This window comes from Triturus cristatus, chromosome 8, assembly GCF_964204655.1.
Source record: "Triturus cristatus chromosome 8, aTriCri1.1, whole genome shotgun sequence".
Classification (NCBI taxonomy): domain Eukaryota; kingdom Metazoa; phylum Chordata; class Amphibia; order Caudata; family Salamandridae; genus Triturus; species Triturus cristatus.
In genome coordinates, this window is record NC_140591.1 from 1,521,563,828 (window position 1) to 1,522,717,260 (window position 1,153,433).

The 1,153,433-nt window shown below is 46.4% G+C and overlaps 1 protein-coding gene across 1 annotated transcript; it reads left to right on the forward strand.

The window, feature by feature from the left end:
* Nucleotides 1–261,847: 261,847 nt before the first annotated feature.
* PGM2L1 (phosphoglucomutase 2 like 1) lies at nt 261,848–932,330 on the forward strand. Its single transcript, XM_085623364.1, has 14 exons — nt 261,848–262,292; nt 436,589–436,756; nt 439,679–439,785; nt 482,041–482,125; nt 515,129–515,212; nt 551,378–551,571; nt 587,790–587,979; nt 624,486–624,583; nt 674,494–674,674; nt 710,214–710,307; nt 793,854–793,983; nt 884,888–885,077; nt 919,547–919,680; nt 929,824–932,330. Exons 1-14 carry the CDS (start codon nt 262,188–262,190, stop codon nt 929,924–929,926), a joined length of 1,863 nt encoding a protein of 620 aa, XP_085479490.1. The 5' UTR covers nt 261,848–262,187; the 3' UTR covers nt 929,927–932,330.
* Nucleotides 932,331–1,153,433: the final 221,103 nt, after the last annotated feature.

Consider the following 1,153,433-nt stretch of genomic DNA (forward strand, 5'->3'; position numbering starts at 1 on the left):
TCCAGATCACCACAGGAGGCCCACAATGTCATCAAGCATGCAACCCCCAGGTGGGTAGGTTGGGGCTTTTACAAGGGCAAAAAATTAAAAATGACGGGGTGACAGTGGTCTGCCCAAGCATCAGGTCTGTCCCAATCTCATAATGGCCCTAGTAGCCTTTCTGCACCCACTAGAGGCGGAGAAGCAGCAGCGGTTCCTCCATTTGAGCTGAGAAGCCACGCTCTCTGCTGCAAAATCAACAGAGGTGAAAAATAAAATGATAATACAGTGATTTTTTTTTACCATTTTATTTTTCACAGCTGATCTCAGCCCGAGCCAAGAGTCAGGAAGGGGGTGGGCCACTGCTGCTGATTTAAAGCAGGGCAGGAGTGGTACCTACTCCTGTTAAAAGTGCGCATGTCACTTTGGCTGACTGTCTTGGGGCGGGCAGCCTGACATGAGCACTTTAAACCTCTCCAACCAAGCTGTCTTATACAGCTGGGTGGAGAAAAGGCACAGGTCCCCTGTGCCTAAAAGAGTCCGAGTCAGCCGGCTCGGGCCAATCCTGGCGCAGCTCTCATGCTGCTTAACATTATCAGCAGCATGGAAGCAGCGTCTGGAGTGGTAGAGAGGAGTTGGCCAATGCTCACACTGGGACTTCTGATGAGGAGAACACAGAGGACGCGTGGGTAAGTAAATATTGTATCGTTATTTACTTTTTTAAACCACTGACAAACATTGTGAGAAACTAGCACTGCCTTCTGCCTCAAGTTCAGAGCTCTCAATCAGGGACCATTATATATATATAACACCCTTAACGAGCCATGATTGAGAGCTTTGGCATCAAGACTAAAGGCACTTATTACAGTGCCTGTCAGTGGGTTAAAACATCCACTTTGCTCTAGCGCCCCTCCACATCTATACATCACCACCCACCACTGCGAATAGGGTTGTTTCCCTCATCAGCCTCTGGGTTTGGGTGGGGGGGGGAAGCAGAAACGTCATTAAATACGAAGGCTTTTTTTTAAAACAAAGAAGTGCCCCAGAATGAGCTCACAGTCTTTCTGCCCACGTGGGGCAGTTTGGGGAATTTACTCACAATCTGCCTAGAGGGGCAGAAAACCAACTGGATGCTAGGGATAGTAGCAAGACAAAACAGAGTTGGGGCCACCCCTTCCTGACTGCCCCTCTGCCCCTAAAGCCCGTCATTCTGCAATCCTTGGGGCCTAGACCAGGGCCGGACTGGGAACCAAAACCGGCCCTGGCAAATTGCTCGGCAGGCCCCCACCCCTGAGGGGGGGGTTTGGGGTTGCTGCCGAGCACTTTGCCAGGGCCGGTTTTCGGCCGATTTTGTTACAGGGCCGAATTTGCAGCTATGCTGCAAAAACTGCCCGGTAACAAAAACGTCCCCCTGGGGCCCAAAACCGGCCCCCACCCATGCGGCGCACCGGGGGATTGCCCGGCGCCTGCTACGGCCAGCCCGGCCCTGGCCTAGACCGTCCCCATCCCCCATCCCTATGGGAAGGAAGTGGAAATTTAGAATCTTTTGGCTGTTGTTTTGACATTTGGGCCAGCAGAGAGATTTGAGTCACAATTTATTCTCATTTGCCATGGTGAATAGCCACACTATTCAGGCTATCAGGGACCCCTACAAACAAAGAGGATTTCTGAAACCTAGAGACCCAAGCGAATTCAAAATTGTGTGTTTTGCATTGATCCTGCCATTTTCCTTAATCAGAATGCCTTGCAAATGTCAAACTTTGGCTACAATCACACATTTTCCTCACACTTCTATGAGGGAAAGTTCCAGAATCTGTGGGGATTCACAAAATTCCTACCATCCAGCATTGCCACACTTCTCCCATAAAAAAGGGTACACACCTATGTACCTTGATGATAGAATAGTGGATCTAGACTTACCTAGATATATTCTTACGTTTATGGCAGTTGATATTTTGACTACAATATTTTACCTTGTCGATATTAAGATCTTCGTATTGTGGTAGATCACCGATAGGCAGTTCTCATGCCAGTTACTAGAGCATGCCTGATCCAACCGGGGACTGTGCATGTCACCTGTACTCCTTCCCCCGGCCATGGAAATGTAACTTTTTAAGTTCTTACTCAGAAAGTTGTTAATGATATTAGAAGATCACCTCAAGCTTCATGCGTATGTCCAATCTCCACCTCCATTGAAGACCTAGCTGCCCATGAGGTCACCACAAAGCGAGGGCCTGAAGTAGAGCTGCAGTCTGCCCAGGATATTAAGAGAAGGCTGTGAATCTGTTGGTCAGAGTGAGAGCTAACTGCAGCACATGCAGCTCAGTCTCCAGCAGCGTAAGCAGAACCCCATACTCTTCAAAGACCTGTCCTGAACTAGCTAGAACTGAAACTCCTTTTCATTGTGGAACAGCATCCAAAGCTCGGCTGGCCTACCCAAAGGTGGAGGCCAAAAAGAAAGTCTGCGAGATCCTGGTGGGGATGTACTATACAAGCACATCAGTTCCTGTAAACAGTGCAACCCTTATGTCAGAATACACTATACAAAATTGTCTAATCAGTGATGTTGACTCAAAGCCATGTGCATAAAAAAAAAAATGTAAGATAAATTCTAGGATACCTTCTTTAAATTAGAAAACTCCTGAGTCTTATGTCCTTATCTCTACAACATTTTCTTCATGTTTCCAAACTGGTATTTAAATACGGTGAACAAGTTTGACCTTCCTCTGAATGTACTGAATGTCAAGATTTCTCAGATTAATATATATCGGAAAGGATAAAACTAACTTTTGCTTGCATCTCTTTAATGTGCTCAGGTGATACCCTGAAACCCGTCCCTGAGTGTTTGTTTCTGGTCCAGGGAGGACCTGGCGTGGCAGTTCAGGCTGGACTGTTCCCATGAGGAACAGGGTCAAGACTGATTTGCCAATGGCTGGGTTTAACCTGGAATGGCGTAGGCGGCAACAAAACAATGGATTCAATCCAGATCTATGACTGGGGGTAAAGGTTTGATTTATTCGGCATTCCGTCCATCATCTGTTCTTTTTGCATTTGTGCCCAAAACCTGTGCCTGTTAAATCCCATTTTTAGCCTTTCCTGCTGAGCAGCTCATTGGATAAGTGAAATATTTGTGTTCGCTGATTGCTCTCTCTTTACTGCATTTCTGATGTGATTTACAGCTGTGCATGAAAAGGTTAACTCTGCACATGAGTCAGTTCAGTTCAAAAGCTTTATTCGGTATGTAAAAATACAACCATATAAGCAGAACAACACACATAAATACATAGCGACCAAAAATATCTTGTACACTTAACATGACAGAAGACAATATGTAAAAGCATTGTTAAAGTGCATAGTGCTTCCTTGAGTAATTCAGAATTAAACTTAGTTTACCAACAGAGCATCTACATTATATTTTTAACAAAGTGCACGTTCCATGTAAAGTGTCTGATATGTGCAGATGTACAAAAGGTGCTAAGTATAAAATAAAACCAAAAATACATTATTCATCCAGAATTCACTCAAACTACAAAGTGCATATAAAAGTCTGAGCGCTACCTAAATGTGCAAAGTACATAACAAAATATAACTAATCAACACAGACTATGGACTTCCTTATATTCATGCATTTTAGCACATAGGATGCCACAAAGAAACAGGTATCAGGACTTTCCAGAGTTGTTAAAAACTTCATTGCTGATTTAGTAGAACGTATCTTATGTTTTAAAAGGATAGGTTTTAGATAACATTTCCTAAAATGACAATAAAATTTACAAAACAATAAAAAGTGACAGCAGCTTTGTTTTGAAATGTTATCACAAGGACACGGTATGCTAGATTTGATTTTCATATCCGGGAATGAGACTAAATGATGCACAATCCCTAGTCTTAGGCGGGTTAGGACGAATCTGTGGGAGTTATGAGTCACAATCGCAAGATATGTCTGGAAACCTCTCCTTAAATTCAGATCAAGGTAAGAAGCAACAGTTATTAAGTTACTGGACTGATTCTCTCTAGCCGCATTCTTATGTGCTAGAAACCTCAATTTTATATCTTTCTTTGGTATCAGTGCAGCTGCTTCAGGGTTCAGACGAATATTACAATCAAACAGAAAATTAAACCAGTGGTAAATATAGCTCAGCCATGGTATACGAGACGAGTTATCAAGGTTCAAACAATCCTTAATGATTGTTTGTGTAAATGCTGTCTCAGTTTTGGACCAGATGGAGCGCCAAAGTAACAAAGGGCGTAGTGCAGCTAGGTCCATGATAAAATCGATACCGGCTTCCATATGAGTTAAAATATTGGGAACTGAGGAGGGGGCACATAGCAGTTTCTTCAAAAACTTATTTTCATCATTCTGTAAGCTATTAACAGGATGGTGTCCCCATACTCCAGCCCCATATAAGGCGGATGAAATACACCTAGCTTTGTAAATAGCCAACATATCTTTCATTCTCCTTTGCCCTAATTTGGCCGCGAATCTAAAAATACTACTGGTATTTCTATTCATCTTTAACCTCACATTCTCATCCTCGTTAGTCCATTTCCCATCCCTAGAAAATGTTATCCCCAAATAACAGAAACTGTTGACCGATTGTATCTTAACTTTATCAATAAAGAAGGAAGAGTTAGATTTCATCCTCTTTCCACAGGTCATAACAAAAGTCTTAGTCTTATTGATTATCAGTTTCCTATTTTTGGTAAATAACACAAATCTATCTATTAGGCATTGTAGGCCATTCTGTGTTCGTGATAAAAGAACCGCATCATCTGCGTATAGTAAAATAGGAATAACGCTTCCATCTATCACAGGGGCGTCTGAGGGCAATTTACTTAAAATCAAATCAATTTCATTTATAAATACTGAAAATAAAAAAGGAGCCAAGACGCACCCCTGGCGAATTCCTCTTACAACTTTAAAAAAGGGTGTGCACATGAGTCAACATAGTGTCTGCTCCCTAAATCTACTTAGGGGCATATTTATCAAACTTTTACTCAACGCAGTAAGCCACCTTGCTGCGCTGCGTGAAAGGGCAGAAATGCGCCATATTTAACATCATACAGGTCATTCATTTTGGCTGCCTAGCATCAGCACAGGCACCCATTGCACCATGGTGCAAGGGAACCTGCACTGTAAGCAGAATTGTTCTTGTGCAGAAAGGGACACCTTCCTGCATAGAAACAATCCTGAGAGGCATTTTCCTTTTTCTATGTGTGCTCTAGGCAAGACCCAAAAGGATAAACTATCACTCATGGTTTCTAGTGTCCATCACATGACCAAATGCTCACCTAGAATGCAAGAAAGCGCCTGAGCACATGAGATCAGTCGGTGGCATTCAGAGATTAGTAGATGGCCTTCATGAGTAGCACAAATGGGAACAGTTTCAATTGAGCAAGCAGGTTGGCAAATTTCATTTTTCAGGTGCCAAGGTGCAACAGATCTGGAGATGGGCACATTCAGCAGGCAAAGTTATCACGAGCAGAGAAACATTGCGTCTGTAGATAACAGTACGCTAAAATAAAGCAGCGAGTTTTAATTTCACAATGCCTCCCACTTGCGCTATTTTATTTTGCAGTCTAATAACTCATAAAAACAGTTGAACGGTTTGTTGAAAAACTTCCTGTTCTTCTCCATCTTTTTCCATCTTACGCTATCATCATCAAACCTATCATCGTCGCCATCATACGCGTTTAAGAGGCAGGTTGGTGAAGTATCCTTGCCTCTTTTATACAGGCCATGAAGACACAGGCGAGAAAGTAAAACAGCAGGCAAGGCATGCCAGTGATTACAAAACCTTTAAATATTTTCCTAACCACACATCCAAGTATACTTCCCAGCCCGGTCCTGCCATTCAAATTTATTGTCAAAAGTATCTAAGTCCTTAATACTTTATTGTCTATTATTGATCTGTTCATGAATCCCTACAGAGATGTTGAGGATATAAGCACAACACTAAACCCCAACATTGGTGAAACTAGCCCTAAAAGCAAGCCTTATTCTGTGAAATTACAGCCAGAGTGCAACTAATTTGACAATAGCAACTTGTGGGATCTCTTTAATACATAGGTCCATTCCACACCTTTGAATTAAGATGGCATAGAAGCACACAGTCCCTGGAATGTGTCTGACTGCCTTGCGTTACTCTGCCCCAGGGAGGCGCTCCTTAGGTAGAGCACAGGTGTTCCCGCACATGGTTTTTGGTGCCTTCCCAGATTTACCATGAGTGGTAGATCTGAGAATGGGTCAAACTGCTGCGCCTCTCCAGGGGAGGTGTAATGAGGAGAAACATGTTTATTTCACCTTGTATTTCTTCTTTCTATGTCTGCTACATTCCACAGCACATGTAGAAAGAGGAAAAAGCCTCAGGGGATTGTTTTTGTGCAGACAGGTGTCCCATTCTGCACAAAAACAATCCTGCCTGCATAGGCGCTAGGCAGCACATAGTGTGGCAGCGCTTCGAGAGGACAGGAATGCGCCATATAATGTTAGATTTGGTGCACTCCTGCCCTCTCCCTGTCACACAATGCAGAGCAGTGCAGCCTGCAAAGGGGACTTACATTACAGTGTTGCATTACATTTGCAGAAATCTGCCCCTCAAAGGAATTTTTGTTGTGAAGGAAGGTGTACCTTCCTGCACAAAAACAATCCTGCCTACAACATGGTGCAAGGGTGCCTGCGTTGGCACTAGGCAGCATATAGTGCTGGCGAGGACAGGAATGCGCCGTATAATGTTAGATTTGGTGCACTCCTGCCCTCTCCCTGTCACTCAACTGCCAAGCAAGATGTCTTGCCGGTCTGGGCTGTGATAAATCTGCTGATGAATATTTAACAGCGCTTGAGCCTAGCTGTCCTAGCGTTCTCAATGAACGATGTTACAATTATTCAGTGAATTAAAGGTTATTGGCACAGTCAATATGCTGACACCACTTGGCAAACAGCCTAGCATCTGTAGGTACACACTGTACTAAGGCGCCTGAACTCTAAATCCGTAATTACATTCCCAGGAAGGCCACACAATTCTACTTCTAGTTTGCACCTGCCTCAAGGAAGCATACTTTTCGGCACAAACCCCTCTTTACAAATGTTGATATATATAGGACTTTCCATTGAAATTCATGGGTGGTAGCATGGGAACACCTATGAGACGCCCCCTTGGTGCAACGTAACACAAAGCCACAAATAGGGCTTTTTGAATAACTTTTAGGCAACTTTAAGGTGCAAATAAAGTATTTCTCTGGAAAGTAAATAACAAAATCATCACTTTGTGCTGGTTTGCATCACTTTTGGTGAATTTACACTGGTGCAAAGTGTTGATATATTTGGCCCCCCTTGCCTATGTTTTTTCTCTTGTCCCATTCCTCTTCCTGTCCCCTGGGTCCCCTGCTAACCATCATTGGGAATGAATGGCCATGGTTATGTGAAGTGAGAAACTGTTTGTCAATCCAATTCAATCTGAACTCAGGTTAGTTAATTCAGCTGTTTGCCCAGATTGTGGGTGCCCTGATGTTCATTTAGTCAGTTCCACCTCCAGTGGCCCAATTAACCACAATTGCACGGGGAGGCGTTACCGGATGGAGCAGACTCTCCCCTTACCTGCCCTTGCACCTCATGGCCTTCCAACTTCTTCATGCCCTCAGTGCTCTACTCTGCCCTTTCCTCAAACCATTTGCTGGAAAGATTGTGTCTGTTCAGACATTCCTGTGGATTCTTTCTTCCGTTCTTGAACAGCAACACAATGATTTACCACACAGACAATTTCCAGGAAAATGTCTTTTTTGTGAACCAACACATATTGTCCTCACTTGTTCTTGCACCTATGGTAACAACCTTTGGACAAAAACCTTCCCACTGCCTCTTTTGTGGTGTCAGCAGCATGCATAATATCAAAAGGATGTCTAAAAACATCTTTCAATTGATCCTAGAAATCCGTGGGAGATGTACTCTTATTTTGTGCACACTTTTAAATGTTCTCCAGTCAGTTTTCTTAGGACTGGCTTCTGTAATTGTGGTCAACAAGCATGTCTAGCATTGACTAATGCATAATTATCCTTCTGGATTTTGAGGATGACCAAGCAGTTTCACATTTCTCCGGGCCTAATGACACAGAACTATTGCATCAAATAATCCCAATAAGGATTATAGCATTCAGAACCAGCTGTAATTGTTCCCTAACCACTGGGGGTTATCTTGTATTTTGGGATCCTGCCTAGTCATGTTTAAAAAATATGGTGGAGACCACGGGACATGTATGGTGACCACAACCCTTTCTTCACTGCCTTTCTTCGAGGCCAAGATAGTTTCTTAAGAGATCCTTCTCTCAATCTTCTTGCATGCTGTTAGTGATTTGGGCTAAATGGTATGGGGAAGGCAGTGCGAAGGGGGCAAACTCAGATAATATCCCTCGTGTGACTAATTTGATAGTTCCCTTTTTATTGGGTGTTTTAAAATCCCTTACTTGAAATTCCTCCCTCAATTTCCCCTGCATGGAAGCCTCTGTCTTACTTTCATGTCTGGGGTTGTGGAGTTGAAGCCTGGTCCAGCTGAGGTCGCCCCTGCTGGTTAAATTATTGCGATTCCCAGCCAGCGCAACAAGTTCTTGCAAAGAATGCTCCAGCTTGAGGGCCTAATTACGAGTTTGGCGGTGTGGTAGCGGGCCGCCACGACACCTCTCTGCTCCCACACCGCCAAACTTGACTGCAGCCCGCCAGATTCCGAGTGAATTTGTGGTCTGGTGGGCGGCATGGCAGTCCTGCGGAGGTGCAGTTTAAAGGTTCATAAGTGAGCATTAGAACTGCACCGCCACGGGATCGCCAATGCACGTTACTGCACAGCATGGACTGAGTAGTCCATGTCATGCAGGAACAGGGGTTCATGCCCACGGGGGAGCACAACATGTGCCCCCCACCATGCACCCCTTTGCAGAGGCAACATAGGGCCCTGTAGGCTCTCCTTTGTTTCCACACCACCAGCAGTTTCATGGCATGAAAACTGCCATGTGACTGCTGGCGGTGAGGAAACTCGTAATATGCTTGGCGGTGCTGCAGAAGCACCAACAAGCATATTGCAGCATCAAGACCGCGGTGCCAATGCCAGGGATTGCGACTCCCTGGCGGTTGCGGCGGTCCCATGGAGGTCCGACTGCCGTTCTCGTAATACAGCGGTCCGACCGCTGATGCAGCAGTCTCCAACCTCCACCGCATGTTCGGTAGTCCTATTAACTGCCAAACCCGTAATTAGACCCTAAGTCTTTATTACAAGAAGAGAGTCACAGAGTTACAAAGAAGGGGATCGCCTCACATTGGTAATGGAGGCAAGCGCCCAGAGAGAATGCAAAAACCAAATAAATACACTTTACACATTGTTTCTTTGATCACAAAACCATATTCTTGGCATAGGCATTCATAGATAACTTTCAAGAGTAACAAAAATGTAAACAACTTTAGCTGAGCAACTGGTTTCCAAATTTAATGTCGAGCGTACCAAGGCTCAATGTGTCTTATCTCGGAGGCGGGCTCATCCGTTAGGCAAAGTTAGCATGAACAGGAAAACATGGCTGTTGTTGGTTACAGTTAAAATACACTAAAATAAAGGAACAGTGGCGGCCGGCACAGGTAAGAGCGGTGAGGTGATGGGACAGGGCATGGTAAGGCAGTTTGGGGGTTGGGGAAGTCGAAATACGACGGGATAAGTTACATTAATTAATAAATAAATAAACCACTTACCTTGCGCTCGCCGCATCGGCGAGCACAAAGTAAGTGGTTTTATTTTTTTATTCAATTTAACTTATCCGGTCGTGTGAGGACTTCCCCCAACCCCCACCCAGCCTCTCCCCCACCCCGTCCCATCACCCCACTACTCTTACCTGTGCCGGCTGCCACTGTAAAGGAATTTTTTTACATTTTACATCATTTTCTTAAGGAAAGAGTAAAACCGTTACATTTTTCGCCGCCAAAATATCTGCAGTTATCACAAAAAGTATTAATTGAAATCCATTTCCCTGAAAGTTTGAGTGAATATTGCATGCAAGGGTATAACTCACATGCAACTGGCTCAAGATGCTTGAAGCGCACTGGTTCGCGCCAGTTTCAGAGTTTCCACTCGACATTTTCTACTCAACCAGTTCCCCACAGCTGAAAATTACTCGAAAATGCATCACTGGGGAAGGGGGAAAAATATGTGTCAATATGCATAATGATCACCCAATTGATCCATAGGTAATGGATCATGAGAAACTAGCATAAGTCAACAGACAGTGGGTTCACCAAATTGGTGAGCCTCAACAATTTAGAAAAGAAAAATGCTTTTCTAGAGTCCCCTCACTCACCCAGGGTTGCCCCTTGGTGACATGCTTCATCATTGGGGCCATCCCAAGCATCTACTGCTTGGGGCGTGCTGCGACTTGCAAGATTTACGTAGGAGCACTTTTTTGTGTGAAACTATGTGTTGTGCAGTGTTGGGGGAGTGGTGTTTGTGTTATTTAAAAATACCTAACTAGTGAGTTAACAATGTATTCCTACTCCTAGCTGGTAAAATAAAAAGGGGTTAATAACAGGAAAAATATAACTTTTATGTGGTTATATTGCCTATTATTTTGTCAACATGTTTCGAGGTATCCCCTAACCTCTTCTTCAGGACAGCATGGGATCCAGCCCCACGTGTACCACTCCGTGCAGAAACCTAAATTAAGGTGAAAAATTAGACTAATAACGTGCGCCTATTGAGTGCACTTGGGGAAAACAAGGAGAAGGCACTCAAGAAACTGGGGAAAAAGCAAGGAGAAAGCAGTGAGATTGAGGAAAAGGAAGGAGAAAGCAGTGAAAAATGACGGAATAGCAGGGAGAAAGCAATCAGAAAATGAGGAAGAAGCAAGGGGAAAGACTGGAGCAAGAGCGATGCAGCAACACGGTGAGAGCTGGGCCTGGGATCTGGGCCCAGAGATTTGGAAATTCGTCCTCCCTCATGCCAAGACTAGGGCTGGGAACTAGGGGGCATATTTATCAAATATTCGTGCAACGTAGCAAGCCACCTTGCTGCGCTGCATGAAAGGAAGAGGAGAGGAATTCTCCATCTTCAACATGATATGGTGCATTCCTGCAGACTGCCTGCGCTGGCGTACAAATGGCTGCAAAGGTCCAATGCAGGCACCCTTGCAACATGGTGTAAGAGTGCCTGTGTTATAGGCAGGATTATTTTTGTGCCGGAATGGACACTTTCCTGCACAAAAAATAATCTTTTGAGGCTTTTGGGGAGGCAAAGCATTTTAACACATTGCCTTGCCCACCTCTACTGGCAAATCTGGATATGTGCCAAAATCCATGGGTGGGTGTGTGGGAACACCTTCCCAGAGCAGAGTAACGCAAGACAGCAACTCGCACTCTTGTGTTACTCCATGTTTACCAAGCCATGCAGGGCCTCGCAAGTCTTGGTAAATGTCATTCTAGGTTCTGCGTCGCCCTTGCACCCACTTGTGTGGCATAAGGGCGACGCCAAACCACGATAAATATGTCCTTAGATATGCCCTGTTTCTGCCTGCTGCCAGAAATACATGCAACTGGATAGCCTATAACAGATACTGCAGGGCAAGCACGTCTGGCTTACTGAGACTTCAGGGAATACCACTTGTTAGCCTAAATAGGAGCCAATATAATCTGCTGCCCAGCTGGCTATGACGTGGGTCCCTTGATCGCTATGCCACTGGATTCAAGCTAGCCTGGCTGATGGGAGGTGTTACTCAGAAACCGGTCCCAGGATGCTTGTTTCCTGTCCAGGGAGGACCCGGCTTGGCAGTCCTGGCTGGACTGTTCCCATGAGGAGCAGGGTCAATACTGATTTCCATGTGGCTGGGTTCAAACTGGGGTGGTGTAGTGAGCACAAGAATGATGGATTTAACCCAGATCTCTTGACAAGGGGGTGATCCATCATTTGTTGCCGCAGCGCCTTAAACCATCTCAGCATACCCAAGTCCACCCATTCCTGAATCTTAAAAAACCCTCACCAATCCTAAACACCAGCCTTCCACCCATAAGAATTCCTCATCCCCCTAAACTACTCACCCCTGAACTCTAAAACCCTTTTCTACATCTTAAACTCCACCCATCTCTGAATCCTTAAAACCCTCACCTCCCTAAACTTCACCCCATCCTGAACCCTAAAAACTCTCCAACACCTCATGCGCTACTCATAATTGAACCTTCAAAACCCCAACAGCCCTAAACTCTGCCCATCCGTGTACCCTTAAACCCCTCAACAACCCTTACACTCCTCCCATCCCTGAAACATAAAAACACCTCACACACCTAAACACCACTTATCCGTGAACCATAAAAATCCCTCACCCCCCTACACTCCACCCATCTCTGAACCCTAAAAATACCTTTCTATGCCCAAACACCTATTATTCCTGACCCCTGAAAACCCCTCATCACCCTAAGCATCACCCATCCCTGAACCCAAAAAACCCACAGAAGTCCTAAACTCCACCCATGTTAAATGTAATTTTGCAATTTTCCTCAAAATTACCTATCCTTTAGTTTCCAAAGATTTTATTGATTTACCTTTCCTTTAAAATGTTTCCTTTAATTTACAATTTTTTTGTATTTCCTTAAAATTGTCTTTCATTAAAATTGTTTTTCCATGATTTGCTTTCCTCCAATGCGGTTTTTCAGTTTTCATTTTCCATTAATTCACACACAACTCTGGGAGCGGGCAGTGGCCATCGACTCCTGCCCTGTAGGGTCAGACCAGGATGTGTTGATGGTCTGCCGCAGGACAATGCTACGCCACATGCGTCCTTGTGACTTTCTCTGACACTTGCTCCTGACTGTTTTGCCACTTCTTGGTGTCCCTGACAGTGCGCCTCTCCAGCGCCATGGCTGTGACAGTGAGTGACGTGATTCCATGTGGCCTCCTAGTTGGCTGCACAGAGGCTGAGAGTGAGTAGCCCACTACATAGATAACTGCAATGTTCCCCTTCCTGAAATGACTCCATCTCTTGAGTGTCTCTGCTTCCCTGGAGGTGGTGGTGAAGATGTTGGATTCACTGCAGCTGAAGATATCCTGTCCTATCTGGGGTGAATCCTTCTCTTCCCATCCTGCTAGTTGAGCTGCTACTGCTGCTGGCTGGAGTAAATGGCGGGCTATTTCCAGGGTGGAAGGGGTTGGAGAGGAGCTTGGGAATGCCCATAATGTACATGTTTGTGGCTGCTTACAAACATCCAAGGCACACTATGCCCTGGAATTCATACTTCCAAGCCACTGAGTGGGTTTTACTACTGTAGATTTCTCCACACTCAGAGCAGAGAAATGTGTTGTGGTGATTACATTCACGTCCACGAGAAAATCCCCTTGTGAATTTCTGGCAGGTGTAAAAGAGTTATTTTCTGCTGGTAATTTACGTTTACAAATAAAAATACCTTTGGGAATATGGCCCTTGTGTTTTTGTTTTGAATGCTAGGTGTTGGTGGTTGAGTTAGTGTGTCTAAAAGCCGGCCCCACTCTGCGGGTTTTCCACCGTGCTGCTCTTGCTACAGAAGACCTGCGTGGACTTTCAGCAGGAGTAATTCGGCAGGTACACACTGAGCATATGTGTAAGTCGGATTTTACCTGCTCAAAGTAGAGACCCATTTAGAAACATAAACCAGTGGTCATATCCATGTGGAAAATCCCAGCGGAAGTGTATGCTTACACATGACCCGATTACTTTTTTGCACAAAATATGGTTCTCTGGCCTTGTAACTCAATGTTTATGAATACAATACATTCTGAAAGGTCACGTGGGGGGAACATGGCGGCCAGCTAGCTAGCCGGTCGCGAGTCGTCTGCCCTCTAGCCTCCGCTATGGGCTCCTGGAGCTGAATATCTCGGAGTTTTCCCGAGTTTGTGCATACCTTCTTTTACCATCATTGTTGACCGTTAGCTGAGGACGGGACCATTGTTTGCGCTCCGCGCTCCTCTCTCGGCCCCAGTGTGGGCGTATCCAGTATTTCCCTGTTCTCCTGTGCGGTGTGAGGTGGAGCCAGGAGGAGCCAGGAGCTGACGCAGTTTCGCGGTTTCACTTCACAGGCAGTGTGTGGTGCCTCTGGCTCTCTGTAGCTTGGGGAGGCGAGGCACCTTGGCAGTGGAGACGCGAAACCAGAGACAAGGCTGGAGAGCTGTTGCTCTGGTGTGGTGCGGTAAGGGGGAGGGGGGTAACAATTTGGTTTATTATTTGCTGGGTCCTGGATGTGCGGTGGCCCAGTATTTGCGCTATATAGGGCAGCTGGGGCACTTGCGGAGTGTCGTCGTGCCCGGTGCTTCTCCTACGACCAGTTCTCTGTTCACTCTCTATGAGCACCCAGGTACAATCTGTGGTAGGCACTTGCTTTGCTTTGCTCAGGATGTTACGGAATTTTCTTCCCCTGCTTTCTCAACCCCATAGAAGGACAGTGGTACAGGCTTTGATCCTGTCTCGACTTGATTATGTCAATGTCCTTTATCTGGGTATTCCAGAATTTCTTCTTAACCGCCTTCAGGTGGCTCAAAACGCTGCTGCACGAGCGATCTTTCTTGCTGATCGACGCACACACACCTCCCCTCTTCTGAGAACACTCCATTGGCTGCCTATCCGCAAAAGAATTCACTTTAAGGCTTTGGTTCTTGCCTTTAAGGCCTTTCATAATATCGGTGCACCCTATCTAAGAGCCCGCTGTCTTCACTACGTGCCTTCACGTTCGCTACGGTCTTCCTCTGCACACTTGCTCCGTACGCCTAGGTGTCACTTTTCACGACAGGGCGGCCGCTCTTTTCAGGTTTTGGCTTCGTCTTTATGGAATAAACTCCCTGTTAATCTGCGCCAGGAAAAAGATCTTTTATGCTTTCGCCGCAAACTGAAGACTTTGCTGTTTTAACATCTTCTGGGGCTTTTTTTTCAGCTAGCTTTCTGGCTTGTGTTACAGGTCTTGTGGTCAGCGCCGGGACACTCCTGGGAGTAGCCGCGCGCTTAACAAATACCCAGTAACATAACATAACACTGGTCGGACTTCTATAGGGGTAGTCTCCGCGGTACACCCTATCCAGAAATAAAGTCCCTCACTACCTTTAGGTACCATTTAGAGACAAATACAGAGCTGGGCACCGAGTCAAAAGTTGTCTCAGAGATAAGCTATTCAGCGGTCAGCCTTGTTACATTTAGTGATCAGCTAACTACTATAACTACAATAACTAAATTAAGGTATGAGAACGCCCCTTACCCCATGGAGTTAGTTACGCAGCAATCTGGGCAATTTGAGGAAAAAGGGAATCAGCCTACCGAGGGGGTCTGCCAAAGCCAAATAAATCTGTACTTGGTGCCCCCACCACAGAGGTACCACTAGGCAAAAGATGCAAATTAAGATCACGTACCTTTTTGGGAGGAGAACCTTTTGCGCAAAAACCTAAACAACCTTGTCAAGCCACAGATACTTCAGTAAATAATCACAAGCATAGGAAGCCTCTCAATAAATCTGGGAAATCTACTCCTGTGAAGGGCAGGAAGAAAAATAAGAACCAAGTCCCCACTAAAGTGACTCCCTCTCTTAGGTCGTACTTCATGGCTAACACCCAGGGTAATACGAGATCCGTAAAACAGGCTGCGTCAGCGCCAGGCGAATCCCAGGAGTTAAATCCTGCCATTTCTCTTTCTAATCGATTTTCTCCGTTAAGTTAAGCGGCCACTATGGCCTCCGTGGCAGGGGCTGGTTGTCAAGATGAACGAGATGAGTCAGGGGATACGTCCTCGGTGCTAGCAGCACAGAGCCCGGACACATTACATGGGATGTTAAGGCAGCTATCGGTGGAGATTGGATTTCACTTCTCCACCTCTGAAATAAATCAGAAGAAGATTCAAGATACTTGCATCAGCTTAGAGGAAAATCTGTCAGTACTGACGCATCGGATGGAGGCCCTTGAGAATAAAGTGGGGGAACTGGGTTTGGAGGTTAACGACAACACTCAGGAAGTGCTTAGACTGAAAGAAAGAGAGCAGGACTTGACGGAGAGATTGGAGAGGCTCGAAAATATCTCGAGAAGGAACAACATCAAGATTTTAGACTTGAAAGAAGGGCTGGAACTTAAACTTAAAAGCTTATGTTATAGACATTTTGACTAAAGCCTTTCCCCAGGTCTCTGCAGCCCATGTTTGGGAAACTGAGATCCGGCGAGTCCATAGAGACCCCTTTAAGTTTAATTCCGCCTGGGAAAAGCCTTGGAAAATCCTAGTATATATCCAATCCTATCTTCTAAAGGAGCAACTGTTGGGGGTGGCCCCTTAAACTTAAGACTGTTGAGGTTCAGGATGCCTCCTTCAGAATTCGGTCTGATATCTCTCGGGTTACAGAAGATAGGAGATGGGAACTGGGTAAGCGGATGGATGCAATAAGGGACCAGGGGGCTCAAGTTCAGCTGCGATCTCCTGCCTTTCTAAAAGTTGTATGGGCTAACAAGATGTATCGTTTTTAGGTCCCCAGGAGGAAGAAGATAGCTTCTTGGCACAACCTAAATCCATCTTATAGTTTATAGATTAAGGGAATTCAGCATCTATCTTATTTTGGTTTTTCTATGTATGTTGGAGGCTGGAGGGCTTCGGCTCGAAAGGCAATAGTTTATTGCCAATGGATAGTCAGGGAGGGTTCCCGTGGGTGGGTTGGGGGGTTTCGGGGGTAGTGGGGTTTTTCACTATGTTGGTGGGGAGCATTGGGAAAAAATAAAAAATAAATAGAAGCCGTAACAACAATCTCATGTGACATAATAACCTCCAGTAGTTACAGCAGAGGGTGGAGTCAGGACAATGGTGGGGGATAGATCAGTTCGGGGAGGGAATCGGCATCTTGAATTCTTAAGTTGGAATGTTAAAGGTTTAAGGGTTAAAGGAAGACAGCGCCTGATTCTTCAGTATTTAAAAAATAGTTCAGATAGGATCCTTATGATCCAGGAGACCCATCTTTTACAATCAGAATGTAAGGCATTATTTGGAAAACAAAGATGGGTTGAAAAGATCATAGCCTCGGACCAGCAATGTTGCTCGAAGGGGGTTGCTGTTATACTGAAAGTGAATTCAGGAGTTGAACTTATCAAGTCCCAGGTAGACGATAGAGGACGTTGGGTTATCATGGAAATTAAATGTCAGGAGTCAAGATACACGTTAGCTAGCTATTATGGGCCTAATGAGGACAACATTACGCCTCTGATATTGGGAGGAGATTTCAACGTGCTTTTAAATAACAAACTAGACAGGTCTTCTCCTCGAACGCAGGTAGCAGTTCCGCGCGTTAAAGCCCATCTTTTGACTATACTAAAAAATGTAAACCTCTGCGATGTATGGCGGAAAAAAATGGGAGAGAGTAGGGAGTACTCCTTTTATAGTAAGAAGAATTCTCACTACTCCAGAATTGATTATATATTTATGGAGCACTCAGACCTCGATAAAGTTAGTTTAATCTCATATCTGCCTATACACCTATCTGATCATGGTGCCATGGATCTTAATCTGGAACTTCCTCTAGAGCTCACTCTGAGGAGATGGACTCTAAATAGGAGATTTCTTCTGAAATCTTGAACTCCAGGTTTTTTGAAGTTTGAAACAGCTAGCTTCTTTCAAGACAACTTGGGGTCGGCCCCTTTGTACATTGTCTGGGATACCTTTAAGGCCTGGCTGAGAGGGATCCTAAAAGGGGCTGTTGTGGGCTGGGCTAGAGCCGAGAGGAAAGAACTGTCCGACTTAGAACTACAGATAGCAGGGGCAGAAGCAGATTTAAAGGCAAGCTGCCCTCTCGGAACGGAGAATGATAACTTAATAAAGAGAGTTGAAGAGTTGCAGCTGAAGTTTAGACTTAAGTCTCAAGAGATTTTACTTCAAAAATGGGAGACAAGTAAAATGAGGGACTTTGAGCAAGGAGAGAACTGTGGCAAGCTTCTTGCCATGAAGAGTAGGGTCGATAGATCTAACAACTATATTAGTAAGATTAAAGTTGGTACACAAATCACAGAGGACAAAGCGAATATAGAACAGGCTTTTGCGCAATTCTTCCAGGAGTTATATCGAGAAGACCTTCAGGTTGTAGAGGAACACACTGATAGGTGGCTTAAAGAGAAACAGCTTTCAAAAATAACCGAGGCTAGTCAAAAAATTCTTACACTAAAAATAACAGGGAGTGAGATATTAACTGTTTTAGACACAGCTAAGAAAGGGAAAGCGGCAGGCCCTGATGCGACCCCGATTGAGGTTTATTCTGTATTGAGGGAGGAGGTTATCCCGGTCTGGCTGAAACTGTAAAATGAGATTTTGGATGGTACATCCCCTCTGCCTGACTCCTGGAGCGATGCAGTTATTACATTGATTCTGAAGCCCGGTAAGGATTCAACCCAGTGCCAGTTATACCAGCCAATTTCATTACTAAATGCCGACTATAAGGTCTTTGCGGGGATTTTGAATAACCGGCTTTGTAAGATCATAGGGCCAATAATTCATGAGGATCAAAAGGGTTTTCTCCCGGGCAGGCGGATGTCAGAACTGGTACACACTGTAATTGGGGCAGTTGATCTGGCATTGTCACAGGGTCTCCCTCTTTCAATTATTACTGTTGACGCTGCCGAAGCCTTCGACCGTGTGAACTGGCATTTCCTAGATAGGACCTTGAAGGTCTTTGGCTTTACCGACGGTTTTAGGGAAGTCCTTAAAAAAATATATAAATCCCACCGGGCTCAGATTCTGGTCAATGGTAGCCTTTCTCTTGTTGTTAAAATAGGGCGTGGCACTAGGCAGGGTTGCCCATTGTCCCCCATTCTGTTCGATTCATATATAGAACCTTTAGCCCAGAGTTTAAGACTAAATAAGAAGATCGCTCCTTTCGAAGTAAATGGGTTTGTGAGGAAACTAGCGCTATATGCAGATGATTTTATTTTATTATCCACCAACGTCAACACTACACTTTCAGAGCTTTTTGTTGAAGCCCAGATGTTTGGGAAATTCTCTGGCTATGAAATTAACAACAACAAAACTAAGATTATGGCATGGAACATCATTTATCAGGAGAGGATCTTCGCCAGGGAGCTCAGATATCTTGGAGTTATAATAACTCAGGACCTTAGAGAAATTCCAAAAACTAATTTAGATAGAGTTTCGAAAGAGGTTGATGTTCTATTAAAAAGATGGCAGAATATCCCACTCTTTCATTACAGATGGGTTAACCTGATTAAGATGAGTGTCCTTCCGAAATATACCTATCTGTTTAATAATATCTCCTTAGAATTTGCAAAAGCTGATATTCTTAAAATTCAGGGCAAGATATCTTCCTTTATTTGGGCAGGTAAAGGGATCAGGCTGTCCTGGAAAAAACGTAAGCGCAAATTAACGCGAGGGGGCATGGGTTTACCTGATCTCCAGCTGTATTGTTGGGCCTACCAATTAAAAAACTGTAGGATGTTACTGCTTACTCCAGATGACTCACTGATTGGTAGCATGTTTAAAGCTATGATAGTGGGCATAGTGGAGCTAGGATTCATGTATAAATTTGGCTTCCCTACATTTAAAAAAAAAGTCTGTTTGAAGATGTTGCGTACGGCTATGGTCGGACTGTCGAGATTGCTTGGGACTTTCCTATTATATCGATTGGGCCCCAGTGTGGGGTTGTCCTGGAACACCGGATTGTCTTTTGGACGCTCTAGCTCAGCCATTAAAAGAGGCCGGAGTCTCACACTGGAAGGACGTCGTAGTGGGTAATAAATGTAATCCTTGGGACTTTTGGAGCCATATTACGAGTGGAGCTCTGTCTAGGTTTAAGTTTTATCAGCTTTCACCTTGGTGCAAGAGTCAACGCTGGTCCCTCCAGGAAGATAATCCCATGGAAAATGAACTACAAGATTTGGCCCGAGGAAGAAAGAAGTGGCTCATTGGTATAATCATCTCCTGGCTGCAGTAGATAGAAAGATGGAAAAGCCATACCGGGTCTGGGAGAACTACTTGCCGAGTGAGGAGCTGAAAGATTTCTGGCAAGTGTGTCTAGACATTCTATACCCACTGATTAAATCTGCCGCACTCACAAGAAACCACTTTTTCACACTCCACAGGATATACTGGTCCCCTTTTCAGAATGCAGATGATATCCACGTGTTGGCCTCCTGCCCCAAGATGCAAGAATTTTGGAGAAGCGAGGATAAGACTATCTCCAGAGTCCTGGGTACCGTTGTGGAGGTAAGCCCATCTCTTATTTTATTTGGCAGTGTATCTACGCCGGGGTGGGGGGTGCTAGGCCCGATAGATAAATTGGTGTTTTATATGATCCTGTTGGTCAGGAGAGAGATTTGTAAATTGTGGCGTCAGATGGTACCCTCCACTTGGAATGCCTGGTGGAATTCTGTAAGATATTTTAGAGCTTTAGATCAGAGGGTAAATGAATATAGAGATAGGCCAGATACTGGGTTATTTTTAACTCATTGGACGATTCATCTTTAGATTAGACCAGATTAGATCAAGGTATAGGATAAATTCCAATGATTAAAACCTCTGGGTCAGCTCAGGTTCTGTGCAAAGGGCGGTCCCCGTAAAGATCACCAGCATAGATTGGAACCACCAAGTTATATGCACCAGAGGTGGACCAGGTCAAGAGGTTGCTATAGCTGCGGAGGTCATATGAGGAAAAAAAAAAGAAATGTACACAAAGCTTTAGCACTTTTAGTGTGTGTGGGCGCGCCTGTGTGCGTGTGTGTATATGTGTATGCGTGTGTGCGCGTGTGTGTGTATATATGTGTGCATGAGTGTGTGCATGTGGGCGTGTGTGATGAGTGAGATTACATGAATACGGTAATAGTTTATTATTAATAATAACATTGTTTCTTGTAGCTATGATGTTGTTTTGCTGTCATTAATACCATATAGTACGGTTCCTATAAACAATAGCAATGAATAATGCCATTTTAGTTATAATTACAAATACTATTAAAATGTTAATGTTGATGATTTATAATTAGGGTTTACGGTTTTATGGTATTTATTTTATTGACATTTCTGTCTGTATTTATCCGTATTTATTTTTTTGCTAATTTCATATGTATTTATCCATTTTTATTTCTGATTTTGTGTAAACAAATGAAGCAAAAATTTTAAAATTCCACATTTATTTAAATGATAAATGTAAACTCTTATCTGAATGTATGACAGATTTCAATAATATGAATACTCACAGATGATAAATGAATACACGTATTTGAAAACATGAACATTTTCAGTATCAGCCTTTTGCAAATCTACCTAGAGTTTAAACATAATTACTATGATTTTATTTTTATTTTTTAACCGCTTACCTGTCGATCAACACAGCTATTGGCCTATCATGACCAACAGTATTTAGAATCACTCACAATATAGACTGATTTCCGTTTTATCGAAATTTAAATATAAATGCAGATAGAAAAACGAATGGTTTCTGTCTGTATTTATCTGTAAAAAGCAGCAAAACAGAAAACGGGGAGCGTTATTTATAATAAGACAAATTATAAGTGATTATAAAAATAAAACCAATACACGTACTAGTCATAAAATGTGCATAATATGCACATACTGAACACTTTCCAGGGCTCAAAGAGGGCCTTTAAAAATAATAATATTTAACCATGTGAACTTTTATTGTTTTTGCATCTTTTATATAGCGCGAACTCGACCCGAAGGTATTGGAGCGCTGTACAAGAGCACCGTATTTACATTACATATTCAGGCACGGGGAGATTAAGTGATTTGCCCAGAATCACAGGATGTGGACGCGACCTCGAGGCTCGAACCCTGGTTTCCAGCACCAAAATCGGCAGTTTAAACCGACGGACCACATCCTCTCCCCTGTTTCACCGGTTGTGTTTTTACGGTCGTTAGTGCAGCGATGGTAGAGTGCTCGAATGCAGAGCGCTAAACGTAGTTAATCTTTTGAATACTGAGAAAAATATCCCAATTATTGATTTGTCGATGCTAATCCCAATCTGCTTCGATGCTGGCATGGTTGTATATTAGAGAAAATCGCTGTGCGAGTGTTGTTTGACGCTCTCGTGGCTCCACCTGCCGGACTGACTGCGTAAAGTCATCTCAGTTTCAATGAACGGACTTCTGTATATATGCTAACTGTGGCTCTTCTCATCAATGGTGGTGCTCTGATTGGACTGGTGGCCTTCCTGACTTGGAGGTGCTCGCTTCAGGTGCAAGAGGTTAATGCCTGAGACGCAGTCTTAAGTGAGCGGAGTCTGACTCCACTTTGTAGACTCACAGAGCAGGGCTGGTCCAGAGCGTCATACTTTCTGTAGTGCAAAGATAAAGAAGTGTGATTGGTTAATTGAATGTGCCTATTGTATGTTGTCGATGAAAAGACAATGATCAGTATCTAAGTCTGATCTCATTCAATACACCCGCCAGTGATACAAGTACTGATGAACCAAGAGACAATTCATGTCGTGTGTGCAAAACACAATTTCAGTTTTATTCCAAGTGGGACATGGGATGATCACGCCGTTTCTTCTCGGAGTGCATTTGAGTGAACTAAATAATAATGATAATATTTGCTATTGTTCGGTTAACCCCTTCGCCGCGGGGGTAATTCCCCCAAGGCGAGGGTGGGGTGCGCGCGGCGCCGCGGTGCTCGTGACGAGCTTAGCTAATACAAAAGCGGCAGCAGTGAGACGGGAGTGCTGCTTCCAACTAGCACCACCCCTCCTCCGGGGATGGCCGAGCTGTTTGCCAGGGCCAGTTTTGGTACATTGTCTGGGATACCTTTAAGGCCTGGCTGAGAGGGATCCTAAAAGGGGCTGTTGTGGGCTGGGCTAGAGCCGAGAGGAAAGAACTGTCCGACTTAGAACTACAGATAGCAGGGGCAGAAGCAGATTTAAAGGCAAGCTGCCCTCTCGGAACGGAGAATGATAACTTAATAAAGAGAGTTGAAGAGTTGCAGCTGAAGTTTAGACTTAAGTCTCAAGAGATTTTACTTCAAAAATGGGAGACAAGTAAAATGAGGGACTTTGAGCAAGGAGAGAACTGTGGCAAGCTTCTTGCCATGAAGAGTAGGGTCGATAGATCTAACAACTATATTAGTAAGATTAAAGTTGGTACACAAATCACAGAGGACAAAGCGAAAATAGAACAGGCTTTTGCACAATTCTTACAGGAGTTATATCGAGAAGACCTTCAGGTTGTAGAGGAACACACTGATAGGTGGCTTAAAGAGAAACAGCTTTCAAAAATAACCGAGGCTAGTCAAAAAATTCTTACACTAAAAATAACAGGGAGTGAGATATTAACTGTTTTAGACACAGCTAAGAAAGGGAAAGCGGCAGGCCCTGATGCGACCCCGATTGAGGTTTATTCTGTATTGAGGGAGGAGGTTATCCCGGTCTGGCTGAAACTGTAAAATGAGATTTTGGATGGTACATCCCCTCTGCCTGACTCCTGGAGCGATGCAGTTATTACATTGATTCTGAAGCCCGGTAAGGATTCAACCCAGTGCCAGTTATACCAGCCAATTTCATTACTAAATGCCGACTATAAGGTCTTTGCGGGGATTTTGAATAACCGGCTTTGTAAGATCATAGGGCCAATAATTCATGAGGATCAAAAGGGTTTTCTCCCGGGCAGGCGGATGTCAGAACTGGTACACACTGTAATTGGGGCAGTTGATCTGGCATTGTCACAGGGTCTCCCTCTTTCAATTATTACTGTTGACGCTGCCGAAGCCTTCGACCGTGTGAACTGGCATTTCCTAGATAGGACCTTGAAGGTCTTTGGCTTTACCGACGGTTTTAGGGAAGTCCTTAAAAAAATATATAAATCCCACCGGGCTCAGATTCTGGTCAATGGTAGCCTTTCTCCTGTTGTTAAAATAGGGCGTGGCACTAGGCAGGGTTGCCCATTGTCCCCCATTCTGTTCGATTCATATATAGAACCTTTAGCCCAGAGTTTAAGACTAAATAAGAAGATCGCTCCTTTCGAAGTAAATGGGTTTGTGAGGAAACTAGCGCTATATGCAGATGATTTTATTTTATTATCCACCAACGTCAACACTACACTTTCAGAGCTTTTTGTTGAAGCCCAGATGTTTGGGAAATTCTCTGGCTATGAAATTAACAACAACAAAACTAAGATTATGGCATGGAACATCATTTATCAGGAGAGGATCTTCGCCAGGGAGCTCAGATATCTTGGAGTTATAATAACTCAGGACCTTAGAGAAATTCCAAAAACTAATTTAGATAGAGTTTCGAAAGAGGTTGATGTTCTATTAAAAAGATGGCAGAATATCCCACTCTTTCATTACAGATGGGTTAACCTGATTAAGATGAGTGTCCTTCCGAAATATACCTATCTGTTTAATAATATCTCCTTAGAATTTGCAAAAGCTGATATTCTTTTTTTTTTTTTTTTTTTTTTTTTTAAAAAAACCTTTATTCGTGCATCTTAAAAGAACAAATACGGGCCTACAACCGTCAGGCCGGCCACGATACAGTAAAGCACTGATACCCACATTACAGCCCCCGTGCATCAACGGTCAGGATTAACAACAGGTTATGAGTCACATACTGGAGATATCTTTGAAACCCGGGGAAGGAGAGGTGAAGGTTAATTTTAAGTTTTTTGATAATTTTATCAGAGAAAAAAGTCAATGAAGGATAAGAGCAAAGTAGATTCGAGTCCGCAAGATAGCTTCACCACACGGGCGAGCAGCAACATCAGTAAGAACAACAATGGGAGTAAAATCTCAATCAGTGAGGCGGTGCAGAGATATATCAGGATAGTCACATGAGCAAGTACGCGCCCCTCCAGAGCCGCCCCCACTCGATCCACCCCACACCCGGACCCCGAATCGAAGAAAGTAGAGCACAGAGACATAAAAGAAGAAAGGCCCATAGAACTAATTGAGAACAGAGTATTACCCCCCCACCCTACACCAATGCGGAGGCTACGGCCTACCCCCCCCCCAGCATAGTGCCTGTCGCCCAATGAACCCGAAATATAGAGAAGAGAGAAAGTAGGAACAGAGTAAAGAAGAGAAGAAAACAGAAAAGAAGGTGGGGAGGAGCCCACTGGACACCAGAGCGCCCCGAACCATCAGCCAGTTATGGCCCCCACACACTGAGAGCCCTCGACGCCAAAAAACGGCATGCAAAGATACCATGGCACCACAGTTTAAGCAAGGGATACAAGTCGCGACGAGTGCGCGCAAAACATACATACAGTCCCAGTCCCAGGCCAGCCCGTCCATAAACCATAGCGATAGAAGTCAGTCTAGCCCTGGCCCGATCGCGGGCTTGGGATTAAACCAGCTCCTGCGTGAAGGCCCCGTGTCCCGAGCAGACAAAGACAAGATGGCCGCCTGTGAGAGGATGGTGAAGTAGGATCACGAAATGGCCGCCGACCATCGATTGAGGTCCCTCGTTGCACCACATAAAATCCAAACCTGGCAAGTAAGGTACAGGAGTTCCACAAAAAGGCAGCAGTGGGCCACCGCGGACGGTCCCTCGAAGCCGTTAGGTATCGCTCAGCAGGATAGCCTCGCGGACGCGGTGAGGCAGGGAACAATGAAGCAGGCAGCCATGACCAGGGGGACAAAGTATCCGCAGTTGAGGTGGAGAGCGGTGGACCCTGGGCGCCGGGAGCGCTAGATGAAGGCACCAGTGTAGCACAATCATACACCGCCGCTGCGTCCCCGCAAGAGGACAAGAGCACCGGAGGACCCACGCCCTGTGGATGACAAACAGTGCGCTCACGGCCCGCAGCCGACAGTATGGGGTCAAACCTCTCACTCAGCGCCTGCAGGCCAGCGCACATCTGTAGTTGAAAGTCCCGCAGGACAGCCAGAACGGAGCCGCATGTCAGCGGAAGCTGGGCCCCAACATCGGCAGCAATCCGGGACGGCACTGTGGAGCTGGTGTCCGGAAGAGGGAGGGCGAAGTGGGCAGCGGGCGAGACCGGAGTATCACCCCCCCGCCGCGAGCAGGCACTCAACGCCATGTTTTGCCGCTATACGGTGCAATGGCCAGGGGGGGGGGTCGTGGCAAGGGGTCAATTCTCCTCAGGTCTACGCCGCAACAGGAAAGGCCGACAGTCGCTTATCTTCTCGCCGGTCCCCCTCGCCGCTGGCTAGGCAATAGGCAAAGGGGGCAGCAGCCCCCCACAGCTCGGTCCTCAGAGCGGGGCAGGAGACTCACCGCACCGGGGCCCACCCCACAGCTCCAGCCCGTCAGGCACAGGGTGCAGAAGGTGTCCGGCCGTCTCTCCCCGGGCTCATCCGGCAACGATCCATGGTGCGAGGCGAGATCGGGACCGCGGGGCTCAGGTTAGCGCTAGCTGGTCCGGTAACTGCGGAGCTTCCAGGAGGCCGGCAAAGGCCGTAAGGGCGCAGGGTTTCAGTGCCGAGGACAAAAGCACCCAGAACTCGGGCATCCGGGCGGGTTGAGACTCCGGGAAAGCAGCAGCGCGGTCAGCGCGTCTTCGCACACGGTGCACCTCGAGAATCGGCGAGGATGGGCATCAGGATAGTAGTCCGAGGCCACGGACCGACGGAGCCGGGCGCTCAAGCGTCTGCTCCGGTCGCCATCTTGGCTCCTCCTCCAAAAGCTGATATTCTTAAAATTCAGGGCAAGATATCTTCCTTTATTTGGGCAGGTAAAGGGATCAGGCTGTCCTGGAAAAAACGTAAGCGCAAATTAACGCGAGGGGGCATGGGTTTACCTGATCTCCAGCTGTATTGTTGGGCCTACCAATTAAAAAACTGTAGGATGTTACTGCTTACTCCAGATGACTCACTGATTGGTAGCATGTTTAAAGCTATGATAGTGGGCATAGTGGAGCTAGGATTCATGTATAAATTTGGCTTCCCTACATTAAAAAAAAAAAGTCTGTTTGAAGATGTTGCGTACGGCTATGGTCGGACTGTCGAGATTGCTTGGGACTTTCCTATTATATCGATTGGGCCCCAGTGTGGGGTTGTCCTGGAACACCGGATTGTCTTTTGGACGCTCTAGCTCAGCCATTAAAAGAGGCCGGAGTCTCACACTGGAAGGACGTCGTAGTGGGTAATAAATGTAATCCTTGGGACTTTTGGAGCCATATTACGAGTGGAGCTCTGTCTAGGTTTAAGTTTTATCAGCTTTCACCTTGGTGCAAGAGTCAACGCTGGTCCCTCCAGGAAGATAATCCCATGGAAAATGAACTACAAGATTTGGCCCGAGGAAGGAAGAAGTGGCTCATTGGTATAATCATCTCCTGGCTGCAGTAGATAGAAAGATGGAAAAGCCATACCGGGTCTGGGAGAACTACTTGCCGAGTGAGGAGCTGAAAGATTTCTGGCAAGTGTGTCTAGACATTCTATACCCACTGATTAAATCTGCCGCACTCACAAGAAACCACTTTTTCACACTCCACAGGATATACTGGTCCCCTTTTCAGAATGCAGATGATATCCACGTGTTGGCCTCCTGCCCCAAGATGCAAGAATTTTGGAGAAGCGAGGATAAGACTATCTCCAGAGTCCTGGGTACCGTTGTGGAGGTAAGCCCATCTCTTATTTTATTTGGCAGTGTATCTACGCCGGGGTGGGGGGTGCTAGGCCCGATAGGGTTGCTACATAAATTGGTGTTTTATATGATCCTGTTGGTCAGGAGAGAGATTTGTAAATTGTGGCGTCAGATGGTACCCCCCACTTGGAATGCCTGGTGGAATTCTGTAAGATATTTTAGAGCTTTAGATCAGAGGGTAAATGAATATAGAGATAGGCCAGATACTGGGTTATTTTTAACTCATTGGACGATTCATCTTTAGATTAGACCAGATTAGATCAAGGTATAGGATAAATTCCAATGATTAAAACCTCTGGGTCAGCTCAGGTTCTGTGCAAAGGGCGGTCCCCGTAAAGATCACCAGCATAGATTGGAACCACCAAGTTATATGCACCAGAGGTGGACCAGGTCAAGAGGTTGCTATAGCTGCGGAGGTCATATGAGGAAAAAAAAAAGAAATGTACACAAAGCTTTAGCACTTTTAGTGTGTATGGGCGCGCCTGTGTGCGTGTGTGTATATGTGTATGCGTGTGTGCGCGTGTGTGTGTGTGTGTATATATGTGTGCATGAGTGTGTGCATGTGGGCGTGTGTGATGAGTGAGATTACATGAATACGGTAATAGTTTATTATTAATAATAACATTGTTTCTTGTAGCTATGATGTTGTTTTGCTGTCATTAATACCATATAGTACGGTTCCTATAAACAATAGCAATGAATAATGCCATTTTAGTTATAATTACAAATACTATTAAAATGTTAATGTTGATGATTTATAATTAGGGCTTACGGTTTTATGGTATTTATTTTATTGACATTTCTGTCTGTATTTATCCGTATTTATTTTTTTGCTAATTTCATATGTATTTATCCATTTTTATTTCTGATTTTGTGTAAACAAATGAAGCAAAAATTTTAAAATTCCACATTTATTTAAATGATAAATGTAAACTCTTATCTGAATGTATGACAGATTTCAATAATATGAATACTCACAGATGATAAATGAATACACGTATTTGAAAACATGAACATTTTCAGTATCAGCCTTTTGCAAATCTACCTAGAGTTTAAACATAATTACTATGATTTTATTTTTATTTTTTAACCGCTTACCTGTCGATCAACACAGCTATTGGCCTATCATGACCAACAGTATTTAGAATCACTCACAATATAGACTGATTTCCGTTTTATCGAAATTTAAATATAAATGCAGATAGAAAAACGAATGGTTTCTGTCTGTATTTATCTGTAAAAAGCAGCAAAACAGAAAACGGGGAGCGTTATTTATAATAAGACAAATTATAAGTGATTATAAAAATAAAACCAATACACGTACTAGTCATAAAATGTGCACAATATGCACATACTGAACACTTTCCAGGGCTCAAAGAGGGCCTTTAAAAATAATAATATTTAACCATGTGAACTTTTATTGTTTTTGCATCTATTATATAGCGCGAACTCGACCCGAAGGTATTGGAGCGCTGTACAAGAGCACCGTATTTACATTACATATTCAGGCACGGGGAGATCAAGTGATTTGCCCAGAATCACAGGATGTGGACGCGACCTCGAGGCTCGAACCCTGGTTTCCAGCACCAAAATCGGCAGTTTAAACCGACGGACCACATCCTCTCCCCTGTTTCACCGGTTGTGTTTTTACGGTCGTTAGTGCAGCGATGGTAGAGTGCTCGAATGCAGAGCGCTAAACGTAGTTAATCTTTTGAATACTGAGAAAAATATCCCAATTATTGATTTGTCGATGCTAATCCCAATCTGCTTCGATGCTGGCATGGTTGTATATTAGAGAAAATCGCTGTGCGAGTGTTGTTTGACGCTCTCGTGGCTCCACCTGCCGGACTGACTGCGTAAAGTCATCTCAGTTTCAATGAACGGACTTCTGTATATATGCTAACTGTGGCTCTTCTCATCAATGGTGGTGCTCTGATTGGACTGGTGGCCTTCCTGACTTGGAGGTGCTCGCTTCAGGTGCAAGAGGTTAATGCCTGAGACGCAGTCTTAAGTGAGCGGAGTCTGACTCCACTTTGTAGACTCACAGAGCAGGGCTGGTCCAGAGCGTCATACTTTCTGTAGTGCAAAGATAAAGAAGTGTGATTGGTTAATTGAATGTGCCTATTGTATGTTGTCGATGAAAAGACAATGATCAGTATCTAAGTCTGATCTCATTCAATACACCCGCCAGTGATACAAGTACTGATGAACCAAGAGACAATTCATGTCGTGTGTGCAAAACACAATTTCAGTTTTATTCCAAGTGGGACATGGGATGATCACGCCGTTTCTTCTCGGAGTGCATTTGAGTGAACTAAATAATAATGATAATATTTGCTATTGTTCGGTTAACCCCTTCGCCGCGGGGGTAATTCCCCCAAGGCGAGGGTGGGGTGCGCGCGGCGCCGCGGTGCTCGTGACGAGCTTAGCTAATACAAAAGCGGCAGCAGTGAGACGGGAGTGCTGCTTCCAACTAGCACCACCCCTCCTCCGGGGATGGCCGAGCTGTTTGCCAGGGCCAGTTTTGGTTCCCAGTCTGGCCGTGTCGGTAATTCAGTCAATCAATCCATCAATCAGTAGATCTGTAGACTGCTTCTTGTCATCCGTGAGGGTATCCAGGCGCTGGCAGGGTCTAGCTGATTAGCCGAATAGCCAGGTCTTCAGGGACCTTTGAAATTCTGGAAGAGATGGGGAGGTCCGTAGATGAAAGGGTAGCTCGTTCCAGGACTTCGCTGCTAGGTATGAGAAGGACCGAACTCCGCATCTGCTACAGCAGATGGGGGGATGAGGGTTAGAGAAAGGTACGCGGAGCGGATGTGTTTGGTTGGCTGATGGAAGTTCAGGCAGTGGTTCAAGTAGGTGAGCCTGTAGTTGTGTAGGGCCTTGTATGCATGGATCAGGAGCTTGTAATGGCATCTTTTCTGTACAGGGAGCCAGTGGATTTCCCTGAGATAAGGGGTTATATGCATTTGTCTAGGGAGATCCAGGACGAGTCTGACTTCTGCGTTCTGTATGGTCTGTTGTCATTGGAGGAGGTGAGCTGTGATTCCTCCTTAGGGAGCGTTGATGTGGTCCCGTCGGCTGAGGATGAGGGCCTGGTTATTGATGCATCTTGAGCTTTGGGGTAGCCATTTAAATATCGTACGAAGCATGCAGAGGATGAAGAAGCAGGAGAAGGAGATGGTGTTGACCTCAGTCATCATGGTTAGCTTGTTGTCCAGACTGATACCAAGGTTCCTAGCGTGGTCAGTGGGGATAGGAGTAAGTCTGAGTTCTGAAGGCCAAAAAGATGCGTCTCATGGGGAGTTTTTGTTGTAAAAAATCAGTACCCCTGTCTTGTTCGTGTGGATATTCAGCCAGTTGTCCTTTATTTAGTTGGTGACATTTGTCATGCAGTTCTGGAAATTGGTCTTGGTGTTGGTGGTGTCTTCAGAGAGGGAGAGGATGAGTTGTGTGTCATCGGCGTAGGATATGATGATGAGTCTGTGGGTTTTGGCAATGCTGGCCAGAGGTGTCATATAAGTAACGGGGGAAGGTGGACTTATTGCGTTCTTACGGTGAGGCAAGATGTGATCCATCTGAGAGTGGCTCCTTGGATGACTATGTTGTGCAGCCTTGTGATGAGTGTGTAGTGGGGGACCATATCGAAGGCTGCCTAGGAGGATCAGAGCCGTAGTCTCTCCTCAGCCGAGTAGGGCTTCTATGTCATCAGTAACCACAATAAGGACTGTCTCAGTGCTGTGGTTTCTGCGGAATCCAGATTGGGAGTAGTCGAGTAGGAAGTTACATTCCAGACGTGAGGAGAGTTGTTGGCTGATGGCTTTTTCTAATACTTTGCCCAGAAAAGGGAGCAGGGAGATCGGTTGGTAGTTGTTGAGTTTGATGAGGTCTGCCAATAGTTTGTTTTAGTAGAGCATTGACTCCTGCATGCTTCCAGCCCTCTGGGAAATGGGTTGTGGCAATTAAGGTGCTGAACAAGGTGGTGAGTACATGGCTGATTCTTGCTTCGCCTAGGTTGAAGATGTGGTGAGGGAACTGGTCGGTTGGGGCCCCTGAGTGGAATGAGTTCATGATGGAGGCGTTGTCCTGTGGGGCGAGCTGGCACCATTCGGTTAGTCAAATGTCTGTAGTGGTAGCGGGGTCGTTGTGTTGCTTGAAGAAGTCAGTGGCCTTGGGCTGGGGTTTGATGTTTCTGTTGATGTTGCCAATCTTGTCCACACAGTTTGAACATCTAACTCTGAATTTGCAGGGACACATACAAAAATGTGATCTTTTCCATGAGGAATAAGATTATTCTCTGCTATTTCGTGTACCCACACATCTCGTTATTGGCTGCAAAGTGCTAGATCTTGGCTATAATTTTGGTTCATAGGTTCACTCTGTTGCCACAAATGATTTTGTTAGTATGGCACAGCTTTGTGCCTGACTGGCACAGTGCAAGAATCATATGCTTTACTCTCTGCATTTTGTTAATGCAAAAAGTGTTACAGAAGGATTAAGCTGGTATGTTTGTAGAAAGCATTACTTAAATTCAATATACAAACATGTCAGGATTCTCAACACAGTGTGCATCACTTGAGGCCATGATAGAAGAGGATCCATTAAGGGGACCAATTAAAGTAGATGGGGACGTCAGGGCACTTTTGGCCATAAAATCTTGGAATAATTATTGTCTTTTTACATGTAGGTCCTGAGTTAGAAAGAGGTTCCATCACAAACGTGACACATATCCTGTCTGCCTTATTATAGGTGCAATATGATATAATGCACTTATAATAAGGTAGATGATATATCTATCATGTTTGTGACATAATAACCTGTCTGCCATACTCTAAATCCAGCTGTTAACCTTTTAAGAACTTCTATATCTTGGTTATTGAATTCCCACATTCACTATCCAATGCAAATTTGGCAACATTTTATACTTTCAAGATGGAAGCTCAAATTATATACGTCTGGTATATTTTCCCAAACCAACATTTACAATCTAAACGAGAACAAACATGAACTGAATGTGTCTGCATTTTTTAACAATACTATACCAAGGTATTTACTGTGAAGATCCTTACTTCCTAACGGCCGTGTTTCTTCTGCTTACATCTCACTCAGTTTGAAGCTCAATTTAGTTTGCAATCATCATTGGAAAGTTTTCTTCATTGGAATAGTTGAAATCTCTTCAGTGGACCAGATTGTTTATATAAAGACACCATAAGTGTTTGTATGGATTTTGGAATTTCTTCATAGGTGGTTTTGTCTTTATGACTGATTCTATTGAAGTAAACTCATCATCTTCAAAATACTTTATTCTGCCCTCAATGGCTATACAAGTGCAATAAAAGGCATTTCATAGATATAACAGCTTTAAAAACTTATTTCACATCAAATAGACATCCTTATCCATAAAGATACATTAAGAGAATAGATCTCTTCATAAAAAAGACAATATTAAACTATTGCACATCTTGAGTCAAAGATTAAAAAGCAATATAAAAACACCATCTAAAATCCTCAAAGTGAGTCTGGGTTTAGAAACTACACACCTTAAAAGATCCTATTAAAACAATGAAGGAAAACATACAGAACCGTATCTGTTGCTGACCCCCAGTGCATGACATACAAAATGTCCCACTGCGACTCAGATCTCTGTATTCTCCAGCTTTTGCAAACATTCAAAAGCCTCCTCGTGCAAAGAACGTTTCCCAGCATGAGAATACAGGCTACAAAATACAATAGAGTGCTTAGTGCTTTGCGGGACAATGTTGTTGCACGGACACCGCGGCGATGGTAGTCCCCAGGCTACATTCCTAGGAAAGACAACCAGGTAGTGCAATAAGTTGAATGGTAATCTAGTAAAAAAAAACGGACATTTTCCTTATGAAACCAGGAGGGATGAGATTCACACCCAAATGACAAATTGATTAAGTTATAGTTAACACTTGCAGTCAATTGATCAAAAGCCGCCTGGTGGAGTCTACCCTGTCTGATCTTGGAAGCCTTCTTTACTTTGGGTATAGCCTTGGAATCAATACTTGCCAGGTTCATGGCCAATTCCGACAAACCCAGCTCTGTGAATTATTTCCTTATATAGCTAAACCAAGGTATGGCATACACATTGTCTAGAGCACGGGTACTCATAGTACGGCCCGGCAAGCCTTTCTTGGCGGCCCGCGGACCTTGAAGACATCGTACCGGTATTTTTTTGTTTTTTTTACAGTGTCAGCAAACACAGACTCTGCTCTGTGGTGTCCGGGCGATTCAAATGATAGTCCGAGTGGAGCTGCAGGGGCGCTAAGAAGAGGTGAAATACAACAAAGCCTCGTTATCATGCAAATGGTCTCTTAAAGACCTGTGAAGTACTCAGGTGGGGCTATGTGTGTGCCCGGGAAGGGAAGCTGCCTCAGCTGCCTCACAAGCGGGGGTGAGGTGACAAAGAATGACAGAGGACAGCAGGGTGTGAGAGTCGGGTGAGGTGACAGAGGGTGACAGAGGGCAGTAGGGAGAGACAGAAACAGACAGAGACAGATAGATAGAGATAGAAACAGACAGAGACAGGGACAGACTGAGAGATAGAGACAGAAACAGATAGAGACAGAGCCAGATAGAGACAGAGCCAGATAGAGGCCTTCGTCCACTGAGCCACTGGACCCGGCATACACATATCTCTGTCTCCCTCTCTCTCTGTCTCCCTCTCTCTCTGTCCCCCTCTCTCTCTATCTCCTTCTCTGTCTCCCTCCCTCTGCCTCCCTCCCTCTGTCTCCCTCTGTCTGTCTCCCTCTCCCTCCCTCTGTCTCCCCCTGACTCCCTCCCTCTGCCTCCCCTTGACTCCCTCCCTCTGTCTCCCTCCCTCTGTTTCCCTCTGTCTGTCGCCCTCCTCTCTCTGCCTGTCGGCCTCCTCCCTCTGTCTGTCTCCCTCTGTCTCTCTCTGTCTCCCTCCCTTTGTCTGTCGCCCTCCCTCTGTCTCCCTCCCTGTCTCCTGCCCTGTCTCCCTCCCTCTGTCTCTCCCTCTGTCTCCCTCCCTCTGTCTCCCTCTGTCTGTCTCTGTCTGTCTCTCTCTGTCTCCCTCCCTCTCTGTCTCCCTCTCTCTGTCTCTCTCTGTCTCCCTCCATCTGTCTCTCCCTCTGTCTCCTTCTCTCTGTCTCTCTCTGTCTTCCTCTCTCTGTCTCCCTCCCTCTGTCTCCCTCCCTGTCTCCCTCCCTCTCGGTCTTCCTCCCTCTCTGTCTCCCTCTCTCTCCGTCTCCCTCTCTCTCCTTCTCCCTTTCTCTCTGTCTCCTCTCTCTCTGTCTCCCCCTCTGCCTCCCTCCCTCTGTCTGTCTCCCTCTCCCTCCCTCTGTCTCCCCCTGTCAGGCCCAGCTCCGCAGGATTCAGTCACAGCTGAAATAAGAGGTCCACCTCCGGATCTTTCCAACACCCAGATAGAGAATATGCACCGGGTGTTCGAATGATCGGGCGAGGGAAAGGGAAAGGGAAGGGACAGCGTGGGAAAAGAACCTGCAACAAGAAAGGCAAACAATTAATACCGTAAAACAGTCTACTCTCAATAATTCTCACTAAGGGTATTCTTTCTGCGTACCATAATCTTGCTACTGCTGAGAACACTTTTTTGGAACGTGGCGAAGCTCTTTTTTCTGTACTCTCGGTATGTCGCTAGAGAAACGGAAGAAAAGCACAAGCGTTACATTCAACCACCGCTTGCAGGCAAAACACCTCCTTCATTAATGCTCACTCATACATACCCCACAGTTCGTGCTTGCTATCTGCTAGTGGTCTCTATAGCCATTTACAAGGTTCCCACACAATGAAACGTAAATCCGGGATCTGGGTTCCCCTCTCCTTTTAAAGCAAAGTTTGAGCGACAGAATCTCTTTGATCTCCCCCGAGGTTGTCTTCACCTCGTACAACAAATACGTTCCAGGATCGTGACCACTTGGAATGTTCAACACTAGAACTTATAGTCTTAGATATGCAACAGAAAGAAACGTTTCCAAAATAGCGGCATATCCTCACCACCTTTGGTATTTGCCCATAACTTAGAACGTGGTTCTTTGAATCCTTACAGCGATACGTGGTTGAACGCCACCACAGTATTCCGCTGGTTTCAATAAAGCATTTTTACGGTTCTCAAAATATGCTCTCACGGTATCATGCGGTACACCCAACCGCTATACCCCTTTGTGGAGCTGGTGTCAGTCCTCGAAGCTCTTGCTCCCGCTCACGGAAGTACGCGGCACTCTACCGCCGTACTCTGCTGCGTTCCTCCCACTACGGTAGCGCGAATGCCACCAGGCGCACTGTGGCCCCTGAAGGAACGGCAATACGCGGCTTTGCCTACCGCCGTATTCTGCTCCCCCGATGTTCTCCAAACAAAGACGGTCGTCGGTACTCACGAGATCCGTGGGTGCTACTCCGGTCATCAAACACTACGGGATTTCCTTCCTCCAAGGACAGAGCACTCCACGACGCTGACCTCTCCCGTTCTCCAGCCGAGAGCACGAAGACGTCCATGAAACAAAATAATGCGCAACTTCCTGAGCGCCGCCGGCCCCTATATCCGCTTCTTCCGCCAAGCCTTCTGGGAAGTGTAGTTTGTATCGGCATGGCAGGCGCGGCACGAACGAAACCTGACACCCCTGACCCCCGACTCCCTCCCTCTGTCTCCCTCTGCCTCCCTCCCTCTGTCACCCTCTCTCTGTCTCCCTCTCTCTCCCTCCCTCTGTCTCCCTCTCTCTGTGTACCTCCCTCTCTGTCTCCCTCCCTCTCCCTCCCTCTGTCACCCTCCCTCCCTCTCCCTCCCACTCCCTGTCTCCCTCTGTCTCCCTCTGCCTCCCTCTCTGTCTCCCTCACCATCTCTCTGTCTCTCTGTCTGTCTCTGCCTCTATCTGTCTGTCCCTGTCTCTGCCTCTATCTGTCTCTGTCTGTCCCCGTCTCTGTTTGTCCCTGTCTCTGTCTCCCTCCCTCTGTCTCCCTTTCCATCTCTGCCTGTCTCTGTCTCTATCTGTCTCTGCCTCTATCTGTCTGTCTGTCCCTTTCTGTCTCTGTCTCTATCTTTGTCTGTCTCTATCTCTGTCTGTTTCTGCCTCTATCTGTCTCTGTCTGTCCCTGTCTCTTCCTCTATCTAGCTCTGTCTGCCCCTGTCTCTATCTGTCTCCCTCCCTCTGTCTCCCTTTCCGTCTCTGTCTGTCTCTGTCTGTCTCTCTCTCTATCTGTCTGCCCCGTCCCTGTCTCTGCCTCTATCTGTCTGTCTGTCCCTGTCTGTCTCTGTCTCTATCTTTGTCTGTCTCTATCTCTGTCTGTTTCTGCCTCTATCTGTCCCTGTCTCTTCCTCTATCTAGCTCTGTCTGCCCCTGTCTCTATCTGTCTCCCTCCCTCTGTCTCCCTTTCCGTCTCTGTCTGTCTCTCTCTCTCTATCTGTCTGCCCCGTCCCTGTCTCTGCCTCTATCTGTTTCTGCCTCTATCTGTCTGTTTCTGCCTCTATCTGTCTCTGCCTCTATCTGTCTCTGCCTCTATATGTCCCTGCCTCTATCTTTGTCTCTATCTCTCTCTCTCTCTCTGTCTCTATCGCTGTCTGTCTCTGTCTGTCTCTACCTCTATCCGTCTCTGCCTCTGTCTCCGTCAGTCTGTCCCTGTCTCTGCCTCTATCTAGCTCTGTCTGCCCTTGTCTCTATCTGTCTCTGCCTCTATCTGGCTCTGTCTCTATCTGTCTCTGCCTCTATCTGTTTCTGTCTCTATCTCCCAGTCTGTCCCTGTCTCTCTCTATCTCTATCTATCTGTCTCTGTCTGTTTCTGTCTCTCCCTACTGCCCTCTGTCACCCTCTGTCACCTCACCCGACTCTCACACCCTGCTGTCCTCTGTCATTCTTTGTCAGCTCACCCCCGCTTGTGTGGCAGCTGAGGCAGCTTCCCTTCCCGGGCACACACACAGCCCCACCCGAGTACTTCACAGGTCTTTAAGAGACCATTTGCATGATAACGAGGCTTTGTTGTATTTCACCTCTTCTTAGCGCCCCTGCAGCTCCACTCGGACTATCACTTGAATCGCCCGGACCCCACAGAGCAGAGTCTGTGTTCCACCTCATGGTCACAGGTTTTTTTTGATGCTCTATCCCTGCCCCCTCCCCCAATGACCCCGCCCCCACGGTGCGGCTCTCGGCCACAAACCACACTGTAAATTTGGTCCCCAAGAGAAAGTTTGTGAGTACCCATGATCTAGAGAAAGACAATCCTCCATTGCATCTTTTGTTAATTGAGCTTCTGGGTTCCCCCAGACCTTGAGCCATAGTAATAGGGGTTCCAGCTTTATCTTAACCTCCTGGGGGGGCAAGCCCAACTCTGAGAGGCACATAAAGGCAGGAATTAATTGAGGAAGAGCCAACAATCTGCACACAAACGTATTTTCTGCCTGCTGTATTGGCCCAGGACCTTTACACCCGGCACTCCTGCTCCATAAGTCACTACAGAAACACATTTACTCTGATGGATCTCGGTCATTTCTCTAATCAGCTTTTGCCCCAATCTTCTGGCAAAAGAAAAGTCCGACTCCACAGCTCATTGTGTTTGGGTGGCCCGAGAGTGGTGCAAACTTTGTCAGGATAAAAGTTGGTCAAAAGGAAGCCCCAGGTTTGTTAAAGTCTTCACTCTTGAAATTTCTGCTCGCCCCCACCCCCTAAAGAAAATAACCTGGGTTTCACATTTCTTGGGCCAATACTCTTTTTAAATGATATTTGTAGTTTGAAGATCCAGACCCTCCATAAAATTATAAAATCTATCTAAAAGAATCTGTGAAACATTAGTAGTTTTTGCCATTAAAACTGCATTGTCTGTGTTCAACAAGACTGGGAGAGCTCAAAACTTAATTTAGGGCAGATTTCTTCTTACTTTGGTCAGCTGTGATTCTAATTCATTAATATAGATAAGAAACAAAAGAGGGGCCATAACACACCCTTGTCTGACTACTAGGTGTGACCGAATACTCTGAGAAAGTTCCCCATCTTTGCCATAACTGACCCTTATGGTAGTATCCCAATGCATTCTTTATAGGAGCCCTATTAAGCCCTGGTCAATTCCCATCCTGGCTGTGCCCTTCCACAGCTTCCCCCCATTTACCATATCAAATGCACAGGAGAGGTCCATAAACGCAAGGTGAATGGAACCTCTCCCAGGCTATACATATTTTCTAATGGTCAGCTGTAGATTAAGGCACTGCTCTACAGTACCAACCCCTGGACGGAATCCATACTGGACTTTTGACAACCATTGGTTATTCAGCAGTCAAACTTCCAGTTTGGATGCAAGGACCCTCCCCAAAATATTTCGAGAACTATCCAGTGGGGAAATGGGGCGATAACATGCCGGCAGGTTCTGATTTCCCTTTATAAAAATTAGCACAACAATAGCTTCAGACCAGGTAGAGAAGAGACCCCATTTTATTGATGATTTTAAAAACATTGGTTAAGATGGGGGCCCAAAGCTAAACATTTTCTTTAAGGAGGTCCAATGTGACCCCATCTAGTCCCAGGAGCCTTTCCCGCAGGACTGCGACTAATAGCAGTAATGACATCCTTTATTTCAATAGAGTAGCTCAAAGTCTCGCACAGCCCTACATTATGGTTAGTGACATGACTAAATTTGCTAACACCCACATCTTTCTCAGAATTAAAAGTATTGATAATGTTATCAACCCATACTTCAGATGAAATTACTGTGTCTAATATCGGTCTATCATATCCAGTAAAAAAAATGGTTTTCTAACCACCTTCCAAAAAGAGGCACTATCCCTCAGTCTGGCGGCTTTACAAAGTTGTTTCCAGGCAGCCCTCCTCAACTCTGATTTCCTGGCCTCCAAGATAGCTTTGTAAGAACGCCATGGTTCCAGGATTCCATCTCTGAGGCAAGGAGTTTTAGATACAACTAATTTCAACGTCTTATGAGCCGCAGTGCCCACATGATTACACCAACTAAGAGGGGCTGATGGTTTGGCTGCTCTATTACTCCTCAATCCTTAATCAAGTGTCATACAAAGGGAACTAAAAGCGTCTATAATCGACTTTTGGGATTCCTCCACCGAGGTCAGTACTGAGAAAGAATTCAAAGTTCCCTTGACCAGATTGGTCATTAAGAGCACCTTATTTTTTGTCTCCGAATTGATTCTTAGACATCTGTTGAGTGAATTGAATATTGGTAAGGTCTCCCGTCTCCCTTCCTTACTCCCCAAGTGGAATTCAATATCCAGTAACAAAGGGTTGTGATCACTAATACAGGATGCCTTAACCTCATAACCCATTATGAGTGCAGAGGATTCAAAGAAAGAATAACGAAGTTGATCTCACTTCCTTTAGAGGCTCCCGTATAGTTGAGGAATAACGGGTACCCATTCACCCTAAATTCTTTTGCGAAGACCAGGTTCATAGATACCATAATCCTATTCATAAGGCCCCCAATTGTTGAATGTTGAAAATGTGGAGTTCCCATTGTTTGACTTGGCCCTTTTTGCAGGGTCATCCCTGAACTTTTTGCCTTCCTCCTATATTTTTTCTGACCTGTTGTTGGCTGTTTTATGACTCTGGACACTTTACCACTGCTGATCAGTGCTAAAGTGCATATGCTCTCCCTATTGTAAATTGATGTATGGATTAGTGATTCCATGATTGACTGATTTGGTTTACTTGTCAGACCCTAGTACAGTGCACCAGGAGTGCCCAGGGCTGGTAATCCAAATGCTGCTAGTGGGCTTGCAGCACTGGTTGTGCCACCCACAGAAGCAGCCTGTAAAAGTGTGTCTAAGGTTTGCCATTGCAGAGCCTGTGTGCAGTCTAGTACTGCCATGCTGATTGGGCAAGTGCACCCACTTGCCAGACCCTAAACCTTCCCTTTTCTTCATATCAGACACCCCTATGGTAGGCCTAAGAACAGGGTGCATTGTAAGTATAAGGTAGGACATGCCCTGGTGGGTGTGGCATGTACTAATAGTGAATTACAGCCATTTTCGTTATTCACTATTGCAACGCTACCTGTTCCCCATAGGCCAGAATGGGCAGTTTGATTATTACATATTATAATCCTAACTGACTCAGGGAACATGGTAGAAATTCGATTTTAGTATGCCTGAACTCAGAATGATAAAATACATCTTTTTGTGAAGTTGGTTTTAACATTCTGTGTTTGAAAATATCACTTTTAGAAAGTAGGTATTTTCTTGTCTAACCATCCAAACCTGCCTCTGCTATGCTGTGTATTCCTTGTCTGGGGTTTGAGTGACAGGGGCTGGGGGATTCCAGGAGACAGGGTGAGTCAGCACAGGGCTGAATAGAGAGATCTGCATGTAGATGGGTGGGAGGAGTTGCACCTGAGACCTGAATAGGGCTGGGCCTTCCCTCCACAATGCTGGCTCCACCTCCTGTGGTGTGTCTGATGCCTCTGCCCTGCTCTCTGAAAGGAAAGAAGGAGTCATGTCAACAAAGTGCTCCAGGACTGACCAGAACTGGTTTGGACTAGGCAAAGGCCTCTCTGCCTTCAGAGAGGGCAAAGAGAAACTTAGTATAAATATTGGTACCGAAACCCAAGAACTTTAGATCACTTTGGGAAACAAGAAGAAACCTTTGCTGAGGAGTGGAACCAGAGAGACTGAGGGTAGACTATCCCTAAGCTTGAGGGATTGGCCTGCAGTGGTTGCCTTACTGCCAAAGAGAGGAGAAAAGGAACTTTGTGTACTTTATTCAACTTGTGAAGGTTCTCCAAGGGCTTGAGGAAAGAGCTTGCCTCCTGCTGAAGTCTCAGGGACAACAGACTTCACCCACCAGCTCCCCACGAGTTCTTTGGAAGTGCCTGCTGTTTTGCAAGTCTTTCTGAGGGACTGCGTGTCACAAGGAGCTGGAAGCGCGACTCACGAGCAAGAAGTGTGTTGCCGCACTGCCGCTGTCGCTTCACAATGAGAAAGCACCTTGCATCACCGCAGAAGAGGATCGACATCGCATCAGACGCCGCCACATCACCGGGAAGCGTGTCGCAGGGCTTATGTGCCAAGAAGGCTTAGATACAGAATACAGAATCACGAATCATAACAGAAGCTCTAGTTAGTGAATCTAGATTCTAAGGGCCCTATTTACGAGAAACTAACACAGCTTGGTGCCACAAGTCATTTTCTGCACTGCGTTAGTTTCAAGGCACAGGGATGCAACATATTTACAACAATATGTCACATCTCTGTGCTTTTCCTTGCGCTGGCACACAAACTGCTGCCATGCGCCGGCGCAGGCACCCTTGCACCATGGCGCAAGGATGCCTGCGTCGTGAGGAGATTGTTTTTGTGCAGGAAGTGGCACCTTCCTGAGCAAATCAATTGAGGTGATTTCCTGTTCCAATGCGTGCTGTAGAATGCAGCACGCATTGAAAGAGGAAAAAAGTGGAGAAATGAAAAGATTTCTCCTCATTGAGCCTCGCTACCCCACCCCTGGGGATGGCGTAGCATTCTGATGCATTTCCATGTTTACGATTGCTCGTAAATGTTGAAACACCCACAGCAACACCCATGTCACACCCCTAACATGCAAAGTGTTGCTTGAAAAGGGGCTATATTTACAAGCACACGTAAAGCCACGCAACGTGACGCACCGGCGTCAAGGGGCTTGTAAATAAGCCTCTAAGTGTCAATCTTATAAGGAGTACTAACAGCGTCTCAAGTAAAGTAAAACCAAAAGTAATCAGACAGCGTTTCAGAAGGAAAATGGAAAGTCGTCCCCGATCTGTTAAAACCAGGGTTTGTTTTTTATACCCTGTTTATGCATATTAATTAATAAAACGCTCTGGAGGAAAAGCTTTCACCCACGTGGCCCCTATCCTCTGGAACGCACTCCCAGTTCTCCTGCACCACTGTTTGGATCACTTATAGTTTAGAAAACTCCTTGAAACCCTACTGTTCTAATCCGTTTCTATCTACGGCTGGTAGCAAGCAATCCGACAGCGTGGAGATACTCCTTGGGGGGGTGAATCAGGCGCTCTATAAGAAAATAAATCAAATCAATCAAAACAGCAAACTCAGCATGGCACAGTCATGGTTAGGTAGCATTGGCAAATTAAAAACATCTTCGGAAATTCGAAAGGCTCTTAATACTAACCCATTTCTTAAGGTAAGAGAAAGCTTCCACCTGCTCCCTCAGCAACTGAACTATGGAGATGTAAAACTCAATATGAAACATTATCTTAACAAAAGCTCATAGAATTATATTCTTCTACACGCCTACTTTGGAACTAGCAGAGGACATTTTTAGGTACAGGATGAAAGTTACATTCAAAGTACATTGTTTCCAACACCATAGTACATTGACGTCATTGCTCCTCGTGTTCCGCGGAAACTGTAGGGAGAGAGGAATTGCAGTGGTTAACTGACTGGAAGGAGGAAGTGAGCAGGAGCAGGATGAGCAAAACACCACAAACTGCATCCATGTTAAATAATATCGGTTTCTCACATTAAAATGTGGCACAAATATATTACGTTATTAATCACGCTTCTACTGGGATCAGAGGTCAGCATACCCCTGCACGAAGGTGATGAATGGTTATCCTAGGTACAATATTTGGAGCACACCGGTGGAAGGGGATAGGGGGTAGGGGGAGGGAGGGGTAGGAACACATAGGGGGCACTAAGGTTAAGAGTACGGAGTTGTTCAGCAGTAGTCGAAGGTAAACATTGATGTTTAAGGCCCCGGGAACAGAGGGAGAGGGAAACTCGTTAGGAGATTGATGTATGAGGAGGAAAGTGTTCACTTGGGCAACAATATAAAGTATGGCAATGTAAAGAAGGACAGGCATTCAACTGAAGATGTGCCCTATATGTGGGGGGGGTAATTGTGTTGAAAAGAAAACTTAATAAAAATATATATATTTTTTTAATTAATCACGCTTCTATATGAGACAATCATTTCGTTTTAAGCACACAATCATTCATTCATCAGTTATGGCTATATGCATCATTAAAATTACTAACTCATACAAATAATTTGTCACTCAAAATTGCACATCAGAAAAAAACTTTACCATGTGCTTCAAAGGAGTTTCTTTAAATATTCACAAAAACCATGCCGTTGTCTCCTCCACTGCCTGGGACTAATTAGCAGGGTTATAGTTTCAGTGGGGGGTGTTTGGGCTGTGACAACCCCCCAAATGAATGCATTTTCTGCTGAATGATTAGGTACAGGTGCTTTCAGTTGGGTATAATGAGGTTTCTGTCGGATTTCACCTGGGATTTTTGCATGCACACAGTGACAAAAACGCACACACACTCTCTTTCTCATCCCTGTATTGAATTTCCTAATTTATTTTACAAAATATTTTGTTTCTTTCACATTGTGCTCCTACCAATCCGCATTCCTCTGCCTCTTAAACCTCTCTCATGTGCCCTGCTTGTCGTATAATGTATTTTAACATTATTTGCCAGCGTGATAGTCGGGAAATCTGAAGCTCAAATCCCCCCCAATTTTACTGACCAAGCTACGCCCCTGCCGATTAATATGTGACAACTGGGGTTCATCGGCTGATTAGACCGAACCAAGTGGAGGGTCTTCTTATACTCTAAGGGCCACATTTGTGAGTTTTGTGACGCAGGGCAGAGCAGCAAGTCACCTTGTTGCGCTGCCCTGCGTCACAGGGAAAGGGCAGGAATGCGCTGTATTTATCCAATACAGCGCATTCCTGTCCTTTTCCCATGCTGCAATACCATTTTGACAGCCTAGCGCCAATGCAGGCACCCTGGCACCCTGGTGCAAGGGTGCCTGTGTTGTAGGCAGGATTGTTTTTGTTCAGGAATGGCACCTTCCTGCCAAAACACAATCCTGAGGGGTGTTTTCCTCTTTTTATGTGTGCTGTAGGATGCAGCACACATAGAAAGAGGGTAAATGAAGGGAAATAAAGAGATTGCTCCTAGTTACGTATCTTTTTAGCGCATTCCCAGCTTTACATGGTCTTGTTAATCTGGAAATGCGTCAAAAACCATAAGAGTTGGCCATGGAACAACTACCCAGGGCAGAGTAAAGCAACGCAGCGATTTGTGCTGTTCCTCCATATTTTTGGAGCCACGTAAAGTGCCTTTGCTTCACTTCAAAAATATGACTTGCGGTTTGCGTCACTCTTGCACCACGTTGCGTGGATCCCGAGTGACACAAACAGGTCATAAATATGGCCCTAAATGCCCTCAGAACTTTCATGCCAAAACCCTTACCTTGAAACAACTTTTGGAGCAACTGAAAATATTAAACAAACCTCTTGGCAATAGTCACGCGAGGAGCCACTATGAGGCGATTAAGATCCCCAATGATCTCCCTCATGATTGCCACTTTCTTCATTCAGTAGAATTCAGAGACATCTTATTACAAATAATTCTGATAAAAAAATCCTTACTGGGCTAATTCTTTCCCTCACTATCCATCTGTAAGAGGGATGTATTATGCTCGATATGCCTCGTGGAAATCAGCGTTTTAAACATTCCCTTTTAAAAATGCCATTCATTTATCGGCAGCAATGTTGTTCCGTCACTAGGTGGCGCCCTAACCTCGTGTTATGGAGCAAGCACAGCTGAAATTGTCAAACTCACTGCCTATGGCCGGAATGTTTGTTTTATAAATACTCTGAATTATAACCACCAATAGGCATCGTGTTTTGTGCCTGGCCAGCTATTTGGTGGAAGCAGTGCACTACAACGGTAAGTACAAAAGATTTAGCATGAGCCCCCTGCAAATGTTCTCTATTTCACGACATGGAGTCTTACCACCTCCTTGGCCAGGACAACCAGCTCAGGATACATAAATCCAGTGGCAGCTCCTCCTCTAAGGCGGAGGAGCTTTGCCCTACTGCTCTGTGAGCAGTAGTTAAACAAAACTAAAATGATAATAACTAGCGTTATTATTATCATTTCAGTTTTCCTTTCCTTGTGCGGGGTGGGGCGGAGCGGGGCTGGTCTGCCAGAGCAGGGCAGGGGAGGAGTGGTTTGCCCACTCCAAAGTGAGCAATGACGCTTTGACCGGCCCTCTCGGGCCGCCCAAACCAGTCACGCACTTTGCATGTTCTGCACCCACCACTGCATAAGTCTGTACTTCCTTTAAACATTGGCTTCCATCAGTGCTTAATTTGATTTGGTGGCTTCCAGTGCTCTGCACCAGCACTTAATTGACAGCACCAGCACTTATGACAGCTATCATATGGTGGTGCTGTTTCTATAATTTAGAGATGAGCAGAACAACAGTGCTGTATTAATTCATTATACATTAAAAACAACTTATAGCGATTCTTAAAGCATTGGGGACCTCAAGCAGTCTGAATAGTCTCATGTGTAGCAGTGTGATGGTTAGTAGTTGTGTAGGTGCTGTCATTAGCAACACTGGCAATGGCAATTGGCGATGCAAGCTGCCAGGGCCCTGGCACTTATTCATTTGTACAAATTAAGCACTTTCCTCCATGATGGAAGAGTTTGGCAGGTTTCTGCTTTAGTTGAGTGTGTGATGCCAGAGGATGGCAATATATTCTGTTTGTCTTGTTTCAAGGTGTTTTGTCCACACAAAATGAGCACCTGCCCACTCCCACACAGGAAGGAGTCATTGATGTACTTCGAGGTGGCCTGAGGTGTCTCTGTAGGTTTCTCTGGCTAATTCTCTAGGAATTAATATTCTGACTTTCCTTGCTATGCTCACTGTTTTATGTCTCCCTCCCCTACCATGTGCCATTTGTTCATAACAAGGATGTTTAGTGAGATAGGAAAGTTGAGGGATATGCATGTTGCTGTATCATTGGTTGGTTTCCTAAGAATATAGCATATGCCATGTGGATCTGATTCACAAAGACTGGTGTGTAATACTCCTGTCTTACTCATTCATTTTAGAAGTAAACCAGAACTACTCCTGGAAGTCAAGTGTGCTACAAGTCACAGCATAATATTTTACTAAATGAGGATGCCATGTATGTGAGAAAGTGGCTCTCATTATACTGTTACCAAATAGGTACAGTGTGTACAGAGTCCACAGTCCCCAGAGGTTTGGCAGAGGCTTCCCCCTGCCCATCCTGGGGGAGGAGACCTAGCACCTCGCCCAGGATGTGCATTGTTGCAGGCCCAGGAGAGCGGGGGCTCTCCATCCAGGGGTCCAGCAACATATCTGCTGTGTGGCAGCCTAGGCAGCCTCTCAGACAAGACGTGGATTGTAGGTTAGGTTTCAGGGGGCATCTCTAAGATGTCCTCTGTAGTGCTTTGTATATTAAATCCCACACTGGCATCAGTGTGGGTTTAATGTGCTGAGAAGTTTGATACCAAACTTCTCAGTCTTCAGTGCTGCCATTATGGTGCTGTGGAGTTCGTGTTTGACGAGCACCCAGCACCATATACTCTTAAATGGCAGCACTGCACTTACAGTGCCCAGGAATGGACCTGGGTACTGTAGGGGCACAGGGCTCATGCTCCTGTGCCGACACCACTTGTATAGGGCACCCAGCTAGAGGGGTGGCTGATGTATGCCAGGGCAGTGTAGGCTGTGGGCATGGTACACAGGGATGTGTGCCATGTCGACTTTGTGTTTTGTCTTGTACCCAGACACTCAGCCGGCAATTGCAGTGTGTTTGTGTTAGGGTACAGGGCCTCTAAGGGTGGCACAATAAGTGCTGCACCCCTTAGAGGCCTTCCCTGGTCACAAGGCCCTGGGTACCTAGGGTACCATTTACCAGGGGCTGACATGTGGCCAGGGTTTGCCAATTTGGGTTTTGGGTGTTAGGGAAGGAACATAGACCCTGGGCATCTGATTGGCAGGAGCCCAGGGCACACTCAGTCAAAGTACAGTCAGCAATTCAGCAAAAAGTGGGGGCATACCATGCAAGAAAGATGGCACTTTCTCACAACGTAACACACAGGAAGGTAACACCGTAAAGAATGCATCACACACCAACCATGGTAATGTATTTCACAAAGAAAAGTTTAAAGGTATGGGTGCAGTTTTAGGACTCCGCCTGTAAGCACTTTTACTAATTTTTACAAATTCATACAAAGGGAGTAATAGTATGCCTGAAATCCACACCAGGCACTGATTTCTGTGTGGACTATTACAGTACTAAGGGCCAGATGTACGATGCTGGCATTTTGCGACTCACAAATTGCATCACGTTACCACTCGCAATTTGCGACTCACAAAATGCGATGTACAAGTGTCTCAGACACTGTTTGTGATTCCTAATGGGGTTGCAAATTGCATTCCTCATCAATATTCATGAGGCAAGCACAATTTGCAACCCCATTGGCAATGGCTAGCATTCCCAGGGATGGTGGCCTGCTGGGGACAGCAGACCACCATGTCTGGGACTGCTTTTTCAATAAAGCAGTGTTTTTTTTTTTTAAATGCAGCCCGTTTTCCTTAAAGTCCCTGGGACCACTGCCTGCTCTTAAAAAATATAAATAAAAATATTTTCCCCTTCCCGTTTGCGAGTGGTTTACCACCTACTTGAAATAGGTGGTAAACTGCGAGTGTTTTGCGGCCAAAAAATTTGGTCGCAAAACAATAGTTCATGGCAGTGAGTCTCGCTATTAGGAAGGGATGCCCTAATAGTGAGAGTCGCAAACGCTATTGACTCGCAAAACAGCGTTTGTACATGCCTTGACCGTTTTTTGCGGTTGCAAACGGGCTGTTCTCCCATTTGCGAGCGCACAAAAGGGTCATACATCTGGCCCTAAATGTACTAAAAGTCCTTTTGCAGTAAAACTTTTTTGAGTTTTCTTAGACCCCTGTTTCCCTTCATGGTGTTGTACAAATTACACAATTCCGCAAAGTGGGAAGGTCAAACCCATTGTTCAAAAACCCATTTTTCTTTTCTGTTTTTTTTCCTCTCCGGGGAAAACATTTTTCCCCATGGAGAAGACATTTCCTGTAAGCTCCCGTCAAATAGGAGAGTCATACATTCTCCTTACCCTGCTGGTAGAGGAGTCTCCCCTAGAATACATTTCTAACCATTTCTAGACGGGAAAGGGGTCAGATGTCAGTTTGTGAATACCCACGTTGTATATGTGTTTGGGGGTGTTGAGAAACTTGCAAATCACTTGCCTTCTTCTTCCCACCCCTTCTACTGGATTAACCAGTGTGGATGTTTGTGCATTTGTGACGATGAATTCCGCAGTAGTGGCATTGAAGCCTTCTGTGAATTCATGACATGGGAAAATAAAGGCATTCTTGACTCTAAGAGCCGCTTCGCCTGCCAGAAGCTGAGGATTTTTGCGGACTACAGATCCCAGGGGGCCTGCTGCCATCGCCCGCACCTGGTTACACTTTACCTTCCTGCCGGCGCCGATAAAGCGCCTCGCCGCTCCCGCTGCCGCGGGAGCCGCTTCGCCTGCCAGAAGCTGAGGATTTTTGCGGACTACAGATCCCAGGGGGCCTGCTGCCATCGCCCGCACCTGGTTACACTTTACCTTCCTGCCGGCGCCGATAAAGCGCCTCGCCGCCCACGCGCAGCGGACGCGCGCGGACGCTGCCGGACGAAGCCCGGACAAAGGGCGGACAGTCTGTGACAGTCCGGGACTGTCCGAGGCTGGGCTGGGCCATACTCTTTACATCGAGCTTAGGATTCCCAGAACGTTGAAGACATCTATTCTGGTAATTCGTCAAATGGTTGACTGCACAGTCGAACTACCAATTAAGTTTAAAACCTACTGTTATTGACATCTGTCATCCTGTTTTGCCTTTAACATGCCTATAAGCCAAAGAGAACCAGGTTTATCGGGGTCAGGCCCTCTTGACAATTACTTAGTAAAAAAGGTCAATAAAATTAACAGTGACCGAAGGGCTTCTTTGGGGATGGATAGCCTCCAGGAGAATCCTCAAAACCCTTTAAATGCTGAGAGAGTCCCACTGGACAAAGGTATTTGTGACTCCCCTTCTCATCTACAAGCCAACGCTACTGTTATGGCCACAGCTCAGGTTTACATGGACCCTCTAGATGCGGATTTAAACTCTGCGAGTGAAGTGAAAGACGAGGTTACACCTGTTCCCAGACCGGTTAGGAACTGCAGAAAGCAACAAAGTAAAAAGGGGGGGGCTCCCACAAAGGGAAATAGAAGGGTCGACACTGCGGAAAAAGCTCACATCGATCCAGACGAGCCTTTAAACAGCAGTTTTGGTGCAATAACCCCATTATTCCCTGACCATTTCTCCCAATTACTTAGCTCCTTTGAGGTTTTACTTGATACAAAATTAGATCTACTCATGCAACCTCTGGTACTGAAACTTGATATGGTCGCTGATGAGGTTAAAAGGTTGGGAGGATTATTAACAAAACATTTAAATTGGGTAGACAGCAACAAAAAGAAGGGGCAGTGTGCAGCTGGGCAAGATAGCCTAGTTAGAGTAGAACACCTACAGATCCCATCTCAACCCCTTAGTAATAATGCTATAGTCACGCCAACTCCTCCTGTGATTACTTTAGCCTCAAACTCAGCTAGCCCAGTAGTAAAGGAGCCGGTCCCCGCGCATAAAGAAGAGGTGGTAACGAAAGGCAGAATTATAAACTTACCCCCGGCATGCTCCCCTTACGTTGTGATTTTAACCAACGTCCCACCCCAGGTCAGGCACGCAGTTCCCGTGCACACGGAATCGCACGACTCCCTCAAGCAAAAGACAGTTTCGTGGTTACATAGGAAGTGTGGGTTCCCTCTTAACATGGCTAATGACATCTTAAGTACTCGAAGAGTAAATTGGATTGGGCCCTCCAAAAAATCATCTACTGGCGATTGTGCCATAGCCAATTTTAGACACACACACTACCGTCTTACTGAGGGCAGCATCCTTGGCACAAGATGCAAATAGTATCCAGGCGCGTCCCCTTGGTTTCTTTTACACCCACCTCCCCCCTAGAGATCGCTTCCACCTGACAAGGCAGAGAAATCTCATTCCAGCGACGGAATTGATGCCTTTTCCCCACCAGGGTGTAGGTGTTGACCATCAGTTTATGGGTGGGCCTAATATACCCACATGTAATCGTTTTGAGGCACTCTCTCTGTTGGATATGTGCGATTGACGGGAGGCTGGTTTTCATGGGGGGGACGAGTCATCTCTGGTTCAGGTCCTTCATGAAGAAAATCAGCCTCCCGTATCTCCCGCATGTATTGATGTTAGTCATCCGACTGCCGATAACTGTAAGGGGGGTTCATTCAAAAAGTTAAATTAAAATGTTAACGTGGAATATTGCGGGCTTACGTGCCAAGAGAGATAATCCATCCTGGTTAAGTTTCTTGAAGGATTATGACATTCTGGCACTTCAAGAGACCTGGGAAACTGAATGTAATTTTTGGTTAGATGGTTATACATCTCATTTTGTTCCAGCATCAAAATCAGTTTCTGGAAGGGCTACAGGAGGTTTAGTGGTTCTGCTTTCGGTGAAACTAAAAGGAACTGTTAGCAGGATAACTTGTTCATGTAATAATTTTCTTATAGTGGAATTTAAACTCTCCAATAATATAAAATTATTACTGGTAAATTGCTATAATTCTCAGCAAGAGGACTCGCCGAACGCTCACCTGTTATGGTTGGCGGATTTTTTAAATACTTATTCTTTGAAGCAAACCACTTTCTGTCATTATATTTTGTTAGGTGATTTTAATGTACACTTATGTAGTCATAATTGTTGCTTATATGATATTGATGGACCAGATCTGACATCCCCTCAGCATTTTGAGCACTCAAGTAAGGGGGAAGCTCTGGAAAAACTTCTTTCCGAAAATCAGTTGTATGATCCAGGCTTTTATGAACAAAACTCACGGGTGCCCACCTTTATTGGAAGGGATAGTAACACCATTATTGACTACATATTTCTTTCTTCTGGTATTTTAAAATATGTATGTTTTTATAATGCGATTCCCTCTATTTTTAGTGACCATAACCCAGTGGTAATTGAAATGTTAGATGGTCTTTCCCTTTTAAATACCTTAACCTCACATATGATGGACACTGAAGTTTGGGCAAAGGATCAGGGAAGAAGGCTAAACTGGTCTAAGGTAGTTCCGGAGGAGTTTTTTTAATTCAATTAAGTTAGAGGCGGCCCTGGACCTGGAAATCTGTGGAGACCAACATTCTACGGGGAAGGAAGTAATTTCCTCGTTTGAAACCATATGCTCCTTAGTGGCAAAGGACCTAACTAGTAAAAGTAGACCAGCACCTAAGAATGTAGTTTCCGGCTGGTTTGATCACAACTGCACCAAAGCTCATAATAATCTTAAAAATGCGCTTCAGGCCAGTCCGAGGAACAAAATTCTGGTGTCGCAGTTAAGAAGCGACTATAAAAAAGCATTGATGGTCCGGAAAAAAGAAATTAAACACAATGCCTGGGCCGATCTTATGGATAAGGCAACCTTAAAAGACAGTGCAAAATTATGGTCTATTATCAATACTCCTCTTTTTTCCGACGTTAAAAACGGAGTGTTGGAAACTAATATAGCAGAGGAGGACTGGTTGAGTCATTTTAAAAACATATATGGTAGCCACCTAGATTTAGAATCCTTAAACGGGCAAGTCTCAGCTTCTACCTTAACACCAGTTAGATTTCATATAGGAGAAATCACTAAAGCAATTGAAGACTCTGCAGGAAAGAAGGCTCCTGGCCCGGACGGTGTCCCCACCGATCTGTACAAGGCAAACCCGGTGTTTTGGGCCAATATACTGACTAATGTATTTAACACCTCGGCTACTGTGGGTTTTCCTAAATCCTGGTCTCGTTCTATCATAATACCGGTGTTCAAGAAAGGCCAAAGGGCTGACCCTAGATGCTATAGGCCCATATCCTTGATAGACTCCTCTATAAAAATCTTGGGGAAAGTCATACTTGCTAGGATAACAAAGTGGGCCTTGGATAATAACATCTTGTCAGATGCACAGTATGGCTTTAGAGCCGGCCGGAGCACGGAGGATCAATGTCTGAACCTCCTCCTAATAATAGATAAATACACTAAGGCGGCCGGGGGCTCCATTTATCTGGGATTTATGGATTTGTCCACGGCCTTTGATCTCGTAAATAGGTCAAAGCTGTGGACAATGCTCCTGGAGATGGGACTTGACCCACCCCTTGTGTATTTTCTTTCAGAGCTCCACCAAGATCTGAATGCCTCGATAAGGATGACGACTGATGGGAAGTGTACGTCCAGCTTTAAGTCTAGCAGAGGGGTACGACAGGGATGCATTCTAGCTCCCATGTTGTTCACCCTATACATAAATTCCTTGGAGCAAAACCTGCTGGCTGCTACGCAGGACATCCCGCGTATGGGGGGTACCCCGATTCCGGTCCTCCTATACGCGGATGACGCTGTCCTGCTGGCCAGGACCCCCCTGGCGCTACAAAGATTGCTGGACTCGTTCGGGGACTTCATGCATAGCCTGGACCTGGTGGTTAACAACGGCAAATCTCATGCTATGTCGTTAGGTCACGCGAAAAATAAGGTAAAGCCTTTTTTCTGTAGGGGAGCTGAAATCTCAAGAGTGAAGGTTTTCACTTACTTGGGAGTAGTCTTTGATGACAAAGGCTCATGGTCCCCTCAGCTTTCTATAAAGGTAAACTCCACAAGAAGCTCATCTGCGGCTGTACTTGGTTTTGCAAAAAGGTTGGGAGGAAAGCCGACAGAGGCAATATTAACAATCTACAAAGCCAAAACTGTTTCCATTGTAAGGTATGGGGCGTCAATCTGGGGTTACATTAAACACGACGCGATCCAAACGGAGGAAAACTAATTTTTGCGCTCCCTCCTTGGCCTCCCACAATCAACCGCTTCTTATTCAGTCCATTTGGAACTCGGGATAGGTTACATAGCAGATATGATTAAATTAGCCCCTCTGCTGCTATGGATCAAAATATGGCTAAACCCGAATCTTACTTTAAATCATAAAATCCTAAAGGACTGTACTCGACTTGACAACATGAATAAAATTCAATGGCTGTCAAATATCGAGAAGTTATCTGCCTACATTGGGAGACCTGAAATCTTTTTTAACCCTGAAATTCTTTGTAAGGCAGATCTTGAGTGGGTAAAATCTAATTTTATGAAGCTAAGGGAGGCCGAGCGGGAAGAAGACGAACTTCGTAAACCCTCTGTCAGGGGACATGTCCTGGTATCCCAGCTTTCAGGGTTGTCTTTATATCTTACAGTGGTAACCAACCCTTTTCACAAATGGCTGTTGACTAAATTCCGGTTCAACCAAGTACACATAGTTCTTTGGGATGTGGCTGGCTGGAATAGGCTAGAAGATGTTGCCCCTTGCAAGTGCGATGATATTTCTCCACAAGACACCACGCACTTTATGCTCTTTTGCACTTTTTTCAAATATGCCAGGAAGAAGTTTATTATTCCTTTGTTAAAAAGTAGGAACTTTACACAGTACAAGCCAGCTCTATTGTTCCTAAGCATGCTTGAATGTCCATTAATTATGTTCTGTGTTGCTAGCTTCTTGGTGGCAGCTGTCAGAGAAAGGAGGGTCAGACTAAAACTAATACAAGATGTGGATCCTATCTGATATACGGAATTCGAACCTGTACTAAGAATTCACGCTGATTATGGTCTATTATGAAATTTTAATAGGAATTGTTTTTAATTGTAGATCTGTGAATTGCAAGATTTTATATATTTAATTGTCTAGTATACTTTTATGATTTTAATTAATCGAATAAAGTGGTTTTGACTTGACTTGACTTGACTTGACTTGACTCTAAGCATAAATTCAGAGCCAAAATGCCTTTGTGAATCAGGTCGTGTGTAAACTTTACCCGGTTGTTCCAACTGTACTCAACAGTGACACACCCATTTGATGACATGCCCTGCCATTATGGACAGCAATCAGAAACAGGCTAGTGCTGCCTCAAAAAGGGAAAGCCAAACAGTGAACTGAGCAAACGTCACAGCAGGGTCAGCATAGAAAGAAAGCGGGCGTGATTCACAAAAGGAAATATATGGGTGGGAATGTTCGCACACAGAGTTCTGGCTACGCCTGCTCGTGTAGCTCCACCTTGTTGCAACTCAGCAACTCTGGGCCAAGAGTTATACCTAGCTGCAGAAGCACATGTCCCCAGCCCCTTGCAAGAGTGGGTGAGAAGCAAATGCTTCAAAACACACACGTAATGTCACTGATAGTAACTTTACGGGAGTATTTAAATTGTACACGGATAAGGGTAGTTGAGCATGGCACAGACAGATATCTCCGCCTATGCTACATAGAACTAAAAATTAAAAGGAATAAGAAACCAACCCCAAGCTGTGACAAATCATGCATGCCTGAGGAACAATGACACTGGCTGAGCATGAATAAAGCTCACGTCCTCGTGTGCTGCAAGACAGTGTGGAGCCACACTCCAACCAAGAGGCACCATGGTCCAGGCCGCCAAAGTCAAGAGGAAGAGCAACTTCACTTAGGTGGACTGATGACTGAATATACTAATCTTGACACCTTCTATCTTTGTCTGCTGTATTACAGGTTGTGGCTACAGAACCAACAACACCTCCACGGCAGGACAGCAATCCAAACTAGCATCACAAAAACTCTGACACTTCCTAACTCGTGAAGAGGCACAAACCGACTTTGGCCTGGGGCCAGGCCAATGTGTACAATGTGGTAAAATATTGAGTGTCGCGAGCGAGCTCTGGCATAATTTCCAAGAGGAGCCGCCTGTCACTGATGTCCTCAGAATGATGATAGAGATGGTACAGGGTGGGCGACTCGTTTCCCATCTGTACAGAGCATTGAGAGAGGATCTCCCGAGAGAGCCACTGGGTCTTCAGCAGAAATGGGATGCGATCTTGGAAGAACCTCTGATGGAGGCGGAATGGCGAAAGGTACATGTTGGGGTACACAAAGTAAGTGCGACTGTTCGTTTCAAATTACTTCATTATTCAAATTCAACGTTATACATCAGATGTACTTAACCCTGCGCACATTACATATAATATACCCCGATCGAGAGAATTGTTGCCCTCGGTGCTATTGATGCAATAAATATGTATGAGAATTGTAATACAAGTTTGTCCCACCATCAGCTTTAATGGGTGAAGTTTTAGGTCTGATGTCTGTGCCCTTAGTGTACAACATACAGCTTTCTTTTTATTATTTCATTGGTAAGTATATGGACACTTCTCCTGTGACCCAGGGTGGGAGACTGACTCCATGACTGGACCATACACAATGCATGACCTTTAGACTGATATTTGGTTTAGCCAAGGCCAGTAGCCAATAGTGGATCAGAGTTGACCCTAACATGCAGTACCAGTCACTTACAATGATGTTACAGTTCTTGATTTGTTTTTTAATGCACAAGGCAGGAGAAAATATCTTGAGAGAAAAAATCCCTGTCACCCTGGTCAGCCTGTATGAATAGGGCACTCACTCTAACAGCTCGATTTCCTATGAGAACCCTCAACATTCTTGGCTAATGTTAAATTGCTACCAAAAACACAGGTCAAAAAACTGTGATGAATTAGTGACGTGGAAGCTGTTGGGAGAAAAACTGGTCTTGGCAGATACTTTGAGAGTAGGCAAGCAAACAGCCCCGTTATCAAAGGCAGCAGGCATCAGTGTATGCGCCTACACGTTTGATCATTCTCATCAATGGAATTTGGATCTGCATGGCCTTCGCTTAATGGTTGTGATAAAAAAAAGTGCTGTTTATCTGGATAGATTATGAGCCACTGTCCCACATCAAATGCAGCTATCCTTCATCATTAGAGAATCCCTGAAGCTGTCTAGAAAAACGTGTGCAGCGAGCCTGGGAAGCTTTTGGGTATGGACACCCCAGAGTGTTCGCCTTTTTCTGGTCCCTACTCTTGCTGGTTAACTTGGTTAAATTGGCTTATAATTAATTGGCATATTTAATTTGCATAAACGTCCCTAATATATGGTATAGAAAATGCACACTGGGTGCAGAAATTAAATGCCACCTGTGGACTGCAGCACCTTTTTTTTTGCCAGGATTGGCCTGTCAAACATGGCTTCAAGACTATCCAGGCGAGCTGATTTTCTCCCCTTGCAGGCAGGACAGTTGGGGTGTAACCAGGAACTTCATCGATTTGTAAAGCAGCAAGGTGACGCCTGCCTGTTCATAATTAAATGTAAACTGAAACCTGAGGTAAGGCCCAACCTTTGTCCATCAGGCCCACAACAGCCAGTGGGAGCAAAGCTGCTCCAAAACCAGTTGCAGGGTAGGGGACTGCTAGTTTCCCTGGCCACACTTTTGTCTGGGTGGATACAAAGGCTCTGCACAAGGGAGGAAGGGTTCACCCATCTTGGATTTTAGGAGTAAGGTTCACTGTGGGATTGTCTGCAGTCGGGCAAACAGGAACTTCTAAAAAAAAGTGAGTAAGGTAAACGCCGGGAACCTTTACACAGTTGATTAGAGAGGAGCCATGACCCACTAGTAAGTGCCAACCATTAATGTGTATCCCCAAGGCACCTTCTCTAGGACACTTTCTGCACCTGCAAAAGATAAGAAGACTGGGCCTGCTTGCTGTAACCTGAAAGGAGCCATGGATTTGATCTGCTCCTGCTTGTACCCAGGACAAAGAAGAGGTCTGAAGTGATCAGTGGACTGACCTCCTGTGTGGCTACAGAATGCTACAAGCTGATAAGACACTTGGATAGCCCGTTGTCCAGTCACAACTGGAGCAGCACTGAACCCTGCACAAAGCCTTTATTGAATCAAGTCCTGAAGTCCTAAGACTCCTCCTCAATCTGGGAGTCTCAGGTAAAGAGGTGAGCAAAAAAACACTGCAAAATTGTGGAACTTAGAAAAAGTCTGACTTCCAGCTGATAAAGGATGGATACCAACCACTAGACCCGATCCAGTGGAGGGATGACTTTCTAGGGCTGAAAAAACAGGTTCATCCCAATTGGAGCTTCTCAGCAACAGCAAATCCATTTCAGAGGGACCTCGGTGAGAAGGTACCTGACCCTTTGAAGCTCTCTCTGAGTAGAGACCTGGTGAATACTCTGAAAGTGTCCAACCAATGTGACAATGGCCCTGGGCACCACATTTTACTTTTCCTGCTCAAATCAACGGCTTCAGCTGGACATCACTCAATGCCTATCCCACCTTAGTGAGATCTTACTGATACGCTCTGCTGCCTTGGCCCTCTGAAAAGTACTGTCTTCCATTTTGCAGACTGAGAGCCTGATCTAGAGTTTACATTTACAATGTATTTTAAAATTTACAAATTGCACATTTAGCTTCTTTATTTATATTTAGGTACACTGTATTAATCTGTTCATATTATTTAATTTTGTAAGTAGTCAGGAAACCCCTGAGGAGGCTTCACGCACCCACCGGAGTCCTCAACCACATGTTGGGAGCCGCTGTGATAAAATAAGTTGGCACTTCGAACCAAAGTGATGATGCCTGTTTAAATGGGGCCACAGGGTTCATGAATGAAACGCATTCCGAGGTGATGGATCAACAACTGATATGATGTAGTACCGTGATTTGTTGACATCATGCAACATAACTGAAGTTGGCATCAGTTTTTACAGAGAAAGTAAAGTACCTGAAAGCAGCAGTGGCTGGTGCAGGTAAGCGCGGTGGGGTGGGGTGGGGTGGGTGGGGTGGGTGGGGGATGTCGACAGACGTCAGGATAGGGAAAATTAGATAAATAAATACATCTTGTTCCGTCATCTGTAGACAACCCACCCCCCCCCTCCCCACCCCACCGCACTTACCTGCGCCGCCGTTGCTTCCTAAAGTCCTAAAGTTTTGAAATTGCCGCTGATTAGGGCAGCATCTAGCATAAGGGCTCGACAGACTCTTCCCTTGCCTGCCACCTCAGCATTGATGGTTTGGGGTTACTGCCCTGCCCATATGTGACATGACTTTTCTAAGGATGGGTAAAACATAATTGAAAGAATTTCTTGATTGGGAAACAAGGAAACCCTACCCACAAGGAGCCTGGGTATTACGTGCTATAAGGAGACAATGGCTCATGCGGATTAATACTTATCAATATAGTATATAATCTCAAAATAATAATCAAAAAAAGAAATGGGGAATATAAAAGATGTCAGAAGAAAAGGCAAGACCATACACGCTGGTTCTTATTTTGTGAAGAATGATCTTCGTTTATATTACTAGAATTTCGACACAAGAGGTGTACATAGATATACAATACAATTTTGACATTAGACAAACAAATTACAAAATTAGTGTCCCAATAAAGAAAACCTAAACAAACAATTAACATACCATATAACATACAAACAAGGTTTTGATTTCACTTTACAAAGGCAATCACATATAATTGAAAGAATAGCAGCTGAGTCTATGCCAGTGCTGGCCTGAGGAGTCTCACAGACTTTCTCACGGATCTTCTCACTGCTGTAACACACTTTATGACCCTCAGAAACTCCTATGTTGCATCTAAGGGTTGTCACCAAACAGGCCTTACAGGAGAGCCTTCCTTCCACAGAACAGCAGTATACAGGAGGTTTGCTCTGGAGGCTCTGGTACCCAGATCCTCTCTGCTCGGGTGATCTTGATGAGTCTGGGTGTGCGCGTGGGTCTAAGAAGCACAGAAGATGCAGTATCTGCCGCCCAAGAGGAGGTAGCCTGGAAGATGGAACAGAAATGATTTTAATTGAGACACTGAACCCACTCATGTGATGAATGTAAGTGTGGATTCACATGGGACATGCCTGAACAAGAGGTCCATTAAAGTTCACAATATCCTTTCCAAAGCTTCCCTTGAGGGCAGCGCAATGTCGCAATAGCCCATATTATCAAGTGTAACCAAACAATAGGCTTTGTCAGAAAGTGCTAGAGTAGAGCAGCTGAAGAAAACTCCTCTGATTGGAGTAGAGGCCAAAATATAATAAGAATGTCAAGAAGAAAAGGAATTCTTTGAAGCACAAAATGAAACAGAGGCCACCCACAAATCTGGGAATCCTGGCTCCTTGGTTGAATCAGTATATAACCGGTTTTTAGAATGTCCTTTGCTGATCCATAACTATAAATCTGTAAGTGTGTCTGTCACAATGAGTTTATGTGCTAATAAGTTCCTTATTCCATTGAACGTCAAGATCTATCGTTGGCGTACAGATGTGTAAGACATTCTTAGTACAATGTACACATACTTATGAACCTGCTGCGGGAGGTGGCTACAGTAGGAACAAATATATCTTTTTTAATGGATAAGGCTTACTTCTGCTCTAAGAGGAATCTATATGGTTTTAATAGTTTCTTGTTTCATTTTCCAATTTTTTATAGGGTAAAACCGGTTGTAACGGAGTCCTGGTAAACATGTCAAATGTGTTGCTCGGTGTTCGGATTGTTGTGTTGAATGACTCCCTCGTTCATGATATGTAACACACACATCTGGCCTTGCCTCATTTTAAGATAAACTTCTAATGTAAATACTCAGCCTTTGAAATGTTAATTGTGCTTTGTATAATAGTGACATCCCTGAACAATAAACATGGCTGTTTTGACTGCTCCGTTGACATAGCTAGATAGAGTTTAGTGGCGTCATAGCTCATCCTGTCAATGATAGCGGATGCTCCCAGTTACACTGTGTACTTTCTTTAACATCAATAATGATTACAGTCAACATTAATGATCGGTTTGCCTATTTAACAGGGCAGTCATTCCCCCGTGGCTCAAATAAGCATGGCCACACATTTAATGGCTAATATAATGCGCTCACTAAGTAGCCATTCTGAGAAAACTGAAGCTACATTTAATTTAATGTCATCGGCTGTAATAAATGGTAATAATCACAATTCATTTGTACCAAACTCTACCTGTATTTGAGCAATGGCATAGCTGGCAAACAGATAATAAAGTGACTTAGAAATAAAGAGAGAAAATAAGGCATTATGGAACCATGCTGGTGTCATCTATGGTTAGAAAACACTGCAAATGTCACCACCATCCCGTCTGCATTGAAATGGTAACAACGTTTTGCTACCAGATGCACCGGGGTAATGACAGATGCAACTGAACTGAGACTCAGCTCTTTTCACTTTCTACAGCTGCAGACATGCACGTGTGTGTGTGTGTGTGTGTGTGTGCGTGTGTGTGTTCATATACAACCCCTGCTGCGAGGACCGTAAGAGTCCTCATAGTGTGGGTGAACCCCGACAGAATCAGAAACACTATCTTTGTGAGGACCGGTCCCCATAGAGAAGGAGGGAGGGAGTGACAGAGAGAGAGAGAGAGAGTGAGTGTGTGCGTGTGTGTGCGCGCGTGTGTGCGTGTGTGTGCGTGAGTGCACGTGTGTGTGTTTGTGTGCATGTGTGTGTGTTCATATACAACCCCTGCAGCGAGGACCATATGAGTCCTCATAGTGTGGGTAAACCCTGACAGAATCAGAAACACTATCTTTGTGAGGACCGGTCCCCATAGAGAAGGAGGGAAGGAGGGAGGGAGAGAGAGAGAGAGAGAGAGAGAGAGAGAGTGTGTGAGTGTGTGTGCGCGCGTGTGTGCGTGTGTGTGCGTGAGTGTACGTGTGTGTTTGTGTGCGTGTGTTCATATACAACCCCTGCTGCGAGGACCGTATGAGTCCTCATAGTGTGGGTGAACCCCGACAGAATCAGAAACACTATCTTTGTGAGGACCGGTCCCCATAGAGAAGGAGGGAGGGAGTGACAGAGAGAGAGAGTGAGTGTGTGCGTGTGTGTGCGCGCGTGTGTGCGTGTGTGTGCGTGAGTGCACGTGTGTGTGTTTGTGTGCATGTGTGTGTGTTCATATACAACCCCTGCAGCGAGGACCATATGAGTCCTCATAGTGTGGGTAAACCCTGACAGAATCAGAAACACTATCTTTGTGAGGACCGGTCCCCATAGAGAAGGAGGGAGGGAGGGACAAAGAGAGAGAGAGAGAGTGAGTGTGTGAGTGTGTGTGCGCGCGTGTGTGCGTGTGTGTGCGTGAGTGCACGTGTGTGTGTGTTTGTGTGCATGTGCGTGTGTTCATATACAACCCCTGCAGCGAGGACCGTATGAGTCCTCATAGTGTGGGTAAACCCTGACAGAATCAGAAACACTATCTTTGTGAGGACCGGTCCCCATAGAGAAGGAGGGAAGGAGGGAGGGAGGGAGAGAGAGAGAGAGAGAGAGAGAGAGAGAGAGAGAGTGTGTGAGTGTGTGTGCACGCGTGTGTGCGTGTGTGTGTGTGAGTGCACGTGTGTGTGTTTGTGTGCGTGTGTTCATATACAACCCCTGCTGCGAGGACCGTATGAGTCCTCATAGTGTGGGTGAACCCCGACAGAATCAGAAACACTATCTTTGTGAGGACCGGTCCCCATAGAGAAGGAGGGAGGGAGTGACAGAGAGAGAGAGAGAGAGTGAGTGTGTGCGTGTGTGTGCGCGCGTGTGTGCGTGTGTGTGCACGTGTGTGTGTTTGTGTGCATGTGTGTGTGTTCATATACAACCCCTGCAGCGAGGACCATATGAGTCCTCATAGTGTGGGTAAACCCTGACAGAATCAGAAACACTATCTTTGTGAGGACCGGTCCCCATAGAGAAGGAGGGAGGGAGGGACAAAGAGAGAGAGAGAGAGTGAGTGTGTGAGTGTGTGTGCGCGCGTGTGTGCGTGTGTGTGCGTGAGTGCACGTGTGTGTGTGTTTGTGTGCATGTGCGTGTGTTCATATACAACCCCTGCAGCGAGGACCGTATGAGTCCTCATAGTGTGGGTAAACCCTGACAGAATCAGAAACACTATCTTTGTGAGGACCGGTCCCCATAGAGAAGGAGGGAAGGAGGGAGGGAGGGAGAGAGAGAGAGAGAGAGAGAGTGTGTGAGTGTGTGTGCACGCGTGTGTGCGTGTGTGTGTGTGAGTGCACGTGTGTGTGTTTGTGTGCGTGTGTTCATATACAACCCCTGCTGCGAGGACCGTATGAGTCCTCATAGTGTGGGTAAACCCCGACAGAATCAGAAGCACCTGAGGAGGCTTTGTGGACCTCTAGGGGTCCCTGGACCAGAGTTTGGGAATCACTGGTGTAGAAGATGGCACAACTCTGCAATCCTCCGTCACACGAGGTACTTCTCCATACGTGTCTTCTTAATAGCTGTGTCAGGTTAACATTTGCATTTTAAGTGTTCCATTGAATAGCGAGTTGTATGACACCAGAGTCATAAAAGTTAACCCCTTCGGTGCCCGCCCCTTTCCCCGCCCTGTGCCGGCCGTTGCATTAGCGGGCGGGGTTTGTGACGAGCTGGACTCGTCATGGGCACAGCGCCACCGCGGCCCATGACGAGTCCAGCTCGTCACGGGCATTGAAGAGGTTAATAAACAGAAAAACAATATAAATGGTATATTAATTTGTCAAGTGACTTATTAGTTCCTTCAATAGGAGACACAGTGCAGAGCCCCTGCAGGCACCTGACACTGCTCCACAACACTGAAGGAACTGACCACCACGACACAGTCCTAGGGTTCACAAGCTCCCTAAGGGGTGCAACTGGGAAGAAGTTCATGATGCTATCCTCTAGAAGGGAGAGAATTGCACTTTCTAATTCTCGGATGACACCTTGTTATTCTCTGAAACTGTGATGATCTGTTGTATGTTTTCTCTGATTTCTGTGAGAAGTGAGGGCTGATAATTAATGCAGGAAGTATTATGCTAATGTTTTAAACACCCCTCCCACCACCACCACCCCCCGAAAATAATTTAAGCGTACCTTTTACTTAGAAAATACAATTCTAAAACATGTATATGAATTTGACTACCTGGGTATAAATGTCATTGTAAATGGTACTTGGCCGTGTAATATTTAAAAATTCGTCATCTCACTAAATGATAAAGAAAAGGCCACTCTAGGTTGTACCAAAAGGCGAGGCTCACATGTTGTTTTCCAGCGTTTGATGTCTAAAAAAGTCAAACCCAGTTAGTCGCCCTGAATGGCTTGGGCCTCTGGAGACAGTGGGCCCAATTCACAAATGTAAATGTAAACCTAAAGTCTAAGTTTACAACTTTCGGTATCCATAAAAGCAAATTTAGACCAAAAGTCTATGTTTACGACTTTCGGTATTCACAAATGTAAGTTACGAGTAGTATCTTTACATCCGCAGTGAGGCCAGAATCTCCGCACCGAGTGAGGAGATTTCACTCCACACTTGGGGTAGATCAACTGGAGATCGACAACTGCCCCAACGATGGCCGAATGTTCACTGCACCCTAAAGTATTCAATTTCTATAACCGGTGTATAAATGATTGAAAAACTGCTTTGCATTTCCATTTCACACTTTAACTAACCTTTATGACCTGTCAGGTCATTTAGTAAACAAGTCAGGATTTTTAACTGCTGTGTTTATAATATGGTTATAAATGTTTTTATTGATATGTGGAAGATCCCTTTTAATAAACTGCATATGCTTTATGGGTAATGTACCTGTATTAAACAATGATTGATTAACAAGCTCAGGGAAACCCACAGAACCCAACGACTCAGCCACCATTTAAGGAGTTGTGACATTATATATCTTTATTTATTTTTATTCTTTTTAATATTTTAGGCAGACCTATTCACTTCTTAAAAACAACTGATCACTTTACAACTAAGGGCCCGATTCCGATCTCGGTCGGAAGGGCTCCCAACACGATCCAGCCGTAAAAAGTACGAGCAGAACGCGTGTTTAGGGACCGACCCATACAGCTATACGAGCGAGCAAGTACGATGCGGAAAACGCGAAATCACCGACCGAATCGTTTACAGCTCCGAACCGGTCCGTACGTCTCGTCCGTAAGCAAACCGCGCCGTGCAATGGAGGCAATTTCCAACCGAGTAAGTACGATGCACGAATCAGATGGCCAGATCGCGTTGTAGCGTCTGACATGGAAAAGCTCTGGGAAGCAGACCTCAGGGGGCCGTAGGGGGCCCCCCCTTCACCAGTAGCCGTACGAGTCTGTCACAGGTGGGGACCCAAGGGTCCCTCCTACTCATGCATGTACAGTGCGGATGGCACCAACGCATCCCCACGACAGGGGGTGCCCTTTACCGCAACCTACATTTTCGCCAATGGCAGCCTATGTACGTGTCGTACAACAGGCTCCCATTGACTTCAATGGGGCTCTGAATGAGCCGTGTCCATCAGCGCTTGTTCGCATCGTACTCGGGCCCTCGGAGCCCCAGGGCACAAGTCGGCCAGTAAACCCTCCGGATCTGAGTCGGACTGAGGCTTTTCCAACCAGAATCGGAATTGGGCCCTAAGAGTTACTGCGGGAAAAATGTATGTAACAGAAAATGGAGAGCATGGATGCAAGCTTCCAAACCAGCCTTAAAGAGATGAAATTGCACAGAGTTACACCGACAATGACTGCCCTAGATTCTTTATTAATTGCAAGTGCAAGAAGAAAAATTAGGAGGAACCACCTATTAAAGAAGCTACGGTGGGAGAGGCAGCCAATGAAGATGTCTGAGAAGAGAATAGATCCAATCAGATGTTCTAGCACCAAATGTCAGGACGGCAGCAGACTAGGATGTAGCTATCAATAGGTACAGGGAGGACAAATGCGTCTCCAGCAGTGGGGCATTACCACCATCAAACTGGCAATTACTCAGGCGGCATTCCAATCATCGTCTGTTGCCCTCATTGCCCCTCTCGGCAGACCCTTATCCAAATCAGCCCTGCTCCAATTGGAAGAGTCTAGCCCGAGCTGCAGACCAGGTCCATTCCAGAAGGAAACTTAACCAACCCAGGAGGTTTGGCTTATTTAGACCTTGGCACAGTGGAATAGCGTGAGTCATGAGGGACAGTTAGCACAGTACCAACATCTGGGCCTACCAGTTGTACTCAGGGCATCTATGTCAGGAGTAAGGGAGGATAGTTTGGTTGAAAAATTGGGCCCACTGAGATTCAAACTTGCCCATCCATTTCAACTGAAATACAGTTCAAGAACATATCTAGTTTATTGCTTTACATTACTGTCTTTGCTACTCCCATCCACCCTTCACTGTGTGCCCCTTTGCACCCTTCGCAGCTCTCTCGTGCTCCTACTCCTCACCCTTGCATCATATGCTACTCCTCTTACACGCTGTAGTGCTCTATAGCACTCCATGCTGCTTCTTTATTGACATATGCTCTGCTCCCACGGGCCTCGTGCTTCACCCACTGAAATCTTGTGCTGCTTCTCGTTTGCACCCTGCGCTGCTCTGCCCTCCACTCTGTACTGATTGTACCTTGTACCCTGCACTGCTGTCCATTGCACCATGTGCCACTTCCTACTGGGACCTACACAGCACTCCCCTTCACACTACTCTTGTCTCTGCAGTCCCTGTGGTGCAGCGGTAGCCCAACCCTTTAGAGGGCCCCACACCCTTCAAGGGACCTCAATAAGCCCAAGACCAATGAATATATGTGCAATCTGGGAAACTCTGGGACCCCACGTCATGTCTGCAGAGGGGGGGCTTATGCCACTGTCTGCACCATGCACTGATTCTACTTGCGCTGCTCTCCATTGCACCCTTTGCTGCTCCCTACTAAGCCCTGTCCCGTTCCCTTCTGAGCCCTGCACTGCTCCCTACAAAGCCATGTCCTACCCCTCCTGAACCCTGCACTTCTCCCTCCTGAGTTTAGCCCTTCTCATTCTTAAGCCCTGCACCCTTCTGAGCCTTGAGCAGCTCCCTTCAAGCCCTGTGATGCTACCTCCTGAGCCGTGCGCTGCTCCCCACTGAGCTCTGCACTGCTCCCTCCTGAGACCAGCACTTCTCCCTCCTGAGCCCTGCACTGCTCCCTCCTGAGCCCTGTGCCACTCTCTCCTGAGCATTGCTCCCTACTGAGCCCTGCACTACTCCCTCCTGAGCCCTGTGACGCTCCCTCCTGAGCCCTGTGCTGCTCTCTCCTGAGCCTTGTACTGCTCCTTACTAAGACCTGAACCACCCACTCCTGAGCTGTGTACTGCTCTCTATTGAGCCCTGCTCTGCTCCCTACTGAGCCCTGTCCCTTCCTGTGCCGGTCCCTATCAAGCCCTATGTTGCTCCCTCCTGAGCTCTGCACTGCTCCCTACTGAGCGCTGCCCCTTCCTGTCCCACTCCCTCCTGAGCCCTGCGCTGCTCCCTACTGAGCCCTGTCCCTTCCTGTGCCGCTCCCTCCCAAACCCTACGTTGCTCCCTCCTGAGCCTGCACTGCTCCCTCCTGAGCCCTGTGCTGCTCCCTCCTGAGCCCTGTGCTGCTCCCTCCTGAGCCCTGTGCTGCTCCCTCCTGAGCCCTGCTCTGCCTCTCCTGAGCCCTGTGCTGCTCCCTCCTGAGCCCTGTGCTGCTCCCTCCTGAGCCTGTGCTGCTCCCTCCTGAGCCTGCACTGCTCCCTCCTGAGCCCTGTGCTGCTCCCTCCTGAGCCCTGTGCTGCTCCCTCCTGAGCCCTGCGCTGCTCCCTACTGAGCCCTGTGCTGCTCCCTCCTGAGCCCTGCTCTGCCTCTCCTGAGCCCTGTGCTGCTCCCTCCTGAGCCCTGTGCTGCTCCCTCCTGAGCCCTGTGCTGCTCCCTCCTGAGCCCTGTGCTGCTCCCTCCTGAGCCCTGTGCTGCTCCCTCCTGAGCCCTGCGCTGCTCCCTACTGAGCCCTGCACCCCTCCCTCCTGAGCCCTGTGCTGCTCCCTCCTGAGCCCTGTGCTGCTCCCTACTGACATTTGTATTTTGTATTTGTATTTTTGGTGCTTGCAAAGCGCATCAATCATCCCGAGGGACATCACGGCGCTAGGAAAGAATGCAGATGCTAGACGGATTACTCTTGGCCTAAATAATTGGTAGTTTCAGTAGACATGTGCCGCTCCCTCCTGAGCCTTGCTCTGTCCTCATCTTTCACCTTGTGCTGCGCCTCCTCGCTCCCTATGTTGCTCTGCCCTTGCACTCTGCCTCCGCGATCCATACTCCCTAATAACTGAACCATTTGTTTCTGTTCTGTGGAGTGCAATGCAGTTCACCAACCTTCATGAACATACAAAACCGGCACTGGATGGGCATCAGCAACGCAGAAAAGCACAATGACCAGTCCTAAAATAAGCTGCTGCAGCGTGTGCCTACACATGCCCGCATGCACACACCAGGCACAGCTTGTGCAAGGGCGGTGCAAGAGTCCTTGTGTGACGGGAAATAGACATCGCTTGCTGCTAGCCACGCGCTGCCGGGTCTGGGCACTGCTAAACTCGCAAACGTCATTTCAATCGGAAAGCATTGCTTGCCCCTGCCTGGCGTACGGCTATTAGTGGCTGGCTGTGTCTAGGCTGCCTAGAACCTGTCCTCCCTCATGAATGGCTGAGAAAAAATACATTAGAGCCTTTTGACTCGCTTCCCTGATATAATTCACCCACAAGCTGTGCATAAAGAGAGCGATGTGCAACGACTAGTGTGTGAAATACACACACAATGCGGGGTGATTCCAGAAGATTTATTCATGGAGCAGAAAGACAGCTTAACATCCAACAAGGTGGCACTGACTCTCCAATCCACCAACTGTCCCCACCAGAATCCTCACCCCCCCCCCCCACATTCTTCGAATGCTTCTCCGTCATGATCCTTCCTCCCAAACCTGCCGACATTCCACTAACAGTAAACACTACACATCTTCCCCTTTAATGATAAAAAATGAAGTAAATCAAAACAAAATAATCCTAAAACATAAGTAATTATGAAAACAGCATAAAGGTAGTCAAAATAATACATAGTACAATGAACATATTGGAGAAAGAAATATGCAGAACACAATAACACATAAGCATTAAATAGCATTAGTACTGAACAAAATCTTTGAATTTCATGGAAATGTTCTTTACTCGTGTACTCCTTCGGCTTCAACATTTTGCCCTTCATTTATTACATTGTCATTGGGATGCTCAGAAACATCCCCTAAATTTGTTACACTTGTGCTAGGAATCATATTGCTTGAACTTGCAGACTCACCACATACATCACCAAGTTCACCATCACTTCTATTAGAACCCGTACCACTGGGACCTGCTACTTCCTCACCTACATCACCGGACTTACCTGACCTATTCTCCCATCCTAATATTTTTCTGTCACCCTCTATATTGGCAGAGTTATCCTTCCCACCAAAATAAGAGCCTCCATCCACACCATCTGTAAATCCACGTCTTATCATCAATACCCCTGTGCACACAGAAATACTTCTGAAATTCCATATTTTACCACCCTCCACTCTCGCTGCTTTACTAAAAATGTCCACAAATTCCACCAGATCCGACCATCTGGCCACCTTCCAATTAGATACGCCACCCATTTTCACCCTTACTATATGACCAACCTTCAACTTAGACCCCACAGATGATGCCTTGGGACCTCTTTCATGCATCTTCATCTGATATCTCTCCACATGCTCCCTAATCTTAACAAAGTCAATCTCAACATCATATGCATTTTTCCCTTTCAAACACCACGGAATCAACTTCGACCCCGGCTTCCTACCTTGTAACATTTCAAACAGGGACAACATTGGGTGACATCCTGTATGTCAATAAGGTAGCCCTTAAAGCTTTCCTCCACGGTAAACCACTTTTTATGGCCAATTGAACCAATTCCTTAACTACCCTGTTAAAGCGTTCTACTTGACCATTGTCCCAAGGGTGATAATTTGATACTCTTTTGTGTAAAACTTCACACCTCTTCAAAAATGATCCATTTCTTTGCTTACATATTGAGGTCCATTATCTGATATAAGGTCCTCAGGTATCCCATCATAACAGAAAATGTCATCCAGAAATTCAATGACCTGATTGGAGGTAACCTTCTCCACCATTTTCAGCTTCTGCCATTTGGTAAAATAGTCCACTACCACAATGGCATAAACATCCTCGCACATAACATCCCAGATGCTCCTAATATATCGACTCCCAGCTTCCGTCAAGGCCCCTGAGCATATTCAATAGTATTCACATCAACTGGCAACGCTTTTGCTGACTTGTCGCTATTTGAAAATGGTTTGCATTCTCTCACCCAATTATAACCTTATTATCAACTCCTGGCCACCAATAAAATTCACGTATTCTCGTTTTCATGGGCGATATTCCCATGTGACCTTCGGGAGCCAGATGAAAATAGATTTCCTGAGAGGATACACTTTGGTTGCATAATCCTGCACACATTTCCCATAAAATTCTGTTAACCCCAAAAAAGACAGTATCTGGTCTTTAGAAGTAGGTGCAGGAGCATTTAAAATGCTTCCACATGGCTGTGTTTAGGTTTAATAACTTTATTTGAAATTTCATGCCCAAATGCTCAACTTTATCTTGCCTAAATTTGCACTTTGTATGTCAGACCTTAGTCTTGTAAAAAAATTTAACAAATCCAGTAAAACGTTATCATGTTCCTCATGAGTTTTACTAACAATCTAAATATTGTCTTGGAAAGCAATGGCTCCCACAATCCCTTCTACTACATTCTTAATTAGAGATTGAAACACGGAGGCCGCAGTTGCTAATCTGAAAGGTATTTGTAAGCATTGAAACATACCCTCTGGTGTCACAAATGCCCTAAGATGTTCGGGAGCGTGGTCTTGCCGAGCAGCACGATGGCCGCTCTGTTAATGTGCTCTGTCGGCCGAGGTAAAATCCGTCTACAATCCGTACATCAGTGAGGCAAACGGTGCCAGGAAACATAAGCCTTGTGTCCCTGGTGACACGGAGCACACATTGGCACTGTCTTTGAGGGCCAGATGACTCCGGGTGATCCCTGGGCTGTCAGCGAGGTGCAGCTCTACCGTGACGCCTGCCGGACCGCAAGGCCTGTTGGGCGCCCCCCCTGACATGGGGCGCTGGGGGCCCGTGGCTCAGGTACGGGCGGTGCGGGGCCCTGCTGGCGGTCCAGGTGATTCCATTTGAACACGGCGTGCCGGAGACTTTGACCACCCCTGGGGCAGGAACCCAAGAAGCTCGAAAACGTCAGAACACAGAAGAACGAGTGCCCGGCGACACCTGTGAGGCGACTCCCGTGCTGATGCTGGGGAGCTCTGGAGAGGACCCGGAAGATGTTGTGCTGCAGCTGGGTCTATCCTGACAGCGCTACCCGGAGCACATGCGGAGGTGAGGAGTCAGGCTGGAGAGGCAGACTGCTGGGGCCCTCGCCTACAGCATCGGAGCTGTGGCGGCCTGCTCCCCTGACCTCCGGTATATAGGAGATTGGGGAGCTTCATAAATAACACGCCCGACCCTGACTGGCATCGCTGCGCCTGGGCCTTTGTCAGATACTGGGATGAGGAGTGCTTAGACTTACAGCGGAGAGCATACCGGACGACTTACCATCTTGCAGTCTAGAAACTCCATCGGGAACAGTGCTGCAAACCCGTACGACCAGGCCGTTGTGGCCTCACCAGGGCCTATCCTGTGGCATTAGCTGACGGTCCCAGACCGCCATTGGAGCTGGACAGCGTGAAGCACGAACACGCCATAGAGGACGCTGAAGGTGGTTCTCCTTGAACTCCCGTCTTACACATACCGCGAGGCTGGGAGGGAACATTGTAGCAGACTTCCTGCGACAGACACATCGTGGCTCAGCTGGGGGCCTAGTCTGGGTTTTCGTGGCATCACACAGCCATTGCTAGGATTGGGGGGATGCGCTGTGGAAGGTGCACAGAGAGATCCATGCGTTGATAGCCTAGAGAAGCACCAGGAGGCCACGCTGAGAACATTGAGCTATGTACAGTAACTCATCACTGGGGGAGGAGATGGAACTACCCTTGATGCACGGCTGGGACTACAGTGGATGCCCCCAGTGCTGAGCGAGAAGATCCAGGCAAGCTTCTGCCTACTGGGGCCCCTGAGCCTATATAGGTCCCATGGCCTAGCTGCTAATACTAGCGCTGCTGACCCCTGGGGTGCGGACACCCGTGATTGGCGACTGGAACACTAGATGCACTTTGCACTCCGCTGGGGTTGAGCGGGTTGCCTCAATTTCTGATTACACCTACGGACCTCATTGTGACATGAACATGGGCAAGCACGACGCCAAACAGTCAAAGTTGTCCTTTGAAAATAAGAGGCTGAGAAGGCAAATGGACTCGGGAACAGAAGGAAAGGGAGACAATCCTGCCGTAACCAACACTGACAGTCAGGGGGAGGCTCTTCATGCGCTTCTGCTGGAGATGAGATCAAGCCTTGAGACCATAGACACCAAACTCGATGTTCTCACCTCTCAGCTGGACCAGGTCCGAAAGCACGTAGACATGCACGAGAACAGATTGGATCAGCTCGAGAACCGCACTTCCGATGCACATGGCTTCCAGGTCGAGACTAAAGAGCAGGTGTTACAGATGGACAGAGTCCTAACTTTGATCAGAGCTAAGAATGATGACCTGGAGTCTCGGTCCAGGCGCAACAATATTTGCATCACGGGGATGCCTGAAACAACAGAAATCTACAAAATGGAGGCATTTGTGGAGGAACTCCTATGTGAGTTGTTCGGAGCAGACCTATCACCTGTCTTCATTTTTGAAAGGGCACATCGCACGCTGGGACCGAAGCCACCGGTAGGTTCCACCCCCTCTCCGATCCTGGCCCGGCTGTTGAATTATCGGGATCCTGATGTTGTGTTGCGTCTGGCCAGGGAATGTGAGAGTATCCAACATAAAGGTTACACCATCTCCTTTTTCCCTGATTTTACCCCTACGGTACAGGCAGCGCGCCAAGAGTTTGTGCCAGTAAAGCGTCTTCTCCTGCAGGCGGAGGTACCTTGTTCACTACTCTACCCTGCTAAATTAAGGGTCTCTCATGATGGCACGGCTCACTTCTTCACTGGTGCAAAATCCGCCATGAAGTTTGCTAAACACATATGTAGGCAGCGACGAGCTGCGAAACCTACAAATACTCTGAACTCTGGCGAGAGCCTCAGCGATAATGACTGAACATTGTTTTTGATTGGTGGCAAGTGCTTGTTACATATTGTGGAGTCATTGAACAGATTTTATCTCGGGTTCCTGGGGGAATTATTGCATTGCCCTATATCTACTTTGCAGACATAGATTCGGTAGGAGCTCAAAAACGTAACTCATTTGCTGCTGGTCCCTTTTCTTATTCTCGGCCACCCCGCCTTCTGGAAGGGCTTTTTGCCGGTTAACCCACACCTCCCGTGAGGGCTCCCAAGTTCTGCTACCAGGTGTTGATCCGGAGCACGCTGTTTCTCAAAGGTGGGATGTAATACAAAACCTAATTGAGGGGTTGGTGTGGGTGGGGGGAGGGTTGGAGTTGACACGTTGGGAAAGTTTGTCAGGATAGCATTAAATGCAGAGCTAAACACTGCAATTACTTGCAATTTTCAGAGCAGATTTGAACGGGACCTACGGGCCTTCGCCAGTTTAAAGATAGTGACACATGGAGGGCAATGAACACCTGTTACATTTGATCTCGCGATTACTAGTAATTACCTATACACACTTCAGACGGGAATGACGGAATACAAGTTTTTAATCTGGAATATCCGGGGGCTAAATGATTGCAGGAAGGCCAGACTAGTCCACTCTTACTTAAACAGACATCATATTCATATATGCCTGATACAAGAGACCCATCTGAACAAAACATCTCACCTTAAACTACACAACAAAGATTGGGGCCATACCGTCTCCTCCATGTATTCCAATTATGCGAGAGGAGTGACAGTAGTGATTCGGCAGGAGTTAGACTGGACAACTATAAATTCGCAAGTAGACCCTGAGGGACGTTTTGTGAGCCTTAGTGGGATTTTAGGAGGAGTGAAGATAATAACTGCAGCAGTCTATGGACCACACACTGATAGTCCTGATTTTTCTGTATTGTATGGGCCAAAATGCAAATCACCGGATGCAATACCAAAATATGGGGGGTTGGGGGGATTTCAATGTGGTGCTGAATGATACTTTGGATAGAAATGTAAGCTCTCCTCCACCACATCCCAACTCTAGGGAAGTCCTAAATACTATAGCAGAAGAGGGCAGCCCGATAGACGTTTGGAGGCAGAGACACCCGGGTGTGGCGGAGGGCACGTGTATCTCAGCTCATCATGGAGCCTGGTCTAGGCTGGATTATTGGCTGGTTTCTCATGACATTGCGGCATAGTCCATAGATATTACGCACCTCCCCAGAACGCTGTCTGATCACGCCCCCTGCCTATTACGGCTGACCGTCCCAAACACACCACATAAGATGTTTAGTTGGAGACTTACCCCTAACGCCCTGCTAGATTCCGCCTTTAAGGAGGAAATATACAGGGACATCGAGGAGTACTTTGCCACAAATGCTGGGTCTGTCTCTACGCAGGCAACCCTTTGGGAGGCATTTAAAGTGGTAATAAGGGGGAAATGCATCTCGCGACAAGCTGGGGTGCTTAAGGCTATTAGAGGCACACTGGCTTCTTTAGAAGCCCGCAATAGGGAGTTAGAAACCTTGTATTATCCAGCACTTTTACTGTCCATTAATACACTACTCATTGAATTCGAAGAAGAAGCCCGCAGAGAGGTACAATTCCTGGGCAAACACACCCAGGCTAGGTGCTACGGTGAGGGGACAGACCTGGCAAAACCCTTGCGAACATGCTCAAGAAGCCACACACAGTCACTTACATATCTAAGATAGTGGGAGAGGATTCTACTGTAGTAAGAGGACCTCAGGTGGTCATGGACTGATTTACCAAAACTGTACACTGCCACTCATTAATCAGCCATATCTGCCAGTCATACCGCAGGCTGCGAGACGGCATCGACACTGTTGAGACACTATGCTGGGCCTGGGATAAACTACGCACCAGAACTCACATGCAGATATTGCACGCCCCCTCTATCCCACTTGAGCGGAACCTGATGATCCTGGCATTGGCAGATAGCGGGAATGTCTCTCTGGCAAATTCCATGGGTTTTTGGACTTTTGCAGACCTTATCCTGATGACGTCTTCTGCGACCTGCCAGGTATTACAGAGGAGGGCACAAGGAACTTTTACAAACTGTTTTTATATTACAAAATCAGAGCGACATGCAGACAACTTCACAACAGCTTTCCGAGCCCTCCCACTTCACTGCCTGCACTTGAGCAGATGATCATAAACCCATCTCCCTGCAGGTTAATCACACGATTATACCACTCCATAAAACTACAGCACCACTAACTGCACCTAGGGTTAAGCACAGTTGGAATTTAGACTTAGATGGCCAAATAACAAATGATGTCTGGGCTTCCTGCTGTGGCCAATTTCAAATGCTCTCACCAAACTATAAATTGAGGCTAATTCATTTTAAGTATCTGCACAGGTTCTACAGAACCCCTTATCAACTGTATCATACAGGGATCCGACCTGATGAGAATTGCTGGAGGTGTGGCCATACCCCCGCTACCTTCCTGCACATGTCCTGGCTCTGCCCACCCATTTCAGCCTTCTGGGGAGACATATTTGTTAAAATACAGGAGATGCTAGGGACTTCAAGCAAGCCTCGTCCGCTCAGCGGTCTATTAGGTTATGTTGAAGCCACCAAGGCAGAAAATCGTAAATTACATGCCATGCTTCTGTTGCTAGCTAAACGAAGAATATCTATACATTGGGGGGATAGGCGCTTCCCCACGGGCAAGGCGTGGGTACAAGACTTCACTTTCGGCCATACCCAACTAACCCCCTTTTGGGAGTTAATGCCAATGGCCTCGCAACCCAAAAACATATGGGGTCCCTTCATAGACTGGCTAAAGACATTACAGGATGGCAATGCCCCCTCCACAAGTCCGGCCGATACTTAAAGATTCTGCTAACCGAGCCTACACAGGTGTGAATGAGGGTACCAGGCTGCCATGTCGGCAGACCATGCTACCTAGATACTTGGGCGCTTATACCAGTGTTCCCTACACAAAAATGTCACATGTGCTGCATCGTCACGATAAAACTGAGAATCAGGCCTTATCAAAGATGATACTTGACATTGAATTAGACTGTATTGCTTCCTGACTGTTCTGTTTTGTTTTCCGAGTTTGAGCATTTGCATGATATTTTTGCCTAATCATATTGACAGTAGAGTAATGTGGACTGCTACCTGTTGTTTTTCTTGTTTGGAGAATCAATAAACACCCTAGGATGTTTGATGCACTTGTCAAATCCACCACAGCCCGTGTTTATATTAACTCATGGATATTTGCCAGAGGGTATTTGTCTACCCAAATTTCTTCATTCAGACTGCGCAAATACACACAGCAACGGAGATCACCAGAACGGCACATTCTTAACTTAGTGCCTCACAGGTATCGCCTCTTCATTCAGTATGAACTTGTGCTTAAAATCGACATACTTCCCCAATCTTTCTTGAGAAAGACCTGGGAACAAAGTCAGTATATTAGAGACATACTCATTTCTAAGAGATGTAAGTACATACACTGGCGGACATGTAATGAGATCTCATCTTATGCCCATCTCTTGTTGATGGGGGCAACCTAGTATGGCATCACCTTTGGTTGCCGCATACACTCTGCCTCTTGTCCTCCTCCCTCCAAATTCTGGATCTGCTCTGCTCAAAAGTATCCTTGCAAGTCAATTTTGTGACCTGAATGACCCCCTGGTTGAATGTCAGGTGTTGTTGCCCCATATGTCATTGGATAATGTTTTGCAATGATGCTGCATCAGGCAAAAGAATAAACCATCATCATTATCGGTTTCCCGTCAACAGTTAGCGTGTTAGGTAAACCTCTGCATTTCGTGTCACACACACATAAAATGGAATTAAAATCTACAAAAGCCTAATGTTCCTCATCATATGTAATGCAATTAACCCTTTAACATGATCTACACACCCTTCGAAAGTGTCCCTTTTTTTGCATTTGATACACACTTTGTCCCATGTTGGCCATTCCTTAAAATTTCTAACATGGAACAAACTCCCCCACCTGGAACAACTGATACTATTTTTTACCCCCAAACTTTCCAAGTTCAGAATCTCTCTTGTATTTGGGAGTCATCTGGCTTTTCACTATCGAAACTTCAGAATTAGTAACCTGGATTTTGACATTCTGGCTTCTGATCTCATTTACAAACTTCTCAGACTGTTCAATTCCCTTCGCAATATTCATAACTGCACTTAAAGAGGGTTCTGTACCAGCCAATGGTCTTTTCTGGATTTTCTTGCTTTTGGTATTCATCATCATTTGCTCCCTTAACACCTGTTCAGTATGTATGATGCAGTCTAGTTGTCACACACAAGCTTAGATTAATATGAATACTTGATATTATTGTGAACAATTGCACTACATCTCACTGATGTATCACTTTATTAGTTATCCTTTTCCCTAAATGCACTCTATCAAAACTATGATGCATCTTACAGAGATTGTTCTTGAGGAAATATGTGCCAGCAAACCTGTAATCTTTTACTTCTTTGAGCTTTAATGCAATCCTCACGTTGCACTTTGCTGTGCCTTAACACACCGGGCACAGCGGGTGCTGATCTGCTGCTGCGCACACTTTAGGCTTGTGCTCAGGCTTGTACTGCAGCCCCTCACGCCTGTGTGAGTAATCAATCACAGCGGGTGCTGAGCTGTGTACACTTTGGGCGTGTGCTCAGGCTTGCACTGCAGCCCCTCACGCCTGTGTGAGTAATCAATCACAGCGGGTGCTAAGCTGTGTACACTTTAGGCGTGTGCTCAGGCTTGCACTGCAGCCCCTCACGCCTGTGTGAGTAATCAATCACAGCGGGTGCTAAGCTGTGTACACTTTAGGCGTGTGCTCAGGCTTGCACTGCAGCCCCTCACGCCTGTGTGAGTAATCAATCACAGCGGGTGCTAATCTGCTGCTGCACACACTTTAGGCTTGTGCTCAGGCTTGCACTGCACCCCCTCACGCCTGTGTGAGTAATCAATCACAGCGGGTGCTAATCTGCTGCTGCACACACTTTAGGCTTGTGCTCAGGCTTGCACTGCAGCCCCTCACGCCTGTGTGAGTAATCAATCACAGCGGGTGCTAATCTGCTGCTGCACACACTTTAGGCTTGTGCTCAGGCTTGCACTGCAGCCCCTCACGCCTGTGTGAGTAATCAATCACAGCGGGTGCTAATCTGCTGCTGCACACACTTTAGGCTTGTGCTCAGGCTTGCACTGCAGCCCCTCACGCCTGTGTGAGTAATCAGTCACAGCGGGTGCTAATCTGCTGCTGCACACACTTTAGGCGTGTGCTCAGGCTTGCACTGCAGCCCCTCACGCCTGTGTGAGTAATCAATCACAGCGGGTGCTAATCTGCTGCTGCACACACTTTAGGCTTGTGCTCAGGCTTGCACTGCAGCCCCTCACGCCTGTGTGAGTAATCAATCACAGCGGGTGCTAATCTGCTGCTGCACACACTTTAGGCTTGTGCTCAGGCTTGCACTGCAGCCCCTCACGCCTGTGTGAGTAATCAATCACAGCGGGTGCTAATCTGCTGCTGCACACACTTTAGGCTTGTGCTCAGGCTTGCACTGCAGCCCCTCACGCCTGTGTGAGTAATCAATCACAGCGGGTGCTAATCTGCTGCTGCGCACACTTTAGGCTTGTGCTCAGGCTTGCACTGCAGCCCCTCACGCCTGTGTGAGTAATCAATCACAGCCGGTGCTAATCTGCTGCTGCGCACACTTTAGGCTTGTGCTCAGGCTTGCACTGCACCCCCTCACGCCTGTGTGAGTAATCAGTCACAGCGGGTGCTAATCTGCTGCTGCACACACTTTAGGCGTATGCTCAGGCTTGCACTGCAGCCCCTCACGCCTGTGTGAGTAATCAATCACAGCGGGTGCTAATCTGCTGCTGCACACACTTTAGACTTGTGCTCAGGCTTGCACTGCAGCCCCTCACGCCTGTGTGAGTAATCAATCACAGCGGGTGCTAATCTGCTGCTGCACACAATTTAGGCTTGTGCTCAGGCTTGCACTGCAGCCCCTCACGCCTGTGTGAGTAATCAATCACAGCGGGTGCTAATCTGCTGCTGCACACACTTTAGGCTTGTGCTGAGGCTTGCACTGCACCCCCTCACGCCTGTGTGAGTAATCAGTCACAGCGGGTGCTAATCTGCTGCTGCACACACTTTAGGCTTGTGCTCAGGCTTGCACTGCAGCCCCTCACGCCTGTGTGAGTAATCAATCACAGCGGGTGCTAATCTGCTGCTGCACACACTTTAGGCTTGTGCTCAGGCTTGCACTGCAGCCCCTCACGCCTGTGTGAGTAATCAATCACAGCGGGTGCTAATCTGCTGCTGCACACACTTTAGGCTTGTGCTCAGGCTTGTACTGCAGCCCCTCACGCCTGTGTGAGTAATCAATCACAGCGGGTGCTAATCTGCTGCTGCACACACTTTAGGCGTGTGCTCAGGCTTGCACTGCAGCCCCTCACGCCTGTGTGAGTAATCAATCACAGCCGGTGCTAATCTGCTGCTGCGCACACTTTAGGCTTGTGCTCAGGCTTGCACTGCACCCCCTCACGCCTGTGTGAGTAATCAGTCACAGCGGGTGCTAATCTGCTGCTGCACACACTTTAGGCGTGTGCTCAGGCTTGCACTGCAGCCCCTCACGCCTGTGTGAGTAATCAATCACAGCGGGTGCTAATCTGCTGCTGCACACACTTTAGGCTTGTGCTCAGGCTTGTACTGCAGCCCCTCACGCCTGTGTGAGTAATCAATCACAGCGGGTGCTAATCTGCTGCTGCACACACTTTAGGCTTGTGCTCAGGCTTGTACTGCAGCCCCTCACGCCTGTGTGAGTAATCAATCACAGCGGGTGCTAATCTGCTGCTGCACACACTTTAGGCTTGTGCTCAGGCTTGCACTGCAGCCCCTCACGCCTGTGTGAGTAATCAATCACAGCGGGTGCTAATCTGCTGCTGCACACACTTTAGGCTTGTGCTCAGGCTTGTACTGCAGCCCCTCACGCCTGTGTGAGTAATCAATCACAGCGGGTGCTAATCTGCTGCTGCACACACTTTAGGCTTGTGCTCAGGCTTGCACTGCACCCCCTCACGCCTGTGTGAGTAATCAGTCACAGCGGGTGCTAATCTGCTGCTGCACACACTTTAGGCGTGTGCTCAGGCTTGCACTGCAGCCCCTCACGCCTGTGTGAGTAATCAATCACAGCGGGTGCTAATCTGCTGCTGCACACACTTTAGGCTTGTGCTCAGGCTTGTACTGCAGCCCCTCACGCCTGTGTGAGTAATCAATCACAGCGGGTGCTAATCTGCTGCTGCACACACTTTAGGCTTGTGCTCAGGCTTGCACTGCAGCCCCTCACGCCTGTGAGAGTAATCAATCACAGCGGGTGCTAATCTGCTGCTGCACACACTTTAGGCTTGTGCTCAGGCTTGCACTGCAGCCCCTCACGCCTGTGTGAGTAATCAATCACAGCGGGTGCTAATCTGCTGCTGCACACACTTTAGGCTTGTGCTCAGGCTTGCACTGCAGCCCCTCACGCCTGTGTGAGTAATCAATCACAGCGGGTGCTAATCTGCTGCTGCACACACTTTAGGCTTGTGCTCAGGCTTGTACTGCAGCCCCTCACGCCTGTGTGAGTAATCAATCACAGCGGGTGCTAATCTGCTGCTGCACACACTTTAGGCGTGTGCTCAGGCTTGTACTGCAGCCCCTCACGCCTGTGTGAGTAATCAATCACAGCGGGTGCTAATCTGCTGCTGCACACACTTTAGGCTTGTGCTCAGGCTTGCACTGCAGCCCCTCACGCCTGTGTGAGTAATCAATCACAGCGGGTGCTAATCTGCTGCTGCACACACTTTAGGCTTGTGCTCAGGCTTGCACTGCAGCCCCTCACTCCTGTGTGAGTAATCAATCACAGCGGGTGCTAATCTGCTGCTGCACACACTTTAGGCGTGTGCTCAGGCTTGCACTGCAGCCCCTCACCCCTGTGTGAGTAATGAATCACAGCGGGTGCTGAGCTGTGTACACTTTAGGCATGTGCTCAGGTGCGCACTGCACCCCCTCGTGCTTGTAGGAGAGTTCTAATGGTGTTGCGCTGCCCTGTGAGGATGTGCTGAGGATAATCACACTACGAGCATGCAGGAGGGCATTACCACTCAGGTGGATAAGCGCGACGTGCATGCAGATCCAGCGTTCTCGAGCATTCCACAGGCCGACTGCCAGTGTCCACGAGCCCCGACTGCATGTGATACTCTGAGGCAGCACCAAAACACCCGGGGAAAATTAACTCCTTACTGCTCAAGTTCAAAGCTGATCGAGCACCATGTACCCTGGTGCGAACAGGCCGCATGTCGCTCCAAGCAGTCACTTCAACCGAGAAGGGCAACACAGCCCACTGAACACCAGGAAAAGTTAAGGAGAACGCTGCCTTTTTTCCCACTCGCCACCATTTTGTGTGGGAAATGCACACACAACACAGGGTGATTCCAGAAGACTCATTCATGGAGTAGAAAGACAGGTTAACATCCACCAAGTTGGGACTAAATCCCATCCACCAACCATCCCCACCAGAATCCTCACACCCTCACATTTCTAGAATCCTTTTCCGTCACATTCCTATCTCCCAACCTGCCAACATTCCACTAACAGTAAACACTACAACTAGTCTGCTGCAAAAATTCCTCAACTATCCGCAAAGGTTAAAATTCTTTGACGACCACAGTGTTTGGATTCAATTGGCATTGTAATGATGCCTGGTTTTAATGTGTAATGCATGCAAACAATATTTATGGAGCCAATCTTTATGGCTGCGGCCACATTGTGGGCTGAGGAGCAGCTGGCGGTAGCAGTCTAAGAATTTGTAGATAATTGGGGCATGCGATCCGCCTCAACTCTTATGAGAGCAATTTTAGAAAGGGGGTCGATAGCTTAGCATATGATTCTCCCTTGTGGTCAACCACCAAGGAAAAACACTCTATATCCAGCACCAGCTATCGCTTCTGAAGCCAAGCACTAAAATCAGGTATAACCGGCATCCCCCAGTGTGCCAGAAGCACTTGTCTTGCTGCTAATAGAGCTAACGCAATCTGTCTGCCCCTTAGCGATCGGAGGGAAAAAGTCAGAGGGTTTGATAGCCACAGAATGGTGTAGGCTGGAAATCTGGGAAGGGAAGTATCAAAAGCCTCATCTATGTTATCTAAAACCTCCCTCCAATAGCAATGTAATTTGGGACAGTGCCATAATAGGTGCACTAGCGATCCAGTCATCCCACAGCCCCTCCAGCATAGTTCAGATTTGCTTATATCCCAGCTGTGAATTCAAGCTGGCGTATAGAACCAGTACAATATCACTTTGTATGCGGACTCAGTACCTGCGTATAGTGTATGTCAGCCCATTCTTTGTCGGAGAGTGTCCTTTCCAATTCTACCTCCCACCGTAATTGCCCTTTTGTTCATTTCCCTGTGTGACATACAGAAAGCATTGAGTATAAATCAGATATGAGGTGCTCATCATCCTTCTTACATTTCAACCATTTCTCAAATGCCGTAAGCAGCCGAGACGCCCCACTGTGACAGGAGTGCGATGTAACCCAGTGACGCAGTTGGCGATAAGGGTACTCATCAGATGTAAAGATGTCATATTCACAACACAGCTGTTCGAATGGGATCAAACCGTTTGTATCAAACAGGGATCCAACCCTCTTGCAGCCTCCCTCCCTCCATCTCTGGAACAATGCTGAGTCATGTTCCAGGGAGAATCCGGGTTGTCCACTATCGGGGACATTGGAGATGGAAAAGTGGTCCAGCCACGCTTGCTCGCCACAGCATCCTATACCTTCATAGTTGAAGATTTAACTGGGGAGGAGTACAGTCCTTATACCCTGTGTTTGCGATGTAGCCAGATCTCTCGCCATATGTTTATCCCTGCCACCGATTAGTCCATAAAGTTCCAATGTTTTTCAGAGAGGGGTCAGTTCCATTCTACAATGTACCGTAGGCACGATGCATGGAAGTATCAATGAACCATAGGGAGCCCCGCTCCCCCTCCTTCCTAGGAAGCGTCATTTGGGCTACTGCTAAACGCATTTTCTTTCCCTCCCCAAACAAATGTATTAATTAGTGACTGCAGTTGAACCAGTGCTTTTGGTGGCGATGCCATGGAGATAGTTTGAAAAATGTAAAGAATGCGAGGTAGGATCGTCATTTACAGCGCTTTTGTAGTTTGGTCAAGCAAGGACACTTAATTTAGGGCCATGGTTCGTGGAATGGTCGGGCCCAATCGGATACCCAAGTACGGGATGTCTTGTTGTGTCCATTGAAATGGAAATTGGTGCTGTATGCGTTCTACTACAGCTCACGGGATCAATAGATTTAGTATCTGTGATTTATTTAGATTGACTTTAGAGCTTGCGGAGTCACCAAACTTGTTCAATTCGGCGATTAATGTTGACAGGGTGGTCTGAGGGTTAGTTGGTGTTGGAAGGGGCGTTCTCCGGGGGGCTTCGGAATACGTTCCTGACCACCCGTTGACCCACCTCTCCCAGAGTTAGGCCGAACACTGGCGGGGAGGCCCTTCCAGGAAGGGTCTCGTTCCTAGGATCGTACACGCTGAACTTACACTCTCTGACAGAGGGACACCACACAGCAGTTCTTAGTATACTTTATCGAATAGGTCAAGGGATCTTTATGATCCGTGATACAGCCGTTGGATCAATGCTGCAAGCGATGGGGGTATTGGGGTAGCGGGACAGTCTTTAAGTTCAGTGTCTCTGCAGAGTACCCTACGCACAGCTCTCAATCCTCGAGCTGGGGGATTTGGGTTCACTCGGCAACCTCCGCCGATCTTTCTGGATAGGAGCGCCGCGAGTCTCTCAGCAGGCGTAGGTGGTTTCGGGTTTTTGGGAGCCGCGACGTCGTCAGCAGGGCTCAGATGGTTCAGAGTTCGGGGAGCCGCGACACCGTCAGCAGGGCTCAGATGGTTCAGAGTTCGGGGAGCCGCGACAGCGTCAGCAGGGCTCAGATGGTTCAGAGTTCTGGGAGCCGCGACAGCGTCAGCAGGGCTCAGATAGTTCAGCGTTTGGGGAGCCGCGACAGCGTCAGCAGGGCTCAGATGGTTTCAGAGGTCGGGGAGCCGCGACACCGTCAGCAGGGCTCAGATGGTTCAGAGTTCGGGGAGCCGCGACAGCGTCAGCAGGGCTCAGATGGTTCAGAGTTCTGGGAGCCGCGACAGCGTCAGCAGGGCTCAGATGGTTCAGAGTTCGGGGAGCCGCGACAGCGTCAGCAGGGCTCATGTAGGTCCAGGTCTTCTCCGCTCCCGTCCCTTCAGCACCCCTTGTTATACTCCCCCTCCTCTTTGAAGTCCGGAGTCCTCGCGGAGAGGGGTCTTGGTGCTTGGGGGCGGTGTGTCGGGATTTCCGGCTGCTCGGCCCTTTGATCTATTCAGGTTAGTCTGGGAGGGACCCCAGACGCCCAGCATGCGAGGCGCCCGCTCACCGGGGGCCTGGTGGCCGATCGAAACCCTCCTTGGGGAGGAGATCAGAGGTGTGACTGAGACGGCGTCTCCTGGTCTTGCTTGGGGGTTTCCCGCTCCCTCGGCCGGGCATGCGTGGTAGTGTTGTGAGTTCGGCCGGCCATCGGGGCCGGGTCATGGTCGCCGGAAGTCTGTGACATCGGGGATCAGGCGCGGTTGCAGAGTTGCTTGCTGGTCGTGAGGGCCCACGCCACGAGGCCGGTCTCACACGTGCCCCCCCCAGCTGAAAGGCGGGGAGAACTACCCATCCACTTGGGGGTTTTCCCCGCTGAAGCGGAAGAATCGGGACAGGCCGTCAGCGTTGGCGTGGTCCGTCCCGGGGCGATGCTCCACAGTGAAGTCCATCCCCTGGAGGGAGATGGACCATCGTAGCAGCTTGGGGTTTGCTCCTCTCATTTGCATCAGCCACCGTAGGGGTCGATGATCCGTCTGAACTCGGAAGTGGGTTCCGAACAAGTAGGGCTGCAGCTTTTTGAGGGCCCAGACTACTGCGAAGGTCTCTCTTTCAATGGTGCTCCACCGTTGTTCCCGAGGTAGTAACCTTCGGCTGATGAAGGCTATGGGCTGATCTATGCCTTTGTCGTTGAACTGTGAGAGGACTGCCCCGATGCCGTGTTCCGAAGCGTCCGTCTGGACCACAAACTGCTGAGAGTAGTCGGGGGCTTTGTGTACCGGAGCAGTACATATAGCGGCTTTCAAGGCGTCGAACGCTTTTTGGCACGGGGGAGTCCACTGTATTTTCTTCGGGTGCTTTTTGGAGGTTAACTCTGTGAGGGGGCCTGCGAGGCTGCCATAGTTCTTAATAAACCTCCGGTAGTAACCGGTGAGGCCCAGGAAGGCCCGGACTTCCGTTTGGGTCGTGGGGGGTTCCCAGGACAAGATGGCGTCGATCTTCGGCTGGAGGGGGGCGACCTGCCCGCTCCCCACCTGGTGCCCCAGATAGATCACTGAGCCTTGTCCAATTTGACATTTGCTAGATTTGATGGTTAGGCCGGCCTGACGCAGGGCCAGCAGTACTTGTCGGAGGTGCTGGAGGTGTTTGGTCCATTGGGAGCTGAATACTGCTATGTCGTCTAGGTACGCTGCGCTGAACCCCTCTAGTCCGGCTAGGACCCTGTTCACCAGTCGCTGGAAGGTGGCCGGGGCATTTTTCATTCCAAACGGCATAACCCTGAAGCGGTAGTGCCCATCCGGGGTGGAGAAGGCGGAGCGCTCCTTGGCTCCCTCAGTGAGCGCAATCTGCCAGTATCTGCAGGTTAGGTCGAAGGTGCTGAGGTAGCGAGCGGCCCCGAGGCGGTCGATGAGCTCGTCTGCGCGGGGGATCGGGTGAGCGTCCGCTCGGGTGACCGCATTGAGTCCCCGGTAGTCCACACAGAATCTCAGCTCGGGGCGACACCAGGGGCGGCTGCTTTCGGGACCAGGACTACCGGGCTGGCCCAGGGGCTGTCGGAGGGTTCAATCACCCCTAGGGCCAACATCTTGGTTACTTCGGTCTGGATGCAGGTCCGGACCCGGTCAGGGACTCGGTAGGCTCAGTGTCACACCGGCGGGCTGTCGCCGGTGTCTACGTCGTGGACACACCAGTCAGTGACCCTAGGGGTGAGGGAGAAGAGGTCTGTGAATTGTCTCAATAGCTGGCGGCAGTCGTCGGACTGTTGGGGGGTGAGGGTGGATGACAGTCTCACCCCCTCTACGGAGCCATCTTTCTCTTTAGCACACAGGGGGTCCGGAAGGGGCTCTGTGTCTTCTTCCGTCCCATCGTCGGTGGCCAGAAGCAAACTCAACTCCGTCCTCATGAAGTGGGGTTTGAGGCGGTTTACGTGGAGGACCCGGAGGGGGTTCCGAGGAGACTGAACATCAACCAGATACGTGACTTGACTCTTCCGCTCGACCACCTTGAAGGGTCCAGTCCATCTGTCTTGGAGGGCGCAGGGTTTCACCGGGGCCATTACCCAGACCTGTTGGCCCGGCTGAAACTCGACCAGCATGGCATTCTGGTCATACCAGCGCTTCATCTCTTCTTGGCTAGCCTCGAAGTTTGCCTCGGCAAGCTCCCGGAACTTCCGGGTCTGGTTGCGGAGCATCAGGATATAACGGAATACATCGGGAGAGGTTCCTCGGGGAGCCGTTTCCCAGCCCTCTTTGACCAGGCTCAGGGGTCCCCGGACGGGGTGTCCGTAGAGTAATTCGAACGGGCTGAACCCCAGAGATTTTTGGGGAACCTCCCGGTAGGCGAACAGGAGGCAAGGGAGGAGGACGTCCCATCTCCGGCAAAGGGGTTCTTCGAGGCCCATGATCATCCCTTTCAGGGTCCGGTTAAATCGTTCGACTAAGCCATTGCCTTGGGGGTGGTAGGGGGTGGTGAATTTGTACGACACCCCGCATTGTTGCCATAGGGACCTCATGTACTTGGCGATAAAGTTCGTGCCACGATCACTCACAACTTCGCGAGGGAACCCCACGCGGGAGAAGATCCCCATCAAGGCCCGGCCCACCACGGGGGCCGTCACGGTGCGGAGGGGAATGGCCTCTGGGTAGCGGGTGGCATGGTCCACCAGGACGAGGATGAACTGGTGGCCCTGGGCGATCCTGGGATCCAGGGGTCCCACGATGTCAATCCCCACCCGCTCAAAAGGGGTACTAACAACGGGGAAGCGTTGTAGCGGAGCCTTGCGCTTCCCACCACTTTTTCCGCTGGCCTGGCACGTGAGACATGACTTGCAGTGGGCCTCTACATTCGCTCGCATCTTGGGCCAATAGAAGTGGGTCACCAAGCGATGATAGGTTTTGTCTTGGCCAAAGTGTCCTGTCAGGTGTACATCATGGGCTAGGCCTAGGAGGAAACTTCGGAAGAGCAGGGGTACCACCAGTACCCGGGCCGATCCCAGCTCGGCCGACTTCTGTTCGCTGTACAGGAGGCCGTTTTCCCAATATACCCAGTGGGTTCCAGACTGGTCGCCTGCTGCCTGGGCTTCGGCCTGCTGTCGGGTTCCAATGAGGGAAGGGCAGGTGGTTTGTTCCCTGCAGAATTCTTCTCGGGAGGGACCTCCCTCGCAGTGCCAGTGAGCCATCTCGGGTAGGTCCCCGAGCTCGGTTGGTTGTTCGGGGTCTGGATGCACTGACCCGTTATTGGGAACGGGTTCTTCTTCCGGAAGAGGGTCGTCAGGCTCGGGTAGCGCGTCCCGGTCCTCGGGGACGGCGACTGGTTTCAGGGGTAAGGCTTCAACCCCCTCGGGGGACGGCGAGCGGGCAGCCATGGAGCGCGTGGTGGCGCATACCCACTCGGGTAGGCCCATCATTTCCAGATGGGCTCTTCGTTCCACTTGTCCCCACAGGGAGCTCTCAAGGTCGTTGCCCAGGAGGCAGTCTACTGGTTGGGAGGTTCAGACTGCCACTCTTAATTTACCGGTGACTCCCCCCCCATTCGAAGGGTACCAGGGCCATTCGGCAGAGGCTCTTGGAGTTGTCCGAAGATATGACTGGACAGAAGGCGTCGGGCAGGATCTGGTCTTCGGATACCAGGTGGCAGTGGACCGCTGTGACACTCGCCCCGGTGTCGCGGAGGGCCTCGACTCGGTGGCCATTGACCGTCACCTGTTGTCGGTATTTTTCCGTGTTGGCGGGTAGGGGTGTTCCGGGAACCATCTCTCGGTCGCCGAGGGAGACCAGGGCCATGGCCGCCGGTTCCCACTCTTCGGAGTCTTCCATCTCTTCTCCTAGGGCTACGGAGGCCATTGTCGTGCTGGAGGGGCCGTCGCTGCGGGTCGTTGGTACATGGGACACTTGGGGTCACTGGCATAGTGTCCGGTCTGTTGGCAGCGGAAACAGGTGATCTTGACTCGGGGTCCCTGCCTCCCCGGGGGCCCTGTGCTGGCCGGAGGCGGGGCTGGAAAGTTCGGGGGTTGGCCTCTGGGGGGACTATGCTGGGAACCCGTCTGGAATTCCCTCGATCGGCCTTGGTTCCCTCCGCCCCTCTGGCGGGGGGGTCCCTGGCTGTGGCGACCGTAGTCCCCCACGGGACCCCGGGAGGCCCGGGTGTTCACCCATCAGTCAGCTTCGACCGCCAGTTTCCGAGGGTCAGTGAGTTTGCTGTCCAGGAGGTGCTGGCGTAACTCCACAAAGCAATTTGCGGACAAGTGTTCCCATGCTATTAGGTCGAACAGTACCTCAAAGGTGGAGACCTTGCTGCCCTTCATCCACCCGTCCAAGGCCCTGCTGTAAAAGTTCACGTACTCCACCCACGTAGTACCGGGTATCTTTTTGCAGTCTCGAAACCGTTGCCGGTACATCTCGGGGGTGAGTCCATATCTGGCTAGTAGGGCCTCTTTCATGTGGCTGTAGGAATTCAGCACCGTGGAAGGTAGGTCCAGCAGGGTATCTCTTCCCTCGCTCAGGAACCGACCCCACAAGCCAGCCCCCCAATCCTTCTGCGGAACTCGGTGGGAGGTCATGGCGACTTCGTAGGCCTTGAAACACTGCTGGATGTTGTCGTTTTTGTAGTATTCCTTCACCACATCCTTGGGGATGTGGACCTTTGGTTCCACGGCGGAGGAGGTCGGTTGGTTTCCCGTGGTTCTGGACTCCTCACTTTTGGCCTTGAGTTCGATTTCTTTTAGGCTGCGTTCGTGTTCTAGTTGAAGTTACCTTTCTCCGTATTCTCGCTGGCGTTTCTTTTCCTCGAGTTCCCCTTGTAAGCGTAATTGTTCTACGGCTAACTTCTTTTCGGCCAATTTTAGCTCTCCCTCTATTTTTAGTTTGGCTAGTTCTAGTTCGTGGTTGCGGCCCCTCTCTCGGTCCGCTAGCTCTTCCGGGGATAGGCCCCCCTCTGGGGCGTGGCTCCTTACCGGGATGCTTCGTGGTTCGGTTGGTGGTTCTTTTTCTTGGCCGTCCCCTTCGGTCTGGGGCAGGGAAGCTCCTGCCTCGACCCAGGTTTTCAATGCTTCCTGGAAATCCTCTTTCGTGCTTAATCCGGTGGTAGCGATTCCAAGGTCTTTGCAGAACTGTTTTAGTTCTCGATGCGTATAATATTCCAACCGGTCCTCTCGGAACGTTGGGCTTGTGTTGGTTCCTGCGGTACTCATGGTGATTTCTCCTTCCATCTCCTTTCGGTAGTGCGTCAGCCGTTTACTGTACGATCTCTAGGAGGTATCGGCTCGGATCCCGTCGCCTGCCACCAAATGTTGGAAGGGGCGTTCTCCGGGGGGCTTCGGAATACGTTCCTGACCACCCGTTGACCCACCTCTCCCAGAGTTAGGCCGAGCACTGGCGGGGAGGCCCTTCCGGGAAGGGTCTCGTTCCTAGGATCGTACACGCTAAACTTACACTCTCTGACAGAGGGACACCACACAGTAGTTCTTAGTATACTTTATCGAATAGGTCAAGGGATCTTTATGATCCGTGATACAGCCGTTGGATCAATGCTGCAAGCGATGGGGGTATTGGGGTAGCGGGACAGTCTTTAAGTTCAGTGTCTCTGCAGAGTATCCTACGCACAGCTCTCACTCCTCGAGCTGGGGGATTTGGGTTCACTCGGCAACCTCCGCCGATCTTTCTGGATAGGAGCGCCGCGAGTCTCTCAGCAGGCGTAGGTGGTTTCGGGTTTTTGGGAGCCGCGACGTCGTCAGCAGGGCTCAGATGGTTCAGAGTTCGGGGAGCAGCGACAGCCTCAGCAGGGTTCAGATGGTTCAGCGTTCGGGGAGCCGCGACAGCGTCAGCAGGGCTCAGATGGTTTCAGAGGTCGGGGAGCCGCGACAGCGTCAGCAGGGCTCAGATGGTTCAGAGTTCGGGGAGCCGCGACAGCGTCAGCAGGGCTCAGATGGTTCAGGGTTCGGGGAGCCGCGACCACGTCAGCAGGGCTCAGATGATTCAGAGTTCGGGGAGCTGCAACAGCGTCAGCAGGGCTCATGTAGGTCCAGGTCTTCTCCGCTCCCGTCCCTTCAGCACCCCTTGTTATACTCCCCCTCCTCTTTGAAGTCCGGAGTCCTCGCGGAGAGGGTCTTGGTGCCTGGGGGCGGTGTGTCGGGATTTCCGGCTGCTCAGCCCTTTGATCTATTCAGGTTAGTCTGGGAGGGACCCCAGACACCCAGCATGCGAGGCGCCCGCTCACCGGGGGCCTGGTGGCCGATCGAAACCCTCCTTGGGGAGGAGATCAGAGGTGTGACCGAGACGGCGTCTCCTGGTCTTGCTTGGGGGTTTCCCGCTCCCTCGGCCGGGCATGCGTGGTAGTGTTGTGAGTTCGGCCGGCCATCGGGTTTGTTTGGTCATGGTGGCCGGAAGTCTGTGACATCGGGGATCAGGCGCGGTTGCAGGGTTGCTTGCTGGTCGGGAGGGCCCATGCCACGAGGCCGGTCTCACAGTTGGCGGTAGTATACATCGTCAGCATATAAACTGACCTTAAGGATGTCTTTCCCTCTATCTGGGGATTTCCCTCTGGCGTTGCGTGAAAGGCTCCATATACAGAGCAAATAAAAGGGGGAACAGAGGGCATCCCTGCCTTGTGCCCCGGGTGATCGGGAATGTAGCTTAAGACGCCCCATTCACTTGGACAAAGGCCCTAAGAGACCAATATATGCAGTTGATCCATTTTATATACTTTTTGCCAAACCCGAAGAACCTCAGTGTCAAATAGATAGGACCAGCTCACCCTGTCAAGTGACTTCTCAGCATCTACAGATAAAGACAGTGCTTGCTTATGTGACCTCTGAACACTGTCCATAAGGTGGAAAAGGCGTTTCGTATTATCCTCCCCTGTCTGATAGGAATAAAGCGGCCTGAGTGGAATCAACCAGGCCTGCCATCAATGGGTTTAGAAGGGGCTGCCAAGATACTAGCAAATATTTTTGCATCAAGGTTTAATAAAGAAATGGGTCTATATGACCCAGAGTCAGCTGGATCTTTAGATGTTTTTAAGATTATCAAAATAGCAGCTTCTGACATGGAGTCCATTACTGATCCTGTCTCTAGGAATGAGTTGAATAGTTTAGTAAGGAATGGCGCCAGCTCCTGGCAGAAAGCCTTGTAGAATAAGGACGAGAAGCAATCAGGGCCAGGAGCCTTCCCCAGTTTTAGGCGGGAAATTGCAGAGATTACTTCTTCCATCCGTATTAGTTGATCTAGCTGCTCTGCTGTAGAGTGCGGCAGGCTAGGGAGTAAGCAGTTCTCCAAATAGGAACGAGGATCTGCCCCAGGGGGATCCTGTCCTGTATAGAGAGTATGATAAAAAAAGATCTGAAAGCATCTACTATTTGCTGGTCAGCACAGACCTTCTCACCTGAGGGTCTTTTAATCGTCATTATCGACGGTGCCATAGTTTTAGCCTGGAGCCTTTGTGCCAATAATTTGCCACATTTGTCAGCGCTGAGATCAAATTAATGTCATAGTCTTAAAAGTACATATTCTGCCCTATCTAGGTCCAGGCGTTTCAATAATAGCCTCTTTTTCACTAGTTCTCTCCATACTCTCAGGACCCGGGTCTTTTATGTATGGATACCATCTCCACTACCTCACGTTCTAGCTCTTGTCTTCTTCCCCGGCGGCCCTTATTCTCTGAGGCCGAGGTTGCAATGAATTCTCCTCTCCAATTTAAAGGCTTCCCAGACAGCCACCTAGGACACAGTTCCCACATCATTGATCTGCAGGTTTTCTATCAGCTTGGTTTTCACCGCAGCCACCACTACCGGAGACAGCAAGAGGCTCTCCCGCAAGCGCCATCTAAGGGGGTTTCTTTGGCCATAGTTTGCACAAATTTTGACCAAGATTAAAGCATGCTCAGAGAGAGATCTAGGCTCTATAGAGGAGTCTGCTATTCGGTGTACCAGTGACTTAAAGACGAGAAAATTATACAGTCGCGCGTACGATTGGTAGGCCGCTGAATAAACAGTGTAATCTTTTACTCCAGGATGGTGAGTGCGCCAAACATCTTGAAGACCATTGCTTGCAAGCCACTCCAACCCTCCTGAGGAGAAGGGCCCCGCCTGGATTGACCCCTGACCCGACCAATCCATCGTTGTGTCCATCACCAGATTTAGGTCACCTCCCACTAGGATAGCCGCATCAGGAGAATCCAGCACCTGCGATAAGGCCTTAAGAGTGAACAATTCCTACTGTGTGTTGGGGGGATATAAAGGGGCTATCGTGATGTATGTGTTCTCCCATTGAATTCTAATTGCTAATAGACACCCGTGTATCTCAGGTAATGTAGCCACCACCTTATCAGGGAAATGTGCTCTAATCAGGATTGCCACCCCATTTTTCTTGGCTGGGCCAGAGGACCAGATTTGTTGTGGAAAGTGGCGCGTTCGCATGTGTATAGTATATCTTGAGAGGAAGTGTGTTTCCTGTAATAGGCAGATATCTCCACCCGAGTTCTCTAATAGGGAGAGGAGAAGAGGATTGTGGACCTTTTAACTGGAGTGTTCAATTCTCTAACATTGAGGCTGACATCTTTTAAAACTTTACCTATACTTTGGTATCGGGGTTAGTGTGCAACGTGATGCACAATTCTCCCTCCCTGACCCCCTCAGCCCATGTTGGACTGGCACTAACGTTGGTGAGCAAGTGTAGGGGCTTGTAGTGACTGGTGCGGACAAACAAAACAAAAAAAAAAGATAAACAACAACACCCAAAAACAGAATAACCCCACGTGACCATCAACAAATAGAACATGGAATGACAAAAGTTCAGGGAGACCCATAGGGGTCGTGACACGATGGAGGATACTTACGTCGTAGCTCTCCGCCTCCGCCATTCGGCGAGGTATTGTCCATTTTTGGGTGCCTCAAGCCGTTTCAGTGGGCGCTTCCAGCTCCACTTGGAGTGAGCCATCCCGGTTCTTGCTATTTGATTATTTCAGGGGAAGGTCGGAAGGTCTGGTGACCTGGACAGTGAAGTAATCACCGTCTCCCTTTTTTGGGCAATCGTTGCTGAGTCAGGCTTAAGCTTGAAGGTTGGCTTTCCCAACTGTTGCCATCGTGGAAGCCTATGTGAGAATTTCTCTTGTGGTCTGCCGTCTTGCTCATCTAAAGCAGTGTCTGTCAGTCCCAATACCTCTTGTGCCTCCTTCAGGGAGCGAAGTTGCCTGAGCTGCCCTTGATATTTGAATATGATTCAAAAGGGATGACCCCAGGAGTATGAGATTCCTTGTTCTCGGAGGTGAGTGGTTATGACTCGAACTTCTTGTCTCTTGACCAAGGAAGATGCTGCTAGGTCCTGAAAGAATGTGGGAGCATGACTGTGGAAGTGGATAGGCTGGATCTCTTGTGCCTTATGGATAATCTTCTCCTTTAGCTGGAAATCATGGACACACACAAGAATGTCTGGTGGGTGGAGCCTTATTCCCTCTTGGTAGTCCCACCCGGAATACTAGATCCATCTGTATGTTCATGTCAGTATCGCCGCCAAGGACATGTTGAAAGAGGGCGAGGACATATGCCCTAAGATCCTCTCCCTCGGGCTGCCAAGGAACACCCCTAATCCTTACATAATTTCGTCGGGAGCGGTTCTCCAGGTCCTCGGCATGTGCCTGCAAGTCTATGTGTGCTTGAGCCGAATCAACTCCTGTTGCATCATAGCAATCACTTCGTCCCTGCTATTGTCATGTTCCTCTAAGTTAGCCACACGCTCCCCCACTTCTTCTATATCACGTCTGATCTCTTTCAGGTCTGTAGAGAGCTGGCTTTTCATTTCCTGGATGTCCTCTTTGAGGGACGAGAACAGCTCCGTCATAAATGCTTTGGTTGCCAGGCCATCTGCTCCTTCAGCCACCTCCAATTGGGCCTCTTCGCTGTGCGTGCCGCCCACTGGGCCACTCACCCCAGTTTGCTTCATCAGCATCTCTTTTACACTCCTGTCCTTCTTTGTACGCGCTGTGGCCATGTTAATAAGTGGCCCATGGTGATGCTTCTTCACGCGCCTGCTTATGCGTGCTCTTTTGCTTTATCTTATTGCTCCAACCTCTCTTTTGAGTGTCTCCCAGGTTCTGCACTGGTCCCTCAGGTCAAACTCCAGGGAGCTCTTCTGACTGTATCAGGGTAGGGCGTTCTGTTCGTGGCTGATCTTCTATCTTGCACTGCCTATCCATGCTGTGTTCTGAACTCTAAGCTTGGGTAGTGGGATGTCTCTTATCATAATGTAATAGTCCCTTAAGTGTGCAATTCCATGCCTCCGTTTATCACCCCACCCTTTTGAAGCCTGATATCTCTGGCTTCGCTTTTCTCATTCTACAGTGCCAAATGAGAATCACCACAGCCTTGCCACCGTAGGGGTGCAGGGTATTGTGGCGGCGCAATTTCCACCCAAGGGGAAATGCATGAAGTTCGGGGGACCGTCTGGTACTTTGCAGTCACTTCTAGATCATGTGGGAGCCCAGTCAATGACTGCTTATAAGTCCCTTCGGCGTCTCCACGACGCGCACAGCTCTGACGCGGCCGTTATGTTGAGTCCGTTGCCTGCCTGGTTTCCCCCTGCCGCAGATCCTGTTCCGTTTGTAGTATCTAGTCCTCCACCGCTTGCCCCAAGCGAATGTCTGCTAGATCCTGGCTCCCTTCAACCAGTAATTTCAATGCAGTAGTTGAGCTCGTCTAGTGCCATGACTCTATAGGCTACACAGTGAACAAGTACACTTGTGGCCCAGTGCGATTAAATTAATTCACCTGCTATTGCTGTGCCCCCTGGGTGTCATATATCTTCTGCAGTTTAGCTCATGAGTTCCACCAGTCCAGCAGCAAAGGGCACAAGGCACTTGTATAGGCCCGCGGCAAGGGGGATCCGATGGTTTCAAAGCGATGGAGAGAGCTGGGGCCCCCCCACCACACCAGCACAAGGTTGTCGTTTGGTATCCGCCAGGCCCACCAAGGTCACAGTCAATGCAGTGGCCGGGTACACCTGCGGCCCTGGGAGTATGCAGCGCCCAGGATCTTGGTTTCGCCTGTAGTTGCTGTACCCTCGGGAAGCCACACACTCATCTGCGGGCCAGCGCACGAGCCCCACCAGACTGGCTGTATTGGGCTCCAGGTGTCTATAGAGGCCCACGGCGATGGAGGTCTGGCGAATCCAAAGTGCTATGGGAAGCTGCGTATAAGGGCGTTGTCCGATGACCGTCAAGGCCGCCAGGGACTCATGCACTCACCCAGCGGGCCGCGGCAGGCCCAAAGCACTTCCACCGGTCCTCTGGTCGCAAGATGGCGGACGCTGAACTCCGTCCCTCGCCTCCAGGCCCCAGCGTCACTTTCTCTTCCGCTATCTGCTCCGGCGAGAGAGGGCCGTTCCGGAGGGTCAAAGTTCCCTTGCATCGGCCAGCATTCGATGTGGGGATAAGCTGTGCCTCCTGTTAGTTAGCCTTGATCCGCCGTTGCAGATGCCAAGATGACAGGCACCGCTTCTTCTCCGTCCCTGCGTCTTCTCGAAGATCCGGGTTCTTTCGGCCCTTGCAGCTCTCCGCCGCCCGTTTAGTTGTACAGGTCCCATGGACCAGCGCAGCCACCCAGACACTGTGGCACCTCACCATCTCTCCAGCCCGCTATTGACTTTGCTCCAGGCACCCTCGCCACACCACTGCGCTGGAGCCTCGCCCAATTTCCTCCTCTGCCTCTCTTGTCCCGGTGTTCGGAAGCACTGCAACTCTGCTTCAGTCTCGTGCCGTCTCTGCTCTGTAATCTCGCCTGTCTCTTTTGTTAAGAATTAAGACCAGGAATGGGCAATTAAACAAAGCTTCAGTGTGACGGAGCCGGAGGAAGGGGATTGTGCATCCTATCCAGCTGCCATCTTGGCCACACCCCCCTGCAAACAGCATTTAGACATGACTGTGTTTGGAAGAGTCAGCATATGTCAGCCAAACCCACTAGTTTGCTTAGCACTCTGACTCCCCCCGCCCCCCGCAAGCCACGTAACATGCTCTTTAGGAGAAGTTTGCTGAGCTTCACTTTAAAAGCTAACTCATTTATTGAGACTTACGTCTGAAGTCACAGGATGCATCGCCTGACTCACATCCCACTCAGGCTCACCCTAGGATGATCTGCAGTGCTGTTGGAATAAGAAACATTCCACTCCCCTTCGAAGTATGTAAATTAGATTTAAAGCAGTGCTTTAACTGGGCAGGTGCTGTCTGGTTTTGAGTACCTGCACTTCTTCAATTTTGGAATGGGGATATCTGCACTTCTCAGCACTCCTGCAATAAATTATTTGAGAGAGTACTGGCACTCTTCAGGATCAAACCACCTACTCTGGATAATAAGTACCAGCACTGCTATATTTCTATTTAATGCACTGATTTAAAGCATAACTAAAAATTCAAAAAAGCATTTAACAATATGCTAATTTTCAATGGTGTAATGAAGTCAGTAGTCAAGTAGTTGGGGCGGGCGGACCGAGCTGGGAGGAAGGGAAGAGGAGGAGTCAGGACAGGAAGAGGGCAGTTAGTGTAGGGACTGGCCTGAGGTTGGAAGCAAGAAATAAAGCTCCAGTTAAAGAAGCAAGCCGTTTCTGTGATTATTAGTAGCGCGATGCTACAACTGGCGACGAAGGTGGGATGACCAAGCCCCACTGATCACAGACCCCCAGAGACCGTGAGGGAGCTGAGAGTGGCCGCGAGAACAAGCGCTGACTCGCTTGAAGAGATCTAAGCCGATCGCGCTGAAGCGCGACTCACGCCAGAAGCGTGTGCCTCGAGTGAAGCTGGGAAGTGCAGACGTCGGGAGCCCACCCCGACCCTGCCTCGCACCCGAGAGTGAAGGAGAAGTGCCCCAGTGTCGAGGACGCCGTCCCTGCAGACCCACTGGTGAGCGCTGTCGAGCGCCGTGAAGTCCGGGCCTGAGCGCCCGTAGATGTCGGAAGACCTCACGCCCGATGCGTGAGCATTGGCACGGTGGCGCGAGGAAAACGCGGGAAGCTGCAGGATAAGGCGGGAGCCCACCCCAACCTCACCTGGTAGTAGCCGCCGTTGGGGGGAAGCAGGTCCTGGTGTATGCTACCCTCTGAAGCTGCCCGCCGGTGAGTCCAGAGTGAAAGAGGACCGAGTGAGCCATAAGAGAAAGCCTCGTGTGCATGCAGTGACAGCGGCCATCTTAAAGTCAGGCACTTTTCAAGACAGACCCCTTGATTGTTGCAGAGCGGCCATTTTGAAGTCAGGCATCCAGCAAATAAACAAGCATTGTCAAGCGCAAATAAACAAGCATTGTCAAGCGCAAATAAACAAGCATTGTCAAGCACAAATAAACAAGCATTGTCAAGTGCAAATAAACAAGCATTGTCAAGTACAAACAAACAAGCATTGGCGAGAAGAAGTAAACAAGCATTGTCAAGTGCAAATAAACAAGCATTGTCAAGTACAAATAAACAAGCACTGGCGAGAAGAAGTAAACAAGCATTGTCAAGAGCAAGTAAACAAGCATCGTCAAGTACAAATAAACAAGCACTGGCGAGAACAGACAAAGAAACAGGCACCAACAAGAGGGTGAGAAGAAACAAATGAGACGATGGTGACTCCCCCCGTCTCACCACAGCGGAAGCCCCTGGTCGTGGGAGGATCACACCTGCGAGCTCCGGAACCTCTGACTGTGACCACAGGAGGGAGTATGGGCCCCAAGTGGCAAGAATGGTTAGAAGATTTCGAGGACTATATCGAGGGATCCAAAGTGACGGAAGACAAAGAGAAGTTAATAGCCCTCCGCAACCTAGCCGGCCGGGAAGTAAGCAAAATCATCAAGGATCTTTCGCCGGCAGATACGGGAACGTATGACAAAGTGCGTGAGGCACTGAATAAGAAGTTTCTTCACAAACAAAACGTGGATTATGAGCGCCACGCATTCCACCAAGCACGTCAAGGGAAGGAGGAAGCAATGCGTGCATTCAACACCCGGTTACGACGGCTGTCGAGACACTGTGAGTTTGAAACCTTCTCGCCTGACGCTGCCATTAAATCACAAATCATAACCGGCTGTCACTCAGAAATGCTCCGGAGACGGCTACTGAGGAAACCTCACGAATTGGAGGAGATTGAAGAAATGACTCGTATATACGACCAAGCGGAGGAACACGCCGCCACCATTGAAACAGGACACAACGTCAGTCATGAGCAAGCACACCGCGTTCAAGAACAACATCATAGCGGAAGGAAGCATTCACAGGAGAACAAATGGAGAACTAGCACGTCATCTCGCCAACGACGTCCGGAGTATAGAAGAAGAGAACAAGGGCGAAGGGATCGCAAACCAGAAAGGACTAGACGATGCTATCGGTGTGGATATGACTATCCTCATGTAGACACCTGTCCGGCCACGGGTCAGCGATGCAGGAAATGTGGGCGATCCAACCACTTCGAAGCGATGTGCGGGGACTATCACAAAGAAAGGCGAGGTGAAACAACGAGATCGTCCCGCTCAGAGGCACGGAAACATCACATACGAGCTGTTCAAGGAGAGTTCATGCGGTCCCCTGGCTCATCACATTCCAGCCGGGAGTCACGCAGGTCACATTGGGAACGCAGATCTCCGTCTCGGGACTCGAGGACGTCTTCCTCCAGAGACTCGACCTACACCGTGGAATACTTGAACATGATTGCGGACCCTGATCAACTAAAAAAAATATCCCCGCCTAGACATTAGAGTGGGGAACCACGACACCAAATTTGTCATGGACAGCGGAGCCTCGCTGAATTATATTCCGGTTACGGAACATGAGAAAATGGTCCCGAAACCCCCATTAACGTTTGCACCGGTCCGCGTCTTCACGTGGATGGCCAACAAACCACTCCCCTGCCTGGGCAAATTCCACACCACACTCACCCATGGCGACATCACCATACAGGCGGTCATACACGTCATCAAAGGGCCTAAAGCCGACTGCCTTCTTAGCCTCCCCACGGCGGAGCGCCTTCGTCTGGTGGAAATTTTATTCAAAGTCAACAACACTCAGGACTGGGTCAGCAAGTTTCCTGAATTATTTCAAGGCTTAGGCAAGCTGAAAGGGTGTCCAATTCGGCTGCACATTAACGAACAGATCAAACCTGTTGCGCAGCCCCCACGACGTGTTCCATATCATCTCCAAAGTGCTGTCGAGGAGGAACTTCTATCCGCTGACATCATCGAGCGCACGGATGGCCCGACCCCTTGGGTGTCGCCGGTGGTCATCGTACTGAAAAAAGGGACTCCCACCAAGGTGAGACTGTGTGTTGACATGCGCCTCCCCAACACCGCAATTGAAAGGGAGCGACACCCTGGACCGCATCTAAGCGATATGATTGCTGCTCTGAATGGCGCAAGGGTCTTCTCGAAGCTAGACCTCAACAAAGGTTATCACCAGCTAGAGTTAGACATCAAATCTCGTTACATCACCACGTTCGCGACTCACCTAGGACTTTTTAGGTACAAGCGGCTGAGCTTTGGTGTTTCGTCTGCCGCAGAAAGTTTTCAGGAGGCTATCCGTCAAATCATTCAGCACATCCCCAACACCTTGAATTACAGCGACGACATCCTGGTCTATGGGTCGGATGTTCGTGAGCACAACATCGCTCTTGATCGCGTTTGCCATGCCCTGTTAGATGCGAATTTGACGCTGAACAAGGAGAAATGTGAGTTTCACAAGGCCACTGTAAAATTCTTTGGTCACATTTTCTCAGATGAGGGCATGAAGCCTGACCCGGACAAGGTCGCGACCTTGAATGATACCAGAAGCCCGCAGGATGTCAGCGACTTGAGGTCCTTCTTGGGAATGGCCAGCTACTGTGCCCACTACATCCGGGACTACACGACCATCAGTCACCCACTCCGGGTCCTTAACAAGCTTGGTCAACCGTTTGACTGGACCTCTGAGTGCGAGCGGGCATTCAAGGACATCAAGCGCGCTGTGGAGTCGGCCAACAGTCTCTCTTACTTCAATCCTCGACGGAAGACGGAGATCACCGTTGATGCCAGCCCTGTTGGATTGGGGGCCATCTTGGCCCAATATGACAATGACTCTGACCAGAGGCGGATCGTTGCTTATGCCAGCCGCAGCCTGTCTGATCCCGAGAAGAGGTACTCACAGCCGGAAAAGGAAAGTCTTGCTGTAGTCTGGGCGTGCAAACACTTCCATGTTTTTATATATGGCAAGCACTTTACCCTGATCACTGATCATCAGGCGCTGGTCACCATCTACGGCAATCCTAAATCCAAGATACCTCAGAGAATTGAGAGATGGGGTCTTCGGCTTCAGGAGTACACTTTCACTATTGTTCACAAACCGGGGAAGGCGGAGAACCCGGCCGACTACATGTCCCGTCACCCCCAGCCATCTTCAGAATCCAAACCATCGATTGCTGAGGAATATATCCATTTCGTGGCTGACCAAGCATTGCCACCTGCCATTCCCATGGACATCATTCGGGAGGTCACCGCCCAAGACACTATCCTGCAAATGGTACTCAAACGGATTCAGACTAATAGATGGAGATATGACCCGCTCGAAGAAGACACGGACTCTACAATCCGGAAGGAGATACAAGCATTCCGGCACGTCTGCGATGAACTGTCGGTCACCACTGATGGAGTCATCCTAAGAGGTCAACGACTTGTCATCCCCAGTCAACTACGGCAAGGGGTTATCGATCTGGCCCATGAAGGCTACAGAGGAGTAGTGTCCACGAAACGGGCTCTACGGGAACGCGTCTGGTTCCCCTTTCTGGACCAGATGGTGGAGTCTACACTAAAGGATTGCCACCCCTGTCAGCTGACCAGCAAAAGCAATCCACCGGCACCACTACAAATGACCACCCTACCCAGTGGAGTTTGGCAAGAAATTGCCATGGACTTTTATGGACCGCTGCAGTCTGGAAAATATGTGGTTGCCATAATTGACGAATATTCACGATTCCCCATCGCACAAATAATATCGTCTACAAGCGCCTCCTGCACTCTCAAGGTGCTAGATGAAGTATTTGCAGTATGGGGTGTCCCTAGAGTAATCAAAATGGACAATGGACCCCCATTCAATGGACACGAATTCAGTGCCTTTGCGAAACACATGGACTTTAAGCACAGAAAAGTCACACCACTCTGGCCCCAAGCAAATGGCACCATTGAAAGATTCATGGCCACGATCAAAAAGACATTTCAGCAAGCTACTGCTGAGAAGAAAGAACTGCAGGCAGCTCTGACTGAAGTTCTCAGAGCTTACAGGACAACCCCCCACTCAACCACCGGACAATGCCCCGCGACCCTCATGCTAGGGCGGCCAATGAGAAATCGCATCCCGACATGGGAAGGTGCCCTGCAAGCGATATCACCAAATCGCATCCATCAAGAAATGGCTGTGACTGACAAGCACAACAAGGACCGGATGAAATCGTATGCCGATGCCAAGAGGAGAGCGAGGTCTCCATCTTTGCATGAAGGAGATCATGTCTTCATCAAACAAGAGCAGCATAGAAAGACTGATTCCCGATTCCGTGACGAGCCATTGTTAGTTACCCAACAGAAGGGCACTATGCTGACGGCGGAATCTGAACAACGCAGAGTCACCAGGAACGTCTCCCACTTCAAGAGGTGTCCGCAAGACATGCAAGGACCTGGGATGAATCCGACTGGCATGCCCGCGCTTGAAGGATCCGACCTTGGTGACACAGAAGGCAGAGGTCAGCGGAGTGAGCCCGTGCCAAGTGTGCACACTTGGGGCATGTCATTGCGGCCATGTCGTGATATTCAGCCACCAAAGAGACTCATTGTAGAGATGGACTGAAGCGCTGTTTGTTTGTTTATTTTATTAAGAAAGGGGGAGATGTAATGAAGTCAGTAGTCTAGTAGTTGGGGCGGGCGGACCGAGCTGGGAGGAAGGGAAGAGGAGGAGTCAGGACTGGAAGAGGGCAGTTAGTGTAGGGACTGGCCTGAGGTTGGAAGCAAGAAATAAAGCTCCAGTTAAAGAAGCAAGCCGTGTCTGTGATTATTAGTAGCGCGATGCTACAAATGGTATGCAAAACAGCTCTGAAAGGTCGCAGACACATTACACGCACACATGTTCAAGCTCTCCACAGATCCAGAGGTGTCGTCGTGAGCGGTCCTGAAGCAGAGCTCATTCGAATGTAGGGTAAGTGCACATGCCACAGTCAGTCCCATATACTGGCCGAGTCAAGGCCACAGCTAATCACGCGTGTCCAGCAGTGTGGTGAAAACCAGTCAGGAAAAGGTTTTATCCTCACCACCACCTCATTCGTATGCTAATTCAGGCTAATGGTGCAGCGCAAAGTTGCCCATTCTTTACACGTCACAGATCATGACAGAAAACATCAATAGATAGCTGATTTAAACGTGCACTTTGCACGTGTCTTCCATGACACAATGATGAATGACACAATACACTCGATATTGCTATGAAGGAGTGCCTTTATTTTAGAACGTGTGAATTTGCTCATATAGTGTTTAACCATGTTAATTGATATACTAATTTAGAAGCTTAATTAATAGACTGCATTTAAAATGATTGATTTAAAAAATAATAATTTGATGAAATGAAAATTGTTGATCCTTCACGTTATTGTGCCTCATGATTAACACATGGCTTTTGAATTCTTAACGTGTGCAAAATTGTCTGTGCAACCTTTAGTATCGTAATTATTCGTTCTTAAGAATTATCACATGTGTAACTTGCAATCTTAATAAAAACAAAATTTAGTTATGCAATGTATGCATTTATGTTACACGTGAGTACTTTCCAGATGTAGCTCTTAGTCATATTTACAATTAAGAAATTTAATTATTCATTTTATGCTAATGCTATATGAACTAAAATACAAAAGAAAGTTTAATTGTTTATGTTTAAATGTGCACACGTGTATTAATCATGCAACCTTTGATTTAATAGCTTAAATTGTCAGGATTCTGTAGCCCTGTACTTTAACATGCTGCATATGAAAAGTTCATTGTCTTCTGTTTCTGCTGATCCAACAAATTCTTGCAGGTGTTCTCATGCATTGCTAGTTTAGAATAGATACATTAATGTATTAGCGATAGATACATGCACACAGGAACTGTAATGTCGATGAATACACAATGGATCCCCAACCTGGGGATGGGAAGTAGATGCTGTTCCCATGTCTAGAGTGGAACTTTTGACAACTGTTGCAGCCTGCAACATGCAAACCTTGGACAATTGATTCCTCAGAATGTTACAACTATAGGGGTGCTGCTTGCAGTTTTATGGACTATTACCTACCATTTGCCTGGAAAGAGGGGGAGCAGACTTACTTTCCCCTGAACAACAGCAGAACTCTTGCCCCAAATTTTTGTGGAGTTCTTTGCTGAACACTTCTGCAGACCTGGTGCTTAGATCCCCTTGACCCCCTTTTTGCAGACCCCTTTTCAATGATTCATAACTGCCACTTGAATGGGCTCTGAGAGGTTTAGACCTCAAGGACTCTGATGGACTATACTTTAAGCATGGCTTAGGCTGACACTCTTCCTGTTTCCTTGAAGACTCTTGACAGAGCTTCAGTGTTAGACCTGGCACCATTGTCATGAGTCTCCCTTCCATTTTTCGCTGTGTCTCCTCTGTTTTTGCTGGTTATAGATGCTCTGGGCACTGTGCCACTGCCATTCAGTGCCACAGCGCGAATGCTCCCTTTGTAAAGATGACATGTGAATTGGTACATCCATGATTGGCTTATTTGGTTTACCTGTTAGTCCCTAGTAGCGTGGCCTGTGTGTGCCCAGGGCTAGTAACCCGAATGCTGCTGGTGGGCCTGCAGCACTGGTTTGTGCCACCCACAGAAGCAGCTTGTAAAGTGTGTCTCAGACCTGCCACTGCAGTGTCTGTGTGCAGTCCAGAACTGCCATCTTGGCTGTGAAGTGCACCCACTTCCCAGCCCCTGAACCTTCCCTTGGCATCCTGTAAGCCACCCTTATGCTAGGGTCCATTGTATGTTTAAGGTAGGACATGCTCTGATGTGTGTAGCATGTCCTAGTAGTGAATTACACCCAATTTAGTTTTTCACTACTGTAAGGCAACCTGTTCTCCATAGGCCAGAATGGGAGGTCTGGGCTATTACATCCTATAGTCCTAACTGACCCACAGAACATGGTAGAAAAACAAATTTAGTATGCCTGAGCTCAGAATATTAAAATACATCTTTTAGTGAAGGTTATTTTTATATTCTGTGTTTGAAACTTCCACTTTTAGAGTATAGGTACTTTCTTGCCTAAGCCTTCCAGTATGCTCTGCTATTTTGTGTATTGGCTGTCTAGTTTTGGAGGGACAGGGCAGGCTGAGTCAGACCTGGGTTGACTAGAGAGATCTGCCTTGGAGTGAGGGGAGAGGTAGCTCCTGCACTTGAATAGGGCTGTGCCTGGCAAGGTGAATGCTGGCTCCACCTCTCACTGTGCGTCTGAAGGCAGACCCCCTCTTTCTGAAAGGAAGGATGCAGCCTGGTAAACAAAGTACTCCAGGGCTCGGCAGAACTGGTTCTGGCTGGGTTCAGAGACTTGAGACCCCTAAGAACAACAGTAGTAGACCTTATGTTCTCTCAAAGTAATGATAAAAGTAGGTACAGTCTATCCAGACGGCAGATGTGCCCCAAGAAAAGAGTCCTCATACATTGGAAATAAACCCATGTTGAAAGAGGCTGACCTTAATGGGCAGCAGCAAAGACACTTGGGAGAAGATATCTTGTTTTTCGTTAGGCCTAAAAATAAAGCACACAACACCAGACACACTGATAAGATAGCACAAGCTGAAGCTCAGCAACTTGCCAGCTTCCAGAGAGCAGAACAAACACCAGTATGAAAGCTGGCACCAAACTTTCTAAAGATGTTTTACAGAAAAGGTCAGAGCAGGCTCTCTGGATAGCACTGTGTTTGAATAATTCAGGAAGAAAAATGAATTGCACCTTACATCATGTAGTTCTAAAAATAAAACATTGCAGCAGTATTTCCAGAAGAGTTTGAGCCAAGGATTACTTTGACTTTTGCTGAATTTATAGTTTCCCAAACAAATGCTATTGATCGTTGAATCTGTTGACATATTTATTGAGCAACTCTGGGCATTGCGATAGGTCCTGGACCCAATTCGATTCAATTCAATTTAAATGTCTTTATTCGGTTATAAAACAAATAACCATGAAAGCAAAAAAATTAAATTAATTCATTTCTTTGCTACTTAAATACATAGTAGTTACAAATAAGAAAAACACAGTATAATCCATAAAATGAGAGATCTCAGTGGTATTTGAATTCATATACACAATTTACAATAGTAATGTTTTCCGTAAATGAAACACATTTTTTTTAAAAGCAATGACTGATGCAATGACATATTCATTCTCTAGGTATTGTATTGCTAAAAATGCAGGGCGACACTGTTTCAGCCCCAATTTCTTTAAGATGGGAATGATCCATCTCCTTCTTGGTCTATCATAATACCTACAGAATATCAAAATGTGAATGGTAGATTGTACAGAAATGTCATCACATGGGCACTTGCACAAAACTCTTGCCCAATAATTTGCCTTAGGGAGACTTAGGAATCTATGTAAAATATTTACCCTAAAACGTGTCAACAAAAGACGATCAAAGTCACCAACTATTAATAATAAATATGGCTGTATCATTGGGTATAACAAAGTTAGCTGGTGGGCTTGTACCGTAGATTTCCTCATTTCAGTAGTTGCTCTACATTCACCCAGAAAACTCATACTACTATCCTTCAGAGATTTTCTTGAAACACTGCACATTAAATGTGGCTTAGTGAAATATTCCAGATGTCCTAACTTTGAGAGGAATGTTTTCACATATTCTAGCCATCTCATTTGTTTAGCACCATCCATCCCCAACACATTTGTTAATATATCCCAATTAAAACCTGTTTCATCCGATGTCCAAATTTTATGCCAAAGGAGGACCGGTTGGATTTTAATCGTGTCCTCCAAATATGGCATTCCCAATTCCTGGTGGCAGATGTAATTTGAGGTACTATCGGGAAGGGAGAGGAGAAATTTAAAGAATGTGTTTTCCGCAATTTGCAGTGTATGTACCTCTGCGTAGCCCCATATAGCCGCTCCATAAGTGGCTATTGCCACACATTTGGCCCTATAGATGTGTAGTAATTCCCCCGTAGGGCATCTGCCCAGTTTACGGCTAAACTTTGATAATGCCATTAGTGACTTAACAAACAGTAGGCGTCTAATCTTCACTACCTCCGACCAAGAACCAGACCCATAAAATACAATACCCAGATAAGAAAATGTTTTTGTACATTCTATAAGCCTAGAATCAATAGTAATAGGTTTAATCCTCTTATTTGCCCCTGCCCCACAATTAATAGTGAATGTTTTAGAGCATGGGTACTCACAAACTTTCTCTCGGGGGCCAAATTTACAGTGTGGTTTGCGGCCGAGGGCCGCACCGGTGGGGGCAGGGTCAGAGGGGGAGGGGAGGGCTAAAGCAAAAATAAATTGTGACCATGAGGTTGAACACAGGTCCCTGCAACAGACGCCTTCGTCCACTGAGCCACCAGACCCAGCATACACAGATCTCTCTCTCTCTCCCTCTCCCCCTCCCTCCCCCCTTCCTCCCCTCTCCCTCCCTCTCTCGGCCTCCCTCCCTCTTCCTCTCTCCCCATCCCTCCCTCCCTCCCTCTCTTTCCCTGTCTCTCTCCCCTTCTCTCTCCCACTGTCTCTCTCCCCCTGTCTCTCTCCCTGTCTCTCTCCCTGTCTCCCTCCCTCTGTCGCCCTCCCTCTGTCGCCCTCCCTCCGTCTCCCTCCTCCTTCTGTCTCCCTCCTCCCTATGTCTCCCTCCTCCCTCTGTCTCCCTCCTCCCTCTGTCTCCCTCCTCCCTCTGTCTCCCTCCTCCCCCTCTGTCGCCCTCCCTCTGTTGCCCTCCTCCCTCTGTCTCCCTCTCTGTCTCCCCCTCTGTCTCTCTCCCTCTGTCTCCTTCCCTCAGTCTCCCTCCCTCTGTCTCCCTCTCCCTCCCTCTCCCTCCGTCTCCCTCTCTCCCTCCGTCTCCCTCCCTCCCTCCGTCTCCCTGTCTCCCTCCGTCTCCCTCCCTCCCTCTGTCTCCCTCCCTCCCTCTCTTTCCCTCCGTCTCCCTCCCTCCCTCTGTCTCCCTCCCTCCCGGTCTCCCTCCGTCTCCCTCCCTCTGTCTCCCTCCATCTCCCTCCCTCCCTCTGTCTCCCTCCATCTCCCTCCCTCCGTCTCCCTCCGTTTCCCTCCCTCTCCCTCTGTCTCTCTCCTTCTGTCTCTCTCCCTCTATCTCCCTCCCTCTGTCTCCCTCCCTCTCTCTGTGACCCTCCATCTCCCTCCCTGTCTCCCTCCTTCTCCCTCTGTCTCTCTCCCTCTGTCTCTCTCCCTCCGTCTCCCTCCCTCCGTCTCCCTCCCTCCGTCTCCCTCCGCCTCCTTCTGTCTCCCTCCGTCCCCCTCCGTCTCTCGCCGTCTCCCTCCCTCCCTCTGTCTCCCTCCTTCCCTCTGTCTCCCTCCCTGTCTCCCTCCCTCCCTCTCCCTTCCTCTCCCTCCCTCTGTCTCCCTCCATCTCCCTCCCTCCGTCTCCCTCCCTCTCCCTCTGTCTCTCTCCCTCTGTCTCTCTCCCTGTCTCCCTCCCTCCGTCACCCTCCGTCTCCCTTCCTGTCTCCCTCCCTGTCTCCCTCCCTCTCCCTCTGTCTCTCTCCCTCTGTCAACCTCTGTCTCCCTCCCTCTCCCTCTCTCCGTCACCCTCTGTCATCTCACCCCCTGTGTATGTCAGCCCTCAGCCCGGGCTGAGACAGCTTCCCAGCACGCGCACACACAGCCGCACTGAGACAGCTTCCCAGCACTCACACACAGCCCGCACCCGAGTACTTCACAGGTCTTTAAAAGACCATTTACATGTTAATAAAGCTTTGTTGTATTTCACCTCTTAGGCCCCTGCATCTCCATTTTGACAATCACTGGAATCCCCCGGCCCCCACAGAGCAGAGTCTCAGAGTCCGGGCTGCTAACACTATTTAATTTTTTTTTTAAAACACATGTAGGATGTCTGCAAGGTCCGCGAGCCGCCGAGGAAGGCTTGCCGGGCCGCTGGCGGCCCGCGGGCCGTACTATAAGTAACCCTGTTTTAGAGCAATTAATCGAGAGCCCAAGTTGCGTCATAAAATTATAAAACAAGTTCACGACCCTTTGGAGTGCAAGAGGAGTACGGGCCATTAAAACTGCGTCATCTGCATATAAGAGGGCAGGGATTGGACGCTTCGCTATCATCGGTAAATCACTGCACTCTTTAACTAAAATAGTTTCCAGATTGTTTATATACAGAGTAAAACGGAAAGGGGCAAGGACGCAGCCTTGCCTCACACCTTTTCTTACATTAAAGTGACTAGTGCATTCTCCACCAAGCCCATAGCGGATTTTAGCCTTTGCCCCTACATAGAGCTGCTTTAAAAAAGTAATTACTAAAACATTGACCCCCAGACTTTCTAAAATTGACCACAGTTTATCATGAATGACGCAGTCAAAAGCTGCCGTCAGGTCAACAAAAATCATGAAGAATCTTTCCTTTTTAGCCCTGGTGTATTTATCCAATACAATATGTAAATTAAGACCCTGTTCAACAGTGCCCAAGCCCTTCCGGAACCCGTATTGAAGATCACTTATCAGGTTTTTTCCTCTGCCCATATTTGCATTCTAAAATCCGCCCAATGATCTTAACTGTTGAATCCAACAGTGAGATCGGGCGACAGCAGGCCGGGTTTGCCCTATCTCCCTTTTTAAAAATTGGCACGATAATATATTTGTACCATGTAGGTAAAAAACCACATGCACTACATGCATTTAAAACCTGTGTTAAAATTGGTCCCCATAAAACTATATTCGATTTAAAAAGGTCTACAGGTATGCCATCAGGCCCTGGAGCCTTGCCACCCAGGCTTGAGTTAATTGCAGTTGTAACTTCACCTAGTGTGAAGACCATTGAGAGTACTTGTTCCCGGGTTTCTATATTAGATACAGTCTCATGTTGGTCTGTTACAGAATTACTATACAGAGTCGTAAAATGCTGTATCCACTCAGGCTCAGAAATAGCAATCTCTATGGAGGCCTTATCTTGCTCAGCTAAAAAAGGCGCATTCACCGCCTTCCAAAAGGCAGATGAATCCCGTAACTCAGAGGCATCTCGCAAAGCGCGCCATGCCTCCTCCTGTAATGCGGTCTTTCTGAGTTTTAAAACTTTTCTATAGTTTCTTCTTGCCTCTCCTATATCTTCCCTGTTTTTCACTTTCGTGTGGAGGGAGTGTTTTAGTTTAGTATAAGCCTTTGTGCACTCTGTGTCGAACCATCCTTGTTTCTTAGCATGCCTCCTTTTTATTTCGACAGTAAGTGCTTTTTTCTCATAATTAGAGATACCCACGAAGTTTTCAATAATTTCGTCTCTGGGGGACTTTTCATCTAGACACTTTAAGGACATACTTTTACAGCTTAACACAACTTTGGTAATAAATTCCTCAGGGTCCACCATGGCCCATTTAAGTACAAATCCATTTTGCCTGATCAGAGCGATATTGTCTACAATGTCAGCAGAATCCGATCTAACATTAATGCACCGGCTATGCATCTTTACGTTCATACTCAGGGGGAAGTGGTCACTTAGAGCAATTCCATGTGTCTTAAAATTACTCACTCGAGACGAATATCTACAAGAAAATAGTATATAGTCGATGGTAGAAAAAATGTCTCGCCCGTTAAAGGTGGGACTAAACGGCACCGTCGGTGAACACTGGTTATTAGCATACCCCAAATCAAACATGCACATAATTTCATTTAGTGCGTCACCGTACATTGTATGTGGAAAATGTACAAGATTATTATCTTTTTCAAGTACCAGGCCACAAACATCATTATCAATATATTTACATAGAAATGAATTAAAGTCCCCACCCCATATCACGGACATTTCCTTCTTTAAACAAGTATGCAGGTTTTGTAAATGGTGACTCATAGATTTCAATACTTCTCTAATCATGTCTGTGGTAACATTATTATAGAAGTTCAATATCAACAGACAGGATGTACCGTCAATATACAGATTAATGATTTGATATTGAGTTTCAGCTGCAATTAAATTAATTTTCCCTATGTTTAGGTAGTTTGATATATATATACACAACTCCCCTTTAGCTCGGCCATGTGTGGAAGAAATAGCTGGAGAATGGAAGGTCTTGTAACCACTTCTATGAATAGGGTCTATCGCCCATGTTTCTTGGAGGCTGATAATGTTAAAATATTTCACAAACTCAAGCCATATGGCGTTAGTAACTTTGGATTTTAAGCCTGCAATGTTCCAGAACAAGAGCTGACAGTTATCTTCCTGACCCTTACCACAGTAAAGACCCCGCTCGGTAGTTGGTGTAATAGAAGTAAAATTAACTGATTGAGGGGAATAAGAAATACAGTTGTTTAAAATATTTCTCAACGGTTCAATTGCTGTACATACGCTTGCTGTCAGTGTGGCTCCATGTTGAGGGATTATATTATTACTATTCACCTATGCCAGTGTGCCCCCTCTATCTGACAGTTCAAAACTGCTTGGTTTTACACTTTTGCAGTGTTCCCCCGATAGTGGTCAATCAACCAAATGAAGGTTACTAAATGTCTCAAAGCGGTTAAAAGTGGGCACATTAAACTGGAGGTTCGGGCCTACATGGTAGGGATCCCTAGGTTTAAGGGCATTATTACTCGATGGTTGATAGAAAAAACCTAATGGTACCAAATTGACTCAGTGACTTGTTATTATTTTACTTCCTATTCTCCTCAAAATTAACTGTACCAATTGTGGTGTTTTAAATGTCAACACTACGCAATCCCAATCAGATTTTTTCGGCCTCTACCTACCCACGGTACTCTCCTCGCCATCTTAAATTCCTCAAAGAGTCTCTCGTCAGACCTGGTCTTGTACCTAACCAATGCAATGCTCTATTTCGTAAAAGCTCCAAAGGTTCTAACGCCCCAATCGGTATTTTCGGGACATTTGCTAATACCACCACATAAGGTGTAGCAGCTGGTGGTAAATCCAGGTGGATTTTTTGCCACTCGTCTCTTGTCTCGTGCTGGGCGCTTATGTTATTACGACTATGATTTGAAGTTTGAATGGCAATAGGTGGATCCTCCGATAAAATGGTAGTGCGCTCCCCTAGATTAGCTGTACGTGATGGTGCGCACACAGAATCCCTATTAATGTCAAGAGTAATATGGGAATTAGGACGTCTCATTGTTACTTTGTTGAACATGAGTGTTTTCATGAACGTCTAAAATTTCCTGTACTGGGTCCTGGATAATGAATGGATATTTGGAAAGTACTTTTTCCATTTTATCAATTCTTCCCAATATTTTATCTAGTGTGCCTCTGAGAACGGCATCAAGAGAGTCCAATTTCTCTTTAAGCAAAACTACCTCATTCTTAGCGCTTATAGTGGGGCTATCTGTGAATTTTTCCTTACTCCTTGAGTTTTGACCTGCTAGGGGTATACCCTTTTTAGGAACTTTTTTTCGGGGTTTAAAGGAGTTACCTTAGCCGTAGAACCTTTCACCCCGACTTTATTGGGCGATTTTTCGAGATTTCTCGCCCTCTTAGGGGGTGGTTGACTATCATGTCTATTGTGTTCCTGATCACATTCTGATATGTGCCCCAGGTATCTAAAATACATCCATTCAAGCTTTGCTGACATATTTCTAATGTTTCTGATACTTCTGTAAGTGCGACCGCCCGTCTTTGAGTCATATCAACTGTAGGTATGCCCCTGCCTGGGATAGTATTACTCGTACCCGAGCTCAATATCTCCTCTACCGTCATTATTTGCTGTTCTATAGCGCCCATAGCTCCCGTTAGGCAATTAAGTAGAGTCTGACGGGTGCGCACCTCTATAGGGGGCTGACTTATGTTCTTAGTACTTGGGGTTTTTCTCTTACCCATTTCAAATTGTTAGTATAGTATAGCAGGGCATCCACCTTTAAGACCTTACAAGTGGCTCAGAACTATGCTGCCAGGATTTTGACGAGAACTAGTCGGTATATATCGGCGAAGCCAGCTCTAAGATCGCTTCATTGGCTCCCGGTGAGGGAACGGGTGCGATTTAAATCCCTATGCATCACATATAAGATCATGCATGGAGAAGGCCCTTCCATTTTGGAAAATATGATAAGTCCCTACAGGCCCCAACTTAATCTCCGCTCGAGTGAACACAACCTGGCAATCATTCCCAGGATAAAACGAGCCCGCTCGGGCGGTCGGCTCTTTTCTCTGCAAGCAGCAAGAGAATGGAATGCCCTCCCATGTAATCTGAGGCAGGAACAGACCTTCCTTCAGTTCAGGAAGAAACTTAAAACCTTCTTATTCCCCAGAAATTAGCTCGTAGTAGTAATGCAGATCGGACCAGCCCAGGGTCACCGTTTGCCAAGAGCGCTGGGATGCCTACGGGTAGCCATGCGCTATATAAGTGATTTTACAATTACAATTTTTTACAATTACAACTCACGGGTTCAAGAATACACACAGAGCCAAGCTAAGTGTAAACAAAATCTCTTGTAAAATCTTAGACCAAGGAGGGCAAACTAATAAAACAATATTTTACATAATACTATACTACCAATTATGGTGTCTGCAGGACAGATTATATCCAAGCATGAAGTCAATATCACAGTACCTTTTGGATGCGGACCAAGGGCCGTGGCCCAGCCCAGTCTATTTCAGTCTATGACGGGCTAAGACGGGCCCGTCTTGTCCCGGTCTTCGCCCGGGCTCTGTCCGCTCACGTCCCGCGTTGCGTGACAGGATTCGACTTAAATACGGTGCTACTGGGGCCGGGCAGAAAGTGCGGCGTGCTGGTAGCCCAGGCAGGGGCTCTCACTAAAGTGCAGGTTACGGAGCGGTCTTCGACCTCCAGGGACCGGCTCCGGTTCAAATACGGTGCTACAGGGGCCGGGCAGAAAGTGCGGCGTGCTGGTAGCCCAGGCAGGGGCTCTCACTAAAGTGCAGGTTACGGAGCGGTCTTCGACCTCCAGGGACCGACTCCGGTTCAAATACGGTGCTGCAGGGGCCGGGCAGAAAGTGCGGCGTGCTGGTAGCCCAGGCAGGGGCTCTCACTAAAGTGCAGGTTACGGAGCGGTCCTGGACCCAAATCCAGTGCGAAGAACAGCGCTCCCAGAAAAACACAGTTTTGCCTCCTGCTCCACTACCCCATAAACTGGCATAGAGCAATTTTCTGGCCTTTTGCAATGATTCATACCACCACTAGAGGTCAACGTAAGGCTGCAGCCTACCCTGAAGGAAGCACCAGCCTTAAAGGCACCACAAACATCAGAGTGTGGCAGGCAATTGTTAATGTTACTACGCAATGAAGCTATTTGCAGCCACCAAACAGTTACTACAAAACACTAATGAATATATTGATACATGCAGACACAAAGAAGGCTCCACGGGCCACACTGTTATTGGGAACACACATGGATCACCACTGTGACAGCGAATTTGCTGGCACGGTAGAGACAGAGTTTGAAGAAGGCAATCTTGCTTAGGAGAAGTTGCTGAAAGTCAAGGAGTGTGGGGTCTAGTGAGAAGATTCCAAGGAGCTGGAGGAAACAGCCATAGCAGAATCAAGAACCCAGAAGCCAGGAGCCAGGCTGAGGTAGCAGGGGTGTGCCATTCCTTTCAGGGCACAAGCAAACCAGGAAACACTGAGAAGAAACCTTCAACAAAGAACAGTGGGTGATAAAATAAGAGGGTATTAGAAAGGCATGATGCGTGGATGCAGTGTCATGTCACGGGGCTGCATAGTCCTACAGAGTAACACAGAATAGCCAGAGAGAGGGGGCAGAGCAGTGAAGGCTCCCGGGGAGGGGGGGGGGGGGGGAGGAGGCTAGTGGGGGGCTCAGTCCACTGACCAGAAGTGGATAGACAGAAAAGAATATCAGAGGAGATGGAGGCGGAGGTCTCGCCTGACCACAGGCCGGAAGTCAAGAAGAGTTTATGATCTGATGAAAGAGGGGCTGCCTGAGGAGAAAGCAGGACAGCCCACTAAATGACCCCAGAGGGGGGAAGGAGACACAAATGAACGGACAATACCACTGCTCGATTTAAAAGGTAGAAGTTGGGCATGTGAATGGAATGAACCAAGATGAAAGGCAGTTTTTCAGAAGCACTGAATACCAAGACTGATGAACTGGTGACAGGAGACAGAAGGCGCTGCTGTCGACACCCAGAAGAACAGAGCACGCAGCGTACCACTTCCGTAAGGGTTAGCAACAAATTAAATGAGAATAATTGCGGTTTAAAGTATTATACCTTCCCCCACCACTCCATTCCATTGCTCTGGACAATGATGACACATAGCCTGGAGGGAGGAGTCAGGGACGTCACACGCAATCACGTCACCCTAGATTTGCCAATGAAATCCTATACAATTGACACTCCCAGCAGTGTAACCAGTTCCAATATTTGAACATAAACATCGGGATGACCAGTGGAAACACCTGGCACAACAGTGACAGTGAGCCCGCCCGTGTGCCGAAGACAACCTCAGACTCCGAGACATAAACTGAGGTTTAGGAATCACAAAACGAGCACTTCATAATGCAAATGTGTTCGGCCTTGTTTGTTAGGAGCTTTGTGGGGGAGTGCCCTAAAGTGGCAAATAAACGCCTGTTTTACACTTTTTAATGGTACGTCGGCTAAATGAAAATTTTAAATGTAGACAAATATTGAAAATATGCATTTATCAGATGTGTATGTGGACTGTGAAATCAGCTGTGATGACCTTTATCACGAGCAGCAATATTTATATGGCAATACATATTTACTGATAGAAATCTTTAGCCCAGAAGCCACACTTGAATGCTGCACTGATAAAAGAGCAATAAACGAATCTGTCTGGATGTAAAGTCTGCACCAAGGCGTGGATGTGTCATTAGTTCAAGGTCAGTGGGTGTTAGCCTTCACAGATATGCTAGAGTGGGATAGATTGTATGGGCACTAGTGCAGATGGGCCAAGGTCCAGCATTTTGCTGATGCTGCAGGCTGAGTGGCACCCAGCCCAAGGCCACCGCAGGGGCTATCACTAAAGCTGAAGCAGCACAACCCTAGACAGCATGGCACAGAGCAAGCACACTCTCCAGATAACAGTCATCTCTTCCAGGGCACAGTGATGACTTGAGTGCTGGGAGTGAAGCCACCTAAACCCACAGATAACTCTAATCACACGTCCAGTACTGTAGGAATATACGCCTAACTGATCCATGGGGATTGTACGTTTCGCAGGATCACCACTAGCGTGTGGAATTCCACCTGCAGATTTAGCCTGCTGCAAGCAGGTGATGTCTCCCGGTGGAGTACCGGGGAAAACAGGTGAGACCGACACAGTAAGTCCAATTCCTGCAGTTTATTCTGCAGAACCATATGATCCACATTATTTAACCCTCTGTAATCACCAGGACAACTGGTAACTGTAATTCCACGGGAGGACAATTCCACTAATTATAATTAGCCATGCCTAATGAGGCCCAGGGCTGGTAAATTCACTTAACACAGACACATTCCTGACCCTACCGACAGCACAAACCTATTCAGATCCCGTCTGTGATGGAACCCTCAGATCTATCTGGAAAGTCTTCCTTGGCCTACCAAATGCAGTGTAATGCAGCAACGATGCCCAGTTGGATGCTATATCTGAACTTGCCAAACTTTATTCAGAGTTGGTTCCTCTCTTTTGCAGGCCAATCAGAAGATTTGTGAGGGAAGGGTCATAAATGTCATGCAGGCCCCTCTCTGGTTGGTTCTCTGGTAGCATTTCCAGGCAGTTCCAGTGGAAGGCGCCACTTAGTGGAGGCCGAGTTACCAATCTCGTCATGGTCATATCACAAAAGGATTCTGTGCCAGTTTTTGTGATATATAAATGCATTTAACAGAGGCATTGTTGGGAGCTGAACAGAGCAACGCCTGATACAACATCCCCAGGTGCTCCCACCTTGTGATGGTCCTACTGCTAGGCAAGGTCACCACAAACCCTAAGACCATGATGAGATCTCAGGGATGATTGCTTATTGCACTTCAAGGAACTCAACAGCCTCCTATTTGCTGCTAAGCAGCTAAGGAAAGGACAAGGGGTGGAAGGACTCAAAAGCAACTAAGGCTCTTGAAAGCTCACTTGAAATAGGGGTGTGCAAGAGCAGTGCCACTAATTCCACGTAGTAGTACACCTGGGGTCCCTAATTGAAATCCATTGCTCTTCTATTACGTGTTGAGTTTGTCTTCCACCATGGTGCCCAACGCTGCCCAGATTTCACTTCTTCTCAGGTGTGTGGGTGAGTAGCCCCACCAGAGGCCCCAGAGCAGTAACACACATTGAAACTGCAGCACTGCCTCCGACATGTTTGAGGAGGGAGGTATCGATTCCAGTATTACAGGCCTCATGGTGACGCTGGCACCTGGGTCCATATTACACAAAATGACCTGAGGCACAATGGGCACCCACTTTCTGAGGACCCGGAACACTTTGGTATTACAGAAGGGGCCACAGATGCCTGCACAGCCCCTTGATACAGTTCACACCAGACTTACGTATGCGCCAGAGTGATCTCTAAAGGGCATTATCTCATGGCATGGGCTTGTGGCCATATGCAGATGTCGGCACACTTTGCCTCTTCACCTGCCCACCATTATAGACATGAGTCCAGAGGCACAGTTATTATCAAGGCGTGCACTGACTTTGCATCACAAAGAGGTGGTGCACAGTCAGTGTGCATCCTGAGGGCAAGCCTTGAAAAGTTGAGAACGTGTTACCATGGACACCCCTAGAGATTCCCCTGTAGGCTAGTGCATTCACTCACTGCACCTGCCTGCAGGAGTATCTCTGCCCCCCTATGTAAGGCAGACTGCGTTTCCTTCTGCAAAGTGAAAGACGGACATACTTCTTCAAACAGGTGGTCTGCCATTCACTAATGTGCTGTCCACAGGGCAAGCACAAGCACAATGCTGCCCTGGGGGCAGCACTTTTTCTGTTATAGGGCGCACTAACAAGCCTGCGCCCAGCGCACCCAGTTAAAGATGGACCATGGGGCAGACCAGGGCAGTGCACCCTTTACATAATCCTGTCAGCTTGTTTGAGTGTGCGCCTGCTGGAGGTAGCGGTAAAGGTCAAAATTAGGAGCAAAGGAGCAGAATGTGGCAGCAAGCTGGCACTAGTAGGATTGGGAAACAGGTAAGATATTTTGAGACGGTGTGGAGGATAGAATGGGAAGAGTGCACACATGCACCTGTGTGTCACTGAGTGTGTCACTTCTGGACCTTTGGTGGCCACCCTTAGGTTTTCAGGCCTCAACATTGGGTAGCAACCAGCCCATGACTAATGTTTGCAGCCCCCTCAGGCGTCATGGGGCAACCATCCCCCTCTGTTGACCAACATTCGGGGGCGACCAATCTCCCTCAAGTAGACTCCCCTGCCAACATGTGGCCTCTATTCATAATTAGGAGTGGGCGTAACTCGCATAATTCCATGTAGCGTAATCACGAGGAACTACCTAAGAATTCCGCGAGATTTCACGTAATTATTAGAGAGGAGTAATTCTGCATTTAGTGCTGTACCTTAGTGCAAAAATGCCCCCTTGTGTCCATTTTGGATGTGAGGGGCCATTGTTGCACTAAGAAATAGTGATAAATGCAACATAACCCATTTAGAATGTGCAAGCAGGCACTCCCTCGTGCTTGCTAAATGTGCGTTTGGGGTAGGATTTCCCCCAACTCATTCTTGGCATTTAGAACTATTTTCTTGGCGCAAAATTCACCCTTGTGTCTAAAAGGGATGCGAGGATGCATCTTGCGCTAAGAAATAGCGCTAAATGCAGAGGAACACAAATACCGAGTGTCCTCTCGAGCTCACTAAATGCGCTCCCACACTAGGATTTTTTCCCTCAAATGAATAACTATCAGTAATTTTGCATTTTACACTAATGCAGAACTATAAAAATTACTCCAATTACTTTGGCGTAATTGAAATTATGCCTGGAACTTTTCATAATGTGAGAAGTTGGCCTGGTATATGCTGTCCACTAATTAAAGTGCGCACCTTGTACCAGTCCAAACAACCCCTTATGGTGATAGGTTAAAGTCAACCTTTATTAACCCCTTCAGTGCCCATGACGAGCTGGACTCGTCATGGGCTGCGGTGGCGCTGTGCCCATGACGAGTCCAGCTCGTCATGAACTCCGCCCGCTAATGGAAGGCGCGGCACTGGGCAGGGAAAGGGGCGGGCATGCAAGGGGTTAAAAGCTATCCTAGTGGTAGCTAAGGAGAGCAGCCTTCAGGCTAAGTCTTGAAGGTATGTGTACTGCTCGATTTTCCCGGCCCTATTGTGTTGACGGGTGATTAGGGTGACTTCAGTCTCTTACCATTCAAGCCTAAGGGTTAGAGTAGTGAATGAAGCCTATTTACTAGGCACTTCGACATGATCCTGTGTTCTTCCCCATAGATTAGGGCTTGCACACATATCCTAGGGGATAGATTCGTTAGTATTAGGGATAACCTGCCCTGTAGTGAGGGTATTTCATGGAGCCGTGCTGAATTCAGGCCTGGTAGGCCTCAAACGGGAGAGACTCCATCTTTCTTTCTGCTCCGGCAGCTTGAGATGCTTCTAGGTTAAGGGGGATGTTTTAGTTATGAGGTGTTATTCGCTTGGAGAGAACCGGTTCAGACCGGCCCTTATCGAAGGATTGTATTTTTCTTCATGCCGAAGACACTACATCAGGCCGGCCGGCTGGGAAAGTGTCCTTGGTACGGGGAGGTACAAGAATTTGGTGGGCGGCAGGTTACGGGCCGGAATTTTCCATGAGGAAATGCACCTCTATATTAGTGAAAGTCTGAGGCAGTTATGAGGTACTTACTTCAGTCCGTAGGCGGCATCTAGCCGTTAGCAGTAAAGCTACTACTTATTCCAGGGAAGACAGATGACAAACTTGAAGGCGGAGAAAAACCGAGAGACAGATACTCTTCTAGCAGAATTGCCAGAGAGGAGAGAGAGTAGCCGATGAGGAAGAGGTCCCAGTGACTCGGAGAAGGGAGAAGGGAACAGATCCGTGACTGCGGAGGTGTGACCTCCAGGCGCGCCGAGGCACAGACGAGAAGGGAACCTAGATGACCATTGAGTGCAGGCTACACACGACTAAGGTGATGTCAACCCCTTTCTTATTAGAGTGTACAACCTAATCTTTCACTTTTCTTTGCAGGTTATGTGTTACACAGTAATGTTATGTAATTGCGTATATAATGAATAATAAAGTATCCAGTTTGTAGTGAATCAACATGTGCTGCGTGTTCTTGTATAAGAGGGTAGCCTATTCTTCTAGTCAGCTGTGACTTGACATGAACGGATGTTAACCCTGATCAGGTAAGTGGTAACTGAATAAGGGAGAGAGGAGCCCCTCGAACCAGAGAACAGGTTGTGCTCAAACTGGCAGTTCTTGTGTGATCTGATAAATAGTAAAACTAATTCCCTTGTTGTATGTTATGGTAATCATAGGATGAACTTGTGCTGAGGCTGCCGTCTGGGTAGGAAGTCCTGGGTCCGTCTGGGACCGCGAGGCTGAGGCTGCCGTCTGGGTAGGAAGTCCTGGGTCCGTCTGGGACCGCGAGGCTGAGGCTGCCGTCTGGGTAGGAAGTCCTGGGTCCGTCTGGGACCGCGAGGCTGAGGCTGCCGTCTGGGTAGGAAGTCCTGGGTCCGTCTGGGACCGCGAGGCTGAGGCTGCCGTCTGGGTAGGAAGTCCTGGGTCCGTCTGGGACCGCGAGGCTGAGACTGCCGTCTGGGTAGGAAGTCCTGGGTCCATCTGGGACCGCGAGGCTGAGGCTGCCGTCTGGGTAGGAAGTCCTGGGTCCGTCTGGGACCGCGAGGCTGAGACTGCCGTCTGGGTAGGAAGTCCTGGGTCCGTCTGGGACCGCGAGGCTGAGGCTGCCGTCTGGGTAGGAAGTCCTGGGTCCGTCTGGGACCGCGAGGCTGAGGCTGCCGTCTGGGTAGGAAGTCCTGGGTCCATCTGGGACCGCGAGGCTGAGGCTGCCGTCTGGGTAGGAAGTCCTGGGTCCGTCTGGGACCGCGAGGCTGAGGCTGCCGTCTGGGTAGGAAGTCCTGGGTCCGTCTGGGATCGCGAGGCCGCCACTTGTATTATAAGAGGTCTAGATATATATATATATATATATATATATATATATATATATATATATATATATATATATATAGTAGGAATTCCCTGTCCTTAGGTGGTATATATCGTGGTTACTTGTTGTGAATAGGCCCTAGGGAGAGGGTAACGTTCTGGCTGGGTTAGAGAGGCTCTGATGAGCGGGTTCTATCTGATCCGAAAACCCAAGCAGAACAGTATGTAAAGCAGCTTGTTTTACCAGTCTATAATCTCTTGAATGACCAAATTAAAGGACAACCACACCAGGTACATATGGTACATATTCAAAATATATGTATTTAAGATAAAACATACCCCTCTAGTCTCTTTATGAGGCTGGAGTTCGAAGTACTTAAGTTACAAGTCAGTATTTAACAGTAAAAGCACAAATACACTTTTGGGCCCTAGGGGCGTACCAAACCATATACCAATAAAGTGGTATAAGAACCACGACTGAACTTGACACAAGGCCTAGAACCTTTACAAGTGCTTGGGCCCAAGGAACCACCCAAGGTAGTGACGTAGGGGACCCACGGGGGACGCGTGCAGTGTTAGAACACAGGCGTGAATCGCCATTAACTTCTATGGGAAAAGTCGCGGTTGGAAAATTACAATTTATGGACACTTAGAGGATGACTATAAGCAAACCCTTTTGGACTTAGAGGTGTCTAGGGCCAACACCCACGGGAGCACCGGAGTACCCGAGTTACCTCACCCAGGGAAGCCGGGTGCATAGGTGTCTTTTGGTGTCGGGTCGCGGCGTTGTTTTCAATGGAAGCTGGCAAAGAAGTGCTGCTGCCGTGAAGAGAAGAAGTGTCCGAAGAGATCCAAGCCTGGATCAAGGATGGAAGGAACCTGAAAGCAGAGGGGACAGAGTCTGGGTCACTTACCAGTGACCAGGGTCACGATAGTCCAATGCCCACAGATGTCGGGTGCTTCAGGTGAGTTGACGGGTGTCTTGACTCTTCAGCCACGAGGTCCAGGGAGCGTCAACGACAACCAGGAGCTGGATTCGAGCTGTCCCACAAAGTCTGTCGAGTGCTGCGGTATCGGCGACCAGAATGGACCCATCAAGCCTCGGCAAGTCAAGTGGAAATAGAAGAAAGACGTTGGTGCAGACCAGCAAGGTCTGGGGGACTCACCCAGCGAGGGTAAGTCAGGGCACGTCTGGAGCAACCAGGAAAGCCCAATCAGAAAAGGAGTTGCCTTCGTGGGGACCCACTAGCCAACGGGCTAGCGATCGCGAAGGAGCCTCAAGCAGTCGCACTGGAAACTGGCCCACGGGTCACTCATGGAGAGGAGGCCAGAGATCTTCGGTGCAGTAGGTGCCCAAGGCTGGGGCTACTCGGAGCCCAAAGCACAACTTCGAGGAAGACCAGGAAGATGATGTACCGGCAAAAGTTCACGGTGTCCAGGGGTCACGGTTCCACGTCACCCACGATAGCCACGGGCCTCAGCTTTGCTGTGAACTCAGGGTAGCCTCAGGGAAGTCTGGAAATCCACCTCTGGTGATGCAAAGACTTTGGCGTCCGGCAGGAGCTTCAGAGTTGCAGACCGGACAGTTGCTTCTTTGGTGCCTGCCAAGCAGGGGAGTCACTCCTTGACCCCAAGGGAGATTTCTTCTGTCTTCTAGTTGAAATAGAAAGTCGAAGGTCCAGGATATATGGTGCAGAGTTTCGTCCAGGGTAATCTAAAGTCTCAAGGACTGGGTTCCTATACTTATACTAGGATAGGGGGTTGGACATACTCTTGGGACCCACCTATGGGAGGGTTTGGAAAGAGGGGTGGTTACACCCATTTCCTTTGTCCAGTTTCGCGCCAGAGCAGGGGCAGGTAGCCCCTGCAACCGGTTTGAACTGGACTATGCACAGGGACACCAAGTGTGCCCCCAGTGCAGGACTTCAAAGCACCAGACAGTGCTCCCGCCCAGCCCCAATACATATCTGCCTGTCTGGGGAGGTGGTTACACCTCTCTGTGATAGGAAACCTATTGTCCAGGCCTCCCCTGCCAGAGTTTTGGTCAGCAACAGGAGGCCAGACCCGTGTCTGTGGCAGTGGCATCCATTTTGTGATGCCAGGGCTCTAGAAAGTCTTTACCGCTTAGACCAGTGGGTACATGTCTCTCCCTCTAGAAGGGTGGAATGCTACCCCCGCCACCAGAACTGGCGGGGGGTAGTATTCCAAAGTGTTTGACACCAAACACGACATGTTCCCGTGCAGCCAGTCCAAAGTTAGCATTTACAGCGAGGTTTAATGCACTTAAGAGTATATGGTCAGACTGCACCACAAACAGCATCAGTGGAGGTACTCCGAACGCTGCAGAGGGGCTCTGCTCATGCAGGGACACCCGCTCACATAAAAACCAAGCACTCTGCCTTCAAGATTGTTAAGGCCTGCCATAGGAGTGACTTATAGGTTTTATATGTGTGTGCAATGGTAGTGATATAGGTAGCCTATACCACAGTAAGGGGTGCATGCACCTACTTACCCAGGCTGCAGTAGCATGTGGTGTCATTTTGGAGGGCTTTCCAGGGGTGGCATAATACATGCTGCAGCCCCTGGTAGGTCCTCTGAGGTACCTATGCCCTGGGTACATAGTATACCATATACTAGGGACTTATAAGGCACGCCAGAATCCAATTAGAGATGTACCTAATGTACATGGAAACCATTTTAGAGAGGAAGTAGCTAGGCTGGGATCCTGATTAGCAGGGCCACAGCCAGACTAAGGTAAAAAAAACAGTGAAACACTAGCAAAAAGTGGGGGTACCCATGTGAAGCAGATCCTACTCTCCTACACATAATGTGGGCATTCCGGGCATTGTGCAGTCCTACAGTAAGATGGCTGTCATTTGCGTATTGTGTTCATTTCAGGCATGTTGATGGCCAGTAATGACAGTGTTGTTGGCACACATGGCTCACTTATTGTTGCCATCGTTTTCCTTGGTAACATTTAAGCTCTGCTATAGGATGAACATCTACAGCTTCTAAACGGCACCTGGACATAATCCAGTGGAAACCATTATTTTGGCAGTGGAGTACTGGAGCATATGGTAGTTAATAATGCCAAAGTAGGTATAAACAGTATCTGCTTTAATGGAACGTCCACACCCAGGTAACACCAAGTACAACTGAAACAGAAATGCATATAAGAACAAGGAATGCTAAGCATGAATATCCAGCAAATGACCAATGATAACAGAGGTAAGTACCTAGCAGGTTAGGAGAGCTGAGGAATATACAGTAGGTGAAAGCAACCTTAACAGCAGCTAAATCAGCACCTGGTGTGCAAAATAAATGTGCACTGCAAAGTGCACAAGGTGCATGCAACATATCAATGGCGCAGAGAAACCAATTTGTATCCAAAATGAGTGATCCATCTCGAACTACCGAGTTGTTTTATCTATGCACATTGTGTCCGTTTAGAAACTGCCCAGTCCCCAGCCTTTAGGGACATATATAAAATCAAGGGTCTGATTTAGAGTTTGGCAGGGAGGTTACTCTGCGGCGAATGTGATTAGTACCCTGCCCGGCAACCAGTTGGTCCACCAGCCTCATGCAGAGATGGGCGGCCGATAAGTGCCACCGGAGCCCCCTCTGGCTCCTTTGATGGAATGCTTCCTCTGATGGCTCAATGGACCAAGGGCAATAGAAGAAAGGATATCATGCTGCCCACCCTATTTAGGGTGGACGTGTCTAATCTCTTTTTTTCCTGGACATCACCGCCAGGAACAACCTGGCAGTGAGCCACTGGAAAAACATCTATAATGACCCTCACATCCTGGGAGAACTCCACCAGGGTGTGGGGGTCATTAGATTTTTGTTTTCTGAAAAACAAACTACTGCTTTGGGAGTTTTGTTCTGAAAAATTAAAAATAGTAGAAAGTTTAAGGGGAGGCCCTGAAAACCAATGGCAGCCGTCCACCAAACCTTTAGTGCACTGAAAGGAACTGCATTGGAGATGGTTCCCTTCAATCTACAAAGATACAGGCTGGTCTGGCGGTCATCTCTTAAATCTGGGGGGGCAATAGTCCATCAGGATGTCACAGGTAATGTCCTTCACCACCCTGAAGCACTGTAGTTCACCTGCTAAACTCTAAGTCAGGCCCTCAGTTCTTTAAGTTTGGATAAGAGCAATTATACATTGTCATACTGTGCCACATAAACTAGCGGAAAGCAGACATGAATGAACTCTCTGTGTGGCCAGCTGTTGCAACACAGGTCAGTATCGGAAGTTAAATCGGCTGCTGGCAGGCTTTACCTTGCCCAATGGATTGGCACAGAGGTCCTCACCTCTAATTACAAGTTCAGTCTGTCTGTGTAATACTGCAGACTCACCTCCAGCCCACATGAATGCCACGTGCTCACTGAGTCAGCAGAGAGGCTCAATTCCTCACCTCCCCTGGCCTTCCACTGGTGTTACTCGAGTTTAATGCCTCCGGGTTGGGTACCGTCCCATGCTGGCACTTGTATGCTGTTTTCAAGGCCAGGTAAAATATCTATGAAACAAACTCACCCAGCAACAGCCTGCAGGCCCTGGTCAGGTGCCTTATTCTTTGACAAGTGCCTCCCTCTGTTAGGCATGAAACCAGCTTATCCTGTGTACCAAAATGTGAGTGACACCCCATCCAGGAAATGCCTCAAAGGGGACTCAGTCAGTCAGTCAGTACTCACCCAAACAAGCCAGTTGCTGATGAGGACTAACCTCGTCCCACCTCTGTAAAGGTGTATCTTTGCTCATGTGCATTTTGTGTGATGTATATTGTGTGTTGTATGGGGTGTCTTTCTATACGCTGAAGCTGTCTGTTCCCATTCCTAAAAAGTGGATAACCTCCCCTTTTCAGCGCTGCAAAATGAGAAGCTGGGGAATGTGCAGTGTTCTGAGTGGCTCCCCACAGCCTCGTAATGTATTGTTGTAGTAGGTTGGTGTGGCACCAAAGAAAAAAGGTAAAAAATGTTCTTGTTATTCTAAGGAAATTGGCATATATCTTTGGCACACAATACATGGTGACGTGCACACCTTAGATACATTTTTGGCATAAAAAGTTGACGCGCATTGCCAATGCTCCAAAATTGAAGCACATATTTACATGCTATATGTGGTTTTTGCTACTACAAATGTAATATTTGGTGACTTGTATGTCATTATCTACTACTTCCCTACTCATCCTTGACTAACAGTTTTCTATTCTGTTTAGGCAATTACTCCTATTTTTCTGTTTCACACACCATGCAGTCAGTTAACCCTCCACCATTATTTTTACACCCTCCTGGCGAACCACCCATTCCCTGGAGGGAGTGGTTTGATGCTTTCGAAATGTACTTAGGGGCCATCGCAGCATCAAGATTTAGACTGGACTTAAACAAATTCTTGTTGCTTCACACTTTAGGTTATGAAGGAAGATCAATGTTTCGACAACTTCCAGGCTTGGTGTTACTGGAGGGTGAAGAGTTGGACGTGTTCCAAGAAGCAATTAAGAAACTGGTGAATAGATTTGATGTCCAGCCCAGTTTGGTTGTCTCTAGGCACACATTCTTTAAGAGAACCTAAAGACCTATTTAGGACGTGGATACATATATCTCAGCTCTACTTAAACTAGTGGCTGAGTGTCAATTTGAAAACTTCAGTGACCAAATTATTTGCAACCAATTTATTAGCCATTGCACAGATAGAGGTATATGCCAAAAACATATTTCATTGGGTAATCCCTCATTGGAGAAAACCACCAGAATAGCTCAAAGTATTGAGACATCTCTGAATTCTCCTAAAGAATTGGATGACAAGGTGACTGAGCATATTAACGCCATTCGTTGTAAGGAGGATAACAGTAAAGGGAGAAGGCCTAATCTACCTAATTCAATCAACCAACCTAGTGTTTTATTTAAGCAGACTAATGTGGGGTTCAGATGTGGGAATCAAACTGAAACGAAAGGTGGTAGACCTTGCCCAGCCAGAAATGTATGTTGTAGGCTGTGCAATAAATTGGGTAATTTTGCAAGGGTGTGCCAAGGCACCAAACCTGGGAGCAGGAAGGTGGCAACTCAACAAAGTCAGGCAGGTCTCCCAGGGGGCAATGTCCCCCTGGGTAGGCTCCAAGGCAGTCTCCTCAGGCATCCTTTCAACCCAGTCCGCGGGAGTTTCAGGGGCAGGTTGCCTGCACCCCTTGCCCTTCCTCTTCTTGCCAGTGAACTGGGCCATTGTTACAGGCTTCCTTGACACCCCTGATAGGCAGCCACGGACTGCATGGTCAGGCAATCCTAATGTCTCCAGGTGTGACCTGAGCTCCACTTCCTTTCAGACAGCGTCCTCTAGGTCATTGCCCAACTGAAAATCGACAGGCATGGCAGGGCAAACAGCTATTTTTAAAGAACCTGCACACTCCCCCCACCCCCACTCAAAAGGAACCAGAGCCACTGGGTAGTGACTCTCACGATTGTCTGCAACAATGATTTGGTGGACTGTATCAGGATGACCTACACTGAGGATGTCAGATTACACCTCACAGTAGTCATACTGACTCCTCTGCCTCTCAGAGCCTCCACCATTTGCCCATTCATGGTTGTAGGAGAGTAGGGTCTGCTTTCTATGTTCACTCCCACTTTTTGCTTTTGCTTTACTGGTTTTCGACTTAGATGTGGCTGTGGGCCTGCTAATCAGGCCCACAGCCCTGCCGTTCTCTCTCTAAATTGATACTATGTACTTTAGGTGCATAACCCATTTGGATAGGATCACCTTATTGGCCCCTGTACAGTGTACCTTAGGTACCCAGGGCATAGGTGTACCCTAGGCCTGCCAGGGGCTGCAGCATGTATTATGCCACCCCTGGCCTGGCCTTCCATTATGACACAACTGGCTGGTCACTCAGCTGGGGCAAGGTCGTGTAATCACTCCTTGCTTAGGTGTAGCATTCCTATACCTAACTTACATATAGACACATGTGTACCTATCAGCCACTCCTATGGCAGGCCTTAACAATCCTGGAGGCAGAGTGCTTGGTAACATGTGAGATGGTGCTCTAGCATGCGCTGAGCCTGTCTGCAGCTTTCGGAACCATGTCCTTATAGCTGTTCTATGATATAGCCTACCATATACTCTTAAAGTGCCTTATAATCTTAAACGGTTATGGTAACTGTGGTTTGGCTTTATCAAAACATGTCGTGTAAGGTGTCCAACACTGTGGAATAATACCCCCATCCCATTTCTGGGGATGAGGATATTATCCCTCCCTTCTAGAGGGAGAAGACATGTTGTAACCTACTTACCCGGTTAAAGTTAACCAGAGCCCCAGCATCACAAAATGGATGCTGCTGCCACAGACACGAGTCTGACCTCCTGCTGCTGGGAGTGATCCCGGCAAGGGAGGCTTGGACAATAGGTTTCCTGCCTTGGGGGGTGCGAGCACCACCCCAGACAGGCCTTAGTGTATTAGGGCAGGGAGGGATGAAAAGAATGAGACATGCCTGGGGCACACAAGGTGTCCCGTGCATAGTCCATTTCAAACCGGTGCTGGGGCACTCCAGCCCCAGTCCTGGCGCGAAACTGGACAAAGGGAAGGGGGTGTAACCACCCCCCTCCCAGGTCCCACCCATAAGGCGTGACCTAGCAGGTAACCCAGCCCCCCAGCATAGTATAAGAGTGGTAGCTGGGCCCCAGGAGATTAGATTATCCTGAACCTGCAACTTGAACAGAAACTCTGGACCTTCGACATTCGACGAAAGAAGAAGACTGAAGAATCTCCCTTGTGGCCAAGGAGTGGCTACCCTGTGCAAACAGGCACCATCAAGAGACTACCCTTTGCTTTGCTGAAGTTCTACGAGGGACCAACTGCAGAGCCCGACCAGAGCCTTGACTTCCAGACTTCTCCGACCCTGATCCACATCCACAGCCGAGCTGAGATCCGTGAGGCGACGAGAGACGTGGGACCGGCTACCTGGGAAAAGTGGCTAGTATCTTCCAGCGCAGCTTCTGAGGCACCCTCGAAGTTGTGCACCGGGGATTGAGAAGCCCCAACCCCAAGCACCATCTGCACCGAAGATCAGCCCCCCACACTCCACGAGTCCTGCGTGGGGCCCTTCTGCATTTTCCTGCTTGCCGCGCCTGTCCGGTTGCTTGCCCGTTGGCTAGTGGCCTCTGTGACGATGCATCCTGAAATCTTCACTGCTGGTTTGGCTCATTCAGACTGGCTCCCGCTTCCCTGCAAAAGAGAAGCACCCCAGACCTTCCTGGTCTGCACCAGAAGCAAGTCCTCTGTTCTTCGTGGGTTCCGCTTGCCAAGGCTTGGTGAGTCCTAGTTCAACTTCGACACCGCCGACAGCAAGAGCCTTTGTGGGACAGCTCGCCTCCTGGTCCTGGTCGTCCTCGACGTCTCCTGGTCCTCGTGGCTGCAGCGACAAGCTTCACCTTCACCTGCAATCTTCACGACATCGCCTGGTTGCTTCCTGGTTCCACGTGGTCACTGGCTAGTGACCTTGACTCTGTCCCTTCTGCTTGCAGGTCTCCTCTCTTCTTGATCCCAGCCTTGGGATCCACCGGACACTCTTCACTGACTGCCTGTCAGCAACTTTCCTTCAGGCATCCATAGAAGTCCACGACGAAACCCAACGCAAGTTCACACCTATGCACCCGCAGCCCGTGGGCTAGGTAACTTGGGTACTTCGGTGCTCACAAGGGTAGTGACTATCCTAGGGTCTAGTTTCCGAGTCTCGACTCTCTAGCTACTTCAGAAGTGTCCTTAAACTGTTAATTTCTAACTGCTAGTAATTCTATCGACTTTTACGCATTACGCGTGAGTGTTTCCACTCTGCACCTGAATCCCGTGGCCCTCCCACTTCCTAACTGCTGCTAGTGTAGTGTAGCCCCAGCGATTCCCTAGGCCTAGGCCTATCCTATTTCCGTGACAGTGGTCCTTATACCACTTCTTTAGTATATGGTTTGCGTGGCCCCAGGGCCTAACTGTATTACTTACCTGTGTGACTTAATGTATGCTTAAATAAGACTGTGTTGTACTTACCTCTAATCTCATAAAGAGTGCTGAGGGTTTGTCTAGATTAAATACACTTTATTTTATATATATATCTGTTGTGGTGTCCTTTCATTTGGTATTCAAGGGATTATATATGGTATCACAGCTGGCTTCACATGCCATTCAGAGTTTAGCCTAAGACTGCTCTTGTCCATGCTACCACTAGGATAGCTGGTCTATAAGGTTGACTTTACAACCAATCACCATAAGGGTTGTTTGGACTGATATAAGGTGTACACTAGAACTAGTGACATCATACATCAGGCCAACTTCTCACATTGGTGAGCAGCGGTTGGGATCTGAGCTTGCTGTTGTAATACCATTGTAATCTTGAGATACTAAATTGAAAGATCACACAGATATTGTTTAGGTACATATAACACAGATTATAATACTTAAGTCCTACTGGACTTAGTGGTTGTAGGTTGAAGGGAGTAACACACCCTGACTACAACTACCAGAGAGGTTTAGTAGAAACAACTAGTGTAGGTAGGTGCACACACCACACCCTCACTAAATCATGTCTCTGGGAGGAGATCAAGTAGATGCTCTCTCAGGAGGGGTAGGTCTGAAGAAGACCCCCTCTAGATATGATACCCTAACTTTTCAGGAGATGAGACAATTGTGTACCTCCAGAAAGTTAAAACAGGGTGCAAACCCTACCCTCCTTCAGCTAGTACAACTCCTAGAGGAGTATGATACTCTTAGGGCCTCACAGGCCAGTACCCTAGGTACAAAGGAGGGTCTGCCCATCACAGATGAGTCAGATGGGACTTCAGATGAAGAGGTAGACAGCCAGGGCCAAGTAGGAAGACTTAGCCAGGCTAACCTAAGCTTACATGGGAGTTTGCATGGGGTCCCCCCATACAGACCCCCAAGTGGGCTTACACAGAGAAGCAGGAGGGATAGATCCCCTTCAAGGGAATCCATCCACTCCCATGTCTCTAGCATCTCTAATGCTTCCTCTCACAGGGGAATGACTTCCCCTGAGAGAAAGGAGCATGAAGCCAGAATGAGGGCAGCTAATCTGAGGATTCAGAGGGAAGAACTCGCCCTTGCCAAGGAGAAGCTTGCTCTGGCTAGAGAGCAAACATTAAGTGGGTCAGAACCCACTGGTGGCAGCAATATCCCCAAGGATAGAGACAGGCACTATGATAATAGAAACCTGAGCAAGATTGTCCCTCCCTACAAGTGTGGGGATGACATCCACAAATGGATAACTGCTTTGGAGAGAGCTTGCAAAGTACAGCAGGTACCCCAAAGTCAGTGGGCAGCTATCTTGTGGCTCTCCTTCTCTGAGAAAGGTAGAGACAAGCTCCTCACAGTTAGTGATGAGGATGCAGACAATTACACTGTCCTGAAGAGTGCTCTAATTGATGGGTTTGGCCTAACCACCGAACAATACAGGTTGTTGTTCAGGGATACCCAGAAGACAGAGACTCAGGACTGGACTGACTGTGTAGATTGTGCCACTAAGGCTCTGGAAGGCTGGCTAGTGGGAAGTAAGGTTAAGGACTATACAGGATTGTATAATTTGATCATGAGAGAACAAATCCTTAACAACTGTCAAAACCAGCTACTGAATCAACACCTGATTGATTCTGATCTGACTTCTCCCCAAGAATTGGGAAAGAAGGCAGATAGATGGGTCAGGACTAGAGTTAAGCAGAAAAACCAGAACCAGGGCGGTGATCAGAAAAAGGCAGACCAGAAGGGTAATGATCAGAAACAAAAAGACCAGAAGTCTTCACCAGGCCCCCAAAAGGCTCAGGGGGAGGGTGGTCCCAAAAAGGATAAAAAGAAAGATGGCCAAAAGAAACCATGGTGCAACTATTGTAAGTCCAACTCACATTGGTTTAGTGAGTGCACCAAAAAGGATAAGCCCCCAGCCACCATTGCCCCTAAGGCAACTGTACCCCCTAGTCCAGCTGTAAGTGGTGGTTCCCAGCAAAAGGGTGTAGTAGGGTTAACCCTGGGAACTGAGGAGGATTCTGGCCTAGTCAGAATACCTACTCAGGCTGTTCTGATCTGTGATGGGGACTTAGCTTTGTCCTCTACTGTAGGCCCCAGTAACCTGGGCAAGTACAGACAGACTCCTTTTATCAACCAAAGAATGGCTCAGGCCTACAGGGACACTGGGGCTAGTGTCACAATGGTGACACCTGCCTTTGTGGACCCTAGACAGATCATACTAGGTGAGAATTACCTAGTGACCAACGCTAGCAATGCCACTACCTCCCATAGTGTGGCTATTGTTAACTTCTCCTGGGGAGGGGTAACTGACCTCAAGAAAGTTGTTGTTAGTTCAGACCTTCCTGTAGAGTGTTTACTGGGCAATGATCTTGAAACTTCAGTTTGGTCTGAAGTGGAGTATAGGACCCATGCAGAAATGCTGGGGATAGATGCACATGTCCTTGCTGTGACCAGGTCACAGGCCAAAAAGTGCACCACTGAACAAGTGCTGGATCCTGAAACTATGGACCAGTCACAACCCAAGAGAAAGAGCAGTAGGGTTAAGGCTGTGCCTTCCCCCCTGCCTCAGGTGGTGGATCAGCCCTCCCAGGAGGATGATTCTGAGAGCCCTGAAGGAACTGTCCTAGAAGAACTTGAACCTGATCAGGTTGAGTTTCTTGGGACAGGGGGACCTTCAAGGGCAGATCTGAGGCAGGCTCAATTAGACTGCCCCTCTCTTGAACCCCTCAGACAGCAGGCTGCTGCTGAGGCTGCAGGGAATGCTCAAGGTACCCATAGAGTGTATTGGGATGAAGGGCTACTGTATTCAGAGGCTAGAGACCCCAAGCCTGGTGCATCCAGGAGGTTGGTCATACCACCGAAGTTCAGAGGCTTCCTTCTTACCTTGGCCCATGATATTCCCCTTGCAGGACACTTAGGCCAGAACAAGACTTGGGACAGGCTTGTCCCTCACTTTCACTGGCCCCATATGTCAGAAGATACCAAGGAGTTTTGTCGCTCCTGTGTCACCTGCCAAGCCAGTGGCAAATCAGGTAGCACCACAAAGGCCCCCCTCATACCACTACCTGTGGTGGGGGTTCCCTTTGAAAGAGTGGGCATAGATATTGTAGGACCAATGGACCCACAAACAGCATCTGGGCACAGATTCATACTGGTGATAGTGGACCACGCCACCAGGTATCCAGAAGCTATTCCCCTGAGGACCACAACAGCTCCTGTTGTGGCAAGGGCCCTGCTTGGAGTATTCTCCAGAGTGGGCTTTCCAAAAGAGGTCATTTCTGACAGAGGTGCCAACTTCATGTCAGGATACTTGACTGCAATGTGGAAGGAGTGTGGTGTGAACTACAAGTTCACCACACCCTATCACCCACAGTGCAATGGGCTTGTTGAGAGATTCAACAAGACCCTAAAGGGAATGGTAAAAGGTTTACCAGACAAGCTTAGGCGAAGATGGGACATCCTTTTACCCTGCCTTCTGTTTGCTTACAGAGAGGTCCCACAAAAGGGGGTTGGCTACAGCCCTTTTGAGCTTTTGTTTGGGCATCCTGTAAGAGGACCCCTATGTTTGGTAAGGGAAGGATGGGAGAGACCTCTCAGACAACCCAAACTTGATATAGTGGATTATGTACTTGGTCTCCTCTCCAGGATGGCAGAGTATATGAAGAAGGCTTCTAAAAACATTGAGGCAAGCCAAGAACTCCAAAAAGCTTGGCATGACCAAAAGGCTGTGCTGACTGTTTACCAGCCAGGGCAGAAAGTGTGGGTGTTGGAGCCAGTGGCCCCTGCAGCACTCCAAGACAAATGGTCTGGACCCCACACTATTGTTGAGAAAAAGGGAGAAGCCACCTACTTGGTGGACCTTGGGACTCCCAGAAGCCCCCACAGGGTGCTTCATGTCAACAGATTGAAGGCATATGTTGACAGGGCAGACATGGGCTTACTCATGGCTACAGATGAGGGGCAGGAGGAAGAGAGTGACCCTCTCCCAGACCCGTTGACTCAGAACCCTGATGATGGCTCAGTTGATGGTGTGGTCTTTTCTGACAGCCTCACTGTCCATCAGCAACAGGACTGCAGACAGGTTCTGCAGTCCTACAGACATATGTTCTCTCTGACCCCAAGTCAGACAAACAGGTGCACCCATGAGGTGGACACTGGTGACAGTCTGCCTGTGAAGAGTAAAATCTACAGGCAACCTGACCATGTCAGGGACTGCATAAAAGTTGAGGTACAAAAGATGTTGGAGCTGGGAGTCATTGAACCTTCAGAGAGCCCTTGGGCTAGTCCTGTAGGCCTTGTGCCAAAGCCTCACACCCAAGATGGTAAGAGAGAGATGAGGTTTTGCGTGGATTACAGAGGTCTCAATGCTGTCACTAGGACAGATGCCCATCCAATACCTAGGGCAGATGAGCTCACTGACAGACTGGCAGCTGCTAGGTTTTTGAGCACATTTGACCTGACAGCAGGCTACTGGCAAATCAGACTAGCTGAGAATGCAAAGGCCAAAACTGCTTTCTCGACCCCAGGAGGACATTATCAATTTGTGGTAATGCCCTTTGGTTTGAAGAATGCACCTGCCACTTTCCAAAGGTTGGTGAATCAAGTCCTTACTGGGTTGGATGATTATTGTGCAGCTTATCTTGATGATATTGCTGTCTTTAGCTCCACCTGGGAGGATCACCTGGTCCACCTGAGGAATGTTTTAGAGGCCCTGCAAAAGGCAGGCCTCACTATCAAGGCCACTAAGTGCCAGATAGGGCAGAGCAAGGTTGTATACCTGGGCCACCTAGTTGGTGGGGGTCAGGTTCAACCACTGGAGAGCAAGATCCAGACCATAAACGACTGGACTCCTCCAACTACCCAGACTCAGGTCAGCGCTTTCTTGGGCCTGACTGGGTACTACAGAAAGTTTGTTAAGAACTATGGGTCCATTGTGACACCACTTAATGACTTGACCTCCAAGAAAATGCCAAAGAAAGTTCAGTGGACAGTAAGCTGTCAAAAAGCATTTGATGACCTGAAGCAGGCCATGTGCAGTGCACCTATTCTGAAAAGTCCAGACTACTCCAAAGAGTTCATTGTCCAGACAGATGCTTCTGAGTTAGGTGTGGGAGCTGTTCTTTCACAACTGAATGTAGATGGTCAAGACCAGCCCATTGCTTTTATAAGTAGAAGGCTGACCCCTAGAGAGAAACGTTGGTCAGCTATTGAGAGGGAGGCCTTTGCTGTGGTTTGGGCCCTGAAGAAGCTGAGTCCATACTTGTTTGGCACTCACTAAAAGATTCAGACAGACCATAAGCCCCTCTTGTGGCTAAATCAGATGAAGGGTGAAAATCCCAAACTTCTTAGGTGGTCCATTTCCCTACAGGGGATGGACTTCACAGTGGAACATAGACCTGGGACTGACCATGCCAATGCAGATGGACTCTCCAGATATTTCCACTTAGAACATGAAGACTCAACTGGTCAAGGTTAGTTTAATGTCCCTAAGTTTGGGGGGGGTTGTGTAGGAGAGTAGGGTCTGCTTTCTATGTTCACCCCCACTTTTTGCTTTTGCTTTACTGGTTTTCGACTTAGATGTGGCTGTGGGCCTGCTAATCAGACCCACAGCCCTGCCGTTCTCTCTCTAAATTGATACTATGTACTTTAGGTGCATAACCCATTTGGATAGGATCACCTTATTGGCCCCTGTACAGTGTATCTTAGGTACCCAGGGCATAGGTGTACCCTAGGCCTGCCAGGGGGTGAAGCATGTATTATGCCACCCCTGGCCTGGCCTTCCATTATGACACAACTGGCTGGTCACTCAGCTGGGGCAAGGTCGTGTAATCACTCCTTGCTTAGGTGTAGTATTCCTATACCTAACTTACATATAGACACATGTGTACCTATCAGCCACTCCTATGGCAGGCCTTAACAATCCTGGAGGCAGAGTGCTTGGGAACATGTGAGATGGTGCTCTAGCATGAGCTGAGCTTGTCTGCAGCTTTCGGAAACATGTCCTTATAGCTGTTCTATGATATAGCCTACCATATACTCTTAAAGTGCCTTATAATCTTAAACAGTTATGGTAACTGTGGTTTGGCTTTATCAAAACATGTCGTGTAAGGTGTCTAACACTTTGGAATAATACCCCCATCCCATTTCTGGGGATGAGGATATTATCCCTCCCTTCTAGAGGGAGAAGACATGTTGTAACCTACTTACCCGGTTAAAGTTAACCAGAGCCCCAGCATCACAAAATGGATGCTGCTGCCAGACATGAGTCTGACCTCCTGCTGCTGGGAGTGATCCCGGCAAGGGAGGCTTGGACAATAGGTTTCCTGCCTTGGGGGGTGCGAGCACCACCCCAGACAGGCCTTAGTGTATTGGGGCAGGGAGGGATGAAAAGAATGAGACATGCCTGGGGCACACAAGGTGTCCCGTGCATAGTCCAGTTCAAACCGGTGCTGGGGCACTCCAGCCCCAGTCCTGGCGCGAAACTGGACAAAGGGAAGGGGTTGTAACAACCACCCTCCCAGGTCCCACCCATAAGGCGTGACCTAGCAGGTAACCCAGCCCCCCAGATTAGTATAAGAGTGGTAGCTGGGCCCCAGAAGATTAGATTATCCTGAACCTGCAACTTGAACAGAAACTCTGGACCTTCGACACTCGACGAAAGAAGAAGACTGAAGAATCTCCCTTGTGGCCAAGGAGTGGCTACCCTGTGCAAACAGGCACCATCAAGAGACTACCCTTTGCTTTGCTGAAGTTCTACGAGGGACCGACTGCAGAGCCCGACCAGAGCCTTGACTTCCAGACTTCTCTGACCCTGATCCACAGCCGAGCTGAGATCCGTGGAGGCGACGAGAGACGTGGGACCGGCTACCTGGGAAAAGTGGCTAGTATCTTCCAGCGCAGCTTCTGAGGCACCCTCGAAGTTGTGCACCGGGGATTGAGAAGCCCCAACCCCAAGCACCATCTGCACCGAACATCAGCCCCCCACACTCCACGAGTCCTGCGTGGGGCCCTTCTGCATTTTCCTGCTTGCCGCGCCTGTCCGGTTGCTTGCCCGTTGGCTAGTGGCCTCTGTGACGACGCATCCTGAAATCTTCACTGCTGGTTTGGCTCCTCCAGACTGGCTCCCGCTTCCCTGCAAAAGAGAAGCACCCCAGACCTTCCTGGTCTGCACCAGAAGCAAGTCCTCCGTTCTTCGTGGGTTCCGCTTGCCAAGGCTTGGTGAGTCCTAGTTCAACTTCGACACCGCCGACAGCAAGAGCCTTCGTGGGACAGCTCGCCTCCTGGTCCTGGTCGTCCTCGACGTCTCCTGGTCCCCGTGGCTGCAGCGACAAGCTTCACCTTCACCTGCAATCTTCACGACATCGCCTGGTTCCTTCCTGGTTCCACGTGGTCACTGGCTAGTGACCTTGACTCTGTCCCTTCTGCTTGCAGGTCTCCTCTCTTCTTGATCCCAGCCTTGGGATCCACCGGACACTCTTCACTGACTGCCTGTCAGCAACTTTCCTTCAGGCATCCATAGAAGTCCACGACGAAACCCGACGCAAGTTCACACCTATGCACCCGCAGCCCGTGGGCTAGGTAACTTGGGTACTTCGGTGCTCACAAGGGTAGTGACTATCCTAGGGTCTAGTTTTCGAGTCTCGACTCTCTAGCTGCTTCAGAAGTGTCCTTAAACTGTTAATTTCTAACTGCTAGTAATTCTATCGACTTTTACGCATTACGCGTGAGTGTTTCCACTCTGCACCTGAATCCCGTGGGCCTCCCACTTCCTAACTGTTGCTAGTGTAGTGTAGCCCCAGCGATTCCCTAGGCCTAGGCCTATCCTATTTCCGTGACAGTGGTCCTTATACCACTTCTTTAGTATATGGTTTGCGTGGCCCCTAGGGCCTAACTGTATTACTTACCTGTGTGACTTAATGTATGCTTAAATAAGACTGTGTTGTACTTACCTCTAATCTCATAAAGAGTGCTGAGGGTTTGTCTAGAATAAATACACTTTATTTTATATATATATCTGTTGTGGTGTCCTTTCATTTGGTATTCAAGGGATTATATATGGTATCACAGCTGACTTCACATGCCATTCAGAGTTTAGCCTAAGACTGCTCTTGTCCATGCTACCACTAGGATAGCTGGTCTATAGGGTTGACTTTACAACCAATCACCATAAGGGTTGTTTGGACTGATATAAGGTGTACACTAGAACTAGTGACATCATACATCAGGCCAACTTCCCACAATGGTGACCCACTGCATATACTTAGAAATATTAAAAAGCATGTGGGCTTTTTGCACAATCTCTCCATCCCCCAGAGACACTAGGGTAACCTCTGGTTTCTCTTCCCCAAGTTAATTGGGACCACTTCCTCCCCAAGCACTACACTCGCCAACCCTGGTTTCTGCCCACCATTTTGTGGCTGCGCCCTCTTGAAGCATCAATCAATCAATGAATCAATCAGTCATTAACAGAGCGCGGCAAATCACCCATGAGGGTCTCAAGATGCTGTGGTTGCTAGCTGCTTTGTTGAACAGCCAGGTCTTGAGTCCTTTCCTGAATCCTGGAGCAATGAGGCAGTTCTGATGTGCAGGGGAAGGTTGTTCCAAGCTTTAGCCACCAGGTATGAGAAAGAGGATACTCTGCTATTGCCTCTGCAGCTCTGGGGGTTGTCTGCGAGGAAGAGGGAGGCAGACAGTAGATGTCTAGTCGGTTAGTGTAAGGTCATGCATTTGCTAATGTATGATGGCCCTTCGTTGTGCAGGGCTTCGTATGCGTGGGTCAGCATCTTGAACTGGCATCTCTTCTGGATCGAGAGCCAATGTAGCTGCTTGAAGTGTGGTGTGATGTGGGTTTGTCTGGGGAGGTCGAGGATGAATCTTGCAGATTTGTATTGTCTGTAGTCTCTTCAGGAAGCATGCGGTTATTCCTATTTAGAGTGTGTTCCCATAGTCCAGTCTGCTGGTGACTAAGGCTGGCGTGACAGTCCTTTTGGTGTTGATCAGAGCCACCTGAAGATCTTGCAGAGCATGCCTAGGGTGTGGAAGCAGGCAGATGAGACTACATTGACCTTTTTCTTCATAGATAGCTTGCTGTCAGGATGCCAAGATTGCTGCCATGGTTGGGTAGGGGAAGGGCTGAGTTCAGCTGCCACCATGCATTGTTCCATGGACAGGTATTGTTCCCAAAGATAAGGACCTCCGTTTTGTCTGAGTTGAGCTTGAGACAGTTGTCCTTCAACCAGTCGGTGACGTTCCTCATACAACTGTGGAAGTTGGCTCTGGTGGTGGAGGGGTCTTCTGACGGCGAGAGGATGAGCTTGGTGTTGTTGGCACAGGATATGATGTTGAGCCTTTGCAATCTGATGGTGTTGGCCAGTGGGGGGTCATGTACGTATTGAAGCAGGTCGGACTAAGGGACGACCCCGGTGAGACTCTGAAGATGATCTTCTTGGGTCCCGAGGTGAATGGTGGGAGACAGATTCTCTGGGTTCTTCAAGTAAGGTATGAGGTGATCCATTTGAGAGCATCACCCTGAATTTTGATATTTTAGAGTCTGTTGATCAAGATGTGATGTGAGATGGTGTTGAAGGTGGCTGACAGCTCCAAGAGGATGAGGGCTGTCATTTTGCCGCAGTCTTTGTGGGCCCTGACGCCATCAGTGGCTGCGATCGGGGCTGTCTCTGTGCTGTGATTGGCTTCGAATCCTGACTGAGAGGGGTCCAGGAAGTTGTTATGTTCCAGGTGTTCGGTGAGTTGCTGGTTGATTGCCATCTCGAGAACCTTCACTGGTTCACAGTAGTTCTTTGGTTCTGCTGGATCGGCAGTTGATTTCTTCAGGAGTGGTCTCACTTCAGTGTGTTTCCAGTCCTCAGGGAAGGAGGCTGAGGTGATGGATGTGTTCAGGACTTTTTTGAGCTCGTCACCCATCATCTTTCTCTACGCATTTGGGTTGGATTTTTGCTTGCTTCCCCACACGCAGTACTCACCCGAATTAGAGGACTTCTGAGTACTGTAGTCCATATCGCTCTGCAGTGTGTACACGGTCACGTGATTTGGGGCAAGGTGCACTCCGATCAATAGGAGTGGAGTAGGCTTCACAAAGGAACGGGTGGAGCAGCATCCTGTTGTATAGCGGCATCCAACGAAGGCTGTAAACTTTCCATTAAAGGTTTTTCTTGGATTCCCCTGAGTGGCCTCATACTTTTCTTTACCGGAGGAGTCTGTGGTGATATATATATTAGAAGCTTTCTGGGAATAAGGGACAGAGATAGGGGAATTTTGGCTGCAACTTTGAAGATGCCTGCGAACACAGGATTTTTTAATAGATAAAGACAAGGCACTCTTTTTGAAAAACGTGACTTCCCCAAGTTGACTAAAGACCAGCTCAGTGAGACAGATGCCCCTATACAATTAGATCAAATTTAAAATGGTATCACATATCTGCAGCTTGGAAAATCCCTGATCAAATGTTTTTACCATAGATGCAGATATGTTCAGATATTTTGTCAGAACTGTTATGTACCGTTGTGTAAAAATTGGTGAGAAGAGATTTTGAACCAATTATTGCACTAAGTGCTATGTGGGAAAAGTTTTTGATTGGGTCATTTGGACGTACCTGGATTTTGTACTGACAAAAATAGATTTTGGAGAACATTTTAGAGGTGTAGTTGAATCACTATATGGTAACCCAAAATCAGCATTAGTTGATAATGAATATTATTTGGATACTTTACATCCATAAAGAGGTATATATCAGGACTATCTACTCTCACCTCAGTTATTTTTAATAGAAACACTAGCTTTGTCCGCACAAAAATATTATGACATTCTGAACAAATGCCTCAAGGTATAGAGGAGTCAAACTATTATTATATGATGATGACACCTTGTTAATTGTAATTGTAAATGGCCGAACAAAACTACTTAATGTTGTTAATGTTGAATTGTCACTTTATTGCATGAGTACAGGAGAATGTCTGCACATAAGGTCGATAGGGACACAATTAACATTCTTCCACTTATGAAATCTTGTCATGAATATTACTTTTCTTATAGGCAAATTTGATGGGCCAAAGAGTCTGTGAAATATTTGGGGATTAAACTAAAATAATAAATGCACATTTTGAAATTATTAAAACACTAATTGGAACAGGATTAAAATCAGTGGGAATCTCTTGAGCTAATGCTAGGAGCTAAGAGGAGTCAATCAAACAATCAATCAAGGACACTTATAAAGCGCGCTACCTACCCGTAGGGTCTCAAGGCGCTGGGGGGGGGGGGGGTGCCGCTACTGCTCGAACAGCCAGGTCTTCAGCTTCTTCCTGAAGGAGAGGTGGTCTTGGGTCAGGCGCAGGTTGGTCGGGAGGGAGTTCCAGGTCTTGGCGGCCAGGTAGGAGAAGGACCTTCCTCCTGTAGTCGCGATGCGGGGGACGGCGGCGAGGGCGTCGTTGGCTGATCGGAGGTGGCGTTTGGGAGCGTAGAAGTTGACTCGGCTGTTGAGGTAGCTCGGGCCTTGGTCGTGTAGGGCTTTGTGTGCGTGGGTGAGGAGGCGGAAGGTGATTCTTTTGTTGACGGGAAGCCAGTGAAGGTCTCTCAGATGTCCGGAGATGTGGCTGGTTCGTGGGATGTCGAGGATGAGTCTGGCTGAGGCGTTCTGGATCCGCTGGAGTCTCTTCTGGAGCTTGGCGGTGGTACCGGCGTAGAGGGCGTTGCCGTAGTCCAGTCGGCTGGTGACGAGGGCCTGGGTGACGGTCTTCCTGGTCTCGGTGGGGATCCACCAGAAGATCTTCCGTAGCATGCGTAGGATGTTGAAGCACGCCGAGGAGACGTTGTTGACTTGCCTGGTCATGGAGAGGAAGGAGTCCAGGATGAAGCCCAGGTTGCGTGCATGGTCTGTCGGTTTGGGTGCGGTGCCCAGGGCGGGAGGCCACCAGGAGTCGTCCCAGGCGGAGGGTGAGGAGCCCAGGATGAGGACCTCCGTCTTGTCCGAGTTCAGTTTCAAGCGGCTGGTCGTCATCCACTCGGCTACCTCTTTCATCCCTTCGTGCAGGTTGGCTCTGGCGGCGGCGGGGTCTTTGGTCAGGGAGAGGATCAGCTGGGTGTCGTCGGCGTAGGAGATTATGCTGAGGTTGTGTTTGCGTACGATGGCCGCGAGGGGGCTCATGTAGACGTTGAAGAGGGTGGGGCTCAGAGATGATCCTTGAGGGACGCCGCAGATGACTTCGGAGGCCTCTGACTTGTACGGTGGTAGGCGGACTCTCTGTGTTCTTCCGTCGAGGAAGGAGATGATCCATTCCAGCGCCTTGTCCTGGATTCCGATGTTGCTGAGGCGCCGTACTAGGGTGCGGTGGCAGACCGTGTCGAATGCCGCGGAGAGGTCTAGGAGGATGAGGGCCGCTGTTTCTCCGTTGTCCATCAGGGCTCGGATGTCATCGGTGGCGGCGATGAGGGCTGTCTCGGTGCTGTGATTGGCTCGGTAGCCGGACTGTGAGGGGTCGAGGGATCCGTTCGTCTCGAGGAAGGCGGCCATCTGCTTGTTGACGGTCTTCTCGATGACTTTGGCTGGAAACGGGAGGAGCGAGATGGGGCGGTAGTTCTTGAGGTCGGTGGGGTCCGCTGTTGGTTTCTTGAGTAGAGCGTTGAGTTCGGCGTGTTTCCAGCTCTCAGGGAAGATGGTGGTGTCGAAGGATGTGTTGATGATGTCTCGCAAGTGGGGTGCGATGACAGCGTCGGCCTTGTTGAAGACGTGGTGAGGGCAGGGGTCGGTCGGTGATCCGGAGTGGATGGAGTTCATCGTGCGGATGGTGTCTTCGGTGCTGATCGGGGTCCAGGCGTGGAGGGTGGTGGTGGGGGGTGGTTGTTCGGTCATGGTGTGCGTTGGTTGGTTGTTGAAGCTGTTGTGTATGTCCGCGATCTTGTTGTGGAAGTATGAAGCGAGGGAGTTGCAGAGGTCTTGCGATGGGGTGATGTCGTTGTTTCCTGCGCTGGGGTTGGAAAGCTCTTTCACGATGTTGAAGAGTTCCTTGCAGTTGTGTGCGTTGTTGTCCAGCCGGTCCTTGAATGCTGTTTTCTTGGCGGCGCGGATCAGCTGGTGGTGTTTCCGGGTGGCAAGTTTGAAGGAGGTCCTGTTGTCCGGTGTCGGTTCCCTTCTCCAGACTTTCTCGAGGGCTCGGCAGTTCTTCTTGGAGCTCTTGAGTTCGTCGGTGAACCATGGGGCCTTCTTGCTGCCGGGTCTGCTAGGCGGGGTCCTCAGTGGGGCGAGTTCGTCTGCGCAGTTGCTGATCCACTTCGTGAGGTTGTCGGCGGCCTGGCTGGGGTTAGCTGAGCTGGCAGGAGGGTGCTGGCTCAGGGAGGTGGCGAGCTGGTCTGCTGTGATCTTGTTCCAGCTTCTGCGGGCGGCCTGTTGCTGGTGTTGGTGGGTCGTCGTTCTCTTGAAGGTGAAGTGGACGCAGCTGTGGTCCGTCCATTGAAGCTCTGTGGCGTGGCTGAAGTCGATGTCTGTGCTGGAAGAGAAGACTGCGTTTCGCGTGTGTCCGGCGAGGTGGGTGGGGGTGGACACCAGTTGCTTGAGTCAAAGGTTGGCGAGGTTGTCGAGCAGGGTGCTGGTGTTGCGGTCGTTGTTGTTCTCCAGATGGAAGTTGAGGTCTCCCAGGAGGATGTAGTCAGCGGAGGGGAGGGAATGCCGGCTGACGAAGTCGGCGATGTCCTCGCTGAATTGTGTGCGTGGTCCAGGGGGTCGGTAGATCAGGGTGCCTCTGAGGGTGGTGTTCGGGTTGGTGTGGATCTGGAAATGCAGGTGTTCGGCGCTGGTCAGGGTGTTGTCGGTGCTGGTCGTGAGACGGATGGTGTTCCTGTGGATGATGGCGATGCCTCCTCCCGTCTGGTTGGCGTTTCGGTCCCTCCGGACGATCTTGTAGCCCTCTGGGATAGCGATGGCGATGTCGGGAGCTGAAGAGGCGTTCATCCAGGTCTCCGTGAGGAAGGCAACGTCAGGGGCTGTGGCGTCTAGAAGGTTCCAGAGTTCGATGGCGTGTCTGTGGACGGAGCGGGTGTTGAGCAGGATGCACTTGAGGTGGGTGCTGCTGGTGTTCGACTTGGCGGGTGCTTGTACGAGGCTGGTACGGATGCAGGAGAGCTTGCAGGCGTGGCAGCTGAAAGGTCCGTGGGTACTTCGTGGAGTGGCTTGATGGCATTCTGGGAGTCGGCCGGTGTTGAGTGCGGTGAGGGTGGCGGCGAAGTACGTCAGGCGGGTCGGTCGGGGTCCTCGTCGTGGGCCAGGGGTCCTGGCACTGGGCGCGGTCCAGGCGCGGACGGGCGCAGACGGGCTTACCTTTGGCGCGCCTTCGGCGCACAATCGGCGCGCCCGCTGCGCGTGGGCGCTGCGCGTTCGCACGGTCGCCATTTAAGGCGAAGTGCGCGGGTGGGCGGAGCAGCTGGGAGGCGGGAGCTGGGAGGGTACAGAATAGAAAAAGGGGCGGGGAAAAGCGGCGGTGGCGGGAAGGGAGAGCGGAGGGCGGCGAGGTAGGCGGACAACAAGGAAGGAAAACCAAAACAAAGGCACACCGAAATAAATGAAAACAGGCACAAATTACAGTGAAAACAGTGACAACAAGGCAAAAACAACTACAGCGGAGGCAGCCGGCAGCCGGCAACGAGGCAGGCAGCGAGGCAGAGGGCAGGCGAGGGGCACACGCAGCAGCTGGTGGCCGTGCGGCGCGGGGGTGTCCCACAAGTGGGTCACACTCACCTGCGTCGCACGGTCGCCATTTAAGGCCAAGTGCGCGGGTGGGCGGAGCAGCTGGGAGGCGGGAGCGGGGAGGGTACAGAATAGAAAAAGGGGCGGGGAAAAGCGGCGGTGGCGGGAAGGGAGAGCGGAGGGCGGCGAGGTAGGCGGACAACAAGGAAGGAAAACCAAAACAAAGGCACACCGAAATAAATGAAAACAGGCACAAATTACAGTGAAAACAGTGACAACAAGGCAAAAACAACTACAGCGGAGGCAGCCGGCAGCCGGCAACGAGGCAGGCAGGCGAGGGGCACACGCAGCAGCTGGTGGCCGTGCGGCGCGGGGGTGTCCCACAAGGAGTGCAAAAATTAGTGTATTATCAACAGTGTTACAATTGCTGTTTTGTGCCTTTAGTGTTCTGAATTCCTTATCAAAAAAGCTATTGCTTTCTTTGTCCCTTAATTTATTTTAATATTTCCTTTGAATATCTTAGTGCCAATAGATGCGGCTTAATAGCGGCTGATGATGTCCATATGTTTTTCACCTGTTCCAAATTGGCCCAATTCATTCAAGAAGTTCAAACATTTATCACTGTTAGCCTTAAAATCCCCTTGGTTTTATCAGCTGAATTAGTTATCATGGGTTGTGAAACTGATACATCAATAAATAAAACGAGTCATGTCATTTCTTTTATATATATTGTAATGTCTCAAATCAGATTATGTATCACATCAGAATGGAAAAATTCTGCCGCCCCAACCTTTATGATTTGGAAAGCAAGGATCTTAGCCCTCCACAGGTTGGAGTCAGCTGTTTTTTCACGGGGGGGGGCAGAAGAAGACGGGAAAGGGGCACATTAATATGGGCCCCATTCACACATTGGTTGGAAGGCTAAGTGAAATCTAACTGGCCCATGTAATGTCAATTTGATTTTAGTCTATTCTTGGTAATACTGCCAATGTTAAAAAAATGAAATGTATTGTTTGTCTTTTTTGCTATTTAAGTACTGTTAAATAATGCCGGACTGCTTGACCCTAATATCTGTAATAGATTCTAATGTTATCTAATAAGATTATATTCATTCTCTGTGTTTTCAAGCGAATAATAAAAAAAAAAAAAAAAAAAAAATGAATATCTTAGTGGTATCCGCATTTGTCATCCTATCTCCAGTGCCCTCATAATGAAGTGTCAGATCTCTGCCCGACTCCAGGGTTTCTGTCCAGTGGCCTCTCTTTTTCAATACAAATCTTGAAGAATTATTTGCCAAATAGCCCCATCTTAAATTCAGCATGTTGGTGGAAAATATGAATTTGCACTCAGTCACATACATCTTCCTTTTCTCCTCACTTTGACTTCCTCCCACTTCTATTGCTGTCACACTTGGTGTGTATTCCTTAATCATACTTCTTTTACTTCTTCCTTGAGGAAAATCATAGGTTATATATTGTATAAGCCAGGCTGCTAATGTTCCTTAAATACACCCTAAACCCACACACCAGGGCTACATAGGTGATAACAGGCGTGGGAGCAAAGGGTACCCCAAAATTGAGAAAACCCTTAATTTACCTTAGTCAGATTGCCCACACTTTACTGGATTGGACACTGTGTTACACCTCAATTTCATGAGGCAATGTGCCCCCATGTCAAGGCACCTCCCAAACATGAAAAATAAGAAATACAATCAATTAATTGAATGAGATTTGATTAAGTGGACCAACTGAATAACTGAGTTCTAGATCAATGAAGATAAAGGTTTTTATTACAGAATTAAAAAACATAAGCGGTACAGAGTCAATGCCATGAAGGCTCTCAGAGTATGCAGAGTATGGAACATCAGAAAATGTCTAAGTCCCATTTGGGCAGCCAAATCAGGAAAGAATCAGACAGCATTCCTTGCATAATATTAAAGTTTTCTGGCTCACTCCCAAAATCAGGGGTTTTTATACATAATTCTTGCATATGAAATCAACATTTCTAAAGATTCAAGATTGTGTGAGTGAATGTATAATTTCTTCATCAAATCAGAGAATATGAAAAATAAAAGTAATTTTACCTTAACACCTAAGAACTAACACACTATTTGAATAATTATTCAGCGCCCTTTATGCTAATATCATCTGGTGGTGCTTGAACAGAACAAGATACATTAACAATAATGTGTTATGTCAATGAATAGGTCTCAGTAAACAAGCGGAAGTCCTTGGAACATGTTACAAGTTACAGCTGAAATGAAGAAGGTTCATCGTGAGGAGAACAACAATAAGAGTAAAATAAACCATTTCATTTCAGTTTGACTGGGGGTTCAGGAGCTTGTGGGGAGCGGCTGTGTGGGTGGGCACAGGATGAGTGACAAAGGTGACTTCCATCTTGGGCAAGATGCCTTTTTGCACAACAATGTGGCCTAGTTAACATACATTAGAAAACACACACTTTTTCACGTCATTTAAAACCTGTCTCAAAAGCAATTACACTACATCAGTCTGTACAGGTGGAATTAAGCATGAAATTGCTTTTTGATCATTGTTAACAATGCAAAAAAATATAAATCCTTAAAAATGTCTTACACAGACACTTACCTTAGGGCTACACCCATGAAGGCCTTAACATTAGTGTTGATTCACCAATTCGAAAGAGGTAGCCCACTTGACCTGAGTGTTAACAGCTCCTGTTTTCTGATGTATGGCTGGAAAAACGTCCATGAGTAGAAGTGACATAAAAGTAGACATGGCTCTAAAAGCCCTCCTAACTGACATTACTGCTGCCACTTCAAAAATTCAGAAGACAGTGCCAGAAGAACAAGTTACTTACCTTCAGTTACGCTTTTTCTGGTGGATACAGTATCTGCCTGTGGATTCCTCATCTTTTGAATTACCCCAATGCGCAGCATTCCACAGAAACTTTTCTCCTCAGCTCTCCCACGTTGACGTCATAATGGAACCGCTCCGCAAGAAACTCAGTGCGACATCATCGAAGCCATAAGGAGACTTCGTCGGCCTGCTGAAGTCAGTTCCATCCATTTTTTCTGTTCCTTTGAGACGAACCGGTGAACCAACAACATTTTTACAAGTATACCCAGTATACAAACGCAACCAAACCTGGACATTCTTCATCATAGACATTTCCTAGTGGCAAATATCACATGATTTCAACAATAAATCACATAGGATATACATTGATTATTTTCCAGTATAAGCAGACAGGCAAGGGGGAGGTGGGTGGGCCACTGAGAAATCCACAGGCAGATACTGTATCCACCAGAAAAAGCATTACCGAAGGTAAGTAACTTGTTCTTCTGATGGATACATCTGCCTGTGTATTCCTCACCTTTTGAATTGAATCCTCAAGCAGTCCCGCTCCCGGGGGCAGGGTGCCTGCCTGCCTATACCAAAATATCCTGCAGCACTGAACGAGCAAAATGGCCGGCCCCCCTCACCTTAAAATCCAAGCAATAGTGCTTCGCCAAAGTGTGGAGGGAGGCCCAAGTTGCCGCCTTGCAGATGTCTACCACAGGGACACCTCTAGCCAAAGCCGAAGAAGACAACTTAGCTCTGGTAGAATGAGCGTGAATACCTTCAGGAGGCTCCTTCTTGGCCAAGGAGTAGCAGATTTTGATACACAGGATGACCCACATGGACAGCGTTCTTTTGTGGACAACCTTGTCCTTCATCTTGCCCACATAACCAATAAAGAGTTGATCGTCCAACCAGAAGTCCTTGGTTCTGTCCAAGTAGAAGCTGCAGCCTCTTGGGGTCCTGGCGATGAAGTCTCTCCTCCTCCTTAGAAAGCTGAGGGGGAGGGTAGAAAGTGACTAAGTTGATGGACTTCCCCAAGTGGAAAGGAGTGACCAGCTTTTTTTAAAAAAAGGTTTATTTTTTGTTTTTTTAACAGACAATGCAGCAGTCGTTTATATGCAAGCATCTTCTGCACAGCATCTGGTGTCCTGAGGCCAACATTCTCTCAAATACAATATTTCAAGTGACAATGAGGCATGGTAAAAAAAGCAATACAATCGGTACATGTAGGCAAGGGTGGGGGGGGCGCACATCTGCTCTGTACACACCCACTACTCTCCCAGTCCATTATATTCTCCATCTGTTCCACTCTCGTGGATCTCAGTGTCGTGTTGATTATTCTCAGGATTATCAGAATTGAGGGCAGAATTGCAGAGTTCCCGTTATCAGTTAGGTCTAACTACAGCTTATCATCGTTACGATGTAATTTCATATGGACTTCTTCCGCTAAGGCCCACTCCCTCACATCTCTAAGCAATGCTGTTATGTCTGTGCTTCTTTGTCCCATCCAGGTTATAGCAATTCTACACCTAGCCAGGACCGTCATCAGCTGCAGCAGTCTGTACACCATTTTCCGCTTTTTGGGTTTTCGTATATGGCCCAACAGGCATTGTATTGGTTCCTCTAGTAAGGGGAGACCTGTGCTTGCATGCACCCTTGCCACAACTCAATGCCAAAACTGCTGCAACCCAGGACATGCCCAAGCCAAATGCAGGAAGTCTGCCCCCTCCGATCCACATCTGGGGCATGTGTCAGTGTGGCTCTGCGAGACATGCCGTAGTTTCAGTTGTGTAAGGTAGGTGCGGTGTAAAAGGTTATAGTGGATCAGCTTGAACCTCGTGTTACAAGAAACTGTGTGTGTAAACGTGCATATGGCTGTCCAAGTCTTGTCATCTATTCATTCATTTAGATCCCCCTCCCATGCTGCTCTTGCCCGCGGGGCCGGGCCAGTTGAATCTAGCCTCATGGCTTTGTATAGGAGCGATATCAACCTGCGCCCGGATCCACATGTGAGCAACAAGTCCAGTGTGTAGTTCAAACCCTCCCCGAGGTGGAGTAAGCCTAGGCTGTTTGGTCTCCAGGATATGGTAGGAGGGTGATAACTTTCTCTCCCCACTCTACCGCTACCCACCAAAGAAGCCTTACTCCACCTCGGGGAGGGTTTGAACTAGAGTACACGCATAATACGTGTCTCAAAACCATACCGGGTTTACACAACCTCAACGCAAGGTTTTTTTGCAATATAGGGTGGCTTTCCCTGATTCTACCATTCTCTCACTATTATTTAAGGTCCTGATGAAGCGCTTTGGGATCCATTAGGGACCCATTAATAGCGCGAAACATGTCGACCACTCTTCACTTTTAATTACCACAAGAACACTGCCATACAGGTTGAGAGTAGAGGGATCATATCAGCTCTATCCACTCTCAATTAGCATAAAGTGCATCTCCATCCCCGTTTTGTTTTTAACCTAACCCAGAGGACTCACCAATAAACCTATCAGGGTACCAACGGGTTATTTTAACAACATTCACTATCACCACTTGGCCCACACACCCTCACGCACAACTGCGGCCCACACACCCGCACGCGCTACTGCGGCAACTCCTAAAAAGATCTCCGACAGAGAGCCCTCTTGTAGGGCCCGTGAGAGACTGCAGCGCCACCCCCACGAGGAGTAGAGCCCAATGATGATGCTCTACACCTGAAAGGGTGTGAGGGCACAACACAAACAGGAGTACCACTCTCCATTCCCACACACGCATTCCTGATTTGGAGACACCTAACCCCCCCCTTTTTCTCTGCAACCATAATAGGCTGCTGTACCTTTATCTCCCTTTAAGAACTGGTACCATTTGTAGTATTTTACATTTGTCTTTAGGAGCATTGGTCCAGGACCTCATTCCAAACAGCTCCTTACCCCCCCCCTCCTTTTAATTGTGATTACATTGTCTAGTGCTACCTGGACGACAAGGTACCGGAAATTTGCACGTTCCCACCTAATTTTCAGGTCTGGGAGACTTTCTAAGGGCTATGTGGTCATGCACACCAGGGAGAAAATCAGGGATTTAGGATGGTTAAGTCACAGTCCAGAGACCTCGCGAAATTGCTCCAAGTGCTGCAGGAACCTGGGTAGGGCCACCCGGGGGATGCTACATTAAAAAGGGCATCGGCTGCATACAGGGAGATCACATGAGTCGTGTCTCTCACCTGAATACCCCATTGCCTCATCTTCTCTCGCATCCGTGCAAGGGGCTCAATAGCCACGGCAAAGAGGAGGGGCGAGAGCGGGCATTCCTGGCGCATGCCTCACCCCAAGTCCCACTTCTCCGAATGAGCTTTTCCCACCCACACTTGTGCTCGTTGCTCTGTGTACAGTATTTTAGCCCATCAGCGGAAATGGGGTTAAAACCCCACTGCCTTAAGGACCTAAAGCAAGTAACCCCAGTCAACTGTATCGAATGTGGGTTGTTCATGCCACTGTGGCGTCCAGGAATGAAGTCACATTGGTCTTCATGTATAAAGTGTGGCATATGTGGGCCGAGGCGAGAGGCAAGGAGTTTGCACAATATTTTTGTGCCTGTGTTGATCATGGTAATTGGGCGAAAGAAGGAAGGTTCACAGTTGTCCCCGTCCAGTTTTAGCACCATACAGATTTCGCCTTGTCTCATGGTGGTGGGTAGGATTCCTTGATCAAAGGCCTCCTCATAAACCTGCAGCAGTGCCTGAGTCACAGTGTCCGAATATGCTCGGTAGAGCTCAGGCGGGAACCCATCTCCCCCTGGGGCCTTAGCCCCTGGGAGCATTAATAATGCTCTCTTATTTCCTCAAGAGTCAGCAGGGCCTCAAGCTCCTCAGAGGCCTAAATAGGGAGGTGTTGGACTTGGCCCTTTTGGCAGGTTCACCCCGAAACTTTTTGCATTCTCCTAGCCTTTTTCTGTAACCTGGTGTTGGTGATTTTAGGCCTCTGAGCACTTTAGCACTGTGGTGCAGTGTAAAGTGCGTGCGCTCTCTGTGTTACAAGGTAAGGTTGGCCTGCCCTCCCATAGGAGTGCATTGGGGATGAGTGTGTCCGTTGTAATTCCTAATATGAGAGGAGCGGCAGGGGCGAGTTTAGTATGTATGAACTTGTGAGAATAAATGATGCGCAATGGTGTGCGCAGATTTATGATGCCTGGTGGAGAAATGCCACTTTTAGAAGTTGGCATTTCTGTGTGCTATGTGTCTGCCTGCCTGATGTGAATTGCATATCTGGTTTGTGAGTGACAGGAGCTGAGAGGTGTGTGACTCCAGGAGGGGCAGGATGAGTCAGCGCTAGGCTGAATGGGACACCTGGGCTAAGAGTAGTGGGAGGGGTAATCCCCTGACTCTGAATAGGATGGTGCCTGCCCTAGTGAATGCTTGCTCCGCCCCCCTGTGGTGTGTCTGATGACGAGCCCCCACCTGACAAAGAGGGAAGAGGAGCTTGGAAAACAAAGTGCTCCAAATCCCCCCTGAGCCAGTTGTATCTGGTTCCCCCATGCCCTGCACTTTAGACAAAGAGAAAGGGTGTATAAAAAAAAGGGTCTGTGACCCCATGAGGTTGTTCAGTTCTGGTGTGCTGTTCCTGACTTGCTGGGGGCTGGCTGCTGCTGGGGCCCAGGAGGAACCGCCATGGGGGCTACTCCCCTGCTGGAGGGTCCTATGTGCTGGCTTCCCTGGGCCCAGCTATGCCCCCTGAACCTGGAGAAACTTATTTTTTTCGCTTGGACTCTCTGAGACTAGCGCTTTGTGAGCGCTGTGCTTAATTCCTTAAATGCCCAAAGAAAAGGAGCACGAGGGCTCCGCAGCGCTGAGCTGCAATCTGTCAAGAGGGAATCCCAGCGTGGGGATTCACCCTAAATTGGGATTCCCTCTAATGGATGCTAGAGAAGCGGGAGCCTACCCCGCTTTTGGCCGGTTTAGCGGGAGCCTACCCCACCTCATGAGTATTTTAAATGGCGGGTGCCCACCCCGCCAATATCTGTGTCTAAAACGGGAGCCTACTCCGTATTGCCTGAGCGAGATCACCGCCGCGGCCCGAGTGGACACACAAGACCAGAAGGCAGGCAGCCGGACTGGTTGTGGGCGGGATGAAGTACCGCAGCCACCAATCATAGTGCGGCTGGAGCAGAAGAGGCAGCAGGTCCGACCGGAAGCCTGCATCCGGCCAGAGCGGGGCTCCCGTGAGCTGTTGGGAGCCTCGCTGCCAGAAGGTGAAGCAGAGGCCGGCCGGAAAGGCTGAGAGGCGCTGCGGTGGACCAGCGGGGCTCCCGTGGTGAGGAGAGAGCCCCGCGCACCGCCGATGCCACCGAGAGCCCAGGAGAGTGTCCCCAAGTGAGGAGAAGGAGTCCTGTGTAGCCGTCTCCCCGGTATCTGCAGGAAGGAGTCCTGAAGCAGAGGAGATGAGCCTTCCCTGAAGAGCCCGGTGAGTGGGGCTCAGAGAGGGTCGTGTCTTCTCCCCCCCCAGTGGGGCTGGCTGGGGAGCGGGACCCTGTTGGGGTACATTGTCGGTGCCCATGTCCCTAGTGCACGGTGCGCAGCAGTGCCCAGTTGGTTTTTCAGCTGCCCCGCCTGGCAGTGGGCGGCTGCAACGAGTGGGGCGCATATCAGGAAGAAGTCCCAATGGGGCTTCAGTGGCACAGTTAGTGCCAGTGTCATTCTTCCTTTTTGGGGGCATTTGTTTTGCGAAGTCCCGGAGTGGGGCTTCACAAGAGCACAGTGGTGCCGATCGGGGCACATTGTCGGTACCCATTGGGCTACAGTTATTGGGAGAGCCCCAGAGCAGGGCCCCAGAGCCCAGCGCCGTTTTCCCAGTGTCCACATTTTGTTGCCTGCACAGCTGCCCAGCAAGTAGTGGACAGCTGCTACGTTTAGGCTTGCGCAACTGCACACTGTGGACTGCTGCATTGGCAGCTTAGCCCTGACTTTGCTGGACATAGGGCATTGGGGCCCTATAGGAAGTTAGTTGGCCTGGAGTCATAGGTAGGATGGTGAAAGGGCGCAAGGACCTCAGGTGATGTATGCACCTGGTAGTGGTGTTACTGCGGTGCATTGCTGAGATGTATTATGTGCCAAATGTGATGTATGCACCCTGGTTTATGCCTCTAAGGATGTTTATGTTCATGAGGTTCAGGCATAATGAGTTTATGTTGGTGAGGCCTAATGCGTAATGTGTTTATGCTTAGAAGGGTGTCTATGCTAATGTGATTTATGCCTCATGTCATTTGGCCTGGAGGTCATTTCAGTGTTTAGGCAAAGGTTAAAGTTTTATGTTTAGGCTGTAATGCATAATGTGTTTATGCTGATGATTTATGCCTAAGGTGATGCCTACAATGATTTCTGCACCGTGATTAGTGCGTAAGGTGTTTATGCTAGAGAGATTTGGGCCTAATGTGTTTTATGCCTGACGTAATAATGCTGAGAACATTATTGTACCAGTAGTTACTGGTTGTGTTATATTTGCATTCTGATGGTTCTGACCATGGCCCGATTGGCCTGGTCCTGTATATAATCCCCTGTGAATATTACCTAGTGCCAGGTGGCACCGCGTAAATGTGTTATTATGTTTCTAATGTGTTTATGAGAATACAAAGGCATTTTTTTTTATATAACCGTGTGTGGAGTTTCTTTTGTGGTGTGCCTAGTGTGTGTGTGTTGCGCAAACGCTTTACACATTGCCTCTGAGATAAGCCTGACTGCTCGTGCCAAGCTACCAAGGGGGTGAGCAGGGGTTATCATCAGTTTGTAACTCCCTTGCCCTGACTAGAGTGGTGGTTTCTGCCTGGCTTGTGCGCAAGCCTTGGCCAACCAGAAATCCCATTTCTAACAGGAGGCGTGTCAGGTTCAAGGCTCGTAAGTATAAAGACGTATTGATCCTTTTTAACTGCCGGGTCCGAAGCATACACTGTATGGAGATGTCGCTGTATCACTGGCAGGATTGCAGCTCTGGTGTGTACTACTTCGCCTGTCGGTGTGTGAAGTGCAGTAATCGGAAAAGGGGTTTGCGCTCTGTGAAGAGTCCAAGCCAGGAGTCATCCCGACTTGTCACCGTCTCTATACAAGCGCTGTTGGTACTGACTTAGTGCATACTTGTCTAGTCTGTCCCATATGTCGCTTATGCACACTTGTATATCCCATTCTCGGACAGCAACGGTCGGATCAGCCTGGTCCAGGGCCTGCGCCTCTGCCAATGCGGATTCCTCCGCCTCATATATCAGACCTATACAGGCCCTTCGTATCATGGCTTTCAACGCTTCCCATTTCATAGCTCTAGAGGTGTTTGCCCCCTACCAGTTAACTGTCATATAGTCAGTCAAGATAAAAGTTATATTCTTCCTTCCAACCAGGTCTTCCAGAATGTCTGACGGCATCCGCCACGTTCTAGGGAGGTGTGCGGGGGAGCCCCAGTGGACCATGCAGCTAATTGGGGAGTGGTCAGAGAGAAAACGGGCCAGATGGGTCACCTCAACGCTAAGGTCAGTTTCTGCTCGAGAGACCAAAACCCTGTCCAGCCTGTGGCTGTGTGTTATGCGTAGAAGAATAGCAAATGTACAACTTCTGAGTCAGTGTCTATCCCTCCATATATCTTATACTCCTGGGTTTCCCATTATCTCCCGGAGCCTTTCAGTCATTTGTGGCTTGGTGCCTTTTCAAGGGTGGTGCCCGTCTAGGTCAGTGTCTAATATACAGTTGAAGTCCTCCACCCAGAGAATCGGGGCATCTACGTCCGAGGTTAGTACGTCTTGTATGGACTGGTAAAAGTCTGGGTCATCTACATTCGGAGCATATATGTTCAGGATAACCATATTTTGTCCATTAGTTTAGCCTTAAGCAGTATGTATCGACTGTTGATGTCAGTTTCCATGTACCTCAATACAAAAGGCTTACCCGTGGCTACCCATAGCAGCACCGCCCTGTGCATAAGTAGAATAGGACAAATTAAATATCTGGCCCCTCCCTTTTTTTCGCTAATTTAATGGCCCCCATGTCGTCAGGATTGTTACGATTCCGTCCCCCAGTCCAACTCTCCTCAGGATTCTGGTGATGCAATAGGGGTTCCACCTCTTGACATCCCCAACTCCTGCACTAATGGCACGGAAGGTTAAAGCGATCAAGCGAGGGAAGGGAAGGAAGGGTACACCGGGGAGTAGAACCTGTAAAAGAAAAAACATACGAACACAAACAAACACATAGGCATGTAAGGCTACTCTCTTAAATTCTCACTAGAAATGAGGACACCTTCTGTTGGTTATCAAACTGGTACTCCTTATACTATCTTTGTTAGCACCAATATCAACTCATATTCATACCGACAAATAACCCAGAGCCAAGCCCCCGCACCGAACATTCATACGTGTCACGCTAACAGCTGAGGACAAATAACACCCCCTTCCCTTCTTTGTTATCCTGGAAGGGAATTGTGGGGTGTTAGGGTCAGCAGGAACCCTGCTGTACTAGTCCCGCAAAGGTAATGACTGAATAGTCTCGACAAGACATGAGAGGACAGGCAACTAGGCACTAGGACATTGAATTATCGCTACGTTCATTGGCCTCACGCAGTATTCTGAATGGTTCAGAGAATCCCCTTGTTATGCCGGGCTGTAACCCTAAGAGGCTTCACACCACGGTTGCTTCACCGCCAGTGGAATGCGCATACAAATGAAAGGAACCCAGTGGGACCCCCCCCAGCTCCCCTTAATAGCGTCTCAGAAGGGAGATAGGTAAGATCCGGTTCTCCAACAAAGGAACATTAACAAAAGCACAGCGCTTTCAGCGTCGGAGTCCGCTGGGCAACGCCGTGCGAGAGGGCGTCTCAAGAAAGGAAAGTAACTTGACAGACGTCCCGTCTGATGTGGAAACACAGGACACTTATCTGGCAATAACAGACGCTGTGTCCTGTTGCAGCGTCGGTGATACTTCTCAAGCAGCAGACCGGCTGCTTCTAAGGTGCCCAGGAAGGGAGGCAGAGTCCGCTATGAGCTCGTCATCTCGAGGTCTCCCTCAGCGGTGGAGAAACGGTTCACGGCACTTCCTTCTCCGAACGGGGTCTGGGACTGACTCGCACTCTGGAATTATGCACGACGTCCTGTGCGCGTTGCGTTTCTTTTGTGCGCGCGGCTCCTCCCCCTCCCGGTCCTCGGGCATTCTGGAGATAGTAGGCCAGGCAGGCGCGCGATACCCGATCCCTGACAAGGATGGGTTTCTTGTAGACAAGCCACAGATACGTGGTGTCTCCGGACAAAAGGAGAGTACCCTATAGCATTTTTTACATGTTTGCAGACCCCTTACATTCCAGCTGATGAACAAAGTCCCCATTGTTATGGTAATACTCTGCATACTTGCTCTCAGGTTCCTCGTTGTGTAATCTAACCATACTCAACATATGCTGCTCAAAACAACTAATAACGAATAGTGGAAACTGCCCCACAAACCCCCCTCCCACAGACAAATGGCATGCAACAGTGTATACCACTATGCCGACATGCACAGCCTTGTGGCCAAACCAGGGCCATTGAACTTCCCAGTGAATCCGGCCATCTGGCCTAGTTCAACCATTGCAACGATTTAAACTAGTCCATCAAGGAGCCCTGAACGTGATGGCTATACTCATCAGAATTACAAAGTTCTCAGTTTCGCTTCTTAGTTCAACGAATCCTTGTTTCTCTAGTTGGGTGCCCCAGGCACCATCCCCCAGCCCGCAGGCGCTCCCCCTCACCCCTCTCCCAAGCCCCCCAATGACAACTAGGTGTCTCACTAGCGCAGTGGTCTGTAGTTAGTATGTATGAGAAGGTACCCAATAGTAGATCAGTGTCCGCACAAGCTTCTTGTTATTATCCGGCATCCTCTGTGAGTAGGGCTGAATCCAGGATAGTTTCAGGAACCACTTCGGTCGTCAAAATGAGCGTTTTAGGGACATTCTCCGGGTCAGTTCTAGATTCTGCCGTCGGAGGGGAGGGGGCACCCAGGTCTACGGATTCTACTTGCATGGTGCCGTCCTCACACACCGTGATCCTCTGTTGACTCGGTGGGTCTCCATCAGTGGGCCGGTCCCAGTGTCTGTTGTTTGGAGACCCTCGGTCTGGTCAGGATCCCAAACCCCTCCAACTACCGTGCCGCTCCCGGGGTGGGAAGGGCGTCACCTCGGATTTCCAGCCACTCCCAGACCTCCTCGCGGGTTTCAAAGAAGTGGGCCCTCCCTTGTGCGATCACCTTCAGCTTGACAGGGTAAAGCAACATGTACTGCAGGTGCCTGTCGCGGAGCTTCTGTTTCACCCCAAAAATGATTTTCTTTGCTCCTGAACCAGTCTGATGTAGTCAGGGTCTATGGCCACTTTATTATTCTCATAGCACAGGTTCAGTGTTTCTCTTCCTGCTCGCAGGATACAGTCTCTGTCTTGGTAGTTTAAGATTTTGTTGATTAATACCGGGACCAAGCCTCTGTGCGATCTTTCCACTGCGAATATGTCAGAGAGGCCCTTTGGGCATAGCTTGGTGCGTATCTAATGATCCAGGAAGGTTTCGGCCCTGCCCTCCTTGGTGCGCTCAGGGATCCTGAGGACTCTAATACTGCTACATCGAACAAGGCCCTCTGCATCCTGAGCCCTACACTCAAGGGCCTTCGTGACCGCGGTCATCTGGGTCACTTGTTGCTTGAGTGAGGCCCCCTCTCTTTGTAGATTCAGTATGTCCCCCTCGGCTGTGGTCACTTTGTCTGCCACTTTATGTAGGCCGGCTCTCAGTAGGTTAACATCTATAGACACTGTCTTGATTTGCTTCTCCAGAGCATTCCTGGAGCCCTGGATGGCGGCAAGGATCTCTGTGGGAGACTGTTCGCGGCTTCCGCCATCGTCGCCCTCCCCGCCAGTGCCAGTTTGTCTTGTGATGCGCTGTGGGGGGAGCCGTGGGGTGGTATATTGTGTTACTGTTTTGGAGCCGGTGGAGCCAGCTGTCTTGTCCTTCCCCATCTCCAGGTTGTTGTATTTTCCTTCGCAGGGCAGTAGTGGGATGCACCGGGTAGCCTGAGTCTGCGATCCCCTGTAGGCACCCCCCCATTGCAACTAGTCCGTCAGCACCACCAGCAGACGTGCCCAACGCGTCTGACTGAGCCATTTTGGCTATCCACAACAAGAAGGGGGACAGTCCGTGCACAGAAAGGCCGCACCTATGGTTCCTCCAGTGCAATTCAGACATGTGCACCAGTCCTCCTATGTGACCCCCAGGGGTCAATCCATCACAGCTCCGGAGGTCTTATCTCGCGTCTACAGGTCAAGAGGGTGGAACTGGTTCAGGGGAGCGTAAACATTAGCGTTCACACAGGTTGCACCCCCTACAGGCCTGCGTGGGCATCTCTCTCAGCTGTAAATCCCCAGGCAAATTGGGGGGGAGGCGACCCAATGTAGCCAGAAGGAGACAGTCTGTTCTGTTTTATCCCCCCTCGTTCAGCTCCGTCACCTTAACACCACTGCCGCAGGTGTGTCCTTTCTTTAGCCCCAAGGGCTTCAGCGCAGTTCCGGGGGCTCCCTGCAGACGTGCAGGATGCGCGCTCACCGGGCCCACCCCAGGGGCCGGAGTTGCAATGCAGCACCACCGAGGTAGATTCTCCAGGGGCGGTGCCCCAGCATGCTGGGTCCGGCAGGGGCCAGCTCCTCTTCTCCACACCACCCCACCCCACCATCACAGGCCGCAGTAATTTATGCAGGTCCGGACAGGCCCTGAAGGGCTCCCGTGGCTCCTGGGAGCAGCTCGCCCCAGGTGGGCCCAGGAATCCAGGATCCACCCCCGATCGAAGGCGGAGGAGACCTCTTAGTCGAGGAAAGGGGGTCCCCAATCTCAATTTTCCCTCTCCCCCCAGCGGGGGGATCCGGGGCCTCCTCAGCGAGGGGCTGTCCGACCACTCGACCGCAGCCCATGAAAGGTATCCGATGCAGACAGGGCTATTCCTCCAACAGTTAGGCTCAGTTCAGGACCAAGCAGAACGGACGAGAAGCACTAGGGACTCGGATTCTCCAGCAGGGAGCTTGGGTAGCAGGGGTTGGTGAATAGGATGGACTGGAGAGATATGGTATTATGTTTGGAGATGATTGCATCTAGTGTAGAGCCCTTGTTGTGGGTTTGCCTTTTGCAGTGTTGAGTGATATATTTTGATTCAAAGAGGTCAGTTAAGGCTTGTACTGTTGTACGATTGTATAGAAGGGTTTCAGGCAGAGATCGCTTTTGTGTATGATAGCTAATCCACCACCGACACGGTTTTTGTGGTCATGACGCAGGATTGAATAGCCTGGAAGGGTGACGAGATCAAAAATGGGGGATGAGTGGTTGTTTAGCCAGATTTTGGTCAGAAAGCAGATGTCAGTTTTATGTAGTAGAATGGTTACCGCTGATTCGTTGGCAGCTTTGACTGTTGATCGACAGTTTAATAGCAAGCAGGTTAATGTGGGTAATGGTCTTGGCTCAGATTGATGGGGCTGGATGGTAGTGAGTTGGGCAGGTGGGCTAGGGGGTAATTAGTGGGGGGATTCTACTAGTGCCAAGGATAACAGGGATCTTGTTTTAGCTGGGAAGGATAGGAGCGTTGTTGTATGTGTTGCTCAGTCTCAGCTTCATGCTCCGACATTTCCGTAGTGGTGAGTCTAAGTTTGCGGTGGTAGTTAATGAGGGTAGTAGGCCAGGGGGTAGGGCGTGGGATGTCGGGTTGTATTTTTGTGATCAGATTGGTGTGCGCCATAGGTGTGTGATTGGGAGGTGAGTTGAGGCAAATCTTTGAGTCTTTATGTGATGAGAATATTTCATTAAAATAATAGAATTTTTTTCTTTTTCTTTTGCAGATATTTTAAAAATGGAAAACACAAGAGAAGCCAGTTACATTAAATCAAAACGTGGCAATAGACTATTAAAATATGGTGGCTATATTTATTGTAAGGAGAGATTAACTGAGCCCAGGAGTCATTGGACGTGTGTTGAATACTTTTTATCCCACTGCAAAAGCAGAGTGGTTACTCTTGGTGACACAGTGGGAAGAACCACAGAGCATAACCACTCTGCAATGGAGATTGAAATAAGAGAGAACATTCAACAAGTAAAAACACTTGCAGCCACCTCCAATGAACCCTGTGGCACAGTTTTAAGGGAGGTAGCCCAGAACATCCCCATGAATGTTGCCAGTAGTATGCCCACAATCTCAAATTTAAGAAGAATGTTTAAATGACAAAAACAGGTGAGTAATCCCCAAAGAGTAACTCCTCAATCCTACTCTGACATTAACATCCCCCGAATTTACTGTTTCTTTCGCTAACAAACCTTTTTCCACGTGATAATGAAAACCCTTTAAAATGAATACTAATCTTTAGTACAGTGCATAACACAGTAACCCTGGGGAATTGTGAAATTTGGATGCTGGATGGGACTTTTAAATCAACTCCCCATCCATTCAACAACATTTATACTATGCATGCAAACATTAATACCACTAACAATCCATTTGTTTATGGGTTACTTCCTGACAAACAATCCTCAACTTACACTGAATTTTTATCAGTTACCAAATCTAAAACAGTAAATAAAAGTCCTAGGAAAATAACCATTGACTTTGAATTGCAAATGAATAATACAATTACTAAAATGTACCCTAACCCACAAATTCAATGATGTTTTTATAAATTTTCCTAGGCATGCTGACAAAAAATTAAAAAAAACATCCTTAGTTGAGGATTATAAGCCAAATAGTAAACTTCAATATGAACTAAAAAAGCTAACTGCATTGTGTTTTGTCCCACCTGAATGTGTCGATGACTTCTACATTTCAATTATACAATAAGAATATTTTCAACAAAACAAGGAAAAATTGGCTCCACTTCTAAATGTCTTCGAAGACACGTGAATTGGCCATCTAAGCAGGTCGGGTCACAGAAGGAAACCAAGGTTTCCTAATGAATGGTGGAACTGTCACGCAACCTGCTTAGCAGGAGGTGCAAAACCCAATAATTCTATAGAGGGTTGGCATAATTCTTTCAACAACTCTATAGGAAAAACTCACCCCAACTTGTATTATATTGTATTATTTCCTGGATATTTTGAGGAAAGAACAAAGGGGCTCATTACAATGGCGGGCAGACCTGAGTCTGCCCGCCATCATTGCGGTGTTTGGGACGCCCGCCAGACATGCAGCGGTCCCACAACTGCAATTAGGATGAGGACGGGCGCATCCAGGGCATTTAACATTGTGGATGGTGCTGATGGCCGCAGCACCGTACGCAATGTTAATATGGCATGCACCGCATTTCCCTGCACTACGTGGTAGGCACCACACGGTGGGGAGAGGAGTTGGCCTAACGGCTAGGGCAGTAGACCTCGAATCTGGGGAACTGGGTTCGAGTCTCTGCAATGACGCTGAACATCCTGTGATTCTGGTCAAATCATTTAATCTCCCAGTGCCTAACAAAAATTAACGTGTCCTCATGTAACACAAAAGGTACTATGTAAAGCGCTCTGATACCCGATACCGGGTCAAGTTCGCGCTATATAAAAAACTCAGTAAAAAAAAAAAAATGCAGCCCAGTGCACCACCCCCCAAAACAGAGGGGGCCCGCAACGGACCCCCGAATCCAGTCTCCACCAGCCTTACCATGGCGGTACCACTGCCATGGAAAGGCTGGCTGACGCCAGCATTGTAATCTGGCAGGCGGTGCCTGCTAGGCACCGCCGCCATTTCATGCCCCCTTGTCCATCTGCCAAGAAATCAGACTGATTGCTTCTGGTGGACCAGTGGCAGACGGACTTTCCATCCGCCGCGGACTGACTGAGATTCCCACCGCCATCCTAATTCGGTGGTGGGAATATCGCTGTGTGATGGCGGAAAAACCGCCACCGCCGGCTCGGCGGTGGTGGTCCTTCCGCCATCCTAATCGGCTCCAAAGTTTCCAGCAAATGAGAATGGCGCAATTATTGTCAGGTAGTCTAAATGCTCATACATCCATAGCAAAGTAAAGCAATGACAGTGAGACTATTGGCAAAGATTCATCAATTACCATTGATGGTAGCTTCAGACTGCCTGGACAATATTGCATACATCTTACACTACTAACACCACCTAACACCTTTTAAAATTATTCACCTGTTTTGACTGTATAAACAAATTAATGTGGCATTTTACATTATTTTTCAAACTTTTAACAAAAATGTGAATCACTATCTTTAGTGATTTTCTTTTTACAACTATTGGTGATTTTTAAAGAACCTTTTTACCAAGCGTCTCAGATAATCAAACATTCCAAAGAGTTCAGCACAGAATTTAAAAAATCAATAAAAAAAAAAGTCAAATCCATTTTTCAAGTTCCACTCTTCGACAATCCATGAATAAAGCAATCCAATAACCAAAATACACCAAAAATGTTTCAATGTAAAAACGTATGCATTTCCCAAAACAGAATGAAAAGAGAAGCGAAAAACAAAATCCAATAATCCAGAATAGTTTCTTCAAAACTTGGTCTTCTTCCAAAATGAAAAAATGATAAAAAACATGATGCAAAAAAATTTAAATGCTGCTTCTAATTCAAATAGGTTTAAAAAAAGTTGCTGCCATGATTATTCCCCCCTTTTTAAACCTATGTTGAAAAGAAAACAACCGTCCTAATATGCGCATACAAAAACACACTGCATGGGGTTATACAACTGGTTAAAACTTAAATAGCATGCATTTTTAAAAATAAATAACATCTATCTCCCTCCCTCCATCTCTTCTTACATATCTTTTGTCACCAATATGTCTAAAATAGTAAAGTGAATTGTTCCTACATGACCACAGTTCCTCTTTGCTTCCAATCTTAACTGCAACACTCCACCGACTGTAGAAACAGGTACAGACAGAACCGTGTAAGTAAATCTGAAAAAATAAACAAATGAAAATTGACTTTTTCCTCCATTGAAGTCAATGGGAAACTATAGAAACATGTTTTCATGTTGTAAACCTATATTGCTTTATGTCAAAATATGTCATTTTTAAAAATTAATTCTATTTTATTATATTTAAAAAATATTTTTTTTTTAAATATTTATATAATATCTTTTTTTGCAAATATACTTAGAATGTTTATATATTTTGTAGTAAAGGGATTACAAATTTTACTTTCTTTTTTCTAAAAAATTGATTTTTTTTTAAATTATTAATCTTCTTGTAGTTGTGTTTACATTTTGTACCTTAAATATATATTTATAATTTTATAATAATTGTTCAAATGAATACTCATGTATCACCATTGATACCTGAGTATCAATGCACTTCCCTACTCATTATCCCTATATTTGCATCCTGCTCCTAAAACTTTACTTTTATATTTTTTAATTAAATTACATAAATTAATTTTAAAATATTAAAATGTTTATTAGTTGATACCTGAGTATTAATACACTTGTCCTCCCATTACTCCTATAGTCATTGAATCCCATTCCTAAAGCCTTATATTACAATTTTAAATAAATTTGAATAAATTATTTTGAAAATATTTAAAGTATCCTTAAAAGAATTACAAATGTAATACTCAGGTATCACATTTGATACCTGAATACTATTAGACTTCCCCACCTATTACCCCTATATCCCTTGAATCATACTCATAAATCTTTATTTTTTTTATTAATTTACATAAATGTTTTAAAAAATATTAAAATATTTATTAATTGAATTACAAATGTAATACTCAGGTATCACAGTTGATACCCAAGTACTAATAAACTCCCCCACCTATTACCCATATATCTCTTGCATCCCGCTCCTACAACTTCATTATTATAATTTTTATTTAATTCACAAATTATTTTAAAAATATGTTCATTATTATTAAATGAATTACAAATGTGTTACTCAGGTATCACAGTTGATACCCAAGTATTAATACACTTCCCTGCCCATTACCCATATCACCCTTGCGTCCCAACCCTAAACCTTTATTATGATATTTTGAAATGAATTTGCATAAATTATTTTTATAATATTTAAATCATTCTTAAAAGTCAATCTTTATTTATTTTATTAATTTACATAAATGTTTTTAAAAATATTAAAATATTTATTGATTGAATTACAAATGTAATACTCAGGTATCACAGTTGATACCCAAGTACTAATAAACTCCCCCACCCATTACCCATATATCTCTTGCATCCCGCTCCTACAACTCCATTATTATATTTTTTATTAATTTACATAAATTATTTTGAAAATATGTTAATTATTATTTAATGAATTAAAAATGTATTTCTCAGGTATCACAGTTGATGCCTGAGTATTAATACACTACCCCGCCCATTACCCCTACACCTTTGCATCCCAACCCTAAACCTTTATTATGATATTTTGAAATGAATTTGCATAAATGTTTATAATATTTAAATCATTCTTAAAAGAGTTACACGTTTCATACTCCGGTATCACAGATGATACCCGAGTATGATTACACTTCACTATCCATTACCACCATGTCCCTTGCATCCCACTCCTACAACTTTATTATGATATTTTAAAATTAATTTGCACAAATTATTTTAAAAATATTTAAATTATTCTTAAAACAATAACACATGTAATGCTCAGGTTTCACAGTTGATACCTGAGTATTATCACGCTTCCCCACTCATTAACCCTCCCTTGCATCTGGTTCCAAAATCTAAATTATGACATATTTAAATTAATTTGCATTTAAATCTGTATATATGCATACATATGCATATTGAAAACATAAAGGGGCTGATTCCGATCCAGGTTGGAAAGCACTCCGACCGAGTCGGATCCAGAGTGTTTTCTGACCGAGCCGGACCCCTACAGTCTGACCGAGCGAGTATGATGCGCACGTATGCTGTCGGACTCGGTTCGGTCGGACTCCCAAAAGAAGTCAATGGGAGCCGGTCGTACGACGCGTACATGGGCTTCCATTGACTGAATGGGTAGGTCTCGAACAAGTGCGCCCCCTACAGTGGTTACGCGTCGGTGCCACCCGCACCATACATGCCTGTGTTGGGGAGACCCATAGGTCTCCCCCTGTGTCTGAGTTGTAGGGCTGCGGGTGTCAGGGGGTCCAACGTGGACCCCCAAAGTCCGACTCCGGGAGCTTTTGCGAGTCGGACACTCCGGCTCACACAGGCTGTCCGACGCGTGCATCGTACTGGCTTGGTTGTAAATCGCATCCATTGCATGCCACGGTTAGCTTCCGACCGGGACTTACGGAGCGGTTTGGACCCGGAAACGACTTGGTCGGTGAATTTCATGTAGCTCGCATCGTACTTGCTCGCTCGTACAGCTGTACGAGTCGGCCGGAAAACACGCTCGTTGTTTTTCCGGCCGAACCCGATCCGGTGCCCTTCCGACCAAGATCGGAATCGGCCCCAAAATGTAAAAAACGCTTATCCATACTTACATATACTTACCAACATACTTACCAAATGTGTGTGGGAAAGGCATACATGATAAAGGAATTTGTACTGCAGAGATGCGTGGTAAAGGCATGTGTTTTAAAGGCATACGTGAGGTAAAGACTGCGTGGTAATTATACTGCATGGTAAACACCACATGGTAAAGGTTGTTTCCCCATTGCAAGCAGTGTTTGTGATGAGGTTTGTTTGCTGGTTAATAACCCAAACTCGACCCAAAGGTATTGGGGTGCTTTACGTGAACACCATTTACTTTACACTGGGACACATTCATTTTTTAATTCCCCAGGACCACAGGATGTTGAACCAAGACTCGAACCAGGTTCCCCATTTCTGCTGGTGGCACATCTGGCTGGAATGCCACATCCTCTTTAAAAAACATTAACACAGCCAAATAGCATTGAGCTATTTGACTTTGTTAACGTTTTTAAAGGGGTTCCACAGTGGCACAGGCTGCTGTGCAACATGACTTAAGGTAAAAAAAAAGTATTATGACGCGGTCAATGCTGGCCGCCCATAGCACTTTGTTTTTATTTATTTTGAGTCATGTTGCACAGCCGCTTCTGGGGCTGTGCTACTTTTAAAAAAAAACATTGACAGCACCAATAGTTCTCACATGGGCGAAACCTATTGGCTTTGCCAATGCTTATTTGCACCAGCATGGCCTCTCTGTAATACACCCTCTGCTGACAAAGAAGAGAACATGTGCACAGACCTTTGAAAGCCCTTCCCTTCCAATATATATATATTTTATCCTTTTGGCAACGGGTGTGGACCTGGCGCAGGGACCACCGCGAGCGACTCTAGGAATTTGGGGAGAACAGAGCGTACCCAAGTAGACACTACTACTATGCAATGTTGCTCTTATGGTGGCCGGGAAATACATTGTTAGTCTGTGGGGCAGCCCAGAGATTCTGAATGTAGAACTATGGGCGGCAAACATGGACTGGTGCATGCAGGCAGAAATATTTGTATATAAGGCAAGAAGCTACCCACAAAAATGTGAAAGATTATGAGGCAAAGGAAGCAATCCAGAGACATGGCCTGAGCTTATTGAAGTGACATGAACAGCAGGAGTGAGTACATTGTACGCAGTGTCTGTGCTTGGCGATGGTTACTCAGATGAGGGGGTGGGGAATTCACTGCATATACAAATCCAATAACTCCAGGGTGTCTGTCACACCCATCTATTTTTTATTCTTTGCCGGATTTACCACTACTAAGGCTGCAAGATGATCTGCTCCCCCAGGGTGAATCAACAACATTCTCTACAGAGCTGAGCTTCCTCCTGCTGAAATTCTGATGTATTTTCATTTTATGTGGGTGTGACTTGATTTTCTGATGCATATGTGCATATATCGTGTTGTCTTATTTTTCTCAAGGATTGATGTTCCATGATGAAGGCAGCAATGCCCAGTGCAGTCTATAAATATCTACTCATTAGAATAAACACAGAGGAATAGCTGCTTTCCACAGCAGGACTGTGAAATGATTCATGAGTCAGATCACTTACAAGGTAACAGGATTACGGTTTTAACTCTTACCAGAGGCCTCGAAAGCTAATCACCAGCTGTAAAGCCACCCCTGTCACTGCCAGTGACTGTGAACCCATGTCTGGGCTGCTTAGAGGACACGTCTCCTCACATAGGCGAACAGGCACGAGTTTAGGGCCACAGTACGTTTATTTTTTCTCCTCCTTAGTAACTTAGCACAGGCAAACCCTTTTGAATATTAGCTAATGGGAGCAAAATGTTTAACCTCAAACGGATCATTCAGGGCTCTCTAGCAAGACTAGTGGGCAGTCAGAGGTAAGGTGGTTTCCTCCAAATGCCATAGACTAGAGCGGACAATTGTGCAACCTGAGGCCAGAGGCTGGTCCCGGATTATAGAAGTGCCCCGGGAGTGCAGCGGTCACTCTAGACCGCTTTTTGTGCTCTCTGGGGTCTTCCATATGTCTGAGGGTGTCACAGACACTTGTGCAGCCCCTTCTGTAATACCTAGCTCTTGGTCACAAACTTTTCTTGAAAGGCTTTCCCTCAGTTGCAAAGGGAGACTCTCCCATGCAAATGAGACCAAGCTTTTGCACAAGTGACATCACACACATGAACAAAGAGGATCTCGGGAGGTGCATTAGGAATGGTGCACAGTTAGTGTGCTTCTAAAAACCATCTTCTGGCCGAGGGACTGAGCGACCCAAAAACCATTCCCCATTGGCCCATTATCATCTTCTACACACCATCTGCTATCTGAACACAAAGGTGTAAATTAAGTCCCTCGCATGGATGATCCCACCACTAGCCCTCACTTAGGACTTCTCCTCAAGGTGACGTTCTCTGACCCGGGCTACTGAGTACTGGTAGCTAAGTCAGGGAAACAGTTGTGCTATTGACATGATGAGCTACCCGTGTCCTCTGTCCCTTTCCCCATCTGGTCTCGGTCATCCATACAAAGGCAATATCCTAGAACAGAACAGTCAATCCACCCACCCACCTCTTGTATTTCCAGTTACCACTTTGACCCTAAAGGAGTGATGGGCTACAGGCCCTAAAATGGTGGCCAGAGGCAGAACATAGACACAATAATGTGGCTGAGATTGAAATAGGTAGACTCAAGTAGAACCTGGTCTGGTCAAGCAGCTCCTTGCTCTCAGCAACTTTGCAAACGGCTGGCACTACAAATGTCTTCTATGCATGACATTGAGCCACTACAGCACAAACACAAATGAATATGGAAATCCCCATAAATAATGTCCAGGTGGCCAAGTAGCAAGCATCCACACAAGTATAAACGAACCATCCCACACTGTCAAGAATTCCTGTCATGCGAGGGGAGGAAAACGGTAACCAGCGAAAACGGACTACATCTCCCAGGATGCTTAGCGGTTGAGAGGTTATGTAAACAGGAGAGCTGTTACATAACTCAAGGAAAACACGCCCTTATGTAAACAGGAGAGCTGTTACATAACTCAAGGAAAACACGCCCTTATGTAAACAGGAGAGCTGTTACATAACTCAAGGAAAACACGCCCTATAAAGGGAGGAACCGGGAGGTACAACGCTGTCGGATATTGTGTTTACACCGACGTACCTGCTTCGTGAAGAGCAGTGTTCCGGAGTGGTGCTCCAGTAAGGCAAGAACGGAGGTAGGTCGAGTCGTTACTCCCTGGGCCGTGTCTTGCCCCATCTTCACCTGTGAAGGACCCGGAAGCTCTACCGGTCAACCATTGAGCTTCGCTTTTTGACTCGGCTGAGTCAAAGCGCAGTGGCGCTTTTGCTGGTTGGAGTCGTAACTCCCAGCCCGACCAGAGATACAGGGACTGCCAGCTGTAACGCACACCAGGAGGTGTTTGCCGCGTTACAGACTCGGAAGTCCACAGGATCGATCGAGCGGCTGCTCTCGGTTCAGACTTCTTGCTTTTGATTGGGGTATCGGTGACGCATCACCAGGAGGTGACTCCGCGTCCCGGTGCAGTCTGAGGAAGAGGTTGAGCGGCTGCTCCCTTCAGGTAGAGACCCCGGCTGGGTGTTTCCCTGACTCCTCGATTCTCCCCAACACTCTTCGTGCCCCTCACAGCCTACCGATTGGCATTGTCGGCCATTTCATTTCTGCCCTCTGTTGGCATACGCCGGGATCGGCGTATATGCAGAGGACGGTTAGAACCATCCGTGCTGTGGGCTGGTAACGTACTTAGCCTGGAGGATTCCAGTGACTATAACTTTTGTTTATTCTTTGTATTATTTTTGCCTTCATTAAAATAACTAACCCTTCACAAGTGGTTGCGTCCTCATTATCGTGTCTGTTAAACGATCCTGAGACGTTCAGGGCGTTACACACACATATAAGAATACAGTCTTAAGTTTTTTAATTGTTTTCTTGGATAGGTGAACTATGTCTGTAAGTAGAGAAGGTTATCTCAGTTCAGTAAGAACTGGGATGAGGAAGACGGACAAGGAGATAGTGGGTACATCACGAGTTGTCAGGTGCCTGTTTTCCTTCACATCTCTGTACTTTTCTTCCACAGGGCCACCGAACATCAGAGCCACCCCAGTATGCGTGTGCTGAGGCTGGTCATGTTTACAAGACAAGTACTGAGAACAATTGACTTGCCCTCTCGTGCTATCTCAGGGTAGGTATCGCACATCTTTTTGATCTTATGTTGGGCCAGGAAGTACCCATCCTCTGTCTCATACATAATATTGACAAAGACCCCTGCTGTACCATCAATAACCTTCAGAATTACTTGAGTCAGTCATTGATATCTGGAGGGAAACCTGAGATTTTACTTCCTTTGAATGCAACCTCTCTACGACAGTACGAGTTTTGGTAGAGTAACTTGTGCGATCCTGCTATCCCAAAATGAAGGATGAATTTACTATATCTGCACAAGTTTCTTCTTCTTCCCTAAAACGATACTGATTCTAAATGACTTCATGTCCTACAAACAAATTACTATAATATGGTGCATCTTAGACATTGTATGCAGCTAGAGTACATCAAGCAGCATCTTTACAAGATTACCTCAAGCAGATGCGAAAATATTTTTTAAGAGCAGGCAGTGGTCCCACGGACCACTGCCTGCCCTTTAGGAAAACAGGCTGCATTTGGAAACAAACATTTGCAATGCAATAGGTCTCGCATTTACGCAAGGTTAAGCTATTGGCATTGTAAATGACAATGCATTTTTATTTATGTCTTAAAAACGAATACAAAAATAAAAGGCATTGTTATTTGCAATGTCAATATCTCAAACTCGCAAAAATGCGAGACCTATTGCATTACAAATACTTGTTTAGGTAAAAGTGCCTGCCTTTCACCACAACAAAACCAAGCCTCACTCTAGCCCCGCCTTTACCCCTCACACAGAAGAAAACAGCAAATTAATTAAATAACCAAGCGCGGCCGAAAAAGTGAAAGGGCCCGCGCTGCAAATTAATTAAATAAACAAGCGCGGCCGAAAAAGTGAAAGGGCCCGCGCTGCAAATTAATTAAATAAACAAGCGCGGCCGAAAAAGTGAAAGGGCCCGCGCTGCAAATTAATTAAATAAACAAGCAGGCCGCTAAAGTGAAAGCGGAACACGCTGCAAATAAAAAAAATAGTGCTCTTAGCCATGATAAAGCAGACCCTGCAGCATGACTAGTAAAAGGTCCAGTCCTTATGGGCGGTAACAAAAGGAGACAAGGTGGTACCAAGGAGGGACTAAAAAGCATATTTACCAATCTGAAGCCAGCATTTAAGAAGGACAATGGCACAAAGCCAATGACAAATATGGGCGGAGAGTGGACGAGGCTTCCACAGCATACCCTGGGGAACAACCTTTACAACGCAACTTTTACAACGCACTACCTTTACAACGCATTTTTTACAACGCATAATCCATTACAACGCATGACATTACAACGCATACCATTACAACGCATTTTTAAAAACTACCTTTACAACGCATTCCATTACAACGCATACTACCATTACAACGCATACCATTACAACGCATAATATTACACTACACTATCCAACACTTACCCTACTGTTGCACCCCCTGGAGTTAGAATAGTAATTTTTACCCCTATACTATCCAACACTTACCCTACTGATGCACCCCCTGGAGTTAGAATAGTAATTTTTACCCCTATACTATCCAACACTTACCCTACTGTTGCACCCCCTGGAGTTAGAATAGTAATTTTTACCCCTATACTATCCAACACTTACCCTACTGATGCACCCCCTGGAGTTAGAATAGTAATTTTTACCCCTATACTATCCAACACTTACCCTACTGATGCACCCCCTGGAGTTAGAATAGTAATTTTTACCCCTATACTATCCAACACTTACCCTACTGATGCACCCCCTGGAGTTAGAATAGTAATTTTTACCCCTATACTATCCAACACTTACCCTACTGATGCACCCCCTGGAGATAGAATAGTAATTTTTACCCCTATACTATCCAACACTTACCCTACTGATGCACCCCCTGGAGTTAGAATAGTAATTTTTACCCCTATACTATCCAACACTTACCCTACTGTTGCACCCCCTGGAGTTAGAATAGTAATTTTTACCCCTATACTATCCAACACTTACCCTACTGTTGCACCCCCTGGAGTTTGAATAGTAATTTTTACCCCTATACTATCCAACACTTACCCTACTGATGCACCCCCTGGAGTTAGAATAGTAATTTTTACCCCTATACTATCCAACACTTACCCTACTGTTGCACCCCCTGGAGTTAGAATAGTAATTTTTACCCCTATACTATCCAACACTTACCCTACTGTTGCACCCCCTGGAGTTTGAATAGTAATTTTTACCCCTATACTATTCAACACTTACCCTAGTGATGCACCCCCTGGAGTTAGAATAGTAATTTTTACCCCTGTACTATCCAACACTTACCCTACTGTTGCACCCCCTGGAGTTAGAATAGTAATTGTTACCCCTATACTATCTAATACTTACCTTAAATGTAATTTAATATAATGCGTTGTAATGGTATGCGTTGTAAAGGTAGTATGCGTTGTAATGGCAATGCGTTGTAAAGGTATTTTTAAAAAATGCGTTGTAGTGTCATGCGTTGTAATGGATTATGCGTTGTAAAAAATGCGTTGTAAGTGCATGCGTTGTAAAAGTGTGCGTTGTAACGTCATACATCCCATACCCTACTACAGCATGCCTCGCAGAGCGAGCAGTGCATGCGTGCTGCCGCTAGGCTTGACCTAAAAATCGTTGGTTTATTTAAAAAGCAAACACAGACATGGTGGTCTGCTGACCCCAGCAGGCCAGCATCTCTGTGATATGTGAGATTCCTAAGGGGTCGCAAATCGCAACCTACCTCATTAATGTTAATGAGGTAGGTCTTTAGTGACCCCATTAGGAATCGCAGTGTCTGAGACACTGTTGTACATTCCATTTTGCGGGTTGCAAATTGCGATTTGCAAAATGGAAGGGTCATACATCTGGCCCTTAATGCACAACACAAGAAAATGCGGTCACAGCTGGTAGTTCCTTTGAACAGGGACTAGGAGAGGACAAGCTAAAATGGACAGTACATGCAAGATCAGCGTATGGAAAACATAGTGGGAAGCCCGTTCACCCGTGAACTAGCCAGTGACCTGTGCAAACTAAAGAAGTGCACTAGAAGCCTCAGAGCCTCTGGATTTCATCCACTGAATAAATGTTTCAACAGAAGCGAGCAAAAGAACTATTTTGGCTTTAAAAAATAATTTGGAAGTTTATAAATGTTTCATCCAGAAAATAATAGTTTTTCTTTTATTCTCAGCTTTCAGGCTCTTCATCGGGTATCTCGCCTTGTCTTCCCCAGATTGCCGTTTTGTCTACTGAGTCCTCCACGATAGCTCAGGAACTCTGACAAATTGTAGCTTATCCATTTTATCCACAATCCCACTGTCCGCGCATTGCCTGAGCCGTGTTAATGATTCGCCGCCTCCTATCTCAGTGATTGACTCCATCTTTCTCAGCCTGCCAGTCTCCTGCAGTCTGCAGGTCAGGGTCCCCTGGCTTGTCTCAGCCTGGCTGTGCTGACTTCCGGTTCCAGTCGCTTGTTTGGTTGGCCCAAAGGCTTGAATGGGCGTCCTATCTCCCTGAGAATGTCTCCAACACTCACAGTGCTTAAAACATGTTTACAAAATCCCTTGCTGGGCCTGACCTTCACTTCTGTATTGTGCATTTATTTTTACTTGCTTGAGTTTCATGTCGTTTTCAATTGTTTTCGTATAATTTTCTAACCTTGTGTAACTGTAGCAGTGATTTGGAGTGTAATATGAATTTTAATAACGACATAAATTAAATTACAAAATAAGAACTTTCGTAACTACATTTAGATTTGGCAGTATGTTTATTTTTTGCATTGTTATAAAGCGCAGCTCAGGAGGTGCCGCTGCGCTGTTCACAGAACAATAAGAGAGATGGAATATATTGTTACTATGAATTCATGAAAACAAAGTATAGAAACATATAATTATTGGAGACAGTACATATTAGTCAGTTTCAAATGGCTACAAAACAAAAGGAATGCCCTTCAAAAAGTGAAATAAGACATGGAGCCGAACACGAGATAAACAGTTTTCTGTCAGCTGTTCCCTGCTGGAATTTGTCAGCAAATATTTTTGATTTACCTCTTGCAGCAAAGAAAAATGCATTAGATTGTTCCGTCCTCGAGTACTGTGCCATATTCTTGGGCTGTATTGAAATATCCTGATATATTTTTACTGGTGACAATTTCAAATACCACTGATACAAATCTGTTTATGATCTGGTCAGTACCAGCAAGAAGTTGCCATACCTCACAAAACTGGTTCACTCAGACCCTCTGTCTTTGCATGCTGGAATGTTATATCAAACAACAAAGGTAACCCTACTCAAAAAGAACCAGGGTTTTTAAACATTATTAAAAAAACAACGTTCCTATTTACAATGCATGTATAGCTTATAAATTGAGGCAGAATGGCAAAGTGTAACTTTAGTCAGACGCTAATAGAGATAGCCAGCGTAAGAAAGAAAGGAGACTGTTTTGGCAAATTAATATATATTCTGTATTCAAACATATAAATGCAGACAGTGCAAGATATATATATGATGTAATTTCAGATGTTGCAATCATTTTAACAATTATATCATAGAAGTCATCAGTGATGTAATATCTGAGGTATTTAGCAGTGCAAGGCGAGGGAGTGAGTTGTAGTTACTGTAGGACACGAGCTTGAGATAACTAGAACTGGTGTGTTTCAGTGGCTTTGTTAATTTAAAATGGTACATTTTAGCAAACATTTTCACCTAACTATAACATCCCTTTAACCACTAGCTTTTAAAGTGGATTTCAAAGGTGGTTTTTTTTAATGTAATGTAAGATATTATTACAATTTCTAACTATAACTTCACTTTAACCTTTGGTTTATCCATGAATTTCTATGTTTTTTAAATGTTACGGACCAATATAGGCATGTACGACTTAAATAATAAATGCAACACGTTTGCTCTGCAAGTAAATTCAACCATGCCCAGATTAAAAGTGCCGGGACTAATGTACTGACCGCTACCAGAGACGTTGGCAAGGATCACTCAAATGCTGAACCCATAGAACCTGTTTGTTGTTCTAAATGTTTGAGGGGAACAGTGTTGGCTACTGGTCCAGACAGCTCCAAGATGTAATACAATCAAGGCATACCTTTGTTCCAGGTATATCAGCTACTCTAGCCAATCAACATTACAGCCATGTTGGCACTTCATTATGGACACAACCCAATAGATAATCAGCTACTCGGCGTTTCCCCCGCAGGCAAGAAACACACTTTCTGATTGGCTGTAGGATCAGCCAATCGACCCAAGCTAGACAAAAGACCGTGGAAGGAAATAAAGTACACTCCTTGCCTCACACAGCAGAAATAGCTGAGCTGGAAGGCTTAATGTAGACGCACCAATATGGTGGCCAATTTACCAGATAAAGCACATGGTGCAAGCGGTCTGGAGCTATGCCTGAGTCTCAAAAGGTCGAGCTTTCGATGTCTGCTTGGATAGGAAGGAATGTGTCTAATGACTAACTTGTTAACTGCGAAATAAGGAGACTGAAATTGTAAGAATAGCTGCTTCACTTGGCAAAACTGTGTTATTCTGGTTAAAAAGGTTATCTCCGTGTGCTTCTATTTCCATATCTGTCTAAATTGGGAGTGCCTGGAAATTGGTTAAATATTAGTAATGAGCACTAAATAAAAAATAGAACATTTACATGTATACCAATGCAAGCCAATGCCCTTGAAGAGAGGTGTCTAACAGCAAATCACAGTCTTGGCAGCAGGAATACAGCAGGCGGCCAGCAGCAACTTGGCAACCGGACCCCTCCCCTCCCTTGGTTGAAGAGTTGCTCACTCATAAAAATATGTGTGAGTACATTTTTACAAGCATAAATCCACATTTTGAGAATCCCACACATTTACACGCACAGAAATAGCAATTTGCATATTTGCATTGAACATACAGGCACAAATGGCTCTATGAATTTTAGCCATTATATAGAGTTATAAGAACTTCAAGTGAAGTTTGTGTGCATTTACTTATGGTTCCCTTCAGACACATGCCATCAGAATGGTGCTTCTGCCACATGCGTGGCTCAAAATTCTGCTTTGAAAAGGTAAAACACCCTTTGTTGGGACAAAAAAGGTGCCCTGCATGGCTTGTAAGTGAATGAAGTTGTGCATCGCATGAATGGCAATTTACATTTGAATCAGATGGGATTTCTAACGTTGCAAAAACGTTTTATTTCTATATGGTTCTGAAACTGTCTTTTTCTCTGAACCAACAGTCCAGTGAAAGAACCTTCATCTGACTGCCGACTGTTGGTTTTCATTCCATGTCCAGGTTGTTTTTATCTCCACTGTAGAATTGTCATCATCCAGCAGGATAGTTGCCCTCATAGAGAACACAGGTAATAAGAGTGAAAGAAACCAACACAAGAAAAAAACTACAATCCACAGTCTGTGATTACATATTGCTTTGATTTAGATCAGCCCTGGGGTGCAGAGGGCTTTGTGTTGGTTTGTGTGGTGGGCGTGTGTGTTGGACCATCGGAAGGTTCTCTGGTTGGAGCAAATGGGGCTCAGCCTCGCTTAGCCAAGTCTGACCGCCCCACCTTCTCGGACTGGAGGCAAGGCACCAGCACACTGCTGCAGAGCCCAGACACAGCAGCATAATCGACTGGGCCGGGGCAGAGTCAGCCAGTGGTACATGCATGGCTGCTCGCCAACAGGATACAGCGCAGCCTGGTTCCTAGCAGGCAGAAGTGGGTTATTCCCCGGTGGAATTAAATATAGGCACGATGCAAGGAGGGCACATGGTGGGGAGAATACTTGACTTTGCTACATATTTTGTTATCCCAACAATCTTTCCATATTAGCCTTTGGGTCCATGTCTGTGTGCCTTAAGGGGAACTGGAACAACACAAAAGGGTGACCTAACCTCGCCTGTATTGACTGCAGCATTAGAGATACCCTCACCCAAGGGAGCGGCACAGACCAAGCCGGCCTGACTCCCCCGTGCAGTGATTGGTCTCACGGTGTAGCAATGTGCATTGTTGCTGCCTGTCACCTTTACGTATAGTATTGAGTTACAATAGTGAGCAAAGTACTTGTTTCTTGACCATCTTGACAATGCTTTAACTGTGTTTCCATGTTTTGTTGAGTTCTCCGCTCCCACCACATTCAGAAGTTAAACTTGGGACTTCTCACTCTGAGTATCGGGTGCTAAAGGGGTGTCCCTCGTGCTCACCTTTGAGATCAAGGGATCAGAGGTAAAAGGATCTCAGAGTTACAACTGGAGCTACATGGCCCCTGCTTGCCCTGCTATTGCAAACAACTTCCCTCTCTTTCAGCTCTGCTTAAGCTCCTCAATCAATAAAGACCCTCTTTGGCATCCTGTCCCATGACAAATTGGGGTGTGTATGACAAAACCACACCATGCATGTGTATCACTAGTGATTCGACACCTTTAAAACATTACCCAAAACATGGTTACGCAGACAGTGCAAGGCACACAGTGACACGCACGTCATGCCACTGAATAGCATGTGTAATCCTGCAGGTAGCATGGGTCACAGCAGCAGGATACATGCCACATGTTACAACAGGAACACAGACCGTAATGTCAAAGAACCTTTGGTGTCCTGACCTGACCTTTCCACGCCTAACTTCTTTTTGTGTTCTTCCTCTTTCTTTTGACTTGAACTTTGTTTCTCATTTCCCTTTGTTTGCTTCTAAAAATGAAATATTTAAGCAGTGGAAACGGGAGGAAGAAGAGTAGACAAGAGGCAGCACGAATGGTAATCACATGGAGTATAAATGAGAGGAGGAAAATGGGCATGCAAAGTGAACATAAAGTAAAGGAGACAGAGGCTATGAAAAAAAGTACCACAGTTAAGATTGAGACATGGGTGAATAAGAGCAGCAAAGGATAAATATAGGAAGTAGAATGGCACAGTGGAAGCAAAGTAATAGAACCTACAAAACCTATGGAACAATATTTTCAGTGAGGTACAATGGGTCCTGCTCTTTGATAACAGACTTTGTGCTTTGCTGAAACCTATCAGGACACTTTCAGGATGAGAACTTCCTGTATTCAGAGAACGGTGGACAACTAGAGGAGTGGGCCTCATGGTGTAACGTGAAATGATGGGCACCCTGCAGAATGTGACGAGGGGCCCCTGAGTCAATTACATCTCAGAGATGCTCATTGGACCTGGGCACACTGGGCCATCCTCGTTTTCTCACAAATTAGAATTTAGAGGCAGTCGAGAGAGTTGAAGGATTTAACCACAGTCTGAACCAGTTGATATTTATGTATGTGATGTTATGAAATGTGAATGTTGCACAAAGATAGCATATCCATGAAACATAGCATCACTCTCAAAGGCACGTTGCGTGGGGGCAGAGTACAGGACAGGGTGCAAACCGTTCCTGGGTGATAGGAGGCCTTCCCTGAGGAAATGATGTCATCGCCACAGCCTCCATCATGCTGAGTTATCAGATTTCCAGAAGGAGGGAGAGCATTCAGGGTGGCTCTGTAGAATGCTAAGGCTCAAACATTAGCTCCTTCTGGTGAAATTGGGAAGCAAAAGGTATATATTTAATACGGTTGCAGATTTATCCAACCAGACTTAATTTGTAATCAGTGGCGGCTGGCATGGATTAGTGGTAGCAGGGCAGAAAGTGGGGGTGGGGGATAAGAAAAAATAAATGAAACTTACCTCCTTGCCGCATTTTGTTTCTCCTCCATCGTCTCTCGGAGTCGTCCCTCCGCTCAGCAGGAACAGGAAGCACCCAGGCTCCCCTTACCAATCATAATGCTGCAATGCAGCGTTGTGATTGGTCTGACCACCGTGATTCTGTGCTCAGCCAGGGAATGGGAGCCTGGACATGTTCTCCACCCAGGCTGTAATGCAGCCTGGGTGGAAAACATGCAAAGTGTTCAAATTAAGCACTGGTAATACCGCCAGCAACCATTCAGGTGAGCACGACCAGCTCTTGGGTAGCTGTGTGCTAGAAAGGCAGTGAATGAGGTGGCAGCGGGCAGAGTTACAGGCCGGGTTAAGTTTGTAATACTGAGGCAGCTTCAGTAAGAGGTTTGCTCGCCGGACCAATCACATTTACATATGTCACTGCGATGCCTTTTCTTCTGCCTCCTGTCAGCAAGAGGAACCGGGAACTCCCCGCTGACAGAAGGTTGAGATGTGTAACAAACATATTTGGAATGTGTACTCTCCCAGAGACCAGAGCCAAAGAACAATTGGTGAGGAGTGTCCCCAGCCAATCCCAAGCCATGGTACAGTCTCTGATAGCCAGCATCCAAAGAACAACGAGAAGCTCCATAGCTAATCTGTTAATATTAAGAATCTCAACAACCATTCCAAACTCATTACATTTTCTCACCAACAACCAAATCTTATACAATTGGTTGTGAGTGCCCAAAGTCTGGCTTTGTTTGACAGAACTATTGCACAGAAGAAGCTCAAAAAATTGAATCTCCAAAGGAATTCACTAGCTCTACAAAATAAAAGAAAAAAGCATTGGCAAGGCCAATAGGTCGCACCTATGCAAAATCTATTGGCTTTATCGTCATTTTTTTTTTAGACATGTTGCACAGCAGCACGGGCTGTTGTACAAGATGACTTAAAGTAAAGGAAAAATGGCGCCACGACATGGCCACCATAGACCATGACATAGCGCTTTTTAGGTCTTGCCTACGCAGCGCGCATGCGCTGCATAGGAAAGAGACCTTTAGTAATGGGCACAGCTTTCCCGTCAAAAACGTGCACGCGTTGCATTGCTTCCAATGGCAACGCTTGCATGTCTGGCGATTCACTTGTGGGAGCGAGCGGCTGGCGCCATATGTTATCAATTATCGCGGCACCAGCCGCTCGCTCCCGCAAGTGAATCGCGCAGGGCCCCTCCTCTCTCCCCTCCCCCTGCTGCCGCGCGCTTGTGGTCTCTAGGCTGCACGTAGACCTCGGTATCGCAAAAGTCAGATGCCGGACGACCTGTAAAAAATTTCATTCTGTTGCTCTCTGGCAAAAGCCTTTTCTAGTTGTCGATGGCATGGTGGCCCAGCATCTCTCAGGAGTGGCAGGGGAGACTTTAGACAAATCTGTGCTTCTGAGGTCGGTGCTTCATGTGCGTGCAGCCTGCCAGCGTTTACAGCGAGGAGAGATGTATTCTTTCTCATGGGGTTGATGGCTGGAAAAGTTTAGGAGACCGCATAGAAGCTTGCTTTGCAGACAGCGTCGCTACAAACCATGAAGCTTGCGAGTGATAAAGCAGAGGTGCAAAGTCCGCAAGGGTTTTTTTTTTGCCACTTTGTCATGAGTACATCCAGCGACTGTACGCCGTATTACCGCCAGCTGCAGTTGTTTCTACGACTGCTTCTGTCATGTTGTGTGTAGAAAGCAGCCAGGGTTGCAAAAATACCCCAGCCAGAGTCGTGCAGTGGGCCTTGGGTGTTTTATTTAGAATGACATGAGCTGGTGTCTGTGGGACCCTCGCTGCCCTGACATCCGAGTGGTTTCTCCTCTGGCTGAGGAATTTCAGACCCCGTTGGAACCAGTCTGGCTGCATATTTATAGCGTATATGTGTGCCAAACGCGCTGGGGTGATGGGCTACTTATTACAGAAGACCGGGAGAGAGAAACACTGGCATCTACGTGTATGGGGGGCAAGTTGTATGTGTCTGCCAGTGTCCGTTCTCGTCTACTTTGTAAAAAGTGACCCCGTCAGTAATTTACCAAGAAACGTACAGACTTGCGTAACTGGAGGGTGCTCTATTTTTATTTGTGTCCCTCCTCCCCCGGCCCTCCGTGGAATTCCTCCCCGGATGGGTTTCTCCACAACACCCACTGGTTCTGTCAGCTGATCGTTTGCATAGTGGTGACGCTGTAGCCGCCCCGGGTGATGGCTTGTCATGATGAGGAAGGCAGCAGACAAGTGGAACTCTGTCCTATCATTAGAAGCCGTGCTTTGCATTGTCTCTAAGGCGACAAGTGTTTTTCACCATACAATCTTGTGTTCCGTCTATGAACCCCTGTAAACCCTTTGAGCATTCAAACAAATATTTATAGAGAACGGTGATCGTGAGCTTTAAAAGCCTTCTATTTTCCCCCAGAAAAGTAGTCTAAATTTCATGTTGAATTTTGTTTTCCGCCGTTAAAATGTTTTGTCTGTCTTACTCATATCCCACAGCTATTACAAACTGTTTTATTGTCTTTTCAGAACACCTATTGATTTCTAACTTGTTTTGCTCCCATTTGAAACATTATAGCTGTTTGAGACATAGCTACATTATTTCAAAGTATATTTTCAGCATCAGAAAACTCTCAGAGGGAATTTCTAATCTCAAAAAACCTCATGAACGAAAGCGCACCAAAGCCACGGTTTCAAGTTTGCTGGCTTTGTGGGAGCATAACCATGGGCACTGGAATTATGCAATTCTGCTGCCATGGCATTTTCCGCACAATGATGTATTTAATTTGTGGTAAAGAATGTTTCCCCTTTCAATTGCTTATTGCTGTATTTGGGTGTTAAATTGATAGTAATAAGGTGAAACATGCTCTCAGTGTTAACATATGTACAGATGACAAAATAATGAAGTGCTAAGAATGCAAAAGATACCGCAAAAAGGAGTCAAACATGTTCTTGGGCCTGGATTGATTAAACTGCTTCAGCTTCAGGGCATACACCCAATGCGTAGTGCATGCAGAAAGCATGCAGTGTAACCCAAATGGCCGCTTTGCATATCTCCTTAATGTGAATGTGTCTTTGAAAGCCACCTGATGCTGCCTGGCCCAAACACTATGAGTATGCCAGAGACAGAGTACATCAGTGTCCAGTGGAGGGTGATGCTTTAGAGGGCTCTATCACCAAAACGGGGCAACCAAAAGTTAATGATCTTCCTTTGAGCTAGAAGAAGGAGTTCACAGAGTGGAAAACCCAGGCTCTCTGTAGCCACTACTTCACTCTCGGACATGGTATGGGTCAGCACCATCCCACGTCTTCGTAACCAGCAGCACCCAACAGGTACCCTTGCAGTACCCACCTCTGGTGGCAATGGCATCTCCCCTAACTTCTAATTAGCCTCACTTTTCAATCCATTGTACAACTTAAGCGTAATCAGTGCATAAAAGAGGAAATCAGGGTGACCACATGAAACAAGCATTGGCACCTTTTAGGGACCTTATAAGTATTTAGTTATGCAGTACAGTATCCTTGGTGCAACAACATCAACTGTTGCATGGCTAAACACATATAAGGTTCCCAAGGCGAGACCTATTGGCTATGCCAATGCTTGTTTCTTTAAGCCATGTTGCACAGCAGCCCAAGCTGTGCAATATGTCTAAAAGAACATTAAAGCGAGCCAAATTGCACTCGCATTCAAGAGAGTTATTTGGCTTTGTTTAATGCTTTTTGTGGCAGATGGGAAGATTGGTGGGGGCAGGAGGAACGGTGGGGGTAGCAACACAAACCACATAGGAAGGAGGATGGTAGGCAAGCAACACAATTGGGGTGCGAGAGTGGAGGGAGGTGGAAGCAACACAGAAGAGGTTTGGGAAAGGAGGGATGGAGCAGCAACACAATGGAGAGGAGGAAGAAGGGGGGGTTTGGAGCAAGAGCACGGACAGTGAGAGGAGGGAGGGGCTGAAGGCACATGGTAGTGTGTTATATAGTATATCAAAAACCCTAAGGTGACTCCTTTAAATTTGACACTCACACAAAGAAAACTACATCTTTCAACAGCAGCTCGCTGCTAGCTTGAGATCTTCTCAATAGCAGCTACTCACTCACCATTTGAGGTACATAGCCATCTTGTCATGGTATCAGCACACATGATGACACTAGGAGGTGGGGGTCCAACAGGGGCCGAGCCAGAACCAGCTTTTACGCACCCTTGTAAAAAACTTTCTCACTGGTTCCAGCTGCACTGATGGTCCACAAATCGAGGTCTGAGGATCCTAAGGGGAGAGGATTTGGCCTAACGGCTATGGCGGTTAACCTTGAATCTGGGCAACTGGGTCTCAAGTCTCTGCAATGACGCGCAACATCCTGTGATTCTGGGCAAATCACTTAATCTCCCCGTGCCTAACAAAAATGAATGTGTCCTCGTTTAACGCAACTGGTGCTATGTGAAGCGCTCTGATACCCGATACCTTTGGGTCAAGTTTGCGCTATATATAACTCAGTTAAAAAATAAAATAAAAAAAATAACCACAACTCTCTAGTTCTAATACTACTGTTGTTTCATTTTTTGTCTGCTTTATCAGACAATTTACTGTACTACACATGGCATTGCAAACATTAGGACTGGTACTTGAATGGATTAACTTTTAAGAATGTACATATGCCACACAACTGATTTTTTATCTCTGCCTTCGCAGAGCGGTGTGCACACCAGGGGTATTCCCAATTTTGAAGAGATTAGTGTTTCACGACGTTGGGCAAAAATTCTTCATCACAAATAGAATCCCTGAGGAAGAATTCGTTGGACATTTCAAGTACTTCAACAAGAGGACAGTAAGAATATAATTTTCGTAACGCCTCAGTTTGAAATAATTTACTTTATTTCTAAAACTGTTTTAGCTTGCCTATGAACTACTCAACTGGACATTTCCAAGAACTTTAATTGAGAAGAATTTCAGAACCCGAGCTTAGTCCTCACTTCTGGTTATGTGTTCCAAGGAGTTCAAATGTCGATCGGAATTAGCAAAATGTAAGAAAAGGTTTCTTCAAGGACACCCTACAGAGAGGGGCTAGCCTACCAGCAACTCAGGTTAGATGAGAGAGATTGAAGGGAATGAATCCAAGAATGAGAATGGTGGAATGATTATAATAATTATTTTGAAGTTAACACTCCTCTCATCCATCTGCAGGTTCCACCATAACACTTCCTTGAACTAGGCACATGCGCTTTCTGAGCACCAATAAGAAGCTCTCAAACAAGTACTGGGAGGCTTGGCCGGTTCCTGAATCTGGAAGCGGTCTCCCTTTCGTTTTCGCTTTCTCCCTGTGGGTGTTAGAGTGCAGACTTTAATCAGTCTGTACTGGCAACTGCAGCTGGGACTAGGGAGTTAATCCTCTGCTCCTGAGGAAGTCTGGCACTTAGGTAAGAATCTTGACAACCATGAAAGTAAAGTCGCGGCCGAGGGCAGCTGGTCTTTCAGGCATCCAGTGCCAGGCCTGGGCTGTGAGAGTAGGAGGCTGTTCGTGGGCTTGTCAGTCTGCAGGACAGGAGTCTGTTCAGGGAAGCGTGGAGGGGAGAGTGGCGTAACGAAACTTGAGAGGGCCCCCTTGCACAGTACACTGAGGAGCCCACCTCCCTGGCCTCCGTGGATCTAGCTCCTCCGTCATTGCGGTGGGTGCTTGGGCTTATGTTACGCCACTCATGCTGCTCAGGAAAATGTGAGGCTGTGGGAGACACTTTTCCTGCCTCCCCATCACGACTACGAGGTTTGAGTCCAGTCATGTGCGTAGAGGACTTTGCAAAGATCCCTCAAGGACTGTGCAGGAAATTTGGGCATCCAGATCTTGGCAGCTATTCTGAGTCGGAATAAGTGAAATATTCTAAAACGTGTCTAGAGATATACAGCACTGGCTGCACCAACAATGGTGAATACTAAAGACTTTCAACTAAAGTGAGTGTTATCATGCACTACATTCCCCACAATACACTTGGGCAAATCTTATACTGGTATGTGAGACAGTATGCTCCCTTCCCCTTTAAAAAAAATGTCAATACATATTCCCAATCATGCACTTGTTTAAATATCAATAAACACCTTCCAAATCCTGAAGCTCTGGTTTATAGCAACACTGATCTCAATGTCAAGAATAGCAATTAGTAGACCTCATAGGAAAATGTGAATTGAGGAAACAAGTTCACCATTCAACTGAAGATATAAGAACATGGATGAACAGTGTGCTGAGAAAACACATGGCATGGTATATGCTGGAAAGAGCTGGGGGGAGTGTGTTTAGTAGCACTTGCAGGCAGAGTACAGTTTGCATTAGGAGGAACTGTACTTAAGAGTTTACTAGCTTCTACTTAACTAGCGGCTTCTAATTTGTTTACTTTACATCTGAAGTGCTGAGCTCAAACAAACTATTCAAAAGACAATATTGGAAAGGTGTTCCTTAGCAACGGGGAGCGATAACATGAACTAAGCAGGGCAACCATGAAAAGCAGGCAGCCTTCGCATGAAGGAGAGGGATATTCGCTTTCAAAGGTTTTTCTTTTTAGTTTTATCATTGAGCCTGATCAAAAAGTAGATAAGGACGCTAATGGCACATGAGCAGGTAAAATGCCAGGCGCTACAATACATAGAACAAATTGAAAGGCTTTGAAAATCTACTTGATAAACTGGACAGACTGCATGTCTGCATAAAGGGCAGTGACATACAGGCCAGCCAGGCATGTAGCTGAATAGTGAGTGGTTAATTAATTTTATGTGGTGTAGGAAATCTAATTCTATGTCAGGACCGGAGGCTCCGATTATGCTTCTCAATTTTCTTTACTGAAAATTCTCAGCAGCCAATCATATAACGTAAAACAAAATAATAAACTACAATACCCATAAACACCAGTGGGTATCACGTGAGGATCATAGAGAGGTCCTCTATATAAGGCATAACAGAGAATACCATATCCTCTTTCTTTGCTGCTCCGCAGCCAGTTAAGTGCATTACTTGCTTATTTCTGTCATTGCACTCTATTGTATTGTATTTGTATGCGCATGTTTTCAGGTTGTTGGTGTTCGCTTCCTTGTATACGCGCTACACGCGCTATTTCTTTCTAGGGCGGTCACCCATTCGTTTACTCGCACTCGGTGCATTGTCCCTGACGCGCATTTTCTCGCTCATTATTGTCACCATTGGAAGCGCGTTTCGCCTTCCGGACAGGGCGCTCTGTGCCCGAGTTCTCTCATTGTGGAGCGGGAGACGGAGGGGAGGACGCGCGTCCTTTGGACGCGTAGTCCTCTTTCTGGTGCAATTCTCGGGCCGTTCCGCGCATGCGCGGTGGCCATTTTGAATCCGAAAACTGCGATTTTTGCCGTTTTTTCCCTCATAAGCCTCTTGGATTCATTTTGAGCGCAGGGGCAGCGCTTTTAGTGCCCTATACCCACCAATTGTTGCCAGACCTCCACTGACGCTCAGGCTTGTTGGGTTGCCTTGGGCTGTAAACTTGTGCATAGGCTCTGCCTAGAGTGGGTTATCAGGCAAGCCCTCCCTCCACATTCAATTTATTATTGTACAGTGTTTCACACATTATTGTACTTCTGTGGCTTGCTTGGGGTTACCACTCCCCCTTATTTATTCACTGTCTGCGCCTTGTTGTTTCAAGCTCCGCAGTTTTGCGCAAGACAGTGATTGTTGCTCCTTCTTTTTCCTCCGGTGGGTTTATCTGTCGCTTCTCCAGTGACAATGTCTGATTATTATTATGAGGAGGAATATTATGAGGACGACCCTTCGGGGTCATTGGAGCATGAGCTCGTAGAAGCTCTTGATGCGGAAGTCCAGCACTCCGTCAATAAGGCCATGGTAAAGGCTATTGAGCCATTAAAGCGCCATTTGTGCAATTATGCCCTAAAACAAGGATGGCTACCTGGTTCTTCATCTCTACCAGCAAACCCTCAAAGAATCCACATTCTTCGGACTTTGCCAAATTGGCTAAAAATCTTGCCACTGACCATTCCTATGGTTCTTCGAAAGACGCTTCTGCTAGTTCGCCCTTCAGAGACGATGGCAATTCCTCCTCTGATTTTCCCTCTGAGCCGGAGGCTTCTCCTCCACCAGCTAAAAAGACACGCAAAGAGCATTTTGTGGATGCTCCCACCCATCCACAGTTACTTACCTTTGAGCCCACGGCTATTATTCATCCCAACTCCTCGTCTTGGCTTCCCTCTACGGAAGTTGCTGAATATGTGCAGTCCCATCTGCGTCAAGCTTTTCCACAGGAGGTCCGTGCACGCTTGCGTTCCGAATGTCCCAGACCTGATTTAGCGGACAAGGTCGCAGACACTCCGGAAGTGGATCCCTCTATGCTCACCTATTTAAAGAAATATACTAAGGATCCCAAAAAGGGAATCGACCGGGCTTGGCGCTCATGTCAAGACAAACTTCTTGATTTAACTGGTCCTCTTACCAAAATTTTAGATTTAGGATTTAAATCTAAAGCTTCTGGGCAAATTATTGATCCTGACGATCTGATCGGCTGGGCTCAACGAGCCATTTGTCAGTTGGGCAATGCTAATTGTGCCATGTCCTGCGAGCGTCGTCGCTCTATTTTATTGAAACTTGACCCAAAGCTGGCGGAATTGTTTACCTCTGAGGCTGGCCCTTTAGCGCAAGGTCTTCTTTTTGGGCAACCTTTTCTGAAAGAACTGACGAAGTTCGTCGCTACATTTAGCGGCCTGGATAAAGCACAGGGTTCACTAAGGCGGGCTTTTCGCCCGGTTTTTGGCCGGGCCGGACGACATCGGGGGCGGTCGTTCGGCCGCGGTTATCATCAAGGCGCCCAGTGGGGGAATAATAACGCCCGTGGAAAACTCCAAGACTCCTCAAATTTCTACCCCACGCGTGGTTCCAGAAATAACAACAGGAAAGGTCGTTATGGAGGCAACCAAGGAGGCCAGCGTGACGCCTCCTCCTCAGGTGAGCTTAATTCCTTTTTCAACTGTTCAATTGGGGGGCAGAATTCAATTTTTTCTCCACAATTGGCAAAAAATCTCGCAGGATGCGTGGATCCTGGAATCAGTGCAGGGTTACAAGATAGAGTTCTTCCATCCCCCCTCTCAATCCCGCCCTCCTCGTCCACTGATTTTTTCCCTTCAAGATCACGATTTCATTTCCAGCGAAATCGAGTCTCTTCTTCACAAAGGGGCTATAGAGCGGACGGCCCGTCATCCTCACGGTTTTGTCAGCAACGTCTTCCTCGTTCAGAAGAAGGGGGATGGATCCAGGCTTGTTTTAAATCTCAAGGATTTCAATGGAGGGGTTGTAGATCGTCATTTCAAGATGGAGGGAATCCATCTTCTCCGCGATCTTCTTCAGGACGGGGACTGGATGGTTCGTCTGGATCTAAAAGATGCCTATCTGTCAGTGCCCATTTACAGTCCTCGTCGTCGATTTCTGCAATTCCAATGGCAGGGAACTTGGTACGAGTACAAGGTCCTTCCTTTCGGCCTCTCGTCAGCACCCTGGTGCTTCACGAAACTTCTGAGGCCTGTAGTAGAGTTTCTTCGAGCCCGCGGGGTTCGCCTCATCATATATTTGGACGATATTCTCATTTTGGGTCAGACTCCTCCCCTAGTCATGGAACATCTGGCTTGGACGGTGGATCTATTGCAGAATCTGGGCTTCTTGGTCAATCCTCAAAAATCGATGTTGATTCCGTCTCAGTCTGTCGAGTTCCTCGGTTTTCTGGTAGACTCCCTTACTTGTCAACTCCTCTTGCCCCATCAGAAGATCAGATCAATCAAGAGAGAGTTGAGGTTGATTTTGCACAAGCAGATTGTGTCCTTGAGATCAATTGCCCGGATCGTCGGCTTGTTAGCTTCCTCTATCCAAGCGATCTTCCCGGGTCCCCTTCATTACCGAGCGCTCCAACGACTCAAGATCCGTCATCTCCAGAAAGGCCTCAAGTATTCCGATCAGATTCCTCTCACGGAGGAAGCGAGGTGGGAGATGGTTTGGTGGCTAGAACACATGGAGTCTTGGAACGGTCGAGCCCTATTCGGAACAACTCCGGAAGTGGTGATCGAATCCGATGCCAGTCGGTGGGGTTGGGGAGCCCGTTGCGGCCCGGTGTCAACGGGTGGTCGGTGGTCTCCGGAGGAATTACATCTCCACATCAATTGTCTGGAACTCCTGGCGGGTTCCTTTGCGATTCGCTGTCTTTCCCCTCGCCAGACGAATTGTTGCATTCTTCTCCGCATGGACAATGTGTCAGCGGTTCGTTATGTGAACAAGTTGGGCGGGACTCGGTCACGCCTGCTGGCGGAGATTGCCAAGGATTTTTGGCACTTTTGCCTTCAACACAAATTGTTTGTAGTGGCGGAGTATCTTCCCGGGTGCAGCAACCAAGTTGCCGATTGGAATTCCCGACATCTGAGGGATTTCAGCGATTGGAGGCTTCATCCTCGAGTCTTTCGGTTGTTGATACGCACATGGGGTCCTTGTCAGATCGATCTTTTTGCCTCCCGACTCAACACGCAACTTCCAGCATTCTTCAGTTGGCGTCCCGATCCGGAAGCTCTGGCGACGGATGCTTTTCTTCAGGTGTGGCCTCAGTCTCTATGTTATGCGTTTCCTCCGTTTGTCATGATTCCCAGGGTTTTGGCCCGAACCAAGTGTTATCAGTCGGAGTTGATTCTTGTCACTCCCCTTTGGCGGGCTCAGCCGTGGTTACCAGTTCTTCTGGAAATGTTGTGCGCGGTTCCCCTCCTTCTTCCCCATCGGTGGAATCTGTTGTTGGACCCCCTTCAGTCCCCTCATCCTCTGATAACATCCGGCCAGCTCTTGCTGGTCGCATGGTGAATTTCGGGGATCGCTGGCAAGTCCCAGGCCTTTCACGAGACGCTTCCCGATTTATCAATGAAGCTTGGTCATCCAGCACACACAAGCGTTATGCTTCCGCCTGGAAACGATGGTGTGATTGGTGCTCTCAACGGGAGGTGGATCCCGCTCTCGCGGATGTCTCCCTTGTAGTGAATTTTCTGGCTTCCCTTTCTGCTTCCGGCCTCGCCTATCGCACAGTCAATAATTTCCGCTCTGCCATTTCTGCGGGCCATGTACCGGTTGATGGCAAACCGATTGGTGAATACCCTTTGGTGGGTAAGTTACTCAGGGGTATTCGTTTAGTGAAACCACCTTCCTCTAAATATTCAGAGCTTTGGGATGTTTCCACTGTCTTACGTTTTTTGAATGCCTGGCCAGATAATCAGTTTCTCTCTCGCAAACAACTTTCTGCTAAGTTAACAATGTTACTTTGTCTAGTGTCCTGTAAGCGAGTGTCCGATGTCCGCGCGCTTGACCTCGCGGGTGGTAGTTTTTCTCCGGAGGGTGTTACTTTCTCCATCACCAGACGCACTAAATGTAACACCTCTTCTGTCACCTATCCCAGTTTTCCTGCTAATCCTAAACTTTGTGTGGTACAATGTATCCGGGATTATGAAGTAAGTACTGCAGGTTTTCGTTCTGATGTTGGGGGTCAATTGTGGATAGCTTTACAGAAACCTTTTCTTCCTGTGACCTCGGCTACCCTTGCAAGATGGGTGCGTTGGCTGATGGGTGAAGCTGGTATTGACGTTTCCAAGTTTGGTGCTCATTCGGCTCGTGGTGCTATGGCATCTAAAGCTTTTTCTGTGGGTGTCAGTCTGCTGGACATTATGAAGGCAGCAGATTGGTCATCTGATTCTACATTTAAGACTTTTTATTATAAACCAATTGTAAATATTGCTTCTGTGGTGGTGGCTCAGCTTTGAACAAGCATAATCGGAGCCTCCGGTCCTGACATAGAATTAAAAATTTGCGAACTTACGTGACAAGAATTTTCAATTTTATTAAGGACACGGAGGCGAGGATTATCCCACCCTTTGACTGTACTGTATTATATTACTATGTACTGTATTATATTACATTTCTGTTTTTAATGTATATATTGCATTCTATGCTCCTATTGTTTTTTGATACCCTTCCCTTTGTTATTATATCCCTCTTACTGGGAGTGTGGTATTACGGCTTATTTTTTCCTTTCAGGTTCTGATCCCAAATGAGTTCCTTTCTTCCTCGTTATTGGATTTGTTTGCGCCTCTTCAGGAGAAGCTGTCCATTCACGCTGCTTTCTAGTCCCGTTCCTGCCCGTTGGCTGCTGGATTTCTTTCCATATCTGGTTCTGCTTTTTATACTGTTTCCGGACTTCAACATGTGTTTTGATTATTCTTGGACTTAACTGTTATTTTTTCATACAAAGAAAGAGGATATGGTATTCTCTGTTATGCCTTATATAGAGGACCTCTCTATGATCATCACGTAATACCCACTGGTGTTTATGGGTATTGTAGTTTATTATTTTGTTTTACGTTATATGATTGGCTGCTGAGAATTTTCAGTAAAGAAAATTGAGAAGCATAATCCTCGCCTCCGTGTCCTTAATAGAATTGAAAATTCTTGTCACGTATGTTCGCAAATTTTTAATTGCATTGTGTTAAGTGGCCAGTTTTTTTTTTGCTTTCACCCAGTGGTGTAGCATGGTCCGGTAGTACCCGGTGCGGAAAATGGCAAAATGGCAAATGTATGTGTTTAAAACACATAGTTTTGCCATTTTGTCACATCCCTCCAGTGATGACACTTGTCACCCGCGGCTTGACAAAATGGCTAAAATATGCGTTTAAAAAATACACATATTTTTGCCATTTTGTCAGCCCCCTCAGTGATGACACCCGGGGCGGCTTGCACCCACCGGACCCCCCTTCCTACGCCACTGCTTTCACCGAGCCCCCTTTTTTCAGCTCAGCTCGCCCTGTCTCTATTATAGAAGATATATTTTCCATCAGCAAAAATGGGAATTTCTTCCCCACCCAATTTCTCCTCTCGCACATAACTTATACCACTAATTTGACACCCAATATCAACAGATGTTGTTGCCTGCAAGTGCTGTGCAGGATGCTGTATCTCTTTCAGTGGCGGCTGGTGGCATTTAAAAGTGGTAAGGCGTAAAACAATTGTGCTGTACTGCGGCAAGCAAGCGAGCAAGCCTGAAGCACCTGGTTCCCCCCTCCCCCTGAGAGCATTTGGAAAAAAGAGTGGGCAAATGGTGCATTTTCAAGCAAATTTGAGAAAGAGATGACAACCAAGAGACAATGCCCATGATGGTGTGGGGCTCAGATGTATGATGCAACCATGTGCCTTGTGAATCTCTCGCACCATCTCATTTCCTTTCTCGCCCACTTTCCTTTCTACCCCTATTTGTCACCGTCTCCTTCTTTACCTTCCTAGCTCCTTTTTGGGTTACCACTCTCTACTCTCTATCTCTCAAACTCGTGCCCTGCTGTGCTTAGAAGTGCTTCCTTTCTTTTGGATTGAGCCATCTGCTTTCCACTTGCACGCTCGCTTCCTCTGTTCTTTTCAAAGCTTTATTGTCCTGTCCCATTCAGTGTATATACCCCTGTAATACTGCTGTACCCTGGCTGCACACATTAGTGTGTATCTGTGTAATACTGCTGTACCCTGGCTGCACACATTAGTTTATACCCATGTAATACTGCTGTACCCTGGCTGCACACATTAGTGTATATCTGTGTAATACTGCTGTACCCTGGCTGCACACATTAGTTTATACCCATGTAATACTGCTGTACCCTGGCTGCACACATTAGTTTATACCCATGTAATACTGCTGTACCCTGGCTGCACACATTAGTGTGTATCTGTGTAATACTGCTGTACCCTGGCTGCACACAGTGTGTATCTGTGTAATACTGCTGTACCCTGGCTGCACACATTAGTTTATACCCATGTAATACTGCTGTACCCTGGCTGCACACATTAGTTTATACCCGTGTAATACTGCTGTACCCTGGCTGCACACATTAGTTTATACCCATGTAATACTGCTGTACCCTGGCTGCACACATTAGTTTATACCCATGTAATACTGCTGTACCCTGGCTGCACACATTAGTTTATACCCATGTAATACTGCTGTACCCTGGCTGCACACATTAGTGTGTATCTGTGTAATACTGCTGTACTCTGGCTGCACACATTAGTGTGTATCTGTGTAAAACTGCTCTACCCTGGCTGCACACATTAGTTTATACCCATGTAATACTGCTGTACCCTGGCTGCACACATTAGTTTATACCCATGTAATACTGCTGTACCCTGGCTGCACACATTAGTTTATACCCATGTAATACTGCTGTACCCTGGCTGCACACATTAGTTTATACCCATGTAATACTGCTGTACCCTGGCTGCAAACATTAGTTTATACCCATGTAATACTGCTGTACCCTGGCTGCACACATTAGTTTATACCCATGTAATACTGCTGTACCCTGGCTGCACACATTAGTTTATACCCATGTAATACTGCTGTACCCTGGCTGCACACATTAGTTTATACCCATGTAATACTGCTGTACCCTGGCTGCACACATTAGTTTATACCCATGTAATACTGATGTACCCTGGCTGCACACATTAGTTTATACCCATGTAATACTGCTGTACCCTGGCTGCACACATTAGTTTATACCCATGTAATACTGCTGTACCCTGGCTGCAAACATTAGTTTATACCCATGTAATACTGCTGTACCCTGGCTGCACACATTAGTTTATACCCATGTAATACTGCTGTACCCTGGCTGCACACATTAGTTTATACCCATGTAATACTGCTGTACCCTGGCTGCACACATTAGTGTGTATCTGTGTAATACTGCTGTACCCTGGCTGCACACATTAGTGTGTATCTGTGTAATACTGCTGTACCCTGGCTGCACACATTAGTTTATACCCGTGTAATACTGCTGTACCCTGGCTGCACACATTAGTTTATACCCGTGTAATACTGCTGTACCCTGGCTGCACACATTAGTTTATACCCGTGTAATACTGCTGTACCCTGGCTGCACACATTAGTGTGTATCTGTGTAATACTGCTGTACCCTGGCTGCACACATTAGTGTGTATCTGTGTAATACTGCTGTACCCTGGCCCTGTCCACTCATTAGTGCCCTCTAATAGTGAACTCCCCCACCACGATGAGCTTCCCGCCATGCTGGCTCCATCAGGGCCCCTCGGGGGCTCTGGGCCCGCAAGGCCTGCTAGAAAGGAGGCCGAGTGCTCAGAGTGCTGTGAAGGCGCTTCTTCCATTAAAAGGACCCTGTCTGCAGGGGATTGATTCCAGCCCAGACCAGCTTTGAAGTCTTTTCTGAGGGTTGTTTATGTAAGTGGGTCTCTCTCCTGATGGGGAGTCAGTATCCGTCTTTCAGCCTGCCCCATCCCTCTTACCCCGGCCGGAAGATTCACTTGTGTGTACATTATGGGCTAAAAGCCGGAATACAATCAGTTTAATCCCTTATTATTCACAACTGGGCCGTCGCTCAGACACACAGTGCTCAAGGCAAGGACAGCCAGGATTTATATGGCAAGCTTGTATGCGCATATGACTGGCAGATGATCAATAACATCTGCAGCGCTAAATCAGACTCGCCACGTTTGATCATAAAGTTAACAAATATATGTAATTGTTTGGAAAGTGCAACGAGTGAAGGAATCTATAATTCTGGCAAACAGACGGTCTGCGTGCCCAAGTGCTAGCCAGGTGAAAATATGTGAAGGGTGGCGCTCCTCTTGTGTGAGGGGGTGGGGGTTCCTTGTAAGAGTAGGGGGGCAGAAAGGCGGACGCTGCAAGAAACATCATAGAGAAGAAATGCGGGAGGCATGACTGTTGGGTGGGGGTCATCGCAGGGGGGGTTGCGCCTGGTGGGGGTAGGGGGCGTGGTGGGATGCTGCAATATTATGAGGGTCTGGCTATATGGCTTAACTGGATGAATTCGACTAAACGAGAAACATTAATCCTCCCACCCAAGACAATGGAGGGCATTTGGCACGGGAACCTGATAACGTGCACTAGTTTTGTTGAACACACCAGGGCTGGACTGGCCGTAGTGGGCACCGGGCAATCCCCCGGTGGGCCGCATGGGTGGGGGCTGGTTTTGGCCCCCTGGGGGCCGTTTTTGTTACAGGGCCGTTTTTGCAGCATAGCTGCAAAATCGGCCCTGTAACAAAATCGGCCGAAAACCGGCCCTGGCAAAGAGCTCGGCTGCACCCCCAACCCCCCAGGGGGGGCCAGCTGAGCACTTTGCCAGGACCGGTTTTGGTTCCCAGTCCGGCCCTGGAACACACTCCTATTCGTCTGCATCAGCGTGTGCCAATTTGCTGAATTTGCCTGGACTAAAGTTACTATGGTACATGTGAGCAAGGAATGTACCACCTACTTATGGACAGTGGCGCACCTCCTGGCAACCAAAGAATGAAGTATTACATACATCTGAATCACCCTCACAATGGTAAGATGCTCGTATTTACGCATGCCTCACTAACATAACACTATGAAGTCACCATACGATGGCATAGTATTGCAGCATATATTTCTGATACTTATGAATAAATCAAACTACGAATATATAAATAAGCCAATATAATCAAACAAAACATGATTGCAGAACTATAGCAGCTTTTGGTATTAGTTACAAAAATAAAAGTAACATCTAAAGAGCCCTCTCAAGTTACCCAGGTTTGTGCGCGTGAGTAGTTCATCCCGGTCTATTTTTAACTTTGCAGGAGGAGAGATTTGTAATCATGTTTAACTCTTTATAAACCCAGAACTACACGACCCACAAATCAAAGATATTTTTTCCGGCTGGCTGAACTACCCAGGAATGGGTCAGGGAAAGTCGAGGTCTCTGCTTAACAGGTTTGAAACAACTCATTGAAAGTCTAGTATGACTTGCTGTCATAAAGCGACACTGTTCGTCGACATTTAGATTCAGTCACAAGTTACAACACTTGGTAATTCGAGTCAAACCTGTGCATCGATTCGGGCGCTTAAATAAGGGCAACATGCATAGTGACCACACCGTCATCCGCTCCACTCAACACGCATGCACAGACGTCACCCATAGATTACACTGACACTTTCATTGTGGGTGAAGAACTGCTGCAGGTTTATTTCATACAACATAAGTATGACGATAAGTGGGTTATCTTACGGGCGATCCAGGGCAAGCAGCCCCTCGCTGCTCCGCCCGCCTGTCGAGCCAGCACGCACGGTGGGTCGATGCCCTGCAGTGCGGCACATATTTTCAGATCATCCTTTGGATCACGTGATCTGTCGCATACTCCCGCCCCTTTTGACGGGGGCGGAGCGTGTTGTGGCACACCCCCGGTTGGTCAGGCCCCCCAACCGCCCGAAGGACTAACGGGGCGCCGTCGCATGTCTTCGCAGAACCTCCTTTGGCTCCCAGACCTTGGCTCGGGCACCCTTACTGTGCCGGACAGGGGTACCCTTACTGTACCGCCTGTCGCAGAGGTACCCTTACTGTACCCTTCTGCCTCCAGATCGCCCTGTAACTCCGCCTGCAACGCAAGAAAAAAACCCAAAAAAAACCATTAAAACATTCCAATAGCGCGCTACCTCCGCTGCGCAGGGTAAGCGGAAAGGGTGGGAATGCGCGTGGCCAGGAGGAGCGCGCCGGAAGCAGAGGAAGATCAGAGGGGGTGAGGCGCCTAAAAAGGGGGGGCTAGCCTCGACCACCCTAGTGGCACGCCTCCCCCGGACAATCCCATTGGGGGCCTCCCCTCCCCAAGGTGCGGCCTCACGCGAGGCGGAGCAAGGGGGGAGGCTCCGACTGGCGGCCACTAGAAGGCTGCCCTGCTGATGTCCCCCTGCGCAGGACGCGGGCAGCGGCATAGTGACCACACCGTCATCCGCTCCACTCAACACGCATGCACAGACGTCACCCATAGATTACACTGACACTTTCATTGTGGGTGAAGAACTGCTGCAGGTTTATTTCATACAACATAAGTATGACGATAAGTGGGTTATCTTACGGGCGATCCAGGGCAAGCAGCCCCTCGCTGCTCCGCCCGCCTGTCGAGCCAGCACGCACGGTGGGTCGATGCCCTGCAGTGCGGCACATATTTTCAGATCATCCTTTGGATCACGTGATCTGTCGCATACTCCCGCCCCTTTTGACGGGGGCGGAGCGTGTTGTGGCACACCCCCGGCTGGTCAGGCCCCCCAACCGCCCGAAGGACTAACGGGGCGCCGTCGCAGTCTTCGCAGAACCTCCTTTGGCTCCCGGACCTTGGCTCGGGCACCCTTACTGTGCCGGACAGGGGTACCCTTACTGTACCGCCTGTCGCAGAGGTACCCTTACTGTACCCTTCTGCCTCCAGATCGCCCTGTAACTCCGCCACAGCTCTGGGGAGGCTTTCGTCGCTGCCAGAGCCCCCCTTCCTCCCTTCGCTGTTATAGGTGCCCTGCCCCTGCGAGCCAGCTTTTAGTGGGCTAAATTATGGGTCCTGTTCTGTAACCCGTAAATGATGGCATTAATTTGCAACATTACTCAGAAGCCCAGGGCAGACTAACAAAGGATGTCTTTTGGCCCCACTGCCGTTCAGCTTAGACGTTACTGGTGTTCCTAACTTTCTTAGCGATGCCACTGCAGATCTTCCTAACATAATTATGGGAAGATCTAGCACCTACATATGGAGCCAGAACTGAACCATAGCTGAATTCGTCAATCCATCGATTCCCTTCATATCCTAGCACGAAGAAGGTTTTAATTTCCACTTTGTCTACAAAGGTGATGTATAGATAGCGTCATGGTTCCTGAATGGCTGCTGCTGCTGCGAGGGGTGCATGATTTCTCAGCAGGACAAAACATTTTAACGTAACTGCTAAATGGCCGGCTTTTATCATGACTCCGGATAAAGCCAATATGACTGACTGAGCTGCCGACGAATACATCTCTCAGCTCGAGGACCAAATTTGTGAACGTCTCCCACCTCCCTGGCTCCAAGGAGAGGCTGAGCGAGAAGAGCAACACCTAAATCTGTTTCTCAGGCTGGAAAATATGGCATGGGTAACAAGGCATTGATTAAATGGGCGCTTATGGACCTGCAATCCTATTAAGATTTTTCAATTGGCCAAATTAGGTGCCTTCCTGGCTTGGAATTGTGTTCCCAACAGCTACAGCACAATAAGCAGGGTGAAGGTAACGTGTGGGTTAACCACTTTACCTACGTATCTAAACACAAGCTGACATCACGGGTATCTCAATTTTCTTCCTTTCACATCGTATTATCCTATTGTTTACTACAAACTGCCCATATCGTAGCAACATCTCCTTGTTTTAGCCTTTCTACTTGCAAATTAAGTTACATTAAATTCGACGATAGAGTCTTATACTAGTCCCGCTGTTTATCCCAATCTTTCCTTACTCTCCACTGGGACAGCGTAACCAATTTCCTTGCTTGTTGACTAGAAGCTAGCTTTTGGACTTTATTGCTGCTGAAAGGAGTTAATAGGTTTGCCTACAGTCCTTGTTATCCCGGTGTTGCTGTGCTATAGGTAATTCGTTGCACCGACATCGTGGCTTGAAAATGAAACTTCTTATTTTATCAAATAATATGTTGTGAGCCCCAGTGATGATTTCGTTCATATCTTCATAGTTGGCAGTGTCTCTATCTTGCCAATACCTGGGTCACGTCCGCCTTAAATGACGACAATACATCTGGCTTTTCCGCTAGCCTTGCCCATTAACCTGTCAAATGTCTGTGGAGAGCAGCACATCCCTGGTCATGCTCATTTCAGAAGGTGTTAAGCCCTTTCCATTACTAGAAAGTTTAAGTGCAAAATTCAAGAGGTATGGTCGCTCTCTGCTCTCTCAATTATTACCATGTAAATGAGGGCATGCCATTCACGGGTGTCTGGTTGAAGTATGCACAGGTAATTGACACACATTCTGGGGTGTCTGGTTGAAGTATGCACAGGTCATTGACACTCTCCCACGTGCAGTGCTGTGAACCGTTTGAAGTAGTTCATCAGATTCAGCCAGCCACCCCCTAGGTGGAGGCTTGCACTCCCAAACTTCTGCTAGTGTAAAACCCGGCCACACCTCCAGTTCAGTGAAATTTAGTAATTCACGACACTGACAACCCCAGGGGCCAAATACTGGGCTGTGTAAATGCGGCCCAATACCACCATTAACAATTAGCTTGGAGTGGATGGGTGTTAACCTAGGCTGGCTGAAGGCAAAACCTTTGACAATCACTCCTGGCAAGATGTGCCAACGCAGGTAGGATAAGGAGTTATCAAGCCCGCCTTACTTCCTGTCCCAGTTTGACACAGGTCGAAGAAGGTGCCCCTTCCAGAAAGGTCATGGCCTATCCCTGAAGCCTATCCATACAGCATTCTACCGGAAATCTACAGCATTGCTTTGTAACGCTTTTTCTGGTTCCACAATTAATTATGGTCGATATGCTCTCCCTCAGTTTGAACAAAATCTTAGCTAATCGTACGCCTGCCTAATTCCCTGGGCTAACTGGTTTAATGCTTTACGCCTGGAATTGCCCCACCAAATGTGGCCTAGCACTGAAACTTAACTGGGTTGTCTCAACTTTCCTTTTAGAGCTAGAAACGCCCCCCGTGCTCCTTGTGCTTACTAAACGGACCCGCTCCTTAGTTTTCAGCACACAATGCACTTAAATGTCATCTGGCCCTGGTGCCTATCAAACCACCGTGACAGCCTCTGTCCCCTTCATACAATACATAAACAAACCTCACAAGGTCGCAGAAGCGGCAAGCCAGGCTAAATCTCGGTAAACCATGTCACCCTGTGCTTTCCATGGCCTCCCTGTGGAACAGGGAATAACCTTAAAAGAGGTTATGTATGGCACACAAACCCAGGCCTTCCGCTTGTCTCCCAACAGCTCAGGCTGACGACTTTCCTGTATAAACTAGCTGGCACTATGACTGAGTTGCAGAAAACATTACACCAGCTGTTTCAGAATAGCAAGGCTAAAGATGAAAGGCGGCAGCATCTCTTGACTTAAGCGTGGAACTCACAGTAATAAATACCTTCAAGATGTTCTGAATGCCCCACAAACCCAGGCCTTCAGCTTGTCTCAAAACAGCGCAGGCTGCTGACTTTCTGTATAGACTGATCTGCCACTATGACTGATTTGAAAGAAACATTACACCAGCTGTTTTCAAACTGCAAGGCAAAGGAATGACTTACACAAGAGGCTGGTAAAGCAGTGGATACTGCTAGATGTTGCACTTGGCCACACAAGAACTCACACACTAGGTCAGCCTGCCTGTCCCAACGCAGGCAATACCGAGAAATCACACCTCCTTCCCGGCCAAGAGCCATTGACGGATCTCTAATGGTGTGGGAGAACTGAAGATTGTCCGTGGATAAGGGTGAAACCCATCAAGTTTAACAATGTATATGTAGACTCTATGAGTCACACACTGCACAAAAGGTCAACAAATTGTGACACCTAACAAACTTCACCGCACTTTACACTAAGTAAACCATGGCCACCAGAAGCGGCTTCCGTGAGATGGCCTTCTCAGTAGAGGGCGTGGCGCAAGCACCTCCACAGCAAGGTGCACCACCCTTCGCGCAAAAAACAGGCCCGAGAATCTCGCAGAGCATCTTCCAGATAGGCAAATCATGCTGCGTGAAAATGCAGGATTCGGCAGCATATTCATTTACTCCTTTGTGCCCCTGCCACAAACTTCCCTGTGCAAGAGTGCCAGCACCATCAGAAACCAGCGAGAGGAAAAGGGGGGTGCACCTGGGTGGAAGCATCTGCATACTGAAAAGAAAGGCCAAAGGCCTGAAAAACAACAAGCACCTTTGCCAGGTGTAACACCCACTCTGATCTACGCGCATTGCCGCCAAATAGACAAGAGCAGTGTAATACCTATAAAATCTGTTTCCAAAATAGCATCATCCTGGTGTTCCCCTTTGGGCCTCCCATCCAAGTACTAACCAGGCCTGACCCTGCGTAACTTTCAGGATGACCCATGAACGTGCAAATTCCAGAGAAGCCGGCTGCGTGCGAGGTTGCCTGACTACAGCCTAATCACAATCCACAGCAAGCGCAAAGGGCCCAAAGAGCAACACTAACAAGCCTCGCAGATTTCCCTGAGCCCACGCGTAACATCGTCCCCCCCCAATGGTCGATGAGGGGTAATTACATTAGAAATTGAAGGAGGGAACTCAATAGAAGCCTGAGTCATTTGAGGAGTTATAAACGGGCCCCCGCTGACACTTTCCAGCAGTCTATTTAGTCTGAAGACTACAACCCGACACTGCCTTAGATATACTTCACTGAGGATGCAATTACAAGGGAGTTCATGTTACAGGCTTATATAAATAGCGCAAGCACCGAGCGCTTTACAAGGGCACTAGTTACATTACACAGGATATATTCCTTTGAATAAAACGAACATCGGCTCAAACAGGGCATCTCAGATTGAAAGGTCGGCTGCCCTAGCCTTACGCCGCCCACTAAACAAGCTACTGTTTCAGTTGCCTGCTGCAACGGACGTGTCCCAAACAGACTACCGGGTGCGCCTGATGTAAATAGGTCAGTAGGTCACTGTAGTGAAATGTTTCCTGGTTAAATCCCCCTTACACTGTATCCCCGCTACGATTTCGTACCTGTCAGAAAAACAAGCACTCGTCAATTCAAGTGAAAGGCCTCCGTACATAGCAACGTCCAGCCTCCTCTACAATCCGAATGAATCTCACCCCCGAGCCAGTCTGCCGCCGGCTCTCGGCAGTGTGTGCTGGCCGCGAGGGCCGAATCCGTCTATGGGGGCCGGTATACACGACCGGGGGGCCTGATGAGCGGTGTCCCCCCCCCCGTTCTAATTGGAAGACTCCGAGGTAAACCTCCATGCACTGTGAGAGCTGGGGGGACCGGAAGCTCCAGGCAGTGCGCGTGGGCTGAACATTCGGGTACATAGCGCCCCCCTCCCAGCCCCACCTGATCGTCCCACCCCACCCCACTGCTTTGGGGTTTGTGACGGGGGACCTGCTGACATTTTATCCCCAATTTAAATATCACTTTCTCTCAAATTGACCTTTTTCTATTTTGTAAATAAATGTCAATTATTTTCTGAACACTTTGCCATACACAATGCCTGGGTTTAGAAATGGATTCCCTGTGTGTCTCGTGCAGACCCATCTGAGAGAGTTACTTAAAGTAATTAAAGGACTCCCTGTGTACCTTGTGCAGGCCCATTCCGCGAGAGTTATTAAAAGTGCGTGAGAGATAAGTTGTCTCATAAATTGTGACTTGATACGTAACTGGCAAAGCCGAAAACTTTGCAAATCTTATAAAGTTACAAAGTTTACATAGAACTTTGCGAGGTTTCCAAGAGTAGCTTTGCAGTGGGCACCACAGCTCACTGAGGACATGGTTCCACCCACTGAGCTGTCTTTGATGGTCATTAATACCAACATGGCTGTGGAAAGAGTTGCGCATGCGCCGTCCGTCCCAGAGAGGGGCCCGTCCCAGGGCAGAGCTCTCTTGATTTACACTGCTTTTTTAGCCCCTCACACTCTCCTCCGTGGCCTCATCAGATCGGATTTATGGAGGTTCGTACCCCCGACGGCATATTTATTGTCACCCCCAGTCGTTACCAGCTCCCCAGCAAGGAGAGTAGAGACTTCAAATAATCGTAAGTCAAGGCAAACGTGGAGCTGCTTAGCTAGAGGAAGACAGAACTATCCTCGCTGGGTATCCATAATAGGGCCTATGCTCGCCAACTCAGGCCAGCATCTACTCGCCAAGCAATCTGGTACCAACCTGCACCGGTCCCCGCACCGGTTTCCCAATGCGGCCCCCCCACGCTTATCAGGCTACTACCCCTGACCATGCTGGCGAGACTGTAGTTTGTTTGCAGCACCCCTCCTAGCGCCATGCCGCCGATCGCGCTCCGGTACTGCTACGGCCACCACCCGCCAGCGGCGCTGTTGACCGGCCGGAAATCCCGCGCGGCCAGCGTACAGGAAGCCCCGGCACACTCCAGCGCTCCCGCCCCACAACGTACAAGTGGTGAAAGGTGACCAAAGCGAACACTCCTTTCCCGCGCGATATTTAAATCAATCGCGCGCTGGGCAGCCGCTGGGACCATCGGCGTGAAGGGGCACCTTATCCAGTCCTCCCTACCCACCACAAACAATCCAAGGCTTCCCCCGCGACTGCCCTGCACCCGACCGAAAACAACCCCGTACTGTTTACCTCCAAACGGGAGGGAAGCGGGACACGCTGTACCAATAACACGCTAAACCAATATCAGACGGGATGACCCCGCCGAACGCGCTAACGTCCAAAACAGTGCTACTGCTCGGACCCGCTCATCTAACGGATACCAGCATAGCCCGGGCCTGAACCATTAAACCCTGCAAGTGTTTACGCGCTGACACCGCTCCCCTGCCCACACAGTTCCCTGGGATAAAAATTTTTTGCGAAAGATAGCGCTGTGCCACCGCTAACAACCACTCGGCTCCCACGCTTATCGTGCCCTAAACCGCACACCGCCTACGAGCCCCAGATCCCAGAGGGAGGCGTCGAATCGACAACGATTACCCGGAACCAACACACTAACACAGAGGAGACACCGTGCAGCCACCGGAACCCAGCGGGGCCAAAGGTCCTTAGTCCACTCACTTACAGTGCCCCAAAGGCCGCTCAGCGCTCCCCCAGCCCCGACACCTCACCTCTGGGTCCGCGATGCCCAAGACGCTTCTACTATAGCCCGCTACCACACCGCCACTACTTCGCAAGACTCCTCTGCCGACCGCAATTCCGGGTTCCACGACGATCGATTAGCCCCAGAAACCGCAAGACACCGCCGCCGACCGCGATTCAAAAGGGGCGACAGAGAGATCAATGCGCGTGGCCAGGAGGAGCGCGCCGGAAGCAGAGGAAGATCAGAGGGGGTGAGGCGCCTAAAAAGGGGGGGCTAGCCTCGCCCACCCTAGTGGCACGCCTCCCCCGGACAATCCCATTGGGGGCCTCCCCTCCCCGAGGTGCGGCCTCACGCGAGGCGGAGCAAGGGGGGAGGCTCCGACAGGCGGCCTCTAGAAGGCTGCCCTGCTGATGTCCCCCTGCGCGGGACACGGGCAGCGGCATTCGTATCACAAACTTTGAAAGGGTCCATCCAGAGACAGATGGCCTCACTTTTGCACATGTGGGATTAAGTTGGCTTGCTTCAGTGTGCTTTATGACAAGGAGTTATCCCTTTTCAGATCCACGGGTTGAAAAAATAAAATCAAACTTACTGTCCCGCGTTTTCCTTCTGCGCCAGCTCTCTGACTTTTCAGAAAGTCACCACCCACAGGCAGCCTCCCTCCCTCCCTCCCCTCCGCCAATCACAACGGGAGAGGCGCATCGGAGCGCATTTTCTCTATGTAGGCTGCTGCATGCAGCTACACATAGAGAAAAGGGGAGAGTGGGCGGTCCTGCACGAGGGCAGGGGGGAGTGGCTTGCCCGCTGTTGTGAGTATTGTATGTTTGGTCGGCCCCAGGGCCAACCAAACAGTCTGTACCCACAACAGTGGGCAAGCCACTCCCCCCTGCCCTCGAGCAGGACCGCCCACCCCCAACCAGGCACCTCTGCTCTCTCGCAGTGCGAGAAGCAGAAACATAAAATGGTAGTTATTACCATTTATGTTTCTGCCTTCTAGCACTGCGAGAAAGTAGTAGGGCGACGCCCCCACACCCCAATGGGGGAGCCGCCACTGATTCTCTTTCTTTTAGTGTACTGGAAAAACGTGATGGAAGGAATGCTTGATTTAAACCCAGCCACTGGCAATCGCTCTGGGCCACATTACAATCTATCATTTTTAGCCCACTCAGCCATTCTAGAAAGAGAAGCACCTTTTGCAAATCAGTCTTGGTCCTGCTCCAATAGGAACAGTTCAGTCGGAACTGCCAGACCAGGTTCACTCCAGATGGAAACATAAGCAACCCAAGATAAAATCCGACCTACTCTGGTTTCATCAGTGAGATATAACTTGAGTCTTGTGACACAGTGAGCACAGGACCCACTTCTGGGCATACCTGCCACGCTTAGGGTGCCTACTGCAAGAACAACAAGGGGATGGAAAGGAAGCTTGAATGAATCTCAGCCATGGGTAGTCGCTCTTGGCCGCATTCCAGACCATTGTATTTCGGCCACTCTGCCTTTCTAGATACAGACCCGCCTTGTGCAAATCAGTCTTAGTCCATCCAATAGGAACAGTCCAGCTTGAACTGCCAGACCTGGGGTGGCATTGGGGGCAATAAAAACAACAGACTGGGATGCGGCCCGAGTTATTACAGACTAGGCCTGGGAGAATGTATTTTTACGCTGGACTAATTGAAGTAATTTCAGTATTTGCACATTAATCTTATGATGCTAAATACCACAATTAGACTATTACACCAGCTTGAGTAATTAAGAGTAATTTGGGGCAAAATCCTACCGCGGGAGCAAAGGAACAAGAGAGAGCAGGTGGCTTCTGGCTACTGCTGTTTGCGTCCTGGAGTATTTAGTGCTAATTTCCTAGCGCAAAATGCATCCTTGGCCCATTTTGGATGCAAGGGTGCATTTTCCACTAAGAAAATAGAGCTGAATGCTGGATTGCGCTTCTCACACAATTACGCATAAGTATGAGTAATTTTGCTTTAATTACGAGTAATTACATTAGACAGAATTACGCCAGTTACGCCCACCCCCTAGTTGTTACCAGTGGCCGAGATTAATTCAAGCATTCCTCTCATCACTCTTTTGCTTTCTTCAGTGCGATGCCCTAAATACGATGGTTCTGCCCGGACGTGGGTCCCGTGCTCATTTTGCCATTGGAAACAAGCTGCCCCCACCTGAAGAGCCCCAACTTGCGCAAAACCAGCCTTGGGTTGCTTGTGTTCAGAGAGGAGCTGGCTTTGCAGTTCGGACTGGACAGTTCCTATTGGAGAAGGGTCAAGGCTGATTTGCATATGAACGGGGCTAATCTGAGTTGGCAGTGTGGGCCTAAAAATGATGGACATGGATGTGGCCCCAAATTATTACCAGTGTCTGAGATTATTTCAAGTATCCCTCCCTTCACTTTTTTGTTTATCTCATTAAGCCAGCAGATATCTCCTTACCATTTGCATGAATGAAGCTTCTGTTGCACCATTTAGCATCTCTCAGCACCCCTGCTTAAGGTGCGCTTGTTCTTGTTGACTAACCAAATAATATAACTACATATTTTTTTGTCATTTAAAAGATCTGACTCAAATTCTATCTAACCCAATTTTTTTCTACATGTGTTTTTTGTAAATATTCATCATGGATATCCTAAACACCTGAATGGGTTTTACTATTGGGCAGGTAAAGTTTGAAGCAGGCTGCTCTCCTTGTGGCACCTTACTTTTGAGTTCAAATGCACATCAATGACCCTATTGACATAAGTAAATTCAATTGTAAACATGATAACATTTATAACGTTTATGCCTGCCAGAATTAACAAACGTATTCCTAGCAAATGTAATCTGATTTACGAGGGCAGAGATCCAGGGGCGGCTCCTCCGCTAAGGCGGAGAAGCATCGCCCCACTGCTTTAAGAGTAGTGCAGAGGAAAAATAAAACGATAATAACGCAACGTTATAATCATTTAACTTTTCCATTGCTAGGTGTGGGGAGGAGTGGGGCTGGCCAGAGCAGGGGCCAGGGGGAGGGGTGTTAAGCACACTCTAATTGCACATGACTGTTTGGCCGACCGTCTTGGCCCGGCCAAATAGTCATGTGCACTTTGCATGTTCTTCATCCAGGCTGCATTACAGCCTGGGTGGGGAACATGCACAGGCTCCTTGTCCCTGTCTGAGCGCTGAACTACGTCGCTCAGACAAATCACAACGCTGCATTGCAGCGTTGTGATTGGCATAGGGGAGCCCGGATGCTTTCTGCCACAGAAGAGAGGCGGCGGCTGGCGACGCAAACAACCAGTAAGTTTTCTTTCTTTTTTTTCTTCTTTTCTACCCCGCCACCGTTTCCTACCAGCCACCACTGCGGAGAATGCCACCACAAGTACAGACCTCTCCACACTTCTAAATCTTACAGTATGAACATTCCAAGTCTTGGTTTGCCTTGAAAGTTTGGGAATATCCACAAACATGTACAAGGGTGAGAAGTGGAGTGCATTACCTCTAGATCTGCTGGGGCTGTATGGAGCCAGGTATTTTCCACACGAAGAAAAAACATTGCTTGCAGAGGGGATCTTATTCCCCCTGATGTAGAGCACTCCACACCGTGGTAACACGATAACGCTTGAAATGTCACATGTCCTGCATACGCCTAGAAATCTATCCTTGGTGCAACTTCCCATGCGTACTCATTAGAAAAGGATGTCCAAGCAGAGATGGACAGCTCCACCCATAATATACTGACTTTATTTGTGGATCGGACCTCCTGTTTTCTGGGAACTTGCCGAAAAAGAGATATACTGGAGTATTCTTTCTTTAAAGAACAAATTTTATTCTGCCAACAGCCAAATAAAATTTGGATCGACCAAGAGTGTGGGACGATCCCGGTACATTATGCCATAAATCTATAATGTTGACATCTAATTTAGCAACACAATATAGGAAAAATACATGGTGACATATATCATAAACATTTCGAAATACAACCAAATGTGCTGCATCTGTTCTGTTATCTCTCGTGTTTGTATCCCTTAGCCCCTGTGTCTTGGGTATTGATGAGTCACATATCGCTACCGTTGTCCGTCTTCCTGTTGTCCCAATAATTATATATGGATTCTTATCGGGTGATGGGCTCTATATAAAGGCATCGGTATTCCGCCCATCGTTTCCAGATTTTTGGGTGCTTCTACGGACATCCCCTAGCCTTGAATATAGGCAGCTCCATATCCATGCAGTGGTCCATCCCCTTCTTCCATACTGGAGAATTCTTTTTGTATGTGTATTTGCCTCCCAATTTTTCATGGATTTAGAATTAGTATTTTCAACATTGTGAACAACTGGGGCACTTTATTTGACTTATTAGTAGCTACTATGCTCCTAATGCACATTCAATTGGATTGAACGGATTAGGGCACAGGAATTGCTGGCAGTGATTTAGAGAACATGCTCAGTACCTTTGCCATAGACTAGGCCAGACTAAACGTATCCTAATAACTTGGCTATGGGCAACTACACTGCCAGCTGGAGAACCCCTGCTGGGTGGCTCATTGGTAGGTCTGTGCGAGGACAGCAAGGCCACTCGGCTCTGACTGTCTCTGTTTTTCCCAAGAAATGTTAAAATATACACCAGGAATTGTGCAGACTATGAGGGAAATCACAAGAGCGTACACACAGATGATAAACGCAAGAGATGGACACTGACCATTGACTTTCAGTCAGAGAGATGTAGTGTGCCTTTTCAATACTAGGACAGAGTAATTTCTCAAAACATGCTCTGCACGCTTGCGTTTACATTCCATTGCCATGAATTGATTAGAAATATGTAGTGCCGACTCTAAACATGGTGAAATGTCCAAGAAGGCTTTATTTAACCTAAAGCATACAGCAGGGGTGGAAGCAAGCTCCCAGTTCAGATGCCGGCTCCAACTGCCCTAACACATTCTTTGCTAGGCATTCTAGCATTCAGAATCCATTACAAATACAAACAACCCACGAGACTCTACATGCGCAAGGAACACATGCATGAGCCACAACACATCCCCCCTCTTCAAACTTTGAAACAAGGATTACTAATAATAAAGATAATTTAAAATATATGTACAACCAAATGCAAAATGAAAATTGCACATGAAAATAGAACCTTCAATCCTCCCTGAAACAAAAAAATCCCCCCAAAAATCCACACACTGTAATAAAATATTCCAACCAATTGGGAGGACGCCTGGTCCTTTTATGCTCCGCCATATCCTATTTAAGGCCATCTGTTTCTTTGTGTATCTCACCATTGGTACCCTTAGAAAGTGAATCATCAATTCCAGGTGATACCTCAGGAGAAGACAAACTTGATTCATCGCTTCTATTCGCACCGTCTGAATTAACCTCAACCTCATCAAGGGCAGGGTTATTATCCACACCTCCTGCATCATTTTGCACAACACACCTTTCAGCAATTACATCTTCATGTCCCAAATCCCCAACACTCCTGCTCCTGTTTAAATCTTCATCATGCCACGCATCCATAATGCATAATGCCATGCGTTTGAGATTCCACACTTTACCATTACTTACCCGGACTGCATTTTGTAGAACTTCCACCACTTCCTCTGGCTCATAGACTTACTTTCTCCTTTACGCACAAACCCTGGTTTCCTAATGCAAACCCAATCCCCTGCATTGATGTGTACAAGTTTGGTACGGTTTTTAGTATCGTAATACTCTTTACTCTTTAAATAACTTCTACTCATGGTGTCTCTAACAGTTTCAACTGACCAAAGTACTATGCATCCACCAAACAACCAACCAGGGTTGTTCTTCGTTCTGGGATTCCGCCCTCTCATTATCATTAATGGAGACAACCCGGTAGCTTCATGCTTGGTCACCCTGTAGACCCATAAAGCTTTTATGACTTGGACCACCCAATCTTTGTGGCACGCACATGCAAACTAGATGACCCCCTTTATAACGCAGTTAAACGTCTCAACAGTGCCATTACCGCTAGGATTATGAAGAGAAGTGGTTCTTAATTTCTTGCCAATTCTGCCACAATACTGCTTGAAAGCAACAGACTGAAACTGTACACCATTGTCACATAAAACAGTGGCAGGTATTCTTTCAATGCTTAGCACATGATCTAAAAACAATAGGATTGACTCAGTGTCAGCTTTCTGCACAACTTTTATAAAAGGCCACTTTGAAAACAAATCTTGAATTACAATAATGCACATCTGTAATGACCCTACAGGACCTACAATGTCAATAGCAATAGACTCCCAAGGGTACTTTGGATGATAACTCTCACTCATGGGGGATCTAAATGTCTGCAAAGATTTGTCAGACCTGGAACATTCTAAGCGTTCTCTAAGTGTTCAACCTGTGAATCAAGCCCAGGCCACCAAAACAACTTCTTCACAACCAATTTGGTACGGCCAGTGCCAAAATGTACCTCGTGGCACAACTGCAAAATGCACTTATGCAAATTTCAGGGGGAACAATTCTCTGCCCTCTAGAAATCATGCCACGATCCGTGGATTACTCCATTCCTACCTCCCAAAATGGTTTAACCTTATCAAACAACTTACTTTTCACAGGTCATCTGGAACTTATAAACTTGGCTACCAATTGTAAATCGTCATCATTCACACATTCTATTATTTCTCCCAAACTTCTTTTTTTAACCGCAGGATATCAATCATCATGTACCAAAGCCACTCTGCCATTGTTCCATTTCATATCTTCACCCTCCTCAAGGGGAACAGGTAATCGAGACAACAATCATCTAACACTTTGTCCTTTCCACGCCTATTCACAATTTTGTAAATAAAATCTTGCATCCTCGTCGAGGTACAAGCATCCCTGGCAAACGCAGTAGCTGTACCCTCTGTGGTGAAAAATTTCACTAACAGCCTGTGGTCAAAACGTATCACAGTTGGTGTGCCCCAAACAAAAGCTCAAAAGTGTTGAAGGGCCCATGCACATGTCAATGCTTCCTTCTCAATAGTGGGATATTCTTCCTCAGAAGGCGAGAGCGACCTAGAAGCAAATGCTATAATATTTTCACTGCCCTTTTTATCAATTTGCGAAAGGACTGCACCTAGACCTTTATCACAAGAATTCGTTGAAATGATGCACTCAGAAGTAGGATCGAAACTGTACTATTTAGTTGCATTTAAAATGGCACTCTTTATGTTTGCAAAATCACGCTCACACTCTTGAGACCACACAAACTTACAACCTTTCTTTAAAAAGTTGTCAGATGTTGAAATACTTTTCAGCAAATCTCGTAATAACTTTTGCGCAATATTCCACAAGTCCAAGAAAACAGCGTACATCCTCCCTTGAAGCTGGTGTTACAGCCTTTGTAATACCTTGCACTAAGGATGGTTTGGGTTTGACTCCAGACTCCTCGATAACATGGCCTTGCTAAATTCAACCTTTAGACCCTTGTCAGCCAAAATAGACTATGCATTGGACAATTTAGCAAAAACAACAGTTGATGGACAGAATGCAGAACAATGTCATACATTCACCCCAGTACAGAGATCCGGGCGTAAATCCTTCGTTTATTTGCTCACCATGCCATTCCAGTTTGAACCCAGCCATATGCAAATCAGTCTTGACCCTGTGCCTCATGGGAACAGTCCAGCCCAAACTGCCAAGCCAGGTCCTCCCTGGACTGGAACCAAGCATCCTAGGACCGGTTTCAGTGTTTCACCCCTCTTCAGCCAGGATAGCTTGATTCCAGTGGCATGGAGAGCACGGGACTCACGTCTGAGCATACCCGTCCCACTCTGGGTGACAAATGCAAAAACAACTTTGATGGACAGAATGCAGAACAATGTCATACATTCACCCTAGTACAGAGAACTGGGCCTAAATCCATGGTTTCTTTGCTCACCATGCCATTCCAGTTTAAACCCAGCCATATGCAAATCAGTCTTGACCCTGTGCCTCATGGGAACAGTCCAGCCCGAACTGCCAAGCCAGGTCCTCCCTGGACTGAAACCGAGCATCCTAGGACCGGTTTTGGGGTTTCACCCCTCTTCAGCCAGGATAGCTTGATTCCAGTGGCATGGAGAGCATGGGACTCACGTCTGAGCATACCCGTCCCACTCGCGGTGACAAATGCAAAAACAACAGTTGATGGACAGAATGCAGAACAATGTCATACATTCACCACAGTACAGAGATCTGGGCCTAAATCCGTAGTTTTTTTGCTCACCATGCCATTCCAGTTTGAACCCAGCCATATGCAAATCAGTCTTGACACTGTGCCTCATGGGAACAGTCCAACCCGAACTGCCAAGCCAGGTCCTCCCTGGACTGGAACCAAGCATCCTAGGACCAGTTTCGGGGTTTCACCCCTCTTCAGCCAGGATTGCTTGATTCCAGTGGCATGGAGAGCACGGGACTCACGTCTGAGCATACCCGTCCCATTCGGGGTTTGCTGTAACCCTTTTCGTCCTAAGTGGGATAGGTATGCCCAGACGTGGGTCCCTTGCTCACTGTGCCACTGGATTCAAGCTAGCCTGGCTGAAGAAGGGTGACATACTCTGAAACCGGTCCCGGGATGCTTGTTTCCGGTCCAGGGAGGACCTGGCCTTGCTGTTCGGTCTGGACTGTTCCCATGAGGCACAGGGTCAAGACTGATTTGCATATGGCTGGGTCCAAACTGGGGTGGCGTAGCGGGCAAAATAATGATGGATTTAACCCGGATCTTTTGACTGGGGCAGAATGTTTGCATTGTCAGCATTCCGTCCATCATTTGTTTGCTGTAACCCTTTTCGCCCTAAGTGGGATGGGTATGCCCAGACGTGGGTCCCTTGCTCACTGTGCCACTGGATTCAAGCTAGCCTGGCTGAAGAATGCTTGTTTCCGGTCCAGGGAGGACCTGGCCTGGCTGTTCGGTCTGGACTGTTCCCATGAGGCACAGGGTCAAGACTGATTTGCATATGGCTGGGTCCAAACTGGGGTGGCATAGCGGGCAAAAGAACAATGGATTTGACTCAGATTTTTTGACTGGGGGAGAATGTTTGTATTGTCAGCATTCCGTCCATCATTTGTTTGCTGTAACCCTTTTCGCCCTAAGTGGGATGGGTATGCCCAGACGTGGGTCCCTTGCTCACTGTGCCACTGGATTCAATCTAGCCTGGCTGAAGAAGGGTGGCATACACTGAAACTGGTCCTGGGATGCTTGTTTCCGGTCCATAGAGTACCTGGCCTTTCTGTTCGGTCTGGACTGTTCCCATGAGGCACAGGGCCAAGACTGAGTTGCATATGGCTGGGTCCAAACTGGGGTGGCGTAGCGGGCAAAAGAACGATGGATTTAACCCAGATCTTTTGACTGGGGGAGAATGTTTGCATTGTCAGCATTCCGTCCATCATTTGTTTTCTATAACCCTTTTCTCCCTAGGTGGGATGGGTATGCCCAGACGTGGGTCCCTTGCTCACTGTGCCACTGGATTCAAGTTAGCCTGGCTGAAGAAGGGTGACATACCCTGAAACCGGTCCCGGGATACTTGTTTCCGGTCCAGGGAGGACCTGGCCTTGCTGTTCGGTCTGGACTGTTCCCATGAGGCACAGCGTCAAGACTGATTTGCATATGGCTGGGTCTAAACTGGGGTGGCGTAGCGGGCAAAGGAACGATGGATTTAACCCAGATCTTTTGACTGGGGGAGAATGTTTGCATTGTCAGCATTCCGTCCATCATTTGTTTGCTGTAACCTTTTTCGCCCTAAGTGGGATGGGTATGCCCAGGCGTTGGTCCCTTGCTCATTGTCCCACTGGATTCAAGCTAGCCTGGCTGAAGAAGGGTGGCATACCCTGAAACCGGTCCCGGGATGCTTGTTTCCGGTCCAGGGAGGACCTGGCCTTGCTGTTCGGTCTGGAGTGTTCCCATGAGGCACAGGGTCAAGACTGATTTGCATACGGCTGGTTCCAAACTGGGGTGGCGTAGCGGTCAAAAGAACGATGGATTTAACCCAGATCTTTTGACTGGGGAGAATGTTTGCATTGTCAGCATTCCGTCCATCATTTGTTTGCTGTAACCCTTTTCGCCCTAGGGGGGATAGGTATGCACAGACGTGGGTCCCTTGCTCACTGTGCCACTGGATTCAAGCTAGCCTGGCAGAAGAAGGGTGGCATACCCTGAAACTGGTCCCGGGATGCCTGTTTCCAGTCCAGGGAGGACCTGGCCTTGCTGTTCAGTCTGGACTGTTCCCATGAGGCACAGGGTCAAGACTGATTTGCATATGGCTGGGTCCAAACTGGGGTGGTGTAGCGGGCAAAAGAATGATGCATTTAACCCGGATCTTTTGACTGGGGGAGAATGTTTGCATTGTCAGCATTCCATCCATCATTTGTTTGCTGTAACCCTTTTCGCCCTAAGTGGGATGGGTATGCCCAGACGTGGGTCCCTTGTTCACTGTGCCACTGGATTCAAGCTAGCCTGGCTGAAGAAGGGTGACATACTCTGAAACCGGTCCCGGGATGCTGGTTTCTGGTCCAGGGAGGACCTGGCCTTGCTGTTCGGTCTGGACTGTTCCCATGAGGCACAGGGTCAAGACTGATTTGCATATGGCTGGGTCCAAACTGGGGTGGCGTAGCGGGCAAAAGAACAATGGATTTGTTTTAGGTTTTTTGACTTGGGGAGAATGTTTGCATTGTCAGCATTCCGTCCATCATTCGTTTGCTGTAACCCTTTTCGCCCTAAGTGGGATGGGTATGGCAAGACGTGGGTCCCTTGTTCACTGTGCCACTGGATTCAAGCTAGCCTGGCTGAAGAAGGGTGACATACTCTGAAACCGGTCCCGGGATGCTTGTTTCTGGTCCAGGGAGGACCTGGCCTTGCTGTTCGGTCTGGACTGTTCCCATGAGGCACAGGGTCAAGACTGATTTGCATATGGCTGGGTCCAAACTGGTGTGGCGTAGCGGGCAAAAGAACAATGGATTTGACTCAGATTTTTTGACTGGGGGAGAATGTTTGCATTGTCAGCATTCCGTCCATCATTTGTTTGCTGTAACCCTTTTCGCCCTAAGTGGGATGGGTATGCCCAGGCGTGGGTCCCTTGCTCACTGTGCCACTGGATTCAAGCTAGCCTGGCTGAAGAAGGGTGACATACCCTGAAACCGGTCCCGGGATGCTTGTTTCCGGTCGAGGGAGGACCTGGCCTTGCTGTTCGGTCTGGACTGTTCCCATGAGGCACAGGGTCAAGAGTGATTAGCATATGGCTGGGTCCAAACTGGGGTGGCGTAGCGGGCAAAAGAACGATGGATTCAACCCAGATCTTTTGACTGGGGGAGAATGTTTGCATTGTCAGCATTCCGTCCATCATTTATTTGCTGTAACCCTTGGACAATTTAGCATCATGCTCTGTACTACTCTTGCCAAAAATGTAAATATTGACCTGGAAGAACATTATCCCATTCTCTTTTGCGAACAGTCTAAACATCCACCACTGAAAAACAGCAGCGGCAGATGCCAATCCAGACGGCATATGTTTATATTGGAAACACCCATCTGGCGTAATGAAAGCTGTATACTTTCTAGAATCTGGAGTTAATGAAACTTAGTGGTAAGCAGAGGAAAGATAAATGGTTGAAAACATCAGGCATCTTTAAGCATAGTAACCATCTTGTGAATTTTTGGAAGGGGAAACGTATCAATTATTATGTTGTTGTTAAGATAGCGCAAGTCCACACACAACCTAATTTTCCCATTATTGTGCACCCGCGACGGTCACTGGAGCAATCAAATCAGCAGCTTCTACTGGTTCTATAACCATCAACGTAACTAACTTCTCTAGTTCCTTAGATAACTCTTCCCTAATGGATATAGGCACATTCCTCACTCTATGTACCCTAGGAACAAGATCCTTTGCCACCAAAATGTTGTGTTCACCCCTTTCAAATTCACCAAATTTGTGAACACAGTGGGAAAGGTATTCTGCATCTCGCAGCCCACAGTAGTGCCTTTATCCATAATCAATACTTGTTCCCAACTATTTGGATCCTGAATGATATGAAAATCTTTCTGACCACGCCACCCTAAAACAGTTGGACCCTCTCTTGACACATACAGTTTACCATGTGAATTCCTGTGTTTAAACCTGAAAGGATAGCCAACATAACCCTAAAATCTAAATTGTTTCACCACCAAATACTTCTAGGTTAGTGTGCGACCAACACCATTAAGGACTTCCCAACATTCCCCATGAACTTTTCCTTCCAGATCCCTTCATTCACAATCGTGTATGGAGATCCTGAATCTGCATACATTGTGACACCGACACCAGCAATTGTCATCCAACACTCAGGCTTGCCTTTGCAGCCTGACTCATCGACATTCAGGATCAATTTCTCTTTGACATTCAATACTATGTTAGAAGAATCATGTTCCTTGCTCTGAATCATCTTCATCACTCTGCCTGGAACTTTCAGGCACACATTTGACAATTTTCTTTTCACACACTTTTGCATAGTGCCCCTTAATGTCACAGTTGCTGCATTTCTGGTTTAAGGCTGGGACATTCTTACTAAAAGCTAAATGCTCCTTACTGACACATCTGTAACATCACCCTTTCTCCAATTTTTACCTCTAAAATGATCTTTAAGCTGCGAGCCGCTACTGGCCTTTGTGCTATAACTCTTAAAAACTCTATTGACTGACAGGGATTCCTTTTCTTTATCCCAAAATACTGGCTGCCGAAGCTACGATGGTATCAACCCTCCAGGGCAGTGCGCTCTAGTGATTATGCTCTGCTTACCCCCCTTAAAATTCACACTGCCAGGCAGGGGGGCCGTGCGTTTTCCTTCCTGGCCCCATCATCTTGGAACAAAATTCCTTACTACCTCCGCAACATGCCAGACCACAGCTGTTTTCGCAAAAAGCTTAAGACCTGGCTTTTTGGAAACTAGTTTTTGGTTCCGTTTCACTTTCAGAGCTGTCTGCAAGCGCCATGAGACTTGTAAGAGTGATTTGTGCGTGATATAAATGCCCCTGACTTGACTATCCTTTAAAGCTGTGGAACTCTTCTATGATATTTCTGCTTTTCTAACCAAGGACAAGATAGTGTCTAAAGGATTATCCCCGTTAACCCACAATTGTTCCTGTATGGATGGATTGCTGGCCTGCATTACAACTTGATCTCTACTAAGATCTTGCTAGAGCACCCCAAACTTGCAATTACCCGCCGGTTTTTGTAAATCAGCCACATCCTCACTGTAGAATGTAATAGAATGAGTTTCTTTTGAGCAGGAGACTTCTCTTCAGCATCATCAATAGCAACAATGTAATGGGAAAAGTACTCTTTCCACTCCATCCCTTTCAATTGGGGGTCAGAACCTGTGATCAAAATGGTTGAAGGGGGCTGGAAGTAAACTTCTGGTGACTCATTTTGTGATGGACTAGTTCAGTGGTATTCCCTGTAAAAGTATCTTCTTCCACTGCCCTTACCTCACCATCCAACATGAAGAATAAAAATAATGCTGTGGCAAAGATGCCAAAGTGTTTCACACAATTGCCAAAATGCCCTAATGACACGAAGAATATAAACAAAATTCACTTACTGAAGGAAAAACGAGTTGTTTTTCAGACAAAAAAACCTCAATATCCAATACCCACAATGCTGAGTGCAGCTCCGTATACACGGTCGTTCTGGCACACGAACAACCGACAGAACTCTCTACAAAAGATGGCGCCCACTTGTGGTCATACATTTTAACCTCTACAGACGCAGCTTGGAGAATCCGGAGTCATGCACACTGCTATGCAACTTCAAGAATCCTGCGCTAGTGAGCAGAGATGAAATCCGAGCCTAAAATGGTGGCGCAATTTTACCAGGTGGCGTGCATAAATGTGCGCATGCACTAGGAGGCGGAATCAGCCGCGCAACCGCTGCTAGGCAACGCTCAGTGGATGCACGAAGAGGTGAAATCGGATCGCGGAATTACATTTATTAACACCCCACCGGAAATGAAATCAGCGACTCGACATCTCTTTGAACAATCCTTCGCTGAATAATCCCTCGAGTCTAGTGTTTCAAACTCCGAAATGAGCCGCCAAATCTGCAGGTTCCCCAGAACAGTAAGAGAGAGATCTGCAGGTAGAAGGGTCCGAGTACGCTTTAGGCAGACCTCGTTGAAAAATGTAGTACCGACGCTCCACACTGTGAAATGTCCAAGAAGGCTTTATTTAATCTAAAGCATACAGCAGGGGTGGAAGCAACCTCCCAGTTCAGACGCCGGATCAAACTGCTCTATCACATTTTTTGTTAGGCATTCTAGCATTCAGAGCCCATTACAAATACAAACAACCCACAAGACTCTACATGCGCAAGGAATGCATACATGAGCCACAGCAAAGGTTATGGTAACAAGTTCTCAGCTGTTCAGGAGGTAAGAACACCCCAAACTAGTGATTTAGCTAGAAAAAGGGGATGAAAGAACACATGATGATAGGCAATAACTATGCACAAAGCAAGAGAATCAGTGAATTGAACAAAACAGGAGACAGACCCACTGGAGTTCCCCAATCGATGCACACTGAAATGCCTCATTATTTCATAGTGTTCCACATTTTCCATTGTGTTCTGGTGTAAACTCTATGTCTTTTGTACAAGTTGCTATGACAGTAGCTCACTCTGCTAACTTAAGGACAAGAACAGCAAGAGTAGACATCCAGAAAATTAGAGAAACCAATGTTCTGTGTTTACTGTGCAGGACTCTTTCTGCATGCGTAGACACTTTGTGCACATAGAGACATCAGAAGACATTTGATGGAAAGCTGGAGGCTATGAGTCAAAGAGAGCCTTTTCTGGGTTTCCTTCTATTAATCTATCACATAGGAAAAAAACATCCTGAAAGATGTAACTCGGCTTGATATTGAGCTTACCACATGCGTTTACTTTGTCATAGTGCATTTACATTTATATTCCTTTACCACAGCCTGCAGGTAGCCTCGACAGCTCGCTATTGACATTTTTGAGAGGCAGGTTTACCAAATAAATGACTCTGGTATCATAAAGTAAAGTATTATTCTTAAGTGCTGCAACACCATTGGCAAATATCAGTACCCACCACAGATACTGCTCAGTAACTATGTACTGTCACAGGACCCAAAGAGAAGACCTTAGAATCTGCTGTGCATTTTTTTCATTATATGAAAATATGGGGTGAGCTTGGAAATAGACTAATTACTGATAGTAAGTGCTATAAATAGACCTTGACTGGACCCTTACCAAAATGGGCAAGTTACTGAGGTGGGAAGACAAGAGAACAAGATGTGCTCAATCGGGTATGTTTTAGTCATAGAATTAGGAAGCTGACATCCAATATCAACTCTACAACACCATCTAAATATGTTGGAAATAAGCACTGTGTTCTAAATCTGGCCAGAGCGCACAACACAGATACGTTGCACCTTGGCGTAACTATCTGAATAATCGCTACCCCAGTTGCTGTCTATTGATACAAATGGAAAATGTAACCAGAAGACTGTTTTAATCCCAACTTCCGTATTTGGCCAAATTGTGTGCTCTTTGACAACCACTTTTTGAACGTTTTCCTTTGCTCTCTTTTTGGCCATAGTGGGAATATTTAGAGTTAATCTAAAAGCTGCTAGTAAGTATATAGTAAAAACCTGGTCATTAACTGGGGAGGATTAACACCCCCCCTAAACGTATCATGGTATATTCACCAAAATAATAGCCTTTGGAGCAAGTAGCATAGTGTGGCAGTCTTGAGTCTCCTACTAATAAGACAGACGCAAAAGAACAAAAGAACTTTCAGTGCAAACAAAACGAAAGATAAGACAGAAACACAAGAACAAAAGAACTTACAGAACATACAGGACGAATGATAAGACAAGCAAAAGAACAAAAGAGCTTTCAGTGCAAACAAAACGAAAGAGAAGACAGAAACACAAGAACAAAAGAACTTACAGTGCCCACAACAAGAGCACTTTGGACAGTGCAGACAAGAACTTTAAAGACCGTACAAAGAGGAGAACTACTAACAGTAAGACCTGGAGTACTAAACATCCAACAAACTGGAGCACTAAAGAGACTGCATCCTGGAGTACGAAGGCTCTATGGACTGAGATGCTAAAGTTACTATACACTGGAGTAAATAGGACACCCTGGATCATAGTAACATGAGACCAGGGACTTTGGGGGATAAACAGAGTAAGGAAGAGAATACAGGAAAAAGGAAAACAAAAAAACGGAATCAATATAAGCCTGTTGAGTGATTTACTTTGTATTTTATTTACTGTGAGCTGACTACATATTTTATATTATTATTTATTGGGTTTGCTAATGTTTGCTTGGCGCTTTGAAGCTGTTTTTATGGTACTGTTTACCGTTCAACAAATAACCAAATATAAAATGCAACAGCAAGCTCTCTCTGTAGGCTTCTTAAAGGGAAGGAAGTAAAGACAACGTCACATGAAGCAGAGGCAGGGGTACTGAAAGCAGAGAGAGGCTGCAGGCAAGCAGTGCACAATGGCATGCAAAAGAAACACTGAAGGAAGGGAACTGCAACAGGCTCCATAACACAAGAAGGGCCAGGTGTCTCTTGAGAGAGAAACAAAAGATACAGGGGCATCACGAAGTGGCGGGGTTGTAAATCATAGGAAACATTTCAACCAACAAATGATGCTATGTAGTTAGCAGTGGTGGATGCAAGCCCCTGTGCCCTGTGGTCCCACAGCGGTCCTGATGCTGCAAAAGGAGCAAAGTCAGCTTCAATAGGATGCCCACGCTCTCCGAGTACTTAACGCCTTTGGAACAAGGTTACTTAAAGCAGAGAAGAATACCAGTGGGATTCAGGCACTGGTATGCCCCACCGCTGCCTAAATGCATATGGTCAATCTTTACAGGCAATCATGACAATCCCAAAACAATCAAGCATTGGCAAAGCCAATGGGCATAGTGTTAGTCGCCAGACTTTTGACTTTGGCAACTCTTGTATTGTTCTGTCACGTTTTTTGCAATTAATTGCAAAACCTTAATATGAGGGAAGCTGCATGCACTCGTCAATGTAAACAAAAAGATACTGGCTAAGGGCAAGAGTAGTTTTTGGTCTCAAAAAAGCACATATTACCACAGTAGTCCTGGCGCTGAAGGGACGTACTTTGTGTGTGGATATGCTCTTAGTGAAAAGACAGCATGCCGTAGATCACAGTGCAGTCAGCCAAGGGCTGAAGTCTGCTGACCTATTTCCCCATGATGCATGCTGGAGTGGGCGGAAGAAAAATGTGAATGACAACAACAGACTAATGGATGAAGTCTAGCTGGAAACCACTATAAGTAACTGTATTATACACACCATTTTAGTAACATCAAAAGGTCCTTGCTAATACCAAACCTCGAAAAGTCAATCAGCCTAGCATTGGCTCCAAGCCTCCTGTCTTTGCTAGTGCTGTTTCGTAATGTTTTTGAAAATCTTTATTATCAATAGATAGGGTTGGAAAAAAGGTATGCAAAGACAGAGGGAGAGAGTTGTATAGATAGATACCGTTTGCATAGAATGATAGACAGCTAGATAGATTGGTATAGATAGGCAGATAGACAGTAGCATAAATAGAGATGGTTACATTTAGATAGAGGGTTGACTAGATAAACATATTGTGTTGCAAAGAACCACGTACCCCAAAGTCCTTAAAATGTTTTCTATCTGACATTCAGGGACCATTCAATTTTACTCTTAAACAAAAAACGTCCCATTTCCCTGCTGCCATTTCCTGTTAAACTTTGGAGGCTCAAGTGGTGCAGATACTCTGTCTCATCTGGAAGCCTCCTAAATCTTAAATCTGCATCAGCCTGCCTTTTGCCCGACACATGTTGCCTGTATTAGATGACATGCGCAGTAACTGCGATAAAGGTCAGGTATCTCATTGAGTTTTATTAGATCTATTGGCAGCCTTTGACATGGTTGCCCATAAACTGTTTGTGGACCCTGGGGAGGCTGTCGGCTTATGTTATGTTGCTCTTAAAAGGACTAGATCTTACTTGGAGGATCGCACAGGGTCTGTCCATCTCGTCCCTTTAAAGACCCCGCTCTACAGTTGGAGTGTGAGGTTCCCCAGGGCTCTTCCTTTTCATCCCATCGAGTTAATATTTATATCCGACCACTCATCCAGGCATTAGCGGAGATGAATTTTTGAATTTATATTTACGCTGACAACTCAATTATTAATCAGATTTGATGATTCTTCTGTCTCTCAGGATAATTTTCAAACAGTTATGCATTTTATTTGGGAATGGATGGGTAGTAATTATTTCAAACTAAATGCAGAAAAAACTGAAATTGTGATTCTGCATAATAAACTTGACCTATGGAATCCTTCTTACTGGCCATTAGAAATGGGTGTGGCTCCCACCCAAAAAAACCCAAGCAAAAATCTTGGGTGTAATAATAAATAGCGAGATTTCTTTGTTACCAGAAATAGGATCCAGAGATTCCTACAGATATTTTGACACTTAGGAATTTCTAAAAGATATCTAGATTCCTTACGCAAGATGCTGCCATCACAACAGTCTTGGCCATAATAACGTTGCTGCTCGACTGTGCCAACTCGCTTTATATTGGCCTTCCAAGAACTCAATTATATAGATTACAGATCACTCAAAATTGCAGCCTAGAAATTGTCATGTTAGTCCCTTGCTAAAGAATCCCCATTGGCTCCCGAATGATCAAATAATTACATTTAAAGTCTGCTGTACCATCTTTGAAGCTCTTTTCAGCAGAGGCCTCCAATTTCTAAAACCAAGAATTAAGAGCTGCATTTCTGCTCAGGAGCTTCGCTCTTCATTCTTAAACTTATTGATCATTCCAAAATATAGTCGGAAAAGGATGGGCGGTTGCAGTTTTTCTTTCGCTCCCCAATAACCTGGAATTCTCTGCCTCCTACCTTACGTCATCACACTGATTTTTTGAGTTTTAGAAAAAAATTCAAGACTTGCTATTTAAGCAAGCTTATCGATTTCAGTAATACTTGTGCAAAGTATACAGCAATACCTTTTAATTCTATTTTTAGCGAACATGAAACCTTAAGGTGTACATGCACCTAATAAGTTATATTTAACATAACATAACAATAGAGCAACAGATAGATAGATAGATAGATAGAGCCACAAAGATATAGATAGATAGATAGATAGATAGATAGATAGATAGATAGATAGATAGATGAGGAAATTGGAATAAATGGCACGGCTATAATTAGTAATCTATCAAGCCACCTGGCGTGGCCCTGAGTGGCTTGATAAATCCAGAGAAACGTAACACAGCGCAAATCGCTGCATTGCATTACTCTGCCACAGGGAGGCGTTCCAAGGTTGGTAAGTGAGGGTTCCTATGCAACATCCATGGATTTTGGCGCATCCCCAGATGCACCATAAGTGGTAGACCTGGGAATGCATCAAAACTGCTACGCATCCCCAGGGGAGGCGTAACAAGGTGAAATATCTTTATTGCTCCTCATTGTTTCCTCTTTCTAAGTGTGCTGAATTCTGCAGCACCTCAGAGAGAGGGAAATGCCTCAGGGGATTCTTTTTGTGCAGGAAGGTGTACTTCCGGCACATAAACAGTCCTGCTTACAACGCAGGCACCCTTGCACCATAGTGCAAGGGTGCCTGAGTTGGCACTAGGCAACAGCACATTGTGCACCAGTGCTGGGAAAAGACAGGAATGAGCTGCAGTGTGTTAAATATGGCACATTCAATCAATCAATCAATCAATCAGGGGTTGGTAAAGCGCGCTACTCACCCGTGAGGGTCTCAAGGCGCTGAGAGGAAAGGTAGGGCAGCTCCGGTCAGTCGAAGAGCCAGGTCTTGAGAGCCCGTCTGAAGGAGTGCAGGGTTGATGAGCGTCTTAGCTCTACTGGGAGAGTGTTCCATGCTGTGGCTGCGGTGTAGGAGAATGCTCTCCCTCCGGATCTGCTTCGGCGGACGCTGGGGATCTCTGCCAGGGTGAGGTCGGCTGAACGGAGGTTCCTATTGGGTCCGTGGAAGCTCATTCTGCTGTTGAGGTACTTGGGTCTGATGTTGTTGAGAGATTTTTAGGCGTGCGTGAGTAGCTTGTAGGTGACTCTTCTCGACGGGGAGCCAGTGGAGTTCTCGCAAGTGAGGGGTCATGTGTTTGTGGCGAGGTATCCCTAAGATGAGCATGGCGGCCGCGTTTTGAATGGTTTAGAGTTTGCGAAGTAGGGATTTGTGGATTCCTGCGTAGAGGGCGTTGCCATAGTTGAGCCTGCTGGTGATGACATAAACAAAAAAACAACCTGACAGTGGAACCTTCTACTTACAGCACCTAACCTGTTTTGACACTCCTCACGTAATAACCCATCTATTCCCAATGGGCTTAGTGTGCACACTGAATCGTACCCACCATCACAGTACTTGTTCCCGAAGGAACTTAGACAATTAAAACCCAAGCACAGGTGCACCACTTATGAACATTTTATATAAAAAAGTAAAGGACAAATTTTATACATCCAAATTCATCAAAGAAAGCTCTTAAGTTTGTTCTTATTTTTCTTTATCTCTTTTATTATTTCACTTTCGTTTCGCGTTGATGACACATGGCGTTTATCACACAGAACAGCCGACGCGTTTCGTCCCCTTGCAGGACTTCTTCAGGGATGATGGCAAATAATGGCGCCGTCAAAGTCACAGTAACGGTCACTCAAATGCTGGAGACAGAGAATCCCACTTTAGTAATATCACGCTCTATCTCTATGTGTGATTTTCAGGTGAGGTATAAGACCTATCCAAGATATTCAGAGACCGGTGTATATCATCTTGTCTCTAATGATTCTAAACCAAGCAGACGTCCAATTGCAATCATGATAAGCAAAACACCCCAATAAGGCAGGAAGAGTGACAACCTCGATAAGGCTGTGACTGCTGGCGTGTATTCAGTATTGCGAGTCAACAAGTAAACCGGTTTACTTGTTGACTCGCAATACTGAATAAACGCCAGCAGTTGGGGTGTTTTGCTTATCATGATTGCAATTGGACGTCTGCTTGGTTTAGAATCATTAGAGACAAGATGATATACACCGGTCTCTGAATATCTTGGATAGGTCTTATACCTCACCTGAAAATCACACATAGAGATAGAGCGTGATATTACTAAAGTGGGATTCTCTGTCTCCAGCATTTGAGTGACCGTTACTGTGACTTTGACGGCGCCATTATTTGCCATCATCCCTGAAGAAGTCCTGCAAGGGGACAAAACGCGTCGGCTGTTCTGTGTGTGAAACGCCGTGTGTCATCAACGCGAAACGAAAGAGAAATAATAAAAGAGATAAAGAAAAATAAGAACAAACTTAAGAGCTTTCTTTGATGAATTTGGATGTATAAAATTTGTCCTTTACTTTTTGATATAAGATGTTCATAAGTGGTGCACATGTGCTTGGGTTTTAACCTGCTGGTGAAGAGTGCATGTGTGACGGCCTTTCTGCAGTCAGGGGGGATCCACTTGAACGTCTTACGCAGGATACGGAGGCAGTTGAAACAGGTGGATGAGATAGCATTGATTTGGCGGTTCATGGAGAGGGAGGAGTCCAAGATTATGCCGAGGTTTGGGGCGTGGTCCGTAGGGGTGGGTGGTGGTTCGAGGGCGGGAGGCCACCATGAGTTGCTCCATGAGGAGGGGCGGGGTCCAAAAATGAGAACCTCGGTCTTTTCGGAGTTGAGTTTGAGGCAGCTGTCCTTCATCCAGCTGGCCACGTTCCTCATTCCTTCCTGAAAGTTGAGTCTGGTGTATTCTGTGTTACTGGTGAGGGAGAGGATGAGTTGGTTGTCGTCAGCGTAGGACACGATGCTGAATCTGTGCTGTCTGACGATGGTGGCCATGTAGATGTTGAACAGGGTAGGGCTCAGAGAGGAACCTTGGGGAACTCCGCAGATGATGTTGGTGGGTTCGGAGAGAAAGGGGGAGAGCTTGACTCTCTGTGTTCGGTGGGAGAGGAAGGAGCGGATCCAGTTGAGGGCATTTCCCTGGATCCCTGCCAGATTGGGATGCGTCCAGGATGCCGTTGTCCTCATTGACGAGCCTTTCAGTTACTTTGGCAGCGAAGGGGAGGAGGGAGATGGGTTTGTAGTTCTTTAGGTCAGTAGGGTCGGTCGAGGGTTGTTTGAGAAGGGGCTTCACTTCTGTGCGGTTCCAGTCCATGGGGCAGGTGTCCGATACCAGGGAGGAGTTGACGGTGAGGGCTAGCTCTGGAGCGATGGCGGGAGAGGCTCTGTGGAAGATGTGCGGGGGGCAGGGGTCCGTGGGGGCTCCTGAGTGAGTGTTCTTCATAGTGGTAGTAATGAGTTTGACGGAGGCGGGGGCCCATGTGGTGATGGTTGGCATGGTGGAGGTAGTGGTCGTAAGGGTGAAGGCACTCGTTGGTTCGTTGAAATTGTCGTAAAGGGTCATGATCTTCTGGTGGAAGAAGGTGCTGAGCTTGTCGCAGAGATCTTGGGAGGGTGTGATGTCAGAGGCTTCGCAGGGGGGTTTGGTGAAATGCTTGATGATCTTGAAGAGTTCGCTGCTGTTGGCTGCGTTAGCGTTGATTTTTTCCCTGATGAATGTCTTTTTGGTGTCTCTTATCAGCTGGTGGTAATTCTTCATGGTGCTCCTATGGTAGGTGTGGGCTTCCGAGGTCTTCTGGTTCCTCCACGTTTTCTCGAGGCGTCTGCAGGTGCGTCTGGCCTCTAGGAGTTCTGTGGTGAACCAGGCTGCTTTTGGCAGATGTTTGGTGGTGGGCTGCCGCAAAGGGGCTAGTTTATCGGCGCAGCTGGTGATCCATCGGTGGAGTTCAAGTGCAGCGTCGTCAGTGTCGGTGGTGGCTAAAGGGGGGTCGTGGAGGAGGGTGGAGTTGAGAAGTTCCTCAGTGATCCTACTCCAGTTTCGTCGAGGTGGGCGTGGGGCTTGTTTGGGTGCGGTGCTGGAAGTGAAAGTGAAATGAATGCAGTGGTGGTCTGTCCAAGAGTGCTGGGAGGTGTGGGTGACAAGGATGTTTGACCCTACAGTGAAGATGGGGTCCAGAGTGTGCCCTGCAGTGTGGGTGGGTGAGTTTACCAGTTGATTGAGTCCCAGGTTGGAGAGATTCTCAAGTAGCGTGTTTTAGTCGGGGTCCTGGTGGTTGTCAAGGTGGAAGTTTAGGTCTCCGAGCAGAATGTAGTCCGTGGAGGCGATGGCGTGGGATACGGTGAGTTCTGTGATGGCGGTCGTGGCTTGGGCGCAAGGTCCTGGTGGTCTGTAGATGATAGTGCCTCGTAGCGTAGTCCTGGGGTTGGTGTGGATCTAAAAGTGGAGGTGTTCTAAGTTGGGAAGAGTGATGTTAGTGCTGGGCGTGGAGAGTTGGACGGATGATTTGTGTCCGATGGCGAGGCCACCACCCGGGCGGTTGGGGCGATCTAACCTCCTTAGTTTGTAGCCATCTGGTATAGCCGTGGAGATGTCAGGACCGGAGCTTGCGTTGGTCCAGGTCTCGGTGAAAAAGGCGACGTCAGGGGCGAGAGTGTCGAGTAGGTCCCAAATCTCAGTGGCGTGCCGGTGAAGGGATTGCACGTTGAGAAGGATGCACTTGATGGTGTTGGAGGATATCGCAGCAGGTGGTGCTTTGGTAGCTGAGGCAGTGGCGTCCATGGAGTTGCATTGGCAGTGAGCTCAGGAGAAAGCTCCTTGAGTGTTGTAGGGCGCTGCTCGTACGCAGTACTCGAGGTGGCTGGGTTTGAGTGCGCGGAGGCTGGCGACTGTGTAGAGGAGGAGTCCGTAGAGCCAGGGTTCCTGGCGCTGGACGCGGTCCAGGCGCGGACGGGCGCAGACGGGCTTGCCTTAGGCGCGCCTTCGCACATTCCTGCCCTTTCCCTGTCACACAGCACAGCAATGTGAATTTCACAAATATTTAAGGCCCTGTATAAAATGCAAAAACCAAGCCCCGATGGCCTTAAACAAATAGAGAGGTGGAACATTTCATGCAGTGGCGTTGTCAGCCCCTCGCTTCAACAGCTTATGCGGGGGTGATGTTGACACATAATTATTTATGAGCCTGTTCTGTCTGCAGCTCTTCAGACAAATGGTTTTTTAAAAATAAAGAAAGGAAAATCATAACTGATGCAAGCCAGTCACTGTGAAAGAGGCCCAAAAGTTGAGAGAAACAAAGAGTGTGCAGGAGCGTAGATTCAATTGGTGCCGCAGGAGCAGTGGCACCAGGGCCAAGGGGCCTAAGGGGCCCACTGAACCCTGTTTATTACTGTATTTTATCATTCAAAAAACAGCTAGGGGCCCACTTTCTTTCTTGGACTAGGACCCACAATGCACTGGCTACTGAGAGTGTGTGAGATAGGGTTGGAAGGAAGGGTGAAACGTGGAACATATGAAAAGAACAAAGCAACTGTGACAAGAAGGAAAGGCCAAAAGCATGAAAAGATTTATGCAAGGGTGAAAGGATTAATGGATGAAATGTAAAACAACATTGGATGGGTGAGTTGAAGAAAGAATGGCTGGAATGATGAAAGGCTGGATTAATGTGTGGATGGATGGAAGTTTGGATGAATGGATGAACTGATAAAAGTGAAATAATGCATGGATGAAAAAGACGGCTGTATGAATGGGAAAAGGATGGACAAATGGCTATAAGTTTGAATGGAAGGATAGAAGGATGGATGAAAGAGTGATGATAAAATGGTGGATAGACAGAATGGTAAAGGATGAATGAATGGAAGCATGAAGAGATGGATAGATGGATGCATGAAAGGTTTAAAGGACGAAGAGATAGATGGATGGAAGGTGGGAGAAAGGGACGTCATTTAAAGTGCTTAGGGCACTCGTAGTATGGATCAAAGTGGGGGGTATTTTGGTTTCCTGGCTACTCCTTTGATTTCATGAGAATGATAAAAAATATAATCCTAGGTGCAAAATAACAAATGGAGACACAATAAGCTATTTTTATTATATCCTAATTGTGTGGCATCAGATTGCAGCAAGCAAACCGGATGCCCTCCCCTCTACAACTAGGAGATGTAGAGCAAACAAGGCATAAGAGTGATGAAAAAGGAGCTGGGACTTGAGACTTGAAAATACAAGCAAGTGGCCAGGTTCTGACTCAAGGCCAATATCAAGAGAGAAGAGACAATCTCCCCTTCACAGTAACAGAAAATAAAGACACCATGGAGATTGCTGTCCAATTAGAATAAAAAGGCACCATGGAGATTGCTTTCCAATTAGAGACCATTGTACCGCACAAAACATTCTTATTCAAGACGTTTAGGGAAAGAAACAGGTTGCACAGGACAATGTCTGAATTCTCACAAGACATGTACAAAGATGCAGGTTCATGAAAGAATGAGGGAAGGAGCACAAAAGTTACCAGAGAGTGAGCAGTGTTTTCAGCTGAACATTTATGTCATGTTTCATTCTTTGTTTTATGTAGGGTTTACATTTTAGGCCGCCTTATGAGTACAGTGGTCCTCAGGACTGCCGGACTCGCGGTGGAGCTCCTAGCACCGCCACCATTGTAGGTCCGCCTGCAGTATTCTTTTTTTTTTTTTGACCTCATTTCACCATTAGCATCTGCAAAGTTAACAATAAAAACCCATTCCAACCTGGGCGCCCAGGGCCTATGTTATTGCATTTGCTTTAGGCCAACCAGGTCAGCTTCTTTTGTACGAGGCTTGGTGTAATCATTGGACCTTTGAGGCCTTAAACCAGCCTCATTTCCGTGCCCCAAGAGATCAATGGTGACCAAATGTTATTATCCTCATTGTCTACCAAGCCCTGATCCAATCACGCTGTGCCCAATGCCTCACCCAACCAGATCTCATAAGGCAGGGGTCTAGAATCTGTCCACAATTTACAGATCTCCCTGCGGGCGATCAAAACCAAGCAGAAAATTAAACCCACTTGCACCGCAGAGAGCTGCCTTATAAGATCATTATCTAAACCAAAAATGACTCGGGCTAGGTTCAAATGCAGCTTAAGTTTAAAAATGCATTCCATAGCGCGCTCCACGTTGTACCAAAAGTCTCTTAAATGAATACAATCTAAATAAATATGCATATCATCCGCCTCAACCAAATCGCATCTAGGACACTTAGGAGGTGGACAAGAAACAAATTTTGCAATTTTTTTAGGCGTATAGTACAGCCTATTAACAACATAAAAGTGGTTCTTTTTAAGAGAAGCCGGTTTAACAAACTTATATAGGGTTTGAAGAGATAGAGCATATAGGCTAACGGATGCATCTCCCAATACGGTTGAAGTCCATACAAGATGAGAAGGGGGAAGCTCTACATCCTCGGCATCTAATAAGCTCCTATACCAGAATCCGACCTCCTTTTTTCTTGGGTTTACATTCTGAAGTGTATTCTCAATCTCCCAATTTCCACCTATATGCTCCTTCTCTGCTGAAAACCAGGAGCACAATTGTAAATATTTGAATCTAGAGAGGGAGTCGCCTATTTTTGATCTTAAAACCTCCCAAGGAAGAACTCCGTCAGACGATATAAGGTTGGACCAGATCATGATTCCTGCCTTCCTGATGGGGGACGCCAAACTGTCTTCCAAACACGCAGGCAGTCCCGTGGAATCCCAAATTGGGGCGAAGTCTGAATAATATCTTATCCCCCATCTCGCCTTAACTTTATACCACACATTAAGTGCTGATTTTAAAACCTTTAAGCGAACCTTCTTAAAGAACCTTGGCGCCCCGAACTTGTACAGAAATCCGATACCCCCTCCCTCAAAATTAGCCATGACCCTCAGACTCCTCTCCCAATTAGTATCATCAGGACTTGAGAGTAGACAGCGTATATTTTTAAACTGGAAGGCAAAAGAATACCAAAGCACGTCTGGAAGGGCTAGTCCGCCCTTTAAAAGTCTTTGTTTTAACTTCTTCCAGGATAGCCTGGTGTTTTTATTAGTCCATATAAAGCTGCCTATTTTGCTATGAATTTTACCCAAGAGATTACCTGGGAAATCAAGGGGAATAGTGCTAAATAAATACGTCAATTTAGGGAGGAGCCTAGCGCTTGACCAAGATGGCCGCGTGAGCTTAGAGCTCCCGAGACCCTCGCGCCCTCCGTCGACTATCCTGTCTCTAATCCTGACGGTATGCATGGCACCGTGTTGCTGAGTTGTCAGGGAGGCGATTGATACTATCCGCGGTCGGATCGCCCATCGGGAACCGGACTTATGACGGGCGAAAGATTGCGGCCTAACTCCCGGAGATGCCAGGGGCTAGAGTTGGCAGGATGCCCGACTCCTAGTTGATCAACAACGGCCTGGTGAGGTGTGAACTGTCGGACGGAGGCCCTCGCTCTTTCACTTTCGGTTTCGTTCCCTTTGTCTGCCCGGACACTGTAGAGCTCTGGGTGGCTTTATAACCCCAGGGACGCTCGGCAGGCTACTCTGGCAGCACAAGGCGGACCTGCTCACTCCTTATTCCTCTCTCTGAGAGGGAGCGGTCTTCACTGCATTGGACTGCCTGGAGTCCATTATGTCGGGCAAAGCAGAAGGGGATCGGTTGAAGACTAAGTCCACCAGGCGGGGAACGTACTCCCAAGTCAATAGTATGGACCGCTACGCCCTCCTGAAAACATCGCCGAGTGGACCGAGCCAGGCGCCGGATGCCCAGAAGGAGGACCCGCCTGGGACACCGGAGCTATCCCTGCAGGATGTCATGGGCGCGCTTGACGGGATGCAGACCTCGATGGGGAGGCAATTCGAGGCCCTGGTGCATAAGGTGGATGCCATCCTGGTGGATGTCAATTTGATCCGCTCGGACCTGGGCAAGACAAACGAACGAGTTAAGAACCTGGACCACAAGACCACGGGCCTCGCTGATGATGTCGCAGATTTGCAGAACGAGGTCCGGAAGCTGAGGGCCGAGAGTGACCTCGCCGCCCGCCGGCTGGAGGACTTCGAGAGCCGGTCCAGGCGCAATAACGTGCGCGTCATCGGGGTCCCGGAGTCCTCGGATGAGGCTTCGACGGACCTGCTTGTGGAAGATTTGGTCCTCAATCATCTTAAGCCTAAGGGCCTTGGAAAGTTTTTTGCGGTGGAAAGGGCCCATAGGGTGCCGGGCGGGCGGCCCAAGGCGGGTGCCCCGCCGCGGCCGATTGTCGCCCGGCTCTTTCACTTTCGAGATCGGGACGCTATCCTGCAAGCTTCGAGGGTGACGGGCCCAGTCCCCTTCCAGAATGCGTCGGTGAATTTTTATCCGGACTTCACCCAGCATGTGCAGAGACAGAGGCAGAGCTTCCTGGGGGTGAAGCGGAGACTTCGGGAACTGGACCTGAAGTATGCCATGCTTTTCCCCGCCAGACTACGGGTGGTGCATGAAGATCGGACATTCTTTTTTGACTCTCCTGTTATGGCCGACGAATGGCTGGACGCTTTGCCCCGGCGACGGACCGGGGACGACACAGCCGAGCATGGAGACAGTGGCCGGAATGGACAGGGCTGATATCTCAAAGCCGACCTGACTTGATTTAACCATACTTGAAGATTTGAACAGAGTGCAGTAACTGTGGAGGGTTGCGGGAGGACGAGGGGTGCTCTTTTCCTCCCTTAGGGTACTTTTTGTAGATTTTTGTTTTTGTAGGGCGACAGGCACACTGCAAGTTGGGGGGGCTTTTTAAGCTGCAGCAGGGGTGCAGGGTGGGGGGGGGGGGGTTTGGGATTTTGAGTTTGTTGTTGGGGGGTTTATTTCTGCAAGGCATGATGATTATCCTCAGGGTTGTTCCATGGTGGCGCCTAGGGTGCGGGGTGGGCCTCTTTCCGTTTGAGGATGGGGGGTAGAGGCTTAAGTGTTATAAGCTGGAATGTTAATGGTTTGGGGGATCGCATCAAGAGGGGGATTGTGTTGCAATTTTTGAAACGCTCAATGCCGGACGTTGTCCTGTTGCAGGAGACGCATCTCATAGGCAATACGTGCTATGCCCTGAATAGGAAGGGGTATAAATTCATAGCACACTCGGGATTCTCTTCTGGGTCCAGGGGTGTGGGCATCCTCGTTAGAGCATCGCTGACTTTTGAGGTGGACTCCACCATTGTTGACGATAGGGGGAGGTTTGTGGCGGTGGCGGGGCGGTGGGAAGGAAGGACTTTGGTTTTGGTTTCAGTTTACGTCCCGCCGGCCCTGCAGGCCTCCACATTTGCTGAACTGGGCAGGGCTTTGCTGACTCTCCCGGGGGAAATGCTGGTAGTGGGAGGGGATTTCAACGCTGTGGGTTCCGGACTGTTGGATAGATACCCGCCCAGGGACACAGGGGGGGCTCAGAAATGGCTTCCAGACTTCCTGGATACATTTGGTCTGATAGATTGCTGGAGGCTCCGGCACCCCACACAGAGTCAATACACGTTTCACTCCGGGGCGCATGGTAGCCTCTCCAGGATTGACTACCTGCTCACTCTGGCCGCACATGCCTCGTTGATATCCGAGGCGAGGCACATGGCACGCGGTATCTCTGATCACTCACCAGTGTGGATCCGGCTGGATCTAGGTCGGGAGGGAGGAGGGAGGGTGGCCCCCATCAACCCATGGTATTTCCGAGACCCCAAGATGCGCAGCGCCCTGGTAAAGAAGGTAGATAATTACTTTAAGGACAATCTGGGAACCGTGGACTCGGCGGTGTCGCTGTGGGAAGCTTTTAAGACCGTGCTTCGGGGGGAAGCCCTTTCCCTTGTGGTGGCTGCCAAGAATCGGAGGGATGGCGAGGTGCGGCAGGTGGAGGAGGAGATTGCGGCCCTTGAGGGGGATATGGAGGAGGAGGTTACAGAGTCCTCATTGCATGAGCTTTGCCTGAAGCAGGCGGAGTATGGGGACCTGGTGACGAACGCCGCTAAGACCCTCAGCAGGGAACAACAGGGCCGCCTGTACGACGTGGGGGATAAGGCAGGGAAACTCCTGGCGTGGCTGGACAGGAAAGAACGGGTCAATAGAGTGGTGCCAGAGTTGATTGGAGAGGGGGGAGAGGCGATCGTGGAACCTGAGGGGATTGTGAAGTGTTTCGCGGCATATTTTCATAGGGTTTATTCCTCTGTGTCGGACAGGCCGCCCGAGGACTCGTCTGATCTCCTCCGAGATATCGAGTTGCCCTGCCTCTCTGACATAGATAGGGACGATTTGGATGGTGACATCACGGTTGACGAGGTGGCGGGGGCGATTCGCGCGCTGAACTCGGGTAAGGCCTCTGGACCGAATGGACTGCCGATCGACCTGTACAAACTGTTCCCGGATAGGGTCGCCCCTCATCTGCGCGCCATGTTTTTGGAGGCGCGGGGGGATGGGATCCTTCCGTTGGACCAGCGGCTGGCGTCGATCGTGGCCATACATAAAGAGGGTAAACCCCGAGATAGATGCTCCTCCTATCGGCCCATTTCACTCCTCAACGCTGAGCCGAAAATTCTGGCCAAACTCTTGGCTACCCGTTTGATTAGGGTACTTGGCGATTTGGTCCACCCGGATCAATCTGGCTTTATCCCGCACAGAAATACAGCATTGAACCTTAGGCGTCTTCATGGCGTCATCGCCAGGGCGGGCACGCTGCGTGAACCGGCTGTTGTGGCATCTCTTGATGCCACGATGGCCTTTGACACGGTGGAGTGGGCATATTTATGGGCCGTGCTGGCCAAGTTTGGTTTCGGTCGCGGTTTTGTGAGTTGGGTTCGGTTGCTGTACGAGGGGCCACTAGCGAATGTGGTGGTGAATGGACGGGCATCTACTCCGTTTCAGCTTGGTAGGGGTACCCGGCAGGGCGGCCCCCTGTCGCCTCTGTTGTTTGCCCTCGCCCTTGAACCGTTGGCTGCGTGGATACGTTGGCACCCGGATATACGGGGCCTTCGGTGGTCATCTGATCATGAGGACCGTATTTCGCTCTATGCCGATGATATCCTGCTGTATCTTGCCTCACCTAAGAAGTCACTTATAGTGGTCTGTGACGTACTCGCATCGTTCGGTAGGAACTCGGGGCTTGTGATTAATTGGGGCAAATCGTACTTGTACGTTCTTAGTGGCGAGGTCCCACCGATCCCTAGAACATGTTCGATACAGGTTGCCCAGCAGGGTTTTGTGTATTTGGGGATTTTTATATCCTTGGATCCTGCTGTGCGCTATGAGAGGAATCTGCTCCCCCCCCTTGGCACGCTTGAGGCGAGATGTGGAAGGTTGGCGGAGGCTGCCGCTCTCCCTCGTTGGGCATGCGGCCCTGTTTAAAATGATGTCTCTTCCCCGCTTCCTCTACGCTCTCCAGAACACCCTGGACTGGGTACCGGCCAAATACTTTCGGGAGGTCGAAGGCCTCCAAAGGACGTTGCTGTGGGATGGGCGGCCGCGAATAGCTATTTCAAAGTTGACGCTCCCATGGTACGATGGGGGCATCGCGCTCCCAGACATCCGACGGTACTATTGGGCCACGCAGCTGAGCGCGATCAACCATGGGTTTTATGGCCCTGCCCTCAGCCCTGGGTATGCCATGGATAGGTGGCTGCTGCGCGGCGGCAACTACTACAGGGCGTTGTATTCGCGGTCCTTAGACTCGTCCCTCACGGGGCCCACAGGTGTGGCGGTGCGCGTATGGAAGATGGCGACTGACTCGTTGGGCTGGAAGGATAGGCTAACCCTCGCTACCCCATTGTTTGAATCGGAAAGATTGGGAAGACTCTGGCACACGAAGGGCTTTGATAAGTGGGATCTGATAGGTATATCCAAGGTGGGAGATGTACTGCATAAGGGGAGGGTGAAGTCTTTCGAGGAGTTGCAGACTGAGTTTGAGCTAGGGCCCTCAGAGTATTTCAGGTATATCCAGCTGCGTCACGCCCTCCGATCAGTCCTTGTTGAGGGTGAGAAGGTGCCGGAGTCCTCTCCCCTTGAGGACCGAGTCCTTGATGGTCATATGCCCGAGAGCACGATCTCGCTCATATATAAGAAGTTGATAAACGTCCGGGCAGACTTGCTATTGGGGCTGAGAGAACAGTGGACCAGGGATGGTCTTGAGTTGGATAATGAGGACTGGCAGTCAGCGGTTTCTTCGCCTAAGGAGGTTGCGATCCCGTCGCGTCTGAGGCTGGTGCAGCTTAAAATACTGCACCGGGTGTATGTGACGGGGCCAAGGCTGGTCCGCATGGGATTCTCGGAGGACGGCCTGTGCAGACGGGGATGTGGTATGGTGGGCACTTTCCTGCACATCATTTGGGAGTGTGGTGTCATTGTGGAGTTCTGGAGGAGAGTCCATGCAGTTATGGGGGAGGTGACGGGCATTGTGGTACAGCCGGAGGCGCGGTGCTGCCTCCTGAACGTCTGGGGGCCCACTGACCTCGATAAGGCGCAGACCCAATGGGTGACTCTGGGTAACATGGTAGCAAAACGAGATATCGCGCGGCTATGGGGCTCCTCGGGACCCCCTACACTGACCGCGTGGAAGGAAAACATGGACTGGAGCATGTTTAGGGAGAAGACGGTCTACTGCTCTAGAGGTCGCCCCCGGAAGTGGCATGCCATCTGGGGGCGGTGGAACCAATACAGGGGGGGGAATATGTCTTGCCCCGGACCTGGAACCTCCCGAGGAACAGCTTTCCCCCTGACCTACTTTCCAGCACAGCTTGGTTTTAGTAACTGTTCTGGGCCTCTGCTGTTCCCCTTCTTCCTCCGTACACAGTCTTTTACTTAGTAGACGAGTGGGGTCCGGTCTCCCCTGGGGGCCTCCGCCATGGGCTTACAATGTCCTTGCCTTGCTGGGGTTTGTTGTTAGTTTTTTTTGTGTTTATTTAAAAATTGAACCTTTTGCAATATTCTTTGAACTGCATTGGGGACACATCACTGTATCTACCTTGTAATGCTGCCGAACCTTCGGGCTGTCGGCTGAATAGCTGTGTCCTGAATTTTGAAATAAAGGTTTTCAAAAAAAAAAAAAAAAAAAAAAAAAAAATACGTCAATTTAGGAAGAATAACCATCTTGACTAGGTTTACACGGCCATAGATGGTGAGGGGTAGATTCTGCCATCTAGAAAAAAGATGGTCATTTTCCTTAGCTACTTTACTCAAGTTAATCAGTGGGATGTTACTTAAATCCTGTACTATAGTTATCCCCAAGTACTTAAGCTCCTTACTCCAGCTTCCAGACCAGTTATCAACACCCCAACACATTACCTCAGTCTTGGAGGAGTTAACCAAGTACCCAGAGTACAGACCAAATTCCTTCAGGGTAGTTTCTACCCTAGGGAGCACCTCCGCTGGGTTGTTGGTATAAACCAACAGATCGTCCGCATATAGGGCTAATTTGCACCTGTATTCTGAAGCTTGGAAGGGAGTGATTTGTTCATCCAGTCTCAATGCTTGCGCAAGGGGTTCGATTTAAATATCGAACAGTAGGGGCGAGATAGGGCACCCCTGTCGTGTTCCCCTTTTTATGCTAAAACTTGATGTCAGTAAACCATTCAAGAGGATAACTGCAGAGGCGCCCTCGTAGCATCTAATGAGGGTTTGTATAAATATTAAACCAAATCCCATCATTTTTAGAGTCTCCCATAGGAAGGCCCAATTGACGCGGTCAAACGCCTTGGCTGCATCATATGCAGCCACAGCCAAGGGTTCCGACAATGCCAATGCCAGATCAATACTGCCTATTAGCTGTAAAGTTTGCTCCTGGATAAACCTTCCCAGGATAAAACCCTTTTGATCAACATTGATCAACCGTGGAACTATCTTGAGCAACCTCCCTGCCAAAATGCTGGTAAAGGTCTTATAATCCGCATTGAGCAGGGAGATTGGTCTATAAGAGTGCGCTTTAAGAGGGTCCTTTCCTGGCTTCAAGATAAGCACTATTGTTGCCTCCTTCCATGACGGGGGGACCCTCCCTTCTGAGCTGTAAATATAATTAACAAGTTCACATAAACTAGGAACTATCACCTCCTGAAGGGCCTTATAAACTTCACCCAGGAGAGCATCCGTCCCTGCAGCTTTGTTGTTCTTGATCTTCTTTAGATGAAGTTTAATTTCCTCTTCCGTGATGGGACCATATAGCATATTTCGACCCTCACCTGTCAATGTTGGTAAGGCCTTATTTTTTAGCCATTCCCGGATACTGTCGGGACTTGAAGATATCTCCTCTCCATAAAGATTAGAAAACATAGAAAGAAGGCACCTTTGCATATCCTCTTGATAACAAGAGGTTGCCCCCGTCTCATTTATGATTAATTTATTGATATTATTTTTTACTCGGTCCGCCTTTACCTTCCATGCCAGAATAGCTCCTGCTTTTTCTCCATATTCGTAGCTTTTCATGTTGTGGGCCAACCATTGTGCCTTTACTTTTTGATCTAGCTTTCCCCCTATACTCTAATCGCAGATGCTCCAGGTCGCTAAGAATTTGTGTCAAGTTGTCAGGTTGACAACTCAGCCTAACTCTTTCCAATTTAGATATCTCTCTTTACAATTTTTGGAATACTAGCGCCTCTTCCCTGTTCTTAGCACATATCAGGCTATGTAATGCGAATATGGGCCTTAAATGCGTCCCAGACATAATCTAGTGATGTTGAACCCATATTTTCTGGGAAATAATCGATAGTAGATGTTTTGATAGCACAAATTATTTCCTGGTTAGATAGCATTGCCCTTTTTAGTGTCCACCTAGGGGTGGAATTAATCTTAGACTTACTTCCTGAATATGAAAAAGTGATAGGGGCATGGTCAGATAAAATGATTGGGAGAGTGGCGATATCCTCTAGATTCTCCAAACCCAATCTATCCGTAAGGATATAATCGATTCTAGAGGAGTGTCCGTGCTTTTTGCTAAAAAAAGTGAAGCCTGGTTCTACGCCCTTCTTAGCCCTCCAAGTATCTACCAGTCTGAGCTCGTGGATCATATTGATCATTGCCCGACGCATACGGGGGACCGCAGCATGATGGCTATAATTTGACCTATCTTGGAGGGGATTGAGAAGGACATTGAAATCACCACCAATTACAACTGGAGTAGTGACGTCTACTAATTTGGGCTGTACTGTGAGTAGACAGGCAGGATCATCAACATCAGGGCTGTAGTTGGATACCATAGCAAGCTCGGTCCCCCTGATGGCTGCCTGCACCATAATCCATCTGCCAGATTAATCTGTTAGCATGGACTTTATAGAGCCACCAGCTCCTAATCTAATTAGGACCGCTACTCCCTTATTATATACTGTCTGTCCATAACAGCAAAACAGTTCAACCCATCTATATTTTCCGAAGACAGTCTTACACTCGAGGTAGCTCAAGTGGGTCTCTTGTAAGAGGCACACTTGGGCTGAAGATTGTTCCAAAAATTTCATAATCAGCCTTTGTCTTCGTGGGCATCGAAGCCCATTAACATTCCACGAGATAAACCTTATCCTAGCAGTCGTCATATTTTACAAATTCTTCTTACCTACCTCCCTTTAGCTAAACACCCCAAGAGGAACTTACTCATTAAGAGAAAAAAAAAATGGAGAAAGAGGACATATTTTTATGTTTTCTCCCACTGCTACCCTGCCCGTGCACCACCTCCCCTCCTCCCATCCTCCCCCCACAGTGACCCCATCAATCCCTCACAACCCTGGGGAACCCTCCCTTCTCCTCTGAGCATACCCCTTTGGTCGGGAGCCCCCCTGCTGTGTGTGGCTAAGTAATGATTACACAATTAAAAAGAAATATGTACTGATCCAGCCAATACGGCAGCGGCATTCTACTAAACTATACATTTGCCCTCCATTTTTAATATATTTTCCCTTTGCTCATTTATTCATTTAGAAGCCTAATATCAAACAGACCCTTAATAATTATATCCCGCTCTCACTTCCACTTCCACTCCCACTTCCTTTTCTGATCTTATCTATTAAAATATCAACTTCCTCTGTTTGGCACAGATTGTACATGTGGTTATTCCACATGATCCGAAGGGATGCAGGGAATCTTAACTGTGTCTTAGCTCCTAACAAATTCAAAATTGCCATCCTCTTGCCCAATTCCCACTGCTTTGTGGTGGTAATATGGGAAACATCAGAACGAATGAAGAATGAGAACGGGCTGGAGAGGGAAGTGCACTTCACATGGCCAGCTTTCAAGGCCAAAGACAAGATTTTCTCCTTGATAGCATACGTGAAGAAGTTCACCAGGATTTTCCTTGGGCGCTCTTTTCCAGGTTTTCTCCTATACGGATCGCGATGAACCCTTTGAATATCAGCCATCAAGTCCAAATCCTCCTCCGACGAGTCTTTTAAGATTGTTGCTTTTAAGAGGGAGACTACGAAATTCTTAATGTCACCCCCTTCAAGATCTTCAGGGACATTTAAGATCTTCACATTATTTTTTCTAGAATGATTTTCGAGACGCTCGATATCGTCTTTCAATTCCCTGTTTTGTTGAACCAGCTTGTCCATCATTGCGGAAGAAGAGCATAAAGCCTCCTTGATCTTGAGGATCTCTGCCTCGAGGGCATCCGTTCTCTGTGAGACCTCTTCAACTTTTTGTGCCAGTGATTCACAAGAGGCCTGGATGGCTACCTGATTGGCTTCTGAGATTGTAAATCTCCTGCCGATGTCCTCTTTCAGACCTAACAGGATGTCAGCCAATGTCCCGGGCACAGTTGATATCAAAGGGGAGGTTGAGCACTGTCAACCTCCTGAGGCGGAAGCCGGGAGAAACGCTGTGGTTTTTAACTATTTGCTGCTACATTTTTAAACTATTTGCTGCTATAATTGTGTGTTTTTAAAACTTACCTGCCATTCTCCCCGTGCACCCTCGCGCAGCGGACCTTCGCGCTGACGAGGGAAACTGTTTACTTGTGCCGCCATTACCGGGGTACACTGAGGCCACGCCCACCACCCTCAGGCCACGCCCCCCGCATCCAGCTCTTAAGGCGCGCTGACTACGAGCGCGATTAGAGCACTGTCAATCTCCTGAGGCGGAAGCCGGGAGAAACGCTGTGGTTTTTAACTATTTGCTGCTACAATTTTAAACTATTTGCTGCTATAATTGTGTGTTTTTAAAACTTACCTGCCATTCTCCCCGTGCACCCTCGCGCAGCGGACCTTCGCGCTGACGAGGGAAACTGTTTACTTTTGCCGCCATTACCGGGGAACACTGAGGCCACGCCCACCACCCTCAGGCCACACCCCCTCACAATATAAAAAATGTACATTTTCCGGACGCGCAGCGGACGAGCGCAGCGGGCGCGCCGTTTGCGCGCCTAAGGCAAGCCCGTCTGCGCCCGTCCGCGACTAGTCCGCGGCCAGCGCCAGCTACGCTGCCGGTGAGCTCTTAGATACTAAGAGGATAGTCTGGTCCAAGTCGGAACTAATGGCGCTGAACACAGCTAAACCCTGTCAGGCGACCAGGTTTGACCTGACCAATTCTGACTTACCGCCATCTTGCTTGCTCTGCTGCAAAACACTCAGTGATGGCTCGTCCCTAAATAATGTTTTCTTAAACACTAAAAGTAGCCGCACGGCGAAATCCTCTGCTACTCTTTTTAGAGCTGGACTACTGAATTGCAGATCCCTCCCTAGGCATGCTTATGATATCTGGCTGCTAATGGCGGATTCTGAGTGGGACGCCTTATTCCTCACTGAAACATGGCTTAAGGAAGACAATCTGGCCTCCATTACTCTGGCTATCCCGCCGGGCTTCAAAATTAGCTTTTCGAACAGAGAGGAGGATAGAAGGGGCGGCGGAGTGGCTATTATCTTCAAGGATAAACACATATTGGCGTCCTCTACACCTACCACTATCTTTGGCATAGAGGGGTTACACTTCTGCCTTCAAATAAACCCCCAACTGTCTCTAGCCGGCCTGATTATCTACAGACCCCCGGATTGCTCCTCGACAAATACGTGTGAACTTATGGACGTCATAGTCCAAAGTTCTCTTGCCCACCCACACTATATTATAGTAGGTGATTTCAATGTCCATGCGGATAGACCTGACTGCCCCCAGGCCACTCAACTTATTAATACGTTGCAAGCTGCTAACCTCACTCAAATCATTTCTGACCTACACATCGGTCAGGCCATACGCTGGATTTAATTTTTTCCAACATATTGGATACGACAACTAAGACTCCGCAACCACTGCTATGGACGGATCACTTTTTAATTCCCTTTTTAATCTCTTTTCCATCCCACTGCCAGACAAGGGGAAAACGCTCTTATGTGTGTAGAAATTGGGATAATATATCAGCCAACACCCTATGCCCTGCCCTCACTGTTGCCCCCTTAGCCCTGACGAAAGACGTCAACTCTGATGCTGTGGCATTGAATCACTGGATAGGCAATACAGTGGAATACATCGCTCCTGCAAAAACTGCCACATCACGCAGAGAATCCCCTTCCGCCCCCTGGTTCTCCAAAGAGCTAATGGCTGAAAAAATCAACTGTAAAAGGCTGGAGCGCCTTTGGCGAGGAAATTATTGTGATTCAGCAAAAACTTGCTATAAAAAAGCTCTACACGGTCTCCATCAATCCATAAAAAAAGCTAAAAAACTATTCATTGTGAACTCCATTCATCTAGCGGAGCAATCAAGTAAAGAAGTCTTTAAGATTGTTCAATCTTTTTTTAAACCTAGGGCTATTGAGACTGAAGTTATCCCGTCGGCGAGACTCTGCGAAGACATCTCGGACTTCTTTGACAAAAAAATTATGAAAGTGTATAACACCTTCACGAGCCCTGAGCCCACAGTTATGGCAGACATGACAAAGAATGAGCTGCCCTCCCTTTCCTTATCTCAATTTCATCCTATCCCCCTCCCTGAAGCATTGAAGGAAATACAAAAATGCAAATCAGGGGCCCCTGATGACCCCTGCCCACCTAAGCTCTGGAAAATGATGTCGGACGCTATTGTAGTACCACTCCTACATATATGGAATACATCCATTGAAACAGGTACGTTTCCTGAGTGCTGGAAACATGCCACACTTCTCCCTCTGAAAAAGAAGCCCAATGGTGCTCCCGATGATCTAAGTAATCTCCGCCCAATCTCCTTATTAGCAGCCCCAGGTAAAATGCTCGAAAAGCTGATACAACGACAATTGAACAGCTTTATTGAGGATAAAGGGATTCTTCATGAAACACAGTCAGGTTTCAGGTCCGGTTTCAGCACCGAGACCGCCCTTATTGAGGTAGCCGAATCGATCAGGTGGTCCTTAGATTCAGGAGCATCAGCTATGCTGGTGCTCCTGGATCTATCAGCCGCTTTTGATACGGTGGATCACGGCAGAATGCTGCTACGTCAGAAGGACATAGGTCTGGAAGATAAGGCACTGAGCTGGCTCCACTCCTATCTCACAGATCGTTCTCAGAAAGTGGCATTGGGCACCTTCTCCTCTAAGCCAAAACATCTTTGGTGCGGCGTCCCTCAGGGGTCGGCACTCAGCCCTCTTCTTTTTAATGTTTATCTAGACCCACTTTTCACTCTGATTGCCAATTGGGGGTTAAGGCAATTTCGTATGCAGATGATACGCAATTAGTCTTCCCCTATTTGGATGTGTCGGAGGCAGCTTTTAGCAAAATGAGGGGCTGCCTTCGAGATGTGGCCAGCTGGATGAATGCAAACAAATTAAAATTGAATGCTAGCAAAACGGAGGTAATATTCTTTGGTAAAAACACTCATCCTCCTTCGGACCTATGGTGGCCTCCTGAAATGGGCCCACCACCATCCCCTGGAACCAATGCGAAGAATCTGGGAGTAAAATGGGATGAGAATCTCTCTTTTTCCTCTCACATACAACAGGTTTCTACTGGATGTCTCCACAAACTCAGAAACCTTCGTAGGTTCCTTTCTTTTCCACCAGAAGAGTGTCGCAAAACGGTAGTTCATGCGACAGTTACTTCCAGATTAGACTACGCAAATGGCCTTTATCTTAGCTTGCCTAAATATCTGGTGCAACGCCTTCAGATCGTACAGAATGCGGCTGCGAGACTGATAAAGCACATTCCTTTCAGACAGCATGTCTCTCCGCATCTGCGCGAGCTGCATTGGCTCCCAGTGGCAAGTAGAATAAAATTCAAAGTTCTTACCCTAGCGTTTAGAGCACTAAAAGGGACCTGCCCCAATTACTTAAAAATCAGACTCCCCGCTACCATCAGGAGAGGCACTTGCGTTCTAACTCCCAGCTTCAGCTACTCGTCCCACGAGCAAAAAAAGCCAGACTTGGGGGCAGGTCTTTCTCTGCAGGCACGGCGAAACTTTGGAACGCCCTGCCTTCTGCCATCCAATCTGCCACGACAGAATCTAGCTTTAAGAGGCTTTTAAAGACCTGGCTCTTTATGCAGAAAACCTGAGCATTCCTCCCTGCCTCCTGCTTCTCTGATTTCTGCTCACTCAGCGCCGGGACACCTCCTCGTGAGGTAGCTGTTCGCGCTCTACAAATATCAGTATTATTATTATTATTATTATTAAGGTCCGGCCAATTGAGGCCTAGATACGGTAGATGTAAGAGCCTCTTCTCTCTTCTCCAGTGGAGTTTTACAATCATCTGCCTGGTCTTCTTCCTGGGCCACACCATGATTTTCTAATACCGAAAAACTATTTGATAGCTCCACTGAAGAATGTACAATTTTGGTCTTGTAATGCCCTCCCCCCCCCCTATTACATTACTAAAAGAGCTCAAAGAGGGCTGAACAATGATGCCAGGAAGGACAGCGGTAGGAGCAGTAGAGACAGTGGAGACGGTGGCCATAATGGTGTTTTTGTCTCGTCCCCGGTCAGAGGTGGTAGTAGAGAGAACCTTGTAATAGGATTTCAATGATGGCGTAATCCTGACACAAGGCCCTCCTCTAGTCTTTTTCCTGCCACTTCCTTTACCCGGGGGTGTACTCTCCACAATATGACTTCCTTTTCTGGAGACAGCCTTAATTTCTATTATTGGGGGTGAAATTGCAAGAGGTTTGGGTACAACTGAGACAGTATTCGGAGCCCTATTACGTAGGGTGTATCGACCGACCACAGGGTCAGATGTAGATATCGCAGTGTCGCAGTTCAGATCACCGCTAGTAACACCGCTAACTCGCTTCTCCATGCGGCTCACCCGCTCTTGGCTTAAATCAGTCCCGGTCCCTGCTGCTTCAGCTAGTAACTTTAAAGAGACTCCGGCCCCATCTCCTACGCCTCCGACCCATTTCTGAGCCACTTCAACCCCACCACGGACACCCGAAGGGGAAGGAGGCAAGATGGAATCCGAGCTCTCAAAGCCCCCCCTCGAGCCCCACAAGACCCCCTCAGGGAGCCTCCAGACCTCACCTCGACCTCCAGCCGTACCGATTTCTTCGTTAGCAAAACGACGGGGTTCACCCTCTGCCCGGACTCTCTCCACAGTGCTCGCTCGACCAAGTACTAATCCAGTGGTGTCTTTAAAGTGATAGAAGACAGGCTCCCCTAGAGAAGACTGCCGAAACTGCCGCCTGGAATTTCTCCGCCTCCATTCCCTAGCAGCTCCCAAAACACGGAACCACGAAGGCTCCAACACCACTCCTCCCACGGCGTCACTCACCATCGAGTCCGCGCCTCACTAGAACGCTCCAGAGAGCAGCAAAAAACACTGCAGAGCGTATTTTCACAAAACAAAGGTGAATAATTATTCTTTAGAGTATTTTTGGAAAGACACATTTCAAAAAAAGCATTATTAGGGGGAAAAGGAAAAAGCCTCACAAACCGCTAGCCACTATTGACGGTTCAGACGCCACACATCAGGGAGCTCCGCCACGGCCGTCAGCTTCCGTCCGCCATGTCCCCCCCCCCCCCGTCTGCAGTATTCTGAGTGTGGGGGTCAGACTGTGACAGGACCGCCACCTCTGCTGGGATTCAGGATCCCACAGCTGTGGTGGTGCGTACAGGGTAAGAAATATGCTGGCGATGCCCATGCAGTTAACGTCAAGCATATTATGAGTTGTCCATCAACCACCCTTTTCATGGTGGGAAGCTCACCATGAAAAGGGTGGCGGAGATGGAGGTAAGGGGTGCCTGAAACAGCCCCAGGCCACTTCTGGACATGGGTGGGCTTGCAGGGGGCACATGTTTTAGGCCAAGTCCCACATCCCTCCGATCCCTCCCACAACCATCCTGACCCCTTAGGTCTCAGTATCATTGCATTCTTTAGGTCTTGAAGGTGACAGGAGCCAGGTTGGGCAGCCAAGCATTCTCGGTGATGGCAGCTACACACTGGAACCAGCTCCCACTAGCTTTACATAAAGAGGCCAACTTGAAATAGTTTCGGAAAGCATTAAAGACTCTGCTTTATCCCTCTAAAGAGTTGCGTCATCTGTACCACCAGATTTCTGCCTTCTTGGCACAGTGGGTCATACGGGGCGGTACCGCCTTTTATTAATATGAAATTCAGAATTTGTAATGTCAAGAGGCATGCCCTGATTCAGCTAGGGGCACACAAGCACCAAGCAAAGAATATTTATTGCATGAGTGGCACTGTCTAGGTGACCAATTAACGACAAAGCTTAGTGGTTTATAAAATGTCTGTCATCTTGAGACACCCGTAATACAGCACCTACATAAACTGTTTGGGTTTATAGAGCAGGCACTTGCTCCCTGCTGAGGAATCTACGTATTTTGCAATAGCCCTGTGGTTACAGCAGTATCAAGCCTGCTTACATTTCTCTGGACTATGGGTGTAGAGTCAGCAGATAAATCCATATCACCGGGACACCACTTTTCCATTTCTGGATTTTGCATGGTCATAGTTATCAGGTGTGTTTGGTCCAATTGGCTCATTTAAAATGATTTAAAGATTTCAACACCCATGAGTCACTGATATGCTAGATACAAAACCCAGAAGTTGAACAGTTGTGTCCTGGTCACCCTTTTTGGGTGCCTTATGCTGTTACCATTGGTTATTAGCAATGCTCTACAGCCTCCACGATGCTGTGCACCATGGCTAAAGAATAATGCAAAACAACCTATATTGGAGCCGCCTAGGCCATTTTGTATGTGTGTGTGCACCATGCAAGCACGCACCTGCTAAATGACTAGGGTGCTTTTTTTTCTTTTTATTTACCGACCCGTGTTGTTCAGTAAATAAAAAGAAAAAAATATGTGAACGTTTTTTTCTTAAAGCAGGTGGGGGGGACAGCCTTTACCAGGCAGCATATGTACCACACAACCTTTACAATGCAAGTACGTACTTATTATAGGTTTTAACCTTTACCACGCATCCTTTACCAGGCTGTACTTTTTTTTATATAACATAATTTTTATGTTCTTTTTTAAAACAAGGGGTTAAAGGGAGGTTACGGTGATTTTATGGTTTACAGGTGGGTAGAGGTAAAGGGAGGTAAGAGGGGAATTTTAAAGTTTAGGAGTGGGTAGAGTTAAAGGGAGATCAGGGTAACTACAGTGTTCAGGGTGGGTATAGGGAAAGGGAGCTAAGGGTAATTTTAGTGTTTAGGGGTGGGTGAAGGTAAAGGGAGGTAAGGGTGATTTTAGGATTATGGGGTCGGAAGCGGTAAAGGGAGATAAGGGTAATTTTAGGGTTCAGACGACGGAAGCAGTAAGGGGAGGTTAGGAGTAAAACATTGTGGTTTGGTGGAGCACCCCTATCCCCCAAAAAATTATATATTACAAATGTGGTTTTTGTGGATTTCCCCCCAAACAAATTTAAATGTGAGTGTGTGTGTGCGCGTACAATATGGACAAGGAAACCATTAAATAAAGAGCAAGAAAAGGAGAGTGACAGTAAAGCCAACCAATAGCAGGCAATGGGTGGGCTACAAGCCCTTTGATGTTCTTGGTAAGCTGACAATATGCCTTGCCCGTCTAGTAGGCTTGACCTAACCAGGGCTAGACATTAGTGCAGCATAAGAGCCCATGGAAGGGTGACGATGGGGTGAAGTGATTTTCTTTTTATAATCACAGAACAGATTTGGGTTTAGATGGCACACATGTTGCCCAGGGGGTCTCTCCTGCACTGATGCTGTCACAGATTAGAGAATAAAACAGCAGCAGCTGTGGGGACAACACTCTTACAGTGTCAGCCTGGGACTCTCCTTGTTCTTCCCCAATTTGGGGTGCAGCAACAGAATGAAACACAGTTTCCTGGTAATAGTAGGTACATATATTCAGTCTGTGGCTCATATATGAGTTTTTTCTGAAATGAATGTCAATTCACAGATTGGACTGCTCTTTCCTCATGATAAAGCATTGCTTAAATTATCACAAATAAGACTCTGAAATGTCACAGAGATCCTTTTGTTACTAGCAGTTCATAAGTTACAATTGAAATATAGCACAGTCAGCTATGACCTGTCATCAAAGAGCTGCATGCAAACTGCATCGTACAGGTTAGGAAGTTGTGTTGTTTCCCAGTCTTTCATTGTCCTAATTTTGCTTGGGTAGAAATACATTCTTATTAGTAAAACTAACTCCAACCACTGTGGTATGTTTTAAATCCTGAGATTCTGACTTTCCAGACCAAGCACTCTTAAACAATGCCTATCAGTATGGATGACATGTGAATACTACACATTATAGTACCCTTTTGTCTTATGTATCATTTTCTATCCACTGAATTAAACATGTATGAGTCATTGTCTATGTATGTGTGTGTGAAGTAAACTGCTCCGACACCCAACACTGGAATGGGAGGTGCTATAAACCAAATTAAATACATGTCAGAGAGGGGCTAGGGAGAGATGAGGAGCACTGTTGGAGGCTGATAGTGAGGGAACCATTGAAGGGCCCAAACAAAAATGATTGCACTGTCAGCCATCTGAACTAAAGCCGACCCAGACCTCCCTCAGCAAGCTTGATGCCTTGCCTTCCAGATCAGACCTCAGATGCTCTGGGGGTTATACATGGCCATCCTGAAGGACTAAATAGGCATTTCAGGCTTTCCTTTAATCACCTAACCATTCATTTATTGAGTGATTTATGTATTTTAAATTAAAGCAATACAAATTCTAGTGTGATTAGAGGATGACATGATCAACAAAACTTGTCTTCCTTAGTAATAAATCAAGACATAAATTTCTTTTTGAAATACCTGCAGTGTTTTTTTTTTTTTTACAATGATAGCATGACTCATTGAAAGGGAGTCTTAACTGCACTTTGATGTTTTATATGCAGACTGTCTAACTGGACCTATAACCCGCGGTTCCGCTGTGGACCCGCGGGATGGACGCACTCAGAGTTGAGTTTCTGTCAGGGCACAATTAAGGCTCCATGACTCCTCCACCCGTTCCAGGTTAATGAGGCAATATCCTCACGTACACATAAACATCCATACATACGACTAGGTATTGTATATAAATGCATCATTTACTGCATTTTCACTTTTAATTATAGTCATGTGAATAAGCGCATGCTTTCTATTCTGGAGGGATCTTTTTCCTGTCCTGACGAAGATGCTTCGCATCGAAACATGTTGACTCACTAGGAGTAACCACACATCACGTAGGCAAACTCCGCATCACTTTTTTAGTAGTACCAGCCTCCCTGGACATATTAAAGTTTTTCTGTCTCAAGGGGCCAGGTGCTTTTTAATATACACATACTTACTATTACCCCAGACCCTCCCTTTGCATCACACATAGCACTTTATCATTAGTGCTCCCGCGTAGTTGTAGGTCGTAGCACGCCCCGTCCCGCAGCGGGCGGGAAGACCCTATGATGAAGCATGACACCATGGGCCATTCTTGGTGTGTGAGGGGTATTTAAACAACACTGTGTGTGCCCAACCATATTGGGACACGCACCCGTCCTTTTCCCAGTATACCATACCCAGCTTTCCTGTACCTCTTTCTCCAGAGGTGGATCCTTATGTTAAATAACTTCATCAACAACTGCCTGAGGCAAATCCTCCAAATCCACTGGCCAAAGACAATTAGCAGCAATGACCTAGGCTGGATAGATCACGCACTCCGCGAGCCCGCATCACACATCACCAGGCAAGCCTTGACCTGGAACACAAAATGGAAAAAGAAAAGAGGAAGGCCAAGAAACAACTGGCACTGAGCCCTCAAGGCTGACTGCACGGAGATGGAGTACACCTGGAGTCAAATTGAAAGAAATGCACAGGACGGAGGTGGCTGTAGATTCCTTGCTGATGGCCAATACCCCCAGGAGGGGAGGAAGGGTACTAGGCATAAGCAAGTAAGTAAGTTCAGTCAAGTTCCCAGAAAATTCTGCATCACAAAAGCTAACATCCATGATTGGTGGTGCATTTACAGATGTGTACAGTGCCTCACTCACAGTACAAAAAAACATTTTTGTTGAACAGCTTTAAAAAATTACTGTAAAAATTACTGAATGTTGTTGGCTCTTAAAATTGTGCCTTCACATTGCGCAAAAGCACGGTTCTGAAGCAGGCACCGTAATGGGCAACATCTTCAACCACTTTTCCATTATGGACTTCATAATATCAGATCTTACATTGCAGACTTTGAAGGGGGCCCAGAGAAGCCCACAGTCCTTGAGAGCAACCCGGAGAGTGTGCGAGGGTGCGAGTAAAGAAAACAACAAGGGAGTAGCCAGAAAATGTAAATACCCCCCACTTGGAACCTCTAATGACAGAGCAAGTGAAGAAAGTAAGCATGGCCCTTACTGTAATATTTTCCTTAACCCTTGCATCCACTCATCTGTCGATCCATCCTGCCACCCATCCATTATCCTTTCACCTTTCCATTTATCCTGTCATTATTCCAACCAGCTACTGAAATTCCATCCATCCATCCATCCACATATTGAGCAATCCTTTTACTCATTCAGACACCTTTTGACCTTTCCATCTATCCAATGACCCTTCACTTAGTACGTAGATCTATCATCCTCTCACTCTTCCAGCCATTTATACTTTCACTCTTCTGTCCATCTTTCTATCCACTTATCCATCTCTCCATCAATCATTTCTTCCACCCTTTCACCAAATGATCCTTTCACTCTTCTATCCATCCATTCATCCTTTCAACCGTCCATTGTTGCACTCACTCTTCCTTTTTTCTTTTCAACCTCAATTTCTTTCACTTTGCTATTTCCTTCCTTCTTTGTACCTTTCATTGTTATGCTGTGTTATGTTATAGACATTTATAAAGTGCACGTTCACCGAACGGTCTCATGACGCTAAGGTGACTGGACTGACAATGCGGTATTTCCCTCATTCACATCGGTTATCAGCAAACACGAAATACCATTTCTAGACGTGTTAGTAATCAATAACAAGGGTACCTTACAAACCAGCATTTACAGTAAATCCACAGACAGAAACAATCTTTTACATTTTCAAAGCTTTCACCAACCATCCCTCAAAACTCATTTACCGTTTTCACAATTTCTTCGAATCAAGAGAATTGCGTCCACGGAAGAAATATATGATCAACAAAAAGCTCTCACCTTTCAAAAATTCAAAACAAGAGGATATCCTGAAACCACTTTAATGGATGCTACAAAAAGAGTCCAAACATTGGAACGAAATAAACTACTAACACCTAAACTTACGAGTGAAGAACAGAGAACAGTCTTCGTGTCCAAGTATTCGAGTAGGAGTCACAAAATCAAAAAGTCTATACTCAAACATTGGTCCTTACTAACATCTGAGGATGACTTTAGAGGGATTTTTTCACTTAACCCCAGATTTGCATACCAACGTACCAGAAATATTAAAGAACTACTAAAAACAAAAGAAGACACATTTACATCCAGAAAAACGAATAGGGGAACATTTCCATGTCATAACTGCAGCAACTGCAACGCAATAATCAAAGGTAACGAGATATCACACCCCACAAAAGGAACCACCATCAAACTCAAAGTAACAGGAACATGTGACAGCAACAATCTTGTTTACATGTTAAAATGCCCTTGCGGCATCGCATACGTGGGACAAACAACAAGAAAACTTAAAACAAGAATAATCGAACACAAAAGCAACATCCGGTTAAACAACATCAAATCAACGGTTGCAGTACATTTTAATCAGTTTCATCATAACCCAAGTCAGTTACGCTTCTGTATTCTAGAACAGGTCCCGATATTGCCAGGAAGAGACAATCAACAACACCTTTTACGCAGAGAAATTTTCTGGATAAATCACTTATGCACACTGCAACCAAAGGGAATGAATGAACGTTTGGACTTAGGATGCTTCCTTTAAATATATCTGATTACAAACAAAAAAATTACTTTCACTGGTTAACCTATTATATTTCACTATAATTCACACATCTTCTATGTATCATAGTTACAAATGATGTAACTGTTAACCTGAATTTTTACACATCATCATACCACTGAACAAATATTGTTATATCAGAATTGCGACCATATTTGTTACTTCAAATTGTCACATTAAAATTTTTTTATATATACACTTTCCTTATATATTTTTCAGACAGAGAATCACACACTTTTCCTACATAACCTTTGTGTAATAGATATTATATATTTTTCTTATATAATTTTTCAATAACACGTTTTTTATCTGTATCAACATGTTACCCGCGCTATCATACATTTATTTAGCGCGTTCGTAGCAAGTACAATTCTCGCTAACAGTAGCACAACCGTTCCACACCATAGTATTTCTTCCATATCCATGAACACGTGACCGCAACGTCCGTGCTCATAACAATTTCAGGAACGTCGGTAGGATTACGCTCCCGCCTTTACTTTCGTCAAACGCACACGCGAGCAAAATTTAAGGTAAGAGACTGGCAGCTTACTATAGTGAGTCACGCTTTTAAGTTCACCGTCACCATTATCGTCATCTCATTTATACCTTGGTTTGTCCGTAGGATAAAAACTTTAACCAATTGAGAAATTATCTTGACGAATTAGGATCTTCTCTGCATTTAAAGAAGAAGGGCCATCAGCCAGGTACCCTTATGTTACTCTTCTCATTTATGAGAACATTTTTCAATTTATCCTTGAAATCATTTCACGATCGTTTTTTACTTTTAATTCGACAACACAAAGCTTTCAAACTATTCTCTAGCCACGTTCTTATTTCTTCTACTTAAACGAGAACCCTGAATCAGATGCCAGTAAACCGTCAACTAACATGGCGTTGTTCACAAACTCCAAGCGCGCATTCTGCAAATATTCACTCGTTGCATAGCGCCTGTGTAATCAACAGGCAACATGAAAATTTTCATTGGCAATTCATGTACACACAGAAGCGATATTAACAATGGTAATAGCAATCCAAAACAGATTACTTGTCAACGTTTACTCAAATGCATTGGGCACACTCCAATACTATGAAATGAATAGTATGACATGGATTTAACCTAATGTAAAGTCTGCACATGAGAATATCACTATGAAAATTAACAAATAAATGAGACTATGAATACATTGAACGACTTTGAAGAAAACTTTATTGAAATTCTTCAGTGAGTGCAAGGTTAGGGACGTTATTCCTTAGGGAAATACCGCATTGTCAGTTAATTCATTCCCTTGAGTTCAGAAGGGTTACCAACCCTGCACCAATTACTTCATTACATTTTCAAAATTGTTATCAAACAGGAGTGCGACATTCCACAATCCAATTGGCTAAGGTGACTGGAACATAGCACACAACTGACCATTACATATATGCTTGCCTGAAAAGCCAGGTCTTTACGAGCTTTCTAAACACAGAGTAGTGGGGGTTAGATGCAATTTCATGTGGGAGGGTGTTCCAGATGTGGGGGGGGAAGTATTGAGAATCTGGAGCCGCCAAGTGTCTTTTTCCTAAAAGTAGGAATGGTAAGAAGATTTGAGTACACAGACCTCAGGTTGCGAGAGGGGATGTATTTTTGTATGCGAGCAGAGATAAAAACAGGACTACCAGTCTGAAGAGACTTAAAAATAAGGCAACCGGCCTAAAAAATGGAGCATTGTTCTACAAGCAACCAGTGCAATTTCCTCAAAAGGGGGAATTGATGTGACAGTTCCGCGGTTGTTAGTACAGTAATCTGGATGCCTGATTTTGAACCAGTGGGAGTCTTCAGGTCAGACACTTAGGAAGGCTCAAGTAAAGGGAATTAGCATAGTCCAATCTAAAGGTGACCAAAGCAATGATGGCCTGAGGAAGGGCATAGAAGGAAATTAATTTACTGATATTTCAAATGTTTCAGAGCTGTAAAAAGCAGCCCCTAAATGAGGTTTCATAGAGAATTTGGCATCAATCAGTACTAATCAGAGGCTCTTAACTGAGTTCTTGGGCATGGGAGGGGGAATCATGGTGACAGACCAGAGTGTAGACCTCTACAGGTCATGTTGATTTCTGGTAATGACAATCTCTGTCTTGTGGGAATTCAATTTAATTTGGTTGTCATTCATCCAATCGCGGATGAATAACATCATATTTTAAAATGAGAGTTCGCATTCCGGGGAGTTGTCTATAGTGAAGATCAATTGCAAATCATCTGTATAACTATACACTTTGACCTTCATTTGGTTCAGAGAACGCACAAGGGGACAATTATATAGGTTAAAAGGTGGGGAGACAAGAGAAGGACCCTGAGGGAGGCCACAGGGCAACCTAACATTAGGGGAATGTAAGGCAGAAATCCTAACTGCCTGGGACCGATCTATCAAAACAGAGATGATTCAGTCCTGTGCAGAGCCCTCAAGGCCTGCAGCATCGACATGGTCCACCAGGATGTCATGGTCGACCATGTCAAATGCTGCCAAAAGGCACCAGAGCCTGAGTGGTGTCCCTGTCGGCTGCCTTGCGTAGATCGTCTACCACTAAGAGAATAACCATCTCAGAGGAATGGGCTGGCCGAAAGCCCGCTTGGTGGGGATCAAGGCAGTTAGTTTCTTCCACAAAGAGAAGATGCAGTCAGCCACATAAGCCTTGAGTACCTTTGCCAGGTATGGAAGAAGAGAAATAAGTTCACTACTTTCACCTTCTGCTTTTTCCTGTTCCTCCTCTCCAGATTCTAGTTTCCAAATAACACAATTCCTACATTTCTCACATTTATTTTCCTTACTGGCCTTTCTGAAACATTATTTTCTTCTCTCTTTGTAACTTTTTTTGCTGCATTTAGTTTCTTCTCTTTTGTTGAACGTGTCTCATACAGCAGCACCCAACACCCACTTTTAAGCCCTGCCCTGGTTTTTGTCGGCAGCCCTGCAGAGGCCCATGTAAAATTATTTAACTTTTAGTAGTTACCTCCACTTAAGCTGCTAAAGTGGGGGGCTAACTATGCCATTGTACAAGGGAGACATCTGAAAAACACATGCAATCTCATGGGGTGTGTTGTGAAGAACACGCGTTATACACCATATAGATGTATATAAACAAAGCTTTAATGAAGAACGCAACCTGGTGTCTATCTTCTCCAATGAGGCACAGTCAACTGTCCCCCTTAGATTCTCACACACCTCACAATCTAGAACACATAACCACTTACATGATAACACATCCCCTTCTCTAAATTACACACAACTACACCAAATTAAAATGCAAATCTACAACTTGCCAAAAGACAAAAACAAGAGAAACACTAACCCCACAACAACACTCCATTTCACAAAATGCTGAGCCCAAAGGAAAAAAAGACAAAGAAAACAAACATAATGCACCAAATATACAGAAAGAACAAGAAAAAGTAAAGCAAGATACGAGACCTCCCATCTCATAGCCATGACTTAAGACATCACATAATCCTGCAAGTTCGAAGGCAATTTACGAACTCTTGCCTCTCTCAATTGCCTTTCATCTCCAACTCTTCCCTCACCTACAGAGACATCATCACCATTCTCCCCACCTGTCTTTTCTCCATCCCTACTTAACACACATGAACATCGTACCTGAACATCCCTCATCTTCTTCTCTCACACATTCACCACCTCTCTTATACAATGATATCCTTCTGAAATTCCATCTATCACCTTCCTTCACCACCACAAAATCTTACCCACTTTCACCACACAAAAAGGCGCTCTGAATTTGAAAATAGCAGCTTTCACTCTCCCTGACTTTGTCTTGACTCAATTGCCAACTTTAATATTGCTATCAATATTATCCACAGGACCAACCGCCCTCTTTCCTCCTGAAACAATCCACTCTTTCAACCAAGATAGTACTAACTTGGACCCTGGTAAACGCCCCTACATCTGTTGAAAAGGAGAGCTTTGTAATCCCTCATGTGTGGGAGTGTGATACGCCCATAGCATGTCCTTGACAGTCTGCTGTACATTACAACTATTAGCCACTGCTAACTGAATGGTACCTTTCACAAGTCTATTAGCGCTTAGAGCCATACCATTTCCTTGGGGATTATATAAAGATGTACGCGAATGTTTAATACCATCTTGCTCCAAAAAGTTGACCGTTACACAGAACGTCAGTTGTGTGCCCTTATCTATCTGTAATGAGAATAGAAAGTATCCCTTCCTCCTCAAAAATATCCTTCAACACAACAATAGTACTCTTTGTAGTGATAGCTTTCATGAACCTGACCACCAAACATTTGGACGTCACGTCCACCAATGCAGCTGCAAATCTCAACTGATCTGACAACTCAGAAAACGGACCAATAACATCTAAGCACCCTGTGTGCCAAGGTCTACAAGAATCTACAATGTGACCCCTTCCCTTCTGCATCCCACTCTTAACCTCTTCTCGCACTCCTTACAAACACTACAAGCTTCTACCCATCGCTTGATCTGATCATCCAGACCAGGCCACCAAAACTCACTCTTAATCCATCTGATTGTCATGCCATGGCCTAAATGACCTTGGTGAGCCAAATTATAAAGTTAAGCCTCAAACCACAAGGAGGAACATAACAATCACCTCTCATGACAACACGAGCACTACACGCCGACAACTCACTCAACACTTTCAAAAATGGCTGCACCGAGATTGACACAACATTCTCTCTCACAGCCCCCTTGCGAATCATTTTGATCACCTCCCTTAGAAACACATCAGACTTCATATCCTCTTCCCATTCCACACGAGTAAACGCCCCCATTCCACTGTGAACCACATCTTGCACAGATGCAACTGCACCTTCCGCATCAAAATCCTTTACTACTGGACCATCCACAACCTCCCAATCCAAAGACATACTTGACAAGCTGCCAGCCTGAACATTCCTCCACCCCTGCCCAAACTCCACCATATAAAGATATTCCTGCAATCTGGAAGCCAACTTAGCTTATCTTGCAGAACCTTTCTCCGCACAACCTGAGGTCAAAATTTTCAATAATGGTTTATGATCAATTTGCATAACAAACCGCATACACAATAAAATACTCCGCACCCCATGCGGCCTCCAATGCTTCTTGTTCGATAGCAGAATTGTTAGTTTCAGCAGGAGTGAGATTGTGTGAAGCAAACCCCACAGTTCTTTCTCTCTTCCCATGCACTTGAGATAACACAGCACCTAATCCAGTTGCACTCGCATCCACCATTAATACAGATTTTAACTTACTATCAAATGCAGCAAGAATGCCAGCCTCACAAATCTCCGTTTTGATGTAATCAAAACATTTTTGTTGGTCACCCTCCCATACAAATTTGTTTCCATGGCGCAACAACACCGTCAAGCATTCCGTCTCGCCATCAAAACCTTCCACAAACTTAGAATAATATTCAACAAAGCCTAAAAATGACCTCAAGTGATCCTTACCAGAAGGAGACTGGCCGTTCTTATGGCTTCCAACAAAGATTGTTTAGGGTTAATATCCCCATCAGATATAGTATATCCCAAATATTTAATCTCTTCTCACAAAAAGGTACATTTATCTCGATTCAACGTCAACCCAAACTCCCCAAATTTCCTAAGAACCACTCTCAGAACGGCATTGTGTTGTTCCACCGTTTCACCAAAACATCATCCTGAAAATAGACAACATTACTCACTCCTTCCAGCATTGTAGTCATTACCCGCTGAAACCCACTTGCCGCTGACGTTAAGTTAATCAGCATGCACGTAAATTGAAAAATACCCTCACCTGTTATAAAAGAGGTCAAAGCCTTGGAGTCCTTATGCAATCTGACTGGATGGTAAACAGTCCTCAAGTTCAATTTTGAGAAGTAATTACCACCCTTCACTATGGACAACAGTTCATTAATATTGGGCAAAGGGAACGTATCAGCCACAATATCCTGATTTAATGACCTTAAGTCAACACAAAATCTCAGTCGGCCATCCGCTTTCTGTATGACAACCACTGGAGAAACCCAAGGAGAGGCTTCCGCAGGCTCTGTAACCCTATCCTTTAGCATATCTCCCAACAAACTTTTAACTTCATCTCTCACAGATAGCGGAATCTTCCCGAGTTTGTGTTGCTTAGGTACAGCATCCTCCTCAAGATAATCCTGATGGATATAATCCTTAATACACCCTAAGGTTTTGTAAAAAACCCTTAGAGCACCCTCCAAAATATTACTCACAAGTTCCTCTCCCACCACCATAACCTGATTGGGAGCTCTAGGGTTAATCATGATATTTGAATCAAATTGGTGCATCCACCCAAGGATAGGGGAACCGTTGGCTGACATGTACAACTTACCCTCAGTACACCGTGCCCCATATTGTATACACCCCTTCATGTAACCTAAGATCTCAATAGTCTCTCCCTGATTATCACCAGGAATAATATCTTTAGGTAGCAACTCCACCCCTTCCAATGTGCTCTGAACAACCTTCCTGGAATTATAGTGTAACGATCCAGAATCAATGAGGATGACATCATGCCCACACACACTGAAAACTGCCTTGGGTCTTAACAATCATCCTCTGCCACTTGCATCATCATTCTTGTCCCGTTCATCTTCTTAACAAGTATCAATCACTATTACCCTATCCCTGGACATAGTGTCATCCGTGACATCCACCACACTCACTGTGTACTTGTGATCTTTACTCATCTTACCATCTTTACACATATGCGCATAGTGGCCTTTGCGTCCACACTTTATGCACTCATTGTTGACTGCAAAGAATCACTTAGAGTCTACCAAGTGAAATATAATTATGCAACAAGTACATTCTCTGTCACTACCCTTAACAATGGTTGATGAGACCCCTCTTGTATTTTTTCTAAAATCAACAATTTTTTTCTTTGAAATAAAATCAACATCACCTGCATTCTTATGTCCACCATAACCCACAATAGATACCTCACCACTTTTCTCTCTTCTACCCAACTCCCTCATACATCGTTGAGACTCCTCAATAACTTTAGCTATGCAAATGGCCTCCTCATGAGTAGATTTTTTGCTGCCCATAACCTCTCCTGTGTTTTTTTCTCTGCAATATGCAATCAGTAGATCCCAAATCAATTCAGCAGTCATAATTCCAAAACAGCACTTGACAGAAAGTTCCCTTTGACAAGCTACAAACTCATCTATTGACTCATTTTCAGCTTGAGGACGTCGCAGCCTGGATGAAAGATAGCTGCCTGAAGCTCAACTCGGAGAAGACTGAGGTCCTCATCCTCGGACCCTTCACCTCCGCCTGGGACAACACATGGTGGCCCTCTGTCCTCGGAAGCCCACCCACCCCTACAGACCACGCACGAAACCTCTGCATCATCCTCGACTCCTCCCTCACCGTGACCCGCCAGATCAACTCCGTCACCTACACCAGTTTCAACTGCCTTTGCATTCTCCATAAGACCTTCAAATAGATACCCCCCGAATGCAGGAGGACCGGCACCCACGTACTCATAACCAGCAGACTGGACTACGGCAACGCCCTCTACACCGGAATAAACAGAACTCTTCTACACAAGCTCAAAGCAATCCAGAACGCAGCAGCCAGACTCGTCCTCGGGACTCCACGGCATGAACACAAGACCCAACACCTACGAGACCTCCACTGGCTCCCCGTCGAGAAGAGAGTCACCTTCAAACTCCTCACCCATGCCTACAAATCCTTCCACAACATGGGACCCAAATACCTCAACGAGAATGTCTCCTTCCACGTACCCAAGAGGAAACTCCGCTCCGCCGTCCTCGCCCTGGCAGAGACCCCACGCATCCGCAGAAGCCAGGCAGGCGGCAGAGCCTTCTCCTACATAACAGCCAAGACCTGGAACGAGCTCCCGGTGAACACCAGACGCTCCCCTAGCCTGCACACGTTCAGGAAGAACCTCAAGACCTGGCTCTTCGACTGAACTGGAGCTGCACCCCCCACCCCTAGCGCCTTGAAACCCTCACGGCTGAGTAGAGCGCTTTATAAACCCCTGATTGATTGATTGACAGAACTGAAACCTGATTGGAGCATGGGAGAGTAGTTAACGGCGTAACACAGGCCCATGCTGTGGTACGCTCCTTTAAAAAGCACACACTTCACAGCTCAGCTAGTAACTCCTTTCCAATACCACTCCCAAAAAAATCTTTGTCATCAGGAAGGGTCAAGTGATTCCATTTATCAAAGAAAATACCAGCTTCCAAGCTCCCTTTACATTTGCAGATTGACCTATTGTGCACATTTACATTTCTTTCAAGCAGCAGGCACCCTGGCAAGAATGCTTGTTTAGCTGTCTGCCCGCCTTCGTATTCACAGCATAGGAGACTCCCTGCCTTACACGGTAGCTGAAGCATTTCAGCATTAGGAATTAACCGGCCTGGGACAGTTATCTTTTCAAAGAAGGTAGGGGAACTGTTTTCCTTAAATTAAAAAAAAGTATGGGCGTGTCGTGCACCTCTGATTCCGCCAACTTTGACCACTGGCCTCAACTCACCGCATCCTGACTCAGCCACAGAACACTCATCTCCCAAGACATACATTTGGATTTTGTGTGTGCTGTGAGATATGGCAGGCATCAGCTCTTATGTCATATGTGCAGGGACTACATTTTTTGCAGTATGATATAGATCAGATTTGGCCAAAGGGCATCTTAGAGCTTTACATGACAATCAAAAGTTGCACAGTAAAGCATACTTCTTCAAACTCAAATGGTTAATTGAGTTGCATGGAACAGGATGATGAGCCGATGCCGGGAACCTGGTTCCCCCACTTCCACTGTCAGCAGCTCTGCCCACATGTCCTCTTTCCCACTGCGGATGCCAATTAAAACACAAGCTACAGCAGCAACTCAGCGTGGGAGTACACTGGCTATTTCCTGCCAGAGCGGCACAGAGACTTACTCCATCATAAAGGCTCATTTTCAGCAGCTTTTGAGCTGCAAGAGCCGATACTTCAGCGCCTGAGTCCTACTGCCACTAGGAGTACTGGTCAGGCGCGCAAGGCCACCAGGGCTGAAAGGGCTTCAGCCCCCTCCCCCCCACCCAGTTGTGTGTCTCAGCCCGGCCGCTGCAGCTCATGCTGCTGTGGCCTCAGCTGGGCAGTGTCTGGAGTCTTTTCTCCGGCACGCCCGAGTTTTTCACAGGTCTTTGAAAGACCATTTGCATATTTACATACCTTTGTAAACTGTTTAACAAGGCTTTGTTTTTTCCTGGTTTCAGTACCCCCTGGGCCCCCACTCAGCCTATTCCTTACATTTGGATTTTACTTTTACTGCCGTAGTGTGAGAATGCATTTCATGAAAAGAAATATAAAGTAGGGTTGCCAAAAGAAAAATACCAGCCATGTGTTGTTTAAAGAGCCTGCAAAGGCCTCTTCTTGACACTAACTAGGGTTAAAATCATATTTATTCATTTATAATGTGACTTTTCTGTCTTTGTGCCCTTTAATTATCATTCGTGGATCATTTAGGCAGCCCTAGAACACAATTAAAAATGCTTTCTATTTATATTTTCTGTCCCAGGTATGCACAGATAAGTGCTGAAAATAAGCTTTAGGTGACTGCTTATTTTTGTAATGCCTGTGACATCAATATAATGAGCTGGCAACCCTAATAACAAGATCGGAAGTTTGTTGAAGGATGAGCTCAGTATGTATTTCATCCACCCTCGATCCCTGAACAGGGCCAAACTGGGAACGCAAACCGGCCTTGGAAATTGAGTCTGACCGGCCACGAGGAGAGAGTGGGGCCTTGGTGGGGTGGGGGTCAGGGGGGAACACGGAAAACACTGAAGCTGCTTTTGGTACAGGGGGCCGAAATTGCAGCACTGCTGCAAAAACGGCCCCCTGCACCAAAACCGCCCCCCAATCAGCCCCCACCCTTCCGGCCCACCAAGAAAACACATGGTGCCCGCTACGGCCAGTCCGGCCCTGTCCCAGAATAATGCAAAAGTAACAATAGTTTAACTATCTGAAACCCTACGTCAGCCCTCAAAACCATGCTGAGTTACTTCAGACAACTCACTCCTTATTATCGCCCTTCACTTTCACACTCACCCTGCACTCACAGCGATCACAATGCACACACACTATTCACCCTCCACTCACAATGACCACACAGCACTAATGCCACTCGTCATGAACTCACACCGTTCTCCCTCCACTTATCCTGTGGTCACATGAGCACACCGCTCACTCTGCACTCACAGTGATCACTCTGCACTCACAATGCACTTGCGCTATTCACCCTGCAGTCGCATGAGCACACTACTCACCCTGCACTCATGGGACACTTCACTCACCTGTCCCCCTCAGTGCTCACTCTGCAATCTCACTCAAACTCATCACTAACCATACATTCATTTGTCCCACTCTGCACTTACATTTGTATACAAATTCATGTGGTCACCTCACTCACCCTGCAGTCACTCCTCTCACCCTACTCTCACATTGTTGCATCGCTCACAGTGCACTCACATGGGCACTCCTGTCACCCACACAGCGCAGAGGGTTAATGTGCCTGCTACAAAGAATGTGTACCAAGCAGATCACAGAACTGAGTGTGAGTAAACTACGAGTAGCCCTAGAAAAAAAATGTAATGTTGGTCAGAAAGGGGCTATAGAGAGATTAGGTGCATTGTCAGTGAGTGGTAGTGAGGGAATTCATGGAGAAGAAGGAAATGGGGAAAGGGCGCCAAAAAAGACTGTTGCACCGTGCGCGACCAGTGCTAGAGCCAGCCATGGCTGGGACTCTTAGCACCCTTCTCCCGCCCCGAAGTTTGGGTCTAGTTGCTTCCCTGGTACCGGTACTCTCCTAGCCCAAGTAGAACTTGAGAAGTGGAGGTACTCAGTAACGGCTCATTAAAAGCACTGATTTCTAGGTAAGCTTCAACATGTCCGCAGTAGGTCTCTGAAGACAAACAACCGTGCTGTATGGTAGGCTTCGACCTAACAACTGGCCCCCATATCACCCTATTACAATTATAAGCAAACATAATTGGGGTGCAGTGGGGTTCTCTTGGACACCCCAATTATGGCTCCCTGGGGCGTAGCTTGGTTTGTAACATGGGGGGGTTTGAGCTTCAGATTTTCCTACAATCACGTTGGCCTTTAATGTTAAAATACATTAAAATACATAATACATGGGCAGGGCACGTGATAGGTGCTTAAGTGGCAGCGGAAAGGGAAAGGAATACAGATTGGCTGAGGCGCTCAGGGAAAACACATTTTTTATAAGCGTGACAACATTTTTGAAGACATTCACATTCGGCAGCTTTTTGAGTAATCTCAATGAAGCCTCGAAGAAAGGAGTCTTCAAACCTAAAACCACATTTCCCATGATAGCACGACAGCGGTTAACGCATGCGCGAAATGTACTCCCTCGCCGGCCAAGAGCATGACCGAATTCGCTTCTTCTTTTTCTGTCCTCGCGCCGCCTCCAGCGGCTGTCAATAGGGTAACGGGAGTGAGCGCGCGCAGGTGTTGGAAAAGGCAGCCCGTGCACGCAACTGTCAGTGTGGGGTTGCGCGCGGCGGTGTGAGGGCCGTTATTTACGTTTAATACAGAGGGGTGGGCTCTTTCCTGCCCCTCTCCTCCGCAGCGTTCCTTCTGGAACGAACGGTGCCCAAGGGAGAGAGAGCGAGAGGCTGTTGGAAGCTGCGTGGGACGCCCAGCTCGGAGACACCAACGCCCAGCGCTCCATCACCCGAGCTTCCATGGCGCAGCTTTCGTAGCCCGAGCTTTTAGCTAACGCCGTGCAAAAGAGGTGCTGCGACCGGGCTGCTGCCACCACCATGGGAGACCGCGGCGAGGATGTCAACTCAAACCAGCTACTGCCCAGGTGCACCGGGGACTCGCAACTGGACGTCGCCGCCTGCCTCTGGATGCGCTGGGACCAGGTGGGTACTTGCGCCAGCCTGTCACCGCGGACCGGTGCTCGTGCTGTAGGCTTGTTTGCATGCCTAGCATGCGCCACGAACCTTCTCATTGGTCCGTGCACGCGTGTTCCATGAGCTGGTGTCCAATAGGGCGGCAGCTTTAGCATTGTTTGATGACATGACCATGTGCTCTGTCTAGCTGGAAGTCTGGGTATCAACACCTATAGTAACGCTAGTCTTATCTGGGCAAAGGGAGAAGCTCGAAACTGAAGAGAGAAGCTTTAAACCTCAAAATGTACCCCCTAATTTGAAGTGTCATAGATGCTGACTATTTTTTATTTGTATTATGTTGTATTTACGTTTTCTGCTCGTTAGCTATAGTATTAGTATTAAGTGAACAATGTTGTCTTGTAGTATAACCTGTGACTGGTCGAGATATTCAGACGCTGTTTTTCTATAACACATCAGATTAACACTTAAAATCCCATTTTAGACAACTTTACTGTATTATATGTATTTAAGGAGAGCCTCGGCAGGACCAATATGTTTTGTTGTTTGTTCATTTATGCTCCATCAAAAATACCAACGAGGCAACGACAGTTTTTGAGCCAAATGATGTCAACAAAACGTTTTGAGTTTATTGATATATCTTTACAAATTAAATTTACTGAGGAAATACAAGTTATTGTGATTTGTTGGACTGGACAAAACGTGCAGACTGTGCCAGGCTTCCTGTCTCCTCACGATACCTGGCCTCAATTATAAACATGCATAACCATAAAATAATTTCACTGTCTTAATTGTAGTAACCTCGTCAGAGGAATGTCTTAATGTGTGGTACCTTTATCTTCAACTAAACACAGCCAGCTTAAATAAAATAATGGCAAATATATTGTAGGAAAACTGGCCACACGATACAACAGCAATGAAAGAAAGCATAACAAGCATTGGCATAGCCAATTGGTCTCGCCTTTGGGACCTTGTAAGTGTTTAGCCATGCAACAGTTGCATAACTAAATACTTATAAGGTCCCAAAAGCGAGACCTATTGGCTATGCAAAGCGGCCGTGAAAGTGATCGTGATCACGATCAAACATCAAAGCGGCCGCAAGTGAAAGTAATCGTGGTAAAGCGCGGCGCGCGTGCCCACGCACATGCACTGTACCTCTAGGCTGGCCTGGTAGCACTTTTTGGAGCCCTCTCAATAAGTCTCGCCAGACCAGCGCATGCGCTGGGTCAGGCGAGACCTAAAAATGAATACAAAAGCACAAAGCAATGTCTCCTGTGAGCAAGCTATTGATAGTGTTCACGTCACACTATGCATCCTTGTTCTAGTAGGCCAAATTAACCCCTTCCATGCTCATGACGGAACGGTTCCGTCATGAGCATCGGTTGAGCTGTGCTCATGACGGAACCGTTCCGTCATGGCCCCGCCCGCGCTCGAACCCTTCAGCACCGCGGAGGAATCCGCGCAGCGCTGAAGGGGTTAAGCGACAATAGCACCTTTGGTCTCATGCCCCAAGTAAATAAATGAAATGCAACCAGCCAAGCAGCCTCCTGACGTGCAGTTAGTGCGCATATGTACTACGTGCCTCGGCACTAAGACATCAGCTAAACAACATGTTGTATCCTGCAGCAGATGACACAAGTAGTATTTCCAAGTCTTCTTTATTGGTTCCAAAACAATTAACATCATTTCTTAGCCCAGCTAGCTCTGGTCAAGTACCAGCCCCACCAGGAGCAGCCTGCCTAGCTGCTTAGCCCATCTGTAACTGCCAACACTCATCCTCTCAGACACCGAGGCATTCCACGCATCACAGTCACACCAACATTCCGTAACCAACTCACACTCCGGCTGAGCAGCTAGGAGGACCTAGGCTGGTTTACATGTAGATGCAATATAGAGGGTTGTTAGAACTGCGGGTGTCTAGTTGGCAGTGGTTTGCACCTTTGTCAAAATAGGGACCCTTGCTTCTAGTCAGGGTAAGGGGCCTACACTCCTAAAATAACCCCTGCTCAACCCTGTGGTAGCTTGGCACGAGCAGTAAGGCTTCTCTCAGAGGCAGTCTGTAAAGCATTTTTTAACACGTACAGTAATACAGTGAAACACTACAGATGGACACAACACAGGTTTTATAAAAATAACGTATTCTTTATATAGACTTAACACAAGACCCAAACGACGACAATCCACAATACAGTATTAAGAAAATGACTTTTAAATGGTAGAAATAACTTGGTTCACTTTAGATGGTAAATGCGACATGTTTCTCACAAAGTACCTTTGGATGCGTAACGCAAGATAAACAAAAGGTTCGCAGGGAGAACGATACGTAGGTTCCTTGCTTCCGGGAGGTGATGAGTCTGTTCCTCAGTGCTTGCGCAAAGTAGGCGATGCGTCTGTTCCTTACCAGAGAGGAGGTGATGCGTCGATCTCTGGTTGCGTTCCGGTTGCGATGCGACAAGATGGCGCCTCGATGAGATGCTACGATCCGATGCGATAAGATGGCGTTTTTGATGCAACGATGTGAAGACAATGCGTGCACACCCGATGGCCGTGCGGCGACTCTGGAACTTCTGAGCCGTGACAGGCCCTGCGACACGCTTCTCCGGTGATGCGATAGAGACCCTTGCGGTGGCGACGTGCTTCTCCGGTGCTGCGACTTCAAACAGCTGCGACGGAGACACGCTTCTCCGGTGATGCGATGGCGACCCTTGCAGTGGCAACACGTTTCTCCGATGATGCGACGGCAACAGCTGCGGATGCGACACGCTTCTTCTCGTTGACTCGCGCTTCCAGCTCCCAACAAAATGCAGGATTCTGAGCACAGAATTCCCAGCTAGGAAATTCAGGGGGGTAGCTGGGGTTGAAGTCTTGTATCCCTGAGACTTCAGCAGGAGGCAAGCACAGTTCAAGCCCTTGGAGATTCTTCTTCAAGATGATGAAAGTTCAATAAAAGTTCCTTCTCCTTTCTTGGCAAATTAGCAATCACTGCAGGCCAACCCTGGAAAATAGCACACTGGCACCGGGGCAGTCAACTCCTTCAGCTTCTTATGGTTCCTCTCCTTGGCAAAGGTTCGTCTTGATTCCCAGAAGTGATCTAAAGCCTTGGGGTCTGGGCCCCAATATTTATACTATTAGTTTCTTTGTTCTCTGAAGGCAGAGAGTGTCTGTACCTGGCCAAAACTAGTTCTGTCCACACAGGTGCAGCTTCCTGGCAGGAGGTGGAGACAGCATTGCTGAAAGCAGACCTGGCCCAGGTAGCTGAAAGGAAATCTCTTCCCCTTACTCTCTATTCTATGAGGGCTCAGGGGAGTGAAAGGAAATCTCCGCCCCCCCACTCTCTAGTCAGCCAAGGTCCTATTCAGCCCAGCCCTGACTCATCAGACTGCTGGAGCCCAAGCCCTCCTGTCACTCACAAACCAGACATGCAGTACACAACCTAGCAGAGGCAGGCTGAATGGTTAGGTAAGAAAATACCTACTTGTGTTATTTTCAAATGCAGAATGTAAAAATCACCTTCACTAAAAGATGTATTTTAACATTCCGAGTTCATGCATACTAAATTTGTTTTTCTACCATGTTCCCTGGATCAGTTAGGATTGTAAGATGTTATAATCAAACTGCCCATTCTGGTCTGTGGGGACTGGTAGCCTTTGCAATAGTGGAAAACGAAATTGGCTGTAATTCACTATCAGGACATGCCACACATACCAGGGCATGTCCTACCTTTCACTTAAAATGCACCCTGCCCTTGGGCCTACCTTAGGGGTGGCTAACATGTAGAAAATGGAAGGTTTAGGGACTGGCAAGTCGGTGCACTTACCAAGTTGACATGGCAGTACTAGACTGCACACAGGCTCTGCAATGGCAGGCCCGAGACACACTTTACAAGCTGCTTCTGTGAGTGGCACAATCAGTGCTGCAAGTCCACTAGCAGCATTTGATCTACAGGCCCTGGGCACTGTACTAGGGTCTGAAAAATAAATCAAATACGCCAATCATGGTGTCACTAATCCATGGTGTCTTGTGGAGAGGTGTGGCTCACTGGTTAGAGGAAGCAGACCCAGAAGCAGAGGACGGCCCGGGACCAGGGTTCAATCCCCGACGCGGCAGGGTCGTGGACCAGGGCCAGCGGACTCGATAATTCTCGCTTCGGTGCCTACTCTAACCAGGGATCACACTCGGCGACTCTGGGCATTAGCTTGCCTCATCTCCACAACGGCCCCCACATTCGCCGGGGATGCCTGGTTTCACCTTGGAGATACCCTGGAGGGACCATCTCACAGGAGTAGCCAGGACGGGTTCCCCAGCGGTCTACAGCGCCAGGACGCCTCAGGGCAGCAGTGCGCTTTACAAGACACATAAATTTACATTTTACATTACAACAATTTACAATAGGAAGCACTTGCACTGTGGCACTGAATAGCAGTGGCACAGTGCCCAAAGCATGTAACCAGCAAAAACATAAAAAAACAGAGGAGACAACAGCGAAAAATGGAAGGGAGACTCTCGCCAATGGTACCAGGTCTAACAAGGATGTAACATTATCCCTTTCACCGCTTCAGTGCCCATGACGAGATGGTCTCGTCATGGAGCGCGGTTGCGCTGTGCCCATGACGAGACTATCTCGTCATGAACCCCGCCCGCTAATGCAACGGCCGGCACAGGGCGGGGAAGGGGCGTGGCACTGAAGGGGTTAAATAAAAACAAAAATAACAAAACTTCAAGAGAAGAACTATGCACAATAAAGCAGTATTGTTCCATCCTCATCTCCAAAATATTGTTGTATCCTGCAGCAGATGACGCAAGTAGCCAAGTAGTATTTCCAAGTCTTCTTGGTTCCAAGACAGTTAACATAATTTCTTAGTCCAGCCAGCTCTGGCCAAGTACCAGCCACACCAGGAGTAGCTTGCACAGCTGCTCAGTCCATCTGTAACTGCCAACACTCATCCACTCAGGCACCGAGGCATTCGACGCATCACAGTCACACCAGCATTCTGTAACCAACTCACACGCTGGCTGAGCAGCTAGGAAGACCTAGGCTGGTTTACATGTAAATGCAATATAGAGGATATAACGCAACATTTACTCAGCAGAGCAGTTCACACTGCGCTTTCTGGTTTATTTAACCCTCCATTTCCAGAGATAGGCTAAATGGGGGCCCGGGTTTCTATGTACGTTACGTGACGTGTAACCAATGATCATGTGACCTCAGGTCACTGTTGGAACTGAAGAAACACATAATAAACACACTCGACACAGGTGTGATTCCTCAAGGGAATGGTAGCATCACAGAAGCCTCAAATTCGTCGAAGCTCTTTGTATCTCCTCGCTCCATGTCTTTAGGTCAGCAGGCTGGACTTACTTTGGCTTTGTTCCGGCACTAGTGAAACACAAACTGCCGCACAGCGGTGCGTGCTATTTAAGATCCAGTGAAGCACAAGGCAGCTTTGTTGGAGCACCAGCGCAGAGTACTGTACCAGCAGTAGGTCATCCTTGGGAGATATTGCTCTATGCTGGGTTTTCCCCTTGCACAATCATCTGTTAGGGTAAAACTGTGCAGTGTATTTAATTAATTACCCAAATGATCTATACTAAATCCAGTAGAGCTGGAATTTCCACACTACAAAGGGTACACAAAATTTTCAGTCGGCATTGTTGCCAACTTAGGGCACAAATAACATTTGTGATACTGACTGCTAGCTTTTTTTGTGGTTTGTTCGCAGTTTGCTGAAATACGGGGCACAGTGGACACAGACAATTCGCCAACTATTTTGGACATGTTGTTTCTGACGAATATTGTAAATATGGTTGGCCTAGAAGTCGTGATCTGTCATAAATGCTCTAGCTTGGCACATAAGGGAAGTTAGAGGCTGTTTTAGGTGACTAAAGTTGAGCTAGAATTTATAGGGTGGCCAAAGCCACAGTTAACTAGGCTCCAGACAGGAGACGGACACAAAGGCACATAATCATGTAGGCGGAGAGACACAGGAAAGGAGGCTTTGAACCAACCCATCAACTGTTCCATACACAAGTTTTATTAATGATGACCTGACCAAAACAACCATTCTGAACGTTACCTAACCTTCCCTCGATTCTCCTCTCTGTCACCACTAAACACTCGCTGAGACTCCAGGGCTGCCTGTCTTTATCCAGTTCCACATCCATATAATATACACAATGGAAAATTATTACATTTTTACACAATAATTTGAGTCACCTACTTTTGCTCAGGGTTAATTGGCGCTGGCTGTTACTGACCCAAGTCCACTGACAGTTCACTCAACTTCGGAGTTAGATGTTTGTGGTGGCGATCAGTCACACACAAGGCTCTACTCGAGCCTGCCTGGCCAAAGCAGCTGTAAGGAGGTATGTTCTTGGTCTGACTCCGTTCTGCTCGCTCTCCGAAAGAGGGGAGAGGGAGAGATGGGCATTGGCCGAGCAGCGGCCCAGCAGCGACAGAAATGGCCAAATTACTGCATGGCTTGACAATAAGCCATTACAGTGATTGGTCATTGTTCCGTGGGCAGAACCTCCCACCCCGCTGCACCATGTGCACAAACTGAGCACCAGAGAGGCCTAGACTAGGCCCCAGCAACCGCGTTTCTCAGCCAATCCTGACGTTGATCTCTTGTTGTTACACAGCAAGAGAGCAGCGCCAGGATTGGCTTGAGCGGGCGAACTCGCCGCTCATTGGGAGACTGAGGGTCTGCGGCTTTGAGCAATCCCCACTCACTAATGTGGAGAGTGGAGATGTCTGTAGTGTGCATAACCCCGTCCAGGCGGCGAGCACTCCCTCCCCGCTCCGCCCTGGTTGTTGCCATCGCTGCGCGCTTTTCCCTTAATTAGCACTTGACCACTTCTTGGTGCCTGAAAAGGTCGCAGTTTTATTTTTACAACAAACATTTTTGTAACATGAAATCTTCATATTTCAAATTTCAACATTCATGGTCTTGCTATAGTCCTTCAACGACCATGTTTCACTTTTATCTATTGTTCATTATTTTCTCTATTCCCATTCTGGACCCAGCCGCCCCAATTGCCTGGGAGAGGAGGGAGGGGCCCCAATCCCTGTGTTTCGATTCACGGGTCTAGGCTTCAACTTGCTACCGATTTGGAGGGTGTCCCTTTCTGGGCATGCCCGGGCTGCAAGTGCCGTCCCGCTCGTCCTGTATCCTTTCGGGGCCCTCCCTTCTCCCAGGGGTCTCTGCCGTTTGGCATCCCAAGGACCTTACTTGAGCATCTACTCTATTTTCTTGCGGCTGGGTCCTTGTCATCTTCTCCGTCTGTACCCCTGCCGTAAGGCATCCCCGGGGTCCTGCAGGAGTGTCATCTCTGTTCTTTCTCTGGCGGCACGCCGCCCAATGGCTCCCCCAGTGCCCCTGGCGTGAGGCATCCAAGGACACTGTGTGAGCCTTTCATCTATCTCCTAGTACTTTCGTTCTCTACTAGGTTCCTCGTGTCAGCTCCGCTACCCTTCCCCCCCCCCCCCTACGGCTGCGACGCCCGTATCCATAGGTGTGGGTGGGTGGGCTTTTCTTCTTCTTCTTACGCGAGGGGGAGCCTTGAAATTTCCGTTGGCCCCTTTTAACCTCCCCCTTGCCTACCTCTCTCGCCCCCTGATTGGGGGGGGAGCTTCCTTTGTTTGTGGGCCTATTATGCCCTCCCCGGCCTAGCTGGGTTTTCCTAGTTGCGGGGGCGTGGCGTGGAGGGGTCCCGCCGCCGGCCGGCGTTTTACCCTAGGCCTCTATCGGGTCCGGCTTTGCCTTCCCCGGCCTGGGTCCTGACTGGCTGGCTGGAGAAAGTCAGCCATCCAACCCAACATGCGCACTTGTGGCCAAGGTGCCGTCTGCTCGCTGCCTGTGTGTCTGCCTACCAAATTAATTGAAGCCCCACCACCTTCAGAGCCGCTGCCATGCCTGCCGCTGAATGCTGACTCGCAAGTTTCACTTTTTGAATTTGTTTCAAATTAATCTAAGTGTACCTTACTGTGTATATTCATTTGCCTGTACTGGTGGCCAAATATCAGTGGGGCAACACCCCAACGCCCTAAAGCAGAAACCGCCCTTTGTGTTAACAACCACTGTTCAGGTATATATAAACAACAGTTTGTGCCACTTGATGTTGGAATATGAATTCCCCCCCCCCCCCCACTCCCCGATTTACTTTGGAATGTTGACCACTTAATTTGTGTAAGTTATTTTTTGTGAAGTACTAGCCAAGTCAGAACCCTAGCTGAACTTCACACTGCCTGAGTGCCATCTCGCACACGGATACCTGCTCTGACATAAATAATAACTGAAAAAGTAAAACCACAGGTTTTAAAATGCAATGAAATGTGTGGTTAATCCCTTGAGCTGAAATGTCCTCATGTCAGATAAAGAAGCTTAAGCTGTGTAGGTCTAAAGGCTGCTGTGACATTCAACATGACATTATGAGGCATATTGAGTTTGTTGTGGCGACTAGGAAAGTACAGTGAAATGACTCTTCCTGTCAAGGTCACTGGGACAGTGGAAGTGCTGGTCATGTTTTCTCCCTTTAATCAGGCCAGGGTTCGGCCCGCTTTACTCTGTGTGTTTGTTCAGGTGTGTTGTTGAAAAGTGCCTTCTATCTTAGCACTGAAGGTTATGCTAAAATATTTTATTTTTATGGAATGCGTCACAGTGAAATTTCCATGCGTTTACTTATTACTTCTACTCGCCTTTCCCAGCAGGGCGTACACGTTTCTTTTAGAGAGCATCTTCACCTTTCACGAACAGTAGACGTGCACGGGAGACGATTTCCAATTCCGCTAAAATGCAGATCTGTGCTGTCCAGTTTTGCTGGTGCTGATCGGCAAGGCTGATAGGCTGCCGTTTAGTGGCCTGTCTTTAAAGACGTCAGCAAAATGCAGGCCCTTGCTCCGAACCAAAAGTCTTTCTGGAATCTTTTTTAATGTGAATCCGCTGCCACACCTATTGAGCAAGTTTGTTGAATGTGACCAGTCACCTCAGAGGGCAAGGTATTTCAGGGAAGGGCATGTAAGCAGTTATGAGTGAATTTCATGACTCGCTGAATTGTTCTTATATACTGCGACTCGTTTCGATAGTTCGAAAGGACGATTTTCATTCAGTTTATTGAATTTTTTCTTATTCCATTCCCATTTCGCGTGTAGCTCTTTTCGTTCAGGTTATGTCGCAATTTTAGAAAAGATCTATGTAAAAAAAGAATTAAATTATATCAAATGCTACATACTCCGATACCCTCCCCCCTTTCGCTGAGACTATTTTGCGTCAATAAATACATTTGTGTGCCCATCATAAATATGTGTTCTGTAAAAAAAAAAAAACTGGATCCGTAGCAGACGGTTGTTTATTACATGGGAAGGGGAAGAATAGTACAATTATATCTTATGACTCACTAGACATAAGTCCCTTAACAAAGTCGAGTCCCAGAAGAAATAATAGCTTATTTAAAAATACTGCGCTAGTAGATTTATTGCAGTTTCCACCAGTGGCGGTTCCTCCGCTGAGTCAGAGGAGCGTCGCTCCACTGCTATTGCAGCTGTGAAAAACAGAACATTATAATAGCAAGACGCTATTATCATTTTCTTTTTCTTTCGGTAGTCGGGGAGGGGCTGGCTCCCTGACGCCAGAGCAGGGGAGGAGTGCAAAAGTGCACATGACACTTTGGCCGAGCCTCTAGGGCTGACCAAACCGTCATGCACACTTGGCATGTTCTCAATTGGGCTGTGTCGCAGAGTCCCGTAGAGAACATGCCCAGCCTTCCCAGGCACTACCTGAGCGTCCAAAAAGGACGCTCAAGCAATCACAACGCAGCGTCATGATTGGCTGGGAGAGCCCGGAAGCCTGAGTGCTTCCGGTGCTTCCAGCAGAGGAGAGAGGCTTGCGGCGGCGGGAGAGGCATGTGGCAGATAGTGTACGTTTTTTAACTTTTGTTTAAACCCCCTCTGCCCAACCACCCCGTTCCGAGCGAGGCGCCACTGCAATTTACATCCCAATAATATTGATTTGCCCGAAACCAAAATCCTTGTGGAACTGCTGGAGTGCTAGTAGCATCCCTAAGAGTCCAGCCAGTCCATACATGTTTTGGGTGTAGGGCACTGGCAGTTGCATCAGGCCATCGCACAATTATGTCAGTTCTGCTGCTTATGCTAGTGGTGTTGGTGTTCGTTTAAGTCAGTAACGCTGCAGCTCTATTAATCATGTGCTGCTGTAGCTTAGTTACTGGATGCCTAGGTGCTGATGCTCAGTTCTCACGTGACGCTGTAGCTAAGTTACTCATGTGGATATGCTGCTGCTTTGTTATGACCGTGGTGCCGCTGTTCAGTCTTACCCGAGTTCCTGTTGCTCAGATATGCCTTGGGATTTCTCAAATATTCAGTAATGCCAGAACTAGTGGCCAAATATACCAGAGGTGCTTCAACACAATTATATAATTGGCAATCATGTCATGCCAAGCATCTGGGGTTACTCGGTGATCACTGTGGCACTCCTTCATTATGTTTGTGACTTTGCAGCTGTTGCCTGCTTCTGACTTCTGTTCATTTAGGTTGATAGAGATCAGGGTGTATATAATATTCCCACTACCACGGATAGAGTAATCTCACAGTTACACGCACATGCATACATCATACGCTAGGGCCCATTTCACTAACATACGCTCAAATACTCTACCAGCAATAAACCTGTGGAAAGAAAACACTCCTAAACACCCTGCATCTATATCGAGGCCGATAAGACCTGGTTTTTGTGACTGTCCCTAAGCATAGTCTATACAATATATACAACAATAATCAATAACGCAAACCCAATAATTGACAGAAATGAATATCTAACACCATGTTTAAAATTATATTGCTTTATCTAAAATTAGTCAAAGAAATTCAATCAGAGTAAATCATTTCTCATAGTTACCTATTCTAGCTAAATGTCAGAACGGGTCAGGACAAGTCTCTCAGTAAATGTCTCTCAAGACGACGAAGTCCCTTCAGCATCAATCCTCAGCAACGCAGGTTCAATACGCAGCAAAGGCAAAATGGCAAGTGGCAAATGGGGTGGGGAGAACCCTCTCTAAGCTAACAGTTTTTATAATAAATTGAACAAAAGAAAGATACATTGGAACATAGGAAAAATCATAATGTCCGCCGGACTTGCTGAGCAGAGCGAGAAGGAAAGGATGTAACATTGCTACATTTGTGAATCTCCGCTCAGGAAAAATACACATAGCGAAAACTACGGAACAGGAACCAAGAAAATAAAACATGTATCACATTAATCCGGCTTCTCCTCGGCTATCGAGCCACAGTTCAGAGTTTCCCTCTAAGGCTCCTTTGTTTTTCAAGACTGCCAAGGACACTTTCACTTCTCTTGGAGAACTCCCAAAAACTGCTGCTGTCCTCATGGAAAGTTTCTCGACAAGGACCATGGTCAGTTAGCTTCAAAACCATTTCCAGCAGGGGTCTCCCTCGTCTCAGTTTTCACATATTCATTCGAGGCCAGGCTCACAAAATCAGCCATCATGGACTAGGCCTCCATAGGCCACAATAGACCATCTCAATTAAAAGAAATAAAAACAACGTTACTACAGCATAATGATTAAACAGTGTTAACCCCACTAATACCCTTATGTGTATGCATTTATCTAGCACTTGCAACATGGAAAGCATTAATTCAAAAGCGTTTTGTGCTAAAAAATAAACAGCACATAGCAACGTTTAAACATGAAAACGCATTTAACACACGCGTTATTATCAGTCAGCACATTTAAGCACATTCACATGTAACTCTTTCTTGTTAAAACAAACGGATTGATTAATATAAACGCACTTGCACAAGACAAATAATTAATTATTAATTATTAATAAATTAATACCACGAATAGACATGCCAGAGCTTCAAAAGCCCCAGAATTTTCAAACTGAAAACTCTGCTCCAGCAATCCCCCCTTTGGTGATTTTATCACCAAACAAACCCAAAAAAAAAAAAAAAATTTGTGAAAATTTAGTCCCTATTTTAGGAGAAATCAGAAATGTCTTTTCCCCTTTACACAACATTAAACACCAGTCACTCTTTCATCATCCCTTTTTGTCTCGAAGTAAACACTCTCCCTCAATTCTTCTAGTTCAATTTCTTGAGGTTCTCTCTTCAACCTCTTATTTTTCTTTTCCTTATTCAATTTCTTCCTCCCTCCCCTGTTTTTACAACACACACACACCAATCTTATTATTAATAAAGCCACAATTATACAAGACAAGGGAAACAATATTCTACCTATAATAGTACTACCTATCTTTGCAATAAAATCCTTAACAGCTATCATTTTATTAGCTATTTTAGTCCACAAACTCTCAGCTTCAAGTGGAACTAATTCTTCATGCAAATCAGTAATATTTTTGATATAGACCTTTAGGTCTCTGCTTTCGTCTGGAATGTAAGTGCAACAATGTTGAACTTTCAGCATTCCACAGACTCCACCCTCCCTGGCCAATAGAATATCAAGGGCAAGTCGATTTTGCATAGACATGGCACGTACGGCACTTAATTCCGTATTTACCAAAAGAAACCCTCCAGCGGTATTTGTCGATAAGCGATCAACCACTGTGGACAGTTTCCGAATTCCATAAGCATTCAAAGAAATTCCCACTGCTGGAATCAAAACCCCAAAAATATCACCCACTATTTCAGACCAAGTTTCTCTCTTAAAACGCATTAGTAAGTTAATATGTTCTACATCTGTTACTTTATCTATATGAAAAATCTTTGGAAAAACTAGGCCCACATAACACGTGCCATACCAATGGTCAGGCAACTTGTAATAAGCCTTATTCCCACAAACATAATATACTCCTGGAAAAATCGTATCTTCTCCACCTCTGAAACCCCAACCTGTTGCAATGAAGTATGTATCATGGCACTCACTAGTCCCGACAAAATATGTATCATATTGGGATTTCCTTCTTGTAATACAAAGTTTACCCTTCTGTGGTGCATCTAGAGCTAAAGTTGGACTAGCCCCATTCTTCAACTCTTTTCCCATCTCAATGTCCCAAATTGTCTCACTCACTTTATATTTTCCTGCTTTCTCGTGCATGTTCAATCTCCTTTCTTCTACCATATCCAGGAAAGCTTTCTCCTCTCCTTTCAAACTGCAAGTTAAATTATTCTTAAAAATGTAATCTAATGTTAATCCTTTTTCTTCAATAAAAATCTCACCAAAAGTGTTAGCTTCTTTAGCTGGATTCAGCTCTTTGTTCATTGGCAAGTGCCCAAAAATACTATCTCTGTTAGACATCTCATAATCTACTTTCCCTAACAAATAAAAAACACTACTTAAAATACTACAAGAAATACCATATGTAGCTGGTAAATGATGATAAGTAACACCCTCTGAAACGGATGCAGGTAATTGCATACAGACGTAGCAATCCCTTACTTCCATTGTCTTCACATATTCATATAACATTTTCGAAAAAACATTACTAGAAAAGTTATTAATTGACCTATCTTTGTGTGCGTAAGCATTATTAATTCTAATTGGAACTACTTTTTGTGAATTCTTCCCTACATTTGTCACATTCTCTGTATGCATCTCAAACTCTACTTTAAAAGTAACTAATAAAACTAAAACACCCCATAGAAGCATTAATAATCCAGTACAACAGCAGCACATCCTACACCACCTCTTAAAGAAGGCACATCTATTTCTATTATCCTCTATGTTAGCCATTTTAGTTTAGCCTCTACTACTCCACTACTGTTTGAACTTCTTCAATCCTTCAGTAATTCTTCAGCTTTCAATTTATCCAAATGATCTCTTCGTTCACTTGATCCAAGTGAATCCTTCTTTCACTCAGTTTGGATACTTGTCATTCTTCACTTCAATTTCTTCAACATCAAATTGTATCAGATCTCCAACATCAAAATCCTCAGTACTCGACTCTTCTCCAATGTCAGTCAAGAGTACTTTCAGAATTTCACCAGTATCTTCCTCAACCACTTCTCTCAAGATCTCTTCCGGATTATCTCGAGTCACTGCCTCTTCTTTTCCTCCTTCAGACAGTGCCACATAAGACCATTCCGGTGATCTGTACTTTTGGTTGGGTCTTCTTACTCTTTTTATTTCCACTGGTTCGTTTGGCTCCCTTGATTCTTCTTCTTCAGCTTTTGAACTTTGACTCGAAACTTCATTCACTTGTTCAGCTTTCGATGTATTTGCTCTTATTATTTTGTATCTCAGCCTCTTAACTCTGTTGTTAGGCCAACGGTCTCCTCTTAACACCTTTTTCGGCTTTATTTCTTTATTACTTCTTTCTCCAATCCAAGTTCTCTTTCTCAGAACTCGACCCTCTGTTTGTTCATCCTCATCATCTGTTTCAAGTGCCTCTTGTTTCCGTTTTCCAGCAGCTCTCTTCTTCTCCACAGATTTTTTCACCACTGTTTGAGACTTCCCTACTCCTGTCCCTCCTCGGGTCTCCGACACGCAATCTTCTTGCTGTCTACTTGTCCCTTCACCTGGCTCATCAAGAATGTTCCCTACACCTCCTCGGGGGTCTTCCGCAACCTGTCCCTCTCTATCTTTTTCTGACCCTACTTCTTCAAGTATAATCTCAAGTGGTTCTTCAATCTCCTCCTCTTCTGATTCAGGAGTAGTCTCTGTGTGATTTCTCTTTTCTTTTCTTTTTCCTTCACTGCTGTTTGAAACTTCAGGCTCTCTTACAGAATTTGATCTCCTCTCTGATACTCGCAGTGGTTCATTCGAAGCTCTTCCTACTTCTTTCCCCACTGATTCTGTATCTTCATCATCGCTGGAATCTGACTCTTCAAAATACTCTTTACCAGTCCCTTCTTTTGGGTTTGGAACTCTCAGAGTATGACTTGCATGTACCCAGTGCTTCACTCCAGCACACTTTACTGCAGTCGTCGTAGTCAGAATAACTTGTCTTGGCCTTCCACACCTTGGAATCAAGCAATTTCTTCTTCTGTGAACTTTTATCCTCACCCAGTCTCCTGGACTCAGATCATGGGCTTGCTTCTTCTCAAGTGTGGTAGCTTCTTCTCCAACCTGGTGAAACACAGAATGAACTGCGTCAGCCTGGCCTTTACAGTAATCCAAAATCATGTCATCAGTTATTGTCACCAACTTATTGACAGGCACGAATGCATGGCGCATAGCACGTCCCATGATTATCTCGTGCGGACTCAAACCAGTAGTTCTATCTGGAGTAGATCTCATTGTCATCAGAACTAGAGGCAAAACATCTGACCATTTCATGCCAGTGGCTAAGCACATTTTTCCAATCCTATTCTTGATTGTGCCATTAATCTGTTCAACCACACCAGAAGCCTCTGGTCGGTATGCACAATGTAGCTTCTGCTGTATTTTCAATGCTTCACAAATCAAACCCATGAGCTCATTTTGAAAATGTCTACCTCTATCAGACTCAACTGTTACTGGAAACCCGTACCTAGGAATCAACTCCCTTAACAGTAACTTTGCCACTGTTAATCCATCATTTCTTCTAGTCGGGTAAGCTTCCACCCACCTTGAAAACAAACAGACTACCACTAGAACATACCTCAGTCTGTTTACTTGGGGCATTTCAATGAAATCAATCTGCATTCTTGTAAAAGGACCTCCTTCTCTGCCTATTGTTCCCAGACTCACCACTGTCTTTTTCCCAGTGTTAAATTGCTGACAAACCAAACACCTTTGACAGATGCTTTCTGCAATTGTCCTGAACTTTGCATTGTACCAGGTCTGCTTGAACGACCTAACCATCGCGTCCCTCCCCAAATGTCCCTGGCCATGATACATCCTTGCCATTGACGACAAGATGGAGTTGGGCATCACTGGTCTGCCATCTCTGTAGACCCAAACATGGTCTGTTTCTCTTGGAGCACATCCTGCCTTAATCCAATCTTTTTTCTCTTCCTCTCCTGCCTCATCTTGCAACTGTTTCACTTCATCCCAGGTCTCTAGGACATTAGTAAACATCACAGATAGAAAAGACATTTCTCTTTCTCTGTCCCTGTTAATGGACTGATTCGTCTTGGCACAGTATTGCGCAACATCGTTGGCATATCTGTTTCCAACCGTTATAAAATCCTCCCCTGGACCATGGGCAGCACATTTTACAACTGCTAACTCCTTAGGCAGCTGTATCGCCTCAAGCAATTTACCAATCATTTCAGCATTCTTTATTGGAGTTCCACTCGATGTCAAGAAACCTCTTTGTAGCCAAAGTTGGACAAAGTCATGCACCACTCCAAATCCATACTGACTATCAGTCAACACAGTCGTCCTCAAATCTTTCCCGATTTCGCAAGCTTTTGTCAATGCTATCAATTCAGCAACTTGCGCAGATTTCACCCCTTTCAATGGTGATGCTTCCATGACCTCTGAAACTTTGCATACCGCATATGCTGCACATAGCACACCATCATCATTTCTCAGGCATGATCCATCCACAAACAACACATGATCACTCTCATTCAAGGGTAAATCCCTTATGTCTGGTCTTGGTTTTGTACAGTACTCAAGCACATCCAAACAATCATGATCATCTTCCATTTTCACACCCACATTTTCAATGTCTGGCAAAAGCGTCGCTGGATTCACATTCACACATCTCTCAAGTGTCACATTTGATGCTCCCAGAATCACTTTTTCGTACTTAGTCAATCGACTATGTGACATGTACTGAGTTCTGCTTCTTGTCAAAAGAATTGCCACATTGTGAGGTACGAATACCCTTACAGGATATCCCATTATGATTCCCTCACTTTGTTCCAGACTCCTGCATGTTGCAGCCACAGATTTCAGACAACCTGGTAAACCCACAGCTACAGGGTCAAGTGTCGATGAGAAGTACGCAATAGGCCTTCTCAGTAATCCATGTTTCTGAATTAACACTGAAAGTGCACATCCATTTCTTTCACTGCAGTACAGCTCAAATTCTTTCTCATAGTCAGGCATACCCAAAGCTGGAGCCTCACACATTTTACTTTTGAGCTCTTCAAATGCTGCCATTTGTTCTGCATCTAGATCCAATGGATCAGTCATCTCACTTTTTGTCAGTTTAATCAGTGGCTTTGCTATCAGGGAAAAATTAATTATCCATTGACGACAATAACCCACCATACCCAGGAACATTCTCACTTCTCTCTGGGTTTTTGGAGCTTTCATTTCTCTGATTATTCTGATCCTGTCAGTAGTCACTTTTCTCAGACCCTTTTCAATATTGTGTCCAAGATAATGCACCTCTTTCTTGCAAAATTGCAATTTGGCTGGAGATACCTTTAACCCTCCATCTGCCAGATGATTCAGTAAAGCTATGGTATCTACTTCACAAGCTTCACGTGTCTTTGATGCCATCAGTAGGTCATCAATGTACTGCACTAGCACTGAACTTTCAGGCATAATCAAACTCTCCAACGATTTCTTCAATAACTGATTGAATATCGAAGGACTCTCCGTATACCCCTGTGGGATTCGACACCATGCTAAGATACGCTGGCCAAACCTAAATGCAAAAATCGGCTGGCTATCATGATGCAATGGAATTGAAAAGAACGCATGACATAAATCAATCACTGTATACCACTCAGCATCATGTGGAATTTGATACAGGATCACTGATGGATTTGGCACAATAGGACAACATGCCACCACAATTTGATTAACTTTTCTCAAATCCTGTACGATCCTAAATTTCCCATTGGGCTTTTTTAGTCCCATTATCGGTGAATTACACGGACTACTCAGTAGTTCTCTCAGGACTCCTTGCTGAATCATTTTCTCAATTATAGGAGTTATCCCTTCAATTATTTCTGGTGTCATTTTGTATTGAGGAATGTTAGGATATGTGATTCCCTCCTTTACTGCAATTTTCACTGGATCTACATTATTCATCAATCCCACATCCTCTCCAGTAAAATCCCAAACTGTCCTTTTCACTGTGTCTCTCAGCTCTTGAGGCAAATCCTCCGGATTAAACACAGCAAATGCACCAATTAACTCACTCTCTCTATTTTCTAGAGTCACTCGGTACAAAGCATCTTCATCTGGTGTCTCAAAGGCTATTCCATCCGGTGTACAAAAAATTGTGCAGTTCATCTTGCACAACAAGTCCCTACCCAGTAGGTTCACTGGACTCGTGTCACAGACAATGAATCTATGCATGTCTGAAAATTTCCCTATCTGTACTCTTACAGGTTCAGTAAGACGTGTTTTGATTTGTGTATTGGCTACACCAACTACTTGGATTGCTTCATCCGAGAGAGGAAGATTTCTAACATCTGTTGACCTGACAGTTGATCTTGTCGCACCTGTGTCTACCAAAAAAGTAACACTCTCCTCATTTATTTTCCCATCCACAAATGGTCCTGCCTGGTCTATTTCTAGAGTTGCACCAAGTATGCACTCTTCTTCCTCTCCTCGGCACCGTCAATAATCACCCTCAGACTCACTCCCTTCACTCTTTAACAAGTACTGCTGTACTTTGTTAGAACGTCTTGGTTTGTTTACCTGCTCATTATTGTAGAATCCCGAATCCTGATTATACTTTTGTAACCCTCTATTCTGCGGCAAGGGCGGTTTTGGCTCTTGACTCTGCTGTCTCACAACTTTCTGTTGTTGCTGTTGTTGATTATTTCCTTCGTTCTGGTTCTGCACCTGTTGATTTAAAGGTTTACTCTCATTACTCACTAATGGTGGATTAGGACACTCTGATCTCCAATGCCCTAATTGGCCACAGTTGTGACAAGGGAACTTTTTCTTCGCTTCCTCAAGACTTCCTTTTCCTTTTCCTGCATATCTTGGTCTATTTCCTGCATTATTTCCTGGATTATTCGCCTGTTCCACTAACTGTGCTTCCTGTCTCTCTGCAACTTTCACTTGTGCCCACATTGCTTTCTCTTTCAGCTTTCTTTGTTTTGCTTCAATTTCATCACTGAAGTATTTTGCATGTCTCAGGATCTCATCTACTTTCTTACTCTGCCAATCCACTGTGTGCTCACGAATTCTCTCACCAATTTCAGGTCTAAGGCCATATACAAATCTGTATACAAAGTGACTCAAATCTTTGTCACCCAGGTGTTCATCTCCACTGAATTGTTTAAATGCCAGTATCAGCCTCTCGTAAAAAGCATGAACTGATTCTTTCGCTTCCTGTTGTGTTCGATCTATCTTTACCCAGTCTGTCTCTTTTGCAGGTACTTTACTCTTCAGGTATACCATCACCTGATCATACTTTCTCATTACTTCTGGATCTGGTGCCCCTGTTCTTGAGTCTCTTGGATATTCCTCAGTAGGCCAACTCACAACTATTTTACACTCAGTCCACAAGTCTGCTGGAACAATTATATCCAACAGACTATTCAGGTCAACCCACAGCACTTTTGACAATTTCACAAACCTATCTACCTGCCTATACCACTCGACTGGCTTTTCTCTCAATCGAGGGAAATCATTCGTAAATGATAAAATATCCTGTCTGGTCCATGGAACATGTACATATCCTCCTCCAGGTATTTCTCTCATAGGATAATTATCCACTGGTTTCTCCTTTTCTCTCACTGGAAATGCTGAGTAAGTTGTTCTATCTTCAGTCTCATCTCTTTTCTTATACCACCTATCCTTCCACTTTTCAACATCACCCCATCTTCGCAGTAATGCTACCATTTCCTTAATCTGTCCTGTTCTACCAGTAGCATTCAAATTTTCAATGTCCTTCTCTGTAAAATCCATCCTGTAAGTTCTCTGTAAAGCTTTCACTTTATCAATGTCAACTCCTTGTTCATTTGCTATTGCTCTTAGCCTGTCATGTGTATTCCTTGCTCTCCAGGTAACACTCTTGCACATAAACATTAGTTCACCATCATGATGACTCTTCAGAATCTCTGTTGTAACTGTTCCTGTGACAAGCTCTTCTAGTTCTACACGTAACTTAGCTACATCAATTACTTGTGAATCTTTATCCTTTTTCTGTAGAACCTTCATCCAATCATTCAAATCATCAACTGTTATTTCAGCAGTTTTTCTCACTGGAACCACTCTTTTGCGGTTCTAAAATCGGCATCCCTGAACAACTAGCTTCACTAGCATCCAATATTTCACTACATGTGTCATGTCTTGATTGTCTCAGGTCATTTCTTTCTGCTCTTTTGCCTGAATCTCCTGAAGGACCAACTGAATTTGTCAGATTATTCCCAACATATGGAATCACCAGTCCATTCTCACCTGCTTTTTGTTTGTCAAACACAGGCATAACTGGACCTATTGTTACAGGCACCGTAACAACTTCTAGATTCTTCGTTAACTCCCTAATCTTCTCAGTCAACTCTGTTGTAGTTCTGGCTAATTGTCTGGCATTCTTATCAAGGTAATGATCACTCCTTACCTCAGGTGTCTCATTTTCTGTCTCACTAACACAAACTGTATCTCTTATCGGAGAAACAACTGGTGTACTTTTGTCCGGTTCTGGTCTATATGGAGGTGGTCTTTTGTAAATCATGTCATTCAAGACCTCATCCTCGTACTCATTAACTCCATATTTTCTTATTTCTGACTCGGGAACCCTTTCTGCTCCTCCTTCAACTGTTCTCATCGGATATAATCCCTCTGACATACTAACATCTCGCCACCTTTTCATTCGATCATGATGAGTTTCACGATCATGTCTCCTCCCAAACATGTACCTATAATACCCTCCTGATCTTTGTTTCTCTCTCTCATGTACTTCTTCTTCCCATTCCACTAAAGCCTCGAACTGTGTAGGTCTCGGCTTCGGGTCAAGACATAACATCTTTTCCCGTAAGTTTCTCAACACGGCCATATTAAATGAACCATGTTCTGGAAATGCTAGAACACCATCTTCTTTAGTATACCTAACCCAATTCTCCAACCATATACAGGTATGAAACCCATGTCTCGCAGCCATGAAGGATGCAGGTGTTTTCGGTGGAGGTAACAACTCACCCTCTCTTGTTTTAACATCTTTATCCTTACTAAACCACTTTTTAACTCTACCAAAAAATGTTTTTTTCTTCTTCTCTTCTTGATAATACATTTTATCGTTTACAAAGAACTCTCTACTCTTTCCGTATTATAAATATACAATACGAATTTTCAACCAATTGCAGCGCGACTCACACTAACGCACCAATCCTGGAACGTCTACGTCACTAAATAGTTCTTCCAATCCTTGTGCGGCTCACACTAACGCACCAATCCTAGCGCGAGCACTATTCTGATCTACCATCCAATCAGAGCGCGGTCTTTCTGACGTCAACAGTCGCTGCAGTTTGTCTCTGTCTTCTGTCACTCGTCTACCCCTCCTTTACAAAATCTTTTCAGTAGACTTCGTGTCAAAAGTTCTACAAAATCTATTAGTTACAACATAAAAACATCTCCATTGTCTGCTTCGCTAACCCCAGAATAGTAAAGAGTCTATTTCATAAGAAACCTTTCATTGACACAGTAGCACTTCTTCTACTCTGCCCTACTCACATACATTCATTAACTGTTTCCTCTAGGACTTGTCCAAAGAGTCTTACAATCAACTAAATGTACAAACATTCACGCTCATTCATACAAAGGAAATATAGTACATACGCACAGAATCCTGCTTCCCGAGAACAGACAATCTGCTCCACTACAGAATTATAACACACATTAACTAAACAGCTTTCTTTTTGCCCAGTTCTTCAAATAAGCTCAGAGAATACCTATTACTCCTCCCGCGATAAGCTTTAACGGAAATCCTTACGGATCCCTGGGACTTAAGACCAGAGTTTCACAGATAACCTTCACTATCATTCACACTCCTTATATACCAGAAATATCTAATAGTAACATACGACGATGTCACTGATTCCGAACCCAGACAATGTGACGCGCAACTTCAATTGTCACACGTTATTCCTTACAATTCCGTCTTTCCCGAGAGCAGCATATACTTCCCTCTGCCCTACTACGGAACTGCTACAGCTTCCAAGTTCCAGAAGCACTACATATAACTCAACATTACGACTCCAACATATAGTATTAGTACATATACCAACCTGAACCAATAATCAATAATCAATAAAACAATCTTATCTAATCAAGACAATCATCAAAAACCATCAATCTCTGCTACCAGGAAATTGATAGAGATCAGGGTGTATATAATATTCCCACTACCACGGATAGAGTAATCTCACAGTTACACGCACATGCATACATCATACGCTAGGGCCCATTTCACTAACATACGCTCAAATACTCTACCAGCAATAAACCTGTGGAAAGAAAACACTCCTAAACACCCTGCATCTATATCGAGGCCGATAAGACCTGGTTTTTGTGACTGTCCCTAAGCATAGTCTATACAATATATACAACAATAATCAATAACGCAAACCCAATAATTGACAAAAATGAATATCTAACACCATGTTTAAAATTATATTGCTTTATCTAAAATTAGTCAAAGAAATTCAATCAGAGTAAATCATTTCTCATAGTTACCTATTCTAGCTAAATGTCAGAACGGGTCAGGACAAGTCTCTCAGTAAATGTCTCTCAAGACGACTAAGTCCCTTCAGCATCAATCCTCAGCAACGCAGGTTCAATACGCAGCAAAGGCAAAATGGCAAGTGGCAAATGGGGTGGGGAGAACCCTCTCTAAGCTAACAGTTTTTATAATAAATTGAACAAAAGAAAGATACATTGGAACATAGGAAAAATCATAATGTCCGCCGGACTTGCAGAGCGAGAAGGAAAGAATGTAACATTGCTACATTTGTGAATCTCCGCTCAGGAAAAATACACATAGCGAAAACTACGGAACAGGAACCAAGAAAATAAAACGTGTATCACATTAATCCGGCTTCTCCTCGGCTATCGAGCCACAGTTCAGAGTTTCCCTCTAAGGCTCCTTTGTTTTTCAAGACTGCCAAGGACACTTTCACTTCTCTTGGAGAACTCCCAAAAACTGCTGCTGTCCTCATGGAAAGTTTCTCGACAAGGACCATGGTCAGTTAGCTTCAAAACCATTTCCAGCAGGGGTCTCCCTCGTCTCAGTTTTCACATATTCATTCAAGGCCATGCTCACAAAATCAGCCATCATGGACTAGGCCTCCATAGGCCACAATAGACCATCTCAATTAAAAGAAATAAAAACGTTACTACAGCATAATGATTAAACAGTGTTAACCCCACTAATACCCTTATGTGTATGCATTTATCTAGCACTTGCAACATGGAAAGCATTAATTCAAAAGCGTTTTGTGCTCAAAAATAAACAGCACATAGCAATGTTTAAACATGAAAACGCATTTAACACACGCGTTATTATCAGTCAGCACATTTAAGCACATTCACATGTAACTCTTTCTTGTTAAAACAAACGGATTGATTAATATAAACGCACTTGCACAAGACAAATAATTAATTATTAATTATTAATAAATTAATACCACGAATAGACATGCCAGAGCTTCAAAAGCCCCAGAATTTTCAAACTGAAAACTCTGCTCCAGCAAGGTCATGCGCTATTGGGCGTAAACCATCCTTCAATGCAAGTATTATTGGGGTAGTAGGTAAGGGGGTTGAAGAGGGCAGGGTGTATAGAAGCCATGGTCTCTCCTTAAGCTCCAAAGAAAGCCAATAGTAGATGGCTCAGGGTTTGAAGTAAGGCAACAGTCCAGGTAGCCTCATAGATTACACACAGTGTTCTTAAGAAGCCTGTTTGTTTAAAGTCAATCTCAATGGTCAGTCGTCCCATCATCTGGCAAACAATGTCTGTGTTGTGGCTTAGTATCTGTGAGAACAACTTTAATGGCAGTTGCTCTCAGAACACGTTTGGTGGCCACTGGACAGACGGGGGCTACTGGTACCCAAACATGGTGGCTGAAGGTTTCACTGGCATCTATCCTACAATGGTGCTGCAAATTGGGGAAGTGTATATCGTTTCTGGACTGTCGGAGTAGTGAGGTCAAGCAGTCAAAGGATACCAAGGGAGGTCGTTTGGGGGAGGGGAGTGGGAGCATATAACGCAACAGTGAACCAACAAACTCAACAGCATATTGTTCATCCTAGTCCTTAGTTAGGTAAAAAAGTACTTTGATTACACAGACTAATGAGACAAACTGATTAAGCACAGGTGCAGTACACTCCAAATACACCCCCCCAAACATAGATACACACAGCTGTTCAGTTTGCTTTCACCACTTCATGTTCACCCAGTAAAGTCTTAAGTTCTTATTACAGAACTCAGTCTGCTTCCTCAGTCTCTTCTTCCATGCACAGTTTAGGTCCTGTGGTTACCTGCGTTCTGTCATTGCAGTTCTGGTGATGCAAAACAGGCAGGCGCATGTAGCAGTCGAATGTCTGCAGCGGAATGCAGGGTCTGCAGCTGTGGCCCTACTTGGAACTTGATGTTTGGGAAAGATCAGTGCAACAGCTAACATGATGGCACTCTTCTTTAGCAGTAGTGGGCCCTCTAGGCTGGGTGCAGATGTGGACATCTACATTTGCAGCCTTCTAGCCCATCAGAGCTTTGAACTGAGTGGCGACAGTAAATTCATACGTTGACATCGGTAGCACCAGTCTCTCAGTCACACAGCGAGATGCGGTCACATACATTACTTGGCAAATTCAAGTCTTGGTGCAGTTTATGGCAATAACTGCTCAGGGAGACCAGAGGACCCCTCTGCACGCAGGTGACTTGACTTTTCTCCTGCCTAGTCGCTTGCTTTCTCTGGTTGTTCTGTTATGATAATGTAGGGTGAACCCGATAACCCTCAGAATCTTGGCTTGTAGTTAGCGTATTTCCTAACGATTCGGCCTTCTCTGGTTGTTTACCACGCCGTGAGCATGCATGGCTTCTCCTCAAGAACAGTCTGTTGTAAGACCCGGGACACTACCCCACTCTCTCAGCAGTCAGGCAGGATTCTTAATGTACTCTCAGATCCTTCTGCAGGAAATGCGAACTTCAAGTGATGTGACCTCACTTCTAAGAGACTCTGTCATGCAAACACCAGCTTGGGTCACACATCAATTCTTCAGGCACTTTGCAGAGCACTCCCTTCCTTGGTCATGACGAACTTGGAACAGGAACAAAGTGGTGTGGTTTGGATCTTAAGTTGATCTACATTTTCCAGACAAGGCATGTGGATCCACTGTCAAAGATGTGAGTAGAGGTGTAGCTTGAATTTCTTTCAAATCTAATTTTCTGGCTCTTCAGCAAACAGCCTTTGTGCAAGTAGGTAGCAACGGTGATGGCTCTAAGCAGAAGTGTACAAACAAAGGTACAATGAAGTGTGAGATCTCTGCACTTTGTTGTCATCAGCTTTCTTGAAGCAGTACTCCATGACTGACAATAACGCAGGCCCTGCTTATAAACTTCTTCACCTTGTACACAGAAACGGCAGTACTGCCCTTGATTCCTAGTATCCATTAAGTGCCAGTGCTGAGGGAGAACTAATCAGCAGCCTTTGCTAACAAGGACCTCATTGAAATTCTGAGGGTAGTTCTGTATTCACCCTCCTTAACTTCAGTGTCTTGTTCTCCACCCTCCAGCAACACAAATACATTCAATACACTTCCACTGTCTGTCGAAGCTGTTTCCACCATTCATCTTGTGTCATGCCATCTGAAACTGATCCGACTGGTCCCAATACTCAGATTCTCACTATGCACAGAGACCTACTATTGTACAAGTGCCACACTTACTGCACATACATGCAACTGACACACACTGTATGGCAGTGCAAGGATCTGGGGAACTTTACGCGGTGGTTCAATAGATAACACTCTCCTTGACACACAAAAAATGATCTCGTTACACTAGTGGTTAACTAAGTCCTAATAGGTGCTAACACCACTTTATGTGGGCAGTAGCCCTATGACACCTATGAGGGCACTCTTGATGTTCCTTGCTATGTCACAGAACACGTTGTGGACCTCACGTTATCGGGGACAGGCCTATTCCTCTGCACACATGCTAGATTAACACAACGTTGCGGCCACAAAGATGATACCAGTTTCACATGCAATCGGGTTCTCAGCGCAGGGCTATATGACTGTTCACCATGCAGGGAACGTTCCCTTCCCAACTGACACTTACAAAATCCAAGGCCTTGTTTACACCATTTTGTTTAGAGAAAGTCACAGACGAGAAGTGTTGTAGATTAGAAACAAATGCTTTTCCTAACTGGCTCTTGTACTTCTTTTATTGTGTCCTGGACCTCTGAAGCCACAAGCTGTTTTTTTACGTGATATATGCATTTTTATAAAAGTGGGTCTTTAAATTACCTTTACCTTCTTTTCCTGAACAAAGACTTGTTTAGGAAAACATAGGGGTAGGAGAACGTGGAGTGCATATGGAATTTTGAGGAAGAGAAGCTAAATATGAGCAGCTGATCTGAACAGCAACTCTGTTTTTTCATCAAACCCTCTGCTTTACAGGGGAGCGCCTAGCACTGCTCACATTGGTGCAAACGGCTATTTAATTAAACAACTCAAAAAAAGTTTCACATTCCTTTCTCCCTGTAGAAAAGCAGCATATGTAATTTGTAATGTTCAACAGGGATTTTAACGGACATTGCTGTTAGACATTACTGAGTCTCCATGAGAAGATCCTCCTTGGTATATTAAAAATAGGACTTCAGGATGGATCTCCATTCGTGATGACTCCTATTTTATTCTCAGTAGAGTTCACCATCTCTGTTGGGCTTTTATGTTGCATGTTGAGAAATATCATTACCCTCTGATCCAACAAGTGGTTGCTAATACATCTCAAAGTGGTTCCCTAGTTCTGTTGACACCTTTCAGGGCTTTCCATTAATAACCAGAACCCCTAAACTCCTCAGGTTTGCAGCTTGTGGGTTTTTTCTCCAGAATCTCCACATTCCCTTCTAGCAGGTAGATATTTTTGGGTGTGCAGCCTTAAATATGTTTTGGAATTAATGTTTGCTTTAGCTTCAGTGCAGGGACTCGTCTTTCTGTCTTACCCACACTAGCAGACCTGTTCTTCATTTTAGCCTCCATAAGTACCCACCTGGACTCCTCTACACGTCTTCCTATGGAAGCTTTCAAGCAATGGGTATTTCTTCCTCTGGCTTTTTTGTGCTTTTACCTGAATCCTGCCCCTACTGAGTTTGTCTGAATGCATAATATTTGTGATTAATCTATTACAATAGTACTGTCAACCCTGCTGTCTATACAGTTAATCATATCCTTGTTCAGTTGCCTTTGGGAAAGAGTTGTTTTAAATGTTTTTTGCCCTCCAGTCAGAGGTGTAGGGGGAGCAATAATTGAGTGTATTCTGTTCCCTCCTGCACGTCTCAAGCGGGTAGGTTGGTCTCTTCCTCCTTTCTTAATAAGTGACACTTTCTAGCTGTCAGGACGCCTCGCCCCATGGCTCAGTTACACCACTGGTACTCCTAGGCGCCCTGCTCCTGGTTGCAGCTCTGTCCTCATACACTACATTCACTGAACCATTAATTAGCAGGTTGGTAGCCGTCAATCTCTCACACGGCAGTCCTGTCCAGCAAGACATCGTCACTATTAGTAGTTGGCTTCTCCTTGGGAAATCAATGTAGTCTGCAGCTGCAGTACTCACCCGTCCCTTTGGAAAGCGCTCCGGTCAACCTGGATCCCACTTGATGAGACTACCACTGAGCCTCAAGAGAGAGCAGCCATCTGGCTCCACCTCTCATGGAAACACTTTGTTACTGTCTAATATCTACTAGTATTGTTAGTATGGAATAATGCTTCTGGCAGTTTGTTAACTGGGGGCACTATGTTAAGGTGCAATATCTACTAGTATTGTTAAGGAATAATGTTTCTGGTAGGTAATGTACAATATTATTATTGTTATTATGGAATAATATTTCTGGTAGTTTGTTCATTCACAATATCTACTAGTATTGTTATGGAGTAGTGTTTCTGTCAGTCTTTATAGGGTGGTTTCATTTACCACCCAAACATTCTCGTATGATAGCATCCTTTTTTTTTTTTAAAAAAACTCTTTTTATTATACATAAAAACATAACAAGGTCACATACGAAGACTTGGGTCATAAAGAGAGCAGGCTTGTTGCAGCACCGGCCATACAGACGACAGTGTAGTACTAGACAAATTAACTATGATAGCATCCTTAATTTACAAGTATTGGAGCACTTTGTGGAATATTTGTATTGTAGGTGTCGCGTACCATTTTATTTTAAGAAATGAAAGCAAATATCAAAACTTTCTAGCTTGAAGAGCATACGCCTGCCTCTTATCGCAGTCTTGGCGAAGGAGTGGCTTGGGGGAAGAAGGGTTCAGATACAAATGCCTTGTGTGATGACTTCAGACTCAATGTGGAGAGCGATAAGATGTGCAGAATCGGCAGCAGTTGCACATAGTGTAACATTGTGACAGTATACTCCGTCATGAGCTCATGATAACTTGAGAATGTGAAAATGAATTCAGCCTCAAAATAATAAAATGTGCCGAGGGAAACAAATTCCGCAGACCGCATTCTCTCTACGTATCCCACACAGTCCACCGTTCTTATAACGAAGGTGGGTAGCCCGTAATGAGACAAAGGACACATGAGGAGTCTGCTGACGTGAGGGAATTGAAAAGAACAAGAATAAGACCGACTGTTTGCAAGAATACTAGAAATGACAGTCCAGAAAAAGCCAAATGGAGAAGGGCAAAGAAGAATCCACATCTTCTTTAATGCTTCTTTCAGAACATCCCGACCATTACCACCAGGGATTCACAGTTACCTTGTTGGAGGAGACCGATCCCTCCTTAAGGTTACAAGTGGAAGAATTTTGTACTAGGATGGGGGATTTAGTGGCCCACATTTTAACGAGTTAAAAGTCCATGCTGCTGTACTAGAATTCAGACTGAACCAGTATTCCGCATGGATAGATACGTTTTGGGGAAAGGAGGGGTCATGAGGGCTCTATATAACAAGACCCGCAGGACAGACATCTTGGGACCCACTTGCACACGGTCCTCAGAAAACTGGGCTGGTATAACACGACAACGCAATTTACCCCACTCTGGGAGACTGGGAAATTGTGTAGACTGAGCAGCTGTAAAGGGTTCAAACAGTGGGATTTAATAGGAATCTGAAGGGTGTGGGATCTCTGGGTCAAGGGGAAAGTTATCCCATTCACGCAACTTCAAGAAAAGTATGACCTGGCACCCACGGAACTGTTCCGCTACCTCCAGATTAGACATGCACTAATGGCGACCATTCTACCAGACACTGCCCTCCCAGAGGCTTCGCGACTGGAGGATAGGTTGCTTATGGAACGTATCGATTGGAGGGCCATCTCCCTAACTTATCAGAAATTAATTAACAATCAAACAGACCCCACATTGAGTCTCCGTGAGAAATGGCAGGCTGACATTGTGGAATTAGACGACACTGAATGGCAAGAAGCAATAGACTCCCCACGGGAAGTGGCAATACCCTCTAGACTGCAACTGGTGCAGTTCAAGGTGCGCCACAGGATATACTAATCTAGGGCAACAGCAGCTAAAATGGGGATAGCAGACACCCAGCTTTGCTTGCGACACTGTGGGGCCACAGGTACATTCTTCCATACGATATGGGAGTGCCCTAGCATCCAATTATACAGGGAAGCAATCATGAACACCATAACATGGGTCAGTGGGGCTCTGGTACCACCAGAACCCAAACGATGCCTCCTTAACATATGGGAAGCCACAGATCGCAATCGTACAGCCTGCGATTGGGCGACACTGGGCATGACGATAGCGAAACGCAATATGGCCAAACACTGGGGAGTGCAAAATGCGCCAACATATGCAGAATGGTGCAGTGACATCGATTGGGTCATGGTGGCCGAAAAGGCAGTATATGTGAATAGAGGATGCCCTAAAAAGTGGGAGCTGGTATGGGGAGGGTGAAACAAATTCAGAGGGAATGTTTGTACGTTACCGCCAAGGGGATTCTTGCCGGAAGATAGCTGAATGATGCACTGTACTGAATATTGGAGAAATTAACAATTGCAGTTTCCTCGAAGATGTACACCTATTCTAGAAAAATTTGTTGTGTTGAATTATTGTACACCTGTACCTAAATGTATGTTGGATGATGTTTCCAAGTCGTATATTCAATAAAGAGTTAAAAAAAAAAAAAAAAAAAAACCCCATCTTTTCCTAATTGTGTTTCCCAGTGTTGTAATAAAACATCGCAGTTCCTGGTTTGATCTCTACACCAGCAAGAATGCCACCTAGATACCCAACTTGAATGTTCTTTACCCCTGAAAAGCAAAGGACCAAGAGGATATATCCTCCGTCAAGTAGGAGCTATGCATGTCTATGCAGTGGAATAGCAAAGGATAGAATAGCTGAGCCTACCAAGAAGTGCCAAACAGACCTGGACGTTTATCTGCTTCTCAAACCCCTGTAGGCTACTCGTAAGCCCTCTCCCTTACTCCACCCCCAGCACACATCACAGGTCCACTGGTGGTTTTTCCTTGGCCAAGCCTGTTTCCGTGATTATCCAGCCTTGTTCTCGGAGTATAGCCAAATGAGGGCCTTCTGCTTCGAGGCATATGAGGCACACTTAGCACTTCATGACATTGAGTTTCACTCATAACATGTGCTTCTCGTGCCAATTTGGTGACACAGTGATCTGCCAGATAATGGTGATGTTGTGCAAAGTAGAATGTTGGAACTTCATTCCTTTCTCATGATCCAGCTCTGTTTTCTGTGCTAAATGACCTAATTTTAGCCATACAATTCTGATGATCACATTATTTTAATCTCCTTTACCTGGTGCAGATGAGTGGCTGACTGATGCTCTGAATTCTAAATGACCGTCTGGTAGTAGTGGAAGGGCACTGCCGGGTATGCTAAATGGTAAATGAGCTGTGTCTGGAAGGGGAGGGAGTTAAGGGCTGCCTGGTGCTATGACTTGTAAGACTGGTGCTACAAAATGGCGTCTTGCCAACAATCAATTTATGTATTGCTGTGTCTTGCCAACTTCAAACAAGCAAATAGTCCCTGTCGCACTGCACCTCATGAATTGCATTATGACAGTGCGAGAGAGAAATATTCTTCTGTGCTGACTTATGAGGCTTTCCGACGAGATAGTCGGTTTCACTTTCGACCGCCTAATTACAATTTAGGTGGTCGGAAGTGAAAGCGGCCGGTCATTCCGGCTGTATTCTGACAGGCTCAAGAAGCCCGATGGCCAGTCGGAGACCTGCCCGTTATCCAGATGGACAGTGTTTTACGCCGTCTGGATTACGATTCTCTGTTTCCGGCAGGCTTTCCATGCCAGGCTTTCAAACATGGAAAGCGAGTTTGGAGGCCCCTAGCAGGTCCCCCTTCTGTTTGCAGCCTCTGGTTGGGTGCCGAGGAAGCATCTGTGGTGCCCTCTTGTTGATCCCTGCACCGTTCGGCAGGCACCTTGAGGTTCTTGCCACGCGGTGCAGGGATGAACACAACCTCCCATTTCCCTATGGGAGCTTGTGCTACGGCCGGTTTAAGGCCATAGCACATGCGCCCATAGGAAAATGTGAGTATGCGACCGCACCATGTGCAGTCGCATCGTAATTAGTCGGTCGGTACCGCTGACCGAAGGTCGGTCGGACCCATATCCTCGACTGTGTCGGCCAGACTCAAGTCTGCCTGACATCATATTAAGCCCCTTAGTGATTTCAGGGAGTTCACACAAAGCCCAATTTATGTGCATTCTCATCATTAGGTCTTGCTGCCTTGTTAACCATGAGCTAAAGGCGGCTTCTGCAAAACTCCACCATTCAGCCAAGGGTGTTATTAAAATTGAAACCAATGCCCGAGTTTGGAGCTCTACTGAAAACATTTCTTAATATGCAAGTAGTAGGTGTGTGTGGTGAAAAAGTCCCTCTTTGCAATCCTTGAATGGGACATCCTTCCACTCCACCTGAAGTTCAAGCAATGACACTCCCTATTGAATACATAACTGCACCAACAAACTTTGCAAACAGTCAGTTACTTAAAGTCAGATTTGAGTTACTCATTTTAGACTCAAAATTCTTGTCTGTATCCAAATGGGACCGCAAAGGTCTAATGCATGCTTCATTTTGCAAGATTTAACATCAGATTATGTTTAAACATGTATTCCTTGGTTGGCAATGATGCTATTTGGCATCCAAAAAGATTTTAATTATAAAATGTTTTTTTACCAGCTGCGTGTAATCGCTGAAAAACCACCCAGCCATTCTATGACCTTTGAGAGCTTGAGTCTGTAGGAGGAGTTCTCTGATGTCTTGGGATCAGCTACATTCAATATACATTGGTGAACATGGTTGCTAATCAAACTTGCGATCATGTGCCAGTGCCAGTATTCTAATATCCCTGGAATCCATGGATGCTGTCTTGGTATTTCTTCTTTGCAGGGCAGTTAACATAGCTATTTCAGCGCGTGAACATTTCATAACATTGTTTAATCACTTTTGCACTTTGAGCGCTGCGTTTGCTTTCCAAACCATTGCGATTATTTCTTTTTGCAACTATCAACTAGCCAAATCTACAAGTTTACAATTTTGACGTGATAAACACTGTAAAGGATGCAATGGAATCTCTAAATCTGAAACCTCTTTTATATCTCCAGTCCCTCCACCCAGAGTGACTTCAGAGCTTGCCAGCATCAGATGTTTACCATACAGCACACCCTCCAACATGGCATACCCTCCGTGTCTATGTGGAGACAACGCTTTACTTATGGGATCTCGTGGGGTATCCATATCAGCTTCCCTCTTGAGAGAGCTAAATAGGTGTGGCCAGGCAATCACTTCTCCATTTCTTCCTGTTTCTTCCATTCAACTTTTATTAGATGAGTCTCCTGGAGACTTACTGTTAGACACGAGGTAGCGTGGTGCAGAGCGGGTGGGCCAAACTCAGGAGTAAGTGTGTAAAGCATCCACGCAGCACACACAGAGGCGACACACGAGGCACACAACAAAAAGAGACCACACCAGTTTAGGTGAAAAAAACTGCATATGTATTATGCAGAACTCGTTGTAGAACCATCACAGGTGCATATACATTGTGCCAACCGGCACTGGGTAGTACTTTACATAGGGATTATTTACAGGGGAGCGCCAATCGGGCCGCTGCCAGTCATCACAAGCACAGGTAGAATAAATGCGAGTCTCCGTAATAAACGTAAAGCAGCCAGTACCGCCTGGCCAGATCAGGCACTTAACCACAGTGCAACTAGCCTTAGGCATAAACATAAAGCATCACATGAGACATCGTCATGAGCATAAATGCATGATGCATGAGTCCTAGGCCCAGTATGCATAAAACCAGCAGTGCAGGCCTTGGGGAAAGAAAAGCATTATCACTCGGCATAAACCTGTGGGCATAAACATGTGAGCATTAGGCCTACCAGCAGTGTAAGGCATCAGGCATAGTCATATTAAAATGAGGCTTGACGCACGAGGCATTATCAATAAGCATCAACACATTTGCATAAACACCATCAGCAGTGGGCATGCCAAAAACCTCATTAGCATCAATGCATTGGGAGAAATACATTAGGCATCAACCTTATGGGCATAATTGCATTAGGCCTAAACAGGTTAGCATTGGCAACATTATTATGCAATAAATCATATGGGGCAATAGGCCTAGCCAGCATAAACACAGTTCGCCCCAATCGGGGGCACAACACTCTGAAACTGGCCCCAGGCCAACTGGCCTCCCTCTGGGGCTCAAATGCCCTATTTCCCGCAAAGTCAGGGCTGGCTGCAAAAACAGCAAAAGCAAAGTGCGCAAAGCGCTGAGGCAGGGCAGGAGTGTCTCTCACTCCTCTCTCTCTCTCTTCTCCTGAGGAGTACAATGCCCCCCAATACGTTGCAGCTGCCTGCGCACTCGCAGGGCAGCTGGGAGTCAGGCCCAAAAACAAGCACTGGCACCACTGCCCAGTTGGGAGCCCAACTCCGGAACCCCCTGAAATTCACAGTGCTCCCCAAGGTTGCAACTGCCCGCTGTCATGCGGGGCTGCTGTAAGGTCAGCATGGACACCATGGTGCCCTCAGAGCGGCACCGGGGGGAGGCGAGCACCGACAATGTGCCCCGACACCACCCCCACCAAGCTGGGACTGAGCCCTACTCACCGGGCCCTGTGGAGTCCTTGCGCAATCTCTGGGCACCGGCACTGTGCCCTGATAGGCCCCTTCTGCTGGCAGGCGATGGGGGCAGCCGAAATGGAGCACGCACTGCTCCCGCTTCTTCGGTGGCTGCAGGGCTCTCTCTGGCAATAACGTGGGACAGGCCTTCTTCTTGGGGGGTGGGGGGGGAGTAGCGCCCACGCTCCTCACCACCTCCTGGGGCACAGCTGTAGCGCTCACAAGGCGCTAGAGTCCTCCCAAGTCCAGGGTCCCCCAGAATAAAGTAGCGCTCTGGCAGCACAGTGCTGCAGGCTTCAGCTCCTCACCTCCTGGAAGTACAGGCCACCAAATATAGCGCTTTGACAGCACAGCGCTGCAGGTGTCACTCCTCCTGGCAACCAAGAGAAAAGTGCCTTCAAGGCGCTAGGGAGCTGGTGAGGATCCCAAGTCCCACACAAGACAGTAGTGCCCACGAGGCGCTAGGTCCCAGGAATGCCGTCAGGGTCTCACAGAATCAAGCTGCAGCAAAAATGCGGGGAATTGGATATATAGTGCTTTAGCAGCACAGCGCTGTATTGAAAGCTCTCCCTGGCAGCATGCGCAGCAGGTCCCACGCACCTTCTTCTCTTGGGCAGGTGCTGGAGGCAGCGCTCACCAGGCGCTAGAGAGGCCCAACAGCTCCAGAGACAACAGACAGTGCTCCTCTTCTCTGGCAATGTAGACAATAGTGCCGGCGAGGCGCAAAGAAGCAGGAGAGTCCTTGGGGGCTGGGATAGCGCTGCAGCCCTCACAAGGCGCTAGATAGCAGGAGGAGCCCAGTCACTTGAAATGTAGCCCTCACGAGGCGCTAGGGGCCAGGAGACAGTTAATGCAGGGCAAGATCAGCAAGCAGCAGGGCAGCTCACCCAAAAATGAAGCAGCAGTTCCTGGGAACAGTCATCCTCCGTTATGATGGCAATCCCGCTAGCACAGCAGTCTCCACTCCAGCAGAGTCTTTCAGTGGCCCTGTGGACAGCAGAGGGGTACAGATGGGCACAGGGGCCAGCACACAGGCCCTTGCGGTGGTACTTCTTGGCAGAGTGACCCCTCTCAATCAAGTCCACCCTCAGTCTGAGCATATGGCATCTCTACTGCTCTACATATACACCCCTCCTCCCACCTACCAGAAAGGGCTAGAAGCTTCTAGAAGGTCCCTGGCAGTTCCAGCCTCAACTGTCATTGTGGGGGGAGTGTAGAGCACCTTGTCACTTCAAACACTAGACCGCCAACCCACCTGAGGCAGGCGGCACAAGCAGACAGAAATGACATCCATTTTAAAAGTGACATTTTACAAAGGTGCATTTCTACAATAGTGGAAATAAAGGTGCGTACACCATTGCACAACATTGATTATTTTCAGTTCAGACACATCATGTCAATAAAAAGGCTAGGGGGAAAAACGAAAACTTTTAGGACAATAAGGGCCAAGTCTAACACATACGATTCGCATCTTCATGCGTTTTAACGTATAATCTGACACTATAAAGCTTTGCAGGTGTACCCAGCCCCCTCAAGTTCCAAGTAACGCAATTTATTGATCTTCTCAATACCAACTCCGTTCTCAGACAAGCCTACCGGTCCATACTCCATCTCCTGTGTACATTCATATCTGGGGAGTACCTGTCGCTGAGTGCCCATGCCTGAGGATATACTCCTACATGAGTTGTATGGCTATGTGGCCTCATCCCTGTATTAATAAATGCTTTGGTTTAAGATGTTGTTAGACCTGATGCCATTGGCGTGGGTCTCCCTTCCATTTTTTGCTGTTATCTCCTCTGTTTCTGCTGTTGTTAGATGCTCAGGGCGCTGTGCCACTGCCATTCAGTGCCACAGCGCGAATGCGCCCTGTGTAAAGATGACATGTGAATTGGTATATCCATGATTGGCTTATTTGGTTTACCTGTTAGTCCCTAGTAGCGTGGCCTGTGTGTGCCCAGGGCTGGTAAACCAAATGCTGCTGGTGGGCCTGCAGTGCTGGTTTGCGCCACCCACAGAAGCAGCTTGTAAAGTGTCTCAGACCTGCCAATGCAGTGTCTGTGTGCAGTCTAGAACTGCCATCTTGGCTGTGAAGTGCACCCACTTCCCAGCCCCTGAACCTTCCCTTGGCATCATTAAGCCACCCCTATGGTAGGGTGCATTGTAAGTGTAAGGTAGGACATGCTATGATGTGTGTAGCATGTCCTGGTAGTGAATTACACCCAATTTCGTTTTTCATTACTGTAAGGCTACCTGTTCTCCATAGGCCAGAATGGGAGGTTTTACTATTACATTCTATAGTCCTAACTGACCCAAAGAACATGGTAGAAAAACGAATTTAGTATGCCTGAGCTCAGAATATTAAAATACATCTTTTAGTGAAGTTTATTTTTATATTCTGTGTTTGAAAATACCACTTTTAGAAAGCAAGTATTTTCTTGCCTAAGCGTTCCAGTGTGCTCTGCTGTTATGTGTATTGGCTGTCTGGTTTTGGAGGGACAGGGCAGGCTGAGTCAGACCTGGGTTGAATAGAGAGATCCACATTGGAGTTTGGGGAGGGGTAGCTCCTTGACTTGAGTAGGGCTGTGCCTGGCATGGTGAATGCTGGCTCCACCTCCCACTGTGCGTCTGATGGCAGATCCCCTCTTTCTGAAAGAAAGGATACAGCCTGGTAAACAAAGTGCTCCAGGACTGGACAGAACTGGTTCTGGCTGGGTTCAGTGACTTGTGACTCTTTAGAACAAAGACTTTTGGGGTATAAATATCTGTGCTGAAACCCCTACACTTTGTATTGCTCCTGGACAATAAGAAGAACCTCTGTCCCTGTAACTGAAGGAATCTGCATGAGAGGACTGTCCTTGTGCTTGTGTGCTGTTTCTTGGACTGGCCTGCAGTGGTTACTACTGGACTTGGAAGAAGAGGAAAAGGACTTTGAAGGAACTTTTATTTTTGCTACAGCAATCACCCAAGGGCTAGAAGAGAGCTAGCCTCCTGCTGGAGTCTCAGGCACATCAGACTCCACCACCAGCCTCCTGTTTCCTCCCAGCGAGGATTTCTATCTGCAGGTGAGGCTCCAGTGAGTTCCAGGGCCTCTAGTTCTACTGTGGAGAAGAGTGCTGAAAATCGCCTCTAACTCCCGTTTGTGAGCCGCCGCAGCTGAAGAGCGTAAGGAAAATCATTGCGCTGCTGCCGCTGAGTGCTCGCTACCGGAGATCATCGCATCACCTGTTTGCGGGCTGCCAATGGCTCGCTAACCAGAGATCATCGCATCGAGTTCACCGCTTCACGACATCGCAGCGCGGATGTCGAGCGTCCGCCATTTTTATCGCATCAGGATCATCGCTCCCTCGCGGAGCGCCATTTCTTTTCATCACAACAAGATCGCACGCGCAACAGGTTCGGCGCATCAGCCTCCCTTCGCGGCAAGGATTTCAACGCATCGCCGGCTTAGCGTAGAGAAGTTTGTCGCTTTGTCCTGCACACAGATCAGCGCATCATCCTCCCTTGCGGCAAGGATTCAACGCATCGCTGGTCACGCGTGAGGAAAATCATCGCTACAACTCCTTAGCGACTTTTTGATTTCTTTGCTACAGAATCCAGGTATTTTGTGAGTAAAAGGGTTGCAGAGACCACTGCCTTGAACTGAACTCCTCTTTGCACACTTTGAACTATTTGTGCAGCATTTCAAGAGTAACCCTATCTTCTAGTATTGTGGATTTTTACTGTAATTGGTCTTGTGTTAAGTCTCTAAAGATACTTATTTTTTATAACTACTTGTGTGGTGTCCCTTTGTAGTGTTCTTCACTGTTACTGTGTATGGTCATAAATGCTTCACACACTGCCTGAGATAAGCCTAGCTGCTCGTGCTACGTTACCACAGGGTTGAGCAGGGGTTATCAAAGGGTGTAGCCTGCTTACTCTGACTTAGGAAGAAGGGTCCCTACTTGGACATTGGCCAGCCATTGCCAACTAGAGACCCCCATTTCTAACAGATGTGGATAGACTACCATGCATGCGATAGGCAAAAATGTGAATTCCCCTTCAACTCCACAGCTGAGATTGTATACCAACCTCGCATCCTCCCTTTCAACCAAGAAACTCAAGTTAAAATTCTCCGTTTGAGTCATCAACTGTGTGTTTATTAAAGGAGAAAAACCACTATCATTCTGTTTGTTCCAACTCGGTTTACAGAAAATACAGCCAAAACCTTAAAACCTGTGCTCTTCACCTGCGATATGAAGTGCATGATCCCTTCCTCAGGGAGACCAAGTGGCTCCATTGTGGCTCTTGTTCTCTTCTGGGGGTGCTGAATCCTAAACGTCACACTGATCATGAAATAAGCTCAGCAGCCATAGGGGTGCACTCGGCTCCTCGAACAAGAATTTCTGAATTTGAAGCATCTTCTGAGTTTGCTCCTTCACCCAAGATACCATGATCTGAGAGCTTTGAGTACCGTGTTATTGGTGATGAGTCGTCTTCAATCCAATGAGCATGCTCTCAAGTGGCTTGTTAATTGATGGGGCATTCTCGTAATATTTCTCTAGGTCTTTCTGTCGGGTGCCTGGAATTTCTCCATTGACACACACCCTCTTATGCATCAGTTTGTTCCAGTCCTGCATTCTCAAGCCACATCCATGCACCTTTGGGGGATTCACAGAACTGAGTTTTACCATCAGCTACCACTCTGCCTTGCCGGTTACAACAGGGCAAATTGGACACTATGCTTACGTAGTCATTGACCTACAAGAAGCCATGTAGTCAGGGATGATGTCAACCTTAGAATTTTCAAGATCCCTGGGGCCATGTTTCCGTGCTGTTTCCTGTCTCTGTAGTTAAGTTGAGCAGTATTCAGCCCAGGTGACTCCTCCAGCATCAATCTTCCTTCAGGTGCCCTTTCCTTCACAAAGACCCTCAGCAGTTTTCCATCGAAAACCTGCTGCAACAACTATTTTTCTAGATACTCTTCAGTGTTTCTCTGGACCACCAACCACCTATGCGCTGCTCTTCTGTGATCACCCTTCAGCATCTTCCGCTCTGTGCTTCAGGGTCTCCACTGCCCTAGATAAGTCTTTCACTTGAACTTGTGGTTCTCTCACTAAGGGGTGTAATTATAACGTGCACTCATTTTCTGTAACTCTGGCAGCTTTTTGCTGATTTGCTCTGAGCAGTGTAATATCAGGCGTTACTGCATCAATCTTAGTCTCAAGTGCCACTTTGGTGTCCAGAATGGCTTGCAGATTAGCGTCAGATTTTTCACGGTGTACTGCCACTGTCACTTCCACTATTTTGAGATTGATTTCTGCGTCAGCATCCGCATTGGCATGTGTACCTGGCCCTTTATCCCTTTGTTGGGGCTTTCCCATCTTGGGTTTCACCACAATAAATTTCATTGTTTGCTAGTGGTACATGCCGGATTCCTACAGTCTCTGATTCTAATGGTTGCCATTTTATGAGGCACCCTTCTCCTTCTGCTGAAGCACAATTCCTTGTTATTGCCTAGCGCCCTTTTTTCATTTTTAAACGTTAGGCATGTTTACTTTTCTACGCTTTCATTTCTTGTAACGTTTTGCTCTTAAGACTGTTTCCCTCACTTGTGTGAATTAAGTAAAATAATTAAATCACCTGGTAAGCAGTAACACATTTCTTTTCTTTGTCTTCCTAGATGCATAGCACGGATATTTACTTCCTGTGATGTTGTATTTGCACTCACATAAAAGCTCAGAGTGATTTGTTCTGCTAGAAAAGCATTCTACCTTTGTAACTTTGTTCAGTAGATGATTTGGCTGTACACTGCTTCTGCTGGGGCCATGAAACCTTACTGACCCTATTCTTCAGAAGGGTTTGCTGCATGCTCATGTAGTGTGATTTCAACATTGTGTTGGGAGGGGAATGTCCCTACACTGCCCACCCCCACCTTGAGTGCTCAGCTGCAAGTATCCGATTTCCAATTTGTTTGTATTTTTGACACCTGCCGCACACTAATCTACTGTGTGTGTGTGGAGGCTGAGGTCTATCCTTTGAAATGAGCGTGGTACTGAATAACCCTGGGCGGACAACTACGCTACGCTCGTGTAGTTTGCGTAGTTTGTGCTACTTCGCGCTACGCGAATTGCACGTAGCACAGTGCAAAAACGCGTAGCGTAGTTGGCATTTTTTGCTCGCTCGCGGTCCTCAACATCAAGTTGGCGACCACGAGCGAGCAAAAAGACATCCCAGCGAGATTCTCAACGCGGGGAGGTTAGGTTTCTCATTGTGAGTGGTCGTGTATGATCGCGACCGCTCGCGATGAGAAACTACCAGTCCGCGTTGAGAAAGCTGCAGCTCGAGTAAAAATCTACTTGAGCGGCAGGAAACAGCTCGCACTGTGCGAGATGCCGTTTTCAGTGATTGCACGGATGCTTGTCCGCACTGTGCAATCATCCCGAACAGCGCACTACGCAGTTCGCGTAGCTTTGCGCGTATCTCACGAAGTACACTTCACGTAGCTACGCGTAGCGCTACTATGCAAACTACGCCCAGGGTTAGTACTGAACCTGTCCTGGACTCTGAGGCATGCCCTAAGTGGAGTATTGTCCCTGTCACAGGTTGTGCATGTAAAGCAGCATACAATGTTTTTGTGATCCTGTAGTGGTGACCAGCTCTTTTTATCTATGCTAGTATTGGTGGCCTACCAGCTCCTGCATGTAAAGTTATGCTACTATGTATTAACCAAGATCCTAATAACATTCCTGCCCCTGTGTGCATCTATGTATATGTGTGGCGTGTGTGATGCATACATAGAACGTATCTAAGTGAAGTAGCATGAAGGATCCTTGTGGGTTCCATTTTAGAACCGCCTGGTCGGTTCATGTGCACAGGATGAAGATTAGGTTGTTTCTACCAGACGGAGGAAGTGTATTGTTGACATTCCCAAGACTGGAGGGAGGGAACCTAGACACTAAAGTGGGAAAGGAGGTGACAGGCTTCCCATTAGATATCCGATTAGGTCATTTTGTTTCAACAAGCTGCTGTTTAGTCTTCTTGAGCAATGCTACCTAGTAGATGATTGGGATGAAGTGTGGGACTGCAGTCTGCAATTCAGAGACTGCAGCCTCAAGTCAGTGACTCCAGTCTCTGTCATTAGGCCAAGTTAGTCATGAGAGTAAAAAACACTACAAATGGCCAGCTTGGGAGTCAAACAAAATATTAAAATCCCCCTGGATATTCACCTGGAAATAGTAGCCATTAAAAAGCTAACTGCTTCTTCAAGCTTTCCCAGAAATGTGGCATGAGCATTTGGGACTAAATTGTCCATTATTAGGTCTCACATATAGCTTAACCTGTCTGGTGGTGCAAGACTTATTGTGGGCTTACCAGGAACGTACAGTGTATTTACATTGTTTACCATTGGTTGACGTTATTGCCATTCTCATATTCTTGCTTATTATTCTTTGAATTGCCTTCCTCTTCCTGTGCTTGTCCCTCCCCTGGAGCATAGCCTATTTACCATCACTTTGAGTGGCTGGCTTGTATCCATCCACTGCTAACGTTTAGATAACTGCACTTTTTGGGGGGGATAAGGAATTATTACAAGAGAGCATGTGTTTCCCATCTCTCTTCCTCATGTGCTTTCCCACACATGCTCCTTGTTGCTCTCTCCATGTGTTTTTGTCTGTTTCATGTCCTACTTCCCTGCGCTCCATTTTGCTCTCTCACTTGTGTGCTTCTCCCCTCGCTGTGTATTGCTCTCTCGGTCAAGTGCTGCTTTTCCCCTCACTGCCCCACCTAGCGTTATTTATATTTTACCACACTCCCACCCAGCTCCATGCTCTTTTTAAAAAATTTGAATACATTGCTGCCAGTCCCTCTGACTTGAAAAAAAAAAAAAAGGAAAAAAAAAGGCTTTCAGGTTGGCTGAATGCACTGCTTCCGTCAAGGGCAGGTGATTACACACACTGTACAACCCGTGCTCACCCTTGGGTAGCTTGGCACTGAGCAGTTAGGTATCCATCAGAAGCAAAGTGTAAAGCAAGAGCACAGCACTTGAAGACAATAAATATTCAGCACAACACGAGAGACTTCACGCTTGAGAAATGTAGTCAATATTCAGCAAATGTTAAACAATGCAACATGAATACTATACTATTAGAAATGGGGGTCTCTTGTTGGCAGTGGTTTGAACCCTGTCCAAGGGACCCACACTTTAGTCGGGCTAAGGGGATTACACAGCTAAGATCAACCCTGCTCACCCCCTTGGTAGCTTGGCATGAGCAGTCCGGCTTATCTAAGAGGCAATGTGTAAAACATTTGTACATACACATAGTAACACAGTGAAAACACAACAAAAGGACACCACACCAGTGTAGAAAAATAGCTAATATTTATCTGAATGAAACTAGACCAAAACGACAAAATCCAACATACACAAAAATAATATATTACTTTTCAAAGATTAAATAAGTTCAGTCCATAGAAATGTATGAACGCGTTTCTTTTAGCACAAAGTACTTTGGATACGTCAAAATTCAAAGACGAAATGTGTTGGTTCCTTACTCCCAGTGGAGGTGATGCGTTGGTTCCTTACTGATGGGCAGGGGAGGTGATGCTTTGGTTTCTTACTGCAGTGAGAGGTGATATGTCGATCTCCGGACTCGTGGCCCCTGTTCCTTACTGCGTGCTGACGTCGATGCAGAGACTGCAAAAATCTAGACGCGCTGCGTTGATGCGACGGCAGCGATGCAGGTGCTGTGTTGATTTTACAGCAGCAAAGCAGGGACTGCATCATAGTCTGATTGGGTGCAATGGACGTCGGTGACACAGCGCTCGGGACTCGGGCTGTGTTGATTTTTTTTTTTGATTTTTTTTTTTCAGCCGCAAAATAGGTGGTGCATTGAGAAAACAGGCACTGAGAGTCGATGTATGGATTTTCTTACCAGGTTACACTTCTAAGGGCCCAGAACTGCATTTGGCAACACTCTCCACAGAAGAGCCCAGGCACTGATAGGGCAAGTATTTGGCCCTGAGACATCTTTACAGGAGGCAAGCATGCACAAGCCCTTGCAGAACCTTAGAAGCAGGATACAAAAAGTCCAGTCCTTTCCCTCCCAGGACAGAAGCAGCAGGCCAGCCCAACAAAGCAACAGGCAGAGTGGCAGTCCGTCCTACATCATCCAGCGCTTCTTCCTGGCAGAATTTCCTAAGTCCAGAAGTGTTCTGATTTTGGGGTGTCACAGGTCTAATACTAATACCCCTTTCTGCCTTCGAAGTAGGCAAGCTTCAAAGGAAAGTCTCTGTAGTGCACAAGACCATGCTTTTCCCTGATCTAGCTCCAGACACACTACAGAGGGGTGGAGACAGCTTTGTGTGAGGAGAAGCAAAGCCCTATTCAGGTGTCAGTGACAACTCCTCCCACCACTCTAGGTCAGGAAGGTCCATCAGGGTGGTGATGGGCCATCAGAATATACAGGGCACACCTTAGCTCCCTTTGTGTGACTGTCTTGGGTGAATGCAAAAACAGCCCAACTGTTATCCTTCATCAGACGTGAATTCTAGGGACAGGCAAAGCCCAGAATGGTAAAGCAAGAAAACGCCCACTTTCTAAAAGTGGCAGTTTCAAACACGGAATTTAAACACCAACTCCACCAAAAGATGTACTTGTGAGCTCATAGACCCCAGACTCCAAATCTCTATTTGTTCACAATTGGAAGATACACTTGTAAATGTTAAACAGCAGCTCCAATGATAGCCTATGGCTGAGATAGTCCTTGCAATAGTGAAAAACGAAACTAGAAGTGTTTCGCAATTTGGACATATAAAATATACCAGTACATGTCCTACCTTTTAAATACACTGCACCCTGCCAATGGGGCTACCTTAGGCTTACCCTAGGGGTGCCTCACATGTCGTAAAAGGGAAATGTTTAGGCCTGGCAAATAGATGCACTTGCAAGGTCGACATGACAGTTTAAAACTGCACACACAAATACTGCAGTGGCAGAGATATGTTTGCAGGGCTACTCTTGTGGGCGGCACAATCGGTGTTGTAGGCCCACTAGTAGCATTAGATTTACAGGCCCTGGGCACACACAGTGCACTGTACTAGGGACTTACTTATAAATCAAATATGCCAATTATGGATAAACCAATTACAGATGTAATTTACACAGGGATCACTTGCAAGATAGCAGTGGTAAAGTGCCCAGAGTCCTAAAATCAGCAAAAACGAAATACAGCACACAGTTAAAAACAGGAGGTCAGAGGCAAAAAGACTGGGGAAATTGCACCAAAATATGCCTGATCTAACGGATATCATGGAGTTCTGGGCATAACTCACCCTTGGCAATATTACTTTCAGTACTAGACCCCATTCATGTTGATCTGTTCTCGATAATATGCACACATGGGAAAAGTCATATTCTAATCCCCACACAGCCCCCTTATGTGGTGTAACATGTCAGCCCCAGACTCTCCCCCACAATCCTAATAATGCAATTTCACACGGCTATAGGGTGCACCCTGGGCTACAGCGATATCCGTAATATGTACATACACGGAATTATAACACTTTAAGAATCTCTGCTGGACGAGGCCACGCAGCTAACCCACAGTTGAGAGGTAAAGTGCTTTTGGCAATAGAACAACACAGAAACCAACACAGTCGACCAGTGTTATGAAGCACAGGCGGTCTCTCACACTCACTTTTCACCGCTACACAGTGCCACAGGTAGCAGTGCTGTCCGTTTCGGCAGTTCCGCACACATCTGCACCTGACCCCCTAATGCGTTGCCACTGATACCAAACACGTCAATAGATAACTCTGCAGACCGTGTGGCTGCAAGCCTCCCACCACCCTCCCATTCACCCCCAGTGTCCCAGACACCCCGGATGCAAGTTCACCAGCCCCTCCCTCTGGATACAAGGCTGCTCATGGCTGAGGTCACACCTCGTCTGGGACCCGGAAAGCAGGTGAGGATAGACAGTATGCATAAACATGAGGTAGACGTAAACAAAGGGGGTCTTGGCACCATTTAGGAAGTTCACAATCATCTGCAAAGCAGAAACAGGCCACAAGCAAGAATGTGTTACAAATGGGGGTCCACTATGGCCTTCTGGAACCAGCCTGGTTCTGCTCTTGACCTGCTCCGAACTTTCTCGGGCGCATCCTTGCTGCCTAGTCAATTCCTCTCACTCCTACCTGGCACCACCAAATCTTCGGAAGGGCCAGATGGGGGAGCGGACAGTTGGTCCACCATGATGGGGCCAAAAAGGGAACAAGCAGTAAATGGGAAACAACACACAGGGAAGCCTCTTGGCTTGAGGAGGCACCCCATCTTGTACACGTTGATCCATATGGTGCCCCAACAATCCAGGCACGGTTTGGCACCCGATGAGATGATTCCCACCTGACACTTCAGGTTACACGAAGAAGAGTTGCAATTCCGTACCTCCCTGGACATGAGGCACTATATCCGGCACACCTTGATGTCGGTTGCATCAGACGATTCTGGACACATACACAGGCGCAAGTTCAGCACTGCCTCGTGAGGTAGAATAAGACTACAATGGGTGTGACTCACCACCCGTGAATCGGACACCGCACGCAATGAGCATGCCGTGCCGTGGCACATAAGAGAAATGTGGCACGGTTGATGAAGTGGGCCACTTTGGACCCTGCAACCGGTGAGTCAGCTCACCACCAACAGGACGCTTATGGGTGCTGGGGTCCCTGCAGTACAGGAACCACTTCTCTGTAGATGCGGGCAACGTCTTGAGCTTGACATTAGGCGCTCTGGTCTCCAGGCACGATTCTGGAGTTCCAAGCTCACACCGTGCTGTCCAGCTTTTAGCAGGCGATGTGGGCACTTAGCAGGCACCTCTATCCAGATGTCATCAGTAGATAATGTGGGGCCCTCATAGATCTTTGATATCCATGGGACCGCAGAGAGAACAGGAGACCATCCGACTGGTTCTTAGGAGCCCACTTCAGGCTGCCACACGTCAGCAGGTCGTTGGCCCAGGCCAGCCTACATTCAGGAAGGTGTGCCGTCATTTCCTCAGGCAGTTATCCTCCATGTGCACAACAGAGTCCTCTGACAATGTGCACCACGCAGTCCAGGTTGTCCTGTTCTGAGACCCCCCCCCCCACCACCATGCTAACTCAAGGGAAGAGCAAGCCTCCTCAGTAGGGGAATCCTTTTGGGTCTTCCTTCCTACTTAGACAGCGAACACCCATGTGTGCCTGCCTAGCCCTTCACCTTCAATTAGAGTGGAGGTGAAAGGCCCCCCTCTGGATGGGCCATGTTTGTTACAGACCACCTGGAGTATGCGTGCAAGGGGCGTTCTCAGAGACTTGCTGTGGCAGGTCAGACACATGTTTAAATGCACAGTCCATCCAAATACGCACCCAATGGCCTGTGTCTTCAGGACACCCATGGTGTCCGTGCACTATCCGGCCAACAATGGCGGTCTGGATTCATGCGAAGCACTTCCTTGGTGCCAATGCGCACACTTGACCATCTTAGTAGGCTGATGGCGGGGGGCCTAGAAACATCACCAGCGTAAGGGCTCAGGCTGCTTGAAATAGCAAGGCACCCCCCTAGAAGAATGAACTTAACAGGGGGAAAAAACAACACCAAACAAAAACTACAAAGGTAGTGTTCCCTCAAGACCTATATTTCTTTAAATAATGGCTTCTCAAAGCTCAAGCATGGGGCATAGAAAACATTCTTCTCCACACAGAATAGTTATTTGTTATTACATCTTTTATTTAATTTTTTTCTTTCTTTTATAAAACTTTTTGTCTTTTATATCCGATTTAAAAAAAAAAATAAGTTTTGGTATATGTATATTTTTCAATTACAACAGTTACTGTCATCATTTGTCAAAAAATGCTGTATATGAAATACACAGTATTATAACATATATTTATAACCACATTTAGTGAGATAAACAACAAGAAAATACTTCAACACATCCCCACACACAAACACACCTCTCACAACTCTACAGTCATATCTCTTACGCTCAATACATTCACTCTTAACACCCCAGATCAACACTGCATGCACAGATGGCAAAGCTGGGTCATGAAATCAGCCCTCGGTTGCTGTGCTAGGAGCTGGGGTGCCGCACTCTCTCACTGGTCGACATACGTTTCAATGGTATAATAATTTCAAAACCATCTTCCTCCAGGACCTATTACTTTCATTACTTTGTAATGGGTGGAAGGTGGGGGAAGAAAATACTGTAAAAAAATAAAGGAGAGAAAATATATATATATGAACAGTGTTTAACTAGTTAATTAAGGCCCTAGGAGATGTCTTACATTTCTCCAATAACAAACCAATATAACAAGCAAATGTGCCCCTGCAAAGCATTTATCATAGGTGGAGCCTTGTCCTCCACTACCTAAGGTTAATAGTGAGAAAAGGAGAATTCAAGTGAATTTTAGAAGAAAGTTGTGTTTCAGAAAGAGAAAGGAAGAGATACAATATGATCAATAATTCTCTTTTCGCAAGCAATTTCCAAAATTAGCAAAAATATCACAAGAACATACAAGCCCAGAGCGTGCAATGTAATTTGAGGTGAAATGCTAAGGCTCAGACCCCTAGATACCATTATAATGAATCATAATATAGTCATAGGACTGGTAGTTACCTGTCTCTGATGTCCGTATCGTAATCTGTACAGATACTTGTGGGCTCAGGTGGACAAATGGTAGAAACAAAGCAAAGATTGGGCCTCGCTTCTAAACCTGCAGTCTTTAGAGCATCTATAGTGGGTATGCAATGAAGGTACCATGTTGTCAGTCGTTTTTGCAAAAATACTCATCACATGCTATTGGTAACTTATTTGTTGAGACTATATACATTACTTGGCATATAATTACCTTATGTTTTTGTGTCCTGCTATGTATTGGGGGTCCTGGTGTGAAACTGTACCACACTCTATTGTGTGGCACAGGGGTTGCTCTGCAGGGTGATTTGGGCAATCCTCTCCCCAGTGACCTAGATATCATGACAGAAACGTGCACCATGTAAGGTCTGTGACTCTGCTACTCCTCACTGTGAATGCAGTTCACTTGTCACTCATGCAAGCGTGATTTGCTGCTGAGTGGGAGTCGCTTACCTTTATGTAGGTCACTCTTTGTCTTGCTTAGTGTGCCTTAAGCTTTGAGAAGCCGTTATTTAAAGAAATATAGTTCTTGAGGGAACACTACCTTGGTAGATTTTGTTTAGTAAGGGCTCAGGCTGACCATCACTAGCAGGCCAGAATCAGGCCCAGCACAACCTTGGTGCTAGCGCACCCACCTCTTGTCATGACAGACAGACGATCAGTTTCAACCCCTCAGCTAAGCGCCACTTCCTCAAAGAGGTAGGAAGGGTACATAACTTCCACACAGCACCAACCTTGGAAGGGTCTCCAGCCCTGTGGCCGCAAAGGGGCCTAAGCAACCTCGGGAGGTTTCCCTGGAGAGAAACTGACCTCCGAGGTAGGGTGACTCCACCTAGGGGCTCTCCCCTTTTAAGACAGTGCCCCGCTGGGACCACCACCTGGATACTCGCCTACCCTAAGCTTCACCCTTCGGGACGTACCCTAGGATCGCTCCGGCTGTAGGGGAGGCCTCCTCTGGGTTGGCTCACCCTTGGACATGTCCTCCGGAGGAGGAAACATAATGGACAGGCGTGTCCCGCAGGGCATGATCAGTGCCACATCCCCCTACTCGCCAATGCCATACCTGTCCTAGGTATCCGGTGTACCTTTTCACAGGGAACTCCTGCGGACGACATTTAACCCAATTGTGCGAGCACCCTGCTCCTATGCTGTGTAGGGAGGGTGTTCATACCTTCCCACTGCATTACAGTAGGAACATGCCCTGAGTTCTGGGGTCACAAACCGAGAACAGGTGAAGACTAGGCGGTCAAAAAAGCAAAAAGGTTCATGAATGTTCCCCCAAAGAAGACATCCAATACTACTCAAATTTAATTTTGTTTTTTACAGAGCCATTTCGGATCGGAAAATAAAATAAAATGATGGCAACAAGATTTAGTGGTGATACATGCGTGCAGCCTACAAAATACCACAGTCTCCAGCTGTACTGCAACGTAAACAAGCATTCGCAAAGCCAATATAATATGTCCTAGGTTTGCTAATGCTTGTTAGTAATTCACCTTTGCTGAGAAGTGTTGGGAAGGTATGTCAGTAATGTTGATATGCGAACCCCGAATGGAGTGAACACAATGTGCTGATGAAGCATACTTTTTACAGAGACAGCCTATTACCTTTCTGTCATAACTTTCTGTGTTATGTATAGCTTTTATTGTAAGTCATTAGCCTGAATATCAAATTTCATATTGGTTATTCACTAATCTTGCTTCAAAGCAATGAAAGATAAAATTATTTCACTGCTGTGATGTTACATAGAGTAGTGTATATTTACCTGGGTTTTACCCTCTCGTGAGAATCCAGAGACTCATTCGAAGAAGAGGAATGATTGATTGATGGCTGCCCATCACTCTGTGTTTATTGCATTAGGTTGGCAGTCAAAAGCATGCATAGAATGTAGTAGGGTGGGTGGCAACACAGCAGCATGTTAATTTTTATTATGTGAGTACTACTGGAGAGAGACTTTGGCTCCGCCCACATGTTGGGAGCCAGGAGTATGTATTTTGATTGAGCAGAAGTTGTATGCTTCCACAGAAAAAGTGCTTTCCCCCCTTAAGTTTCGGAGGCACACACATGACATTGTAATGCTGTAAAAGTGTCTTAGATCATTAGATAATTTATGGTATTTCTTTCTCTAGCAGCTGCTCAGACAAGCGAAGGCCAGTCATTAGCCTGCACGGACTTTCAGGCTGGCTTGACCGCGCAGCTGTCACCTGGCCTTTTAACCCGCACAAATATTATTTTACGGTTCCTTTCTTCCCGACAAATGCATATGCTTTTTACTTCTAGTGCTTAACATTACCACACAACATTCCTTTAAAACCAGACCTGTTGGCATTGTTAATGCTTGTTTATATTTGGGTGGGAAGGGGTGGTGGTCTTACAACCCCATATATATTTATTTTTAATATTTGGGTGTGGGAGGGAAGGGCCATGCCAAGTGTGGTGGGATGGATGAGGAAGGAAATAAAGGTGGTGGTGTGCGAGCCTGGCAGGATACGGATATTGTTTTTTTCTTTGGTGAAAGAATGGAAGAGCTGGCTAGAGGGAAATTGGAGTGGGTGTCAGGACACAAGGTATCATTTTTCTTAATGCACATACAGCATGGTGTAGGGGGAAAAAAAGGGGTCAGATGCTTAAAATGGTTCCCCTACGACTCCTCTGATGCTGCATTGCTGATCTGTGCAGGGAAAGAACACTCAAAGTGGTAATACATACTATATAATTGTAGTTGGGTGATTTTCAATTAGAGTAGTACCGTTCACCCAGGGCCTCTGAGTGACAGCCTAGTCAACTGGAGATTCTCTCTACTCGTCTATATGCTACTCAGAACCCCTCTGTGAAAATCATCCCCAGTATTGGTAATTATCAATCTATAATTCTATGTTGGGTATAGTAAGAAATGGTGTTTTTTATTGAGGGGCGGGGGGGAACCCTTTTCAAGCCCCAACCGCAGTCCTTGTCAGGGTGACCCGCAAAATTCACTAAATTAACCTGTGCTTTACCCTCTGGTATTGGCAAAAAAGCGGTCCAGCTTCACTTAGAGGCAGTGGTTAAGTATTTATGCACGAGACAAACCTTATTAAAGGTATCCGATTTGTGCTAGTCTGGGACAAAGTCAAAAGTTGAGGCTTACTGTGGTGGAGTGGTGGCCTGAAACAGGGACCAGGTTTGTCTCACTGAAAAAGTTACCTTCTCAAAGTCTGGTGTGCAGAGTTCAAAACTTCAGGATTTCACATGAGGAGCTCAGCTGATTATGGCAGGCAAGGGTCCAGGATATGGGGATGCTACTCTTCTAGATCAGGAGCTCACTCCAGCAGAGCCCAGTAGCACTCAGGCAGGTCCACTTGCAGACCAGGCATGGTCAATTTCAGCAGGTCAGCTGGGCAGTTGCAGGGAGATCTCTGGCGCTTTTTGTGGCCCTGTAGCTCCGAACAGGTGATCAGCCAACTGACCCTCGTAGTCACTCTTGTAGTCCTGGGATCAAGCAGCAAGGCAGGCTTCAAGCAGCAGGACAATTACCAAGTCTCCTGAAGACATATAATGTCGGACCCTTGCAAAATGAAATCGTTCCAAAAAGGGGTATTCAACTTCGCACTGAGACCGGCTATATTCCAGGTCGTGATGGTAAGCCCTGCCTCTGGTAATATAGCATTCTTAAATATAATTTGACTAGTTGTCGAATTGACAATACCTACCTCAGGAATGTCTTGTTCTACTGCTAATATCCTCAGGGGTATTTCAGTGGCCTCTGCCCCTGGATGTTTTGTTCTACATGGGGTTTTCTAAGAATTGCACTCATTCTAACCCCTAATAGTGCTTCGCTGTTAGTGGTAAAACTATTATGGTCGCCAATTGCCCTTGATAAAATAGATGTATTATCAGATATACAGCAACCTAGGGAGGGCAGGGAGCTACTTAATTCCCCTTCTCTGTCCCCAAGTCCATCGACGGCCTCTAAACTGCTAAACCGGTTTTGCGTAAAAATAGGGTCTAGGTGAGGAGGGGGTCTAGACCAACACCCTTGTGGCAGTCCCCTCCCATTCCTATGGACAGTTGTCCATCCATCCTGATTTATAGCAAAGTGGCCAGGGGGATAGAAATAGGTCAAGGGAAGGGCATAAATAGATGCACCTGAGTTAGGATGACTCCAATTGCAAATGTAATCCACTATTTTGGGGTCATCAAAGTTGATTAAAATACAATCCCCCCTTATATTTTTCGCCAAATGTCCAACCCATGGCACCCTCCTAACAATGAGTATCTTGCAGGTTTTGTGCAATGGGAGTGGTCTGTTTTTGTTGAGCCAGTGTACAACCCTGTTTCTTAAAGTTATGGGGGATTCAACTTCGTGTTTACCCAATTCAGGGACCCCTGTTAGGATTACAACAAGTGAGGAAACTTCAGGAGGCAAATTTGGAATGTTTTCTCCCCTTGGAGCCTGGGATGTATGAGGCCTAGCATCCTGTTTGGTCTGGGTTGTATTCGACTGAGCAGGTTGTATATGGTCCGGCACTACTGAGGGTTTATTGGTTGCAATTAACACCTGGTTATTTGAAGACAGTGCTGGCTGGTCATGAGGAGCAGCCGGGGCATTTTCTGCTCTAGTATTATCCAATAGTTTAGAGGCCCCGAGTTGGTCAGTGTTATATTCAGAATCAATATGACCCCGAAGCCCTTGTTCAATCCTAAGTAGGTGAAGTTCGATCATATGTATTCTTTCTTCTATAGGGTGGAGGAGAGACCTGATTGCATCGTAAATAATAGATAGGTCAGGGATCCTTCCCTCGTCCCCGTCTATTACATTAGACCCCCCACTAGCTTCTTGGCGCACCGTTCTAACAGGTGATGAATAAACTAGGGGTGCGTCTTAGTTTGCTAGTGCGATCAAAGAGAGCTGCTCCGAAGGAGCGGAGGGCATTCTGGGATTTCTCGGATGGCTCACAGGTTTTTGCTTTTTTTCCTTATCTTGCCCTTCCCGCCATTCATGGGGATACACCCTTGCTTATTTTTAGGGACAGCCCCAGGATGCCTCTCACGCAATTGCCTGGTGCTTGGCTCCGGCATTGTGCTATGAGCAGACGGCAATGGACAAGGGGAAGTCAATAATGAGTCATAGACCGTTGATTGTTCTTCCATAGTAACAGCAACTGTCCCGCTGGGAAGCAAATCCAGAGTCGGAGAATCAATGTCAGAGCGTAGAGTATCAAGACCTTTAGGAGCTTGTTGTACAGGGGAGCATACATTGGCAATATGGCCCATAGAGGACCTTCTAGCTGCCGCAAGGTCCTGTGAGACACGGCGTTCTAACAACGTAATTTCTTGGTCGATCACACAGTTAACCTTAGTAATAAATTGGTCCATAGTTCCAGAGCGGTGGATGTTTGGCACTCCACCCTTGTTATCTTTAGCTGGCATAATGAAGGCAACGGATCACAATAACAAGATTAGGCACAGTGGACTTCACAAGTCAGGCAGCAAGTGAGCAGGACAATTGAGACCAATAAACCAATTAACTCCACAAAATATCTTTTGCAAAGCTCTCATACAAGGGGAGAGATAGCTACGGTACCTTAAGCTATATGCAGGAGATGCAGCGTTAGGGGGGTCGCCCAGTCCAGTCCGCTCCTGTCAGTGACGGGCAAGGACGGGCCCACCCTTGGCCTGGGCTTTGCCCGCGCACGTCCCGCGCTGCGGGTTCGGTGACCGCCTTTTGACCCCCCCGGGCGCTGCCTGATGATGCAGATGGCAAGCGCCCGTAGCAGGGGATTCTGGGTGATGATGTTTTCGTGCACTGTTCCCCTCACGGCTATGCGAATCAAATGGCAGCCCTCCGGCCGGGAAAACACTTCAGAAACGCCGTTCCCCTCACGGCAGGATAGCAGCCTCAAAGCAGTGGTGTCAGGCAAAAGGTAAGCGCGTCCCGTGCTGTGGGTTCGGTGACCGCCTTTTGACCCCCCGGGCGCTGCCTGATGATGCAGATGGCAAGCGCCCGTAGCAGGGGATTCCGGGTGATGATGTTTTCGTGCACCGTTCCCCTCACGGCTATGCGAATCAAATGGCAGCCCTCCGGCCGGGAAAACACTTCAGAAACGCCGTTCCCCTCACGGCAGGATAGCAGCCTCAAAGCAGTGGTGTCAGGCAAAAGGTAAGCGCGTCCCTCTATAGGTCATTGAAAGAAGCCTATGAAGCTCTCTTGCCTCAGGTGATCACCAGGGTGAATATAGCATTTTTTTTGTTTAAGTAATGGCGGTGGTCACAATGTTTAGCAAGGTTTGAAGTTTTTGGCGGCCACTGCCTAACATGCCCAAACTGGTTTGATCCAGCGTGGTTAACAACATGCTTCCATCCATACTGCACTAAGACTTGTTTTGGGTGTTATTTGTGTGAAGGGTGAAAAGGTTGAGTAGAAGGGCAACCTAGAATAATAAACACACGACACAGACGAATTACAAAACTACACAAGTAATGTGGGGGTAGAGTGTATATTTCCCAGGGGGCAATTAAAAATTAATTGAGTGGATGCATTAATACCTCTTGAATGCAGTGAGTCACAGGTACTGAATAAAAGAAAGCACAGGAGTGTGCTGAAGAAGGAGATGAGAGCGAGTGAACACGAACTAGATTTTAGGTTATTTAAGATAAAAAAACAAAAAAAACATATTTATCAATTGATGGGGGGGGTGACCTAAGGATTTAAAATGAATCTAGCATTTTTAACTATCCTAAAAAGATGACCGTTTTTGGGACGGAGAAGGAATGCTCATTGGACCCGTGCGGTTTCCCAGTTAAGTGACATGGAGCGTGGGGCATGGCCATTTAACCAGAAAACAGACGATATACATATACCTCCTCCACCCTTTTATTGGTCATTTGGTCGCACAAGCATGTTTACGGCGTGCCTACGGGATATGGCGTTGCTTGCCACACAGAAAGCTGCACCGGTTCATCTCACACACAGCATCGAAAGGGGGGGCGCAGAAGTTTAGCAATAACGTACAATACCCTCCACCACACAAAAATGCACTCTTCACTAAATAGAGATTAACGCAGTTGCCTAAAACGATTACAGCGCTAGTGAGGTACCTTTAATGAAGTCAACATGTGCCACTATAGCCTGGTTTTAGTCCCCCTGAAACAGCCAACTGAAAAGCGCCGAACACCGCCACCAAAGCCCCGCCAAAACAAGATCGTTTTTTTTTTTTTAAATTTAGTTAATGCGATTTTTATGTAGCGTGAACTTTACTCGAAGGTATTTTCTTTTATTAAGTATGCAGGGATGGCATTTTTTCCCTACCGGTTCTCGAATGGCTCTAAAAGTAAGGTAAGTCATGAGGGAATGAAAAGATATTAACAAGGCGGCTGCTATAAGGTAAATTTAAAGCGCATCCACTTTAGCTAGAACGGGCCTTTATAGTGCAAAAATTGTAAGATATTCATTAGGATTGGGGAGAAAAGGACGAGAGGCTGCGGGGGCGGGAGGAGGGAGGCATGGTCAGAGAGGAGAGGTGGGGAGTGAAAACAAGGAAGTTAACCGCTGGGCCAAAGTGAAAGTGATCGCGGGGGAAAAATGCTACCGCCGGCCACAGCTTGCAGTGCAGGTGCGCGAGTGGTGCGCTCGCAGCAGTAATCACGCCATATGGCACCTCTGCTCAAGCGCGCGCCCGCACACATGCACTGCAAGCTGTGGCCGGCGGTAGCATTTTTTGAAGCCCTTACTTAAAGGCTTGCCAGACCAGCGTAAGCGCTGGGTCAGGCGAGACCTAAAAATGTCATCTGGTGTCATCGGGTTAACCTATGGCGGACCTAATGGCATTACCAATGTATTTTAAACCTTTTTTTGTAGCCCATAGAGTGATAAACGGTTCCGGTCCTGCTGGTCTCATGAGCTATGTTACCAAATAGACGCTTGTACATGTTTTGTGATATAATGTTTTTTAACAAATCACTCCTTGTTTTTCAAACCTGACTAAAACTTGAAAATGGCTGCCCCTAATGCTGGTAGTAGTCCAGTGTTGCACCTGTTTACACGATGCCCAATACATATGGGCCTAATGAACAATCATCAATGACATTCCAAATATGTTCAGTGAAAGCAAATCCTTACTCACTGCAATGTTTATTTTGGCGTTGTAGTGGTATTTTAATTCATAGTCATTAAAAAATGGAGTGGCATAGTGAACAGAAGAACGATGGATTTAATCCAGATCTTTTGACTGGGGTGAATGTGTGATTTATTCTGCATTCTGTCCATCATTTGTTTGCGTATCACATTGCGGATGAAAATCCACACGCTGATACCCTGAATCGGTTTTGACAACCGCCGAAAACAGGCTGTTGGATATCACCAGGCAGTTGTTAAAACAACATCCAAAAAGCACTTTCTCGAGATTAGTGTTTTGTTTAAAAAATTTCAACAGTGAGCACCAGTATCAAAAGATGCAGATTAAAAGAAGGGACATTCTTCAAACTGAAAGATTTTAAGGATATGTTTTTTGAGAAACCAATGTTTGCATATAAAAATTTCCAAAAATCTTAAAGAAATTCTACTGGGTTCTCACAAAACAAGTATGACTACTGGAAACAGCACGAGGAAGTGCAATAATTGCATACACTGCAACAACATCAAGGGATCCTATGACAGAGCAACCTATTGTTTTGAAACACTTGGCCACTTGTGATACAAAGAACTGCATATATTCACTGAAATATCAATGAGGGATGTTGTGTATATAGGGAAAACGGCGAGGAAGATCAGAATGTGTTTATCAGAGCATAAAAGCAACATTTGAAATAAGAATATGAATTTCAGTGTGTTTGCACACTTCCATGAGTTTAATCATCAATAACATCAGCCAACTTTGTTTCAAAGTGTTAGAAACCATAGAAAAGTCACCTGAAATTAACAATAGCAAATATTTGCTACAACGTAAATTTTATGTGTATAAAAAGATTAAACACCCTCCAACCAAGAGGGATAACTGACAGGATCAAATTAGCTTCTGTTTTGTAATGTTTATTATCCTTCATCGAAGTCATATAGACTTTCAGTAGATAGTGGTTGTCTGTAATATTTTTATTTTATTCGAGCATAATGATTCGTTTCAGCACACTTTTTTTTATTGAAGTTAGGCTGGCAGAGTAGATTATCTATAATATACTTTGATCAGATTTGATTATACTTGCGGTAAGATTCATCTTTGAGTGGTGATAACATGCTGTATGTTTAATAGATGTGTTTCCTTTTGAACTTTTCTTGTTGATTTCTACAATAGCAGTTTATGTTGAATCAGGACCCATAATTTTAAGCTTGGACATAGGTGTAAGCACAAAACTAACCACGTTAAGATAGCAGCCACAATTGCATGTTAATGTGCTCTGTTGTGTTAGTCAACAGCGGTCACACGCGTCTGTTTTTAGGTTTCGCCTGCACAGCGCTTGCGCTGTGCTTGTGAAACCTATTGTATTCAATACATCTTAAAAGGGACTTGCATCTTGCCTGCATTTCTTATTGCTGTGTGTGCTAACCACTTTACCTTTCCTCAGTTTCTATTGATTGTAGCCTCTTCTCCCTTCTGTGTTTCTCAGATCAGTTTCTCGTAGCCAAATTACACATTTCCATCCACTATGGTGGGTGGAACTGTGGAAATGTGTAATATTTTACTTAGCATAAGCGACAGCCATTTTGGCTGTGGTGTCCATTTAGTTTCCTTCGTAATTCTTCCGTCCTCTGCTGCTCGTCTTTTCACTCTGCTTGTGTTAACTATTTTAGTTGACTTCCTGACTCAGCTAAAGCAATGTACGTGCTGGGGGTTTGTAGCTGCCAGTGCACCTGGTTTCAGATTTACTGCTGCCATAAGCATTCCTGCTCCCCCTCACACTTTGCTGACCAAGTGGTTCTTCATCTGCCCTTGTTTGCTGATAGCTATTTCTAAAATTGTTCTTTCTATTTCTGTTCACATGCTTACACTGCAACAAAATGGTATAAAAGGGGCGATGGTTTGTGAATTCAGTGTACTACCTCCTGCAGCACTTGAGAGTGTTGTGTGGACGTGGTCCCACTCATGATTGATTAATAAACTTGTTATTTATTCCAACTCCAGTGCCGATCTCTATTTTGTTGGTGTTTGGACCCGTGGGCAAGTGGGTGACCCTGCACCAGTGTGCCCACTTTTAGGCACAATTCCACAGAACTTTCATTCGTTTGGTTAAGACTGCAGAGCATTTACTATTTAAATTTTGTTATCTTTTCTTGCTGCATGCATTTAGAGAGTGCTTGCTTTGTTTTGTTTGTCTTGTCCTGTCTGCACCCATTTCTAATCAGCTTGTTTAATCTTCTCTTTCTTTCTAAGATGCATGTTTACCATGCATTTTATGTATGTTTGTTGGCTGTCGGTTTTTGCTCGGTCCTTTATTTAATGTATGATTTGGTTGCATGTATTTTTTAGTAAACTGATTGATGTTTGGTATTATATTTGTATTTATGGATGCTGATTATTGTGCTAACACGCTTTTGCTTTGTTGCCTTTTGAACTCTGGCACGTCGCAAATGGTTATTCATGGATTTTTCATGTACATTTAGTTGTTTCTCCAGCACATTCTTTACTTAATCTATTCGTTTCAGCACGCACTTTAAGCAAGCTTGTAAACTGCATGCGTTATTTGTTGTCAGACGTCATTCTGGAAATATACTTGAGTCTGCACACGTTTCAAGCATGCTTAAAAGCTCTGTTTATTTTGAATTCTTTGATTCATTTTATATTCTTTTACATCCTTTTGTGAAGACCGCGGAGAGGAAAGCAGTCTCTGGACCTGTTTTGCTTACCTAATGACACGTTTGTTTCTAGACCAAATTCCAGAGCTCTGCTCTGTACTTGACATCAGCATTCTTAGTGGCGTAAGGGCTAGAGTGGCGGCCTTAGCTGATGAACCTGGTTTGAATCTCTGCGTTGGCTCAGCATCCTGTGATTCTGGTAAAATCACTTGTGTGATAGGTGCGTTTTTTTGTTGTTTTTTGCTTGGTGCATACATGGTTTTGTCATTGTTTTTAGAGACCTGTTTCACAGCAGTGCTTGCTTCTGTACAACACGGCTTAAACTTTCAAATAAAAAAAAAACGCTGTGAGCCGATCAAGGCTAGCCGCGTCCAAGCGCTTTTTTAAAAGAAAACTTAAAGCCATGCTGCTGTGTAACATGTCTAAAAACACATTGACAAAACCAGTAGATTTCGCAGAGGCGAAAACTTTTGGTTTTGCTAATGTTTATTTAATGAGATCAGCACTAATGGGGAGCGTTAGAGCGGGTGAATATGCAGGTGCAACCAACAGGTAAGTAAATATATATATGCCCAATCTGGGATTATGTTCAGTGGTTTATACTTTGTTTCACTATATTGATGAGTTTGTTTAGAATTTAAGTTCACATGTGTTGAAAACAGCACATGAAAGTCAATTACTTGTTGGATATGTGGCGATGAATCATCATTAATTTGGTTTGGGAGATCGTAGTCACATGGTGTTAAGATATTTTTAAATGTAATTTATTTTTGAAATTTTATATAGTGTGGACATGGCCCGAAGGCATTGGAGCGCTTTACAGCAATAGCATGATACAGAGCGCTTTACAGCAATAGCATGGTACAAGGGTACAGCAAGTTCCAGTTATAATAATTATGTTCAGGCATATTTCATAGGTTGAGGCGACCAGGACAAATGCAGCTGTTGGACAAGGGGTGTCGTACACAGTTCAAGCATTGATGAAGATGGTGGAGACACACAATGAAGGCAGTATGTTTCCTGGATAGAGTACTTGGGTATGGTTGAGGGTGATTAACCCAGGAGTCTGTCAAATAGGAGGAACATGGTCCTTTTTAAAAGTGGCTATGCAGTTTGTTAGGCTAAGGGAGCCTAAGGAGTTCCAGATTCTTGTGGCACCACCAGAGAATGACTGGCTCATGTACCGTTCTCGACTGAAGGTGGGGGGGTTCCAGGAGCAGAGATTGAGCATTTCTGGAACTCCTATTTGCTCCAGAGATTTTTGCAGCGCTCGGTGGGTAATGCAAGCGGTTTTGAATTGGCTCGAACTTAAATGGGAACCCATTGGAGGGTTACCAGGGCTGGTGAAATTTGGTCACATTTCTTGTGACCTAACACTAAGCACGCTGCTGCATGTAGAGTTGCTCTCAGTGGGCTTGGATGAACTTTGGGAATTCTGTAATCCAGTCTGGAGAGGATGAGAGACCGCACCACTGTTTTGAGGTCATGATCCAGGATCAGTTGTCTAACGCCCCACAGCTGCCTGAGTTTGTGTTGTGTGTTTTTGGCCATGGTCGTGATGCGGCTGTGGAGGTTTAGATGATTGTCAAGGGTGATGTCAAGGTTGATACCAAGGTATCAAGCACAGTCATTGGCGCACTGGGTTTTTACAAGGTATCAGATGTTTGTTATGCATGGATATTGCTCTATCAATTTGTGGCTGCACTTGGTGGTGATTAGTTGAATGGTATTTGTTTTTTGCCGAGCTTCTTAATTGTATGGTGACGGAGGTGTTTTCATTGTATAGGTAATCCCGCTGAAGAGGGGCCAGGAGGTCCGAAATGCCTTGGGTTGAAAAATAATTGTTCAGTTGGATGAGCAGTTCGGTTGAGACACTTAATGTGAATGATTCAATGGGCCAAACTAAAATTTTAAAATGAAGTGTTGATTTTCATCTGCATTGGCTTTATGAATTAAAATACCACAACACTGAAATAAAAATTACAATGAATAAAGATTTGTTTTTACTGAAAATTCTCCGAATGTCATTGTTAATTAAGCCCATATATATTGGGCATCGGGTAAACAGGTGCAACATATTATTATGGGGGCAGCCATGGAGGACAGTGCGGTTATTTCCCATTTCAAAATAGCCTCTCTAGGAGGAAAATATTTTTCAGTTCACGCTTCTAAGGGGTCGAGCCAGTTATCAAGTGCCCTTCGAACAATTGTGGATTACGTAGAAATGAAAAACCTGTCTGTTTGCTTAAATATTCGGACAATTGTGACCTACCTGTTAAGATTAGTTCTTGTCTGTAAGACACTGCTATTATGTTGCTGCTCCTTTTCTTCTTTCACCTTGTACAAAGATGCCTCCATAGTGTATGTTGGTGCTTAATAGGTGTTTCATGTATTCATTCAACAATAAAAGCACATTACCACTGCTGGGATAGTGCTAGCCAGTATTGCCCATATGGCAAAGGAATTAATGCTGAAATTGCATTCATCTGGAATCTGCTCTGTGCCAGCACTGCATATATTACCTATTTGAAGGGAATATCATTTTGGATGTGAATCGCCCTGAAATAATTCGTAAGGTGAAGGAGCGAGTGTGGGAAAGTATTAGGGGAAGGGGTTGAAACTTGAAGAAGGCGGTATAATTGCTTGTACATTCTTTTATCCAGACTAAAGCTCTTATTTTCTGATTCCAAAATCGTAGATGTCCTATGTGTTTGTGGGTGGCAGTGTGTGTGTGTGGAGGGGGAGAGACACAGCTGGTAGAGAGGGTGATTTAAAACGGCCTCTTCTCAAAAGCAGTGGCAGAGTTCTGCATCGTACCTTTACACGGTATGACTGATCCTGCAGTTTCCTTACTGTCCTCGGCAAAATGACATAACAAACGTACACCCAAGCGTAGCGTTGGCTCGGCAAGTGTTGTCGCCATGGTCTTTGTTGGGCTTGGCTGAAAAGATCGGATATCGTTCTCCTATAACAACGAAGGGCACTCGGTGTAACGTGAGCTGGCTAGTCAGTCGGAGTGTTGTGGTTGTTGTAATGTCGGGCCCTAGGCCCTCATGCTATGGTGAATGAGTGACACTGCACACGTAGTTGGGTAGTGGGTTAATGGCCACGAGCACGTGCGCTCGGCCCTTTTATTATCCTAGTCACCTGACCCAGTGACTTAGGTGGTGGGTGGGTGTAGAGTGTATTATACACACACACACGAACACTAGAACGTGTCCATGCTAGGACACTACATTCCTCCCAATTTTTAATAACAAAACCCAGAGTCAAAGTCCAACCTAGGGGAGAAAGAAGTATACACATAGATGTAATACAGTGACCAAACTTCTGCAGAGTCGCTCACGCTTCAGCTGCTTGGAGTCACAGACGATGTTCTTCCTGTCGCGGACGATGTTCTTCCTGTCGCGTAGACCACCAGTTCACTGTGGCACCAGCCTGGTTGCTCGATGGATCCAGTCTGTTGACGACTCTGCTTTGAAGTTGTACTCAGTCTTTTCTTCACTTTATTTCCATGGCGACAAACGCAGTTGAAGTTCTTGTGGTTCACCGCTAGATGTTGCCGTTCATCTTTTAGTCCAGTCCTATTCTTCATTGGTGGCGTGTATTCTGTTTTAGCAAAAGACGGGTTGTTTGCAAGACACCCCTCTCACCAGGATGCCCCTCTCGCAGGTGTTCCCCTGCCACGGGATATCCCCGAGGCCCTCCTTATCAGATCTGGCCTGGGTTGAGTGGCCTGTATCGTGTTACTCCCATGCCGATAAGTGCGGGTGCGGAGGAGACGACAGGTCTCACCTCAGATTCCGCAGTCAGACCTGGAGGGTAGCTGTTGGCTCCTGTCTTTCACGTGCGATGTCTTCATCCTCCTGGGACCTTTGCTGAAGGGCGGCTGATGACCATCTCTCGTCGCGGGGACACTCTCTCTCACTGGCATCCCTGAGGCCTTTGCCCCTGAGTCACCACGGCTGGCATTGACCAGTGTCCGTGTAACCCCAAAGGTGGATGGTCCGGCCTGCTCACCTCTGCAGATCCCAGGTGTGCCGAAAGCATCGTCAAACAGATGGTCTTCTCTCCGTGCCACGGGTGTTCACAGGACTTGCTCTCCATGTTCTGGCACTTGTCGCCTTCCTTATCTTCAGGGTGTGAGTAGTCTTGCCACACTCCTCTCTCTTTCCTCGATTCTTTTCTCCGTGAGGGTGTCGAGTCACTCTGACTTCTTCTCCTTCTTCTTGCAGTGGCAACCGTGCCACTCAGATCTCTTTCTTTCCCCTTTTCCTTTTAGTGGCAGACGTGCCACTCTGATGTCCTCTTCCTTCTTTTCTTGTGGTGGCAAACGTGCCACTCCGAAATCTTCTTTCTTCGTAGTGGCGGACTTGCCACTCTGGTATCTTCATCTCTTCGCTTCACGACCTACTCTGGACCGTTTCTGTTCTCCTCTTATCTGGCCAGGCTTCTCCATGCAGCGCGCGCACTCTGCACGTGTTCCCCCTGGTCTTGTCCTCGTCCGAGGGCACTCTCTCCATCTTCCTCAGCATTCCGAGTTAGGGTCGTGAGCTCCTCTTCATCTCCTCCTTTTCACCAGTTACTTTGGTTGTTGAAGTTCGTGGGGCCATACTCTTGGTCCTCTTCGTTCTTCTTGAGCTTCTTGGACCACTTGACGGTCCGGGCTGCCGATCACTGTCAGGATACCTTCGGTCTTGTCGTCAGACCTCTTGTTCTGTAGCTTCACTGACCCGTACGTCGGTTACCTCCTTTTGCAACCCCTGGCGGGTCGGCTTCTGTGGTGCGACCATTTGGCAGGTCGGCTTGGCCTTTGTGGTGCGACCGTTTGGCTGGTCGGCTTGACCTTTGTGGTGCGACCGTTTGGCTGGTCGGCTTGACCTTTGTGGTGCGACCGTTTGGCAGGTTGGCTTGGCCTTTGTGGTGCGACCATTTGGCTGGTCGGCTTCACGAGGCGTGTCACGTCGTGTGACTACCTGTGTTCACGAGGTGTGTCACGTCGTGTGACTACCTGTGTCCGCTGCCTTGTCAGGCGCTGGTGCGTGCTACTCTTCGTACCGTCGTGGTACATCTTCAGTGTAGCGTTGCTCCTTGTACCATGATCTCTCGATGTGGTGGCTCCTTGGCGCCACTGGGTGTTGCTCTGCATCCTTGCCCGCCAGTGTCGGATACTTGCTGCGCCCATCCTCTTCAGTGGGTTCCTCTCCTGTAGGCGCTGCAGTGTACCTTCCGCGTCCAGGGTACATCTGCGCTGAGTCCTTTAGTTCGCTCGAGGGTTCGCTCGACTTGATGCGGCGACAGCGCAGTCCTTGCTGGGGTGGATGTGGCTTGACACCATTTCCTTTTCTTCCTCCTTGTCGCTGCGGGATGGCGCTGCATCCCTGTGGCACACTGTCTCTTCCTCCTTGCGCTTCTGTCGCGTTCCGGCGCATTCCTGTGCGCCTCCGTCGCGTTCCCGTGCGCTCACCATTGCGCATCAGTCTGCCCTTGCGGTACATGCCTTGCTGCCTCTTCTTCCTTGCGCTGCGATCCGTCGGTCTCCTGTGGCTGCTGGATTCCCTTGGCTTGCTGCATGCTTGTTTGTTTCTCTGTTGCTGCAGTACCACCAGTGGCCACTAGATGGCAGTGTTGCTTTCCTCCATGCAGCAGCACCCTTCTTGGCTGCCAGAGCTTTTCTCCATGTTCTCTTTCCTTTGCAGGCTTCTCCGGCTGTGTAGGAGAGCTGGAGCCAGGCAGACCAGTGGAATCCAGATGGGGCCGGAGCTGCAGCAGATCAGTAGAGTGCAGGACAGCAGGTAAGTCTCTTACTTTAGTTTATTGAGAGGCAGGGGGCACAGGCTCATGGGCTGCTCAGAGGGAGAGGCATCACTCTGCAGGGCACAATGGCAGTCAGTGCTATTTCGCGCACAGCTTTGGTTTCCTTTTGGCACTGCTGGCCACTTGCCTCTCTTGGCGGCACTGCTGGGGGTCCTGCGAGGGGGGGCATGTCCCTGCATGGCCGGCGGAGGCCGTTGTTTAATTTGGAGATTGCCCTCCCTGCACGCGGCAGCTTCCTTCAGTCTTCGCGCGGCAGGGAGGGGGCGGGGTGCACTCAGTGGGCTCCTCACAGCTTCGCATTCATTTATTTGTTACCGGAGCGGCGCTGGCCGCATATAGTTCCCTGGTCCTCTCCCTCCCTCCCGCGGCAGCCTCGCACACTTCTCCTGCAGCGCGGGCGAGGGGGGGGGGGGGGGGAGAGAGTAGAACCAGCGTGTTGTGCTGCGGGTGGGATCCGCTTTCGGTGCTCACGCCGCAGCTTTGGCAGGACGGTGGCAGTGATCCACTTCTCCGCGCCTGTGTAGGTAGGGGGCGGGGACCTTCGCTCGTCCGTCCGCTTCTTGGGGCACTCTGCGTTCGCCTCTATCCGACCACCAACCAGACGCTGATTCTATCAACGCGGCTTCACACTGCAAACGCTGCGTGGGGGACGAGGAGAGATCAGCGCGGCTCCCGGGAACTGCTGCCTTCGCTTCTGGGCCGCGTTCAATCTTCCTCGCGGGGAGGTGGACGGCTGCCACTCTCTTCCCCCTCTCACGCTAGGCTCCCTTGTCGCGGCATACAGGGCTCACCTTCAGCCCGGCTGGGCTTCTCCTTTCCGCGGGTGGGCACTGCGTGGTTCACGCTTCTTGCGAGGGCCGCGGCCGATGCGGGTGGGCTCCGCTCGGCTTGCCTTTCCTTCCGGGCACAGCGGTAGGGTCGGGGTGGGCACCCGGCCTCCGCCTGCAGAATGACGGCGTCGCGGCCGATGCGGGTGGGCTCCGATCGGTCCGCTTGTCTTCGGGGCGCTTCCTCCCCTACCAGGGTCACAGCGGCAGGCGCCTGAGGCGCAGGGTGGGCTCCCGGTCGCCTCGGGGCATGCTGCGGGCTCCGCCTCGCCCTGCCGGCTTCTCGGCGCGTCGCGCCTTCATGCAGAGGGGGGGTGTCCTCACCGGGCAGTCCTCTCTCCCTCTTTGTTTTCGATGGTGGGCCGATCGGGGGCTGCACACGCGGGTGGAATACCCGCCTCGTCGCCAGTGTAATGTCGGGCCCTAGGCCCTCATGCTATGGTGAATGAGTGACACTGCACACGTAGTTGGGTAGTGGGTTAATGGCCACGAGCACGTGCGCTCGGCCCTTTTATTATCCTAGTCACCTGACCCAGTGACGTAGGTGGTGGGTGGGTGTAGAGTGTATTACACACACACACACACACGAACACTAGAACGTGTCCATGCTAGGACACTACATTTGTGTCGGGTCACTCAGTGAAGGTTTTACTGCTTGCAGTCAGTGGGCCTCTTGAAAGCGGCGCTTTGTTGACAGGTTAAACGGACTGGTTACATCAGGCGCCTGCTGGCTCTGAGTACTACAGGGGATAGAGAAGGAGCGCTCGCCTGCGCCCGGTGTCTGACAGTGCTCTCTTCAGGGCCCGGTGCTATGGAAAGGAGCGCTCGGCAAGTTGAACCACTCCCGCCCACCGGGAGGGCGCACCATCTGCACTGCACGTTACCCCCTTGCTTAGGAACAGAAATACAACCTTCAGGGGCGCAGAGGGGCCAATGCCCCCTCTGTCATGCCCTGGGGAAGCACAAGACGAGTTTCACTTTACGTAGTATTCGTAAATAAACGCACTTGTAGCTATTAACAGCGACGGTATGCATTTATTCTCACGCACATTCCCGTTATGGTAGGTTGTTTTGTTGATGACTGAGGGCAAAGGGGGTCTGTTAATCTTGTGTATGTTAAGTTTGTAAACACAAGTTATTACTTTTGAGCTATGAGCGTATTTTGAGTTTAGCAGTCGACACTAAAATTAGCTGCATTATTAAAAATATCACTGTTCAAAAATACTTCCACAATGTTTGTTCTCATCTCGGCCATCCCCCATTCTCAAACCTCAGTCTGCTCATGCTTTGCTGTTGATTTCCAGTTTTGAAGTGCTTTGTATGGGAACGTAGGTTAATCGCTAAATCTGCGACCCTCAGTCGTTGCTGGTATGTTCCTGCAAGCTATACAGGGGCGCGCACTTGCAGTTCCTGGTTTCAGAGGATTGGCCTGGATCTCAGTGGTGCACTCAAATTCCGATCTCGCCGATTTGTAGGCCAGATATGAAACTATGTACGTGTTTCCTTCAGAGTAAACACGTCGAGTGTGCCAGCCTCAACGTGCTTAAGTATAGTTAGTCCACATAACAGGCAATGCGCAGCAGGTATTGGCTTTTAGAAGTCGATGTTATGCCTTTTTGGATAAATTGCAGAATAAAAATGTGACCTTATCCTAGTTTTAATTATTTATCGAAATTGGAGCCCTTAAGCCAATCTTGGTGTCATTCTTCCTTTAATACCTGTCTGATTGTATTATACGTAGGCTTCTGACGTTATTCTATGCTTCACATATTCTTGTATGTGCTTTCTAGTTCTTGACCTTTTTAGATCGAGCATACCGTTCACCTTAAGCTGCCTGGCTGTATAACACTTATTGTGGGCTAACAAAACTTAAAAGGGTTTACATCCACGCCCCATTGCCTGCCATTGATTGGCGTTGTCATTCCCATTTGCTTCTTATTCGATGGCTTTGCTTGTCCATCTTGTGTTTGTCCCTCACCTAGAGCATAGCCTCTTTACCATCTCTTTGATTGGCTGGCTTCTGTGCTTCCACTACTCCCTTTTGGAAATATATATTTTTATTTTTTGCTTAAGCACTCCCTGAGAGTGCATGTGTTTTCCATCTGTCTCCCTAGTGTGCCTTCCTCCTCCACTAAATATCTGCACCTGCGCTCCACATTGCTGTCTCTAATTTTGCAACACTCTTGTGTTGTGTGCAACATTCCCCTGCCAAACGTCCTGCCCCTGCTCCATGTGCTTGTCCCTTTGCACTCCTTCATATGTTGCTTTTCTCCTCCCCAGTCTGTTGCATCTCCCCACCTCTCCTCCATTGCTCCTTATAACCACCTTCTTCCTTAAAAAAAAAAAAAAATTGAATTCTTTTTTTGGGCCTTAGGACCAGGCATCACATTGCTGTAGGACTGACTGTTCACCTTAAAAAAATAAACACAAAACTCTTTCGTGTTACTATTTTTTTCTTTTACAAATCCATGTCCTATTGGAAAATACCGAAAAAATGGAACTCGCGTCTTTCTGTGAGCACAATGAGACTGGTGCATATACATGTTATTATACATGCATGCACATAGAAAATAAAAATAAAACTTTTGCCCATGCTGCACAGCATCTTGCCTATGCTGTACAGCATTGCCAACAGGCATTAGCAAAACCAATATGTCCAAGAGGCAAGGCTTTACCAATACTTGTTTCACAACTCAAAGCAGTTGATGTACATTTTCCTTTTCTGTAGTATGGAGCTCTGAGGGTCTAATTTATTTGTCACCATTCCGTGCCTGTGGCCCGGGTCGGATCTGTCTGTGACTGCCTCACCAGTCCTTTGTCTTATCTGCATGTGCTATCCTCCTTAGTCTAATGTTTTTGCTACCTAGCATTGCAGATGCTGTTGCCCGGATTTGCGAATTAAACCACAAGCTTTCTTTTGTTTCTTTCGTTTGTTGCTTCGTTAGGTCTTCTGCATGTACTGTTTTGGTATCAAGGTATAAGCGCTTAGTAAATGGAACATAAAGAAGTAGAGTGCTACCGCCTGCCCATCATCAAACTGTTTTGAATGATCACCTGCTACATTAACAACAAGAGAGACAAGCATTGATAAATGCTTTAGGTTTTGCCTTTGTGATTATTTTTTTGGGGGGTTTGAATTTAGCTTGGTGAGCAGTTGTGCAATGTAAGTTACTGAAACTGCATAAAAGTGTTATTGAGAAAGATCTCCTCACGTGGACAGCCAACACAAGGTGGGTGTATAATTGGAGAGAAATTGTACTGACTAATGGGGCAGTGCACTAGAAAATCAAGACTTAATATGGGTATAATGAATAGTACAGAAGTAGCAAGATAATGGCTATGAAATGAGAAACTAACCATAATCGAATGAAAATGGCTTGAAAACCTGCTCATGAAATCCAGTTATGGCACATACATAGTCAGAGGAATGATGAGAGGGGCCTACGATGATAAAAAGTGGTCCCACCCAGGTGAAGAACCTGTGAACAATGAACAAGAATTGATAAGGGGGGTGGGGGGGTGGCGGATGAGCCAGAAAGAGGCTCAGCATGCAGCAATGTGAACAAGCGTTTCTGGTTGCTGGGAGGTATTATGCCCAACACAGGTAATGATAGTGGAATGGGGATACCATCAGTAATTGCACAGGTCACGCTCTGCAAGATAACGTGGTTGGGGAAAGAAAGGGGGAAAGAATCAGTGAGAATAGAAACCGGATGATTGGATCGAGCACGTGGGAAGCAAACGAGAAGGCACTCACTGGGGAGCTGCAGCAAGCGGTCAAGGTTCAATGCGTGTATCCAGTCCGTTCAGGCATTATCTTTACCAAGAGTCATACTGAAAGTGTTTTTTATAATTCGTTAATTGAAATTATGATTCTTCAAAGTGGGTTCTCATTCATAGAAGTATACTTCATTTCCACAATGTATACACACGTCTGTATATATACATGCATCTGTTTCTGCCGACATGAAGTGAGACACTGACAACTGAGCAGAGGAATAAAAGCGAAACTGGATGGGTGCGCACGTTTATTAAGAATCGGAGCACAGGGCATATGAAGCGTGCAGACAGCAAAAACCGAGAAGAAAGCGGCCGCCATATTGGAGAGGGACCGAAATGGACCTGAAATGCCCAAAGGGGATAAGGGTGTAATGAAAAACTTGGTGTCCTAAAGAAAAAGGGCTCAACGTATAGGGCACAGTTAAGGGAAATAAGGAAATGTATGAGGACGAAAGGAGGCGCATATACTCCGTGCAGTCTGCACATGCGCGCTACCGACAGGAACACAGTGATCATAATGATGACTCTGCATGCACAATCGAGAAAAGTCGGCCATACAGAGAAAAAAAGTAATTCACAATGGCGAGGGAAGACTGGCGGGCATACATAAGGTAGAAACTATTGATAAGAAAGCTGGGCACACAGTGAGATCAATGAAAAACCACAAACAGTTATGCCATGTAAAGCGCAATGAGTGCAGGCCAGTGACCGAAAATAGTCCCACAAAGCGGATGAAAACAGTACTTGGGCCACGGGAGACTGATAAGAGCAAACACACGTGGAACAACAGGAAATAGTGTGTGACAGCCAATAGAAACGGAGGAAAAGTAAGTGGCTAGCTCACAAACGAATAAAAAGCAAGGGTGTGATGTTAAGCCCTTTTTAAGATTTATATTAAACACTATAGATTTCACAAGCACAGCGTAAGGGAAACCTAAAAAGGACAGATTGAGACAGTTGGTCTGAGGTTTAGCAGGAGCTCAAAGGTCTCCCAACACGAGGAACCTTGGCTGCGTGGGGTTAATGATTTTAAGAATGGAGGACTTTTTTTCATCTGAGAGTTTAACCAAATTAACAAACTCCAACTAATTCAAACCCTTCATTAGCCAAATCAGTTGCAGATGAGAATATTCAGAATTAAAAAAAAAAAAATTGTGCAATTTCAAAGTTTGATAGAAATCTCCTCACATCTAAATCAGCTTCTTGTAATTTAACATCTATGCCTGTTCTCGGCATAGTGATTTTATATATATATATGTTGATACGAAAGTTCCACACATGCTCGGGCAATTCATTTCAAGATATTACTAGTCTGGATGACACATTGTATCCTGCCGCAGTCACACCAACAGTGTGAAAGGTACTTTCGAATTGCTTCGCAACAATGGGAAATTTAGTACATGCTTCCTATACTCGTGAGAATGCCCATTCTGTGGCGGGATACAATGTGTCATCCAGACTTGTAATATCTTGAAATGAATTGCCCGAGTATGTGTGGAACTTTCGTATCAACGTGTACTACAAAAGAACTGACCAATCTTTTCCCTTGGTTGCGCCAGTGTCCAATGAGAATCCATCTCTGTATTCAAAAGCACCCTTACGCTGTGTTGACTGCTTTGAAATACGAGCTGGAAGAAGGCAGACACGCCGAAACGCGTCCTCGTAATAAATCGAATGAATGTAAACCCCATGAGTGCAGTGTGTTTTTACGAACACGTGAGCCTTGTTATGTTAAATGGACCCACCACCATCTAACTGCACCCGTCCTGAAGAGTGCAGCATGCGTCTTTTGGTGGACTTGGAGTTGTATATATGTGTGTGTGTATGTATGTGTATATATATATATATATATATATATATATATATATATATATGCTTTTATCACTTAATGTTCCATCTGGTGAAATTCACTGTTCATCTTACATTCTAGTTCTGTACTTCGTCGTTCACCACTCTTTAGCGATCATTTAGAAGGACACAAAATGTTAGAGTAGAGGATTGGTGTAAAGCACTGATGCACAACACATTCATTCTAGCCTGAAAACCTATTCAGTTTTCATGCTTACCATTGAATATGGAAAGGCTTCCGATTTCGATCCTATGTATGAATATTTAAAATATATATATATTTATTTATTGAACAATTCTATAGTTTTACTCAACATGTCATTGACGGTAATAACAATTGTAGCCAGGTGTAGATAGCATACATTAATCACTTTATATCAATAAGCATCTAGTTCCCTGTAACTTCTCATTTCGAATGTCATCCAGCGGATTGACATTAAAATGGTATCACCTGGTTATCAGGTGCGGTCTAGTATACAACCAACAGTTCCCTCATGCAACTGCAACAAAGGGCCTTATTCACAAAGGTAAATTTTACACTTTTGGTGTAAGTTTACTATTTCTTTGTTATTCACAAACTAAGACTGTAGTTTTACGTGTATTATCTTTTTATGTGCAGAGTTTTCTGCAGTTGTAAAGGTATTACACGTAAAACTACTCAGGTTGTGAATTAAAAAAAATTATAAACTTACTCAAAGTGTAGATTTACCTTTGTGAATCGGGCCCATAAAATTCTGATGTAAAGGGGGTACGGTTGGAGGAAGAAGGGAGTGAGAGAAAGAGCAGAATATGCCCTGCGAGCACTGGCCTTCCGCTTTTGACTACCACCACCCCCATCCCTAGGCTTCATTCCCCTCACACAACAAGCTAAGTGCTTCCCGGTCTGTACTAAATACATTATCTTAAGTACTATATTAGGGCACCCTTTCACCCGACTTTGCTTCCAGTTTTTCTAAATAGACATCCCAGTGTGAATATCCCGCAACCCCTGCCTTCCATGTGTGTGTGTTCGGATAACCTATCTATTTCGCCGTGCACCCATTTGTGCAAGTGTCGGAGCAGTCCATCAATGGGGGCACAGCAGGGGACTTTCACAACATAGCAATGCGCCTTTTCGTAAGCGCCAGTGCTAAAACAATAAATGTATACATATGTTTTTCTTCATGCGCGTCATTACGCCTAGCAGTCAAAAGTGAGGCCTATATTGCAAATGTCCTTCTGGCCAGATCCATACATACAAATAGAAATCGTCATCCCAAAAACGACCCAGTCCGAGACACTGCCACACCATGTGAGAAAACCCAGCATCTTCCTCTGCACACCTAGGACAATCACTCAAGGCCCTGGGTACTTGTTTTTTTTTTTTTAGATTGGGGGCAAATAAGTATGCTGAATAAAATTGAACTGGGTGAATTTTAGTCAGATTTTTCCTGGAGTTCCCCTTTACATTGCCAAAGCATCGGATCCAATCCGCTGCTAACTCCTGATTCAAATGAAGCACCCATCATTAGTCGCCCTTTGCTGTAGCTGTCCGACAGCCATAATTGATTGTGCGCCCCTCAGCGGCAGGGTGGATCTATCTCCATATTCAGGACACAGTTGAAATCCCTGCACCATATGCATGGGGAGTGTGTGTTTCTAATTAGGGATGGCATGATAATGGTTAAAAAATGCAACCTGTTTAGCGTTTGGGAGAGTATATTGTAATCTGCTCCAGCGGTCATCCATTCAGATCCCCTCTTATCACCACGTATATGCCCTCCTTGTCGATTTGTAGACTTTTTAAGAACAAATGGTAACCCGGGGTCCTCCAAATCAGCCCTCCTCTGGCAAACCCTGTTTATGTGGCCCCTACTACTGTACCCCTCCTGCACTACTTACATTGTTTTTTTAAATGCCTGTAAACTGCTCTAAAAATATATAGGAAATTATAAATACATTTCTTTACCTATTAACACTTTAATAAACTGGTAATATGTAGGTAACAGCAATGAAACCTACTATGTACCTATATCTAAGACCCTAACCCAGAAAGCAGCGAAATTCAGAACGCAGCCAAAGTGTGCTGTAAACAAAATGGCTTCTTTTTACGTTTGGTAAACACAGCCATTAGCCAGTCACTTACTGCCTTATCATGCATATGCACCTCGGTATTCTATGAACTTAAGGTGGTATACTGTGGCACAATATATAAATAAGTATTTTACAATCTAAAACTTTAACACTGTTCAATTCTGTACCCCAATGTATGCCCCTCAACCGCAGTGCACTTTACTCCATGACACCCCACTTCACTATACTGTACAAGAGCCCACTCCAGTTTATAACGATTTACTCAACTCTATTCTACACCGCTCCACTCTTGTGCATTCCACTCCACTGTACTATACAACATACCACTTCATTAGATAACCATTTACTCCACTGTACGCTACACCTCTCCACTCTACTTCATGATACTTAGACTATTGTGGAATTCAGTGTTGAACGCAGCACTGAGGTCAAGCATAAGAATGACCGCAGTATTACCCTCATCTATAATATGCCTTGCAAATTCGAGGGCAGGAACATGGCTGACTCATTACAATGGGAGGGACAGAAGCCTGATTGGGTGCCATGTAGGAGCTTAGTGTCCTTCAAGAAATTGGAAAGCTGCCTGTTTGTGTTTTTCCGCTAGCTTGCCAAAAAGAAGCAGTAGTGATATGGGCTGATGATTCTCAGGGCTCGATGGATCCAGTAAGGTTTTGTTTGGGGTACATAGCCAGAGGACAGGGAGAAATTAATTACTTCACAGACAGCAGGTTGGATAATCGCGCAGACGTGTTCCAGAATGGCGGTAGAATTTAGATCTGTTGGGAGATCCAGATTTAACAATGAAGCAGATGGACGTCAGTTCAGTAATAGAAATTGAACAGAATTGCTGTAGTTTAACACTAGTGGCTGACTGATCAAACCACCTCTCCAGCTGCGGGTGACACCTAGCTTCTATAGGGAAGTAGGTATAGATTTTTTAAGATAGTGACTTTCACAATTTGGAAAGATTTTGCCCGAAAAGTTATTAGCAACTGAGATCTTTTGTGAACAGTGCGCTTGCCGGGTCTGAGAAATAAGCTGATGATATTCTTTTAACGCCATCTTACACTTCACCTTACAACAGTGGTCATAATTTTTCCGCCAGGGGTGCTTACAATCCTTAACAGCAAAAAGTTAATCATTTAACCACCCTCCTAAGGGCTTTTGTCTCTGAGCGACTTATTTGATGAGGGGGCAATCTGGTCAGAGGCTTCTCTTAGCCAGCTATCCAATTGAATACTGGGGTTGATTACAGTGTGATCTAGGCTCAAACCATTACTTTTTAGAGCATGATTGATGAGACCTTGTAACCCACTAAGGAGCCCAAGAGGTCACAGAATAGGTTTACAGGAATGGCTAGGTGGTCTGACCATATCAGTGAAATAGGTGTGTAAATTTCAATTTTAGCCAAATTAGTAAATATGGGGTCGAGAATATGACCCAATGTGTGTGTGGGGGTAGATACTAGCTATCCGAACTGTATGCTCTCTAGGTCACCAGTAAAGGTTTTTGCTATCGGTTAGTTAACATCAAAATGAACATTGAAATCACCCAACAACAAAAAATTTGAATAGCGCAGAGCTAGCAGGCACAGTATATCTGTTGATGAGGTGGAAAAACTAGACATCGGCCCAATGGGACAGTAAATTAGACCTCCCAACATAACGTTTTTTGAGAGGGTCAGAGAGGAAAGGGACGTTTCACAGCCATCAATGAGGAGATCAAAGAGGGAACATTCGAGGTCTCCCATGACGATTATAGCAATTTCCTACCCTCTCTGTAATGGCCTATCTTGACTGACAATTAAGTAACCTTGCGAAATGACCTGAAGTATTTCTCTGGAAGGAGTCCTCATTAAGCCATGTTTCGGTTAAAAAGACCGCAGCTAGCCTGTGTTTTTCAATGAAGTCACACATTTCAATACTTGACCGGCGACCTAGAATTAAAAGAAAAGAATTTAAAAGGGTGGTGAACTGGAACCGCATAATTGGTTCTGGTTATCATTGTTGTGGGATTAGGGAGTGAAAAGCCGCAGTGGCGGCACGTGGAGTCCAAGTTTCCAAGTTCAAACACCCACTGCAGGCAAAGCGGGACGCAGGCTAATGAGATCTTGGTGTAAGCAATAGGTACTCACCTAAAAGGACATGGGGTCCTGCCCCTGGTGCCGTCCAGGTGCAGACTAGCTTGCTTTTGGCGTTCCTACAGTGGCCTGGAAGTACCCTCTTTTATGGCAAGCTTCCATAAAGACTGAAACGCTGACCAAAATGGAAGCTTAAAACCTCCTGGTCGCGTGGCTTAACACACACCACTGCTGACCTGAATCCCACTTCCAGCAAGCCTCCGCTCTCCAAACGAATGCCCCCAAACCGTTGGTAAGCCCTCACAAAGTAGAAAAGCGAGGTTACAAAACCTGTTTAGGCGATCTTACGAACTGTAATTTTTTTTTTTTTTAAAACAGCATTTTCTGCTACATATTGCACGTATAACTGTTCTTTCCCTGCTTCTGAAAGGTTGGAAGGGCTGGGGATCGGGCACTCTAATATCTGCTGAGCTTCTCTAGTATTGTATCTTTTAGAGATTCACATGCTTGAATCTTCCCCGTCATCATGGTGGGAGTCCCACGGTAACAGTAAAATAGCAGTATTAAAGCTCAACATTCAAATGCCCATAGGAATTCACTAGCCTTTAGCAACCTATTACCATTGTTTTAAAACATCCAAACTCCAGCCATTCAGACCGTAGACCATAGTCTCCTCTCCCTGCAGGGCCACCATACCTCAGATTTCTTACCACACATTGTGTGTTACGGAGTCTCCCTGAGCTCTGCTCAGACACAGCTTTTCTACTGTTGGGCTTTTGAACTTCCAGCTATCAGTTTATTTCTTCCCTTCATACCTTCTGATGTATAGTCCAGGAGAGTGAGTACCTTTTTTTTTTTTCTTCATTATGGCGGAGCCGATTGTAGACTACTTATGGCAAGAGGGTCTAAAGTTGATGAAGACCCCAGCTTCTATTCCAGCGGTGGTACTGAAATTAGACAAAAAATACAGGGCACCCGAGGACTCTCCTGCATGTCTGATCAGTCACCCTCTGCCTGATTCTGTCAATATAAAGGCTTCTCTGTGTTCGGCTCCACCTGACAAGGAAGGGCGCCGACTAGACCACATCGGCAAAAGGTTTTCCGCTTTGGCAGCCACTGCCATCAGGGCCTCCAAAGCCATGGCTATCTTCGGGAGATATGACCGCCAGATGTGGTCCGACATCTCTGCATTGCTGGATTTTTTTCCCTAGGACAAGGAAGCAAAGGAGGTACTATCAGAAGGAGAAAGTGCTTCTTCCGAAATGATTGATGTGGCTCTTGATATTTCATCGACGCCTTCAGGCAGATGGTGGGAGCGGCGGTGTTTATAAAGCAGGGGTGGCTAAGAGCTACAATATTCCGCCCTGAGGTTCAGGCCAAGGTATTGGATATGCTGTTCAGCGAATTCTTCTTTGGCGAGCATGTAGATGAAGTGCTGCAGTCGATCAAATCTGATACAGCTAAATCGTTGACGAATCTACAGCAGAAAAAAATGTGCTTCCTTTCGAGGAAAAGACGGAGGTCAATATCTCTCTCAACCCTAGCCCCAGCAACGTTTTCAACCCTATTATCAGAAGGGGCTTCGTTCTCCATTCACTTCACAGCCCTTTTGGCAAACCTCAACACTAGCCTACCCTGGAGCAACAGCACGTCGAAGCCCACCCTGCTACCATAGTCACACTTCAATTCGGTCTCGCTTGCTCCAAATTCTTCAACCAATGAAAGCTCGTATCTTCCGACAAATGGGTGTTAGACGTGTCCCACCGCGGTCACACCCTGGAATTTGTTCAACAGCCCTGAAAAATGCTTCAGCAAAGAACTTCCCATCGTCATCTGCAAGTCCTCAAGAAGGAAGTCAGATTGTTGCTCTCCAAGCAGGCAATCGAAGAGGTGCTGCGCGATCAGCGCAATCTGGGTTTCTATTCTCACTTCTTAATAAAGAAAAAGACTGGAAAATGGAGGCACATAATGGACCTCAGGTCGTTGAACAAGTTCATCAAATCTCAACCCTTCAGGACCTTGTCGCGCCAGGAAATCTTGCTTCTCATGGATGCGGGGATTATATGTCGTCCTTAGATCTAGCGGACGTGTATTTTCATGTTCCCATACATTCAAAATATCATCGTTTTCTCCTGTTCGAGGTGGCAGGGTGCCATTATCCATTCAAGGGGCTACCCTTTGGGTTAAATTCTGCTCCAAGAGTCTTCACCAAATGCTTGGCCCCAGTGGCTTATCTGCGGCGAGCCGATCACCTGGTATTCCCTTACCTGGACAACTGGTTAGTCAAGGCTCCATCACTCTAGGCTGCCAGAAGATCAACAGACACCTGTGTTCTCTCTTTCGCTCCCTGGGTCTCAGAATCAACCTGGAGAAGTCCTCTCTGGCTCCTACCAGGTCGATAGTAATCCTAGGAGCAACTCTGGATAACATGCTTTCAAAAGCCTTCCCAACAAAAGAAAGGATCTTTCGCCTCCAGAAAACGGTACAATGCCTGTCTGCAAAAAAGTGTTTTCGGTAAGGACCTACAAATCAATGGTAGGGATGATGTCGTCTAAGAATGAGGCCTCTTCAGGAGCAGCTTGATACTCCATGGACTCAATCTCGAGTCTTGTTTGTAGACATAATTTCAGTCACATCGGTGATGACCTCAGCAATGTCCTGGTGGGCAGTCAGAGACCACCTTTCCCAAGGTCTTTTCTTCCTCACGACAAAACCAAAGTTTGTAATGATGTCAGACGCTTCCATGGATGGGTGGGGTGCCCACCTGCAGGAATTACAGATACACTGGAGGTGGTCATCCCAGGAAGTGCAGTGCCATATAATGCTCTTGGAACTGAAAGCAGTTTTTCTGGGCCTCCAAGCATTCCTGCCAAGGATCAAAAAAATCATTGATCCTAATTCGCATGTACAACACCACGTTCTATCTACTGAAACAAGGTGGAACAAGATTTCATGCCCTCTCAATCCTGGCTCAGCAGATGTGGGAATGGCCGATAGCCCACGAGATATCCATACAAGTTCAACATGTGCCAGGAGTCCAAAATGATTGGGCCGATTCTCTCAGCAGGTATGCCAAGCAGTGTCACGAGTGGAAGCTTAACGAGAATCAGCTACACAGGGTTTTGTGCCATTAGGGGGTTTCCAACCCTGGATCTGTTCGCTACGTCTCAACAAAAAATGCAGGTTCTACGCCAGCAGATTTCCTCAGCCAGGCTCTCTAGGAATCACCTTCCACTTCTCTTGGGAGGGAACGTTTTACGCATTCCCTCCATTTGATCTTCTGCAGAACCTTTGGAATGAGGGGAAAGAGGAGCCTTGCCGCATTATCTTAATCGTCCCGGCATGGGTGCCACAGTACTGGTTCACAGAGCTGTATCGCCTATTAGGGTCTTCTCCAATCCTGTTCCAGCCGAGAGAGAATCTCCTCTCCATGAACCAGGGCCAAGTGGTTCAACTTCAAATTCACACACTGCACTTGTCGGCTTGGCTCCTCATCACATAGAATTCGTATAGCTAGCGAGTTCTGATGAATGTCCAGCAATACTGCAGAAAGCCCGAGCTACTTCTACGATCCAATACGACTTGGACAAGTGGAAAAGATTTTGCTCATGGTGTGCCTCGCGCTGTTGTGATCCTCTCATCACTTCCTGAGGACTTTTTGCCCTATCTTTTGTCTCTCGCCAAAGCTGGTCTGGCGCATACGTCCATCAAGGTGCACTTGGCGGCTGTATCCAGATACAGGTGATGCTCTGGTTGCTTGTCTTTGTGGTCTAACACACTGGTAAAGGAGTTCTTGAAGTGATTTTTCAAAGCCTACCCTCCGATAAGACCTCCAGTGGTGTGGCAATTGAACATTGTTCTGTCACAGCTTATGAAGCCACACTTTGAACCAATTTACAAGTGCGATTTAAAGTACCTCTCCTTGAAGGTGGCTTTCCTGTTGGCCATCACGTCAGCTAGATGCATTAGTGAAATTGAGGCCTCTACAACAACGGAACCTTACCTGCGGTTTCGTCAGGGTAGAGCAATTCTTCGTACCAATCCTTACTTTATTCCTAAAGTACCTTCTACTTTTCGTCTAAATCAGCCAGTGGTTTTGCCCTCCTCCTTTTCTGCCCCATCTTCGCCAGCCGAGGGAGCACTCCATTCACTGGACATTAAACTATGTTTAAAGTTCTACTTGCAAAGGTTCAGTCTTTCTGAAAATCTACTCAGTTGCTCATCACCTGACGAGGTCGTCAATTGCTCGCAGTTTCTCATCGATTATTCTCTTCTGTCATGAGAGGGCTGGCCGCCCTCTGGTTTCCAAAGTCTCAGCTCATTCAACATGCAAGTTGGCAGCTTCCTCTCCCCTATTTGCCAGTCTATCCTTGTCTTACACATCTTCAGGGCGGCGACATGGACGAACGTCCATACCTTCACAAAGCATTACTGCGTGAATGCTTGGCAGAAAGTGGATGTAGCAGTTGGACAAGCTGCTCTTCTTCATGTCGGTTTCTTCATATGCTATTGTTTTATGATCAGTCATTAATATGTTTAGAGTATTTCCTAATTTAAGTTTGTGTGTATATATGTATGTATATGTATGTGTATATATATATATATATATTCACTTAAAAAAACCATAGGTTTCACACATGTTATAGTTGGGTGGATATTTCACTCGTAAAAAACCAATGAAATTCCACCGTTATAGTTAGTTCAGATAACTATAACTCGCGCGCCCGCAATCCTCTGCTCATGACGTCACATATTACATCACTCATGACATGGTCAGTGGCATCACTCTTGACATCACTGATGATATCATCCTTGTGATAGAGTGGCGGTCGCGCGAGTTATAGTTATCTGAACTAGCTATAATGGTGGAATTTCATTGGTGGTCAGGCTAGGGGGTCAGGAACTCTCTACACTGCCCCCTTTTCACGTTCGCCACCTTCCTTTTCCACTCTCGCACTAAAAACAAACAAAATGGCGGCCAACACTTCCTGATTTCGACCGATTCGAACGTTGACTGACATGTAACAGCCAATCAGAATTACGCTCGCGCACGTCATGGTGTGCGCACGGTGCGCGGCTATAGTTATGTATGTGTTTTTAACTGCAATTTTCTCAGGAACTACTGAACAGATTGACTCCATATATGCAAAAGGCACATCCCTGACCTGAGGACTACCTCTCTGCCAAATTTCAAGTAATTCTGTTCAGCCGTTCGGGCTGGACCTTCGACTAAAGGTCCTATGGGAAAATGCATGGGGAAAACGCGTTTTGGGACCCCCCTTTTTTCTCGGCCCCCGCTTGACGAATCCCCCCCGAGACTTTCAGGGTAGTAGCTGAGCGGAGCGCCCCATTAGTTTTGAAAATTTCGCGAAGATTCGTCAACCGGCGCTAATGTTATTCAAAATAGAATTTTGAGATTTCCTATGGAAACACGGTCCTAACTATAACTATCTACTTGCGACTGCCAGTAGATAGTTTATGTATGTATGTATGTATGTATGTGTATTATAAACAGTATTCGATCTCCCAACTTCCTTCCGGTGATGAGAGAGATCCGGACTCCAAAATTACGTGGCAAAATAGGTTTTATTTAGCAAACAAAGCCGTTATGACGCATTTGGAGCACCTCCGTGCCCTTGATCACATGCAGAAACGCAGTCCGCTATCACTTTTTATATTTTTCAATATCACCTCCCCATTATCACATGTTAGCATAGACCTAAACAAAATCGTGTTCATGTACCAAAAAAGTCTGTTTTCCTATAACCGATAGATAGGAAATTCAAGCGTTTTTGCATATGGATATTTTGTTTAAAAAAATATATAAATAAATACATAAATATATTCCAATTTACAAGTTGTTAATAAATTATCAAGAAATAATTTATAAAAGACTCCGAAATTAATAATTTGTTACAGTTATTAAAATCACATACTTATACTAAATCTGATTTTTTTTTTTTTAACGTGGGGTTAAAATTGTGGATACATTTGGCTGCCTGGAGCCTTACAACAGTGTGTGAAGGGATATGCTACTGATAGCATACGTATCTAATTTCTTTGCTTGTTTTAGTCCCTTCTCCCTATTTTTTACTCTGTATTTCTGCCAAGGCACTAGGTAGGCTTTTCTGGAAAGTTGCAGTGAAGTTACTATAGAATCATGGTGAGATAGGTAAAATTTGATAATACATTTTATAGAAAGTTATGGAGATCTTCTGTGTTATTTAGCCCGTTAGGAGCTTTGCTATCGAGTTCAAGGACTCCAGCTGGCGTAGCAATTTCTCCCTGTTACCTCCTTTTCGCATGGGTGGCACTGCTGAAATCACAAAATATTTAAGACAGCTTAAGTTGTTATTATGAAATGTCTTAACATGTCTGGCAACAGGGTATGCTGTGTCATTGTTTACTATCGCTCTAGGTTGTAGTAGTATTCTGACATGCACCTGCAGCTTGGTACTTCCCACATAACGTAGGCCACAGGTGCATGTCGGAACACACACAGCGTATTCTGTTCTACAATTGTAGGTGCCTCTGATAGAAATTTCAGTTTCTTGAAAAGGGGTGTTGTACTTGGTTGTATTCTCTCCAAATCTACATGCCCTACAAGTAGAACATTTGAAAAACCCATTTCTGGGCTGCAGCCGCATCTTTTTCATGTGAGTTTCTGGGCTGCTCCTATCTATTTGGGCTCGCATGGACAATCCTTTTCTGAATGTAATGGTGGGATCTCTCATCACCATAGGTGCTAATACTGCATCTGTGCGTATTATCGGCCAGTTTCGTTTAATGATAGATCTTATCTTTCTCTACTGCCGATTTATATGTCGTGATCAGTCAGTTTTTTTTTTTTGTGGCTCTCTTCAATTTTGGGTTTCAGCAGCGATTCCCTCGATCTAGCAGTTACTTTAGCTACTGCTTCTGTAAGTATAGTTTCGCTATAGCCTCTATTTCTGAACCTTATTACTGCTTCTTTTATGCACACAGTCAAATCCTCTTGGGTACTGCATATCCTTTTAAGGCGAAGGAGTTCCCCATAGGGGATACTCCTTATTAGGTTTTTAGGATGTGCGCTGTCTGCATGAAGCGTAGAGTTTCCTGCCAACTCTTTCCTGTGTAAGGTGGTTGCTATAACCCCATCCTTAATGTAAATTTTTACATCCAGGAACTCTATGCTTTTTTTGTCTATATGGGACGTAAATTTGAGGTTCACACTGTTGGCATTCATGTTGTTAACAAAGGTGGTAGCACTATTCATATCCCCATGCCACACAAAAACCATCAATGTATCTAAAGAAATGTTTCACATGCTTGTCATACATATCTGAGTGAGCTGCCCTGAGAGCCCGCTCCTCTCCCAGCCAACTATCAAACAGGCGTAGCTGGGAGAGAAGCAGGCTCCCATGGCCACCCCCCTCAGCGGTCTATACACATGATTACCGTACATGAAAAAGTTGTTGTTCAAACACCATGATATGAAATCAATCAAACATGTTCGTAGCATACGAGTGGCCTAGTATCAAGGAAATGTTGGATTGCTGAGATTCCCAAGGGATGTTCAATGCATGTATACAGGGACTCTATGTCAAGAGTAATAAGCAACATATCATCCGACCACTTGATGTTACTCAATTTGTTTAGGAAATCTCATGTGTCCTTGACATATGTAGGACACATATTGGGATACATGCTCCCCCACGCTGTTGACAGCAGAGATTATTGGTCGGCCCGGGATGAGGTTTACATTTTTGTGAGTCTTGGGGATGAAGTATATGGATGGAACTTTCGGATATTCAACCCATAGATATTTAAATTCATCTCTCTTGTATTGATAGAATTTCCTTTGCCCCATTATATTCCTTCATGGTTGATTTGTCATAACAATTGGGATCAGATAATTGTCTTTTAGCCTCTTTGTTGTACTCCGTTTTAGGCCAAATCACAATATTGCCACCTTTGTTATGTTATTTGGGAACTTATATGAGCGTACGTACACCAACCGGTCTCTTGGCGCTAGTGGGACTAAGCCGAAAAGAACATAGAAAGAAGGGAACCTAATTATAAGCTAGGGAGAACAGCCAGGTTTTCAAAGCCTTCCTGAACCACATATAGTCAGTCTCCAGTCTAATAGAGTTGGGCAGTGAATTCCAAAACTGCGGACCCAGATAAGAGAGCCGGATCCCACCCATTTGTTTCCGTTTGATTCTGGGCACCTCCAAAAGATTCATATACCTTGATCGCAAATTGTGCTCCGGCCGGTGCTTTCCAATGCAAGAAATAATAAACCTAGGACCAGTTTCTAGAATAGCTTTGAAAAGTATGCAGCCAGTTTTACACAGCACCCGCTGCTCAACTGGGAGCCAATGGAGATCTTTAGGAAGCTGAGTAATGTGACATCTCCTATCCATAAGACAGATGATTCTAGCTGCCTGATTTTGAATCATCTGGAGCCGATGTCTAAGGTATAAAGGACATTTCCATAGTCTAACTTGGAAAGGATAAGAGCAATCACAATTTGAATGCAGGCCTCTCTACTGCAAAAGCGTCTAATCTTATGCAATTTACGGAGCTGAATAAAACCAGCTGAGGTTACTGCATTTATTTGGGTGCTCATGGACAGGTCGAAGTCTATATAGAGACCCAGACTCTTAACCAATGATTTAGGGGTAGGGGCCGCACCTAACTCAGATGGCCAATAAGAAGGTGCCCAATGGGTAATTTTATTGCACGGGATGATTATTTCAGTTTTTTCCAAATTCAATTTTAGTTGATTCTTATCCATCCAAGTTTTTATGTAATTTATAGAATTCCTGATGAAATCTTTGCATTCGGGGGAGTTCTCCAAGGTAAAAATCAGCTGCATATCGTCAGCATAATTAAAGATTCTTACCCCCCTCTACCGAAGGCTCAGGATAAGAGGACATATGTAAATATTGAAAAGAATCGGCGACAGGGAAGAGCCCTGTTGAACCCCGCAACTCATTTCAACAATATTGGATTTATAGGGCGACAGCCACACCGATTGTTTACGGTTTCCTAAAAAGGACCCAAATCAGTCCAGTGCCGACCCTCCAAGACCTGCCGCGGCAATACGATCCAACAACATTGTGGTTCACGGTGTCAAATGCCGCGGACCGGTCGAGGAGGATTAAAGCCTGATTATGATCCATGTCAGTCTGTCCTTTAAGATCATCCAGGACAGATATGATCACAGATTCTGTAGAGTGAGTGGGGCGGAAACCTGCCTGATAAATGTTCAGAAACTTTGAATCTTCCAAAAAGGAACTGAGACAGGATGCCACGTGAGTTTCCAGCAATTTTGCTGGAAACTGAAGCAATGAAATGGGTCGGTAGTTTTCCAGCTTATTAACATCCAAGCCTTGTTTTTTTTTTTTAAAGTGGAATAACTACCGCTTCCTCAAAGGCTGATGGTATGATTCTTTGCGACAGTGAGAGATTGAGTAGCTCAAGGAAGAGGTCAGGAAAAGCCTGAAATTGCTTTCTTTATATTAATAGAGCATTCCTCCTTAGGAGAGCCAGATTTAACGTTAGCAACCAATTCTAAAAAGTTTTTCCTATTTAACATGGGAAGGATATCAAGTGAGGAGAGATTGGGAGGAACCTTACTGTCTTCTATGACGTGCTTACTGCAGGCAATGGAGGTTTTGAATTTTATTTTATTTTTTCAATAAAAAAAAAAAGAGTTCAGATCATTACAGAGTTCCTGGGTGGCTTTGAGAGGGAGCCACGCGACTAGGATTGGAAAGTTATTTCACAATCTTGAAGATTTCCTTGGAGCTGTTCACAGATTCAAGTACTCTAGTAGTGAAGAAAGCTCTTTTAGCATCCACAGTCGCTATTTTGTGCTCTTTTAGTTTTGCTAAATACTTAGTTTTGACCTCTATGGAGTATGTTTTCCGCCATATACGTTCAGCCTGGTGTACTTAAAGTTTTAGGACTCCCAACTCTTTAGTAAACCATTTGGACGCTTCATGTTGCCTAAGGCGAGAGTGTTTAATCTGAGGAGGAGCATGGGTGTTAAACGCGTTCTTCTGCCATTCAGTAATCTCTCTTTCCCTACTATCTAGATCTCCATCAAGAGATGGTTGCTCAGAGGAAAGAGTATCCAAGAGCGCTTTCAAATCAACCCGGTTCCAGTTTCTAAGCATAGTTTTCGAAGAGGCTCTGATAGTAGCAAATTGTTTAATTTAAAACTAATAGTATAATGATCTGACCAAACACAAGGTTGAGTTATCAACTTGTGTACAGTGACATTGGTGAACCGCACTTGATCAAGGGTGTGGCCTCCTTTATGCGTGGGGGTGTAAACATGTTGAATAAAATTGAGGCTGGTAAGCAACTCCGTAAGTTCCTTTGACAAAGTTCCCTCATCTGCTTCATTAGTCTAATAGTTCAGATCACCTGCGACAAAAACTTTGCCATAGTCTGTCGACGGGGACGCGATATGATTAGCTAGAGCTTTGGGGAAATTAGGCATAGGTTTAGGGGGTCTATATAATATCACACACAAGAGGGTACTATTAAATATTTCCAATTTAATAACCAATGAGTCGAAAGATGGCAGATCAAGGTGAGGCATAGTGGATACATGTAGAACTTTCTTTATAACTGCCGCCACTCCACCTCCTGTTTTTCCTGGCAATCTGTCAGTGTGATAAAGCAGATAATCTTCCGGAAGGGCTGTAAGGATCTCTGGGGAGGATTCCTCCATAAGCCATGTTTCAGTCAATAACAGCAGATCAGGGGAGTCAGTAGTTAACATATGAAAAATTTCCAGTTGGTGCTTAACCATAGAGTGCGTGTTAAGGTACATCACATTGAGATCTTGGATTTGCTGTTTATTTTGACCAGTATTCATTACAGATGTAGGGAGAGCCATTGATCTTAAAATTTGTTCATCCGTAGTTACGGCAAGGACGTAAGGTCTGGGATTAGGATGTAATATCTCCAGCCTTTGCAATTTTTGTACTAAATCAGTTTCAAGTGATTGTACTATTTTAGGAGCCATGTTTTTAAGACTGGCCGCAGAATAACTATAATTTTAGGCAGAGTAACCTGCCCCATGCCCCGGTCTGGTGCGGACGGGCGCAGACGGGCTTGCCTTAGGCTCGCCTTCGGCGCGCCAGTGGCGTGCCCGCTGCACGCGTCCTCTGCAAGCTCGCGCCACAGGCATGAATTTAAAGCCTGTACCGGCATCAGGGCTCTGCCCCCTCCCAGCTGACGTCCTGCCCTCCTATTGGATGAGGTGCCAATGAGGGGAGTAATCTAGTTACAACCCCGGAAATGCTACTTTCAGCGCAACAAGTAAGAAGTCAATTTCAGTGTTCCATTCTTAAACAATTTCTTTTCCTAAATAATAACAGAATGTGCAAATTAAAAGCAAAATGAGCAGTGAGCAAGTGACAAAGTCTGCTTAGACCAGCGCTCGCGCCACAGGCACGAATTTAAAGCCTGTATCGGCGTCAGGGCTCCGGCCCCTCCCAGTTGACGTCCCGCCCTCCTATTGGATGAGGTGCCAATGAGGGGAGTAACCTAGTTGCATCACTACTATTTCTTGGTTGCTTTGTAGTTTTTTACATCAGTTTCGCATATTCTATTTCCTTATACTTTTTGTTTCGTTTTTTCCGTTTCATTTAGCGGTAAAGTTGTTTAATGTCATCTGTGACTCTCCAGTGAGAGAGGTCTATAGAGTCTTTAGGCATCATTGGGATAAATGTCGACTTGGCCTTGAAGGGATTACTTCCTGCCCCCTGTTGTGTAATGTCCATATCTCGAAGATTCTGTTGGGTTGAGACCATTGGTAACGGATTTTCATTGTCCTGACCTGTTTCATCATAGAGTTCATGTATTGTCCGTAAAGACGAAATATCTGACGCTTGCAGATTATTTTTTGCGCCTGGTCTATTTTGTTCAATTTTATTCGCCGCCAAACCATTTTTGATGGTGTAGAATTTTTGAAGTTTTAATTTTCTGATAAAACAAAACATGTCCACTCTTGTTTGTGCATAATTTAGATCTTCAGGTCGACAGTATGATAAACCCAACATCAATGTTTGTTTTTCTGCTTTCGTAAGTACTAATGACGATAATTTAATAATAGTATTGTCCTCCATGTTCTCTATTTGCGCCAATATTTTCTTTTGGGCTTTTAAAGTGAGCTCATGATGTATGCTCTTAATGAGTATTATTTTAATTTTATTTTCTGGGTCGCAAGGTGGAATGGTTCACCTTTCCCACCACCGCTGACCCTTTGATAACTGCTTTCTATTCGGATTCAAGCATGTGAATCTAAAAAAGATACAATACTGGAGAAAAAACCAAGTTACTTACCAGTACACTGTGATTCTCCAGTATTGATATCTTTTATAGATCGACATGCAACCCTCCCTCCTCCCCTTTCAGGTTCACTTTCCATACCTCTATTATTCCTCTAATTGTACTTGTGCTCGAAATCTGAGGTATGGTGACCCTGAAGGGAAAGGAGACTCTATGGTCTATGTTCTGATTGGCTGGAGTTACGATGTTTTAAAATAATGGTAATAGGTTGCTAAAGGCTAGTAAATTCATTTGGCCTTTTGAATGTTGAGTTTTAATGCTGTTGAGTTTTACTGTTACCGTGGGACTCCCACCATGACGACAGGGAAGATTCAAGCATGTGAATCTATATAATTTAATTCAATACTGGAGAACCACAGTGTACAGAGAAGTAACTTGTTTTTTCTGGCTTATTAGCCAATACCTCTTAACGTGCAGAAACTTTGGAGCCCATTCTTGGAATGGAATAATTCTCAGAAGGTAGACAGCTGATGGCTAGAAAGCCCAGACTGGGGGAAGGTCTCCTATGATATTTGGCAGATGAGCAGCGTTGCAATTGGTTGTCGGGTTCTTCTCTAAAGGACAAGCAGACTTGTGGCAGGGATTACCGCATTTCAACAATACCATAGAAGGCAAACATAAATGAAGCACAAAGTTTGTTTCCTATCCGGTTTAGGATAGAGCTAAAAACGAGGTACAGTATATCGGCCATGCCATGCATCATCTCTGTTTTCCCTTGGCAGGATTGCTTCTGAAATGTGGGTAGGCCTGTTAAATGGACAATCCCGTTACCGATAGGCCTTTTAAAGACTGCAGGGTTAGTTCTGAGTCGCATGCGAGATTCTCCTGTATCTCACTGACCAGCCCAGGACTACTAGAACAAACAGTGATACTGTGGGTCAAATTTCTCCAAGGATATATTGCCCTACCTACACTTGATCTCATATGGGTGTGGTAGTGTATCATTAAATGGAACCCAATATACATTGCCAGCGTGATGTATTATTTTAACAACGTCAGAACAGTATGTCAAAATCTAGTGCAGCCAGCGTAAAGGGGCTAAGCGCTTGAAACATACTTGCATATATACATCAGACAAACGCGAGATATCCACAAATCGTACTCAACAACATCAGCATCGTCTTGAGTTATGTGGCAAGGGTAAACCAGCAGGTTTGTCGACTTTTTTTACCGAATGAAATTAAACCAAGATTCTCATCAAGACTACACCGTCTAACTGGTGTCCTTAGTTGGAGGCAGCTCCAATGTTGCCAAAGTATGAAACAGCACGAAGTTGGCATAACCTAACCAAGGTAAGGCTCGTGTATGGGATATGAGCCACTGGCAGAAAATGACTCCATGTCCGGGAAACGCAGGAGATTTAGACCCAGTAGAAAACGTCTGAGCTATGAAGCCAGACCTAAACAGGTATTCAGATTTATAAAGAAAGTCTTAACAGAAGAAAATGCTTTTGCAGTAATCAGGGGACTGGTATTACCTTTACACAATGTAAACCACAATAACTGCATTGTCAGTATAACGGCGACGTGTAAACAAAACTTTAGTAACTGCATCTTTCACTAATTGGAACATACTTTAAGGAAACAATTAACGAGGCTTGTGTAGTAAAAAGTTAAACACACAAACAGATGGGTCAAAGGTAACTTTCATTTAGAGCAGAGGAAACAGAAAAGCAGAAATGCATGTCAGGAAAAAAAACATACAATGAACAACCCTTGCAAGACGGAGATTTGGAGCATTACAATCAGTGAACAGGCCAGTGAATGGCACCTGTGGACCCACATCTGTGTACATCACAAAGAAGAAAACGTTACCATCAATAACCAATCCATAACCCCATTTTAAATCACAGAAAAGCCGCACCCCGTGAACTAGAGGCATGAAGTCAGTGTGAGAGACGACATAATCATAATCTCAACCATTCAGTTCCACATGGCACACATACTTATGCCACGCTTTAAAAAAGGAGACCAGACATGGGTGGAGGAAGGGGGGAAGCTCAGACACGGGGAGCACATCAACAGGGATAGTATGAATCGATTTAGACTAAAAAAAAGCCAGTTGTAAATTACTCCTAATCACGACACACCTTACACCACACATATTACATACCAGAGCAAGGATTAGAAGAGCGTACAAGTCTTGCTTTAGTGTGCTGAAGCATATAAATATTGTTTGTGTGGGTCTGTGTTTGCAAGCTTCTGCACATTGTAACCATAAATGCTGGCTTTGCCAACGTTTACCATGGCTATCCCAGGTTCACCCCCTCTTCAACCCCAGAGTAGGTGCGTGCACATGAAGGGAGCAGATTACGGTGCCATAACCTTCTTCAATACAGAGCAGAGCTGACCCGAACAGTGTTTTGGTTAAAAGAAGCTCTTCTCTCCTCATTTTAGAACTACATTATAGCAGCCCAACAAACCAGCTAGTTATCTATGAAACGGAAGGAAGGCGGAAACAATCCTCTATATCTAAGTAGCAGTGGGCCATCGTAGTCTGACTCTAATCACTGTAATCCTCCCTTTGAATATTTTTTTTAAAAAATGAATCCATCAGTTTACTGGGAGGCCTGGGCCAAACAGGATAAGTAAAGTGCCACTCCAGTACTGTAGATGTAGTTTGAATCAGGTTGGGGTAAAACATCTGGAAGGACCGTGGTGGGGTTACAGTAAAACGCAGGACCGTAAAGCAGACCTATATTATTACCGATAGAGATCAGATAAGGGGTGTCCTCCTCTCTCCCCTCCAAAACACAGATTTAAAACAAGCATTTGCAATGCAGTAGGTCTCGCCTTTGGGACCTTATGTGTTTTGCTATGCAGCATAGTATTAACTTTTAAAGATATGAAAGTTAGTGTTAAAATATGACCACTGAAAGCACTTATATACCAACACTTTAATAACCTTGCGGGAATCGTAACACTGCGGGGGCCAACCATACCTTTAGGACCATCAGGGGTGTCGTTTTTTGTGCGTAGGAAGGAACCAAAATAAAACTAGCTAAAGAAAACAAAGGAGGTCGACCAGCTGCCATTGTTGACGATGAAGCGCTGTGTGTCGCGCTTTTCAAAAAAAAAAAAAAAAAAAAAAAAAACATTCATTATTTAACTAAATGTTTTGGTGAGCCGTGCATAAGAAAATAAATGTGTGCGGCCCCCATTGTTGAACTTGAAGGGTGGCGTGTCGCACTGCTATAATTTTTTTAAAATAATGTTAGTGAGTTTGGCAAGCCACCATAATGAGCAAACTAATGCATGCCACACAAGTGCATGTTAGAAAGCGTTTAAAACTGTGGCAAATGTGATGTTACCACATCTCACCCCACAAACAATTGCTTAATTTAGGATATGTTAGGCCTCCAATATGAATGGAAATTGAGGTAAACCGAATGAAGAACGTACAAGTATCCCAGTAGCTGCCTGTGAAGGAAGATCCTAAAAATAGAAGCCTTTTGAGTATCTGCCTTCAGCCCCTTTGACGTCATCAGGGCGCAGCAACTAGCAAAAGTGTACAGCTGTGATGTCTCAGCTCCTGTTTGCGACAGAACTCTTCTGGGTTCTGATTGCATAGTGCGTGTGGGCTTTGACCATGAAAAAGTGTTGGATACAGATGTTCTGTTACTGGAAAGTTTATGCGTGGTAGCATTTGGAACGCTAATAAAGTGACACAACCGATATGGATTTATAGCGTATGCTAGATGCACAAAGAAGCAAGCATTTTACTTCCCCATCCGCAGCGGGCCTCTTGATGATAAAGGTGCGGACTCCCTAATCAGGCAGTGGGTCTGAGAGGAGCACCGAAATAGGCAGCCATTTTTTGGGTGGTGTGAGGGAGGGCATCCCCACTTGGAGATGCAACGCCAAAGTTGCAAGTCCAAGATAAAGCATGTCACTTGCAAAACTGGTGTTGAGAGTTAACAAAACCTGTGTTGCTGTTGAAAAAAGTGTGGTGCCAATTTACAAGTTGAAACTGTGTGGCCTCTGTGATGCAGAACTAAAAAGTGGGAAAGTGGCAGGCAGTGGGCCCGGGAGGAGCGCTAAAATCGGCAGTCTTTTTCTCTGTGGTGGGAGGTAGGGCACCCCCACGGGGAGATGCAGCACTGAAGCTGCATGTCAAAGAAAAGGCACAGCTCTCGTAAAATGGACGCCGCCCTGAGCGTTACCACGAGCTGTGGTGGCGTTGAAAAAGTGTTGCCGCCATGTTACATGTTGAAACTCTGCAGCCGCGTTTTTCAGAAATAAAAAGTGAGAGAGCATGTTGTGCCTGCAACAGCAGTAGGAGAAAGTCATTAAGAAAGTAGTGCTGACAAACTGTAAACAAAATATACTAAGTAACAACACATGTAACAGGGGCAGTCCTCATGGGAGGTTACAACTGGAGAAAAGGAGGCACTAAGGGATTACTAAACAAATTAACCAATGAACATTTTTTTTTTTTTTACAAAAGACATTGAAAGGAGCCAATAAAATACATGGCCAAAGCTTAATGCTTATATCCTGAATACAGCAAAACCAAAGGGGATGATGGACGAAGTGTTGAACATTGCAAGCACTCACCCCCAGTCAACTGATCTGGGTTTAATTCATCATTCTTTAGCTCACTCCGCCACCCCAGTTCAGACATGACCATATGCAAATCAGTCTGACCCTGTGCCTCATGGGAACAGTCCAGCCTGAACTGCAAGCCATATCTTCCTTGGACCGGAAACAAGCATCCTGGGACCGGTTTCTGGCTAATCAGTCATCAGCCAGGCGAGCTTGAATCCAGTGGCAAAGTGAGCAAGGGACCCATGTCTGGGCATACCCTGCCAACTTAGGGCGAACAAAGCAAAAACCAAAGGAAATGATGGACGGAGTGTTGAACATTGCAAGCACTCACCCCCAGTCAACTGATCTGGGTTTAATCCATCATCATTCTTTAGTTCACTCCGCCACCCCAGTTCAGACATGGCCATATACAAATCAGTCTGACCCTGTGCCTCATGGGAACAGTCCCCTGCTCTCCATGCCACTGGAATCCAGCTATCCTGGCTGAAGAGGGGTGAAACTCCGAAACCAGTCCTAGGATGCTTGTTTCCAGTCCAGGGAGGACCTGGCTTGGCAGTCCGGGATGGACTGTTCCCATGAGGCACAGGGTCAAGACTGATTTGCATATGGCTGGGTTCAAACTGGAATGGCATGGTGAGCAAAAAACTATGGATTTAGGCCCAGATCTCTGTACGGGGGTGAATGTTTGACATTGTTGTGCATTCTGTCCATCAACTGTTTTTGCATTTGTCACCCTAGAGTGGGACGGGTATGCCCAGACATGGGTCCCGTGCTCTCCATGTCACTGGAATCAAGCTACCCTGGCTGAAGAGGGGTGAAACCCCAAAACCGGTCCTAGGATGTTTATTTCCAGTCCAGGGAGGACCTGGCTTGGCAGTTCAGGCTGGACTGTTCCCCATGAGGCACAGGGTCAAGACTGATTTGCATATGGCTGGGTTCAAACTGGAATGGCATGGTGAGCAAAAAAACGATGGATTTAGGCCCAGATCTCTGTACTGGGGTGAATGTATGACATTGTTGTGCATTCTGTCCATCAACTGTTGTTTTTGCATATAGCCTAAATACAGCATGTCTCGAAGGGACAGCGCAAGCGCTGCCTAGGCAAGACCTAAAAAATACAAAAATTGTGAGAAGGTGTATTTAAAGAAAGGAGCAGGCTGGTAGCAAACTGCAGCTCCCGAGCCCTCCTAAAAAATTCAAATTGAAATAAAAACAGGATGGGGAGCAAGCAGGGGTGTAAGAAGAACGTCAACAACATTAATAAGCAGGGAGTGGGATGGGCAGGGTGGGCAAAGCAACAAAAGGTCCCGAGTTAGGGGAGCAACATGGAGAGCACAGAGGGAGGAGATGTGACAGGGAACGTGTCACATATAGGTGACGGGGAGGAGAAGAAACCATATGTACCCCAATGAAGTACTGAGAGGAAAAATTGTTATCCAAGTGTAAGTAGTGGAAGAATACAATCAAAGGATGGTAAACAAACTATGCTCCAGGGGAGGGACAAACACTAAAAACGAGGAAGGAAAGCCATCAAATAAGAAGCTAGACTATGAGGCTGACAAGAAAGCTAAACAGTGATAATTATTGAACCGACCCAAAGCCCACTATAAGTATTGTTTTTTTACACAATAGGCAAAGCTCTTTGTAGGCAAGACATAGAAAAATCTCATACCACGAAGAAGACCAGTCTTAATTCAGATTAAGCCAAAACACTCTCGACAACCATTAAAATGGATAGCCAATAGGGCACATCATCAGATTGGATGAGGATATGAAGTGTTATATGTACTCACTGCTTCTAATGCTTGGCACAAACAGCGAGGCAGTAGGCAAACTGGATTAGATGATTTTCACATTTGTAATTTGCACATTGAGTTGAGGGAGGGATCTACTGCTTGTTATGTTACGTATATTTTTATAGATCACTATGACCCATGGGGAGATCCAGGCACTTCGCATGGGAGTGAGGCTAACCATGTGGGGACTTACTCAAAGAGCCACGTCTTGAGCTTCTTTGGAATTCAAGGCGGAGGCTCTGTTGTGGTGAGGGAGAACGTTACATTCTTTCGGAGCGATGTAAAAGAAGGCTGAACCTCCTGACCAGTTTTTGTGTATGTATAGTGTTGGAGAGTGGATTATTAGTAGTGGTAAATATATCACTGGCAATAAGGCCACTAACCTAGTCTAGGGCTCAGAATAGGTCTCAGAAAATTATTCCCATGCTCAACCCTTGGTAGCTTAGCTGCGAGGAGGCAGGCTTAACTTCGGAGACAGGCATGTAAAGCATTTAAAACACCAATTCAGAAAATAATTAAGACACAACACACAAAGGTCCAGCACCATTTTATAAAAATAGGAAAGATTTTCATCTTTAAAAGGACACCAAAACGAGAAAAATCAAATTTAGGGAACCGTAGATATGCATTTTTAAAGACTTAGCACTATATAGCACATAGAAACCTATAGCGCCTATTGGGACATCTGGTAGCACTAGACCTGGACAAAGTCAAAGTTTCAGGCTGACCGCAATGGAGTGCTGCGCGGCTACCCCTCACGGTAGGCCTCTGTCAAAGTTTTTACCTTCTGACTTAGAAACTTTTCTGGAGCTTTTTCTCCTTGGGTCCCTCGAAGCTCTCCACCAGTACGGATTTGGTGAGAGTTCGCCGGTTTGCCTTGCAATGAGTTCCAGGTCAAATGTATGGAAGTCAGACCTCCGGAGCTTTCCAGCGGGACGAACCAAGGATCCAGGCCGGTTCGCGGTTGAAGGTGGGCAGCTTGGCTCTCGCGGTTGGTCCCAATCACCCCTTCTACCTTCGGACTTAGAAACTTTTACAGAGCTTTTTCTCGTTGGATCCCTCGATGCTCTTCAACAGGCCGGATTCAGTGAGGGTTCGCCGACTTGGGTTTCCACCAGCTCCCAGTTAAACTCTGGAAGGTGGACCTCCAGAGCTTTTCACAGGGCTAACCTAGACGGCAGGCCGGGTCGTGGTTGAGGGTCGCTGGCTTGGCGGCCAGGTCGAGTCGGTCCACTTCTGGAGTTTTTTTTCAAAGTTGCTCCAAACGTCTCCAAACGTCTGGAACTTCTTCCTGAAGTACCTTAGAGGGTCCTAAATTGTCCAAAACATACTCCAAGGCTCTGGAACCTCCAAGATGGTCCTCGAAAGTTTGGGACTTCAATTTTCAAAATCCACTTGGACAAAACCCTTATAAATCCACTGAAAGCACTCCAGCTTGGGATTCTTGGTGGTGATGGTCCTGGTGAGCTCTGTTAACCTGTAGCTTGCAGGAGTCACCTCTTTAGTTCTTTTGAAAAAGGTTTGATCCACAGAGCTATAGTTCCAGACTGCAGCAAGCGCAGTCAGTCTGAGTGCAGGGCCTGTTTGGAGCAAGTCAAAATTCCAGCATGGACCCTTCTGTTTCAAGATGCAGATCTGAGAAGCTCTGCCCCTCTCAGATACTTATTCAGTGTTGTCTGGGGGCAAACATGAGGGCACCCCTGTCCAGTGAGGTGCAAGGCAACACCCCAGAGCATTACCATTTCCTCCAAAGTGTGACACAATTGTCTCCCACAAAGCACTCAAGCTCCAAAATTCAATATTGCTGAATTCTCTGCAGAGAGGCAAGAGCTGGCTAAACCAACTTTCATGATGGCTCATGTCCATAGTCTCCCTCCCCCTGGCATCTACACATTGAACCCGGCCTGATGGCAGGCTTAAGGAAGAAGAGGGGGTGGGCATAGATAAACCTGACTTTTTCTGCCTCTCCCCCTGTGCCTTTAAGGCTCATGGTTTACGACCCCTCCCCTTTGCTCTGGCATTCCTATGTAGCAGAGCCCTCTCCTCCCAGAATGGCTCTTCACCCCAGGTGCCACGAATCAAAGCAGCCTGGTAAATCCACTTCATATTACCCATGAGGGCAGATCACTGGAAGGCTGAATTTTGGCTTACAGTCTCATAACATCTTGTCTGTACATTTTGGGATAAATTCAACAGTAGATTGTTGGATTTATCAGTATCATTCTCCTGAGTCTTTGAATTATATTTTCTGCAAATCCTAGCGTTAAGTTATTAATTTAATAACTGAATGCCATGTTAATCAATAAGGCTGGGGATCTGCAGTGGTGAAATTGGACTGGGCAATTTCTCCAACACCAGGACTTTTAAAACCTCTTTTATAAGGACACTGCCTATATCTACAGGACCCCCACCCCTGGAACACCTAGGGAAGACCTTAGGGGTTCAAAATATGTAAAAATAGCGCAGATCCTCACTCCACAGTGCTCCTAGCCCAAAAGTCGCTTTTGGGAAGCATTTTGCTGAAATGGGGAAGTGAAGTGTGCAATTTCACTATCCCCAGGGTATATACATCCTATTTTAGAAGGGCCCGTCTTATAAGTACCTGACTCCTCACCCTTGGGACACCTGGGGATACTGAATATGCAAAATATTGTAGTTTATTAATTTTTAAGCGCCCCAAACACCAAAGTCGGGTTTGGGCACAATGTACATGTTATAAGCAGTCCTGCAACACAGGGCTGCTTTTAAACTGACCTTAAGCTTCAGCAGTGCGCACATGCAAGTGCAGAAAGGGCTGCTGGCCTCTAAACGGCCATGCTCTATTATATACTAGGGACTTAATGGTCGTTTTAATCGCCCATCCTGATTATGTACTAGGGCCTTATAGGAGAGGTCATGCCAGCCATAGGGGTACCCTAACCCATAGTGTACCCTAGTGTATGTAGTTGTTTTCACTGTGTTCTAAGTATATTTTCAGCAGAGGACTGGCCCTTGGCCTGGTTAGGCAGATCCCCGGACAGTCCATGCCAGTTATCACCAGTCAGCAAAAAATGGGGGTGCCCTGGGCACAAGGATGACTTTTCAACACATAGCAGTAAGAATCTAGCTGAGCAAAGGTGCCTGGAGGGTCAGTGGAAGTAAAAGCAGCTGTTCAGGTAGTCTAAGCCTGTGTTGTGCGGTGCTTTGTGTGAGTGAGGAGCTTTAACTTTGTGCGCTTATCTATGGGGAGTCAGTGGAGTTCCCTCAGATGGGAGGTTGCGAATGATTCTGGGTGTTCGTTCTAGGCAGTTTGTCTTTTTGTAGCCTTTTTGTGAGTTGCCTGGGATTTCTGCATAGAGCGATATCCTGTAGTCTAATCTGCTGGTAATAAGGGCTTGGGTGACTGTCACTCGTGCTGTTTGGTAGCCATGTGAATATTTTTCGCAATAACCTCGGAGTGTGGATACAGGATGTGGCGACTGAGTTTCCCTGGATGGAAATGTCCAGCTTATTTTTGATGATGATCCCAATGTTTCTCGCTTGTGAGCTGGGATTGGGATGGGGTGTGTCTGTAAGCCACCAGTCTGAGTATGACAGTGTGGCATCTTTTTCAAAAATTGCAACTTCGGTCATGTCAATGTTCAGCTTGAGGAAGTTGGACTTCATCCAGGTGGCCACTTTGGTCATGCAGGTGTTTAAGTTGTTTTGACGTATACATAAGTTGCTTTGATATGTACATACAAAGAAAATCTATATTTTTAAAAAAAATTGAAATTCACTCAGCTTGTTAGTCGCGTATGTATTTTATAGTGCTGGGGGGGAAGTAGGTGGAATAGTAGGCATGTTGAGACAGTGGGATGGAGGAAGCAGAAGGAAATGAGGTGACAAGTGAAAGACAAGAAACCGTTTGGTGCACTGGAATTCAAAGAAGGAACTTCACTACAGAAATGGATAAACTGAATTGTAACATGGATTGTTAATGGGCGGGAACGTTCTGAATGGTGAAGGAAGGGTGTGGGGAAGGAAAGGGCGTTTCATTAAGAAGGCACATTGTGCAGGTGTTCTCTGTCCAGGCAAGCTGGTTCATATTTGCCACCGAATTACACGAAACAAAGTCACCGTGTTTTTTGAGTGCACGGAGGATTGAACTGTTCGCGCGTGGAATAAAGCCTTGTCACTCAATCATGATCCTGTTCATATGTTACAAATTAATGTACAAACCTACTTTAGAAATCCCAGAAGTGCCGCACTCTCTCGCTCTTTCGTCCATCTTACTTTGTTGAACCATCGCTGCTCAGATTGGTTGGTTCAAACATGACCGCCTCTGATCGGGAACCCTACAGTTGAAAGGGCAGCACCTTTGAAATCTTAAGGAGAATGTTCGCCTTTTGCCGGACCTCTTCAATCACCAGCAACATTCCACCTGCATGAATAATTTCCCTTGCCTCCCACCCCAACTCTCTATCTTGAACATGCTACTCCATCGACCCAAACCGATTGGTACACGTCCAGTGACAACTCCATGAGAGGGCACCGTCCACGGATTCATAACTGCAGACAACGCTCAGGCAGCAGCAGATTACCTGGCCCGCTTGTCCTATACACAGATTATTCTGTGCCTGTGCACTTACCAGGAGTAGTGTAAGGAGGAGAGCCATCACCCAAGGAGGTTCTTGGTGCATGCAGGTGATGACACGGAAAGGCGTACAGGACATGACCAGCAGCTACTTGGCCTCTCTCCGTGATGTGGTGGGGACATGGTCCCGGTGACTGTAGAAAGGCGAAACCGAAAATAGTTCTGAAGTATTGTGGCAGCATGCTGACATATAATGGCATGTTTGGGGCAGCAGGTTTTTCTTATAGAGCTGCGTTTCTCATGGTTCCTAAGTCAGCATGGGTCCCCACCACTGGTAAATCCTCAGCCAGCAAAGACAGACACTGCCCTTTCTGCCCGGGAACAGTGATGTTTCAGTTTGCACTTCATGTTTTACTTACTCCTGTTTGCCATAAGAGTATTTCATTTTCCAGGATTTTGCGTTTCTGTTGATTTTTTTTTTTTCTTTTTTTTTCTCTCAACACATTACTCTTGTATAGCGCATACTATGGAGATTGCCTTTATTTATCTGAGTTAGTTCAGGTTGGGGATAAGTGTTTATAAGGGGCCACGATAAAGACCTCCAGAGGTCAGGCTGAAGGAAGTGCAAGTTTCTTAATGTGCCTGGCAGTGCATCATAAAGCTGAAAGAGTGCGGTGTGTGTGGGGGGGGGGGGGGGGGGGGTGGGGGGGGGTGGAAGTGAAAGGGATGTGAGGAAATACATGGCAGAGAGAGTAAAAAGAAGGTGCTGAAGAGAAGAGATGTGGGATGTGCATCTGAGTGTTTCAGAAAGTTATGAGGAGAAAAAGTGTAGCAGTATAACCGAGATACTGCAGAAGAGAGTGGTGTGAAGAGGAAAATGGGAGTGATTGAGACTCCGAAAATCTCTACTCCTTCCAGACCATAGTAGTGTTAAATTCAGTCTGCTTAAATCAGTTTGTGTGTGTATATATTACACATGTGCATCCAATCTTCGTGATTGCATGTTGTATGTAGGTGGCCCCACCAGTCCCCCTAACATTCAGTTCTCGAGACGCCTCTGCTCTTTCTTTGTGGACGTCTGTTCGTGCACAGATATAAGGGCCGGTGCCTTGAAACCCGCTGTTGAAGTGCCCATGTTCTTGGGCTAGTGAGGATCCCTATGACCCAGCCACGCTAGGGTGCATGCATCTCGTCCGTATATGTACCATTGTTTCGGAGTCGCTGTATTTGAAGATACTCACTCTACTGCTTTTCATTTGGAGAAGTCCGAATTCAAAACTTTTTACTAACCATACGTGATTTGTTAACGATGGGATTGCTTTAGAAGCTCTCATGAAGTTTCGTTAGTGTTATCAATCTGTAAGGTTGTGGCCTGCCAATCTGGAAAAGCATCATATATGTTGCAGACAAAATTAAAACCTCGGCAAGGATCTGTTGCTGATCAACTTTGCTGTGTTAATAAGAGGTTTCCTCCCTGCAATCAACTCTTTGGCTACGTTTTGCTTAAGAAGTCATTTTCGTAGCTGGGTAAGATCGAAATATGGCGCTTTGAAGTCTGATCAGATTGCCAGCCATTAGCAATGCTATATAACCCTAGCGATGGGTTCAGTGCAGGGTTGCTCGATGAAGAGCTCGAGGCTGTTGAATTATGTAATGCAATAGTGGGCCTGGGATTGGCTGACCTCGTTACAGTAAATGTCAATGCGTTTCAGCTTTCAGGTTTTCTAATTTCAGCAGTTGGTCGCCCCTGCAGTCCATAATCTTCAGAATGCTTTGAGACCTTCACTTGCACACATGTACTCACTCCTATACATATGTTTGCATTTATTTGTATGTATTTGTACACGTCTATATGCACATCTTTACGTGTATATGCTGTGCTCGACTACTCGTGAAAATGTGCTTTGGCACTGCATATGTTTGTCACTGAAAACACTAAAGGATAAAGTGACGTTATAGTTGGCTATGGTTATAACATCATTACATACATTTAAAAAAAACAAATTCACTGAAAAATATATAGGTGAAAGTGAATTTATAGTTATGTATTGAAAGGAGGTAAGAGCTGATGTTTAAAAACCACAAACAACATTGAGATTCGCCAGTTATAAGTTAATGAACTAACTATAACTTGCACCACATCATACACTGCTTATGACCTAATATTGCATCACTTATGGCATTTTAATGGACATTGAGATTTCATCAGTGATGTCATAAAATGACATCAAAGTTTTAATAAAAGAGCTTTCCATCTCCTTTGAAGCATTCCACAGACCACATTGCACTTTTGCATTTACCATTTGGAGAGACGAAGATCTGTCGTGTTTAAAGTGTTTTTTTGTATACTGAAGCCCATGTCCCGGGTGCAGCTAAGTAATGACTCCTTACTGAAAACATGACCTCAGTCCATGGACAGTGCACCAGCAAGCCTCTCACAGTGAAGCAGCCCGCACTTGAAACCAGTTTCAAGTGCAGTTCATTCATGTGGGCAATTGGAGCTATCAGAACTGAGAAATCTGTAATTTAGTATGTAAATGTAGTTGCGCACACCACTACTCTAAAATAAAAACTGTTCTGACGCAAACTTTACTCTTGTGTGTTCATCCCCTTACACAATAAACAACATAAACGAGTGACTCTTCACTCGATAACTGGTTGCACAGCTTATGTTTAACTTCTCACATATTCAAAATAATCCAATTAAACAATTTGATCTAAAACTTTTTTTTTTTTCTGTGTAAGCCTGTTTTTTTTGGTCAAAAATAAAAACCCTGCATTACAGCTATGCATCCAGGTCACAGTATAGAAGGAAATGCATTTCGGAATTGCGTTACACATCACCACACAGAATCATAATTTCAATAACCTACACCATCATTAATTGGAGTACGTGTTGCACCAAGGTCATAGTTCACATAAATAAATCGTTGGATTGTAAAGTTATAGACATTTACGTTACTCATCCCCATGTAAGCTCACATTTTCAACATCTGATATGTCTGTCATTCGGTGCCGTTCACGCCGCAGTTCGAGTGTCGGAGACATGCAGATGTCCCCTCTATTTATTCCACACCCCCACTTACGATCCCACTTTTTGGGACATCCGTTTTTGAAGACCTCTTTTTCAGCTATCATTGGTTTGTCCATGTCCGCTGCCCAACCACGCATGGAAGGGATCGCCCCCACCCCCCAATTTTGTGCAATATTTCCTTTAGCAATGGCCCATCTCAGTGAGGCCCATGTTTTCTCGGTTTGTGTGAGGTCAGTGGCTTCCCAGATATTCAATAGGCAGAGTTGCAGGGTGGCCTTCAGATTCTTACCTCCCTACCTTCCCATTTGCTTGGTGACTTCATCCCAGTATTTCCACACAACAGGACAGTCCCAAATGATATGGAAAAAAGTCCCCTTTTGATGACCGTGTCTAAGGCACAGCGGGTCGTCTCTCCTACCTATTTTGACTAAGATTTCTGCATCCAGGTACATGCGGTGGAGGAATTTCAGTTGAACCAGGTGTAGTCTCATAGGAATAGCCATCTCCCTGGGAGAGGCCAGAGCGACCCGCCAGTCGTCGTCATCAAGTTCGACTAGGTCCGACTCCCAATTTTGCTTGAGGTGTATCAAGGTGTCATGACGGTTATTCAGTAGTTTTTTGTATGTGAGTGATATTGCTTTTTTATTCATAGGGTCAAGTACCAATCTATCTTCCAATGGCGAGGCTTCCGGTATAGGGTCGTCTTTGGGAAGTGTTGCTTAAGAGGGTGGCTTATTTGTAGGTATCGAAATGTTTCGGTCTATGCAAGTTGGTGTTTTTGCTGGAGTTATGCGAATGTGGCCAACCTCCCAGAGATCAACATTTCACCCACTGTTGAGATACCGATAAGGTCCTGTTTATCAAACCCTGGGCAGTTGCCGAGGCGACCCAAGCGGACTGGCTCCCAAAGTGGTGTGGCTCGCATGAGTTTGTTGTGCCAGCCCATTTATTTGTTAACCCTGTGCCATGTCTCCACTGTGCGCGCAGTGGTCATTGTGAGGTTTAATTTCTGGGGATTCGTGTATAGTGCCTTCTGGTATCCCCCCCTGTCCCTTCAGCCACGGATCAGTGCGGAAATTTGGGTCATTATGGGCCCTGTGGGCCCATTTGTTAACTGCGACCAACTGGGATGCCTGGTAGTAGAGTTTAATATTGGGTAGGGCGATGCCTCTGTCGTACCAACCCGCCGTTAATTGTTTAGTGGCTATTCGTGGGGCCTGGCCGTCCCATAGTAACGCGTGCACGGCACTTTCGATGTTAGTGAAATAAGTATCCGGGATCTTGGCTGGTGTATTTTGCAAGGCGTATAGGAAGTGCTGGAGTGCCAGCATCTTAAAAAGGACCGCATGTCCCAAGAGTGAGGGGGAGGGAGCGCCAGTGCTTCACGTCGGCTCGAAGACACGCCAGGGGTTCGAGCAGATTCATCTCCTAGAATAGGACCGGATCGTTTGTGATGTATATGCCTAGATAACGTGAAGCCCCGCGATGCCACTGGGATATCATAGCCTCTTCAGTTGCATGGTGGTGTCCCCCACAGCACTTAAAGCTGAGACTTGGTCCAGTTTATAGTGTATCTGTTATTCAGCGCCAAGATACCCGTAGTGGTGAACGTGCGCTTTACAAATACACGTGTTATGTTATGTTATGTTATCCTGAGTGAACGCCGAATATATGGAATATGTGTAGGACCTGCCAGAGAGATTGCGATGGTGCGGCCATATATAAATGGGTGTCATCTGCGTTTAAGAAAATACGGTCTTCATGGCTCTCCGTCCACTTCGGACCGCGGATAGGTGGGTCTCCCCTGATCCAGACTGCGAGTGGCTCCAACACTAGGGCAAAAAGCAATGGCGAAAGAGGGCACCACTGTCTGGTCCCTCTTTCTAATTGAAACGGCCTGGAAGTGTTCCACCTGTGTGGTCGGGCAGGCATACAATAGTTCGATCCATTTTATGAAGTTGGGTCCGAATTCCATCCTCGCCAGTACCGTGAAAAGGAAGTCCCATTCGATGGTGTTGAATGCCATCGTGGCGTCTAATGATAACAAGGTGGCGTCCTCTCTAATTGTACTGCGCCTAACTAGTACCCCGTGCAGCCTTCTTAAGTTCAGGGCTGTATTCTGCCCAGGCATAAAGCCTGATTGGTCTGGATGTATCAAATCGACAACGAGGGGGATAAGTCTATTAGCCAGCAGTTTAGCCAGAATTTTGGCCTCGACTGTTAGTAGTGAGGTGGGTCGGTAGGACTTGAAATCGTCCGGCGGTGTCTTGCTTCTGAATAACCGCTATGGAGGCCATTCGGATATCTGCGGGCAGCATACCTTTTTTGAAACCTTTCAGTATAAATTGGAAGTAAGTAGGGGGATAGTATGGACGCCATAGGTTTAAAAAATTCAATCGGGAGTCCGTTGGGTCCCATGGCTTTGCCCGAGCGGACATGTTGTATGTCTACTTGAACTTCTAGTTCAGTAAATTTGCTTTCCAGGGAGTCTCTATTTTCTGGGGATAAATGGGTGACCTTTATAGTTGAGCGTAATTCCACTGCTGCAAGTGGCGGGGTGGTACCCGTGAATGTATATACTGACGCGAAATGGGTGGCAAATGTATCCGCTATCAGCTGGGGATCTGTGATTGCCTTCCTGTTGGGCCGTTGTAGTAGATGTACCCATCTCGACAGTTGTTAATTCTTTTCTAGCCAGGCAAGTAGTTTGCCAGTTCTCTCTCCATGTTCGTATATCTTATGGCAGGTCGATTTGTACTTTGCTTTGGCAGCGTCTGTAAGGAGCTGTTGGTAGTCAAGACGCACCACCATGAGCAAGTAGTGCGACACCTGATCGGGGCGAGGGTAAGTGCCCTTTCCCTTACCAGGATATCTTTCTCGAGCTCTTTTATACCCTTAACTAGTTCTTCTATATGGCCGACCATCAAAGCTAGTGCTCTACCCTTCATTACTGCACCAAATGCACCCCATAGAATTTGTGCCAATGAGACTGATCCTACATTTTCATTGAACTACAAATTGGTTTCCCTGAGTAGTGTATTTTTGATATGTGGTATCCTAAGGGCCCAGGGGTTTATAGTGAGGGTCCTACGTTGCAAGGAGAAACCAATAGTCATCTTAGTGAGGATAGGTGTGTGGTCTGAGATGCAGCGTGCGAGACATCGGGACTCGGAGAACTCATGGATGTCTTGTGCGTGGGTGAACATGTGGTCGATCCACGATTGGCTGTTGTGTGCCCCTGAGTGGAATGTGAATTGTGCTGTGGTGGGATTGAGTTGCCGCCAGACATCAACAAGGCCCATAGTGTACAGGAACTTGGCAATCTGGGATCCCCTGGAGGGCGTCTCTGCGTGGCGGGAGGCGATCCCTGGCACCATCTATTGCAAGATTAAGGCCCCCCTCCCTAAAATCAAGGAGGAGTGTTATCTATAACTCTTTTTATTAAATCCTTACAGATTTATTACATAATCACAATGTAAATAAATTCATTGTGTACTTACTCGTCGCTCTTGCTAAAATATATACAACATGAACAAAACCATTGTCCAAATAATAAAACAATTAAACATCCGTAACATGAGTTGCCCAATGCATTTCGGGATCCAACAATCCCTTCTTCAGGGGCCTTGAATGTTCTTGCCAAATACGTGCTCACAACGGAGCACGCGGAAGAGTAGCTGAGACGTGGCATTCGATTGATCTCTTAAACAGTGTCTGATCAGACTTGTGCCGTCTAGTACCGGGGTGAAAGATTTTTCCAGGGAACCTGATATATTTGAGATTTAACTGAAATCCCAAATATATAGTGATTGAAGTTAGTTGCAGTCAAACTGTGAATATTCTTCAAAACTACGAAGAGGGTCTGGGTATATTGTGCTGCGTGATAGGCAGTTGTGGAAGAGAGATTTAAGATACAGTATGAGCGCTCTAGTGTGTGCGCGTGTTTGGCAGTCATTTATTCTAGGAAACTCCTGCACTTTTAAAAGCATGGGGAAGATGTTCAATGCAGTAGTCAAGTAGTATTTTAACATAAGTCATGTCAGTTCAATCCATTAAAACACTGCTCAGTGGTTGCTAAGTACAGTAGTAAAACTACTTATTCCAACCACTGTACTGTAGGCAAGCTTCAAGCAATGCTTCCTGCTGTAGTTTCCCAGCAGTGTATTTTGCATGAAAACTTCAAAGCCTTTGGTAGGTGCCCTTTTTTTCACTGGTCTTAATTGAGATTACCGAGGACACAGTTACTGTCCATGTTGAAAAGGGGGCCTGTACTGCAAGAGAAGCTTTTATTTATTGCGGAACGGCGACTGCCACACTTGAGCAATGAATATACAGGAGTGAGTGCAGAATCTGTTTCAAAATCACCTCTTGGTGAGTGAGCACCACCCTTGTTCTGAGGCCCTACATGGCTTGATCAGTAAGGGGTTGTGCTGGTGTGGGTGGTGGCATGTACCTCTCAGTGGAAAAGCTGAAAGCCGAGGGCCTTCATGCCTCATGGAACCAGACGAACAATTCACTCATAAGATTGTGAACGTATCATAGCAAACCAAAAAAACTTGGCACACTCTAAGATTGTTCAGTCTTTCTGCACAGTCCTCCCAATGAAAATCATAAGACCACTTGCCAAAACCCGTCCATTAATATCGCTGTATGTTGAAACTGGTATTGCTGCACAGCAAGTTCCAAAATCTTTAAAGGCACTCAGCGTGAGTATATAAGTCATGCCAAATCAGGAAAAAGATCAGATGTCCCCATACTGACAGGTACTTCGACACCAGGATTCCACTGTTGATGCTTTACCTTTAGAAGAATGATAAAAAGAGAGAGCCAGGAGATTCTGGTATAGGCATCAGTACCATCCAACACCTCTCCAGTACCTTCCCAGGCAGGTTCAGTTTACTGTAGCTTAATATTCAACCAACCCCTCCACACGCAAAGCCAACCTGTTACCATTATGCTGTCACACTCATTTTTTGTTTTATCCAAGCTAATAGTTGTAAATAAAGTCCAGTGGCCAGTAATGTTAGTTACAAGAAGGTGGTTTATAACGATTTAGTTACAGGTGATTAAGATCGTACGTTTCAGATAAGTAGCTACTAAGTAAATAACATATAGCCCAACCGGAAGCAGCATCCCTGCTCAGCCGTATCTTCAACTGGCACTCAATCCAACCCCAACACTCAACATTCGACATGACCCCACACACTGGCTGAGCAGCAGAGACTTGGAACGCTGGGGAGGATGCATTAAGTAACAACAATGGGCTAACTCACTGAAGGATAAAGAAAAGAATATGGCATACTTTGATTGGAAATTAAAATGACCGGTTGTAGAGTGTAACATTAGTTCTCCATGATTTGGAAACCAGTGGCAAACCTCTGTGTCTTGAAACCCAGCAATAATGAGTACTAGGTGCATATCAATCCAATAGAGAAAGCATACAAGAGATTTGAACAATTTCAGATCTGCGTTGAGGTTTATTGTCCATGCTGAAGTGAGGCTAAATAGGGTAATAAATATGAGTTGAGTGACCAAATCAAGTGCTGTAGGAATTCCCAAAATGCAAAAGGGTTAGCTTTGAAAAGTTAAATGAAAGCGTTTCCTACCTGAATAAAAGTTAAGCATACCATAACGCAGTGTAAGGAGAATGACATAACTGTTAACCACAGGATGAAATTTAAAGAAGAGTGCTAATAACACTTCAGGACCTGATTCGCAGTAATGATATTTTATGCGCAGCCTATACCTGAAAGAAGCCCGTACTGACTGGTCCGAGTCTTAATGTGCCCAGGTCTGTCCCCTGAGATGGCTCAAGAGAGAAAGGAGCTGTAGGCCCTCCATATAGAACTGGCAGATAGAGAGGTATGTGCCTCTGTTTGGCATCTGACCAAGCTCTGGATACTCTGAGATGGAAAGACCTTTGTTCTCACTGAAACTGAACATGCCTGAGAGTGATTTGGTATGATTTAGGCTATGCACACTCTGGAATGAACTGCTCTTATGACTATCCTATACCGTGGACAGGATTAATGCTATTCCCTAGGAATAGGAGTGAAGGCTTCCCAACCTTTATGTTGGCAGAGATTCCCTAGAACTATAGATGTCAGGTAGAGAATCCCAGTTTAGCTTGCTGTTAATAGAAGTAGAGGAGTAATTTCGATTTCTGTTTGTATGGAAATGGTAGACGCCTGCCCTCTTTGCTTTTTTATTACCCCACAAAATACTAAAGCCCAGTTTTTTGCAGAACTATGTTCTCTCTGTTCTTCAATGAGTCTCACAAAACATCTTACTCGTTTTGAGGGAGAATAGGGGTTCCTTTTGATTCGCTGCAAGGAGTTGTGATATTGTGTTTCCTCCCAACACCCTCCTTAGGTCTGAATTCAATTCAGTCATTGAATCCCCAGAGATTAAATCTGGACAAGAAAAGGGAAGATTGTTGCTGTACTAATGTTCTAATCTGAAATCCAGCTGTAACGGGAGTAATGTGTTTCCACACTTACCCTTATCCAGAGCCAACCATATGCAAAAATATGTAGCTCAGCAGTAGACTCAGGAAGAGGTGTGGGGAAGAGGTGGTCGAATGGGATAAGAGGGAGTAACAGACATCACCACTCTGACCCCTCACTCTGCAGGACGCGGATGTCTGCTATAATATGGTTCCGGTGGCTTAGTGGAGTAAGGCACGCAGGAATGTGTGTTTGATCTCATGGTAACTGGTTTGAATACCGGCTTGTCCATTTAGTCATTCATTCTTCTGAGGTTAATAAAATGAGCACCTTTGAGTTGGGTAACTTTAACATCTGTTATTTCAGCACCAAGCGACCCAAGGGTGCACTTATGCTTTACAAATGTATTTTATGTTATAAAGTATAAGCTTCCTCGTGGTTCAGAGCGTCCTTGCTAGACAATTAAAATACTTTGTTGATGCCTTGTTGTGAGATTTTGCAAAAACTTTAGAAAGTCCTTTCCTTTGGAAATTTCCTAAGGAATTTATAGTACTTTCAAAACAAACGTTAACACCTTAAATTACCATTTCAGAGATGAGCCTTCACGGAGTACAATCTGTAATTTTGTTGCACTTTCAATATTGCGTGGAACAGGCCCCACCATAAAGAATCAGTGTAGTTTGTGATAGTTATTTTGCCTGTTAATTATGTGTTATATCTGAATCTGTTATTTCGCATGGGTTGGAAAGCCACCATTCACCCCGGATGTAACCTGTCCCAAAGAAGCGCAATGAAAGCAAGACCAACTTGATCTTGCTGACATTTTCCTGTCGTTAGCTTTATTAAAAGTCAAATATTAAATGATTTTTTTTTTTACTTGAAATGTACTTTTTATATCACTATGTAAACAACTGATATCCCACAATTCGAAGCACAGTATGCATCACTTGAAATTTAATTATTTAGTTTTAAAAAACCATCTTATAATTTTTTTACTTTGTAACAGAAACATGGACGGCTGTGCCTTTAATTACACATGGGGACACATGGGTAACTTTGCCTAAAGTTCCTTCCTTCAAAAATGGGTAGTCAACATGGCCACTGCAATTATGCCATTCTATGGCTGCACCTTTTTTTGCATAATGATAATTTGCCGCATTTGCCACCCAATCCATCTGCTGCATAATCTGCAGATTTTAACAAAAAAATTGTGTTTCTATCTCAAACGGATCAAAAGTTACTAACACCTTGGTATGTTTGGAAGCTGTAGACGATCCTTCACAAAGGTTAACTGGTCATCTTTCAGTTGCTTATTTCTGCATTCAGTTGTTAAACTGGTTGTAATGACGTGAAATCTTTGCACAGACAGGATTTCCACGTGTAAAAATGACAGCAAAATGAAGTGATAGTTTAAAAAAATGTGGCCGATTATGCCACATAATTTGCCTTTTCTTGTCGCATAATCTGATTCGCCTGATGCCGTTGGCGTTGTTAGCATCGGTTATCACATCGGGGTCACCTGTATAGGCGCCACCCAGGCGCGCGGACATCAATTCTTTTCTTTCCGCGCCAGTTAAGTGCTGATCTGAGAAGAGCTACCCCTCTGTCAATTTTTGACAGTCCTTTTTCGACTTTTTGTTGACTTCAAAAGTTTTTCTACATCGTGAGCGAGGATTTCTTCGGGGAAGACCGGATTTAAATCGTGCGGTGCCCTTTACCGTATGATGTCAGTTACCAATCCCCACCTCGTCTGTCTCTGGTGTCTCGAGCGTGACCACAATTCGAAATAGTGCTCAGACTGTCCGCGTATGGCTCCGAAGGCCTTGCAGGAACGGACTCTGAAGTTCCTTGTGGCCCGGCAGTTGACACCACCCAGCGAGACTCCACGGAGGTCCCGATCGAAGAAAAGGAGGTTGTGGGACCCCTCCCGGGGCCCCAAGTCCTCTACGTCCCACTCGAGGTCATCGGGACACTCTGGGAAGAAGCACAAGAAGTAAAAGCGGACTTCAGCTTCGCCTCGACTGTTGTCCGTCGACAAACGATGTAAAAAGCACCGATGCTCTAGGCACGGTTCTGCGGAGCCAGAGCCAGGGCCGACTTCACTCCTCCCTTCCTTTACAGGAGCCAGAGCAACCCCAGCTCAGATGAAAGATTTTTATGAGGCCATGCACCACGTATTTGAGCAGGCCGACCGCTCTTGTGAGCCCTCGGGCCCGTGGGGTCAGAAGGGGCTTCAGGGGATCCGATCCTTGACAACGTTAGTCCTGAACTCTGTGCCGCCGGTGCCCACCGGCAGACTAGCCCCATCCTTACCCCCGATGACACTGAGTCGGAACGGCATCTCTCAACTCCGATTCGGACTTCGACAGAACCCAGGGGTTCTATGTTGTCACCTGAACATTTTGAGGATATTTTAGGCTCAGGAGAGCAATGGGAGGGGTCTATGGACCCTTTAGAACACCATGGTGTTTCTGCAGAGCAGATGGACTGGTATGGGGAACTTGGGGAGTCAAGTGGACTGGATACTTCCCCAGATTTTGGCATGCTTTCTCCGCCAACTGTGGCAACGGAGGAGGGGGCATCTTATGCCATGGTGCTTAAGAGGGCAGCTGAGGTCCTCTGACTAAAATTACCCTCTGTGCAATCTACTGACCGAAGTGCTTCAACCTGGGGATTCCATCTCCGAACCCCTTTTTGCCCTTCAATGAGGCTCTTACTGATGTCCTTCTAGACATGTGGTCCAAGCCTTGGGCTGGGGCTCCTGTGAATAGGACAATTGCACGCCGCCATAGCCCGGCTCCAGGCAATCCAAAGTTCCTCAACCAGCACCCCACCGCTGAAAGCTTGGTGGTGCAGGCTCCTACCTCTCAGGGCACGTTCCCTTCCACCCCTCCGGATAGGGAATCAAAGAGTCTGGAATCTCTTGGGAAGAGGTTTTCTTCCTCCAGCCTGACATTGCAGTTGGTGAATACTGCATCCTTATTGGGCCGTTTCTCCCACTCCCTTTGGGAGACGGTTGTGCAATTGCTGCCACAAGTCCCGGGGGAGGACCAGGCTGTGCTCGCTCAGGCGGATATGGACAGGAGATATGCAGCAAAATTGGCCATAAGGCATGGCCTTGACATGACTGATTTGCTGGGCAGAGCGATTTCATCAACAGTGGCCTTGCGACCGAATGCCTGCCTTAGGACCAATCACCGTCCTGCGCAGACTTCCTAAATTGTGCGGGGATGTTGACGCAGTCATTCTGACCAAGGAATGGAAGACAGAAGTCGTCGGCCACCCTGCCCATGGCAGCTGCAGCCTCTATGCACTCCTAGTCTGACTCTGCAAGGCCACACCACACCACGCCACTCCAGTTGGTGGGAGAATTCATCCTCATCTCCCCCGCTGGAGGTCCATTAGATTGGACAAGTGGGTCTTGCAGATCATTCAGGAGGGCTATTCTCTTCCTTTCCTTTCCTCCTCCCATTCTGCCAAGTAAAGAACAGCGGACGGAGGATCATTTAAAATTGCTCCAAGAGGAAGTTACAGCTCTCCTGTCCAAGGGAGCTATAGAGTCCCGGATTCAGAAGTAGTTATTTCAGCTACTTTCTGAATCTGAAGAAGAACAAAGGGTTGCAGTCCATTTTAGATCTTCGTAACCTCAATCTCTTCCTCAAGAAGGAGAGGTTAAAGATGCTTACTCTAGCTCAGGTCTTGTCTGCCCTAGACCAAGAAGACTGGATGATAGCATTGGAGCTGCAGGATGCATTTATTCACATCCACATCTGCCGGCCAACAGGCATTACCTGCTATTCAAGGTAGGCCGCAAACACTTTCAGTTTACTGTGCTCCCCTTAGACCTTACCTGTGCCCCTCGAGTGTTCACCAAGGTGATGGCGGTGGTTGCAGCTCATCAGCGCAGGTTTGGAGTGTCAGTCTTCGCCTACCTCAACGACTGGCTTTTGAAGGCGTTCTTGCCCCAGGCTGTCATCTCCCACCTTCAGACTATGGTGAACCTTGTGCATTTGCTGGGGTTCTTTATAAACATGCCAAAGTCCCACCTGACTCATTCTCAGACTCTCCCTTTCATCTGGGCCGTTATGAACGCAGTGCTGTTTCAACCTATCCTCCTGAGCAGTGATATTCAGGTTATGATTCAATGTTTCAGCCTCTATCCTGGATTTCTACGAGACTGACTCTGAGGCTGTTTGGCCTCAGGCTTCCTGCATCCTGTTGGTAAAGCATGCCAGGTGGGCTCTGCAGTAGGACCTGACGTTCCAGTGGGCACAGCATCAGGGAAAGTTTACAGATGCGGTCCAGATCTTGAACAAACTGTGAGAGGTCTGCAGTGGTGGTTGACGATCCACAATTGGATCGACGACAGACCCCCTCTCCCTTCCCCAACCAGATTTCACTGTCATGACTGATGTGTCACATCTGGGATGGGGCGGCCATCTGGGAGAGTTGGAGATCAGGGGACACTGGTCTCCAGCGGAGTTGGGGCTCCACATCAATTTGTTGGAGCTTAGAGCGATTTGATTGGCATTGAAGGCATTTCTTCCCTCCGTCAAGGGGAAGATAGTGCAGTTGTTCACAGACAACACCACCGCCATGTGGTACTGCAACAAGCAGGGCAGGGTGGGGTCCTGGACCCTTTAAATGCCAGCTGTCGATGCCTAAATGAATCACGAATGGCGTCTCCAGGTGGAGGTGGCGCAAGGTCTCTTTCAGCACTGGAGGCAAACTGATCTAACCAAGGATCTCTCCAAAGAGAATGCGCAGTATCTGCAATAAGCAATACTGTGCGCTGGAGTATCCAAGGTGGCTATTGCTCGGCAATGCCTTTCGTTGTGAGTGGAGCTCAGGCCTGCTGTACGCCTTTTTGCCCATACCACTCCTGTCCTGGGTTCTGAAGAGTATCCGGAGCGACCGGGCCCAAAGTTATTCTTGTGGTTCCGGACTGGGCGAGGAGAGTCTGGCATCCAGAGCTTCTGAAAATGAGCCCCGATCCTCCGATCAGGCTGCCCCTTTAGGAGGATCTTCTGTCGCAGCAGCAGGGGAGGGTCTTCCACCAAAACCGGTCAACTGTGCGCCTCCATATGTGGAGATTGAGCGGCGGTAGTTGATGTCTTTTGACCTTCCTCCCGAAGTATGCAACTTTATTTTGGTGGCTGTTCTGCTTCGCTTTCCACTGTTATTCAATTCATTCTAACCCTTGCCCAGCAGGGCTGTGCGTTGGGTGCTCTCAAGGGTTATCTTTCTGCTGTGCCCGCTTTTTTTTAACGGCTGCAAGACTAGGTCTCCAATTGTAAATAGGTTTTTGAAAGGGCTGGCTCACTTGTTTCTGCCCACGCCCTTTGTTATGACTCAGTCGGACCTTAATTTGATCCTCACTTTTCTTATGTGTGCTCCCTTTGAGCCTTTGCACAACTGTTCCCTCTGGGTGCTTACCATCAAGACAGCCTTTCTGGTGGCGATAACATCTGCCCGGAGGGTGAGTGAGTTGCAAGCGCCATCTTGTACACCTCCCTACATGATATCTTCCCCAGACAAAGTGGTGCTTTGCACCTGTGCTTCATTTTTGCCAAAGGTTGTGACCCCATTCAATTAGGGTCAGTCTATCACGCTGCCAACCTTCTTTGCTCCCCTGTTTCCGTCTAAGGAAGAGGAGTCTCCACCATCTGGACCCAAAAAGAGCATTGTCGTTCTACCTTGACCGCACAAGAGTTACGGGTGAGCCTCCAATTCTTTGTGAAGTACGTGAGTGCTAAGAAGGGGCGGACAATGCATTAAGATCTGCTATGCCCTGGCTAAGAAGGATAAAGGGCCTAACTACGGCCTTGGCTCGGGGTGTCCCAGTCCTGGATATCTGTCAGGTAGAAATGTGGGCATCCTTGCACATGTTTGCAAAGCACTAATGCCTGGACAGTCCGGTCCGCAGGGGCGGGCATTTTGCTTGTTCGGTCCTTCAGGACATCCAAGTGTAAGGTATTAGTCCGCAACCCACCGCCCAGATGATATCACTTGGTTATCTAGTTCAAAGGTGAGGAATCTGCAGCTAGAAGTCTCTATCAGATGAACAAGTTGCTTACCTTCGGTAACGCATTATCTGGTTGAGACTCTATCTGGCTACAGATTCCTTCCAGCCCCACCCATACCTCCCCACTTTGCGGATTGATTTTGTTAGGGCTAGGGTTACTCCCCTTTTCAGGACCCTAGTTTTGCACACGTGTTCATCAGTTGCTTCGTGGCTCTGCGCTTCTGGCGTGGATAAAACAAAAAGAATTGACGACCGCGCTCCTGGGTGGCGCCTATATAGGTGACCGCAACATAACCAAAGCCGAATGGGCCCCCCTGACGGTGCGTGCCATGGGTATTGCTCAAGCAAAAGTTTCCGGATCCAGCCTGATGCCTGGGAAATTCAAAGGTAATGAATCTGCAGCTAGATAGTCTCTACCACATAATGCATTACCGAAGGTAAGTTACATGTTCATTTAGTAAACCCTGCATCATAATTTGTTGCTCCCCTATCATTAATCATTCCAGTGGCCCTGGATAATCAGTTTGACTTCACTGTGTAAAGCTGCCTTACTGGGGTTAATTGCCCTGCGTTTTCACCACACCAGTTAACTCCAGATTTGATAGGATATTTGAGCACAGCATAAATGTTCCTGCACGAATCTTGTACCACAGGAAAACCAGTCTCTAAATAAGATTCTCCAGTTTGTAGACCTAATATGGTTGTAGGGTTCTTCAACACTTCAACAAACATACCTTTGTATTTCCTTCAATTAAAAAAAATTGCCTTTATCCAGAGTACGTTTTTAAGACTGAACCTTCTTTCATTTATGTAACTTTTATTAAAGTGAGAGCCCATAGGGATACATTTCTTTGGAATCAAAATAAACCCTATTTGTTTTGATACAATTCAAATATCAATTTGACTTACACCCACTTTGCTGTCATGTATTTTTGTTTAAGAACTTAATCGAGACTTCGCAAAGGAGCGTGCACTCATAGATCCTGTTAGAAATGGGGGTCTCTAGTTGGCAATGGTTTGCACCTTTGTCCAAATAGGGACCCTTACTTCTAGTCAGGACAAGGGAGTTACACTCCTGGATAACCCATGCTCACCCTGTGGTAACGTAGCATGAGCTTATCTCAGTGGCAGTGTGTAAAGCATTTGTGAACACACACAGTAACACAGTGAAAACACTACAGATAGACACCACACGGTTGCATAAATAAATAGGTATTTTTATATAGACCTAACACAAGACCAACGACAAATTCGACATACACAAATCTTCTTCTTTAGTAAAATATTTATGAAAACGACCTTGCAGGTTTCTGTATTCCTTGTGCACAATGAACAAATTTCCCAGACGTATGGGGCCAGTACTGTAAGCAACAATGATTGTATCCGGAATACGGCACTCCGTGAGTTAAAGTTATGCTTAAGATCGGTGGTGGTGAATTCGGGCCCCCAGGGGAGGAAGAAACAAAGTGCCAGTAACTGTACCATCACCAACGCTCGAGCCCAAGCCCTCAGAGACGGGCTATCGGTGTGTGGTGAATTCGGGTCTCAGGGAGGGAAGAAACCATATGCCTGCAACAGGGACGGGCCGTGGGGCTGGCTTTAATGGGGTGCTGACACGATCTGAGGCTAACCCACAATAAGAATAAAGCTGCCTGGCACTCACTGTGTATTCAAGCTCCCCTTTTTGTAGGCGCCCCAACTTCCAACCCGCTAAGGCAATGTGAGTGGAAGCTTGCTACCTGGGAGCGGCCCGCCGGGACGAGTGGCAGGCGGGATTCCTCCTTCCTTGACGGCGCCTCACGGAGGGATCGGGACAGCCGGTCACACCTCCCACGCAGCTTCTCTACCGGCTGGCGGCGTCCTGCTGTGTGGAGTGTCTCGCTGCTGGCGCTCCTTCGCAGAGGCGTCCTCAGTCACTAGGCAACGGCATGGCGTCCTGGTGACGCGGTCTCCCTCTTTCTGGAACTTGGGCGGGAGCGGCGATTGGCAATGAGTAATCCGGACAGCAAACAGCTGTGCGCCAACACGCGCACCGGACCAGATGGGGTAGTAATTAACCAGAACCCACATGCTGCAGACCTCACGGCAGCAACCAGCTGTGCGCCGACACACGCGCACCGGATCAAATGGCAATTAATAAGTAGAGCCCCCACGCTGCAGACCTCGCAGCAGCTAATCGGCTGTGCACCAATCCGCGCACCAGATCAGAGGGCAGGAATTACTCAGAGCCCACTCTGCAGCGGGGACGCACGCAGCGCTGTAGCCCACAGGCCTGTGGCGGTGAAACTCGATCAGCTGGCACTACAGACCTCACGGCAGCTAACAGCTATGCGCCGACACACGCACCGAACCGGAGGGCAGCAGTTAATCAGAGCACACACTCCGCAGTCGGGCTGGCTTCACAGCGGCTGGAAAGATGTTGCCAGGAAACTTTTATAGCCCTGAGTTTCCAATAACAGGAGGCCAGCTCTTTTCAGGCCCTTGGAGATTCTTCTTCAAGCGGTATGAAAGTGCACAAACAGTTCCTTTCCCCTCTCCTTCGCAATCAGTAACCACAGCAGGCCCACCCCATAAAATAGCACACCGGCTCAGGACAGTCAAGTTCCTTCAGCTTCTCTGGTTACTCTCCGCGACAGAGGTTCGTCTTGAAATTGCAGAAGTGATCTAATTTCTTGGGATCAGGGTCCCAATATTTATACCCCAAAATCCTTTGTCCTCTGAGGGCAGAGGGGCCTTTGCCCAGTCCAAACCAGTTCTGGAGCACTCTGTTTACATGACTCCTTCTTTCTTTTCACAGTGCAGGGCAGAAACATCAGACGCCCCACAGGGGGTGGAGCCAGCACTGTGGGGGGCAGGCACAATCCTATTCACAGCGCTGTGCTTGAGGAATCAATTGTTTTTAATAGAAACTTAAATGGGACTTAAATCCTACCTTCTCTCTTTCCTGGCTTCTCGTTGGTTTCTGTGTGTGCCACTTACCTTTCCTCCATTTCTATTGGCTGTAGCATATTTTGCATGCTTGTTTCTCTTATGCTTCTCTTATCGGTTTCCTGCCGTCGAAATACTGTTAACATCTGCTTTGGTGGAACTATATTTTTATAGAGGCTTGCCCTTTATTCTTGCAGCATATTTATATAACAATTTATCACACTGAGAGATTAAGTGATTTGCAAAGAATCACAGGATGTTGCACAGCTCCGCAGAGACTCGATCGAGATACCCAGTGCTTGAGATTGCAGCTCTGGCCACTGTGCCACATGCTCTCTACGCCTATGTTAACTGTCAGGGAGCTCTTTCCTTCTCCCAGATAATGATTGATGAAAACAGCTCTTTTTCATTACATAGGCGAAACCAGTGCATTACCAATGCATGTTTCTTTTAGTCTTCCCCTGCACAGTGCTTGCGCTGTGCTTGTGAAATCTCTTGTATTTAACACATCTTAAAGGGGGGCTCTTCTCCATTACCATGCCCGAATTACTGTGTTCATTTGCTTTTGTGTTGATCCTTTTTTTTTGTTAACTTCCCCTGGCTGCACGCATTTGCAAGACTTCTACTAAAGCAGTTCACACTGTTGAAGCCCCATTCACTGTCAAGATAAGATATCTTCCCACAGAAAAGGCAGACCACTTTTAACAGTAAGTAGAATGCTCGCTTTTTATGACTAAGTTGTGTAAAGCAGATGCTTTAGCCTTGGAACATTTGTGGCCTTTTCTATTCATTCCTCAGTACATTTCTTTGCACTTTGTAGGCATTTTTGGATTGATTACTTTTTTTTTTTTTTCCAACTTAATCTATTCGGTGATTATGATCAAATTTAATATATAAGAGCTATTTTACTACTAAACAGGCAGCCACAAGTGCAGTTACATCGCAGACAACAGGGTCATAATTTGAATAGTGCAGCAGGTGCAGCAGCACCGGGGCCAAGAGTTGTCAGAAGTCCTCTAAACACATAATATTGCTATTACATCAATTAATTCTATTATTTCCCTCTTACATTTTTCAAAATTATGCTTTTACTTACCAGCACTATACCACTAGTAACAGTAACAGCACAATATATTGCCTTTTTGTACATAAACAAGTCATAACACTTTAACAGACGTTGTGTAACTTGTATTGTACAAATACTCAGCCAGCTACAACTTACAACAAAAACAGCTTATTATTAATCACATAGGCAAAACCTGATGCACTTACCAATGCTTGTTACTCCTGCCCTCATCCAGCGAACATCTCTGTCCCACTTATTACAGATTGTTGAGATTATTTAAAAGCCAGTTGCAAAACCTAGTCACCCATCTCCATGGCGCATTGTACATTTTTAGACCGAAACCTGAAATTGAGACCTGCGGCAATCCAGTGTCCTTGCTACTCAGTCCTCCTCTTAATCCAAGGCTTGTCAGACCCTCAGGTCTGGCTGATATTCAAACAGCATCCTCTACAAGCTTCTCAAAAATATCCCAAAATAAAAAGGCTGCATTTTGTCCATTAACCCTTCCTCCTTAAGCCTTACTGGAGAGCCACTAATGCTGTGGCCATCTTTGAGTGAACATTTACTTTTCTATTTACAAAATAACCAGGTTTTTGTCTTCTTACTTTCTTGTCCTGCTTGCCTAATCCAGTCTCTTACAGGCCTACTATCACCCTTCTTTGTTCAAGGAGTCTTCGGCAGCTGTCTCTTTCTCTCTGAACTCCAGCTGCCCCATTGCTAGACTGCCGCAAGCCCATTAATTCCAGCCATTGTTAAATTCTGTCCCCAACATCTCAAACTGTAGCCACGAAACCATCAACTCTTAAGCCTGAGCTTTTGCTATATTTGATTCTGGCCTCCTAGATGAGGCGTGGCGCAAGTGTGCAATACTGTAAACCAACTTATCCCAACACCATTTTAGTGAAGGAAAGGCTGGCTCTGTGCACATAGTACTTAATCAGTAGATATGGAACCCAATGTAGCCCCATCTACGAGGAGGGAGGGGGAGACCTTTGAGTGATTTGGCCCAAAGGATAAACTCTCCCTAGTTTTACAATACTAAATCAAACATGACGTTTTCTTTGCCTGTTTGGAGAAAGTTCTATCCCAAGTGGAGGCCCAATCAATACTCCATAAAGAAAAAGCAATCTTTTTCTTTTAGTAAGACCCTCAACCACTCTGGTATTGGCATGCTTCATCATCATGTCTCATCCTGGCCCTTAGAAGCCAGGCTCGACTGCATTCCAGGGAGCACTTTTGATATTTCATCGACTGGGGTATCTAGAAAAGATAAATTATTGCAGACAGACATACATATCCCTTTAATAGTGGTCTGGGTGGGTATGTATTAAAACTTCTCTCGAAGGGGTTTTAGGAGGTAATGGTGCTATGACCGTCAGCATGTTTTAGCCTCTATTCTCTGGCCTCTCAGGTGCAGGGCTTTCATCAGGACTTTGCAGTGTTGTTTGCCCCAGTAGTACATATATTCAATTATATAATATAGCATGCAATGCTAAATTTCATGCAAGGTGAGTAATTTTACTTGTCTCGTTGTACGATCTCTATTCCTGAAAAAGAGAAGGCAATACACCATCAATATCACTGATCAATGTAATCTTTATGTGGGATCTATTACATAGAAAGCAACTTGAACACAACATTGTCTGCTTCCCAGGTCACATGTTTTGATGGTATTAATGACCACCAACTATGAAGTGCCAAGGGGGCACCAGAGAACCCAGCCGCAGCCTAGGGAGGCTCTGCTGACTGATGAATAAATCCATCAAACACCCGTGTTGTGGGGACAATTCGTCCTTCAAATCCAGCTGGCACCTGCTGTGGAGGACGGTATTGTCGGGACCTGTAGGGGTGTCCCCACATGTAACGCTAGCAGCCCAAGGACAGACACTCACACAGTGCTACTCGTAGTGGACCGGAACTCACGAGCGACCCCGGCCCGTTTATTTAAGCTCTCTGGCCACGCCTGACCAGAGAGTAATACATAGTGTGGGTATGCTTCCGGAGTGCGAGTCTAAGGGAGGGGGAGATACTCTGATCAACTAGACCTCTACATCCCTTTCCAAATCAGTTCTTTATCAAAGCAGACTTAACATAGATTAAAGTTCAAAAGGACAATGGTCTGGTGAGGTCAGAGATCCTCAAGTAGCAAGGCTACAGTTAGTGATTTGAGGAAAATTCAATTATATTTAGTGATATATTGAACACAATTAGATCAAAATAAGAAACGTATGCAAGGACACAGAAGAGTAAAGGAAGACGTCACATTTTATTAAACATCATAAAATGGAGTAGCTACCGTTTCTGTCATTTTTGTATTTCAAGAAGAATATACAGTGCTCACACATACACAAGTGAGGGTGCGTGAAGTGAAGTGCTTAGTGACAATAAAAACTTTTCATCGCATTGCAAACATGTCAAAGAGAACCCAAGTGGTTTAGACAATGTTAGGGAACTTTGAAATTGTAGTCAACGGCGTTTCGATCTTAGTGATTCAAGATCATCATCAGGACAATGTAAGTGCGAGCACGTAAAATTACGTGAATTTGTAGCAAACACATCTGAGGACGGCAGAGTTGGCCGAAGGTGCCAAAGTCCAGGAGGAGGCCCGTGCGGACAGCGGGACACGAGGGGGACTCAACCGTCCCAGGGGTATTGTAGAGAGAATTTTCAGGAGTGAGAGTATATCGCGGGAGGACAGCCGTTGGCAGTAGTCCGTATTCTGCGGCGTGTACCTAACCCAATGCTTGTAGTAAAACCGGGGGTTTTTGAACGGTGGATAATTCAGAGATGAATGAATCACAGCAAGAACGCGTGAGCGCGTTCTTGCTGTGATTCATTTATACTCTCACTCCTGAAAATTCTCTCTACAATACCACTGGGACGGTTGAGTCCCCCTCGTGTCCCGCTGTCCGCACGGGCCTCCTCCCGGACTTTGGGACCTTCGGCCAACTCTGCCGGCCTCAGATGTGTTTGCTACAAATTCACGTAATTTTACGTGCTCGCACTTGCATTGTCCTGATGATGATCTTGAATCACTAAGATCGAAACGCCGTCGACTACAATTTCAAAGTTCCCTAACATTGTCTAAACCACTTGGGTTCTCTTTGACATGTTTTCAATGCGATGAAAAGTTTTTATTGTCACTAAGCACTTCACTTCACGCACCCTCACTTGTGTATGTGTGAGCACTGTATATTCTTCTTGAAATGCAAAAATGACAGAAACGGAAGCTACTCCATTTTATGATGTTTAATAAAATGTGACGTCTTCCTTTACTCTTCTGTGTCCTTGCATACGTTTCTTATTTTGATCTAATTGTGTTCAATATATCACTAAATATAATTGAATTTTCCTCAAATCACTAACTGTAGCCTTGCTACTTGAGGATCTCTGACCTCACCAGACCATTGTCCTTTTGAACTAGTATCCACTTACCCCAGGTCACATTCGTGTGGGGTCCCCTTGTTTTTCATACATATATTAACATAGATTAACACACAAAATCAGCAAGTTTTTGGTTCGGTCTTGGGTTTGGCCCGAGGTTGTATCGATGTTGACGAACAGTCTGGTTCCCTTTTGGGCTGGCTGCTTCCCGTCCACCAATCGAGTCCCTGCAACGGATATCTGTAGCTGGTGCCACAGGACTTTGAGTTTAATCGCTAGCGAGGCTTGGGTCTATCACTTCGCCCGCGGCCCCTCCACTTGTTGATCGTTCCAAGTTCTGCCTTTTGACATCCGCCACAGGGATCCTCTTGAACCATGAAATATTCTGGATTATAATCTCTGTTGCGCTCAGCCGTGATAGCCGTTCCTCTGCCAGTCTGGACAGTCCATAACCCCGACTCATAGGGGGTACGGAATTTTCCTCCGCTCTGGCGGTTCCTTACCAGGACAGCACATCCTGGCACCAGCGCACGGGTCCGTGCTCTCCTCTTCTGACTGGCTTTCTCGTTGGTCAACAATCTTCTGGCTTGGGTGTCTGCTGGGTCATAAGGTTCTTGCTCCCAGTTGTCAGCCATGGGGAGAGTGTCACGTCGGGGTCCTGTCAGCATCAACGACCATGGGGACCTCTGTTTTGTGCATTGAGGGGTACTACGATACTCCCACAGGAACATCTGGAGGGTGACCTCCGGGTCCATTTGTTCGGCCACTGCTATGCGTAGAACTTTGTCTGAATGAATCGTTCTGCTTCACCGTTGGCCTGTGGCCATTGTGGAGTGGTGCGGTGATGCTTCATCCCTAGCCGGGTTAGGAAATGTTTGAACTCCCTGCCCTGGAACTGAGGACCGTTGTCCGTCTTGACTATGTGTGGTAGCCCGAAATGTGTAAATGTCTTTTTCAGAACCGGCTGCAGGTGGTTGAACGCGGTGAATGGCAGGACTTCTACAATGGGATATTTTGTGTGACTGTCGACCAAGACAGCCGTGACTCTCCCATCCGGGTAGCTCCCGAAATCGAGGCTCAACCAATACCAGGGCGACGGAGCAGGATCCTTGGTGATTAGAGGAGCGGGTGACTCTGGGTTCCCAGTAAGCTGACAGGCTCTACATTTTCTCACAAAGGTATCTATTGCTTCTTCCAGACCAGGAAACCACACTTTTTCCCTCATCCTGGACTTCATTCTTCCTGTTCCTTGGTGGCCTTCGTGTGCCAGGGCAGTCGCCCGCTCTTGGAGGCTTTGGGGAATGACACTTTCAGCTGCGCTTAGTTCGTCTAGGATTCTCCAGACTTTTCCCAGCCAGGCCCGGTCAGGCTCATTCCACCCATGGACATCGTGGAGAAAACCTTCCCATGATCCTTTTTGCAGAGCGTCTCACTTTTTTGTGGACCATGTCAGTGCGAGTGTGGGCCTCTATTTCTTCCACGGAGAGGGCTCGTGGACACCACCACTGGGAAATCATATTAACAAAGTCTTCCGTTCTCTTCTCTTGATCAGAGTTCTGCTCTGCGGAGTGTGCGGGATGGCGTGACAGGAAATTGGCTGGGTTCTTCGCACCAGGCCTGTATACCAGCTCCAGCTGATAGTGTTGAAGTTGGATCGCCCATCGCTCGATTCTGGGTGGCGGATGAGGCGCAGTGCCCATCAAAAGCGGAAGTAGTGGCTGATGATCTGTTACCACACAGAATGGATGCCCACTGATCTATAGATGCAAGTGATTACATGCCCACTTAATGGCAAGTGCTCCCCGTTCAATCTGGGAGTAACGGGTTTCGGTCGCAGTCAGTGCTTTGCTTGCAAAAGCCAGCGGAACCCATGTTCCTGGTTCAGTTTCCTGTGTCAGCAAGGCTCCCAGTCCCACCGGACTGGCGTCTACTATCAGTTCTGTCGGTTGTTCTGTGTTGAAATAGGCCATTGTCGTGCTCTCCAGCAGTGCCGACTTCACTTTGCAGAATGCTGCTGCTTCTTCCTGAGTCCATCGTCCGATGGTATCCTTCTTAGTTAGGTTCCGAAGTGGCTCTGCAATGGTGGCGAGGTTTGTAATAAATCTTCCGCAATATGTTGCCATGCCTGAGAAGCTTCTGACCTCTAGGGCGGGAGCGAGCTGGATCTCTTGTGATTTCCTAGGGTCTACCTTCACCCCTTCTTGACTGAAAACACAATGGTCTTTTTGAAGAACTTTTCCTTGTGGAGGGTCACTCCGTGGTCTGCGAGGCATTTGAGAGTGGCTCGGAGCTGACGGTGATGGTCTTCTATTGTCGCTGAATGTATTAGAATGTCAACACTGACGTTAATGACAACTTGAAGCCCCAACAGGACTTCCTTCACAGCATTCTGGAATATTTCCGCCGCTGACGATATTCCGAAGTTTAACCTCTTGTAGTGTCGAAGCCCCAGATGTGTCAAACGTGGTAATATACCTGCTTTCTTTCGCTAGTTTCAGCTGGTGGTAGCCAGCGTTTAGATCCAGTTTGGAAAACCACCGGGAGCCATTGAGGTCGGCCAGGATATCGTCGACTGTCGGTGTGAGGTGCCTCTCCCTTCTTATCGCTTGGTTGGGCATTCTCATATCGATGCAAATTCTGATCTTCCCCGGCTGTTTTGGTTTTTCGGCTATGGCCATGGAGGATACCCAGAGAGTCGGTCCTGTTACTTTCTCTATTACTCCCTGCTGCTCAAGCTTTTGTACCTCTTGTTCTACTAGCGGCTGTAGGGGAAATGGTATGCGCCGATGCTGCAGGGCGACAGGCTTCACCGGTGTGTCGATATGTAGCTTCACTGGTGGTCTCTTCATACTCCCCAGGCCTTCGAACAGCTGCGGGAACAGCTTAAGGAAGTCTCTCCGTCTGTAGTGTTTTCACCGCATTTGCAAATGTCACCGGGCTCAAATCCTCAGCGGTGTGACTTCCTACTAGTATGTCCGCTTCCCTGTCGACCACATGGAATGTTGTTGGTTCCTCGTGGTTTTCTGACTTCACATGAACTGACCTTTTCCCTTTTAAGGGGAGCGGCGTTTTACTTCCATACGTGAGGATTCTGACTTTGGACGGCGTGAGCACTGGTTACGGGTTAACCGCTTGTAGTGCTGGCATCCCATGATGTTCACGGATGCCCCGGTGTCAGTGAGGGCTGTGACGGGTGATACGGCGATCTCGATGGCACAGGTCGGCTGGGGATGCCGTCTTCGTTTTGAGGTCACTCGCGTAGGATATGAGGTGGCACTCTTCCTCCTCGTCCGTGGATGAGTCTTCAAGGCACTGTCTGCGGTGTGTCGACTTTCTCGAGTTTGCGGGCTCTTCCAGTGAGAGGTGTCTCACCGCTTTAGACGGCGGCCTCCGTCTGGGAGTTCCTTTATTCCGCAGCCCTCCTCGACATGCACTTGCAAAATGGTTGAGGATTCCACATTTTGCACAGGTCTTGCCCCTGGCCGGGCATTCATCTTGGGGATGTTCTTCCTTCCCTCCGTATCCGCACTGCGGGCGTCGCGAGTTTCTGTTGGGCCATCTTCCTCGCCCGCCACGAGTTGGAGTGCGAACGGCATCTACTCGCTCTGTCTTGACTGTTACCGCGTATTCAGCCCTTTGGTTGAGTGCGGCTTCCATGGCAGTTGCTCTGGCATCGGATAGTTCATGTGAGCGTGCTAGGATGAATATATTTTCTAGATAGATACGTGGCTGTCGAAGAATGAGGGTCCGCAGGGTCTTGTTGCGGCATCCCTGGATGGCCTGCGCTCTTATCTCTTTGGCTTGATCGTCTTTGGTACACGTGCTGGCTAACTCTCTTAGGTTTGTAAGAAACACGTCCATGGACTCTCCTTCTCTCTGACGGGCTTGTTGGAGTTTAAAACTTTCATAATCTGGATTGAGTTGGGGGTCAAAATGGGCGTTTAGGGCTCTGACTGCGGCATTATAGTCCGTGGGCGCTACTGTGTTCGGCAGGTGTGCGAACAATTTGTATTTTTGTCTCCTGCTAAATGTAACAACAGCGACCTCTTAACCGCACCATCCGTCTCCCTCGTGACTATGAAATAGATATCGAGTCGGCCAATCCATACATTCCATCTAGGTGACGCAGTGGCAGGATCGATTAATTCGCTGAACGGGGGAATTGCGTTGACCTGGGAGTGCAGGTGAGTTGGTGGTGCTGCAGGGGGTGCTGGTTGCGGGGCTGCTGCTGCCTGATCTGTCCTAGTTGTTTTCTGCCTCGTGGTCTTCTTCACATGTGGCCTTTTCTTGTGCCGCCTGGTGCTGCAATTGGTTTTGCCACTGCTTGTTATGTTGTGGCTTAGTTTGGCCAATGCTTGTTGATGCATTTTAACATTTATGATGCAGGTGGCCAGGTATGTAGTCTAGTGCATTTGCAGGGTGACAGCAGCGCTCTGCTGTGCTCTTTCCGAGCTTGCTGAGGTCAGGAGGCTACTGCGCATGTACGCACCTCACCCGCTAGCGTGAGTTTGACCGGGGCTTCGCCGGGAGTGCGAACGCGCTGTATCCCGCTGATGAGGCTCAATTAGGCTGCCGGACGCTGGGGCTTGTGCGCATACCTCTGATCACCGGCCGGTGACTTCCAGACGTCCTATTTGCTTGGCGGGCACAGGTCAGCACTTTTCTTCTTTGTGGCGCGCTGACACACGGGCTGCGCCTCGCGGCTCTGATGTTATCCGGGCAGGCTGACGGGCCAGGAACAGTTCGGTGTTCTATGGGGATGCTGGATCACACCCTCGTCGCCAGTGTCTGGACCTGTAGGGGTAACCCCACATGTAACACTAGCAGCCCAATGACAGACACACAGTGCTACTCGTAGTGGACCGGAAGTCACGAGCGACCCCGGCCCGTTTATTTAAGCTCTCTGGCCACGCCTGGCCAGATAATGATACATAGTGTGGGTATGCTTCCGGAGTGCGGGTCTAGGGGGGGTGTACTCTGATCAACTAGACCGCTAAAAGCATGAGGTGGCTGAGCTTCTCATTTTCCTCATTGGATGCCCCTGGGGGTGCTTTGCGGCTGTGCTTCGTGGGCCGCCCTGGGCCGGGCCTTCACCCTGAGGCCGGCATCGCTAACTAATGCCACGTGCTGTGACTCAGAGGCTAAGAGCCGTGCCCGGCGAAGGTGGTTTGACTGCGGTCTCCCTTGCGGACCCCAAAAGACTGATTGAGGGGTGCCCGCGGTGAATATAGCCCTAGGACGGACCCGTGAGAATGTACACCAGCGTGAGGGCGTGGCTGGGCCCGGCGGGTTTTTTGCAGTTGTTGCGACCTTGTGATCTAGTACGGCGGGCGACCAAAGTATATGCAGCGCTTGAGGAGTAGGTGCCTCCTCCCCAATCGTTAGACTGGCTGCCCATATTGCAACACCCGGAGCCTGTCTCCAGTGACAACACTCGCAGTGCGTCCTGCCCCGAGTCTGCTTGTCGCCCTCAATCCTCCTAGCTGAGGTGCTGAGGAAAGGCTGGACTTGAAGTATGGACGGTTGGTACCTGTCGGGCAGAGCGCAGTTGACCCACGTTTGCCTGCCACGCTACTCTTGCCACCTTGTGGGCTGTTTTGGTGGCCCTATATATGCATGGACTGCAGAGAACCCGTGCTCTGGCCTTTCTGCCCGACCTTGCCATCCAAGAATCTGTGAGATTCTGCTTGTTTTCCCCAGCCTCTGTGAAGATCCCTATGCTGGCCTGAGGCGGGACTCAATTAACAGCAGCACGCGTAGACCGCCTGCAATGGGTGAAGCAAGACCCTAAGCAATCTCAGCTGCTCTTGAAGGGCAAATAACAAACACGCAGGATGGATGAGGACCGGAGCTTCTGCACCACTATTATGAGAGTTGGTATGGCTCCTTTTTATCCATCTTGACTTTTATACATTACTTTTTACTGCATCAGATGCTTTATGGGAATCTTATAATTATTATTATGGCATTAACAGTAATGATTATCTGATTGTCTTTTCAAAACTGTGATTGTGTAGCCTAATGTATTTATATTTTGTTTGTGCCGTATTGTTTTGCATACTTTTATGGTTCTCAAAAACGGAATAAAGTATTGTATAGTGATAAATATCCATATGTACATTGAAGCAGCAGTATTTACATGGTGTGTTATCCACATTTATCATGTGGTACATTTTTATGCTTTAAAGTAACTGTAATTAACTTATATATGCATTATTATACACAACACTTACTGTAACTATTAATAACATGCGTAACCCTCTACATATGCACCCTTAAGTACATAGAAACAGCAACCCTGAGAGTCTGACATACACATGCACCCTGTGGTGTAATATACAATTTTCCCTAATATAAATGTATCTGCTTGTAACAGGAGACACAGTCCAAATTGCAATGACATATATTTGTATAGCGACAACTCTTTCCAACACCATGTGAAGTATAGTTTATCATGTCTGAGTATAACGTTTTCTAAAAACAAATAACACAATTTATTTGTTTTGTTTTCCCTGTAAGACCACTGTGTTTTCCTCCCTGTATTAGCCTAACTCCGAGGTCTTTAAACTTTTTCATGCTGAGACCCCCCCCCCCCCCCCGTCAAAATGTTTTAGGCGTAGGGACCCACCCTGACAAAAATGTCTAGAACTTGGTACTCCTCAACATTGACAACTATCGACAACCATAAACGCCCCCTATTCCCACAGCAAATCATGTTTACAGTGGGGAAAACTTATTAAACAGTGTTTATCAAATGAAAGATGTGGGGGCGTGGTCAAAGATGTGGCTAAAATCAAAAGGCTTCATTTATGAGGAATTGTTCTAGGGCAGCGCGCAAGTCTTCTTGCTGCGCTGCGCTGCCCTATGCCAATGTTAAAGGGCAGGAATGCTCCTTATTTATGAAATATGATGCATTCCTGCCCTTTCCCACTGCGTTGGCACACTAATTGCAGCCTAGCGCCAATTTAGGCAGGATTGTTTTTGTTCAGGAAGGTGTCCCGAAAGGGGATTTCCTCTTTCTATGTGAGCTGCAGAGTGCAGCACACATAGAAAGAGGTAAAAATACGAGGAGACCTGAAAACATTTCTCCTCATTACGCCTGCTGTGGGAAGGCATAAGGTTTTACCGCTGCTCCATGTTTACATGGTTTGGTAAATCTGGGGAAGTCTCAAAATCCAGGGGTGTTGCAGGGGAACACCCACCACAATGCCCATGGAAGCCTACTTGACAGACTAAGGCAAGGCAGCGACTTGCGCTGCTTTGTTTTACTCCATATGTATGAGGGCACTCATAGCCATGCAGGGTGACTTTCCGTCACCTCATAGATACGATTGCAACGCTTGTGCTGCCGGAGCTTAAAAAAAGAAAAATGACGCTCTGGCGGCTCTAGCCTCTCATAAACCAGCCCCAAAATATTTTGCTAGTTTTTTATTTTAGGTCTTTCACCATCAGGTAGCTACATAAATTAATGGGTAGCTTAAATGAAAAATACATTTTAAAAAGTTGTTACTCAGTAGGAAATGCACTGTAGTACATTAGGAAATCTCTATTCGTTAATGCACTGCAGAGGTCTGTGTCTGTAACCAGAGAGCAAAAACCAAAGGAAATGATGGACGGAGTGTTGAACATTGCAAGCACTCACCCCCAGTCAACTGATCTGGGTTTAATCCATCACCGTTCTTTAGCCCACTCTGCCACCCCAGTTCAGACATGGCCATATGCAAATCAGTCTGACCCTGTGCCTCATGGGAACAGTCCAGCCCGAACTGCCAAGCCATGGCTTCCCTGGACCGGAAACAAGCTTCCTAGGACCGGTTTCTGGCATTTCAGCCGTCTTCAGCCAGACTTGCTTGAATCCAGTGGCAAAGTGAGCAAGGGACTCACGTCTGAGCATACCCTGCCAACTTATGGCGAACAAAGCAAAAACCAAAGGAAATGATGGACGGAGTGTTGAACATTGCAAGCACTCACCCCCAGTCAACTGATCTGGGTTTAATCCATCACCGTTCTTTAGCCCACTCTGCCACCCCAGTTCAGACATGGCCATATGCAAATCAGTCTGACCCTGTGCCTCATGGGAACAGTCCAGCCCGAACTGCCAAGCCATGGCTTCCCTGGACCGGAAACAAGCTTCCTAGGACCGGTTTCTGGCATTTCAGCCGTCTTCAGCCAGGCTTGCTTGAATCCAGTGGCAAAGTGAGCAAGGGACTCACGTCTGAGCATACCCTGCCAACTTATGGCGAACAAAGCAAAAACCAAAGGAAATGATGGACGGAGTGTTGAACATTGCAAGCACTCACCCCCAGTCAACTGATCTGGGTTTAATCCATCACCGTTCTTTAGCCCACTCTGCCACCCCAGTTCAGACATGGCCGTATGCAAATCAGTCTGACCCTGTGCCTCATGGGAACAGTCCAGTACGAACTGCCAAGCCATGTCTTCCCTGGACCGGAAACAAGCTTCCTAGGACCGTTTTCTGGCATTTCAGCCGTCTTCAGCCAGGCTTGCTTGAATCCAGTGGCAAAGTGAGCAAGGGACTCACGTCCGAGCATACCCTGCCAACCAGAGAGCCACAGAATTTTGGGGCAGATTTACAAGCCCCTTGCGCCGCCATTGCGTCACTTTTTTGACACAATGGCGGCGCAAACAATTTGACCAATTTACAATGTGACGCATCTAGGGAGATTTGTCCCGTTGTAAAGCCCTGTGTCACATTATACCTGCACCATGTATAATGTATGCAGGCTAGGCATTCCCAACCAAAAAGCCATACAGAACTAATGCAGTGAAATTTACAACATTTCACTGCGTCACTCTACGCCTTCACTGCTTCAAAATCCCTACGCCTGCTCAGACCAGGCGTAAGGAATGACCAGGGCTTTTTGTGTGAGACTCACCTATCTGTTGTGACACATTGCTGGAGTTTCCTCACTTTCAGGAGCAATTCCAGCGATGTGTCACTTTTGTGCCAACAGATGCGTCCGTATCTGTGACGCAGCTGTTAATCCTTGAGCCATGGAGCACTGTATTGTAAATACAGGGCATCCATGGTGGCGCAAGGACATTTGGCACTGACGCAAGGAAACTGACGCATCTATGCAGATGCGCCCCTTCCTTGTAAATCTGCCCCTAAATTTGGTTGGTGCAGTGGGGCATACTGACTTGTGGATTTTTAGTGCTACAAGGTCACAGCCTGTGAGAGAAAGCAGTGTGAAAGTGTAAGTCATTATTTTATTCTTGTATTACTCACATTATAAGGTAGACTGCTACAAAATGTGCAAATAGTTTTAGGAAATAATGGAGCTTCCAAGGTGGAGATTTTAGTAATACCAGAACATAAGTAATGCATCTTTTTTTTGCATAACTGTCCCTTTAACACCTCATCAGAGGTACTAAGCAATTAAAAGCATGCACTTCACAGCCCAGTTGCTAAGTCTTCTAACTACCACAAAAAAAAATCATTGCCATCACAAAGCAATTAAAGCCAGAACCGCTCCCAAATACCAGTTACATTTGCAGATTACCTCAAAACACACATTTGCATTTCATTCAGGTAAGCAGGCACCCTGGCACGAAGGATTGTTTCAGGCCCAGCCCAACCTCTTCGTTTCACAGCACAGGAGACAATTAACTTCAGCTGCAGCATTTTAACATTCGCGTCCCGATTTTCAAAAGGAAAAGCACATGTTTTAAATTCCAGGCAGAAGTGAGGCCTGGAAATGCGCGACCCCTTCCCAGGACTCGACGGCCCCACTGGGGGTCGTGCCCCACAGATCGAAAACCTCTGGCCTAACTGTACGTAGCACATACAAGGAGATGATGGATGGAACGCTGAAACTTTTCAGACACTCACCCCCCAGTCACAGATCTGGATTGAATCCATCATCATTCTTTATCTCACTTTGCCACCTCAGTTCAGACCCAGCTATATGCAAGTCAGTCTTGACCCTGTGCCTGATGGGAACAGTCCAGCCCGAACTGCCAAGCCAGGTCTTCCCTGAACTGGAAACAAGCGTCCCGGGCCGGTTTCTGGGTAACACCCTTCATCAGCCAGGCTAGCTTGAATCCAGAGGCAAAGTGAGCAAGGGACCCACGTCTGGGCATACTTTGCCAACTTAGGGCAAACAAAGCAAACACAAGAAGATGATGGATGGCGCGCTGAAACGTTTCAGACACTCACCCCCGTCACAGATCTGGGTTGAATCCATCATCATTCTTTAGCTTTAGTCTTGACCCTGTGCCTTAATGGGAACAGTCCAGCCCAAACCTTAGGCCCAGATCTCTGTACTGGGGTGAATGTATGACATTGTTCTGCATTCTGACCATAAATTGTTCTTTTTTTCATTTATCACCCCGAGTGGGACAGGTATGCCCAGACGTGGGTCCCGTGCTCTCCATGCCACTGGAGTCAAGCTATCCTGGGTGATGAGGGGTGAAACCGGTCCTAGGATGCTTGTTTCCAGTCCAGGGAGGACCTGGCCTGGCAGTTCGGGCTAGTCGGTTTCCATTGGGCGCATGGTTTGCTCCAAACTGGAAAGGCATTGTGAGTAAAAAAACAATTAATTTATTTAGGACCAGATCTCTGTACTGGGGTGAATGCATGACATTGTTCTGCATTCTGTCCATCAGTTCCTTTTGTAACTGTACGTAGTAGGCCTTTTTTGCTTTGCACACGGTACAAAAGATCACGCTTGTTTTTGTGCTGCACAATTATTTTTTCAAGTAAGCTGCATATGTTTTATTATTCAGTTATTCTGCAGGGATTTATAAGGAACATCTCATACAAGGTAGAAAAACAGTGTGTTCTGTTTTCTCTGTGGTGTGCCACTAACACCTATACATTAATGGAGAACTCCAGCTGTTGTTTGAAGATGCAGTTCTTATCATATAAGCTGGGACTTGTCATTTTGAAAACCGAGAGGATACACTCCTGCAGAGCAAAAGTCCTGAGACGAGAGAGGGCTCCGCTGCCTGAGATGTAGTACAGCCACCTAGGCATGCTAGGCATGAGGTCCCCCACAAATCCCAGAGATCAACGATACATCACTGTTTTTCTATAGTGAGTGTAAGTTTAGGCAGATAAGCCATGCAGGATAACAGGACTTTTCGTGGTGTACAGTTTGCGAATTATGATCATCACATTTTTAATCTGCGTATGCCTTCTAACTGCAGTGCAGTTATTACTTAATAGAGCACAATAGTTTCAATAAATATTGTAAGCTTTCTTCATGTCTCTTTTCAGTTTATTACGGATATGTATGAGTGAGAGAATGAAAGGTGATGGCTTGCTATTGCGATCCCTGAGAGGGTCCAGAGTGTTGTGTTTCTGGGGTGCCAATTTACTTCCTGCTCTGTGAAGGTTAGGATGGCAAGTAAGGCACTATGAGCTAGTCTGGATTTGGGCCCATGGGTGTTGATGTGGTTTGATGACTCAGTTCCTACATACTGATGTTCTCTGGTCCCTGGCATAGTTCTGTTTCAAAGCCAAATCCCTGCAACAGTATTAAGACGAGAACAAAAGTAAAACAAGAATTGCTTTGCAATCAAACCCCGCCTCCCCAAATGCCTTTATCTGCAATTACGAGTAATCGGGGCGCCCGCTGTCTCATCCACCAGTGTAGAAGACAAACCATAATACTTCCACCATTTAATCCAAATTTTGTGGAATTGACGACTACAGCCCCAAGCAATCAATCAATCAGTACATTTGTAGAGTGCACTACAAACCCGTGAGGGTCTCAAGGCGCGGTGGGCTGGGGGGACAGGGGGGCTGCTTCTGCTCGAACAGCCAGGTCTTGAGAAGTCTCCTGAAGGCCAGCAGATCCTGGGTCTGTCGTAGGCGGATGGGGAGAGTGTTACAGGTTTTTGCGGCAAGGTGGGAGAAAGATCTGCCGCCGCGGTCTCTCGTCGGATGCGGTAGACTGAGGCGAGGGCGAGGTCGGCAGAGCGAAACTGGCGGTTCGGGTGTAGGAGAGTGGTTCGTTGCGCTGGTCCGGTGTTGTGGAGTGCTTTGTGAGCGTAGGTGAGGAGCTTGAAGGTGATCCTCTTGTTGACTGGGAGCCAGTGCAGGTGATGTGGCTGTGGCGGGGGATGTTGAGGACAAGGCGTGCAGAGGCGTTCTGTATACGTTTAAGTAGTTTTTGGAGTTTGGCTGAGGTTCCTGCGTAGAGAGCATTGCCGTAGTCCAGTCTGCTGCTGACGAGGGCCTGGGTGACCGTCCTTCTGGTTCCGGTGGGGATCCAGCTGTAGATCTTGCGGAGCATGCGGAGGGTATTGAAGCAGGAGGAGGAGACTGCAATTACTTGCTTGGTCATTGACAGCGCTGAGTCCAGGATGACCCCCAGGTTGCGTGCGTGATCAGTGGGCGACGGTGCAGCTCCCAGTGCGGTCGGCCACCATGAGTCGTCCCAGGCGGAGAGGGTGAATCCGATGATGAGGACCTCTGTCTTGTCCGAGTTCAGTTTCAGGCGGCTGTTCATCATCCATTCGGCGATGGCCTTCATTCCTTTGTGGAGGTTGGATTTGGTGGTGATGGGGGGCCTTGGTAAGGGAGAGGATCAGGTGTGTGTCGTCGGCGTTTGAGATGTTGAAGTCGTGCGATCGGACGATGTTGGCGAGCGGTTCCATGTAGATGTTGAAGAGTGTCGGGCTGAGGGACGATACTTGGGGTACGCCGCAGATGATCTTGGTGTCTTTAGAACGGAAAAGGGGAAGGCGGACACTCTGGGTTCTGCTAGTGAGGAAGAAGGTGTTCCAGTCCAGGGCTTTGTTGCGGATCCCTGTATTGTGGAGGCGTGTGCGGAGGGTGAGGTGGCAGACGGTGTCGAAGGCGGCCGAAAGGTCTAGGAGGATGAGGACCACGGTTTCTCCGTTGTCCAGCATGGCTTTGATGTCGTCGGTGGCGGCGATGAGTGCTGTTTCGGTGCTGTGGTTGTTGCGGAATCCAGATTGGGACGGGTCCAGGATGTTGTTCTCTCCGAGAAAGGAGGTCAGTTGCCTGTTGACTACCTTCTCTAACTTTTGTCGGGAACGGGAAAAGGGAGATGGTCCGGAAGTTCTTGAGGTCCTTGGGGTCTGCTTGAGTTTCTTGAGTAAGGCGTTGATCTCAGCGTGCTTCCAGCTCTCCGGGAAGGAGGCGGTTTTGAAGGAGCTGTTGATGATCTTGAGATGGGGTGCGATGGCGGCGCTTGCTTTGTTGGAGATGTGGTGCGGGCAGTGGTCAGATGGTGAGCCGGAGTGGATGGTGTTCATGATTTTGGTGTCTTCGTTGTTGACGTGGGTCCAGGAAAGCAGGGGGTTGATGTGGCTGAGGGCGGTGAGTCTGAGGTGTCTGTGTCTGTCGGGGGGGGGGGGGCCTGGTGGCTGAAGCTGTCATGGATGTCTGCGATCTTGCGGTGGAAGAAGGTGGCTAGGGAGTCGCAGAGGTCTTGTGGTGGCGGGATGTCGTTGGAGTTGGAGCTGAAATTGGAGAGTTCCTTCACGATGTTGAAGAGCTCTTTGCTGTTGTGTGCCTTGTGGTCAATGCGTTGTTTGAAGGAGGTCCTTTTGGCGGTATGGATGTGTTGGTGGTGTCTGCAGATGGCGCTCTTGTAGGCTGTGTTGCTGTCTGGGGTCTGTTCGTGGTGCCACTTCTTCTCGAGCCTACGGCAGGCCGGCTTGGATGCCTGGAGGTCGGCGGTGAAGCAGATGTATTTTCTGACGGTGCGTCTGTTCGAGGGTTTCTTGATTGAGGCGGGAGTGTTGGCGCAGTGGCGGGAGTGTTGGCGCAGTCGTCGATCCATTGCCTGAGGTTGCGGGCGTCGGTATCGGTAGTGTCCGTTGGAGGGTATTGGGCGAGGGTGGTGACTAGCTGGTCTTCGGTGACTTTGCTCCAGCTGCGGCGGGGGGCCTGTTGCGTGCGGTGGTGCGTGGTAGGCTTCTCGAAGGTGAAGTGGACGCAGCAGTCGTCGGTCCAGTGAAGTTAGGTGCTGTGGATGAAGGTGACGTGGTTGCTGCGGAGAAGATGGGGTCAAGCGTGTGTCCGGCGGAGTGGGTGGGAGTCGAAACGAGCTGTTTGAGTCCGAGGTTATCGAGCAGGGTGGTGGAGTTGTTGTCGTTGGTGTTCTCGAGGTGGAAGTTCAGGTCTCTGAGGAGGATGTAGTCTGTGGAGGCCAGGGCGTGCGCGCTGACTAAGTCGGCAATGGAGTTGCTGAACTGCAGCCGTTGGCTGGGGGGGGTCTGTAGATGAGGGTTCCTCTGAGGGTGGTGTTTGGGTTGGTGTGGATCTGGAAGTGCAGGTGTTCGGCAGCGATAAGCGTGTCGTTGGTGCTGGTCTATATTCTGAGGGTGTTTCTGTGGACGATGGCGATTCCTCCTCTTGTTCCGTTGGAGCGGTGCCTGCGGGTGATCTTTTAGCCGTCAGGGATGCCTATCGCGATGTCGGGTACCGAGGAGGGGTTCATCCAGGTCTCCTTCAGGAAGGTAACGTCTGGGGAGGAGGAGTTGAGTAGGTCCCAGAGTTCGATGGTGTGTTTGCGGGTGGAGTGGGTGTTGAGTAGAATGCATCGCAGGCTGTTGCATCCTGCTCCAGTGGGCGTGTTGGTGGTTTGGAGGCTGGTGTAGCTGCAGTTCCAGCAGGAGAAGGGTCCATAGGTGCGCTTTGGGGTGGGTCGGAAGAAATTGTGTGATAGGCCGGTGTTGAGTGCGTGGAGGGTGCTGGCGTCGTAGCGGCGTCGTGGTGTTCGCGGGGGGCAGAGGGTCGGGCGCAGTCCAGGTGCGGACGGGCACAGACGGTCTTGCCTTAGACATGCCTTTGGCGTGCCAGCGGTGCGCCCGCTGAGCGGCTGCGCAGCGGCCGCCACGAGAAGGGGAGGTGGGAGGGAGGAGTAGCTGGGAGGCGGGAGCGATTGGGCGAGCGAGGGGGGGGCGGTGGTCGCAGGGGACGCAGCAGCGGGAGGGGAGACGGCTAAAAACACAAGGAAGCGCTGAGGGGAAAACGAACACAGAACGAATACAGGGGCAGTAGAAAACAGACTACAGCGCAAATACAATACCAAATACAACACAGTACAATTACAGCTAACAGAAAAGGAAATAAAGACGTACAAACAAGGGACAGAGTGAGCAGACAGATACTTACGGCTCACCACTTGGCTGTAAGTAGATAGGTAGATCAGATCTCCCTGTTTAGTGCACCAATCCATACGGATCTCTAGAGTGCCAGGCTAGGTGGTTGTGGTAATTGCCAGTTTATTGCTATGTCTCCTTTAGCCACCAGCCTAGCCAGTCGCACCAGCGTTCTATTTCGCCGCACTCCCCCAAACTCTGTTAAAAGACGCAAGAGAGCTATCTTCGGCATCAACATGACAAGTTGAGGGTTCTATCTATGGGGCTGCAGTAGTGGGCAATCAAAGGGCACTGCCACGCCCCATGAAAGAGGTCTGCCTCAGGAGAGGAGCAATGGGTGCAGTTGGGTTCGGGGAGAAGGCCTGCATGCTAGAGCCTTAAAACGGTCATGCAAGTGAGTAAGTGTTGTACAAATAGTGTAACTACTCTGAGTTATGTTGAAATAGCAATGTCCTCCAGTTCCTCAGCTCAACCCTCCCACCTCTGCTGGGCTGGCTATGTGCCTCCGGGCCATTTCACATCAGGGAACTGTAGGGCAGAGAGATCAACCTACGACCCAGGCATCCCATCAGCAGTTTGGCCTCCCAGGGGCTGAATTCTGGTAAGTCTATCAAGTTATCCTGATAATGACCAAGTGCATGTCTCAATTGCAGATATTTAGGGTACTGCGTCTGGGAATTTTGAAGTGCGTCTGTAGATCCGCAAACGAGTGCATGCAGGAGCCCCACTGCACTAACCCCAGGACACTGACCCCAATCCGATCCCAGCATTGGGACCCCTTCGGTCGTGGGGCATGGTCCAGCCAGCCCCCCCTCCTGAAGGTTGTCTCTTGGGTCAGTTTCCTGTCCCAACCTAAGAGGCTCTTGGCCGCTTGCCATACCAGGAAAACCGTTTTGGTAACCTCCGGAGTATGGGTCGTGGTAGGTCTGCCGTAGAGATAGTGCATCACCCTGTCCAGACAAGATAGTTCGAGTTGGCATGCCGGGTCACTCTACCCACTGGTCAGCCAATCATTGACAACCAGGACACCCAGTAATACCAGGCGGAGACCAACTGTACACAGGACACCATCATACATGGATCAGCGACATTTACCAAGTGTGATGTGTGGGGGTCAACCTCTCCAAAGAAGGATCGCAGTCTAGCCACGGGTTCAATGAACCATCTGTTAGGGATAAGAAGTGGAAAGTTCTGTAGTGTATAAAAAAGCTAAAGGATGTAAATGGGCAGAGTGGGCCTGCTGGTGAGGCTAGTTTGAGTAGACCAGAACAGAGGGTCAAGGTTCAGATTGCGTGTAAGCTCAGGCACAGTGGATACATGGACCCCTAAGTATTTTGAGCCGAGGAGACGGACCCGTATACCAGTCATACACAGGATTGTCTCCACATAGAGGGACTAGGTGGCGAGGTACAGATCCAGAGGAAGGGAACCCGTACTCCTGGCCTCCTAATAGAGACGGAACAGACATGCAACGATAACCTTGCGGAGTTTGGAATAGTATTCAAGGGGAAAACCATCCGGGCCTGGGGTTCTACAGAGTCTAGCGTTGCCCATTGGGCCAGACTGAGGCAGGTGAGAGGCTGGGCAAGTTCAGAGGCAGGCCTTGACTGCCGGGCATAGAGTGCTTGGTAATAGTCTGCAAGAATGTTTGCTATTGCCTCTGGATCAGTGACTGTGGATCCAAAAACATCGGTAATATTGGGAATGAATCGAGGGCAAGTACCTCTGTTAGCCAATCTATATAAGGGCGTACTACTCTTAGTGCCATGCTCATACACACAGTGAATGGATGCTTGCCAACACTGGCGGGCTTTGCTGAAGGCAAATTGACGCAGGGAGGTCAGTTCATGGACTCAGTCGTCTTGGATGTCATTGATGCCTCCAACTAGAGAATGTGAGTGAGTTTCCTGTTCCGTCATACAACTGTGATGATCTCTGTCTGCATGTTTAAGGTAAGCCTTTGCCACGCCACAGAGTGCAGCCATTGTGACCGCCCACAGTGTACTCGCCTCTTGGACTGTTAGAGATACCATGGGGCAGCACCTGGCAGCGGAGGTCATTTCTGTGTCTGGAAGGAGTATGTGGTCAATACATGATAAAAAATGTTGTGGAGACGGAGTGTGTGGGTGTATGCTTGTTCCGGAGGATGCCATACCTGTCAAGTGTCACCCAGCCCCAGTGAGTCCATCCAAGAAACAAAGGCTTTGGGCAAATCCCTATGGTTGCGTGCGAGGGGCTTTATTTCAATGTCCGGGTCTGGGGTAGCATTAACGTCTTACCCGATAATCAGTACCTCGTATAGTAGTGCAGCAATGTTCTCAGTGAGTTTCTCAAAGATTTGGCTATGTAGGTGGGGAGGGATGTGTGCAATAAGGATATTGTATGGTTTCACCTCTAGAGTCACCACCATCCCCACATAATGGCCATTGGCATCATGTATGACTTGGGTGACCACCAAGGGAAGATGTTTGTGGAGTAGTATTGCTGCCCCCGGAACCCCTGCTAATGCTAGAGTGATGGGCACGGTTGTATTCGAACCTAAGCAGGAAAGGACACTGGGTGCCCATGAGGTGAGTCTCCTGTAACGACACAACTCCTGGTTGGTGACGTTTAAGGAATCTAAGGACTTCTGTATGCTTAGTATGGTCCATGAGGCCATTGATGTTAAATGAGAGAAGACTGAATTCAGCCATTGGGAATGTGTATGGGTCAAGAGAGGGTAAATGGGTTTGCTGCTCAGAATGCGGAAAAGTGTGAGGCATGCGTGGAAGCAATCCGAACTAAAGAGCCAAAAACGTGTGAAACAAAAACCCCAGAAACCCACCTCCCTGCAACAGCAACCTCCCACCCCCAAAATATCTGTCACCCAATTTCCCACAACAATGCATGTGAAACACATAACGGGGTATTTGAGGTGTAATCGAAGTGTGCCCTGGTGCCAAGGCTGTTAACAAAGGTGAGCTGTCTACAGTGTTACATCCGTCAGTCAGTGGGTGCTTCCACATCGGGGGTGACCTGACTAACGGACCGTAACTTTTAGTTTTGCATAAGGGGAGCGAGTCTGTCATGATGTGTTTGGCTCCAGCAAGGCTCTGTGTCTAAAGATTCAGGGAAGCATCCACGCTGCCCCCATTCTTCCCTGGGCTTATGGTACTGGCGGCTCTAGCAGCGGTCCGTATTCAGGGCTGTTGACCCCTGGCCCTTCTGGGCAACAGGACCCGGGAGCTCAGAGCATTGGACTTCTACTGAGACACCCATTCCTACGCATTCTCTGGGATATCGAAAAGTGGGAGCGAGGCCAATGAATGACCTTCAGCTGCACGGGTAAGAGCAGCATATATTGGAGAGACATTGTTCCTAGCTCATGCTTGACAGCATCGAAGGATTTGTTCCGTTTCTGGGTAGCTTTTGTGTATTCCGGGAAAATCATTGCATGAGCAGATTGGAAGTGGAGTTAACCATGAGCACGTGCTTGTCGAAAGACTCAGTCTTGAAAGTTCAGTATCTTGGTGATTAAAGGGCGAGTAGGCGTCCTTGGAGGGGGCTTCTGTGCCAATTCTCGGTGTGCCTGTTCGTCCATGAACCAGGGCTATGGAGTTCCCTCAGGAATCCAGGACTTGATCCAGTTTTCAACAAATGTTTCAGGGTGGGGTGCTTCAACCCCCTCGGGGAAGCCCAAAAACTGCAAGTTGCTGCTTTTGGATGGATTCTCGCATCCTCTGCCCTGGTTTCAATGGTGCAAACAGTAGGTAATAGTGTATTTACTTGTGCTTTGAGGTCCATCAAGTTGTCCTTGAGGGTGGACACATGGCCTTCCACCTCAGTAACTCTCCCAGCCACATTACAATGATCTTGGTGGAGGCGCACCATGTCAGGCCCAACTTTGCAAAGCCACGATTTGAGGCCCTCTCAGGATTTAGGCCATGTTCGCAGCAGCAGGGAGTTGTGGACCCGGGCCACAGGCTGTTTGTTGTTGGCTGAGTCATAAGAGTTTTTCGTGTATTTATCATTCTTTGATTGTGCCCCAAACAATGGGGCTCAGTTCTTTCCCATCGCTGTCGCAAATAGGAGGGCATTGGTCCACCATTCATTACAGGGCAGTGAAGGCGCAGGTCCACACAAGTTGTATCAGGGCAGGTGTAGCTGCCTGGGCATAGCTCCATGGAGGCACCAGATTGGTGCTCCAGAAGAGGAGTGACCAAGGATTCAGTTCTCGGCCCGCTTGCCCAGATATCTAGTGGGGAAGCATGAGCAGTTGAGGTACAAGTCTGCCAGCAAGGCGTGCCTCTGGTAGGGCTCCAGCAACAGAGCCTTAGGCAAGGGATACAAAGCCTCAGGGGCCACCACCCTGTGGTTGTCATCCGCAAAGTTTAAGGAGAGTGTTTAAAGGGTGTGCAAGAGTGTTCACCCGACCTGCTTTCCTCCCAGTCCCAAGGGAGGTAGCACAAGCAGCCTGGAGGGTTGGGGGCAAAGTATACAGCAATGTCCTGAGATGGCAGGCCAAGGCACCAGTGCGGCCAGAGGACCCTGAAAGCAAGGCCCTCATCTGAGATCTGCAAGTGTTTGTTAGTGAGGCCCAGGGGCAGGGCAAAGCCAAAGTTTCACCTGGTGCAATAAGTGTGGCATCCAGGAACTGCTCGCAGGCCCAAACACAAAAATGAGGTCATGGGGGGAACATCTAGACACGGGGAGCCCGGGCCCGTGTGAGCAACGTCACTCCGCTGACTCCCTCACTCAACCCCCGGGTCTCACCACAGGCGCAGACTCAATCTGGGTGAAGGGGGGGAAAGGCACAGCCACCATCTTGTAATTGGTACACGAGCCACGGGCAGGCGCTGTTGCCAGTTGAGGCTGGACTAGTATGGGACTCAGAAGGAAAGCTTCCAGCCCGTGAGAGCTCCGAGGGTTCCAGCGCCCCCTACCTTGTAGGAGGATCTCACCAACAGCTGGAGAGTCTCCAGCAATCTAGGGAGGAGGCGGCCCTGCTTCAGCGCTAGAGGGAAGGCGCCATCTTGGGAGGCATAATCCCAGGACTGCAAGACTCCGGCAGGGAGCCTGCAGTCTCCCTAGGAGTCGGGAATCAGCTCACAGCAGCGTGCAAGGGCCTGGGTCATCGGATGCAGTAGAATGGCGGAGAAGGTCCGAGGAGCATCGTTAAGATGCATCCGAAATCTGGGCTGCTCTGGCCACGCCCCCTCATGTTGTTGTGTGTAGATTTATATTCCGAATATATAGGTTTCCCGGTTTATGCCCTTATATAGGTACAATTCATATAGCCCTTATTTAGGCATAGAAAATCCAGCCCTTATTTAGGCATTGTTCATGCTACCCAAATACAGGCATGGTCTCCTACATCTGTCCATCCAACACAACGAGTTCTTGGAAAACCAGACTCTTAAGCCTTTAGGAATTTCCTTTGCTTGGATATAGATTTCTCCAAGAACTCATTTAGTATGCATAAACATCTATTCCTTAGGGGTTAATTCATGACGTTCCGATGCCCGACTTTTGCGTCAACACAGGCATTCCTAAACACCTTCAAGGTATAAATATACCTGCACTTGTCCTGGCAAACCACGGTTTCAGTACGGTCCAGTCCGACTGCCTACTTGCGGTTTACCACAACAAGTTTCTGAGGGAGATCGAGTTCCCGCCTGACGCACTGACCAGACACGGTCATCCTCCTCGCAGAGAACCCAGCTCCAGTGTTTCTGACTCCCCTTGCAGGGTGTTGGATATCGAGTCCCGGAAAGAGATTCCAACCTCGCACATTCTAAGGTATGGAACGGACTAGAACTTAGGGAAACTTTTGGCAACTCTTGGGAAAACTAAACTATAGCTAGCTATACTTTAAACAGCACCTACTTCTTACCTCGTACTACACTTAGGTTAGGTACACTGGGGTAGAACAATTTAGACACATCAGATGTGTATTCACATTTTAGCCTGTGTTATTTATGTATGTATTTATGTCATAGCTACAAACCATGCTATTGCAGTATTATTTTATTTTACTGCTAACTCTGTACGTATTGTACTTCGCAGCCTGTCTTACGATTGTAGCAGTTCATATCTCTTGCACAAGAAATAAGACTGTTCAAAAACCCTTTTTATTGAAACGCCAGTCTCTCTATTTCTATGCAACTCTGTAGAAACGAAGTATGCACGATTTGACTGAGTGAAACTTTTATCAATTGTTTCCACGATTCTGAGATTGTTCCGACTCTAAGGGAAACAAAGTTGTCATGTGTATGCGGTTGTCAGAAACTAATCCCTTCTTGTATAGTCGAGAAGTTTCTAGTGACCTCTGAGTTACCTGGCACACACAAGTAATTAAGTTTAGTGTACTTAATAGAGACATACTGACCTCAGTCCTATGTCAAATCTATAGTGTATATTATTCCAATGTGCAGAGCCTATCAGGGATATAGGAACTACACTACATGGTGCCCAATGCTTTGGTAAGGCACTAATTTAACGCTAGATACTGAAGTAACTCAGTCGTGCTTTTCTCAGAGACCCTCTACTCATAATACTCCATAAGACGTCTGGAGTGGGTAGGGGTAATATCCGCCATAGCTGAGTAGGAAAAAATCCTATGTATTAGCTGTTTGGTTTGTTCAACGTTGAAGGATACAGTGTTCCAAAAATATTTTGCACCTTATCTTTGTTCCCTTGAAACTTGCTCTGTAGCTTTCATTAAACAATGTCCGAAAACGGCACACACACCGATACTGGTGGAGCTGTAACCGGCGCAGTCACAGCAGTTTTTTATTATACAGGTTTTAATAAAACCGATGAAAATGCGAAAATCATCGCTCCAAATTTAAGGAGAGCTAACACTTTAAAACTTATAAAACATGGCCTAACACCAAGAGGTTGTAGAGCAGTTTTTGCGATAGAGGCAAATGAATCTCACCAGACAGAGGTATACTATTCATGGATAGTATTCCCAGAAACAAATCCAGTAACTAAAACGGTTCACTTCTACAAAGAAGATGAACCACCAGAGGAATCTATTCCTTTCGAGGATATTGAAATATCACTCACATACCAGGAGCATGATCTCTGGTTTAAAGGCGCCGTAAAACATTACAATCCCATTACCAGGATCGGTCCACTAGGTAGACCAGGAGCTACATGGCCGATTTTAGCTGGCTACACACGTGACCTTGACATTGAATCAATGTCTGACAAGGAATTACTTAACATACAAAAGTTAATAGAAATATACAGCTAAAACCACAACTGTCTGAAAGTCCTGATAAGGTCTTTTCCTAAAAACACTCCTACCTCCTTCTAAAAAGAAGTGGGAAAATAACAAACAGTATTCCAAAGAGAAGCGTTCTCATTCCCGAGGTAGGTCTCCTCAAAAGGAGCCCTCTGAAAGGAGATATAACCTCAAGAATAGGGATAATTTGAGAAAACCTGACCGGTATCAAGATACTGATACAAGTTCCTCTCGTACCTTTCAGATATCATCACAGACATATGAAAGAAGAGGACGGTCAGAGAACAAAGAAGAACGAGTGAAGTCCAAGGACGATCAACACGTTCAGAAAAAGAAACCAAATCCTCAATTCTCCAAAAAGAAGGTAGCAGGTCTGCAGATCAGACATGCCGAGGATACTGAGAACACAAATCAAGAACGGAGAATGGGCTCAGACAATGTTGGACTGTGCATCAGAAGTTACAGTAGCTTGCCAGAACCGGAAGCGGCTTCTGGAGACAGTGGACTTGAATGAGGACATTCAAGTTGAAACTGCAGACACCAGGGTTAGTTCTCCGCATAGGTTATATGAAATAACACTCCGGATGGAGGGAGACATACCAAAAAAAGTGAAAGCACTCTTTAGGGAGCGACTTTCTAAGGGTTATGATATACTTCTAGCAGAACAAGACTGGCCACCAGAATTTGTCAGAAAGTGCCCACATGGCGAATACATCATTATGCCAGCCTTCTCTAACCATGTTCCAGTACATTTAAAATACACTTATGCCAGGAAATGGGCAGTGGCCCAAGCCCCAGCATAATATAAGAATCATGTAGGATGGGATGAGGACTCGCCTCACCACAAGATACAGTTAAAAAATCAGCCAACTGCACAAAGGCAGTACCTAGTTAAGCAAGAAGCTAAAAAACAGGTCAGGGAGATTTTAGATCAACTTGAATACCAAGGGGTGATTGAAACATACACCTCATCAATGAACAATCCTTTGTTTCCTGTCTCCAAACCAGACAATACATATCGTCTAGTTTTGGATTACAGACACCTAAACTCTTGTTGCAAAACATTTGCAGTGCAAAATGCACACAGTACAGCATTAATGAATAACGTGCGTAAAAGGTACAAAACCACATTAGACATTTCAAATGGTTTCTTTTGTCAAAATATTGCACCTGAAAGTAGATATTTGACCGCTTTCTCAATAATGGGAACTCAGCGTCAATTTTGTTATTCTCAGCAAGAGTAACGGAGTTACTACAAATTTATGATGACGAGGCATTGTCATATGTCTATGATCTATATCTGACAGACGATGACCTGGACAGGCACTTGAACAGGGTGAGTACCATTATATTGGGCTTCGCCTCTGAGGGTTACAAATTCAACTTTAAAAAGTCTAGAATTGCCCATCTCAATGTCCTTTTTCTAGGAAATGAACTATCAAGTGAAGGCAAAAGCCTGGCAGCTAACCTTTTAGAAAAGTGTGCGCTGCTCCAACCTCCAAAAACGCTGAAAAACTTAGTTGATTCTCGGTTTCCTGAATTATGGAAGAACATGCATTTTAAACTACGCAGAGAGGGTTAAACCTCTCTACAAATTAATCAAACCTGATTTCAAAGCCACAACTTGGACACCAGAACTCACAGAAATTCTGCGTCCGCTTCAAACAGACATGTTAGCAACTAAACACTTGCAAACACGCGTAAATATACGCAACTTAGTGATCCAAATCATTCCGGGTCAATGCGGATTCCCCTACTTAACTTTTAACGAAGGCGAAAAAGTACCTATTGCATACAAATCACACTTGTATACACAAGCAGAAATGAAATTCACTTCTACAGAAAAGATTCTGACAGCAGTTCAAACCGCTGTAGCAAAAGAAAGAACCCTAGCACAGGGGAAACGCATTATGGTCATTACTCCTGTACCAGCCTTTGCGGCAGTTACTAAAGCTAGCATTCTGAATGCAAAAGCTTTACATCCAAGATGGATACAATGGGTTAATTCTCTTGCTACAACTGAAGTTGAATATGTTTTTGATCCTTACTTGAAAACACAGGCATTCCTGCAATACGAACACAAATGTAGTCTGCCTACTGAAATTCTCCCTCTTGATCAGTACGAATTCATAATTTATACTGACGGATCTGCACAACCCGCTACGGGGAGTAAACCAGCTTACAGTGCAGCATGAGTGATTGTTAAAGGTCGTCTGCGCGATGGCAAATTAAGACCAATGGTCACAAAAATGCAATCTCTAGGAGATTGTACAGCTCAACGAGGTGAAGTACAAGCATTTAAAATGGCACTTGAAAATACGGACCGCGAATTCCCCACACTCATAATGTGCGATTCTTTTTACTGTGTTCAATCTTACAATTAATATTTACAGAATTGGCTTCCAAATGGTTTCAAAGATGCAAAAGGTGGCACAATCAATCATAAAACGCTTTGAGAAAAAGTAGTTCAGTTGTGAAACGGCCTACAAAACACTCGCATGATACACAAGCTGAGTCATCAACGTGATGGTGTTCACGTTGAAGGGAATTCATTGGCTGATGAAGCCGCAAAAGGGGCTGTGCAAACGGCTTCCGTAGCTGCAATCACTCGTTCAAAAACGAAAATAGACAGTGAAAAAATGCTGCCTGTCAATGCTTCAAGCAAAGGCAGCGGTGCAGCGTTACCTAAAATATTTCCACTCATATATAATTAATGCGAACAGCGTTCCGTTTGCTCGAATCTCTGGAGTGGGGGATAAGGTAATACCAAACATGGGACGAAGAGCAGCTTTGATTTACGAAGCACATCTGGGAGAGGGTCTGATACATCAGGGGATCTCAAAAACAATCTTAGAGTTAAGAGATGTACTGGTGGCCAGGAATGAATACATTGATTCACACTTATCAATGAATGCATAGACTGCAATAGAGATCGCAGTACAGAACACCACCAGACACCTGACTACAACATAGCCAGCCCAGTTCAGACACCATTGTTAGACAGCATTAGACTATCTACGTGCAGGCGTTCTCTTGGACAAATGCAATCCCACAAACACTAAATCAAGGTTCCTATGGATGTGGCCTCAGCGCTCGGCTGACGCTCGAACTGTTATAAAAGATTTGCGAGTCTTTATCGGCACATATGCAATTGGCACACTACATTCGGACCAGGGTCCTGTGTTTAGCTCTCAAACTTACAAATAAGCCATGGCCAGTTTGGACGTAGCATTGCGGTATTCTTCTCCGTTCCATCCTGAGGGAAATTCTGTTGTGGAAAGAAAAAAACGGGACATAAAGCAGTCTATAACAGCTAGGGTATTAGGTTCGGGTGATGGGTGGGTCAAACACCTCTATGGGGTCCAGCAAGCACTTAACTTGCCAAGAAGTTCTCTAGGGGGTGTCACTCCATATGAAGATCTATTTGGAATTAAAATGTTGGTCCCGGACCTTGAAATGCAAGGCACAGTGATGGAAAATAAAAAGTTTGATATCCAAGATCGTTTGGCTGTTTTACAGGACTTAAATGAACTAAGAACAAAACAAAGCACGTGCTCCTGAAGCCAACCATCACTGGGGAAAAACCGGCCATCCCAGCAAGGCCTGTCTGGATCCCAAAGCTTGGTGATCTAGTCAGAGAAAAGATCGCGGGCAAGAAGGAATTTGGGCCTTCTTACAGAGAACCAGTACCTGTCCTAGCAATCCACGGATCAAGAACAGTACTTTTGCCGCCCCTTGCTGGTAAAAAGGAGAAAAGATTTGTGTCCATCGACCTGATCAAACCACACTATGTGGCCGATACTAAGCAGTAGGCCAAGTGGACTCCACCAATGTAGCAGATGCACTCCTCTAGCTACAATCCAAGAGGTTCAAACTGAAAGACTCATAACCTTTGAAGATTCTACAGTAAGAAATAAAGGACTAAGCAACAAAGCTATGGAACTTGTCCCTCTTGAGACCCAAATAACAATTTGTCTTGATACACATGTCTACAACGAAGTAACAAGTGATCAACTGGTTCCAGCGAATGCAACAAATACTGATGCAATTCCAACCATTGACCGAACTGCCTCTGGCTATTTCATGAACTTTGATACGTTTTCTGAGGATCCCAATGAACCTGAAACGACGCCAGCGCAAAGAATTTTCAAAGCACAAGCAACAGACTTTTTTCATCTCCTGGAAAACACTTATCTGGTTTCACCATGGATTGAACTATGGAATGTTTTGGGAATATTCTTCTTTCTACTTTGGTTAGCTTTGGTAATAACTCTGGGTATGCTGATAAACGGAAGATATATTCAAATGGACACGGCAAGTAAAAGAGTGAACCTACTTCTCCAGCCACACAAATCATCCCAACGTGAAGCAAGAGACTTGTCCGCAGTGAACATCACAGCCGTTCCTATACATGATGGAATATCATCAACAAATTATACGGTAGTAATGTCTAACAAAGCGCACCTCAGCAGAATTGATATAATCAGATTAGGTATTTGTGATATAGCTCCACAGGTCCCGAGACCCTTACTCACCCCGCCAGGATTATCACCCCTCCGATGTTCTCCCTTCCAGGGCGCGCAATCCGAAACAACCACAAAAGCGTCCGTGACAACGGGAACCCCGCCCCTCTCTCTGTTGCAGGATCCAATCCGGAGAGACGACGGACCGGAAAGACTACCCCTTGACCCTGGAAGTCCCCCCTCCTTGCTGAGGGCCGGACACAGAAAAGACGGAAGACGGAAGACGAGAGGCAGAAGAGGTCGGAGTATCGTGGCAGGAGATTTCGACTGGAGCTGCGGCGGAATGAGAGGACGGGAGTGGAGAAATCGAGGAGTGGTCCGAAGACTGGTGGAATCCCCCGGAAGTGGCTGAATAGCGGCCGTAACTCGGAGGAGAGTTACGGCGGAGCGCGTGAGTACCAGCTGCCTTCTTAAAAGCACGCTAGGTGCCCTGTGTAAACAGTACGGCCCCTGTGTAATTACTCCCTCTATCTTAGACACGCCACTTATAACGGTTAGACACCTTGTATATAGTATACAGCACCTTGCACTGTGTAAATACTGCCCCCACACGAACCTTTTCGAGCACCCCTCTTTCTTTGCCATTCCTTGTCCTTCCCCGCCCTTTTTCCTACTTTCTCACCCCTGGTTATGGTTACGGTACCTGGCCTCTAGCCCCAGTAGGACTAACGGCTCCTTCTCTTTCTCTTACTGCCCTCCGAGGAGCCTTCCCGACCCCCTACAGACGTCTGCCCCAAGACCGGGAAACCCACTGGACCCCCAACCCATCCGGCAGAGGCGGAAGAAGACTGCACAACCCTTTTTTTTTTTTTTAGCCACATCTTGGTTTCCTCTCTTGTTGTAAGAACTGCCTTGTGTGCAATAAAAGGACAATATTGCCCACTATATCCGGCCTCCTTGCCTGCTTTTCCAGCCCGCCGACCGCCCACGATCACAGCATTCAATAACACTTGTAATGTGATATTTCGAATAGAACAAAAACAACCATATTATTGTGGTGCCACTCGGGATAGAAATGCACCTTACTACCTAGATGCTAGACTACACAGATCATGCGATGCATTCACCGTGATAAACAATATTGGATACAAATATTCCGGCACTCAAACTTAAGTTATTATTCATATTGGTATTTAACCAAAAAGACAACCATAATATATTATCAATGTATCACTGGCTACAAAGCAAATTGAAGTCCTCACAAAAAACGTATCAAAATTATTTAATTTGGAAAGACTTTTTGCAAAAGAACATCACAATTCTAAAAATGACCGAGAGAAAATCAAAGTTCCCCATGTACATATACTTCTGGCGAACAATTCATAAAGTAGATATTTGTAATCTCAAGGTCTTGGTCCAAATAGGTATGTACATATACTTTTGGCGAACAGTTCATAGAGTAGATATTTGTAATCTCAAGGTCTTGCTCCAAATAGGTAACAGCCGCAACAGCCTACACGTGTTTCGTCACGTCTTGTGAAGATAATGGCATGATCTCATTTGGCTGAACATATGAATACACAGATAGCGTGTCCCAATTATTTGGGCGATCTTCTCAATAAAATAAGACTTGAGTATGTAAAAAAAGAAAAGAGGGTTAAATTGAAAAAAAGAAGAAAAGGGAACCGTGTAGGTGATAAAGAGGAGAAAAAGAAGGCAAAGAAACGAGAAAAAAGGAAAAGATGATTTTTCCTCTTTATTGAAAATGATAGCTTCCCAGTGTGGAGAAAATATATTCTTCTTTAATACAGAGTGCAAAAAAAAGGACCCATTGCCACACCGTGTGCCGAAATTTGTTTGCCAAAGGTTGATGACCAATATAGTCCAAATGTCCTATATATAGTGATGTCACTGACCTTTTTCAAATATTTAAGATTTCTATGTCTGATTCAGACGTTTGTATTTCCAATGATTTTGTTCTTTCCAACAAAGCACTAAGATTTCCAAAAGCGCTGCGAAAGAATGTATATAGATACGGAGTTAGATTTTATAAAATTCATAGTATTACCAAATCATTAGAATGTTAATCTAGTTGGTAGTAATTGGAAATAAGGATATACCGGCATTCGTTGTCCGCTTATTGTGGGCATATTCCTCCTATTTCGCAAGAACTGTTTGGATAAGGGTTCTATCAGCTTGGCTATATTGGAAAAATGTGTCTCCAATGAGTATTCTAATAAGACAAACACAGCAGAGGAGAGGGTGACCGGTATGTCGTTCAAGCCATCCCTCCATTGAAAAAGGGGCATATTTTTCATTGATCTACTGTACCTATATTAAAGCACAGATTAAACGTTTTCCCAACGTGTATGCGGCCCAAAGCAATAGTCTGTGATATCTTTGAAATTTTTTCCCCCGTTGTCAATCTTCATTTCATCTTCTAAATAGTTGTTTCTAAACAATAAACAATGATTACACAGCATGTTATCAATCAGTTGTTCTAGTCAAGTGGAAATTAGATGGTCTAATCTCGTAAAGCAGATTCGACCCTAAATAAAACCTTGTCCAAATTGTATGCACTACCTACTCATTGAGGTCTTTAATCCCACCATTATAAGTGAAAGTCACGACCGGCTATGATAAGCCCTACAAAAGTGTTTAGAAAGGCACACGTCAATAAATACAGTTTGTCTAAAAAAAACATTCAATTGTATTATTTTTGTGAGGAGGAAGGGGATATCTATTTAACATCGTGAATATAGCGTCCATACGAAGTGTAATAACAACATTATATCTGGTCTTTTTTATTATCGATCTTTAAAAAGGAATCTATGCCCATCAAGCGTTGAGCCGTATTTAATACCCAGGCAAGAGATCTCGTAAGAAAAACTCTATAGCTTCTATTATAATGCCCCTGTTTGTATAGTAACGTCCCGACAGGCTGTAGTTTAGTCTGTCCACAAATCTTCTGTAAATAATTTTTAGCTAGCTTGGCAATAATTGACAGTTTGACTTTCATTGTGGTTCCACGTTTTTTACCTCCTTAGATATTATTTGAGGTGGTTCTAGATTATCATGCCGGGTGCAGAGAGTCATATGTTTTTTCCAGTTGCCACTCATGAGTGTCTTGGTTTTCAAAGCATTCAATTTTAGGTTGCTCAATGTCATTCATTGGTCAACAGCCCGGAGGCAATCGAAGAGTTTTGATGTTTTAATGTTAGTAATTGGGTTACCGGTTGACTGGGGTGTGAGCCCTGGTCAAGCAGACCACAATCCTAGCCTGGGTAAGGTACAAGCAAACCCCAAATTATCTTGTGCTCAACCCCCTGGTAGCTTGGAACAGAGCAGTCAGTCTTAGCTTAGAGGCAATGTGTAAACTATTTGTGTAACATCTCAAACAGTAAAACAGTGGAAAAACCACTCAAAAAGATCCCACACCAGGTTAGAAAAGCAGATCAAAATGTAATAAATAAAACAAGACCAAAATGACAAATATCCAATCAGTAGAACCATAGTGAAGAATTTTTAAAGAATAAACTGTTAAATAGTGCATAACAGAAAGCGCCAACTGGGGCTATCTGGTTGCTCTAGACCGGGTCAAATTCAAAAGATTAGGCTGACCGCAATGGAGTGCAGGTCTGATATAGTCCCAGATTATTCGCATTGAAGTTTTACCTTCTCAAGTTTTGTGCCAAGTGTCCCGTTTGCATGGAGGAAGATCATCAAGGAGCAAGGAGGGCATCGCTGGCGGTGGTCTGCGTGGTGTGAGAAGCAGGCTGGGTATCGCGGACGGGCAGGCTGAAGCAGCGCATTGTAGTTTCATGCAGACATTCGATTTTTGCTGCACAAAGAGACGGACTTGAAGTGCCTCGCCCTGATTTTCGATGTGAGTGGTGCGGTTTCGGGGCGAACTGGCCCATTCGCAGTTGTGAAGAGCCCAAAAGCTTGAATTGAAGAGTGCCAGAGCTACAGGACCTGAGGGGCGCCTCTTGGGGGTCAGGAACTTGCTGAAGATGGATGCAGGAGTTGTTAGGTAGCCAGCTCAGATAAGGTGGCCAGCAGACTAACCCTTTGAGTCACTCTGGGGCCCTGGATTCTAGGTAGGTTGCAGGTCCTTTTTTCGTCCATAGGCAAGAGGGAAGCAGGCAGCAGGTTAGCACAGCGAGCAGCAGTACGGCAGAGTGTAGGTCATTAGAGCAGCACAGCAGTTCATCTTCCTGGTAGAGTATTCACAGGTCCAAAAGTATACTGAAGTGGGGGCATCTGAGGTTCTTCTTGTACACAGTTGAGTCTTTGAAGTGGAGTGAAGCTTCTATAGGCATGCCTTTGAAGTGCATCCTCTGTATCTGCCCTAAGGCGAACAATAAAGTTCTTTACCAACGTCCCTGTCCATTAAATAGATATTGCTCTGGTCCGCACATAGACTTTAAATACATACAGATAGGGACGCATGATGGTTCACAATCCACAATATCCCGTTCCGAGTGTGCTCGTTCTAACAATTTATCTTTTAAAAGCTTTTAATTGTCCCTTTTGCTGGACACACGGTCTTTGAAGAGAGTTGACTGCCCCAGCTCCTAACATGCCTTTTCAGACTTGCTTCCATTTTGTGGGTTTCTATATGGAAGAATCAGGGATTTGTGGATTGGAATGCCATCAACTGAAGAACAAGGGGGCAATGATTGGGACCACTGCCATACATGTTTGGCTGTCGAATGAGGGAGTTTACGAGCGACTGCGCCCCTTATGTCTGGCATGGCTGCTTGTGTACATAGTAATTATGATGAAATTACAGTGGTCTGTGAGACAATTTTGGTCCAGTGACCTAAACTTTGTCAGATATTGAGGGATAGGATGGTCCTTCCTCAAAGAGTGAATGGCTAAATGCATACTCTAAACAAGCCACAAGTATGATTGACACTGAGGAAGGGCGGAAAAGCCTGTTTCCCTCTTGTTCTCGTTGCCATCAGGTGGCACTGTTATAGACCAACTACATGTAGCGGGGTAGCATTTCTTTCCGTGGTAACAAGAAGGTTCCCTTTTAAAATGTAGAACAAGGCCTGATTGTGGTACTCGTAAACTGGATGCAAGGGCACTCATGCTGCCTGCACAAGGAGATAAGGTTCTAGTGTATCAGCCAGGAGAAGAGTTTGATGAGTCTGTGAGAACCTTGTAGGGGCTGACACTTAATACCACCCTTTGGGACATTCTTTGGGCCGTCAACAAAAGGGTTGTGGCCGGGGCAGGACACAGCGGCAGTCCAAGAGTTGTACAGTTGGGCACTATGTTCTCCTTGCTAAGTCATTGATGTATGAACCTCTGGTGCTATCTGTTGCCCTACCATTCTGATGGACTGCAGTAGTGTGGATCTAGTGACAGGGTTCAATCACATGCAAAAAGAACCATCTGTGGGTCCACAAACGAGCTATAGGTTCAGTGAAAACTATAGTTCTGATCCGAGCTACGTATTGCAGTGGAAACCTGCTTTCCAAAATAATCTAAAACTCAAATTTGCTTTAAAGTTAGAAAATCTATTACATCTTTGTGCTGCCTTAACAGGTTGAATGTGCCAAAAGTGCGCTTCCAGTGAATCTGTAAGTATTCCGATTTGTCTTGGAGTATTTCAAAATCTACTCAAACATACTAAAAGAAATTATGAATACTTAACAGATTAGTTTAAAACACGCTTTTGTCACATTCAAGTGATATTCAACTTTATAAACTGTGAAATCAACTCAAAGATTGAACACAATTTCCATTTTTAAAGGTTGATTTTTAAAATATTTTATAACTCAGACTTCGCCTATAATACGTAGTGCGGATCAGGGCTATAGTCTTCACTGGACCTATAGCTTGTTTGTGGATACATATTGGCCCCGGGACAGAGTACCAACTGAGCCAGCACAACTGAACTTCAAAAGAGTTATTAAAAAGTTCTGTAAGTGCCCATGAACAAGTAATCAGTGTATGTATCAAGGCCCCCCTGCTATTGCTAATCAGTTCCCAGGGCAGGGAAAAATCAATTCTACACAACAAATCCCTAGGCAACTGTGGTGCTATTTAACAATATCTGTAATAATTGCTAAATGATACTCAAAAAATAAAGCAATCGTCATGTCTGGTTCTCCACATCGACCTACCCACACTGGGTGTCCCAGCACCTAGGTAGTCCCCAAGGTTTCTCCAAGTTGAATGCTGTCCCATTATGGTACCAAAAAGCAGCCCCACGAATGTTGAAACCTGTAGTATAGTTTACACATTTTCAGGTGACTGCTATGTAACCAGTTGTCTCACTTCCAGAATAATATTTCGCACTGTATGTAAGAAAGATAATGTTAGAAATGGGATTTCTGGCTGGCTAAGGCGTGCGCCAAAGCCAGGCAGAAACCACCACTCTAGTCAGGGCAAGGAAGTTACACGCCAATGATAACCCCTGCTCACCCCCTTGGTAGCTTGGCACGAGCAGTCAGGCTTGGTAAATGTAGAATATAGCATAACATAGAACACAACCAGTACTACTGGTAATCACTGCACTTAGCATCAGCCTGTAACATCGACATTGGGCTCAGTATCACATCAGGCGCACATTACATTCTGCGCCAACCTCCCCATCATAAACACATGAGGCCATCTCACCAGTCTAAACTCATTAGACCCTAACCTCCTAAGTAACTACATTAGGGAATAACTCTCACTAGCATAAACCATGAAATGCGATCCAACCTCATAATCATAAAACACATTTAGAGGTATCAACACAGGTGCGTAAATCATTCTACAGGAATCACATTTCCTAGAACCCAGAATCACAGTAGGGCCTGGTGCCCTATAAATCTAAATCCCAACAGTCCCCCTGGCCAACTGGCCATCTCAAACAGGGGCTCAAATGCCCTGTGTCCCGAATGTCAGGGCGTGCTGCCTATGCAGCGAAACTCAAGGGTGCGCATTTTGCGCAGGCCTAAACATAGCAGCTGGCACTAAGTGCTGCGCAGCTGTGAAGATGTGGGGCCAAGGAGTGCATCTCACTCCTAACTTCCAAAGACATGCCCCCAAACCACTGTGCCCTAAATGATGCAGCTGCCCAATACTTGTTGGGCAGCTGTGAGGTAATAAGGCCTGGCACCACTGTGCCCTCCAAACAGATATGCGAGAACGTTGCAGCTGTGCCTCAGCCAACAAGAAAGCCAGTACTGGCACTACATGTGCCCCCCCCCCCCCATCCGTGACTCCTCAGAGTAATGGGGTAAAACGTAGCAGCTGCCTGCTATCAGGTGGGGCAGCTGGTTGCAAGAAGGAAACACTGGCCCTTACAAGAGGGCATGCTTGACAACATGGGCACTGACATCGCGCCTGGGGAATCAACATGGGGGTAGGCACCGATAGCGTGCCTCGACATACCCCCCTCCCCCCAGCTTCACTCACCGGACTCTGTGCGTCTCCCTCGCTGGGGAAGCTGCGTCCGATCCACAGATTCTCCTACACGCGGGGCAAGGGAAGGTTCCGTCTCCTTTTCTTTTGGTTACCGGGGCTCGCTACACTTCGGTCGCACTTCTGTTCATCCGGGCCCCCTCCTGGGACCCGGGACTTTCCTTTTCGGCGGCCGCCACCGCAGGGCTTTCCCTCGCTCATGGGAGCCCCGCATCATTACTGGCGCCGGAATCCTTTCTCGCGGGGCTTCCCTTTCGTCTCGGAAGCCCCGCCCACAAAGTCACAGCCTTGCCTGTTTTCCGGGTCGCGCTGGGCAGCGGCCCGGAAGAAATTCGATGTTCGGCTCGGGCCGCGGCCCTGATTTCTTACCAGTAACGCGGGGTAGGCTCCCGTTAAGTAAATATGCCAAAAGCGGGGTGGGCACCCGCGTTTTAAATAAAGAAATAAGTGGGGTGGGCACCCGCATTAAAAATAAAAGTATAAGCGGGGGGGGGGGGGGCTCCCGCCGAACAAGGCACACTGCGGGGAATCCCTACGCTGGGGGATTCCCTTGCTCTCTTCCTGAAGCACGTGCTGCAAACGCCAGCTCCTCTCTCTGGGCAACATAAAATTAAAGCGCTCCCAGGGCGCTTAGAAGCAAGAGTCCCGCTTGGAGAAGAGTAAGTCCTTGGGTATCAAGAAAAGCAAGAAGGGTCCAAAGAAGCAGTCCTCCAGGCATCCAGGGGCTGGGCAGGGCCCAGGGAGGCAAGCCTTCCCCTTGGCCCCAGCAGCAGCACGCCCCTGGTAGATTCAAGTCCACAAACAAGAACATTTTCATGGGGTCACAGCCCCTTCTTTTATACAGCCTTTTCCTTTGTTCTGTAACTGTAGGGCAAGGGGAGAACCAGATATAACTGGTTCAGGAGCACTTTGTTTTGCTCAGCTCCCCTCTCTATTCACAGGACAGGCCATGGACATCAGACACACCACAGGAGGTGGAGCCAGCATTGTGAAGGGAAGGCCCAGCCCCATTCAGGTCCCAGGTGCAACTCCTCCCTCCCATCTACATGCAGATCTCTCCATTCACCACCGGGCAGACTCACCCTGGCTCCTGGAATTCCCCAGCCCTCTCAGCTCCTGTCAATCACAAGCCAGACAGGCAATTCACATCACACAGCACACAGACATGCCAACTTCTAGAAGTGGCACTTTTCCACCAGTCACAAATCTGCACACACCATTGCGCAGCATTTATTCTCACGAGTTCGCACATACCAAACTCGCCCCTGCACTCCTCTCACATCAGGAACTACCATGGATACACATATCCCCCATGCATTCCTATGGGAGGGCAGGCCAGTCTCACTAAATGTAACACAGAGCGCACCCACTTTACACTGGGACACAGTGCTAAAGTGCCTAGAGGCCTAAAACTACTAACACTACATAGGGAAAAAGGCCAGGATAAATGTAAAAAGTTTAGGGGTGAACCTGCCAAAAGGGCCAGGTCCAACAGATAAAATGATACATTTATTAAAAATGAACATTGAAATCTGGTGAAAAATGTAATATTACAATTTAGTTTTATTTAAGTCCCTTCATAGTGCTACTCCACTCTTGGGGGTGTTAGAGCGCTTTACAAGGAACAAAACCAGACCTATGAAGGCTCAGGTTTACATATAGTGGTTTAGAAGAATTTTTTTTTGAAATTATAACTGAAATCATTTTGAACAGAACCTTGTAAGAAAGGATAAGATAGAGATGATACATATGAGATGAAAAGGGAGCAGGCGCAAGTTGTCATCGAAGGAGTGATTGATTTCTCATTGTTTATAGAAATCAATCAGTACGTTTGTAGAGCGCACTACTCACCTGAGGGTCTCCAGGTGCTGGTTGTTGGGGGGGGGGGGGGGGGGGGGGGGGGTTGCTGCTACTGCTCGAATAGCCAGGTCTTGAGAAGCCTCCTAAACGTTAGTTGGTCCTGGGTCTGCCGTAGGAGGATGGGGAGGGTGTTCCAGGTCTTGGTGGCGAGGTGGAGGAACGATCTGCTGCCGGTGGTCGCTCTCTGGATGTGGGGGACAGGGGCATCGTTGGCGAGCTGGCGGTTCGGGGTGTAGAAGGTGAGGCATATGTTTAGGTATGCTGATCCGGTGTTGTGGAGTGCCTTGTGTGCGTGGGTGAGGAGCTTGAAGGTGGTCCTCTTGTTGACCGGAAGCCAGTGCAGGTCTCAGGTGCGGTGTGATGTGGCTGTGGCGTGGGATGTTGAGGATCAGGTGAGCAGAGGTGTTGTGGACGTTACAGGAGTTTAGCCGAGGCTCCCGCGTAGAGGGCGTTTCCGTAGTCCAGCCTGCTGCTGACGAGGGTCTGGGTGACCGTTCTTCTTGTTTCGGTGGGGATCCACTTGTAGATCTTGCGGAGCATGCGGAGGGTGTTGAAGCAGGAGGATGAGACAGCGTTGACTTGCTTGGTCATGGAGAGTGTTGAGTCGATGATAAACCCCAGGTTGCGTGCATGGTCGGTGGTGTCGGTGCTGCTCCCAGAGCGGGCGGCCACCAGGAGTCGTCCCAGGCTGAGGGGGTGGAGCCGAGGATGAGGACCTCTGTCTTGTTCTTCTTCTTCTTTTTTTTTTTTTTTTTTTTTTTTTTTTTTTTTTTGAAACCGTTTATTACAAAACTCAAAAAATATACAAAGATGGGCCTACAACCGTCCGGCCGGCCGCTAGCAAACAAAAGGAGCATATGACACACATTGTAGAGCGCGTGTTGCGGCTGAGGAAGATGCACAGGAGTTAGCAGCGTTGATAGCCACACCATCCGGACCCCACTGTACGGTTTCATTTTAAACTGAAATAACAACCAAGAAAACAAAACCACAAGGCGATCTACAATCAGAAATAGCAGCATGTGCTCCCCTGAGAGGGGGACCCTACCAATCCATAGGAGTATCAAGAAGGGGAAGAGATCAAGATTAGGGCTGGGTAAACTCAGTGCCCGGAACAGGGAAGATGGGTCGGCTAGGGGGATGGGGCAGGTGACGGATCGGGCAATAACGGCGGAGTACAGACTCCCCCGCGGTAGGCGTTCCAGGGGCCCCAGACTTTCACCCATGTCCCAGGCTTACCTCTCGCCACATACACCACCTTTTCCCGAAACATGCACCAGTCCATATGTTCCTTCCAGGCCGAGACAGTCGGGGACCTCTGGGATCCCCACAGTTGAGCAATATCACGCTTGGCCACCATATATCCCAGAGTCACCCACCACGTCTGTGGTGCCGAATAGTCGGTAGGTTCCCACACATTCAACAGGCATCTCCTCGCTTCGGGTAGCAGCACCACATGTGTAACCTCACGCAGGACCTCATGCACACCACGCCAGAATCGCTCCACCTCCGGGCATTCCCACAGTATATGCAGAAAGGTCCCCAAAGCACCACACCCACGCTTACACAACCCGTCCACAGCATAGCCCATACGCAGGAGCCTTGGCCCCGTCATGTAGACTCTATGGAGTATCTTGAGCTGGACGAAACGAAGGCGGGCCGGTATGGCCACCTCTTTCGGGGAGGCCACCGCAGAGGTCCAGTCCTCGTCGTCCAGCTCCAGTCCATCGGCCACCCAAGCCTCACGAAGGGCAGTCAGCAATCCCGAGCGGTCATTGATCAGTTTTTTGTAGATCAGTGAGATCGTGCTGTCAGGAACGTGTCCATCCAGCACTCTATCCTCCAGGGGGGAATACTCCGGGATGGAGGCAACGTCAGGGAAGACGGAGCCCAGTGCATGACGGATCTGCAAATACCGAAAGTACTCCCTGTCATGCAACTGGAATTCCGTCTGCAGCATCTCGAACGTTTTAAATCCTCCCCTCGTCCAGAGATCCCCCACTGTACTGATGCCTATCATGTCCCACTTCTCGAAGCCCTTCGAGGTCCACAGGGAGCCCAACCGCTCGGACGCGTATAGTGGTGTTGCCCGTGTCAGACGATCCTTCCACCCCATCGCCACATTGGCCGCGTGCCACACACGCACCATGACGCGTGTGGGGCCGGTCAGCCGAGCGTCGGGCGCGCCGGAGTAGAGCGCTCGATTATAGTCCCCACCCGGGAGTAGCATCTTATCCATTTCGAATGCCGGGTTTAAAGCGGGCCCGTACAGGCCATGATTAATCGCAGCCAGCTGGGAGGCCCAATAGTATCGTTTGATATCCGGGAGGGCAATCCCTCCGTCATACCATGGGAGCGTCAGCTTCGCCAGGGCGATACGCGGCCTCCCGTCCCAGAACAGGCGGCGCTGCAAACTCTCCACCTCACGGAAGTAGCGCGCTGGGACGAGGTCCATAGTATTCTGCAAAGCGTAGAGGAAGCGCGGCAGAGACATCATCTTAAACAATGCCGCCTGGCCGAGCGGCGAGAGCGGCAAGCGCCGCCAGCGCGTGACATCCTCCTTCAGGCGCTGGAGAGGGGGAAGCAAGTTCCGATCATACCGGGCCTCCGGGTCCAGAGTAATGAAGACACCCAGGTACCGAAATCCCTGCGGGGCGATCTGGATCGGACAGCCCCGCGGGAGAATAGGCGCCTCCCCAGAGAGAACATACACGCACGATTTAGCCCAGTTGATGACAAGGCCGGAGTTACGACCAAATGAATGCAAAACATCAACCAGTACTATAAGTGATTTACGTGGGGAAGCTAGGTACAAGAGGATGTCATCAGCGTATAGGGATACGCGGTCCTCATACTCGGGGGTCCAACGGAGACCACGGATGGAAGGCTCCCACCGCAGCCACTCCGCCAGGGGCTCCAAGGCAAGCGCAAAAAGGAGCGGCGATAAGGGGCAGCCCTGCCGCGTGCCCCGGCCCAGCTCGAACGGAGCCGACACTCTACCGTTCACCACCACCTGCGCCAATGGGCCCGAATACAGCAATTTGACCCAGCTGATGAACCCTGCGCCAAAGCCAAACTTTGCAAGCATCGCCCAGATGTATGGCCATTCAAGCGTATCAAACGCCATGGTGGCGTCCAGGGACGCCAAAATGGCCGGCTCCCGTATGTACTGAACACGTGCGAGCACCCCATGCAAACGCCGCAAATTAAGAGCCGTGTTACGATGGGGAATAAAGCCGGACTGATCCTGGTGAACCAGTTCGCCCACCACGCCGACCAGCCGATTGGCCAGGACCTTGGCGAGAATTTTGGGCTCCGCGTTCAGTAGCGAAATGGGCCGATAGGATGTAACCCGGTCCCGAGGTCTCCCCTCCTTGTGGATAACCACGATTGTAGCCAGACGCTGGTCCAGCGGGAGGGAGCCCACCGAATGGGCCTCCAGGAACATCGATCGGAGATGCGGTGCCAGCGTATCCGGTCTCAATTTGTACAACTCGATGGGGAGACCATTAGGACCCATGGCCTTGCCGGAAGCGACCGAACGTATGGCGAGGGCGATTTCGTCGGAGGTTGGAACGGCGTCCAACGACACTCTGTCCTCCTCCGAAAGGGAAGGCAGCGCGATATCCCTGAGCAGGGTACGGGAATCCTCTTCAGAGCAGGAAGACACCGGGGAATACACCCCGCGGAAATAGTCCGCGAAGCAGGAGACAATTTCTTCCGGCGCAGTAACACACACACCGTCTGTTTTCTCAATCAGCGGGACTACACGACTCGCTCTCTCCTTTTTGTCCAGCCACGCAATCAATTTACCAGCCTTATCACCCACATCATACAGTCTCCCCTGTTGCTCTCTACTGAGGCCCCTGGCTGCCTCCGTGACAAGGGCCCTGTAGGCCGCTTGCTTGAGTTGGAGGACATGTAATACGGCATCCGTCACCCCACTTTCTAGATTACCCTCCAACTCGGCTATCTCAGCTTCCACCCAGGTCACCTCCTCCCGCTCGCGCCTCCGGGTGTGGGAAATGAGGGACAGGGCCTCTCCTCGTAGTACTGTCTTGAATGCCTCCCACAGTGAGACAGCCGAAGGCACGGACCCCACATTCTCGCCAAAGTAGCGCTGGAGGGATTTAATCAATTCAGCGCGAATAGTGGGGTCGCGCAAGTACCAGGGATTGATCGGGACCACCCTACCCTCACCCCTCGGGAAAAGGTCCAGGTGTAACAGGAGCGGGGAATGGTCCGAGATACCCCGTGCCAAATGGCGCACCTCTCCCACCCTCCCAACATAGGCCGCCGGAACCAGGACATAATCTAGTCGTGAGAGACTACCATGGGCCCCCGAATGGAAGGTATACTGTAACTGCGTGGGATGTTTTAAACGCCAGCAATCCACCAATCCCAAAGTGTCCAATAGACCAGATAGCCACGCTTGGGCCCGGGGGAGGTCCCTAGGGGGGTGACGATCCACAGTCCCGGAAACCACAGCATTGAAATCCCCCCCCCCACCACCAGAATCCCCCCCGGAAGGCCAAGGAGGAGACGCCCCAGGTCCACAAAGGTAGTCGACTGCAGCCCCGGTGGGACGTATACTGACACAAAAACAACCACTTTGCCCTCCATCCTTCCCACCAAGACCGCATAACGTCCCCCGTCGTCATGGAGCACCTCGTCAATCTCCAGCGGAAGCGAGTTCTTAACCATGATGCCCACACCCCTTGAACCGGACGTAAAGCCCGAATGGGCCACTAGGCGATAGCCACGCCGATTCATGGCGCAGAAGGAGTTACCAATGAGGTGTGTCTCCTGCAGAAAAACTACATCGGGCGAGATTCGCTTCAAGAACTGCAGGACCACTCCACGTTTAATCCTGTCCCCCAGTCCATTCACGTTCCAGGACAACAGAGTTAGTTCCCTACCCCCCATCATAGACAGAAGCCACCATTCGTCCCCCCGAGAGCACTATAGAGCTAGCACAATGATACTTTTGCCTTGTGGTAAAAACGAACAACACCCCCCCCCCATCCCTGCCCACCCACCCCAACAAAACTCCCCCCTCCCTGCACCCCTGCATGAGCCCGAACAGCCCCCCCAACGTGCAGTGTGCCTGTCGCCCCATATATATAGTAAAAACTAGCTAAACCCCCTAGAGGAGGAGGGAGAACCCCCAATAGACCCCACACAACCTCCATAGGAGGGGAAATTATACAGACAGACGCTTAATCGAGAGCGGCATCATTTTTGTCCAGAGTGAAGCCCAATATTACCCCCTCAGTCCCGATCCAGTGTGCCGTCTCCCCCCGCCGCCCCCCCCCCCCCCGCCCCCCAAATCACGATCCCCAGACAGAGTGTCCAGCCAGTCTCCGGCCGCTTCGGGCGATCACAAAAGTGCGTGCGACCCTCTACCTCCACTCGCAGCTTGGCTGGGAAGAGCATTGCGTATTTAAGGTTCAAGTCCCGAAGACGGCGCTTGACGCCTTGGAAGCTCAGTCTCTGCTTCTGGACCGCTGGGGTGAAATCCGGGTAAAAGTTCACCTCCACGTTGTCAAGTTTCACCGGCCCCAACAGTCTGGAGGCTTGCAGGATAGCGTCTCTGTCCCGAAAGTTGAAAATCCGGGCAATGAGGGGCCGCGGAGGGGCTCCGACCTTCGGCCTTCCCCCGGGAACCCTGTGGGCCCGCTCCACCGCGAAGAATTTGCTCAACCCCCGTGGCTGGAGATGGGTAGCGATCAGGTCCTCCACAAATAGGTCCGCCGCCGCTTCCTCCCGTCCCTCGGGTACTCCGATGATGCGGATGTTGTTTCTCCGGGCCCGACTCTCGGAGTCCTCCAGGCGCCGATCCATAAGCGCGCTCGCCTGACTAAGCCGGCGCACCTCTGTTTGTAGCGCCGCCACATCAGTAGTAAGGCCCGATGCGGTGTGGGCCAAAGAATCAACTCGGTCGTTGGTCTTGGAAAGATCGGCCCTCACCAGGCCAACATCCACGAGGACTGAGTCGATCTTCTGTGCCAGTGTGTCGAACCGCTGGCCTACCGAGGCCTTCATCTCGGCAATGGCGCCCATGACATCCCGCAGAGTCAGATCCGTGGGCAGGTCCGGGGCATCAGGAGGGTCCTCAGGGGGTTTGTGCGGTCCGCCGGGAGATCCCTTCTGGAGGGTATAGCGGTCCATACTGTTGGCCTGATGGGTGGTGCCACGCCGGGTCGGCTTGGTCTTTGCCCGGTCTCCATCTTGTTTGGTGGCCATGGCCACTAGTCTCCCGGTCGCACCAGTCACGTCGTGAAGGGCAGGCAATCAGGGCCACAAGCTCCGGGGGGGGCCACCCCAGATCGGCGGGGTGGGTCACAGCCGGCGGGCAGGCCGAGTCTCCCAGCGAGACCACACCAACACAAAGAGCCCCGCGACCCAACCCTGCAGTGACGGCAAGGGGGTGCGAAAGCGAAAGCGCGGGGTACGCGACTCGCCAGGCCCGGCCCGCCGCTGTTGTTCACTTTGTCACTGGGTCACCCCGCAGAGCAAATCCGGGGTCTGGTGAGGAGAAGGCCGCAGACTTCAATCGGTGCTCACTCCGGTGTCCGAGGTCCGATTTGACAACGGGAAACGGGTGCCACCTCAGCTCGGGCTCACCAACACATTCCCCTCATCCGAGACAGGATAAATTCAGGATAGTCGTGGGAGGTTGCGGAGGTCCTCGGGAGCCTCGCACCTACGCGGCCATCTTGGTTGCGCGCTAGGCTCCTCCCCCTCTGTCTTGTTCTTAATCCACTCAACGACGGCTTTCATTCCTTCTTGGAGGTTGGTTTTGGCGTTGAGGGGGTCCTTGGTGAGGGAGAGGATCAGCTGGGTGTCGTCGGCGTAGGAGATGAAGTTGAGGTTGTGTAGTCGGGCGACGTGGGGGACCGGTGCCATGTAGATGTTGAACAGTGTCGGGCTGAGGGATGATCCTTGGGGTACGCCGCAGATGATCTTGGAGGCTTCGGAACGGAAAGAGGGGAGGCAGATGCTCTGGGTTCTGCCGGAGAGGAAGGAGGTGGTCCATTCCAGAGCCTATTCTCGGATCCCTGCGTTGTGGAGGCGTGTGCGTAGGGTGCGGTGGCAGACAGTGTCGAAGGCGGCTGATAGGTCCAGGAGGATGAGGGCCGCGGTCTCGCCGTTGTCCAGCAGGGCCCTGATGTCATTGGTGGCGGCGATGAGGGCAGTGTCGGTACTGTGATTGCTGCGGAACCCAGACTGGGAATGGTCCAGGATGTTGTTCTTCTCAAGTTAGCGGGTCAGCTGCCTGTTGACGGTCTTCTCGATGACCTTTGCCGGGAGCAGGGAGACTGGCGGGAACTTCTTGAGGTACCTCGGATCCGCCTTGGGCTTCTTCAGTAGGGTGTTGGTCTTTGCATGCTTCCAGCTCTCCGGGTAGGTCGTGGTCTTGAAGGAGATGTTGATGGCCTTGCGGAGGTGGGGTGTGATGGTGGCGCTAGCTTTGTTGAAGATGTGGTGTGGGCACGGGTCTGACGGAGAGCCAAAATGGATGGTGTTCATGATTAGGATGGTGTTGTTGTGGTTTATGCTGGTCCAGGTGAGTAGGGGGTCGATGTGGGTGGAGGCCGTGGGTCTGAGGTGTCGGTGGTTGTTTGGGTGGTCGGGTTGTTGAAGCTGTTGTGGAGGTCTGCGATCTTGCGATGGAAGAAGGTGGTGAGGGAGTTGCACAGGTCTTGTGATGGTGGGATGTCGTTTGTGTTGGAGCTGGGTTTGGAGAGTTCCTTCACAATGTTGAAGAGCTCTTTGCTGTTGTGCGCGTTGTTGTAGAGTCTGTCCATGAAGGAGGCCCTTTTGGCGGATCTGATGAGGTGATGGTGTCTGCGGATGGCGTTCTTGTGGGCTGCGTAGCTTTCTGGGGTCTGTTCGCTGTGCCATTTCTTGTCTAGTGTTCGGCAGGTTTGCTTGGAGGCCTGGAGGTCTGCGGTGAACCAGCTGGCTTTCTTGTTAGTGTGTCTGTTGGAGGGTTTCTTCATCGCGGCGAGAGTGTTGGCGCAGTTGTCGATCCAGCGTCTGAGGTTGTGGGCGTCAGCGGGTGGGCTTCGGGCGAGGGTGTTGTTTAGCTGGTCTTCGGTGATTTTGCTCCAGCTGCGGCGGGGGAACTGTTGAGTGCGGTGGTGTGTGGTGGGTTTCTGGAAGGTGAAGTGGATGCAGCGATGGTCGTTGCAGTGGAGTTCGATGGTGTGGCTGAAGGTGACTTGGGGGCTTGCGGCGAAGATGGGATCGAGTGTGTGGCCGGCGGAGTGGGTGGGCGTTGTGACGAGCTGTCTGAGTCCGAGGTATCAATCAGGGTGGTGGAGTTGGTGTCATTGTTGTTCTCGAGGTGGAAGTTCAGGTCTCCGAGAAGGATGTAGTCCGTGGCGGCAAGGGCGTGTGTGCTGACTAAGTCAGTGATGGAGTCGCTGAACTGATGCCGGGGGAGGGTCTGTAGACGAGAGTTCCTCTGAGGGTGGTGTTGGGATCGGTTGGATCTGGAAGTGCGGGTGTTCGGCAGTGCTGAGGGTGTTGTCGGTGCTGGTCGATACCCTGAGGGTGTTCTTGTGGATGATGGCGATTCCACCTCCTACTCCGTTGATGCGGCCCCTGCGGGTGATCTTGTAGCTGTCCGGGATGGCTATGGCGATGTCTGGTGCCGAGAAGGCATTCATCCAGGTCTCTGTCAGGAAGGCCTCGTCCGGGGAGGATGTGTCGAGGAGGTCCCAGAGTTCGACAGCGTGTTTGCGTACGGAGCGGGTGTTCAGTAGTATGCATCTGAGGTGGTTGCGTCTTGTCACGGTGGGTGGTTTGGCGGCTCGGAGGCTGGTGAAGTTGCAGCTCCTGCAGGAGAAGGGTCCACTGGTGTACTGCCGGGCGGCCAGGAAGCAGGTGTGCGGTCGTTCGGTGTTGAGTGCGTGAAGGGTGGCGGCGTCGGGTGTCATGAGGATCGCGGGGGCCAGGGGATCCGGCGCTGGACGCGGTCCAGGCATAGACGGGCTTGCCTTAGGTGCGCCTGCTGTGTGCGTCTGCTGCGCAGCGGTCACCATATAAAGGGAAGTGGGAGGGTGGAGCAGCTGGGAGGCGGGAGTGAGGTGGCGAATGGGCGAGCAAGGGGCGGGGCCGCAGGGGACGCAGTGGTGGGAAACTGGTGAGGCAGGGATTACAGAAGGCAAAAACGGGGGGCACAGGGGAGAAAACGAGGGAGGCAATACACAGGACAGTAGGCAAAATAATGAGCAGTAACACCGTAATGCAAAAGAAGACGAGAATTCAGCAGTACCTGCCTACCGAGGCAGAGGAGCCTCGAACCTGCGGCAGCGGCGGTGAAAACAGCAGGGGCACACCGTCCCACTTTTGGAGCTGTGCGGTGAGGGGAAGCGACCTGCCTGAAGACAGGGACATGTTTTAGTCTTTTTTGGCCAAAGATGACTCCTCGACGGAGTTTTCTAAAGAATAGGAGCTGCACCAGAGAAGGGTTTGCGTTTTAAATTAAACCTAGCCTCTAGAGGGAGCCAGTGAGGTCCCTTGCACTGGGGGTAAAGTGATCATATTTCCAGGTGCTAGTTGTTAGACAAGCAGAGAAATGAAGCAGGGCTTGCAAAGGGGCCAGTATGGTTTTCATAGCTCCTGTGTTTAAAACATCGTTTCATAGCTCCTGTGTTTAAACACATTGCCATAAATATTTTTTGAGATGTCACTGGATGGGATTACAGAACAAAAGTCAGATTGAGTGAGAGCTAGTCTGAGTCATTTGACAGAATAGAGATGGTCCCACTCATTTCATGAACTGGTTGATACAAGAATTCACGGTGAGGTTACAGTCAATCCAGAAACCTAGAGATTTGAGTTCTTGAGTTAATTTGGAGTTAAACCAACAGCTTCAAGCTAACCAGTTGATGTTGATTTTAAGAGCTATGCTTCTGGCGGCGGGGCGTGCTGAAGCCCAAGATAGCTGCGGACCTGGCGAGCTCCTCACCAAGCCCTTGTTCTCCTGCCTCCCGCTTCCCTCCCAGGTGCCTATGTGCCTCCTTTTTTGATGAATTGATGTGAACTATTAGTGTGCCCCTTCAGGGCAGATACTTGGAGCCTGAACGAGAGAGGTGTGCCTGAAACACATTCCTTGGGAGGAGTTTCTGCACTTGCTGAGAAGCCCACTTAAGTGCTGGTGGTCGGATTGGCGGCCCTGATCCTGATTCCTCTCAAAGGTGCGGTGCAGGTGCTATGGTGGGGAGTGCTTTTCTTTCTGTGAACCCACAGAATACCCAGGACTGTGGCTGGTTCCGACAACGTTTAGTGGAGGGGAGGAGACTGCGAATGTAGCAGAGATCCCAGAGGCTAGAGGTTTGTGACTCCCCGGACACCAGAGTGGCAATTGTGCCAGAAGAGCCCCACAGGAAAACGTTGCCTTGGCCCGTCCCACTGCTGGGTGGAGACAGGGATCCGTGACTGTGAGCCCTGCCTTCCTGAGTTGCAGGGCTTCCTGACAGGGGCACACTTGAGCCTAATTTACATGTAGTTCCTGGTGCCAGAGTCAGGAGGAAAAGCAGGAGTGAGGACTTTTTTTGCATCCCTCAGTGCCTCTTCCAAACCTTAGGTAAGGACTGTAGCTTCTTCCTGAGATGACAAGCGAAGAGAGGACATTGTTGAGGTCCATACAGACCTATGAGAAAAGTCACGCAGAATTGAGACCACAGTTGGAAATTTCGAGGAGAAATATGAGAGTCTAAACAGCAGGATTTTGATGGTTGAACAGCGCAGGGTGACAGATAGTCTCTGCATAGACCAATTACAGACCTGAGTGACTGGGAATGCTGAGAGACTACATCACATGTTGACATTACGCATGTGTGTCACTTATGCTATGCTTACATTGGAAAACCGGTGCGAAATGATAGACAATACATGACAAAGCTCCCATATTAGAGAGCTACAAATACCTGCTTATGTTACGTCGAAAACCTTTTGATTGTGTATCTGGGGTCCGGACAGATTTGATCAGTTGCCAACAAGATGTGAATGAGGAAAGAATTGAAAGGGTCTACAGACTTGCCCCCAGGAAGGTGAAACCAGGTGATAATACTGGAAGTATGGTTCGCACGTCTGAAAAGCCTGACCTGATGCTGTGTCACAGTACGAAAGAAACCTCAGATGTTGGAGGTGAGCGGACTGCTGTTTTTCCCCGATCTAAGCCTATTTCAAGAGGACTCAAGATATCTGTGGGGTCCCGGGAAAGGAAAAGGATTGAGTTTATGGGCACAATTCATTTAGTCTCCCAGAACTAAGTCTGCAAAGCCCTTACTCAATAAATTAAATCGTGCTTGGTGATGAGTTTATTGGATCTTCTCTGTCTCCGCTGGAGTGATTAGTTATCCCTATAAAGTAAATCCCTGGAGAGTCTCTCTCCTTGGGAAGTAAAGGGATGTTGCTGCATTACTGGTGTTTGAAGAATTTTGTTCGCGCTCTGCTATCCTTTTCTCATCTACTAGATAGACCCTGAGACACATTTGGGTTTCACTTGCAGTGAAGAAACCTATCTAGTGCTCTTGTTGGATTTTCCTATTCCCAGTGGGCTTCTTAAGTGCTCTATTGGCTGCTCTACAGTTCTGAAATTTGCCTTTGAACTGGGTCAAGTATTTGGGGAGGGGTTTCTGTTTTTTCACTCTTGCTCATAGTGTTGTTGGAGGGTAACTTGTTTTATCTTGAATTAAAAATGGTATTGAAAAAAAGAGCTAGATCTCTGCTGAGTAGGATGCATTCTCTCCTCTGTGGATTTTGAGTACCAGCTGCGTATTAATGAATAAGCACTTCCGAGTCGTTCATCAGACCTCACACATTGGTGGAGGGACATATGGTCTATTTCGGTACTCCATATTGTACTGGGAGGATTTCGGAGCAATAGTCTTCAGTTTCCTCTCAAGGGTTAGAGGCAAACCCTCTTAATACTCCTTGAAACCCCTTTAAAGAATCATGGGTTTCTGCGAGCTTCAGGTAATCGACGCTAAGTCAATAAGTGTCAGCACACTTCCATTGTCCAACATGTGATGGATGTCATTTATGATCTTTATATTTTCTTTGGTGCGGCCTCTGCAGAAACCACACTGGTGGGTTGAGAATAGGTTTTCATGTTGTGTGAACACATTGAGTTGGTTTGCCACACGCTTTTAGTATTGCTTTTCCCAGTCACAGAAGGTCAGCCAATGTAACCTGTCTGTTAACTGGATAGGAAATTTGGATCTGCTGCTTTTTTTCAATAGCGGTGCGATACGCCCCTGTTTCAAAGTGTATCATAATTTGCCTTTAAACAGTGAAGAATGTATAATGGAGCACCACATTTTGGAGAAGACGATGGAGTCAATGAAATGAGTGAGGCTGGTAGATAATTGCCAGCATAAAACGTAGGCTTCAGCATCTTCGTCACATTTTCCACTTATACTTCATTTACTGTTGTTAACCGAGTTCTCTTGTTCTTCGCAAAGGGTCTGGGGTTCAGTTTCCATGTTAAGCAAACTGCACCCCAATCGCTAATCAGTGCACCCCAGTTGGTAAATACCTAAGCACTTGGTGGAACAAGCTAGGAATGCAGGCCCACTTTTATTGGAAAACTAAACCTATTAGGGCCAGAATGCAAATTGTTGGCTGGGAAGACAGTGTTGGATGTAGAGGTCTCACATGGTATGATTCACGTTGCAAAACCCACTGGTTGATTCGTAAAAGAATGAGTGCCCTTACCCAAAGCTCTGCTCTGAAGCCCTCAGCTAGCGCTAGTAAATATCAGTGCGCCGATTACCAAGGCAAGAAATCTTGAATCCACTCCAGGCCTCTTTAATCCACTGCTCGACACTACCTATCTTTCTCACTCTTGTGAGTTACTGCTTTCTCCCTTTGTGACGGTTTCTCCATATTTTTCTTCCTCCCTCGTTCCCCTGTGTGTGTTTTTCCCTCTTGCTTTCGGGAAATGTCTGAAGTGGAAATATAAATACTGGGCCTCAAAAATGAGTGCTGGTGACCATCATCGGCAACCGTTGTCTCAAATGAAGCACTTGCAAAACCGGATTATGAGTGGCCTGGTAAATTATGGTACCTGCGCAATCACTTATTTATGCAGGGATTATGAGTAGCGTGAATCGGATGCAATAAAGTCCACACACTTTTTTTAAATTTCGGGCTGCAGGAATATAAAGATTGAAAGAGTAGAAATTATTGGGGTATGCACATTTTGGTGCAACAGTCCCAAGCTTTTCATATTATACTTTATTTTCAGGACAAAAATTGGGAAAGACAATAATTATCATTTAATAAATTCCGAACACCTCCGAAATTGACTTTAGCAAATCCAATATTTGACCCATTCAATCGCGGGTATTCAAAATTGTGCCCTAAAAACTTACATTGAAATGTAGTTCTCTGTCTGGAGAGACATTAGATTGGGTTATCAGAGATACTAGATTTTTTTTACTACAATTCTTTCTCCGCTTTTCCTTCATATGCAGATCAGTATAGTTTGGCACAAGAGTAATTGTGCTATTGACATCGAAATGTTTTCTCCTATGAGATTAGATAACCCCCATGTGGACAAAGGGAGTAGTGCAAGTAAAGGCATCAACGATATGGGAGATGTTGGAGGAAGGGGCAAAATGGTAAGTGCCTGAAGTGATTGGTAACATTGATAGAGTCCTTGTTTTGAAAATGATTGACCATAAAAAGGTGCCTACTAATGTTTTTGATCTGGGACCTCCAAAAGCTTGTAAAAATGATAGAGCACTGGTCAGGTTATAATCTATCTTCATAGCTTTGTAAGGCTTTGTAATTACTAAATGTATCTCTCCTGCTTAAGGCCCGATTTATCTGTGTGTGTATAGACCCTGATGTTTAAGCGCTTCAATAGAGAAATTTGGGCCAGCTGTACGACTGTTTTTTGCAGTCGCAAACGGGAAATCGGGCCATTTGCGACCGCAAAAAGCAGTCTTAGTATCTACAAACGCTATTTTGCGAGTCAGTGACTCGCAAAATAGCATTTGCTAGTCGCTATTAGGAAGGGGCGTGCCAAGGGCGTCCCTTTCTTATAGCGAGTCAAAATGAGATGTACGATTGTTTTGCAACCACATTTGCGGTCGCAAAACACTTGCAATTTACAACCTACTTTAAGTAGGTGGTAAGCCATTTGCAGATGGGAAGGGGTCTCCAGGGGACCCATGCCCCATTGTGAATGTATGCAAAAATATTTTTTAAGAGCAGGCAGTGGTCCCACGGACTGCTGCCTACTATTAAAAAAAATTCTACAGAAACATTTCATTTTTCTTTTTTAAATGCATCCCGTTTTCCTTTAAAAAAAAAAATGCATGTGCTCTCCTCTTTAAGCATAGTAACATCAGCTTACACCCACATGGCACATTTAATTTACTTCTAGGTCCCTAGTAAAGAGGTACTGCATGTCACCAAGGCGTGTAAATTAAATGCTACTAGTGGGTCAGCACCACTCATTGTGCCACTCAATTACCTTTTTAAAATGTCTCAGTCCTGCCATTGCAGCCTACAGTGCCAAAATTGCGTGGCAAAATAAACCTTTTGCAAGGCCTTTTTAATACATATAAGCTACCTCAAGGGTAGACCCTAAATAGCCCACAGGGCAGGGTTCATTCTTTTTAAATGGTATGACGTGTTTTTAAGTTTTACTTGTCCTGGAAGTGAAAAACTCCTAAACTCGTTACTACCTACTTCTCCAATAAGATAGCATTAGGTTACCATATTACATTGAATTAGCGATAATGTATTTTGGGAATGGATAGAGATGTCATGTTTGGTTTGAGTAGAATAGAAACTTAAAATCCTCTTTAATTTTAATTTAAAATTGTAAATCCCATTTCAGAAGATGCTACTATTAGAAAGTTGGCATTTTCTTGTCCTGACCATTTGGTTCTTGTGTCCTAGGTCACATGACTGTGAGTAGCTGAAAGTGTCCTTTGTGTTTTCCTCTCAGAGAGTGAGACAAAAGGGGACTAGATGTTGGCAGGATGGACCACCCTTCTAGTATGGGTGAGACTGAGCTGTTGCCTACCCCACTTAAGTTTCAAAGGGCCGACTCAGTACACTCGCAAAGAAACTTGACTCCACTCTTTTGTCATCAAAACCCCTTGGGGCCTAGGCAGGGGACGGTAGTAACATTCCAGAACCAAATGTGGGGTTCCTAGAACTTTCACCGATTTTCAAAGGCTGGCGACCGGTATAACTATTGGACCCTCAGACCAGTTCTTTAGTACACTCCTGGATCTCCCAGAAGGACTGCCTTGTACTCCAGAGGACTGCCCTGCTGCTTGACGCCTGCTATGCTGCTTGAACCCAGGACTACCAGAGTGACTCTAAGGTATAGTTTGCTTGCCTCCTGTGTGAGGTATGGAGACATGACAAGCTCCAGGGACCTCCAACTCTGCACCTGGCCTTTGCTGAGGTGAGTCCTGATGCCCCAAGTGGTGCCCGTTCAGTCCTGGACCCTTGGGTGTGATGTAGAAGGTTTCTCTCCTGATGAACCCTAAAAGGTGGGACTTGAAAAACTTTTCACCATAAAGTAGCCTATGAACTAACAGATGACCGGGACCTACCTGCTTACTGATCTGCCCAGGGTGCATCGCGAGTTGGCCCGACTACAAAGCAGCTCCTGGTACGTTCTTCTCAGCAGCAAATCCTGTTCAGCGGGACCTCCGAGTGACAGCATCCGGCATGGTAGAGCCCTCATCGGCTACAGCCTGCAGCTTGTTCCCTCCAGAGATTTTCAACTTTCAAAAAAGTGACAGTCCAAACGTAGAACTTTATTCAGTGGCTACCTGATGATGACAATGCCTCAGTTTGGACACTGCTGACTGTCTTTTCCTGCTGAACTTTACCTTCTCAGTAACTTTTCTTCTAAATTTCTTCTAAATCGGAAGGTAATCCTAGTCTGGACCCAATCCACCTCGTGTAGCTAAACCATGCTCCATTGCTGTTGAACATTGCTTTCGACTTTGCTGCGGTCTTGCGTGACTAGATGCCTGTGGTTAGTGCTTTGATCTTTTAGGCACTAGTCTTCACTAAAAAGTTTAAAAATTCATAACTCCACTTCTACTGATTGGCATTAACTAATTTGTGTTATTTTATTTGTTAAATGTTACTCTATTTTTCTAAATTGGTGAGGGATTGTTCTTCTGTTTTCCTTGTATTACTGTTTGTGTGCTGCATGAATACGTAACACAGTGCCTATAAGTTAAGCTTCACTTCCTTTTGTGCCAGGCTACCAGAGGGTTAAGCACAGGTTAATGTAGTGACTTTTATGGTTCACCCGAATACAGATACTGATTGTTGCTTGAGAAGGGGTCCCCCCTCAATAACCCAATTTCTTACACATACTGTCCTAGCTTCATAAACAACTATGTATTCTTTCCATTTTCAGAAGCATGGGTTGACCTAAAGAGACAAAAAGATCTGAAGACGGCAACAGTTTCATGACGGTGTTGAAACAGCTATCATCAGACTTTTTCTTTAAAGGCATGGCCCTTTCTCTTAAAAGGTTGCAATTGTAATAGTTTGTTTTTGTTCTCTTCACTGACTGGCCAGGACCAGTGGATTTTTTCTGTTTGTTAATCTGTGGATGATACTTCCTGGAGAACTATTGTTAAAGGTAAGTAACCTTCTTATCTACTTGCTCTGTCAACAGATACCTACATTTCTGCGTCCCTTGATTATTTAATTATCTTCATGTCAGCATGCCTTTTCAGACATATCAGCCAAATACTCACCCATATGGCCGTTGTGGTGTGGTTCAAGACTAGTTACTGAAACTACCCTTGCTAACCCTAGCCTCTTCTAGCTCTTACTGGACACCATTACTTTTGAACAACTAACCTCTGGCATTGTTTCACATGTACCAGGTTTGATAAATGTACTACACTAAACGTCGAACACTAGTTGGTAATGTACCTATGCTGTATTCTGAAGAGTAGGGCAACAGTCAGGCTGGACAGCTAAATTAACTGAAGGGCATAAATGTAACACGTGTTTTGTTTGAAACATGAAAAATCAGTTTCATCATTTCTGATCCAGGCTTCAATTATGTTTTTCTTATTTTATTTTGAAAGAATCCTAGAACAAGAGCCCAGATTGAAAATCTGTTGCGTGATGGTAAAAACAAAGAGCTACGTGAACGCCTGTGTCGGAGGATGAGCTTTGGGACAGCAGGACTTCGCTCTGCTATGGGGGCAGGTTTCAGCTGCATCAATGATCTCACAGTGATCCAGACAACACAGGTACGTTGCTTTGCTTGCATGTTCGTCGATACATGGCAACATTTTAGCCTTCATGTAGTCAGAAAAGTTTGGTTACCAACATGTTCACTCCATTTTAGAATCCTCACTGATGTTCATAAACATGGAATAGTTACTCCTCTGTTAGGGATCCTGAAAAACTTTCACAAGACTTGTATCTTTCTGTGTTTCTTCAAATATACATGTAATCAGGAAGGGGGGACACGAGAGCTGGTTATTTAAAGAGGTCCTGTTCTAATGCTCCCAGGGGTCTACGTAGGAAAAGACAGGTAAGAGCAGTTCCTCTAAATGGCCAATTTGGAAAAAATAGTAGTGATTACTCTGATCTGAGAAGGGAAAGTTCAAATTCAGATCTTGTTGCCCTCACACACCTGTTAGGGTGTCATGCTTCATCATTGGGCGTGCTCCTCGTCGGACCGGCGCTGCAATGTCCGACGGGCCTGGTGGCATCTTTATCGGAGATCTTTTGATCTGAGTACGCCGTTTTGTGTGAAGACCATGTGAATGATTGTGGAGGGTAATGGCTCCTAAGAATGTGGGGATTCAAAAAAGATTAAAATAGGCCCTGGCCCCTCGGTAGTTTTAATAAGGTTAGGTAGGGCTGGGACTAGGTAAAACCAGGGAGGCTACTTAGGTGATTCAAGGTATCAGGGTAGCCTATAGTTGACAGGGGTCAACATGTTTCGTGTCACAGATGCTCAAGTTCGAGCGACACTTCTTCAGGACCGTGGGACCAATAATAAGTACGTATACCTCAGTTTCTTATAACGGGGTATTGCAGGTCAACCACATAAAAGCTGGACCTACGTATGGTACAGAATAAATGGCTCCGCCTCAGAATGAGGGGTTCAGAGCTTCATAGGTAAAGGAGTAGCAACCGGACCACTGGAACGGTCCCACCAAACGCTGGCGGGGGGCAGGCCAAAACAGGACGTGTCTGCTCCTCACCTGAATATTCTTCAAATATATGCAGCTCATATCTGAGGGCTATTGTGTTTGTGTCACCAGTGAGTGGTCTCTTAATTGCAATTCACCCTTCTGTATTTTCATGTCACTCTGTTTATTTCCTATTACAACACATTCATTGACTCATACCTTTATTTTACCATTGTAAATGTGTTCATGTACATATGGCTATCTGATACTTGCTATTTTTATGCTTTGTGGCTCATGGGACACACAACACTTAGCCCTCCAGTTCTCTCTCTGTCTGGCCTGTCAACGAGCAGACCAAAGAGCCAGCTAAGGCAGTCTTGCATGTTCTCCATCCCAGCACGACCTGTCTGAGCGGTGCCCAACTCTTTGCATTTGGTGAGGTTGGGAGCAGAGCGATTTTTCCTTATCCTTGTTTCCACGTGCTCTCTGCTCACTCATCGATGAAGTAGTGGGGAGAGCTACACCCCCATATGCATAAGGGGATACAAGAATTCATATATAACCTAATTCTACACAGTTGTGATCATAGTTGCAGACCAGTTGGAGTGATGTCCTGTTGTGAAATCAAATAGAACGACTTCCCCCTCTTGGAGCTCCTCCCCTCAGACTTTAAACCATTGGACCTGTGCCATGCAAGTGTCACACGGAGCTTTTCAATTACATGACCCATGAAGGAGTGGTTGTGCTTACAGTTAGATAAAGGGCCTTATTTAAATGAATCCGTGGACCTCACTGTAGTTTAAGATGATATTGCTGTAGAAGCCAAACTGAAGGCATTAATAGTGAGGTTGATGGTGTTCAAGAAAGCCCTTGGTTTGGTGGATGTGCTCCATGAAGCCTTGGAACAAAATAGGATGAAGGTATACTCGCCTCTAAAGGATGTAGGAACGTTTAAAAGTAGTATTGAGGAAAAGGCATGGAGGGTCCTGTAAAGGCATTTGGATGCAAAGTAACAGTCTTCTAGACTTCACTCATAATGTACTGCTGGAGCACCGCAGTAACGGGAAAATGCTTGGGGCGCTTCAGCACCACCTCAGTGCTAACTCTGACCTACATTGTCTCTAAAGCAGAAAGAAAAGGAGGAGTACGAATTATGTCATGGACAATAGACAGTCGATGTCAAACGATCACTGGCATGCTGACCATCATCATCATCATAGATCACAAACTCAACATCAAGAAAGTCAATGTTGGGAATCAGGTTGGCATGCGGTCAGACACTGGAACTTATGCAGTTTACAATTCACTAATAAGCTTTTTGATGCCAAAGCCAACAACGTCAAACGCTTTACTGTCCTGTTCATTTTGAATGAGCAGTCTTTTCCCCTTATTGTAGACATTTGAACCTACTACATCGTAAGAGAAAAATGGTCTTATCCATTTGTAAACTTATTCTGTTCTTGACTATCCTGCCCAGGCTTCAGAAATGTTTAGTATCTGTAAGAGGAGGGGAGAAGGAAGGGTTCAGGTTTAATGTATGGAAGTATATGGAGCTTACTTTGATGCTTCGAAACAGGATTGATGAGGTTATTCTGCTTGCGTGCTTCCAGTGCTGGGCTATTAAAAATGTGTGTATTATCTAACTTAGGAGTCTTGAACTTTGCTCATCTACTCCTAGACCCACGTTTACCAACTATTCATGTGTCCAGCAGACCCTGTAGGAGGTGAAGAAATTGATCATCTTCTTGGTGCAGGTTTGACAATGGAAGAAAGCATCCGTAAGGATACTTTCCATAGATCCTCCAGCTCCATCGCTGGCACTTATTTATTAACTCCTGCCCTGCGGAAGCCTTCTTGAAGATTGTGATTATTTACATAGCCACAGAGTCCGCAGCTAAGGTTAATTCAGCAAGAATGTTTTTCATTCTTTCTCTCATTTTTTGCATTATGCACGCTTGAAACACAGAATGGAAGCTTCACATAAGCATACAGACCATAACCATCCTCTTTGTTTCTCCATTGCCACAGGGGATGTACAGATACCTTACCCGATGTTTCCCTGACCTTAAGGAGAGAGGGCTTGTTATTGGCTATGACACTCGGAGTCAGTTGTCCAGCGGCTGCAGCAGCAAGAGGTAATGAGCTCGTGTATCTGGAAAAAATGCATTTAGCCTCTTCTTTCGGTTTCTCTTCAGAAAGCCGTACAGTTTTAACCAGACCATCAGTACTGATGTTATAATCTAGGGATCGATTCATCGAACAATTAAGGGTACGGTACGGATATCCTGTGGTTGTGCATCTAATATACACATTTCTAAATTAGGGACAGAATATGACTGAAATAAGGCTTAACACACTTAGTCTTCTGATCCATTAAATTGTAAGAAATCTATAGGTCTGTTACCTTGTCCCGAATGACTGCCAGAAGCCTACTTGTATTTAGCCCTTTGTTTTTTTTTTGTTTTTTGTGGGTTTTTTAGTACAACGTTTCCCTCACACAGCATCTTAGCAGTTGAGCAGATGTACTCAGTTAATTTTTTTATCCCTAGATGTGAATGCATGTAGATTTGTAGGTATGTTTTGAGGTTTCCACTGGTAAAAAAATATAGAACACATAGGTCAGGATTTAAGAGCTCAATGTATCATAATTGAACTCTTTCCTCCTGAAACCATAGAAAGTAAAAACAGTACTCTATCTATACAAAGCAAAAGTATATGTTTTAATTTTACACAACGCATAGAATCAATGGATATGTGGAAATTGAAGCCATTATTAGAAATGAGGATCTTCTGAAACTCACTAAAACTGTGTTTTTGTTATTTGAAAAAAACTCTACAAAGGCCCACTTTTCACAAAATGTGTATTATCTTTGGGTAGCTGACCTATGAATGGTAACCGACGACAACGTCTGATATCTCTTGAAACAGGTGTTGTTTGTAGGATGAAGCCCCCAATGCAATTCATATTTTTGCTTTTAAATCTTTTGTTAGTTTGTTGCCTGTAGTGTGTACTGTTTTTTTGTTTTGCAAAAGATGTTTTATGGTAGTTTTTAGTCAATGAACAATTATACATTTGATTTTGCAAAGTATATTGTGTTAATTGCTTGATATTTAATCAGTAGTAATAGTATACAGAAATTGTAGGATTAAACTATCCAGGTGTTGAAAACCATCTTTATTGAATGGATAGCTGGATATGTTATGTTATTCATTATAGCAGCTAGTGAGTGGATGAAACTAGGCCCTTTCAATTTACAACTCGTATTTCTAGTTCTTGTTAGTTTAAGGTGGTGGAGGTTATATTCCAGTTTAGCAACACATTCACAAGAATTTACCAATGGACTTAGAAAATAATTGGGGAATGAAATTTGTATTCCACATCGTAGGAATTCCTGTTGAAGTCGTAACCATTTGAGCAATTCCCTTCTGCGTGTGGGAACCCCAGAACACTTCATAATGTGCATATCTGTCCATACATCAGTGGAAAGGGTGAATCGCCTTTCATGTCCATCCATATATTGTGGCTCAACCTCTAAAAGTCGATTATAGCCATGCTTTTCAGAATGTTAGACTTTAATACCAAGAACCCTTTCTTCACCCTACATTGCAGCACCTATGATGCAACCTTCTACCTACATGTCAAAGAAATGAGCGAAAGTGCAGCCTGACAGGATTACACTAAAAGAGGTAAAAAAGACCTTCTGTCTCTAAGTCTCCAGAAACATCCACTGCTCATGATGCCTTGTACTGGCAGTTGCCTCACAGAGTAATTTTTTCCAGCTTTTGTGACTAGAATCATACCCATCTAGTCAGAGAAGTTTCTCTTGGAAACCTATTTTTTCTGGTTTTGCTTGGCATCTTTTACATCTAGCAAAAGTGTAAAACCTTTTTCTTTGCTTTCTGCAGATGTTTTCCTGTCTGAATATCATCCCTTTATTAGTAAGTGCCCCTCATGTCTGAGGAAGAAAGTTGCTTCATATCACACTGGGTATGTGTGGTGGGTCATGTTTGAAGACCTTGGGGCAATGGATAAAGATCTGAAAAACCCTCAATGGAACAGTACACCCGCTAGAGAGGAGCTACCGTCTCTAAAGAGCTCCAACAGATGAAGATCCAGACAGAGATCCGATAAATGTGAGAAATCTTAGAAACCGCATCAGTGGTATCATTCTAACCGTCGACTATGTCAAATACCATCAAAGACCACAGCCTTTGCATCGAGAGCATTTGCCCTGGTTCAGCCTCTGAAAGAAAACACTGTCACCATTCTACTAAGTCTTCAACATCAAGCAATGCACCCAACATCATCTTCCTTGCAACTGATGTCCAGCCATACCGGATGAATGGTGGCATTTTCTTCACAGTCAATTCAATATACACTTTCAACACCATTTCAATATTCTTTGCTGATGCTTCGGATGACAAGGCAGCTCTCGACATCAGCCAGATCGCGACCAAAGTTTTTGATGTTGACACTCCAGGAAATTTGACTTAAATGTTTTTAAACCCTCCTAACAATGTCAACCCTACATCAATGCCTTTTTTGAAAATTGCCATTTTCTGATGGATTCTTCCAACCACAGATTCCTGACCTTGTGAATATTTCCTGGTGCCAGGCTGTATTTGCAAACTCAAAAAGCAGTAATCCTGTGTGCCGAGAGGTGCAGGTATGTGGCTCCTTGCCAACATCATTCTGCTCAGGAAGTGAAGAATGTAGCTGTACATAAGCACCACCCGTGCACTAATGTTAGTTCCTTGCTTTCTTTCCTGCAAGCCCTCAATGAGAGCCTTTCTACCATGGTTAGATTTGAAACGGAGGGTGAGTGCACTTTGTCCCTGGAATTGAAGAGAGGGGTGCACCAGGGGTGTATTTTGGCCCCTTTTCTCTTCACTCTGTAAGTCAGTGGTTTGGAGGCGGCCTTGTTGGGAAAAGATCTAGACATCCCATTAGTAGGTGCTCGGTATTCACCAGTTCTTCTATATGTGTACGATGTTGTCCTCGTGTCTAGGACTGCCAACGGTTTGCAACAATTGATAGAGCTGTATGTAGGGTATGTGGAGTGCTTGCACCTTTCCACAAACCATCTCAAATCCCATCTGATGGTGGAGGGACCTAGGAATACCAGGTCAAAAAGCTTTGTGTCAAAGGGTCATCCCATCTCTAGGATGGAGCACTTTTACTACCTGGGGATTCTTTTAGACTCCAGGTCTTCTTGGCAACCACTAATGAAGAAAAACTTGCTAAAACTTAAATTGGACACTGCGGGGGGTTATGCTTTTAGCTAGACGCTTTGGCCAAACTATTGTAGAGGCAATGTTAAAGGTGTAGAAGGCTAAATGTGTGTCACTGGCCAGCTATGGTAGTGAGATTTGGGGATCTGTATCGTGTCCCCAGTTACAGGTGGTTGAAAACTCTTTTCTCAGGGGCCTCCTCAAAGGTCCTGCAAGCATCTCTACAGGAGTGTTGCATGAGGAAGTAGTCATTGGTGACGTAACCGACTGGATTGCCCTTTGTCCCTTGATCTTCTGGCTATCAGTCTGGTTGAAAGAAGATCTCTTGCTTAATAGGCTCATAATACACGATTGTATGGTGTTGAAAGGAGTGATGAGTATTTCTTGGCTACCCATTATCAAGCTTGCTTTTAAGTCTTTCGGACAACCTGAGCTGTTTTCTAATTCTGAAGGGATAGTCAAGAGGGACATCCCATGGGTAAAACAGGCCTTTTTTGAAAGGGAGACTTCAGAATAGGAAGACTCCTGACTTCATTTATGTTTACCCAGATGTATCAGCTTTTGTTACATAGAGGGGCTTGGTGTACAGTCTCGGATGTCCCTCCTTGTTCTTGAGATCATGTGTCCCTCCCTGATACTTTCCATCTTGTTATGATATGCCCTTGACTTAACCAACTTAGTCTGGCTTCTGCTGTTGAATCAGAATTTTATTCAAGTGTGGCCAGCTTTTTACTTTCTCCAGATGTTAAAAACACCCATTATTTGTTACTATTTAGCTCGTGTTTCATCAGGGGTTGTTAATAGGTGTTGAAAATGAATTATAGATGGCTGGTTTTAACAGCACTGTTCTTTTAATTGATGAGGTGATCTATTTTTATCCCATGCTTTTTTATATTTAAGTGGATTTTATGTTCATATTATATTGAATGTTTGGAAATTTGGGATACAGATTTTTATTTTTTTATATTGCATGATGTATTTTCAATGTACTTTAATGATTTGAAAGAAAATCGAATAATGTTATAACTGACAGTTCCTTTCTTTTCACATCTACGCAAGCAGACCTGGAGCTCTGCTTCTCTTTCTCTTCTCTCTGTTTTAATCATTAACTAGTACATTGGAAAGTTCAGCATCTGATGTCCCCAGCCGGGGAGCAGAACGATTAGGACTACTTAGTGTATGAAGAGGGATTTCATGCAGGTTAGAGAGGTGTGAGGGAACTACCTAGAAACTCCTGTGACCTACTATGGAGAAACAGCCACATGGTGTGACTTGATCAAATCAATGGAAACTTGTTGTTTCTGTTTCCAACCAGCAAGGGGTGGTGACAAAATCACAGTTCGAGTACCTTGGACATCAAGGACAGGCACTGGTGCATGGTAGAATGGGCCAAACATTTTTTAAAAACTTATTTTCTGCAGTAGTCTCTCAGACTAGATCCTCAACTTTACAAATCCAGCTCGAGACTGCTGGTTGCTCCTTTACTTTGTCAGTGGAAGAACATTTGGAATTCAAATTGGAGTGCTCATCTCAGAAGTCTTGTAATTCTTGTAAGACGATGAAACCTACATTGATGTCAAAGGGTGCGTCTGTAGCCTCTGTGTCGGAGTTATGAAGATCTGGAACAAACATTTGGACCCCAAAGAGTAGCTCATAGGGTGTCTGATCACCCATTGACATTCTAGATAGATAATTTAAGGCTCTCTGGGCATCATATAGGTGATGAATCCAGCTACTACCTGAACCTAATACTGTAGCTGTTAAGGACTGCTTTAAGCCCCAGTTCTTTCATTCCACTATCGAATTTCCCTTGGGATGATGGGGGCAGGATAATGCATAGCAGCAATCCCAAGGGTGCCCATAGTATTCCGGTAAGCCTTAGAGGTGAAAACACGCTGAAGTCAAACCCCTTCTCAAAAAACCATCCGCTGATTCCAGCGAACTCATAAACTTCCGTCCCATCTCTCTGCTTGCCTTCCCCACCAAGATCCTCGAATAAGCCTTCAGCTGCCAACTCACGGAACACCTGGAGACAAACAGTCTTCTTGACATCTACCAGTTTGGATTCTGCACCAACCATGGCACCAAAACCGCCCTTGTTGTTGCCACCGATGACATCAGACCCCACCTGGATCGAGGAGAAATGGCGGCCCTGATCATCCTACACCCCTCGGCTGCATCCAACACTATATCCCCCAACACCTTTATCATGAGGCTCCACCACATCAGAGTTGAAGGAGACCTCTTCAGATGAATTGTTTCTTTCCTCACCGGAAGAACTCTGAGAATCCGCCTTCCTTCTTTCACCTCTGAACACAAGAGTATCATCTAAGGCGTTCCTCAAGTCTCATACCTCAGCCCCAACCTGTCCAACATTTTCCTGACGCCCCATGTCAACATTGTCAGAACCTATGAACTGAGCATCATTTCCTACGCCGACGACACCCAGCTCATCCTCTCGCTAACAGAAGAGCTGTCACCACGAGGGCCAGCTTCCACAGGTGCATGGCGAGCATCCCCGACTGGATGAAAGACAACTACCTAAGAATTTAACACAGAACAGAAGTACTGATCTTCTGGAACAACACCACCCCGTGGAATGACTCCTGGGTGCCTTCCAAACTAGGACTCTCACCTTTGCCAACAGATCATGCCCATAACCTTGGCATCATCCTTGACCACAAGCTCACCATTAAAAAATCAGATCAACACAGTCTCCTCTACCTGCTTCGTCACTCTTTGCATGCTCCGGGAAGATCTTCAAGTGGCTTTCGATTAACGTCAGACAAACTGTCACCCAAGCCCTAGTCACCAGCCGGCTGGATTACGACAATGCACTCTATGCAGGAATTACCGCACACCTCCTGAAGAGACTACAGATCATACAGAACTCTGCAGCCAGTTTCATCCTCCACCTCCCCAAGCGGACTCTCATCACCCCCCACCTCAGGAAACACCACTGCCTCCCCATCCTGAATAGATGTCACTTCAAGATGCTGATCTTAACATACAAGGCCCTGCACAACCAAGGACCAATCTACATCATCCACTGTCTGAACTTCCTCTGACCCTCCAGACACCTATGCTCCACCTCCTGTCACCTAGCTCACACCCCTCACATACGTCAAAGCTACAGTGGTGGTTGTTCCTTCTCTTACCTTGTGGCCATGTTCTGGAACGACCTCCTCTCTACCTCTGGACTGACCGCACCCTCTCAGCTGGCATTTGGGAAAACACAAGTCCTGGCTGTTTGGCTGAGCCTCCGCAGCAAGATAATCAGCGTCTGGATACTCTCTCGGATGACTAGCCGCACTAGACAAGTCATGCTTGATTGATTTATTGAGTAGAATGCTGCTACTGCGTATGTGCTGATAAAGACTTGCAAATCTTTAATAACAGTTTGAATGTCAGCTGATCTCTGTGGCTACACCCATAGAAATGTAGCACACAAATCAACAGCCACTAAGATATATTTGGAGGCACCATCCAAATTGAATATTCCACAATTATCTAAATCAACGCATTGAAATGGCTTATTTGAAGCTAAAAGTGGTGTTTGTGGTAGGCGAGCAAAGATGACACTTTTAATTTGTTGACAAAGATCACAGCTAAGGACACTTTTTTTAGTCTGTTTATAGAGACCCCGCCACCAGTATAATTTCTGTAAAAAAGAAACTGTTGCCACCACACTAGCATGGGCAGATGCCAATCCCTCATGAGCAGCTATTATTAACTCTAACCTGCTGTCCTGTTTGGGTATCATTTGATCACCCATCCCAGGAATGCGGGCAAAGGGAATATTTTAAGGACTCAGTAGATAGTAGTTTTTTGCTGATTAGACTTTAGATAGCCACTAGCCGAAGCAGTGACCACAGCCACAATGTCAACTATCCTCGTATGTGACCGAGTAATCGCATCTACTAATACAGTCTGAACAGCCGCCTTGGTAGCTTCACCAGCCAATGAATTCCCTGCAACGTGTACACCAACACGTTGATGGTTCAATGTATGAATCGCATGAACCCGTGGCAAATCGTCTTTCAGTGCCTGCACCTTCTCCACAAAAGCCTATGCTTTATAGCCTTTTCTTAGAATCTATGAATCCATTCAAACGCCATTAAAGGCCTGTAAGTGTGAGAATCTGACTCTGTATTCTGAAAAACCAAAGCTTTCAATTCGGGCAGCTGAGCGGTACAGTCACCGAAAGGTTCTGTATATGTTTTTGTGCCTGAACTACACCATCTTTCATAACCCCCTTCACTGGAACACACTGCTGAGTATTTGTACTTTGTACCAACTGCATGCTGGACTGAATCAACGGCATATTCATCCAGAGGCAAAATTTCACTACACATTGAGTATTCCTGTTCATACTGAAGATATTCCTGTGTTTGAACAGTAGGGTAAAAAAAATAATATACATCAGTAGCTGTCAAGGAAGTGGCCCACTGGATCCATCTTAGATGTAAGACTTTTGTGTTGGGAACGCTGGCCTTGGTGACGGCCTCTAAGGCTGGGACAGGAGATATCACAATTATGCTTTTCCCTTGAGCCAATGGACCTTTAGTACAGCAGTCTGAACAGCAGTCAAATTGTTTTCAGTGGAAGCAAAACGCATTTCCGCATTGGAACACAAATGCAATTTATAAGCAATCAGCACTGTTTCTCCTTAATTGAGTAAAACATGTGTAACCACTGGTACCCGTAATTTTGCAGCTCACTAAGTTAACAGTGCTAACACGCGTATGCAAGTGTTTAGACTCAAGCATGTCTATCTGTACATTTAGAATAGAAGTTTGTTCAGTAGGTCAATGTTTATTAGAAAAATCAGGACAAATCAAACTGTACAATGGTTTAACCCGTTATGTTTAAGGTATGCATGTTCTACCAAAATTAAGAAAGCCCAAAAGAATTTGAAGTTTCTTGGTATTTGTTAGTTGTAAAAGAGCACACTTCTGTAAGAAAGTGATGCTAGGCTTTTGCCTTTATTTGATAATGTATGTCCTAAAAACAGGACACAGAGAGGCAATTTTAGCCATGGTGAGTGAATCCCAGAATAATACGATACACTCTGGCCACTTGTGTGCTTAAATTCTCATCGGTGGTATAAATGTCACCAACATAGGACAACGCCTTTTAGTCAATTTCTTGTAAAATTGATGTTACTCGGGCAGAAAACCAACCTGGACTATTCTTATACCCTTGTGGGAGCTTAAAAGAACCTTTGTTGGGCTCTAAGCGCTGGGAATAATGTTAAATTACAGCTTTCAGACACTATATTTTGGTATAAAAAAAAACAATGGAAATGGCTAATGTAGTTTTGAATTTTTTACAAACAATATTATTTATCAAGCCAGTGCTGTGGGGATTTTGTACAGCAAAAGTGTGTGTGTGACTATTTAGATTTCAATAGTTTAAGAATATATGATATGAATGATCTAGTTTAAGAAAAGGAAATAATGGATTATTCATACTGGAGACACAAGGCTCAATTACACCTTGATATTCTAATTGTGATCCAATCTCCTAAACTGGGCATTTAACTTCAGGCTTAATAGGGTTTTTACTTGCACCTGTGGGCTGGACCTTATAGGTATAACATAAGGTTCATATTTATCCCAACCTGCTTGATTGTGATATAATGCTGGGGTTTGTGCAAGAGCCCATTCTGCAGCTTATGCTGCTTTAACTTCCTCGGGAACAAGAACAAAAAGAAAGGTATGATTACATCCTCCCCTGTGGGACTTTTCTAACAAACTCTGGCGGCCAATCTACTTCTGACAAGAGAATTTTTTATTTATTAGTCAAATTCTATCAGAATAATATTTTTATAGTATACAGTATGTCACCCTCCATTTTTATTTCCAGATCATAATGTCTTTTAGGAGGGCTTAGCCTCTGATCTGGATTTTCAACTTGTACATAGTCATTAGTCGGTCTCACCACCAGAAACCTTTGAAGAGCCTGTTGAACTATTGTAACCTCTGCTGCGCTGTCAGAGTTCTTATCCACGTCTTGTTCCGAAGAAGAGTTCTAAGTATTTGCAGCATGTTTAGCAGAAATTCTGTCCACATTCTTCTTTTTAAATTACTCTTTTTGTTGATGCAGTTTCTCTTCCATGTTTATGATGACAGAATCAGTTTTCGTTTTAACATACTCCTCCTGTCTGCGATTACCTTGTCTACTTTTTTCTGATCGCTTGTCTGCAGAGTCTTGCAAAGAACGAGAAAGATCTGTATCATAATACTGATATGTATCAGACTGTTTAAGGATATCACTGTTACGTAAGTTGTAACTTTTTTTTGGAAGACTCAGATTCCAGCGATCCATTCCGTGTTTTAGCTTTGTTTTTATCCTTGTGCTTTTTAGAAGACTCTGGTGTCTGTTTGGTAGTATCTGCATCAGATTTGTCCATAAGTTGCTTAATAGGCCTGGTTGCCAAACTGTCGATCTATAGATATATAGGATTCAGAATTTACTTTAGGCTTGTGTTCCTGATCTGCAAGGTAAACTGAAACGAGGCACTGCCATATCGCCAAAGAAGTTGCCTCCCCTTTGATAGGATACAGTGCAAAATTGCCAGTGAGTTTCCTCCCCAAATCCAGGGCAGGTGCCGCTCCATGTTTAGCCTGAATCTATTTAAGGACTTCAGGTAAAACTGCAATTAAAGGAGTACCATGAGTAATGGTGTAAATGGCCTCCGGTACAGTACCCCATGTATTACACTCCTTAACAGGGGAAAAGAATACCAAGAGGAAAACATATAGTGAGAATTCTAAATTGTTCATGGGGTCCTGTATGGGGAAAAACATGTGCAAAGCACTATTAGAAACAATGCTAAGTTAAACAGGAAAGCTAAAATGGAGACTAAGTTGAATCGCAGTAACATGCAAGGGAACATGTCACTCCCTAAAACTACACGGTTGAAGCCTTGTAGGTACTATCTAAAACAGATATCTGTGACATCCCCATGAGGCGTGTGCTTTGGTTCGGCGCACATCTCCAAGGCCTGCAGCAACTGCACCTAAATGAATCTGAAGGCCATTAGTGAATGCAAAACGTTGTGGCAAAACCCCTTCAGGCTTTGCGCAGGTCCAGCTCCAAATCGAAGTCGAGAGTGTGGACCTGCTTCTAAAGTCATTCCAATGGCAGATCAGCATCGCAGTTGAAGGGTAAGCCCAAGAAAAAACATAAGTCCAAGGGGGGCTAAGTACCTGCCTCTCTCTTTGGTTTCAGTGTTCCCGAGCTTCTCGATTCATCAGAGACATTGCACCAGGTCGAAGCATTTCCAGAGGCCATGCTGTGCGTCTTTGACAGGTTTCTGGCTCACTCTGGCGCACCTCTGGCTCCAAGAATCCACATGGGCCTCCAGTTGGATCCCCACTGGTGAGCCCGCACCTAAATCCTACTGTGGCTCAGTCAATATTTAATCCTTCCAACTCTGACAATATTCCTTTTCTGTTGCCTGTGCATAGACCATACACCATTGTTTTGACTGTGTCGAGTACCAAACACCTGAACTCTGGTTTCCACAGGAGCAGATTAACTTTTCCTCAATCCCCAACCCCACTAGCCTTGAACTTGAATTGCTCACTTGCAGCAAAGCGGGGTAAAGGGGATTGGAGTGAAAAGAGAGACCGCCACTGCTGCACCTCTTGGTAACTGGATTTGCGTAACAACTCTTGAGGGCACCTGCAACAAAGAACACCATGAAACTTCTAATATATGTGTGTATGTATATATATATATATATATATATTTTTCAACAATTTAGTCCTTGAAGGGGGGAACACTATATAGTTGGTGCCCGTGGCGAGAATAGGACTAATCCTCGCTGTAAATCTCTCAACAATGAATGAATTCACGGCACACACCTCGATTTTCAGCTCTTTATTAGGTCAGGGAGCTCTCCTCCTCCTACGCATTTCGATCTTCACGATCCTGGAGTTCTCATCAACCCGCTGAAGTAAAACTTGACACCTTTGCAGAGGCTCCCTTTCATTGAAGCCAACCTGGATACAGTGCATCCCACAATTCACTGTGGTGCCTGGAAGAGGTGGAGCTCAGAGGACTCTGGTCTCTGACAGATTCCCACCTCCACATAAATCTGTAGGTGATTTGCTTGGCATCAAAGGCCTTACTGCAGACTGTCAAGGGCATACAGTTCAGGTTCTCAGAGACCACACCATCTCCATATGGTACTGCAGCAAGCAGGGCGGGGTCGGGTTTTGGGAGGCTCTGCTTCTTTAGAACTGGCCGAGCCATCTGAGCATTTACCTGGTCACACACCACCTGGCGGTATCTTTAATTAGCAGGGAGGAAGATCTCAGCTGCCAATGTCTAGCATATCACAAACAGTGGTTACACCCTGAGGTGGCACAGGGTGTCTTCTAGCAACGGAAGACACCCTGCCTCAATCTGTTCACCATTGCTGTGTTAACTATCTGATAGACACTTCTAGCTGCAGATTTCTTACCTTTGAATTCCCCAGGCATCAGGCAGGAACTTTTATTCGAGCAATATCCCTTGTGTATCTGTTGGGTGACTCCATTCGGCTCTGCGTGACCTCGTTGGCATCTTTAGCGTCTGTTATGACGTCACAATCGCCTATATAGGCGCCAACCAGGCGCATGGATGTCAGTTTTTTTCTTTCTGCGCCAGTTAAGCACCGATCCAGAGAAGAGCTACCCCTCTATCGCTTTTTGACAGGCCTTTTTGCGACTTTTGTTGACTTCGTACATTTTTTCTCGTATGCAAGGATGTCTTTGAGGAACACCGGGTTTAAACCATGTGGTGGCTGTCACCACATGATGTCGGTGACTGACCCCCACCATGTCTGTCTCTGGTGTCTCAAGCGCAACCACAACTCAGTCATGCTCGGACTGTCAGGTTATGGCTCCGAAGGCCTTGCGGGAGCAGGGTAGGAAGCTCCTTGTGGCCCAGCAGTCGACACCATCCAGCGAGACTCCGCGTAGGTCCCGGTCTCATTTGAAAAAGAGGTTGCTACAATGTTCCCAGAGCCCAAAGTACTTTGTCCCACCCGAGGTCAGTGGGTCATTCAGGGAAGAGGCATAAGAAAAAAGTCCAAGCGGACTTCGACTTTGCCTCTGCTGTCGTCCGTCGACGGACGAGGTAAGGAGCACCGATGCTCTGCGGAGCCAGAGTCGACCTTGCACCTCCCTCCCTTTCCGGGAGCCGGAGCAACCCCCACTCAAATGAAAGAATTTTATGAGGCCATGCCCCCCGTGTTATAGCAGGGAGACCTATTTGGCCCAGGGGGGTCAGAAGGGGCCCCATCAGATTTGACGCCGCTGGCTCCGGCGCTCGTAGGGCTTCAGGAATCTGATCCGGGATGATGCCGGTCATGCCATCACAACCTTCCCCGGCTTCAGACCCGAAGTCGGTGCCTTTGGGGCTGCCGGTGCCCACCTACGGTTCCACCCCCATCCTTATCCCCGAAGACACTGAGTCAGAACTGCGTCGCTAGACGCCGATCACAGGTCAATAGAACCCAGGGGTTCTATGCTATCGTCTGAGCATTTTGATGATGTTTTAGGCACAGGAGAGGATTGGAGGGTCTACAGACCCTTTAGAACACCAAGATGTTCTGCAGAGCAGATGGACTGGTATGAGGAACTTGGGGAGGCTAGTGGACTTGACACTTTCCCGGATACTGGCATGCTCTCTCCGCCAACTGTGGCTATGGAGGATGGGGTATGCCATGGTGATCAACAGAGCAGGCTGAGGTCCTCGGACTGGGGTTGCCCTCTGTGCCGGTCAGGACTAATCTCCTGACCAAAGCGCTTCAGCCAGCGGCTTCCACCTCTAAATCCCTTTTTCACTTCAATGAGGCACTTACTGATATTCTTCTAGGCACATTGTCCAAGCCTAGTACAGGGGCTCCTGTGAATAGGACAATTGCATGCCACCATCGCCCAGCTCCGGGCGACCCAAAGTTCCCTCAGCCAACACCTCACTCCTGAAAGCTTGGTGGTGCAGACTAACTCCCAGGGTGCGTTCTCTTCCGCCCCTCCGGATAGGGAATCCAAGAGGCTGGAAGCACTTGGGAAGAAGAGGTTTTCTTCCTCCTACCTGGCACTGCAGTCTGTGAATATTGCATGCTTATTGGGCCGTTTCTCCCACTCCCTTTGTGAGATGGGTGCAGAAGTGCTGCCACAGGTTCCGGAGGAGGCCTGGGCTGTGCTCTCTCAGGCAGTTAAGGATGGGAGGGATGCAGCAAAATTCACCATAAGTTGTGCCTTGATACGATGGATTAACTGGTTTAACTGGTTTCTTGGCTTGGGCGAAGTCCAGGCAAAATTGATGGACATGCCTTTTGATGGATACTTTTCTTTTGGGGCGAAGGCAGACTAGGCCCTAGGTGCAGTTCAAGGACTCTCGAGCTACGGCCAGATCCTTGGGCCTCTTCTACACCTCGTGGCCAGTCTAGCTTTTGCCCTTTCATGGCAATGGAAGGGGGGTTCTAGCTGCAACAGCCGTATCCCAGCCACCGTCCTGTACAGACTTCCCAAGTTGTGTGGGGATGTGGTAGCGGTTCATTCCGTCCAAGGAATGGAAACCAGAAGTCGTCGGCTACCCTGCCCTCGGGAGCCGCAGCCTCCAAGCACTTCCTAGTCTGACTCTGCAAGACCACACCACTCCAGTTGGTGGATAATCCATCATCTCCCCCTCTGGAGGTCTATAACATTGGACAAGTGAATCTTAAAGATCATTCAGGAGTGCTGTCTCTGCTTTTCCTCTCTTTTTCCTCCTCCCATTCTCCCAAATCAAGATCGGCTGGCAGAGGATCATTTAAAATTGCTCCAAGAGAAAGTTGCAGCTCTCCTGGCCAAAGGAGCTATAGAGAGGCTCCTGGATTCAGAAGTAGGCAGTGGCTGTTATTCCCTCTGCTTTCTGATTCCGAAAAAGAACAATGGGTTGCGACCCATTTTAGATCTTTGAACCGTCAATCTCTTCCTCAAGGAGAAGTTCAAAATGCTTACTGTTGCTCAGGTCTTGTCTACCCTAGACCAAGAAGACTGGAACTGCAGAATGCATATTTGCACATCCCCATCCTGCCGGGCCGCAGGCGTAACCTGCGGTTCAAGGTAGGCCACAAGCACTTTCAGTTTACAGTGCTCCTCTTTGACCTTACCAGTGCCCCTTGTGTGTTCACCAAGGTGATGGCGGTGGTTGCAGCTCATCCTCACAGGTTAGGGGTGTCAGTCTTCCCCTACCTCGATGACTTGCTGTTGAAGGCATCTTCGCCCCAGGCTGCCGCGAACCACCTGCATTCTCTGGGGTTCTCTATAAACGTTCCGAAGTCATACCCAACTCCTTCTCAGACACACCTTTCCATCGGGGCTCTTCTGGACACAGTGCAGTTTTTGGCCTATCCTCCAGAGCAGCTAGTCCAGGATATTCAGGTTATGATTCCAATGTTTCAGCCTCTATCCTGGATTTTGGTGAGACTGACTCTGAGGCTGTGGGCCACATGGCCTCCTGAATCCTGTTGGTAAAGCATGCCAGGTGGCGTATGGGGGCTCTGCAGTGCGACCTGAAGTTCCAGTGGGCGCAGCATTGGGGAAATCTCACTAATGTGGTCCAGATCTCGAAAATAACTGTGAGAGAGCTGCAGTGGTGGTTGACGAACCGCAATTGGGTCACTGGCAGACCCCTCTTTCTTCCCCAACCAGATCTGTCGTGACAGATGCATCACTACTGGGATGGGGTGGCCATCTAGGAGAGGAAGAGGTGGAGATCAGGGGACACTGGTCACCAGTGTAGTCGGGCTCCACATCAGTTTGTTGGAACTTGTAGCGATTCGGTTGGTATTAAAGGCATTTCTTCTCTGTCAAGGGTAAGTTAGTGCAGGTGTTCACGGACAACACCACCTCCATGTGGTACTGCAACAAGCAGGGTGGGGAGGGGTCGTGGACCCTTTGTCGAGAGGTCCTGCATCTTTGGACACGGCTGGAACGACAGGGCATAACCCTGGTGGTTCCAACAGCTGGCTGGTTCTCTGAACGCCAGGGCGGACAAACTCAGCCGTTCACGAATGACATCTCCAGTCGGAGGTGGTGCAAGGTCTCTTTCAGCTCTGAGGAGATCCTTGGTTAGATTTGTTCGCATCTGAAGAGAAAGCGCAGTGTCAGTAATACTGTGTGCTGTAGTTTCCAAGGCGGCTATCGCTCGGCGATGCCTTTTTTTCGCGAGTGCAGCTCAGGCCTGCTGTATTCCTTTCCACCCATACCTCTCCAGCCCAGGGTTCTAAAGAAGATCAGGAACGACCAGGCCAAAGTCATTCTTGACTGGGCAAGGAGAGTCTGGTATCCAGCGATCCTGAAAATGAGTATCGATCCTCCGATTAGTAACCCCTTTGGGAGGATCTCCTGTCGCAGCAGCAGGGGAGGGTCCTCCACCTGAACCTGTCAACTCTTCGCCTCCATGTGTGGAGATTGAGCAGCAGCGGTTGACGGCTTTTGACTTTCCTCCTGAAGTATGCAATGTTATTTTGACAGCCAGGCAGGCCTCCACTAAGACTGTATATGCCTGCTGATGACAGACGTTTGTTTTGTACTGTACAGAAAGGTCTGTTGCCCCGCTTTCTGCTTCTCCTTCCACTGTTCTTATATTCATTCTATCCCTTGCCCAGCAGGGCTCTGCTTTGGGGACTCTTAAGGGTTATCTCTCTGCTTTATCTGCTTTTTTGCATCTGCTAGACCACCCCTCTCTTTAGATCTCCAATTGTAAATAGATCTCCAATTGTAAATAGATTTTTAAAGGGGCTGGCTCACTTGTTTCCACCCACACCCTTTGTTATGCTGCAGTGGGACCTTAATTTGGTCCTCACTTTTCATATGTGTGCTGCCTTCAAGCCTTTACACAATTGCTTACCATCAAGACAGCCTTTCTAGTGGCGAGAACATCTGCCCGGAGGGTGAGTGAGTTGCGGGCTCAATCTTGTACGCCTCCCTAGATGTCTTTTCCAGATAAAGTTGGTACTTTGCACCCATGCTTCATTCGTACCAAAGGTGCTGACCCCATTCCATCTGGGTCAGTCTATCACGCCGCCCACCTATTTTGCTCCCCAAGCATACCTCTAAGGGAGAGGAGCGTCTCCACCGTCTGGATAAAAAAAAAAGCGTTGTTGTTCTACTTTGACCGCACAAAAGAGTTCTGGGTGGACACCAACTCTTTGTTGGGTACTTAAGAGCTCAGGCGGGGCGGGCGGTGCAGAAAAAGGACCATTTCTCGCGGGGTCGTTCTCTACATTAAGATCTGCTATGCCGTGACTAAGAAGCAGCCCCCTGAGAGATTAAGGTCTCATTCCACCAGGAGAAAGGCTGCGACTTCCGCCTTGGCTCGGGGTGTCCCAGTCCTGGACATCTGTCATGCAGCAACGTGGGCATCTTTGCACACGTTTGTAAGCACTACTGCCTGGACAGTCCAGTCTGCAGGGACGGGCATTTTGCTTGTTCAGTCCTGCAGGACTTCTTAGTGAGAGGAATTGGTCCGTAACCCACTGCTGGGAGAGTATGGTTTGGGTATCTGATTCAAAGGTAAGGAATCTGCAGTTGGAAGCCTCTATCAGATGAACAAGTTACTTACATTCAGTAACCCATTATCTGGTAGAGACTCTATGTAGCTGCAGATTACTTACAGGCCCACCCATGCCTCCCCGCTTTGCGGACTGATTTTGTTAGTTCTAGGGTTACTCCCTTTTTCAGGGCCCTACGTTTGCATATGTTTATGTCAGGTACTTCATGGCTCCGCACTTTTGGCATGGAAACAACTAAAAGTACTGACATCTGCGCACCTGGTTGGTGCCTATATAAGTGACCGCGACGTCATAACCGACGCCGTCATGCGGAGCCGAATGGAGCAACCCGACTGCGTGCGCTAGGGATATTGCTCGAGCAAAAGTTTCCAGATCCAGCCTGACGCCTGGGGAATCCAAAGGTAAGGAATCTGCAGCTAAATAGTCTCTACCAGATAATGCATTATAGAAGGTAAGTAACTTGTTTTTTTTGCATGCTGGAGTTCCCAAGAAGGCTGTCCTTTGGAGACTCATTCCACATGCAGAGTTGCACAGGACTCCTGTACGCCTTCCCGACGGTACCTTTTCTGTCCAGAGTTCTGAAGATCAGGACCAAAGTCATCCTAGTTGATCCAGATCGGGCCAAGAGAGTGTGTTACCCAGAACTTCTGGGCCTCAGCATATCTCTTCTGATCAGGCTGCTGCTTCAGGAGGATATTCTGTTGCAGCAACAGGGCTGGGTCATGCACTCAGGCCTGTGCAACCTGCACCTCCATGCGTGGTGATAGAAAGGCAGCAGTTGATCTCCTTCAATCTTCTTTTCAATGTCATTGATGTAATCCTGGCAGGCACGCGTCAATCCACAAAATCACTGTATGCTTGGCACTCCGATATGTTTGTGGCTTGGTGCAGCGTCCACCAGACACATACTTTGCAGGCCACAATGTTGGATGTATTGTTTGTTCTAGCTTAGGCCTAGCAAGGTCTTGCTCTGGGCACTGTTCAAGGTCACTTGTCTGCTCTTTCTGCTTTTTTTACATTTACTGGGACAGCTGTTCTGGTTCAAATCATCAAGGATTATGCTTTTTCTAAAAGGTTTGCACCATATATTTCCATCCCAGCCCTTTGATGCCACAGTAGGACTTGAATTTGGTCCTCACTTTTCTCAAGTGTACCTCTTGTAAGCCAATGTACAGTTGTTCATTCTGCTTCCTCACTCTGAACAAAATTCTTTCTGGTCAGCATAACATCCCCATGCAATGTGGGTGATCTTCAGGCTCCCTCGTTCTAGCCTCATTACATCTTTTTTTGTCCGGACAACTGGTGTTACGGACACCAGTAGCATTCTTGCCAAAGGTGGTGACTCCTTCTCATGTCAAGCAAGGTATCAACATTCATTGGCCTAGTACCTCAAAAGAGGAAATGAGACTCCATAGTCTGGATCCCAAGAGAGCACTTAGATTTTTATATAGATCATACCAAGGACCAGCATGTGGACGATTATCTCTTTGTGGGATTCTCTGGGTAATAAAAGGCAATGCAATACCAAAACAGACCCATCTCTCGATGGATTGTTCGCTATCTCAAGATATGCTATGCATTGGCAAAAAAGTAGCAAAGAGAAAGCTTGCAGGCTCATTCCACAAGAGCCAAGGCTGCTAACCTTGCTCTGGTATACAGAGTGCTTGTCCAGAATATCTTCCAGGATGCTATGTGGACATCAGTTCACAAAGCACTACTGCCTTGAGAGTCTGGTGCATCAGCAGAGTTTGCCCACTTGGTCCTGTAGGGCTTCGGGTCTGAGCCAGTTCAGACTCCCCATCTGGGGATGTACTATTATAAAATCTATTCACAAAGCAAGGAATCTGCAGTTAGAAGCATCTATCAGAAGAAGTTACTAACCTTCGGTAACGCACTTTTTAGTGGATACTCTAAGCACAGATTTCTCATGGCGTATCCCTCCTCTCCATTCTGGGAACTGGACTTTTTCCATCTAAAAAATCGCTCTTTAGAGATCTGCACACTGGTCACTCCAATCTGCCAATAGGTTCTGTGTCTGAGGGCGTGGACAGCCTAGGAAGCAACTGAGGTCAGCATGCATGGATGACTCTTATCTGACTCCGCTCGCCTCTTCGGAGTGGAACAACAATGGAATGAAGCCTCGCAACTCCACTTGCTGACAAGCAGGAGCACTGCTTTAAAGTTTCTGGAACCAGTATGACTCATGGGGAATATTCACTCTGTGAGGAATGTGTGGTTAGTTAGAGTATCCACGATAGTGAGCTCTACCTATAGTAAGTAACTTGTTCTACTGATGATTTCCTCACCTTTAGAATCTGCCCATATGCCATTAGGGATCTGGATGATGTAAACAGGATTGCTCCTGCACACTGGTAAGTGGCTCAATCTGGCTTTGTTTTGACTCGTTCTTACCTGAAGTTATGATGGACCTTCATCAAAGTGCCACCCCTGAATGTCAATGCCTGTTTCTTTCTGTGCCTTCATGCATGGAAGGGAGGAGTTCCCCAAGGCACAGAAGGAGTGCCCAACCTTGGAGGGCATGAGACACAGGCCAGGTAGCAGGTGATGCCTCTGGAAATCACCACATTTACTGGGAGGACATCCTCCTTTATAGTGAGCTTAAGGCACCGCAACAAGGGCCCAGGTGGTCCTCCTTATGTTACAGGGCTAAATCTTGGACAGAAAGTATGGGTGATGGAACCCGTGGAGCCCAGGGCCCTCTAAGACCGTTGGACTGGGCCCTATGAGATTGTTGAGAGGAAGGGGGAGGTCACTTACCTGGTGGACCTCAAGACCCCCATATACCCTCAGAGGGTGCTTTATATCCACTGTCTCAAACCACACTTTGAGAGATCTGAGGTCCTCATACTGCTGGTGACAGATAGATGGCTGGAACAGGAGAGTGAACCTCTCCCTGACCTCTTAGCCTCCAAGGAGAAGGATGTGTCAGTGGAAGGTGTAAACCTCTCCTCTACCCTGACATCAGAACTGCAGAGGGACTGTCGCCAGTTGCTGGGTCAGTTCTTCTCTCTGTTTTCCCTCCTACCTGGGACTACCCACCTGTGTACCCGTGATGTGTACAGAGGAGACCGCCTCCCCGCCGAGAATAAAACTTACAGGCTTACAGGGCGAGGGCCAGCTTCAAAGATGAGGTTTCTAATATGCTGGAGTTGGGGGCGATTGAACCTCCAGTAGCCCCTGGTCCAGCCTCCTGGTGCCGGAACCAAAAGCTGCCCCTCTGGGCACTACACCGAACTAATGTTCTGTGTAGATTATAGGGAGATTAATGCAGTCAGCAAGACTGATGCTCATCCCATCCCCCTGGCTGATGAGCAGAATGATCGATAAGTTCCGGAGTACTTTTGATTTTACTTCAGGGTACTGGCAGGTTGCCCTATTGGATGGAGCCAAGGAGAAGTCAGCCTACTCCACTTCAGAGGGCCACTATCAATTCCTGTTAATTGCCTTTGGCTTAAAGAATGCCCCTGCCACCTTCCAGAGGCTGGTGAACCAGGCTTTAGCTGGTATGGAGGCTTTCAGTGCTGCTTACTTAGATGACATAGCTGTCTTCAGGAGCAGCTGGAAGGACCACCTTTTTCACCTGTCAGAAGTGCTTCAGGCCCTGCAACAGGCAAATGCAAGATGTGGCAGTGCTATGGTGTGATTAAGGTGTCTGGTGGGCAGGGGCAAGGTGCAAGGTGCAGTCTCTTTAGGCCAGGATAGAAACCATCATAGCCTGGGAGCCCCCCAAAACAAAACTGAGGTGAGGTCCTATTTAGACCTCACTCGAGGAGGTTTGCCAAGGGATATGGCACCATTGTTGCCATCTTGTCAAAGCTCACTTCAAGGAAGCAGCCCAGAAATGTGATTTGGACAGACATGCCAAAAAGCATTTGACTTCTTAAAGCATGCCATGTGCACAGCTCCTGTGCTCAAGGCCCCTGACTTTTCCAGGGAATTCATTGTACAAACAGATGCCTCAGAACATGGCATAGGGACAGTTTTAGCACATCTAAATGATGAGGGCCTAGACCACGCTGTAGCCTTCATCTCTAAGAGGTTATTTCCCAGGGAACAAAGGTGGAGTGCTATTGAAAGGGAAGCCTTTGCTATGGTCTGGGCACTGAAAAGTTGAGACCATACCTGTTTGAAATTCACTTCCTGATTCAGACAGACCACAACCCCTTCAGGTGGCTAATGCAAATGAGGGGTGAGAATCCAAAATTGTTGAGGTGGTTCAACTCTCAACAGGGAATGGACTTTACGGTGGAACACGGCCTTGGGGTAGACCATGCCATTCCTGATGGTCCTTCGAGGTTCTTCCGCCTTAGTGAAGAGAACTCACAAGAAGTTGGGTAGCTCTCCCCCTTTCAGCTACGGGTGACACATGTTAGACCTGATAGCCTTAGGTTCATCTTCCCCAAACCTTTTGCCTGCTTGCTGCATATTTCTGCTTATTCATTAAGTCGGCCTTAGGACTCTCAGCACTTTACAACTGCTAGTAAGTGCGCTTCTCCCCTAAACCATGGTTTGATTGACTTATCTACAATTGGCCCATTTTATTTACCTGTAAGTCCCTAGTACAGAGTACTACATGTGCCTATGGCCAGTAAATTAAATGCTGCTCGTGGGACTGCATCACTGCATGTGCTACCCACTAAGTAGCCCTTAAACACGTCTCGGGCCTGCCACCGCTTAGCCTGTGTGCTGTAAACACTGCCATGCCGACTTGCCATTTAAAACCTCTTGACAATCCTTAAACCACCCTTCTATGACATTTAAGTACCCCCTAAGGTAGTTCCTCGGTAGCCCATAGGTCAGGGTGCTTTCTAACTAAAAGGAAGGACATGTACTTTTAAGTTTTAAAAGTCCTGGTAGTGAAAAACTGCCAAACCTGTTTTTCACTACTGAGGCCTACCCCTCTCATAGGGTAACATTTGGGATTCCTGATTACATTTAATAAGCTGTAATTCCTAATTGAGAGAAGGTAGAGTTATCATATTTAGTACCTCTGGAATGGTAATGACAAATCCTCTTTAATGGTAAAGTTGGATTTGTAGTTACCATTCTGAAAATGCCACTTTTAGAAAGTTGGACATTTTCCCGCACTTAGTTATTAGATGTCTGCTACATAGCGCAATGTCCAATTATCAGTAATTGCAACATTCTTCTTTGCTTCTTTTCTCACAATCATAGTACCCGGACGGGTCCTCATGTGAGTAAACCCTTTCCCTCTATTCTTCACGTGTGGCACATCATTTTCACAAGGCTGCGCAATCATAAATTCAGGTACCTTTTATCCAACGTCCTTTATTTTCCTATTTTTCACATTTGTGCCGGTATATGGGCCTTATGCTCTTTTTATTTCAATCCCATTTAGATGTCCCTTCATCAATAGTCCTGAAGAGACCCCACATTGTTTTGAGGGTCGAAACGCTGTTGACAAACAGAAGAAGCAAACCATTTTCCCAGCACATATAATTGTATATCGCTGCTGTTTACATGGAAATATTTTGATAATGGTCGACTTGTGGAAACCTTGTCTATAATATTCACATTGTCACTTAGGTTTAGGTTCCCTTTGTCACTTGAGACACTGCACAAATGTTGTTTTGATGTATAATGTTTACTCCTAACTTTGTTTAAAAAAATCCATAAAATATACTACACTGGAATCTGTGTGTTACTGGTTCCTTTCCGCTCTGCCATTATCTAACCCTCTATATTGCGATTTGTGTTTATGTATTACAACATCATAGTATATAATTCCACAGGTTGTTTATCCTATATAACTATTACCCTGGTTCCTTAGTGAGTAGGGTTCCCCTGTTTTCTCTTGAACCCAACACAGGAGTGTCTTGCATCACAGTGATCACAGGTGGAGTGCAGTTTAGAGCATAAAGTGTTAATTCCGTCAAGGATCTATCAGTCTCTGCTATGGTGGAACATCAGCAGCCTGCTGCAGGGCAGGCTTTTTATGGGTCATTACTATAGATGTGTCACTCACAGGTCGGGGTGCACATGATGGACATGACTGCACAGGTGTTGTGGGCAGCTCATCAAAAGACCATCCACATCAACTTCTTGAAACTAGTAGCAATAAAGGAAGTGCTGAGATCTTTCATCAAGGATTATCGGCACAAAGTAGTCCTCATAAAGACAGACAACAGGACGGTCACGTATTGCACACAGCAACAGAAAAGCACACTTTCTCCAGCTGTTCCAGCTAGTACAAAGTAACTTCATATAGGTAATTGGCAGATAGGTATTAGGAAATTAGAACACACCGGCATATGAAAAATGGAGAGTAAGGTTAATTGAAATTGTCAGGTCTGGACTGATTGAGTATGAGGTAGGGGCATAAGTTGAGAGATGTATTTTAGTGGTAAGTTCTCATATCTCACAAGTACCTGCCATAAGAAAGTCTAGTTAAACGTTTGGCAAAGTATTTCCAAGAGGTGGACAGTGACTTTCCCAACCTCCTAAGCAGGATGCAACAACAAGTTAATGAGTAGGAACTCCTTCCATAAGGCCTACTTCCTTCGTTCCAAATCTGGGGAACACTAGACAGATCTCTTTGCAACGATGCAGAATGCAAAATGCCAAAATGTCACGCTTCAAGGTTTTATCACCCACAGTCCAAGGGTAAAGCACTATGGATTAATTGGTCAGGCATCTTAGCCTACTCTTTTCACCTCTCCCACTACTATCATAAGTGTTGAGGAAGGTCGGGCATACATCTCTCACTTTGATGCTGGTATTTCTCACATGGGCAAGACAGTCGTGGCACACCTGTTTAGTAGAGCTCTCTGTATTTCCTCAAGAGGTGCTCCCCAACAGTCAGGACATTTTCACACAGAAACAAGGCAGTCGCACATCCAAATCCCAGACAGCTCAGTCTGGCAGTCTGGCTCCTGAGGCCCTGGAGTTTGGTTACCTAAAATTACCATCCAACTGTATGGACAACCTCAGCAGGCGGGAGGTGCAACGATCTACCACTAGAAGAACACAACGAGACAGCCTTCGTCAATTTTAGACAGCGTCTCTTAAATATCTCATCATGGATGACAGACAACTGCCTAAAATTGAACACTGATAAGACGGAGGTTTTATTTTTTAACCAACCGACTCCTCCGTGCACTGCGCTGTGGTGGTCAACCGAGTTAAACCCGCCCCCGCTACCAGTGTCCTCTGCTAGGAATTTGGGTTTCAAGTTCGACACCCAACTCACGGGCAAGGCACAAATTACTCATGTCTCCTCTCGGTGCTTTTGGAAACTTAAGGCTCTGCGCAGATTTCTTCACTTCCTGTCGATGGAGTGCAGGAAGTCAGTTGTGTATGCTTTAATTACCTCTCAACTCGACTATGCCAATAGCCTTTATATTGGTCTTCCTGAGTATCTGATGAGGAGACTACAGCTCATACAAAATGCGGCAGCTAGGCTGATCAGGAATGTGCCACTGCGACAACATATTACCTCCCATCTACGCAGCCTACATTGGCTTCCAGTTAGGAGAAGATTACAGTTCAAAGCCCTAGTACTTGCACACAGAGCAATCAGAGGGACGGGTCCTCAATATTTGAAGCGGAGACTTCAGAAATACTACCAAGCTAGGGCACTCGGATCTAATAGCTGTAACTTTTTGGTCACTCCACGTTTCATGAAGGCAATGACCGGTGGCCGTGCGTTTTCTGTAAAAACTGCTACCCTGTGGAATACTATGCCCAATCACCTGAGAAAAATAGATGCGGTAATCCTCTTTAGGAGAGCTCTGAGCTTTTCGGCCTGCCCTAGATACGGTGGTCTTCCCTGGTTTCCTCTTCTCTTAGGTAGGATGCTAGCGCCGGGACACTTCCGTTGGAGGTAGCCGTGCGCTCTACAAGCTTCAATAATATGTTATGTGGCTACATGTAAAATATGTGTTCACTACTGTAGTACACTGCTCAATGAGCACCAGAGACCTACAGTACAACACCTTGTATGTTACCTGACACTTACAAAAGGCAGGGCTAGCTTACACGTCTATACAACTGCACTTTGGAGCTATTGCCGCATATCGCCAGAACAGGGATCAGCAATCGCTCTTCAGAATACCTGTTGATAAAAACATTCATGTAGGTTTTAAAGAAGATAATGCCTCCAAAGTCACTGCGTGCTGCAGTCTGGAATTTTATTGTGGTGCGAACTAGACTCATCGGCCCTCCTTTTGGATCGTTTCACTCGTACCCACTTCAGTTTCTCTCATGGAAAGTTGCTTTCTTAGTAGCAATTTCTTCCTTAAGGAGGGTCAGTGAGTTGCATCCTCTGACTCTAGAAGAACCTTTCTTTCAGGTCTACCCAGATAGGGTAGTCCTTAGAACAAACCCTAAATGATTGCCAAAAGAAGTGTCCTCTTTTTGCCTGAACCAAACTATACCAGTTTTCTTTGCCAGTGTACACTCTGTTGCAGAGAGAGCTCTTCATACACTAGGTCTAACAAGCATTTGCAATGCAATCGGTCTCGCCTTGGGGACCTTGTAAGTGTATAAGCGATGCAGCACATTATCACACACTACTGTAAAGTGGGAGGTGGGGAAAGATTACTTGGTAAGATGGCTCAGCAAGTTAAACGAATATAGAAGTAGTCAATAAGCTTTTAATAAGCGCTGCAAATGATACATTCAATAGCTTCTGCTCCTTAAACTTATAAGGATGAGAGTCCCAGTCAACAGGGCTAATAAGAAAGGGTTAAGAAATAACGGAGGTATGACATAACTGCTCCCTTTCTCTACTTGGCCATCTCTTCCACAGACGCTTTTAAACTGTTTGAGCTCAGCTAGCAAAGAAGGCACCACAGAGATGTTTTAGTTGTATAGCATCTCCAATGATGTGGTAGGGCTGGGGCAAGCAGTTTCTATTGTTTCTCATAGTAGCACTCTTAATATTTCCTAGAATCCACAATATTATACAAAGGAAAGGGAATGCAAATCAACTGGCAACTTTTGTATTTGCTTTTCATTCAGCTTGTTCACGGTTGCATTTTTCAGTGATATTCTTTTTTCTTTTTCTTGTTTTTCTTTTCTTGAAGCCTTGACATCAGTGGACTACCATATTAGACTGAATGCGTGCATTTTTCCATCACACCTAGGCTTCTGAGTTCCAGTCCTTTGGCAGGGTTGGTCTTGATGCTGCCTGGCAATGCCTGTCGTCTGGCACATGTTCGGTTTAAGCTACATTATAGACATCATATTCTGTTTCTCGGGAACACCTGAATAAAAATGTTTTGCAACCTGACCCGCTCTTTATCGTTCTGTAAACTGCAGGGCACCATTCTAAAAAATAGCTGTTGGACGTTTGCTTCAATAAGGCACACTCAATTTATATCTTGAGTTGCTACTGAATTATTTTGATTAAACGTGTGTCGTTCGTAATAATGGGAGTGACGTTTAATCTATTTTTATTTGGCAAAAAAGGGAAACGCGTTACAGGAATAAACGGAAAACATTATTCCGAAGACCATGGTTCAGTTCCAAAGTCAACAATATAAACTCTAGAGCAATTGGCCTTAAGAGTATGCACTGTACTCAAGCGAGTTCTAAACTATGATGTTTAGGATGACCACACTTTAGTATTTGGGTTCGTGTTGTGATATTGTAAGCATAGAGGAAGATTTTACGTTTTATCTCAAGGAAGCATACTTAGAAGCCGGGTTTACACATAATTACTGCAACATGAAATGTAACCTTAGTAGTGGAGCACACTTTCTTCTACCCGCGGAAGTCTCCCCCAGGTCCGTCTACTCGAATGTGGCCCGATTCTAAGCCAGTATAAGATCATATACTGTCCCACACCCAGCCACCCACACAGACACACAAGTGAGACAACAATCGCCCACCCAAAAAGCAAACATAAACATTGACATGCACAGATGACCCCCCATGAACAACGGCCACAAACTAGGTACACAACAGACATTAGCACAAGAAGACACACACTGAGCCGTATAAACATATGGCATTAAAAAGGAGCACAGCTGGAGGTAGCATTTCCATCGCAGTGAAATAAGAGCAGCTGACTCTCCAGCTTGCAGTGTAATTAGCGAACCGAGCAGTGCGGTTGTATGTCATTACAACGCATTCAGTTGCAACGCATGCCTTTATTACGCATGCGTTACAACGCGAATGCCGTTACCACGAATAACATTTACCACGAAAATGCATTTACCACACATATCGGTAAAGGCATTTTCGTGGTAAATGTTATGTTTTTTTGTTTTTTAATAATACCCTTGTGCGACCCCCCCCTCCCCTTTTTTTTCTAATAAATTCCCCTCCCCTCAACTTTAAAAATGTTTCCCTGTGCGATTTCCCCCACCCACAAACCCTTAAATGTACCCCTTCGCTACACGTCCCCCTCATTAATTACTTAAACTAAATTCCCCCTTACCTCGCTACGTCCTCTCTTCTCTGGAAGCTCTTCCGATCTGCGTCGCACGTCGTAAAGAGGAAGCGGAAGTGTATTTCCGTTTCCTCGAATGACGGTACGACGCCGATTGCCTCCACATCGATGGCATCAGGTTTGTTTTTTGTTTTTTTTTGGGGGGGGGAGACCCCCAACCCCCCTTTTTTAATATTACCTTTAGCACACATGTCTTTACTACGTATCTCGTAGTAAAGGTATGCATGGTAAAGGCTTTTCGTGGTAACCACGCATGCGTTGTAATGCATGCGTGATTACTGTTATGCGTGGAAACGGCCGCATTGTACTGGCCGTTTCCCAGCAGTGCCTGCCTCTCCAGCACTCCCTCGCACTCTCCCTCACTCACACACTTGCTATTCTTCCCACCCTGTTCACATCTCCAGAGTCCAGGCTCCGGCCACCCCAGGTCAGCCCGGGGGTTATTCCAGGAGCACGCACAGCCTCTGCGGGGGTAAGCTCTGGGGAACAATGCACCTGCTGTGGGGCAGCTGTGTCGCAGTCAGCTGCCTTTGGCCATGCTAACTTTTTTAGGGCTTTAACAGCAAACACATCGCGGGTCAGAAGTGGGGAAATCGACTACATGTTTTCCTAGTGCGGAATTATGATTATTTTTAACCCCTTCTCTGCTAGGCCTTTTCCCCCCCTATGCTAAGCCTTTTTTTGGCTATTTAGGGAAGTTCGCGCTTAGGCCCCTGTAACTCTTTGACCACATAAGGTATCCACGCCAAATGTGCGTACTTTTCTTCCAACATCATGGGGATTCTAACGGTACCCAGGGTTTGCGGATTCCCCTGGAGGGGTCCCAGAAATTAACCAAAATACAGTACTGCAAATGAAAGCATCTGGGTTTTTCCCTGCAAATGGTATCAAAAAAGGGTTTGTGGGGCTGAAATTACAATTTTCCCAGCTTTTAGGGAATGACAGACTTTTGTCAGAAAACCAACATTTTTTACACAGTTTTGGCATTTTCTGGGACATAGCCTATTTTTGCTATTTTTTGTGCTTTCAACCTCCTTCCAGTTAATGGTAGAAATGGGTATTAAAGCAATAATGGGTCCTGGAAAGCTAGACAACATTCTGAATTCAGCAAGGGGTCATTTGTGTAGATCCTTCAAGGTTTCTTTATAGAAACTAACAGTTAAATATAGGAAAAATTGAAAATTAGTTGAAAAAAACAACTTTTTGTGTAAACGTTTTCACCTGTAACTTCTTCTAATTATGACAACTCTTTGAAAGCAATATACCGTTACATCCGCAGGACCTTACTGGTTGTGGGGATATATAGGACTTGTAGGTTCACCAAGAACCCGACGAACCCACAGCCAAAAACTGAGCAGCGACTTGCAATGGTTTTTTATTATGTAGGGCGTATATAGCAATTACTCTGGGAAAATGTATACATGGAAAAATTGTTATGAAAGACACCACTGTATTTCTGAAATGGTAACAAATATATAAAATATACTGCCCCATCTGCCCCCCAGGGGGGGCAGAAAACTGAATTTAGCCCATTTCTTTATGGGGGAGCGAAGCCCCTTGCCCAAGGGGCCGCTCCCCCCTCCCTGGTGTCTAGTGGGTGGATCCATTGGAAAGGGGAGATTATCCCCTTTCCAATGATACCGCTCCCGTCTTTCTACGTGCCCGGGGGGCTGAGATACCCCCTGAGCACATAGAAAGTGAAACTGAAATGAGCCTTAAAGGCTCATTTCAGTTTCGGTTTCTGTGCAATGACGACAGCGCGACGTGCGTGCGTGCTAATAGTCATTGCACAGAAAGCAGGGAGGGGGCCTGGGGAGCTGGGGAAGCTCTTCCCCAGCTCCCGAGGCTTTGGGGGAGATGAGGAAATCCCTCTGCTGTCTGCAGCAGAGGGGTTTCGTGCCCCTGGTTCCGTCATGAGCACAGGGGCACCGATGCTCATGACGGAACCATTCCGTCATGAGCATCGAAGGGGTTAAGGAAATGTTGCTGCGTCCCCACATTGGTGCTTAAAAACCGTGAGATCTCTCCCCCCCCCCCCCCCCCCCTTTCGCAGACGATCTGGCATGCATTCTCTGAGGAAGTTGTGTTGCTGCTTTATTCATCTCTATGGTGCCCTGGTGTCTGCATGTGTACAATGGTTAATCTGTGCCGGGTTAATACAGATCTCATGGCGCCTGCTCCCAAACGTGAATACAGTTTGTTGTCAAACGATTTTTTTTTAAAAGTGCAAGGGGAAGTTTAGTTTGTGAACTACAAAGAGAGGGACAGAAGGGGCTATTTCCGCTCACAAGGGAGCGGGAGGTCCAGCAAGAAGAGGTGCCCCAGGAATGCACATTACCAACAAAGAGGGTATTCCTGCTGTTCCTCAATATATGAAAGAAGAAGAAGAAGAAGAAGAGTCAAGTGAGAGGCTGGATCCAACTACATCCAATACATGTTTAGAGTTGGTAATCCATTTGTTGGATAATAATGCCCTCACACACCCTTTCAGGTGTCCTGCTTCATCATATGGGCTGCTCCTCGTCGGGCCGGCGGTGCAATGCCTAACGGGCTCCCTTAATAAGGAGCACTTTATCGGAGATCTTCAATCCAACTGCCGTATGGTGAAGTGCGGGTGTGGGGGCCTGGGTGATGTAGAAGTAACCAAGTGATTTTAAACAGGGTTGAGAGTGCCAGCTAGGGATTAGTTTTATTCTGGGGGCCTCCTTCCCTGATTAAAAACGTGAAGGTGTAGCACTCAACAGAGCATAATGTCTCATGTGGGAGTAGCCTATGTTATAATGGTCAACATGTTTCTCGCTTAGTTATTACACTCGCGATTCTTCAGGACCTATGAAAAAAACTATCTACAAAAGAAGAGAATGTAATTCTAATAGTATTCTCAATTGGATGGTGTGAAGCGAGTAAGTATCGCCTAATAAAATACCTGTTGGTGTCTGGTATTACCTGTAGAAGGGAAAAGGTAGGCGATGCCAGTTAGAAGGAATACCATAAACAGGAAAATTAAAAAACAGCCATAGCCGTGACTCTTCAATCGTTCTTTAACCCCTTCCCCGCTCATGACGGAACCGTTCCGTCATGAGCCACGGTTGCCGTGTGCTCATGACGGAACGGTTCCGTCATGACAATCCTGTTGGCGGCCGCTCCGCCTGCGCGGCGCTGTTTCCCCGCCTGTGCGGGGGGACAACGCAAATGGGCGGAGTCATGACGGAACCGTTCCGTCATGAGCACAGCTCAACTGTGGCTCATGACGGAGCGGCTCCGTCATGAGCACAGGCCCACCGCGCTGCCCCCCTGCCCCCCCCAGCACTGCAGCGGAATGTCCGCAGCAGCGAAGGGGTTAACTCAAGTGGTGGTGATTTCTAATGCTATACAACGCATCAGAAAACATTTGGTGGTGAATTCCCGTGGTGTGCTAAAGTGACTATTCACTTCGGTGGAATTCATTAAAATGCAGCAAGAAATAAACTCAGAGGACTCACCCTATTTAGTATCAGTCCAGACCACAACAGTACCCGGTGGGTGCAACATGAGCAATAATTCCTCATTAAGTAGGACTGTACATGAGACCAAGTAATGAAGTGGGTAAAACATAATTGAAACATGATTGTAACAAGCATTGGCATAGCCAATAGGTCTCGCTTTTGGGACCTTATAAGTGTTTAGCCATGCAACACTTGATGTTGTTGCACCAAGGATATTTTGCTGGATAACTTAACACTTATAAGGTCCCAAAGGCGAGACCTACTGGCTATGCCAATGCTTGTTTAACATTTAAATGTTTTTTGCTCATCGCATTCTATTTTCAGTCCAGTAACTAAGCCATGAAATGTAGCAGAGTTTTAGTTTCCAGATGGGCGAAAAAAACATAAGACTTATACAAAGGATTTGACTTCTAAAAGGACGAATATAAGAATTGCGTACATGTACAACATGGCATACCTTTCACAAGATCCTTAAAATCCTCCACAGACAACACTAATATGCTAGATGATTTATGCTCCTTTTAACTGCCCTATGGCACGAACAGCGTTGGTAAGATGGCCAATGTGATCATGGCAGTATTAAAGTCTGTGACACCAAGGCTGCACAGACTTCACCTTTAATGTACAGCTATAGCCCAAACATATGAAAGTGACTAAAGAAACCAACTAGAGAAAACGCTTTGCTCACTTATATACCTCTACCTGCAAATCATCCAGATTTTGCATAAAACATGCATGATCAGTTGCCTCTTTACATAAAATGCAATTCTTAAAAACACTAGAATGTTAAACGATAAAGGGCTCTCTGTACTTCTAAATGTAATCCAATTTACCGGCCCTCTATAAAAAACTAGGATGGACGATCTTGGAATGAATATTTAATAAGTTGGTGTGGCCTCGCACATCTTGAATCTGAATTAAGAAAGGTGGTATGTTAACTGGAGAACAAACAACTGAGCAGTGGGACAGATCATGTGCATTTTTTACTGAAATGCCACCTGGTCTTCTCGACGATGTACAGATTTTTTAAAGAGGCAGCGGCTACTTCTCGTTCCAGGAAAATGTACGTTTCAGGCAAGTGTCATGGATGCTAAAACCAGTTTAGAGTACACGTTTTTCCACAGAACTGCTACGTTTACTAAGGGAAAGGATATATTGCCCAGACTGCAGTGAATACGAGCTAAAAGAAAAGTGATTACAAAACACTAGCCACGTGTATAACTTATGCTCCTGACATTTTAGCTCCTGTTTGTTTAATCGAGGGTTATTTATAAGCATGCTCTAGGAACAGTACTCCTCGACACATGGATCAACATTGTTTCAGCAGCACCACCCCCCCTTCACCAGGTGCCTAATCTGCCATATAATACGTATGAAAGTGAATCACACAGGTTACATGTCAGCTATATCTATTAACAGAAATAAGGGAACCTGTTGAAAGAATACGTGTATAACAAATGATATGTGTCTGTGACATTGAAACGCGACACGATGTTCTAGCGTTGATTTTATCTCAATAAATGTAGTTTTACAGTGGATGTGATCCGTGACAGCTGCCATGTGATGGCTTTCACGGGGTTTGCACATCACACCGTGAGGAAGGACGGACAGCAAATCTGGTTTGAAGCCTGTAATATTCCAATCTTTCAAAGCGCGTTCTGGTCTTGCAGCGCTAATAAATACTATTTTACCTGTGACAATGAAACGGAAGCGCGTGACTCAGCACAACCCTTCCTCTCTGTCCGCTTGGCTCTGCTGCAAAGCAAGCAAGCCCCGTGATTAATTGAAAGGGAGGGAGGAGGAGAGCAGAAAGAGTGGGGTGGGGGGTGTTGGAGACAGGAGAATGAAATCAAACCATCGTGGTGCTCCTGAAAGGGCACCGCGCCTGCCATTAAACATAAAATAAAGAACCAGACAATCTCTGGGAGACCATATCCAGTCCTGGGCCCAGGCAGCTGTGAGGAGCAGGAAAGGCACAGACAGCAGTGCCCTCTGCTCCGAGTCAGCCTGCATCACAACCCTCCCTCTCCGTCCGTCCACATGGCTCTGCTGAGAGGCAGACTGGAGCTAGCTGACTGACAGAGAAATGTCATGAAAGTCTCCAGTTACAGGCGCAAGCTACAGCGTGAACAAGAAGGGCTGGGCGAGAAGGGAGGGGGGAATGCGAGGAGCCTGAATACAAGTGACAAAAAAAAAAAAAAAAAGAGGAGGAGAAGGGAGATGCAAGCAGAGCATCAAAGGGCTGGGTGAGAAGGGAGGGGGGAAAGCAAGGAGCAGTGGAGCAGCTGTGCACGTGCACGCCATCGTGCACTCAAGCTCTAGGCCAGCAAAACCATGTGGGTAGCACTTTTGAAAACCCACTTACAAAATGTCTCAAAGAGACAGCTTTCGCTGTCCCAGCAAGACCTAAAAAGAGACAGCTTTCGCTGTCCCAGCAAGACCTAAAAAAGATAATTGAAACATGATTGTAATAAAAAGAAGCATCAAACATGTTAGCACAATTTCACAGCGAGTAAATAGCTGTAAACATTCATCTCATATGAAAATACGATGTTGAACTAGTCAGAAAAGTCAATGTCAAGAAGAAGCGGCTGCTGGCCGACACATGCTACATCAAGGCAGGAAGTACATTATCAGTCCCTTCAAGACCGCATTGCACTAAGAACCAGCATTGGCATAGCCAATAGGTCTCGCCTTTGGGGCGTTATAAGTGTTTTGACAGACCTATGGGCTTTGTTAACGTTTTTTTTTTTTTTAAACCTTTATTACAATTTCGAAAAGATACAAGTATGGGCCTACAACCAACAGGCCGGCCGCTAAACGCAGTGTAAACATAGGCACGACTTAACATACACATCAATGAAGCAGCAAAAGAGTTACTAAAGTGCTAATCATCGCAGTCAGCCACAGCCGCAGTCCCTAAACAAACAGGAAAGGTTTCATATTTTTGAAAAACAGAAAACATCAAACTCACAAGGCAGAGGAGGTTAATCGCAGAAACATGTGCTCCTCGTATCGAGGGAGTAAACCAACCCGGGTAGACACAGAGGGGGGGGGGGAGGGGGCAAGGCAGAAGCGACAAAGTCGCATGTCGCAGGAGCATACAGGAATGCGGGGGCTAGGGAGACAGAGCGGCGTCCATCTCACGCGTCTGGGGCGGGGCGCAAATAGCTCCACGATAGGAGTTCCAGGGACCCCACACCTTAATCCACTTCCCATGCTTGCCTCTCGCCACATACACCGTTTTCTCTCTAAACATACACCAGTCCATGTGTTCCTTCCACTCGGAGACCGTTGGCGGCCTCTGGGAGCCCCACAGTTGTGCGATGTCACGCTTCGCTATCATATAGCCTAGAGTCACCCATTGCATCTGCGTCGCATTGTAATCAGTCGGCTCCCAGACATTCAGCAAGCATCTATGTGCCTCCGGCAACAAGGCAACATGCGTGACTTCTTCTAACACCACATGCACTCTGCACCAAAACCGAGTCACCTCCGGACACTCCCACAAGATATGGAGAAAAGTCCCCAGTAGCCCACAACCTCGCTTACACAAACCATCCACCGAATACCCCATACGCATCAGGCCAGGCCCCGTGACGTACACTCTATGCAGTATCTTAAGCTGGACGAACCGCAATCGGGCCGGGATAGCCACCTCTTTCGGGGAAGCCACCGCTGACACCCAATCCTCGTCGTCCAGTTCTATACCGTCTACAATCCATGTCTCCCGCAATGAGGCCAGCAAACCCATTCGATCATTGATAAGCTTTTTATAGATCAACGAAATGGTGCTGTCCGGCACATAACCGTCCAATACTCTGTCTTCCAACGGGGAATGCTCCGGAATAGCCGCCACGTCTGAAAACACGGAACACAAGGCATGATGAACTTGAACATACCGATAGTATTCCCTATCATTCAACTGGTATTCCGTTTTCAGCATGTCGAACGTCTTAAATTTCCCTTTCGTCCAGAGATCCCCTACCGTGCTGATACCAATCGTATCCCACTTCTCGAAGCCTTTCGTAGTATACAGACAACCCAAACGCTGGGACGCGTACAATGGCGTAGCCCGAGTCAAGCGATCCCTCCACCCCATCGCCGCATTTGCTGCATGCCACACCTGCACCGCGACCCGCGTCGGGCCCGTCAATCGCGCATCAAGGGACCCCGAGTATAGTGCCCGATTATAGTCTCCGCCTGGCAGTAGCAATTTGTCCATCTCAAAAGCCGGGTTCAAAGCAGGGCCATACATCCCGTGATTGACGGCAGCCAACTGGGAGGCCCAGTAATATCGCTTAATGTCAGGGAGGCCGACCCCCCCGTCATACCACGGTAGGGTCAGTTTAGCAAGAGCACTCCGCGGCCGCCCATCCCAAAACAATCGACGCTGGAGACACTCCACCTCCCGAAAATAACGGGCCGGCACTACGTCCATAGTATTCTGCAGGGCGTACAAAAAACGTGGTAGCGACATCATTTTGAACAATGCTGCCCGGCCGAGCGGCGAGAGCGGCAGCCGCCGCCAACCCGCCACATCCGCCCTTAGGCGCTGAAGGGGGGGGAGAAGATTCCGTTCATACCGGGCCACCGGATCCAGGGTTATAAAGATACCCAAATACGTGAACCCCGACTCCGCAATCTGGATAGGGCACCCCCGCGGAAGGGGGGGGGGGCTCCCCGGAGAGAACGTATACACAAGACTTAGCCCAGTTAATTACCAATCCGGAGTTGCGACCAAAGGAGCTCAACACATCAACCAATACAATGAGCGATTTACGCGGAGATGCAAGATACAAGAGGATATCGTCCGCATATAGGGAAACACGATCCTCGTATTCCGGCGTCCATCTAAGGCCACGTATCAAGGGGTGCCACCGCAACCATTCCGCAAGGGGCTCCAAGCAAAGCGCAAAGAGAAGAGGCGACAGTGGACATCCCTGTCGGGTGCCCCTACCCAAAACAAAGGGAGCCGACAGCCGTCCGTTGACCACTACCTGTGCCAGTGGGTTGTCATAAAGCAATTTCACCCAACCGATAAACCCCGGACCAAACCCAAACTTCGCCAACGCCGCCCAAATGTACGGCCATTCCAAGGTGTCGAACGCCATGGTAGCGTCCAAGGACGCCAAGATGGCCGGCTCACGAATGAATGGGGGGCGAGCAAGGACGCCATGCAGTCGCCGCAGGTTCAAAGCGGTATTGCGATGGGGTATAAAACCGGATTGATCCTGATGAATCAGGTCGCCCACAACCCGGATCAGACGATTGGCCAGTACCTTGGCGAGGATTTTGGGCTCCGCGTTTAACAAAGAGATAGGCCTGTAAGAAGTACACCGATCCCGCGGCTTCCCTTCCTTATGGATAACAACAATAGTAGCAAGACGTTGGTCAGAAGGGAGGGAGCCCGCCGCCTGAGCCTCAAGGAACATGTCCCGGAGATACGGGGCAATCGCATCTGGGCGCAGCTTATACAATTCGATGGGAAGTCCATTAGGACCCATGGCCTTACCCGAGGCAATGGAGCGAATGGCCAAAGCAATCTCATCTGGCGATAGGGCCGCATCCATCAATACTTTATCCTCATCAGATAGGGAAGGCAGAGTAATATCTCGAAGCAGCAGTCGAGAGTCTTCCTCCGATCGCTCTGAGACCGGAGAGTAGACCCCGTGAAAATACTCCGCAAAGCAATCAACAATGTCACCGGGGTCCGTCACACGCACACCATCCACCCTCTCAATCTCCGGCACCACTCGACTCGCTCTCTCCTTCTTATCCAACCAGGCAATCAACTTCCCTGCCTTATCACCCATATCATACAATCGCCCCTGTTGCTCCCTGCCCATACTCCTAGCAGATTCAGTAACCAGCGCCTTATAGTCGGCCTGCTTAAGCTCCAGCACATGCAATCCGTCATCCGTAACACCTTGCTCCAAATCACTCTCCAACTCGGTGATCTCATTTTCTAGCCGAACAACCTCCTGCGCCTCGCATTTTTTGGTGTGGGAAATGAGAGATAGGGCCTGGCCCCGGAGCACCGTCTTAAAGGCCTCCCAAAGGGAGACGGCGGAAGACACCGACCCCACAATATCATTAAAATAGTGTTCCAAAGACTTAACCAGGTCTGCACGGATCGTGGGGTTTCGTAGGTACCAGGGGTTGATCGGCGCCACCCTCCCCTCCGCCCCCAAGGCGATATCTAGGTGTAGCAAAAGAGGGGAGTGATCAGATATACCGCGTGCCAAGTGTCGCACTTCCCCGATCATCCCAGCTTGGGCCGCAGGCACTAGCATATAGTCAAGCCTCGAAAGACTACCGTGGGCCCCAGAGTGGAAGGTATATTGCGCCTGTCCAGGGTGTTTCAACCGCCAGCAGTCTATCAGTCCCAGGGTATCCAGAAAGCCCCCCAGCCAGTTCTGGGCCCGAGGGAGGTCCCTAGGGGGGTGTCGATCTTCAACTCCGGAAACCACTGCGTTAAAATCCCCCCCCAAGACCAAAACCCCCCCCGGAAGCCCAAGTAGCAGGCGCCCCAAATCAGCAAAGGTGGCCGTCTGCAGGCCCGGCGGCACGTAGACCGCGACCAGCGAAATCAATCTACCCTCCCACCTCCCCACCAGCGCAGTGTAGCGCCCTCTGTCGTCGTGGAGCACCTCATCCACCACCAGCGGGAGAGAGGTCCTGACTAAGATGCCCACTCCCCTCGAGCCAGAGGTGAAACCAGAATGGGCCAGGAGGCGATATCCTCGTCTGTTCATGGCATGAAAAGAGTTCCCTATGAGGTGCGTTTCCTGCAAGAACACAATGTCAGGCGAAATACGTTTCAAGAACTGCAGGACTACCCCCCGCTTTATGCTGTCCCCCAGCCCATTCACATTCCAGGAAAGAAGTCTCAGTCCCCTACCCCCCATCCCTCCCAGCACAAAATATCCCCCTCCCGGGGAGCACAATCATAATAGCACGGCAAAAAAATATTACCCCGCCTTGTGAAACAAACAAACAAACCCCAACCCCCCCCCCATCAACCCCAACAAAACTCCCCCCTCCCTGCACCCCTGCGTGAGCCCGAACAGCCCCCCCAACATGCAGTGTGCCTGTCGCCCCAATCTGAAGAAAGGACAAGAAAAAACCCCAGAAGGAGGAAAGGGCCCCAGCAAGCCCCCTGCAACCTCCAAATACCACGGGGCAAATCGTTACAAACTGGAGTCCAGTGCAGCCACAGGTGCAAAACGTTACCAATACAGTCCATCACCAGGATCACAGTTCCATTCCTACTCTGTCAAATCCTCTCCGCTCTCCGCCATCCGACCCTCCCGATCCCGACTCTTGGGCAGGGCATCCAGCCACTCTCCCACCGCCTCCGGCCGGTCGAAGAAGTGGGAGCGACCATCCAACTCGACCCGCAGCCTAGCCGGGTACAGCATCGCATACTTGAACTCCATGTCTCTCAAGCGCCGTTTGATGGCCGAGAATCCCATCCGTTGCTTTTGAACCGCTTGTGTAAAGTCTGGGTAAAAGCTAACATTAGAGTTCTCAAATTGTAATGGCCGAGCCACCCTCGACGCCTGCAGGATAGCGTCTCTATCCCGAAAATTAAAAAGTCGGGCAATGATAGGCCGCGGGGGGGCACGCACCTTGGGCGCACCCCCCGGGATCCTGTGGGCCCGTTCCACAGCGAAGAACTTGCTCAGCCCTTTGGGTGCTAGATGAGTCACCACTAGATCCTCTACAAAAAGATCCACAGCAGATTCCTCCGACCGTTCGGGCACGCCGATAATGCGGACGTTGTTCCGTCTGGCCCTGCCTTCGGAGTCCTCAAGGCGACGCTCGGTCAGGTCACTAGCGAGCTGCAACCTCCGCACCGTCGTCTGCAAAGCGGCCACATCTACCGTTAGGCTCGACGCTGCTTGGGTCAATGAGTCGACCCGGTCATTGGTTTTCGACAGGTCCGCTCTGACCAAGGTGACATCAATCAGCACCGAGTCCAATTTGTTAGCCAGAGTATCCAATTGCTGGTTCACAGTCACCTTCATCTCCTCAATGGCCCCCATGACATCCAACAGGGTCAATTCGGATGATGCGCCCGAGGCCTCCTTGGGCGGCTCAGGCGATTTACGCGATCCACTAGGGGATCCCTTTGGCTGTGCATAGCGGTCCATATTGTTGGCCTGGGAATAAGCTCCCCTCCGGGTAGATTTAGGTTTCAGTTTGTCGCTGTCCACTCTCGTCGTCATCGTCAGCGATCAGCAAGGTCAGCACCTTCCAGCACCCGGAGGAAGGCCAGGAGATCCGGGCCGCCAACTGAAAGAGGCCTGTTTACAGTCCAAGACTAGGCCTTGCACTCCGTACTCCGCGCAGCTCTCCCAATGTCCCACGCATCAGTCTCGGTAGCTTAACTCGAAACCGAAAGTGAAAGCACGGGGTCCGGGGCAGGCCCAGCCTGGCATGCCGCTGTTGTTCAATTCGCAGCCGGGCACCTCACCAACCCGAGTTCGGCACCAAGGCCGGAGAAGGCCGCAAACTTCAGATCGCCAAAAAACACGTTCCCGGAGTCCAATTTCGATTTGGAAAACGAGTGGCACCTTAGCGCAAGATCATAAACAAAAGCCCATCGAAAAAATCAGGATTATGACAGGATAGACGTGGGAGGTTGCGGAGGCCCCCGGGAGCCACAAGCCTACGCGGCCATCTTGGTTGCGCGCTAGGCTCCTCCCCCTTTGTTAACGTTTTTAATATGTGTTGTATAATATTGTGACTGTTGTGCAGCATGTTTAAAAGTTAGAAGGTATAATAAAAAAAAGTGTTCTAACCATTTCTGGCAATATGCTTCTGTCGCTCTCAGACCAGGGTATTTTCCTGAATATCTCTCTGAACGTCTCTGCAATTAGGCACGCCCAATGCCAAGACCGATTGACTATGCCAATGCTTGTTTGCTTCAGGAGTAATGATTTCCGTTTGCAAATAGGCCATACAAATACACTAGAATGTGAGTGAGTCTGGGGCAGATAGAGCACTCTTCAAATTACAATAAAATGCAAGTGTGAGTTTCCTATTAAAGTCTGGCTGCAGTAAAGCTCTGCGTTAACTTTTTCCACGGTGAACACTTGGAACTCTGGGATCTCTGTGGACCCACTCTGGTCATTCTCCTAATTGGCTTCATAGAGGTGTTGAGACGAGAGGTGTAAAGGCCAGGAAGCACATGATAGCTTTTTTTCTATAATGACTTCTTGCATCAGCCTGATTTACGGTGTAATGGGAGACTTTACTTCACACAGTTTATACATTTTGCTCCTCGAAAATTAAACACAGTGCACTATCCTATGGTGTTAAATGGCTCCGAGACCTAAAAAGATAAAAGCAAAGGGTGGCGATGTGTCCGACACACCCGTGTTTGGTATTCGCTTTAAAACAATTTGAATTCTAGTTGGGAAACTACAGAACAATTCTAGTGTGTGCGTGGTTGAAGTCATTCACTAGTATAAAGAGTGAAATGCAGACAAAGTAACACGACTCTCTCTTGATGTTAAGTGCGCATCTAATATACTAACCAATTATTTTGCATCTCTTCACTTAAATTAGGATAAATTGTGTTTATATAGTTCCTAGCGCCTTACTATATAGTGCCTCCAGACGCAACAATTGGTTTCAAATGGACGGTTTTTCTTACTATTAAATAACCGTATGGGGGGCTGGGATGCTCAGTCAGGATTCAAACTTGCAATCTATATCTCATTGCAGATTTTAGAGGTGAGGGTTCAACTGGTAATTGACACCTCCATGTTTCGAGGCACATTTCACACCATTAAAGATATGTGCAAATTCTGATTATTGCATGTGCCATCTCGAGAGAGCAGTTATCTTCTTGAAAATGTAAGTTTTAACAGTCACATGCGCAAAGAGTACGCACGAAGTGCTTTTATATCGGTCTTTTAGGCAGCTATTCTCAGTCTTTCTCCTGTGTGTAGTAGTATATATTCACAGTAGTCTCTTTTTTTTTGGGGGGGGGGGGGGGTTTATGTCATGCAGTAGGACTGAACGGAGATTTTAAAGGTCTCTGGTCCACCAGCCATTCAGATGATACCGCAGTATTGTTAGAGAGGTGAGAGCTGGGGCCCCTGGCTGAGTTCAAAGTTCAGCGGTAATCTGAGCTGCGCGTTTAACCTAATTAGACCAGGCATTCTTCTCTGCCTGGGGCTGCAGGTTTCCCATTTCATGGACCAAACTGATTATTGCATGTGCCACCAGAGTCAAACCTACGCAAGTAAGTCAAAAAATTTAGTACAACCCGCACGTCTACATTTGATGAACTCTCGTCGGCTGTTGACATATGATGAACGCTATGGGGTGCGTGGACAATGATTAAGAACCAATCCCTAGCGGGACCATTGAAACCACTCTTTTTCCAAGGCTGGAACTATTGAATCCTCGATGCTTGTCTCTTTTATTCCCTTCAGACACTCACCAATACGTACGTGTGACCGAAGGAAGCAGAAAAAGTGAACGAAACGCGTGTTACTGACTGCTTGTGGTCAATCTTTGTTCCTGTTAACAACATAGCAATCTGCAATAAGGGTAACCGTAACATACCTTTTGTGCACAACATGGTGCTACACTAGTGAGCCGATGGTCCCCAGCTCAGCAGTTACCGGTGCTCGAGAAAAGTGCACGTAAAGAAATAACAAGCCTGGGAGTGTTGCGCGCGCTTGGCCCGCCGCTGCACGCGAAAAACAGATGGCACACTGCGCGCCGCTGCGCGTAACATCAAGCTGTAGGCGGCTACAATTCCTGGCAAAGGTGGGACATCACCCGCCTTTGCCCAATTGCGTGCTGCCTTCGCACCCAAAGACCAATAGAAAGAAAGCAACAACAAAAAAAGACATGCACAAGCGTGTGTAAAGTACAGATTGATTTCAAGAGGTTGTTTTCCTGGAGCAGCGCATGCGCGCTGCCCTAGGCTCGACCTAAAAAGGGTCCCTCTACTGCTTTTCTGGGCAACATTCCCATAGCCGACATTTGCTAGGCAGCTAGATGGTCAACTCCACACACGTTTACTAAACACTACTGTGTGGATGTATTAGCACGACAATAGGCATGCGTTTGAAAGATCATGCTCAGAACTTTATTTCAGGCATCTGCACCATCCATTGACTAGCCATCTCTGGGAGGGGCGGCAACTGCTTAACAGTCTATGCAGAGCATGTGCATCAGTAGGCACATGTGCTATGAATGGATTCTGTCAATTACCCTATAATGATCTATTTGTGCTTCATGCTCTGCATACTCCTACCATCTAGTGTTGGGCTCGGATATTTACAGTTTGTTTTCCTACGAAGAAGTCTTTCGAGTCAAAAGCTATTGTGACTACACTTCTCTGTAGCGATTTGCATGGTCATCGGATCCATTGATAGATTGTTTTTGGCACATCTGGTGCACAAGTTAGTGGAACTAGAAATATTACACTGTAATGGCAATGCATTGAAACTGTAAAGTAAGAAAATATGTACAATAAATACAGAATAAAGCAGTGTCCGAGACAACAAGGCTTCCAGGGAGGTGGGTGAGCGCATGTGAACTTACTAGAAAAAGTATTTGTTTATTAGAGTTTGCACTGTATATGCTCCACAAAATAGTACTGCTTATTATTTCCCTCTGTTTTCTCTTTTTTTCTTTAAAGGCTTGCAAAACTTACTGCTGCTGTGTTCCTCGGTAAAGGTGTACCTGTCTTTTTGTTTTCAAGATATGTTCCCACACCGTTTGTGGTAAGATTCTTTCCTTACATGCCATGCATATTACAGGCATCCGTCTCTAGGTTATTCTTATTTTCATTTGTTTTAAATAAATTTGCATAAAGGGGGATGAAGGGAAGGGGGAAAATAAATCTATCTGGAGAGAAGGCGGGAGAAGTGCAAAATATTCCTTCTAGTATGGAACCAAACTGGTAGCAGCATGCAGTGTAAATTCAAACAACTTAGAGCAGGAGATGAACTGAGTTTGGCTGGCTATCCTGCTGTTGATGGTGACCTCAGCTAGGCCTACCAGTGCAAGGGGTTCGCCCTTCTCTGCACAGAGTCCTCAGACCAATAGGAAGAAGTTGGCACAGAAACTGGAATAGAAAATACAAAGTTTAATAAACCTCATGAGGTGGAACTACATTCACACAGCACCCTTCGGTGTTGAGTGAAGTAGCACACTGAACAGAAGAAGCATGGTCCTTTTATACCCACACAGGGGCTGAAAAAGGCGGTACAAGTACACATGAGAAGAGTTATGCACATAGATGGTCATACAGAAACTGCACAATCAACAAGTAGGAGGAGTATTAGAACAGCCTGACAGTTCTATACTAGGAACAGGTGCACTCTACTAGCTAAGCACATCTGCGCATGTGCAAGACTCTGGGAGAGGGAAACAGCAAATGTCCAGCACATAGCTAACTAAAATGGCTGCCAAGTACAAAATGGCTTTCAGCTCATGCTAAGAGATTAATGCAATCTTCAACACTGCCACCACTTCAGGGATTGTCCCTCTGCCATCAGAGGGTAAGGCCTAAGAAAGCTGAATGAACGGAGAGCAGAGGGTAACAAATGGAGCAGAGAGAAGCTAAGGCAGCGGATAGTCAACAGCAAGGACATTAGAACACACCTGCATATGAAAAATGGAGATTAAGGTTCATTGAATTGTCAAGTCTGGGCTGACTGAGTATGAGGTCCGAGCATATGCTGAGAGATGTATCATAGAGGGCCGTTAATAAATCTCCTAAGTTCCTGCCATAAGTATGTCAGTTAACCTTATCAAAGGCTTTAGCCACTCCCAGGGTGTAAATCACCAGAGGAACATTCTTGACCAACTCTTGATTAAGTCCACAACCTGGTATGTTGAGTCATGTAAACGCTGCCTCAGAATAAAACCTTTTTTGTTCCTCCCTTTGGATTCCCTCGACAACCTTAGATAACCTCCTTGCCGATGTAACTGAAGAGATCTTATTTTCGCAATTGAGCAAAGAGACAATCCTATAAGATTCACTGTGTCTAGGATCTTTATTGGGCTTCAAAGTATGTGAAATATTCACCTTATTCCATTAAAGAGGTATATTATCAATTTCAAAAGTCTTTGTTTCGATCGCTTGAGATCACAAAAGACAAGTAACAATACACACACCAGTTTAAAAAAAAAAAAAGCATATGACTCTAAAATGTGATCATTAAAACGACTACTTTCCACCTATTAAAACAAAACCAGTTGCATAACTATTTATCATATAAATAGTGAAAAAGTACTATGATTAAAATATCAGTAAAATCTAGAAGATTATAAAAACATAATAGTAATCCAAATTTTCCATACACTGTGCGATTAGAGCCGAGCAGTTTGTAACCTCTATTTGCAATTACTTAAGGGAACAGTTAAAGCAGCAACTAAGTTCTGGATTTTGTTGCAAATAATAGGCTAACCCGCCCGGTCCAACATTTTGCTTGTTCATGAGCTTGTAGGAGGGTTCGCTGTATTTGGCGATCTTGTAGTCTTTTCCTGAATAAGCTACGCCCAGCTCAAATAGAGCAACGGCTATGACAGTCGGAATACTTGTGTCGGTCGCCAGTATTCTCTGTGCAACCACACTACTTATAACACCCATATAAGATCTTGCATAATGGTTTCAGCCATTTGCGTTGTGGCGCCTGATAGGCCTGTCAGGCAAATAAAATATGAGAATAGGTCTCCTCCTGCCTCATACACAACTTACATTTATTATCATTTGAGTTGTGACATTTGCATGTAAATGAGTTTATGGGTAGCGTACCCACCCGAAATTGTAGATAAAGGCGTCTGTCCCTGGGTTTGGTGATAGTGTCCCAGTAAGACTCGTATTGGTCTCGGGGCTTATGCTCTAAACATTTCCCTGTCATCGATGAAGATTCAGAAGTAGATATGTTCCTTCTCGCCACCATAGACCAATAGAGTTCCTTCATATCTTTTTTTGAGGTAAACTGCTGACCCTCTGGATCTTCCCATAAATGTTGCACACCCATTTTGTCAAAGTGGCTTTGATGTTTTGTAGCCATTTTATTTTACAATATTTGTCAGATGCCCATACATCTTTTAAAGTGGAGGCGTAGTGCTGCAGCTCCGAAGTAGTCCACAGTCTACGCCCATACGCTATGGGGCGAAACTTTGCTACATCGTCCAATCCCTTACACCCTAGGTCATAGTAGACTGGCTTTAAGGGGGTACTCTGTAGAACGCCAATGACGTTTCTCAGAAACTTGTTTTGGTCTAGGGTTAGTGGAGCTAAATTGTCGAAGCCCCAAAGCTCTGCTCCATAGGTAACAGAAGCTATAACTTTAGAATTGTAAATTTTTAACAATGGGAACATGGGCTGGGTCTTCGAAGACTTGAACTCTTTCAACAAGGCTCCAGTCAAATGACTGTGTTTGAGTGCCAGGGTTTCTATTTCCGGCTTCCAGTTAAGTTTATTCCCCAGTGTTATGCCCAGGTAGTTAAAAACGTCAGTTTGTTCAAGTAGGGCATCATTAAGAGATACCCTTCCCTTAATGGCCCGATGTCTATGGAGGACCATGAACTTTGTTATGTCTGCATTTATTACTATGCAGCACTCGTTACAAAATCCTTCGAATCTCATTAGTGCCCTCTGCAGACCACTCTGCGTTTTAGAAATTATGAGGGTGTCGTCGGCAAACATGGGTATGGTGATTTTAACTCCCGCAAGTGATGGTGCGTCCGTAGGGAGCATGGAAAAGGTTGGGGCCGAAACGCACCCTTGTCGAACCCCTTTTTCTACAGGGAACCTACTGGTTTTATTGCCCTGCGAACTCCAGCGAACTTGGGCATAATTCTCTGTATGAAGACACACCACTAAAGATATTAACTCAGCGGGCATACCCAGATTAGCGAGCACCCTCCAGAGTTTCGTGCGAGAGCGAGACACTAGATCAAAGGCAGACTTTAAGTCTACGAAAGCGGCGTAAATGGTGCCTCCCGTCAACAAAACTACCCTCCAATATATCAAAATAAACCGGAAAACCTGATCTATCGTGCTCACATTAGTACGGAACCCAGCTTGTAATGGGGTCAGTATATCTTTTTCAATAATCCAGTCTTGTATCCTGTTTAGTGCCATTCTGGCTATGATTTTCTGGATGGCATCTATAAGACTGATGGGTCTATAGTTACCCGGAAGTGAGCGATCTCCTTTTTTGTAGATGGATAAGATCTCTGCCCCCTTCCATGTATCGGGGATATTATCAGTTATATTATCAGCTTACGTCAGTATGCCATTAAATAGGATATGTACGTGTTGACAGGATCATCTCTAAAGCTGTCTGTTTATCCTGTGCTCCCGTTCAGGCCTGTGGCTGTTCCAGGCTTCAAATGGGATGTAGCTTCGCTAATTTCCTCTGGAAGAAGTGAATTTAAACATGACAGCGCCTCTAATGTACATGTCTTCAATTCTAGTTCAACTAAGTGCATATTTAGAAAGGGTTCATGTGGAAAGACATCTTTATCTAAATTCTGAAAAAAGTAACCGAACGCCGACTCGGTCTCCTTCATCGCAGAGATCGGTAAATAACTAGCTGGTTCCAGTAGCTCCTTGCTATAATTGCTGCATGTTTCTGAACTTGCCTTCCAGTCTAGCAGGGCCTCTCTGGCCTTCCCATGTTGAAATTCCTGGTGACTACTTGCATACATCATAGCTCTGCATTTACGTTCAATTTTGAATTGATAATCTGGCTGTCCCTTTTCCTGATTAGCTAATGCTATCTTTTAGCAGCCATTGTTTAGAGAGTTGTCTTTCAGTTTTGAAGATATTTCTTTGCTGTAGGATGCTAGCATATAATTTATCCTAGGATCTATGTCTAGCAGTCTTTGTTAACACACCTCAGAAACATGATGTAAATCAGCCCTGCATGGGGCTGAACCAACATGGTTTCAGAAACATTCTTCTGAAAAAACTTTAAATCTGAAACGACATTTCAGGGATCTGCAGACGTTTTGTATCTAAAGTACATTGTGAAGTCCCACACCTTAAAGGAAAACCCACTGTTAAACGAATAGCAGAATGACCTGAGATAGGGACAGGGAGATGTATTGCCTCCACTCCACTGTATAAGCTCTTTGGCTGCAGCCAGCTCTCTAAATGTTGCATAGTCTTAATTATTAAATTATTTCAACAATCCCTTCCCTGCTTTCAGGATATTAATAGTTGGCTGCGATGTAGGTCTAGCCAGCACTTTGTCAAATAATGTGTGAAGATGTCCCTTATTCTAATAGGTGATGGGCAATCCAACAACTAAAAGCGAAGGTGGAGTGTCGCTATTGGGACCATTAAAGGAGGCAACCTAATATGTAGTGGACTGCAATCTTATCTTGTCTATACTCCGTGTTCTGGAATCGTCTGTTTTGTGGTGTAAAATATGTAACCTATCCTTGGTTAAATAAGATGGCTACTCCTTTAATAACACTAGTTTGAGTAGAACTGATCACCTCTTGAAAGCTACTTGCCCTTAAAAAATACATCGTGCATGTGGGCACGATAAGGTGTATTTCTTGCAATAAAATTACTTGTCAGTTAGTACTATGAATATATTGAAAAAAGCTGTCTGTCTTGTTTTTTCCCTCTCGGCCCATTCACATTCGAATCGAGGAACAAGATTGTGTGTGCCCTCCTGCAGTATTTCACCCTTTACCGAAGTAATACATGAAAAAAGAAAAATGTAGGGTCTCGTATTAAGAGGACTAATAATGTATTTTTTTCCTCACTACTCACTCCCATGTGTGCCTTCCAGCCTAGAGAATCCTCCCATTGTCTCAGTTGGCACTACAAAGTGATGATGCCACCATCCTCCCAAACTACTCTGCATCTAAACTGGGATAACTATTGACTTTTACAACTGGATCACCAACTTCCTCCAATAAACTCAAATTATAGAGATTGGATTTCTCCATATTAATCTAAGCGTTGCTGCAAAACAGTTCTGTGAGACCTGGGTGCACTAACAGAGGTCTATACCGGGCTCTAACAGAGGAGGTGAGCAACATATAGATTGAGCTCTAAAAATATTAATGGAATCTGAAATGAGAAGCTCAGCGTCTACTAACACCTCTGTATTCAAATCCACTTGTTGATAGGATCTTGTAGGCAGTGTAGCCTTACAGGGTCTCTTAGTAATTTGAGATGGGTCTTGTTTTCCATATGACTGCTGACCTTTGGGATTTTTCCAAGTTTGGTCTCTATTTTACAAATGGAAGCTTCAGTCTTTACTCTTCTCTCCAGTGTCCCTCACCAAAGTGTTCCTTTCGCCCAATTGAACAAGACCTTTACTCCTGGATAAATAGCCAGGACCTTGAGACTGGGCAATTACTTCTCCGTGGGTGACCTCTATAACCTGTCCTTTCTTAGAAGGTACTTTTGTCGATCTCCTAGCTCCATTTGGGACTTCTGTTTATTATTATTATTAAGATTGTAAAGCGCCTGGTTACTCCAACAGAGTGTCCGAGTGCTAGGACACCGTAGACCACGGCAACTGGTCCAGACCCTCCCCCCATAGGCCCGAAGATGCGAGAGGCCTGCTACCAGCCCCAAGGGGAGGATAGAAAAAGCCATGTTTTCAGATTTTTATAAAACATTGTTTCCGATGGACATGTCCTCAGATCCAAAGGTAGGTCATTCCAGGTCTTAGCCGTGAGAAAACCAAAGGATCTACCTCCTGACCGAACCTTAGGCACGATCAACTTAGCATTGCCCAATGACCTCAAATTCTGAGTAGGGCTATAGGCAGTGAGTAGTGGGCGCAGATTTCTCGGCCCTTTCTCGTTGAGGATTCTATGGCTGAAACACAACGGCTTAAAGGAGACTCTAGCTTGTATAGGGAGCCAGTGTAGTTCTCTCAAGCCTGCCCCCACCAATGCCCGCATAGCGATATTCAATATCAGCTGGGCCGCAGATTTCTGGACCTTCTGCAAAATGGTCAGATTTCTTTTGGTCACCCCCTAGATGGAGGATGTTGCAATAATCCAGTCGGGACGTGACAAGGGCCTGCCAAATGGTCCTTTTTGCATCTAGTGGCAGTAAGTTCAGGATTTTGCACAACATTCTAAGAATCCCAAAGCAGATTCTGGCCACAGCTGATATCTCCTCTGAGTATGATAGGGTGTTGTCGAACCAGACTCCTGTCCACTTCTGATCCTTCTAATGTATTTAATTTAAACCATAATGTGCAGAATTTTCCAGAAATGTAAGGCGCCTGCTGTTTCAGCATCAAAAGTTAATTGAGGTGGACTACAGTTTGGCACTTCTTCTGAGAGAAATTAATAAATGACATTTTTAAATGTAAACCTTGACCACGCCAAACTTGGACGTCTACTCCTTACTCTACCATCCTCGCCCATGTACACACCTCTTTACAAGCACCCTTACCATCATTCTGCTTAGAATTAACTTGTAATGATAAAGTAACACAAGACTTCATTTGACCCAGTTTTCCCACAAACATAATAGTTTCACTCGAAAATAACTGGAAAACCATAATCGAGGGCAGGGAAAAGGGACTTTAGCAGTGGCAAAATCTGCCAGTGGATTCCTCACCTTGTGAATATCCCCTGCGCCAGCATTCCACAGAACTTTTTCCCCAGCTCTCCACGCCGACGTGGACATCATAATACCACGGCTCCGCTCGCGACTTCGTATGACGTCACCGGAGCCATAAGAGAGCCACGTCGGCGTGATGACGTCAGTTCCCATTTTTCCGCACTGTCGACGCGTAACGGTTTTCCAGCACTCTCCTGTTACTTTGTAGTCTCCTTGTGAGTTACTGTTTCTGAAATGCTCATGTCTTCGTCGAGGAAAGTCAGGCTTCAAGCCGTGCAGGGAATGTGGGGGTCTCATGTCCATCACTGACCCCCATGAAGACTGCTTATGGTGTCTTTCGTCGGACCACGACATGGAGGACTGTTCCTGCTGCAGGAAAATGAATCCTAAAGCATTGAAAGAAAGAGAAGATAAGCTGTTCTTGGCTAAGGCGAAGAAGGAGGGCAGAAGTCAAAAAAGAGACAAGTCGAAGCCGGAGTCGTCGACTTCACACTCGTCGAAGTCGAAGACACAAGAAGAAGAGGAAGCATAGCTCTTGGCGCCGGTTGACTAAGAGTAGGGCTTCGAGGTCGCCTTCGCCTCGACGTCAAAGTAAAGACTTGGTCTCTCCTTCGCCTTCTCCTCGTGTTTCCCAGGAGAAGTCACCTTCGCCCAAGTTAACTCCGGCGCAGTCTCCGGCGCCGGTGGATTCTCCAGCTTCCGACGCCGAGCCGGATCTTTCGCCTGTGCCTAAAGGTGAAACTGTGGCTCCAGTAGAGGATCCTTCGGCTCCGGCTCCAGCTACTCCTCGGCCGGATTCAGGTTCGAACCCATACCCGCATTTCCCGACTCGGGTGCGGATCCAACGCATTTCCTGAATGCTATGTATGGTGTTTTCCAGAGAGCAGCCTTCCCATCCGGTGCACCTTCAGGTCCTGTGGGTTCAATGGTATTTAGTTTGGGCATGCTGCAACACTACGCTCAGGCACCTTTTATGCCCTTCTTGCCGATGGCGCCGTCATGGCAGTTCCGGGCGCCGTCTGGAGAGCCTACCTCCCGGCCTCGACTGGATCGCGTGCCTTCGTCGGAGCCTCCCTGGACGCCGACTCCAGCTGTGCCGTGTGTGATGCCGCCGACTCCTCTGGCACTGCCGACTCCGCGTACGGCACCGCCGACGCAGTGTCCTCGGATCCGCTCTCAAAGAGAGGCTCAGAGGATTATAGAGGAAGAGCAATATCGGGCAGAGGAAGTGGAGGAAGGTGAAGTGGGTGACTCCACTGATGAATTTGAAGGTATTCAGGAGGCAAGTGGATTGGTCACCACTCATGAATGGGAGCATTCTTCTTCCAGGTCTTCTCCTCCTCAAGAGTTGGCTCCTTACCATTTGGTAATCAGGAAGGCTGCGGAGCTGTTGGACTTACAGTTGCCTTCTGCGGAATATAAGCCAAACCTTTTGAATGAAGAGCTTCATTCTCCTTCTATTGTCGAGCCTCTGTTGCCTTTTAATGAGGCTATCTTAGAGCCTGTTATGGACGTTTGGCGCAAGCCACTTTCTTCACCTGCAGTTTCCAGGACTGTGGCGAGAAGATATAGAGTGGCTCCGGGGGATCCAAGCTTCCTTTCCTCGCACCCTTCTCCAGAGAGTCTTGTAGTGCAGGCATCCTGTTCAAAACAATCTTCAGGTGCTTTTCCACAAGCTCCAGCTGACAGGGACTCAAAAGAAGATTGACCAGTCGGCTAAAAAGGTCTTCTCATCTGGAAGTTTGGTGCTTAAATCAACGAATGCCACTTGCTTATTGGGCCGCTACGTTCATGCTTCGATGGACTCTGTGAAGCAGTTAGCTCCTAAATTGCCTGATGAGGAGAAGGGCTCTTTTATGGAGGTTATTGCAGACACTCAAGCTGCTGCTAGGCAAGTTATTCAATCGGGCCTAGATACGGCTGATTCCGTGGGCAGAATTATGGGATCTTCTATAGCCACTAGAAGGCATTCTTGGCTTCGCTCTTCCGGTTTCTCTACGGATGTTCAGGCCACTCTGGTCGACTTACCCTTTGATGGGGAAAAGCATTTTGGGGAGAAAGCGGATTCCGCCCTGCGAAGATTCAAGGATAGCAGAGCTACTGCGAAGTCTTTAGGTTTGCAGACGCAGTCAAAAGGGTTTGGCTTCAGGAAGTATAGGGGGTTTGGAAGGTCATCCTTTCATTCCTTCCGTCAACCTCGTCAAAGCAACAAAATCCTCTCTACAGATCTACAGACAAGGAAAAGGGACTTTACCAGTGGCAAAATCAGACAGAAAACTAATTTTGCGGCCAAAACAGTGGGATTTACATATTCTAGTCCTTTGGATAAAGTGTTGCTTTATTCTTGACACTGTACGGGGAGGGGAGGTGTAATTATCTCAGGGCAAAAGGGTAAATGGAGAATAGAGCGAAGTAGATTGTGGCGTTGCTTGCCATTCTGTATCGGCTACACCGAAACAGATGAACGGAAGTACACACTGTGACCCTGTATGTGTGGCTCTGACAGCACAAGTGCCAACAGGGACCTATCATATAAACAGAGTGAAGCGACACCCAAACAGTAAATAGCAATTTACAGGCTGTAGAAGAGAAAAGCCCTGTCCAGGCCGTTTTCACACTCTGGCTCAGGGTGACTCTCTTGTACCACCAACCTCTGATTGTAGAGGAGGAAGTCCGACCAGACAGGAGACCCCAGACCTTGGGTCACCAACCTTTTTAATGGTGACAGCTACTCTGATCAGTGAAAAACACTCTGAGCGACTCCCTAATAACTGCACACTGCTCCCATGTCAAAAGAGCTGCATCCGGAAAGATTTAACAGTGGGATCTCCAAGAACCAGTAGTGTCCTTTTGATCTTATTTATGTGAGTCCCTTCCGAAATGTGAGTGTCTCACTGGGATTTGTAGTCTGTCACGCAATACATGGGATGACGCTGCTCTGATTACAAGAGCCTTAATGACTCTAGAATTAAAATAACGTTTGCTGGTGGTAGGACTGGTAAAAGGGATAGCTGCAAGACCAGTCCTTGAGTTTTTGTTGTCTTTGGGTAGATGCCCAAGTACTCCTGATACACAAACGCCAAAATCTGTGATTTTTCTGTTTTTAACATATATGCTGCATTTTTAACTAGCATCAGTAAGGACTAGACCTTTTGAAAGGTACATTCGGATTTTATATCGCTCCACAAGTAAACATGTCTCTGCAGCCATCCCCATGCCAGTGGGAAACCTATGAGATAATGATGAAACATACATTAATTAATGAAGAGATTCATTCAGGAAGTTTAGTGCTCTTAAAGAGAGTATGAAGGAGAATGGAAAAAGAGAGGTGGAGAAGAGGAAAAAAAAATTTGAAAGGAGAAACAAAATAAAGAAGGAATCTGGCAGAGAAAGAGCAAAGGAATAAAGGAGAGACAAAGAAAGAAGAAGCAAAGACTGATGGAGGCAAAGGAGAAATAATAAAACACAGAAAAAAAGGAGGGGAAGAAATACTGAGACAAGATTAAGAAAGAAGGAACGAGAATGGAAAAACAAAATAAAAATAGAGACAGAGTAGTGAAGAGAATATAGGGATAAAGAAATAGAGAGGGAAAATTATCAAACTGTGTAGTGCGAGTTTATTTATTTATTGTAACGCTTCTTACCAGTCAGCAGCTCAACAATGTTTATATAACAAAAGGGTGGGCGACATACTGATCCTGCGCTGCCAGCTGTGGAAGTCTTACATAACTGGTGGCGCTTGCCTTTAAAGTGTAGCATTAGACGGAGGGCAACTGAATACCCTGAGCTCGACAGACCGGCAACAGGATACTCCAAGAAAGCTTGCAGATGTCTGTGTTGAATATATAATTAGCACAGTGCTGGAAATGGAAAAATACTCATGGATCCAATACATTGATGGCTACGGTGTGGAGTAGAAAGAGGATAGATTCACAAGGGGCAGTCATGAAAAGACGAGTCTGCCAGTCAACATTATTTTTTTGTTGAAAACTGCCACAAAGAAATTGGCAACAGGGACAAAGCGTCAGTAAACCTGCCCTGGCTTACTTAATTGATCACAATTAGGCAGTATTTTAAAATGTTATGCAACTATAACTTGTAGAGCGCACATACAGCAGACGGTCTTTTGGCACTAGGTAACTTTCAGACATGACTCAGGGTATTTGTCAATAAGTTTGCTTAAAGAGCCAAGTCTTCAGCATCTGTCTGAACTTCCTGTAATTTGAGGTGGTCCTGAATTCCAAAGGCAAGGAGTTCCAGACATGAGGGGCAGTAACTGAGAACCTGACTCCACCTGTTCTATTACTCTTAAATTGAGGAATCACAAAAAAGTTTAAATGGCTGGATCTTAGATCTATAGTTGGGGAACACTTTTGAAGCTGAGATTTTAATAAAGGCTGGACTTTTCATGTGCAGGGCTTTAAAAATAGTGCAACATGTTTTGAATTTGAATTTCTGTGCCGCCTGCAGCCAGTGAAGATCTTTTGTCACTTGAGAGACATGGCAACATTTGGGAAGTTGATAAATCAGTTGAGTAGCCTGATTTTGAATCAATTGGAGCATCTGTGTAAGGTGTTTAGGAAGACCCAAGTAGAGACAATTGTCGAAGTCAGTTTTTGACATGGCCAGAGCAATTATGACTTGGACCAAGGTGCCGGTAGTCATAAAGTTCTTTATCTTCTTGATTCTGCAGAGTTGGAAAAAGCAGAAAGATGTCACTGAGCCAATTTGTGGTTTCAGAGAAAGAACCCCATCAGTCATGAAGCAAATACTTTTTACTGACTTCTTTGGAGGGGGGAGGAGAGGGGGAGTCCATCTTATTAGGCCAAAAGAAAGGGCTCCAAAGGTCAAACTTTTTTTTTTTGTGACTGCTATCTCTGTTTTGTCTGAGTTTAGTTTCAGATGATTGCTGTTCATCCAATCCCGGATGAACAGCAGGTTGTCTTGGAAATGCAACTCAGAATTGGGAGTGCTATCAATCGTGAAGAAGAGTTACATAGCATCAGCATGTTTACAAATTCTAACAAATTATTTTGAGATAGTGAATCAACGGGTGAATATATAAATTAAAAAGATGAGGGAAGAGCCTTGTGTTGCACCATAATTCAATTGGACTTCAGTAGATTTTTTTTTTTTTACTTTTATTTTTCAATTTTGCTTTAGTTCAAAGGATACATTCAGGCAAATCCGTTCACTGTTAATTACAATAACATAGTCGCAATCAGAAAACACAATTTTTAAGAATTGCAATATTGATGTGCCTATCATGGCTGGTAGGAATAAATCCGTTATACACAACATCATAGTCTTCTAGAAGGCGCCCCCCGTCACCACCGCCCCTCAGCCTCGCAGCCCCACAACTCTTTCAAAATTATAGGCCATACTTTCAGGACTTGCCTTGTCTGTCGCTGGGTATCTGATTCTAGGGGGATCATACGTATTGAAGCTTGCTACCCCACTCCCTCCGGGACAATACCATGCTCTAGTTGAGAGCCGGACTCTCTACTCAGACCCTCCACATATGAGCGATATGGACCCCATATGTCTTTAGGACGGGAAGAACTGGGCATTACGCTAGCATAGTTCTCACTATTGATATTACAGTAGGCCAAGCTGCTCAGCCAGGCCTGTACTGTAGGTACAGATTTGCGGCCCCAATGTATTGCTACCTCCCGCTTCACCAGTAACAGACCCAGTGTTGCAAACCGTCTGACCTTTTTGGGGAAGTTAACCGTGTAACCCAGTAAGGCCACTTCCGGAGTTGGAATAAGGGGCAGATTAATCATTGTCCCAAGAGTGTTGTGTATGCATTCCCAGTAGAGCTGAAGCTTAGGACATGTACAAGTAAGATATGCAAAGTCGGTATGAGGTGCTGCGCATTTCTGGCAGTTGTGTGGTCTGGCTGGATCTATTCTGTGCGCTTTAGCAGGGGTGAAATAAATTAAGCGTAAAAATTTTAAACGAAGGAGCTTGTGTTTGCTGTTGAGTGAGACTTTTTTTGTAACTGTGCAACACTTGGCCCACTGATCATTGGTTATCGGACAGCCCAAGTCTATATCCCAGTCATTGCGGACCTTGTCGTCATTTACAGGCCTCATATTAGCACATGTTTTATATAATTTGGAAATTAGATGCTCACTGTTTGTGCTCTCAATTATCGTGGCGGTGGGGGTTGGGGGGGAACGATTCAGGTTCGTTCGGGGAATTGGGGACTGTGGTGAGAAATGCGGACCGGATGCGGCGTAGGACAAATCCATCCATAAAGCCACTGTCTTGGAAATGGGCATCGTCCGCAAGCGAGAAGATTTGACCCCCAGGATATAGATCGCCCAATTTAGAAATTTCGAATGTTGTCAGAGTGCGCTGTACCAGACGTTCACCTGAGATCTGGAACCTGCGAGCGTTTGGAATGGGCAAGGGAGAGGAATATAATGTTGTGGCGCCGGTCAATCGTCTCAGTTTATCCCATGCCCAACTTGTAGTGGATACGGTTTGTATGTCATGAGGGTCCCTAGGGACGCCCTTTGGTAGGACAGTGGAGAGCCTCTCCGGAAGAACGAAGTCTGCTTCAGGCCGAAGATACGGTATCCTGGCATCTGGATGAAACCAGGCGTGGGCGTAACCACATTGCGCCACTAAATAGTACAATTGTAGATCTAGGACACCGTACCAACCTCTGTCATATGGTAGTGTGAGCACTGACCACCGCACACGGGCCTGCTTCCCACCCCAGACCAGACGAGTAAGGAGTGTGCATAATGTCCGAAAGAAACCGTTAGTGAGGTGTATGGGGATATTGTTAAAAAGGTATAAGAATTTGGAAAGTATTACCATCTTTAGGATCGCCACTCGGCCCACAAGTGATAAGGGCAATCACAGACACTTTTCCACCTGCGTTTCTAGTGCGCCAATAGCCTGCCAATAATTTAAGCGGATGATCTGTGCAGCGTCTAGGTGAATATGGATCCCCAGATACTTGACCGAGTCAGCGCACCATTCCAGTGGGAATTCGCACTCCCATGGCTTTGTGCTCAAAGTTAAAGGAAATATTACTGATTTGGGCCATTTGATGCCAAGGCTAGAGAAACGACCGAATTTGAGAATTTCTCTGATTAGTGGTTCTAAATTTACCTGGGGTTCCCTGACATGTCGTGTCGTCTGCATAAAGCGAGACCAGGAGAGGGCCAGTATTGAATTGTAGCCCCCGTTGCAAATGTCGCTCCTGAAAGTGGCGAATTAACGGATCCATGGCCATGATGAACAATAGAGGGGACGGGGGGCAGTCCTGGCTGGTGCCACGGGAACGCCGGAAGGGCCGGGAGAGCGTGCCATTCAAGCGCAGTCTCGCCGTAGGCTTGCTGTATAACAATGTGGTGGTAGCGATAAATCCCATGGTCATACACATTCGGCACATTACTGAAATGAAGAAGGGCCACTCCAAGGAGTCAAAGGCCTTCTCCACGTCTAGGAGGATTGCCGCTGCAGGGACCTCGGGATTAATCCTGTGTAGTACTGCAAAGAGTGTCCTAAGATTAAGCGAGGTGGACCGGTGAGGGATGAAGCCAGACTGGGCCGGGGATATTATAAACTCCATTAATTGGGACAGGCAATTGGCGATGACCTTGGCTAAGATTTTATAGTCCAGATTTAGGAGGGACAAAGGTCTGTACGAACCACACAGCATGGGATCCTTACCAGGTTTGGGGAGTAGGATGATAACAGCCTCTCGAAGTGTGGGGGGAAGCATTGGTTTCTCTAGGGCCTCCGCATAGACCTCGATCAGCTGCGGTGCGAGCAGGTCCTTGTATTCCCTATAGAAGTCTCCCGTGAAGCCGTCTAATCGTGGGGCCGAAGAGCCGCGGAGGATGTCGATGGCTCCAAACACGTCTGCCACGGAAATGGGTTCTGCTAAAAAATCTTGCATGTGTTTTTCAAGGTATACTAGTGCGATCTCGTCCAGGTAGTCTTCCTGTGCCGCGTGGTCGCTCCCTGATTTAGTGGTGTATAGTGCAGAGAAATAGTCCAGGAATTAATTACGAATTTCCGATGTGGAGGTCGGAGTTCGATTGTCAGCGGAGCGCACCTCAGTGATGTAGGCCTTGTTGTACAGCTGCCTCAGCATCTGCGCCAGTACCCTGCCAGGCCGTTCACCCTCCCCGTATTACCGAGGTTTCTGGTTTTTGCCCAGGTACAATATTTCCCGATCTGCAGTTTCCTTGTATTCAGCCAGAAGGGCCAGGCGTTGTCCCTCCGCAGCAGAGTTTGTCGAGTGAATAGTAGTCCCATCCATTGCCGCGAGTTCATGTTTAATGCCCGACAACGTGTTTCGGAGATCTTTGAGTACCCCGGCATGTTTGGCAATACAAACACCCCTGATAACTGCTTTAAAACCCTCCCATAGGACTACCTATGAGTCCACTGAGCCAGTGTTAATGGCAAAGTAGTCCTCAATAGCCTCGCATATTTCCGCCTTAAACAGGTCATCGTTAAGGGCGTGGCTCGGGACGCCGCTGTCGTTCAAATCCCTCAAGGCGGGGGACTTTCAGGTGTAGCAGGACCGGGGAGTGATCTGAGGATGTCCGAGGGAGTGTCTCAAGTGTGCGGAATCAGCCGGAAACATCCGGGGAAATCAGCCAAAAATCTATTCTCGTCCAGGTGTTGTGCTGGCCCGAGTAATGTGTGTAGTCTGTAAGGGTAGGATTGCGCTTGTGCCAAATATCTAAAAGCGCAAACTGTTCGCAGAGTTCTAAAAGGACGCGGCACGCACGTGGTTTAGTGTCGGGAGATGTGGAAGTGCCATCTAACCTGGGGTTCAGCAGCAAGTTCAAATCCCCGCCCACTAATAGGATCTGCGGCTCCAGCTTCGCTAGCTGGGCGTGTAAAGTGTGAAAAAAGTCAGGGGAGTCGGTGTTCGGAGCATACACGCACACCAGGGCAGCACTGTAACCCATCAGAGACCCCGTGACATGCGGGTATCTACTCTCACCATCCCGGACAATGGAACCCAAACTAAAGGGGACCCTTTTATGGATAAGAGTAGCTGTACTATTGGCATAGTTGCTAAAATTGGCGAAGTATCTATGCACGCCCCAGCTGGCACCAAAGCGTGCCTCGTCTGTTCTGGGCAGGTGTCTCCTGCAAGTAGGCGATGTCCACATTATGTCTCAGTAGATAATGGATCACCTGCCTTCTCTTGCAATCGTCGTTGAGACCTCTTACGTTCCAGGACACCAGGGACAGGCCAGAGGGGCCCTCTATATTAACCAGCCGAGCCATCAGAAAAATGTGTCAAAATTGTCATAGAAAAGTAGCGACAAAAAGAAAGGATTTGCGACAGTGAACAGTTTTGCAAACAACAATAGTGGGGCCAATCCCAAACGAAAGGCAGAACATGTAGTACCAATCGACTTTGTACTTAAATGATGTTCCCCAAAAACAGTACCCTAGTGCGATCAAAAACAAATCCAAGGGATACACCACGGGGCCCGGGGGCAACGCAATGGCAATCAACCAGCTATTTACAACAACATAACCGGATGAGTAACGTTATCCTAGTACTGTATTGCAGCAGCAAAACATGAGCATTGTAGCAATGTTAACCAGTGCCGGAGAAGAGATCTGCACTAGCGTCCGAGCCACTATGTGGGGGAGAAGGAACTAGGGACTATCCCTTGAGTAAGAGCTAGATTAAGAAAAGACAGTGCCAAGTCTGGAAAATGGGTCAATTCTGTTTTTCGAACGTTTGGAGGACAGATATCATTGGGCGACCCTGATTTTACTTTAGTCAGTAAGTCCATCAAGTCCCCTTTACTGATCTCAGGGAAGGGCAAAATGTTATTTAGGCTGAACATTATGGAAGGGACTAGGAGGAATACTCTTATTGATGGTTTCAATCTTATTGGAAAAAAAAGGAATTGAGAGAGTCACAAAGATTTTGAGAGGTCATTATGGGTAAGGTAATTCTATCAGGGTTTGACAGTTCAGAGACGATTTAAAAAATCTCTAGATTTGTTGGGGGGGGGCTGAACAACTGTTTGAAACCGGAGAATAATTATTGCGTATTTCCGTTCGGCGCGCAGAGGTTTCAGTTTAGATACTTTCAGTTCATCTGAAAAACATTTATTGGCATCATGTCTCATCCGTTTCGTTTTGTAGAGGGGGAATGAGCATTAGTTGCCTCCATAGCCATTCTGTGATTGCTTCCTCGTAGTCTTTTGGGATTTAGGCATCTACTACATATGCCCAGCAACTCCAGGGCATAATAACAGTAAGATAACTCAGATAGTTAATGCTGTTACTGGAGAGATCTGTGGTCATGTAGTCACAGATTTGACTTATCGTAAAGTAGCATAGAGGGTTAGTGTGCCTGCTGCAAAGCACAGTGTTACATGCAGGCCACTGGCTTGTGTTCAGATATCTTAGTGGGTACTGCTTTTGTCAAATATGCCAATGTGTTACCTGCAGGTGATACATTTGAGCCCCTGTATAATAGCACAGTGAATTAAGAGCCATAATCCAGGAGCTATATGGTTTTTCTCAATCTTTCATTATTCTAAAGGATGACATCCTTGCTTCCATGTATATCCATTACATTTCGGTGGCTGGGGGATTTGGAAAAGTTTAAAACCTACCTTCAAATTCTAGTTTCTTTTAACCTCTTTGGTGGTCATGATGGAATGGTTCCGTGATGAGCACCTGTGCTAGTGTGCTCATGACGGAACCATTCCATCATGAGCACGCTAGCACAAAATCCCTCCTTTTTTTGCCTTGGCAGGTGGGGGAAGAGCTTCCCCAACCTCCCGAGGCATTTTTTGATTTTCAATGTAATGATGATCGTGCGCATGGCAGGCTAATGTCATTACTTAGAAGATGAAACTGAAACTTAGTTACAGTTTCACTGTTTTGGTGCTCGTGGGGCTATTTCAGCACACTGAGCTCCGAAACACATGGGGAAGGCATCATTCGAAAGGAGAGAAACCCCCCTTTCAAATGGTAGCCCTCCCTAGTAGATCCCTGCTTGGGGATCACCACCCGGGAGGCAGATGGGGACAATAACTCCTTCTCTGTCCCCCCCCCCCCCCCCCCCCTCCCCCAGGGGGGGCAGAAAGCCCACTAGGCACCAGGGACTATTTTTTATCAAATTTCAGGGGTGGGGGCTGCCCAGAATGGGGATGCCAATGCTCCCCCCCCCCCCCTCCCCCCAAAATGCCAGTCTTTCTGCTCCCCACCCCCAAGAGGCAGATGGGGGCAATAGCCCCGTATCTGCCGCCCGGCGGGGCAGAATGCCCACTAGGCACCAGGGATTTCTTTTTAAATTATACGCAGGTTTTTTTTTATTTTTTATAAACCTTTTTATTAACTTTGCTCATGGTCTCATTCAGAATATCACCAAATTCACAAAGCATAGGGGGACCACCCCTGCATGGGATATACACAAGTCAGCATAATGGGACAATACAATACTTACACTTGGCCCCCCTCCCCTCCACTCCTGTATGCCTGATATCTCCGCCACGGCCCCCACACCTTTTTCCATTTTCTCACACAACCCCTGGACTTATACATGACTTCCTCTGCCCTCTGGCACCAATCCAGATCCCTGCACCATTGATCCCACCGCGGGGGGTGCCTGCGCCCCCAACAACTGGCAATATTACGCTTCGCCACCCCAGCTGCCAATGCCAGCCAGATCCCGTGGTACCTGGACCAGTCCGTGGGTCCTTTGATCATGAGGAGAAGCCATTTGCGCTCCACTGGAACCGGGGAGCCCACCACCTTCGCCATAGTGCACGCTACCTGTGTCCAAAAGGGTACTATGTACAGGCATTCCCAGAGGATATGATCGAATGTCCCCTCCCCCTGACATAATGGAGACAGGCTCCTGCCCCATGCAAAAAGATGGGTTCGCGGGTAGTACACCCGGTGCAGAATTTTTAGCTGTACGAGGCGGAACCTAATCCGAATGGCAACTTCGCGGGGGCTTTGCAGGGTGTCCTGCCAATCGTCATCTTCCAGGTCGACCGATATCCCCTTCCCATCTCTCCCGCAGGGACACCAAGGGGTCAGGCATATTGTTTGAGTTTGCGGTAATAGTGGATGTTGGCCTACCGAGAATGGGGTCTAGAAGAAGCCTGTCCTCCATGGGAGAATATTCTGGAATGGAAGTGTCATGGGAACGCAAGGCGTGCAGAAGGCGAAGGTAGTGAAAACGCTGGGAGTCATGCAATTGGTATTCTCGTTGAAGGTATTCAAAGGATCTAGGGGTGTCTCTTTTCCACACATCACCCAGGTATTCTATTCTAATTAACTTCCAGACCCTGAAGCGCACAAGCCCCTTAACTTCAGCCAAGTGATCCCCCACCCACAGAGGGGTCCTGCCTGTCAATGTGCCAGCCCACCCCAGAAATTGATTCGCTTCCCGCCAGCAGTGGAGGACCACCCCTGTGTGTGAGGGCAGATCCCCTCGCAACCGCCCTGTGTAGAGGAGTGACTCGCAAACACCTCCCGGCATAGCATACCTGTCCACCCGATAGGCAGGTTCCGATCCCGGCGCATAGACCCAGTCGTTTACTTGCAGTTAAGAAGCCCAGTAATACAGCTGGATGTCTGGGATGGCCAGCCCCCCGTCATACACCCCTCTCGTGAGTTTTCACAGCGCTATCCTCGGGCTTCCCCCTCCCACAGCAGTGTTCGTACAGACTGCGATATGCGCCGAGACACCCCGCTCGGGACCGGGTACGGTGTATTCTGCAAGACGTAGAGCAGCCGCGTCAGAGCCAACATCTTGAATAGCGCAGCACGCCCAACCAGGGAGAGGGGCAAGGACCTCCAATGGGACACATCAGTTGCCAGCCTCGCCAACTGGGGTTCAAGATTTTTGGTAAAGAACTCTGCCCTATCCCTGGTGACATACACCCCCAAATATTTGAAGCCGTCTGTCACTATCGATGCCGCGCAACCCCTCGGGATCCGTGGTGGCGGGCCCAAGAGGGGATAAATGAGGGATTTGGTCCAGTTAATCGTGAAGCCAGAGTAGCTCCCAAACAACTCGAAGAGGTGAAGCGCCTGCGCAATTGAATGATATGGTCGGGCCATATAGAGGACGATATCATCTGCGTATAATGATATACGCTCTTCCCATACGTCATTGAGCGCCAGGCCCCAGAAGGACCTGTCCCGCCTGATCCAGTGCGCCAGGGGCTCGAGAGCCAGGGCAAAAAGAAGCAGGGACAGGGGACACCCCTGCCTGGTTCCCCTGCGCAGGGCGAATGGTCGAGACATCGCTCCGTTTACCCTGACTCGTGCTAACGGCTGGTCATACAACAGTCGCACTCAACTACAGAAAACCGGGCCAAAACCCAGCCTCTGGAGAACCTTGAATAAATACGGCCACTCAATACTATCGAAGGCCATAGATGCGTCTAGTGCCATTAGGGCCGTTTGAGCATCACCCACCGCCTCCGTCGTATACAATATCCCATATAACCTTCTCAAATTATGGCGAGTGCTTCTATGGGGCATGAATCCTGACTGGTCCACGTGGATCAGGTCTGGCAGGACCGATAGCAACCTCGTTGCCAGGGCTTTGGCCAAGACCTTGGCCTCCACATTTAGCAGCGAGTTAGGCCGGTATGAGGAGCACAGGTCAGCCGGTTTCCCGGCCTTATTGATCACAACTATTGTGGCTTCTCGCTGGTCTGGCGGGAGTTTCCCCACCTCCCGGGCCTCAAGGAACATTTGCCGCAGGGGGTCGACAATCACGTTACCTTGACTCTTATATAGTTCAACAGGGAGCCCGTTGGGACCCTGCGCTTTCCCTGCCTGGAGAGAGTTGACGGCTTTGCCGAGCTCCGCCCCGGTAAGATCTGATTCCAAGCGGTCTGTTTGCTCCTGAGATAATGTGAGAAGCGCGAAGTCATGCATGAACTCCTCACAATCCAGCTCAGTCCTGGTGCAAACTGGGGAGTAAACCCCCTCATAGTAAGATGCAAAGGCCTCCGCAATGGCCACACCCGTAGTCCCCAAGGACGCCGACGTATCTCTCACTTCCGCCACCCAGGATCGCGCCCGATCTCTGAGTTCGAGCCAAGCTAGAAATTTCATGCTCTTGTCTCCCGCATCGTAAATCCAATGTTGCGTGGCAAGGGAGTAGGCACGTGCCTCACCCTCCGCCAACGACCGAAGCTCCCTCTGCTTGAGAGCTAGAGTGTGGGCTAGGTCTGGCGAGGGAACCCCGCAGGCCCTTCGCTCCATGTCTTCAATTTCCCGTTCCAATTGCCGAATCTGCAGCGCTTCCTCCTTCTTCTGGACCCCAATCAGAGCTTGGGCCTGGCCCCTCAGGACCGTTTTATACGCTTCCCACAGAGTAAGCTGGGAGTCAACCGAGTCCCGGTTCTCAGCAAAGTATTGTTGGGAACATTCCCGTAACTTACTCGTTAGGGATTCATCTTTGAGGGTCTAGTCTAGGAAAGGCCGCCCTGTTAGTTACTGCCCCTCTCAGGACCACACCGCCCGGGGAATGATCCGAAATTCCCCTGGCCATAATGCAGGTTTCCGCAAAGTCCCCCAGCCGGTCCTCCTGCGTAAAAATGTGATCTAATCTGGAAAAGGATCCATGTCTGGCTGAATAGAATGTGTATTGCCTCTGGGAGGGGTAATGCGCGCGTCATATGTCACTAAAGCCTATAGCTGTAACAAAACTCCTAAGGCCCATTTCCCCTCTATTGCCCTGCCTCACCCCAGAGCGATCCTATTCTGCATCCATGACCGCATTTGTGTCCCCGCCTATCATGAGCGTTCCCTGCGGGAGGCCCACCAAGTGTGAGTCCAGCTTCTTAAATGTCGAGGCATGCAAGCCAGGTGGGAGGTAACACGAGCTAAGAACTATTAGCCTCCCCTCCCATCGAGCTGCCACCGATGCCATACACCCAGAGTCCTCCGTCCAGCTGCCGGTGATGACCACTGGCAGGGTGTTTCGGACAAGGATTCCCCCTCCCCTGGATCCTGACGTGAGCTACCATCCTGTATCCAAAGCGGTCTAGGGCCCTGCACCTGTTCCCCCCCCCCCCCCCCCCCCCCCTCCCAAGGTGCGTCTCCTGGAGGAGCAGCACATCTGGGGAATGGCGCTTCACATGCTGCAGTATAAGCGTCTGTTTAATCTTATTGCCCAAACCATTGACGTTCCACGTCCAGATTCGTATCTGCGCCTGATCACTCATGTCCACACAGGGTCCCATGATACATCGGATCTAGCCTCCTCCCATGCCTGCCCTCCTGATACCCCACCCAAACATTTTAATATGAGACACCATGAGCTAACCATGAACTACCCCAGAACCCCCACCCCCCTGCCCCAAACAAAACCCCCCTCCCTGCCTCCCTGCTAAGTGGGCCCCCAACCACCCACCCATGAAACTCGCAGAGTGCCTGTTGCCCCATCTGCCCAGAATCAACCAAACTTGGAAACGTGAACCTGCAGTCCGCAGAAAGTCATACTGAATTGCCGGATGGCACACCCCAGTTTTGAACTGTGCAAAGGACACCACCTCATTTCCCCCCGGCCCCCACCTCCCTCCCACCCCTGGACAAAACAACCTCCCGCCAGCATAGGTAGAAACTATTAGACCTCAACCCTGCATCCTTAACCGAATGACAAACCAACCGCTGCAGATCGACCCACCCGAAAACCAAGAAAATGGCCAGATCTAGGCAGTATAGCACCCCCCTACCCTTCACTAAACCTGCAGCCCTTGCGGCCCTGAGCCGCTACAGTCACTTTATAGGAGTCTGTTCGCTCTCCCTGAGTTCCCGTGGTGGCGTGCGTTTAGCGTGAACCTCCTGACCTACGCGACCAGCAGCCGTTCGACGCGGGCCACTCTGACGGCCCACTGTTCGCCAGCCCTCCATCCAATCGTTTGCCTCTGCCGGAGAGTCAAAGAAGTATGCCTTCTCGCCGTCCATGACTTTGAGTCTTGCCGGAAATATCATATACTTCACACCGTGGTCACGCATGGCTCTCTTGACCCCTTCAAAGGATCTTCCCAGCCGCTGGACATGCAACGTGGAGTCAGCGAAAAACCGAATGCAGATATCCGGACACGCGCGATGCCTGCAGAATTGCATCCCGATCTCTCTAGTTCAGGATGCGGACAATAATAGTGCGCGGAGGCGCCCCAGGCTTGGACCTTGCCACTGTGTATTTATCAATTTGATTGGTTTGAGCTTGCAGTGTCAGCCTGTTGCGGCCCATGACCAGAGTAAACCAGGTGGTACACCAGACACTCGGGCCGCCTGGGTTCTCCCTCCGCCCAGAGTCTGCGGCCACCACTTGCCGTAAGACCGGCGCCCCGGTTGCGTCAGATATCTAGGTTAGGAATAGACCCCCGAGCCCGCCACCGGCCCTAAGGTCAGGCAACTTCCAAGCTGCCTGCAGCGCCGTCCAGTCTGCGCCCCAGGCTCCACTTGCACCTTCCGTTGATAGAATGGCCCGTCCGGCCCAGTCACCTCCAGGGCCACTCGGCACCCCAATGACCACTGTAAGCCGGGCTCCTCTCTCAACTCAGTTCGCCAGTGACAGCACTGCTCGGCGCACGGATCATCAGCGCGTTTGCAGGATGGACTAGAATGGGCCATAGGGGGACCCAGGGATGCCCAGTCAATAGGTCTCAGCGCACTCTAAGGTATTTCAGGGGCGCCCGTCTCAACTCCACCGCTCCGTCTGGGCATACCTCCAGGCGATGCGAGGCGCAAGGCAACACCACTCCAGTATACGCCCCAGGCTGTGGCCACACCTCTGGCTGCACAGCCCCCGGAACTAATGGCGAGGAGGCCGCGGTGGGGCCCGCTAGTCCGGACCTCCTCTCCAGCTGGTGCCAGTCTCTGTCCCCGCCTTGCTGCAGTCCCCGCCGGCCCCACTCCTTGTCGGGCCACAGATTCAAAGGACCAACCCTGGCGCCTCCGCCTAGTTGCCCTTGACGCCACTGTTGCTGTACACTTCTGGCCCCAATAGCGACGGCAAGCCCTAGTCCCTCGGCCGGCCGCCACCGCCAGGACCGCCGGGATCAGGGCTCTCCACAGGACGCACCCAAGCTCTCACCGGCGCTGCACCTCTACCGGCTTATCGCCCCGCAGCCGCCCACATACAGCTTACCGGGCCCCGCTGCAGCTAAATTTGAGGTGTGCAGGGGATTTTGGATAGGAAAACGTTGGGGGATCCACGCAAGCCACACATCCCTTGACTCCCCCTGGTGTCTAGTTTTCAGAAATGTGTGGGTTTGGTAGAATTCCCTAGGTGGCAGCTGAGCCCGGGACCAAAAATGCATGTGTCCACATTACAAAACAAGGTCATTTTGTGATAGATAATTTGGATGTCTCCATAATACGTTAAGCCCTTGCCTGCCACGGGTACTTGGCCCACCCATACAAGTGAAGTTCCATTTTTATCGGGAGTCCTCGGGGAACACTCGGTGGTAGGAAATTTGTCAGCCCGGTGATCCCACAATTTTCCCACACAGAAATGTGAGAAAAATGTGATTTTATTTTTTTAGCTAAAGTTTTGGTTTGAAGGGGATTCTGGGTAGGAAAACGCTGGTGGATCCATGCAAGTCACTCCTTCCTGGACTCCCTTGGGTGTCTAGTTTTCAGAAATGTCTGAGATTGGTAGGTTTCCCTAGATGGCAGCAGAACTGGGGATCAAAAACTCAGGTGACTCCCTTGCAAAACAAGGTATTTTTGTAATCTAATTTTGAAGTCTCCACAGTACATTTTGGGCCGATTCCTGTTGTGGGCACTAGGCCTACTCACACAAGGGAGGTACCATTTTTATCAGGAGACTTGGGGAAATGCTGTGTTGTAGAAATGTGTTGCTCCCCTTAGATTCCAGAACTTTCCAATCCATAAATGTGAGGAAAATGTTTTCTTTTTTTTTTTTTTACAAAGTGGGCTTTGCAAGGGATTCTGGGTAACAGGACCTGGTGAGAGCCACACAAGCCATCCCATCCTGGATTCCCCTGGATGTCTAGTTCTCAAAAATGTAAAGGTTTGCTAGGTTTCCCTAGGTGCCGGTTGAGCTACAGCCCAAAATTCACAGCTAGGCACATTGCAAATAAAGGGTCAGTTTTCTGTGGAAAAAAGTGATGTGTCTACATTGCGTTTGGGCCATTTCCTGTTGCGGGTACTAGGCCTACCCACACAAGTGAGGTACTGTTTGTATCGGGAGACTTGAAGGAATACTGGGTGTGTGGAAGTTTGTGGCTTCATGCAGATTCCAGAACTTTCCATCACAGAAATATGATGAAAATGTTCTTTTTTTACAAAATTTGAGGTTTGCAAGGGATTCTGGGTAACAGAACCTGGTGCGAGCCACACAAGTCACCCCATCCTGGATTTCCCTGGGTGTCTGGTTTTTAAAAACGTGTAGGTATACTAGGTTTCCTTAGGTGCTGGCAGAGCTAGGGTCCAAAATCCACGGCTAGGCACATTGCGAGAAAAGGGTCACTTTTCCCTGGAAAACGCAATGTGTCCACTTTGCGTTTTGAGCCGTTTTCTGTTACGGGCATTAGGCCTACCCACACAGTGCGGTACCATTTTTATCTGGAGACTTGAGGGAATGCTGGGTGGGTGGAAGTTGGTGGCTCCACTCAGATTCCAGAACTTTTCGTTACAGAAATTTGAGTTTATTTTGTTTTTTTTTTATACAAAATTTGAGGTGTGCAAGGGATTTTGGGTAACAGAACCTATTGAGAGACACACAAGTCACCCCATCTTGGATTCCCCTGGGTGTCTAGTTTAAAAAAATGTATGTGTTAGGTTTCCCTAGGTTCCGGCTGAGCTAGGGCCCAACATCCACAGCCAAGCACATGGCAAAAAAGGTCAGTTTTCACTGGAAAAATGTGATGTGTCCATGTTGCGTTGTGGGCTGTTTTCTGTCGCGTGTACTAGGCCTACCCACACAAGTGAGGTGCCATTTTTATCAGGAGAATTAGGGGAACACAGAATAGTAGAACAAGTGTTATTTCTATTGGACTTTCTTTGCATTTCTCCCTTCCAAATGTAAGACAATGTGTGAAAAAGAAATAATTTTGAAAAATTTCCTGTAATTCACGCGCTTGTATGGGTACCCACAATATCGGAGATGTGCAAATAACCACTGGTTCTAAACTCTCTATATTTTGTTCTCATTTCGGAAATATATATGTTTCCTTGGTACCTATTTTTCACTCTTTATATTTTAACAAATGAATTGTTATATACCCGGTACAGAATAAAAAAACATTGCAAGACGAAGTTCAGTTATTGGCTCTGGGCACCTCGGGTTCTAGGTGAACCTACAAGTCCTATATATCCCCGCAACCATAAGGGCCCAGCAGACATAACGGTATATTGCTTTTAAAAATCTGCCATACTTAGAAGAAGTTACAGGGGAAAACGTTGGCACAAATGGCTGTTTTTTTTCCCAACTCAATTTCAGTATTTTGTTTAGTTTCAATTGTTTGTTTCTATAGGAAAACCTTGAAGGATCTACACAAAAAAAACCCTTGCTGAATTCATAATTTTGTCTACTTTTCTGAAATGTATAGTTTTCTGGGGTCCATTATTGATTTCATACCAATTACTACCACTAACTGGAAGGAGGTTGAATGCACAACCAATAGGACAAATAGGCTATATCCCAGTAAAATGCAAAAACTGTGTAGAAAATGTTGGTTTACTGACAAATATCTGCCTGTTCCTGAAAGCTGGGAATATGGTGATTTTAGCACCACAAACCCTTTGTTGTTACCTTTTGCAGGAAATGTTTTGGGCCAATTTCGAATCCTCAAGATTTTGGAAGAAAAGGACGCAAATTTTATGTGGATACCTTATGTGGACAATAAGTTAAAGGGGCTGAAGCGCGAAATACCCCAAATAGCCAAAAAAAAGGCTTGTCACGGGGGAGAGGGGGTAAGGCCTAGCAGCGAAGGGGTCAAAGTACATGATAACATGCAGAACATCTTTTTTTCCCTTCATGACATTGTAGCATTGACATCATGGTTTTAGGCTTTAACTAGCTCCCAGCTTGGCTGAGCAATAGGAGTGCAATTGGCCCTCTAAGTGAATCATTTGTAGTTTTACATTGGGCTCAGCTTTGAAGTGAAAGTAAGAAACCTCTCTCAACCTGTGTAGGTTGCTGCTCTGATGACAAAGCAGACAAAACATGGTCCCCTTGAATGGTTACTAGTGTCTGAAAATTACACCAAGAAAAAAAAATCCACATTTTTCACTGAGACCGGACCGAATCTGATTCAATAATGACAGCCTGGCCCGGGATCTGACTAGATCCCCCTTCATTTCCTGCACTGATTTAGCAACCAGAGTTATTTTGAGATTCTGTTAGATTACTAGTTTCAATTCCAGAGAATTTCGGTATAAAGTGTGCTTGATTTCACGGTTCAGTACTGCTGTTTCTGATGGATATTTCTGACTTCAGATTCCACACCTTTAGAATATTCCTTGGTGTGAGACTGGATCTCTGAGATTTAAAACACTGCTGCTTGCTGGTAGGTAATGGTGTGTGGCTTTGTTTTGACATTGTTGATGATGGAGCCTCATGCAAGTGCCACACCTTTGTATGCAGATCTGGAGTTTGTTCCCAATTTTTTCAGATCAGTTGAGTCTTTTTTTGTGTGCAAAATTCCACTTTTCTTCAGTGTGCATGGGAATAATGTCACCCCCTAAAACTACAAGGTTTAGACCTTGTAGAGACTGTTGCAGGCAGATGTCTGAGACTGACCTCCCCCCAAACCCCCCCACCCATGAGCTATGCCTCTGATTCTTGAGTACAGGACATGACTCCAAGTTGCGCGTGGATTGTTCTCATGAATCTGGAAGCGATTTGGAACTGTGAACTGAAACAGTACATTGCTGAACATTGAAAGAAGTCATGGAAGTCCCGCTCTACTCGAGGGCAAGGGCGCAGACCTGTCCCAGCTTTCTGGGCTGTTCATCACGGTTCAAGTCTTCTGGTAAGTTGAAATGGAAACACAAGATGGCCAAGTGGGATGCATCGCAGCCTTGCCATTCTCTGCTAGAGAAGTTGCGAGGACATTAGGGTACCTCTGAGTTTTGCTACTGGTTCTCCTACTGAGGAGGATTTTACGCAACTGCTCCTGATTCACTCCTAGGTTCCTTCGGGCCCCAAAGATCAGCAGAGGGCTTCAATCTGTTTACTGCCAGCAGATCCATTCTCTGCGCCGTCTGTGCCTCCTGAATCCGTCTCCGAATTTGGAACAGACTCCAGCATGAAAGTCTCCCTGTCCCCTTGATGCTGATGCACAGAGGAAGACTTTGCTCCAATATTCATGCCTGACTCAGAGCACAAATTGTCTCAGCTTTGACTGAGTTTGCATCCCAAAGCTGTACCGATGCACTAATTCAGACAGAACCATGCCCTTACCGTGGAGCCACTCTCCAGTGCTCCAACATCTTTTCAGTTTCAGCTCTCATCAGAATCAACCATTTTTAAGAGACAACATTAGAGATGATGGGAATAATTCCCCCCCACACTATGATGATGGGAATCTGTACATGGATTTGCAGAAGGCACGTGGGTTGGACACTGGGTTGGGTTCCCCCAGGCCATCAAGAGTATAGAGTGCTTCCTCTGCTGCACGTCATAAGACGTGCAGCTGACTTATTATATTTACAACTACACCTATGGAAGTTAGAACTACCCTGCTAAGATACATTTTCCAACCTGTGCAGGCTTCTTCTTAGTCCTTACTGCCATTCAGTGAAGCCATGACTTTCACGAGCAACCGATCTAAGCCTTATTCTTGCCCACTGGTGAACAAGCAGGTAGCCAAGCGTCACATGCTGCTGCCAAGCGACCCTGGGTGATGTAACACCCTAAGCCAGAAATTCAGGTGTTTCTGGATTCCACCAGCAGGGCAAACCCCAATTCATTCCCTGTGACCCCTCTCAGCTCATCCCCCCCCTTCTGCCTGACGGAGTCAAAGAGAATTGACTCAGAAGGGGATATTCTTTTTTTCATCTGCAAATTTAGCCCTAAGCTCGGGCAATGCCGGCTGTGCTATGGGGAGATCTTCACAAGCTTTATGGGACATGGTTATCAAGATCTTGCCGACTGTCCCAGAAACATATTGGGCCAACCTAGATCAAACCATCCGGGATGGTCCGGATGCAGCTAAATACGTAATCCAATTTGGACTAGACACTACCGATTACTTGGGAACAGCAGTTGGCTCTAGCATGGTGCTTCGGCATCATGCATGGATGAGATCCACAGGCTTCACTGGTGATGTGTAGGCCTGACTGATAGATATTCATTTGACGGATCTTGCAGAGAAAGCAGATTCTGCACTGGAACACTTCAACGAGAGCCTGGCTACTGCGCATTCTTTAGGACTCTCAACTGCTGCAAGATAGTACCCTCAAATATTTGTCCCTTTGGAGGCTACTCCAGTGGTTTGTGTACCCTCAATACCAAGGCCCACAGTCCCTGCAACAGGCACCCCAGTCCTTTAAGGGTCCGGGCATGTATCAAGCAGACTTTGTCCAGACCATCAGGGGCAACAACCTTCTGAGTACCCCAGCTGGTGGCATTAACCTCTAAGCCACTTTAGTTTGTTGGGAGGCAGGATCAGATATTTCCTCTAATGGTGGCAAAATATAACATCCTACAAGTCGTTTCTTGAGCTCATCCAACAGGCTGCTCCCTGCCATTCCTTTTCGAACTGCCACACCTTCCTCCGACATCAGAGTGGCTTGCAGAGGAGCACCCATCCATCTTGCTTCTGGGGGTGCAGGCCCTTTTGGTCTAAGGAGCCATAGATAGGGTTCCAGTCCAGTAATTTGGGACTGGCTGTTACTTCCGCTATTTCCTCATGGCAAATAAGGACTGAGACTGCCGTCCTTATTCAGATCACCACCCTCTGAACACTTTCTTGTGGAAGCACACATTCAATATGGTCTAATTAGCCTAGGTTCTAGGTTCTCTAGGTCCAGGTAACTTGGTGGTGGCTTTAGACCTGTAAGACACATACTATCATACCCATCCTACTATCCACAGACTCTACTTGTGGTTCATGGTAGGCCAGGAGCATTTTCAGTTTTCTCTTACCTTGGCACCTGGCAATTAAACTCCGGTTCACAAAAGTCAGTCATACACCTCCTCCAAGTGACTGCAAACCTCCTGACTTCATTGAGGTTAGCGGTCATCGTGCCAAGGTCACTCCGGACTCCTACACAGAGACTCCGTTTCTTCTGAGCTGTACTGAATGCAGAGCTATTTCAGGCGTCCTCTCCGTCCCAACGAGTCCAGGACATTCAGTATATGAGCCTGATGTTTCAGCCTTGGTCCTGTATCTTAGTAAGAGTGGCTTTGAGGCTTCTTGGAGTTTAAGCCTCCTGTATTCTGCTTGGTGACAATGCCAGGTGGCATGTGTGGACTCTGCAATGGAACCTGAAGAAACCAGTCCCTGACCCAGCAGAACCAAAGAACTACTGGCCCATCTCGATGCTCCCCTTTCCAGCGTAGGTTCTTGAGAAGGCAATCAACCAGCAACTCTGAACACCTGAAACACAACAACCTCCTGGACCCCTTTAAATCTGGATTCCAAGCCAACCACAGCAAATAGACAGCCCTGATTGCAGCCACAGAAGACATCAGAGTCCTCTTGGACTGTGGCAAAAAGGCAGCCCTCATCCTCTTGGACCGGTCAGCTGTCTTCAACACATCCTGCTCCCATCATGTCCTGCTCAACAGACTCCACAACGTTGTAATGCAGGACAACGCGCTCAAATGGCTTGCCTCATACCTCACTGAAAGAACCCACCAAATCTGTCCCCCCCCGTTCACCTCGGATACTGGGAAGATCTGCTGCGTCCCCTAGGAATCATCCCTCAACCCCACCCAATGTGTACATGACCCCCTGAACTCCATCATATTACACAGACTCAATAACTTCTCCTACACAAATGACACCCAGCTCATCCTCTCTGTCAGTAGACCCAACCACCATCTGAGCCTGCTTCCACAGATGTATGATAAACGTGGCTGACTGGATGAAAGACAACTGTCTCAAGCTCAACGTGAACAAGACAGAAGTCCTAATCTTTGGGAGCAACATCTCGCCATTGAATGACTCATGGTGACCTGCTGAACTCTGCCAATTTTGTGCCTGAGAGACAACCTTGCATTCTCTGCAACATCTTGTACAGCAAGCTATCTATGAAGAAACAGGTGAATGCAGTGTCCTCAGATTGCTTCCGCACCCTATGCATGCTTCTTAAAATCTTCAGGTGGCTCCCAGTCAACACCAGAAGGACGTCACACAAGTCCTCCTCACCAAGAGGCTGGACTACGGGAACACACTCTACGTAGGAGTCACCGCACACCTGCTGAAGAGAATACAGACAATACCAAACTCAGCTGCAAGACTCATCATTGACCTACCCTGATGTACACACATCACACCCTACCTCAAGAAACTACACTGGCTCCCCATCAAGAAGGGATGCCAGTTCAAGACGCTGACCCACGCATACAATGCCCTGCACAACAAAGGGCCATCTAAAATCAACAAACCCATGACCTTCCACCAACCGACCAGACACCTACAATCCGCCTCCCTCTTCGTTGCAGACACCCTCCCGGATCTGCCGAAGTAACAGCAGAGGATGCTCCTTCTCACACTTGGCGGCAAAAGCTTGAAAAGACCGTCCCCTGTACCTCAGGACCGCCCCATCTCTCCAGCATTTCAGCAAAGGACTCAAGGTGAGGCTATTCGAATGAACAGATCACCATGAGGCAGTTAGCATCTCAGACGCCTTGAGACCCTTCAAGGGTAATTTGCCACACTTTGTAAATCCTTGATTTATTGAAGTCACAAAGGCCCATCTCCAGGGCAACTTGTTTGATTTCATCCAGGTTTCAGGTGAGACTGCAAAAGATCTGCAGTGTTGCCGCTCAACTACAATTGAACCAGCAGTAGATCACTCTCCCTGCCCCACCCAGAGCTGACTGTGCTAACAGATGCGTCATTGCTGGAACAGGGACGTCATTTGGGAGAGGTGGAGATTAGAAGACTCTAGTCTTCAGTGGAGACCTGTCTTCACATCGTCCTGTTGGAGTTGCGGGCCATTTGCCTGGTGCTCAAAGCCTTCCTCCCATCCATCAAAGAGAGGCTGGTTCAGGTCCTCATGACAACACCATCTTTATGTGATATTGCAACAAATAAGGTGAGTGGAGTCCTGGGCCCTGTGCCAAGAAGCACTTTGTCTCTGGCGCCCTTTCTTGTGATTGGATGGCTTTATCTCCCTCAGGTGTTTGCTTTTGGTTTAGTAGCTTTCCTGTCCAACATTTCAGTCATACTTTGTTGACACTGGATAAGTTGAATCCATCTAATGCTTACTTTATAATACGTTTGTTTTTTAGTTTGTATTTAACAATGCAGTACACATTTTCTTCTCTCAGCCATTCTTGTTCTATGCTCTCCTGCACACTCTATTTGTATTCCTGTTCTCTGCTTCTTGATGCTCCGTCCAACTTTACATTGTGTGTTTATTCATTTAACAAGGCCTCAGCAGCAAACCGCATCCGGGCTGGCTGCTTTCTTTGTGTTTCTGCACACTATCATCGCCTTTCTTTTGTGCCTTTGTTCTCCACTCGCTGATGCAGACCAGCCTCACTTCCCACTACTCTTTCATTTTTTAAATTTATAAAAAATAAATTTGCAGTTATCCAGCAGCTGCAAGATGCTGTTGGGCCGCTCTTTTTTGTGCTTAAGCTAACTTTCTTTAATTTAAATCAAATTTAGGACCATGCATGCAAGTGCGCTTGCATGCGACCATTAAAAAAAAAAGCAATGGCAAAGTCAGTAGCTCGTCATTTTAGAGCCGAAATCTGTTGACTGTCAATGGTTATCTGGTCTAGTTAGCTAAACCACTCCTTTTTTTTTTCTTCTCCTTTTAGCACTGTTTTATGAGTTATCTTTAACCTGGGTACCAATCATAGGACTAATGAGCGTAGATCTATTCATCCAGTTTCCCAGTTGTGCCTTTTGACATGACCGTAAAATGTTCTGTAGGAAACATCAGAAACTATAAGGAAATGTGTCATGATAGTGAATTTAATAGAAGGCTGCTTTCTTCATTTTAGCCCTATGCTGTACAGAAGCTCCGAGCTGTTGCTGGTGTGATGATCACAGCATCCCATAACCGTAAAGAAGACAATGGCTACAAGGTAAATGTTCAGTTGACATTTGTAACATTTGTAAGTTTGTAACAATTTGTCAATTGTTTACCTCAAAGTGATGAAAGCATTGTGCGCAATTCTGTTTTTTATGCTTCACTGTAATCTATGGTCACGCCTTCTCTAGCCATTGGTTGTTCCAAATATCATTCCCTTTTTTCCACACAAAATATAATAATAATTGATTGATTGTAAGAGTGATTCATGACATATGGGGGTTTGCCTTTGCACTGCCAGAGGTACTTGTTTCATGTGCTGGTGAGTGACTGTATATAAACATGTTGAAGTAAACAGCAAGACTGGGACCGCACTGACTCTTACATGAACAAATTCACATCGTTGCTGCTTTGTGGTGAATGAGGATTGAATGAAATAGTGAATGAGTACACATGCTTAGCACAGCTTAACCTATCTTTAGCACTGATATACTGCGAGTTGTTTTTAGGGAAGATTACTATATTTTTTGGACTGTGAGATTTGTTGATCTGACAACCAGCTGTCACCATGGCTGACAGAGTAGTGCCTATTTAAACCTTGTTCATCTTGTGTTAACAAGATTTACACAGATTACCCACATTCTCAATGTATTTATTACCTTTAACCAAGTCATAAGGCATCAGAGTGCAATATTTGTAAGACTTTTACAACTAAAACATTTAAGGACCGAGAAAGGAGATTAGCTTTATTACTTATGTATACAGAGAATGTTCCTCCTAAAGGAGATGGCCCCCCTTCAGAGGAGGAGTCTGTGAAAAGTGCCTCTCCAAGCACTTCCACAAAGGCAGTGCACAAAAGGAGACTTGTACAGTTTCCTGAGCATGATATATTTGGTACAACGCTTGCAGCCCCCTCCTCTGGTAATTCAAACGATAAGCATACCTCTAGGCACCGTAGAGGGGTTCAACGTGAAGAAGAAATCCTCAAAAGACGTATCTTCAGAGGAAACATCGTTGACGACGAGACCGTCGCTGCCGCTGATATCTGCACAGTCATCAACAACGAAAACTATTTTTGGCAAACATGTTGATGAAGTTAGCAAGGTCTTAAAATTGACACTGCGAAGGCATTAGAATTTTGCAGTATTGTAGATTTGTGATGTCTCGGTTTCGTGGCTCAAGAATATCACAACATTTCAGAGAAGATTGTCAATATGGAGGTCTGGGATGTTTGTATTATGCTTAAAGACAGTTTGGATACCATCAAGGATGCTCCTTTCTCTTTAATTATCAAACACATTGACTCTCACAAACCTTAACCGGTGTACAGCAATCACCTCATTGTTAAATGCATTTTTGAAAGAAGCTAGGCATGCAGACTTCATATCCAGCATCCATCTCAACATAAAAGTAAAATCCCTGCATTTATCACTGCAGGATGGAACATCACTGGTTTCCCGCAAAAAACATTAAAACTAAAACAAAAAAGTAGTCGGGCAAGCAGGTTTCATTTTCCAGCATTCATCTCAACAGCAAGCCAACTCTCGATTGCCCAGCATTCACCTCTCCAGAATGTGACATCACTGCATTTTAATCAAAGGAGGGACGGGGAGCCGAGTTTTTGAGGTCCTGCACACAGGCTCCCAGAGGCAAAGAGTTTGAAGGGAGTGAGCAGTTCCTAGTTGGACATGGGGGAAGGAGGGAAAGACAGGTCTTTCTTCGTAATGCCCTCACCCACTCCAAGGGATGTCATGCTTCATCATTTGGGCATTTGCCCCTTGTCAAGCCGGCGCTGTAATGCCTGACGGGCTCCCGAGACCGGGGCTCTTTGTCGGGGATCTTTAGAAGAAGCCGTTAGGTGCGTGCGGGTGTGGGGGCTAGGTAGTGCATGAGAAGTGAAGTGGGATGAAATAGGTCTGGACCAGTCCTGCTTAACATGTTTCGCGCCCAGACTGCCACTAATGGGTCAACTGGCACTTCGTCAGGACCTTGAAACTAAATGTGATAGGTGCACTACCGTCTGGTAATCAGTCAATTACACCAGGGATGGTAGGGAGTATCCTAGTAGACTTGTACTGGGGAATACTTTAGACCTGTGTAGAGGGGGAGAAAAAGGGGGAGAAAAAGAGGGAGAAAAAGGGGAACGGACAACCAAGGGAAGTAAAACAAAATGAAAATAAATTAAAATAGAGGCAGTTGTCCACTCTATAGCAACATGTTCAAATCGAGAGAACAGTAGTGACCAGTAAAATAATCAAAATAAATTGAGACACACTATTACGCGTCAAGGATAAAAGCAGAAGTAATTGTCATGAGGGTTCTTGGCCCAACGCTGCACCCAAATGGCACACCAGTTATTGGATACCTGTTCCCTCAGCATATTGATGTCTCTTATCTGTTTTGATTTATTATTGGTTCTTAAAGGATTTGGTTGAAATGTTATAAAAGAAGATATCTAATGAACAGATGCGGCATTTATATATATGTGTGTGTATATATGTATATATATATATATATATATATATCCAACCAAGAAATGCGCCACACCCGGTTCCTGGACAGAAATGCTTTATTTCAATTGGCGCAGGTAATCACGTGTCAGAGGCACCTGACGCGTTTCAGCATATTGCCTTCTTCAGAGGTGTGTCCTCTTTTGTGCAATGACCCAGTTGGTGCTTGATCACACACCCCATTGTTAGCCACACTCCAACTCCCACAATGCACTTCGTGAGACAGAATGGTTTCCATGTAATCCTCGTGATGTTAATCGATTATTGTCTCAAATGTCTCAATATAAACAGGTAAGTGGGGCACAGCGGGGGACTGGTGCACTTCCATGGACACGTAGTTGCCACACATTAAAATCAGCGCCGAGTCCATGACCTGCTTCACAAGGCGGTAGTCTCGCTTTGCTCCCTTTCTCGCCCCTGCTCACAATAATCGCCGGCATTCCTTAGGCTTGTGATGGGGAGAGCGGGTCATGTCCCCCAAATTTAAATCCTCCAAGAAATACTGCCGACGGGGACCCCCAACCCTGCAGGGCGGTCATGGCAAATACGGGAGACAGCAATTCCTGCAAATAACATCCAACCAAGAAATGCGCCACACCCGGTTACTGGACAGAAATGCTTTATTTCAATTGGCGCAGGTAATCACGTGTCAGAGGCACCTGACGCGTTTCAGCATATTACCTTCTTCAGAGGTGTGTCCTCTTTCGTGCAATGACCCAGTTGGTGCTTGATCACACACCCCATTGTTAGCCACACTCCAACTCCCACAATGCACTTCGTGAGACAGAATGGTTTCCATGTAATCCTCGTGATGTTAATCGATTACTGTCTCAAATGTCTCAATATAAACAGGTAAGTGGGTCACAACGGGGGACTGGTGCACTTCCATGGACACGTAGTTGCCACACATTAAAATCAGCGCTGAGTCCAGGACCTGCTTCACAAGGTGGTAGCCTCGCTTTGCTCCCTTTCTTGCCCCATATATATATGGATCTGTTTGTTCAGGAAACGTTCTAAGATACAATTCAAGAGTTGAGTTCCAATATGAATAACATTATTGCTATTTTGTTTCGCACTACGGATTGCTGTTATGAACAGGCATACCAAACACTACTATCCTGGCTCTCGATTGGATTGGATTGGACAACTCTGAAACATCAAAAGTAACCGTCGGATAAATGGACGGTACTGAGGGTGACGCATGTAAAGATTGGCGTTCACGCCGTAGCAAATCTACAATTTTGAACCAATCGAGACTGTTCTTACCGATGGTGTTATTCTGATGAACGAAAGGTAATGTCGTGTCAGGATCTTGAACGGCAAATGCGGCAGCGGTAATTTAAAAGCCCCGTGTTTTAGAGTTGTATATTCCGTGGAACTGAGACGCGTTTCTTCACACGATCTTTCCAGTAAGTGGGTTATAATCCCCTTTTTTCATTCATGTTCAGAGCACTCAGGTCCGTTATTGCACACTCTAATACACTCCCATCCCGACGGGTACGGCCACGCACGATAACACATCAGTTGTCAACTATCGGCAACTACTTTTAGGTAAGTGCTTGTTTATGCCTAATAGTTTCTATCGATAAAGGGTCATGAGCAACAGATTTCTCACCTTTTTTGATAATTCTTTGATCGTAGCCTTTCGACAGGGAGGCTGGAGTATACTGCATTTTCATAGGTGAGCGAAATATCACATCCTTAGGCATTAGCATGCTTTCTCTTGTACCGCTGTCATATTATCACTATCGGGCACACAGCTTCACACGTATAATACCTTCTTACACTCCGATCTTGAGCTTTATTATTACGTATTTTTTGTGTGCACTTTTGGGTTCACTAATCATTGGTGTTATTCACAGTCTTTGACAGGTCCCATTTGGAATTTTAGGTGTATATGGTATGTTGTATTGCACTGAACACCTGCACATTTGCACCTGAACCCGCATAGGGTTAATAAACGCGTGCATGACAGTAACACTGAGGCACGTTGGGTATTGAAGCCTTACATGTTTAGTAGCCAACATGAGACTTTGATATGAATATAATAGATTGTATTTAATTATAGGTTGGCCCCTGACGAAGGGACTTGTTCCGTCCCGAAATGCATCGGGCATCTACGAAAAAAAGTTCATTTTATGTCAATGGATTTATTTGTGTATAATCCTCAGTTGGAAATCACTTATGGATATATTTATATTCCTGTGTTGAAACATGCATATAGTGTATGTATAATTATGTGTTATCATTATGATTTATGTGTGAATATATAAAGTGGATATTCAGACGCATTAATGGATTAATGTATTTCATGGTTTGATGTTTTGTCTCTTTTGAGACTTGGGCATTATCACCCAGTGAACTGTGCACAGCACCATCAAGTCCATGCACTTGTAACAGTTTCTTGGCGATGACAAGGACACGTAATGAGAGAGATACAATTGCGTGTGTTGCAATTCATGTGTTTTTTCTGGGTCCAGGTCCAGTTGTGGGTGAATTGGATAGTTTTAGTCGCTCATGTTAGCGGGCAAACTATACATTGGCTGCAAGTATAGTGTCCGATAATCGGGGGCAAGTTCCACAATGTGGTGGGTACTGTGGAAGCAGCTTTTTTTGGTCTGGTGTTGATCAATACATCCTTGATGTTGGCAGTTCTGTTTGAAGGCAAACCAAGGTTTGCTTAGGGTCAGGTCACCCGTATCAAGTATTTTCCAGTGTTTGTTTAGGACCCTTTTTAACATGTTTGACTCCGAAGTATAGGTCGTGACACATGTAATAAGGTCAGTTTCGGGTTTAGTCTGTGTTTCAAGGAGGCTTAACCTGTTGGTGTTACGTGCTCGTTTTTGTGCATTGGTGATAATGCGTGTGGGGTATTGTCTAGCCAGGTGGGTACTAAGCTCTGATGCTTGTCTTTTGTAGTCTTCAACATTACTACAGTTCCTACGTATGTGTAAGAATTGGCCGTACGGTAGATTCTCCCTCAGGGCCTTGGGATGGAAACTTGATAAAGAAGGGGACAGTGGCTATCGGTAGGTTTCTTATAGGTGATCGTTTTTCTATCTGTCTGGTTTTTTGATGATCGTCAGATCAAGGAAAGCGAGTTCATGATCGGGGCAATTGGCTGTGAATTTAAGGTAAGGGTTAAGGTCATTCATCCACGTTGGGAAGCTAGGGATCACATCTTTATTGCCCTTCCAGAAGATCAAAATGTCGTCGATATAACGTCTCCAAAGGAGAACGTTATTCGAGAAGGGATTGGTGTCTGTGAGGACATATTTCGCCTCAAAGTCCGACATGTAAAGACATGCCAGACTAGGGACGAAAGTGCTGCCCATCAGAGTACCTTGTGTCTGGTGGAACAACTGTTCTTCAAACTGAAAAAGGTTTTCAGTGAGTGCGATGTGAGCCCATTCCATGATGAAACTGATGGGAGTGGGTGAGTACCAAGTAGTGTTATGTAGTTTTTTCTCCACTGCCTCAAGAGTGTTGAGTTGGGGAATGTTCGTATAGAGGGTCTCCACATCCAGTGTAAGAAATACATCTGGTAGAGGGCCCTCTGTTGGTGGTTTCAATGAGTCTCAAGGCATCTCTAGTGTCTCGGAGAAAGGTAGGGGTTCTGCGGACCAGTGGGCAGAAAAAGTGGTCGCAACATTTGGACAAAGGTTCCAGGATTGACCCTATGCCCGAGACGATGGGTCTCCCAGGTGGTGGGGTGTCCCCTTTGTGGATTTTGGACAACGTATAAAAGTAGGGCAGTCTGGGATTGTGGTTTATCAGGAACTCTGCTTCGTTTTTGGGGATCCACCCCTGGTTGAGTGCTGCTGTGACCATTGAACTTATTCTGGTCTGGAGGCGTGTGGTTGAATCTAGGGTGAGGGGAGTGTAGTAGTTGTTGTTCAGCAACTGGCGTAGACATTCCGTCCGGTAGTCTATGCTGGCCATTATGACAATGGCTCCCCCTTTGTCTGCCTCCTTTGTTATGGTTGGGCCGTTTGATAGTGCTTTTATGGCTTCAGTTTCAGCATTAGGGATGTTGGAGAACTTGGCTTCAGAGCGCTTCTCTGTTATTTCTTTAAGGACGGCTTTTTCGAAGGTAAGTACTTCTGGTGGCTCTTGGTCGTGAAGATGGAAGGTTTTCGCAAGCTGGTATCTGTTGAAGGTAAATCCGGTTGGTTGCCAAAGTAAGCCTTTAGGCGTATCATCCTAAAAAGATTTTGAACCCGAAACTGACCTTATTACATGTCACGAACTATACCTCTGAGTCAAACATGTTAAAAAGGGTCATAAACAAACACTGGAAAATACTTGATACGGGTGACCTGACCCTAAGCAAACCTAGGTTTGCCTTCAAACGAACGGCCAACATCAAGGATCTATTGATCAACACCAGACCAAAAAAAAACTGCTTCCACAGCACCCACCACGTTGTGGAACTTGTCCCCGGTTACCGGACACTATCCTTGCGGCCAATGTATAGTCTGCCCGCTAACACGAGCGACTAAAACTATCCAACTCACCCACAACTGGACCTGGCCCTAGAAAAAATACACGAATTGCAACACACGCCATTTTATCTATCTCATTACGTGTCCTTGTCATCGCCAATACATAGGGATGACTACCCGCGCAGTGAAGACAAGAATTACTGAGCATAGGAGTAATTTCCGTTGCAAAAAAAAATTACAAAAATGTGTAGAACAAAATCACACCCCCAACGAATTACAATGGATGGTCCTAGAAGACTTTCCCACCATCACTAAGGAAGCCTTATTCAGGAAAGAACAATGTTGGGTATTTAAATTGGGAGGACACACTAGGGGACTCAACGATGACATACCCTGGGCAGAACTGCACCACTAGGACCTCTCTTTCCTGTTCCTATGCTGCCCCACCTTGCCGCTCACCATCCATTTGGCCACTACCATGACAAACCTTTGACCACCTTCAGTAAGAACAGGACACCGTAGTCAGGCATGGATATGTCACTGATGTAATATACTTATAAGGATGCCTTCTAGACATAGTAATGAAAGCACTAAGTATTCTATCCTCCAATTAACTGTCTACGCGAGGTATCAACCTATCACCAATGGGTAAATCAATGGTATCATACACCTTCCAACATGATGTCACTAATTACGATAGCAACTATCTATTTCGTTTTCTACTTTAACTCCGAGAAAAAGAATTCTTTTTCTTTTGAGTGCCGCTCTATAGAAGCACACTTTCTCGAGTAGCAAACGCGAACATATGTCAAAAGTTCCCCTTACACATCCCATCCAACATGGCCTTTCTCAGCAGAATACCGGTTTTCCAAGATGGCATCTACTCAATTTAATTATTTCCTTTGAGTGTCATTAAGATCCCACACACTCGAGTTGGATACACAAACGTTTTTCCTGTCAATCAAGTTTCCCAAATCATCCTTCCAACATGGCTGCCACGCTTAATCACGCTCCACGCTCCTTTGAGTGCCATTAAGATCCCACACTCTCTAGTTAGATATATGAACGTTTTTATGTCCTCTCAATAAAGTTTCCCAATAACATCCTTCCAACATGGCCGCCACGCTCAATCACGCTCCACACACCGCTATTTATAGCTAAATACCGGAAGTCTTCCTCACGGGGCCCTGAGCAAGGTTAGGACGACTGCTAGTTGCCCGCCTACACCTGTGAGTATACGCCTGCACTTCCCATTTGACCGGTAAGCTACCACCGCTTGATGCTACATTTTTAGTGCTCTGTTTGTTTTCACAGCGATCGGAGCAACGACGTGCTCTGGTCTATCCCCTCCAGCCTTAGACTGTTTAGCTAGAGGTGAGTGTTACCGTTCCTTCCCCTTGTTATTGTCTCTGTTGGTTAGAGTTACCATCCTTGCTACGTTGCCCACGAAGTACGTGATACTGCGCCTTCCTGATCACTCCACACTTTATCTTGCCCAGCCATCGGCACCACCCCATCACTACTTTCCTGCGCTGTCCGTAATCCTTGCGCACCCGTCTTGCTAGGGTCACGACGGTTTATATGTGATCTTATGGTCTCTGGCTTTTACAATTAGTTTATGCCACCTTTTCACCACCGGCGAGCAAATCGGAGCTACCGCTTCGCTTTGTCTTGCGAGCTACACGGAGCTTTGGCTCGTGATTTCCTTCCCACCTCTGTCACATGACCACGCACGTCCTTCATCACAGTGCGCTTTCAAGGCGCTGACGTTCATCTGATTGTACCTTTACCGTATAGTTATTGTGTACCGCATTACAATCCAGAGATGTTTCTAAAGACCAGCAGCTAACATACGCAATTGTGATACTCACGATGTCACATACCACACTTTGCATGAATTCCCTTGCGCCCTCTAATCGTGACAACTTCATAGCCACTGTATTGCTAGACACCTAGTCACAGTACTAGCGCCGCTTTTTATACACCGCGTCTTTTTCTTTTATACACTAACTTTGGGCCAGGAACCCTCATGACAAGTACTTCTACATTTATCCTTGTATCGTAATAGTGTGTCTCAATTTATTTTGATTATTTTACTTGTCGCTACTGTTCGCTCGATTTGAACATGTTGCTATAGAGTTGACAACTGCCTCTATTTTAATTTAGTTTCATTTTGTTTTACTTCCCTTGGTTGTCCGTTCCCCTTTTTCTCCCCCTCTCCACAGGTCTAAAGTATTCCCCAGTACAAGTCTACTAGGATACTCCCTACCGTCCCTGGTATAATTGACTCGTATTACCAGACGGTAGTGCACCTATCACATTTAGTTTCACGGTCCTCACGAAGTGCCAATTGACTCGCTAGGGGCAGTCTGGACACGAAACATGTTGACCATCGACACTTTACCAGCCCTTTAGGAACATTATTCCAATACAGGGGCGCACACACCAATTTTGACTAGGCTAGAGCTACCTAATAATTAAAACGTGACTTAAGCAGGACTGCTCCAGACCTATTTCATCCCACTTCACTTCTCGTGCACTACCTAGCCCCCACACCCGCACGCATCTAACGACTTCTTCTAAAGATCCTCTCGGGAGCCCGTCAGGCATTGCAGTGCCGGCCTGACGAGGGGCAAATGCCCCAATTATGAAGCATGACATCCCTTGGGGTGTGTGAGGGCATTATGAAGAAAGACCTGTCTTTCCCTCCTTCCCCCATGTCCAACTAGGAACTGCTCACCTCCCTTCAAACACATCACTGCATTTGTCAGCATCTGTTACTACGAGAAGTGACATCATTGGTTTCTGACTGTCATTTTCTTCCTCCTCGTCTACTTTGGGCAGTTTTCAGAGCATCTCACAACCTAGGCTTCCCCAACTAAGGTTGGACACAGACTAGTGTCACCTGTATGACCTGTTTGGACGTGGAAGGACCTAGAGGCAGAATCCCCTCTCCACGTAAACTATTTTCATTGTGTGTCTCACAGACATCATATTTCACACCATTCTCACACTCACACCTTGCTAACACAATCACCTGTTTGTAGAACTAATGCTTCTAGCCTCATCCACACACCATTCACTAGAATAAACTCTGCTCTCACAACGCAGCACATGCAATTGATGCTTGTCAGTGCGCACACTGCAGCCATACACGATCCGCAGCAATACACCCTCCAGACACCAATTGCATCTTTACTAAGTGCAGCCTAGATAGACTGTATATAACTGAAATCTCGTTCACATCCTCTTCCTGGAATTTCTCATCCCTAATTATTATAGTATCCAACACATAGACCGTACACAGAGAATGGGAAAGGGACTTGCAATCATACTTAGGACTTTCTGCCTCTGCGCTCTTAGTAACTACAACATTATTATATTTTATGAGCTCCTTTTCTGCCACTTCCCTCTCTCAACTTTCAAAGCAGCCTTCTTTCATCTGATCTGCAGACAGCTACTACCTAAAAGAAATCTCCGACCTCATCTCTGTCCCCTCCAGCATATCCACCTCATAGTCCTCCAAGACTTCACCATCCCATACAGCTCATGCATGAAAAGTCTGAAATAAGCAATTTTTGGTGGGAGTTTTATATAGCTTGAACTCGACTTGAATGTATCGGGTATCAGAGCGCTTTACATGAGCACCAGTTGCGTTATAGACGGACACATTAATTTTTGTTAGGCACAGGGAGATTAAGTGATTTTCCCAGAATCACAGGATATTGAATGTCGTTGTTGAGACTCATACCAGGTTCCACAGCTTTGAAGTAGACCGCTCTAGCTTCTCAACACAGTGGAAATGAAACCACGGATCAATAATCCAATCCAGTTCAAAAGCAACACACTGAACCAAATTCTATCAATGTTTCATAATATCCTTCGCCAGACACCTTAGCCCTGGACTGCCCACTTTGCCATCTCCTTCATCATAACATAAAGGAGATCCGTGGGCCTCTTCTTTTCTATTTATGCACCATATCGTTTGGTGACATTATTTCCTCCTTTAGCTTGTCATATCATCTTTATTTGATTATGTTCAGATATTTAATTCTTTGCAAATTCCACACTTGTACTTCAAACACACATCTCTGATTGTCTCCCAGCTATACATCACTGGATGATGCTGTTATGTTTAAATTATGCTGAAACTAAGGAAGTGTTATTCCCATCCTCATTTGTACCTTTCACCCTGGTTGACTCCATCCCATCCCCCCACTTCACTGAGATTCATCTAATCTGCTCTGAACCTAAGTGATCTGTTCATCCCATCATTTAAGATGGATGCCTTCTGCACCAACATAGCCATAGCAGCACATTTCCAACTAGTTACCATCCATAAAATCCTCTCCCTGATTTCTTTCAACAGTGCCTAATGATTTCTTGACTCATTGGTTTTCAGCAGACTGGACTAATGCAATAATCTGCAGTTCCATCGTCCTTACTCCTACTACTCCCTATAAAGGGTCTGAACATTGTATCCCAAACTTCGAGTCTCCCCAGGCTTAACCTCACTTCAACCTACCTCGTCGAAGTAGGGTGGGTAAACACAAGAAAAAAGAGCATTCTATAAATTACTAGTATAAATGTACAAATCTATCAATCAATCAATATCTTTATTCGGTCTGATTAGGAATAGATCATAAAAGTACATAGAAATATTGCACATAGTCATGATTACACATAACATTTAAAAATAATCTTACATTGAGAACAATTAAGAAAGGATATATACTCATAGAAAGATTTAAAATTCCATAGTACATCAGATATCCATACTTAAAATAAGCAAAAAGTGCTAGTCGTAAATAAATTTGAAAACACCATTGCACTCGAATAGAAAATTGCCGAGGTTTGAAAAGAATGATGGGAAAGGAGAAAGAACAAAAACCTCAAAACAGGTCCGCTATGCGCCCCTACTTTCCCCAAAATTAAACTAAAACATCTTGACCAAGCTCCTTCTGCTAAGCCACATTGCACATACAATTCTGACAAATTATCCTGTCCTAGTTTTTCTTGCCCTGATGGCTGCTTTCAGAAAGGCGCAGACACAGTAAACAGTTTCAGGTAAACTTAGGAATTGCAGGTGAAGGAGAGCTGGTCTACAGCTTTGGAAACCTAACCTCTGTAACAGAGGTGTCAGAAAGTGCTTTTGTGCTGATCTGTGAAATTTGCTAAAGAACATAACGTGCAATAGTGATTGTGCAGAGTGATTGTCACAGGGACAAGTGGATACTAAGTTTACCTCTGGATCAATTTTTTTTTTTTTTTTAAGTAAGGGCCAATGAATTAACCCTGCTCTCAAGCGAAAGAGAAGTGATGGCTCCCATCTAGACAAATCCAGATATAAGTACAAGGGAGGTTCATCTGTGTATAAAAGACTACAGTAATTAAAAACCGAGGGTTTAAACAACTCTATTTTTAATCTTGTGTTTGCACAATAGTCCTTAAATAATGTATTCACCTCCTCCCTAACGTTTTTGGGTATACAACTGGGATCAGTAAGCCAGGAGGATAAACCCAGGGATCCAAAAGTGTCCCTTATCCCAGCCAAGGTATGGAATAAGTCTTGTCCATCATTAGGCAGTTGAGTATAATGTCCTTAAAATGCTTAGCTGCAGTGTTCAGCCAAATGCTAACCCATAATAAAAGTGATGCCAGCTGAATCTTATCCGCTATAAATCCCTGGTTTAACTTGAAGTGGGTAATAAGACTAGAGATGGACGGTGGTAAATTCAGCAACCGTCGCAAAAAGCGTTTTTCCTCAACGTGCAAAGAGCAACATTTATTAAAATTCCCAAACTCCTGCACCATAGAAAGCTGCAATACTTCACTTCGAGCTATATACCTTCAGTGGAGGTAGCACGGTCTCGCAAATATATTGTTTAATAAGGTTACAGATTGTGATGGCGGTTTTACTTAATTAAAGGCTAGCCTGGGAAAGATGGGAATTCGACAGCCCTGATGAACTAAAGGTGAACCCTAGATAACAAAAGTTGTCAAAACTCGTGAGTTCATGCCCGTTGATACAATTTTGTTTACCCTTAGTTTGGCCGGTCCACAAGACATGATATGTGAATTAGTGTAGTTAGTTTTTAGGTTCATGTTTTGCATAAACTAAGCAAAGTGGTCCACCTGATGCCTCAATGCATTTGGAGTGAGGGCTAGCAATACTGTGTCGGTATACAGTAGCGCAGGATTTGGTGCACCTACGATTCTAGGTATATCTGGATGGGAGGAGGATAATTCAACTGTTAAATCGTTAGTATATAAAATAAATAATAAGGGTGCCAATATACACCCCTGCCTCACACCACTCTTCAAGGGAAAATCGGAAGAGAGCTCACCATGAGAATTTAAGTGGACTCTAGCTGGGAGATCTGAATGTAAGGAGTGCAGAAAGTTTACCAAAGGAGGGCCCACGCCCTGATCCAGCAACATTAGCCAAAGTTTGGTTCTGTTCACTGAATGAAAGGCGGTGGATAAATCCATAAAAGCTAAGTAAATAGGGGCGCACCTGGCCTTGGTATATTCAGAAATTGTCAGAGCCATGTTCAAACATAGTGCATTAGTTCCTAGTTTCGGACGGAAACCAAACTGAGAGGGGGAGAAGTATGTCCTTGTTAGCTGCCCAATTGACCAAACTGTTATAGATGACTCTTTCGATTATTTTAATAATGCTGTTGAGTGAAATAGGCCGATAGCACTTGGACGACATACAATCCCCTTTTTAAATAGAAACAATTTTGCGGTAGTCCATGAAGGAGGAACATTAACTAATAAGCTGGTATTAAATGTATTCGTGATAAGAGGACACCAAATCTCAGGCATGGATTTCAGCAGGTCCATAGGGACCCCGTCTGGGCCTGGCGCTTTCCCACCCTTACTGTAATGGATAGCCTACTCCACTTCCTGCAACGCTAATAAAAGTGGGGGGGAGTTCTGAAATCTATTGCACAGAACAGATGACATAATTGGGGTGTCCTCAATATTGTAAATAGAAGAAAAGTGGGTAACCCAATCCGCAAAAAGAGCATTATATAAATTACTAAATTATTAGTATAAATGTACAAATCAATTAACATCCTAGCCTTCAGCTCCGTTGCCGATCTTATGCTGCTCATTGGCACCTAACTTTCGAACTGCAAATCACATCCTTCGGGCTACACCTAAGCCACAGTGTGTGTCTTCCAACTTTCGTGCCTTTTGCATACCAGACCCACTTTGTTGGTATGCTTTACAATCTCTTGCCTGATCCTTCGACTCTATTTTGAGTTCACAATTCCACAGATATAATGGCTATTGCAACATAAGTTGCAACCTGGATAACAACTTATTCTACTTTGTTTTGTGTTGTAAGGCAACCACATGTGGTACTGCAAAGATCAGGGAGGCGTGGGGTCGTGGGCTTTATTCCAGGAAGAGCTTCAACTCGGAGAAATGCCTCTGAGGTCAAACCACTTCCAGACGGCCACCCATTTGACAGGCTCAGCAAGCTTAGCAGACGTCATCTTGTACGCAGAGATGCATCCTTTGGCTGGATCTTTTAGCCACTGGCAAGAAAACATAGTATCGCCATTACTGCGCACTGGGGTTTCCATCAAGGGGCTCACTGGGAGACTTATTCCACCCGCAGTGGGACTCTGGTCTACTGTACGTCTTCTCACTGCCAGAAGTGCTGCTCTTATTTATGGAGATCCTTAAGGAGGCCTGGGTACTCTGATCTGCTGAGTCTGACAGTTTGCACACAGGTCTGCCTACATTTTCAGGAGTACCTTCTGTCGCAGCATGTACACACACACATATATTAACATGCTTATGTAATATGAAAAAGAGGAGGTAACAAATTGTTTCGTTTTGCTGTCTTTATTTTTATAAATTGTAATACAGCAATGGGTAATATTGTGGGATGTGGAATTAGGCAATCTTTTGACTGCAGCATCTACCGCATAACCATGGATTTACTGCATTTACCATACAATTTGCAAACATTGTTGCATGTCTTAAAATGGTCGCCACCAGATCATGATTTTCAGTAATATCATGAATTTAGCACTGCGCCTTGTGTTTTTTAATTTTCTTTTTTGTGAGTTTTTCCACACCTCTGGGTGCCTACCAGCGTTCCATCGTGGTCAGGCACCTCTCGTGGTATCCACATGTCTTTGTAAGAATTGTGCTGTTGCCTTTAACCGTAGCTACCACCAGACTCTTCTGGGCAACGGACAATACAAATCTCAAGTCACTGAACACGAAAGACTTTAAAGACTCCATGCCTTTCGATGCACATTACTATACTAATCTGTTCCAGCGACTGCAGGCTTTCAGGCCCCTAGAATGGCATTTGCTATCTCATTAGGAAGGCAAAAGGATTCTTCTAGCACTATAAATCTCCACATATGCAGCCACATCTTCTGTATATTGACCGTTCGGCTGTCCGAGCTTGTCCATGCTTTACATGTTGGGAAAAGGTGGCCGAATGCTGAATTCTAACAGATAGCCGAACCAAACTATCCTCGCCCAGTCTGAAGCGCTGCCTTTGAACCATGGGCAATCCTCCTGCACTTTCTGTACACTAGATGTGAGAAAATTGGTTGAAACGTGTACAGGATGCCTCAAGACCTGATGAACATGGGTCCTGGTTGGCTCAGCAGGTTGTTCCAGAGTTGAAGGAAGGCTAGACGCCCAAAGGAAGATGCATCATCGGAAGAAAAAGATACTCGTCTTCATTATTAATATTTGTGATTGATAGTTATCTTCCTGCAGATTCCTCACCACTCATCCCCCTCTGCGATGAGCTAGTGCAGTGACTAATGATGCAGCGGAAGTCACATAACAATATTTGTTACCACCTACATATACATACAACCTCAGCTACCACAATACATCAATATATCAGAGTTTGGCCCATAGAACTCAACATCACTGAATTCAATCCAAGTCGCTTTACCATAAGGGTCCTCTGATGGATCTTTTGATCAAGCTAATAGGGACTCGGATAATTAGAGACGGATGGCCACTTCTTCATTGAGGACCTAAAATAAAGAAGTGTCTTCCTAACTTACATAAAACCCAGAATTCTCAATATGATTAAACTCTAAAAACGACATGCGCATAAATAGTTATAACAAGTAAACTTTATCCAGGCTTTAAATTGATTGGTCTAAGCACAAGAATACATTAGTTTCATTTAATACTTTTATTGATTGTATACAAGTGAAGTCGCAATACATCACAGTATGGGCAAAATATATCACAACTTAATATCTAATGGGAGAGAGAGAGAGCAAAATGCAATATCGGAATGCATCATAGAATCTTACAAACCAAAGAAACGTTTACAGATTATCACCAATGGGGAACTCAGGAGGAGCTCAGGAATGCTAGAGCACAGCGTGCAATAGTCGGAGTCAGTCAACTCTTCAGCCGAAAGGTTTTAGCCTACTCGACTTCACCAGCTGGCAAAGTGTAGGGAAAACGATAGGAGAGTTCAGTTCAAGGGAAATCAGAGTTCATTCCGACAGCATGTCAGGCCCATAGGAAAATTCAAAGATAGCCGGCGCCAGTCCTTTTCTCATGGGGCAGTTATACTTCCAATCGTTCATAATTCCATCCCACAAAAGTAGCTTTTCTCAGTTTGCAAAATTTCCATTGGTCAGAGTCTATGGTCTACCCATGGGGTGATCGCTTCCTTACCATAATGATCAGGAAATTGCACATAATGCCATTGTTCAGTGTTAATTATTTTGCCAAATATTCAATTTCATTCCTCCTCGGAACTAGGAGGTTTCATTTGTATCAATCATGTCTGTTCCCAAGCGCTTCTTTGGAGCTTGCAACAAAGTCGACAGAGTTTTGTACTAGCAGAGAGGGTGTCCTTTATTCGAAAACTAGAGAAATAAACTTTTTCAAAAGTTCTCAGGGCAGGTTGTAAAGTTAAGGCCTATGTGGTAGTCTGCTAAAACACTTAATTTCCAAAGATATCCATATTTAATTAAATTAAGATTATTCTATTTCTCTAGCGATTCCACTGTTTCATTGGAATAATATGCAAACACCATTTTATTCTCCATTTAACATTAACTAAATGGCAAAACTTGTTTTTAAATGACATTTCTCTCGACATTTAAAATTGCACGTTTTCATGACGGTGCGGCTGCGTGAGCAGAAATCATTTTATTTTGAAATCCTATTTTTTAAAAGTTACATCTTTGTCACACATGACATTTATAGGCTTTTTCACAGCACATTATAAATCGTGAATTTCATTGACATTATTAGTTTGTCTCGCTCATTAATAATTTTCATCTCACTCTGGTTTACAACCTCACTGCATGCTTTTACGATGCAGGTTGAACTCTTATGTGGTTTACGAGACACACTGTTAGTTATGTTTCTTAAGTATGTGTTAGTATCACACTAGCCAATAAGCAGGAATTAATCGAGGCAAATCATGCTAAGATACTTGCACTCCATCTCTAATAAGATCCCACTATAGGCAAACTTGCTACTGCCTTTACTGCCTCTCTCAAATCCTCTCTATACTTTTCGATAAAGAGAGGGAAAACATTTCAGAAACTGATGTCAGAATGCTAATTGGCTCCTAACATACCTATGTGGCGTCACATAGAGAAGCAGGGTCAGGGCTGGAGTGGTGTGTACAGCCTAGTGGCACTTGAGAACGTTGCTGGCAAAAAACCTCCAAATTCTGTGAAGCTACTACCTCTGTATACAAAAAGACCTGTTCACAATGTGAGTGAGTGATTCATACATCCGTAACAGTTGTCATACGTTTTAGACAATTTTTAAAGCAAGCGATTATTTCATCTATGCTATTCGTCGGTGTAGCTCACTTAGAAAAAGAAAAGGATAGACAAATATTTTGCATACGAGGTAAAGCAGGATGACTATCAAAAAGTCTAAAAACTTATGTCTCCAACACCCAAACGTGGTGAAAAAAAGAGTGAAAAGGAGTGTTGGTGCCTCACGGTAGCAACACCAAGGAGGGTTAAGCAGGATGGTACTCGCCTGCTACCTCAAGATCTCATCATCAGCTACCAACACTCCAAAAGCAAGAAAAATGTGTAGGGAAAACAATGATTGACTGTACAAGCGCTAGGGTGTGTAATTAAAGAAAAAGAACTGTGCTATAGTATGTGCACCATATTGAACCCCATAGTGATATACAATGATATCCAAATTTGAGCTAAATCACACTGGCTTGCGTTTTTTATTCTAAGCTGCGTGACTGCCCATGTTTAAAATGCCGACATGTTTCATTGCCTCCTGGAAAAACTCACGGCAACTTCTTCAGGGCGTGGGGTCTGTTCATTTCACCCTGCACCTCTGTTTGTCAATTAAAAACAATTCTGTTGGAGACAAAAGAAAAATAAACAAACATGACAACACAGGACAGACTTGGTTGGCTACCGGTTTACCACGGGACTGGTATCCTATGTATTGCATTCTGAATCACACCATATCATATTTACCGGGATATTGCCCACCATGGGCATACCTTTACCCTTGAGTCCTTGTGGCTGTGTATACGCATTCAAGGCTCCGCTTATTCAACTCCAAACGTGAGTCTGTAATATATAATGTACAACAACGATTGTGTGACTGCCAGTATCAGATGCCTACCCTAAGTGGTGTCATCCATAATTAATGCTCGTGTATCTCAGTTCTGTTAGGTATCTACTCTGCATCTGAGTCCTTCCTTGAAACTTCCTCGTGTTTGGCATCCTGTTCGGTAAACTGTGACCCCTTGCAGTGGCATACCCTTTATGGAGTTCGTACCTGACCCGTACGCGTCAAAACCTCCCGCTCCAACTGAGGTAGCCCAAGTTCCTATCTTTTAATGTTTTCGTGCCGAGTGCCCCAAGTAAAATTACAAAAATCGAGACTCACCATAGAAGCGTCTGTAACTGGCGTTTACTCAGCCCAGCAACAGCTCGACTGTTGTGTTTCGCGGTTTAAGAACGTGATTACGTTCCCCACGTGACCTAACTTCAAAGGTCCCGTTCTTATCAGGGAATTCACGTAGTGTAAAAAGGTCTGCCATTTTGGAGTGGTGGGTTCCCTACTGTACCACCCCCCATTAGCTTGCAAAGGTATTCTACTGCATATGATTACTGCACCCGACTGGTGGATAATATCGAATATATGTAAATCGACCCATTTGTGACGTTTAAAACCGGAACCAAGGTTTTTCCATAAATACCCCTTCGGGTACATGGTACTTTGTTGTTTTTAGTTATCTGTTGGAAACAGACCAAGTGGTTGATAGAAATACATTGCCATGTCCGATCACTTCTACGTTAGTGAGAGATAAAAGCTTTAAACTCTCATGTTCTCAAATTGTGGCAATGAGAGTTGTGACCCGTTGTAGATGCACTCTTTGGGTTAACTCATTACTGAAAATTTGAACCTATTGGATGTATAGTTCCCAAATTTATACTGTCTGGGATCTATAATAAACTGAATACTAATGAACCTTTGGTGGTGTAAGGGAAGGATTGGGCGATTCATGTATTCACCTTATTCCATTCAATAAGGTCGTTCAGTCCATTTTGATCCACACCCTCCTGGTAAATCCAACGTGCTTCCCTACTAATCAATCTGGATTCCATATTAAACTGATCGCCTGTGACTTTTTCCAGCACTACCCAGCGCACGTCTTGAGAGGTATGTTTTTGTGTCTGAAAATGTTGTACCAATTTGGTGCTCAATTTACCTGCGCGTAGTGTACTAAGGTGTTCTTGTATCCTTGATTTTACCTTCCTGGTGGTAAGGCCGATATAGTGGAGCTCGCAGGGGCATGTTAGTCTATAGATGACATAAGACGTATTACAGTTGCTAAATTTGTTTAGAAACCAGATTTTTTTGTTTGCAAGGGTGACGCTTTTAGTAGGTGATGTAAATGCACAAACAGAGCAATTCCCACACGGGTAATGCCCCGGAGGGATGTTAGTCTCACGTGGACTTATTTTGGGTCTGGTATGGACCAGCCGATCTCGGATGTTCGCTGATCGTTTAAATGCAAAACGGGGTGGAGGCATTTGCATATTGGTGGTACTAAGCAAGTGCCAATGCCTGCGGATAATCTGCCTGATTTTGGTGGAGAGTGGCCCAAAGGTGGTGACCACTGGAATGCATTCACCTTTTTCCTTAGAGGTTTTTTCCAACAGGGCCACACAGGGCGTATTATAGGCTCGTTTTTTTGCTTGTCTTATGACCTTTCTGGGGTATGCTCGATGTTCTAACTTGGTGGCCAATACATTGGATTGTTCAGAATATTCTTGTAAGGTGGAGCAGTTTCGGCGATATCTTAAGAACTGTCCCACAGGCAAGTTGTCGCGGCGGGCTCTGGGATGGTATGATCTATAGTGTAGTAGGGAGTTTTTATCCGTTGATTTGTGATGTACCCTGGTCACGAGCTTCTCATCCTCTGCCTGAATATCAAGGTCCAGATATACTGCAGATGTTTTGCTCATTTCCCAGGTGAACTTTAAACAGCTATCTAGACCATTCAGCCAAGCAAGAAAATCCTTTAGTCTCTCTTCCGTGCCTTCCCATATGCACAGTACATCGTCTATATATCTCTTCCAGAGGACAATGTTCCTCTGGAAGAGATTGGTGTCAGAATGGATGTGGTACGCTTCAAACTGGCCTACATAAATGCAGGCCAGACTGGGGGCGAATGTAGCCCCCATCGAAGTCCCAGACACCTGGAGATATACCTGATCCTTGCATGAGAAGAAGTTTTGGGTCAATGCGATCTCTATGCATTGTAGGACAAAGGTTTGTGGACAGTCATAGAACCATTCAGAATCCCTCAGGGCACGCGCTGCTGCCACCAGCGTCGCCTCCTGAGGGATACTGGTGTACAACGACTCTGTCAATGGTTACAAGGAATTGGTTTGCAGGGTTGTATGAGACTTTCTCCAGTATTCTCAAAACGTCCGTGGTGTCCTGGACGTATGAGGGTTGGGTGATGACACATTCCCTTAAGAAGAAGTCTGCAAACTGTGATAGTGGTTCTAATAATGATTGAATGCCAGAGACAATAGGTCGTCCCGGGGGAGGCTGTTGTTTCTTATGGATTTTGGGTACAATATAGAATGCCGGCATTCTCGGTTTCATGTTAATCAGAAATTCGGCTTCCCTGTATGTAACCCATTTCTTTTCTTTAGCCTCTGTCACCAATTGGATGATGGTCGCCTGCAGGTCATTGGTGGGGTCCCGCGCCAGAGGTCTATAATTACAGCGGTTCCCCAAAAGCCTAGCCACTTCTGTGTCGTAATCAAGGGTATCCATCACTACCACTTCAGCTCGGGATGAATGGGAAAAACTGTCTAATACTAGGAAACGACAAATAAGAATTGCACTCCACGGAGCGCTCATGACGGAATATCTCAGGGCAGGCGCGGCGCCAGCCAGTCTCCTAGTACGCATTGAGCCTAAGATCTTTTTGGAAGACAAGAGATTCCGGGTGGACTGGAGCTACATAGCGAACAAGTGCACCCGAGATTGGCTTGTCTTGATAATTAATACAGCTAAGAGGCTCAGTGATGAACTCCTAAAAGAAATTCTGGAGATAGAGGAAACCCTTAAAGCAGATACCACCATCACTGACACGAAAGAACAATTAGCTAGAATTCAAAATGACCTTAGTGAATACCAGGCATACATGGTCAATCAAAAGATAAAAGGCCTAAAGCGCAATTTAGAGAGGTTTAGCCATGAATGGGCTTTTCCCTACGTTGAAGACCAGTATTACCAGCAGTCTCAACCTCAACCCATGTGTCCACCTGGTGGGAGAGGAGGTCGTCAACAGGGTAGAAGGACACCTAACAACTGGACATTTGATAATACAAGCAGTGAAGATGACGAGACTACTGCCCAAGCATCTACCTCTAACCAAAAGGTTAGATTCAATCCCCAGGATAGAACTAACGAGGATTTGGGAGCAATGTTTAGGGTTTTTTTAGGCCAACAGACACACAACATTGCAGATCAAAGGGGGACCAATTACAGAGGCCGGGGACGGGGTCGGGCTCGTCAGAACCCGAACTCAATTTGGCAATCCTTCTCCCCGAGGATCACTCGCAGCAGAGGCAGAACACCCCTTTAACTGTAAATGACAATAACATCGTGGTCAATCTCTCTAAATACCCTCTCACAGATATGGAAATTGAAGTACTTAACAAAGGTTGGGGTTTGTCCCCACCCCCCGGCATGACGGGTTCCAACTTCGGGCAGAACTGTACGGTCTCATGAGGAAGATCAAACTTAAGAAGTTTTTTGATGGGAAGGAAAAGGAAAGTGTATCTAATTTCTCCACAAACCTACGTTGCCCCTCCCAGTTTTGTCCCCCCGGAAATACAGTAGGCCCTGAAACTGTGGTTTTTGAACAGAAGATCTTACAGGATATCAGCCAGATTGAACACAATATGCACACTGTGGGCCACAGTAACATGAGTTCCAGAGACTGGCAGGCATTGAAAAGTCTACAAAACAACCAGACTATCACTATCAAGCCAGCCGATAAAGGCGGGGCGGTGGTAGTGATGGATACCCTTGATTACGACACAGAAGTGGCTAGGCTTTTGGGGAACCGCTGTAATTATAGACCTCTGGTGCGGGACCCCACCAATGACCTGCAGGCGACCATCATCCAATTGGTGACAGAGGCTAAAGAAAAGAAATGGGTTACATACAGGGAAGCCGAATTTCTGATTAACATGAAACCGAGAATGCCGGCATTCTATATTGTACCCAAAATCCATAAGAAACAACAGCCTCCCCCGGGACGACCTATTGTCTCTGGCATTCAATCATTATTAGAACCACTATCACAGTTTGCAGACTTCTTCTTAAGGGAATGTGTCATCACCCAACCCTCATACGTCCAGGACACCACGGACGTTTTGAGAATACTGGAGAATGTCTCATACAACCCTGCAAACCAATTCATTGTAACCATTGACATAGAGTCGTTGTACACCAGTATCCCTCAGGAGGCGACGCTGGTGGCAGCAGCGCGTGCCCTGAGGGATTCTGAATGGTTCTATGACTGTCCACAAACCTTTGTCCTACAATGCATAGAGATCGCATTGACCCAAAACTTCTTCTCATGCAAGGATCAGGTATATCTCCAGGTGCCTGGGACTTCGATGGGGGCTACATTCGCCCCCAGTCTGGCCTGCATTTATGTAGGCCAGTTTGAAGCGTACCACATCCATTCTGACACCAATCTCTTCCAGAGGAACATTGTCCTCTGGAAGAGATATATAGACGATGTACTGTGCATATGGGAAGGCACGGAAGAGAGACTAAAGGATTTTCTTGCTTGGCTGAATGGTCTAGATAGCTGTTTAAAGTTCACCTGGGAAATGAGCAAAACATCTGCAGTATATCTGGACCTTGATATTCAGGCAGAGGATGAGAAGCTCGTGACCAGGGTACATCACAAATCAACGGATAAAAACTCCCTACTACACTATAGATCATACCATCCCAGAGCCCTCCGCGACAACTTGCCTGTGGGACAGTTCTTAAGATATCGCCGAAACTGCTCCACCTTACAAGAATATTCTGAACAATCCAATGTATTGGCCACCAAGTTAGAACATCGAGCATACCCCAGAAAGGTCATAAGACAAGCAAAAAAACGAACCTATAATACGCCCCGTGCGGCCCTGTTTGAAAAAACCTCTAAGGAAAAAGGTGAATGCATTCCAGTGGTCACCACCTTTGGGCCACTCTCCACCAAAATCAGGCAGATTATCCGCAGGCATTGGCACTTGCTTAGTACCACCAATATGCAAATGCCTCCACCCCGTTTTGCATTTAAACGATCAGCGAACATCCGAGATCGGCTGGTCCATACCAGACCCAAAATAAGTCCACGTGAGACTAACATCCCTCCGGGGCATTACCCGTGTGGGAATTGCTCTGTTTGTGCATTTACATCACCTACTAAAAGCGTCACCCTTGCAAACAAAAAAATCTGGTTTCTAAACAAATTTAGCAACTGTAATACGTCTTATGTCATCTATAGACTAACATGCCCCTGCGAGCTCCACTATATCGGCCTTACCACCAGGAAGGTAAAATCAAGGATACAAGAACACCTTAGTACACTACGCGCAGGTAAATTGAGCACCAAATTGGTACAACATTTTCAGACACAAAAACATACCTCTCAAGACGTGCGCTGGGTAGTGCTGGAAAAAGTCACAGGCGATCAGTTTAATATGGAATCCAGATTGATTAGTAGGGAAGCACGTTGGATTTACCAGGAGGGTGTGGATCAAAATGGACTGAACGACCTTATTGAATGGAATAAGGTGAATACATGAATCGCCCAATCCTTCCCTTACACCACCAAAGGTTCATTAGTATTCAGTTTATTATAGATCCCAGACAGTATAAATTTGGGAACTATACATCCAATAGGTTCAAATTTTCAGTAATGAGTTAACCCAAAGAGTGCATCTACAACGGGTCACAACTCTCATTGCCACAATTTGAGAACATGAGAGTTTAAAGCTTTTATCTCTCACTAACGTAGAAGTGATCGGACATGGCAATGTATTTCTATCAACCACTTGGTCTGTTTCCAACAGATAACTAAAAACAACAAAGTACCATGTACCCGAAGGGGTATTTATGGAAAGACCTTGGTTCCGGTTTTAAACGTCACAAATGGGTCGATTTACATATATTCGATATTATCCACCAGTCGGGTGCAGTAATCATATGCAGTAGAATACCTTTGCAAGCTAATGGGGGGTGGTACAGTAGGGAACCCACCACACCAAAATGGCAGACCTTTTTACACTACGTGAATTCCCTGATAAGAACGGGACCTTTGAAGTTAGGTCACGTGGTGAACGTAATCACGTTCTTAAACCGCGAAACACAACAGTCGAGCTGTTGCTGGGCTGAGTAAACGCCAGTTACAGACGCTTCTATGGTGAGTCTCGATTTTTGTAATTTTACTTGGGGCACTCGGCACGAAAACATTAAAAGATAGGAACTTGGGCTACCTCAGTTGGAGCGGGAGGTTTTGACGCGTACGGGTCAGGTACGAACTCCATAAAGGGTATGCCACTGCAAGGGGTCACAGTTTACCGAACAGGATGCCAAACACGAGGAAGTTTCAAGGAAGGACTCAGATGCAGAGTAGATACCTAACAGAACTGAGATACACGAGCATTAATTATGGATGACACCACTTAGGGTAGGCATCTGATACTGGCAGTCACACAATCGTTGTTGTACATTATATATTACAGACTCACGTTTGGAGTTGAATAAGCGGAGCCTTGAATGCGTATACACAGCCACAAGGACTCAAGGGTAAAGGTATGCCCATGGTGGGCAATATCCCGGTAAATATGATATGGTGTGATTCAGAATGCAATACATAGGATACCAGTCCCGTGGTAAACCGGTAGCCAACCAAGTCTGTCCTGTGTTGTCATGTTTGTTTATTTTTCTTTTGTCTCCAACAGAATTGTTTTTAATTGACAAACAGAGGTGCAGGGTGAAATGAACAGACCCCACGCCCTGAAGAAGTTGCCGTGAGTTTTTCCAGGAGGCAATGAAACATGTCGGCATTTTAAACATGAGCAGTCACGCAGCTTAGAATAAAAAACGCAAGCCAGTGTGATTTAGCTCAAATTTGGATATCATTGTATATCACTATGGGGTTCAATATGGTGCACATACTATAGCACAGTTCTTTTTCTTTAATTACACACCCTAGCGCTTGTACAGTCAATCATTGTTTTCCCTACACATTTTTCTTGCTTTTGGAGTGTTGGTAGCTGATGATGAGATCTTGAGGTAGCAGGCGAGTACCATCCTGCTTAACCCTCCTTGGTGTTGCTACCGTGAGGCACCAACACTCCTTTTCACTCTTTTTTTCACCACGTTTGGGTGTTGGAGACATAAGTTTTTAGACTTTTTGATAGTCATCCTGCTTTACCTCGTATGCAAAATATTTGTCTATCCTTTTCTTTTTCTAAGTGAGCTACACCGACGAATAGCATAGATGAAATAATCGCTTGCTTTAAAAATTGTCTAAAACGTATGACAACTGTTACGGATGTATGAATCACTCGCTCACATTGTGAACAGGTCTTTTTGTATACAGTGCATTGAGTGGGGGACGACCTGTTCTCTGCCCCTTCAGCTCCTTATTGTAGACTAAGCTACTACCTCTAACAACTTTGAACACAGTCTTCTTAAAATGAAATTGTACTCTGTTGTGTAAATTTAAATTGCAATTGCTCCTTGCCTGCAGCTTCACATGGCTAACTGTTTGAACAAGCTACTGGATGGTTTTCTCTGTATAGGATATATTAGTTAGTTGGACAGTGATCAAAGTAATTCAGTCTTGTTTAGATCTATGCAAAGGTACACCACCTTTTGTAGTTCGTTAAATAGAAAATTATATTGTTTATCTTGGTATTAAAACTGTAAAATGTTTGATTTTGCCAAGAGATACACTAAAAGAAAACAGATACACAAGTGACTAAATGATTACAGTGTCTGGTGGGTGATTTTTATTTACTCCCGTCCGCCCCTTGTCTAAGGGCTGGGGAGGTGCTGAAACAACCCTTGCCTTCCCCCCATGCCCTATAGCTGAAGGGTACTTTGCTGTGTTATCAGGGCAGCTTTCCGTGGTTTTGATGTGTGACCCTAGCCCCAACTAAGTTGTTTTTGGGTGATGGGGGGGCGGGGGGAGGGGTTAGTGAGGATAAAAGATCCCCCCCCCCCCCCTTCCCTCCGGCCATCAGTGGGGAGATGTGCTCCATTCCTCTCACCTTGCATGCGAGCGAGGAGGTAAACAATGTAACATGTCCTCTTCTCTTCCTGGTCTTCCGGAAAGATGAGCGGAAAATACCAAATGCCTTTGCCTCCAAGGGAGAGAGAATTGTTCTTTTCACCCTCACATTGCTGCAAGGCGATACATAGCCGTCCCCATGAGGAGGGGAAAAGATTCCAATTAACCCTAACATTTTGCCTAATGGTGATCTGGGATATACCTTGTCCCCCTCACCTTATCCAAAGAGCAGTGGGGTCCTGCCTTGTCCAGTGGTGGGGGTGAGAATGCCTCGCTGCCACCCCATGCCATAATCAAGGGTGAGTGGGGGCATGTAAAGGAGAGTGAGTAAGCTGTTACCTTTGCCTGTGCTGTCATCACCAGCTGGGAACAGCACAGGAGTGGGTGCCAGTTGACCTGCTTCTTCATAGCCTACTTAATAATGCATGTCCCAAAGGAGTAGGTCACACTTTGCCAAAAGGATGTTGACACACTTAAGGACTGCTGGAGAGTTGGAGGCATAAAGATGGAATATTGGGTAGGCAGGTGATACACAGAGGGTCAGCATGGGTGGGAGACATTTCTTTTTGTTGCCATTATTTGCCGAGCCTCTCCGTGATGACGCAAATCAAAGTAACTCTACAATGATAACAAAAGATTCCATCTCAGCTATCGGATGTCCAGCATAATGGCCGACTGTCCGGTTGAGCCGGCATAATGGCTGACTGTCCGGTTGAGCTGCTCACTGCAGCTGAGAAGAGACGAGCGTGGGATTCACCCTTCCGGTTATTTTCCCCTGGCTATCACCTACCTTCTGCTCTCTGCCATTATTGCTGTTCATCCCGCCACGACTTCTTCCTCTCTGGAAAATATTTTGTTGGATTTCCTTCCTGACGGCGGCCCCTCTCGTTTTCCAGCCACGTCTGATGTGGTCTCTGAGCATCACCCCGAGTGAATTTCATTGTCCTGCTACTTCGCCCTCCGTGTTTCCAGATTGACACTAGTGGAACCAATTGTTGAGCTGCCTTGGCAGCGGAGAGGAGATGACCTGGCGGATCTTCCCTCCCGCCGTCACCTACCTTCTGGGCTCGACCTTGGTTGCTTGGCATCCCGCTATGCCTTTTGGAACTGCTTCTGGGACTTACGAGTCTTGACCCACCTACAAAGCAGCAACGAGACTACAGTGACGCTGCCCCCCTGTGCCCCCGAGCTTTTCTTCCTCTGTGAATCAGAGTGAGCGCGCCCTCCTGACCCCGTGGTTGCCTTTCCTCTTCCGGGGCTGCTGTCTGGGTGCCAGAGCAGATTTCCCCTGATTCTTCAGCATGTTGAATCTTGATACTGCTACCAGAGTGCTTTCTTTTTGTGACGACCCGATAGTGATCGGCGATTTTCCAGCCTTCCTTCCTCCCGATCCTGTGGCTACCCCGCCCCCACCCCAATCCAGTCCTGCTCCTTGAGGTTGGTTTTCCTTACGGATTTTGGTTTGGCTTCTGTGGATCTGTGGGCCCGCCATTTTGTGCTGAGGTTGTTGGTGACTGTGATTCCGTGTCCTCCATCTTGATGGTTTCTACCATTTCCTCGATCGCTGCTTTCCGCTGGTCTACATCCCGTTGTCGCCGGCCTGTCCTTTGCTTCAAGTTAACCCCCCCTTGGGACACCCACACCCCTCCAGTCATGAATGGTCACTGAGAGGCACCCTTTTTTTGCCCCCTCCTGCGGTCCCACTCTATTGCCAAGTTGACTCGACGCAGTGAGTGAACCTGGCACTGGATGTTATGACTACATTACCTCAACCGGTTTGTGGGCTCTCTAACTCTGACTTTTGTGGACCCCCGATATACTTTCTTCCATTGCAGGTCTGCTTGATCTGATCTGCTTTCCAGCCCCTTGACTCTGCCCCCCTCCCCCACTACCTTCTATGCTCTATTGAGACTTGTTTTTCTTTGTTACGATATGTTCTTGTAAGTAATGTAATTATGCAACAACTGTATTCATGTAAAGCACTCTGATGCCTCCGGGTCTAGCCAGCGCTATATAAAACTCTTCAAATAAATCCTACTGCAATTCGAAACCAACACCAAACTCCATCACACACCATCATACTCCCACCCAAACATCTTATGACAACACACCAAATACGATATCGCCATAGAACAAACTCACCCACCCACATATGCCAAAAACACACTTTAATTCAAGAATACACCCATCTTCATATGTCCACAAAAAACAACATATGCTAACGCAAGCCCCATCATAGGCCAATACAACTACCATCATACATTCATATAAACGATAATACACCATCCCACTTATCATACATCCATACAGCTAACATCATAAGTTCACCCAACCAAAATAATGCGTCTGTAGAAATAAAAACCTTTTTAGGGGTTCACTGATACACCTGGTCCTTTAACCCAACAAAGAAGAGATTGGCACGGAAGCTGTAATATAAAAATAATGCATTTATTAACCTCACATGAGGGAGACTGCGTCGTACAGTACCCTCAGGCCACTGTAGGAGACAGTCTAAGGAGTACAGAGAACAGGGGCCTTATATATGCATTTGTTACATAGTCAGCATAAAACCAAGGGGAGGTCCTGGCACATACAAGAATACTATTTGACTAATATGGGTATACATATTTTGCTTGCTCAACAAAGTGGAAGGGAAGACTAAACTGCTTACATCAGTAAGAATAGCCTGACAGTTCTATACTAGGAGCAGATGCATTCTGGCAGCTACAGGTCTTTCTGAGCATGTGCAAGGCTCTGGAAGAGGGAGAAAGCACATGGCTCACTAAAATGGCTGCCAAGAACAAAATGGCTTTTAGCTCATGCTAACAGCGTTTCCTGCAATCTTTAACAGGTCCACACATGCGATTGTATGTCCACAAAGCCAATATAATATAGTGACATCCAAAATCGTATCTCCAGGCTACCAACATTGTATCCGAATACACCCACTATCATATGGCAACAAACTAACCATTCTACTCCAACAAACCAGTTATCATACACCGCACAACTTGCATCATATGCCAACATATTGACCATCCTAAGTCCACCAAATCAATATCGTCAACAAACACACCCAGGATGATAAACCAATATAACCACTATCAGTTGGTCACACAACCAATATATATGACAACCCACAAAAGCAACACCAAAAAAAGACAAAAATAAAAACATGAAATTCACAAGTTAAAGTGCTACCATAAGTTACTCACCACCCCAACTTACTAAGCCATCTTTAACTCACTACCCCCTCATTTAGTCTTCTTAGCATCATACAGCTTTTCAAAGAGTAAAAGTAAAACTTTGCATACTATGAAGTATAAATAACTACATCAAACAGCAGCTTACCCACAATCATATGTCAACACATCAGACATAATTCGTTGATGAACCAATTATCAATTACCGACATATCCATCATCAGACATCGCTGCAAGTAATGGCATACGTCCATAGAACCACCATTGTACCCCCCACACACACCATCACACGTCCTCACAATCAACACCTTATGCCAATACCCTCCATCATGGTAGGTGGCGTAAGTTATGGCATGCTGTGTGTGTTTTTAAAAGATAGCTGGGTAAATTATTATTATTATTATTTTTTTAATTAGCTGGACCATATCTAACCTTTTACTTAGTTGTATGAGTCACTGTACTTAAACCGTTGTGGGCAGTCAACCCCCCGGACATGTGCATCAGGGTTGGCCTCAGGAACTTGCCAAAGGTGCAGGGAATGCATCCAACCCACTGCTGATGTAAAACTGTTGCTGTTCACAATATATGGTCATGGACAGCATGGGCTGATGCTCCCAACCTGCCTTTGGCCTGGTGTGGCAGGGGTTAGCCACAGGGCTTGGCGATGCACCAACCCTACCCCTGCTGGACAGAGAAGGGGATTCTTCTTACTGTCACACGTTTTTTGTCAAAATTGTGATTTTCATGAAAATTTAGATTTTCAGCTGGTAATAAAATAGCATCTGTAAGATTGCGATTTTCATGAAAATGTAAATGTTATTGGGGTTCACTCATTTTGTTTTTAGCTGTTTTCTCCATTTTCCATACCTCTGATAGCCTCTTCAGCACTCTCCTGGGCTCTGGCTTCTTATTGTGCAACCCATGTGCCGTGGAATTTTTTTCCCCAAGCCTGAAATGCACAATTGGTAAAAAAAAAGAAATAATTCGAGCTGAAATAAAACAAATGTATTGACTGAAACTTTTCATCCAGGGCCAGCTTTTCTGAGCAATTATTTTGATTTAATGAAACCCATACTGATGCCCTTCTGGCTACATTGTCTAAGCCATGCTAATGCATATCAGTCATTGGACTTGTGACTTGAGGACTTGAGATATAGACTGGTCTCTGGTGACCCTTACTTTCTAACTAAGCGCCTTACACCGGAGAGGTTAATTGTTCAAAAGTCATCTTCATGCTTTCAGAAAGTGAATGTTTTATTTGGCTGGTCTAGCGCTCTGATATATCAATGCTGCTTGCTTTCTGGGGATGTACAGCCATGAGCTATGGGACATGGCCAGCTGTATCTTGCCAATTGTCCCAGAGGACCTCAGGGTGTCACTAACCCAAGTGATACAGGTTGGTCTGGGTGAAACCCAGTATGTACTCTGAGCTGGTCTGGGACACTACAGACTTCATTGTAAAAACTATTTGCACCAGCGTCGTGCTGAGGAAGCACTCCTGGATGCATTTAACTGGGTTTTCAGGAGATGTGCTAGCGCCCCTAATGGCATGCCTTTTGACAGCTCAAGGCTGTTTTGAGGAGGATTATTTGGTGCTAGAGTGATTCAAGGATAGTTGTACTACAGTACCAACCTTGGGGCTGTTGACTCCAGATAAGCCATTTTCCAACCAATACAGGAAACTCCCAGTCTATCCCAAAGGGCTTGTGTATAGACATTGTCAGCCCTCCCAGCCTGTACTGCAGCAACCAACTCAACCCTTGCAGACCGATGGTGTGGCTCCAGCAGAAACCATTCCATGAAGTAGGGTCAGCAGTCTTTTTAGACTTTCCCCCCTGCTGCAACGGCTACAAAGACACTTTAGCTTGTCTTTGATGCAGATGCCAGAGTTCAGTTCCTTATCAGTTTGTCTGCCAAAGGTAGGCTCAGTGCAGTCAGCCATAGACCCCTTCCAGACAATGACTGCACTCCTGACATCTTTGTCAAAGGCCCACCTGCGTCCCACGCAAGGCTTCCATTCATTGGGGGCTCTTATGGACATGCTGCAGTAGGTTCAGGACATTCAGGGGTATGATCTGTTCTTCCTGTATCAGTCGCTCCTGAGGATGACTCTGCGGCTTCTTGGTCTTGTGCTTCATGCTTCCTTCTTATCCTGAATGCCAGGTGGCATATGAAAACTCCTGCAGTGGCGCCTCAGATTCCTGTAGGCCTATTATCATGGTTGACTCTCTGAATCCATCCAGATCAAACAGGAGATGGTGCAGAATATGTTGTGGTTAAAAAACAAACGCCAACACCTGCATCAGATCACTCTCCATTCCCCACGGAGAGGCAATGCCGATGACAAAAGCCATTGCTAATGGGTTGTGGCGATCATTTGGCTGAAGTTGAGTTCAGAAGTCTCTGTACTTAAGCGGAGAGAAAGTTCTATATTAGTATTTTGGAGCATCAGGAGATTTGTTTTGCCCTGAAAGCGTACCTGCCGTCCTATGAAAAAAATCTGTTGCAGGTTGTCACAGACAATGCAACCACCATGTGGTACTGCAACGTGCAGGGTGGCATGGCATCCTGGACACTGTCAGGAGATGGGCCTCCTTTGAAGATGGCTGGACCAACAGAGCATCTTCCTGATTGCCAACTACTTCTGAATGTCAGAGTGGAAGAACTGAGCAGAAATTGTCAAGTGGATCACAAATGGTGTCTTCAATCTGATGTGGTGTAGGGCATCTTCGAGCAGCTGGAATTGCCCATGCTAGATCTATCCGGCAGCTGTCTAGAATGTGCACTGTCAGTAATTATGCTCACTGGACTTTCCTCCAAGACATTCGTTAGAAAACCCATTGATGTTAGATTGGACAGAAGCACTCGTGTATACATTTTCAACACTAACCTACCCTACCTCGCGTTTTAAGGAAGATTAAGACAGACTTAGCCTGGACTGGGCAAGAGACTGCGGTACCCAGAGCTCCTGAGCATTTGCTCTTTGATCAAGCTTCCACTTCGGGAGGACCTCCTGTCTCAGCAATAGGGCAGAGTCCTGTAACCACATAGTCACATCCTACACCTCCATGCGCGGAGATTGAGCAATAGCAGCTAACTGTATTTGACTTGCCAACCAAGGTGGTGGTTGTCATCTTCGCTTTTAGAAGTCCGTCCAAGAAGTAGATCTACCCTGGGTGCTAGGACACGTGTTGCTTTCTGTGATCCCTGAAGCACTGATCCTGTACAAGTTAACCTTTCTGATGATCTTTTATTTGTTCTTTTGTTCGCCGAGCAAGGTCTGGCGGTGGGCACGGTAAAATGTTATTTGTTGATTCGCTCTTTCTGTGTTTACCTTACCAAACATCTCTGTTTAAGTCACTGGTTGTAATGCGTTTTCTAAAACGTTTGACTCAAGTTTCCCATCCAAATTATTTGTTCTACCCAAATGGGATCAGAGCTTGTTGTTGACGGTTCTGCTGTGCAAATCCTTTGTACCTGTGCACAGTTGTTCTTTAAGGCTCTTAACTCTAAGCACTATCTCTGTTATTGCCATTACATCAGCCCCTGTATGTGAACTGGAGGTGCTTTTAATTCATCTGCCCTACCACCTTCTGTCTGGAAAAACTAGTACTGAAGACTTGGGTAACCTTTCATTTGAAGGCTGTGTATCTCTTCCACGTTGACCAGTTGTTTACTCTGCCTGTGTTTTTTGTTGTTGTGGCTCATCCTTCAAAGGAGGAGTTCAGGCTTCATTGTCTCGACTCTAAGAAGTCTCTAAGCTTTTACATGGACCAAACAAAAGACTATTGCATGGATGATCAGCTCTTTGTGGGTTTCTAGGGTGCATAGAAAGGGAAGGTGATGCACAAGATGACTGTGTTGAGGTGTATAGTCCTCTGTATTGACATCTGCTATACACTGGCTCAGATGCCTCTCCTTAAAGGTGTGCAAGCTTATTCCACCAGGGCCAAGGCCGTTGCAATGGCTTTGGCGAGAGGGGTACCTGTTCTAGAGACCTGCCCGTCTGTGTCACAGGCATTGGTATTTATGTTCATGAAACACTACTGCCTTGACAATGAAGTCAGGCAGACAGTGGCGGCTCCTCCGCAAAAGCGGAGGAACATCGCTCCACTGCTTTTTAGCACTGTAAAAAAGGAAAAATAAAATGATAAAAACACAAGGTAATTTATAGTTTTATTTCTTCTTGCTGAAGCTGTTTTGTGGGGCGGACCGGGGATGCTCTGCTCACAGAGCAGGGAGAGGAGAGGTGAGCAAGTTGTAAGTGCTCATGACTTTTTGGCCGGCCGTCTTGGGCCGGTCAAAGAGTCTTGCACACTTTGAATGTACTCCACCCAGGCTGTAATACAGCCTGAGTGGAGAACATGCCCAGACTCCCTGGCCCCGTCTGAGCGACAAACCACGGCGCTTAGACCAATCAAAACGCTGCTATGCAGCGTTTTGATTGGCTCAGGGGAGCCTGGGTGCTTCCTGCTTGGTTCCAGCCGGAAGAGATGCAGAGAGACGACCGAGGAGAGACTCCAGGAAAAGGTATGTGATTTAAAAAAAAAATGTTTCTCCAGCACCCCCGATCCTTGCCAGACGCCAGCTTGCAAAAATGTAACATTGTAGGTTTGTACAAGCTTTCACTGCGAAGACTCCTCCATGGTACTGGAGTGATCTGTTATTATGTTTGCCGTGTGGTACATGTAGTGCTGTTAGGGCCCAAAAGCAGCGCACTAATCCTTGGTATGTCGTGTTGTAGAACTTAGGCCAGGTGCTCAGCTGCCCTCTCCCACTTCAGCTTGTCCAATCTCCCCCAAAGTCTCTCTGTTCTCTCCAAGTTTATCTGCTGTTGTCACTGGACTCACTGGTCCATATTTCTCTGCTCTACCCTAGGATGCCCCCTCTCTCCAATTGTCTCCCCCTCATCCATTCAGCCTGCCTCGCTCTTCCCCAGTGTGTCCTTTTTCACCCAGTCTTTCTGCTCTCCTTGCCTGCTACTCTACTGTCCCATCGGCTCTCACCTAATCGGTCACCTCTTCCTCCCAGTCTCCTCTCTCCCTCTGTCTCTCGCTTTTCACACCCACTCTGTTTTAAATACCCACCCCAGCCTTGTCCCTCCTGATTTCCTTAACTCTCACTGTCTATCCGGCCTCTCCCTAATCTCTTTACTATTTCCTTACTCCCTCGTGCCTCTCTGCTTCTGCAAGTAGCCTGCCCACTCGCACATCTGCCATGTCAGCTGGGTGTTCTCACCCCCCCTCTTATAATAGGCTCCTCTCCACTTCCTCACCAGCCTGTCCCATTCCCCTGCTTACCCACTCTGTCTCGAGTCCTTCACAATCTCACTCTCACTATACCACAAGTGCTCTATTCTGTCTCCTTTTCGCATCTCCTCACACTTTCACCAGTTCTCCTCCGCCAGTCTCGATCGCACTGCTCCGCAGGTAGAAAGCTTTGAAATGCCCGAAGAGCCTTCCTGCTGCTGTGACGTGTGTACCGTTCTGATAAATGTATCCCCGTTCAATACCAGGGATCACTTACTTCAGTTGGGGTATTTACGCCCCACCAGGTTCTGCTGCAGTATCTATCTTCCAGCTGAGCAATCTGCAGTTGTAAGTATCCATCAGAAGAATAAGTTAAGTACTTTCGGTAATTCACTCATTCTGAAAGATGCTCTGTCTAACCGCAGATTCTTCACTGCCCTCCCACTCCCAGTTCTGTAGAGTGGCCTCTTTACCATCTAAAAAGGTCTCCAGTTAGGACTCGGGAATTATTGTTCTTATTAATGTCAATTGAAATCCACAAAAATCCCTTATTTTGTCAGCACAAAAATCACATTTTCTAGTTGGGTTTCCTTCAGAAACAGTATGCGAACTAAAGAATCAAGCATCCAGTTTACCCTGTGTCATAGAACCAGACATAGCATGAGTGTTATCAAGCCCGTAGTGGCGGCAATACAAATGCTTCAGAATGGAATATACCCAATAATGTTTTAATTGTGTTTGTTTATGGGCTATGCCTTTTTCCTCTGAAAAGGTTGTGCGCAGTTAAATGAACTGAGATTGTTAAATTGTTTCAGGCTTTTGGGAGTATTATATTGCTCCAATTTGATTTAAAAATACTTTGTCTGTTAACTTTGTGCCAAATGGTTAACTGATAGTTGTTTCAAACTTGTGGTATATTAATAAAAACCCTTTGGGTCTCTATTTCATGTCATAGGTTTATTGGGAAAACGGTGCTCAAATTGTCTCCCCTCATGATAAAGAAATCTTAAAATGCGTTGAAGAATGTGCCGAGCCCTGGAATCATTCCTGGAATGAGAATCTCGCAGATACAAGTTTGTTTACAAAAGATCCTCTTGAAGAGATATGTAAAGTTTATATGGAAGATCTGAAAACCTTATGTTTTTACAGGTATTATGTTTTAGAATCTGCTAATCTGTTCACATCAAATTTACTTATTGTTGTGTGTGTTTTTCTGGATAACTGTAGTTTCTATTCAAACCCTAAATGGTCGGTGTAGCCAGAAAGAATTTAGATGCCCTTGAGATTCAGACCCAACCTGAGGCCCTTGCTTGAAACGATAGATAGTACCTTAATCTGAAAGAAACACGTTAGTTAGATTCCTTACCTTAGAATATCCCCAGGCGTCAGGCTGGATCCGGAAAGATTTTTCGTCAGCAATACCCTTGCGCGTCGCTAGGCGTCGTCTGCGGCTCCGCGTCCATCGTTGGCGTCGTGATCGCCGGGATGATGTCGTCGGAGTACTTAGACGCCGTCCTCGTGCGCTGACGTCAGTTCTTTTTTTTTTTTTCTGCGCCAGTAAGCGCCGATCCGGGAAGAGCATACCCTTTTAGTCACTTTTTGACTAAACTTTTTGAACTCTTTTGGTTCCTATTTCCAGTCGACCTCGACTCTGGAGCCGGTAGGGATGCCTGGATTCAAACCGTGCGACACCTGTCACCGCCTGATGTCGGTCATGGACCATCACCGCCAGTGTCTCTACTGCCTTGGGGACGACCATGATGCCGAGTCGTGCCTCGACTGCCGGGCCTTGACCTCGAAGGCTAGGCGGGAGCTGTCCCGCAAGCTGCTCGAGATCCGGCAGTCGGCTCCGTGCCGCTCGAGGTCCCGGTCGAGGAGGAGGTCGAGGGACTGGTCGCGGAGCTGCAGTCATCACCGTTCGTCGGGGTCAAAGTCCTCGCATTCCGGTAAGTCGAGACGCAGCAAGAAGTTAAAGAGGCGACATCGCTCTTCCGACTCCCCTGGCCAGTGGCGTGACTCTGCTGAAGGTTCGGGTGGCACCACCCGCGCGGCTCCGTCGTAGCCGCAGGTGTCACGTCTGACCCCATACCCTCCAGTCCCTGGGTCTCACGCGACTCTGGCGGAGATCAGAGACTTCCTCGTGGCCATGAGGAGTCTGGCTCCGTCGTCGACGCCTGTCGGCGCACCTTCGGGCCCCGCAGGCTCGACTGGGAGGCCTAGCGAGCCGGCGGCTCCGGCGCCGTTGTTGACTCCGGTCCCGACTCCGCAGGCCCTGGCAGGCCCCTGTGGGATCCAGGCCTGGATCCCAGTAGACGCCGGTCGACCTTACGACCCATCCGCCGGTGTCCACCCCTTCGGACTACGTCGTCCCCAGGTTTAGTCCCGGTCCGGGCCCGGCGTCGGAGCGGTGCCGATGGATGACAGATTCATCTTCCGCTCGGTTCCGACCATTCCACCTGTCTACCAGGAGTCGGATGACTGTGACGACAGGGCTGGGTCTGAGGACCCTCTGGCACAGCAGTGCCAGTTATCTCAGGACTGGGCAGAAGAGCTGGGGGATGCCAGTGGTCTTGACACCTCCCCTGACACTGGCTTCATCTCTCCTCCCTCCGTGGCTACGGAGGAGGGTGCTACCTATTCTGTGGAGCTGCGCAAGGCGGCCGAAGCCCTCGGGCTGGAGCTCCCTGCTGTGGCCGTGAGGACTAATCACCTCACTGAAGTGCTTCAACCGCCAGTAAGCTCCTCTGAGCCTCTGCTGCTGTTCAATGAAGCACTAGCGGACGTTCTGATGGGCACCTGGTCCAAGCCCTCCTCAGTCCCTCCTGTGGACCCGAACGTGGCCAGGTGCCACCGCCCCGCACCGGATGACCCCAGCTTTCGGTCGGTGCACCCCACGCCCGAGAGCCTGGTTATGCAGGCCTCTACTTCCCAGCCCGCCTTCCCGTCCGCTCCCCCGGATCGGGAATCCAAAAGGTTGAACAGTTTGGGAAGAAACTGTTCTCCTCCCTTAGTCTGGGGTTGCGGTCTATCAACACCGCATGCCTTTTGGACCGTTACACCCACTCCTTGTGGGATACGGTGGCGGACGTGCTGCCCCAGTGTCAGGAGGAGGCCCAGACACGGCTCGCCCAGGCTATTGCCGAGGGGCGGGATGCGGCACGGTACTCGATACGATGTGGGCTTGACACAACGGACTCGCTAGGCAGCACAATTGCGACCATGGTGGCGATTCATCCCCACGCCTGGCTGAGATCCACGAATTTCTCCGGGGATGTCCAGAGCACCCTCATGGACATGCCCTTCAATGGCCGTCGCCTTTTTGGCGACAAAGCGGATAGTGCGCTGGAGCGCTTTAAGGATGCCAGGGCTACGGCCAAGTCCTTGGGCCTCTCGGCCCCGTGCCCGCAAACGTCCGCTTTTCGCCCCTTTCGTGGCCAAGGAAGGGGCGCCCCTCACGTCCGTCTAGCCACAGGCCGCAGAACAAGCCTCAACGCGGACGTGGATTCTGCCGAGGCAGAGCAGGGGGACAGAGAGCCGTTCAGCCCACATATGGCCCAGCAGCATCCGCCTCAAAGCCCTCCTAGTCCGAGCTTTCAGACCCATTCCACGCCAGTGGGAGGCAGAGTTCGCCATCACCTGCTCCACTGTCATACCATCACATCGGACAGGTGGGTGCTGCAAATCGTCCGAAGGGACTACTCCCTCCCCTTCGAGGCGACCCTTCCAGCCATGCCACCGCAGTGCCACTGCATGTCGGGGATCACTTGCAACTTCTGCAGGAGGAAGTTACGGCCCTCTTGGCCAATGGGGCCATCGAGCGCATTCCTGGGCCAGAAGTAGGTTGGGGTTGTTGTTCCCCCTACTTTCTGGTTCCCAAGAAGGGCAAAGGGGGCCTACGCCCTATCTTGGACCTCAGGAGTGTCAACGCCTTCCTCCGGAAGGAGAATTTCAAGATGCTCACCTTAGCTCAGGTTCTGGCTGCCCTCGATCCTGGAGACTGGATGGTAGCGTTGGACTTGCAGGATGCTTATTTCCACATCCCCGTCCTGCCGGCCCACCGGCGTTACCTGCGATTCACGGTTGGCCACGAGCACTTTCAGTTTACTGTGCTCCCCTTCAGCCTCACCAGTGCCCCTCGGGTGTTCACGAAAGTGATGGCGGTGGTCGCAGCTCATCTGCACAGATTAGGGGTTCCAGTCTTCCCCTATCTCGACGACTGGTTGTTGAAGGCGGGCTCGCTCCAGGCAGTCTCCCACCTCCAGACTACGGCCGACCTCCTGCATATGCTGGGGTTTTCCATCAACGTGCCGAAGTCGCTTCTGAGTCCCTCCCAGAAGCTCCTTTTCATCGGAGCGGTTCTGGACTCTGCGCAGTTCCGGGTCTATCCTCCGGAACAGCGGGTTCGCGATATTCAGGCTCTGATTCCGATCTTTCATCCTTTATCCCAGGTTTCGGTCAGGTTGGTGCTGCGGCTACTGGGCCTGATGGCCTCCTGCATCCTGCTGGTACATCACGCCCGGTGGCGGATGCGGGCTCTGCAGTGGGACCTGAAGTTTCAGTGGGCCCAGCATCCGGGCTAACTGTCCGACCATGTCTTGTTCTCAGAGGGCACTGCCAGACAAGGACCGCGATTGGGTCAGTGGCAGATCCCTCTCCCTATCCTAACCGGAGCACGTAGTGGTGACGGATGCGATAGGGGCGGCCACATGGGAGAGACGGATATCAGAGGCCTCTGGTCTCCGGCGGAGTCCCGGCTCCTTATCAACCTATTGGAACTGCAGGCGATCCGACTTGCACTGAATGCATTTCTCCCCTCTGTTCGGGGGAGTGTAGTGCAGGTGTTCACGGACAACACCACCGCCATGTGGTATTGCAACAACCAGGGGGTGGTGGTGTCGTGGACCCTTTGTCAGGAGGCTCTGCGCCTCTGGACATGGCTGGAACATCAGGGCATCACCCTGGTGGTTCAACACCTGACGGGCTCTCTGAACGCCAGGGCAGACAAACTCAGCCGCCGGTGCATGATGGATCACGAATGGCGTCTGAACTCGGACGTGGCGCAAGGACACTTTCGGCAGTGGGGAGATCCTTGGTTAGATATATTCTCCACCGAAGAGAACGCGCAATGTCATCAGTTCTGCGCGTTGGAATTTCCAAGGTGGCATTCGCTCGGAGACGCTTTTCGTCGCGAGTGGAGTTGCGGTCTGTTGTACGCCTTTCCGCCTATACCAGTTCTGCCCAGAGTGCTGAAGAAGATCAGGCGCGACCGGGCCCAAGTCATCCTTGTGGCTCCGGATTGGGCACAGCCTTATTTCCCTCCTGAGGCGACAAGCCGGGAGGTCTCCTCATGCTCTCTTGCCTGGTACATTTTTAACCTTATGTTTGATTTGTCTTATTTGTTTCATTTGAACTCGTTTTTTTAACTGCACTGCTTGATCTGCACTTGGCAGCTTTGGGGGCTTAGCGCTTGGTGTTTAAATCTCCCCCGGAGATTCTACCGCTTGTGCCTCACCTCCTCATCCAGTCGCTCTCGGGCAGCTCTCAGCTGAGTATTGACGCTGAGAGCTTGCTGACGGTGAGGCGATTTTGGCTTTGGCGGCCATATTGGGGGAATCGTAGCGCGAGGACGCGCTCTAGTTGTTCTATATAAGGGGATGACGTCTCCTTCGCGCAGCGGACGCGCATCGCGGACGGGCCGGACTCACGCCGGACTCACGCCGGACTCACGCCGGACTCACGCCGGACTCACGCCGGAGTCATGTCAGAGTCCTGCCCGTCTGCGCCCGTCAGCGCCAAGGAGGCGCCAGGCACCAGGGATGCTGCTCGGCATCTAGTATCTCCAGTTCGTCCCCGACTGTATTCCCTGAGTGCCCTTAAATCCCTGAGACCCCCCAGCTAGATTGCCATCATACATTCTCGCCCGACCAATTGCGCTATAATCTGACCTGTAATTGCCTCAAAGGGTCTATATCAGCTCTGCCGGAGCCTGTCACCAACCTCTCACCGAATAAAAGGACGCGAAAACCCCCACCCTTGAAAGAACTTGGCTTCCTTATCAACACTCGCTCCCTGGTCAAAAACAACTTAGCGTTCAGGGACTTTGTGTCCCAAAGGCAACCCTCCTGGGTTTTCGTAACAGAAACGTGGGGCTCTGATTCTTCAGGCCCTGACCTGCTCAATGCTCTCCCTGATGGCTATACCATGGTCAGACAGGACAGAGAGGGCCGAAAAGAGGGCGGAATTGGCATCATTCATAAGACCGCCTTTTCCTGCCGTATGGAGTCTCTCCCCTCTCCTAATAATTCCTTTCAATCCATGTTTTTCTCCCTCAGCTCCTCCCCCTCTGAAAATTTTTCCGGGGTTCTTGTCTATAGACCTCCTGGTCCTAGATCCTCGTTTGGCTCTGACCTCTTGGATGTCATAGAGCCCTTTTTAAATAGACCCTCCCTCACTATCCTTGGGGATTTTAATTTCCATCTGGAAAGCAACAACTCTAGCGAGACGTTATCCCTTGTGGAGTCATTGGCCCCTTTTAACCTCCTTCAAAAAGTTTTATCTCCCACTCACATTGCCGGTCACACGCTAGACGGCGTCTTTACGAATGACCCCAGGTTAGAATTAGGGCCTCTCTTCCCTCTTTCCTGGTCTGACCACTTTGCGGTCTCCATGGAATTCACTCCCTGTGCCTCTTCAGCTTTTAGTGGAGTTACAGACTGTTGGGTGCAGAAGAGGAATTTCCGGGGCTTGACTGATCTTTCTTTGAGCCCTTTTATTGCCAAATTTAAGCCTCCCTCCTCACAGGACACTGATCTTTCAGCAAAGGAGCTTGCTAGCACCATCGCAATGGCAGTGGATACTCTGGCCCCTCTTAAATCGGTGTATAGTGCCAGGAAACGTCCTTCAGCATCCTGGTACTCCGACTCCCTGAGAATTCAGAGGCAGGTCTGTAGGAGGCAGGAGAGGCTCTGGAGATCTCAGCCTGACGCTGAAGACCGGCTCAATCATAAAATTCTCCTTAAGAACTATAAAGCGGCGGTTCTAGCCGAAAAACAATCCTATTTCTCCAACCTCACATCCTCCCTTTCCTCCTCTGGTGAGTTGTTTAAAATTGTGGAAACCTTATCCTCTATTCATCACCCTGACCCCATAGTCCCTTCACAAGCCCTCTGCGATCAGATCTCTTCCTTTTTCCATACCAAAATACTCAACATTTACTCAGCTCTTCAAGCGGACAATCTCACTAACCTTTATTCTCCTGACCCTGTGAACATGCCCCCTCCTTGTGAAACTTTTCCCAGCTTTCCTTTTCTCTCGGTCTCCGACCTCGAGAAACTGCTGGATTCCCTTAGATCAGGCTCTCCCCTTGATCCCTGTCCGCTTAAGATGCTAAAAAACTGTAGGGCTACCTTAATTCCTCCCATACTGGTGGTTATGAACAGGGCTATTTCCAGCGGAACCTTCCCTGCCTCCTGGAAAACCGCAATCGTGAAGCCTCTTTTAAAAAAGGCCACTCTGGACCCTGGGACTTTAAAGAACTTTCGTCCTATCTCCCTCCTCCCTGCCCCCGCCAAGATGTTGGAGGCTCACATGAATTTCCATCTCAGCTCCTTTCTTGAGAAAACCGGCCTGCTTGACCCTTCCCAGCATGGCTTCAGAAAGGAGCACAGCACTGAGTCAGCCCTCACAGTAATGGTCAATAACATCCGTGCCAGAGTCGATAGGGGTCAGACCACGCTTCTGATCCTGCTCGACCTTACAGCTGCATTTGACACCTTGTCTCCCACCATCTTGGTCTCCCGACTAGGTGAGATGGGGGTGGAGGGGCTGGCGCTCAGTCTCCTCACCTCCTTTCTCAACAACAGGGAGCAAAAGGTAAAGTTGGGCGACTTCCTTTCCACTGCCAAGCCATTGCACTGCGGGGTCCCTCAGGGCTCCTCCCTGAGCCCTACTCTTTTCAACGTTTATGTGGCCCCTCTTGCTAGACTTGTTAGATCCTTTGGATTGGAAGTTCTTTCCTATGCCGACGATACCCAAATTATGGTATCACTATCACAATCGGTCGGCTCTACTGCCCTCAACTTTAGGAACTGCATGGGAGCTGTGGCAGGCTGGATGACATCAAACTTTTTAAAGCTGAACGGGGAGAAGACTGAAATCCTTGTCTTTGGGGGAAACAAAGAGGTCTGGTCATCCGATTGGTGGCCGCCGGCCTTGGGAGTTTGTCCACAATCCTCGACTGTTGCTCGAAATTTGGGAGTCCTATTCGACACCTCGCTGACTTTTGACAAGCAAGTGAACAGGACGGTTTCCACTTGCTGTGGGGTGTTTCCACTTGCTGTGGGGTGTTGAGGGTATTGAGAAAGCTCACTCACTACATTTCCCCCGATGCTCGGAAACAAGTCTCGGTTGCCCTTCTCTCCTCGCGCCTGGACTATTGTAATGCCCTCTATCTTCGGATGAGCAACAACCTGGTTCATCGGCTGCAAGTCGTTCAGAACGCGGCAGCAAGGTTTGTTGTTAACACCCCCAGACGCTCCTCTGGGACTGCCATTAGGAAACATCTTCACTGGCTTCCTGTTCAAGCCACGATAAAATTTAAAATCCTGACCATCATCTATCGGCTCTTCATGATGCAGGTGCAGAGGGCATTAGGTCCCTGGTGTCGTATTACACTCCAGGTAGAGCCCTTCGATCCTCCAGTATGAAGTTGCTCACGGTCCCCCGTTTTGCCAAGGCAAGGTGGGGAGGCAGGGCCTTTTTTGCCCTTGCCCCCAGACTCTGGAACGAACTTCCCCCTGATCTGAGGAATCAGGATTCCCTCTCTCTGTTTCGTCGAGCCCTTAAAACCTTCCTTTTCTCTGAATCCTACCCCTACATTTTTCTTTTTTCTTTCTCTTTAGATGTGGCTGATTGTTGTTTTCCATCATCTGCGCCTTGACGCCTTCGGGCAAAGTAGCGCATTACAAATTACCGTTCAATCAATCAATCAATCACGAAGATACTTGTATCCCGAGCTACTCAGTCTATTGATCGATCCCCCGATTCGACTGCCTCTTCAGGAGGACCTTCTGTCGCAGCAGCAGGGGACGGTCCTCCACCCGAACCTGTCCAGCCTCCACCTCCATGCGTGGAGATTGAGCAGCGACAGTTGATGCCATTTGACTTGCCTCCTGAAGTCTGTAATGTTAATCTGGCAGCCAGGCGTCCCTCCACTAAGTCGGTATACGCCTGCAGGTGGAACAAATTTGTGGCATGGTGCACAGCAAAGGCTGTGGATCCCCTTTCCGCCCCTCTTTCTGAGGTTCTCCCCTTTCTTCTTTCCCTGGCCCAGCAGGGCTCTGCTCTGGGCACCCTCAAGGGATATCTTTCAGCTATTTCTGCTTTCTTACGGCTTCCTGATCAGCCTTCTCTTTTCAAATCCCCTGTTGTTTCTCGATTCTTTAAGGGTATTACTCACATGTTTCCTCCTGTCCCTTTCGTAATGCCTCAGTGGGATTTGAACCTAGTGTTAACCTAGCTGATGTGCGCTCCCTTTGAGCCACTTCATAATTGTCCCCTTCGTCTTCTGACTCTTAACACTGCTTTCATGGTTGCGATCACCTCTGCAGACGGGTGAGTGAGCTCCAGGCTCTATCTTCTAAGCCTCCTTTCCTTTCTGTCCATCCGGACAAGGTTGTTCTCAGGACTCGTCCTTCCTTTTCCCTAAGGTGGTAACTGCTTTTCACATCGGCCAGTCTGTTGAACTGCCCACCTTCTTTCCGCATCCCTCGAACGAGGAAGAGAGGCTCCACCGCCTGGACCCAAAACGGGTGCTGTCCTTCTATCTGGACTGCACGAAATAGTTCCGGGTGGACGACCAACTCTTTGTTGGCTACGTGGGCGCTAAGAAGGGGCGGGCGGTGCACAAGCGAACCATCTCTCGGTGGGTCGTTTTGTGCATTAAGGCCTGTTATTCCTTGGCTAAGAAGGAACCTCCTTTGGGGCTGAGGGCCCATTCCACTCGGGCCACAACGGCTACTACTGCCCTGGGAAGGGGAGTCCCTTTGCGGGACATTTGTCAGGTAACAACGTGGGCCTCGCTGCACACGTTTGCCAAGCATTATTACCTAGACAGCCAAGTCCGGAGAGATGGCTTCTTTGGCCGTTCCGTTCTCCAGGACTTCCTGGTGTGAGCTTGGTTTGCAGACCCACCACCGGGGTTGGTATCGCTGGGGTATCTATTCTAAGGTAAGGAATCTAACTAACGTGTTTCTTTCAGATGAACAAGTTACTTACCTTCGGTAACAATGTATCTGTAAGAAACATTAGTTAGTTAGATTCCTAACCGCCCCACCCATCCTCCCCGTTCTGCGAACTGATATCTAGGGTTAAGGACATCCCTTACAGGGCCCTAGATTCATGGCACCAGTGTCGGTCTCTTGCATGGCTCTGCGATCCTAGCGTGGAAAGCTATGTACAAGAACTGACGTCAGCACGCGAGGGCGGCGTCTAAGTACTTCGACGTCATCCCGGCGATAACGACGCCGACGACGGACGCGGAGCCTCAGACGGCGCCTAGCGACGCGCAAGGGTATTGCTGATGAATAATCCTTCCGGATTCATCCTGACGCCTGGGGATATTCTAAGGTAAGGAATCTAACTAACTAATGTTTCTTACAGATATATCGTTACAGAGGTAAGTAACTTGTTCTTTAGTGTTTGCAGGGGGTGAGGAGGAAATCAGCACCTTTTGGATCTAGCCCCCATTCTCACTGAAAATACTGATATTTGAGAAGCCTTCTGCTTTTTGCTGCAAGACAGTGAGCGTATGGTGTTTTTATATCTTGCCTCATTACGGGGCAGTATCCACCTTTTCCCGATATTTGGATTAACTTTGTACTTACTGTGAAAATATAATCTGAATGTTATTTTGCATATAAAATGTTTCATGGTGCTACTGCCTTTGCTGTTTCTAAGTTCAGGTGTTACTATTGTTCATTATGTGGAGTGCCGCAGGCCTCATCATTGAGCCCTACCTTGTTCAATATCTATTATGAGGCCTCTTGCGGATATTGTTTTACCCTATGGTAAGGCATTACTGAAGGTAATTGACTTGTTCATTTAGAACATTGAAATGGTGAGAGCACCATTGAATACAATGCAGTAGCTCCAGGTTAAAATGGCTGGTGTGAGAAAGTGCCATCTTTCTTGCATGGCATGCCCCACTTTTTGCTGAATTGCTGATGTACTTTGACTTAGTGTGCCTTGGGCTCCTGCCAATCAGGTGCCCAGGGCCTGTGTTCCTTCCCTAAAACTGCATTGAAGCCTAAACCCAATTGGCATCTCTGGCCACATGTCTGCCCCTGGTAAATGGTACCATAGGTACCCAGGGCACTGTGACTAGAGAAGGCCCCTAGGGGCTGCAGCACTTATTGTGCCACCCTTAGAGGCCCTGTACCCTGACACAAACACACTGCCTTTGCAGGATGAGTGTCTGGGTACAGAACAAAACAAAGAGACAACATGGCACACATCCCTGTGTGCCATGCCCACAAGCCACTGCCCTGGCATACATCAGTCACCCCTGTAGCTGGGTGCCCTATGCCAGTGGTGAGGGTACAGGTGCATGAGCCTTGTACCCCTACAGTGCCCAGGTCCATTCCTGGGCCCTCTAAGTGCAGTGTTGCCATTAAGAGTATTTGGTGCTGGGAGGTCGACATTACAAACTCCACAGCACCATGATGGCTGCACTGAAGACTGAGAAGTTTGGTATCAAACTTCTCAGCACATTAAACCCACACTGATGCCAGTGTGGGATCTAATGTAAAATGCACGACAGAGGGCATCTTAGAGATGCCGCCTCAAACTAACCAACAACCAGCATCCTGACTGAGAGGCTGGCTAGGCTGCCACCCAGCAGACATTTTGTTGGACCCCTGGGTAGAGAGCCATCCGCTCTCGTGGGCCTGCAACAATGCACATCCTGGGCGAGGTGCTAGGCCTCCTCCCCCAGGATGGGCAGGGGAAGCTTCAAAGGCATGCCACCTTTGTGAGATTCTCCAGGCCACTTGCTGTACTCAGCAACTGGCCCTCACTGGTTCTGACCCCCACTCTGACGGGAAGACCAGCGGGAAAACCCAAGTGAGGAAATGGGGTGTGCCAGCCTCTGCCCACCCCACCCCTCAGGTGGGGGAGGTGAGGTGAAGCACAACTCCGGGCACTCGCCTTCTTGAGGATGGGGAGCCCTACCCATTCAGGACTAGGCTCCTGCCCCCCTCCCACTGGAGAGTGGCAGGATAGGTGGTGTACCCACCCCAGGGAAGGGACCCATTGGTCCCTGACCTTTTCCCACCTGTAACACCCCTAAATTTAGTATTTAGGGGCACCCTAAACCTTCCTTCCTCAGATCCCGATTCTGAAACAAGAAGAAGAACGAGAAGAAAGAAGACCTGCCGTGCAGCTGCTAACAAGAGTGCGACACCAACTGACTTGGCCCCAGCCCTACAGGCCTGTCGACCATCGAACCTGCTCCTGCTAAATCCCGGCATCTCCAGTGGTCAGCAACCTCGAAAACCCCGGAGGACCTGACTGCCTTGCTCATCTAAAAGACTGGGACTCCCACGGGCAGTGGTTTTGCTCAAACAAGCAACAACCCCTGGTGCCAAGCCAGGAACCGCGAATCCAGCACACACTGCACCTGCCGAGCCTGGCCTGTGCCTGAGTGAACAAAGACCACGGGGACGTCCCCTCGGCGACTGTGACCAAGAATCCAGCACCCAAGGACCCTCCTCGATGCTCCTGACGACGCCTGCAGCCTCAACTCCAGGGACCCCCCCAACCGCGACCAGCAGAGGGTAAGATTTCCAGATGCTAAAAGACACCCCTGCACCCGGCGCCCTACTGCCCCCTGTGCCCAGTTCCTGGGTGCCTACCTAACCTACAGCTTCCCAACTTACCTCTCGAAGTGGTGGTCACACCTGAAGAATCTCCGTCCCCGAGCTTGCAGCCTTTGTTCATCTTGCAGCTTTCCCATTGAAATACATTGAGCGCCCGACGGCTCAAAAGCACCCTGCACCCAGCCGCCCGAGTGCCCCTGGAAGTGCAGCATCTGTCCTATCCTACTTCCCCACTTGCCCTGTGTAAGTGACCAGGAGCACAGCTCCCACAGCCGCGTGGCCTACCTGCTAGCAGCCACCAACCAAAGTTCCCTGCCCGCCATAGGCTAACATTGGGCCTACTCTCTCTGCACCCGGCTGCTCCTGTGCCGCTGAGGGTGTAACAACTGTACTTACCTGACCCTGGGAGACCCCCGAGTTTTGCCCCAGAACCTTAACTCTGCCAGTCAAGTACTTACCTGAAAGCCGATAACTAGCATTTTCTCCATAGGGTAACATTGCTGGTTTTCACTTAGAATTTCGTCTAAGTGTCGTGTTTTGAAACTTTGAAATATTCACTAAAAATCACCCGATCCATGAAATTACTTACCTGTTATCAGGAGAGATCCCAGGCCTGGATCTTTGTGCCCAGCACTGTCCCTAAAATTATTTCTTTCAACTGTTTACAGGAGATGCACAAGGGCTGAATCCAGGATCCAGCCCTGAGTAAGAAAAACCTATGCAAAGTAATTGATATTGTGTTTACTTAAAAATTCCCCATTGAGCTCAATGTTATAATTGTGTTTAACTTGTGTTGCCTATTGCAACAACTGTAACTATTGCATTTAAAAGTCTCTTGCTTATTGAAAGTATTTAACTAAAGCATCTCATTCTGAGAAAGTATTTTGATACCTACAACTATATATTTTTATATACAAAACAATTGGTCTAGAGTTCAGTTCTTGAGTGTTTGAGACCATTTGCTGACTGAGTGCGTACAACAAATGCTTTACACTGTCCTCTGATACTGCCTTACTACTCGACCCAGCTACCACTTTAGAGAGTATGGTTATATCTAACTTTAACCTCTGCCAAACCTCTGGGGACTGTGGACTCTGTATATACTGCACCAAAGTAAGGTTCAGTGTGCACAGAGTCATTTTCTTACAGCTGGTATAAGCCCGATGCTTCAACATTCCCAATATTTGTCTTTGTGGTTCTCCCTTTTTGAATTTAGAAGATTTTACCCTTAGTAGGTGGAATGCTCTAATACTCACAGCCTCAGGATTTACATGACAATCACTCATTCCCTCACGTCAAGAAGAAACAAACTTCTTTTCTTCGACAAATATCTAAACCCTCCATCTTAAACCATTTGAATGGTCTGTTTACTCCCATCCCTCACCACATGAATAACTTTGAACAACAATACCATGGGGAAAACTGGGACTCTACTTTCCGCGCCTGCACAACACCCTATTTCTGATAGCTTTGAAGGTTTATCGCCCATTGTTTTCGCTGTCGCAAACTTCCTTTATACTTTTTTAAAATTATTTTTATTTACCTCACATGTAGCTCATGCACCTACTGATCTGCTAACTCTGTAAGGTGCTAGGTATATTTAGAATGCAATTACCACAAATGCTGTCTTATTCATATATACCGTCCCTACCTCAACTATGTTCTATATGTGCTACTGTTGCATCACAAATTTTTTCTTTATAAATTGTCATTATGTATTATTGTATTTACTCTGCATGTAATCTGTCACCTGCAGATGCAATTACTTGGTAAAGCTCTTTATACGTTAGAATACGTAACACAAACCTGTATCGTCAAGACAGCCGGATGTTTGATGTACACTTTGTCTTCCCTCTGTCACTGTGTATTTGTATTTACTGTAAACATAACTCATGTATTTGCTGCTATGCCAACCCTGTCAAGCGCTCCGATACCTCCAGGTCAAGTTCGCGCTATACAAAAAGCAAACACTAAAATAAAAAATTAAATATCCTTTCAGCCTGTGCTGTACCTCTTGTTAAAGGCCCTCTCCCTTTTTATAGGTACATGCCTGATATATCTGCCATAAAGTACCCTTCATGGTATATTATCAGGCTATTGCAAGTCACTGAGTAGTTCCAAGTCGATATAGAAGAGTAAGTTTGAGTTACTTTATAAGGTCATGGAATTTTAAAGATGCACACACCACCACTATTTTATTTTTCCCTGTCAGTACAGGTACCTCACTTCTTTATTCCGACTCTTGTAAACTAGATCTTGGAGCTCTATACTCAGCATTTCTAGCTGTTTCCTAATCAAAAACATTCCAAACCCTTTGACATCAAAACATTCAACATGTAGCAAAATCTGGGCTAGGTACTTCTCTGTGACCTCAGGCTCCAAGACTCGAACAATGAGAGAAAGTTGTCTTCTGAATGTTCTCTGTACTGTTCTGTTTCACGGCGGCCTTCCACTACTTCAAGACAACTCTGCCTCAGAGAGTCATCCTTGCAGCGTTGCCATGAGAATTGTTACTGTTACACCTCCTCCAGCAACTCCAGCCTCTTAACCTAGAGATCCTTCCACTCTTGTAAATTAAGGCACTCACGGAGGAGAGCACAAACTTTGCTTGTGCCACATTCCTTAAAGAGACCACACCACTTTTAAGGGTTGCATGTCTCATCTTGTTTGTACTCCTCCAATGGTTTACAACCATACAATATACATTTCTTCATTTCCTCCTTAAACGTCCATCTGGATGTATTCTTGAAAGCTAACAGCTGTTTACCCTTCTAAGGATCTCTCCTGTAGACAATATTAACGGATTCATGAAGCCCTAATCAGATGGGATCAAAACTAATCATACAAAGGCCAACACCACTGTCAAATTCTGATTTGATTTTAATTTTTATATAGCGCTTGAATGCCCTGGGGCGTCTTGACGCTGCTATTGCCATGGTTTGAAAATGGTGGAGGGAGGTGCTGAGCTAGTGACTTAAGAGATTTCTTGAAGGGAAAGAGATCTGGACAGTTCTTGCGTTCATGGGGAGAGAGTTCCACAATTGTGCTGTCCCCAGAAAGAAACTCCTACCTCTCCATGATGCTGGTTTGTCCCTGGGCAGCACTTGACGCTTGGCTTCTAAGGATCTGAGTTTCCTGGATGAGGTGTACCATATAAATCTGTTGTGAAGATAGCCTGGGCCAATGATATGCAGTGCCGTAAAAGATACACAGAGAGCCTGACATTATATTCTCTTTGCCACTGTAGCTTAATCAAGGCCTGAGTCACAGACTGATAATTTGGGATTCCCTAAAGGAGCTGAGCAGATGCATTCTGTAGCATCTGAGGTTTATGGAAAAGCCTTGTTTGAATGCCCATAAGGAAGAAATTGCTGTAATCCAGTTTGACTAGAACAAGAGTAGTAACCCTAGTTTTTTGGAGGTCTGCCAAAATGAAGGGACACATTTTCCTGATAATTCTTAAAGTAAAAAATACTTATGAAACCAGGTTATTAACTTGATCATTCTAGTGAGTTTATTGTCAAAGACAACCCCCAAGTTCTTCACTTTCCGCACTGGTGAAGGGAGTGCCCCCATGTCCTTTATGCCACCAGCTTGGCAACGACCAGCAACCGATTTGGGACATACAGGAGCTAAATCTTGAAGCAGTGTCTTCTGGATTGCTGAATACCAATACTACTATTTGGGTGCCATAGGCATTTGACACCAAAGAGAAGCCGAATGATTTGATAAGTCTTGCCAGCGGAGTGACATATAGATTGAAAAGAGTAGGGCTCAGTGAGGAGCCTGTGGCACCCCACATGGCAGGAAAAACAGGTTGGTAATGCATTCTCCCCTGGCAACATGTTTCATTCTTTCTTTTAGGAAGTATTTTATCAAGCTGAGAGCAAGACCACTTAGTCGTAGCTCAGCAAGACGATCACTCAAGATGGTATGACTGACCGTATCGAAAGCTGCTGAGAGGTCCAGTAATATCAGTTCCACCTCCTTCTAAAATGGACCTTCGCTCCTCCAGTGCGGCTACCAGCGCTGTCTCCATACTGTGCCCTTCTAGATCCATAATTTATCACTTGGTCATCATCGTATTGTGTACTTGGTCATCTTTGAAATCTTCCTTCAGAAGTTGATTGTGTGCTATGCTGTTTTTGGTTTTACTTCTGCTCGAACCGTCTCCGGATTTGTTCCTAGCTTTATCATAAGCTAAAGCGGCACCAACATATCTTCAGAGAAAGTATAGACTTCCTGATCAGGTGCGCTTCTTTCTTATTTCAAACTCTCCTGTTTCGGTTGTTGTTTTGGCTGCAAGGAAGTACTACACCACTGATCCTACTTCTCTTGTGCCTCTGGATAAGGAAAATAAGCAGTGATAAATCTGGAATTCCAAAATCGCTATAAAAGGATTAGTGGTAGAGAACCAAAGAAGTATGGCTGCAGTTCCTTCCAACATGGCATCTCATGGTTATTGCCGTTGTCTTACAATGAGGTACTCGTCTTGCCTGAGTCTCACTGGGTTACAATGAGGATCCCACTAAAGAATCTCAAATCTCCCTTGTTCTGGCAAATTCTTTGCAAGTTCACATGTGGATGAACAGATGCAAAGGATGAAACTGAAGTGGAGACTCTATATTCTGTTGGGCTTGAAAAAAAAGAGCACATAACGCACCACTTTAGCTCCCTTGGGTGGCACTGCAGCCCTCAGCGGATTTGGAGCCCTAACTAACATCAGCACTAAAGACAGCAATATCAACGGCCCAGACTGGTGAGAAGAGGATTTCAGCAACCCTCTTTGAACTTAGTTAAGCAGTGGTTCTCTTCTTATGGCCTCTCATTCCCATGCAGCATTCTGGTAGGCGAAGCATCATTGAACATTTTAAAGAGTGTTAAAAGATTATAAAAGAAACATTGGAGCTAAATATTGTAAAGATATTTCTTATTTCAGGTTCAAAACTCCTTATTTGATAATACCCCCAAAGAAGTCCATCCTTTATCATAAGGAAGAACTCCAACAGGAGTTCAACATCCTGCTGCAAAATTAAGTGGTGGAAAGGGGCCTAATCTCTTAAAAGTAAAGAGATTTTACTCTGGTCAATTTCTTGTTCTAGAAAAGGTACCCAAGCACAAAGTCTGACCCTTTCTTAATTTTAAAAATAGCGAATCAATGGAAGTGAAAAGAAACATTCAGGATGATAGATGCAATAGCTACTCCACTCCATTGAGAAGGCTGGATTTGAGCCATACTCCTGCAGGACACATATTTACACATTGGCATTGTGAAACATCGCATGTTCCTGAGTTTTATAGTGAGTACCATCCCACCCTGGTGGATCCTGTTCCCCCCTCCTGTGATGGCTTCTGCCCCCCCCCCCCCAGTGATGGCTCCTGTCCCCCCATGTGGTGGCTCCTGTCCCCCCCACCTGTGATGGCTCCTGTCCCCCCTGTGGTGCATCCTGTCTCCGCCCTGGGTGGCTTCTGTCCCAGTCCTGGAATGGCTCCTGCAGCGAGGGTGAAGTTCTTGATGGGCCTCTTCTCAAAAAGGTTCAGCTCAAAATTAATATGAAAAGGTGGGCGAGTGAGTAAGTAAAGGGATGGCTGGATGAATTAGTGAAAGGGTGAATGGATGAATGAAAGATTGAATAGATGGATAATGAGAGAGGATGGATGGATGGATGAGTGAGTGGAAGGATGGATAAGAGTAAAGGTAAATAGCTGGATGTATGGGTGGAAGGGTAGCTGGATGGATAAAAGGGTGGATGGATGAGTGAAAGGATGGATGGATGAGTGAAAAGGTGGATGATGAATGAGTGGTTGGATGGATGAGTGAAATGATGGATGGGTGGATTGATGAATTGATAAGTGCAAGGGTGAATGGATGGACGGATGAGTGAAAGGGTGGATGTAAGGATGGGTGAGTGAAAGGGCGGGTAGATGGACAAAAGGATGAATAGATGAGTTAAGGAGTGAAAGGATAAATGGATGAGTGATAGGGACAATGGATGGATTCATGAGTGGATGAGTTGATGGATGGATGGATGGGCGGATGGAAGGAAGGATGGCTAAGTGAAAGGGTCGATGGATAGAGAAAGGGAGGATGGATGGATGACTGAAATGATGGATGGGTGGAAGGATGAGTGACTGTGTTGATTGGATGGATGAGTAACTGAAAGGATGGCTGGATGGGTGAAAGGGTGGATGGCTGGATGGGTGAAAGGGTAAATGGCTGGATGGATGAGTGTATGGATGGATGGGTAGAAGAGTGGATGGATAAGTGTACAGATGGATAGGGTGAAAGGATGGATGGATAATAGATGAGTGAAAGGATGGATGAAGGGATGGATGAGCAAAATGATAGATGGAAGGATACATGATGGATAGGTTTGCAAATGGTTGAACATGTTTGGATATGACTGGGCTTACTTATATACTACTGCGCGGCCTCCTCTGATGTGTCTGTAAAACTTACCTATTGTCCAGAAGTTTTGTCCTGAATTTTGACCTCCTGTCCTGAATTTGTGTCCTGAATTTTTACACTCACCGTCCTGAATTTGCACCAATGCCAGTTGGTCACCCTATGGCAGAGGTCACAGACAAAGTCGGTTCAACAAGAGAAATGTACTATTGCAGTTGCGCCAAAATATAAATGACGCTCTCCATATCGTCCACTTAGGAGTCCTTCTCATATGACCAGTTCCAAGGCTTCTTGATCCTATTCCGCTCTAAGGTGGCCGGAAGTCGTATGAGGGTCTATAGAGTGAAGCAGCTGGGGTTCACACAAACAACTCACATTTTAACTTATTTTTCCACTGCCTCGATATCATAAGGATCGCCTTGAAACCGAAACTGTCCTTTCAAATAAAAAGAACTTGCAACATCCAAACGGAAAACTAGATAGCAGGATCGTAGCTGCTTTCTGTTTTAAAAAGAAAACTGTGCCAAATGAGGAGTAGCTCTGACCCCTGCTTAACGTAAGCTTTTGGCACTGGTGACTGAGGATATATTTTAATGCACTTTGGCACAGCGAATAGGTTTGGCTTACGAATAGAGTGAAGTCACAGAGGGGCCTGGCAGACTATGCACGCACAAACACAGATCCCCAAGCACAAAGAGATAAAGATGTAAGCAGACAAATGGACATCTAGGCATACCAAGACATATGTGCATCAGAAACAGACAACACATATGCACCTACAGACAACAGTACAAAGGCACACATACAGTCTCAGATATACAGGAAGAGGAATGCACGACTGTGTGAGTAGATGGATACGTGTGCAACTGTGAATGCACACATGATTTAATGTATACACATGGGTGCATGAATGGATTAACAAATAGACATTTGTTGTTTATTACTTTTTTGGCTTGCAACGGATTGGATTAGTTTTACTATGATGCGATTTTGCAATTGTTTGGATTGTAAGAGCAGAGAAGAAAGATGCTGGCACTTTTTCTGTGGATTACGTTTTACTAAGATATATGCTTAAGAAGCAGGTTCCAAACTTCAGTCTCCTTTAAGAACATTCGGCAGTGAAAATATCAAACAAAACATTTGAATTATTCACTACACGCCTTTACGGAAAGCAACTCTGAAACACATTCAGGCAATTACAAAATGTGTGCCCCTATCCTGGTATCTGTGTAGAAACAACCCCTTTTTTAATCATAGATCAATGGCATCTAGAGTATGTACATAATGCCTTGTTAGCCAATCAACGACCACAAAACGTATAATTATATTGAACAACCCTCAGACACTTATAGTGACGCATGCAGAAAAGTAGCACAGGAAGGGAGACCAAAAAAGCTCATTCGATAATTATTGCTCCTGTTTAGACAGAGTAGTGCACAGTGACAGAAAATAAACCTGATTGGCACATAAAAGAGCAAGGTCCACTTAGGGAGGCTATTTTCTTAACTGTCATAACCCTGCCTGGACTTCAGCTTTTGTTTTATTCTTGAAACACCAAGACTGACGAGCTCTGCTCAAACTTCATGTTTTTGTTCTCACTACTTACACTTGAGATTTTTAGTTGGTCATAAACCTTCTCACTAAAAGAAACTTTTTAATGTACTACTTCTGAGGCTATCTCTTTAACCTTAAAAACATGTTCCCTCTGACGTAGTACTTCTATAAAACACACACTCAACAACTCACAGATTTGCATTTTTTCTAGATACATAAAAGCCTTGTTCAAGAATAATGTGTTAAGTGCTGCAAGATACCCCAGTGTAGGACATTTTCCAGAGAATGAAGCAAATGCAGAGGAAAAAAATACTCTAAATGCTGTGTTCCACCTCAACCAGATACATGTGTGGAAATGCACTCTTTTTTAAGCAAAGGTTTGGAGTGATATTTGGCGCTGCACCACATACGCTGTCTGGTTTCCGGCGCACATAGCCTTAGTTGCAGCGCACAGAAACCTTATACTGCCGCACACAGAGGAAAAAAATTAGAGGGAACATTGATCCCAACTGTTGCAAAGTTCTACAGTTCGGCCTGAAATCTGTCCCAAAGGCATTTTCAAAATGCATGCCGTGGTGTCAACTTGAGGAGAAGGATATTAATCTCTATATGCCTCCACAATTAGCTGATCAAGGCCTTTCTACACAGCCTTGTGTTGCAAGTCTCTAGAATACTAGTCCAGCTTGACTCCTGTATTGCATACTCCAAAGGACCACTTACTCAACAGAAAGACAAGTATGCTATTTCTAGGATAGCATAGCATATTTCTGCTCCCAAATGCTTAAATCACGAGAGAAACCCCTTTTTAGTAATGTCTAGAAGATCAGTGATGCCAATCCTCAGGCATATGTGAAGACGCCTTGATTCTCACTCGATCCACTCCTTCCTGTACCTATTGCAGGGTGTTCCCTTCCCCAAGGATATTCCTTCCTAATCTATAGTCCTGAATCATTCTCTTGTGGAATATTGATCCAGAAGGACATCAGGCTCATGGTGTCAGTCAGACATGTCATAAGTTGATTCTCTGCAGAAGATTTTGGGATAACAATTAATAGGTCTTGAAAGATGCAATGTAGCATGGCGTGTTCTGTGAATGGAGCTCTCCTCTTTTCTTATTGTAGTTAGTTTTTTTCTTAAATTTTCCTTCTGAATGAAACTTGGTTACAAAAATGCCCAAATTTGCGGTGCACGTGAACCCAAGAAACTGAAGTGGCAGACTCTGCAGTTAGTACAGTTCTTGTTCTCTGTGGCAAAACACGGTCCAGGGAGAACATTAAGAGAGAACCATGAGAACTGCCCAAACCTCCTGTGAATGAAGCAGTTTGTGTTTATTATTGAATGAACAAGTCTGTTCTTGGTTGTGATAGGCAGAAGCAAATTATGTTGAATGGTACTTTAACTAAATGGACACTAAGCCACAAGCTAACTGATGAGCACTGGATTTCACCCCATTGAGTCTGTCACTGAAATGTTCCCAAAAGACAGAGAAAAAAACAATAAAACTATAATGGGGCCACGTCTGCTTACGTGGAGCCAAATCAACCAGCCTCCTCTCTATAATAAGGCAAATGCAAAAATGTTTATGAAATGGTATCATGTACCTGGTAGAGTAGAGTGGGTAGTGCAGAACCTTCTTGAGAAACTTGGAGCCATGACAGCAGCCTGCAGTGGCACTGAATATTCTCTTCCAGGGGTTCCTCATCAATTTTTATACGCTGAATAGTCCCTCCCCCATGTGGGGACCCCGAAGCACTTATACCATACATGTATGTATATATACATCAATTAAAAAAAATATTTACACTTACAACAATTGCAGCCTATAAACAGGCTGAGAAGTCCAAATTTTATTTTCATGTAAAAAAGGAAACATTTACTGTCATGTAAGTCACCGTAGAGAATAGCTGAACATAGCAAACCTTTCACAAACTTTCTTTAAAATGACAAAGAAATGCAGGACAGAATTAGCCCATAGGCTGCAAGAAATAGATTCAGCCAATGCAACTGGCACTGTGCCTTGAACGTCACAGTACCCTCTGTATCCCATCATGCCCCTCAGGTGACAGGTCAATTCATTTTTCTGGCTCCTGGAAACCGGATCCTTGGGGACTGAGCTCTGCCTTTCCCTCCAGAGATCAGATTTATCAAAATTTGTTTTCAGGTTTTTACTCAACTTCCTTTTAGTATTAGAGCAATTTAACACCTTTTTTTCTGACTAAAAGTGGTGATTTTTTCTGCCAGAATGAATTCACTTTTTGTGAAGTGCCCTTCCTCTGGGCAGAAGATGGCTCATTAAGATCCAAACGGGGTCTGTATCCACTGCTTTCCAGAAGGTCACCATCCTAGTTCATGCAGACACTAAAAGCTCTCCCGAAGGACATTGAGAGACAGAGAAAAAATCAGACTTTATAGACCACAGGAGGCACAGTAAGAAAAACCAGAGAAGTCTGCTGTTTCCTCAAGAAGCAAAGACGAAAGTCAGTCTAACACCATAGAGCTTTCCTGCCACTCCAAGAACTACCCTGAAAGCAGATAAAAGGAGACAAGGCATCAAGGGGAGAGATATATCTTGATCGACCTCGAGTAGTATGACGTCGAGGACTGTGATGTCAAAAAACCTGCCTACCTTGTTCTCCGTCAGCATGTACTCCAGCGTAGTCGATTTCGAGGCACCATTTGACATTAAGGGACTACAGTTGATCGACATTAAGGCAAGTGTCAACGTCGAGAACCCCTCTGTCGATGGCTAGTCCACTACCGCCAACGCTAAGTCAGTTTCCGTCAAAGATATCACCAAGGTCAACGTTGAGGCATCCACCTTTGACATCAAAGACAATACTGTCAATGACCAAGCAACTCCTGTTCACTTTGAGTCTTCCTTCGTTGATGTCAAATACACCACCAAGGTCGACTTTGACGCAGCTACCATCGACGTCAAAGACACTGCTGCCTGCAGCAAAGCATCTCCTGTCGACGTTGAGTCCTCTGTTGACGTTGAAGACTTTACTGTCACATATGTTTTTTTTGTCAAGACCAACATCTGTGACTGCAAGTGTATAGACCTCCATCAATCCACTTGTCACCAACATGGTTTCAAAGCTTACGTAAGAGGGGAAGGGGGACTCCTGGTTGGGATTAGGAACATGCCGGACATAGAATTAACTATCTCACTTTCTCCTGGGCCAGTCTCCTCTCCAAGGGCCTTATGTAGGTGGGCTGGCATTTACCACTTCATAAATACCGAATCATACCGATTCGGTATTTATGAAGTGGTAAATGCAATGTAGGTAATGAGTCGGTAAATATTACCGAATCGGAAAAAATCGGTAATTACCGAATCGGTATTTACCGATTCGGTAATGAGGCATACCTTCCCATTGATGGGAAGGTATGCCTCATTACCGAATCGGTAAATACCGATTCGGTAATGGGGGAGCACATGCAAGGGTGGCAGGGTGTCACATTGACACCCTGTTGCACCCCTGATTCGGCCATGTGTGCACATGTGGCGCACATACATGCCCTAAGGGCATGTATGTCTGCCACATTGCACACTTAAACGTGCACAAAAATGCTTTTTTTCACCTATTCGTCATTTACCACCAACCTTTAGTTGGTGGTAAATAACGAATCCCCACACCCACCACACACTCCCCCTACATTTCATTTCATGATTCGGTATTTACTGAATCGGTAAATTTACCGATTCGGTAATATTACCGATTCGGTAATTTTACCGATTCGGTAAATACCGAATCATGAAATTCTCCCCCTACATCTCAAAAGCCAAAATACCGGTCGGTAACGGTATAATTACCGAAAATCGGCCGTTACCGACCGGTATTTGGCTTCCTACATGAGGCCCCAAGATTGTTAAGAGAAGCCACTTCTTATCCGTCACCAGTCAGACAGAGACCCCCTCTAAGGAGACTGAGATTACTCAGGAGAAGGCATCAAACTCTCTAGATCTACCACTAGATCTAGAAGACCATCTACTGCAAGGTCTATCTCTTCTAATTCAAGATGATCAGGTAGAAGATCGGCAAGATCTCAATCTTCCCATAGGAGATATTCTTCGTTAACTAACCTCACGAACTCTTATATGGGATTACTCTACAATCCTTCAGCTAGAGAGTCTGCAGTAGACGATCGCTCCACCTTTAGTGATAATTTAGTTAGAGGGGTAACGAAATTGAACATCATGATGACCACAACTACTTCGACTTCAGTCATCTTTAAGACTTTACATTAAAGAAACTCTTCTAGCCATCTATTGCCTTTGGTCCCGGGTTTTTAGAGCCAGCAATGCAGCTATTTTGGATGCCTGCACCAATTAGGCCTATTCCTTCCAGGCTTCTAAAAAAAAGTACAAAACACTGGCTGAGGACCCACTTTTTTTTAAGGTTTGATCCTACACCAGATTCAGTGATTGTAGCTGCAGCTAAAAAATCACATGCAGTTTCTCCTACTTCTACTTCCCACCAGAAAAATAGAGCAAAAGGATAGACTCATTGGGCAGAAAAATGTGCGGAACATCTGCAATAATTATGAAGGCAGCAAGTGTGACAGATCTCTTGGGAAAACATGATCGTTCCCTGAATCTTTACAAAAACACACCGACAAACTCCCCAAGGAAGATATAGCAAGACTTCTAGAGTTCCTTAATAAAGGAATGCTAGCCTCAAATAAAATCATTGTGGCAGCAGCAGGCACGTCAGACTTGACAGTGCAGTGGTACTGCCGTGGCATCTCCACACGATGCAACTCTAGACTGAAAATGGAAGCGCAACAGAGGATTGCTGATTGCGGGCTCAACATTATTCTGTTCACATGCAGATGACAAAATGTCTCAAATGAAGTCTGAAATGGACACTTTTAAAAGCCGTTGGCCTGGAGAAGAGAAAGTAGTTTCCAAGGCGATGCAGGCAAAGAAGTAGCCAGAAAATTAAAACACCCTCCACTTGAATGACGAACCATACCTCTTAATTATAAAGCACATGAAGTGGACAAACCGGACCCTCCTTAGAAGAGTTCCCTTCATGCTTCATCCATGCATCCTTTCAATCCCCATCTACTAATTTCCATCTATTAATTCATCCACTTCTCAGTCCCTTCACCTTTTCAGCCACCCATCCAACCATACTTTCTTCCATCTACACATCCAGTCACACTTTTATATACCCATCCTGCTTTTCAACCTTTCACTCATCAATGTATTCATTAATCCATCCCTCTATCCTTTCAACCATCCATTCTTACACTATCCCTTCATCCATTATGTCACTCATCCTCCAATCTTTCCCTTCATCCATCCTTTGAACTGGTGATCCTTACCCTCTTCCAACCTTCCATCTATTCTCCAATGTAACCTTCCATCTTTTCTTCCTTCTACTTATCCATCCTTGCACCCTTCAATTATAGCTTTCTTCTTTTCTTATTTCCTTTCACATTTCCTTTCCTTTTACATTTCCTTACTCCTATCCCTACTACCTTTTACTTTCATGCTTACTTTCTCAATGTGTTCCACACGTTGTCTTCCCCATTCTCATCTTTCTTCTTTTTTTAATTTCTTTCACAGTGCAGCAGCTCATAGGCCACATCCCTCTGTCATGGTTTTACCCAACAGTGACATTTCATCTGTAGCGCCATTTTGGGTGAGGGAAACTGCTCTCTTGCCATTTTTGGCGGACATCTTGGGCAGCGCTCTAGTCTTCAAGGGAACTCCCTCGTCATCTACTTAAGGCGCTTAATGCAAGCGCGCAGCCTGATGACTGTGAGCGATATCTAACAGGCAGTGTGAGTGATTGTGTGTGCTGGAAGTACGGCTTAAAACTGTTTAAAACGCCGTGAGGTACTTCGTTTGTTCTATTTGCTCGTCGCTTGTTTGGGCTCTGGCCTCAAGTTAATTTTAAAATTCAAAACCTTACTCTCTAATTAAAGATTGCTACTGTTGCTCCACTTACCCGCACTGTAAAACTTTCTCACACGCTGCTTTAGCGTGAAGATCACCCGCACTCATCTGTAGCGCCATTTTGGGTGAGGGAAACTGCTCTCTTGCCATTTTTGGCGGACATCTTGGGCAGCGCTCTAGTCTTCAAGGGAACTCCCTCGTCATCTACTTAAGGCGCTTAATGCAAGCGCGCAGCGCGCGCGCGCTCATGGCGCGCCAGAGGCGCGCCAGAGGCAAGCCCGTCTGCGCCCCGGCCGCTCCCAGCGCCAGGAATGCTGCCCCGCAAAATGGCCCCCCTGGTCGTGTGACATACAGTAGAGACCAACTACTGCAGCTGAACCCACCTAAAGATCACAATCCTTCCGCCGTTAGCCTTTCCTGCGGACTAATTAACAGCCGGTCATTAGTCAAACACTCCGCTGAAGTCTATGGCCTCCTGGAAGACTTGGAGCTCGATGCTCTTTTTATAACGGAAACCTGGGCTACGGCTACATCTATAGTAAGCCTGGGCGCCGCCTGTCCCTGTGGCTATAAAATTCTCCACAAACCTCGTTGTACAGGTAGAGGTGGCGGAGTGGGTATGCTGTACAAGGACACCCTAGATTTCAAACCCCTTCTGATTGATGAGGTAGGGGGGATAGAAATCATGGGTTTTTCCCTACAGTCTCCTGGCGGGAATCTTCTAACGGGGATGCTTTGCTACAGGCCCCCGGGCGCGACCACACTTTTCCAACTCTTAGCTGACACCATCACCAATCTAAAGCTTGCCCATACCAATCTGATTTTATTAGGTGACTTCAACCTTACGGAAGATGGAGGTCTCGGCAGTCATCTGAGGGACCTCCAGCATACGTGCTCTAACTTAAATCTTCATCAATTAGTGGTCAGTTCTACCCACCAGAAGGGGCATACTTTGGACCTGGTATTTGCCTGCCCAGACACTACTGGGATATCAAGTATCCTGCCTTTAAACTGGACAGACCCCTATCTTATACTCTTGAGCACGATGCTGCCCTGTCAAAAGAACAAGTCCAGCCAGCAGAGCCTTTATAGGAAGGACAGAGAGTGGGCCAAATTGGCCAAAGCCGGCCCGTTAACTATGTCTTTGGACGCCAGCCACTTTTTCCCTGATAAGTCCGTGGATGAAAACTATAAATCATTCACCGATCAGATAATTAAGACTCTTGATCGCTCCATTCCCATAAAATCCTTAAAGAAGGCGCGGAAAAGATCAGCGCCCTGGTACAACGAAGAGCTGCGTCAGCTTAGACTATCTCGTAGGCAAGCCGAGAGGACATGGAGAAGAAACTATGCCGAGGACGACAAGCGAGATCTGAGACTAATCCAACTAAAATACAAAGCTCTGATCCTGAGGTCCAAGGCTGATTTCTATGCGAGCTCCATTGCCCAGGCCTCTAATGGGACTAAAACCCTCTTTAAGATTGTCCGCGATCTCTCCAACCCGGACTGCATGAACAACAAAGTAGCTCCTTCACAAACCTTGTGCAATGAAATTGCCACCTTCTTTCAGGAGAAAATCGCTAATATTGTTAACACACTCTACGACAAGACTCAGGAGGGTTCTGAGGTAACAACTAGCCTGGCCGATGGAGTTCTTCCACTGACCGCGGCTTTGGACAGCTTTCAACCATTCTCTCAGGCAGCTTTTGACAGTCTAACAGAAAGCGTGTCCTCTGGCTCCCCTCTTGACCCCCTCCCTCATAAAATCTGGAAACTGTACGGGCGTAACACCTTTCCCAGTCTGCGGCTGATCTGCAATCAGTCTCTGATGGCAGGATCAGTCCCGGAATGTTGGAAATTAGCAGTAGTGACTCCATTAATCAAGAAACCTAATTTGGATCCTCTGATTCCTGCCAATTTCAGGCCCATCTCACTCCTGCCTTACCCAGTAAAAATCCTTGAAAAATCAGTTAGCATGACGCTGTCTTGCTTTCTGGAGGAGAACCGTCTGCTCGACAGGGATCAGTTCGGCTTTCGCCCCGGCCATGGGACTGAAACGGCTCTGGCCACCATGCTGGACAATCTTCGAATGCGTGCCGACAACGGGAATGCCGCGTTTTTAGTGCTTCTTGATATGTCGGCAGCTTTCGACACGGTGAGCCATCCGGTCCTGCTGAAAAGATTGGAGCAGATAGGTGTCAAGGGCAGTGCACTGCAATGGTTTCAATCCTGTCTGGAGGGCAGACAGCAAGTAGTCACCATGACCCCTTTCTCCTCTAGCAGATCGCCAGTTGCGTACGGGGTGCCGCAGGGATCGGCAATTAGTCCCATCCTTTTTAACATCTACCTGCGGCCCCTGTTTCCTCTAGAGGGAGAAGATGCGATATCTCTGGACCGGTTTCAGCAATGCATGAGGCAGACCACGGACTGGCTTAGAAGAAACTCCCTCCAGTTCAATAGCGGTAAAACCGAGGTGGTCTTTTGCTCTCTTACTAGGATCCCAAAACATCTACCTCCAGAATTTAGACTTCTTCCGGAAGAGGATCCCTTGATTCCGGTCAGTAAGGTGCGTAACCTTGGGGTGATTTTCGACGACGATCTCCAGATGATCTCCCAGGCCAGCAAGACCGCTTCGGTCTGCTTTGCCCTGCTACGATTACTTCGAAGTATTCTACCTTTACTTCCTAGTGAATTACGTGCCATGGTAGTGCGCTGCACAGTATTAAGCAGGCTCGACTACTGCAACTCCCTTTATCTAGGGGCCCCGCAGTATATTTTCCAGGGCCTGCAGAGGATACAATCAGCAGCAGCTAAACTAGTGCTTGATCGACGACGCAGCTCCTCGTCCACCGGTGCACTGAGGGACCTGCATTGGCTCCCGGTCAGGGAAAGGGTCTCCTTCAAGTCTGTGTATGACATTCAGAGCAGTTCATGGTCTGGGCCCAGCCCCTTTGCAGGGTAAACTTGCTCGCCACATACCAATTAGGCAGCTGCGCTCCTCTACAGCTGGCCTATTGGTAGTCCCGAGATTCAAACGCTCTCGGGTAGGCGGCAGGGCCTTCAGAATAGTAGCCCCCGGGTTGTGGAATAAGCTCCATCTGAACTTGAGACAATGCAATTCTCTACTCGAATTCCGCAAGGGACTCAAAACCTGGCTCTATCCCAAAGTTTAGCCGATCCACTCTTTCCAGTCTCGTCTTCTGCCTTTCCGGTATGGTCTCCTCAGTCTAAAGCGCCAAGATGCCCGTAGGGTGATAGCTGTGCTCTACAAGTATTTCATCAATCAATCAATCAATCATTTAGGGGATTTCGCCTTCACACACATAATAAATTAATGTTCTAGTGGAATACAGTTCACCAGCCCGTGGAGTCAAGAGGCAGCCCCCGCTTAAGCTGCTAGTGGGGCGGTTCCCTACGCCTCTGGATACAGGCCTTATGATGGGCATTATTTCTCTGAGGGTTTAAACTTCTCATTGGTTTCACCAACTGCAGCAGCAACCAAGGCAACAGTACCACCACAGGAAATCCTCTAGTGGGAAAACAGGTCTCCAACAACCACAAACTGCATCCACAGGAAATCCTCCAGCAAAACAATGATTACCCTCTTTTTCTTCCTCTGTCTCCTACTCCTGGAGGAGAAGTATAGGAAATTATGTCCATGAGTGGTGCCAAATCCCCAAAGATAAATGGCTCTTGAATATGGTGCAGAATGGATATTCTCTATGATTCTGATCCCCTCCTTCTTTAATAGCACCGACCAAACCATCAGACTATCAGATAGGTCTGTTGCAGAAGGAGGTCAACACATTGATGCTGAAGAACTCCATGGAGGAGGCTCACTCTCCAAAAGGAGTGGGAGTTTACTTCTGGTGCTATCTGGTTCGGAAGAAGGGGACCAAACAAGAATTCAGATCCATACTAGACGTAAGAAATCTAAATAAATATATCAAAAGGAACAGTTAAGGATGCTGGCATTACACTAAATATATCCCCCTGCTACAACAAGGAGACTGGATGTTTGCTATAGACCTACAAGATGCCTATTTTCACATACCGATCATACATAAACATTGAACATTTGTAAGATCCGTAGTAGGCTCTAAGTATCCTTGATTCACAGTTATTCCATTTGGGCTAAAGTCTGCACCCAAGGTGTTTTCCAAATGCATGGCTGTCATTGCAGCGCATCTAAAAAAGCAAAGGATAGTTATCTACCCTTATGTAGACAATTGGTTAAAAAAAGAGTCCATCCTCAGAAACGACTCTAAAGTATTTCATGATATGTCTGTACGCGTTCTAACTACTGGGTCTCCAGGACAACATCAACAAATCAATACTACTTCCTGTCCAAAAGATTTACTATCCGTGTGCTATTTTGGGTTCTTTTTAACTCAAAGATGGATTACAAAGGTAATAGAAAAAATACTAGAGGTAAAAAGGGGAATGATGCTGGTCTTCAGCCTTGTATGTAACAATAAAACAAGTAAAAGAATGATCTTATGAAGGTATTTGAACACAGTATATTGAAGTTTTCTATGTATGATTGTTTCTTCTTCTAGATGCTACCTAACTTTCTGGTCATGATCATGACCTTCTTGAAAACTATAGTGTTGAACACCATACTTGGATATAAAGTGGTGTTAGAAAATGTACATCCATACCATATCAACCTCCGGTTGTGTACATATGTTCTGTATATAGCACTTGCACAATTTAATTAGCCGATTAACTTCCCCTGCGCCGTCCCCCAATTTTGGAGCACCTTATGGTGATGTGTTCCTAAGGATTCTTTTGATGTCTTTTTGTAAAGTAAATACATTTGATTTGGTTCCCGCTAAAACCAATTCCTTGATGGTTGTGTATATTTGCCAAGGAAGTTTAGGCCTACTTTCCCCCCCCCCCCCCCCCACTTCCCCCCATAAGGGACTGGGTTGCCCCTTTTTGTTTATTGAACCCATCCTAAGTAAAGCGGCATATAAAAACTCCCAATTAAGGGAATCAAAAGTCTTCCTGATATCAACAGATAGTACTTAGAAATCCAGTGGGAGGTGCTCTTGCATTTCCAGGATAAGAATCAACTGTCGATTATTAGGCCTATGGCTAGGTGTGAACCCTGTCTGATCAAGGAGTATCAGTTTGCCGACATGCGGCAATAGCCTATTCACCAGAACCTTACACATGATTTTATAATCTGCATTGATCATGGAGAGGGGCTGTATGAATGGACCATCACAGGGTCCTTGTCTTTCATAAGTAAAGACACAATCGTGGCCTCCCTCGAAGGTGGGAGCAGTCCATTTCTATAGCACCGTTAAAGACGTCCACTAATTTATGGGGCAGGACACCGAAGTTGGTTGCATAAAACTCTATGGATAGCCCATCTGATCTGGGGACCTCACCCCAGGCCATATCCTTTATTGCACTCCATACCTCCTGGACTGAGACATCCGTGCCGAGTCTCCCTTCTATATAGCAGAGTTGGGGAACAAAGTGGAGAAATCTACACACTGTAATTTGTCCATTTCGTTAAATGCAGTGCCCGCTAAGTCTAACTCTGGTTAGTAGTGAGCTAATGTAGCATTAATTTTCCCCTAAGTAAACATGTCCGACTGGCTTATACTCGAATAGTGTGCCTCCTGGTCTCCTCCTAGAGGAGCCAAGCCAACATGCTCTTTGACTTACTTCTATCAAGAATCAAGATGGGTCAGCGCAATATAGGCCTTGTGGTCCTACTGCTTCAACCATTCCACCAGAATAAGTAATTTCTCCCTTTCAGCAACCGCTCCCTGACCTCTGCCATCTGCCCCAGATCCTGGTGTAGACCAATCAATAACTCCTTCCGCTGCATAATGTCTGTGTGTAGCTGGGTGCGCGCACCCAACCTTTTAGCGATACACTAACCCCGTACAACTACATTCAGTGTCTCCCACTCAATCCCCACCAATGACGCAAGAAATTATCCCCAACTTAACAATGTTTTTCTTGATTTAATCCTAGCTGGAAAAGGATGCCCTCCCTCATTTAATAAGGGTGAACTGATGCATTTTCTCAAACCAAGTGAAGAAAACGAAGGGTGGTATGTCGTATAGCCTCATAACACACTTAAAGGTACACTATAAAATATTTATAAAAACCCTGGCAATTTGATTCTTAAGATGCATTCCAAAACGTTTTGTAGGAATCAGAAGGGTTGATTTGTAGGCATGTTATTGTGATCAAAAATTCACTACATCTTACAAGTAATAAGTCAAACTAAGGTTAAAAATTAACTCTTGATGGTTATATTTATAAGTGCTGAAAAGGAATTTTTCCTGGCTAACTGGGTATACTTGAAGATGCTATTGGCTTCTTTACACATTTCTCGAGGATCATCATAGGACTTTATCAGGAGCAGCTGCTAAATTTGCATTGAAAAATTCAGCTCCTGGCACAATTAATTTTCATTGTGGGACCTGCCACGGGTTTCACCTGTAACCGCTCCTCTAGCTGCTTTTCATAGAAGTTTTGTTAAGAATATAATTAAAGATAAATAGCAGTCGTAATATTCCTTCAATTCAAAAAATGTTTGCGCATGTGGACAATTTGGCTCTTTTTGTGGTTGAGAAAACCAAAATTATACCAATAGACCAGGTAGCCCTGTTTCTGGTCCAAGCAACCAAATGTATGGCAACTGTTTTTTTTTTTATGATTCAGGGATTTGCTTCCATCTCTGGTTATAGAATTCATAAAAATATAGACAGAAGGTGTATTAATCAATGCACAAAAGACTGGTATAGCCCCAGAACTGCAAGGTCGTTTTGCCTCAAAACCAGTAAGATACATGGGAATACATTTAATTATGCTTCACTTTGATGAAGATGTAGCAGGATTTTAAGAAAGGGAAGCAGTTATCTCTATTGGTTGTACGAAATGTAAACCTAGTGAAGGTGGCGACGCTACCACAATGCCTGTTTCTTTTTCAGTGCTTGCCCTTTTAATTGTGAGGATTTCTTTTTAGGGAATAAAACAGCGTGATTGAATCCTTCATATGTAAGTTGGAGAGGGGGAAATCATGAATTTTCAGAAATAAACTATGTAGTACTGAAGCAGTGATGCCAGACTTTGCAGTAGTTTGAGTTCCACTATTTGACAGCTTTGACCATATTCACAACAAGATTGATAATCCCTCATGATGAGTGCCTGTACTGCTAGGAGACACTAGAAAAATGACTTGCAGTAAGGGATTAAGAGGATATGCTCTCAAAGTTTCATGCACATACTTTCTTTATAAATGTAAGTTTAAGACATTGAAAGCAATATGCTAAATATATTTCCAGTGAAGAAAGAATTGAACAAAATATTTCAGACAAGTTTACCACGTTTGTGAATGAATGTAGAGAAAAAGCACTCTAGCAGTAAAAACAGCTTTTAGATAAGAATGCTTTCATCTATTTTTCTATCTTACATGAGTAGTTTTACAATGAGGTCCTAAAAACATTTTTAGCTTTTTAGAATTAAGACCTAATTTTAAGGAAATAAATGTTAGCAGCAATTGAGTATTTCAGAAGACCTTTTGTTCTCCCTCTTTAAAGTGCTTTATCACACAGATGTATAACGCGTTAATTGTAGCTCGCCCATCTAATCATCAAAACGTCTGCATAAACAGATACATGCAAGACAAGTAAAGTGAAAATAAGGAGCAGAATATTAACCTGAAAAGCAACGATTTATCCGGGATTAGAGACCCATTCACTGTTACTCCATTATATAATTTATACTTTATGCTAGAACATCTGAACACATTTTCTAAAAATTGCAGTAAGAGCAAAGGGCAGTAATGCCTACAATTACACATTCTGTAAGTACTCAACAGTCAGAAAATGCTGTTCTGTGGGACTGAGACGAATGTGACATCTGGTAAAAACCTGTGAAAGAGGACAGTGTAGTTTCGAGAGGAGGATGGTAACTAAAGGAGAAAATTATGAAGTATGTTTTTTATGTTTACTTATTGCTCAAAGGTGTAAATGATGTTACCCCACAACTGAACATGAATGGATGGTCAAAATCAGGACAATTATGATTTTGGAATAGAATTTATCTAAAAACTGTCCTCATTCCAAAAACATGAGGCAGGGTTCAAGAATGGATTTTTTTTTTTTTTGAATATTTTATTTAATTTTGTCAAGTACACAGATGTATTCACATTTATGTCTACAGCACCATAGCACACCAGAATGAATAACATATGCAAGAATACATTCACAATGCTAACACTTCTCTAAGTTCCTTCCGTCTTAACATCAGGTCCACCAACGGGGATGTGCATAGGGACCCTCTATAGCTATTCCACGCCTTCCATTTCTTTTCCCACTTTCTGGGGCACCCTCTAATGATGAACACTTCTTTTTCAGCTATCATGCATCTGTCGAGCTCCTGTACCCACACTCTTATGGATGGTGCCTTAGCAGCCCCCCAGTGGCGTGCTATCTCTCGCTTGATCAAAGTGAAGCCCAGCGTTACCATCTGCTGCTCGATCTCGGTGAGGTCTGTGGCTTCCCATATATTAAGTAGGCCGAGCTGAGGCGTGAGGGTCAATGTTTTCCCCAGCGCGGTGTGAAGCTTAGTCACCGCCCCCTTCCATAATGATTTGATCGCAGGGCATTCCCAGACCATATGATAGAACGTGGCCTCCTGCTGACATCCCCTGCTACACCGTGAATCGTCCTTGGCCCCCATTCGCGCTAGGACCACCCCCGTCATATAGGACCTATGGAGAATCCGTAGTTGGATAAGTCTGTATCTAAGGGTGATCACCGCCCGTCTAGGAGACATCAGTGCTTCCCTCCAGTCCTCTTCCTCAAGGGGTCCTATGTCCTGTTGCCACTTCTCTCGGAGCCTCTCGAATGTATCAGGGAGGTTGTTGCAAAGCTTTTTGTACGTCAGGGAGATGGCCTTCGATTGCAGTTGGCCATCTAAGAGTCTGTCTTCGAGGGGCGAAATGTCCGGAATATTATGCAAGTCACTAAACGCCGTCCGGAGGGCATGGCGGACCTGAAGGTAGCGAAACAGCTCACTTTGCGCCATATGGTAGGTTCGCTGAAGTTCCTCAAAGCTGAGGATGGCACCGTTTCGTATCAGGTCACCGACCTTTGAGATGCCAATCAGGTCCCCTTTGTCGAACCCTGGCTGGAGACAAAGGGTACCGAATTCTTGGGCTTGCCATAATGGCGCCGCCTTAGTCAGGGTATTCGCCCATCCCAGTTGAGAGTTCGCTCGGCGCCAAATGCTGACTGTATGGGCCATTGGGCCCATAAATGTCAGTTTCCTCCCTTTGGAATAGAGCGCTCCCAGATATCCTGCACGTCCCGTTTGGTAATTATCTAATATGAACGCCGGGTCGTGGGGGGGTCGGTATATCCAATGATTTACCACTACCAGCTGCGAGGCCCAGTAATATAATTTCAGGTCCGGCAGGGCTATACCGCCAACGTACCACCCCTTGGTAAGCTTCCTCATCGATATCCTGGGGGCTCCTCCGTCCCATAATAAAGTACGGATTTCACCCTCTACCGCCGTAAAATAGGCATCTGGAACTTTGTTGGTGCAGTTTTGAAGGATGTATAGGAAACGCGGGAGAGCAAGCATTTTGAAGAGGGCAGCTCGGCGGTAGGGACCGCCAGTGCCCGACATCAGACTTCAGCCGGGCCAGTGGGGGGGCCAGGTTGTAATTGTAAAACAAAGCCGGGCTCGCGGTAGCATATATTCCCAGGTATCGAAAACCATCTTTTGCCACCTCCAACTGACAATCAGCCGGGAGGGGAGGGACCCTCCCATGGAGCATATATAATACGGATTTGGTCCAATTGATGGCGTATCCGGAGAACTTACCAAAATTGGTAAATATGTGTAATACCACCCGGATGGACTGATAGGGGGAGGCAAGATAGAGTAGGATATCATCCGCGTAGAGTGATATTTTATCTACCAAGTCTGGCGCCCATCGCAACCCTCTTACCATGATGTCTCGCCGAATCCATGTCGCCAGTGGCTCGAGCATGAGAGAGAATATTAGCGGCGAGAGCGGGCAGCCCTGCCGGGTCCCTCTCCGGAGCCGGAAGGCCCTGGATGTATGATTGTTAACAAGAATGGATTTTTGATCAATAATAACATTTGCATATGTTTTGTTCCCTTTTGTTTTTTTAATTCTGAATACATATTCTGTTTGGAACAGTATATCTTCCTACATACTTGTAATAAAACGGGGAAAATAACTTTTAGCTTAAAGAACTATGAGAACTGTTAGTTTTTATCTGTGCCCCAAATTCACTGGAATATTCTGTGGCACGTGGCTGATAATAAACCATTTAAATTGTACCTTTTAAATTATCTTCAGCATTTTTACTAGTTTAAGTTGCGCAGCTTCAAATGTAAAACCGTGTTTATTTTGGTATCTTTACCAATTTGTTTATTAGAATATATAAATGTTTATGCTTGTTTATTTGGTATAAAGGTCTTTTTAAAGTGGCATGTCTTAAATAGTGGGGGTTCGGATACTGTATCTAGTATTCTGAGCACTGTGAGCTTTAAGGCACCAAGTTCAACATGCTTTGTTCCACTCACTTAATGTAGTCTTCTTTTACAGGGAGCTGAACGCAAAAACGTCTTTAAAGTTTGTCCACACATCTTTTCATGGAGTCGGTCATGACTACGTACAGTCTGCCTTTCGGGTATTTGGATTTCAGCCACCTATTCCAGTTCCTGAACAAATGGATCCAGATCCAGATTTTTCAACTGTAAAATGTCCAAATCCAGAGGAAGGAGAGTCTGTGCTGGTATGTATTTATCTGATATTATACAGTTGTTTCTTTAAATAAGTCATAAATATCTTGAAGATTGATACAATGACACAGTCGTACTTTAAGATATCTGTTAAATTTCGTTTTACCTCTTGTTAAAAATAGGTTTGAATGATTTGGTATAGGATTATTAAAGCGCACTACTACTACTACTACAAAAAAGCGGTTCTTGCATTGGATTTCTCCAAAACGAAATAGTTACGAAAAAACAGACAGGGATTCAAGCTTCTTGCAGACAGTCAAACTGGTCGACATAGGTAAAAAAGATGCTGCGTGATCCATAAATAAACAACTTGGTAGGCGAAAGAACCTTCACCCTTCAAGCACTAAAGAAGAGGAACACGATGTATTAGAGGGCAGATGAGCACATAAGTGACTTTGCAATAATTTAGGGCTGGAAGCTGACATGGCACAATACACAACGTTGAGTGCTATAAATGGATTTTTTTTTCCCACAGTCAGCCATTGAAGTATGACATGATGATCGGAAACCAAGAAAAGGTGACTAATGCCAAAAACCAAGTAAAGACCATTTCAATACGGTGAGCACATTAACGACCACTATCACCAGACACCACCATCTGCCATATTACTACCGCACGTCGTATGTGAAGGGAGTCCTTTTGTGCAATACTTCTCAACAGATAATTATAGTTTGGATATTTACAGTTCACTTTAGCTTTCTAGCAGACTTCTACCCAAGAGGCTTGTTTCAACGGGAGTTTAAGCCATGTCTGAATCCATATAAAAAATGCTTTTTAGTCCTTGTTTCTGTGGAAAATTGAGGCTTGTCTCAGATGATCCTAAAAAAAAAGCAGCTTCTGCTTATATCCAACTCCTAAAACTAAAAACTGCATAAAAGTTTTAACAAACACCCTAAAACACAGGAAAGAAAGATTGCTTCTGTGGCTCCAAATGTTCAATTTAAAGGAGACCATCTTCTCAGGTGAGGACTCTGATATTTCCTCAGGACGAAGTAAAAAAGCAAAATAAAAATGTACATTCAGAGCACAAACCATTTCTGGAACTGTTTCAAATGAGGAGGAAGCAGGGGAGGAGCCTAGCGCGCAACCAAGATGGCCGCGTAGGCACAGGGCTCCCGAGGGCCTCCACAACCTCCCACGTCTATCCTGAATTTATCCTGATTTTATCGACGGGCTTCTACGGGCGAACCTACGTGGAGGTGATACCTGCTGTCCAAATTCAAATCGGACATCGGGAGCCGGAATAGTATCGATTCCAAGTTGGCGGCCTACTCCGGACCTTGCCCCGGACTCGAGTTGGCATGGTGCCCGGGCAGAAAGTGAACAACAACGGCATGCAGGACTTGGGCCGGTGCGCACCCCCTACTTTCACTTTGGGTCTCCTCGCTGAACCTGAGGGGCCTTGGATTGTCATCACACATTTATAGTGGGACGATTGGGTAACCTGCCTGCTCTTGGACACTAGCTGGGACTACCCTTTGGGGTCTCCGAGGCTTCCTAGATTGGTTCTCCGGTGCTCGCTCATCGTGTTGGTGGCCGACACCCTTGACGATCAACAGACAATGGCGGCTAGATTGGACGGAGATAAGCAAAAATCCAAGACGACTAGGCGGGGAGCTCATACCCAAGCTAACAACATGGACTGCTATACCCAGTCGAGAGGTTCCCCTGGTGGCCCGCATAAGTCGCCGGAGAGACCCAAGGATGGCCCGGGATCGTCAACGGAGTTAACATTGCAGGACGTCATGGGTGCCATCGAAGAGATGAAAGCGGCGGTCGGCCAGCGATTCGATACATTGGCCCATAAATTGGACACAGTTTTGATCGACGTTAAACTAGTCAGAGCGGACCTTTCACAAACTAATGAAAAGGTCAAATCTTTGGGTCTGACGACGTCGAGTCTGGTAACGGACGTGTCTGACCTGCAAGCCGAGGTCCGTAATCTGCGGACGTCCACTGCTTTGTCTGTCCGTCGACTGGAGGATTTTGAAAGTAGGGCTCGGCGGAATAATGTGCGCATAATCGGGGTGCCGGAGAAATCGGAGGTCCCTGCAGCTGACCTCTTTGTGGAAGACCTTGTGATCAACCATCTCGCACCCAAAGGCTTGAGTAAATTCTTTGCGGTTGAGCAGGCCCATAGAGTTCCGGGTGGTAAGCCCAAACCGGGCGCTCCCCCACGGCCCATCATCGCCAGAATTTTTCATTTCGGGGACAGGGACGCTATACTGCAGGCCTCGAGGGTGAGTGGGCTGACGAAGTTCGAGAACACTCATATAAGTTTCTACCCGGACTTCACACAATTGGTCCAAAAGCAGCGACAGGAGTTCATGGGTGTCAAACGGCGACTGAGAGACATGGACCTGAAATATGCGATGCTCTTTCCGGCCAGGTTGCGGGTTGAGTTTGAGGATCGGACGCACTTCTTTGATCGGCCGGAGGAGGTTGGAGATTGGCTTGATACCCTGCCTCAGCAACGACGTCGAGAGGGACAGACCGAAGGGAACGGAGCGGGCTCGGCTGGACAGGAGTAGACTTTTGGTTCCCGGTGACTGACTATTGTGATGGCACTTCCATATTTTGGTTTGGTGTTTCTATTCAGCGCCTTATCCTTCAATGCCCGGGGGTTGTGGGGTGCTCAGTGAGGCTCTTTCCTCCTCTGGGGTTTTCTTTTTGTAGCATAGTTAATGTTAGGGCGACAGGCACACTGCAAGTTGGGGGGGCTACATGGGCTCACGCAGGGGTGCAGGGTGGGGGGAGTTGTAACGGGAAGGTTGGTGGGGAGGGGGGGAGTTGGGGAATGTTTGTTTGTTTCACAAGGCAATGTGAGGTTAGCTGCTGATTTGTCCTGGTTGTGTTCTCCGGGATGTGGGCATCATGCACGGGAGCGGGGTGGTGGGTAAGGGATTGAGAATACTTTAGTGGAATGTGAACGGACTGGGGGATAGGATCAAGCGCGGGGTGGTGTTGCAGTTCTTGAAACGGATCTCGCCCGACATTGTTTTCCTGCAGGAGACACATCTGATTGGGAACTCCTTCCATGCCCTGAATAGGCGGGGCTATCGCCTTGCTGTTCACTCTGGTTTCACTTCTGGCTCTAGGGGAGTGGGTATCTTGGTCAGGGCCTCTCTCCCGTTGGAGGTGGACGAGGTGCTCCACGATGATAGAGGGCGATATGCAGCATTGGTGGGGAGATGGGAGGGTAGAACTGTTTCGCTCGTTGCTGTTTATGTGCCACCGGGATTGCAGGCGGCTACATTTGCGGATTTGGGGCGTTTGGTCCTGGGACTCCCTGGGGGGTTCTGGTGTTAGGGGGTGATTTTAACGCTGTTGTCTCCGGTATGGAGGACCGTCACCCCCCCCAGGGATCTCCCTAGAGCCCAGGCCTGGCTGGGTGGCTTTCTAGATACTTTAGGACTTATAGATTGCTGGAGACTGATGCACCCGGGACAGGCACAATACACCTTCCACTCGGGGGCCCACGGGAGTCTCTCGAGACTTGATTATATACTTATGCCAGCGTTCCAGGCTGGAATGATCGGGGAGGTGCGTCATTTGGCCCGAGGTATTTCTGACCATTCCCCTCTATTGTTGCAGATGGAGGTTGTTCCTGGGGCAGAGGGAAGAGTAGCGCCAATTAACCCCTGGTATTTACGTAACCCTAATGTTCGCGCTGAACTGGTTAAGTCCATTGATCACTAATTCAATGATAATGTAGGGTCAGTGTCGTCTGCTGTCTCCCTATGGGAAGGTTATAAAACTGTGATCCGGGGGCATGCCTTGTCTCTTATTTCCCATGCTAGGAGGTGCGGGAGGGAAGAGGTGGTCCGCCTGGAAACTGACATAGCTGAGATGGAGGGGGATTTGGAGCGGGGTGTCACGGATGAGAAATTGCACGTTCTCAGCCTTAAACAGTCAGATTATAGAGCGCTGGTCACGGATGCTGCTAAAAGGATGAGTAGAGAGCAACAAGGACGACTGTATGATGTGGGAGACAAGGCCGGAAAGTTGATTGCTTGGTTGGACAGGAAGGAGAGAGCGAGTAGAGTGGTGCCGGTTGTGGAGGGAGTGGATGGCGTGTGTGTGACTGACCCGGTAAAAATTGTTGACTGCTTCGCGGATTACCTCCGTGGGGTATACTCTCCGGTCTCTGGGTGCTCGGAGGAGGACTCTCATCTGTTACTTAGAGATATTGCATTGCCGTCCCTCTCGGAGGCCGATAGCATATTGATGGAGGCGACGTTGTCGCCGGATGAGATTGCTCTGGCCATTCGCTCGATCGCTTCTGGTAAGGCCATGGGTCCCAATGGTCTCCCCATTGAACTATATAAGTTGCGTCCAGATAAGATAGCACCATATCTCCGTGACATGTTCCTCGCTGCACGGGCGGCGGGCTCCCTCCCCCTTGACCAACGTCTCGCCACCATAGTTGTGATACATAAAGAGGGGAAGCCGCGAGACTGCTGTGCCTCCGACAGACCTATCTCGTTGTTGAACGCGGAACCCAAAATTCTGGCTAAGGTATTGGCCAACCGTCTGGTTCGGGTCGTGGGCAACTTGATTCATCAGGACCAGTCCGGTTTTATACCTCATCGTAATACCGGCCTGAACCTGAGGCGGTTGCATGGCGTGCTTGCTAGAGCGGAGTTTATGCGTGAGCCGGCCATCTTGGCGTCTTTGGACGCTACCATGGCGTTCGATACTTTAGAGTGGCCGTATATTTGGGCTGTGTTAGCGAAATTCGGGTTTGGCCCTGAATTCATTGGGTGGGTAAAATTGCTATACGCTGACCCATTGGCGTAGGTTGTGATGAATGGTAGGGCGTTGGCTCCCTTCGCGCTGGGGAGAGGTATGCGGCAGGGCTGTCCGTTGTCGCCCCTCCTCTTCGCACTTTCTTTAGAGCCTCTTGCTGCCTGGTTGCATTGGGAGCCGTCGTTGCGGGGCATTAGATGGACGCCGGAGTTTGAGGACCGTGTCTCCCTTTATGCGGATGACATCCTTCTGTATCTCACCTCTCCTCGACAGTCGCTAATTGTATTGGTGGACGTATTGAATTCCTTTGGTCGTAATTCTGGCCTGGTTATCAACTGGGCCAAGTCATGTGTTTACGTCCTCTCGGGCGAGGCCCCCCTCTTGCCGCGGGGGTGCCCTATTCAGATTGCTACATTGGGGTTCAAATATTTAGGGATCTTCATATCACTGGACCCTGCGGTCCGCTATGAGCGAAACCTTCTCCCTCCACTCCAGCGATTGAAGGCCGACGTCGCGAGGTGGCGACGGCTTCCGCTCTCGCCGCTCGGACGGGCGGCATTGTTTAAAATGATGTCGCTGCCTCGTTTTTTGTACGCTTTACAAAATACGCTGGATGTCGTGCCGGCCCGTTACTTCCGTGAGGTGGAGGGTCTTCAGCGCCAATTGTTTTGGGACGGGCGACCGAGGATCGCTCTCGCCAAGTTGACACTCCCTTGGTATGATGGGTGTGTTGCCCTCCCCGATATTAAAAGATACTATTGGGCGTCTCAATTGGCGGCGGTGAACCACGGGATATACGGTCCTGCTTTAAATCCGGCCTTCGAGATGGATAAGTTATTACTTCCGGGCGGGGATTACAACAGGGCACTGTATTCGGCGACTCCGGATGCACGGTTGACAGGACCAACGCAAGTTGCGGTACGCGGGTGGCATGCGGCGAATGCTGCGATGGGGTGGAGGGATCGCTTGACTCGAGCGACGCCGTTATATGCCTCCCAGCGTTTGGGTTGTCTGTGGAAAACAAAAGGCTTTGAGAAATGGGATATGATTGGTATAAGTAAGGTGGGTGACCTCTGGGCGAAAGGGTCCTTTAAAACGTTTGAAATGCTCAAAACTGAATACAAATTAAATGATAGGGAGTACTTTCGATATGCACAGGTCCACCATGCGCTGTGTTCGGTTTTTTCGGATGTCGCTGCTATCCCAGAATATTCCCCGTTGGAAGATAGGGTGTTAGACGGCTATGTGCCCGACAGCACTATTTCCCTGATCTATAAAAAAACTTATTAATGATCGTACGGACTTGCTGACCCATCTGCGGGAGGCGTGGACGGCCGACAGATTGGAACTGGACGATGAGGATTGGGTATCGGCGGTGGCCTCCCCGAAAGAGGTGGCGATCCCGGACCGCCTTAGATTTGTGCAGCTGAAGATACTCCATAGAGTGTATGTCACAGGGCCTGGTTTGATACGTATGGGTTATTCGAGGGATGGACTGTGTAAGCGTGGCTGTGACTTGTTGGGTACCTTTCTTCATATCCTATGGGAATGTTCGGAGGTTGTACGATTTTGGAACGGGGTACATACTGTAATGGAGGAAGTCGTGCATGTCGCGTTGTTACCAGAGGCCAGGAGGTGTTTGCTGAATTTCTGGGAACCAAATGACTATAATGCAGCGCAGACGCAGTGGGTGACCTTGGGGTACATGGTGGCTAAGCGCAATATCGCACAGTTGTGGGGTTCCCCGAGGCCGCCTACGATTTCGGTATGGAAGGAGAATATGGATTGGTGTATGTTCAGGGAGAAGACGGTGTATGTGGCGAGGGGCAAGCCTGGGAGGTGGACTACGATGTGGGGTCCATGGAATTCCTATCGTGGGAATATCTGCGCTCCGCCTCTGCCGTGAGAGGTCGACGTCGCTTTGTCCCCCTAGCCGCACATTCTACGTAATTGTGCAGGCTTTGTCCTCTTCTCCGCCGCCCCCCCCTACCACCTCCTGTCAAGAGTTATTCTAGATAATGTGGATCTTCCCCCGTCCTGGGGAGCGCACGCTGCTATTTCGGACTCTCATTGCCTTGTTTGTGTGTTATTGTTGGTTTTTTTCCCCCTTTTTTTAGAAAATATGAAACCGTCCTTTTCGATCGCCCTTGGACTATGGCCGCGGCCTGTTATATGTGCTTTCGAACTTTCGGGAGCTCTTGCTTCTGACTCATTTGAATGTATGGAGTTGCCTTGCTGGCTCCCGAGCTTTCTAGCGGCCGGCCCTTGTGGTTGTAGGCCCTTGTTTGTATCTCTTTAATGTGTAATAAAGGTTTCTTCTTAAAAAAAAAAAAAAAAAGAGGAGGAAGCTTTGTAAAGTGTGATCTTGTAATGAACTCAAAAAGGATAAGAAGACAATTACTAGACATCTCAATCTGTTTCCTGAGGTATTTCATGCGGCACAAAAGTCAAGGCAACTGTCAATGCCTTTCACACCAAAAATGTTAGCCTTATATCCTCTGTCACATTCTCCACAGTCTTAGAAACTTTAGACGCTTTAGAAACTTCCCACTATATGCTTTCCTGTAATAGTTGACAAACATCACATTTGAACAAATACCATGTTGATGACAAAAACATCATTGATGCCAGCATAAGCTCTGTCAAAAGAGCCCCCAAGAGCACCATCATTGAATAAACAGGTACACCAGCTACAATCCCGTCGATGAGAACTACACTGATGATCCCAGTGTTGACATTGTTGACAACTTCAATTATGACAGGACCGGCAAAGTCCGTGCCAACGGCAAAGTCACTGTTTATGGTAAAGCACTCATTGTGAGACATTCCGTTGCTAAAGCAATAATTGTCATTTTGGGAAAAGGTATTCCATCAATGCTGCTGCCAAAGGATATGATGCCCAGCACAGTTCTACCCAGCGCAGTGCTACCATAGTCTCCACCAAGACTGCTTGCTAGATACGAAAGCTCATAAAAGTAAAATGGCTCGATTTTGATGAGAAAGAAGATCCTTTCCCATGCCAACAAAGACCGATTACCAGTGTGACAGTCCAGATATCTTTGCATGCCTCCCAGAAAGCATTCACAAGAGAATATTGGCCATGGCTCCAATTTTAATAAGGGCAGCACATTCTCCAGCTATTTCAGGAAGATATGAAAGACAAATGTCCTCTGATTTTACTAGAACTTATTTGCTCAGCGTTGAATGTCACCACAACCGGATCCAGGTAATTATCTGGAGGAGGTTACAATTTACATATTTTAAGCTAAGCAGGATCCTGGATATGCTTTTGAAGCGGAGCTTTTCAGAAAGCATGTAGATGATGCACTCCAGAACACAGAAATGATCAGAGTAAGGTCACTAGGAGTATCACAGCATTGGTGCAGCTGTCCTTTAAAGGATAACGAGGAAGCAGACCGGCTTCATAACGTTGGCTACCAACTGTACTGTTGCTAGCTGTACCAGATCCACCTACAAATGTACAGTCAATTGTATCCTAAACAACAGTACAGTGTGCAATATCCTTCAAGCTGTATGAAACAGGGTTAACAACGTAGAGGTGGCACCCATACAAGGGGACAGGCAGAAAGCACTGACCCAGTTCACACACAGCCCACACCATTCCCAGTAAAGGACTCATGGGTCCCATAGTAGAGCAAATTTAGCCTTGTCTAGAGGAGTTTGAGTCTTTCACAATAGATCGTGAGGGATTTGATCTAGTCAGAGATATCAGCACACATTGGAGTTCATCCAAAAACCTTCTCCACCTCTACACAATAACACACAGACATCTGAGCCTCCTTCAAGCTGAATTTCTTTACATGATGTGGAAGAGAGCTCTAGAACTATTTCCCAAATCCCAGTGAAATGGAGGATACTTTTCTCATTTTCTCCTTATCAGGAAGAAGTCAGGGGAATGGGAATCCATCTGAGACATTCAACAGCTAAAAAGATACATCAAAAAGCAGTCTTTTCTCAATGTACCATTGCAGGACATTCTTCATCTTTTCAGGAAATAGAGTTCATGACAACCCTAGAGCTGCAGTGTACTTAAATTCACATCTCCTTTCATCTCTCAAACACAAAAATATCTATGATTCTAAATGGACAGCTGCCACAAACAACTGTGCTTAAAATCTGCCCCAAGAACCTTCTGAAAATGCCTGGCAGCTTGTCTTAGGCCACACAGTCACAAAGTCTTTCCATATTTAGATGATTGGTTAATAAAAGGAGAATCATATCACTCTACCAGAGCATCTACACTGGCGTGTCTATTGTTGTTCAGAAAACTTAGCCTTTCAATCAACCAAGAAAAGTATTTGCTGATTTCTTTCAAGCAGATACTTTCTACGAGTAGTTCTACATAATAATTAGACTGCACTCCATTCAAAGGATAGATTACAGCAATTAGACAACCTAGTCAAACTAATAATTATATTCCACTGCAGCAAAACCACTTGAATGAGGTGCACCGCTGTGGCTGGACTAATTCTGACTATTCCAGTCGCCCAATCTATAACTTCTCATCTCCATCACCTTCACTGGTTGCCTGTGGTGAAGCTAGCCCAATTTAAGGTGCTCACCTTAGCCTTTAGAGCCTTGCAGCTCAGAGGACCTACTTATCTAAGAAGAATTCCTCGGGTGAACAAAGCTAGGAGAGGAGGAACATCATTTACTTTCATTACTGCTGGTCTCTGGAATACCCTTCCTACTAGCTTGAGGCTTGCTATATCTGAAGCAAGCTTTAGAAAAAACCTAGAAACGTTTCTCTTCAACTTTACAATCTAACACTGCTCTTGTTTGACCAATGCTGCTAGCACCTGGACGCCTCTTCGGAGTTAGCTGTGCATTTGAGAAATTGCTTTTATTATTATTATTATTATTATTATTATTATTATTACTACAAGAAAAACACAGCACAACAGTTTATATTTTCAAATGCTTGCTGGGAACATTATCCTGCATCCCTTTGATATCATGTTGGCACCTGCATATGAGACTATTGCAGTAGGGACTGACAGCCGGTGAACGAAAGCTACATGTTTTGTTGGATGAGACTATGATCAGGTTTGGGGTACCAGTCTTCTCCTACCTCAAGGAGACAGGATTGCCACAGTCAGTCCTGGACCACCTCCAGACAACGGCGAACCTCTTTCCGTCATTGCTGGGGTTCACAATCAACATTCCGAAGTTACACCCGACTCCTTGGCAGAGGCTTCCTTTCATCAGAGCCATCCTGGATATGGTGCATTTTGGACCTTCCCTCCAGACCAAAGGGTCAAAGACATTCAGGCTATGATCACAATGTTTCAGTCTTTTTCCCTGGTCTCTGTGAGGATCGCTGTATGGCTTCTTGGCCTAAGGGCCTCCTGCATCTAGTCGTTAGCCATGTCAAATAGCACATGCTGGCTCTGCAGTGTGATCTAATGTTTCAGTGGGCCATGTCAGATTCCATCCAGGTTAAAAGATATGTAGTGCTGGCTGTTCAACCGCAATTGGACCTGTGGAAAACTCCCCTCTCCCTAACCTGCCCAGAGCTGACAGTGGTGACAGACATCACTGCTGAGTTTAGGGAGATCATATGGGAAAGGTGGAAATAAGAGGACTTTGGTCTCTGGCCGGTTCACGCCTCCACGTCCACTTGCTGAATTTGAGGGCCTGTTGCTTGATGTTGAAAGCCCTCCAGCCATCTATCAAAAAGGTTGGTTTAGGTCCTTACTGACAACACCACTGCCATGTGGCATTGTAACAAGCAGAACTGGGGGTCCTGGTCTGCGAGCTAGGAGGCCCTGCACCTGTGGACCTGGCTGAATCATTGAGTTCCCAAAAAGGCTGTCTTTCAGAGATGCATTTCATATAGAGTGGAGCATGTGATCCCTCTATGCCTTCCCATCTCTGCCTCTCCTGCCCGAAGTTCTGAAGAAGATCAGAAATATCTATGCGTAAGTAACCCAAGTGAAATGCATTGGGTCAGGAGAGTGAGGTAGCTTGAAAATCTGTGCGTAAGAATCTGTCCTCCAATCAGGCTGTGACTTCAGAAGGATCATCTGTTGCAGCAGCTATGGGGCAGGGTCCTACACCTAGGCCTGCACAATGTATACCCGCTTGCATGTCAATGTCAGATATTCTCATAAAGCGTACAATTGACCTGAAGGTCTCAAGGCACTAGCAGCAAAAATGACAGTCAAACAGACAGTAACCTGATACCTGAAGCGAAAACTTATTGGGAAAAGAGCCAGGTTTTCAGCCTTTTATGAAAACATTTATGATCAGCTATGGATGAGAGATCTGATGGTAGTTTGTTCCAAAGCATGGGGGCAACGTAAGAAAATGAACAGCGCCATTATGAGAGGTTTGAATTCGCGGCTGAGCAAGGTATGATTTAGTACCAGACCTTGAGGATCGTCCAGGTACATACCATTGCAATTTTTTTGCTAGGTAGCCTGGACCGGTATCATACATTGTCTTGTGTGTAAGAGTTAAGATTTTAAAATGGCCTCTTTGACGCACTGGGAGCCAGTGCAGGGTTTTAAGAATCCGGGCGGAAGGAGATCTGGGGGGAAGATTAAGAATAAGTCTGGCTGCGGTATTTTGAAGAATCTGGAGCTTGGAAAGCAGGTCCTCATTAAGTGCCGTAAACAAAGCATTGCCATAATCAAGACGGCTAATAACAAGACCCTGTTCCAAAGGTTTCCTCACTTCGATGGGTAGCCACTTAATATTTTTACGGAGATTACGCATAATCCCATAGCAGACACCTAAGACCTGATTAACGTGGGCTTTCATGGACAAAGAATTGTCGATGGTAATGCCTAGGTTGCATACTGCTAACTTGGGAGAAGGACAAGTACCTAACTCCGGGGGCCACCAATCTTGCGCCCAGAATTTTTCAGCTCTTCCAAATAGAATAATCTCAGTCTTGCTGCCATTTAGTTTAGCTTGCATGGCGGGAGTTGACTGCAGTTGATCTCCCTCCTGAAGTAGTGGCCAGGCATCCTTCTACTAAATCGGTTTATGACCGACCCTGGGATAAGTTTGTGGCTTGGTGTGACACTTGTAACATGAACCCATAGGCGGTTAAGTTGTCAGATGTCTTACTGTTTGTTTTATTTTTGGCCGAGCAAGGACTTGCAATGGCCACTGTTAAAGTTTATTTTTATGCCCTTTCTGCCTTTTTAGGTCTCGCCCGAGCGCTAGCGCATGCGCTAGCTCAGGCAAGACCTTTAGTTAGTGGGTTTTCAAAGTGCTACCAGAGTGGCCTAAAGCCTGCGTGCATGTGAGCGTGAACGTGCACAGGTCTCTCCTTTCACGCGCACCACTTGCGGGGTTTTTTTTTTGCGCGTGCTTTCACTTTCCTTCTCCCGTGCGGCCAATGTTTGTTTCTTTATCATTCTACACTATGATGGTACATTTGTTTTCTAGCTCTCTCATTCGTGTGCTGCTTTCTTCTCTCAAACACCCAACTGTCCCACGTGCTGTGTTCTTTTACTTGTTAAGGTTTACGTGCAGGAGAGGATCAAATAAGCTTCCATAAACCAACCACCAGACCTCACAACTGTCATACACTTATGTTAAGTGATATAGAACAGCTATCGTTTTAATAGAAACCAACTTATGCTGCAGTTTCAAATGGGAAAGTACTTTTTGTTTTTCAACAAGTTTCACTTTCTTGCACTAAACATTTGTAGAGAGGGCATATATCAGTTCACTGACTTTGAGAACAGGCCTGGGTGAAATTTCAATTACACCGGGGTCATTTTGTGAATTTCATGTTACACAAAAGACTGGAACGTAAGCGGCTGTCATTCGTGGTATTGTGATTTTGGTGCTATTGTGGCGTAATTTCACATAATTTCCCAACATTGTTTGCGTAATTGTACAACAAGTTACGTGATCATCATACATCCTTGAGACTCCAGCACACTGATTGAGCTGTATTCACTACATTCCACAGGCATGGTTTTACAATACAGTAACAACGTGCACACAGTTTGCCGTTCCCCATCATATAACCCCTTCCTGTAAGTGCCATCTGCTTCTGCAAACTAAGCATTACCTTTTGTAAAAAAAACAAAAAAAAAAGAGGGCATGACACACTACGTAAAACAATGGATGGCACATCTATTGATCATTGGCTCAGATGTAATGAACACAGGAACTGACTCAGTGCGTACGAGTTAAACATACAAATAACAAACAACCCGTGAATCCAGAAACCATCGCCAGCCTTTGTCTCAATTATAAAATGCAATTTGTAGAGAAATCATTTATAGATAGATTAAAGCTCGTGTCTCAGATTGTTTACCATTGACATGGTCTTTCAACACAGCACAGGAATAAACTCACAATACCCTACAGTCCTGCACACAGCATGATTCCATTGTAAACTGCCTACCTGAGAACTTGCCACAAAACACCACCCCTGAGCTGACCACAATACATTGGATTGCAATAGTTACCTCAATCACCTTTCTTTCAAGGTATCTTGACCAGCGACCAACTCGACTGCCAAAAACTATTCACCAATAATCCACTACCAATTGTGCCATCATAGACACTGCAAACTTTGTTGTTCCAATCTGCAGTGCACGAAGAGTTAATAAATGACTTCGGGTGATTAATCAACGTCCTTACTTAATGAAAGAATAACAATTAAGAGCGGAATTAGGTTTGGAGGAACGAGTAATATATCTCAAAACATCTCTACCTGCGATTAGCTTTGCCTAGGTTTGGACATTTTTAGTTAACTGAGATAGTTGGCTTTATGACTATTGGCCTGGGAAATTCTGCCATCATCAAACATGTATAATTTTTGATACAAATTTAGTAAAGAATTAGGTTGTAAATATTTTATAAATGTTTATTCTGCTGTAAAATCCAAATTTACTTTTGTTCATATTACTGTGCTTTAGCACAATACATATATTGGGTATGATATACCTTCAGGACTTGTCCTCTTTAAAAATGCTACCCTATAGCCATTTTCTTTCATAACTTGATACTGGGTATGACATCATACCTCAATGTGCAATATGCCACACATTAGAAAAATTGCTCAAATAAGAAACTGCACCCGTGGTTTCTTTTTCTGCCTGCAACTCCAAAACAAGCATTGGCATAGCCAATAGGTCTCGCTTTTGGGACCTTATAAGTGTTTAGCCATGCAACAGTTGGTGTTGTTGCACTAAGGATATTGTGCTGCATACCTAAATACTTATAAGGTCCCAAAAGCGAGACCTATTGGCTATGCCAATGCTTGTTGCATTTACTGGACCAACCATCCTTGTTCTATTCACCTGTTATGCATTTTCTCAAAGTTTTGGTCCACGTGTTTTCTTCTAAACCTTTTGTGATGCCACAGTGGGACCTTAATTTGCTGGTTACTTAATTTATGTATACCCTTTTTGAGCCATTGCACAACTGTTACTTACGTCTCCTGACCCTGAAGAAGGTCTTTCTCATCGCGATCACCTAAGCTTGCATGTGTGTGAGCTTCAAGCTTGATTATTCCAGCCGCCCTATCTACTACTTTACTAGAGAAAATGGTACCTAGGACTAGAGCAGCCTTTCTACTGAATGCCCTTTCAAGTTGGTAAGACTGTGCCTCTACTGATGTTCTTTGCCCCACATCACCCCTCGAAAGAGGAGACACTCCATCACTTAGACCCCAATAAACACCGCTTTTACCTCACTAGCACCAAAGAACATCGGGTTGTCGATCAGCTGTGTGGGTTTCTCTTGTACAAACAAAAATAGGGCAATGCAGATGTGTACCTTATCCAGGTGTTTAATCATCTGCATCAAGGTCTGCTGTGTGTTGGAATGCGAAGTGCCTGTCCTAGATATTTATCAGTTTGCGAAGTGGGCATTAGTGCATACGTTCATGAACCATTAGTACCTTTTCAATCTGAAAGAGACTATTAGTTATGGATTCCTCACCTTCGAATTACCCCCTGGCATCAAACTGGATCCGGAGAATTTTTCTTCAAAAGTACGTACCCCTGTGCGTCGGTCGGTAGGTGGTGTCGGTCGACTCTGCGTTAGTCATTGGAATCGTGATCGCCGGAATGAAGTCGTGGTATCTATTTAGACGCTGCCCCTGCGCACTGATGTCAGTTGTTTCTTTTTCCGTGCCAGCCAGCGCAGATCCGGAGAGAACAGTACCTTGAGTCACTTTTTGACCATCGTTTTGCGACTTTTTGTCGACATCTTTTCGAGTTGTCCGACTCCTGGTGCACAGGGATTTCACATCGGTGGACTGGCTTCAAGCCTTGTGGCTCCTCCCACAAGCTGTCGGTGACGGACCCCCATCTTGTGTGCCTCTGGTGCCAGTAGCGCGACCACGACCCGAAGACTTTGTGGGAGCGGTCCCGAAAGCTTCTGGAGGCCTGGCAGTCAGCTCCATGACGCTCGAGCTCCCGGTTGAGAGCAAGGTCACGGAACCGGTCGCGGAGCCATCACCACCACTCCTCGCCGAAGTCTTCGGGTAAGTCGAAGCACAAAAAGAAGGCGAAGAAGAACCATCGCTCTTCGCGTTCTCCCTGTCCGTCGGCCGATGCAAGATGTGGAAGGTAGTCGTCCGGCTCTGCCCGCGGAGCCTGTTGGGTCGACTCCGAGACTCCTCCCCTTCTCAGGAGCCGGAGCGACCCCTGCCCAACTTCATAGTTTTTACAAAGCCCTCCACTCCATCTTTGGGCAGCCCGACTCCACCGGCACGACTTCGGGCCCCGCATACTCGGCTGGCGGCTCTAGGCCTTCGATGCCGGCAACATAGGTCCCAGCACCGCAGGGCCCCCAGGGATCCAGGCCTGTATCTGGATCGGTGCCGGTCGTCCTTACGATCCCTCCGGTGCTGAATCCATTGACGACACCTCCGCCCCCTCCGACGCCGGTTGTGTCCCCAACCGACGTCGGCCCCAGCCTTCCCCTCTCCCAACACTCTACCCCGAGAGCTTGGTGGTCCAAGCCTCGACTTCCAAGGGCGCATTCCCTACCTCTCCACCTGATAGGGAATCCAAGAAGCTGGACCATCTTGGGAAGAAATTTTTTTCTTCCGCCAGCTTAGGACTGTGGTCGGTGAACACCGCATGTCTCTTGGGCAATTACTCCCATTCTGTGTGGGACACGGTAGCGCAGGTGCTGTCACAGTGCCTGGAGGAGGCCCGGGCTGTGCTCTGCTGTGCAGTTGCCGAGGGGAGAGACACAGTGAAGTTTGCCATTCAATGTGGACTGGACACCGCCGACTGGGCAGGACAATTTCAACATCAGTAGCCCTGAGATGCTGCGCCTGGCTGAGGTACACCGGCTTTTCGGGTGATGTCCAATCTACACTTTTGGACATGCCCTTTGTTGGCCATCGCTTGTTTGGCGAGAAAGCAGACAATGCGCTTGAGCGCTTTAAGGACTCTAGGGCTACGGCCAGATCCTTGGGCCTCACTTCCACCTCTCGCCTCACGCAGTCTGCTTTTCACCCCTTTCATGCCCCGCCACGTTCCGTCCAGAGCCAAAGGCCTGCACAAGCTGCCCAGCCTCTGCACGGCCGGGGACGTGGGACCCAACGTCGTGGGTCTGGGGGGCCAGCGGGCAGGCTAGTGCACCAGCGTCCACTCTGCAGCAGCCTCCAAGCCCTCCTAGTCCGGCCTTTCAGGGCCACCAGTTGCCAGTGGGTGGCAGTGTTCCCCATCATCTCCCCCCACTGGCTCAACATCACGTCGGACAGGTGGGATTTGCAGATAGTCCAAAAGGGCTACTCCCTCCTCTTTGAGACTACCCCTCCATCCATGCCACCGCAATACCATTGTATGTAGAAGGATCACCTGGCCCTTCTCCGCCAGGAAGTTACATCTCTCTTGGCCAAGGGAGCCATAGAGCGAGTTCCTTTTCATCGCAGCGGTTCTGGACACAGTGCAGTTTAGGGCTTATCCTCCCGAGCAGCGGTTCCGAGATATTCGGGCTATGATTCTGATCTTTCAGCCTCTATCGCGCGTTTCGGTCAGAATGACCCTGAGGCTATTGGGCCTCATGGCCTCCTGCATCCTGCTGGTGGACTATGCCAGGCGGCATATGCGGGCTCTGCAGTGGGACCTGAAGTTCCAGTGGGCACAGCATCAGAGGAATCTTTCTGATTACGTCCAGATCTCGGAGAGCACTGCACACCAATTGCAGTGGTGGCTAACGAACCAGGATTGGGTCAACGCAGGTCCCTCTCCTTTCCCCAACCAGAGTTTACAGTGGTGACAAATGCATTCCTTCTGTAGTGGGGCGGCCACATGGGGGAGGTGGAGATCTCTAGCCTCTGGCAGAGTCCGGGCTCCACATCAACCTTCTGGAGATCCGGGCGATTCGTCTTGCACTGAAGGCATTTCTTCCTTCTGTCAAAGGAAGAGTAGTGCAGGTGTTCACAGACAACACCTCCGCCATGTGGTACTGCAACAAACAGGGTGGGGTGGGGTCGTGGACTCTGTCAAGAGGCTCTTCACCTTTGGACGTGGCTGGAACATCCGGGCATGTCCCTGGTGGTTCAACACCTGGCAGGTTCTCTGAACGCCAAGGCGGATGAACTCCGCTGCCAGTGCATGATGGATCATGAATGGCGTCTTCATTCAGAGGTGGTGCAAGGTCTCTTTCAGCAGTGGGGAGTGCATGCTTAGACCCGCAATGTCAGCAGTTCTGCACGTTGGAATTTCCTAGACGACACTTTTCAGCGCGAGTGGAGTGGCGGGCTTCTATTCGGCTTTTTGCCTATACAACTTCTGCCCAGAGTGCTGAAGAAGATCAAGCGCGACCAGGTCCTAGTCATTCTTCTGGCTCCGTACTGGGCATGAAGAGTTCGGTATCCCGAGCTCTTGAACATGGCCATCGATCCTCCGATCAAACTGCGCCTTTGGGAGGATCTTCTGTCCTTGCAGCAGTTGACGGTCCTCCACCTGAACCTGTCCAGCCTCCACCTCCTTGCGTGGAGACTGAGTGGCAATAGTTGACAGCTTCGGCCTTTCAGCCTTCCTCCCAAAGTCTGTAATGTTATCTTGCCGGCCAGGTGGCCCTCAACTACAACAGTATACGCCTGTAGATGGAACAAATTTGTGGCATGGTGCACAGCAAAGGCTGTGGATCCCCTTTCTGTCCCTCTTTAAGAGGTTCTCCTCTTCGTTCTTTCCTTGGCCCAGGAGGGCTCTGCTCTGGGCACTCTCAAAGGGCTATCTTTCGGCTATTTTGGCTGTTCTTCGCCTTTCAGATCAACCTTCTCTTTTCAAGTCCTCTATTGTTAATTGTTTCCTTAAGAGCATTACTCACTTGTTTCCTCCTATTCCTTTCGTAATTCCCCAGTCGGACTTGAATCTTGTTCTGGCTTACCTTAGGTGCGCTCCTTTTGAGACGCTACCTAACTGTCATCTCAGACTTTTGACACTCAAAACTGCCTTTTTGGTTGCCATCACCTCTGCTCGCAGGGTGAGTGAGCTTCAGGCTCTTTCTTCGAAATCTCCTTTCCTTGCTGTTCATCCATACAAAATTGTCCTTCGCAGTAGGCCTTCCTTTCTTCCCAAAGTGGTTACCTCTTTCCACATAGGACAGACCATCACTTTGCCCACCTTCTTCCTGCCCCACATCCTTCTAAAGAAGAGGAGAGGCTCCACCGTCTGGATCCAAAACGTGCGCTTTCCTTTTATCTGGATTGCACAAGACAATTCCGGGTGGATGATCAGCTCTTTGTTGGCTATGTGGGTGCCAAGAAAGGTCGGGCCGTGCAAAAGCGGACCATCTCTTGATGTGTCATTCTTTGCATCAAAATTTGTAATTCCTTGGCGAAAAGGGACCTCCTGTAGGGTTGAGTGCCCATTTCACCAGGTCAACAGCAGCCACTACGGCTTTGGGACGTGGAGTCCCCCCTTCATGATATCTGGCAGGCAGCCACGAGGGCTTCTTTGCACATCTTCACTAAACATTACTGTCTGGACAGTCAAGGGTAAGGGACTTCTTTCAGGGCCCTAGTTTTGTGCACCAGTCGTCAGTGTCTTGAATGGCTCTACGCTTCTGCCGTGGAATGTCATGTAAAGAACTGACGTCGACGCGCATGGGCGGTGGCTAAGTAAATATCGTTGCGTCAATTCGGTGATCACAATGCCAACGACTTACGCGGAGTCGACCAACGCCACCTACCGACGTGCAGGGGTACTGCTGAAGAAAAATTCTCTGTATCCAGTCTGACGCCTGGGGGTAATTCCAAGGTGAGGAATCCATAACTAAAATATGTCTCTTACAGATATATCGTTACCGAAGGTAAGTAACTTGTTCGCCAAGTCCAATGGGAAAGGTATATTGGACGTTCGGTTTTGTAGGACTTTGTTGTCTGACCTCACGCCACCGATCTTTCACCTTGGGAGAGGTGTGTTCTGGTATCTATTCTCAAGGTGAGTAGTCTGCTGTTAGAAGTATCCATCAGGAGAATAAGAGCAAGTTACTTTCCGTTGGTAATGCTCTATCTGGTGGATACTCTGATGCAGATTCCTCACTGCCCTCACACCTCCCGTTCTGTTCCATTTTAAAAGGTCCCAAATTAGAAACCTGAAACCTGGTACGGTCAGTTTGTTTTTGGGCTTAGTGTCTGAGGGCTTGGAGAGTTTCCAAAAAGAAACGGACGTCGGCAAGTTTGGGAGGAGCCTATTTATGGTTTCATCCATCACATTCGGGGCACAGCAGAGTCGATACGAAACTGCACACCACCACCTACTGCTGCAGAGGGGATATGCTTAAAAATATTCCAGAGGCAGCCTGGCACCTGGGGATATTCTACAGGTGACAATTCTAGGGTTAGATGGGGTCTCTACCAGAAAGATCTTTACCAAAGATAGTAACTTGTTCTTCACAAAGAGAACTATGGTTTCTAAATTAACACACATTTGACAGTATCCCTTTAGCACTGAACATTGCCACATCCCAGTATCCATACATTGTTGCCAGTACCTTGTTCGCACAAACCATTGCCAATATGTACATCATCCCTATTGTCAGTTGACAGGCATCATTTGCATTTCTAATTGACCACTCTGTTGTCAGTTTCCATCAAGCACCCAGTGCCATCGACGGTCCTATTGTGGTCGGCTCCACCGTTGATGGCGCCATCATGAACACCCCCACTTGCATTGACAGGAACAGACATAAGTGGACCCACCTAATTCACCACTACTTAATGCAGCACTCATTTCTTTCCCAGTTGATTCCACAAGCCTCTGGCCTTTCCATCTTTCTGCAGAAAAAATAACCCCAGCGCCTCCTGCCAAACTATTTGAAACCAAGCCAGGAGATTATGAGCACTTCTATGATGAAGGTTTATTTGGACCACCGTATTATATAGAGGAATTAGTTCAGTGCTAAAAGGATGACCATTAGGCTGAGGGTCCATTCCATCCAACAGACAATACTCCATCTCACTCTTCTCCTCTTGAACACGACTGAGGCAGGTTCTTTAGCTCTATAAATTATTATCTGCACTATGACCACTACTATGAGGAATCATGCAATGTGTGCTAAAATCGTGAGCTGCCAATAATGCACGCACCCATCAACCCTGTCTCGGATATATGGTTCCCGGACTACTACGCTAGATTCCCCCGGACACCACAGCCTCTCTACTTGCCAACCAATGCCTCCTACATAGCGGTTGTCACCTCCAACTCCTGTGTCTTTGCCAAATTACATTTGACTGGGAATTATGCTGAGGAGGAAGTTGTCAGGCAGGAGTGTGATTATGTAATAAACCCACCATAGAAAGTAGAGTTCTTGATTGTTGGTCTCTTCCCCCAGGAAGATTCCTTCTGTCATTAAAAGAGCATTGTTTTGCCAACTCCCGTATAGCACACTTACTGCTTCCTTTATGATTCAAAGATACTGTCAAGGACCATTCTGATAGAAGCTCTTACATGGAATGAACAAAAGACACACTTGCAGAACCCAGCCACAGTTTCCCACTTGCAGAATAATACGGAGTGTCATATTCTCCTACTGTCTGCCTAATTGTCCTTCCAAAGTCAGATGTCGTAACCCTGCAAGTGGGCCAGTTTCTTTTATGTAACCTCTTAGTGCAGCGTCCTGCTTGAGAGGAAGGGCAGGCATTTGGAATACAGTCGCAAGCATTTTTCACCAGCAGCTTCAAATTCAGCAACAATCCTGGAGTGTTACAATTGCCATGGAACAATATTAGTCCCTAACTAGATTGTATCCTAGAGGTTAAAAAGTGAGGAATCCAAGGCCATGCTTGAAGTTGGGAACAAGCATTGTGACCACCATTGATGTATCCATGGACATATATTCTGTTTGGATCCACGAGCTGGGAGGATTGGAAATTGAGCTGTTAATGATAATTTTGCTGCACCTTCTTCAGTCTGAAGGTATAACATCACATTAAGAACAAACGATTCAACCACAAATGATGCCATGTGGACATCACTCAAGCAGAAACCGAAGCATCTAGGTTGCTAGAATTCTTATATGCCCGCAGGTAACAGTTCCTTTGGAGCTCAAGAGTCCAGACCTACCAGTACCAGCCAAATCAACAAAAGAACAAGAGCAGTACTATCATAGAAAACAATACTATCCCCTTCAGAAAATCAAGAGTGTCCTTGTCACAGAAGACATTCCCTTCTAACACTAAGAAAAAAAGTCATTCATTCTTAAGGACAAGACTCCAGACGACTCCATAATTGCATCGGCTACAACAAACCCCGCCCTTCTTGTATAGGAGGGGAAATGCAGACTTCTTACGAGAATAGTCTATCATTACCACAGACAAATGATTTTTGGAATGAGTAAGTTACAGACAGACCCATGAGTTCATAAAAAGGACCACCTTCAACCTGTTATAAGCAGGAAGCCCATCAACTGCTATAGACACATTCTTTCCACTCTACTGAAAGGAACCCTGAAGCCACTTCTCTAGCCATGTGCCAAAAGCTCTTCTGATGGATACTTCTAATTGCAGATTCCACAACTTTAGAATATTCCCCAGGCACCAGACTGGATCGTGAAGGTTTCATAGCCGTGTTCCTGCGTGACGCTCTGTAGCATTGACTTCTTTCCACCCCAGAAGTCATGAGGCGAACTGCATATAAGTCCCATCACTGCTCACCAATGTCAGTCCTCTCTTAGTGCTTTCCAAAGCAGATCCAGAGCTCCGCTCCAATTTTCCTTAGTTTGACAAGTTTTTAAAATCAAATTCTAGTCTGCAAAGGAATGAGGTCCAAACCTGAAATTTCAGGGTTGGGAACAGATGCTGGGGATGGACGCACACGCTGATGTGCCTCTGGTGTTTGGGCTTGGTCACAACTCCAAATCATGTGATAAATATGCCCTCATGCACCCAAAGGCAATTGGAGACTGTGAAGCAAAGCTGTATGTTCTCAAACATAAAAAGAAGCTGTGCAAGATCAACTCTCACTCAGAGTTGAAGGCGTAAACTTGTTCCTGTGCTCAAGGCCAATCCCACCACAGATGGTCTTAGTGGACCCAGTCATCTGGTAAGTTGAAGTCCATATAGAAGCAGAAATACAAGAAGGCAGAGCAGGACTCAACCCCATCATGCCACTCTGTCTAAGGCAAAATTGTGACGGCATCAAGGTACCACTTTATTTCGGACCCCATCTCTGATTGTTGAGCTGATCTCACAGTTGTTCTTAATGTGTTCTGAGTTCCCTATGCCATCAGCCACGCTGCAGCAGGTCAAGCTTTTTAGTAGTATTTGCTCTATTTTATTAGCTTACTTTAGCTCACTCTGGCGCACTTTTCGGCTCCAAAGATCTGCAGGGCTTCTCCAGTCTTGTTACAGCTGGCGGATCCACCCTCTGTGCTGTCTGAGCCCCTGGAACCTGCCTCTGGTTTCGCCCCCGACTCCAGTGCCAACTTCCAGTCTGGCTCTAAGATCTGCGTCTGTCCCTCTTTCATCGATACTGTTCCCAACATTGCCAGCACTATAGGGAGATCCTCTGCTGATTCCGGTATCAGACGCTGAACTGAATCTGTTTAGACTGACCAAGGTCGTGCTTCGTAAAGGCTGATTCAGACAAAGCCCTTCCTCTACCCTGGAGCAATCCTCTGATCCTTCATTAGCATTTTGTTTCCAATTCTGACCAGTTTGCCGCCACTAGGAGATGATGGTGATGATTTGCCCCACATTATGACGATGACAAGTTATAGCAGGATTTGCAGAACTCAATTGGACCCAGTACTTCCCTTGGTACAGAATTGGTTCCTCCTTTGGTCTGCCAACAGAAGAGTGATTCCAGTCCTAGCTGGTTTCTCTGAGCCCCTACTACCATTTACCGAAGCCCTAACTGATACTCTTATGGCCACTTGGTCCAAGCCTTATTCCTGCCCACCAGTAAAGAGGCAGGTGGGCAGACACCACAGACAGATGCATGGCTACTCTGATATGCTTGCTTTCACAAAAGGCAACTATTGATATCTATTTCCAAGAGTTGTTAAATAGATCCTCGGGCTCAGGATTTTGAGCAATTCCAGTGGTATTCTGTCTCAGATGTTATACTGAACCATAACCATTCTGATTCCTTTAGGATATCCACAGATATTGTAGAAGACGCCTCACTCACTTAATAGTGAAATGCTTCATCATGGGCGTCTTTCCACACCCAGGTAAGATGGTACTACCTGGGCGGACTCAACCAAAAGATGTTATGGGAGTTCTTAGATAATTTTTTTGGTTATGCAGGGAACCAGTTGGATAAGATGTTTAAAAATACCTACAGGTATACCCCAGTACTTTGCTTTATTCGTGGGGTACCTGGGGTACTAGATAAAAAAACGTATGTTTTGATGGGGTTCTTATGAACTATTTGGTTCAGATGTACCCTTATTCATGTGCCAACATGTTTCGGCCCACGCCAAGAGCCCTACCGGGTCTGGGGCCTTCTTCAGGGCTATGTTGTGTATTGTATGGTTTCCCTGGTTAGTGTTTAATATTTTAATTAATATAAACAACAATATTTTCTGAGGCCTATTGCACTCACCTATTTTACGAAATCCAGTAGATTATCTGGAAGAAAGAAAAAACAGATCTATGTACCTATTACTTGATGTATATTGAAAAACCACCATTAGTGACATCTATCAATATCTGTGGTACTATGATATATTCCATTCTAGCCAGGACATAAAACTGGTGAAAACTATCCACCCATGTCTGGTGTGTCTATAAGTCTAGGTGCACCATTGTTACTAAAGTGTGGCTTAGTTTCATTATTCCGCTTCCAAGTCGTTATATCTTCTCCACGTGCAGAAGCTATTCGTATGTTTCTTAATATCCCAGTGACCATCATTTGACACAGGGTGCATAAAGAATTAAAAATCGATCGTACACTCTTTTGCGCAACCAATACGTGATCACCAGGTGTGTTATCCTCACCTACTGCTTAGTGCTAATATGCACCATGCAGGTCTCATGACACAAGGCGTCGTCTTGTAGTCACACACTGGAAAAAATCACAACGTATAACTACACTCAGTGACCACTTGATCGAATCTATATTCAGATGCAGAATTATATTGGTATAGTCAGAGGGAAATTAGCTTAAATCTAGGCTGTGCATTCCTAGTAATCTGCCTTTAATGATGGTGTATTGCGTTGCTAAAATCCGATACTGAAAAACTCCGCATGTTGTAGAAAGATATTACCAATATGAGCTGTTCTCAGGCTGTGATACATTTTCCTTCCCCTTATTTATTTAAATAAAAAACCAATTGGTTTGCCCGTAACCGGCAGATTTTTTAAAACCGGGAAAATACCGATGTTCAGCTAGGTTACCGGTACCAATGTGGTCGGATAGTTCCGAGTCATAGTATGTATACAGGCTATTGCTATTTTCATGTTATTCATAGCTTGTACTTACAGGACCATTCAGGGAAGACATCTGCGGTGTCTGCCCTCCTGATCGCTATACCCCTGGTGTTAGCTTTGTAAATCGCCATTGCCCATCTGGTAGACTATGGGCAACGAAACGCGCTATAAGCCATTCGCTCATTCACGTATCTCGTTCTCACAAAAACAATTACGTCCTTTGCCACCACTTTATCCATGTCGAGTACACATTCATTAGAGTAAATCCAATCCCCGGTGTATCTATTTAACGCTTACTTCGTCAAACGCCATGGATCCACCTAGGTTTGCCATCGCCCGCCGTCGTACCGATTCGGTAGCTGGGCGGAGATTTAAATTGTTACGTAGTGACGCACTCAATAGTGTCGCCACTTGGGAGGCGTACGTAGGACGTCAATTGTGAGCGTCGTCTTCGCTGCCTTCCCTAGGGGTTATGGGGGTTGTAGGCTATCCAAAACGGGCCGTTTTTTGCCAGGCACCACCCGCACTCTCGTGATGTCAGTAACACACGGCACTTCCTATTTTTAACTAAAGTTTATGTGGTAGCGGGCAAGAAACTTCTAATACACTCACTACACAAAAAGAAATCACACTACTCAGATAGACGTGCATGGTAGTTTATTGTGTGTTGACTTATTGCCGCCTCCCGCCATTTCAAGTATATTTATATCTGTTTGTGAAGTCGTTACTCCATTAATGTGCTCTGTATGGTTAAAATCAGGTTATGTTAGTGAGGTTACAATTTTTCGTATGTTGCTAGGGGCCTTTATTGACTCCCATACAAAGTATCTTCGTTCCCGGCTAGCTGAAGTTCAAGCAGTCATGTGGTTGTTATTGATTCAGATACATCCTGCTTACAAATTGGATTGATTCAATTAATGTGCCGGTATTGGATAGACGGTGTGTTTAATATAGGACGTATGTATTCATATTGAGTGTGATATATACCTCCAGATCATTGTATAGTTCATCGTTGTTGGAGGGTGGACTTATGTTAATGAGGCCCATTGGATTTCTTCATTAAGCCCATTCGTGACACTTGAGGTACGATAAATCCATCGTTCTACTTTTAGAAGTTGTTTCTCATTGCAGTCATTTGGCAATCTTTCAATGATTGACCACGAGAAGTCATTTTCGTTATGTCCTGTCGTTTGGAAGTGTCGCATCATCTTCGTGACTGTTTTCCCACAGCGAAAAGTGCTCCGATGTTCATTTAATCGCGTTTTAACTTTGCGGGTAGTCATGCCTATGTATATCAGTTTACATTTGCAGGTCATAATGTATACCACATTGTGGCTGTTACAATTGGAGAAAGTTCTCTGTTTCCATGGTGTTCTCAATCCCAAGTCTATTGTCTTACTCGATTTTGTGAGACAACAAACATTACAATTCCCACATGGGAAGTGTCCAACCACAGAAGGTAGGTTCCAGAGTGTGTTGGTAATCTCTCTGGTTCCTATTTGTCTTTTTGGGCGGGTATGTACTACTGATTCGCGTAGAGATTAGCCTCGTTTGAATGCAAAGAGCGGCTTATCCATTTTGAGAGTTCCTGAGTTTAGGGTCTTCCAATGTTTTAAGATAATCCCCTTTACTTTATTGGATTCTGTGCCATAAGTTGTTACACATACCATTTTCTTGTTGTCCGGTTTTTGGTATGTCTCCAATAATGCTTCTCTCGGGATGTTGATCGCCCTTTTGTATGCTCCTTTTACCAATCTTGCAGGGTAGGATTTTTCATGTAATTTCTTTGTCAATTTCTTCGCATGGACTATGTAAGTTTCTTTTTCTGTACAATTTCTACGTAGTCGCAGAAATTGTCCTACCGGAAGATTGTCTTTCAATGTTTTGGGGTGAAAGCTATCGTATCTCAATAGGTTGTTCACGTCTGTGGGTTTATAAAAGACTTCAGTTTTTAATTTCCCGTTATCTGGCCAGATTTTCAAATCCAGGAATGTTATCCAATCTTTCTTTGCACTCATTGTAAATTTCAGATATTGGCCTCTGGAATTAAGCCAGTGCAGGAAATCGGAGGCCTCACATTCATTTCCTTTCCACATGAGCAAGATGTCATCTATGAATCGCTTCCATACCACCATTTTGTTAAAAAAGGGGCTGGTGTCAATGTAGATGTACTTTTGTTCGAAATCATGGACATACAGACAGGCTATACTTGGTGCACAGGTCATGCCCATTGAAGTGCCATGGGTCTGTAAGAAATATTCGCCTTCATACTCAAAGTAGTTTTTGGTGAGTGCTAGTCTAGCACATTCCATAATGAACTTTATGGGAGTAATGGATGTCCAGTGTTCTTTCTCCAACAGCGTTTCTATTACTTCTAATGACGTTTCTTGGGGAATGCTGGTATACAGCGCCTCCACGTCTAGAGTAATCAGGAGATCTGTGGAATCGTTAAATGACACCGATTGAAGCTTAATTAAGATGTCACGGGTGTCTTGTAGGTATGATGGCATTTTATGGACAATTGGTCTTAAGAAATAATCTGTAAATTTGGACAAGGGTTCTAGGATTGATCCGATCCCGGATACAATTGGTCTCCCCGGTGGTGGATCTAGATTTTTATGGACTTTAGGTAAAATGTAGAAGTAGGGAACCTAGGGATTTGTTTCAGTTAGAAACACTGCTTCTGTTGGTGTAATCCATCCCTCCTCTGCTGCTACATTAACCAAATTAGCTATGTTTTGTTTTAGCACTTCCGTTGGATCCTTAGGAAGGCGCTTGTAATTGCGTGGATCGTCGAGTAGTTTTCTGCATTCATTCTGGTACATTTCAGTAGACATGACCACTGTTGCGCCCCCCCCTTATCTGCTGGTTTTATTATGATGTCTTTCATTCCATCAATGCTTACCAGCATCCTACTGCTTAGCTTCCCCCAACAAAGTGAATCCTTATTCGTTCCCTACGACCCGCTCTGATAGGGAGTTGAAAAGGATTGAGGCATTTAAGGAACAAATATTTTCTTCACCCAGCCTAGCCCTGAGGTCGATCAACACAGTTTGCCTTCTATAACTGTAACATGGCCATTAAAATCTTGCTGGAAATCCTGGAAGAGTTTGGGGCCTCTTTGGGTAAATCTATTCAGGAATGTCAGGATGCGGGCGAAAACATAATTTGGGCAGGTCTCAATACTACCAATTGTTTGGGGAAAGCAGTTGGCACTGGTGTGGTGTTCTTGCACCATGCCTGGATGCAATCCAGAGGCTTTTGTGGGGGTGTGCAGCTACCCTTTATGGGTATGACTTTTGATGGATCACACCTTTTTGGCAAAAAAGCTGATTACACCTTTGAGCGCTTTAAGGAAAGCTGAGCCATGGTGCTTCGTTTGAGCCATTTGACACCTGCAAGTTTCCTTATCACTTTCGGTCCTTCTGAAGCTACTCCAGAGGTTTGGCATATAGGCAACAAAAGGCCCCTCCATACTGCTTCATTCACTAAAGCCCTTTTGTTGCCTGGGACTGGCATTATAGAGTCAACATGCAGGTCAACTTGGGCACATTTCTTTCCGTCCCCCTTCCTTGTGGCATCAGTCTCCCAACTGCTTTAGTTTGCCCTTGGTAGCACACAGCCTCCCTCTGGGAGGCAAGGTCCGATATATTCTCCCAGGGTGGTATTCCATCACAATTGACAGATGGGTCCACCACATTGTCCAGCAGGTTTGTGCCCTTCCATTTCTTTTTTCATCCATTACAGCTTCCACCCTCATCAGAGTGACTTCCAGAGGAGTGCCTCTCAATCTTACTCGAATAGGTGTGAGCTCTTGTGCTTAAAGGGGCCATCAAGAGGGTGCTGGCCTTGGAAATAAGTACAGGTTGTTTCTCCTCCTATTTCCTCGTGCTAAAGATTGATGGAGGCCTTCATCTTATTTTAGATCTTCGCCCTCTAAATGGATGCCTTGCTGCGGAAGACAAATTAAAAATGCTCACACTGTCCCAGTTTCCGTCTGCCATGGATCTGGACAACTGTAAGTTAGCCTTGGACCTGCAGGACTTTCATGTAGCAGTCACACAGATGTTACCTGTGGTTCAAGGTTTGTCAAGAGCATTTTCAGTTTGGACTTCGGATTTACCAGCACCCCTCACGTTTCACAAAAGTGATGCAGATGGTTGTGGCTCATTTTCAAAGGTTGGGATTCCAGTTTTCCTCTACCTCGTAGACTAACTGTTGAGGGCAGGCTCGTAGATCACCTCTAGACAATGGTGAACCTCCTGACATCATTGGGGTTTTTGATCAGCAACCTGAAGTCTCACCTGAATACATTGCATAGGCTTCTTTTTATAAGAGCTGTTCTGGATACAGTGCAGTTAAGTGTCTCACAATGAGCCTTGGACATTTGGTCTAGGATACCAGTATTTGAGCTTTGTTCCTGGATCTCAGTAAGAGCAGCTCCGAGGCTTCTTGGCCGGTTGAGCTCGTGCATCGTGCTGGTCTACTTTGCCAGTTGGCATATGCAGGCTGTACAGTGGGATCTAAAGTCTCAGTGGCCCAGCACCAAGGAAGCCTGTTAAATGCCATCTAAGTTTTGAAGTAGACGACACAAGATCTGTGGTTCTATGGTGGTGGTTGCTTGACTGCAACTTGGCCATCTGTAGACCTTCCGGGCATCTCCCTGGATGTGAACCCCTTGCAGGATCATTGAACACCAGTGTGGATATGCTCACCTGTCAGCTTTCAAGTGGCAGCTACATACCAAGGCTGTACAGAACTCTTTCCGACAATGGAGAGAAATTTGGTTAGATCTTTTTGCCACTACCGAGAACGTGCAGTGTTCAAACGTTTGCTCGTTGGAGTCCCAGCAAAGGTCTTCCATAGGAGATGCATTTGGACTGGGTTGGCAACCAGGATTCCTGTATGCCTTCCCATCACTTCCTCTCTGTCCAGAGTCCTGAAGAAGATCAAAAATGACACGGTCCAAGTCATTCTAGTGGCTTCAGATTGTGCCAGGAGCATATGTACCCGGAGCTTTTGAGCATGTGCATCTGCCCTACGATCAGGTTAACACTTCAGGAAGATATTCTATCACAGGAGCAGTGTAGGGGTCTCCACTCGAACCTGAGCAGTCTAAACGTCCATGCATGAGGATTTAGCAGCGACAGTCGATCGCGTTTGATTTGCCAACCACAGTTGTGGAGGTTCGCCTGGTTGCCAGGCATCCTTCCACAAAGTCTTATTCATGCCATACACTGGGACGAATTGCCTGTTGTGTCTCCTGCAAGACCATCACCCTGCATTTCAACCCAGTGGATATTTTATTGTTTTGTCTCTGGCCTAGCAAAACCTTACAATGGCACCATTAATGGTCATTTGTCGTTCCTTTCGGCTTTTCTGTATTTACCGGGCCAACCATCCTTGTTTCTTAAAGGATTATGACATATGTTCCCTCCTAAACAGTTTCTGATGCCATAATGGAGCTTTATTTGGTCTTGATTTTTCTAATGTGCATTCCCTTCAAGCTGATGCACAGCTGGTCATTGCGTCTTTTGCATTAAAGACTGTTTTCCTTGTTGCAATCACTTCTGTTTTTTGAGTGACTAGGTTCCAGGACTTTTCGGTGCAACCGCCCTACACCACCTTTTTCCAGACCAAGTGAATGAATGAATGAAAATAATTTTATGGAGCGCACATACCCGAGGGTGTCGTACCGCTAAAGAAAGTAGGAGAAGAAAGGAAAGCAAGGGAGGGCGGGCACTAGAAAATTGCAGAGTTAGTAGAATCGGACCTGGTGCATATGGCGGCCTATTCTACTATTTTCGTAAATAGCCATGTTTTCAAATGCTTCATAAATTGCATCAGGGAGGCTTGACCTCGCAGTGGTGGAGGGAGTAGGTTCCACCATTTACATGCACATATGGAGAAAGCTCTTACCCCCCCATCTAGCTTTGTTAAATCTAGCAGTGTTAACCAGGCATAAAGAGCTAGATCTGAGGTTTCTGCTTGGCGTAAACCAAGAAAAACGCTCTTGTAGGTACTTTGGCCTGTCAGATGAAGGGCCTTATAGACCACACAAAGTGTTGCTGAGGACCAGTGTGGCCTTTTTGCCAACAGGCATAGCTCCTTTTTATGTTGGGCAATACATCACCCTTCCAATGTTGTTTGCCCTGCACCTCATCTCTCGAAAGAGCATAGAGTGCATTGACTGGGCCCCAAAAGAACTTTAAGCTTTTACATCAATCGCATCAAACATCATTGGTGGCCGATCAGCTTTTTGTTGGGTTCCCTGGGGAAAAGAAAGGTAATGTGGTGCAGAAAATAACTTTGTCAAGGTGGATAGTCCTCAGCATTAAGATCTTCTGGGCATTGGCCAAGAAGTAGCTGCTGAAAGGACTGAGGGTTCATTCGGCCGAGGTTCATTGCTACTACCACTGCATTGGCATTTGTAGTGCCTGTTCTTGACATTTGTCAGGCCACGATGTGGGCATCCGAGCACACATTCCTTAATGCATAAACTACTTCCTTAACAGCCATGTTTGACTGCAAGGACCTGCAGTCCAAGTCCTCTCAACAGCCCTCCACCTTGGGAGGTACTACTTTGGTATTTGTTCTAATGGTGAGGACTTTGTCATTAGAAGTATCAGTAGAGCAAGTTACTTATCTGCAGTAATGCTCTTTCTGGTGGCTATTGTATCTGACTGCAGAGTTCGGGCTGCTCTTCTACCGCCCTGTTCTGCGAAGTGGTCTGTTTTTACACTTTACAAAGGTCCCAAATTAGAGATCTGAATACTTATACCTTCAGTTGTTTTGTGCTCCATGCCCAAAGGTCCAGAGAGAATCAAGCAACAAACTGACGTTGGCATGCGGTGACGCCGCTTGTATGCACTCCGGCCGGTCACTTCCGTGGAAGAGCAAACTCATCATGGAGCTGCACGAAGCTACCTAGAAGAGCATGGGAGAACTGCTATGAAAACCTCTGATCCCATGTGGACCTTGTAGAATATTCTGATTGAGAAATCTGTGGTTAGATAGTGTTTCCACCAGAAAGAGTGTTACCAAAGGCAAGTAATTTGTTCTTTTAATCATGAAGTTCTTCTTTGTCACATAGATGTTTTGAGAAATGTTGTATCTAAACAAATTCCCCTGGCAACATTAATTTTGTGTGGTTACACCCCAGGAAAAAGTCGACCTGCTTAAGGAGAGAAGAGTATATTGTCAAGCAGCCAGCTGAGACCACTTTCGAGCCCTTCCTTTTGGCCTGAAATCAGAACTCCTAATCTTTATGAAGTGTTTAACCCCAGGATGTGCACGTCTCAGACTTTAGGTTCTTCACATATTCCCATAGCTGGCTCACTGTCTCCTCATAGGCAAGAACTGGGAAGAAGCATTGTTATCCAACTCTGCCTTCCTTGCCTTGTTCAGCCTCCGGGATTCACAATTAACACCAGAAAGACATCTCTGACACTTCATACCAAGATTCAGTTCTTGAGCACCATCTTAGAAATGGAGACTGGGAAAGCTTTCCCACCAGTGGATTGTTTTGCATGATTATTTTGGTTTAATTTAGGTTTTGTTTAGCGCACAAATACACAAAGGATTCCTGGCGTCAATACTGAGGTTTGGAAACATCTGAGCCACAATAATTACCATTAAAACTTTGAGAGCTTTTCTGAAAGGCATCAGGTGGTTTTCAATTCTGACTGAGAAGGGTAGAGCATGCCATGCTATCGCTGTCACAACTGCGAACGCTCTATCTCCCATCCTGGTTTTCCTGAATTGAGGCAATTTTTACTAGAAAAGTTGCAAAGAGCCTTGAAAGTGCATCCTCTCTCAATTGAGAGGAAATGAAGTGATCTCAGAGATTGAGATTTGTGCTCTCCTATTGGGATATTGAGGATTAGCCTTGCTGTTACTTTTTGATCAACCTGCAGCTTTCTTTGAGCGTATTTTGGAATCTCCAGATGTAGTACATTCGAGTAGTTGAACCTACTGTTGACCAGGGCTTGAACAAGTTGTTGTTTATGTTCCTCTAGAATGAGAGGAATCTTTCTCAGTGTCTTCCTGGTGTAACAGCAGATGGCAAAGAGTTTGGATCCATGCAGCATGAAAGTAATTTTGCTTTCAAAAATAAAACCCAGATTGCGGAATTTTTCGACAGGTGTGGGGGTGTTCCTGAAGATTTTGACACCCATGAGTCTTCCCAAGCTGAGCAGTTAACCAAGAAATACCACCTCTGTTTTATCAGAGTTCAGTTGCACAGAGTTGACGTTCATCCTGGAGGCCACAATCATGAGCCCTGACTCGAAACTTTCTTTTGAGGTCACAGGCTCATCCAGTCTTATTATTAGTTGAGTCTTCAGTATAGGTTTAAAAATTAAATCATTACAATTCAATTAACTTCGCAAGAGGTGCCACCTAGAGGTTGAAGAGAGTGGGGCTTAAGCCTGATCATTGGGAAACTCCACATGTTTGGGGCTCTGCTTCCAACTGAAATTGACCAGTGCAACTTCTTGGTTTCTGTCCGTTAAAAAAAAAAAAAAAAAAAGATTTTAAACCATCTGAGCACTTGTCCCTTCACTCCTGAATTTTGGAGGCGATTGAGCTGGATGTTAGAGGAGACAATGTCAAATACTGTCAATAGATCCAACAGGATCTATTAGCAGCAGCTGATCCACCTGCTCCCAGGTCCATTCTTATATCATTGGATGAAGCGATCAACACCGTCTCCGTGCTCATGGTTGGTCTGAAGATGGACTGGACCCTGTGAAAAATATAGTTATCTGCTATGTACTGTGACTGCAGTCAATTTCAGATAACAGAAAGCTCATTCCATCAACCTCAAAATACATCAGTTCTCAATTAAATATCTGTGCTTGCAGTATCCTTCCTTATTCCTCTGGCACCTAGATACTGCCTGCACATGAGTCCAGCAAGAAGAATGAAACTTCCAGTGGGTCCAGTTTCTTGGCTGTTTCAAAGATCTTGCGAAGCCAAAGACACTGTGAAGTCTTCCCTTCTTTGGTGGGCAAACTATAAGAACATAACTCGAAAGATGACGCATTAATGGGAGACAAGGCTGGCAGTTCAGGCACCACCAGCAACACCTCCATCTGCTCCATCTTGATCTTGGACAGAACCTTGCTGATGAGAGCAAAGAAAAGTGGGCGGGAGACCAGAGGGTCATCTGAAGCTCATTGCATCCTCCTTCCATGCCTGCTCACATTGAAAGAGAGAGCAGAAGTTGAGTTGAAGGGAATCCTGAGGAGAGGCGCAAAAGTTCAGCCATGGGGCCCGATGTAAATCTCTTGAAATAGCACAGAGAGACCGAGGAGGGAAAGGATTGGCTGAGTTGGTCCAAACGTCCATTCTCCCCCTACAGATAAATCCCTGTCGGAGACAAAAGGGTCTCCTCTGCAGAGACCCCACTTTGGTCCACTAGAAGGGCTAGAAGAGGGACCCTAGGCTCCTCCGGATGGGTTGCATAGTTCCTGGTGATTGGGTTGATTTTCCTTGTCTGTACTGCCTTGCCTCTGATCCAAGGGGCAAATTCCAATAGAGCGATGTAGACTGCCAACTCCTTCCAATTTGAAGATGTCATGAGCTCTGCTGATGTCCACAAACCCAATCTGTATCTTTTTTCAGGTGTTGCCTCCCAACCCAGCATGCTTGTATGCATTGTTAGCAGTGGGAGGCGAGTTCAACAATGCTCCTCTGCTGAGGTTCGATAGTTGGGCCAACCTTGAATTACAGAAAAAACTTGCCCCCAGGACTGGGACTAAGACCACTTCATTCTGAGGTTCAGGTCCCAGCATGAGAGAATGTGATTGAGATGGCACAGGTGCATTTGAGCCCAAGGGACAAGAAATAGGGCAGCAGCCATGTCTCCCTGCAACCTAAACCATTCATGACAGGGCAGTTTGAGAGTCCGACATATTCCTCAGATGACACAATAACTTCTGCTGCCAAAGGGGAAGAAGAAACACTCTCCCCACCTTCATGTTGATCATGGACCAATGAACTGGCTATCCTGCGATGGAGTTCAGCGTGACTTTGCAGCCGTGAGAATGAACCCTTAGTCTCACAGGCACTTGCAAACCAATTGGACAGCTTTTTGACCCTTAAAAGATGAAACACAAATTAAGTAATCATCCAAATATGAGAAAACCAAGAAACCCATGGAATGAAGGTTGCCCACCAATAGTGCCAGAATCTTCGTAAACACCCTTGGAGAAGATGCAAGGCCAAAGCGAAGGACACAGAATTGAAACTTTTGACCCAAGGCAAAACATCTAAAATACTTGTGGAAAAGAGGGTGAATACAAATGTGAAAGAAGCATCCAAGAAGTATATAGATGTCAAAAACATGCCAGAGGACAGAAGAGGAAAAATATGCTGTGGACTCACCATCTTGAATCTTTGGTATGGAATATAAAGATTGACAGACTTTAGATACAGGACAAGACGGTACTCTATCTGCTGCAGTTCTTGCGCCAACACTTGGAAGTCCTAAAGAAGAGACTGAATTGTGTATGTACCATAGGCGTCTGCTCTAATGGCAAACTTCAATGCTCAGTATGCCCTTTCACTGCATTCACAACTTTTTTGTCCATGTGACACGAAGGGGAGACCTCTTCTGAGATGATATTAGTGCTTGAAGCTAAGCCAGCCAGCCACAGGTGCTGGATCCATCGCAATATGGTTTCAGAGCTGGTCACAGCACTGAATCAGCCCTTATTAAATCTACAGAGGAGATCAGGACCATACTTGATCAAGGAGGCAAAGCAGTGATGATCATATTGGATCTCTGCGGCCTTTGATATGGTCCATCACTCTCTATTGGTGGACCGTATGAAGGAGATTGGAATTCAGGGTACCGCCTGGAAATTGCTGGAATCCTTTCTCTCGAACAGAACCCAAACTGTCGCTATTGGGAAATCTCTTCCAGACCTTTCTCACTGCCGTGTGGAGTGCCCCAGGGCTCCTCGTTGAGCTCGATGCTCTTTAATACCTATGTCTCATCACTGGCCCCACTTATTGAATCCTTTGGTTTCTCTTTAACCTCCTATGCCGATGACACCCAAATTGTGGTATCATTGTTGCCAGGGGTGTTGATGGAAACTGCAAAACGTCTTAAGGAGTGCATGTCGGCTGTAGGCGGCTGGATGGCGCAGAACTGTCTTAAGCTAAAAACAAATGTCAGGGTGTGAAAGGCAATGTGGCGCTACCAACAATATTACACAGTATCAAACATGTAAGAACCAAATTCACAGCGGTGCCAACAACAATGGGAACAACACCCAAGATCCCACAGTGCTCAATACAAGATTGATAGAAATGCAAAATAGGGTTGATGCACACGCTATAAGCTAGCGGAGGAGCTACAACTCCCTACATTGGTTCATCAAGCTACCCTACAGGGAGGCCCAGTAATCCTTCATCTGCCTTCTAAACTAGAGTGACTGATGAAAAACATTTATATAATGACTCCTACCTGATTGGGTCCTATGGCAGATGTTTAGACATATGGCTGGCATACTAGCTGGCTAGAAGTAGCCAGCCAGTCCTCCACAGCAAAATATACGTAAGCAGAAATCTTTACACAGGTGTTCTTTGTAGAATATGGCCTCCTCGACTCTGATACTGTAGTGGCATGGGTAGGCTCAACCAAAATAGGGCAGCTTCCTCCATGTGGATCTACAATCTGTTGGGGCAGCAATTGGGTTTACTTGGATAAGATAACTGATCTTGCTAGTTATTTTACCTATTTTAAACTCTATGGCCATTTTAGTGCTGACATTTCCCAGCTCTTTCATCTTGTTGTAGCTGCAACATGAGTATGTAGGTTTCACTATTGACATGTTTAAGTCTGAGTGCACCAACAGGTTTCAGTTTATAATTGATAATTTTTTCTACTGTTTAAGGAGCTGTCCCTGAGACTGGCAGAAAAAGAAGGTGCAAGAGTGGTGGTGGCTACTGATCCAGATGCAGACCGGTTGGCAGTAGCTGAAATTCTAGATAAGTGAGTGCTACCTTTATTTTAAGGACTTATCTAAAGATGAGACTTCTGTTACACCAGTTGAATAAAGAGGGTTGGTGGGTTTAAACTCTAAAGTACAGATGGTTGTTGCATCCTAAAATATATCCTTTTCTGCATCTACACAACTGAACATTTTGAAGCCATTTATAGTTTGAATTTTACCCCAACAAATAATAGAGCCACTGAATAGTTAATCACATGGGCAAAGTGCTGTAATTACTTTCTTCTATTTTGCTTGTTTGAGAGGAGAGAGCCATACCAACATTTTTGTACATTTTCTAAGTGGAACAGGTACCAAGGAAACTGCTTGCCTTTTGGAAACCGGTTACCACACAAAATTGGTGATCAGTAAAATATCCATGTTTTGGGACCTGATAAACCAACTCCCTTTGTACATCTGGCCGACTGTTCCACATACTTGCAAAAAGAACAATTGATGGACAGAATGCTGATCAATGTCAAACATTCACCCCGGGCCTAAATCCATAGTTTTTTTGCACCCTATGCCATTCCAGTTTAAACCCAGCCATATGCAAATTAGTCTTGACCCTGTTCCTCATGGGAACAGTCCAGCCCGAACTGCCAGGTCAGGTTCTCCCTGGACCGGAAACGAGCTTCCTGGGACCAGTTTCGGGGTTTCACCCCTCATTAGCCAGGCTAGCATGAGTCCAGTGGCATGGAGATCACGGGACCCATGTCTGGGCATACCCGTCCCATTTGGGATGACAAATGCAAAAAGAACAATTGATGGACAGAATGCTGATCAATGTCAAACGTACACCCCAGTACAGAGATCTGGAGTGAATCCACATACTTAATGATGTGTTATAGTAATTTATTATTCCTTAAACGAAAACCAAAAAGTACATGTTAGTTTGTTAGTTGGGTGGATAGCAACCTCAAGTTTGTAAAGTAACGTGATTGTCCTGTATTTGCTAAAATCGTGAATCTCAAAAACAAGATTTGATGTGTCTGTGTGCTTGTGTTTCCCTGTACTGAAGTATTTTTGGCTGCACAGGAGTCTTTCATTTAGCACTTATGGTAATTTGCTCAGACGTCTCTAAAACCTAGCATTTCTGTCCTTGTTTACTTCACCAGAGGTATGCGCAGGTCAGATTGCCATTCTGCAACTCTGGCATCTGTATAATAGGCTTTAGGATAGATGGCTCCTTTCTGAGCTAGATACAGTCATGCCCCAACGATGCCCCCTCACTTCCTTTCGAGAACCAGCCTCCTGTGTGCCTGAAAAAATCTAGCAGAGCACTTCTAATTAATAACAGTGAGTGAGACAAAAATTGCTTCAGAAAACAATTTTTCTGAATGAACTTTAGATGACATGCCAGAAGCAAGTATATGGGATTCTTTTTCTATAGTGGGCAAATCAGTTTCACCTGATGGTACAGAACCCCTCCCCTGAAAGCTTGGTGGTGCAGACGTCTGCAAACAAGACTAACCCCAACATGTTCCCAATTGTCTACCCTGATGGGGAGTCAAAATAGGTGGCGACATTAGGGAATAGTCTTTTCGTCAACCAGCCTGACGCTTTAATCAAGTAAATGCCAGCTGCCTGCTGGGGAGCTGTTCTCACTCCCTTTAGGATCTGAAGGTGTTCCAGAAGATCTCCTACCTTTCCTCGCCCATGCCATACATGACGGTTATAACGCAGTCAAGTTCACAAATCATCGTGGCTTAGACACCACCGATTCCACCAGATGGGCCATTTGCACCATTTGCCACCTTGCTTGGCTACAGTCCTCTGTTTTTAGGCAATATCCATTCTTCCCTCATGCCTTGATGCAATCTGGTATTTGTGCGCTTTATAAATTTGTGTCATTTTATTTATTTTCATTTAAATTTCATGACATTCTACAGGACTTGCCTGTTTGAGAACAAGACAGACTTTGCTCTTAAGAGGTTCAAGGATAATAGGACCCTGGCATGCTCCTTGGGCTTATCAACCCCACCTCGCAAGCGGCATTACTTCTACCGCTTGTTTCGCAGCTTTGGCAAAGGTACCCCCAAAAGTAGCCCAGCAGCTTCGTGGCTGAGACTGTGGTGCACGCTGTCCACGCGGTCAAAGTAAACCAGCCAACCAGTTCATTATTCACCCACCCCCCAGAGCCCAACTTGCCAAGCCCATTCAGCACGCCTTTCGTCGAACACCGCCACCCGTTTGGAGACAGGTTCTAACAATTCTTGTCAGGTTGGCAGGCCATTACATCAGACTAGTGGATCCTGCAAATTGTTCTGAAGCGCTATGTCCTAGCCTTCCTTTTCATACTGCCACACTTTCCCCCGTCTCCCCTACGACTGACGGAGAACTGTCTATCCGTTTTGTGGCTGGAAGTGCAAGTCCCTTTTGTGGACATGGTTCGATTGTATGCCTTTCCCACAGGAAAGAGAATCCAGGTCATTCAGGCTATGATCCCGATCTTTCCGCCTCAGTCCTGGATTTAAGTTAGGTCCAGTCTGGGGCTCCTGGTGTTCTCCTGCATTTTGCTGGTCAAGTACACCAGGTGGCATATGCAGGCTCTGCATTGGGATCTGGAGTCTCAGTGGGTCGAACATCAAGGGTACCTCTCCGACCATGTACAGATTTCTGAGGAGACTGCAAAAGATCTGCAGTGGTGGTTGCTTGACCGCGGTTGGGCCAGTAGCAGACACCTCTCCATTCCTCACCGATAACTGACAAAGGTCCCAGACCCAGCTCTCATTCTCGCTGCCAGTCCCAGGACAGCAGGATTCTTGCCTTCCATGGGCTTCATTTTTCCTTTTTCTGGTCTTTTGTGCCTTTTTCGCCTTTCCCGTTTGTGCCTGCCTGTGCCTCATTTTTTCCTACACTTGATTTGACGCTGCCCTTTTCCGGCAAGCCCTGCCCACTGCCACCTAGCGCCATTTCCTCCTCCCAAGACCTACTTAATGAAGGCCGAAGCACAGCTAAGCTGCTGGCATGCCAAAGGCAAGCCCATCTGCACCTGTCCATTCCTGGACCGTGCCCAGCAACTACACCTCCGCCGAACTCCGAGCCCTAGACTACAGACACCACAATAGAACCTTTCTCCTGCATCTACCTTTCCTTCTCCTGCATCATCGGACCGCCCGCTAACACGCCATCAACCACCACGCAAACCAACCAACCAACACAATGCACCTGCTTCACAACAACTTGCCTGCCTCTTCCTCAATACACACTCGCATGGCAAACACACAACCAAAATCTGGGACCTTATCACCACCCTCATCCCCAATGTCGTCTTCCTCACTGAGACCTGGCTCACACTTGCGTTCACTCCCCACATCTGCACAGTAACACCCGATGGATACAAGATCACACTCCGAGACCGCACCAAAAAACCAGGGGGAATAGCCACCATCCACAAAGAAATCATCCACTGCACAACTGAGACAGAAGACACCATCCAGACCATGGAACTCCTTAACTTCAAAGTCCAAACAGATGGGAAAACAACCATTAGAGGCACCCTCGCCTACAGACCACCTGGACCACGCCCCAGCTTCTGCACAGTCCTCCCTGACTTCGCCTTTCTCTCACCATTGACTCCCTCTGTGGAGGACTGAATTTCCACCTCAGTGACCTCTGACACCAACACGGCCAGCCTACTTGACAGCATGAATAACATCGGATTCACCCATCACGTCTCTGACCCTACCTACAACGAAGGACACACGTTGGACCCTATGTTCACCTCCAGCAACAGCGTCAAGTACAGGAACGTCACCAAACTCACCTGGACCAACCACTCCATTGTACACTTTACCATCTCCAGTCCCTGCACCTCCACCGCCAAACCACCAAACACCTCCCACCACAGTTGGAGCAAAGGATCAGAGAGCCAATGGATGGATGAGCTCAACACATAATGCCCTATAACTGCATCTGACCTGGACCAAGTTGTCAAAAACTTCAACTTGTAAATCACCAGCCTGGCCAACATCATTGTTTCTATCAAGACCAGCAGACACAGGAGATCCACCTAGCAGACAGATGGTACTCCAAGGAACTGAGACCAGAAAACACTGCTGCAAGCAACTGGAAAGAAGATGACACTCGAGCAAGTACACCTCTGACACTGTTAAATGGTAGCGGCACCTTCAGTCGATAACCTTTCAAGTATTGCCCGGCGGTAATCGCCTCTTATACCATTCGATAATTAACCAACAAAAGAGGCAGGCGCCGGAGACTGGAAGGCAGGAAACAAAGTTTTATTCTCTCCGGAGGAGAACACATCAGATCAGACAGCAAGGTATCGTCTCGAGGTGCTCTAACCACATCTCTGAGGCCTGGCCTCTTATACACAGGTTTATTGTTTTATTACACGTGACACATTCTTGTTAAGACTTTGATGTACGGAAAGGCATCCTTGGAATCCCCACTTCAAGCTTGTTCCTACACATATCTTCAGTGGAAGTCCCCACCCCACCCACAGTAAGAGATGGCTATCACACAGGTGGACATTCCGCCAATTCCCGGGGGTGTGTGCGACTGGTCGGGTCTCAGGGGGTGGGGGCCTTGATCTACTGTAATCCCTTTGATGTGAGGTGTTTCCCTTACAGTGGGGGCAATAAACTGCATCCGCAGGGCTAGGTGATGGCCTGGGATCGGTTCGGACAATCGTGCGCAGAGGAAGGGGGTTATCAAAAGGACGTATGACCATGTATGGGATGAAAGGAGGTGTTGGTCAGGCGCGGGATGTGGTTCCATGGCAGGGTCGCGCAGAAGGAGAGGGTTTATGGCCCATGTATGAGAGAGCGGGGGTGGCCGGCGCACGGGGGGTTGTTTGCAGCGCCAAGGGAACGCGCTGGTGATCGGCGAGGGGCAGAGGGGCCATGGTGCTTTCAAAAATGGCTACTGCTTAAGTGAGCGTACAGGCCTGAGAGGGGACAAGGTGGCGCCGATTATGTTGACATCGCAAACCAGATTTTAACAACACAACCAACTTAAAGACTTCCCTCATACTCTACCACCAACTACTCAGAGACACAAAGAGGAAAGCCCCAGTCGACCGCATCGAGTCCAGCTCTAACCATAGCAAAGATCTCTTCAGGATCGAGAGTTTGCCTACCCCACAGCCACAGACAACAGCATTTCCCCCTCTCAAGAGCTATGTGACAGACTCCCCTTCTTTTTCCACGTCAAGATCACCACCATCTATAGAATCTCAACCCAAACCCTCTGACTCCCTACGCCTTCACGCACTCAGCAAAATCAACATGGACCACCAACTTACCTTGTGGGACCAACTCACCCCTCAGGACACTACCACCATCATGAACTCTGGTCACTCAAGATCCCCCAAAGACTCCTGCCCGCACCACATTTTCAACCTTGGGAGCCACAGGATCAGCAGCAAGCTCAACACCCACTTCAATTCCTCACTTGCCCCATCCACCTTTCCTGAAGACTGGAAACTTGCAGAAGTCAAACCTCTACTCTAGAAACCATCTGCTGACCCGAGCAAACCCAAAAACTACCACTCCATCTCCTTTGTCCTTTTCTCCACCAAAGTCCTGGAAAAGGTCATCAACCAACAGCTTACGAAATATCTAGAGCAGAACCTTTCTTAGACACCTCCCAATCTGGATTCCATGCCAACCACAGCACCGAGACTGCCTTGATCGCAGCCACCAATCCTCTAATCCTCCTTGACCTCTCAGCAGCCTTTGACACCATATCTCATCACACCTGGATGAGAAGACTGCATCACATTGGTATACAAAGAAGCGCCCTCAACTGGATCACCAGCTTCCACACCGTAAGTCCGCAGAAGATACACCTACCTTCATTCACCTCTAAGCCCAAAAACATCATCTGCAGTGTCCCTCCAGGATCCTCTCTCTGCCCCACCCTCTTAAACACCTACTTGACCCCCGTTGACCAACATCGTCAAATTCTGTGGACTAAACATCATATCCTATGCAAACGACACCCAGCTCATCCTCCCACTCTCAGAAGTTCCCTTCAACCCAAGAACCAACTCCCACATGTGCATGACTAGCATCAGCAAGTGGATTAAGCGCAAATGCTTGAAGCTCAAACGAACAAAACTGATCTTCGGCAACAACACCACCCATTGGAAAATCTCCTGGTGGCCCTCGGAACTAGAACCATAACCCAAACTGCCCGACCACACCAGGAATCTCGGCATTATCTTAGACCGCAAACTGACCATGAAGCCCAAGATCAACGCAATCGCTTCTGCCTGCTTTTGCACACTTTGCATGTTACGAAAAGTCTTCAAATGGCTTGCCTGAACACAGGGCATACTGACACTCGGGCCCTAATCACCAGCGAATTAGACTACGGCAATGCACCATACGCTGGAATCACCACACCCCTTCTGCAGAGACCCCAGACCATACAGAACTGCACCTTCAAACTCATCCTCGACCTCCCCAGAAGGACCCACATCACTCAGAAAACTCCACTGGTTCCCCATACAGATGAGATGCCAATTTAAGCTGATGATCCACGCCTATGGAACATTGCACAACCAAGGACCTAGATACACCAGCCATCGCCTGAACTTTCACCACCCTACCAGACAACTGCACTCTGCCCCCTCTCACTCGCCCACATCCCCCACATCCAACAAAGCAACAGTAGAGAACGCTTCTTCTCTTATCTCGTGGTGAAAACCTTGAGCGACCTCACTCTACAGCTACGGAGAACTGTCTACCGGAATTCTGGACAGCACTCAAGCCCTGGCTCTTCGACTGAGTCACCTGACCCATCATGACCCTCAACCGCTTAGATACCCTCTCGGGTAATTAGCTGCGCTATATAAATCCACTTGATTAATTAATTGATCAATGCTTCACTCCATGTCAACTGTCTGGAGCTGAGGGCTATCTGCTTGCTGTTGAAATCCTTCGATCCATCAAGGGGAGGCGGTTACAGGGCTCACAGACCACGCTGCCACCATGTGGCCATGCAAAAAACTGGTCCGGTGTGGGGCCACAGATTCTGTGCCAGGAGGCCACGGCACCTTGAAATAGCTGGGCCACCAAGGAATCTTCCTGGTGCTTATCACATCGCAGGGTTGTTGAATGCCAGAGTGGAAGAACTCAGCCATCAGCGCCTAGTGGATCACGAATGGCAGTTGCACCCAGAGGTGACGCAAGGTCTCTTCCGTAAATGTGCAGAACCTTCGCTCGATCTGTTAGCCACTGCTGAGAAAGTGTAATGTCTGCTCTTGTTTGCATGGAGTTTCAAGGGGGTCTCTTGCTCAGATGTGTTCTGCCTCAAGTGGTACTCATGACTCCTGTATGTATTTCCACGATACCACTCCTGCCTGAGTTCAAAGGAGGATCAGGCCCAAACGGGCCCAAGTCATCCTAGTGGTCCCTGATTTGGCACAGAAGGTAAGGTATACAGAATTCTACAGCTTGAGCATCTATCTATCTATCAATCAGGCTGTCCCTCAGGGAGGCTCAGCTGCTGCAGCAGCAGGACCGTGTTCTGCACCTGGGGCTTCGCAATCTCCACCTTCATTTGTGGAGATTGAGCAGTGACAGCTGAACACCGTCGACCTTCCTCAAAAGGTGGTTGATGTTACCTTGGCTGCCAAGCCTCCCTTGACAAAAGCCATATATATCACTGTCAATGGGTCAATTTGTGACTTGGTGTGGTACTGTGGGGCAAATGAAAACACAGTAATGTGTGGAAACCAATGAAGGGATGACTCTACTAGAAGAAAACATTAATCTCCATCACTGTATGTCACTATACAGACCAACATTATAAGTCTGGAATCACTAGCAAGTACCAATTCCAAGTATTGGAAGTGTTTTATCTGGCAAACAATACATGCATTCCCAAAACAAAACATGATTTTACACATATCTGACAGGAAAGTAGTATGACTCATATCAAAAACATATAGCTGTACTTAATTTCTCTTCCAATGGACACATTTTCAATATGACTGCAAAAGCTGTGTAGTGAGTGTAGTCTATGAGAAGATAGTCCAATGTAGATACACACAGAATGGCGCAACAAGCCCCCAGACAACAGGAGTGTGTATTCTCAATATATGTATGTTATGTTTTTTCAGACTTCTCCAATCCTGAAAGTCTACTTATTTCGGCCCATCCATTTGGGCCTCGTCAGGATAGGCAAAGAAGAGAAAAGGACATGGGCCAACGAACGGTAAAGCTCCTGTAGCTTGTCGGGCTTATTGCGGTAACAAAGTAGCCATAAGGAGAACTGCACTCACTACACAGCTTTTGCAGTCATATTGAAAATGTGTCAGTTGGAAGAGAAATTAAGTACAGTAAGTAAGTCTGTCAGATGGAGGATTGATTGATGTATGGCGAAGCAGACATGACGCACTGAGGGAGGGTACCTGTATCTCGGATCACCACAATGCGTGGTCCCGATTGGACTATTGGTTGGTGTCTCGAGATGTCGCTATGTGGACCGCAGACGTGGGGCACCTGCCCCGTTCCCTGTCTGATCATGCCCCTTGCCGGCTGAAATTGCTGATCCCAGATTTGCCCCGTCGTGCCTTTTCGTGGTGCCTCCCACCTTATGTCCTGTCAGATGAGGTTTTTAAAGAAGAGATTAGGAAGGATATTACCGACTATTTTGCGTTGAATACTGGGTCGGTGGATACTGAGTCCTCCCTCTGGGAGGCGTTTAAAGTTTTTATTAGAGACCAATGCATAGCCCGCCAAGCGGGAGTGCTAAAGGCAAATACGAGGCACACTCTCATCCCTAGAGACTAGCATAAAAGTACTTGGAAAATCAATTCTATGAGGCGGGTAACTCAGACACCACCGGCTTGCTGAAAGCTAAGTTACTGGATTACGTTGAAGAAGCGCAGCGTGAGGTGAAATTTGTGGGTAAATACGTGGAGGCCAGGCGTTATGGGGAGGGAGACAGACCGGGCCGTACATTGGCTACTATGATACGACCACCCAGATCATCGACGTACATTCATGAACTACACACTAAGTCGGGCGCCACGATTAGAGGCCAAGGTGAATTCCTGAATGCCTTCTCGGGTTTCTACTCCGACCTGTATACGGCCACTCAGGACAAGTGCCCGGAGGGAATGGAGGCTTTTTTGGAATCAATTGCGCTGGTCTGGTTTAATAACACCCATAGGGAATATATGGACCTTCCGATAGATGCGGGGGGTGTTGCTCAATTAATCAAAAGTCTACCTCTGGACAAAGCCCCTGGCCCAGATGGCCTGACCACAGCCTTTTATAAGACGTATGTTGAGAAACTGGCTTCTAGACTGTCGGCCCCTTTCCCCGCTGCTGTACGCAATGGCTATGGAGCCGCTAGCTGCCCGTATCAGGCAGCACCATACGGCGCGGGGTATAGGGTTCAGTTCCAGGAGCCTACTAATGTCGCTATATGCGGACGATGTGACACTCTATCTCATAAACCCGGAAGAAAACTTGGACCCAGTGCTGCGCAAATTTATCCAGTTTGAGGGTTTGGCTGGGATCTCCGTGAACTGGTCAAAATCGGTGATATTTCCTTTGACGGATAGCACCCTGAGGGTCTCTTCTGAGTACCCCCTGAGGTGGGAGGCGGAAACGGTTAAATATCTAGGAATTTGGTTGAGCCGTAACCCTCGAGATCTGGAATTTGAACTACGGACGGGCTGTCGTTTGGCTGGAGAAGAAGGTGAAGATATGGGCGAGATTACCTCTGTCACTTACGGGTAGGATCGCTTTGATCAAAATGGTCGTATTGCCAAATTTTTATATTTATTCACAAACATTCCAATCCCACTCACATCACAATTTTTTGCAACGCAGCAATCACATTTGATTGCGTTGGCGTGGGCTGGCGGCCAAGCACGGGCATCCTGGGACATGCAGACCTTACCTTTGAAACGGGGTGGACTGGGTGCTCCTGACATGCGCCTATATGCAAGCTCAATTTTTGCACTTTTGGATTCACTCGACTCCCTTCCAGCCTCATGTAGCCGTAGAGTAGGATATTGTGGCGCCAGTCCCACTGAAAGTGGCCATTTGTGTGAGGGCGCGAAGCCCAAGGGGAGATGTAGATTCTGCCGAGATGCTGCGCTGGGTATGGGAGGAATTGCGCAAGAGGGCGGGTGTACCGATTCTGTTAGCTCCATCTCTGTCACTGGCACAAAACCCGCTGTTGCCATGTATCGAAGGAGGAGTTGGTAAGCCTCTGGTGCAGAAGATGCCCCTCCACACGTTTGCTGATTTGTTCCGGATAACAAATGTATGCCCCCTCCGGTGGCGGAGGAGGGGCAGACGGTATCCTTTTCAGAACTATTTTTGTATCACAGACTGCGGGCAGCTTGCCACGCGCTTAGCGAGGCTTTTCCGTTGGTTCCCCCAACCCTCCCGGCATTGGAGAGCGTGGTGAGCTCCCCGTCCCCACGTAGGTTAGTCACTAGAATATATAGACAAATGCAGAACACAGCGCCAGTGGTCAGACCCCAATCTCTCCAACACTGGAACGAGGAGCTCCACCCCCCGCTGACAGAAGAACAGTGGACTTTTTGTTGTGGACAGCTTACGGAACTCTCTCCAAACTATAGATGAAGACTAATACATTTTAAATACTTGCACAGACTTTATAGGACACCGATTAGTCTACATAGGATGGGGCTTAGAGAGGAAGATGGATGTTGGCGATGTAGGCACTCAACCGCTTCTTTTTTACACATGGCATGGTCCTGCCCGAGACTCGAAGGCTTCTGGTCTCAGATTTTTACATTGTCTAATCAGATTGTTGGACGGTCCGACACCCCATCCCCTGAGCTGGGTATACTGGGATATGTTAAGGATACCTCGCCTAAATTGCGTAAGTTGCATGCTTTGCTTTTCCTTTTCGCTAAAAGGCAGGTGGCGAGATATTGGGGCAGAAGTAGGGTGCCTTCGGTAAAGAGTTGGTTGGCGGATGTAGTTTATGGGCACTCACAGCTCACTACGTTTTGGGAATTGATGCCTATGACCTCTCGTCCTCGGGACATTTGGGATCCATTTGTGTAGTGGGCTCAGCAACGGCGGGAGGAGGCTGAAATGGACGGTGTCTTAGGCATATAAATCCTGGGCTACAAAATGTCGATACATAGCGGTGAACTGGGAGGTAGGCTAGAGTTGCGGGCCCCTGACGTAGGGAGTGGGGGCATGTGTGGGCACATTTGGAATCGTAGCATTCAGAAGCAACTAAATGTGACTCTTATGTTTTAACATATACGTGCGCAGGTACGGCAGTTGAAAAGTCCCCGAACCCAAAAAGGATATTTCAATGTGTGTATACTTCATGGTAGAGCTAACATGTCCAACTGTTAACTATGTAGGTGAACACCTGTCATCTAAAGTACCACAAATATTGATAAGATGTAACAATCACTGGCGTGTTTCTTTTTTGTTGGTTGTATTGTTATGTAAGTATTTGAAAATGCTAATAAAAAAAGTACAGTAAGTAAGTCTGTATAGTGACATACAGTGATGGAGATTATTTAATGTTTTCTTCTAGTAGAGTCATCCCTTCATTTGTTTCCACACATTACTGTGTTTTCATTTGCCAAATCGCATGCCCGAGTTGTTGTGGGAGTAAGAGGGGAAAACCCCTATATTGTGGAACTTGGTGTGGTGCTTGACAGATAAAGCCACATCACGCAAAGTTATCTGACTTTTTGTTATTTGTTTTGTCCCTAGCTCTGCAAGGCTTTTCTCTGGGTTAAAGGGTGCCTTTCAGCTCTTTCTGCTTTTTTGCAGTGCTGGATCAGCCCTCTTTATTTCAGTCTCCAGTTGTTATGCTCTTTTTGACAGGTTTACAACATTTATTTCTTCTCTTTGTCATGCCACCGCGGTACTTGAATTTGGTTCTCACATTTCTGATGTGCACTCCATTTGAGCCACTTCACAGCTGTTCCTTGCAGCTCCTCATCCTTAAGACGGTGTTTCTCGTTGCCATAACATCGGCTTAGCATGTGAGCGTAGTTAGCTCCAAGCTCTTGGTGTAAACCCACCATACACTACCTTCTTCCCAGACAAGCTGGTTTTGCAGACATGGGCATCTTTCTTGCCTAGAATTGTGAAGTCGATCTTCCGCCTCACTCCTCTAAGAAGGAGGAGATCTCTTGGACCACAAGCTAGCACTGAGCTTTTACATAGATCATACAAAGTAACACTGGGTGGATGATCAGCTCTTTGTGCGGTGGTTCTCTGGATCAAAAAAAGGCAAGGCCGTGCAGAAGAGAACCATATCCCGCTGGATCATCCATTAAGGTCTGCTACACATTAGCTTAAAAGCAGCCTCCATTAGGACTGCATGCTCATTCTGCTAGGGCCAAAGCTGCTACTACTGCATTGGCATGGGGAGTGTCTGTCCTGGATATTTGCTTGGCAACTACATGGATGTAATGTAATGTAAATTTGACTTATAAAGTGCAATCTCATGCCCTAGGGCGTCTTGGCCCTATCCGATTTAGGGTGTGACCATATCGTTTTCGGATCAGGCAGATGCATAGATATCTTCTACTCCTGTGTGAAAAGCCAGGTCTTGTCTTCCATGTGTTCATGAAGCACTATTGTCTAGAAAACCATGTTTGCTGAGAGGGGTAATTTACCTGCTCTGTCCTGCGGGAACTTTCTGGTTTGAGTCCAGCCACAGAACCACCTCTAAATAGGTACTGTTTTGGTATCTATTCAAAAGGCGAGGAATCTGCGTCTAGCGCTTACTATCAGTAGAACAAGTTACTAAACTTAGGTAATGCTCTTTGTGGTAGAGACTCTCTAGCTGAAGATTCTTCACCGACCCTCCCATCCTCCTCGTTCTGTGATTGGACTTTATCCATAAATTAGATCCAAAGTCCAGGAAGCTGCATGCTGGGCACACCAATTGTTTTTGATGCTCTGCATCTAGGGACACGGATACCCTCGAAAGCAACTGATGTCAGCGGGCGGGAGTGACGTCTATATAGGCTTCGCACATCATTTCCGTAGCAGAACAGCATCAGTGCTGAGCCGCATGGCACCACCTATCGGCGGGCACCTGGGGAAGATTCAAACAATGAGGAATCTGCTGCTAAATATAGTCTCTAAGAGAAAGAGTATTACTGAAGGTAAGTAACTTATTATTTACTAGCAGTTTTATCTTATTAGAGGTACCCAATAGATATTATTCGCTCTGCATGTCCATAAAAAGTATGCCACCCTGGATTGTTACTTTTATACACTGTTATGACATTGCGTGGCATCTTCACTGGTGTGGTGCTGTTCAGACCAGCCATAACAATACCGGATGTGACATAGATGGTACCACCCAGGTCCAACCGCATCTATCCCTAGATGCGAGAACTTCCCTGCAGCTGTGTCCAGTGGTTCTAACAGTCACACTAGTTAGCTGCCTTTTTCTTTTGTAGTTAATACTTCCATTACTTCATGCTGCTAGGTGGCGTAGTATGGCTTGAAGCCAAATATAAGCGCTCCCCAGCTTGCTGCCTTCAACTATATGCTTTCTGTATCATTTTCAGCGCAGATCCAGAGTACCTACCACTCCTGATTTTTTTTTTGTTGAAATTCTGTTTATTATTTTCATCCATTTAACAACAGACAGTCAATCAAATTCACATTGCAAGCAGTACTCGGTACTTCAGCCCTCCATATGGCGCTACAGTCAGAACAATGGCACATCAGTTACTGGAACAGTGCATAAATGGACATTACAGCAGTGTTACACATGACATGAGGAACAGCGTTGCCCACCCCACCTATTCGCCGGCCTCCTCTATCAACTGTGCCTTACTTTATGACCCCTGAACCATGCGATGGGATAGGCGTCCACCCCAGATGTGCGCGGACCTGGCAGTACCATAAGGGACCCAACTATTGCTACTGGCCAGAGACCACTCGTTCCACCATGGTAGCATGTTCGTCCCCCTCTTCTCCCGAGGGTAGCCATTCCCACCCCACCGCACGCTAGGATGGCCTCCCCTCTCCCCAAAGAACTCTATACCACCAACCCCCCCTGGACACCCGAATATCTTCTGCCCAAATGTGAAATATATAGATCCCTAGAGGGTCGTCCCGGACACTAACCGAACCAGAGGAATCTTTTGTGCGTAGCCTCAGCTGCATCAGAGAAGCCAGGTCCATGGGGATGGGATAGCAGATAACCGGTTAAGGGGGCCCAGATATCTCTAGGCCTAGAGGAAAAAGGGAGCATTTCGGCATACGCGGCAAGTCGTTCTTGGCAAATCACTAAATCGTCAATCCAGTCCTTAAACTTGGGCGCCCGCCCTCTTACCCAGCGACAAGCCACCCGTCTCTTTGCCATGAGAAGGGCAAGAGCTTGCGAATCGCAGCAGGAACAAGCTTAACATACCCCAGTAGCGCCATTAATGGTGTGGGCTCCATCTCTGTATTCGTCATCAGAGCTAATGCTTCAAAGACGTGCCCCCAAAATTCGCGCACCTTCGGGCTGTCCCACGCCAGGTGCACGAAATCCACACCAGGAGCCCGACACCTTTCACAGCTGTCCGAATCACGCAAGTTAAATCTGTGCATCTTGGCTGGGGTATAATACAGTCTGTGTAAAAACGTATAATATAGTATACGGAGCCTGCTACTAGCCGACACCCTCTGTTTGCAAACTACAATATTCCCATTGTTCTTCTGATAGAGCGAAGCCCAGTTCATCGCCCCAGCGCCCACGGGAAGGCACGGCCGGAAACAAACTGTGCATGAACCGTCCGATATAGTAGGGAGACCAGTCGCTTGCACGTTGTGTTTTTGAGCATAATCTGAAGCGGCGCTAGGGTCTGCGGCTCCGCAGGAAAGTCTGGAGTTAATGACCGAATTCCATGTCTGAGGCAAATATAGATAAAGACATCGGAGTCTGCCACAGGCCTTGAAAGATACGTTCAAGAGTACGGAAGCTACCATTATGGTATAAGTCCCCCCCCCAATGCTGATGCGAGCACGTTCTTTAAAGTGATGAAACCATCTCTCCTGAAGCAGGGGTATGCTCGGATGATAACTAAGAGGCAGCAAAGGGGAATAAAGCAAAGTTACATTCAGCATGCGCCTAATGCGCTGCCAGGCCAAAGCAGTGCAGGTGAGTGTGGTCTGATTACGATCTCTAGGTGTGCTCAAGTCATATAGTACCCCCTCTAATGGGATGAGATGCGCGAGCCAATGCTCAGCCGCTACTTGCGGCATGTACCGGGTCTGCTTCACCCAAAACCACGCATAGTGAGCTTGCGCACTAAGGTAGTAGAGCTCAAAATTCGGTATTCCGAACCCTCCCTTTACGTTCGGCCGGGTGAGCACCTCCCATTGCAGCCTCGGCTGTTCCCCCCCCATACCAGGCGTGTCAATTCAGAACGAAGTGTCTTGGGAAAAAAAAAACTCCAGGGTGATACGGGATGTTTAAAAATAAAGTAGTTGAGGGAGGATCACCATTTTAATAAGGGAAGCCCGCCCCACCAGAGAGAGGGGAAGGGCTATCCAGCAACTAATATTTTCGGTTATACGAGTCATTGTGGTGCCATAATTCAAACGCATGAGTTCCTCCCTATCTTTCGTGACCCAAATACCTAGATATCGCAGCTCTTCCTCGCACCACTCTAATGGGTAATCTAACGGGAACCGCCCTGTAACCGCCGTCAGCGGGTAGATACAGGATTTCCCCCAATTGATTTGAATCCCCGACAGCACCCCGAAAGGTATAAGTTTTCGTAATATCTGGTTCAAATTTTGATGCGGGTCCCGGATATAGAGCGGGTTATCGTCGGCATATAATGATATCCGGATCTGCCGCATATTGCACCGCAGAGCCTTGTCATTATGTCTGTTGCCAGGGCAAAAAGCAGTGGGGACAACGGGCACCCCTGCCTTGGGCCTCTGGTGATATGGAAGGCCTGCGACGTTTGCTCATTAATGAGTACTTTAGCGACCGGCGAGTTATATAACAGCCGGATCCAAGATAAGAAGAGTGGTGGGAATCCCATCCGCAGCATAACCCCGAAAATGTAATCCCATTCTATGGAATCGAACGCCTTGGTGGCGTCTAAAAATACAGCGGCCATCGGTAACTCAGGTGAGACATTATTTAGTACAGTGAAAAGCCTTCACAAGTTATGAGAGGTGTCTCTTCTGGGCACGAAGCCCGATTGATCCGGGAGAATCAGATTCTCCATGAGTAGACTCAGTCGGTGGCAATTAGTTTGGCTAAGATTTTAGCATCGCAGTTGAGGAGAGAAAGCGGTCTGTAGGAGTCGCACATCCGGGGCGACTTCCCTGGCTTCAAAAGGGAGACCATGATGGAGCCAACCTCTAGAGATTCCTCCTACACCTCCCGTAGGATGGGGGCCATGAGATCAGTGTATATTTTGTAGAACTCTAATGGGGATGCCACCTGTCCCCACCGCTTTCCCAGACTGCATACTCATGATGGCATCCCTGACCTCATCCAGCTCAAATGGTGCACATAAGAACTCCCGTTGCCTATCGCTCAGCCAGCCCTGCGCCACATCGTCCAGAAAACTGTCCAAGTCCAAGACGCCGTCCCTCTGAGTGGTGTACAGCTGGGCGTATTGATGTGTGAAAGCCTGAATAATATGGGGAGTATCACCATGCCGTCCGAGTCCTCCATCTCTAACACACACCCAGATTGCCGGTTCCTTCTTATTACTTGTGCTGGGGCCTTACCGGGTCTGCCTCCCTCTCCGTAACTGTGCGCCACCCAGAACCTCCCCCGGAACCGAGCCTCCCTCTGCCCAGCATCCATGTATGCCGATAGCGTTTCTCTGAATTTGAGTTGGGCAGCACTACTTGGGATCACCGCCAATTGTGCTTCCAGTGATCTAAGCTCCCCCTCCAACTTATTCAGTGTATGAACTATGTCTTTAAGCACCCCCGCCCCCTTAGCGATGCAGAACCACCAGAGTGTGGCCTTAAACGCCTCCCAGATAGTCTCCACACTGTCCACCGAGCCCTTGTTACGAACAAAGAAATCCTTTATCTCTTCCCGTAGCTCCGCCTAAAAAACTGTATCCAATAAAATGGGAGCGTGCAAACGCCAAGCTCTCCATGGGGCATACAAATCTACGGACGCCAACGTGATCTTAACTGGGGCATGATCTGAATACGTTCTAGCCAGATGCTGCACTGAAACTATCGCAAGCCCCAACCCCCGGGACAAGAACCAATAATCCAGGCGGGCCGATGATGCCACCTGTGTTGTATAATGCGTTCCCTCTCCAGTGTGTGGGTGTGCATGCCGCCAAGCGTCCAGCAAGTGGTAGGCCACCACAATATCCTGAAGAGCCGCGCCCGCCTTGGTGTAGTGATGAGGGGCAGGGTGTGACCTGTCCTGACCAGGGTCATATGTTACATTGAAGTCTCTTCCCCCCCCCCCCCTTCCCCCCCCCCTTCCCCCCCCCCCCCAAATAATATGGCTAGAGCCTATATCAAATATCCTGGCCCATAGGGATGTAAAAAACTCTGGGGTATCTACATTAGGCCCATAGCAAGAGGCTAGTGTGACTGTTACCGATCCCAATCTTTCCCACAACAGACAGTAGCGGCCCTGCGGATCACAGGCGGTACCCACGAGCTGAAATGGGATCTTTTTCTTAACCAGGATAGCAGTACCCCTCGCATAGGAGGAGTAGGAAGAGAAGATTCTATAGCCTGTCCATTTGTATACAAAGGTGTTCAGTCGGTGGGGATCAAAGTGCGCCTCCTGCAGCATAGCTATATGTATCCTGTGCCTATCCAGATATGCTATTATGTGCCACTTCTTCCTCGGGTCCCCCATGCCTCTGACATTCCAGGTAAGAACATTCAACGCTCCGGCTTCACTATCCGCCATCTGTTGCAACATGTGCCATCAAACTACAAGAGACCCACTCGAATGTCCCTCCACGTCCCACACTCAATGTGATATCTGTCCTGACTATGAATGATGTATGCGCACCTTGAAGCACCTGGTACCGCCTCCAAGACATCAGCAAAAAACCCATGTGAGATGACTGTCAAACTTAAAACATAACATCCCCCCTCCTCCATCCCCTCCCACTGCAGCAACCCCAACTTGCCAGAATTATGCGCCCCCCCCCCAAGTGTAACATAAACAAGAACCCCATTACCGCCCCCGCATCAGTTACGCAGGTGGCTGTGCCAGGGGGATACCCGTCTGGGGACATTGGTAGGTGGCAACACATAGACCTCTCGCCCCACGGGCCCACCTCTGACATCCGCCATGTGCCCGTCCAGGCGAAGAGTGCCCGATGTTTGTTCACTATGGCTCATAGTTGGACCACTCCTGCAATCATTGTTCCATTCACACCGTAAGTCCAGGGGTGGAGCGAGCAGATCAGCACATCCCCTTCCGCGGCCAGCAATGTACAGGGATTCAGAACATTACGAGTCTTCCTCCATTGCCACCGATGTGGACCTCTGCGATGCCTCCATGTTGCTATCAATGCGATTCGCACGCTTGACTCGCTTAAGGAATTCCTCCACCTGCTGCGGCTTTGTAAAGAAATGTTGTTTGCCCTGGTGAGTCACCCTAAGCCTCGCAGGGTACAGTAATGCATAGTCAATTTGAGCTTTTCGCAACTTGGCCTTGACTTCAGGGAACTTACGCCGCTCATCCTGGACCGTCGGGGGGAAGTCCGGATAGATGGAAAACGTGTTCACGTCAAAATTCAGAGTTTGTTTTCCTCGCGCCACCCTCAACGCCACGTCGCGGTCCCTATAATTCAAGAGTCTCGCTATGATGGGTCTTGGGGCGCTGCCGGGAGGGGGACGCGGCCCAAGGGATCTGTGAGCCCGCTCGACAATAAACTGACTGGAGAAGGAGTCGGCCCCAATCGTGGACAGCAGCATCTTTTTGATATATTCTTCCATTCTCCCTGTGTTTGTGGACTCCGGGATACCTATTATGAGAATATTGTTGCGCCGACTGCGCGCCTCCAAGTTCTCATTCTTGGAGGCAATATTTAGAAGCTTATCCATGTGGGCTAGCTGTGTCGCATTCCTGGAGGTCACGTCTTCGGTATCCGATACGCGTCGCTCTGCCTCCTTCAGCTGATCATCATGCCCCTCTAGCTTGTGGGCAATGTCGTCCATTCTCGTCGACATTCAGTCGACCTTGTCCACAATGGTGGCGAATCCCAATCGGATCTCCTGCAGGATACTTTGTACATCAGTGTCTTGCGCCGTCACCCCTCCTGATGCCTCCGCTCCACTGTCCACAGCCCGATCCGTTGGCAAGCTACAGGGACCTTTTTTCATAGACTCGAAGTTCAGTTTTGGCTGCTTTGCATCCGACTTGCCCATGGATACTGATGGCAGAGAATCTGGAGTGTTAACTCCAATTAGCTTAGCACCTCTGTTCCCCTTGCCGACCAGTGCAACAGTGGTACAGTCAATGTCCTCTTCGTGGGCCAACCACTGCTAGGATGCTCTCCCACGCACAGTGAGAAGGGTGCCCCCACTACCAGCACTTAAGGACGATCCTTCCTGCGCAGTTATCCGCTCCTGACACCCGTGCCACCGGAGGTCAAGCCCTGGCAGGAAGCTGCCACCACCAGTCCATCCCTGCCTGATGTTCAATGCACTGTGGGGAGGGAGCCGCCCGTCACGTCCAGCCCTGCGGTACCCGCTCCTCGGGCCACATCGCTCAGCACCCCCGACCCCCAAAGGCGAGGCCCCCACCAGCCGCAGTAGCCCGTGTCCCTGTGTGCCAAGCAATCGGAGGCTCAGTCCGCATAGGTAGTCTAAAAACATGTATGGTGTACCTCGTGGTGGCAGCCGATAACCAATACTGAGCTGTCAATGTTTGTCCTACGAGGTCTCCCCCAGCGATGCGACTGGAAGATGGCTGGGTCCCGTAGACAATGATTCACGTTCCGCCCGGCAGTGGAGTGTGGCACGTGGCACCGCGGCCGGCACAAATGGGACAGGTCGGGGAGTATGCAGGTATTGCCACAGTGCGCAAAGTGCTGTGCGGAGAGGATCCCAACAGCAGACAGTCAGCCGCCAGACTCCAGGGCAGGCGAAGCGCCCATTCGGCGCACACCAATCTAGTCCTCCTCCCTCAGTGTCACGTCTGCTCCAATCAACCCTCTCCCTCCGCCAGAGTGGAAAGGACTGCAGGCGAACTCTGCAGGCATCCAGATCCCCAGCCGCACCTCTAGCAGCGCCGCGTGTACAGCCGGCGCTGCCTCAGTCCGAGTCACTGCCCCCGCGGAGCTGCCTCTGTCCCACTCCGGACCGGCCTCACCTTCTGCGCCCTCTCACGCGCAGCGCGGGTAGAGGTTTCTCCCGCCGATGCCGCGCCAACCTTGAGCCGCCACTGTCAGGGGAGTGATCGTGATGAACGCCGCCAGCAGTTGCGGTGCCCCGCACACCCCTACTGCCGCCCGAGTGCACCTCTGGGCCTAGCGACCTCGTGGGCAGCCGTGGGTTGTCGTGCCGGCCGATGCCGCACCAGCGCACCACTCCATTCCGCCGGCCCTCCCGGTCGAGCCCTCCAGAGGCCGCGGCAGGAAGCAGATCGATCCAAGGCGGCCGCGAAGCTCAGCTAGCCCTCCTCCAGCATTCGTGCGGCCGGGATCACCGTTTCCAGATAGTAGGGAGGCCAATGAGCAGGATAACTAAAAGGATTATTACATCGGGCTGCCAGAGCCTCACACTAGTGCGGCCATCATGCCCGTGCGCCACCTAGCGCCCCCCCACTCATGATTTTGTTGTTTTTTTTATCAACTTCTAAACTTCATACAGTGTGCTAAGGAACAATATCTCCATCGAAACCAACTGGATTCAAGCTGTGCCACGACTACAGAAAGCAGATCCCGGTCACAGATCCTCATGGGGTGTGTCTTTGGTGCCTGGGCTTAGGACACGACTCTAAGTTCAGTAATAGGTTTGCCCTCCTGCATATGAAGGGGATTTGAGACCAGGAGGTCAACCTGTAGAATGGCGAGCACAAGAAGTTGTGCCTTCACACAGTTCCCGCTCTACCATGGTCCTTATCGTGTGGTCGTTCCCACAACCATTCACTTCCCACTCCATGTCCTCTAGAAAGTCCAGGTCCAAATGCAACCATAAAGTGAAGAGTGACTAACCCCATCACTCCGACTCAAAGGATGAAGCAAAAAGGCATCAAGATGTAAGTCGTACTCCATCGAGGATGCCAGTCCTTAAATCGACTCCTGAGCTGGTCCCGAAGGTACACAGTTTTCCTGGTAGACCCTGCAGCAGATTGAGACCTTCAAAGAGGCAAGGCTTTGACTATTCAGTGTGCTTCTGGCTCCCACTTGCGAACCTTCGGACCCCAAGGTACTGCAAGGGCATTCATTTGGGTTACAGTGGGCGGGTCCAACACAGTCTGCCCCCTTCTAACCCTCTATTGGGTGGTTCCACTAAAGACTTCCACACCACCCCCACAATCCATTCCGGTACATGCCACCCTGATGCTGCCAGCGCTAAAAGATGATTTGATACTGACGCCTATGTCATATTGTTAATAGATGTAAACCCCCTCATTTACACTGATGATGCTTATACCTTAACTTATAAAAGGCCAATGGGCTTGACAGCTCCCCTGGGATGAAGCTGGACTTGCCAAGTGAGTTCCGAACTAAGTGCCTCATACGTAGTGGTGATTCAGAAGGCAGTCAAGGTGCTAGAGCTAAGCAAATGTTTCTAAAGCCTAGATTGGCACGTCGTAACCCCTGCTTCCTTTTAATGATGTGCTTACGGATACTCTGATGGTTACCTGGTTGAAACCATAATGCTTCCTACCTGTGAACAGGCAGGTGGCTAGACATCGTAGAGAGGCGACCCATATTTTTCCACCAAGCACTCCAGAGAGCCTTATTGTGCAGGGCTCCTCCATATAGGGAATCTTAGAGGATTGATGCCTTTAGAAAACCCGTGTTTTCTTCAGCCAGCTTGGCATTGTGATCTGTTAATGCAGTCTGTCTGTTTGGTTGTTTCACCCATACGTATTGGGCCATGACCAGCAAGATCTTGTAGGCAGTACCAGAAGGTCAGAGGCCTCTTTGGCCTTGGCGATACATGGACAAGATCCACCCAGATATATTAAACTATGCAGGTTTGGATTCTGCGGATTGCCTTGGCTGGCCCGTTGGTTCCAATGTTGCCCTTCGACAGTATGCCTGTATGACTTCTCCAGCAATGTACATGCTTCGCTGATGGGCATGTACCTTGATGGTTTCTGCCTCTTCTGTGAAAAGATACTCCATATCGGAATGGATAGCAGAGCTACAGCCCGTTGGCTGGGACTGTTGGGCTCTGCCGAGCAATTTGCTACACAATTTTTGGGAATTTATGGGCTGCTCCAGCGGCCCGGTATATAGACCGAGGCAGCCTTCCCAACCAATGATGCAACGGGCAGCTAGTTCTTTTTGGTCCGTGGACATGGATCTGGCAGACATTGTGTAGGCCTGCAGGGGTACCATTCTTCCAACTCCTTCACCCGTGCTATACCAGCCAACAAACCCAGTCACTTCTGGGGCAGTATGGAGTCCTTTCACAGACTCACAACGCCTCCTAACAGCACATGGGAGCATTGCTGTATACAATCTCTGTATACAATCTGGCGCCTGAGGAATATGGTAAGATGAGGAATCTACAGTTAAATAGATTAATCCTAAAACACTGGCTGAGCTGCCTATTATCAGTAAGGTACATTTTATTGACCTATTGGCTAAAGTAAAATCAGGCGCTCCCTCTGATATCTGTCCTCCACAAGAGCTAAAAGAAGCGTTTTCTCAGTTTCCTGACCCCGCTGTGTCCTTAGTTCCTTTAAGGAAGCAATAGTGGTCACACTTGTAGAAACAAGCATTTGCAATGCAGTAGGTCTCTCATTACAGAAGGTGTGAGCCACTGGCGTTGCATTATTATTTGCAATGGCAATAGCTAATATGTTCAGTAATGCGAGACCCATTGCATTGCAACTGCTTGCTATAAACTACCAATGTGTGTAAAATCAGAGTGGAGCTTAAATGAAACATGAATATTTGCAGTCCTGTCAATAGTTTTTGAAGGTTTTGGGTTAAAAAAAAAAAATTAATGCAGTCTCCGCGTAGTTCTTCTTCTGTTTATTCCAGGTGCCCTGAGCACTTGCTTTGAAGTTTTAAAAAATGTATCATCCAGTGAACAGAGCACCTCCTTCAGCCGAGGTCAAACATTCTCTCACAACAAGGACAAAGTCTAAAGGGCTATGAGGAGAATCAAGAGATGTCATTCAGAGATGCTCCACCGAAGCTCATTATGCGTTGCTGAAGGATAGTTGGACTTAGAAGATTGCATCACGCAGACAACACACTCCATGATTACACACCCTTCACTAACAGGCATGGCCAACTCTATCTTGATAGATGATATTCACAGTACCCTTGCAGGGGCATGTCAAATCTTTTTTTTATCCTGTCCCGGTGGCAACTACCCTATAGATATACTGGCCCACTTCCTATGCTTCGGACCATAATAGCAGGAATCTAACACCCAGTCAATACTTCACACATAAAAGGCATATAGCAAAACAGTAAATGAGTGCCTTGTAAGAAAGCACCAAAAATGCACAGGACAACACCAAGAAAAGCAAGAAACAACTCAAAACATAAAGAAAACTTTGGGTAATTGTTGAGTCAAATTGCTGCAGCAAAGGGTATGTGTCAAAGTATTCAACGGCTTAGAAATACTAGCTAGAGGATGATCTATTCCACCAACAGCATTTAGGTAACATAAAACTTACAACCAGGTGCTGGGATAAAATGCCACATCCCTTTGTTGACCATAAAAACAAGAAATATTAGATGCAGCAAGCAGCAATGGATCCAGCCACAACGAAACCCCACCACACGGGACAATCAGATGAACAAGAATGAGTGTAACAACACATCTGCACAAAAACCTACCAACATGAACTCAAAAGCAGGATTCTCAATTAATTGAAATTTGAAGTCCAGGCACCACATAAAACATAACACTGGACGGGCAAGCAAGTGTTCCACGAGCATCAGGAGCACATTAACGGTGGAGGCAGGACTCCATCCCTTAGAACAGCTGGTCCACAATAATCAGACATAAGCTAAACAAAGTACATTTTAATAATACGGCTGGAAGTACCTCCACATCACAACACTGGTCACCACATGAGCTATGAGTTAGTTTTTGTTGTTGTTGTTGAAGTGTTTGTTTGTAAAACGTACTGCTTTACCTCGTTGGTTTGAAAAATGTATGCCAGAACCATGCACGAATGAAAAGCAGGCGGATTCAGTAAGGTCTGTCGTTACTCGTGCTATTTGCAGAGAGCATTGTTAAAATGTACGCTACGAACTCAACCGTATTTGGGGTTTAAAGAAGTGCTTGTGAAAGGAGGCTTTCACACACCGCCAGCAGCACCATCTCAGTATGTCAAGTAAGGAGATCGTCCACACTCCATATTTTCTCAAAACTAGGCCTCCATGCAGAGACACTTTTCATCCAGAAGTACCACTAGGAATGTACAGTACCAAGAGCCACATGCTGAGGTAATCTCGAGCACAAAGTGTTACTGGCCTGTCTGTATCTACAAGCAGAAGAGGAAGAATGCAGAAGAATGAACACGGCTCCACCCAGCAGAGGACATATACATATGCACCAAAGTATTCATGCAACATAAAACCTACACCCGGTGCCGACGAGAAAATGCTACATCTGTTTGTTGACCACAACAACATGAAATATTACAGATGCAGATTCACACATACATATAAGGTGACAAATGGAATCTAGAAGATGTTCGTCCTGTTGCTTAGTTGTTACGTCACTATCAATTCAATAACTTTATTCGATTGTAAATTAAAAAACAATCATAAAAGTATAAAATAGCAAAACATTACACTTCATTAAAAAGGGAATTAATAAAGAAGTCACATCATATGGAAAACACATTTTCGTGGGTAAGAATAGGGAAAGATACCATTTACACGGTAATCCTATTTCTAATAGAAATCACTTTCTTTAAGTACAATGTAATTGTTGCGACACAGAGGCAATTGTCCAACCGTTGAATTTCATACATAGCCGGGCGGCATTGCCGATGCCTGATCTCTCTTAAAGGTATTAATTGGACAATCCTCATTTGATGGTAAAATTTACAAAATAAAACAACATGCATTGTACTTTGGGGGGAACTTCCATCACAGGGACAGGGAGGTAATACATGAGACCAATTGTTAACTGATGGGAAGCTAACCAATTTGTGAAACAGTCCCAACCTAAAACGGGTTAATATAAATCTATCGTAATTACCCATGACATGGATCAAATAGGGTTGAATGTTAAAAGAAGTTAAGATTAAATGATGATTTAAAACAGTGTGTTTTGTGAGCTCAGCAGTAATTCTTAAGGATTCTAGAAAGAGCAAGCCCTCTTTTTTAAGCTCTTTCCGTGAGATAGCAAGCATGGTATGGGGTTTTAGAAAATAATCCAGTTTACCAATATCACTTAAGAATTTTTGTATGTAATTCAGCCACGGTATCCTCGAATGTCCATCTAGTTTTATAACATCTGCCAGTATGACTCTGTTGAGTTTGGCTTCTTCTTTTGTCCATACCCTATGCCAAAGTAATACCGGTTCCAGCTTGATAAGGTCAGATATAAAGGGGAGTCCCAATTCCGAGTGACAGATATAATTAGAGGAACTCCTGGGGACAGCGAGGATACATTTTAGGAAAGAATTTTCAAGTATCTGGAGCTGAGAAGTATCAGCGAGGCCCCAGATCCCACTACCATACATTGCGGCAGAAACGCATTTGGCTTTATAGATCTTAATTAATTCAATAGGTGGTCTGGTGCCTAATTTCCTCGTGAAGGATCTAAGGGCGGCAATTGCACGGTTCATTACCAGTCTTTTAGCTGATATCGCCTCGCCCCAAACATCCTTCGCGGTAAATAAAATACCAAAATAGGAGAATTGCTTCGTACAAGATAACTGCTGACCCTCAATAAATATAGTCTTTTTAATTTTTGCACTTCTACCACAGCGCATGATGAAAGTTTTTGCTATATTGACTCGTAAGCCCAGATCTTTCATGAAAAGGGCAAAGTTCTCCACCATGCGTTGTAGACCCACTTGAGTGCGAGACATTAGTGCGCCGTCCGCATACATTAATAGCGGTATGGGACGACCGGCTGCGTATGGGGGGTCAAAACTTGTGTTGCACAGGGCCTTCTCCAATCCATTAATGTATAAATTAAAAAGGAGTGGTGCCAGAACACAGCCCTGCCTAACACCACACCTGATAGCAATTTTGCCCGTGCATTCTCCCTTTCGTCCAAAACGAACCCGAGCGGATGCATCACTATAAAAACATTTAAGAAAATAAATAATATTTTCTTCAACCCCAATTTGATCCAGAAGTGTCCATAGTTTAGAGTGAACCACAGTCGAAAGCGGCTGAGAGGTCAACAAAAGCCACAAACAAATTCTCCCTTTTAGCCCTGGTATACTTCCCGGTCAACATTAAAAAGTTAAGGCCCTGTTCCACGGTTCCCAGACCGGGACGAAATCCGTATTGTAGGTCGGATAAAATAGTTATTCTCAACCCATAAAAGTAGACTGTCCAGGATGACATGTCCAGCTATTTTGGTATAGGAGTCTAGAAGGGAAATGGGTCTATAACAACCCTGGTCAAGTATATCCCCCTTTTTATAGATTGGGACTATTATCGACTCCACCCAAGTGGGCAGTAAGTCCGTCCTACAGCTGGCGTTAAGCACCTGAACCAAAAGAGGGGCCCACAGAGACGGGATAGTCTTAAACACATCTATGGGTACGCCATCAGGGCCGGGGGCCTTCCCACCCTTACTCATTAGTATAGCCTTTGCAACCTCTTTTAAACAAAACTGCATATTGCCCAGGAGAGGGTAATCCAAAGGTTTACAAGGAGGATAAAACAGGTCGTCACCCTCGTACACATTAGAGAAGTGATCAATCCATTTGTCCTCTGGAATGGCTATCTCAATAGAGGGGCGAACCTTTTCTGTAAGAAAGGGGTTTCTAATGATTTTCCAAAACCTTGCCCAGTCATTAGTGACCGAAGCCTGATGGAGCGCTTCCCAGGATTCTTTCCTTAACTCGTCTTTTCTCTCTTTTAATGCTAGTTTATAGACTTTCCTAGCTCTACGAATATCTTCCGTGCACCTGGGGTGGATAGCTAGCGTTTTCTTTAAATGTGAATATGCTCTAGTGCAACTAGGGTTAAACCAGCCATCCCTCGGTGCAATATTGCTATTGCATTTCCTCGTTAGGGAAGATTTAATTTCGTTACAGATTGTCGAAAAAGAAGCAAGGATATTATCTGGTATAGCATCCTCTGAGAGACAAGTCAGGAACTCCGGAGCACATTTATTTAATACGGAAGTTAATACTTTAGATTGGTCAACCTTATCCCATTTAAGTGTGTAACCATCGGTGCGACCGATGGTCAAATTTTCCCACATTATATCCCTGTCACTACTATTGGAAGCAGCTCCCTTGGGAATAGAGCTGGTTAGGCATAATGGGAAATGATCGCTTAGCGCCATATCAGATGCGTTAAAGTTAACAATCCTTTCCGCATGACGAATTGTAGTTAGTGCAAAGTCTATGGTCGAAGAGCAACCACGGCCATTAAAAGTTGGTGGAAGGGAAAAAGGGTTTGTACAAATGTCATTTAAAAAGCCCAAATCAAATTGACCCAGAAATTCATTATAGTGTTCTCCTAAGTGAGAATGATTAAAATTTAAGGAACTCACACCATCTTCTCGCCCTATGATACATCTCTTATCGGTTACCATGTTACACAGAGTACAATTAAAATCTCCCAGGAGAAAGATCATCAAGTTGTGTCCAAAAGATTTTTCTTGATGAGACACTGAGTTAGCCAGTTTGTTAAGTATAGTAGGGGCCTCCTCCAGGGGAAAGTTATTATAAAAATTGATCAGAGCGATCGGGGTAGCTGAGGTGAAAACCAATATCAGGAATTGAAAGTAAGGATCTTTAACTGGCTCCAGAACCTTTAATAAAAGCAGTTTGTTGGATACGTAGGTTGTCAAACCTCCTCTAGCTCTGCCGTGTGCAGAGTTCACTGCTGAAGTATGGAACGTTATGAACCCGTTGATGTGAACTGGGTCCCCTATCCATGTTTCTTGGAAACATAGAAGTTCTTGCTGGTAAATGAAATTTTGCCATAAGGGGTTGCCAATTTTGGATTTGATTCCAGCAATAATCCAAGAGCAGATATTACATGTTAAGATATCAGTCGGGGGGCAATTGATAGGAGCCAGGGAAGTATCTATCCTCAATGGTAATAAACCACACACTCTTGTATCTTCAATACACTCAGCCGACATCGCATCCCCACCCAAAAATCCATCAAGTCCAGAACACAGACTAGTCATGCTGGGTTCACCATTGGTAGTAACCGGTGGGTCAGGAGGCAGCATAACGGTCATTGCAGGTAGCCAGGAGCTAAGTGGGGCATTAGTTTGCTGTCAATCATTATTATCCAATCCACTAAGGGTGTCAAATCGATTGGAAATTGGGACTGCAAATCTCCCTCCCTCTAATTGCCCCCGGGTAGGGGGTAAAGGACAAAAACCTCGCAACCTTTCCTGCCGGGGGGACGAATAAAAATAAGCAAGTGGGACAATATTTACATGATCTGTGAGGAGTTGGCCTGAAAAACATCTCTCAAGAATATCATTAACCAGAAGAGGTGACCAGAAAGAAAGTATCACACAGTCTCCTCTCAATGATTTGGGGGATGAACCAATCCATGCAACTCTTCTGGCCATCTTAAAATTGGAGAACAAAGCACCGTTTGACCCAAATTTGACTGATAAGAAATATTAAAGATTTATTTCTCAGGGTTGACCAATGTTCGCGTACGTTAGGAAGAAGGGGAGGGACATTGGCTAACACCACAGTGTATGGTAAGGCCTCCGGAGGCAGATTTATAGTAGGTACCCTAGGTGTAGAAATAGCCTCCCTAACATCAGCAGCTGCCCCTATGACAAATGGAACATTGTTTGGGGGAATTGAAGAAGGCCCTGGTATCACTAGCCCCGTCATGTCGGGATTTTCTAGTCTGGCGGATGACTGCTGAACAGGAATTTCGACCAATTGAGGTAGTGTATTAGGGTTATCTTTCGCCATGGGCATCGGATTGTGTGGTACAGGGTCGTTTACCCGTATAGGATGTGGTTCCGCCTTAATTAAACCTTCCATATGGGTGACCCTGGCTTCAATCTTTGATAATTTCACCATAATGGGTTCCACAAGGGTCGTTAGTAATTTCTCCATTTTCCCCCAGAAACCCTCCCCCGTTAGTGGGTCACTTATATTGGTAATAGGGGAAGCAACTAAGATATTGTTAGTGACCTTTTTCCCTTTTTCAATAGGTTTACTGGTAGTGATACGTGGTTTGTGAGGTCCCTTTCCCTTTGTGTTAGTCGAGAGTGTCCCCTCCTTAATGCAGTGGATTTGTTTCCTCTTCGCCTTTTGCCCTCTAGTTGTCATACGTAATGGGTCATTGTTGGTGGTCTGTTCAGATCCAGAAATTACAATTGGGCTTACAGATAATGCTACTCCCACCTCAACTATAGGATTCTCATGTAAAGAATGTTCAGAAGGTTGGTCACTGGGGAAAATAACAGGGGACAAAGATAACCTAGATTCCGCAGGTATATGATCTAATTGTGCCAGCGGAAGGGAAATTGAATTGTCCCCGGGTATTTGCGAAGAACGAACTTCGGGAAGTCCAATAAAGGATGGAACTATTAGCGACTCTTAGAGGTAAAAAGCGATTCATTGTTGGCAGAAAGAGGGGGAAGCGTACCCGCTGGGAGAGAGAGACGCCTCTCAGTACTTTCAATGGCTGATGAAACAACCCCAATGGTCTTTTGCAACATCCGATCGATGGCAGTCAAACTGGGAAGGGGGGTGTTAACAGGATTTGAGGGTTGCGGGACATTGTGTACAAGAACAGACCTATGCTTGCCCATAATTTATAACAGTGATGCGATTATTGACACAAGTAATCAAACAGTAACGTCAGTATAGGTCAAGGGCAGAAGTCACTTACTACAAGGATTGATCGCAAATGTTGCAAAAAGTCCAGCCCAGTAGTGTGGCCCTGCCCTGCCACGGCCTGCCCCGGACGGCCCGCCCTTTGTCTGGGCTTAGCCCGCGCGCGAGCCCGCGACGCGGGGAGTATGTCCTGGTTTAAAGCGCCTCCGGGCGCGGGAGATGGTGACGCTGCTTCCGGGATGTTGGCAGCCGGGGAGCCTGGGAATTGTAGTTTGTTCCTCCCTCCTCACTGCGGCCTCGCGATGGCAAACGCGGCGGCGGGAGGGAGGGGGCGTCAGGAGCAGCGACAATAGCAGCACACAGGGGGACCCGAAGATAAACTCAACAGGAGCAGGCAAGAGACCAGACAGATACAACGTCACTAATCTACTTGATCCTCAAATTGTTGAGCAGATTATAGTTCTGCTCTTTCATATATTTTGGAACTGATACTGAGAGGGGCTGTAAACTATAGGTACAAGAAACAAAAAACAAAACTACTACTCACACATGACACCCTAAGTTCACCTGTCAGAGTGGGCATACAATTATACTGAGTGGAAGCACCTCACCTCAGAGATGCGGCAGTGGTTAGAGCTCCACCAGACTGCCATGAATGCGGAACTGCGGCGAGCCTTGGGAGCGCTTCTGCTACTACAACTTGTGCGTGGATTTTTGTTTGAATCCATCCACCTTCTCCGCTAGAGAGATAGCAACATGGCTGTGGCTGTGCTGGCGGCTTAGTCACTTGCGCTCAAAATCTTCTGTCTGCTCCTTTCTCTCAGTCGCGGGGTAGTTCATGTCTGCCCGAAGGCTGCTAGTTCTCACCCCGCTGCAACCTCCTGAACCATCACCGCTTGCCAGTGTGAAGTGCCCCACTCCACTGGGTATTCACTCCTGCCCTCTCCCCGCAGGTCCCGACCCTTTGCCCAATTCACAACCACTACAGACCGGGCCCAGCGCTCGAGCAAACCCTAACTGACAACACTTCAAGTAGAGCCCGTGATGTAGAGATAGAGAGCGGACTGGCGCACTGTCGGCTGCCACTGCTCTCCCCTGGGAGTCAATGATTGAAAGCTGACCCAAACGAAACATTTTATTACATTACAGATCAATTTAAATATAAACATAACAACTTCAATGAACTAGCCATATTCACGTATATAACAATAAGATGTTGATGCATTTATAAAAGTTTCCACGTTTTTAAAAAAGACACCTGCCACTTATTAAATTCTGTTTGCTAAACATTGTTCTTTTTTTGTACATACTGTTGCCCATCTGCAGTCATGTCCGTGCATGCACACCTAGCTTGCACAGTTCTGAAACCACTCTACCACAGCACCTTGGATAGTGAGTCCCATTTCTCGGTCGTCAGATGAGACTGCAAAGTAGGCTGTACCATATCTTTTCATGAGTGACTCGCCAGCAGCCAATCCATTCAGCTCAACCTGAAGGTTAACTGCATAAACAAGTATGCGTTTTCGTGGCAGAGAAGCCTTAAATGTGTTTCACCTTTGCTTCCTCTGCTCGTGTTACTCTAGAGCCCTGAGGCCCGAGCGGTGAGAACACGCTATGTAAAACAACAAACTTCTCCTTTCAGTTCATAAATGTTTACTTTCCTAAGGATTTTACAAAGTTTATCGTTCCAAGTCGACTGTGTACCGAAATGGGGACAGCACAGGCTGCACAGATCTGAAAGTCAGCGGCGCCAATAACAGGACAGACTCTGACAAAGGCGGCCAATGCTAATTATGAAGTCTGTGGAAATATGGATTTTTCTGATCAGTTATGTCCCCTATCTTGGACCCCAACGGTTCCATGTATGAATCACAAGTACATGTATGTCCCCTCCAGTTCCAGTTATGAAGACGCAAACACATGTGCGTCCACCGTCAACATGTCCTCTGTCAGATCCGCCATGAATAGGCCGGATATTCTATTCCTAAGTATGAAAGGCCACCGACTTTATATGGCTCAGTTACTCCATTTTGCAGTCCAGGCAAGTAGGCCCTGATTCTGTCATCGAACTCTTTTTGCCTTCTGCCTCTGAAAGCTCCAGTTTGAGCCTGCATCTGTAACCATGAACTTTGTCTCATTCTCTGCGCGGCTCACGAAGCCTGACATCAGCCCGCTGCCTGCCAAAAACTGTATTTCACCTTCGAGTTATCTGCTTCGTTCCCTGCCCAATGCATTCCTGTCTAGCAGTTTAAGTAAACATTCTTCCAGCTACCGAGCAAAGGCCCGGCTTCTCTGTCTTTATGAAAGTAATTCATAGCCCTATTGCTAGGAAAGATTTCCGCCCTCGCATCTAGTGTAGACACTTAGACGCTTGTACACGCACTAACAGTCAGTATAGTCAGTATAGAATAAGATTCTACTCGAAGAGACCTCTCTTTTGGATAACATAGTTCTTTAAACATAGGATGTTAGATATGATTTGGGATTAGGTTGACTTGACCCCCCAGACTTCTTGTCTCCACATGTAGAGCTAAATGTCAAGTCCCCTTCACCCCCTAGTTGCACGTCAATCACACGTCATACTGCTGCGCGCGCAACTATGCCAAGTATAATCTTATAGATCCACCTATATATGACATCATAACCAATTATGTTTCTGTTTTACTCCTCATTACGCCCATTTTATGGTTACGCAGATGAATCGTCATTTTCCTTATCAATTGTTACGCCTACCGCATTCGCTTCATTGTAATGTATGTTCTATAAAAGTCATTTCTTGTCAATAATGTATGTACTTCACTTCCTGAACCTCCGTGGTGATGGAACTTGGAGCAACCGATTATAATCGATTATTGGAATAAAGCCCATTCCGAATCTCTAATACCACGGATTCTGCCTCTTATTTTACTGAGCTATTTTATTATGTTTCTGTATCAAATTAAGTCCCGGTAAAGGAATTTTATTTACCACATGAATGGCGCCCGAACAGGGACACTTTCTCATCTCACGCGCCGGCGGTGAGTTGCAGGCCCGGTCTCCTGCCACAGCTGGACGGACAATTACGCGTACCAGCAGGATTTCCTGTATCTCCCTCCGGTCAAGCGGGGGCGACTGAGGCTGCGATCAACACCCAGACGAGGCGGTGAGAAGTGCGAAGTATCCCGACCAGAGCCTAGCTGAGAGAGCAAGATCCGAGGTATACAGAGGCCCACCAGTTCCCGAAGTCCCGAGTCGAGTCCAGTTTCCGCAGTGTTCGAGTCGAGTCCAGTCCGGTTCAAGTTCAAGTTCAGTTTCCGAGGCTTTCCGTTTCCGAAGCTACCCGGTGAGTACCATTACTGGGGAGGCTTTCTGACGTGCACATAGGTTGTGCCGGTCAAGACGGGTTTGGGTACACAAATCCGGTCTGCACTGTTTCAGCAGTGTATCTGTACTGTTTAGCAGTATATCTAGTATACCAAGTATATAAATTCAGAATAATTCAGTTAATGTCGAGTATTATGTTTAGTGATTAAGTTTTCCTTAGACCGTCATTGTTATTGATTGTTCAGGTAAATGTTAAATGTTAAATGTTTCAAGTACGTTCTGCATATTGTGGTATGAATGACTGTTCATTATCGTGTTTACTGTATTAAGTCTGTTCAAAATCAAGTATCAGGTCAGTTGGTCAAAATCAAGTATAAGGTCAGTTCTCAATATGCCGCTCTTTTCGAAACTAAGACAGATCACAACAAGAAAAGGGGTACTCGAAGAAGCCGTTCCTATTCCTCCTAGGGACACTCCAGGGTACTTCATGTATCATAAACATGGCTTAGACGCTATATTATTTCTTGATTTATGGGTAGACTACACCAAGGAATTACCAGAAAGTCAGAGGTGGCCCACAGCGGGAACCTGGGATGCAGAGTGCATCATGAAAGTAGAGGAAGAGTTATGGAAAAGGAAAGTCAGACAGTCACAGAAAGACGCCGTTGAGTTATGGCGTAAAGAATCTCATAGACGTACAGAAAAAGCCCTCCGACAGGAAGAGAGAAATAGAGAGAATTCAAATAAAGTACGAGAAAACCTATTAATTGAAGAAGGTACAAGAGTAAAATCAGAACAAGTAGACAGACAAAGAAATGCCCTTATGAATGGTATGTATCCCCTTCTGGCCGAAGGATTACCTAAGGCTACTCCGGAGATACCGAAAGACTTGCCACCCCCATTATTCCCAATAAAGGTACATTCTAAGGGGCATCCTAGAACCGCAGAAGATGTTTTTCTTTCTTCATACTTAGATGACGCAGCTCCCGAGTACGCTAATTCCGCCCCACATAGACCGCCTGCCAGGGAGGTTCAACGCCAAGATCCAGTACCCGTATCTCTACAGCAACAAGTCCTGACACAAGTTCCGGCAAGCACATCTGTTTCTACATCTGTTCCTATAACCACTTCTATAGCTGTGTCCACACCTATAGTTGCTGTATCGCGTTCAACGAATCCTTTCACGCCCGATACCCCAGATGGGGCTACGGGAGGTGCTACCAACATTTTCTCTACGCCACCCAGAATAAATAAACTTACCTTTCAGGAGTCAGCACATTCACGTACCCCCAAACTCATAAACGCCCGTACGCTTAAGGAACTTCTTGTAGATTGTAGATATGACCCTGTGCCCGGCAAAGAGGACGAAATGATCATGGCATCATTACGTATCAGAAGAGCCGCAGTGTATTTAGGGAAGTTACCAGGAATGACTGCGCATCTAGATAAAATATATCATTTTGTTCAAACAGGGCGAGATTCTGAATGTATTAACAGAGCTATGGAATACCAGAAAGTGGAGATACAGGGGGAACTGTTACGTTTCCTCATAAATTGTGTGATCAGAAATCAAGACCGACCAGGGGTAGACCCGGAAGCAATGCAAATTCTTACCAGATGGAGTCAGAATATATCAGAAGGAAGACATGATAAGCAAAATTGTATAATAGCAATGTGCCGAAAGATCCGTAAAGAAATAGAACGCCTGCACGAAGAAAGATTAACGGTAGACCAGTTCGAACTGAACGAAGAAGAAGGATCAGGACTGCCCACAGGACAGTCAGACACCATAGCCTATGTAGGAAGAGGAAGATCTTGTAATAGTAATAGATGTCTTATTGACCCGATACGTCCGATATGTCCAGATAATAACAGGAATTTCCCAACACCCATAGTTCATATAAGGTCTAACGAGCATTCATTCCAAGCCGCTGACAAATTACTCTGAGAACGAAGGGGTTATCATTTCCTCGATTCTATGGATGAACAAGAATTAGCCAGGTCAGCCGTTCATTGGGTTGACAGTCCCGGAAAGTATGGTGATGATACAGTAGCACACACGTTTTTGAATCTCACCCCAGATGAACAGCGTTTAGCTGGGATTTATATGATTCAACAACTCCTTATACTATATCAGAGTCAACATTCGGACCCTGGTCCCTTACCTGATATATTGACTGAATTACTCATGAATAGATGGAGAGGTTCAGGTACTAAATTAATTAAAGAAATACTAGAATCAAGAAAGCAGTATATTCTTTCTGTATGTCCAGAACACGTCTTACTACCCATTAAGGAAAGAACCACGTATTACATGGACAGACAGAATCCTTTACGAGAAGTACACCCAATAAAGGGCGAGGACAATGAGTTTAAACGCGTATTTGTATACACGCCCATATCGAAAATAGAATTGTTAGAAATGAAGAAAGTGGTACCCAGTCATGACAAAGACCCAGCGGGTTTTCACCGAGAAATTAAAGACATGTTACTCATGGGAGAGTATACCTATCCCGACATTATGACAATACTGAAGGTATTGATGCCTGCTGGCATTTATGAGAAACTCAGGGAAAAAGAGTGGGAGGTAGGAGACCAAAAGATAGAATGGTCAGCATTAGAAGCAGAAGAAAGGGCCCGAACTGCAGGAGCAGGACTTGGGGATAAAACTAAAGCACTACCAGGTTTACTAGTACAGGTACTGCCACGTTTATTAACTACGAAAAAGGAAGATTGGGGTACTATTTCAGCCTGTAAACAGAAGCAAGATGAAGACACTAGCGATTACTATGCCCGATTTGAAAAATGTTTTGGTATAAATAGTGGCATAAAAGCAAGTAGCGAATCATACCCACATCTGTTTGTGACAAAATTAGTGGAAAATGCCTTGCCTCAAGTAAAGAACAGAGTATTAAAATTCGAGAGTACCTGGCAAAGTAACACCCCATCACAAATGTTACAAATGTTACAGTACCATCACAATAGAATTAGGGAGGAACAAGAACATGAACACAGACGCATGAAAGACACGAAAATGAAAATGCTAGTTTCTCAGACAGTTCCAGCTGAAGGACATAAAAAGGGTATGACACATTCCGGTGATTCAACAGGACCTGTAAAAGGGACATGCAATTATTGTAAAAAGCCAGGTCATTACGTACACGATTGTCCAGTTTTGAAACATAATATCGCCATAGGTAATACAAAAGAAAGACCACGGCCACCCAGACAGGATCAGAATGAACAAGGAGCTCCGCAGCATGCACAGTCCATGCCGGCTCCACCACAGTCTATACAGTTTGTGCCAGCTGCACCAGCGCTGCCTGTTGCTGCCACCCAAACCACGACACGACAACTGTACCAGACCGCACAGTATGACTATCCTGATTATCAACGATACGCATGAACTAGCCTAGAGAGGGAAGTTGACTTACCCCTTATCGAGGTCCCTGTAGACCAAGAAGGACCTTATGTACATAGTAAATTATTAGGCCAAGATAGAAAATTTTTACTCGATACAGGGGCAAGTCGAACAACTATAAAACGTAGTGAAGTTCCAGGGGCACCCCTCTCAGGCTCACAGAATATTTCCCTTGGTTTTTCAGGAAAACCTATTGTTAATGAAGTGTCACAACCTCTGCCACTTACGATAGGACCTTTGACCCGAACTACAGATTTATTGCTTACTAAATCATGTCCAGAAAACTTGTTAGGAATAAAAACACTGAAAGCTCTAGGAGCTATAATATGTTGTTCTCCGGAAGGAGTAAGATTGTTTTTGCGTGATTTTAAAGGTCACTATGTATCTAGAGACATGGATCCCCGACTGCAGACTTTACCTACACATCTATGGGCACAAGGCCCTACTGATGTTGGTTGCATGAATATTACACCATATCGAGTCACATTAAAGGCAGGAGTGGTGCTACCACGAATGCGACAATACAAGTTACCACCAGATGCTGTAGTGGCTTTGCTGCAAATCATTGACGAGCTCATTGCCCAAGGAGTAGTTGTGGAAACAGACTCCAATGTATGTAATTCACCGATAATTCCGATTCTTAAACGAACAGATCCGAAGGTCCCGCCAGTATATCGATTGGTTATTGATCTGCGCGAATTAAACAAGTGCATTGTGCCACAATTCCCTGTGGTCCCAGATATCTCGTCATTACTGACAGCCATTGATTCCGAAGCAACATTCTTTACTGTAATTGATCTCAAGAATGCTTTTTTCAGCGTCCCAATAGATCCGGAAAGCCAATATTTGTTCGGATTTAGTTTAAATGGACGTAGCTTTAAATTCTCACGCGCACCTCAAGGATTTACAGAAAGTCCCAGCATCTATAGCCAAGCACTGAAACGAGAACTTGACAGTATCCACATGCCAGTTAACACTGCCTTGCTTCAATATGTCGATGATCTGCTGATCACCGCGAGAAGCGAACCCGAATGTGAAAAAGCATCACTGACAGTTTTACAATTTCTAGCCGAAAAGGGGCACAAGGTGTCCCCTTCTAAGCTGCAATTCTGTGTCCAGCGAGTTGTTTATCTTGGACACTCGCTGTCCAAGGAGGGAAGGCAGCTTACACCCGACCGCATTCAGTTAATAGCTAACATGCCAATACCCAAGACACAAAAGGAAGTACGAGCTTTCATAGGTCTCACTTCATACTGTAGGCAGTGGATCCCTCAGTATGCATTTCTAGCAAAATCACTCATTCAGTTGACAACACAGGAGGCAGCCACATCGACCGTTCTCCCTTGGACTCAGGAACATACACAAGCTTTTGAAAGCTTAAAGAAAGCTTTATGTCAAGCACCTGTTTTAGCAACGCCATGTTACAGAAAACAGTTTACACTCTTTGTTACAGAACGCGAAGGTACTGCCTTGTCAGTACTCACACAGGAACAAGCAGGGGCACACAAACCATGTGCTTATTTTTCTAGTACATTAGATCCCGTAGCTCAGGCTTTGCCTGCATGCCTAAAATCAGTAGCAGCGACAGCTTTAGCAATCCGACAAAGCGATGCCATAGTGTTAGGACATCCTTTGACAGTTCAAGTGCCACACGCAGTAGAGGTTCTTGTAAATAGAACGCAAACACAACACTTGACTATAGCGCGACTTACAGGGTACGAACTTACATTGTTCCAGCCACATATAGAAATCAGACGCTGTAACACATTGAATCCTGCCACACTTTTGCCAGTAATCGGAACAGACCCACTAGCTCATGACTGTATTGAAGTTATTACAATCACGACGAAACCCAGACAAGACTTGACAGATGTTCCATTGTCAGATCCAGACCTGACGTTGTATGTAGATGGTTCATGTATGAGAACAAGTACAGGAGAATTAGTGGCCGCTTATGCAGTCACAACAGATACTGAAATCATTGAAACAAATCGCATAAATACCTTGTCAGCTCAAGCCGCAGAGCTCGTCGCTCTGACACAAGCCTGTATTAAAGCCACAAATAAAAAAGTAAATATATACACTGATTCACGTTATGCATTCGGAGTTGTACATGACTTCGGCGTGCTGTGGCGAGAGAGAGGTTATTTAACTTCCCACGGTGCCCACATTCAGCACGGACCCCTCATTCATGCCTTATTAGATGCGATACATTTACCCACGGCAATATCAATTATGAAATGTAAAGCTCATACGAAAGTTACTGATATCATTTCTCAAGGCAATGATCTAGCCGACAGAACAGCTAAACAGACTGCTCAAACACAAACATCCGACATGACAAAGACAATAGTCCCGACGCCGACGCATTGTATGACAGTTAAAGATCCTACTCTTGACGTAATTGATATACAGACACATGCTACACCAGACGAAATAAAGAAATGGACTGAATTAGGAGGGATTCAAACGGATCAAGGATGGATGATGAAGGAAAAATCTGTGTGGTTCCTTCCTGATTCAATGGTCCAAGTTATAATTAACAGTATACATAGTCCAGCGCATCTAGGAGAAAAAGCTATGCTAGACAGCATTCAACACATTTGGTTCAATAAACATTTACGAGCAGCAGCCAAACAAAAAGTCCGTACCTGTATGATCTGTTGCCAGTTCAACCCAGGAAAAAGCGTTCCCGTAGAACAGGGTGGATTTCATCCTCCTGATCACCCTTTTGAAGTCCTCCAGATGGATTATATCCAGATGGAACGATGTCGAGGATTCAAATATGTTCTCGTAGTTGTATGTGCTCTTTCCCGGTGGACAGAGGCATACCCGGTTTCAGATTACACTGCCCCGACTACTGCCAAACAGTTGGTTCGAGAATTCTTCCCACGATACGGTTTACCACGTGTTGTCTACTCAGATAACGGCCAGCCGTTCTCATCCGAATTAATGAAACATGTTTCACTTTTGTTAGGTTATCAGTGGAAATTCCACTGTGTCCGACACCCTGAGGCAGCAGGTCTCGTAGAAAGACATAATCAGATCCTGAAAATCAGATTGTCCAAAATATGCAGAGAAAAAGGCGTCGACTGGGTAGTAGCATTACCAGTTGCACTCTTTTACATGAGAATGGTTGCACACTCTCGAACAGGGCTATCCCCGTATGAAGTGATCTTTGGCAGACCACCAAATATGTGGGGGACGCCCATACCACGCAAAATAACTGATATTGACTGTAATATGCTGACAGATTACTTGGCTTCCTTGATGTCTGCACTACAATCTTCTCGTTCACAGGTAGCTGCAGCTTTTCCTGACAACACTGAGGTGAAACCCCATGACGTAGTCCCGAGGGACTTGGTCCTCGTGAGGAACTTTGACCGAAAGACTCAGCTGGAACCTAGGTGGAGGTCACCTCAGCTGGTGCTGCTAACCACAAGAACAGCCGTGAAGATCGAGGGCAGAAAAGGCTGGATTCATTCAAGTCATATCAAGAAATTTCATGGACTACCAGCCGATGTAAACAGCCCACCTCGTGTGACTTCACCCATTGACTCAAAACTTCCTTTTGTTGAACAGAGTGACTCTGAACACTATAAACTAAAGCTTAGGTCCAACCAGTCGAGCAATTTGATTGTTTAAGTCCTCTCCAAGGTGAAGCGGTTGAATTGTCTCTGACATGTATCCCTTGGACCTAAATAGAGAAAGCACCCGAAAAATGTTGAAACGACAGGCATACTGTAAATCACTGCGTAGCCATTGCATAATGACGTTATTAATTTTGTTTTTCTTGAGTCTTTTAATAATTACTGCAAGTTTATTGTTGCACATATATTATCCTATTTCTAGACATGTTTACAATGTTACTGCTGAACATTCTTTTAGTGAATTACCTCCGCTTGAGTTGTCTTATAGATTTGCGCTGCGCAATAACACGTTTATCAGTATGTTACATCATTTCCATCAGGTTAGCAATGCTACAAATTGTTGGATATGTGGCCGACTCCCTCCCTATCAGAATTATAAAGGAATTTTACCTCTCTTTCCATACCCGTTCACACACAACGGCTCCTGTGGAGCATGGTTTAGTTTAATTAATTCTCTAGATTCGAATTCTGCAGTTTATCAAGATAATTGGGTATGGGGAAATTTGAACTTAGTTTTGCTTGAGGTCTGCTACCCTAACAAGGAGGGACTTCCCCAGAGAACAGGAACTGATCTAGAAAATGAAGTGTATGGATTAGGTAATTTTACGCTTAATCTTATGATCCTAAATGTCGAATCCGAAGCTACTCCAATTTTGTCCGCTATGTCAATATTCCCAGTAAAGGGTGAACTGTGTGTAAGGAAAAATGGTTCCATACATATGGGCCATAGTAAATGCACCACTGTAGTAGAATTTAGTGATCAAGGCAAGTCCACATTTAGAGCTTCCCGCCATTCCTATTTCATATGTGGTCAGATGGCATATGTACGTTTGCCTCTAGATTGGGATGGTACTTGCTATATTGGACTCCTTTTGCCACCTGTTTTTCTAGCTCCACCTGATTATCACAGAAACACTCATTTAGTACATAATAGAGTAAGGAGAGACCTCCCGATAGTCGATTACACTGAAACAGCATGGGAAAAATACACAGATTTCAATAAAGGTCTTTTTCCCTATATAGGTACCGTTACTAATAGTAAGCTGATTCGTAGGTTAACTAGAACACTTGAAGCAGTAGTGAATGAAACTATTTCCGCTTTAGGCAATTTAACAGAAGAGCAGTCTGCTATGCGGATTGTTGTGCTTCAAAATCGTCTTGTCCTTGACGTCATCCTGGCTGATAGGGGCGGAGCTTGTAGGGTCATCGGATCAAGCTGTTGCATTTTCATACCAGAAAATTCGCCATCAGTATATAAAGCCATAACTCGCCTTCATAAGATTGTAAGCCAGATACACCAGAACCCAGGCACTTGGACTTGGTCCGGTTGGTTTTGGAGTGTATTATCTACCTTTGGATGGAAGGTCCTATCTTTCCTAGGTATTGGCCTTCTCATACTATTCAGTTGCTGTCTATGTCTACAATGTGGACCAGCGATCTGTGGTCTGTGTGCCACATCGTGTATTCCACCACCAAGATTTCATTCATCACGGAAGAAGAAAGAAGAACAAATGATGCTATATGAACAAATCAATGAATTGATGAAGATTGATATCTCTTAACGGGCAAGTAGGGGACAAGGAGGGAATGTGGAAATATGGATTTTTCTGATCAGTTATGTCCCCTATCTTGGACCCCAACGGTTCCATGTATGAATCACAAGTACATGTATGTCCCCTCCAGTTCCAGTTATGAAGACGCAAACACATGTGCGTCCACCGTCAACATGTCCTCTGTCAGATCCGCCATGAATAGGCCGGATATTCTATTCCTAAGTATGAAAGGCCACCGACTTTATATGGCTCAGTTACTCCATTTTGCAGTCCAGGCAAGTAGGCCCTGATTCTGTCATCGAACTCTTTTTGCCTTCTGCCTCTGAAAGCTCCAGTTTGAGCCTGCATCTGTAACCATGAACTTTGTCTCATTCTCTGCGCGGCTCACGAAGCCTGACATCAGCCCGCTGCCTGCCAAAAACTGTATTTCACCTTCGAGTTATCTGCTTCGTTCCCTGCCCAATGCATTCCTGTCTAGCAGTTTAAGTAAACATTCTTCCAGCTACCGAGCAAAGGCCCGGCTTCTCTGTCTTTATGAAAGTAATTCATAGCCCTATTGCTAGGAAAGATTTCCGCCCTCGCATCTAGTGTAGACACTTAGACGCTTGTACACGCACTAACAGTCAGTATAGTCAGTATAGAATAAGATTCTACTCGAAGAGACCTCTCTTTTGGATAACATAGTTCTTTAAACATAGGATGTTAGATATGATTTGGGATTAGGTTGACTTGACCCCCCAGACTTCTTGTCTCCACATGTAGAGCTAAATGTCAAGTCCCCTTCACCCCCTAGTTGCACGTCAATCACACGTCATACTGCTGCGCGCGCAACTATGCCAAGTATAATCTTATAGATCCACCTATATATGACATCATAACCAATTATGTTTCTGTTTTACTCCTCATTACGCCCATTTTTTGGTTACGCAGATGAATCGTCATTTTCCTTATCAATTGTTACGCCTACCGCATTCGCTTCATTGTAATGTATGTTCTATAAAAGTCATTTCTTGTCAATAATGTATGTACTTCACTTCCTGAACCTCCGTGGTGATGGAACTTGGAGCAACCGATTATAATCGATTATTGGAATAAAGCCCATTCCGAATCTCTAATACCACGGATTCTGCCTCTTATTTTACTGAGCTATTTTATTATGTTTCTGTATCAAATTAAGTCCCGGTAAAGGAATTTTATTTACCACATGAACACAAGTCCGAGGTGCCTGGTTGCTTTAAAAAAGTAGCCGAGTGCGGAGTGTCTGCCCTCGCAGCTGCCCAGGTCACCAGGAAAACTCGTACTAATGGAAACAAGACTTTGGAAACATGAGCCGCCACTATACGCCCCCTATAAATAAGAAATGTCTTCACGACAGCCGTGAAGCTGACGACCCAGTCCGGATGGGCCCTCCAAAAGGGAGACCGGGCAGTAACCAAGAAGCATCCTTTTCAATGGGAAGCCAGCGTTTAGCATAAACGCTGATGTGACCCAATGAAAATGATGGGCGGAGCTTCATGTCCCCTTCTGAAATGTCCTTGATCACAAGGGGTCTCGCAGAGCGTGCAGCACGCATGCGCTGCAACGCTAAGCGAAACCTAAAAAGGATGCTGAGCCACATATTCTGAATAATTACCTCCCCATTTCAATGCTTCCATACTTGACAAAAGTTTTGAAAGCACATGTTTCCAACTGTCAGTGCTTCTTTCTTGAGGAAAGCCCTTTTCCTGAATCCCATCAAGCGGGCTTTTGGCCCTGCCATTCAACTGAAGCAGTAATCCTGTCCTAGTTGGATGACATGATGGAAGAGGTCGCTAAAGGTACCACACAGGCGCTGGTGCTTCTTGACCTCTCTGAAGTGTTCGAAATGGTTGATAATGGGCTTCTGGTGGACTGTCGGAGCCACAGGTATACAGGGTATGGTGCGTGACTGGTTTGACTCTTTTTTGAATGATCACTCCCAGTTGTCCTTTTGTCTCTTTGGTTCTCCTACGGTCCATCTGACCTGTGGTGTAGCTCAGTGGTCATCTTTATCCCCTCATCTTTTAAATTTGTATATAGATTTTCTAATGCTTTCTCTGAGGAAAATGAAGATGAGAATTTTCTATTAAGCAGATGATATGCAACTTCTTTTTGCTATCAACAATTCACCAAACCCCCTTCAGCCAAAGAACTCCGCTAAGAGTCTTTGAATTCTTGTTGACAAAAATCCTTCTATGAAGCCTCAGATAGGGGCAGCAGTTTCAACCTGCTTTCTTTAGCTCCAGAAGATTAGATCGTCCTTGAATTAGTCATTTCATGAGCAGACTATGCGAATTCACTCTACCTTGGCCTCCCTGAATACTTGATTAGGAGATTACAAATGGTATGAAATCACACAGCCAGGCTTATGTATTACCAACAGCCTAGGAGGTGCCACATCACCCCCTGATGAGGAAACTTCACTGGCTGCCGATGAAACAGCGCTTGGCTTTTAAGACTGGATGCTTCATCTTTAAATCCTTTCATGACAACGGTCCTGAGTTTATCTCCTCCAGAATACAAACGTACGTACCCTCTCGTAACTTGAGGTCTTCCCATTTTAGCCTTCTGGTTATTTCTCCTTTTAAGAAGGGACTAGGAGGCTATAGATTTTCTGTATTGGCCCCCTTCTCTGGAATTCTCTCTCCCTTAACATCAGAATGACTGCCTGTTATTTCAGATTTAGACAACTTCTGAAAATATTGCTTTTCACACAAGCTTATAAATGAGATACTGAGCTGCAGGTTATGTTCCTCTTCTCAGCGGTAAGAAACTAGCTGGTGTACGTGCGCTAAATAAATATTTTTAACATAACACTCTTTCTGTTGCATAATCTATTTATGTTATCAAATGCAAATAAACTTGTTCGTTTAATTTGGGGTTTACTATAGTAGTGACACCCGAGTGTCCTTTATGAACATTGCATGCACTTGGGGAAATGTGTTAAAGCATAGTAGAGTCTCTTTATCGGACCCCAGAACAGCTGTATAGGATAGGTATAAATAGGTATAATTGACGATTCCCGCTGTTTGAGATGCTCGGCACCCTGTGCCGATTTTCTCCACGTAGCTTGGACATGCCTTGGAGTATATCTGTTCTGGAAGTCCATTTTCGACGCCGTTGATGAGTTCATGGACCTGCAATTAGAGTGCCCTCCCCGGGTAGCATTATTGGGCTATTTTAAAAAGGTCACACCCCCTCCCGAGCTGCAGAAACTGAACGCCCTCCTACTCCTCCCGGGTAAAAGGGGAGTATCGATCAGTTTGGCCGCTGCCCAATCACTCGGCAAGCTAACTGGCTCAGGGATTGCAGCCAATAACGACAAAGAGATTTGTGATGAGGTCACTTCCTACGCTCTGCAAAGGTGCTCATTTAGTGCAGGCACCCATTTAGGAATCCACTTCTCCCAAATGTGCAGTGTGCCACAATAGCAATCCGACTTAAAACCTGGTATATGGAGTTATCCACTTTAGAAGGTTTGTTTTAGTTTATTTCCCATGTATGTCACTCTGTTGTTTCCAATGGCTTTCTAGGTGATGCAGCAGTTCTTGAATATTATACAGGACTGGAGGAGAAGCAAACTTTAGTGTTGGGGTGATCTGAGGCTCTGCCTTAGTTCCGTTGAGCTTCAGGTACTTTACACTCAGTCGTGGTTTAGCTCAATTTATGTTCTAAGTTGTTAAATGTTGTTTGAGGATAGTTTAGGAGAGAGTTGAGTACTGTTGGCCTATTTGTAGATCTTGATGTTGATGCTACACCATTAGTATGTGATTACTTTTGGAAATGTTCTTTTTAATTAATGATCAGCTTCCATGGAGCTGTTACAGCTCTCCCATCTCTTGAAATGGCTGCTCTGTTGCCTTGTCCTTCCAAATGTCAAATCTTGGCCTCGGTATAGAGACAGAACTTAGATTGCAACTGAAGTCATTGAAATTGTCCTTCATATAGAAAGGTGTGACGTCCTAAAAGGAAACCTTGTGGCTTTCCTGAAAATGTCGTTCATCACCACCTGTCATCGAGTTGCTGTGGCATGAAATTTTTGTTTGATTCATACTCTGTGCCTGGATGGAACTTCCATGCACAGTATACACAAAAGAGATTCACTTATAACAGAAAGATGGAAGAGAAACGCCTGAAAAATGCACGTGAAATCATAAAAATCAAGAGACCAAAGGAAATTCTGGATCTGGATGAACAAATGTTTCAGACCAAATAAGCCACCATTAACAATAAACATTGCCCCCACAGTTTGGGAAAATGTATACAAGCCCTCTACATGGAGTCACTCAGTGATGAAGGTGTAAAATGCAATAAATGGGATAGCACCAACAAATCAAAGAGTATGAAGCCACAAAAAAGTACAAATAAAACCATTACAAGAAACACCTGCCCAAGAGGTACATATCATTAAATAAAATGTGATCGGGGGGCGCCTGGCCCAAATAGCATCCCGCCTATTGTGTTTAAAGGGATGGTGTAAAAATAGTCAACAATCATGGCACCTCTATTCTGGTATTATAGAATGGGAGGATGCATTCCTGAGTCATGGAAGGGCTCCCTGCTAGTACTGATCCATAAAAAAGGCTCTCGACCTAATCTAATTGGAGGATTGCCTTCTTGGATGTAGAGGGAAGTGATATGCCGGTATTTTACTCCAAGAGCTGGTGGCCTTGGCAGAAGAACATAAATTGTTTCCCATATACGCACAAACCGGTTTCCAAAAAGGCTATCACATCGAATATAACCTGGTTGCATATCCCATAGGATCGAGGACACGCTAGCGACAAAAGGGAGGGCCTCGTACTTAGCATACATCGATTTTCAAATGGCATTAAACAGTGTGGGCAAAATTAAACAACTGGGGCATCCCCCAAACCCTATTAAAAGCACTTATCACTTTGTACTCCGAAACCCGGGTGAAAATAAGAGTCACCTCCCTTTGGTCCATGACCAACACAATTAAAGCTAATGAAGGACTAAAGCAAGGTTGCATATTGGCCCTGTTCCTTTTTAATCTGTACCTGGCAGATTTACTGGAGTGCTTGGCAGAAGTCCGGGCTTTCCTCCCCCCTCACCCCCCCAACTCGCCGCAACCAGAATTCAATCAATGCAATATGCAGATGATACAATAATGCTCAACCAAAGCCCGGTGGGGCTCCAGCGACTCTTGACTGCACTGACATCATACTGCCTGAAAATAAGCACAGCAAAAACCAAGGGGATGATTGTCACTGGACAAAAACAAAGAAAGGCTTATGGCATGTTGAAGGAAGACCTATTGAGGTAGGGGCCACATAGTAGTACTTGGAAGTCTGGATCGACCACAGGGAAAGATTGGCCACTCATATCTCTGCAATGCAGGGTATACCACACTCTTTAGAAGGGGCCGTCTGAAATTAAAAATCATGAGTACACTTGATCTAGCCCCCCTAATTCGAGTAATGGGTGCACAATTCCTAGCATCAGTGGCCTACGGTGCAATGATTTTTTAAGAATAAAATGTCGACGTGGTTGTGCAGAGCTCAGTCAGCCTGTTATCGTAGAGTATGTTTTTTTACCTACTTCTGCAGCTCATGCTCAAATCCGTATGGAATTTAATTTCAACCAAAATGTGGATATTAAGTTAGGTTTGTCACTTACTGTTTGAATGTGAAAAAAGCCCAGGATCACACTCTAAAGAGCCAAATCTGTTTAATGATAAATAATCTAGGGTCAACCTGGCACAGAGTTTTAATGCATTGCATTGAAGCAATTGAAGCCTGTGAAATGTGGTAATCCTCCTTACCCATCAGCCGTGGCTGCAAAACTATTAACTAAACAATCAAAATTATTATCGGCTGAACGTCATGCATCAGCCATGAAAAACCTGAGTCATGGCAGTTGTCTTTTTCAAACTCTGACAGTGGGTTCTTGCCAATTATTTTTCATCTTTAAAGCCTATAATGAAGCGGCAACTAACGAGACCACGGTTCGGATTAATCTCACAACAAGGAAATAGCCACAAAGTGCCGACTCTGCAGGAAAAGAGGAGGAAACACTAATTTATGTACTCTGCATTTGTTAGAAATTGCGTGTTTTAAGAATTTTATGGCTCCGCCCCATCTGGTGTATCCTGAATATACGTACATGTCAAGAAGCTCTAGGAGAGTGTATGAAAGATGACTCTATGAAACAAATCGCTCTTTTTGGAAATTCATGACCGCAGCAAAATCCTTGATGGATTCTGACAATTGTATAGAATTTTAATCATCTTGTGCGAGTCCAGCCGTCCTTTTTAAAATGTCAATAATTCAGTGATTTAACGAGTAATAGGTCCATAAATTGACATTAGCTTTTATAGTATGATGAAAAAAGTGTTTTAAAAATTGTTCTTACGCAATCAATTGCGATGATTTATAGTAATTGTGAAATAAAAACTTATCTATCTATCCACATTGGTAAAGTGTGGTAGTTAGACCATCCATCAGAAAGAGCGTTGCCGAAGTTAAATAACTTGTTTGTTTACATGAATTCTGTACACGATCTACTGACTGTACATACTGTGGCAAGCGTTCAAACAGCTTGTAATTCCATTTAGTGAATTTGTTCTCTTCGGTTGAACCTAATAGAAGAGATAAATGGGTGAATGCAGGCAAGTTGGCTGGTTCTGAATGTCTGCATAAGTAAACGGCTTGTACTAGGGTTGAGATCCATTGTGAGAACTAGAGGAGACCCATAGTACTCCAATATTGGTGAAAGCTGTAATGTCACATGAAAACTGTTGGGGTAACTTCAGATATCTGACTATGGAGGACCATGTCCATTTCCCAACAGTGCTGCAACATCTTCAAAAAATACATAATGATGGTTGCTGAGCTGTGGGATGTGTAATACAACATAACAGCTTGACGATTAGAAGGTGGCACTGGCTCACTAGAGCTAGTAGAATTACATTCTGAGTCCTCTAACTAAAGAGTTCGGAAGCTTATAATTAGGGCTCCAGGTTTTATGTTTTTGTTGTTGTTTTTTTTTTTACATTTCCGTCATGATTTATCCATATTTTTTTTTGTTGCCCTTTTGCGTTTTGAGAATAGAGTTGTAAAATGGTGCATTTTCACATTTATTTAATTGATAACCTTGCTTTCATACCTTTTGTGATTTAGCACATTAAGCAGTTGAATATAAAACACTACACTCACAAGTAAATATTAGAATTATACTACAAATATATGTTCACACATGCCTGTATTTAAGGAAATGTCATCTTGTGTTTTTAACTCCCTATGCTGGCTATCTCCTCAGCTGTTGGTCTGGAATTCACAAAAGACAAGCTGGAGAGTCACTCAAAAGAAGCTCAAATTTCAGTGTTTTTCTACAGACAGGAAACATACACATTGTTTTATGTCTGTTTTTATCTGTAGAAACCAGTAAAAATTGAAAACCTGGAGCTTTACTTATAACCCAGGATGGGTGTTAAGATTGCATGGTAAAGGATAGCTAGTGAATAGTGGTGGGATGAGACCTCTCCAGAGAAATTTAATAAAGAATTATGCCTTCTAAGTAACTCTTGACATTATACATTTGGAGCCCCTCTTGAAAAGAAGCAAGCAGCAGATGGTTATTTACTCATAATATTATGTATTCATACTTTGCCGTTCAAACAAAGCACCAACTTGGCTACTCCCCTTTTCCTTCATGCAGTGTTAGTTTAGCCCTGTTAACTCCCGTTCCTGATGGGGAAAAAGGGCTATTTTATTGTTGGTAGTTACTGCTTATTGCTGCATAAGAAAGAGCTTTGAGTGTTTGCAGGGTTTCTCAATGTCCCATCTGACATATGGGAACAATTAAATCTTCCCTTTACTGTGTGCAAAATTAATGATATCGCTTTTTGTTTGCAGTGGTCGGTGGAAAGTATTTACAGGGAATGAACTGGCCGCTTTACTTGGATGGTGGATGTTTACATGCTGGAAGGAGAACAATCGGAGCAAAATTGATGTGAAGGATATTTATATGTTGGCAACAACAGTCTCTTCTAAAATCTTATCCGCAATTGCACTTAAGGAAGGATGTAATTTTGAAGTAAGAACCTGCCTATCTTGTAATTAAATGCTGAGATGAGTATGTCACTAAGCTTCTAATACTATTGTTTGGTGGTGCTTGGGTTTTTATGTGCTTGATTACAACCTTCCTCAGTCCCCATTAAAAAAAAAAAAAAAACATTTAGAAACATTTTTCACGTACTTGATCAGCAGGCTGCTCTCATCTTTTGGCACCTCACGGGTTATCGGTGGCGGAGAATGGAATGTGACTATCAACCCCATTTTGAACAGATTGGGCAGACAAAACATACAATAGGACTATGACAAAAGGGCTTTTTGAGACCTGATGCAAGGCCATGAAGACAGTTATATCCACAAACCATGTAGAAGGAGATTGCTCTTTAACCTGGGGCTCTCATAACATCCAAACTCGAATGGACTATTTTCTCTACACCCCTCTCTTGACCTAACATTTGTCCAATGCAACCATAATCCATATTGAGATTTCAGGTCACGACCTCTCAGACCTACGCATGGACCTGGGGCTGTGACAGCCCCAGCAGGGCACCTGGCACTTAAATAGCTCTCACTACGAAGACCCAAAGGCAAAATGCCACATCGCGGGATATGTGGAGAGATATTTGGAGGATAACAGACTCCATCCAACCAGCACAGACACTACGGTGGCCGGATAGGCTGTTGTGCGAGGACTGTTGATGAAGGACTCCGTGGTGGCCAAATGGAAGGATCAAAATCAAAAACCAACTTGGAATCACAGATCAGGTCCTTGACCGCTGCTTACTCCTCATCTCAGAACCAGGTGCTCCTTAGGGAGCTCCTATCAGCCAAATATTAATTTAACCTGCTTTGTACGTCAGAAGCAGATAAATGCCTATCCCACACCTATGAACGGGAAATAAAAGCGGGGCACCTACTGGTCTTTCAACTCTGCCAGCTAAAATCCGCTAGGGTGATTACTGCCATTTGCGCTACTCCAGATCGCTACCTCTTAACCCATCCAACAGCTATAGTGGCAGAGAATCATAAATATTATGATAATTTCTATACTGCTGGAGTCCCTCCAACCACAGATGCCAAAAACCTTTTATTTCGTAACGCCAAGCTGCCAGAGCTGACCCCCAACTGTATTGCTTCGCCCTCCCAAATAATAGAAAATACTGCATCCCCACACAGAGGAACACTCAAGGCAAAGCAATAAAAAGACCAGGAAAGGGATTTCACGCTTATGAAATGAGACACATAAAATGACTGTTCTCAGAGTAAAGCACAGGGTTTTATTTATGCAACCCTCTAACAAATAGGCTTTGACAGATGTCAAATGAGCAACATTCAAGAGTGTGTGTATATATATATTTATTATATTTGTGAAAGCAATAATAAAACACTTCTAAGTAAGGAAATGCAACTGTTAAATGCATGGAATAAAGTAAATGGAATACAAAACACAAGCAGATATAATACTGGACGTCCGCTGCAAGAAATCGGAAAGATATGTCCATTAAATACATCAGATAATTATAACCACTGGAGACTTGATTGTGCACACAGACACACTCGCACATCACAATGTCGGTAATCAAAGGAAAACACCTCACGCATCGCTTTCTCTCTGCATTCTTGTCGAGTCGGCTGAAGAAGCCCTTGACAGCCAGACAGGATGCTTCGATCGGGTCCCCAAAACAAGTTCCCTGTGGCAACACATGTGCTCCACAAGCGAGCTCTCATCAGAGCGCCAAGATTTCCCGCCTTTAATACTTTTTACTCTATCTGATGAGAAGGTTCTAGAAATCTCGCCCCCTTTCTGCTGGTACGAAAAACTGAGCTGACCGTACTGATCTGTGGCAAGGTCAAGAGAGAAGCTGGCCAGGCCCCTGTATTTTGACTTTGAGACAGAGCTGTAAATTTCACACATTTCTCTTGCAACAACAATCTCTGCTCTAAAAGGTACCAAGCACACATCCCACACATTATCTCAGCAAAACTTACAAAAGTCTCCAAGAGAACAGAAAACAACCTTGAACGTGAATAACCTAAACAACTTGAGTAATCAGGGGGCTTGCCCCTGTGCACAAAAGCTCAAGCTAGACAGAGTAAGAATTCAAGATGTCATGAGGGCATGTCAAAGCCAATAGTAAGTACTTCATAATACATCCCAATGTACAACACAATGCTCATTTGTGCACCACTACTTATAGAACTGCACACTTCATCTCCCAATGTACAACATATTGCACATTTGAGCACCACTGTTTATAACACTATAGTCCAAAACCAAGAAGTTAATTCCACACCTCTCTCTCATGGTTTCAAATGCACATCCCACACGTTCTGTTCATGGCAAGGCTGTTCTACTCTGTAAAAGCACTCCCCCTCTGCAGCTACAACGAGAAACACGAAAAATCTTCAAGGAACAAAGTTACATGCAGGAAACAAGTCGCACATTCAAGAAAACACCTAAAGTCAATTAAAACAATGGTAGTCAAAGGTCATCACGTGGCCCCAATACTTGGGAGTGCCTCTGGTACTACACCAACCAAATTAGTACAAATAGACTGAGCGATTACGGCAGAAGAGGTCTCCTTATTGATCAATGTAGTGTCATCTGGGAAGGCCCCCTGAGAGGATGGTTTCCCAGTAGAATTTTACAAGGCCCTCAAATTCAGACCATCCCGATACTCATTGTGGTATAGAAGGAATCCTTAGATACTGGACACATACCCCTGATTTCCTCAGAGCCAGAATTTAGGTGATCACAAAACTTGGGAAGGACCCCATAAATTGCCCCAGATATAGGCCGATATCGTTGAGAAAACACGGACGTTGAAATACAGTCTAATATTTTAGCGACGCTCCTCAACAAAATCATCACAGCTCTCATTCACCCTTCACAGCTGGGTTTTGTCCCTGGCCCCTCCGTCACCAACCTCTTTTGCATTCTCTCTCCAACGTAGTCCGGCGCGTGACAGACGATGTGGATGAGAAAGTCCTCCTCTGCTTTGACTCCGAAAAGGCCATTGAATGAGTTGACTGGGGCTTTCTTTTTTGGACCATGGAGAGGGTGGGCATAGGCTCAAATTGTCTTACCCTTACCAAAGGCATGTTCCACAAATCCACCACATCTGTTGCCTGTGAAGGGTTCTCCATCTTGTATTTTACCATATATCGAGGTACTCTACTGTAGTGTTCACTTTCACAGTTATTGTTCCTAATGGCACTAGAGCCTGTGGTGATTGCATAAACAAAGCAATGGGGGAGGTCAAGGGCATTTATTACGCGGATGACATTCTCCTGACTTTTGCGTTCTTTGGAGTCGGCAGCCTCCCTGATGTCCCAACTGGATTCCTTTTTCTAGGTTTCTGGATATACAATAAGTTGTCACAAATGCCAAGGGCAGGGTATACATAAAAGGCACTCGTGATTGTAGGAGTCAGGGGCAGCGCCTCGCTGCCTGACCTCCCCACTACTTGGAGGCCGGCAGCTTGGTTCCTTTCATGCCTTGTTTGTCCAAATCCCAGATAAACTGGTAAACAGATCATGTACTGCCTCATTGGTAGGATGGTGGTATAAAAAGGGACAAACGTGCTGAAAATGTAGATGATTTTAGAGAAAATGTTTATCTTGATGTCTTTAACCTTTCCCACAGGGACAGATTTAGGGTAGACCACCTGCAAAAATCGCGTTCCATGCGATCTATAATCGGTTGAGCATTGTCAGGGACCAGGTACCACAAGCTCCGCTTGATGTACACTCCAAATATTTGAGGTTTTTTTTTTGTACGTCATCAACAAGGCATGAAAGGAACCAAGCTGCCGGCCTCCAAGTAGTGGGGAGGTCTACATCTTGCGCACTTGGAGGGCTATTGGTTGGCGCAACAATTGGCCCATTCAGTTTATCTGCTGCCTACATTCTGGTTGACGCCTACTTGGTGCCACTGGAACGCCATATGCTATAGACATCTGGCGACCTCTCCGTGTATTACACCACACAACCGCCCATTACCCCTCTTGCCAACCGCATCATCCACACCTGGGGGAGGGGGAGAAATCCACTGGGGTATTTGGATCATACATGACATTTGTCATATTGTTGACCTGGTCTCCAATGGTTCGATAAAGACCATTATTCACCTGAGATGAGAATTTCATTCCCCCCTCACAGCTATGGAGATATTCTGAACTGTTGCATGCCCTGTCCCTCATCCTGGGAAGAATGCATAACTACTGACCGTGTTTCTCCATTACTCAATACATCCATACCTGGAAAAACTTTGGAGGGATTGTTGGATTATACGCTAGAGTGATTGATGATTGTTTCTTCTTTGCCACATCGAGAGCATTAGGCAGTTAGTGGGAAACACGTCACAACACACAATTCCTGGAGGATGCTTAGGAAACTATCCTGGCCAGGTTTAACAATTGGCAGAGAGAGGTGCCACTCAATTAGTTATTTTAAAATCCTCCACTGCAGGCATTGGTCCTCGGCTAAATTGAGCAGTGCCCACCTCAGCACAGATTCTTTTTGTTGGAGAAGCAATGAAAGGGATTGCGATATAGTCCACGTATTATGGTAATGCACTATGCTGACTGAAATCTGGGCACAGATACGGGCCGCCTGAAAAGTGATTTGCAGGTGACTAAGCCATTAACTTCCAAATGGTCCTCCTACACAAGAATTCTGCCTGTGATGCAACAAATTAATCCATGGCTCTCCGCAGCCCTAAGCATGGTCTATCTAGCAATATTGCGCCATTCGAAAACAACATTCATCCCCTCCTTCCAGTTCTGGCTGGATAGCATGTATACTTCTGTCAAAAGCATGATCCCTTTGGGCTCTTAAGCATCCATAGACCCAAATTTATCCTTCATACACATCACTTTCAAGCATCAATTATTCAGCTTGCCAACACCAAGTCGAAACCAAAACAACAATATAAAAATATATACAGTATATTTTATTAGTCACAATCCTAATAGGATTTAATTGCTAAAAACAGTTTATTTAAAAAGCATAAAAAACATACAATTCAATTATAACAATTCAAATATTCACAATAATTGAAAATATTCCATGAAGAAAATAATCTGGGAGTAAATATCATAATAATAAAGACATTAAAGACTAGTTAGGTCAAACCGGCAACCCAAGACCATATCCTTTATAGTTGATAGCCAAGGTTGATCACTTGATCGTGTTACTGTTCTAATCAAAACCCAGCGAAGCTTGGGTTCTCAATCAAAACAGAGCAACGCGTTTCAGTGGTCTAGTATGGTTCACCACCTTCTTCAGGCTTTTAATTTATGGTTCAGTGTCTCCCAACACAATCCGAAATAGTAGTGCGATGATATATATATATATATAAAAATAAGGGAAACTGTCTTCTCCTCTGCTTGCAGTGGCTGTTTATTCTCTCAGATCCTCGCAAATGAAGAGAAATAGGCGCCCACGCATCCTCCCTTTAAAAAGTATTTTCTAATTTATAACGGAGGTTGAGACAAACAACATCAAACCGGGCCAAACTTCACTCGTGCCCTTCATTAAAATCCGAATTTCAAAGGCCACTGGAGCTATTGCACACAGAACGGTGTGTTCTTAGTATCAATAAAATGTCTCCGTAATTCTAGCGCTGTTGGTTCAGGCTATTATTTTTAAGCATGAAGATGCCGGGACCAAACGAGTCTCCTGACGTGCTCCTCCTTCCTTCATTTCTGTGGAATGAAAGCATGTATAAAATGGCTCTTTGAAAGAATAGTCTACAAGTTAAATGACAAGTTGCAGTCCTTTGAAGAAGTCTGGGTCTTTTTCCTCAAGAGCTGATGGCACTCCTAAATCTACCCACCCCAGGGATAGGCTACATTCACTGCCTTACTCCTGATACCCAAGAAATCCCCTATTTACCATCCTCGCTTCTCAAGTGACTCTCTAGATGCCGGCCACAACATTGTTTAGCCTTGTTGGCTTCCCCCGCTCCATGTTCCCTTCAGAGGGCTTAAGCAGAAAGGCCTGCGATCTGTCAAACGTTGCCTGCAGGTCCGCCAATGCTAACATCGCGATTTTGGTCTGGGGTTGGGATTATCCTTATGCTTGTTTCCCACTGAGAGGGACAGCTCCCATTCCTATTGGAGTTTTCCATTCCACATTTATTTGATATTGAACCATTTTCCAGTATCATTGTCTAAATCTTATACCTAGTTACTCATTGGTTTGCTTCTCATCATTATAAACACCTCTGGGTGTCATGGGATGACCTTAAATAGAGGTTTTCATTTTGGTTGTTGGCAATTTATTGTCTTATATAGTGACCAATACTTGAAATCTGTGTTGTACTTTTTAATCGGTCACAACAAAATTAATAAAGAATTAAAATACACATAGTTACCAGATCACCTGGGTTGGTTCCCCTGTGCCCCATGGTGTTGCGTACAGCAGCCATTAATACGTAGTGAAAGTGTAGAAATAAATACCCACTGGTTCTGGCTTTATCCTGTGTGACTCCAGAATACTTGATTCAGAAAGAATGGAAAAGCCTTGTACCATACCCAATTTCATTGTGATCATATTTTCTACTTGTCAACGTCAGAAGGTTGTTGAAGTATAGAGGAACAGTGGCTCCCATGCTTTATGATTTTGCACTCAGTATCACACTCCCTGTTGTCCCAAGAATGCCATAGAGTGTAGCTTACAGTGTTAGGGAATCGATCTTTAGAAGTGTCTGTTGGAATGGGATTCGTGATTGATCTTGGAAGATAATGTGTATGGATGTAACTATGACCATAAACAAAATAGTTACAGTGAAAGCAATTGATATATAAAATAGCTAACATTCTTGCAACACTAAGGGTATTTCATGAGTTCATTGTATTTAACAATGGAACCAGTCTTTGTTTTGCCAACATCTCCCTCTAGCCTGTAGCTAAGTTGTTTCCACACCAAAAGTGCCTGTCTGAGTTTCTTGAGGTGACCTCCAGCACTCATACCTTAGTCAAACAGGCCTATTTCGTACTTGGAGAATGACCTTCTGTGCTGTTCTGGTATTCCCTAGCAAGGTGATACGGCCAGGCTAGATGTAAGAAGCCAATGGCCTTTATTGAGAATGTTAACAGCTACAGCTGACGCGCTCCAGGTCTCCCGGAAGCTGAAGATTCCCCTCTGCCTAAATTTGTACCAAGCTTAAGTACAATTATTTTTTCTATTTATTAAAAAGGACAGTTCGCGTACATAATGATGTAAAATGTAAGAGTTAACATGTTAATCTTGTTGCACTTTCACTAAATTTTGAAACGTATTGTAAATCGTATGAATAAATATGAATAATTGATGCACTCTCAAACTGTTATATAGTAAATCTTATATGTTGTAAAAGGTGCAATCAAAAACTAAATGTAACACATTTATAAATGAAAAATTGTGCGCTCAGATACGTGAAGATATAGTATGCAACAGGGGTACATAAACAGAATAACACAAATATTGTGTCAAGGTCATGCTCACTCAATCTGAAATAAAAAGGCAGAAAATTAGACTGACATCCTTTCAGGCTTCTCATTTTCTACTTATAATTTGTAATGGATTCCTATTTTTTTCGGATTCCAGACTCCTGTTCCAGTTTAAAGTCATTCCTAGTCATAGATGATATGTGGCACAGTTTGTTGTGATGGGTGTCGCAAGACGGCGCTGGTAGTGATGCAGGTAGTCCATATATAGCAACCTTGTTGTTGTGGTGTCATTTCCTTTTTTCTATGCTTCCACAGGTGCAGGGCCTTTTAATCAGTCGCTCTCTGTTTGATATATTTTGTCAATTATTTTGAACTTTTTAGATGTTTCCACCAAAACAGTTGTGAGTTACACGGTGCATTACTGATCAATGTTGATGACATATCGGACATTGAATGTTTGTGCTGCCTGGATCCTCAGCACTATGCAAAGTCGTATGATCTCTGCATCAACAAATCTAAGGCCCTTAAGGAGGGGAGAGAGGTGAATTTTAAGAAGGGCTCTTTTAAAGGCCGTTCAGAGTCTCCATGGAGGCATAGGACAAGGAATTTGCTCTAGGTCTAGAACCAGATATTGAAGCCGATATTACCAAAGAAAAAAAAAAAAGCACAAGAACATACATAGTTTTTCTTGATCCACGTAGGGCGTGAAGTCATTTCATTCACAGGGCTAAAGATTTTTAGATAAGATGGTAATCCGTTTTCTGCCTTTTCTGGTGCACACAAAAGTAAAGAGATCAGAAAGCAGCCTATACGTTGTTGGATGATGGCTCATTGATATGAGTTTGCTGATAAACCAGCATCAAAAAGTTCCAGATTCTGTTCCACAAAGATTACTGCAGCTAATCCTGCTCTCACTATGGGAATTCCATTCCAGAACAAATGTAATGCAGCGACATGGCAATCGGTTCATTCATTTGCTAAAATGTATTTGTAGGAAATTGGGTTGGTTGGGGGGGAGGGGGTCGAAACCCTACTCAAGCACCAACCACAATTCTTGTTGGGGTGAAATATATATTAGATTGTACTTTTTTATATTTGATACAAATGTGGGTGTAACAACACACACAGTGATATTATAATTGCAGAAAAGGTTACATTGATTATACATATCATGTTAAGATGGCGCCGCATTGCAAACAATAAGTGGATTTCCATGTCCTTTTTTTATGTTGATGAATTTATGCATGATATATGATGGCGGTTTCCGGCGCACCCGATGACACCGAGGAAGGCGCATTTGTTTTTGCACGAGTTCAAAAAGAATATAAACTAAGGACTCACCCCTGCGAGTGCCTCTCATTGGGATTGATTGCCTAAAGGGTTGGTCTCGGGCTGTGATCCTTGGCGCTTCTTCAGGACGGGAAAAGAGATTGTATGTGAGTGAAAGAATGCAGGGGCCCTCCTTCTAGTAGGGTGGTGCCAACTATTGGATCCTAACTTTGGAAATCCAACCTTTTGTGTGTGGGGCGATCCCCTTGGGTCATAGCGAGAGGGTGCAATGTAATCCGGTTCAGGCGGTTGCTCCAATCGGTGGCATAATGAGGGCAGACAAGAGTATGGGTAGGTGCCACCAATTGGAGCAACTGCTTGAAACCTGCTAGAGGGAGGGCCCCTGTATTCTTTCACTCACATACTCTTTTTTTTCTTGGCCTGAAGAATCGCCAAGGATCTCAGCCCGAGACCAATAGGAGCGCAAAACATGTTGACCCAATAATTCAATCATTTCTAATAACATTTTTGTGTGTTTATAGAGTTTGGTAGGTCTAGATTGCAAGAAATATTTCACAGCACTTATCCCGTCTGCATGCTTAATGCTGGTATAGAGAGTAGTCACAGCTAATGTCATCATACAGTAGTCCTCATTCCAAGGTAGATCATAAATGGCTCTCATTAAATCACCCGTGTCCTTGATGTAAGAAGGCAGATCTCTTACATAGGACTGTAAAAACTAATCCGTGTACATGGATGTTCTTTCCAATAGACTGTCCATCGCGGAAATGATTGGCCGACCAGGTGGTGCCACGGCGTCTTTATGAATTGTTTAGAATGAGATATAATATCGGTATTTTGGCGAAGCCATTGCGCAGGAACTTGTATTCATCTGAGCTGATTAATTCCATTTATTTCATTAATCGTGTTAAACATAAACATCCATTTTGACCTTTAGTACAGGGTGTATATTGCTCTTTATTCAGCACAGTCTCGTTAATTTGCTTATGGGTCTCATTGATGTATTTGGTAATGGGCCATAAAACGATGTTTCCACCCTTGTCCACATTGCGTATCACTAGTTCTCCAGTATTTGGGGTGTCTTTCATAGATTCACATGTTTGAATATTCCCCGTCGTCGAAGTGGGAGTCCCACGGTATATAAAAGCAATAAGTGTCATGTATATACATAAACACATAATAGCATATACATATCCAAATAAACTTTATATACAATTCAGAAATAACATATCAAGTGAAAATACCATAGGATAGTATTGACACATAGGAAAGCATTGAGAAAAAGAATCACTTTACTGACATATCATTGACATATCATTGTCGTTTTATAGTCCAAACTCCAGCCAATCAGGCGCAAGCCCCCTCTAGAACCTTCTCCTCAGAGGCTCAGGCCCTCAGATTTTCTACCGCACGTCGTGTGAAGGGAGTCTCCCTGAGCTCTGCTCAGTTCTTTGGTCTGGTTTGAGTTTTTCTCATCATGTCTTCAAGTAAGAAGTATCTATTGTCTTTACCCTGACCATAAGGTGGCCAACTGTAAAATCTGTAGAACCTTCTCTCAAAAGACTTTGAAGGACAGGGAGGGTCGCCTTTTATTGTGGCTTCAAAAACTGAAGGATACAGATAACCCCCTTTCTGAGGTGGAGAGTGTAGCCTCTATTCGAACAGGAGTCTCCTCCAAGCGTGGTAGTGTTCAGGACTTGCCGTCTCCCTTTTTGAAAAAGAAGAGACTTCATCTTGAGGAAGTGTCTGCAGGCCAAGTCTCTGTTACCACGCCAGCGCCCCCGAGACCTAGCTTTCAGGCGTCTCTGACTCCGTCAGCGCATGTTTCTAGTCAAAAACGCGCAAAACCGTCGACGGGCCCGTCGCCGGCCCCTCCGTCGATGGGCCCGTCGACGGCCCCTCCGTCGACTAGATCTGCCACTTCATCAACCTCGTCGACGACGGTGAAGACGGTGTCGACCAGATTTCCTTCGTCGATGTCTTCACCGTCGACAGTGGTGTATGTTTCCCTGAAGACTATTTCGTCGACGATTCCACTATCTTCTTCGTCGACGACTAGGAAGCTGGCGCTTCCGTCGACGTCTAAGGCTTCGTCGACGATAATGAAGAAGAAGAAGAAGAAGTCATCGCCGTCGACGCTCACAGCATCGTCGACGACGGCGTCGTCGACGGCGGGCTCGTCGTCGACGGCAGTCTCGTCGGCACGGGCTTCGTCGTCGGCACCCTCGTCGACGGCATTGACGGCGGTCTCGTCAACGTCGGCGGCCTCATCGACGGCGGCTTTGTCAACGACGACTTCATCGACGGTGACTTCGTCGACGATCGTCTCGACGACGGAGGTGTCAAATTTTGCAACGATGCCTTTGGTGCCAATGTCTACACCAGCGCCAGTGTCGGTGGACACCTTCTTGTTGCAGCGTCGCCATGCTGTGCTGGACTCTGTTATGATGCCACCGGTCACTCTGCCATCTCATCAGCTATTCCCCACGGTTGCTGAGGAGGTTTCGGACTCTGATGACGATGTTCAGTCCTCTTTTCGAGATGCTCGTAGTCCTTTTGAGTTTCACATTAAATGCCAAGGTTTTGAAGAGGATGATTATTCGCAGGACTATTACTGTCAGGAGCAGGAGCAACATCCCCCTGCACAAGTTCCCATGGCGCAGCTTCCGTTGTCGCTCATCTCCAACCTTCAATTCATGTTGGAAGATTATAATCGGCACTTTCCGGCTTCCTCTCATAGCTCTCCACGTGAGACGCCATCTGCTGTTCTGTCTATCCCTGTGTTGCCAACGATGCCGACACCATCCGCACCTGCATTGGTTCCCCCTGCAACAGATGAGGTGGTGGACAATCTGGATACGGAGGAGGGAGAGCTTCATGATGACGACTCTATGGCGGACTGGGATGACTATCAAGTCAATTCGCCGGCATCACCTCCAACATCGCCAGTAAATTCACCACCTGTCGACATATCAGGATTCCATCAACTGATGGACAGGGCAGTTCAACGTTTTCACCTTCCCATGGTGGTTAGGGAAGAGGACTGCTTTCTGTACGACTTCAAGTCCCAGCCGCAGAAGCAGATACGAGCCGTGCCCATTATAGACTTTATCTGGAACGAGGGCATTAAACTGATGAAAACGCCTAACTCCATCCCGGCTGTCCTCCTGCGACTGGAGGAGAAGTACAAGGCCCCGGACTCTTCCCCAGCTTGCTTAGTGTCTCAGCCTAAGCCAGACTCAGTGATCACCCAGGTGGCGCAACGTCGCTCCAAAAATCCATCGTCTCCGCTTTCGTCACCTCTGGATTGTGACGGCCGCCGCCTGGATGCCATTGGCAAAAAGTTTTCAACCATGGCTTCAACAACAGTCCGGGCAGCAAACTCTTTGGCCATCCTCGGTCGTTACGATCGACAAATGTGGTCGGACATGGCAGCTTTGGTTAAGCTTATCCCGGAAGATTCTAGAGCGGAAGCTCTAAAGATCCTGCAAGAGGGTGAGAGGGCATCCTCCGAAATCGACTGCTCTGTCGACATTGCCTCCACGGGTTTTCGTCAATTGGCTGGAGCGGCTGTTTTAAGACGACAGGGTTGGCTTCGTTCCACCTCATTCCGTCAGGAGGTACAGGCCAAGATTCTGGACATGCCGTATGACAGAGAATCTTTATTCGGCCAGCATGTGGAGGACGCTTTGCAAGCCATCAAGAAGGACACTGAGACGGCTCGCTCCCTCGGCACTCTCCAGTTCCGGAAGCAGCCCTTTCGGGGTGCGCGCGGCCGCGGCACCTCCTCTTCTTTTCGTGGGTCCTCTTCCCAGTACCGCTTCTACAACCAAGGACAACAACGTTATTCCTCACAGCCACAACAGTCTTACAGACAGCAGTCTGGAAAATCTTATAGAGGAAAGTCAAATTACAAGGGAAACTCTTCCAAAAAACAATGACTGGGTACATCAAAGGTCCCCTCTTTCCAGTTTTCCCCTTTCTCCTGTTGGAGGACGAATCTCCCAGTTCTTTTCAACTTGGTCCTCAATCACTTCGGACCGCTGGGTTCTGGACATTATTACAAGGGGCCATGCCCTAGAGTTTGTGAAGGTTCCCTCACACACCTCTCCATCCGGACCTCCTCCTGCTCACCTCAAAGAACTTTTCAATCAGATTCAGATAATGCTCAAAAAAGGGGCCATCGAAGTGGTTCCGAAATCACAAAAGGGGTTGGGGTTCTATTCCCGCTTTTTCCTCATACTAAAGAAATCTGGGGAGTGGCGCCCCATCCTCGATCTAAGGTCGCTCGACAAATTTCTCAAGGACCAATCATTCCGCATGCTCACGCTAAAGGACATTCTTCAATTCTTCTCTCAGGGCGATTTCATGACAACAATCGACCTTCAGGATGCTTATTTCCATGTGCCCATAATTCCACGCCACAGGAAGTACTTACGTTTTCGTGTGGGTCACAGGGATTTCCAATTCAAGGTCCTGCCCTTCGGCCTCCGCTCAGCTCAGCGGGTCTTCACAAAGATCCTGGCCCTGGTGGTGGCTCATTTGAGACTGACGGGCATACAAATATTCCCGTATTTGGACGATTGTCTCATCAAATCTCAATCCTCCCACCAAGCGGCCCTCGATACTCAGCGCTGTCTCAATCTGTTTCAGTCTCTGGGCTTGTCGATCAACTTGCAAAAGTCTCAGCTCACGCCAGCTCTGTTCAAGACCTTTCTCGGCGCTACCATCGATACGAACACGGCTATAGCCTTTGCCTCTGCGGAACATCAAGCACGGATTCAACAGCTTGCAAGCTCCATTGCAGCAAAGCAGTCAGTTTCAGTCCGCACATTAAAGTCTTTTCTGGGGATGGCGTCCTCATGCATCGCTTTGATCCCACATTTCAGACTGAGGAGTCGTACCATTCAGGAGGAATTGGACAAGCAGTGGCGTCAGGTCTCCGGTTCCTTCCAACGGCCAGCTCGTGGTGACACCCCGCACGGCTCAGGCGCTGTATTGGTGGACCCGTCCTTCCAACATCGCAGCAGGAACATCTTTTCTAACGACAGCCCCAGAACTCGTTCTTACCACGGACGCATCCATGGAAGGCTGGGGCGGACATCTTCAAGATTTATCCGTCAAGGGCAAGTGGACAACGGCTCAGCGTTTCTGGCACATCAACAGATTGGAGCTGATGGCCATTTTTTTGGCGTTGAAATCCTTCCGCCTCCAGCTCCAGGGGGAGTCAGTCCTCATTCAGACGGACAACACCACCTGCATGCACTACCTGAACAAGCAGGGCGGGACAAGATCTCCGCTGCTTTCCCGTCTGGCTCAGAGGATTTGGAGTTGGGCCATAGTCCATCGGATTACGCTCCAGGCAGTTCATCTGCCCGGCATTTCCAATACTCTGGCAGATGTACTCAGTCGGTCAACGTCATCGACCCACGAGTGGGAATTGCATCAGCCGACTCTAGACTTTGTCTTCGGCCTTTGGGGTCGCCCGACTATCGACCTTTTTGCAACCCCTCAGAATACCAAATGCCAGTCCTACGCAAGCTGGTTTCCCCACAAAGGGTCCTGCGGAAATGCCCTTTCGATATATTGGTACAGGATATTTGCGTACGCTTTTCCGGCGATCCCTCTGATTCCTCGAGTGCTGCGGAAGATGCGGCAACAACCGTGCCAGATGCTCCTCATAGCTCCACGGTGGCCTCGGCAGGCATGGTTCTCGGAGTTGCTCCTCCTCTCCCAATGCGAACCCATCCTTCTTCTCCCGAGGCCGGACCTTCTAACAATGAACGACGGGCGTATATGCCATCCGAATCACAGTTCACTCAGCTTGTCGGCTTGGAACCTGAGCACCTTGAATTTGCTCATTTGAACATTCCACCAGCCTACAGGGAGGTGTTAGCTAAGGCAAGGGCGCCCTCCACAGTGAAAACTTATAAGCTAAAGTGGAAGCGATTTTGTCTTTGGTGTGCGTCCGCTCACATACATCCAGTGCACTCCTCCCCGGAACACATTCTGCCGTTCTTCCTGCAGTTAGCGCAGTCTGGACTGTCACACTCTACCTTAAAGGTCTTTCTAGCGGCAATATCTCGCTTTCGGCAGGACGGCTCGTCCTCTCTCTATTCATCTAGAGTAATACAGCAATTTTTCAAGGGTCTCTTCCGAATGTTCCCGCCCATTCGGCGTCCTCCACCCACGTGGCGTCTGAACATCGTATTGGCTCAGCTCATGAAGGCGCCCTTTGAGCCAATCCACTCGGCGGATTTCAAATTCCTAACTTGGAAAGTGGCCCTCCTCCTTGCTCTGACTTCCTCTTCCAGTGACTTCCTCTTCCAGTGACATTCACGCCTTTACAATACAACCTCTGTTTCTTCAATTCAGATCGGACTGTGTTATTCTCCGCACTAATCCGGCTTTCATGCCTAAAGTGCCGTCCGATTTCCATCTCAATAAACCAGTAATCTTAAAAACCTTTTTCCCGCATCCGCAGTCTCCGGCGGAGCAGAGTTTACACTCTCTGGACTTGAACAGATGTCTTAAATTTTACATCAGCAGAACACAATCCTTTCGCAAGTCGGATCAGCTGTTTGTGGCCTACGGACGCACTTGTAAAGGACAGTCGGTTACCAAGCCCACGATTGCCCGTTGGGTTTCTAAAGCAATCTCCTTTTGCCATCAAAGGGCTGGCAAGCCTCTTTCTTCTGGAGTAAGGGCTCATTCAACGAGAGCCATGTCATCTTCCACTGCCCTGTTCGCTGGTGTACCCATCCATCAGATTTGCCGGGCAGCTACGTGGTCCAGCAGGCACACGTTCACGAAGCACTACTGCCTGGAATCGATTAATGAAGCGGACACGGCTGTGGGACAAGCAGTTCTACGGAATCTGTTTAAATAAGGTGAGCCTCTGCTACTTCCCTCCTCCTTGGGTATTCTCAATTGCGTATTAAATACATTGTCATTGTATTTCATGCAATATTATTACGGCCTTGTCAGCCGGCTGCTGCTTACTACTCACTATTCTATTCAAACATGTGAATCTATGAAAGACACCCCAAATACTGGAGAAGAACAAATGTTACTTACCTATAAACTGTGGTTCTCTAGTATTGGTGTCTTTCATAGATTCACATGCGACCCACCCTCCTCCCCTCAGAGGCTCTCTTCTCCTCTTTCGGCTCTTTTGTCACTCTCGTGCTACGAAAATCTGAGGGCCTGAGCCTCTGAGGAGAAGGTTCTAGAGGGTGCTTGAGCCTGATTGGCTGGAGTTTGGACTATAAAACGACAATGATATGTCAGTAAAGTGATTCTTTTTCTCAATGCTTTCCTATGTCAATACTATCCTATGGTATTTTCACTTGATATGTTATTTCTGAATTGTATATAAAGTTTATTTGGATATGTATATGCTATTATGTGGTTATGTATGTTTATGTATATACATGACACTTATTGCTTTTTATATACCATGGGACTCCCACTTCGACGACGGGGAATATTCAAGCATGTGAATCTATGAAAGACACCAATACTGGAGAACCACAGTTTACAGGTAAGTAACATTTGTTCTTCTTTAGGATTTTTCAACTTTTTGATCAAATCATGATAGGTAATGAATTGGCTAGTCTGTTCAGCTCCTTTTTTGCTGATTTGTTGATATATTTTAATTTCTCCAACTACACACTCATGAAAGAAGTCAATTGCATCTTTGGGAAACAAATACAAGAATGTGGATGTTGGTTTAAAGGTTGTCTCAGTGCTATCCTCAATAATCAAACCTTCTTGGTCAATTACTTGTTGGATTTCAACCTCTTGGGGAAAGCCATAGGATTAATTTTTCAGCTCTTGTAGATCTCGCAATAGACTGTATCAGATACCTGCAAGTTACCTTGCTCCTCAGTTGGTGCATTCGTTCTAATCTCTTTTTTTTCTTCCTCATGAGGTGGAACTTGGCCAGGTTTAACTTCCTGACAAATTTATACAAGTCAATTCTTGGACCTGCGTAGTTCATCTGATTTTCTGGGCAATATGATAGTCCTAATGATAAGATCTTTTTCCTCTCTTGGTGTCAATTTTATGGTGGATCAGTTGACTACCGTTCCAATCTTTTGTATGTTCATTTTTTCCTCCACTTTTGTTGTTCTGGCTCTGTACCTCCGACTGCACCTTCTTCGTTCCTTTTTTTTTCTTGTTCTGCCTTTATCTGTCTGGTATTGTGCGCCACTTGGTCTCAATGTTTGTCTTCTGTCCCTGCCCCCCCCAAAAAACTCATCTTCTAAAGACAGTTTATTTGAAGATTTCAGTCCAGCAGGTGCTCCCTTCCCTACATCGGAATCTGTTTCATATTCTGAACTATATTCGGAGCCTGTTTCTTGGACTTTGTTTAACTGCAGTGCTCGATTTCCTTCAGCCAGCTATTGTTTTTTCATATTGTTGAACCGCCTGGCAAACGTGAATATTTGTCCCTGTTCATAATCTACTCTATCCCGTTGGAATTTGTGTGCCTTGCATTCCTGAATTAGGTATTTATCCTTCTTCAAACAAACTAATTTCATTCCGTAATTTAATGATGAGCTCATGTTGTTCGTGGAAATGCCCGCATTAAGTTGGTCTATCCTTAGCTGCAGGATATTTCTGTCAATTTCAGCATACTTACCTTTTCATTAAGCATAGCGATGCTTCTATGTTGTTCTCGGCCCACTCCTTAAGCATGTCTGTGTTGGGGCTCTCATAGCTCGTAGTCCACGCGGTATTCGATCTATTTGCAAATATTTAGAGATGGATTACATTTCCCACCATTTGACCTGTTTGTTCCTCATCAGTTTCTCGAGTTGTCTCATTGTGGCTCTAATATCCGCTCTGCTTCCTGTGACTGTAGATCCCTGTGATTGCGTCCCTCGAGACATGCTTGCTGCATTTTCAAAGTGCTGCTGCTTCACTGTCTCGCAGCGCATCTGCAGATATCGTGGTGAATATTAAATTCAAATAGCAGTTTGGATATTAAAAAATATACATCAAACAAAACCGAGCAGCAAGCCACCCAAGATACTGCACCTCCCCCTTGTCCCAAACTATTAAAGGTGTAATTATACAGCGTGCACCCCACCAAAGTTTGTGCCACTCCCAAGGTGCGAACATTCACATACAAGTCAAGTTCGTTATTGTATATGATCCAAGTCGTCTTTATTTTCATTGGTGATGATGTGAACTTCTTCAGGGCTGAAAGAGATACATAAAATCACATATATTTGCAACTCACATAAAAACACACAAAATACTGACTTACATGGATTATTTCACGAACATTTATCCAACAAATAATGACTATATAATACAGAATCCAGGACAGAGAAGACCATCACACAAAGACCCACAATTGTATCCCCCATTCATAAAACCTATATATATTAACATAGACATTTATAACCTATTAAAACATATCAAGAATATTCTGATCTGAGTACAAAGAATACAAACAGGAGTTTAAAGGAACTTTTTGAGTGCGGGGTGAAAGCTGGGTTTAAATTTTATTTAAGCTGCTTTAACCAAATGCTAACTTGTGTGCCTCATATTCTTTAAAGATGAGATCTTTATGTGCCCTAAGCATTCTTCCACTGCCATCCCTTTAGAAGATTTATGACTTAAGAAGAATCGAATTGGATTTCTCATCAAGATTTGTGGGCTCCGCATTTCATTGAGTCTTGTTTATACTGGATAAATGCAAAGGATGTGTATAATTTTGCTGAGGGGCTAATCTCGGCATCCTAAAAACGTGAATGACTTTTCATTGAATAAAGAATTTAAACTGGATTATTCTAAACATGTTGCATATTTTATTATATTTCAAGGTGCCACAACTGTGCACTGATAGCTATTCTAGGGTTCCTATGGACAGTTTTTATTACAGTCCAGTGGCTGGGTAATGAGGACGGTTTTGGACCTCGGCTTGTATACCTCTTGAAGAATGTGTGACTACAGAGGATACCTCTTCCTTTAAGCCCATGACGCTCTAGTTCCCTAGAATCAGGGAACCCTGGTTTCCCAGGTTGTCAATGTAGGACTCACAGTTGGACAACTCTGCACATTACACACACTTACTTGGAGTAAGGAGGAGAGATGGGGATCTCCTTTGGCCCTGATGATTGCCCCTGACCAGTACTGCCAAACATTGTGGGCCGAAACATGTTGGCTTAAAAATAGATGGTAGGGTCATTGCACCTACATAACATCCCAATTTTCGGTTTCGTTTGTACCTAAAGTACCCATTATTAAAGACACTATCCTGGGTTCACCTCAAGGTTTTTTTTGTGTATCTGGATCCTGTCTTCTCCAGTTAGCTTTTATTAACAACTCTCCCTTATTGAGGTTGAGTCAACCATGGCATCTTACTAGTATGGGATGAGGTCAGCGATGATGAAGCATTCCGCATCTAGTGGGTGACTCTTCCTCCTCCAACCTAATTGTCACTTTTGGACCAGGATGTATATTTCCTTGTGATCCTAAATAGTGTTCTCGTTTTGGATCTTTCTCTAAAATAACTTGGTTGGGGCCAAAATTGGCTTTTTACGGTGGGTCTTTGTACTTTTATGTGTTTACTTGTATTCCATGTATTGTAACTATTCATCCCTGTATAAAACTATGTTAAGGCTCACCCCTCAGAAGCAGTCCAGGTAGAGCATCCTTGATGAAGTGGGCTGAGGCAGAGGTAGGTCATAGTTCTGAAGAATATACCCATACATCTGCTACAGATGCCTGGTTAGCTAGCCTTATGCCTAGATAGCTGAAGAGGCTTGTTATTCAGAAATGTAAGTCTTTCATCAGTCATCACTGCTAACATGTTCAGTCATTCTTGATATTGGTACTGCTTAGAACAGCAAGGTTATTAGTGGATGATTGAACTTGTTTTGTTCTATCCTGAGGGCCGTATTGGTTGTGGGGGCCCATGTGCTGTTATTCCTGATTCTCCGGTTTGCCACCAGTTAATACATCCAAAGGCCTGAACCGTGTGTCTCGTTTTAGATGCAACTTTATTACTATCAGTTAACAACAAATAATTTGTTTGTGTTGGAGAGCAATTTGTAACAATATATAGCTCGGGTTATAAGCACAAGAGTCAGAGTCCCTTCTCGGATGCATACCCTAAGAAATTAGACCAGGGATATAATTTGGTTTTTATATAGTTGCCCACGCGTTAATGACATTTATTCTGCCTGAGGCTCCAAATCCAGTCTTCTGTGGGGGCGCTTTGACCAGAGATCCCCCCACGATCACCTAGGGCTCTTCTCAGGTGCAGCAAGGCAATTCTTATATTTCCTGCTCCTGTCGTCTGTTGCGGAACAGGAATTGCCTACTTTTTCATGTGACTTTAAGGTTTGAGTGCCCTGTATTTGCGGACAAAAAGGCCTAAGGTTTATGGCCTACAATGCCAACTTCACCTGCATAGGGGAGCAAGCCCCTAATAAACACATCATATAAAGTTAATTAACTACATCGTAATTGCTTGCCTGGAGCTATCAATTAAATTCCTTTAACAGGGTTATTGTTCGGACCCCCCACCAAGGTGGTACACTAGTCTGCATTGTTTAAGAAATATGTCTGTTTGTGGCCTGTTCTAACCCATCCTGCAAGTCAGTGCTCATTTTTAAGTGTACATTTTTTGCTAGAATGTCTCAAGTAGATTTTTGGCTGTATGTCTGGTACCACAGGCCCAACCAGGAATGGTTTGAAGGCCCTGCTTGTGCGCGCAGTCTCCACAGTCTCGCATAATGTTTTCTGGCCCACTTTTGTAGACATATTTTGGACGATGATTGTCTATTATTTAGCATCTCTGCTTTATAGGATAGGTGACGTTTTGGGTACTTCTGTTCTCTTCCCACTTAATGTATTTGCACCATGAAGGTGAATTGTTATGAATTATTTAAGTTTTTCTAATAAAAACTCCCCTAGCTATTTTATATGGTTTCCGGTGCCATATCACATGGTACTCCTGGAAGGATTTTGTTCACTCTGCAGAAAACCTGATGATCACAGGGAGCTAACACCAACGGCATTCCAGTGAGTTGATAATAGTGACTGAGAAGTAATATTACAATGTAAGCATTGCCTGAGAAATATGAAATGTTGTGGTGTTTGCTTCATCAAGCAAGTCCCACTACTCCTTTTCAGCCTGGTACATCCCTTCCCACACACATTAAATAATTACAACCTGACAAGACGAGAAATCAAGTACAGTAATTATGACAATAGTAGCTATAAACTCAGAAGGGCTGCAGTTGAGAAATCCCACCAGCACAGGCACCAATTATGCTATGCAAAACTACACTAGGTATGTCAGCTACGAAATTTACAATGCCGAAAGTGAGCCAGAATGCCTCTGCAAACATCATGATTTCCATACTTCACGATATGCACCAGCCTCTCTGATCTAACCTGTGCCTCCTGGTTAATGAAATGCCAGTTGGAGCAGAATACCGACCGATTTAAACCACAGAAAATTAAAAATTCCCTTCTGCCGGCATTTTACAGACAGTCTTGGTTGTGGATGTGGTCTTGATAAAGGTATGGGATTTAGTGTGAGTTGCTGTGTCTCGGGAATGGATTCTGCACTAGGCGCTAGTAAAGTTTGACGTCCTGGGACAAGACCTCTGTGTCTCTAATCCTTGTGTTCTGAGGAAGAATGTTATGTTGTATTGGCGCAGTGTCCAAATAATGTAATAACATAACTGAAATCATGAGGTATCCTTAACTGTCGACTAAGGTTATCTTATAGGCCTGGAGTACCACCCACTTACAGTACAGTGGGCTGAAAGAATGTACTCTCTTCAACCTGTGAAAGAGAGGGTACCCTGAGTGGCAGACTAAAGCAAAAATATCTGTGCAGAGAGTGAACATAAAGTGAAACCTAAAGAGTCACTTTGACCCAGCTCTGTTCCAAATGGCTTCACTCTAGAGCCTCTCATAAAAGGACTTGACATGTCTGCTACAGTTACTGGAGTGGCATGGTGGGAAAACAAGCGATGGGTTGGAATGCAACCCTGAGTGATTGCTGGTGATTTCGTCTTATTACCATCATTCTTCCCATCCTCTTTTGTGTGTTTCTAGTTACTGAAGTCAATATCCTGCAAAGATAATATGCGTCATAAAGAAAATTAACAGATGCAGCACTTGCACCACTACTAGATATCCACCCACAATGCACCTTCCAAGGGACCCTATTCGGGATCTATCATCCTGTTCCTCAAAGAAATATACCTGGACCCCGAAGAACCTGGCAGTTACCATCCAGATAAGCATTTACCATTCGTCAGAAAAATGGATGAGAAAATTGTCAGCAACCTGCTCCATGACAAAATTAAGAGCAGCCCAGAGACTGCAACAATCTGCACGGTAGATGACGCCACGCAGAGCACATGGTGCCTTCTACCTTCTTATCCTGTTCAACCTCTCTGCATTTGTCATGATTTACACTTCTGTACTATGGAGTTGCAAACAATGCTGAGGCCAATAGATATATCACTAATGTGAAGGAGTAAAGTAGGCGGACCCAACAACCCCTGTTGTTCGAATACATATATTCGCTAATGTGAAATGCTCACCCTGTGTCAAACTGGTTCTAAGGTTTCGTGTTTTTTTGTTGTTTTTTTTGTTTTTAAACTTTTGCAATATATTTGTCCCTTGTTGTCCAAGATAGTATTTGTACTACATGTTAACTATTGACCTTCACTATTTTTTCCTTATGTAGTTTCTGCACCGTTAGTTGCAGAATATTCTCTGTATTTTTCATCTCATAGGAGATTCTTCTAAAAAAAAAACAAAAGCATGAAATTGATTACCCATTGATTAGGTAGGATTTTTATAACTAATTAAGGTACACACTTGTGACTCACAAACTCTTACAACTGTTACAAGTGTATGTTGTCAATCATTAATTGACCAAGTAAAAGTTTTAATATTAATAGAATCAGTCAACACATTCCCGCATTTGCATGTATTAATCCGATGATTTGAAGTCCATTGTTGTCCAATCACAACTGCAATAAATATAAAATTTAGTGTTCCCAACACAGTGTCCTTAAAATTCACACTTTTATAACCCATTTTATTAGTTTTCGAAGGAGCACAGAAACATAGATTACGTATAAGTTTTGCATTTGGGTAATCAGTTGCATAGCTGGAAAGGTTTCAGATTTCTGTGTGTGACACTTTCAAATCTCAAGATAATTATGAGTGATATTCAACGAAAATGAGTGACACTTTCTCGCGAGCAAAATCAAGACGAGGGAGGCATATAAATATTAGAAATTACACCCATTTGAGCAACGAGAAACGCTAAGAAGATCCTAAAATTGCTGCAAAGCACCAGAAATGGAAGGGCACGTAGAACCTGACTTTACGAAACAGAATGTGAGAGACCCCAGCTGGATGATCTCAGCTGCCAATAAATTATCATAATTACTGTCACTACAGTCAACTGACCTGCAGCTGCAAAACCGGACAAGCCTAACTTAAAACATTAAGAGGCTGAGGCACACAGACTCACTTTTTCAAAAGACTTGTGACTTTGGCTCCGATACTTGCCATATTAGAATTATACCCAGCCATGCAGCCAGCACAGCACCAGCCGCATCCTAAGAGCAGTCATCTGCCAGTCAGACTGTCACAGAGGAACTACAGGCTCTGAGGCCTCAGGCTCATAATGGATTGCTACGCTGCCAAACTTAACTGTCTGCTGACCAAGCCCACCTTTTGGGCAAATCATCACTGACTAGAGTCGTGCTGCCGCTGGTGAGAATCATGTTATCTGAAAGAGACACGTTGGTGATAGATTCTGTTTCTTAGACTATCCCCAGGTGTCGAACTGGATCCAGAATGTTTTAGTCAGCAGTACCTCTGCGCATTGGTGGGCATCGTCGTGCGGTTCCGCGTACGTCGCTGGCGTTGTATTTGCCGAGATGATGTCATCGGAGCTACTTAGACGCGCCCACACGCTCTGATGTCAGTTCTTTCTTTTTCCGCGCCAGCAAGCGCCGATCCGAGAGAGAGCGGTACTCCTAGTTAATATTTTACCTTTATTTCTGAGACTTGTTTCTCTTGCTTGTCGAGTACTCGACTTCTGGTGCAGTGGAGATGCCCAGGTTTAAGTCCTGTAGGGACTGCCATCAGAACATGTCGGTGACGGACCCGCATGACGTGTCTCTTCTGCTTGGGGCACGCCCATGACCCCGAGACGTGTCCCGATTGTCGGACCATGGCGCCGAAAGCTTTGCGGGAGCGTTCCCTAAAGTTGTTGGAGGCCCGGCAATCGGTTCCATGACGCTCGAGGTCCCGCTCCCGTGGGAGGTTGAGGGACAGGTTGAGGGGCCGACACCACCTTTAGTTGGAATCGGGGACAGATAAGTCAAAGCGCCATAAGAAGTCGAAGAAGCGACACCGCCCTCACCGGTCACGGGACGTGGTGGAGGGGGCGGGTGGTCACTCCCCTGCGGCTCCAGTGGAGCCTCCGTTGTTGCCTGCGGCCTACCCACCTTTCCCGGTGCCGTACGCGACTCTGGAAAAAATACAGGTATTCCTGTTGGCCATGGACCGTTTATTTGCCTCATCGGGCCCCTCCGGTGCGCCTTCGGGCCATGTGGACACGTTGGGTGGTTCTGCCCCCGTGCTCCCGTGCTGCCGCCTTTGGCCCCGTCTACGCGAGCAAGATACCTTGCGGCGCCGTTGGCTCCGGCCTCGGTGCCGGGTTCAACGCCGCCTCCAGGGTCGGAGCCGACGTCGGACATGACGCCGTTGCCTACAGGGCCGGACTACGTCGAGCCAGGATTGGTCTATTATCCTCCGATTCCTATTCCAGGTGGGGAGTTTATTCCCTTTCCCCGGGCCCCTCGTCCTTACCGGCCTCTTAAACAGCCGGCGGACGAAGGGGAGTACTGGGAGGGGTCTGAGGACCCTCTCGCAGCTCAATGTGAGGATGAACCAGAGATGGAGGGTTATATGGAAGGTCGAGGCGATATGGATTTCTCTCCGCAGCCTGGTACTGTCCCCTTCTTCCGTGGCTACGGAGGAGGTTGGGTCTTTTTCTGTGGTGTTGCGTAGGGCGGCTGAGGCTCTTAACCTAGAGCTCCCTTACGTGTATCAGGACCAATCTCCTGACTGAGGTGCTGCAGCCGGCGACCTCCTCGGCGGAGCCGCTACTGCCCTTTAATGACGTACTTACGGACATTCTGTTAAGCTCCTGCACCAAGCCCAATACAGGGGTTCCTGTGGATAGGAGTGTGGCATGACGTCATCGCCAGGCCCCGGGCAACCCCAGTTTTCTCACGCAACACCCAACGCCTGAGAGTCTGGTTGTCCAGGCCTCTGCCGCTCTGAGCCCATTCCCTTCCGCACCTCGGGACAAAGAATCTAAAAAACTTGAGCAGTTTGGGAAAAAGATTTTCATCTCTGCCAGTTGCGGGTTGCGAGCGGTGAATACTGCATGCCTGTTGGGCTGCTATTCTCACTCTGTGTGGGACTCTGTAGCATAGGTGCTGCCACAGTGCCCTGTGGAACCTCAAGCGGTGCTCTCCCAAGCCATTACCGAGGGGTGAGATGTTGCAAAATTCACTATCCGTTGTGGTCTTGACACAGCCGACTCCCTCGGCAGGGCAATTTCCACAACAGTGGTGCTACGCCGTTACGCCTTGCTCAGGACATCTGGCTTCTCCGGGAATGTGTAGAACACTTTGTTGGACATGCCCTTTGATGGCACGCGCATCTTTGGCGACAAAGCCGATAGCACTTTGGAACGATTTAAAGACTCCCGGGCTACAGCCCAGTCCTTGGGTCTTGCTTCGACGCGCGCTCCCTTTGGGTCTGCCTCTCGCTCCTTTCGAGGTCAGGAACGAGGCGCCCAAACGCATTCCTTTCAGAGCCGCCGGCCTGCGCAGCCACAATCTCAGCGCAGCCGCGGTCGAGGGGCCTGTCGAAGTGGGGCACGGGGCCAGCGGACGGGTCAGTCCACCACCGCCCCTGCTACCACTGCCTCAAAACCTTCCTAGTCCGGTGTTTCAGGCCCACTAAACGCAAGTGGGTGGCAGGATTCGCCTTCATCTCCCCCACTGACGCACCATCACTTCGGACAGGTGGATTCTGCAGATAGTTCAAAGAGGCTACTTCCCTCCCTTTTGAGACTTCTCCTCCAGCCATGCCGCCTCAGTACCACCGCATGTCGGGGGATCACCTGGCGCTTCTCCAGCAGGAAGTTGCGGCCCTCTTGCCAAGGGGGCCATCGAGCACGTTCTTACGCCAGAAGTAGGTCGTGGTTGTTACTCCCACTACTTCCTGATTCCACAGAAGGACGAGGGTCTGCGTCCTATCTTAGACATCCAGAACGTCAATCGCTTTCTCCGGAAGGAGAAGTTCAAGATGCTCACGCTTGCTCAGGTCTTGTCTGCCCTAGACCCGCAAGACTGGATGGTAGCGTTGGACTTGCAGGATGCTTATTTTCATATTCCCATCCTGCCGGCCCACCGGCGTTACCTGCGGTTCACGGTAGGCCACTAGCACTTTCAGTTCACCGTGCTCTTTTTCGGCCTTACCAGAGCCCCTCGGGTGTTCATGAAAGTGATGGCGGTGGTCGTAGCTCATCTGTGCAGATCAGGGGGTCTGTCTTCCCCTTTCTGGACGACTGGCTGTTGAAGGCGGACTCGCCCCAGGCAGTCGTCTCCCACCTCCAGACTACGGCTGACCTCCTGCATTTGCTGGGGTTCACCATCAATGTGCCAAAGTTGCACCTGATTCCCTCTCAGAAGCTCCTCTTCATCGGAGCAGTTCTGGACACGGCACAGTTTCGGGTTTATCCTCCCGAACAGCAAGTCTAGGACATTCGGGTTATGATTCCGATCTTTCAGCCCTTGTCCTGGGTTTCGGTCAGGTCGACCTTTAGGCTGCTGGGACTCATACCTCCTGCATCCTGCTAACCAACCATGCCAGATGGCATATGCGGGCTCTGCAGTGGGACCTGAAGTTCCAGTGGGCGCAGCATCAGGTGAACCTGTTCCACTACGTCCAGATCTCGGAGGGCACTGCACGAGACTTGCAGTGGTGGCTCACGGACCAGCATTGGGTCAGCGGCAGATCCCTCTCGTTTCCCCGACCGGAGCACACAGGTAACAGATGCGTCCCTCCTGGGATGGGGCGGCCACATGGGAGAGGCGGAGATCAGAGGCCTCTGGTCTCCGGTGGAGTCCAAGCTCCACATCAACTTTTTGGCACTCAGGGCGATCCTACTTGCACTGAAAGCATTCCTTCCCTCTGTCAGACAACACCACTGCCATGTGGTATTGCAACAAACAAGGCGGGGTGGGGTTGTGGACCCTATGTCAGGAGTGCGCCTCTGGACGTGGCTGGAATGTCAAGGCATCTCTTTGACAGTTCAACACCTGGCAGGTTCTTTGAAAACCAGGGCGGACGAACTCAGCCGCCGGTGCCTGATGAATCATGAATGGCATCTTCACTCGGACGTGGCACAAGGTCTCTTTCGGCAGTGGGGAGAACCTTGGTTAGATCTATTCGCCACCGAAGAAAACGCGCAATGTCAGCAGTCCTGCGCGTTGGAGTTTCCAAGGCGGCACTCGCTCGGAGACGCTTTTCGTCGAAAGTGGAATTGCGGTCTGTTGTACGCTTTTCCGCCTATGCCACTTCTACCCAGAGTGCTGAAGAAAATCAGATGCAACCGGGCCCAAGTCATTCTTGTGGCACCGGACTGAGCCCGAAAAGTTTGGTATCCCGAGCTACTCAGTATGAGCGTGGATCCACCGATCCGCCTGCCTCTTCGGCAGGATCTTCTGTCGCAGCAACAGGGGACGTTCCTCCACCCGAACCTGTCCAGCCTCCACCTCATTATGTGGAGATTGAGCGGTGACAGTTGATTCCATTTGACTTGCCTCCTGAGGTCTGTAATGTGATTGTGGCAGCCAGGCATCCTTCAACTAAATCTGTGTACGCCTGTCGGTGGAACAAGTTTGTGGCATGGTGCACAGCGAAATCTGTAGATCCCCTTTCTGCCCCTATTTCTGAGGTCCTTTTGTTACTTCTCTCTTTGGCCCAGCAGGGCTCTGCTCTGGGCACTATCCAGGGCTACCTTTCTGCTCTTTCAGCCTTTCTCAGGTTGCCTGATCATCCCTCTCTTTTCAAGTACCCTGTTGTCAATAGATTTCTCAAAAGCATTACTCACCTTTTACCTCCTATTCCTTTTGTGATGCCTCAGTTGGACTTGAACCTGGTTCTCACATACTTAATGTGTGCTCCCTTTGAGCCTCTTCATAACTGTCCTTCGCGGTTATTAACTTTGAAAACTGTCTTCCTGGTGGCCATGCCTCCGCTAGGCGTGTCAGTGAGCTCCAGGCTCTTTCATGTAAACCTCCTTTCCTGGCGATTCATCCGGACAAGGTTGTGCTTCGACCACGTCCCTCCTTTCTACCGGAAGTAGTCACTGCCTTTCATCTCGGGCAGACTGTCACTCTGCCCACTTTCTTTCCGCCTCCGCTTCCTTCAAGAGAGGAAGAGAGGCTCCACCGTGTGGACCCAAAACGTGCGCTTTCATTCTATCTCATCCGCACACAGCAGTTTCGGGTGGATGATCAGCTCTTTGTTGGCTACGTGGGCGCCAAGAAGGGCCAAGCTGTGCACAAGCAGACTATCTCCCAATGGGTTGTCTTGTGTATTAAAACCTGTTACTCTCTGGCTAAAAAGGAACCTCCGGTAGGGCTGCGTGCCCATTCTACCAGGGCCACAGCAGCTACTACAGCATTGGGACGTAGTGTCCACCTGCAAGATATATCAGTCAGGTAGCCACGTGGGCCTCGCTGCATACTTTCACTAAGCATTATTGCCTTGACAGTCAAATCCGGAGAGACGGCTTCTTTGGCCGGTCGGTTCTCCGTGACTTTCTGGTGTGACTTTACTTTGCAGACCCTCCACCGGGGTTGGTATTGCTTGGGTATGTATTCGAAGGTAAGGAATCTATCACTAACAGGTCTCTCTCAGATGCACAAGTTACTTACTTGTGTAACGATTTATCTGTAAGAGACATTAGTTAGTGATAGATTCCTTACCGCCCGCCCATCCTCCCGGTTCTGCGAACTGTTCTCTCTGGTTCAGGACAAAACCTTCAGGGCCCTAGTTCTATTGCACCAGTAGTCGGTCTCTGGCATGGCTTTGCGTTCCTGGCGCAAAAATTTGTGTACAGAACTGACGTCAGCGTGTGGGCGCGTCTAAGTAGCTCCGATGACGTCATCTCGGCAAATATGACGCCAGCGACGTACGCGAAGCCGCACGACGACGCCTACTGACGCGTAGGGGTACTGCTGACGAAAACTTTCCAGATCCAGTCTGACGCCTGGGGATATTCTAAGGTAGGGATTCTATCACTAACTAATGTCTCTTACAGATATATCATTACACCAGTAAGTAACTTGTGCGTTACATTGTTCGTGCCTTAGCCAGCCCAGAGCGAGCCTGCTGCAAGCAGCTCTGACCACGCACTTCCAGCCAGCTTTCTGTCAGCGGTGCCAATAGCACACCGGCTTGATAGCTGAGGACGTGCTATTATGCGTGACTTCGCATTTCAGTGCTTTGATGCGGACAACCACACTGAAATGCGTTAGTCTAACGCCTGATGTGTGGTACCTGGCAGGGCTGCTGTTGTGCATGCCTCTTAGTTCAAAGTCAGGGGCATAGCACCACTGTTAACAGATGGCATCCATAGACGGTGGTAATAAAGCAGTTGTTCGCAAACCAATGAAGACCTAAAAAAAAGCTTGCAGGTCAGAGCTGTTCTTATGACTTGAAGTTTGTATTCAGATATTGTCCAATTTGCTCACCAGAAGTTGGCAGGATGAGGGGAGGGGGGTTCGGTGCCCTTTAACCCTCCCAGTCGTTCAATACTATAGTCACATATAGCTCCTTTCTTCACCTTCCCGTCCCTAAATTAATCTCTGCTGTTGCATATCGACTACTCAATTCAAGTTATTAGTATTTTCTATTGCTCCTGTAATCACTTATCAATTTTCACCTGCTTTCCTGAAATTCGTAATTACATTTTTTCCAGAACTGGTAAAGTTAAGATTTCTCTCTAGTTTCTTCGATATAGATGTAGGAAGGTAGGATCCTTCTACATAGTTACCCCCACTTTTTGCTGGTGTTATTATTCTGTTTTCTAACTAGTCTGACTGGGGTTCTTCTAATCAGGAACCCTATCACTGTGCTTCCTCACTAAATTTGACAGTGGTAAGTACTTTGGTACCTTCCCAATTGGCTAATGGTTTACCCATGTAAGTCCTTAGTATATTGGTACTAAGGTACCCAGGGCATAGGTATACCAGGGGTCTCCCATGGGCTGCAGCATGTATTATGTCTCCCTTGAGAGACCACTCAAACTGTGACTACAAGCCTTCCATTGCAGCCTGTGTAAGCTGGTGCTAGCACCACTTATGACAGATATGAGTTTCCTTATATCGGAGGTCACTGCACTTAAAACCTATAAGTAACCCCTAAGGCAGGCCTTTCAATCCTGAAGGCAGGGGTGCTAGGTTATAAGTGTGAGAATGCTATGCATGAGTAGGGCACCCCCAACAAACCCTGGAGTTGATTTTCCAGGCTTTGTAAGTGCGGTCTGCCATTTTTATACATATATTGGCCATGTGTCATAACGATATGTATGTTGTAGGTATGATTCCGTGCACCAGGGGGCTCCTCCGGGAAGCCATCAGTGCTCCTGGTAACGTTCTTCCAGGGTCTGCCAGCAAGCTAGTGCTGCAACCGACCCCAGGCACGATTCTGCCCTCCTGCTGCTGAGCTGAGCTCGAGCAGCGGAAGGTAGAACAATAGGTTTCCTCTCGCAGGAAGGTGTGACCACCTCCCAGACAGGACTTAGTGTATTGGGCTCGGGTGCGGGTGCTTACCAGCACCACCAGACCGCTTTGAAGGGCACACTTGGTGCCCTCCTTGCATACTGCAGTTTGAGCCTGTTCAGGGAGCCCTTGGCTCCTGCTCTGGTGCAAAACTGTACCAAAGACATGGCAGTATCCTCACCACTGTCCAGCCCCTCCTCTGGGAGGGACCCTTGAATCATCCCAACCCTTTACCTAGGGTACTTAAGGGCTGTGGGTGGCTCTTCAGATTCGTCATGGGACAAGATTCAAACCCGAAACCACTTCAACTTCGACCATCTGGGCACCTTGGACTTCATTGGACTTCGCCTAGAACCAAGACTGCACCAAGGAAGATCCTGCTGCTCCTGGTCTCGCTGTTCTGCAAGTCTTCTTTGTCGTCTGTGCCTATGCGTCATCCAGGTTTCTCTCCAGGCCAGTGGGCAAGAAAAACACCCGAAGGAATCTCCCTTGGAGTGAAGGAGTCACACGTCTGCATCTGCAGGCACCACAACAATGCTGAACGGTCTGTTGCTCCTGACGTCCCACAGACTCTGAAAAGGCTAAGCAACACAGGTGGTGGTTCTGCAACTCCCTCGAGACCTGACCTGTCCTCTCAGCAAGTTTGAGGCCGGTATCCCTCGTCGGAACCGCTGGAACAGAACCCCTGTGCACCGCTTTACCTTGCCATTGCCAAGGCTTGTTGGCTTTGTACTCCAGAGATCTTAGGGCTACAAGAAGCATCTCTTCCTGCCAAGATTTTGATCCTCACTGCATCCCTGGCACCATGGGCCTGCACCTTTGGTGAGTTGCTGGTGGTCCTCTTGTGACTACTGTGCCTTCGGCCTGTGGGTCCTCTTGAGGGTCTTCTTTGGCTTCAGTGGGCTCCCCTGCTTGTTCAGGGACTGCTCTGACTGTCCTGCAATTGGTGAGTCCCTTGGACCTTGCTGGTCCCATGTTGCTTGTTTTTTGTTTACCATGTATGTTGCTGCTGCCAAGGCTTGTTGGTGCTCCCACCTGACACCAACCCCCTGGTTCTGGACTTCGGAAGTAGGACAGCTCGTGAACGGCTTCTGGTCTTCCACAGCTTCGCCGGGTCCTCGCAGCTGCAGCGACGAGGCCTAATGTGTTAGTGAGTGTGTATAATAAATATACTTATTGTTATCCCTAAACTGTGTGGTTCTTTTTCATGTAACCTACACTATATGATTAGTTCTGATAAAACAAGCTGCTTAATACTTGTTACTCTGTTGTAACAGGGACAACTGGAATTGAGGCGAATCCTCCAATTCTACAAATGCATAGGTGTAAGCAGTTAGTAGTTAAAATTATTTTCAGAGATCCTATCTCGCATCACAGCTTGGTCACTAAAGGCAATGTAAGTATGTTGCTAATACATTTTTCTCTAGCCAACTTAGGGGCATATCAACAAGGGCTTTATCTCTGCTTTTTTGGCTTTAAAAGCCAAAAAAGCAGAGATAAAACTAGCACCCTATCAACAACAGGGTGCTAACACGTAAATTTGCATGTTAGCACCCTTTTACTCTTCCCATTTCTAATGAGATGCAAAGGGGGCGTTCCAGAGTAAAATAATAGGAGAAATGTCGCTAAGCGACATTTCTCCTATTATCAAGAATGTCGCTAACCCTGTTAGAGACAAAAAAAGCAGCGCTAACCGCGGTTAACGCTGCTTTTTTACGTCTGCTAATTTTCAGACTTGGCCATGATATCCTATGGAAGGCGGATATCATGGCTAAGTTTGCCTGTCCCTATCAACAAGGTAACGTGTGATTATCGCTGGGTTTCCAGCTATAATCTCACGTTAGCCTGTTAGCGTGTAGATTTTTATCGCTATTGAGGTAAGCGTTGCTAATAGCACGCTATCTCAGCGATAAAAATTCACGCTAGCCGGCGATAATTATCCTCACGCTAAGAGCGCTGAGCGATAATTATCGCTGGTTGTTGTTGATATGCCCCAGTATTTCTGCCAACACTAAGCTGAATTTCTCTTCGGTATACCTTTTTACAGCCATTTTTAGGTTGAGGTTAGAGTCCGTGCGCATGTGCTGCTCTGCGAGGCATTTTGTATTCTATGTGTAACGTTTGAATATGTCCACCACAGGCCCACCGCTTTTTATTGGTAGTAGGGCCTGCCTTTGCAAATCCCATAGTTTTCATTGGTACATAGTATAAATTTGTCCCACCTTTGGGCTGTTATGTTCCCGCCCTGGCGTTTTCCCCTGCTACGGGGATCACTTGAGTATGAGCCATTTCAAAGAACTAATTTTTCTATCTGCCCACTCCTCGCCGGCTCATGGCGGCGCCACTGGCAGTTCGCTTAATCTCTCCATACCTTCTCCCACCATACCTTCTCCCAATGACACCTCCCACCCCTCGCAGCTTTTTTTAGGCTGCTTGTGTCTTCGGTGCAGCTTGTTTGGCAATGCACTTGCTTGCCCGAATCTGTCCCATCTCCGTCCTCTTTGGGCATTTAACAACGGTCCTCGTGGCCCGAAGGGCTCAAAACACGCTGCAACGCTGGTCTCATTATTTATTAAGCCTGCCTGTAATCATTCCAAAGGGGGCTGTCTATTTTCCCCCAGATCTGTCTAGTCCTCAAAGCTGCTCCTGCTGTCCCGTGTTTGTCGCACTGGCTTACGGAAGAAGCGCTCGTAGGGCTAGTCTCTGTGTGTATGTATCGTTTTTTGGGGATAATTTGGGGCTTGGTTGCTTCTTGGTTTGTAGGAAGATTTTTACTGTGACTGTTACTGTTACTTTTAAATGTAGCACTCTTTTTCAAACCCATGTTGCCCTAAGCACTGTAAATAGCAAATATTATTGTGACCTTGTTGAAAGTGACTCAAATTACCGACATCGCAACTCAATACTCCGATGTCGCAAAGACCCAAGACCCAAAGATCGCAGCAGATGTCAGCAGCGATAATTAACAAATGCCCCAGACGGATTCCCATTTTAAATATAGATTGAGATATCAATCCTTGCGCGAACGTAAATTTGCAGTGGAACAGTCTCTGGCTGAAACGATAAAGTCAGAGCAGCACGTGTTATAAAACAAGCCTAAAACCAAGTCTTAACTGTCAGCACCTTGCTAGGGACGAGTTGAGATATCCTACATAGAAGCACAGTGGTGTAAGGCAAAATGACCCCTTCACCCCTCCAAGCCACGACTCGCTTATATTCATGGGCTGTATACCTCCTCACCCCCCGAAGACTGTGGCTCCTCTTAAAGGTTGCCCTCCTCATCCTCACCCCTGAAATCAGTTTTACATTTTTAAAAATGGAGTTCCCCTTTTCCACATCAAAGATTTGCCTTTTGCTGTTCGAGTGCAGACGTGCTGTACCGACCTATGTTTTCCCTGAAAGTGTTTAGTATCTAAACCGCATGTTTTTTTCCTGTAAGTCTCCTGTAAGGGGTAGGTCACGGCTTCCCTTCCTGTGTCTTGCTCATTGAAGGTAAGTTATGGCTTTGTTTTGGGAAGTATGCCGCAACGTGAAATGTGCTATTCAACCACATTTATAAGGTGCCAAAAGCGAGACCTATTGGCTGTGCCAATGCTTGTTGTATATGCCCAAACTTACAACGACGACAGCCAAGTTGGCCTCCAGGCTCAATATTATCTTAATTGCACAATCTGGAAAGCTTGCCTGATCCAAATTTTCGCAGTAAGGATGCTGGCATTACCTATTTAAAGACTTCAACCCCCAACTGGCCTCTGCTTTCTAAGATTGTCAAGTGCAGACTTTGCGACTACAAATCTGAAATCTTTATACACATACTTTGCAGTAGTTCGACTTTGCTCAATCTCCGGCGAACTCTATTAAAGCCACTTTTTTCTCACGCCATAAGAACATGCAACAATGCAATGAACTGGATTTTTAGTACCATGGTTCCCCTCGAATTGGCAAGAATAGGTACATTTTTCAAAGCTGTGCAGGACCTTCTTAAAAACACACAACAAAGCATAGAGCTGTTCGTGGATTGATAACTCAGTTCCTGCACAATGGACATTAGGCATTGTATTGTTTGACCTCTTTGCAACTGAGTTTTAACATTTGCTATGTATTTACTCTATTTTGTGGTTGATTTTAAACTATTTTGACTTTCTTTTTTTTTTTTTTACAAAAAACTCAAACCGGTTTACTTATAACAGATTTTAAATAGCCAAATACCCTAAATTTAATTAAAACTGCCCGCATACCTTGAATATTATCTTTGGGCACTATGTCCCATTTAGTGCAAGGACCCACTGTTGTCTTTTTTTTTTTGCTTAGCATAATATGCCTTTTAAATGTTTTATATTGTCATGGTTTTAAGTAATCTACTCAAACTTTGTATTGACGATATGCCCACACTTCCTTACACAGTGCCTTTATGCCAATAATCCTAACTCATTTTCTGCACCACCTTACTTTGGATAACAATAGTTAGTCGGCAGTAGTTGGTGGCCTTGCTGTCCCCCCCTCAGACATTTTGAGAAGCACGAGCACTTAAATAATGGGAACAACAGACTTGGACCCTGAGAGAGGTGGAGATATCTGCATGTCACAGCTAAATGCCTTCTTTAATCTATTCATCATTTATTGTCCCAATATTCAGTTAGGGGACAAAGTTAGTACGAGGGGAGGAGGGTAGACCTAGTTGGGGTTGTGTTGATATAAGTGATAAAGTTTATAGAAACAGCCCGCATTTGTCATGGAAGTAATGGCAACGTGACACAAATACGCCATATGTGGGCATGATCACCTATAGACTTTCAGTACCAGAGTTCCATACTATGCTACATTTCTATTTGCTGCTTGAAAATAGACTTAATTGAAAAAAAATATTTCTACACCGCCATTAATTCAAATGTCCTTGTATTACTCTTCTACCCAAATCTTTGCCTAATTCTGGTTTTATTATTATTTCTTTTTTTAGGAAACACTACCTGGTTTCAAATGGATTGGCAATCGCGTGAAAGAGCTGCTGGATGATGGAAAAGACGTCCTCTTTGCATTTGAAGAGTCTATTGGTATGCTGTACTAAGTAGTACTCAGCTGGTGTTTTATTTCTGGTGGAATGGTGATATGTGAGAAATTATTACAAACATGAGTTATAGCTGCCACCCCTTTCATCTTGCAGATCCAAGATGTGTATCAATGAAAAAATGCTGTGCATCTTAAATCTGAAACATTTTTATTGAACGGGGATGTCTCAATATAAAATTCCAACACACTTGTAATGAAATACAAAAGTATTGTCATTCTTAGGTGACATAAATCATTACCACATGATAAAATTTCTCCTTTTGTATACAACACCAACATTAGCGATCTTTTCACATTAGATTATTTTTACAGTGCTTAATTTGTGCTGGTTACCACCAGCATGTAGACTTGGGGAACAATAATTTCACCATCTTCCTTTGGACAGCTGTCCCAATCCTTAACGTTCCATGTTTGCCTGTCCCTTTCTGGACCTACTCTTGCCCTGCCATCCATGTCTAGTCACTGCAGCTTCACCACGTCATACACAGTCTCATGAATTCATCATGAGAGGCATCTCCTATCACTTGCATCCCATATCCTTTCTTGAGCTTGGCCTAAGCTCGCTTTGCAAAATCTGGGTGGCTAAGCTGTGAGACAGTGGTCAGTCAACCGCTGTCACTCTATCGCCTCTGCCCCTGCTGTCTTTGTTGCTGGCGTCTTTTCCTATTCTCCACAGTAGACCAGTTCCCTGGCCTCATACGTGCTGCCAGTTTGAGCGAGGATATGGACACACATGCGGACATTGCTAAGTTAGTATAAGCTTGGCCGCATTTTGCCGCTTTTGCTCATGTTACTACATGGTACATTTTTCGTAAACACTTTCCTTGCTCGCTTTCACATGAGAACTGTCTGTATTTCATATATTTAGTTGAACACACTGCTCCTCGTCTGCACAGCGTGTTCAAGGTCAAAAAACAATGAGCTCTGTTGAATTGCTTTGGTCAGTCTCACGTCCATAACATAGAACACAGCTTTAACCTTGGAAATCTGGTGCTTTTAATATGCCTTGCATGCATGTTAAGACACTCGGAGAAAACGCTTTCCAGGATAGAAGAGCTGTGTTTGTCCGGAGATGTAAATTCCTGCATCTGTTCTCGGAGGTATGGGGTCCCCCTGACAAAGCCTGGAGGTCTTCTATAATTATAATAAACTAGCTTCTAGGACTGGGAGGGTGGCAAGGCGCAATAGTCCTGTTTCCATTATCATTATAATATGATTTCCCCTTTTGTTCTATATGGAATTGTAACTATGCAGATTTGTTTGATCTTATGCATTTTGCTGCTAGTATTGGCTCGTGTACTGCATCATAGAGCACGTTAGTTAAAATAAACATTTTAAACTATAGTTTGACTCTATTTACTCATGTTGTGGACAAGTACGAGAGTTTGAACGAAAGAGTGTTCTTGTTCCCACGTATTCTGAGAAGAACCAAGAATTGTGTTCTAGGATATCTAATCATTGGTAGCTTCGCTGTAGCACAGAGAACAAATGAGACACTATAGCTAGTCGGATAGGGGATCTGGGTGCCGAGGTGGGTATTTTGGTACACCACTACACACTGAGGTCCTGGTTTCCTGCGCATATTTCTGTATATGTGCAGAATCCCTGCAACATGGCGCACCTAACGTTTGGTCTGGTTCTTACTTACAAGACGCTTTAGTAGTACTTGTGCTTGTCCATGATACCCTCGCTTCTGTTTTCCGGTAAACAGCTGTGACGGCATAACCTACCTATATTGATGTTTTTATGGGTTTATAGTCAAGCTTGATACATTAAATGATTTTATAGTTCTTTTGAGTTACTTCCCCATTGCGCTGCCACGCGTTTAGGTTGTTCTTCTTTTTTACTCGATATGGCTGAGGTAAATATTGCGTCACATAGCCTTGGGCCGCTCTGTCGTCATTTGACTGCTTATGGAGTGCCCAACGCGGGTATCTCACTCCTTTTTGTGGTAGGAGCTGATCCGGCTCACCACTTTGAGGTGTTTTATTCTTGGGTTACGTTTCCGGCAGTGGATGGAGATGACGGCTTGTTCCATACCTACACTCACACTGCAACCCCTATAGTGTATCAGCCATATACAACCCTGAAGGTTCCGATTTCAGCATGGCAACACCGTATTTGGTTTAATGGCGCCCTACCCCACACCGTGACACCGGTCCAGTTAGGCCCTTTGTCAATTCAGTTTTGGCCGGGTACTCACCACATCCACGTTATCTAGCAGTCACTGTAGACGAGCTGCGCGTCTTACACACCTCCTTGATTGAGGTGCACAGGTCTCTAGTACAATATGTATCAAGCTATATTCAGGTGGGAGCACCTGGGATTGCTGCACAACCAGCTGGACCTGTAGGACTAACTATTAGTCCGGTTATGGTTAATTCGGTTTTGTGCAAGCATCCACAGAATAAGGAGGACTTACCTCATTGGCTTGCGGAGAAATTTGACCAGCTGGAAGCAGTATTTCCAAATGCAACTCCTGTGGAGAAACACAGGATTCTTACTATTAGTTTGCAGAAAGACATAATACCCGAAGTAACTGATTGTGAAAATTGGGGTAAAGTGTTCGCGGCGGTGTATGCGTAATGTTTCAGCACACCATCTATGACTGTGCTCCCCTACGTGATTAAGCGTGTTCAGGATGAACACGAACCGGAGGCGGCTGTGGAGTTGGGGATGATTTTAGTCGGAGTGTTTGACGTAGTTGCTGACCTGATCCTTGCAAATGTCAAAGGAGATGCAGTTAGCTTTCAAGTGTCTAATGCTTTGCGCCTTGTCCGGGATGAGGAGAAACCCAGTGAATTACCAAAAATTGTTACAGAAGCTTCTAGAACAATTGGGCGCAATAGTTTGGGAGTTAAACCTTTCGCTAGAATACCAGCACAACAGCAGACACAGACAGCTCAGTCTGCTAAAGACGACCGTCCCAATTTTCCTAAAAGGAATTGAAAAAATAAGAAACGGGGGAAGCAACAACGGACACTGGGGTCGCGTGCAGTGTCACCGGTTCCCAAACCTTCTGAGCCCACTTATGATTTGCGCGACCACACGAGAATTAGGTCTCCTGACAGGTTTCAGGTTCCTAATCAACGTTCTCCTCGTTCTTCACAGGCAACATCGGGCTCACAAGCTGGTGAAGGGGAACGCCAGGATCGCGGCAGAGGTCGAAGTGCCCTGCAAGGACGTGAGCAGCCTCGTTAGACTGATGGCAAAGGGAAACAAGACGATTTTCCCCGTCAGCGCCCGCCTTTTCAGAAAAAGAAAGTTGCTGCATTAACCGCAAGATATACCACAGGCGGTGAGAACCCGGCTCCGGAACTTAACATGGGCAGTAACGCTGCAAGACAGCGCAGCAGAAGTTAACATAGTGCGGCAAGCACTGTGTCCATTTCTGGAGGCGACAGCAACTGAAACTTTCATCACGGTTGAGACAGCTGACACCCGAGTGGCTCCCTCTGACAGACTAAATGACATAGTTCTTCTCATTGAAGGTGATATACAACGTGTAATAAAAGGGATTTTTGGGGGAAAATCTGACTTGGTCGTATGACATACTTCTGGTGGTAAAAGATTGGCCGCCGGATTTTGTTCTAGCCGCTCCCCAAGGACAGGAGGTAATACTCCCCAGTTTTTCACATAAGGTATCCATGGAGCAAGCAGAGGCTTTTGCAGAGGAGTGGGCTTTGGTGCTTGCACCGGCTGTGTACCAAAATCAGGTGGGCTGGGATAAAGCTTCTCCCCCGCATGAGAAACCATTACGGTCTATGCCACAGCCACAACCCCAATATCCCCTCCGGCGGGAGGCAAAGGCTCCCGTAGCAGATATTCTGGATCAACTGGAGTATCAGGGAGTAATTGAGACATGTGTGTCACCAATGAATAACCCTCTATTTACAGTAGCAAAACCCGATGGGTCGTACTGCTTGGTTTTGGATTACCGACATTTGAACTCACATTGTCGGATTTGTGCGGTGCAGAATACCCATAGTTCAGCGTTAGTCGACAGTCTTGTTCGTAAAAATATAAAACACTTGACATTTCCAACAGCTTTTACACGCACAATCTATCCCCTGAAAGCAGTCAATGGACCGCCTTCACAGCGGGAAGAAAACAAACAAAATGTATGCGTTTGGCAATGGGCTACAAAAATTGCCCTTGTGTTTTCGCCGCCCGTATTGTCTCTTTGTTAGACAGCATAGACGAAGACGCTTACTCATACGTTGATGACATTTATCTGACAGACGACGAGTTATGGCCGCATCCTTGTCGCGTGGATCGCATCATAGTATTGTTTGCAGACCACGGTTACAAGTTTAACTTTGCGAAATCACACATTGCAGAGTACACAGTGTTGTTTTTGGGCTAGGAGCTCAATAATGAAGGAAGAGACTTGGCGCCTCACTTTTTGGAAAAATGCGCACGTTTCCGCCCTCCGTCTACACTGAAAAAATTAGTCTTTACCGTTTTCTTTTTTTTATTTCGGCAGGACTTACATCCCCGATTATGCCCAGAGTATCAAGCCCTTGAATGCTTTGATACAACCCTCTTTTTCAAAGTCTTGCTTTCTTCCGGACCATTCCACTATACTGCAAGCTTTGCAGTCCGAACTTATTGAATCAAAATTCTCATTGACTCGTGATAACCATATTAACCTGGTGATAAGAATAGTCCCAGGCAATGTGGGTGTCACGTACTTGACGTTTAATGAAGGAGACACAGTGCCTATTGCTTACAAGTCACATTTGTACACTTCAGCAGAATTGAGGTTTTCCAAAATTGAGAAAGTTTTAACAGCTGTCCAGATGGCGATCCTAAAGGAACGCGCACTGGCACAAGGGAAACGGATTTTGGTTGTAACACCATGTCCCGCGCTTGAAGCGGTGACAAAGGCAAGTGTACCAAACTCAAAGGCTTTGTATCCCCGTTGGATACAATGGGCCACATCGTTGACCTCTCCGGATGTCACGTTTATTTTTGACTCTTCATTGCGGACGTAGGAGTTTACAGTATGAATGTGTTCAGCCTCCTCTGTCAATGCCCCCACTTGAGCAGTACCAATGTGTCATTTACACTGACGGTTCAGCGCAACCAGCAACCGGGTCTAAACATTCTTACTCGGCAGCCTGTGCTATAGTAGCAGGTGCCATAGTGAACGGAGAGTTCAAGTCCAATGTTGTCCATACACAGGCACTAGGTGACTGTACCTCCCAATTAGCCGAGTTGTGCGCTTTGGTACTTGCTCTGGAGTTGCAGATCCGAAAGTGACTACTTTAATTGTAAGCGATTCTTACTACTGTGTTCAGTCTTTCAATGACAACTTGTTCTTTTGGTCTCAGAATGACTATCGTGATTCTAAAGGCAACGCAATTAAACATAAAATGCTTTGGGTTCGAGTCGCATATCTTAAAGACCGCCTGCCCCTCACACATGTAATTCATACTCTAGGTCATCAGCGCATATGAGTACACGCAGTTGGCAACAGTTTGGCAGGGAAGGTGCCAAATCAGCAGTAGCCACGTGTTCAGTTGCGGCAGTTACAAGATCCATGAATAAGATGGATAATTACATTTTGGCAGCAATAGCGGCTACGGCAAAGGGTGATAATTACCTGCAGGGTTTCCCTTCCAAATACTCTTATCATTTAAGTCTTGATAATGTTCCTTACGTGAGAATTAATGACGTTGGAGACAGGTTGAGTCCCAACGTGGACCGCAGGCCTGCACTGATAACAGCCGCACACGAGGCCATGGCCTCGGCGCATGCTGGAGTGTCGGCGACTGTTTCTATCTTGCAGCAGCGTTACTGGTGGCGCGGCTTATATAAACAAACCCGTAATTTCGTGCATTCTTGTGACATTTGTCAGCAGATTAAACCGTCTACGGCAACGCGCCCACCACAAACACAGCTATGCATTTCTAATAAACCTTTAGTGTTTATTTAGATCACTGCGGTCCTTTTTCTTCAGCTACTGCCTATAAGTTCATCCTAGTTGCAGTTGATTCGTGTACACGCTTTGGCCACCACGCAGTGCTGATGCCCGAACTGTCATCAGGGATTTGTGTGTCTTTGTGGGAATTTTTGCATGTGGCACCTTCCATTCGGACCAAGGTCCTGCGTTCGCCTCTAAGGCGTACAAGGATACCATGTGGTCTTTGGGGGTGCAGATCACATTTTCGTCCCCATACAGGCCTGAGGGCAATTCGGTTGTGGAACGAATGAATCGTGACTTAAAGTAATCCTTGACAGCTTGGGTCATAGGGACTGGCAGGAACTGGTTCGCCCATTTGTGTAGCGTACAACGTGCACTAAATCTCCCTAGAAGATATCTGGGTGGGCGACCCCATACGAAATGCTCTTCAGCATGAAAATGTTTGTGCCAGACCTTGATGGTCTAGACATAGCGGCGTCTGCCGCATCCTTTGACGTAGATAATCATTCTGCTGTATTACAGAAACTACAGAGACCCGTGACTATTTGCCCTCACTCACTGATGCTGCGCTGCAGATTCCGGTAGTCGGCTGGCTACCAAAAATCGGAGACCTGGTCCGAGAGAGGGTGGAGAACAAGAAAGAGTTTGGCCCCTCTTATCAAGCACCGGTCCCAGTGCTTGGAGTGCAGGGTACTTGTACAGTCATTTTACCACCACTTCCTGGTTTAAAAGACAATAGATACATTTCGGTTAACAATGTCAAGCTACAACATCTGGCCGATCCTGAATAGCATCACACCAGCAGTGTCTACAACAACTGTATCTAGAGATCCCGGTATGCCCGCTTCTAACACCACGCAGGATGACACCGCCATTGAGATGGATTCTGTTAATAATCCTTTGCTGTTACCGCCTGCTTCCACTATTAATGAAGAAACTGAATATGCATATCCTACTACAATGTCATTGCCTGGCTTGCGAGCTGAGGCCATTAATGAATCACGTTTTTCCTTTGACTCACATTCCACATCATCAAAGGCCCCTTCCAAATTTTCTTTTTTTGTCGCCTGGTTTAAACGCACTTATTTAGTTCCACCTTGGACTTACAGCTGGTTGGTGCACATCGCAATTTATTTGTTCATGTCCATTGGTTTTGTAACATTTTTCTGATCAATGGCCACTGTCTCCCGGAACGCTTTGCTGTTAAACTGGTTGATGGAACTTTGGCTCTGCACTCGTCTTCTCACATCATGAAAAGAGACCAGACTTTTGTCAACATCACTACCTGGCCAGTTCTCAACGGCATAGTTTGGGATGCTGTAGATTTTCAAATCCATGGCCCTACAGAAATCATTTATGTCCCAAATGTACTTTGTGTTTCAATGGGTGATGTAGTAAGGTCAGATGATTGGGAAGTACAAGCTGTCCAATCCTTGTTCTCAGATTTTAAATATTATGCTGCTTTTGATGCTGAAGATTTGTATTTGAATACTGCAAATTATGCCAATTTATTTTGCTTTCAGCACTATGGTCATCATTATCTGCATAAAGCTAACACATTAATAAATGTTTTTTAATTACACACAATGGGAACATTGCCCGGCTCCATTGGGAGGCAGCACTAAAACGTTTTTGAAAAAATTCACCTATTTTACAGATTTTGACACATCAAACCCTGGGTCGTTCTATTTCAAATTAAATGTTTCTTCTAATTCTAAAGTGATGCTCACCCACACTAAATTATTATCTTCTAAAAACTTTATAGATGATTTAACAGTTGGGGGCTATGAGCTGTGGAAGTCAACAATTGATCTTAAATCTGTCCGGGGTTCTAAATCTTGGCAGGTGCAAGGCACAGAGGCGTTACACGGTGCATGCCTCATCCCAACACAGATTTTATTTTTAAATGACTCAATTTATAAAACGACCTTTTTTGGCTTGGCAACTTCTAAACAAATGAATGCCCCTGCTATACCTGCTCTGGCTGCATATCAGAACTGGAGCAGTTTTACTAATTATTTCATGGCCGAATTACAATCACTTTTTACAAATGACACCTTTAATTTGTCTAGTCTGAACCCCCGGGCTGGGTAGTTTGGCAGACTAGCTCAGATGCTTGCCAACTTCGATTCCACGCCAAGACTCCTGGTTACACACAGGATAGGCCTGATCCTCGTTTTACTAACACCCATTCAGCTACCACATATTCAGTCGGGAACTTTGTCAAAATGGGTTACAACACTCGTCACTAGCTTCAGTTAAACAACATTTGTCGTTATTATCAGGTGACCTTGATTTGACAGACTTTGTAAAGGCACCTGCTGGTCCTAGATCAAAAAGGTTTATTTATGCAGCTTACAGTGAAATCTGGAAACTATCCCAAATTGAAGCAGCTTCACGTTTAAGGGCAATAGATCAGGCTAATCTTGAAAAAGTGCTTGCTGTCGTTAATAGTATTAACACACTTTCTTCCCGCATTTACACATTGGACAATATTGTTTCTTCTGTTGTTGACATAGTGCAAGAGGATGTTTCTGTTTTGTATCATGGTCAGAATTAATTGCGTTCAGTTATGCAATTTTGCATGGACTTTACAGACTCTGAAGATGGGGAAAGTTCCATGGGATTACTTGAACGCGTCATCATTATTTTTGCCATTTAACTTGACAACAAAACAACAATTTATGTCCATGAAAGATGCTACGTTTTTTCTTTTGCATATTGAAATGTTAGACCTGTTACCATTCTCTGTGGCGGAAACAGACTCGGGTGTCTGGCTCATCCATGGGGTGATAACTCTCCCGTTTTCCTTGTTTAAATTTACCTCATGCATGAAACACTATCCACTAGGCCGCTTTGAACCCTTAGGCAGTGCATTTCTACACGAAGTTTGGTCATTACCTTTCACATACAGATGTCTATGGGATAACAAAGAAGTATACCTTACTGGGGAATCATGTGATACCACAATAGGTCATTCCCTTGTTTGTAAAAACATCCAGTTGCATGGCACGTGTAACCTAACGGCCCCGAATCTTGCTTGTGTTTTAAAAGGTATACCCATACCGTCTAGAACACCCACTTTCACTCTGCTTGCAAACTGTAGTTATTTGCTGTTAAAAAATGAAGAATGCTGCGGCATGTTAGCCGGCATCCCTTACATAGTAACGGTTTCTCAGCGTGTTGTTTGCTGTAAAAATGTCCTTTTTCCACCCCCACACGGGAGACTCGATAACTCGGTTTGGCCTTTCATTCCGACCTTGAAGGCAGACTTCAACAAGTTGAGCAAAATAGAGCATTGTTATCCCAAAAAGAAGTTTCTCTCACATCTGACCGTGAGACATTCTTCCTTCACGTGGCTAAAACATGTACAGAGGTGCAATCACTTCTTAATACTGACCTTCCACTACATTTTGGTGCGTTAATTCACACTATCTTCAATGCTTCTAACACTACAGGCATTGCCCATTTTTTTTAAACTGTGGGCTCTGGCCTTGTGACCCCTTTCCAAACTATATTTGGTGTGATAACAGCATTTATTCATTCAGTTTTTTCCAGCGTCTTTGGTGGCTTGCCACTATTACTTGCCTTGTCCGCTGGGGTCTTGATGTTGATTTGCCTGCTACGAAATGGATCTGCTTCCTGTGGCTCTGCACGGCGAACTCCGGCTGCAGATACTCCGTACCCATATGCTTGGGTGCTCTGCCCGTACTAAGTATGGATTATCTTTTCGCGCGACCTACTTCACTTGCGTGCAACCTGTCTTCAACTGCTTGGATTGTCCCTTTCAATGGGCATTGGATCTTTGCCTCTCCAATACGGCCTTTCCTCAACCTGATTTTGAACTGCTAATGAGTCCCTTATTGGCCCATGAGCAGGATTGTTCCGGTGTTGGGATTATGGCCTGCACAGCGGCGCTGGTAGTTCTGGCTGAATGGAATATCTTTGCAGCAGCACATGATTTCCTACAACGTAGTTACATTGAGTATCACGCAAGTTGTCCTTTAATGTGCTGGAAGTGCCCGTGATTGAAGAACATATATGTTCATTCACTCTACTTAATTGGATGGCAATGCTTTTTTCTGCCGGGAACAATGACTTCCTCTTGGAGGCTATTGCATCATGCTGTTCGTACACCCTGCTGGATTGAATCAGCCACTGTATCCATGTTGGATTTTTTTTTTTGTGTGCCTTTTTGGACACAAACTATTTATTTCTTTTCTCTCTTCGCTATCTTTCTCTCTCCGAATATTCCCCACAAATCAGAGGTATCACTGATACAAATGCTCTTGATTCTTGCTCAGACTTTTGCAGCTGTGTTCTCTCTAAGACCACTGTCCCATGGACTGACCAAGGGGAGGGTGTAGTGAGGATATGGACACACCTGCAGACATTGCTAATTTAGCATAAGTTAGTATAAGCTTGGCCGCCATTTTGCTGCTTTTGCTCACGTTACTACATGCCACGTTTCTCGTAAAAACTTTCCTTGCTCTCTTTCACACGAGAACTGTCTGTATTTCATATATTTAGTTGAACACTCTGCTCCTCGTCTGCACAGCGGGTTCAAGGTAAAATAACAATGAGGTCTGGGGGGCGTGGCCGGGCAAGATGGCCAAACGGACGTAGACCGTCTCGGCTCCCGGTCCACGCACTGTTCCCGCGGTGAAAAAGGGCGGCTACGGCGGCTTACGGACATCGCAAACAGATTAAAGCGGTGTCGGAAGATGTGGTGAGGAGGAGGGAGCGATTTGCGCACCTGATCATTGCGGCGATCACCCAGTTTAGCCTCGCGCTCCCTCGGAGTGCGCCAACAGTCGGGGCTAAGATGGCGGCGTGAGCCCGGGAGCTGCGGGAGACCTTGCTGATTTCATCCCGGATGCCTCGCTGCAGGCACCTGAGTGTGTGGAGTGGTGGCGGTCTAGAGGTGAGCAGTGGCGAGGGGTGGTTCATAGCGGCTGGTGAGGCTTTAGCACCCGACTGAGCCTCATTCCTCCACACATGCCTGACCCTAAAATGGCCGTGCCACTCTAAATGGCGGCGGAATCATGCATTCGCGGCCTGCCGCACGGACTCTCCCACCTTCCCTTCCTTCATGCCAGGTCTCATGGTGCATACAGTGGATACTCTGAGGGAATCTCTACGAGATTGGCACCTGCTCCTGCTTATTCCGGGCATCTGAGGCACTACGTCTCACAACTGCCTCAGTGCTAGCGCGCTGATACACCTCCCCTGCTCATTGGATTCAACTGCCAACACGATCCAGCGCCTACGGGCCCACACCTGCACTGAGCATCTGCACCTGGGGGCCATTGTCTATCTTCTCCCTGCCCTCACTGATGCAATACTTCACCTGCCTCTGCTTTGCCTTCTGAGGGGCGCACTGCGACATCTTTGCCTCCAGAGACACGGCCTCCCGGTGGCGACAGGGGCTGCTACTGAGCACCAGCCGTTTGATCAGTTGCATTCCGGCAGCGAGTCCATCCTTGTCCACACATCGCGGAGCTTTCCAGCCCAGAACTTAACACTAACCAACCATCTCCTGTGGCACCCCAATCAGGACTCTGCGCACTCACATTAATCTTTTCAGTTCCACATGACTCTGGGGGCCTGATCCTTATGCCGCCTAAGAAGTCGACGGGCAGGACTCCGAACAGGGTCTAAGACTTCTTCCTGACCTCTAAAAAGCGATCTGCGCTTCGAGGGGACACTGACGTGGCAGCAATGGCCCTCACAAAAACGGATCTCCTGAATATGTTCAAGGACTTTAAAGCTGAACTCCGCAGTGACATCAGTCAAGACATCAAATCTTCAATGGAGCAACTGCGTTTGGATCTGTCGGGTCCTTGACCTTGAGACGCAACACCAGGAACGTGAACAACTTTCAAACGAGCTGCGGAACGATGTGAAAACACTCAAGAAACAACTGTACCAGTCGCAACTCAAGACAGAGGACCTTCAAAACCGAGCGCGGCGCGAGAACATACAGGATTTAGAAGAGGGCGTGGAGGGGCCTGACCTGGAGGCCTTCATGGTGGGCCTCTTCTCGGAGATCTTGGCCCCACAGTCTCTTAAAATTAAACTGGACAGAGTTCATAGAGTGGGATTCTTCTCACCTGGCGAAAAGAAAAGACCCCGTGAAATCCTGGCAAAATTCCTTTTTTATAGAGTCAAGGAGGCAGTGCTACAGGCAGCGAGGACGAAAGACTCAATTTCATTTAAGGGCCACTCCTGCACTATCTACCAGGATGTGGCGCCGTCTACACTGGCGCGGAGGCAACAGTTCGGACCTGTCACCACTAAATTGCGGGATGATAAGATCAAGTATAGATGGACCTACCCCTTTGGGCTTGCCTTTGAATTCCAGAATAAACAACGCCACATTACTGACTTACAGGAAGGCTTAGATCTGCTGGGTCTCCCCTCCATGGGGGCAGGCCTCTCCCAAAGGGCATCTGGCGAACCTAACCGAGGCTCCCCGTTTGCTTCAGCATGGTCCGTGGGGACCCGTAGGGGACGCAGATGATTACCTCAGGACTACATCGTGAGATTGTCTTGCGTTGCCCCGGCGGACCTGCTACAGTGCCTGACTTTCCAGTGGTGTTCAGTGGGACTCGGCAGGGCAATGCTCCTCCTAGGTGTGATCCTTTCTTGCTCCCACAGTTACCCTTGAATACAATCCTGCGGTCACCTGTTCAATTCAGAGAGGACACGTTGGCAGCACCACTATGACCAATACTGTTCCCTTCTGTATAATATTTAGCAGGTTTGAAAGTCGAGGTATAATCGCTTCCAGCTCTAATGTGTTGCAGGGTGGTGTTGAATGTTCTACTTATCATTACTAATAACCTGTCAGTTTCATTCTCCTATGTATCGATCTGTATTGTGGTGCGCTTTTGAGCCGCACAAACATGTCTTCGTTCAATACACTAAGGGACGGGCGTGGACGGGGCCCTTGGACCTGTTGTCCCCCCTGGTTCCTGCGGGGTCCTCTTAACCCTATAGGGGGACCACATTGCCGTGATTTAATACTGTTTAATTGTTAATGTTTACTTTCATTTTTTTAGGGGTTAGAGGGTGGGTGTGGGAGGGTTGTGGTAACGGCTTTTTATCTGTTGCTCTTAGGGGCCTTTTGGATGTATTGAATGGCACGCATGGCAGGTTCTGGCACTGCCTAACTATTGGAGGACAGCCTGGGTTTTGGGTACTGAGGGAGTCTATTGGACTCAGCGAGATCTGTAGTTTTCTCTTTGACATAATGCTGATTACCATAGGAACTTGGAACGTCAAAGGTTCCCCCAAAAGCGCCAAAGAGTGTGGAAATACATTATTGACCATCACCTCAACATAGTAGCTCTACAAGAGACACACTTAGCCAGGCCCGTAGACATGCGCCTCAGACACAGTTTCCACTAATTTACAGGTCATCGGCCCACACGAAACACAGAGGGGTGGCTATCCTGTTCCGCTCTTCTATGCAATTCCAGCCTCTGGGCGTTCAGAGTGATAGAGACGGTCGCTGGGTTATGACCAAAGGGCGCCTAAGGGGGAGGCTCTGCACTTTCGCAGCAGTATATGCCCCCAATGCTGGTCAGACGGTCTTCTTACATACATTGCTGGGGAGATTAGTGGACTTTGCAGAGGGTTCACTAACTTATGGGCGACTTCAACTTAATATGGCAGAAGGAATTGGACAGTACGCATGCACAACGCTCGGACACGGGCTCCTTCACTATGGACACACAGCAACGCCTACATGACATGGGCCTCCTCGACACTTGGCGCACTCTATATCTGCAGACCCGAGATTACACGTTCTATTCTCATGTCCACCGTACATACTCTGGGCTCAATTACATCTTTATTAGTCAGTCCCTACAGGGGGCCTTACAGAACGCCAAGATTTTCCCCCTATCCGTTTCAGATCATAGCCTCTTTACTATCAATCTCGGTTGGAGCGGAACCTGCTCCGACTACCCCCAGGTGGTATTTCCCACCATCACTTGCCCGGGATAGGGAGTCCTGTACCAAATTAAGAGAAACTATTACTGAATTCTTTTCTAACAATGGCCCGGAGGATACATCGGAATACACCAATTGGGACGCACTTAAGGCTGTGGTTAGGGGGAAATGTATCGCCCTTAATGTGGCTCTTAACAGGCAATGCGCTAGTGAACGAGAGCAGTTGGAAACTGAGTTATCTAACCTTGAACGCGCCCATAAATTAAACCCTACAAGGCATACCCTGCGCAATGTAACGGCACTCCGAGGTAAACTTCGGGCTATTTATAACAATAGGGCTGAGTTCACGCTTCTTAAACGACATCTATCCTATACTCAAGGTAACAAAATAGGCAAACATCTCGGTAAACAGCTAAAAGACAAGCGGGAGAGGGAATACATAGGAGGCATTAGGGGACCCGTGGGGTCAGTTACACATAGAGACGAGGAAAAAGCTGAGATCTTTGGCTCCTTTTCTGACAACTTGTACGCTGGGGAGACAATGGACTCGGAGGCCCAACGGGACTACCTCCAGACATTGAACATACCACAGGTATCTGCAGAATGGAATGACCTACTCACTGCCCCTATCACTGTAGACGACGTTACTGCCACCATTAAAGCCTTAAACCCCCACAAGGCTCCAGGTCCGGAGGGCTATACTGCCCTCTTTTATAAGACATTTGCCCCTGACGTTAGCCCCCATCTTGCACGTCTCTTTAACCGGATGGCGGAAGACGGTATGACCTCCGGCACTATGGCCGAAGCCATAATCTCGGTGATACCTAAACCGGGAAAAGACCCCCAGCGATGCGCCTCATATAGACCAATTGCCCTACTTAATCTGGACGCAAAACTCTACTCCTCCATTATAGCTAAACGACTATATGGTCTTATAACCAACCTCATCCACCCCGATCAGTCGGGGTTTATCAAAGGCCGCCAGACACATGACAACAAGCGTCAAATCATACACCTGGTAGAAAAGGTCAACAGACACAAGATCCCTGCGGTTTTAGTTGGATTGGATGCTGAGAAAGCCTTTGACAGGTTTGACTGGATGTTCTTATTCCACACACTTACAGCATTCGACTTTTCACCCAAATTCTTAACATGATTAGGGCTAATTATCTCCTCCCCCGCTCTAAAGTGGTGGTTAAACGGGGTAAAATCCTCTTCCTTTGCTCACTCGAGGGGCACCCGTCAGGGATGCCCCCTTTCACCTTTACTTTTTGCTCTCAGTATAGAACCATTGGCGTTAGCGATCAGGGCCATCCCGGGGATCTGGGGACTACCATTCACAGGGGAGCAACATAAAATCTCCTTGTTTGCGGACGATGTGCTTATGTCCCTCTCAGAGCCTGCTACGTCCCTCCCGCATCTACAAACTGAACTGGAACGCTTTGAAGCGGTGGCAGGGTTTAAAATAAACGTAGACAAATCATATATACTCAATCTGACTCTCCCACCATCGGAGGTCGTCAGACTTCAATCCCTTACCCCTCTACCGTGGGACACTTCTTCCATTCAATATCTGGGGGTTCAACTGACGTCAAAAATAGAGGAGCTTTACACCGCCAACTTTCCTCCGATCCTTACACGCATGCAAGCAGAACTCTCGAAATTGAAACCTCTGTTTTTATCCTGGTTAGGCCGCATACATGCCATAAAAATGACACTTCTTCCTAAGCTTCTCTATCTATTTCAGGCCCTACCTATAGAGATGGAGGGAGACTTCTTTAGAAGAATAAAGACTATGATAGAACGCTTCATATGGCAAGGGGGGCACACCCGCTTCTCCCATTCCCTACTTCGCCGCTCCCGTAAGGAGGGGGGGGGTTGGACTTCCTGACATTCACTTATATTACAAAGCGGCTCAGCTGAGAGTCTTGGTGGAATGGTCTAAACAGAAATCCGATAAACACTGGTTACATATGGACCACAGCGTGACAGGGAGGACTGTTTGGGATTTGGTTTGGCACCCCAAAAAGGACAGACCTAAGAATACGTACATTAGCACCCCCACACGCACCACCTTAAGAGTCTGGGACTCAGTTACGGGAGACCATAGGTGGACTTTGTTCCCCTCGCCATTTACGCCGCTCCATTTCAACCCAGCATTCCCCCCGGCCTTATATGAGGGACCCTTTGACGCCTGGAGGAGAGGAGGTTGCCTAGCACTGACACATTTATTCCATAATTTTGATCCCCTCACTTTTGACGCCTGCAAACTGGACTATGAAGTAGGAAATACAGAAAGGTACCACTATACCCAGTTGATGCACTGGCCCCCACGCCTCAGGTAAGGGAGGCCGCCACCCGACCACTCACAAAATTTGATGCCTTCCTTACCAAGATCACCTCCATGAAAGGGGTGATTTCCTTTGTATATAGCTTTCTACTCAAAACTACGCTATCCCTGCGACCACGCTATATGTCCATGTGGGAAAGTTTGATACAACACCCTATCTCAGATGAGGAATGGTCACATCTATGGTCTGATATTACGCGATTCAACCTCTCCTCGGAGCTCTCGGAGGCACACTTAAAGACTATGATGGATTGGTACCTGCACCCGTCCAAGCTTAGACAGATCTTTCCCACCACTTCTGATAGATGCTGGCGAGGGTACGGACTACTTGGGGACTTTCAACACATATGGTGGGACTGCCCAACTATCCATCCCTTCTGGGAAGAAATCCTGGCACATATAAGACATGCTGGGATATCCCATCCCCACCACATGGCAGGTGTCCTTTTGGGGCTCCATGATGCCTCCCTGAAACATCAGACTCTGCCTGACAAAATGATCATGTGGCTTTGTATTGGAGCAGCTAGGCAGCCGCTTGGAAGAGGAAGGAGGCGCCGGCTATCTCTCTCTCTGGCACTCTCGCCTCTGGCGACTGATTAGTCTAGAGCGCATGTCTGATATTTTCAGGGATGATTACAAGAACTTTGAATTTAAATGGGGCCCCCTGGTTGCCTTTCAGTCATGAGGCCTTCCTTCGGCTGTTTGCCCTTCCACCATTAGAACCCTGCATCTATTCCAATTTTGATCAGAACTCTAGTGTCATATGGCCCCTTATTTCGCAAATGCTGCCGTCACCACGGGGAGGTTGGAGGGTGGGTATAAGGTAGGGCTCATTTCATTTTTTCTTTGTTTTTAAGTTGTCTATGGTTGGGGACACGCTTGTATGTAAAGTATATTCATCCTAAGCAATACCTTCCAGTTGGAAGGTTCAAGTAAATTGCCACCACAGGAAGCAGAAACACCACCTAGAGACTTGCCTGCTCATATTCTCTGCTTATTGAACTTTGCTCCAGACTCCAATACTATCAGAAACTGTAATTTTCATTTGTGCTACCCGCTGAGGAAGGAGTTTGTTTCACATTGAGCACTGCACTCTAAACAGCGTTTATTCCTTGTTGAACTGTACTGCTCCCCTGCGTGGGATGCTATGGTGGTATCCTCTCTGGATGTATGTTGAAAAACTTCAATAAAAATACTTTTGAAAAAGAAACAATGAGCTCTGTTGAATTGCTTGGTCAGTCTCACGTCCATAGCCATAACATAGAACACAGCTGCAACCCTGGAAATCTGGTGCTTTTAATATTGTCTTGCATGCATGTTAAAACACTTGGAGAAAACGCCTTCCAGGATAGAAAAGCTGTGTTTGTCCGGAGATGTAAATTCCTGCATCTGTTCTCAGAGGTATGGGGTACCCCTGACAAAGCCTCGAGGTCTTCTATAATTATAATAAACTAGCTTCTAGCACGGGGAGGGTGGCAAGGCGCTATAGTCCTGTTTCCATTATCATTATAATATGATTTTCCTTTTTGTTCTATATGGAATTGTAACTATGCTGATTTGTTTGATCTTATGCATTTTGCTGCTAGTATTGACTTGTGTACCGCATCATAGAGCACGTTACTTAAAACAAACATTTTAAATTATACTTCGACTCTATTTACTCATGCTGTGGACAAGTACGAGAGTTTGAACGAAAGAGTGTTCTTGTTCCCACGTATCCTGAGAGGAACGGAGTAGCATGTTCTGGGACGTCTAATCATTGGTAGCTTCGCTGTAGCACAGAGAATTAATTAGACACTATAGCTAGTTGGATAGGGGATCTGGGAACCGAGGTCCTGTTTTCCTGAGCATAGTTCTGTATATGTGCAGAATCCCTGCAACACAGTGTGCCCACCCCCTTGAACTGTGACCCCTGACATAGCGAGTGAGCATAGCTGCCTGCCATGCCACCTTGTCCCTGTAAGTTAGCCATAAACTCGGATATCGCAACTGTTACTGATGTGACCCAAGCTGTGACATCCACGTGGCACACAGGCACACCCAAACATGTGGGGCTGCAGGCCTGCTCTGGCAAACTGTTGCAGCTTGCAAAAAGCGATTCTCACATTCACGTGTATGGCAAACCCCCTCACATAATTGCAGAACTAACTGAGAAGCAAAGGCCAACATGGACTACCTTCTCAATGTAACTTATCTCCTACTTTGAATACTTGAAATAACATTTCATAAATATTAATATGCACTCCACTACAGAAGATGCGTACAAGCAGGGATATTTGGGGCAAAGAGCAGGTCATGGAGGTTGGTTAGTGACATAGTGAGGTGTGAAAGAAGATTGATTTAGAACCACATTAAAACAGCTGAACTTCAGAGACCGATCAGACGGAGAGGAAATACATTGAAGCAGGGAGGGACTCAAAGTGAGTTATTGAGGAACACCAGCATGGTGCAGAAAGGGTGTCAAATTGCACGTGAATGGGGGCTTGGTTGAAACTCGGAACAGATTAGGGAGGATAGTAGAACAAGCAGGGATGGCCACCGATGTTGGTAACTCAAGACATGGTGGGAATATCCATGGTGCGATGGTGCTCACACTTTGCAAAATACTGTCCATTATATATTGATGGTAATTCTTGGCATCGTTCAGTGCTGCCCACACCTCATAATGTTGGCCTGGCAATGATGGCGGTAGAGTTTGGCATAAGGATCACGTCCATGGCATGATGGTACACACCATTGGTATTTATGGCTTTGACAAAGAGATATTAATTATTGCATTTTGGTGGACATCCACAGCATACTGGTGAACTGCTAGCCCTAAACATTTCTATTTTGGGGCATCCATTTAATAACGTTTTCATACAGGAGCATAAACGGCAGAGCGTCCATATATGGCAGTGGTACATGCAAGTACAGCATGGAAATTAAAAACTGAAGTTTGGGCACCAAACCTGTGTTCACCGAAAACAAAATGGTTGTATTCTAGGATATTATATTCCTATCTGTGTTTTAATGAAAATAATCAACATTTCTCTTGTAAAATGTTTCAAAATGAAAAGCATATATTTTATAGAAAATGTGCAAATACTCACAAGCTGATATTTGGTAACAAATGATCCTAACTGCCAATATCTTATCTCAAAAATGCAGATTAAGTCAGGCATTTAAGAGGGTGATCCTATTCAGACCCCCTAGGATATTGCGGCATAGATTTTCAAATTTAGCGCCACAAAAATGAAAACTTTACGGCATTATTGTGGTACTTTATTTTACTTTGAATCATTCCTTTTCAACCTTAAATCAATAGAACCTGTTTTAGTATATTATTCCACTTTGAAATAGGCATGTTTAAAGTTTCTGCTCCAATCCTAATTTTGTGGGAGTTGGTCGTATTTCTCCCTGGGATGTTCTAGCACCCATATACCCACCCCTGCCAGGAACCTCTGCCTCCCGGATCCGTGAGGCATGGCACCTCCTCCTCAGGCACCCTAGACGCAGGATTGTAGTGGGTGGAGAAACTTGTGGTAGTGGAGTAAGTTTTCCACAGTCACCTAGGCTTAAGGTAAATCTTGTACAAATATTACTTAGCGATGGTTTCACCAAAAATCACAACTCTGCCCAGTCATCACATAGGAATGCATAATGATATCCCTGAAAGGAAACTCTCATGCAGCCAAATATATATTTATTTTCAGTTAAGTAGCTGAGAAAATATTCCTTTCGTGTTACTCCTCTGTCATTACTCTGAGGCCCAAAGGATCCAATGGATTAGGTCTATGCATCTGAATTCATCCCGGCTTGCCTCTTCCCAACGACCCTCTTGACTCATTTACAAAACAGCTGTCCCTAAGCGCTTAATTCTGACCTTGAGGTGCCTTTGCCTAAAAGTGATGGGGTTCAAATAGCTAAATAAAAGGCCTGATCACTAGCCTTTAATTGATGCAGTCCCTTAAGGCTTCATGGTTACAAAAATGTATTCTTTTTAAGAGGTAATGTAAGGTTATCAGCTGAGTTGTGGAGTAATGGAGACACTTAGTAACATTTTGCCACTAGGTACAGTCTGATTACTTATTGGTAAAATATACATTTTGAAAGCACTTTTTAAAAATCTTAAACACTACTTTAGGGTGTGACTTTGGAATTGGGGAATCGGGTAGGACTCCCAGCGGATGCTCAACATCCTTTGATTCTGGGCAAATCACTTAATCTCACCGTGCCTTAAAAGGATTGTGACCATATGTAATATAACTGGTGCTCATGTAAAGTGCTCCAATACCTTTGGATTGAGTCTGCACTATATAAAACTGCAATACTAAGAAAAGATTTGTGGCAGCCTAACTTATACTGTGTGCAATTCTATTTCAAAATAACGATTTACAAATTCTGTGATTTCTGTCACAGGCTGAGACTTCATAGCACTATAAGTACATAAATCAGTATTCCACACTGCGTCAACTAGGATTCAATTCTGTGGATGCATGCACACCCCCCTCACCCCCACTCCCCAAACTTAGATGTCACATTTACCACCAATTTTATGTTTTGGGTGGTTTTATGTGGGACAAATTTGACCCGAGATATCGCCGCCCTTTATATGAGCACCTATTACATTACCCAAGGTCACATTAATTTATAGGCTTATTTCACTGTGTGTGTCCCCCAACATTTTCCTACCCAGAATCCCCTGCAAACCTCAAATTTAGCTGAAATCCCCCCCCCCCACACTTTTTCCACATATTTTTGTGTGGAATCACTGTGCCAGCACAAATGTCCTACCCCACAGAATTCCCCTCAGTCTCCCGAGTAAAATGCCACCTCACTTGTGTGGGTGTCCAATGCAGAATTGGCTAAAAATGTATTTTTTTTAAAATGTAGCTAATTCTGTGCTATGGTCTTAATCCCTATTTTTTTTGGCTTTTTCCAGTCACAAGTCCTTGCCCCACCCACACAAGTGAGGTACCATTTTACTCAGGAGACTGAGGGGAATGCTGTGGGGTAGGCCATTTGTGCCAGGACAGTGATTCCACACATACATTTGTGGAAATTGTGTTTTGTTCAGCTAAATTTGAGGTTTGCAAGGGATTGTGGGTAGGAACACGTTGGGGGATCCACCTAAGCCATACCTCGCTGGACTCACCTGGGTATCTAGTTTTCAGAAATGTGTGGATTTGGTAATTTCCCAAGATGGCCGCCGAGCCCGGGGCCAAAAACCCAGGTGAACCCCCCCCCCCCCCCCCCCCCCCTTAAAAACCAGGTTATTACTGATAGGTAATTTTGATGTCTCCTCAATCCGTTTTGCCTGTCGTGGGTACTTGACCCACCCAAGCAAGTGAGGTATAATTTTTATCGGCAGACCTGGGGGAACGCTGGGTGGTAGGAAATTTGTGGATCCATGCAGATTCCAGAACTTTCCCACACAGAAATTTGAGAAAAATTCGAATTTTTCATAAAAATGTGAGGTTTGCAGGGGATTCTGGGTACGGAAACGTTTTAGGGACCCACACAAGCCATAGCTCCGTGAACTCCCCTGGGGCCTCTAGTTTTTAGAAATGTGTGGGTTTGGTAGGTTTTCCTAGATGGCTGCCAAGTCCAGGACCTAAAGCTCATGTGTCCCCCTTGCAAAACCAGCTCATTTTCAGATACATAGGGGGCATCTGTGTTTTTGGTCCCGGGGTCGGCAGCCATCTAGGGAAACCTACCAAACCCACACATTTCTGAAAACTAGAGACCTAGGGGAGTCCAGGGAGGTATGGCTTGCGTGGATGCCCCAACGTTTCCTTACTGAGAATTCCCTACAAACCTCAAATTTTGATGAAGAAATTAAAATGTTCTCAAATTTCTGTGTGGGAAAGCTGTAGGATCACCGAGCTGACACAAATTTCCTACAACCCAGCGTTCCCCCAGGTCTCCCGATAAAAATGGTACCTCACTCTCGAGGGTGGGTCAAGTGCCCTGGACAGGCAAGGGCCCAAAACGTAATGTGGAGACATCAAAATTATCTATCGCAAAACGTTCTGCTTTTGCAAGGGGGGGGGGGGTCACATGAGGTTTTTGTCCAGGGCTTGGCGGCCATCTAGAGAAACCTACCAAACCCACACATTTCTGAAAACTAAAGACCAGGGGGAATCCAGGGAGGTTATGGTTTGCATGGATCCCCCAACGTTTCCCTACCAAGAATCCCCTGGGTTCCCTAGGTGCTGGCAGAGCTAGGGTTAAAAAATCTACATCTAGGCACTTTGCAAAAAAAGGGTCCGTTTTCACTTTGAAAATGTGTGCTCACGTTGCATTTTGGGCTGTTTCCTGTCACAGGCACTAGGCATACCCACACAAGTTAGGTACCATTTTTCTCAAGACTTTGGGGACTGTGGGGTGGGTGGAATTTTGTGGATCCACGCAGATTCCCAAACTTTCCTCCAGTAGAAATGTGAGGATAATGTTTTTTTATTTACAAAGTTTGAGGTTTGCAAGGGATTCTGGGTAGCAGAACCTGGTGAGAGCCAGACAAATCACCCCACCCTGTATTTCCCTGGGTGTCTAGCTTTAAAAAATGTATAGGTTTGCTAGGTTTCCCTAGGTGCCTGCAGAGCTACGGTTCAAAATCTACAGCTATGCACTTTGCAAAAAAAAGGTGAGTTTTCACTGTCAAAATGTGGGGTGTCCATGTTGCGTTTTGGGCTATTTTCTGCTGCCGGCAGTAGGCCTACACACACTAGTGAGGTACCATATTTATCGGTAGACTTTGGGGAATGCAGGGTGGGTGGAATCTTGTGGATCCACGCAGATTCCAGAACTTTCCATCACAGAAAAATGTGAGGAAAATGTGTCTTCTTTTTTTTTTTTTTTAACAAAGTTTGAGGCTTCAAGGGATTCTGTGTAATAGAATCTGATGGGAGCCACACAAGACACCCAATCCTGGATTCCCCTGGGTGTCTAGTTTTCAAAAATCAATAGGTTTGCTGGCTTTCCCTTGGTGCCGGCAGAGCTAGGCTTCAAAATCTACAGCTAGGCACTTTGCCAAGAAAGGGTCAGTTTTCACGGTAAAAATGTGGTGTGTCCGCGTTGCGTTTTGGGCCGTTTCCTGTTGCGGGCACCAGGTCTACCCACACAAGTGAGGTATACTTTTTATCGAAAGACTTTGGGCGATGCGGGTAGGTAAAAGTTTGTGGATCGACGCAGATTACAGAACTTCCCATCACAGAAATGTGAGGAATTGTATTTTTTTTTTTTTTTTTACAAAGTTTGAGGTTTGCAAGGGATTCTGGGTAACAGAACCGAGTGAGAGCCACACAAGTCACCACATCCTGTCCCCTGGATGTCTAGTTTAAAAAAAGTATAGGTTTTCTATGTTTCCTTGGGTGCCAGCTGCGCTAGGGCCCAACCTCCACAGCTAGGCTCATTCCGAAAAATAATCTGTGCCTAGTGGGCTTTCTGCCGCCCTGGGGAGGGGGGAAATCAGGGGCTATTGCCCCGATATGCCCCAGAGGGGGGCAGAAAGACGGTGGCTATTTTTTTGGGTGGGTGGGAATATTGGAATGCCCATTCTGGGCAGCCCCCACCCCTACGTATAAAAAAGCCAGCATAATCGCTGGCGCCTAGTGAGCGCTCTGCTCCCCTCTGAAGGGTGGAGCGATCAGGGACTATTGCCCCCATCTGCCTCCCGGGAGGGGTGGCTGAAAGACTGTGGTAAGTTTTTTGAGGGTGTGGGCATTGGCATGCCCATTCTGAGCAGCCCCTGGGGGCAGGTTTGGGGCTACTGTACCGATCTGCCTCCTGGGGTGGCAGAACGACTGGTATTTTTTGGGGGAGTGGGGGAAATGGCATGCCCATTCTGGGCAGCCCCCACCCCGATCTTTGAGAGAATTAAAACCCTGGTGCCTAGGGGGCTTTTTGCCCCCCCGGGGGACAGATAAGGGGCTACTGCCCCAACTACCTCCTGGGGGACAGAAAGACTAGCATGTTTTGTTGGGGGTGGGGGCATTGGCATGCCAATTCTAGGCAGCCCCAACCCCTAAGTGTATAAAAAAGTCTCTTGCGCCTTGTTGGCATTCTACCCCCCCTCCCCCGGGGGCAGATCAGGGGCTACTGCCCCCAATCTGCCTCCTGGGGTGGGGCCAGAAAGACTGTGGCATTTTTTGTGGGCGGGTGGAAGCATTGGCAAGCCTATTCCGAACTTTGAACAAAAGAAATCCCTGGTGCCCAGTAGATTTTCTGCCCCTCCCCTGGAGGGGGCAGATAAGGGGCTATTGCCCCATACGGGTGGGGGCATTGGCATGCCCATTCTGGGCAGCCCCTACCCCTACGTATATATAAAAAGAAAATCCCTGGGGCGTAGTGGGCTTTCTGCCCCCATCTGCCTCCGGGGGGGGGGGCAAAAAGTCTTCTGCCTTCTTGGGGGGTGGGTGGGGTTAGGGTGTGGACATTGACATGCCTATTCTGGGCAGCCCCCATCCCTGGTCTATAAAAGAAATCCCTGGCGTCTAGGATTGGGGCCACTGCCCCCCGGGTGGGGGTAGAAAGGCTTTCTGGCAAAATTGTATGGAGGAGCAAAGACCCTTGCCCAAGGGGCCACTCCCCCCCCCCCCCCCCCCCCCCTCCCTGGGTGCTAGTGGGTGGATCCCTGCTTGGGGATTGCGGTCCCCAAGCAGGGATCCACTAGGAAAGGGTACCATTGGTAAGGGGAGAGACTCCCCTTTCCAACGATACCTCTCCCATGTTTTTCGGTGCTCAGGGGGCTGAGATAGCCCCACAAGCACTGAAACTGTAAAACTGAAACTAAGTTTTGTTTTCATTGTAATGACGACAGCGCGCCGTAACCGGGATCGTCATTGCAATGAAAACCCTAACCATACTTTGGGACGTTGGGGTAGCGCTTCCCCACCTCCCGAAGCAAAACAAAAAAAAATGGGAAATCCCTCTGCTGTTTAGGATTTTTTTAAAGTGTGCTCATGACGGAATGGTTCCGTCATGAGCACACCTGAACTTGTGCTCATGACACAACCATGAACTTGTGCTCATGACGGAACCATTCCGTCATGAGCATGGAAGGGGTTAATGCACTTAAAGTCCGTTTGTAAATGAAGATGGCCTGGAAATGCCTCAAAGATGGTTGCACTTCCAGGCAATTTTTATTTACACTTCCTTGCTGAGGCATTTGCACCCTCCTGGGAATGCAGTCACGGACCCCAAGGGGGGCGCGTCCCAAAAGTTGAAGACCTTTGCTCTAGGGCCTCGCTACCTGTAACAGCATTGCAAACCAGGTGCCCAGCCTCAATGTGTGTGGCTTTACACCCGCAAGATGGCCACAAGATGTCCTCGTTTCATAAGAAGTTGGGACAAAAAATCTGTTAATGTTTTGTTTTTGTTTTTTTGCATATTTATATAGCGCGAACTCGACCCGAAGTTATTGGAGCGCTTGACATGAGCACCGTATTTACATTACACATTCAGGCACGGGGAGATTAAGTGATTTGCCCAGAATCGCAGGATGTAGAAGCGACCCCGAGGCTCGAACCCTGGTTTCCAGCACCAAAGTCGGCAGTCTAGCCGACGGACCACATCCTCTCCCCAGCCTGGACAACATACAATATTAGATCGTGTATTCTCCGAATTTCGCAGGCAGTTGTGTAAAAAGCAAAGCCTTTTTACAAAACTGCCCATTTCATAATTTTTTTGCAAATTGAGAAATCCTGGATGGTCTGCCTATTCAGTTCAATGAGGACTAGGCACTTTTGGAGGTTGATAAAGGTTTGAAAAGGAAGTGACTCCATTAAAGTCTGTGGAGGCATTTTGTCAGGTGGGTGAATAGAAGTAAAAAGTGCTGGTGAATTGACCGGTATCATTATTGTTTCAAAAAATATATATTCAAGGTAGAGTTTTGAGCAACAAACGCCCACTGTCAGCAGCTCTTATCTGTCTGCTGTCAGGAATTGCAAAAACCCAAACTTAATTCAGTGAGGTCGAAGTGTGGCGCTCTCTTCACTCCTTAGAGACCACCATAGCTCAGGTTTCTACTGTATGTCGCATGTAAATCAGACCTCAGAAAGAGCTCTGGTCTTTATTGGCTACTTTGCACAGGAGTTTGACCTTTTCTGCCACTCTATTGGACTCCTGTGAGCTCCTGCTATAGTTACTGTAGCATGGAATGTTTCAGGGTTTAATTGAGTTTTTCTGGCCCACAGATAAGGGCTCCACTGTCATGTCAATAGACAAGGAGAAGAGATCTCACTTGAGAATTAGATTCTTTTGCGCAGGTTGGCCCAGTGTTAAATTCCTCTATTTCTCTTACTCGAAGCATAAGCCTCCTCGATATGACATTTGTCAGACCTTTCTATCAAAGATCTTTAAGTATTATGAAAGAAGATTGATTTTGTATATTCTCTAGAGGAATGATTGCTTCTGTAAACTGGATGTCCACTCGTCAAGGTATGATTGCATGTGCAGTATTCCGCCAAGCACTTCCACAAAGGTTGGGCAAAAAAGAAAGCATTAAGAATTCCCACTTTTCCTGTAAAGTGTCAAAATTGGCCTCTCAGAGTTCCTCTTAAAAGGAATAGAGAAAAACTTTGGAGTTCTCGTCACCCAAAATTATGTGAAATTCCAACTCTTCAGAATACGTGTCAGAATTCCCCCCTAACGCGTTGACTACAGGAAACCTCACCTTGTCAAAAAAGCACAGTCAATGCCTGCTCCATTGATGAGAAGGATTGCCCCATTGAAGACTGCTTTGTCGACAGCTACGTCCCCCTTGATGACTAACCAATTGATGGTTATGTTTCTCAATCAACGATGATGAAGACGACTTCCTCGACAGCTCTGGCACCGCACTAAGATAAATATCACTTTCTCTGTATTTCCACTGTGATTTACACAACCTCAGGCTTCAGATTTGAAAGTATTGTTACAACTCCTGATACATATTCTGAATTTAGAGCTAAATTCAGACATGATTAGAAGTAATTGGATGCTACCTACACACCAGTGCAACTGAATGTGCAGTATATCCCAGACTATGAATCCACTGCAAAAGATCCATGGAGACTTCTGGTGGACTTATGATGGCAGACGTAATTAGGACAAGCATCTTGAACATTAGGGGTGTCGCTACGATGCCAGGCAGCCGTGTCGTGACCCACTTATATTGCAGGAGGATAGACTTCCTGATTATCCTGTGTTAGAAATGGGATTTCTGGCTGGCTAGGGCTTGCGCCTAAGCCAGGTGAAACTACCACTCTAGTCAGGGCAAGGGAGTTACACGCTGAAGATAACCCCTGCTCACCCCCTTGGTAGCTTGGCACGAGCAGTCAGGCTTATCCCAGAGGCAATGTGTAAAGCATTTGCGCAACGCACACACAGCAACACACTAGTCACACCACAAAAGAAACTCCACACAAGGTTATATCAAACATAGCCTTTGTATTATAATAAACACATTAGAAACATAATCGCACATTTACACTGTGCCAACTGGCACTTGGCAATATTCACAGGGGATTATATACAGGACAAGGCCAGTCGGACCAAGGTCAGAACCATCAAAATACAGGTAGTAATTATAAGACACAACCAGTAACTACTGGTACAATAATGACCTCAGCAATATCACACTAGCATTAGACACCATCCTAAAATATCATAGCATGACATTAGGCATCAACAAATTAGGCCCAAACCTTATTAGCATAAACACATTATGCATTAGGCCTCACCATTAGAGCATTGCACCCTACCAACATTAAACCTGACCCCCAGGCCAACTGGCCTTCTCTAGGGGGCCCAAATGCCCTATGTCCCAAAAATGTCAGGGCTTCTCCTGGGCTTCCCAATTAGCCCTATGGCTGCAAAAGCAGCAAAAGCAAAGTGCGCACTGTGCTGAGGCATGGGTTGCAACTCACCCCTTTCCTATCACCAAAATAAAATGCCCCGTGTTGCAGCTGCCCGTTCTCTCTCGCGGGGCAGCTGTGGCGACCCAACAATGAGCACTGGCACCGAGGGTGCCACTGGAGCCGCACTCCAGGACTCCTGGAATAAATTGGCCCAAACGTTGCATCTGCCCGCTGTCCGGCGGGGCAACTGTGGAAAATTGTACTGGCACTAACTGTGCCTGAGGAGAGCCCCATTTGGGGACTCTGCGCACAACATTACCCCCCTGGGTACAGCTGCCCGCAACTGCGGGGCAGCTGTGAAATATGACCCGGCACCACTGTGCCTGGGGAGCCTCTCTGTCTCCGGGCTCCTCTCTTGGAAAAATGTCCCCCTGCAACCCAGGAGGCCTCCAAACTGGCACGGGCACCCCTGTGCCACTCGAGCCCCACTCACAGGCGACTCCTCCGGGCTCCTTTCAGGCTGCGGGGCAGGCACAGACAATGTGCCTCGACCGGTCCCGTCTCTTTTCTCCTCTTCCCTCGCAGATGGGCCAGTGCGGGGTAGGCTCCCGCCGGGATGCGGACTCTTCTTCGGGTTCTGCGGCTTCCCGGCACGGCTTCACTCCGGCTTCCTGGAATCCAGGCACAACCCCGCCTGTGTTCTGACTGGCACCTCTCTTCCGGCCTGCTTCTCTTTGGCCCCGCCCACTACCAGGCACTGCCGCCTGGCTTCCGGGTCGGGCCGCGGCGGTGATCTCTCCTCGAACTCGGCGGCTCCTCCGGGCCACGACAATGTGGCCCGGAGGCTCCCGCTCTAATTAAATACAAATGTGGGGTAGGCTCCCGCCACAAGCACAAATGCAGGGTGGGCTCCCTCTGTGGAATCCGCATCGATGCAGGGTGGGCTCCCTCTCTGAGCACAAAATGCGGGGTAGGCTCCCGCTGAGAAGGGCAAACAGCGGGGAGGGCTCCCGCTCTTCCAATTTGGCAAATGCGGCGGAAATATTCACAAGCAGGGTGGGCTCCCGCTCTACCACCAGCAACACAGGGGAATCCCCACGCCGGGGTTCCCTTGGAAGGCAGCGCTGTGCTGCAGGGCAACAGCACTCTCCCCGTCCTGGGAGAATCAGGATGCAGCGCCTCACAAGGCGCTAGGAGCTAGAGCTCCAGAGAACAAAGTTTCAGGGGCACAAGGCTGGGCCCAGGCAGGCCAGCTCACAGGGCCCTCCAGCAGGGAGGCAGTCCCTTGTGGCGATTCCTCCTGGGGTCCAGCAGAGCAGTCCCCAGTCACAAAGAAGCACAAAAGCACAACCTTTTTATGGGGCCACAGCCCCTATATTTATATTACATTTCTCCTTTGTCTGCGCTGGCACAGGGCTTGGGGGGAACCAGTTCCAACTGGTTCTGGGGGGTGTTGAAGCACTTTGTGTACTGTGCTCACACCCTTCTTTGTGAGATGGGGGCTCTGCCATCAGACACACCACAGGGGGGGGGGGGCGGAGCCAGCATTCACATAGGCAGGCACAGACCTATTCAGAGTCAGGGGACTACTCCTCCCACTACTCCAAATGCAGATGTCCCACTCAGCCTAGCAATTCACATCAGGCAGGCAGGCAGACACATAGCGCAAAGAAATGCCAATTTCTAAAATAGTTATAATAAATCTGTGCACACCATCGCGTAGCATTTATTATTAATATTCCAAACATAACAAACTTGACCACGCTGCTCCTCTCCTATCAGGAATTACTACTGAAACATCAGGGAATCCTCAATGCATTCCTATGGGAGGGCAGCCCCACAGTAGTGAGAAACCAAAATGGCTGTTTGTCACTACCAGGACATGTCACACACTTGAGGTACATGTCCTACCTTTCAACTACAATGCACCCTGCCCATAGGGCTAGCAAGGGCCTACCTTAGGGGTGACTGACATGCAGTAAAAGGTGGGTCCCAAACATGGCACACACTTCAGGTGCTGCGTCACAGCTGCAGTAACGCTGCGCGCCCAGGCCCTGCAATGGGAGAGGCCTGAGATAGGTTTGAAAGGATACTTTGGTAGGTGGCGCAATCAGTGCTGCAAGCCCACCAGTAGCATTTAATTTAACAGCCCTGGGTATATGAGATACCACTTTACAAGGGACTGACAGGTGAATTAAATAGGCCAAACCGGTGTAGACCAATCCTTACCATATTTAACACAGAGAGCACACGCACTTTACACTGGACAGCAGTGCTAAAGTGCCCAGAGTCCTAAAACCACCAACACCATGTCAGAAAAAAACTAGGAGGAAAGCAAAAAGTTCAGGGACGACCCTGCAAAAAGGGCCACATCCAACATCCTGCAACAGATGATTAACACTTTACAGAGGCTGATTCCATAGCTGCAGCCTTACACTCCAGTTCCTCAGCAGATGCCTGCTACTGTACCTGAGCAGCATCCTCAACACGGTCTGACTTCCATTGGCAGTGCCTTCTCAAACATCACTGTTGCCAATACAACCCCCATTGCCTCCTAAGTAGCCACCTTCGCCAGTACACTCGATACCTCCCACACCTCGTAACATGGGGGAGATGAGGATCATCTGTACACTGATAAGGGGGGCGAACAGGAGGTGGAAGGAGAGATATCTTTGGATGAACTAGACAATGAGGAAGACCAGCATGAGACATTAATAGAGACTTTGTCGTCCCTGGTGAATGTCATAAGTCATAAGTTGCTACACCACTCTGCACAGAGGTAATGAAGGACCTTCACTAGAACCTAGGGCTCACTGCTTTCCCTATTGGTTCATATAACTTGGCATGGGCAATCTCTGAAAATATTATAGACAACGGATTGCCCATACCGCATTTTAAACACACCACCCAATCTACCACTTTCCCCCACACTTAAGAGGGCACCATCCCTTTGTTTGGCAAACAGAAAACAAAGAGCCCACTTGGGGGGCCCGCTGGCTATCGCAGCACCCACCCTGAGAGGACCACGGCCTGATGATGAAATATGCCACTTTGTTCAATGAGGGCCAGTACATGCTTTAAAACATGCCCTTTATGACCACTTAAAATCCACCTACCTCAGTGCAGAGTTGGTGTAGCAAAGGATCAGCACACTAATTCACTGAAATGGGGAGGACGTGTTGTATTGCGAGGACGTGTGCTGGACTGCTAATTTCCTCTCCATACCCTTTTCTTGTTGATAAAGGCCTGAAGTCTCAACCTAAAGCAAAGTCCTCTCTTGATTATATTGCTCACTTCCATGCTCTGCTAGAGCAACATCCAAAAAGCTTGGCTTGCCTATAGGAATAGTGGCAAAAAAATTATTTCTGTAGGACCTCAAGGAGCAGCCCATGCAGTTTGTCCAAAAACTGGATTACTTCTAGAAAGGAGGCTAAAATTACTGGAGATACCAGCTAAAGTCCCAGCTGTCGTTCTGTATCTGGAGAAAAAATATAGGGCACAAGAATCAGCACTTGCATGTCTTACTGGTCACCCTAAAGGGGATTCCATTAATACTGCTTCAGCTCCAAGGATGTCCAAAAACACAGTCACGCCTACATCCTCCCCCAGATAGTGATAAGTGTATTGACCACCTAGAATGAAGTCAGTCCATGGCTGCAAACTCATTCAAGGCAGGCAATGCCATATCTATTATGGGACAATACGATCGGTGTGGCACAACATTTCTCTTTTGGTTGATCTACCCAGGACAGAAGGATCAAAGCCAAAACTGTCACTTGAGAAGGCTTGAACACCACTGCAGCAATAAGATGGGACAATGGATGTGACAAAGCTAGACTTCTATCAGTTAGCATGAGCTGCAGGTAATTAAAAGACAGGGTTTGTATAAAACCCCCTCTTTCTAACTTGAAGGGAAAGCCACAATCCTCTATATGACCTTTCATGGGCATACTGTTTGGAAAGTGTGTTGACGATGCCCTTCAATCGATAATGACTGACACGGACATCACACGTTCCCTGGGACTGGGCTTCAGTGAACAGAGTAGGTACTTCTGTGGAGGATTTACCAGGGATTAGGAGTAAGCAAGCAGAAAGCCTCAGTTGTTCTCTGTCAGATTGCCACAAGTGGGAGTTCCACAGTCGTCAATTTCAGCCATTCTTAAACACATGTGTTTGATCTACTCTTGAACTGTTCACTAAACTATAGCACAAGAAATGACCATCCTACTACGCATGTTTTACAAGAAGGAGGGAGCCCAATTTGTGGTAAGGGACCTTGGGTACAGAGTATTTTATAGGAACAGTGGTCCCTATGAAGGAAACGATTTGTAGAAGAGATTTTTATATACAATGATATGTAGCTGTCCAACTGGACATTATCGTTTAATGTAAGGAATTGAAAGAGCAACATACAAGTGGGTACATGTACAACATTTAACAGAAAAAAGAACTCAGGCAGTCACTATGAAAGAAGCTCATATGGACTTCAAAAATACAAAGGTACCTTGTGCACCAGTTATATTTTATGTCAATGTGTCCTTGGGTTTTCATTTAAGTGGGCCGGTCATTCTGCAGTCTTTTACTCAACCCTTTCACTTCAGTTGGCAGGACCCTACATTTGCTGAACATTTGCTTGCCCATCAGATTTTACATGGACTGAACTACAGATATCTGTTCAGTAGATCTGCATTTAAACTCCTTTGGTCACCTCAGTCCTAGAAAGTTATTACCCACTAGCTCTCAGCCGGCATCAAATTTTATCACAAGAAAGCAAAACGTTCCCTTGGCAATAGAGTGAAGGTGCATTCCACCAGAAATATGTTGGCCACAGCTGCACTCTATGCTGGCGTGCCTCTTCTGGATATGTGCAGAGCAGCAGCGAGGAAGAGAAGGCACACCTTCAAGTACTATTGCTTGGATTTGAATGCAGGAGCGTATTCTTTAGTGGGCCGAGCAACCTTCCGCTGTCTGCTTCATTAACTTTAGCCTCCTTCCCGCTTATTGTGAAATTACAGATACTGCTTTCTATTCTGGATCATGAGCTCAACACTTACACCTCATTGGCTGAAGAGGTGGGTGCCTTACTAAAGAAATGCTGCTGTTGGGCCTATTTTAACACTGTTTATTGCATATTTAAAAGTGCTGGGAATTCCCAGCCTGACAACTAAAAATCATTCAGGTATGTGGATTTATGAAAAATACCACTGCTGGTGACCTGGAGGTGCAGGTTAGGTGACTATTTTGATTTCCACACTACACCTTCCAAGGAGATACTCAGCCATCATAGCATGATTCAGAATCTACTTGTAATGGGCACGATGAAACATTAAAATGAAGTGCAATATTGAAGTGTCAATGCTATGGTAGACGATTGCCAATGTGAAATTGCATTTTCTAAACTGTTTCACCTGTGGATTTGACTTTTGGGGGAAAATAGTGGTGCAAAAAATTCACCATTTTGAGTCTATTTTCTCAAAAGTCTTTTGGTGGATGAAAGTGTCGTTGGCACACCATGAGGTTCTCGAATATTTCACGAATGCCCTTTCAGGGCCTATGTCCACTTGGGGACTTTCTATGAAAATGTGATTAAAATACTCTATCTGGCCCTATTTGTTCCCCATTTTCCCTGAAAGAAGCCTCCTTGAAGCATTTAGAATCACTCACTCTTAACAGGTAATATACCCCACCACGATCACCAGGCATCACTGAGTGCTAGAGGGACTGCAAGCTCCTCCATTCTGTCTGCCATTATTAACCTAGCACTAAAAGCTCTGTCCAGTACCCTATACTGACAGTGGACTGGCACCATGGGATAGGAATGTACTCTGCTAACAGTGGCAGTTGCCTTCAAGAACAAGCATTGGCATAGCCAATAGGTATCGCTTTTGGGACCTTATAAGTATTTAGTTATGCAGCACAATATTCTTGGTACAACAACATCAACTGTTGCATGACCAAACACTTATAAGGTACAAGGTTTAGCCATGCATACAAAGATTCATGCAGTCCCCAGCAGACATAGAGAGGTGCAGCGGCTTAGATATGAATAGTGCAGAAGGTGCAGTGGTACCAGGCGCACTGCACCGACATATGCCACTATTTGATTCACCAACAGAGGGGCGTGGGGTTCTTTTTACTTGCTTTCATTATGGCCCACTGCTCCCTTGTTGAGCCACTGAAGGTAGGTAGGAAAGAGGATCGACAGAGAGAATAGAACTGGGAGGAGTAACTCGAGAGGCAGAAGAGAGGAAATAATGAGGTGGGGGAGGGGAGAAAGAAGGGGGGGACTGAGAGGGAAGCCCTGCTGGTCTGCCGCATGCGCGCACCCTATAATGAGGTCGTAATTACAGGTCCCTATCACCCCCACCCCTCGACGACGTGGAAGGAGGTTGGCGGGGACACTGCTGTGGGATGCACAGGAGGTGGGCGGGGGTCAATTAACTCTCCCTGCAGAAGGAGGGAGACCCTTCTGAATGGAACGAGAGAGAAAGACCTGACTAAACACACATAGAGATGGGGGAAAATGTAGATGGAGCCAGAAGTGAAAGAAGGGAGAACGGAGGCTAAAGTTAGTGGTTGAAAAGAAGGAAAGGTACAGAAGTTCAGATTTTTATTTTTTACACGTAATGATATTATGTGATTTTGCCAGAATCATAGGCTGTGGAACCGACGCCGGTACGCGAACCCCGTTCCCCAGTTCCATGTAAGAAAAGCATAAAATAAACCTAGAGAGATTATAGCGTAGAACAGACTAGAGGGAGCTCTGGTGAGAAAAAATAAACACACAAATGAAGTAAATGAGAGAGAGCGGAACGAGAAACTTACAAGCAGGGAGAAATATCTAACCAAGCATTTGCAATGCAATAGGTCTCGCATTTACGCAAGTTTGAGCTATTGACATTGCAAATAATAATGCCTTTTTTTTGTTTTTATTTTAAAAACCTAAATAAAAGGCATTGTTATTTACAATGCCAATAGCTGAAACTCTCGTAACTGCGATACCTATTGCATTGCAAACACTTGTTCGATATTGTATCTAAAATTGACCACAAAGGAAATGTCAGAGATGCCACAAGCAAGACTTCTGTCTTCTTGCCTTCCATGGATGAGTGATGTGAATAATGCTGGATGAATGTACACTCTGCTGGGTAGCGCCTTTGTGTGAGATTGCTGACGACCAAGACTTGTGTCAACCTGCCAAATGGGTGAGATGGAACCACCATTATGGGGATACATAGTCCTCAAAATAATAACAAGGCAAAAGTAAATGAAAATGCAGTGCTCGCTGACTAATCAAAAGTCATACCTAACATTTACGCCCACCACTTTCAATTGTCACCAGCTGCTACTGAGTACTGTTCCCCTACTTGGATGCCTTCCAAAGGTCTCAATCCGGAATACTGCACGTGCAGAGCACTCTCAGGGAACCCACAGCAGGGAGGGGCGGGAGCATTACCCAGGACACACCCTTTGAGTGCGGTGCTAGTGTTTGGAAGAGTGCGGTGCAGCGCAGCAAGGGTTATCTTCATTTGTTCAGGAATCAGAACCTCGTCTACTTTATCACATTAACACCAGGGGTTAACCTCTTCTTAAAAGCCAAGGAAAATAACAGATCAGGTACACTCAGGTTTTGATTATGGAAACAAACAGAACAGCAGAATGAAGGAACAATGCTCAGACATTATGGGCACCTCAAGGTGACACTTTCTTTTTAAAGCCGGTTTTCGGGAGGCAACTGTGACATGCACACAAACGATAATCAAAAACACTATCAACAAACTATGAAAAAAACGGCATGGGCAACGCTAGTTGAATAGATCAGGAGCACTTGTACAAAAATAGGCACGAAAGATCAACCAGAACCCCTTTGAGAATATGCCACGGAATGGTTTCTGGACTGGATCCTGCTTGGAATGTGGTTCGGACCTGGGAAAACCAGACGCCTCAAGCTCCGAGCACAGATGTGCATCGAGCAGTCCTATAATGATCAATGTTTAACTTGTGCCTCGACCTGTGGGTGCAGAGCAGCGACAAAACGTCCACACAGATACATGAACAGATTCTGGCGGCAGCAGGCCTGGGTGCCTGCATCTGTTTGCTTAGGGACTTGGCTGCGTAGGTTATGGTTTGCTTGTGGTCTTGCGCTGTAATCCGACAACAACAGAGAAGAAACATTTACTTTTCAGTGACACTTACTTTTAGGATTTGTGTATTCTCTAGATTCCTTAAGTTTAAAGAAGATTTTATTGAAGAAATAAAGAAAGTCCAAAGCAATAATAGCATACATTATGTAAAAAGAATACATTGTGAAAAACTTCATAAAGTAAAAAGAAAAGAAAAAGAAGAAAGGGGAGAAAGAAAGGGGAATGTCATCATAAACATATTACAACCGTGTATCTTAAAAAACTAGCAATTTGAACAAAAATAAATTCACGATTAAGAAATCAATAATTCAACATGCGGCAGAACAGAAATGGTAATCAACATTCATTAATAATAACAATTTCAAGGGGGCTTAGAAACTTCCTCAGTGCGAGGACTATGTAGTGGAGTAGGCTGGGCAGACAAATTCAAAAAAGTAGTAATGGGTAACCACTATAAATCTCGTTTAATAGCAAGGCTAATGGGATGGACATAAGCCCTGTCTAGTCGATGATTATAGCAAACCCCATACCACCAGGCTTGATAGGAAATAAGGGAGGTATCCTTCCATGCTTTCGTGATTTGTTGAAATGCCACAGCTAGAAGGAGGTCAACAATGGAATTGTTAGTACTAAAGGAGGACCATACTTGTGAAATACTACCAAGAAAAATATGGGAAATAGAAAAAGGGAAGTTGGAAGAGAAAATGGTATTAATTTGGTGCCATACTTTACCCCAGAAAAGATGAACAGCAGGACAGGTAAATAACATATGTTTAAGATCGGCTACCAAGGCCGAACAAGACCAACAGCGAGATGGAATAGAAGAGTCAATTTTATGTAATTTGGAAGGGGTGATTAAAAGTCTATTATATATGAAAAATAAAGTGTGGGTTGTATTTGCTGCTCTAGAAGATTTCCTTATTTTGATCCAGATGTTATCCCAGGTAGAAGTAGGAAAAGAATCATCTAAATCCGATTCCCAGGCGCACTCCACAGCCGACGTCTCTCGATGAGCAGACGCGTCTCGCAATTTTTTGTATATCTGAGAGGCGGAGGGGGAGGTATGTAAAAATGTTAAGGGAATGGGAGAAGAATCATATTGTATGGTGGCACAAGTAAGAGCATCATAAGCAGTTTGAACCGCTGTTTTCAATAGAGTATATTTGAAATAAAAAGATAGGGGGAGAGAAAAACGAGTTTGAAGAACAGAAAAGGGAATAAAAAGTTGCTCTTGGAAAAGCTGATGAGTCCATTTAAGACCAAGGGATAACCAATCATTCCAGAAAATAGATCTAATTTTAATTCGGATAAGATGATTGTACCAGATAGGAGATTGTAAAAAACGAGCACGATCATCTAAATTATGTAAAATAATAGGACGAAAGACTTTGCGAACATGTTGAAGGATGGGAAGAGAAAATTTCCCCGGAGCATGCGCCAAGGAAACAAACTCTTCAAACGTAAAGGGATGAAAAAAGGAAGATTCAACCTCTACCCACAAAGGCCGAGAAAAGGGATCAGAAATATGATCGGAAATGAAAGATGCAGAGTGAGTAAGGAAAAAGGAGGTGTGATACGAGAAGAAGTCAGGAAAATTGACACCACCTTAATGTTTAGGAGATTTAAGTTTAGAAAAAGACATTCTGGGTGGTTTGTTCTGCCATAAGAATTTTGATAATATAGAATAAATATTTTTGTAATAAGATATGGGAATATTGACTGGAAGATTCGATAAGAAAAATAAGATTATTGGAACTAACATCATTTTGATAAAATCCAATCTACCCCACCAGGATAAGAACAAAGGATTCCATTTGTTCGTAGAGACAGTAAGGGATGATAATACATTTTTAAGATTCAATGCTACAGTATCTTTAATAGAAGGTGTGAACCAGAGACCAAGGTATTTGATTTTAGTTGGACTCCAATGGAAGGAAGAAGTTAAAAAGTCAGCATGAAAACAGAGTTTATTTAGAAGAAGGATTTCACATTTATCTACATTAAGTTTATAGCCTGACACCGATGCATAATCCGAGACCTCTAATAAAAATGTCGGGAGAGAAGTATCAGGGTTTGAGATAAATAAAAGGATATCATCTGCGTGCGCAGAAATCTTTAGCTGTTTATCACCATAGGGGAAACCAGAAATCTCATCATTCATACGAATTTTTGTTAGGAAAGGTTCTAATGCTAAAATAAATAAGAGCGGAGAGAGCGGACATCCTTGCCGGACACCACGAAGAAGAGGAAAAGAGGAAGAGACAAGTCCATTAGCCAAAATAAAAGACCTAGGAAAAGAATAAAGTAGTGAGATATATGAAAGGAATTTAAGACCAAAACCGAACCAAGAAAGAGAAGAAAAAATAAATTGCCAGTTGACTCTGTCAAAAGCTTTCTCAGCGTCCAGTGCAACCGCTGCCAATGAAGCCTTGTAAGAATGAGATTTGCTTAAGACATTAAAGAAAAGACGAGTATTATCAGAAAGATGACGGCCTTTGATAAAGCCACATTGCTCTTTACTAATTAATTGTGGGAGAAATTTTTCCAAACGAAGTGCAAGAATTTTTGCAAAAATTTTATAATCTAGATTAATTAAGGAGATTGGCCTATAATTTTTACAGAGAGTGTGATCCTTGTTATCCTTAGGAAGGAGACAAATTAGAGCTTCCTGAAAAGAACCATCAGATTTCTGTGTTGCAATAAAGAATGAAAAAAGTTGATAAATTCGAGGAAGAAGTAGGGAGGAAAAGTGAGAATAGAATTCTATGGTAAACCCATCTGGGCCAGGGGCTTTACCCCTTTTTAGAACTTGAATAGCCTCCAGAATATCTTTATGCGTTATATCAGCCTCTAATGGGGAGAAGTCAACATCTGAAGAGGAAGGTGAAGGGATGGAAGACAAATAGCGAGTGATATCAGATAATAAAGGAGAGGATTCAGGGATGTATAATTGTTGATAAAAGTCCGTGAATTCGGCTAAAATATCTTCATCTTTATGAACCATAACATTAGAAGAGGTAACAATGGATTCAATTTTTGTACGCTCTTTCTTAACTTTGAGGTACCTAGCTAAAAGATTACCGGCTTTAATCTGTGCGCTGTAATATTTAGCACTAGATTTAAGCAAAAATAAATTGGCAGAATCAGTAGAAAATTTATTAAAGGAGAGTTTAGCCTTAATAAGACTGTTTAAGTCAGATTGTTTCTTAGAAATATAAAAGGAATGTTCTAACCTTTTAATCTGTGTGCTAAGTAGATGAATAGACTGAGCGGCAGAGCGGCGTTTCCGTGCCACAAATGTAATAATGAAATCTCTAGAAGCAGCTTTGAAGGTGTCCCAAATAAGGGAAGGGGTTAAGTGAGACGAGTCATTATCATCAAAAAATGAAGAGGCAAAATCAAGAAAGGCTTGCGTAAACTTCGGGTCCAATAAAAGAGAGTTATTAAACCTCCATCTCCTAGTGCCTTTCACAGGAGGGATTAAATCTAAACTTAAAGAGACTGGGGCATGGTCAGAAATTAAAATAGAGCCTATATCAGAGTGAGTAATGTGTTGATTAAGGGCTTTGGAAATAAAAATATAGTCTAACCGGGACTGGGAAGAATGAGGGGGTGAGTAGAAGGAGTATTCTTGAAGGGTAGGATGACAAAGCCTCCAAGAGTCCACAAGTGCCCTTTGAGAAATAGTAGAGGTAAATAAAGCATGCATAGGGGAGGGAGAGAACCTAGAGTCAGACCTTCTATCTAAAAATGGGTCCATAACCATATTACAATCTCCACCCAAAATTAGATAATCATCAGTGTGTTGCATGAGCAGGGATAGAATGTGGGGCCAAAAGAGTTTATCCTGACCAGTGGGAGCATAAATATTAAAAAATAGTTAGAGGAATTTTATTAATCAACAAAGAGACTACTACCCACCTACCCTCTAAATCATTATCTTGTTTAACAAGTTGAACATCCAAACGTTTATGGCATAAAATAGCAACACCATTACGCTTCCCAGAACCAGGTGAAGCAAAGACATGACCAACCCAATGACGACGTAATTTAGGAACTTCAGGATCTTTAACATGAATTTCTTGTAATAACGCAATATCCCCTTTTAAATTTGCTATATGAGACAATACTCGTTGACGTTTAATGAGTGAACCTAGACCCTTAACATTCCAAGATAAAATATTCAAAGACATCTAAGGATAAAAGTTAAAATGCAAATTGAGAGAGAATATGAAAGTATGAGTAATTAAAGAGTGAAAAACAACTGATACAATTGCAAAAGAAGAAAAAACAAAACATTGCAGGCCGAAGAATCATTAATGTAACTAAGAAAAAATAAAATACATAACCATATATGTAACTGAAAAACTGTCATAAACACATTATATTTAGAAGAGAAGGAAGTTAAAAAATGAAGAAAAATCTGAGATTGAAAAAGATGAAGGGAATGGAGATAAGAGGTTGAAAAAGAGAGCCAGAAAATAGATTGAATTAAAGGAATAAAAGGAGAGAGAAACAAAGAAGAAAAAGAGCAAGGAATAAAAACAGAGAGAAAAGTAGTTAAACAGAGAGGGAAGAAGAAACTAGGAAAAGCAAAAGAGGGGAACAAAACAAAGACAAGGAGAAAATTCTCTAGATTCCTATGCATTTATAAACCCTTCATCGGGCATGCGATTAGCCAGCCCACTGTCGATAGCATCTGATAGAACAATGCAAACGTATGGAAGGTGTCCTGCTGACTTAGGCATGAATACATGGTTTCAACATGAACTAAACAGCCTTAAAAGCACAGTTAAAAAATATATGAAAGATCGACAAGAGTCCAGAGTGAGACCAAAGTGACAGCCCAGACTTACTGAAATGCACAGGTTTTTAGTCCTAACATAGAAGGAAGACATGGTATCTATTATACAGAAACAGATGCTTTGACGGGATATACAGGTTTATTACTAACAGATACGCTTCAAGTATGAAACTCAGTGACTCACGCTAGTATCGTCATCTAAAACAATGCCCTTTGGGTATTAAAGCGCATCAAGGTATTTCACGAGTTCACAAAATATGGTTTTAAGGCATGTCAGAAGATGCAGTGTTATGCTGCAAACGGGTTTCATTAAAATCGTTTTTTGGCAAAGCTTTATCGGCAGATACCACACTCTAGACAAAACACCTAGACTCTAGTGTAAAAACAGCATCAAAACGATACAGAATGCAAAGTGCTACCAAACCAGCAGCAGTGTCAAGCACCACACCATTATACACCCTACACTACGGGCAGTAGTGGACACATACCTCACCATCACGTGCACGCTGCCTCAATCGCCCACTGGGACTGTGATGAGTACACAGCAACTGTACAGTAATTCAGCTTTGGTTTGTATTGGCTTGTGTTATGGAATATGTACAATGGAAACAGGCTTTAAGATCTTCCCAGAAAAAAAACCTGCAAAGAGCTTCACCTGATGATACTAAGACGGCTGCCACGCAATGTAAAGTTTCACGCGTACAGGGGAGCAAGGCTTATGTGCGAATGTACAGAAACGAACAAAAAAACACTAAGCATATGTTCGAAAAGAAAGTTAATTCTGCTGGAATCACAGAGGGGAAAACTTAATGTAAGTAAGCACATGGTTGTGCACATAATAAGCCAACAAATCTTGTTCATTAAACTGCCGCACGATGGCGATATTGACTGGGGAAAACTACTAGAGGCACACAATGGTGAGCAACGAGCGAAATGTTCACTGAGTTTGTTAAAGTTACACACTAAACCTTCGAGGTACCTCATAAAATAACAAGCATTGGCCACGAAAGTCATCGCGATCACGATCGCTGAGAAAGCGAAAGTGATCGCGATGACGCGCTAGTGCTGCTGGCTGGCCTAGCGCATGACGGCGACGTAAAGCCATATGGCTGCTTTGCGCGCGTGCACGCCTCGTGCACTGTAGCTCTATGCCAGCGGTAGCACTTTGAAAAGTCCCTTACAAAATGTCTCTCCGAGCCAGCGCATGTGCTGGGCTCAGCGAGACCTAAAAAAGCAGGACCCTGGCAGTTATATTCTTTATGTTAATCAGGCATTGGATAAGACTTGATTCAGACTGTTAAGTCACTGTTATCCCTGCTGGCTTATCTTTGCAACTGTTTATTCCTGTTTGTTGGTCATAAAACTGTCTTGACCGCAATAAACCTCATTCCTTTATGTTGGGCTGAGGCTAGTGGGGTCAGGGCTAGAGGCAGTGCTAGGAGTGGAACAAGATCATACCAAGACATTTCTGCCATCTGGTAAGTATTCATTTTGCTCTTCTGGCCCTTGTTAATAGTCTCAATGTTCACTTGTATTCAGATTCCTCTGCACATTTGGCACAAGACATTTATAGCTAATCAGTATTTGCTGTGAATGCCTGAGATATATATGCAGCCCATCCCATTTAAAGAGTTGGGCTAAGCTGGGCTATCCTTTTTCTGCTATGAAATCCTTGGTACAAATGTGCCAGATTTAGAAATCTGCATGTTGTCTTTCACAGTGTGATATTAGGCCTGGACTGACCTTGGCCAAATGCTGTAGGATTTTGGGCCAGTAGTGTTTTATCATTGCCAATATAGTGTTGTTCTACACCAGTTTTTAGAAATATTGGGTCCACACCAGGCACAAGTGGGCGAGCACTGTACCGTCTTGACTGCCCTATGTGATCTTGACTCATTAATACATAATGTTCTTGTTACTGTGGTTTTTGACCTACCACTACGTGGTGTTGGCCAGACTATGTATGACATTTACATGGCATTGTCTGATCTTGGGTTAGCGCCAAATCGATTTATTAATTATGTGCTCTGTGATGTTTGTAAAGTCCATTATATTGTAATGTACCCATTATTTGTAAGTCTAGTGCGCTCCAGTACAAATTTGACAGGTTAAAAACTATGCATGTTGACAAAGAAATGTTTCATCTTGGTCCAACGTTGTATAATTTTGAGCTAATGCTGTGTGATTTTTGCATGAGCTTTGTGTGGTGTTTGTTCAGCGGTGGGTGACTTTGACCAATGATCTGTGTGACCCTTAGCCAGTAATGTGTGGTCTTGGCTCAAAGCTGTGTGATCTTAAGCCAGCATTGTCTGGTCTTTATCTATAGATGTGGTTTTAGGTCAACACTGTGAGATACAGGGCAATGTAAGTACTATATTTTGCCATGTCTGAATTCGCTCTGGACCAAGGGTACATTCAAACATTTTCTCGGGGACCAAAGTATATTATCTGGGGTGTGCCGGAGGTCTGCATCAATTCTGTGGCATTTCCAAGGAGACCGGGTAGGTTTCGAATTATCAGGACAGAAAGAATAAAACGTACCTTTTCTAAAGATAACTAGGAAACGTTTTAATTAAAAAATATTGAACATTTTGCCGTAGCTTATCCTATTGTGTGTAGCCTATACATTTTTCACATTGTGTAGGCTAGGTTATACTGTCTAATACATTTTTAAAGATCAAGGTGAGTCCATTACGGGCAGCTGAGTGATATCAATGGCATGTATGTCAGAACACCTGTATGTATTTGACATTTGTATAGTGTGAACTAGGCCAAAAGTCAGCGGAGCACTGTACAGAGTCAAAAGCAAGCACTCAGTCAAGGAGTGATAGGAGATGTAGCTGGGTTCTGGCAGCAGAAGTGTTACTATTGCTGTATTCTTATCCAGTCTTCTTTAAAGAGGTGCATCTTAAGCTTTTTTTTCTACATTTTAGCAGTATTTGGACGGTCCTGAGGAATATGGGTTTATTGTTCGAAATCCATGTTGTATAGATAGAAAAGTCGTTCTGCAGCCCCTTCAACTACTCCTGCAATCACAACTCATGTTATAGAAGGAGACTCTTTGTGTATAATTAAAGTCTTTACATTTTCTTCCATTTAACAATTTCAATCATCCAGGGGACCTTTATTATTAGTCATAAAAACGGAATTGACTAGCCAACATTTGGGAACCCAGAGCACAAATATATCATGCTTTTCGTTTGAAAAGCAATGTTTTAAACAAAGTAATTTGGACTGCCTATAAAAGGCTATATTGGCTAATGTTTGCCTATTTTTCTTGAAAAAAGGGGGCACTAGAAAAAAATCACTGTTACTAGAAAACTGTCTCAAGTCCTATTTAACAGAAGGAGAGGACAACAGGGGCAATGCAGCCTAATCTGCTATGGAAAGCAGATACTGCTCCTTTAAGTAATAGCATATCACCAGTAATCAATCATGTCCTGTAAGTGGCAGTTGATCCAGTTCTTCTTTCTGGCTAATTTTGACAGGCTCATGAAGCATTGACCTTGTTTTTTAAGTTTTTTTTTTTTTACTTCTTGGAGACCTTTGCGAACCATCTTTTCTCATCATCTTTCAGGACAAAGAGTATATCCTCCAGCATTGGATCTTTGATAGATTTACATACCTGAATCATTCACCTCGTCCAGCTGGGAGTCCCACGGTAACATTTCCTTATAAGTAGAAAGAAATGCTCTTAAAACACTATGAAACAGCATGTGTTTTATTAGCACAATCACTTCTTAAGAAAATGTGCAAACTTCAGCCAGTGAGGGGAGATTGCACTGAAGTCAGAGGCTTCCTTAGCCCATATTCTATTGTACGTCATGTCGAAGGGAGCCCCTCTCAGATCTCTGCTCATAAAATACTTTCCTCACAATAAGCTTACACAGACTCAATTGAATTGTGAATACAGATTCTTGAAACATCTGTGCTACCCATGTGACATATTTCCTGACTGAAGCATCTTTTTTTCAGGACAATAGCTGAGTCCATTTGGAAGACTCACAGCTTCCAACTCCTGTGCTAAGAAGAGTTTGTTTGTGGATTATCCACACTCAGACTGAACTTGCTGCTCCTACCCACAATGCAGTGCAATAGGGTGTAAAATTTGCTGAAAATTTCCAGCCAAACCCCTGAATGACCCAGAAAGTCTGCCTCTTTGATGGCTTCAAAAGAAGGTGGCTACTGACATGGCCTTCACAGATGAGAAGTCTTTGCGTAGTGCCTATCAAGAAGGTAAGAGACGAAATGTTGCATTGATAGAAGAGCACCACCTGGCAATGTGTCTTCTGACAAAAGCCGATCATCCACATTATATAAATCTCCTCGGAAGGCCTCTAAAAAAGTCCAACAGAAAGACAGGAGGCCACCATAGTAGTCTTGAAAGGTATATTAAAAAGAAAAATGAATTCTAAACCATTGATGACTGACTTTTCAACATTTCATTTGATGCTGGTCTCCAGTCGGTCGGAATTTCATCTCCTTTATAGCACTCTACCACCGTCAACTGCTCCCTCGTCAGTGTCTGGCCCCCGACACCTGTCAACGGTTCAGTCACCTATTGCACCCGCACAGTCTTCCGCGAAGCCTTTGTTGATGGCGCACCCATCGTCGTCATAAGAGCCATCATCGACAACACCAAAACGTTTTGACTATTTTATTAGTGAGCTTTATTGTTTATTGATTGGCGAGTATGTGTGTGTGTGTTTGGGTTGATAGGTGAGAAGATGAGTGAGAGAATGAATTAATGGTTGTGTCGGTGAGTGATTGGAGGGATGGTCGAAAGAGTAAGTTACTTAGTTGCTGTATACTGGAGCATACAAGAAAGGGTAGCACAATAGCATCATGAACATGAACACGGGTGCCGGACCCATGCAAAGAGCTGGTGCAAGCACTACGGAATGAGAGACGCAAATAGAGCAGGAGCAGAGACCGGGCCACACATCCAGGATGAGAAATACATAGACCGAAGAAGCAGGCACAAGTGCAGACATACGTAATGAAAGCCGGGCAGAATTTGAGGTGAAAGCATGCACACAGAATGAAGCAGGCACTCATGATGAAACACAGCTAACACCCTGGTTGAGATGAACGCACAGAAATCGGAAACTGACAATTTGGACAAAATACCTATACAGAAAGCCAGCACACTCAAAACCAACAAGCTACAACGCACGTCTTAGAATAGCCGGTACAAATCAGCAGACTTTGCTTTCGGTGCAGCTCAAAGGCTGGGTTGGGTGGGTATAGCCTCCAAGTAGCAAACTGTTATGTCTGACCCTCCGTCAGACCGCCCTGAGCCCTTTCCTCTCACAAACTGAACTTTCCGTTCGGTGACTTGTAGTTTTTCCTTTACCAATGTAAGCATAATTAATACCTGCAGGTAGAAGTGTTCTTGAGTTGTACAATATGCCACGATGCACTGGATAGGTGTTAGCAGGTAAAAAGAGCAGGTCTGATACACATGTAGTGTATAGGACTAGGTGGAGTGATTTTATTTATTATGTATGTCAATTAGTCTGAGTTAAAAGAGCGCCCCCTCCAGCAATGGTCATTCGTGCTGGCTTTGTGATTCAGTGATGGATGCTTTCAGAATGTGCCTGGTCAGAGATGAGAAGTTTTGGATTTATTGATCTTTTGAGTCTAGATCTGTCCCTTTAACTCCCAATGCCACTAAGTCAAGTGTCTTGGGGCTTTCAGTACCTAAATGATCACAACTGGTTTAACAGTTCTATGTTCTGTGTCTCACTATGTAAATTTAAAAGTAGAGTGTACATGTTTTTGCTACCTCTGTCAAAACTGGAGGAAGCAGGATTTAATTTTGAGCTGTAGCATACAAGTAAACGGAGCAATAGGTGCACATTAAAATTAACTTTAGCACCAACTGTGAGGTTGTTTTTACTCCCTGTCGCTCTTGGTGTCTAGCTTTCCAAAAGATACGTCTACGTAGAATTCCCTATTGATTCTTTAAGAAGGGAAATTTGTCTGTTGCATTTATCCCATTCTTCCAAAGTAAAATCATTAACCCCTTCGCTGCTAGGCCTTTTCCCCTCCTGTGCTAAGCCTTTTTTGGGCTATTTGGGGTAGTGCGCGCTTAGGCCCCTGTAACTTTTTGACCACATTAGGTATCCACTCCAAATTTGCGTCCTTTTCTTCCAACATCATGGGGATTCGAAAGGTTTTGTGGATTCTCCTAGAGGGTTCCCAGAAATTAGTCCAAATACAGCAAAATTTAGTTTTTTTTGTGAAAAATTGGAAAAACTGGCTGCAAAGGAAAGCGTCTGGGTTTTTCTCTGCAAATGGTATCAAAAAAGGGTTTGTGGGGCTGAAATCACCATTTCTCCAGCTTTTAGGGAATGACAGATTTTTGTCAGAAATACAACATTGTTTACACAGTTTTGGCATTTTTCTGGGACATACCCTATTTTTGCTATTTTTTGTGCTTTCAACCTCCTTCCAGTTAATGGTGGAAATGGGTACAAAAGCAATAATGGATCCTGGAAAGCTATACATTTTTGAAAAGTAGACAAAAGTCTGAATTCAGCAAGGGGTCATTTGTGTAGATCCATCAAGGTCTCTTTATAGAAACTAACAGTTAAATATAGGAAAAATTAAAAATTAGTTGAAAAAAGCAGCCTTTTGTGTCAACGTTTTCACCTGTAACTTCTTCTAATTATGACATCTCTTTGAAAGCAATGTACCGTTACATCCGCTGGACCTTCCTGGTTGTGGGGAAATATAGGACTTGTAGGTTCACCAAGAACCCGACGAACCCAGAGTCAAAAACTGAGCAGCAATTTACAATGGTTTTTTATGATGTTCCGGGTATATAGCAATTATTGTGGGAAAATGTATACATGGAAAAATCGGTATGAAAGACACCTATGTATTTCTGAAATGGGAACAAATTAGAGTTTAGAAACAGTGCATATTTGCACATTTTCGAAATTGGGAATACTCATACTAGCATGAGAATTATTGGTCATTTTTAAAAATGACTTTTTTTTACACAATGTCTTTCATTTGGAAGGGAGAAATGCATCAAAAATCAATAGGTAATAACAGTTGCTTTACAAATCTGAACTACCCTAAGTCTCCCGATAAAAATGGTACCTCACTTGTGTGGGTAGGCATAGTGCCCACGCCAGGAAGTGGCTCAAAACCTAACGTGAACACACTACATTTTCACAATGAAAATTTACACATTTTTTGCGAAGAGTCTAGCTGTAGTTTTTGAACCCTAGCTCTGCCGGCACCTATGGAAACCTAGTAAACCTATACATTTTTGAAAAGTAGACACCCAGGGGAATCCAGGGTGGGGTGACTTGACTGCCTCCCACCATGATCTGTTACCCAGAATCCCTTGCAAACCTAAAAATTGACAAAAAAAGCACATTTTCCCCACATTTCTGTGGTGGAAAGTTCTGGAATCTGCGTGGATCCATAAATTCCCACCCACCCCGCGTTCCCCAAAGTCCTACGTGAAAAATGGTACCTCACTTGTGCGGGTCGGCCTAGTGCCCGCGACAGGAAACGGCGCAAAACGCAACGTGGTCACACCTCAATTTTCCAGTGAAAAATGACCCTTTTTAGGTCTCGCCTGGCGAACGCAGCGCGAAGCGCTGCAAGCCAGCGAGATCTATTGTTGCTGACTTGCCTCGGAAGGGGGACAGGAGATGTGCACGCGCAGGCTCTTGGCGGATTTGAATTGGTGTACGCGCTTACAGCCACGCGGCGTGCAGATCTCCTGTCCCCCTTCCGACCACGTCAGCCCTGTTGGAGCGGCCCGCTGCAAGACGGGGCCGCTCATAATGCCAAAAGGACGCTGTGCCTCGATCAGGCACCAACAATAGCCCACACGGAGCCCCCCAGCCCTTCTTCACTCACCGGGCTGCTCTTCTGGGGGGGGGGCTCCTCCTCGCGGCTGCAGCACTTCTCTTGCGGGGCTTCCCTGCACTCCCGGGAGCCCCGCGCTGCCGTGGGCAGCCTCGGCCGCCGCAGTCTTCACCCGGGCCCCCTCCTGGGACCCGGGGCTTCGCTCCACTCCGGTCGCCACCGCGGGGCACTCCCTTCAGCATGGGAGCCCCGCGTTAGCATGGCACGCCGTTTCTCTTCCTGCCGGAGCAGGCCCCGCCCACGTCCCGGGCAAGGGCGCCTGACTTCCGGCTTGTTTTATTTCTAGCGTGTTCATATTTCTATATACACGAAGCTTTCGCTGAAAAAAGTCAGAGCAGGGCTTGTTCCCGTTCTGCATTCTGCAAGTGTGTTTTTTAATCCAGTCTGACAGGTAACAGCCCCTCACGCAGCTTTGTGTGTTGGTATTGACTGACGGGAGACACGGCTGCTCTTCAGTGGAAAAATATCCCTTGGCAAGGCGCGGGGTATAGATCTTTTTGTAATCACATGGGGCGACATGGTGGTTAAGAGTATTGAGTAGTGTTTGGAAAATAGAACCGAGAGAAAAGATTGAGCACTTTAACCCTTTCATACAAATACAGCACAAAGCATAGAAATACTTAGGGAGCAATTGCATCTGGGAGAATCAATCTTCACTGAAAACGGGCAAACCAGGTTCTATTTGAACCTTTACTAAACTAGACACTTCGGTAATCAGTTCTACCCCTATGCAAGCAGACAGCCATACACAGCCTGCTGACGAAAATCCCAGAGCTCAGATTAGGAAAACACCACACGTCTCAAGAGGTAAACACGCTATAAAATATAAATGTAGTATCAAAAATGTTACTGTGGCCATTCAATTCGTTGATACCAATGACGGCCTTGGCTGATGGTTCAAGTCACAATAGCACTGCTCTCCATCCTATTCAGCCCCTTGTCTTCAAAATGAACGTGACCAAAAAAGCCTAAATATGTAATTTACATGTGGTTGAAAATACTCTGTGTATACCGATGAAGCCATGCCGTATTAATATGATGCATTATAAATTCCCTGAGACAAAAATTGGCATTAACTTGGCATCCATTGATATATTTCATATCACTCACAATTGTGTTTATTCACGTCAGCCGCCTTCAATTTAATGGAAGTTGCAGCTGGGTTTGCTATGCAGCTGGACAGCTTTGGTTTAACAAGCATTTGCAATGCAATAGGTCTCGCAGTTACACGAGTTAAAGCTATTGGCATTGTAAATGACAATGCCAATAGGCATTGTTATTTGCAATGTCAATAGCTCAAACTCGCGTAAATGCGAGACCTAATGCATTGCAAATGCTTATTTGGCAAAGTGGCTAGCTGTAGTTTTTATGTTTAAAACGTTTTTATTGAGACAAAACAAACCATGGGGGAGGGGGACAGGAGGCAGGATACGTGGAATACAGTCAAAGAAGAAGGGATGCATCTCCAGAGGGTTGGCAATAGGTGAAGCGTTGGCTCAGAGGGAAGAACACAGTAAATGAACGCTAGAATTACAAGCTGTGGAATCCCACGCGCGTATCCGACACCCAAAAGCAGAGCAATAAAACCCCCCCCAATCAACCCCTCAACAGAACACAGTCCCCCCCCTCCCATCCCCCATCCTCCCAGTACAAAAACAACAACACTCCCCCCTCCCCCCGTCCTATGGTCCCGCAGCAAAGTAGCCCTAACCAGGAAGCCCCGCACAGCCCCCCCCCCCCCGCCGGGGGTCCCCATCTCACATGTAAGCTAGTCCGCCGGGGTCACCGGCGGCCGCAGCCTGAGAAGCCTAAGATACCTCGGGCAGGTGAGCTCCCGGAATTCAGTGGACAGCAGCGCTAGAAAGGGTTGCCATAGCTCCTCAAATTGGTCTATCTCCCCCGCAACCGTAAGCGACAGCTTCTCCATCCCCAGCACATGCCAGAGTCTGTGCAACCAACCGGTGATGGAGGGGGCGGTGGATGTGCGCCAGTGGATCAGAATGTTCTGAACCGCAGACCCCAGCGCTATCGCAATCTGCCTACCCCTGCGGGACTTCAGTGGGTACATTAGGTCATTGGGGAGGCCCAGCAGGACATACGCCGGGAGGCGCGGCAGCTCTATGCCAAAGTGCTCATCCACCTCGTCCAGAACTTCCTTCCAGTAGGCGGTCAGCACTGGGCAATCCCATAGGATGTGTGTAAGGGTACCTTCCTGCCCGCAGCTCCGCCAGCACCCCTTGTCAGTGTGTCTATGCATTTCATACAGTCTCTCCGGGGTGTAGTACCAGTATGTGGACACTTTAGTGAAGGTTTCCGTAAGGCCCGTGTGGTATGCAGAGTGCCGCGCCCGATACGCAATTTTGTCCCATTCCTTGTGGCTGAGTGTCCTACCCAATTCCCTGTGCCAACGCTCCCTCCCCGGATTGTAGTAGTGAAACGGCGGGGGTTGTAGGTGTTTGTACAGATCAGTGATCAGTTTAGCGTCGGAGGTCCGAGTAGCCAACCACCGCTCATACGGTGTAATTGGACGGGCAGCGGCGGCACGCACCTGAGGCTGGAGGGCCCAATGCCGAACTTGCATGTAGCGCAATCTGTCCAGCTCCGTCAGGCCGAACTCCTGGCGGAGTTGCTGAAAAGGAACCACTCCTTCCGGGCCATAGATCTGGAAGAGTGCCCTGCAGCCCGCCTGCACCCAGTGGGAGAAAACCCCCGGCTCCATCCCAGGGGAGAAGTCCGGGTTGCCCGCAATGGGCGTGAGCGGCGAAGGGAAGGTGGTAAGGCCCCGGGCCTCACAGACCGCGTCCCACACACGCAGGGGGACCCGCGTAACAAAGGAAGCGTAAAGATTAGCGGGGCGGTGCGCGCGGCGCAGGAATGGAACCTCTTGTAAGGTGCGGCCCGCCACTGCCTGGTCTTGGAAGAGCCAATGTTTGTCGGACTCCCACCTGCTCCACTCCACCAGATAGCGGAGCTGTGCCGCCTGAAAGTACTTACGGAGGTCCGGAATGCCGAGACCCCCCGCTTCCGGAGCAAGCGTGGAGAGGACCCTCTTCATGCGTGGCCTGCGGCCCTGCCAGACAAAGCGGGAGATGTCAGCCTGCATTTGTCGTATCCAGCCCACCGGGGGTTGGAGTGGAAGGGCCCGGAAAAGATATAGTATCTGGGGCAGCACCGTCATTTTGACCGCCGCGATTCGCCCCAGCCAGGACAGCAGGCCCTTGTTCCAGCGGCCAAGCTCGTCCTTGATCTTCCTGCTGAGGGAGGCATAATTGGCCGTAACCATCTCCGACAGTGTAGGCGCCAGCAGAATCCCCAGATACGGCACCGTGGACGAGGACCACTGCATGGGGAAGAGCCGTTGAAGATCCCTCCTGGTTTCCGCAGCCAGGGACACGTCCAGTGCCATCGACTTGCTCATATTCATTTTGAAGCCGGCCACCCCCGCGAAGGCGTCCAACTCTCGGAGGCAAGTAGGCAGCGACCTCCTAGGGTCGTCCAAAGTCAGCAGGACATCGTCCGCATAGAGACTGACGGTGTGGACGTACTGGCCCATCCGGACCCCGACAGCATCCGGATTGTCACGAATCCTCTGAGCAAACGGCTCCATGTAGAGGGCAAACAGGAGCGGCGAGAGAGGGCAGCCCTGCCGCGTGCCGCGCTCGATGGCAAAGCTACCAGAGCTACACCCGTTTACCCGCACCGACGCTGAAGGATGCTTATAGCAATTAAATACCATGGTGCGGAACTTATCGCCGATTCCCAGTTTCTTAAGGACCCGCTCAAGATACGGCCAGTGAACTCTGTCGAAGGCCTTCTCTGCATCAACGGACAACAACATCCGCTCCCCCGAGATCCTTGAGGCCTTCTCCAGAACATGTGTCACCCTCTTGGTGTTGTCAACCGTCTGTCTACCGGGCACAAAACCAGCCTGGTCCGCCTCCACCAGGTCGGGGAGGTGTGGACCCAGCCTGGCTGCGAGAATCCCCGTGTACAACTTGAGGTCGACATTTAGGAGAGAGATGGGCCGGTATGAGCCGCAAAGGGCCCGGTCCTTCCCAGGCTTCGGGATTACCGCGACCGTCGCCCTCAGGAGATCCGGAGGGATGGCTCCCGGTGCGGAGAAAGAGTTAAACAGCCGCGTAAGGACAGGGGCCACGGCCGTGCAAAAAGTCTTGTAGAATAGCGACGTGAACCCGTCCGGGCCCGGGGCCTTGCCATGTTTCAGCCGCGCAATAGCTGAAATCACTTCCTCCACATGGATGTCCCGCTCCAGGTGGTCAGCCTGAGCCGGGTCCAGTACCGGGAGGGTCACCGACTCCAAATAGCTATCGGTCTCCCGTGGCGGGGAGGGCTCCTCAGCATACAGCGCCTCGTAGAAGCCGCGGAAAGACTCCGCTACTTCCGCGTCCCCGGAGACAACCCCCCCGTCCGCGCCCACCAATTCTTTCACGACGCTGCGCTGTTGCGCGACCCGGAGCCGGTGTGCTAGGAGCTTGCCACATCTGTCCCCCCCAGTGTAGTAGGCATGTTTCAAACGTAAGGCGGCGTACTCCGCCCTATCAAGATCCAGAGCCGAGAGGAGCTTCCTCGCTGCCTTCAACTGCCTCCAGACCCTCGGCGCTCCCGTACGGCGGTGGACCTGCTCAAGCTCCCGAACTTGAGCCGTCAACTCATCCCTCTTCAGTTGTCGCTCCTTATTCTCGGCTGCAGAGATAGAGATGAATTCCCCCCGTAGGACGGCCTTCAATGCCGCCCACTGTGTCGCCTGCGAGGTGTCAGTGTTGCTATTGTGAGTGAGATAGTCCTGTATGACCTCCCCGATGCGTTGCACCACCGATTTTTTGTGTAGAAGTGTGTCCCGGAGGCGCCACACCCCCCGAGAGGGGGAGGCCGCCGGCCACTGGAAAACGCCGATAACTGGAGAGTGGTCAGACAGGGTCAGGACCCCGATGTCCGCCGCCGTGGCAGCGGCACGCATCGGTCCACTCACCAGGAGGTAGTCCAGCCGTGAGTAAGTGCGGTGTGCGTGCGAGAAGAAAGAGTAGTCCCTATCCGTGGGGTGCAGGGAGCGCCAGAGATCATGCAAGTCCATGTCCGCAATTCGGGCCTTCCCAGCCTGGGACAGTTCCCCCGTCTGCGGGAAGCGCTGCGCCGATCTGTCCATCCCAGAGTCAAAGACAATGTTGAGGTCTCCGCCCAAGATAACGTGTCGGTCCGGGGAAGCAGTGACATCCACCAGCGCGGAGTCTAGGAAGCGCTCCTGGTGCTCGTTTGGGCTATAAACGGAGCCAACCGTAAATGCTATGCCTCCCAGGCTCATGCGATACGCAAGGAGCCTCCCCTTCTGTTCAGCACACTTATGCAACACCTCCCCCCGAAAGGAGCTCGCTAGGAGAATGGCTACCCCTGCCGTCTTGTTCGCTGCCGAGGAAAAGAACTGGGTGGGGAACTTAGCAGAGCGCATCCTGTGGCAGTCTCGGGGCAATAAGTGTGTCTCCTGCAAAAGGCAAATGTCCGCCTGCGTCCCCTCCAGCAACGACAGGATCGCCCTGCGCTTCACCGGGTTATTCAGACCCTGAACATTAAGGGTCACTACCTTTAGGCCCGGCATTCCTCGCAGGGATCGGGAGCGCCATGCAATGGGTAGGGAATCAGCGGGTGGGGCGCGCGGGGCCGCAGCGCGGGACAAGCCAAGACAAAGCGGGCAAAGACAACATCGGACGGGACCTTCCCAACCCCAAAACAACCCCCTCCCCCACCCAAAACACAACCTTGGCAACTAGCCATCCCCAAACTCAAACACCCCATAGTCTCAGTCAAGCCCCAAAACGGGCAAGTCCGTAGAAAATAGCAAAGTGGACGTCCAGCCACTCACCTCCGCCCGCTCCCCCCCAACCCCCCCGCCCCGTGCCAAGCATGTTAAGAAGCTAAAGACATCTCCCCCCGGAGTGTATGTTAGGCCGTCAAGGCCACGCTAGAGGAGCCGATCGAGTCCCCGGCCGCCGCCCTCAGGGCGTCTGCCATGTCCGCCCTAATGGTAGGGGAGTCCGGGCGCCCTGCACTGGTCGCTGAGCGCCGCCTCGATGACCTCCGCCGATTCCGTCCCTCCGAGGACCTCCACGACGGCGTAGCTCCCTCTTCCTCCGCTGCCGTGAGCCCCAGGACACCACAAATGTCTTGCAAGGAGCGTAGCTGATGCAATACCCCGTTCCACCGAAAAATCAAGCGGAAGGGGTGACCCCAAGAGTACGGCGTCTCATGCTCGCGCAAAAAGTCAGTGGCAATCCTAAAGGACCTGCGTTTCTGTAGAGTGATGGCAGAGAGGTCCTGGTACAGCGCCACCGGCCGATCCCGAAAGGTCAGGGGCTGTTTCCTGCGGGCTTCAGCCATGATACGCTCCTTTAGTGGAAAGTCGGGCAGGAAGGCCAGAATGTCCGGTGGGGGTGCCGATGGCTGGCGCTGGCGGCCAACCCTATGCGCCCTGTCGATGCTGATGGGAAAGTCCGCGGCCTCCCCCAGGATTTCTCGGAACAGGGCCCGCAGATAGCCCCCCAGATCGGACCCCTCATCCGCAGTCGGCACGCCACGCACTCGGATGTTGTTCCTCCGAGATCTGTTCTCGAGGTCCTCAGAGTGGGCCTGGAGCTCCACACACTGTTCCCGGAGGCGAAGAACGTCCTGCTGGAGGTGGACTATCTCCTCCGCTCGCTGTTGGCCCTCCGTCTCCACCGCCTCCACACGCTCACCTAGGCCCTCCACCTCTCTGCGCACTTCTCGGACCTCGCTGGCCACCTCCCGCTTCAGTGTCTGGAAGTCCTCCCTGAGGGAGCTAAACAGGTCCTCCATGAAGGCCCTCGTGACGGGTGGCTCCCCTCCAGTCACATCCGCCGGAGCCCGGGAGGGCCCCGGCGAGGGCTGTGTCCTGTCCCGCAAGTGCTGGGCCCTGCCAAGCATGTCCGGCAGAGTACGGTCCCCTTTCTTCGGGCCTCCTTTCCCAGCCATCGTCAGCTCCGCAGTCGGGCCCCGATCCAGGCGCCCCAGAGATGCTCAGCCGCCGGCAAGCACTCGGGCCGGGGGATCCCCCACAAGTGAGGTCGCTGCGTCACAGGTGACAAAATGGCGGCCGAGCCCGGTCACCGTCAGCCGCAAGAGCTAGCGTGAGACAACCAAGGGGGCCGCAGCGAGGGGGTCCCAACAGCTCATCCCTCCGGTAGTCAAGACAGCAATATCGGGAGGTCGTGTGCAGCCAGCATCCAGGGCTCAGCGGAGGTCGCCACCACTGCTCCTTCGGGGACAAAATGGCGGCCGGGCGGAGCAAGCCACCCCGACTAGGCCCGGCGACACCCCCGGGGCCTCCGAGGTGCCCCGCCGTGAAATAAGTTCCACCACCGGCCCCCGTTAGTCACGCACAGGGGGCCAGATGATCCGGCCCCAACAAGGAGTCCGCCGTACCTCGGCTAGGGGTCAGGGCCTCCGCAGTGCCAGGTGTCGCCGTCACCAGTCCGAGTGCCGGGGCACCCGTCCCAAGCCCTCCACACCGTCGGGCCCCTTCCCGCCAGGCTCCTTCAGTCACCGTCGAGCGGCGGGCCAGATCCCCTCCAGACCGCAGCTTTCAGCACCAGGCCCAACCGAGGCGCCCGGACAGCTCTCCAATACGCTCCGCCCCTCGGGCTCACCGCCGTCGTCCCCTGATCTCAGACGAACTTTTGGGGGGGTTCCCCCGGGGCGATCCGGACCAAAACAGCACCAATGTGTGCCCCTGATGTTCCGCCACGCTCCTCTCCCGCGCTGAGCCTCAGCGGGGGGAGAAAAGCATAACAATAAGGCTTTAGCTTGGCCGGGCCGGAGGAGCTACGGGAGGAAGCGTCCGCTCACCCCGCCATCTTGGCCACGCCCCCCCTAGCTGTAGTTTTTGAACCCTAGCTCTGCCGGCACATAGGGAAACCTACCAAACCCATACATTTCTGAAAACTAGACACCCGGGGGCTTCCAAGGAGGTATGGCTTACGTGGATCCCCCAACGTTTCCTTACCCAGAATTCCCTGCAACCCTCAATTTTAGCTGAAAAAATCACTTTTTTCAAACATTATGGTGTGGGAAAGTTGTGGCATCACCGGGCTCACACAAATTTACCACCACCCAGCGTTCCCCTAGGTCTCCCGGTAAAAATGGTGTCTCCCTTGTGTGGGAGGCCCAAGTACCCGCGGCAGGCAAGGGCCCAAAACGTAGTGAGGCGACATCAAAATGGCCTATCGCAAAACCACCTGGTTTTGCAAGGGGGGTCACTTGGGTTTTTGGCCCGGTGCTCGGCGGCCATCTAGGGAAACCTACCAAACCCATACATTTCTGTAAACTAGACACCCGGCGGCTTCCAGGGAGGTATAGCTTGCGTGGATCCCCCAACGTTTCCTTACCCAGAATCCCCTGCAAACCTCAATTTTAGCTGAAAAAATCACTTTTTTCACACATTATGGTGTGGGAAAGTTGTGGCATCACCGGGCTCACACAAATTTACCACCACCCAGCGTTCCCCCAGGTCTCCCGGTAAAAATGGTGCCTCACTTGTGTGGGAGGCCCAAGTACCCGTGACAGGCAAGGGCCCAAACATTGTTTTGATAGGCAATGTTGATTTCGCCTCACAACGTTTTGAGCCCTTGCCTGCCGCGGGTACTTGGGCCTCCCACACAAGTGAGGCACCATTTTTACCGGGAGACCTGGGGGAACGCTGGGTGGGGGTAAATTTGTGTGAGCCCGGTGATGCCACAACTTTCCCACACCAAAATGTGTGAAAAAAGTTATTTTTTTCAGCTAAAATTGAGGTTTGCAGGGGATTCTGGGTAAGGAAACGTTGGGGGATCCACGCAAGCCATACCTCCCTGGAAGCCGCCTGGTGTCTAGTTTTCAGAAATGTATGGGTTTAGTAAGTTTCCCTAGATGGCTGCCGAGCACCGGGCCAAAAACCCAAGTGACCCCCCTTGCAAAACCAGATTGTTTAGACATAATTATTGGTTTGTTTCTACAGCGTGAGAATTTTGGAACAATATTGCAATGAAAATGTGAGCCATTTTGAGGTTTGCAGGACATTGGGGATAAAAAAAACTTTTTGAATTCACAAGAGAGACATCACCATGAACTCCCATGGGTTTTCGACAATATCTACAGTTGGTGGGCTATTCCTACATGGAAAGTACACCTTGGCAGAGAAACTAAAAACAAAGATTCCTGCACAACCATCTATTCCTCAAGCACACACACATACTGGTTGGATTTGGCACGAGGGCAAGTCATGGTTCAGTGTATTAAATTTTATTAACAAGAGATTTCACAAAAATGAAATGCACTGTCAATTAAATTCACAAAAAACCAAACCAATGACTCGCAGCTCGTGAGCTGTAAAGCCACGTCAAGGCACCAACCACTTTACAGGCCATTCACACACCTTTCATACGTGATACAAACAAGACCATTCACACCACCAGGCACAAAAGCAACACATTACAAAATTCACAAAAAGGGACAAGGTACACCCTGCTTCAGAAAGACAAATATTACTGCACAGCCATCTAATCCTCAAGCACACACACATACTGGTTGGATTTGGCACGAGGGTGAGTGATGGTTCAGTATATACAATTGTATTAGCAAGTGATTTCACAAAAATGAAATGCACTGTTAATAATTGAAAGGGCGAGAAACTGAACCATTGACTCACAGCTCGTGAGCTGTAAAGCCACGACAAGGCACCAACCTCTTTACAGGCCATTCATACACCTTTCATACGTGTGAGACATACAAAACCATTCACACCGCCAGCCGCGGGCCCATCACATAACAAAACTCACACCAGCACACAGCGCCATTCAAGGGCCCATCACTTTCAGACGCCCACATTCCTGACCCAGCAACTACACAAGCTGATGGATTGCGTGGAGTGGCACTCAGCTAGCAGTGTGTGTAGTAACCAGCAGCAAGTCACTACTCTCACACAGCCAGCCGAGGGCCAGTCCACACACACCGCTAGCAGAGCGCCAGTCCACGCACACCGCTAGCCAAACACCAGTCCACGCACACCGCTAGCCAAGCGCCAGTCCTAGCACACCGGCAGCCAATCGCCTGTCCAGGCACACCGGCAGCCAGTCGCCAATCCACGCACACCGCCAGCCAAGCTCCAGACCCCACACACACCACCAGCCAAGCACCAGTCCACGCACACCACCAGCCAAGTACCAGTCCACGCACACCGCCAGCCAAGCACCATTCCACGCACACCGCCAACCAAGTGCCAGTCCACACACACCAACAGCCAAGCGCCAGCCTACACACACCGCCATCACATTTAGGATTTTTGGAGACAAAAATAAAAACACAAACAAATCACAAATAGATACAAATCTATAAACACAAAATCAGCAACTAAATACATTGCACTAACGCCAACTTTGAAACAGAATCAAATGTTTCAAAGAATACAGACCAGGCAGTTCACTTTACCACTCATGAATGCTCCCAAAAATTATTTTGCGTGTGGTACGCTCTAAAACAAGCAGGGACACACAGCCCAGGTTTAGAAGGACAGTCGGGGCAGTACATACAAATCTCCTTCCGCGTACCTCTTCGCCAACAGACTCTACATCTCCTACTGGGAAAGTCTTTTGAGGGTGTGGGAGGAATGTGATCAGGAAAGTGGCTATCTCTCAATCTAGCAACATCCTCCACCACTCCAACTCTAGGAACACTTGCCTGTTCCACTACAACAAGGCTGCCTATTACAGACCCCTGAAACTTAGCAAAAGTCATCTTTGACTCAGGGCAAGAATCCTGGAACACAACAAAAGCATTAAAGGTTGCCAAGTGGAAAAGATGGATAGCCAACTTCTTGTACCAAATGTAAGCCTTACGAAGAGCAGCGTAAGGTTCCTACCTCTGATCTACTCTGTCAACACCACCCATGTGCCTATTATAGTCTAAAATGCACACAGGTTTGCGCGCTTCAGCGACCTGACCCCAAACAGTCACAGGTGCAGTGCTTTCATCATGGATGGTAGTCAGCATGTAGACATCTCTCCTGTCTGAAAACTTCACAGCAAGAAGCACCTCGCAACGCAACACACTGCACTGTCCCCGCACAAGCTTTTGACAAACAAGTTCATTTGGGAAACCTTTACGGTTAGAGCGGATTGTGCCACAAGCAACAGTGTCCACTTTGGCCAATTCCCTGAACAACCGCACACCAGTGTAGAAGTTATCTACATATAAATGGTGGCCTTTGTTAAAAAATCCTCTACCAAGTTCTCAAACAATTTTCTCAGTCACTCCAAAAGTGGACGGACAACCAGGGGGGTTAATCCTGGATTCCTTACCGGTGTACACCCTGAAATTAGAGACATATCCAGTCCTACTGTCACACAGCATATACAGCTTAATTCCATAGCGTGCCCTCTTACTAGGAATGTATTGCCTAAAAACCAAGCGGCCCTTGAACAACACCAAAGACTCATCCACTGCAATTTCTTTCCCAGGAGCACAGATCTTAGAAAATCGATCAACAAAGTGATCAAGGACAGGCCTAATCTTAAAAAGACGGTCACACTCAGGGTGATCTCGTGGCAACGCTAAACCATTATCAACAAAATGCATCATCCGAAGCAGAAGCAAATACCTGTCACGACTCATGACTGCCGGAAAAATAGCTGTTGCCATCAAGGGACTAGTAGACCAATATGAAGACATTGATGGCTTCCTTAGCAAGCCCATCAAAAAAGTTAAACCCAAGAACTTTTTCATCTCTTCAAGATTTGTGGGAGTCCACCGGGTAGCTCTAGAGTGTGGCTTAATACTGGCACTGTTGTCCCTCAAAAACTGTTCGGCATACAAATTAGTCTGCTCAACAATCTCTGCCAAAAACACATCGTCCATAAACAACTGAAAAAAATTTATCGGCACCAAGTTTTCAGTATTCACTCTACACCCTGGAACACCAGTAAAGTCTGGCAATGCCGGCTGCACCATGCCAGGGGCAACACAGAGGTCATCACTTTCAAAGGGAAGCCTTGCAGCCCCAGCCTGCAGCCCAGATGCCTCTTACCGCACTACACCAACAGGAAGCCTTGCAGCCGCAGGCTGCAGCCCAGAAGCCTCTTGCCGCACTACACCAACGGGAAGCCTTGCAGCCCCAGGCTGCAGCCCAGATGCCTCTTGCCGCACTATCGGCACATCAGTCTCCTCCTCTAACACAGGCACTTCATCCGCACTAAGATTATCTTCATCATCCGATGACTCCACATGGAGAGAAAACTCACTGCCAGAATCGTCCCCTGCCTCCTCTCCCTCAGATGCAGAGTCAGTCTCTGAACCATGGTCAGAGGAAGACTCAAAAAGCAAACCAACAACCTGATGAGCAGTAATCCTGCGGCTAGCCATTATACTTACTAAGATAGAAGACTGCAAAAACAAGTCAACAACAACCAACAATGTGCAAACCAAGTAAGTAAAGAAATGTGTACCTTTATCACAAAGATCAATGTACTCAAAAACTATAGAATTCAATTACAAGAGACAGCTACACTCACCAGAACCTACTCTGCAGTGACACAGCAAAAACCAACGATATCCAACTAGAAAGAAGAAAAAAAAACAAATTACTCACAAGACAACAAAATACACATCAAGCACAAATGCAAACAGTTTTTGACACTCAAAAACCAAACATACTGCTATTATTACACCATTTGCAAAAAACATTTATGCAGAGAAATCAATCACATTTACATTGTACAAAAAAAAGTCTCTTACCAAACTACACAAACAGCAGAACCACCAGTAACGAAACCGCAAACTGGAAAAAGCAAAAGCCTTCACCTAGAACAAAAAAGTAAAAAAAAAAAAAACATTACAATTGCAATTCACAAAAAATATAACAATAAACATTATAACATGCTATGTTACTACCCAAATGGTCAATTGGGTTGTGTGCCAGGTGGGGCAGAAAACAGCAGGAAAAAAAAAACAGGCTAATCTGTCCCAGGGCGGGGGGGCCAAATACATATTATAAAAAATTGCCCGCTGGAAGCGACCCTTGCCCAAGGGGTCACTTCCTTTTTTTATTTAAACTAATTCCCTGGTGTCTAGTGGGCTTTTCTGCCCCCCCTGGGACCAGAAACGGCTACACAAAAGAACGATCTGCCCCCGGGGGGGCGGGCAGAAAAGTCTTAATATTAAATTTGGCCCCCAGGAAGCGACCCTTGCCCAAGGGGTCGCTTCCTTAATGCTAAAAAAGACATCTCTGGTGTCTAGTGGGCTTTTCTGCCCCCCCTGGGAGCAGAAACTGCTACATAAACGACCGATCTGCCCCCAGGGGGGGCAGAAAAGTCTTAATATTATTTTTAGCCCCCAGGAAGCGCCCTTGCCCAAGGGGTCGCTTCCTTAACGATACAAAAGACATCCCTGGTGTCTAGTGGGGCATCCCTGCTCCACGATCGCGACGCTGTGCGCGATCGTGAAGCAGGAATGCCCAGCATTGAGACATCAGGGGAGAGGAAATACTCTTTCTTCTCCCCCGATGCCTCAATTCTTACAAAAATCACCCCCGCGGCCCCACCGGAGAACAAAACTTACCTGCTCCTGATGGGACTCCTGGAAGCAAATGGCTTCCAGGCGTCCCAGCGCTTCCTGATGACGTCGGCGAGCGCTGTGCGTGCTGACGTCATGGGGAAGCGTGGGGGGGCTCGGGGGTGGCAGCGGAAACTTCCGCTGCCAACCCCCCAACTGGTGACAAAATCGAGCCCCCAGGGGGGGAGCGCCAGCGCTTCCCCCAGGGGCTGTGCTCATGACGGAGCGGTTCCGTCATAAGCACAGCCCAACCGATGCTCATGACGGAACCGCTCCGTCATGAGCATCGAAGGGGTTAATGCCAGCATGAACATTCTTCTAATTGCCTCAGTCCTGGATTGCCAGTGCTCTGACCTGGCCAGACTGCAGCTGTAGGACCAGCCACATTGTAGGCTTTTGTGCAGACAGTACCTGTTTTACAAAATCCAGGGAAGATGTTCAATCACGACCTGTGCTAAAACTTGGTGGGCGCGCCTTTTCAGTAGTTACCTCTCAAGCATGGAGCAATCTCCTTATTGAGTTACAGCCCAAGTCAAATCTGTTAACATTTCACAAGGCCTTCAAGGCATATTTGTTTAAATGATCAAGGTGTATTTTGTTTTATTATTAGCCCATCGCCAGGACTCCTGAGGGTAATCACCCGCTTATCAAATTAATAACTGTTTCATGATGCACTGTTCAGTTGATGACAATATCAAATTCAACTATGTATGGAAAGCATAAAAACTATTAGGCCTGGGCGGTAAATTCCGTTCCGTTCGCGGAATTTGCGAAATTTGGGTAATTTCGCGTTCCGCGGAGAACGCGAAATTGCAAAAAAATCTACGTTCCGCAACTTCGCGAAATTTTTTGCTTGTTCGCGTTCTCAATATGCGTGTTCGCGAGATATTTCACCCCGAGCACGCAAACAGCGATCGCGAACAGGAAAAAAGTATCGCGAACAAGCAATTCCGCATGTTCGCGGAATTTCTGCATGTTCGCGGAGATTTTTTACCGTTTTGCGTAGATTTGCGTAACGCGATTAGGCAAATTCCGCCCACCCCTAAAAACTATATACTTTCTAATTCCATACAGGCTAAGGAATTAGGTGATGCAAGCCAGACCTCCCTTGTTATGACCAGCTGGTCTGAAGTATGTGCCGAATATGATATTTGTTATACATTCAGCATTTTGTTTTCCAAAACTTGGTGTTTGAGACATATGAGCTGCAGATCACACACTATGCATAGGTCGCCATCTGGTGGTGGACCCGGATGATTACACTTTGTTGTTGTCCTGGAAGAAGTCTTTGTAGTCACGAGATTGGTGACTCCTCCTATGGACTATAGTGCGCATGGGCATCGACTCCATCTTCAGATTGTTTTTTTCCGCCATCGGGCTCGGATGTGTTAGTCGTGCTCCCGGTCGACTTTGTTACCGATCGACCTTTCGAAGCGCAATCCTTAACCCTATCGTCTGTATTGTTTTTCAATCGCGATCCCTCTTCGACGCGCATCGTTTAAAACCTACATTTCTATTCCGGTTGTCCACGCGGGCCGTCGGGCCCACCTGCCCCATCAGGACCTTTCAAGAAGTGCCCTCAGTGTGGACACAAATTCCCCCACACTGATCTGCACCAAGTCTGCAACCTCTGTTTGTCGCCACAATATGAAAGTCGACACTGCCAGGCCTGCATCTCCTTCAAGTCGAAGAAAACTATCAGAGATTGACAGGCTCGAAGGGCCATGGCTCAAACTTCAGCGCCTCCAGTCGTCATCGTCCCAGAGACTCCAGATCAACAGGAGTCAGAAGACACCCAGGGGCAGCTGGTCATCGACTCTCAAGCCGAAGACCCCGATCCCGAAGATGATCTGCAGGCCGATGACGACAGCATTCCGGCAGGTCAATGGGTTGTAAGTACAGACGACCACCCTCCTGACCCCTCTCACCCTTCCATGTCGGACAAGGCTATGGTAACACCTTCACCTTTGGGCCTAGGTGGACGCCATTCTCACACTTCTGTCGCCCCGCCTTCTGGCCCGACAAAGAAGACGAAACTGAAGCCTATAGGTGACTCTGAATCGAGTCAACCTTCCCACCACTCCGACCACGTTCCGGTCCCGAAACAACTCCCACCAAAGAAGGTATCGGAACCTAGCGACCCGGAACCGAAAAAATAATCGGAACCCAAGCCCCTACTGAAAAAACACTCTGAACCGAAGCAGCCGGGACCGAGAAACATTTCGGACCTGAAGCAACTGGAACCAAGGAAACAACCGAGGCCGAAAAAACATCTGGAACCTATGCAACCAGTACCGAAGAAATATTCAGAACCTAAACCTTCCGAACCGAAAAAAGATTCCGGTCCCCAACCAAAGAAAGGTTCGACCAAAAGCAAAAGGAGCTAAAAACACCTCCAAAAGCTACACCAGGCAAACGCTCGGACCCAAAAAAGTCAGTTTCCAAAAAGTACACTGCTGGTGAAGAACTTTTCAAGCCGGTCCCATTGGAAAAGACTCTCCTACAGAACCCCAAAACAGGTCAAATAATACTGCAGCCTAAGAAGAGGAAATTGGCCCCTCCAGCTCCAGCTCCTCAAAAGAAAAATGTTCAAACGTCTCTAATAAGGGACATCTCACCACCTTTATTCGTGCCTGACACTGATATTTCTCCTATAAATTCCCCATTACCCCAAAACACTCCAACTTTAGATGACGATGACGATTTTGGGGACGGAGATAATGAACCATTCGAAGACCCCAGGGACCCTAGTTCACCATCACATGACCCCTGGGAAGACTGAAGCACCAGGTGCACCTGATATGCCTCAGGAGGATATTTATCCCTCTAGACCATCCCCTCCAGACGACACTATAGGATTTTCACAGCTATTACACAGGGCTGCTCAGTTTGATGGGGTAGATATGCACACTGACCCCGTAGATGATGACTTCCTTAAGGACACAATCACATCTTCGCAAAGGTCCACAATAACACTACCTATGCTCAAGGGGGTCATCAAACACGCCCCAGAGGTCTTTAAAGACCCTGTAAGAGCCAGAGTTATCAATCCTAGGATTGAGAACAAATATAAGCCTGCCCCTTCTGACCCAGCTTCTATTAAAGGCCAGCTCCCGCTAGACTCATTGGTTGTTTCTAACGCTCGAAAGAGAGCCAACTCACAAACCTCAGGGGATGCCCCTCCCCCTGATAGTCTAAATTATTGGATGCCTCAGGTTAGCGGATGGCATCCCAAGCCGCTACTGTTTGGAGGATTGCCAATACACAGGCATTACTGTCAAGGTATGATAGGGCTCATTATGATGAGCTGGAGACCCTATTAGAACATCTCCCTGATAAGTATAAAACCAGGGCTAATTACCTAATTCAAGAAGGTAAAATTATCACGAACACCTCCATTTGCTGTGCTCTAGATGTTGCAGACACAGCCTCTAGGGCAATAAATACTAGTCTGCTCTTACGTAGACATGCATGGCTGCATATCTCCGGATTTAAACCAGAGGTGCAAAACACTATTTTAAATCAGCCTTTCGATCAACAGCACTTCTTTGGCCCCAGTGTCGGTACATCTTTAGAAAAGATGAAGACAGACACTGATACCGCTAAGTCAATGGGGGCCTTGCAAACCCAAACTGCGAGAGGGTCTTTTCACCGCTCCTCTTGGAGGCGCAGCCAAGAATTTCCACACTGACAACGCCTCCTCTTCTTTCAAAAGTCCCACCCAGTCCTCACCCAGCAGAGGATATTACAGAGGAGGCTATCGAGGCAATAATACCAAAGGTAGAGGTAGAGGTACCAACATTCGTACTGCCTCCACTTCCAAACAGTGACTTCCCTCCCCCCCCACTCCAATCGGGGGGAGATTATCACAGTTCCTACCTGTCTGGAACTCCATCACAACAGACAGGTGGGTAAAACAAATAATTAATTCAGGGTATTGTCTGGAGCTCACTTCAACTCCTCCACACATACCACCCAGACAGCGTCCCATGTCACAAGAACATCTCACACTACTAAAACAAGAGGTAGATGCTCTCCTACAAAAGTATGCAATAGAACCAGTTCCACTGCATCACTAAAATACAGGGGTTTACTCACTCTATTTCCTCACACCAAAGAAGGACGGTTCTCTCAGTCCCATACTAGACCTCAGACCACTAAACCTTTACATTCACTCAGACCATTTCCATATGGTCACTCTGCTACAAGTCCTTCCTTTAACACAAGGAGATTTCCTTACTACTTTGGCTCTCCAGGACGCCTACTTCCACATTCCCATTCACCAAGCTCACAGGAAGTATCTTCGGTTCGTGGTGGACGGTCAGCATTACCAGTTCAAAGTCCTCCCATTCGGAGTCACCACAGCCCCCGAGTTTTTACAAAATGCCTCGCAGTAGTAGCGGCGCACTTAAGGAGGCAGAACATTCATGCTTTCCCCTATCTGGACGACTGGCTAATAAAAGCCAAGTCATACCACCAGTGCATACAGCACACTTACCAAACTATTCAGCTCTTACACAAACTCGGGTTTACCATAAACAAGACAAAGTCACATCTACAGCCGTCCCATTGTCAACCGTATCTAGGTCCCACAATAGACACCTCCAAAGCACTTGCAACCCCCAACCCAATCAGGATAAACAGCATGCAAGCTCTTTTACAAAGATTCCAACCACAACACTCATTGCCAGCTCGAGTGTTCATGCAACTCATAGGAATGATGGCCTCTTACATTTTCGTAGTACCACATGCAAGACTTCAGATGCGCCCCTTACAGGAATGCTTAGCACGCTAATGGAACCAGGCCCAGGGTCAGCTAACAGATCTGGTGGTGGTGGACGGTCAGACACATCACTCTCTGCAGTGGTGGAACACCAAAAACCTTTCCAAAGGTTGACCGTTCCTGGACCCGCTTCCACTGTAGCGCTAACCACAGACTCATCGCTCACCGGCTGGGGAGCCCATTTAACAGACCATACAGTACAAGGCAAATGGACACCTCAACAAACGCTACTCCACATCAACCATCTGGAGTTACTAGCCATATTCCTAGCCCTAAAATCCTTCCAAAGTCATCTCTCAGGCAAGACTGTCTTAGTCCGGACGGACAACATGACAGCTATGTACTATCTACAAAAACAGGGGGGGACGCACTCCTTACAGCTCTCACAGCAAGCAAAAAGCATATGGAGATAGGCCATTCCTCGAAATATTTTCCTCCTAGCAGAACACCTGCCAGGAGTTCACTATCAAGTTGCTGATCTGTTAAGTCGTCAGACAATAAATCCATGAGTGGGAACTGCATACGCAAGTTCTTCAGCCTTTCGTTCAAAGGTGGGGACAACCAGACATAGGCCTGTTCGCCACACACCTGAACTCAAAAAGCCCAAGCTTCGCCGCCAGGTACCCACACCCATTGTCCATAGGCAATGCGATATGGATGAATTGGTCAGGCATCTTTGCATATGCTTTTCTGCCTCTCCCACTCATTCCATTAGTGGTACACAAGATGCAGCAGCACTTGCTGACGCTCATCTTAATCGCACCAACTTGGGCAAGACAGCCATGGTACATCCCACTACTACAACTATCAGTGGTACCACATCAAAAACTACGCCTCTCTCCACACCTCTTAACACAGAATCATGAAGAGATCATGCATCCGGACCCCATGCAGCTGAACTTTATTTGGCTCCTGAGGTCCTAGAATTTGGCTACCTAAACCTCCCACCTGACTGCATGGACGTCATCAAACAAGCTAGACGTCCCACTACTAGAGCCTGCTATGCAGCCAAATGGAAAAGATTTGTTATCTACTGCAATAATAACAATATCAATCCACTAGATGTTTCCATCCAGCATATTATATGCTATTTACTACATCTTCACAGATGTCATTTAGCATATACATCCATCAGGTTACATCTAGCTGCTATAGCAGCGTACCTTCAAAACAGACAACATCTGTTGCTTTTCAGAGTTCCAGCCATCAAAGCCTTCATGGAAGGCCTCAAAAGAAGAATTCCTCCTAGGGTACCACCTTTACCAGTGTGGAAATTAAACATTGTTCTCACTAGACTTATGGGTCCTCCGTTAGAACCCCTACACAAATGTGAGCTACAATTTCTTACATGGAAAGTCGCTATTCTAGTGGCTATCACATCACTCAGGAGAGTAAGTGAGATCCAGGCACTAACAATTGAAGAACCATTCTTACAAATACATCAAAATTAGAGTGGTTCTAAGAACTAATCCGAAATTTCTACCAAAGGTAATTTCACCTTTCCACCTCAATCAGTTGCCAGTATTCTTCTCACAACCTACAACAGTGGCTGAAAGAGCTCTTCATACGCTAGACCTTAGAAAAGCTCTTCTTAACTATATTGATAGGACAAAGTCCTTCCGTAAAACAAAACAACTTTTCGTGTCTTTCTCTCCACCACACAAAGGCAATTCAATTTCAAAAACATGTATTGCAAGGTAGATTGTAAAATGCATACAGATTTGCTACCACAAAACAAAACTTACTTTATCCATTCCCCCTAGGGCTCATTCCACCTGTAAAATAGGGGCATCCATAGCATTTTTAGGAAACATTCCACTAGATGATATTTGCAAAGCAGCAGACACAGCACACATTCACAAAACATTGTATAGATGTGCAAGCAAAACAACAAGCTACTGGGGGCCAGGCTGTACTCAAAACACTATTTCAAACAACTGCAACAGATATTGGTGGTCGCCGCTAAGGGAGAGAACTACTATGCAATCTATGCATAGTGGGTGATCTGCAGCTCGTATGCCTCGAACGGAATATGCTACTTACCAGTATGCATCTGTTCTTGGCATGTAGAGCTGCAGAGTCACACACGCCCACCCACCTCCCCGGCTACCTTTATCTGTTCCAGTATTATCTTTTTTAGATACACCACACATGAACATCTTTTCTGTTCACACACAATGCAATCATTTCCCTTCATGGCGAAAAACAATCTGAAGATGGAGTTGATGCCCATGCGCACTATAGTCCAAGAACAGATGCATACTGGTAAGTAGCATATTCCTTTCTCCTCAAGTCTCCCTCACGCAGGAACTTATGTCTGCCAAGACTTGACTTACATCTGTATTCCACTCAGTCTCCTGCGAATGAGGGTATAGACATGCACTGATTTTCTGTGTGACGGTGATGTCTAAAGGTCAAAAACTAGGTGCAGTGCATATGGGAAAGTTTGTAGGAAAATGAAAGCGAAATTCCAGGTTAAGACTTTTGGTTAGTTGTTGCCCCCGGGATTTATGTGAATTTCTCAAAATCATTTATTTCAACATCTGCATTTCCTAAGGTTTCTATTGATGAATGCCAGACATTCCTCACTCTCATTGGCTGGTATAAAGAACACGTTGAACATGTTTTTCCCAGATTTGTCTGTGTTTCTCCAAAACATGGTAAGTCGTTCCAGTCTTCCTCACACTACAATGTACTCCTGCCAAGGTTTCACAAACATTTGTGTTACCCTGGCTCTCCTAAGCATTGGGATTCCATATACGTATGCTTTCTTCTAACGACTCGAGGTTCCCACAGGTGATAAACTGGGTGCAGTACATTTGGGAAGCTTGGAAAGTAGATGAAAGTGAAATGCTGGCTATGGGTACCTGCCGTTTGTCGCAGGTATCACCACTGGGCTATGTGTAAACCTACCGCAACCATATTTGTTCAACAAATGTTTTCTTACTCGGAGTGCTAGACATTACTCACGCTGATTGGGTGGGCAAAAGAATATACCAAATATGATGTTTGTAAGTTTAATCAGTGCTTTCTTTAGAGTATGGTTGTTTCGTTCAGTCTTACGCAGAAACATATCCCTGCCGAAGCTTAACACACCAGTGTTCCTATAGGTCCTATAAGTGGGAAGGTATCAGACATTTGAGTTTTCAGTGGCTTTGATCAGCTATCCAAGCACCAGACACAAGGCAATGTTTTTGATGTGGCAGCTTCCATACTGGATGTCTGCATTATTTGGGCCCGGGGTCATGTGGTGAAAACCTGAACATTTCTGACCCAGATGAATGCATGATGATATAGGTTACAGGATACACACTTTCTATTATACCTAATACTTTCAAATGTCAAAATATGGTTGTAAAAATCATAATTTGTTCACTTTTATGTGGTGGAATACTCCAAACTTTGGTAAACTACAAAAGTCCTATCATCCTGAGTTCCAAACTTCTGATTAAAATGGTACTACATCTATGTGGCTAGGCCTATTGCCCAGGGCAGGAAAAGGCCACAAGCTTTGACCATGTAAACAGCATATGTTATATTATGTTAACGATCACTTGAGTGCATAGCCAGAAAATGGGTCTCTTGGCCCTGGGATAGAAAGAGTCTACTGCTATCATAGTTATTTATTCTTAAGTTGGTCTGTACAGCCAAGTTTTCAGTTTTTAGGACTCGCGCCTAGCGTTGCAGTGCGCTGCACTGCTCGCGCAGCGCGGGACATTTTGTAGGGAGTTTCAGAAACTGACCTAGGAATCGCGCACGCACGCACGAGCGTTTGCTTTTCCTTTTGGGTCATGCTATTGGCCTTTGCGTGCGTGTTTTTTACAAAGACAGCACACAATAGGCCAAAGGCGGGGGCATTGCTCCGCCCATGGCCTGTTGGTGTCTGTTACGTGCAGCAGCAGCATATGTTTCCAATTGTCGTGCTCAGACACAGTCGCGATAATTGAAACCATAGGTTTCGCTGTGGCGAGCGTGCACCACTCGCGAGCTTCTTTGCTTGCTATCGCGTTCACTTTCGCGATCGGTTTCAATGCCGCTTTTTAGGTCTCGTTATTTTTCATGAATGATTAGACAGTGAGAGTGTATGTGACATGACACAGCTGTGAAAATGAGAACATTGGAGCATGGTGCGCAGAATTCCTTCAGCCGGTGCCAGACCTCCGCCCAGATGCAGTGCCTCCATGATGCCGCACTATCGCCGGCCGCTTTTTCACTCGGGAGCAGTGCCTGAGTCTCTGTTGGTGGATTGTGGACTATCTGAGCCTTTCCCGAAGGGACTCTGGTGGTAATTACACCCCTCTTCGCAATTCTTAGTAAGGATATGATCTTACCAGGTTAGTGGATTTCGAACGAGTGCTGTTGAGTGCGTGTGCTGCCCACAGGGTAGGCACTGGTGTGCAGTGAGGTTTGTGGCAGCGTGCCTGGCTCTGCTCGTGGTTCTCCGGCTGGCTTGCAAGCTGTGAGAATGGGGTATTTAGTGCGTTGGCGAAGGTTTATATTTAGGTCACGTTGTTGTACAGTGGTGCGGTGCTGGGTTTTTGTGGTCAAAGTGTATTGTTTGCCTGTTAGCCATCTCTGGGCAGTTGGTGAGTGTGTTGTATTTTGGTCATAACGCCGTCAGATAAGGGATTCGGCACCATAGAGGTCTTTCTTTCTGGGCAAGAACTAATTTCCATTTCATTAGTTTGCAATTCCAACATGGCTGGCAGCGTTCGGCCAAGAGAATTTAAGCAGCAGAGGAGACTGAGACTGGCCAGTCGTGGATAGATTTAACACCTTGGACTTTAACAGCCTACCCCAGATCGATATTCATCTTTAAGGGTGAGAATGTAATGTGATGGGGGAAACAACCTCTGGAAATCCCCTTGTCTGGCCTAAGGTGTATACACTGTCTGGTTCAAGACAGTCAACTTTATAAATGTCTATTCTCTGAAAAAACATACTTGTGGGAACCTTTTGTTACCTGACTACTAGAAGGGCCGTGTGATGTTAGCTGAGGACCATACAAGTAGCATGAAATATGTTTAGTTGAAGTGGTGTTAAGCCTACAGAATTTAGTAGTTATCAAGCCATGGAACCTTAAGGCTCCTGCTTTCCCCTCTTGATTACGCGCATCATCATCTGTAACATTACTGATGACCTCTCAGCACAAGCTAGCATGTGCAGATTGGAAACTATCCTTTTTGTACACATTAGTGCCATTTATTTACACACACCCCATCATCTGTGTGTTATCTAGACCTATGTATGAAGAAAATACTTTTTGTCTCACAAAGACACACGTACAATTCAATTTTATGTGCCAGTGTCAGGCCCCATACTCCTGCGATCTGCCACGTCACGCAGTCATCTAGTAGCTTCTACTCCCACCTCTAGAAGGCAAACGCTGTTTGTGCATCCTTCTATCTCATACTTGCTTTCCACACATTTTCATTACAGTCATTGAATCTTAACACAGACTCTTAGTGTTCATGTGCACCCTTCATCAACATCCGTAATATTGATGTCTCTTCCACCTTTTTTCTCTGTCAGGTCTCCTCTCAGCATGCTTTGTCTCTCACTCTGGCGCATTGAGTACATTGCCTCACCGCATGCTTGTAAAATATTTTTCTTTAACATGTAGCAGTGTTACCCTTGTCCTCTACACATGAATATTTTTTCTTCTGCAGGCATTCTTGTTGGCCGTACACTGCGGGTTGCGTGGATGGTGGGTTTTATCTGCCTAGCCACAGGCCAGTCCCTGCGGCCAACGCCTGCTGGTCACAAGCGCAGGGCATGGGATGCCCACTCTTGCTGGGTTAAGCCCAAGGCCTGTCCAAAGGCCATGCACTTCTGGTTTGGATAATAGCACAGAGTGGCAGTAGGGATGTTATGGTTATGTTGCACTTTGAAAAAAATATTTCTCATTTGCTAATAACATTTGCACCTTTTGACAAATCTACATTAAATTTTGCCGAAAATTAGGGTATTCTGCTTAGCTTTGCTGTTTCAATTTTCATGCAGATCCGTCACAGGTAGTTATCATTTTAAGTCCCACATGTATTTCTGCTCTCCACAGCACCAAAAACTCCTGAATGGAATTACACCAAAAATGAAATAAAGATAGAACATTAGTCAGAACAAGAGACGTTTGTGGTTTGTTGTAAATCCATTCAATAGTTTTTTTAGATACTTGCATTTACATTCCAAACATGAGGTGGGTATTGATGATGATAAGGAGATCTTGACTGTCAGATAGCTGATTATCCGCAGGTCCGAGGTTGTGGAATTTGAAAATGACACCAATCTGATTAGATAAGGAAGCGTTTTTTGCAGTCTTTCATTGTGGGATCCACATATTTGAATCTAACTGGGGTTAAGGTCAATATGATTGGCTGGCCATGACTGAAAATATATTTTTCATCACCATTATGTGTTGCTAACTGTCTACAATCATTCGCACGCAAGTGTCACAGAAGATTGCAAGCAATATAAACAGGAAAGGGGAGCCTCCCCATAGTCCAGTGGGAGGATGTGGCGGGAGCTGGTAGGACACAAACAACTTAAAAAGTGCGAATCACTGAACATGAGAGCCGTGGTTCCCTATGTGGATTCTCTGTGCTATTTTGGATCCTCCATAGATCCAACCTAAGATTCCCAGATTCGTTTTTAAAAATATTGCAGCACCCTGCGTCAACCCATGCACAGTGGTTCTGTAGATACAGAGGCAGGGTTCCAGGTATGTGCGACTGTAATGGGGGCTGGGTTCATGATGTGTGACCAAAGGTCGCATCATGTTTCCAGGCCCCACTACGCCTAGACAAAAGATCTATGCAGTGCTTTTAGAAGACCAGGGGCATGGGGTGCAGACAGAAAACCCAGAGCCTGTTTGTTACACTTGGCCAAATACCTCCCTATGCTCATATAATCATAAAATGGATTATTACAGCCATGGCAAAGGGTCTGTTAAATGAGCTTGAATCCTTAGGGGACTAGACTGCGTTAGAGGCTGGGGGCCTATCCTTTTGTTTCGTCCAATCCTTCCTGAATATACCTTCAACATATACTGCAGTTATGACTTTTCCGCTATTCTGTGTGGTTTACTGCGTATTTAGTTTAGTGCAATGCTGACCATGACATGAGGTTATACTAATCATAGCTCCCCACATGAAATTGAAAGCCCTTAGGAGATGGGCAAAATAGTATTTGGTTAAAGCCCAGGATAATTGCTGAGGTCGCCTCAGATATTGCTCTCGTACGAGGGCACCAGAGTACTCTTCCTCCAAGTCATTCAAAGAAAAGCTGCAGATGCACAAGAAAAAGAGGAGGGACGGGGACTTCTCAAAGCGTTGTGTGTTTCCGAAGAGCAAGTTGCCCCAATGTTCTACTTCCCCTGTAGGGACTTCCTCTGAACCAGAATTCATTGTTAACAGCCACTGTGGGACCAGAACTGTATGCACTGTCTCTGGGGCCAGGCCCTGCTCCTCTGCAGGAGCTATTGCCAGTGCCCCAGGTACTTCAGTTGTTCCATGAGATTCTGACTCCAGTCTCCGACCCAGCATTCTTTTTTAATGCCGTCTATGTGGATTTTAGACTGGCCAAGGCCACTCGCATCTCGTGTGCCTTCGTCCTCCATGGGACCAAAACAGGTGTCATTTGGATTTCCTCCGGCGGGGCTTCCTACAATTCCCTTAATCCTATTTCTTTAGCATGCCCTGGCACTGCCTCTGGTTCTGGAGCCCGCAGCACTGCAACTTGCGCAGTTTACTACTCCAAGCCTGTAGACTAAAACAAACGTCATCCTATCGCTAGCTTCAAAAGTGAAAACTCAAAGAGTGATTGAGGAACACCAATACTCTGTCTATTCTCAGGGTACAAGCGTGTGCTAGAAGACCAATTCATGACTGACTGGCTCATTTGATGATGCCCCCAGGCATGATACTGATGACCTTAGCGATATTACCCTCTCAGAGTTGGTAGCCTTCAAAGAGGTTAGTGGTTTAGACACATCTCCTGATGCTGAAATTAAGTTTTCTGCAGGGCTCACTCTCTCTAACGTGGCATCCTACAATGCTGTAGTAAACAAGCATTGGCATAGCCAATAGGTCTCGCCTTTGGGACCTTATAAGTGCTTAGCCATGCAACAGTTAATGTTGCACCAAGGATATTGTGCTGCATATCAAAACACTTATAAGGTCCCAAAGGCGAGACCTATTGGCTATGCAATGCTTGTTTTCAGAATCCTTCGTAATGCACAGAAGATCATGCCCCCCTTACCCCCTAAGTCTTTCTTATATTAGATAATATTGGCTTACCAGGTTCACATTGGTGGCTTATTTATTTGTGGCCGTTCTCATAGGCCCACCCACACCTGAGATAATATTATAAGTAGAAGTGTGTCAATGCTAGGTTGTAAGACTTCTGCTGTTCGCTACAAATTCCGTATCTTTAGGTAATAGAAATATTAGCACATGAAGTTTTTTTTCCACCAGCATTTGTTATTTGCAGGTAATTTTGGGGAACAAAGATTGATGGCCTTTGTATGTCTTGTTTTCGGAAATGTCTGGTGTTAGCGTTTTTCACTAGGTGCTTGCGATAGGCCCACCCACACATAAGGGGTGCCATTTTCAGTAGAAGTGTGGGAATGCAGGATGGCAAGACATTTGCTATTATGACTTGAATATCTGTGTTTGTGTTCCTCAGAATGACCTGTCATTATCAGCACTACAGAATTACATCGTTTTCTGATATCATCCTGCAGTTGATATCCTTTGTGTTTATTTTCCATTGTTGGGGTTGGGGGGGCGATGCTTAGACGCCTGGCACTCTTTCTTTCCCTCGCTGGGTTTTGGGGGCCGAACTCACCTGCAGTCCTTGGGCAGCCATTGTCATCAACAGTGGGGTTTGACGGTTGCTCTTCCTTGGGAGTTCCCCGGACACTTACTCAGACAGGCCGAGACTTTGAATAATCATAGGAGGCGGCTGGTATGAGTCGGGAGCTGGACGTGGGGGAAGGGTGTTCTCTTCTCCTCTTGTTGGGTAGTTCAGCCCGGTTGGGCTCATGGGTTGGCTGTGCACGTCCTCGCACCAGCATGGGAAGGGCATTTCTGCATGTTTTGTTGTTGTCAGTAAATTGCTCGAGGGAGGGGGGCGGGTGTTCTTGGGGGGGTTGTTGGTTTTTTCTAGGCATCGTATGTATTGCATTTCGGGCACGAGACCGGGGTGGCTACACGGGACACGGAATACGAAGGAACTGGTTACTTCACCTCACATGGGGCATACATTTCTGGGCTGTAACGTGAGAGGGCTGGGTACATGCACAAGAGATATAGGGTCCTGTTCTTTCTTCGCAGGCATAGGGTTTCGATAGCATGCCTCCAAGACACTCCCCTCACAGATGAAGGGGTCCAGAAATTGGGGAAAAAATGGCAGGGACAGGTTTTCCACTCTTCGTTCTCTACATATGCCAGGGGGGTCCTAGTTTGGATGGCCCCCAGGGTCTCATTTGCCGTCCAATATGTGGGAGCTGACATCCATGGGAGGTATCTGCTCCTTAGAGCTAAACTGGATGGCAGGGATATCGCCATACTGAACACCTATGCCCGAACACAGATGACCCAGACTTTTTTCAGTCCCTGCAGGAGGTCCTGGTCTCGGAGCTGGTGGTACCATTACTTTGTTTGGGGGACTTTAATTGTGTCCTGGACCCCATTCTTGACAGGTTTCAACCCCGGGCTGGTACGAAACCACGAATGACAGCGAAACTCCGGGAGGTCATGGGGAATATAGGAGCCCAGGATGTCTGGCGCCAGAGACACCCGACTCAGAAGGTATACACCTGTTTTTCCTCCAATCACAATACACATAGTCGCTTGGACAGGGTCTTACTCGCAAACCCGGAGGCCACTATGTCCCTTGAGGTGACCCATCAGGCACGATTCCTCTCTGATCACTCCCCTGTGGCATGTGTGGTGAATTAGGTGGCCTCGTTGTGTCACCCACGGACTTGGAGGCTACAGACAGAGATTCTCTAGGACCAGGTGGGGAAGCATCACCTAGAAACTGCCATAACTGACTACGTTGACCTTAACTGGGGTGGGGGGGAATCTCTCACTGGCCACGAAATGGGACTCCCTAAAGGCGGTAGTGAGAGGGGCGTGCATGAGCCTTACCTACGGGGTTCGGAAACAGCTCCAACGAGAGCTGCAGGAGGCGGAAAGCCACCTCTTGGCACTACAGACTTTTGAAGCCCCTTACACTACAGTGAGGGAGGGGGAACATGACACTCGGACACGCATCCATGATATTCTAGATAGACTCGATAAATACACCCTCACACAATATAGGCAGCATCTCCATAGGGAAAGGGGTAAATCTGGTCGACTTCTGGCCTGGATTATCCGACGGGAAAGAGCCCCAGAGGGGATTGTGGCCCTACGGGAGCCTACGGTGGGCTTGGTCCACTCTGAAGTGGGACTACTACGGGTCCTTAAGTCTCATCTCCAGCGGGTGTATGCCGCGGACCCCGCCATTTCCGAGGCGTCTTATCTCCCTTACCTTTGGGAATTGACCCTACGGTCTATCCCCAAGTCGGCGTGGGAGGCCCTTGACGAAGCCCTAACACTGGGTGAGGTACGCTCCGCCCTGCAGCACCTACCGGGAGCCAAGTCTCCGGGCAGTGACGGATTCCCTACTGAGTTTTATCAGGTATTCGCAGGTAAACTCCCCCGACTCCTATTACAGATTTATCTTGAGGCGTTTGAGAGGGGGACTCTCCCGCCGAGCATGACGCTGGGGGAGATATGCATGATCCTGAAGCCGGGTGGAGATGCCCACGAGCCTTCATCGTATCGACTGATCACGATGATCAACACTGACGTTAAGATCTTGTGCAAGCTCCTGGCCTCACGCTTAACACCGTACATGACTCACTTGGTCCACGGGGACCAGTGCTGTTTTATACCGGGGCGCAACACGGCTATGAATCTGCGGCGGTTGAATCACATTCTACATGAGGTGCGGGGTCGGGAGGAGCAGATGGTGTTGGTGTCTATCGACCTCGCCAAAGCGTTCGACACAGTCGATTGGGGTTATCTCCTCGAGGTCCTCCGCGCTGTGGGGCTGGGTCCCAATTTTTGTCGCTGGATTCGCATCTTGTATATGGCCCCCCGGGCTAGGGTGAAACTTGGGGGCGCGAGGTCCGAGGAGTGGCGGCTGGGACGGGGTACATGCCAGGGGTGTCCCCTCTCGCCGTTACTATTTGCCCTAGCCATAGAGCCCTTCGCTGTCCGGGTTCGGACAGATATGGAACAGTGGGGAATCAGGGTGGGGGACATGTGCAACGTTATCTCCCTGTATGCAGACGATGCCTTGTCCTATTTGGCCTCTCCCCAGGATGCTCCCACCACAAGTTTTCAGAACTCTAAACACGTTACTCACGTCCCTGTTATGGGCGCGCTAACGCAGTAGGGTAGCTCTTCACACCGTTAACCGCAGCTACGAAGAGGGGGGCCTCGAAGCTCCACGCTTCGACCTATATTATTACGCGGCCCAGTTACAACACGCAGCCCGTTGGTTTACGGACACAGACAATTTGGAGATGCGCCTTCTCTCTGGTAGGGTAGGCTTCCAGACACTACAGGTCGCCCTGATGCAGGGTAGGGGGTCGGACACGTCCCTTCCCTATATTGTGCGACATACGGCCGGTATATGGCAGCGGTTTGTTGAGAAGGTCTTGCGGAGGGCACCCTTTCACATGGAGCTCCCGATCTGGATACTGGCCTCCTTCATCGACATGGGGCAATATATGTCCTTTCAATCTTGGAGGGAGGGTGGTTGCGAAGTTCCGGCTGATCTTTACCCTAACGAGACCTTCCTTACCTATGAGCAAGCGGAAGAGGCCTTTGGCCTTGGACGGGGACACTTCCTGCACTTCCGGGGACTTCAAGGTGTGGTGAAGGTCTCCTAGCCCCAGTACCCAGACATTCCACCACTGACCCACACCCTGGATGTCCTCCTTTCCTGCGGCAAGGGACGTAAACTGATTTCTCTCCTGTACAAGGCCATGAAACAGGACTCAACCCCCCGGTGCCGCCGTCCCGGGCCGCCTGGGAGGCTGATCTCTACGCCCTGCTGGAACAGAGACAATGGGCACGCATAGGCTCCCTCACACGCACGGTCTTATGCAACGCAAGGTTTAAACGGACGCACTTCCATTTTTTACACCGCACCTACCTAACCCCGGTATTCCTGAAGCGCATCTCTGGGGACAGGGGAGATGGATGCCCTAGATGTGCCGCTGTGAAAGCGGGCTTCCTACACTTAGCATGGGACTGTCCTTTGGGCAGGCAATTCTGGGTGGGGGTGGTGGAACGCATAGTTGCAGCTACAGGCCTTCGGATGGCAGTCGAACCCCTGCATTGCTTGCTCGCATTAGTCCGGAAACCCAAGAAAAAGAAAATATCGTATAAACTCCTACAATTAATGTTGGTACTAGCAAGGCGCAGGGTGGCGATAACTTGGATGGGGCAAAAGGCCCAGGAGGTACCCACTTGGCTTAGAGATGTCCGCGAGTGGTCCCTGGCTGAGGAAACCCACATGCAACTCACTCGAAGGGATGAGAAGCTGCAGGACGACTTAATGGCTTGCCGTGTCATGTGTGCGTCTGGGCTAGCAGAAGGGGAGTCCTCCCTACAGGGCACAACTGACAGTGAAGGCAGTGGGTTGGATCTGCCCGCTGGGTCTGGGTCTGACGGGGAGCGAGAGGGTCGACCCCAGTAGGGTTCACCGCATACATCAGTGCCATGCCTGGTTCCTTTCTCACGGTGCTTTAATTGTATGTTATTTTTCCTTTCCCCATGGGTCTGATCCCACCCTGATGCCGCCTGTAGTCCTAAGTGCCGCTAATAAGGTTGTCCATTTGCTTGCATACACGGATTTGATTCCAATTTGTGTGTACATGGTTTTTTATGATATATAAATTGAAAATAAACTTTAAAAAAAAAAAAATCGTTTTTATTCACACACAATTTATATTAATGATATTTTCCATTATCATTTCATACATTGTTGGGGAACAGTGTAAAAAGAATTGCAAAAGAATACTTTGTTTGCTCTCTGTGCAGTGGGCTTGCCAAAACCCTGCAAACACCACACGTCTGCAACAGGAACAGGTAGTTGTATATCATTTTTGTAGATCTGCCTTCTGTGCAAAATTTACAGGTGAAAGCCTTGTGACCCATTATTTTTTATTCTTACTTGCATCGCTGTGTTTTTACAGTTTAGAATTCTGCTTCTTTGGAAAAATCTGCTGCAAACTGGAAAAAATGACCCGTTGCTGAATTCATCATTTTGTGTGCTCTTCAGCAGTGAATATCATTCTGGCATCTCCAGTGGATGTCATATCTCCTTCCCCCTGCCCCCCCCCCCGCCAACTCCCTGCACATTGTGCATGTAGGTATAAAACACAAAGATCGTACATGGCCAGTTTTTTGAGTGGAGAAAAAATGTAAGCAGCTTCTAGTTTCTTGTTGAGGCCAGAAACACAACTCTTTACCTTTGCATTGTGTGTGGAAGAAGCTGTATGTCCATCCAAGGTTACATCATTTGTCGGTGTTAAATCAAATGGACAGCACAACATTGATGTTTTATGTAAGCAAACAGGGAGTCGCCAGATTTCAGCCACTGTCGAGAGAAGCTCATCTATAACAATCAAGATGTCAACAAAATCAGAGCATTTACTTATGAAAGACAAAACTCAAGCAACTACCTCAGTCACTCATTTCAAAGATCCCCAAATAGGAACTCAATGACATTCTTCCAAAGATGATTTTCAAACATGGGAAAAGCCAAAGCGACATCTTTTCTAAACCAGACAAATATGAAATGTCAATTCTTCACAGGGTGGCATCCATAAAGGGGATTATGGTGTAATGAATTTCCGATAGCATGGTCAAGGACATTGCCCCTTGATTGCCATAATCATCGCAAAAGTGAAGAGGGAAACATGCCTCATGAGCTTAATCCCCTGAACGCATTGCAGCCATTATTGGTTCATGGACTTAGAGTTAGGAGAAGTACCACCATTACCATTGGGATGCAAATTTCCTGAGCAGAAACCACATGCAGGTCCCTTATCATAGTCTGGGATCATTGCAATTATTGGTGTGGCTCCTGTCATGTATTCTTGCTCCTAGATCTTCCTGCAAGTTGCAAGGCCACTTTAGCAGAGGCCAGAGCCAGGTCCAATAATAGAAATTCAGTCACAAAATGGAAAACATTTTGCATTTGATGGTCATTAAAAAGGGTTGTATCCATTTTCTGTCCGGCCCCATTGGATTCTGCCATATCTGCTCAAAACGGCATGCACTCATTCGTCCAAGTTCAAAGAGCAGACATATAAAGGTGCATCAGCTCACTTTACATCCTTCAATATGGTCTCACAGGTTACCTAAGAAAATTCTGTCCCTCAATCAAATGGGAATTTATTTAACACAGTTTTATCCAAGTTGATAAAAGTTCCCTTGAACTAATTCATTCACAGATCCAGTTTTAAACATCCCTCCTGGAGGTTGGTACTGTTGCATGCTGTTACCTCAGCTAGTAGAGTCGGTGAGATAAGTGTTTGTGTAAGTAACCATACTTACACTTCACTAAAGGCAATGTGATGCTCCCTATGAACCTGTGATTCATTCCAAAACTTCCTCTGGAATTTTACTTAAATGAGCAACAGTTCTAAAAGCGTTCTTCTAAACCCCGTTGATGCAGCAGAAATGCCCTACACTCTCAAGATGTATCCAGATGATTAAAGTTTTATCTGGACATAACAAAAGACTTAAGAAACAATTACAAGTCAAGAACGCTATTACTAGTATTGTTCTCCAACCCAAAGAAAGGATTTCCCTTTGTCAAAGCAAGGAATTTCGAGATGGGTAGCTCCTGTCAGATGAATGTGGGTATCCTCTTTTGCAGACCGCTACTATATGTTCCACCAGTAGAATGGCTAAATCTGCCGCCCCTACACTGGAGTACCGATTACTAACATTTGCCGAGCAGCTTGGACAAACTTACACCTTCACGTAACATTATTGCTTGATCACAGTGACAGACTGAGGAACAACGGTGGAACAAGCAGCAGTTAGTCATCTTTTAGATCAAGGTGAGCTATACTGTTCTTCCTTTCGTCATCATGTAATAATGCTTGCTATTATCTTTTAAGTACGTGAATCTATGAAAGATTGAAGGAAAAAGTTGCTTACTTAAAACTTTAGTTCTCCTTTTTGGCAACTTTCATAGATTCACATATGGCTTCCCTCCTCCCCTTACATGCGTCTTAGTTTTCAATAAATAATAAATTTCACACCGTGCTGTAAATATAAGATGCAGTGGCCTCTGGGAGGGTGGACGGTCAGGGCATTCTTTCTCGATTTTCTGGACGATGGATTTTTTGTATTGATGTTCTTTAGATACAAATGTGACACGGTCTAAAGGCCTTTCAGACTTGTTATGCTCTCAGACTGCTTTAGTAGGGTAACATGGAACTCCAATCTCATCAACGGGGAATGATTCAAGCATGTGAATCTATTAAAGATAACAGAGAACTAAAGTTAGAGGTTAGTAACTTTTTTCTGCTAACCCATGCTGTTTACAAGTACTCACTAGCAAAAAGATGTGTATGCAGTTTAGGTTGATTTTCTAAAATATTTTTTTTTGCCCCCAATCATCTTTGAATTGGAAATAGTGTGATTCCCCCCCCCACACCCTTCTTTTAACGGTTTTTAGTTTGCTTTAGCGAAAGGCGTGTTGCTGAAAACTAATAGAATGTAATATATTTGGACTAACTAATTTGTACACTATACTAAAATTAGAAAAGTAAGACTAGATGAATGAAGTGATACTTCACTAATTACTCAACTGTACTCTTCCTTTAACTAAGTCCTATTTTACCTTGTAATAGTCCTTGCACCTTCCTTTTTATCGATGTGTATGTTTCCAGGATTTGTTTCATCATTGTACCACTGAGACTGTTGAGGAACGGTAGGACTCCTGGGATTGAGTTTATGGATGGGCAGCACTTTACATTCAACTGGAGATGCGCAGTCATGACACATGAATCTTCCTACTGCATCCCATTCTAAACCCTTTTTGTCTTAATCCCCACATTTGAAATTGTGCTGTTTGCTATCAAGTCTCCCCAGCCACTCTCTATTATGGTGTAAAGTAACAATTTTTTATTGCTTTACTTTATTTATATAAAGGGTTTATGTGTGGAACAGCAGTACTGGATAAAGATGGAGTGAGTGCTGCAGTTGTCACAGCGGAACTGGCATCTTACCTGCAACAAAAGAACTTGACCCTTGTCCAGCAGCTTGCTAACATTTATGAAAGGTGAGTTGTACACCCATTTCAGTACTGTCTGTTATATATTCTATTGTTGTTTTGTGTGTTTAGTAAGTAAAACTAATGATTTGTATGGATTTCCAATCTATCCGAGCCTTTCAATTCTGACAAAGATGTGTAGTAATTATTTAATGTTATCAGCAAGTATTATCTTCTGAGATTATTTGTGCCATCGAGGGAAAATTGTCTTAGTTTGATGCCAATGCTCTCTTATCTTAATTTTATTTGATACTTATTAAAATATTGCATTCTTTTTCACTGACTTGTGGTGACATATGAGGTTTCATCTTCAGCGCATGCTGCCAGACGACCAATCTGGAATGGGTGCTTTTTGAATGAAATGGATTTACCTCTCAATAAAGACTAGAAACATTGTGAAGAGACAAGAAATCATGTCTTCTTTACAAATCTACATCGAATAGGTTGATTACAGTGCAGTATTTATAAATCTTTTTCATTCAGGTTTTGAGAAGAACATTCTTCAAAAAGTCCCACATGTTATAAGCAATACCAAAGTCACGACTTCTCCCCCACTTTCCATCCTTTGCAACCTATTTGGTATACTGAGCACCAGATGAACAACCATAAAAACTGGTGTAGAAAATCAAGCATTGGTAAAGTCAATAGGCCTGGCATTGTTTGCCAACCTTCTGGGAATTATTGTTTTGCTTTATCATACTTTTTACAACCTCTGTATTGAAAAACGCCGGGCAGTCATTATTCTAAAAAAGCAATTTGCTAAAGGCAAAAAAAAAGTTTATCTCAAAAAACACACTGTTAGAAATGGGGGTCTCTAGTTGATAGAGCTATGCTCCTTGTCCAACTAGGGACCCTTCCTTCTAGTCAGGATAAGAGAGTTGCATACCTAGATAACCCCTGCTCGCCCGCTTGGTAGTGTGGTACGAGCAGACAGGTTTCTCTCAGAGGCAATGTGTAAAGCGTTTGTACATAACACACACAGTAACACAGTGAAAACACTACAAATTGACACCACATCAGTTTTAAAAAATAAAGTATTTTTATCTAAAGCAAACGAAACCAAAACAACAAACATCCAACATACACTTCTCAAAATATGACATTTAAAAGGTTTCAAGGAATTCTGTCCATAGAAATCTATGGATGTGAGATTTTTACACGAAGTACCTCAAATGCATCAAAATCCACAAGGTAGAAACGTAGCAGAGGATTGAAGCATTGGAAAACACAGCGATGCGACGGTTCTGCTTCACGCAGGAGAAAAGATGTGTTGAATCCAGACTGTAGGGGAAAGTAATGCGTCGATTTCCTATGCGATTCTGGTCTGCAGATGTTGCGTCGAGAAAAAACTTGCCACACAGGTGCTATGCGTGAGAAAATTCAGGCGCTGCATAGATTTCCGTAGCCGCTGACTGGTGATGCGCTGATTCTTTTAGCCACACTGCGGGGCCTTTGTTATAGTCAGTGTGCAGCATTTTCTTGGGCCTCAGGCAGGCGCTGCATCGGTTTCTTCGGCTGCACAAGGGTATGCGTCGGGAATTTCTCCCACACTGCGGTGCTGCGTCAGATAATATAGCCGCGAGAAGAGTAAATCATTGATTTTGTAGATTTATTCAGTTCTTTACAGCTTTCTGTAGCAGGAACAACCTCCAGTGACCCAGAATTGGACGAGGCACTCCCAGTCATGTCAGAACTCCCAACAGTATAGTTCGAGAAGACTGTAGGTGAAGTCTTTGTGTCCCTGAGACTTCAGAACAGGAGGCAAGCACACACAAGCCCTTGGAGATTCTTTTCAAGCAGGTTTCACAGCAAAGTCCAGTCTTTGTCCTCTCCTTGGCAGAAGCAGCAACTGTAGGCCAACCCAGCAAAGCAACACACAGCAGAGGGGTAGTCTCCTCCTCACAGCTCTTCAGCCCTACTCCTTGGAAGAGGTTCCTCTTGATTCCAGAAGTAATCTAAAGTTCTAGGGTTTAGGGCTAATACGTATACCCCTTTTTCCCTTTGAAGTCCTTGTTCAGAAAGTCTCCTTGTCGAGTAAAACCATATCTCTCCTCCCCGGTCCAGTTTCACTACATGAGGTGGAGACAGCGTTGTGCAGAGTAGCCACAGCCTATTCGGGTGTCAGTGACAACTCCTGCCACCACTCTAGCCCGGGATGGCCCATCAGCATATGCAGGGCACACCTCAGCTCTCTTTGTGTGAGTCTGGAGTGAATGCACACACCGCCTCTGTCAGTCTAAAACCAGACGGTGAATCCAGAAGCAGGCAGAGGCATACAGGATGGTTAAAAAAGAAAATGACCACTTTTTAAAAGTGCAATTTTCAAACACAATTTACAAACCACCATTACTGAAAGGTGTGTTATTCAATTCCGAGCTCAGAGAGCCTAAACTCCAAATCTCTAGCTGTTCTCAATTGAAAGTTACACTTCTAAAAGGTTACTAGGCAGCTCCAATGATAGCCTATGGGAGAGCTGGTCTTTGTTATAGTAAAAAAGGAAATTCACAGTATTTCACTATCAGGATATGTAAAACACATCAGTACATGTCCTACCTTTCACATACACTGCACCCTGCCCAGCAGGGCAGCTTGGGCATACCTTAGGGGTGACTTATATGTAAGAAAAGGGAAGGTTAAGGCCTGGCAAGTGGGTGCACTTGCCAGGTCAACATGGCAGTTAGAGACTGCATGTGTAGACAGTGTAGTGGCAGTTCTGAGACACATTTGAAAGGCTACTTGTGTGGGTGGCACAATCAGTGCTGCAGGCCCACTAGTAGCATTTGATTTACAGGCCCTGGTCACACACAGTGCACTTTACTAGGGACTTACTAGTAAGTTAAATATGCCAAACGGGGATAACCAATCAGAATCACAATTTACACAGAGAGCATATGCACTTTAGCTCTGATCAGCAGTGGTAAAGTACCCAGAGTCCTAAAGCCAACTGAAATAGGTCAGACAAATAGGAGGCAAAAGGCAAAACATTTGGGTATAAACTTGCCATTAAAAGGGGCAGGTCCAACACACACACACAAATATTACTATAGTACTCCCTGGCAGTTAAGGGAACTACTTTGTTTGGATGTGTTCCTTGTCAAAGGGTGGCATGCTGTAACTCATAGTGAAGTCAGCCAGTGGCTGAAGTGGGCGGATACATTCCCCCTTAATACGTGCTGGAGTGAGTGGAAGAAAAAGTGAATGACCCCGATTTACAGACTAATGGATGAAGTCTGGCAGAAACCCCTATAATTGATTACCTTATAACCATAATTTCAATAAAATCAAAAGGTCTTGACTAACACAGATCTAAAAAAAACTCAAATCAGTCTGCCATTGGTTGCAAGCCTCTTGCCTTTGAGAAAAACGAAGAAAGAAAGGAAAAGAGAGAGAAAGAAAAAAGGAACAAGAAAGGGAGAAAAGATTGTAAGAGGAAGTAACGCAGAAAGGAAAGAACGAGGAAGGGAGGAAAGTGGAAGGAAAGAAAAAAAGGAAGGAAACACGAAACGTAAGTAGCGAAAGATAGAAAGAAGGAAGGAAGGGAGAAAGGAAAGAAAGAGGGAGGGAGGAAAGTGGAAGACAGTACAAAAAAGAAGGAAGGAAAGACAAAAAGGATGAAATGATAGGATAGAAAGAAAAGGAAGGAATTAAGGAAAAAGAAATGAAAGGAAGGAAAGAGGGAAAGTAGAAAGGAAAAGACAGATGGAAAAAGAAATAAGGAAAGAAAGGAAAGAAGGATGGCAAGAAGGAAATAAAGGAAGTGAAAAAGAGGAAGGGAACAAAGAATGCAAGACAGAAAGAAAAAGGGGAGAAAAAGAAAAAAGAAAGGGATGTAGAGAAGGGAAAGAAAAGAGAATAGAAAGAAAGTCAAGAAGGCAAGAAAAAGAAAGTAGAGAAAGAAAGAAGTGGAGTACTGGAAAGAAGAGAGAAAAAGGCAAAGAACGAGCCGGAAAGAAGGAAAGTAACAATGAAAGAAGGCAAGAAATAACTAAAGTAAAAAAGAGAAAGAAAAGGCAAAAGATAGCGGGAATGTAAAAAAAAAAGTAGAAAGAGCATATTACAGAACAGGTACAGATGGACACAGTCTGATATGCTGTGAAATAGCAGCAGTCAGAGTAGCAAGTTAAACAGCATTAGCACGAGATGGGATTTGATAAAAATGGAATGTGCATCAGAAGTGTTGTGCTATCACATCAGGCTCAAACACAAAGGCAATACTAAATTGATTATTAGGTAAAAACAAAGGCACTGGTACAAAAGGGAACTAGGTTGTGTGTACGTGCTCATTGTGAAAGAGCAAAATGCAGTCGCTCAAAGTGAAGTTATCCAGTGGCTTAAGTGGGCAGATCCACTGCCCCAGGCTATATGCTGAAGTGGGCGGAAGCAAAATGCGAATGACACACATGGATGAAGAGAGGTTGCTGAAAGCTCCTCTATGTAAGTATATTATACATATTTTAGTAAAATTAGAAGGTCCTGGTTCACGCCAGACCTAAAACTAAAATCCTTGGTTTTAAATCTTGACAGGAGCCACATAGCAACCATCCCTACTGGTACCCAAACCGTGTCCCCAACAGCACATCAACAATCTGCCTACTTAGCACACGTTTTTTTCCCATATGCTAAGCAGAATACGGAGAAATGCCTTTTGTGGAGTGGTCACTCTTTTTGTTGTTCTCTGTTTGCTGTCTCCCCTTTTATGGAGACCCAACTTTATTTATGCTCTCTATCAGCTCCTGTTAACAAACACATCCCGACTGGAGGAAGACTTGCTGCTGCTGCTTTATTTCAGATCGTGACTACCAGATTACGATCGGTTCTGTTCTACCTGTAAGGAGATTGCCACCACTTTTCCCCTAGCATCCGGATTTGGCTTATAGATATTCCTGGCTGGGGTTTTGATCCAAAGGACATCTCCTTCATGATATTCCTCATAATCGATGGAGGCTCATTGATCCTTTATTACATTTAACGCCCTGAAGAAGTCCTGTATCAGGACGAAACGCGTCGGCTGTGTTGTGTTCCTAGCATGAAAATGGAATAAAGAGATGATATCACGGAACTCTCTCTCTCTCTCTCATTGATTGGATTTGGATTATGTAATTGTTCTAACCGACTTGATTGAATTAGTGTGGTGCACCTGTGCTTTTGTTTTAAACATCAGCTGATAAACATGTTGCAGCAAGCAGCTCTCTTTAGTATATAGAGACAGTGCTCTGTACTTGCTTTCATATGATAAATCTCAGTCCAGTGAGTTAATGCCTTTTAATTTACGTTTGATGAACACTTTCCTGTGTAGAGATGAAGAAAGGGGGCTAGTACAAAAAGATAAAACTCTTGACTTTACTGTGTTATGGACACTTCCACTTCTAGGTAAAATAGACTCTTGGCTGTGAGCTGCCAACTGGTCTGCACTACCAGTCATAGCCAGTCGCAGGTTTGATAACTCCATTCCAGGATCCTCTAATTCTGGGATCTTTTCAACACATACATCTATGAGTACTTGAGGACCTGCCCTGTGTGTAATAACCATCTGTTATTTAGCGACAAGGTGCCCAAGGGGTGACTGTGTTTTACAAACACACATTATGTTAAATAAGACTTGTTTCTTAAAATGTTACCAGAAAAAAACTGCTGTACATTTTTTTGTGATTGTTTGATTTAGCTCAACAGAAGCTCCAGTATAATAAAAGCTTCCTGTACCAAAACCTTGTGCCCAATAGCACATCAGCGATCTGCCTACATAGTTTTTTTTTCCATCTGTCAGACACAAAGCAGGAATTGACTTCTATGTAGTCTTCTCTCTTTTTGGTGGTATTCTATGTTTTCTGTCCTCTCTTCGTCTCCATGAAAGGCTTAGAAGATATCACAGGAAAGTGCCTTTGACTGTAATTCACCAAACAAGAACAGCATTTTGGAGCAAAACAGATTTCCGAAGCTAAATTCGCTTACTAGGTTGAGCAAGCATCCCAAAAGGATCCATGTACTAAATCAACAGTATATGTTCTGTAGTAGGGGATCTCTGTGTATAGTCATAATCTAGTGAATAGTCCCGCCCATGTGCGCGGACCCCGGAGCAATAAAAAATAATCTCTAAAAGGTGACAAATCATGCAGACCTGCATACACCTTTAAGAGAGAATTTAATTTAAAGACAGATAATGCAGCCTATACCCACAGGCTACACTGTCCAGTACTTCAACTAGAATTCCACCAAAATCCACAACAGCACTGCCTGTCCAGTTTTTCTCCACATAGGAAAAAACCCTGCCTCTACCAGCAAAAGCCTCTGGAATGATAGAGAGGAAGGAGTGGACAGACAAGCCCCATAGGCTGCCATTATGTGGCTTGGAACAGGATACTGTGCCTTTAAGAAAACTTTCCAGTTTTCCAGAACTTTCCCCAGTATCCCAGAATGCCCAGCAGGTCCCATTTACTTTCAGTTCTTTTTTCCGGCTCCTGCTAGCAGGACCCTGGAGCATTGAGCTCTACCTTTTTCAAGGTTTTCATTGAGATTTTGGCAATTTTTGTCACTTTTTCTTGTGTTTAGTAGCTGGTACTGTCAACATGCCTGGCTTGTTCGACAAGTGCCCGGAATGTGGTCGAAAGAAGGCTAAAACTGACCCACACGAGGTGTGCATAGCTTGCCTTCCCCAGTCCCACGTGCCTGAAAGCTGTACCATCTGCCACTCGTTTTCAGCAAGAACCCTGAGGGACAGGATGAAGAGCAGGCTTCAAGCTCTGGAGGAGCGAAGACTGAAGGCACCAGGTGGGTCTGGAGGGGCTGATTTGGCCCATACTGAGGCCTCTGGGGGGCTCCCCAGGGGCAGGAAGACCAGTAAGCGCTCCCGCTCCCCGTCGACGTCGAGGGCGTCGACGGCGACGTCGAGGAGGATGACCACCGTCTGTTCGCCGTCTCCCCAGGGCTCTGGGGAGAAACGGCGTCGACGATCGCCGTCGAGGGACCTGAATAGGCCGCCGTCGACTACATCGGCGTCGTCGGCGACGACGCCGTCTTCGACTGCGTCCAGCGGTCGACGTCGAGAGAAGACCCGGCGTCGGCGTTCGGCGTCGAGGGATCGCAGCTCGCCGTCGATGAAGAGAAGGAGGTCGAGGCGAAGATCACCGTCGAGGCGGAGATCGCCGTCGAGGCGAAGGTCGCCGTCGAGGCGGAGGTCGCCGTCGAGGCGGAGGTCGCCGTCGAGGCGGAGGTCGCCGTCGAGGCGGAGGTCGCCGTCGAGGCGGAGGTCGCCGTCGAGACATAAGTCGACGCCGAGAAGATCGCCGTCGAGGCACAGGTCGACGTCGAGGCACACGTCGACGTCGAGGAAGAGAGAGTCGCCGGGATCGGTGTACTCAGTGGTGTATACCCCGCCTCGGAGGTCTCCGTCGCCTCCTCCTCTCCCACCTCTGCCACCGCCTCCTCCACCACCGCCACCTCCTCCACCACCGTCTCCACCTCCTCCACCGCCTCCTCCGCGGCCGCGGACTCTGTCTCCGCCACCCCGGCCTCTGTTGCTGCCAAGCACTCCTGCGGTGCCGCCGCCGGTCCCCCCGAGGTCGGTTTCCCTTCCACGGTACCCGACTCCGCCGCAAGGGACCCCGAAGCCACGACGCCCACGGTCGCCTGGACCAGCGAGACCGGCGGACAGGCCTAAGCCGAAGAGGTCGCGCTCCCGCTCTCACAGGAGGCGACGATCGCGGAGCCGAGGGCGATCTTCGTCAGACTCTAGACGACGCCGCAGAAGGTATAGGTCCAGGTCGCGCTCCTCGGACAGGGACCTTTCCCCGACGCTGTCGGACTCCCCGGGGACTAGGGTGTCGCCGGTGGACGACTTGGTCTCGTTCCAGGAGGTGCTGTTGCGAGGGGCTGCGAAGCTGAATATCACGGTGACGGTTCCAACACCCACGACGTCCGTGATATTTGAGACGCTTCATAAAAGACACTTGTCTCGCCCCCTCCTGCCTCTCGTGCCTGGACTGGTGGAACCAGCTTTGGAACTGTTCCTCACTCCCGCAACAGCGAAGGCCGCTCCGTCCAGGCTCATGAAGAAATATAGGGCCCCGGAGTCGGATCCGTCATTCTTGAGAGGGGACCCGAAACCGGATTCGGTTATCGTGACGGCGGCGAGAAAACAACATGCGACCGCCCCGGCCTCCACGGTGCCACCGGACAAGGAAAGCCGCTGGCTGGACTCTGCGGGCAGGAAGGTGTGTGGTACCGCCGCCACCACGATGAAGGCGGCGAGTGCAGGGGCGTTGTTGGGCCGTTACGACTGGGCCCTGTGGGAATCCCTGCAGCAATATGCGGACCTCCTGCCACGAGACAAGAAGGAGGACTTCTTGGAGACGGTGCGCGAAGGCATGCTGGTTTCTAACCAAACGATCAGCGCAGCAGCGGATATATCGCTATTGGCCGCCCACGCCTACTGTCATGGCGTCCACCAGCGGCGCCATTCCTGGTTGCGCCTGACGTCCCTCAAGCCGGAGGCGCAGCAGAGAGTGGCCAACCTGCCCTTCTCGGGGGAAACCCTGTTCGGGAAGCATGCGGACGATGAAATGGCCCGCATGAAGGCTGAAGCGGAAACCCTGACGGCCGTCGGGTTAGAGAAGGCCGAGAAAAAGAAACGACCGTTCCAGAGGAGGTTCGGGTCGTCGGGCCGAGGGCGTGGGCAGGGCTCGGGACAGCAGCAGCCACAACAGCAGCAGTTCCGCAAGCCCTTCCAGAAGCGCCAGAGGGGTAGAGGTGGCCAGCAGGCTACTACCACAAACAAGGGCCCGGCCGGGTCTCGGCCCTGAGCTGTTACTTCCCCCTCAACCGTTACCCACTCCAGTGGGGGGAAGCATTCGATTTTTTCCGGCAGAGTGGAGAAAAATTACTCAGGACAAGTGGGTGCTGAATATTGTTTGCAATGGATACAGTCTTCGGTTCATCAGCCCGCCTCCAGCGATTCCGCCGGTCAGCTCTCGCTTCCAGCTGAGGGAGCTCCAGGCGGAGGCAGACATCTTGTTGAGAAAAAAGGCGGTAGAAGACGTACCTTTGTCTCAAAGAGGAAGAGGTCTGTACTCTCGGTTCTTCCTCGTTCGCAAGAAGGACAAGAACGAGTTCAGGCCCATTCTGGATTTGCGACAAGCAAACAAGTGGATTCGCAGAGAGAAGTTTCGCATGCTATCGTTGCACCAGATTTACCCTCAGCTGCAACGGGGAGACTGGCTCTGTGCCATAGATCTACAGGATGCGTACTTCCATGTGCCAATAGCACAGAAGCACAGGAAGTTCCTGCGATTCCAAGTCGGCGCCAATCACTATCAATACACAGTACTGCCATTCGGGCTAAAGTCTGCTCCCAGGACTTTTTCGAAGTGCATGGCGGTGGTGGCGGCACACCTGCGGAGGAACAAGGTGTTTGTCTACCCGTATCTGGACGATTGGCTGATCAAGGCGTCATCCTTCGAGGAAGCGCAAGAACACTTCCGTTGGACGTGCGAGCTCTTGAACAAGCTGGGGTTACACGTCAACATGTCCAAATCGGTCCCATCTCCGGTACAGTGCATACAGTACCTGGGGGCCTCCATAGATACACGGTCAGCAAGCGTGTCTCCTTCGGAGGAGAGACGGTTATCACTCCTTCGGAAGGCTCAGGACCTCAGGACTGCTCCATCGACGACTGTGAGGAAGGTGTCGTCTCTACTGGGATCGATGGCCTCCTGTATCTTCCTCACTCCGCACGCACGTCTACAGATGCGACCACTGCAGGAGTGCTTGGAGGATCAGTGGGATCAGAAGACAGGCTCTTGGGACGACAAGATCCGACTGTCTCTACATGCTCGTCAGTCTCTGAAGTGGTGGTGTTCGGCGGAAAACCTCCTCAAGGGGGTTCCCTTCCACAAGGACATTCCCACGACGAATGTGGTGACGGATGCTTCTCTCCAGGGCTGGGGTGCGCATTCCGGGGACCTGCAGATTCAAGGGAAGTGGTCTCCTTTGGAATCGACGTACCACATCAATTTCCTGGAACTCAGAGCTGTCTTCCTGGCACTGAAGGCTTTCCTTCCGTCCTTCCAGACCAACTCGCTGCTGATACAGACGGACAATACAACCACGATGTATTACCTCAACAAGCAGGGGGGGTCGAGATCGCGCACTCTGTCGCAGGAGGCGCAGGCGATCTGGCGCTGGCTGCTGGCCCGAGGACTGACGATCACGGCCACTCATCTGCCAGGGGTGCAGAATGCTCAGGCGGACGCCTTGAGCAGGCTGATTCAGGAAAACCACGAATGGGTCATAAACGACGAAGTACTAGGAGAAGTCTTCGCAAGGTGGGGGACTCCAGACGTAGATCTGTTCGCCACCGCCGAAAACAGCAAATGCCGAGACTTCGCATCCAGGTACTACCAGCGGGGGACGCTGGGGAATGCGCTATGGATCGATTGGTCGAACAGCTTTCTGTACGCTTTTCCACCCATTCCCCTGATTCCGGCGGTGCTCATCAAGCTGTCCCAGTCCAGGGCGCGGATGATCCTGATCGCGCCGGAGTGGCCCAGGCAGTGGTGGTTCACGGACCTTCTTCACCGGTCTATCCTTCCTCACATGCGGTTGCCGTGCAGGCCGGACCTTCTCACGAAGTTCGGGGGGCGGATGGTGCACCCCAACCTCTCGTCTTTGAGTTTGGCGGCATGGCTCCTGAAATAGTGTAATATGGTCATCTGAATCTACCAGACGATTGTATGGACATTCTGAAGGAATCTAAGCGACCTTCCACTAGGACATCCTATGCTTACAAGTGGAAGAGGTTCTGTATCTGGTGTAAGTCCAAGAGCTTTGATCCGACAACATGTAAGGAAGATGTCATCCTTCCATACCTTTTGCATCTGGCGCAGTCTGGCCTTAATTTCCATTCCATTAAGGTTCATCTGGCTGCTTTGACTGCTTACAGGAAGTGCCCTTCACAGACGTCCTTCTTTCAGATTCCTGTGGTCAAGGATTTTTTGGAAGGCTTGAAGAAGGTGTTCCCTCCTGTCAGACTTCCCTCGCCTTCTTGGGACTTGAATGTGGTGCTGTCCAGACTGATGAGAGAGCCTTTTGAACCTATTCACAAGGCTTCATTGCAGCACCTATCCTGGAAGGCGGCGTTCCTAGTGGCCATTACATCGGCCCGCAGGGTGAGTGAACTTCAGGCATTATGTTGTCAAGAACCTTATACTGTGTTTCATGCTGCTAAGGTTGTGATGCGTACTCACCCTAAGTTCCTTCCTAAGGTTATCTCTGACTTTCATGTCAATCAGACCATAACTTTACCTACGTTCTTTCAGAATCCCTCTTCACCAGCGGAAAGGGCTCTCCATTCCCTGGATGTCCGAAGGGTGTTGAAATTTTATCTGGATAAGACCAAGGATATTCGTAGGTCTGACCAATTGTTTGTTAATTATGGCTCAGTCAGGACTGGTCTTGCGACCTCTAAGCAGTCCATCTCTCGGTGGATTGTGTCCTGCATACAGTTGTGTTATCAAAAGGCTAATAAGACCTTAGGGGGTAAACCTAAGGCTCATTCCACCAGGGGTAAAGCTGCCACGACGGCTTTGCTGCGTAATGTTCCGATTGCGGAAATCTGTAAGGCGGCCACGTGGAAGTCGGTCCATACCTTTGCTGCGCATTACTGTCTGGACACGGATGCCAGGGCAGATGCTCAGGTTGGGCAGGCTTCGCTGCGAAATTTGTTCGCACAGTAGTGGTAGTGTCTTATGTGTTCTCCACCGCTTTTGTTGTGTGGGGATGGGCTTGCCATTCTATTCACTAGATTATGACTATACACAGAGATCCCCTACTACAGAAGGAGTAGTTTCTTTTCTGTAACTCCAGTTCTGTAGTAGGGGTATCTCTGTTATAGTCATAAGCGCCCGCCCTCCTCCCCGGTGGAGAGATACTTATTCATATGTAGAATGCTACAGGTCTGGCGTGCTACGCCTTCAAAAAGAACTGAAAGTAAATGGGACCTGCTGGGCATTCTGGGATACTGGGGAAAGTTCTGGAAAACTGGAAAGTTTTCTTAAAGGCACAGTATCCTGTTCCAAGCCACATAATGGCAGCCTATGGGGCTTGTCTGTCCACTCCTTCCTCTCTATCATTCCAGAGGCTTTTGCTGGTAGAGGCAGGGTTTTTTCCTATGTGGAGAAAAACTGGACAGGCAGTGCTGTTGTGGATTTTGGTGGAATTCTAGTTGAAGTACTGGACAGTGTAGCCTGTGGGTATAGGCTGCATTATCTGTCTTTAAATTAAATTCTCTCTTAAAGGTGTATGCAGGTCTGCATGATTTGTCACCTTTTAGAGATTATTTTTTATTGCTCCGGGGTCCGCGCACATGGGCGGGACTATTCACTAGATTATGACTATAACAGAGATACCCCTACTACAGAACTGGAGTTACAGAAAAGAAACTACTCCTTCTTCCTGGATCTGGTGTGTTTGCAGCAAATTTCCCAAAAGTGCATTCCCGCGACAGTCCACACAAGGAAATAAAGGGGCAAATTAAAAAACAATACTGGTACCCAACCGAATGCCAGAACATGTTCCCTCCTAAATGTAAAAACAAGAAACATGACAAGAGGGACACCCAGGATGAGGCAAAAGATAAATCAATATTTTCTTTGGTAGACATGTCCCTATGGGAATGAGTGTAAAGGTCTGAGATATCTTCTACGTCATTTAGCAATGCATCAGATGTGCTCCTGTCAATTTTGTCCGTACTGCCTGCCAGTGTGGGGTGATATCACGGTCATGCTAGAGGATGTGCTGAACATCACAACGTACTATGCTGCTGTGCAGCATGAACTGTTTGGTAATAACCCAGCTCTAAAAAGTGTCTTGAGGGACCTGTACCAAGAATGAAAAAATTTGGAAGTACAAACATTTGAGCCTGGATTCTTTGAAGAGTATCATGCCTTACCATTAATTACACCCATTCCACTTCTGGGTAGTCCTTAATGAGAATGGTCTGTCAATTGAGTCTTATTTGTATTTCAGTAGGCTTAGAATGCAGTGCCTTGATCAGCAATCCATTAAATCCAGAAACCAGCCCACAGACCTCGAGTTTATTTCTGTTTATTAGTTTCTTATAATTCTTCTGAGGTTGTGGAAGTGCAATTTGCTGCTAGGGGATCAATGACGTGGAGCCAGGTCTGAGAAAACTTGTTAGTCTTTTCTCAGAAGGCAAATCATTCATACTTGTTCATCTTATTTCGTTTAGCTTTTATAGGGGTTGTCCACAGTGCTGAAACATTTACAGTCACTTCCTCAAATAGTTGAAGTTTGTATTTTCATTCATTCCTTGCTTGATAGGAGGACACAATTTACAGTAAAAGACAACCTATTCATAGCAATGTCTGGCTACAGTACTCCTCCGTATTCCATTTTAACTCTCCTGTTAGTCGAAAAAGTTTCAATTATGTAATTGTTTGCCCTTGTGTGCATAAATGCTTATGATATATAATTTATTTCTAGGGTAGACACAGGTAGGTCATGTTCGATCTCTACTCTCTCGATTAAGTTTAGATCCACAACGCACTTCCAGGACTTAACATTAATCAATATGTAGTGAAGAGGCTAGCATTGTTTCCAGACCTAGAGGTATTTTGAGTAGGACAGTCAGATGTAGAGTGACCATTCAGGAACGGGAGTTCACAATTCAATAGAAGTGGCTTGAAACTTTCTCCCTTTCATTTTTTTTCCTCCAGTGCAAGAATCTGGGCTATCCCACAACACGTTCTCTTCAACAATCATTCTCTAAGATGCATTTTGTTGGGAATTTATTGAATCATCACAGATCAATAATATATGTGATTCAATGATTGTTGCAGTTTTTATTGTTATTTGGTGCAAACCTCCTCTATTACTTCCACGGTTTTCAATTTAGTGGAACTCTGACTTGGAGAAATGTAAACATTCAGAATGTCCACTGTCTGAATTGATGTAGACACTCTTGTTAGTCTGCTTAGAGATCATTCACTGGGGCATTTGAAACAGGCAATTTCTGTGATTTTAAAATGTAGCTTTGTTGAGACTCCTATTGGCACCCCCTTCCCCATCCCTCAACCCCTTCACCCCGCATTGAACAACCTTTTTTTTGCTTTTATCCATGGAGTGAAAAATCTATAAAGTCCTCTGAGGCAAGCTCTGATTCTCATGTCTCTTGAAAGCAACCTATATTATTAGCCTTATTGAAAGATTGCCATCTAGTATCTTTGATTTGTGAACTTAGGCCAGCAATATTCCAGAAGAGGACTGACTACTGTCCCAAAGTTTTTACTAAATTTCTTTCTGTCACATGATTTTCACATATGTATGTTGTATTTCTATAGCTCAAACTTACCCGAAAGGCCGCGAAATGCTGTACAGGGTCATAGACCAGTATAAAGTCAATAAATCATAGGTAAGGTATGTGGTTGGAGGGTTGTTAGTGCATTGTGATGTGGTGTCTTTACAGAGGTGTGTCTTGAACTATTTTCTAAATTAGAGCAGTGTTGGTGCAGTCCCAATGTATATAGGAATGTTGTTCCAGATCCTGCGTTGTTGCTTATTAGGAGATAGGGCTACAATGATATTAAATAGTCAGTAGTGCTCCCTTGTTCAGTTTATTTTTGCATTTGCTTTCCAGTGATGCTGGGAGCTATAACCAAGTCTCTTCTGTTGAAGCTTAGTTTACTATGCTACAAGAGTTTCTTGGAACCCATATTTCAACAGATCTTGCTTTACTCCCCCCGCCCCCCCCCCCCCCCCCCCCCCTCTTCATTATAATTCCGTTTTCTGCCTTCCTGGTGCTTGATAACGTAGGGCCTGATTTAGATCTTGGTGAGACTCTTGTCGACCCTCCCTGGCGGAGTTTACAAGTACTCCGTTGAGCTGACTGATTCCTGCCTGCCATATTTAGATGTGGGCTGGCTGATCCGCCATATGCATTGACAGGGTTTTCCATTGTGTAAATGGCTCGCCGCTGAATACACGGAGGCTTCCTCTGCTGGCTAACATTACTCCGTCACCGTCTGGGTGGCGGGATTGCATCAAGCATATTTAGATTTCACAGTTGTGCTGGTATTGTCCTAGCTGCGGATTGCTGATGGATTGATTCCGTCAAGGGATGTGTTCAACATTGTACTATTCCTGTGGCTTTTGGATGGATGATAGAATCACACACATGATGTGTTTTGGCTAAGTGCTTTTTCCTCCATACCACACTAAAAAACACACTCCATTGCAGATCATGATGCTTTGCCATTCCACTGCAGCAGAAGATTGTTCCTGAGCACTTTTTCAGTGAAGTCAGGGGTTTTTTTGCTTTCTCCGTTTGTTCAGTTTTTTTTTTTTGTAGGCATCTTCTGCGTTATTAAATTCATCAAAGTTGATCATCTGATATTGGCAGGGAGGAGAAAACCACATGTTCGAGGCATATGAGCTGCAGATTATACACTGTGCATAGATCGCCATCTGGTGTTGGGCCCGGATGTTTGCAGTTTGTTTTTCCTCTTGGAAAGTCTTTGGAAGTCACGAGTTCGGTGACTTCTCCTTTGGTTCGTATTGCGCATGGGCTTCGGCTCCATCCTCAGATTGTTTTTTTCCGCCATCGGGCTCGGATGTAATACTTCGCGCTCCGGTTCCGAACTTTCCAGTTCAACGGTAAACACAAAAATCCTCGCTCATCGAGCTCCTTCAGATAATAAATCATCTTACTCACCTTCTCTTCGTCACTTCTTCGATTCCGGTCGTCGACGGTGGCCTTCGGGCCTATTCTGGCTCTGGTCTCGGCTGATGGAAAGAACTCCCTTCAAGAAGTGCCCTTGATGTGGGTCTAAGTTTCCCCACACCGATCTTCATGAGGTGTGCAACCTCTGCCTCTCCCCTGAGCACGAGGCCCGAGACTGTCCCGCCAGCAAGTCTTTTTGCTCTTAAAAGATTATTCGAGATCGACGGGCTAGACGCAACATGGCGCACTCCTCGACCTCCGCTCCAGTCGGCATCTTCGGGGACTATGTCGAAGCTCCGGGACAGCAGAACATCGAAGAAGAGGACGACGACCTCGTCAGTGCTTCCGAGGCCGACGACTCAGATGTGGAGGACATTATCCCGGCGCAGAGGGTCGTGAGTACAATACCCCCTCCCACACCCACGCCGATACCCAAAAAGGCTTCGGTCACACCTTCGCCTTCAGGCCTAGGCAAGACCAAGGATACTGCTTCTCACACCCCCCCTTCGGGCCCGGTAAAGAAGCCTATTAAGCCTTCCGGCAGCTCGGGCTCGAGCCAGCCGACCAGCAATACTGAAAAACACCCTTCGGCACCGAAGAAAAAATCGGCCTCCATCTCCACACCGAACCCAGTACCAAAGCCTTCGGTGTCGAAACCGGCCCTTCCGGTGCCGACCAAACATCACAAGGCCCTCGGCACCGACACTCCCATGCCGAAGCCTTCTTCAGCACCGACCAAAAAATCGGAGGTCCCAAAGAAGCACGGCTTAGACAAGCCTAAAAAGCCGTCGGCCCTGAAAACTTCGGCGCCGACCGAACAACCAGTGTCGCAAGAACTTTTCACACCTGATCCTCTCCAAAAGACACTCACCAAGGATCCAAAAACTGGACATTTGACATTGTCTTCAAAAAAGAGACATTTGGACAAACCAGCTCCACCTCCACCTCCAAAGAGGAAAGACACTGCTACCTCCCCTTTCAGAGTGCCTTCCCCACCTCCTCCACCCTCTCCACCCCCACCCTCTCCACCCCTGCCTCATCGTTCCCCAACCTGTCTCCTGTCCCAGACGATTTAGGAGACCCTTATTATGATCCAGCAGATGTGCCACAAGACCCCACCCCTACTGGATCTCCAGACCCATGGGACGACTATAACAATCCGGACATCCCAGATGTCCCACAGGATGACCTTTACCCATCTAGGCCATCCCCACCTGAAGATTCCTTAGGCTTTCACCACCAATTACAAAGGGCGGCACACTACCACGGGGTGGAGTTACATACTGACCCAGTGGAGGAGGATTTTCTTCTAGACACCTTTGACAATGCACATAGGTCTACTGCCATTCTACCTATGTTAAAGGGAGTGATTAAACATGCACCGGAGGTTTTTAAAGACCCAGTCAGGGCCAGGGTCCTAAACCCCCGTATAGAGAAAAAATACAAAGCCGCCCCCACAGACCCTTCATACATTAAAGGTCCTGCACCATTGGATTCCCTAGTGGTATCTACAGCTAGGAAGCGCTCAAATTCTCAGGCGTCAGGCGAAGCACCACCACCTGACAAAGAGTCCAAGCTCCTAGACGCGTCAGGGAAGCGCACTGCGTCACAAGATGCCAACATATGGCATATCGCCAACACGCAAGCGCTATTGGCCAGATACGACAGGGCGCATTATGATGAGTGAGAGGCCATCATGCACCATCTCTCTGAAAAATTCAAGAACAGGGCTAATGAATTGATCCAAGAGGGAAAAATAATAACTAATACCTCTATACGCTGTGCCCTAGATGCAGCAGACACAGCCTCCAGGGCCATAAACACCAGTGTCCTTCTCCGTCGCCATGCCTGGCTCAGAGTTTCAGGTTTTAAACCTGAGGTACAAGCCTCTATATTAAACCACCCATTCGACCAAGATCATCTATTTGGCCCAAAAGTTGATGAAGCCCTCGAAAAGATGAAAAAAAATACTGGCACGGTGAAATCCATGGGAGCCCTACAGTCACACACTCCTAGGCGCTCTTTTCGTCGCTCTTCCTTTCGGGGCACGGGCAGAGGCTACTCCTCGGATAGTGCATCCATGTCCTACAAATCCCCTCCTCAATCTACCTTCACAAAGGGTTATCAAAGAGGCGAATACAGAGGCAATAATAATAAGGGCAGAGGCAAGACAAATGCCGCCCGCTCTGCCACACCTCCTGCCCAATGACTTTCCCCCGCTCCCTCCAGACCATTCCACTCCGGTCGGGGGCAGAATACAGCACTTCCTTCACGTCTGGGAGACAATCACCTCAGACAGATGGGTGACCCAAATTATTTGTTCAGGGTATTGCCTAGAATTAACATCTACCCCCCCCAAACATTCCACCCAGGCAACGCCCTATGTCTCAAGACCATGCTACGTTACTAAAACAGGAGGCGATCTCCCTCCTGCAAAAAGGAGCCATAGAGCAGGTCCCCATAAATCAACAAAATTTAGGGGTCTACTCCCTGTACTTTCTGATTCCAAAGAGAGACGAGACTCTACGGCCTATCCTAGATCTCAGACCTCTAAATACTTACATACATTCAGACCATTTTCACATGGTAACCCTTCAACAGGTTCTTCCACTCCTCTCCCAGAACGATTTTCTCACCACTCTGGACTTGAAAGACGCATACTTTCACATCCCAGTACACCAGTCTCACAGAAAGTACCTCAGATTTGTGGTGGACGGGCAACACTACCAGTTCAAGGTGCTCCCGTTAGGGGTAACAACAGCACCAAGGGTATTCACCAAGTGCCTAGCAGTAGTGGCTGCACATCTCAGAAGACAGCACATTCACGTCTTCCCGTATCTGGACGACTGACTAATAAAAGCCCTGTCCTACGAACAATGTGTGCAACATACCGCAGCTACAATCCAACTACTTCACCAGCTAGGTTTCACGGTGAACCACCAAAAATCCCACCTGGTACCATCACACACAAAACAATACCTCGGTGCCACAATAGACACCTCAAAAGCCATAGCCTATCCCAATCCTGCCAGGAGTGCAAATATACAGGCTCTGCGTCAGAAATTCATATGTCAACACTCTCTCCCAGCAAGAGTGTTTATGCAACTGATAGGGATGATGGCCTCTTGCATCTTCATAGTGCCCCATGCAAGACTCCAGATGCGTCCACTCCAAGAGTGCTTAGCGCGCCAATGGAACCAGGCCCAGGGGCAACTGCCAGATCTGGTGTTGGTAGACGGTCGCACCCATCGCTCTCTGCAGTGGTGGAACACCACAAACCTTTCCAGAGGTCGACCGTTCCTGGACCCGGTCCCACAAATAAACAGACGCATCGCTCTCCGGCTGGGAAGCTCATCTGTTACATCTCACAGTACAGGGCACATGGACGCCACAACAGAAGTTACTCCACATCAACCATCTGGAGTTACTGGCAATCTTCCTCGCCCTAAAATCCTTCCAAACGCAGATTTCAGGCAAGGCAGTCCTCATTCGCACAGACAACATGACTGCCATGTACTACATTCAAAAACAGGGGGGCACACACTCTCCACAGCTCTCTCAATTAGCACAGAGCATATGGAGATGGGCAATTCCACAAAAAATCTTTCTCCTGGCCCAACACGTCCCAGGAGTCCAAAACACCATGGCAGATCTGCTCAGCAGACAAACGCAGCAGATACACGAGTGGGAACTTCACCCACAGGTTCTTCACCCGTTCTTTCAGAAGTGGGGGGATCCACACATAGACCTATTCGCCACCCACGATAACAAAAAATGCCCAAGCTTCGCCGCCAGATATCCACACCCATTGTCCAAAGGCAATGTGATATGGATGAACTGGTCAAACAAATTTGCATACGCTTTTCCACCTCTCCCACTAATTCCATTAGTGGTGCGAAAGCTACAACAGCATTCCTTAACACTGATCCTAGTAGCTCCAACATGGGCCAGACAACCGTGGTACACCACACTGCTGGAACTCTCAGTAGTACCACACCAAAAGCTAAACCTCTCACCATGCCTCCTAACCCAGAACCATGGAGAGATCAGGCACCCGGACCCAGCTCAGCTCAACCTTGCGATCTGGCTCCTGAGGTCCTAGAATTCGGATACCTTAACCTTCCCCCTGATTGCATGAATATTATCAGGGAAGCTAGACACCCTACTACTAGGGCATGCTATGCTGCAAAGTGGAAAAGATTTGTTGTTTACTGCCACAACACAATCAATCCTTTAAATGTGTCCATACAGCACATCATATGTTACTTACTCCATCTACAAAGGTGTAACCTAGCATATACTTCCATTCGGTTACACCTCGCTGCAATTGCTGCTTATTTACAGAACAGGCAGCACCTATCACTTTTCAGAGTGCCTGCCATCAAGGCCTTTATGGAAGGCCTCAAAAGAGTAATTCCACCCAGAGTACCACCCTCACCTGTCTGGAACTTGAATATAGTTCTCACAAGGTTAATGGGACCCCCTTTCGAACCATTACATAAATGTGAGCTCCAATTTCTCACATGGAAAACAGCTTTTCTAGTGGCCATCACTTCCCTCACAAGGGTTAGTGAAATACAAGCACTCACTATACAGGAACCTTTTCTCCAAATGCATCAGAACAAGGTTGTACTCCGCACCAACCCAAAATTTCTACCCAAAGTCATTTCCCCATTCCATCTAAACCAGTCGGTAGAATTACCAGTCTTTTTCTCACAACCTCAAACCGTTGCGGAAAGGGCTTTACACACACTGGATGTTAAAAGGGCTTTACTTTACTACATCCAAAGGACACAACCTTTCAGGAAAACCAAACAGCTATTTGTCCCCTTCTCTCCACCACATAAAGGCAACCCTATTTCTAAATCGGGGATAGCTAGGTGGATTGTAAAATGCATACAGATTTGCTACCACAAAGCAAAACGAACGCTATCTGTTACCCCTAAAGCCCACTCTACAAGGAAGATAGGGGCTTCTATGGCTTTTCTAGGAAACATACCACTAGATGATATCTGCAAAGCAGCGACATGGTCAACACCGCACACTTTCACAAAACATTACTGTGTAGATGTGCAAACCAAGCAACAAGCTAGTGTGGGCCAGGCTGTACTAAAAACACTGTTCCAAACAACTGCAACGGATGCCGGTGGTCGCCGCTAGGGTTGGGTACTGCTATATAATCTATGCACAGTGTATAATCTGCAGCTCATATGCCTCGAACGGAATATGCTACTTACCAGTATGCATCTGTTCTTGGCATGTAGAGCTGCAGATCTATACACGCCCAACCACCCCCCCGGCTTCCTGTATCTGTTCCAGTTTATCTTATTTAGATACAACACACATGTGTTTCTTTACTGTTACTACTACGCTCCATCTTTCCCTGCTGGCGAAAAACAATCTGAGGATGGAGCCGAAGCCCATGCGCAATACGAACCAAAGGAGGAGTCACCGAACTCGTGACTTCCAAAGACTTTCCAAGAGGAAAAACAAACTGCAAACATCAGGGCCCAACACCAGATGGCGATCTATGCACAGTGTATAGATCTGTAGCTCTACATGCCAAGAACAGATGCATACTGGTAAGTAGCATATTCCTTTACTGAGGGAGACTTGTCAGTCATGGTGGATGAAATTATTAGAGTAGAGCCAAAGTTGTTTGGAGCCCATGTACAAAATACAACTACAGCTCAGAAAAGGGAAATGCGGGCCAGAATAGTTGACAGAGTGAATTTTGTAGCAAACAACCTACACATACAGGAGGAAATAAGGAAAAGGTGGAACAACCCGCGGGGAAGAGTGTATTTCCTGACCCTCAAGCATCACCTGGAGGCCCAGAAGAATGGTGATGGTTCTCCCAGTCTCCCGCCTCACCCCACATATAACCCTTTTCCTGGTAAGAGAAGGTCTTGCAAATCCTACATCCTTAAGGCTTGCCAGGAATCCCTCATGGAATTGAGACTGGTAAGTTATACTTTTGAAAGTGTCACTAAGCCTAAATGCCATTTTTGCTTTTTATTCAGCTGTTGGTAATGTGTTTTGCACCTTTTCTATACATATAAAACAATTTATAATTTTTTATCCCAGTTTTTTTTAGGAATGTTGTAGCATTATTGGTGTTTCTCTTGGTTTACTAATTGTTCATCTGTGTTGTCAATGTGTGAGTTTTTCTTCATGTTTTTAATTTTGTTTTGTCTTGTTTCTTTGTAGGTCTGAATGTATTTTGTTGTACTTAAGATTGCAGGTTTCAATCTCCATTTAAATTCACATGAAGTTACGGCACTTGAAAGTGTTGTTTTCACCTAACAACATATTTTATACATATGTTTTATATTGTAAATGTCTGTTCTTTTTCACTGCATACATTTTACTAGGTATATTCAATTTACAATTTTGCAAGTGTTAATGTTTAATTGTATTGATTACAACTACCATGATGCCTTGTGTTTTGTTTTGTGAAAATATTGCAATTGTTATTTTGGTCATTCTCTTTTCTTCCTTATTTTCACATATGTTAAAGTGTAATGTTTTTATCAATCTCTATAGCTATGTCTTAAAATGTCATTTTTTGTGTAATTGTGTATGTTGTCACGGTCTTGTAATTGTTTTGAATTGAAATAATATGTTCGAGGCATGTGGGCTGCTGAATTCATATCTGTGCATAGATCGCCGCCTAGTGTTGGGTCCGGATGTTTGCACGTTGTTGTCCTGGAAGAGTCTTCGAAGTATCCTTGGATAGGTGACTCCTCCCCTGGACTACAGTGCGCATGGGCATCCCCTCCATCCTCAGATTGTTTTTTTCCGCCATTGGGTTCGGATGTGCTATCTTAGCTCAAGTTAGGAAAAAATGTTGTCGAGGCCAAAAGGCCTTTAGTTCGCGTCGGTACTGTTTATCGATCGGTTTTCGATACCACCTTGTTAGTTTACTAACTTTCAGGACCGACTTTTTTTTCGCATTTACCTGCCCATCGACTACTTCGACGATGGAATTGAGGACGCCATTCAAGAGGTGTCCGGTGTGCAATGCGAAGTACCCCCACATCGACGTCCATCCGGTGTGCAACAAATGCCTTTCGCCGGACCACGACGAATCGACATGCATGGCCTGTGCCCGGTTCCGTTCCAAAAAGACTCTACGGAATCGACGAGCGGCGAGGCTCGAAGCGCAGCACGCGGCACCGGCACCAGTGGACATCTTCAACGAGGCCGAAGATGTCGAAGAATTGGAAGTCCTACCCTCCAGTCCCGTTTCCGAGCACGACTCCGGATCGGACGAAGTCAACGAATCACTCTTCCACAGAGGTGAAGACGACACCGAGGTAGGAGACGACGAGGAGGCCTTAGGGGCCGAAGAGAGTAGCTCCAATGATGAACAAGGCCTACCTGTTCAGACCGAAGAAAGCCCAGTGCCACAGTCTATGGCTCCGGTCGAGGGATCGCCTTCGGGCCTTACCCGAGACCCATCCCGCAGTTCTTCGGCCCCGCCCTCGGGCCCGGCCTCGGACATTAAGCGGCAGCCATTACTGCCTAAACCGGCTGGTTTCACTTCTACGAAACCGAAACCAGTACCGGTTCAAACGAAACCGAAACCGAAAGTGGCGCTAGTCGGATCGAGGCCTCCCACGCCTTCGACGCCAGTGAAACGCGTCGGCACCGAGCGCCCCAAGAGAGACTTCGGTGCCGAACTTGAAGCGGGCGACGTCGGAGTCGACGTACGGAAAAAGGCCTTCGGCGCCAACAAACCTGTTCAACTCCCGGCGCCGACGCCACCGACACGAGGACCGCACTGCCTGCTACGTCTCGCATCGCTCCCTCGACAACACCAAAGCCTCACGCATCGAAAACGTCGACGGTCATTTCCTCACCTCGACTCGATGAACCACCGGCGCCGAAAAAGTCCACGGCTGCCTCTACGAACCTGGTCGGTGCAAAAGCCTCAAAGGCGCTCCAAACGCGACCCTTTGCGGCACAAAGCAGCAAAACCAAGACTGCCCTCCAGGACCCGTCGGGTTCCGGACAGATCGACGCTCCGGCAGCCTCTTCGGTGCCAGCCAACATTACCTTTGGCTTGCCTCCGTCCACAATCCCGAAAATATTCCAACTCAGGACACGGGTCGCCCAGTCCACGAGTACACCTACCGAGACGTCTCCGGCACGTGTCATCGACGCCAACACTGGCAGAATGATTCTCCACGAGCGGAGAATAACTTCGGAACCACCGTTGGACCCTTTCAGGATCCCACTAAAAAGGAAGCTGCCTGTAGAATCAGAACCTGCCCTTTATGAACCTTTCCACTCATCCTACCAGGAACCACAGTTATTCTCTCCCACACACTCCGACACGGATGCGTTGGAGGACTACATGGAGGACCAAATCCCCTACCGTGGAGACATGGACCCTGATGACCAGCAGGACCCTGATCACACTTGGGGCGACCCAGTGGACCCAGGTGCACCTCTCGATGCACAGGACCCGCAACTCTATGGGGCAAAAACATCTCCCACAGAGGATACTGCAGCCTTCAACGCTCTTATCGAACGTGCTGCCAATAACCATGGGGTGCAGCTTCACTCTGACACCATCGAAGATGACTTTCTTATGGACACTTTCGCATCCTCCGAACGGCATGTAAAGACTCTGCCCATGTTGAAAGGAGTCCTCAAACCAGCCAAGGACATTTTCAAGGAACCCCCCAGGGCACGAGTGATAAACCCCAGGATTGATAAGAAATACCGATCAGCACCTGGGGACCCTACTTACATCAGAGGCCAATTACCACTAGACTCCATTGTCGTAGCGAATGCTCGCAAGAGGGCACACTCGCAAACGACAGGTGACGCTCCTCCCCCGGACAAAGAGTCCAAGGTGTTAGAGACCTCTGGCAAGCGAGTTGCCGCCCAAGCTGCCAACATATGGCGCATAGCCAACACTCAAGCGCTCCTTGCTCGCTATGATAGAGCGCACTATGACACACTGGAGCAACTATTCCAACATCTCCCTGACCAGTTCAAGGAAGGCGCAGAAATTCTCATCAGAGAGGGACAGCTACTCACAAATGCTTCCATCAAGTGTGCACTAGATGCCGCTGACACAGCTGCCAGGGCCATAAACACAAGCGTCATGCTGCGACGCCATGCCTGGTTACGAATCTCTGGATTCAAGCCTGAGGTACAAAATAATATACTCAACCAGCCTGTCAACCCCGACTATTTATTCGGCCCGGAGGTTGACACCACCCTTGAAAAGATCAAAAAGGACACGGACACTGCAAAGTCCATGGGCGCCCTCCAGACTCAGTCCTTTCGGAGCGGCTCCTTTCGTCGCCCCGGAAACAAGGGAGCAGGTAGAGGACAGGGGTCACAACAAACGTATAACAAAGGCAATACACAGACCACCTACGATAAAAACACTCGAGGTGGATATCGTGGCTCCAGTACAAAGGGCAGAGGACGCGGCTACGGCAACACCAGGTCCTCCCCCAAAAACAAGCAGTGACGCCCTCTCCCTTCCTCCCGACCACATAACACCTGTCGGGGGAAGGCTACAAAGGTTCCTGTCCACGTGGAACTCCATCACCACGGACAGGTGGGTCAAAGATATTGTCAAATACGGTTACTGTCTAGAGTTAACCTCCACTCCACCCATAATACCGCCAAGAAACCGTCCTATGTCCTCAGAGCACTTAACGCTCTTACAGCAGGAGGTGCAAAGTATGCTTTTAAAAGGCGCTATAGAGGTCGTACCCGTCCACGAGCAGGGCACGGGAGTGTACTCCCTCTACTTCTTGATACCAAAAAAGGACGGGTCACTCAGACCTATATTAGACCTAAGACCCCTGAACCGGTACATTCTTTCAGAGCACTTTCACATGCTCACTCTCCAGCAGGTCCTTCCGCTTCTCAAGCAGGGAGACTTCCTAGCCACGCTGGACCTCAAGGATGCGTATTTCCACATCCCCATTCACCCCTCACACAAAAAATACCTCAGGTTTACTGTTCAGGGTCAGCATTACCAGTTCAAAGTCCTCCCCTTCGGCGTGACAACAGCGCCCAGGGTTTTCACGAAGTGCCTAGCTACAGTGGCAGCACATCTACGGAGGCAGCACATACACGTCTACCCCTACCTGGACGACTGGCTCATTCAAGCGAAGTCAGCCCAGCAATGTGCCAGCCACATGTCCCGCACCATTCACCTTCTTCACAGTCTGGGATTCTCACTAAATTACCCAAAGTCCCATCTCCAGCCCGCACACGTACAACAGTACCTAGGTGCGACTATAGACACTCTGGCGGCCACAGCTCAGCCAAATTTAGTGAGGATCAACAGCATGCAACTGCTGATCTCCAAATTCAAACCCAAACACTCACTTCAAGCGCGAGTGTTCATGCAGTTGATAGGCATGATGGCCTCCTGCATCTTCATAGTCCCACACGCGAGATTACATATGCGCCCGCTTCAGGAGTGCCTAGCACGTCAGTGGAACCAGGCTCAAGGACCGCTAAAAGACCTAGTGTCGGTGAGCGGTCGGGCATACAACTCTCTGCATTGGTGGACTCCACAAAACCTTTGCAAGGGCCGACCGTTCCAAGAGCCTGTTCCACAAATAGTACTGACAGCGGACGCGTCTCTCCAGGGATGGGGAGCTCATGTACTCCACTACACAGTGCAGGGACTATGGACGACACAACAGAAGAAGATGCACATCAACCTTCTGGAACTGATGGCAATCTTCCTAGCCATGAAGGCATTCAAAGTACATCTGTGCAACAAGGTCGTGTTGATCCGGACGGACAACATGACCGCAATGTACTACATACAGAAGCAGGGAGGAACGCACTCTCCACAGTTGTCTCATCTGGCTCAGAGCATGTGGAAGTGGGCCATTCAGAGGAACATGTTCCTCATGGCGGAACACCTCCCCGGCAAGGACAACCAGATGGCGGATCTGCTCAGCAGACACAGCCACCAGATGCACGAGTGGGAGTTACACCCATCAGTACTCCAGCCGTACTTCCAGCAGTGGGGTCATCCGGAGATAGACCTGTTCGCCACAAGCGAAAACGCAAAATGCCAAAGCTTTGCCGCCAGGTTCCCACATCCGCAGTCGCAGGGCAATGCGATATGGATGAACTGGTCCGGCAGATTTGCGTACGCTTTTCCCCCAGCGCCACTGATACCGCTGGTGGCTCGCAAACTCAGACAACACTCCCTGACACTCGTCCTAGTTGCTCCTACGTGGGCACGCCAGCCATGGTACACCACCTTCCTCAAACTTTCCGTGGTGCCGCATCAAAGGCTGCGGATCAAACCCGCTCATTTGACGCAGAACCATGGAGAGATTCAGCACCCAGATCCGCAACAGCTGAACCTGGCAATCTGGCTCCTGAAGTCCTAGAGTTTGGCTATCTCAACCTGCCACCTGACTGTATGGACATCATCAAGGAGGCCAGAAGACCCACTACAAGAGCTTGCTATGCAGCCAAATGGAAAAGGTTCGTCATTTATTGCAGTAATAATGACATTAACCCGCTGGACGCATCCATCCAAAACATCATCTGCTACCTATTACACCTATACCGATGCAATCTGGCGTACACCTCTATACGTGTCCATTTGACTGCAATATCAGCCTATCTGCAAACCAGGCAGCACCTCTCTCTATTCAGAGTGCCTGCCATCAAAGCATTCTTGGAAGGACTCAAACGAGTCATTCCACCTAGTCACCCACCGGCTCCGATGTGGAACCTCAACCTGGTCCTCACACGCCTAATGGGTCCACCCTTTGAACCTCTACACTCATGCGAGATTCAGTTCCTCACCTGGAAAGTAGCTTTCCTGGTAGCGATCACTTCCTTAAGAAGAGTTAGTGAACTCCAGGCACTAACCGTTCAAGAGCCATTTATACAGGTTCATGCCAACAGGGTCGTACTACGTACCAACCCAAAATTCATGCCCAAAGTAATATCGCAGTTCCACATGAATCAGACTATCGAACTGCCCGTTTTCTTCCAAAACCCGCAAACTGTCGCAGAAAGGGCACTCCACACACTAGATGTACGAAGGGCCCTCATGTACTACATCGACAGGACTAAACCCTTCAGGAAGACAAAACAACTGTTCGTTGCCTTTGCCCCGCACCACAAAGGTAACGCCGTCTCCAAAGCAGGGATAGCCAGATGGATAGTTAAGTGTATTCAAATCTGTTATCAAAAGGCAAAACGCACATTAACTATTCCACCACGAGCCCACTCAACACGTAAGTTAGGGGCTTCCATGGCTTTTCTAGGAAATATTCCCCTGCATGATATATGCAGAGCAGCCACATGGTCCACTACACACACTTTTACTAAACACTATTGTGTAGATGTGCAGTCAAAACAGCAGGCAGCTGTAGGACAGGCTGTTCTAAAAACTCTTTTTCAGACCGCTGCAGCTGGCACGGGTAGCCGCCGCTAATAGAGGGCACTGCTATACATTCTATGCACAGATATGAATTCAGCAGCCCACATGCCTCGAACTGAATATGCTACTTACCAGTATGCATCTGTTCTTGGCATGTAGGGCTGCTGACATTCATATCGCCCTCCCTCCTCCCCGGCGCCTGTCGCAGCTGCAGCTCTCAGAATTACTGTAAAGCATGGTCATCACTTTCTGTATCTACTCCATCACTGCCACAATGGCGAAAAACAATCTGAGGATGGAGGGGATGCCCATGCGCACTGTAGTCCAGGGGAGGAGTCACCTATCCAAGGATACTTCGAAGACTCTTCCAGGACAACAACGTGCAAACATCCGGACCCAACACTAGGCGGCGATCTATGCACAGATATGAATGTCAGCAGCCCTACATGCCAAGAACAGATGCATACTGGTAAGTAGCATATTCATTTTCACAAATCAAAGTATGTTAACTCAAATGTAATGTGTTATATTGTATGCTGAATATAAGATGTTTTGATAATAAATGTACCTTGCAATGTTTATATGATGACTAATGCTATTTATCCTTATCAGTTGTTTAATTTACAGATATTTACCCTGCTACGCCTTGGAAAGGTTTATTTTGCATTTCTCCTTTCTACTTTACTCTGTTGGATGTTTGCTGAATTGTATATATTCCTATTTTTTTCCATTTTAAGTAATCGTTTTCCCTGCTTTTTAGAAGTAGTTTTGTCTGCAATTTAAACTGTTTTAGAAATTAATCATACTATGAAAGGTATATTCATTATATTAAATCACTATTTCCTTTTAGGTTGCTTTTCCTACAAATTTATTTACTGTATCATCCAGATTATTAAATTAATTTGTATTTTAATGTATAATAGGTCCAACACCCAGAGCACGCGGACAACCCTCTGCCACAGCTGCTGACGATACCTCCACTCCAAACCAGGGACAAGCTTTCAGTGAGGAATCGACTCCTACAAGTCTGGATGATGATGATGAGGAGCAGGCTGATCCATCTGGTTTGCCTGGGCAGACAGCTACAGTGAGTCCCACTCCTCCCATGGATACCTCAACTTTCTGTGTCCAAAGGAACATGACCCCAATCTTGTGCCCCCAGTCATGGCTGCTGTTGTTATACCACCACCACCACCTCCAGTTCAACCAGGACCCAGTGGAATGGGGGCACACTGGGTCAAGGGCACAGGGTAGTGGGGGGTACAGGTCGTGGGGGTAGTCTCTGGGTCAGCAAAGTGACCCCCCCGGGTCTATTGCCACCATCGACCAAGTCTTGGATTGTCTCAGTCGGTCCCAAGACATGATGGGGTAAGTTCTTACATAGCTCAGGGAGATGATGCAGTTGCAGAGTGTTCAGATGGAAAATCTAATGCATGATTGTTTTACCCATTTTTGCAGGGCTTTTCCAGCAACATGGTCCACTTTCTGTGGTCCAACATCATCTGGGCCTACTACATCTGCCACAGCCACAGAAAGAGGCCCTGCCACAAGAGGAAACGCCTGCACCCACCTCAGTTCCTGCAACTGTGGATTCACAAGTCTCCCTCAGGAGGGGACGTTCATCTGGACCATCAGGAGAGGATGGCCTAGAACTCCACCAGCAAGAGACACAGGACCTAATTTCCTCCAGTGTGTGACTAGCATTACCTCTGTGGACTACTTTCTGGACAAATTTGCCTTTTTGATGTCAGTTGTATTTTGTACATTGCTCTTCAATATTAGTTTCATTCCCCATAATTGATTTACTAGGTTTTCTTTTGTCTACATCCTGTTTTAGTTCATTTTGTTTTGTTGAATAAAATGAAAAGTAAAATTAAGCAAAGACTGGTGTTGTATTTCTTTTCTCAATGTATTCACTTTTTTAGTTCCATCATACTTTTTTTAATGTTAAATTAAAAAGATTGTTTATGCCTAAATAAATTCCATTTAGGTAATGTTTTTAAATTTTTTAAAAGATGACATAAAATAACAAAAACCACAAATCAAAAACTTGTATATGATTTAATTGGAATAAAGAGATGTTTCTCAAATTTTCCTGATACATTATAACCCATGCATTATCCAAAAACGTCATGCAATATTTCATTTACAGTTCCAGACCTTGCCACCTTGGAAGAACAGGAGATAATTAAAAAAACGAAATCTGATTAAATAGGCAAACTCTTATTGATGTATGTCATTGCTGTAGCCAGATCTTCTCCCTCACAATAGGAAACCCACATCTATAATACCAGTTGTGAAAATAATTGCAGTACTCCCTTATGTGGCTATAGTAGTGTTCCAATAAACTCTGTCATTATCTGGTGGAATGTTGCAACCAACTTTAATTGGTGTGCTGCAAGACGTTCTTTCTTCAATAATGAGACACATGAACAGCTACATACAGTTAACACACAATGTGGATTTTGCCTATGTGAAGGGAAATTTGTATGCTTGGGTGGCCTACCACATGTGATTAGAGCAATTTAAGCAAAACATATTGTCTTGGTGGCGACAATCAACAGAAAACAAGTCTAATGCAATGTTAACAGAGAAAATCCAATCACTGTGCAAGTTGTCTTTGTACAAGATCTGTACATCCAAAGTGTGTGCGTCTTTCACAGGATTACATGTGATCCGTTTGTACTTTGCAACAGCAGCATATAACTGCAGATGTCACAATTTTGAAATGTCTAAATGAAAATAACCTGGTGAAGGGACCTAAACTAGATTAAAACAAAGAAATATATACTTGCATGATGTTACAAAATGGACACATTATAAATGACAAATTATGAGGGCAAATTGTTTTAAAACAATATAAGATAAACAATATAAATAAACACAGTACTCAATGTGTGAGAACATAGATTGGGAGAACATAGATCAGCAAACATCTTTGCCCTGGCTTTACCTTAATTTGCCCTTTCACAATAATGAATAGCACAGACTTTTATTCTCATTAGATTAACAGTTGGTCTTAAATGTAATGTAATAATATGTGAATATATACTTCTACTCCTGTGAAGAAGTTGTCATTAACATCTCAACGCAAGTCTATTCCTTTCTCGTCACCAGTATCATCTCCATTTGACATTTCAACAATCTCAGCCGGTGGCTCATCATGGTTTTCCTCCTCCGCAATGTGCTGGATGTTTCGATGAAGGGCTATGTTGTGTAACATGCAGCATGCTAAGGTGATTTTGCACATCTCATCGGGTGAGTAAGGGAGGGCTTCACCGGTCTTATCCAGACATCGAAATTTGGCCTTTAGGAGTGCGAAAGTCCTCTCCACTGGTCTCTGTGTTCTTCCATGGGCCTCATTGAAGCGGACTTCCCTTGGCATTGTTGGATTCCTCAGCGGTGATAACCATGGTTGGCTTAGTCTCCTATAAGAAATGAAAAATTAAAAGAGCCAAAGCATTCCATACTATTTTTGATCATTAGACTTGAAATCAACAAAAAATACATTGACAGATTGTACTTACCAACAAGCCAGCCCTCTCAGGTCCAAGTTGTGACATTTACAGGGGTATGGTGCTGTTCCGTAAAAAAGGAATCATGTTGATCCTGGAAAACACACACACACACTTCTGATGTGCAAATCTGGTAAGCACACAATTTGCACTCTCTGAAGGACCGGTTATTATCAAGCTTCACTCCTAGATTCCGAACCACTGTGGATGGAATCTGGGGAGAAGGATCAGAGCTGGGCCAGGACCCCACCATCCCAAAGGGGGGGAGGAGACCCAAATATCAGCACTTCATTTTTGCTCATGTTTCACTGGAGATTACTCCAGCGCATCCACTGGCACACCGCTTACAGGCTCATTTCAAATACATTTTGGGTGGTAAAGATGTTCCCAGCTCAAGTTAAGAGGATCTGCGTGTCATCGGCGTAAGAGATAACCTGCACGTCAAAAGGTTCCATCAGGGTTGCCAATGAGGAAACACAGACATTCAACAATGTTAGACTCAAGGCAGTGCCCTATCGAACACCAAATTTAAGGGGTTTGGGGCCTGACGCAAAAGGCGGCATCCATACAGACTGACATCTGCTTGTTAAGAAAGAGCCAAGCCAGAGGGAAACCAGGCCTTCACCTGGAGCCGAAAATCAAGGAAAGACTGAAGGGAGACCTGGCGTCATTTCCCCCTCTCGGGACCCGAACAGAGACGGCTGGCAATAGGCCTTGTGGTTTGGTTGAATCCATAGGGGCGCAAATGACTTGTTGTTAGATGGCAGGGGCCCAGAGAGGGGATTTGCCCACCAGACCCCTGCTGGATTGTGGGTCCCTTGTTGATGTGCTTTTGTTCCCCCCGCCTTGACTTTACGTTACTGTAAACCGGGAAATTAGTTTGGAGCACAATATCCGGGGGATCCTGTTGGATTTTCATGCTGAGGTCGAGATGGAGAAAAATACCATGGACAATGATGGTGTAGGGCTGCACTGTATAAAATGATAACATTAGAGAAGCTGCTCTATGTCCTCCAAAATACCTACTCCAAGATAGCCAAGGACATTTTTAATAGGATAGAGGGAGAGGTCAGGACCCTAGTCTAGGAAGGGCAACACCAGAGAGTAGCACTTTCCACTCTACAGAGAAATCAATATAATGGAGGTATTGCACTTCCATATACAAAGGTATATTATTGGGTGGCCCACCTTATTGTAATTAAAGGGGACACATACTAAGAGATCACACAACATGTGCTCTGGAACGAACGCAATTTCAGCTACGTCCACATATGCACTACTTAGCAGACTTTAAGAATAAATGAGAAATAATAGAAAATTACTAAAATGTGACCAAATAGTTTCTGAAGATGTTCCCTACTTGCAAGATATAATGCTAAAAATAAACAAAAGTTTAAAAGCATTGAAGCAGGTGAAATATGTAAAACTGGAACATGTTTTCAGGAAACAAAATCATGATCAGTTATATCTACACAGGTACAATAAAACTATTGTACATGTCTTTACACCATCTTCTGGTGAAGGAGATCTTCGCCAAGAAGGAGGGGGAAGTAACTGGCCACTGTTTCAGGTGGTGCAACATCCGACACCGATAGGCACAGTGGCATGAAGAGTGAGGGGACTGGAGTGGAGGCCACCAACTTGTCGTCATCTTTGGAGGCCTCCACAAGGAACCAGTCCCTACTGGTGGTGGACCCTACAGTAACTGTACCTAACGTCATTCTTGTCCACCACCCAGGGACCCATCTCCTATCTACCTCTAGCTCGCCCCAAAGTTAGCTAAACCCAGCCCCTAAAAGGGCTGGGGTCTCCTTCGCCACAGGCACCACACCCCCTGCCCCGTCACACCTGCTGCGCTGAGTGAGAAGGCTTTTGACCTCTTACGCAGCATCTCTGTAGGCCAGACTGCTATAGTGAATGGCATCCAGGGACTTATCTGCCAAATGCTGCAAATGGTTGCATCTCTGTATCCCATTCACAGTTTGGTGTCTGGCATGCAGAGATCGCTTGCAAAAATAGCCTTCTCACTCACCCCAGCCATCCAACCAGCCCAACGTTCTGCCCCCGCACAGGTTCCATCCTCAATCCAAATCCCATACCAATCCCAAGCAAACTCACTTGTTTGCATGTACCCACTCCAACAGAGATAAGCAGCATAATCACTCAATCACACACACAAAGAAGCACACAAACAACATACACAATTGACATTACACCCCCACAACTACCCTCGCACCCATCAAGCACCACAGCCACCAGCACACCCACAAGGGCCACTAACCCTCCTCACCCACAACCACCACGACGCCAAACAAGCACCACAACCACCTGAACAGCACCGTTCTACAAAACACACTCCCATAAAATCACACCTACACACAAAACCACACCAACCAAAACCACACACACACACCCACTTGAATACCAAGCAACTGCCAAAAACACACATCCAAACATACACAACATCCTCCACACCCACATGCAACTGTCAAACAGACACACGCACTACGCCAACCACCTCAAGCAAGCCTGGCTGAAGAAGGCTGAAATGCCAGAAACCGGTCCTAGGAAGCTTGTTTCCGGTCCAGAGAAGGCATGGCTTGGCATTTCGGGCTGGACTGTTCCCATGAGGCACAGGGTCAGACTGATTTGCATATGGCCATGTCTGAACTGGGGTGGCAGAGTGGGCTAAAGAACGGTGATGGATCAAACCCAGATCTGTTGACTGGGTGTGAGTGTTTGATTGGTTCTGATGCTCCGTCCATCACCACCCCCTTTTGTACCGCTTTGTTTGCCATAAGTTGGCAGGGTATGCTCAGACATGAGTCCCTTGCTCACTTTGCCACTGGATTCAAGCAAGCCTGGCTGAAGAAGGCTGAGATGCCAGAAACCGGTCCTAGGAAGCTTGTTTCCGGTCCAGAGAAGGCATGGCGTGGCAGTTCGGGCTGGACTGTTCCCATGAGGCACAGGGTCAGACTGATTTGCATATGGCCATGTCTGAACTGGGGAGGCAGAGTGGGCTAAAGAACGGTGATGGATCAAACCCAGATCTGTTGACTGGGTGTGAGTGTTCGATTGGTTCTGATGCTCCATCCATCACCACCCCCTTTTGAACCACCTCAACAGCACACTCATCCAAACCAACACGCTCCTACAAAAGCACACCTACACACAAAACAATGCCAACCAAACGCACACTCACTTGAATACCAAATAACTGCCAAAAACACACACATCCAAACCTACTCCTAACCCACATGCAACTGCGAAACATACAGACACACACATAACCCACTCCAGCTCCCTCTACCTCCCAAACCCAATCCTCTCCCACCCCTTCTACCCTTACTCCTCCTTCAGAATTCACATATTACCTGTCCTTAACCCCTGTAAAACCTAAACTGACCCCTCCCAAGAAAGATCCTTGAGGTGCCTGCTCTGTGCCCAATCGATGCCCCTTCCTGGGGAGATTACACTTTGGCAGTATGTTGTCATGGGAAAGCCTTTTGTTCTCCTCTTATGTTATGAATTGAATAAAATATTTATTTGAGAAGTATCCAATTTATTAATATATTTTTTTTTATTTGACAAAGTTTGTACTAACATTATTATTCATTTACAATTATTTGATTCATAAGAGTTAATGAAGACAAGGTGAATTACATGTTTTTACATACAATTATCACATGAAGTGCAACATTTCTAAAGTCCAAAAAAAGATTGTGATGGACATAAAAATGTTGGTGCAAGCATTCATCATGATAATGGACACTTACATCACAAGAAAGTTAAATTAAACTGTTTTAAGTGTTGATGCTGGTGTGTTTATTAAAATTTTGTAGGTGAATAACTAAACACATGCATTACATCTTACAAAAAATAAGGTACTTTAATAAAAAAACAGAAAATGAACCAGGCAAGGAGAAATGTTACATAAACAAAATGATTTCAGTGTAGGAGTCACATTGATTTTACATATATTTTTTTTTTAAATCACCTTGTATAGTGCAATTACTAAAATATATTACATTTGTTATTCATAAAATGTGTAAGGCATATCTTTATAATTTGATAGTTTACGAACAAAGAGGAAACATACCTGTATGAGCACAATATGAATTTTGTTTAATATCCATCCTCTTTAGTGTAAGTGTCCATTATCATGAAGGAAGCTTGCACCAAATTTGACAATAATAAAATTAATTTACTACATGAGTGTTTCTTTATCTGGTTTATGTTGGCAACGGAAGTGAAAAAAAACAAAAGTGCGTTTCTACCTTCAATACCTTTGACACCTTCAACTCCGGTGTGGAGGTTTACCCGCCACAGTTACACTGGCAGGAAAGCATCGCGATTTGCCCGGCGGAAATATTGGCTGGAATCCCTCTAGCAGCCTCTTTTGACTATGGTGTAGTCGATGTGAGAGGAAAATTCTATTGGAGACAGCGGCACTCGGAAAGACTGTTGTACATAGGCCCAACAGCATCTAAATTGAGTGGACAAACCGCCTGGTAGGCGAGCGGAGAAACCGACAGAAAATTGACGGTGAGACCAGATCCGCTAAGAACTAAATTAGGTCCTTTGACTCCAACCAGTTGATGGATTATGGTTTTAAATTGTGTACTTATTTGCATTATCTTTGTGATATGTGTTTGGTTTCTTAATAAGGTTCTTGAGCAAAAGATGAGGAATTACATTTACACACGTAATATACAAATTGTCCACGTTATCAGCGATAACCTTACAGGTATTTAGCAATCTCATCTTCACCTCTGAAATCTGCTGGTAGTCACTTCTCTCTTGGATGGTATTGGGTTTGCTTCCTTTATATCATGGGTAGTTATTACTTTAGAGGTGGAACAGCTTTGAATATACTAAGTGGTCCTGAACTATTCAAAGGGCTTGATGAGTGGACATCTGGAAATAAATCTATGAAGTAAAAAAGTAGTGTATCAGTACAGTTAAGGGCATCTTCCAGGATTCGCTTAAACTTGGGTGTTCCATTTGGGGGAGAAAACCTTCAGATTGCTCTATAAAAATTGAAGTGTGCTAATGAGTTTAGAAGTGGATGACTCTTTGCCACATCAGAAGATGTAGTTTGCTTGCACACCAGAGAGTCGCCAAAGTAGAATTTAGTGGGCATATTAGCAGTTTTGTCTGCAATGAAGGCCTGCAATATGTTTTTTTTTTTTTTTTTCTTACAAGCTCTTCTCTTTATTTGCCTTGGACCAAATACCCTTTTGCGCTTTGTATTTGTGACTTCATTCCTGGGATTTTCTGCGTGTGGTTATATACACTTCTTGTTCCTTTTACCTTCTTTATTAAGATGCGTATACTGGAGTCTCAGCCAGTCATTCAAGATTCATTGGTTTCAGGTTTACAAATAAAATACCTGTGTGGCCTCAAACTCAAGCCTCAAGCTCAGGCTCATTAGCTGGATCTGAATGACATTTTGCAATGCCTGAAAGTTCACTTATTCCATTCAGGAAACAGATTGTTCCTACATTGTCTTTTTTTTCTAATAAGGCTCTTTAAATCCAGTAGCTTATGGTTCCAGCTGAGTTTTTGGCTTTGGAATGATTCCGAGCACCCAATGCACCTGGTGTTGTGGTGCCAGTTTGTTGTGACGGAAAAGTCCTCTGCATGGTAATGGACATGCACCCCTGCTCTTTGGCCCCACTGTACTGATGTTTGGATCCCTAAGATTGATTTTTGTTTTCTTAGGCAAACATGCATGTGCACCATGACATATGCCTGGTCTCATGGATTGTGGTCATGTTGGACCGGGAGGGCCATCCATAGCATTACCCTTATAGTGGTGGAAGGCTACTGCTTCCACCAGGAGTGAAATGCAAAAACAACAAGGTGATGGAATGCTTGAAACCGGTCCTAGGTTGCTTGTGTTCCGGTTCAGGAAGGACCTGGCCTAGCAGTTCAGGTTGGACTGCTCCATGAGGAGTTGGGGCTAAGAGAATCATAAAGAGTCGGAGTGGGGCCTTGTGCTAACCGTTTAATAAACCTATCACTCTGGCTATCATCCTGATGTGAACTCTAGTCACTCCCAAGGCCCATATTGTGGGGCTATTAGCTTTGGAGTCTTTCCTGCTGTGACCAACTTCTTTCAACTGGAGAAAGAGAGCAGAGGAGTGGGCACTTCAAGGGAAGCAGACCCCTACATTCTAAATTAATTTGGTGTCTGGCAATGGACTATAAGAAGTGGTGCATGAGACCCCATAAATTGTCGTCTGCCAGGCAGCCAGATGGGCTGTGTGAGGAGGGGAATCCTTACAAGACTACTGCCTATGACAAGGACTTCGGGCCAAGGTCTGCTAGTATCCCTGCTGGATGATGGTACATCAAACAGGAAATCCAAAACTTGCCCTGTGGAGAGGAGCCATGGCGAACCTCCAATCGCTGCCGAGGAGCGACTGCCTGTGAAGCATCTCCGACCACTCATTGTAACTCACTTGGCCTGTATGCAGCAAACTCACCTGAATCGAGTGCTGCTGCTTCAGAGCCTGTGGAAGGGGCACACTCCAATCGCTCTTATCCTGTGAGGTGCGGGTAAAACTGATTTTGGACCAGTCTACCCTTGGGGATCTCACTGCAGCGCTCGAACTCTGTTAACTTAAAAATAGTCATAAAAATAGACTCTTGAGACTCGGAATGCTAGTGGGGCATACCCTGGATTTTGCCAATGTGAATGAGGAATAACCACTATCGCTGGCAGCGAGGAGGGAGTGGGACACAAGAGAACCGCTTAAAGAAACACTAGAGTCCCGACTTCAGGGGAATTGTGTAGTTTGGGAATGTCGTATTTTTCCTTTGGGTTAGCAGTAGAAATAAAATACTTGTGATGTATTGCTGCTGCTGCACAAATTTTGATTTGAGCCTGTGTTCTCTCCCCTGTATGCACTCCTCCCCATCCCTCTTCACAGGAAGCCTTGGACTGCTCGAATCACGCTTACTCAGAGGGAAATGCAGAAGGAGTTTTAGCCTAGTGTTCATAATAAATAGTAAGTTCGGCCCATGGACATTGGGAGTAAAATATCTCAACCCCTGTGTCCCTCTGAAAGGGGTTCTAACACTATTACATCTATTTTTCGAGGAAAAAGCAGAGACATTGGTTTAGCTGTGCTTTTGCTTGAAGCCTTAGACTTAGCCTATGGGATGGAAACAATGGTCGGACTCCCCTAATGATTTTTCGAGCAGAGATATTTTTAAATTCTAATATTTTTTGTAGGACCTGCAGTGTTTCTGAAACAACTGTGTCTTGGGCAATTGAATTATACAAGAGGTACAGAGAGCCATTGTTCCTAATGGGACACTCAAAATAACAGCTTCTGCCATACTTAGATGCAGACTATCCTCACCATTTGCATCTTTGTTATCTGGTTGTCCATGACCCAGCCAAACCTTCTGTAGCTTTATTGGCAGTTATTACTACTGAGGAACCTGGAAGTGTAAAGTCAGTTACAAGGGAGGAACTTGCTAATGGCGGGAAACTGGTGGGGTCTAGGGTATTGTTGATGGTGTCAGCTTGGATGATGATACACCTTCCATTTCACTGTTATATTCCCCTACAGGTTCCTGATTTACAGCTTAATATTGCTATAGTGGGATCTTGTAGCATACCCTTGTTTACTGGTAATGTGACTTGTTGAATTATGGTCAAAGGTGTCCCCAGTGTTTTGGGTTCTCTCTGTATAACTGATTGGCCAACGTGTCCAGTATAAAAGGATGTAATTGACTTTGTTTTTGTAAAAGTCAGTGTTTGTAATCTAAATGGTTCAGAGTTTGATTGGACTTGTTGGTTGCAAATAAGGTGGCTTTGTGTAGAGAGGCAAGAAGTTTAATGTATACTCTCTAGGATCTTCTGAGTACTAGAGTGCTGGAGCGAAGCCTGTGAATCGTTTTGACTGAGTACTTTCTCGCTTCTTGCTCCAGCAAAGTATTTTATTACTACTACCCTTCTGCATCGGCCCACAAATCTCTCAAATACTTATAAATATATTAAGCTGCTATTGTGCCTATATTTAACAGCAAAATCGAATGGCAGAAAGCCAAACAAAGCTTAGGTCAATTGTCTGTTGCCTCATCAATTCTTTTTGTCGAGTACTTGTCTGGACCCATTTGTGTGCCTCTGTGTCAGATGTGGCCTCTTCCTTTAGAGTGGCCAGGTGAGGGAAGGGTTTTAGGAAGGGAACAGCGGGGAGGGAGACCTGCAAAGGAAAAGGTTAAACACAACAACAAATACCATGTAAGATTCATAGCACCATGCTCTCACAGTGAGCTTAGAATGGCTTGTAAGCTTTTTCACTGAATCTGTGTTCAAGAAACAACATCCTTGTTTATACACGTTGTGCCATCGTAGCAATGATTCACACTCACTTCACACAGTCATCTGGCCCACTCTCTTTTACAAATAATAGTGATACTGTATTACTGCACTCCTGAGCACAACATGCTGTACTGGGTCTAAGGCGCTAATATTCATGGTGTGCCACAAATAAACATAAGACTGTTCACTTCACAACATCGATTGTCAGCGAATGTCACAGCAAAAACCTATTTTGAAATCATAGAGAGATATACTATAGTGTGGTGTACTCGCAGGAGAATGTGGGATAATGAGTGAGAGAAACATGGAAACGCTCCAAGAATATGGGGTAGTCACAGCGCAATGATCTAGCTTACCGTAAAGACCCGACCAGCCTTACTTGCAGTGTCAAGTGGGGTCACTGATCATCGGAAATCTGCAACTGCCATACAGATTCCCCCGAAGTGATCGACGGAAAACCGAAGCTCCTTTTAGACGAGCATCAGGACAATAGTGATCGTGTCCCTCAGGCCGGGGTGCTCCTTATACATACAGCCACATCCAAGATGGTCACCCTCTGGAGCTTTTTGGATATGTATTCGAGTCGGTTAAAGCAGTCTGCAAATTAAAAAAGCAGTATCACATTGGTACATTTGTCCTCAACTAAGAAGCACCACCACCAGCACGCAATCGGTACATAATCATGGCCCTTGTGAGGGCCCACAATGACATTGCAGACACCAACACTCCTAGGTCGCCGCCTCATGAGCTTTCCCACATAGCAGGCCCCTAGCAGAGCATACCATAGCTCAATGGGGCATGAAATTGCAGATCTCATATCCACCTGTTGCTGAGATGGGTTTGGACGTGGTTGAGACGGGCTCTAGAACGCGCACCTCTGCAATTCTGACACACTGTCCTCCTTATTTAATCAGATGTCACTGGTAGTGCTGCTATTGCATCAACAGGTCTTCACAATGGTCATTCGGTCTTCCGGTCCGTTGTGCAGCTGGCACAACCTGCCCCCACTCCCTATTCTCCCAGATGTCCAGGAGGGGCCAAGCAGAGTGACATGGTGGGGATCTTAGAGGGCAGCAAGCAGGTAGCAACCAGAAAGGAGATGTCTGTATTATGGCACTATCTATGAGGCTACATTTGGCTTACAGTCAAAAAGGAGAACAATGGCAGTACTAGTGTAGCACTACTGCCTAGGTCTCTCATAGTGCTAAAAAAAATAAAATCTGATCATGCAATCACACAATCCACACAGTTCTCTACCTCAGCCTATACAGTGAACCATAGATGATATGTAATGTACTGTCTATGGTATATAGAGGCACTTTGTGCAATAGTAGCACTTTACTCCAGAATGGAGTAACCAAAATATACCTCCGAAGCATATGCACAAATGTCTCCTCCTACATATTGTAGCATAGATCAGTTATGTAACCAGCCCCACAACAAACAATGTAGTTCTGTTGAGATAAATTCCACCTAAAATGTTAACTTTGTTAGATGCAAACTGGATTGTTTGGTAAGTTCATTCGGATGGATCAGTGTCTTGCCCATTTCTCATCCTCAATCGAGACACACATTGTCCTCCCCTCTTTTCCACAGGACATTCAGAGTATAAGGTTACACATAAAAGTCCAATACATTTCGATACCATACCCTCAGTTAGTTCCTCCACTTTCACCAGAATGGTACTCTGAATAATACACCAGTCAAGGTTATAGCCTTATAATGTGGATCAAACCCATAAGTACCAATAGTATTCTGCTTTTGCCAATTCAAATTCTACATGCATTTCATCCTATGCTATCACCCAATCTCTCCCCAGCAGCTAACCCAGTTTCTCATCTCCTGGCTTTTTCTTATCACAAACCTTGCTCCCTCCACCTAGCCAAACCTGTTAGCAGCTCACAGTGATATTTCTCTTGTTAATTGTTTTTGCATCTAACCTGTTTGGTAGAAGCTACCCAAGATTAGAAAACATATATTTCATTAACTTCCCAGTCTCTTTCCTCTTTAGTGCTGTTCGATGCTGAGACAACGCCACCACGACCTCAGCTGAGGGCTCATGTTGATGTTATGGAGACGCAGCCTACTTGCCACCCCTCTAATTATGATATGGCACCCCTCCCCCTCAGAAGAGCTCATGTCCTACATAATTTGTTTGCCACGGTTTCATATAACGGTTGCTATGAAGCTGAGGATTTCTTTGCCCAGCCCTACCATGAGGACAACTGGTAAGAAGACCTCCAGGATGCCATTGGTCTGGATACTTCTCCAGACACTAGGTTGGTCTCGCCTCCAGACCCTACCATGGAAGAAAGTGCCTTCTTTGTGATCTTGTGCGAAGAGCAACAGAGGTCCTTGATGTTCAACTTCCTACTCAGGAAGCTAAGACCAATGTTTTAACTGAGGTGCTTCAGCCTGGTGAAATGGTCTGAGCTCCTGCTTTTCTTCAACGAGGATCTTGCTGGCTTTGGGGGACCTGGGCTAAACCTTGTTCGAGCGCCCCATCAGTCGAACGGTTGACAGGCGCCATTGCCCTGCTCTGGGCAACCAAGACTTTCTCATCCAGCACCCCACTCCTTCGAGCCTTGTGGTACAGTCTTCGACCAAGAAGGTTAAGCCAAATTAATTCGAGTTTACAACCCCTGGAAGGGAATCAAAGAGGATTGAGACTTGAAAAGCAAGTGAGTGTTCTCGTCCACAAGTTTTGCCCTTTGCTCTGTAAATGCCAATTGTCTTTAAGGCCACCATTCTCACAATTTGCGACACTCGGTAGCCCAGGTGTTGCCTATAGCAACTGAGAAAGTGCTTGCCATTCTCTCTCAGGGCGTACAGAATGGTTGTGATGTGGCCAAATTCACAATTCACTGTACAGCGGATACCACAGACTCTCTTGGTGGAGCCCTAGGTACCATTGTGGCCTTTTGCAGGTATGCCTGGTTGTGGCCCTTTGCTTTTTAACGCGATGGCCAGGTTAGTCTCATGGATATGGCCTTTGACAGTTTCCTTTTTTCGGGGATAAAGTTGACTCAGCCGTGGAACACTTAAAAGATAGCAGGGCCATAGGGTGCTCCCTAGGCCTATCTGCTACTTCATGGCAGCCTCATCACCAATTTTACCCCCTCCTTGGCTAAGGTAGAGGTTTTCAGTACTGCCAGAAGATGCAACATGTAAAGCAATCTCCCAGCCCTTTAGTGTCTGCTGTACCCACAGACCATGTGGACAACAGGGGGAAGAGTGCAGCCCAGTCTTCCACCACTCCAGCTGCAACAGTCTCCTAGGGTGCCCTTGATACTCAGTCACCCTGTTGGACCCAGGATTTTACATTTTGTCAGTGTGGCAGGTGATAACTTCGGACAAGTGCGTCCTGCAAATTGTTCAGCATAGTTACTCCATATCATTCCTCACCACCCTGCTGCACCTTCCACCGTACTCAGTCTGGCTGATGGATGACCATCTGGCCCTATTGCAGCAGGTAATGCAGGTTCCTTTGCCCAAAGGCGCCATAGAGGGTGTGCAGGCACCAGAAGTTGGTTATGGTTGTTACTCTCCCCCCCCCCCCCCCTACTTCCTGGTGAAAAAATAGGGAGGCCTCCGTCCCATCCTAAACTTGCACCCTCTCAGTGCCTTCCTGCAACATTACCTGCGGTTCACCAGTGGGCCAGGAGCATTTTCAGTGCCCTGTGCTATACTTTGGCCTCACCAATGCCCCTAGGGTTTTCACGAAAGTGATGACGGTGATTGCAGCACATCTCCCAAGTATTCCCCTTCTCTGCCGATTCGCTGCTGAAGCCGGACTTGTCTCAGGCAGTTATCACTTACCTCCAGACAATGGCAAATCTCATGACACCACTGGGGTTCACTATCAATGTGCCAAAGTCACACCTGACTCCTTACTCAACACTCCCTTTTATCGAAGCCATTCTGGACACAGTGAGGTTTGGCACCTATCACCCAGAGTGGAGAGTCAAGGACACTGGCTATGAGCCCGATGTTTCAGACTCGGTCCTGGATTTCAGCAAGGATAACTCTGAGGCTGCTGCTACTGATGGCCTCCTGCATACTGTTCATCAAGCATGGCATACGCGGGCTCCGCAATGGAATCTGAAGTCCTAGTGGGCACAGCACCAGGTGATCTCTCCAATCCGGTCCAGATTTCGGAAGAGTCTGTAAAAGGCCTGTAGTAGTGGCTGCTCAAACAAAATTGCCAGTGGCAGACCCCTGTACCTAGCTCACCCAGAGTTAACAGTAGTGAGCCATTGGATGTTCCAGTGTTTGTTGATTGTCCTTGTGACCTGGTAAGAGATAGTACTGTATGTGGTGACGCACAAGGACAATCAACAAACACTGGAACATCCTGAATACAGGCAATCTAAAATGGGAAAAACCCTTGTTCTCTTTCAAGAGAGCAAGGAGTATTAAAGATGCATTGGTACACACCAGACCAAAACAACCAGAAACACCAACAAGATGTACTGTCCTTAATTCATGGGGACTACCTAACATTACAGGTCATTTTCCATGCGGTGACTGTAGCGTGTGCCATCTCACCACAGCCACAAAAACACTATCCCTAGAACCTGGCAGAGAATGGTCACAAAGAAAACATACAAACTGTAACACCACTAATGCAGTATATTTAATTACCTGCCCGTGTGAACTTCGTTACATAGGGATGACAACAAGGAAAGTGAAGCAGAGGATCTGTGAGCACAAGAGCACTATTAGATGCAAAAAACAAACCACGCGTCTAACAGAACACTTTCTTCAACACAATCACACACCCAACGATATGCGTTGGACGATAATTGAAACTGTGACTGGTACTAACACACAGAAATTTCTGTATGAAAAAGAACAACGCTGGATACACAGATTGTCCACCCACAAACATGGTATGAACGATTGCATACCTTGGAACTCTGTGCTGAACAAATAACCTCATTGTGCCTTGTAATTTTAACTGAATTACTGTTTTCCTCTCTGTAGCATTCCTCCTACGTGTGGAAGGTCCTATTCCATGTAAATATATTTTTAATAATCACTCTTGACTCCTTTTATTTTCTCACCTATGACTAGCCATTCACCGGCAGAAATCGACCTGTCACTTTAAAAATTGTCTCCTCACTCCAGGCCACGCCCACTAGTCATGTGACCAGGAAGTGAGGAGTATTTAGTTGAAGCCTTGCTGCCCATTCAGTAACATCCGGGCGCCTGGGGGAAGCACCGCAGGTTTGTGGCAGGCAGTCGGTGAGCTGAGGTAAGAGTATGTAGGGAAGAGCTGGTGGCCACGCACTCGTGAGGCACTTAGAGTTAAGTGTTCTGACCATTGCCGCCCGTGTTTTGTGTTTCTTGTCCAACAGTAATGCAGCACCGTCTGTCTCCCTTATGAGCCCATGACACGATTCGAGTAAGAATCGCGAGTGAGTCTTGAGTCGTTTCCTTTTTCCACCGTGTTCTGTTTTTAAATAATTTCCTTAGCGCACGCATGTCACAAATAGAGTTTTTTTCACGTGCGTCTTTGTCCGCTCTATAGAATCACACATCAAGTATACTCACAATTGCTGTGTAGCCGTAAGACACCCACGATTTCCACAATGATTTAGTGGGTTGATGCTAATCTCGCATAATATGGAACGAATGCTCGGTTCCAACAACCAATGGTAATTACATGGGGCGCATAACTCAGAATGAGGTGATTATATGCGCACAAATGAGAGTTCACACGGAAATGGGCACTGTTCATTCTAATTCTAAATAGATCATTTTCTGATTGCCCAGAACTGTATGTGCTTTTTTTAGGTTCATCTGTACACAGAGGACTCCTTGAACCCTTTTTACCACCTTCGCAAGTATATGTAGGTGGCACACAGACGCTCCAGGGTTGGATGCACCTTAGTGCGTGTAGACCGCCCGGTGTGTCGATAGGTCCTGACGAAAACCTGTGATTATACTCTAAGGTTGAAACATGTAGACCGTCAATATTTGGATAATACTTTAGGTCAAATTAAACCTACATTAGTATTACACTTCACCACTTTTTTAATCGTGACCCTGCTGCTCCATATTAAATTTGTTAGGGAGTACAGTAGGATTACTTTTAACTTTATTTCACTCACTCACACACGTCACTTACACGTACTGATATAATAACAAACCTGCTCCGCTGTAATCAGGCGTGGAAGCACACCCGAGTGGTATTCGACTGCTCGGGTGGACCCCGATGATGAAGCATGTCACCAACCAGGTTGGTGAGTGAGGGGTTTCATAAAAAAGAAATATTTTCTCTTTTTACTTCTCTGAGAACTCTCTAGGTCTTTACCTTCTCTCATTTAAGGATACCCCCTTCTTTGTTTATTTTGTGTACCTCAGGGGACTGGGAGTACCTCTTACAACTTAGTTGTGAAATCCCTTTCTCTCTCTTTTGTTATATTGCATGTAAAAGTTTCTTCAGGTGCAAAAATATTTTCCCTTTGGAGGAAAATAAATAAAAGTTTGTTGGGAGTGTGCCTGGAACTGTTGTAGGTTTCTAGTTCTTAAAATTCTAGTGAATGCCTGAAACAATTATTGTGCATTCGTGGAAGATAATAGACGTACAGGTGCATGTTTCTGGTTTTCTATAAGAATGGGATACATAATTTATATGTTTTATGAGTGGAACATAATAGTTTTACACTGATTTCCTTTTAATATTTGTTACAAATATTGACATGCATCAAATATGTTGCCTTACAGAACTTGTATTTACTTTTGTGGTTAAAAGTTGCTCTTTAGTTAACTAATAATGCCTGTGACCTTGCTACTTTGTATTTAAAATTACAAACATTGTTTGGGTACAATTTATTTTGAAAACTTACAAGCTGCACAAAAGATTATAAAACATGTGTGCAATGTCTGTCAAGTTTTTCCCAAGTAGTAAATATTATTTTTCTGTTCATTTACTTTCAAAATAAATCAGCAATCTTGCTTCAATTTTGATACATTTATTTGCACATGACAAAGGAGATTTGGGGAACATTTCAGGCAGTCACACATTTTTAAACTTTGCAAACCTGCGTATATTTTTTTCATATTAGGACCACTGTCAATAATGCAAGCTCAGTTTACAGATAACCGTATTTCCTATCAGTGCTCGGCCTAAGTGTAACGGCTCTGTATTAGTAAACCATATATACAAAAATGTAAATCTTACGTATAACAGCTTATCTTGCCTTACGAGCAAAAAGTCTTTTTTTCTCACAACCATAATGCGACACTGTTACCTAGCAGCCAGTGGGTTTGCACTGCAGCAAAAGGTCTGTGCTGCATGGGGCTGAGCATATGTCACCAAGCAATAAGTCCTAGGCATCAGGCAAAAGGAATTCCCACCCTTAGGTTGCTTGTTACTGCTCTTTGTGCTGACGTCCCTTACCCTGCTTGAGCTATTAGCTTCTCATGGGTTCTGATCTCCTCTGTGCCCTGTGCTTGTTTTTCCGTCCCCATGCTTCTAAACAATCCCCTTGGCTGTGACATTTATACAGTTACTAAAGGCATGCTGGCAAACCTTAAGTGACCCATATCATGGATATATATACCGTGATGTGATATATCGCGTATGATGGGCCTGCACTTGTTTACACTGTAATCGGGACAGTGCAGCTGCAGCACACAGTGTCCCAAACAAGGTATCATATAGCCATCTTGAACACTTCTCAATGTACCAAGTAGCATGCGTGAGAAGCTCGTTCAGTTAAGGTTTTTTTTATGCATTCTGGGATTTCTTTTACCTATTGATATGCCAAGACTACAAGTCGCAGAAGTCAAAGAAAATTCCTGGGCTGGATTGGCTGTATGTGCGTGGAACTGGGAAACTTGAGAGGTCTGCCTATGGTAGGACATTTATTTCCTATAAAAATGGCAATAGGAGAAAAGCGACTATCTGAAGTAACTGAGTTCTAAACCAGCTGGAGAGTGACCCAAAACCTTTAATGGAGGCTGGCTGAGTTAGATGGCGTTAATGCTCTGGGAACCTGCGTGGGTCCTGTTCCTTTCTCTGGTATTGGAACTTTCATAGATTCACATGCTTGAATCCTTCCCCGTCATCATGATGGGAGTCTCGGTACTTTGTAGCAAAAACGTCCTCCTACAAGGAAAAGACGGACTCACGTCAGCACTCTGTGTGGGCTCATTGGCGCTTTAAAGTGTCTCAAACAAAAAGAAAGTACGTTGAACACTTTTGTGATTTTCCTTATGTTAGCAATTTTAATAAAGTTCTTCAAAAAAATGTTGCTCCTTCACAGTGTACATCTCATGTTGAGCAAACAAACTTTAAAGTAACATATGTAACTTCCAGTAACATTGAGCTCCCCGATGCATTTCGGGTCTTACCCGTTAACATTGGTTAACATTTGAACATTGAATCACCACGGAGTGCGGTCTGTCTTTATTGATTTGCAGTCCCGGTACTTTAAAGTAGTAGTACTAATAGGACACTATCTGAAAGAGACCCATTAGTGATAAATTCCTTACCTTAGAATATTCCCAGGCATCAGACTGGATACGGAAAGTTTTCATCAGCAGTACCTCTGCGCGTTGGTAGGCGTCGTCGTACGGTTTAGCGTACGTCGCTGCCGTCGTAGCCGCCGAGATGACGTCGTCGGAGCTACTGACGTCAGTTCTTTATTTTTCCCCGCAGATCTGAGAGAGAGCGGTACCCCTAGTTAAAAGTTTTAACTTTGTTTCTGACAACTTGTTTTATCGTGTACTTGACTCCTGGTGCAATAGAGATGACCGGGTTTAAGTCCTGTAGAGCCTGCCGTCGAAACATGTCGGTATCAGACCCTCACGACGTGTGTCTCTAATGCTTGGGGCATGCCCATGACCCTGAGGCGTGCCCTGATTGTCGGGCCATGGCGCCGAAAGCTTTGCAGGAGCGTTCCCGAAAGTTGTTGGAGGTCCGGCAATCGGTTCCGTGCCGATCGAGGTCCCGATCCCGTGGGAGGTCAAGGGACCGGTCGCGAAGCCATCAGCATCGCTCGTCTGAATCGGGGACAGGTAAGTCTAGGCGCCATAAAAAGTCAAAGAAGCAACGTCGCTCTTCCTCTACCCCTCACTGGTTGCGAGACGCGGTGGAGGGGGTGGGCGGTAACTCCCACGCAGCTCTGTTGGAGCCTCCGTTGTTGCCTGCAGCCTACCCTCCCTTTCTGGGCCCGCACGCGACTTCGGACGAGGTGCAGGCCTTCATGTCGGCCTTGTGCCATTTGTTTGCCTTTGGCCCCGTGGATCCGTCGGAAGGGTTTGTCTCCGTGCCGCCACCTCTGGCCTCTGCTACGTCGGCACCATACCCTGCGGCGCCGCCGGCTCCAGCCTCGGTCAGGCCTCGGCGCCGGCCCTGGATCTGGCTGCAGCACCGGCGCTGGGCGCGGCTCCGCCTCGGACGGCGCCGGTATCTTACCCTCCCATTCCATTTCTCGGAGGGGAGTTTATCCCATTTCCCATTTCCCAGCCTCTTCAGCAACCGGTGGACGAGGGGGGGGGGGGAATACTGCGAGGGGTCTGAGGACCCTCTTGCAGCTCAATGAGAGGATGAGCCTGAATGGGAAGGCGATGTGGAGGGCCCAGTGGATCTAGATTTCTCTCCACACCCTGGTACTCTGTCCCCTTCTTCTGTGGCCACAGAGGAGGTTGGGACTTTTTCGGTGGTGTTTCGTAGGGCAACTGAGGCTCTTGACCTCGAGCTTCCTTCTGTACCTATCGGGACCAATCTCCTGACTGAGGTCCTGCAGCCGCAGTCCTCCTCTGCGGAGCCGTTACTGCCCTTCGATGAAGCGCTTACTGATATCCTGTTGGGCACCTGGTCAAATCAAACACAGGAGTTCCTGTAGATAAGGGTGTGGCACGCCGACATCGCCCGGCACCGGGCGACCCCAGCTTTCTCACACAACACCCGACGCCTGAGAGTCCGGTTGTCCAGGCTTCTGCCTCGCCGAGCGCATTCGCTTCTGCTCCTCCGGACAAGAAATCTAGGAAACTGGAGCTGTTTGGGAAAAAGATTTTCACTTCTTCCAGTTCCGGCTTGCGAGCGGTGAATCCTGCCTGCCTGTTGGGCTGCTATTCCCATTCTGTGTGGGACTCCGTGGCACAGGTGCTGCCTCATTGTCCTGTGGAAACACAGGCGGTTCTCTCCCAAGCCATTAGCGAAGGGAGAGATGCCGCAAAATGTACTATTCGTGGTGGGCTTGACACAGCCGATTCTTTCCTTAGGGCACTTTCCACAACAGTGGCGCTCCGTCGTAATGATTGGCTCCGAACTACTGGCTTCTCTGGGGATGTCCAGAACACCCTGTTGGACATGCCTGTGATGGTACACGCCTCTTTGGTGATAAGGCGGATAGCACCCTGGAACCACGCCACCACGCGTACTCCCTCGGGGTCCGCTTTTCGGTCCTTTCGAAGTCAGGGTCGGGGCCAGGCGCGTTCCTTTCAGACCCGCAAGCCCGCGCAGCCACAGTCTCAGTGTATCCGCGGACGTGGGAACCACCGTAGTGGGTCCCGAGGATAGTGGACAGGTCAGTCCACCACCTCCCCTGCCGCCGCCTCTAAACCTTCCTAGTCCGGTGTTTCAGGCCCACCTGACGCCAGTGGGTGGCAGGATTCGCCATCACCTTCCCCACCGGCGCTCTGTAAACTCGGACAGGTGGGTTCTGCAAATAGTCCGAAGGGGCTATTCCCTCCCCTTCGGATCTACCCCTCCAGCCATGCCACCTCAGTACCACCGCATGTCGGGGAAACACTTGGCACTTCTCCAGCAGGAAGTTGCGGCCCTCTTGGCCAAGGGGGCCATCGAGCGCGTTCCGACGCCAGAAGTAGGTCGTGGTTGTTACTCCCACTACTTCTTGGTTCCAAAGAAGGACCAAGGTCTGCGTCCTATCTTAGACATCCGGAACGTCAATCGCTACCTCTGGAATGAGAAGTTCAAGATGCTCACTCTTGCTTAGGTCTTGTCTGCCCTAGACCCGCAAGACTGGCTGGTAGCGTTGGGATGCTTATTTTCATATCCCCATCCTGTCAGCCAACCGGCGTTACCTTCAGTTCACGGTTGGCCACGAGCACTTTCAGTTCACTGTGCTCCCTTTCGGCCTTACCAGCACCCCTCGGGTGTTCACGAATGTGATGGCGGTGGTCGCAGCTCATCTGCGCATATCCGGGGTTTCAGTCTTCCCCCTATCTCGACGACTGGCTGTTGAAGGCGTGCTCGCCCCAGGTAGTCGTCTCCCACCTCCAGACTACGGCCGACCTCCTGCTTTTGCTGGGGTTATCCATCAACGTGCCGAAGTCACACCCGATTCCCTCTCAGAAGCTCCTCTTCATTGGGGCGGTTCTGGATATGGGGCAGTTTCGGGTTTATCCTCCCGAACAGCGAGTCCGGGACATTCGGGCTATGATTCCGATCTTTCGGCCCTGGTCCTGGGTTTCGGTCAGGAAGACACTGAGGCTGCTGGGCCACATGGCCTCCTACATCCTGCTAATCGATCATGCCAGATGACATATGCGGGCTCTGCAGTGGGACCTGAAGTTCCAGTGGACGCAGCATCGGGGGAATCTGCCCGACTACGTCCAGATCTCGTAGGGCACTGCACAGGACTTGCAGTGGTGGCTCACGGACCAGCGTTGGGTCCGCGGCAGATCCCTCTCCCTTCCCCAACCGAAGCACACAGTAGTGACGGACGAGTCCCTCCTGGGATGGGGCGGCCACATGGGAGAGGCGGAGATCAGGGGCCTCTGATCTCCGGCGGAGTCCAAGCTCCATATCAATCTTTTGGAGCTCAGGGCGATCCTACTTGCACTCAAAGCATTCCTTCCCTCTGTCAAGGGGAGAGTAGTGCAGGTGTTCACCGCCATGTGGTACTGCAACAAACAGGGCGGGGTGGGGTCGTGGACCCTATGTCAGGAGGCTCTACGTCTGGACGTGGCTGGAACGTCAAGGCATTTCCTTGGTGGTTCAACACCTGGCAGGTACCCTGAACGCCAGGGCGGACAAACTCAGCCGAAAGTGCATGTTGGATCATGAATGGCGTCTTCCCTCGGAGGTGGTGCAAGGACTCTTTCAGCAGTGGGGAGAACCTTGGTTAGATCTATGCGGCACCGAAGAGAACGCGCAATGTCAGCAGTTCTGCACGTTGGAGTTTCCAAGGCGGCACTCGCTAGGCGACGCTTTTCATTGCAAGTGGAGTTGCAGTCTGTTGTACGCCTTTCCGCCTATACCACTTCTGCCCAGAGTGCTGAAGAAGATCAGGCGCAACCAGGCCCAAGTCATTCTTGTGGGACCGGACTGGGCTCGAAGAGTTTGGTATCCCGAGCTACTCAGTATGAGCATGGATCCCCCGACTGCCTCTTCGGGAGGATCTCCTGTCACAGCAACAGGGGACGTCCTCCACCCAAACCTGTCCAGCCTCCACCTCCTTTCGTGGAGATTGAGCGGTGACAGCTGATTTCATTTGACCTGCCTCCTGAAGTCTGTAATGTGATTCTGGCAGCCAGGCGTCCCTCCACTAAAACGGTATACGCCTGTCGGTGGAAAAAAGGTGTGGCATGGTGCACAGCAAAATCTGTTGATCCTCTTGCTACCCCTCTTTCTGAGGTCCTATTGTTCCTTCTTTCTTTGGCCCAGCAGGGCTCTGCGCTGGGCACTATCAAGGGCTACCTTTCTACTCTTTCAGCCTTTCTTAGGCTGCCTGATCAGCTCTCTCTTTTCAAGTCCCCAGTTGTCAATAGATTTCTCAAAGGCATTACTCACCTTTTCCCTCCTATTCCTTTTGTGATGCCTCAATGGGACTTGAACCTGGTTCTCACATACCTGATGTGCACTCCATTTGAGACTCTTCATGACTGTCCTTTGCGGTTATTGACTTTGAAAACTGTCTTCCTGGTGGCCTTCACCTCCGCTCGACGGGTTAGTGAGCTCCAGGCTCTTTCCTGCAAACCTCCTTTCCTGGCGATTCATCCGGGCAAGGTTGTGCTTCAACTGCGTCCCTCCTTTCTACCAAAAGTAGTCTCTGCCTTTCATCTCGGGCAAACTGTCACTCTGTCCACTTTCTTTCCGCCTCCGCACCCTTCAAGAGAAGAGGAGAGGCTCCACCGTCTGGACCCAGAACGTGCGCTTTCGTTCTATCTCAACCGCACAAAACCGTTCCGGGTGTATGATCAGCTCTTTGTTGGCTACGTGGGCGCCAAGAAAGGCCGGGCTGTGCACAAGCGCTCTATCTCCCGATGGGTTGTCTTGTGCATTAAAGCATGTACCTCTCTGGCTAAAAAGGAACCTCCGGTTGGGCTGCGCGCCCATTCTACCAGGGCAACAGCAGCTACCACAGCATTGGGACGCGGTGTCCCCCTGCAAGACATCTGTCAGGCGGCCACTTGGGCCTCGTTGCATACTTTCACTAAGCACTATTGCCTTGACAGTCCGGTCCGGAGAGACGGCTTCTTTGGCCGTTCGGTTCTCTGTGACTTTCTGGTGTAATCTCACTTCGCAGACCCACCACCGGGGTTGGTATTGCTTGGGTGTGACAAGGGGGGGTCGGAACGGGATGAAGAAAGAACAATTGTGGACTGGTGGAGCCCGACACCCCCCTCTTCCCCTCTTGATCCCCTGCAGCCGGATGACTGGACCTCATCAACCCGCGATACGAAGTTTCAGCACACAGAAGGATACGGCGGGCCCTTTAACTGGGATTGCCCGGAAGAGATAGACCCTCCCCCACCCAGTGACATCATCCCGCTCAGGCCAATAAGGGGTTTGAGTTCCCCACCGCTGGTGTGTGGCTACACCAGAGAGAGGAAAGCGGAACACGAGGAAGACGCCAAGAACGAGGAGAGCAGACACGTACAGAGACGTTTGGAGCCGTGCTGTCGGAACATCAGATGCCCCGGGAGAGCCAGGAGGCCAACGCCACCGTTCTTCTCCCAGCCACACTCCAGGAGGAGCGTGGCTTACCCAGACGGAGCTGAAGCTATTCCCCTACAGACGACGTGAGGACGGGAGGACAGCGTAAAGACCAGGAGAAGAGTGACCCCCTAAAGAAAGAAGAAGTTCTCAGAGTGGACTCTTGACCTTTAACCCTGGCTTCCCATAGAAGGCGTATATTAGGGAAAATAAAACCTTAATTGCTTCGAGTCAGCGTACGTGTCCCTTATTCCATCCCGCAACATTGGGTATGTATTCTAAGGTAAGGAATCTATCACTAACTTGTCTCTTTCAGATGCACAAGTTACTTGTGTAACAATATATCTGTAAGAGACATTAGTTAGTGATAGATTCCTTACCGCCCGCCCATCCTCCCCGTTCTGCGAACTGTTCTCTAGGGTTCAGGTTATCCCTTTCACGGCCCTAGTTCTATTGCACCAGTAGTCGGTCTCTGGCACGGAAAAGTTGTGTACAGAACTGACGTCAGCGCGCGTGGGCTCGTCTAAGTGGCTCTGACGACGTCATCTCGGCGGTTACGACGCCAGCGCCGTACGCGGAGCTGTACGACTACGCCTACCGACGCGCAGGGGTACTGCTGACGAAAACTTTCCGGATCCAGTCTGACGCCTGGGGATATTCTAAGGTAAGGAATCTATCACTAACTAATGTCTCTTACAGATATATCGTTACACAAGTAAGTAACTTGTGCGATAGGTATAGACTAGAAAAGGCATAGGCCTCTCAGTGTATTAACCTATCCTAGTCCTTTTTAAAAAAGGAACCAAGATTTTGCCTTAACCAATCAGCATGAATCACCCTCTAGAACACTCCAGAGAGCTCAGTAACTCAGATTTTCTACCGCACATTGTGCTAGGGAATCTCCTCTGAGCTCTGCTCCGCTTTCTCATCTGAAGAACATTTCTGGACTTCTTTCTGCAGGAAAGTACTTTTATTTGATTATATATTCATAGACAGATATTTTATCCATCCTGCATATCTACTGGTAGTTACCTAATCAGACTGGATTATGGCTGATAAGGCTAAGAAAGCTCTTTTCAGGGAGTGTGCCACTTGTGTGAAGAAGAGATTTATGTAGAGCTGTGGCAAAGTGCCCAAAGCATCTAAGTTTGCAACACTATCTCAAAAAAATGTCCAGGGGGAAGGCAAAAAGTTTAGGGAACTTTAGCCAAAAAGGGCCAAGTCCAACAACCCTCATAAAGACTAAGGCGTCAGACTGCAAGATATATCACACTTTTTCTAACAAAACCCTTCGAGAGCAGGAAGGACGTCTTCTTATATGGCTCCAGAAATTGAAAACCAGGTCTGACCTTGTATCAGACTCTGAGAGTGAGCAGCCTGCTAATTCAAAAATGTCTAAAATTTCTTCAAAGAGGGTGAGCGAATCTTCACAATCGGATAAAGAGCCTGTCAGAAAATGTGTCAAGAAGTCCTCCCATGAATCTTCCTCTGAGCGCAAAAAAGATTGTCACAAAATACAACAGCCATCCAAGACTGTTTCTGAGGCAAAAACACCACCTACAGAGCTCAAATTAACATGAAAAAAAACCTGCTTCTGACAAGCCATTGGCGAGCTCTCTGTCAGTGAAGAGAAGTTTTTCAGCACTGTCAACGACCGAAGGCTTCACTTCAGGCACGTCGACATTGACAACTTGTTCTATGGCCCTCTCTTCGTCGACGACCTCTTTATCATCGTCGACGCAAGGTCCAATCTCCTCGACCATTCCTCACACATTGTCATCTAAGAAGGTGTAATTCTCATCGACCATTGAAGTTGACAAAGATGGTACCATCATCGCCGGTGAAAAATGCAGTCATTGAAGTCGTCGAAGGAGAAGTCTACAAGGTTACAGCGATCGAAGAGCATGCCACCCTGAACGAATACGTCACTGTCGTTGACAGCACAGTCACCACCGGCGACGAAATCTTTCTCATCGACAATGACATTGTCATCGATGAAGCCACGCCACTGAAGAAGTTATCATCGGAAGTTGAAGGTAGCGGAAGAGAAGACCTCAATGTCGACCCAATCGTCGATGCAAATTATGTAATTGAAGGTCCTTTCAACAGCAAAGACATTGGCAACAGAGATTATGCCAGAACATACCTCGCCCAGTAAAATTACACTTCTTTTGCCCACTCATCTTCTGGAGGAGAGAGAATCCGGAGAAGAGGGAGGCTATTTTCGGGGACGCATACTGCCCGTCCGAATTACACGTTAAGTGTCAGCCAGATGATAATAAGGATGATGATCAACAGTACTATGGAGGCAACATTTCCTACTACCTCCACCAATTGCAAACAATTACTACAGACCAGTGGGTTCTACGCCTAGCACAATATGGATGCACTAGAATTTATCCGAAAACCACCTGCAACCCCTCCTCAAGCCTTTCCCCACAGGCATCTCAAAGCTCTTGTACAGGAGGTCAAAAACATGCTTCACAAAGGAGCGATAGAGAAGGTCTCATTGCCCAGTAGGGGCGCACAGGTTTCTACTCCTGTTTCTTTTTGATTAAAAAGAAGTTAAGGCAGTAGTGACCAATTTTGGACCTCCGGAACCTCAATCTGTATTTGAAAAAGCAATTATGATAACATTGCAGGAGGTACTGAAGCTCCTAAACCAGCGCAACGTCATGACAACACTAGACCTTCAGGATGCCTATTTCCATATTCCTATTCTCCCAAAACACAGAAAATATCTGAGATTTGTGTTAGCCGGACACCACTACCAATTCAGAGTACTCCTCTTTGGTCTCGGGTCTGTGCCCATGATTTTTACAAAGTGCCTGGCTCCGGTCGCAGCATTTCTCAGACAACTGCAACATCAAGTCTTCCCATATCTGGACAACTGGCTGATCAAGGCACCTTCTGAGACAGAAGTGAGAAGATCCACAAGGGCCTACACAACTCTTTTCAAGAGGTTGGGTCTTACTATCAATCGACAAAAATACAATCAGAATCCATCACAAAGGATTGTCTTTGTAGGAGCCCAGTTAGACACTGTTTGTTTAAAAGCCTATCCTGCACAGGAACGCCAGCGACGGCTTCTAACTCTGGCAAATTCCATCAAAAGAAAAATTCTGTTTCGATCCAACTTTACAAATCCCTCTTGGGAATGATGTTGTCGTGCATACCCCTGATCCCTTTCTGTCGTCTCAAGATGGGTAAATCCAGGAGGAGCAGGACAAACAGGGAGTACACTGTCTGCTCCTTCGACAACCTCATCAAGGTGACTCCATGTTATGGTGAAAGCCCTGGAGTGGTGGATAGACAAGAGCCATCTGTCAGTAGGGATGTTCCTGCAGCAAGAGGCAGCACCACTAGTAATTACAACGGATGCGTCCTTAGAAGGATGGGGAGCTTACCTCCAAGAGCTCCAAGTAAGCAGTAAGTGGTATCTGGCTCAGGCTCAATCCCACATGAATTTGCTGGAACTGAAGGCAGTGCATCTGGCACTACAGGCATTTCTTTCCAGAATACGTACGTACGTACGGACAGTACTACAACAATGTACTATATAAACAAACCGGGAGTTGCAAGATTGCAGAAGTTGTGGGAATGGGTCATAAGTCACAGAATCTGCCTTCGAGCAGAACATGTTCCGGGACGCCAGAGCATGATCGTGGACACTCTGAGCAGGCTCACGACATCGTGCCACGAATGGGAGCTCCATCAGCAAACCCTGCAGAGCATATTCCTACGCTGGGGCACACCAGAACCGCAAGTGCCGGTACTATGCAAGTTTGCATCCCCAACAGGGGTCATGGGGGAATGCCTTTTCAATTGCATGGTCCGGCATCTTTGCTTACGCTTTTCCCCCATTCCTCTTCTTCCAAGAGTCCTGAGAAAGATGAAGATAGAACTATGCAAACTAATCCTCATTGCTCCAGCATGGCCATGTCAACACTGGTACACAGACCTGCTTCTGTCACAGGTTCCACACTTCCGACTTCCAGTGTTTCCCAATCTTCTGACCATGAACCAGGGGCAGATCCTACACCTGGATCCCAGGAACCTACACCTAGTGGCATGGCTCCTGAATTATTTTAGTTCCAGCACTTGAACATATCCGCTGAGTGTTGAGATATCTTGGCCAGAGTCATGGCGGGCAGTACCAACAAGACGTACCGCCTCAAATAGGTGTGTTTCTGCATCTGGTATACATCCGCTGTCATTCTCTCCTGAGCAGGTCTTACCTTATCTTTTGCAGCTAGCAAAATCAGGCTTGGCACATAAATCGATAAAGGTTCACTTAGCGGATATTTCCCGTTATAGAAGATCACTTTCCACTAGACCCTTGTGGTCTAGAATAATCAAAGAGTTCCTCGAAGGGCTGTTTTGTGTGTTTCCCCCTATAAGGCCTCCACCCCAAGCATGCAGTTGAACACTCATCTCTCACAATTGATGAAATCCCCTTTCGAACCAATTCACACAGCGAAGATCAAGTTCCTGTCATGGAAGTTGGCAATACTTTTTTGCAATGACCTCAGCCAGACGGATAAGTGAAATTCAGGCCTTTGTTATAGAGGAGCCCTTCTTGCAATTCAAAACAGACTCAATGCTACTTCCCACAAGTCCAAAATTCTTACCCAAGGTTCCATCTGATTTCCACCTTAATGAGCCTGTGGTACTAAAGACTTTCTTCCCGAATCCAATGACATCTGCAGAGAGGGCTCTTCACTCATTGGATATCAAGCGTTGCCTAAAATTTTATCTGCATAGGACACAATCCTTTCGCAAGACTTCCCAATTATTTATCGCATTCAGTGGGCCAAGGAAAGGTTTCCGTCTCTCCAAGCAGAGTAGTTCTAGATGGATCGTAAGTGCCATAAAAGTTTCCCATCTGAAAGCAGGCAGGCCTCTGTCTTCCCGAGTCAGAGCTCATTCCACTAGAGTGGTTTTGACGTCTACAGCTATGTTTGGGGGAGTGTCACTTCCCGAGATTTGCAGTGCTTTGCTATGCAGCAACGTGGAAGAATAGACACACATTTACCTGGCTTTACTGGCTGGACTCTGCAGTCCAAAATGACAGGGTGGTGGGTCAAGCAGTACTTCAGCGCCTGTTCCATTAAGGTGAGTCACACCTGTCTAACCCCCTAGCTCTTTAGCTGTATCACATTTACATAAGTATACCAATTGCTATGTTTAACGTTTAAAGGAATTTTCCTGATCTGTTATGGATATGGCGATAGTTGTTATATTGTTTAGTGGCTGCCTGCAGGTTTTACTGTGACATATTCCTGTTAAGCTTTTAAAAGTTATGGTAAATGTGCTACTCAACTGCATGCTATTCTTATTCAAGCATGTGAATCTATGAAAGTTTCCAAACTGGCATAAGAAATAAGTTACTTACCTGTAACTGTAGTTCTCCAGAATTGGAAGCATTCATAGATTCACATGCGACCCACCCTCCTTCCCAGGGGAAGCTCACCTTATTGATCTCAGCATATTGGCTTTAGCACTAGTGCTCGAAAATCTGAGGTAATGAGCTTCTCTCTGGAGTGTTCTAGAGGGCGATTCATGCCGATTGGTTTAGGCAAAACTTAGTTTCCTTTTTTAAAAAGGACAGGATAGGTTAATAAACTGAGAGTCCTAGGCCTTTTCTAGTCTATACCCATCAGTGTACTATTATTATTACTACTGCTACTATTTTAAAGTACCGGGGACTCCCATCATGACGACGGGGAATGCTCCAAGCCTGTGAATCTATGAAAGCTTCCAGTACTGGAGAGCTACAGTTACAATCTGAAAGAAACACGTTAGTTAGATTCCTTACCTTAGAATATCCCCAGGCGTCAGGCTGGATCCGGAAAGATTTTTCGTCAGCAGTAACCTTGCGCGTCGGTAGGAGTCGTCTGCAACTCCGTCGTCGGTGTCGTGATTGCCGGGATGACTTCGTCAGAGTACTTAGACGCCGCCCTCGCACGCTGACGTCAGTTCTTCTTTTTTCCACGCCAGTAAGCGCAGATCCGGCGAAGAGCATACCCTTAGTCACTTTTTGACTAACGTTTTGGACTTTTTTAGTCTATTCTTTCGAGTCGACCTCGACTCCTGGTGCCGGTAGGGATGCCCGGGTTCAAGCCGTGTGACGCCTGTCACCGACTTATGTCGGTTACCGACCCCCACTGTCGGTGTCTCCACTGCCTTGGGCCGACCATGATGACAAGTCGTGCCCCGACTGCCGGGCCTTGACCTCGAAGGCTAGGCGGGAGCGGTCCCGCAAGCTCCTCGAGATCCGGCAGTCGGCTCCGTGCTGCTTGAGGTCCTGGTCGAGGAGCCGAAGTCATCACCGCTCGTCTTGTTCGAAGTCCTCGCATTCAGGTAAGTCGAGGCACAGTAAGAAGAAGTCGAAGAAGCGACACCGCTCTTCTGACTCCCATCGCCGGTCGCGCGACTCGGCCGAGGGTTTGGGTAGCACCACCCGCCCGGCTCCCCCGGAGCCGCAGGAGTCGTGTCTGGCCCCATACCCTCCGGTCCCTGGGCCTAACGCGACTCCGGGCGAGATTCGGGACTTCCTCGTGGCCATGAGGAGTCTCGCTCCACCGTCGAGGCCTGCCGGCGTCCCTCTGGGTCCGCAGGTCCGACTGAGGGGCTTTGCGAGCCGGCGGCTTCGGCCCCGGCACCGTCGTCGACTTCGGTCCTGACGCCGCAGGTCCCCGTGGGATCCAGACCTGGATCCCGGTCGATGCCGGTTGACCTTACGACCCCTCCACCGGCACCGACCCCTATGGTGGCGCCCCCGACACCGTCCTCAGACGACGCCATCCCTAGTTTCAGCCCCGGTCCGGTTCCGGCGCCACCCGGTGTCGTCTCCGGCGCCAATGGATGAGCATTTCATCCATAACCCGGCTCCGTCCTTTCTACCTATATACCAGGAGACCGATGAAGGGGAGGACTGGGAGGGGTCTGAGGACCCTCTGGCTCAGCAGTGCCAGTTAAGTCAGGACTGGGCAGACGAGCTGGGGGATGCCAGTGGTCTCGACACTTCTCCTGACACTGGCTTCATCTCTCCTCCTTCCGTGGCTACGGAGGAGGGTGCAACTTATTCTGTGGTGCTGCGCAGGGCTGCCGAGGCCCTTCACCTGGAGCTCCCTGCAGCGGCCGTGAGGACTAACCTCCCCACTGAGGTGCTTCAACTGCCAGTAAGCTCTTCGGAGCCTCTACTGCAGTTCAATGAGGCCCTCACTGATGTTCTGATGGGCACTTGGTCCAAGCCCTCCACAGTCACTCCTGTGGATCGGAACGTGGCCCGGCGCCACCGCCCTGCTCCGGGCAACCCCAGCTTTCTGTCGGTACACCCCACCCCTGAGAGTCTGGTTATCCAGGCCTCTACGTCCCAGACCGCCTTCCCGTCCGCACCTCTGGATCGGGAATCCAAAAGGTTGGAGCAGTTTGGGAAGAAACTGTTTTCCTCCCTCAGTTTGGGGTTGCAGTCCATTAATACCGCGTGCCTTTTGGACCATTATACCCACTCCTTGTGGGATACGGTGGCGGACGTGCTGCCCCAGTGTCCGGAGGAGGCCAGGACACGGCTCGCCCAGGCTCTTGCTGAGGGGCGGGATGCAGCACGGTACTCCATTCGATGTGGACTTGACACCACGGACTCGCTGGGTAGAGCGATTGCGATGACTGTGGCGATTGGTCGTCCCGCTTGGCTGAGGTCCACAAATTTTTTAGGGGATGTCCAGAGCACCCTCATGGACATGGTAGTCGCCTTTTTGGCGACAAAGCGGATAGCGCGCTGGAGCGTTTTAAGGACTCCAGGGCTACGGCCAAGTCCTTGGGCCTCTCGGCCCGCGCCCGCTAACTTCTGCTTTTCGCCCCTTTTGTGGCCAAGGAATGGGCGCCCCCGCATGTCCGTCCAGCCACAGGCCGCAGAACCAGCCACCACGCGGTCGCGGACTTGGATTACGCCGTGGCGGAACAGGGGGACAGAGTGCCGGTCAGTCCACATCTGCTCCAGCAGCATCTGCCTCAAAGCCTTCCTAGTCCGAGCTTTCAGGCCCATTCCACGCCAGTGGGAGGCAGAGTTCGCCATCACCTGCTCCACTGGCGTACCATCACGTCGGACAGGTGGGTGATGCAAATCGTCGGAAGGGGCTACTCCCTCCCCCTCGAGGCAACCCCTCCAGTCATGCCACCGCAGTACCACCGCATGTCGGGGGATCACTTGCAACTTCTGCAGGATGACGTTAAGGCCCTCTTGGCCAAGGGGGCCATCGAGCACGTTCCTGGCCAAGAAGTAGGACGGGGTTGTTTCTCCCACTACTTTCTGGTTCCCAAGAAGGGCAAAGGGGGCCTACGCCCTATCTTGGACCTCAGGAGCGTCCACGCCTTCCTCCGGAAGGAGAAGTTCAAGATGCTCACTTTAGCTCAGGTTCTGGCTGCCCTAGACCCTGGAGACTGGATGGTAGTGTTGGACTTGCAGGACACATATTTCCACATCCCCATCCTGCCGGCCCACCGGCGTTACCTGCGGTTCACGGTAGGCCACGAGCACAGTTTACCGTGCTTCCCTTCGGCCTCACCAGTGCCCCTCGGGTGTTCACGAAAGTGATGGCGGTGGTCGCAGCTCATCTGCGCAGATGAGGGGTTCCAGTCTTCCCCTATCTCGACGACTGGTTGTTGAAGGCAGGCTCGCCCCAGGCAGTCGTCTCCCACATCCAGACTACGGCCGACCTCCTGCATTTGCTGGGGTTCTCCATCAACGTGCCGAAGTCACATATGAGTCCCTCCCAGAAGCTCCTTTTCATCGGAGCGGTTCTGGACTCTGCGCATTTTCAGGTCTATCCTCCTGAACAGCAGGTTCAGGATATTCAGGCTCTGATTCCAATCTTTCAGCCTTTATCCCGAGTTTCGGTCAGGATGGTCCTACGGCTGCTGGGTCTGATGGCCTCCGGCATCCTGCTGGTACATCACACCAGGTGGCGGATGCGGGCTCTGCAGTGGGACCTGAAGTTTCAGTGGGCTCAACATCGGGGCGACCTGTCCGACCACGTCCTGATCTCGGAGGGCACTGCGAGACAGTTGCAGTGGTGGCTCATGGACCGCGATTGGGTCTTCGTCAGATCCCTCTCCCTGCCCCAACCGGAGCACGTAGTGGTGACGGATGCGTCCCTCCTGGGATGGGGGGGGGGGGCACATGGGAGAGGCGGAGATCAGAGGACTCTGGTATCCGGCGGATTCCCGGCTCCATATCAACGTCTTGGAGCTGCGGGCGATCCGGCTTGCACTGAAGTCATTCCTTCCCTCTGTCCGGGGAAGTGTAGTGCAGGTGTTCACGGACAACACCACCGTCATGTGGTATTGCAACAAACAGGGCGGGGTGGGGTCGTGGACCCTTTGTCAGGAGGCTCTGCGCCTCTGGACATGGCTGGAACATCAGGGCATCACCCTGGTGGTTCAACACCTGGCAGGTTCTCTGAACGCCAGGGCGGACGAACTCAGCCGCCGGTGCATGATGGATCACGAATGGCATCTGAACTCGGGCGTGGCGCAAGGCCTCTTTCGGCAATGGGGAGAACCTTGGTTAGATCTATTCGCCCCCGAAGAGAACGCGCAGTGTCCTCAGTTCTGCGCGTTGGAATTTCCAAGGCGACACTTGCTCGGAGACGCTTTTCGTCGCGAGTGGAGTTGGGGTCTGTTATACGCCTTTCCGCCTATACCACTTCTGCCCAGAGTGCTGAAGAAGATCAGGCGCGACCGGGCCCAAGTCATCCTTGTGGCTCTGGATTGGGCATGAAGATACTGGTATCCCGAGCTACTCAGTCTGTCCATCGATCCCCCGATTCGACTGCCTCTTCAGGAGGACCTTCTGTCGCAGCAACCGGGGACGGTCCTCCACCCGAACCTGTACAGCCTGCACCTCCATGCGTGCAGATTGAGCGGCGGCAGTTGATGCCATTTGACTTGCCTCCTGAAGTCTGTGATGTCATTCTGGCAGCCAGGCGTCCCTCCACTAAATCGGTATACGCCTGCAGGTGGAACACATTTGTGGCATGGTGCACAGCAAAGGCTGTTATTCCCCTTTCTGCCCCTCTTTCTGAGGTTCTCCTCTTTCTTCTTTCCCTGCCCCAGCAGGGCTCTGCTCTGGGCATCATCAAGGGATATCTTTCAGCTGTCTCTGCCTTCTTACGTCTTCCTGATCAGTCTTCTCTTTTCATGTCCCCTGTTGTAATTCGATTCTTAAAAGGTATTACTCACATGTTTCCTCCTGTCCCCTTCGTAATGCCTCAGTGGGACTTGAATCTGGTGTTAACCTATCTGATGTGCGCTCCTTTTGAGCCACTTCATAACTGTCCTCTTCGTCTTCTGACTCTCAAGACTGCTTTCCTGGTTGCCATCACCTCTGCCAGAAGAGTGAGTGAGCTCCAGGCTCTTTCTTCTAAACCTCCTTTCCTCTCTGTTCATCCGGACAAGGTTGTTCTGAGGACTCACCCTTCTTTTCTTCCTAAGGTGGTTACTGCCTTTCAGATCGGGCAGTCTGTTACCTTGCCCACCTTCTTTCCTCCTCCGCATCCCTCGAAAGAGGAAGAGAGGCTCCACCGTCTGGACCCAAAACATGCGTTCTCCTTCTATCTGGACCGCACCAAACAGTACCAGGTGGACGACCAACTCTTCGTTGGCTATGTGGGTGCCTAGAAGGGGCGGGCAGTGCACAAGCGGACCATCTCTCGGTGGGTCGTTTTGTGCATTAAGGCCTGTTATTCTTTGGCTAAGAAGGATCCTCCTGTGGGGCTGAGGACCCATTCCACTCGGGCCACAGCGGCTACTACTGCCTTGGGACGGGGATTCCCTCTGCAGGACATTTGTCAGGCAGCCACGTGAGCCTTGCTGCACACGTTTGCTAAGCGTTACTGCCTGGACAGCCAAGTCCTGAGAGACGGCTTCTTTGGCCGTTCCGTTCTCCAGGACTTCCTGGTGTGATCTTGGTTTGCAGACCCACCACCGGGGTTGGTATTGCTGGGGTATCAATTCTCAGGTAAGGAATTTAACTAACGGGTTTCTTTCAGATGAACAAGTTACTTACCTTCGGTAACGATATTTCTGATGGATACATCTGCCAGTGGATTCCTCACCTCGTGAATATCCCCTGCGCCAACAACATTCGGAAACTTTTGTAGCTCGCCACGCCGACGAGGACGACGTCACCGAGGCACGGCTCCGCTGATGTCACTGAATCCATAAGAAGACCTCGTCGGCGTGATGGCGTCAGTTCCCTTTTTTCCGTGCTGTCGACGCTAACGGTATTCTGGGACTCTCTGTAACTTTGGCTAGTTACTTTGTTTTTCTGCTGGTGTCTCTCTTTCTTCTTGCTTTCTGATAGAAAATATCAACTAAGAAGTCCGGATTCAAGCTGTGCAGGGAGTGCGGTAAGCACATGTCCATCACGGATCCGCACGAGGCCTGTGTCTGGTGCCTGTTGTCGGATCAGGACGTTGAGGGAGGCTCTTGCTGCTGCAAAATGAGTACCAAAGCTTTGAAGGAAAGAGAGGCCAAGTTGTTTATTGCCAGAATGAAAAAGGAGAAGAGAGGTCGAAGACGATCCAGATCGAGGTCAAGGCCGAGGTCGGCGTCGAAGTCGCCGTCGGGGCATGTTTCGAAGTCCAAGAAGCACAAAAAGAAGAAGAGGCATGGTTCTCGACATCGTTCGGATAGAGAAACGGCTCTGAGATCGACCTCACCTTCTCGACGTCGTAAGGACTTTGTGTCTCCTTCTCCTGTCTCTGTTCCTGCCTCTCCTGTTGGCCTGACCTCCCCTACGGGTTCACCGGAACATGCTCCGGCTCCGGCTCCATCTCCGACGCCGGCTCATTCTCCGGCTCCAGTTGAGGAAGATCCGGCTCCTGATGAGTCTTCAATTCCGCTGGCTCAACCGTCGGCGCCGATCGGCCCGAGTCCAGTTATGCCTCAGTCTGAGCCATATCCTCCCTTTCCAGGCCCAGGTCAAGATCCAACGCATTATTTAAATGCGATGTATGGGGTCTTCACTAGAGCGATGTACCCCTCTGGAGCGCCTTCGGGATCCATGGGTCCCATGGGTCCAATGGCTTTCAACTTGGTAGTTCCTCAAGCCTAAGCTCAGGCTCCTTTTATGCCTTTTTTCCCGGTGACGCCATCTTGGCATTTTTCGGCGCCGAGGACCTCAACGCCGCTTCCATCTTCACCGGCTCGACCTCGTTTGACTCCAGCTGCTCCTCTGGATCCACGTTTGACTCCGGCGCCATCGGAGTCGGTTACGGTGCCACCAACGCCTGTTGTGAGGATTAGATCCAGGAGAGAAGCTCAAAGAGTCCTGGAAGAACAAAGGAACCAGGTTGAGGAGATGGAAGAGGGTGAGCTCATGGAGTCTGATGATTTGTTTGAGGAGCTGAAAGAAGCTAGTGGCTTTGATTTGTCACCAGTGTGGGAGATTACTTCTCCAGCTGATACTCCTTCTAAAGATGTGGCTCCCTTCCACTGTTATTAAAAAAGCAGCAGAGCTTTTGGATTTGCAGCTACCATCTGCTGAGTTCAAGCCAAACATACTCAGAGGTTTTACATTCTCCCTCCTCTGTGTCAGAACCCTTACTTCCATTTAATTACGCCATCATTGAACCGGTCATGAAGGTATGGCGTAAGCCCTTTTCAGCTCCTGCGGTCTCTAAAACTGTGGCTAGAAGATACAGGGCGGCTCCAGGGGACCAAGACTTTCTTACTTCCCATCCTTCTCCGCAGTCTGGTGGTTCAGGCTGCTAGTTCTAAAAGATCTTCAGGTGCCTTTCTTCAGGTCCCTAGTGACAGGGATGCAAAAAACTTGACCAATCAGCCAAGCAAGTCTTCTCCTCTGCCAGTATGGCCTTAAAATCGACAAATGCCACCTGTCTTTTGGGCCGATATATCCATGCTCTTATGGATTCAGCGAAACAACTGGCACCTAAGTTGTCAGAGGACGACAGACAGAACTTTAATGAGGTGCTGTCAGACACTCAGGCGGCTGCACGTCAGGTTATCCAGAGTGGCCTGAATACTGCGGACTCTGTCGCTAGAATTATGGGCTCTTATGTTGCCACAAGGAGGAGTGCGTGGCTGAAGTCATCTGAGTTCTCCCCTGATGTGCAGGCAACTCTTCTGGACTTCTGAAATCTCTGGGTCTGCAGACACAGCCTAGGGGTTCTTTTAGGAGGTACAGAGGCTTTGGAAGATCGTCCTTTCGGACCTACAGGCAGCCCCAGCAGCAGCAGCAACAACAGTTACAGAACACCCTGTATAAGAGCTACAGGGGCAGAATCAGGGGTCGTGCACGAGGTCGGCAGCTCTCCTCCTCCTCTTCCTCCGTCCCTCCCACCACTGCAAAGCAGCCCTAGATCCACCATTCTGGATCATATTGGTCCTGTGGGGGGCCGGCTTACCCATTTTCTACAAGATTGGGAATCGGTTACTACAGACCTTTGGGTTCCAGATCTTGTAGAAAATGCGTACGCCCTTCCCTTTCGGGAATTTCCTCCGAATTACCCTCCCTGCCAAGGTGCTTACTCGGAGGACCATCTTCTTCTCCTGCAGGAAGAGGTCCGACGTTACTAAAAAAAAAAAAAAAGGTGCGATAGAGGTGGTTCCAGAGCAGGAAAGGGGTCAGGGATGCTACTCCCGTTATTTCCTGATTCCGAAGAAGGATGGCAGGCTGCTCAGGATCTTGAATCTTTTTCTGAAGCAAGAGAAGTTGAAGATGCTTACTTTTGCGCAGGTTCTTCAAGCGCTGCAACAGGAGGACTGGATGGTGTCCATCGACTTGCAGGATGCGTATTTCCCCCATCCTGAAGTCGCACAGGAAGTATCTCCGTTTTACGGTAGGGTCACAACATTATCAGTTTGCAGTCCTTCCGTTTGGTCTTACTACTGCACCTCGAGTCTTCACCAAGGTGATGGCAGTGATGGCAGCCCATCTCAGAAGGTCGGGGATTCCAGTTTTCCCCTATCTGGACGACTGGCTGATCAAAGCGGAGTCTCCAGAGAAGGTGCTTCATCATCTGCAAGTTACAACCCAGCTGTTGTACAAATTGGGTTTCTCGATAAACGTGCCCAAATCACACCTGGTGCCCTCTCAGCGCAACCTGTTCATAGGGGCGGTACTGGACACTACTGTGTGTCGGGCATTCCCACCTCCACAAAGGATTCTCGACATACAGGAAATGATTCCCTTGTTTTACAATGGAGCGGTCGTTCCAGTCCTGAAGGTTCTTCGTCTGCTCGGTCTGTTTGCTTCCTGCATTCTGTTGGTCAACCATGCACGCTGGCACATGAGGGCCCTCCAGTGGTGCCTCCGCAGGCAGTGGTATCAGCACAAGGGAGATCTCAGGGAGTCTGTGAGGATCTCCAGAGAAGCTGCAGCGGATCTGTCTTGGTGGAGTGTGGAGGGCAATCTGTCTCAAGGAAAGCCTTTCCATCTTCCTCCATCGGTGGCCACGGAGATAACGGATGCATCCACTTTAGGGTGGGGTGCTCATCTGGGGGATCTGGAGCTCAAGGGTCTTTGGTCTCCAGAGGAAATGTTGTTTCACATCAACCTTTTGGAGTTGCGGGCGATACGTTTGGCACTCAACGCCTTCCTCCCTTCCCCTTCGCAGTCAGTCGGTTCAAGTCTTGACGGACAACACTACCGCGATGTGGTATGTCAACAAGCAGGGAGGAGTGGGATAGCATTGTCTCTGCAGAGAGGCTCTGCGTCTCTGGTCCTGGGCTCAGGATCAACAGATTTGTCTGATGGCAAACATCTGGCCGGAGTTCTGAACGTGCGTGCAGACTGTCTCAGTCGGCAGTTCTCCGCCGACCACGAGTGGAGGCTCCATCCGGAGGTGGTTCGTCACGTCTTTCGGGCGTGGGGAACTCCTCGGGTGGACCTGTTTGCCACTCACGAGAACACTCACTGTCTGTCATTCTGCAGTCTCCAGTTTCCGATGCAGGGGGCGTTGGGGGACGCGTTTCAGTTGAGATTGGAGCGCACAACTCCTTTACGCGTTTCCTCCCATACCCTTGATTCCTCGGATTCTAAGGAAGATTTGCCAAGACCGGGCTCAAGTCATATTGATCGCCCCGGATTGGCCAAGAAGGGTGTGGTACACAGATCTTCTCCACCTCTCCTCGTGCCCTCCGCTCCGTCTCCCTCTGAGGGCAGACCTTCTCTCGCAGTCAGAGGGGCAGGTTCTACACCCCCACCTCCAGAGCTTACACCTTCATGCCTGGAGATTGAACGGGGCAACCTGAATACTTTCTCTCTCCCGCCTGACGTGGTAGACGTTATTTTGTCTGCCAGACGTCATTCCATCAAATATTTCTATTCTTATAGGTGGTCTAAATTTGTTCTTTGGTGTGGAGAGAAGTCTATTGATCCTTTGAGGGCTCGTTTATCCAACATCCTTCAGTTTGCTCTTTCTCTTGCTCAGCAAGGCTTTGCTGTAGCTACTGTGAAGGGATATCTATCGGCTTTGTCGGCTTTCCTTTGCTTACCAGATCAGCCGTCATTGTTTAAGTTACCTATTGTTTTACGATTCCTTAAGGGCCTTACCATTAAGTTTCCGCCTACTCCTTTTATTGTGCCTCAATGGGACTTAAATCTGGTCTTAACTTACCTGATGGGTTCTCCTTTTGAGCCTTTGCACAAGTGTCCCTTAAGGCTGTTCTCTTTTAAAACGGTCTTTGTCGTTACCATTACCTCGGCAAGGAGGGTAAGTGAGCTTCAAGCTCTGAGTTCAAAACCCCCGGTTTTGATCATTCATGCTGATAGAATGGTACTCAGGACCAGGGCTGCTTTTCTGCCTAAGGTTGTAACTCCTTTCCATCTGGGGCAATCCATTACCCTTCCTACCTTCTATCCTCCCCCTCACCCTTCCAAGGAGGAGGAGCGGCTTCCCCGCTTGGACCCTAAGAGGGCAGTGAGCTTCTACCTCGATAGGACTAAGGACTTTCAAGTGGACGACCAGCTCTTCGTGGGCTTTGTTGGCTGCAGGAAAGGCAGAGCGGTGCACAAGCGCACCCTTTCCAGATGGATTATCTTGTGCATCAAGATTTGTTACTCATTGGCCGGTAAGGAGCCTCCAGAGGGTATAAGGGCTCATTCTACTAGGGCCAAGTCTTCTACTTCTGCCTTATCTAGAGGTGTTCCTGTGGAGGACATTTGTAGGGCGGCAATTTGGGCCTCCCTCCACACTTTCGTGAAGCATTACTGCTGGGATTCCGAGGTGAGGAGGGACGGACACTTTGCTCGTTCCGTCCTTCAGGACTTTCTGGTATAGAAGGGTGGACACCCTCCTCCGGGAGTGGGACTGCTGTGGGAATCTTTTCACAAGGTGAGGAATCCACTGGCAGATGTATCCATCAGAAGAACAAGTTACATGCCTTTGGTAACGCTTTGTCTGGTGGATACAGTATCTGCCTGTGGATTCCTCACTGACCCACCCGCCTCCCTGTTGTCTACCCTTGTATACCTACAATACTGATGAGGTTTCAAAATTGTGTTTGTTACTGTCAAAGGCAGTGTGTTATTTCTTTTGCCTTCCGATATTATCTTCGCACTATGTGTGTTGTTTTGTATATTATGTACTGTGTATACTGTATACATATTGCTGTCAGTCCGTCCGTGTGCCTCGAAGGCATGGAAAAAAGGGCGGAACTGACGTCAAAACGCCGACGAGGTCTTCTTATGGATCCAGTGACGTCAGCGGAGCCGCGCCTCTGTGACATCGTCCTCGTCTGCGTGGAGAGCTACAAAAGTTTCCGAATGTTGCTGGCGCAGGGGATATTCACAAGGTGAGGAATCCACAGGCAGATACTGTATCCACCAGAAAAAGCGTTACCGAAGGTAAGTCACTTGTTCATCTGTAAGAAACATTAGTTAGTTAGATTCCTTACTGCCCCACCCATCCTCCCCGTTCTGCGAACTGATATCTAGGGTTGAGGTCATCCCTTTCAGGGCCCTAGTTTCATGGCACCAGTGTCTGTTTCTTGCATGGCTCTGTGTTCCTGGCGGAGAAAGCTATGTACAGAACTGATGTCAGCGCGCGAGGGCGGCGTCTAAGTACTCCGACGTCATCCCGGCGATCCCGGCGCAGACAACGACGCGGAGTCGCAGATGACGTCTACCGACGCGCAAGGGTACTACTGACGAAAAATCTTTCCGGATCCAGCCTGACGCCTGGGTATATTCTAAGGTAAGGAATCTAACTAACTAATGTTGCTTACAGATATATCGTTACCGAAGGTAAGTAAATTGTTCGTTAAGCAGCCTATTTATTTTTCCATATCTTCTTTCTTGCTGGCTGGTTCAGCGTGTTAAAAGTATTCAGTTGAACAACACCATGAACTCGTAAACATTGTGAAGCGACTGCACCAACTCAAGGACTTCATCGCCTTGAACCAGTTTAGGAACTTAGCTTGTTTGAGTGGGGGTTGTGACTGGGCCTGAACAAGAAACCAAGCTGCAAGACTGCTATTACTGTATCCCAGCTGCAGCCTCCTCCTCCCTGGTTCTAGCACTGTCTCAGTATTGTTGTGCTCTAATCTGTGAAAGTTTTATGAATTGACAGCTGCACAGTTTGATTTTTGGCTCTTAGAGGGAAAAGAAGGCATGACGTTAGTAAGCTCTTAGCTGACAGCTTTAGTGTTGAATAGCTCTGCATGTGCATTGACATGATTGACTTCCCACTTTGTTTTCACAAAGTGACATGCAGGATGATGTAATTGATTTATCGATCAATGGTGAAGTACTGTTGTCACCTTTGATGTATGTCTTGAAGAAATGCAAGACTGGACTCATTACAGAAAAATCCGTAGGTGTGATTCCTACTTTAAGCAGGGTCCTTGCCAACCCCTGCAAACTATCAAATCTCATAATGCTCTAGAACATTCTGTGGCAACAAGCCTGCTTTAAACAAAAAACCTGACATGTCTTTCGAAACTAAATCTTGCAGATCAACTTGGGGTGTAGTTGTTGATGTTCTCGTGGCCAAAACTGCTTCTATTTACGTGAACGATATGTTGGAGGCATGGTTTTATTTCCTGTATAATCTGGCAGTGAAACGTTTGTAAGGATTTCTTCAGTTCTGTTTAGTAATACAATCTATAGGGTAAATAAAATGTACCCAGATGTTATATCAGGGTATTTAAATTTCAGTGTGAATGTCACTTGTTCTGGTGTAGGACGACCATCTGGTGGTATAAAAGTATGAGTGAAATTTTACCTACACTGTCCTGTGAAATTAGACATACATTCATCAAATACACAGGGGTTAGAGATTGACGTTACCAACAGGCACTCTATAAAGCTGTACAATGTATATGACCGCACTACCCATTAGAAAAAACGAGTCTCCCTTACTGAGGGTGCTGGAGGGCCACCTCGAAGCATTGATTGCAATCCTCTCCTGATTGCCAAGGACTTTAATGCTGCTTATTAACCCCTGGATAGTGTAAATATTCTCACCAAACTAGAGGATGAAAACTGGAGTATTCCAGCATTAGACTCTCCATTTGATTAGGAATTGGATTGTCACTGCAATAGAGCTATTCTTCCCCAACCTTATCCCATGGTCTATGATCTTCTTTTGGACACTAAAAGGGCGTGTACATTCAAAATGGGTAATTATAGTAGTAAAATGGGTTGTACTGTGTTAAATAGCTGTTTAAGGTCTGCTCTCCAGGATGTGGAAGCTACTCAGAGTCTATGTAATGGCTTCATCTATTAATACAGATGACAGTCCCCCGATGACTACTAATAATCATCAGTGTGTTAAATGATAACGAAACTCTTAGCAAGTATATACATAAACCTAGTGGCCACTTTTGCTGCCAATGAATATCTACACACAGCTTACTATCCAATTTGTAACATTCATCACCCATTATTTGATTCCCTAATGGACCCAGGCTACAAATACGTAGCACTGGTCACAAAATGCTGGTCACATATTGCAACCAGTATTTTTGTGACCAGTGTGGTTGTACTAATAGGATGGTTTACAAAACATTGATTCCTAGTGGATCGCCATTCAACCTACCTCATGAATATTAATAAGGTAGGTCACAAATTGCAACGCTCTAAGAATTGCAGCTATCACAGGGATTGAGGCTTGCTGAGCTCAGCAGACCACCATGTCTTTGATTGCTTTTAAAGAAATCATGTTTTGTTTTTGAGATGCAGCCCATTTTCCATAAAGGAAACAAGATGGGTTTAATACATTTTATCAAAAAAACTGTTTTAAGAGTAGGCGGTGGTCCCCAGTACCACTGCCTACTTATACAAAAAAAAAAATACAGTAAGGGGACTGCTACCGTTCAGAAATGCATTGAAAGTAAATAGGTAATACCAGTTGCGCTGCAATTCAATGTTACCCTAAGTCTCTCGATTAAAGTGCTACCTCACTTGTGTGGGTAGGCCTAGTGTCCGCGACAGGAAACAGCCCAAACCGCAACGTGGACACACTTTATTTTTACAGTAAAAACGGACCCTATGTTTTTGCTAAGTGACGTGCTGTAGATTTTGAGCCATAGCTCTACCTGCACCTATGGGAACCTAGCAAACCTATACATTTCTGAAAACTAGAAACCCAGGGGAATCCAGGATGGGGTAACTTTTCTGGCTCTCACCTGGTTCTGTTACCCAGAATCCCTTGCAAACCTCAAACCTTGTAAAAAAAATTAAAAAACATTTTTCTCACATTTCTGTGGTGGAAAGTTCTGGAGTCTGATTGGATCCACACAATTCCACCCACCCCGCATTCCCCAAAGTCTTCCAAGAAAAATGGTACTTACTGGGGTGGGTATCATTTTACTCGGGAGACTAAGGGGTACGCTGTGGGGTAGGACATTTCTGCTGGCACGGTGATTCCACCCCAAAATATGTGGAAAATGTTGGGTTTTTTTCAGCTAAATTTAAGGTTTGCATGGGATTCTGGATAATAAAACGTTTGGGGATCCACGCAAGCCGTACCTCGCTGGACTCCCCCGGGTGTCTGTTTTCAGAAATGTGTGGGTTTGGTAGGTTTAGCCAAAATTTTGGGGGGGGGGGCAAAGGCCCATGCCCAAGGGGCCGCTCCCCCTGTTCCCTGGTGTCTAGTGGTTGGATCCCTGCTTGGGGATTGCCCTCCAGGGATCTTCATACGAAGTTGCAGTCTGCTGCATTTTTCCCTCCTAATAAAAGGAATGGGGAAATAGGAAAGCAGACTGAAGAATACTTCTGTTTCCTTAAAGAGGAGAATCTAATTTACCAAAAAATCTTTGATAGAAAAACCAGGCAGATTAATAGCAGTAGGAAAACTAGGCAGATTAATGGCAGGTGAAGATTGGATGAAGAAGACTGCGAGACATGAGGTCTGGAAGCTTCTCGAGTGAACAGCAAACAGGAGTGTGATATTGTAAAGCATCCAGTTATCTACTCAGCCAGTTTTATAAGTTGAGGAGTTCTATGACCAAGAACAAATAAGGCAAGAAGTAATTTCCCACCACATTGGATTGGGAAGAATTATTCCTTTGATAAGGGTAATTTCTGAAGCTGCTTCCTGAAATGTATTATATAGAAATAAAAACAGAAAATCGAGATTTAAGTAAACCATGCAGAAGAATGAAAAGATTTCGAAAATAGCATTCCTTGTTGCTGCTGCCCACCAAAATTAATCAAGCAGACACACCTGAGAGTAAAGAAACTAAGACACTCAATTTAGTAAACCAGTATGTATAAAAACATCTTTCAACAGGTGCTCAAATACCCATTTCCCCAGGTGCCAGCAAGAAAAAGCATATAACGGCCAAGATTGGAAAACTGCTACACACTTAAACAGCAGCAGAATAATTCTGCTGCATGCTTTAGAAGTGTGAAAAGAATAACTAGACAGCCTTGTATTTAATGGTAATGTTAGACAGAAATCCAAAGTTTAAAAATTCCAAACCTCAAAATAATTTATTAGGAATTTTAATGAGCTCTAACCCCAAACCAACACGTGTTTTGAAATTTTCAAAATCATATGTCGCTTCTTCATGGCTTGTTATTTTAAAAGATATTTAAGAATTTAACCTTTATACAAAAGACAAACAATACATAATCATACAAGAATGAACCTAAAATGAATATATCAATGTGGAATGGAAAAGGAATTTGGAGAGACAAACATGAAGGCGACATAAAAACAAATTACCTAAGTTTTTTCTTTCTAAATTCTAAGGTTATATATCATCCATCCCGATTCTTATCTCAATTAAAGGCATTCTAAATGAAGTTCCACATTTCATTTTACTCTGCAGAACTGGCACATGATTCCTTCTACCATTTTCTCAAAAGATGGTTACCCCTGCTGATTTTCAGGGTAGGTTATGAACTTGATGTTTTACTAAGAATTGCTATGTGCTAAAATGATGTAACACTTCACTTGAAATCAGAGTTTCTCCTATTTTTAATTTCTAGAGCTGAAACATTTGTACTGAAGTTATTGATTTGAAAGAATACTGACACATTTCTTGGCAAATCTGTGTTTGGTAAGAAAAATTATCTTAATGTTGTCATTGTTGACAAGAGAACTAGATGGGAATTGTAGTTATTGATTCCTTCTTAAAAAGTATGGGCCAAAATACTTTTCTAATCTTTTAATCGTATCTGTCTATGGGCAGAGTCAATGGTATCACATCGGTGGCCACAGCAAATCCTGTAGCCTTTAATACGATGCTATCTCATTTACCACATGTGAGAGATATGGGATTCTATTAAAGGTAGAGGGATGATTTAATTGATGTTGTTTATCATTACCCTACATAACAAATACTGCTTTCATGCATATCTAACTAGAATTAATATTAATGGTGTTTTTTCTTTTGGGGATGCCTTTATAGATAAGGTCCGCCAATAAGCAAGGCGTCATGTGATGAATTCTTTGTTCATGTCTTAAATTACACAAATGTATTTGGATGACTATTATATGGAATTAATAAGTATTATACATTCTTTGTTTAGAATGCCTTTAATTAAGATAAGAATCAGGATGGATGATATTTAGCCTTAAAATTTAGACAGAAGTAATTTAGCCATTTTATTTTTGTCTACTGTTTATTTATGTTTATGTTCTGTTTGTGTTTGTCTAACCAAAATTCCTTTTCCATTCCCGAATTTACATATTTGTTTTTGGTTTGTTCTCATATGTTTATGTATCTCTTGTCTTTTATATAAATGTTAAATTCTTAAATATCCTTTAAAATAAGAAGTCCTGAAGAAGCTACAGAGATTTTGGAAGTTGTGAAGCATGGGTTGGCTTGGTCTTGGAGCTCATTAAAATACCTAACACAATATTTTGACTTTTGGAATTTCACGCCTCACTATAAAATTTCAGATTTCTGTCTAAAAGTATCTAAAATTTGCAAGACTTGGAGGGGTTCTTGTTTTTTTCTAAAGTTGTTTACAAACAGTCCATGGAGGGTTCACTTCTGCTTTTGGACTTTAAGGATGAAATGTCTATGGAACAAAAGAATGACTGAATCCTAAAGAGGAGTGTTTATAATTATTATAGATGAATTCTGTTGTTGGTAACTACACTTTTAAATTATATTGGGAAGCATTTGTAAAACTGTGTAGATAAGCCTGTAATGTTTGAATTAATCTTCCAGTATATGTCCATGTGTTTATGGATGAACCCCAAATGAGTGCTTTATGAATTGGTGATTTATCACTGAGTTGAGCCCAAAACGTTCATATGAATTGAGGACATGTATCTAGAACTATTCTGACTATACTTCTAGCCTCGTATAGATGCCACACCTGAATGCCAATGTTGTTTCCTTTCTTTCTGTGCTTTCTAATGTGGTTACAGTGCTCCCTTGCCTTTTTCGTTGGTGGTCGAACCCTTTAAAAATATTTTTCCAGTGTGCAAGGGAACAATGTTCCCACTGAAGACTAGTGTTCAAAGCGTGCCACAACTGCCAGAAACAAACGTCTGGAATAGACCCACATTTGAACTGCCTCTGGTATTTCGGCTCCAAGACTTGCCCAGAATGTGCTCTCATGCTTCAGTGGGTGATCTGGAATAGTGAAGCACAGATGTATGTTGTTAATGGTTTTAGTTGACACTGAAATAAGTTACAGGCCTCAACCAAGTACCTCTGCCACTCTTCGAGGTCATTCCCACGACAGGTGGTCATCATGGTTGAAGTAGTCTACTAAGTCCAAGGCATTGAAGAAGCATGAGAAGTTGAAACAGCACTCAAACCCGTCCTGCAACTCTTGGTCCAGAGAGAAGTCGTGAGGTACTCGGGAGTTCAGTCTATCTCGCTTCCTATCCCTGATCAAGGAGCCAGTTCCATATTTGATCCCTCTGCGTCATGCATTTCCCAAGTCTTCGCCAATGCCACAGCAAATTGAGTCCTTTAAGAAGCTCATGCTGCATATTTTTGTCACTCTTACGGTTCCTGCTGGCATGCCTTGCAGGTCCCAAGGATCTGCAGTGGCCCCCAGTCAGGTAACTGACTTGGTGCCATCTGAGCCCCTCAAACATGCCCTGGGTTCCACACCAACTCTGTTACCAACTTCAACTCTGGCTCTAAGACCTGCACCGGTTCCTTTGTCGACACTGGTCTCTACATCACCAGTGCTGGAGGTTGAGCTCCTGCCAACCTCAGTGTCTGACTCGAACCAAATCTATCTAGATCCTGATCAAGGTTGGAGTATGAATCCACTCTAGAGCACCCAATTCCTGTATGTTCTGACACTAACAAAAACACTTCCTCTACCACTGAGCCTTCCTTCGAGGCTTTACCATCTTCTTGACTCTGATTAGGGCCAGTAGTTGCCACCACAGGACAATGATGGTGGTGATGATTTACCCCCACATTATGATGGAAACAGTGTATCCATGTATTTTCAGGAGGCCAGTAGGCTTGATTCTTTCCCTGATACAGGGTTGATTTTGCCCCTTGGACTCCCAACGGAGGAGAGTGCGTCATTTGCCATTAGATGTGCTGCTGAGCTCCTAGACCTACAGGTGCCTTCTGTTAAAGTCAGGACAAATATCCTTACTAAGGTTTTGCTCCCTAGGGTAGCCTCATCTGAGCCCTTACTTCAATTTAACGATGCCCTGACAGACACCTTTATGGGTACTTGGATTAAACCTTGCTTTTGCCCACCAGAGAACAGCATCTTACTCTGTTGGGTGTTCGAGGCTTCTACCAGCTAAATTAATCCTAATTTGTTCCCCACAACGACTCTAGACAGGGAGTTTAAAAGGTGTGGGACATTCCGAAAAAACATTTTCTCTTCGATCAGCTTCTCATTTAGGAGGGATACTGCGGGCTGCCTGTTAGGCCATTATATGCATATCCTCTGGGACATGACCAGCAAGTTCTTTCCAGCGGTCTCAAAGGAGTTCTGGACTTCAATAGCTCAAACTATTCAGGACGGCCAGGACGCAGTTAAGAATGTAATTAGGCTTGGCCTTAATACTACTGTTTGCATGGTGCAAACTGTGGGCACTAGTGTCGTGCTCTGCCGACATGTGCCGATGTGATCCATTGGTTTCTCTGGAGCTACGCAGGGATTCCTTATGGACATTCTTTTTGATGCATCCTGCCTATTTGGCAACAAGGCTGACTCAGTGCTCGCATGCTCTAAGGAAAGCAGTGCTATTGTGCCTTCCTTTGAGTCTTTTTACCCCTGCCTGTCAGCTCTACTCCTTTTGAGACTACTTGAGAGGGCTGGTGTATAGACCATGCCAGTCCCAGCCAGTCCAGCAGCAGCCACGACAGGGATGCAGGTCACCAGGGTGAAAGATCCATTCAGTGCCGCGCCCCTGAAGCATGAGCCTCTAAACTGCACGATTTTGATTCGTAGCAGAACAAAAATCCTGTGAGATAGGATCCAGCATATTCCCCCACGGTGGCAGTCCATCACATCTGACAAATGGATCCTCCCAGATCATCCTGCAAGGTTATGTCCTCCCATTCCTTTTCAACCTTCTATAGTTTCCTCCCACATCAGTGCAGCTGTCAGAGGAGCATTCATCATTTTCTTACAAAAGATGGCGCCTAACTAGTCAAAGGGGCCACCAAGAGGGTGCTGGTCTTGGAAGTGTGTACGAGTTGGTACTCCTGCTATTTCCACTGGCCAAAGCACTGAGGTCTTCATCCTATTTTAAATCTTCCCCCTCTGAATGCCTTCCTTCCTACGGAAGACTTACGCTGGGCCAAGTTCTCAGTCCACCAAACACAGACAGACAGAGCTATAGACAGACATAGCTATAGAGGGTAATGGAGACCATGAGGTAGCGTCCACTCAAGGTCAATTCATAGCAAGAAGCACCCTATTCTCCTAACCACCCCGATAATTTAAAAATATACTATTTTGCTCCTTGTGCAGCTTTCACCATAAGTCCAGAGTCCCTTTTGGGTTTAATTTAATGGGGACGATGCTTGCACGAAAATATAGGTGCACTGTAAATCAGAGACAATTAAAAATATGTGCAAATTACAGTATAAAGAAAGGTTGTGTAACAAATAGGAAGTGCCTCATGGGAGCAACCACTATAAGCCTGTCAATGTGTGCTGCTGACCGGCTTAACTTATCATCACCATTTTCCTATAGATGCAGGAAAAAGCCACCACTCCTAGATTTCCTGTGGAGCGTAGCTAAAAAAACAATGTTTGCAAAAGCTTATATCCTTGTACCTGCCCTAAAGAATAAGGAAGGTCCTTTAAAAATCAAGGGTTCACACATTACTCTTTGAGGCAAAAGATGACCAAAGAAAGAAATAAAACTGTATCCGCAGGACCAAAAACATGTTTAAATATGTAGGTCTTCAGTTTGTGAATAAAAAGCAACTGACATGTTCAAACCACCTGGAAAACAAACAACCAACATGCTTTATTGCCAAAGGAGGTTCTGGCAAATTGAACAGGGCAAGAGAACCCAACAGTACACAGCACTACATCTCTACCAGGTGAAGACCTACCAGTGGTCAGTGGTTCATGAATTGGATCTTTTCAAATATAAATCTCCTGTGGTGCCGGAGGGAAGTTCTGTATCCAATTACAAGTTATCTGTTCTTGATCCAGGCAACTGGATGGTTGCCTCGGACCTGCAGGACACACACTTTCATTTGCCATTCTGCAGTCTCACAGGCATTTCCTGCAGGTCAAGAAGGGCCAGAAGCATTTTAGGTTGCTGTGCTCTCCTTCGCCCTTACCAGAGCCTCTGGGGTGTACCCGAAAGTGATGGCAGTGGTCGCAGCCCACCTTCGGAGGTTGGGAAAACTCGTTTTTCCTTATTTCAGTGACTGGCTGTTAATGGCAGGCTCATTGCTGTCCATCCTAGAACACCTCCAGGTGATGGCAAAACCTTCTAGCATCTTTTGGGTTCTCGATCAACAAACTGAAGTCAGACCAGACTCCTTCACAGAGCATGAATAAGGCACCTGGAGAAGTGAACAAGCAGGTACATGAGGTCAGCAGGCCATGAAGTCTCAGAGCTGCTCTCACTAAGTTCAAGGACTAAGGCTGAGACATTAGGGTAATAGCCTGAATATTTTGGACAATCAGAATTGCATCATATGGAGACTGCACAAGATCTGCAGAGGTGGCTGCTCAACCACATCCTGACCAGCAGGAGTCCCCACACCCTTCCCTGCCCAGAGTTGACGGTGGTGAGGGGTGCATCCCTGCTGGGCTGTGAATGTCACATGGGAAAGATGGACATCAGAGGACTCTGGTCCCCAGCGTAAACCCTGCTTCACATACATTTGTTGGAGTTGTGGGCCATCCTCCAGGAATTGAAGGCCTACCTTCCATCCATCAAGGGAAGGCCAGTGTAATGTCTCATGAATAACACCACTACCATGTGATACAGACACAAGCAGGATGGAGTGGGGGCTGGGTTCTGTGCCAAGAGGCTCTGTGCCTCTGGTGTTGGCTGGACCATCAGGGTATCTTCCTGAACGTTAGTCACGTGGCAGGATTTTTAAACTTCAGAGTGGAGGAGCTTAGCCAGCAATTCCTAGAGAATCACGAATGGCGGTTGCATCCCAAGGTAGTGCAGGACAGCTTCTGACAGTAGGGTCAGCTCTGGCTAGATCTGTTTGCCACAGTCAAATGCGCTATTTGAAAACTCTTGTGCGCCTGAGTTCACAAGAATGCTATTTCAGGAAGACCCATTTAATTTATAGTGGATCATAGAACTCCTGTACGCCTTTCCACATTTGGCTTGTATCCCTGAGTAGTGAGATGATCAGGAGCGACCTAACCCAAGTCCTCTTAGTGGCTCCGTATTGGACCAGGAGAGTGTGGTACCTGGAGCTTCTGGGCATGAGCTTCCCTCCCCCAATCAGGATACAGCTTCTGTAAGATCTTCTGTTGTAGCAGTAGGGCAGGGTCCTGCATTTTAACCTGCGCAATCTACACATCCATGTGTGTAAATTGAGTAGTGGCAGTTTATTGCATTCGTTCTACATCTTGACGTTTTCGATGTCGTCCTCATGCCACTGTCCCTCTACAAAGTCTGTTTATACAAGGCGCTAGGACATAAAAGGCGCAGTGTGGACTGCATAAAACAGACCCTAAAAATGTCACTGTTGGATGTCTTGTTTGTTTTATCTTTGGTCCATCAAGGACTTGCTTTGAGCACCAATAAAGATAGTTTTTGTCTTTTTGTGTTTGCTGAACTAGCCATATTTGTTTAAATCACCTGTTGTGATGAGGTTTATTGAAAGTTTGACACATGCTCCCTCCCAAACAGTTTGTGATTCCACAGTAGGTTTTTAATTTGGTCCTAGTGTTCATGTGTACCACCTTCAACACAATGAACAGCTGCTCGTTGCATCTGCTTACTCTTAGAACACTGCATTCGTCATTGCAGTCACTTCAGTTTGTTGCATAAGTAAGCTCCATGCTCTATTGATGAAGCTGACCTATATTTCCTTTTTTCCGCTCAAACTTTTGTTGGGGATCAGGGCAGCCTTTTTGCCTAAAGTTATGATGCCTTTTCATGTTAGTCAATCTATCGCCCTCCCAGTGTTATTTGCCCTCACCCCTCGAAAGAGGAGAAGAGACTCAATCAACTGTACCCTAACAAAGACTTGCACTTTTACATAGATCGCACCCAAGACCATCAGGTGGACAGTATTATCTTTGTCATTCTCCAGCGTTAGCAAGGTAAAGTTGTACAGAAATGGACTCTGAGGTAGACCGTCCTCTGCATTAAGATCTGGTGTGTGTTAGCCATGCAGCAGCCCCTGGAAGGAGTGCGGCCTCATTTCACCAGATCAAGGCTGCTACTACTGGTTAGCATGTGAAGTGCCTGTTCTTGACATCTGCCAGGGGGCAATGCACACATTCACAAAGCACTACAGTGCTACTTGTGCAATAAAGACTGCTGAAATGTATAGAGGAGGAACATATGTGTGGCATCTCATGTTGTGGGGTATTAGAGTGTTAGTGTTCCCATGACATCCCTTGCCGATGTCATGGACTGTTGAGCTTAACAAGGTTCTGAAAACCTCCAGTTAATGACTGATGGCTGGCGGTTGGATGAGATCTTCTTTACTGCAATAAATCTTCTACTTTCCATCTACTCAGTATCCTGTTTCTTATTCAAGATACTTCATTGGCGTAGTCGGCATTGGAACGGGAAGATCTCAACACGAGAGTCAAGCTATTAAAAGGTCTCTTTTCCTCTGAATTTTTGCGAAGTACACTAAGAGGAAGCCACATCAGTCTACCATCAATTTTGAATATTGGATTATACTGGATGCGAGTTTGATTACAAGTGCACCCGGATTGCAATTCTCATCGTCAGTCCATATTCGTTCTCATGTGTCTGCCGTTTTGAGGAGTTGGAGTGTCACAGAGATCGTCAGTCTGTATTGAATCTCTAGCTGTCTGCAGCCATAACGTGAAGCCTGGCGCACTTGCAGCGAGACTTTTGATTCAACGTGCTTTTTCTTAGCGCCACACACATCGGATCCGCAATTTCAGAACTGGTGGTGTGCGGTGTATGGTTTTGTGCGTGGCGGACACAAAAATGATGTAATGTTTTGTGCCTAGCGGACTCAAATGGTGCAACATTTTCATCGACATCGTAACCTTTATCGTGATTCTGGTCTCAAAGAAATAATTACTACAAGAGTTATCGATTTCGATCTGCAATATTCAAAGGCAAACATTTACGTTTCAACGGACACGGTGCGGCATACCTGGAACTAGAACTTTCATTCTGAAGTTGGAGTTCTTCTTTCTGTAAGCTGTTCCTGGGATTCCATGATCAACCTTCATCGCGCTCATTCCGAGATTGACGTTACAGGCTCCTGGAACTGATTCTGGGATTCTACGAAGAACTTTGGAACACGTCTTCACGGAGTTGATTCGGAGATTGACTTCTCTGGCATCCTGTAGTTCGTCATCGCGCATCACGTTACTTTGGACGTGCGTGGTGGCCATTTTGTTGACGATTGCTTAGCAATTAAGTTTTTTACATATTTTATCCGTTTGTGTCCGAGAGTGTTGTGTTTAGCCATATTATATCTGCGATTTACAACAGTAAGTCCGTAGCAAGTTATACTGTTGGTGTGCATGCATAATTTTTTTTTTTTTTTTTTTTAAAAAGAAAAGGTTGTGAGTCAATTTAAAAAGCAAGGGAACAAACTTGTTATTACTTGTTTTGAAAAATTAACATGCATCAAAATGTATCAACCAAGTGGAATGGATCAGGGTCTCTGACTATAACAATGGCCATTACATTGGGTGCGAGTCAATATTGATGTAAATACAAGTTGAGAGTGGTATAGACATAGCACTTATTTAAGGTATAATAGGCATATTAATTTAATTAATTACTTGATACTTAACACATTAGCCATTCAGCCATGCAGAATGTTACTGCAGCACCTTTCTTCTTATCATGTCCTGGTGCCCCTCCAATCAAATGGAAAAAATGGAAGGTGGTATTTGAAAGATATGCCAGGGTATGTGGTCCGTCATTAAGTGCTGAAAGACGGTCAGCCTTATTACTTCACTGTTTAGGTTCGGAAGGCCAAGATGTGTTTGACAACTTGCCAGATCTATCGGCTGATGAAGCTAGAGGTCTAAATGATTATGACATCTGTATTAAGAAGCTGGATAAGCATTATTTGCCAAAAGTTAGCACTATCCTGGAAAGGTATCAATTTGCAATCCACTGATGATTCAATTGAGGATTATATAACTCAGTTAAGGAAGCTTGCTTCTTCTTGCAAGTTCGATAATTTAACTGATGAACGCATCAGAGATCAATTCATGTTTGGGTGCAACATGGAAAAAGTTAGAGAAGAGTTATGGTTGAGGGATGAACTGTCCCTAGATGAGGTGTTAAGTGTTGCAAAACGCATTGAACACTCTTTGAAATGTGTTGCGGTGATAAAGAAAGATGCTGAAAAAGGGTCCAAGGTTGAGGTGGTAAAGATTAAAACAGAAAAAGGTGACCAGTATACTAAAACGCAATCAGACAAAGTAGGGATAGAAAGGAAGTGTTATAGATGCGGTAAAATGGATCATTTGGCTAATGATAGAAAATGTCCGGCTCTCAATCAAACATGTTCAAAGTGTAAATTAAAGGGGCATTTCACTGCCTTTTGTAAAACTAAACTCAAGACAAAGGTCAAAGAGGTAGAAATGTATCAAGGGGATGATTCTGAGAACTCAATTTGTGGACAAATTGTAGTACAAGTCGAGGAAAAAACTGGGAAAAAAACAGGCCCATATGATGAAATTATGGTGGAGGGAGAAAGTACCAAGGTACTATTTGATTCCGGTGCTAAGATCACCATAGTATCGAATGATTTTTATGCATCCAAACTTAAGGGAAAGGTTACTCTCACTAAACCAGACATTATACCGTTGGCTTATGGGGGAGAACCAATAAAGTTACATGGGTATTTCAATGGTCTAATAGAATATAAAGATCGGTTGATTAATGGGAAAATCTATGTTTCAAAGCGTGGAGACAGCATCATTAGTTGGCTACATCAAGGGGATTTAGGAGTGTTTCTTGATCCAAATGCAGATTTTCCGATACAATTGAGGGAGAGGATTCATTCTGTAGATAAGAATGCCAATGAAACGTATGCTCTTATGCTTAAATCTGAATTTCCAAAGGTATTTAGGGATACCTTGGGATGTCTGGAGGGGTATAGACACAAGATACAATTAAAAGCTGATGCGATTCCTATACAATGTAAGGTGAGGAGTGTTCCACTATCAGTTAAAGATGACATAAAAAGGGAAATAGAAAAACTAAGCAGTGGTGGGATCATCGAGGAAGTAAAAGGATCGGAATGGCTTGCTCCGGTTGTCGCAGCTCGCAAACCAAATGGTAATTTGCGTTTGTGTATCGACTTAAGACAACTGAACAAGAGTGTTGTGGTGGACAGATACCCATTGCCTAACATTACAGAATTGTTAACATTACTTGATGGAGCAAAAATTTTCAGCACGTTAGATTTGACCTAGGCGTATCATCAAATTGAACTTGATGAGTCGTCTCGAGATTGTACCTCGTTCATTACTCCATTTGGTACATTTAGATTTAGGAGAATGCCTTTTGGCTTGGTGTCTACGTCCTCAGTATTCCAAAGAGTAATGGAAAGAGTATTAAAGGATCTTCCTGGAGTGTGTGTCTACCAAGACGATATATTGGTTTTTGCAAAAGACGACGGGGAACACGACATTAGATTGAGATCTGTGTTAAAGGCTTTGAGTAAGCACAACCTCACGATTAAAGTGGAAAAATGCTCATTTAGATCTAACACCATCAATTATCTTGGTCATAGCATCTCAGGAGAAGGTGTAAAGCCCAAGTCCGAGTTGGTTGAAACCATCACAAAAATGTGTTCTCCTACCAATAAGTCTGACCTTATGAAATTTTTAGGGATGATTGAATATTACGCCAAATTTATCAAAGGGTTTGCTTTAGCAACTGTGAATATGAGAAGGTTACTACGAAAGGATGAGGAGTACTTGTGGACTGAGAAATGTGAGGATGAATTTGTGGCTATAAAGGGAAAACTAGGACTAGCTCCTTCTTTGAAGAGTTTTGATCCTTCTGGTAAATCCATTTTGGTGACAGATGCGAGTGAGAAGGGGTTGGGAGCAGTTTTGAAGCAGAGTGGTAGTAATGGCATGAAAACTATTATGTTTCTGTCCAGAAGTCTTAGAGATCCAGAGACTAGGTATTCAGTTGTTGAGAGGGAAGCGTTAGCTGTGTTTTGGGCGGTAAAAAAACTCAAAGTTTCTGCGGGGTGTAGACTTTGAGGTCCATACGGATCATAAGCCTTTAGTTGAGATTTTCAGTAAGAAAGGTTTGGATTTAATATCTGGTAGGATTACCAAGTGGGTGATTGGTTTACAGGAGTATAATTTCATGATCAAGTATATTCTGGGTATTGAAAACGGTGTAGCGGATGTTCTATCGTGTTGGTGCCCTCTGTCAGTTTGCATGAGTATAGTCCTGACTACGAAGAGGATGATGAAATTGTTTGTGTTGTAGATCAGGTCATCATATCGGAAGATAGGTGGTTGGATGAAATACAGAAGGACTCAACCTTGTGTGAAGTTATGTCCTTGTTAAAGGCAGGGTGGTGCTCCAACAAAAATGTATCAGAGAATGTGAAGTGTTTTTGGGGTGTACGAAATGAATTGTCAGTAGACAATGATTTCTTGTTTAGGGGAACAAGACTGATTCCTCCTACTACTCTAAGAAAGGAATTGGTAGACTCAGTACATGTGGCTCATTCAGGTCTAACTAAGTGCAAAGAAAGATTACGCATGTCTTATTGGTGGCCAGGTATGGACAGAATGGTTGAGCGTGTTATTAGAGATTGTGTGTCGTGTGCGATCAGCGACAAATCCAAGTGTACACATGAACAACCTATGGTCTTAAGGAAACTTCCAAACGGACCTTGGCAAGAAATTGCTTTGGATATAGTGGGTCCCATTCATGGGAAAGAATCTCAAACATATCTACTAGTGGTCATAGACATGTATTCTAGGTGGCCTGAAGTATTCTTCTTGACATCTGTCAACACTGGCAATGTTATTGAGTGTTTGAAGTCTTTATTTGCCAGGGAAGGTTTGCCCATTTCCATTTTATCGGATAATGGGGTTCAGTTAATTTCAAGAGAAATGGAACAATTCTTGTCTTCTAAGGGAATTGTACACAAAACCTCTGCTCTCTATCACCCAGAAACTAATGGGATGGTAGAAAGGTTTAACAAAGTGATCAAGGAGACTATTGCCTTAGCAAAGAGTGTTGGTATTGATTGGAAAAAAGAGGTCATTGCAAAAATTGAGGAATATAGACTAGCTCCACACACAACTACGGGGAAAACTCCTTTCTTACTGTTTCGGGGTAGACTTCCTAACACGTGTGTTGAACCATTTTGGGTCAATAAATATGAATTGCTAAAAGGAAAAGAAAAGGAATGTGATGGAGAAAAGATGGTGAGAGTTGAGGAAGAAAAAGGGAGAATAAGGAAGGAATACTTTGATAGGAAACATGCTGTAAAGAGGACTGTGGTAAATGAGGGAGATTGGGTCATGATTAAACGTCCTGGTGTTCTAGGCAGCTCTATGTCCAAGTACATGAAACCTATCAAGGTAACTAAAATATTTAAAAATGCAATCCAAACTCAAGATCATCGCATTTGGAACTTGAATAGGGTTGTTGTGTGTAGGGGAAAGTTGGAATGTGGTGTGGATACCGATTCAAAGGGGAATGATAACGTTTCTTCACACAGTAGTGGTGGAGTGGGTGTGAAATTGAACTGTCTTAGAAAATCCAACAGGGTGGTTATGAAGCCAGGTTATTTGGCAGACTTCATTTAATCTTCTTTATTCCAACAGGGTGGTTATGAAGCCAGGTTATTTGGCAGACTTCATTTAATCTTCTTTATTTTTTGTATTCATTAAACTTTTTTATAATGTTGTTTTCTGCATTTGGGGAAGGGAGATGTGTGGCATCTCATGTTGTGGGGTATTAGAGTGTTAGTGTTCCCATGACATCACTTGCTGATGTCATGGACTGTTGAGCTTAACAAGGTTCTGAAAACCTCCAGTTAAGGACTGATGGCTGGCGGTTGGATGAGATCTTCTTTACTGCAATAAATCTTCTACTTTCCATCTACTCAGTATCCTGTTTCTTATTCAAGATACTTCAATATGCTCAATGCTTTGGCTATAAAATATATAAGGAAGTCGTATAACATGTAATTAATGCATCCAACGACAAAAGGCACATAACTATTTAACCCAAATGACCCCATAATATACACATACACCCTCCCACCCCCATAGGAAATTAAAAAACTAAGCAGAACAAGTGAGCAGCTGGAGAGAATACAATCACTTATGGAATACTTAAAAACATGCCCAAGTATTTTCATATGTAGTTAATATATAGCTGCAGCTAGTGTATGCTTTTTAGGTCTCGCTAGCGTAGGCTGCGCACATGCGCAGTCTCGCTGGCGAGATTTAACGTTTTGGGGATTTTTCAGTTAAGGGGTTTAAGCCCCGCCCCTCTTTCCCATTGGCCAGCGTCACCGTTTATGCTAAACGGCGGGCAGCCATTGGGAAAGAGCTGTTGGTGACGTTTTGGCTCGGCTTTTTCTGCCGTCCCACTTGGACGGCCTCGCCTGCTTTCCTTCTGAAGTAAAAGGTTTCTTATCTTTATGGGGCCAGGTGTTTGGAAACCTTTTAGCAGGCGAGGCCGTCCAAGTGGGATGGCAGAAAAAGGCGAAGAAAACTTAATGACGAGTGCTTGTTCCTAGCATGGTTATCAGAGAAGGCGTGAGTCTGGCGAGTATCTGCTTTCATATACCCTGACTCGTACACAGAGGGGTCTAGCACTGGTGGAAATCTGCCTTTAGTTCTCACATCGGTCGCGGAACCAGCTTGGCAATGGCGGATCTCGGCTTGTGCCAACCCTGACGTCATGCGCCCTGAAGGCGCAGACCCACAGTTCTGGTCTGGTCTGGTCCGGCTTAATCTGCCTCTGTCCAAACGCCTTAGGTTGCGCTGCAAGGCCACTGTTTATCAGCCAGCTAGTGATTGGTGAGGTCTGGGCTTTGAGGAAGAGAATTGTATTCACAATTCCTTCCACTAGTTGCCCTCTCAACTACTTTACTTTCTCCTGCCCTTCATTTGTGCTCTATTCCCTCATTGCCACCTCCTTCCCCCGGACACACCTCTGCAACCTTTTCCCGTGTATCACACCGCTTAGAGCACTTCTAAAACCGCTGCCACAACCCAGGCGCTCCGCTTTCGGTTTGCTCTTACGCGCACCGGGAGAGGGGCACGGCAGGAAGGCGGGAACCCAGTCAGTGAAGAAAAGAATGAGGAAGGGAAATCTCAGCCAAGCGCTCCCCTGGGGCCTCCACTCACAGGGGCAAACCTGAAAAGGTAAGGTGTTGGGTCGGCACCTGCCCTCCTGGCCATACTCTGGCGTGAGGCTGAAGCACCGAAAAGGTTTGTACTTTTTGCGTCCTATTGTTGGATGGTTATTTCCTCATTAGTTTGTGAGTAGTGGGCCCCACCATTCGCACCAGCCCGAGGGGCTTTAGTGCTGGTATTTTGGTGGGTTTTCCCGTTTGTACATCTGTGTGGAGCTGCTCAACTGTTTTCATTGTTTACAGATTAGATTTCATATTTTATGTGAACCCTTACAATCCTTCACGAAGCGAACACGCGCCATTCGTGTGTTTGCGTGCTCGGCACATTGAGAACCTCTGGAAACGTGCGCATTAAGCCAGAAGGGTACCGTTTTGCTGCAAACATACCCCGAGATCCGAGCAAAACTGCAACTCTCAGCTTTCATTTTCCGTAGTCTGCGTGGCCTTTCAATTCTTGAATTGTTTATTTTGATGGGCCTTTTTTTCCTGCCACAAACTGTTTTGCCAGTTAGTGTTTTACCATTAGGTGTTACAGTAGGTGATGTAAAATAAGCATTAAAAATGCAATAGGTCTTGCAAAGCAAATGGCTTTAATTTAATGTAAGGCGAGACTTATTGCATTTTCAATGCTTGTTTCTTAAAGGCTAGACTGATTAGGCCGTTAAGGCAAAACTACTTTTGGTTTCCTCTCCCACAGACTTTTTTTGGATCTTCCGAGTTGTGCGGGGGCATCTCATCCTTTAGTGCGGAGGAGCGCCACCACACTGAAAAATAAAATGATAATAAAACCACTTTATTATCATTTTATTTTTCATTACTCCCAGCCGAGGTTAGGGTGGGGCAGGGTCATCCTGCCATGCGCCAAGGTCATGAAGGAGAGTTTGGGCACCTGTAAGTGCACATGCCTGTTTGGCCGGCCATGTTGCTCCAACCCAGCTTTTTTGTACAGCCAGGTTGGAGAAAAGCCCCAGGCTCCCTGGGACTGAGCCAGCGTCAAGTCAGCCTGTTCAAGCCAATCACAGCGCTGCTCTTTGCTGTGAATGCCCCCCTGGGAGCCTGTGCAACGTGACCAGTGTCAGAAGAGGAGCACCGAGGCGCCGGGTGTAGGAGCAGGTACATTTTAAAAATTATTTCCCCTCAGCCCTGTCTCCAACCCCCCATGTCCTTCCCCCTGCGCATTGCACTACCGACCCAACATTGGACTCAGCTGGACCAGTTGTAACCTGGAGCGCAAGTCACTTCAATCTGAGCCAAGTCAGTGGATCAGACCAGCGTGCCCTGGAGATGTGACCGCGTCGAACAGTGTGTCTAGTAGCTGAACTATTTTTAAAGATGTCCTCTGCATAGCTAGCTTTACCAAATGATGTTTAACTATTTGTTGTCTGCCTGCTCCTCTTCTCAGTAGACATTTCATTTTGTGAGTAAATGCAGAGCATGTGTACACGTATATCTATCACTAACGTATGTTAGCATTGATATGAAGTCCTGTTCTGTGTCTGGAATCGGCTGAAGAACCCCTTTTTGAATACTTTAATGTTTTTAATGTTTTCCTTTAGATATGGATACCACATCTCAGAGACTTCCTATTTTATATGCCACGACCCAGCTACGATCAAAAGGATATTTGAACGACTTCGAAACTTCGACTCTCCTAAACAGTATCCAGAATTTTGTGGCTCGTATCGGGTTTTGCACATAAGGGATATCACAACTGGTTATGATACTAGCCGACATGATACGAAGTGTGTAAGTTGTGTTTTAGTGTACGAACTAATAATACTTAATTATCATTTTCTTATATGAAGCTCGCTTGGCAAAGTAAAAACGTAAAACACATACAATGAAGAGCATGCTTGCATTTTGTTTTTAGCATTTTATCTCGAGACCGAGAATGTCTCACTTGCTTTAACGGGCCCAATCTCTTCAAGGACGAGCATTGGCAATGCAAATGGTTCTGGCTTTTTTAATCGTATGTGTTTTTTGTTGCAAAGGGCATATGTAGTATGAGCTATTTGGATGCACAAACAGTAAAACAAATTTACAGGGTCTCCCATTCACCCAGACACACGCCACCAGACAACAGGAGTACACGCATGCCTACATGCAGATATGGATGGTTTTTGGATCTATACTGGACAATATCTTGTTGTATTTATGGTTTGTAGAAGGTTGAATAGATGGCTGAATAGCTGTGAGGGCCTAGATGGATGGATGGAGTCCTGTATATGGTAGCACCTGTCTGGACAAGTTGCTGTTGGCTGACAAGGTAGGATGTGACTCGTTTTAGGATTGTGTCAGTGACGCCCATGAGGGTTTTCAGGGTGGATCAGTGCTGGATGGTCAATAGTGAAAAAGCTTCAGAGAGGTCATGTAGGATCACGGTTGTGTTTGCCGTGAAAGACGAGGGTAGTGTTCACTTGGAGGGTTTTATTTCACTACTGCAGAGTGTGTTTTTTATCCGTGATTGATAGTCTTGAAGTAGCTTATTGTTGCTGCTGTGCTTCTGTAGCTGGGCAGTGCTTGCATTCCACATGATATTTCCAATATATGGGAAGTGGGTTATAGCACAGATGTTAGCAAGGTTGGCTGGATCTAGTGTAGGCTTTTTCATCAGGGGAAGGTTATGTCTGGTCTTGAGTGCTCTGGGTTACTGAGGCGTGGAAAGTGTGGAGAAGGGGCGTGAAGACCTCTTGTTGCATGAACTTGATGATGGAAGATGAAAACACTTTTTAGCTTTTGACCAGCAAACATAATTCCGATTAAATATTCAGAAAAATATTTTGTCACATATTTTAAATTCTTCTACTCAAGATCTCAATGAAAGGAGGAGGAAAAAAGCAAGACAAAAAACAGAGCAAGGACCGAAAGGCTAGGATAACTAAGTTTGTTTATAGTGCTAAGCAGTTTTGTAGGCAGGGTCCAGCTGTACCGTATTCAAACCTAGGAGAGGTACAAGCTGAGAATCTTTAGGGTATTCTTCTACTGAACTTGGTCATCAGTATGTGTAGCAGAAAAAGGGTCTACCAAGGGCAGTGTTCAGCTAGTGGCAATAAGTATGATTTGTTTTCCCTTAGACTGAAGCTTAGATTGTGCACACAATTGTTTTTATGTATTTAAAGTTTTGTATAGCGTGAACATGACCTAAGCGGGTATCAGAGCGCTCTACATGACGCTTGGGGAAGACATAGATCGAAAGCTATGGGAGACATTTAAGGCAGTATGCATCAGTAACAACAGTGACCAAGTGGTTATACTGGACCGTGACAGTGGCCCGTTAGCAATTGCGACGAGATACATAAGGAATAACAGTGGAATGGTGGCGTAGCAGAGGCCAGGTGGTAACTAAATCAGTTAAAAACATGCAGGGTGCCAAAGGGAGCAATGCTTCTGGTTCAGGATATTGTTAATCAGTGGAGCTTCCATTTCCCTTTTGAAGGCAAGGGTTAAGAGAATTAGTCTTGTTTCAACAGGTAAGGAGTTCCATATTCTCGGGGCAACGCCAGAGAAGGTACGTTTGTAGGTTTTCAGTTTTTTGAATTTCTTTGGCTTGAGGAGCAGAGTGCTGGTTTTTAACTGGATCCTTGCCTCAAATGGGAGCCAGTTGAGCTCTTTCAGGTCAGGAGAGATGTGGTTGGATTTCCTGGAACCAGTGACAAGTCTAGTCGTCGCATTGAGAGATGCTCTGAGTGGGGCTAAACTGAGTTTCGGGAGACCGCATGGAGTAGCACTGCCATATTTAAGCCTTGAGATGACTAGTGCTCACACCACTGATTTGAAGTCTTCTTGTGGGAGGCAAGGTTTAAGTTTTCTAAGGATGCTCAATTGGAAGTTCACTCTTTTGGTAGATGCTCTGATGTGATCTTGCTTGTTAACGTTCTTGTCTAGTTCAACTCCCAGTGATTTAGTGGAGTCAATGATGTGAAGTGTGCAGTTGAAGGCGGTGAGGTTTGTTAGGAATTGCCCCACAGTGGTGGATTGCCTAGTAGATGAAATGAGGAGGAATTCAGTTTTAAGGGCGTTAAGTTTGAGGTGGTTGGAGGTTAGTCACTTTAAGATTTTGTGCAGGGTTCCTTTGAGTGACTGGATGTCTTCAGGTTAAGATAATTTCATGTACAGTTGGGTATCATCCGCATACATGTGATATTGGATGTTGGAAGCTTTGAGGATTACAGTCAGTGGTTCAATGAAGAGGTTTAAGAGCGTGGGGTAGAGTGCGGACCCTTGAGGGAGACCCAGAGTACAGGGACTGGAGTTGGACAGAGTTTGATTGGTTTTGACTCTTAGCGTTCTGTTGTTTAGAAAAGAGGCAAACCATTTTAGGACAGTGCCAGAGAGCCCCATCCTACATTCCAGGAGGTTAAGAAGGTTGTCATGTTTAACCGTGTCAAATGCAGATGAGAGATCGAGAAGTATTAATAGGCAAGCTTCATTCTGATTGAGCAAAGAGAGATTGTGACTTAATCAACTCAGTCTTTTCGGACGATTATTGGCTTTATCAAGTTGGGATTTGAAGAAGGTTGCTTTTGCCGTTCTGATGAGTTTGTTGTATCTGCTCCTTCTTAGTCTAAGAGTTTTTAGTAGATCTGTGGATGGAGCGGCTCTCCAGGCACGTTCTGCTAGCCTAAAGCTGCGTTTGTCCGAATTAAGCTGTCATTGAACCATGGTTTAGAGTCTTTGATGGGCTTTCTTTTTAGTTGAATGGGGGCAGTTGCATTCGGGGCAGAGTGCATGTCGTTGTTGTAGTGATCAGTGAGGTCGTGAACGTTAGCCATGTTAGCAGGGGGCAGTAGGGAGGTAGCGCAGTGAGATATGAGCTCATTAACGTTGGTATTATGGCGGGATCTTTTCCAATGTTTTTGGTTTGGTCGGTGTGATCTACTGGAGTTCCAGCTTTCAAGGATACGGAAGGTGATATAGTGATGGTCCGACTAGTTACAGGGGAGAATAGAATCGAGTTGGATGGAGCTGGTATTAGCGATGATTAGATCGAGGGTCGCGCCTAAGTTGTGCGTGGGCCTGTCGCAGTATTGGGTCAGGGAGAGATCCTTTAGGAAGGTTTTGAGAGTATTAACCGCCTGATCAAGTGGGTCATTCCAGTGGAGGTTGAAGTCTCCAAGGAAGATCTGGGGAAAGTGACAACCCAGGTTGGAGGAGATGGTTTCCATAGTGTGTTCAATAAAGGGGGAATTGTCACCCGGCGGGTGATAGAAGATGTGCAGGCTAAAGATGGGTCTATGCTTGTTAGTGATATCCATGCATAGATATTCACAGGATGAGAGAGTAGCTGATGGGGCCTGTTTAGCTGGGAGAGAGCCGTGGTAGATGCAGGCTATGCCTCCACCCGTTTTCTTGACTCGATCGAGTCTGATAATGTTGTGACTGGGCAGGACTAGAATATCAAGGATGGGGCCTGAGGAGTCGGTGAGCCAGGTTTCAGTAAGGATAAGGAGGTCAAGTTCCTGAGCCAGGATGAGATCAGCAAGGTCCGTGGCATGTTTCACCGCTGATCTACAGTTAAGTAGCAGGCATTTCAGGTGTGATTTGTGTTCATTGGAGGGTGGCTGTGTGATAGGTATCTGCATGAGGTTGTTGAAGTTTTGGGTATTGGTGTTGAGTCTGGGGTTTCTATGTGGGTTAGGTGTGATGCAATGAATAGCGTCCATGTTGTCTTGTTTGGGCTTTTCCATTTCAGCAGGGATTTATAGGGGTGGATTGTGAAAATCCAGAGGGGGCTGATGCGGTCGAACAGGGGGCGTTGTATGCTCAGAGGAGGGAGAGAGTATCTGGTTCTGAGAGCTGATTGTTGGATCTGGTGGGTCTGCATGGGGAGTTGGGGTAGGGAGTGGTATTCCAGTTCAGGCCTGGGGTTTCAGCCGGGGTCGGTCAGTAGCATTGTGGGGGGATAGCATTGTGGAGGGGTAGAGGGATAAGGTGGTGCTGGAGCGAGTGCAGGGGTTCCTGCGATGACTTGTTGGAAGCGAGGTCAAGGGCCAGGTCACAGGTGGTGTTAATGAAACTTTGAATGGCCGTTTTGAGATTAAGCTGCTCCTGGTTGATTTTCTTGAGCTTAGCAGCTGGATCCGCTGGTGGTTCGTGTGGGGGGGGGGGGGGGCGGGGAAGAGGAAGAGGTGGGGTTTATTATGGTGGACGTAGGTGAGTGCATATAAGGGGGACGAGGAGGAGGGGGGCAGCTTCAGAGGAGGATTTCCGTCTCGGATGGAAGGGAGAATATTGTGAGCGGACGCTAGGGTTAGGGTGCATTGCTTTCCAGGGGGAAAGAGAGCCGGCCAACTGTGGGGAAAGGGAATTATGTGAGAGTGAGTTCAGAGGAAAGGGAGAGTGGGGGAGGTGGTCGGGCTAGGGATAGCAGCTTCTTTAACAAAGCGGGAATGGAGTTGGGTAGTTCTGGGTGATCGGGGCACGGTGGATGAGTATGTGGTGCCTGGGTGTGGTGGAACTGAGGTCCTATGCGAGTTGTTCGAAATCTCGGGGGCAGTTGATCGGAGGTGGTGGGACAATCGTGCGTGCTCAGGTTGGCCCTGAGTTGGAGTTGGTGGAAGGTCGTTCCTTGGGTGAATAGGGGTGTCACTATGGTCAAGTGATTTTTTTTTTTAGGCGGTCAAATCTTTCATCAAAGATGGCCAGGTTGCGGTCGATTGCCTGAATTAGTATTGTCCCATTGTTATAGATGGAAATAGTAGCATTTGCTCTGAATGTGGGTGAGGTCACAGCCAATAGTCTAAGACCGTGGGGGAATTTCTAGCCGATGCGATTCTGAGTAAGCAGTGGAACGCAATTCTCCACTGAGCTCTTCTTTTGGTATGAAAGATCAGGTCGCTCGTAATCGCACCTTTTTTGACAGAAATAAGGGTCAGAGATGAGGGTTTCTGGGTATGCTTTGAGTAATCTGTGTTCTCTTCCAGGGGATCCTCATCAATAGTCATAAGCACATGAATTTTCCCGCCCATGCAGGGGACCCTGGAAACCTATAAAACATATATGTGGAAACCATATATGTAGCTCTATATATATCCATAAACACACAATGCAGCCTTCCATATACTAGAAACGCTGACCAATGTTGTAAGAATTTCCCTTGCACATAAATACTATTCCAATAAAGCCGGGAGAAAGAAAATACATTTGAAATCTGCTTTAATGCACAGCAGAAAACATAATCCTGCAAAGAGGAACGAAAGAACATTTCCAGCACATAAGCTGCATTGTAAAAACATCAGTGTAGAAAGCTGAAATGCTAATCTATAGAAACCCACAGAATAAACTGGCACTGTGCCTTTAAGGCAGTCATGACCACTAGCTTCCCATCATGCCTCAGGAGTGACAGTTAGGTCAGTTGTTCTTTCCGGCTCCTTCTGTCAGGACCCTGGTAAATCCAGCTCTCAGTTTTTCTGATTTCGGTCAGAAATTACTACTCATTTTTTGTCAAAAACCTTTTACTTTGACTTTTTTTGCTGATAAGTACTTTTCTACTATATTTGAGAGAGTTGGGCATAATTTTCCAGTCAAATATGCCCTCTCTTTTTGACTCTTGCCCTTCCTGTGGCAAGAAGGCTAAAACAGACTCCCATCCTGTCTGTATTCTTTTCCTTCCTTCTGATCATGCTCCCAAGACTTGCCAGCATTGCCAGTCACTGTCCAAAGAACACTGAAGGACAGAGAGAGGATTCACCTCTATGGACTGGCTGAGAAGGGGAAAACACCTTCCAGAGGCAGGTCTCCGATAAAAAAAGAGGAAAGAGAGCCAGATCTTCATCTAGAAGTAAGGTTCCAGTCTGCTCTCCATCGGCGTCTGGCTCAGCAGCGAAAATACCTTCATCGGCAGCGAAAACATCGACGAAGAGACCATCGGTGATGGGCTCGCCATCGAGAGAACACCGGTCATCGACGAAGACTGCAGGTACATCGGATCCTCTGCCGTTTTCAACCCGGTGACGAACTGCATCAAAAGTTGTTCTCCGTTGGTACAGGCTCGCCCAACGTCGAGGGATAGATCTCCGCTGTCAATTTGGCGTTCGACGTCGAGACATGCCCTGCCGGGTCTTCGGCGTTCGGTGTCGAAGCAGGCGTCTCCGTTGCTGTCTACCAGACGTCAGTCAACACCGAGACGTGCCTCGTTTTCACCAGAGGCAAGGCACTCAACTCCTCCGTTGTCGTCATCCAGGCGAAGTTCGACGTCGAGGGCTAGATCGTTGACGACGACGAAGGACTCGTCGTCGAGACCTAGGGTCACATATACTACGCGTCGTTCGACGTCGAGACGGGGGTCTCCCATCGACGGCGAGAAGTGCTCTAATCTCTACTCCGCTGGCTTCCAGTAGACGATCAGCGTCAAGAGAGAGATCTGGAAGGCCTAAAGACACAACGTCGAGAAGGATTTCTCCATCGATTCGTACTTCGTTGGGTTCTCCTGCACGCTCAACTTCAAATGCGAAGTCTGTCACGCCCAGGTGTTTGACGTCGCATCATACAACGTCGAAAAAAAGGAGAGGTCAACGTCGAGGAGAAGATCCCGCTCTAAAGATTCACCAGTGATGGTGACGCATAGTCGGTTGACGTCGAGACACTCCCCATCAACGTTGCATCGTTCATAAAGATGCTCATCACACTCCAAAGATCGCCGAGAGTCCTCTCATTCTATTATGAGCTCTCCCCAGGCGCTCTTGACGTCACGCAGCTCTTCTGCTCATTCGTCAGAGCAGACAAGAACATCTCCAAGAGGCTCTCCACGGAGACGGTGATCTTCGATTCATCTTTCGCCCAGATGGCTTCAACCTCTCCATCACTGGCAGAAAGAACCCTCCGGACAGGCTCAGCGGCCTACGGACTGTTCCAGTCCACTGCACAGATCCCCCACTACAACGTCTTGTGCAGGAGGTGGACAGGTCCCCCACTACTCGGACCAGGGATCACCAAGGCAAATCTCCGGAGCATAGATCAACTCATGCTCATCGTAAAAGACAAAAATCACCATCTTGGTTGTCATCTTCGACACACTCATCCAAAAGAGACTACTCTCCTACCCTTACGGATAGCCCTCCCTCAAGAGTGTCACCCATCGATGATGTGAACACCTTCCACGATGTCCTCGCTAGAGGAGCACAGAATCTGAGCATAGACATGTCAGCTCCTCAGACTACCACCTCAATCATTTTCGAGACCCTCCATCAGAAGTCTGCGGCTAGTCCATTACTCCTTCTAGTCCCTGGTCTCCTTGAACCGGTAATGGACATCTTCCTCACCCCATCTTCAATTAAGGCAGCTCCGGCTCGGATCCTGAAAAGGTATAAACCTGCTGCATCGGATCCTCTATTTCTGAAATCAGATCTTCCACCGAATTCCGTCATCATCGCAGCAGCAAAGAAGGCACACGCGGTGGCTTCTTCCTCCTCAGCTCCTCCAGACAAGGAGAGTAGAGCCCAGGATTCTTGGGGTAGAAAGGCCTGCTGCTCTGCAGCATTTTTTCTTAAGGTGTCTAGCGCTGCTGCCCTGCTGGGCCGTTACTACAGGTCCTTATGGGATTCGTTGGACCGTTTTAAAGAGAAGCTGCCAAAGGAGGATCAACAAGACTTCTCAGAGATTCTCCAAGAAGGGGCGCTGGTAGCCAATCAAGTGATCAGCACAGCACCGGATGGGCTTCTTTGGCTGCACACCAATATGCACATGGAATATGTGCACGGAGGTCTTTTTGGTTGCGCCTAACAGCTTTAAAACCGGAAGCTCACTAGCGTATTTTGAATCTTCTATTCTCTGGTAACTCCCTTTTCAGATCACACACTGACGAGGAGATGGCCAGAATGAAGGCCGAGTTGGATGCACTAAAGGCTGTGGGCCTTGAGAAGCAAAAGGAGTTTAAACGACGCTACATGCACTATAACCGCAAAAATTACCAACAGAGGGTTCAAACCTCTCAATGGTCACAACACAAACCAAATCTCAATACCAAGGCCGTCGTTCCTCGAGAGGCAGAGGAGGACATCAACAACAGTCCTCTTTGACAGCTAAAATACAAGGCAAGCAATGATTGTCTGCTTCCTCTAGCGCCATTGCACACTCCAGTGGGAGGAAGTATTTCAAATTGTATAAAAGAGTGGCGCAACATCACCAAAGATCAGTGGGTGCTAAATATACTGCGCAAAGGGTATGCCCTCCAAGAGACATTCCTCCAGGTAAGGTCACGTCCTCAACACCTGGAACTGCTGCATCAGGAAGTGTCAACCCTTCTGAAGAAACTAGCCATAGAAGAGATCCCTCCTGCCCAGAGGGGAAAAGGAGTCTACTTCAGATATTTCCTTGTTCCGAAAAAAGATCAAGCAAACAAGTTCAGACCTATTCTAGATCTCCGATCTCTGAACAAGTTCAACCAAAAGGAGAAGTTTCGTATGTTGGCACTCCATCAAATATTTCCACATCTAAGGAAAGGAGATTGGATGTGTTCGGTGGATCTCCAAGATGCGTACTTTCGCATTCCAATTGCCCCACGACATCGCAGGTTCCTGCGATTTATTGTAGGCGCAAAGCATTATCAGTTCAGAGTCTTGCCGTTCGGCCTCAAATCTGCCCCACGGGTATTCACCAAATGCATGGCAGTGGTGGCGGCAGCATTACATCGCCAAGGCCTATATGTGTATCCATACCTGGACGACTGGCTGTTAAAGGGATCATATCCTCACATGGTGCAGCAACACTACTACATCTGCCTAGATCTCCTTCACCGCTTGGGCCTTCATGTGAACAAGCAAAAATCAGTTCATCAGCCCACGCAATCACTCCACTATCTGGGCTTCATCTTGGACTCTGGCCTAGGAAAAGTATTTCCTTTTGGAGGAGAGACTGTTATTAATGAGAAACAAATGCAATATCATCCTTCAAGCACATCAACCATCAGTAAGGCAAGTGGCTTCTCAACTGGGGTCGATGACCTCTTGCATATTTCTCATACCAAACTCCAGATTGAGAATAAGACCGTTGCAGCAGGATCTGGAGGACCAATCCTCTGGTCATTTGGAAGACCGAATTCTCCTCTCTCAAGCTGCGAAGAAATCTAGTCTCTGGTGGACTCAGACAAAGAATCTTCTAGTGCGAGTCCCATTCCATCAACCTCTTCCAAAACAATCTCTGATCACAGATGCATCTCTTCAGGGATGGGGAGCGCATCTAGGTCAACTGCAGACTCAGGGCAGATGGACCAGCAAGGAGCAGACTTATCATATCAACATGTTAGAACTGCGGGCGGTTCATTTGGCCCTCAAGGCATTCCATCCTTCGATTCAGTCTGAGTCGATTTTGATACAAATGGACAATACAATCACCATGTATTACTTAAACAAGGTGGAACACACTCTCGCCCTCTGTCTCCTGAATCGCAAGCGATCTGGCACTGGCTGCTGGCCAGGAACCTCTCGATCACGGCGGTGCATCTGCCAGAAGAACAGACCGTGCGAGCAGACGCTCTCAGTCGACACTTCGAAGAACAAGAAGACTGGGTGCTCAAAGACGATGTGTTTACAACAAACAAATGATGGACGGAATGCTGACAATGCAGACATTCTCCCCCAGTCAAGAGATCTGGGTTAAATCCATCGTTCTTTTGCCCACTACGCCACCCCAGTTCAGACATGGCCATATGCAAATCAGTCTTGACCCTGTGCCTCATGGGAACAGTCCAGCCCGAACTGCCAAGCCATGTCTTCCCTGGACCGGAATCAAGCATCCTAGGACCGGTTGGTGGCAGAAATTTTTCATCAATGTCGTTGTCCATCCATCGACCTCTTTGCAGACGATCTAAACAAAAAATGCCACGCCTTCGCTTCCAGATTTTACCGACCAGGAACGAGAGGGAATGCTTTTTTGATAGACTGGTCTGGGACGTTTGCATACGCCTTTCCGCCCCTTCCCCTCAACCCAAAGGTGGTGACAAAGCTCATCCGATCCAGGATGAAGATGATCCTGATAGCACCGGACAGGCCTCGCCAATGGTGGTTTCCGGACCTATTACAACTCTTGATCTGTCCGCACTGGAGACTCCCGTTCAGGCAGGACCTTCTGACCAAAATGGGAGGGAAGATTCTGCACCCCAGCCTTCCCTCGCTGAGCTTGGCAGCATGGCTCCTGAGGTCCTGCAGTATGGACATTTGAACCTTCCTCAGGACTGCATGGACATTTTGAGGGCGTCAAAGAGTCCATCCACAAGAACCTCTTACTCTCTTAAATGGAAAATATTTTACTTGTGGTGTATGCGTAATGGTTGGAGTCCGACTAGCGGTCAAGAAGAGGTAATCTTGCTGTATCGGTTATACTTGGCCAAATCTGGTTTGAAATACACTTCCATAAAAGTTAATTTGGCGGCCATTACAGCGTATAGAAAATAAATCACCTAACCAACCTTCTTTCTTTCGACTTCAGGTGGTCATGGACTTCCTTCAGAGGTTGAAGGTTTATCCCCCCCCCATCCGACCTCCTTCTCCTCCTTGGGAGTTGAATCTAGTTTTATCAAAATTGATGGGTCCTCCTTTTGAACCCATTCATAAGGCCACGTTACAACACATTACATGAAAAGTAGCCTTTCTGGTGGCTGTTACATCAGCACGCAGAGTGAGTGAAATCCAAGCACTCTGTTCTAAGGAACCGTATACAGTTTTCCATCACAATAGGGTGGTATTGAGAACCCACCCTTCTTTCCTACCCAAAGTGGTATCTGACTTCCATGTCAACCAGACAATTTCTCTCCCTTCTGTTTTTTCCCCAATCCTGCTACACCAGCAGAAAGGTCTCTTCACTCATTAGACCTCAAGAGGGTTCTCAAATTCTATTTGGAGGGAACAAAATCCATTAGAAAGGCTGATCAATTGTTTGTAAACTACGGCTCTGTTAGGACAGGCTTTCCAGCCTCCAAACGATCCATTTCAAGGTGGATAGTGTCTTGTAATAAATTGGCTTACCACTTAGCGAACAAGCCTCTGTTAGCCTCCCCTAAAGCTCACTCTACTAGGGGAAAGGCAGCTACAATAGCTTTCCTACACAATGTACCGATGGCCGAGATTTGCAAGGCTGCAACTTGAAAGTCGGTTCATACGTTTACCAGGCATTACTGTCTAGATTCTGACTCCAGAGCGGATACCCAAGTAGGCCAAGCCTCCTTGAAGAATCTGTTCCAATGCTAGCTTAATTGGAGTCTTTGAAGTATTTTTTTAACAATGTATCTTTAATTTGCTCTTGTCACTTGCCCGTAGGATGAGGGAATGGGGCTGCTATCCTATTCATGTGCTTATGACTATTGATGAGGATCCCCTGGAAGAGAAGGATAAGTTACTTACCTGTAATCCTAGTTCTCTTCCAGGAGTATCCTCCTCAGTCATAAGCAACCCACACGCCTCCCCGGGCAAGTGATCAAGATACATGTCATCTCTTTGTGCCATGGCCTTCGGTTCTCCGCAAGAGCAACTGAAATAACTGTTACCCCTGAGGCATGATGGGAAGCTAGGGGTCATGACTGCCTTAAAGGCACAGTGCCAGTTTATTCTGTGTGTTTCTGTGGGTTAGCGTTTCAGCTTTCTACACTGATGTTTTTACAATGCATTCTATGTGCTGGCAATGTTCTTTCATTCCTCTTTGCAGGATTGTTTTCTGCTGTGCATTAAAGCAGTTTTCAAATGTATTTTTTTTCTCCCTGTTTTATTGGAATTGTATTTATGTGCAAGGGAAATTCTTACAACATTGCTCAGCGTTTATAGTATATGGAAGACGGCATTGTGTGTTTATTGATATATATGGATATATATATATAGAGCTACATATATGGTTTCCACATATGTTTTATATGTTTCCAGGGTCCCGCGCATGGGCAGGAATATTCATGTGCTTATGACTTTGATGAGGATACCCCTGGAAGAGAACTAGAATTACAGGTAAGTAACTTATCCTTTTAGAGATTTAATTGCATTTTTGGAGAGGTTGGGCGGGTAATTAATAGTGTGGCTGTTCGAACCGAATTTCTTGAGTCTGGAGTCCAGTCTAAGATTCTCGGAGGGGTGCATGTTGGGGAGGGGTTGTGTCATGAGTAATATGAGAGGAGGGAGTGTACTGGTTCCCAGTAAATGATTATCTGCGACAGTGGTTGAAATCTGCTCACTTTTCCTCTGGAAGACAGTGTACATTTTTCAAAGCTGTTTGGTCAAACCCACAGCTCTATTGTATGTAGATTTGTGAGTGAGGAGTTTGGTGTGCTGGAAGTCCAACAAGGGTGACATTTACATAATGTACCTACTGCCAACAAGAAAGTGAATACTTTTTTTTTTTTTTAAGTGGTGGAGTTTAAGTAACATGCCTTGTACCTTTGGTCCTATCTAGGATTTTCTATTCAGGGCTGAGCCCTACAGTACCCAAGTTTTTTCACTTCTGCACAAACTCGTTTGAGTCCACAAGATTCAACTGAGCAGCGGAGCATTTTATATAGTGCCATTTGCCTGGATCAACGTGTGCTTGCTGTATGAAACGCATATTAAAGATGTAAAGTGACAGACCCTTGCACAAAAGACACACATTCTGTGTTACATGGCTGATCTCTTGGTATGATAAGGATATGAATGATATTGATAATGTAGGTAAATATCCTTAAATATAAATCTAGGGCTAAATAGCAATGTCACACATAAAAAGGTATGTTAATGAGCAATGTAAAAATGTGGACCTGTATCAACCATTTTACGGAAATAGCTTGAAACATCTATAGAGAAGAATTTGTAAGTTTGAAAAAACTAGCTTGAATCATTTATAATAAGAAGTGGTGCTTTCCAATTCTGGTTTTTAGGGTGACCTGGAAGAGGTTATCCAGATAATTGTTGGGATGACTTTTCAGACCATGAAAGATTGTTTTAATGTCTTTATCTTCCCGAAGGATATGATTTTAAGAAGCAGGTTTTCTGCACATCAAAGGTGATACTGCTTTCATAAGATGTCCACTTTCTGGATGAGATCATTTGATATGCAAGAGTAGCGTGCCTTAATATGTAATGAGGGCTAATTCTAGCTTATAAAAACTTCTTGTCTCCATGTGAAGCCGTTTTAAAGCCATCAGGATTTGAAGAGATAGGTTTAAACATTATCATCATCTGGCATGAAGGATTCCATACCATGAAAGAGCACAAGCAGATGCCCCACCTCTATAGCGAATGAATTGACAAGTGTTTGTAGGTTCATATTCTTGAGCTCAAAGAAGCCTGGTGATTTTGCACATTCCTCAATGACTGGATGACAGTTTGGCATAATCAGATTGTAGAGCTACACTTGAAGAGGGTGGAGATCAGAAGGAATTATGTTTTAGTTGGTTTGATCTTAATGAATTGTCTTCTAAAATTGAATGTCCGCTACAAACTGGGTAACAACTCGATGTGCTCGGGGGAGGGGGATGATTCAGATGGACGTGAGTATTGTGGGAAAGTGCTTCTTTTTGTGAATGCACCTTCATTTTTCATGGCCTGATTATACTGCACACTCTGGTACTGCTGTCCGGTCTCCAGTGTATGTATTCTGAACCCATTTGGCATATTTAGCTTTGTAGTAAGGTCATACATAGTACATGGTGTAAGAAAATACACCAATCGCATAGAAAGTTAAATGTCACAAGTGGACTGCAGCACATATTGTGCCATCGACTAGGATGGTAAGGAAAACATGGCTTCAGGCCTACATGTGTAGCATGACTGTTGCAGCATTCAAACCTTACATGAGAACCTCTAAAAAATAACCTGGTACTAGCTCTCTCTTCAATAGAAAGTTTGTTTCTTCCATAGAGCTACCTTAGAACTGCTGTTTAAGCCCTCATCTCTTGCATCGGAACGATGTCTGCAATTTGGCATGTAGCTGAAATCCCAAGAGTTTGGAGTATGAGTGGTTTGCCAGTGTCCAATACAGGTTCACCATGTATAACATTATATTGTGCCCACAATCTCAAGTATTGTAGTATGGGGGATACTTGAATACCCCAGGGTGGTGGCCATAGCTTACATCTTTCCACTTTTGGGGTGGGGATAGATTAAAGTCCTCTTGTAAGGGTATGAAAGATTTTAGTTCCCCATTCATTATCTCCCTATCGGATAAAGACATACTGACTACCTTCCATTTATTCCAATAAACAGATTGCCCCACCGTGCAGATTCTCATATTATTTTATATGGGTGTCATTTTGTGAAATTTAGCATTGTTTCTTAATATCGTATGCACATTCAGATAGACTTTACCCGTGGTTCGAAACATAGGTTTCTTGGATAGCAACGTAGGTGTTCTAGATGCATTTAACATATGTAAACCATGGCCATCTCCACTGAGATCTTTTCTATTCTAATGCCAAGGCCATCAGTATTTCTTGGCCATACGTACATAATCTACAAAGCCGAAGTTTTGTAAAATAGCGCTCAATACTGTGTAGGTTTATAACCTCATATTTTCTAAATGCAATCAGTTTGTAAACCTTCAATCTGTGCCTCATAATCCCCCATATAAGAGCCCTAATGTCTTGGTCTATGGATCTGTTTTGTATATGTAATCATCAGTGGTGGGATACCTAGAAAATCACTGAAATCAGACATACAAAATGTGACGAGAGAAATGTTTGCCATAATTGTAACCACTGCAGTCACTCTGGGAAGCATTACAACCCATCATTTGTTTGCTCACCATGCCACCTCAGTTGTATTCAAATCAGTCTTAACATGGCTCCAGTAGGAAAAGTCCAGCCTATAAATGAAGCAGGTTACTACAATTTATATGATTTGTGTCATCCCCCATAGGGATAAGTTCAGGTGAAACCATTTAATATATTCTGATGGATAGTTCTGACAGAAGTACCTCACTTTTAGAATAAACCTCAGGCGTCAGGCTGTATCCAGAAGCTTTTGTCAATAGTGTTGTTGCTTACCTTCACGTGGCACCATCCGGTGCCACCTTAACTTTGTTCCATTATAGAGCAGAACCAATATAGGAGCCATCCTTAACATCTGTTCCTTTCTTTCCACACCCCCAGAGGCGGAAGCTTTTCATTTTCTTTGTCGTTTGCTGAACATTTTTGCCAAAATTAAACCAATGTTCAAGAGAATTATGTTCCCTGCTGAAGACAATAGGACGATAGGATTCAAACCATGCAGTCATAAACCAATGTCTGTGACAGACCCCCAACCACTTATTCCTTTTGTGTTTGGGCTCAAGGCACAACTACCAAGTTGTATGAGGAATGCACTCTCATGAATGCGAAGCCGAACCAGGAATATGAAGTGAAGCTGTACTACGCCAAATACCGGAGGAAAATTTGCAAGTCCTATTCGAAGTCAAGAGCATGGACCCACTCCTGAGGTCATTCCCACAACACAGGTCCTCATCCCGGTCAAGTCCACCTCAAAGTCAGAGAGGAAACTAAAATAGCCAAGTGGGACTCGTTACAAGGCTATCAACGTGTCACTCTGTCTCGCTTCAAATCCACAAAGGAGCCGGTTCTGCAATCGATCCACATTCACTCTAAATACACCAGCGACATCACAACAGATTGAGGCCTTCAGGGAGGTCATGTTCTGCATCTTTGGCACTCTCTGGGTCCCTCTGGTGCGCCTTTGGCCCCAAAGATACACAGAGGCCTGAAGTTTACACCTACCTTTTCAAAGTCTGTGGCAAGAAAGTACAGACTAGCTCCAACAGATCCTACCTTTTTGTTAAAACATCCAACTCAGGAGAGTCTGATTATTCAAGTGTCTGCAGCTAAGGGCTAGAAGAAGTCTAGTCTTGCAGTTCGCCTGACAAGGGAAACTAATAGTTTAAATTCCTTAGGAAACAAGATTTTTGCATTGGGCAATTCTTCCTTGAAATCTTCTAATGGTTTGTTTTTGTTGGCATGCAATTATGCATTGTGCTACCAGGCCGTGTTGGTAATAGGGAAGTTGACTGAGGAGTACAAGTAGTATTTCTGGGCTTTCGTATGCAATTTTAAGAACCTGTCTATTGATGGTGCTGCTGCCTCAAAAAAATCTTACAAACACATATGGTCACTGTGCAAACCTAGGTGCGATTGATGGGCCCTAGTGGTGCACATGACTTTTTTTTCTTTAAGTGTGCAAGCCCAGGTAGTGGAGCAGTCCTTTGATAGTTAGAAAGCTTTTGGGGAAAAGGCAGATTCCTCTTTACACAAATTCAAGGAAACTTAGGCGACAGGGTAGGCATTTGGCTTGGCTTCTTCTAGCTTTACATTTAATCAATAGTGTCACTTCAATGGCTCTAGCCACCTTTGTCTTCATTACGGTAGCCGGAACAGCAGTTTGGCTGAGAAGGTAGAGTCTTAAAGCAGCAGCACCACCTGTCTTTTCCTCTACCACTTCTGCTGCAAAATCGTTCTGAGTTTTTTTTCAGATTCCCATGTCGGAGGATGGGTGGAATCCTTTCAGTGGTGATCAGAACTTACTAACTGCCGTTGGGTTTTTAAATTGTTCGTCCTAGTTACTCAATTCACTATGAAAAAATCCTCCATCCATCCTACCTCAGCCCTGCTCCCACCACACAGGCATGATAGAAGAGAATTAGGCTCTTCTTTAAAAGGGGTGACCGAGTTGGTACACTTTGCATAAAGAGGTCATGGGTGTTATTCTTGTTCATTTATAATGACCAAAAAGGATGGAGACTTCATCCAATGTTCTATCTTCAGACATTGTATAAACGTTTGAGAAAAGGCAAGTTCAACATATTGACTTTCCTTCAAGTTCTTCAGTCCCTCCAGGATTGGCATTTTTATTAAAAACTGAGGGATGCTTATTTGCATGTACAGGCAACAGAGGCTTACGGGAAATATCTGAGGTAAATTGAAGTCTATATGCAAGCAGAATATTTCTAGGTGGACCTTGTTGACTGTTAAACATTTTTATGAACTGGTGTGTACATTGCTTCAGATTGTTTTCAAATGCATTTCACTAGAGTGGTTGATGCTAAATCAGCTTTGTTGAGAGGTGAGCTTATGATGCTGCTATGCTGTCCTTGGTGCATTCTTTTGTCAAACAATATTTATGGAACCTGGAGAGCAACAATTTGTTGTACAGTATTGATCTTTAATAGATTTACATGCTAGAATGATTTCCCATCATTAATCTGGCAGTACCCACTGTTGCATTTTTAAAATAGTATTAAAAAAGCATCTCCATTTTTTAAAGGCATATGAAACCCTCACTTTAGTAGAGCAGACACCCTTTTAACCCCTTCGCTGCTAGGACTCTCCCCCCCCTGCTACCCCCCCGCCTCTCCCCCCCCCCCCCCCCCCCCCCCACACTGTGCAAAGCCTTTTTTTGGGCTATTTGGGGTAGTTCGCGCTTAGGCCCCTGTAACTTTTTGACCACATAAGGTATCCACGCCAAATTTGCATCCTTTTTTCCCAACAACATGGGGATTCTAAAGATTCCCAGGGTTTGTGGATTCCCCTGGAGGGGACTCGGATATTAGCCAAAATACAGCTAAATGTTGTTTTTGGGGGGAAAATGCGAAAAAAGGGCTTCAGATGGAAGCGTCTGTTTTTTTCGCCAGTGCAAATGGTATCAAAAAAGGGGTTGTGGTGCTGAAATCACCATCTTCCCAGCTTTCAGGGACAAGCAGACTTTTGTCAGAAAACCAAAATGTTTTACTCAGTTTTGGCATTTTTCTGGGATATTGCCTATTTTTTCTATTTTTTGTGCTTTCAAACTCCTTCCAGTTAATGGTAGAAATGGGTATGAAAGCAATAATGGATCCAGAAAAAAACTATACATTTTGGAAAAGTAGACAAAATTCTGAATTCAGCAAGGGGTCATTTGTGTAGATCCTTCAAGGTTTCTATATAGAAACTAACAGTTAAATATAGGAAAAATTGAATATTAGTTGAAAAAAAAAGGCCTTTTGTGTCAACGTTTTCACATGTAACTTCTCCTAATTATGACACCTCTTTGAAAGCAATATACCGTTACATCCGCTGGACCTTCCTGATTGTGGGGATATATAGGACTTACAGGTTCACTTAGAACCAGACTAACCCAGAGCCAAAAACTGAGCAGCGACTTGCAATGGTTTTTATTATGTTCTGGGTATATAGGAATTTTTCTGGGAAAATGTGTACATGGAAAAATCGGTATGAAAGACACCTATGTATTTCTGAAATGTTATTCCATATCTGACGTTTTCTACACCTATTTTTTTCCTGGGTTAAGATTCTTTTTTTCTGGAGATAGTTATCCTTGCCCTTGGATTTTAGTCTTGTGGAACAGTTTTGTAGTTTTGACGTGGCTGAATCACCAAAGCGGATTATATTCTACCTATGTGGATCTTGTGGGAAGAAGAGATTGTACTTGAATGAACCTTACAAGGACTGCATCTATTCTCACTATCCTGCACCTTAACCAAAATACTACAAGGTATGTCACAAATGTCCATCCAAAATACTGACTGACTAGAAAGGTTATCTTCGGAGTTGGCTTAAAAAGAAGAGGACCTGTGATCCAATTCCTCTGGTGATAAGCCTACACAAACTATCAATCTTGAACTCAAAAAAAGTTTCAACAGTGCCCATTTCAAGGATGTAATATGCCTAAAATGTCTTTTTCAGTAGAGGAGTTCGCTTCATATCATCTTTAAAGAACGGCCTCTTGAAATCCAACAAGATGCTAGAGCAAAGTGTTCTTTGCGACACAGGTGGGAGCTACAGGGGCAACGGAATTCTCGTCAATCGTGTTTTTGACGTGTTTCACAATGACAGCTGCTGGCATCACTGTCCCCATTGCACCAACTACCTGTAAGTTGCCAGAGCCAATACCCTCATCAACACCTAGTACCATCAATTCATTGCTGTAGATAAAACCACGGTCTACTCCAGATTTGTCTACGACAGTCTGAAAACTATCCTCATGCAACTGTTACTTCAGCTAAGGCAATGGTGTCAGTCTTGCTTCCTGTGAACAGTCTCCATTAAAGTTTCTCCACACTGTCCAATGAAACTCCTGAATTTGGAAGGAGAATCACAGAATATTGTACCTTTAAACCCACCACTAGTCTATCACAACTACAAGTCAGTTATCAGGAAAAGAAAACTATGATGAGGTTAATTTTGACTACTAGTAGGAGGAAAGCTCTACTTATAGCTGGTCTTTCGCCACACTCAAGATCTGTTCTCAATTCAGATGATCAATTATCCGTCTGTTTACTAGTGTCTGGTTGTTGAACGTCAGCCAACATTCTAAAGATTTAATCCCAGTAAAACTGAAGTTCTTTTAACTTGTTTGAAAATCCACATAAAATATTTCATCTGGTCAGCAGCTTTGGGTGCCTCCTTTCTGCTTCATAATCATGTGTCTGGAACCTCTTTACTTACATTGAGTCATATTTAGGTCTGCATTCTCATGTGTCAATGGTGATTAGGATTTGTTTTTTATTTGAAAATTTATGACAAATTCTGTAGATCCCTATGGTCATTGAAACTCATCCAAAATGCAGCTATACGTCGTCTGTGTGTCCTCCAGAAAGTATGATTCCATTTCCCTTAAAAGCTGCATCAGCTTTCTGTACAGAAGCCTACTGTTTTTAAAGCAGTGACTTATATTAATACATTCATTTTCTTAAATAACCCGGACTTGCTAGCTGTTAAATGTACCTGGTACAACTAGTCAGACCAGTACACTGTGAATAAGTTTCTCCTACTAGTCCTGAGAGTAAGACCAACTTCATTTGGTGTTAGATCTTTTGCTGTAGCCTGGACCTAGTCTATGACTTGCTTTGTATGGTGGATGACTATTATAGAAGTGTCCCACCAGTCAAACACCTCATCCAGATCATTCTCTGCCTCAGTAATCTGAACTGGTGCAACCAGCACCATTCCTACTGGCCCATCCTCAACCCTAATGTCAACTATACCATCAAAGGCACTAGTTAGACTACCTGAGCAAGAGGACAAGAATAGCTAGGCAGCCGAAGAGGAAGAGAAAGGTCAGTTGTTCAACTGCCTAAGTACGCAGTCATCTGAGATGGTGGACTGATTTGGCCAAACAATAGGCAAACCAATGCCACTCCATGTGTATTTGCTGTCTGACAATATAGCTTGTTTCCTCTCCTTAGTGACAGTTTAATATATGACTTTAAAGAGATGTGAAAAAAGTCTGTAAAGCCTAATCCAAACATCAACACACGTGGCAGGAAGGCAAAGGGATCACGCCAGAATCAGCCTCCTCGCATTCCGTAGTCGCAGTGCTGATAAAGAAATATAGAGTGCCAGACAGTATGCCAGCCTTTCTAACAGGACATCCAGATGCAGACTGTCAAAATGCAAGCCATACAACATTGTTCTCACAACCCTTCTCCCTGTACACTCCTACCTGACAGGGAGTGTCATATGATGGAAAGGTTTGGTAACTGGATTTCTTCTTTAGTGTCCACTTTCAGTAAAGTAATTCTCTAGCCATTGTCTGCTTGGACCAACAAATGTTGGCAGATCTGTCATGTTGATTAACATATTTTTTTCAACTAGGAGCTATAGAGGGAAAATGCCAAGCCGCCCTCCACTCAACATCTGTCAACACAAATAATGGCTTGGCATCAAGAGGAATCACGTTTCAATTCACGGACCTCCACTGCTATTGGGAATAGCTATTTCCCATCCACCGGCAACACGTCCAAATTTTAGCCAGGTCCTGAAACTCTTGAATTTCAATTAAAACAACCTGCAATACAGCCCTTCATAGCCTCACGCAAAGTATGACACCACAGCTCACAAAAAAGTCAGAAAAGTTGAGACGTGAAGAGTGAAAGATGAGGAGGCACCTCACGTACGCAGCACCAGGAAGGCTGCCAGCTGGTTCTCGCTGGTATGCCCACGTTTTGTCATCACTGGTTGCCAACTCATAGAAAATAGTGTCCAGTAAAGGTAAGGTTGATAGACAAAGAAAAAGAAGATATTTTTAAATGGAAACTTTGCTGTCCCCATAGACAAAGAAAGAGAATGAAAAACCCAGTGTATTGCCAAGAACAGGTTTTCCAAGCAATATTAAAATTGAGTTGAAAACTCACTATAGGTCACCCTCTTTATTCACAACCAGTGAGTTCACTCAAAAATAAAAGCACTATATGTCGCTAACCTTTAGAAGGAAGGCCAACATGTTTCATTGCCATTAATCTGTATTGTGGCAATTTCGTCAGGGCATGGGATTTTTTAATCACTCACCTCACTGGACATCCACTTTTGTGTTACAGAAGGGCTGTATGAAAAGCAGGAAGGAAGAAAAATAGAATTGCAGTTTTCCATTTATTCTTCAATAAAATATGGACCAACCATTCATCAATTACACCAATTGCTCGTTCCCATAGGTGTATTTACCATGTAAAGGCCGAGGGCATTCATACCAGCCTTCACAATGTCAATCGGGGTTCTACTAAATATTCCTTTTCCCTATTCTTGGAAATGCGCTGAAACTAGCGCGTGTTCCACCTGTGGAAAAGAGGTTTGCAACTTATCATCAAGTACCGATGCATATTAAAAATGGTGATTTCCGCAAGTATATGACCACTGCATCACCTACAATCTCATCTCATTTTGTGGTAGATTTGATTCACAGTATAAATCCAATGAGGACTTGGGGGCTTTGTTTCGCTCTTTTTTAGGACACACCAACAGGGGCAACAGAGGGGGCGGACAAAGGGGCAGAAGCAGGGCAAGACAAATTCACAATCAAGGACAACAATGGCCCATGTTCTCCCCCCGGATAACTCGCAGTCGGGGCAGGACCCCAACATGAGTAACATAGTGATGAACTTATCTGACTATGTATTAACTACTGGCGAATTGTGTGTTCTGAACAAAGGGTTAGGATATGTTCCTACCCCAAGACATGATGCTTTTAAATGCAGGACTGAATTTTTCGAGACCATGAGAAAAATCAAACTTAATTTTTTTTTTGCGAATAAAGAATCAGTCCCTCAATCCCTTTTTTCTACTAATTTACGCCGTCCTTCCCAGTTCTGCCCTCCGGGCTCTACTATGGGTCCAGAAGTGACGGTGTTTGAACAAAAGATGTTGGAGGAGATCTCCAAATTGGAACAATCGGATCAGCGGGGGCGCCCTTTTAACAACATGAGCCGTGGAGATTGGGAGGCTCTTAAGACCCTTCAGAACAATGCTGCTATCACTATAAAGAGCGCAGATAAGGGTGGAGCCATAGTGGTGATGAATACCTCAGACTACAATCATGAGGTATTAAGACTGCTAAGTGAGCGGAAGAATTATCATCCCCTCCCTAGAGATCCTGTCCATGAACTACAGGAGGTGATTAGAAAAATGGTGGCGGAAGCTAGGAGCAAGAGCTGGATTACGAGTATGGAGGCGGAGTTCTTAGTCAACACCAAGCCGAGAACCCCAGCCTTTTATATACTCCCGAAGGTACATAAGGCTCAACGGCCCCCCCCCTGGGCGTCCGATAGTCTCGGGAATTTCCTCTATTCTCGAGCCACTTTCCCAATTTGCAGACTTTTTCTTAAGGGAATCCGTCTTGAGACAACAATCATATGTTCAGGACACAACAGACATTCTGAATATTCTTAATGAGCTGGAGTTCGACTCATCGCAGCAGGTCCTGCTCACTATCGACATTGAGTCACTTTATACCAGTATCCCCCAGGAGGCCACGCTGGTGGCAGCAGCGAAGGCCCTGGGGGATCAAGATTGGTTTTATGACACGCCCCAATCATTCGTGCTCCAATGCATTGAGCTCTCCTTGACACGTAACTATTTTAGTTACAAGGATGACCTGTATTTACAGGTATCCGGAACATCGATGGGCGCAACCTTTGCGCCCAGTCTGGCCTGCATTTATGTAGGCCAGTTTGAGGAGCATTTTCTGTATCACACATCGAACCCCTTCTAGAGACATATTTGCCTCTGGAAGAGGTATATTGACGATGTGCTGCGCATTTGGAAAGGGAATCAGAACACACTCCTGGAATTCTTGAATTGGCTCAATAGTCTTGACCCCTGTCTAAGAATCACATGGACATTCAGTAATGAATGTGCGGTATATTTAGACCTTGACATTAAGGTACAGGGTAGGGCCTTGAACACAACGGTTCACCAAAAGGGGTCAGATAGGAATTCACTCCTTCATTACAATTCATATCATCCGAGAGCCTTATGTGATAACCTGCCGGTAGGCCAGTTTTTCAGATATCGACGTAATTGCTCCACTGTTGAGACTTTTGCTCAACAAGCCAATGAGCTTTCGAATAAACTGATACAATGAGCATACCCCAAAAAAGTTATGAGTAGAGCGTGTAAAAGAGCACACAACACACTACGGGAGGCGCTCCTAGAAAGGAATAAAAGAGAGACTAGTGATTGCCTCACGGTGGTTATGACTTTTGACCCTTTGGCCTCTAAGATTAGGCAATCGATGAGAAAACATTGGTCATTGCTGTCCACTGCAGATTTCAAAATGCCACAACCCAGATTTGCATTTAGGCGCGCAACGAATTCAAAGGATAAGCTTGTGCACACGCGACCACAAGCTAAACAAAGAGCTTCCTCATTGCCGGCTGGACACTACCCGTGTGGTGGATGTTCAGTCTGTAAGTTGACAGAAAAGACAAATTATGTCAATCTCAACAGTGGTAAAAAATGGCATCTGAATACATTTTCAAATTGCAACACGCCAAATGTGATTTACAGACTTACTTGTGAGTGTGGGCTACAGTACATAGGCCTCACCACCAGAAAAATAAAGATTCAGGAGCATTTGAGTACCATCAAAGCCGGCAAGCTCACCCACGCGCCTGGTACAACACTTTGGTGAATCCAAACATGACCTGCAAGCCTTGAGATGGGTTGTCCTGGAGAGGGTGTTGGCCAGTAATGATACCATAGATAAAGTGCTGGCAACCAGTGAAGCCCGTTGGATTTATACTGAGAAGGCGGATCTCATAGGCCTGAACGATCATATTGAGTGGAATAAAGTGAGCAGTCAGTAACACCACTCCACACATTTTGATTTAGCTCCACATTAGCAATTCATATGGTCTGAGGAATATATTAGCTAATCTTAGGGGTTTCCTTTGAAGTGGATAATTGCGACTTTGTGGTTGATTACTAAACAACTGAACACATCGAAACATGTTATGAGCGACAGGAGCTTCATATTGCAGTTAGGAGTTGCAGGAGTCTATGCCCCTTCAATAATGACACAGACTTATTTAGTTCTAAAAATGGCTATGTGCATGGTTTGAGGAATGTATATGAGAAATCTGTGCATTACATTTAAATTGTGCTGTCATGTTGGAGAATTAAACAATTGAAGGGCTGAGGTAGAGCTTTTCGTGAGCGATAGTGACTGCTCTAAGATGGCCGCCATGGTCGCTGCAGTTTCGAGCCGTCGCTACTGTTATACGTGAGGCGGACGGAGGGGCGCGGCACATAGAGAGACTACATCAGAGGCTGTGAAATGATTCTGACTCGAGGCGGTGACGAGATAAGGATCGCTCCCATAGAGGTTACGGTGAGAGCTCTTAGAACCCCGGTATAAAGATGGTGAAACGCTGCGGACGCGGCACGGTGTGCCGGGGGTTGGTAAATGTAATGACAGTGAATGTCTGTGTTGCTGTAACGAGTCCAAGGCGGGACCATGTTGAGCATTGATGTGTTGAGGAAAACTGACTTGTGGTCTAAACACTGACGGTGGCTGAATGTAACTGGCTTTTAGAGACATACAAAATGAGATTGTAGGTGATGCAGTGGCCATATACTTGCGGAAATCACCATTTTTAATATGCATCGGTACTTGATGATAAGTTGCAAACATCTTTTCCACAGGTGGAACACGCGCTAGTTTCAGCGCATTTCCAAGAATCGGGAAAAGGAATATTTAGTAGAACCCCGATTGACATTGTGAAGGCTGGTATGAATGCCCTCGGCCTTTACATGGTAAATACACCTATGGGAACGAGCAATTGGTGTAATTGATGAATGGTTGGTCCATATTTTATTGAAGAATAAATGGAAAACTGCAATTCTATTTTTCTTCCTTCCTGCTTTTCATACAGTCCTTCTGTAACACAAAAGTGGATGTCCAGTGAGGCGAGTGATTAAAAAAAACCCCATGCCCTGACGAAATTGCCACAATACAGATTAATGGCAATGAAACATGTTGGCCTTCCTTATAAAGGTTAGCGACTTATAGTGCTTTTATTTTTGAGTGAACTCACTGGTTGTGAATAAAGAGGGTGACCTATAGTGAGTTTTCAACTCAATTTTAATATTGCTTGGAACACCTGTTCTTGGCAATACACTGGGTTTTTCATTCTCACTCTGTCTGTGGGGACAGCAAAGTTTCCATTTAAAAATATCTTCTTTTTCTTTGTCTATCCACCTTTCCTTTACTGGACACTATTTTCTATGAGTTGGCAACCAGTGATGACAAAACGTGGGCATACCAGCGAGAACCAGCTGGCAGCCTTCCTGGTGTTGCGTACGTGAGGTGCCTCCTCATCTTTCACTTTTCACGTCTCAACTTTTCTGACTTTTTTGTGAGCTGTGGTGTCATACTTTGCGTGTGGCTATGAAGGGCTGTATTGCAGGTTGTTTTAATTGAAATTCAAGAGTTTCAGGACCTGGCTAAAATTTGGACGTGTTGCCAGTGGATGGGAAATAGCTATTCCCAATAGCAGTGGAGGTCCGTGAATTGAAACGTGATTCCTCTTGATGCCAAGCCATTATTTATGTTGATTAACATAGCCAGCACTGAGTTCTGCTAGATGGCCGGAGTCGCTACATTGAAGGTCCAGCATCAAATCATAGAAATGCCATTTTGTGGCTTTAACCCACTTGGCTGGCGTGTTGCTGAGGCTCTACATTCCAAGACTTACGCAGGTGCAGTTGGATCTTTGATAATTCTGCATTATTAATAGCACACACTCCTTTGGGTTACGGGAGGCAGAGGTTAACCTTCTTACCAAGGAGGTTTTAAACCTCTGCTTTACCCACAACCACAACCTCAGGTTCCCTATCACAGACAATCAAACTACCTGTCACCCTATTAGCCAGCCACACCACCTCATTCTAACGGACAGCCCAAAAAGCAAGGTGGTAACCATTCCAAGCCCTAGGGCTCTTTGCAATGTCATTGACTGGCCCCACCAACCCTGTCTCCTCACCTCTGGGTCCGAAGTTGGCAGGATTTCTGCTTTTTCTTTGCAGTGGTCCAGGATCATCACCACCAGGTGAGTGCTGAATTGGATCCCCTTTGTTCACATGCTTGAGTTTGTTCAGAGACCACCTCAGGTTTCATAACTGAAAATGATGCATCAACACCTGCAGGAGTTACACACACAGATTCTGGCCCCATTATAAAAAGTGGGCCCAGGAGCCTATCCCAGCTAATGACCGATTTCTAATTCAGGTTATTCCAAGTGAGGAACACGAGGTTGAGGAACAAGAGAGCGTGGAGAATGGCACCCCATTCTGGAAATGTGGCAGCTCAAAATGTTTCAGAATGGTCAATCTACAAGAGGTGTTGCAGTTACTTCAGGATAGGGGAGTACATGATGTGAGATTTGCAGAACATGTATTTTCAAAACTCGATACACCCCAAGTATTGCAATTACCTCACGAATGCATAGTCTAAGTGGCTGCTTTCCTTAGACAAGAAGGAAATCAAATGTTTCCCTTCCTTGAAGACTGGTTATTAAACAACACTCATTTCAATGGCAACAAATCCACTGCGCTTTTGAAGGCGCGGACGGCTTTGGCGTGTACTCACCCCATTTTGGCACACGCATTTAAAATCCTCAGTCTTTTGGCCCCCGGTGTTGAGTTTTTTGTAATTACGGACCCAGGCTACTGGTTTCTGGATGTGGTTACATTGTTTCCCTTCCTTTCCGCTGCTTGGTTTCATTGAGACCTGTCCCTCATTTGATACTTGCTACATACTTGCTTCACACATTCAGATTGGTGCACAGCGGGTGAATACTCCTTCCTTTCTCCCACCCTGCTTTCTGATTTTATTATGGTCACAATTCCGCAACCGGACCCTAACCGTGTTTGCGCTCAATATAATTCAAGACCTTAAGGTTCCCGATGCAGCGTTGATATGTGCAATATCGGCTCTCCTTTATTAGGCCTTTCTACTCAGTACTGGAGTTCTCCACACGTCCTTTCTTCCTTACCATTGAGTAATATTCTCGGGTATTATTCTGTAATGTACTTATGATGAGCCTGGTAGGTTTATAGGATCGAAACGTCGTTGACTCTCGCACACTGACCCTGTATACAATATTTAATATAGCGTGGATATTCTGCTTTGTATTTATTTGTGCCTAAAAGGATTTTCTGATTTGCGTCATACATATTATTGACTGAGTTTGTCAATATGATTTTTTTTTTGTTCTGTGTTTTCGGTTTCTACTCACCATTTTTGTCTTATTTGTTAAATGTGATCTTATTTGCTTTCATGGACATCGTGTACGGCTCTAACTTTTGCTTGCCAACAAAGATTGTTGGTCATAGGGACCCTTGTTCCTTTAAACCATTACGTACTCCTGGTCTCTATGTATCCTTGGATTTCCCTTGTCTTTTTGTAGAGCAAAGCCACAGAAGCCTTCTTTGGATTTTTCTGAAAACTCAGTTTTTCTCAGTTTGCAAAAATCTAACTTCAAGCCTACCAAATCATTCCAGTATCTGATAAAGACTTCTATCAGTAGATTCCTTAGCTTAGAATTATTCCCAAACATCAGACTGGATCCAGAAATCTTTCTTGAGTAAAACCCCCCACACCGTTAGGTGTCGTTTGGTTCCGTGTGGCATTGTCGACGTCGGAAGGGATGTGCAGCGTGCCTACTTAGGTGCCATCCCAGAGCGCTGATCAGGGTTTTTTTTGCCACGCCAGTCAGTGCATATCTGGAAAAGAGCTACCCTCTGTCACTTTTTGACTGACCTATTTGCGACCTTTTTTGTAGAAGATTCTTGAGACATTGTCTCCTGGTGTGGCAGGGATGTCCGTGAAAAAGGCTGGTTTTAAGCCCTATGGCACCTGTCACCGTCAAATGTCAGTGACAGACCCACACCTCGTCTGCCACTTGTGCCTCGAACAGAACCATGACACCAAGACCTGCGTCGATTGTTCCGTCATGCACCCCAAGGCCTCAAGAGAGTGGTCCCTCAAGTTCCTTGTCGCTCAACATGCAACGCCACAATGGTCTTGATCCAGGTCGAGAGAAACTTACTGTGATTGGTCACAGAGCCACTCCAAGCACTCGTCGCACTCAAAGTCGTCCAGGCATTCAGGTAAGTCCCACAAACATAAAAAGAACACGAAGTCAAAGAGGACTTCAACTTCGCCCCGTCCGTCAAAATCATCCGAAGTGATGAGGGAACATCGACATTCGAGGCCTTGCTCCATGGTTGAGCCTGGGCCATGGCCGTCACCATGCTACCCAGAGTTTCTTGGAGCCAGAGCGCCCACCTCCCAACACCTTGAGTTTTATGAGACTATGCACCTCATATTTGGGTGGCCTGACCACGCTGGCACGCTCCCAGACCTTGTGGGTTTGGGAAGGGCCCCTTCTGGTTTTCCGCCAGCAGGTTTGCCCCCGGATCCTTGAATCCATGGACGTATCTGGATAGATGCCAGTCAAGCCACCTCGACCTTTCCCAGCACCAGTTCCATTGCCGACATCCCTGGCACCACCGGTGCCACCTCCATTCTTCTTCCTGACACTTACACAGAGCCGGATGGGCGGCATTGGATGCGGAGTCTGGGGTCGACTAGAGGTATTACTTCAATGCCGGAGCATGTGCCCTATTCCTGTGGGTGAGGACTTGGTGATGATTAGGAGGGGCCACTGGACTGCCCTAGATGTCACCAAGGACACCTGTTGGGATTAATCAGATGCCAGTGGACTTGATGCCTCCCCAGATACTGGCTTGGTTTCTTCTCCTATCATGACTATGGAGGAGGGAGCTTCATTTGCTATTGTGGTGAGGAGGGTGGCCAAGGTCCTGGACCTTCAGCTGCCTTCCATGGCTGTCAAGACAAACGTCCCAGGGCCTGATCCAAGCCCTACACCGGGGCTCCTGTGACTAGAACTAATGCCCAGCACCATTCCCCAGGTGACCCCACTGACCGTCATCCAGCACTCCACCCTGGTGGGCTGGGTGGTCCAAGCCTCCACTTGAAGAATAAATCCTGACACATTCCCTTGCACTCCACCGGACAGGGAATCCATGAGCCTGGATACCATGGGAAAGAAGGTATTTTATTCCGGCAGCCTGGCACTGTGGTTGGTGAACTATGTGTGCCTTTTGGACAGATACTCCCATTCGCTCTAGGACTCTGTTGCGCAGGTGCTGCTTATGCTTTCCCAAGCTATTGCTCACTGAAGGAATGCAGCTAACAACCATATGCTGCGGGCTGTATATGACCAACTCATTAGGCAAAGCAGTTCTATTATCGGTGGCCAACACCTGCACCACTGGAGGTCGATAGCATCCGACCGCTGGGTTCTCCAGATTGTCCACAGGGCTAATCCCTCCCCTTCATTACTACCCCTCCATCCAGATCATGCGACACGCTGACAGAGGACCACATCTCTTTGCTCCGCCAGGATATGGCTGATTATAACTGGGTATTTACCTGGCAGTTCCACACCTGACTGGCTCTCTGAATGCTAGAGCATTCAAACTCAGCCGAAGATTCCTAGCTGATCCCAAATGGTGTCTCAAACCTGAGGTGGTGCAAGGTCTCTTTCTGCAGTGGGGAGAGCCTTGATTAGATCCGTTCGCCACTGCAGAGAACACCCAATGTCTGCAGTTTGGTGCGCTGGAGTTTCCAAGGCAGCTCTTGCTCGGATACGCTTTTTGTCTCTAGGGGAGCTTTGTCCCCCTGTACACCTTTCCACCCATACCAGTTCTGCTTGAGCTCTCAAAAAGATCCAGAACGACCAGGCCTAAGTTGTTCTTGTCGCCCCAGACTGGGCTCAGAGTCTGGTATCCCGATCTGTTGAGCATGTCAATCGGTCCTCCTATCAGGCTGCACCTTCGGGAGGTTCTTCTGTTGCAGTATCAGGGGAGAGAGTTGACAGCTTTGAACCTTTCACCCAAAGTCTGTAATGCTATTTGGGCATTTCAGCATTCCTCCACAAAGGCGGTATACACCGGCCTGTGGAGCACATTTGTAGAATGGTGTACAGTCAAATAGGTTGACCCTTTATCTGCACCTCTTTCCCAATTTCTTTTGATTATCCTTCCCCTGCCCCAACAGGGGGCATTGGGCATGTTAAAGGTTTAGTTATCTGCCATCTCCGCCTTCCTACGGCTGCAAGATCAGCCTTCCCTGTTCAGGTTCCCTTTTGTTAATATGTTCCTTAAAGATCTGCAGCACGTTTCCTCCTGCTTCCTTCATTATGCCTCAATGGGTCCTTACCTTGGTTCTAATGTTTGCTCTTTTTGAGCTGCTTCATACCTACCCTCTTAGACTCCACACCAGTAAGACGGCCTTTCTGGTGACAATAACATCTGCCTGGAGGATCGGTGAACTGCAGGTGCTGTCATCTCAGCCTCCATACTTTTCTTTCATTCTAGACAAACTGGTCCTCCGGACCTGAGCATCCTTCTTACCTAAGGTAGTCACCCTGTTCCACGTAGGGCATCACTTTGCCTACTTTCTAAGGAGGAGAGACACCACCGACTGGACCCAAAAAGAGCTCTGTCATTCAACCTTGTAGTTCTTGTCGTTCTACGTTGACCACACGCAACCGTTACCGGCGTAAGATTAACTCTTAGTGGGATATGTCTGAGCTAAGAAAGGAAAGGCCATGCGTAAAAGAACTATCTTCCGATGTATTGTACTCTGCATTAAGATCTGCTATGTATTGGAGAAGAAGCAACCCCCACGGGGTTTGCGTGCTCATTCCACAAGAGTAAAGGCAGCCACTACTGCTTTAGCACGCAGAGTTTCAGTCCTGGACATCAGCCAGGCAGCAATGTGAGCCTCCCTGCACACGTTTAAGAAGCGCTACTGCATGGACAGTCAGATTCATTGGGACATGTACTTTGCTCTTTCGGTCCCGCTGGACTTGCTGGCCTAAATTGTGTTTGCAGACCCTCCTCTGGGAGGTATTGCTTGGGTGTCTATTCTAAGGTAAGGAATCTGCGGCTATAAGTCTCTATCAGATGAACAAGTTACTTACCTTCAGTAAAGCCTTATCTGGAAGATAGCCTATCTAGCTTCAGATTCCTAACCGACCAACCTGCCATAATTCTAAGATAACAAATCTGTGGCTAGATAGAGTCTCTACCAGATAAGGAATTACCGAAGGGAAGTAACTTGTTCTTTTGGGCACTGTCAAGAACGCCATTTTGGGCAAGCTTCCCCATTGTGGAGAGGTGTGGCTCACTGGTTAGAGGCGGCAGACCCGTAAGCAGAGGACGGCCCGGGACCAGGGTTCGATTCCCGACGCGGCAGGGTCGTGGACCAGGGTCAGCGGGCTCGATAATTCTCGCCTCGGTGCCTACTCCAGTCAGGGACCACACTCGGCAACTCTGGGCATTAGCTTGCCTCATCTTCACAACGGCCCCCCCAGACCGCCGGGGATGCTTGGTCGCACCTTAGAGATATCCATTAGGGACCATCTCTCAGGATGAGCCAGGACGTGTTCCCCAGCGGTCGAAGCGCGGAAATACTCCTCCGGGAGTCGATTCTAGCGCTATATAAACCCACAATTAAATTAAATTAATTGGAAGAGAGGATTCTTAAGCTGCAAACACTTGCATGCAAGTTCTAAAACTACTGACCATATTGGTCCATCTTTTCAAATTACTGATTGGAATTATTCCTTCATGTTTTTCTCTCATACCACTTTGTGGTTGCAGGTGCATCATCTTCAGGAAGAGTTGGACTTCTCAAGGCACCAACCTTCTAGATCCTCAGAGGATAAGATCCTAGTTATTAGCAGGATTGAGCATGCCTGATTGAGACGGGAGTTGAGAACTAATGTGGCAATAGATTTCCACTTTCAGTCACCACCACTTTGTTACATGATAAAATTGGACTCCTCCTTGGAAGGTTGGGATTCCCCCTTTCAGAATTTGGAGGCAAGAGATCTGTACATGCATTAAGAGAAAGTTCTCCAGATTAATGTTCTGGATTTAAGATCAGCTTTCAGGTGTCTGCTGCTGTTCATCTTCAGCCTGTCAAATATTCATATCCTAATGAGAACTGATAACACCAGCTCCACCTTTTTTTTTTTATAATCGGGAAAGGATGGAGTTGCACTCTTTCGTTGAGCTTCGAAGGCTTAGGAGTTGGGTAATCAAGGATGGCATTTCGTGCCCTCTCTTTCGGTATCTTGGCAAAAATAAAGATTTTAAAAAAGCATGGCATTTTCATAACACCAGAACACGTTCCAGGAATCACCAATACATGGGCAGATACCCACAACAGAACACTGTATATGGCCCATGAATGGCAGCTAAGTCAGGAAATAGTGGTTGTGATCATCTCCAAATGGGGTCATCAGGTGTTGGATTTCTTTGGCACTTTTGTCAGTAAGAAATACAGATTATTGTCCAGAAGGCAGTTGCATCAGGGAATGGCGTGGAAAGAGTTGTCAATATCATAGTACAAGACGTTTCCTAATGCCTTTCAACCTCTTTTCCTCATTCTGAGAGTGATGAGGGAGGTCTGCCACTTGATCCTCATAGCTCCATAGTGGCCTCTTGGGTATTGTTTCATAGACCTTCTTCAGCAATTGGAGGCACCCTGCAACCTCCTGCCAGGAGTATACACCTACGGTACAGAAAAAGATGGCAGGTTCTCCAGCAACATATAGCATCACTAAGCTTACCGGCCTGCTCCTGAAAACCTGGAAAATGTTAATTTAGAACAAGCCAGTAGTCTTTAAAGCCTTTTTTAATGCAGGGGAAAGAGCACTCAGCGAAGACATTCCCACATCCGAAGACATTTCTCCAACCTGGGTATCGTAAGGTGGATAGTAGCAGCCTTCATTTGTTGCGAATATAACAGTGGTTTTCCCCTGCGCTGTATATTTTAAGCAACTGCAACTCTGCATGCCAAACACCTTCCAGCTGACATTTGCAGAGCGCAACACAGAAGATGTGACATACATTTAAAAAGTGTTGTTGTGTAAACAGATGTTGTTTTAGAGAGTCAGCTGTTGGACAAGTGGCATCTGTTCCAGTAAGGTTAGCCTCTTTAAGCCTTTCATACAATTAAAATTAACTATATTTCTGTTTAAAACTATTCACGGTGGTCATTGAGGGGTACATCACAAAGCTGAGAGGTTAAAGCCCAAGGTGGCAATACAGGACCATATTATACATTACCCTTTATGTATTTTCTTTAGATTACACGTCTATTTTAAGGTAGTTAGCTTGGAAATGTGTGTGTTTAACAGAAAAATGTTTATTGAAAACATGAGGTACAGCACTGGACTGTACTGTTGGTTGCCCTCAATAATATGTAGAGAATAATACTTACATACTTAATTATGTAGTTACGAATTTGAAATTTTAGGAAAAAATAAAAAATACCCTAAACAACTCTGTTGAAAACACATTTTCTCTGTAGAAAGATTGTTGAAACCATTCTCATCAAGGTGCAGCGAACATTGGGCATTGACTGAGTTTAACATTTCATGAATAAATTGTTGATACATTTATAATAGTCAAGGTAAGTGAAACTATGCAATTCTGCTGTGATGTTTACAGCAATTGCAGCATAATGTGATGCACAATTCAGAGATAAATCTGTTTTGTTAGAAACTAGATCAGAACTGATGTCACCAGTACCAAGGTGGCTTATATAGCCTGCTATGAAATCTGAGTCCTGGCAGATTACAGCTTAGCATCAAGCACTGCTGACTTGCCCCAGGTGTTGGCTAGGCAGCTGAATATTTCTAGATCATGTTGTGGTGCCCATTTGAGGGTTTTGCAAGTAATTTTAGGGGGGCTGATCCATCCGTCAGAAATAGCATTACCAAAGGTGAATAACTTTGGAACAGATTGCCAAATATGTTATTGCAAGTTTTATTACATGGTTTGAAATCGGAAAATGCTGCCTTCTCCTACATTAACTGTTTTAAAGCTAGGATAGATGTTCGTCATCACAAATTTTAAATTTAACAATTTTAAATTTGCAATAATCTCTCACTGTTGTGTTTAGGTGCTGCCTTTGAGTAAAAACAGCCAGATGATCACCTTCACCTTTGAAAATGGTTGTGTTGCTACTCTCAGGACAAGCGGTACTGAACCAAAGATAAAATATTACGCCGAGATGTGTGGCTCACCCACACAAAGGTGAGTGCCTAAGCATTCAAAACTTTGTTTCTCTGGTGTATTGTGTTGCTCTTATCTGATGGCTAAATCCGGATAGAGTTTAAATTTGAGTTTCGATAGGAAGCAAAATCACCAGAGGCGTCTATGCACAGAGTTGCTCATCTCTGTAGGAAAGAACCCTCTGTATCATGCACCCTTTTAAGAGGCTGCCAAGGATCAGATAGCAATAAGGGATTAATCTCTACTTCCCTGCTATACGTGTGCATACCATGTAATGCTATAAGTTAGATGAGTGCCCTTGGAGGGACCTGTTCTGTTGAACCCTAATTCAATCCAAATGAATGCAGTACCCCTAAGAATTGAGTCGTTATGAACCCAAAGAGGGTATGCAAATTGCAATACATAATCTCAGTCCCTAGTTCAATTGTATCTGATGGTCTTTGTTAAATTTAGTGTTGAAATTGACTGCATGGCAACATGCTGGAGATCCTCCTTTGATGAAGAAAATAAATGGCCTAGAATCCATTCTGCTGCCTTTGGATATGTAGTGATCTTTTCGCTCTGCAAGAAGACCTTTTGACATTGACATTGGCAACCAAAATGCCTGATTAAGCTCCATCTGTTTCCAAGAAGATTATGGTATAATTCATCCAGCACAGCCTTTGTGGGTTCCTTGTGACCGAGGTGATATATGAAGCTGAACTTTTGAGAATTTCACAATGGATTTAGGACTTCTCCAGCAACTGTCTTCCACAGACATAACTCTGGCCTTCAAGAGTGGCCCATAGATTCACTAAGGGCTTCTGCACCATAGCAGCCAATGCTAACTAAAAGCCATTGAAATTAGAGATTATAAACCCCAGTTGACCTGAGAGGTTCAGTTTAAGCATTATCCATGGGTGCTCTTAGTCGTCAGGCAAAAATGTTGACCGAGGACCCAAACATTAGTATATAAGTACAAGGATGCAACTAGTGCCAAAGGAATCTGACAAAAAAAATACCAGGTAGGCATATAAAAATTACCATTTTCTTAAGGTAAGTAGAGTAGGTTTGAGCTCTGATTCATCGAGGTAGAGGGTCCCAGTGGACACTTGCTACAACCATGTGGAATAACTAAAATTAATATCAAAGCTTGAGAGGTGTTTGTCCACAATCCAGGGTTATTTTATATAAAAATCCTTGGTTGAGCACACCACTGTACCACAGGACTCCACTTTAACAGGTCCTCTGGAAAACTAACTCCTTGCATAGAACCTGCTTAGTATTAACAGAACAATAACTGCATTTGAACATAAACATATTTACACAAAGTAATAGCAGATGTAAATACAACACATGTCCTCCCTTAATTAAAGAACCATAATACAACGTAGGACAAAAAGAGCCAAATAGTAATTGAGCTTTACAGGAGGACGACCAATCCTACCTTCCCTCTTGACGCCACAGATTCGGTACCAATTGATCCATCAGTATTAGACCCTGACACCCCATCTTCAGTGTCCCTACCTTGGCAGGCCACGCTTGTAGGAACAATCTCACAAATCATTGGAAACATTAACACTTGGCCTGTTCATTCTCTCCATCTTTCTCATTTTGTCACATTTTGTAATCTCACATCTGCATTTGACCACTCTCCTCACATTCCACAGTCTTCCGTCCTGAGTGACAACACTGTTCTTATTCACTCACCACTTTCAACGCATGGGCAAAATTGGAATCACGTTTAACTTTAAAGCCTGGTTTGAGTATCGTCACCCAATCTCCCAGTTGAAACATATGTTCTCTTACCTTCCAGATTTGTCATCATATCTATTTTTCAATATTTCTTGTTTCTCCCTCACTGTTATACAAGTTTTTCTACATCTTTAACATCTACTTTAGACATTTTCTTCCTTATACAACAAGGGAATGACTTGGGCATAACTTGGACACCGGGTCCCTTCCTTTCAACAACCGGAAAGGACTCACTTCTGTAACAGAATGAGAGTTAATACTGTACATCTATAACTTTCCCTCAGCATGTTTTTCCACTCCCTTCTTACTATCTGTGCCCATTCAACATCATCCTTATGAACACAATTGAATGTCTCAACCTTGCCATTTTCTTGTGGTTTATATATGACCATGGTTACATGCCTGATGCTACACCTTTTTAGAAACATCTCCATCTCATGTGTCTTTAGTTGAACTCCATTGCCCGGTATTACCACTTCAGGGCATTCTTCTTGGGCAAAAATGTACCTAAAGAATTCCATCACCACATGCGAGGTAGCTTGTGCAACAAATTTGACCTCCAGGCCATTTTCAATTATAGTCAAAACATGCCTCTTGCGGTAAGCTTCTATACTGGCCATAAATATCAAAAGCCAACTTTTGCCAAGGAAACTTCGGCCAGGACACAGATTCAACAGAGCAGGAAACGCTTTCAACATTTTGTCACTGTATATACACACACACTACATTCTCTCACCACCCCGTCCACCATTCTATCCATGCCAGTCCACCAAAAGTTGGAGCCGATAATTCTTCTCAGGGAAGATATCCCCTGGTGTCCCTCATGTGCAAGTCTCAAAATCTCTTCTTGCTTGCACTGTGGAGGAACACACTTTCCTTCCTTAAATATTAGGTCACCTTGCACTTCCATTTCCTATAGAAAGTCTTCATTTCTGAAGGCACATTTTTTTCTCTGGGCCAACCTTTCGTATGGTATTTTTAGGTCGAGCCTAGAGTAAGTGTGCATGCGCTGCTCTGCAAGGCTTGTTGTAGTGGAGTAGGGAATAGAAGCCCTGTCCACCCTCCGCCCATATTTGTACTTGGCTTGTGTCATTGTCCTTTGTAAATGCTGGCTTCTGATTTCTTAATAGGCTTTTTAGTTCCTCCTTCGTACTGCCTTGTCTTCATGTGTAACCTCACATTGCGACTGGCCCCTTTACTTCGGTTGTTACAGGGTACATGTTCTATAGTCTTATGAGCACTATTTTCTTTATTGCGTTTCTCCTTCATGAACGACGACGTGCTTGTGTGCAATGTAATAGGTCTCACATTTAAATGCGAGACCTTTGGCATCCCAAATATTTTTATTTTTTTGTAGGAGTGCAAACCGTAGCGAGCGTGCCTGAGGCACGTAGATATTGCTGATCCGAATGTTTACGTTTCACGGGCGAATGGCGGCATGGACCCTGCTCAGCTGCTTGTTTACTTTAAGGTAGCGAGTGTATAAACAAATCCCTGGCCTTGTGCTGCTTCAGCCGTCCAGTTTTAAAAATTTTAGCTTTAAAAATCAGCACGACACGCACACCCGTTGACTCAGCCCTCTTTTGCCTGTGCCTTCTTCTGTGCCCCTTCCGCTACCAAATGGCGCTGAGTAGAGAGAACAGCTACACAGTAAACTGTGCAACTTAGGATGGAGCCTAAAAGCCACCGGACGGCAGGTACTGCAGCATAGTTGGCCCGAGGCATGCTTATAACAGCAGCACCATGCTCAGTCTTGATGACTTCTGCCGTCTCTGCCCCACACCACTCTTTTTTCGGTTCACCTGACGCCTGCTTTCACTCACTTTTTTGACTGTGGCGTCCTTTTGTCTCTTCGGATCCCTGATGCCCTCCTTCCCTGTGGTGTTTCTGGTAGTTGGAGAGGAGTAGGGAGGCGTTGGTGGAAGTCCCTCGATTCGGCACAATGGTGTATCGGGACTGGGTGTGCAGGGAGCATGTGGGTGGTGACAGTGTTTGGCATGTTTGGGTTGTCCATTTCTTTTCACGCACAGGCATGCAGTCACTCACTTTGCTTACTATGCTTGAATGTATGAGTGCAGGTTTTTATTTGCGCAGGAGAAACAAAGCTTGAGAAGTACTTGTACTCTAACGCTGCTACCATTCATATAGACTGGATAAGTACAAAGTGTGTGAACGCATCGCTTGCAGGTTTTCAAAACCGATAAATAAAAGGCATTGTCATTTACAATGCCAATAGCTCAAACACTCACATATGTGAGACCTATTGCATTGCAAATGCTTGTTTTTAGCAATTGCCGCTTCTCATCATCATCCACACTTTTACTCCATGCCTTCTCAGATATGCTTCTAAATTCCCTGCTCACAAAATCCTTGATGGTCACAGTCCTTTCAATGTCATTATGCTCTTTAACATTCTTGTTACTAGGACATGGCAACCTAGACAAGCAATCTGCTGTTACATTGTACTTGTCGGGGACCTATTCCCCACTGGAATTTTACTACTGTCACCTAGAAATTAGCATGGCAATGTGTGCTGTGACATTCCATTCACCACCCAATGACAGAATCCCCACCAACGGATTATTGTCGGTTCTAAGTATGAACCTACTACCCACACAAAATAATGGCCCACGCACAAGCTAACAACTGCTTCTCGATAAGTGTACCTCCTTTCAGTATCACTAAGTATTCTTGACGCAAATGCTACACACTGCTCATCCTTCACACACTTTTTTTTTTTTTTTGTTTTTTTTAAAACCTTTATTTCTTCAAGAATCTGGACACAGCTATTCAGCCGACAACCCGGAGGTTCGGCAGCTTCATTAGGAGAGTATAGAGAATCGTCCACAGTACATTGAAGGAGCAGTGAGAAGGTTCCAGTTTTAATAATTACAAACACACAACAAACCCCAGCAAGGCAACAACACTGAATGCCCACGGTGACAGCCCCTCAGGGGGAGCCGGACCCCAATCGTCTAACTGTCAGAGTACTATGATAAGAGGAAAAAGGGGGGAAAAGCAGAGGCCCAAGAAGTCAATTAAACATCACATCTGCAACTGAGCTGGAAAGAAGGTCAAGAAGAAAGCTGTTCCTCGGGGGGATCCAGATCAGGGGCAAGACATATTCCCCCCCTGTATTGATTCCACCGCCCCCAGATGGCATGCCACTTCCGAGGGCGGCCTCTGGCGCAATATACTGTCTTCTCCCTGAGCATACTCCAGTCCATATTTTCTTTCCACGCAGTTAACGTGGGGGGCCCCCCGGAACCCCACAAGCGCGCGATGTCCCTCTTAGCAATCATGTTACCCAGGGTCACCCACTGGGTCTGTGCCTCACCATGGTCAGTGGGCCCCCAGACATTCAGGAGACAACACCGCGCTTCCGGCTGCATAGCAATGCCCGTCACCTCCCCCATCACTGCATGAACTCGCCTCCAAAATTCCGTGATGACACCACACTCCCAGATGATATGTAGGAAAGTACCCACCATACCGCATCCCCTCCTCTTCACACACTTTTGAAATAATATCCCTAATACAATATAAACTTACATCAACAGTGATGATACAGACTTTGTTCAAATAAAAAGGCTTGAGCATGGGTGCTTGTGCAATTTCCTCCTTGATTAGCTGGAACTCCTTTTGTTGTCTCTCTATTCAGCTAAAAACTGTTTTATTCCTGGTGAGTCATTATAAGAGTTCCAATATGGAAGCAACGTTTCTTGTAAATTTGCTATAATATTTGTATAAACCTGCAAATGACAGAAGTTTCTCCTTATTGTCTGGAACAGGAGCCATAACAATAGCATCTACTAAGGATTTCTTCAGAACAAATCCATTTCCAGATAATGTGCGTCCCAGATATTCAACAGAATCACAAAAGAACTTGCACTTTTTTTTCTCCAGTGTTATGGAAGTATGCAAACGATTAGAGTCAAATTGCCTAACACGTTCCATGTGTTCCTTTTCATTTCAGGAAAGTATTTGAATATTGTCATAGAAGCACTTGACATACCTCTAAAATGTGAAACATTGCCCTCAGAAACACGGATGCCACTGAGGCTAGGCTCAAGGGAATCCTTGTGAATTGGAAAAGACATTGAGGAGTAAGAATAGAAATGAAGTGTTTTGATTCTTCAGTCAACTCTATTTGGTGATAAGCTGAACGAAGATCAAATGTTGAAAATACTTTTGCCCCCCTCTAGCATACACACTACTTCATTAATATTGGGCACAGGGTGACAATCCCCTACCAAATTGGCATTGAGGGCTCTCTAGTCCAAACACAGCCTCAAACTTTTATCCGGTTTACGCACCGACACAATGGGAGAAAATCATTCAGATGTTATGTTATTGAGTTTATATAGCACTTGATTCACTGTAGGTGTCTTGTCGCTGCCTTGGAAAAGGAAACCATTATGTTAAAGGAATTAAAAAGCTTGACTAGAGATTAAAAGCCATGCTTTCAAGGCCTTTGTAAATTGAAGAATATTTTATGAGCATTTGAGATTGAGGGGTAGAGAGTTCCAAAGTTTGGCGGTACCTACCTTAGAACTTTTAATGCCCCAGAGATATCCTGAATTTACTCCACTTCTTCAATTATCCCTTTATCAACCATGCCCTCCAACATTTCTTTTAGTTCATCCCTCACATTCACAGGTACTTGTCTGAGTTTTTTTTTGAAAATATCTTTATTGAGCATCAGACAACAATATTGAACAGTTACATCTCGTATTCATACGTCATCTGTGCATTTTTCTGAGAATAATCCACGTTCTGGTATCCCACTTACAACGATCCGCCTCTCCATCGAAGAGGTACAACCTTTCCAACATTGTCAATGGTTATAAGCAAATGAGACACCCAACTAGTAACTCGAGTGGTATGTACTACACTTACAGAGAGCAGATCAGTATAATATACAATTCAGCCCTACCCCAACAACCACCCCCCTCCCCCCACCCCCAAACTAACTAAGAACATTGGTGCTGCTGCTCGGGTGGGCCACCCCCGCCGATGTAACTGCGGCAGGCGCTCACCCAGCTCCGATACCCCCAACTGGGGGGGTCTGATCTGAGTTTTTGTTTTAACAGGTATAGCTTTTTAATCTTAATTTTTTGACAGGAGTTCTTCAAGTTTCCCAAATCTTCAGAGAATGCCTTAGGAATCTGGCTAATCACCAAATCTGTAGTGTTGCCGTTGGTTACAACACGTGGCAGCTCTTTACTTCTCGGATTAAAAATAATGCCCAATTTCCACTGGTCTCTCCACCACAACACATTCACCCCCTTGGTAGCCACATACAACTTAATATGAGCCATGTCACCTTTGAATTCAATTTCAACCTCCCCGTACCCCACCATATCAATCTTGAATCCATCAAAACGTTCTGCAACTATATTGGATTCTTTTAGAGTCTTCAAACACAATTCTTCCCCTCCCCTCCCCCCCAAGTGTTGCACAAAGTAATCTTTTGTAATTATTGTCTATGGTGAGCCAGAATCTGCCATTAGTTCTACATTCAATAATCGAACTACACACTTGGGTGGTTTCATTTCATCCTATCCTGCATATTCCCACATTCACCAAACTCTTTAATAGATACAACTACCCTATGTTGCTTCTACCCTCTCCATTACGATTGCAGTCTTCACTTACACATGAAACTTTGCCTCTGGACTTTGTGCTAGTGTTGTTGCTATTTCTTTTTAGATCCCTACAAACTCACACAAAATTTCATATGCGCCAACATTTTATACGTTCTTTACCCAGTGCTGGGCTTTGAGGTGAGTTGCTACATGATTGGTATTGCCACACCTAAAGCAATGAAAATCCTTTTCAAAGCTTATGAAAACATTCTACCCGCCCACATTCGAATTTCCAGTGTTCACACTACATACATGCTCGGTTGACATTTTACTCTCCTTATTCAAAGATTTAATCTACTTTTCTGATTGTTCCAATGCTTTGGCAGTGCTTATTATATCCTGCAAATTTGGATCACCAATAACCCACAACTGCTCCTGAATCTTATTGCTCTTAACATGTATAATGATTTGATCCCTTCAGTGATTGGTCCAAAATTGCAGTTTATAGATAGAGCTCACAAACTAGTGAGAAAGTCATTGAACATTTCACCCTTCTCTTTGGCACAAGTGTAGAATTTAAATCTAATCAGAGCAACAGTAGATGTAGGTTTAAAACAATTTCTATTCTCACCATGGCCTTGTCAAAAACATTCCTGACCCCCTGACCTTCTACTTGCGGTAGTGTTCTGAACACTACTTGTCCTTATGACCACAAGTAGTGTAGAATTTTTTTTTCCTCTCCATGACCATCTTTCACCATGGAAAGCTTTAAGGTATGTCATGAATTCCTCCTTCCGCCTTACCCACCTCACCTTTGATATGTAGAACTTTGAAAGGGGGGGGTCAAATTGCATTTTCACAGTAATTTTCAGTCAGTGTGCACTGCTCACTATTATATCCAATGATTATTCACAGTTTCATTCAGCCCTACTCCTACCACAAAGTAGGTTAAAGTAACCAAGAACTCTTATTTGAAATGGTCGGCTGACAAAAATAGGCGTTACTTTTCTAAATACCTCAGAAAACCCCTATTGATGCTCCACACTCTTCTGCTACTGCAGGTTACTGTGGTTGTCTTGGTATTGCACTCCTGTATTGGTGAGTAGTGTATTACATGCAGCGGCGTGGAACTCAATTGATTACCAGCATATGACGCCCTGATGTGTCATTGCGTATTTCCTGACCTCGAGGCCACAGAGGCAAATGTTGCCCTTCCTATTGATCTCCAAGGAAACAGTGCATGTCATGCGCGCATTCAGTTTCCTCGAGGCGGCGGCTTCACAAGATGGCTGTTGTGCACAGACAATGCAGATTTTTTTTTTTAATTGGTATACTGGGAACATGTCAGTAGAACCACCATCCAGCTAAAACCAGTAACAGCTGGAACACAGCAACTTGTTCCTTATGGTAAACATCCATTAATGTAGAATATAGAAAATATGTAGGTTCAATGAAAAGAAAACCGCCCCTGTGCTGCGGATTAGTCCTCACATCTCGTTACCCACAATCTGGTGTTATTTTATATAAAAGTCCTTTATTGAGCGCAGCACAGTACCAAAGGACTCCACACTTGCAGGTCTTTTGGAAAAATAACTCCTTGCATAGATTCTAGAACCTGCTTAGTAGCAACAGAACAATTACTGCATTTTAAAATAAAACTTACATACACATGGTAATAGCATATGTAAATACAACCAGAGGGTTTGAACCTTTGTGCTTTTAGATGATTTTTTCCCTTAATGGCCCTTATTACAAGTAGTCTGTAAATATTCAATATTTTCGCCCTGAGGAAAGTTCATTACCACACCTCCTTTTTTCCCCATGGAGAAACTCCCATATAATTCTGAGTTTTCATGTTCAGAATGAGGAATAACATGCAGTATTGACATTAGTGCTCCTGATATCTATGCACTTTCCCTCTTCCTAACCAGATTTCCCCACCAATATGTTTCCATTTTTATTCTGGCTTGCGAAAAAATCCATATTGAATCTAAAGAATTACAAGGTTTATAGAGCAGGTTTATTTGGTGAAAGGTTTGTGGTAGAAAAAGGGCAGCCAGTAGTGGTAAGTTTCCACCTCCTCCTTCCAGTTCCAACTGGTCCTGGCTACTCTTTTTAAAATCCAACATTCAGCCAAACCACTTACCACACTGAAGAAAGAACTCTGACTGACTTGCATACAGTTGGTGCCTGTCTCTATTAGCTTAGAGGGGCTAAGAAATCTGAACTGGAAGGCAGGTCAGAGTGATACCGGTCGCTCATGTTAATTCAAGCTTTCCATCCATCTCTTTTTGTGCTGTTTAAGTGAGGTTCCCTCTGTGGGAGGCGTACACACAGTTGTGGATTCCAAGCTTGTTTTGCCATAGAAATCCAGCTGTGCCTCACTGATGTGTCCCACAAGGCTGAGATCGGTGTGAGGTTGTTTGCATTCCCCTTTAGAGGGGGTGTAGCCTAAGAGTTTGGGATGGATTACTATTAGTCTGTCTGGAAAACCGTAATTCGCTTCCAGATCTCTACCTATATTTTTTGTGTTTTTTACTGCACTGAACTTTAGCTCATACTGGATAGAAACAATATGAAAAACACATGACAATTGGAATTTATTTGCACTTCTCCTAGCGCGAACCTTTCTTTATCTTCTTAAGCTGTGCTTGAAATGTATATGTTGGGGGTATGGGGTGGAACATGTTGCACATGGGTGGGAAAGGTTCGTAATATTGGTGCAAGGGTTGGTTCCTGGATACAGGTGGTGATGCGCACACTACAACCATTATGGATGTAAGAGTTCCTGCTTTATTCTCTTTAGGTAAATAACTTTAATTTTTTTGATTTCATGTTTCAGTGATAAGTCTTTCTTAGAAGAAGATCTCAAAAAACTTATTGAAGCACTTGTGGAAAACTTCCTGGAGCCTAGCAAGAATGGACTGGTTTGGCGTTCAGCTTAGTCTCTATAAGAATGCACGTCAAGAGTCCTTGCCACTGCCCATGAAGATCAAAAAACCAAGAACACGTCTATGTTCTCAACCCACCATGCTTTCACTGAAATACTTAAGTCTATACCTTACAGTTATTTTTGAGCCAGCAATATATTATCCCTTTTCACCCACAATAGCTGTCTTAAGCTGTTACCTTCATAGGTACTTGTTTTTATTTTATTGTTGTTGACCAAAGAAAGTGTACAGTGCTAGTGTAACACTGTACATTTCTGAAAACTATTTATGAGAAGTCATAGAAGCTACTATCCAAGCAAATATGTCTTTGCACACTTGGTTATGTTTATAATATATATGTACCACTATTTTTGCTATATATTTTTCATGTATAATGTGTTGTCTCCCTGATAGTCATTGTCAATATTTTTTCTATCATCCTTCTAGTTGTTGTTCTAATGTGATTTATATTGTTGAATGAAAATGCCAACTGGCTAAAACTTCGCAATGTAGGTATTGAATTGCTGAAACTTTATTTTGAGGTTAAATTATTTTTGTTTGCCGATAAACAGATACTACTTCTGCTTTAGTGTATTTTTGAGTAAAGCGATAATGTACAGTATCAGATCGAAAAGCAGTTTATCTTGCAGGTAGACAAAAAAGTAGGTTTTTGTTGTTCACTTACTACATTATATTTTTAAAGGGCAGTTTTGAATCTTTCTGAACACGGTTTCATGCTTGAGGTTTTGCCGCACTTGAGTGTTGCTTCTTAAGGTTGCATATTAAGTGCTGGAAACATTAGTATCAAATGTCTGTTTAAAGCTTTGCATTTTTAATATCCCAAATAACTGTCACAAAGTTGCGCAGTGGACACAATTAACAATACTTAAACTATAAACAATGGTAAATTATTGTTTATTGCTTCATAACCATCTTACAAAATGTATAGATTATGGTTAGCTATAATTTAGGGAAAGAGGTCTCCCATGTCCTATAGATCATGATTATCCTAAAACAGAATCGCATTGTTGTTACAGATCCTCCTGTAATCTAGCTGATTGTGAAATCCATCGACGTTTGGGACATAGAGCGTGTATTTGTTTCAGACTTTATAGGATATCTCCAGTAACAAACAACAGTTCTTCCCAAAGTATAAAATCATAGAATGTCACCAGATTTTGACAATCGAATGGCAAGTTAGCCATTGTGCTGAGAGCGGCATCATCTATTTAAATATGTTCATAAGGCGCTATTAGCCACTGACTGACAAAAGTTCTCTCCCTGCCTTAGCTGACGCAGGTTAGTTAGCACAAGGTGTCATTTATTTCAAAACATCATCTGGTGTAGATCTGCCAGAGGAAAGCCTCACTTCTGTGACCTTCAAAGTGCTTATTTGATTGACTATTGAGGTCAGTGCTGGCAGAATGTTTTAAATTATATTTTTCTTTTTATAATTTGTGGAGTATCTTAAGTGTTTCATGGTCCCAAACGTAATCCATTTTCAAATGGTTTTAAGGTCAAGGCAAAATTGTTAAATTATTTTTGCAAGAATAAACACAAATAACTGTGGAATAAATATAGGTATTCCCTTTCTAATTAGAAGCTGACAGAGGAATGACACACATGCTATGTCAAGGTCGTTATTAGTTGTATTATATCATGGGAGACTATATAACAATGCTATCACTTAAAGGAATTATAGCATTGGATAGTTAGATCTGTTCATGTTGAAGAAACATGCTTATTGTATAGATGTCTTATTTCCCGCGATATCTACCTAAGCTTACTATTGTATGTCATGTGGTCTGTGAATGTCCACCTACAAAATGAAGGTGAAGTCTTGATATTGCCACCGTTGTTATCCATCTTGCCTTTTATGTTGTGTTCTAAAAGCCTTACAGCAGGCTAGTGGTGGTCTGGAGAATGATTTACCTACTGGAGTAATAGAATGGAGCAGTTGGCCAAGGCCTTTAATGCTGATAGCTTTGCACTATTGTATATAGAAAGTTTCTTAAGATCCTATGATTTTTTTAATGAAATGATACGGTTTAGCAGAGATGCATGTATTTGCACAACATTTTGCATAGTTAATATGTACTTTTTAAGTTGAATCAGTAGGAGCTATGGAGCTTAGTGTTAATGAAACATTCACTGTTTGTGGTTCAATATCTGTGTATTAATGGTCTATAGTGAATAAGATGCATACAATACAGAAGGTGACAGAGCAGAGCTGGTAAAGTAATTGAAAAAGGGACACGGAGTAGAAATGTTGTAATCTTTATTGCTAGTTAAGTCAGTAAAATGTACTCTGTACTTTGAAACCTAAGATTGTGATTCCCACCGAATGCATGATTATTTGTGTTCTAGGTGGGTGAATAGATTCAACCTTGTCAAAACAATGCCCTTTCTATTTGAAAAATGTCTCTTCAACTGTTTTAATGGGCTAAGGTAAAGATGTTATGTTATAAGAGACTTATAAAGCGCTTGTTCACCAATGGCTTCTTGGCGCTAAGGGAGACGTGATGCAGCACTAGAGGAAAAGGAGCTAGTTATCGTATGCCTGAGAGAACAGCCATGTCTTCAACTGTTTCCTGAACAGAGCATAAGAGATCGCCGTCCTCAACCAAAGATGGCAATCTAATGCTTAATAGATACTAGAAATGTATGTTCGAGGCATATGAGCTGCAGATCACACACTTAGGATAGTAGATCGCCATCTGGTGTTGGGCTCGGATGCTTCCAGGTTGTTTTTGTCTTCGGAAGAAGTCTTTGGTCACGAGATAGGTGACTCCTCCCTTGGACTACAGTGCGCATGGGCATCCACTCCATCCTCAGATTGTTTTTTTACGCCATTGGGTGCGGATGTAACTTTTCCACTCCGGTTCAAAATCTCAAATACAAGCTTTTCGACGCGAAAGAACTTCTAACAACGACATTGAAGCACCTTCACTCGACATCGAATTCATCGGCTCGATTCCGGACGTCGACACGGGCGGTTGGGCCTATCCACGCCGTGAGGCCTACGGCTCATGGAAAGGATGCCGTTTAAAAAATGCCCCCAGTGTGAAGCAAAATTTCCGCACAGTGTCCATCACAAAGTCTGCAACCTGTGCGTATCACCGGAACACGACGAAGCCAGCTGTCCAGCCTGCGCAGCATTTCGATCCAAAAAGACTATTCGGGATCGAAGAGCTCGACGCCATATCATGGCACACAAACCAGCCCCGGAACCAGAAAACATCTTTGATGAGGGTCCCGATGTCCCGGAAGAAGATTCCGAGGAACTTCAAATCATCTCAGAAGCAGACGACTCAGACGACCCCATTACTCCTGGGCAACGCGTGAGTACCACTGCCCCTTCCCCAACCCCTCCAAAACCAAAGGCATTGGTCAAGACTTCGCCAGCTGGCCTCAGTCGAGACCGAAAACACCCTTCAGAAACCCCGCCTCTGGGCTCTGCTCCGAAGAAAGATAAGCCTTCTGGTGGATCGGGCCCGAGCAAGCCGCATGTAATTGTGCCCCCGGCACCTTCGGCACCGAAGACAAAAGTCCCCTTGGCACCGAAATCGGATCCGACACCCTCTGCACCGAAAACATCGAGGCCCATAGATAAACCGGCACCGAAACTTCCCAAGCCGAAAGACTTAACTCTGGCACCGAAACCTTCATCGGCACCAAAACCTTCATCGGCACCAAAACCACCGGCTAAGGACTATAATACACCTCCTAAAGCCAAAGAATCGACCGATCAACCAAAACCTCAATCGGAACCGAAAGAATTGGCGTCAAAATCTGTTCCTGAAGAACAAGAACTTTTCCATCCAGATCCAACACAAAAAAGGATCTATATTAATCCAAAGACTGGACATGTCACTGCAGTGCCATGTAAGAAACGGAAACTGGACACACCTGCCCCAGTTCCTATAACAAAGAAGGACTCGGCAACATCACCTATTCCTCCTTCCTCTCCCATACGACATTCTACCCCACCACCTCTACCTACACCACCCTTACCTCTACCATCTCCATCACATACACCACCTCCACAGGATGATGATGATGACCTAGGGAGAGGGGGGGATCCTGGTGACCCTAATGATCCGTTCACGGATCCAGATACCGCACCATTGGATGATTGGGCATACCCTCTACCAGATATGCCTGACCCTACACCATATACCTCCAAACCATCACCTCCAGATGACCACCTGGGGTTTGGACAACTAGTAAACAGGGCAGCACTTTACCATGGCGTCACCATGCATTCCGATGCACCCTAGGAAGATTTCCTCTTAGACACGTTTGAACAGTCTCAGAAAACAGTACAAATTCTACCTATGATTAAAGGTGTCACAAAACACACCACAGAAGTATTTAAAGACCCCGTCCGTGCCAGGATGCTTAACCCACGAATTGAGAAAAATATAGACCTGCCCCAGAAGATCCTTGTTACATCAAAGGACAGCTCCCTCTGGATTCTTTGGTCGTTTCCAACGCAAGGAAACGTGCCAACTCCCAAACCACGGGAGATACACCACCCCCTGACAAAGAATCTAAACTATTAGAAGCCTCGGGCAAACGAGTAGCAGCACAAGCTGCTAATCATTGGCGTATTGCCAACACCCAGGCCCTACTAGCACGCTATGATAGGGCTCACTACGATCAGTTGGAGAATCTGCTACAACACCTGCCAAACCAATACAAGACCCAGGCAAATGACCTTATACAAGAGGGAAAACTCATCTCAAATGCGTCAGTTAAATGCGTCAGTTAAATGCGCACTTAACGCCGCAGACACCGCCTCTAGAGCAATAAACACAAGTGTACTTTTCAGACGCCATGCCTGGCTACGCATTTCAGGCTTTAAACCAGAAGTACAAAGTACCATACTCAGCCAACCATTTAACCAAGAACAGCTATTTGGGCCAGCAGTAGACACTGCACTCAAAAAAATGAAAAAAGACACCGAGACTGCTTAGTCCTTGGGAGCATTGCAGTCTCCACAACCACGCGGCTCCTTTTGGCGCTCCTTCTACAGAGGAGCCTCCAAGAATATGGGAGCAGACACCTCCTCTACCTTCAAAACCTCTCAACAAACATCCCCCAGTAGAGGAGAGGAGGATATAGAGGAAACAACACTAAGGGCCGAGGCATTACCAACACTCGTACCTCCCCCGCCACAAAACAGTGACTTTCCTCCACTCCCCCCAGACCATTCCACTCCAGTCGGGGGAAGACTCAAACTGTTCCTACCTGTCTGGAACTCCATCACAACAGACAAGTGGGTAAGACAAATTATCCAGTAGGGTTACTGCCTGGAACTCAACACTACCCCCCCCCCCCCCACACACATACCACCCAAGCAGCGTTCCATGTCACCAGACCATCTTACGCTCCTCAAACAAGAGGTTCTCTCATTGCTTCAAAAACACGCAATAGAACCTGTTCCCTTACAACATCAGGGTACAGGGGTATACTCACTGTACTTCCTAATCCCCAAAAAGGACGGGACTCTAAGACCAATACTCGACCTCAGACCCCTAAATCTGTATATAAACTCAGATCATTTCCATATGATCACTCTTCAACAAGTGCTCCCACTACTACAACAAGGCGATATCCTTGCCACACTAGATCTCAAGGACGCTTATTTTCACATTCCCATACATCCTGCTCACAGGAAGTACCTAAGGTTTGTGGTGGAAAGACAACACTATCAGTTTACAGTCCTTTCATTCGGGGTGACAACTGGGCCCAGAGTATTCACCAAATGTCTAGCAGTTGTAGCAGCGCATCTCAGAAGACAACAAATTCATGTCTTCCCGTATTTAGACGACTAGCTAATAAAAGCCAACTCATTCAACAAATGCGTTCTACACACTGACCAAACTATTCAGCTCTTGCACAGCTTGGAATTCACAATAAACTACCCCAAATCTCATCTTCAACCCTCCCACATACATCAATGTCTGGGAGCCACCATAAATACCTCCAAAGCCCTAGCCCAGCCAGGATAGCCAATATACAAGCTCTGATCGCCAAATTTCAAACCCGACACTCTCTTCCAGCAAGAGTGTTCATGCAACTCATAGGCATGATGGCGTCATGCATCTTCATTGTGCCTTATGCAAGACTACAAATGCGTCCCTTGCAAGAGTGTCTAGCACGTCAGTGGAATCGGGCTCACGGACAACTAACAGATCTGGTGTTGGTGAACAGCCGCTCACATCGCTCTCTAAAATGGTGGAACACAATAACCCTGTCCAAAGGGCGGCCGTTCCTCGAGCCTCTTCCACAAATAGTGCGAACAACGGACGCATCACTCACGGGATGGGGAGCCCATCTCCTAGGACACACCACTCAGGGCAAATGGACCACTCAACAGAAAGTGCTCCATATCAATTACCTGGAACTACTGGCAATATTCCTAGCACTGAAATCATTCCAAATACATCTCCAGAACAAAACTATCCTCATCCGTACGGACAACATGACAGCCATGTATTATATACAAAAACAAGGAGGCACACATTCTCTCCAGCTGTCCCAGCTCGCACAGAACATTTGGAGATGGGCCGTTCCCCAGAACATATACCTACTTGCAGAACACCTTCCAGGAGTTCACAATCAGATTGCCGACCTGTTAAGTCGACAGACTCAACAGTTCCACGAATGGGAATTACATCCACAAGTCCTACTCCCCTTTTTCCAACAATGGGGCCAACCAGACATAGATCTGTTCGCCACACACAAACGCAAAATGCCCAACCTTCGCCACCAGGTTTCCCCACCCACAGTCGAAGGGCAATGCGATATGGATGAACTGGACAGGCAGATTTGCGTACGCTTTTCCGCCTCTCCCACTCATTCCATTCGTGGTACGCAAGCTCTGGCAACAGTCTCTCAAACTGATCCTAGTAGCTCCAACATGGGCACGCCAGCCCTGGTTCACAACACTGCTGGAACTCTCTCTAGTTCCACACCAAAAACTGCGCCTCTGTCCGTCCTTATTAACCCAGAACCATGGAGAAATCAGACACCCAGATCCAGGTCAACTGAATCTAGCGATCTGGCTCCTGAAGTCCTAGAGTTCGTTTACCTCAACCTACCACCAGACTGCATGAATATTATAAAAGAGGCCAGACGACCTACCACTAGAGCCTGCTACGCTGCAAAATGGAAAAGATTTGCCATTTACTGCACTAACAATGATATATGCCCACTGGATGAATCCATCCAGAACATCATTTGCTACTTACTACACTTTCAAAGATGTAATTTCGCGTACTCATCCATGCGTCTCCACCTAGCAGCATTAGCAGCCTACTTACAAAATCGACAACACTTGTCACTATTTAGAGTACCTGTGATTAAAGCCTTCATGGAAGGCCTTAAGAGGATTATTCCGCCCAGATTACCACCCTCTCCAGCGTGGAATCTAAACATTGTTCTTACAAGGCTCATGGGACCCCCATTTGAACCTATGCATAAATGCAAACTGCAGTTCCTCACATATTGCTAGCACATCCCTTAGAAGGGTAAGTGAAATCCAGACTTTGACCATACAAGAACCATTCCTACAATTACACCGCAGCAAAGTGGTTCTTAGAACAAATCCGAAATTCCTGCCAAAAGTCACATCTCCGTTCCATCTTAACCAATCAGTTGAGCTACCAGTGTCCTTCCCAAATCCGGACTCGGTAGCTGAAAGAGCTCTTCATACCTTAGACGTTAAAAGGGCCCTGCTTTACTACATTGTCAGAACCAAATCATTCCGCAAAACCAAACAATTGTTTGTTGCTTTCTCTCCACCACATAAAGGCAACCCCATTTCCAAATCCGGGATAGCCAGGTGGATAGTTAATTGTATCCAAATATGCTACCACAATGCTGAACGCACACCATCAGTTCCCCTAGAGCGCATTCCACACGCAAAATAGGGGCTTCCATGGCATTCTTAGGAAACATTCCCTTAGAAGACATTTGTAAGGCAGCCACATGGTCTACAACACATACCTTCACTAAACACTACTGTGTTGACGTGCAAGCAAAACAACAAGCTTCTGTAGGTCAGGCTGTCCTTAAAACCTTATTCCAAACTGCTGCAACCGATACAGATGACCACCGCTAGGGGAGACACTGCTATATAGTCTATCCTAAGTGTGTGATCTGCAGCTCATATGCCTCGAACGGAATATGCTACTTACCAGTATGCATCTGTTCTTGGCATGTAGAGCTGCAGAGCCACCCACCTCCCCGGGACCTGTATCTGTTCCAGCATCATCTTACTTAGACATTACACATGAACAGCTCTCTCTTTTTTACAAACTCCATCATTTCCCATCATGGCGAAAAACAATCTGAGGATGGAGTGGATGCCCATGCGCACTGTAGTCCACCTATCTCGTGACCAAAGACTTCTTCCGAAGACAACAACAACCCGCAAGCATCCGATCCCAACACCAGATGGCGATCTACTATCCTAAGTGTGTGGCTCTGCAGCTCTACATGCCAAGAACAGATGCATACTGGTAAGTAGCATATTCCTGATTCCATGATAACTGCACTAATAATAATAATAATAATAATACTGCATTTTATAAAGCGCGAACAGCTACCTCGCTAGGAGGTGTCCCGGCGCTAGGAGAACACAGTTGACCTGGAGGCCAGAGAAGGAGAGCTAGCGGGGTTGGGTGAAGAGCCACGTTTTCAGCAGTTTCTTAAAGCAAGGTTCAGAAGGGGCCTGCTGGATTTCTTGTGGTAAAGTGTTCCATAGAGAGGTAACGTTTGCCGAAAACGTCCGTCCGCCTAGTCGAGCCTTTTTCGTACGCGGGACGGCCAGTTGAATGCGGCAATTGGACCGCAGTGCGCGGGTTTGGGAGTATCTCGGGAGGCGGTTTTTCAAGTACTCTGGGCAGGAGCCATGCAGAGATTTGAACGCCAGCATAAGTGCTTTAAATTTTATTCTGCAGGCAACTGGCAGCCAGTGCAGTGATCGAAGATGCGGAGAGACTGACTGCTTGAGAGGGATTCGCAGTAGCAGTCTCGCAGCCGCATTTTGAACTACCTGAAGTTTTTGCGTCAGGTATTTTGGTAGGCCTAGGTAGAGTCCGTTGGCGTAATCCAGCCGTGATGTAACAGTGGCATGGATAACCGTTTTCCGGCAGCTCTCCGGGAGGAGTCTCAGCATTTTACGGAGATTTCTCAGTTTGCTCAAGCAGCAGCCGGCGACTTGTTGGATGTGGGAGGTGAAGGACATGCTATCGTCCCACCTCACTCCAAGATTTTTTGCCGTGCGGCTGGGTGAGGTGGCTAGGCCCATCTCCGTCGGCCACCAAAGTTCTGAGGCAGGGGTGGGGCCTCTGCCAAAGAAGATTACTTCGGTCTTATTGGCGTTTAACTTTAATTTATCCGTGTTCATCCAATGGGCTATATCTTGGAGACAGCCTTTGAAGTTCGAAAAGGACTCCTGCGTCATCTCTGAGTACGGAAATACCAACTGGGTGTCGTCGGCATAGGAAATTGCCTTGACACCCCAGTTGGCAATCAGCGTAAAAAGAGGAGCGAGGTAGATGTTGAACAAAAGGGGGCTGAGAGCCGACCCTTGCGGGACTCCGCAGTTGAGGACCTTGGGTGCTGAAGAGACCGTCCCTAGTGCCGCTTTTTGAGTTCTCTGGGACAGATAGGAGTGTATCCATCCCAGTGCCTTATCCTGGATACCTATCTCGGCCAGGCGGCTGAGTAGTCTGGCATGGTCCACCGTGTCGAAGGTGGCCGACAGATCCAGGAGTACCAGCATTGCTGAGTTAGCTGCATCCATCGACCACCTTACTGACTCGGCTACCTCAATAAGCGCTGTTTCCGTACTAAAGCCGGGTCGGAAGCCTGACTGTGTCTCATGTAGTACCTTATTTACTTCTATAAATTTGCACAGTTGGCGCTGTATGACTTTCTCCAACATTTTCCCCGGGGCGGCTAACAGTGATATTGGGCGGAGATTACTAAGGTCTTCTGGATCCCCATTAGGTTTTTTCTTTAGTGGGAGGAGAGTAGCATGTTTCCAGACGTCCGGGAATATACCCGAAGCGATGGATGAGTTCCAAATGTGTTGTAGTATGGGGGCTACAAACTCAGCTAGAGAGCTCCATAATTTAGCTGGGCATGGGTCGTCTGGGGAGCCGGATTTGCATCGGATAAGTTCTTGTCTTACCTCACTCAGGGAAATATTCATGAACTGGGTGAAGGTCTCACCTGGCTCGTCTTTAATCGCGAGGTCCTGTTTCAACGTTTTTATTTCTGGTCTAAAAGATTCATACACCTTTTTCATCTTTTGGTCAAAGAACTCAGAGATGTGCTCGCATAAAGTAGATGTCGGCGAAACCTCCCTCTCAATGCACTTGGGTTTAAAAAACGACTGTACCACCTTGAAGATCTGTTTGCTTGATTGTTCTGCCTGTAGAATAGTGTCCGCATAAAATTGTTTTTTACTTTTTCTAATTGCTTTCCGTAGTTTTTTGGAAGCTTCCTTATATATAGTTCTTTCTTCCAAGCCGTAGTTTGCTCTCCATAGTCTTTCCAGCTTTTTGCAGGCTGCTTTCTCTTTCCTCAGGTCCTGCGAAAACCAGGGAGCTGAGGGGGAGTCTCTCTTTGATAATGCTCGTGAGGCCGGAGCAATGGAAGAGACCATCTTTCTGACCCACTCATTAAGGAGCTGTGCATCTATATTGGCATTGTCGGTCAAAGATGGGGTAGTTTGTGCCAAGACAGGGCCCATAGTATCGGGGGTCAGCCTTTTCCATTGTCTCTTCAGGAAATAACATTTACTTGAAGCTGGAATGTCATATACCATGTTCAGTTTAAATGGGACCAATGAGTGGTCTGACCATGTCAGAGGGAGTGGTGCCTCAGGCAGCACATCCTTGATATTAGAGAAAATGAGATCGATCGTGTGGCCCCCTGAATGTGTAGGGCCCTCATTGATCAGTCTAAGACTGGCCGTATTTAACGTTGCTCTGAGCAGCTCTGCCACGGCACAGTCGGGTTTATCCATGTGGATGTTGAAGTCTCCTACCACAATGAATTGGGGGTGGAGGAGAGAGCTCTGAACAATCGTGTCTAGTAGGGTGAGTAAGTTGGGGTCTACGCCGCCCGGAGGGCGATAAATCACCAATCCTGCTAGCGATAGCTGAGGGCTAACCTGAAAGCAGAAGTGAAGGCCTTCAATTCCCTGAATAGTAGTGGGAGCCGAAGATGTTAATATTAGCTGCTCTTTAAAGATAATAGCTACACCTCCGCCTCTTTTTGCGCCAGGGCGGTTGGCGAGACATATTTTAAATCCCAGAGGGACTGCTAGTGCAATAGAGGTCAAGTTGTCCTCCTTGATCCAAGTTTCTGTTAAAAACAGGACATCCCACTCCTGCTCTTCTAGTAATAACCAAACATCGTCTGCATGTTTGGCTAAGGATCTGCAGTTCAGTAGGCCAGCTCTAAGGCCTATCTGAGTAGAGTCTTCAATGCCAAAAACTATCCCACAATTGCCACAGATCTGAGGGGGGTTGAAAGTCTGAGGATCTGTAGTATGAGAGCAACCGTCAGATGGGGGATCAAGAGCCCTTAAGTCCTCACCTGACCACACTATCCTTCCACCTTGTGTTCCATTACCGGCAGCATAACTGGCCCCGGTCTGGTCGCGGACGGGCGCAGACGGGCTTGCCCTAGGCGCTCCCGCTGCGCTCGTCCGCTGCGCTTCCGGTGGAAGCACATATTAAATAGGGGTGGAGAAAGGGGCGTGGCCTGACAGGTGGTGGGCGTGGCCTGCGTGTCCCAGGGGAGGGCGTCCACACCAGGAAGTATCCCGTGGCAGCGTTCCTGCAGCTGCACGGGAGAGCCCAGAGGATCGAGGTAGGATTGTATTGTTTCACAAAAGTACACTCAAAAAATGGTAAAATCAGTTTTAAAATCACATCAATTACACAAGTATTTTAAAATTCGCTAGAGCGACTCTCCCGGCTTCCGCCTCAGGAGGTCAATAGGTTCTGCCTCGCGCTCGATTTGGCGCGCTATTTAAGTGCTCGGCGAGAAAGGGGCGTGGCCTGACAGGTGGTGGGCGTGGCCTGCGTGTCCCAGGGGAGGGCGTCCACACCAGGAAGTATCCCGTGGCAGCGTTCCTGCAGCTGCACGGGAGAGCCCAGAGGATCGAGGTAGGATTGTATTGTTTCACAAAAGTACACTCAAAAAATGGTAAAATCAGTTTTAAAATCACATCAATTACACAAGTATTTTAAAATTCGCTAGGGCGACTCTCCCGGCTTACGCCTCAGGAGGTCAATAGGTTCTGCCTCGCGCTCGATTTGGCGCGCTATTAAAGTGCTTGGCGAGAAAGGGGTGTGGCCTGACAGGTGGTGGGCGTGGCCTGCGTGTCCCAGGGGAGGGCGTCCACACCAGGAAGTATCCCGTGGCAGCGTTCCTGCAGCTGCACGGGAGAGCCCAGAGGATCGAGGTAGGATTGTATTGTTTCACAAAAGTACACTCAAAAAATGGTAAAATCAGTTTCAAAATCACATCAATTACACAAGTATTTTAAAATTCGCTAGGGCGACTCTCCCGGCTTCCGCCTCAGGAGGTCAATAGGTTCTGCCTCGCGCTCGATTTGGCGCGCTATTTAAGTGCTCGGCGAGAAAGGGGCGTGGCCTGACAGGTGGTGGGCGTGGCCTGCGTGTCCCAGGGGAGGGCGTCCACACCAGGAAGTATCCCGTGGCAGCGTTCCTGCAGCTGCACGGGAGAGCCCAGAGGATCGAGGTAGGATTGTATTGTTTCACAAAAGTACACTCAAAAAATGGTAAAATCAGTTTTAAAATCACATCAATTACACAAGTATTTTAAAATTCGCTAGGGCGACTCTCCCGGCTTCCGCCTCAGGAGGTCAATAGGTTCTGCCTGATGCAAGTATTGATGGGTAGGTAAGATCAGCTATTAACTCTTAGTTCTTAATCAACTACCTTACAAATAACCTATTGTGAAGTCTGCTGCAGTGATGCTTGTGGTTGTGTGAGGCACCTGCTTGTCTCAGCCCTAGCTCTCCATCTTATCCCCAGGCTAAGTAATATTAGAGTAGGGGAACAAAACAGACATAACTACTCGATAAGAATTCTACATGGATCTGTTACTGAGATACCAAATATGTGCTGTCCTTCCCAGCAGCACATACCCCCAGGAACTTCGATTTGGGAAATAAGTGATGCAGTGTTTACCTGAAAGTAATGACACCGTGAATCTCACAAAGTGTGTGTTTAGACATAAATGCTAATTGTGTCAGATGTTAGAAAAAACTCTTTGGTTGAATGGACACATTGGCGTTGAGAGGAATATACTCCTGCGAGGGATCCTAAACAAACCTGACAACACACACGTGCACTCCTGACTGCATCTGCCATTCTTTAAACACCACTTGCTTGCCAATGTCTTACTCTACATCGGTCAGTCAGGAATAGAACCTGATTCTAAATGTTTGTTAGGCTGCTGGTTTCATTATAGCACCAACGTCTTTCCCATCTAGGTTTTGCCAGTGCAGATGTACATTAATTTGATTTTTTTTATTTTATAGCACCTTTACTTTTCTGTTTCTCTTAAATATTCCATGCCTCAAACATCTGCATTTAAGAATTTTTTCCACAACATATGCTAATTATTAGTAGCTTACCCAGTGTCACCCTAGAGGAAACCACCATCTGGTATTCATTTTGGATTTACACCCAGGACCGTTCAAACTCATCTGAATCTGATGCACCTCAAGGGCATTGATGCAATCAATTATAAGGATTCGTTAATCATGTTTAGGCCATTCACCTCGCCATTTAGGCCCTTGTTACGAATGTCCCAGAGGCAGAAAACATCCTGATAATTACAAGTTTGACACTAAAGGTCCCCTTAAAAATGAAGAATTATCGGGATAATTTGTAATTCCCAGGCCGATTCTAGCAGTAGTTCTGCATTTTACCCTAGGCTGTTATGCTTATTGTAGCTGCTTAATGCCCGTTGAAAGCAGCCGTAATGAGCATAAAAATCAGGGGGGGGGGGGGGGAGGGGGTGATGCGGAATTACTGACAAAATCGGGACAATAATTATTTCCTGCCCTATCAGAATTAAGAGGACACTTTTAAGATGGCCTTAGAGGGAAAACCCTTCATGCCTATATGAAGGTATCTTCTCATCTCAATGCCATATTTTTACCTTCAACCCTGGCCGAACCTTGTTCTGCAATGATAATAAGTATATGGCAAAGTGCTTCCACCATAGTCCCCTATAAGACTGATGAGCTTAAATTCAAATCTTATCATTCTGACAATACTACTGTAGTGCATAAAATGCTACAATGGATTAAGCCCTGGTCTTCCTTTGGGCCCAATCCGTTAGACTAGTAATGTTGCTACAGAGATTCATTACGCATAAGCATAGTCCATCTAAAGAACTTAGTTTTGTTCTCCACAATGACAAATTTCCTAGCTGTAGTAATGGAACGTTTCAGTTCTATTAAGGACATGGAGACAAGGATTTGGCGGTTCTTTCTTTACTTTATTTTTTATCAGTAGCCATTAAACATTTTATTCAACATTTCAAAACTTCATTTCGCATTTGGCACTGGGAAAACAACACAAAAAACATATAATTCCAATCAGAGTCCAGCTAGTACCTTCATCTATCCCCCTCTTTCTTTCTGCGACTTCAGCCAATGACTCAAGGCTTTGCTAAGTCGTGAAGCATCTTTCTGTGAAATGCCTTGGACTTTCAGGCACTCCAGGTAATCTTCCACGCCACAAGAGAAAGGGAGCCTGTTAGGACAAAGTGTTGAGGATTCCTTTGGGGATCCCGGACGAGACCTGGAAACGGGGGTAGAGGGATTGGAAAATCCTAAGAAATTTCCATCAGAACTGGAAACCAGACTTGAGACCTCCAAATTGGGGTGATAACCACCAGGTCTGCCTTCTGCTTCTGACCTGGGTAGACAATCGCATGAACATTGCAAATGGTGGGAACGCATAACCTTTCTCTTTGCTCCAGTCTTTGAGAAACACATTGGTCGACACTGCATGGAGGTCCGGTTGTCAACTGCAGTATCCGTCCAGCTGATGGTCTAGCTGAGAGGCTAAGAGATCCATCGTGAAGGGACCCCACCGGGATTGATTCCCTGAAACACCTGTGGGTATAACTTCCAAAGACTGACATCCTGTCAGTGCCTGGAGTGGCAGTCTACCACCTGGTTGGACTTACTCAGAAGATATTCTGCCATGACCAAAATCTGGTTGGCAAGGTAATAGGTCCAAACTTGAGCCAGATCTGAGAGAGTCTTTTATCTCATTACCCCGAAGAGGTTGACATAGCAGACAGCTGCTACCTTGTCCATCTTGAGAAGGATACAACACTGGGTTTGTCTTTGGTTCAGCATTTCATGGCGAAGGAGCCTGCCATCAATTCCAGGAAGTTTATGTGAAGGGATTACTCTGCAGATGACCATCTTCCTCCTGTGGAAAATTTCCTGCAGCTTGCTCCCCAACCAGAGCCGCTGGCATCCGACTCCATCACAAAATCTGGTTGAGAACCCAAAATAGCACGGCAGTTCCTGGCCCCCATGTGGGGAATCCACCATTGCAGTTCTTCCTTGGCCTCCTCTGAGAGGGAAATGGATTGGGAATAGGTGAAACCCTGCTGAAGGCGGAAGATCTTGGGACGTTGTAACGTGGGGACCCAGTAAAATGGCCTGTATGGATGACAGGAGACCCTCTATACGAGCCAGTTGGCGTAGGGAAGGTTTGGACAGTGTTCTTCTTAGTTCGTGTTTTATTTTCATAAGCTTTCGAGATGGACGACTCAGTGTTGCTTTGACTGAATCCACAACGAACCCCAGAAATTGTAATGAACCCCTGAAATTGTAAGAACTGGGTTGGAGACAGAGAAGACTTCTTGTTGATCACAACCCCTACACACTACAGGAGATCGATAGTCTATAGTTAAGTTGATCATCGAGTTGAACTTTGATCCATAATGTGGATATCATCCAGATAAACAATTATTCTGATTCCTCGGGATCTCAAGTGTTCCACCAACCGCTTCAGAACCTCGGTGAAACACCATGGAGCAGAGGATAAACAAAGGCATGGAGGTGAATTTGAAAATCTGTTATTGCCATTGAAATTGCAAAAAGCGTCTGTGAGGTGGAAAATAGGGGATTTACGAAATAGGCATCCTTTAGTTCCAAACACACCATCCAGTCGTTTGCCAGTAGCAAACCCCTGAGGAGATGGATACCCTCCATCTTGATGTGGTGGTAAACCAATCACTCGTTGAATTCACTCATTTTGATGGAGCGTTGGTCCCGTCTCTCTATTCCATCAAGAAGAGCTTGCTGAAGCAATCATAGGGATGCAAAGAGGCTAGAACAATCGCACCCTTCTCTAAGAGATGGGCAGCCTCTAAATCAACTAGATCTGTTTGGCTCTGAGAGAAGATCAGGGGTCTTGGTCTGCGTGGTTGGGATGGTGAGCCATTGAACTCTATTTGGAAACTCCATAAGGTTTGAAGGGAACCCAAGCATCTGCTGTATAAGCCTCCCAACTGTCAAAGAATTCTGCCAGTCTGTTCCCAAGTTTGGTCTCCTCAGAAGATTGAATGCTCACCTTGAAGGGTGTTGTAGGAGGCATTCACTCTGAAACCTCCTCGCGAACCAAGTCTGCAGGGATAACTTCTGGTCAGGTAGAAATTTATTAACCATGATGCGTCTTGATATTGTCCTTGACGGATGTCCGAACCTCTGATTGAGGCTTAATGGAAGGACTGGCTGGTCGAGCACCCCCTTCCACGTCCGGCTGCGGAAAAACACAGGGCGTAAAAATTCTCTTATTCAAAGATTGGGCCTTATCCAGGGAGTTAAAGGTATTAACACATTTTCCCAATCCTCAACTAAAGGTATCCCCCCAAAGAGACTCTCCTGCATGATGGGGCCTGCGTGTGATGTGGCTAACTCCCCCAATTTGGAGTCTGTTTTAATCGAGAGGTCTGTGCCATTTAGTAGAAATCACGCAGCTGGCATTTCCTAGAAACATGATGGCTCTCTGAGCCCAGCTGGATAATGCCCCCAGGGAACTAAGGGAGCTGGATGCCTTGGTATCTTCGGCCGTGTCCAGTATTTTGGATATGGGTCCTGTTATATCCAGTAATTTGTCCTGGCATGAGCGCCAGGAATACTCAATCCCCTAATTTGGGTCTCGCACACGTTTTGCTACAAAGGTAGTCATTTGCTGTCTATTTCGGGTGTGAGGGCCAGGGAAGGTCGAGGACACTCTGCCTGGCAGGCAGCTACGCGCCTCCTTATCCAGTGGTGTTCTTAAACGGCCTGCCACATAGGAAGCCACCTGGGACCATTCCTCAGAACGTGGATGTAACAGGTTATGTGGATCTAACATGTTGGAAACAGAAAGCTGGCAAGGGAAATCCCGCATGGCATTCCCTTCTGGAAAGAAGGCATTGCAAGACTGTCGCCAGGGCTGACCTGAATCTCCTTGCCCATCCGAAACGTTAGGGGAGTCATCTCCATCTAAGGGGGTCAAGAAAAGGGTTAGGGAGGTAGGAAGTGCCCTGTGAGCTGCTGGGAATCTCAGCATGGGGGGCTGGGAATCCATAAAGGCATTCTTGAGGTGGGCAAAGACTTCTAGATTGACCCCAGGTTCATCTGCTTATTTGTGCTTAGTGTCCAGTGTTGGTGCCAGAGGCTCAAATGAACCTTGGTGTGAGGGGTTGTCAGCACTGTAATTCTATTTTGAGAATTCTCTTTTCCAAAGGCACCACTACCTGGGACACTGCCCTGAAGATGGAGACATCCATAATCTGGCAAAACCGGTTCTCTATAATAAGATAAGAACTTCCTCCTCTTCCATATACTCCTCGATTCTTGCAGAATGAGGGACTGAATAATGTACATTACTTAGGTCCAGAAGAAGGCAGTGCATATCTGGGGGTCAACCCAGGAAATATAATGGTATTGCCAGAAGGAGCTGTAAATCAGGCACTAAATGGCCCTTGGGACAATGCACTCCCTTCAGTCTAGCAGGATTAATTACTGGCGCCTGGGTCATGTCCTAATAAACTTACCTCGTGTGAGGCTAATGCTACCCCGAGGAGGGTTCAGACACCAGGCGGTATCTCTGTTATGTGATATTTTGGTGAAAATATGTAAAGAATACTTCTCCTGTATTAAGATGCGGCTGGTCACGCTTCACCCAATCACCGATACTGGGTGAAACTGATGCACCGGCACTGGAAGGATGAACAAGCTGAGCGCGAAATCAACAGACCACGTACGTCAAAGCCTGAAAGTGACAGAAGCGGCCACAGAGGAGCAGGTGCGTTCCCACGGCCGCGCTGCAAAGCAAGACTTCAGTGACATGGCAAAAACAATGTACAACACATCACGTGCCGTAATTGCAGTAGAAACCACCGCTTTACACCATAATAAAATGCAGTAAGTGAAAAGAGAAGTGCAGCGGTAAGACCACTTAACTGAGGCTGCTGGATCAGCAAAGAAAGAGGCGTATAAATTGTCTGCAGAGAGCCCTGAGGGGACTTGTTGGACTCTAATTAGATGATTTGATTTCTGTGTTCTTTTCCCAGTGGCACATGGGAAATGGAGTTTTGAAATGCTAAATAAAACATTTAATGTATGTTGGTTAAAAATAAAGTGATGAAAAAACGGTCTAATCTTCAGCTCCGGGTCCCGACAGAATCCCATCTACAACAATGCATTGAACCATTGATGAAAGTCCATCCCTCAACATTGACTCTCAACATGTCGACTCAATCATAAGAAAAGGTATAACACATGGATGCTCTCTTGTATCAAGTACAGAACGAAGGGGCTGATTTCTATGTTGGTGAAATGTATGCTGTGTTGCAGCGATGACTGAGTATACATACCAGCAACATAATAGCCTGCCCACCCGATTTAAATGCTGGTGGACCATAGGTTTGGCTACGGCGGTGACTACTCCATCACCACCACAGCCAAATCTATGGCTGTCTGCCCACCAAATCAGGATGAGCGGACATATAGCTATTTTTTTTTACTGTCTGTCACCACCAGGCATATCCTGGTGGTGAGGGACAGTGAAATTACAATGCTCCCCCTGCCATGGGAGATGCCGCCCACAGTTTTTTATGTTAAAAAAAAAAAGTACTGTGTCAGGATTATTATTTTTGGAGAAAATGAAAAAAGAAAACTGTTTGAAGCATGCTGACATAGAGCCGTACCTAACAGCAACATTTATTGGAAGGAACCGATTTGATGGCGGTTCCTGCAAATGAATTATAACTGTACTCCTGCTTGGCGGTCATTAATATATTTGGCAGTGGTCCCTCCACCTTGGGGACTGAGTAATTTACCCCATTTACCTGCCATAACGATGAGCCATCCAACAAATAATAAATCCAGCCTTAAGTCCCTCTCAACTTTTGCAGTATGGTAGGCAAATTTAATGTAATTAAAGTTACTGAAGTCGTGGAGAAATTTCATGTAGTTCTAAAAAACATTCTTGCTAAATCATCGAACATAAACAATATATAAAACAAATAAAACATAAGAAAAAGAATGGAGCCTAGTCCATGTAGTCTACTTGAAATTCTTGAAGCCTAATACACAAAGTATGCTGATATAAATATAACTAACAATTAAAAATATATAGAAGCACAAACTAACACAACTAGAGTTTATAAATGCCTGATAAAGCCTATCATTCTTTTATAACATCAATATCAAACCATGTGCCAATTCATAGGAAGGTGGGGTCTCAACAGGAGGAGGATAGGCAGAAGGGGGCACACTGACATGGGCTGAGGGAGGGAGAGGGTGGGGGGAGCCCATGCGGGAAGGGTGATTTTTCTTATGTTCAAATGCCTGAAATATCAAGGGTGACACTCTCCGGTGGAGGGCTGGGGCTGTTGGGGGGCTGCATTGAGCTGTTGGACAGAAAATAATAAAAAAAATATTTAAAAAAAATATCAAACCATGTGCCAAATATTAAAAAGTGTGGAGTGTATAAATAGCAACGTATTGTTACAAATATCAGATTCTCTAACAGAGTCCTGCCACAATCTACTTATTCCCAACAATATCTAAGAACCGTTGTATAGACCAGCAAATCATGTAAATGCCGGATATTGATTTCACAAAATCTTGGCAATAATAGTTTTTCTGTCACCATTAAATGAGGGACAGAAAACTGAAAGGTGAACCAGTGTCAGGTCGATTTTAGCACAGAAAGAACATATATTTCCAACTAAATCATCCTTTCGATTGTCCTTACTGGTCTCTATCCATTTAAGTAGAGTTGGCACTTGATCCAATCTGAGTTTCAACATCCATCCCCAAATATTCCTAGGTTGGATGTTTTTTTAAATACGGTTGTGGGAGAACTCTGTGATCTCAAAATCACACTAAGGATCCAAGGGAGACAGTCCCAAATGAGAACGGATCACTCCCTAGCAATACCTAAAACTCACAAAAGATACGTTCTACTTGAGTCGGGTTTTTGTTTTTGTTTACTAAGGAAAAGTATTCCTTCCATTATAAGGACGAGAACCCTCACTCACCTGAAGGTGACATACTTCATCATGGGGCTCCCTCCTCACATCAGGGCTGCAAGGTCCCGGATGTGGGCTACAACTCTCCACCAAAAGCAATGGGTGGAGAGGGGCTGAGGTGTTTTAGATGGGGGATGCCTCTAAGCAGTGTGAGTGAGTGAGGGGCAGAGTGCAAAACCAAAAAAAAGTGAAAAGTTAAAAATATCTCCAGGGACTCAATATCTGTATTCAGTGGTACCCTTGGATAGGATTAAAAGGTGAGAGGACGGGGGGTTCAGAGCAAATATACCATCTAAGTGGTCAACCTGTTTCTGCCTTTAATAGACTCCAACCAGAGTTCTTAGGCATTCTGCAGGACCAATAAACAATACAATTCACTCTGCATGCAGTGATGAAATCGATCAAATAAATCAGATGGCTATACTGTCCGTGATAGTTTGAAGTTATGCCAATGATTGGTGCTTAATACACCATCTGAAAAAGAAACATATAAAGATCGCCTTATATAACTATGTTGCACGGGAAATATCACAGGGCACATTGACATTTTACCCCCCTAAGATTAAGTTACATATAAGATCGCTCAAAAGCGGGTTACCTGATGGGAGGAGATGCATTCTAACTCTCTACAGCCATATGGTACCCCACGGCCAACTTGGCTAATGGAACTGAAAACAGAAAAATTAAAACAAAAGCAGTGTAGTGTGGACAACAGTATATATATCCTATACACCATGTAAGACGAGGGTCAGTTAGCACAAAATCACTGGACATCCCTATTACAGGCCAGGGATCAGAGAGAGGGACCACATCAATCTCAAACAGAGGTACAATGCACAGGTGCATCTTTTAATCCACTGTCGTTTATACATTCCCCTCTAAATTAGAAATGTTCAATCAAAAAGTGACGGATAGAAAATGAGGGACTCTGTGATGGTATTCGGAGCATGCACCTAATGGCTGGGTGCAGGTCCTGTTGATCCTCCCAGCAACTTGAACAATGCAGATCAGAAAGATCACCAACGGAGCCTCAATCGACGACTCCTCATAGCAGGATGTGTGATGGTACACATCTCGAGACCCACTCTAAAAATAAAATAAATAAACTGCACAGACCGGTAGCAGTCTATAGTAGCGGTAATACCAGGCATGCCATCTATGGTGGTGTGGGGTGGTGCGGGGGTTTGCGGGATCAACAGGACCTCCTCCCATCCTAGGGTGCTCAGTATCTTCTGTCAGTTACTCAGATGTCAGGGTGCCCTCACAGAATAACTCCGCCTCTGTTGTGTTCTCGGCATGAAATTATTTGTCATTGCCTAATCCTACTCGATTTTCTTTCTTGGGGATGTCTTTAGAAGCCTCTGATGATTAGCCTGATACTTTCCAGGCTCTCCCAAAATCAGCCATCACATCAATCTCAACTGTCCTTGTAGAACTAATTTGTGCCAGTCTCCCATCACGTTCATCGACCAATCCGAATCCTCCAGCAGAAAAACTGTATAGTCTATTAATAATTCCATGACATCCAGACACCATACTGGGGGTGACCAAAATGAGCTAAAAGCACCACTTCCGCGCACTCTCCCCTCACTTTCAAAATGAATCTCTGGATCAACATAAAAGGCGGGAAAGCATAATTGCGGGCACCTTCCCAACACTGCAGAAATGCATCCATTGCCTTGGACTCCGGTCTCCAAATGTGAAACCTGTTCACCCGAGCATGCACCCTGTTCACAAACAAATCCACCATAAACGGACCCCACCTTTTGCTTACTGCCCTGAACACCTCTCTGTCCAGCATCCAGTCACTGAAATCCTTCAAATTTCTGGAGTTCCAATCTACCACTGTGTTGGTCATTCCCAGTATGTACTGAGCCTGAATCATCTTCCCCTTGCTTAAACAAAAATGCCAAAACTCTTTTGCTAAATCCGCTAAAGCCTTTGACCGCGGTACTTCCAACTCGTTGAATACCTCATGGCAGAAACATTGGCCATCATTAATCAAACACAATACTTCATGTGGTTTCTGACAATACTCTTTACCGCAAAAGATCCTGACAACAAGTCCAAGTAGTTGATATGCATCTCTGTCTCATGCACTGTCTTTTTTCCCCTGTTGCTAGGGAACCCCACCTTGCTCCCCAACCCTAAAGGCTGACGTCCGATTCTATCACCATAACCGGCATGTTGCCAAAAATGGCCCTTCCATTTCAGGCTTACAAATATCCTAACCACCACTCCAACTCCCCTGTTGTCTCTGCATCCACTTGCACCTTCTGGGAACACCTCGCCCCTTTCTGTAGAAACCTGACCTTCAAACTCCGCAACTCTCGATAATGCAATGGGGCTGGAAAAACTGCCTGAATTGATGTGGATAGCAAACCCAGTATCCTTGCAATTTGACGTAAAGTTACCCATTTGCTTGCCAACATCCACCTTATCTCCCTGAGGATCTTCCTCACCTTCTCTAAGGGTAACCTAAACATACTTTCCAACGTCTAAATCTGAAAGCCCAAAAACACCATGTCCTGAGCTGGTTTCGGACATGACTTCTAGCTGTTCAGTACAGACCCAAGATCCGTCAACACTCCCACTGCCAACTCTGTGTGCTCCTGAGCTAACTCCTTGCTCTCAGCCATTATCAAAATATTGTCTAAATATACAATTAACTTGATGCCTCTTGTCCGCAACCAAGTCACAATTGGTCTCATCACCTTGGTAAAACACCAGGGAGCTGACTTCCATCCAAATGGAAGGCTTTTGATCCTCCACATTACCCCTTGCCACAGGAACCTTAGAAAATCTCTCTGTTCCCTGCAAACTGGGACCTTCAATTAAGCATCCTTCAAATCCAGCAAGTTAACCAATCTCCCTTCCTTAACAGATCTCTCAGCATCTGAATTTCTTACATCTTGAAGTGATTGAACTGAACCCATTCGTTCAACGCTTTCAACTTTATTACAGGCCTCATAACTTTGTCCTTCTTTTCTACTAAAATATATTGCTTACAAACTCCAGGTTCACATTATCTACCTTTTCTATAGCTCTTTGTTTCTCTAGTTCTTTTACCTCCTGCTACACCATTCTCTATTCTTCCTTAGAGAAACTTGGAGTTCTTGGCCAACTCCCCTGCTTTGGTACCTCTACAAAACTTAGCCAGTACCCTTGCGCTGTTTGCAGAACCCACGGATCTTCTGTAATCCCTTTTTATCTCTCAAAATAATGGGTTAGTCTACCATCCAGTTTTACAGGGATACACAAATGGTCTCTTGCACAACATACCTTGTTGTCCCCATGTCCTCCTGTCTCTTCTGGTTTGTCCCCTTCCCCTTTGCCTCTGGGGGTAGAAACCAGATCCCTGATATCCATAGGGCTTGAACCCACGTGAAAAAGATGTCCGCATGATTCCAAATCCACGTCTGGGGAATCGACACTGCATTCTCCCTGTCCCACTGAAAACCTTACTGATATCTTTCTGCACTTCCTGTATTGAATTAAATGCTGTGGCATACTTTGCCATCTCCTTCATGAACTCGTCTCCAAACAAGACCTTTGCCTCTTGGGCCGACTCTGTATTATCGAGCTCAGCTAATTTGGGATCTGTCTTCATTAGGAGACTTTTCCTGCGCTCAGCACACAAAGCTGCATTTTTGTGTCCCAACAAACACACAGCTTGCTGCACCCATTGCCGCAGCTCCAAAACATCCACAGCAATCTCCTGCAATTATACCTCCTCACACATATTGAAAATCTTTGTTATAGGCTCCAAAACATCTAATAAACAATCCTGATTTCCTTTCAAACCCTTATCAAGACCCCTTCTGGGATCTCTTCCTGACTTATTCAGGAACGTCAACATCTTCAAGTCTAGCTCGGGTGTAAAAGCCACTTTATTGGCCAACAATGACCTTGAACATTCTGGCTGGTGTCATGTTCTTACCTCTTTAAGCATCTCCAGCCTAATCCAGTACTCCACATATTCGACCACATGCCATGGCGAAACCCAGTGAGGCGACCGAAGGTGTTGAATGGAATGTGGATCAAACATAAAGTCCCTCAAGGGATCCCTCACCTGATCAACCTGATCTTTACACACTCTTTCTTTATTCTTTTACATCCTATTTTGTCTTCATCTGTATCTCCCAAATCTGAGGAATCCAATATCACTATATCTCCACTACTGGAAGACTCGTCACAGGCCGGAAAGAGGGATCACAGAGTGCTGTGATCCCTCTTTCTGGCCTTAATAGCCTTTTTACTGCACTCCACCAGAGTTGACATTTGTCTATCCTTCAGACCATACTGTCCTTTTTTCTTATAGCCATTCTCCTTTTGGGGATACTGACTTTTTGATTTACCCTACGACCTCCATTTGACCCTCTGGTCAGCTGTCTTCTCAACAGACCAAACTGTTTGTCTGCTTTTTCCCCCCCACTATATTTCTCTTCTAATCTCTCCAAACAATTGTCCAATTTTTTACCCAATTGGGTTGCCAAAGAAGAAACTGCCTTGCTCACACATTTTTGTACCTTTTCATCAATATTCATCCCTGAAGCATTACAGCTAACCATACTCCATACTTAAATTTACAAACAATCTAGGTTTAACAAAACGTCCTCACAAACCTAAATTAATTTGTTCCCTCACCAGCTAAACTCAAGTGACAGAACTTATATTTTCAACAGAGAACACCAAAACCCAGCATTCCCTGTGGCAACAGCCTCGCACTGCGTAGAGAAACGGACTAAAAACGATGACAAATCGTCCTAGCCCAAAATATGGCTGCTGTTTGTGCCTAAAAATAAAATCATAATTATGCTATCTAAAATGGCCGACCTCTGTAAGGCAAACACCCAAGTCCAAATCTTGTTCGGACTCCTCTGCTCAGGACGGTTACCACGTTCCAAATCTTACTGCACAGGCACCAGCCCTAATGGCCTCTGCAGACCAAGGTAACTCCTGCGATAAACCCACCCCATCCTGCGCTTTCACGTCCCTCCCACGCATGCGAAAATTACTACAAAGCCAAATCGCGCAAGACGGGTTGTTGCGCAACCCCATGCACGTGCCCGGCTCTATTATTGCTCAACCAAACTGTGCGGGCCGGTTTGTTGTGCAACAGCTTGCACATGCCCAACTCGATTACTCAACCAAGCTGTGCGGCAAGATGCCGGTTCGTCACACAACCCCTTTCACATGCCGGAGTCAACTGCCATTTTTAAACACACTGGCCTTAACCGCCCAAGCGAAACTCCATAAACTACCTGGATCTGAAGAACTGCTTCAGCCCTAAAACTCCCTTGATCCATGTCGTTGTAGCAATACAAATTCTAACATCCAAAACCCTGGTAGCTGAAACGCATACAGATCTAAGTAAACCTTAACAGCTGAAACGAAAAACTCGTCCGACGTTTCCAGTAAGCTTACACATTCACCATATTGCCAAACATTTCACTTAAACTCTCAGCTGCCCCATCTCGTACTGGAACGCAAACTATTCAAACTACATCATACTTTCTTAAGAACAAAATAATGCTGTACTTCTCTTATAAGTGAGCAGCAACAAAGCAGGAAGATGGCTGCCTGACAGGATTAATAGTGGTTTGGAATGTTCTTAAGATTCTTATTCTAAGTTCTAAGTGTTTGTTCAAGTTGCTACTGTGAGTTGGCAATAAAGAGGACATGCATAATATTGGCCTCTGTGCCTTGCCATAAAATCAAAACAAACTTCAACTACACAAACTAATCTGAATATACAAGTCAACAATCAAAAAAACTAAAAAAGGTACCTAGACAATTCAAAATGCCAAACGTGCAAATAAAGACTTTTATAAAATGTTCACAGAATTTCCTAAACCTAAATTCACAGAAGGAACTCATTCCATGTCTCATGAATTTACTAACAAACTGACAAATCCTACACCACCAAAGCGAACATGTTGGACTCCTATTTAAAACAAAGAGAAACCACCAGCACCAACCCATTTATGACAATCCCTTCCAAGAGTAGTTCATCCCAGCCTCTGCATTCCTTCAAACAACTGTCACAAAGTGAATTTATGAGTTTGGTAAAATCAAACAGGCCAGCTGGCTGCCTTTCTGATCCTTGTCCACCAAAAATCTTCAAGAACATTCTTTTAACTCCCTCTGCCGCCACACCAGTATAAAAAAAATCAATAATTCATTAATTACTGGAATCTTTCCAGAAGATTTAAAAATGGCATACATATGCCCACTATCAAGGAAACCAAACCTGGACCCGCATGACCCAGACAACTACAGACAGATTACTAATGGACATTTTCGGGGCAACCTGATACAAAGGGCAGCATTCGCCCAGATGTCACAATTCATTGAAGATAACTCCATACTTTTGGACTTCCAAACAAGTTTTTGTCCGGGAATAGGTGCAGAGTCTGCCCTCATCACCATCTGGGATGACATTAAAAACACAGTAGACTGGAACGGGGTCGCTGCACTACTTCTCTTGAACTTTTCAGCTGCCTTCGACACAGTTGGCCATGACACTCTAATCCAAAGACTCTATGAAGCCAGTATAGAAGGGACTGCTCTCAACTGGAGCACCTCTCCAAAGATTTGTATTCAATGTGTAATATAAATTGGGGTTTGTGTGAAGAATTTCAAGTGTACCCCTCCCTGGTTGAGGAAAGGAAACAAGTGTTTCGCTTGTTGTGGGTGGTAGATAATCAACCTCATAAGCTGTTGTATGTTCGGGCTGGACTGTTCCCATGAGGAACATGGTCAAGACTGATTTGCATATGGCTGGGTCTGAACTGGAACTGCATGGCATGGGGAGCAAATAAATGAGTGCTTTAGGCCCAGATCTCTGAACTGGGGTGAATGTACGACATTGTGCAGCATTCTGTCTATCAATTGCTCTTTTTGCATTTGTCACCCCGAGTAGGATGGGTATGGCCAGATGTGGGTCTCGTGCTCTCCATGTCACTGGAGTCAAGCTAGCCTGGCTGATGAGGGGTGATGCCCCAAAACCGGTCCCAGGATGCTTGTTTCCAGTCCAGGGAGGACCTGGCCTTGCAGTTTCGGCTGGAATGTTCCCATGGGAAACAGGATCGATACTGATTTGCATATGGCTGGGTCTGAACTGGAAAGGCATGGGGAGCAAAGAAACGATGAATTTAGGCCCAGATTTCTATACTGGGGTGAATGTTTGACGTTGTGCAGCATTCTGTCCATCAATTGTTCTTTTTGCAGTTGTACGCAATGCTGCCGATCTATGGACCAACTGCTCAGCATATGTACTAGAGAATTGCAGTAGGAGCAGTCTGTCATAGGTACCGTCCTGGTTGCCATGTTGTAGAGAGACCCTTTTATTTCTTCCCTAGTGGACAGCTCTGCCCATGGGAGGGTCAATGCTCCCAGGAACTCTATCCGAATTATGGAACACTGAGCCTTCTTGTAATATAATTTCATATAAAGCCCCATTTATGTCCTTACTTGAATGCAGGATATTTTTTCACCTAGTTCTAATAACTGTTTTGGGGAGTTAATGAACCAAGCGAGCTGCCTTCCCACCCTATCCTTCCTCTTATTGTCTGACTACCAACCCTTTTTCCTTCCTCTTGTCTGGATGCATATACAGTATCATCAAAACAGCTTGGTCTCTCTCCCTGGCCTGGCGGAGTGAATTCCTTTCCATTGGAACACCTATAACTTTAACCTACAGTCTGCTAGTGATACCTCCAGGTTATTCAATTCACATTCCATTGATTGCAGTGTCCTACTATTCCCTGATACTGTTGCCTCAAATTACCTTTTTAAAAGTTTCTCATTCTACCTGTGTGGTTGATGCAGTTTCTTAATTTTCCCTGAACTAGTTATACATGGTCACTCGCTGGGTGTCGTGGAAAGTAGAATCCTCCAGCATGGCGCATTAGAGACGCACCATGGATATCTGTGTCTGAAATATAATAACAAAGTGTTGTTCTCTGAGATTGTCCTACCAAGGTATTTGTCATGTTGTACTTAGGCTTGTAGTTTTCTAATTCACACTATTCTGTTCAACCTAACATGCAAATTTTGGTTTGGCAGGAGAGCAGGATAAGCACATCACCAGGAGTTGAGCATTGGCCACCCATTCAGCCACCCCTAGAGTGCTTTAGGCATTTTGTGCACTGTGGTATTTGGAGGGGGAGAGGCAAGCAATCACAGTCCATGTCTTTAAACTCCATTGAAGTCCTCACCTTTTAAGAATGGGAAGTCTGGCCACCCTGCCAGCTATTCAGACCGTGTGGCATAGAAGGATGGCTGGTCTAAATTGGGAGCATAGGTACTACGTAACAATACCAAGGTACCATGAACTTTCCCCTTTACTAAAGGGTACCTGCCTTCTCTGTCTAGCACCACCACTAGCCCTCACCCAGACCATGGCCCCTCTGCCATAAGATGAAAATTCAGTGGTGTACATTTGTCCCCTCCATTGCCACAGCAATCTGTACTCTTCCGTTGCCATCAGGTGAGACACTTATGAATAGTAGGTGCCCCCCCGACTTAAGGTAGAAGTATGTTTTATGATGTTTGATGACCGTATATATCACTCAGACATTCCAGATAACAACTGTATAGGTTTTGAGGGGTTTCATGCCTCTATTCTGCATTAGTGGATCTTTTCTCCACACCAGCAGTGTTGGAACGCTACAGGGTTCTCTTTCCTGTTTTAACTTCACACCTTGCATTAATTAGTTACAGCCCTCCTGAGGAAAATGAAAAAGTCTTCAGTTGTCCAATTCCAACCCCAAACAGTAAACTACCTTATTTTGCGCGAATTCAAGAGACGGGAAGTGAACCTACCTTGCAACGGCAGCTGCCTCTGCAGCCGTATTTGGAAACCTATATTTTCTAGGCCTCACTTTTTTATAGTGCCTTTTATAGTAACTCACAACATGGCTTGCCTTCCATCACCTTCATTCTTCCCTCACTTATTAGTTGGGACTGCTACGTATAGCTGGCAAAGACAGCTGTATTTACATTTGGCCCCGTGTTAAGTTAATTCTTGTCAATACACCAGCTAAACATTGTCATCTCCTTATATTTCTTCTCCCTTCAAAATAAGTCCCTGCTGTCTGTGGAGTCACCCCTGGTATGTCTTCCAGGTCACTCCCTGGGCCTTTCAATGGTGTGCCACAGCCCGGCCCCTCTGACTCTGTCTCATCTGAGCTTGCCGCTTTCCCAGGGCTCCAGAATGCCTTTGTCAACACCCTTGTTTGTCCTCCTGCACTTGTGCTAGAAGTGGAGCTGCAGTTATTGGCACTCCAGGGTCTCACCTGGATTTATTTGTCCTCTGCTGGTGATGTGTTTGTTGCTGTCACACCTTGAAATCCCGCCCCCCCTCTTCAGTGAATCCTTATTGTTCTACACACATCCCATACAGCTGTTGTGTGGGCTAGAGCTCTCTACCTTGGCAGGAAACAGAGCGTACATGAGCCCACTCCTTACACGTTTTCTTTCTCCTCTAGAAAGGAGGTTCAGTGGTGTTACAATCTGAAAGAAACACGTTAGTTAGATTCCTCACCTTAGAATATCCCCAGGCGTCAGACTGGATCCGGAAGATTTTTCGTCAGCAATACCCCTTGCGCGTCGCTAGGCGTCGTCTGCGGCTCCGCGTCTGTCGGCGGCGTAGTGCGCCGGAATGACGTCGTCGGAGTACTTAGACGCCGCCCTCGCGCGCTGACGTCAGTTCTTCTTTTTTCCGCACCAGTAAGCGCAGATCCGGGAGAGCTACCCCTTTAGTCATTTTTTGACTAACTTTTTCGATCCTTTTTGATCTTGTCTCGACTTCGGTGCCGGTAGGATGCCTGGTTTTAAAGCCTGTGCTGACTGTAGCCGCTTGATGTCGGTTACGGACCATCACCGCCGGTGCCTTTACTGCTTGGGCCTCGACCACGACGCGGAGTCGTGTTCGGACTGCAAGGCCCTGACATCGAAGGCTAGACGGGAGCGGTCCCGTAAGCTTCTCGAGATTCGCCACTCGGCTCTGCGAGCCTCTCGATCCCGGTCCAGGAGGAGGTCCAAGGATCGGTCGCGGAGCCGCAGCCGACGTCACCATCGGTCGTCGGGATCCAAGTCTTCGGGTAAGTCGAAGCATTCCAAGAAGTCCAAAAGGCGACACCGCTCTTCGGACTCCCCTCGCCGGTCGCGCGACTCGGCCGAGGGTCAGGGTGGTTCCAACCCTTCGGCTCTGGCGGAGCCGCAGGCGCCGCGCAAGTCCCCATACCCACCGGTCCCTGGGACTGACGCGACGCCGGCGGAAGTCAGTGCCTTCCTCTCTGCCATGAGGAGCCTAGCTCCGCCGTCGACGCCCGCTGGCGCGCCTTTGGGCCCCGCGGACCCGACTGGGCTGCCTTGCCTGCCGGCGGCTCCGGCCCCGGCGCCGTTGACGGCTCCGGCCTCGACGCCGCAAGCGCCCGAGGGACCCGTTCCCGAGTCCCCGCCGACGCCGGTCGACCTCGTCACGCCTCCTCCGCCGGCGTCGACACCGGTACCACCCCCGACGCCGACTCCGCTCGACGTCGAGCCCCAGTTCAGTCCCGCTCCGGGCCCGGCGCCGATACGGCGTCGATGGACGCCGCGTTCGGCGCCGCTGGAGACACATTTTGTCTACCGCCCGGCTCCGCTCCTTCCTCCTGTATACCAGGAATCGGATGATGGGGACAACTGGGAGGGATCCGAGGATCCTATGGCCGCTCAGGCTCAAATGTCACAGGACTGGGCAGATGAACTGGGGGAGGCCAGTGGCCTGGATACCTCTCCGGACACTGGATTCGTCTCTCCTCCGACTGTGGCTTCGGAGGAGGGCGCTGCTTTCTCTGTGGTGCTGCGCAAGGCGGCCGCAGCCCTTGGGCTCGAGCTACCTGCCGTGGCTGTGAGGACTAACGTCCTCACTGAGGTGCTTCAGTCTGCAGCAAGCTCCACTGAGCCTCTGCTGCAATTCAATGAGGCCCTCATTGACGTTCTGCAGGGCACCTGGTCCAAGCCCTCCACAGTTCCTCCTGTGGACAGGAACGTCGCCAGGCGCCACCGCCCTGCTCCGGGCGACCCCAGTTTTCTGTCCCAACACCCTACCCCCGAGAGCCTGGTTATCCAGGCCTCTACCTCCCAATCCTCCTTCCCGACCGCTCCGCCGGACCGGGATTCCAAGAGACTGGAACAGTTTGGCAAGAAGCTGTTCTCCTCCCTTAGTTTGGGTCTGCGGTCTTTGAACACCGCCTGTCTCTTGGACCGTTATTCCCACTCTCTGTGGGATGCGGTGGAGGACGTGCTGCCCCTGTGTCCGGAGGAGGTCCAGACACGACTTACCCAGGCTCTGGCCGATGGGAGGGATGCAGCGCGACATGCTATCCGATGTGGGCTTGACACTACGGACTCGCTGGGTAGGGCAATTTCTACCACAGTGGCGCTTAGAAGTCACGCCTGGCTGCGGTCCACGTCATTTTCGGGCGATGTACAGAGCACTCTCATGGACATGCCCTTTGATGGCACTCGCCTTTTTTGGCGAGAAAGCGGACAGTGCGCTGAATCGCTTTAAGGATTCCCGGGCTACGGCCAAGTCCTTGGGCCTCTCGGCCCCGCGGTCGCAAACTTCCGCCTTTCGCCCCTTTCGTGGCCAAGGAAGGGGTGCCTCCTCACGTGCGCCTAACCACCAGCCGCAGAACCAACCTGCGCACGGTCGCGGACGTGGTTTCCGCCGAGGCGGTTCTGGAGGACGACGCGGTCAGCCCACATCCACCCCAGCAGCATCCGCCTCAAAGCCATCCTAGTCCGAGCTTTCAGGCCCATTCCACGCCAGTGGGCGGCAGAGTTCGCCATCACCTGCTCCACTGGCGGTCCATCACATCGGACAGGTGGGTTCTGCAAATCGTCCGAAGGGGCTACTCCCTCCCCTTCGAGACGACCCCTCCAGCCATGCCACCGCAGCACCACCGTATCTCGGGGGATCATTTGAATCTTCTCCACGAGGAAGTTTCGGCCCTCTTGGCCAAGGGGGCCGTCGAGCGCGTTCCGAGCCCAGAAGTAGGTCGTGGTTGTTATTCCCACTACTTTCTGGTTCCCAAGAAGGGCAAAGGGGGCCTACGCCCTATCTTGGACCTCCGGAACGTCAATGCCTTCCTCCGGAAGGAGAGGTTCAAGATGGCTCAGGTTCTGGCTGCCCTCGACCCTGGAGACTGGATGGTAGCGTTGGACTTGCAGGACGCATATTTCCACATCCCCGTCCTGCCGGCCCACCGGCGTTACCTGCGGTTCACGGTGGGCCAAGAGCACTTTCAGTTTACCGTGCTCCCCTTCGGCCTCACCAGTGCCCCTCGGGTGTTCACGAAAGTGATGGCGGTGGTCGCAGCTCATCTGCGCAGATCAGGGGTTCCAGTCTTCCCCTATCTCGACGACTGGTTGTTGAAGGCGGGCTCGCCCCAGACAGTCGTCTCCCACCTCCAGACTACGGCGGATCTCCTGCATTTGCTGGGATTTTCCATCAACGTGCCGAAGTCACATCTGAGTCCCTCTCAGAAGCTCCTCTTCATCGGAGCAGTTCTCGATTCGGCGCAGTTCCGGGTCTATCCACCGGAACAGCGGGTCCGGGATATTCAGGCCCTGATTCCCAACTTTCGGCCTCTATCCTGGGTTTCGGTCAGGCTAGTGTTGCGGCTTCTGGGGCTGATGGCCTCCTGCATCCTACTAGTGCATCACGCCAGGCGGCGCATGCGGGCTCTGCAGTGGGACCTGAAGTTTCAGTGGGCCCAGCATCACGGCAACCTGTCCGACCATGTCTTGATCTCGGAGGGCACTGCACAGCAGTTGCAGTGGTGGCTCACGGACCGCGATTGGGTCATGGGCAGAAGCCTCTCCCTTCCCCAACCGGAGCATGTCGTAGTGACAGATGCGTCCCTCCTGGGATGGGGTGGCTATATGGGAGAGGCGGAGATCAGAGGCCTCTGGTCTCCGGCGGAGTCTCGTCTCCACATCAACCTGTTGGAGTTGAGAGCGATCCGGCTTGCACTGAAAGCCTTCCTTCCCTCAGGGGAAGTGTCGTGCAGGTGTTCACGGACAACACCACCGCCATGTGGTATTGCAACAAACAGGGCGGGGTGGGGTCGTGGACCCTTTGTCAGGAGGCTCTGCGCCTCTGGACGTGGCTGGAACACCAGGGCGTCACCCTAGTGGTTCAACATCTGGCGGGCTCTCTGAACGCCAGAGCAGACGAACTCAGCCGCCGGTGCATGATGGATCACGAATGGCGTCTGAACTCCGAAGTGGCGCAAGGTCTCTTTCAGCAGTGGGGAGAGCCTTGGTTAGATCTATTCGCCACCGAAGAGAACGCGCAATGTCAGTAGTTCTGCGCGTTGGAATTTCCAAGGCGGCACTCGCTCGGCGACGCTTTTCGTCACGAGTGGAGTTGCGGTCTGTTGTACGCCTTTCCGCCTATACCACTTCTGCCCAGAGTGCTGAAGAAGATCAGGCACGACCGTGCCCAAGTCATCTTGGTGGCTCCGGATTGGGCACGAAGGTACTGGTATCCCGAGCTACTCAGTATGTTGACCGATCCTCCGATACGTCTGCCCCTTCGGGAGGATCTTCTGTCGCAGCAGCAGGGGACGGTCCTCCACCCGAACCTGTCCAGCCTCCACCTTCATGCGTGGAGATTGAGCGGCGGCAGTTGATGCCATTTGACTTGCCTCCTGAAGTCTGTGATATCATTCTGGCAGCCAGGCGTCCCTCCACAAAGACGGTATACGCCTGCCGGTGGAACAAATTTGTGGCATGGTGCACAGCAAAGGCTGTGGATCCCCTTTCCGCCCCTCTTTCTGAGGTTCTACTGTTTCTTCTTTCTTTGGCCCGGCAGGGCTCTGCCCTAGGCACCCTGAAAGGTTATCTTGCTGCCATCTCTGCCTTCTTGCGGCTTCCTGATCAGCCTTCTCTTTTCAAGTCCCCTGTAGTTACACGCTTTCTAAAGGGCATTACTCACACGTTCCCTCCTGTCCCTTTTGTAATGCCTCAGTGGGACTTGAATCTTGTTCTCACATTTCTAATGTGCGCTCCCTTTGAGCCTCTTCATAATTGTCCTCTTCGTCTGCTGACGCTTAAGACTGCTTTTCTGGTAGCCATCACCTCGGCTAGACGGGTGAGTGAGCTCCAGGCTTTATCTTCAAAGCCTCCTTTTCTCTCTGTTCATCCGGACAAGGTTGTCCTTCGGCCTCGTCCCTCCTTTCTTCCGAAAGTGGTGACTCCATTTCATCTTGGGCAGTCTGTCACCTTACCCACCTTCTTTCCGCCTCCGCATCCTTCCAAAGAGGAAGAGAGGCTCCACCGTCTGGACCCAAAACGTGCGCTCTCCTTTTATTTGGACCGCACAAAGCAGTTCCGGGTGGACGACCAACTTTTCGTTGGATACGTGGGTGCTAAGAAGGGGAAAGCTGTGCACAAACGGACCATCTCTCGGTGGGTCGTTTTGTGCATCAAAATTTGTTACTCCTTGGCAAAAAAGGACCCTCCTGTTGGGCTGCGCGCCCATTCCACTCGGGCCACAGCGGCTACTACTGCTTTGGGACGGGGTGTCCCTTTGCAGGACATCTGTCAGGCGGCGACGTGGGCTTCGCTACACACGTTTGCCAGGCATTATTGCCTTGACAGCCAAGTCCGGAGGGATGGCTTTTTTGGCCGTTCTGTCCTCCAGGACTTTCTGGTGTGATCTTGGTTCGCAGACCCACCACCGGGGATGGTATTGCTTGGGTATCTATTCTAAGGTGAGGAATCTAACTAACGTGTTTCTTTCAGATGAACAAGTTACTACAGATGAACAAGTTACTTACCTTCGGTAACGATGTATCTGTAAGAAACATTAGTTAGTTAGATTCCTCACCGACCCACCCATCCTCCCCGTTCTGCGAACTGACATCTAGGGTTAAGGTTATCCTTTTCAGGCCCCTAGCTTTTATTTTTGGCACCAGTGTCGGTCTTTGCATGGCTCTGCGTTCCTGGCGCGGAAAGCTATGTACAAGAACTGACGTCAGCGCGCGAGGGCGGCGTCTAAGTACTCCGACGACGTCATTCCGGCGCACGACGACGACGACGGACGCGGAGCCGCAGACGACGCCTAGCGACGCGCAAGGGGTATTGCTGACGAAAAATCTTCCGGATCCAGTCTGACGCCTGGGGATATTCTAAGGTGAGGAATCTAACTAACTAATGTTTCTTACAGATACATCGTTACCGAAGGTAAGTAACTTGTTCATCAGGGCCGAACTGGCCGTAGCGGGCATCGGGCAATACCCCGGTGCGCCGCATGGGTGGGGGCCGGTTTTGAGCCCCTGGGGGGAGTTTTTGTTACAAGGCCGTTTTTGCAGCATAGCTGCAAAATCGTCCCTGTAACAAAATCGTCCGAAAACCGGCCCTGGGAAAGAGCTCGGCAGCACCCCTAAGCCCCGGGGCGGCCGACTGAGCATTTTGCCAGGGCTGGTTTTGGTTCCCAGTCCGGCCCTGGTTACAGTGCTGGTGTATAGTCCGAAAATATAATTTCCCTACTGTCAGTTATTGAAATGTTTCCTGCCCTCTCACCTTATAATATTATATCTCTGTCTCTCAAGTGCATGAGCTTCATCACCTCGGGTTTAGGTTGAGAGCCTGGGGGCAGCCTTTGGGCCATGACCAGGTGTTCCCTTTCTGTTGAGAAAAAAGCAGAGATCACAGGTCGGCATTTGGCTGTCACTGTCCGAGACTGCTACTACTCCATGTGTCTGACAATGTCGATTCCCTCTGCCATCTGTAGATCCACCACTCAATATTGACTGTCTTGTCCATACTTCCTTTCAAGAAACAGACCTTCTCTGTGAGTTCCTGAATTTGCTTATGTATGTCAGTCATTATGGAGCGCTGAGCCATGTGGTCTGATAATTTGCACTGATCTTCCCTCAAGAGACCAAGATCATTTGGCAATGCAATCACTTAGTCTCCAACGCCTTTCTAGATGCTGTAATGGTTTCAAATATTTTATCAAGCTTGTCAGTGGCCTTTGCATCAATATCTGCTATAGATTGAGGTATTTTGCTTTTTCAAGAGGGCTAGGTTGTGTCTATTACTTTACAGCCAGATTTGAGCGCCATGTGAAGGCCTCAGATGGCGAGATAGTACAAGTAAGCCTGGATGGCACAAATACTGTTTGCAGCTTTCAATAGCACTTACTGGGATAAAGGGGTGGAGGCCCAGAAAGCTGAGAGCCCATCATTGGAGCGGCCACATTAAAAATTCAGAGACTGTGAGAGGGAGAGAGGAGGGCAAGGGGTCAGCATGGCCCAGTCGAACTTGACCGGGTTGTGAAGCCGCTCCGGGGGAGGGAAAGAAACTGTGCAATGATTGAAGTGTGGTGAGACGAGTGGAGATGGTTGCCTAGCCTCCTCCCCTTTCAGGTGTGGAAGAATGCCTGAGGCATTGACGTAGTCTGTGTTGGACAGCTAAGTAAAAATAAAGATTGATATGAACTGCCTGAGGCCAAAGGTAAAACGCATACCTGGACATCATGTTTATAATAAATACAATTGTTTGCAATCTTTTGTCCTGTTAACATCAGCCTTCCACTCAAAAACATAGGATAACAAATTTACACTCTAGGACCATTTGTATCCTGAATGCAGCAAATGCATTGTTCTTCAGAGCTTGTGACCAAATTGTTATGCTGTAGTGCTTGAATATTTTTGGGTGGTGGGCAAACCAGTGCCTTGGAGGCGCTGAATTAGACATTTATTAACTGAAGCCTGGGCAATAGAACCCAGGCACGCATGGTTAGGATGATCGAAAATCGAGGTTGATATGAGTCTTGGCCATTGAGAAGAGATGTGGGCCTTCAGCATGAAGCTACACATCCACAATTGCCTGTGCTTTTGTAAAATTTCTGTGGTTTCATTTTGATTAACAGGAATATACTTATAATGATTGCCACTCAACTTTAGCTGGCATCCCAGGTTGGGTTGTCTTCAATAAACCTACTATTTAAAAAAAAATTATTTTGCAAGTGCGTCTAAAACCTGAGATAAGGTTAGTGATTATGAATCGCTCTACCAAGAGGGTACATGGCTCTACATGCCTATATAGTAGTCGAAAACTGAGAAAGGTCCAGCTAGATGCTCGTTAATCCATAATTATCCTGACTTAAGTGAGCGCAACATAATAATAATCAATTTTTGGAGAGTGCAAACATATCACCCCATAAGGTTTCAAGACTCTGGGGGCAGTCGAGATTATGTGAGCAATTGCCCAGAGTCACATGGTGCTGAGCTGCCGCCGGCACCGGGGATCAAACCGCTTTCTCATCCACAGTGTACTGATGAAGTTCACTTCTGCCTCAACACTTTATCGATCCTTCTAGCGGTAGGATGAGAAAATCTCTCACAAAAAAAAAAAAAAACTCAGGTCCCACACTTGTTTGTCTAGAGATGTTGAGACGAGTCGGGATGTTAGTGGGGAAATGAGGGGGTTTAGAATTCCACCTTTATTCAGTTTATATACTAGAAAGTCTGGTTCCTAGGAATTTTGCATAGCTGACACAGATATTTCTGAGCCTAGTATGCAGGTTCTATTGTCTCATGAAAGTGACTCCATATAGTGTTATTCAATATACTTTTTGTTACTTGATTCTGGACAGTTCCATTATCTCTGTTGTACGTAAGATGTCCGGTTTATTCCATCAAGGCTAAGGGGACTCATGTGGTTTTCCACAGGCGTATCTAACCTGCGAGATGTGCAGAGCACCTACTTAGTCCACTGCTTGTAATGTGCTTGAGTTGTACTCTAACTTCGTTAAGCGAAGCAGACAATATAATCATGTTGTTGTCTATCACTAGTAAATTTCTTGAATCTAACGATGGAAATGTCAGTTATCTTGTCTCTTGTTACCAGCTATGAAATTTTTCTAATCTGAATTTGTGAATAAGGCATACCATACGTGGAAAAAAAGGAAAACACATGATTTGATTAATTCTCTTAAGACCTGTGAACAACCCATCTATCACAACCCCCACCCACCTTTCCACAACACTTTGATTTTTCCAGCCTGTTTCAATCTTGAGAACTAGCGTAGTACATATATACCACATTGTGAAAGCAGCCCCAGCCATATTGTGGTATGCACTTGTGTGGGATTAGCCCTGCCCACAATTCAACTAGTTTATGGTCATGCATATGGTAGACATAGCGTTTCCTGTCAGACTTGTTATCTAAAAACACTACATTGTTTTGAATGCCTTGTGTTCCATAGCCGCTTTCGCGTTGCTGGCATATAAATATATAAGCACAGTAGTAATTCCATAGTGAATATGTTTTAATAAATATTTAATAAGTAAAGCTAATGAAAAGCTAAGTAGCACTTCTGAACTTGTTGGCGTTAGGTGAAATCTATGGCAATATTTTAGTGGTACAAAAATTCAGTTATTATTTCAGCTGGTTTGCACTGTTTTCGTATTTTATGTTTGTGTGCATAATTATTTGTGCTGCAAATGTTAAAACGTTGGCCTTTTCCCATTTACTGTGAAACACATTACCTCGTGTAAGACTGCACTGTACAGATCCAAAACTTCTCTTATTCGAGTATTTTGTGCACTGTTTATGGCTATTGTAAGACTGTGAAAAATAATGAAATCCATCCCAAATACATTGTGGTTTGCCTTTTAAATGACTGGATTTCTGTGCTTCATTTAAATGAGTGAACTGACCATTTCTCAATACGGATGTGGATGGCTTAATTCTGGAACTCAAACGGGGCATACGTGAGATTGGAGGCACTCTGCGTAGTGCTCGTCATTGAGTGAATTAAGTACTTAGTGCTGGGGGACCATATGCTGTAGATTCCTTTTCTCATTGATTTCTTTGCTGCAGACTGGGATTTAGTAGCGTCACATGCTTGAGTTCCTTTAGCTACACATCATGTTATAATGTAAAACCTTTTCATAATAATAATTTCCTATGGACTGAATTTGTTCTCCTCAGACAAGGGTGTTGTGAATCATATCAATGGGTTTCAATATATTGCTAGAAATAAGTGAAGTTGAAACTGCCTTGGCATTGACCTATCCCATTGACACTTTAGAAGCTATACATTTAAAAAAAAAATAATGACCAGTTTCAATCATAGTAGCAATTCTGATACAGATTTCTAACCGCAGATTCATCACCTTGGAATATTCCTCAGGCTTCAGACTTGGTCCGGAAAATGTTGAGCTGTACTTCTGCGTGCTGGTAGATAGTGTATGTGGCTCTGAGTCAGCGTCGTCTGTGCTAAAATGGTGTGTGCAGTGCCTCAGGCGCCACCCTGGCACACTGACATCAGTTGCTTTCTTTCCACACCAACAGCACGGATCATGAGAGCTACCTCTGTAATTTTTCTGACCACCTATTTGTTGGCTCTTTTTGAGCTATTGCTCCCAGTATGCTAGGGACATTTCCCCCAACAAACCTATGGGTTTCAAACCGTGTGGGGAATGTCACTTACAATGTCTGTTTTTGATACCTACTTGTCTGTCTTTGGCACCTGGGGTTGGACCACAACTCCATGGTCTCTGCCAGCTGTAAGTCGATGCACCTGAAATCAATCCGGAAGCGAACCATGAAGCTTCTAGAGGGGCAGTACAAGAAGGTACTGCATTGTTCCGGGTTCCGAGAAAAATCTCTAGCATGGTCACAGAGTCACTCTCAATCGGTCGTCCTCCAAATCAAAGTCGTTGTCATCGAAGTCAGTCATCTCCAAGAAAAACATAGAAGTTGAAGCATTCACCGACTTCTCCCTCTCAACCTTGTGCTTCTAGGTCCCGCTCTCACACCCATCCTGCAGAAGTAGAGGCTAGGCCCACTCCATGCCTCCCTGAATCCCCTGGAGCCACAGCGAACCCTGCCTAATTTAGGGAATTCTTTCAGGCCATGCACTCCATCTTGGGGCCCAATGGAGCTGAGAGGCGCCCCAGCTAGGATACCACTGGCGAGTCCGCCCAATGCCAGTTGTGGCCTCTGTATCCACCCCCGGATCCGGACTTAATCCGGCGCCGTAACCTATTCCTGAGCATGACCTCCTGACACTACACCCAACAACATCGCGACCACATGATGATGCGGAACCCATTCTCCTGTCCCACTCAAAATGATGGTGCCTCAGCACCCTTCGATGTCGACTCCAATGCTGGCTTGACAGACCTATTGTGGATGTGGATTTTGGGGGTGGTGATTACGACGGCTACCAGTTCCATGACCCAGCTGATGAACTGGCCCACTCCTACAATGAGGACAACTGGCATCTCCATATTTTGGCCTGGTTTCAGCTCTGGCCCTGCTCTGGAGAAAGGCGCATCCTTTACCATGGTGGTGAGGAGAGCAGCAGAGGTACTCAACCTTCAGTTCCTTTCTGTCCAGGTCAAGGCCAACGTCTTGAGAGAGGAAATTCAACTAGAGCTATCCTGTGTGGAGCCTGCTTCCCTTTAATGAAGCCCACACGACATCCTCCTGAGGCCTTGGGCTAAGCCCTGCTCAGGGGTTCCAGTTATTTGGATGATTGCCTGTCACCACTGCCCCTCTCCTGGGGACCTGGCTTTCCTCACCCAGAACCCAAACTGAGTGCCTGGTAGCGCAGGCCTCGACTGCCATAATCAATCCCAGCACCTGACCTACCACTCCTCGAGACAGGGAATCCAAGAGGCTGGATACTTTAGGAAAGATAATTTTGTATTCCTTCAGCCTAGCACTACGGTCAGTGAACACCACATTCCTCTTGGTCCACTACACCCACACCTTGTGGGACACAGTTTCACATATGCTGCCCCTTGTCTCAGAGGAGGCCCAACCCATTCCCAACCAGGCTGTTCTTGATGGCTGGTATGCAGGAAAGTTAGCCATCTGGTGTGGATTGGACACCTCTGACTCGCTAGACAGGGCCTTAGCCTCCACTATGGCACTGCCCTGCCATACCTGGCTGATAACAACTGGCTTCTCGGGCAATATTCAGCCTTCTCTAATGAACATGCCCTTCGATGGCTCTAGCCTATTCAGCGATAAGGCAGATACGGAGCTTGAGCACTTTAAGGAGAGTTGGGTCACTGCAAGGTTGTTGGGATCCTCCCTGGGGCCATGCCAACCGCACTCCTCCCTTCATTCCTTCAATGACTACGGTAGAGGTTCTCAGCTGCATTTGCATTAGCAGCCCTATACCCAAGGTCATCAAGCTACCTAGCCTTTTCGTGGATGCGGATCCCAACGAGGGCATGGGTGTCAAAGCCAGTGTACTGTTGAATCACCTGTCTCTCTGGCAGTTGCAGCCTCCACACCTCTATAGCATGCCCTTGACATAGCACAGTCATTCTATTGGTGGCAGGATCAGGCACCACCTGCCCCAATGTCAAGCAATCACATAAAACAAATGGGTGCTTCAAATTGTCCAAAGGGGTTATGCCCCTCCATTTCTGGAAACCCTGCCACCTTTGCCACCTGTCTCGGAATGGCTGAAAGTTGAGGACCACCTATTGTTGCTAAGTCAGAAGAGGCATGCTCTTTTAGACAAAGGAGCCATCAAGAGGGCGTCATGGTTGTTATTCCCTCTACTTTCTGGTGCCAAAAAAGGATGGAGGCCTTCACCTTATCCTATATATTCGCCCTCTCAATGCCTTCCTACAAAACGGGAGATTCCAAATGCTCACCCTAACCCTGGTCTTGTCTTCCCTATGTCCCAGAGCCTGGATTGTAGCGCTGGACCTCAAGGACGTGTATTTCCACATTCCTTTCCTGCAGACCCACCAGGGTTACCTGCAGTTCATGGTGGGACAGATGCAATTCCAGTTCACTGTGCTTTCTTTTGGTCACACCAGTGCCCCTTGCATGTTCGCGAAAGTGATGGTGGTGGGTGCAGCATATCTTCTGAGGTCAGGAGCCTGTCTTACCCTACCTCGATACTGGCTGCTGAATGCGGGCTCGCCACAGGCAGTTGTCAGCCACCTTCAGACAAAGGCGAACCTCCTACACTTATTGGCATTCACTAGCAACATGGCAAAGTCACACCTGACTCCTTCTCAGACGCTTCTTTTCATCTGAGCCATTCTGGACATGGTGCAGTTCTGCACTTATCCTCTGGAGCAAAAGGCCTGGGCATTTCGGGCTATGATCCCAATGTTTTAAACTCAGGCTTGGATATCAGTGAGATTGACTGTGAGGCTACTGGATGTGGTGGCCTCCTGCTACCTACTGGTGAAACGTGCTAGGTGACCTATGCGGGTTCAACAGTGGGATCTGAAGTTCCAGTGGGCACAGCAACAGAGAAACCTCTCCAACCTGATCGAGATTTCAAAGAAGACTGCAAGAGAAATGCATTGGTGGTTGATGAACCGCGAATAGGTCAGCAGCAGATCCCTCTGCTTTCCCCATCCAGAGCTGACGGCGTGGACTGATCACTTCTCGATTGGTGTGGCCACCTGGGAGAGGTAGAGATCAAAGGACTCTGTTCTCCGGCAAGGCTCCATATCCATCTTCTGGAGCTGAGGGCCATCTGCTTGTCTTTGAAAGCCTTACTTCATCCGTCAATGGAAGGCTGGTCTAGCTGTTTTGGGATTACACTACCTCCATGTGGTATTGCAACAAATGAGGTTGAGCGGGTTATGGACCCTGTGCAAGGAGGCCTTGCACCTCTGGATATGGCTGGAACATCAGGACATCTTCTTATTTGTGCAACACCTGGCAGGATCTCAGAATGCCGGGGCAGACTAACTCAGCCTACGATGCCCTGCGGATCATGAATGGTGTCTACATTCGGAGGTGGGGCAAGGTCTCTTCTGGGAATGGGGAGAACTTTGGCTTGATCTGTCTGCCGCTGTAGAGAACTCACAATGTCAGTAGTTTTGCACGCTGGTGTTTCCTAATCAGCGCTCGATCTGAGAAATGTTCCGTTTAGAATGGAACTCGGGACTCCTGTACGCCTTTCTGTTGTTACCACTCCTGCTCCGAGTACTCAACAAGATCAGAACCAACCAGACCCAAGTCATCCTAGTGGCTCCAGATTAGGCACTGAGAGTGTGGTATTCATAGATCCTGGGCATGTGCATTCGTTCTGCTATCAGGCTGCCCCACTGGAAGGATCTTCTGTTGCAGCAACAGGACAGGGTCTTGCACCCGAACCTTCACACTTTCCACCTTTGTGCTTGGAGATTAAGTGACGACAGTTGGGTGTGTTTAATCTTCATTATGGAATCTGCAATATTATTCTGGGAGCCAGGCGTCTCTCAACAAAGACTGTATACAACTGCCATTGGGATTGCTCCTCACGACAAGTTGGCTTGCTTAATGCCTCTCTGCTGTTGTTTGTGTTGTGTTTAGTCCAGCAGGGCTTAGCATGAACACTATTAAAGGATACCTGTCTGCCATTTCAGCTATTTAGCTGTTGCCAGATCAGCCCTCTGTTTAGGTCTCCCTTTGTGACATGCTTTCTTAAGGGCTACAGTTTCTGTTCCCACCTACCCCCTTGTGTTATGCCTCACTGGTACCTTAATTTGGTCTTAACATTTTGTTAGACCCTTCAGCCTCAGGGTGGTCTTTCCCCAATCCTTTTGCCTTCTCCACCCCTGTTTTCCTAAATTCATTTTTGTTGACCTTAGGACTGCTAACTAGTGCTAAAGTGCTTGTGCTCCCCCTAGTTCCTCAAATACATGGTGAAATCGGCTTACACCTTATTGGCATATTTAATTTACTTACAAGTCCCTAGTTTTCCTAGTTAAGTAGTATACCTTATACCCAGGGCTGGTAAATATATTACTAGTGGATCTGCAGCACTTATTGTGCCACCCACTAAAGTAGCCCTTTAAAACGTGTCTCAGGCCCGGAATTCTAGTCTGTATGCAGTTTTAAACTGCCATTTGCAACATGGCAAAATAAACCTTTTACTAACCCTGAAACTCCACTTTTCATACATAGGTCACCTCTAGGGTAGGCCCTAAACAGCCCACAGGGCAGGGTGCATTGTATTTAGAAAGTTGGACGTGCATGTTTACATTTTACATGTCCTAGTAGTGAGGCCTACCTCTCGCATAGGATAACATTAGGTTAACTTATTAGATTTAATAAGTGATAACCTTTGTTTAAGAGCAAGTAGAAATCTCATGTTTGGTGTCTAAGGAATTGTAATTTAAAACTCTTTAATTGTAAAGCTGACTTTTAAGTCACAATTTTGAAAATGCCACTATCCATTGAATTGTATGTATTCCTCCCAGGCAGCCACACAATTGGGGGACTGGGTGTTGGCAGGGTAGGCCTTCTTAGCAGAATGTGGGGACGGAGCTGTGCACCACCCCACTTACACTTCAAAGACACTGCCTCAGCTCACACACAATTAACTTTACACTAGCCTTTTGTCAGTGGAGTCAGGCCAGGGAGGCAGGAAATGCTATACACCTTTGTGGCGTAAACACTCCAGATGCTTCTTCCACTTCAAAGCTGGCCCAAGTGTAAAACTAGTGCCGTCAGGCCTACTCTTTAGTTCAGTTCTGCACCTGTGAAGGAATCATAGAAGACTGTGTACTGCGGAGGACTGCTTGCTGCTCCAAGGGACTGCCCTGCTGCCGGAAGCCTGCCCGGTGCTGTCAGAGGATTGCTCTGCTGCTTGAGACCTCCTTTCTTGATTGAACCAAAGACTTGCAGAGTGACTCCAAGGGCTAATTGGCTGCCCTTCTGATCAGAGCCTCAGGGATAGAAAAGGCTCCAACCATCTTGAACCTGTAACCGGTCCCAGCTTGAGTGAGTCTTGACCCACCAAGTAGTGCTCCTCCAGTCCTGGACCCTTGGTTGGTGGTGCTAAAGGTGCCCAGATAGTTGAAAACCAAAACTTGGGCCTTAACAAAATGTTCAGCCAATAAGTGCTCTGAGAACTGGGAGGAGACCGGGTCCTACTTGTTCGCTGATCCAATCATGGTGCATTGCCAGTCGGCCTGACTTCACTGTCTACCACACAGTGCCCACATTGTGGTGTCCGGTACAGTGTCATAGCAAGGCTGATTGCCTTCTACAGAACGTACTAGAGATGATCTCCTATATTTTTACCTCTTTTGTACTTTTTTGTGTTTTTATGGCAAAGAGGTAAAAATATAACAGATTATCTAGCAAATTCTGTAGAAGGCAATCAGCCTTGCAATAACACTGTGTGGGATATGTTGGGTTATCCCTTATTAAGGACACTACAAATGTGGAGACTGTGTGGTGTGCCAATTTACAAGCAATAGGAAGACCGCTGTACATGGAGCGCAGACACTTCTCGAACTGCAACACGTCTAATGTTGTGTACTGCGTATGGTGTCCATGTCTGCTGATCTACATAGGTCTGACAATGCAGCAAGTCAAGGTGTGCATTGTCCAGCACAGGAGCAGGATTCAATGTGGGGTAACCTCTGCACCCTTGGTAACCCATTGTCATGTACTCACCTAGTCCCAACTGCGGAGACGATACTGGAGCTGATGCTGGATCTCCTATCCCACTGAGGAAAGCAAATGCCAAAGAACCGAAACCTTAGAGAACACACTGTCCCCGAGGGGAAAAGGGGGCTGGGATAAAATAAGAAAGCGAGACTTGCAGTATTGGTTCTGCTCTGCAGCTGTTCGACACTGCATAACAGAATCTGTCATTTCTGAGACCTACACTGCGAGCTAGATGTGGACTGGACCAGAACCTCTGGTTTTATGATGATGCAATGCACTGGAAATAACAAGAGAAGGCAGTTACCATCCGTACTCTAACAGGTATCTAAATACAGTGACACACATTGACTTTGGTGACATGCACTTACAGGTTTCATCATCAACAAGACATGAGAGTAGAATAACCAAAATCACAGATTGGAGTTTGACACACTCCCAAGGATTAAACTCGGACCACAGACTTTGGTACAAGGTTCTTACATATATCGAAGACTCTGAAGTGCTTTCTCTAGGTACTACTGTTCATCAGAGAAACACAGAGCTCAAGTCTTTAATCCATGCGCAAAACCAGTTCTAGCGCCAAGGTTGCAGGAAGGGTCTGGAATATAAACACACAGGAAGCGCTGGAGTAAATCCCAGTGGGCATGGAGGAAAAGTCTATAGCAGATGCTCGGTCCTACTTACTTCAATAGGAGATTTAGTGCACACTAACCTGATATCAAGTAATTAGCCTAGTTCTTTCATGACCAAAATTCGAAGAGGATCTTGAGGCTTTGACTCAGGGGGTCGCAGGGGTCCGGAGTAGCTGTGCTGGAGGGAGAGAGGAGGAAGACATCAAGGGAGCTGGAGCAATGAGAACCCCAGGTTCAGAGGGACTTGAAGGAGACTGGAGCGCTTCTCGGTTCTGGGAGGATCCTACAGGTGAGTGGGTAGGGTGAATCTTGTTCCCCAGGGAGCAAGGCCAAGCCACGATTCGGGGTTGGGTGGGGTTTATATACCCTTTCGAAACCTCAACGGATGTAGCTAGATCATGTGGGGCTCATGGCCGTCTGGAAGGTTCTCTAGCCTTGAAGAAAACTTGTGTTAGTACACTATCTTTGACCTTACAGAATGGGCAGGTGCAACTTGATGATCGGAACCAAATAACGGGAAATTTAGGTATTGCTTCGAACATGCATAATGCAAAACAACACCAAGACCCCAGTAACAGCAGGAGCAAGGCTTGCCATTGGCTCACTGGATTCTGGGGGAAATGTGCAGGGATGTAATAGAAAACCACACCAAGGCCCTAGTAATGCCGGGTGTAGATAATCATGGGTTCTGGGAGATGCTTGCAGGGACTCGAGCGCAATGGAATTACATTTTTGGGGGGGAACATTAGTCATGGTATCATAGCGTGCCATAAAGCATCACCGGAGAAAAGCAACATGAGCCCTGCGTGCTAGGTTCACTACACAGAGGGCGCATGAGGGGGTTGTGACAGTTTCTCCCTGTTGAAAATGGGTTATTATTACTGGTAAATATATATCTACCACTGGCAATAAGGCCACTAACACAGTCTAAGGCTCAGAATAGGCCTCAGAAATCTAAATGTATTTCCATGCTCAGCCTTGGTAGTTTGGCTAAGAGCCGGCAGGCTTAACTTCAGAGAAAGATATGTAAATCATTTAAAAACACCATTCCAGTAAATAATTAAGAAGCAACACACAATAAAAATCCAACACAAATTTATAAAAATAGGAAATATTTGTATTTTTAAAATAACACCAAAATGTAATAAATCCAATGTAGAGAACCGGAGATGTGAATTTTCAAAGATGTAGCACTATATTGCACATAGAAACCTATAGTGTCTGTTGGAACATCTGGTAGCGCTAGACCGGGACAAAGTCAAAGTTTCAGGCCAACCGCGATGGAGCACTGCGTGGCTACCCCTTGCAGTAGGCCTTGTTCAAAGTTCTTACCTTCTAACTTACAAAACTTTCCTGGAGCTTTTTCTTCCGGGGTCCCTTGGGGCTCTCCACCACTCCGGGATCTGTGAGTGTTCACCGTCTTGCATTCCGACGAGCTCCCGGTCAAACTATGGAAGTCAGACTTCTGGAGCTTACCAGAGGAACGAACCAAGTATTCAGGCTGAAATGCGGTTGAAGGTCGGCGGCTTGACTCTTTCCGTTGAGCCGATCAAGACTTTTACCTTTGGAATAATGTTTCTCCAGGATCCCTCAATGCTCTTCACCAGGCCAGGTTCAGTGGGGGTTAGCCGGCTTGGCCTTGAACGAGCTCCTTGTCAAACTCTGGAAGTCGGACCTCTGGAGCTTTTCAGCGGGACAAACCTGGAGCGACTCACAGTTGAAGGTCGCCGGCTTGGCTGGCCAGGTCGAGTCGGTCCACTTAAGGAGCTTTTTTCCAAAGTTGCTCCAAACTTCTGGAACCTCTTCCTGAAGTTCCTCTGAGGGTCCCAAAGTGTCCAAAACTTACTCCAAGGGTCTGGAGCTCCAATATGGCCCTTGAAAGCTTTGGACTTCAGTTCCCACAATCCACTAGGACAAAGCCCTTACAAATGCACTGGAAGCACTCCAGGCTGGGGATTCTTGGTGGTGATGGTCTGGGTGAGCTCTGTTAAACTGTAGCTTGCAGGGAATCCACTCTTTATTCCTCTTGGAGCAAATTAGGTCCACAGGGCTGTTGTACCAGATTGTACCGCAGGCGTAGTCAGTCAGAGTGCAGGGCCTGGTTGGTGCTAATTAAACTTACAGCATGGAAGTTTTGTTTCAAGCAGCAGAAATGAGAGGCTCTTCCCCCTCTCAGATACTTATTCAGTGTTCTCTGGGGTCAATCAGGAGGGCACGCCTGTCCAATGAGGTGCAGGGCAACACCCCAGAGCATGACCGTTTCCTCGAAGTGTGGCACAGTGGTCTCCCAGAAAGCACTATTTCTCCAAAATTCAATATGGCTGAAGTCTCAGCATAGAAGCAAGAGCTAGCTAAACCAACCTCCATGATGGCTCATTACAATAACTCCCCTCTCTCCTACATCTGCACATTCCTTCCTTAAGCCTGCCATCTGGCTGAGTTCAGAGAGGAAAGGGGATAGATGGACCTGGCTGTGTCTACCTGTCCCCTTCTACCGTTGAAGCTTTACGACCCTTTCCCCCTGCTCTGGCATTCCTGTGGAGCGGGTCCTCTTACAAAAGATAGCCTCTCCTCCCGGGTGCCACTTATCATTTCATCAAAGCAGCCTGGCTAATCCACTCAATCAGGGCAGACCACTGGATGGCTGAATTTTGGCCTACAGACTAGAAATGCTTATAATGTATTTTCTGTACACCAAGGCCCCAGTAACAGCGGGTGCAAGGCTTTGCCGTTGGCTCACGGGATTCTGGTGGAAGCTTTTAGAGATTCGATGGAAAACCACACCAAGGTCCTAGTAACAGCAGGTGCAGAGAATCTATTGGTTCATGGGTTCTGGGGGACACTTGCAGTGATTCAAGTGCAATGGAATTATTGATCTTTTGAAACATCAGTCATGATATCATACCGCCACAGGGGTAAAGCAACATGAGCCCTGCATGCTAGGCCCACTACACAGAGGGCGTATGAGGGGGTTGTGACACCCATTTCATTGAGGTTGGCCACTCATCCAATTACATCAAATGGCAAGTACTTGAAGGGGCACAAACACCACTGAGAGGAGGTAAAATTCACCCTTCTTGTGCAAGAACTAGAATGCAGATGGATAATGTTTTGTGACTCAACTAGCAAAGGTTTAAACACCAATGAAGAATACAAGGACTTGTTTCTTAACTCGGATTAAACACAGGAACCTTAGTGTGTTCTTTATAATAATGTAATATGACTGTATAACGCCTCTGTGGACTCGGTTAGTCTTATAGCTATCATTTATTTTATTAAATACTTTTGATTTGTCATTGCTCCCTTCGCTGTACTTTTCTTTCTGTATGGCTTTTCTAATTTGTTTATAACTGTTGACAGACTGGATACTTTTTAAATTCCAATTTTCATCTGTTTTGTTTCATTTGGATCCTTTTTGGCGTTCTTCTATTTTAATTTTCAATTTGTGGTGTCTCCCCTTTGTCTTGTAGGTTCCCTCCAATCAGGGTCCTTCAGCCAAATGCTGGAACACATTGAGTGCTCCATGCCTCACTCTCAACCGGCATCCTCCGTACGGGGTTCAGCGCCTGCAGTGAGGGTCTCCACACCGCACTGTTCAGCTACCAGTTTGGTTCTGCCTCCGGCCGCTTCTCACTGGTTTGGAACCGATATACGCTGTGCCCCTAAGACTCTATATACGTACTTGGGCTTTTTCCTTAAGATGAAAGTGAAGTCCTACTCTTCCATTATTGGGTTTTGATTGTATTTGGGGTATAGATATGACTTTTACTTGTGAATTTACTTTTGCAGGCTTACGCTCTGTCCCCTGAGTAAGTAAATATTTTGGATTTCCCAAAGGATATTTCACTTAGTAGGCAAACTGCTTCAGCTTTTGCCACTTTGTGTGCAAGGTAGTATTGATTACTCCTTTTACATTTATAACAATCTTGGCCAAGCCCAATTCTTTGCTGATATATGTCCATTCAGTTCCAGATTCCCCCCTCGTCTTTTCTGTCCTGGTGAGACCTGGCTATTTTACTCCGTGTCGAAACGCTGTTGATGTGTATTACAAACAAACATAAACAGTGCAGCCTTTATAGGGCCAGTGAAATAACTATGATGATTGTACGTTGTTTGTTATTAAAACCTCTCATGTGGGGGGGGGGGCGCCTTCGTGCCAGATGGCCACACTGAATGGGGCGCTTCCAGTTGGGGATGAAAATCTCCCATCATCCTCCTCCATCATTCTTTCAAGTGAAGCGAAGAGTGGCAGACGATATTTGCTCAGAGGATCCCTGCGGCTAGTTTGGGTATGTTTTAGAAGCCCATATGATGCCTTTTTGCCGTGCCGCGAATATAATGGGAAACCCAATCTACCCTTGAAGGCTTGGGCAAATCAAATGAACGGGTAAAAACCGCCTTCAAGGGATTTATTTGGAATACTCTGTTCTATTGCTTTTGATATATATTTTTACCTGCAAGAATTATTGATAAACTCGCCACAGAGATATTATTCAAATGTCTTTTATCTAAGAAATATTTGTGTTCCTTATGAGGACATAAGAACCAATGAACCAATCACAAAACAATAAATATTCAAAACACGGCTATATATAGAAAAAAGTTTTATCTTTTGAAATTTATCAAGGGTACTACACAGTTATACAAACAATGTAACAAGAGGAAAATAATTACAATTGTATAATCCTTCAATGTCACTATTGTAAACACTTTTTCTCATTATACATTATTTTCCAGAAGAGAGTGTGAGTGTCGACGTTTCGGTCTCTATGCATTTGTCCATGAGACCATCTTCAGGACTATCATAAATTTAACAGTTGACCCCTGAATGGTGTTTCCAAAGATTCAAGAATTATAGAATACAATTGTTAAGTATATCTCAAATCGATCGTCGTTCTGTAACTTTTGTTTAAGGTGAATAATCGTTAAAAGATACAGGTAAGTGAACTCTGGTGCTTTTTGGACGGTGTAATTAAATGTACAGTCCCCAGCAACTTCTCAATTGAAGGAGTTTATCCTGTTAGGTTTTGTAGCGCAGCGAAAATTTGGCAGTCTGCAGTCGGATTAGTATCTTCCAGGCCGCGCGGGCTTTGGGGCCTCCTGCTCTTCGACTGGGGACCTTTGGCTGCGACCCCCCTCAAACCTCCCTGCCCCGCCCACCTCCCACAATCACAGGTGAGCTGGGGAGAGTGCCTGGTGTTATTTGCTGGTGGGGTCAGGGGGCACCCTTCCTCCATCTTCATGGGATCGCAGTGCTGGACATGAAACGCGGCCTCACTCTCTATTTCGGGCCGTTATTTGATTACTTCTGCCCGAGACCGCGCTGTAAAGGGGCAGGCCCAGGAATCTGCATGGGCACGGGCCCGCGACCGATAACTCGTTAAGTGTTAATTGGGAAGGTGACTGATATTGCCTACTTCCCCCTGTGCCTAGAACTCTCTCTTCCTGATTTGGAACCAATTCAGAGGCCCTTTGGGCTCTTTACTCCATCCTCGTATGGTGTCTGCCTCCCTCGCATGGACTTCCCCGGCCTGCCTTCTGGAGAGGTGATTACACCCCATATTTATCCTGCTATTAGTCCTGCTTGTGCCCCACATGGCCTCACTGGGGGTGTGACAGGGCCCATATACATATTGAATGGTATGGACTCTAAGTTATTGAGACTATTCTGCCCTGAAACTTCGTTTACCTAAGCCTGGGCCTGTCTATGCCCTCCAGGATGTGGTTGCCCCGCCCAGTGTAGTGTGCTTGCACCGCCTTGTTGTGCTTGCAATGAGGGCCTGACTGGGGAGCCCATGCCCCCCCCCACTGTTGTGAGTGTGGGTGTGAGGCAGGACCGGAGTTTGCGACTGGTGTTTTGTCACCTGAGTGCCCTGTTCCGATCTAGTGTTCTGTATTATCCAGTGTTGCTGTCCTTTCTTCATCCTGGTCCTCATCTTCCCTTGACGCATCGTGGGAGATGCGGAATGGCAGACGGAAATCCATTTTGATGCTCATCATACACCCTGTGGCTGGGCCACTAGCCCTGAACCTGCAGACTAACTTGCCCCCCCTTCTGTAACCCCTGGACCCTGATAACATGAGGGACCTGCTCCTTGCCATGCAGTCTAGCTTGTTGTCCATTAAGTCTAAAATGGACTGCCTAGGTTCACATATGGACGGCATTACTCGTAAACTGGAAAAACATGATGGCAGGCTGTAAGAGGCTGAGCAATGTATTGGAAGACTGTTACCGCTCAGGGACGATACCCTTCTCAATATGGATCGTGTGGTACAAGTGATTGTGGCAAAAAATGAAGTTTTGGAGGCTAGCTCGCACCGCAATAATTTACGCATCATAGGTGTTCCTGGGTCCACTAACACAGACAAAATGGAGGACTATGTGGAGAGACTCATAATCATTCTCTTTGATGCTGACTCCTTCTCATGCCTCCTTATTGTGCAGTGTACATATCATACCTTGTCTGCCAGGCCTCCTCCAGGGGCTTCGGCGTGACCCACTGTCGCATGGATTCTGTTTGGAAACAGAACTGTGCCTGGGGATGACAGGACATCAGAATGTAGGGACTGAGTCTCTCTACCACATCAGTACCTGCGGGCCAAAATCTGACAACCTTACCGTGCCTCACCTGAACTCCTAACCTTCCCAGAGTAACAGGTGATTTGGCAACCTAGAACATGACCCTCTAGTCCCCAAGGGAACTGTGGAAACAGGTCATCACCTTTCGTTTCTCACTCACACATGTCCATAAAAAAGAAAGAATGAGGAAAGTTTACAATATTTTTTGAAACTATTGTAGTTTATTATGAAGCAGTTGTGCTGCGATTAGAAAACATATACACCTAAGCAAAGTAATCAATATTACTAACAAACTGTATACAATGAACAGCCCTTCCATGGCAAATTATATGTGTGTCCAAGCCTACCATCACTTGCGCCCGTTCCAAGATCTGTTCCCTGTGCTGGAATTTTCCTCTGTGTTACAAAGGGCAAGCCACAATTTATATGATAAGAACTACTGTGTTGGAAAACAGCAGCTGTGCTACCGTAGTGTGTCTAAAATTTTAGGAGATGTTGCTGACCGGGCACAAGAAAACAGTGCACCATATTGCTCGACCTTGTAATAAATGTTCAGACTGAATCCCGAGAAAGAGAACAGAATAATAAATAATGTGCAGCGTATTGCTAAAATATCATGGCACAAAAGCAAATGTGTTTGTGTGACTGTGCAAAGCAAAGACAGGCTAAAACATCTTATATGCAAAATTAAGGGAGAAACAAAGTGGGTCCAAGAGTAAACTTACTACACCATCATTGCCCACTTTCTAAATTTTAGAGATTGAGACACCACCCTTCGCCTGGCACTTGAGAAACGCTCCTTGACCTTCAATAGTAACTCTATTTCCCTTTTTCCTTATTTGACAGCTGTGGTCCAGGAGGCGCGCCACAATTTTCTCCCAATTAAACAGCGACTTAAGCAGTCTGCCATACCCTATGCAATGTTATATCTGGCTCGTATGCGTATTACTGTCCAAGGGCACCAACATGTCTTCACCACTCCTCAACAGGCTTCAGAATATTTGAGAACGTTACAGACTCAGCCTTCCAAAGAAGCTTTCTTTCATGCCTCATCTCGAGAGGCCTCACCATTGTCTGCTCCAGACTGATCTGGCCGTGACTGTTCTTTGCTTTGTGGACTAGGTCTCCTGGTTCAGTGCTATCCTATTTTTCATATATTCCAGATGTTGTCATAATCTGTTTTGTCTTTATTCAACAGACTGCTCTTCTGTTATGTTAATGGTCATTCTAGAGTAAGGTCTGGGTTTTGTTTTCCCCAGCTCCCACTCCTTGCTGAGGATGACTCCACTGTCTCTAAGGATGAACCCCACAGGTTACCACTTGGACTTGGGCTTTAAGTCGTTTGAATGGTGTTGGTATGCACATTTTCTTTATAGTATTTCTGAAATGGGACAGTTATGTTTTGGGTGGGTGAGTAGGTGGGAGGTAATGATTACCTTGCGACTAGAAGAACGTAGAATGGGCGGGGATGGATCCCTGGGGGCTTCATTGCTGTTTGCCTGCCATGCGCTCTGGCCCCTATGTGCTATCACGACCCTTAGTTATTATTAATGTTCGTTCACAGGTTAGGCGCCATGTTCTACAGATATTTTTCTCTATATTTCTATGTCCTCTGCAGTGATCAATCCTCCTGTAGGCTTCCACACATTGTGCAAATGTGTCACCTGGAATGTGCGTGGACTTGGTGACCCAGATAAACGTCGGCATTTTCGGTTGTATTTGGATAGAGACGGGATTCAACTTGCATTATTGCAGGAGACACATTTAGTCCCAGGTGGTTCCCACCTCTTTGCCAACAAATGGGCATCCTATCGATGCTTCTTTTCTTATTCATCCTATGCCAGGCACATGGTACAGGGATATGGGGTGGCGGTTTTAACTGCGTGCTTAGTGAGATTGAGGATCAGTCGTATATCCCACGTAGCTACCCAAGTGTTGCATCTCGACATCTTCAGGAAACAACACTCGACCATGATCTCCCTTACATACTGTGTGCTCATCATCCCCAAGCGAGGGAGAGCACCTTCTATTCAAGGGTCCATTAAAGTTGGTCCAGACTACACCATTGGTTGCACTCTAGGGGTCTGGCCCCCCAGGTGCGGGAGGTTGGTCACGTGGCCAGCACCCTTTCAGATCACTCCCCTGTGCTGCTCACCCTGTCCGTTCCCATAAGCCCACCACTTAGGTCTAATTGGTGCCTCTCCCCAATTATACTGCTTGATCACCAGTTTGCTGTAGGAAATTCGGCATGAGGTTCCTGACTTATTTCCTCGTAACGTGAACACTGGCTACCATGAGCCGCTAATCTTGGATGGATAATGATTTGGTCAGTATTCAGGGAGCGCATGATCAGCTGCACACAGATAAGCCATATTCTGCAGACATTTACTGATTTCTGCTGCTTCCTCTAAACTTCCCAGCATATCACTCCCATAGATTTGTGTTCCTATTTAAATGATGTAGCACTAGGCTGGCTCAGCGACACTCAATGTAAATTTCTTGAGCAAGATTTTACGCTGGACGAAATTCTGGAGGTCATACAACCGTTTCAGTCAGGTAAGGCCCCGGGACTCGGTGGGCCTCAGACTGAGTTTTTTAAAATCTACATTGATCTCCTGGCTCCTCAACTACTTGCTATTGTTCAAGAGGTGAGGCAGATGGCTTGTCTCCCTGCATCGATGAGAGAGGCTCTCATTATTACGATGCTCAAACCTAGTAAAATACTGGAGCATTGTGAATCCTATAGGCCACTCTAATTAACTGCAACATCAAAATTCTAGCTAAGCTCCTTGCTAATAGACTGAATCTTCTTATGCCCCATTTAGTGTGTTTCAATCAGTCAGGGTTCATTCCGGGTAGATCTAACTTCTATAGCCTGTGCAATCTGTTTATTGTCCTGCAAGATCTTAATCCTGACCTGGCCGCTATGTCAGTCTTCTTTGATGCCGCAAAGGCTTTTGACTCCCTTGAATGGTATTATTTATTATTTAATGGCTGTCCTTAATAGATGGGTTTCCCTGCGTGTATTTGTCTTGGATTCAACTGCTCTATATGCCTCCTTTGGCCAGAGTCCAGGTCGATGGTGTTGTTCCCTTCCCATTTCCTATAACCAGAGGCACTCAGCACTCACCCCTGTTATTTGCCTGGACATGTAATCCCTTGCCCCCAAACTGTGCCAACAGTGTTGTACCTATGCGTTGGGCTACCCCAGTTGGCATTTATTCATTTCTTCATATGCTTATGATATTACTCTATATCTCCATGATCCTCATCTTAGCCTCAATCCCATGCCTCGGGAGTTCATTGTCTTTGGTTTTTTTATCCGGTTTACATATCAATTGGGAGAAGTCTTACTCAATTTCCGCTCACACCAAATACGATACACTTCTCCCCGACTTCCTGTTACAATGGTGCTCCATGGAACTTAAGTACCTGGGGATATGGATCTGCCGAGATGGAAAAGTGGTGCTTCATTCAAACTATGGCGTGGCACTGAGTACCATTACTGATCAAGTCACACCATGGATCTCCTTTCCTTTGTCTCTGGCTGGGCCTGTAGCATTAATGAAAATGGTAATCGTCCTGAAACTGCTCTATGTATTCCTGAACATTCCTGTTTATTTACCTCACTCCTTTTTCCGCATGTGTAAAGCGCAGCTGATATGGCTTGCCTGGGCAGGGGGACAGTCTCGCATTCAATGGGACATTCTTACTCTACTCTTTCAGGAAGGGGGGATTTCGAGGCCACTGATATAGAGATTTGTGCTCAGGCTCACCATTCTATTCATTGGTATAGGCCGACCCCCTTTCTTTCTCATTTGGCTATTGAGCAAGGCTATATGGCTCCTATTCCTCCACCCTCATATTGGCATCCTGTCAGATGGATCTGTGTCCTCCTGGTCTACTGTTGATTGCACCACCGCAGCCTGGCAGAGACTGTGTCATAAGGTAGGCACACATCTGCTTTATTGTCCGTTTCTTTCTCTGGAATACCATCCCCTGCTACTGGCCACTCATGAAGCTTGGGGGCATCGTCAACTCACACCAAGGTGGCTAGTTTATTTGGGGGATCTATATGTTAATGGTGCATTCATTACGCAGGCTGAGTACTTGGGAGATGCCCTGGTCTCGCCCTTAGATGCCCTCATTTATATTTGGCTGCAAAGCAGTTCCAGGGCACTTGCTCCCTCTTTTCCTGATGAGCCTCCCACCTTTGTCACACTACATAAAATGTTTCAGGTCTCCAGCCCAAAACATGTTGGTTTCCTTCTTGTATCGTACTACACAAGCTGAACCTTTCCATTCTTGGAGCAGGGCTTGGAACTGCTGGGATCAGGAATTGGGAGTGGCCCTTTTTGATGGGCAATGGTGGTACTGCTGCTCCCAGACGGGTTTGATATCTGCCAGTAGCAGGCTCAGAATTATTCATTACAAATTTCTAAAAGGGTGTATTATACTCCTGACATGTTACATAGATTCTGTCTAAGTTGAGAGCTCGTTGTGTTCGGTGTGGCTTAGGCAAATCTGATTTTCTGCACTTGGCATGGGCGTGTGGCCCAGTCCACTTGTATCGAATGGAGGTGTAGTATTTTTCTAAAATGTTATTTAACAGAGTTTTATATAGCGCAAACTTGACCCGAATCGGGTATCAGAGCGCTTTACATAGCACCAGTTGCATTACATGAGGACACATTCAATTTTTGATAGGCACGGGGAAATTAAGTGATTTGCCCAGAATCACAGGATGTTCAGCGTCATTGCCGAGACTCAAACCCAGTTCCCCAGACTCGAGGTCAACCGCTCAAGCCGTTCGGCCAACTCCTCTTCCCAACTGTCCCTCATGACAGAGTTGGGCTTACGCCCCTTGTGCCCTTACTGAGTTATGTTAAAGATCTACCCACTACCTCCTGGAAATACGTGCCTCGGCCCTGCTGCTTGCAGAGAGGCATGTAGCTTGCTGCTGGGGTGCTCAAGTTTAAGGACTGGCTCTTCGATCTGATCTATTGTAATGCACAGTTACCATTATATGGAGATCTTCTCCCTCTCTCTTCACACCCCAGAGAAATTTGTCATCACCTAAAAGTCTTATCTGCTTGTCCACCCTACAGGCTCTAGCCCATGACATGTGACTTTCGTATTGGAAACACGCATGCCACTGTACATCTTTATATCTGCTGCCATGCTCATGTTATCACTGATGGAGTCCTTTATTATGCTCATGTCATAGCTACCTGACAATATCCAATATTTATGCCATATCGTTTTTGTTATACTTATTTTAGCATTGCCAGCTGTGTAGCATATAGGTCTGTCTATGATGTTCTACTGCCATTAGAGTTGTGATGCTGTATACCAATGGTGTTACACTTAGTCATTTTCGCCCTCACCGTGGTTTTTTACTGTTCATAGAAATGTAATAAATAAATAAAAACATTTCCTTAATCATAGGCATTACTCCAAAGTCTCGCGCTACTGCAGCACTCCTTCCCATTCGGGGTGAATGCAGGCTGCAGTACCACAAGTCCCAGCAAGCACTGGGGTCTCATCTGAGAAGCCCATTGGAGGGCAGGTAATTTAAATTCAGTGCTGCAGTAGCGCGAGACTTTGGAGTAATGCCTATGATTAAGGAAATGTTTTCCGAAACGCGTCAGGCTATTGGTATTATTAAAGCTTCTGCAGAGCCCAGAGGATGATTATTGTTTCCAGAGTGCGCCCTTACTTGCTGAGCAAACTGTTGATGAATATATATATATATATATATATATATATATATGTATATATATACAATTATCCTCTGCTGAACTTTACAATCCCATTTAAATTCCAAATCCTACCATCCTCCAATTCTACAGCATTGCAGAAAAGTTTAACGACTTTGAAAGGACCCATTATTCTGAAACTTCCTTTGGACATAAGTGGTCTCTTGGCCAACACTTGATCACCCACCAACACATCCAAACACTTGACACCTTTACGAACATCATAACTCAATTTTTGCTTCTCAACACTTGCCATTTCTTTTTCATTTCCATCACTCATAGAAGTCCTCGACACACACACATCTTTGCCTCACTTGGACCACCCAGGTGAAATAAAGTGTTAGCTTTTCGCCCCCTGAACATTTCAAAAGGCACCTTTCCCATTGTAGAGTGTGGAGAAAACCTATGAGCTGTAGAAAATTCATAAGCTCATCCTTCCTTCCTGCATTAATTTCCAACTGTATGCATTTCTTGATGCTCCTTTTGAATTTTTCCACAGCACCATTGCCTTCCGGATGATAGAGTGAACACACTTTGTGCTTAATTCCCATTTCACCCAAAAACGTTTCCATTTAGGCAGACACAAATTGTGGTCCATTGTCCAACGGAAACCTGCATCCTGCTACTTAGCCAGTTTATTTACCACACCGGCCACCGTGCCCGTGAGCACGCCGCCGCGGCTCCTATCCAACTTCCGAAATTCGTCACAGCTGCCACATTATGCTGTAACAATCCCGAACTATCCTTCCCGCCTCTTACATTCCGGTCATTCGGGCTCTTTATACAGGCATAATACCCGTTGTCCTGATGATGATCCGTGTATTCCCCCAATGGATCGAAATGCCGTCGACACTTCACTAACACCTTATACGCCCTAAATATTTTATTTGAAAGTGTAAAGGTGTTCTACGTGATTTGTTTCTTTGAAATTGTTTACTGTTTTCTCATAACAAACCATGAGCTTTGCCTGAGCCTCCTGTTGCTTTGTTTTGTCTTGTATTCCCTCTAGGGTGGTCAAACAGGACACAGGCTTGTGTCCCACTTTATGTAGTAATGTTTAAATGTTTGTGTATCCACTTATGAGTAAATATTTGACCTCTGTCTGGACAAGTCTCTTCAATATAGTACTTATTGAGTCTATATTCATTCCGCTTTCTTATCTTGAACTCTCGAGGGACCGTTGTTGTTCAAAATAATTAACTCCCAGGGTCCCTGGACGACATTTCTTGGGTGCCGTTGTTGTATTATAATATAATCCATTGTCCAATAGGGCACAGTTTGGAAAGCCCTCTCGACTGAAAACATCAGAAATGAACTGAATATTTATCCTTGTCTCAGTACTGCTTACAATACCAATTTCAGCCCACCTGGAGAATTGGTCAATAAGGACTAACAAATAATTAGAACCACCCTCATACAATGGTCCAACAATGTCGACAGCCACAATCTCTCAAGGTTTGGACGGAAAATCTCTTTTGCACATAGGGGGATTTCCAACTTTGTAAACTTTGTCACTGAGACAACAATCCAAACACACTCTGATTTTCTTTTCAATCATAAGATCTATTCCCGTCCACCAATAACTAAGGCAAATCCTTGCTTTAGTCTTGCCCATCATGCCCAAGATCCACAATTTTTTCTCTCAATGCCACAGGGACCACCAGTCTCAAACCTCTCAACATCACCCCATCATCACATGACAACTCATTACTAATCTTCCAGAAACATCTAATACCTTCATCTCTCTTCATCACATACTGCCATCCTTCACACATTGCCTTCTTAACGCGTTGAAGTACAGCATCTCCTTCAACTGCCTCAAGCCACTCCTCTTGACTCACACATTCACTGGTAACGCTGCTTACCTTGACTTTGTCCACATCTTCATCACACCTATCCTCCACACTGGAACCGAGTCTCGACAAACAGTCAGCAACTCTATTCTGCTGTCCAGGAACATAGGACACATCATAGTTATATCCCTGAAGACCAACCACCCATTTACAAATCCTCATTGAAATCATGTCCAAACCCTTCTTAGAAAAAACTTCAACCAAGGGCTTGTGGTCCGTGTACACAGCAAATTCCTTACCCCAAATGAAATTCTTAAATTTCTTGATGGGCCAAAAAACACTAAGAGATCCCCTCTCTATGGTGGAATACTTTCACCACACAATGACCTGGAAATGTAGGCAATCGGCCTGAGTTGACTATCATTCCCATTCCTCTGCATCAAGATTGCACCCAGACCCTTCATGCTGGCATCAGTCATAATAACACAGGTTCTCGAAGGATCAAAACTCTTGAGACCTTCCGCACTGGACAACTCATCCTTGATGCAATCAAATTCCTTCTGACGATTCACACCCCATTCAAACTGAATTCCTTTCTTAAGCAACCTCCTCATGTTTAGGGTCTTGGATTCCAAATTGGGAAGAAATTTAGCATGGAATTCCACCTTACCCAAGAAAGTAAGAACATCCTCTCTCTTCTCAGGATTTGTCAATTTCCGTATATTCTCCACCAGATCCATCTTTGGGAATAGTCCTTTGTCATTGACCCTATAACCCAGATATTAATCTCTGTCTTCTTAAAAGCACACCTAAAAAGTTTCAACGTGAGTCCACTCGCACTCAGCACACTCAAAACATCTCTAACCCTGCTGTCGTGCCCTTCCTCCGTGTCACCATAAATAAGAATGTCATCTTGAAAACACTTGACAGCAATCATTTCACCAAACAGATTATACATAACACGTTGAAGCACCACTACAGCGGACACCAAACCAACGGGCATTCGTGCAAAACGATATGTCCCAACTGGTGTGATGAAAGTGGTGCAATCTTTTGAATCTGGATGAAGTCTTATTTGATGGTACGCTGCAGCCAAGTCTAAGGTAGTGAAAAGTTTTGCAACTTGCAATAAAGATACCATTTCTGTAATATTGACAAGGGGGAAATGATCACTCACAACACACCTGTTGAGAGCTCTCAAGTCCACACACAAACGAATCTCGGCAGAATGTTTGTGCATGATAACAACCGGAGCAACCCATTCTGAGCTCTCAACAGTTTCAATTACACCCTCCTCACACGACCTCTTAATCTCAGCTTCCACGGACTCTCTCATACTAATAGAAACAGGTCGCACTTTAGCAATTAATGGAACAGCATTAGGTTTGAGCTGAATCTGATGAACATAACCCTCAAGACAACCCATCTTTTCACTAAAAACTTCAGGAAATGCAGACTTAGAACTCAAAGCAGCATCAATATCTCGAGCACTCAGCTAATGAACATCATTCAACCTTAAACTCTTGATGAAGTCGTCCTTAAGCATCACCGGAGAAGAAGAATTGGGATAAACAATTATCCCCAAATCCCTCTGGTGTGGCCAGCTCAAAACACTGCCCCCTTTCACAGGAACATACACCTTTCCTTTTATTGAATTGGTCTTGAATTTGATCTCAGATTCAAAATAGTCTCTTAGATCAATAGTGTGACCACCATATGCTCGTGGAAAAACATCCGGTTCTTTAAGAACAAAGTCATTAGAAAACTTATCATCAAATTCATCATTATAAATTAATGTATGCCATTAGTCAATCAAACACTCAACGTTCCCAAACCCAACCCAGTCCATGGGATGTTTCTTAGGTACATTGGTAGTAAACACTGACAGAATACAATCCTCAAGGGGGAAAATAATGTCAGTGGTTACCAGGGAATGATGGAATAACAGGTATAGCCATTCAAAAAAAATCAGCAAGAAGTTGAAATGAAACTCCAATTTTAAAGGAGCAATAAACTGTACGATGTGCCACGGAAAAACAAAGTAATGATGAACAGACAGTGGCATGTAACTGATACTAGCAATTTCCAATGCAGAATATTCCATGCAAAAACTGAAGCCGAAGGGTGTAGAATTGTACACTCGACAAATGTAAAGAGCAGCACACAGTTGAAAAGGAAAGTACCTTGTGGACTGGAAATACTTGTAGAAAATAAAACTGGAACTGCAGTAATGATATGTAGATCCTGATGCTGTGCGTTTTTGAATTAAACAGTCCAAGAAGCAGCAGATAGGTTCGATGGCAAATTGAAGATGGGGTGCTCTCAAAACCGCTTGTCGCCAGTGTAGAAAAGATCAAGGTCCACATAGTTGCAGGGTTTAAGTTCCACGTGAGTTCTTTAATGAGAGCACCCCGAGCAACAACAGAAGCTCAAGGATCCCAAAGCCAACTGACTCAATTTATGACACAAGCATTGAACAATGACATATCAAAGATTCTCTGCATAGTAACACACAGCCAAACAGAAAGGGAAAAACATAACAAGCATTGGCAACTCCAAACATTGTACATACCACACATAGCCTCTCAGATCTGCTTCCTGAAACTACAAGGAAAAGGACTGCCCTGCTGGAATCTGAATTTGCACCCAAAGGCCTGCACGCTGAATGACTGCCCCTGCTGCACAATATGGTACTACAGCCCTGGGACTACTGTGCTTTGCTTCAAAAAGGAATACGGAGTGGACTCCCTGCAGCTACATGTTAGCGGAACCCACCTGCATCATTTCCACCAAGAGTCCCCATCCTGGAGTGCGTCCAGTGCACTTTTAAGGATTTGACCAGGTGCATTGTGGGCATTGTTGTCCAGACCTTGCAGAGACAATCCAGGAGATTCTAGACCTTTGGATTTGTGTTTTGCACACTTTGAACTTACAAGGATAACTTCAGGGAGCACTTCCTGATGTTTGGAGAACTTTTGGGAAAACCCTCTATAAGGTGACCGACCCAAACGCAAGAGGAAAGCCGACTACCTTCAACCATGCCTTGATTTTAGGTTTGCCCCGCTGAAGGTTCCGGACCTTCAGGATTTGAGCGGGGCCTCGCAGAAAGTCAAGCCAGCAAACTGTCTCCAAACTAGGCCAGCTGAGAAGGGTCGAGGGTAATCGGAAGAAAAAGCTCCAGAAACGTTTCTAAATGTCAAGGTAACATTTTGACAAGGGCCTCCTGCTTAGTGTATCCAACCGACGCTACCTACTGGCGCATAGCAGTACTACTTCATATTTTCTAGATCCAGTTTGACACCTGGGGAATATGCTAATGTGAGGAATCTTTAGCAGAAAAAGAGTTGCAGAAGATAAGTTGCTTGTTTATATTTTTAATTAAAACAGAGTATGTGCTTTGATGTGGTATCTTGTTTGAGTTGTAGTTATCTTCACTAGAGATGGTGGTGCCAGCCCATGAGGAAATCCAGTTTAGTTTCCATTTTTGCTCATTTGCCAGCATTTCAGTCGAGCACAGAGACAATGAGAGAGCAATTTGGTCACACTTCTGGGATAACCTCAGTTTATGCTCTTTCTATGACTCATTGAGATTGTTCTCATTTCCATAGCGTAACATTTGGCGCTGGACATCGATGAAGAAGTTGTTGAAGAACGGATCTACTTCCAATAGGAAGGGCCTGTCAAAGACAATTGACTTATGTGTGCAGGGGGGCAGTGTTTTAGGCAATTAACACAACTCTTGATGGCTCGTCAAACTGTTCGCTCCTCTGGAGGGAAGATGACCTGTCCATGGTACTTTAGAAAACAAGGGATTGAAGTGTCCATTCTGCCAGCCAAAGCAAGGAGAAGGAGGGTCCCATCAAGGTAACCAGAATGACTTTGAAAGGCCCATAGAGAATTTCTTTCTTCCTCACTAACATCCCCAACTCCTTGATCACCCCTAGAGTGCGCTTCCTGCTCTGATAATGGGGATATCTGTGATCAATCAGACGAAGAGGCTAGCCCAAGTCAGTCATGGTGACAAATTCCCTGCTTCAAACATCACCAATTGGAGGCTCACTTGGTGATATTAAAGGGCCTGTCTGATAGAGACTTCTAGCTTCAAATTCCTTACCTTTGAATACCCCAGACATCAGGCTGGATCCGGAAACTTTTGTTCAAGCAATATCCCTTGCATGCGCCGTCTGATGGCTCCATTCGGCTGCCCATGACGCCGGAGTCGTTAGTGTCGGTTATGACATTGCGGTCATCTATATAGGCGCCACCGAGGCACGTGAACATCTGTTCTTTTCTTTCTGTGCCAGTTAATCGCCGATCTGGGAAGAGCTACTCCTCTGTCACTTGTTGACAGTTTTAAAAAAAAAAAAATCTGCGGATGTCGTAGGATGTCTTTGAGGAAGACAGGTTTTAAACCGCGTGGCGCTCGTCACTGCACCATGTCTGTTACCGATCCCCACCTCGTCTGCCTTTGGTGTCTTGAGCGTGACCACAACTTGAAGTCATGCTTGGACTGTCGGGCCATGGCTAAGAAGGCTTTGCAAGAGTTAACTATAAAGCTCCTTGCAGCCCGACAGTTGACACCATCTAGCGAGACGCCGCAGAGATCCCGGTCCCGATCGAAGAAGAGGAGGTCACAGGACTGCTCCCGGAGCCCTAAGTCCTCTTCCTCTCAATCGAGGTCCTTTGGACACTTGGGGAAGAGGCACAAGAAGAAGTCGTCGTCCAAGCGGACTTAATCTTCACCTCTGCTGTTGTCTGTTGATGAAAGAGGTACGGAGCACCAACGCTCTAGGCACGGTTCTGCTTAGCCGAAGTCGGGTCGACTTCGTGCCTTCCTCCTTTTCTGGAGGCCGGAGTGAGCCCCTCTCAAATTAAAGAGTTTTACAAGGCCATGCACAGTGTATTTGCCCGGGCCCACCCCTCTGGTGAGCCTTCGGGCCCCGTGGGGGCCCTTCGGCTTCAACGCATTCGGCTCCGGCCACGGTGCCGGTGGGACCTCAGATGTTTGTAGATAAGGTGGTGCTTTGCTCCCGTGCTTCATTTCTTCCAATGGTGGTGACCCCATTCCATCTGGGTCAATCTATCTCGCTGATCACCTTTTTTGCTCCTCCGCATCCCTCTAAAGAAGAGGAGCGTCTCCACCATCTGGACCCAAAAAGAGCGTTGTCATTCTACCTTGACTGCACAAAAGAGTTCCGAGCGGATGACTAACTCTTCGTGAGTTACGTGCGAGCTAAAAAATGTTGGGGAGTGCAGAAACAGACCATTTTTCACTGGGTCATTCTCTGCATTAAAATCTGCTACACCCTGGCTAAGAAGCTGCCCTCTGAGGGATTAAGAGCCCATTCCACCAGGGTAAAGGTTGCGACCAGGACGCTGGCTCGGGGTGACATCTGCTAGGCAGCAAAGTGGGAGCCTTTGCACATATTTGCCAAACATTACTACCTGGATAGTTAGGTCCACAGGGAAGGGCATTTTGCCCTTTCAGTCCTGCAGGACTTCCTAGTGTTTTAAATCTGTCCGCATCCCACCGCCAGAATGGTATGGCTTGGGTATCTATTCAAAGGTAAGGAATCTGCAGGTAGAATTCTCTATCACATGAACAAGTTACTTACCTTCGGTAACGCCTTATCTGGTTAGGACAATATCTAGCTGCAGATTCCTTACTGATCCACCCATGCCTCCCCGGTGTACGGCCGTATTTGTTTGGGCTAGGGTTTTTCCCTTTAGTCAGGGCCCTAGTTTTTGCACAAAATCAAGTCAGTCACTTCATGGCTCTGCGCTTCTGCCGTGGCAAAGTGAAAAGTACTCACGTCCATGCGCCTGGGTGGCACCTATATAGGTGACAACCACCTCATGACCGACACTCACGTGGAACCAAATGGAGCCACCCAATGGCGCACCCAAGGGGTATTAATTGATCAAAGGTTTCCGGATCCAGCCTGACGTCTGGGAAATTCAAAGGTAAGGAATCTGCAGCTAGATATTGTCTCTACCAGATAAGGCGTTACCAAAGGTAAAATAACTTGTTTGACATGCTTAACCCTTAGGACATATATCACCTGAGATTTTCTAAATAGACACTGGCAGAAAACTGTGTGCTGATAAAGCCTCTACATAGAAATGTCCGGGACCATCTCAAGTCAGAGTGTCTGTGCTTTACTCTGGAGGCATTGATGGCAAACATTTTTACTAAGTTTGTAAGGACCATAAATAGGTTATTGATAGGTGTGGAAAGTATGCCAGGGCAAAATCCTGAATATATAGTATACTTTGCTTGACAAGGCTCAGGAATGTTTTAGGAAAACAATCAGCCTGAAGGTTTTTGTTGGGGCCAGTTTAATTACGGGGTGCTCGGTCAGCCTTTTCTATTTCTGAAGCTCTCAAGGGGGTCAGGGATTTAACAGAGGCAACCAGTGACCTGGATCAAAACACTTTGGGAGGTTTTTCCCAACAAGAGTCTCCAGCTGTGGCCGCGGTGACAGAGGCGGAAAGTGGTGTTCCTCAAATACCTTTTCCCAACTAAAACATTGGGATTGTTGGTGTCAGAAAGCACTAACCTTGTAGACCAGATGCTGCAGAAGAACTGTATGCTTTCAAAGTAACCCATATCCAGAACCAATCCAATATATCCTCGTAACCCTTCTAAAATACCAGGGGGGGTGTGGCCAAGATGGCGACTGAGTAGGACGTGCCTACTCGTCCTGCAGTCCTGCTGACAGGGCCCACCACCCAGGCTTTGCTTCGCCGGACCGGGTAGCCAGTTCAAAGCTTCTGCTGACCACCCTGAAAGCCCAGCGGTGGCCTGAGACGACCAGGAGCTGAAGAGGTGTCGGGCGAGAAGCGTCTATGATGCCTGGCGAGTCCTAGCATGGCCTGGACACTGTGTGTAAACAGCGGAGACCGAGGCGGTGGTCGGCCAAGACTCCTGTCGATGACCAAATGCCCCGAGTGAGTTAGGGGACGTGAGGTGCCCCACCACTGGAGACTGGAGGCACGGACCCAGGAGCGAACCATGAGAATCTGAGAGCCAGGACAACCCAGACTCCAGGCCCGCATCGACAGCGGCCGCCTGACCGATCCTGACCGGCTGGACATGCGCCAACCCTTACGGCGACTGGCGAGCTGAGGTTTCGGTCCCTGGGGATGGAGGACCACGGCCGTCTGAGGCTGGGTAGAAACCTGCTGGACAGCCCCTCCTGCGAATCATGAGGTCAGTCACACCAATTGAGGAGGTGGGGAGAGCAAGCGAGAGGTACGGAGGATCTAGCAGCAACACGGTGGCGGAGTAGGGTGAGCCTGAGAGACAGAGAGCAGGCTGTGACCAGAGCCGCACTCAGCGCTGAAGAACAGGCGTGCGCGCTCCAAGGAGGGCCCGAGAGGAGAAACCTCAGACCAGACTGGTTTTACAGCCCGATATGCAAACGACGTGACGGCAAGCCCTCCCCGCGACAGTAAAGGCTCACACGCTGTGGCCCCCTCTCCCGTAGCCAAATCTAACAGTTGAGGGCCAGGGAGGCCGCTTTCTCATTGCGTCAGTGGGGAACTGCCCGTGCTGTGGAGGTTCCCAGATCCCCTTCAACAGCAAGCGCCCAGAGATTGGGACGTAAGGGCAGAAGCCCCAAACATCAGACCAGTGAGGTGCCTACCTCCACCCTGAATACACAACATCAGAGCTATTCGGCCACCGGGCCATTGCCTGGTGAGCTCCAGTACAGGCGAAGGGGGTTCTTAGCTGCCCCCTCCCGATTGGCGCCCACCCTGCTGTTCATTGGAGGTTACCGCAACAGAGGGGGACCTGAGCGGGGTCCACGCAGATGACCAGGTCGGAGGATAGCCATTACCCCCAGGAACCTGCAAATGTGATCTCAGCCATCTGAGGTCTGTAATAGCCGTGCCCTGGGGAGGGAAGAAATCGCTTGGCTGGCTGGGACCTCTCACGGCACTGGGAGGTGCGCCCGCCTAGCTGGGGGACTTCTTCAGGAAGAGACTACAAGTCTACCCCCACCCATACGGAGATATCCTCATAAACGCATCCAACTCATTCCTCAGGAGTCTCCCACGGGACCTTGTCACCAGATCCAAGAGACCGTTCCCAGGGGAGTCAGGCTTGGGCTTAGACAGTGGACTTAGTCCTTGGGAGAGCAACGAGCTGTGCACGCCCCCTCACAGAAGCACCAGAAGACGTCTGGAATATGAGACAATACCCAACTGTGGAGTACACCCCTCACTCCTCCACCATGCCGACCAGTAAGGGGAAAAAGGACTGCTCGGTTAAGGATCTCCTCCTCAAAACATCCAGCTCCAGTACTGACTCCTTTGCGTCCTATCCAGACATGCAAGTACCCACAGATGCTGGTGATACCGAGGCCCCGCTTCTTCATAGAAATGCTCTTTGCCTCCCTGAGAGACGACTTACAAACCATTAAGAAGGAACTCGCTCAGGAAATCAGAGAGGTAAGAAAAGATGTGAATGCACTAGGATACTGGATGGATACTTTAGACAAGGCACGACTAGAGACGAAGAGATTGAACAAAGCACCTAGATCTCCAAGCATATGCTGAATTCTTAGAGAACAGCTTGCAACGGAATAACGTACATATTTGGGGGATACCAAATGCAGCATAGGGACAAAACATTGCCTCCTTTATTGGAGATCTCTTATGATCAATTTTGGGGATTCCTCTTGCTTTGGAGATCAAACTAGACTGTAAGCTTTGTGTCGGCCTGAAAAGGCCTTTCCCGGCACCCCCTGCCTACATCCTTACCTGTGTACATGACTTTCAGCTAAAGGAAAGCATCCTCCAAAAAGCTAGAGATAGTCACCCATTCCAGCTTCAGGGACATCGTCCCACTCTCTTCCAGGACCTAGCTGCTTCCATGCTGCAAAACAGGAGGGCATTCTGAACGATCACGGCTCATCTCCGCTTTATTGAAGTCCCTTACTCCTGGGGTCACCCCTTTTGATTGATCTTTTGCCTGGATGGGAGGATCCACCAGATCCGCTCGATGAAAGAGGCTTGCCAACTGTTGAACATTAATGGTGATCCCCCAGAGAACCTTCCTTCGAGTGTCAGCTCGAGCAGAGACCCAGGGACTCTTAAATGGAAGACAGTGGGCTGCGCCTCAAGCTAGCTCCAGAGACAATGGCCAAAGAATGCAGGGCAGTCTTAGCCTCCCTGGGAGATGACACCACTGGTCTGGCGTGAAGGGATTCCTGTTTCTCTACCAGGTCACCAGCATTATGCCTGTGTGAGTCTCCTATGGTCCTTCACTTGCCCTTTTTTACAGCAGGGGTGGGTCCAGAGGGGAAAGGGGGAGAGACGGGGTACCGCTGGTCTCTTCCACCCCTCTCTCATGGGTCTTACCACCCAGGACATTGATAATGTTCCACGTATAATGTTACCTGTTTGATGTATTGAATTGGGTTTGTTGGATCTCCTCCCACTCCCAGATTCCCTTGGTCCAGATTCCCGGACCACTTCCTCGCTAAGCCACTGGCTTCAGGCAGACTATCTCCTAACTGTTGGTTACGGTATGTTTCCCTCCTTTAAATTGTGAGGTTCAATAGATTCACTTGGAGGCCCTCGTAATGACCCAGGTAAAAGACGTGCCATCCTAACCTACCTTGAACACTCTGGAGCACACATCTGCCTTCTCCAGGAAACCCACCTCCTTCCTGGAGATACCCATAAGCTCCACTCCAAGGCATTTCCCCATCAATTCTGTTCCTCCCAATCCACTAAATCCTCAGGGGTTACCATTCTTGTCTCCGCTGTGTTCCCTGTAGACATTGGTCCTGAACAAGCAGAACTTAAGGGCAGACTACTTGCTTACTTTTTTCAGCTAGGCTCCCACACTCTTACAATAGGCTTGATCTACATCCCAAATGAGGGTCAAGGGGGCTTTCTGCATAGGGCAGTGACTGAGATCACTAAATCATCTGATTGAATGCTGTTACTGGGGGTCGACCTAAACCTGGCCTTTGATAATGCCCTAGACAGATCGGCTCAACGCCTGGGCCAGTCAGGGACCCTTTCCGAGGAGGGGCTACAGACACTAAAAGATACAGGGTTAACAGACATCTGGAGAGCCATGCATCCTGCAGATCGAGAACACACTTTTTACTCCCATTCCCATATGACCTATGTGAGAATTGACTATTTCTGGGTCATTCAGAGCGTTGCATCCCACACCCAACAAGTAGACATACTAACCCGCACATTATCGGACCTCTCCCCTGTGACATTGGCCCTTTCTCTCCCATTTACCTGCCCTCCACCTCGAACCTGGCGCCATAGAGATATGATACTGCATCGCCCTGAGGTGGTTCAGCAGATATCAAGAACATTACAATACTATTTAGCAACAAATGATACTCCGAGTCTCCCATAACTATCCTTTCAGATACCCTGAAGGCTGTGATTGGAGGGGAATTTATTGCTATTGCCCCTTCGGACAATAAAATCTGCAGAAACAAGAGGGACCTCCTGACACAACAGATACAGGATCTAGAGCACATACATCGACAGACGGGTGCCCCATGTATCTGGCAACAGCTCGAGGCTGCACGAGCTCAACTGTCTAGCCTAGACCTGGAGAGGGCAGAGTATGCGGCGCTCAGACTTAGCCACACCTTCTACACCAGGGGAGACTGGTGCGGAGACTACTAGCCAATAGGCTTAGAATACAGATACAAACATCCGGGATCACACCGGTGGTTACTCTGACTGGAGAGGAACAGACTACAGATCACTGAAACCTTTCGTCGCCAATACTACGCAAAGCGCAAGACCTCCCCCAGACATCCCAACCCATTATGTTCGAGAAGTGGCTACCTGTAAAATAACACAAGACCAGGCCGAGTCTCTTGAATCCCCTATCAGTATTGGGGAGGTGATATGTGCCATCTCAAAACAGAAATCGCTTAAATCCCCAGGCCCTGACGGGTTAACTTCCCTCTTTTATAAGACCCTCTGCCCTATTTTGGCCCCTATCCTCACCATAGTATACAACACATTCTGATGGTTACATCTGCCAGTGGATTCGTCACCTTGTGAATATCCCCTGCGCCAGCAACATTCGGAAACTTTTGTAGCAGTCCACGCCGATGAGGTTGAAGACGACGTCACAGAGACATGGCTCCGCTCGCTACTCCGCTGACGTCACCGGCTCCATAAGAAGACCTTGTCGGCGTGATGACGTCAGTTCCCTTTTTTCCGCGACGTCGACGCCAACGGATTTCGGAAATCTCTATCTGTATCTTCACTGTTTCTTTGTGTTTCTACTGGCTTTCTCTGTCCTTTTTTTGTGAAAATGTCGACAAAGAAGTCGGGATTCAAGCCCTGTCGTGAATGTGGAAAGCATATATCCATCACGGATCCACATGACGACTGCGTATGGTGCCTATCTTCGGACCATGATGTGGATGGATGTTCTTGCTGTCGCAAGATGAGTTCCAAAGCTCTCAAGGAGAGAGAAACAAAGCTTTTCATCGCGAGGATGAAAAAAGAGAAGAGAGGTAGAAGAAAATCAAGAACGAGGTCAAGATCGAGATCGAGGTCGGCGTCGAAGTCGACTTCGGGGCATGCTTCAAGATCTAAGAAGCACAAGAAGAAGAGGAGACATTCTTCTCGACGTCACTCTGACAAGAGTACGGCTCCGAAGTCGAAGTCACCTTCTCGACGCCGTAAGGACTCTGTATCTCCCTCGCCCGTTCCGGATTCAACTGTTGGCCCTTCTTCTTCAGTGGCTTCACCGGTTCATTCTCCGGCTCCGGCTCCGGCTCCATCTCCGACGCCGATTCCATCTCCGGCTCCGTCTCTGGCTCCGGTTGAGGAGCTTCCAGTTCCGGGTGAGCCTTCGGCCCTGCAAATTCCACCATCGGTGCTGGTTGGCCCGAGTCTGGTGATGCCTGATCAGTATCCTGCGTTCCCTGGACCAGGTCAGGACCCCACGCATTATCTAAATGGAATGTACGGGGTATTTTCAAGAGCCATGTATTCCACTGGTGCACCTTTGGGTCCCATGACCTTCAGTTTGGGGGTGCCTCAAGCCTATCCTCAGGCCCCCTTCATGGCATTTTTTGCAGCGATGCCGTCTTGGCATCTTCCGGCACCGAGGACATCGACACCGCTCCCTTCTTCACCGGCGCAGACTCGACCTCGCTCGACGCAGGCTGCTCCTGTGGATCCATGTTCGACTCCGGCACCGGCGCCGTCGGATTCGAACACGGCGCCGCCGATGCCGGTTGTAAGAATCCGGTCTAGGAGGGAGGCTCAAAGGGTGCTTGATATGCAAAGGTACCTTTTGGAAGAGGAAGAGCTTGTGGAGTCGGATGACGTTTTTGAAGAGCTAAAGGAGGCTAGTGGTTTAGATTTATCTCCTGAATGGGAAATTACTCCTCCTTCTGGTGAACCCTCAAAGGATGTGGCACCATATCATGCAGTCATAAGGAAGGCAGCTGAGCTGTTAGATCTGCAGTTGCCCTCTACTGAATTCAAGTCGAACATTTTGTCAGAGTTGCTGCATTCTCCCACTCCTGTTTCAGAACCCTTGTTGCTCTTTAATGAGGCCATCATAGATCCTGTGATGGAAGTGTGGCGTAATCCTTTTTCTGCTCCCGCAGTTTTGAAAACAATTGCCGAGAGGTATAGGGCAGCTCCGGGGGACCCAGAGTTTTTAACTTCTCACCCATCGCCTGAGAGCCTGGTGGTTCAGGCTGCTTGTTCAGGGAGATCTAAAGGTGCTTTTCCCCAGGTTCCAAGTGACAGAGAGGCTAAGAAATTAAATCAATCGGCCAAAAAGGTATTTTCATCGGCCAGCATGGCTCTTAAGTCTACAAATGCCACTTGCCTTTTGGGATGCTATATTCATGCGCTCATGGATTCTGCAAAGAAATTAGCTCCAAAACTATCAGAGGAGGATAGGGTTGGTTTTAATGAGGTCCTGGTGGATGCTCAGGCGGCAGCGCGTAAGGTGAGACAGAGTGGACTGGACACAGCTGACTCAGTAGCAAGAGTCATGGGGTCTTCTGTTGCCACTAGGAGGAGCGCGTGGCTTAAGTCTTCTGAGTTTTCCCCTGATATACAATCAACGCTGTTGGACTTGCCTTTTGATGGCTCTGGACTCTTTGGCAAAAAGGCAGATGCTGCACTTGAACGTTTTAAAGAAAGTAAGGCTACGGCTAAGTCTTTGGGCCTTCAATCCCAGTCAAGGGGATCGTTTAAAAGATATAGGGCTTTCGGAAGGGCAACCTTTCGTTCTTACAGGCATACCCAGCAGCAATAGCAGCAACAACAGCAGAGCTCTCTGTATAAGGGATACAGAGGCAGAATCAGGGGTCGCACACGTGGCCGTCAGCTCTCCTCCTCCTCCTCTTCCTCTTCCTCAGCCCCTCCTACCACCGCAAAGCAGCCCTAGATCCGCCATTCTGGATCATGCTGGTCCTGTGGGGGGCCGGCTTACCCATTTTCTACAAGATTGGGAATCGGTTACTGCAGACCTTTGGGTTCTAGATCTTGTAGAAAATGGGTACGCCCTCCCTTTCGGAAATTCCCTCCAAGTTACCCTCCTTGTCAAGGGGCTTGCTCAGAGAACCACCGTCTTCTCCTACAGGAGGAAGTCCTGAAGTTACTACAGAAAGGTGCGATAGAGGTGGTTCCAGAGCAGGAGAGGGGTCAGGGATGCTACTCCCGGTATTTCCTGATTCCGAAAAAGGACGGCAGATTGCGTCCGATATTGGACCTCAGGATCTTGAATCTTTATCTGAAGCAAGAGACGTTCAAGATGCTCACCCTTGCGCAGGTTCTTCAGGCGCTGAATCAGGAGGACTGGATGGTGTCGATTGACTTGCAGGATGCGTATTTCCACATCCCCATCCTGAAGTCACACAGGAAGTATCTCCGGTTTACGGTAGGATCGCAACATTATCAGTTTGCGGTCCTTCCGTTTGGTCTTACTACTGCACCCCGAGTCTTCACGAAGGTGATGACAGTGGTGGCAGCCCATCTCAGAAGGTCGGGGATTTCAGTTTTCCCCTATCTGGATGACTGGCTGATCAAAGCGGAGTCGCCGGAGAAGGTGCTACATCATCTGCAGATAACAACTCAGCTGTTGTACACATTGGGTTTCTCGATAAATGTGCCCAAATCTCACCTGGTGCCCTCTCAGCGCAACCTGTTCATAGGTGCGGTACTGGACACTACTGTGTGTCGGGCATTCCCACCTCCGCAGAGGATTCTCGACATACAGGAATTAATTCCTTTATTTTACAATGGAGCGGTCGTCCCAGTCCTGAAGGTCCTTCGCCTGCTTGGTCTGTTTGCTTCCTGCATTCTGTTGGTCAACCATGCATGCTGGCACATGAGGGCACTCCAGTGGTGACTCCGCAGGCAGTGGTATCAGCACAACGGAGATCTCAGGGAGTCTGTGAGGATCTCCAGAGAAGCTGCGGCGGATCTATCTTGGTGGAGTGTGGCGGACAATCTATCTCAAGGAAAGCCCTTCCATCTACCTCCATCGGTGGCCACAGTGATAACGGATGCATCCACGGACAACACTACCGCAATGTGGTATGTCAACAAGCAGGGAGGAGTGGGGTCTCTTTGTCTCTGCAGAGAGGCTCTGCGTCCCTGGTCCTGGGCTCAGTAACCTCAGATTTGTCTGATGGCAAATCATCTGGCCGGGGTTCTGAACGTACGTCCAGACAGTCTCAGTCGGCAGTTGTCCGAGTGGAGGCTCCATCCGGAGGTGGTTCGTTACGTCTTTCAGATGTGGGGAACCCCTCGGGTGGACCTGTTTGCCACTCACGAGAACGCTCACTGCCCGTCATTCTGCAGTCTCTAGTATCCGATGCAGGGAGCGTTGGGGACGCGTTTCAGTTGAGTTAGAGCTCTCAACTCCTTTACGCGTTTCCTTCCATACCCTTGATTCCTCGGGTTCTGAGGAAGATTCGCCAAGACCGGGCCCAAGTCATATTGATCGCCCCGGATTGGCCAAGAAGGGTGTGGTATACAAATCTTCTCCACCTCTCCTCATGCCCTCCGTTCCGTCTCCCGCTGAGGGCAGAACTCCTTTCGCAATCGGAGGGGCAGGTTTTACACCCCCACCTCCAGAGCTTACACCTTCATGCCTGGAGATTGAACGGGGCAACCTGAATTCTTTTTCTCTCCCGCCTGATGTGGTAGATGTCATTTTGTCTGCCAGATGTCATTCCACCAAACCTATCTATTCCTATAGGTGGTCTAATTTGTACTCTGGTGTGGAGAGAAGTCAGTTGATCCTTTGAGGGCTCGCTTATCTGACATTCTGCAGTTTGCCCTTTCTCTTGCTCAGCAAGGATTTGCTGTGGCTACTGTTAAGGGATACTTATCAGCTTTGTCGGCTTTCCTTTGCTTGCCAGATCAGCCGTCATTGTTCAAATCACCTATTGTTCTACGATTTCTTAAGGGCCTTACAAACAGGTTTCCTCCTACTTCCTTTATTGTGCCTCAATGGTACTTAAACCTTGTCTTAACTTATCTTATGGGTTCTCCCTTCGAGCCCTTACACAAGTGTCCTTTGAGACTGTTGTCTTTTAAGATGGTTTTTCTCATTGCAATCACCTCGGCAAGGAGGGTAAGTGAGCTTCAAGGACCGTTGCTAGTGTGCCTCTTATATACCAATCTATCTCCTCAACATAGACCAACAACTATTCACCGGGATCATAGCATCACGACTATCTCCTCTCCTCCCCGGCCTGATAGACCCAGATCAGGCGGGATTTGTGCCCAACCATCAATGTGCTGATAAGAGACTACTCCATATCATTGATAAAGCACAGCGCTTTGACACCAAACGCATGCTCTTCTGTATCAATGCAGAAAAAGCGTTCAACAGAGTACATTGGCCCTACCTAAAAGAGACCTTGCAACATATCGGCCTTCCTGCTAGATTCATAAAATGGGTCTTGAGTACCTACACTATCATTGGCAACGGTACGAGTTAATGGCTACACTTCCACCCCCTTCACCATCCAGAGAGGTCCGAGACAGGGGTGCCCATTTCCCTCTTTCTCTTTGTTCTTTTTCTCCCTTCTCTTTGAGCTGTACATGGGGCCAATGGCCCAAAGGACTCACGACAACCCTTTTATAGTTGGAGTGTGTTTTGGGGGTGATGAACACACGTTCAGCTTATATGCGGACAATGTTGTGGTAACGTTGGAAGACCCCCGGACTTCCCTCCTGGCCTACAGGTCCGAGCTGGACCAATTATCCCAGGCGGCAGGTTTCAAGGTCAACCTTCACGAGTCCCAGGCCCTTACCATATCCCTTATAAACCCCACATTTGCTGAATTCCAATGCCCTTATCCCATACAATGGGCTTAGCTCGCAATACCCTACCTCAGGCTACGACCCACCACGAACACTAGGATGGATCCTTCCATAATGAAGTAGCAGTATTCCAATCATTCATTGAATTTGCAAATGATAATAACTAGACAATATCATTTGTCTGTCTTTTCTACAGGGAACTCATTTCCCTGTGATCTATGACTGTTATGGCCTCCACCAGTTTTATCTTTAAGTCTGCCAATTCTTGATCTATTAGAACACACTCTTCCTATACAAGAAACAAAATAAACGTAGGGACTCCAAAAACGCTACATGAAATTGAGTCAACATCTGGGGAATCCAAACATTCACAGTCAATCTGCTGAACCTATCAATGAAGGAATCCAACGATCATGAACTGTGGATTACCTCCAGTTAAGGCTGAAGCTTGTCTAGGAAATTCAGCGCCATTTGACCAAAAGCTTTGCGTCTTTAGAGAATGCACTATGCAATGGCATAAGCATGAACTACATTGCCTATGTTTCTTGAACTCTCACGTCATTTGGGAATGGCAGCGACCATTGTTGAAGTTTCATTATTGTTCCTCTTGGTCCACTCCATCCTTGCTAGGCAATTATAGTGTGTTGTTGCTGCAGCTGGTATCTTGCTAACTGAAACCCAAAACAACTTGAGGAGAGTTGTTTCTACAGACCCCCCACATTCCTAGAGCTCAATATGTTCAGAGAAGTATTCTAAGAACACAACTCATACTAAGGAACAGGTTTCGAACATTTATATTCAGAGAGTTGTGAACTAGAAACAAAACACTGACTACAATTTAAAGTAATTTCTGACTTATTGTTTCTGAGTGCATTTGGATCCATATTATGTGAAGTTAATGGATAGACCATTAAAGCTCAAGATGTTCATAATATTTACAATCTGCATACTGTTTTTAAGGTGTTGATAATTCAAGGAGGGTAATTGCTAGGTAATGCAATACTGATTCATGTTGCATTCACAAGTGTCCTAACCGGAAATTGATATTTCATGCATCAAACGTTGAAAATGTTACAGGTAGCCACTGATATATTACGTTTAAATTTCTTTATTGATTTTTCAGGAACAAAGGAAGACAAAGCAGGAAGTAAATCACATACAAATTTATAACCCTACTTACCGTAGGGGGGCATATGAAGGTTAGTCAAAACAGTAGAACCTCAAAGATCCCCTTGCCCCCAGGGACCCTCCGTGTAGTATAGCTCCTAGTGCAAGGCCTATCTGGTGGCCTCTTTGCGATTTAAGAGGGAATGTACGGATGTTGGGCAGTCCTAGAAGAGTGTAGGCTGGGTAATGGGGGAGCTGTGAATCATTATGAGCATCAATATCATCAAGCACTTGCGTCAAGTGGCTGGTGATTTTAGGGCAGTCCCATAGCAAATGTGTCAATGTGCCCGGGGAGCGGCAGTCTCGAGCAGGGTTCCCTCGATGGAGTCTAGGGGGCTTGAGATACCAATAAATGGCTATTTTAGGAGCGGTCTATATGCTTGCCACATCGCGCTCATTGTGTTGGGCTCTATAGTGAAATTCCTCCCATTACCGTTGTGAAAGTGTGCAACCTAATCTACCATCTCCTCTGGCCCGGGGATTTATTATTCACTGGAGCTGGTCGAAGATGGCCGTATAATTCCGATATGAGGTGGGTGTCTGATGATATAGATAAAAGCCACTTCTCAAATGGAGTGAAAAGGCATTGTGCCTGGGGTCGGACTTCGGGATGCATCACCTAGTGTCTAATCTGATGATAACGTTCAGTTTCAAGGAGTTCCTGTTGCAGGCGGGAGTCCTCGTAGGTCAGGAGGTTGGACTCGTCAAAGAAGTGCCCAATATACCTACGACCCTCCTGAGTCCCCTGGATAAAAGTCCCTAAGTCGAGACCCCGGGTGAATTCGGGGTTACCCACTATGGAGATCAGAGGCCAAGGGAATGTTGTTAGGGCTCTTTTCCCAGTTACCCTGTCCCACACTGTCAGAAGGGCATGCGTGACTTTTGCGGTAGAGACCTTTGGGGCGTGTCAGCCTGCAGAGTAAGGGGATCTTCCACAGAGATTGTCCCGCTGCCGCTCTGTCCATGAAAAGCCAGTGCTTTTCAGATTAGGGGCGCGACCACTCCACAAATGTGTTCAACTGTACCGCCCAGTAATACTCCCGCAGGTTAGGGACCCCAAGACCTCCCTCCCTCAGGTATCTATAGCACAAGTCTTGATGCAGGCAAGGTCTCTTGTCTGTCCATTGAAACGTTCTACTTCACGCTAAATGGAGCGTATGTAGCCTGAAGGGGGTTCTAATGGGAGGATTTGGAAGAGGAATAGTATCTTCAGTAATATGGTCATCTTTACCGGGGCTATGCGGCATAGCCAAGACAATGTGTGTGGTCTCCAGCTACGTATGTTTGCTTGTATCTGGTGGAGTAATGTGGTATAATTCAGTGATATTGTGCGTTGTGTGTTCTCTCAGTGGGCGACGGTGAAAGCTGTTGTATGATGAGAATGGATCAACACAAGAGATGAATGTCTTAAATTCACCCACTCAGCAGACAGGAAACAACTAGACTTCCTGGATATCACTATATATGTGGAAAACAACACTCTCCAAATGAAAACGTTCCACAAACCAACAGCCAAAAACAGCCTGCTCTCATACAACAGCTTTCACCCTCGCCCACTGAGAGACAATCTACCATACAGCCAGTTATTGCGCCTCAAGAGCAATTGTAGTAAACTAGAGAACTACAAAGTACAAGCAGAAGAACTGAGTCAGAAACTCAAAAGAAGAAATTATCCAACAAAAACAATAAAAAGGTGCCAAAAGAGAGCACACAACCAACCGAGAGAATGTTTACTAGATACCACACCCAAAGCACCACCAGAAGACCGACTGATATGTGTCACGACCTATAGCGTGGCCACAAACGCAGTAAAAAAAGATCATCAATAAACACTGGAGAACACTGACTTCAGGTTCCTTACAATGGCCAAAGCCAAGATTTGCAAACAAGAGAACGCGGAACATCAAAGATATACTTGTCCATACAAGACTGACACCAAAGGTGAGAAGTGAAACAATCACTACAGCATGGAACCGCAGTCCCATCACAGGACATTATCCATGCGGATTGTGCTCGGTTTGCAAACTAACCAAGACCCTACAGCGATCAATCAACCTCACCTGGACAATACGTTACCACACCAACTGTAACACCACACATGTAATTTATATGATTACTTGCCCCTGTGACCTGAAGTATATAGGGATGACTTGCAGCAAAACAAAACAACGAATGTGCGAGCACAGGAGCAACGTTAACTGCAGGAGAGCCACAACTAAAATGAGCAAACACTACATTGATTCCAACCACTCTATTCGATTAATTGTACTGGGTAGTCCTTGAGACACTACCAGTAAAAGGCTATAATGCTGAAAGAATTCTATTTGAGAAAGAACAACGTTGGGTTCATCGCCTCCAGACAAACCTAAAGGAATTGAACGATAATATCCCCTGGAATGCTCTAACGCAAGACTCATATAACCATGAAACCCTTAAGAACCACAGCGTGTCAATAATTTATTACACTTGTGACTTCTGACAGTACCAGATACCAATCCTACAGATCAAAGGATTGCTAATCGCGTACCTTGCTGGCTAGCTTAAATAATAACGTGTGTGTATGAAATACAGAAACATGCAGACATGCCTTTAATACGGCAGCTCCGATCGCTCAAAGTGTGCAACAAATTTGCGTGATTCCATCAATGAACATAATCAACTTTTAACCAAAATACATGTACAGAATTCATAGTTATCCCATATTAGTGCCAGTGAATTTATCAGGGCAATACGCCATCACGATACAGCCCCGGACTCAGGCTTGTGAGAATACAATCCCATACAGCCAATAAAAATTCATTGCTGGTAAATATACCACAAGATCAACAATAAGAAACCAACGAAGTAATAAAACCACATTATTAGTATATGTAAATTCTTCTTAAAATAGTTTGACCAAAATACCTGAATGTTTTAATTATGCAAATTTTAAGCTTTGCAAATGCATAATTATTTCTGCCACACACATAATGTAACCCTTTGAAGTAGTCTATCTACTCTCTCCATCGTGTCTAAGAGTAGATAAGGGGGCTCCAGGGGGAGCGGAGAAACAGTCTCCCCCTGGGGCTGTTCGCCCGAATGAAACGGGCCACGTAGTGACGTTAGGGAGGGGCGCGCGCACGCGCAGTTAATTTTAGTCAGGTGCGCGTAGTGTAGGGAAGCACGAGCGAGGGGCGAAAGGAGGAAGCAAAGTGAGGCAAAGTCAGCGCTGAGGGAAAAAGTTTTCTCTCAGGTTTTAAACGGACCGGAATTGACGGGGAGGAGCAGGAGAGGCATGGAGGAAGAAGAGCAAGTTAAGGCAGAATTGGAAATACTGAAGAAAGCAGTGAGAGAAGACCTGCTGTCAGCTGAGGCGAGAGCTGCGTCTGCGCCCAGGGGAAGGACAATGAGGCGTCGTGCTGCAAGCGGAGTACAGAGGGCAATAGCGGCCTGCTTGCCTCAGCAGTCTGGTAAAACACGAAGAGCCACGCGCCTCAGGAGTGGAGGTGCACATGGCAGTGAGGACAGAGGTATGGCAAAACGCCTTGCACAGCACCCGGTGATAGCAATGCCTCAGGGAGTTTTACATAGTGCCACAGTAGGGCAGGAGGTTACCATGAGGGGGGCCCCAGTGGCAATTTTTAGGGGGCTCATTTCCAGAAGAAATAGAGTGAGGGGCAGGAGGGGTTGGGGGAGGGGTGCTCCACCATACCTCCTCAGATGGGAGTAGCACGGTAGCGTTGCGAAGGTGGGAACGGAGGACAAACAGGATAGTGATATGACAGAGCCTCTGGGTATGATTTTGCACACTAAGGGGGAACAAGGTTTTCCGTTAGTGGATTATTCTTCAGACACAGGGAGTGACAGGGAACAAGATGAGGTAGTGGGCATTTTACAGCCAGCGCAGAAAAAGAGCAGGCAAAGGCTTAGTGGGGGTACTGGTGGCAAGGGAAAAAGGTTGCAACAGGTGAGGGGTGAAGGTTTTGGTATAGGGGAGGAAGGTGTGGATGTGGTGGCACAGGTAGTAGACACAGATGGTGAGTCCAGTAAAGAACAGGATGATTGGGTATATGGCGTAGACCAGCTGGGTGAGGGTTTGTGTCAGGCCGATATTGGGCCCTCTCATAGATCGGAGCACGACATGGAAGAAAGTATTTTTCCGGAGCCTAGGTTACCACCAGGTCAAATAGCGCAAGGGGACTTAGCAGAGATAGGGTGTGACGAAGGGCAGTGGGTGTGGGTGCCGCACTCAGGGCAAAGAGGCGAGGCGCAGGAGAGGGAGGCTGCTAAAAAATCACCGTTTGCGAGAGTACCAGTTGCGGAGCAGCCTACCGGCGGGAAGAGCGCCCAGCGGTCGGAAGCTGTTTCTGGGCGGATTGTAGATCAAGGCGAGCTGCGGTCTCGACAAGCGCCACAGGTAGCGGTGGCTAGTGATTTAGCGCTTCAGCAAGAGATGTTCAGTGCGGATTTTTCACTAAGACGCAGAGCTCGAGCGCGTCGTGTTCAAGATTGGCGTTTTTTTGATGGAGGGATAGGAGATGGAGCCCTGCCTAGCAGTAGTAGACAAAATGTGGGGTGTGGAGAAGAGGGTGGGGATGAAGAGGTGATTTGAGTTGAGTTAGAGAAGTTAGAGAGGAAGGCAGTACAGTTATGCAGCAAATCAGAACGAAAAAAGGGGTAGGGGAGGGAGGGAAGGGGTCAACTGCCTATGTTTCTACCTTACAGAAGTCACGTGCGGACCTGCCAGTTGAAGAGTCTCAAAAGAAAAGACGTCGAGCAAGTGTGCCAGTGGGCATGAGGGACAGAGCAGAACATCTTCCGAGAGGTACGACACCATGTTGGGAGGTGTGGGCCCCTTCGGGTACACATTTAGACTTACCACAGGTGAGAGATATACACAGCGGCTCGAGTCAGCCAAAGGTACTGTCGAGTAAAGTTGGGGGGAAGAGGCCTCAGTTGTTGTACAAAGCAAGGATAAAGTAGGGAGTACGACGACGCAGAAGACAGAGGGGGACGCGACGCAGGCAGGGGGTTAGGTAGCTAAAATTATACCTTACATGGGTTTAGCGATGCCCCTGGGTACACATTTATCTTTAAAGACGAAACAGAAAATGTGGGACCATGAGTTTGTCGACATCTTTAAATTACTACACAGGGAGGTCCAGGCAAAAGAAGGTTCTAAGGAAGAGGAGTTGGAACTGGCAAGGCGGCCAAGGGTTCCACGTAATGTGGAAAACTGAACGTCTGCGTTTCTCATTTTTGCCAGCATATATACGGAGAAATACCCTGAGAGAGCAGTGTCCATTTTTAAATATAGGTATGTAGTACGAAAAGCTCAACTGCAGTTTGGGGGTTATTGCTGGCTCAATTATGATGAGGAATTTAGGGCCAGGATGAGCATGGCAGCAAATAAACCATGGGGTGAGGTAGACGCAGAATTGTGGCTTCAATGGATGGCTTCAGCTCATCCTTTGGCGACTACTCATACTGCCAGCGGTGTGCCAGTTACATATAAGCCCTTTCTACCACGTCCCGCTCTATCAGGGGCGGGTGTCACAGGGCGGGGGCAGGCGGCTGGGATTGGAGCCTGTTGGAATTTTAATAGGGGATCATGCACCAGGCAGGCGTGTCGCTTTAGACACGAATGTTCACAATGTGGGGGGCGACATGCAATTACCCAGTGCTTTGCCACATTTAACGAAGCTGGTGGGCAGAGAGGGCCTGAGCAAGGATGGGGGGCCAGGGGTAGAGGGGCACCATTACAATTTATGCCAAAAGGCGGCTACGCCAATTAATTTGGAGGCGATGATACCATGGCTGGAAGCATATCATGATAAGACAGTGGCTAGCACATTGTTTTGGGGTTTGTTGGAGGGTTTCAAGATTAGTTATCAAGGGCCCAAAGAAAGTCGGTGGGCAGATAATTTGAAATCCGCGACGGATTTCCCTCACATAGTTCGAGCTAAGCTGTCTGAAGAAGTGTCATTGGGCAGAGTAGCTGGCCCGTTCGCGATGTGTCCCTTGCCGAATTTGATCATTTCGCCTATTGGGGTCATCCCTAAAAAGGCAGCTGGGGAATTTCGAATGATCCAACATCTGTCTTGGCCAGAAGGCTATTCTATTAATGATTTTATTGCCCCAGTCGACACGGCAGTGTCGTACACGTCAGTCGACGATGCCCTGAAACAGGTGAATTTTTTAGGTGGAGGTGCGCAGCTCGCTAAATGTGATATCAAGTCGGCGTTTAGGCTCCTCCCGATTCATCCAACCGACTTTGAATTGTTGGGAATGTATTTTGAGGGGCACTATTATGTTGACAAAGTGTTACCAATGGGGTGTGCGGTGTCTTGCGGCCTTTTTGAGCGATTTAGCACTTTCATGCATTGGGTTTTTTCGCAGAGTTACCAGCAAGGAGCTTCCTGTCACTATTTGGATGATTTCCTCTTCATGGGTAGGGCAGGTACTCGGCAGTGCCAGACAGCCTTGGATGTTTTTTGTAGATTGATGAAGGAGCTGGGAGTGCCATTGGCGCCGGAAAAAACAGTAGGGCCACAGACCTGTTTAACATTTCTTGGCATAGAGATAGACACGGTAGCACAAATAGCCAGGCTGCCAGCAGGAAAAGTACGTGAAATTCGAGAATGTGTGGAGGAAACATTGGGAAAAACTAAACTGGAGCTTAGGCAGGTACAGCGCCTACTGGGCTATTTGACGTTCGCTTGCAGAGTAGTAAGGGCAGGTAGGATGTTTTGTAGGGCTTTAGGCATGGTGCTGTCGGGAGCCCGGCGGCCACACCATAGAGTCCGCATATCTAAAATGGTGAAGGAAGATTTGAGAGTATGGTTGGTTTTCTTGGAGGATTTCCATGGAGTGCCGTTACAATTCATTCTGGCAGGTACAGATATATTCGGATGCGGCTGGTTCCAAAGGTTTTGGTATCTTTTGGTACGGTCGGTGGTGTTCTGAGCAGTGGCCAGCGCAATGGATGACACAAGGGCACAGCATCGCCTTTTTAGAGCTTTTTCCGGTTTTGGTAGCGCTGGTCACATGGGGCAAAGAACTTCAAAATAGATCTGTGTTGTTCAATATTGATAACATGACTGTGGTGAATCTAATCAATCACCAAAAAGCCAAAGATGTGAGAGTGTTACGCTTGTTACGGGAGTTTATGTTGGTGAGTTTACAATGGGATATTATGTTCAGAGCCAAACACATACCAGGGGTAAATAACTGCATTGCTGACGCCCTTTCACGTTTTAATTGGCAGCTTTTTCGCGAACTGGCGCCAGGGGCGGACGACAGCAAAACCCTTCTGTCAGACAACATCTGGGCGTTGGGGAACTGACAATTGAAAGGCTCGTGGAAAATTCAGTAGCGGACTCCACAAGGAAATCTTACAGACAAGCATGGTTACAATTTACGAGTTATGTACAATGTAACAGCGAAGGGTGGAAGAAGCAACAGTTTACTTCCATTATCTTACACTTTGTCCTATGGCTGGCGAAACAGGGATTGTCATCTAATACCATAGCGGGTAAACTGGCTGGGGTATCTTTTTATGGACAGTTACACTGGGGCTTTGACCCTGTTGACGGAATTCTGGTGCGAAGAATGTTGAAAGGTTTGAGCAAAAGGAGGGTAACAAGGCGGCTGCCTCGAGCCCCCATTTCTTTTCAGCTGCTGCAGAGACTGGTGCAACAGTTACCAAATTGTTGTTATAGCGCTCAAGAGGCAGCATTGTTCAGGCTGGCAATGATTTGGCTCTTTTTCGGAGCGTTTAGAGTGTCAGAGATATTGGGTGTCAGAGGGAAAGGAGGTTTACGATATGACGAAGTGATTTGCGAACAGCAGAGGCTTCGGATTTGATTAAGAAGTTCAAAAACTGACCAATTGGGGAGGGGCGTTTGGGTTTTTCTGAATAAAAGTGGCCTGGCGGAGTGTTGCCCAGTTTTAGAGTGGGAGGGGTTTCAGGACAAATCCAGTACCAACACAGCAGCTTATATTTTCATGCATAAGTCAGGCCATCATGTTACCAGTTCACAGCTGTTGGGGGTGCTGAGGAAGGTTTTGTTGTTAGTGGGAGAGTCACCTTCAGAATATGCGACTCATTCATTCAGAATAGGAGCAGCGACGGACGCTGCGAAGTTGGGGTTAGGGTGGGATGCCATTCAAAGAATAGGCAGGTGGAAATCCAGGTGTTGTGCACGTTATGTACGCAAGTAGATTTAGTAACTGTTGGTAAGGCGTGCTAATTCTTTTTATTTTATGTTAGGTGATATCCGCACTTTGTCCGGCAAATGCCACGTATGGATCATCGGACATTCATTTGTCAAATGGGCAGGCCTCTTCGCTGAAAGACAGATTTATGGTTACAGCCTCGGCCTCTCAAGTGCAGGACATGAGTTGCTCTGGCATGGGAAAGGCGGCATGAAATGGGAGGAACTGTTCCCAACTCTCAGAAGATTGAGGTACGATAGACGGCCGCCAAACTTGCTGTTGATACATTTAGGAGAGAATGATCTCGTACCGCTTTCAGGTCTTACGCTGTTAAAAAGCATGAAGTTAGATCTAGCGGTGATCAAGGACAACTGGTTGGGAACAAAAGTTGTATGGACTGAGTTTGTTTATCGACAGCATTGGAGACATGCGAGAGACCAAGTGGCAATGGACAGAGCACACAAAAAGCTGAATAAAGAAATGAAAAACTATTGTGCGGGAATGGGCATAAGGTATCTGTCACATGGAAACATCACCAGTACAGAGGGACAGTTATTCAGAGCGGATGGGGTTCATTTGTCAGATTTGGGCCTGGCATATTACATTTTGGAAATCAGGGATTGTTTGTCAATGGAATCGGCTGTTGACCTGTGGTGCAACAGCAAAGATCGCTGAAGGGAGGTTACGGCTGCAAGGGTTTGTGGGGACAGGAAAACGGTTCGGTTTTCCTGGGTGGCAAGGTTTGGGGTGGGTGAGGCAGGAGCGGTCTTACCCAGCATCCCAGGAAGACGGGTAGGAAAAAGGGGAAGAAAAGAATGACAAGGTAAAGGTAACACAGAGAAGTTGAAGGTTGGTTTAAAGTTTTGAAATGGGGAAATGTGATTTTAAAAATGGTTTTGGCTCAGTATTCTAAATTGTAAAGAGAATAAATAAATCGCCGAGTTATTTGAGAGTTTACCTGTTCTAAATAAAGTGGCCTTTCTACTATACAAAGATGTGTGAGGGTCAGTTTGTTTTGGGCGAGGGGGCCCCAGGGGGAGCGGAGAAACAGTCTCCCCCTGGGGCTGTTCGCCCGAATGAAACGGGCCACGTAGTGACGTTAGGGAGGGGCGCGCGCACGCGCAGTTAATTTTAGTCAGGTGCGCGTAGTGGTGGGAAGCGCGAGCGAGGGGCGAAAGGAGGAAGCAAAGTCCCACCCTCCCAACCCCATAAACAAAAAAAGCCACTATTAGACAGGTTACTCTTGGGCAATGTTCATTCGTAGGGCAAGGTTTGGGGTGGGTGAAGCAGGAGCGGTCTTAACCGGCATCCCAGGAAGATGGGTAGGAAAAAGGGGAAGAAAAGAATGACAAGGTAAAGGTAACACAGAGAAGTTGATGGTTGGTTTAAAGTTTTGAAATGTGATTTTAGAAATGGTTTTGGCTCAGTATTCTAAATTGTAAAGAGAATAAATAAATTGCCGAGTTATTTGAGAGTTTACCTGTTCTAAATAAAGTGGCCTTTCTACTATACAAAGATGTGTGAGGGTCAGTTTGTTTTGGGTGATGCCGGCTCGTCACAGGCTTGCATTACCCAAGGCGCCATGAACAGAGCCAGCATAAGTCAGGACAAACCAACTACCAGTGAGAGACGCGATTGAAACCACGCTGTCCTCACCGCTGAAAGTAAGGCGTTCTAACCTCTTTTTATTCCCCCCAGAGCAGGTCCACAGAGTCGGCCGGCACTTTGAGGAAGCCCTGATTAGGGAAATTTGAGGTATTTAATACAAACGCAGATGGGCGGCAGCGTAATGCAATGCAACATACAAAAGCATGCGCTTTTAGAACTCACGCGCTGTATGTAATTATTAACCACGCACGATACCGAACACACATCTTTGTCAAACTATTCACAATGTCAGTCTCACATTATCTGCCAGCTAATACGAACCCAGATATATCGCTCATTAAAAAGGAATAAACAAGAGCTCCATCATAATGGCAATTATTTACGATGGTATCACGCACTAGTTATTACTTCCCAGATCAAAGCTCCATGCTGGCGAGTTTGCTCTTATTTTAATAAACTAGAAGAATGTAGCCAGAATATTTAATATGTGCATTAAGCAAAGCAAGATTATTTTTTAGCGCGCACACAGTAACAATATGATGCATTGCCTAATACCCGGCTACGAGTGCCATTCGCATTAAAACGTTATTAAGTGTGCGACACCTATACCACCCAAGTCCCTACAAGAGACGCTTACTTCCTCATTGATTCCTCACAGTGTAAATATGTTTGGATCATCAATTACAGCAAGATGCAATAAACCTTATTAAGCATCACCATTTTGGGTATACCATAAGAGAAAGTATACAACTGCACCTTTCTTTTATTCCAGTTACAGGTACAATTGCCCTGACTCGACACGATAGGAGTAGTAAATCAACCGCTTCTAAGAGTCGCCACAACGTGCGATTATACACTCACCCGTCCTGAAGAAAGCCTCCAGATGGACAGTGAGGCTGAAACTTGTCGACCACCAACAGTGCGGTAGACCAATAACTCCTTCTACGCATGCACCACTCTGTTTTTACTTTTCCACACCACCAAAAATTATTAAAGCACTTACCTATTTGGTGATGTAGGGAATTTTAACTCACTTCACAACGACACTGCACTTTTTATCTCTGGACACTACTGCAATACCAGTTGGTCTTCCTCCAGGTGGAGGTCAGCATATTCTCAAAATAAACCCTATGATGATGCTGTCACGCTAAAGAAAGGCGGAGAATCAAGATATACTGCCCGGATCCTTTGTACGTGAATGAGGGTTTTTTTAGACAGAACAATAACGAAATTAACCCTGGTACACAGGACAAGTGGCCCATTCCCCCCTTTTTTTGATTTTTTTGTAAATTTGTAGAGAACACGGCTACTCAGCAAGAGTGTCCCAGCGCTAATAGTCTCCGTCTAACAGATCACGCTACCACTCCTACCCCTGGAATAACCAAGTTTTAAGAAGTTTCTTAAAGATAGCCATGTTAGTAGTAGATCCGAGAGTTACCGGGAGTCGGTTCGTAGCGTGGACTCCCAGGAGCCTGGAGGAGCTTCCTCCAGACCGGGCTCGGCGTATTCTGGGGACGCAGGCCAGGCCCATGAAGGATGACCTCAGAGTTCTGGCCGGCATGTAGTGGCTAACTCTTTTCCTGAGATAACCAGTGCCCCTACCATGAAGGGCTTTGAAGAACAGTACCAGGGCCTTAAATTTGATCCTTTTACTCATGGGGAGCCAGTGTAATGCCTTCAGGTGAGGGGACATGTGAGTCCTGGGCTTAAGCATAAGAACCAATCTGGCAGGAGCATTTTGCACCACCTAAAAGCGCTGGAGGAGGTTTTCTGGGAGGCCAAGGTACAAGATATTGGCATTGTCCAGTCTGGAAGTAACCAGTGCCTGGACCACGGTTTTCCTGGTGTCCAGTGAGAGAAGTGGAAGGAATTTCCTTAACATACGTAGAAGGCCAAAGCAGATGCCGACTACAGACTGGACTTGAGATCTCAGCGAGGGAGCACCGTCAATATAGATGCCAATATTTTTATTGTGGTTTGCGCTGAGAGATGAGGAGACATCTCCTCAGGCCACCAACATCTACACTCTTCCGCAAGCGGGGTGCCAAAAAAGATGATTTCTGATTTCTCTAAATTACATGGAGCGCGGGCCGGATACAGGGACCCACTTAGGCCTGCTGAACAAAAGTACTATGATCCTTGGTTTGCATCGATGAAAATGCTGTGTGCACTCGAGCAATGCGTCGATGATCCACACTCAGTTGGGTGATCGCCAAATTTCTTCACGCAATGGCAACACTGCGACGGTTCTGAGATGTGGCAGTACGGAATGCAATGTGCCAGGTTTCTCCATGAAGTTGAGGTGATGTGTTGGTTCCGTAGCGGCGGTTCCGGAGACGATACACTGGTTCTGATAGCGATGTGGCGATCTTGTTCCTGCAACCGCGGCTATGCGGCAATTCTGCACTAACAGTTGAGGATGCATCGGTTTTCCTGAAGCAAACACCTAGGTCCGTTTCCAAAGGTCCTCGATTGGGGTGGCACCACTTGGCAGGGCAGACTGACAAGCAGGAGAGTCCAAGTGTTGAAGTAGGTGGGTTGTAGGTATTTTGTGTACCTGAATATTAAAACAAGAGGCAAGCCAGCAAGTCCTTGGAGTTACTCTGGGTTCAAGTGATGGAGGACCAGACCTTCTCACCACCGGCAAGAGAGAGCGCAGACAGCAGGGCAACACAGCAAAGCAGGAGTTCGGCAAACAGTAGTCAAGTAGAGTGGCAGTCCTTGAGCAGCACAGATGTTCTTCTTGTTGGCAGAGTGGTCACAGGTCCACAAGTGTACTGAAGTCAGGATGTCAGAGGTCGAGTACGTATACCCAGTTGTGCCTTTAAAATGAGGGAGACTTCAAAGAAAACTTTGAAGTGCATAGAGTTCCTCCCTTCCTACCCTTACTCCAAATTCACTACAGGGGAGTATGCAGCCCTTTGTGTGTTTGTACAGGACACAGCCTAATCAGATGTAAGTGTGAGGTTGTGCCCAGCTCCTCCCTCCCATCTCCTAGGAAGGCCCATCAAGACACATTTCAAATCCCTTTGTGTGTAGGCAATACACAAAACCCAGCTGTCACCCCACCCAGAATGTACAGAGACAGGCAGCAGGCACCAATTGGCTAGAATGAGTAAATGCCAATTTTCTAAAAGTGGCATTTGTTGACCTGTTATTTAAAGTCCAACTTCACCATAAGATGTGATTTTAAATTGTCCCATGACACCAAGCTTGAAAAGTATATCTCTTCACAATTGGGAATTACACTTAAATTAAATTAAATGAAAATGAAATTCAGTATTTAATAAAGCACACAGCTACTCAAGCTAGAGTGTCCTGGTGCATAGACAGCGGGGAGAAAGTAAGTGGAAGAAGCCAATTATTGATTAATAAGCCATTTTTTTTTATTCTTTCTAAAGGAAAGTAAGTCTGTGTTAAGCCTCAGAGTCTCCGGAAGGCTATTCCATAGTTTTCACCCAGAAAGCCAAAAGATCTACCGCCGGTGCGAGCAAGGGGTGTTTTGGGCACAAAGGCCAGATTGTTAGAAGAACGCAAGGGTCTGGATGTAGAGTAATGGTTAGCTTGTTTAATTATGTACCCGGCTCCAGTCTTGTGGAAGGCTTTAAAAAAGATTGTCAAAGCCTTAAAGTCAATCTGCTCTTTAATGCGGAGCCAGTGTAAAGATTTGAGAATTGGGGTCATACTAGCTCTAGGTCTTGCTCGCACGATGGCTCTGGCCTCTGCGTTTTGAACCAATTGCAAACGTTGGGTCAAGGATTTAAAAAGACCAAGGTACAGGCAGTTGACATAGTCAAGCTTTGATGTCACAAGAGCCTGCACCACAACCCTTCTACTCTCCAGCGGTAGAAGCGGATAATTCTTTTTTAGCATTTGGAGTATACCGAAGCATGCACCAGAAAGATTTTGGATCTGAGAACGCATTGACAATGTTTTGTCTATGATTATTTCCAAGTTTTTTACTTTCTCTTTTTCAGTGGGCGGGGGTGGCAGATCCTTGTGCCACCAGGAACTCCAAACGGGTGTTTCTAGCTTTCCGAAGAAAACAACTTCCATTTTATCCGGGTTGCACTTGAGCTGGTTAACCCTAAGCCAGTTGAAAACCTTCGAGAGGCAGGAATTGATCACTGCCCCGTCAAAGTCGGAGCACAGGAGAAGATAAGCTGAGTGTTATCAGCGTAAAAAACAATTTTGGTGCCTGCTTCTTCTACCAAGGATGCCAAGGGAGAAAGATAAATATTAAAGAGGGAAGGGCTGAGAATGGAGCCCTGGGGGACACCAAGATTGATGGCAGGGACCGGGAAGGAGAACAGTAAAAGCCAGATGTCCTGGGATCTGTTATCCAAATAGGAGGCCATCCATGTGACGGCAGTCCCACCGAGGCCAATGTTTTTAATTCTGTTTAAGAGGCTCTCATGTGGGACCATATCGAAGGCCGCTGACAAATCAAGTAGTATCAGAACAGCCTTGCCTCCCTCGTCTAATTTTACCCCTGATGAATTCTGTCACTTCCAGCAACGCAGACTCAGTACTAAAATTTACCCTAAAGCCAGACTGGGATTCACGAAGAAACTTCCCATCTCCAATATGTTTTTGCAGGACTTTGTTTACATGCTTCTCTAATGCTTTAGAGAGGGCTGGAAGCAAGGAGATCGGCCTATAATTAGCAGGATCCATCGGATCAGCATTCGTCTTTTTTATCAAAGGGATAATCTTAGCGTTCTTCCACAGTTTAGGCATAATGCCTGTGGAAAGAGAAGTTTTAAAAAGCTGGTGTACAATCGGGTTGATTGTAGAGGCTACCAAAGACAAGATGTTAGCTGGACAGGGGTCGATGGGGGAGCCCGACTTAATGCTTTGAAGGAGGAGCAATGATTCTTCCAACTGAAGCACCGGGAAGGCTAGAAGGGGTGGGGTATCCAAGATGTGAAATTTGCTATTGACACTATTGTAGAAGTTCAGCTCAACCTCTGATATGTTTGAAAAAGCATGTTGGAGCAGAGAGATTTTTCCATGAAAAAATTGAGCAATCTGCTTTGACCATTCCTCTGTGCAAGGCCCTACCTTAGAACAGGCTTTCGGTGAAATAAAATATTTGGCTATCCTAAACATTTCTTTGCTCTTATTTTGGGCATTATCGATCTTAGATTGGAAGAAGTTCATTTTGACTCTTTTCACAAGAGTATTGTAAGTTTGTAGGCTATCTTTATAAACCTTCCTGTCCTTAGGAAGGTAGGATTTGCTGCATTTCCGTTCCTTATTCCTACAATTCCTTTTACTATCTCTTAGGAGATTACTAAACCAGGGAGCCAAAGGGGCTGACCACTTAAAGCAGCGGGTAACAACCGGAGCAGCAGCCTTGATGTTGGTACGAAGCCAAGAATCTATTCGTAGAGCATCAAATTCAGCGGTGCTCGACAACATAGGTATGGAGCGATTGAGAGCCTCTGCTAACTTTGGTATAGATATTTTGTGAAATGCCCTATAGTTGGGGGTCATTTGCCCAATAATCACCGGTGGAGCTGTGACTGAGTAGGGGATGTCAAATTTTAGCAGGAAGTGGTCGGACCAGATAATAGGAATTGGCGAACCAACCACTAAATCAAAATATGAAAGATTTGGTCCAGGGTATGACCCTTCTCATGAGTGGCCGAGGAGATGGATGTAAGCATCTTAAAGGTATGCAACATCTCCAGTAAGAGAGTAGCATGAGGATCTATATCATTATCCATATGTATGTTGAAATCACCCAGAATAAGGCAATTATTACATTTTAGGGCCAAAGAGGAAATAGCTGAATTTAACCAAGGGATAAAATTACTAATAGCACCCGGGGGTCTGTAGATTAGAAACCCAGCGATGCTCTGATGAGAGGTGATGATACAGCAAAAACCTAAGAACTCCGTACACTCAAGGGTTTCTGTAGAAATCGGGGAGAAGTCTAAATCATGCTTATAAATTATGGCAACACCCCCCCTTCTTCCCCCTAGATCTATCCTTCCTAAGAATTTTGTAGCCCTTAGGGATGGCCATGGTGATAGTAGGGTTAGAGGCGTCAGAAAGCCATGTCTCAGTGAGAAACAAAAAATCAGGCTGTTCATTTAAAAGTAAGTCCTAAATGTGTGAAGCATGTTTTTGCCTGGAGCGACAGTTAACCAGAACAGCCTTAATGCCCTGAGTTTTCAGAGTATTTTTGCCCTTATTGTCACCAGGGAGGGTCTCAGGGGCGGGTGCTCTGGCCTGAGGAAGAAACCAGTGGCACATATTGCAGCGGAAGTCAACCACTGAGCTCAGGTCAGCTACACTGCACTGACATGGTGGTCATTGCATGAACTTAAAAAAGGAATTCCTATTGTAGCATAGTGGAAAGGACTTACCCGCGGTAAACTGGGCATTATGGCCAGCGCTGGACACCTCCGACACGCTGACGGGTGCAGATAGGCTTGCTTTAGGCAAGCCTCTGGTTTGCATCTGCTTTTATAGGCAAAGCAAACTAGACCGCTAGCGCTGCAAAGAAAGCGGAAACTGCAGGGCGGAAGTGAGGAGCCCAAAAAAGAGACGTCAGCCCTCTGCAAAATCCGCGTTTATCAGCCGCGGCGGACCAGGACTGATAGAAAGTGCAAAGCAGCAAATAACAGTGCTAGTGCAAGTAAGTAGAAATTTGCAGCAGAATAAAGGTACACAGTAATGTTAAAACTACTTGCAGGCTAAAACAAGTGACTTGGAAATTTTAAAAAGATGTAATACAGTAATCACAATGTTATCCTCTAGGAAAGGTAGGCCTTGCAGTACAGAAAAACAAGACATGTAAAACATAAAAATACATGTCCTGTCTTTTAAATATTTTGCACCCTCCCCTGTGTGCTAGACAGGGCCTACCTTAGGGGTGACTTATATGTATAAAAAGGGAAGGTTTAGGCCTGGCAATAGGTTTATCTTGCCAGGTCGAAGTGGCAGTGTAAAACTGAACATACATGCTCTGCAATAGCAAGCCTGAGCCATGATTACAGGGCTACTTAAGTGGGTGGCATAATGAATGCTGCAGTCCCACTAGTAGCATTTAATTTACAGGTCCTGGGCACATATATGCACTTTACTAGGGACTTATAAGTAAATTAAAAATGCCAACTGGGATTAAGCCAATATTACTATTTTGAGAGGAGAGAGCACAAGCACGTTAGCACTCGTCAGCAGTGGTAAAGTGTGCAGAGTCCTAAAACCATCAAAAACGGGGTCAGAAAATTGAGATAGGCAGGCAAAAAGTTGGGGGAGGCCACCATTAGGCTGTCAGGTCTAACAATGGCTAATGTAAAAAGCTTACAAAAGAGTATAAAACTCTAATAAAGACCAAGAAAAAAGAATTTAGGCAGCACCAGGGAACGACCTCTAGAAGTGTTGGTGACAAATGATTTTACACATATTTGGAGACGTGGCAAATGGCACTGGCAATCTGCAAAGCAGTATAAATGTCAACATTGAGGCAGAGGAATGAACAGTACATTTCCAATAAATCTTAAGCAACTGTGTAGTCAATAACCCATCCACATCCAAGGTGATTATTTGCAGCCCAACATCGAACATGAGACAGTATAGACCAGCTGCACTGTGTAATCAAAGCCTTGAACATAGCAGCACATTGAAAATACCTAGGTGTAACAATCACTGCCCAACTGTCATGGAAAGTCCCTCTGGAAAATAGCCTAGCAACGGCTCAAGGTCCACCCAAAAGTATAACAAGATTTGCAAGGAGACATGATAGTGTGGATCCAAAAATCTTGGAAACAGTAATCCAAACCAAAATCAGGGGCATACTAGACTACGTAGCAGAAATCTGGAGAAATGCAACCATCATATCAGCAATCATCCACCTCGAGAGAAGCAACTGGTGGAACTAGGGGTCAACATTTTGTTATCTGTATGTTAGTTAGCTGGGTTGAACTTTCAGACTCCCTGATGTCTAGATATTTGTAATTGTGAGATGTCATTGAGGTTCTTCATTTTTCTGTAACCTGGGTTTAAAATGAACTACTAGCTTGGAACAAGCTGTCTGCGAAATTGACAATGTCACACTGTCTGGTATCATGCAGGCGGGTTTTGGGTGTGCTAGCACAGGATCTACTGAGCAGGTTGTTTTCTCTGCATAGAGTAACTCTTACATTGCCAGAAGGTCCAAGCCCAGTACTCTATCTTGTATCCCATGCGGTAACCTTCATCGTTGCTATAAAATGAACTTTAATAGTTTCTCGATTTCATATCCAGAGATTAGAGACCTTTAGCCAGAGATGGTTCAGCAATTCCTTTAATTGCATTGAGAGACCCTTCAGGCTTGTCTCATTCTCTATCACCAGGTTTTGAACATCAGTACCCATTCTATGATTTTTATGTTGGTGAGTGTTAGACCTGGCTTTTTCAGAGGATCTATCCCTAGACTTTTTGCTTTTTGGCCTTCTGTTTCTGACCTGTTTTTGTTGTTTTTATGACTCTGGGCACTTTACCACTGCTGATCAGGACTAAAGTGCATATGCTCTCTCTGTAAATTGTAAGTATGGATTGCTGTTTCCATAATTGGCTGATTCGATTTACTAGTCAGTCCCTAGTACAGTGCACTGTGTATGCCCATGGCCTGTAAATCAAATGCTGCTAGTGGGCCTGCAGCACTGGCTGTGCCACCCATATGAGCAGCCTGTAAATGTAACTCAGGCCTGCCATTGCAGTGCCTGTGTGTAGTCTAATACTGCCATGTCGACTTTGCAAGTACGCACACTTGCCAGGCCCTAACCTTCCCTTTTCGTACATGTTAGTCACACCTAAGGTAAGCCCAAGGTACCGCTGTGGGCAGGGTGCATTGTATGTGAAAGGTAGGACATGCCCTGGTGTGTGTGGCATGTCCTGTTAGTGAAATACAGGCAATTTTGTTTTTCACTATTGCAAGGCTATCTGTTCTCATATGATAGAACAGGGAGTTTGCTTATAACATTTTATAAGCCTAACTACCTCTGGGAACAAGGTAGGAAGATAAAGTTTAGTATGCCTGAACTTTTAGAAAGTAGGTATGTTCTTGCTTAGCCATCCAGTGTGCCACTGCTAGGATGTGTATTGACTGTCTGGCTTTGGAGTGACAGGAGCTGGGGATGAGCAGTGGCTCCAGAAAGTCTGGATGAGTCAGCGCTAGGTTGAATAGGCCTGGTCTGCATTTGGAGTGGTGGGAGGAGTAGCACCTGCACCAGAATAGGGCTGTGCCTGCCTTCCACAATGATGGCTCCGCCCCCCTGTGGTGTGTCTGGAGCCAGAGCTCACACTGACAATTGAGGTTGCTGTGCACTTGCAAAGTGCCCCCCAGAACTGGTTTGGACTGGGCTCAGAGCCCTGGGTCAGGAGAGAACAAAGAGATTTTCTGTATAAAAAGAAGGGCCCAGAACCCAGACGTTTAGATTACTGCTGAACTAAGGAACCTGCCAGGAAGAAGAAGCGGGAAAGCTGGAGGATGAGTACTGCCCCTGTGCTGGGTGCTGTTGGGGTTGGCCTGCAGTTGTTGCTTCTGTCTTGTGTAGGGAAAGGACTGGACTGTGCTTTCATCATCCTGCTGTTAGAGTTATCTCCAAGGGCTTGAAGTAGAGCTTTTCTCCTGTTGGAAGTCTCAGGGATAGAAGAGAATTAAAAGATCACTTCTGGGAATCAAGAGGATCCTTTGCCAAGGAGAAGAGTCGGAGAAGCGGAGGAGGAACAGTCTCGGGAACACAAAGACTTCACTACCAGCTCCCCTGAACTTCCTTGCTGGGAGTTCTGACCTGCTAAGAGGTGTCTGCTGTTGATTTGGACCTCTGGAGGCTGTTTGCCGCTGGGAGCTGGGAAAAGTAACGCAACTTCGAGAGGTGCAACGCATCCGCACCTGTTTCTGATGAAATCACTGAAGAAATAGTCGCCTGTGGCTCGAGAAATCGCCGCAAGCCGCATAAAGTGCACCAATCTCCGAAGCCCGAGATCACCACACCAATTCCGATGCAAGGCCTGCTGAGCGGCTGCAAGAACCCATGCATTGTCCCGGATCGTCGCATCGAATCGAGGCGCCAAGTCTGTCACATCGTTGTGGGATGCAGTAAGAAACTGATGCATCACCTCCCCATGCAGTAAGAAACTGACACATCACCTCCTCTCCAGAAAGGAACCGATTCATCACCTCCCCTGCACAGCAGTAAGGAACTGACGCATCACCTCCCCCGGAGCAAGAAACCGATGCATCACCTTCCCTGAGTGTAAGAAACTGACGCATCATCTTCCCTACAACCCTTTTTGTTTGTGTGCGTGACGCAGCCAAGGTACTTTGTGTATAAAGTGTTGTATCTACAATTTTACAATTTGCTTTGAACTTAACTATTTCTACCATTTGAAAGTGATATTTTTATGACTGTATTGTGGATTTTTGTTGTTTGGTCTTATTTGGTTTAGATAAAGATTACTTATTTTTCTAAACTGGTGTGGTGTCCATCTGTAGTATTTTCACTGTATTACTGTATGTGTTCACAAATGCTTTACACACTGCCTCTGAGATAAGCCTGTCTGCTCGTGACAAGCTGCCAAGGGGGTGAGCAGGGTTTATTTTAGAAGTGTATCCCCCCTTATCCTGACTAGAAGCAAGGGTCCCTGTTTGGACAAAGGTGCCTACTTCTGCCAACTAGAGACCCCCCTTTCTAACAGTGGGCCAATTGAAATATATAGTGAAGTCAGTAGATTGGTCAACTGACTCTACTTTTATTAAAATTGTTTTTTGAGGACGTGATCATGTGGCTTTGCATGTGATGAACACATTTAAACATCCATTTTTTAATCTTACTGTTCTGACATAGAATATAACATTTCTTAGCTATAGAGATGGAAAGTTTCAGTTCTGTTAAGAACAAGGAAGAGATGATTAGTCAATTTGGCAAAAATTTCCTTTTGCTGTATTGCCACCCATAGTAGATGGAACATGTTAAAAGGGATGAGTATAGTAGTTTGGGTTCCTAGTTTGGTTGTATGATTACGTAGGATTATTTAGTTTACTATAGAGTTGAAATATCATTAGGATGTGTTGAACCCTCTTGAAAACTTGGACACTGTCCTGATTTCTCATCCAGGATTTTGATTATATTCATTAGGCGCTGAAGGTGGATGATATAGGCTGTCTCCTTTTCTTTGAAATAACCAGAATAGAAGCAGGAATGAAGCGTTCAGTTGATGTTCAGGATTTTAAGTTGGCTGAATTTGCACAAAAAGAGAAGTGCTCCGTTTCCCTGGGGACTATGAACTGATGGACTTTAGATGGCTGTTGCTTGATGTTGCTTGTTTTAGGATTCCTTGGAAATGTTGTCCTGAAATGTGAATGTTTTTGGTACATTTGTAGTCTTGGTAGCTGCTAAGTAGTAATAGAAGAGTGAACACACAAAATCCATGCCTCTTTGTCCATAAGAGAATTTAAACTTTTCTTCTTAATAGGCACAGTAGTCCTGCATTGTGGAAATATCAGTCCTCAAATAACTGTTACTCCTGTGTTTGGACCGTGCCAGTTCATCTTGTTACAATTTCCTGAAGACCCTGACAGTGAACATCTCCACACAAACTATATTCCTGGTGAGTCCAATTGAGCATACAATCCCATGCATGCATGACACAATGATATTTTCTTACATAAGCAGCAACATCGATGCACACCACCTGCTCATCGTTACTGTGAGTAAATCAACCCAACCCCCTGTAAAATTATTAGCAGCTGTGATCCCTCCCCCCCACAAATCGGTCCCCAACCCGCTTATATGCCCACTGATCCCAACTAACCCCATCCTCCTAATTATTCTGCCTTGACAATAACACTAAACCAAACTAATGCCTCCCACTCATCTACAAACCTCATCTAACCACAAGAAACCCATAACCTCACCATACTACCCTCCCTAACACCAACAACCCAAACACCCATCTATAGGATGGCTCATGTGAGGATTGAGGGGCTTATTTGGAGGCCATCTTCTCTTCCCTTGACAATTGGGCAGCATGCGTGGACTTCCTGTGTGCTCCCATGACAAAACCTGCTAAGAGGAGATGATTGGGTCGGCTAGTGGTGCTGCTGCCCTGTGCATGGGCTATCACTTGGTGGATGGGATTTCTTGCCATTGCTGGTAGCTTGTCTGTGTCTGCATGTCAGACAGCACTGCCAGGTGCCCATCTGCTATGTGCCTTGCAAAGTCATGAATGGCTCATGTTATCTAACACATTATCACGTCACTTTCTCTCACTCTAGCTGCAACATTTGATACCGCTGAGCTGACCTGGCACACTGTTGCTGGATGTGGTGTATAATGTTAAGGTGGACCGTGCTACCAAAATAAGTTCAGACAATGCGTTTATGCGCAGCACGGCAACCTGTGAGATGATGCCTGACCTCGATCTGGGATCAGATGGCTGCACTTGCCTCCCTGGAGTTGAGAAGTATGTTTTGCCTCCCTGGCTACCAATTTCTCTTTCAGTTTATGAATTGATAACATCATCCGTGCTCCATTATTGTGCTTTCTGGGTTTTGTTATATTTCATACAATGGCTACAGGGCCTAGCAGATCCAATATAATCCCCTGTCTCTCACCATATTATTTATTTAGATCATGAAGTAGCAAGTCTCACGTTCCAAGTTAATCAAAACTCAAGATGTACTCTATTCTCACACACCATCAACCAAAAACTTAAGATGTACTGTATTCTAATATCCCATTTGCCAACATGCCTTTCGCAAAAAAATCTTTATCAAGGCTATCATGAAACGACGAGAATAAAAAAAAAATTGCTGTTGTGGGAAGTAAATAGCTCATGTGATTCCTCTTATGCTATATAGAAACCTATGTTCAAGCTCTTTGTTTGGTAGTCCAGCTCATTGTAAGAGCTGTACATTGCTGAGCCCTGTGCGGACAAGGGGTCGTGAAGAAACGTCTGGATAGATCCTTCTTTTATCTTATGTAGGAAGTACTTCCAAGTTCTTTTGCCGTGCTTCTAAACATAAAAAGAACTATTGATGGACAGAATGCAGAACAATGTCATACATTCACCCCAGTACAGAGATCTGGGCCTAAATCCATCATTTTTTGCTCGCCATTCCAGTTTGGACCCAGCCATATGCAAATCAGTCTTGACTCTGTGCCCAATGGGAACAGTCCAGCCCGAACTGCCAGGCCAGGTCCTCCCTGGACTGGAAACAAGCATCCTAGGACCGGTTTCGGGGATTCACCCCTCTTCAGCCAGGATAGCTTGATTCCAGTATCATGGAGAGCACAGGACTCACGTCTGAGCATACCCGTCCCACTCGGGGTGACAAATGCAAAAAGAACTATTGATGGACAGAATGCAGAACAATGTCATACATTCACCCCAGTACAGAGATCTGGGCCTAAATCCATCGTTTTTTTGCTCACCATGCCATTCCAGTTTGGACCCAGCCATATGCAAATCAGTCTTGACGCTGGGCCCAATGGGAACAGTCCAGCCCGAACTGCCAGGCCAGGTCCTTCCTGGACTGGAAACAAGCATCCTTGGACCGGTTTCGGGGTTTCACCCCTCTTCAGCCAGGATAGCTTGATTCCAGTGGCATGGAGAGCACGGGACTCACGTCTGAGCATACCCGTCCCACTCGGGGTGACAAATGCAAAAAGAACTATTGATGGACAGAATGCAGAACAATGTCATACATTCACCCCAGTACAGAGCTATGGGCCTAAATCCATCGTTTTTTTGCTCACCATGCCATTCCAATTTGGACTCAGCCATATGCAAATCAGTCTTGACCCTGTGCCCAATGGGAACAGTCCAGCCCAAACTGCCAGGCCAGGTCCTCACTGGACTGGAAACAAGCATCCTAGGACCGGTTTTGGGGTTTCACCCCTCTTCAGCCAGGATAGCTTGATTCCAGTGGCATGGAGAGCACGGGACTAACATATGAGCATACCCGTCCAGTTTGGGCTGGACTGTTCCCATGAGGCACAGGGTCAAGACTGATTTGCATATGGCCATGTCTGAACTGGGGTGGCGTGGTGAGCAAAATAACGATGGATTAAACCCAGATCTGTGACTGGGGGTGAATGGTTTACCTATGTGCAACATTCCGTCCATCATCTTGTGTGTTTTGTGCTTCTAAACACATCTGCTAGCTAGGCTCACCCTTCCTTGTACTGCTTTCTCCTTTGTTGGGACACAAATTGAATCTTTAACTGTCTAAACAGAATTAGTCTGTTCCGCTGTCCCCACCGTTGTGCCCTTTTTTCTCAGGTTTCAACTCAAGCTCCTCCCCTGAGATGTCAGTTCTGAGGAGCATCTGTAATGATTTACTCTTATCGCCTTGCACTAGAAATATCACCAGCGGTATTGTGGGCCTTGATGGAACCTCTATGTATGACTGTACCAGGAACTACAGTGGTAGGTTAAGTGGAATCATTGTAACAGCTGTTGAAACAAGGGCAAGGAAGCACACCCCTCCGACCCCAGGAACAGATATAGAAGCAGAGCACTGGCCCAGGCAGTTAAGTATGTAAACTTCTTGACAATTCCCCATGAGGCTACATAGAGCAGACAGAGTAGTAGTGAAAAATCCACCACCGGGTCTCATCAGGGCTTTTGAGGATCCCCATCTTTGTTATGTTATTAAATATTCTGGCACCAGGATAGGGAAACTGTGGACTCGTAGTCAGTAGCAGTAATCAGTAGGAGTGGGTCTGCTGTGGTTTGAGCGGCAGCCATCTTCCAAAGGCGATTGTGCTTGTTTAGGAAATATCCTGAAGCACAGCTCTTTTTGCAGTGGGCTCGACTTACACCTAAAAAGATGCTACACCCAACAAGACCTCAACAAAACTCTTACATGATGCAGAAGACCCAAAAATCACCCACAATAAGATCTTGTGGTTCCTGTGAGATCTTTCTTGCAAGAAGATCTTGTAATTATCATTCCCATGGGGAACTTGGAAAAACAGGAATTTGTGGGGCTGCCACATAGAATATTGCTCTGGGTGTGTAGAGAAGCACTAAAGGAAAAGGGATCCATGGCATCGCCTGTAGTAGGGCCAAAGCTAGCAGGAACCTGAGGGAACATCACCAGGCGTGAAGAGGGATTGCAGTCTGGGCTGGAACCAGATACTCTTATTCCAGGGTGGCCATATGACCTCAATTATGAAGTTTTGATCCCATCCGAGGATCCATAATAACAGCTGTGAACCTTTTTAGGTCGAGCCTACAGCAGCGCATGCACTGTTGCTCAACTTTTACTAAGGGGCTTTTCAAAGTGCTACCCACAAGCTTTTCTTGGCCTGAAGCTTGCGTGCATGTGAGCGTGCACGGGCGCAGCCACCATCTGCCTTTCTTATCTCTTCCTCCTCGCTGGCCATTACTTTCACTTTTGCGGCAATGGCTCTCCTCCAAGAATATTCAGGAGAATATTCTAAGTTCTAGCTACCAAAAACTCAAATTCCAAGCAATGACGGAGTGTACTGCAGCAAATACATCAAATATTGGGAGCCCTAATGCAAGGTAAAGTTTTTGTACCAAAGGTACATATATTTTGTCCTTAGAAACTCTCTTACAATACATGTAAAACTTTCGAGATGGCCTCAAACTACTTCTGAAATGACTTCACCAGAGGTTAAAGATGCTTTTCTTGAAAGTTCTGTGCTCAGTTTGGAAAGGTGGCCCAAGAATCCGCGGGTGTTAACTCATTTTTAATACAGAAATAAGCACCGTACTTTCAACTAAGTGCATGCCAACTGTGGAGCCTGCTAGAACCGACTTCATTAGCAGCCCTCTGTGTGATTCCCACATCTGGCCTAACGTAGAGATGTGGCTTCACTGCTATTGCATAAACTGCATGGACAGTGTGCGTTTTATACACCACATGATTAAGTCCATTAGAAGACAGACCACTGCTGGGATCATGTGAAATCGACAAGTGCATAAAATTGCAACTTGGTGAACTTTTTTTTAACCTAAAAATCTTCGGTTTAAGCGGGTATTTCTCGTGGCGGGAAACTGTGAGTGGTTTCTACGTGTAGGCAGTATGGAAGAGCACAAGCCAAATGGCCCTCTCCTGCCCACTCCACCTGACACTCTCCTGCCCACTCCACTTGACCCTCTCCTGACCCTCTCCTGCCCACTCCACCTGACCCTCTCCTGCCCACTCAACCTGGCCCTCTCCTGCCCACTGCATCTGACCCTCTCCTGTCCACTCCACCTTGCCCTCTCCTGCCCACTCTACCTCACCCTCTCCTGCCCACTCTACCTCACCCTCTCCTGCCCACTCTACCTCACCCTCTTCTGCCCACTCCACCTGGCCCTCTTCTGCCCACTCCACCTGGCCCTCTCCTACCCACTCCACCTGACCCTCTCCTGTCCACACTACCTGACCCTCTCCTGCCCACGCTACCTCACCCTCTCCTGCCAACTCCACCGGGCCCTCTCCTGCCCACTCTACCAGGCCCTCTCCTGCCCACTCTACCTGGCCCTCTCCTGCCCACTCTACCTGGCCCTCTCCTGCCTACTCTGCCTGGCCCTCTCCTGCCCACTTCACCTGGCCCTATCCTGCCCACTTCACCTGGCCCTATCCTGCCCACTTCACATGGCCCTATCCTGCCCACTCCACCTCACCATCTCCTGCCCACTCCACCTTGCCCTCTCCTGCCCACTCCACCGACTCTCTCCTGCCCACTCCACCGACTCTCTCCTGCCCACTCCACCTGGCCCTCTCCTGCCCACCCCACCTGACCCTCTCCGGCCCACTCCACCTGACCCTCTCCGGCCCACTCCACCTGACCCTCTCCTGCCCACTCCACCTGACCCTCTTCTGCCCACTCCACCTGACCCTCTTCTGCCCACTCCACCTGACCCTCTCCTGTCCACTCTACCTGATCCTCTCCTGCCCACTCTACCTGATCCTCTCCTGCCCACTCCCCCTGGCCCTCTCCTGCCCACGCTACCTCACCCTCTCCTGCCCATTCTACCTCACACTCTTCCGCCCATTCCCCCTGACCCTCTCCCACCCATTCCCCCTGACCCTCTCCCACCCACTCCACCTCACCCTTTCCTGCCCACTCTAACTCACCCTCTCCTGTCCACTCTACCTGACCCTCTCCTGCCCACTCCACCTGGCTCTATCCTGCCCACTGCACCTGGCCCTATCCTGCCTACTCCACCTGGCCCTATCCTGCCTACTCCACCTGACCCTATCCTGCCTACTCCACCTGACCCTCTCCTGGCCACTCCACCTCACACTCTCTGCCCCCTCCACCTAGCCCTCTCCTGCCCACTCCACCTAGCCCTCTCCTACACATGCTACCTCACCCTCTCCTGCCCATTCTACCTCACCCTCTCCTGCCCACTCTACCTGACCCTCTCCTGCCCACTGCACCTGGCCCACTCCTGCCCACTGCACCTGGCCCTCTCCTGCCCACTGCACCTGGCCCTCTCCTGGCCACTCCACCTGGCCCTCTCCTGGCCACTCCACCTGGCCCTCTCCTGGCCACTCCCACTGACCCTCTCCTGGCCACTCTACCTCACACTCTCCTGCCCACTCCACCTGACCCTCTCCTTCCCACTCTACCTCACAATCTCCTGCCCACTCCACCTGGCCCTCTCCTGCCCACTCCACCTGACCCTCTCCTTCCCACTCTACCTCACAATCTCCTGCCCATTCCACCTGACCCCCTCCTGCCCATTCCACCTGACCCTCTCCTGCCCACTCCACCGGACCACTCACCTCGTCCTCTTTCACATTCCCCATGAAATTCATGGACCTCAGTGCGTAATAATAAAATATAAATAAGTGCAAGTACCCAAACATTTTTAGGTCTCGCCTGACCCAGCGCATACGCTGGTCTGGCAAGACTTTTTGTGAGGGATCAAAAAATGCTACCATGGCCAGCCTAGAGCTACAGTGCATGTGCGCGGGCGCGCGATTAGGAGCAGAGGCTGGCAAACCTCGTAATGCTCATTAAGCGCCAGCGATCACTTTCTCCCGCGATCACTTTCGCGACGCCCCTTTGATGTTCTCGTTCAAAGAACATCAAACATCAAAGAACATGTTGTTGTGTTAATGCTTTGCTGCACCCGTTTGACTTACAATGTGCTTTCTCTTTCCACAAACACGATGTTTGTGTTCCTTTATTTTGAGATGCTTTTAGTATTACTGTTTAGTGACTTAAAGAACATTAAGGAAATGTTACTGTGAAACTGGACAACGTTCATAGTGTTTATTTCTGATCGCAGCGGCTGCTTCATGTCCGTTGCACCATTCAGGGAGTCCTTTCGTTGGTGCTTTCATGAGGACATGATGAGGAAACTGGAAACTTTTGGCACATTCTCTTTAAAAGCACAGCATGTTGGCGACTGGTTAATCGATTAGACCTATGTAGCGCTTTAGATCTCAAAGTGCTATGGTGGGTGCAGCAATTACAACTCATGAAATATGGGGTGCAACTCACAAGGAGGGGGCAGGTTTGAGTGCACATTGGCTGCAGTCGAACTCTTAAGATGATGGGCTGTGTGTATCCATTATCAGCACTCAGTCTTCGCTAAGTGATCTTGTTTGTTTTGTTGTGGTGTTAATGCTTTGCTGCGCCCGTTTGACCTAAAACGTGCTTTCTCTTTCCACAAACTCGATGTTTGTGTTCCTTTATTTTGAGATGCTTTTAGTATTACTACCACACACACAACCACACATAGCCACAACCACACACAACCACACACACACAACCACACATACACAACCACACACACAACCTCACACACACACGTACAACCACACACACCCACAACCACACACACACACACACAACCACACACACAAACAACCACACACACAAACAACCACACACACACACAACCACACACACACAACCACCCACACAACCACACCCACACAACCACCCACACAGCCACCCACACACAACCACACACACACAACCACACATACACAACCACACACATGGTCAACCACACGCACAACCACACGTACAACCCCCCACAACCACACACACAACCACACACACAACCACACACACACAACCACACAACCACACACACAAACACACACACAACCACACACACAACCCCACACCCACAACCCCACAGCCACACACACACAACCACACACACAACCACACACACAACCACACACAACCACACACACACAACCACACACACACACAACCACACGCACAACCACACCCACAACCACCCTCACATGCACGCACAACCACATGCACAACCACACACACAACCACCCACACCCACCCACACAATCACACAAACACCTCACACACAACCACACACACACCACACACACAACCACACACACAACACACACACACAACCACACACACAACCACACACACACAACCACACACACAACCACAACCACACACACACAACCACACGCATGCACAACCACACACACAACCACACCCACAACCACCCTCACATGCATGCACAACCACATGCACAACCACACACAACCACCCACACCCACCCACACAACCACACACACAACCACACACACACCTCACACACAACCACACACACACCACACACACAACACACACACACAACCACACACATGACACACACACAACCACACACACACAACCACACACAACCACACACAACCACACACACACACAACCACACACAAAACCACACACACACACACAACCACACACACACACAACCACCCGCACACCCACCCACACAACCACACACACAACCCCACACACAACCCCACACAACCACCCCACACACACAACCACACACAACCACACACACAACACACACACAACCACACACAACCACACATCCACACACACAACTGCACCCGCACCCACACCACACACACAACCACACACACAGAACCACACACACACAACCACACAACCCCCCCCACACACACAACCACACAAACACAACCACACACACAACCACACCAAGCATTGGCATAGCCAATAGGTCTGGCATTTGGGACCTTATAAGTGTTTAGCCACGCAACAGTTGATGTGGTTGCACCAAGGATATTGTGCTGCATAACTAAATACTATGAAGGTCCCAAAAGCGGGACCTATTGGCTATGCCGATGCTTGTTTAGGAGGCCACCACCCACTTCAGCACTGGCCCTATATCACTCATGGCATGGATACTGCCCTAAGTTTGGTTGGAGCAAGCAAATTAAGAGAGCCTGCCTTCCACCAAGGGTCAATGTGATACCTGCGCTACCCATCTTTCGAAGTCACATGTCTGATAGATAACTCACTCCAGATGCCTTTCAGAGACCTTACTTAGATCTGAATTCACCAAACTGACTGAACTATGACTATCACTCTAGAGTCCTGCTAGTCAGACTAACTCCTGCCTGACATCTGACTGACTACCTCTTGTCCAGCTCTATCAGTCTTTCACTCACTGGCGTGAACAGGGCACTTTTTTATCCCCCTTTCCCTTTAGGGTGTGACTGTAAATGTTATCAGATTCATTACAGAACCAGGAGCATCATCTGCCTCTTATTCTATCCCCCAAACCACCATCACGACAAGTTCTGCACTTCAGAAGGGAGGCCAAGCAATGGATGCTCATGCGTGGCCTCTGAGCTCCCAGGCTGGGCAGCTCGGTAGTCCATCCGTCAGAATCCTGTAGGTCCTTCGGGCTCTTATTCTACAAACCCGGCACCTTTTACAGCAGCAGAATACAGATTTGCACTAAGTTGGAATATAGTGCGCCAATCACATGTTGTACGCTGTACGTAGAAACATACTCGCCCGCCCAAGCTCCGCACAAGTCTGGCATCATTTATGTACAAAGCAATCTGTGGCATGATAGCATACAGATACAGTTACTATATCACAGCAACACGGATGGCGCCTAACTCCGCCTTAGCCATGCCTTCGCGGCATAGCCAATAGGTCTCGTTTTTGGGACCTTATAAGTATTTAGTTATGCAGCACAATATCCTTGGTGCAACAACATCAACTGTTGCATGGCTAAACACTTATAAGGTCCCAAAGGCGAGACCTATTGGCTATGCCAATGCTTGTTTATGAAGATGGTGGGAAGGGTGGTTTCACCACAGCGGATGAAGCCAAAGCTAAAGTCCAACTCCTAATTTTTTGAAGAGCAACTAGAAGTGTGACAACCAAAAAAGTAAGACACTGAAAAACTTTGATGGACCAGACTTTGCGCAATATTGACATGGTCAATAAATTATTGTTTTGTCTTTTCATACAATTTTAGTCTAGTTTTACGTTTAAAGCTGGTTTGTGCCATACATGTCTCTTCTGGCTGCTGTCAGTCTTAAAGACGGTCAAGATTATACGTAATACTGCTGGAGACACCACAGGAAATTGGCCTCCATCTTTACTGAGTCAAATACTTTATAGGATACTATCTCTACCTGTTATTCCTTTGGCCCCTCCACCTCACACTCTCCTGCCCACTCCACCTGACCCTCTCCTTCCCACTCTACCTCACAATCTCCTGCCCACTCCACCTGGCCCTCTCCTGCCCACTCCACCTGACCCTCTCCTGCCCATTCCACCTGACCCTCTCCTGCCTATTCCACCTGACCCTCTCCTGCCCACTCCACCGGACCACTCACCTCGTCCTCTTTCACATTCCCCATGAAATTCATGGACCTCAGTGCGTAATAATAAAATATAAATAAGTGCAGGTACCCAAACGTTTTTAGGTCTCGCCTGACCCAGCGCATACGCTGGTCTGGCAAGACTTTTTGTGAGGGGTCAAAAAATGCTACCATGGCCAGCCTAGAGCTACAGTGCATGTGCGCGGACGCGCGCTTAGGAGCAGAGGCTGGCAAACTCTATAATGCTCATTAAGCGCCAGCGATCACTTTCGCCCGCGATCACTTTCGCGACGCCCCTTTGATGTTCTCGTTCAAAGAACATCAAACATCAAAGAACATGTTGTGTTAATGCTTTTTTGCTTTCCCCCGTTTGACTTACAATGTGCTTTCTCTTTCCACAAACACGATGTTTGTGTTCCTTTATTTTGAGATGCTTTTAGTATTACTGTTTAGTGACTTAAAGAACATTCAGGAAATGTTACTGTGAAACTGGACAACGTTCATAGTGTTTATTTCTGATCGCAGCGGCTGCTTCATGTCCGTTGCACCATTCAGGGAGTCCTTTCGTTGGCGCTTTCATGAGGACATGATGAGGAAACTGGAAACTTTTGGCACATTCTCTTTAAAAGCACAGCATGTTGGCGACTGGTTAATCGATTAGACCTATGTAGCGCTTTAGATCTCAAAGCGCTATGGTGGGTGCAGCAGTTACAACTCATGAAATATGGGGTGCAACTCACAAGGAGGGGGCAGGTTTGAGTGCACATTGGCTGCCGTCGAACTCTTAAGATGATGGGCTGTGTGTATCCATTATCAGCACTCAGTCTTCGCTAAGTGATCTTGTTTGTTTTGTTGTTGTGTTAACGCTTTGCTGCGCCCGTTTGACCTACAATGTGCTTTCTCTTTCCACAGACTCGATGTTTGTGTTTTTTTATTTTGAGATGCTTTTAGTATTACTACCACAACCACACACACAACCACACACAGCCACAACCACACACAACCACACACACAACCACACATACACAACCACACACAACCTCACACACACATGTACAACCACACCCACAACCACACACACACACAACCACACCCACAACCACACACACACACAACCACACAAACAACCACACACACAAACAACCACACACACAAACAACCACACACACAAACAACCACACACACAACCACCCACACAACCACACACACACAACCACACGCACACAACCACACATACACAACCACACATACACAACCACACACATGCTCAACCACAAGCACAACCAGATGCACAACCACCCACAACCACACACACAACCCCACACACAACCACACACACACAACCACACAAACACACACACAACCACACACACAACCCCACACCCACAACCACACACCCACAACCACACACACAACCACACACACAACCACACACAACCACAACCACACACGCACAACCACACACGCACAACCACACACGCACAACCACACTCACATGCACGCACAACCACATGCACAACCACACACACAACCACCCACACCCACCCACACAACCACACACACAACCACACACACACACCTCACACACAACCACACACACACACACCTCACACACAACCACACACACCACACACAACACACACACAACCACACACACAACACACACACACAACCACACACAACCACACAACCACACACACACAACCACACACACACACAACCACACACACACAACCACCCGTACACCCACCCACACAACCACACACACAACCCCACACACAACCCCACACAACCACCCCCCACACACACAACCACACACACAACCAAACACACAACCACACCCAACCACACATCCACACACACCCACAACTGCACCCACACCACACACACAACCACACACACACACAACCACACACACACACAACCACACAACCCCCCCCACACACACAACCACACACACAACCACACAACCACACACACAACCACACCAAGCATTGGCATAGCCAATAGGTCTGGCCTTTGGGACCTTATAAGTGTTTAGCCACGCAACAGTTGATGTGGTTGCACCAAGGATATTATTGTGCTGCATAACTAAATACTATGAAGGTCCCAAAAGCGAGACCTATTGGCTATGCCAATGCTTGTTTAGGAGGCCACCGCCCACTTCAGCACTGGCGCTATATCACTCATGGCATGGATACTGCCCTAAGTTTGGTTGGAGCAAGCAAATTAAGAGAGCCTGCCTTCCACCAAGGGTCAATGTGATACCTGCGCTACCCATCTTTCGAAGTCACATGTCTGATAGATAACTCACTCCAGAGGCCTTTCAGAGACCTTACTTAGATCTGAATTCACCAAACTGACTGAACTATGACTATCACTCTAGAGTCCTGCTAGTCAGACTAACTCCTGCCTGACATCTGACTGACTACCTCTTGTCCAGCTCTATCAGTCTTTCACTCACTGGCGTTGACAGGGCAGTTTTTTTATCCCCCTTTCACTTTATGGTGTGACTGTAAATGTTATCAGATTCATTACAGAACCAGGGGCATCATCTGCCTCTTTTTCTATCACCCCAAACCACCATCACAACAAGCTCTGCACTTCAGAAGGGAGGCCAAGCAATGGATGCTCATGCATGGCCTCTGAGCTCCCAGGCTGGGCAGCTCGGTAGTCCATCCGTTAGAATCCTGTAGGTCCTTCGGGCTCTTATTCTACAAACCCGGCACCTTTTACAGCAGCAGAATACAGATTTGCACTAAGTTGGAATATAGTGCGCCAATCACATGTTGTAAGCTGTACGTGGAAACATACTCGCCCGTCCAAGCTCCACACAAGTCTGGCTTCATTTATGTACAAAGCAATCTGTGGCATGATAGCATACAGATACAGTTACTATATCACAGCAACAAGGATGGCGCCTAACTCCCCCTTAGCCATGCCTTCGCGACATAGCCAATAGGTCTTGTTTTTGGGACCTTATAAGTATTTAGTTATGCAGCACAATATCCTTGGTGCAACAACATCAACTGTTGCATGGCTAAACACTTAAGAGGTCCCAAAGGCGAGACCTATTGGCTATGCCAATGCTTGTTTATGAAGATGGTGGGAAGGGTGGTTTCACCACAGCGGATGAAGCCAAAGCTAAAGTCCAACTCCTAATTTTTTGAAGAGCAACTAGAAGTGTGACAACCAAAAAAGTAAGACACTGAAAAACTTTGATGGACCAGACTTTGCGCAATATTGACATGGTCAATAAATTATTGTTTTGTCTTTTCATACAATTTTAGTCTAGTTTTACGTTTAAAACTGGTTTGTGCCATACATGTCTCTTCTGGCTGCTGTCAGTCTTAAAGACGGTCAAGATTATACGTAATACTGCTGGAGACACCACAGGAAATTGGCCTCCATCTTTACTGAGTCAAATACTTTATAGGATACTATCTCTACCTGTTATTCCTTTGGCCACTCCACCTCACACTCTCCTGCCCACTCCACCTGACCCTCTCCTTCCCACTCTACCTCACAATCTCCTGCCCACTCCACCTGGCCCTCTCCTGCCCACTCCACCTGACCCTCTCCTGCCCATTCCACCTGACCCTCTCCTGCCCATTCCACCTGACCCTCTCCTGCCCACTCCACCGGACCACTCACCTCGTCCTCTTTCACATTCCCCATGAAATTCATGGACCTCAGTGCGTAATAATAAAATATAAATAAGTGCAGGTACCCAAACGTTTTTAGGTCTCGCCTGACCTAGCGCATACGCTGGTCTGGCAAGACTTTTTGTGAGGGATCAAAAAATGCTACCATGGCCAGCCTAGAGCTACAGTGCATGTGCGCGGGCGCGCGCTTAGGAGCAGAGGCTGGCAAACCTTATAATGCTCATTAAGCGCCAGCGATCACTTTCGCCCGCGATCACTTTCGCGACGCCCCTTTGATGTTCTCGTTCAAAGAACATCAAACATCAAAGAACATGTTGTGTTAATGCTTTGCTTTCCCCCGTTTGACTTACAATGTGCTTTCTCTTTCCACAGACTCGATGTTTGTGTTTTTTTATTTTGAGATGCTTTTAGTATTACTACCACAACCACACACACAACCACACACAGCCACAACCACACACAACCACACACACACATACACAACCACACACAACCTCACACACACATGTACAACCACACCCACAACCACACACACACCCACAACCACACACACACACAACCACAAAAACAACCACACACAAACAACCACTCACACAAACAACCACTCACACAAACAACCACACACACAAACAACCACACACACACACAACCACACACACACAACCACCCACACAACCACACACATGCTCAACCACACGCACAACCACATGCACAACCACCCACAACCACACACACAACCCCACACACAACCACACACACACAACCACACAAACACACACACAACCACACACACAACCCCACACCCACAACCACACACACACAACCACACACACAACCACACACACAACCACACACAACCACAACCACACACGCACAACCACACTCACATGCACGCACAACCACATGCACAACCACACACACAACCACCCACACCCACCCACACAACCACACACACAACCACACACACACCCCACACACACCCACACACACACCACACACAACACACACAACCACACACACAACACACACACAACACACACACAACCACACACACACAACCACACACACACAACCACACACACACACAACCACACACACACAACCACCCGCACACCCACCCACACAACCACACACACAACCCCACACACAACCCCACACAACCACCCCACACACACACACAACCACACACACAACCAAACACACAACCACACCCAACCACACATCCACACACACCCACAACTGCACCCACACCACACACACAACCACACACACACAACCACACACACACACAACCCCCCCACACACACACACACAACCACACAACCACACACACAACCACACCAAGCATTGGCATAGCCAATAGGTCTGGCCTTTGGGACCTTATAAGTGTTTAGCCACGCAACAGTTGATGTGGTTGCACCAAGGATATTATTGTGCTGCATAACTAAATACTATGAAGGTCCCAAAAGCGAGACCTATTGGCTATGCCAATGCTTGTTTAGGAGGCCACCGCCCACTTCAGCACTGGCGCTATATCACTCATGGCATGGATACTGCCCTAAGTTTGGTTGGAGCAAGCAAATTAAGAGAGCCTGCCTTCCACCAAGGGTCAATGTGATACCTGCGCTACCCATCTTTCGAAGTCACATGTCTGATAGATAACTCACTCCAGATGCCTTTCAGAGACCTTACTTAGATCTGAATTCACCAAACTGACTGAACTATGACTATCACTCTAGAGTCCTGCTAGTCAGACTAACTCCTGCCTGACATCTGACTGACTACCTCTTGTCCAGCTCTATCAGTCTTTCACTCACTGGCGTGAACAGGGCACTTTTTTATCCCCCTTTCCCTTTAGGGTGTGACTGTAAATGTTATCAGATTCATTACAGAACCAGGAGCATCATCTGCCTCTTATTCTATCCCCCAAACCACCATCACGACAAGTTCTGCACTTCAGAAGGGAGGCCAAGCAATGGATGCTCATGCGTGGCCTCTGAGCTCCCAGGCTGGGCAGCTCGGTAGTCCATCCGTCAGAATCCTGTAGGTCCTTCGGGCTCTTATTCTACAAACCCGGCACCTTTTACAGCAGCAGAATACAGATTTGCACTAAGTTGGAATATAGTGCGCCAATCACATGTTGTACGCTGTACGTAGAAACATACTCGCCCGCCCAAGCTCCGCACAAGTCTGGCATCATTTATGTACAAAGCAATCTGTGGCATGATAGCATACAGATACAGTTACTATATCACAGCAACACGGATGGCGCCTAACTCCGCCTTAGCCATGCCTTCGCGGCATAGCCAATAGGTCTCGTTTTTGGGACCTTATAAGTATTTAGTTATGCAGCACAATATCCTTGGTGCAACAACATCAACTGTTGCATGGCTAAACACTTATAAGGTCCCAAAGGCGAGACCTATTGGCTATGCCAATGCTTGTTTATGAAGATGGTGGGAAGGGTGGTTTCACCACAGCGGATGAAGCCAAAGCTAAAGTCCAACTCCTAATTTTTTGAAGAGCAACTAGAAGTGTGACAACCAAAAAAGTAAGACACTGAAAAACTTTGATGGACCAGACTTTGCGCAATATTGACATGGTCAATAAATTATTGTTTTGTCTTTTCATACAATTTTAGTCTAGTTTTACGTTTAAAGCTGGTTTGTGCCATACATGTCTCTTCTGGCTGCTGTCAGTCTTAAAGACGGTCAAGATTATACGTAATACTGCTGGAGACACCACAGGAAATTGGCCTCCATCTTTACTGAGTCAAATACTTTATAGGATACTATCTCTACCTGTTATTCCTTTGGCCCCTCCACCTCACACTCTCCTGCCCACTCCACCTGACCCTCTCCTTCCCACTCTACCTCACAATCTCCTGCCCACTCCACCTGGCCCTCTCCTGCCCACTCCACCTGACCCTCTCCTGCCCATTCCACCTGACCCTCTCCTGCCTATTCCACCTGACCCTCTCCTGCCCACTCCACCGGACCACTCACCTCGTCCTCTTTCACATTCCCCATGAAATTCATGGACCTCAGTGCGTAATAATAAAATATAAATAAGTGCAGGTACCCAAACGTTTTTAGGTCTCGCCTGACCCAGCGCATACGCTGGTCTGGCAAGACTTTTTGTGAGGGGTCAAAAAATGCTACCATGGCCAGCCTAGAGCTACAGTGCATGTGCGCGGACGCGCGCTTAGGAGCAGAGGCTGGCAAACTCTATAATGCTCATTAAGCGCCAGCGATCACTTTCGCCCGCGATCACTTTCGCGACGCCCCTTTGATGTTCTCGTTCAAAGAACATCAAACATCAAAGAACATGTTGTGTTAATGCTTTTTTGCTTTCCCCCGTTTGACTTACAATGTGCTTTCTCTTTCCACAAACACGATGTTTGTGTTCCTTTATTTTGAGATGCTTTTAGTATTACTGTTTAGTGACTTAAAGAACATTCAGGAAATGTTACTGTGAAACTGGACAACGTTCATAGTGTTTATTTCTGATCGCAGCGGCTGCTTCATGTCCGTTGCACCATTCAGGGAGTCCTTTCGTTGGCGCTTTCATGAGGACATGATGAGGAAACTGGAAACTTTTGGCACATTCTCTTTAAAAGCACAGCATGTTGGCGACTGGTTAATCGATTAGACCTATGTAGCGCTTTAGATCTCAAAGCGCTATGGTGGGTGCAGCAGTTACAACTCATGAAATATGGGGTGCAACTCACAAGGAGGGGGCAGGTTTGAGTGCACATTGGCTGCCGTCGAACTCTTAAGATGATGGGCTGTGTGTATCCATTATCAGCACTCAGTCTTCGCTAAGTGATCTTGTTTGTTTTGTTGTTGTGTTAACGCTTTGCTGCGCCCGTTTGACCTACAATGTGCTTTCTCTTTCCACAGACTCGATGTTTGTGTTTTTTTATTTTGAGATGCTTTTAGTATTACTACCACAACCACACACACAACCACACACAGCCACAACCACACACAACCACACACACAACCACACATACACAACCACACACAACCTCACACACACATGTACAACCACACCCACAACCACACACACACACAACCACACCCACAACCACACACACACACAACCACACAAACAACCACACACACAAACAACCACACACACAAACAACCACACACACAAACAACCACACACACAACCACCCACACAACCACACACACACAACCACACGCACACAACCACACATACACAACCACACATACACAACCACACACATGCTCAACCACAAGCACAACCAGATGCACAACCACCCACAACCACACACACAACCCCACACACAACCACACACACACAACCACACAAACACACACACAACCACACACACAACCCCACACCCACAACCACACACCCACAACCACACACACAACCACACACACAACCACACACAACCACAACCACACACGCACAACCACACACGCACAACCACACACGCACAACCACACTCACATGCACGCACAACCACATGCACAACCACACACACAACCACCCACACCCACCCACACAACCACACACACAACCACACACACACACCTCACACACAACCACACACACACACACCTCACACACAACCACACACACCACACACAACACACACACAACCACACACACAACACACACACACAACCACACACAACCACACAACCACACACACACAACCACACACACACACAACCACACACACACAACCACCCGTACACCCACCCACACAACCACACACACAACCCCACACACAACCCCACACAACCACCCCCCACACACACAACCACACACACAACCAAACACACAACCACACCCAACCACACATCCACACACACCCACAACTGCACCCACACCACACACACAACCACACACACACACAACCACACACACACACAACCACACAACCCCCCCCCCACACACACAACCACACACACAACCACACAACCACACACACAACCACACCAAGCATTGGCATAGCCAATAGGTCTGGCCTTTGGGACCTTATAAGTGTTTAGCCACGCAACAGTTGATGTGGTTGCACCAAGGATATTATTGTGCTGCATAACTAAATACTATGAAGGTCCCAAAAGCGAGACCTATTGGCTATGCCAATGCTTGTTTAGGAGGCCACCGCCCACTTCAGCACTGGCGCTATATCACTCATGGCATGGATACTGCCCTAAGTTTGGTTGGAGCAAGCAAATTAAGAGAGCCTGCCTTCCACCAAGGGTCAATGTGATACCTGCGCTACCCATCTTTCGAAGTCACATGTCTGATAGATAACTCACTCCAGAGGCCTTTCAGAGACCTTACTTAGATCTGAATTCACCAAACTGACTGAACTATGACTATCACTCTAGAGTCCTGCTAGTCAGACTAACTCCTGCCTGACATCTGACTGACTACCTCTTGTCCAGCTCTATCAGTCTTTCACTCACTGGCGTTGACAGGGCAGTTTTTTTATCCCCCTTTCACTTTATGGTGTGACTGTAAATGTTATCAGATTCATTACAGAACCAGGGGCATCATCTGCCTCTTTTTCTATCACCCCAAACCACCATCACAACAAGCTCTGCACTTCAGAAGGGAGGCCAAGCAATGGATGCTCATGCATGGCCTCTGAGCTCCCAGGCTGGGCAGCTCGGTAGTCCATCCGTTAGAATCCTGTAGGTCCTTCGGGCTCTTATTCTACAAACCCGGCACCTTTTACAGCAGCAGAATACAGATTTGCACTAAGTTGGAATATAGTGCGCCAATCACATGTTGTAAGCTGTACGTGGAAACATACTCGCCCGTCCAAGCTCCACACAAGTCTGGCTTCATTTATGTACAAAGCAATCTGTGGCATGATAGCATACAGATACAGTTACTATATCACAGCAACAAGGATGGCGCCTAACTCCCCCTTAGCCATGCCTTCGCGACATAGCCAATAGGTCTTGTTTTTGGGACCTTATAAGTATTTAGTTATGCAGCACAATATCCTTGGTGCAACAACATCAACTGTTGCATGGCTAAACACTTAAGAGGTCCCAAAGGCGAGACCTATTGGCTATGCCAATGCTTGTTTATGAAGATGGTGGGAAGGGTGGTTTCACCACAGCGGATGAAGCCAAAGCTAAAGTCCAACTCCTAATTTTTTGAAGAGCAACTAGAAGTGTGACAACCAAAAAAGTAAGACACTGAAAAACTTTGATGGACCAGACTTTGCGCAATATTGACATGGTCAATAAATTATTGTTTTGTCTTTTCATACAATTTTAGTCTAGTTTTACGTTTAAAACTGGTTTGTGCCATACATGTCTCTTCTGGCTGCTGTCAGTCTTAAAGACGGTCAAGATTATACGTAATACTGCTGGAGACACCACAGGAAATTGGCCTCCATCTTTACTGAGTCAAATACTTTATAGGATACTATCTCTACCTGTTATTCCTTTGGCCACTCCACCTCACACTCTCCTGCCCACTCCACCTGACCCTCTCCTTCCCACTCTACCTCACAATCTCCTGCCCACTCCACCTGGCCCTCTCCTGCCCACTCCACCTGACCCTCTCCTGCCCATTCCACCTGACCCTCTCCTGCCCATTCCACCTGACCCTCTCCTGCCCACTCCACCGGACCACTCACCTCGTCCTCTTTCACATTCCCCATGAAATTCATGGACCTCAGTGCGTAATAATAAAATATAAATAAGTGCAGGTACCCAAACGTTTTTAGGTCTCGCCTGACCTAGCGCATACGCTGGTCTGGCAAGACTTTTTGTGAGGGATCAAAAAATGCTAACATGGCCAGCCTAGAGCTACAGTGCATGTGCGCGGGCGCGCGCTTAGGAGCAGAGGCTGGCAAACCTTATAATGCTCATTAAGCGCCAGCGATCACTTTCGCCCGCGATCACTTTCGCGACGCCCCTTTGATGTTCTCGTTCAAAGAACATCAAACATCAAAGAACATGTTGTGTTAATGCTTTGCTTTCCCCCGTTTGACTTACAATGTGCTTTCTCTTTCCACAGACTCGATGTTTGTGTTTTTTTATTTTGAGATGCTTTTAGTATTACTACCACAACCACACACACAACCACACACAGCCACAACCACACACAACCACACACACACAACCACACATACACAACCACACACAACCTCACACACACATGTACAACCACACCCACAACCACACACACACCCACAACCACACACACACACAACCACAAAAACAACCACACACAAACAACCACTCACACAAACAACCACTCACACAAACAACCACACACACAAACAACCACACACACACACAACCACACACACACAACCACCCACACAACCACACACATGCTCAACCACACGCACAACCACATGCACAACCACCCACAACCACACACACAACCCCACACACAACCACACACACACAACCACACAAACACACACACAACCACACACACAACCCCACACCCACAACCACACACACACAACCACACACACAACCACACACACAACCACACACAACCACAACCACACACGCACAACCACACTCACATGCACGCACAACCACATGCACAACCACACACACAACCACCCACACCCACCCACACAACCACACACACAACCACACACACACCCCACACACACCCACACACACACCACACACAACACACACAACCACACACACAACACACACACAACACACACACAACCACACACACACAACCACACACACACAACCACACACACACACAACCACACACACACAACCACCCGCACACCCACCCACACAACCACACACACAACCCCACACACAACCCCACACAACCACCCCACACACACACACAACCACACACACAACCAAACACACAACCACACCCAACCACACATCCACACACACCCACAACTGCACCCACACCACACACACAACCACACACACACAACCACACACACACACAACCCCCCCACACACACACACACAACCACACAACCACACACACAACCACACCAAGCATTGGCATAGCCAATAGGTCTGGCCTTTGGGACCTTATAAGTGTTTAGCCACGCAACAGTTGATGTGGTTGCACCAAGGATATTATTGTGCTGCATAACTAAATACTATGAAGGTCCCAAAAGCGAGACCTATTGGCTATGCCAATGCTTGTTTAGGAGGCCACCGCCCACTTCAGCACTGGCGCTATATCACTCATGGCATGGATACTGCCCTAAGTTTGGTTGGAGCAAGCAAATTAAGAGAGCCTGCCTTCCACCAAGGGTCAATGTGATACCTGCGCTACCCATCTTTCGAAGTCACATGTCTGATAGATAACTCACTCCAGAGGCCTTTCAGAGACCTTACTTAGATCTGAATTCACCAAACTGACTGAACTATGACTATCACTCTAGAGTCCTGCTAGTCAGTCTAACTCCTGCCTGACATCTGACTGACTACCTCTTGTCCAGCTCTATCAGTCTTTCACTCACTGGCGTTGACAGGGCACTTTTTTTATCCCCCTTTCCCTTTAGGGTGTGACTGTAAATGTTATCAGATTCATTACAGAACCAGGGGCATCATCTGCCTCTTTTTCTATCACCCCAAACCACCATCACAACAAGCTCTGCACTTCAGAAGGGAGGCCAAGCAATGGATGCTCATGCATGGCCTCTGAGCTCCCAGGCTGGGCAGCTCGGTAGTCCATCCGTTAGAATCCTGTAGGTCCTTCGGGCTCTTATTCTACAAACCCGGCACCTTTTACAGCAGCAGAATACAGATTTGCACTAAGTTGGAATATAGTGCGCCAATCACATGTTGTAAGCTGTACGTGGAAACATACTCGCCCGTCCAAGCTCCACACAAGTCTGGCGTCATTTATGTACAAAGCAATCTGTGGCATGATAGCATACAGATACAGTTACTATATCACAGCAACACGGATGGCGCCTAACTCCCCCTTAGCCATGCCTTCGCGGCATAGCCAATAGGTCTTGTTTTTGGGACCTTATAAGTATTTAGTTATGCAGCACAATATCCTTGGTGCAACAACATCAACTGTTGCATGGCTAAACACTTATAAGGTCCCAAAGGCGAGACCTATTGGCTATGCCAATGCTTGTTTATGAAGATGGTGGGAAGGGTGGTTTCACCACAGCGGATGAAGCCAAAGCTAAAGTCCAACTACTAATTTTTTGAAGAGCAACTAGAAGTGTGACAACCAAAAAAGTAAGATACTGAAAAACTTTGATGGACCAGACGTTGCGCAATATTGACATGGTCAATAAATTATTGTTTTGTCTTTTCATACAATTTTAGTCTAGTTTTACGTTTAAAACTGGTTTGTGCCATACATGTCTCTTCTGGCTGCTGTCAGTCTTAAAGACGGTCAAGATTATACGTAATACTGCTGGAGACACCACAGGAAATTGGCCTCCATCTTTACTGAGTCAAATACTTTATAGGATACTATCTCTACCTGTTATTCCTTTGTTTCTCTTCTGTCAATCTGTATGGAAGTGTCCGGAGCCAGGAAGTCCTTTACGTGACACACTTTGAATTGTACTGTATGCAGCATATAGTTTTAGTCAGAGAAATGATAGCCCTCGCATGTACCTTCATGGCTGCATACATGTCAACCACACCTTTCGGAGGCAGAGGTGTCTTCTGCTGCCTTTTAGGGCCTGTGTATAATTTAGGGACTATACAGTACACATAAACCCATGAAATAACTAGCACAGTTTGTCAGGATGATCTTTTCCAGACGTTCCCATTTCTACATCATTATGTACTTAATAGACTTATTAACGTAAATGTAAAAGGTTGAAGATTGTAATGGACTGACTGAGAAGCCACCATTCTCAGGCTCGGGGAACACTTAAAAATCTATATTCCCTCTTTCATGGGCCAGCACATTTCACACCCACTCTTTAGGCACACAGCTCCCATCAGTCTCTGGACCATTGGCCCTTACACCATCCTACTCTGTAACAGACGCCAAATACTTCCAATGACCTCTCACAGGCTTAGATTGCTTGGCTAACCCCCTTCCCTGGATGGATTTGGGGATCATGGAACCTAAAATAGAGTTCATGGCCTCTCTGGTTTGTCTTTGACCTCCTTGTTGCCAGTGGCCTCACACTCGGCTGTTCTGAATGATCAATGTCAGGCTCCAGGTGTCTGCTGTGCTCATTTATGAAATAGGTAAGAATGTTTTGGACAGTGATTCTTATTCAGGGAGCCAGTGCATCTTATGAAGGGAAAGTGTGATCTGTAATGCTGTCTAAAGTTAACTAAATCACTTGTTTGGCCCTGTAATAGTCTAACCAGATGATCACCACCAAATAAGGAAGTAAGGATTAGCTGTGGGGAAATTCTTCTGGCCAGTTGCTCTTGGAGACTGGATTAACTAGAGGTGTGCATGATATGTCACTGTAAACTAGAAATTATTTTTTGCCTAATTTAAACTAGGAAAACACGATAAACAAGCGCGAGTGAGAACATCATTGCAGTAAATGTATTTTATGAGGCGCATCACCCACTGATCTGATATGAAGGCTGTGCAGAGGCCTGAGGATGCTGCCAACTGCTGTCTGTTTCATAGACTGCGGAGGCAGCATAGTCGTGATGGAGCAGGGTTTTTCTTAAATAACACCTGCTGAGATTAAACCTTCCATGGTGTGAAAATCATTAACAAAGTTTGAGATTAATAGAAAAATTATTAACATATGGTTTGGGAAAAAAGAAATAAGAAAGGTGTGGGAAAATGACACTGTGCTTAAGTAGGCCACAAACAATTCCTGTACCATGAGCAAATACAGAAAAAAATGGGTATTGTTTATCTGTTTAACTAAGCGATATTAATTACACAGAATAATAGTTTAAAATGATTATGTTTTTATTATTCTAATGACAAATTTCAATCAAATAACGAAATGGAGCTTTTATTTTGAGCCAATAACCGAAATTGTTTATTTCTCTTAGAGAAAACTGCACATTTCTACTAGAAGGCCTCAACCCTGATGTTAGGGTTAATTTTGCTTTAACCCCTTGTGTGCCCATGACGAGCTGGACTCGTCATGGGCCGCGGTTGCGCTGTGCCCATGACGAGTCCAGCTCGTTATGAACCCCGCCCGCTAATGCAACGCCCGGCACAGGGCGGGGAAAGGGCGTGGCACACAAGGGGTTAAAATGTAGAAATGCAGAAAATGTGTTTTATACTTCATAGACGGCTATTGTGCTCTTTCTTGTTGATGGCTGCTACATGTTCAGTGTATCAGTAGTATTTCCTACCGTCCAAGCAAAAATGTTTTCTTGTGAATAACAGAGCTGGAGAAATGTTTCCATGTTTGCTCGAATATGCGTGTGTTGAGGAAGGAGAAGATTTGATTTCATTTGTTACAAGAATAAGCCTGAACTGATTAACATTAGGGTATAATTATTAGTGATTAATTCTGCTGCGAGGAGAGAGAGAGGGAGGGAGTTCTATCTTTTGTACGAGGCGTTCATGTGAACTGTTTCTTTGAGATTTCGTGGCTGATGCTGTCTGTGAGCTGACTCCTTAACTTTGCTTCTCATACCTTATGAGGATAGCCCCAGCTTTCCCTTCCGGCCGGAGGGTTAGCATTTTATTTGTATGAAAATTCTGTATTTGCGTTGACCTTATGTAAAATGCTCTTTTGTCTCTTACACTATCCACTCAACTCATGCTCCTTAATTGAGATGTTAATGTGATTACCTGAATTGTATTCTTGCATGGGAATTCAGATTCAATGCAGTATCTTTGTTTGACCATTTCATATGCTTTCAAAGAAAATAGATAAAAAGCAAAGTAATAGAGAAACCGAGTCTGTCATTATTCAAGTCAAAGTCAAGTCAAAGTATGCTTTATTCGAAATTTCATTCATAAAAGCAAAATACATGTCACAGAAAAAAAGAATTAGAATTCATACAACATTTTAAAATGGAATTAAATTTACGTCCAAATGAATGTCAAAATACAAGGCATACTTTTTAGAATTTCAACTTGATTAACAGTTCTAATTTGAGAAGAACGTACTATACCTATTAAACAGTAGAAATGATAAAAGGTTTAAAATTATATTGGTTAAAAATACTTGTTTAAAGGAAAATCATACAAGTTAAATATATAAACAAGGTATTAGTACAGAGAATAGTCAAGTGGCTAGCAGTCTCTGTCTAATCGACCACGCCCATCCAAGATACTTCGCGGTAGCTATTGAAATCCATGTCAAAGTGCTAGTGCATATAATACGCAGGGCAACAATACTACTAGTAGTCCCCAAATTTTTGCACATCGGATATAGCCAAATGCGTCTTGGGACCAGATAGACTTTACAAGAAAATAGAAAATGACCAATTGTTTCTTTAGTGGTGCCACATACAGGGCAGCTATCACAGGATCCACCTTCCCATTTAGCTGTCAAGTGTCTGAGGGGAAGAGCACCTGCTCTTAGTTGAAAAAGGAGCTTTCTTTCACCTGGTCTAGTTATGATATCCCAATAGGGTTCCAGGCAAGGATACATCTTGGCTTCTAAGAATCCTGCAGTCATAGATCCAGCACTAGAACTACTCCAATGCCGGGAGGCTACCATCTCCCAGTAAATTTCTTTCAGAGTACTTTTAGATGGGAAAGTTGCTCCCACTGGATCTTCCCAAAGCGAGCACATACCGAGCTCAGTCAAAGTTGTCTTAAGTGATTTAAGCCACCCAATTTTGTGGAATAGATCTATTCTAATGATATCTAGGAACCCCTCAGCATAATGGGAGAGCACAGGTGTCGTCCATAGCCTTCGCCAATACAAAATCGGACGGAGCCTAACCAGATCTGTGACTGCTCTTCTACCCAGATCATATTTAAGGGGCAGCAAAGGAGTACTTTTAGGGGTACTGGTTATTGCCCGGAGAAATTTATTTTCCGAGGATTGAAGTGCAGCCACCTTCTCGAAGCCCCATAGCTCAGCCCCATAGAGAGCAGAGCCTAGAGCCTTCGCTTCGTAAACCTGAAGTACAGGTTTTACTGGTTTGGTCAAAGATTTTCTGTGCTCTACAAAGATTTTCTGTGTCATTATTCATTATTGTAAATGATGAGATATATTAATAGTTGTATGACGAAAGGTGTATATATAAATATTCCTTTTGTTCTAGTTTGTCATAAGGGGAATATTTCATCGAAATCTTTTGCCAAATCCCTGTCAAACTCTCCGATCCGTCGGAGGACCTGACGTAATATGGCCCAAATTTTAGTTGCATAAATAGATAGAAATATAGCAAAGGGAAAACTGTTTTATAGCGCGCAGTATAAATGTTATACGCTCTGCTGTGGTTGCCAGAAACCTTTTTTCCCGCTGTGCCACGCGCTATCAGTGGTATCCTGGTGGAGGGTGTGGGTCCTACCACACTTTCAGCATTAGTGAATGGTTATACAATGTAGACCTGCCATGGCCATTTGTAGCCCCTATAACTTCATCTGCCCTGTGCTCCTCATAGCTGGGCACCATGAGTGGAGCAGTGTCGTCCCTCATGGGGCACGTTACCAGTCCATCTACCACCACATTCTTCTTTGATCTATTGAGATGGCAAAAGGACTGAAATCTGTGAGCAGGGGTGCGGAAAGTGACAGGTGTTGGCATGGCTGGTGAGGTTCCATTTTCCATGTTGTGGCTTCACCTGGAGCTCTGATTTAAACCTTCAACCTGATTCATCAGAGCCCTTGGGAGCCTGTTAGGAGGTGGAGCACTGCAATAAACCAAAAAAAGGGAGTAAAAAGGAATGAATCATTAAAGGTATAAGAATAAATCTAATTCAAAGTACATTACACTCTCATGTGGAAAACTCATCGCCAACAAGCACAGGCAAGGCCAATGGGTTTGACATTTCTTTGGTGAAGAAAGGGAAAGGAGGAAGTAGATGAAGGAAATGAAGATTATCACAGAAAGAGATGCAAGCAAAGAAGGACCGATAAAGAGGCAATGGAGACGGAAGGAAAATAGATGAAAAAGGTCAAGGAAGGGGAACATGGATTAGGATAAAAGGACTAAAAATAAGTTCACCTAGATGTAATTTACTCCTATTCTTTTGAGTAACTACTAATTGTGGCTATTCACAAAATCAAAGTGTAAAGTAACTCAGAAGTACATACTTGCACTGCTCCATCCCCTGAAAAAGGTAGTGGAGCCAAACTTACAAGTGCAAGGGACTGTTTTAGGGTTTAAAGTTAAGGCTGCTGATCCTCTGTCAGGATATCTCCACAAATTTATCGGACACAGATTGGAATGCGACATTAGCAGATATCAATAAACAATTAGATGCATACACAAATGAAATCAATGAGAGAAAAACCAGAAAATTTAAGCGTGATACAGTGGATTATAAACTCGGGGAGGTTTATACCTGGGCCGACGTTTACGCCACAAGAAGACAACAACGCAAACAAACAGGTCGTACGTTTGAGTCAGACGCTACATCTTCTGACGATTCTTCCACCAACATCAGACCTTCTACCAGTGCACCCACTAAACCAACTACGGAATCTTCCGAATCAACAGAATCATTACAAGCAGCCTGTGATGAACCATCAACCAGTGCCAATAGACAACATTTTTTAGGATCAGGTCCAAAACCACCAGGAGATCCAGGAGGAAAGTCCACGTCCAAAACCATTGCAAAAAGTACACGCAGTCAGAAAACCTAGTAATTAATATTTCCGGCTACACTCTCACACAATTTCAAATACAAACTCTGCAAAAAGGTACTTCATTCGTACCCACCTACCATTCTAACCAGTTGGAAACAGAAATCAGCTTTTTTAAATTCATGAGATCCCTAAGATTGAAACACTTCTTTCACAACATTATCCAAACACCGGATACACCTCGTGAGAACACGTTACTTGGTTTAAGGAATAAGAGTACATTTATGGCTCCATCCAGCCACAAAGCACTAGATGCTTTTGAAACAATTGTTAGAAAAGATCTTAAGAAGATCACTTACCATACCAAAAGCACTTTTGCCAATTTGACACGCAAAGAATATGATACTCTTAAATACCTGGCTAACAAACCCGAAATTACCTTCAGAGAAGCTGACAAAGGGGGCGCCCTAGTTATCATGGATTCCACCTTTTACCACGATAACGTCAACGAGCATGTTCAAAATTCCGATATCTACATGCCAATATCATCAGATCCTACCAAGGAATTCACAAACATTCTCAAGATCATTGTGAACAACGCTCATGAAAAGGGCACCATCAAAGATGAAGACAAGAAATTTCTCATTAAGGAAGATCCGGCTATTCCATATATATACATGTTACCCAAAATCCACAAACATGCAACTAAACCTCCGTTCAGACCCATTGTATCGACAGTAAACTCAATTCATGAACCGGTGGGAAGATACTTGGATAAACATTTGCAACCATTAGTCCAATCGATGTCAACATACATCAAGGACACCACCGACTTCCTAAACATCATACAGTCAATACAGAATCAAATCACCCCTGACATCACATTGGCCACAATCGATGTAAAGTCATTATATACATCAATTCCGCATGACAAAGGACTCGAAGCCATTGAATCATTTTTACTTCAGACCGATAAACCCAACAACCTGAATATATTCCTCATGGAACTCATTCATTTTTCACTCTACCACAGTTACTTTGAATGGTCCGGAACTTACTATATGCAATGCTCGGGCACATCAATGGGCAATTGTGCAGCGCCTACGTACGCTAATCTCTACATGTACCGTTTCGAACTGGATCACATTCTCTGTAACGCTGACTGGACAAATAACTTGATTCTTTACAAAAGATACATAGATGATATCTTTATCATTTGGAAAGGACCGACTACCCTTCTGGATCAACTGATTGAAATTCTCAACACAGTGGATCACCGAATTGAATTCACCCATAACATCAGTCATGAGTCAGTAACTTTCTTGGATACACTTGTAACCAATACTGGAAATCAACTCACCACACAAGTATACACCAAACCTACCGACAGGAACAACCTATTACATTATGACAGTTTCCATCAGCCTTCTCTAAAAAAACATCTACCGTACTCACAGTTGCTACGACTCAAAAGAATTGCCAGCTCAGATGAACTTTACGAATCCAGCAAAACCTCTTGTATAGACAAATTTAAAAAACGCAACTATCCACTTACGATCTTGGAAAGTGCGATTACCAAAGCTGACATTCCTACCAGACAGGATTTGCTTCAACCTAAACTACAGGTCCAACAAGAAACTAGATCCGTGTTCATCTCTAAATTCTCAACGAGAAGCCATCAAATCAAAAAAATCGTGTTAAGGTATTGGCCGATATTGAGCAATGAACCAGACTTTCGACACATTTTTGATTCACAACCAAGATTTGCATACCAAAGATCTCAAAATTTGAAACAACTTTTATCCACGCCCAAAAAACTCCATACCAGTGATTTCAAAGGTACCATCCCCTGCTTGAACTGCGGAAACTGTAACTCTATTATCAAGGGCAATAAGATTGCACACCCTCACAAAGGTTTTCCTATAAACCTATCCGTAACAGCCACGTGTAATACACAGAACGTTATCTACTTACTCAAATGCCCCTGTGGGCTTGTCTACGTTGGCAAAACAGAGAGAAAAATACGTATTCGTTTGAACGAACACAAGAGCAATATACGTACTCACCATCCAAAATCTCCCATTGCTAACCATTTTGATCGTCTACAACATAACATTTGTCAACTACGCTTCTTGATTCTCGAACAAGTACCGATCATAAAAGGACGAAATAATACCCAACATCTATTACAACGTGAAGTTTTTTGGATTAACAAACTTGATTCGATTCATCCTAAAGGACTCAATGATCGTTATGATCTAGGTTGCTTTTTGTAATGCTCTTTGATTCTGACTTTTTTTCCAGTTTTCAGAATACACCTTGATATGAATCATATGGGTACACACCCATGAGACCCGGGACCCCATAACCTTGTATTCCCTGATGTTCTACCTTTGTTGTTTATTTTGCCAGTTACTTATCGCACTAGTTGTTTATTTTGCCAGTTACTTATCGCACTAGTTATTACCATTTACTAGCATTGTTTGCCAGTACCCTTCAGTCTACTTTTGTATTACTGTGTGTTTGCATTTACCATTGTATTATGTGTTATACTTTCTTACTTGGTTTCTGTATTTACCCCGCATACACTCTCACACATTTACTTCACATTACTTTATTACCAGTTGTATTAACATACTGCCATCACTCTTTTCGCCACTGGGTTCACCACCTTTTTCAAGATTACGCTTGTTTATATACTTGCGTCTGTTCACTCTTTCATTTTCTACATTCCTTTTTGACTTTTCACTACCACGTTTTGATCCCATACACACTTCCTACTATTCACGTAACTTCTTACACGCAGCTACACAGTCGCCGTTACTTCGTAACAGGCTTGTATTCTCCTGTCTTGATTGGACTCTACCATCTATGACTAACCTATCGGCTTTTCACACGTTGGATGACACATTGACTAGTACTAATGCACGCGATTGGCTATGAAGCCTCCAGTATCTGATTAGTGATAATGATCACCTGACACCCTTTAAAACCGCGCGCGTTTCATAGTCTACTGACTTGCTGAGAAACCGGCACCTTTGACCGCTCTGCACTGATCGACTTAGCATCACGTAAGTAGTGTACGCTATCGCTGACACCGCCTCGCTTCTCTATATTCGTGTCGTTCTGCGCCTACATTGTTAACTTATATACCTTTGGCTCTCTTTTTCACCTGGCACCTAAATTCTTCCATCACCTTTCATCTTTCACTCTCGTGTAATTTCCGTATAGTTGGTCTATCTCTGCACCCGTCTTAATTTGATCACGTGCACTTGCTACGTTTCTCGCTCACGATGTTTAATTTTATTTACACGGTTTCATGCTCATTTCTCTTTCGTCCTCATGCAATCCATTCTAAACACTTTACTCGTTTCACACGATTCACCACCCACGTTCGTGACTTTAGTTTATTTATAATTTTTTAAAAAACTTTGGCATAATACAATGCATTTGCCCATGCACTATCGTTTTACTTCAATTACACTTTTCAAATCCTGCTCACACTCCTGCTTGTTTTATTTACAGCTAATTTGTTAATTTGGAATGTTAATTTATGTTTCCTGCACTTTGCTCTTTAGATTGATGACATTATTATATTGAGTAAAAGCTGTTCCCTTGTATCCTCCCTTTTAGTGCTGCCCCTGACGAAGGGCCGTATTGGCCCGAAATGCATTGGGCTACATCGAGTTATGAATTTCAATATACTCGTTTGTGATGTATAATCTTCAGTGAAAACGACACTTCCTCAACGGAATGATTAAATTCATGTGAATTGAATAAACCTATGAAACACAGAAAACGACCTTCGCTTGATTAATTTCTCCATCGGAGTGCAATTCGAGTGACACGCTTCCTACCAGAACGTGCTCTCACAGTATTCTTATCCCTACTCAGGGGGATCTACTCGTCTGCACCCATACCCTGTTTACAGAAAGTACACAGATTGAACACGAGTGCGCTTCCTCTCTCTTCATCAGATCCTCTGTCACTTACCTCATCTGTCCTCCAAGATGATGGTATTCCGTCCAAAGCATTTATAGTTTGTGCTTTATGAACACAGACTGCCATAACTGAACTGTCTCAGTCAGCCAAACCAGATTACTCTTTGTCATTGGTCACCACTCCATAAACGCTGGTTCAACAGATACCCAGTGCCATATTTAGAGTTCTACACCGTCACAGTGGGCAGACAGACCAGCGCAACGGAGTTGGTTAAGTTCAGACAAGTGTATATTCGGTTTGCACTTACGTCAAAATGGCACACATCTCCGTCAAAGGGGGATACACAAACATCAAAAAGGGGGATGCCTACATCCGTTAACACACCTGAATATCATCACCTTTAATAAATCACCTACTCTTAACAATATAAAAGGGAAGGCTGAATCCATACAAAATTTTACTACTTCTTGACTCAAACCTGGATTTAGGTATCCTGGAGTAGCACCATTTGAGCCAAGCACTGAAGTTTGCGTTTATTTCAAATTTCTTTTACTTTCATTTTCTGGGACAGAATAGTGGATACGGTCAATGCTGTGTGTAACTGCAAGTGTTCAGCGGAGTTTGTTCGCAAGCACTGGAATTACATGGGGGAGGGTAAAATCCCCTGCTCCGAGGGGGCACACAGATGCACTGGCAAATGATGGTGGTGCTCCCAGTCACCTCAATCTCATGTCTTGGGAGTAAAAGGTGTTGTCCGTGCTCCACACTGAAGACATTACATGAATTGGAGTGGAGTCTGGTGACCTTTACACTTGACGATACATTTTTGTACTAAATGTAGATATTTTATGGATGTGTAAATATTATACAAAAAAAGCTAATGTGGATATTCATTTTTTAAATATTTTTTATTTTAAAATGTAGTGTATAACACTATAAAAGTCACATTGAAGCCTCTCTTTAAGTGTGCAAAATGTATGCCTCATACTTTAGCTGTGTGTTTACAAAACACGTCTCATAATGCTTCCTTAAAATGTTTTTTCCATTTCTTGTTAAAGGTTTACATATTGACATCATTTTGCTTATTACTTTAGGGAGTAAACACCCACCTCAAGTTGTAATCACAATCCCTGTCAGGGTGAATTTTCAAAATTATTCATTTAACCAGAGCTCTCTTAGGTCTGGCACATAACACACAGGATTAACTTCGGACATTGATTACTTTGTTTTATCAGTTCAAAAGTAGTAATAACTAAGGGTGGGCGTCAAATTCCGTTCCCCTAGCGGAATTTGCGATATTTTGCCATTTTCGCGTTCCGCGGAGAGCGTGAAAATGCCAAAATTTTCGCTATTTGCCGCGTTGCGAAGATTTTTTTCATGTTCGCGCTGTGAAAATGCATTCTCGCACGTGCGATCGCCATTCCGGGATCCCCGCTTTCGCCGACAAGTTTTCCAATCCGTTCGCGTGCTCCACGAGATGTTGATAGCCGGTTGCGCTATCCCGTGAGAGTTCAAGATCACGTCATTCTCCTCGCCATCAGACACGAGACTCTGAAATCGCGAACACGTAATTTTCCTCCGCAATAGAGAGCGTGAGGTCGCAAACACGTGAATCTCCACCGCGACAGAGAGCATGAGATCCTGAACACGTCATTTTGGACGCGCCATCGACATCCGGCGGAAGTGTGGTGAAGGTCACGATCGCGAACACGCCAAATTTTTCAATTTGAAGAAGAATATTAACTTTTTGGGGGGAGAGGGAGGAGTGCCACAGAGTCTCCAACTTCCTGTTCCTGTCCGGCAGGCTCCTCCCAGTGCTTTGACCATCTCCTGTTCATTCTGCCTTTGGATTTGAGCTGGAAGGATCACTCTTTGTGTCTGCTACATCATTATCATTGGATTTGAGGACTATTGAATTTGATATTTTACAAGTAAGTTGGTGTTGTGTCTGTTTGATTGGGGGCATTGCAGTTGCTGCAACTACAATTTTGGTACTTATCATTCTTTTTTTTTTTTATTGTTGGGGGTAGCTAGTAGGCCCAGAGCTAGTCATGGATGGGTGCATGATGAAGCAACTGTTCCTTTGGTGTGTGTTGAATGTTTTTCAAACATCATTTAGGGCATGGATGGCATTGAATTGAGTTGGAAAATGTGTTTTTGTGGGGTATTTCTGTTTTTTGGTGTGTGTTAAAGAAATGCCTTTGTTGTGTGGGCCTGGTGTGTTGGTGTGCACCCTGCAGACCTTGTTTTGCCCTGTGGATTTTCGTGTTTGCATTTTATTGCATTAAAAAGGCACAGCAGTGTGGTTTAGCATGCATCTTTTGCCTGGCTTCTTTTATAGGTCTTGTGTCAGTTCATTGTTTCCCAGGCCTCCTGCTTGTTGCTTGTGAGTGTCCATGTGGCTGGTGGCCTTTTCTGATGGGAGTTATTATTACTGTGCTGCTTTTGCCATATGGGCCTGCATGGTTTTCCTATTGGCTTACTGCTTCCATCCATCCTCTTTGCCAGCAGCAGCTCCCTTCCATTACATTTGTATTTTGGTTGTTGTTCTTATTCTTTCCTATCCTTTCTGAGAGTGTAGTGTGTACACTGTACACAGTAAGTAGTATACCATAGCCCTTGTTGTCAAAGTCTCACAAATGGCTACACTATATATTTTATTTGTTTGTTTGTACTAGTAGTAATTGAACCACAACAACAAATGCAACATTTCACTGATGTTCTTCTCCTGGCTCATTTGCTTTTAGGTGCACAAAAAGACAGAGGAGGAGGTAACTATCAACATCATCCATTGTACTGCCCGACAGAAGTCCTGCTGCACACCACATCACGTCCACGTGTGACCACAGACATCTCTGCAACTTGTGCACCCGCGTCCTGTCTGACCTCTGAAGAAGATGGCCCCAAAGAAAGGTACCATGAAAGTTGCCGGTGAGAAGAAGAAGGAACAAAAAAAGCAAGAGGCACTAACCACGACTGGTGTGCCGGCAAATGTGTTTTTTGGGACCAAAAAACACACGCCTGCAGCAGCGTTGTCCGGCGGGAACCAAGCTGGGAGCAGCACCTCCACACCAGCGGGCCAACCCCACCAACCTAGGCTCAAGCCCATGAGTGTCGCAGAGGTAGCCAGTCTACTAACGAGCAGCGATGTTGAAATGTCATTATCGCAAAGTAGTACACAATCAACGCAGGCGAAAACTCAGCAGATAAGTCTGCAGCAGCAGGCGCAGCCGCAAGAACAGCAGCAGCCGCAAGAACAGCCGGAGCCGCAAGAACAGTCGGAGCCGCCAGAACAGCCGGAGCCGACAGAACAGCCAGAGCCGCCAGAACAGCCGGAGCCGCCAGAACAGCCGCAGCCGCAAGAACTGCCGCAGCCGCAAGAACAGCCGCAGCCGCAAGAACAGCCGCAGCCGCAAGAACAGCCGGAGCCGCCAGAACAGCCGGAGCCGCCAGAACAGCCGGAGCCGCCAGAACAGCCGGAGCCGCCAGAACAGCCGGAGCCGACAGAACAGCCAGAGCCGCCAGAACAGCCGGAGCCACCAGAACAGCCGCAGCCGCAAGAACAGCCGCAGCCGCAAGAAGAGCAGCAGCCGCAAGAACAGCAGCCGCCACAAGAACAGCAGCAGCCACAAGAACAGCACAACAGCCCACAATAGTAGTTGTTCCTCCTGAATTAGGGGCATTTCAGGAAATCGAGCTTCCTGCAGACCAAGATGGGCAAGCCCCTGTTTCAGAAGATCCATTTTCTTCCAGACCCCCAGCAAGGAAAAGGAGGGTTAGTCCATCATCTTCTTCTTCAAGCCCCGCTTCTGATGATCTTGATGCCACTTGGAAGCCACCAGCTCAGTCTGAGAGTGATGCATGCCACAAGACAAGGCTAGTGAAAAGGAAGGTTCCCGAAAGCCTTAGAGTTATGGAGGTAGATGTACAAGAGGGGGATGATGATGATGACGAGCCAGTCATCACGGACCTCAGTCCCGGCCCAAAGGATATGGAGACCAACATTATGACCCTATCCAAAATGGCTGCAAGGGATGTGCACGGATACCACCAACACAGGTAACACCACCACGACCTCCAGCTTCCATATTTTCATTTGCAAAGGAAAGGCAGGGACCTACATCCAGCTCAACTACCACCTCAGTAGGTAGTGGTAGAAGTCACAGTGTAGCTGCACAGAGTCACATTCCAAGCACACCCTCCAGTTCATCTGGTATTGAAAGTGGAACATCCAGCAGCACCAGAAAGTTCTCCTCCCCAGTTTGGGACTTCTTTTTGGTTAGCAGTAAGGAGAAGAACATTGCTATATGCTCAATTTGTCGACATGCTGTTAGGCGGGGTAAGCTTGGTACAAACTATGGTACCGGAGGCCAAACAAATCATCTCAAAATACACCACACTATCGTGTGGGAGGCTCACCTACTTCGCTTAGAACAAAGTAAAACTCAACCCATTGTTGTTGGGCATGAAGAATCAGGGGACGATATTATTGCGGTGGAAGGTGAACAAGAGAGAGACATTTCTAGCCCTGTCCCCAGTAGTGTAGTGATACCGCCCACATCCTCCTCAGCAAGATCTCAGTGGCACCGCAGTAAGAGTCAGAGTCAGGCTGAGACACCAAGCCGACCGAGTAGTACTGCAATGAAACAAAGTGCATCATTGAGCCTAACTGGGTTGAAGAAAACAACTGCACCACAAAGGAAAATAATCCAGCCTACCATTGACAGCATGCTTAGGTTGGACGGGCAGTACCAACGCAACCACCAAACAGCATGGTTGTACAATGTGAAGCTGGCTAAAATGTTAGCGCTGGACCTTCTCCCTTTTTTATTTGTGGAAGGGGTGGGTTTCCTTGAATTTTTGTCAACCATCTGCCCTAAATGGAAGGTTCCTAGCCAGTCCTATTTCGCAAGAGTTGCTGAGTCATGAGGTGCTGGAATTGGTTGGACAAGCTTTGCAGCAGAGTTCTGTTCACAATATCCACCTAACAACAGACATGTGGACCAGTTGCCAAGCACTGCACACTGGGTCTCATTTGTGGGGGTTAGAGATAAGCTATCTGAAGTAGGTGCTGTTGACACAGCTGAGATTTTTAAAGCTACTCAGAAACATGCAACTGTATCCATGTTCGCCATTGAGAAATCTCATACTGCTGTAAACATATTGGAAGAGTTTCACAGCAAGGTTTTTAATTGGCTGTGCCCAAGAGGTTTCCACAGATAATGGCAATAATGTACTTAAGGCCATGGAGCTTGGTTCCTATTTCAGGGTTCCGTGTTTGGCGCACTGCATTAACATTATTGCTCAAGACTTTCTGAAAAAAGAAGCCATTGTCAGAAACTTACTGACCACCTGCCGAAGAATATGCTCTCATTTCAGCCATTCTTTTAAAGCTCGGAAGCAGCTGAGGATCATTCAACATGACTATACAATGCCAGTCAAAGCACTCATCCAGGAGGTGGCAACACGTTGGAACTCATATTATTACATGCTTGACCGTCTGTTTGAGCAGTACATTGCAATGAATATGTCATGCGAAGAGGGGATGCTACTGTGAAAGGCATGACCCTTCAGATGGACCAATGGTGCCTCGTTAAATGCCTGACTGAGATGCTTCTTCCTTTCGAGGTCTTCACACGTGAAGTCAGCAAGGAGTACTCTACTATGGGTCAAGCTATCCCATTGTTGCAAATGCTAGAGCATCAGCTGAAGGAGGTGTCTGAAGCATACAAAGATGTAGAGGAAAAAAAGAAGCATATGAGTTGGTGGAGAGCTTAGTCCGTCACTTAGCTGATAATACAAGGGTGCAAAATAAGATTTTGTCACAAAAACATTACATTTGTGCCACAATTCTGGATCCAAAGACAAAATGGGCACTGAAGACATTAATTCCTTTTTCAGAAATGGATGTTGCCCGGTACAAAACTTGGATAGCTGAGTCAGCGAGTAAGTTGGAAAATGAACGGCTGCTAATTAAAAGCCCGCTAGATAAACCCACAAGTACTGCAGCAGGGCATCTGGCATCAAGTTCAACTTCGGAGTCTGAGGGCAGTGCGTTTCGCTCAGAACACTCACCAACACTATCGACAACAGCAAGAACTGGATCATTAGGCCCAGTAAAATCGTTACAGGATTGGTATTTACATCAAGGCATTGGTAAGTCCTGTGCTGATGCAACGAGAAAAGAGCCCGAAAAAGGTTTAGCACCCCTGAACATTGAGCGGATGGTCGAGGCCTATCTGGACAACCCAACAGAGGTGTACATTGATCAAAACCCATTGCGGTATTGGTATGGGAAAAGGGGCCAATGGCCACTGCTCAGCAGGCTGGCGATAAACTATCTGGCTTGCCCTGTCGCAAGTGTCTCTTCTGAACGTGTTTTCAGTGCTGCTGGTTCCATTGTAACAGTGAGAAGGACCAGTCTCTCGCCCAAAAACGTGGAGAGGTTAACCATGATCAAAATGAATCAGCACTTTATACCACCGAATTACACAATACATGAATCAAGGGAGGACGATGAGGACAGCGGCTCAGGTGACAGAAGTGGTGTCTTAGATAATGATTACCTACTTCTGGTTGAACCCCCAGAGTTTGAGGATGAGCTATACTTCCCTGACAATTAGGCTTGCACTTACTGTCTTCCTCCCTTATTTTCTTTTATTTGTGTGTCTGTCTTTCTGGCTAGAAACTTCGAATCACAACAAATGCATCACCACCGTCTTCTAATTGTTTTATTGCCATATATAAGTTTCGGCTGTCTGCATATCACAGTACACTCCTCTGAATCCTGCTCCTCCATCCTCCTGAATCTCCCTAAATCCATTGCCCTCAAGAAGAAAGATGATGATTGGATGATGCAAAATAGAAGAAAAAAGAAAATATTTCCTAGTCCCTCCACAAGAAGTGGAACATGATTGATGATGACTACTATAGCAATCCTCCTTTCTGATCCGAGAGAGACTGCCCAAAAACTGAAGATGAGAAGTAACAGGTAATGAATGATGCCATGCATTGGACGCTGACTGAGTGATTTTGTTGTTGTTTTTTGTGCATGAAGTTACTTCATTGTGTACTTTATGTAATAATCTACACACTAAAAGTAGCTCAAGTCCCTTTTCCCTTCTTGTATTTTTAATAACAAATTTGTACTTCTACTGCAGGCTGATACATTGCATTTTGAATATAGGAAGTGGACTCACTCGGTACACTGCAGACTGAGTTGAACAACACCATCATGATGACCACAGTGACGTAGTATCTTCACAGTCACTCAGTACACGGATCGGAGATGATTGATGGAATAAGTCAGGGCGTTTCATGAGTGGCATAAAAGGTAAACAAGTAAACAACAACCACAGCAGACCTAAATGTCTGTGTAGCGGTGGAGTCAAGTGTAGCGGTGGTATGACTGCGGTGCATTGACTTAGTCACTTAAATTGTAAAATGCTATGTTGCTGGATATGTGCTTTATCCAACTCTTTCAAAAAATGTACGCTAAATGGAGGATGTGCACAGGGTGCCGTCACCGTGGGCCTGCTCTGTCCTGTTGGTGTTGTAGGTTAATGCTGGAAACAGACTAGAGTAGAGATGATGCATCCATGCCGCCTCGGAAAGTGTTCTTGTTGCACTACACCATAACTTGTGCATTTTTTTCAACTTGGTTTCTTAATATCCCTTTGGTTTTTGCATCTACAATTACAGGCTGGGCCTTACCCTGTGCTATACTTGGGAAAACAATGCACACTTACCTTACCGATGAATCTACATCTGCCAGGCAGGCAGTGGCGTCACCCTAGATTGATGGACGGAGCATCCATGGAAGGGAGGACCAAGAGGAATGCAGAGATTCAACTCCCCATTTGACCAGGATAACACAGTAACAGTATCAACGTTCATAATCTTTTAAATAATTGGATTCATTTTTTTGTCTACAATCATTACAACAGTGTGTTCTTGTTGTTACTATTATTATCATTAGGTTTGCTCTCTGTCTATAATTCATCCCTACAGATATTTTACATTTTTCTTTGCTATCTGTAAAAGTAAGCCCGGTAACACTGAACACAAACTGTATGTAATCCGGGTCTCCTTATCATCATCATGTATGCATTTCCTTTTTCTCCCTTAACATATTGAAATGGATATGGTAGTCTACAAAGCTTCTGTCGTTTGTTGTTTGTCCATGCGTACTGTTTTTCTTTCTCAAACCTTTCCCCAAACCCCCCTTCCCAACCATTCAACAAACCCTAACCCTCTTCCCCCGGGCTGTGTGACTTACTGAGTTACGACTACATTAAATGTACACCAATAATGTACCACACGCTTGCTGGGGCGGATGTGGCAAAAGCAACAGTACTTCAATTTCAAGGCAGGGCGGGGATCTTTTTCTGCTTGCCCACCCATGAGCAGTATATTTGTGAGGTAATTTTTTTACCAAAGGAACCTAATACATCAGCATTAATTACCGGCATTGATTGGATTAATGGATTTGTTGTCATCCTCCTACACAGCACTAATAGCTACGCTTGTGTCCACTGTACTGTAGGCCTAGTCAAGTGACTCAACACAACTAGAGTTTATAACTCTGTGTACTACTAGGCTATCCTCACCACCATTATGTTTTGTTGTATTTTTGCATATTATTGTTTGGCAGTAAGTGCTGTACTGTACTTCATTCTACTACTCCTCGAAGAGTCTCTCTCAGGCTACTGACTGTCTCATTTTCTTTTTTTGCAAATGCTGCTGCCAGTGTCTACTACTACTACGACCACCATCACAACCATGGCATGTTAGGAAAGAAAACCATCATCACCATGCAGCCATCGCTATGCCGAAGTTAAACATCAAGCAAAGGTAAGAGAAGTTTGGGGGAGGCATAATTAATAATGGACATGTTTTCATTAATTCAATTTCACACATCCCTTTGAGTCCAGTTGCATAGTGCCTAGAGTAGAAGAGACTGACAGTACTTGTAGGACAAGTTACTCAGTGAGGGGTGCCGCATCTATCTGTTTCTGTCTTACAAACTCATCCAATTATTAAAATCAAACACTGGCTGTGGGCGGCCCTGCACCAGCAAGGAAAGAAGGATACAGTGTGATGTAAAACAGTAACCCCACACAGAAAACATTAACAACATCGTATGCAAAGTAGAAATATATTACTTAATACCCTAACAAAAATAAACTATGTAAAAAAATCCCACACCTGACCCACCCCTCTCCCTAACCCCAACCAATGTCCGTAAAGAAAACATCAAACAAAATGTCCAATTGTCCAATGAAAAGAGAAAACCCAACGCCCGATTCCCACCCACCCACCCAAAGAATAATTAAAAAAGGGGCAATAAACAGGGTCTTAAGTGCGGCGGGCTTGACTCTGGAGGACACATACTTGCTCCTCCAGGCGGGCAACACGGCGCTTCAATGCACGGCAGTTGCATCCACGGGGGGCAGCACTGATGGAGGGGCGGCGGCGGGCAGCTGCCAGATGGTGGCGCTGTACCACTGGAGGGCGGTGGCTGGGGCCCGTGACATTGGAGGAGGCTGCAACTGCTGCCGCCTCCTCCTCCTCCTCTTCTAGAACCACCAGCCGATGATATTCAGTCTGTATGGCCGCCAGCTTCCGGCGCCGGGCCTTGGCTGCCAACTCCTTCCTGTCAGGTTTCCCCTTGGAAGCAGTAGCTATATGTGAAGAAGAAAAAACAAGACGATTGTAAAATATGCTCTTAGCAAACCAGTAAGACAAATTATTTCTACACATAGTGTCACAGTAACACTAGCAAGCACAGTACATAACATTTGTCGTATGTATCTATCCTCCCACTTTCTTGGACTTTAACATTTGTGGTAGTTTCAGGCATTCAACCAACCATGCATCTGATTCCTATCAGCCACCTATGCATGCTGCATGCATCCCACGTATCCTTCTCTGCCATTCATAAATATTAAATCTTGCCCGTCCTTCTTCCTTACACTCTTCTTTCCCTTTTCGTTCAACCCATCCATCAAGGTCATCTGATGTGACTTTTAGTCTTCTCCATAAACCTTTCACAGCTGAGTTGAAATCAGATAGAAGAGGCCATTGGTTACTCAACACTCCCGCCGCTAATGCTTTTACTAATGCTAAGTAAAGGGTGTCTTCAACCGTTCACAACAACTTCTTACTTAGTAAGTCTCAACTGTACATTATTATACAGTACACCCTTGCAGTCAGTGCAATGTCAATAAGTAAGGATTAGGAATCTAACTTACCACCGCCCGCCACTGCTGCTGGCTCACCCCCTGCAGCTCCTCCTGCAACTGCTGCATCCTCTCATCCATCAGCAGCCGCGTCGCCTTCGCCGCTGGCGCCGGCACTGGTGTTTGGTAGTGCGCCTTGAAAAAAACATTACACATTTTTTGAGTGTCATATACACCTCCCCCTATTTTTCACTAGCAAGATTGAAAAATGAGTTAATAGTAATACATACATATACAACATACATCACTAGTACAAATCAGGTAGTAGTAGAGTAGACACTAGTAGTTATATGGTCCCTAGGGTCATTCTAGTCTTTGCCATGCAGCCATTTTACCTTTTGAGTCTTTTATTTTTGCACACGCGTCGTTACCTCGCAGCTTGTTGTACAAAGAGTGATGCCTTTGAGCCCACATGAGCTCATACTGGTACTGTCTAAGCGCTGCGTACAAGGTCAAACAAAACAAGCCACTTTGTTATGGAGTTCTGTGTTAGTCCATATTGCTTATCCAAAATGCTACACTTTTTGGCACAACTTGCAATATACTAACGCGCACCATTTTTCGCCTAACAGACGAAAGATTCCCTTCTACGAACCAGAGCTTTGCAGAGCTTATGATGTAACCAGTACTAGGTTCTTCTAAGGTGAGGGGTCCACAGAATTCGCTCAGAGATCTTCATTTATAATTTTATATAAACTATATTCCTACAAAGGGGATGGTGGTGCTTCCACCACTGTTCAGTTATCATGATTTCGCATTTGTTTTCTTCGTTCTATGGACTTGTAGTTGTTGTAAGTGTAACTAAGTGTAACAATGTTTATAGTTTTAATCTTATGCCTTTTGCTGTTTGTGCTGCATTATAGAACAACGTACAGAGCTTGTCAGTTGCAAATAAAACATTTGAACTTACATAGACTCAGTGGTATTTGGTGTGGATGGACTTACACGAGTGAGCGAGCAAAAAGAAGAGTGTGCAAACTGTGCATGTGCATTGCTTCCACGACTGAGAGGTCAGGAGTGTTATGTTCCGGGTTGCCTACTCATTGGGTATCTTGGGGGGGGGGTTCGGAGAACTAATAGTAATGAAACACTATTATAACTAGTCGGGCAGGGGATTGTGGTGGGTTCTGTTCTGATTGAGGTGTTAGGAAGGTCCAACCTCCCATCACCAACATCCTATTTTCTTGTGCAAAGTTCTGTATGTGGAAAATCCCTACAACAGTAGTAGTATGTTCTATCCTATCAAAATAGTAAAATCTGGTTGGGCATTTTGTTGGTGGGAATTGTTGAAAAACATCAAGATTAATAAAGCCTCAAAGATTAAGAAGAATAGAAGGAGTAGAAGAGGACAATCCAAAGGATTGGACTCAATGGCTAGAGTTACTGGTGAATCTGAGTTTTATTTAAAACCTTTTAAATAAAGAGTGGCCAACTGGGCATGCTTAGCTACAGACAGACTAATAGCAGTAGTACAGAGAGTCATAGCAGAGGCAGTTAGAGGCAGGGATAACAAGAATTTAGAAACAGATAGTCTAGATCGAAGGATAATTGTTGGTAAAAATAGCAATAGGAAACGGAAACAATAGTTCGGGAAAAATATACGGTGCAGTAAAAGTAAGTGAATAAGAATTATTAATATTAAAAACAGGAAGACTTACTGGGGCCAGCAGAAGAGCCCTCGTTCTGGTCCTCCTGTCCTTGGTGTTCTGGAACTGCTCCCGCCGACTCTGCCCCCGTCTTCTTGTCCCTGGGTGCTGATCATGAAAGATATAAGAAATAAAGAGACAAATATTGATGATTGGTGTGAAACAAATAAAATATTTTTAAAAGACTGCTAAAAAAACATTTGTGTAAACAACACTTGCAATAAAATTGACCTATCTAATCTGGTCGACAAGTAGTATCGGGGGATTCACGGACCGACTAGTTATTGTGTATGTTATTTTCTATGTCGACCCTGACATTCTCTCTAGCCCCCCCAGACATGGCCGATCCAAACTTGCAGGGGCTCCCTGTCCCAGTTATGACTCTGTTGTATCCAGCCTCTACCCTCTGCAGTGCAGAAACCACCAGTAATCCCTACCAACTAGACCGTTTGGACAAGTCCTCTCCCGGATTCCCCAGACCAGAAGAGACAAGGTTAGGCTTTGCTACTGATCCCATCATGTCAGACGCAATACTGTTAGCCCTGCCTTTCTCGCGGGATGGCACCAAACGAGATGCCACCAACAAGGCACTCCGCTCCTCCCCTTCACTCTTAGCTGATCATTTAGACCCCCCGCACCCACTGTCCTCTTCGCTACCTGAGGGAATTCTTACACCCGATACTTTCACCCCGCCCATCCTTTCACTGAACACAGTGACCTTTCCCCAATTTCAGGAGGAATCCCCCTTCCGGCTGTCTAGCCATTATTCCACTCCACCCAGGGTTGTGGATCCTTCATTCAAAACGGATCGCTTGGACTCCGCCCACCCACTGTCCTCCTCGTTACATGAGGGAACTCTTTCACCTGAGACAATCACCCCACCCATCCATTTACTGAACACGGTGACCTTTCAGGTTGATGCTCCCTTCCGGTTGTCTAGCCTTTATACCACTCCACTCATGGACGTGGATCGCACATTAAACATCCTGGCTCAACCTCCTGCATTGACCTCCAATGAAGCTATCCCAATCCAAATGGAGAAAGTGTTTTTGCAATCAGTACACATTGGCAGTTAGCCTTCCATAACGGGCCTTACACCCAGACCTAATGTTGATATCCACAAGCATTTGGAGACCATGCATTATGACTCTACGAGAGGCTCGTCCTCTATAACTGATCAGACGTCCTCACCTACTACCTACTTTCCCAACTCAGTCTGGAGCACGCAACTTAGCGAGTTAGCCACTGGTCTATCCCATATCATGGATGAAATGCATAACCTTTCTACTATCACTAAAAAACTGCTTATCTTACACAGAGCCACCAATGACACCGTGAACCATATCAGTCTCCAAATGAGAAACTCCACCCCCATGAAGGATCATTCAGAGAACAGTAGTCAGTATAACCAAATCAACGTCCAACACACTAGACACATAACCAAGATCACACTCCCCAATAATACTAATCCGGGTAGTTTACCCTCCCCTACGTGTCCTAGGAGGTCTTGCGATGAACTATCTGATAGTGACATTGATGACCTCCTCTCATCCTATGCCCGGGATACTGATAGCAGTAAGTCCCGATGTGACACCATCCAAATCATTGTAACCAATCCCCCCAGAGAACCGACTCTCAACAACAGATCTATAAACAACAGATCTATAAATGGAGACAACCTCACAAATATCAACCTGGAACAGATTACCTTAAACCATTCTATTAATAAGTTGAAGTGTGGGCTCATTAATTGCAGATCTGCTAGCAAACATGCTACAGAGATATTCAATCTCATTCTAGAGAATGACTTAGATATTATGGTCCTCACAGAAACCTGGTTAAATAGTTCCTCCTCACCCATCCTCGACTTACTTGTTCCTCCTTCCCACGACCTAATACGATTAGATAGAATTGGGAAACTATGGGAGGGGTAGCCTGCATTTATCGTAACTCAATATCAGTCAAGCAAGCGGACTCTATTGGGCTATCTTCCTGTGATTATCTATGCATTAATATTTCAGATACTAAGCGCATCGCCAGCAAGCTACACATATTCTACCACCCCCCAGGTGATAACTTGACTTGGAGATAATGGAGATCATGGCTTCTAATGCCAACTCACAAGTTCATCATATCCTCTTGGGTGACTTTAACCTCCATTGGAACAACGCACACAATCATATTGTAGGTTGTCTTAAAGAGTTTCTGTCAGTACAGGAGCTATCTCAATTCTGTGACAGCCCAACTCATAACAAGGGAGAGACATTGGACCTCATCATTGCAAAACCAAACATCGTCTTACTAGAATTCATTACCCCATGCGATTGGACTGGTCATTATTGCATCCTCTTCTCCATCATTAGCGAAGTTACTCAAAAAAGGGGCCAACCATCAAAAACAAGGCAATGGAAAAGGAACTTACAAAATATCAACCCCATCACTTTGTTAAACTGTTGTAACTCCGCTCTGACCCCCAGGATGGACATTACTAATGTACATGACCTCACAACCTTCTACAATGACTTGTTGCTTGAAATACTGGACTCCACAGCACCCCGCCAGGAAAAAACGTATCCACTAAGATTTCCAAACCATGGTTCAACGAGGGCTTGAACGCGAAGCGTAGACATCTAAGAGTTGCAGAGCGTCTATGGAAATCGGCTCCTACCACTGATAATCTTGAGCACCTGAGAAGATTAAGGAACTCTTACAATAGGAAGATTCTTAAGGCAAAGGCAGACTTTTTCAGAACTCAGCTGAACCAAGCTAGCAACCGGCCCAAAAAACTCTTTGAAATCGTCAAGCAAAATCATGCAATACAACTAACTCTATGGAATCAAACCTGGCCATACCTACCTGTGATGTGCTTGCCAATTTCTTCCATGAAAAGACTAAGTCCATCGAGCTTGATATACAATCCAAGTTGGAGCTACCGCAAACTATGGACCAAGATTCCAACTATAGCGATTTATTCAAAGTACATTTTGATAATCCAGGGGAAGTCCCAAAAAACGATGCCTCTTGGCACACCTTCTAGCCAATCTCTCAACAAATTATAGACAACATTCTTCAAGCAATCAACCCCTCCAATCATTTCTCTGACCCCTGCCCCCGCCTTGTTTGGAATTTTAAAACCATCTATCTTACCATTATGGGCTAAAATTGTAAATGCCTCCCTAAGTCAAGGTGTCATTCCAGACTGCCTTAAAATAGGGCAGGTCACACCTAAACTTAAGACGCCACTCCATCTGATCTAAACAACTACCGGCCCATAACCAACATCCCTACTTTGGCGAAACTATTGGAGAAATGTGTACAAATTCAATTATGCAATCACATTGAGCACTATAACCTCCTAGATATTCACCAATCGGGCTTCCGCCAAGAACACAGCACAGAATCTGCACTCACCCATATTATGGATGACATCCTTAAAATACTTGACTGCAATGAATCATGTCTACCGATTCTTCTTGATCTGTCCTCCGCCTTCGATACGGCCAAGCATGACAAACTTCTGTCCCTACTGGAACGAAGGATGGGCCTCTCGGGCACAGTGCTGCAATGGTCCTCCTCCTTCTTGAACAACAGAACTCAAAGATTCAAGATGAGGAATTCATTCTCACAATCCTCTTTGGTCACTCTTGGTGTTCCTCAGGGATCTGCCCTATCACCCATTCTTTTCAACCTCCTAATGGAGCCTTTGGAGAATGCATTGAGATCGGCAAACATCCTGTATCATTTATACACTTATGACACCCAACTGTATCTGAAAATCACCTCGCCAGAAGATTTCATTGCCCTCAACACTATTCTACTGAGCACGCAAAGCTGGCTCACTAACAAACACCTCATGCTGAATATCAAAAAAACGGAATTCATCCTCATCTCGCCACTGAGCCACACACCAAAGCTAGACTTATGGTTAAAACACCTAACCTCCTTTGACTGTGTCCCCCTCATCATTGACTCAGCAAAATTCCTAGGAATCACCATAGACAAACATCTGAATATGCAGTCGCACATCTCTAGTGCCTCCAAGGCTGATCTAAAAATGGCTGTACAAGCCCTAGTGCTACCCAGTTTAGACTACGGGAGCACCACCCTCTGTGGTCTTCCTAGATACAAGTTGGCTCCGCTAAGAGCAGCATTGAATTCTGCGGCTAGACTGGTATCTGGAACCAAGAGAAAATGGCACATCTCTCCAACCTTGAAAGCCTTGAATTGGCTGCCCTACGAGGCAAGAATACACCTTAAAGTGACCTGCATGACACACAAAGCAATTCACAACAATACACCTAGTTATATGGCTCTAAAGTTGGAAAGTTCTGGAGGCTGCAGACGACTTCGAAGTGCGAGCACTTTCCTTCTGATACCCCAATCCTTCCATAAGAAGAGATCTGGCTGTAGAGCTTTCTCAGGGATTGCACCAAGGATCTGGAACTCCCTACCTCTAGTAGTTCGTGGAATCACTTCCCTTACTGCCTTCAAAAAAGAGATAAAAATACTACTAATGAACAAATTCATGCCATAAGTCTGATTTCTATGATGTCACCGAGTCATCTTTATGATTGGAATACTTTTGCTGACCTAGAGTGGAATGGTTGAGTCTTCATTATGTATGACGAATATCACTACCCTTACTGTTCAATAACCGTTTTGTAGTGTAAAGCTTAACTAGTGGTGGGTCTCTCTTGGTTTTATCTATACACTTCTTATCCATTGGGATTCGATCGTGGTTATAATATGTATGTTTGCTAGCACACTCATCTAATGTTCTTTAACTGTATATTGTACTACGTCCTACAGTATCATGGTCCTCTATGTTTGTTAATCATATATTTTCTATTCCTTTTGTACAAATTGACACTTTTGAATGTATGTATACTACCTCAACCATTTTTGTTCTTATACTGTAAAGCACTCTGATACCCTCGTGGGTCACGTTTGCGCTATATAAAACTTTCTAAATAAATAAATATTATTTATCTACACTAATCCAGTGTTCCATTCTGATTCCAGAATACTAACTAAGCCTAAGTAGTACGTACCACCTGACCTAGCCCACCTATTCCAGGCGTGCCAATTGTACATTAAGGAAGCATTTCCACTTCTTTTAGTCCTCAAAAATGCATAAATGGAGGACACATGCCTGCATTTTTACATACACCAAATTGTTGGTTGGTTGATGCTGATGTTCTGATAGTGCTAAGCCTATTACCACTCACTGAACAAACTTCAAAAGGTCCAACTAGGGACTGGGGTAAGCACTAGCAGCACTCAGCAGCACGTGACGTAACAGAGGGGGCGTCACGCGTCGCAGACCACTAAAAAATTACAAACTCATAATAAGTAACTTTACCTAAGTATCAATCCACCCCTATCTCTTAGTGACAGGACAAAGGAAGGACTAGAGTCACTCTAGCATTACCTAACTTAAGTTTTCTAAAATAAACTCTTACATAATCACGCAAAACGAGCGCAAACGCAAAGCTGCAAATAACAAGATTAGTAGTGCAGAGCACCTGTGTCATAATAATCACAGAAGAATTTTAAACGTAAATTACCTGTAATGTAAGCAGCAGCATTCTAGATGGTCGGAAAAAAAATATATTCGCAATATATAACACAGAGCAGAAGAACAGACACAAAGGTGTCGATTCCGATCCTGTAAAACCCGGGTACGAATCATCGTACTGAGCGTTTTCTCCATACGACTCGTACCCGGGAAAACCACCTTAGAAACAAGCAAGTACGATTCAGACAGAAATACCATTTCCGTACAAATCGTAAAAAACACCATGCGGCTAAAAAATACATACAATTCCGATCCTGGACAGCGCGTACGCGACGTCCGCATGGAGTCAGGCAGCGTTTTACGGACCAGCAAGTACGATTCGTACCCACAGCACTCCGCACGGCAATATTTTTACGGGAGCCAAAAAGTGCCGGAAAATCCAAGTACGCCGCGATGTTCGAGGAAAAGGGGGCCCGGTACGTGTCGTACCCCCCCGTATGTACGCGCCGTACCCCCAGCCCCCCGTATGTACGTGCCGTACCCCCAGCCCCCTGTATGTACATGCCGTACCCCCCGTATGTACGCACCATACCCCCAGCCCCCCGTATGTACACGCCGTACCCCCAGGCCCCCGTATGTAAGCGCTGTACCCCCAGCCCCCGGTATGTAGGCGCCGTACCCCCAGCACATACCCCCAGCCCCCCGTATGTACGCGCCGTACCCCCAGCCCCCGTATGTATGCGCCGTATCCCCAGCGCTGGGGATACGGCACGTACATACGGAGGGCTGGGGGTATGCGCTGGGGGTACAGCGCGTACATACAGGGGGCTGGGGGTATGGCGCGTACATACGGGGGCTGGGGGTATGGCGCGTACATACGGGGGGCTGGGGTACAGTGTGGACATGGGGGGTACGGCACGGACATATGTGGGGGGAGTGGGGGCTGTGCGACTCGTACGCGGGCACAAGTTTAGCCGTGTACATGAGTGGTTCAGCATTCGCTCCGTACGGGCCATTTTACATGCGGTTGTATATTCGGACGGAAGGGACGGATCGTACTTGCGCGCTCGGACTTCATTTTTACGAATTGTACGTAAAAATGTACGGGGACGTGTCGGGGACTTTTCCCAATCCGAGGACGTGTCGGGGAATTTTCCCGATACGAATCATATGTATTTTTCACTTACGAATCGTACTTGCCCGTTTGTACGGGACTTGTACGACTCGTACGTAAAAAAATACGGATACGATTCGTACGGGAAATATTTTTAACGGATTGGAATCGGCACCAAAGTAGTAATAATTAAATAGCTACTCACCAAGACCAGCGACCTCCACTCCTAGCAGGTCACGCAGGTCCTGCTCCCGGTCCAGGATATTGGACCACCTATGCGTCAACTGGTTCTGGCTGCGCCGGACATCAGAGCAGCGAAACACTGCCCGGCGCACCTTTCCCCACCAGTGCCGACGCTCCCGGAGCAGGTACCCGGACCCAGGCCTACCGCCTGCTGCCAGGGTTAAGGGGAGGTGGCGCTGCACAAAAAAAACAAGTGCGGCCAACTCCACCTCCCCAAATAAGGCCCGTGCCTGCACCCCTTGTGGGCGCCGCCTGCCACAAGGAAGGCGGTCGCGGCCCGGTCTGCGATGCGCCCTGTGGCCCTTTGCCATGGTTCTGGGGAAGGCGGGGGTGGAAAAGAAAATGTAAAAATTAAAAAAGTAAGTAAAAGAAATGAAAAAAGCAGGTAATAGAAAAAGAGTGAAAAAGTAGTTACAAACACACAAAAAGTAGACAAAAACAAAAAATATAGAATCAGGAAATAGAGAGAGAGATAATAAATAAATAAAGATCAAAAGAAGTTTCAGAAACAAAGCATTGAAAAGCAGGCCCCAGAACCATAGCAATAGAGTGAAAAACAAGATGGCCACGCCCATTGCAACCGCATGGGCAACTTCGCGAGATATTTTCCCCCAAAGCACGCAAAAAGCGTTGCGAACACGTAATACGCGTTCCCGAACAGAAAATACCTATCGCGAACGGGCGCAAGCATGCATGGCGCGACCCGGAACAGGAAATAGCATCGCAAGCAGGCTGGACAAGTGAAAACAAGATGGCCGCGCCCATTAGCGACCGCATGGGCATGTTGGCGACACATTTCTAACGCGATCATGCAAAAAACATCGCGAACAGGCGGGACAAAAACTTCTGCGTCTTCGCGATATTTCCGCGTGTTCGCGGAGATTTTTAACGTTTTCAAGAAGATTTGCGTAACACGATTATGCAAATTCCGCCCACCCCTAGTAATAACTTCCTAATGTTAAAATACTGAACATAAAATGCAAAAGACTGTCAAATTTAAATATCAAAATGTCTGTAAAATGTCACATTAAAATAACTGGTGAACTTGAAATATGGATCTATAGATGTTATTAAATTGGGCCAAAAAGCACAATGTGAATAATATACCGGTATCTAGCTGCAAATTGGTAGTGACTGTGATGCAGCACAGGTTGGATCCACCAACCTTGTTTATCCATATAAATGACACTGCACCACAATAATAAACATCTAAAGGTGCTGACTACCTCAGTGGAGGCAATTATAGACTCACAGGGTGTTGGACATGGGCCAAGAAACAGCAAGGTACAGTCCATGTCCAGTTGCCACTGTTCAGCTGTCCTTTTTGAGCTTTTACAGGAAATTGCTCTTGTAGTTTATTTTAACTCTTTAAGTTATACATGGAGTTAACCGTATGACCCTTGTGCTACACATGTTAGTCCTGGGTACAAGAGTGGGAATGTCCCCTCATTCACTGTTCCTCTCAGGTCATAGACAACAGATCTACACCTGTTCTGTTCTTCCTCGGGTCCAGGAGTGATTTGAAGTGAATGTCTGGAGGTGACCCATTTATGTTTGCCATGAGATACTGGTTGGGGATGACTCCTGGGTACAATGCGTGATACATTTGCAGGCCTAAATTACCCACTTCCATAATCTAGAAGATGGTATAAGTATTTACATTGCCAAAACTATTTTTACATTCAAAGGAGTCATCTCTGCCCATTCTGGGACATCTGAATATCACAGTGAGCTAACGTGTAGCTCCTTGGATGATTTCTACACCTCATTCACTCCTTTTCAAATGCCAAACAATGGATGAGATAAGTGAGAATGCAAATGCAGTTTGTTATATAGGAACCTCATGCAGGCTAAATCGATGCTAGTCTACTTACCACAAATTAGTGTTTTTTTCTCAAATTTAACAAGAACCTTTTTTTATTTTAAGTGCTGTTAGTTTGTATGTTTATGATGGAAAAGTTGTTGGTCAATTATTCTAGGCTCAACATTTCAAATAAAATTTTGATCCTGTTTTTACCTATGGAACAGCATGCTTTGCTACAGACATATGCAGTTGATATTCTTGTTTGTGATCTGATTTACATTATTTACTTTATTTATAAACATGCCATGTTGGAAAAAAACATGCTCTCTGCCTTAGGACTTTAAAAGCCTACGTGTGGGTTATTGTGTAAGCATTTTAGTTAGGCATTTTATCTGTCCAAACGTATTACTTTGACGGGTTGAATTGCACATATTACACTGCCACAGTCAAACGACAATGTTAGTGCTGAAGCCAGTGCACTGGCCCTGTATTGGATTCCACAATATCTGCTACAGTACATTAATGTGTGTTTGCCTTTCAGGCACTGCTTACACTTTGCAATGTAGTCTAGTGATTTATTGTTACATTAAATATGTCAAATAGGAGTGTTTTCAAACATATTATTTTGACTGATTGAATTGCATATATTGCACTGCCAGTCAGATTACAATGTTAGTGCTGTAACCATTTTGCACTGACCCTGCATTGGATACCACAATATCCTCTGCAGTACATTAATGTGTTTTTACCTTTCAGGCCCTAAACTTCGCAATATATATCAGTGATTTATTGTTACGCTAAATGTGGCAAATAGGAGTGTGCAAATGTGGCGATGTGGACCACAAGCATTTTAGCACTGGTTACCTGGTGTTAAGTCCACCTAGTCAAGTCCACCTACTTAAAATGAATGGCTCAGACAAATTTCAAAATTCATAGGTCAACAAGCAGAAAAGTTGGCCTTCATAACATTGCCAAATACAGAGGCATATAGCTAAACACAAATTTGGTAAAACATTTTCTATGTTTAATAATTGTCTGTTAGATGGCTTACTACCTCCCAAATGGTGATATCTGGTCCCCCTTATTATATTATATTTTATTACACTTGTAATAAGGTTGATGTGATGTCTGCCATATTGTTAGATCAATCCTCCCCACACTCCCTTTCTATGTTGGACATAACTTGGACAACTTTAAAGAAAAGTTTATTGTATGCTTCTTTGGTTTAAACATTTAGAAAATTACAGTTAGCCATATGTACATGGGTAATGTTTTCTACAACCAATGTATCTTAACTCTTTTAAGTTTGATAACAAAATAACAGTCACAAAATGATTAAAACATGTTTTTATTGGGTCGATAACCAAAAACACAAAGTGCAACTCATCAAGTCATCACTCTGCCAGAACAGCCAAGTTTGGAAGCCGTCAGTGGGAGTAGTTGTCCTTCCCATAGTGAACACCAGGAAGCTTAGCTGGATAAATCAGGTTTCTCAGGAAAAAGAGCTGTGTCTTCCTAAATCCTCTTACAAATGTAGAGGCGCCATAGTCAAGCCCCTATTAAACACTTCTGAGCCAATCATCCCGTCCTGTGCTCCCAAAACAACAGCCATGGTGGCTACCCCTGTCCTGGCTCCCGTTTGTACTATTCCAACAATAACTGTTGTTCAGCATGGTCAGACAACTTCTGTAGCTGCACACTCAAAGCCTCGGGCCATGTAGAGATCAGTGGAGCAGGACTTGCTGTGGTAAGTGTGGCTGTGGGAGGAATAACATCTGCTCACACTATGGGCAAAAATCTGATGGGTGTGACAACCTGACTTCACTGGGACCAGAGTGAACTTTTGAGGGGCCGAAAGTGTATCAGTGGGGCCAAAACTGATGTACTGGAGCAGCATTTGAGCACCCAAATGTTACATACTGGGATGTTCTGGATGGCTTCAAAACTTTAGTGGAAGCAGTTTCTAATGTAGCAGACTCTTTCTGTAGAGGTCAAACAACTGCTATTTCAGACTCACCTAGTTCTTCAACTGGTACCTCCATGGAAAAGGGGGACACGGTTGCCTATGAAGTCACCTGTCACTACCTGCACTGTAGCACTCGGTCCGCTCTGTTTGCCCTTAAGAGGGATTGTTCATTTTGTCCAGTTGAGGACAACACAAAAAAAAAACCCCACCAATAGAGTAAATAAAATGACTGTCTCGTGTGAGCACTAAGAAAATAAATGTATCCGCATTCTTTCTCCCATTTGCTAATTGACTCTTAGAAAATTGTTTGTTACTGCATTCCTTAATACTGGCGGCTCATGTTTCATTATTCATTGAACATAAAAGCAATTTTATTTGCAGATTTTTAACTTTTCTTTAATGCAATGTAAATAAAATATTTAAAAACCTTTCGTGTGTCAGTGTAAATGCTACATTATTTTTTAAATATAGTGATATAAATAAACATGTTTGTCTGTTTGGAAAAAAGTTTTTTATCCAAGCACACTGTCAATAACTTAAGGCCGCATATGATGTTGGTGAGCGCCACCGACATGCTGTCGGTGGCAGTCCTATCAAGAAACAGCCCTTGAGTCCGACCGCAGTATTACAGTACCAGTGGTTGGACCAAAAGCTGTCAGAGTGAAGACCGCTGCCTCCGCCAGGATCTTGGATCCTGATGAGGCGGCGGTCACAATCTTAGTCCTGACATGAGGCGGTGCAGAGGTAGGCACTGCAGTCGTAATTACAATTCCCCTTTCCGACATACTTTTCATGGCTTTCCGACCGCCATGAAAAGGCTGTCGGAAAGGGAGTTGGTGGACCCCAAACAGGGACTCCATCCCTCGTGGCCCACTGCAGAGTGGTTGTGGGGGCACATGTACCCCAGACAGCTGGTGCCTGGCACATGGTGCATGGATGTGCACTAAGTGGTCTTTAACACAGCAGCTTGTACTGCAGTACTTTTCCTGGGCCACAGCACAGGCTGCTGCGTTAAAGACCACTTTCGGCCCGCTACGGCGGTCGCATCATAATTTGGCAGTTAGACTGCCGACTGTCTTGGCATCATGGGCGCCGGGATGATGTCGCGTGGCCTACATAGATGCCGTCCATTTGCCCTGACGTCAGTTCATTCTTTTTCTGCGCCAGCTTAGCGCAGATCCAGAGAGAGGTACCCCTAGCCACTTTTTGGCTAACTTTTTTCGACTTTATGTCAACGTCCTTTTTGAGTCATAGACTCCTGGTGCGTCGAGGATGTCCCAGTGAAAGACTGGCTTCAAGCCCGGCGGTACCTGCCACCGGATGATGTCTGTGACGGATTCGCACCTCATGATCCTCTGGTGTCTGGAGTTCAACCACGACCCAAACTCGTGCTCCGAGTGCCGGGCCATGAACCCCAAGGCTTTGCAGGAGTGGTTCTGAAAGCTGCTGGAGGCTTTGCGCTCGGCTCTACATTGCTCTCGTTCTCATTCAAGGGGGAGGGCTCGAGAACGGTTGCAGAGCACATACTCCTCGCACTCAAAGTAGTCGGGGGGGATCTTCAGGGAAGGATAAGAAGAAGTTGAAAAAACACAGGCGTTCTTCAACTACTCCCATTTGGTCCGTCTACCCGACACAGGATCCCGAGCTTCATCGCTTGAAGGCTCCGTCTCTGGAGACTGCTTCCGAGTCGGCTCCGCTCCCTTTCCGGGAGCCGGAACATCTCCTGCCTAGATCCAGAAGTTCTATGAGGCCTTGAACCTCATCTTTGGGCAGCCCGGCTCTGCTGGCATGCCTTCTTTCCCCGAGGAGTCAGTCAGGGGTCATGGGACTTCGATTTTGTAGCTCCAGCCCCTGTTCCCAAGGGTCCCCGTGGATCCAGGCCTGGATCCGGATCGACGCCGGTCGATCTCACTCAACCTTCCCTGACATTGAACCCGACGATGATGCTCCTGGCGTCGTCCGTGTTCCCGGTCGGTGCCAACCCCACCCATCCTCTCCCCCAAAGCAGACACGGATTGACGTCAGCTCTGACGCCGGAAGGGAATTTCGTTCCTGTATTCATTCCTGGCACTCTTTTTGGGCAAGAAGGTGAGGGAGAGGACTGGGGACCCTTTAACTGACCAGCTTGAGGAACTGGACTGGCAAATGGACCTGGGTGATGCCAGTGGTCTGGACTCATCCCCTGACACTGGCTTGTTTTCTCCCCCTACCATGGCTATGGAGGAGGGAGCTTCCTATGATCTAGTGGTAAGGAGGGTATCCGAGGTCCTCGGCCTTGAGCGTCCTATGGTGGCAGTCAAGACTAACCCCCTGACAGAGGGGCTTCAGTCTGGATTCAATAAAGCCCTCACGGACGTTCCTCTGGGCTCTTGGTCCAAGGCCAGCACAGGGGCTCCTGGGGATAGGATGATTGCCTGCAGCCACTGCCCCATTACGGGCGACCTAGTATTCCTGACCCAACACCCCTCCCCTGAGAGCTTGGTAGTCCAAGCCTTATCATCAAAAGGCGCATTCCCTTCTGCTCCCCCAGATAGGGAATTCAAGAAGCTGGACTTTCTTGGGAAGAAGATGTTCTCTCCCTCCAGCTTGGCATTGCCGTCGGTGAATTCTGTATGACTTTTGGGCCGATACTCTCATACATTCTGGGAAAATGGTCGCACAGGTGCTGCCTCAGTGCCCAGAGGAGTCTGGCCATTCTCTATCAAGCAGTTGCAGACAGGAGAGACGCAGCCAAATTCACCATATGATGTAGACTGGATACTACCGACTCACTGAGCAGAACAATTGCTACAACAGTAGCTGTTAGCCACTACACCTGGTTGAGGACTTTTGGCTTCCCTGGGGATGTCCAGTCTTCCTTGACGGACATGTCCTTTGGTGGCACTTGCCTTTTTGGCGTCAAGGCAGACTCAATGCTTGAGTGCTTCAAGGTTTCTCAAGCTACGGCTAGATCCTTCGGCCTCACGGCTACCTACCGTCCAGCTCAGTCTGCCATTCATCCCTTTTGTGACTACGGAAGGGGCGCTCAACCATGTACTGTCCAGCCTAGCCACCGAGTCATACAAGCTGTCCAGCCTCTGCGCGGCTGTGACCGTGGGACCCAATGTCCTCATGGGTCAGGGAGTCAGAGGGCCAGTCCACCCTTTCCCCCTCTGCCACTGCCTCCAAACCTTCCTTGTCCAACGTTCAAGGCCCATCACCAGCCATCCAGAGGCAGGATCCTGCATCACCTCCTCCACTGGGAATCCTTCACATTGTACAGGTGGGTTCAGCAAATAGTCCAAAGGGGCTACTCCCCCCGTTTGAGACTACCCTTCCCTCCATGCCACCTTCTTACAATTGCATGTCAAAGGATCATTTGGCACTTCTCCGCCAGGAATTATTGGCTCTCTTGGCCAAGGGAGCTATAGAGAGGGTCCCTGTGCCAGAAGTAGGTTGTGGTAATTATTCCCGCTACTTTCTGGTACCCAAGAAGGACAAAGTCTTGCATCCTATCTTAGACCTCTGAGTCCTCAAGTTCATCCTCCGGAAGGAGAAGTTCAAAATGCTCACTGTAGCCCAAGTTCTGTCTGAACTCGACCCAGGAGACTGGCTGGTGGCGTTGGACTTGCAGGACACCTATTTTCATATCCCCATCCTGCTGGCCCACAGATGTTACCTTAGTTTCACGGTGAGCCATGTGCACTTTCAATTCACTGTGCTCCTCTTTGACCTTACCATTGCCCCTCAGGTGTTCATATAGGCGATGGCGGTGGTCGCAGCTCATCTGCACAGATCAGGGGTTCCAGTCTTCCCCTATATCGATAAATGGTTGTTGAAGGCGGGCTCCTCCCAGGCCGTCATCTCCCACCTCCAGACTACGGCAGACCTCCTGCATTCACTGGGGTTCATTATCAATGTGCTGAAGTCATACCTGACTCCCTCTCAGATGCTCCCTTTCATCAGGGAGGTTCTGGTCACAGTGCAGTTTTGGGCCAATCCTCGGTCCCTGAGTCCTGTGATGGCTGGCAGCAACATTTTGCTCATGCTGCTGGCAGCCAATCAGAGTGCTCACTCCCACAGGAGTCTGACTCCTGGGGGAGTGAATTGTAACAAGGGAAAAAAAGCTCTCTTGGACAATCAGAATGCTCCATTTTTTTAATTGGATTTGAGGGATTCTTGTGAGAGTCCCTCGCTCCCAACAGTCCAGATATACAAATATTTTTAAACCTTAATATCTAAAAAACAAAAACAGAACGGATTTATGGCAAATCACAATAAAGCATAATCTGCGTACCATGATCTACCATCATGTCAAATTTGGTGTAATTCCGTTAAGCAGTTTATGCAAAAATGCTTCTGCCAAAAGTCAATGGAAATTGCATGGGGGTATTGCATTTTGGTATCCCCCTTTTTTTCTCAACACCCGCTTGATGGATCACCCCGAAACGTTCCATGTATAAAGTAGGCAAAAAAGAGCGCTTTTTGAAATGTTTTATAAAGATTCTTCAAATGGTACCAAAGTTACAAGCAAAATAAACAAAGTATTTCCTATGGAAATGCTGAACTAAGTATGGCTACCAGTGACAGCACATGCGTACTATAATTACCTCCTATATAGCGGTCGCAGTCGCCAGTTGTGGTCACCACTGGGTAGTCATAGTTAGGTCCACTTTTACATAGGATAAGCATTTCTGGGTTTGCTTATATTTTGGTGAATCAACAAAGATGTGGCTGTAGCCATTTTAGGACTCGGGGACTCAGTTCCCGGTCACCAATATTTTTTCAAGAAAGCTTTTAGGGGGTAAAGGTAGAGAAATCCTGCCCCCTAGGTCTGGTGTAGCAAAAAATAAAAATAAATACAAAATTGCCCCTATTTGCAGTGGATCTGCAAATCCAAGGTAAAATTTACAGTGTGGGTCCCCACCATAAAAAAAAAAAGCCAAGGGAGCAGCACAAATGAATTTTATACTAGAGGACAGCATGTGGCTCACCTTGCTGAGCCTTCATGAGGCACCGGGGACCCCATACCCCAGAGCCCATATCTTTAATAAAGGGGAGGGGCATGCAGACCCTCTCCCATAGCCTTTATGAGGCGCCCATCCATAGGGCTGATATATATAATTAAAGGGAAGGGCACACTGGCCTCCTCCCTAAGCCTCAATGAGGCCCAAGGGACCCCATTCTCTGCAATGTGTTTTAAATTGAGGGGAGGGGGGTGTATGGCCTCCCTCCCAGAGCCATACTATGCACTGGGGGCCCCATTCCCCGGGGCAGGGTCACTCAGAATGTCCAGAGGACCTCATATCTCTGGACACTGAGGTTTCCAGGAAGTCTTATTTGCTCCCACCCTGTTGAAGCAGAAAGGCAATGAGAGCACATAAGTTTCTCCCTGCCAACGCTCTTGCGGGCATGGAAACTTAGAATTACTCCAGCCAGGCTGAAAGGTTGCTCCAGAGGGGTGGGAGCAATGCAGGCTCCTGTCACACCAGAGATGGGTGCTGGCAGGGGCTCTGGTGGAGCTTGCGCTAGTGCGGGCAGGGAAATTACTGTTTGCGCTCCCGTCTGGCGGGAGCATTTTTAAATCTCCCGTCAGACGGGATCAAACATAAAAGTCTGCCCTAAGCTGAGGGGAATATTTAAATATTCTCCCACTGGCTGGGAGCAGACTTGTGGTCTGTTTCCCTGCATGCACTCTTGCAACACATAGGGCTCCTTCCGGAGGGAGCAAGCTGAAAACCACTGTGTCCTCCGTGCGAGAATAATGCCTGCTTCTGCACCATGCCAGGAGCTGACACAGGCCTCTGAACCCTGGGGCTTCCCCCGTGGCCCCAACGCATTGCACCCATCTATAACTGAAGCAGGCTCCAGGGGGATGGGGATCCCTGGGGCCAAAATAGGCTCTGGAATGGGGCCATGCAGCCCCCTTTCCTGTGTAATTATATTTTTTCCCAGGGGGATGGGGTCTCTGTGGACAAGAAGGCTCAGGGAGGGGGCCATGTGGCACCTCCCCTTTATAGTAACATGCGGTCTTTGAGGCCTGATAAAGCATGGAGAGGGGAACCGTGTGGCCCCTCCCTTTTTTTATTGTATTTTGCCTCGTGGGATGTGGTTACAGGCCTATTAAGTCTCAGGGAGGGGGTTTACATGTCCCCCTCCCTTTAAAGTACAGCCCTATGGAAAAGACCCAAGAAGGCTTGAGCAGGGGAGCCACATGCCTCTTCCATCGTTTAATTGTATTTGGCCTCGGGGATAGGGTCCCTGGGACCTTTTAAGGCTCGGGGAGGAGGGCCATGTGGCCTCTCTACTTTTTATTGGAATTTAACCCGGGGTGGGGTCTCTGGGGCCCGAAGGCCAGCGCTATGTCAAGCACACCAAAGGCTGCGCGCAGCATTGGGTTGGGTTGACTGCCTGCGTGGCGTTGGACACAGGGCCTGGCTGTAAGCCAGGCCCTGTGGCCAACCCCATGCCATGCACAACCAAAGGTTGTGTGCGGCATGGGGTGTGGCTGTCTCTAGGCGGCTGCCTGTAGGAAGTTGGAGGCAGGGTCTGGCTGCAGGCCCGGTCCTGCAACAGCCAACCCCACGCCACACATGGTGATATGCTGTGTGGAATTGGCTGCCTACAGGGGGTGGTTGGATGCCTCTAGATGGGTTGGCCACTAAGACCTGTTTTTATTTTTTTTTAAATAGAAATTCACTGAAAGAAATCAAAGGTTAAAGTGACATTATAGCTATGTGAATATGTAAGTAGCAACATTAACATTTTGAACTAAAAAAAAACACTCATGGCATGTTCAATGATAATTTTTCATGTTTGTTTTCCTTCCCAATTTTTCTCCCGGATTTCCCCCGTTTTCCTCTGTTCATTAGCTAGATGTAGCATGTTTACTGTCTCACATTGGCTCTGCGGTATCCTAGGTAAGTTTCTTTTGCTGTTCAGTGGTACACCCTTTATCTCCGGTTTTGACTCATTTGTGGCAGTACACACCAGGCGATTTGACTCACAGATGATAATTAGCTGCTCCCCCATAAGCATTTACCCATTCACGGTTGGGCTTGACAGTGGTTCACATCTTTTGAGCACTAGACTAGCATTCTGCTTTTGGCATGAGTTGGTGTCAGTTGTTTTTGGTTTCATTGAAGCACTCACATAAACAGTGTACTAGACTGCCTTTATTGATTGCGGCAAAAGTCTTTTTGATTTAAAGTGAGAGTTTGATATACAGCCTTTAGAGACTATAACATCAGCTGTTATTTATATTCATTTAGATTGTTTTTAGGGTTTCCTTGATTGTTGTTACATTATTCATTGTCAGCTCTTTTTCCCTGACAAAAGGCATTGCAATGCATGAAATGCATTGGAACTGAGCATGGATCTTAGTTGTTTTACATTTGTTTCTTTAATTGATAATATTCTTTGACTCAACATTTGAAAGTTAGAACTTTAAGTTTAGATTGTCTGCATTAAAATTCTACTTTCACCAGAATAAACTTTGTGGTTTGCATTTGGATTACCTTTGAACGGGGCTATGCCCAAGGAGTGTGCCCAGCAAGCCTGTATACCAGCCAGATATATAGCATCCATTTCAGTTATATACACTACAGCACTCACGAGCAGGGGACACTTTTACTGCTGCACCAAATGGTTGTAACAACTGTTTACTAGGAGTCACACTGGTTTATTTTGGAGTGCATGTAGGAAATTACAAATTTTGGCAACTTTAAAGATAGCTCATCTTTTGAAGCTAAACATGCACATATACATGGGCTGGTACCTGGTGCACTCAGGGATGTATGACTAAACAACTACCTACTAACTACTAACTACTAACTCATGAGTGCCTGAACCACAAAGGCTAAACAATGACCAAAGCTAAACCACTAAGTATTTTACCACGACTTAGTGAACCAAGCAAAATATGCAATAAATATATAAAACGAATCAACCACTACATTCAAATCAACCTCGTCCCACCCCCTAAAAACTACCCCTTAAAACAACATCAAATTCCACCCCCCCCTAAAAACTAACCCGAACCCCGCCACCCCCTAAAAACTAACTCAAACCCCTCCTACCCCCTAAAAAGTAACTCAAACCCCTCCTTCCCCCTAAAAACTGACACAACCCCCACCCACTAATTGTTAACCCAAACCCCCCACCCCCTAAAAACTAACCCGAATCCCTCCCACCCCCTAAAAACGAACACAAACCCTCCCAGCCCCTGAAAACTAACCCGAACCCCTCCACCCCCTTAAAACTAACCCAAACCCTCACCCCCCAAAAACGTACATAAACCCCACCACCCCCAAAAAACCTGAACCCCCCCTCCACCCACAAAGCCTCTTACCTGTTCCTGTCCAACACTCCTGTGAACTCCGCCCTGAACGAACACTAGACCGTCTTAGCCTGAACCATGCACATGCGTGATGTTAGTTTTTGATGCTCCCTTAGATTTACATATCCTTGTAAATCTGGGGCAGCGTCAAAAAGCAATGGGTGTTGCGGTGGAATACCCACAGCAACACCCATTGCACGCTCCTTTCATGCAGATACCTGTCTGAAAGTGTACGATACTTACAAAGCGGTGTTAAGCCAAGCAAGGTGGCTTAACGCCCCATTGTAAATATGAATCAGGGCATTGCACCACCAGAACATCCCCAAAAATGATGCTCTGGTGGTGCAATGCCCTTTTAAATATGCCCCTAAGAGTCCAAAACAAAAAATATGCTTCTCCTGAATGGTCCTACTTGGCTGATGTGGAATTAGACGTGCACGTTTATGATCTGACAAATCGCCAATTTGTTTTTGAAGAAGAACCACCACAAAGTACTGAGTAGAGAAAAATTTAACTGTTTCATTGGTGGTTTGGATTCCCTTAGGGACACATTGCCTCATCTTTTTTTGTGGTCAACACTGCCAGATCCTGCTAAGATGCTTTATCTACTATCTATCATATTAACGAGGATAGCATCGACTTTAGTACATTGACGGTGTATTACTGTGCAAAATCACCTTTTTACTTATCTGGATATGAACTGCTATTGGAGGCTAAGGCCCTGATTACCAGTGCCCAGGTGGGGTTAGAGATAAGTATTACACACAATTACATTCAATAGCCTGGGGTTCAGTATTTGATCGGTCAGCGCCTGTTATGAATAATGCCAATCACAATGGTGCCCAGCATGTTGATTTCAGTGCTTTCTTTACCAACATTTGCATGTTATGCTACTTGACATCTTCCTCTTGGATATTTGAGGAGAAATTCAGGGAGTTCAGACTTTGTTGTGCCTTTTATTTACTGAGCGTGCAAATGCCACACAATGTTGATCCCTGCACAAACGGCATTTGCGCAGGGACATTGACATTTTAACAACACCTCAACACTTCAAAGCAGGTGGTAACCCGTTGGGACCCTCTCCATTTTGTGAGTGTAAAACAAAAGCCTCCTTTTAAACAAAAGAAAAAAAATAAACTTTTCTTTTTATATGCAGTTCCATTTTCTTTAAGGAATACAGGCATCTTTGATAAAAAAATATTGCTTCATTTAAAAGCAATCACAGATATGGTGGTCTGCTGATCCCATCAGGTCATCATCTCTGTAATGGCAGCGAATCGTAGTAGGTCGCAATTTGCGGCCTATCTCATCAATATTCATGAGGTTTGACGAATTGTGACTCGCTACAATTTATTATTAGTACATAGGTTGGTTCGCAAAATACTATAATCGCTGCAACAATACTGGTCGCAACTTGCAACCAGTATTTTGTTACCAGTGTTTAGTGCATCTGGCCTTTAATCCTCCTCTAAACTTGAAATCCCTTGCTGAAAGTTTTAGGAAGAAGTAACCTGCCTGCCCTAGTTAACTATGTGTAAATAACATACTTATTCCCATTAAAAAAACATGCATGTGACTTGACATTGAGCTTATCATGTGCAATTACATGTGTCATGCAGTAGCTAGGCCATTCCTGACCGCTGTAGAAGCCTTGACCTCTCTTGAGTGGGAATAACTTGGTTATCTATTTGGAGTGCAACACTATCTAGTGCTCTGGGACAGGAGTGGGACACAACAGCACCCACACAGGATAATATATTTTAACAACTCATTGCCCAGAACACACGGAAAAGGCCTCACAGCAAGCACTGTGGAGCGGCCTTTGAGTAACGTGGCCCCTGTGGAAACCACTCCTATATTTCTTAAACACCTGTGCAATTAGAAGCAATTCCCTGTTCTGCATGAGATGGTCACAGGTGTTACTGAGAGTCCACTGTGTATTAATTAATTAATGAATATTTTCACAGATTCTATAAAAACGTCTGCGGATAAGCGCAGGCGTCAAAGAAGCAGACGAGCCGTCATGGGAGCTTTTAAAGGGAAGGCGCTGTGAGACCCTCAGTGTGCAGGGGATGGAGGTTCTGCCCATGTGCTTCATTCTGGATATAGTGCTGCATGTGTAAGTAGACCTAACGATTCCCATTTGTTTGTGTTTCCTCTACTTGCTACCTTGTTGCTTTCCTTAGACTCCCCTCACTTTTCGCCTGTGGGAGAAACACAGCTCTCGATGGTTATTGGTTGGGAAGGGAAGAGGATAGAGGTATCCCAGTGGAACCCCCTGCTCACCTTGGAGCGGCCCCATTTCACTTAAGTTCAAGGAGGCGCTCAAGACTCTTCTCTTTTTAGTGCATCTCCCACTGACTGAGGGACATATTTACGGGGAAATGTCATTTCGCGGAAGTGTGCCAAATTTGGCAATGCCGTGCTCTGACATTTTCAAAACGCAGGGATGCGCCATATTTACTACAATACGACGCACCCCTGTGTTTTCTTTAGTACTGGTGTTAAATTTAGCTGCCTTGTGCCATGCAGGCACCCTTCGACCATGGTGGAAGGGTGCCTGCGTTGCAGGGAATGATTGTTTATGTGCAGGAAGGTGTCGCTTCCAGCACAATGACAATCACTAACCACGACTTGTTAATTCTATGTGTGCTGCAGAATGCAGCACACATGGAAGCAGCAAATCGTCATTATTTAATGATTGTTTATGTGCAGGAAGAGACACCTTCCTGCAAATAAACAAAAATCAAGGGCATTTTGCTCTTTCTATGTGTGCTGCAGCAGGGCCAGCCTTATCACTGGCGGCGCATGGTGCAACACATTTTTTTATGCTACCCCATTCTCCCCCAAAGATCTCCCGCTCAGATTCCCACAGGATCACTGGCAAATGTTCTCCTCCTTTCTCTATAGCCCCTCTCTCATGTGCATTTCATTTGTTTTAAAGCGCTGGTAAAGGCTGGCTTTACTAATCCACTCAGCTATCCACATAAAGTACAGATCTGTTCTTTCCAACACGCATATTAACCCTATGTGCTGCTTTATGGCAAGTCAAAACTGCCATTAGACAAACCTCTGATCTCTCTCTCTAGCAGAAACATTAATCACAAGAGTTATATTGACATTTTTATTGCTGCCGGGAAGCTGGAAGCATATGGAACTCTGCAGCAGGTGATTTAAAATCATGAGTTATTGCTAAACACAGCGCGGCCCCTGATGTCAGTGCAGCTGCACCGGTCACACCACCCTAAAGACGGCCCTGCCCCCTTGCCTGTAGTTCAGAATGTGTGGGTTGACAGGCCTTCTTCGCAGGTCTCTTGTCATTCTTACAATAGTTCATATCATTGCACAACTAGCTTGCAGCAAGTCTGGCTGATGATTTCAAAGGCAGTGATCTTTTGCATTTGACAAAAATAATGGGCCCCATTCACAAAAGTAATCATTTAGGAGTAGTAAAGTTAGGATTCTGTCTCTGTTTAAGTTTTACTTAAGTTAAAACTTAAAGGCCAAAACTTAAGTTTAACTGAGCCAAAATCCTAACTTTACTGCTCCTAAATGCCCTTTGTGAATACCGAAAGTTGTAAAGTTAGGATTTTGTCTTAGATTACTTTTTTTGAATAGGGCCCAATGTTTTTAATAGCGCTTCGTACCACACTGCTGCCATTTCCAAGCGCTATAAATAACCAATATTATCCCTATTATTTGCTGGAGTCAGTTGACTGACCCCGTAATGATTCAACGCTGTGCCTGCCCTGCTGGGCATTTTCATATGACCTTCAGAACACTGCATTCTTAGAGCTGTAATCGTCCAGCTCACTGAGCTATCCTGCCACTTTAATTATGCACTTCTAAAGTAAGGCAGCAATGGAGTTGTGTGAACTTCCAATCCGCAGGGATTGTATCCCTGACAAACACATTGGCCCTACAAACTTCCATTTGCACTTGAGCTTTTCCTGGGTGTCTGTGAGGGTCTGTACAACTACCGGGTGCAAAGGAATCGTCAAACTCCCACCCAGCCACTTCTCCATGGAATGTAAATATGCAAGGGCTTATTTACAAGCCTCTTGCGCCACCAGTACCTCACTTTTTCCCATATTTAAAGTGACGCACCGCAGTTTCTTTTACAGCTCTGGAGTGTAGTCACCTTCACGCGCTCATGTTATCCTAGTAGGTTCTAGTTGCCACTATAGGCAATCATATTGCACTTCACGACAATGCGCATGTCTGTGGTGGGCCTTTGCAGAGTCTAGCTCTTATCTGATCTCTCTTACGGAGCTTTGTAGACTCAGCAGGATCTGGCCCTGCAGTCCCCCTCCCCCCGTTGTCAAATAGGCATCATTGTTTCAAAAAGGTGCCGTAGGAAGGTATTCACGTTTCCTATGTCAAGTAATTTAATGTTAAGCAATTTCAAAAGCATGAATAGTGCACAAAGTTCACAAGAGCGTTTTACAAAAACCACTGCATCGGATACAATAAATCAATAACGGCAACAACAAATATATATATATATATACACACAAACCATCCAGATAAAATCATACATACTAACTAAATACTGGTGAAATAGCAGGTTTTTTACCTTGTTTCTTAGGATGAAACAAAACGAAATTCAGACATTATTAGCACCAGATTCTGGTTCTGGGAACTGGATGAAATAATTCTGTATCTTCTCACCTTTCATCTCCCCCCTCAGTATCTTTCTTTCTTCCTTCATCACTCTTACTCCTACTCTCACTCGTACACTTACTCCTGCAATTAATCCTTCTTACACCTAATAATATTTTAAGTCCCCATTTACTCTGGCTCTTGCTCAGTCCTACAGTTACTTGTACTTACTCACACTTACACAAATGTGCACCTACTCAATCCTATTTACTCCAAATCATACTTCTAATTAGTCCTATACTTATACTTACTCCCTTTCTTACTTATTCCTCTTCTTACTACTACACTGAATCTTACTATAACGCTTACTCCTACATACTTGTACTTTTCGTCTTAGTTTTTTCTTCTATATTTACTCTTACTTTTATTCTTACCTTTAATCTTTCTGTTAATTACTCTTCCTACTTACTCCTTTTCTTACTTATTCCTCTTCTTACTACTAGGCTGATTCTTACTCTAACTGGGAAAGTGATGGCCAGTTTGAAAAATGTTTCTTCCACGTCACCGCAGATACTGCCTTTATTTGATATCCAAGTGCTATTCTGAGTTATCGCACATGCTTATTGAGCTCTGATATGTGTGTTGGCAGGGTAAAGAGGCGTATTTATTATGTTTTACTTTTGCGCTGCAGGAAACGCAGTTGGGCGGAGGTGGTGTGAGGATGGCAATTATTAATATTTTTTTGTTAAATAATTTTTATTGAAGATAAAGTACACAGGAATACAAATATACTTAGTCAAGTTTGATATAAATTTAGAAAAATAGGATGGCAATTCTTAATTTGTAAATAAAATGGTGCCAGTAGGGTGACCAACTGGCATGGGTGCAAATTCAGGACAGTGGGTGTAAAAATTCAGAACAATGGGCCAAAATTCAGGAAAAATTCAGTACACAAGGTCAAAATTCAGGACAAAACTTTTGGGAGAAAAAGGTACGTTTTACAGACACATCGGAGGAAGTTGTGCAGTAGTATAAATACATCAAGGGGCCTTTGGTGAGCCAGCATTATTCATTCGCCTGTTAAATTGTAAAATGTACACTTTGCTTCTGCCCACCACAGCATACAGCAAGGAGCTATAGCTCAACCCACTATATCATTGCGCCCTTCAGTGTGAGCGATGGCACAAAGTCACAGCTCATATTTGCCTAAAAATAGTTCCTTTCTCTTAAACTACAAAGTAGGTTAAAAGTGTACTTTTTAAAATCTTTTTTTTAATTAATTTGAAATACGGGCTAGTTATATTGTATTCACTTCTTTTTAAAGTTCATGGTCTGTGCGTCTCCTAAAGCTTAGGTATTCCTGCCCTGGTGCCCTAGGCCGAGGCAGGCACAGACACACCACATGCTGTAACTGCAGCACGGCCCAGTGCCATCCTGTGTGAGAGAATCGGGACAGACAGAAGGACAACGGGGCTGATGGACAAGACTGGGAGGAGCTGTGGAAGCCTCTTCACTTGAGAGAAACGAGACTGCTGTGAAACCCCCGAGGCTTCTCAAAGGGGTCATCGCAGATTCCTGCAATCCCCAGAATTAAGGCATCCATAAAAAGAATTAAAACAGACAACGGACTAGACACTGAAATAACGGACCGTCCTTGAAATGTACAGACGGTCGGTCACCCTAGCATGCCACTCTGCTCTGAAACACGTGGCTGGTGCAATTAAATGTGGGCACACGGAATTCCAAGCCGTGGTATTCTTAAATCCACCTCTTTCATCTGTAACTCGCTAACAGCCCCCCCCTTCTCCTTTATCCCACTTCTGCATGTCCCCGCTTGCTTTCTTCCTCCTAGACGGTGTTTATATCTTTCTCTTCCTCTGTCTTTCCGCTTTTTAATTTTTTTCTTCTATTGCTCTCCATAAACGTGTAAATCAGATAAATAAGTGCGGACCCCCAGATATAAGTGCTGGTGCAACCCACCGGAAACCACCGGTCCAAATTAAGCATTGATGGCACCAGAAGCCGAGGCAAAAGAAACATGGACTGGAACAATCTGCTGCTACAGCCAACTATGGGATAGAACTAAATTAAAACAACTTTGGTTTGGTATTCGTTGCAACCTTACATTTGAACATTATTCCAAGCAATGTGAAACTTGCAAAACAAATTGGCACATTTCATAGTGAAATCGCAGCCATGTCTCTGTAGCATAGTGAAGTCCCCGCTGTTTAATGACAGCGAAGTACTAGTTGTATGCAAGATGCTTTCATACCCGCCCCCTTCTCAGGGCCGGACTGGGAACCAAAACCGGCCCTGGCAAAGTGCTCGGCCGGTCCCGGCTTGGGGGTGCCGGCGAGCTCTTTGCCAGGGCCGGTTTTCGGCCGATTTTGTTACAGGGCCGATTTTGCAGCTATGCTGCAAAAACGGCCCTGTAACAAAAACGGCCCCCAGGGGCCCAAAACCGGCCCCCACCCGTGCGGCGCACCGGGGGATTGCCCGGTGCCCGCTACGGCCAGTCCGGGCCTGCCCCTTCTATTGAATTAGCCATTGCTGGCTGAATCCAGATAAAGCAAGCTTTGCCGAAGACGAATGGCGAGCAGGTCTTCAGAGGGGGGCGACGTATAAAATGAATAAACATATAACACTTTTGAAAAAAAAATGTTTTTTTGCATACATTGTATATATTGCTGTGACGCACATCTAATAAAACTGCCCACCTATTTGCCAATCAGGAACTTCGTTATGCAGCATGGATGAGTTTATGGTGTTATGCAGGGGCGGCTCCACTGCTATAGTGGAGGAGCGTTGCCCCACTGCTCTGGGAGCAGTAGTTTAAAGAATACTAAAATTATAACAATCAGCGTTATCATTTTAGTTTTGCATTTCCTGGTGGGGGGGGGGGGGGTAGATTTGCAGAGCAGGGGCCAGGAGTAGGCGTGGTGCGCCACTCTAAAGTGCGCATGACTGTTTGTCTAACCCTCTCGGGCTGACCATAACAGTCATGCGCACATTGTATGTTCTACATCCAGGCTGCATTACAGCCTAAGTGCAGAACATGCCCAGGCCCCTCTCGGGCTGACCATAGCAGTCATGCGCACATTGTATGTTCTGCATCCAGGTTGCATTACAGCCTAAGTGCAGAACATGCCCAGGCCCCTCTCGGGCTGACCATAGCAGTCATGCGCACATTGTATGTTCTGCATCCAGGCTGCATTACAGCCTAGGTGCAGAACATGCCCAGGCCCCCATTCCATGGCGCTCAGACATATCACAATGCTGAGCTGCAGGGTTTTGATTGGCTAGGCGAGTCAGGAGCCTGGGTGCCTCCTGCTTCCTCCTTCGGAGAACTGAGGGGTGGCTGGAGCGGACCGAGAGGCAGCGGACATCCGAGTGGCTGCCCTGAAGTTAGTGTTTTTTTTTGTTTTATTTTTAATTTATAAACCTCCCTCCACCTCCCGCCGCCACCCAGCCACCCCCTGTAAATCGCGGCCTCCACTGGGGTTATGCCTTTAGAAGGCTCCCAGGGCTGCATAAACTCTATTATATTGGGATCACTATGAGTGATTGGATGAGTAAATGGGGGCATTCCCTGAGGACATGTACATGCTAGGGTACAGCCATCGGATGTCACATTGGCTAGTATTAGAATCTATTATCATATTCCGGGAACCACCCTGAATGAATGGATGAATTATTGTTTATGTCTACAGCCCTTACTATGCATGGGTGCACCCTCAGGGAGCACAGGCGAAAGTATGCAAATCTACGGCACATACTGGGATCCCCATGAATACATTTAAACAGGCTGAACATGAAAATCCCAAAATTACACCAGCATAATTTACATTTCGCCCGGGCCTTGTAAAAATCTCCTGTGTCATGGGAGAATGGATTTGTATGTCTCCTCTTCATATCGGAACCCCCCGATTTCAGAAACAGTATCGCGATCAAGCACTCCTTTGCTGGCAAATATCTGGAATGGGAAGCTCCCCACCCTCCCTTCCGTGCAATAAGATAGAACCCGGGCCGGGTAGGCGAAGCCGGACCCAATAGGGGCCCGGGCAAAACGCCGTCCGGGGGCGGCGCCCCTCCCTCGGCCACCCCCCTCAGGCATTTACATAAGGGCTAGGCCGACGGGGGCCAGGATTGGCCCCCCGAGGGCGCGAGCGAGCCCCCCCCCCCCAATCAGGGGTCGAGCTCAGGGGCCAAGGGGGGGAATAAAAGGGGGTCACCGGGTCCAGTGACCACAAATCCCCCCCCCGGGCCAAGGGCGAAGAAAGAAGAATCGGCGCGGGCTTACCTGGAGGCGACCGGCGGCGTAGAAAGGAGTTTTGGCGCCTAAATCCAAGCGGGTCGAGTATTCGGAGGATCCAGCGAGGAATCAGCCCACGCTTCGCCAAGGCTCGGGGGCTTCGGACACATAGAGGGAGCACACGCCTTCGTCAGCCGCAGAGCAACGAGCCGGCCACCAAGGGACATGGGACGGAGTCCCCACCAGCAGGAAGGCAGAGGAGCGGGGCCGCCCCCAGCGCAGGGGGAAAGGCACACGTAGCGTCGACGGCCGCGGGGAAGACACAGCGGCTGGCAACGGGCACTGAGGGAACCCCGGGAGCAGCGGAGGCAGGCATTCCCCCCCTCGCAAGACGAAAGAAAGTAATGCCAACCAGAGAAGAGGACGACTTCCACCTCCACCTTGTCTTGCGGTGGCTCGCAGAGCAGTGATGTCAAGCAGGCTAACCAAAACCAGCAGTGAAGAAGGAACGGAAGTCCACCTCATCGCACAGAAGAAGGACGAAGGCAGAGAACGAGAGGAATGCCGGGGAAGCTGACCTACCTGACCGGAGAAGAGGACGACGCGAGGACACTATGTGGCATTTCGCGCCTTTGGTCGGAAGGCAAAGTGCAGCCTTCACCCCCGCCCCACCTGTTGTCGAGGGTACGGGCAGGGACCACCACAGATGCAGGACTCACGGGCACTTGCAGCCAATACGGCGGTGCCCAGAGCAGCAGGAGCAATGGCCGGTGGGTTACCAGGAGTTGTGCCAGGCGATCGAGGCCGGGCAGTATGCCGGTACCGCCACCTGGATGCACCTAAAGCCAGAACAGCGGTGCTCACGACAACCAGTTCCGGGGCGGCTGGCGGGCTTTGCGCAAGCAACTGGGGGACATGAAGGCAAGGCACGAACCACGCGGTGGTCGGTGCGGGTGGCGGTGCCCCCGAGAAGGGGAAGGCCGGTGCGGGCGGCAGTGCCCCCATAGCAAGCCTGGAAGCAAATTAAGCGAAAAAAGGTAAGGAGCGGGGCTGCGCGAGGCTAGGGTACGGCCGACTCAATTTGGTAGGGAAGGGTTGCGGCCAGCGTACTCAAAGGTGTTAAAGAACCCCCACCCCAGCATAGAACAAAGAAAGAATGTAACCTTACGTTTAGTGCGTCAACCTCGAAAGGGCGGAACAGGGTTCGGATCCCAGTACACAGTCCGGTGCAATACTCGGTAATGAGCTCAGCCAAGCGGTGCCAGCGCTGCGGTGAGTGGGCCACGTCCTCTGGGGAATCAGTCAGGTATTTTCCAGGCTACCGTTAGGGGAGAGATGTTCAGCGATAGTTGACCCGTCTGTATCAGGGTGGGCGAATTTGTGTATCCACTAGAAAGTACCATGGAGAAGTAAGGCGACTAAATAAAAATTGCTCGACAATAAACAAATGGCCGGGAGGTAATAAAGCTGGGGTCCAGGAAAGTGCTCCGATACCTGAAATCTCCCAAGACGCACGCCTCTGGGTAGTAGCGTGCGAGAGACACAGCGGCGGCGGTATTCTCCTCCCAATTAGAAAGATCGGCGTGTAGGGTGAGAAACGCGCAGATGGCGATTTCGAGGGCAAGGGAAATGACTTTTAGGCCAAATGTAGATCGGAACATGAGGGGGGGTCTTCTATCCCCCTCAGCGGTACACCTTCACACTATGTGTGTCTCGGGGTGCGAGGGAAGAGGTTCACGCAGCGTTGGTACGACCCCGGTTCGCCGCTTCCACATTCGGCAGTTGCGGCGGGTAGGCCGCATGAAACCTCCCACATTGGCCACATCTGCCCCCACTACTTTGTATCCCACGGGATCAGGAATACTTGGCCTCGGGCCAGTACCAGGTCTTATATTCAGCCTGGGTTACTTGTACACATCTTACCACTTTACGAAGCCCACGCATGAATGAGATCAACAAGGGCCAGAAAGTCGGGGAAGGTCAACGAGCATCCCCCTTTCGGTAAAGGAAAGGTTTTAAGAAGTTACGAGATTTCAAGGGGAAAGGTTCTAATCAACTAAGCGAAAGACCGCGAAACAAACGTAGCGAAGGTCACTATGGGCTGAAAAAAGCACCCACGTAGATAGGCGGTAGAAGGGAAACAGCCAACACCGTTACTGATTAGACGAAGTGCCACTAGCAAGGGCGCTCGTAGCAGGTTCAGGGAAACCTCACGCGACACATACAAGACCACGGGTCTGCCTTATGACACCAGTGCGGAGGCCTCTCGCAATCAGGGTTGAAAGGGGAATGCGCTGATAGACCAGTAGAGCACATAATCTGTAGGATATGGGTTTCATCTAACTACTAGATGGCAGACGTTACACGGCAAATTTTCTGTTCTGCATCGCGGCCCAGGAGTAAGATAACTAGACACTAGTGGACTCACGGGAGAAGAAAGTAGAGTTTGAGCACCTCTACATAGGGAACACGACAGTCAATGTTAAACACCGGGGCAAAACATTGTAGTGCATTACTTGGGTTTTCGATACGGCGCTTTCTGCACTCCATGCGAGGCCTAAAGTATAGAGCAGCCCCCCCCCCCCCCCCCCCCCCCCAACTACCAGTAGGGGCACTCCAACTATCGGCAAATAGCGCTGGTACTTTTGATATCAGGACCGCCTCGGCACGTTTCGCAGAGCCAAGCAGGGATCACCCATGTCACAGGAGTCGCCTGTCACGTGTAGCTAAGCGCTCGCTGCCCTTGGCCCATCCAGTTCACCTTCGGCTCATAATGTCATCCAGCACTTCCTTTTCCGGGTCTTGCTGTAACACTCGCGAAACTAGTACAACGACATTACTAGCAACGTTCGACAGACGTGACAGGCGCTAGGGTCGGTAAATAGGGAAACAATAATAAGGAAGGCATGCCACTGTTGACAGATGTCACAGGAACTGTTAATAGATGTCACAGGAGGAAGTTATTCGTATAAACAGAGGTCAGCGCAGTGATTGGACTGACGGTCACAACCTTCATGTGGCAGTATTTTACAGTGTCTTCGGGGGAAGGGTAGAATCTGCTTGTGGACAAAACACCCAGCCCAGGCAGTGCCTAATCGAGCTCTGGGTCTGGGTAACAAGCTTGCAACCCATATGTTCCCTTGGCACCTTAGCTGGGGTGACCGATAGGTGGTGAAGTAGCATTAATCTTGCTGTGGCAAACATTAGTCGGAAAGTGTACCGAGTGCATGGGTACAATGTAGTTGCTGACAAATGCCCACAAAACATTAGACTGGGATTAGAATATGGCGGGTGGCACGATGCTTGGTGGATTGCCATGCTGTTAGATGCTGGCCAATCAGGCATTGACGAAGGACAGTCCAACCACTATGAGCGACACCACTTTTAGGAGCAAAAATCAAACAGTAGACAAGGGAAACATGACTATCGGTGGTAACACCCAATATGACCTTTTTGAGGTAATTAAAATGCTATCTCGCTCCCTCTCAATGGCGGCAGGCGTCACTTCGAGTGACGGCATGATGCCCTTTCCCAAAGAGCAGATCAGCCCACAAAATAGGTGCGGCGATTCTCGCTTGCAAAATAAAAGGTGCGTGAAAATCCTGAAACATCTCAGGTACCCTTTCCCTGCAGCATCGTTTAGGTAACATGCGTTTGATGCAGGCTGGCATTTCCCTGAAATGGTGATATGTGGGGAAAGCAGAGCAGCCGGTGGCAAGAAGATGAGGGGAGATGCAGTTAAGCAAGCAGTGGAAAACCCAGTAGGTCCAAAAGTGGATGCAAAGAGGGGGTACACATCCTGGGAATAACAAAGGACATGTCCCGCCGAACAGAATGGGGATACTGGAATGAATAGTTGGCAAGTAAGAGCTTGGGAAGAGGCCGGGCAAAGGGGGGGGTGCTCCCTCCGATCGGGAAACTGTAGGAATCATGGCAGAATAAACACAAGGAAGTTAGGGAAAAGAGAAGAATCACTAGAAGGTAGATGGAAGGCTCTCACAGTGTCCTTGGGATGCCTCACGGCAGGGGCACTGGGGGAACCAAGGGGCGGCGTGCCGCCACAGAAGGAGTAGATGTGGTGCTTCCGCAGGACCCTTAGTATACCTCACGGCAGGGGTACCAAGGGAGAAGATGGCAAGGACTCAGTCTCAAGAAAGGTAGAATAAATGCTCAAGTAAGGTCCTTGAGATGCCACAACGGCAGGGACCGACCCCCGGGGAGAAGGGAGGGTACCCAAAAGGGTTACAGGGCGAGCGGGACGGCACCGGCAGCCCGGGCAGGTCCAGACGGACACCCTCCAAATCGGTAGCAAGCGGAAGCCTAGAACCGTGAATCGAAAGCCCAGGGGAAGGGCTCCCTCCCCTCCTGGGGGCGGTGGAAAAGTCTAGGAAGAAACTCAATATTACTATGGCAAAAGTATGCAAGGCGAATGGCTGGGGTTTCGTACGTCACGGGTTCATAAACTTCAGATCCCCGGGGTATCACAGCGAGGACGGAGTTCACCTCACAGGGGTGGGGATGGTTAGGTTCCTGCTGAACATTGTAGGGGTTCGGGAGCAGAGGGGTTTCCTATGACAGTCAGGCAGGGTAGGAGTCGGCTAGGGGGGAGCTCCCTCTGATCGAGAAACCATAGGGAGCGTGGCGGAGCTAGACGGACTAAAATTAACAAAAGAAAGGGGAGAACCCATTAGAAGATAGAGGAGAGGCTCTCGCAGTGCCTTGGGGATGCCGCACGGCAGGGGCGCTGAGGGAGCCAAAAGGGCGGCACGCCGCCAACAAAGATTAGAGACAATGCTCTCCCCATGACCCTTGGGATGCCTCACGGCAGGGGCTCAGAAGGAGACAAAAACAAAGGACCCAGTCACAAGAAATTAAAGTAGATACACAAGAAAGGCCCTTGGGATGCCAGCCGGCAGGGGCCTCTGGGAGAAGGGATGGTACGAGGGGGGGGAAGCAGGGAGGGGAGATCCGCCGCCTGGATGGGGTTAAGCAAATTCCATCAACCTCATCAGAAAATGCGATCCTTCTTTGTTGCCTTGTTGTGATTTCAAAAGTACATAATTCCCTATTATAAATTAATTTGTCATTAGCTCAAGCTTCCGGAGTGCGTTAATTCTTGTTCCATCTGTGTATTTTACCCTTCCTTTATGGCATTTTGCATCACCCTGTACTTTGACTATTCTTTTAGCAATGCGCTGGGCACCAGTAGTGTAAGGGTGCCCATATATGAATAACCACTGCACTATTTCCATCAGAGATTATTTCTGGAACAGAATGCCCCTGCAAGCACACTTGCTTAGACGGCTACCACGCAACCGGGTGGCATCATGTATCGCACCTGTGCCATGTTCTGTTAGACTGAAGCATAATCATTCAAGGCATGTGTGTGGGGAGAATATAGAGAGCTTCACCCCTTGCCTAAGCGATGGATGCGGATCATGGTTAGGGAGGTAGGAAGGATGGTGGATGGAGGCACTGGCGTAACGAACCTTGAGGGGGCCCCCTCTGGGCTCAATCAGGAGCCCTGCAGCCAGAGTGCTGTGCTGAGGGGCCCCCCCCGCACCGCGGGGGATGCGGGGACCTGTGTTACGCCCCTGGGGGGCTGCCACCAGCACAGTCCCGAGGAGAGGGTAATAGAAGGGGTCAAGTAAGCCTGGGCACGCAGTGGAGAGGGAGGGCTGAAAGCAGTGACAAGGGAACGCCACAAGGTGGCACACTTGTGACCGCTCTGCAGACCCGGTGTCTTTTGCCAGAGGAGCTGCTGCCCCTGAGGGTCACAGATGCTCTGCCAGCCTCTTCTCACCAGCCACCTTACTTTCGTGTCCTGTTGACTTTCCCAGGACTGAAATCCCCAAATAAGACCCACCCTCTCTGAAAGGAGCAGAAAACAAGTGCATGTACTATCGAAAGAAGCCCAAGGCAAACCCAGCCTCCCAAGCCCACGAAGGTGATGAATGTTAAAGATATACCTGTGCCTTTAAAAAACTAGAAAGGAATTGTTTTGTTTAAAATTCTGGATTGGCACGTGCCCTAAATTATATGAAAAAGCAAAGAACAATAATTAACACCAAAAATAGGTTTATCAATCTGTTTACTTTAGATAAGTCTTCTCAGACTCTTGCAAATCCAGACCACTCTGCTCCTGCGCAAGGCAGAAAGCTTTTATGAGTACGGGCCTTGAAAGGAATGTTTTTGCACTCCGAGTCCCTCAGGGCCAGAGCTGTGTCTGCAGCAGAGCACACATGAGCTGTCTTCTACCCCCGACTGGCAAGATATTATCCTTTTCTAGTCAGCATACGTACAGAGCAATGCAACCATGGTTGAATGTTTAACAAAATACCCTAACTACTGCTTAAATATACTAAACATGCCTTGCTGATTTTTTAAAAGAAAAGCGCATCAAGAGATCACCTCCAAGCAGATGCAGAGAGGGGGAAAAAACAGTGTGAAAGCTAACAACAATGTTCTTTTAGTGAAATTGATGGGGAGCGAACTAAGCACACAAAGGTGGGACATTTACAAAAATGCACCAATGAAAAGGAAGCATTTAAGACAAGCGCAATAAAGAACGAATGGCAATAGATGGGCATGCTTACAGCCCATAGACGGAATACAGCATTTCTCTCAGACAGCACAAGTGCTGCCTATGCTCAACCTAAAAACAGGACCACACATGTTTGGATGGGCCTATCACAAGGTACAGGAAAGGCCCAAAAACACCTTGGAAAGGGCTTGGAATTTCCTTTGGGAAAAAGTCATTTATTAGGATGTGGGTAATGTTGTATTGGGCCACTGTCAGAATGCAGCCAGGGTAGCCGACCTACCCCAGATGTTTCTCAAAGGTGCAGACCAGACACATTTATAGGGTTGTGACTTGGAAGGATCCCTCCACTTTTTTCTTACATTTATTTACAAATCTGAATTTCCTCACATTTCTGTGACAGAAAGCTGTGGTTTTTGTGAGGAAAGGAACAAGTTCTACTATTCAGTGTGCCCGCACTGCTCCTGATATAAACAGTACCCTTTGCCACATGTGTGGGTGTGCCTATCACCCAGGACAGAAAAGTCCCAAAGGTAAATTAAATTCTACTAGTGGGTCAGCAGCATATACTGTGCCACTCACTTAAGTACCCCTTAAAACATGCCTCTGGTCTTCCATTGCAGCTTGAATGCAGATTTAAACTGACAACCTGACTTGGCAATATAACCCATATGCAAAGTCTTAAACTCGCCTTTTTATTGCATATACGTTACCCCTAAGGAAGACCCTAGGGAGCCCATAGGGCAGGGTGCAATATGATTAAAAGGTTGAACACATACTTTTACAGTTTACATGTCCTTGTAGTGAAAAACTCCTAGATGTATTTGCCACTATTGTGAGGTCTGCCTGTCCCATTGGATAACATTGGGTTGCCTTATTACATTTAGTAAGTGCAAACTTGAGATTTGGACCAGGTGAGCATTTCCTGTTTGGTATCTATGAAACTGTAATGAAAAATCCTCTTGAATTGTTTAGTCGGATTTTAAATAACAATTTTGAAAATGCCACTTTTAGAAAGTTGACATTTTCCTGCCCTTAGGCATTTGTTGCCTGCAGCCTTTCCTGGGTCACATGAATGGATGTAACTGACAATTAGACTTTGTGAATTCCTCCCAGACAGTCACACAATAGAAGGATAAGGTGTGCCTGAATGGGCCACCTGCTAGCAGGAGGGGTAGGAACTGGGCATAGCCCAACTTGCAACTGATTAGGCTGTGATCTGTGCCTTCACACAAAGGGCTTGTTCCCTCAACATTTTTACTGCACTCAGCCTGGAGCCAGGGCAGGGGAGTCGGGAAATTGCAAGCAGTTCAAAGAAAAACCTCTAGAAACTTCTACCAACTTCCAAGGCGGCACCAGATACAAAAGTAGGACCATCAGACCCACTCTTTAGTTCACTTCTGGACCTTTGGAAGGACTCTCAGAGGACTGCCTGCTGCAGTAACATGCTGTGCACTCTGTAGGACTGCTTTGCTGTACCTGGAGGACTGCTTTGCTGCCTGGAGCCTGTGTTTAAACCTCACAGGCCAGTCCTGCTGTTTGAGCCCTGCATCTTCATCTGAGCCCAGGACTACCAGAGTAACTCCAAGGGCCAGTTTGCGGCATCCTATTCAGAGCCACAGAGACATAAAAAGGTCCTCACTCTCTTGAACCTGCACCTGGTCCCAGCCCAAGTGAGTCCTGAACCCCCAAGTGGTGTCCTACCAGTCCTGGACCCTAGGTTGTGGCACTAAAGGTGCCCTGATAGTCAAAATCTAAAACTTGGGACTTGGAAATTTTTGGGCCAAAAACTGCTTTGAAAACCCAGGGAAGACTGCAACCAACCTGATTGTTGATCCGCCCAAGACGTGTCACAAGTAGGCTTGGGTTCACGGCTGCTCCCACTACGTTATTCTGCGTATCAGCAAATCCTGTTCAGTGATCTTTCACCAAGGGGTATCTGACCTCCTGGAACTGTCTTTGACTTCAGCCTCCAGCCTCATCCCACTGGAGATTTTAGATTTCCCAAAAAGTGACAACGTCCAAACGTAGAAATCGGAACTGCTGTTTTGTTCGGAAGCTCCCCAACTACAATGCTTTCTCCTTGAACACCACCTGCAGCCTTGTCCTGCTAAAGATTACCTTCTCAAAACAATTTTCTTGAAAATTCTTCTAAATCTGAAGGTAAGTGCCAAACAATCCGCTTCTTAAATCCAAACCACGCTCCATCACGGTCAGCCATATTTTTCTACTTTGACCCGGTCCTGCACGACTATATGTCCGCTGTTGGCGCTTTGATCTTTTAGGTGCTAGTTTTTCTTCAAAAATTTAAAAATTCATAACTCCGGTTTTTCTGATTGGATGTTTGTCATGTTGGTGTCGAAAAATGTAGTCAAATTTACTTAATTTTTCTAAATAGATGTGGGATATTTCTTACGTTGTGTTTTCACTTATTACTGTTTTTGATGCCTAAATACTTCACTTTAAGTTAAGCCTGACTGCTTTAGGTCCAAGCTACCCAGGATTAAGCACAAGTTAATCTATAGACTTTTTATGGCTCATCCTGCTAGGGACTGTGGCTGCTGCTTGACCAAGGCTCACACCCCAATCAACCAGCATCCAGATTTCTCACAGCCTAGCAACCCTAGACATTTTGGAAACCTTGAAGCCTGAACAAGCCAAGGCTGGTGTGACCTGTGTGGATTCCACTCCTTTTTCTTATCCACAAGCCCCTACAAATGGTTTGGTAAAAAAATACTGAATTTCCTCGCGCCTCTGTGATAGAAAGATCAAGAATGTGTGGGGGACCAGCAAAAGTAATAGTAATCAGCATTTCCAAGCTTCTCTTCATAAAAATGCAGCCATGACAGGAGTGTGAAAGTTCCTTAGCTGTGGGTACTTGCAGTATTTGGGGCTAGGGTTAGCCAGCATCCAAGGAAAACTATCATCCCAGACTATTCTAAACACTAGAGCCCCTGCGAAAGCATATCTGGAATTGTTACCCCAATCTGTCACCTTGGGGGCCTGAAATGATCCCTGGACACCAAGCAACATTTCTGGTCACTTGTCACACAAGGAGACAGAGGCATGACACACTCTGGATTCAAGCCACAATCTTCATTTCAGCTGCACTAGTTATCCCCCTTTATGTGTACGCCTCTGGAGGGAGCAGGGCTGAAATGCCCCTTGGAAAGTGCAGCGTTTCCTTTAAACTGAACAATAGTTGAACAGTCCGCTTTACATGTAAGGATGGTTTCCAGAGAGGCGCGGAGCTCTCCATGGGGCACTCAGTAATGTAGTGTCTCAAGACATCAGTGTGTGCTGGACAGAATGGTATGTATGGTTTCAGGGCCAGCTTTAGTGCTGGTGGCACCCGTTGTGGCAATGTTTGTTTACGCCCCTCCCAATGACCACCTCCATCATGGATTTCCTCACTACCACCCTTTAACAGTGCCCCTCAAGTCTCTGTAACCACTCTCTCTCAGAAGCATTGAATTAATTTTCTTGCGCAACTCATACCAGTATGGGGGTGTCGGAGCACTTTACGTCACACACACATTCCACAGAGACAATCAATCATTCACGTGTAAAGCAGTGTATAGGAAACGTTACATAAGGCAGAGGACTACTAGGTGTAGGAGTCACAATTTATCCATACTGGTTGGCAGTATAGTTTGAGTACCTGGTCTGGAGAAGCACAAACTTAGAATATAAAGGGTAATACCGTGGTTGGGAGTTCTCTTTAGTAATAAGAATTGGTTTCTACCCAAATTAACCCTTTGTACAACAATAGGATAATGAAAGACTGGGGGGGAAAAAATCATTCGCTCTAATCTAAATCTTGCAGTTTGCATTCAGCTCTTTGATGGTAGTTAATAGCTCAATGTCCTATATTACGATTTTTACTTCTAAACCACAAGTAACAAAAGGATCTCTCCGACAAAAACAGTAACCCACTGACCTATTTATATTATATGCACTTTATGATTGGCATGGTATACATTCTTTGAAGCAGGCCTAGTAACCCTCTTCGCTACGTTACAGTGAGTCAAAACTTCCTTTAGACAAAGCTCTGATCTCACCCCAGCTAGAACATTAATCACTGGAGTTATCGTGACCTTTTTATTTATACCTGAAAAATGGAGGCCAAGAACGTGGCAGCAGGTGCTTCTAAAAACATAATGTACTTGCAAAAACGGCTCCCACACCTGAAGTCAGCACCAGGTGCGGTGATACCAGTAGCACTGCCCTAAAGCCGGCCCTGTGCTGCAGAATGCAGCACACATATAAAAAGCAAAAACAAGGAGAAATAAAACTATTTCTTCTTGTTACACCATTCTAACGCCTGCTCTTACATGACGTAAGTCTTTGGTGCTGCCTCAGATTTACACCACCTTGTAAATCTGGGGAAGAGTCAAAAAGCAACGGGTGTTGTGGTGGAGCGCCCACAGCAACACCCATTGCACGCCCCTTTCACGCTAAGTGATACTTGCAAAGGGGCCTTATTTACAAGGTGGCGTTAAGCCACAAAAAGTGTAAATATGGATATTGCCACCAGAACGCGCTGAAAGTGATGTTCTGGTGTCAATATCCCCTTGTAAACATGCCCCTGAGTTAAATTGTATTTTAGTGAATATACATATTTGACATATTGAGCTTCATATGTACAAGCATATGGAAGGGTAGTAGTGCGTTACATTGAATGGCATGTAACCTGTCAGAAACTGTGCACAAGTGCTTGTGAAGGATTGTGACGGTGCAAGTGACACATGAGAAAGTATGTACAGCGATAGTGACGGACGCAACAAGAAACAAGTGGAGTTAGAATTTACATATTTAGGATACCCGAACAATAAATGATAATGAATACAAAAATAATCAAGTGGGGTATCGTTGAAGGGGGCGCCAAGAGTTCAGTTGTAGAAGTTGATGACGTTTCGGCCTGTAGAAGTATTAGGCCATCATCAGGACCGCGTTACAGTTACTTATATGGCAGTGGTGAGAGGGCGCACTTCCAGAGCTCCGGGTGAGGCAAGGTCCAAGAATTTGGCAAGGAATACAGGGCATTGCTGCAGTTGCGAGAATCCAAGGGCTGCTGGTAGGATCACTTGTGGGAGTCAGCTTAAGGGGCGAGGCGCATCACCGGTCCGGCAGTAGTCAGGACTCGACCCTTAAGCTGACTCCCACAAGTGATCCTACCAGCAGCCCTTGGGTTCTCGCGACTGCAGCGATGCCCTGTATCCCTTGCTGAATTCTTGGGATCCCAAATTTACATCCCTTCCAGCAACATATCCTTATTTGCTTTGGACCTTGCCTCGCCCGGAACTCTGGAAGTGTGCCCTCTCGCCACTGCCATATAAGTAACTGTGACCTGGTCCTGATGATGGCCTAATACTTCTACAGGCCAAAACGCTGCCGACTTCTACAGCGGAACTCTTTGGCTAGACCATCTCTTTTGGGGCTTGCATTAAACCACTCATCACACTTCGGTGGCATCCCATCAAAACTGAGAGGGTGTGTGAAACGTGTCTGACATCTTGCTCTAATAAATGGCAATGGCTTATTCTCATCACCATGCAGGCTGCAGCAGACAGAGCTGTGTATAGATGTAGATGACAGAAGCAGCCACTTACGACACGATATGTAGTATGCCTGCCAGGAGGTGAGTCAGAGAAGCAAACTGCCTTGGACAGGTCTTTCCTTCAACTTCCAGATTCCACAAAGTTCTGCGTATGGCAGCAGCACCACTAGGAGCCTGGGGAGAGAGACAGTCAATCCTTGCAGTAAGTATAAGATCCTCCAAGTGCCTCTTCTTGATGTAGGAAGTTCTGGGTGGACTTAGAGCGGAGGTCTTCAAACTGTGTAGCTGCACCCCTTAGGGTCCATGGCTGCATTCTCAGAGGGAAGCAAATGGCTCAGCAAGTACTTGTAAATGAAAATGGCCTGGAACTGGCTGCGTTCATTTGCGTGCAGTTGTAAGACCGGTATGGCTGCTGGTGCCTGTGCTACCTTAGGTTGCCTGACTGCCTGCCAAGGCAGAGGTGGTCAGGCATGCATTTTGAATTGAGTTCTTATTTTTGTTAGCAACAAAAAAACATTTAGTTGAACGTTGTTGCCAATTGCTTTTTCCCTGCTTTCAGCCAGCCCAGGGCATGTCTCCATGCCAGATCCACATCACCGGGCAAGTAGAGTGTAGATGGATTTGGAACTACGAATAATAATTGTGTGCTTACCTTTACAACGCGGTGATCGGCAATGTAGTGGATTCGTTGGGCGATATTAACAACCTCGCTATAGTGTCACACAACTAAAAGAGGGAGTTCAAGAACCGGGGAGTTCAAAAGGGAGCCTCATCCAAGCATGCACACCCCAGTAGCACAACAATGGTGGCATACCAGCGCCAGCATAGATACAATACCATGCACAAGAGCGGACATGGACTTCATTCTCGGGTTGGCAGCGGTCACACGTGTGACCTCTGGCTTGCCACTTGCAACCTCTGGAACTGCCGTTGTGACCCTTGACCTCTTTGCTGGAAAAAGCAATGTCAAGAACAGGAAATAAATAGTGATGTGTTTTGCACTGTTTAAGTTCTGCAGCTCTGTCCTCAACCTGAAACATTCCACAATACAGCGGTGCAATGTACACTCTCCTGAAAAAAAAAAAACAAGAAAAGAAAGAATACACGTATTTAAAGAAGGTTTTTACCATTGTGAACACATGGAAAATGATGTCTTTGAATAAACCCCTCAGCTGTGTGCTTTAGTGAGTGCTAATGCCTCACAGGTGATGATAATCACAATGTGTTACAATACCAAGGAATAGTTTCTGTCAGTAGCTTTGTTTACATTCAATATGGCATCCACATGAAGAACTACAGGTGGGCAGAACCACCATTGTTTTAAAAAAAAATCTTTTGTGTGAATTTCTGTCATTTGCCAATATAGTTTATGCTTGGAATTTACACTAGGGAATCCATTAGATGAGGAAAGTGTGAGGTATAAATAATTTGGCTTCCCAGTATTGTTTTGTGGTTTTTGTGGCACAATGCCTTCCTTTTCCAAGAAGCACATCATTTTTTATGTAATGAAAAGATAAACGTCTCATGCAGCTTTTCAATGGATACTTCTAACCGCAGATCTCTCACCTTCTGAACGATCCACAGGTGTCGGACTGGTTCCAGAAACTTTTAAAGTAGTTCTCCTGCATGCCACTGGGTAGAATCGTGCGGCTCCACACTGACATTCCACTCCACAATTGATGATTGGAGCCGCATATAAGCACCACCCAGGTGATCTGTTGTCAGTTCTTTCTTCCGGAGCTTCTCCCTGACCTTTGAATGGACTTTTCATTAGAATATATCCAGTGTGTAAAGGATATGTCAACCTCTAAAAGCACCAGGCCTTCAGCCATGTAATGAGAAGTTTGTGGTGCTTGGGGCCAATCCTCGACTCTAAGGCCTGTGGTGACTGGGCCCAAGTGAACCAGGAGGCCAAAGTGTAACGCAAAGACAAACTCTACGTCGCAAAATACAACAAGCATTTGCAATGCAATAGGTCTCGCATTTTCGAAACTTTAATCTATTGGTATTGTAAACGACAATGCCTTTTATTACTGCAGGTTTTTTAAACATAAATAAAAGGCATTGTCATTTACAATTCCAATAGCTCAATATCTCGCAATTGCGAGACCTATTGCATTGCAAATGCTTGTTTTTTGTGGTGGGTAGCAGTGTGTTGACGCTTTGGAGAACTGCTTCCAGTGTGGCGTGTTGTTGACCTGCTTGTAAATTGTTAACAAGATCATACTGGAAAGCGAGGAGAGGACGATCTGCGGTTTCAGATCACTGATGGAGGGTGAGGACCTCTAGTGGCCCATGAAGATTCCCCTTTCTGGATTTACCGTTTAATCCAGGGGGTTCCAGTAGTTCTGCTGTTGAGGGAATAACGAGTCATTACAGGAATTTTGAGTTTTGGGGAATAACGTGTAGTTTTCTGAGATACTTTGTTGACTTCGTCATGTTTTTCTCCTGTTTTCCATGTAGAGAATTTGTCTGTTTGAAGCAGGGGAAACCTGTCGTTGGAATATCAATTGGCGTGACTTCCACAGAATACATAATTTCAGTTTGAACGATGAGAGGGCTGAGGCTTTTCATCTTTGTAAAGGGGGTCAAAGTTATGTCTGAGCAAGACAAAATGTAACTTTAGTTTTTGTTCTCCTTTACAATCTTAATCATTTTATACTGTTTTGTTAGAAAGGTTTCCAGCCGTCACAGCACTTGTCTTTGCAAACCTCTTCAATGTTCCCCGGGTAACATTTAGCCAGTGGGGGTAAATTATGTCAAATGCCTGTGAGTTTGAGAAGACCTAAGAAGCAGGCAACTGCTTAATCCTGGATGCATTTTCCATCCTGTCTAGTTTTTGAAGTGGCTCTTTCAGTGCTGCTGTCGTATTAATCTGCCAGAAAGCATTCCTGGTATATATTGACAATGAGTTGTTAGAATATGTATTTTTTTTAAGCTGTGGCCCATTTGAAAATCGCCCATAGTTGCTTCACATGTTGTTACTGTTTGCATGGTTTGAGTGCTCTGTCCTTAGTCCCAAAAGTCAGTTACGGCGCCCTGTGAAATCTTATCAATCTACATTGATGAAAAAGACCAGTCATGCTTGCTTTCTGTCATGTTTGTCTGCTACGATCTTTATAGAATCTGTCCAGTTAAAAGTAGAATGCAGGAATGTATCTTCAAGCAGGTCACAAGTATATGAGCATATAAGCAAAACCAGACCGGCGTTAGCCTCACAAGAGATGCAACTTGAGGTCTTTGGGAAAATGAGAACGGGGTTCGCATCTGGCTGTACACGCCACACTTAAGGTGTTAAATGTATAAAATATAAAAAGTCACTATTAGAATGCATCATTTACCTATGCCACCTGTCAGTTAGGTCCCAAAAGCGAGACCTATCGGCCGCGAAAGTAAAATTTATTGCGTCAAGCGCAGCGCGCGCGCCCGCGCACATGCACTGTAGCTCTAGGCTGGCCTGGTAGCACTTTTTGGAGCCCTCTCAATAAGTCTCGCCAGTCCAGCGCATGCGCTGGGTCAGGCGAGACCTAAAAAGAGTGCTCAGTCACTGGTCGAAGTTCGAAGGAAGGCCCTGTTCCTGCTCAGGAAGTCTTTCCCACAGCAGCTCTAGTCAAAGAAAAACATGCAAAGTCAAAATGGGTCAACAGTCCCTTCCCATCACTCTCGAAATCCAGAAGGGGTGACAGGGCTTCAGTGTACCCCACAGCCTCGCTCCTGATCTTCATCTGAGTCGATTCCAGGTATAGGCCCAACACCCTCAGAGTTTCCAGGTCTGTCTGCGATGCTGCAGCAAGTAGCAGCCTCCAGGGAGACTATGCTTTGGATGTTCTGCACTTTACTGGCTACCTCTGGCCCGCCTTCGGACCGCAGTGAGCCCCAGGGGCCTTCAGTTGGACTTCTGCTTGCGGGTCCACCCTACGCGCTGTCTCTGTGCCCCTTGAACCCACTTTGAGCTCAGCACTGACTCAGGTGCCTGCTTCCGGTCTGGCGCAATCCTCCCTTTACCTACCCCTGAAACTTCAAGTCACCGTCATCTCCATTTACCTGGACCCACCCGAACCCTCACATCACCATTGCCACCATTCACCTTTACCCACCCCTGAACCCTCAAGTCACCTCACCTCCCTTTACCTCTACCAAACCCAAAACCCTCAAGTCACTGTCAACCTTACTTCCATTTACCTCTACTACTCCCAAAACCCTAAAATCACTTAAAAGAGCTATAACATTAAAACTATGTTACTTAATAAAAATACTTACTTGTTTTGTAAAGTACTGTGATAAACACTGCTTGGTAAAGGTACTGCATGTTAAAGGCTTTGAGGTAAAGGATTTTTCCCCACAGGCACAACACAAATGTTTTGGGGGCACTGTTGGCTGGTTATGTCCTATAATATGTTTGGCGGGCACCTTCCCCTATTTTATAGTTTGCACCCTCCCTTCCCCTTCCTTCTTCTCACATTCTAAACTGGAGGTCTCGCCTGAGACAGTGCATGCACTGTCACTTGCTTGACATTTTGCTTACTTAGGAGGTTTAGAGCCTGCCTGTGGCTTACCATTGGTTGGCTTCATCATCACTCTAATTGTCTTGCTTCTCTTTGGTCAGTGAGCTCCAGCTTCACTTCTTCGTGTTTTTGTCCCGGCCCTGGAGTATGGCCCAAGGACTGCGTCCTTGCACAGTGTCTCCTGTTGATGCTTGTCCCATTCATTCCCCAACCCCTCCCTCTTCATTGCTTGTCCCCTCCTGTCCCACCAGAACAAAGCACCCAAAAGTCACGCCAGTGGGTGTCAAGACACTATCAAACAGCAAACGGCACTGCACACCCTGCTCTGCATGACATTTTGGTTTCTTAATGCGGGCCAAAACACCGAAGTTTAGCCCTGACATAAGATAATTAAACATTAATTAATCATGTTAGCACCCTATAAGAAATGCACATTTATCTGTTTTAGTAACATGTTATTACATAATTGGGCATTTAAGATGGCTCTTAATTTCAGCAATGTCAGTTCTTGTGATTGTATGATGTCACTTCTTATGATGTCATTTGGTAAAAGGGTGGTTATGTGATGCCAATTTCGCCATCCATGGCATTTTGGTGAATTAACTACCATGATATCAGACTTGTTATTGTAGTGACTTCACAGATTTATGATGATTGTGACTAGTAATGCAAATAAAACACATTGTTTACTTACTGATGAGGGGTGGCGCACATTCTCCTGTGATGTAACTGAGGCCTCACCTCTGACATTAAGGGCCACAACCTTTGATGTAAAACTCATGGGAGTTGCCTTTCATATATCAACATAACTAGGGATAAGGCGAGAGAGAATGGTGGGACAATACGTCCCCCCGTCTCTTCACAGCATCATTGCGAAAGCAAAAAGCTTATTAAAAATGGCTGCCCTCATAGTCAGATTTATGATTGGTCACCGTGTCAAAAAGCTGACTAGGCTTGACCAACAAGCCTGCTCACAGGCTCAAGCCCTTAGGTCTTTGCGCCATGTGACCCTTTCGTGTGCAGCTGCATGCATGCATGCATATTCAACATCTACGCATTGTTATGGCATCAAAGTGAACATTCTTCTGCTACACTTTTCACTTCACCAGCTTCAATGCTCACCTGCAGGCATACATAGAAAAAGAAATGAAACTGAAGAGACCAAGTATCATGGAAAAGAAGAATTAGTTGAAAGGATGCTAAGAGCAGGAAAATAAGAAAGAAGAGGACAATAAACTACAGAAAAAGAGCCTCATTTAAATTGGGAGATAGGAACGGATAGAATAGGGATATAAAGTGAAAAAATCGTATGTTGATAAGGAAAATGGTGAACCACATAATACCTAGAGAAGAAAAAAAAAGAAGAATTCACAAGGGGACAAATACAACGAACAGATCTGGTTGTATGATGGAACCCTGCATGCATTTACCCTGCAGGCCTTTACAAAGCAGTCACTACCCCAACTGCAACATCACCATACATAACTTTACCACACAAGTGGTTACAACAACTCGCTTTAGGGGTGCTGGACTTTGGAATAGTATAAATTAATATTCCAACTCCAGTCTATGCAACGGTAGCGAAGGTGTTGGATTTTAAAATCCAACATCAGTCCAACAACGTGTCACCTACAGCAAGTCGTTGTAACAACTTGTGTGGTAAAGTAATGCGTGGTAACATCGCAGGCGGGTTAGTGACTTTGTTGTAAAGGCTATTTGATGTTTTGACTGCGGGGTAAAGCATGTTTCCCAACAGATCTAGACAAGTTATGTTATGTTATAGGGAACTTCCAAAGCGCACATTCACCAAAAGGTTTCATGGCGCTGGGATCACAATCGGCAGGGCAGATATATTGCTTAGTTATAGGCTTGTCTGAAGAGTAATGTTTTTTGCAGAGTTCTAATTTGCTCATTGGAGGTTGCTGCCCTTATGTTGGCTGTAAAAGAGGTCCAAGTCCTGGGAGCCAGCACAGCAAACCTAGTTCCCCCAAGCCTCTTCCTGTAGAATTTGGGAACCTCTAGAAGATTGAGATGAGCCGAATCATGATGCATGATTCTGGACCAGCTGCAGTCTTTGGCTCAGATCCTTTGGGAGGCCTAGGTACAGGACTTTACATTGTCGATGAGGGACATCTCTAGTGCAACTACAATCAGGTTGATGGCTTCAATTAACAAACATTAAATCAGATGTTTTTATTTTATAGAGCTGAAAAAACAGGAATAAGTCACTGCTGCAATCTGAGGTTTCTTTGACAGATCTTCATTGACAAGTATGCTGTGGCTCTTGACCATCTTTTTAGGAGGGGGAGGGGGGCCTAACTTGTGAGGCCCAAAGGAAGGACTCCAGCAGTGCAGTTTGTTTTTGACAATCATTACCTCGGTTTTATTCGAGTTCAACTTGAGTTGGGGACTGTCCATCCAGTCTCGAATGATGACCATGGTGCTCTGGAAGAATGCTGTCAAGTCAGGAGTATCCACAAGCTTGAATACTAGCTACAAATCATCAGCATAGCTGTATATTTTTACTTTGTAGTTCGTTTTCCAGCAGACAAATATAGAGATTAAAACAGAGGGGGGATTAAGGTGATCCCTGAGGCACTCCACAACTGAGCTTAACCTTGGAGGAGTAGAAGGGGGAGATGTGAGAAGTTGGCTTGGTGTATGCTGTCCACGAATTAAAGTGGGCACCTTGCACCAGTCCAAATGACCCTTATGATGTATGATGTCAAAGATAACCTTTAGAAAGCTATCCTAGTGGTAGCTGTGGAGAGCAGCCTTCAGGCTTAATCTTCAATCAATCAATCAATCAGGGAATTGTAAGCGCGCTACTCACCCATGAGGGTCTCAAGGCGCTGGGGGTGGTTCGCAGCTCCCTTCAGCCGAAGAGCCAGGTCTTGAGACTCTTCCTGAAGGTGTTCAGGGAAGTGGCGTGTCTGATGTCAACCGGTAGCTCGTTCCAGGTCTTGGCTGCGATGTGAGAGAATGATCTTCCACTTGCTCTGGCTCTGTGGGTGCTTGAGGTTTCAGCCAGTGCGAGGTTGGAAGATCGGAGGTTTCTCTTGGGTACGTGGAAGTTTATTTAGTTGTTAAGGTATTTGGGTCCGTTGTTGTGTAGGCATTTGTAGGCGTGAGTGAGGATTTTGAAGCTGACTCTCTTCTCCACGGGGAACCAGTGGCGCCTCTGCAGGTGTTGGCTGATGTGTTCGTGCCGGGGGATGCCGAGGACGAGTCTAGCTGCGGTGTTCTGTATAGTCTGGAGTTTGCGGAGTAGGGACTTGTTGATGCATGCATAGCGTGCGTTTCCATAGTCCAGCCTGCTGGTGATGAGTGCGTAGGTGACTGTCTTCCTTGACTCGTGGGGGATCCATTTGAAGGTCTTGCGAAGAGTGCGGAGGGTGTTGAAGCAGCTGGAGGTGACGGTGTTGACCTGTTGGTTCATGGAGAGTGATGAGTCAAGTACAATGCCGAGGTTTTTGGCGTGGTCTGAGGGGGTAGGTGGGCTTCCGAGGGCGATGGGCCACCAAGTGTGATCTCATGCTGAAGGGGTGGTTCCAAGGATGAGGACTTCTGTCTTCTCGGCGTTGAGTTTTAGGCAGCTGTTGGTCATTCAGTTTGATACATCTTGCATGCCTCTCTGGAAGTTAGGTTTTGCGGTGGTGGGGTCTCTGGTGAGGGAGAGGATGAGCTGGGTGTCAACGGTGTAGGGTACTATGTTGAGACCGTGGTGTCGGATGATGACTCCAAGGGGGGCCATGTAGACATTGAAGAGGGTCGGGCTCAGTGATGACCCCTGTGGGACTCCGCAGGTGATTTCCATGGGGGCGGAGAGGAAGGGAGGCAGTCTGATCCTTTGCCTTCTTCCGGTGAGGAACAATCGGAGCCAGTCCAGGGCGGTTCCTTGTATTCAGGCATTGTGCAACCTGGCGACTAGTGTGCAGTGAGAGACGGTGTCGAAGGCTGCTGACAGGTTGAGGAGGATGAGGGCTGCGAAGTGGACTTGTTCCTGGAGGGTGCGGATGTCATCTGTGGCAGCGAGGAGGGCAGTCTCTGTGCTGTGGTTGCTCCTGAATCTGAATTGGGACGGGTCGAGGACGGCGTTCTCTTCGATGTGAATCGTGTTAGTTCCCTGTCGACTGTTTTCTCTGCCGCTTTGGCTGCGAAGGGGAGGAGCGAGATGGGCCAGTAGTTCTTGAGGACAGTGTGGTCGGCTGTGGGCTTCTTGAGGAGGGCCCTGACTTCTGCGCGCTTCCAGTCATCTGGGAAAGTGCCTGTTGTGAAGGTGGTGTCGATGGTTCGTTGCAGTTCAGGTGCAATGGTGTCCGCGGCACTGTGGTGGATTTGTGGGAGGCAGGGGTTGTTGGTTGCCCCCGGGTGGATGCCTTTCATGGTTGTGGTGGTGCCCTCGGTCGTGATTGGTGTCCAGTTGGAAATGGTGGGCTGGCTGGTGTCTCTGGAGGGCGGGCGGGCGGTCGGCTGTGGCGTCTTGTGTGGGTGGTCGGCCAAGTTGTCATAGAGTTTCCTGATTTTGAGGTGAAGCTTGTTGCAGAGGTCTTGGGATGGGGTGATGTCTGTGGCTTCGCTGCGTGGGTTGGTGAATTCCTGAATGACACTGAAGAGTTCCTTGGATTTGGTGGAGTTGTCAGGGATTTTGTTGTGGATGAAGTTCCTTTTGGTTGTTCTCATTTGGTTGTGGTAGTCCGTAATGGCGTCCTTGTAGGTGGAGTAGTCATCGGTTGTCTTGATGTTCCTCGAATTCTTTTCCAGACGTCTGCAGATGCGCCTGGCGTTTTTGGAGATTGGTGGTGAATCAGGCGGCTTTCCTGGGGCGCTGTTTGCCGGGGTTGCGTAGCAAGGCGAGCTCGTCTGCGCAGTTGGAGATCCAAATGTCTCGGATGAGGATAGAGTTCAGTTGCTCATCGGCAACCTTGCTCCAGTTCCTTTGTGGTGGGGGGGTGGTTTTGGTGCAGTGGGTTTGTTGACAGTGAAGTGAACACATTGGTGGTTGCTCCATGGTGGTTGTGTTGTGTGGCTGAAGTGAACGATGCTACCTACAGTGAAGATGAGGTCGAGGGTGTGTCCCGCTCTGTGTGTAGGAGTGGTGACAAGTTGCTTGAGTCCAATGTTGGCGAGGTTGTCCCAGAGGATGGTGGAGTTGGGGTCTCTGGAGTTGTCGAGGTGGAAGTTAAGGTCTCCAATGAATATGTAGTTCATTGATGTGATGGCGTGGGGTGCGATGAAGTCTGTGATGGTGGTAGCGAAGCGTGTCCGGGAGCCGGGGGTCTGTAGATGAGGGTTCCTTGGAGTGTGGTGTTAGGGCTGGTCTGGATCTGGAAGTGCAGGTGTTCGGCGGACGGGAAGGTTTCGATGGAGGTGGTGAGGCGAAGGGTGCTCTTGTGTGCGATGGCGAGGCCCCCTCCCGGGGGGTTGGGGTGGTCCTTCCTCTGGATCTTGTATCCGTCGGGGATGGCGGTGTTGATGTCAGGGGTGGAGGGGGCATTGGTCCAGGTCTCCGTGAAGAAGGTGATGTTGGGCGAGAGAGAGTCGAGTAGGTTCCAGATTTCTATGGCGTGTTTGTGTATGGAGCGCACGTTAAGGAGGATGCATCTTAGGGTGTAGTTGGCGCAGGTGTTGGCAATGCCGGAGGTTGGGATGGTGGTGAAGGTCTGATGGCAGTGGAGGCAGCAGAACTGGCCGTGGGTTGTGTTCAGGGAGGCCTGTTGGCAATGTCTGCGAGGAGGGCGGTGGACTCGTAGCGGTGGAGGGCCATGGATCCAGGATTCCTGGCGCTGGTCACGGTCGAGTCGCGGACGGGCGCAGGCGGGCTTCCCTTAGGCACGCCTTCGGCGCATCAGTGGCGCAACTGAACAGCGGCCGCCATTAAGAATTGGAGGGGTGAGTAGCTGGGAGGCGGGAGCGGTCAAGGGGGAGGGGTCCCAGGGGCAGCCGAGGTGGCGGGAAGTGAAAACAGTACAAGGGCACAATATAGAAAGAAGTAAAAAAATGGGCACAGAGTAGGACGAAGTGAAGCAAATTAATATTTCACTGCAGTGGGGCAAGCGTAGATACGAGCAGGAGCGACAAGATACCACAACACCAAACAATTGGCACAGATATGAGCAGGAGTGACAAGATACCACAACACCAAAAAGCGGGCACAGAGAGAGAATGAAGAAAATCTGTTTAAGGAAATACCCAACAGAGGGGGCAGGCGCAGTCACGAGCGGGGGCTAATCAGTCTCGAACCCTGTGTGGGAGTGGAGAAGAGTATCAGCGGTGGAGCACACCAGAACGGAGCTGCTGGGGAGAGAGCAATTCCCAGACCAGGGTCACAGGACTTGAAGGAATGTAAAGCAGCTTGTTTTACCAAAATATCCCCTCCTATATTGACTAACTGAAAGGAGAACCACACAGTAGTTATATAAAAATATAGAATATATATATTTTATATATATATATATATATATATATTCACTTAAAAAACCATAGGTTTCACACACGTTATAGTTAGGAATTAGCATTTAAAAAACCTTGCAAATTCACTTAAAATACCTTAGGTTTCACACAGGTTATAGTTAGGTGGATATTTCACTCGTAAAAAAACAATGAAATTCCCCCGTTATAGTTAGTTCAGATAACTATAACTCGCGCGCCCGCAATCCACTGCTCATGACGTCACATATTACATCACTCATGACATGGTCACTGGCATCACTCATGACATCACTGATGACATCATCCTTGCGATAGAGTGGCGGTCGCGCGAGTTATAGTTATCTGAAATAACTAAGACGGGGGAATTTCATTGGTTTTTTACGAGTGAAATATCCACCTAACTATAACCTGTGTGAAACCTATGGTTTTTTAAGTGAATTTGCAAGGTTTTTTAAATGCTAATTCCTAACTATAACGTGTGTGAAACCTATGGTTTTTTAAGTGAATTTGTACGTTTTTTAAAATGCTAAGTTATGTATTTTAAATTTTTTTATTTTTTTTAAATTAAAAAAAAAAAATTTGGGACCGTGCGCGCACCGTGCGCGCACAGTGCGCGCACCCCGCGATTTTTTTCCAAAAAAATAAAATGTTTTTTTCCCCCTGGGGGGTCCTTCTGTGACCCCCTGACAAAGGCTAGGGGGTCAGGAACTCTCTTCCCTGCCCCCTTTTCACGTTTTCTACCTTTTTTCCCTCTTACCTTTTCAGTGCGAGAGACAAAATGGCGGCCGACACTTCCTGATTTCGACCGATTAGAATGTTGACTGACATCTAACAACCAATCAGAATTACGCTCGCGCACGTTAGGGTGCGCGCACCGTGCGCGCACGGTGCGCGCGTATAGATATTGATATGCTTTTAAATGCTATTTTCTCAGGAAATACTGAACAGATTGACACCAGACCTGCAAAAGGCACTTCCCTGACCTGAGGACTACCTCTCTGCCAAATTTCAAGTAATTCTTTCAGCCGTTCGGGCTGTACCTTCGACTAAAGGTCCTATGGAAAAATGCATGGGGAAAAGGCGTTTTGGGACCCCCCTTTTTTCTCGGCCCCCGCTTAACGAATCACCCCGAGACTTTCAGGGTAGGATCTGAGCGGAGCGCCCCATTAGTTTAGAAAATTTCGCAAGGATTCGTCAACCGGCGCCAAAGTTATTCAAAATAGAATTTTGAGATTTCCTGTGGAAACTCGGTCCTAACTATAACTATCTACTGGCGACCGCCAGTAGATAATATATATATATATATATATATATATATATATATATATATATATATATATATATATATATATCCACACTTGACGATCCTCAAGGAAGACGCACTCTCGAAATTAAACCCAAATAGATTTATTCAGAACTTATTACGCGTTTCGACAGACTCGCTGTCTTGTTCACACAGTGCATGTTAGTATAACGAGGTCTTACATAGGAAATGACATCGAAAACGGACTTCACTTGATAATGCAACAACGGCGGCCATTTCTTAATGGCTCAAAACCCTTATGTGTATAAGCTATGCTAGTAGCTTGAAACTGAAATACGTGGTTTGAATGCCGCTGAATATAAACAAAATGATACATAATCATAAAATCAACCTCATAATGTTAGACATAAATGTACATAAGACTATTGGGACAATCCTAGCGTTTGTAGGACCAACCAGTTAATTGCTGGACGATGTCATACCATAGTGGTATTTATAAGAATTCATGATGCTGATGCAGAAAACCTCAATTAACTGTGCATTGTAATAACCAAATTAGTTCAATATATCCAAAATGGCAACCATTCGTGAACAACGTAAAAAAACATATTATCTATATCAGCCTGTATAGTGGCTACAACCATGGTTATGTATTTAGCGCAATGACATATAAAATTAAATTCATAGTGATAAACATAATACAATGCCTTCTTGCTATAGTGTCTTACACAACGCTAATAGATCATACAAATTGTACATTCATTTGTTTGTCAAGATCATTTTGTATCTAGTTAAAGCACCATAGTGGTATTCAATTATCAGTCCGTTATCATCCTGTCAAGACCTCAGTTATCTGAAAAAAGTGTCCAAAGTGAAAAAGAATAATGAAAGAATAAGAAAAGAAGCAGACTTAGCTGTAGTGGACCCACAGACCAAGGAAGAAAAGGGTAGGGAGGCCGGAACGGATAAGACAGTCCGCAAACGGTACGACCCTTCCTTTCCTCCTGTGAATAAAGAAGAAAATCAAGTGATGATTAAAAAGATATGGAATTCACTTGTCACAGCACAGTGCTTTCACATGCTTAAAAACACATTAAATTATAACATGGTACAGATATGGACATAAAATACTCAATTATTCATTACGTAAATGTGTACTTAAATCTTCGTCAAGGTTGTGGCCCTTAGGATATTTGGTTTCCAGTTCAATTATCCATTTAGATTCGCGTTTGCGAAGTTGTAATACCCGGTTGCCCCCTCTGGGGCCCGAGTGTACTTGCTCGATCACAAAATAACCCAAAAGGGAGCTATTGGAAAGATGAAAAGTTTCAAAGTGTCTGGCAATGGGATAGTGGGTATCTTTTTTGTTTATAGCACGCATGTGCTCTAATACTCTTTTTTTGGCCATAAATGTGGTGCTGCCTACATACCACATTTTGCACGGACAAGTCAAGACATACACACAATACAGAGTACTGCAGGTTAGAAACTGAGAAATATTTTTGGGTAGAGTTTGTCCTGGGATCTTAAAATGTTTAATCATGTGACTATTGCGACACGCCTTACAGTGTCCGCATGGGTAGAAACCTTTTAGATTGTGTTCACTGCTAGACTGTTTTGGAGTTATATCATTTTGAGTAAGCATTTCTCTCAGACTTCTGCCTTTTCTATATGTGATTCTGGGTCTATGATGAAAGGTTTTGCCGATAATGGGGTCACTTGTAAGTATATCCCATTTATCAGCCAGTATTTTGTGTATCTGAGATGAGTTACCATTGAATGTGAGGATGACTCTACTCTCCTCTTGTTTGTTGGTGATGCTAGTTTCTATTTTTTCACTCAACGTTTGTTTGCGATCAATTTGCTTTACTCTATTCAAAGCTTTTTGCAGAACCCACGAAGGGTAGCCTCTCTCTTTAAATCTTTTGATCATGATATCTTTTTCAAGGTCAAATGCTACTGTGGTACTACAATTTCTCCTCGCTCTCAACAGCTCACCATATGGAATACTCTATCCGGGTGACTGCTGAGAGCGTGGAGAAGAGTCTTGCCTGCTGTTGTTTTTCTAAAAAGGCTTGTCTGTAGATCTCTACCTTGAGGTGTTATTAATAGATCCAGAAATTCTATTTTTTCTTTGCTCATGCTGCTAGTAAGGGAAATATTGTAATGGTTACTATTGAGTTTATCAACAAATCTACTGGCTTCTTTCTCTGTATCTGACCAAATGAGGAACAGATCATCAATATAGCGTAGCCAAAGTTTGACTTTGCTAAATGATGAAATTAAGGAGATGTCATTTCTTATGTCTTCTTCCCTTTTGCCAAGAAAAAGGTTCGCAAAATTTGGAGCAAAGCAGGTCCCCATGGCAGTACCGAGGACCTGCTTATAAACAGTGCCATTGAACATAAAAATGTTATTGGTGAGGCACAAATGCATCATCTCCAAAAGCATATTAGTGTGTTCAAGAAATTCTATTGGTCTCTTTTTCAAGAAATGGTGACATGCTTCAATTCCTTGTCCATGGTCGATAATCGTATAGAGAGAATTAACATCTAAAGTGATCATTAGATCAGTATTCTACCATCGCACATCTTCCAGTTTAGTTAAAAAATCTTTAGTGTCTTTTACATAGGATGGGAGTGATACAACATATTTGTGGAGAAAGTGATCGACATATTTAGAGACGTTCTCCAAAGCACTACCAATGGATGATACTATAGGTCTCCCAGGTGGTGTGATGGAATTTTTATGGATTTTGGTTAAAAGATACAGTATAGATAGCTTGGGGTAATCACGTTTTAAAAAACAATACTCTTCCCAAGATATATAGCACTTTTGTTCCCATTCCTTAAGTTTATCCCAAGTCTCAAAAATACTTGCATTATACAGATCTGTATAATGCAAGTATTTTTGAGACTTGAGTATTGTTTTTTAAAACGTGATTACCCCAAGGTAATCACGTTTTGAACAAGGAAAAGTTTGTTTCCGAAATGCGTAGAGTTGTTTGCTGAATAAACTCTGCCTTGAAGCATTTGGGAGCCGTGAAGCGTTGTCGTTTTTTCATATCACTGCAACGGAGTGTTTGGATATTTGGGTTTCGCTAACCCGTCACGGCCCGCCGTCGAAAAGTGGCTCGAGCTGAAGCGATCTTGTGTTTTGTGGAGATATATATATATATATATATATATATATATATATATATATATATTATCCTCTCTAGTATCCTCTACACGAGAATAGAACACAAAGCACACAATACGAAATCAATAGAACAGTTGTAAGTAGCGCAGTACACAGTGGGCTCCAGGGGTAGACCTAACCATATACTAAAATAGTGGGGTAACAATCACGACTTGAGTCAAGACACAGTCTAGAGCATGTAGAATCACTGGGACCCTAAAGAACCACCCAAGGTGAGTAGATAGGGACCCCACAGAGGAGGGGTGCAGTGTCCTAACACGACCGTGGGCTCCGTACAATTCTATGGGGAAGTCGTGGCTACAGTTTAAGGACCCTTCAAGGAGGACTTCGAGCAAACCCTTTGTAACTTAAGAGGTTAGAGAGGCACCCCACCCATGGATACCGTAGGACTAGAGTTACCTATCCCAGAGGAGCCGGGTGCATAGGTCTGGAGTGGTGTCGGAAATTGTTCTCAATGGAGGGCTGGGAAGAAGTACTGCTACCGTGAAGGTAAAAAGGGTCCAGAGGAATCTAAGCCTGGATTCTGGAAGGAAGGAACCTGGAAGCAGAGGGGTCAAAGTCTGGGTCACTTCAGGGTGACCAGGGGCTCTGTAGACGAATGCCCACCAATGTCGGGTGCTTCAGGTGCGAAGAAGGGATGCTTGACTCTGTAGCCACGAGGACCAGGAGATGACAAGGAAATCCAGGAGATGGAGGTGAGCTGTCCCACGAAGGATGTAGAGTGCTGAGGGGTTAGTGTCCAGCGGGAGCACAAACAAGCCTTGGCAAAAGCAACCCACGCAGGAAGGTCAAGCAGTTTATGTTGGAGACCAACTAGGTCCAGGGGACTCACCAAGCAATGGAGGGTCAGGGTACATCTGGAGCAACCAGGAAAGCCCAACAGAAATCAAGATGACCCTCAGTGGGACCCACAGGTCGAAGGACCAGGAGTCGCGAGGGGACCTTGAGCAAGATTGCAAGGTACCAGCCCATGGAGTACTTAGTGTGAGGAGGCTGGAGTTCTTTGGTGCAAATACTGCGCAGGGTCAGGACTACAGAAAGTCCAATGCACAAGCTCGGGAATTGCCAACAAGCATATGCAACTACAAATAGACGCGGTGCACAGGGGTTCGGATTATGCAGCCCCCACGAAGGATACTGGCCTCAGACTTGCTGAGAGGGCAAATCTACCTCAGGGACCTTTGAAAACCCACCTTCTGTGTTGCTGAAAACTTTGGAATACGCAGGAGCTCAGGAGCAGCAGACTGGCCGATTGCGTTAACATACCTGCAGTTGCAGGGGAGTGACTCCTTCACTCCAATGGAGAGTCTTCAGTTGTACTTAGTGCACCACAGGTCCTGCACGGAGCCTGTATGGAGCAAGGGCACAGACAAAGCTTTGAACGGAAAGGGGGACGAAGTCGAGCCCAGTCGAAGTCCAGCGAAGTGCAGAGTGTCCAGACGGTCAAAGGTCAGTGGTTTCTTCTTGTAGAATCTTGTCCATGTAAAATCTAAAGTCTTACAGCCAGGTAAGCCCTTTTGTACCCACAGGAAGGGGTTGGACACATGCGGGGGACCCTCCTAGGGGAGGGTCAGGACAGATGGGTGGTTCCACCCATGTCCTTCGTCCAGTTTCGTGCCAGAGCAGGAGCCAATGGCTCCCAGGACTGGTTTGAGCTGGACTATGCACAGGGACACCAAATGTGCTCCAAGTGCAGACTTTCAGGCACTCTCGGAGTGCACCCACCCAACCCCAATACACTAAATCCTGTCTGGGAGGTGGTCACACCTCCCTGTGACAGAATGCCTATTGTGCTGCCTTCCTCTGCTCGAGCTTGGCTCTGCCGCAGGAGGACAGAAATGGGTCGGCAGCATCCATTTTGTGCTGTCCTGGTCGAGAAGGCTTGCACCTGATAGACCAGTGACCCCACGAAGCTCGCTTCTGAAGGGTGGAATCATACACACTGGTTACCGGATTGGAGGTATGATTCCAAGGTGTTTGATACCAAACACAATATGTTTCTATGCAGCCGTTTTTGACATAGCATTTACTGCAAGGTTATAATGCACCTCTACCCATATGTCCAGCTGAGTCACAGACAAACTTGGAGAATGGTCTCCGAAGGCTGCAGAGGGGCTCTGCTCATGAAGGGGCACCCCCTCACTAAAAACCCAGCACCCTGCCTTCAGGATTGATAAGGCCTGCTATTGGGGTGACTTATACGTTTTAAGTGTAGTGACCTAGAGATATAGGGCCTCATGTAGGTAGCCCAATACCGGTCGGTAACGGCCGATTTTCGGTAAATATACCGTTACCGACCGGTATTTAGGCTTTTGATATGTAGGGGGATCATTTCTGTATTCGGTAATTTACCGAATCGGTAAAATTACCGAATCGGTAATTTTACCGATTCGGTAAATACCGAATACAGAAATGAGATGTAGGGGGAGTGTGTGGTGGGTGTGGGGATTCGTTATTTACCACCAACTGAAAGTTGGTGGTAAATGACGAATGTCTCAGTTGAGGCATTATTTGGCCCTTAGATGTGTGCAATGTGGCAGACACACATGCCCTCAGGGCATGTATGTGTGCCACATGTGCACACATGCAGGAATCAGGGGTGCAACAGGGTGTCAATGTGACACCCTGCCACCCTTGATTGAGCTCCCCCTATTACCGATACGGTATTTACCGATTCGGTAATGGTAACTGGCTTCCCATTGATTCCTATGGGCCTCCTGGCCCATAGGAATCAATGAGATACAGGTTACCATTACCGAATCGGTAAATACTGATTCTAAAATACCGACACTTACCGAATCGGTATTTTTTTACCTACATTACATTTACCGATTCATAAATACCGAATCGGTAAAATTCGGTATTTAAGAATCGGTAAATGTAATTTACCTACATAAGGCCCATAGTGAACCTATATCTAACGTAGGTGATGCAAGCACCATCTTACACAGGTTGCAGTAGCAGACCTGAAGTTCCATTTTGCATGGCCTCCCATGGGGTGGCATAAAACATGATTCAGCCCATTGGAGGCCTCTGGGGTACCTAAGCCCTGGGTGCATGGGTGCCATATACTAGGGACTTATAAGGGTACCCCAGTATCCAATCTGGAGTGTACCAAGTACGTGTAACAATTTAAGGGTGAAAGGAGATAGACTGGGGTCCTGATTAGCAGGATCTCAGTCAGACTAGTCAAAAATAGTGCAACATCAAGCAAAAAGTGGGGGTAAACATAAGAAGCAGATCCTACTTTCCTACAGGGGAGGCGAACCGATTGTGAGCGGTCTGATAGAAAAGACTTTGGGCCTTATTACCACTACAGCGGTCCATTGGACCGCCGCAGTTGTAGTAGCGGTCTGTGGACCATATTTCGACTTTGGTGGTCGGATCCCCACAGAACCACTGAACCACCAGGGATCTGCGATACCTAGAGATCTTGCAGTGGTGTGAGGCTGGTAATATGCTGGAGATGCCGCTGCAGCACCGCCAAGCATATTACTAGTTTCCTCACCGTCACAGTTTTCATGGTGGCACGACCACCATGAAAAGTGTGGCATTGTGGACACTAAAGGGGCCCTACAGGGTGCCTGTGAACCAGGAGATGCATACAGGGGGCACATGCTGTGCCCCCTTGTATGAATGCGCCCCATGCCATACAGGAACATGTAACGAAGTTCCCATTGCAGTACCTTGCTAAGGCTTACATATGAGCCTTATCACGACACTGTCATGGTCCAGCTGCCGCAGTACTGCCTGACCTGGATTCCAGTTGGATTCCGGCAGGTGGTCTCAGTATGGGTTTGGCGGTCTTATAGCAGGGCGCTGGCATGGCAGCCCACTCCAAGACTGTTAAACACATAATAAGGCCCTTTATCCAATACAGGGCGCAGCCCCTCAGCCCGGCGTCATAATCCACTGTGCCAAATGCCGCCGAAAGATCCAGAAGGACTTACACCTAGGGCTGACCTTCTCTCTCATGTCGTCTACTATGTAGAGAATTACAGATTCCGTGAAGTGAAAGGGTTGGAAGCCCTCCTGGTGTGAGTCTAAAAACAGATGAGCTCACAATGAAGGAGCAGAGATGATGAGCAATGTGAGCTTCCAGGATCTTGGTAGGGAGGAGGGAGATTGGGTGGTAATTCTTTGAAATGGAAGAGCCGTATCCCAATTTTTTCAAGAGAGGCAGAACCACTGCTTCCTTAAAACTAATAGGGATGACGCCCTAGCTCTGAGATCGGTTAAGTATAGCCATTTTTGATTCAGGAAACTTTTAAAAAATCAGAGAGGGGCAAACATCATTGGGAGAACTAGATGTGACCTTCATTAGCAGCTTTGACAGATCATCTCTAGTGATTGGGGGGAAGGCGTTAAGATGGAGTGGATTCCCATCTTCCAAAGGAGAGGGACTGATGGGGGAACTTGGAGGAATACTATCTTTGATTGTCCTGATCTTTTCGTTGAACGAAGAACGAAGAATTCAATTTATCACATAAAGCTTGTTTAGGGGCCATCAGGACGTTTAGGCGGTCAGGGTTAGAGATTCTGAGACTGTTTTGAAAATTACTTTAGTTTTATTTTTAGAATTTAAAAGCTTGTTTGAAAAGTAGGTGGATTTGGCCTCCCATATAAGTTTCTTGTAGGACTTTAACTGCAAGAGGAATTTAACCCTTTCTTCGGGGTCACACACTTTGCGCTCAGATTTGTGTAGAAGGAGTTTGGCTTCTTTAAGGTCGTTTGAAAACCATTTAGATGTCTCATGGCAACGGATCAGGCTTGTCTTACGCAGAGGAGCATGGATACAGCTTGCTTCTCTGACCCAGTTCGTCATTGTCCCCCTCGAGCTCCTCCAGACCCTCACTCTGCTGGGAAGGAACTGTGACCAAAGAGTTGCAGAAGGCAGTGAGATCTACATGTTTACAATTCCTGAACAATGTGCCAGGACACAGGAGGTTTTCTAAATGAGGGAGCATCCATTCTAAATGTGATTAAATGATGGTCTGACCAACAACAGGGGATGACCTGGAGACTGGATATGATCCTTGACATGGTTGGCTGTAGACATAGAAGTTCAAACTAGACAACTGCCCAGTCAGATTGGAGAATATGGGGGCCTCATTAGGGTCATTTGACCATAGATTGAAGTCTCCCATCATTAATATGTTTGCATAGTCAATGGCCTGGGCCTACACTGCGTTGGACAGAGCAGCCGGGAATTGCGGTGTGTGACCTGGGGGTCTGTACAAAATGATACACGTCAGAGAGGAGGTGGGTCAATCTAGTTTAATTACCATATTTTGTGCTAAAGAGATGAGTAGAGAAGTGAGTTTGTTAAGTTTTTGTTGTTTGTTTATGATTGTTGAGAACTCTCCTCCTTTTGTGCCCTGAGGTCTATTCACGTTCAAAATGTAGAAGTTGTCAGAGGACTGACTCTACCGACACTGGCCCTGATTGACTCACCCCCTCTGACAAGTGGATCAGAATGAGAGTAAACTAATTAATTGAGCGAAATCAACAATAGAATAAAAAATAAGAGAAAGGGAGAGAGGAGCACTGCAGAAAAATAAGGATTCTTTGCATGTCACAGGTAAAAATATGAGTTTGAAGTTGCAGGGGGATTTAACTGACCTCATTGTAGAGTTCTTTGTGTAATCGGCATGTCAGTGGTTCTGATGTCAGTGGGACAATTCAGTGGGTTAATTAGTGCAAGGACTCCTCAGGTCTATGTGTATTATGCTCAGTGGGCAAAAGTACTAACAGCAGAGATTTGTGTTTAATCTATAACTCTAATTATAGTAGAGTGGATGTATAGGTCAATGCACCCCTTCCAGTGGGCTATTTGTAACATGTATACCCCTCAGCCTGTAGTTCATGGACAACGTGAGATGCGTTTCAGGGGAGTTCCACTTGTAGATAAATGACGTTTGGGCTCTGAATTCAATCTGGAAAGTGCAGTAGTGGAATCTGGCTGTGCTCAATAAATCAGTTTGCCTAAGTGCCAAATTATCCTGAGTTGTTCTTGCCAGTGTAGTATTGTGCAAACTTCTAGATCAAATGCCTGGCAGCTCCATAAACCAGAAATTGGGAACGTCCAACAAATATATGTGGGTCCAATGTGTACCACACACTCATCCAAAGCCATTAGGGAGCCAAGTAAACTTTATATGGAGTAGGAAACTTCTCAACACCTGTCAAACATGCACCAATCACGAACTGTCTTTTTAAACAGTCTGCTGTATGTGCACCAATGATATAGTTTTATGCGAAAATGTATCCTGGATGGAAGCACAGTTGGGTTATTAGATGGGAAAGGTGATCTCATCATGAGTGTTAATATGAGCTTAGGGCTTCAGCACTCACTCTTTTATGTATAATGCCAGATCCCAAGTATATTTTGACCTTCACTATTTCATGTCCTTGATGGTAAGTTAAGGCAGTGCTTGCTCCAAATACCTTTTACCAGGCTATTGGATTTTGGAGAAGGTAAATATGTGATAGCAACGTTTGTGCACATTTGTTACAGTATTTTGTTGTGGTGTTGTGTATTGTTGTTTTTTGTGTGCTGTTATTGCAATGTGATTTTGTTGTGTTGTACTCAGATAGTTGTTTTGCATTCTCTTTTGATTGTTTTGTTGTGATGTACCCTGTTCCATTTTAATTATGTTGCTTGGTGTATTGCGTTATGATTCGCTATGTCAACAACGGCTCCTAAACATATAGCCAAAAGCAGCATGTGCCTTGAAAGTTCTGGTGACAAGCAACCATTTATCACTGTCTAAAGTGGTAAAAGACCACTGCTCAAGCTGCTCAACTATTTAAGATACCAGTCAGCCTAAAACTGTGGCAGAGACTGGCTAGAGGTAGGTGTAAGCCATGTAATTCTGTGTAGCGTAATCACACGGAATAGCCCCAAAACATTCTGCGAGATTACTCATAATTATATGAGACGAAAAATTATGTGTTTAGCACTATTCTCAACAGAAAAATGCCACCAAGCATCTGAAATGGGAGCGACAAAGCATTTTTCACTAAGAAATTGTCCTAAATGCAACAAAACACAAATAGCAAATGTGTTCAGCTGCTCGCACTTGCTAAATGTGTGCTTGCGGTCCGATTTTCCCCCAAATTACCCCCCCAGCTTTTAGCGCTATTTTCTTATCACAAAATGCCCCCCTTGTGTCCAAAATGGGCACAAGAAGGCATTTTATTCTAAGAAATAGCGCTAAATGTGCTGTTGAGTTCGAATTTCCCCCACAGCCTGCTCCCGGCATCTAGCGCTATTTTCTTTTGCAGAGAACGCATTTTGCAATAAGAAATAGCGCTAAATGCAGCAGAACACAAATAGCGAGCAGCTTTCTTGCAGTTGCTCAGTGTGCTCTCATGGTAGGATTGTTTTCCCCCAAATTACTCTTAACTCCCCGAGCAGGCATAATCACAATATTATCTGTAATTCTGCACCAAAGAGTAATGAAAAATACCAAATTCACTCTGACTGCTAAGTTGTAATTAAAATAAAGCCCAGGCCTAGTCTGAACCAGTGCTCACTTTATGTTATATTGGCATCAGAGTTTTGTGCATGACCCCAACGAAAATTGCAAGTCCATTTTATATAGAATATCAAAATTAATAGGGTCCGATTATAAAGGTAATGAGGTTTAAATAGAGATCTAAAATAATATGAATAGTTGCAAAACAGAATATGCACCAGAGTAGAGATAAAATATCAACAAATGCCTTTTTGGGCAGTAAAGGTAATAAAAGAGCCGATTCACGAAAGCATTTTGGAGCATGTGCAGCAGGACTCCGGTAGTAGTAATTTGCTCATTGATATATGCATTTCGCTAAGGTGCCTGCCCTATACCTTGAGCCTGATTCAGAAAGATTTACTCTTTTAGTACTCCTGAATTTCAGAAAGCAATGAGTAGAACAGGGGTACTCTTGGTTTTCTCCAATGCACAAAGCGTTTTTGACTACATCAAGTAGTGCTCTGGGAGTACCTCTTCGCTTACCACTACCTGCAATTCACTGAGGTCCAGGCAGAGGTTTCAACTGATGCTTCTACTGTCTCTGAACCCAATTCACAAATCACCTGATTCACAAGATGTACTCTTGTCATACTCCTGAATTCCAGGAGTAAATCAAAAGTACTTCAGAAGGGTATGCCAGTTGCAGTTAATTACATTTACACCCACATCTACTTAGCTAGTATTACAGCCCATGCATGCTCACATTCACTTCAGCCAGGTGTTGCAGTATTTCATGCACCAATCATGGCCATTTGCAGGTATTGTAGGGGAATTACATACAAATCAATGACAACATGGAATCAAACCATTAGCAAAAAACCCAACACCCCCAAAAAAATGTAAAAAGGAAAAAAAAAATCAAATAATTATCGATATGACAGACAATCACAAACACGACATTGTACAAATGCAAAAAAAAAACATGACACAAAACTGAAATTAATTCCAAAAATGTTCATATAAATGTTGACATTGCATATACCATATAAACCACATAGCACAAATATTAAGAAAAAATATTATACTTTATATAAAAGTACAAAAACAACATATAAGTCTACGTGTTGTGCAAATATTAAGAAATGTTCACAAAATAATAAATAATGTCATATTGTCATATAACTAAACAGTGCAAAAATCTACAGAAATATATAAATATGGAAAAATAACAGATGCACATACATAGAAAATTATGCATATTTAGATTTTTAATGAATTGATAAAAATACATGACTCAGCACGTACATAGAGCTTCATAAATTAAGCTAGGAGAACTCCTGAAATTCATTACTAAGCCAGCCGTACTACAAGAGTAAGGTTCCAATCAATATCTTGGTGGTATGAATACTCCGTCACAACTGCGACGGAGTATACATACCGCCAAGATTGTGATCCACCCAACAAATTTCAAAGCGGGGGACCTTAGGTTTAATCACAGCGAACACTAGTCACAACTACTTTTCTAGCCATGCCCTACAGTCCAAAGTTCAGACACTCGCTTGTAGCCAATACTATGTGCATGTTGTGCCAGCTTGGCTGAGGCTTGACCTACCCTGCCTATGATACTCTCTGATCCAGGCCAGGCTACGTATGGATGGCAACGAGCCGCTAATGGTCGAGGCCAGGCCTCAGCAGAGAATAAGTGTTCCCTACCACCACTGTCTGACTCACTATCCTTGCATGACTAGAATAATTTATTTGTGTATTCCTGATGTTTAAATGACTACAAGCATGTTGCTTAAAGTTTTCTAGATGTTGATGGGTTTATTCTTACATACTAGTTACCCCTGAGGAAGGCCTCAAATAGCCCGAAATGCAATGGGTGAATTTTCTTCCTGCCGCCCGGATGTATTTTACACCTCCATCGTGCTAACTGACAAAGCTCTGATGAGCGTGTCCATTGGCGTTTAAAGCTTGGAAATACGTTGCCTCTGTAGAAAATTCGGGATTATTTTTAAAAAGTTTCGTCAATAAAATGGATTAAACATGGTTTACTTGGATGAGTGTGAATAGTGATTTGTTGACTTACATTACCTGCAGTGCAACTTGATAAGTGCATGACGATGCACCGACTACTTTCACTTTTAGAAAGTGGGCATTTCTCTGCTCTTACTTCTTTGTGTGCCATGCAGCTCTTCTCCAATACACGGGGTGACAGCTACACTTTGTGGATTCCCTCTAGACAGTCACAAACACAGATGGGTATGTGTATCGGAGTATCCATCAACATATATCTCCAGTGGGAGGTATGAGCTAAACTTGACTAATTAGGTAGTGTCCTACCCCCACTCAAAGGACTGATTTACTTCCCAATGCTAGTCTTGAGTCAGGGCTGGGAAGAAAGTGAGAAATGTCCACTTCAAGGGCCTGCTTTGTAGTCACCTGGCTTCAAAGGCACAACTGGGTACAAGTGCTAAGCCGGTGACCCTACGAACACAGTACACTTTTGGATCTGGGAATAACTCTGCAAAAAAAAAGACTGATGTGGAAGAGCTGCTTTTCTACTCTAATGTGTTGCTTGTTGCCTGCTACTTGCTTCCCTCTGCCTTGCTGGAAAAAAGGACTTGAACCCAGAGTGACTCCAAGGGCTTGCTGGCTTGCCCCATGTTTTGAAGTCTCAGGGACATCAAAGACTTCCTACAACCCTGCAACAACACCAATACTCTGCCTTCAGTGAGTCCTGCCCTACCAAGTGGTGCCAATCCTGTCCAGGGCCCTTGAAAGTGAGCTATTTCTGTGCTGATTCAACCAAACTGATGCATCAATGACTTTGCTGCGTGTGAAACCGATGCATCACGCTTCGACCCTGACACAGTAGCTGATCGACAACTTCGCTTCGACGGATTGTGTGGTTCAACGACGATGAACAGCATGGCTCGATGATGATGCATCGCTGCATTGTAAAGGGGTTCGTCAACAAAGCCTCATCGAATGCGAGGATCAGAACTGACTCTTCACTGCCATTCACGGTATCGACGCCGACTCATCACCTCCTCTTCCCCTTACACGAGTCTTCGACTTTGGCGCTTCCTCCACCGAAGGTACTTTTTCAACGTGGGTCCTGTAGCTGGCCTGCCCTCCATCATAGTTAGTGTGAACTTTGGCTTTACCTAGGTCTAGTGGGACCAGATGTCTCAGGTTGGCATTTTAAGACTCTAAGCACTAAGGGGCAGATTTACAAGAAAGTGACGCATCTGTAAATATGCGTCACTTTCCCTGCACTACCCTGAGAAACCCTTGCGCCACCATGGATGCGCCGTATTTACAATAAAGCGCACCATGGCGCAAGGTTTGACAGAACGTCAGAAATTCTGATGTATCTGTTGGGGCAAAAGTCACGTATTGGTGGAGTCGTGTCGCAAGCACGACACAACTCCAGCAATGCATTTTGAGGCCTATTCCCAGTACACTGCGTCACTCCTTACGCCTGCTTCAAGCAGGTGTAAGGTTTTGAAGCAGTGGCGTACTAGAAGTGACGCAGTGAAATCTTGTAGATTTCACTGTGTCACTTTTACGAGGCTTTCCTGCGTGGGAACGCCCACCCTGAAACATTATACCTGACGCAGGTATAATGTGACGCAGGGCTTTACAACGTGACACATCTCCCTAGATGTGTCACGTTGGGAAATGGCCGCATTTGTTACGCCGCCGCTGTGTCACAAAGGTGACGCAGCGCCGGTGCAAAAGTGTTGCAAGGGGCTTCTAAATCTGCCCCAACGTTTTGATTTAATCTTTAAAATTTCATAACTCCAGTTCTACTCTTTAGATTTATGTAGTTTTGGTCTTGTATAATTCATAAAATTATTGTCTAATTTACTAACCCCATGGGGAGCATTTTTGTGATGTTTTTATTGTGCTACTGTGTGTATGTGTTGCACAAATACATTAAACATTGCCTCTTTAGAAAACCCTGACTGCTCTGTGCCAAGCTACTAGAAGGTGAGCACAGCTTATCTTTTAGTGTGCATCTAGCTTACCATAGATAGAGTGGTTGTTCCTGCTTGGACAGTGTGCATACCGCTGCCAAACAGAAACAGCTTTTATAATAATTCTAATTCTAATAAAACTTGCCAGCCAGGTGATGTCATCATTTTATGCAAATATCCCTATATGGTTGCAGACACCAGAAAGGCACGAGACACATGCGCTACACTTAATGTTTTTGTTACTGCTTCATTGCATTGCTGGAATCTTGGTGGCATTGAAATGCCTTGGGGGCAAGGGGCAAGTTGCCATGAGGCTAAACACATCATCATCTCTACCGGGTTTTCACAACTGAGCTTAGCAAACTCAAACATAGTTGGGTGTAAAGGGCAGTGTATGTCATCGGTTATTTAGGAGGTGCTTTCCATTAGACTAACTGTATTTACTATTTTTAGGATTCTCTGGCTTTCTTTTGCTTTTTTGAAGCACATAGCATCAGCAATTGGGAAAAACAAGCTTCTTGTCAATAGCACATTCCAGCAAATCCTTGGTCATTTTGCATACAATGTACAGCCTTATGTGGCTGGATCCAATCCCAACCACATATTGGGTCATTGCTCTTAAGTTCTAATGAGATATTTCTTGACTGCGTTTGTTAGCTTGGATTTAAATATAGGCTAATGGTCCATGTTCTACTTTCTGCAGGCAAACTGAAGCCATGGGAAGCTGGGTGTTCTACAACTCGACCAACTGTTCCGTAAAGGAATTCATCATATTTGGATTTCCAAGCCTGCAGAACTTCCAAGTTGCTCTCTTTGGGACATTTCTTTCTATCTACCTTCTCACTATCACAGGTAATGGGATGATATTTCTTCTTACAAACCTTGACCACAAGCTTCAAACTCCCATGTACTTCTTTGTCAGCCAACTGTCCTTCCTTGACCTGAGTTACACTACAGTTACAATTCCAAAAATGCTAGCCAAATTTCTGGTCAACAGCAGCACAGTTTCCTTCTCAGGCTGTATGTTGCAGATGTACCTCTACATTTCCTTGACTGCGGCAGAGTGCTTTCTCTTGGCTGTAATGTCTTTTGATCGCTATTATGCCATCTGCCAGCCTCTATACTACACCACACGCATGACAAGGGATTTTTGTATTTGCCTCTCTACGTCCGCTTGGATTGGTGGATTCTTTGCTCCTTTAATAACAACAGTTTTAGCCTCAAGGCTACCCTTCTGTGGGAACAATGTGATTCACCATTATTATTGCGACCACCCCCCGCTACTTCAATTGGCCGGCACTGATACTTCGCTCAATGTTGTTGTAGGTTCTTCATTTGGGGCTTTTGTTATAATATCCTCATTTTCTCTTGTTCTGTTTTCATATGGAAAGATTTTATCATGTATTATAAAAATGAATTCCCCTGAAGGTCGAAGAAAAGCTTTTTCTACCTGCACATCTCACTTAATTGTGGTCAATATCTTTTTCCTACCACTTATTTTCATGTACATACGGCCAACAGCATCCTATTCGCCAGATGTTGACTCCCTGGTGCCCGTCCTGTATTCTGTATTGACACCCATGATGAACCCTGTCATCTATACCCTGAGGAACAAAGACATTAAAGAGGCTTTAAAGAGGAAACTCAACCTTTCTCAAACAGTATCGTCCTGAAGAGGTGCAATGCCTTATAGGGGACGTTGTTTAGTTAACACCTAAATGGCATACAAAATTACTATTTCATCTTATGACTGCTCAGGTTTTGCTAGACCTTTTCCTAGTATCGCATGAACAAACGCATGCCTAAACAGGTATGTATGTATGATGGTGGGGAGGAACTATGACGCATGAGAGGCAAAGCCTACATGGTTCATGCCATTCAATTTTTGTCTTGTATACTTTAATAAAATAAAAACCAGGATGCAAGGGTTTCAATGTGTGCAGAAGGTAAGATAAGTGAACACTGATGCCAGAATTGCTGCCCCCTCTCGATTTATCTTTGTGAGCTTTGTTACTTATATTTTCCCGGGTGTCTAGTCAATCAATCAATCAGTATTTGTATAGCGCGGTTTACCACCCCAGGCGGTATCCAGGCACTGGGGTACGGTGAGCCTCAGTTGAATAGCCATGTTTTGAGCCCCTTCCTGACGTCGGAAAGTGAAGAGGAGGTTTGGAAGAGGAGCAGGAGGTCATTTCAGGACCTGGTGGCGAGGTAGGAGAAAGAACGACCTCCACTGCCGCTGTGCTGGATGTGGGGGTTGTGTGTGAGGGAGGGGGATTGGAGTTGTCTGGTTGATTGGTGGAAAGTCAGGCAGTGGTTGATGCAGAAGAGTCTGGCGTTGTGGAGGGCCTCATAGGTGACGGTCAGCAGCTTGAACTGGTATCTTTTTGGGATGGGGAGCCAGTGGAGGCTTATTAGGTGGAGGGGATGCTGGTTCATTTGGGGGGGTCGAGGATGAGTCTGGCAGTGGTGTACTGTATGGTCTGTAGACGTTTGATTTGAGGAGGTGGGTAGTAGATCCCACATAGAGTGAACTTCCGTAGTCCAGTCGGCCGTTGACGAGGGCTTGAGTCACTGTTTTCCTGGTGCTGACTGGGTTCCACCTGAACATCTTATGCAGAATGCAGAGGGTGTGTAAGCAGGAGGAGTTGACCTGGCACTTCATGGAGAAATCACTGTCCAGGGTGATGCCAAGGTTGCAGGCGTGGTCGGTGGGAGTAAGCAGGATCCAAGTGCTGTGGGCCACCAGGTGTTATCCCATGGGGAGGTGTTCTTTCCAAAGATGAGAACTTCCATCTTGTCTGTGTTCAGCTTCAAGCAGTTGGATCTCATCCAGTTGGCGACGTTGGTCATGGCATTCTGGAAGATGTGTCCGATGGTGGCGGTGTCTTCTGTGAGGGACAGGGTTAGTTGGATGTCGTTTGCGTATGAGAGGATGTTGATTCTGTAGGCGTGGACGATGTCGGCCAATGGGGCCCTATAGGCGTTAAAGAAGGTGGTGCTGAGGGACGATCCCTGGAGCACTACGCAACTGATGCTCTTGAGTTTGGAGATGAACGGTGGTAGGTGGATTTCCTGTGTGCGTCCTGTGAGGAAGAAGCAGATCCACTTGAGGGTGTTTCCTCTGATGCTGATGTGGTGGATCTGGCGATGAGGATGTGGTGGAATACAGTGTTGAAAGCTGCTGTGAGGTCAAGGAGGATCTGGGCTGCAGACTGGCCACAGTTGAGGATGGATCTGATATCGTCGGTTGCGGCTAGCAAAGCGGGCTTGGTGCTGTGGTTAGAGCGGAAGCCTGACTGGGAGGCATCGAGTAGGTTATTCACTTCCAGATGATCATTGAGCTGGCGGATGAAGGCTTTTTCCCGGACCTTGGCTGGGAAGGGGAGGAGCGAGATGATGCCATAGATCTTGAGCTCGCTGAGGTTGGTGGAGGGCTTTTTCAGGAGGGGTTTTATCTCAATGTCCAGGTGTCAGAGAAAGTGGCAGTGATGATGGAAGTGTTGAGGATGGTGGCGAGTTGCTGATTTCTTCCAGATCCAGGTTGAAGATGTGGTGGGGGCAGGGGTATCCAGAGTGAATGGAGGTCCTGATCGCTGCAGTGATGGGCGTGGTGATTGGGGTCCATTCAGTGACATAGCTGTGAGTGCTGTAGGTGTGTGTCAGGAGGTGGTTGAGGTCAGTTGGCTGTGGATTGAAGTGCTGTAGATTTCTGCTATTTTGTTGTGGAAGTAGTCTGCCAGGGAGTCACAGAGGGTTTGGGAAGGGTGGATCGAGGTCTCGGTGGCAGATAGGCATGAGAAAACTCTGACAATGCTGAAGAGTTCTTTTGTGTGATTGGTGCTTGCCTCAATGCGGATGGTTAGGGCCTCCTTTTTGGCTTCCTTGAGGTGATAGTGGTATTTGCTGAGGGCCGCTTTGAAGGTGGTGAGGTCTGATGGGTTTCTGCTGGAGCGCCACCAGTCGATTACACTCATGTTTGAAAGCCTGGAGTTCAGGGGAGAATCAGCTGGTGTGTTTGCTGCATCTTCTAGTGCTGGCCGTTTTCATGCAGGCGACAGTGTCGGTGCAGTTGGCGAAGTCTTGGACAGCTAGGTCCAGGTTGCTCGAGGTGTGTGTTCTGTTGGTATTGAGGGTGGCAGTCCATTGGGCCTCGATGATTTTGTTCCATCTGCAGCAAGCAATAGTGGAGTGGTGTTATGGTGAGCCTGCGATGGTGAAGTGGTGAAGTGGACAATACTGTGGTCTGTCTAGATGAGTTTGGTGGTGTGGCTGAATTTGATTCTGTTGCTGGCTGTGAAGATGGGTTCTAGGGTGTGTCCTGCGCAGTGTGTAGGGTTGGTGACCAGTTGTGTGAGTATGATGTTGCTTATGCTTTCCAGGGGGTTGGCAGTGTTGGAGTCATTTGGGGTCGTTGCCTGGGGGAATGATGAGTTTGGGGATGGCATCGCAAAAGCCAGGGTGCGGGCCCAGGGATTTGTAGGTGTGTGTTCCTTTGACAGTTGTGTTTGTGTCAATCCGGATTTGGAACTTGAGGTGTTCCATAATTGATGAGATGTCTTCTTTAGTGGTGGTTCATTGGAGGGTTTCCATGTGGATGATGGCGATGCCTCCTCCGTATTTGCTGGAGTGGTCTCTGTGTATCTTCTTGTAGCCGTGGGGCGTTGCGGTCATGATGTCGCTGGTTGAGTGGTGATGGATTTCTATGGCATGCTTGAAGTGGAATCATACATTGAGCAACATACATTGGAGCTGTTCTGAAGGGTTGGGGGTTGGCTGTATAGGCACAGCGAGTGTGTCGGTGCTGCAGGGGAATCAGCAGCATTGGCAGGCGAAGAGTCCATCTGTGTGTCTGGGATAGGAGATGCAGCAGTTGTTGTTGCAGCCTCTGGGGGCCAGGCCAGAAGCTCAGCGGTGGTATAGTGATGGTGGTAGGGGAGCCAAGGTTCATAGCGCTGGGCACAGTCCAGGCATGGACATGCACAGATGGGCTTACATTTGGCATGCCTTCATTGCGTCAGTGGTCTGGCCACGCATGAGCCTGCATATGTAGTCCTGGGAGGGGGTGGGGTTGTCGGGGAGGCTGGAGGCTGGGAGCGGGGAGCCATTGTGGAAAAAAACAGTAGGAGGGTGGAGATGAGCATGCTGAGAGCAGTTACCAGCAAAGGGGACCAGAGGGGCTAACAATAAGTGGCCAAAGAAACTAGATGTATCTTGGCGCTAGCCTCAACAGGACCCATCGACATTAAGCTAATATGGCCAGATTTTCAACAAATTCTTAAATTGACCAAAATCTGCACACCCATCTAGGTAGGCAGGGAGTTGGTTCTATGCCCTTGGAGCGTTGTAAGAGAAGTATCTAACTCCATGTCTGGAGAACCGAATCCGAGGGATAGGAAGGCGTGCCTTGCTACTGGATTTAAGGGTATATTCTGGGTAGTAATTGGGCAGTTTGTTTTTCAGGTGAAGAGGGAATCTTCCTAGTAGGGGTTTATGGACAAGACAGCAGGTCGTAAAAAATATGTGCTTTGTAACCACAAGCCGGTGCAAAGACCTTAGCATAGTAGCTGAAGGGAGATTACAGATCAATCCGGCAGTTGTATTTTGTACGACCTGCAGTTTTGTCCAAAGCGTGTCATTAGCTGCCATCAGCGGGGAACTACTGTAATTCAGGTGGCTGATAATGAGCTCCTGAATCAGCGCTTTCCTGGCTGAGGAAGGGAGCCAAGGGAAAACCTTCTTCAGGGTTTACATAGTGGCAAAGCTAATCCCTCTTCTTGCAGCAACTTGATCCTTCATTGTCAAATCAGGGTACATTTTTATCCCTGAATTTTTCACTGAAAGTCTAGGGGTTGGGAAAGTGCCTAGCCCCACTGGCCACCAGTCCAGTGACCAAAGTTGCTACTCTTTCCCGAATAAAAGCCCTCCGTCTTCTCATTATTAAGCTGAAGACAGTTTTCGACCATCCAAGCAGTGATATCTTTAATGCAGTTTTGGAAATGATGCCTCAAGTCCTCAGTGTCCTGTCCTATAGTGAAGATCAGCTGCGTATCATTGGCATACGAGATTACTTCAAAACCATAGGTTCTCAACAGCTGCGCCAAGGAAGCCATGTAGATGTTAAACAACATTGGGCTCTATGATGAGCCTGGAGGCACTCCTTTGATGAGAGGAACCTGCTGAGATTTAAAGGAACCCAGTGTAATAATTTGGGTCTCATCTTTTAGAAAATCAGCTAACCACTGCAGAGCAATCCTACTGACACTGATCTCATGCAGCCTGCTATTCAGAACTGGATGCGAAATGGTGCAGAAAGCCGCAGAGAGATGTAATAAAACAAGCATGGCAGGAACACCACCATCCAAAGAAATGATAGAGTCAGTCACTGCCACAAGTGCGGTCTCAATACTATGCGCCACTCGGAATCCCAATTGAGAAGGATCCACGATCGCATAGTCATCCATAAATGCCATAAGCTGTTTGTTTACATTGCTCTCAAGAATTTTTCCAAGTAAAGGAAGTTAGGAGATCGTGTGACAATTACCCAGATTTGTGGGAGTTACCGGCAAAAGGGACTAGAGGAACTAACAGCAAGGGGCCGGAGGAGCTAACAATAAGAGCTAACAATAAGTAGCCAAAGGAACTAAGTTGCAAAATAACCAAAACCAACAATACTAAATACAGTACTAAACAAATACATACTAGAGCGAAATTAGCAAAAATAATAAAGCAAGCACCTGAGATGGACCAAACTTGACGTCTTGGGTCTCATGGTAGAACAAGGCATCAGACTCTGGTGCTAGGCAGAGGCTGCGGGGATCAACGCACAGAGCACAGACCAGGGAGGTCAGGGCTAATCACTGGGGCCATGCAGCAGTATGCACAAGCAGTCCTCGGAGGGAGCAGGGCTGTTGGGGATGCTGGGAGCAACGGCAGGAAAATGACAGGAGGATGGGGACGAGCGTCCTGGGGGGAGTTACAGGTAAAGATGACCAGAGGAACTAACAATAGGTGGCCAAAGGAACTAAGTTGCAAAATAACCAAAACTAGCAATACTAAATGCAATACTAAACATAAAAATACCAGAGCGAAATTTGCAACAAATGAAGCGAACACCCGCTGGACCGAACCTGAGGTCTCGGGACTCGTGGTAGAATGAGGCACCAGACTCTTCAGCTAGGCAGAGCTTGCGGGTAACAGAGCACAGACCAGGGAGGTCAGGGCTACTCAAGTGGTGTTTTCTGATCCCCTGTGGCCAGCACACTGGGGGTAGATAGACAGACTATTGTTGGGGACATGGGGGACCCATGATGTGTTTTGAGTCACCACACATCCCACGAAAGCAAATCTCTCATGGTCCATGATCAGATCCAGGCTTCAGGTTCAGCCTTTCTTTGACACACGAGCAAGAGTACATTTAGGAGGTGTACCTTTGGAAATGGTAGAGTGCACTCTTCCCAATTGTACCTCATACCTCATGAGGCTGAGCCATTCACACATGCTCTGCTTTTCCAATGATCCACTAGAGCCTATTGGCATTAAGTGATCAGAGATGAAGAAAGAAGATGTTGGGATGCTTGGGCAATTCACAGATGGAGAGCTTCAGGGTCTAACACAACACTCATTCCACACTAGCCCCTAGCGAAGGAAGAAAGTTATATAGCAGATGCTGCTTGCAAAAGGGTGAAACCCTTCTACAAGCAAATGCGGCTACCTAACTTTCTTACCTCATGTTCCCCATTGCATGTATATGACCTTCACATGCATTGCATTAGTAGTTACATACTTCTTAAATCAGTTTGAAAGTGTAGAACCTCTTTTTTTTAACATCTTTTCATGAAACCGAAGCTCAGCATACATAGTCATGTATGGACATTTAAGATCACGACAGACCAGTGGAAAAGAAGAAATACACCATATTTACAGTATCAGGTCTTCAAATGAAATCAGTGCCTGGCCTCTCCAGATATCCCCAAGGTAGTCAATACCTAGGAGTCTCCACTTGTGAAATCCTTGCAGATTGCCCACCTCCCACAGCAGATTGCTGTCCTATAACGGGGTTTTCTCCATTAGCCTGCCCTCCCAGCCCACAAAGTTAGTGGCTCAGTGCCACGCACGAACCACAGTTCCTCAGTGGACTGGCAGCTGTCTTTCCAGCCTCTCACGGTATAGTACTGCTGGGTAAACTTGATATCCCATTGCCTGGCAATCCACCCAATAGGCAGGTTCATCTTTATCCATGAATACAGAGTCATTAAGTGTGATCGATTGGGCTGCCCAATAATATTTCTGAATATCTGCAACTGCAAGGCCCCCCTCAAATAGACCCCTCTTAAGCTTGTGCAGTGCTATCCAGGAACTACCCCATTCCACAGAAGTCTGCACAGCTCAACGTCAACCTCGAAAAAGTCTAGTGGTGTTTTGTATGGGGTTTTCTGTATGATATAGAGTAAGTATGGTAGGGCCATCAATTTGAAGAGGACAGCTCTACCCATTAGGGACACTGGGAGTCTCCTCCAGTGGGCTACATCATCCCACAGTTTCACAAGCAATAGAAGTAAATTCTTAGCCAGGAATTCATCTGCATTCCCTGTGATATGGATGCTTAAATATTTAAACCTATCTTTTACCATCAGGGCTGTAAATATGTATGGCAGAGGAGGGATATCACTATAGACCACTAGGGCTCTAACAATACAGTAAATGTTTCAACAATTTAATCTGATAAGACGTACATTTATTTATGCTTTGTCTTTATATTTGGTTTTCTCTTCATACATTTTTCGTTGATGAGAAGAAAAACAGCTTTGCCATCATACATAAGGCTCGATGGGGCCTGAACATACATAAAACAAGCATTGGCATAGCCAATAGGTCTTGCCCTTGGGACCTTATAAGTGTTTAGCCATGCAACAGTTGCATAACTAAATACTTATAAGGTCCCAAAAGCGAGACCTATTGGCTATGCCAATGCTTGTTTCTGTTTATTACTGCTCTGTAGTAATGGCGGCACCCGTGCTTTAGCTTAAACATCTTAAGCTAAAGTTGGTGCCGAGATTGCTTCAAAAGTAAAGAATTGTCTATTTCTTTACTTCTGAAGCAATCTCAGCACCCGACTTTAGCCTAAGATGTTTAACCTAAAGCACGGGTGCCACCATTACTACATAGAAGTAATAAACAGAAAAAAACAAGCATTGGCTCACGGAGAACATCAAAGTGGCCGCGAAAGTGAAAGTGATGGCGATCAAGTGTGGCGCGCGCGCCCGCACACATGCACTGTAGCTCTAGGCTGGCCCTGGTAGCATTTTTTTGAGCCCTCACAAAAAGTCTTGCCAGACCAGCGCATGCGCTTGGTCAGGCGAGACCTAATAAAAAATGTTTACATCACATTGTAACATACAATAACAATCTTTCCGTTGTGCTTTGTTTCCCAATGCTTTTCGGGTTTCTTTAAAGCCTTCTTCAGGGGAACTGCAAAAATAACATATGTATGTTTTACACAATCTGATTCATAGCCACCTAGGAACAATTATATTGAATATTCTTATCATTATTTACGCGTATTCATACATGCCGAGTCTCAGCAGGGTGAAGTTTAAATAAATAGATGTGTTCTCAAACCCACATGAAAGTATGAATGTTTGTATTGCAGAATCAAAGATAGATTAGGCCAGTGAAGCCAGATGCGGTGATGATGTCCCCAACTCTATAAATCGAAACCAACACCCGTGACACCGTGTGCTATGTGCGCCGGATCATGGTAAAATTAAACATACCGGAAGACTCAATACATCCCATCGTGCAATCGGCGTTTTTCTGGGTCTTAGTTCCACAGGTGAGAAGGAGAATAACTGAAAAAAAGACAACCATGGTGAGCAAGAAACCTCGCTGATACCGCAGATAGATTAGAGGACGCTGGCAGGTCCTTGAGTAAGAGTGAAAGTGAGTGACTTGACGTGCACCTGAAGCTCGGCCCAGCAAGTGTGTGCGGACGTCCTGAGCATATCTTTTACGTCGCGTGCAATAGACTATGAAATGAGAGGCTCAGGAACACTTCGTTGCTCGTAAGTGTCGTTTAATTTATTGTAATGAAATACCCACAACCAGGTGCTCACGCCGCATACCAGGATCTCCGACAACTGAATAACGTTGTCAGAATCCTGGCATGCAACATTCTGCACCAGATCATGGAACAATGCTTGAACAAAAACATACTACTCAATCAACATCCTCGAGCCACGCTACCGACACGAGGATGCCGGTAAGCGCATATATTACAACTTCTCCCTCCCCACAAGGAACTAAACACAAAGAAAAACTTAACCAAATGCACAGAAACCATTACAGTACAACAAGGCATGAATACAATATAACAAAGCTTATAAGAAGCGATAACTTGCAGCATCATGACAAAATATAGTCATTCAATTTTGTGGGTAATCTCCTACAACGAACTCCCAATTCTGAAGAAGAAACACCTGCATCCGAGTTTGTAACAACAGTGCGAGCATCTACAGAATGTTGCAAACTAGGATGGGTAATGGGAGAGAAGGTAAATCATGTAATAAATGGACCCAATAAGAATCCTCTCATTCTTGACTGGATAATTGAAGTAATGAATCAGCCTGAGAATTAGAAAGATGAACCAGCAATCTTTTATTCCACCACCCTTTATGACCAAGCAAGGCTGATGCCTTACTGACACCAGTGACCTGCACGGGAGGAGAAAATCTTGAAGTTCCCTTTGGCACTTTTTTGGGATTCGTAATGAGAACCCAACTACCAACTTCTAGGTGTGATGACTTGAAAACTTTACCTTCATCATGAATACTTTTCATGAGACTCTGTTTTTGAGCAACTCTAGAAGCTACCTCACTGTTGCAAGTAAAGTTTTTGTTATGTTTGTTAACCAACCACTTTGGACACTAATTAGTATGAGCAGCTCTACCTCTTAGAAGCGAAAATGGTGACACCCCAGTGGTACAATGAGGAGAGATATTGTAAGCCCATAATTTTGCTTCAAGAAAATCTTGAGTATCCTGTTGGGAGGACAGAGCTGTTTGAATGGCATCTTTAACTAACCTGTTTGCTCTTTCAATCAAACCGTTGGACGTTGGTGAGTAAAGAGCAACTTTAAAGTGTGTAACATCACAATCATTAAGAAAAGAACTGAATTGCTGATAAATGAAATGAGTGCCATTATCTTAAACTAAAACAGAAGGCGAACCTTCAAGAGAAAATACCTTCTTCAAAAATGTTATGGCATTATGAGAACTGGGTGAGTCACAAAACATGTGATAAATCCACTTAGAGTGGTAATCAATCAACAAAATGATATATTTTAGATCGTGTTGCAACAGATCATAAGGGCCAGAACAATCTAAACCAACTTTGTCCCAAGGTTTGGTAGGATAAGGTACAGGATGCAGTGGAGTATTCATAACTTTCCATTTCTTATCCGATAATAAACACTCCGAGCATGAGTCAATAAAATATTTAACTTGTGATTCTAAGGATGGCCACCAATAGTATAACTTGATGAGTTGAGAAGTTTTTGAAATTCCTAAATGACCTTTGTGAGCAAATTTAATAATGTCATTCCTAAGAGCGGCCGGAGGAACAGAGCAATCATGTCGCACAACTATGTTGTTAACTAAAGATAATTCAGGTGCAACCATGGCAAAAGCTTTCAACTCATTTGAAAGTTTCCTACTTTCTGGCCAACCTTTTACAATATACTGAGAAACAAATTTAAGATTATCATCTTTATGCTGTGCTTCTAGCCAAGATTCTTCAGTAATATTTGGGCAAGAGGATACAGCATCAAGAGTAGCAATGACACATTCCGTATCTTCTGAATTCTCAACCTCAGAGGGATCATGAAAAGCCATGCGAGAAAGGCAATCAGCCCTAAAGTTCCTCCCTCCAGATATATGTTTAATGGAGAAGTGAAATTCTTGCAATTTAGACAGCAATCTAACTAATCTAGCCGATGCTATAATGAGTTTCAGATGGTTTTAACATTCTAGAGGAGAACGCTATGGTATGCTCTTTACCTGAAACCCATTGACCCAGAACAGCACCTAACCCAGTGAGGCTAGCATCAACCATAATGAAGGATTTTGAGGAATCATGAAAAGGGTGTAAGGCAGGTGCATCCATAATAAGTTTCTTAAATTGAAAGAAAGAAGAAGAAACTTCTTCAGACCACTCAAATTTTGAACCTTTACGGAGGAGAGAGCGTAAAGGCTCCACAGTTTGTGCGTACCCTTTAACAAAGCGGGCGTAATACTCCGCTAAGCCTAAGAAAGATCGAAGTGCGTCTTTGTCTTTGGGAGGAGTAGCATGACTAATGGCTTTGACGAGAGACATTTTTGGCTTGATACCCTCAGGAGAAAGTGTATGACCCAAATATTCCAACTGCTGTGTAGCGAATTTACATTTTTCTGCCCTGATTGTCATGCCTGCCGGGTCTAACTTGCTTAGGACTGAGGATAAATTGTTCAAATGAGTCTCCCAGTCCTTAGCATAGACCAGAATATCATCTTGATAGGCTTGTACCCCTGTAACGTTTTTAAACAGATTGTCCATTATTTTTTTAAATACACTGGCTGCAGAAGCTAAGCCGAAAGGTAACTTAAGGTACTTAAACACGCCAAATGGTGTGACAAAAGTTGTGAACTCCTGAAAATCAGCTGTCAAGGGAACCTGATGATAAGCTGAACGCAAATCAATGAGTGAAAAATACTTGGCCCCTCCCATATTGGCCAGAAGTTCATGAATCTTGGGAAGGGGATGACTGTCAATAAGAATGTTGTTGTTCAAAGTACGTAAGTCCGCACATAATCTGACCTCACCGGATTTTTTGCGGACAATAA

Coding starts and splice junctions, on each gene's coding strand:
- PGM2L1 (XM_085623364.1), top strand. CDS start 262,188: ATGGGAGACCGCGGCGAGGATGTCAACTCAAACCAGCTACTGCCCAGG. Junction 515,213..551,377: donor AAGAAGACAATGGCTACAAG/GTAAATGTTCAG, acceptor TTCATGTCATAG/GTTTATTGGGAAAACGGTGC. Junction 624,584..674,493: donor GTAGCTGAAATTCTAGATAA/GTGAGTGCTACC, acceptor TTTTGTTTGCAG/TGGTCGGTGGAAAGTATTTA.